The sequence below is a fragment of the Anticarsia gemmatalis genome, chromosome 6 (assembly GCF_050436995.1).
Source record: "Anticarsia gemmatalis isolate Benzon Research Colony breed Stoneville strain chromosome 6, ilAntGemm2 primary, whole genome shotgun sequence".
NCBI classification, from domain to species: Eukaryota; Metazoa; Arthropoda; class Insecta; order Lepidoptera; family Erebidae; genus Anticarsia; species Anticarsia gemmatalis.
This window is the reverse complement of record NC_134750.1, coordinates 3,589,458-4,701,776: the sequence shown is the minus strand read 5'-3', so window position 1 is coordinate 4,701,776 and position 1,112,319 is coordinate 3,589,458. Positions and strand designations below refer to the sequence as shown.

General features: G+C 36.4%; 52 protein-coding genes and 1 long non-coding RNA gene across 105 annotated transcripts; 26 read left to right on the top strand and 27 right to left on the bottom strand.

Moving 5' to 3' along the window:
• The first annotated feature begins 12,857 nt into the window (after positions 1–12,857).
• LOC142973553 (uncharacterized) lies at positions 12,858–21,650 on the top strand. The gene is made up of 9 exons (XM_076115377.1): positions 12,858–13,065; positions 13,600–13,787; positions 14,852–15,015; positions 16,614–16,867; positions 17,981–18,077; positions 18,438–18,537; positions 20,094–20,201; positions 20,634–20,798; positions 21,548–21,650. Exons 1-9 carry the CDS (start codon positions 12,951–12,953, stop codon positions 21,602–21,604), a joined length of 1,248 nt encoding a protein of 415 aa, XP_075971492.1. The 5' UTR covers positions 12,858–12,950; the 3' UTR covers positions 21,605–21,650.
• Positions 21,651–27,288: 5,638 nt separating this feature from the next.
• LOC142973864 (uncharacterized) lies at positions 27,289–29,607 on the top strand. The gene is made up of 2 exons (XM_076115885.1): positions 27,289–27,659; positions 28,810–29,607. Exons 1-2 carry the CDS (start codon positions 27,618–27,620, stop codon positions 29,209–29,211), a joined length of 444 nt encoding a protein of 147 aa, XP_075972000.1. The 5' UTR covers positions 27,289–27,617; the 3' UTR covers positions 29,212–29,607.
• Positions 29,608–31,702: 2,095 nt separating this feature from the next.
• Positions 31,703–79,105, top strand: LOC142973552 (A disintegrin and metalloproteinase with thrombospondin motifs 1-like). Its single transcript, XM_076115376.1, has 17 exons — positions 31,703–32,281; positions 32,359–32,465; positions 32,576–32,744; positions 33,652–33,817; positions 46,503–46,643; positions 49,445–49,564; positions 56,163–56,295; positions 58,032–58,231; positions 59,159–59,304; positions 61,113–61,231; positions 62,373–62,481; positions 64,360–64,718; positions 66,767–66,867; positions 70,413–70,535; positions 76,507–76,611; positions 77,205–77,337; positions 78,463–79,105. Exons 1-17 carry the CDS (start codon positions 31,750–31,752, stop codon positions 78,766–78,768), a joined length of 3,069 nt encoding a protein of 1,022 aa, XP_075971491.1. The 5' UTR covers positions 31,703–31,749; the 3' UTR covers positions 78,769–79,105.
• Positions 79,106–105,783: 26,678 nt separating this feature from the next.
• Positions 105,784–131,182, top strand: LOC142973551 (uncharacterized). Of its 4 annotated transcripts, none has more exons than XM_076115375.1 (5): positions 105,784–105,885; positions 128,417–128,649; positions 128,985–129,088; positions 129,393–129,502; positions 129,763–131,182. In XM_076115375.1, the coding sequence occupies exons 2-5, from the start codon at positions 128,419–128,421 to the stop codon at positions 130,650–130,652; spliced, it is 1,335 nt and encodes a 444-aa protein (XP_075971490.1). In that variant the 5' UTR covers positions 105,784–105,885; positions 128,417–128,418; the 3' UTR covers positions 130,653–131,182. The 4 variants fall into 4 exon arrangements, with proteins under 4 accessions (XP_075971490.1, XP_075971489.1, XP_075971488.1 ...); XM_076115374.1 differs by having other exon boundaries at positions 129,393–129,511; XM_076115373.1 differs by lacking the exon at positions 105,784–105,885 and adding an exon at positions 122,311–122,431 and having other exon boundaries at positions 129,393–129,511; positions 129,751–131,182.
• A 31,826-nt stretch (positions 131,183–163,008) lies between these two features.
• Positions 163,009–166,228, top strand: LOC142973550 (uncharacterized). The gene is made up of 3 exons (XM_076115371.1): positions 163,009–163,150; positions 163,985–164,163; positions 164,517–166,228. Exons 1-3 carry the CDS (start codon positions 163,108–163,110, stop codon positions 164,757–164,759), a joined length of 465 nt encoding a protein of 154 aa, XP_075971486.1. The 5' UTR covers positions 163,009–163,107; the 3' UTR covers positions 164,760–166,228.
• A 1,951-nt stretch (positions 166,229–168,179) lies between these two features.
• Positions 168,180–169,550, bottom strand: LOC142973549 (peptidyl-prolyl cis-trans isomerase-like). The gene is made up of 2 exons (XM_076115370.1): positions 169,381–169,550; positions 168,180–168,823 (listed from the first exon to the last, which is right to left on the bottom strand). Exons 1-2 carry the CDS (start codon positions 169,447–169,449, stop codon positions 168,395–168,397), a joined length of 498 nt encoding a protein of 165 aa, XP_075971485.1. The 5' UTR covers positions 169,450–169,550; the 3' UTR covers positions 168,180–168,394.
• Positions 169,551–170,013: 463 nt separating this feature from the next.
• LOC142973548 (methylthioribose-1-phosphate isomerase) lies at positions 170,014–174,278 on the top strand. Its single transcript, XM_076115368.1, has 8 exons — positions 170,014–170,172; positions 170,269–170,406; positions 170,682–170,780; positions 171,277–171,413; positions 171,802–172,010; positions 172,888–173,051; positions 173,390–173,591; positions 173,988–174,278. Exons 2-8 carry the CDS (start codon positions 170,275–170,277, stop codon positions 174,101–174,103), a joined length of 1,059 nt encoding a protein of 352 aa, XP_075971483.1. The 5' UTR covers positions 170,014–170,172; positions 170,269–170,274; the 3' UTR covers positions 174,104–174,278.
• Positions 174,279–175,059: 781 nt separating this feature from the next.
• kuz (zinc-dependent metalloprotease kuz) lies at positions 175,060–223,258 on the top strand. Its single transcript, XM_076115367.1, has 16 exons — positions 175,060–175,575; positions 198,844–199,043; positions 199,576–199,642; positions 205,749–205,940; positions 211,352–211,553; positions 215,408–215,570; positions 216,181–216,345; positions 218,204–218,375; positions 218,699–218,910; positions 219,032–219,266; positions 219,373–219,490; positions 219,837–220,006; positions 220,537–220,802; positions 220,927–221,159; positions 221,287–221,465; positions 221,561–223,258. The coding sequence occupies exons 1-16, from the start codon at positions 175,464–175,466 to the stop codon at positions 221,653–221,655; spliced, it is 2,781 nt and encodes a 926-aa protein (XP_075971482.1). The 5' UTR covers positions 175,060–175,463; the 3' UTR covers positions 221,656–223,258.
• A 1,316-nt stretch (positions 223,259–224,574) lies between these two features.
• Positions 224,575–232,981, top strand: LOC142973546 (disintegrin and metalloproteinase domain-containing protein 10-like). 2 transcript variants are annotated; one of them, XM_076115366.1, is made up of 14 exons: positions 224,575–224,816; positions 225,236–225,429; positions 225,858–225,921; positions 226,126–226,317; positions 226,710–226,848; positions 227,175–227,304; positions 228,226–228,390; positions 229,077–229,248; positions 229,871–230,079; positions 230,156–230,390; positions 230,488–230,605; positions 230,877–231,046; positions 232,084–232,343; positions 232,836–232,981. In XM_076115366.1, exons 1-14 carry the CDS (start codon positions 224,762–224,764, stop codon positions 232,944–232,946), a joined length of 2,214 nt encoding a protein of 737 aa, XP_075971481.1. In that variant the 5' UTR covers positions 224,575–224,761; the 3' UTR covers positions 232,947–232,981. The 2 variants fall into 2 exon arrangements, with proteins under 2 accessions (XP_075971481.1, XP_075971480.1); XM_076115365.1 differs by having other exon boundaries at positions 225,230–225,429.
• Positions 232,982–235,240: 2,259 nt separating this feature from the next.
• Hem (Nck associated protein 1 Hem) lies at positions 235,241–241,969 on the bottom strand. Its single transcript, XM_076115364.1, has 2 exons — positions 241,767–241,969; positions 235,241–241,251 (listed from the first exon to the last, which is right to left on the bottom strand). Exon 2 carries the CDS (start codon positions 241,245–241,247, stop codon positions 237,870–237,872), a length of 3,378 nt encoding a protein of 1,125 aa, XP_075971479.1. The 5' UTR covers positions 241,248–241,251; positions 241,767–241,969; the 3' UTR covers positions 235,241–237,869.
• A 449-nt stretch (positions 241,970–242,418) lies between these two features.
• Cdc5 (cell division cycle protein 21) lies at positions 242,419–250,774 on the top strand. Its single transcript, XM_076115363.1, has 16 exons — positions 242,419–242,655; positions 242,734–242,999; positions 243,275–243,405; positions 243,857–244,016; positions 244,469–244,637; positions 244,808–244,942; positions 245,370–245,527; positions 245,999–246,157; positions 246,272–246,347; positions 246,437–246,529; positions 246,976–247,147; positions 247,387–247,572; positions 247,968–248,173; positions 248,861–249,023; positions 250,017–250,156; positions 250,538–250,774. Exons 1-16 carry the CDS (start codon positions 242,611–242,613, stop codon positions 250,682–250,684), a joined length of 2,406 nt encoding a protein of 801 aa, XP_075971478.1. The 5' UTR covers positions 242,419–242,610; the 3' UTR covers positions 250,685–250,774.
• A 638-nt stretch (positions 250,775–251,412) lies between these two features.
• On the bottom strand, positions 251,413–270,501 carry Fancm (FA complementation group M). The gene is made up of 18 exons (XM_076115362.1): positions 270,121–270,501; positions 269,687–269,819; positions 267,969–268,152; positions 267,349–267,614; positions 266,937–267,083; positions 266,283–266,407; positions 265,606–265,849; positions 265,151–265,259; positions 264,360–264,461; positions 263,312–263,495; positions 259,848–259,917; positions 258,955–259,158; positions 257,786–257,969; positions 256,978–257,163; positions 254,176–256,223; positions 253,431–253,606; positions 252,881–252,983; positions 251,413–252,534 (listed from the first exon to the last, which is right to left on the bottom strand). Exons 1-18 carry the CDS (start codon positions 270,291–270,293, stop codon positions 252,325–252,327), a joined length of 4,848 nt encoding a protein of 1,615 aa, XP_075971477.1. The 5' UTR covers positions 270,294–270,501; the 3' UTR covers positions 251,413–252,324.
• Positions 270,502–271,366: 865 nt separating this feature from the next.
• Positions 271,367–273,823, top strand: Ercc1 (DNA excision repair protein Ercc1). The gene is made up of 5 exons (XM_076115360.1): positions 271,367–271,700; positions 271,782–271,852; positions 271,973–272,167; positions 272,506–272,691; positions 273,130–273,823. Exons 1-5 carry the CDS (start codon positions 271,577–271,579, stop codon positions 273,490–273,492), a joined length of 939 nt encoding a protein of 312 aa, XP_075971475.1. The 5' UTR covers positions 271,367–271,576; the 3' UTR covers positions 273,493–273,823.
• A 141-nt stretch (positions 273,824–273,964) lies between these two features.
• Positions 273,965–360,703, top strand: ec (ubiquitin specific peptidase echinus). 7 transcript variants are annotated; one of them, XM_076115353.1, is made up of 6 exons: positions 273,965–274,282; positions 287,555–287,799; positions 327,400–327,492; positions 355,421–355,723; positions 355,944–356,063; positions 356,183–360,703. In XM_076115353.1, the coding sequence occupies exons 2-6, from the start codon at positions 287,632–287,634 to the stop codon at positions 360,377–360,379; spliced, it is 4,881 nt and encodes a 1,626-aa protein (XP_075971468.1). In that variant the 5' UTR covers positions 273,965–274,282; positions 287,555–287,631; the 3' UTR covers positions 360,380–360,703. The 7 variants fall into 7 exon arrangements, with proteins under 7 accessions (XP_075971468.1, XP_075971474.1, XP_075971473.1 ...); XM_076115359.1 differs by lacking the exons at positions 273,965–274,282; positions 287,555–287,799 and adding an exon at positions 316,470–316,691; XM_076115358.1 differs by lacking the exons at positions 273,965–274,282; positions 287,555–287,799; positions 327,400–327,492 and adding exons at positions 342,805–343,007; positions 351,100–351,430.
• Positions 298,943–303,183, bottom strand: LOC142973539 (major facilitator superfamily domain-containing protein 9-like). The gene is made up of 5 exons (XM_076115352.1): positions 302,841–303,183; positions 302,092–302,223; positions 300,677–300,806; positions 300,070–300,288; positions 298,943–299,674 (listed from the first exon to the last, which is right to left on the bottom strand). The coding sequence occupies exons 1-5, from the start codon at positions 302,880–302,882 to the stop codon at positions 298,959–298,961; spliced, it is 1,239 nt and encodes a 412-aa protein (XP_075971467.1). The 5' UTR covers positions 302,883–303,183; the 3' UTR covers positions 298,943–298,958.
• A 1,080-nt stretch (positions 360,704–361,783) lies between the features above and the next one.
• LOC142973538 (mannosyl-oligosaccharide alpha-1,2-mannosidase IA) lies at positions 361,784–422,977 on the top strand. Of its 2 annotated transcripts, none has more exons than XM_076115350.1 (10): positions 361,784–362,484; positions 401,473–401,691; positions 404,414–404,593; positions 408,544–408,646; positions 410,058–410,165; positions 413,965–414,192; positions 416,380–416,518; positions 416,851–416,995; positions 417,584–417,700; positions 417,998–422,977. In XM_076115350.1, the coding sequence occupies exons 1-10, from the start codon at positions 361,879–361,881 to the stop codon at positions 418,154–418,156; spliced, it is 2,004 nt and encodes a 667-aa protein (XP_075971465.1). In that variant the 5' UTR covers positions 361,784–361,878; the 3' UTR covers positions 418,157–422,977. The 2 variants fall into 2 exon arrangements, with proteins under 2 accessions (XP_075971465.1, XP_075971466.1); XM_076115351.1 differs by lacking the exon at positions 361,784–362,484 and adding an exon at positions 400,347–400,830.
• A 1,737-nt stretch (positions 422,978–424,714) lies between these two features.
• Positions 424,715–450,144, top strand: LOC142973536 (xaa-Pro aminopeptidase 1). 2 transcript variants are annotated; one of them, XM_076115347.1, is made up of 11 exons: positions 424,715–425,277; positions 443,287–443,552; positions 444,455–444,661; positions 444,988–445,204; positions 445,585–445,846; positions 446,148–446,403; positions 446,673–446,880; positions 447,357–447,590; positions 447,866–447,937; positions 448,023–448,177; positions 448,368–450,144. In XM_076115347.1, exons 1-11 carry the CDS (start codon positions 425,223–425,225, stop codon positions 448,581–448,583), a joined length of 2,148 nt encoding a protein of 715 aa, XP_075971462.1. In that variant the 5' UTR covers positions 424,715–425,222; the 3' UTR covers positions 448,584–450,144. The 2 variants fall into 2 exon arrangements, with proteins under 2 accessions (XP_075971462.1, XP_075971461.1); XM_076115346.1 differs by having other exon boundaries at positions 444,985–445,204.
• Positions 450,145–451,115: 971 nt separating this feature from the next.
• LOC142973537 (STAM-binding protein-like A) lies at positions 451,116–462,043 on the bottom strand. Its single transcript, XM_076115349.1, has 9 exons — positions 461,746–462,043; positions 460,909–461,176; positions 460,329–460,460; positions 459,682–459,821; positions 459,212–459,362; positions 458,594–458,731; positions 456,785–456,897; positions 456,233–456,335; positions 451,116–455,807 (listed from the first exon to the last, which is right to left on the bottom strand). The coding sequence occupies exons 1-9, from the start codon at positions 461,874–461,876 to the stop codon at positions 455,742–455,744; spliced, it is 1,242 nt and encodes a 413-aa protein (XP_075971464.1). The 5' UTR covers positions 461,877–462,043; the 3' UTR covers positions 451,116–455,741.
• Positions 462,044–462,966: 923 nt separating this feature from the next.
• Positions 462,967–471,659, bottom strand: LOC142973818 (uncharacterized). Its single transcript, XM_076115842.1, has 3 exons — positions 471,297–471,659; positions 469,416–471,028; positions 462,967–464,061 (listed from the first exon to the last, which is right to left on the bottom strand). The coding sequence occupies exons 1-3, from the start codon at positions 471,547–471,549 to the stop codon at positions 462,967–462,969; spliced, it is 2,961 nt and encodes a 986-aa protein (XP_075971957.1). The 5' UTR covers positions 471,550–471,659.
• Positions 471,660–476,665: 5,006 nt separating this feature from the next.
• LOC142973535 (uncharacterized) lies at positions 476,666–484,982 on the top strand. Its single transcript, XM_076115345.1, has 7 exons — positions 476,666–476,806; positions 477,241–477,297; positions 482,229–482,391; positions 482,736–482,872; positions 483,037–483,202; positions 483,741–483,807; positions 484,125–484,982. Exons 2-7 carry the CDS (start codon positions 477,252–477,254, stop codon positions 484,128–484,130), a joined length of 585 nt encoding a protein of 194 aa, XP_075971460.1. The 5' UTR covers positions 476,666–476,806; positions 477,241–477,251; the 3' UTR covers positions 484,131–484,982.
• A 230-nt stretch (positions 484,983–485,212) lies between these two features.
• On the bottom strand, positions 485,213–486,947 carry Cisd2 (CDGSH iron sulfur domain 2). The gene is made up of 3 exons (XM_076115344.1): positions 486,723–486,947; positions 485,960–486,168; positions 485,213–485,582 (listed from the first exon to the last, which is right to left on the bottom strand). Exons 1-3 carry the CDS (start codon positions 486,817–486,819, stop codon positions 485,490–485,492), a joined length of 399 nt encoding a protein of 132 aa, XP_075971459.1. The 5' UTR covers positions 486,820–486,947; the 3' UTR covers positions 485,213–485,489.
• Positions 486,948–487,859: 912 nt separating this feature from the next.
• Efa6 (Exchange factor for Arf 6) lies at positions 487,860–513,340 on the top strand. Of its 16 annotated transcripts, none has more exons than XM_076115331.1 (20): positions 487,860–488,185; positions 496,111–496,177; positions 496,764–496,817; positions 497,204–497,288; positions 499,906–500,157; positions 501,632–501,748; positions 503,385–503,490; positions 506,204–506,293; positions 506,751–506,890; positions 507,678–507,868; positions 508,194–508,567; positions 508,822–509,012; positions 509,346–509,539; positions 509,883–510,084; positions 510,426–510,577; positions 510,928–511,054; positions 511,147–511,248; positions 511,359–511,503; positions 511,591–511,713; positions 511,778–513,340. In XM_076115331.1, the coding sequence occupies exons 1-20, from the start codon at positions 488,051–488,053 to the stop codon at positions 511,886–511,888; spliced, it is 2,958 nt and encodes a 985-aa protein (XP_075971446.1). In that variant the 5' UTR covers positions 487,860–488,050; the 3' UTR covers positions 511,889–513,340. The 16 variants fall into 16 exon arrangements, with proteins under 16 accessions (XP_075971446.1, XP_075971445.1, XP_075971441.1 ...); XM_076115330.1 differs by having other exon boundaries at positions 497,192–497,288; XM_076115326.1 differs by having other exon boundaries at positions 497,192–497,288; positions 503,370–503,490; positions 506,760–506,890.
• A 35-nt stretch (positions 513,341–513,375) lies between these two features.
• Positions 513,376–514,727, bottom strand: LOC142973533 (BRISC and BRCA1-A complex member 1-like). The gene is made up of 2 exons (XM_076115343.1): positions 514,544–514,727; positions 513,376–514,195 (listed from the first exon to the last, which is right to left on the bottom strand). Exons 1-2 carry the CDS (start codon positions 514,597–514,599, stop codon positions 513,415–513,417), a joined length of 837 nt encoding a protein of 278 aa, XP_075971458.1. The 5' UTR covers positions 514,600–514,727; the 3' UTR covers positions 513,376–513,414.
• A 273-nt stretch (positions 514,728–515,000) lies between these two features.
• On the top strand, positions 515,001–517,322 carry LOC142973531 (RWD domain-containing protein 1). Its single transcript, XM_076115323.1, has 5 exons — positions 515,001–515,159; positions 515,347–515,549; positions 515,867–516,010; positions 516,452–516,638; positions 517,081–517,322. The coding sequence occupies exons 1-5, from the start codon at positions 515,090–515,092 to the stop codon at positions 517,191–517,193; spliced, it is 717 nt and encodes a 238-aa protein (XP_075971438.1). The 5' UTR covers positions 515,001–515,089; the 3' UTR covers positions 517,194–517,322.
• Positions 517,323–517,324: 2 nt separating this feature from the next.
• Positions 517,325–546,629, bottom strand: Tusp (WD40 superfamily protein Tusp). Of its 2 annotated transcripts, none has more exons than XM_076115321.1 (15): positions 546,281–546,629; positions 540,927–541,091; positions 529,356–529,538; positions 526,516–526,689; positions 525,903–526,164; positions 524,856–524,956; positions 524,191–524,415; positions 523,656–523,872; positions 523,112–523,306; positions 522,631–522,752; positions 520,772–522,479; positions 520,140–520,365; positions 519,864–520,020; positions 519,512–519,715; positions 517,325–519,270 (listed from the first exon to the last, which is right to left on the bottom strand). In XM_076115321.1, the coding sequence occupies exons 1-15, from the start codon at positions 546,374–546,376 to the stop codon at positions 519,154–519,156; spliced, it is 4,152 nt and encodes a 1,383-aa protein (XP_075971436.1). In that variant the 5' UTR covers positions 546,377–546,629; the 3' UTR covers positions 517,325–519,153. The 2 variants fall into 2 exon arrangements, with proteins under 2 accessions (XP_075971436.1, XP_075971437.1); XM_076115322.1 differs by having other exon boundaries at positions 520,152–520,365.
• Positions 535,479–537,176, bottom strand: LOC142973529 (lymphocyte antigen 75-like). Its single transcript, XM_076115320.1, has one exon. It carries the CDS (start codon positions 537,100–537,102, stop codon positions 536,149–536,151), a length of 954 nt encoding a protein of 317 aa, XP_075971435.1. The 5' UTR covers positions 537,103–537,176; the 3' UTR covers positions 535,479–536,148.
• A 1,805-nt stretch (positions 546,630–548,434) lies between the features above and the next one.
• PolQ (DNA polymerase theta) lies at positions 548,435–559,730 on the bottom strand. Of its 3 annotated transcripts, none has more exons than XM_076115317.1 (9): positions 557,522–559,730; positions 557,314–557,438; positions 555,305–557,229; positions 555,045–555,228; positions 554,300–554,481; positions 553,450–553,619; positions 552,030–552,357; positions 550,088–550,352; positions 548,435–548,814 (listed from the first exon to the last, which is right to left on the bottom strand). In XM_076115317.1, the coding sequence occupies exons 1-9, from the start codon at positions 559,633–559,635 to the stop codon at positions 548,525–548,527; spliced, it is 5,583 nt and encodes a 1,860-aa protein (XP_075971432.1). In that variant the 5' UTR covers positions 559,636–559,730; the 3' UTR covers positions 548,435–548,524. The 3 variants fall into 3 exon arrangements, 2 of the variants coding, with proteins under 2 accessions (XP_075971432.1, XP_075971433.1); XR_012959511.1 differs by lacking the exon at positions 548,435–548,814 and adding an exon at positions 551,359–551,486 and having other exon boundaries at positions 550,218–550,352; XM_076115318.1 differs by lacking the exons at positions 548,435–548,814; positions 550,088–550,352 and adding an exon at positions 551,257–551,486.
• Positions 559,731–560,122: 392 nt separating this feature from the next.
• On the bottom strand, positions 560,123–563,415 carry LOC142973524 (UPF0415 protein C7orf25 homolog). Its single transcript, XM_076115314.1, has 8 exons — positions 563,160–563,415; positions 562,907–563,090; positions 562,697–562,833; positions 562,149–562,318; positions 561,627–561,838; positions 561,229–561,363; positions 561,009–561,151; positions 560,123–560,934 (listed from the first exon to the last, which is right to left on the bottom strand). The coding sequence occupies exons 1-8, from the start codon at positions 563,304–563,306 to the stop codon at positions 560,851–560,853; spliced, it is 1,212 nt and encodes a 403-aa protein (XP_075971429.1). The 5' UTR covers positions 563,307–563,415; the 3' UTR covers positions 560,123–560,850.
• Positions 563,416–563,584: 169 nt separating this feature from the next.
• Positions 563,585–568,860, top strand: LOC142973526 (proliferation-associated protein 2G4). Its single transcript, XM_076115315.1, has 8 exons — positions 563,585–563,915; positions 564,107–564,341; positions 564,728–564,881; positions 565,523–565,744; positions 565,974–566,066; positions 567,023–567,136; positions 567,374–567,520; positions 567,766–568,860. Exons 1-8 carry the CDS (start codon positions 563,831–563,833, stop codon positions 567,853–567,855), a joined length of 1,140 nt encoding a protein of 379 aa, XP_075971430.1. The 5' UTR covers positions 563,585–563,830; the 3' UTR covers positions 567,856–568,860.
• An 871-nt stretch (positions 568,861–569,731) lies between these two features.
• Positions 569,732–570,582, bottom strand: LOC142973527 (MICOS complex subunit MIC13 homolog QIL1-like). The gene is made up of 3 exons (XM_076115316.1): positions 570,436–570,582; positions 570,190–570,346; positions 569,732–570,006 (listed from the first exon to the last, which is right to left on the bottom strand). The coding sequence occupies exons 1-3, from the start codon at positions 570,441–570,443 to the stop codon at positions 569,803–569,805; spliced, it is 369 nt and encodes a 122-aa protein (XP_075971431.1). The 5' UTR covers positions 570,444–570,582; the 3' UTR covers positions 569,732–569,802.
• A 214-nt stretch (positions 570,583–570,796) lies between these two features.
• Positions 570,797–573,695, top strand: LOC142973523 (uncharacterized). Its single transcript, XM_076115313.1, has 5 exons — positions 570,797–571,454; positions 571,751–571,873; positions 572,376–572,522; positions 572,851–573,072; positions 573,416–573,695. Exons 1-5 carry the CDS (start codon positions 570,981–570,983, stop codon positions 573,686–573,688), a joined length of 1,239 nt encoding a protein of 412 aa, XP_075971428.1. The 5' UTR covers positions 570,797–570,980; the 3' UTR covers positions 573,689–573,695.
• Positions 573,689–577,106, bottom strand: LOC142973521 (interleukin-1 receptor-associated kinase 4-like). The gene is made up of 4 exons (XM_076115311.1): positions 576,722–577,106; positions 576,082–576,248; positions 574,757–575,562; positions 573,689–574,284 (listed from the first exon to the last, which is right to left on the bottom strand). Exons 1-4 carry the CDS (start codon positions 576,883–576,885, stop codon positions 573,832–573,834), a joined length of 1,590 nt encoding a protein of 529 aa, XP_075971426.1. The 5' UTR covers positions 576,886–577,106; the 3' UTR covers positions 573,689–573,831.
• A 1,133-nt stretch (positions 577,107–578,239) lies between these two features.
• On the bottom strand, positions 578,240–582,421 carry LOC142973519 (uncharacterized). The gene is made up of 4 exons (XM_076115309.1): positions 582,155–582,421; positions 581,907–582,073; positions 580,080–581,206; positions 578,240–579,942 (listed from the first exon to the last, which is right to left on the bottom strand). Exons 1-4 carry the CDS (start codon positions 582,313–582,315, stop codon positions 579,529–579,531), a joined length of 1,869 nt encoding a protein of 622 aa, XP_075971424.1. The 5' UTR covers positions 582,316–582,421; the 3' UTR covers positions 578,240–579,528.
• Positions 582,422–588,537: 6,116 nt separating this feature from the next.
• PolZ1 (DNA polymerase zeta catalytic subunit) lies at positions 588,538–599,805 on the bottom strand. Its single transcript, XM_076115308.1, has 17 exons — positions 599,662–599,805; positions 599,469–599,587; positions 599,083–599,211; positions 598,510–598,604; positions 597,558–598,342; positions 597,099–597,288; positions 595,441–595,532; positions 594,025–595,352; positions 593,005–593,689; positions 592,344–592,656; positions 591,732–591,976; positions 591,123–591,283; positions 590,525–590,662; positions 589,995–590,132; positions 589,476–589,666; positions 589,145–589,372; positions 588,538–589,008 (listed from the first exon to the last, which is right to left on the bottom strand). The coding sequence occupies exons 1-17, from the start codon at positions 599,675–599,677 to the stop codon at positions 588,621–588,623; spliced, it is 5,241 nt and encodes a 1,746-aa protein (XP_075971423.1). The 5' UTR covers positions 599,678–599,805; the 3' UTR covers positions 588,538–588,620.
• A 644-nt stretch (positions 599,806–600,449) lies between these two features.
• lili (LMBR1-like protein lilipod) lies at positions 600,450–623,879 on the top strand. Its single transcript, XM_076115305.1, has 10 exons — positions 600,450–600,812; positions 602,419–602,683; positions 605,612–605,839; positions 606,834–606,899; positions 611,816–611,968; positions 617,813–618,012; positions 619,187–619,348; positions 619,653–619,884; positions 620,604–620,760; positions 622,693–623,879. Exons 1-10 carry the CDS (start codon positions 600,750–600,752, stop codon positions 622,850–622,852), a joined length of 1,686 nt encoding a protein of 561 aa, XP_075971420.1. The 5' UTR covers positions 600,450–600,749; the 3' UTR covers positions 622,853–623,879.
• LOC142973863 (tetratricopeptide repeat protein 12) lies at positions 607,185–610,813 on the bottom strand. Of its 2 annotated transcripts, none has more exons than XM_076115883.1 (3): positions 610,418–610,813; positions 608,716–608,961; positions 607,185–607,793 (listed from the first exon to the last, which is right to left on the bottom strand). In XM_076115883.1, exons 1-3 carry the CDS (start codon positions 610,703–610,705, stop codon positions 607,584–607,586), a joined length of 744 nt encoding a protein of 247 aa, XP_075971998.1. In that variant the 5' UTR covers positions 610,706–610,813; the 3' UTR covers positions 607,185–607,583. The 2 variants fall into 2 exon arrangements, with proteins under 2 accessions (XP_075971998.1, XP_075971999.1); XM_076115884.1 differs by having other exon boundaries at positions 610,517–610,813.
• Positions 623,706–624,848, bottom strand: Rpp30 (ribonuclease P protein subunit Rpp30). The gene is made up of 2 exons (XM_076115306.1): positions 624,817–624,848; positions 623,706–624,674 (listed from the first exon to the last, which is right to left on the bottom strand). The coding sequence occupies exon 2, from the start codon at positions 624,660–624,662 to the stop codon at positions 623,871–623,873; it is 792 nt and encodes a 263-aa protein (XP_075971421.1). The 5' UTR covers positions 624,663–624,674; positions 624,817–624,848; the 3' UTR covers positions 623,706–623,870.
• Positions 624,849–625,389: 541 nt separating this feature from the next.
• Positions 625,390–627,555, top strand: LOC142973522 (putative malate dehydrogenase 1B). The gene is made up of 5 exons (XM_076115312.1): positions 625,390–625,565; positions 625,678–626,231; positions 626,545–627,013; positions 627,100–627,220; positions 627,308–627,555. The coding sequence occupies exons 1-5, from the start codon at positions 625,428–625,430 to the stop codon at positions 627,547–627,549; spliced, it is 1,524 nt and encodes a 507-aa protein (XP_075971427.1). The 5' UTR covers positions 625,390–625,427; the 3' UTR covers positions 627,550–627,555.
• Positions 627,556–627,718: 163 nt separating this feature from the next.
• Positions 627,719–775,299, top strand: LOC142973520 (uncharacterized). The gene is made up of 15 exons (XM_076115310.1): positions 627,719–628,126; positions 745,052–745,193; positions 760,151–760,272; positions 765,305–766,117; positions 766,200–766,340; positions 766,508–766,632; positions 766,708–766,836; positions 766,966–767,134; positions 767,664–767,827; positions 768,184–768,351; positions 768,694–768,896; positions 769,263–769,428; positions 770,485–770,618; positions 770,853–770,970; positions 771,075–775,299. The coding sequence occupies exons 1-15, from the start codon at positions 628,021–628,023 to the stop codon at positions 772,686–772,688; spliced, it is 4,314 nt and encodes a 1,437-aa protein (XP_075971425.1). The 5' UTR covers positions 627,719–628,020; the 3' UTR covers positions 772,689–775,299.
• A 200-nt stretch (positions 775,300–775,499) lies between these two features.
• Positions 775,500–779,539, top strand: LOC142973862 (uncharacterized). Its single transcript, XM_076115882.1, has 7 exons — positions 775,500–775,737; positions 775,981–776,185; positions 776,418–776,491; positions 776,675–776,764; positions 777,066–777,179; positions 777,345–777,470; positions 777,777–779,539. The coding sequence occupies exons 1-7, from the start codon at positions 775,567–775,569 to the stop codon at positions 779,511–779,513; spliced, it is 2,517 nt and encodes an 838-aa protein (XP_075971997.1). The 5' UTR covers positions 775,500–775,566; the 3' UTR covers positions 779,514–779,539.
• Positions 779,540–780,616: 1,077 nt separating this feature from the next.
• On the bottom strand, positions 780,617–786,734 carry Cont (Contactin). Its single transcript, XM_076115304.1, has 3 exons — positions 783,083–786,734; positions 782,348–782,533; positions 780,617–782,004 (listed from the first exon to the last, which is right to left on the bottom strand). Exons 1-3 carry the CDS (start codon positions 786,527–786,529, stop codon positions 781,702–781,704), a joined length of 3,936 nt encoding a protein of 1,311 aa, XP_075971419.1. The 5' UTR covers positions 786,530–786,734; the 3' UTR covers positions 780,617–781,701.
• Positions 786,735–787,505: 771 nt separating this feature from the next.
• On the bottom strand, positions 787,506–847,323 carry LOC142973514 (uncharacterized). Of its 3 annotated transcripts, XM_076115301.1 has the most exons (9): positions 847,059–847,323; positions 837,173–837,206; positions 813,878–814,151; positions 801,206–801,283; positions 790,761–796,336; positions 790,507–790,673; positions 790,209–790,420; positions 789,891–790,081; positions 787,506–789,471 (listed from the first exon to the last, which is right to left on the bottom strand). In XM_076115301.1, the coding sequence occupies exons 5-9, from the start codon at positions 796,311–796,313 to the stop codon at positions 789,247–789,249; spliced, it is 6,348 nt and encodes a 2,115-aa protein (XP_075971416.1). In that variant the 5' UTR covers positions 796,314–796,336; positions 801,206–801,283; positions 813,878–814,151; positions 837,173–837,206; positions 847,059–847,323; the 3' UTR covers positions 787,506–789,246. The 3 variants fall into 3 exon arrangements, with proteins under 3 accessions (XP_075971416.1, XP_075971418.1, XP_075971417.1); XM_076115303.1 differs by lacking the exon at positions 801,206–801,283; XM_076115302.1 differs by lacking the exons at positions 837,173–837,206; positions 847,059–847,323 and adding an exon at positions 814,262–814,373.
• A 25,370-nt stretch (positions 847,324–872,693) lies between these two features.
• On the top strand, positions 872,694–875,990 carry LOC142973513 (uncharacterized). The gene is made up of 3 exons (XR_012959510.1): positions 872,694–872,832; positions 872,973–873,203; positions 875,685–875,990. It is a non-coding gene; the product is annotated as an uncharacterized LOC142973513 (long non-coding RNA).
• On the bottom strand, positions 872,755–892,760 carry LOC142973508 (uncharacterized). Of its 2 annotated transcripts, none has more exons than XM_076115291.1 (18): positions 892,669–892,760; positions 892,308–892,474; positions 891,755–891,924; positions 891,292–891,446; positions 890,570–890,777; positions 890,046–890,272; positions 889,487–889,667; positions 889,005–889,154; positions 887,647–887,755; positions 887,036–887,181; positions 886,550–886,689; positions 885,936–886,124; positions 882,200–882,346; positions 881,466–881,590; positions 880,971–881,090; positions 880,286–880,365; positions 874,660–874,878; positions 872,755–873,186 (listed from the first exon to the last, which is right to left on the bottom strand). In XM_076115291.1, exons 2-18 carry the CDS (start codon positions 892,378–892,380, stop codon positions 872,929–872,931), a joined length of 2,697 nt encoding a protein of 898 aa, XP_075971406.1. In that variant the 5' UTR covers positions 892,381–892,474; positions 892,669–892,760; the 3' UTR covers positions 872,755–872,928. The 2 variants fall into 2 exon arrangements, with proteins under 2 accessions (XP_075971406.1, XP_075971407.1); XM_076115292.1 differs by having other exon boundaries at positions 882,200–882,334.
• A 393-nt stretch (positions 892,761–893,153) lies between these two features.
• LOC142973511 (rhodanese domain-containing protein CG4456-like) lies at positions 893,154–894,569 on the top strand. The gene is made up of 4 exons (XM_076115294.1): positions 893,154–893,439; positions 893,515–893,715; positions 893,877–894,039; positions 894,401–894,569. Exons 1-4 carry the CDS (start codon positions 893,334–893,336, stop codon positions 894,450–894,452), a joined length of 522 nt encoding a protein of 173 aa, XP_075971409.1. The 5' UTR covers positions 893,154–893,333; the 3' UTR covers positions 894,453–894,569.
• A 206-nt stretch (positions 894,570–894,775) lies between these two features.
• LOC142973512 (rhodanese domain-containing protein CG4456-like) lies at positions 894,776–896,837 on the bottom strand. 5 transcript variants are annotated; one of them, XM_076115298.1, is made up of 4 exons: positions 896,650–896,837; positions 895,931–896,134; positions 895,278–895,437; positions 894,776–894,889 (listed from the first exon to the last, which is right to left on the bottom strand). In XM_076115298.1, exons 2-4 carry the CDS (start codon positions 896,067–896,069, stop codon positions 894,838–894,840), a joined length of 351 nt encoding a protein of 116 aa, XP_075971413.1. In that variant the 5' UTR covers positions 896,070–896,134; positions 896,650–896,837; the 3' UTR covers positions 894,776–894,837. The 5 variants fall into 5 exon arrangements, with proteins under 5 accessions (XP_075971413.1, XP_075971411.1, XP_075971414.1 ...); XM_076115296.1 differs by having other exon boundaries at positions 896,664–896,836; XM_076115299.1 differs by having other exon boundaries at positions 896,693–896,828.
• A 2,668-nt stretch (positions 896,838–899,505) lies between these two features.
• Prx4 (Peroxiredoxin 4) lies at positions 899,506–901,579 on the bottom strand. Its single transcript, XM_076115293.1, has 4 exons — positions 901,280–901,579; positions 901,045–901,162; positions 900,555–900,960; positions 899,506–900,434 (listed from the first exon to the last, which is right to left on the bottom strand). Exons 1-4 carry the CDS (start codon positions 901,440–901,442, stop codon positions 900,369–900,371), a joined length of 753 nt encoding a protein of 250 aa, XP_075971408.1. The 5' UTR covers positions 901,443–901,579; the 3' UTR covers positions 899,506–900,368.
• A 270-nt stretch (positions 901,580–901,849) lies between these two features.
• LOC142973507 (uncharacterized) lies at positions 901,850–940,922 on the top strand. 6 transcript variants are annotated; one of them, XM_076115284.1, is made up of 54 exons: positions 901,850–901,987; positions 902,144–902,231; positions 902,989–903,199; positions 904,218–904,358; positions 904,521–904,802; positions 905,097–905,373; positions 905,688–905,802; positions 906,135–906,254; positions 906,566–906,756; positions 907,057–907,247; positions 907,479–907,621; positions 907,735–907,832; positions 907,907–908,162; positions 908,382–908,542; positions 908,842–909,085; positions 909,412–909,571; positions 909,853–910,127; positions 910,638–910,712; positions 911,039–911,278; positions 911,538–911,669; positions 912,006–912,181; positions 912,638–912,890; positions 913,298–913,455; positions 913,722–913,846; positions 914,452–914,600; positions 914,868–915,070; positions 916,117–916,275; positions 918,761–918,844; positions 919,003–919,138; positions 919,601–919,879; positions 920,030–920,146; positions 920,542–920,652; positions 921,353–921,459; positions 921,624–921,826; positions 922,227–922,443; positions 922,719–922,835; positions 923,588–923,695; positions 924,040–924,271; positions 924,715–924,815; positions 926,061–926,117; positions 927,713–928,033; positions 928,220–928,378; positions 928,463–929,554; positions 929,816–929,875; positions 929,957–930,047; positions 930,138–930,238; positions 930,327–936,347; positions 936,683–936,901; positions 937,218–937,373; positions 937,604–937,742; positions 937,856–938,129; positions 938,291–938,420; positions 938,579–938,761; positions 939,118–940,922. In XM_076115284.1, exons 2-54 carry the CDS (start codon positions 902,144–902,146, stop codon positions 939,208–939,210), a joined length of 15,531 nt encoding a protein of 5,176 aa, XP_075971399.1. In that variant the 5' UTR covers positions 901,850–901,987; the 3' UTR covers positions 939,211–940,922. The 6 variants fall into 6 exon arrangements, with proteins under 6 accessions (XP_075971399.1, XP_075971404.1, XP_075971401.1 ...); XM_076115289.1 differs by lacking the exon at positions 926,061–926,117 and having other exon boundaries at positions 919,604–919,879; positions 920,033–920,146; XM_076115286.1 differs by lacking the exon at positions 916,117–916,275 and having other exon boundaries at positions 910,614–910,712.
• Positions 940,923–941,258: 336 nt separating this feature from the next.
• Positions 941,259–950,747, bottom strand: Sar1 (Secretion-associated Ras-related 1). The gene is made up of 5 exons (XM_076115283.1): positions 950,588–950,747; positions 950,248–950,297; positions 948,415–948,534; positions 946,540–946,841; positions 941,259–943,047 (listed from the first exon to the last, which is right to left on the bottom strand). Exons 2-5 carry the CDS (start codon positions 950,288–950,290, stop codon positions 942,931–942,933), a joined length of 582 nt encoding a protein of 193 aa, XP_075971398.1. The 5' UTR covers positions 950,291–950,297; positions 950,588–950,747; the 3' UTR covers positions 941,259–942,930.
• A 537-nt stretch (positions 950,748–951,284) lies between these two features.
• On the top strand, positions 951,285–952,610 carry LOC142973505 (small ribosomal subunit protein uS11). The gene is made up of 3 exons (XM_076115282.1): positions 951,285–951,391; positions 951,572–951,816; positions 952,343–952,610. The coding sequence occupies exons 2-3, from the start codon at positions 951,580–951,582 to the stop codon at positions 952,559–952,561; spliced, it is 456 nt and encodes a 151-aa protein (XP_075971397.1). The 5' UTR covers positions 951,285–951,391; positions 951,572–951,579; the 3' UTR covers positions 952,562–952,610.
• A 517-nt stretch (positions 952,611–953,127) lies between these two features.
• Positions 953,128–977,821, bottom strand: LOC142973503 (cytosolic carboxypeptidase-like protein 5). Of its 8 annotated transcripts, none has more exons than XM_076115273.1 (20): positions 977,297–977,821; positions 976,570–976,721; positions 976,037–976,162; positions 974,941–975,151; positions 974,034–974,155; positions 972,529–972,800; positions 972,074–972,167; positions 970,899–971,102; positions 968,606–968,856; positions 968,071–968,212; positions 967,479–967,619; positions 966,814–966,897; positions 966,152–966,259; positions 961,087–961,212; positions 960,433–960,634; positions 959,960–960,098; positions 959,396–959,618; positions 958,595–958,657; positions 957,021–957,158; positions 953,128–955,464 (listed from the first exon to the last, which is right to left on the bottom strand). In XM_076115273.1, the coding sequence occupies exons 1-20, from the start codon at positions 977,397–977,399 to the stop codon at positions 954,805–954,807; spliced, it is 3,561 nt and encodes a 1,186-aa protein (XP_075971388.1). In that variant the 5' UTR covers positions 977,400–977,821; the 3' UTR covers positions 953,128–954,804. The 8 variants fall into 8 exon arrangements, with proteins under 8 accessions (XP_075971388.1, XP_075971389.1, XP_075971390.1 ...); XM_076115274.1 differs by having other exon boundaries at positions 961,087–961,224; positions 966,167–966,259; XM_076115275.1 differs by having other exon boundaries at positions 966,167–966,259.
• Positions 977,822–980,166: 2,345 nt separating this feature from the next.
• LOC142973502 (uncharacterized) lies at positions 980,167–1,106,429 on the bottom strand. Of its 3 annotated transcripts, none has more exons than XM_076115270.1 (7): positions 1,106,109–1,106,429; positions 991,412–991,608; positions 986,842–986,970; positions 985,693–985,812; positions 984,750–984,912; positions 983,446–983,574; positions 980,167–982,602 (listed from the first exon to the last, which is right to left on the bottom strand). In XM_076115270.1, the coding sequence occupies exons 1-7, from the start codon at positions 1,106,177–1,106,179 to the stop codon at positions 982,359–982,361; spliced, it is 1,053 nt and encodes a 350-aa protein (XP_075971385.1). In that variant the 5' UTR covers positions 1,106,180–1,106,429; the 3' UTR covers positions 980,167–982,358. The 3 variants fall into 3 exon arrangements, with proteins under 3 accessions (XP_075971385.1, XP_075971387.1, XP_075971386.1); XM_076115272.1 differs by lacking the exon at positions 1,106,109–1,106,429 and adding an exon at positions 1,030,383–1,030,540; XM_076115271.1 differs by lacking the exon at positions 1,106,109–1,106,429 and adding an exon at positions 1,030,281–1,030,531.
• Positions 1,106,430–1,109,104: 2,675 nt separating this feature from the next.
• LOC142973861 (uncharacterized) lies at positions 1,109,105–1,111,500 on the bottom strand. Its single transcript, XM_076115881.1, has 2 exons — positions 1,110,844–1,111,500; positions 1,109,105–1,109,395 (listed from the first exon to the last, which is right to left on the bottom strand). The coding sequence occupies exons 1-2, from the start codon at positions 1,111,018–1,111,020 to the stop codon at positions 1,109,216–1,109,218; spliced, it is 357 nt and encodes a 118-aa protein (XP_075971996.1). The 5' UTR covers positions 1,111,021–1,111,500; the 3' UTR covers positions 1,109,105–1,109,215.
• Between the last annotated feature and the right edge of the window lie 819 nt (positions 1,111,501–1,112,319).

The window sequence follows — 1,112,319 nt, the reverse complement described above, 5'->3', positions numbered from 1 at the left end:
GAAACATGTTTCGTAAAATGTTTTGGTATTTGTTACATTTAAACGTAAAGCTTAACATTTATTCTTTATCTAATACAGATTTTCATCTTTATGTAGGTCAGCCTAACCAATCAAAATTAATTTTACAGTGCTCGAAAACTTTATTTGGGCGGGAGAGTGTTATTAATTAATGAATCTTAGCAATATTAATAAAAGCGGGGAACAGACTTTTGCAATAAGAAAGGAATAACGCAAATGTCGTTATTACAAAGAAGAAAAAGAGACATTGACTTCATAAAATTTTACGACATCTCTCACATTAGGGACCTTTTAGCGCACATTAAATTCAATATTTCTTTCAGTGCAGTGATCATAAACTTAACTCGCCCTTGAGAATATTCAGCTGCAAAATCCATACAAGAATGCGCGTCATAAGAATGAGATTTATTTTACTTTTTATTATAACTAAGTTAATAAAATATATTGATGGGTCTGAAGCATAAAAGAGGGCATAAAAAGTCTCATTTTTGTGAATTAATAAAAATAACATAAACTATTTTTTTTTATAAATAAATAAATAAAGAACACGCATTATACCTTAGGATGCCTGACGTTTCGGCGCATGTACACTGGTCGTTATCGCATTTTTATATTTAACACGCAACGCGAAAGTTTTAAACTTGACATAATCTTTTTTGAAGATAAAGCATAATTTTTTCGAAGGGTCTGCAAAAAATCCATTAAAAGTCGAAATACAGAAACAAACTACTTTATTACCCCATGATTCTCTTGCTCCTACGTTATTTAAACTTGACGCAATATGTGTATCGCATTTGTCTCCATTAACCATAATCCTAATATGCAACCCCTTTTCAGCCATATCATTATTCACGCTCTATCGCTCTCATTCTTTCTTCTTGTTATTTCCTTTAAATTTTCTGGTCACTGCAAGACATCTACGATAAAAAACAAAAGCATTTCAAATTTTGGAAACATTTAAAAAAATTACTGCCTCTGTGGCGCGGTCGGTAGACTCGGTAGTGAATCCGATGGCTGATCGGGCAAAATGTTATCGGTCTTTTCTTATTTGTACCAGTTTGATAATGTTTACTGTATGTGGCAATAGGCTCGACCCCCTATTATATTAGGCCGAGGAAAAAGTCTTTTCGCATTATAGTATGTATTAACTTGTAATAAAATCTTTTCTCTACACAAAATAGCTCGATATTTGGATACCTCTCGAGCTCACTGAAAGAAACCTAATGAACCGTGTACTCATTTATGATTCTTGAAGCCAAATAGATTTTATTACAAGTTCATACATATTATAATGCGAAAAGAATTTTTCCCTGACCTGATATGGGACTAACATTATCTATAGCGAAACATTGGTATATTTCATACTCCTCTGTCTAAAAGTGGGATATTATGTTTGTACATACGGAAAATGTGTACCTTTGTTTGAAACTTAACGGTTACAGCTGGTTATCAGAATACTGCGTATTTATATGTTTACTAGCGGACCCGACAGACGTTGTCCTGTCTACACGTCTTTAATTTGAAAATTTTAAACTTTTTTTAACAAGCGAAACCATTCTCAGATTCCCTTGAACACACACAAAAAAATTCATCAAAATCGGTCCAGTCGTTTAAGAGAAGTTCAGTGACATACACACTTACAGAAGAATTATACAGGGTGTAACAGACAGCCTACCAAAAACGAAAAAAAATGACTTTAGACACGATTCTGATGCTTATGGCGTTGAAAATTTTCATCGGTTATTTCTTGATTTTTCCGATTTTTTATGCGTTTTTTTTAATTTTTTTTGGTATTATTTCGTTAATACTACACAATGCAACATGAATATGAAAAAAAAATCCGTCATATTACTGTTTTTCACAAAAAACAGCAATGGATTAAAACAACGTATAAATTCGCTATCAGCTGTTCGGCCAACGACACCGCGCCGGCGGCGGCCGGCCGCGACGGTCGACGTCACGCCGTGTACCTTTTTTTTTTTTTTTTTTTTTTTCGTCAGGGAAACCAATCGGGGTCGCTAAAAATGGTCGACCCACCGGCTAGGTCCCCGCCGCACTGGGACTGCGCAAACGGGGTATGTGGTCCGCCGTAGAGCCCACTAAAAACCTGACGAGTGTCCAACCACTTCCGCAAAGACGTGCGCCGGGATAACCGCTATAAGCTAGTACCGCAAGACGCACGCCATGCGCGGCTCGCCCCCCTACCTGGGGGGCCCTACCTTGGGTGATGCCGCCTGGGTGGATAGTGACGGCATCAAACACCATAGACGATGGACGTGACACCACCCGCCCATCACCTATCTTGGGAACCTCACCTCTCCTGTGGGCGACGGAAGTCCCATCTCCGTCACCCGGAGGTTCCAGTTAAGGAGGAAGGCGGCGCAAGTGCGCCGCCCGCCTGCGCCCGACGCGGCGTCGGCGGTTTGGGTCAGCGAGGGGATCGAGCTCCCTGGCCCGCTCCGCTTCCTCCTTGCGCTTGATCACCTCCTCACAGAAGGTGACCATGGCGCTCCATGCCTCGTCACTGTCGACCATGGCCTGGCACACGGTCGAGAGTGACAGATCGGCTCCGATGGCGTCAACAAGCGCCGCGCGCGGCACCGACCACGCCGAGCACACGGCGAGTGTGTGTCCCGCCGTGTCCTCGGCACAGCCGCAGTGATGGCAAGCCATCGTCGACTCCCTGCCGATCCGGCACAGGTATCTCCCGAAGCAATCGTGCCCGGAAAGGACCTGCGTCAGCCGGAAGGTCATCGACCCGTGTCGCCTGTTGACCCACCGATCCAGGATCGGTCGGATCGCGCCGATGGTCAAAACACCGGCGCTTGGCTCTACCAACCGCTCGGACCACTGCCGGAGGATTTCATCGCGGCACTCACGCCGTGCGAGAGCCCCCGTTGGCAGTGACCCGGTCCCCGTGTCCCTCTCTGCTCTCGCCTGGCGGTAACGTTCCGCCAAGGCACGAGCCTCGAGGTCCCATGGGGGAGTCCCGGCGAGGACACATGCCGCTCCAAAGCTGACGGTCACATATCCCCGTATGGCCCTGTTCGCCATCACTCGTTGCGGTCTCTGAAGGACCGCAGTGTTCCGGCGATTCAGGGCATCCACCCAGATGGGCGCCCCGTAAAGAGCCATCGAGCGCACAACGCCGGTGTAAAGCCGGCGGCATGCACCCGAGGGCCCCCTCAGGTTCGGAAGCAATCTTCCCAGTGCCCCAGCAGCTCCAACAAGTTTGGGTGCAAGGCGACGGAAGTGCTCCCGAAAGTTCCACCTGCTGTCGAGGACGATGCCTAGGTACCGCATCGACCTACCAACGCTAATGGGAACTCCGCCCACCACTAGCTGCGCTCCGACCGGCGGCGCCTTCCGAGGCCCATGAAAACAAATGGCCTCGGATTTTTCTAGGGCAACCACGAGTCCCAGGCGCCGAATACGGCTGACGACTTCGGCGACGCCGGTCGTGGCCAAGAGGGCCGCCTCCGGGTATGTATCGCCGCGGGCCGTGACGAGGGTATCGTCGGCGTAACAAGTCACGTCGACCCCCGCCACGAGTGGTTCCCGCAGCACCCAATCGTAGCCGATGTTCCACAGCGTCGGACCAAGTACCGACCCCTGTGGAACACCGCACTTGACGACCCTCTGGCGCCACCCGTCCCGCGTGGGATACGCCACGGACCTGTCGGAGAGGTAAGATGTTAACACTCTCCGCAGGTACTCCGGCACGCGGTGGTGGCTGAGCGCAGCGAGGATGCAGCTCCAGGGGAGTGAGTTAAAGGCGTTGGCGATGTCAAGAGACACCGCCACAACCACCCCTCGACCTTTTACTGCATCCCCAATCAGGGATCTCACCCGCGAGATCGCGTCAATGGTAGACCGGCCCCTGCGAAACCCGAACTGCGAGTCGCAGAGGTCTGGTCCCGGTCCCATTAAGTGCTCGGTGAGACGGGCTGCCAAAAGGCGCTCAAAGAGCTTGCCGGCCTCATCGAGCAAGACGATGGGACGAAAAGCCGACGCAGAATCTGGCGGGCGTCCCTCTTTCTTGATCAGGGTCAATCTCCCCGTCTTCCACCTACGGGGGAAATGACCCTGCGCCAGGCACGAGGAAAACAGCCACGTCACCCTGGATTCAAGTGCGTTGGGCAGAGCCAATGCCCATGCCCGACCGGGAATTCCATCGGGCCCCGGAGCGGTGTTACGGCCCTTCAGCCTATCCACCGCCCGGTGCAACTCGTCCAAGGTGACTTCGGGCGCGACTGCTTCCTCAATCTCCTCACTGCTGCTGCCACCGCTCTCCGAATCCGCCGCCGCCGCGGCTGCAAATGGGGGAGGATGTTCCCCCCGGTCCGGAAACAGGCCTGCTACTACCTGTTCCAGGAACACAGGGTGGAGACTCTCCGTCACTGGGGGCTCCCAAGGGCGCAGTTTGGCGCGTACCATCCTATAGGGCCGCCCCCAGGGGTCACGGTCCAACGTCTCCAGGAACTCCTCCCAAGCCTTCTGTTTGGCCTCCGCAATAGCCACCGATAGGGCTCTACGACAATCCCTATAGGCGGCATATAATTCGGCCTCGCGGGCTTCGTTGCGGCGACGACGCCGGCTTCGGGCGTATCGGCGTCTAGCGATCACGCAGTTCTGTCGAAACTGCGCGATCTCCGGAGACCACCAATACACCTGACGTCTAGGAGGGCAGTGGCGGGCCCGCGGCATGGACGCGTCGCATACGCGTGTCATCGCGTCCACGAGCCACTCAGCCTCTGCCTCCACGTCCACCGGACCCCCAGGCGCTGGACTCCACGACTGCACTAGGGCCGCCTCGACCAGCAGCTCTCGGTCGAGACGCCCCAGCACCCACCTCGGGCCGGCCCCGCGCGGGGCCCGACCCGGTCTGTTCGGAGCTGCTGGAGAAGGGAGAATCCGATACCGGATATACCGGTGATCAGATGCTGTCTCGACCTCCACCAGCACACTCCAGTCCCGGACACGGCGTGCCAGAGCGGCATTAGTGAACGTGAGGTCCACTATCGAGCCACCCTGTTGGCGCACGCACGTGTTTACCGAACCCCGGTTGGTCAGCACCAACCCGAGCGATACAGCCCATTCTTCCAGCGCCCGACCCCTGGGATTAGTTGCCGGAGATCCCCACGCCACAGACTTGGCGTTGAAATCCCCGGCCACGAGAACGGGGGAGGGGTGTGCCCATCTGACGAGCCTCGACACCTCTTGAAGGAATTGCTCAAAGTCAGACAGGACACAGTTCGGAGAGCAGTAGCATGCGACCACCGTCACGGATCCCATTGACGCCGCCACGCACCCGCGACCCCTCGCCACCCTTTCAAAAGGTGGCGAGCCGTGCGACGCTAACCTCACCAGGGCCGCCCTGCCGTCGTAAATGTAAACACAGTAACTTAAGTTACTGTGTTTATAGTTTGTTTAGTTCTTTGGAATCAGGAGACCGCGGGCTATTTGAGAAAGTTTTCGGTTTGTTTGTACGATAGATAGTTACCGAAATACATTAAATAAAAACACAGTATTTTTACAAAAAAATCATTTTTTTTAATAAAAAATACAGTATCTGTGTTATTTTAAATTAAATAACAGTATCTCACTACTAACTGTGTTTTTTTAACGTGAATAGATTTTAATTTTTCTTTTTTTGCTTGATTATAGCACGGCTTCTTCAGTTACTGTGATTGCGTATAAAATATTGTTCAAAGATAAACAACAAATACTTGAATAAATCACAGTATCTCATTTACTGTATTACTGATTTTATACGTATTTTTAAGAAACATAGTTATAACACAGTATGTACATACTTACTGTGTCGTAATTCCCCTAATGTTAATATCTTTACAAAGTTACAACACAGTAATAGGTAAAACTTGGTTACAACACAGTAACCGTTGAGTTACCGTGTTGTAACTTAAAAAAGAAAAAAATATTATATTATTACCCTAGCTTAAAACACATTATCTAATTTTATTATTTATACAATAATAATATACTAGATATATATATACAGAATCAAAGATTTAACTATATACTAACATTAAAAGTTGCATGAAATAATATACAATAATTAGTATCTTCATGAGAGCAAAAATTAACCATTAAACTTCAACCGCGTTTTTCTCAAAACGCATATTTTGAAGTTACTGTGTTTAGATTTACGACGGCAGCGCCGTGCCCGTCAGGTCCCCGACCCAATTATTACGGGCCGGAACCATATAGGGCTCGGAGACCACTGCTACGTGTATCAACCACTGCGCCATACTCTGGAGGAGAAGATCCTGCGCAGCGGCGCAGTGGTTGAGGTTCGCCTGGAGGAGGCTGATCTCGGCCATTATTTAGTTACCGAGTTCCATCGCCTCCCCGGACTGTGACGGCTGGCCGCTCTTAATATTCTGGGGGGCCTCACCCCCCGTCTTGAGCGACGCATTTCCTCCTTTCTTCTTGGGCTTGGGGGCTCTGCAAGAGGGACCCCCAAGACGGTGCTCTGCCGGCAACTTTGCCTCTGCGCATAGGACACAGCGCGGCGCGGCAGAGCACTGACCCACCTTATGCCCAGCCTGACCGCAGCGGTAGCAGATGTCGCTGCGGTCACATACAGAGTCACACACGGCCCGCGTGTGTCCTACAACCAGACACCGGAAGCAGCGCATTTGGCGGGGTTCGACGACGCTAATCCGGGCCGAGACCCACCCCACCAGCAGCCTTCCGGCATCTACCACCTTTTTTGCGGCTGGGATTGGGCATTTAGCCCAAGCCGTTCCCTCTCCACGCGGGCCACTGCGGACCACACCAACCTTAACCGCGTCTACTGGGCAGCCCCCTACATGTGATATCGCCCGGGCCACCTCCTCTGGGGTGACAGAGTCGTCCAGACCCCGGACCCGTATGTCCACGCACTTGCAGGGTCTGGACACTATGGCGTCACCCCCCAGGACCTCCCTTAGTTTCTCTGCAAGAGAGTCCGCCTTCTTTTCCGCGTCTGGCCCGGGGATCTCCATTTTTCGGGCACCTGTGGCAGCGACGCAGATTTTGGCAATCCCGCTGATGCCGTGATCTGCCAGGACGATGTTCTGTTTCGCCCTGGCGATTACCTCAGCGTAGGTAGCGCCCTTCTTGACGGCATCCTGCGACACCGTCAAGATTATCGCAGCCGTCGACGGGGGGCGCAGCGGGATCGCCGCTTTCTCCTGCTTCTTAGTAGGGGGCTTACCGACCGCGGCTACTGTTGCCTCCGCCGGTGCAGCGACCTTCGCCCCCTTCTCCTTGCGCTTGCGCGCTACTATGTTCCACCCCTCTGTAAGGGGTGACGGATCCGATGGGGCCACCGATAGGTCCCCTACAGTTTGGCTTGGGGCGGGACCTGCGGCATGGAGCGGCACGACGCTACCGCCCGTCTTCTTCCCCTTTCCCTTGCCTTTGCCCTTGCCTTTGGCGGCCTTGCCATCTCCCGGAGTGGAAGATGTGGGAACCAAAGAAGGGGCCGAGGCCGGAGGGTCATGCGCCACTGCGGCATTGGTCTCCAAGGTGGGTACTGCTTGCGCCTTCCCTTTAGCTTTGTCCGCTGCCAGAGGAGGGCGGAGGCGAGGCTCCGGCGGCAGCCTAGCCTCGATGGCCCCTAAGCGGGCGTCTAAAAACAGCCGAAAATCGGCAATTCTACGGTCGAATTCAGACCTCGCTTCGGAGTCTGTTTCGGATGGTCTTGAGTGAGCCAGCGGTGGCTTCACTATCTCCTTCAGGGCCGCCACTTCCTTAGTGAGGAGATCGACCCTGACACTGAGGTGGTGGTTTTCCGCCTTCAGCCTGATGTTCTCTTCTGTGGCGGACCGGCAACTTAATTCCGACGCCGCCCGCCGGACTCCTTTCTCCGCCTCCTTAAGAGACCGCACAAAGTTTCCCTTAAGACATGCGGAGCGATCAGCAACGTGGCGGACGGCGTCCATATGCCGCAAAACCAGCTGGGCGATGTCAGATGCGGGCAGCTCCTTTAGCTCCCGGTCAGACGGCGCCTCCACTTGTGGAGCACTGTCTTCACCAGCACTGGCCACGTCCGTATCCGCCGCACTACCGGGAGGGGAACGCGTCTTTCCACGCTTCTTCTTGTTTCCCTTTCGTGGCGTCTCCGCGACTAGAGGCTCGGTTTCTTGGTGCGTGGCCGACACGGATCGTTTCCGACCTTTACTTCTCTCAGAGACCGAGCCCCCGCCAAGTTCTTGAGCCTCCGGGCGCACCTTTCTAAACTGACGGGTTCTGCCAGTAGAAGAAGCCCCGTCCCTTCCCGACTCGCTATCGCTAATCGAGGGACGCCTGAGAAACATAGGTCGTCCCTCGGATAACTCCGCGAGCGTGTTACCGTCTCCGGGCGTCAGGGGCCTGGAACCCCCTTCGCCTCCTTCTACCCCCTGGGTACCTTCAGGCGTTGTAGGACGCCTAAATACCCCCTCGTCCCCATCAGGGACCTCGTCATCTCTTCCCTTATTAGTATTTTTATTTAATTTTGAATTCTTCATATCTAGTCCCACGAGTATGGGGGAAATATACCGTCCACCCAGGCAGAGCCCCCTGTACCTGGGTAACCCTATCTACTCCGTGAGGTCGGGCAGGTTTCACGGGCATTTTAACCTAATGTTTTTTATTGAGGTTTTCTCCTCTTGGCCCAGCCAATTAAGGCAAGGCCCTCGGTCCCAGCAGTGGCCGCGAGACGTGACCACGACACCTCCGCCGGGATAACGAGTTTGAGGACGGTGACTGAAGTCTGCCCACCTGGAAACGATACCGAATCCGGGTGAGCCCGTCCTCCCCCCCACTGGCCTAGAAGCCCCGGCCAGCAATCTCCGCGAGGAGATTACCTGCCGTTGCTTCCCGCCGCACCAGCCAGAACCGCTCCCCATACCACCGACCCGAAGGTTTGTGGGATGAGGAACGGAGCCGCCAGAGGGTAATTTTTTATAGAGGTTTTCTTCCTCGCGACCACCACCTCGAAAGAGGCGGTAGCCCCCGAACCCGACTAACGTCAGGCCTTACGGGTTGAGTCCCTCCTAGCTTCACCGTGGCTGGATTGCCACGGCTACTGAGCCCCCTCACCACGACAAGGTGGAAACTCCCCGAGGGGGTCACGCCGTGTACCTACGCGCGCCACACAGACACGATTACGCACACAGCTGTCAGCCTCACACTCACTAGTATGCAGCGTTACTTAGTATTTGTTCTATGTTAAAAATGAAAATAACATAATTATCACGCTCTCCGATAAAAGGTAAATTCATAAGATTTTAAATGTGTGATATCTTATTATTACACGTACAAATACATACAGAACGACAAAAAATCCTATTGATATTCTTTAATGCTATAAAAATCTTTAATAAACAATTTAACATGTATTGTCGCTTTGTTCCATTTGTTCTTGCAAAATTCTATTCGATATTTACACGCTCATTCATACTTCATACAAGCGCGGTGCGACTCGAGAAGTAGATGGCCGTAGTGACGCGTGACGCCGCGACCGCGCGTGGATGTTACATAGATGGGATGCGACAAAATGGATGCTAAGTAATTCTCCGGGGATTATGAATTATGATAAGTTAGTTTCTCTGATAAGAATATTAATGGATATTGATTGTTATCATTGTTATGTACCTACATTTTTTATGGTTTAATTAAATAAAAGTTTCGTGTTTACTTTATTTACTTTAAGCTGATTTTATGTTATAAATATCAAAGTATTTTAAACTTACATCAATAATGTTTGTAATGTTATTCGGTATTTGAATAAAACTACAAAGCAACCAGTAACAACTGTGACAAGTAAAAATACTAATGCCACATCAATATTTTATTGAATCTAATCTCTCGCTGGGATCCTAACTCGTCGCTCGTCACTAAATCGGCGGCGCGCGCACGGACGGCGCGGAGGGAGCGGGTGGCGCGGGCGAGGGGCGGCGCGAGTGTGCGGAGAGGCGCCCGCGCCGGCGGCTCTCTTTGATAGTTCGAGCAATTCGCTCGCGGAAGACGGAAGCTCTTCACCGGTGTCGTTCGTTATGTCCTATTCGTCGTGTCGTGTGTGAACTGTTGTTTATTATTACTTGTTATTGTTCCGGTTTTGAGTTTTTAGTGTTTTTATTGTTATTATTTTTGTTGTTATTGTTTTCGAAGTGCAGTTGTGTTCGTAAATAGGAAGAAATGTTGATGTGTTATGTATGGTGAAGCACGTGGAAGTGCACGGCGTGCTCTGCACCTGTACGTCCGGATCCAAAGGTACTCAAACTCTCGCCATACACCAGGTATTTGCGTGTTGATAGACATTGATAACAATTTGTTTTAGCACTTTCTTATTATTGGTTACATTTTGCTATTATTGTTTGATTTCACGTAAGCCAAGTAGGTACCTACCTACTTACAATTTTACTATGAGCTATTGTAACATACGGGCCTATTTACGATACCATAAACGATACATAAGATTGTTATCTAATGATAGCGTTGCATACTAGTGAGCGCATAGACGTGGTGGTACGCGTACGTACCTACGACGCGTCGCGACATGTCGTCGCTCAGCGCGCCGCCGCCGCCGCCAGAAATCTCGTAGGCATGCGCGGAGATACATCGCGTTGTTCACTATACATTGAACGCTCAAAAATGACTAACTCGGGAACCAATAATTTCCGAGAAATATCGTTGGAGTAAATTTCGCGCATACAGTGTCACAAACTTACCAGTAAAGTTTTCGGTTAGCTGTCATTTACACCCTGTATATATAAAGATTTGTTTGTGTGTTTCAGTTGGTGAAGGCATCCTACAGCGCGTTGACAGTGCTGCTACGATTCCGTCACGATTAGATTGATCTCGGACACAATCTTCACATGCAAATGATAATCTTCATTGCTCTTAATTTTTATTACCACTTTAGCCATAGTTTAATAAAATCGTGCAATTTATATTAATTACGCACTGGATTAGATACAACTCTATTGCTGGTGGTTAGGTGACCCAAATATTTTGTAGCATACTTTATTATGTGTGACAAGATGTATGGATGTGAATGAGGCAAGGGAAGTTTGTAAGAATCTTACCAAGTGGCGTGCTTTGGTTTCTGCACCCCTATTGGCAAAAGGCATAATATTATGTACTAGCTTTTTCCCGCGACTTCGTCCGCCACCTGAATTTTCCCATGGAAATGCGTCATTTTCCCGGGGTAAAAAGTAGCCTATGTCCTTTTTCGGGTACCAAAATATCTCCATACCAAATTTCATCCAACTTGGTTCAGTAGTTTAGGTGTGATTGAGTAGCAGACAGACAGACAGACAGAGTTACTTTCGCATTTATTATATTAGTATGGATATATTATTATGTATAGACTGTTGTTAGTACCTATGTCATGTTACATATTTTTATGTCTGCAATGTACATTTCGTTATTAAACATTGTAAGTTAATTGTGCACGCGCAGCACAGAAATATACAATCGCTTGTAAATTGTTTTATTTATTTATTAACGCAAATACTCGGAACTTTCCATTAGTCATTACAGTTCAGTTTATGACGCACTTTCTATTATTAAATATCAGTCCGGTAGTTTAAATGAGAATGCTTTAAAAACCCCAATGGTAAAATAGTGATTTTTGTCAAAATAAATGATGTAGTGGCGATAGTGATTTGAAATAATATTACATCTAAAACATTTGCGTGCGATTATGCATTTTCAGTTTGCTTGACGTTTTGGCGCAACGTAAACCGTAGCTCAATTCTCTAGCACTGTCGACTACCGACAACCGGATAACTATCGAGTAATGTTGCACGAAAACCTTATCAGCGCCACTAGCGGGCTCCATAGGAACTATTTTGGCAGTACATTTTGAATGTCAAAGTGACAGGACCAACTGTAGAGAATTGCGCTACTGGCCTTAAATGCCAAAACGCATGACAGAGGGATGGCATTAAAACAAATACAATTGCGATTTAAATTTTACTATATTGTAACCACAAAAGATCCGCAACGGGTTTTAATGAAGCAAATTAAATTAATAAGCCGTACTGTCATCGGATGACGTTTAAATTAAAACATATGACGTTTGAGTTTGAAAAGGTACTTTGTAATTAAAGCGAACAGAACAAACGAATAATAAAGTGTTTTACTGCAAACTAACAGCCCGCCCACTACACTAAATACACAAATACAGAAGGCTTGTTTGTTTATGTATTCAGTATTATTTACACACTGCTATTATGCGATTTGAATGATTTATATTATCGTCCACTTCTAACATTTGTGTTTTAAATACAAACAACAGTTAAAACGTTTTCTTGTAAAGTTATTTTATCTTTTTGGCAGTAATTTTATATTTAGCTTGCTTACTGTCTTACTAGCCTACCATTTGATATGCCGATTACTAATCACGATTTATTTATAGTGTGACTTTTCACACGCGTTGAAATCCAGAAAGCTTATCCAATTTGTAAGTGTCTTCTGTAGTTATTCTGTTTAGCGACAATTACCTACAAAGCTGCCAGTGTCCATTGCATCACTCAATCCCTTGAAATACGTATAAATTATGTGGAAAATTTAGAAAATAATTTTCTTGCATATAAATTAATTATTGTTTTTTCAGTGTGTTCTGACTTAAAGGCAGACACTGTATATACTTGATTTTTTAAGATTTCAACCTAACTTGATTGGTCATGTCATTACTTCAACATCACATACTGAACTAATTTGTTTATAATACGAAAATAGTAATATAGTATCTTTAGAGGAAAGAGGTATTCAATACAAAAATAACAATCACGAAGTAAAATGGAAACGTATCTCTCTTGATATGCACATAATTATAGATGACAATGACGTGTTAATAATTAAATTAAGCAAAGATATATCAGTGAGGGAAGAGGGCCGGTCCTCTTCATTGATCAATTATCTGAGATACAATGGAGGTGATCGGGTCTTTATGGAGGAAATTAACCCCGAGCAAAGCTTTGGACAAATCCACCCCGCTGGAGAGAAGGTTCTTTGAGACTGTCTATCGACTTTCTTTTTTGATAGGTAAGTAAACCTTTAGTACAAATTATTTATTAACTTTTACACTGATTATGTTAAGACTAATCGATTTAACTCATTAATATCCCACTGGTGGGCAAGGGTCTCATATCGTAATGAGGGAGGGGATAGGCCTTGAGTGATGGTTAGACTGCTTACAAAAAATCTATGGATTAAAATAGTAACCAAGAACAGTTGCGCGATTCTCTACAGTCGGTACTAAGGAATATCGAGAATTTTACATTTGGAATGTGCTGAATAGTTAGTTCCTACATCGCCTACCAGGGGCGCTGATCAGGTTTTCATACAAATTTCTCGATAGTTGGTCGGTAGTCAATACTCGATAGTAGTAGAAAATCGCGCGACTGTACTCCGGAAAAAAAATCATCAGCATTTGTTAGTACCCATATAAACGGGATCATTCGGAAACGGGATTCAAATTTAAAATGGTCAGAAATGGCCAGGCATTCTAGAAAGTATTTTTGTCACGTATTTTCTACTTTACCTTTTTACCACTATTCTTCTACCCTATTCTACCAGGTCTATCCAACTGGGATGATAATATACCATACACGCTGTACACCATAGTGCTCAGAATCCTCGCAGTGCTGGTGGTGTTGATGGAGATCTGGCACGCAGCCAGCGACAAATTGTCTCTCGACGAAATGATATCTGCTGTGAACGTCATTATCATACACACCCTCACTTGCTGGAAGATTATTACTATGGTAAACATGTTTATAATATTTAAAGCCAGTTTCAAAATTTATGAATAAGCCCCGGTTCCTGAGGTACATTTAGCGGCAGTTTATCTATTCAATAGCATTTAAGCTCATAAATAAATACTGTTTCAATAGATAAACTACCGCTAAATGTTCATCCGGGCATAAGTGAGAGGTATCTTATCTGGTAGTTAAATGACAGCTAATGTGTAAAGACAACTCTCAAAATTAGATTTTTTGATACTTCTTTTGGATCCGGGCCTTACGGACAAAAAAACAGCTTAGTTGGTAGTAAAATATTCTGCAGTATACTACGGAAATAGTGATAAGTACAAAAGGTAAGTGTAAATACTAAATATACAAAATAATTCAAGTAGACCGGCGACTGATAAAGGTATCATACAATGAGCCCTTTGGGCAGTGTTCCATTACCTAATACTAACTTTAATAAATCTTTGTTTATTAGGTTCTAAAAATTTACGACACTTTTCTTGCTATCTTCAGATTGCAGCATCAAAATCATAATATAGATTTCTGTGGGTGGCAACTGAAGGCATTATTGAGGTCTTAAAAATGTTGGTGGTTAATGCATTTTCTTCATAACTTTTAACATAAAAAGTATCACAAAAATGACTAGCTGTTGTTTTAAAATAACTAGCTTTAAAGTAAATCTTAAAACAAGCTAAAACAAACTCTTCGATATTTTTTCCAGCTTCCTGAATATATTACGGTACGAGGTTCGCGGAAGCAGAGTTTTTTATAAATATAAAGTTATTTTCTCCCTAGGTGTTTGAAAGGAAATGCGCTTAGATTATATTAAAAGATTTATTTGCACTACTTACTTTGTTATTTGATAAACACGAGTTTTTATTAAATAGCTTTTAGTATGGAATAGAACATGGACGTATGTACAAGAGGATATATGTATATATAATACATAAAGACAGTCTTCCTTCTTTTCGTCTCTCTCTGTTATAGAAAAAGGTTGCCTTTATCCTCATAATGCTTTATTTGTTAGCATAGTAAATGTTTCCGCATCATACAATTCACTTTGTTATCCATTGTTTTAGGTACGCAACAGGGAAATGTACAAAAAGTTATCAAAGGCCTTGGAGTCTCCATATTTCGACATATCCACAAAAGGAAGGCGGGAGCTAGCGGAACATTGGGCTAACACTCACAAGAAATTTATGACGTTATTGCTGGTCATTGCTAACGCCACTTTAGCATTCTGGTAACTGTATGTTTTTAATACATATTCTAGTGTAGAAACTAGGGGTATCGTGTTTTAACCCAGGTAGCTGGGTTGTGGAGGTCTGACAGGCAGTCGTCCCATGTAAAATCCTGGTATTCAGTTGCATCCGGTGAGAGTGGAAGCTGACTCCAACATAGTTAGAAGTAAGGCTAGAATCTGGCATAAATACTGAAAAGGGTGTTAAAATTCGAATTATAAAGTTACAGAACTGTAAACCTAGACCGAACCGCAATCAGTATACTGCGAACAACTGAAGTTACTTCAACTTCATGAATTGGATATTTTTAATTTAAACTTGGAAAACGCCTGTGGAGAAAAACGAACAAATAATAATCTTTGTTTTTCGAGAAAGCGAGGTTAAACCATTAATTTTGTTTTGTTTGTATCGCGCAAAAGACTATTAAGGCAGTAACAGTATCCATGTTAAGTCTTGGCACCATTTCGTCGTATATGAAAGGTCGTTAGTCACACGACACCGCACCATGTCGCTGGCGGCGGCGCCCCACACTTTCTTAATATACATTTATCAAATTCTTTATGAAAATGAGAACATATCGTCAGTATGCTGTAATCTTCGGATTAATTAATATTCACAACGTTGGATCAAAATAGACATCGACGGGTCTTGGAAAAAGTCGAGCGAAAATGTCACCTATAAATAATCATACTGCGAAGTTGGTATTAAATAGGCGAAGTAAAGTTCCGTTTTGTCCATTATACAGGGTTTTTTATATCTTACTGTCACTTGGGCACCATTTTTCTGCATTAAAATAAAATGTACAATATTTTATTTGAAATGCGGAAAAATCGTCGTTTAGGACAAAGGCCAAGTTTAATACGGGCATTTCAGACAGGTCACTGTGCACTCACGAAACATGTAGGTATAAGTTAAATGAAACTTCAGGTACCTACATTAAATTAATCATTGTATAACAGCGCTCGTTCCCCTCGCCGTTGGGACCGACTTGATATTTACTCATGTGGCTAAACTGCGCCGTTCAAATTACACTGCAATCAAAACAATATTGAACTAATTCCGTAGTGTAAACTGAGACTGTGTTCATTGTATTTTTGAACTAATTTGGTACGCTTCCGTATCTTTTGTTGGGTGTTGCACAGTTATTTTAAATGTAAATATCCTGTGTTATGACATAGATACGATGAAAGTTTCACTGTCTGCTATCACATGTCTTAATAAACAATGCTGTCTGCAAATCTAACTTTCAAGCCGTATAATTTTCTGGTATTAGATTTTTTTTTTTTATTGGCCTTGCAACAACTAAACTCCATATTTTTCGCGTTATTATGGTTGTCGCCAGTCGGTAGCCATTTTTACCCTTATCTTAAGGGTGTTTGGTGGAGAGTAGTTATTTATTAATTACACTGTTACAGAATTGCGCCTAATCGTAATTACATTTGGTAAGGAAACTCTTTTTTAACAATCCTTACGAGTACACTACTACCATTCAACTTTCACATTGGATTTTTTGCCATGAAATACGTGTTCGTAGTTCAGGGAAAAATACACTCACTCCAATTTTAACAGAAAAGTACTAAAATCATCTCCTTAACCCCAGGTACACTTTCCCGCTAATAGACGACGTAGAGTACAACCTAATGACGGAAGTCCACGTGCCCGTCAAATACGACTCGCCGTTCCGTTACGTCATCGCGTACATCGTCGTGGGGCTGATGTTCCTGTCTGCGTCACACATGGTGGTCGTCACCGAAGTGATCATGCAAGCGTATTTACTACCCCTCATCTGTCAGTACGCGGTACTCGCTAACTGCTTTGAAAACGTGTTTGATGATTGTGCTGAGGATTTTGGAGGTATGTAAAACATTGTGATAGCTGAGTGGCTAAATTGGTACTTCCCACAGTAATTGCAGGTTCGAACCTAAGGCAATATATCGATTACTTTTCAAAGTTATGTCTGTATTAGAAATAAATATCACTTGTTCCAACGATGAAATACATCGTCGTGATGCAACCTCGCATGCCTGATAGTTCTTAAGAACAGTTTTCGCAGGTATGCCAAGTCCACAGCCCGCACTTGGCCAGCGTGGTGGACTTAAGGCTTAGCCTCTCCCTTACTACGGAAGGAGACTGCATTTATTTTTAATTTATGTAGAATGAATAAGGTTATTTTTTTAGTAAGCTTTAGTTGACTATATGACTCGTGGCTTAGATAACATCATGGATGGGTGACCATATTATACATTCCATGTTCCTCCGCATTTGGTGTCGGTAGGTATGTTAGATTGTGGGTTCCGGCTGTCATTTTCAAAGATCTTTGACAATCGCTAACAATAGTCAGAAGCTTGAAAGTCTAACAACGAATAGTATCGTGTTATCTATAGTTTGTTTGTTTGTTTGAACGCGCTAATCTCAGGAACTACTGGTCCGATATGAAAAATTCTTTCAGTGTTAGATATCCCATTTATCGAGGAAGGCTATAGGCCATATAACATCACGCTACGGTCATTAGGAGCGGAGTAGCAACGAAAAATGTTAAAAAACGGGGAAAATTTTGACCCATTCTCTTAGGTGACGCAAGCGAAGTTGCACGGGTCAGCTAGTAGACTATAAGCCGACTCCAACAAAGTCGTAAGGAAGGCTAGGCTGATTAATTGAATTGACTGTATGTCAAAATTTATGCATGTGAATGAGGCAAGGGAAGTTTTTAAGGATCTAGACAAGGTGGCGCTCTTTAGTCGCTGCACGCTTCTAAGAGAAAAAGGCGTGATTTTATGTATTTATTTGTCTGCCTTGCACTCCCTGCAATTTGTAGTTTTTACTATAAATATGCATCAAATATGATTTAGTTTATAAATACATTATGTTTGAAAATAAATGCCGACGTGTTATTAACACCCTGTACATTGTAAACGGAAGTGTTAAAGGATGCGCGTCCGTGTTGTTTGTACTGCATTACCGTTGCAGGTGTTAAGAGAGATGAGTTGATTAACAACAGACGTTTTATTGACAAATGTACGGAGCGGCTCGGCAACCTTGTGGATCAACATCTCATGATTTTGAAGTAAGTTTAAACCAGGTTTAATTGTTTTTTGTAGGGATAAAAAGTCAGTAGTACCTAGTATTATCTACAGTCAGTACTATCAAGTATCAAGTATCGATAGTTTAGTAGTAGTTTTTACTGTAGCAAAAGTAGTTTCGATGGCGCCCGCTAGAGGTGCTGATTAGATTTTCGTACAAAATATTCGATAGTTGACAATGTTAGGGAGGCATAAAATACTTATGGTGTTCCCAAAACTATTTTTCCAAATGCATCAAGCCTTTTTGTATCTCGACTTTTAAACAATTGATAATGCATTAATTCAAATGTTTTCATTATTACGCGAAATATTAATACAACGAAAAATATGTTTTTTATCTATAGACAAACTATGGATTTAAGAAGCATATTGAGCGCTCCAATGCTGGGACAGCTGTGTGGAAGTGGCATGCTTATTTGTTTTGTTGGATATCAAGCTACAGCGGTAAGATTATAAGAAAATTATACGTGAAATTCTCATAGGAAGAACAATCTATACTAATACTAATATATGTTTGTTTGAACCCGCTAATCTCAGGAACTACTGATCCGATTTGAAAAAATCTTTCGGTGTTAGATAGCCTATTTATCGAGGAAGGCTATAGGCTATATATCATCACCCTACAACCAATAGGAGCAGAGAAGCAATAAAAAATGTTACAAAAACGGGGAAAATTTTGACCCATTCTATCTTATGTGACGCAAGCGAAGTTGCGCGGGTCAGCTAGTTTGAAAGAAAAATAAAATCTTCTAGCCACTCAAATGTATTAGTAAAATGAAGCAAGTGAGCAAAATAATTGAGCAAGTTTCTAACATACTACTGTGATGAATATTTGCGCAAGTTTTACAAGTGAAGGTACATTCAGTTTTCCTGGCTTGCTGTAATTAGATAGTTTACTGTCTAATAACTTCCTTGCGAAGAACGACTGTTGCGTGTTGCGTATTTGCACAATAGGATGTCATACATTCTTATTGGGAAACAACACTACTTTGAGTGACAACATATTATTATGTTACAGTAGATTACAAAAAAGTTGGTTAAAATTTCTACGACGTCTGCTAGAGGCGCTGATCAGATTTTCATACAAGTAATATTTTTAGATAGCTAGCCGGTTGTCGGTACTCGATAGTATAGAGAATCGGGCTACTTTAGCCCGATTCTTTACAATTGGAACCATCAAGTATCGAGTACTGCCAGAGAAGTTTCCAAGACGCCCGCTAGAGGCGCTGAACCGATCGTCATACATTTTTTTCGATAGCTAGCTGGTTGTCGGTAGTCGATAGTGGTAGAGAATCGCGGTACCGAACATTAAATCGGCTTAAAAATTACTATTTCCAAGTAAAAAGATTCCCCTTTTAAGGATTACAAGCTCGCTCAATACTAGTGTAGGCGATACTTTTCTCGTGAAAAGACTAGCCGATACTAGCAAGTTTTTATACGACTTCCTACCAACCTTTTACTTTGAAAGTTATTGAACATTTTTATAATACTGAGAAGTAAAATCTTTAGACCTGAGTGGTTTTGCAGGAATAGGGAAAGAACAAAAGAGAATTATGTGTTTACATAATACAAAGATTTTAAGGCACGTGTAAGTTTGTATTTAGAGTTGTGTGTTGGCGATATATATGTATCTACGTATACATTTTCGCAAAATAGTATTTAGCTGTACCTCGATTCTCTACCACTATCGACTACCGACAACCGGCTAGCTATCGACATTTGACATTTAGAATGTACTGCCAAAATGTTTCCTACGACACCCGTCAGAGGCGCTGATCAGATTTTCATACAAAATTTCTCGATGACAGTTCGGTTGTCGGTAGTCGATAGTAATAGAGAATTGAGCTACGGTACCCGTAGATACTATTTTGCGAAACTCTAATCAAACTAGACGCTCGCGTAAATTAGTAGAAGTTTTTGCTTAATATAATTTATGATTATATTGCGCTAACATTCAATATAGTAATGATTTGTTTTTAATAATAATTAGTTTTTTTTAGACAGTTTCAGAGAACCCGGGGAAGTTTATGATGTCAGTTGGATATTTAGGGTACAACATGTTTACCCTCTACCTCATCTGTCGGTGGTGTGAAGAAATTACATCGCAGGTTTGTCACTGTACTTGTCAAATTAATGTCAAAAATGTTTTAGTCTTGCATTTTGTTTTTATGGCTTGCTTAGTCTTCTAATTTTCTAAAGACAAGGCAAACTTAGCAAGATAAACATAACCACAGCAACAAACCCTTTCTAAAAACTAAATTCAGTCTGCGAAAATGAACAGCGTAACCTGCGCCGAAAATACTGTCACATTTAGAAAAAGGTTTTAGGAATAGTGGCTCGATTCTGTACAAATGATCAAATGATGATGATATTGAGCATCGAGAATTTGATATTTAAAATGTACTGCAAAAATAGTTTTTACAACGCCTGACAGAGGCGCTGAACCGATTGTCATATTTTTTTTTCGATAGGTAGCCGGTTGTCGATTTTCGATTGTAGTGGAAGATCGGGCTATAGTAAAATTTAGTTACATGTTGTAGAGTCAAAAGATCGGTCAGGCTGCTTACTGCTCAGGGTGGGAAGGTGGTTTGTCCATGGTGCCCGGCGTCAAGGCCACCATCATGATAGTCATCGTCAGATCTAATAAACCGCTGGTGTTCCGCGCCGGAGGGATGTACGACCTCTCGTTGTCCTCCTATACTAATGTAAGTTAATTTTAAACGAAGTATCCATCCTAAATAATACTGAAGTTTGTGAAATGAATATGTGTATTTGTGTTTATTACTCTAACACAAAAACTGCTGAACTGATTTTAATGCAATTTGCTACACACTGTTTAAAACCTGAATTACGACACGGAATATATTGTAACCCGGAATAAACTAGTCTATCTTTATTCTCTAATTTACCACCTTCCAACGCCACTACTGATCCTGTACAGGTAAATAGATTCATTATACTTACAAATAATATAAAAAGTGTTCATGACGTATTTTTAAATTTATTTAATCTGGGTTGAAGTAAGTACTCAATAATATTACTAAAGTCATAGGTATACAAAAGATAGTCCAGTCGTAGGTTTTTGCGGTTTTCCTACTAGTATAAAGTCATCACACTAAAATAGTGTATAATGTATGTATACGGAATATATTAAGGTATTCGTCATGATTTCTACTTTATATGTATTTCAATGTACGCTAGATTTAACATTTCATATGAAATAATGGATGTAAATGACTAAAATTGTTTAACCATAACTTGTAAAACTCTCGCGTTGCATGTTTAATATATTCGCTGTGGTCGCAGGGTGACTGCAGGCCTACGACCACGGCGAGTGCAACCTGCGCCGAAACGTTAGGCATTTTGCGGCAAAATGCGTGTTCGCGTTAATTCCCGTATCCTATCCTATTATATATATTATTGAAATTGTGTTAATGTTTGTTTTATTTTCTAGCTGGTGAAGGCATCATACAGCGCTTTAAATATCCTGCTTCGAATGAGTAATGACTAATATTAAGCACCAGACAGAAACCAGACTGTAGTGAACTAGATTTAATTACTGAGACCTTAGAAAAAGAATATTGCTGAATTATTGCACGTTTAGTAAAATAAAGACTTAAGCGACTTGATACTTGTTTAATTTTATGTCGTTCTTTCTCTGAAAGTGCGATGTATTCCACGCAACTTGCTTGTATATTAAAGTTGTATTGAAAACTTTTTTATTGCTTGGAATTACTAACGATTGAATACTGTAGAAAGCATCGAACTATCTAGTTTATATAAAAATATCAGAACAAGTAATGAAAAGAAAGCAGCCAGCGATACAAATATTTCAGCTAAGTTTAATACGCATAATGTTTTGAGCTTCAAACGCAATTTATATTAGAATAGTTATCCTAAAATGTTATAACAATATTTTTGTGGAAAATTGTTGGCATTGTTGGGGTAAAAAAACATTTCAAGAAGTACGTACACACATAATATCATGCCTTTTTCCCATAGGGTTAGGCAGAGACCAAAGAACGCCAATTGGTACAATCCTTAGAAATTTCCCTTGCCTCATTCACATCCCTACATCTTGTTAAGTAGTCAGTATTTTCAACATGGTAATCTGATTATAAGTAGATAGATCAGAAGCACGATTCTGTACAATCAGTACTTTCGAGTCCCGACAGTTTGACATTTGAAATGTACTTCAAAAATTGGCATATGGGGCGCTGATCAGATTTTCATTCAAAATAATTCAATAGCTAGCCAGTTGACGGCAGTCGATAGTGGTAGAGAATCGCGGTACTTTAGCAAACAACAAAAATATATAAAAGTAGGAAATAACAAACAATCTGGTTAGAACTACGTCTAATGTTCTAATTCTTAGCAATTGGTTACAGTAACCCATTCGATTTCCACGCACATGTGATTTTGAGTACTTCGCCGAATTGGTTATAGCTAAAGACATGTAAATATATTTTTTTGGTTCACTAAATTGTGGTGAAATAACAAGATAAAACAATGCTATTTATATAGTACTAGTCTTTGTTGTACAAGTAATACATTGTTACAATGACAATAGTTCAACACGCGTAGTTACTGCGGTAAATTTTTCTTGAGATTTAATGTAAACGGATACGTAATTTTCCAAATAATTTAGTACTTTTTGAAGAAAACTATTTATTTATGTACTTAATAAGTATGTAGTTGTGACCTCTATTACTCTTATAATCAACAATTGTCATAATAGTTAAGTTGTACTTGTTATTCCATGCTCATCATAATCCTTTACCGTGATTATGGAAAGTATATAGCGTCTTCTCATAGATGGTGATATTATGGGAGGCGGCTCTGTCGATGTATCTGATCATGATTACTTGAAAAAAAGTTCATCTCCCTGACCAGATCGGACCCACAGCCCGAGTAACCTCTCAAAACATTACCAACTATTTATCAGAAGACTTCACATACAGAATCCGTAAGTATACACAATACATATATGTATATAAGGCGGTGTATCTGTAAAACCCCTGTTGCTCTAGCATACAGTAAGTATATAAAGAAAAATTTGCTTTGAAATTGCCGGGGAGCATAAGTTTACTGACATATTCAAGCAAGATTTACCAGAACAAGTGAGTGCCCTTGAATCAATGATGAAACATCATACAGAAGCCGACTTGTTAATAATAAATGCCTTTGGAACTTTCAACTCCCCGGACACATTTTGTCTCTTCGTAAAGAAATACTTTTGATCTGTATAAAATTGAAATTACCTTGAATAATACCTGGGGAGCAACTGACATTGAATCAAGCTACGATAATACTAGATTCCTGCATCGATGAATTTAGCGCATTTAAGGATATTATTTGGATTTCTAATTTCTTAATTATTGGAATTTTGGATTGTTTTTTGTAACGTACATTTGCAGCGTTCTCTGTGAAAGAGAGCAATTAACTTACAATAAAATACGAAACTGACTCTATATCATATTGCTCTACTCACAACCTATTAAATAGCCACGCATATGGACTACGGATTGGTATAAAATATCACTTTTTTCTATAAACACATTTTCTTTAGAGTACTAAACATAATTTACATTCAAATAGTGCTAAGAAAGCAATATATTTCTTCATAGTAAGTGTTATAACGGTCAGTTATTTGCGGTTCGTTGGTACAATGTGAAATGGCAATTGACTGTTACGAAAGCCCATGCGATAAAATATTCAACGTGGCCACTTACCCTCGTGATCGGGCCCGTCGTCGCTTGCATTATATATGCGCCTTGAAAGAGACGACTTACACAAACTCACCCAGTAATTATAACCCAGAACTTCGTATACAAACAAGCATTTAATATATTATGTAAAATACGTACCTACTAATTTTAAACAACAATAATTTCAAATGTTTGCCACCGACTTTTCGTTACTGGATTTAATTTGGCTTTGTTGTTTAAAAGTTGAGGGCAACTTACGGAGAGCGGGCAAACTTTTAACCCGAAATTTTCTAGTAAAATAGAAATTAATTCCATGCAAGCGATGTTGCAGCAACTTTTGAACTAGGGGATAATATAAATTAGGTACCTTAGTAAAAACAAAGTCTCGTTAAAGGCTTACGTACTTGATAGTATATTTTATTCACGGCAATTATTGCGTGCTGCGATTTGTAGTGCATCTTACATTGCAGGCGGCATTAAAACATATTCGTAAAAAAATATCGCGACGAATTGAGAACCTCCTCCTTTTTTTGAAGTCGGTTAAAAAATAATCACGCTATGTTTTGTAGCTATTGATTCAAACTCTTGATATATATTTAACAGTATGATAAGAAAAAATCAGCCAATTTAGAATTCTAAGAATATTGTTCGAAATTAGGACAATATGAAGAACTTAATTAAGTACGTTTTTGACATTTTACCACGTCAATGGCTACAAATGTATATGTATAAGAAAGCAATGCAAATATAACACACGAGTGAGTATATTTTATGTAACCAAATAGAAAATGCCAAATAAATTTAGGCGCCACAATAAGCCTTATTATTCACATTACATCAAGTGAGTGAAATTTTACATATTTCGCACAATTATTATAACCTAACGTTCGTCACGAGAATAAATTGTAAACGAATTCCATTGTCTGATTTACGATTGCTATGCAAAACCAGTATGAATAAAATATCAGTTGTCAGTACGTCGCCTTTCAAATACATTTTTAATACAGTTGCACAATAAATAAACAATTTTTGTTACATTTCTATCTGAAGTGAAATTGTATGACAGAATTTATTTATTCAACGAACTCATTCGTTTTTATTCACAGAAATATTTTATTTCTTGTGCTATCCGATTATGGTTGTTTTACAATTTTATTATAGGAACTTAGATATGCTCTACCTTAAATACTACTATAGTCCAACAAGGCAGTAGAGCGAGACATGCAAAGTTCGCATCTGTGAAAGGTGCACAAATTTTTTTTAAAACATCTTTGGCCCCAAGGCTTTTAAGATGCAGACAGTGGCTTGTTTGATACGGTTAGTTTATTTTAGAAACAACCATATACAGTATGACTGGTGAGATACCTTCAATATTTGAGGACGTGATAGTATGCGAACATATATCATAAAATAAAATAACATAAAAACGAAATATTAAATAACTTCTTAGTAAACTTCCTACATAGTACACCGAGAGTCCAGTATTTAACTGCGGAATAATTGGACACCGCGCGGACGCACGCGGCGCCATTGCGCTATCAACACAGAATACATGAGTCCATTTTTGACAGCTTGTCGTTTAGCAACAAAACTAGTAAGGCGTGTGATGAGTATAATATCCAAATTTCACTTATTTTTAGAGAAATTTCGATAAAAAATTAAGCTTCTATTTTTTTTATATCAAGTTAACGAGAATCGAGTACCGAGTACTCTCCGTAAGTATTGAAGGTATCTCACCAGTCACACTGTATATTATACTTTGACTTATTACATAATAATCTTGGCAAACCGTGCATGCCAAGGCTCTCTACTAAGTTGTCGGACTATACATGGGCTCGGAATTGAAACAAAAGACCGTTGTTTTTATACAATCCTAAATTAGACAATACAAACATAACAAATACAAACATACAAATAAAATCAAGTAAAATCACGAAAATACTCGTTCTCCATTTAATTTCATACTTTTTATCTTTGAGCACGGGACAATGTATACGAACTATTGGAACTTAAGATCAACTGCGCAAAAAACGATTTTGCTTCGTGAAATTTCCAGCGATGCGTCGTTACAAAACATTTGTACGTAACTTCAAGGAAATAATTATAAGCAATTAGAAACAGCCTGTGTTGAATGAAAATGTTGGTTTAAAGTCATAATAATTTATTATATGGGTCACTTCTGTTCGCAATAAGCCGGGGTAAGGCGGGGCTGGGCAAAACTTGCCGAGCTTCGTTCAAACTTTCGTCTAGGTTAAGACCTTCACTTAGTTTTATTGACTTATTATGCTTAAGTATAGAAAGTTTTTACGACTCTATTTAGCTTTCTGGTTTGCTAAATACTGTAAAGTGAAGAATATTTGAAAATTATGATAATTTTATTTTGACGTAATTCAAAAATGAATTAAAAAATCTTCAGTACCTCTGTAGTGCGGAAGGTAGTGCATCCAAAAAATCTGACATCATGAGGTGAGGTTTAATTCCCAGGTCGGAAAAGTTCTATTGGTCTTTTCTAATTTATATTCGAATACTTCATAGTCAATAGTAGCCCGGAGTTTGGTAAATGGCAATAAAATAACACACTTGGTAAGCATGGTAAGTGGATTGTGGAAAAGGAAAACGAAAATGTTACGTATATTTGTATAAATACGTTATAAAGAATACCGCTAAATGCAACAAATATGTTGCAAAGTTATCCTTCCTGTCCTAAAATAGCTTTAGAACTTTTGAATATTTTCCTATAAACAGTCCCAATTCTAATAGTATAATTGTGAAGCAGTATGCGCGCCATCACTTGTCAAGCCGTGCCTCTATGAGTGTCAATAGTTTCAACCATCTCGGTTTCAAAGAACCAACACTCGTAATCTGACAACAACATGTGAATGACAGACACTTTGATGACGTCATGTTTATAAAGCTGTTTCATGTACGTCGTATCTTACATAAGAACCATGAAGAAGGTTACCATCAAGGTTTGCGAAATAGAAAACATCCTTTTCACTAACAAAAGTTATGACTAGCTGTCTTCGCAGCAAAAAAAAGTTTCGCGTTGCATGTTTAATATATAAAAATGTACGGGAATTAAGTCAGCCTGCGCCCACAACGAGTGCAACCTGTGCCGAAACGTCCAGGCATTCCAAGCTAAAATGCGTGTTCGCATTAATTCCCTTATTGCATAGAATAGTTATGTCAGTTTTACACTAAATCAATAATATGAGTACCTATTTGATAACGTTGTTGAGTCATAATTAAGGTTTTTACTCAAATAAATGCTTTTACCGTCACCTTCAATCATTGCTCAATGACGTAGCTAATTGGTACACTCCATTTTGCGCAGTTGTTATATGAAATTAACGCAAATTGGTTTCAAGTACTCTCTACATCTGTATCAATAGGTTCGGAGGTTCGAGGTTTTTCTTCATGCGTGGCAAGAATAACGCAGTGATTCATACGAGTAACACGTACTTATCCATCATACACCGACGCGGCGACGTACACTGACACCTCGTGATGCGTATACCTGAATACTTCACAAAGAACTAGATAGACGTACTTCTAGTAAACAATAACAAACGAAATATTTATAACTATTGTTATGTAAAATTTGGCGATTGTTCTAACATATTAACATTAGTACAAAACATTTCATAGATTTTTGTTGGCGGCTTGAAAAATTCTTCGAAACTGTCTGAATACAAATTATAAATAGTGTGAAGAAGTTTTGAGCCGCAAACATATTGAAGTGAACGTTGTGAACAGACCTCACAGTGCGTACTCTTGAAACAATCTACTACTTGTTGCGTCGCTACTGCTGCGAAGATGAATGCTCTATCTTATTTATTGACGTTAGTCAATATGAAGGTGAGTGAGCTTATGTTATGTTTATTCTGATTACTGCAATAGTTCCTACTACTATTCGTAATTGATATTTCCAATCATTTCTTGTTCGTGAAACCAAATTAACCTGAAAATAGTTTTTTGCAAAAAATGCTAGTTAATAAAGACCACATTAACAAATTGGTCTTTATTAATTAATAATACACCCTATAAAGTCTTTGTCCAGATGTATCGAAGAATCTTTCCATAGAAAATTCTTAATATAAAAAATATTCAACAACATTAATATTTTTTATGAGAAAATTATGAAAATAGGAAACTACTATCAACAGAAATAGCGGCTAATCATAATTATGTCACTTCATAGTAAAAATACACTCGCGGAACTGAGTCGACGGGCATTAAATGAGCCACGTACATAATATACGTATGATTTATGATTGTATGCCAGTGTTTGACCGGATACCTCTCGTAGTCGAATTCATGCGACATTTGCCACAAACGTCATCGTTTGCACTTGACAAACAGTTGTTATTGCTTTTATATAAATGCAAGCTCGTAAATTAAAACTCATTTTTAAAACATTAAACCTAAACCACCTTAAACCTTCCATTTGTAGAAGCAGGTATACCATTTAGAAAAGATTTTTTAAGTAAAGGTAAATGCGAGAAGTGATTAAAATTGTTTGCAAAGAATTATTATGTAAAAATATTAATAAGTAATAATAATAATGTTTAATCAGCTGCTGTTTACGTTAAAACACTGTAACACGTATTTTACAATAGAATTTTTGTTAATACATTTGCAATATCTGAAATGGTCCAATTTTTTTAGCGATAAAGCTAAGAATTTTTGGTCAATAAAAACGTGGTAGCAGTTTACAGAGTGCATCAGAGTTCACCTACATCATAGGACAATACCAGAATTGAATTTGCGTCAATTGCAAGAAACACATTTTTTTTTTTTCTGGGCTGTAAATTTTAATTACTTTACCATTAATTTTCTATATCAATTGATAAGTTTCATACATACATTACGCCTCCTGACCATAGGGGTAGGCAGAAACCAAAGAACCTCACTTGGCACGATGCTTACAAACTTCCCTTGCCTCATTCGCAAATAAAAAATATTGATAAAACTTATCCAACCTAAATTATTTTGGTTTACGTTCCAGGCCGCAGGCGGGCCTTACCATCAACTCAAAGACGTGGCCGTAAATGTAGGAACTGTGGACCACCTGAAAGATGTTATTCTACACACACCGGGCTTTTCGGCCGAGAACTTCAAGTACAATAGCTACCATCGTGTCGGTCTACTTGGATTGTATGCCTCTAACACTGTACGACAATACATGCTTGAAGGGAAAGGCAATCCGGACGATGAAGGACTAGTGCTGAATATTTACTACGAGCCGATTAAAGAGAACCAGTCAAGCAAAAGCAGCGAGTTTGATGAGTTTCCAGGCATCTTCATCCGTGGTAAAGATGTTTCCGAACAAGAAGGTATGAAGATACTGAGATCTATTAAGTTGAACGGTCCTGGAGAGCATAAAGTAAGTGTAGCGCATGCCTACTGACAAAAATATAGCAACACCGATGACATCAACTTTGAATCCACGAACAAAATGTTTTGTTACATTCAGCGCTTAGAAGCTAACTCAATTTTACTAAAATTGTTTTTAATACTTTTCAATGAAGAGTTAATTTATTTCCATTTATAAATAATTTAAGTTTTACAGTCGCGTAATCAACAAATCTATTAGGCAAACTAAAATTAACACTACGTTTAAGGTTAAGTTTGAATCTGAACTTATGCTGAAGTTAAGTTGTATTTGACTGAAGGACTTGTAATCGCCTTGACAAATTAACTTTCCCCAATAAATTTTGAGTGTGATGCTTTTAGTTTTATTTATTTAATATAGAAATAAGTTAAATAATGCATATTACTGATGAGATTAAACAGTTTTAAAATATATTTTTCTTTTTTCTTTAACCTAAAATAGATATGTTTAATCCCGACTGACCTCACAAAGGTAATCTAATGAAACAATATATAATTTGTTTTTATTGCAGATAAAACAAAAAATGCATATTTTACGAATAGGCGATAATGCTATAATATTTAAGTATTGCATCTGTACACCAAAAAAGATTTGATTTCTATATCCACCGTAAACAACTCCGTAATACAAATGTCATGCAATAAAATTTCGCTTCGCTTGTACTAATATGTACATCAAAAACAATTTTAGTAGGAAAAGCAAAATACGAATATCTTATACAAATTACAGCAGTCTCTAAGTTAAATTATATTTTACAAAACTACTCATTGAATAGAAATTAAGCACAATAGAGATTGAATAAAAATTTCATGGTGCACTAGACACAAACAATGTTTTATTAGTGGCAGTTGGTCGAGAAATTTGGCCATTCATACGTATCGATGTGTTCATCGCTTAACTAAAGCATTTATTGTTCCCCTAACTTCATTTTGTTATTGCTAGCATGCTGATTTTTGAGCAAATATTGTATTATTATTGACAGTGCATTGAAAGACTGAATTGAGTTATACATAAACAAAATGTTTAACTAACTTATGAATAATCCTTCTCTTTAATAATTGAGAAAACCAAACAAAATATTTTTTTGCCGAATCGTCCCGAGAGCAACCAGCTTTTCCAAAACGGTCACAAATTATGTAGCTAAGTATTACGAAATAAGGGATGTTTTTGTAACATTTTTTATTGGTACTCTGCTCCTATTGGTCGTAGCGTGATGATATATAGCCTATAGCCTTCCTCGATAAATGGGCTATCTAACACTGAAAGAATTTTTCAAATCGGACCAGTAGTTCCGGAGATTAGCGCGTTCAAACAAACAAACAAACAATGAAACAAACAAACAAACTCTTCAGCTTTATAATATTAGTATAGATTAAAATTGCTGTATATGTCAAAGATTTCTAGACTATTCCCTTCTCCACGTACTAACTGCCGTCATAAGCTTCGTGTCATAACTTTCGAGGCTTACCAATATCTATTGAGTAAGTTTAAGTTTTTTATACACTCAAAAGAAATCATAGCCTACACAAAATAGTTATTTAAACGGATGACCGCGAAACCAGTAGTTGACACTTGATATTTGAAACACATGCATAAAAACAATTGCATCGTGTAATTTGCCTGCGAAACAAGATATAGAACTATTTTGTGTCAATAACATCGACTCGTATTGCCTCACTTGCTTCTGATTGTCACTGCTCTAACGTCAGGCATGCAACATGCACCGCCCATGAAATATGCATCGTTCCAACCACGTGAGCGAAATATAAAATTATTGTAAATCATATTGTTGCATACAATGATATTATTTTGTGTAATGACGTAATAAGTAAGATTGTCTGAGAGACGGGACAGGGGTTTGCGACAACACTCTACGATTGCGTCCTATAAAAATTTAATTGACACTTTGCGCGTATCTATTGGGAATCTAAGCCATTAGCATATTTAAAAAAATATTTTATTTCTTGGAATCCACTGATTTGGTGGATGGATGGATTGATGATAATAAATTGTACAACCAAATACTTATTACTACATTCCAACCGTAGTGATAAATGAGTTCAAGTGACGTAATCAATTATCAGAATTAATAAATAAAACATTTTGTAAAATATCCACTGTTGTTTTGTTCAGTGCACTATCAGCTCAATTAGCAGTGTAAAAGTTCATGCACTTGACATTTATCGCAATACTCTTATCGTCATTATTTACAACAATTTTGCAGTAAATGTCACTGGCACAGACAGAGAATAATTGATTAAGCATACTTATCATCTAATAAGCTACGAAGCCATAAGTCACTTTTATGTGCAGCTATGAAGCATTACATACTTCCAGCTTGCATTATAAACGTGTAACACGCAAGGCGATAATAAAACAAAAACAGGCGTTCGCCCTTTGTTTACAAATGACGCATGGGGCACATGCAATCTATAAGTCGCGGAGTCGTTTACCTTCCGCGCGACGAGACGCCCGCCATGTGCGTATATGCGTGAGCGCACCGCGACGTGCGGCGTCGGCCAGAGAGGCGGAGCTCGCGGCGGCGCGCGGACGATGCCGCGCTGGCTGTGGGCGGCGATGCTGGTCGCGGTGGCCGGCGTCCGCGCCTGGGCCCCGCCGGACCATCTCGTGCTAGCACCGCGGCTGCGACGACATGCCGCGCACACCACTTCTCGTCACCTCCAGCTGCTCGGCTGGCATCTTGAACTACACGAGAACAGAGCCATTCGATCACCCTACTACAATGAGTGTCAGTTTTATAAAGGACGAGTGCTCAACGAGGAGGAGTCCACTGCGACTGTGACAGACTGCGATGGACAACTGTATGGGCTGCTGCAGGTCGGCAGCGAGGAGTTTATTCTGGAGCCGACGAGGGCCGAAGGCTCTCACGTACTCCGACGGCGTGATGTGACATTCTCGGAATCGACGCCGGTTTGCAACCTGACCGGTGACACAGTGTCGGACTTTGAACTTGACTTTGAGGATGAGCCTGACCCGGTGCCGGTGCCCCACGTCCGTCCTCGACACAGTGTTTTCCCTACTACAGATTATTTCAGAATGCAACCTATCAGTGTCCCAGTTTCGGGTGCGTTAAAGTGCAAGCAATGACAAGTAAAGCATAAAAATTAGCCGGATATGCAATAACGTGATTAAATGTTCCAGGTGTCAAAGGTTTGTGGCTTGAAATGGCAATCGTTGCCGATCATACCATGATGAAGTTCCACGGCAAGGAGAGAGTGGAACACTACATTCTAGCATTAATGAACATCGTGAGTATGAGCGCCCCGCTGCAGAATCGATGCGCACTTGTGTTTATTTTGGTCTGACGCTTTCTGAGTGCATGGTTTAACTCATTCAATCTTTATGTAACACATTATAGGTCAGTGCCATCTTCAACGATCCCTCTCTCAATTCAAACATGACGCTTGTCATCAACAAACTGTTTTTGTACGAAGAGAAAGATAATATAATTAAATACGGGAATGTGAAGAAGTCCTTGGAAGCTGTCAATAAATGGAATTACAGACATTTGATGAAATTGCCAGCAGGTGCGGTATCATTTATAATATTTAAAATTTAAGTAATAGTTTAACTCTGTTAGTTGGCGAGTGGAGATCATAATCTCTATGTAATCCATAATTCTGTCAGAGGATTAGTAGCGCTCTGTGATGTGGTTTATTCTAAGATTTATTTTTCAAGTAGTAGCATATAACAACTTCCGCCAGTCGTTCCAAATCGTAACTATGATATCACTGTGTAATAATCGTCTGCTCCATTTTTCTCAAAGATAATTTATGTTGCCCTTTGAATAAAACAAAATGACTGTTTATCTTAAAAGATAACTTATTATAGTTGTGGCGTACGCATGAGTTAATAAAGCGCAATAAATTCGCTACGTAAGTAAGATATTTATTGATACACTTTTTTGTAGATAATTAAACAAATATTTGGTCAGGGGATGTTCAATTTCTCTTTAGTTTATATTTAACTTTTTATTGGTGGAGATAAGCCATCAAAGCTGTATTGGCGCTGTCTGGTGCTAGTTTCCTTAGAGACTTGTAGTAACAGGCAGGCTAAATAATGGTTAACTTTGTGCTAAAGTCCCACTGTTGGTAGTTGCTGATAACGTAAGCCACATCAAGTTAAGCTGGAAGTCGACTTCGACACACTTGGGGAATGCTTAGGACTGTAACTCAACCAGGCTGGACAGTGGCATGAATGTTCATTCAAATAGTTTTTTACAAACAATTGAAATTGACAGTTCGGTATTTTATTAAACCTAGATGAAAACATTTTGTTGTAAATATTCGACACGTAAAGAGATGAAAAAAGACAGTGATATTTAGTTAATTTTACTTATTGTTAGATTTCAATGCAATCAACACAAGTTTTCTAGGTAGCCTAAATATACGACAATGTGTTTTTTCCTGTTTATAATAGTGGATGTATTCACAGCTAGTACCGGATGGGACGCGACAGTGTGGCTCACGCGGTCTCCATTGGGCGGGCCTTCGGGTTTTGCCCCCGTTGGTGGCGTGTGCTCAAGGACTCGATCGGCTGCGATAGACCGTGACGAGGGACTTACTAGTGCCTTCGTCATAGCTCACGAGTTGGGGCATCTGTAAGTACCATAACCTTATTTATTTATTAATTGACTTACTACTTAGGAGAGCATATAGGTCGTTAATTTTAAGTTCGTAAAACCCAGCTTAAGTTTGATTTTAAACTACCAAAACGTAAAAGCTGGAAAATATAGCTAGCGATAGTGCATCAATTAAGAAGTTCGTAAGAAAACCGTACAAGTTCTTTATTCTCTACTTGATGCTATCATTCTTGACATGGCTAACGATTATTGGAAGATATTACTATCTTTTGGACTCATCAACTAATTTGTCACAATCTCATATCATTCCCATCCCACACAATGTTTTAACAAACTTCCCAGCTGATAGTAGCGTAGTACCCAATTCGGGTCATCAGTGCAGATGCAGAGACACGTGCGACACTTGCCTTTAATTAAACGATGCAATATATTTACTAGGACATTATTTTTCATAAACTTGAATTTTATATAACCAAACTGCTTTAGTCAGATAATTGGAGCAAGCAGTCAGCGTCAGGATTTGTCCAGAATAGGTAGACTGTCATATTTTTAATCGTACTTCTTTGTATGAAAATATCAATTTAATAATTACGACAAAGGAATTAAACTACATTTTCCTAATAATAATTGTTTATAAAACAAAACATATACCTATAGTGTGAAATGGCATAATTTCAAGGAAAACAATAGTATCGAATTATGCTTGATAAACGTTAATTGGAAGAAGGTTCGCTCAATTTTGTGTTCAGCAAAACTAATTCAATTGTCTCGTCTTTTGGTCATTGAATGATAGCATTGTTTTTGGCATGAAATAATAATTTATGAAATCACAAATACCTAGTTTAAATAAGCCCTTCAAAGCAAGACTCAGCTAAGCGATAGTTATCTTTTACTAAAGAAGATATGCCCACTTAAATAATGCAATTAGACGCATGATAATTCCAAGCTATACTTAAAAGGCGATGAAATCTTGTACGTATGTTTACGTTTGCCTTTACAATTGAAGAACAAACAATTTGTACGAGTTTTTAGAAACAGAAACCGTGGAACGGCTTTTTCAATTATAAGCGTGGCTCGCTTCGCGCTATTGTTGATATATAATTACATAAAATTTAAACGTGAACCATTCGGTATTTGTAAAGGTTGCTTTTGTTACTTATTGTGCTTAATAAAGATCTTTTAAAGAGTCGCTCAGTCTTACAATTCAGTGAAAAGCGAAATTAGATTTTTTTGAAAAGAATTTGTACCCATTCATTTAGAATAAATACTGGAAGTATGAAAATTTATTTGCAATGAAAAAGACGAATATAATGAAACAAATACTTTGGTAATTATTTATTAAATGATCGGCACGGTCCGAGATCATATATTTCCTGTCCGTTTATAATTATTTTATCAACATAGACAGTTGCAATCTCCGAAATGCAACTGCAACAAGAAAATTCAAACTAGAGAGTCTTACTTAACTTTTCCCAACATTTTGGTATACGATACCTTTGATACGCGCTTTTTCACTTCCACCGTATCGTCGTAAACACATTAATCCAAAAGTCTAAAAACGTGTAAACCCTTGTATATATTTTAATAATTATACTGTCTTAATAAACGTTTTGCGGTCGCATAAAGCGACAAATCAATTAGCTAAAGTGCAACACATAAAACACTCATATCACGTCGTAAACATTTATTAGTGTACACATGTCGCTTTTGTCACGAATAACGGCCCTGGAGGCGTCACCACGCTCACCACAACCGATTCTCAGATAGAAGTTTCAAACAAGTGGGTGCTGCTAACTATTGTCTTGTATACCTAACTGTCGCATTATAACCTTAATTTTTACTACCTATTGTTCATCAAAGGATTGTATAGATCGATTTGAAATTGAATTAAATGAGTATCTTTTACGCATCTATTTAAAATCACGGCCGTATATTTACAGTAGGTATACTTTTTTATCGTTTAGTTTACAAGACTTTCTATCGTTGCAACCAGATGCTATTATAATAATATTAGGTCGGGGAAAAAGTCTTTTCGCATTACAGTATGTATGAACTTGTAATAAAATCTTTTCTCTACTCATAAAAGCTCGATATTTGGATACCTTACGAGCTCACTGAAAGAAACCCTAATGTACCGTGTACTCGTTTGTGATTCTTGAAGCCCAAGAGATTTTATCACAAGTTCATACATAGGTACTATAATGCGAAAAGACTTTTTCCCAGTCCTAACATATAATCTAAATAGTTGTGTCACAAATATGATTAAATATATATTCATATCTTTCTTTTAAACAGTAAAATAAGGTCGCAGTTCAATATTTTTATAAAGACAGATAATTAATAGAAACCTAAATAGGTTAAAAACATATTCTTGATTCATAACACGGAAGCGACATTGAAACAAAACCCTTTGTCTCATGCTAACTATTTACACAAGGATGACGCATTTTGCGTTTGCTAGAAAAACAATGGCTATAAATTAAAATGTAACTGTTTTTAAATTAAAGGTTAAAGGCATGTTTCAGACAGCTTTTGTATTTGCTCACATGTCTTCGAAACTCAGTGAATCGGTTTAATTTTATATCAGAGCTTTTGTACCGTATACGGTTTTAGTATAATTGAGCGACTCTAGATCGTAGGTGGATAATCGACGTAATTAAATTCATACAATGTTGTAGTCGTGAGAACTTTATAAATAGTACAACTTATAGATGGACGAAATAATTTAGGCTTTTAAGCAAAACTTTTTATTGCCATAGTAACTGTAAATGAAAACATTATGGAATTAGCTATTAAATCAAAATAAAGGTAAAACGAGAATTTAAATTGGAAAGGACCAAATAATAGTGCCTAAAAGTATAGTGGAAACCCTCAATTCCTTCGTAAAATGTTGTTGTATTTATATTATAAGCAAAGCTTTTACCAATGAATACCAGTACTTAATTCAGGGTATGTGAAATCTTATAAAAATTTCGAAGAAACGTTTTATTACACAGCCATATTCAGTTCGTGTTATAAAATATTGATCGTAATGTACTAACGCGTGCTGTAGTAGTGAATCAGTTGGGATCAAAGTACTCCACCCCACAAAGAATCCTTTGGCCCGCCTTTTAATTAACACTCGATTTGTTCGCCGGTAGCCCATTGCCTAACAACACAAATTAATGAATGGTATTTTTACAGCTCTAACACCATGTTATAGAACTTTATAGCACTGACCTTTTTCTTCAAAGTAAATAATTGTTTTGCTCATAACAAACGAATTTTTGTAAACACGTTTGAAGTGATAATTAACGAGTCATAATCGCCCTAATTAGGAAATTATGTCTCATTGTTATACAAAAGAATTGAAGATCGAATTGATAATTTCTTTTCGAGGCTGTTGAGAAACTTTGTTGTTTCTTTTTTGGTATTCTTATTTTAAAGACAAAAGGTTTCTAATAAAGTCGTGATAGCTATCAAAGATTTATTCAGGTTTATGATATTTAACCTGCCTAAAGTTTCTTTTGATACTTTAACATAGGAATTAACTAGATAACCTTACAGTAATAGTTGCCCCACGTCAAACTCTTATCTTTAACTTTCACAAATATTATTATGCTCTGAATTATATTGTACAGTTTTATTATATAATAAATAGCTCAAGTCATTAACTCTATGAAATAAATCAAAGATCAGCACGAGCAATGTGTACATAAACTGTCATTGGCAGCGGCGGGTCTATATTTACTGTAACGTATAAAATATATTAAAATAAATGGCAATGATCAACTGGGTGATCACACGCGAATCTGGAGCTTTCATCTATTTCGGTTACTGATTGATTCCGTCTGATGGAAGCGGGTTCAATTCGTTGCCAACCAAGGTGTGGCGCAGTTTGAGTTACAATATTACGAGTTGGAAAAAAATTAGGAGGTTCTCAATTTATCCGTATTTATTTTGAAATTCTTTATGCTTGTAACGTCGTATCTTTCTATTTGCTGAACCTATTTCGATAATTTTCAATAGTAGGTTTTGTTATATCTTTCAACTTGCGTAATTTTGACTAAAAAGATGATGTTATAGTCATTATTGCTTCTTTGTCTTAATCTGGTAAAGTCGGTTTTTTTTGTGAAGAATTATCTTATTTAACCCCGATCACAGAAATGCGAAAAATCGTTTAACAAGTTTAAATATTTTTTTGAATCTCTAGCAATCGATAAAAGTTACCAGATATCGTGAGTAAATCACTTGATCGTGTATTTGTTAGAATGTGGCTGGCCAGTATTATACTCGCATGTTTGTATTATCTATTAGCGTAATGGTTATGTACCATCCATAATCGGCTATCAAAGTATCTCTATCATTGTTTGAATTGGTATAGACTGAGAATATTTGCCCTTATTAATCGAAGCTGTAGAACTGATACAATTGCTGAGCAGGCGTTGTATGTATGTATAACATTTGTTTAAACCGTTGTTGTCCCGCTGCTGGGCAAGTATCTCCTCCTGAACGAGGAAAGGTTAGGGCCCTTGAATCCACCACGCTAGCCAAGGGCGGGTTGGAGACTTTTCATGCCGAAAATAAATGTATTTAAAAAAAAATTAAGGCATGCAAGGTTTCATCTCAATGTATGCGTATATTCATATTTATAGTCGTGGGAAAACTATTGCACTTATATTTTTGCCCCGACTCCTCAAACTGCTATACTACGTCAATATGATGATTGTGTCATAAAACTTTTCATTACAATTTACTGCTGGTTTTTCTGAAGTAGCAAAGGATGTACAAGTCAAATGAAATTGGCCAAGTAATCATTCAGTTTGCGCATTAATAGGCAATAAAACTGACATAGTTAGTAGTATGTAAGGTAATCTTAAGTTTAATTAACGACCGGACGGCGCCCGGCTACTCAATCCTACTTCTAGTTTTATTACGAATAGATGTGATGATTTACAGCTGTTAGAGAGGATTAAGGCATGTCTAGATTCAATGGATAACTAGCAAGTTAGTCAGTATAAGTCAGTCAGCAGCAGATTATAGTTGAAGCTTTTGTTGGTATTTATATTTTTCATAATAAACCTGATAAGGTTTAGCCCACGAAAACAGCGTAAGTGATATATCCCTATGAATTTATAATTAATAATATTTACCCACAAATAACAATATTGAATTGTATATCTTAATTCACCAACAGAGATAATAATATATTGTTTGTCATTACACCCGTCCCATTCATAAGAGACATGTGATATTTACTAAACATTTACATAAATATACAATTTCCTAGAACCAAAGTGCACCGAGCGACCGCTGCGATCATTTTACGATAACGCTTCCGTAGGTACAATATTATCGCGAAAATTATACAAAAATGTTGTTCAAAACGATCTCATATCGTGTTATAATTAAAAGATTATTTTATTAAATATCATTATCCTCCGGCCCTTATCCCGAGGCTCTTATGAATTTATGAGCAGACTCATACGTGTTTTTCCTTCATACATCTACTAAAAACTGTATATTAATTAAAGTACTGTGTTGTGTTTAAAAATAATGAATTGTGTAATCTGAATTTTAAATATGTCGGCAACGTGATTGTAATAATATATGTAACATTAGTTGAAATGCTGATGTCATTGCTAAGTGAACAGAAGTGCTTGTATGCATATGTATCAGTTACACATATCATTGAGTTCAAAAGGGGCTTCAACCGCAAAGATTGCCGCTTAGAAACCGCTTGGGCTAACTTAAATCTGAGATACACATGCTGAATGCGTCAACACATGCATTTTTTTCGTGCATTGCAATCTTACACGTGTATTAGAAGACATAGATATCCGAAAATCGCAGAAAGAACACGTTACTAACTTTTCTACTAGCGTGTAAATAGAGGATCAAAAAAGATTATGTAGGTGTAACAAAGAACTTATAAAAGTTCGGAGTCAGACAGCATCAAAAAGTTCGTTGTGTCGTTGAATGAAATCAGTCAATTGTGGCATTAACCCCTGTCAATCAGAGGCCTCTGACCACAACCCACAGGTGACTCAGACGTGGACTGATTTATTGCCTCCAGAGCATAGTTCCTAACATATCACTAAGCCATTATTATCTCTAATGATCCGCTTCCTTCACAGAAGCCGTAGATAACGGCATATGTTATTTTTATACTAGATACTTACCGAAACAAATGCCTATTATCTTAATGAGTTCCTTCGCTATAAAATAAATGATGGATTGTAAGAGTAATAATAAAGTAAGTGTTATGTTTGCTTTCAATAGTCTATAAATAATAAGTTTGATAGAAGTGAACCTTGTTTTATTATGCAAATACTTGTATGGTTTTTACAATCGGGGTGAGTAAACTAACTAGTACCTATTTCACGTCACAATATCTGGTATGCGTTTAGATAAACAATTTGTGTATCGAGCGGTAGCTAATATAATCTACATAAGTATGTCTTTAATGTTGTCATGTTGATCGTTAATTATCTTTTCAGTTTATATTTCTCTCATTTTCTACACACGAGGGTCATTTATTTTCCGAAACGTCACGAGTCACGTGTACAAACAAATGTGACTTCGGAAGCGACGTATGTTCCGGCACTTAATTAACCCGTGAATAGCTCAGGAAGACGACACTGTCTTGTGCCCAATCCGTTATAAATAGAAACTAGGTAAAACTAATTTAGTCCTGGCCGCGCTGTATTTTAATTAAACTTGACGGAACAGAAACAAGAACGTATAATTACTCTTAGGAAACTAACAGTGGGCGATTCTGCGTGATGTTTTAATCCTTGAGAAGTAGGCAAACGGCTTCCAAACTTTGCTATCTTTACTACTCACCATACTCGACTAATTACTACAACTATAACAGGATTTATTACTATAGTCATACCTTTTATAGACTTACGAGTGTTGTAAAAAGTGTTGCCAAAATTATGGGCTTCAATAGAAGTTGTTAAGTATTCTAAACATAGGTTGTCTTTAAAGTAAATAGGCCCATGTTCTATGAATAGTTTTTTTGTGCATACGTTTGAATGTTTCTAGAAAGAAATGATGTCAGTCGCGAATAATTTAACCAGCGGCTTGCCTTATGAGACAGAAATGTTCGATTCCTTATAGTCATGTCAGATTCTTTAGAAAGACAGCAAATATTAGTTCATTGGCAACATGATGTCTAGCATTGATTTGTGCTTACATCCTCTCTAAATTTTAAAAGATAACATTATTCAGCCGGTTTGTAATTCGCACATTTCTGCGATGTGCTAATTCTATCAATAATAAAACCTCTTAAAAGTCAATTTGTGTCAAAAATAGACGTCACTCGTCTGATTCACTGGTATCACGCCATGCGAAGATAAAGCTATGTTTTGGTAATTTAAAGGTTCAATGTCAAATGTAAATTAAATAAATCATAAGTAAATAATAATTGTTATTAAACAAATATCTTGTTTTATAGGTTTCTCAGTTAACTACAGCAAATCTTATCTTTTATAAGTCGTTAAAATAAAGGAAAATTGTTATAAATACATAGACACTTATTCGAAATTTGTTTTAATAATTATTTATGACCGATTTTTTGTTCTATGATCATATTAAATTATTTTCCATATTACACATTTTCGTATCGCTAAACAGCAAAAAAGCTTCCACGAACATTTCATTCTATCAAGCACACTACTTTTCCGCGCGCGTTTTACCGTTTCGTATCAAAATATAGCTGTATATTTTAGGCCTAAATAGTGTGTCATTAACATATAGTCTAAAGATAACAAGCAGATCGCTATCAATGAGTCACAAAGGATTTGTAGTTCGAACTCGGGACATGACGTAATGATAGACCAAAATAACGTGACGACATCAATGAATTGTATGTACCACATCATTTGAAGTACTCGCCTTAGGGTGAATACACATAATTTTTGATTTAGCCCCGTTCAGTACTTGTTAGATTTGTCTACGAAATTTTATTGCCGCGGTACGATAAAACAAATTCAGTTTTAATGGCGACAGAGCGGTGGTTGACAAACCAATCAAACTAGGATTGATTTTAATTGTACACGATGATTTATGGTTTTCGGTACAAATTGATTTAGTTCGCTTATTATTTTATAGAATAAGACTTTATGGAGTATTTTTCGTGAGTATCCGTGAATAGAAATGAATTTCCGGGTTGGAACAAGACGTGTTAATGAGCGTTTATTCAAATCTGCGTATCGCGAGACATACGTATCATGCATAATGCAGCGGGTACGCTTATTTCGAGCTCATTTAACGCTCAGTTCTAAATATACCAAGTGTTTCCACATATGCCCTGACCTTTTGATGTGCGCCGTATGTTCAACAAATGTATTTCCGCGGCGGTCAACTGTCAACGATTTAAACAAGGGTTCCCGCGGGCACGTTCACTAAGTACTTACGTTTAACGACTATTTCTACAAGCTGCTTATTTTTAGCCCTCGCCAAGGTCTCGGAGAGAGTAAATGTCGTTTTATTTTGATATTGCTTCGACGAACTATTTACTTGTGTTGTAAAGCAATCATTTTGTACAAATTAGTTGATTCACTGTTTCTGGAACATTTTTTTAAAATATTTATGTGTGTTTAATTTATCTTAGCAGTTTCTTTCAGTCAGTCAAAGACCTGATATTTACAAAAGCAGCGTGGTCGGGAAATGGTAATAGCTTAATTACAATGTCCTACAAAAATATGTATGTTAGAGGCCCTTGTCCTACAAGTTAACCGCAGTAACATTTAGTATGGGTTGTAATTACAGTCGTTCTAAATGCAAGCTAGACATTGTAGGCATTCTGTGAGATAATTCGCTTCACATATACGGCGTTGTTTGCTGTACCCACTGTACCTAACACAGATAGCGAGGATAGAGGGCACGAACAGCATGATTTATGATTTATATGGAAACCTTATCTGCACAACCTAATTGTTTGGGCCGTTGGAAAATATAGATAAAATACGGTTAAGGCACACATGTGTCAACTGTAACACGTGCACTTAAAAATAGTTTTTAAACACCATCCTCAATATGATAGTTGGCAAATTATTTTCAAATACAGGTCATTTATAGGTACTTTCAACCCGGAACCTAGAAGTAATATCGAAGAATAACTTTCCCACCCAAAATCACGCGTTTGCCAATTTATTAAGTACCGCGTATACCTATGTATGTGTAGTTTATTTTTTTACCTATTATTTCACATTATAGATATTAAAATAGACATCTATACTAAAGCTGAAGAGTTTGTTTGTTTGTTTGTTTGTTTGTTTGAACGCGCTAATCTCAGGAACTACTGGTCCGATTTGAAAAATTCTTTCAGTGTTAGATAGCCCATTTATCGAGGAAGGTTATAGGCTATATATCATCCCGCTACGACCAGTAGAAGCAGAGTACCAGTAAAAAATGGTACAAAAACGGGGAAAAATTTGACCCATTCTCTCTTATGTGACGCAAGCGAAGTTGCGCGGGTCAGCTAGTATAAAATATTATAGATTCGGGAAGTTAAGTTTACTTTAGTATCAGCTGGTTTCGGAGTACAAAAAAAAAAAATAGGCGGATCCCTCACGACATGTTTTACGCTTGACCGATTTGGATTGTTCAACATCTGTGTGAAACAAAAACAAACCAAGTCTGATTGATATCTTCCTTTGTTTTTTATAGTATTTTATTTTGTGAACTTGTTGTAAAAATACCAATGCGAGTTCGGAAGTTCAAAATATTTATATTACAAAGATGTAATGTTTTTATTTAGAAGCATTATTATGTAAAATATTCTATTAATATTATCTTTTATTCCTGTATGACGAGATGTATGAATGTGAATGAAGCAAAGGAAGTTGGTAAGACTCGAACCAAGTGGCGTTCTTTGGTCTCTGCCTACCCCTATGGGAGGAAAGCGTCATTTTATGTATGTACATATTCTATAAATATCATCTATTTTTACACTTTAAACGTAACATTTAATCAGCAACTATTTACAAAACAGAAAACTGTTGTTCAAGACGATCTCTAAACATAGATATACAGAGCGGTACTCAATTAAAACCATCAATTTACACACGACAGCACTTCAATACTAATTTTACATCCAAATTCAGGTAAATGGTGTACAATTTCCCGAATCGTGTTCGTGATTAATCCGTCACGTCGTCGTCCCGGTACAGTGATCCGAACACTCCGCGGCGCCCTCGCACGCAATTACCTACGTTTACTAGGATTAATTAATTTGCCCGAAGGGAGGTCTTGGGTAAACATGCAAGGAAATTAATCATTATTTACTTGCAATTTCGTTAATATATAATATTATTATTAACCCCCATGATAATAATAAAACATTACGTTTTATTAGTTATTGATGAAGAATGTTTACTTTTTTTAGTGTTTGCTAAAACAAAGTAAATAGGTAGATGGTAATATATTTTTTAAAATATCATATTCACAACTACAACAAAAAAAACAAACACCCATTTTCATAGGTTTAAATTTTGAGATCCATTGGAAGCAATTAACCTCTTAAAACAATATATTCTCAAAACATTGCATTCCAAACCAAAAAGGCCGGCTGAAAATGTTAATATTCTTTATCCAAACAAAAAAGAAAATAAACAAAAGAATAGCGCGATGCAAAAAATATAAAGAGCGCGAAATTGTTTTACAACAAATGTGTTCTTTTTTAATTTGTTAATACTTTTTTGTTGTTAATACGGAGTTTTTGTGAGTATTTATTTAATTTATTTAACATAATGTTAATAAATAGTTGCGAAAATAATGAATAGCAGAAATTCTGTTAGAAACTTTACAACAATTCGAACAATGTTGTCCGACTCGCATTTCTATACAGTTAGCGTGTTTAAGCTTTTAGTGATTCTTGAGTCATGACTGTAGGAAACTAATTGCTACCATGTCAACGCTTTATAAAAGGGTATTTCAAAGAAGCCGCTACATTAGAACTTTGGAAGTAATAGCGCGGACAAGCCTTTTTAATTAGAGCTACATGCGTATGTAATTGACACCTAAATAGCTATTAGAAGTGATGAGATGATGAATTAATGCCCCTCAATCATAGTCAGCTGAAATTAGTTTTTGTATCTGTTACGAGCAGACAAAGATATATTAGTGGCTGTAACATAACATATGTTAGTAAGATAGTCAGCTAATTGTTTACAAGCTTTTTTCAATGTGACTATAGATTTTTTCTTTCTTGATTTAGTTTACGACATATTCTAAATCTCACTACTTTCGTAGTTGTAAAAATGTATCCCCTTTCAGCTAACTAACAATAAGATTTTGTGACATTTCAATTGACATAGGATGGTAAAATTTTGCTGTAATTCCAATCGTTACATTATCCAATCTTGCCCTTTTGATTTGAGATTTTATCCACACAGACGTAACTGCGGGCAAAAGTAACATATACATCAAGTTCTTAATAAATACAAAGATTTTTCGTATAATTAAAAAGCGTTATCACAGGCTTTTAACAGTATTACCTCTTTTACTACACTTTTTTGCGGAAAACGCTAAATCTTGCTAACATGCGCTGGTATAAAAATCTGGGCGTCGCAGTAACGAAATTCATGGTTCGCTTGAACCTAATAACCCGTGATGTTGCTGCTAATCCTGTTTGCTATATGTCACAGTGTCGTGGGCGTGTTTTTATTATGAACTTTTGCGTGTTTATCTTAGCAAGCCAAATCTGTAATTTGAAAAGTGAGAAAAATTGCGTGACACATATTTATTTTGTGGTACTATAAATGGAGGATTATAAATAATCCTAATCCTTGTTAATATGGAATATACTGTTCTCAACCACAGAAGGCATATTTATGTTTCACTTTCTTCCTGGCAGCTTTGTGATATTTTAATTACATAGTTCAATCTCTATTAATTTTTTACACAAGGCAACTTTCTCTTTTTCTATATACTCGTAATCTATAGTAATATTATAAAGCTGAAGAGTTTGTTTGTTGGAACGCGCTAATTTTAGGAACTAACTACTGGTCCGATTTCAAAGATTCTTTCAATGTTAGATAGTCCATTTATCGAGGAAGGTTATAGGCTATATAGCATCACGCTTCGACCAATGGGAGCAGTTTACCAGTAAAAAATGTAACAAAAACGGGGAAAATGTTGACCCATTTCCTCTTAGGTATGTGACGCAAGCGAAATTGCGCGAGTCAGCTAGTATAAGTATATTTTTTATACCTACAGCAGAACGTCTATAGCAATGCTAAGCTCTAGGTCGTTTGTTGAACAATAACGTCTCTATTTCCTTAAAAGTAAACATGACCATATAAAAAAATCCTATAGTTTACCTTTACGAGTGCCATATTAAGCCATTTCGGGCTAACGACTACTGGCCTTAATTTCTATGCCTATTTTATTAGTTTTTCTACAAACAAGTTCCCGTGTATAGGCAGTGTGCTTAATTAATATCGATAGTCTTGCCTCTTTGAGTCAGCTAGGTGTTAGTCTCGCTGCTTCAATTAGGAACCGTTTAAAAATGTGAAACGTTTTCTACATAAATATTCCAAATCAACTAACTTTAATCTGTTTTATCCATTTTCGATTGCTCCATATCTCATTTTCAGTTCATATAGACACAGATTCAATTTGATATTTTAAACGTCAATTTTATAAAAATAAATGCTGAAAAAGTAATGCGAAAAGCACTTACCTTAGATTTTATTATGTTTTTCTTCTACAGGCTTGGTCTGACACACGATGGAGATTCGCAGTGCTCAAACGAAGCTACCAAAGGCTCGGTGATGGCACCAACGGTACTAGCTACTCTACATAACTATTCGTGGTCTGCTTGCTCTAAGGAACAATTTCATCTTAAATCCAAGTAAGTAATCAGTAATAACAATTATGTATATTATATATACACACTGATCCAAGCTCCTAAAATAATTAGCTCCTGGGCTATCACGTATCTCAGTTGACAACTAGTGTACGTCAATTTGATGGTCACGATCCAGTACATTGCTGCTTTGACGTAACATGTTTATCAGTAGAATCGAATTGAGAAAACAATGTACAGCATAGTGGCTTTCAAATAGATATCAACGGAGATATGTACATGAAAGCACCTTGATGTTTAACTTGTTAATTCTGTTGAACATTTTGCTGAAATATGTTAGAAATATTGCTTTCAGCGATATATCTTTATTTGTAAAATACTGCACAACGGCCAAACCTATTAGTATTCCGACCCGAAGCTTTAAAACGGAACAGTAATGGTTTCTGCGTCTAACGGACAACTGCCTGACGCATCTCGATACAGTAGAATCTTTTTGTTGTTTTATGTTTGTAAAACTAAGTTTTTGTAAGTTCACAATCACAATCCCGCTTTTTCCGTACATTTGAGAATTTATATATTTATGAGGGAAGTGATATCCGGGATAACAAAAACCTTTTAGGTTTGGCTTAAATTTCATTTTTTTCTCAACCCAAGGTTAGTTTATGACAACCTTACCTCACCCTAAAAGAAATAGAGACGTAAAGTTATGGCACATCTTTCCCATTTCGCGTGAGTCCCGTCGTTCTTTCTGCCGAGATAATTAATAATGTAAGTTCCAACTGCGACCAATAGCCTTATTTTCTGTTTCTTATTTCTTTCACATACTACTTACACCCCCTCGTTATTCCGTTTCATAAGTCCCCAATTTTATTTGTCCTTATTGTAAAAAGCGTCCAAGCTTTACTTGATAAAAATATAGCGTTTTGTTATCTGCAAACGAATATATTTCAGAGCCTTTGACTTGTTGTTAAGAATCAACAGATGAATAAGAAATAAATCTTGTATTCTATGTAAGTAAAAGAGAATTGTAAGAAATAGTACGATCATAATGCGAGAATCTCTCGCGAATAAATCTACAATATAAAACAAACAATATACTTACTTGAAAAGTTATTTACAAATTCTTGAAGAGATGCTTGATCTTTTGATCTAGACAAATTGGTTTATCGAGCACGAGTAGTTGAATAATTATGACGGGAGCGTACGATGTTTTACAATATATCTCGTATGAAGATAATTTCAATAAAATTGAGTGTATTACAGCATAAATTATAACTACTTACGCATCCACCTAATAAATATTGTTTATAAATAGAGAATTGAAAATGATTTTAGCGTAATATTTTATTTAGCCGATGATCGGTAGATTACTTCATACCTTTAAATGCTTTGTGATGATTAATCAAAGCTTATAATTTCATATGTTGCGAAACTCGTATCCTTAGATAGAAGAACGACAATAGCAAGCAGGTGCTTTACACTGACAACTATTCAAACAAGTTACCCAATCTTTGTTAATTAATATAGCAGTGTAAACCGAACCAATATCGGTATTTGTATGATGTCACAAATCACGTCACACATCATTAGTTTCTGACACCATGTGGTTAATAATACATCATTGTGTCATATTTGGACACTCATTAGCAACGCACATTATTCTTGATATATCGACATGTGTATGTGTATCTTATAGTACCTTTAAATAAACATTACAATGCTTGACATTGAATTAAACAAATTAGTCATCAAGTCATTTTGTTCAACAAAATTAGAATGTTACGTAATTTCTACATGATGCTACTAAAAGACAGAGATACATTTCTTTTTTCCCTAATACATATTAAATAAAGATAATAGAATAAAGAGAAAATAGATTTCCAAGCGATGCTGTTATTCAATAGAGTTTATTGAAATAAGGTAAAAATAAATAGAAAAATTGTAAGCTCCCGCAAGCTAACTAGATTGAAATTGAAATTGTAAGTAGCTTCTGAAGATCCATGAAATAGCGTGGCTATTTTTATCTTTACAAGACAACTTTTATATTGAAACTTTGAACTGATTTTGGCAATAAGTGGTGAAATGGGCCAATTAGTTTAAGAAACATGTATCCTCAAAAATTATTCTATGGGCTTCCAGTCTGAAGAGTATGGAAGAAATAGCATCGGCAAATACTTACTTTATCTACTGATAATACTCGTACATATGTTTACGAGGAACGCGATGTAAAACCGTTCGTCCATTGATGAGCGTGTGTCTCACGTTTAACATAAAGGCTTAATGAACGTAGAGCCACATTTGTAAGTGTAATTAGTAGAAGCATGTAATACTTATGCGCCGTATGCACCTAATGCAAATTCTTTTCAAATGCAAACTCAAGTTTAGAATAGACCACCCGACAGTTATACAGTTTGCAATAGATGGCCCGTAATTCTTCATGCATTCCATAGAATTCATTTGTAACTGTTCTTTAGGTAACAATAGTAAGCCCTTTTAAGAACCCTTTTATTATTATTGTTGTTTAGTTTTTTTTATTTTAGTCATTTGCATTTATTAATATTTAGATACTGTCATTCAAACCATATTTGACTAGCGGCCGCCCGCGACTTTGTCCGCATGGACTTTAGCTTTCCCGTTTTCTTATAACATTTATTAAAGTTTCTTCCCTCTTTACCTTCTTCGGGGGTAAATTTCTGGAAGTCCTCTCATAGTGCCCCTCCATACTTCCGAAGGAATCTTCATACCGAATTTAAATTTTCTACGCTCAGTAGTTTCGGCTTTGCGTTGTCCATCACGCAGTGACAAAAGAGTTTTATATACTTATATTATATCGATTTATTTCACAGGAGATGGTGGTGCTTACACGAAAGAAGTCGGGACAAAGGCGTCGAGCTGGGTGGTGCAAAAGAAATATCCAACACTGTATTCACTATGGACGAGCAGTGCCGTACAGAGTTTGGCGATGGGTAAGTACCGAGAACACAGTTACACTAACATTAAACTTTATTACTCTATCACAGTTAACTGGTTTTAATGTTGATGGTGAATGATATATGCCGTACCGTATACACATATATGGCTAGATAACTTTTCTTATTTGAGTATTCAAAACTAGCTGACCCGCACAACTTTGCTTGCGTCATTGTAACATGTTTTGTAACATGATTTACTGGTAGCTACTCTGCTCCTATTGGTCGTAGCGTGATGTTATAGACTATAGCCTTCCTTAATAAATCATCCAACACTAAAATATTTGTTCAATTCGCACCGGTAGTTGCAGATTAGCGCATTCAACTAAACAAACAAACTCTACAATTTATAATATTAGTATAGATATGTCCCTTTTTCCTCTGTTTGTTAGATTTGGTTTCTTGCATAAGTTCCATTTGGCCGATCTCTGCTAAGCCGTTTAAGATTTAGATCAAAATTCCAACACTGGCCTAAGCCAGTTGTCAGATTCCTCATATGATATAGAACGTAATAGGACGCTCCTTCACTGATACTATGTGAAGATTACTGGAGGAATAATTTTACTGCACACGCATTTAACAAAATAAAAATAGATACATTTTTCTTTTAAAACGTTTGGACTGTTTCTGTGGCCTTGACAGTTTAATGTACTTGGTGTTATTGCTTTACTACAAAACAGTTATTTAAATCGTGCTTCAGCTTAGTCATCAAACCACAAACATATTCTTTCAAAACCACATACTAAAAGTATGGTGTAAGTAAATTTCAATAAAGGCTCGAGACAACAATTTGATCATGGCACGTTAAAAATACAGCTTTGTTTTCTTAAATTCACTCTAGTACTTCCTTCAAGAGTCTAAGATAACAATTTGGTAGGAGTCTCCGCTATGTTTATTGATAAAATACTTCGGTTCTCATTCGGCTTCGTCGGAAATCTGCGCTCTAACAAACAAAGAATAAGCTCACATATTCTAGTTAAAAACGGCTTAACTATATAAATCCTGCATGGAATATTTTGATGCTAGACTGTCTACCCAACGTTCCCTCGTTCCGGATTTCCTCGGTTAGATCATAAATTTACAATGGACGCCGGATTTGGTCCAAAGGAATATAGTTTCTGAATGCTCTTTTGCATTTCTCTCTATTTTGCGATAAACGGTGGGTACATATGTATCAGATATGTAGATATTAATAATAGTTTTTTAAACCTAGTTTCTTTAAACTATTCAAAAACTTTCATAATTAAACTTATAGCTCGTGTATTTCCTTATGACACCACAATGGGCACTATATTAAAGACATCTGGAACGTGATCAAACTGAAAAAGATAAATTATCTGCCAACCATAATAATGTTCGCATGTTGGCTTTTTCTTGCTCATAAAATAATAAGGAAAGATCCAATACATTCAATAAACCACATGATATAGATTGATCGATTTTATCAAGCTAATGAAGGAATCAGAGATGTTGCACGGTCGCAATAAATATGAGTAATGAAACGAAATACAGCAGACAGTTTATTGACAAGATGTCAGTTTGTCAATTGAGTTATATGACATTTAGTAATTGTGGTCGGCTCGCGATGCGGGCTTATAAAAAAATCAAAGTTCCACGCATGTTACTCGATGCCTTTCTTGTAATTAGATATGATTGTACATTGATTCATGCCCTGAACGAAACCCTTCTCAATTGCAATTAAGCGTTTGCAAGAATACTCGAGAAGGCGAGACGCTCATAGGCAGTTAACATACCTAAACTCAAACATGACCGATTAATTGGTTAAGCAATCTTGGTTCAACACACATACTACGGATGACATTCTACGGATGAGTGACTCTCTAGTGGTATTTAATTTGAGTATGTATTTGAAGTCGACGAAATAATTGAACGCAAGCATTTTGTGCGCTATGTATGTAGACATTTAATTAACAAATCTGCTACGGTAAATAGCAAGTTTTGTAATTATTGATAATTATTTTCAGTCGAATAAAAAGTCGCTGGCTTCTAGAAAATGGTTAAATATTCCAAAAGAAAATATGCGTTCTAAGATCCTATCGAATAAAGTCATATTGTCCGAAAGCTTAGAATATTAAAACAAATTTAATAAAGAAATACTTTAGCAATTATTGTTTGTTACATAAATCCAAGTAAAAAGTCTTAAACTAGATAAAGTACAGCCAGTTTGCCGTCCAAGAAATTCTAATTACATTTTATCCATCTCAACGAAAATGGCTTTGCAACGAATAGCGGTATTACTTGATGCCATTTTACTAAAAGCCGACGTTGTCATGCAGAAGGAACCTTAATTACAGATTAATTAGACGCAGATCTCATTTTACCGGATAACTCTTTAAAATCAATATTAATTGGGCATAAACATTTAGCTAAAAGACGTGTATATATTACGTTTAGCCTTATTAGGCCATTTGTAAATATGTTATATTTAATTCACTGTAAATTTTTAGGTATATGTTTTATTCAATTCCTTTTTAAATAGTAAAGCTCGCAATACTCTCTCCATCAGCCTTTATTTCAGATTTTTTCCGATAATCTGTTTACGCGTTATCGAATTTGTGCATGGAATATATGTATTTGCGGTGCCAGACGTGTTCCATATTTGGGCACGTTTGAACCAAACATTACAGTATTGGTAAAGTTAATTTTCACCTACTAATTAGAATATCTGTCTAAAACACATTATTACTCTCAGCGAGCAGCGTTCTAACATGAACCCTTTGACAAACTCACATTGACCATTTAGTTTGGTACTTACTTTGCATAGAAAGTTTTCAAAGAGAGAGTTGAATGTTGTATGTATTTTGAGCTCCGTGCAATGGGGCGCCAGCAGTGCGACATGCACTTTTATTCGCGCTAAACAGAGAAGCCGTTTTATTCTCGCAGGCACCAACTTTGCTCGTAACATTGCACGTTAAGGGCTAGGTGACGCCTCCGTGCACGTTAAACGCACATTTAAGTATGTGTTTATTACACGTCATAACGTGCTTACCACACGCTGTATCAAAGTTTTATGCACACAAACATATTATTCACGTAAACTCTGTTAATACAAAGAAATAACTCAGTTCCTTGACTTTTCAATAAAAAAGACATTAATTTGTGCAAATAAAACAGTTACATTGAACTAAACAACAAAGAATTCATACTGATGTCAATTACTCTCATTTTAATGACTAAAATACTATATTTAGTTCTGGGAATACCGACGACGGTATTGTTTACATGCCGTTCACGTTGGCACGTGGTACCGAATATATCTGTTAGCACGAGACTTAACATTGAAACAAACACTGTATTATTAGGCCATGTATTATTATTTAATTTCATAATGAATCCTCAGAATAAACAACACGCACGTTTTTGGCAATGAAACGGGATTGTTTATCAATAATACGGATACAGGAAGATGCAACTCTTATACAGGTAAATCCGCAATTTCAAAACAACGACTAGGTAAAACTTGTGAGCAACAAATACACCAAGCTCGAATTGAAACTAAGTACGTTTTCCACATCTACATTTTGACTGCCCTGTTACGGCCCCGCTGTAATTCTTGGTAGTAATAACGATAACAATTATTCAATTTGGAGAACCGGACACCAAAATAGATCGTGCACACGTACCCTTCCAACAATTCAATTTCCAACGTACTAGTCGTTACAGAATGATTTTTAAAGGGATTATGCGAAGTCTGACTGAACACACTTATAATAAAGATACTGCATATGGGAAAATGTTGTATCACATGAATATAACTGAAATATATACGGCTAGAATGGTTTGTAGCAACATCTCATTTGTTCCAATAGTAGCAATGTTTAAGGTCTCCATTGAGCAAACCATGTTCACTTATAACTATTGCTCAAATATAATTTCAGAAAAAAAACATTCGCTTGAAGGTTATTCTTTTTTATTATATTGTTATATCATGGGAGCTTAATCATATGAAAATAGACCTTGGGAACGGCGGGGTAGCCTTTGAACGGGAGCGCTCGCTCGCGCCCGTTGCCCGAGGCAAGGACCGACATTAGTAGCTCACAGAACGTAGCGACATGATTCTTTAAATGAAACAAACTCAAACAATGAACTTTCAGTTTGTTTTATTTTGTTTTAAGCACATGTTATATTGACTACGCGGTCGAGCTTGCCGCAATATTCTGACATTTCACATTTTCATCAACAATTTAGGTAGACAATAAGGACAATAGTTAAGTAAACAAGATTTTATGTATCAATATAGTAATTCCTCTACCTAAGAATTTTCAAAAGAAGTCTATGTTCAACAAAATTATCTTGCCTTCTAAATATAATCCCAAAGTTCAAAGCACATACAACACAACCTTCCGGCTACCTTTTAACAAGATTATCTGACACGAAAAATATTTTCCTTTGTTATTTGATATATTCTCAGTCCGGAGACCTCGGATGAGTAATATATCTTTTAATACACATATTGAATTTTACTTTACGTTCGGTATTCGGTTTGATTGGTTCGTAACGATGTTTCGCCGGAATTTGGGTCGGGTTTCATTTGAGCTTGACGTGCTCTAATTATTGAGAACAAAGGATGATAGTTTATTGTCTCATGCCACTCTGTTTAGCAAATTAACTCAATTTTATTGCCAATTACTGGACATAATTACTGGAAGCATTATAATTGATTTATTTAATTAGTTACTTTGGGCCACCCAAATATCGTGAACATGTACATTGTAGAATATTCTACTGCAGGCTGCTTTGAAAAATGAACCAGGGGGTATAGATTATTTCTTGCATTCATTTCTAGTCGTATAGAAAACATAAGTTTCTTAAATTGTATTGTATCAAAACTATATGAGACGCATAGTTTTGATAGGTCCTAAAACCCTTGCAACACAACGCCATACATTCTTAAAAACTTTTTTTTTTACATCCAATACCTTTGCGAAGATGCCACTTTTTACGTGAAAATGTTTAAATCAGATTAAACACCAACATTTCATTCCGCACATATAGTCAAAATAACTTTAACACCTTCATAAATTCCTTTGAAAATAACGCCAAGTATGTGAGAGAATAATTAACGCGCCAATGCTAACAGCAAGGTTATAAAGATGAACGAAATTCTGTTCTGATTTAAATTTCTCAATTATTTAATACATTTCCATGATGTTCAAGAAGTTGTAAGACAAAATTACAAATGAAATAGTAACAAAAGAAAGGTAAAGAAAGACTCTATCGATGACGATCGATAATATCATTTTCGTGCATTTCTGATCGAATTAATGATCGAATCGAAATTGAATATGTATCACTTATTAATAAAAAGCCAAATTCAGATGACAGATGTAGTTTATAAAATGAATATTAAACGAAAGTACGTTATAATTTCTATACAAATTACATAAATACAATCCGTGTAGTAACTACGATCTCGGTACATTAGGTACGAAGATTATGTTGCGAGCTCTATCAATCGCCCGGAGCACAATCCGGCTGTCTTGCCGCCGTCACTATCGTCCGTCGCTGCCTTTGAAATACTAACCATAAGCGACTATACTATATCCATAACATTTTATAGTTTTAGCAATGGGATAATCTAGATATTTGTGTCTTATTTAGTATTACACATATTGTACAACAGTAACCTAAGTAATCTCTAATAGCGGAATGTGTGCCAAAATTATATAGTTTCATATAATCACCATAATACCTAGTCTAAACATCGTGCAACCAAAAGATTTTAAAGTAATTCGACATTTTTATTTATTACTCCTGAGAGTAAAAATAGAAGATAGTACTTATTTAATGGCTAGGTTACTCGGCTAGATATTATTAGATATGATATATGAATTGCCATAGTCAATTTTTAAACTAATCCATCACTTCGGTTTTATTTGTTTCTATTTTCCTGACAAATACATTAATTATACTTACTTATTTGTTACTTAATGCCATCTGTTAACATGAAATATGTATCACAACTAAAATCTTAAAGCTGTCTATCGCAAATTGTAATTTAATAGCGAACAAACTGAAATCTATTTAGGTTTATCAAATTAATTCCTGTAATATCTGAGATTTAATCAAAACATGTTTGATTCCTCTATAATTTAACGTTAGTAAATACATAAATAACATGATTATCAGCAGACATTACGATTATGGAAAGACTTTATAGCAACAAATAAGTCATTTGTTAATTAGGACAATCCTGTTTACTCGTTCACAATGTATGTCTTTTGCTGAATACGCTTATATTATTAAATCAAAATTAATTTTCAGTTTACAGAATCAACTGTAATATGGCCTTCCTCCACGTATGCTTAATTTAAGATAAGAAGAGGGGCGATTCCTAACCACTTCCGAAAATTAAAATATGGAAAATGTTTCAGAGTACATACAGCTTTTTTCTCTGCTCAAAAAAGCTCGATATTTGGGTACCTCACGAGCTCACTGAAAGAAACCTAATGAGCCGTGTACTCATTTGTGATTCTTGAAGTCGAAGAGATTTTATTGCAAGTTCATACATACTATAATGCGAAAAGACTTTTTCCCCGCCCTAATATTAACAGCTATGCATCTTTGTCGCCAGGTTCTCAGTGTGCAAGTCTGTGAAGGTACGATCGGCATGCACCCGACTGTGGTGCGCTCATCGCGCCGTGCCTCACGTCTGCCGATCCAAGCGAGCGCCCCCGCTTGAAGGAACACCGTGCGGACATAACAAGGTAATAACCACGAAGGACTCATACCAACCGTGTAAGATTTCCCTCTAGCTATTATCGATTGCCATTCGCAGATAGATTGACAAATTATTTGTCGGTAACATAGTAAGGTCATATAGAAATGTGTCCTACACTTGATTTTCGACCCTTAAACTTACGCTATGTAACGAGAAAGCAAAAATATTCAAAAAAATATACTGATGTTATCAGAATAGATCAACTGCAATGAAAACCAAAGCTGATTTCCTTTCACAAATGTAATATCGACATGTAATGGAAAATAGAGCAATGCATTCGTGTTCGCTTGAGGTTATCGCATACCTTACTAGGGATTCCATCAACGTTCACACACGTAGGGAACGTGTGCGCGCATAAATTCGATAAAATCCTTTGTGAATATGTTTTTCAAGCTATGCAAATGACAAGTGCTGGAGCCGGCAGATAAATACCGGCGGCGGGTCGCACACCGCAGTACAAAAGCGCGAAATAACACAGCAATCCTAGAACGCTTTCATGCCAATTCGAAATTCAATGACAATTTAAAATCAATTTCAAACCGAGGACGTTTCAATAAGGACGTACCCATTTAATTCAAAATCGGCCTGTTTTATTCTCAATACGACGAAAGATATCTCATTGAACTTCTGAGAAAGTAATTAGCTTTATAAAATGAACGCGTCTCTGTGTTTTTCCAAGGGATTCCTTTTATAAATATACGCTTTTGAGTTAATGATCACAATCACAATATGTAGAAGGTGGGTCAAGTAACGAACAAAATACATGTTTGATCTATAAAATGTAACGTCAATACAATTTGACATCCTTTTTTTATACTCCAGGCATCCAAATGTAGGAGTATTTGAAACTGAAAATAAGTTCAAATTGCCCTGTTAGAGGCTACGGACTTTCTAATCTCCTTATAATAAAGCCGCTTTGAGGCTTTATAAATATCAGAATAGTAATTTTATTGTTCTTTATTGTTTGCTCCTTTGCTGTTTTCTTGAGAGGAAACAAACGAAATAAATGTAACAGAAAGCGAGGAAAATGTAAATATTATTAGGTGTATCGATTTCCTTTGAACTGAAATCTTTATATCCAATAACAGACACATTCTCGGTTTTTATGGGTTCTGTCTCCATTTGAAGCGTTAAAAGATTTACACCGGATTGCACATATGAATCGAATTTAAAATACGAGACACCCGTGCGTGATAGCAAGCGATTTATATTACATAGACATTGTAAGCAATAAGCATTCATCTCATTCACCTTACGATGATGTTGGAGTGAGTTCTCCGACAAAGCCGAACCACTCCGCTTCGACTAATCTTATAAATATTTGATTGTGAGGTTTTTGGCTTTCATCTCCCGGCACATGCCACTAGATTAAAGCTTTAGCATTAATAAATAATCATTTATAATGTAATTTAGTACATTTTGAAATGGAGTCCGGATTTAAGTGCACGGATACATTACTAACTACTCGAAAATGTACATTACAAGCGATTCTTGGTATCTACATTTCCTGACACCTGCTGAAAGTAATAAAACTGCGATTTGTGGTCGACCACATTGCTTCAAATTTAATAGTCTACGTTTATTGTTAATTACTTTCAATGTTCTTTTATTATTATCAGCATATATTTTACCTATACAGAATAAAGCTTTACGATTCAAATTATAGCAGCCCGCATCTGTTCAATCTTTGTATTAACTTTGTTATAATTTTGATTATTCCAGTGGTGCGTAGACCGCGTCTGTGAGCCGATGCCGGGCCACGCAGTCAAGACTGAGACAAGGAACACTGAGATTACAGAGAATAGAGTAGATGATGTAGAACAGGACAAGCCGGAATGGAGTGAGTGGTCTTCGTGGAGTGATTGTAGCGCTGACTGTGGGTATGGACTGCGGACGAGGCTGAGACGGTGTCGGTACAGAGGGTGAGTATTATTGGCACTATTAAGAATTAACACTTGAGTGTTATTGCGTAAGTGTTCGTTTGTGACAGAAATTCAATAGTGTGACAACAGTTAAACAGTCGGTATTGAGGTACATTCGACTCAAGGCCTAACCCCTCCCTCATTACGGGAGGAGACCCTTGCCCAGCAGTGGGACATTAATGGGTTAAATTTATTTATTTTATTGAGGTACATGGCGGTTTAGGTGGGCCGTATCAGCTGAATCCGTTTTTCTGTTAACAGTAGGAACAAGGCGTAATCATAAAGGCTTAACTTGTGTTTCGAGTAGTAAATAGAAATAAGACTAAATAACAAGGTCTCTCTATTTCTCTGTATTTTTACTGATTTTGCGTGTCCCAAAATAATAAAATATCAACACAACGTCTCTAAAACAACTGTCAACTGTCGCACATTAGGATGAAAAGAAACGAGAGACACCAAAATGCGTGGATTAAATAAGAATAAAGAGTGCGAACCCAAACGAATTTTATAAAAACACTTTTATGGTGCCATTGGGAATTTTGGGACAGTCAACATTTTATGGGTATATCTAGAGCGTCGCGTTGGGTTAAAGTGCTCTCAGAGGCAAAATATGTAAACAATGGTCACCCACAAAGGGTTCAACCACAACGATATTGATTAATGAAGATTCCCACTCGCCTGTTCACAGGACTGATATCACGTTTCAATTTTATATAAAAAAGGGTAAAAGGCTTTTTTTTTGTTTTAAACATCATTGAAATATCGGATAATTAGAAAATACTGTAATTATGATTAGGTACCTACTTTGTACAGGACGAAAAATGAGATATTTCCTTCTTATTTACTACCTGAAAGCACAGAGTATAAAATATCTGTACCTACAATTAAAGCGGCATGTTTAAAGTAAATAAATGGTCGTTGTTCCAGGACCATATCGGAGACAGCATGTGACGGTGCCGGCTCGCAAGTGCGTACGTGCTGGGCTGGCAGTGCGTGCGCCGGCACACGCGACCTGCGCGCAGACTTGTGTCTACGACAACATCACCGGTTCATACCTTACATACATCCCAATGGTAAGACTATAACAGAATCTATACCCAAAAACTACTTTATAAGGCGACACTTAGCCTTCAAATATACCCGGTATAAAAGCCTCTCAACCAAAAACCTCTCTCTCTCTCTCTCTGTGTGGCCATTTTGTCCAAGAGGAACACGAAGTATCCATCGCTCTCACAGCTTGGTAAGTGGGTAGACGTACACAACTAGCAAGAGATTATACTTTGAACCCAAATCTACGCTTCTACTGATTTTGAATTTCCTTAATGATGTGCTTGTTAAAAAATACGTTATAAAGTATTTCAAAGACAATCATTTCAATCCTAGGGCAACGACTCCAGAGGTCAAAATATCTTGTTACATCATTATGCCGTTTCCGTAACTCTACTTTTAAATGAGCTTCTGAAAATTAAATTAAATGGATTCATTAACAAATAGTTTCAATCTGAATAAACTATCGGAGAACACAATACTTGAAATTTTCTACTATTGCGGTCACTTGTTATATGGAGCGTATTTAATAGGTAGTAAAACCGCAATTATCTGTCTGGTGGTTGCAGTTCGTAGAATCTTAGAGGAAAGGACGGATGCGCACGCAGAGGGCTAATAACGTTCATCTAAGATCCGTTTACAAAGGCAAATACAGTTCCAGCCAGCAAATGTTTGCTAAGTAACTTACTATCCCCACTGTGAAGCATCGAGTTACTCAATATAGACATACATTTATTTGATTACGGGTGTTAAAGGAACCTGTATAATAATTTAATTTCTACCTAATTTTCTTTTTTCTTATGTTCGATATGGGCTTCAAGAATTTTTTTTATATTCTTATTCAAACCTTTAAAATATTTTATGTCCTTAAAATTTGTGTTCGATTTATAGCAGTAAACGCCAAAATAACATTTCATAATTACAAGTGGCGTAAATAAATAGTTAAATGCTCAAAATGTTAAAAAAATAAACGCAAAATCAGCAGAGTCGTGTCCAATTTAAATAATATTATTGCAATAAAATTGTAATGTACATTTTATTTAAACGATACCATTACAGAACACCTTTTTTATTTCACGTCCGGAAATGAAGGTACTAAAAGACATTTCAAAGGATATTTGAGTCGCAACATCTGCTGAATAAGATATTATGACGAATATATACCTGACGTTTATAACAGCCATAACATTCCGTAAATATTCACGGGAGAGTATTGATCTTTTACTTGGAACACCGAGAACGATTGTTCGCTTTTAGAGTTCCGTACTCAAAGGGTAAAAATGGAACCCTATTACTGAACCTCGTCTGTCTGTCCGTCCGTCTGTCACCAGGCTGTATCTCATTAACCGTAAAAGCTGAGAAGCTGAAATTTCCACAAATTATGTATTTACGTTGCCGCTATAACAACAAGTGCTGAAAATAAAAATATATTTAGGGGGGTCCCCATAGAATAAACGTTTTTAAAGGTGGTATGGAACCCTTCGTGCGCGTTTCCTACTCGCACTTGGCCGGTTTTTATGTTAATTTTACAACTCCTTTTTACTGTCATATTGCATTTTGCTGTACAGATTTCCATTTCAAACAAAATGTTAATGGAACCGACTAATATGAAATTTAAATTAAGCGCCCATAATGATACTTGGCTTATTGCAAACAGATAATACTTTTGCTTTAGTCTTAAATGACAGAAACAAAAGCCAAGTCTATACAACAAATTAATTTTCGAAATTCATAATAAACAAAAAAGTGGAAGAAATATAATTATTTCTAGGTTATTAAACTCACTAGTAATAAATAATCCCTTTAAAATGCTGTAAAACGATATCTTCCTCAGACACTCAACGCTGTGAAAACTGGTGCGTGGACTACGGCGGTGGTGGACCTTCAAACTTTGGAGCCTTACCTGATGGAATTCCTTGCAGCTACAACCAGCCTTACGATATCTGCTTTCAGGTATTTATCAATAAACTTGACTGTGTACTTTCTTCTAAAAATTAACAGTGATTTAATATAATCGATAAATATTGCTGGCACTTATTTAGCACAAAGAATTAGCATTGCCATACAACGTGGCAATGCTGCCAACATTCTGGGAATGTTCGCGGTAGACGGCGATGCGGAGGAGTACTTCGACGCATAGGGCACTCTCGCTTTCTTTCACCTTTTTTTTTTCTTTTATTTAGATTTTGTATTATATATACAAATTACGATAAAACAATTGTATGTCTTAATAGTGTGTACAAAATGTGCTCTTCTTCAATTTTCTACGCTCAGTTTCAGCGGTGTTCTGTTGTCCATCGGTCAGGCAGTCACCCTGTAACGGAAGAGTTATACATTTTTACAACCTCGAATACATAAAGTTCAATGTGTGAAGTTTTAAACACACGATAATAGTTAACCTCAGTCAGAAAGCAGGAAAACAGAGAGTGTTTCATATGAGCAGGAATTTGAATGATATGTCTTGCAGTACAATAGCTTTTAATAGTTTCAAAGAAATGTCAAGAAATATAAGTAATTCTATCGGAAAGCGGTGCACTTTCATTCTACGGTCGTCACAAGGAATTATCCGTCAGGTCTAGAGCCGTAACGCAATTATTTCGTTCACATAATCCTGTACAACGGCCACGCTCAATATTTTAATATTATTATATTCTATACATTTCATGATTCTCGAAAATCCTACTTTTCTTTTTGCTCAAGTACTTAATGCTGAACAAGAACCTTCATGTTTAGTTGACGTAAGATTTCTTTGGACATATTAATTGACATGGAGTAGATCATGTCGTAATATAGAATTAATACTTTGAGAATCATTATTATGCAGAAGATGTATAATTGGATAGGATTCACAAGACAGGATATTATTTTAATTAAATTGAGACCTTTTAATAACATAAACTTTCGTATGTATAACAGAACACCAAAGTAATTATTCTATCTAACCTAATTTTATTGAAGTGTAGTAATTACAATATCAAACTTAATTAAGGACCGACAAAGAAACGTCGGGAAATTCTAAAAATTTGAGCAGCTTTTTCTAACATTTTGTAGAAGATTTTTAAAACTTTTATAATTTGATTAAAAATGTCCGCAGGGCACCTGCGTGAAAGGTCAGTGCAACTCATCGGATCCTGTTTGCAATTGGTGCGCAGACGGGTACTGCAATAATAACACACACGTATACACTAGACGACTGAACAAAGGTAAGTAAATATTACTAAATATACTCCCCACTTTATTTAAGGAGGGTCAACAAAAGATTTTTCTTTACCTAATTTATTTCATTTCCTCTGCCACAAACAGTCTTTTTTTTCTGTCGATCCCATCAGTGGGATGGCAAGGATAACCTCCCGAATTGAGGGATTGGTTGGACCTTGAGTCCACCACGCTGGCCAGTGTCGGTTGGGGACTTTGTATGGACTAAATAAATGCGTTTAACACCTTTTGGGCAAGGCTTCATCATCATATTTTTCTCCACCGTTGGAACTGTTTGTTACACATGTCTTTTCAAAGTTATGTGTTTATTAGAAAACAAATATTATTTGATAAAGAATTGCTCAAAAAGATTAAATAAAACATTGCCAAATCCCTGTAACTTGACCGATCCTCTGGCATTGTTCAATCACCGCTTTTAAAAAAGGTGTAGGTGCCAACGATATAAATTACGGGCATGGTTCAAACGGCATCACTGATAACGTCCGTGTATGTCCTTTGCGGAGCATTCACAATCCAATTTACGACCAAGCGTGTGACCGCGTAAATCCCCTTTTAAGGGTCCGCGGTCCAAGAACGAATCACTATAAAACCTCTCACTCTGTAGCTACTTATTCATAGCATATAATAAATAATAAATATTACCAGGTGCATGTTTAATTACTATACAGTTACTTTCGTGATGTGTTTTCTATAGCAACACTCATCGTTTTATTGAGAAAAGATTTACTTATTAAAATCAGTGTTTGATCGATTATATTAATATACATACACATATTTATATTAATCTTGGTTAAAACGGAATCCTTCTTCGTGCATAGATATGGATTACCAGTCAACAGAACCTCACGCTAAGGATATAACAGACACTCGGTCCCTTTTTCATTCCACCTCTCCACGTGACCAAATCAACCAAAATATTCTGGTAAAAGCTCGTAAAGTTTTATAGGGAATTCAATCAGACATTGAGCCCGCGGCGAAATGACTACTGCACTGATTGAACGTTGTTATTTCGACCACGGATACTCGATTCACGGTATTGAGTGCCTCTGTATCGGTAAATCTATTAAATTCTCTGCCAGTTCATTCCAGTTTCTAGTAGTTAGGAATATTGTTGACAAATCTGAGCGTCTCTGACATTACGATATTATGTATTTATTAAATTAGTTAGTGCCTTTGTATGTCTCTTCCTAAGTGCAAAACAGTTGATTGCACTTCATAGAATGTTACAAAGTTGCTTGTTGTAATTTGGCATATAATATACGTTTTATTTTATTCTGCCCCATTTATATACCTTATAATTAACTTTTAAAAAGAGGACGGATTCTTAATTCGTCTAAATTCGTATTTTTCAGCACACTCGTTTCTATCTAATTAAATATCCAACTCGTTATAAATAGCTTTGAAGACAAAAGCCCTAAATATTTTAATCCCAAACTCAGATTATACAATGAGCAAGCTTAAGCTATCCATTTGATCCAAAATGAGAATGATTTTTGAGAAATAAAGCGAATGTTTTGGAGCGAAAGAGTAATTTGGTAAGATTTCATTAGAATAGATGCTCAGTGGAGAGACGAGATAAACTACGACGTCTGACTGAATTTAAGTTGCTCAATAATGTTTTATGAGCCGACTGAGGGTCACTGACTTTAACGATTTGGATATTGCGAACTTCTATTATGTAGAAGTTCATTCAGTCCTTTGGTTTTTAACCACAGAAGACAAAACAGTGTATTTATATATCATTAACCGTATCCCACAACCCAGGCTTTTAACATCGAAAAAAATACATCTTATGTTCCCAAAAAAGCTTCTTAAGATAACTCCCAACTTAAATGAAGATAATTTTAATCTTTCACATCTTGCAGGGTGGACTCGCATGACGATGATACCACACGACGCTCATCTCGTCTCCGTGCACATCGCGACACCAATCTCCTTAAACATCGCCATCAGGGAACGAAAGAAGGACAAGCAAGTCTTGGAACTGATCAAACACTCCAAACGCTACGAAATCGATGACAACAAGTACTTGAAGTACGATCCTAACGTGCCTCAGAACCTACAGATTATAGAAGTGGACAGTCACGTGATAGATATCAAGGAGGGGGGAGTGAGGTGGGAGGGGGCCGCGGTGGCTGCAGGCTCGCTGCTGCGGTGGACCAACACAGAGACCGACGTGTTCATAACGTCGGATTCACGACTGCAGACAGATTTAATGATAATGGTACGTAGTCTAACGACTTACCCCCGGTTTCTGAGTCCATTTAGCGGTAGTTTATTTATTCAATAGCGTTTTTAACATGAATTTTACCGCTATTGAATAAATAAACTACCGCTAAATGTACCTCAGAAACCGGGGGTTAGTAGAAAACCTTTTATGGATGGGTCGCGGCAGGCAGAGGTTAGTAAAATTTAAAATTTAGAACATTACTGACTTGGAGACTTGCAGCGGATGGTGGCCCGCTTAATACGACTTCTTTATTTTGGAAATACACAGAAACATCAATTTTGAACTTAATAAACCGTGGCTCCCAAGGCTGCTAAGTTAGGTGCACCATATTCTTGTCTCAAGCTTAGAACAATACTTTAGAGTCCTTTAAAAAACATATATACTGTTCATCTATCTCTTTAAATCTACCTTATCATGTCATTGGCTTATAAAAGTACGGGTATAGATAAATAAAATCTTATATTATAGGTATTTCTGTGAACCTTACCTCAAGCCAACTTTATGATAAAATAATGACTTTGTACTTATTCAGTGTCTGTAACTTTGCGAGGTCCAGACAAAGCAAATTATACGCTCGACTTAGTTTCCTGTTATACTGAATACTTCAACAAGTGTAGCAACAGTTTTGAGTAATATTAATTATGCCAAGCGATACAAACACAAAATTATACACGTAAACCTGTATTCTGATAGAATTTACCAATATTTACGACCTTGCATGGAAGTTATACTTAGAAATTATGCTTCAATATCTGGGCCAACGCATTTAAAAATACATCGTCGTTTATTCAGGCGCTTTCAACGTGAGAGCCTTTAATAGCACCTGAAAATCACGCACAGAGTGAAACACAAAACCTGTCAATGTCAGGCGCGTCACCGCTCAGCACAGCTGGGCTCAGTTCGTTTCTCGCTCAACTTTGTATTAAACAGGCACTTTGGATGGTCGCTTCTGGTTCACTACGAATAAACTTGGCTTGCATTGTTAATGGATTATAGCAGGATTTATATCGGAACACCTGAACCAACTGCCCGCCTGTACTATCAGAAATACACAATATTTTCTAAAAGAAATGATTTAGGTGTATTCTGGTGAATGCAAAAAAGTGGTTCAGAATTTATGTTACAATATAAAGTAATTTTTCATGTCTTGTAACATTTATAACTTTTCTGCCCTTTTTCCCTCTAGAGAAAAGGGAAACTTTGAGAAATGCCAATATATGTGAAAGATTTACAAACTATAAGATTGTATGTAGTTGTTTCTTCTCTGTCGAGCCGAAATTACTTTATTCAGCTACTTTGCCCTCATCGCCAGAAACATATTATTATCGTATTTTCCTTTTCTTCTAACATTAACATAGAGCTCGGGATCCACGTGGAAATCATAAATGTCAGAGTTTACGGCCACAATTTTTTATAAGTCCCACTTCACGGACGGCCGGGCATTCGCTTTCGGTCCGATTATTTCGAGATTTTTAATTGAAAGACACAAATTTGAGTAATCTACGTATTGTGTGCGAAAAAAAACACATAATACAAAAGGGAATAAACTATGAAAAGTGTAACGAAGCGAAACATTGGATGATAAGGGTCGAGGCATCCGCGGCCGCTTTAATTATTCAACAGCGCTTTCAACTGTGCCGTGAAGTTAATTGGGAACTCACTGTACTCACTTTATATCTCATTTTCCTTTATCGTGTTTTATTCAAAGAGGTTTTTTCGAGGAACGTAACAATTCAGCTAAACGAGTGCGGTTAGTTTAAAAAGCTTTCTTCACAAAGGGGGAACAGGTTAAAACAGAATTATGAGCGCGGCGACACCCAGCTGTAAAAGGAACGCGCCGCGCCCGTTAGCTTCTGGCCAACCTTCTGTTTTACTCAGCGCACTGAATTGTTTTACGTTCATAAAATGCTCCCTGCATTTTATATAATAGTTCCTTGACGCTTTTCAAGTGACATACAAAATTACTGTATTTTTATTTGCAGGTCGTATTTATACTATTCAATTCCTACTCCGACAAAATTTACAAAGTGTAATGTTTGCAGGCAATTCCGGAACACCCAGTACTATCGGGGGAGACAGTGTCGGTGGAAGTAGCAGTGAACTACAGCACACCTGCGGGCCGCACTAGACCCTTGGAATACAGGTAAAATTAAATAACCCTTTTATCTATAGGTATACTACGAGTATCTACAAAACACCTTCCATGTTTTTATTTTTTTGACTCTAAATTTTTCGACCGACTATTTATTTTGCAATAGGTAAGTCAGCATTTTATTTTACGTAACCAATTCGCAAATCCAAAAGTTTGAAATTTTGATACTTTCGTCAATCTCCCTTAACGCAAATTGACAACTTTTTTAATTACTACGCTGCATGAAAATTCATTACCTCATTATGGTTATGGGTTGATTGAAAACTGAAAGAGATATTTTGATCCTGCCATAAGATATAACGGTCATGAAACTCGTCAAGATCAAGTAGCCAAGGTTTATACTCTTGCCAACTTGTGGATTCATCCTCACCGTTAAAGTTGGTTGGCTTTACAAATTTATTATTCATAATAATTATTTGTGTCAGTGCAACAGATCACTCTCTAAGTCTCTATGATTCTATGTATGTAACTCGTAACCCTTGTTTCTAGATTGCAAAGTCACGAAAGACATATTTATCTTACTCATCTTGTATAGGTACAAAATGTTTCTATAAAAATATTAACAAGAATAAACTGTACTAGAACAAATAACTCGACAAAGATACATCTAAGAAGAACACTCACAAAAAGTCGGCACATGCAAAGGCGTATAAGTTGAACAAATCTCTCCCGTATCGTTCGGAAACAAGCGACGTTAATGTACCTCGCAAACTTTCCAAGCATATTCGTCTCCTCGATACTTTCAATAGTACCTAAGTGAAACAAAAGTTGCCTTTGTCCTACAGCGAGCTCTCGTCCCAGACTATTCTCTTCCAATACGTCTATTCAGATCAGATTTTTATGAAGCCTTATGACTGTCACGCTAGCACTTTATTCCTAAAGTTGTGCATTATGTTACATCCATACTAATATTATAAATGCGAAAGTAACTCTGCCTGTCTGTCTGTCTGTCTGCTACTCAATCACGCCTAAACTACTGAACCAATTTGCACGAAATGGTATGGTATGGAGATACTTTGATACCCGAGAAAGGACGTAGGCTATATTATATCATCACGCTACGACCAAAAGCAGCAGAGTACCAGTAAAAAATGTTACAAAAACGGGGAAAAATTTCACCCATTCTCTCTTACTGGACGCAAGCGAAGTTGCGCGGGTCAGCTAGTTTCACATAAGCCTTTTGTAATTTTTTACACGTTGCAATTCCGAAAAGATTAAGTTTAGTTGCTAAATGAAACGTGTTTTTTTATCAACTAACAAATTGTCTGTTATGTCAGTAATGCCATATACTGAAAGTAAAACTTTAAAGTAGATTACATTTTGTCTAGCGATAAACGCATGCCTTACAGGCAGGGGAGAAGTTGGGATTCAACTTTCCCTATCTAAAAGAAAATAACAGCATAATCGTACAGTCGTATTTTCGTTTCGTTTTAAAATATACTAATACCGTTGAGGCAAAAAAACAGAACAAAGGAAGAAATAAGAATTATTTTTACCCTAATATACATTATTTATTATGTATAATAAATAACTTGAGTTTACGTTGAGTGTTCTTGAAACAATTACCTGAAACTCGGGTATAAAAACTTGCTCTAACGACGGAAGTTCTCATAATTTGTACTTCAAAGACATTAGCCGAGCATTTCTTTTTAGATAAAACGGTTAAGTAGAACAGTAGATGTTTTTTGTAACTACTCTTCATCAACTCTTTAACATAAGAACGTCTATTTTAATCTTTTAAGTTGAGACAAAGCTCAAAGACATTATTTTTAACACGGTAGTGTTTATTATATTAGAACAAATAAAAATAACTTTATTAAGCGTCAGATATAAGGCTTATTTTCGACTCGAGTTACTTTTAGATAAAAACTAGCTGACCAGCTTCACTCACGAATTTTCTTTGCATTTTTTTTGCTTATTATCTCCATAATCTTTCCCGTATTTTAAAGACAATTTTACAAAAACAATAAGTCGAATCGTTTCAATTTTGTGCGTAGCAACACATTTAGCATTTACTTCATTATCATATAGCTATATGATAATAATATTTTCTCATCCTAGAACCTTTTCAAGATTAATATTTTGATTGACGGAAAACAACATTATTTATATTGGACGCTACTGTACATACATACACATCGCTTTGTCTCCTCTTAAAAATAATGAAGTGAGCTATTTGTCGTCGAGTACGAAGACCGTCCCATAATTTCCCATCCACTCCATCAACAAACTCCACTTACAAAGTACTTAATTAAATGCTCTTTTATTCTCTGTAGTTAATTACAATTTTATACGAACTTATTTGCCATTTATAATGTTGTCTAATATTATTAAGGTGATGTGAAATTACACGGTCTATGCAATTCGATCGAAATATCGAGTAAATAAAATAGGAGTCTTTCTTAGATTAGTCTTTAATTTTCAATCGCGTTTAAGACCCGTTTTAGACCCGTTTTCATTATAATATTATGTAAGTTAAAGTCGCAAGAGTTTAAAATCATTAATTGTTGTGTAATATTTGCAGACTTGTATGTAGTGTGGAACAAATGTGGTTTCGTATCACCTAGAATACAATAGACACTGTCTGCCAACTTCGAATTGAACCCATATACAAATATTTGAATCGTAACAAGTTTCTGTAGAATCAAAAGTTTTTCAGGAGTTTCCTTTATCGTAGACAGCAAGTTAGACTTTACTTTTGTCACCGTGCCGTGCTTTGAATTTGCGATTGCTGTATACGAGCTCCTTCGAGAATATTCTAATATAGATAAGAAAAACTCAATAGCACTTTGCTCGACCGACTTTTGCAGGAATCAAAACCGAAACCTCGTGATCAACGTCTTAAATACCTTTACCCTAGGCAGTTATTCAAATTCGTGTACATTTCAATCTTCTATTCACGTTTGGAATATTAATATCTTAAATCTTGGCCACGATTGAATAGTTCGCCCAAACATAGCCTCGGTATATGAGGTTCGATTATTCGAGAGGATGGGCAGAAGCATCCGACCGTGCACTAACAAATATTGACTGAGGTCACCAATCCGTGTGCCGAGCGATATCTCTCAAGCTGTTTGTTGAAGTCCAGTTCGGAGTGGACATTTACCCGCTGATTCCAAGATGTTGACTTTACTTTCACGGAACATTAGCGTTTAGCAAACTCCTTCACTGTGACTTCGTGAGAATTTAATAATTATTTTATCCGACGAATGTCATTAAGAACAAGACATGACCGGGGTTACTTCTTGCGTGCTACATGTTAACAAATAATAGTAATATCTCTGTATAGCCCAGTTTTCTATTCTTTCCTCTGCAAACACAAATAATTTTATTACGAACCAAAGAATCCTCGTCTAAGTAGAATAACGACTACGTATTAAATCCTAAACTTAAAGAAGTAGATATGCATGCATTGAATAGAACTAGATCATTATTCTATTATTGCAGCTGAAGCACTGCCATCTTTTACATCGAATTCATGCTATTGAATGCTGCATTGGTATATTTAATTGAGTTATTAGTGGTTTGTCTCGCAGATGGTCGACGGAGCGAGGCCCTTGCTCTGCGTCGTGTGGTGGTGGTATCCGCGTGGTGCGGCCACGCTGCTTGCGCGACCACAAGTGCGCACCCATCACATATGAAGCCTGCAACATGCATAGGTAAGATACAACAAACAAATAATAAATTAAAAGTGTAATCAGTATAGCTCGATTCTCTACTACTACCGACAACCGGCTAGCTGTCGACAAATTTAACACGAAAATCTGTTAAGAGCCTCTACCGGGCTCTGTGAGAACTACTTTGGCAGTACATTTTAATTGTTTTTTTACATTTCAATTCCTCGATACTCGACAATACAGAGTGTATACAGAATATGGCACTACAGAGCTCCTGATTCGTTACTTAATTATTGATTTATGTTTAAAATTAATAATTCCATCTTGCTGTACTCCCTCTTTATAATATACGAAATTTAATTAAACCAAATTTTACACATCTCCATGTGAGTAATGCGCTCAGCTAAAGATGGGTACAAAATTTTCCTTTTTACGGGGACTTGCTCTAAAAATCCCCATGTAATCTTTGGAGCCAGGTGTAATAACCATACGTCATGTAATACGCATTCATTTTCCTTGTTAAATTGTGATTTGCTTTAGCTTACGGTAGTTTTTTTCAATGTCACTGCAAAATGCATAACGTGTTAACGATCTAATAGTTAATAAGTAGTTAAATAAAACCATGTTGAAAATGCAACAGGCAACATTTAATAACATACATTGAAGTTGCTTCGTAATTGGCAAGTCGTAACTGCTTATTACTAAGACCAACCCTTTCCCGAGTACACATCGGTTAGTTACAAAATTAATTGCACTTCCATTATCGATGTCATGTTCACAAGCTGGTAACTGGAACGAGACATAATATATGGGCCGGGACCACACTAAAGTGCTCTTCGTACCAAGGTAGAAACGTAGAACGTAACAAACATACTACACAAAGACGAAAGGTGCTATCCTACTAATATTATACATGCGAAAGTTGGTAAGAATGTATGGACGTTTGTTGCTCTTTCACGCAAATACTACTGAATCGATAACGATGAAATTTGGTATATAGGTAGCTGAAGACCCAGAATAACACATAGGTTACTTTTTAACTCGGAGTTCCAGAGGGATCGGGATTTACACGGGAAGGGTTTCCACGCGGACGAAGTCGAGGGCGGCCTCTAGTGCGACATATCACAAAAAACTCAGGACGTTTAAAAATTAAGAGTATTAGGGCTCCAAGTTGTGGCAATGTTTAAGGCAATAATTTGGGGACTATTCATTTAATAGTGTATTAAGTTAATTGGCGTCATGAGTCCTCCTACTGGAATGTTCTTCTTCACTTAAAACTACAACAAAGTGTTAATGTATGTAGTTATTTTTTTCCTTGTTTAAATGTAATTATATTTTTTTATCTTATATGCTTGCTTTGTATGTTATAATTTCTTTTAGATTAAGTAAAATTAGCAAACCAAAAAAGAATAAATAAGTAATCAATAAATAAACTCTTTCTATGAGGTTATAGTAGTCGCATTAGGTTTATAAGCAGACAGTAAATTTTAAGTTAGTTTACAATGACTAGCACCGCAAAAAGGTCAACTCCCTAAGGACATCCCAACTAGCACACAAGCGCTATAACAAGCTGCACAATGGCCGGTTAAAGGATTTTTATAACGCCTTAGGCTCCTTAGTAAGAAGTATAGTGGTTCTATAAGCGGCTACAGATCTCTTGTAGCGTCAAATAGGCCCATACTGTCCAGCTTATAGCTCGACATTGGATCTACAGTGGTCGTAAATAGTAATTATAATAGTACGTAGTATAGTAGTAATACAGGGGCGCTAAAATAAGGTGAAGGTGGTATAATCGCGCTACAAGAGGTTTTTCGCAGCGTCGTGGCGCTTACCAGCTGTTGTACAGAGGTGGTTAGCGCCACGAGCGTTCGAAAAAGCTCTTGCAGCGCGATTATACCACCTTTATCTTATTTTAGCGCTACTGTGTAACGGTTATAAATGCTAACGCTCTAAATTAGTAATATGGTAGGTTTATTATGGTGTAAACTAAATATATTTTTTTAAAATGAATCATTAGTGACAAATGAGGAGACATTTTATTTTTACGGATTGGATTATTAAAATAACAAGTAGTCTATCGCTTTTATTTCTTTGTGTACGTGATATGAAAGTGCGAGTTCCAGTTTGCTGTCAATATATATGTATATTATCGTCAATATTTTCATGCGCCCTCAAAATATTCAGTTTTAAATGCAAAAATTATATAGATATGTGGATTTGGAAATTGTATTTTGAACATAAATAAGACTTTGAGGGTTACAGATAATTTAATTAGGGTTATAGGTAATAAAAAATGATTTTAATTATGTTAACGTTACCAGGCTATAGATTTATATGATCTTCAAAAGATCGTAATAACCTCAAAAAATATGTTTACCAAATGCTATAATGGCGTCTCGATCAAGCAGCTCTCAGAGTTGGTTACATCTGCTCTAGCGCCTTAAGCTGTACAAAGGCTCTAGTGTTTGCTGTTGTAGACCTCAAGGTTCTGCAGTTGTGGCATAGGAGTGCTTCAATATAACTTGGTCGCACACCAGCATTTTACTCGTACTTTTAGGGGTCAGTCGTTGAATATTAAAATAGTTCGAAAATCATTTTTTTTTTATTTATTTTAGTTATTTTATTTATTTTATTTATTTTATTTATTTTATTTATTTTAGTTATTTTATTTATTTTATTTATTTTATTTATTTTATTTATTTTATTTATTTTATTTATTTTATTTATTTTATTTATTTTATTTATTTTATTTATTTTATTTATTTTATTTATTTTATTTATTTTATTTATTTTATTTATTTTATTTATTTTATTTATTTTATTTATTTTATTTATTTTATTTATTTTATTTATTTTATTTATTTTATTTATTTTATTTATTTTATTTATTTTATTTATTTTATTTATTTTATTTATTTTATTTATTTTATTTATTTTATTTATTTTATTTATTTTATTTATTTTATTTATTTTATTTATTTTATTTATTTTATTTATTTTATTTATTTTATTTATTTTATTTATTTTATTTATTTTATTTATTTTATTTATTTTATTTATCTTATTTATTTTATTTATTTTATTTATTTTATTTATTTTATTTATTTTATTTATTTTATTTATTTTATTTATTTTATTTATTCTTTAAAAACAGTTGACAGACTGAACCAGCACTGCACCTATGTAAATATATTATGATAATAATTTTAAGCTTTAGTATAAAGGTATATTACTCGGTTATAGCGCTTTAGGTGCTTAACATAATTCTGTAATCCCCATGGCTGTAAAAATGTTTCGAATGATACCTTATACATCTATTTGCTGTACAGAAGCCATATAAATATCTGATATAACGCTCAAGGCGCTATTAAAGACCTACGCAACTCTTTTATAGATGAGTAATACACTAGCCCTAAAAAAATCTGTTATAGAACCTAAGGCATTACAAAAAGCTTATTTACGCTCTTGAGCGCTATAAGCGCAACGCATAACTCCGTTTAAACTCCTTTATCTCCTAAAGTCCCCTTATACAGTTAACGGTGTTATAGAAGATTCCATTAACTCAGTTATACTTCCCTAGGCTGTCTAGCGATGCAATTACATGCTCATATATCACTATAAGTCATTAGTTTCCTACTAAACGGCTACTGTCCCGCCTAGCTGTTAAAGGGTTTTTTAAATAGCTAGTATACAACTTATAGAGAATTGTACAGCATTTGAACGACTCTTATGCAACTATCAGGCTGTATAACGACTGTATAAGCAGCTTGTGTGCTAGTTGGGATATTTAGCTCAGCCTCACTTAGCAAAGTTTTATAAAATTTCAGTTTCTAAAGCGTACTGAGGTGTGGGTCACTCATGAAAGTAATGCAATAGGTGAATGATTAATTTGCCTAAGCCACACGTGTCGGGTGTATCAAAAATTCACGATGTGTTGTGCCGCGGCGGGTACTTAACGATTCTGTCGCTACCGACAGCTACATCGATCCTATGAAGTTATGAACCTTGGAATATAGTGGTTTAGAGAACTATAGTCAAGTTTCTATCTTAACTATTTAGAATACACTAGCTGACTCGTGCAACTTCGCTTGCGTCACATAGGACAGAATGGGTCAAAATGTTACCCTTTTTTTAACATTTTTGACTGGTACTCTGCTCCTATTGGTCGTAGCGTGATGACATATAGCCTATAGCCTTCCTCGATAAATGGGCTATCTAACACTGAAATAATTTTTCAAATCGGACCCGTAGTTCCTGAGACTAGCGCGTTCGAACAAACAAACTCTTCAGCTTTATAATATTATTAGTATATTAGTATATTAGTATAGATTATTGCAGATTAAGCAAGTGAAGTATGTATTGATGTTTTTTCCAAGTGGCGCATTTGGTCTCTGCCTACTCCTATGGGAAACTCTTTACACGGTTTAGGGCAAAAAGAATTAAGAGAATAGTACATGTATCTTCTGCGACTAAAGCCTATGTAAACCGTAACATCGGGTAGCAAAAAATATGTCATAAGATATCGTTTAAGATTTACAATTTGATACTCAATGTACAATGAAGTACGGTATTAAGCGAAGCATTAACTACACAATAGAGTCTAGGAGATTCCCTTTACAAATGTGTATACCTACAATTTAATATTTAATTCTCGTTGCTAACCTAACCCAAAACTAATAACTACTTATACATATTCTACGGAACGGTCTCAACGTTAAATATTCATAAATTGCTAAGTTATTTGCTCTTTATACATCTCACTTTCGTCATCTTCAATTTGCGATTTAAATTAGACACAAGGCTGAACCAATATCTGTATTTTGACTTGACAAAGATTTCGAAGTATTATCTGTCTTTAGTATCGAATGAATACATGTATGATTATTTCGAAAAGTTAATATAATAAGCGAGTGTATTGTCGTACTTTTTGTCTCGTTTATTCCTTGCAAAGACATGTTTCATTGCACACATTTAAAAGAGCTTTATATACTACCAGTAAATAAATCAAAGTTTGTTAAAAACGTATATCTGCTGTAAATTATATACATACATAAATGTATATTGATTTTTCCGTCTGATAACCAAAGGGTTAACTCGTTAAAAATAATAAAACTGACAATCATTTCTCCTTAAAGTAAAAACTTTTTCATCAAGACTTATTTTCAGAAAACCATTCGGAAAATAGTTGTACTTAACCGAACATAGCACTTTCGACAACCACAACATCATATATTACCGAAAATATTGTTGAAATACTTCCATATACACGTGTATTCGGTTCGTAGTATAATCTGATGTCGGTTATTAGCATACACGCCGCAATTAGCTCTGGGCAATTACCATCTGATCCACGCAACCCAAATAACGCGTGTACCGTACATCTGCTAGAATATTGCCTGAATTTCACTATACTACATACTCGTAATTGCTTTAATAGCTACTGTTATACGACTATGAATATTAACTAATAAAGTGTTTGCTGTTTAAACATCTTACCTAATAATTGTTTTGTTCTCAATTGAATATTAAGTTCTTTGGTCTTTGCCAACCTCTATATGTAAAAGACGTGATTAGGTGTATTATGGTTATAATGGTACGTTATAAGAAATAAGTTTCAGTAAGAGAGACATGCATCAGGACATTATGGTTTAGTGAGGGGTTGATAGTTGCATCAAACATTTTAGTGATTTAAAGAAAATATGCTTTTGGTCTGTCAAATAACTATGTAACACTGGAGGCAGCCAGCGGCTTCGTCCGCGTGGAATCTCTTACCGTGTTAATCCTGATCCCTCGGAAACTCCAGGGAAAAAGGAGCCTATGTGTTATTCTAGGTCTTCAGCTACCTACATACCAAATTTCAGCGTATTTGCGTGAAAGAGTAACAAACATTCATACGTACTCACAAACATTCGCATTTATAATATTAGTACGATATAATACTCAAATAATTTCAACATTTCAGGAATATATACGGTATTCATTAGTGAGTAATATTTGATATTGTATTGTTTAGCTGTGAGTTCACGTGGGCGGGCGGCGAGTGGGAGGAGTGCAGCGCCACGTGTGGCACCGACGGGCAGCAGGAGAGGCAGCTCTACTGTGTGCCGCTTAATGCCAGGTACATCACTACTTTACATACCTACTAACTTTTTTTTATTAAACTGTACTGACCCATTATTTGGCAACGGTCTTCCCCAAAATCTTTTGCCTGTTCTGTCATTGGCTGTCTCACGCCAATCATCCAGATAGGTGTCATATACTAACTCAACATTTGAAAAATGAACAACGAGAGTTTAAATTGAGTTTTTTATTGAAGTCAGTTCATTTTCATTAGTCATTTAAATTACGTAATACAAACATTTAAATGATTACTAGTATACCATTACCACGTAAACAATTAAATATTACAATGATTACGCTTTTCCACATGTTGTTACTTATCGTAGACGAAACTGTGCCTCGATTCTCTACTACTATCGACTACCGACAACCGAACTGTCATCGAGAAATTTTGTATGAAAATCTGATCAGCGCCTCTGACGGGTGTCGTAGGAAACATTTTGGCAGTACATTCTAAATGTCAGAATTTCGATAGCTAGCCGGCTGTCGGTAGTCGATAGTGGTACAGAATCGGGGTACTGAACTTAAGTCTTGCAACAGGTCTTTATTAATGTAATAAATTATTAACTGTCTCATTATCTCCTTTTCAAGTGCATCATCGAAAAGAGAGTTAATAAGAAGCAGCGTATCTCCGGCACTCTGCACGTCGCCCAAACCGAACAAGACACAGCCTTGCAACAGGATACAGTGTCCTGTGTACTGGCGAGAAATGCCCTGGACTCAGGTGAGAACACACACAACATTGTACATAACTAAGGTCCTAACTAACGAGGGCCAATGACCTGAACGTATTATATACAGTAATAAATCGAACATAAAGTAAACAACTAGTTCTAACAAAACAATACATTTTGATATTTATAGTACACCAATATTGAGGTTTCAAGTGAAAGCAATATCGCCGCATGATAAATGGTGATTTTTGACGTTCCACGAACAACGGAGAAGTGAAACAAATTCAGGATTTTACGTAAATATGTAAGTTGGTTCGTATGTGCGCGAATCCCTGGCGTAACCAAGCGTAAACATGTAGAGGTGCCGTATATAAATGTAAATGGAACCTTCATGAAAAAGTCATGAAGCCATGAGTGGCCTAGTTTGTATACCTGTCGTGTATCGCCTCACAAAGGAAACAAATTCACTTTCAGGTAAAAAAGTCGTCAAATAGTTTTACTTAAAAACAATCGAAATTAACATAGGTTCTTCTTCCCACGAAAATGGTTTTTTTTTTTGTAAATCTCCTAATTCTTCACGCTTAGTTTTAAGGGATCTGAGATTGCGCAAAGATAATTGTTTATTAGTTTGGGCACTAGATATTTTCTATGGTTTTACAAAATATTATGTCAATTTATTGTAAACCGCGCCATTAACTTTACCTCTCAGTTTGTCTATGCATATTGTGGTCGCTAAAAGGCGGCAACCGTCTGACCGACCTACTTAAGTGGGAACGTTCCAATGCATTAAGGTCGACGTGAAGAATGCCCACTGCTGTTATTTGCGTTTATATGCACCAATACCCATAAGTTTGACTATTTTGTTCTGGCTGTATTGAAACCAAATTTCTATGCGCATAGGATTGGACCGAAGATATACGAATTTTCGGTTAAAGCAAACGGTTGCACAGATATCGGTTAATAAAATTGTTTGTTATGAAAAAAGTTTCGATTGCTGGTCAAAAGGTAGAAAAACAAGATTTTAATCATCGATTCAATACCCAAATATTGGTTCGTTGTAATAAACTTCAAGAAAGTTCTTCAGAAAAATAATGTGTATGTCAGAAACCTATGAAAATAATGAGACATTAGGGACACAATAGGAGCGTGCAATGTAGTGTATTATGATATTTCAGTGTTCTGCAAGTTGCGGGCGCGGCGTGTCTCGGCGGCCACTCGTTTGTCCAGCGGCGGACGAGCGCGCGTGCGGCCCGCGGCCCCGCGAGCGCCGGCGTCGCTGCCGCGTGCGCGCATGTCCGCGCCGACACACCGCACGCGTGCTCCCACCGTCCACCGCGTGCGCGCCCGCCGATACCATGCAGTACTGCGAGCTGTTCGCGCGCGACCAACTGCGCCGCTTCTGTCTCGTGCCGCACTTCAGGAACTCGTGCTGTAACGCGTGCCGCGACGTCGAGCGCGAACACTACCGCGGCAACGGCTAGCGCGCCCTCCCCGCGCTGCGTGTCGACCGGACACCGAGCCCCGCCGCGGGGAGGCGTCGCCCCCGGGAGCGTCCAGCGGGAGACCAGAGGACACTCCTCCGCGTAACGTCCGAATAGATCGCGTAATCGATCGCCTCTCGAGCCGAGCGAGGAGTACCCGTCGTATGGTTGGAGGAGGATCATTGTAACCAGTATTTTTGTATGTTGTTTTACCATATTAGTAAGCGGTAGATTAAAGTTAACGATGTAATAAACTGAAAGTATAATAATGCGCAACGAAGTGCCATAATGTATTGTACACTATTTCCAAGTAATAAATGTGTTATTCTTATAATAATGATTGTTTAAATATATTTATGACCCTTCTTCGTCAAACTAAACCGAAGCTACTCCTAAATTATTTATGTCTTCACCTCAAACATTATTCTTCTCTTAAGTACCAGAAACTAACTAATTATTATTTTTCGACAATCGTAACTGTACTAGTAACTAACAAAATAAATTCCTCTACACGTCAGATAGCACCGGCAGGTTGCAGGTAAGAATCTCTGAAGTCTCACAGATGTGATCTTACTTCAGATTATCGATATTTCCACTCGCTGAGTCGCGGAAGTTGCCGACAGTCGCTTTGTGTAAGTGCTGATAAATCTGCTGCAACAGGTTAGATTCTTGCTAGCTGATCCAGAAAATTCTAATACTTTTTGTATGACAGGGAAAAAGCCATTGATATAGATTTTTAGGTTATAATATTTGGTTACCGTACTTATCCTAGCCTCAACTGTATACTGTCTTACTAATAAACATCACGTTTTGTCACTTTTCAACATTATCAAACTGTACATGAGTGAAAAAGACAAAGCACTGTTTATCTAATCAAAGCTTGCACGACTTTCTAAATTTAATAAGACAGTAAATATTAAACTTAATAAAATTATGAACTGAAATCGGTGTAGTATGATTGAATACTATTTCAATTCGTACAATCCCTTACAACATATAAAACCATATTAAAAAAAAATTAAACAAATCAAAACAAAATATTCACGGGGCTCACTAGACCAATAAATTAAAAGCTAAGCTGTAAACTTGGCAACATTGAAACTTCTTAGATGATTATCATAAAATACTTTTTAAGCCTCAGAAAATCAATAAAGATGGGTTAAGACCCTTTGTAGCGTTCGCCGTAACTTCTCAACGTTCATACAAGAAGAAGGTCAAAGGTATGTTTACTTTGGATGTATATTAAGTAGGCTTTTAATCAATTAATAATATCAATAGTCCAAGAACTTAATATACAGCCTTGTATGCACGGTTCGAAGCTAGTTTTGATATATCAAAATTAAGAATTTCGAACATCAGTGATCCAAAATGGTGGCGTGTTTGATTCAGCTACTTTATTTTACAAATACAGAATTATATTATATTTATGTTACCTGTTTACGATTTTTACTAATCTTGTGCAATTTTCTAGAAATGTTATACGATAAAAAGTATCCCATTTGTAGCCCCAATACCTATTCTATGATTAATACCAGATTTTTGTGCAATCTATCGGTAGTTTCTACGTGATGCAGGACCATAAAGACAGAAAGACAGACAGACAGGCAAAAATTGTATAAATTGCAAATTCGGTATCAGTCGCTGTTAATTAACATCCACCATCGTTTTTTTTTTTAATATATTCAATGTACACAATTTACCTCTCTACAATTTTATTATAAGTATAAAAGATAAACTTGATTTATGGTGCAAATCACGGCTTCCTACTAAGTTGTCGGACTATAATACTACATATGTAGCGTTACGATGTTGGTGGTTTATTATGAGTGAAGTCTTAACTCTTAACCAATGCCGCCGATGTATTGCACCGTGTTAAAACGATTCTATTTTAATATCGGTTTAACCTATATTGAAACTGAATAAATTTACTATTGTAGTGTTAATTACAACAATTCATTCATGTTTTTAGCATTATCACGTCATTACGGCATACTGCTATGGGATCCACAATAAAAAAAATCACTATAGAACTATGACTAGAATTTTTGAAATTAATGATTAGTAATTTTGTATACAACCAAGATTTACCCGTGACATAAAAACTCCAAAATAGTAAGTATTTTTTAATTCTTATTATATTCACTTTGCATTTGCAAACAAAAATCGTATATCATCTTAAATCTGCGAGTATTGGTACTATAACATAAAGAAATGAAAGAGATACCAAAATTTTACTAAAATCCTACTCCTTATCAAATAATTGGTTTAAACACGTATAAAATGGTTCACGATAATATTCTTAAACGAGGCGGATACGAGCCGCACATGTAACTGAAATGAACAACTTAATGTAGCTTGTAATCGGTGCTGAACCCACCGCCCGACTAATTGTACGTACAATACACAGATTTTATCTTTATCATGTGATTGTGGTACTAATGATCCGTGGCTTTATATTTAATCTAATGTACGTTTTGTGTAATTCATTCAATGTTACCATTATCATATTTATCAATCATCAATGTTTATAAAACTCTTCCGCTACTGGTGACTGACTGTAATGGACAACGCACAGCCGAAACTACTGAGCCTAAAAAGTTGAAATTTGGTAAGATATTCCACGCGGTCGAAGCTGCGGGTGGAAGACTAGTTTCATATATTTTTACATGAGTGCACAATGGTGATTCGTTACAATCAACTTTATGATTATTCATAGGAACACATTTAATTTACGGATATCTACCGCACATTACGTATCCCATAGTAGGTATTGATTGTAACATTATCCGAAATTTATTACAGCTATTCTCATTAGATTTACACAGACGATTTAGTACTACTGTCTCAACTATCATTAAATTACTCCGAACACTTTATTTTCAATTCAAGCACCACGTCGTACTTAATAACAAGAGAATACTGAAATAAGGACCGAATAGTGTCGCAAACTTCAGCAAAGTGCTGTCTCATAAAATGTACGACGCATTCCCTCGCTTTACGACGCCCGCCCTGTCCAAATATTCAAAGTTAAAACGATTCTGTTATACGGAAAACACGAAACAGCTTCAATTCAGAGCCATTCTAAAATTTTATGTTATACTATTGAAAACTTGAAAACAGAATCGGTAATAAATCCCAAATTTAGCGAATCTCATAAAATCTCTGATTCCATTAGCAGACAACAAAGGCAGGAGCTATAAAACAAGTACTAAATAAATATTAAACAAATAAAATTCGCGACTCGGGTGGATTTGGCAGTTGAGTATTTTAGTTTGTTAATAATCATTTTGTTTGCTAACATCTGATATACATTCCATATAGCATGTCTGTGATTTTGTTCTAATAAAAGTTGGAGCACAAAATACTAGTTTTGTCGTCGTGAGTTAGATACACACTTGCCTTTGTGTGTCCTTTTACTGAGTTGTTAATTGAGTCGATCTTATATAAATTTTCTGCTTTTTTAAACAAATAAAGTACATTTTAAACGTAATTTCTATGGGATAAAGAACGTTTATTTATAATGGAATTAGATAAAAGTCTGAATCGTTATTGACTTTTATTATGCGTGATGAGAATTCCTACACGTCCACTAATATTGACGCTACGTGAAAGACGTGACGATATACGCAATGAATAACGACAATCCTGAATAATATCATAATACCAGTGATATGTTTGCACAAATATAAACAACAGTAGCGTGTGCTCTATAAACCTTGTCTACCTAAATCAAACACATTTCATTTTCTACACAACATTGTGTGCCGCGACGGGTAGATTTTAAACACCGATATTTTTCATCAAAGCACAAACCTCCATATTTCGATAAAGTTCTGTATGCTACTATGAAACATATTCAGATTTCCTTCAAACATTTAAACCCTTTTCATGAAACATTAGTTAGTATAGTAATTAAACTGAATATTATTCATAAGCCAGCATTAGTGAAACTTGCTCTCTGTGCATTATCAACTTGGCAGTCTCCTCTAACTATTCATATAGATACCAGAAACATGTGAATCGCAGACCGACAAGTTTGGGGAGTGATTAAATTTTCACTCAAACATCCAACTGGTCCAGACTGAGTCGAGCGCTAATCCCTAATTCACTTCAATCCCTCTAAATGTTTTACTGGATTCAATTTATTTAACATGAAATAATGTGTAACTAGCGGAAAGGTTCCATTTATTACCACTTCTCAGAAACGAATAAATACCTTACAGTGTTAAACCGCGCTAGATTGACGTCATTACAAAGAAATCATAGCCATTAAGTCACATTAGAACAGTTACAGCCCCTCAGCTGACCCCTTTCGCTTCCATTTTCTCGAAGCTAAATATAGCATTTTCTAATACAAAGTTGATCTAGGGACGACCTCAGACGGCGGCCGAGGCTCGCGGGGTAAGTTAATCTCGTTACTAAGGCTGTGTCAATCAATGAGGAAAGATAAAATAACGGATACTTACTTAAGATTTAGCCTGTGTGCCCACTCGTAAGAAGATTAACCTTTACTTGGCGGCATTCGATATGTACTTATGTATGAGTATATCCGCTATATCCCCCTATCAAGTTTATTATTAGTTCACTGTTTGCTGAAGGCACATAAGTTCAAATATGAAGGTACACTGCTCCGAACTTGTCAAAGGATTTATTGAGATTCACTTCAGTAGAGACGTTGCTTAATTAAAAGTAAACACGATTTTATCTTAATTAAAAGAGCGAACTCGTTTAAGTAAACAGCACTAAATTAGGTTTTCTAGATTAGGAAAAATATTAAAATCTTTTCTAACCGAAAAGTAATTAGCAGTTATTAGAGCTAAGCGTCTTTTGATAAATAGGCTTACTTGTCATCAATGATGGTGATGATAATTTTATGCTTAAAATAATTTATTCCTTTAGGGAAGACAACAAGTTACACACTTTTTTAACAACAAGAAATAACAGGAATTTTCACACAGATGTTTTATTGACAGAAATCTTAAGTTTTGTAAAATAACTGTCAGATGCCATACCTATGGAGCTTTACGATTTTTCACCTTTTAATCAGAAAAAATATTCTTAAACTTATATGAAGTTTAGAAAGAAATGACTATATAGAAAAAGTAACTAGAATAAAAAGAGATGAAATCCAAAATATGTGTGTAGTACGTATATATGACGGTCATTGTTAGAGCCGTGTCCGCTCGCAATCAAATAGAAATAATATGGAGCGAGTGGACGTTCAGCGAGATCGATTCTGAATAACCTTTTGTGTGCTCTCTCTATTTTGTGAGGAAACTACAAACGTACTATGAAATCACTTTGACGGCGACCCGTGAGCATTTACGTTGAAATGCTTTGAGTATTAATATACCTTATGACCTAGACATATTCTATATTTATATACCTATGTATATTTAATATTTCCCTTATTTATGTATTATACATACATTTATAAAAATCAGTCTTGTCTTTCTTTCAATTATGTTATAGTGTGTCTGAGTCAGGTGCGGCAGGAAGCCGTCCCAGTCTTACCAGACGCAGCTGATTACCAGTATTGTAAATGAAGCGAATGTCTGGGTTAACCTAGGTTATAACACGATACACGATAGATTGATTGTCAACCTTTCCATTCAGTTGCTCCATGTACAATACTGGTATTCAGCAGCATCCAGAGAGACTGGTAACTGACTCCAACATAGTTGGAAGAAACACTAAGTATAATGATTGATCACTTTAAATAAACCTTTTACGTGGGCAAGTTTAAAATCTATTCTTAAACCCTGTCAACTACTCTATTAAGTAAGAGAAGCTTATTTGAACAAAAATCCCAGTAAATAAAAAATAAAATAAAATAAATTAAACCCATTACTGTCCCACTGCTGGGCAAAGGTCTCCTCCCGTAATGAGGGGAGGGATTAGGCCTTGAGTCCACCACGCTGGCCAAGTGCGGGTTGGGGACTTTGCATGCCCTCAATAAATGTATTAAACAAATTTTTAGGCATGCAAGGTTTCCTCACGATGTTTTCCTTCACCGTTGGAGCATGTGATAATTATAAAATAAAAATTTTAAAATCCCAGTAACTCTTCAAAAATAAAAATACTAAGAAAATCCCGTTTGAAACACACTCGTTTCATAAAAGGAATGATGGTAGCATTTTCTCTTTAAAGCACGTGCAGGTGAAAATGTTTCAGATCATACCGTTGGTAGTTTTTTATTGTTTCCAATCAAACGAACGTTTCTGCAAGTTGTAATTAAATGTTGTTTTCATTTTATTGATGTAATTAATGAGTTTTTCGACAGCAAGGATTAAATGATGTAGTAACATTTTTGCTGACGTCACTGGTAATTATGAAAAATATATTTATTGGTAAGTACACAACGCTGTTATAACGCTTTAAAAAATGGTTTTAACAATAGTAATAGATTGTTCTCGAAGTAGTCCGCAGTTTGGTAACGTGCCCGGTATATAGCAATAGGCTCGCCCCCTAGTACATGGGACTAACATTGTTGTTGGCGAAAAGCTGGTATACTTCATACTCCTCTGCTTACTAGACCTTATGATATTATGTTTGTAAGTACAAGTAATAAATCAAACACATACATTATAAAAATCCATAAACTGTCGTCACAAAGTAGCGCTGCAAATAGGTAAAATATTTTCCAATATAAAGATAGTCAGTTTATGAAAACTAATATTGCATACGGAAATCGAGTGTCTAACGTCAAATCGAAAGACACGTCTTTTAGATCGTGAATATGCAATTTTATTACTTACTCGTTCACAGTAACTGCGTTATTAAAATGCTTCATTTCCACAGCTCCGTCTTTATATTAACATCATACAGTAGGTATAATATCATTTTCATCTCTGCTATAATTTATACCAACATACATTATGATGATATCTATGAACATAATAGCCTGCAGATAGCTGATCTAACTGTTTGAGTATGTTATAACAATATAATCTTAACAATATCACACCTCTACGTCCTGAATTATAAGGCAGAAATGAAATAGTTACTAAAATAACCAGTGCATTTATGATGTGACTATATGAGAAGTCAGACCGAAATCAATTGCTTCTTTTTCTCAATAATAATAATGTCCTCCTAGCCGATATGCGGCTACGGCGATCAGTTTCATTGAAACTGGCCATCTGAGCAGGACTTTGTTTATAGTGTCCAAGTGTGTGCACAATACACAGGTACACTCTCTATTCCATCACTCTCATAGTTTGGTGGGACGGATAACCGACACGACCAGTGAGAGGTCAGGCGCAGGACCGACGGCTTTACGTGCTCTCCGAGGCACGGAGGTCTTCGACCTCAACTTCCTAACTCCGGGCAATCTCTAAGAAATTCTTAACAGAAAATCTCAGAAAAGACTTTTTTTGCCCGACCCAGGATTCGAACCCGAGCTAGCTATGGCTAAAAGTAAAGTTAGATTAAAGTCAAAATTACAAAACACTACAGTCAACTTGGGTAACTTTGAATCATTTGGGTAACTTTGAATCATTTGGGTAACAATGAACGTGGGAATTTGAATTTGTTTCGATTATTTTTTCATATGGAACCAACAAAATTGATAAAAGTTTGCAAAACTGAAATAAACCTTTATCTATTGTGTTGGTTTCTTATGAAAAAATAATCAAAAACTAGTTCAAATTCCCACGTTCATTGTTACCCAAATGATTCAAAGTTATACAGGTTGACCGTAATTTAAAGCAACATTATTACACATCAACTAATAGTAAATAAGCTATAACTGTGATTGATCAATAAACACCATTTCCAACTGTATGTAATTCTAGCGTTGTTTATTCATGCGATAAGCGCATTCAATGTATGCACGCGACTAGATTCCTGATTTATTACCGCATGACCTTCGCACGCGGCCGTATATTAAACCGCACTATATTATATGCAAATTGAGGACGTCTGCCTACTAGATTTATGTACGATTTAGAATAAAGGCCTATACTCACTGTGGAAACAGATCGTAGAGAATGAAATTACCAACCACAGCAAACGTCTTCGTTTGACCACGCGTCTATGAGAGATTTTTAAATTCAATTTAAACAAAATAAATCAAACATAATAATATGAAACCTAACTTTAACTGTAATTCAATTAATGCAAATGCAATTTTAGCCGGCTTTAGAGCAATACAACATAAGCCTGCATGATGAACATATACCAATTAATTTAGTTTAAAAATTTTATAGCTTGTGGCAGGTTTACTTACTTTGTAAAAAGCGTTAACTACTAAAACTCACACTATGTTTATAATAGTAAGCCTTTGATAAAATCTAAACGCGCTCAAAAGAGTGACGGCAACTTTAACCTTTCATGTCCAACACGAATATCACATTTCATATCAAACTGTGTGACTAAAACGCGGCACAAACAAAGTACATGTGTGCAACAAAGTTTACCTGAAACATAACAAAACAAAGGAAAAAATTGCAGCTCCATTTCGGAGAGAGTGCTTAGTCAGTGTACAGAGGCGAGCCGTATGGACCGAGCGCGATCGATACACCACACCATCGGTTTTCAACACCTACTCTATAATTCAAACGAAATAGTTGGCGGCGAAACCTTTGTCATGGACACTGATATTTTTCTTTTTACAAACAAATTGTTGTTCAACAAGATTTTTGTTTGAAAAAGACAAATATTTGAACACGACGCGCCGCGGTGGCTGAATATTTTCGCTGAAACCACAATCGATCGATATTGGTTTTATTTAACTTGAAAAACTAAATAAACTAATTTTATATAGTATAATCTACGTATTAGTAAGTCTATATTATTAAAATTTATTAGCAAATTCTGCTTCACATAGAACATTTTATAAAATCAGTTTACAAATTGGGATAATCCGTGTTATGAGCGAGCTCGTTCTTACGATAAAAATATCTAAAGAAAGTCTTAAAATATATTTTCAGCTATAATCTGATTACCAAGTTGTCTGCAACGTTGTATTGCTAAAAAACACTTTCAAAGGCAAGAAAAAACTGAATTATCTTCGTGTTTTGAATTGAAAATATCTCGGATTTGCATTCAGCGATACATTTCTTTACAAATACTGTGGCCGATTGGTTACAAAGTTGTTATCGAGAGACTATTTTCTAAGAAAAGAATCCCAATTACACTTGGAGATGCAAAAGCGGTAAGTCTGAGGCTCGTTACGAGTGTATTAGCCGCCTCGTTGGCCTTACTATAGGAAAATAAGATAAGTTGAATACGACCGAAGGATTTTCTCTTTAGGTACAGATGCTCGCTATTTACTAGGATTTAAATGGGATCATCTGACCTAATCCGATCTGGAGACGATTCTGATCTAGAATGTTCACGCTTCTTTGAGTACGAGTGTTGGATGTGCGGCCGTGCGCGTCTGTGTAGGGACTTAGTTATCTCACTCCAGTACTTAAAAGAAGAATGTGAAGAGTAAGACAATACAGACGTATTTTTTTCATTACCATCTAGTGATTCTAAATATCACGAAAAAATCCCCTATTTTTTTCAATCATGCCAATGCAATTACATATTTGGTACAAGTGCATAAAGAAAATAATTTGTAATGAAGTATTTACATTCATTTCTTTATATTAATAACGATTTGGAGATGTGATCGGGTTACCCATTCATAACCAAGGCGAAATGCGATCATATCTTATGTTATATTGAACCTCAAACGTTATGGAATTTCATAGAAGTTACAGTGAAATACGACTCTTCGATATTAGTTTTCGGATTATGAATTCTCTATAGAATATATTATATTATTAATCGTATTACTCTACCATTCATGCCAGCTTTCAAATATTCAATTACACTTATACATAAGCACCGAAACCATAATAATCAAATCATATTCTAGTCTAGAATTTAACTCTCAGAAATATTTAATATGTATTTAATGTTTGCCTTTTTATGATTGCTGGCTAAATGTACATATTAAACTAAAATTAGGTACTTAAAGGACCTATTTTGCCAAGTTTTCAACTACGCAGTTTCAGTAATCGACCTGCAAGATTGGCCGACAGAAGACTTTCCATTAATTTTTAAACTTATTGAATAAAGAAAATCTCGTATCAAAATAACAGTCCGACTTTAAAGCTTCCTAATCTCCCTCAACATCTGTACTACAAAAGGAAAGCTACCGAACAAATGTGCAAAGACAGTTTTCAAGTAATCTCAGTGTTCCGGACAGAAATAAGAAAACGTCTTTCTCCCGTACCCAATCTCACTAACTACCCATCGATTTAGAAAGAAACAAGAGTTGGAACAACGGAACAAAGACTAAACTCCGTCGACTTTATAAATTTACTTTGATAACTGTTATCTAAAAGTCTTCGAAACAATTAAACTTCCACTTGTCTCTATTATGAAGAATAAACATTATTACGTTCGACAATTTTCTCAGAAAATCAAGTTAAAAAAGCCCTGTAAGTAATTGCTACTTAATTATGTTCTTTTTTAATATTTGCTTTACAAAGATACTCATAAAATATACTAAAAATATAATATATTTCTTTAACCTCTTTTCTTTTTAAACTATGATCAAGTACAGGCACAACCTTCTGCACTAATATAGGTCTTTGAAAATATTATTTTAACGTAACTACGTCCCTATTTATATGAGGCTAAGAGTGAGATACTTAAGACAGTCGCGTAATGAGGGAGAGCTCACAAAAGGAATTAATCGCTACTGAGTGTGAAACTCGTCCAGGCCATAGAAACCAGACGTTATTAGGCGATATTCAGACAGCCTAATATCTGCCAGACATCTAGAACACAGAGGAAATAAAGTACCTTTAATGTTTGAATTTCATCATGAACTAGGAATGCAAATAAGTGTTTTTTTTTTTAGATTTTTATAGCTGAGCATATGGTTGATACCTTAGATACGAGTATGTAATATTATGTTATGACTTATGAGTATTAATTCATTCGGCTTTTACGAGTTGATTGTCTTTTAGTTGTGTTTCAGGTTACTGACGAAACTGCATAAAACCCTAATCTTTTGCTTCACTTAATAACGTGTAAACTAAAAAATCTTGAACTTATAACCCGAATTAATATAAGAGAAACGTTTTATTGAATTGAAGTCGAGCTAAATATAACCACAAAAATACATACACATATATCGTTAAGATTAGGCATCCCATGTCCATCCTAATCCAGAGTAGATATGTATGACAAAACGTATGTTCCTATTTTGGGTTTAATTTCCGCTGCGACGTTTTTTGCCGGTCGTCTGTCGCTTTGAATTCGCAATGCCCTAGTTCGTTACTTAGAGGTTAAAGCCAATGGGTCCGGCCAATCCGTTTGTTTTTTATTCGGAAACATTTTAACTGGATGATGTTTTGGGATTTATGTACTTAGGATTGACGTGTTTTTCCTATTTGTGTACACGGGAGGAAAATGTTGATTGATGTTTGTACAACACATTAATGTCTGTCACATTATAAATTGCTACTTCCCCTTTTCATTCGTGTAGAAATATGATTTTATATTTTCATTTGATATTTATATTTTAACAAGACATTGTAGTCAAATAATTAAATTAACGAAGGTCTAGTTGACGACCTTTATCCCAGTAACCCATCTATATATTAAAAAGGAACCAATATATCTACTGAATTGTCTCATAATTAAATGGATGAGCACTAAACGCATATGAAAAGTGCAGAAGCCATCTACAAACTCTACAATCCAGTTGAAACAATGAAATAAACCAAAACTCCTCTATAATAGACAGAGTCAAATCTTCATAACTCAATTCAAAAGGTGAATAAATTTGGTCTGCTCTTCAGCTCGGCGAAATCTAAAAGCATTTCGGTATTTTGTTTGCAAACGACGCTATTTCGTTGAATGGTTTGGGAATAAGGTTTTATTATTTTAGCAGTGGACAAAAACTTTATTTGACATTCTCCTACTATCGACTACTGACTAGCTATAAAAAAATATATCAATGATTGATCAGCGCCTCTAGCATGAGCGGTAGGAAATATTTTTGCAGTACATTTTAAAATGTCAAACTCTTTACACCCGATAGATAATCGCGCTACTGTACCACGATTCATTACAATTGGAGCTATCGAGTTTGACATTTAAAATGAACTGCAAAAATAATTTCTACGACGTCCGTTAGAGGCGCTGATCCGATTTTTATACAAATTTTTCGACAGCTAGACGGTTGACAATACTCGATATTAGTAGAGAATTGAGCTACTGTTGTGATGAAGCGAATAATAGCATGGAGGATACAAAGCGAACGGTTAACACAACACTAGTGTCATGCAACATTGGACGTGCAAATTGCATCTCGTGATCTCTCGCTGGTACAACTGGGCCTGTACGCAACAGGGCAGCCAGATCGATAATGATTTGATCATGAATTACATTTACAATCGAAACTCACCGTATACTGTTAACTATAATAAACTGCTTCGAGTGTATATGCAATTGGTTTAGCTTGTGGGTGAAAATGTTTTGAAAATATGCAACATACATGCTAGAGGTTTTGCAGTTAGATAGTATTTATTGCCTAGTGCATGCAGTCCCAAAGCAAAGTATATGGCCAACTATAGCAAAAGTTTAGAAGAAAGAAGTAGAGTTTTAAAAAAGCTTACTACACATCTTACTTTTTTATATTCTAAAGAACGTATGTCGCTTCGCCCATTCCAACATACCTTCTTTCATATTTTTCTCACAAAAAGTCCCCCATTACGATATCACTTCACCACATCGGCATATTACCCAATTCTTTCATTTCCGCGCATCGGAGCTTTTCCATAACACTTATAAGTTGATCGGTTGCTTCGGAGCGGCTCGGGCTGGGCTCGACCGAGTCGTGACGAGGGTACCTAACAACATTACCCGATCTATGGCCGCGCTACTTTGCTCAATAGAATAACGTTTGACATGATTTTCGGGGCTCTCAACCCTAATGTTTTATCGTAAACGAGTGGTTTCATTCACATGGTTTAACACTACTTTTTAGAGAGGCTCATTTTGTATTATTTTTGTTTAAAGTAAAGTAAGTAAATATAACTAATATAAATAATATTAAGGGGTTAATATTACCCCTTTCTTAATCGCAAAAGCCACTCTTTAAAGTCCTTACATGTGTAGTAAGTTATAAGAGTATATATAGTAGTCATACAATAATCAGGTGGAATGACACCTCCAGTTACGAGTATATCGTGTCGACAGCCGCTCTCCATTAAATTCAATAGAAACTTTGTGAATCAATCTTCACACGGCGATGTTTCCATTGATTTATCGCGATACTGCGCCTATGAAGGTGACTTACTCACTGAAAAATTGAATTGAATTTATGATATGCTATAACTTCGCTTTACTTATTGTACGTTTGTCAAAGGTTTTATACCAAGCACTAAAGTTTTCCCGTCAATAATTTTCAATATTAATATAATATTTTACCAAAGGTTGGTCATTATGAATTTCCAGTTCATTGAATAATTAGTTTTGCATTTAGCCGGCAGCCATTGTTTCCAGATACGGTGATACTTGCGGAATAATTGGTTGCACTGCGAACTTTCCACTATTGACTTGCCAGCCAGACATTACGAACGAATTGGCCAGTAATGCCCGTACTTTCTCATTGTTGCTCACCATACTAAAATGGACATTGAAAATAATAAAAAAATAATACATTAAACCCATATAATTTTTTGCTTTTATGAAAGGGAACGAATGCGAAGCTTGGAACATATGGAAGCGTTATTATGTATTATGTTTTGATCGCCAATGTTGAGCAATTTTTTTCATAGAATCCACTTGCGATTTCAATTCTTATTTCTAATGTTTTCGCAATTAAGCTATTTTTAAATCACTTTTCGCTTTTAGGTTAGACATAGGTTAATTTTATAATATGTGAGGGCTTTCGTCCTAATAGATAAACAATCTACCGTATAATCTGTTTGTCTACAGAGTTTTAACCTCCATTGTATGAACCTTCCGACCGCTAGGACATAATGAAACGTAGAAAATACGAGTATATCTTTAACCCTTCATATTAAATACATTTTTATAGTTTCAGTTCGGATGACTTTTACGGGTGTAACATAAAATCTATATTATGAAGTGTTAATTGAAACAGTATTCTTTTGTCTTGCTAGAGTTTGAGGTGGGGTTTGTTAATAACTATTAAAGTAATTATTATTTTTTATAGTTATTACGGAAAATTCAAATAAATCTTAGTAAGTTTTGTACGGTAACTCGTATATCTTTCATGATTGAAGCAAAATTTTGCTAAATTCATTCCTATTAATTCACGTACAATTACAAAATAAGTACAATTCAATAATTATTTTGAAGAAGAAGTATGACAAGCATCCCTACAAATACAGCAAAAGCATATTTTAAATATTTTGCTGAATATTTTTAGATTTTGCTGACATTTTACATGAGAACAGAATTTCATAATGATATATCCGCATCGAACGTAGTGTGGCTCTAGCCGGGAAATAGTTTATAAAGCCAAGCCGAGGCTGAACGGAATTTCGCTTCGAAAACATTTACGAGAATCAAACCACGCAAAATAGCATATTGGAAAATGAAATATTCTATCTATTTATAGCACATGTATGCATTAATATTAACCTTTATCTCTATAAATAGCAAATGTAGAATCTTTTGTTATGAATACCTTATTTAATAAATAAATACAATTTGAATTAAAAACAAAGGCTTAATAGATAGATACATCAACACAAACATTAATAAATAAAATACTACCCTCCCGATAAACAACAATAGAACCAAAAAATAAAAAACAGCAAGCAAATCAAAGCATTACTTCTCGCCCCGTAAATAATAACAGTATATAAAACAACTCTGACATGAAAGCAGTCACGAAGCTTACAGGTAAATTATAAAGTGTGTAAATAATCAGAGATAAATCCTCGGGTGGTGGTTCTGTGGCACCTTTGTGAAATGTTCGGTAAATGAAAAACGCTCCCCTCTCGACGCGAGAAGGCACACAATCACGATGTTGCCACGGAAATGCCAGATTCGTTTTATGGATATTATTACTCGCTTTTACGAGGAAAAATGGAGCACCGTGTGGACACTTACTTTGTCGTAATATTCTATATTCTTAGCTGCAAAAATATATTATAATTTGTAAATAAAATAGACAATAAAATACACACGTTAAAAAATCTGTTCCTCAAAGTAAAATTATTCCAAAAATACTAATCAGTTTAGTATCTCAACCTGTGGAACCTGCCAAAACGTCGAGCATGTTTAAACGCTTGTTCGCATTAATTCCCGTATAACATTAGAACATAAACAACATACAATGTGAAAGTTTAAAAGTTATAAAGCTCGAAATAAGGCAAAATAGAATAAAATTAATTTCACACAATAGAACAAAGATATTTTATAAAAGTAGTAGAATGCTTAGTGTGATGAAAGTTTGTGAGCGCGTCGTTAGAACACTTGAAATGGCGGACAGATTCAACATTTCAACTATCCTCGCTCCTGAGAGCGCTTGTTTCCAGAACATAAAGTTTCACGTGCGATGACACGATACTGTTTTATTTGTAGAAAATATAAAAATACAATTTTAACGTCAAAGTAAAATGCTATTTCAAGGATAAAAATCATCAATAAATAAATGACAGAATTATTTTCCACGAAATACCTAGCCTACAAAAATATAGCTTTACAATATTGTACAAAAATCTTTAACCAAAGAAAATCTACAAATGATTGTCAAAATTTGTATTTAATATAATTACTTGCAGCTATTTTATTATAGCAATAAACTAAATGAAATTCTCGCAAGACACAAACCTACAAAAATCATTCGTTATCACGGAAGACACACAAACATCATTATTATGTAACTAGTAGACATCCCTAATAAAAGAGCATGGCCTAATAATGACTGTAATCGTAATACGAATGTTATTCCGTCTGAAATGTGATGACCCGAGCATTGGGAAAGACGAACAGGCAATCTTCTAATTGGAGGCCGTCGTCTGCCAGCGTCTGTTCACAGGAGAGGCTTGTGCGAGGCTAATGACACGAAATAAAGCCACCTACACTTATGCAAGCTTCTTTCTTTATGAATCTTTTACGAAGATATGCTAAGCTCTTTATAAAAACCATGATGAATTTTAGGGAATTGAAAGTCAAACTTGGCATAACTGACTGCGTACCTAGGTATTAAAATTATAAATGTGAAAATTTGGATGTTTGGATTGGTATTTGTTATACAATCACGCAAAAAAATACTGAATGGATTTTTGATGAAAACTATTACACCGTTTTTTAACCTGGATCACCACAGATACTTTTTACTCTGTAAAAACCTTTCTGAGTAAAAAAAAGAAGTAGTTTTAACCACAACAGAGACCAATGGTGTCACAAAACTCAAAATTAAGTCAAACTACCTAATTAAATTGCAACTCAACTTAAAACATCTTATCCAAATGTATCTTATCACTCATTTCGCGTTCAAAAGTCACTTATATACCACGACTAATATGCAGTGAATCCAGCAATCTGACGTAACAAACATATTAGCATATACTTGCAGTACTTATACAGACAGTAAACGTTCACCCTAGTCCCGCCACTATGCACTTAGCTTAACACGCCACTCAATAACAAGATATGAAGAGCTGCGCCGCGTCGCTGCCTTTTACATGTTCCCTAATTACTGTGCAATATATTGTTTGTATATAAATACAGCTTATATCTTAGCGCTATTAAAATTGATCGAGTTCATTGTTTACTTGATAATGAAAGTTTTTAGCACACTACTTTCTTTTATCTTTTAAATTGTCTTCATAAATTGCAATCGTAGTTAGTTTGCAGTGATAAATTTGTCAGATAATGACATTTGAAGATATTTTTTTTTTTTATTTGACATCCAATAGATTCTATCAAATTTCCAAAAAAATATTCTCCCTAATAAAATCGGACAAACGAATCGGAAACGGACAAAATCTGCACAAATAAACAAAAATTACAATCAACGCGAAAAATATTACGATGAATCATCACAATTCCGATCCGAAGAAGTCAAATTAATATCTTGGAAGCTTCGAACTGTTCTAAATTGTTGCAAAGAATGCGAATTAGAAATCCTTGCTCACTTATTAAAGGGGAGTCAAACGTCGAAGAGGAGGGCGGACTGAACGTGATTTGGAACCGACAGGGCTTCTAAGTGGAGGAACACGTTGACTCAGACAAGTGCGAGTGTTCCTGACACTTCTCATACCTCTCACTGAACGACAGCCACGGATACGGGACCCAGTGCCACGGATCGTTTAATATTTTGATAAATTATGTACCTTACACCATTTATAAGGAAATCTCCACTTAGGAAAGACGTTTGAGGAAACGACGGATATAACCATGTACAGAGGAGAGATAAGAAATTATAACTGAATAAGGTTGAACTGTTTTCTAATATAACATTGTATTGATTCTCTTTACCACTATAGATTGTTGAAAAATGATAATAAAACTACCTATGATAAAAAAATGCCTATATTTTATGTGATTCACACATAAAATATAGGTAATTTTGCAAAACGTTCTTCAAAGGTACAGAAAAACCTATTTGCGTAGTTAACTTATGAATGGATCTTATTTTGGTAACAACGTGATACAAAGTGCGAAACAAATCCGATCTTTTCTCATCCGGCTTCTGTGTAGTGGCCTCGTCATTGTACTTTATTCCAAAACCGAACCGACATGTGATCGATAAAAAATAATAAGGGTTGTCAATAACAGGAAATAGAAAAAAGCCAATGTTCCAATATAATATAACATAGTTTTGCAGGAATTTGATTCATCATGGTCGCTTGGGAAACGAATAGTTCGCAGAAATGAGTTTTCCTCTTACATGATAACGTTAGCAAATGGAGCGCATATTTACAAAATCCACGACTAATTAAATGTCCAACGTCCGTTCCTAAATCCATCCATCAACATGTCCAAGTTTTCAAAAGTGACCTAAAATACGCGTACGTACTCCATAATCCAAAATTCCAATATTCTGTCATCTGACAACCTTGTGATAGCCAGTGAAGCATTATAAAGGAGTAATCTGGGCACGTAATATAGATAGAAGTTTTAATGGTAAGGTCCCGTGACCCATTGTGTAGCCAGGACAAGAGGATTAATTCAGATCCACCGACCAACGTGTACTACACACAGAATACGACCGCATGGAGAATATTTCACTAGCGTTGCTTTAAGTTACCGTCAATGGTTAGACAGATACAATTAAGTTTTAACAAACAATTGAGTTACGGCAAGTAGATACATTTCTTCCTTCATAAAAATGTAAATTGGAAGACATAAAGCGTTGAAATTGTAGCAAAAACAATATTTTACAGCTGTGCGAGAAAGAAAACTTTGAAAATATAAAAACTTGTGCAAATCAAAGTAAAGTCAGAAAACTAAAAGCAAATTTTGAGTTACTCTTAACTTTAAGCTGAACGGAGAGAATTTTGAATCGCTTCAATAGTTACTCAACAATCCGGTGAACAAACTTCACCGTCTTATAGTGGCCTGAGTTGAAGCTGGTATTAAAATTCACGAAATCGACGTCAACGCACTACACTCAAAGTCTGAGAAAATATTATTGAAGAGATTCAAACGGAAAGGTACAAATACGTTTGATGAATAGAATATGCAATGAGAGATTCTGAGAAGCGGACGTCCCCGCGACGACGTCGACACGACGGGTCTACGTGAAATATGTTCGCCTGACATTCTTGCTGCTTGTACTTCGACAATTTACAGTTGCTATGAAGTCGAACTACGAAGAAAAATGTGAAAATATTTATTCGTTTCAATTTTAAAATTGTGTATCTTAAATCAAAGATGACTTTTTATTAAACTCGTACTTTAACATTATACTGAAACACACTACTATTGTACTGATACTAAGCACATGGCTAAAGATATTCCAATCACGTATTTAAGCAAAATAAAATCAACAGTGTAACGCCTTATATAATACTAATATTATAAATGCGAAAGTAACTCTGTCTGTCTGTCTGTCTGTAACTCAATCACGCCTAAAGTACTGAACCAATTGGCATGAAATTTGGTATGGAGATATTTCGATACCCGAGAAAGGACATACGCTACTTTTTACCCCGGGAAAATGACGCATTCCCATGGGAAAATTCAGGTGGCGGACGAAGTCGCGGGTGAAAGCTAGTTTATTATAGACTAGAGTCAAAATAATTAAGATCAGAAAATCAATAGATATTTATCAGATCAGGCTCATAAGATTACATTACAGCATATTTACTTGCAGCATCAAAGACTGGAATTATTTAATACGATTATGTGTAATTGAATCCAAAATCAACTTAGTTAACGACAGTTCATTGATACTGGATTATAATATAGTTACAGATACGATTCAATCAGATCAGTTCTTTGTTTAGACGTAAAACAGATCACTATTAAATTGATTCGTATCGACCTTGGACACGTTTAAAACACCGTACGCAATACTCTAGACCAGAATTAAAAAAACTAGATTACTACTACACAGTACCTTTTCTAAAAAATAAATAACAAACCGTAGTCAATTTAATCTATACTAATATTATAAAGCTGAAGAGTTTGTTTGTTTGTTTGTTTGTTTGAACGCGCTAATCTCAGGAACTACTTTTAGATAGCCCATTTATCGAGGAAGGCTATAGGCTATATAACATCACGCTACGGTCATTAGGAGCGGAGTAGCAACGAAAAATGATACAAAAACGGGGAAAATTTTGACCCATTCTCTTAGGTGACGCAAGCGAAGTTGCGCGGATCAGCTAGTGTTAAAATAACGGTTTATAAAGTTAGCCAGGTTCGCAAGTTAAGTGCTAAATGGATATATGTATTATCGGACCACAAAGAATTCGTTACTTTAAACATCAGTACAAAAAAACATTTAATGTCTTACTAAGGAACGTCGCGTAACCAAGTTAAGTTATAAGTTATACAATGTTTTGACACTTTTAATCAATTTTAAAACTGAATGTTTGTTTGTTTGTCTTTTTCACTCGAAAAAAACAAACAAACTGTTTAACTAATCAGGGAGATATGTAGTGAACAGCTGTATTTTGAAACATTTACGCAAATAATATTACTCAGTCTTATTTAAAATGTGTACATGACGTACACATTTTAAAGCAATAAGCTCTATAAATAAAAGAGTAAAATATCACTGCAGTACACGTTAAATAATGGTACGCTTTCAACAGTCAATCAACTGCACGCTTCAGTAAAAAGTTGCCTTTTTATGTTACAAAGCAAAACCTCCGCAAAACTCCATGTTTCAGTATCGCTGATCGATTGAAATGGAACCACTGTGGAGTTCTCCGAATCTGTACACAGAAGAGAAATCAATATCGGACGTTTTCATATTTTCCTCTTTTCGTCTAGCAATGAAGACCTTTTAAATTCATAAACTTTTATGTCACTGCTCAGCAAGCATCTATTACCAGCGTAAAATGATTATGGGTCGTATGTGGTAAAGTGACAATAAGGGTAAGTTTATTTTACCTTAGTTTCATGGTCTTACACCATTAGCAAAGTTCGGGCAGCCTTCACACTCAAAAACATTTTGAAGAACACTCACACAGGATTTCCTGACTACTTCGTCCCGAAAGTTTGCCGGAACTACACACAAAAGGATATCAATAGGTCGGTCTTACCTCGCGGAGGGAAGCAAAGGTTCCCCGAATTACATGTTAAGGAGTTCGGAAGTCACATCACGTTTTACTCTTACTACCTAAGCTAAGCTTAAGTCAGTTAATATTTCCTGACTGTATTACTAAAGTCTGCTTACGAACAACTACGATAAGTAAGCAACGGCTGCCTTTTTTAACTTGTTTGCTACCTCTAAGAGTGTAGAAGCACGGAACGACCGGTGAATACCAATTTGGGTTAAATATCTTGTATTTGTAAATAATTTTGTATCGAATCTTAAAAAATAGTCACAGCTGCTTTGCTTGTCATGTGCGCCACAAAAATATTAGGTTTTGAAGTAGATACAGTTTTTTTTTACATACCGTGGTTGGTAAAAAATACGTGTACCTACGACGAAATAAATATGTGTATATTTTTGGTGAAAATAAAGCAAAAATGTTTGTGGAAGCGTATCTACCTTTAAAAATGATTTTAGTTTTGAAATATCTGTGTAAAACAGTTTTTAGCCGGTAGCTTTTCCGATGCGGGCTAAAATGATTAAAAAGTAGTTAACATGGAACCTAATCAATTTAAGAGCTACGAGCGTCAATATTGTCTATATATATCTAGCTAAAAAATTCGTAGAAGCAAGTTTTTAGATAAACAAGATTCGGGGAAAAAGGGTTTCGATTTTATTACTCTTTTCTGTTACCTTTGGTCGGCGGTAGAAGAGGGCCAATAGCGGTACTAATAAGGAAGGGACTTCGTATATCTTGCTTCACGGCCAATCGATCTCGTAGCGGATTTGTTCACGGCTCAACGGAGCTCGATGTCAAGGTATCTCACATCGCTCATAGTGTTCTAGTGTGCTTGGTGTATCGCGTTCCATAAACTAATAGATTAGTTAGTTATGCATAAAAAGTATACATCTTTATTTGTTTTTGTTGCTTTTTGTGCAATTGTACACGATAATCACATGTTTACATGCGTCATGCGGCAAGGTGAGAGGAGTAGGGAGCTCAAAAGCATTAATTTTAGTCCCACAATACCGAAACATTTCAAACTTTCAGGTAACCAAAAGCCGACTAGTTCTAGGAATAATAACCTTTTTACACTAGTCAAAAGTTGACTCTCTATTATCGTGAAGATCAGAAAATATATCCAAAATATACCTTTTAAAAAACATAGAATTAAGTCTCAAAAATTAAACATAAACTATTGTCAAGAGACATATTGCGAAAAACAGACCTACTTCTCATTTCACTGATCTTGAAATACAAATCTGCTCATAAACATGTGCGTCTAACTTATTTCATATCGTCTTAAAGCTTTCGATACAAAGAGGATATATTCTCGTAAATGAATAGTGAGTTGCTCGCATTCGAGATGATTGCCTAGGCGGCGGCGGCGGCGGCGGCGCAACAAGTCTACAAACTTCCTTCACTAATGCCTTGCCTCCTGTACAATAAGCCCAGGCTTTTACTTAATCAATAACGGCGTATTTCAGCAGTCATATTCAACAAATATAAATTTAAGTGCAAAATATTTTACACTCATTGTAACATTTTTAAGGCAATATTAGAGCTTTTATCGCTTCTACCTATGGCGACCTATGTGCAATGTAGAAGGTCTTTAGTCAATGTCGTTGAAGGGAGACAAATTGATAGTTAGTGCAATGTTCGGTACGGAAAGTTTAGTTCTACACACAACCGTGTTAAGTCACTGATGCAATATTATTTGACTGCCTCCGTGGCGCAGTGGTTTAGGTCACCACGCCGATACCACTGCATCGGGAGGTCGTGGGTTCGATTCCCACACGGAGCAATTATTTGTGCGATCCACAAATAATTGTTTCGGGTCTGGTTGTGCTTTGTGTCCGTTGTTTGTATGTTTGTAAAAGTCCCCGCGACACAAGAGCAATTCTTAGTGCGGGAGTTGTCTTTTTAAAAAATAAAATAAAAAAATAAAATAAATAAAAAGATGCGCGTTCATTATAGCACCACACGGTCAGAAACCGAAAGTTCGACAGGTATAACACTACACTACTACGTAGGTTAATCAGCATTTAAATGTCTATTATAAATTGTTTTTAACTCTAATAGCAATAAAAATGTCATCCAATGCCTGTTTTGCCATAGTACTTTTATATACGTAATATTTTTAAGTATAACCACCAGTGAAATGACGAAACAAATAAACCATTATCTGTTACACAACATCTAATCAAACTACCATATAAAACAAAACAAGATCTTACGTCGCTGAGTTCAACTGAAATGCAGGGAGGTGATGAACAAAGTATAATTACGACAGCGTATCATATAGCAATAATAGCTTTATGTGCCTAAAGTGAAAAGACCACCAGTGGAATATGAAGAAACGAACAAAATATTAGCGGGTACACTATCTAATTAAACTGCAAATAAAACAAAACAAAGTCTTTCCTCACGCAGTCTAACTAAAATGCAGAAAGGTGATGAACAAAGCATCATTACGACAGCGTACTTCGATGAGAGCCCATCAGCCAATCGAGAGCACATAAAGCTCACTTGCATCTAGGGTTGCCAGTACTTGCTAAATGGCCGGGATATCCGGGATTGTCCCGACATTTTTCCCGTATCCCGTAATTTAACTCTGCTGCCCCGAAATGAAAACATACGTAAAATACTTATTTTTACCAAGTTGCGATGCTACGACCAAAATTTCCGTTCGTGGCCCTAGAAAGGTCCCGGATCAGCCTGGATCTGGCAACCCTACTTGCATCTGTTTACGTTGCAACAGAGAGAAGCCCGTAGTTGAGTCACTCGCGAGTGATCGATCCAAGCCGACTCAAATAACGTCCAATATCGACACTATCCTAGTCCGATTGGACGCGCGTCTGTACGGCTTCATGTGCAACAGACAAAGTAACTTCTCTATTGTTGAAAATGTTGATAATTCAGGTGGAAATATGCGGAAATGCGGAAATAGTGTCATTTACACAAAAAAACTTCACTGACATACGACGCTCTCTCATTTATATGCAGCATATTTTTTTGTCAATAAATACGTAACTGTTAATATAAAATACACATAAAAAATCTTCACAATCGAAGCGAATTTTCCCCAAAACTCGGAAACCCGACTTGTATGTCAGTCTGGCAACACACTGATTACCTCACAAGAGCTTATGCGCGTTCATAAGCTTGTATCCGCTTGAATCACTAGGCTTGGGGAACACGGGCTCACACATTAGTGACAAACACAGTGTAATATAGGTACATAATACTCGGGGGCAAATTACGAGCTTATTACGAGGTTGATTGCAGTCGGCAAGTTAACGGTTTAACTCATTAAATTCCCTCGCGTGATATGTATTATTAGTATTGTTACCCTTTGCAGGAACTGTATCTCTGTAACCTGAACCAATATCCTACATCAGATGAGACTTAACAACAAAGAAGATACAATAAAAGGAAATTTTATGGATCAGGATAAGCCCTAGCCTAGTGGTAAAAGTTGTAGAATAATATTTTAGTACGTGTTGTTGTTTTTCATTCACAAAATGGTAAAACACATTACGTAGTAGACGGATGTCAGCGGCGGGTGGGTTGACGGCGCCGCGGCGGCCGGAGCAACAGGTCTCGATGTGTTTACCGACGCCTCACCGCCACTCAGCCTTTTTTACTCCCCCTTATAATACCGTGAGTGGAATACTTATTAGAAACCCACACAAACCCAAAAACACAGCCTTATTCTGTAGTTAGACGGCGCGCAAGTAAACTTTGTTACTTTTTTATCACGAAGATAAACGGACCGCTGACCTAAGTGGCCTCGACGTCTACTGTTTGATCGGCGCTCCAAGATTATATTTGTGTCAATTTATTCTTATCAACATTTCCATAAAAATTTGATGCTGACAAAACACTTTCAATGTGCCCTATTTAAATGAGAATACAATACTTTGTTGCCCACATCGAAACACGAAAAAGAAAAAACTGTGGAACGCTTTTATTAAATAATCCGCAAGTCAAGCGAACAAGTAATGGAATTTCTATAGAATAAACGGAACGTCCGCACAATGGAATAAAACAGCTCTGGAGTGTTGACAATAGGAAATATATGAGAGTATTGCGATAAAAGTCAGAGCCTCGCCATTCCCTCACGGCGCGTGTCCATAAATTTGAGTGAACAGTGGCTGAGAATAATGACGATACATTTTCAGATCACGTTCTGAAAGCTGAAGCTATAAAAGCTATAAGTCGAGCCTTAAGTCGACGATATGAATTCAGCGCCCCTCATACTTGGTGACCTAAAAACTTAATGAACGGCATCAATGCTATCTGCACTCGCCGTCAGTCTTCGTGCCGATATGTTCTTGTTCCCTGCAAGAGTTGAAGCTCGGCGCGGAAAATAGTTTCTTCATGAACAACGACGAAGTGTCACTCCAAGTTATACAGCGAGAGATTTTTGCTCAGGTGAGTCGATATCTTTTAATGAGGTCACATGTAGATCATGTAGTCATGTTGATGTTGTAGATCGCAAGTATACAGTTGAATTGCTTTATAAAATTTGATAAAGGTTTCAATAATAGAATTTGAATGATTTTATACAGCGCGTGTGTGTGCCTATCCCGTAAATGTGCTCTTATAGGAATAAATGTATTCATTCCTCAATATTCGCTAACTCTTGCTTTCAAGAAGTGTTTCAGCTCTAATTGAAACTTCGCTTAACTCGTTAGAGTTAATGGTCTTGATTTTAAGTGCGTAACTTACAAATTAATTCACGACTTTATTTTTTATTGCTAAGCAATACTCTTAACCCTTTTCTTTGTTCTTGTTTCTTTAGAAAGAAAAACCATTTACAGCGTAAAATAAAAAAAACAGTATTTTTTTGTAGAATTGTTTTTCAAGTCTGTCTTGTCTAAGTTATTTCTTGCTTACCTTGGATGAGATATAGCTCAAAAATTTATAAATTTGGTATTTACTTCGATACAATTATTCACCAGTGTATGATGTACATAAATAAGATATTTAAATAAGCAAATTCTCTAAAATCAAATTGATCTGCTCAAATAATTTATTTCACTTCACATAGCAAGAAAATTAGATTTTGTATAGTCTCTTATATTTTATAGTTGAAATTCGTTGAGCCGAGCGCGGCTACGTCTACGTATCGTAAAAAATATCTTAACACTGCTCATACCTCCGTATAATTGGGTAGCTCCACGTTACCCACCCAATTATAATAATGGCGAAGCGAACCACCCCACTACTACATATCGGATTATTACCTAAAACCTGAAAACGTATTTCTTCGAAGTGAAAACAGTTCACCTCAAACATATTAAGGTTTAACCCATATATTTAATTTATATTTAAAAACGAAACTGGAATCGGTACAATTTCAGCCATAACGCTCTTTTTAAACTGTTAGGAATGTCATATAAAATTAAACAATAATTTCCAAATTGATGGCGCACCGCAACAAATTTAATTTTAACTTCAACTTATAAATAAGTAATGAGACTAGGCTGTAGTGTCTGACCTTTGACAAATGAGCCGCATCCAAAATTCAACAAATTATATTCCTAATTTTTTGTCCTTCATCCGAGTTTTATTATCCCAATTTAAAATTTCCGAGTAAGAGCAAGACGAGTCGTTGTAATAAGCACATTAAGAGCACTTATTTAAATACTGCCAAGTGAATAAACAGTCAAGTGAATGAACCAACAAGAACAAAGCTTCAAAGACCTAAATTAGAAGGAGTGAACTGTATTTGATTTATGTACGTATTGTACGTGTAGTGTACTGTGTACTCGTATAGTGGGAGCTCGGTGCCACCCGAGCATAAGATCGGACAAAGGCTTTAGTTACAAAGCTTGGCTCCACAGAGCAAGGATAAAACGGACTTTCGTCGGAAATCGAAACAGAGAATTCATGTTACGTGTTTTACTACTTAACAACCGATTATAATAATTATTTATTCAACCTTTTAAACACATCATCTGTCATTCATCTTCAAATAGATATATATGAGAGCGAATGAAAATAAATAAGACATCTGTAAACCGTAAATCCATTCGCCTTTAAAATATTCAACACACCCTAATTCCATTTCGTTGAATATGTTTTCATTTCAATGATTCAGTGCGTTAATTAGATGATACTTATCTATTTTTAACTGAACTCTTTTCTAATATATGCGTTAACTGTAGGTTTAACTTGGACGTAAACATTGTTTCAATCGTGTGCTTGTTTTTAAAACGCTCGCACTAAAGTGGACGCGGGCGTGAAAATCGTTTAAGAGATGCATTAAAAAGTTTGAGCGGTAGAGATTCATATTGGGCGGGCGTCGAGTCCGGGAGAGGCTGCGGCGCGTCGGCCCGCCCAGTGGCAGCTCGACCGCCGCACGGAGCGCACGCCGCGTCGCGCACGCACACCATACAACCCGCCGGTACGCGACACAAACACACGCATGCATTACCCTACCGCCCTACACAGCCTTACAACACCCCCTCCGCCGCACCCCTGCGACACCATCGTCGCCCCCCCTCCCCCTGCCCCCCGCGCGCCACCACCGTGTCCCAGCCTCCGCGACCCTGCGCCCTGCCAGCCGCGGCCAGGTGGATACGTATTACACGCACATGCTCATCACCAATTACCATCACACTTCCATACTGTTATCATTAACGATGAATTCTCGCAATACGTATTCACCGTGGGTGCAATTTATTCCACTATTGTTTGCATGGATGTGTTTATACAATATTCCAACGTAGTACTTGTAGTATTTTCAAAGTATTTTACTGTCTCTTCTATTATTACAGACTGTTCTTGTTTACCTTTGATTTAATCGATTTATTGGAACACTTTTACGGTCTCGCTTTGCTCTTACTGGTCGGATATGTAAATCATGAAAAACGTTTCTCGTAAATGTAAATTAACGACGCACTAAAACGTTGATTTTACATCGGAACCCATTGAAACTTTGGCGGAACAGTATGTAGTCACATATCACGCGCGGTAATAGATCGAGTATCAAAGTAGCACCTCCCATAGCGAAACATACTAAAAAGTGTAATGATATATTATTTTACATTGAGAGCCGCGCCAACAGATCTGAAGATCCGAAACCCTACCTAATGCTAAAATCCCTCCCGACGATTGAATTGCTTCCTAAAATATTTATGAACACTTTGTTCTCTCATAATCCAAAATTAAACAGAATACGTCTTTAGACTTACGGATAATAAGTATTTTATCTCTGGGGAAACAGTCTCAGATATCGGGGTTAATCTGAAATCAACTCTTTGAAATTTCCGTCGATTTGTTTAATTTTCGTTTGAATTTCGTGAGCTACCAAAAATCTGTTAATGTTTCGGACGTTGAATTAATCAGGTAGGAATCTTTTTCATTTATTTTCTTCAGTGCCTTTGTGCCTAAAGTCGAAATCAAAGGAACGGTAGCAATTTTATGCTTACGGAGTTTTACCTCTTTGTAAAATAATTAGAACCTGAAAAAGTGCCCGTAAAAATTAACCTTTAAAAATACAATTTGACCTTTGAGAGGCTGTTACGATTTTATAAAGAAAGAAAAGTTTGTTTCATGATATAGATTTACTGAAACAGTGTAGCTAATTAACATGAAATCCTGAACTTTGCGAGCCCATTCAACGGAAAATTCTTTGATGTAACAACATCAGTAACGTAACTTATTGTGTTTATGAAAATAAGATTATAGCGGCGTTTAAAATCAGACTGATATTTAGCGTAAAGTTTTGCCTTCGAGCCATCAATGACATTTTAAGAGTAATATTAACATCAAAAATGTATGTAGACATAAAATTGCAAATCTTTGTTTGGTACTAAAAGCTTTCAAAATTTATTGATTAAGTGTAAATGCATCGAAGTTAGTAAATATATAATCGGTCCTATTAATAAAAGCGTTTATATGCTTGTAAGAGCTACCAATAAATAATCTGAATTTATCGTATAACTGACATTTTCGAAATTGAAATATGCTCCCATTAAATTCTAATTTTTTACAATACTTTTCACCGAACTTAAATACCTTCTTCTACAAAAGTTAAAAAGACGGTTATATTAATCATAAAGAGATACGAAAATCATATCTTGCAAAAAAATGATTTTTATAAGCAGTACAAATGTAATTCACTTTAAGCTTTCTAAGCCCAAAAAATAGAGTGAAATTGAAACACATTAACATAAGCGTAGTCCTAGCGGTATTTATCCACTATCAACAATTTACTCTCTTAAGCCAAAAGATAGTAAAACATAACTCTAATGAACATTACGTACTAGCCGTTTTCTAATTCAATCGACAACACCTCATAGGAATATTAATACCTCAAAACAAATAAATCAAATGACTTCTATTCCTCAGAGCTTTAGTAATTTAACTGGCAGACTTTCACTCGTAGCTACAATCTTAAATTGATAGTACTCTTTGATTTAGCGACAAATTTCAATTCCGATCCAGAATGATTAACATTATTCAACCCTCCCTCCTAAAAGACTCTTGTAAGATATACATTAGTGATATTTATTTCCATCAATATAACTCCTACTTGCCACGAATTTAAGTAAATTGAACAAGTCAAACATCAAACAATAAACGTAAACTCACTGTGAATAAAACTTAAATCGGTGTAAAGTGAAACAAACAGTAATCGGAGAATCATTGAACTTTAATCTTTTCAATCATCAATAACGGAATCATGAAGGAACAATTTAAATATTAAAATCTATCGAACCAGTGACAAAGAGAACAAATAACAATGAATCTTTTGTCTCCCCCTTGACGAATAAACTGCATTTCATCAGTGCGATATCGTTTCAGTACTTTATTGTGCCCGCGGAGGCTTTCCGGCTTCATTTTTGATCCTTTAAACGGATGCCTGAACTCTAATTAACCTTCCTTTAACCACTTTCCCTTCTTTTATTGCCGACAGGTTTATAATATTAATTAATTTTAAACTCACCATGTTGTTGTTAGCGTCTGAAAACAGATGAAACGGATTAATGATGAATATCTTACGGGGACTTCGCTTGAAACTTGGTACTAGGTATAAAACTTTAGCTATTCCCATTTCGTGTTATTGTTTTATAGATGTAATGATTTTTACTTTAATCAAAAAACTTTAATTACTCAGGTATTAGCTGGATAGTTATTAAAAAATTATCAATTGCAGAGCGCAGAGGGAGTGCAATACCACTATCTTACCATCGAAATAACTTCAGGCGCGACACCCTCTCACTAATCGTTACACCGTTTTTATCCCACACCAATTAACTTAATTGTTTTTCTACCAAAACCATTAATTACCTTCTTACGTTAATTACAATTAGGCGTAACGATTCCGACCAGCAACCCTTATAAATAGTAGTTGGTGTAAATTTAGTTCGCCTTGAAACACCAGCGCTAATTCCGTGATATAATTGTAATAAACATAAATAAATGCGTGCTATCTGGAATACGGGATAGACGTTAAACTTAGTACTGATTCAGAATATAGAAATATTTTTTACGTGACTGTGGTAAAGTTAATCAAACCGATAAACTCTCAAATGAGCATAATCATTAAAATTGGGCGAGGGACAAAGGTCTCGCATCTAATGAAAGAAGAGACTCTGAGCCATTAATGGGTTTATGTGGTTAAATGATGTCGCGGCCGCATAGGTCAAATGTGTGTTGTTCATTAATTAATATGCTACGTTCATTTATTCTATCGTAGATCTTTGTTACCCGTAACATAAAGCAAAAGAAATAAAACATAATATCACGAACACAAACTTTTTCAATCAGCAAATATATTATAGAAAATCGTTTGAATATATCATCCCCAAAATCAAATCACAAGAATGAAATAAAGCTGTCTGGTCGCATTTTCAAGCTTGTTACTAACTGAAGTCGTAAGACGCTCGTCCAAAAATCAAGTTGCGAACTGATTAAAGAATTGTGAGGTTCCGTCGACTGTTGAATCTTTATGAGATTGCGGAAGTGATTGCTGACTCTGTTATTTTCCTATTACGGTTCTTTCGTTTTTCTTGCGTTTTCAATTAGACATTCGGGAAAGGAATCGGAGAAAAGGGAATCGGGAAGGAAATACGAGTAATGACGTTGCGGAACAATTGCCCGTTTACTTTTTCTTTCCATTGCTGTTATTTTCACACAAACAGGCGTTTTATAGACCTTTCAATTGAGGGGCCGTCATTTTGATTAGAGTTCAGTGAATTATTTATTTGCCCTCATTTTTTAAAATATAATATTTCATCATATAGATGGAAACAAAAATATTTTATTGCCATCATAATCATGAATCACGGGATCAAACGAGAGCTGACGGGTCCCGGCGGTGGGCTGCATAATAAACACATCGACTGACAGATTATACACATAAAACTTCTCATTGCCAGGATTAGCAGAGCTCTTATGTAATTTATACTGCGTAATTTGGTATATAATTAAAACGTTTCGAGCTCGGTTATCTTTAGGGAAAACAAACGTTGGACGGGTTAACATACGACTTGTGAAGTAGTGAGCCGAAAATCAGGTTAAGCCTGGATTTACTCGTTGTCTTTACAAACAAGCTAGCTATTGTGCACGGCTAATTGGTTTTATAAACTTCGTTATTTCCTTTAGTTTACTATACCCAGACAGATAGTCTCTCATTTTGTTCGTCTTAATTCAAATAATCGCAATGTTAAAATGTTCAGTGAGTAAGGCCCTTTTAATATTTTAAAGCTAAATACTTAGTACATTTAACATGTTTTTGATTAAATGGCTGATTTTAGCATGAAGAATATCTATAATATTGTAAACCGTATAATGTAATAATCTAGTTAGATTTCTTGTTTAGAAATAATTCAATAACAAATTCGTGGCACTCTGGCGAACTAAGCAACGTATCCGATAATACAATTTGATATCAATTTACTTAACCAAATCCACTCCCCCAGTTCAATCGCTAAAGTTTCAACAACTTTGTCAATATTTATTTGTAATCGATTAACACAAACAGCGTTTAAATTACCTATAAGCGCGCTCGTCTAAAGCTCGTGCGGGTTCGGATTAAACGAGACCAAAAACTAAACGTTATTTTTACCTATACGTTCTGTTTGAAGCGCTCAAAGGTTTGACGCAAAAGTAACTTTGCTAAAATAAACTTTAGACGCGTTGCTTCGTGAAAGCGATTTTCAGCTTTATTTACACACGTTTCATTCGGACACGGTGCCTCGTAGATTTTAGGGGCGCGGCGTATTGACGCGCCAAGACGTGATTGTATTTTATATTTGCGTGAAGAATTTGTTTGCGATCAGAATTGAACGGTTGAATAATTCGATGTGGTCTCGCTGTAAATTGATTTGTCAAACAAACAATGCTTTTAATTGTTCGACTGTTAGTAAATGAAATTCTGGGAATGGCGAAAAACCAATTAGGCAGTTATTGTGTGGGAGGAAAATATGCGTCATATTGCAAATATTTTCTATAAAAACGCAATAACTTGATAAGAATAGAGATAAGTAATTACGATAAAGCGGGCATATGCTCGATGATTAAATCTTAATAATGCCGTCGACTTACTTCGAGGGTTAACAGCAAAATATAATCCATCGCTTATCTCTCGAACAGTTTCGTGTTATTCAAGCTCTGTGGCTGTGGCTTCGTTCTACTGTGATATAATTTCCTTTCCCACGAGATTCTCCCGAAATCCGTTTTTGATTGTTTCCGTCAACAAAACCGGCTGTATTTCAAATTTGAGCTGATACGTCCAGCCGTTTGGGCTCTGCGTTCATAGATTTAATCAATGGTCAGGAAAACCTTTGTTAATAGAATTCAGTAGGTAACAAAACATTAAAGGAATCTTTTAGAAATATCTGCCTTTATTTTGATACTCGAAGGATGGTTCTCTATTTTAAAACAGAGGAAAGGAAAATTTGTTGATGCCTTCAATACACCTGAGCCCTTAGTAGTGGAGTATGTAGCAGTCTTTCATCGCGAACGTATCGTAATTCGTGAGATAACAGCGTACAACAACGTTCGCTAATGCACCTGCTACCTCACAACTCTATTTATATCTCTCTACTAAACTTGAAGTATTATAAACAAATACGCATGATTTACGTCTTTTGTTTTTACTGAGCCACTACGAGTGGAATCTGTCGATCATATTGGTATACATCAATCGATGCGTGGTCGGTGGTTGAAAACTGTTAAAGTGTGTATGATTTGTATGAAGGGCATCCTGATGGAGCTTTGATTTATAACAATGTGTTAACTGTCATCGAGATGTTTTTGTGTTATTTGCGATTTTTGGCAACGTTGTAGGTACTAAGATTAACGAAATATTGATATAAGATCGGAATCCTTGTTCAAATGGGAAAATCTTCTCAAAAGTTTTTGTTTATAACCATTAATTGCTAGTTGTATTCTGAAAACTGTAAACTCTTAGATATAGAGCTTATTTTAACTCTGGGTGATATTTTTTTCTGAACTAATCACATAGACCAAAACAAAAAAGCGTGATATAAAAGATATATTATTAATCGTGCGGTAAACCGAACCCTAAAAAGTATTGATCATCTCTCAATAAATCTTCGCGTATCATAAAACTATGAAATGAACATAAACTAAGTGTTAAACTATTGCATGAGTATGCATCCCTCCCACGGATTTCTTCAAATAACTCCGGCGTGCTCAAAATATTTGATCGATCGAGTTCCCTCAAATGTTGCGGTCAGTGGTTGTCTAATAAAAACTCCTTTATAATTAGTACCTTGAAGCCAAACGGCTAAATATATCTCAGTGTACCTATCTGTGTTGATCTTGGAACGTATACAAATATTTTTCGAAAATTTTCGCGTGTGTAGTAAATAGTGAATGTGTAGCAGTGATTAAACAAATACACATGCAGAATCCGGTTCAAAGATTCAGTCATGCGTGTTTAAATCGACATAACAAATAGTTGAATACTACATTCGCTTCGAAAGCCTTTCGTCTCAAGAAGCAACCTAAAGTTATAACTTGCAGGTATAGTAAGTACTTACCTTTAGTTATTTCCTCTGAGTCTAAAGCTTTTTGTGCGGCTTCGGAATAGCGCAGAAAAATTGTGTCTCAAATGACGACTGCGTTTCTTTCTTTTTCGTTGAAGTATTTCGTTTATTCGCGTATATATTGAGTTGTTCAAGTACTGTTTTGGGAAAGTTTCTATCGGTTTAAAACGTACCGATATTCACCAGTGCATTTTAAAACAATGTGAAATTGTGACGTAAAATAACGTCAAACACGCCCTCTCCCTTTTGCTTTTTTGTATTCCATCAGATGCATGCAAAAATCCAATCCGTTATCTATGACGGAACATGATGGACAACCGAATATTTCGATAGATTTGAAATATAACACGGCAGGAAGTTTTAGAAATGCCCGGAACAAATTGATTGATATGAATTTGAAGCATGTGTAAAACTCAGACAATCTCTCACTGGATATAAATCAAACATATTATAAATCAACACGGACATCTCATTTGAAATCGATACGAAATATAAGTGCCAGATTGAAATTATGAATGCCATAAAACCGCGGAAGGAATATAAAAATAAATAAGCGATGAAACAGCTCGTAAATTAACCGACAGCTTATTCCGTTGTGGGTTTACTCTCGTAGTGGTTTTAATTTGTATTTCTCCAGTTATTCTTAGTCTACCTTAGAGTATACTTTTTGTAAAATGAAGCATTTTATGTTTTCTCATTGTTTCTTTACTGGTCGCATACTCCTGTAATTAAAAGGTGTCATATATAAACGTTTTAAATATTAAAATGAATAGCCAAATATGTTGCTAAGTCCAAGAATCGCGCGACCAATTATTTTATCGTTTTTATAAGGCACATGAAAGGTGTTTATGGAGAGTAAAAAATAAAAAAAACTCGTTTCACCCGACCCGGGAATCGAACCCGAGACCTCGAATTAACAGTCGTTCACGTCACGCTTAGCAGTGAAACGGACTGCTAAACGTGACAGTGCGAAAGACGGACAAAAACTATGTATATTAGGGAAAATAAATGAACTGAAACACGTCCAATTTAATAATAATTGCAGAATCCCTGTAATAAAATGTAAATAGCATTCAGTAACGAGTTTAATAAACTCAGTAGAGCAATCCTTAATAGCATAATCTAGGAACAGTTTAAGAGCTTCTCATCCCAGTGACTTGACGAAGGACACTTGCTAAATGACTTTGAACAACTTTAAATAGTTTAGGTACGAGTAGTTAGCTTAAACGACACTTTGACACGATGACTCGTAATCACTTCGACGTCTTTACTCAACGCTTTCTGAGATAACGATGCACATGAATTATTACTGTGATCTTTATGTATAAAATTACAAAATAATACCATTGTTCACCATTGATTATCAAGCGGCATTTCCAAAAACTATTTTCTTTTGTAAATTTAAATGTTAAACGGTTGATGGAACGGGTTGAAAAATAATCGCGCTACAGATGTTAACACTCATTATAATCAACTCAAATTAAAATCTACCATTAACTTGAAAAGAGATACAAATACCTAGAAGCTTAAAATTAGAATTTGCTAGATACTAACAACCACTTTTTTTAACAGTCAAATAATATAATGAAGTTAATACAATAGTTGAGGTCGTAGCACGTGTGGAGCAGCCAGTAACTTAATTCTCTATTAATATCGACTACCGACAACCGACCTGTCATCGAGAAATTTTGTATGAAAATCTGATCAGCGCCTCTGACGGGTGTCGTAGGAAACATTTTGGCAGTACATTCTAAATGTCAAATGTCGATAGCTAGCCGGTTGTCGGTAGTCGAAAGTGGTAGAGAATCGAGGTACAGTAGCTCAATTCTCATTGCTATCGACTACCGACAACCGAACTATCATCGAGAAATTTTGTATGAAAATCTGATCAGCGCCTCTGACGGGTGTCGTAGGAAATATTTTGGCAGTACATTCTAAATGTCAAAATGTCGATAGCTAGCTGGTTGTCGGTAGTCGATAGTGGTAGAGATTCGAGGTACAGTATTATTTAATCAGCGATTAGATCTTAAATTCCTGCTGAATTTCATAGCTAAAAATGTGCCTGTGTAATTTAAAAGCACGACACAGATAATAAATGTACGTCCAGCAACATTGTGTCGTCAACTAGTTTTTAAAATGATATATCATTGTGCGCGACGGTTAGTTAGTTTTAGACAGTACAGCGGCTGGGTTTAACAATGTTTCAACTACGGTCAACACGAAATACACGGGATAGAATTTTATACGACCGATGTCTGATACGGTATTAGTGTAGCTGTAAAACATCCATAGCCTCTATTTTAACCAGTTTTGTTTTTGTTGAATCGCATTCCTTTAGGTGCTTAATAGGTGGCATTGAAATCTATCTATACTAATATTATAAAGCTGAAGAGTTTGTTTGTTTGTTTGTTTGTTTGAACGCGCTAATCTCGGGAACTACTGATCCGATTTGAAAAATTCTTTCAGTGTTAGATAGCCCATTTATTGAGGAAGGCTATGGGCTATATATCATCACGCTACGACCATTAGGAGCGGAGTAGTAATGAAAAATGTTACATAAACGGTATATGACGCAAGCGAAGTTGCGCGGGTCAGCTAGTGTTACTATAAAATTGGAAATAGTTGATACTGCAGAATGATCAACAACTGCCTATCAACAAATTTTGGTACAAAAAATAATTATCGCCTCTGACAGGTGCCGTAGGAACTATTTTTTTTATTATTTTAAATGTCAAACTCTCGATACTCGAAAGTGTCGACTGTAGAAAATAACGCTAAATTAGGCGTTGTTAAACAGTATTTTTCAATCTATCCATTCAACAAACATCATCGAAATCGTGCTATAGTTCCATAGGTGTATTCATCTTCATTTTGTAACTATAAATAGCCAAATGCAGCTTGGAATATCACAAACGATTTACCAAAAACATAATTAAAACAGTATTTACGTGCTGTAAACAATTCGCAATGGTAGTAAACCTAGTATGAACAAACATCTGACAGTAAGTTTTACAACTGTGTATTTAGTTGCAGAGGTGCCCTTGTGCTTCTGATTTACTCGCTCATATTTTAGGCGATATTGCTCAATTTTCTCTGTATAGATGACCTAGTTAACAGGCTTTTGTGTGAATGTCATGTTAAATAATTTGTGAATTAACGAACGTTATATTAGGAAAGATTTTATAATTGAACTAGCTGACCCGCGCAACTTCGCTTGCGTCACATAAGAGAGATTTAATCAAAATTTTCCCCGTTTTTGTAACATTTTTTTACTGTTGCTCTGCTCATATTGGTCATAGCGTGATGATATATAGCCTATAGCCTTCCTAGATAAATGAGCTATCTAACACTGAAAGAATTTTTCAAATCGGACCAGTAGTTCCTGAGATTAGCGCGTTCAAACAAACAAACAATCAAACAAACAAACTCTTCAGGTTTATAATATTAGTACCTATAGATATATTATGTCAATTTATCAGCTAGATTTTAATGTCCAACATGTTTTTAAACATAAAATGACCATTTACAATTATCTTCTTTTTACTTGTGTTTCTACTTTCTCGCTATTTCGTACTTATGTATAATATAATAGAGACTGAACTTATTATAGCTGATTGCTAATTATCGACTAAATGTCATATTAATTAAGTGCAAAAAAAAACTTATATTTTGTCAGTTTTACTCAAATTACGTAATTAAATTAATTTGTTTGTCAAAAGAATTTTGAGAATAAACACAGCGTGTTACATTTACCGACCTCAGAGTAAATTCCTGAAAATATTTTAATGAGGTATCGCTTTCTTTACTGATTTCCCTTCGGTCCTTTAAAAATTAACAACCTTTAATTTACCATTTATAGAAGCAAATCAATATGAAGAAAACAAATTAAGCCATTTATTTTTAGTAAAATTAAGAATAAATAATAACACATAATAATATCACCTACTTCTAATTCAAATTATCCTTTATTTCATTAACTTTTTACTAGTTATCAAAAACGTTATAATAGATTTATTCTACCACCTTTTCGGCAAAGCTGGTGCTAATGAGAAGAAACAATATTGCTATGCTTGCTATTTTCTTAAAGTTATTTACATTTTGGCATAAAAGGTTAATTTCCCCAACAATTAATAACCATCAAACGCAGATAATCCGCAATTAATACGTCCAAACAATTCGTTCACTTATAAAAAGACTCGGAACAAATCATAACAATGTTTCCGGTCAAAATAAACACGCTACATTAAGTGAATCAATTAACTCCGTCCAGCGTCGACGGTGTACCTTTTACCTCTTTTTATATCGTCTCATTGTGAATATTTTTCTCGTTGAACACATCTGGGGCTTTATCTAAAGTTATGCAAGCTGAGACAATCTCTTTCTATATCATGTAATGTTCAATTTCATTGAAACCGGTAAACTGTACCTCGATTCTCTACCACTATCGACTACCGACAACCGACATGTCATCGAAAAATGTTGTATGTAAATCTGATCAGCGCCTCTGACGGGTGTCGTAGGAAATATTTTTATATTGGCAGAACCTTCTAAATGTCAAAATTTCGATACTCGATAGTACCGATTGTACAGAATCGCGCTACAGGACTTTGTTTATAGTGTCCAAGTGTGTGCACATTACACAGGTACACTCTTTATTCTTTCAATGTCATAGCCCCGTGGGAAGGCTTTACTTGCTCTTCGAGTCACGGAGGTCTACATCTCAACTTCATATCTCCAGGCAATCTGTGATAAATTCCTAACAGAAAAACTCGAAAACGACTTTGTGGCTTGACTGAGGATCCGAATTCGATCTCTGCGCGGCAGTCACATACACCACCAAATATGACACGGAGAACTATACATATCATATAGCGTTGTCTCTTTCTCGCGGTAGAACTTGCATCGCTTTAGAACGTCATATTACGTTCCCTGTGCGCAATTCTCGCCGTCATGATATTACCCTGACAAAGGATTAGATTCAAATTATCGGAAACTCCATCCAGTTTTCCACGAAATGCTCGAAATTCATTATTCGTTGGTTTTAATCAACCAAAACTTTTGTTTTCGTTGGTTGGCTATTTCGGTGTATTTCAATGAATGTTGATTTCCAGGTATTATAAGCCCTTTGCATTAACGATGATTTCACTCTAAAATATTTACGTACCACAAAAATATAATTTTAAAACGCTACAAAACAAAAGTAATATGTATGAAAAGACATTAAGAATTATAAATAAAAACATTTTTATCTAATAAAATAGAAACATTACTATATAAAACACTAAATTCGGCTAACACAATCATCATTACAAAAACGCTGACAGCACGAACAGTTAGTTTATTTTATTCGTAATTCATCGGTTTACTTTATTCAAAAAAGTTCGTAACTTGGTAAAACTTTGATAAACGACATCAAATGGCATCATCTGTCAAATCTGTCAACATCAATCGGCAAAGGAAATCCAGCGTTCAGCCGTCGCGCTGACATTCTCTAAGTAAACTCTCGCGAAGATTTCCACGATATTTTCCTGGCATTTCTTTATACTATTCCCAGTGTGCCCTTCTGTATCGACGTTAGCTAATAATAAACGCAACTGGGGCAAAGTGAACAAGGTGTCGGCCTTAACTCGCAAGAACTAATGGAGCAACTGAGCCACCCTGAGGAAAGCTGGGTTAATGTTACGCCGCTATTATCGCGAAAGCATGCACAATGTCCCTATATAAAATGTCGCTAACCTGTTTATGTTATGGCTTTGCGAAGTAAACTACAGTTGTTTGACAGTTTTGTGGGCTAGTTTTATGCCTAGCTTATTGGCTCTTTCGGTGGCCGCACATGTTCCATAGAGTGTCGACGTTGCAGTAAAAATACAGATGAGTAAAAGATGCTTTGTGTAACCAATATTATGTGAACGCGTTGCTTCAAAATATTTCCTCCTTATTCATTCGATATTCAAAATGATTTTACGCAAATAATGACCATAAAATCCATGATCAAATTTTAATGAATGCAGGATAAACCCAAAGAGCTTGGACAATATGTGACGATCGAATTACATTTTCGAAGCTTTAATTATAGTGACATTAACTACTCGCCTGTTAATAATTATAAGTATTGAATTTTACCGCAAAACCGCAGTCGTGTCAGTCAAATTATGATTTCAATATGATAAATAATAATTTATTTGTAAAGTTTTGTAAGGTAATATTTTTGCGCCAAATTATACAAAAGTCAAGTATAAATACACACCCTAAAAACTAAACGCAAAAGGTACACTATGTTACTATTTTATAGAAAAACGCCTGTCGTAAAAGGACGACATTAAATTGGCCCCGAGAAAAAACTACCGTAGTGCTAGTTACATAATAGTCGCTAATGATTCTCAGTAAACGCAGGTGTCTTGAATTCTTTTGAATAAGCGCAGAGACTGAACGTATCAGCTTGTTATCTCGTGCATTCGTAACATGCAAAGGAAGGAAACCAATTACCAGTCGCATTGCTGTCACAGCATTATCGTCATATTCCTCGACATTCTGCCTTGTTAGTAGGAAACTTACAAGCGGAATTTTTAATACAACTCCCGTTGGCTTTGCCGTTCCGTTGTGCTCCAATTTTCGCTGTACCCCTTTACGGAATTACGTACTAAATACACGTCTACATTTTGACAACTTGCTAGTAAATAAAAGCGCCGAATATTTAGAACTTCAAAGGGAACTAGAAATGTGAACTTCAGATTTATGGCAGTGTTTTTAATGTTGGCAATCTCGCTTGTGATGAAGTATTCGAAATAGTCGAATACAAACGTATAGCAAACCACGATGAAGAACTTAAGAAGTCATGCTCTTTTGTAAAATAAAATTCAACAATAGGTATATCAATTTGATCTCTTGTGGTTTCATCGCTATTAAACGTGACACTGTTTTGTCGAACTCATAAAACACATAAAAGAAAGAAATTGTAGTAGGTGTGAGGGCTGAGCCGGCTTTTACCTTTGCCATAAAATTGCCACGCTCGAATCCTCTGTGTGGGACCACGTTTTATTACTTAAAGCACTTAATTTTATGTCACTTTCCCTTCAGCTTTGGTGTAAAAATTACTTTTCTCCGGCCGAGATAAATGATGTTACACATTCATTATTTATTGTCGAACCATTAAGAGCTTCTATGAAGAGTAATTAGTCGTGTACAAAGTTTGGACAAATAGAATTTCTGATGATGACAACATCATGGCGCTTATTAGAGGCTCTGTTTTTATGAGCACGTTGAACTGGGTCTATTTCTTTAAGTGAGAATGATGACCTAGGCCTTAGGTCACGGTGTGAACTTTTGACTTTCATTTACCACATATACATACATTGACGTAAAATAACTACGTACCTATGTGTTACTTACATTTATGAACGCAATATTTTCGCTGTTGATCTAGTCTGTAGGACTCTTTTTCATAAGTATACCTTGCTTTATAGGTTCTACTTATCATTCACCAAGAATGTCTCCATTAAACCGAGTAGCGTGTTATAAAACAGTTGTTATTATCATTATTCAGTGCCCACAACATCAGAACTTATTGACAATAAACCATGTAGACGAGCTCCATAACTATTAACTATTTTATTAGTTTAGTTACCAACATAATATAAAATAACACATCACTATTTACACGTATAAGTAAAGTTTCGTTATTCACTCGTTTTGCTGTTTAATGAGTAATACTTACAGTCCAAATTACAATACATTCGTATATTTGAGGTTGAAGTGTTTTCTGATATACGTTCAATGTATAAACAATGCCTCAAGCATAAAGTAGTTCATATTAAACAGCTATAGTGAAGTTTTAAAGACGTACTTATATGAGGCAATGATGGCAACTTTCAAAGTCGTAAAGCTAAGGAGATAAGTGAAAGCCGGTGCACTGCTTACTCGGGCGGGACATTTAATGGTGTAATTAAACTACGTCTTACAAGACAGTGGCACTCTCTAGAGTGATATTTAACCTCTCCGCCATCACCTTTCTATTCATTAAAATCCTCTTACTTATTCACCCTTTGTTGTCTTTATATCAACCCAAATTTCTATACGTCAGTAGCTCGATTCTTTACTACTATCAGCTACCTACCACCGACTAACTATCGAGTTTGCACAAAATTCTGATCAGCTCCTCTATCGGGCTCCGTAAGAACTATTTTGGCAGTACGTTTTAAATGTCAAACTTTCGATACTCGACAGTACCGACTGTCGAGAATTGCGCTACAGGTTATTGGACGAGAACCATTCCTACTAATCGTATATTTAGGTCATTTGCACAGTGTATACTTTCTAGTTTACAAAAGATACTAACACGCACAAATGTATTTTTGCTTCACTATTTCTATGTCGGAATAAAATATTTAATGTTCAATGTTCCACTTCAACCTCATTTCTCAGCAATGAGGTTATAAACCCCATGTAATAAATTTATACGGAAATGGGTTAAATTTCTCTCGTTGCCATTCATCTAGGGAGAAAATATTCTCACATTTTCAATTAAATATATTACTCCGGCTTGTCACCCAATAACAATGTTAGCGGGAAAGTCACTTTTAGGACCAAAATATAACAAAACATCAAAACAACTGCATATAAACAAACAAAACAATAAATCTCCACATGAATGTTCATGTTGCTCATTCCAGTTTTTATTATATTTATTTTCCAAGCCAAACATCAAAATACGTCGCGTTTGCCCTGTTTAGTCTCAAGAAGAAATAACACCAACGCCAATGTATTTATTTAAATTACTTTCTCTCCGAAAACAAATTTAGTTCGGGCGCTATACTACTTTCCTACTCATTGAATCACAAATAAAACATTTAATATTAAAGGCTTAGCCGTTCCACGAACTAATAAACAGTTCTAAAAGAACATAACCTTGATTCTTTCAAGACAGATATGGTTCGTTAGAACTTTACGACTTCAATCGGGTTACCAGAGTAAAGTTTCATGTTGGAGGCAATACCTAATCTATTTCCAATAGGCTTTCATGATCCATAACAGAACAGACGGAAGGAACTGATATTAACGCCCGAAGAAACTGACGAAAACTTTCGAGAGGGCCCTATTCCGAGAAAACGATGGAACTTTCGTAGCAATTTCTCTGAATTTTATTATCGAAGGCTCACAATTCACACACGGAACCACATACAGACACCCTCGTAAGTATTTGTCAAACGGTTACTTTGCACACAAAACGTTGGCTCTCGCGAGAGAGTCAGTGACGTTTTTGTTGACGGAATACGAATGAATAAATGGAGCCAGAATTAGGTCACAGTCGTTCTGTTAATCAGTGTAAAAGCGCATTAGGATTAGTGCACCTATTTGTTAGTTCTCACGGCTATTCAGAGTGCAGAGTTGCCGCTTACTGAACATAAACTTATATTTTACATTCGACACGAAATAGCTTCTAAAAGTACCCTTGTAAAATTAAAATTGAATAAGCTATATTCGTACTTTTATTACTATTTGAGGGGATTCATTTCGTTACAATTTAAATCCGTTTGTTTTTCTTATTTCAACTGAAAAAAATACTTTTAATAAAAAAATACGAGCTCACAAATTTCAAATAGCAACAACTTTATTATTTCGTAAGACAGGAGTGTCACGCGAGTGACTTGATCCGGACAGTTATTTCCTTGCTGCAGTTGCAATGAGATTGTACCCCGGGCGGGTGGTCGGAGCCGGGCTCGCGCGGAGCTCGGGGTCGTGGGGGGGGGCTCGGAGGGGGGGTGACGGAAGCGGGTCAGTGCCAAAGCAGCCTTGGCCTGCCGGGGCCGCTACCAGACCTGTTGATACTGAATCAAATGATCACAACCACCGATTAGATAATGTTATTGGCCCGTTTTGTTTCTGTGCGTGATCTGTGATTTCAGCCTTTGTTGAACTGATAACGATTATGTGGGTGTAATTGATAAGTGTATTTAAACAGCTTTTATTGTGTTGTATCGAAACGGTTTGGTAATTTGGGTATGGTTTATCTTTATCGTTTAATTTATGAACTTATGAGTTTATAATCACATCGTAAAATTGGAATATATGTGTGCCTTACCAACTTGGGGTTTTATAACTGGATGTTAACATTTTGCGAATATGAATATTGCAATTTTGATAGCGTGTGTTGTAAATTAATTTATCGTACTTAACAGGCGCGTTAATTGAATCGGAACTTTGAATTCAGCTATAGGTAATTATTTATCGGAAATGTGTATTTATATTATATACCGTTTGGCTTATAAAATATGCCGCGTTATTATTATTATTAATAAATTATTCTGGTTAAATGATTTCGCGAATTCGATGAATTCGTGTTTTAAATATGACTATTAATTGTTCGTGGAAATTATTTCCGTTTACTGTTGAAACAGCTAACAAAACGCCAAACCGTAACATTTACATTTAGCAAAAGAATTTAAAAGGTAAATAGCAAACGAGAATGTTCCACTTCACAACTTCCCCGGGTATCCAAGTATTGTTGATGTAGAGAGAGCTGTAAGCCTTCACGTGAACAAAGCCTTTTCTTTAAACAACATTGTGAACATTTTCTTAAATTACATTTTTCATTTAATTCGCCCTGCGGCCTTGGTGAGCAGTAAAGCCTCCATCACTTTAGCTAAGGGGGTGACTAAAGGGTTCTAGGGGGATGAAACAGCAGCCCGCTAATTGTGTTATATTGTGTTTTGTAAGAACGTTATAAAGTAATCACCTTTAATGGTATTATTTTGTCGTGTAAAGGTGGCTTCAAACGGTTTGACACACAATTATAATCAACAGGGAATACGTAAATGACTTAGCAACTGGTTCTATGAAGCGTTTATTTTTTTAATTGACTGTTTATCTGAGGGACGATCAAAACCACTTGCTACTTTTTTGAGTTGATATCTACAGTTTTTATATGGAAAAACGATCAGCATTTGTAGATACGATTAAACTTTTTTGAAGTTGATTTAAATGGCTAGACTTAAAGGCAACACGATCGAAAGTTCGCCATCGCGCTGTTGTTATCTAGATAATGATTCAAAAAAACACATTTATTGACATGAAAGGTTACAGATCATTTCAAATATACATAAATATTTGAATGCTTTATTCTCAATCACGCCAAAACGACTTCACGATTTTTTATGAAATTTTGTGCACAATTTCTTCAGTTTTAGTCATGTGCGTCTACTTTAGTTCTTTTTCCACTAGAAATCTTTTTACTACGCGGAATAAGTAGCGAGCAAAATCTAGTTCGTAAGAATTTAGAAACCTCCCTATCCAAATCGTGATGATTTTGTACACAGAGTTAACAAAAGTTCTTTAGGACAGTTTCGTAATAAAATAAATACTTATATTTAAGTTTCACATAAAACCAGTATAAAACTGAAATACAGAAAATCTTCAAAGCGACAGTTAGCAACAGCTATGTGCTGTAAAAGTTTATTTGACGTGAAAGCGCCTAAACGTTGTGTAGGAAGTTTACCGATGCTCTCGAATGGAATAACGTGTGTATAACTAAATGTTTTTGTACAAAGGGCTCAGTACATATGTGAAGTTAACGTAGGGTTTTTTTGCTTTTTTCTTTAGGTAAGTACAAACTGAGGTAAATGCGAAATTTTATAAAATTATATTATAATATAATATCTTAGTATCCCCGACTGGTCTGTAAAACAAGTTAAAATTTTTAACGTTGATATAAATATGTCGCACGGATGGAGTTATGTTTAGCACCAATAAAAATACTTTTTGAATACTGAAATCACCCGATTTAGACATTTTGGAGTTTAATAAAGTAAATTTTATTTTAGACATGGTTCAACTAGTTTCTGCAAGACGTATTATGGTATGAGTGAATTAGACCTTAGTCCATTGCAATATATTATTATGTAATACATCGTGTTGTATTTAAACGTGTAGATCTAAAAACACGAGAAGCGCTCGTGAAGTGCACTCAATCATGAGTGTCGGTAATGGATTTCAAGGGTGCTTATTATTTTCAATACACCTATTTTTAAAAGATAGAACATAAATATTATTTTTTTATTAAATTGGACAATTGAACCGTGATAATTGACTTAACGAAATGAAAAAGTTTAACTTAACGAAATTTTAGTTTATACTAGCTAACCCGCGCAGCTCTGCACACGGTTTCTTGTTTTTTATTTAATACCGCGAATTTTCAAATTTATTCACCTTTGACACCTTTTCTGGACTTTCACAAATAATTCAAGACCAAAATTAGCCAAATCGGTCCAGCCGTTCACGAGTTTTAGCGAGACTAACAAGCAATAATTCATGTTTATATATTACTAGCTGACCCGCGCAGCTTTGCTCACGCTTTCTTGTTTTGATTTAATTCCGTGCGATTTCGCTTTTATTCACCTTTTACACCTTTTCTGGACTTTCACAAATAATTCAAGACCAAAATTTGCCAAATCGGTCCAGCCGTTCACGAGTTTTAGCGAGACTAACAAACAGCAATTCATGTTTACATATTACTAGCTGACCCGCGCAACTTCGCTTGCGTCACGTAAGAGAGAATGGGTCATAATTTTCCCCGTCACATTTTTCGTTACTACTCCGCTCCTTAGAGTCGTAGCGTGATGATATATAGCCTATAGCCTTCCTCGATAAATGGGCTATCTAAAAGTGAAAGAATTTTTCAAATCGGATCAGTAGTTCCTGAGATTAGCGCGTTCAAACAAACAAACAAACAAACTCTTCAGCTTTATAATATTATAGTATAGATTATAAACATTAATCAACACAATAGAAAACAAACTCGGTAATTTTAATTTACTAGCAGAATGGCCCGACTTCGTCCGGGTATAGTAAAATTTTACCCCGTCGATTCCATACCCGTGGGAATTTCGATCCCATTGATCCCACATAAACCTTGTCCCGACAGTTACAAACATATTATATTTAAAGAAGAATTGACCAATTTGGTTTAATTGTTCAAAAGTTATGCGAGGACATACATTTTAGTGATTCATTTTTATTTATATAGATTGTTTGCAACAGTATATCTCAAAATCTTTCCAAAAAAAATAAACTCAATATTTGTTTTAAAAGATATAAATTTATAAAGCCAGTGTTATCTATATAGGTATGGTAAAATATACTTTATAAACAAACGTATATAATATATTAAGTCCACTTTCATTTAGTTTGATTGACGCGTCACAGTCCAAATTCATAAAAACAGTGGCACTACATTTACAAATTACTTCCACGACTTATCAAATATCGTTATGAAGCGTTGCCCTAAATTTATGTTGACTTTGTTTTCAATCCGTTAAAGTAATCAACTCTATGATTAATGACCAATGTTTGTTCTATAAATTATGCTTCAATTGCATTACCTATAGACGATTACTAGGATTATTATAATGATAGAATCGATTTTGAACGTAACATAAACGCATTATATCAGTAGTCAGTAGCGCGATTCTCTACACGGTACTGTCGAGTATCGAAAGTTTGACATTTAAAATGTACTGCCCAAATAGTTCCTACGACGCCTGCTAGTGGCACTGATCAGATTTTTATATAAAACTAGCTGACCCGCGCAACTTCGCTTGCGTCCAATAAGAGAGAATAGGTGAAATTTTTCCCCGTTTTTGTAACATTAATTACTGGTACTCTGCTACTTTTGGTCGTAGCGTGATGATATATAGCCTATGTCCTTTCACGGGTATCAAAATATCTCCATACCAAATTTCATGCAAATTGGTTCAGTAGTTTAGGCGTGATTGAGTAGCATACAGACAGACAGACAGAGTTACTTTCGCATTTATAATATTAGTATGGATTTAGCGATAGCGGGCCGATTGTCTATACTCGATAGTGTTAGAGAATTCAGCTTCACATCGATATATCGATAAAACACTCGTTTTAGAAGAAAATTTGAGTTTTGTACATTTCCTTGTACAGAACCGTGTTTTAGTACTTTGATAATCTTCAAGTGTTATTAGTTTCTCCGTACTCCCATGTGTATTGTGCATATTCAGAAGTAGTAAGAGACTGCGTAATCGACCAATTCATGTAATGTTCAAAACTTATCCGTCACATAACAAGGGTTAGTTTCCAATCTCGTATTACTATAATTACCTCATAAGAAAGGAAATTATATTTTCTTCCAAATATGTAAGTAAGTACCCTCATTTTATTTGATGAGGGATTAGCAGATTCCAGACCTCCCTTGTCGGTATTTAAGCAATATTTGTAGTCAGTGAGCCGTATGTAGCCGCCCTTAGTTCTAGGGCATGTGAAGAAAAGCCTCTATCAATCTCTGTTATATATTACTCTCCGGAGTATGTCGCCTTTTGTCGTCATTTCACGAAGCTTGCCGAGATCGTTTGTAAGTTATCGGATATATTTGCATGACCTATGGAAATATACTTGATGTTGAAATATATCTGTCGCGCTACCGGTAGTGCTAAAGAAATTGGTGTTCTTTAGATGTTTGGTGTAGCTTGTAGTTCAAAATTGTTGGAGCTGTAAGGAATCCCAGGAAACGTGTGATAGTGTTAAAGAAGGAGTGAGCCCTCTAGGAAGGAGGTACTTAATAGATCGGAGAAGCTTTTAAGTTTCGACTATATGTCTTGCTGCTCTAAACACAATACTTTTATAAACTTAGGTTTAATGTATACAATTTCGGTGATTATTCTGTGTTACCCAGCGATAACATCTACTTAACAAAACCCCCAATTCATTGAGAACCCCATTTATCTAATGATCCGACCAAATTGAACATTGAAACAAAACCAATAGAAATGTTCTCGTCAGATATAAAATTGAATGAAAATACAAATCAGTGAAATAATTTAACTTTCTGACATCAATTACCGCTCTAATAGAAACGAAGCTCGGTCGCTTAACTAAATTATGTTAAATCTTAAACGTTTAATCTATATAAAATAAGACAAATAATGCCTTCTAGCTTTAATTAATATTTAATTAAATATGGCTGTAATCTTTTACAGACATGAACAAAAGTAATTTGGAGTTAATAAAGTCTGTGCTTTTAGTAAATGCTTCGAATGTTTAATTATGAGATTCCACGTTTGTGTCTCTATTGAGCGTGAGCTAGATTTTTGGATGAAATGTGTGACTTTGTTTGTAAGTGGTACTATACATACACAACATCTAAAGCAACAATCTCGCTGTGGATATTCCTTTTCATTATTAGGTTTGCGTTGTATGGAAATCAATATGAAAGTTCTTGAACATCAGTAACATACAAGAGTTAATTAACAATCATTGTTATGTTATTTAATACGCTTTTAAATCATATGAAAACTATACCTTCATTTAATCACCTCTGAACTATCTTTAATGCTATTATTTACCATCAAACAAAAACATGCAACGTTTAATTAATATAAGCTTCACCAAGGTAGCGAGGCGCCTTGTTTACTGACCCATCCAATCAGACGTCATCAACAACAGGATATTACCCAATACTTCCATCTCACTAACAAACACTACTAAAACAAAATAGAAATAAACCTTTTAATTTAATTAACATCTACACCTTTTCCCAGAAGGACTGCGTTTGTTCGGTTGAAACGTGTGCGCAAGCTGACCTAGATTTTCTCTCAAAAACAACTCAACATTTCGAGTAAAATAATTAATGTTTTTGATACCCGACTTTTGCATGGGTGTTAAACTTACAGCGCACATCTAAAGTACTTAACGTGAATGAAAATAGAAGTTTATTGGATAATTAATATTGGAGAATAGCGGGATCCAACACAGAATAGAAAATAGTGATCTTTCTAGCTAATTTATTAACATAAAAGTGATCAATAGCGATTCAATATCAAACTTCACTGAGCTGAGCAATCTCTCGTGTATCGCATGTTCGAGATTGTAAGTGATTTTGCATTTGTAATGCAGCAATGATGCGGCGCGGTTCAATGGCGATTCCCGGCGGGGGCGAGCCGCTGATCGTAGTGGAGGAGAGTGGGGCTGAGGACACGGACTCGTCCCCTCGGTCCTCGGCGCCGGCCCGCGGCCTCTCCTTCGACACCGAGTCGCCGCCAGACCCCTACCATCTGTCGCCATGGCGCGATACTCGCAAACACTCGCTGCCTACCCCGTCTTGCACCACTGGACCCACAGCCAGTCAGGTCTGTATACCTTCAAAATACCTTTTGAAGCATTCGTTTAATTTTATTGTCAACAACTTGTAATACTTCAACTGGTTCTATTTGTTAAAGTGTTATTTGCAGAGTATTTCCACAAATTGATTCCACCTTTCTTCACAACAGTCAGTAGATTAACAACATTCTTTAAATAACTGATAAATTAAGTAAGGAGTCGACATTGAAATAATCCGAAGAACTCTCAATTAATTCTGTTCATGGTAATTTCTTGGTAAAACAATTAAGCGATTTCCCTTAAGTTGGGCAAATTAAACTGAACTTTGTGAAACTTTAGGATTAATATTTATGTATGGTAATAGGTTCGACGCCTGTCCGAGAGGGGCGAGAGTGCGGCGCGGGAGGCTCGCGAGGCTGCATTCTTGGCTACTCTGAGCCAGGCCCCGCCACAACCTGGCGGCCGTAGGTAAGGAAACGGATAAAATTCTAATATAGGACGTGCTCTTTTCAAATTAGTATGCATCATACCTATATATATATATGGACATCACATTAATCGGCAATATTTCTTCGATGTGGAGTTAGAAGCGATTTACCTCTATAATAAGTTTAAGCGTTTAAAATTCGGTATAATATATATTGATCAATACGGAGTCCTAACAAAATAAGATATGTGCGATGAAATTGCCAAGAATTTTTTGATTATGTAGGACGGGTCTCTTATAAAAACGTTATTTGTCGTAATATTTACAAAAGATATTTGGTTGCAGACATTCCGTAGTAACAATATCCCGAGTGCCTCAGGCACTGTTCGGTCGTGGACGTCGCGAGTCCATCGCTGCGTTCCCCGCGCTCGCTCGTCGTAGAGATTCTGGCTCCGGTAAGAAATGTGAGTTTATTACTAATTATTTATATGTTTATATATTTTTATTATTATATTATTTCGGTTAGGACGGTTCATTAATATTTTTCCTATTTTTCTATGATTTGACCAATTATTTTTATTTATAATATATGTACATTCTTCATTCCAACTGACTTGTAAATATGTATTACGTGGCAATTATTTAGGTTAAAATCATCATCATGTTACAGCAAGTCACTAAAGGAGCGTTTGTCATCTTCCAGTTTCGTTCGCAGGTCCACCAGCCACAGACACGCTAGGCAGCACTCACAACCTACAGCTGGACATAATGGACGACATTGTACAGGCGCGCAAGGTGCGCATGCGTCTGTGGAACACTTCCAACGAACGAGTGTGCGAAGTTCAACCGCTTGACGAACGCTCGCCGATGAGTGGTTCGGTCCGGTACACGAACCGTGGACGTCGACACTCCGACTTCGTAGGCTCACCATTACCACCCATACCGGCTCGTCGACGAGCCTCGGAAATGCCACCGCCGCCACCGATACCACCTCGTGCGGGCGCCGGAGTCGTTTGCACCGACACAGATCTCCATCTCATGCTCAACGCACTCACATCTTCCGCTACCGAAATAGACCGCTGTGGCAAGCCCGAGCGGACCCGCCGTCTCGCTGACATGAGGTCGAGCAGTTTCGATGCTTCCACGCTTCGAGATAAACCCACAGACTCCGGCACCACCTGGTTCGCCCGTAGACACCAAACTCTAGCCACAAAGAAAAAAGAAGAGCAACCAAAGAAGAGCAAAGTGACATTTGCCCCGGATTCCAAACCGGCTCCCGGTGACGTGGCCGCCGTAGTGTGGGACAAACCATCAGGCTCTGTCGTCGATGCTAGCGCACTCGGTAGTGCCATAGAAGTATTTCTTAGGAAGAGTTCAGCTGTGGACCCAGGTGCCTCTACGTCGGGCACGGCCACTCTGAAAGAATTGCCACCCAAAAGCAATGAGGTGCGAATGAAGCCACGAGACATTCCAGGAGGTGCCCGGCCTTCGCCGTCGCCGCGAGCCGACGGGGAGCGCTGGTACACCAATCGACCAGAGGAGGAGGAAGCGACGGAGGGCTGCGATGCCAGCCTCTGCACGTCGTTAAAAGACCTTTTCGTGTAGACACCACCGGTGTATTTAAAACTCTTGTAAATTATTACCTTTAGTTGTCGAGTAAAGATTCGTTTCTAAAATGGAGAGTGAGAGGAGCGTGGTGGTTCGCGAGCGACGCGTGCCTCCGCGCTTCTAATTGTACTTTATGAATCTTCTATGTGATAGACTACGCGCCGGCGCCGGTCGTCCCGAGTCGACTCACGACCGACGCCTGATTCGCGTAAATTATTTTTAGAGTAAATTCTATTTTCATTGTAAATTTTTTGATATTAGCGATCAGAATATTGACTTATTGTTAGATAGAGAATTATATTCGTAATCACCGGGCGCGCGTTTTCCACGCCGAGTGCGGCGCTCTCCCACCGCGCGCCCGTCCCTACCCGTCTCGTTCAACAATCTGTGTCTTGTAATCCAGTGTTACCATTAAAACAATTAAAACTTTATCATATAGCAGACATTAACATGGAGACGTCGGGAGAAACGTACGCTTAATAGACGAAGGCGACTTTCTGTCGTCTTTAATCAATAAAAGTTTTTATCGATGTTATATTGCATTTTCATTGTACACAATACCCATGAACAATTTTGATAATATGCTTCAATTTCAGAAACTTTTGTTTGCTTGTTTGGGAAGAATAATTTGAGAAATAATTTAAAATTCCCTGGGTCTTCCCTATTACGCGAAGTGAAAAAGTTTAACATCATCAAGAAGCAATAACTATAAAATCAAGCGGCAAACGCTGGCGCATACTTGTAAACAAAGAAGCCGGATAAAGTTATAAGTGACATCGGGACCAATTTGGCCAAGTTTACGTGACAACTTTTTCAATTACTCGGATAGGTGAGCGGCCGCCGGCCACGTCGGGCGTTTAACTTAAATCAACGTAAGACATAGTAAATGTCCTCATAACTTTGCCAACTGCGAAACAATAATTCTCGTTCGTATTTGTCCTTGCAAGTTTATGATGAATAGACAGACGATATATTAGGTAAGTCGCGTGGGTACTGTACGTGAAACTATCTGAGTCGTTCTAGCTTTGTTTAGAACGCCTGAAAGCATTATACCGCAAACTTTTGCCGTTTATTATTGAAGATATTTCGCGGTAAAACAACAAGAACTTTGAACTTAGCTTGAATAGATAAACCTTGGCCTTATTCAACATATTATATAATTTAGGTATTAAAAGCTAGCCCGAATTTTCTGAGTATGAACAGGTTCACGCGCGCACTTGTTTTAAGAGAGCACAGTCAATTCCAATTGCGTAACAGTTATATAGTGTATGTCACAAAGGCTTTTTTATGTTACAGTTGCAACAAAGAATAGGCACAATCTTCACACAATTACTCAGAAAAATCTCTCGTCAGTTATCAAATAAAACACAGTAACCAGAATACCGCACTCATAATATTAAACCTTTTACGAAAAAGAATAACATAAAAAGCCAAAGAGAGCAATAAAAAGGGTTTCGCAAATGTTTCTGCCTTGGATTTATTGAAGCCAAAGTAATACTCTCCTAATAAAATAATACGATATCAGAGGGTTTCGTGATCATTAGGTAATGTTGCCGCGTTCGTTTTATAGATGGCTGCTTCAAAATACTTTGTAAGTAAATGTTACTATTATAGTCGTACTTGAAAGCCAATGAGGATGTGTTTAAAGACTATCATTATCAAGACTCGAATCATAATGAGGAGATTTATAAAATTATTAGCCTTTACATTGTTAAAAACTATCCAGCCACCTAAATGTTATTGATAACTGTCTTTTTACTTCATGCATGCTCATTGTAATGTACTGTAAATAATATCTGAAACGAAGAACAAAACATAAAATGACATCCCGTCTATTTTCACAAACAAAAGTCATCCGTACAAAGGCACTCAGCCTCAAGCATCTATAACACACTCCGCTACTTATGTGAGCGCACGTATAATATTCTATTTGCCATACTACAAAGCTACATTTAACTACTTGCTGAACATTACAACACGTAATATATGCTAATTCATAGATTTGATTAAACATTCAGTTTGAATTAATATAGTTAGTCGCATTAGCGGGCACTATACAAAGCTACCAGCTGTAGCTTTGTGTACGGCACGAAGCAACACAATTAATTCTGGAAACTGCGTTGACATTCAAATTAGCTTCCAAATGGCCTCTTTATGCAATTAACAATGTACCTATTCTGTTAGAACGTCTCTCTTTATCTTCAAACTCATTTAACAAAGTGGGTATTCTATTTTGTAGCGAATTACGATCTACACTTAATTGAGAACTTTACGTTTCAGTATTGAAGTTGTAATTATTCAGGTATTGGTTTATCGGTAGTTCTATAGCGGTTGCTACAGGGTAGGTAATTCAGCTTTTTAACGTATTCGGTGTATAATAATGAGATTTTAATATCAAACTTAAATTTCAAAACTATTTTAACTTTAAGTTTAATATTAAAAATTGATCATTATACATATCTCGCATATACATTTTCGATAGGTCAATATTTATCAAATAATGAAAAAGTAAAGCTGCACCTCTGTCTGCGGTAATTGTTAAACTAAAATAGAAAGTACTAGAAATAGCCTGAAGAAAATAGTGCACGTGTTTGAACGCTAAAAATAGCATTTACAATCGATAGGTCATACAAATTCATTATCCGATCATAAAAATATACTAATAGTATGCATAAAAAATGCCTTCCGGGAATTTCAATAAGTAGTGAACATATTACTGGAAAGGTCAAATATTTTATTTATAATATTATTAAAAATACTCGAGGTATTTGTTAGCCCTTTGCCCTCCGACGGTAGGACTATAATAGAGGGCATTTTCCTCATTTCGCCCGGCACGGGTAGACAACTTAATGCCTAAATTAGATAGAGGCTGGCTAGCTTGTTGACGATATTATCTGGGGAAAACTTTTTATGTCGCACCCTTTTACCAAAAGATCTTTTTAACGCTTTTATTAGCTATCTGCTTTTTATCTTTTAGTTCTTATCTTTTCGGGTCACTCTTTATCTTTTGGGATTCCTGACCTGATTCTTATCTTTAATTTGGCATCAATTCTAAACTAGATTAAAGTTAAGTTAACAACAGCTGCGCGGATCGATCCTTGAGGTTACGCTACGCTTGCCGAGGTTGTTCTGTGGATGGGTGACCATCTGATAATACTGATATTCAGCTGCATCCGGTGAGACTGGAAGCTGACTCCAACATTTTTTGGAAGTAAGGCTAGGCTGATAATTAAAGTTTATACAATTGGGCTGAGACAGTGTTTAAAAAAAGATTTATATTTGGCCACTACTACAGTTATAGAAAGGAATGCCTTTGTAGAAAGGAATTTTCATTGTATCACCTATTTAATCCTTTTTTTATGACTTTTTTACGCCATATATGAAAAGCTTTCAGACCGCTTAAAAGCTTTAATCGCTAAGTTATTCGCTTACCGTATGAGAAATTTATATAATTACCTAATTCCTTTACTACTATGTAAATTTAAAACAAAGACATACCTATTAGGAATCTATGAAACATTTTGCTATACGTAAAATTTTGGGGAAAAATCTATTGAATAATCTATGTTACCACCTACACATAATTGGTTTAGCTATACTAATATTATAAAGCTGAAGCGTTTGTTTGTTTGAACGCGTTAATCTCAGGAACCACTCGTCCGATTTGAAAAATTATTTCAGAGTCAGATAGACCATTTATCGAGGAAGGCTATATATCATCGCACTACGACCAATAGAAGCAGAGTACGAGTGAAAAAAGTTACAAAAACGGGGAAAGTTTTGACCCATTCTCTCTTATGTGACGCAAGCGAAGTTGCGCCGGTCAGCTAGTAAATAGACAAAGCTAGTGATACCTACATAGTATATAGTACTATGAACATTATAACGTACAAGCATGACAAACAAAATAATAGATATTATTACCCGTTTATCATTTCACGTTCACATGCACGGTGGCGTGTGAATACACCAATGTGTTTCGATTTAAATAAGTCTGAATAATATTAATATTTTTATACCCATCGATTGTATCAATATTTAATAAGTACATTTGAATTATTATTTAAATACGAAAAGTACTCTATATTTGATCCCGAATTTAGAAATATCTCCACGTTTCACTTAATCGCAATCGATTTACACCACGCTATGCAGCTAGAGAGACTCTTAAATTAACAATTATTTAAAAAAAACAATTACGTACATGGTTGAATTTTCGCCTTCTTACCATAGAGGTAGGCAAAGACCAGAAAACACTACTAGCTACGATCATTCGAAACTTTCAAAGCTTAATTCTCATCCATACATATTGTCATACAAAACCGCCGAGTACTATTGCATGCACCAACAAACTATTTTGCTAGACAATAAATTAATAAAAAAAAACAATAACTCTTTTGAAAAGTGAAAGTTTCACATATCAAAGAAATATTATAATACTCTTTAGGAACATATAGGAACACAAAGGCAATAACCTTTGTGTTCCATCGAGCTTGGTTGTAAAGGCAAAAATGGCAACGCAATCCAAATTCTAAACACTTATGTCAATTTCCAAACACTTATTTTGTAACTAAGAATCAAGAGAACATTCAACAGATTAGTCAGTTGAGAGTTTAACACGTATCCTTGTAACACTTCATCTCCCTCTATGATGCTCGCAGGAATAATTCTATTGTTCGTGCAAATTGACTCAGGGATTAACGAGATCCAACGAGACAGAGATCAAAGCTTTGTTTATACTCAACTAGCTGACGGGGTTGGCTTCCACTGAGAATAGTTTCAAACGATGTATGCAAGACTTATCGCTGCTTTAGAACAAAAGGGCCAGATATCAATAATAAATGAATTATTACAAAAATTGAAATTTTAATATTTTAAAAAGATTTTCATAAATTTCGGACTATTACACTACAAAAAATACTAAGGTCTTTTTTAAACCCGAAAAAATGCATTTTTATAATAAAAAGGATTTCTTAAATTTTTGTTTTGTGGGCCTTTTATTTTAAAGCACCGTAATGAGAAGTAGAATTGATGTAGCTCCGGTCTATTAAAGTGTATAAAGAGTAGTTCAGCTTAACATTTAAAAAGATGCGGCACTCATAGCTAATTGTGCTTGCTGACAAGTGACCTAAGTAACTTTTAGTGCGGATACTTCATAGATGGATGACCGAATATCGATTCGTGATATTCGAATTGAGCGTTTCCACGTCTTGCAGAGTATGAAAAATTTAAGTTCCGATTATTAGGTATCAATGAAGATAACAGTCGTTAAGCTATTTTAAGAGTCGAAAGCTTGAACTTATTTGACATAGGTCAGGTTTACAACTAGCCATACGATAATTTAGTATTATTTAGCATTTTGCAGCATATCATACCAACATTAAAAGGTCGCAATAATTACATCGAAACATTAAAAATGTCTGTATTTAACCTCGTAATACATTTGCCTGACCAATCAGATTGATTGAAGCTCTGCAATTAAAAGCACGTGCAGTGTTATATCAATCGCTGTAAAACGTACTATGATGGGGAATCGTTGATAACAGTATACTATAGACACAACTGCTATCGATAAAATGAAATTGCTGGCTAGACTTCAATCAAACCAATGATATTTATTTTTAAAATGTTTTATTTATACTTTATATTTCATGTTAGCTATCGATTGCGAGAAAAGCTTAACGTGTCCTTTGAAAAACTACGCAAAATTGATTCCTCCCAAGTATACTGAGTCATCTAACAAATTTAGGTATTATAATAAACTATGAACTTAATGTTAGTGTTATTTTTCTTTAATTACTATGATGTCAGTTGGCTCATTATACTTAGGAGGTATCGAGAGGATATAATCCTCAATTGGAAATGGCACCACACATTATTGGACTGAATGCTTACCGACGACAATAATTTGTAATAGTTTACACAAGGCCGGCGATTTGTACACTAGGGTTTGTTCTTATTTTGTTGCAAAGTCAAGAAATTTTAAGCTACCCTATTTTCTCTGACTATTTGCAATTTATGACACAAATGTATCCTCACTAAAAATAATCGTGACTGTTAGTAAATCTTGCCGGCCAATATGCAAACTTTTAAATCTAAATCAATTACTTAACAATGCCCTGCGTTCGTGTATATATAGTTAAACGTATAAAAATGTGTGAGTAAGTGAGATTAAACGCTATTCAATAGATACACTACCCCTAAATGTACCTCAGAAACCGGCGGTTAGTCAGCTTAAACTACGAAAAGGAAATTGTACAGACGACCTTATAAATAAATCTACACATGTCAAATGGAAAACGTCACAAACTATGTTATTTCCGGCGTAAATCTGTCGGAGCTACCGTGGCCGTATGATTTCAAATATTTCAATTTGGAGTTTAATAAATCAGTGGCGGGTTTGTACGTGTTGCAAATTGAGGTGTATTTCAGGGCAATAGCCGTCGACGTGTGAACGTCGAGTGGGATGAGGAACATCGATACGATCACAACATCGCTTGATACGACGACAAACAGTGGAATACACTTGGCGAAATTCCGGGCTACAGTTGAGAACTTGTGTTATGAATGATTACTGATGTTAGGTATCGAGTGAATTCATGAAACAGTTAAATTAGTAGTTAGTAGTAATATTCTAGGAATGGATTGATTAATAAAACTATTTTCCTAAATTTTAATTTCAAATTGCAATTAAATAATTCCCGAATAGAGGAACATTTGAAAGAATGACATAATTATGTAAAAGTACCTACAGCGAAAAAGCAGGGTAGTCGAATAATGGTTTGTAATTTATCGGCAGCAACTTTTATAAACCCTAGAAAATTAAATAACAGCATTTATCCTTACCTAAACACCGAATCCGAGACTAGTAATGAGCAGTTGAGTGTTATAATTACTTCATTCTTCTCTATCACTAAAGTAGACATTCACCGTCTATATTTAGATTCGCAGTAGCCTTACTCCTTACGCTTATACAAACAAATCTAATAATAGCGTAAACTAAAAGTTCTTAGAAACTTTTCTTTGAAGGAAATAATCCTTTAAATTCTCTCCTCTACACCGTTCCCAGTAATATAAGAGTTTTATTCAGAAAATGCACTTTCCTTACTTCACAATAAATGAAGGAAATTACCGAGAAAATTGAGCTGCCTCTTCCGACATATAAGAGGGAACGATCATTTACGGAAGCCTTATAGATTAATAAATTTGAAATATGTAAAATGTTTATTATTTTATTTTTATAGTCAGGGATATTTGAGATAATAATCGTTATAATCGAGTTGCAGCGTTTGTAGAATTGTCGGTAAAAGTAGGTACTTGAAGTAGGGAGGTAGGTAGTAAGTCAACTGTTTTCACGTCATTTCTACAAAAGCAGCAACTCAATTTAACGATTATTCAAAATAGACGGTTTTATCCTATGGAGTTAGACAGAATATGCCACCCTGACTTATTTATTAATTTTAAGCCACTATACAGACGCGACGGTTAGTGGCTTCGGTGAACATTTATGTTTAGTATATACTAATATATCGCTATCTAAAATAAGCATATTAAACTTTAGTTAAACCATATTATCTTTCCTTGTTTTTTGGTGTTCATGCAACTATTTTCCGTCATCAAGTGGCTTAAACCAATGTTAAAATGACAAATGTGTTGCACATTAGGAAAACTATTTTTGGAACCATTTCTTAGTAACCTATTTTCAGAATTTTCGCTTTCCATAATATAACGTAAAGTAATTTCAACGCTATTATCATCAAAGGCATATAAATCTATAATAAGAGCAAACAGACACACAGACAGACAAACAGACAAACAGTCGCCACATAAAAGCGGCGCTCCCTCGTGTTGGCGTACTGAGTCAACGTCAAACAACTAATTACTGTGTACTTTCATTCATACTCGATGTGCTATTGCGGTAAAAGGATTCTAATATAACGCGCTATTAATGCCGCTATTTAATTACATTTTAAGTTTCTTGATACAAACCAAAATTACTCAGATTTTAAAAGGTTTCACAATTCTCAGTTTTTGGTTAAATATCGGTTAGCTTATTAAGTGAAATATGGACTTTTTTCATACATTTGCCGTTAGTTTATGTATTTAATGGATTATATTACCGAACACTTTACCCATTAGTCGTGAAACTGGAACTCATAATAGTAAATAAATATGTAGAATAGGTACCTACTAGAAACGCGCAAATTATATTTGTATCACGAAATTGAGCTCGATAGTCCCCATAAATCCCGTTTTCCGTCCGATCAGTTGTACAGTTGTAAATATTCGCTATTTAGCAATATTTCATCCGATTATGACAGAAGATTAGTTTCCAGTCCCCATTTCGGGTTAGTTTGTAAAGTGATTTAAAGGTTCAAAACGCAGGAAAAGGCCCAAAGGGTCAGGATATTCAAAGTTAAATAACTCTGAAAATGGGTTAAAACAATTGGTTTTCGAGTGCTCGAGGCACAAGAGAATCAAAGTTAGAATATTGGGAGCAGTGACAAATTCCCTGCAATCCGGAACACGGGAAGGTTGTGGTGCGGTGTAAAGTGTCGCGCGGTATAAATTGTACCTTCACCTGCACGCTCCTACTTCAACCCGACTGACACTTAGTTTAAAATCTGCTGCCAACATACGAACAAATTTTACACTGAAAAGATTTTTAAATTATGCTTGAATATTTTTCTATACGACGGCTTAATTTTCAAATTACATTTTTTCTTTTGCTAATGACTTCCGACGTCTGAGTATGATGTAATTTAGCAGGTTTTAATCTTTATAATAATCATGTTAATTAGCGTGTTAATATCCTTAAAGAAGTGATATGTTTTCTACAATTCGATTCTCATTAGCAACTTATATTTAGTAAAGTGATCTGAGAGAAGATATTGAAAAAATTATCTTTTATTAAACGGAACAAAAAGAAGTGACATTTTTTGTATTCACTACCACATTTAAAAATAACAGGTAAGTCACAAACTATGTGGTTACATCAGGATAATCAATATGTAAAGAAAACAAAAAAAACTGATTTATTTATGGATAAAAAATATAACCTTTACCAGGCGCTGGACGCTTTAAAGGCTGTATGCAAAATTCCTTTGCCCGGAGCTTCCACGACTATTTTTAAACCAATATCCATAACAAGGTCGAATATCTCCGTTGGAAATATGCTTTTCATATTTATTCGATTCGCTTCGCAAACTACGAGTATGTAACTTAGTATCAATCAGAGCAATATTGTGAGCGTTTTACTTCGGATTCATGTTGACACACATTTAAAATGTCTGAGATATACAGTTACATATATTAAAAAGAATAAAAGTACTTTCGAAATTGCGTTTTGAATGAATTATGAAGATACAGAAGTGCTTGCCGAATTTGTGGTTGATGCTTTAAACACTTAAACGTATGTTATGTACGTAATAACCCAACATATTCGCGGCCCGCCTTTTTCATTTTCACTTATTTCATTTGACTCAAACGTAGCGTAATCCTAGACGAAGTCTACATCATATATTACATGAAACGGGGTCACGTAGTACTTGTACATCTGAATAATTTACGACACTGTCTCATTTTTATGACCGCACCTGAAAAAATCGTTTTAAAGGTAAAAAAAACATAAAACTGTTTGACTGTTTAGTGAGCTACGTAATAACTTAATGGACGAAGCTGTCGCAATAGAAATAAAACTTTTACGATACATTTTACACCTATAACTCAAAGGTGTGCCTGAAATTCGCTGTTTTTATTTTAACCGACATTTAAATTGGTTTTCACCCTTGTTGAGGCGGAATGTTATGAGAAAATAATGAGGGTATAAAATATACATCGTGGCGTAAAGGAGCTCTTTCGTAAATTCATCGCCTCAGAGAATTTAATGTAAATTCTGTGAAAGACTTGTTTTTCGTGACTTGAAACACAACTATTCTGTGAGAAAGCTTGGAACTTTTGCTTTGTTCGAGTCGACAACTATCATTGTTACAGCGTATTTATGTTTCCTCTAATTAAAATGTTTGTTCTTTAAGAATCAATAATACCTTTAGCTACCTATTCATTTAAAAATAAGAAAACATTATTGGAATAAATTTTCAGCAAAACTGTTATAACAATCTATTTTTAAAAAGCGTAGATTTATATGAACCTCCGCTAACTGGGAGTAAAAATTGGGCTACAAAGTAATAATTTAGGCAAAACACGGTCTCGTTTCGGGAGAGAGTTAGTTCGCAAAATGTATTGTTACGGCCGTTTAATCTTTTAAGCAAAGATAGATTATAATAATTTTGCTTGAAACAATTTTATTTAATTCGGAACGACCACATTGTCAGCGGTCGGAACCCAAAACTTTCCTCGTTAATAGACATGGATTTAAACGGGAGTTTTGGTATAAATTAGGCGATTCGCACAATTTGGAACGTAGTCTTAAACTAATTAGCTCGCGTATTCACATTTTACTCTTAAAAATTGTACACAGATCTACACTGAAAAGTTTCAAGCTTTATAGATTTGTTTTTTATCAACCCATTTCTCTACCACCATATCCGCTATGCCGACCAAATGCGGGTTAATAATATTTTAAATAATTGCAAATTCTGGGATTTAATTCTTAAACGTAAGAGGTGTTTTGATCTGGCTGAATATCTGAGGCACTCGACTTATCCACACGAGCGTTCTCGGCAGGAGCAACGCTTTGGCTTCGACACATATTGCGTTAACACTAAATATAAAATGCATACTATTTTCTTTTCGACATGAATAATGAACGTTAACTTATGACCGTATTTCAATAAGCAAAAATTTTAAAAATATGTTTTAAAATACTAAATTCCATTTGTACTGTTAGAGGGTGTTCGTTATATTTATTAATTATTATTTCCTCATTGAAGCACCACTCGCGAAACGTAAAAAATACCAATTATCGACGGTTCGAAACGTAAAGCCTCTCAGTAAATACCCTACATTTTTGTTTGGAATTGTGAAATATATTTACACCATCAACGACACTCGACAAATTACAGAAATATTTAACAAAATGGGCCTGTGTTACGCATTAAATTATAGTATTCTATTTATTTGTGAAAAACAGTTCAATATTTTCTTTTATTCACACATGAACAGTGTTTTTCTCACCTTATAGACCGCATATCAAAGTTACAAAATCTCTTCACTATTATAATAAATGCATACATTATATATTATTTTAGTCTATTCTAAATACTTCCAAAGGCTGTGTGACATAGTATTTTATCTAATAGTGTCTGTAGCACTGTAGCCCAAGGCTACGAATATCGTAGCCACGTAGCCGTAGCGTCTCGTAGCGCCCGTAGCTAAAGGGCCATGTAACTTGATTTTCGATGCGGTCAGCTGAATAGATCTGACTCAATTTATGTTACGGCGTCATCGTTTATCATTTCTATGACATTATAATACAATATTATAATATAGTTAGTGCTATATAAGAATATATTGCATATGCGTACTATTTTGCCTATGTTACGTCTGAATATAAAACACAGATGAGAACCTTGTATGCATGGTTTACGGCAATTGGAGGTATACAAATTTAGTACTTAATAACATCAGTGTCCTGCAGGCTTATACAGCTGACGGTGGTTTGATACCAATACCAGCTACCTGGGTTATAACCTAGATCTTATAAACAAGCCAAGACTTTTTTCTATTTGGTCGGACGAAAGCTATAACTAACTTATCCACGAAGTCACAAACACACCGACCACAAAAATCAGTAACAATTTCACCAGAGTGTATGTGAAAATGTTTATCGAATACACATTAGCGGTGCTGGTCGACCGCTCATCGCAATGCACTAATTAAATTTGCTACATGGACTGGAATCCATCGATATAACGATAAACAAACATTTACTTTGTGGAATTGGCAACTGATATTGTGTTGATTTTGCTGTGACATGTATATACATGTTTTACAGCGAGTATTCATACTTACATATGTATTTTATCCTGTTTAAGCGCTACTGCTGGCGGTGTCTTCCGCGCCATTCATACTATATATTCTATATATCCATACTAATATTATAAATCCGAATGTAACTCTGTCTGTCTGTCTGTTACTCAATCACGTCTAAACTACTGAACCAATATGCATGAAATTTGGTATGGATATATTTTGGTACCCGAGAAAGGACATAGGCTACTTTTTACCCCGGAAAAATGACGTATTCCCATGGGAAAATTCAGGTGGCGGACGAAGTCGCGGGTATAGTCTAGTAAAACATATAATTAAAGGAAGCAATAATAGTTTTTTAATGTCTGCAGGCAGAGGTTGGATGTTTTACCTAGACTTTGAGAGTACCATTGTGGTAAAAGGATTAGTCAGCCTAGGTTCTGTGCTAGCCTAGCTGCTTGCAGGGTGCGCCGCATACATGACGTCATGCCTCTTGTACCTGAAGGTGTAGGCAGAGAAATAACGGACCTTATTCATTAATTATTATTATCATATATGTATATCTCACCAATTTAACTCATATTTTAGAACGGAATTTTAGAAACTAAAAATCTAGAAGTTCTAGGAATCTTATAAGTAGAGCTAGGTATCATAAATCTACACTACATACTAAATTAAATGCAAGTCCGAAGTATCAACTAAATAAACATCTATACTAATATTATAAAGCTGAAGAGTTTGTTTGTTTGTTTGATTGTTTGATTGTTTGATTGTTTGATCGTTTGATCGTTTGATCGTTTGATTGTTTGATTGTTTGTTTGTTTGTTTGTTTGTTTGAACGCGCTAATCTCAGGAACTACTGGTCCGATTTGAAATATTCTTTCAGTGTTAGATAGACCATTTATCGAGGAAGGTTATAGGCTACATCATCACGGTACGACCAATAGGAGCAGAGTAGCAACAAAAAATGTCACAAAAACGGGAATAATTTTGACCCATTCTCTTATGTGACGCACGGGTCAGCTAGTATATACATAAACGCAGAGACCAAAGAACGCTACTTGGTACGATCCCCTTTATACGAATGGAAAATTGGAAATATATTGCAATAAAATATATGAATTCTATGAATGAAAGTTGCTACGTTAATGGACGAATGTTTTGTTCCACGAACGCGAGATTATTGTCATATACCAAATACATTATCAAACGCTGGACTTCCGAGAATTCGGAACATTGAATTTAACGAAAACTTCCCAAGAATGCCGAGTTATTTTAATAACCATTGTATCTAAATTGATCTCACGATTCAACAATTACGGAACTCAACTAAATAATCTATAAACGCTTAAATCAGATAACCATTGTTGGAATCTACACTTCGTGATTTTCGTTTAACTCTTTCGCGACCACTAGCAAAATGCCATTTGCCTTGATCATTTTTTTAAAAGTAAATGCAGAACAAATCCAGCCTAGATTTCGTAACTAAGAAAAGGTCTTGTGTATTAAAAATAACATATTTATAGCTATTTAATCGCTAGTTTTCATGTCATAGTTCTGCCCAACGATCTATCTATCGCAAAATTTCCTAATCATCTCTTTAAAAGAGCACTTTTGACTACGTGAAACACCGATAACTGACGAAAAAAGGATTACAATTCTCAAAAACTTAATCGTTAAAAGAACGATATCCTCGTGACTGCAGAAACGTGCTATCAATTGCTTAAAACAAGAACAAATTCAGCCAAATCTGGATCCTAGTATACCTAGAAACGAACTGAGAATAACAGATTCAAAAACTAATCTGTGAAATTCACCGTATATTTGTAATATTCTATGATTTAGAAGGTTTCCGAAAATCGTCGACTGATTCCGTAACCTATTTGAATAAATTGGATCATCCGATCCTTGTTATGTAATAGGCATATTACGATGATAGCCTTTGTGGCGCAGTGGTTTAGGTTGCCACACTGCTACCGTTATCTCGGGAGGTCGTAGATTCCATTCCCACACGGAACAATTAATTATATTTGTACGAGCTACAAATATTTTTTTCAGGTCTGGTTGTACTTTGTGTCCGTTGTTAGTATGTTTGTAAAAGTCCTCGTGACACAAGAGCAATTCTTAGTGCGGGAGTTGTCTTTCTTAAAGATTATTGCGATGTATTTCAGTTGGTCGCGAATCATCTCTGTAGATAGCGGCCAATCTATATCGATGGGTAGTTAGCCGGCGTTGCGGTAACGATCGTTAAATGTCAAAGGATTTGTGGTAGGTTCGTTAAAAGGTAATGTATTAATAGCTTCTATTTATATATTTTGATGGGTAATAGTTTGAAGGACAATAGTTCAACCATTATTGAAAAGTTATCCCTACATTCGCTACCAGGCTACGGTTTTTGTGTAAGATACATATATTTGTATCATACAACTGTGTACAAATAATACAGGTATTGATATCTAAAGCAGTTTTCTATCACGACTATCATAAAGGGAACATGTTATGTGCCTTCTATTCATAAACACGTAAGAAACATAGCCCTTACAAAAAGAATCTCTAAACATGCACGCAATATTTGATTGACGTTAACCAATTTGTAAGTTATTGGTATATGATTAGTATTGAGGATTAATGGTATTTAAAAAGTAGAATATTTAAATTTCTAGCTTCTACCAACTTAACCTCAATCATAGACTAATATGTATACTTTGGAAAACTTCAATACTCACCAGGTGGCACTAGGAGCTAGTATGATTTTGTAACTCTTGTATTATTGTCGTTTCTTCTCTTAATAAAAATATAACTTGATTTTATCAGAAAGAATTTATTTTGAACCCATAATTTAATAATTAGCGGTCGACATTGTCCTATTTTAAATGAAGTAGCCGAAGGAACTTATATAATTTCAACGCCAAAAGCTCCTTACCTAACTAATCTTTAGCAACCGGTGTGACTGACTATAATACCTTCAACCAACCAAATAATATCTACAAAAAAGACATTTCAATACCGTCTAACATTAACATAATGTCGTTAAACACACTTGGTACATGACTGAAGATAATATTATCTTCAGTCACGAGGCTTTTCAGTAGGGTTACCACGTGCCATAGTGTCATTAGCTGTCATGTTCTCATTTGCCCCTTGAATTAGAAGTTAAGACACCCCTGGGGAAAGTAGGGCGGTCTTGGTAACCGTAAACCACTCAGTTGCCCAAAACCACACATATCTGGTGTCTACGCAAGTTAACAGACTGTTTTAAACACAGGCCTCAAGTTTGTTTTGTTAGTTTAACTTACGCTTATGGATAAGTTGCGGGGTTACTTGACAATATTACTCGCGAATGGGCTTCAAACACTTTCCGCTTTCATCTTCTTTTGTCACTAAAGCAATTTTATTTACATAAGAATACTAGCGGATCCGACAGACGTTGTCCTGTCTACACGTTACTAATAAATCAAAAATTAATTAAAAAACATTGTCCAGCGGACAAAATTGTGAATCTAAACCAATCTCAGATCCCCTTGAACACACACAAAAATTTCATCAACATTGGTCCAGTCGTTTAAGAGAAGTTCAGTGACATACACACTTACAAAAGAATTAAATATATAAAGATTTACAGGTTAAGATCATCTTTAGGTATAAAAGACGTGTTGGAAGAATGCTGCTGCTAGTCTTGTTGCCTTATTAAACTACATCATATCTTATTATTGATAGTTCTAAATTGTTATTGAAAACTTAATATATTAATGAATCATCTGCTGAATATACACGTATATAATCATTCAATAATACATTTGATTATAAAACTCTTCATTAACTACAAACAGGTAGCAAAATCAATCAGCTTAATAAAAGCTTTCTTCCAGAAAAATGTAAGTATTACATAATTTATTGTGATGAGTACGAGTATTTCTTCTGAGCCTGGATGTTAATTTATCTATATAAGTATGTATTTAAAAGTATTTGAGTATGTTTATCAGTTGTCGGATCACTATAGTAGGTACAAACTCTGCTTAGTTTGGAATCAGATGACTGTGTGTGAGTTGTACAATAATATTCATTTATTTACTCTCTACCTTTTATTTTTAACAGGGTGTAAGCCTAGCGATGCTCTAAAATAAATACAAAATACTTTAGCTTATAAAAAAATAATGTAACAAAAAAAAAACAATCACAATAAATCTCTCTACGTGTAAAAGAATATCGTTTTCGTATAAACAACATCGGTGCGTGTAGTGTGGTGTAGTGGGCTCGTCGGGTTTCAATCGGTACGGGTGTACGCTTGTATTCATATCACTTCTAGTGCTCTCCACCTCGGTGGACGATGCCACAGAGCTACGATTTATTGATAAAATGCTTGTTGATTTTCACGTAGTCATTTTATTTTATATTAATGTGAAATAGACCATGTGATAATTATTTCTAATACACACACAACTTCGAAAAGTCATTGGTGTGTTGCCTCGGATTCGAACCTGCGACCACTTGCGTGGGAGGTGTCAACTTATACCACTCATAAAAATTACAACAAACATTTCAACTGCTTACCTACAGAGTAAAATAGCTTGAAACTTTAAGTACGGCTATCGGTTAACTGTGTGCCCGCTTATTGCTTTAGAGAGCACTTAAAAAGTCGACTCCCGACATTTTCAAGTAAGCCGTTAAATCCTTTTGGCTGCTGCGACCACTTTAGCACTAGCTTGACCACTCGAAATATAGAAATAAACGTAGAACTATAACATATGAAACAGTAATCTTTGTATTTTCTTATCACAGATACCGATTACCTAGTTGGGTGGATGATACCACTATCCCGAATGGAAGAACAATTGAAAATAATTTTTAGGATAATTTATTTTACCATAGGCCCGAGCGTATTCTACAAAAAACGAAATACTTTTAATGTCAAATTATCATTAAGATTACTTGATACTCTTTTTTTCATCACTTCGATGGCAAACGAGCACACGATCCTGTACAAAACCTATTTATTTAAGTCTTAAATCTAAGTATAGAATGTCATAAATTTTCCACAAATCCGTTTCACCTGAATATGCAGTATACCTTAAAATATTTCTGAGTGAATCAAAACCCCGCATAGCAAATCAAAGGGGAATTAGATCCCCTTTTCGACGAGAGCACATCACAAACAACCACAAAAGTAAACCGTATAGTTTTTGATAAATGCAAATAGTTGATCCGTACGTATCTGAATGGTCTGAATAAAACGTGAAAGAAAAAACAAATACCAATATCTAACGGAAAACAATGCCTTTTGGTTGCGAGCTCTCAGTATTTGACTTTACTTTGATATACGTTGATATGGATTTTTTCGTGGATTGATGTTCTATAGTTCCTATACGTATGTTTTGCAAAAGCGAAATTACATATCAATAGATCAGACCAATATATGTCTCTTGTGCAGAATTATTAAGATTAAATACAATTATTATAAAACTTTTCTACAAGCTTATTTGTTTAATGAACAAGCTATTAACGTTTTTTTTAAATTACTATAGACAGTACATAAAATTGCTACAACTCTCTAAATAGGTAATTAACTTAATACCAAAATGCATTACGAAAATATTGAAAATATATTTTGAGTATCTGCCGCCAAAATTAATCTCAAGAGACACGTAATATGAAGCCCAGCAATATTAATAAACTAATGGATTTGAAATTAATATTGTTGGATCAATATCACAGTTGTATACACAGGTCTAACCGATCAAAAAGCTATAGTAATTAGTAATTACACATTTCAATCACATGGAATCGTAATGATTTATTGTTTTAACGATAAATCTAATTTTCATGTCTTTGTTACACGTATTAATACATATCATGGTTGTTATGCCTGAAGGTGTAGGTATGGGTGTATGAAATAAACCCACGTTTCGCAGTAGACATTGTATAATTAAGTGATTTGAATAAATTATTATTATTATATTATTATTGTTAGTCCATATAATAGGGGGCACGTCTATTGCCATATACCGGGCACGTTACCAAACCCCGGGCTGCTCCTGTTAATGAATATTCTAAATGAATGAGAAATTATCTAAAACAAATTAGAGAAGAATAGTAACTCTCTAATCCGCGAATCAAACCCATGAGCTGATCCACAGCCGAATAGAATACTCTGCCGATCGCACCACAGAGGCAGTCATATTTCCCTGTTTTCAGTATAAAATAAAGGTTTTAACATTATAAATGCATTTCTTTGAAAGTACATTATAAACTTGATGTACTCGCAAACAAAAAAAAAACATGCGGAGGATTTAAAAGCACTCATTTGCTTTCACGGCTATTATTAATACGTGTACGCATTATTTTTATTTTTGTAGTGTTAGCTAGTGTTATTTCTTTTTATACTTGTTTAAACTTTTCAAAACATCACGGAAGTTACAGCGGAAGCCATAGGCATTTATAATGTAAACCTCATGATATTGCAAACCTGTTGCCATATCCGGGCATGTCATAGAACTTCCGCTTACTGGAAAACAATTACTGAAAAATACCCAATAGCATCAATATGTTATTCACTAGTAAATTGGTATAGATCCGGACTCCCTGAATCCATTCCAATTTGAAGCTAACAAATTAAATAATACATTTTATAACCACTTGCGCTCACCATTTGGTAGACCGATAAGAGAGCAATGCGTCTCTATACTAAATACTCTCTATGCTCCGGAGGACACGTAAAATGTCAGGCCCGATCGTTGTCAATTATGATGAGAGCGATAAGCAATAGCAAGGGTCTTCGGAAGTCTTGACAAGTTTAAACACCAGATTGACCACACACCATACGATAATCTATACTATCTATACTAATATTATAAAGCTGAAGAGTTTGTTTGTTTGTTTGAACGCGCTAATCTCAGGAACTACTGGTCCGATTTGAAAAATTATTTCAGTGTTAGATAGCCCATATATCGCGGAAGGCTATAGGCTATATATCATCACGAATAGGAGCAGAGTAACAATAAAAAATGTTACAAAAACAGGGAAAATTTTGACCCATTCTCACTTATGTGACGCAAGCGAAGTTGCGCGGGTCAGCTAGTTAAACAATAAAATAAACCAATCACATGATAGGCCACGCCATGCAAATGAAAACTTCATACAGATTCAGTTCGAAGTCACGTCGTTTCATTAGTTAATTGGATCGCTTCATTTAATAAATTACCACCATTTGTTAGTGACGTTTATACATGTAGTATATTTAATGTTGTAGTATTAACTAGTTCGATATTAATTGGCTGTATCGTTGGGTGAAATCGATACGAGTTGGTGTGGAGTTTTACTAATGGGTCGTAGTTTGTGCCTGGTAATTAGCACCTAGCGTGCGATATCGTATCATTATACGTAGTTTTTAAATATTCGTATGTGATACGACTCTCGTAGTCTTTTATATGACTGTTCGTGGAGTTTGGGACTGAATATTATATTGAAAGCGTTTTAGTTTTAATACCAGTACAGAAAGAGGAGTGTGATATTATAGGGCTACAAAACTACAAATGTTCATGTTCTAATTTTTAAAAGCGTTTTACCGGAATCCCCGAAACCGAATGGTTTATGCATTGTCAGCAAAAGTTTACGGTTTATTTTTACATAGGCAAAGGTATCGGATAGAGCCGCCAGCACGTCTGACTACTGCGTTTATTAAAACATAATACACAAATCCCGTCTTCCTTATTGCAGAAACGAATATTTTTCGGATACTTTGCTTAAATATTTGTCTGCGCTGAAAACTGACTTTAAAGAAACATATTTGCTATCACTTTCACGACATTGATTGTTACGAGTCAAGAGTGTCTTCGGCTATACGGTCGTTTATCAAACACCTATTTCATTCAATTAGAGAATATATAAACATCCATGATTCACGGATCGACCAATTATATACAGTAAATGTCAATAACCTTTACACCACCTTCAAGTGTGAGTACATAGGTAACCCTAACCATCTATATAGATTATGTACGATGGTAAATATACCACATAGGAGATGAGCTCGGATTGAGGAAGTACAAACAATCTTTAGTTAAGACGATGTTACGTTAATTGAATACGTGCGGGTTATTCCGCCAATATTTGCTTACAGTTAATACGTTATTCTTTAATTAGGTTAATGTCAAGTTGTACGAACTTTTGATTTCGAAAACGGCAAACGTTTTATGTGTTTAAAAAGTGACATGCGACGTTCTTAAAATTGCATTATCAAATATACACTTTGCAGTTTATAACAATATTGCTGCAATGCGATTCTCTACCACTATCGACTATTAGTAATTGGCGAGCTTTCGAGAAATTTTGTATGAAAATGAACGCCTCTCGCGGGCACAGTTAGAACTATTTTAGTAGTAGGTACATTTTAAATGTCTTAGAATTGAATTAGAATCATGCTTCTGCATTCGGACATACCAATAACTATCGATGATGAAAAACAATCACAACGACTAAGCTTTTGATTTTAGAAAGTTAGCGTAAAATGAGATTGGGTGGTTTTTGTTCTAGAAAGAGTCGAATTTCGAGTCGCCAAATGTATTAAATGAAGACTTTTAAACGTGAATGTGTATGATAAATATTAATATCTGTTTAACCTGTCGTATAAAAATATTATGTGATGTTATTCAAATGAATCCAGTAGCATAACACGAGCGGTATTAAATATAATCAAGTCGACGTTAATCTCAGGCAGGTGAGAATGAAAAATGTGTAGAATGTCTGCACAAACTTTGATAAGCGTGACTACGGTCGGGGAATTCAGTCCGTGAGTCGATGGCATTTGTTCCCTAAGGTGCTGGCAAGCCAATTTGTGCGGTCATAGCTTTCCTAACAATAAAACCCTAATGAAATTTACTCGTAACACATTCGTTTATTCCCTATTAAGTTCCCATCAAGATATATCTCAGTGAGAGTCATTTTCCCGCTTCACGTGCTGCTCACCGAACTATAAACGGCTGAGATTATTGATGTAATGTAATTGGAACGGGATCGATGTCTCGTTCGCACTAATCTATTAGTTATATATATTATATGTGGCTATTCAGTCGACGCGTTGTGGCCCGCCGTGTGTAATGATTACTTATTTATTCAATAATAGGTTTTTCATCCAACGCCTGATGGAAAAAGTCTGTATAGATTAAATTGCTAGCTGACTGTGAAAGTGATAGAGAGACGATTTTTTTATCGTTATTTTAGTGTATTTGAATAATGGTCATAATGATTTCAAAGATAATGTACGTTGAATATGTCGAAATATCATAGTTACACTACACACCTTCTATAATCCTATGGTCATGTTCATATTGAATCTTTTTTGCTCCTAAAATCTCCACCTATAACAGGGTTTAAAAAAACTGTTATGTAATTATGTATTTATACTACCTACCCACAAATATGAAAAGTTTAACTACAATCAACTTCAGCATTGATTAATAACTGTAAATAGTGTTTTGATTGTTTCAATTCCCAGTCGTACATCAACACATTAAACAACATTAGAACATAAAAACTATATCAATAATACGCCTCGGTCTCGGCGGCCATGATGTTTTATTAATTCAGCGCGTAAAACTTTGTTGAATGTGTCATTATCGGTTGTTTACTAACGACGGAGGTTTTTTCTACTTTATAGGTAATGTGAAGATGAATGGGGTATGGTGATGTGAATAATTAAATATGTTCTATAGAAACTGAAGACTTTTGTTACTCGTTTGTGATTTAAGAAGTAAAAATGTTTTTTGTATAATACGGGAAATATCGCAATAACGCACTTACTCTTCGGATGCTCGAAGAAGCTTGGCTGCCAGCTGATACAATGTGAGAATTAAAAGTTTAAAACGATTTTTATGGACCCTCTCAGTTCTCAATATGTTCAGTTTGACTAAGTCTGTAACAATACTAACAACCTTAAATCGACCCGTTTCAAGTAAAAAAACATTTTCTTTGTCATCATAGTAATTTTGTTATATTTTGTGGCAGACAATACAGAAGATTCGATTGTTCGCAGTGATAATGACATGATTGCGAGGGACTAAACCTTGTTACTGGATAGTTGGTCGTGGCTCTTACCACCGCGGCGCCGAGCGACTCTAGCCGTTAAGAATCTAATTACCTTTCGGAGATGAAAAGGTTAAAGTCCAAAGCATTGGGTATCTATTGTAGTGTCAAGCGAGTCTAAGCTTACGAATGAAATTAAGGTTTAAATTGTTTTATTTTGACGTGTTTTTTCTTTTTTATAATGCGTGTGATAACCACAGCTCAGTAAGGAGATCAGTACGAAACACTGATATAAATATTTGATTCCCTATACCTATTTTTTTATTTATATATTTATTACTACCTTACATTATCAGTATTTACTACACATAACATATATTATAACATTTATATATAGCTGTACACACATAACACTATATTATTTCAGTTATACAATGCGTGGTTCTGTTATATACCTTCCTAAGACTAAACTTGACTACTAGTACCTAGTGACTCGATATAATTAAGTCCCAAGTGACAATTTTTCCCGTAGAGAAAAAACTATACCATTATTTAAAAACTATCGTGAATCAAAACAAAAAGTTGAACGTTATATTCCATTGTACAGAGTTCATCGTAAATTGCTTTACAAACAGGAAAACTGACAATATGATAAACAATTCGTGGAAACAATTATTTCCTCTTCGTTTTAAAATATTTTGTTCGCTTGTTCCAAATGAAATACTGGCCTCGTGTAAAAATGTCGTTGAACTGAAAGTAGGGGTTCAAGAAAAGAAAAGAGAAAGGAAAGGTCTGAACAAATATTTTTAAAACCTATTTTCATAAATTATTTGTCACTTTATTTCAACAGTTAAGTTCACCAGTGCTTATCCCAAAACCTCTTACCAGGCCTTTATTTGTTTCTGATAAATAGATAGTACATATTAGATAGCTATTCGTTATTTTCATTTTTTTCTATTAATATTAATTTATCTATTAGTTCTTATGTTATATCTATAACATAAGAACTCACAATTCTTATGCAAGATTCATATAATAAAAACAGCGTAAATAACTTGCAAGCTTTATCAACATTGACTTCAGCTGCAAAGGAAAAGCAACTAAGAAACCAGGTTCTAATTCAAATAGTAATATTAAACATCAATAAACATATGCACACAAGAATCACTACAGATTCCCGGCGGCTTGTATACTCAACGAAATGACCTCCTTCGCTCAGGGCCTGAGTAAACACGGCCCTTACCCCTCCCCGTGTGTTACCTATTTGTAAATACATTAAAGAATACACAATGAACGCTTCCGAAAAAGTCGGAATGCCGAAGCAAACGTTATTCGAATTTATACTGATATTAGTAGGTACAAATATGTAGGTAAATGGATCATGAAAAGGAGCGTGTAATGTGGTGTCTACAATTATTTTGAAAAAATAAGCATGTTGCATACGCTTACTCCAGGGGTTTCAAATAAGCCATATAAAGAAGCAACCCCTGAAACCCCTGGAGTAAGACAAAATAATTTATTTTCTTGATCATTTTTAATCGAAATGCAACATGCAGCCATATAAAAAAGCAAATGATTAATATCCACTTCTCAATGAGTGCTAAGGTAATAAAGTCAAAGCTGCTCTATGATATCATGGGACTAGAGAGAGAAAAATATATTGTTGCCTCTACGTTCCATAGACAGTAGCACGTTTCACTACAGCTATCAACCATCAACAACCGACTAGCTATCGAGTTTTTTTTTATGAAAATCTTATCAGCGCCTCTGGCTTAGGCCGTAAGAACTATTTCAGCAGTACATTTTAATATCAAAATCTCGATACTTAATAGAAAAGACATAAGAGAATCGCGCTACAGAAATAAAGCGTCACACCTTTGTAATACATCATTAATTAAATGCAAGTCATGATACAAACATCAGCTCAAGGTTCGCAGGTTACTTAATGAGAAAACTATTTCCGTGTGCATCGTGATACGCTCTAAAGAATCTGTCCCGAATTTCGTTTTTCAGCGAGAATGTCCCGCAGGCACGTCGTGTTCATTAATGTAATATTTAAAATACTGACTCAGGCGAACGAAATTTCATGAAATTTATATTACAAAATACTATATGGTATTCGTATATTAAAAACTAGCTTTTATAACTTTTTTATTTTTATGGTTGTTATCTGTTGCCTGTCTCATGACTACATTTTTTTAAACTTTAACGTTTTTCTGGTTAGAATAAAATTGTCACAGGTTCGCCGTCCGCCGTCAGGTTTCCGTTCGTATGAAAATTCGCCGTTTAAAGTTCTACTTATTTCTACTGTGTGTATATTGATAGTACGAACATGTCGCGGGTGTTTGATCAAACTAGCTTAAAATAAAAGTGGTTTTATTATTCATCTGAGTGTTCGTTGAAATTTTTCCGTAAGTAAATCCAAGCTGAGTGTATTCAGTGCAGCAGAAAAAAATATTTAATAAAACATTGATTGGACGCTATTGTAATTCTGTACGTTTTTTACCGGATACGGTCGATGCATATTTAAAAGATTTTAATGATTGGATTGTGTGAATAAATATGACGCATACGAACCTCTATGTACTTACTGAATACAATAGCATAGATATAGATTGGCCTGAATATAAATACAAACACAATTGAATCGTTGATTCATAAGAATCACGTGAAATATGAATCAGCGCCCCTAGCGGATTTCAAAGGAACTATTTTTTTTTTCAATAAACGTCAACTGTCAAACTATCGATTCGAAATCTATACAAAAGTAAGAAAACGTGCTTATTGGTATGTGAAAGACCGTCTCTGGTGACTATTTCCATCATCACATCACGTGTGAATGCAGTGCTGTCATCAATCAGCTCGTAACTGTCCGTTGCACATGATTCACGTGACGTGTAACAATGGACTAATTCCGGAGTGCCGCGTATAATCAGCTATTTTAGGAAGCGCATTGTTATCGATACTCCTAAAGCCGGTGGTTTAGCGGCTTTTGTTGTTCTGCTTGTAATATTTTGTAGAATTTGGCTTGCATTTTAGTAACGAATTCTGTATCGATTTTACATTATTTAGGTAATGATAAAGCGAAATATACAATTAGACAATATGTTACGTTATATATTCTAATTTTATACGTAGCTCTGCGTTGCACAATAAAATTTTAGTGGTTTAAAATTTAAATTATACACAACAAACTACACATTAGGACACTCTTATATCAATTATGTACCGATTAATCTAATAGACTAGCGTTAAGCCTCGTCTAGGCTAACAACGATAAAAAAGCTGTGGAATTAATTCAATTTTATTTTTTTATTATTAAGTTTACTTCAAACGTAGTTAAGGATAAAATAATCGCTTGAAGACGCAATACAACTGAATATTTAGATAACTGTTCTGTCGTTGTTCTTTACATTTTTAGAATTTCATATCAAAATAATTATCACATTAAATGAATTTGTAAAAACGCAAACAAACTTTCTCAATAATAGTGCTAGAACAATAGTCACAAACATCTCAAGAGACATAAATCTACGATAGAGAGCTCTTGCCCACAAATAAAACAATAAAAGACACTTCACAATCAATTCTCGACTGCACATAAGTAAGACTGACAGTAAAATCGGCGAACAATCGCGTCGACAATTTAAACCAATTTCATGTTGCGCGTCAATTTGCACGCTCTATTGCATTTGCACTTGCTACTCGATGAGGTGATTTATTGAGCTTCATCTATACTAATCTATACTAATATTATAAAGCTGAAGAGTTTGTTTGTTTGATTGTTTGTTTGATTGTTTGTTAGTTTGTTTGTTTGAACGCGCTAATCTCGGGAACTACTGGTCCGATTTGAAAAATTCTTTCAGTCTTAGATAGCCCATTTATTGAGGAAGGCTATAGGCTATATATCATCACGCTACGACCAATAGGAGCAGAGTACCAGTGAAAAATGTTACAAAAACAGGGAAAATTACGATTCTCTTATTAATATGTTGACGCAAGCGAAGTTGCGCGGGTCAGCTAGTGTAACTTTATATTTAACGTTTATATCGACGGTCCCTACGTACAATAACCTAATTGCAAAACACAAATTTTACAGGAGAGCGGTTTGAAGTTTCAAACACTTGTATCTCAAGTTCTATCAATCGCAGAGCTATGAAATTTTGCACGAAGCCTTTATTTGTTGTCTTTTATGAGAAAATAAAATAAAAACGTTAAAATATATTCATTTTATGTTCCATTGGTCACAACCGTCGTTTTAGATCGGAAACATTCCGACTAGCATTTACCTAAGTGGTACTTACTGATCTTTACTTGGGGGATTGAACAACGATCTAAATTGTAACTGCCTTTTACTAAATTTTACGTTGAGTAACGTTTATAGTAGTATATTCAATTACGGTGTTATCATACTGGAAGCCATGAGGTAAGGGCTGATAATAAAATAAAAAGAAATATTTTATAATCTTTTTTTATTAAATTTACAATAGGCAACCTTTTTCTTCATCATAAAGATATAAAATATTACATAGTAATAATATTGAGCAATCATAATTAGGTACTTGTTGAATATGGTTGCTCGAGAAAAATGTTTCAAGTATACATCAACACTTCCAAAGAAGGATGATGAAGCCGAGATCAAGAAGGATCAAGAAGCATACACGTTATGCCTTTACTTAGAATCTCATCTGTATCCGTATGTTTAAAATCTTACTTACGCAAAAGAAGTGTGGGATGCATTGACAATAATTTTTGAAGACAAGGGAATAAATAGGCGCATAACTCTGATGAATTGTCTCTTGGATGAGAAGCTGGAAACCACCGATCTGCTGTCATGAGTCAGGCTCAAAAGCGTAAAGAAATCAATCAAAGTTTCGATGACGATTTGGTTGCCGTGGTACTTTTGCGAGGTATACCTGATGTTTACCGACCATTACAGATGGCACTAGAGCATTCAGGAATGAAGATTACTTCTGAAAATGTTCGGCAAAAGCTTCTACAAGAAGATAGCGCTCAGAACTCTTCAAATGAATCCTCGTCGAACTCGGCTTTAGTAGTGAAGAAACAAAACAAAACAAACAACTGCTTTTAATGTGGAAAGAAGTCCGATTGCCCGATGCTGGACAAGGATGTGGTGCACCAACGGTTTCCTCGAAGTCGAAGAAAGTTGCGTTATGGTGTTCAAGTGTTCACTGTCGGTGCACACATCCTTCAGCCCCTCAACGTTTTATCTCGATAGTGGAGCCTCGACACACATGAGTTTTCAGAAGCAGTGGTTTAGAGACTTTAAGGTTACTGATAAGAATGTTGTGACGTGTGCAAATGATGATAGAATGTCAAGTGAAGGCAAAGGTGATATTATAGTTAATGTGAAAGGAGTTATGTTAACTGTAAAAGATTGTTCCTTTGTACCTGGCTTGAAAGTTAATCTTTTGTCGGTATCTAAGTTGGTACAGAATGGATGGAGAGTTATTTTTGATTCTAATGGCTGTAGGATGTTTCACCAATCGATAAGCGAGATAACGAGTAAACTTGTGGTTACTGCTAGTGAAGTCTCAGGTTGTTGTTTTGCTATTGTAGATGGTGCTTTGGCTACGGTTCTAGTTGAAGACTCGTTGGCACTTTGGCATCGTAGATTAGGACATGTTAACTTGAATGATTTACGGAAGTTGCCTAACATCGAGGTTGGAGGTAAAAGTGTAATGGAACCTTGTGCTGCTTGTATAAGAGGTAAGGCACATAGATTACCTTTTCCAAAGGGTGAAGCAAGGCGAGCGAAAGACAAACTCAGTTTATTACATGCTGATTTGTGTGGTCCCATGTCGGAACGTTCTTATGGTGGAGCTCGTAACATGTTCGTAATAGTAGACGATTTCACTAGTAAATTTCTTCCTCAGGGAGAAGTCTCAAGCTTGAACTTTTTCAAAGACTTCGTGAGGCATGTGGAGAACGAAACACGTCTGACAGACCCAGACAGTTTTGAAGATGCGGAGGAGAGCTCAGACTCAGCAGATGTGGATACAGATCCTTGTGTTGAATCTGTGGAGCCTGTGAATTCAAATGAATCTGATGCTGAACATTGTGATACAAGAGTCAGAACAGTAAGTGTGAATATCGAGGAAGAGCCTAGGTATCCTTTGAGGAATAGGCTTCGTAGCGTACAAAATGGACTATATTGCTACAACAGTACATGCAAGTTAGAGGAAGAACCACGTTCGTACAAAGAAGTCCTTCGAAGACCTGATAGCCGTGAGTGGATAGCGGCGATGAAGCGGGAGTTGGAGTCCATGAAGGAACACGATGTTCGGAAGGTGATTGAGAAACCCCCTGGAGCCAAAGAGAAGACGTCGGTTGTGGCGATTCCAATATTTCTGCTATACTTGAATCTGACAGTATTTTATCACCGAGCAAATTTGAAGCTAATGGAGCCGAGGGTGGCGTGGGACTCATTTTTGCATGGATTTGAGCCAGATCTTAGTGTTCATCTTTTGATGCTAGCGAAAATGGACCCGAAAAAAATAACAAAAAACAACGTAAAATAACAGAAATGGTAATTACTTACATTTTAAATTAAATATTCCCGATGTAAAATAACTTAAGTGGCAGTTACTTAAAACAGTAGTATATGTTCTCCCACGTAAAAACACTTATGTAACACTTAAGACTTTTTGATTCAAAACATTCCCAAGTAAAATAACGTCACTACCAAAAGCGGAATTGAATAAAGCTTGTTTAGATTACCAAAAAAGTAATTTAAGTTGATAATTTAATTAAAAATTTTTACTTTAAACTTTAAACTTTTTACTGACTAATAATTAAAGTTAAAGAAGGTACAATAAAATAAAACGTCAAATTCAACTTACCTGATGATATTTTGATAGTTTTACCTTTATCTTTTACATTTTTCATTTTCTTTTTTGCGCGAGCGCAACAAGCCCGCATGTGGGAGTTACGGGGGAGGCGCGCGGGGGTGTTGTTGACTTGCCAATGTAAAATGTCTTAACTCTCACTAGTGACATTTTACATTGGAAGTGTTGTAGTTCTGGGGTTTGTCGAGTGTTGATTTAGGGTAGAATTAAAGCATTTTTACTAATTTTTCTTTAATCAATCGAAAGTATAGGACAACCGGAAGGTCACGGAAACAAAAAAGGCAAATCCCGTAAGTACCACTTGAGGGAATGTACGTAGGGACCGTCGATATTATGAGTGACACGATATAGGTTTAAAATAATAACAGAGTTAAGTCTTTTTTAGTTTGGAGCATGTCCTTCCAAAGTTTTGGCCTAGCGTCTTAAATGTAACTTTAGCTACAATAAATATTTTTAACTAATGGTAAAATTTTAACTCATTACTGTCCCATTGCTAGCCTAGGTCCGTGTTAGAAGGCTTAGCGTGGTGGCTAAACTACTTCCCAATGCAAAGCTACATGTCGAAATTACAAAAACATAAAATTATTTAAAATTAAATACATACGAACCTTATCGAAGCGGAAATTTCAGTACAAAATTATCTATTAAACGGTTAAGAGATACAACACATCAACTCACTGGTATATGGATCGATAGGAGAAACGTTATATATTATGTATGTTAGTTCCAATGTTTGCGGTTTGGATACCCTTCCTGAAACCACACGCAACCGGTAATACATGTTCTACATATTAATATACCATATTATAATTAATGAACTAAATTGTTACATAATTTCTTTTTAGCTATTTTAAACTGTCGCGATTTGTAGCGTAATTCTTTACAGTTGGTACAGACGAGTATCGAGAGTTTGACATTTAAAATGTACTGCCAAAATAGTTCCTACGAACGCCGCTAGAGGCGCTAATCAGATTTTCGTGTAAACATTCTTGATAGAAATTGTACCTACCGTTAAGAATGTACCTACCAGCTTTAGATATAGAAATACTCGTAATGTGACGTGTTTATTTTAGAAACTTTTGTATTTATCTATTGCTGCAATAAATATTTTTCATTTTCAGCTAACCGGCTGTCGCTAGTCGGTACTGATAGAGAATCAAGCTATTGTGCACATGATATTATAATGTCATAGGTATACAACATCGAAACGTCGTATAAAAAATAATGTAGGTATACCTAACCTTAAATTTTCAATCGCTTTTAAGAGCTGTTACATTATAATATTACAATTTCTTCTACACAATGTTAGTTCAAAGTTCGTTTGTTGCCTAACCGGTATTTTTTCCCACGAATCGCTAGCAGCCATTAGCAACGTAAGGGATAACAGTATTCTAAGTTCAAACCGGCTGTCAGAATATTATAAAAGGGTTTCACTCACCCTATATTTTTGATGTACAAGCCGTACAAGGTCAACGACTTATCTGATAATATCCTTTGGAAATAACCATTTTATGTATACAACAAGTGACAGCGCACGATCTTCAAAGTTTCTTTAGTATCTCTTCTAAATGTAAGTATACATATATAATTCAAAGGTGACTGGCTGACTGACATAGTGATCTGTCAGCGCACAGCCCAAACTACTAGACGGATCTGGCTAAAATCCGGCATGCAGAGGTGTTATGACGTAGGCATACGCTAATAAAGGATTTTGATTAATTCTGCCCCCAAAGAGAAAAAATAGGGGACGAAAGTTTGCATGAAAATTCTGTACTAAGTCACAAACCTCGCGGCCAAAGTCGCGGGCAAAAGCTAGTCTTATAGAGATACGCTTTACGGCCTCTATTTTCACAATCATTGAGATTCCAAAAATAAATGGATTCAAGGAACACGCAGCAAGGCTGAGATTTTCCAAGAAAATACATTGAAAGGTTCTGAAGAAGTCCTCACTTTTCACAGTGAGAATCAGGACAAGTCCGGAACAGCTTTTAATCCACCCACTTTTAAACTCAGAAATAAGACACATAAAAAGTAGAAGTGAGATTAACTACATTTATGTACATATCTACTAATTCATTAAAACAATTATAACAGAATTATGAGTAGTTAACTAGTTTAATTAATTGCATCCTTTAGAACACGTCATAAAAAACAGCACGGGAACTCTTCACAGTTTTTATTTGTAATCCATACTATCCATACTAATATTATAAATGCGAAAGTAACTCTGTCTGTCTGCTACTCAATCACGCCTTAACTACTGAACCAATTTGAGAAAGGACATAGGCATATATCATCACGCTACGACCAAAAGGAGCAGAGTACCAGTAATTAATGTTACAAAAACGGGGAAAAATTTCACCCATTCTCTCATAATGGACGCAAGCGAAGTTGCGCGGGTCAGCTGGTTTGTAATATATAAATATTTACATCTTTCATAACTGGTTTCATATCCAAATAGAATCTCCAGAGGTCTACAATAGGTCTTTACTATCTTTGTGTAGAAAATGTATTCCTGTAGATATCGAATCAAAAAAAGTCTTACGAAGTTACGAAAACAAAGTACTTACACGTGTGGATATTATATCAATTTCAGTATTTATATAAATAGGGATTATTCATTAACCATGTTTCAGATGCTTCTTGTATTATGAGCTAGTTTTTGCATTTTTACCCACGACCAAAGATGCTCTCTTAATACAACTAGATCGATGCAAGGCAATATATTAATGAAAGAAATATAGTAACATGTTTCTATAAAGTTTCCAGTTCATTATGCCGTTAACAAGTTAAAATAGATCAATATGAATGAGTTGGATAAATAATCAGGTCAGTATTATATGAACATTATCGGGTCAGGAGAATGTATTGTGGTGAGCCGCACACGTTACTGCACAAGTGATAATGTTGCGAGTGGCCGGGCACATTGCATTCACTATAATCCAAGTTTGTTTTACAGATTTATATAGTCATCTACGATATTTAATTAATGAATTGTCCATTTTTAAACTATTGTTTAGGCACACAAAGAACAAAAGGATAATCATGTAATAACGAAAAGCGCGTAGGGAAAGTTACATGTAATTTCGATTTTCCTAAAAACAATAAAATGTGAGAGAGCAGCTCATACCTTTCAAAAAATGTTATTGAAATGTTTTAATAGATTAAATTTAAGCATTAAAAGTAACTTTAAAGCAAAAGGCAAATACAACAATAAACTTGTTTAATATTGAAATCAAGATAATTAACATTTAGCTTGATACAACATCGTTCACGTTAATTAAACATTAAATATTAATGAAGAAATTCTCCGTCTGTACCTCAGCAAATATTATTTCTCAACTATTTCAATTAAAATCGGCGTCCGCCATTGTATGCAAAGACGCTTGTAACAATAATTAATTTCTACTTTATCTACTAAGTAGTGCTCCTCGGTCCTGTAACGACCATCGGAAAGTTTTAATTTTCCAAAGAATTCAGAAAGTTGAGATTGTTTTGCTCGATCAAAGTGTTTCAGGAGCCCTGGTAGAGGGAAAGGGGGGTGGGCGGGGCAAGCCGGGAACAGCAACAGGTCCGTGGTCCAGACAGATCAATAGTCGGATGCTGGATCATGCGCACTATGCATTGCAAACACCATGCGCTCTCTGATACTGCTCTGTCTGTCATTTCTCACGCCAGGTATGTCAAATTACATTTTTGTTGTTTATTTGTGTTTGTGATGTGATATTATTCAAGAACAAATGATAGTGCACAGTGATTATTGAGGTAGCGCGATTCCCAGCTGATTTATAGCCATAACCTCTGAACAATGTAGAGTCGCAAATGTCAAAGTTGATTTGTCTTTGGTTCGGTGTGAATTTGTTATTGTTTTAGAAATCACTTTAGTACAATTTTACTTTCTAATAAGAATAGTAGGCAGCTATTACTGTTGTGTTGTTACAAATAGATGATATTTTGCAATACTATAAATATATATGTGTGATAGCTTTATTTACGTATGAAGGTTTTGTTGACATTTCTTGTCTCTATATTTTTTCGTATGATGAATTTATCACTGTTACAGGAATAATGTAACATTGAACTTGCTGTTTAATTACCTCATTAGAGTTTCAGGCTTAAAATAACTTACTATCTATAGGCAGATACGCACAACAGAATTCACCTTTATTTGCATTAATAAGTAAAATGCTCTCATAATTAGACATCTGTTTTCTTCAAATATATTTATTTTAACTTTTTTGGAAATTAGACAATTTGAAGCCTTAACGATGTGATTTGACAATAGTGCAATAATAGTTAATAATATTTATATCTTTAGTATTTTCTAAAGCATACCCAAAACAGAACATAATAATATATTTTAATAGATAAGTCATCAACACCTAACTCTTATTACTTAATTCTCTAATGGACAAAACACAGACAATTTTCAAATTATTAAGTAACACATGACCGTTTTAAACATATTTTGTAACTGCATCTCAACTGAAACCCTGTATTTCTTGGTTCCAGAAGGCGGTTGCGACCTGCTGCGGGACAGTGTCCACGTGACGTCAGCAGCAGCTAGGCCCAACAATGAGCTTTGGTGCTACCAGTGCTTGGCCGAAGTGCCCGACGACCGCTGCGCCGACCTGCGCCATAACAACTCCGCGCTCATTCATAAATGTCATAATGATAGAAGGATGTGCATGGTCAGTAGTGTTTATTAATTCTTTAGTAAAGTAATTCTGTATCAGTGAGAGTACATTGAGTTTCGAAGAAATGTTTGATGAAGCTACCAATTCTATTAGTTACCAGTTGGTGGAGCAAAAATTTAGATCACTAGATCATAGATTTGATAATAGAGACGAATTATAGAGGACTTCCTACATTGCCCAAAATACAGAAATCGGCTACGCCAATTAGACGCAACTGAAAAATGTATTTGGTTTACACCCAACACCTTTTGAAGACGAATAAATAGGTATCGACTACTATAGATGCAAAGTCTACGAGAAATGTATTAAGCTGCATTCAGTTTCATTCCTACATTCCCTCTTTACAGGTCAAACGATTCTCGTTCACAACATCAACGGAGAATTCCACCACGGCACCTAAGATGTGGGCGTTAGAACGTAACTGCACGAAGCACTGCGAGCCCGGCTGCATCGTCATCGGCGAGAGGACCAAGCTCTATGCGTGCACTTCATGCTGCACCACCTCTCTTTGTAACTATGGCTCCGGAGCGCAACAAATACTCTACAACACCTTCGTCATTGCGACAGTACTGTTATTTTTAATTTTATGATTCCATTAATATGTTAGGATTACGGCATCTGTACCAAAGAATTCCAAACGGGAGTTGTTTACACATTGATTAACAAACTACAGATAGCTACATGAATTCAAACTCCCGTTCCCGACCCGGCTATACGCTCAAGTACACATCGTTTTGATAAGACACAAAACTAGTTGATTGTCTTTATTTATTCTTTGGATCGGATGAAAACAAACATCTAGATGGCAAAGATTATAACGAATTTGAAATATGGACCCAAGTTAAGGATTGTGATTGTAAGAATTACGTAGCGCAAAATTTTCTTTTTTAAAGTACTATTCTAATAAACTATCTGTCTTAACTGCTTACTCGTTACTATAGTCTATTCTATTCATATTGCAGGCATTATAAAATAATATTTACAATAGATAGAGCTATTCAGTATATTTAAATACGTTCCTCACACTATTGTTTAAGTTTAAGATAGAAATAAAAATAACTTTATCTCGTAGATAGACAATTTTGCCTTGACATTAGACTCTTTCTATCATTAGAATGATGTTCTAAAACGCTTTAGAATGTAGAGTTTCAGCGATATTTGTAGAAAAAAAGAGAATAAGTAATTTTATTCATAATGATTTTATTCAAAAATCTTTCATTAATGTCACGAAAATTATTAAAGACTTCAAGATGTTATTTGTAACGTCTTTTTAGAATAAAAATGCTATTAATAGGATTAGTTAAGAAACTAATATCAAAGTTCATGCGAATAATTTATTATTAGGATATTTTAGAAAACAATTGTTATTGTCTATGCTTTTTTGCCATTGTTTTTCAACACAGTATTTTTATTTATAGCTCTGGGCTAAGTATTTAAAATATGGAACGAACATTATCTGTCTGTCGTCAATAGTCGTCATAACCAAATACTAAAAAAAAATGTGGTTAAAATAACTAAATTAATAACTTGTTATTAATGTGTCTAGTACTACTATCACGCCATGTATAAAATCAATTTGTGGGTGTAATTGACGACTAGGTCAATTACACAAAAAAAAGTCAACAAACTAAAGTCGCTAACTAAAAATTACAATTATCTAGGTACATTGAATTTGTTAGTTGATATGAGATTAAACATTAAATGAAATACTTACTTAAAACTTTTCTGAGAAATGGATCCTACTTCTATTCATTTGGAAAAATGTCCATTTTAGAAAAAATATTTACACTTTTAAGGTGAAAATAAGGTCAAAATGATTTATAAAATTATAGGTGTCAAACCATAGGGCACAATTTGTACTTGTTTTTCTGAAGCTAGTTATTTACAATAAAGTTAGCGACTTTCTTTTTATGGCCCTTGTCTATGACGACTAAGATGTTTGTTCCACAATATCATTTTGAATAGTAATAATATTGTTAGTTTAATAATTTGACGATAATTAAGAATCCTTTGAGGTTGTATTTAAATTATGATGAAGAAATAAAGATATTGAAGACAGCATTCTCTATAATTACAAATCTCTTTGTCTTGTTCACATTATCCCTAACGCACGGGTTTACGGTAGGTAGATAATTTAATGCTATTGAATGAATAGTTTCGAATATCCATTTAAGTAAATCTGACATAGAATCGCTTCTGCTGCATAAAATCTTTTGGTTTAGTAGGTACTATGAGTAAATCGTAATATAATTCCAGTCTTATACATATCAATCGAAGATGCGTTGCTAATAAATTGATAAGTAACAAAGTTCTTAAAGTGCATCTTCTTAATATTCTTCTAAAGTTTCACACAGCTAATATGTCAATACAGACACTTCTTATGTATTTATCGTATTTATGACCTTTAAATAAAATAAGTAACTAATTAACTACCTACTTGTTCCTTGATTGTATTTGTAATTAGGTATGTAGGTACCTAATTATATTATACTTAACACATTTTTAGCGCAGCAGTTAGTGTTCGCCGCTACAACTGAGACAGGGGTCGTAAGTTCAAATTCGACAGCTTGGTACCTATATATGTATAAGAACCACAAGTGTGTAATGATTCGGGTCTTGTTAACAATATGTACTTGATTGATATAATACTTTTACTTGCTTAAAGAATCTCTAGGTACCATCTCAAGATCAGAAGTATTTGCATCATGAACTAAGTACTTCATTCATAACAGTAGTGCCGCCGTGTGGCCAAATAAATGCTGCTGTCATAAAAATAAAATGCCTTCCTACCTACGTACAAATATGTAAAATCATGTAAATTAGTGAATGTTAGTCAGAGTTATGACTCAGTTAATGCAAATTTATTAATTCTTACCTTGAAAATGGATGATTTCTGTCTTTAATCGTGTTTTTACGCCTGATAGTTTTTAAATATCATTTCGAAAACCGACAGATTATAACTTTTTGATGATGATAATGTATTAATAATAATATTATTAGTGTTTAGGTGCAAGCTGTAGGTCTTTCATTCATATTTATAAAGTTTTAAATTTCCATTTATTTTTGTAGATATTCCTTACGACATAACTCTTAGAAGCGCTCGCCTACTATCATAAAGAAGTGGGAAACGTCATACTGCCAGTCGCTGGAAGTGTAATAAGTACCTATATATAGAATACGGTATGTACAAGAATTACTCGGATATTACCTCATATACTGATAAGTCGTATGCACTCAACTGAATATGCGTTATGTAAGTACTCTGTCGATAAATAGTACGTAAACATTGTAATGAATGGTTGTATAATCTGCCTAGCCAAAGGTTGCCCAGAGTCAAATGTACAATACGACAAATAAGAAGGATATAAAAATGTTTCAATACCGTTTTTCATTAGTATGAAGTCCATTATAGGAACATACGACTGTTTTAGCTATAAGTCTACAGGCACGCATTGTACATACGCACCTATGTTAGTACTAATCAAAGAAAATCTATCCGTCTAGACTCAATTTGACCTAGCACCCACTTAGAATGTCCTACACTACCGAGAAGGTCAACGCTTGTTGGCATAGCATACTTATTAGGTGCTTACATATATGTATAGGAAAACTACCAGTAGGGATTTATCGACTTTTAGGCGGCACCTAGACCTGCTAATGTTCGAGCAAAGTTCATTGTACCTTGTAGCCAACCGTCGAATAGTAAACTAGGTATTGTATCACCCTGAAGTTATGACCGCATGGTAGTTATTACATACTCGTTTTTTATTATGTTCGATGGATCTATTTGGAGTGACAAGTAATTTTTTTTGCGGATGTACTGATATGTAACATGAAGTTTTTTTTTTTAAGTTAGATAGATTCGAATTTTGAACCAAACAAAAACCTACCACTTAAGCTCGTTAGAACTAAGTAAAAAAATGCAGTTCTGTTAACATTAAATGAAACCTGATAAGATTTTTAATTAAGATGCATTGGATTTAATTGGGTTATTAAAGAATACAAGGATGTTATTATATAAGTTAATTTATTATGAATAAACAATGCACAGAAATAAATGCAATCCCTAGTTTGCAACCTAAAACATAGCAATAAGTTTTATCATAATTGGAATGACCCATATTAAAATTGTATCTCTTGAAGACTGGGAAGGTTTTACTTGGGAGGACATAGTATTAAACTTAAAAAATATTGTGTTATACTTTTATAATATTACAGAATTAAGTTAGGAGAGTTGTCCACAGTCGGAGATGACAATTTTCTTTGAGGGCTTGCCGGACTGGGAACCGAAGGCTTCAACTTGCTTGACAACATCCATGCCTTCTACGACATTACCGAACACGACGTGTCTACCGTCCAACCAGGAGGTCTTTACGGTGGTGATGAAGAACTGGGATCCGTTGGTGTTGGGACCAGCGTTGGCCATGGAGAGGACACCAGGGCCGGTGTGCTTCAGGACGAAGTTCTCGTCAGCGAACTTCTCGCCGTAAATGGACTTGCCACCAGTGCCATTGTGGTTCGTGAAATCACCACCTTGCAACATGAAGTTGGGGATCACACGGTGGAAGGTGGAGCCTTTGTAACCGAAGCCCTTCTCGCCGGTGCACAGGGCGCGGAAGTTTTCACAGGTCTTAGGGGTGACATCTGTTTTTAGCTGTAACAAAATACAATCCAAATTACCAGTCTGCTGCATCCTCTATTTTTATCCGGTCTTAAATGAGATAGTTTTAGTTCTCGAGTTGGGTGTGTCATGATAGCGCGAGTGCTGTTTATAGTGAATGAGTAATGTATTTTCACTGAACAGTGCAACAACCGCCGGTAAGCATAGCGAATTCAACTGAATATACGTTCAGCGAGAAACAAAACATCTTAGTTTACAGAGCCTACATATAAGGCAAACAAACAACTTCCTGATAGCGGCAAATTCCGCTCAGTTAATAATTATCAACAGCTTGACGATTTGACCTTCACTTAGCGTTAGTAATCTTACTCTAGAGTTACTAACTACATATACCTATCTATATATAGATACTTAATATGCACCACATGGATGAACAGATGAAATGACATTCTATTAGTCTAGAATTACAATAACCTAAAATGAAGTGCCCTAACTAGAAAGGATAACACAAGGTCCAAAAGCGTGGTCTTAGCAAAATCATGCCGGCCGGGCCGACAGTGCGACAAGTAATCGAAATTACGGATCGTTACCTCCACAACGATTCTTCCTAACGCTGAACCGTCAGCAGCGACGTCGAAAAAAACTCGTGGTAAAGCCATGATGCTTTAATATGAAGAGTCACAGGCCAGTCAGCGTTAATCCACCACAATGACGATGCGTCTCCCTTCGATGCCGGGCGGAAACAGAATGTAGCATAGACAAATTCTTACGTCATATCCTCAAACGTTCAAAAGATACGAAACATCTAGAAACTTAGACGAGACATTTCATAAGAAAATATTATTTAAGATATAAACTTTTACTACAGTAAATACATAAAATACGACACCTAGATAAATATTAAAATAAATTGATGAATTATAAATTGTTTGCAGCATTAAAATGCCATTGGACCAAAGACAACCGGATGTGCTAAAAATAGTGGTCAGTGTCAAAAAGTTTACTGATAAAGAATAATCTATCGCTTTACATTAGCTATCTACGAATTAAATATTATTGTAAACATTTAAAATTGATATCTAATTTCTTGCTAAAATAATAAATATAAATTATATTTTTTTCAGCCACATTGTCATTATTTCAAAAATTGGCTAAGAATGGCAGAATATAGAGGGGTTATAGTAACCACACTGTTTTGAGTGTTTGACGTTGTCACTTGTAATTGACAGCATAACGTCATTGCAAGCAAGTGTAAAGTGTCAAATGACTTCAGTGACATTTTAAATTTTCAGTACGATTTCATGCAGTTAAATGTTCTACATGTAGGTAATAATCTCGTGTAATAAATTACGAACAGTTTTATATCTGGTAAATCCCTAAACGTAAGTTATCCTAGCTTTATAGAATGTAGTCTTTATCAGAGAATTTATAATTCTGTATTTTTGTGTTACAATATTGTATTTCTTAAACATTTTCAGTGCAAAATGAGTTTAGAATCTATAAAGTATAGTAGAGGCAATCTAGAGATACTAGATCAGTTACTCCTGCCTCTTCAGACTAGATATGTGAAAGTGCAAGGTGTTGAAGATGGCTGGAAAGTTATTAATAAAATGCAGGTATGTGATTTAATTTTAACTATTACTTAAGTAAATATTTTACTGCCCACGAAATATTAAAAATACTTTGGCGGATTTGAGCACGTAATATTACGTTCGTGACTATGTTATGTTAATGAACAATAAATATTTAAGTATTTAAATGCCTGAAGCAACTTTCACTAGTTTTGAAAGTTGGTACTATACACTGTCTTGTAATTGATTATAACTGTGTAATAATTATTTCTCTTACTTATTATACATTATTATGTATATGTGAAATTCTGTTTTTTCAGGTGCGAGGAGCTCCTGCCATTGCCATAGTAGGGTGCTTATCTCTGGCTGTGGAACTGGACAGAGATAACAATTCGGATAAAAAAATTATGAGGCAAGAGGTTAGTCAACTTAACCTCTCCATAGATAATATTTAAATTAATGGTATAAATAATCAGTTATCTAAGCTGATAGTTTCATGAACTAACATTTTACAGATAAGAACCTAATCTTTGTTACAACATTTTAGTGACATTGTTATTGGGAAAGTTACTTGTAAAATATCAATGAGATACCATAGTAACTTCACAAACCAATAACTGACTTAAAAAAAAAAACCCACAAACCAGACAAAGAATCTTCAACATGTAATCATACTAATCATTATTTGTTTAAATAATCCTAAGACTACAAGACACACATTGAACACTCACACTTCCTCTATTTGAAAATCTAAACCGAAAAACTTAACGTAAACATTATAATGCCAATTCAAACAATTTATTTTTAACTCACTAACTTCATTGAATAATTTTAATTACAGCTACACTTATAATTGGAACGAACATTTTAATTGGAGCGTTCATATGAAATTGGCAATGTTTCCTATAATTACAGATTGAAGGTAAACTTAATTACCTCGTGTCTGCAAGGCCAACAGCTGTAAACATTAAACTGGCAGCTGATGAACTGATAAATTTAGCAAATTCTTTGTGCGCTGATGACACTGTAACACCTGAGGAATTCAAAGAAAAGTTAGTATTAGTGTATTTATTTATTGATATAATATTAATTGCTGATGCAAGCACCAGAGTGATCTAATGCACAAAATTAAATGTTTCTGGGAATATTATGGAAATGCATTCCCTACACTTTAAAGTCAGAGATTGTGATCCCCAAGAGAAACAAAAATACCTTCTAAACACTTAGATCTCTATACCCATACCATATACCATATCCCGAGCCTGAAAGAATTATAATAATCTTATGACATTGCACAAAATTTAATTGATGAAAAAGTTACTAAGATTACTCAGTTTTAAATATTGTTAATTATGCATATCAAGTTTTGTTTGATGATACAGTGTTAATCAAACATGTTTAATAATAACTATCTTATATATCTTATCTCTCACTTATCAGGTTTATCAGCAATATAGAGGAGATGTTATCTAAAGATATTGAAGACAATAAAGCAATAGGAAGGTATGGTTGCGAGGCCATCTTGAAAAATACTAATGGAGATGGTTCCGTCAGAATCCTTACACATTGCAACACTGGCTCGTTGGCTACGGCTGGCTATGGAACAGCGTTAGGAGTAATTAGGTCATTATATGATACTAAGAAATTAGGTAAGTGTGTGTATTTAAAATTTAACATTCCACTAAAATATTTTCTTCTAACTTCCAGTTTGGTCTCCCACTTTTTTATGCTCTACTTTACATATACTTAGTAAAAAATGGAAATAAAATATTTCTGTTACCTTTCATTCGTCAGATAACCTATCCATTAAATAAAGTGACAGTCAAAGACAGACAGATGTATGGAAACAATTGTCGAAGTTCCATGTGACAAACTTCCTGATAGATATTTAGAAGTGGAAAAACTAAGCCTAAATGTTACAATTTTCTAAAATAAACATGTTCCTATAACTTCAGTAAGTTTGTTATCCTATATTTAGATCTGCACATAACCTATTAAAAGTGAAATAATAGGAGGAACTGTTGGCAATGTTTCAAGTTAGTTGTTTTCTTTGTTACGCTTCGGTATACAATACCACATTGACATCTCACATTATTAATGGGCCAATTAAAATGTCATCTTGTTTATGTAAATTTTATCAGTGCCATGCATGCTTTGACATAGTATAGAGGAGATATCACACTATGTCAACTGTATGTGTTTTAATATGAACCTTTTTCTACTACTTAAGTACTCAGCGGGTTTTTAACGCGATGGGTATTTTAAAGAATCTTAATTTGTTACCCGACATTTCAACCGTCTCATAACAGCCTTGGTTACGGGAGTTACTTGGTTATTATTTTTAAATTCTCTTTAGCATTTTAGTATTGCATTCAAGGTGCAATAGTTTAAAAACTTTAATTGCAAACCGATACGTGGCAAAGATCGCCCTCATGTGAAGTGAAGTTGAAAGAAATTGTATAGCAAATGTAATTGTATTATTGTTTATGCCCAGTACCTACATCTATAAAAACTTTTTGTTTCCAGAACATGTCTACTGTACAGAGACAAGGCCATACAACCAGGGAGCCAGACTGACAGCGTACGAGTTGGTCCACGAGAAGATTCCTTCCACTCTGATAGTTGATAGTGTAGTATCAGCACTTATGAACTCGAGGAGAATAAGTGCTGTTGTTGTAGGCGCTGACAGAGTAAGTTTTGAATAGAATTATTAACTAGTTTTTTAGTACAAGCTTCTACAAATCTTAACTATTAAACTCTCGTGCTGTATGTTTATTATATATTAGAATACGGAATTAACGCCATGCACCCTACAACAACGGCCAGTGTAACTTGCCACGAAGCGTCAGGCTATTCCCGTATTATAATATAAAGTTCTACTAATCTGTAGGATTATTATACAAAACAGCGTAATTTTTAAAAAAATCATAAATCTATAATAAGCTAGGCTATTTTTATACAGTCTAGAAATAAATAACAATAAAACACTATATCTTATTTGTGTAAAACTGACATTGTATAATTTCAGGTTGCTGCAAATGGCGATACTGCAAATAAAATAGGAACATATCAGATAGCGATAGCTGCGAAACACCATGGTGTGCCTTTTTATGTAGCTGCTCCGTTAACTTCCATTGACATGTCATTGACCTCTGGGGAACGAATCAAGATTGAGGAGAGGCCTGATAGAGAGATGACACATGTTGGTGAACATAGGATTGCTGCCCCAGGTATGGAATAAAAAATACGGTACAAAGTGTATTACTTAATTAATTTTATATGTATAGATAGACATAGGTCATACAGACCAGACAGACAGACAGTGTAGATAGTTAATTATATTATATGTATCGAACATAATATGTATTATATTATAATATAATTATCTATCTACACAGTTTTCATAAAATCAGGTGATTTTGAAACTTCACAAAATTATTTAAGAATTGAATCAAATTAGTCATATTTCATTTATTCTGTAGTTTTACTTATACTCTTTAACATTATCATATTTTTTTTATTTATGAACATACAACAACAACAAAAATATTTACAAGCATAATTTCTTTACTTAATTCAAAATTAAATTACAATAATATTTCAATATACCCTTTTTTCTTTTTCAGGCATAAACTGTTGGAATCCGTCCTTTGATGTCACCCCAGCTGCTTTAATAACTGGAATAATCACAGAAAGAGGAGTTTTTGCTCCAGATAGACTACGCGAAATCGATCCTAAATAATAAATCAATAAATTATTATAATTCTACAATATACTTGCTACATCCATTTATTATTAATATAATATTATTCAAATATTATAAGTAGGCCAAAAATAAAGCATATGTTTTATAAGATTGTTATACTGTTTACTGTTATAATCGCATGTAAGAATAAAATTACTGTTAAAATTCTTTATTTTTTGTTTAAAAAGTGATTAATCCCGAAATAAGAATAGAAATATCTTTGTACCTATGCAGTTTGATGAAACTATTTAAAAAATGGTTTGTAGAACAGCACGTGGGCGTAGTCTGTTGTTTTTTCTAACTATTACTGATAGCAATCATTCTATTTGACCATTTTCGTTATCAGTTATCTTAAGCATTTATCAATCTCCATTAACAAGGTGAACAACATAACCGACTCATAGTAAAGTCTAAATAACATAACAATAAGTATTGGCAAAAATCAACATTATTTACGGCACAACACACAAAATTTAGGTATTTTTTTAGATGTATTAATTATTTGCTAAGCTAGTCGATTCTACTAGTATCACATCACATAAGATGTCGTTATATTTTATTTTCAGAATTTGGTTGGTCTCGTCTATAATGTCCTATAGAAATGAAAACAATCAATTATCTTGCGCTGAAAATGGTTATTTATTTCATATCAGCGTTGCAAAACGAAGCAATTTTATGCTCTTGGAAAGTACAAAAGTCGTTTTGTCCAAATTGTCTAGTAAATTTATTTAGGTTTAGCCAAAAACATTTACAAAATATCGCAACAAATAATAATTCTTCTAACGGCTATTTTCTGGAAAATTACAATATTTAGACAATTCTATTGCTGGCTGGCTGTAGGTTAATTTTACAAACCGTTTCTGCGATTCTACCAAATTAGTATAATAATATTCTACCATACCAACTAAATCTCAAAAATGTTAGTTCCAAACATGGAAGGAATTATAAAAAAGCATAATTCCAATATGTCAGGTAGTTGGGCAAGTCGAGGATTTAGTTTTAGTTGTAATAAATTAGGATAAGAACGGGACGTTGTGAATATAAAAGAAATATGGAACAATAACACAACATAACGGATTGTTAGTGATTCATTTTTGTTGCAATAACTTGTTTTTGGTTTTCGTTTCTCTTTATTATAGACACGGAAACGTTTCATGTTGTTATTTATTGTTTCGGTTCTACCTAAGTTCGGCAGTCTTGTAAGTAAATGGTCGCGGTGACAATAGTGTATTATATTAGTTTATATGTGGAAGAAGAATTCGTTGTAATGTAAATAAAAAAATATTGTTTGCTCGCGCATGCGTTTGTGTCAAAAACAGACAAAGGTTTTGTGTGGTTTGGAAATCAGCTGTATTTTATGTGCGATGACTTAGTGATACAAAAAAAAAGTGTGTGTTTGCAAGCGACAATGTTTAGTGAAATCGGATATATAGTTTTTCTACTTCTTGCTGTACCATACATCGAAAGTGGTAAGTACCCAACTTGTTATTTTTCCGCAACCCACATAGAATAATAGAGCAATTATTTCGTCCACCAAAAGTGTCGTAAATCGAATACGCGTTAAAGCCTACGTTAATAGTCGCGTTGGTACCGTGAATAATATGCCCTTCACCTATTTTGTTTAATGACTGCCTTGAAATACGCAAATCTGCAATTGATTTTCGAGATTCATCACATAATATTTTGGCTGCCAAACTTCGTTGTTTTACAATACAATTATTCATACAATTTTGTGTATATAATATAAATAATTCATGAGTATGCATAGTCAGCATCAGTTTGTATATTTATGTATACATGTAAGGTGAATAATCTTAAAAATGGTAGAGGTGTCAATGACCAGCCACTGTATTGTGCTTGTTGAGATGATAGTTTAATTCACTTAGTGCTTGGTTGTGCTTCAATACAAGCACTATTAATGTTAGTATTGTTTATATTTACATATTCATTTGTGTGTTGTTTTGTCTGTAGTATTGAATGGCTAGTAACACAAGTCTATGAGTAGACAAAGAAAACAGCTCATAGTATTTTGGTAGACCCATTCTTGTCAATAAAGCTTAACTTGTATAATCTCTAATTACACAATACTGTGTAAACAATAATTTAAAGTATGTCATACAACAGTTAACATCAATATTTTATGCTGAGATCTCATTTTAATAGTGTCTTTGTTTCATAAAAAAAATGTTAAAGTTGTGACACTATTGTAATGTTATTTGCAACCAAAATAATGCTGACATTGTCACCTTGACCTGCATAATGTAATAATAACTATCATTTTGTTATTCATTATTAGGTTCTCAAAAAACATGTCTGTTTGTTTTTGTTTTTAATACATAGGTACATACAAATTTTATTTGGATCCTATACATCATTCTATGAAATAAAATAGGTAGGCATGAGAAATATTAGCTCAGTTCAATAGAAAAGTTGATTGGTATGATGTTATTGTGTTAGATTATATAGTGACTATGTACCTACCAAACTAAAATGAATTAAGTACCTATTTCTTTAAAGTGATTTCAGTGAAGTGATGTTTGCCTTTGCCATAATGTTTTATTGTTGATCTGAAAGTTATGTCTGCCTCTGTATGTTATCATTGATAAATATTACCTAGGTACCTATCAATATGTTATAGTTTAGGAATAAGAATAACTCTGAATACCATTTTTTGCAATTTTCAAAGTTACTCATGTAATGTAATTGGGTAATTCAAATTATAGTCATCAAAAAAGATAAAGATTGAACAAATTTCAAGCCTTGATTATCAGTGCTTAATTTTTGACACATAAGTACATATATTATTAGAATAACTACCATTCTGTCCACATTAAAAAGTAAGTGTAATTTATTATGCCAGTAGTCATAATAAACAAACAACTTATCTTACTGCAACTGTTGCCAACTCCAAGTGTTGTCTTTCATCAAAATGGGGTAAAATATTCAACCAAAACAAACATAGCAATATACATAATATTAAAAAAAAAATGCCTTTTAAATTATTGATAAAGTTATTTCTGTATAGTACTCTATGATAAGTACCTAGATATTTATAAATTCAGATGTTGTGAGTAATAAATGAAGGATAGAATAACCCTCCTTTCTGCTGGGACTCTCCACATGATTGTGGGTTTTACCAAATAACAATAAACGAAAAGAAACCAGTCATACTTTCACGAACCACTGAAGCGTGAGTAATTTATTTAGGAACAGGTTTAAATGATGCACTCACTACTTTATTTTTAAATATAAACCAGGGCAATCATTCTGTGCTGTAGGTGCCTACTTTAAATTGTATGGTATTAATAATTTGGTTTCATGGTACCTACCTATCATGTTTCAAATAAAAATCTGTAGCAAATTTTGTGTGTGACTAGATATAAATGGACAGTAGTTTTTATGAAATTTTGCTGTCAGAACTATTTTCTTCAATTACAACAATCTTATAGCTTTATCATCAGGCTAGTAATTAATGAATCGGGTTTTTTAAGAAGTTAAGGCTTTTCCCATGATATAATCTACACATCTAGGTAGGTAGGTATATAGATTCTCATTAGAAAATCCAGGGGATAGGTATTATTATATACCTATTTACCACAGCAGTACTAATATCTAGGTTGAACAAAAGGAAAATTATTTCCAGCAACAATTAAGTCATAGCCTCATATAAAATTATTCATCATTCATTCTGTGAGTAGGTAAATACATGATCAATCGTACCTATTTAATTATACATGCGTCATTTTAGTATGCTTTCTGTGTACTTCTAGCGGCCCGCCCCGGCTTCGCCCGGCTTAAGCAGTTATTTTACAAAATACTTTTGCTTACAATTTTTACAGAAAAGCCTTCCCTTTGAATCACTATATCTATTAAAAAATACCGCATCAAAATCCGCTGCGTAGTTTTAAAGATCTAAGCACACATACATACAGACATAGGGACAGACGCGGGAAGCGACTTTGCTTTATACTATGTAGTGATGATCACTTTCAATAACAAACAGTTACCTGGTAGAGAATAGTAAACTAGACAGCTAGGTACTTACAATAGATAGTTTTTGTTCCACTTTTAGTGTTCGCTATATGCTGTCAATGTTCGACATCGGTTCAAAACCAGTTCTGAAGTTCTGACTCATCATAAATCAGTCGACACATTCGTCCGCCTACAACGTGGACTAAATATTACGCCTTGGAGGTTTGCGCGCCGTTATTTGCCATATTAAAATTACTAGCCGACTGGCATTAAGAAATAAAATCATTATCAACTAAAGTTTCAATCGTATTTATTAAAAAGTATGGTTGATTCTCTTAGGTACATTTTTATATAACAATATTTAAGTGTACTTATTTACGTGAGTCAATACAACTCACGATTTTTACTTGATGTAACAATCGCTTTATTGTCTTCCAAATGTAATCAATATGATACCTAGTTACCTTAAATACGCCCACAGAATACCTATGTAGCATACATTAGCATTATAAAAGGAAATATCCACTTTGAATACCTTACATCCTTTCGGTTGCAGTTCTATTAAGTTTGACAGAGGAGGCGGGTTATAAAAAAATTGTGGCTGGTTGAACTCGTTATCATACTGAATTAACCTCCGGAAATTCCTAGTAGGTACATAATTATTGCCAATATTATACAAGGCTCTGATTATGTGAGTCACTAAGCGTCTTATGTGTCGGTATAACGGAATCGTGAGAAATATACCGCCATGAACCGACTGCATATATTTTATATAATCCTTGTATTAACTGCACGAAATTCTGTCGTAAATATTATGGTTAAAATGATGATCCCAAGAGTTTTGGGTTTATCTATTAACATTGAAATTTGATCCGGATTAAACTTTTTCCAGACCTAAATGTAAATGCTGTCTATGTATTATCGTGTCCTATATTTTGCCAATCCCGAAAACATACATTCGAATATTACTGGACGTTAGAAGCAGGTGAGGCTGATTTATTTCTGTCCTAGTTACCTAGAGGTGAGGGGTGCTGTGATCGTGTGAAAAAGCAAATGGCCCCTGTTACGGCGCGACGGGAGGAAATAACATCCATTCACGTGCTATCTATCCTATCCGTACCTCGAAGAACAATGATCGCTGTCTAAAGATAGGACGACAGATATTTTACAACAAGGATCGCCCATCCGGCCCTTTAATATATATATCTCATTGACAATGTTCATTTATCGTCACCAAAGCTGAATAATTAAAATGTTTTATTGTTAGTTTCGTTTAAACAGGTGTTACGCAGACATCATGATTTTAGTTATTTGTCTTCCGCTTTTAGCGCAAACAAGTCACTGTTGACTAAGTCTTTTGTTACGTCTAGCTAAATAACAAGTAAAACTTCCTATGTTTATGTTTAACCATTAAAGTGCTCGTTACATTAAAGAGAACGTGTTCAATTACGGCTACTTCATAAGCAATCGCGTACTTAGTAGTTGCTTATAATTATCTAATTAGCTATTTATTTAATGAGCTTTCTGATTTCATCATGACGGTCCTTGGTACAAAACGAGTATGTAATTACTTTGAAGATGTCCATTGTTTTTGGTTAGTTGCGTAAATCCGTAGTTTGTTCGCGTCGCCGACAAATCCGCAGCGCTCATCCGTCCGTTCTACTTAACCGTTAGACTCGAGTTAGTTTGAGTTTAGGAGATAATAACCTGGCTTATTATAATGTTTTTATTTAAGTAGACTTTATTAACTAAACTAGTAGCTAAATATCAATGTTATCCGTGTAGGTAATATGAATAACTGTTTATTAAGAAAAATGCCAAAAATTAAAATTTTACTAAGTAATTAATGGTGAAATAGTGAGTAATATCCAGAAGCCTTGTTTTCCGACTTGTAAAACCCGTGTCGCCACAAAACGCGCGAAAGACGGAAGCTTGAAATATTGCGATCAACATAAATGCTAAAACATGAAACTGGTGTTACTTTCCAGTGAATTTATATTTGTATTTCATACCAAAGCATGTTTTGCGCCCGGTTCATTCTTAATTTGAGCTGCATAACGGTATCTTATGAGCCTTGCTTGCCACAAATTACCTTGTTATTTTATTTGACTTTTCGTTGCTCTGTACGTGCTGTTTCAATACAAATAAGTGTCGGACTTATGAATTCACAATGTAAACTGTCAGCTAAATGAAACTGGCGAACAAACTTACTAGTGAAGACAATTGCATCTTTACGACCATGACGCAAAAAAAGCAAGTGTGTCTAATAACTTATAATTATTATAATTATTGCCATTGCCATACAGGCCTTCAGTGAGACGTTGCTTGTCTCACAACGTTAACACAGATAATTATAATTAGGTTCTCAGTTGAATCATACGTTCGCTTGTGACGGCTGTGACTTTCATATTATCTCACTCCTCATAATATTATCATGAATTTCTACTTATCAAACCAAAAATGTGTCAATAGATAAAGTCATAAAGGAAAACAAGCGCAGCAAGCAACCACAAGTTTGCAATGGTTTGCAACACGACGTTCATGACTCATCGCCCTCAAGTCAGAATCAAGCACACTGCCAGACAAATTAATAAGAATTGAGCAATTTATTTGTCTTCAAGGCAAAAGCAACGTCTTAAATTGTATGTTGTTAAAAATTTTAGATAGATATTTACGCTATACGTCCATCTTTATCCACAAAAACGTCGATGTTCAAGTTGTTTTGGATTGGTAAATGCTTAATTCGCAATTGCTGTGGGAAATGTTATTTGGTACTGGCATTATTGTATAAAAAATACGGCTGTATTATACAATCGTCGGTCACACCTGGTCTGTTAACACCCAGTTAATAATAATTGTATCATTTTGTGGTGTAGCTCATGAGACAGTCGGGTTGACGCATCGCGCTGTGCGCTCGCTGTGACGGCGAAGCGACGGGTGCGTTCGTTGAACTGGCGAGGTCACGTCCACCCATGACGTGTGCGGCTTACAAACACTCTTTCCGCACTCGATGCCAAGTCCGAGTGAGTGACAGCCGACCGATACTCCACACAATCGCATTCATCACTCTTCAACTTATCATTCATAACTACGATGTCGCCTTGTGACTCGCCCGCCGGATATTATATGCCCTTTACACTATCAAAGTTGTATTTTTAGCTTTCTCTTAAGCTGTTACCAAGCGTCTTAGTCTCGGTGTAGTCAATTTAATTGCACTTGCGTCCAGACTACATGATTGTGGTGACATTTAGGTATGTTTTTATACTATTTCGTGACCAGTTTACAGCGTGCACTCAAAGATTAATTAATGAGTTTATTGAACATTAATTAAATTATATAAAATTCTAATAAGTACTAATAACAATGATGATTCAAATACAGAAATAATCGAACAAAGCAAATACTTCACTTTCCTCAACATATTCTGCTTAAAACATGACATCGTCTTTGCTATTACATGCTAAAGTTAACGCGAATTGATTCGAAAACGTAAACATGTCGAATTTGTTAATTAAATCTATTAAAAAGTGATCAGAAATGACTTTGTTTACATTAATCAACTCATCAATGAACAATTATAGATAATAACAGCATCAACAATATAATTAAGGTCGAGTCGATATTAACTCATGAATGATATTCGGTCATTGACGAAGGTCAGTCATTAAATTCTACTCTATCATGATTGAACAGTGTAAAAATAAACCTTAAACAAAGTTTCCAAAGTTCCACTCAACATTTTCTATCGGCGCTGCGAATCTAGCCTACTAAAGCGAAAACGAGCAATTTACACTGTTAATAAGTTTTCTATTTACTTTGAAACATGTATTTTGATAGAAAAAGTTTCCAAAAAATGTTGAGCGAGACGTTTTAGCCGGTTGTTAAAGCGAGTCTAAAAGTTTTTACTGCATTTGACACACTTAAGTAGACAAAGGCCAGTCGATCGGTGCAAGTCGAACGGCAATTTGGTACAAAGTAGTCTCGTAAACGTTTATAGCTCGAGTTTACATACGATATAACTCATCACTTCTATGCTTTATTGCTCAAGATATTTGAGATGTCTGAAAGCATTCTTATCTCTAGAATTGTAAGAATTGTGACTGAACACGATCGATTTGATAAATTTATGTTATCACAGTAGGTAGATGCTAGATGGTTTACTGTTCAAAAACAGTTCTTTAGCCTATTTATATTACCTTGTTCGATAAATAATTTTAAGTAAATACGTTGTGGGTATTATTCGGAGCATTATTTACCTTAATAAATAAATATAGTTACCTAATATGTATTTTAATCAAAATCTATACACATATAATCTTACAATAACAGGATAAGAAGGTACCTAGTATTATTTGTATAATTTTTTCCCGTATAATAACAATAACAGGGTAAATTATGTTGAAATACTTCTCATTATTGTTAACGACCCTCAATGATTTTTTTAAAATGACAGCCGGGACCCACAATTTAACCTGTCTTTCGAAACACGGAAGAATCGATGTTTATAAGATGGTCACCCATCTACATAACAACCTCGGCAAGCGTAGCTTAACCTCAGAGATCGATCCGCGCGGCTGTTGTTAACTGAGCCACGAGCGGTGGTAACGTGTGTTGAAGCTACGTGAGGTTTTCTCGTTACCCGCTCACCGGAGAAGCCACCGGTACAGTGTCATTGTCTCTCTTATATCACGCTAATGTAAACGTAATGAGACATTCCCACAACATTAACACTTTAATGCACACTATTATTTCTTTTAACAACATTATTTTGTACAAATTAATATGATGTTTTTAGAATTCCGTACCAAAAGAAGAAAAACGATACCCCATTTCTAAGCCTCCGCTGTCTGCCTGTCCGTCTGTCTGTTACCAGGCTGTATCTCATAGACCGTAAAGGCTAGAAACTTGATTTTTTTGTCAAATTATGCATTTCCATTGCCGCTATAATTACAAATACAAAAAATTCTAAAATATATGAAGGGGGTCCCCATGCAATAAATATGTTTGTTTAGTTTTTTTTGTTCGTTTGCGTGTCCGCCTCGCACTTGGCGGTTTTTTTTTTATTTAGTAGCTACCAATTATTATTTCTGAATAGAACACGTAAGACCAATGACTCAGAAAGTCACACATCATTTAGAAACTCATTTTACGGACTTTTTGTCGAGTGCGATAAGACTGAATAACGGCAAGTAATAAGAAAATTGATTTTTTCGAAATTATTTACGGGTTTCTATTAGATTGATTGATTTTATTTATATCAGCTGTTGCTAGCAAGTAGCAACCACTTGCTGCCAGCATTTAATTCATATAAGAGAGAACGCGTGGAACGAAGAAATATTTAATTTTATGTAATCTATACTAATATTATAAAGCTGAAGAGTTTGTTTGTTTGTTTGTTTGTTTGTTTGTTTGAACGCGCTAATCTCAGGAACTACTGGTCCGATTTGAAAAATTCTTTCAGTTTTAGATAGCCCATTTATCGAGGAAGGTTATAGGCTAACACATAACATCACGCTACGGTCATTAGGAGCGGAGTAGCAACGAAAAATGTCATAAAAACAGGGAACATTTTTACCAATTCTCTTAGGTGACGCAAGCGAAGTTGCGCGGGTCAGCTAGTTATTTATATTTCTAAAACACACATCTAACATTCAATTGAAAGGTCTACTTAAATATATCTATAAATATTGATATGTAAATAGGTAATACATGTCCAGCAGTGGACACATATATGTTGAGAAGAGGAAGATCAAGTTATTAACTATAGTTCACCCGCAATTATTGTATGTACCTAATAATTTAAAGTTAAAGCGCTATAGGTAGGTACTTCTAAATGTACATTAATAAAAACTTTATTTATTTAGTTAATTACTACTAAATGACCGGATCGACCTTTATATTTATGTTTTTAAAACAATATATATTGCTATACATACATATATGCTCTTAGGTACCTAGATTAAAACTTCAATAACTGAATTGTGTTAGCGATAACACTTTATAATTGGCAGGATGCTGTGGTTTTGGCTGTACTGTTTGTGGGGAATTAACATAAGTCAACAAACTTTAGCAGCATAATATAGGTACCTAGCTATGTGTAGCATAATATAGGTACGTAGATATCTCTATTTGTATAATTGTAATGTAGATTTTTAAGGGCTTAATTCAGTCTCAATTTACCCGGAACTATTATTAACGTATAAGAATTCGTTCAATAGCTGGATATCTTCCTAGTATATTTATTCCTAGTATATCCTAGTATAGTTCTTAAGTTCACAGACAAAGGTTTCACGAACTTTGTTTTTTATGTGATCACCATTTTTCTACTCCCTATGCACTTTTGCAAGATGTATTTGTTTGACTTTGGTTTTTAGGAAATCAATAAACAATTGCCATATTGCTAATGAAAGAAATTTCTTACCTGCCTCATCGTTGATGTGTCAAATCGTCAACAACAGTTTTCATTAGATCCCAAAACTATTATTTTAGTGATATATCATTAAGGATACTTAGGTTTAATGAGTATGAGTTGGCATGATACCGTACCGCCTGTGCGCTGTAACACAATTTCAATAATATTATACGAGTGTGCAGCACACAACGGAGCCAAATCTCCGAAATGGCCACCGGTTAGGCACCGCCTGCCGTTGTCCGTAATCCCTGAATGGGTAATGCGACGCTGTAAGAGGTGCATTGATATCCTATTCTACGACTAGAGTTTGTAATGTACCAACGCTGAATAGAGCTTGGTTATCCACGTTTAATATTACTTGCGAGGCTACGTTTAAGCAGTTTCAGCTTAAACCCAGATTTGGAGTTTACGTAAGAAGTAATTAAAAGTTTTTTTCTGAGTAGTTTTAGTTTCATCAGCAAACTTGCAATCAACGCTTCGAAAAGTAATTTTAATGTTCAATAATATTAACGAGGAAATTTATTTAATTTAAAGCTTGGGCAGGTAGTTTTCTGAAATTAAGTTTTCAAACATAATCTTGCGTACAATCCTAGAAGTCATAACTGTTAGCTGTTGTAAGTTTTCATAGACTGAACACTTTCTAGAAGGTCGACAGTGCGTAATAGCCTTAAGTCCTTAAATGGCAACAGGGATTTAAGTTTTTCACTACCGTTATACGCAATGTAACATTAAACTCTCAAGCTCCTCGACACCTATTCGTGTGTGGTGTGTGCTAGTTAGAAGTAATTTAAAGTCAAGATCACGCGTGCTGCGTACGTAGAAGGTCGACGTCCTGAACCTAATGAGCCATTAATATAAGATCCTTCCTAAACTACATTAGCCCTCACCCAGTACTTGAAATATAAAACTAGCTTTTAGTAGCCATTTCGACCATCTCAAGTTAGCCATAAAATATGAACGTAATACTAACGCCACGCCTTAAACACATTATACAAAGTACAAACTCTTAAAGGTAATGTAAAACGGAGCGCTGTTAAAAAAACCAGTGCGTAGGCGTTTTATATGTTTAGATCCACAATATCCTAGGAATCCTGCGAGAAGTGCAACATGAAAATATAACGTAAAGTTTACATGCAACAAAGACTTAAATCTGTTACATTAATAAAGGTAGGTTGCACTAAATGCCTCGGCTGTACAAAAAACTTACTCATACTTGTTACACAGACTTGTTTACACGAATACGCAATATTTTCCCGTTTATGATTCAGCTCTTGTCTTGTGTATAGTTAATAAAAAAAATCTGTTACGCGAAGCTGTTTAGCCTGAGGCGTGATTCTAAATCGTATTACTACAGCCTTGGAGGCCGGCCACGCTTCGCCGAGCATGACGCGGCAGACTCGTAGCCCACCGCCAATATCTTTATTCCATTGTACTATGCTCCAACTATAAGAGGAGCGTTGAATCCCAATGCACCTTGTCACTTTGTGTCCCTGTCTAACGCGTCAATATTTTCAAATGCCTCTTTCCTACAAAGAAAAGATTGATCAGCCTTTCTTTGTTCTAACGGCAAGGATATCAATACAAACTGGGCCACAACATCCGTGCCTTCCTTTTATTCTTGCAAGAGTTGGCACGCAGGTGATTCATTAAACGCTAATTGAAATCGAAACTTCGATACGTGTAACACTGCTAACTTTTCAATACTAATGTCTATTCCTGAAAGTGTACCTAGGCAGTGTTTTAATGGAAGTTGTTAGTAGTTTGGCATTTTTGTTTGGTTAGATAACAAGTAACAAATCTGTTTTTCTAGTACTTTTGCTGTAAAAACTTTGAGAATAAAACACGCAACAGCTAGGTAGGTAAATAAAAATCCAATTGTTTTGACCATTTGTCTTATCGTAGTTAAATAACTAGTACATGAACTTTCACTAGTAAACAACCTTCGTTTTATAATGTCGTAGTTATCGTGGACCGGCCATAGCTTCGCTCGGATGGACGACTCAACCGCCCGGACAGTTTTTGTGCGATATTTTTATGCCTCATACTTTATGGGGGCCATAAGATATTTGAGATAAGGACAAAAAATAAATTGCCCGATCCGAAACAGATTTATCATAATGTATTGGCTGTGGAGCTATTGGGTTAACAATAGAAAAACACTCCACGGCTTCTTGTAGTACAGCCTATGCTAGCAAAGAAAAAGACATTGTCTTATTGTAAATTAGCTAGGTAGCTCAATTGGGTAATTGGTACACGTGGAAGTTACCTAGGTCTAAGCTATGTTAATTTCTTCATTGAAATTCTTTTCTTATTTTCGGGCTGGTGACTTAGTTCAAATTGCCAACAGTTCTATAGAAGGCATTGGTGACAATATGTTACTCAAATGTGTGATTCGTCGATCTATCTATTTGCAGCAAAAATTTCCATATGTCAATAAATCGGCCAATAAAACGGTCTGTGAATTTCCACTCCTGAAGTTAGTTGAATACAAAACCTTGGGCCTCAGCTACAATCCACAATGAACGCTCACAAGAGGATATTGCTATAATCGCAGCGCTTGACAGTTGCCAGTCGCATTGGTAAGCGAAGAATGAAGATATTCTATACACGCTTCCATTCAGAGAATATCATTTGTTAAAGCATAAAACAACAAATATTCATATTTTTTTATTTTTCAATAATGATTTTAAATACCGATTTTAGATTTTTCTATTTGCCAAATTCCAACACGTAGTATTAATCTGTTTAAGACAATTTCAAAGTATCAGACCATCTCATAACATAAATGGGACTTCAAAAGAATAAAGTACCTACTGTAACTGTGTACCAAATAATGCGAACAACCTCGCATGAGATAAGCCAGACGTATAATGTTCTGTTCATTCTCCACTGAGTATTGATGTATGTGCAATGAAGTTTGCGCAAATATGGGTTTAACCAGTCCCTGCTCATATTATAAATAATATCTCTTTGGATGTCTGTTGCTTTTCCGTTTCGGTTGACCGTGTATGTTTGTTTTATATAAGCCACTGCAGTTATTATCATCCTTGCGTGGAAGGATAACATCTTTTTTTTTTTTCACGCGTATGTGAGTATCCAGTTAGTTCGTGCTTGCTTATTTAAGAGATTCAGCGTTAAAACTTATTAATATCAATAGTCTTTTGTTAACAGATAAATGGGTACATATTTTGATCTCTTAGTAGTTGCCACTCATGATCTAGTTACGTCGTATTAAAAAATGGTTCATATTATTATTGATCGTTAATGTATTAAAGCTCACGATCACAAACAGTGCAAGCAAGGTGCAAGCCCGAAGATGTTCTCGAAACATTTGTCTTTCTTCTTTCTGAGTTGTTACTAAATGGCTTCAATAGCAACAAGAGACCGCGTATTATTTTGAAGAGTATTTTGCTTTTACCCGGTAAGTAGACACGTGCAGACCTTCGTGAATAGTCTTGTATTATACAATGACATAATGTAAGATAATGAGTTCATTAAAACAATACTGCTGTCCGTATTCACTATACTTTACATTCTCTAGTGTATTTTTGTTAAAAACTACGCCATAATTTAAATTTATAAAACCATACTTAGAAACAAAAGCATAATTTCAAAAGCATTATTTTTTAAATCCGTCTTTAAGAGAAGAATGTTTATCATTATGAAAATGCTTTTGAGGTTTTTTTTTTCATCTGAACGTTAAAACCTTTTCAGTCGGATTAAAAAAGTATTTTTGCTATCTGATTTATACCAGACGCTAGACAGAGAGTCAGACATTGTAATAGAGACAAACGTATCTTGATCATGTTTTTCCTTTTTGTAATGTGATTCAGAATCTTTTAGTATAGCTTATATCTATTTTAATGCTTTAAAAATGTACCTCTGTAATTAATGGTATTTTTATTCATATTGTTTGCAAATAAGTAGCATTAGTATGCTACACGGTGTCAGATATGTCATTAAGACGTTACTATAATAATATGATGTTTGATAAAACTGTAGGCCAATGCACAGTTCGGTTAATATATTTATATTGAATTTCTATAATAATGCTGCGATTTTTTCAAAGTTATTGATATAAATGAAAGTAATCTCGTCTTGAATTACTTCTAGATTGGTAAAAGGATTGAAGATCGCCAATCGTTTATCGAATATCTTTCCAAGTTTTAAATCAAACAATAAGGGGTAATTTTGACCCATTAGTTAAGTTAAAACGACGACTAATTACAAAGACAGCGCTTGTGGGGCAGTTTAGTTAGTCATAATAGCCTGTTATCTAGAAACATGTTATGCTGAGTTACTTCACATGCGAATAAATACATTGTAAGCAAGAATATCGTGAGAAGAACTGACTAGAAACACTCCTGCATTAGGTCTAGTTCTATAATTTTCTTGGTATTAGTATTTTTATAATGATACTGTATTTTGCTTGAGGCTATACACGCGTGGGAGATATGTATAAAGAAACCATATCTTTGTTTTTATTGTTATTATATTATTTAAAATTAAATATCCGTGTATAATATTAACTCATTGACTCTCAGTTTCTGAGGTACATTTAGCGGTAGTTTATCTATTCAATAGCGTTTTTTATATGACTTTTAACGCTATGAAATCAGTTAGTCTGTGGTACCTAGTCGAACTTTGTCCATGTGTCTCTGCTACAAAAAACGTTAATATAAACGTATTCCATTTTATAGAAAACGCCAATAAAGAGAACCCGTAAAGTTATCTATGTCACAGAATTGTTAAAAATATCCCATCAAATGGAAGTTATTTTTGTATCGGGATGTGTTGACAATTTGACATGGGATGATACAAGGATAATATTAACATCATTCTTCAATAATGAATCGCAGTAACAAAGAAATTTTGTTAAACTAATTTCTTTCCATAATTTCACTCGCGTTGCGCTTTCTTTTAAGCGTCTGCAAATAAAAATACTGTAATTACCAAAATGCAGTTCTATTTACGTATATAATTAATTATGTCCAACTAAATCTCCACTTGTTTACGTTCGTATAAGATAAAATTTCTAATTTAGACACGTAGCGAATCTACGGGACAGGGTTTAAGTTTATTATGTTGTAAAATCGGAGAGCAGTCGGAGCGCGCGGTCGTTGACCCTCGGTAGTCATCCATGCTACTGGGCGGGCGGGCGGCGGCGCGCCGACCGTAGTTAGGCGCCCTGCAAACATAAACAAACGTCTGCAACACCAAACAGCCAACAACATGCCTGAAAGCTACCGCCAATGAATGGACAATCATTTTTATTTGTGGTTTATAGACCGCTGCCCCAGCCACTACAAATAGTCGTACACATGTCTACGACTCTTCTCACATGTACAATAATTAACGTAATACGTCGAGTGTTACGAAATAAACAATACTATAATCACGCAACTCCTATTTATTTGTTACAAACGAATTCGTCGAAGTCAAACAAGCAATTTTTGCGATTACATAAAATTAATTGGCCATCCACTTAGCTTTAATTCGATACGCTTACAAAAGAGCCATCCATTCAACTGGACAATTAAATGGTATTAGTAACCTTAATTCCTTTATAATATAACAAATTACTAAATTAGTAACGTTCTCTTAACTTATATCCTTATTTCCATTCACTTCAATAAATGTTTCACATAGTTACCTATCAGAAATAGAACAAAATCGCGAAAGTTATTTTTATCTAAAAGAATGTATGAGGCCATAAGAATAATTGGGTCACTGGAACACAGGGAGGGTGGGAGTTCACACACTAGATAATACTGCTTTGATTTCCTGCTGCATTGGACGTATTTCCTTTTTTATTCTGACATTATTGTACAATATGTGTTTTTTATATTTGCATTTATACAGCATCGATTCTGAATAATGTATTTTTATTCTAGCCTGTGAGCTTCTGTGGTTTATTATCAAAACTAAAAGCTACTCCAATTTAGTATTATATTGGCTTATTAAGGAACATTCAACGCATTCTCGATCCACAAACGCTCCACAATACAATACAGTGGGTAGAGTTTAGTGAGCAAAAGCAATTTGGTACAGATATAATGTGCCGGTACGAGTGGTGCCGAGCCGCACTCGCTGCCCAACGAAGGCAATTAGCGACACATGCTGTCGACACCCGTCTTCTTATGAAAGAGCACTCCAACTATTGCGCCTCTCTTACACTAACACTTCTCATATATTTTTCAACACGGTCCATTTTTCCTGCACGCGAAGTCCTTAATGACGTGCGCAAATTACTCTCTGAAACTGTAACGTTTTCCCCTCAAATATATTCAGGTCGAATAATAAATTAAATCTTTTCGAGTGAAACTGCGTTCGCCTGCCCGTGCTCACCTATTATCTTTGGTTGTTTAACCAAACTTTCAACAAAGAAATAGGACGCGACGGTGGGGTTGGATTGTGTCAGTTTAATTGGATGAGGGAGCTGCACAAATTCTCTCCATCAAGCGCCCAGTTTATCAATTAGGTCGTATTGCACGCCAGTTTATTCCCATCACTATTTATATTGTTCAATGATTGAGCAATTCTCGTATCCAGTTCATGAGGCTATTGTGTGACAAATCGAATCCACTCCTCTTTTTGAAATTTAGAAAGAAACGTTATTGCATTGAATTTGAACAACTGTCAGAATAATATAAAGCTGTATTATTACAGGAGTACTTGGTGTTGAACACGAATTATTTGATCTGATTTAAACGTCGTGATAAAACATTTCAAGACAGATTAAGTTTATGCGACCTATCCTATTCATCCATATAAGTAGTGTACTCATCTTGGTGTGTTGTAGGGTTTAACTAGTCAATAGTGTATTAAACAACCTTAGTGTATCGAAGTCGGACCGTGTAGGGAAAGCTGTTATCGATGTAACTGGACGCTAAGTAATTGGTCCCTTCCCTTGGGTACTTCTTTGCCGTAGCTTGTTTTGTGCTGTTAATGAAAGCACTTTCTGTTCGCTAACTAAGTAATTAGATTTCTCTGTTTACCTAGTTAAAATATTAATATTGTTCTGATTTAATCACTCACACAGAATCAAATAACGTTTATTGAATTGCCATTCATTTTAGACCTTTAGTTTGCTTCATACTCAGTTCGTTTTAACATCCGACATTAATTACACTCGATATTGTACTCGTAAAGCTGTGTCAATTATTATTTACGTAGACAAAGTATTATAGAGTCGTAATTTTCATTTACATAGTAATCATTTGAGTTGAAAAAGCTTTTAGAGCTACGCAATCCACGCTATCAATTTAGGAAAGATAAATCTGCTTAAAATTTTGAATGAGCATGACTATTAGCGGTGCTGGCAAAGGAATATTACTGTTTAAAGTCACGTACAGTAATAACATTACATATTCAAAGATTGCTATGGTACACGAGGAGTGACAAGGCGCCTGTTCGTTTACGAGTACCATAATGTTTAGCAAGTTAACTCCTATCGTTCTGTACAGACGATGAGCATAATGAGTACTTGTTTAAATTGTTTGTACAATAAGTTACGTTTTACTCCTTTTAAGACAATCCCGGGTGCGTTGTTTACTCCATGTTAATGCCTTCAAACGTGCGATGTAACTGTATGTGATCGGTTCTAGCAACAACAAAGTTAAGGCCTCGCGTCGTGCCAACTTGCGAAATCCCGAGGGACAGTCGAGTAATCCATAAATCCCTTGGAGAATCCTCCTTAGGTACTTTCACTTCTGATAATATTGGGTCGTCACGTCGTGGGCCAGGTACTTGTGTCACAATGTATTTGTTTTCTCGATTGTATTTTCATAATTAAAAAAAATCAAGTGACTGAAACTATTTCTTTACATAAAACTGCGCTACCTTTGATAGTATTTTAAATAGCCCAGATCCCCAAAAATGTACATATCTTTTGGCACGAACAGAAATCATTATCAATTTTCTCCAAAAATAAAGAGTCAACAAGAAATTGATGATAATGTGAAAAGGCCCGTTAATTTATTTTAATATGTCGGCATAACCTACGTCATAACCAAAAAGGCATAAAAATATCGTGTGAAAAGTAGAAGCTTAAAAGAAAACAGTAAAAAGAGACAATTTTTAATCTTGTAATGTCGTTTAGCCCTACGTTATTTAGTATGTAGATTGCTTTATCAGTATACAGTAAAGCTCATACGAACAATACATTTTATGGCAAGTTTCTCTCGCTCATAACGCTTCAAATAGGTAAGTTAAATGTTAATATCGTACGATACGAGGTGAATGCGGTGATATTTATTTTTATTGGACAGTAGGTTAGGTTAGGTTAGGTTTCCTGGGCATTTTTCCGCACTTAGCCTCTTAAATGGGCCTTTGTGCGTGTATCTACCCTCACTCATTGTTGCGTTGATTCACCCTCACTCCAGCCATCCTAGTTCCTCCCAGAACTTCAGTAGCTTTTTCAAGTTGCTGCAGGCTTCCTGGAGTGTTGTTGTCAATATTTTTGTTCGCGCTCGTTGGTCCGCCACGCTGTTGCATTCCACAAGTACATGTTGTGGTGTTTCCTCTGCCTCCATGCATCCTCTGCACAGAGGGCTGTCCGTCACACCTATTGTACATAGATGTTTGTTTAGGGGACAATGGCCGGTTAGGATTCCTATTACCTTGCGTATTTTGTCCCTTTTTAGACTGATAAGGTTGCGGGCAAGATTCTTAGGTGCCACCGGAACTGCAGCCTTAGTTTGCCTGCAACCTTTGCTGTTGTGCCATTCTTTTAGGTGTTTCGCTTCGGTGTTTCTGTTCAGCCAAGATTTAATTTGTGCTTGGGGGATAGGCAGTAGTGGTTCCGGTCCAAGTACTGTTCCATTTGATCCCCTTTTAGCTAGTTCATCAGCTGCATCGTTTCCCATTGAATTGCTGTGCCCTTTGATCCATTGCAGGGTAACTGTGTTCGTACGTGCAATAGCCTGGAGCGCATTATGGCATTCCAGAACAAGGGCAGATGTTATAACGTTATTTTGTAAGGCTTGTAGCATGGATGCACTGTCCGAGACAATTTTTATTTTAAAGTCTCTGACATCTCTGGCTGCGACTGCTTGCGCTGCCTTAGTGATTCCTATACATTCTGCTTGGAAGATTGTATTTAGTTTGTCTAGGGTGGCTGATATTTTGATATTTAGATCGTTCGAGAAGACGCCGGCTCCTGTACCAAATGCGGTTTTGGATCCGTCAGTGTATATCCTAACTTCGTTGATGCCAGAGTCATCTTTAGATTCCTCTTTGAGTTGGATATTGTATCTTCTGTCAAAAACGTGGTGACATGGCGTTTTATCTGTAGGTGCATCGAGAAGTGGTATTTCCTTCAAGATACATTGCAGAATTTTGGTGTGTGTTGTTTCTGGGTTCTGCTGCCATAGCCCGTTTGCTTTTAGTCTTAAGGCAGCCGCTTGTGCCTCCTCCTGTATAACCAAATCTAAGGGCCTAAGGTTTAGAAGGTACTCAAGTGCATTTGATGGAGTGGTTTTCATGCATCCAGTGGTGGCTACACATGCTAGGCGTTGTGTGCTCTGGAGTTTTGTTTTTACCGTTGTCAGTTGTGTTCTGGGCCACCATACAACTGCTCCGTAGGTGATAGAAGGTCTGATAACTGATGTGTATAGCCAGAGTGTTATGTTTGGGTTGAGACCCCATTTGTTACCAACCATTCTTCTACACTGGCCGAACGCTATGCAGGCCTTCCTAGTTTTTGCTTCAATATGACTCGCCCAATTCAACTTGTTGTCAAGAACCATGCCCAGATATTTCACTTGAGTTGACAGGGTGAGTTTGGTGTTAAATAGTTTTGGTAGTTCGAGGTCCGGTAACTTCCTTTTGTTGGTGAAAAGGATAAGTTCTGTTTTTTTGGGGTTTACTGATAGTTGGTGTTCTTCACACCAGTTTTCTATAATCTGAAAAGCTGAGCGCATTATTTTGCATAGTACGTTTTCAGCTGTCCCATTTATCAGTATTGCTAGGTCATCTGCATATCCAATAGTAGTGTACCCTTTTTTGTTTAGACTAGTTAGTTTATTGGACAGTAAATTGAGGTCTGGGAAGCGATAAAGCGTTGGATGCGTTCGACGACGTTTTGGATACACGTAGTTTACACAGATAAACTAACGCACAATGCAATTTTATAGTTTGGGAGGAGACCCTAGCCCACCAGTAGGGCAGTAATGGCCTAAAAAAAAATATTTGAATTTTCAAATTCAATCACCATATTGTACGGTAGGTATAGGTAGTAAGTGTTTAAATTACTTTATTTTGTTTTGTTGGTAAATATTAAGACTAACCACCGATGCGTCCACTTCTTTTAAAAAAAAATTAATAATGCATATTTATGTCAATTTTATACCAGACTACTCTTACCTACAAACTAACAAATAAATAACATGTTATTGGGAATGTTTTCCTCCTCCTATGTTGTTGGTACAAGGTAAATAGAATAAAAATAATAAGCGTATTTTATCCTGTAGTTTCATTTAATGCATGAATTGCATCAGAAGCGAATAATTGAAGTTCACGCAGTTCGCAGGCGAGCTGAACGTCGACGTCAACTAGTAACTTTAATGTTATCGTATGACTTGCATGGACTAAGTTCGTCAATCAAGAAGTTTGCACATGTGGGGACGTTCGTTAAACTTGGACCCTTAGTGTGAACTCGTTTTATGTCGCCATCGGAAAGACGATAGACACATGTTCTAATTATTATCTGTAAGACTTTATTCTCTAAGGCCATTAAGATCTTTCACCTGAACTTCACGCAGAAATATTCATTCTTGTAGACTGTCAACGTATAGTAATAAGATTTTTTATGATACTTTTGTATAGAATGCCAACGAAAAAGTGGTGTTCTTTTTTTCGGAAAAGACGTGTCTCCTTCAGGACGCGTATTTTGACGCTACGCTCTATGGGTATTAAGAGTGATCAGTTGTTTTAGCCTCAGGACTATCTATGTAATGCATACTCTCTTTAATGCGTCGTCTTCGTCGTACTAATACGTGAAAGTAACCGAAAGACATGCAGCAACAATTACAACGATTGCGATCTAACATCGAGGTACCAGGACCATTAATCATTGTGATCATTAAATCCGAAATGTTAATCATAGGTTTTTCAATATAATCCGTTAATAATTACTAACAATGTTTTATAAATTATAATGTTCATTGTTGTGCGTATAATCTTTGTTATGCTGTTGAATTATTTCCTTCTATAAATAGTAATTTAAAACGAGGTTAAGGTTGGAGTTGTTAAACACGACAGCTAAAGAGTGAAACAGCAATCGAAGAACCTAATTCCTGAGTACAGGTCGCCATTTTCGTCGGAGTGTCGTATGTTATCGTAGTCTATTTGTCTTAGTATCAAGCATTATTTCTGCACCATAAAGTTTATTGAGGTCTAAATTACATTCGTGTTTTGTCCACAGAATAAAGGATACCATTTTTCTTTCACTAAAGAAAGCTGTTAGAGTTTCATTAGTGTTTACGTTCATTCGTTTAATTTGAAACATTATACCTATGTAGTAACAGTAGCAATTGCCCCTTATCATATAGAAACCTAACACTACCATAAATTTGTGAATTGTGGGTGCACAAGGTAGTTTTGGCCACCCTTTTAGGCTCACAGACGTGACGGTGGTAATAAATAACGGGGTCGGAAAACGTTTGGAATCCAACAGTAAATCATTCCGATACTGTTTAACTATTTCAATAGTCTACAACTAGTCCACCCTTGAATACAATTAGTTCTATTTCCTCCAGACGAGTCTTCACGCAAGCCGTGTGGGATGTACGCACGCAACTGATACGGGTACCTATTATAATTGCTTGATTATTACAATAAGGTAACGACGCCGCCGTCGTTGGGAACTTATAAATCGTTTGTTTAGTAGAGCAGAAATTGTATTTTGTTCACGTAAATAATTATTTTCAATATTACCTCACTTAAATCTGGAGCTCGTCGTGGCAGTAGTGGGTAAAGACGCAGTGTTTTCCATGTATTTGTAAACTTTAGACGAGAGCAACAATTTCACTTAGGTAGTTTCGAGATTGCGTGTACCTTTCCTTTATTAACTGCTCAAGTTACCTTCATATTATTAACACATTTTTGGAACGTTCGTGCTAAACTTTAAACGAGTTTTAATACGTTCAAGCGTTCGGAAAAAATGGGCGACAAAGGAATTAAATTAGGTAGCCTGGCTTTGCGATTGCGTCCAGAGCACGGCAGGGCGCTTTGCGCTCCTGTCCCAGTGACCCAGTGACACGGCACCTATTGCCCAAAGCAAAAAGCCTCACTTTGTGCGCCCGAACAAATAAACCTGTATGTAAATGTTCCGCACGAATGGCCCACCACAAACGTCGCGTTGTCCAAACATTGATAAATGATTAATGTGTTTTATAACGTGATACATGTCGAATTTTAAATGACCCGAAAAAGGTGTTGATTTTCCGCTTTATTTTCACGTCACAGCGGAACAGAGGTCAGAGCTTTAGAAAAAATACGCACCAATATTGTTTTTACTTTTATATGAACAACAAGGATAAGACTACTAAATATGAATAAATGTATGTCACCTAATTTTCTGGTCATAATTTATGAGTTTGGTGGTTCTGGTTGTTCTTAACAAAACTACTAGCTAAATGATATCACCTGTAAATTCTTGTTTAGAAACCCAACACGCCGGGGAAATAACTCAAACAACGAAAATCGAGATATCTAATATGTGTAAAGTTTTTCTATGTCGGTATGATAATAATATGTCAGCAATATATCAAGGAGAGCGATCGCATGTTGCACATTTTATTTGCGTGCAGAGGGGAATCAATTTCAGTCGGGACGTTAAATAAATCCGCCACGTCTCACGCTGTCTCGCACTCAGATTGCATTCAGCTGCAGTTCCGTCGTAAACTCGTAACTTATGTCCCGCTGCACATCGCAAACAAAATACTAGACCCGTTCAATTTCTCTACGTCGAAAACTAGTTTCCACTTTTCTCACAATGTTCTAATCCCTATATCAAGTTGTTCTTGTCGCTTCACGCTGCATTTTCTCGAAATGGAGGCCTAACGAGAACGTATAGGCTATTTATTTGCGCCGAGCTTGCTACGTGCTCAGTGCGCTCACCACGTAACAACTTCCATATCTAGTGCTGGACACCGTGTACATAATAAATGTACTGTACAATATACCACACAATAGTTGAATATAAATAACTGGCCGTAGACAGAGACCGCCGGCATATTGTTCTACGGGTCCTGACTTGTCTTCATACGATTATTGTATGTAGATTTGACTGATGTAAATTACAAGAAAAAAATAGATGCAACTTATTTCACACTTGCATTGTTTCAATGTGCCTTCATATACATAATGTATTGTGTCACGTTCTGTATTAAATGCAGCATAAAAACTTGTGAGAAATTTTGCAATCAAAAGGAAACCACTGTGAAAAACAACATTTTCGAGCTGCTCCAAGTAACTTATAAGTCCATCGTGTCCTAAACTTGAATCTCACTGAGTGAGCGCTCCCGAAAAGTTTATAATTAATGTTACGGAAAAATTTGGACGAAGAAAATCGAAGGTTTCCGTAGTGGCGTTTAATCAAAGTGTTACGAGTGGGGTTTGTAGATAGAAGTTGGCATTCTGCGCGTCTAGTCTAGCGAGTGTCAACGAGAGACCGGACGGCTTCGAGCCACTTGGAAACTAGCTTCCACAGAATAAGCAGTTAAGTAAATAGACTTGCATAAAACTAGTATCTGGCAGCGACGTCGATCTTGTAATTGTTACATAATACTGACTATTTTCTGGTGGTGTTGTGGCATTGAGCAGGATCAAATAATTAGGATTGTTCTTGGCAAAATTAAATTGATAAAAAAAAACTACATTTACATCACATAATTATTAAATTATGAGTATTAAATAAAGAGTGTCTTAATTTGAAAAGCGTTTTTATTAGACTTCAGCAATAAGCAATATTAAGCACCCACAACCTACTTAAAAAAAGCTTTTTGGAGAAGGCATTATTAGGCAAAAGACTCTAAATCCAGCGCATTAAGGTAGGAGGAGTCGAATTAAGATTTAGTGGATCTCGAAAGTCGTATTCGAATAAAAAACCGCGGTCGCTGTTCATTTTCAGGCCTATTTATTATCCTTCGAAATTGAATTGCATTTACCAACAGTGGGGATTAAACTTTTTTTTAAATTTACGTCGCCTCCGCGGGCATCCCTTTTGTCCTATTTCTCAGTCAGTAGTCCGTATCTACTTTATCTTTGTCTGCTCTTTATTCTTGCTTACGGATAAGAGTTTTTATGTTTTCTTGGGTTGGTTTTTAGTATGTTTATGTATTTGTTGCAGCATCTCGTCGACGTCTGAGTGAGTACATCGAGCACTATGAGCCGCTGGAGTACGACGCGGACTCGCTGCACGAGCAGCACCTGCGTGCGCGACGTTCCACGGACGCGCCCAAAGACTTGCGTCTCCACTTTCGCGCGCACGGAAAGAGCTTCCACATGCGTTTGCGACGAGACCTGTCCGCTTTTAGTGAAGACTTTAAAGTAAGCTGATATTTATTCTTACTTGAGAATTTAGTATACTTAATAGTATAAAAGATTTTCACTAACGTGAGTAATTTAGTAAGAATAGAAATGTATTATACTCAAGATGGATATATGTATTCCGAAACATCTGGCCTATCTGTGAAAAGTCTAAGCAGTAATTGCCCCGGTTAGCATCGAGATTGGTGTTTGCAGTTGGACGTTAGTTACTAAAATGGGCCAATCTATCTACTGGATGTTACCCTGGAGAAGTGGACAAATATACTTGTTTATTCTTGTACCTACTACACTACCGACACAAATATTTGAAACAAATTAAAGGCAATACATGAGTAATTGAATGGTTACTACCAGGTATTAAATATATTATGTTTATAACGATAACCGCTTAAAAATGTCATTGGCAGCGATATCCGGTGTCCGCCAGCTACATGTAATAATTATGTAATTTATTGGCCCAAGGGAAACAATACTCGATATAATATAATGACTGTTAACGATAAAACCATTTACATAACTTTGTTATTGACAGGTGGAAGGTGCAAAGGGACAGTTACATGAAGTCGACACATCACACATTTATCACGGGGAACTGGCCGGTATGTAGCCCTTTGATAATAAACACTTTATAAGCTTCACACTTTTTCACGTTAAGCGACTCACTGAACAATATCAGCCATTGATTTTGCCCATTGGGTCGTGATAAATTCGAAAATAATATCGGGATTTTACATAAATATGTATAGATAAGTTAAAGGGAGACTTCAAATAACCAAGTTTGATATCATTTTTATAAGCGTGTTATCACGTGCACATACGAAATATCGGACACGTTCATCACTTAAAAGTGAAGTCAAGTGAAGTGGAGAGCTTTAGCAGTTTAGTGTGAGGCGAGCACTTACGTACTGACAAGACAGACGCAAAGTTTGTAGGTGGCGTGCGGCGAACTGACAGCCGCAACTCGGGACCGACTCCCATTGTACACCGGGAGCCGAGAACACCGACGTTATCTACACCCAAGATAGAAGCTTTTGTTTGCCCTCACCCCGAGGGAAAATTTAATAAGTCCCCACTCGGAGTATGTCGACCGCGATTGTGTTTCTCTTTAATCAAACAAAAGCCGAACGCTAACTCACCGTTTGCATTTGGTCACCGCGATGCTTCGCTAGCCCGATTCTTCTCCCGATCTCGACATTAATAATTCTAGAAGAGCACTAAAACATATTTCTTTTTGCAATTACTGGCGGGACGGCGTCAAAGTCCTGGCTAATTGGGAGCTTTCGGCGACCACTCGACTTTTAATGTTGGCGCGTGGACGTTGCGCCGATGGGCGGACGATCCGCAACCTTAACTACGCTATGTTAATAATTACACTGTTGAAATTTCTGCCTCGCATTCTTGTTTCGTGAAATATGCTAAAGAAATTTTCCAAAAGAAATTCATACAATTTTCCTTGTATAAAAATGACTGTTCTTATAATTTTCCATCTTGATACATGAAACCTTTGTTTCTAATTACAGCTGAAGTTAAGTCGGTGTTGTATTCTATTTTATTAAAGACAAACAGGAAAAAATATTGTTTGGCCTTTTAATTACGTTATTTACATTGATATTATCGGGCTGCTTTTTATATTTTGTTGCCAAGGAAAATATAGTGCTCATTATTGCGAATTTAAAAAAGGGCAACAATCGTTATGCGTATCGATGGGTGTGCGAGTGCGAGCCTGAGATCGGGCGCGGGTGTTATGATGGTGAAAGTTTGGAACAGTGTAAATGGATAAAGTTGTGCGGAGGGCGGCGCGGCATCGATCGCAGTTCGTCGCCCTACTTACAGCGGTCTCCGATGCACTTAGTCGTCTAGTTGCAACCTACGTTTTGCATGCACTACCCGCCGACCCCACGTACTTGTCACCAACTGTAAACACCATTTGCATATATTTTTGTACTATTTGCTAAATGAGTTATGAGTCACTGTCCCGCTCTTTTATTGAATTATTTGGCTGCATTGTTATGATTAAGTTGCTTTGTTAGTTACTTTATGAACATTGTGATTTCGATTACATTTGCTCCCGGTAGTAGTGCATTAGACGTCGGTCGTTAAATAATATGAGAGCTTTAAGCCATCCGTCATGAATAATGCACTTTTGAGTCTATATTTATAATGAAAGTCTGTGATGCTATAAATATGACACTAATTCAGGCCATCCATTAAAAAGTCTACTAAGAATGAGGAAACATTATGTAAACAAGGAATTTTATACGAGAACTATTTCTGGAAAACGCTCACTTTCGTTCAGTACAAGACAACAATAGATACCGTATTTGTGTTGTGTGATGTGAATAGTCACTTGGTTAATATAAAATTTACTCAATGATAAAATAAAACCAGTACGACCGCAACTCTTGACTTCAGAAAATGTACGCCAGTTTTTTTCCTCGTTGCTCTTAAATTTAACTGAAAAACATTTTCGGAGCCCTGCGGTTTGTGCGAAAAACATTTCCCGTTTCTTTCGTACTTTTCAAACACATACTTATGTTATATGCATGTGTTTTAACATGCACATAATTATCCCAAAACATAATGCTAGCCTCAACGATCTCGTAACTTTGTGACGTGACTCACTCTGTCATCTTTTCGATAAATTCCAGGAACGAGCGTTGGCTTATCAATTCGTGTTGGTCGGTTCATTTCCTAAGTTTACCGTTCTCGGAACAACAGTAGCCGTCGTCAATTCAATACCTCATTGTCTGGCCCGAATTGGTGTGAACCGAGGATATATTGTTATTATGCACGTAAACCATTCAATCCTATTTTGAATGAAATTATAAAACGGATTGGTATAATTTTATTACAGCAATAAATTGAAATGAATTTCGAATGAAAGGTAAAGATTTAAAGTAACGTAATTATATACCGGATAAATAATTAGGTCGTTAGACATTGATCCTATAATTTCGTTAGGTAAGACTTGAAACACAGAAATTGGATAGACCGTAACGGCCATGTCTCGGTCACAAATGTAGTCTGTAGGACTGATGCTGGTAATTGCTTGACAGAACATTGACTGTCGAAGAAATAACGACTTTAAATTAAATTACTAGGGAAATATAGTTCCTTAAGCACAAACGACAACTAACGAGCAGCAACTAAGCGCGCAATCAATTCGATCGCATTGTGTCGCACCTGCATATCTCACGGTGTAGGGACACAAAACAAATGAACGCCTTCGTGAGTGTAATTGCAACGTTCAATTACGTACAATACACCACGACCGTCCCCCTATTAGTCGCACACGGTATGACTCACCATCAACTATTAATAATTATAGCTTTAAACTTAGCATGTGTGCAGACTGGCTGTATAGTGCATAGCGACAACAAATTGATGGTAGGGGAAAGTAGTTTTGATATAATCGGTGCTACTGACTCAGCTGGATTCGAAGTAAACTTACTATAGGTTTTATCCTTACCAACCTTTTGGCTACATAACTGTGTATAGAGCAATCGAATGTGGTTAATTATTAATATTTGACATGCATTGAGGCTTCCATTTCGGCTTCATAGAATATATTTTGAGAGACGGGCAGGACTTGAATCAGGGCATAATAATTATGGAAAATAACACAATGTATGTAGTGTTTCAGTACTTGAGTGTCTAGAATCGACTAGAAGCAAGATTTTATATTATAGCACTTGGCAACAGCAAAGTCACCTTTGACGAGAACGGGCGAAATAACGTCCCGTCTGTAACCACCCTATCTATTAATATAGCTTTGAAACTTAGGTGGTTGTGACACGATACCGTAATTGTTTTGTGGAAGTTACATCGTTATCGTAAGAACAGTAATTGTGGGCGTCGAGTGACTGAGCCCCGATATCATTAAACTGAACGTGTCCTTTAGACCAACTATTTCAAATATGTAATCTTTGAAAGTGGGTAGATATTATATTACAACCAGTTTAGTTTGGTGGCGTTTTGTATAAGCGCAAATTGGTCTCTTAAACAATAACTTATACTTATTAAGTTTTTCATATTCCATTCGGACGAATTCATTTTCTGCTACGATATACATATGAAATCTAATCTTATATTGTTGCAATAGCATCTTAGTCATGGGAAATCTGTATTTCAACATCCGATTTCTTCTGATTAATCAAATAACAGGTCATTTTAGGCCGGGTATATTGAATCAGCAAGACAGCGAAATATTCCACACAAAGTTTTATCCTGTCTATAAGCATTCATTCATCGTAGGTAACACAAGTTAGCAAACATAAATTTGTCTGGCTTTCCTGCACCAGTTTGCGCTGACGCTTAGTCAGCTTCCTCATTAGTCGGCGCGGTATCGTTTTTCTCGGAACTGATTTGATACTGCAATCTGCAGTCCTACTGGCCATTTAATGTCTTAATGACGTAACATTTGGGCATTTTTAAAAATGTTCTATGCGAGTGTACATATTTTCTTTTTTTTTCTCCTGCATCGCGGAGACTTTACAAACATACAAACAACGTACACAAAGTACAACCAGACCCTCAACAACTATTTGTGGATCGCACAAATCATTGTTTCTTGTGGGAATCGAACCTACCGACTTACCTACCCGACTTCCCGACGCAATGGTGGTAGCGTGTGGTGATCTGAACCACTATGCCACGGAGGCAGTCTTTTAGTAAACATATACCTTTTTTTAACTTGTAGTAGAGTGAAACAATCGGAAAGTTACATTGAGTTACCTTGGTTAAACCTAAATGAGTAAATACCGCGCACGTGCATGACCAACGAGATTTTCTCGTGATTTTCTTTTAACACAGTCGTTATTACGTAATCTTTGTTCAAAGTGACCACATTTAAAAACACTATCTTCTCAGCCAGCATTTGTTAACATTTGTATCAACTGAAATGTTATTTTTGCGGAAACATGTTAAACGCAAAACAAGCAAAAACAAAAAAAAAGTGTTATAATAGAACAACATGTGCATTGTATGTTAGCCTTCCAAGTGCATTACCCTTGACCGTGAATGTGAATTCATAATGATATTATTATAAGTGTTCACACCTTTTATATAACCATATATTTAAGTATATTAGGTCCGGGAAAAAGTTTTTTCGCATTATAGTATGCATGAACTTGTAATAAAATCGTTTCTCTACACATAAAATCTTGATATTTGGGTACCTCACGAGCTCACTGAAAAAAACCTAATGAATCGTGTACTCATTTGTGATTCTTGAAGCCAAGAGATTTTATTACAAGTTCATACATACTATAATGCGAAAAGACTTTTTCCCCATCTAATATGTATATTTTTATGTCAGTAGAATCTGAGCTGACTCCGACAGCAAACCGATAAGGTTTCTTTATCGCGACGTTACTGCAAATATTTATCAAAGAAAAATTAAATAGTATCTAGAATTGAGGACTGATTTCATGTTCTTAGTATATTTAAAGTTCTACGCTTATTGCGTACTGAGATTGAAACCACTAGATGAAATGTATTAAAAATATCGCGATAAGTGTGAAACTTTAATTGAAAACAAACGCGATAGTACAAGCGAAATGTAATTTGTTTACTCTTTTTCTACTAAACCTAGTTCAAAAGATTGGTTTGATTATTCTTGTATTGAACAACTCCATCAATATTAAATAATAATTTATTGATGTCTGCTCTAGCATATTAGCAATAAGTACTTCCTAACGAGATACTTTCAGATCGTTCTCTCTCGGCAGAGACATGGTGTTCCTGTCCACAAAATGTTATTGTTTTCATTTTAAACCACTAGAGGCCGCTTGCGACTTCGTCCGCGTGGAAACCCTTCACGTGTAAAATCCTGATCCCTCGGGAACTTCGAGATAAAAAGCTTATGTGTTATTCTCAGTCTTCAGCTACCTACATATCAAATTTCAACGTAATGGGTTCAGTAGTATTTGCGTGAATGAGTAACAAACATCCATACATAGGTACATGTCACAAACTGTCGCATTTATAATATTAATAGGACTAAATTTAAACCCTCGAGACAAAATATTATTATATCTCAGTTTAATATTAGAAAGATATCAAATCCATTTTACATCGTCAAGGTTAGAGAGCCCGTAATGTAAAAAGTAACATAATTAATTTTGCGAGCAGTAGGCTTGTTTTGTTTGTGTTTTCTGTGAAATTTCATAAAGTAATATGTTTGGCATCATGTTCTCCTTTTTAATAATTTCGCTGTCTAGACGACGAAGCAAGCACCGTTTTTTTTTCTTAGGTTACCGTTACAGTCTTCCAAATACATACTCGTGCTTCTTAAAAGGAAACCAACCAGTTTGTTATCTTTCTTTCTTATCAATATGCCATTATCAATATAATCAATAACTTAAACTTGATTTATACATAGTGTGAACGAGCAGCACAGTACGCGCTAGATTCGATTATCAAATTAACATGTTTGAGTTATTCTCCATACCCATACATTGTATTTAATAAATATTATTCACTATTCAGATTTCAATGTTAGGATAGTAAACTAAGTTTCACAACAAACAAGAGACTCTTTACTTCAGCGCCATCTGTTTTGAACTTTTCAGATTATTCCTGAACTTACCACGGAACAAAACCGCGTTCTATAGACCGTAACGAATAGTTGGGGGTGTTTTTATGTCCTAAGCGCTATAGCAAGAAGTTAAAGATACATAACTAATTTAATTTTGTCTTTCCTAGGTGATCCACGGTCGACGGTGTTCGGTTCGGTGACAGACGGCGTGTTCGAGGGTAAGATCGTGGCCAGCGACGGCTCGTTCTACGTGGAGCACGCGCGGCGATACTTCCCGCCCAACGGGACGCGCACGCGCGTGCACTCGGTGATCTATCGCGAGGGTGACGTCAGCGACCCTTACGCCCATCGGAGACATGGTGAGTGACTTGATCTTTCAGACATTGACTAGACAATAGGTTGAAAATGAGTCTTTGAGCTGAGTACATATTGTACTGGACCCGTCCAGTAATTGATACAACTTTGTTAATGGCGAAACGTGGGTGTCTTTCGTGCACCTCTGTCTGTATCTTCGTGTCTAACAAGCGTGATACTATGTGTGTATTAATTCAACTTATAAGTATAGAAAATACATAACATTTCTCAAGTAAGTATAACCACAGAAGACAACTATTTGTAGGCTTAAGCCAATTTCGCAAACCGCCGGGTCGATGCGGTTACGGTATCTGTTATGAAGGATTAGTTGTGAAGAAACTTATTTGGTGATGCAAGAACCACAGTATGCCATAATAATAGAATTAATGATCCATCCGACTTGAATAATCATATTATTATACTTCTATATAGCTTTTCTTTTTCGTTTTCTTCACGAGATTGCAAAGCAGAAACTAAGAGGTCTTAACACAAAGAGTTTTCTTAATGTAGAACAATCCATATTATTATGGTATTTTAAAAATATCTTTATCAAACGCAAGGACGATACTATCTATTATAATTTTTAGGAGTATGTTATTCTTTTAGGAGAAACCCTTAAAGCACTCTTGTTGAAAATACAATGATCGGCAAATATAATTAAAGACGAAGTGCTCTAGGTAGGTACTACAAAATGCAAATTCGTATTATTGTTGCGAGGGAATCCGATTATCGTACATACCCCAGCACCATACGCTATTTTATGACTCGTATCAAATGAAGTAATCACGTTTTACGGTTTTAATCCCATTAAGCTATGTACAATTAAGTTCCTTCGCAAAGGTGCAATAACAAAATTAACTGTGTAGAAATTTGTAACTACACGTGCAGTTTGTAGAGTCGGGACACGGGAGTTGTCGAGGGAGAGCTGGGAGGGCGAGTCGCGTGGAAGTTTCGCCACAGTATGTCGCGCGGCAAATGGATTGCAACGCAAGGTCGTTTAACAAAGTTTAATCCCATTTGCTCGCTGCGCTGTCACCGACTGATTGCAACACCGCTTGCATCGGAAAATTCGCATAATTTATAACAGAGCATTCGACTCATTTATTGGCCGGCACCACTGTCATAAATTTGATCGCATTTGTGCCGATTTTAATTCGCCGTAACGAGCTTAACATTTCTCAAACAATGTTTTATCGTTGTATAGATGAAATTTGGCTCGGTTCACAATGTCATCAAACCAGACTAAATTCCACGTTACATATTCATTCGTCCGTAGGCTGCGCTGGAATGGTAATTTCGCGTCAACAACACCGCCCCGCCTGCCGAGTTTGCATTTTTGCCGTTTCAACTGTGTTGTAGATGCAATTTCGTCGTGCACAGTTGTAGCGCACCGACCCACCTGAATATGCGACTCTACTGAATTGCATAAACACGAGCCTCCTTTCAAATCTACTCTTTGAATACTAGTGACAAGTAACCCTGATGAACTAGAACGAATTCCTTTAACATCTTCATATTTTTGTCTTGATCCAGAAGCTTAGAATATGATATCAAAACTTCTGGAATTATAATTGTGCTGTTTTTTGCAAATAATATAGGATAGTCTACCTGTTCATGATGTTTTCTTTGTATAGACAAGCCTTTTTTATTTGTTACCTTCTGAAAATTACGTTTGATCGGAAAATAAATTTTGTAGGTATGGAGTGAGCCGGAAGGGTCGCGTTTGTAGCTACATTTGTTTTCATTACGAGTTATTGAACAGCGTCAGGGGTACCCCTCTCTACTCGTTCTCTATGGAGCTTTTATTTGAATATGAAAGACTTTTCACGAACAACCAAATAAAGGATCTTTTTAGAATAAACACAAGAAAGGTAATTTCGTTCGACGACACTTTCTTACTTATAAAATATCACAGCATAAAGGCAGTTCTAATTTAGTATTCTCAAAGAAGACGTTGATGGTTTTGATTACCATTTTTCGCGAAATATGCCGCAATTTCATAAGGAAAAGTATGGAGATATACGGAATGTTAATAACGTAACATACATGAAGCTTCTTTGATATAGGTGCTTCCTAATTTAAATCATTCGTTATGAACGGAAAATTAACGTGTTTTTAACGTATGTATCTTATCATATGTTTACGCATACCTGTATGTACAAAATGAAAACATACCAAAATATCCTACTTGGTAAATTTAATCCATTTGGTGTGCACGTCCTTATCTGAGGGTTACTTCATATTTTGCAACTTTTAATGTCCGTAAGCCCCCTTACGCACTAGCGGTTAACCGCGGGAGCGGCTAGCCGCGCGGTTATAGTTTAATATACAACCGCCTGTGAACCGCAACATAACCGCCAACAATTTTGTCAGGCAACTGTAACCGCGCGGCTAGCCGCTCCCGCGGTTAACCGCTAGTGCGTAAGGGGGCTTAGAGGGCAGATGCGGTCTACGTGATTAATAAATAATTTTATTCCACGGAACTTTCCATCTAAGTGGAGAAAATTTTACTATGACGAAAATATTGTGTGATAAGAAGAATTAGTTCGTTATAGACCGCTAGAATCGTCAACTGAATACATTGTAGTTTTGAATGAAATAACTTTATATTATTATACTAAGATACTGGTAAACTTGTTAACATATCTACGTACAAACCAAGTAGAAAATACCTCTCACAACCGTATCGTCGACGGAGCATCACAAATTTAATATGTCCAAACTCGAGATTCTCGTTTCGTTACACAAACTGCTCCTGTAATGTAGGTACACAATCTTATTTAAGCGCTTCATTTAATAACTGTATCCGTACATCTCCCTCATACGTGAAGGGTGGTTTGCGTGGTTTAGGTACCTACAATTTATATTATGCTTACGTTTCATTTTCAAGATTTGAAAAAAGTAAGGACTATAAGCTTATCAGGTACTCGTATAATTTCCATCAAACGCTCTCTTCTCTTTCGAACTCTTGAATAAAATTACTAGAACTAATCATTCTTCAAGAGAGGCTGACAGCGCAATAATAAATAGAGAATTGGATTAGAACACATCTGCTTTACCTTTGCAAAAAATACGTGGAAGTGCTTCGATGGACGGGGACTACAAATTCCGTATAACCGAGTGGAAAAGTTGATAAAAATACATTGTATATTTTGTTTGCCTGGAGTCGATCAGTCAATACTAGCGCAAACAATCAGCATCTAAGTACGCATTTCTATATAGAGTTCCTACCTCGATGTCTGAGCTCTACGGGCGGGTTTCGTCGAGAATATTTGCATGATAAATGTAATATTTTGAATCGAATTTATTAACATTACTTGTATTGCGATATGCTTGAATATGCTGTAATTGAATTATAGAGCACTATTCTTACTCTTTAAACTTCCGGATATAAATGTTTGTGGTGTTATCTTATCTGTTATTTACAACAGTAAAAAACCTCTAATTTTGTAATCTTAATTAATATTTGACAAAGATAAACATTTGTTACTAGAATTTGTTTTCAAATTCAACCTATAAAGTAATGATATCAAGCATTTTCAAAGCAAATACTGACATACTCTGCTCCTATAGGAGTAAACAAAGAAGGGACTTTTTAAACTGTTCTAAGTGACTGCATTAGCCGTACTCCATTGTTTGTTTTCATAATAAATATATGATTCATAAAGTAACATCCCCACGTTGACTCAAGTATGATTTTAAGGCAACGGTTGGTAACGACTTCGTAATTAAAACGATACTTCATGGCACTTATTAAAACTCGTTGTAGACTTGCAGCCCTCTCCATATTATGCGCTCTCAACAGCCGTAATACACTTGTGTTACATCTGTCTATGTATTTATAGATATCTTCTTTTGCAATTATATTATATGCAATTTATGGTTTTCTTTATTTCAACACGAATTATGATGACTTTTTCGTATTTAAATACATGTTGCATTGCACAAATAGATTTGAGTAACGTGTGCCCAGTAATTGCTATATTTCTATGAGCCTTAACATCACAAAAACAAAAAAATATTATTCCTTTTTTCAGTCCAAGTGTAACGGCACGGACAATATTGTAAAAGCTTTTTTTTTGTGCACGCTGAATTCACAAAAGTGCGAGTAAATATCAGATTTGAATAGTCGGTAAGCATTAACGGCGGGAGATGTACGCCAGCAGCCGGTAATTTCCGTTATCTCGGTGCCGAGCCGCACTCGCGCAGGAGGTTCGTTAAAATGCAGCCCGCCCGGATGCGAAACGCCAATGTGCTCTAACACGACACACACGGACTGAAAAAAAAACTCGACTATTCAGCAGTTTTTAATTTTAAAACCCTCGCTTTTTCGCTCGCATTGTACTTTTCATGCGTCATTATGGTCTCCCTATTCAATGTTTGGATTTAGCTCGCGACCACAACAGATATTAGTAGTTCTTCCTCCATTGTCAAATAAATATAGTATCTAAAAATATATCGCTATTGTAACTCGACCTTTGTTATGTAAAAAACGATATTATTGTAAGCTTACTGCTTGTGTTCTAATAACATGTTATGTGACATGTTGTATCTAATTAATCACAAAAGCCACTCTGCGGTATAATAATATGTCATCCAACAGGTTCGTGTCATGTGCAGACGGCAAAACATCACCGAAACATCAGCCGAAACGCTGTAATTACTTACATCTCTGAACGGAGAGGAAAAAACAAAGAGATTAATATATATTAGGGTTATAAATCTAACAGGAACTCGGTTGATAAATAAATCTCAGAATAGCGCTATAGAAAAGAGTTCCGTGTCAGCGTTCGGTATTTATTTCGCCACGAGTGGCTCGGGACGATGTCCGCTACGTATTTTTCTTCCCAACTTCAACGGCGAAACTTGGGATTTATCATGAATAATTTAAAATATCATGTACATCTCGTGGAATATTCCAGCATAATGCCATCAGAAACCACCGGTCGTATATTGATTATATTCTTTGTGGTAGAAGAGTAGAGCGACACATGGAATTAATATTTTTACTCAAACTCTACAACTGATCTGGATTATAAATCTCGATAAATCGACCTACCGTATTCGAGACACGTACGCTGCTGCGACTATTTGCTTGCTGTAATACCTATGGTGTTGTGTCATACTGTTCACTTGCTATAAGACACAAAATAGCATGTCCAGCCCCTCCTTTGCAGCTTTTATAATTTTATTAAAGGTATCTTTTGATTTGTTTGAACATTTTGATGTGGTTAACTTTGAAGAAACATTTCGAAACAAATTTTATGGATGAGTTATTCACAATAGGGACTGTTTTGATCGCTGTTAGTAATTTACAAATTGATTTTAAATATCAAATCTTTGTAGTCCATTTGAGATATGGGGTGAAACCTGTTTTGTTTTTTAATATATGATTATCATGCTCTCCTTTTACCAGGTCACGTGGGCGGTTGTGGGATCACGGACGAGGTAGTTCAGTGGATGGAGCGCATCCAGAACTCGGGCGTGGATGAGGAAGCGTCTCCGTCGCCGCCTCCGTCGCCACCTCCTCAGCAGTCCAATACCACTCACGCACACCATCAACCGGCGTCTGCATCGGCGCCACCGCACCCCAACAGCTTGAGAGATGATTCACCGAGGTAAGTACGAGAATGAAATGTAGAAAGAACAAAAACATCTTACTCTTACTTAGTCAAAATTTATATATCTACCATTTCGTTTTGTGCACATTTAGGTCTTGTCTGAGCTTATACATATTCAGAACTAGTTGACGAAGCGCAAACCTGTGTTGTATGTTTTATTAACATTAAAAATTCTTACGCTTTCTTAGTGCTGCAGTTTTTAATTAATAAAATGTAGACTCCAACATGTACAACATTTTCGGCATAGATATTTTTGCCAGTACTTTTTATTAACTGTTCTTTATTCTGAGGTTTAACGAACTCGCGACTGCTAACCAATCTGTCGTCGCTCTCCATTAACCTGATGTATCTAAAACGCTATTATTAGAACTGCCATAAACATATTATGATCCCCCAACACTGACAAGTAATTATTTGTGTACACAGTACACTAGCTAACAAAAACTTTTAAACTTTTTTTTTGAGGTGCCCATATGCGCGCGCACATGTTGCACGTGGTCCACAGCTAAACAAAAAATGATCTTATATTCGACTAATAGTGCAATACGTCGCTCAAACTCGATTCGCATTTCGAACGGTTCATTCTAATAGACTCATTTATCTTAATACTAGTTTATCTAGTTGTAAAAAATAGGTCGATTGACGGTATATTTTATTCTTTGGCGCTATATTATTACTTGTACAAGACTTTTAAATACCAAAGCTTTGTAGTTTATACTATAAATACTGTTATTACAGCAGTTAAGTGAGCGACCGTAGCAGGAAAACAATTATATTTTCGTGTTAAGGAGATTGAATATTTCAAGTATATTTGCCCGTTGAAGTCGTTCCGCAAATATAAACGTAAAGTCGTGAAATATCATTGATTTTTTAATGTTTAACAATAATTGCTGCACCGGTTGCTTTGTCATTACTAGGAAAAGTTAATCTCAGTCTCATTGTTCCTGTTTCGTATTTTACAGACAAGCAAGCTTTAATTAAACATTCTTTGAATTCATAATGAAGTTAAACGTTATAATTATAGAGTAAGATCCCAGAGCTGCCAGACCTACGTGATTTTAGCAAAGCTGAAATTTTGAGGATTGTTAGTATAAAGGGTCTGTTAAGAGGTATGCACATCCACTACCTTGAAAGCGGGGCCGTTTCTGAGGTAGCGCGGAGTGAAGGTGCTTAAAAAACGACCCAAACTACGTCATAGTAGCAAAGTTGGTTTTCAGATATGTTATTAATGATATTATGTAGAATTAAAATTGACTATTGCCAGACCGTTTCCCGGGGCCATTACTTCTGCCAGACGCCTTAAATGTTGTTAAAAAATGAGGTCAACTACGTCATAGTAGCAAGCCTAAATTTTATATATGTTATTAAAGGTACAATTTTAAGACCCCCTGTATGCGGACAGACCATTCCGCAGGGCCCTTTGTCCCCTAGACGCCATTAAACTTTCCCTATGAGTGCGAGAGTAAGAGCATTATTCATACGCATTAATGAAAAACAATTGAATTAAAAAAATAAAAATTGAAAAATTATTGAATACTAGCTGACCCGCGCATCTTTGCTTGCGTCACTTAAGAGAGATAGGTCAAAATGTTACATAAACGGGTTATGTAACATTTTTCACTGGTACTCTGCTCCTATTGGTCGTAGCGTGATGATATATAGCTTACAGCTTTTCTCAATAAATAGGCTATCCAACAGTAAAATATTTTTTTATTCGCACCAGTAGTTCCTGAGATTAGCGCGTTCACACAAACAAACAAACTTCTCAGCTTTATAAAATTAGTATAGATTAAAAGTACTTGGAGTGTTTAGGAAGATAAGTAACATTATTTTGGGAATTATTTTAAAAATAGATATGGTTTACACTATTCACAAAAATTATGAAATAAAAATTGTAGTCATTCATCATCATCATCATTATCTGAGCTCTTACTTCCCTCATCAAATTGAATATTTAAATCATCTCCACCATCGTCTTCATTGTTACTTGAATTCTCTGTAAAAAAAAATGTAGGTAATGATGTTGAAAACAGTTACAAGTAGGTATATTGAAATAATTTAAAGTTAAAATAAAATACCTAATTCGTTTTCAAGTGATTCGCTTACGAAACTTGGCAATTTGTCACCATCAAACCACTTAAAATGATAATGGTTATCCTTTAGAACCCACCCTTTATTTGCTGGGCTTAAAATGCTAGGACGCTTTATATGAGCATTACTCCAGACACCCGCAATATAATTTGCTCGTCGAAATTGTTGAAGCAATTCAGATTTACAAGGAGGTAAATTACTTGCGTCGAATTTTTTAACATTTTGCCGGTGGAATTTCTCATTCACATCGCCGACTGTATACGTGTTAATGAAAAGTTGTAGCCGTGCAGCATCTACATCAATTCAGCTCAGACCATTTAAAATTTTGAAGAAATCGCCAGAATATCAAGAAGCTTTTGTTCAATTCGGAGAAGTTGAATTATCTATTGATAAAGCGAAGGAACAAAATATATTTGATGTAATTCAAAAATTTATCTGCGAGTTATATATGTTCCCGGATTAAAAGTACTTGGAATGTTTAGGAAGATACCTAAACATTCCAAGTACTTTTAATCTATACTAATTTTATAAAGCTGAGAAGTTTGTTTGTTTGTGTGAACGCGCTAATCTCAGGAACTCCTGGTGCGAATAAAAAAATATTTTACTGTTGGATAGCCTATTTATTGAGAAAAGCTATAAGCTATATATCATCACGCTACGACCAATAGGAGCAGAGTACCAGTGAAAAATGTTACATAACCCGTTTATGTAACATTTTGACCTATCTCTCTTAAGTGACGCAAGCAAAGATGCGCGGGTCAGCTAGTATTCAATAATTTTTCAATTTTTATTTTTTTAATTCAATTGTTTTTCATTAATGCGTATGAATAATGCTCTTACTCTCGCACTCATAGGGAAAGTTTAATGGCGTCTAGGGGACAAAGGGCCCTGCGGAATGGTCTGTCCGCATACAGGGGGTCTTAAAATTGTACCTTTAATAACATATATAAAATTTAGGCTTGCTACTATGACGTAGTTGACCTCATTTTTTAACAACATTTAAGGCGTCTGGCAGAAGTAATGGCCCCGGGAAACGGTCTGGCAATAGTCAATTTTAATTCTACATAATATCATTAATAACATATCTGAAAACCAACTTTGCTACTATAACGTAGGTTGGGTCGTTTTTTACGCACCTTCACTCCGCGCTACCTCAGAAACGGCCCCGCTTTCAAGGTAGTGGATGTGCATACCTCTTAACAGACCCTTTATACTAACAATCCTCAAAATTTCAGCTTTGCTAAAATGACGTAGGTCTGGCAGCTCTGGGATCTTGGTCCATTAGTGTCAAATATACTCGTAGTATTCAAACCGGTTGGCGACCACAAGCAAGGAAGGATATTGGTTTTACCGCTACTGTGCGGTGCGTTGTGAAGGTGAACTTGGTAGCTACATTGTGCATGTTCATAGGTACTGCAATCCTCTACGTTACTTACACGGTATAAGCGGGATTTAAATTGTTAATCCCGCGGGATTTACGTGTCAGCGGGAATATTAACCTAAGAGAACCCCATTTTATAACCCCCCCGCAGCGGAGGATTTGCATGCAAGCTTAATTGCGCTTTGATTCAAGAATCACGAGTTACATTAAACACAAATAAATAATAACTTTGATTATGTTCAATACAATATGAACAAGTACATGATATATTTATACAATGTAGGCACATGAAACAAACAAAATTTCAAAAATAAAATGTCCAGAAACCTACTCAAGCATAATAGAAAATTCTTAAAATTCTATACGACCGTTATTTCAGATACTGGGACTTCCACCATCACAACAAGTACTCCCGAGCGGCGAACACGGGCGAACATTCGCGAACGAGACGCGCGGCGAACTTGGACAAGCGCAACACATGCTCTCTGTACATACAGACAGACCCCCTCATATGGCGTCACGTCAGGGAGGGATTCCCGGATGTAAGTAATTTTTTCATACAAACATGTCACTCCGTGTGCGGTGACTATTTGTATGCTAATCATTTGCAGTCATTATAATGTGGCGTGTTATTTGAAAGGAGTATGCTTCAGAATTATATTGTTTTGTTAGTTGTCATTAATATATGTATTATGTATTATATGAGCATTTGTTCTGATATTGTTTCCAATACGCTACACATTAACTTGTAAAGAGTTACAAAGGTTTAAGATTAATGTTAATAGGTAGAGTAATTTAAGAAGAACTGCAGCTACATTACAATTTGACTACTTTAAGTCCAATTATGAATCTTTTCTTAGAAAAAATAGGTATTTTACTTTTGCAAAATAAACAATGTTGTATGTGATTACTCCAAAACATTTTCATATCTACAGAAGTACAAACATCAAACATGTTTTGAGCTTAATTGAAGAAGGTCTTATAAACACTAAAGTTATTGATAGTAAAAGGTTTTTTTTATCACTCTTACATGCAAAATAAGCTTAATGAACTCAACGGGTGCAAATGAAATCAAATTACAATATTGTTTTTATTTGATTCCGGATTAGGAAATTAATTGTTGCTAGTAGTTTCATAAAATCCTTTTCCCAGCATGGAGACCCCAGCAAGAAGACGGAGGTGGACATGAAAACTCGTGAGGAGATCTTATCACTGATATCACACCACGTCACGGCTGTCAACTACATCTACAGCCATTCCAAGTTCGACGGCCGCCTTGAACATAGGAACATCAAGTTTGAAGTACAGAGAATCAAGGTAGACTATTACTTTTTAGTTTCTCTTAAAACCTAAAATTGTATTGTAAGGTATCAAAAATTAGTAATAGGGCACTTACTAGATCTATTAGAGCTTTGAAGAAATTGCGTCAAGGGATTTAAGAATACTGCTCTGCGTAGCGCGTTGACTGCACAATAGCGCAATTTTCTACTACTTTCGAGTATTGACAACCGGCTGGCTATCGAGAAATTTTGTATAACAAACTGATCAGCGCCACTAGCGGGAACCGTAGGAACATTTTTTCCGTTTGTTTTAAATATCAAAATTGACACTCGATATTACAGACTGTATAGAATCGCTCTGCGGGTCTAATATCGTGAAAGTCGGTACGGAGCTGATAAAACTTTTACACACACAAGGTAGTATGAAAGAGATTTGGTTAAGTAACCTAAAAACGTATCGAAAGTGTATACAATGGACAGATTTATGTACGCGTTCGTCACTCCGCCACGCGCCTGTCTGTCTCGTTTCATAATTTGTATTGTTCACCATCGATATGTAAATGGCACATTCATTTTCTAACCAATTGTCTTCTCACCTACATACATACAAACAATGGTCTCCGAACTATCTTACTTTTTTTTTAACCCGTTTCTCTCTCACTGCAGGGCATGGGTCTCTTCCCGAACGAGAGAGAGGTTAGGCCTTGAGTCCATCACGCTGGCCAAGTGCGGATTGGGGATCTTACCTACATTATTATTTATGCGACCGAATGCAGTAAATTTGATATATTCAAAGCATAAAAACGGATTAAATAATGTAAAAATATTAGATTTTCAATGCAATGTCGCCAAATCGATTATTAACACAGCCATAAATATTGAGATAAATTTCTAAAGAGAATAATATATTTTTGTATTTTCTTTTATGACTGCACTATCTCAATGTATAAAAGTCAATACATTCGCGAAATGTATTTTGAATTATGGTCGCAGTAGTGAGACTGAATGACTTTTATATCGCTGTTTTGGAGCCCTAGGTTATACTAAAGTTATAACTGGATTACTTACTCTAGGTATATTAATATCTCAACATCTTTAATACCGTTCAAGGAATTCTTGATGAATTGAATGTCTTACTGGTAGATGTATAAAGGTCTTTAAATGGTGCGTTGTAAGTTTGTAACCGTGTTGATGGTTCACTTCTTTGGACATTATAATTTGACAACTTGGAAACGACAAGTGCGAGTTAGAATGACCGGTAATGTCATCTTGGGCTTTATGCAGTAATAAACGAATTGGTCTTAGGCCCAACGTAAAACCTAGCGGAGACGCGGTAAAGACACTGGAAATAAATAAATAAAAAAAAACCTTAACTCATATGAGATGTGGTTTGCATTGCGCCTTACTGTCCTGTCACACTACATTAACGATATTCTTAAAATCAACATTAATTTGGTAACTCTTGATACATCAAATACCACATGTTGGTACTTGCAGTGTTTTCGCTAACCTTAATTTCCTGTCAACAGTGATAAATGTAGCTCTTATCAATGCTCGCTTGGCTAAAGCCATGGGGTTCTCACAGTGACATTGTTGTCGGTCATTTATTATATGATTTTACATATAATTAATCATTGAATCATAATTCGATAGGAATGTTGACGTAGTGGCAAGGAAAACGCATTACATAATATGCGTAGTCGTCTAACTATTTATATTCCAATGTAATGAAAATTCTACTTCGAGGAAAAAGAACCTTATAAAAAAAGTAGATTACCAATCATGAATTGAGTTTATAGCGAATAGACAGCAGATGCGGTGGGGGACTTTGTTTTATAATAATATGTACATATATGTAGTGATGTTAAACATTGACAAGTATATGTTTGTGCCAGATCGACGACGACTCGATGTGCCGATCGCACGACTTCACAGTGGAAACGAACCAGTTCTGCCTGGAGAACATCGACGTTTCTAACTTCCTGAACCTGCACTCGCTCGGCAACCACGAGGACTTCTGTCTCGCCTACGTGTTCACGTACAGAGACTTCACTGGAGGAACATTAGGTAACATACCTGTCCCTAAATATATACCATTATATTTATTAGTTTGATCATGAACATTGCGAACGAAGTCAGAACCATCTTGAAAGCCTTAATATTGAAATTTTTGGTAATTTCAGCTCTTCATTATCAGCTTTTAAATCGGATTGCGGAGTCTGAACCATCTTGTAAACCTTACTTCTAAAATTTTTGGTTCCCTCCTTGGAACAAATATCATCTGTATATAACTCTCCCTACTCTTGTTCAAGACCACTGAAAAATAATTAATTTGAATTAAGACACTTCTATTTTTGCTAGTGTTAAATTACATATTTCGTATATTACAGGTCTGGCGTGGGTGGCGAGTGCAAGCGGCGCATCAGGAGGTATTTGCGAGAAATACAAGACATACACGGAGACCATAGGAGGAATGTACCAGAGCACTAAGCGTTCGCTCAACACTGGCATCATTACATTCGTCAACTACAACAGCCGAGTCCCGCCCAAAGTCAGTCAGCTCACTCTAGCCCATGAGATCGGACATAACTTTGGATCTCCGGTAAGTTAAACATAAAAGTATAAAGACTATGTTAATTGGTCTTACTGAAATCTGTCAATGAAAAGTATGACCGATTGAACAAAAATTGTGAATACTAATGAAGTAATGCTATTTTTTCCAGCACGATTATCCCTCGGAGTGCCGGCCGGGCGGGCAGCAGGGCAACTTCATCATGTTCGCGTCGGCCACGTCGGGCGACCGGCCCAACAACAGTCGCTTCTCGTCGTGCAGCATCGGCAACATCAGTCAGGTGCTGGACGCCGTGCGCGACGGACGCAAGCGCAACTGTCTCACCACCAGCGAGGGGGCCTTCTGCGGGAACAAGATCGTCGAGGTCGGCGAGGAGTGCGACTGCGGTTAATATTATTAAATCTCTTTCAATTTTATTCTAAATATGCTGTCATTATAACCCCTAATCTCGGTACTGTATCTATTTGACACTAAGAATGTTTCCGCTTACAGGTTACGATGAACTTGAATGCAAAGACAAGTGTTGCTATCCTCGGCTACTTAGTACAGCAGACCGACAAAATAATGAGACTGCCAAAGGTTGTACGAGGAAGGCGCGCACACAATGCAGGTACAATAACATATTCCATTATTTGAATTGTACTATTATAAGAGTTTCAATAAAACTATAAAATCACGTACACACTTATTTCACGTATTTATTTATGTGAAACACACGTACACGTTCGTATACCTACGTAAATTACCAAAATGATACAGTAAATATAGGTTTGAAGGCTTTAAAAGTACGTGATTACTTTTAATTTTAGACTTAGTATTCTACTCCTAACATCGATTATACACCTGAGAGAAAATTAAAAAATTCTGATCGAGAACTTATGTACATAATTAAAAGTTACATTGAAGACAATATATCTTTAAATGGTAGTAATGCTAAGTTTTATGTTTCATTTCAGTCCTTCACAAGGGCCATGTTGTCAAGCCGACACGTGTCAGTTCATGCCGGCGTCGCGCAACCAAACGTGTCGGGAGGCGACCGAGTGCAGTCACGCGTCGTTCTGCTCAGGACAGTCCGCCGACTGCCCCGAACCCAGCGCTATGGCCAATCATACTAAGTGTAATAATGGTAAGTGATGCTAATCTATACTAATATTATAAAACTGAAGAGTTTGTTTGTTTGTTTGTTTGTCTGTTTGTTTGAACGCGCTAATCTCAGGAACTACTGATCCGATTTGAAAAAAAATTCAGTGTTAGATAGTCCATTTATCGAGAAAGGTAATAGGCTATATATCATCACGCTACTACCAATAAGTGCAGAGTACCAGTGAAAAATGTTACAAAAACGGGAAAAAATGTAGACCCATTCTCTCTTGTGTGACGCAAGCGAAGTTGTGCTAATATTAGGTACCTTTATAGATAGCTCCGTTCGATAGTTGTAATGATGGTTTAATGAAATACATGTTTATGGTTCGAACGTCGTATATTCTCTGATCGTCATTCGTTACATTATTTTATATTAAGTAGTGGGTACAGGTGCGCTCACACTACATTTGTGATTTATTTTTCTCCTTTATCGGCGATAGAGGATATTATTTCTATAGCAATCATCTTTTAAGCATAAAGACTATACGTTATAACCGTGGAGTATGCGTGCAGGCACGCAGCTGTGCATCAGCGGCGAGTGCAGCGGCTCGATCTGCCTGGCGTGGAACATGACGGAGTGCTTCCTGTCGTCGGCGCCGCGCTCGCTGGGCGACGGCGTGTCGTCGGCCGTGGTGGACCGGCGCGCGCTGTGCCAGCTGGCGTGCCAGACCGGCCCGCGGCCCGACTCCTGCCAGAGCACGGCCGACTTCGCCAAGCGCGTGGGCCTGCCCGAGGGCGGCATCAGTCTGCGCCCCGGATCGCCCTGTGATAATTTCCAAGTGAGTTCCAAATTTTCTCGCCACTTTTATTTTACACTTAGCGGGTGTCGTCACATTAGTGACGCAGAATATTTTTGATCGTTATTATTTTATTATTATAATATGAGTCGTTCGTTCGCGGCAGGGTTACTGTGATGTATTCCTGAAGTGCCGCGCGGTGGACGCGGAGGGTCCGCTGGCGCGGCTGAAGAACCTGCTGCTGAACCGCGCCACGCTGCAGTCCGTGCAGGCGTGGGTCACGGAGCAGTGGTGGGCCGTGCTGCTCGCCGGCGTCGCGCTCGTCGTCTGCATGGGCGCCTTCGTCAAGTGCTGCGCCGTGCACACGCCCTCCTCGAACCCCAAGCGACCGCCCGCCAGGTGACACAAGAACGAGCTTTGACTTTTAAAAGCCGCATTAAAACGTGCTCTATTATCGAAGTTCTTTTCGACGTTTCCTTTGTTCATATCGGTACAGTACATATAACCATGTTTTGTGACGTTGCAGGCGGTTATCTGAGACGCTCCGGCGTCCCATGAACACGCTGCGGCGCATGCGGCACGCGCACGGCGGCGCGGGCGGCGCGGCGCGCTCGCCGGCGCGCGGGGCGCCGCGCCCCGGACACCGCCGCCCGCGCGGACACAAGGGCTACGCGCCGCCGCTCACCTACCCGCACCGCGACCTGGGTCAGTATAAGCGCCTCCGTATCGACTACACGGGTAGACACGCCCCGTTGGTATTCTACTATAGGTGCTCTAACTATTATTTCCGTCGTCCGCAGCGTCGGCGCCGGCGGGCCCGAGCGGGCGGCGCGGCGAGCCGTACGCGAACGCGTACCCGCAGTCGTACGAGATGCGGCCGCCGCAGAAGGTCTGACAGTACGAGTACTGCGGCGACGCGGCGCTGGAGCTGGTGGCGCTGGCGCCGGGCGTGCCGCTGCTGCTGGGCTACGTGTACCGCGAGCCCGCGCCGGACCACAAGACGGCCACGGTGGCGTCGCAGACCACCATCACGCTGCACTCGCCCGAGGCGCTGGCCGTCACGGACCCGGCGCGCCCGAGCGCCGACATCTAGCCGGCCGCCCGCCGCCTCTTTCGGAACCGGTAGGTACGTTATTTGCTCAACGCGGACGAGCGCGATCGATCCGCTCTCTGCGAGCTCGAGAGTAGACGTCGGCGAGCGACGCGGTGATCTATCAAATTATTATTTTTATACAGAAAGGAACCGTAGGGACGGCGCGATGTTCGTGTGAACCAGTGATACTTTTTAACTGTTCAGTAGTAGAGTGTCGCTCCTGTAACCGGACATTTATGTATATTTTTGTATATAAATGGAGAGGTATACAAAGGCTACGATGTAAAAATATCATACGACTTTAAACCGGAACGTTCATACCGACTCTAGAGGTGATTGTAAAGTACCTAACTGCATTGTTTTACTCGAATCTCCGTAATTGTAATTTTTATATAAAGTTATTTTTAACGTATTTAATATAAAGTAAGTGGAATGTCGAGGTGCCATCATACCGATTTGTATTCCTGTTCCTTTAATCATTAGTTCTTCGTATTCGCTCCATCGTGATATTATTACATTCATGATAAGTATATTTTATAATTTAATTCGTAATAGGCTCAAATACCAACATATTTTCAAAATTTGCATTTAGTCTTCCTATGGCGATTAATGTACTTTTGTATTCGTTTTTTTATTTATCCTATTTTAAGTAGAATGTAATGTGAAAATTAACAATATTGCCAAATGATCAAATGTTATTAGACTGAAACTTTCAATGTTGCTATTGATGAACATTATGTCAATCCATTCCTGTATTATTTGTGACTGTATGAGTTGTATTCTGTAGCGTCTAGTGCTCAAAGCCGATATTACACTAGCATTGACCAGACTGCCGAGTGTAGCCGAGCGGTGCCGAGTGCTGCCGAGTGGCGACCATGTTGCATATCACACAGCGCTCCCTGTCCTCTAATATACCTGTAGCTGAATATGCGTCGTACAGTTGAATTGATCTCTTGATAGATTATTGAGATTACGTTAACAATCATATTGCGTAGTATTATTAATTTCCGTCGTGCAAGCCAAAGAGCATGATGTATTTTTATTATTTCTATACATTTTAATATTAAGAATCGGTCTTATAAGTATACCATATTAATGCCATTTTATTAGTGAATGTCGAAACAATATGCAAGTTCTTGTAATTGTACTATAATACTGTATATTTGTATGTATGTAAACTGAGGGTAATGTTTCTGTTGTAGGATGACTTGACCAATCGTGTAACTGGCGGATGGCAATATGTCCGCCAATAGTAGTACTCAATGGCATTATTTCTCCTTAAGTGTAAGCTAGATTACCGTAATAGATTATTTAAATGACAATGTGAATATTTTTAATTAACAAGATGAATGTTACAACATGTGATTTCAAAATAATAAAAAAAAAACAATAAATTTTACATGAATCTGGTATTTTTATTTCGAAGGCGTATCATAGCAATCGCTAAGTAAACCCATAATAACATAGCATGCTGTAGGTGCAGTATATTTAAGATCTTAAATATGTATTTACTAGACCCGAAAGTGCTGTCCATTTCAAATATAATAAAGAATATCAAACATACAGTAGTCCTAACAATATAAACGTTTAAGTTATTGTTAAAACAAACAATTTGTGACTCAATCACGCCAAACTTACTGAACGGATTTTGATTAAATTCGGAACAGTGATAGTTTATTTCCTGGATGTATACACACGTGTAGTTTATGACCTTTTGTCCTGGGAATTCTTTTAATAAAATAGAAATTAATTATTAAAGTAGTTACATTTATACTAATTTCGCATTAACATGGGAATGTTGGGTATTTCCCAATCTTATCATGTTCTTTATGACTAAACTGTTCTGTGTGAGTTATGATTTTATAAACAACATTTATAGTACTGATAAATAAAAACTTTATTGAAGAACTAGCTGACCCGCGCAACTTCGCTTGCATCATATAAGAGAGAATGGATCATAATTTTACCCGTTTTTGTAACATTTTTTACTGTTACTCTGCTCGTATTGGTCGTAGCGTGATGATATACAGCCTATAGCCATCCTCGATAAATGGGCTATCTAACATTGAAAGAATTTTTCAAATCGGACCAGTAGTTCCTGAGATTAGCGCGTTCAAACAAACAAACAATCAAACAAACAAACTCTTCAGCTTTATAATATTAGTATAGAAGTATAGATAACATTAATATATGTTATCTACATCTCTATAAAAAGAAAGAATAACCGAAATTTATGTATGCGAATAACTATTCAACAACTGAACTAAATTTGATATTTTTTTTTTAATATGTTCGTAACTGTATGTCGGGACGAGGTTTGTATTGAAACGATGGGTTTGACATTTGAATGGGAACAGGAATGGGAATCAACGGGATCAAATTCTACCATACCCGGACGAACCGGACCTATCCGCTAATAAAATTTAAACATAAATTGATGCAGGTGAACTTATTTGGATCGTTTATGTTTTAAACAATGATAAATAAAAGTCCTTGGGCTTTCATATATAGCAAGGGTTATTAAATATAATTTGAGGAGGTGAAGGGTAAGTTTGAAAAATTAAAAGCTAAGTGTTTCAAATAATCGTACTTATTAAAAAAAATATTTTACACGCGATCAGAGACGCGCGATCCAGCTAGTTTGAAATATGGACATCTTATCTCTATCCACATAACCCTTGAACTGCAAACTACAACTGTAGTTATTCTTTTTAACGATACATAGCTTGTTATGAATTAATAGGTCTCTTCAATAAATAAATACTGGCACATTTCAAGTCAATATAGAGCTTAGCGCACGTGTTTAGCCAGTGAAAAATCAACAAATATTTAGTATGTTTATTATAAAACGTGTGGGAATCAAAATTTCTCAATTCTGATAGATTACTTCGCCGTCATCACCTGTGCAATGTTACGTTATATGGGATTAGCTTTAGTCCTAATCTTACCATACATCGAAAGCGGTAAGTACATACCTACGTACTAAACTAGTGTTTTTTCATGTGTCATATTTTATTGTTGAGTATGTATAGTACTTTATTAGCATTATTATTGAATAATATTAACCTTCTGCTCTTGTCTTACACATAAATAATAAGTAGATATGTCATTTCATCTTCCTCTCACCGCGCAATTTTCGTAAAAAGAGGTACAAAGTTTTTGCTTCACGATGCGCTATGATTTATTGTGCCTAAAAAGTACCTATCCCTGTTTTTTTTTCTTTTGTTCTACGCACATGCTCATCGACTATGATACTTTTTTACGCTACTACTACGGTAATACAACCAAAAATTGGTCACACGAAAGTTCTTTTTGCCCTAGGTGAATTTCTACTAAGTAGATATTATGTTTATAATGACAATCATTAATGTGTTAGTTGCAGTACCACGTCTGAGTGAGTACATCGAGCACTATGAGCCGCTGGAGTACGACGCAGACTCACTGCACGAGCAGCACCTGCGTGCGCGACGTTCCACGGACCCATCCGTAGATTTGATTTTAAACTTTCGCGCTTTAGAAAAGGACTTTAATCTGCGTTTGCGTCGAGACATATCCACGTTTAGTGACGGCTTACAAGTAAGTTTTTTTTTAAGCTATGTGATATACTTACTCCGAAACGCGTGTAACCGAAAACCCACTCATCGAATGCACCCGATGGCTAAAGGCTTCCTACACACAGAGCCGGCGGGTTACGCGGCTTGCCGGCGTCATTGGTTTCCACCATTCGAGCGGTAATGCTGAGTGTTGACGGCTCTGAGAGGTTTGCATGTGTGTAGCCGCAATAGCATTGCTATGAAATGGGTGCCTCAAGATAGTCGTCGGCAGCGGGGCAGGCCCAAACAGAGAAGGCGTTATGACTTGGATACGCTTTTCTATCCAGATGGCCAGATGCAACAGATGATCGTGAGAACCCTTTGTTCAGAAAAGGGACACAGAAAAAGGCTTATTAAAAAAAGTATAATATCTGGAAGGCACCGATAAAAACTTTATTTTATTCTTCACAGGTCGAAAGTGCAGGTCAGATGCACGAAGTTGATACTTCACACATATATAACGGAGAATTAATTGGTAAGCAAGCTTTAATACCGCGTTCACAAACATCACATTGGTAAAGTTTTCAATACAATTCTGACTAAACTGTTCAAGTGACCATCAAAATCTTGGTAGGTTTGTACTAATTGCTGCAAATTCTGGGAAGTTAGTATTACTTATTTTATCCATTTGTCTGAAATTCTTCTGGATAGGGAATAAAGATCTACAATTTTTATCCAGATGATCCACAATCGACGGTATTCGGTTCGGTGACAGACGGCGTGTTCGAGGGTAAGATCGTGGCCAGCGACGGCTCGTTCTACGTGGAGCACGCGCGGCGATACTTCCCGCCCAACGGGACGCGCACGCGCGTGCACTCGGTGATCTATCGCGAGGGTGACGTCAGCGACCATTACGCCCATCGGAGACATGGTGAGCAGACGTGCTACAAAGTGCTATTTCAGACGTACCACAATCACGCGACAACCACAACCACACCACAACAACAACACGGTCGGTTGCATATTTTCATATTAAAATGGAATACGATCATATGTACCACATCTTGCCGCCGTTATGGACTAGGTTTTTCATACTACCAAATCGCGACCACATCGCAACGGCAGCGCAACTACAGGCGGCACCGCTTAATTAACAACCGGTCACATCGCAGTTTCGTCAGTACTACAACGCAACTGCAAATAGCTACAGCGGTACTATTCATATGGAACCACATTTTGTCGCTGTGTCGTGGTGTGGTTGTGATAGCCGGTAGGTGTGAAACTTACTGTCTTGGATTTTTTTTAAATAAGTATTCTTACCAGGTCATAAAAATGGCTGCGGCATGACAGACGACGTGCTTCAATGGATGGATCGCTATCAGACCTCTGGTATAGACGAGGGTTCTCTCCACCAGCTTGCTACTCCATTACATCCAAGTAGCTTGAGAGATGACTTACCGAGGTACGTAGAACGGTCTATTCTTTGATTGACTAGGATGTCCTTTAATCAATGAAATTATTGGAGCCCTCTTTCCGATGATGCCCCTGACCTAAGAAACAGTCTTCCCCGAAAATTTTGGGCTGAAAATATTTTTACGCTTTAATATAGAATCGCCTATGACCCCATATGGGATTTATAGCATGGGAATCGCCTGTGATTGTACGCACTTGACCGCCATTTCAAGCGGTTGTATACTAAACTGTAGCCGCGCGGTTAGCCGCTTCCGTGATTAACTGGCTAGCGCGTAAGGGGGCTTAACCAGTGATCATTTGTCAACATTGTTTCAGTCAACAAAAAGAAAACTCCAGACACTTGCGCCACAAACGTTATTTATCACATGACAAACGCCACACTTGTTCTCTGTTCATACACACAGACCCTTATGTGTGGCAACACATCAGACAAGGATTCCATGATGTAAGTCATCTATATTCTATACTAATATTATAAAGCTGAAGAGTTTGTTTGTTTGTTTGAACGCGCTAATCTCAAGAACTACAGGTCCGATTTGAAAAATTCTTTCAGTGTTAGATAGTCTATTTATTGAGGAAGGCTATAGGCTATATATCATCACACTACGACCAATAGAAGCAGAGTACCAGTAGAAAATATTACAAATCGGGGAAAATCTTGATTCTCTCTTATGTGACGCAAGCGAAGTTGCGCGGGTCAGCTAGTACATACATAATATCACCCCTATTATACCCGAAGGTGTATTAAATACACTCACGTTTCGCCAATAACAGTGCTATAACTCGGGCCATTTCAAACATGCGAACCAAGTCATGTAATTTTTTCGGAGTCTCGCACTTACATATTGTCACATTCATTTCATTCTTTTGATTGTGACGTAGTTCGCACGTTTGTAACGGCCTGATTATAGTCCTTGTAATAGAGAGCCATTGCTATTATACCGGTTACAAAACTCCGGGTTACCATTGAGAAATATAATAAATTTAGATTAGAAAAGACCAGTAATTAGTACTTAACCGGACCTGGGATTCGAACGTAAGACCTCATGATTTGCTGACGGATACACTACCGACCAACAAGTTAAACTTGGCCGTTAAACAAAACTATTTTAATAAAGAAACTGTAGCCCGATTCTCTACCACAATCAACTACCGACAATCGGCTAGCTATCGACAAAGTTTGGACCAAAATCTGATCAGCGCCTCTATCAGGCTCCATAGGAACTATTTTGGCCGTACATTTTAAATGTCAAACTCTCGATACTCGATAGTGCTAACTGAAGAAAATTGCGGTACTATTTTGGCAATTTGCCGCGTATATTTTTTTTTTTATAGTTTTTTTTTCTTATAGTTTTTTTTCTTATAGCACAATGACGCAAGTCAGACAAGCGAGGTGAACACGAAGACTCGAGAGGAGATCTTATCACTAATATCACACCACGTCATGGCTGTCAACTACATCTACAGCCATTCCAAGTTCGACGGCCGCTTTGAACATAGGAACATCAAGTTTGAAGTACAGAGAATCAAGGTATTATATATTACATACATACTTTTTAACCTATTTTATAAATACGAAAGTCTGTCTATCTGTCTGCCTGTTATACTTTCAAAGCATAACACACATTATTTTACACACACCATATAAACTGCTGAGCCGATTTTAATATTATGTAGCATGGGCAAGTGGGCTTAATGACGTCCATACGTTTCACCAAATATAGCGATTGACTGATACTCTTCGACTGGCCATGGCGACCACTTCGTCTCATGATCTCATAGTTGATGTTAATGCACCCGGAGATGGCTTATTTAGTCAATATTTGTAGACAACTCCCGGGCGCGGGCACAGGAGTTTGCCACTCACAAAAATAATAGTATGAATAGTATTTACATAAAGGTTTTTCGAATGTAATGGTTTAGAACGATAAAAACCGATTATCATAATACATTTTAGTGGCAATGCGTTTATCGACATGCCTAGTCTTTGGAAATGCCGCTCGACGAATAAACCGGTTAATTAAGGTAAAAATAAAGTTCCTAAAATGGTCACGTTCTTAAGAAAAGTTCGGAAGAAAACCTTAATAAACCGCTATTAACAGGCAAGGCTCGGAACCGGTTTTAAATTAATAATTTTAAACCGGTTCCGAGCCTTGCCTGTAATAACTAACTCTCGTAGTCCGGCTTCATCATGTAAACTGTTTATTGTTGGTACAGATAGATACTGACACGGTGTGTTACTCGTCACGTTACGGAGAGGAACCGTATCCGTTCTGTAAAGACAACCTGGACGCGAGAGACTTGCTGAAACAGCACTCTCTCGAGAATCACGAGGACTTCTGCCTCGCGTATATGATCACTTACAGACAGTTTTCAGCTGGAGAACTAGGTATGTCAGCTTACACTTTATCCCTCTTATTCATAAAAATATATGAAGTTATGAAAGGCTTATAAAGTGTTTTGTTTCTTTCACTCCTTAGCGAAATGAAAAAGAGAAAACATATTATAGTAGCTTTTAACTAAAGTAGGTTTATAGTGTGTTTATACTTTTGCCCAATAACTTAGTTGAGAGCTTTGTACGCAATGTTCGCGGCTGGAAGGGAACAAAATTTTGAATTATGAATATCAGCGACCCAGTTATGCAGCTGACGGTGATCTGTTTGATACAGCATTTTTTTATTCAAAATACACAAAACTGGTAATTATTATCTGAATCAGTGGTTCCCAACCGGTGGTCCGAAGTCAAAATCTGGTCTGGATGATTATTACACTTTATCTTTAATATACTAACATAGCGGTCCCTGCTAACAGGAATAATATAAAAGTGGTACTAAGAAAAGGTTGGGAACCACTGATCTAAATAAATCGTGCAGGCTAAGACTCAGTAACTAAGTTGTCGCATTATAATTCGTATTTTTTTTTATCACTGCTTCACTCAATCCACTGAAATATTACCATGTTGGAACAGGAGGCTTTTTTCCACGTGATATAATATAAATTTGGAAATACAGGTCTCGCATGGCTGGCTAAACCTGAGGCTCCGGGAGGCATATGCTCGAAATACGAGACATATTCAGAGAAAATAGGAGATGAATCCTCAACCAACAAACTTTCTCTGAACACTGGTGTCATCACACTACTCAACTACAACAGCCGAGTACCGCCTAAAATCAGTCAGTTGACGCTTGCTCATCAAATTGGACATAATTTTGGATCTCCGGTGAGCTGTTATTTGCCTACAATATTATTTCGAAACCAAACATTTCTTCAATATATTTTTACTTTTGTTCTTCCAGCACGATTATCCCTCGGAGTGCCGGCCGGGCGGGCAGCAGGGCAACTTCATCATGTTCGCGTCGGCCACGTCGGGCGACCGGCCCAACAACAGTCGCTTCTCGTCGTGCAGCATCGGCAACATCAGTCAGGTGCTGGACGCCGTGCGCGACGGACGCAAGCGCAACTGTCTCACCACCAGCGAGGGGGCCTTCTGCGGGAACAAGATCGTCGAGGTCGGCGAGGAGTGCGACTGCGGTTAATATATTGCTTTTTACTAATAAATATATTTTTGCTTGTTGTAATAATATTATTTTCTTTCATATTTCGATTAAAATTGGCTTTCTGCCATCAGGTTATGATGAAGCTGAATGCTATGACAGATGTTGCTATCCACGAGTGATTAGTATGTATGAGAGAGAGAAAAATATCACTGCAAAAGGTTGTACAAGAAAGGCTCACACACAATGCAGGTTTGAATATACAAACTTACTTTACTAGTTTTCAAATAAAATTTGAAGCCCTTTCAATAAACTGTCAAAATTACTTATATTATTATAAGATTTTGCGACTGCCAAACTACTCACTAATCAGGCTTATGAGCCCATGATTACTTATCTACCCATGGCACCTAAACCTTAATTGCCTTTATAGGAGGTATCATTGGTACTCCAGAATCGGTACAAGGTGGACCTGAAGGCATCTCATTTATTACGAAGTATAATAAATATGTTATGTTGGCAGTCCATCCGAAGGCCCTTGTTGTCACCCGGGCACGTGTCAATTCATCCCTGCGCACCGCAACTACACGTGCAAGGAAGAGACCGAATGTAGCCACACTGCACTCTGTTCTGGTCACTCTGCTGAATGCCCTGCACAAAAAAATAAACAAGGCCTAACAAGCTGCAATAATGGTAGGTAGTTAGGTACATTGATATATGTATTTATAAAAGCAGTGTTAGCCGAATGGTTTAAATTGGCACCTCCCACGCAAGTGGTTGCAGGTTCGAACCCGGCGCAACAATGACTTTTCGAAGTTATGTGTGTATTAGAAATAATTATCACTTGTTCTTACGCTGAAGGAAAACATCGTGAGAAAAACCTTGCATGCCTAAAATTTGTTAAATAAATTTTTTGAAGGCATGCAATGTCCCCAACCCGCACTTGACCAGCGTGGTGGACTCAAGGCCTAACCCCTCCCTCTCGTTTGGGAGGAGACCCTTGCCCTGCAGTGGGACAGTAATGGGTAAAAAAAAAATTTCTTGCTCTAACTCCAACCTTTATGCTAGGAACGACTTGTTCGCACTTATTGCTAATGTTGATGAATTCTGACCAATACCAATGCAGAACAATTACAAGTTATCTTTTAATTTAATAGCACTTCTTAAAGTGCTACAAATAAAAATATCGCAATTTCAATCTTTGTACGGAAAATCATTGTAGTGATGCCGGTTATTATTCTTTCACGGATTGCTTCCTTAATTATATTGTTCTGCATTACAGTAGTGGTACTACAAGATTGTTATTTTGTTGCCTTTGTATAAATAGTACTGAAACTTAAAATTTAACACATTAATGTCCCACTGCTGGGCAAGGGTCTCCTCCCGTATTGAGGGAGGGCTTAGGCCTTGAGTCTACCACGCTGGCAAATTGCGGGTTGGGGACTTTCCTTACCTTCAAGAACTGTTCTAAAGAACTCTCACGATGCATTACGATGTTTTCCTTCACCGTCGGAACAAGTGATAATTATTTCTAATACACACATAACTTCGAAAAGTCATTGGTGTGTTGCCTCGGGTTCGAACCTGCGACCACTAGCGTGGGAGGTATCAACTTATACCACTCGGCTATTACTGCTTAAACTTCAATACTTTTTGCAAATAGTTTCCATGTTGTGCATTGTACCTATATTTACCTGCCTTAGATTCGATTAACACTACTTATCTTTAAGGTACCAAGATATGCATTCAAGGCGAATGTAGTGGATCGATGTGTCTCGCTTGGAACATGACGGAATGTTCCTTGTCGTCCGCACAGCCTCACATTATCGGAGAATCGAAGGTGTTAGACCGGCGGGCGCTTTGTCACCTTGCCTGCCAGACTGGCGCCACTGCGGACACATGTCAGAGTACCATGGAGTTTGCGTCGAGTGTGGGAATATCTGCCGATGGCATAAGTCTGCCGCCAGGCTCGCCTTGTGATAATTTCGAGGTAAACTTTTAACATTAAAATATATGTTAGTAAATTTAAATTGACTGCCTCCGTAGCGCATTGATTTAGGTCGCCACGCCGCTACCATTGCGTCGGGAGGTCCTGGGTCCGATTCTCACGTGAATCAATTATTTCTGCGATCCACAAATAATTGTTTCGGTTCTGATTGTACTTTAAGTCCGTTGTTTGTATGATTTTAAAATCACCGCGCCACAAAAGCAATTACTACCGAGAGTTGTATTTTTAAAAACTATCGAAACTATAATATACCTACATATGTAGGTAACTGCCTGCTACGCTTTCACATCTTAATTACTGAACCGATCATGTTATTCTCAAACCTTATCATCACCAATGAACCAAAACAGTCCTTATTATTTACAAGAAGAGCACAAATTGATTCACAGTTGTTTGATAGATGATTCAACATAATTTTAGTGTATATCATCATCTTATCAGCCTCATATGCCAGTAATCTTTTTTCTTTTTCAGGGTTACTGTGACCTGTCTCTCAATTGCCAGCCAATAGAAGACGGAAGTAGTTCCATACGCCGTGAAAACTCCAACCTCAGCAATAATTACACATTTGATGGAAAATTGTAGTTCCGAATTTAAACAAGTTTAATAAACAAAATAATGTTATACTTATTATTTTTATTTCAATGTCATCCAATTCCAAAGATCATTACATCAAATAAACTAACTGCCTCGAACTGATATATGAAGCTAGAATGCTGCCACCGATCACAATCTCTTGAATTTCCCGAGCTCAATGACTGCCTCCGTGGCGCAGTGGTTTAGATCGCCACGCCGCAACTACTGCGTCGGAAGGTCGTGGGTTCGATTACCACACATAACAATTATTTGTGCGATCCACAAATAATTGTTTCGAGTCTGGTTGTATTCTGTGTCCGTTGTTTGTATGTTTGTAAAGTCCCCGCGAAACAAAAGCAAATTGCCATGTATTTTCAGTATTCATTTTCATTAAAATATTATTTGTGGCAACACTGACAATCCGATATTTTCCTATAGTAGAATGGATATAGATGATATTAAGAGCCTAGAAACACGAAAACGTAAAAATGGTAATACACTAGTCCCAAAAATTAAGGGATATAAAAAAAGAATCCAAATTTTTGGGTGATTTTCAACAAGCTGTAACTCCGAGGAAAATGGTCGTACAGAAAAAATAAAAAAAACTAATTGTAGCTCCAAGTGTCTAGTTTTTAGATATGACCATGAAAATTTTTTGTCATGGCCAGGTCTGGAGAAATCCTACTAAAACTACCAAAAAAAAATTTTTCCAAATTTTTTCCCTCCTAAAAAAAGGTCCACGGGCTTCAAAATTTTTTTTTTGATTCTTTCGTTTTAAAGTTCTTTTAGAAAATTTAATCTTCTTTAATTTGCCGTATTCAAAAAGCCTGTACAACAATTTGCCACGGAGTTATCTGCAATCAAAGCAAAAAAGTTATTTTTGACTTTGATATTCAATAACTCCGGAAATAATGATTGTACAGAAAATCAAAGGAGGGTTTTGAAAACTACACAATATTCTCTATAAGAAAATGTAAACATCTTCTAAGAAAAAAATGTTTTTTGAATTGAAACCTCGGACTGAAAAAAAGACAAAAATTCGCGAAATTAAGGATATTTGGATAACTTGGTATAACTTTGGATAAAATGGATGAACGAAGGATATCGTCGGTAATTTTTCAACCTCAAAGTGTCCCCTAAAATCCCTCAAAAATTCAAAGCGCTGCGATTTTTTTTTCATTGTGCCCCGAAGCTTCAAATTCTTTGTTGTTGCAAAAATCACCATTGTGAGCAATTTTGTGATCTTTATTCATTTTTTTAATAAATTTTTTATTTTCTCTCTAAAATCTTTATTTCATCGATTAAAAAGCAAATCGCAAAACGAGAGATCGTCTATCGCTGCCATGAAGTCAAAATCGAGATTCGTCAGTCCATAAGACACTGGTCCACTGTCTACGACCCGAATCGTGATGGTCATGCGCATAATCCAATCAGGCTCGACGATGTCGTGGAGTGAGCATAGGCACGCAATTTGCTTTTTAATCGAAAAAATTAAGATTTTAGAGAGAAAATAAAAATTTTATTAAAAAAATGAATAATGATCACAAAATTGCTCACAATGGTGATTTTTGCAACAACAAAGAATTTGAAGCTTCGGGGCACAATGAAAAAAAAATCGCAGCGCGTTGAATTTTTGAGGGATTTTAGGGGACACTTTGAGGTTGAAAAATTACCGACGATATCCTTCGTTCATCCATTTTATCCAAAGTTATACCAAGTTATCCAAATATCCTTAATTTCGCGAATTTTTGTCTTTTTTTCAGTCCGAGGTTTCAATTCAAAAAAATGTTTTTTCTTAGAAGATGTTTACATTTTCTTATAGAGAATATTGTGTAGTTTTCAAACCCCTCCTTTGATTTCCTGTACGATCATTATTTCCGGAGTTATTGAATATCAAAGTCAAAAATAACTTTTTTGCTTTGATTGACGATAACTCCGTGGCAAATCGTCGTACAGGCTTTTTGAATACGGCAAATTAAAGAAGATTAAATTTTCTAAAAGAACTTTAAAACGAAAGAATCAAAAAAAAATTTTTGAAGCCCATGGAGCTTTTTTAAGGAGGGAAAAAATTTGGAAAAATTTTTTTTTGGTAGTTTTAGTAGGATTTCTCCAGACCTGCCCATGACAAAAAATTTTCATGGTCATATCTAAAAACTAAACACTTGGAGCTACAATTAGTTTTTTTTATTTTTTTTGTGCGACCATTTTCCTCGGAGTTACAGCTTGTTGAAAATCCCCAAAAATTTGGATTCTTTTTTTATATCCCTTAACTTTTGGGACTAGTTTAAATAATAAATTCGAAATATATTTGTAATAGTTTATTAAACGGATATATCTGTATATACAAGGTACAAAAGTATCATTAATAGCTAGACATTTAGACAATAAACAGGACTATAATATAAGCAGAATCAAATGTCAATACATACAAGACGCGATTTCTATGTTGCAATGTTTCAATGTTCAAGCAGAGATCTGTCACATCTATTTATAAATGTATGAAATAGGTATATAGGCACGCGCTTTCAATATAACCCAAATAAAACAACTTGAAATAAAGCCTCTCGTTATATACTTATCGTCCACAGTAGGTATTGAAACAATTAACTACAAATAGGAATTATTTACGCTCATTTTATACCAACACAGATAGGTGACGTAATACAAAGCTAGTGATGAACTCATATCAAGCTTAGGGCTCTTTTATTGTCACGCGTGTTTGCGCACGGATGCGGGCCAGGCGCGCATCCGTGCCGCCCGCAACCTATCGTGCCATACATGGTTTTATTATCATGCGCGCCACCAGCAAGCGGTACGCGGGTGACACGCTGCAGGTGCGCGCGGATGCGTGCTGCCCGCACGCGTGTGGCGACTCTCCACCGCCAGTGTTGTTTTTACAGTCAAGCGGGGCGCACGCACGTTGTACAATCAAAATGAAAATAGATACCGAAAGATTAATATTTGAGGTTCATTTACGATGCTTATGGGATAAGAAAAATGAGTTATATAAAAACAGAGATTTTAGGGACGCAGCGTGGCTCGAAATTTGCAAAGAATTAGTATGCAGCATCGACACGAGTTCTCTTCCTGGCGACACGCACAATACTGCACAGTTGTGTAGAAATTCTTTTCTGCGTGCGGCACGCAGCACGGATGCGCGCCTGGCCCGCATCCGTGCGCAAACACGCGTGACAATAAAAGAGCCCTTACTGTAGGTATGGTGTATCTACATGAATATTTTTAGGTACTTACTAGTTGCAAAACAAAACATTCTTGGTACCTAATACATATTTCATTTCAGCTTACAATCCAAAAGACTTTTTCAAAACAGTGTTGGTAGCGAGAGTCCTCAAGATTTAAATAATTCTATAATTTACGTAGGCATTACAAGCTATCTTAGAAATATAAATACGTGTCTTTTTAGATGAATAGCCAAATAATTAAATTATAAAGCTAGATAGTAATAACTGTAACATTAGAATAGGGAATAACATAAGTATATAAGATAATTAGTTATTATAATATTGTTAGTTCGACGTTAGTAACATTGTATTAGACTGTTTAGGCGGTGTCTAAGTTCTTATAGCATGATTTCACTTAAAACTTTAATTTTGGATTATGTAACTATTAACTATTTAATATATAAAAGCACAAAAGGCAATTATATAACTAATTACCTAAAAGTATCTACGGACTATTTGTGTTAAGGTTGGTGGGCTCTTTGCCACGTATTCGTTATGAATTTACGCAACGTACACGCTTATTACTCGAATACGCTGAAATACAAAAGACATATAGTGTAACTAGCTGACCCGCGCAACTTCGCTTGCGTCACATAAGAGAGAATGGGTCAGAATTTTTCATGTTTTTGTAACACTTTTTACTGTTACCAACTCTGCTCCTATTGGTCGTAGCGTGATGATATAAAATATGCTTTTTTTTCACGAAAAATATTCTCAAAATTATTTATATCTCTTAGTATAACGAAGTCGCGCTAAGACATATCCGCCATTAAAACAGTTGCCATGGCAACGGAATTTTGTTAATTCAATGTCATTATAATATTGATTTTTCGCGACTTTGTTGAGTTTACTGAATTTTCCCGGGAAATGCGTCATTTTCCCGGAGTAAAAAGTAGCCTATGTCCTTTCTCGGGTATCAAAATATCTCCATACCAAATTTCATGCAAATTGGTTCAGTAGTTTAGACGTGATTGAGTAGCAGACAGACAGACAGACAGACAGACAGACAGACAGACAGACAGAGTTACTTTCGCATTTATAATATTAGTATGGATTGCCCGTACTGAACAACCATATCTTAATTGTTTACCCTACATTTTACTTCAATATATTATTCATTTATAAATTGTGTCATCATAACAAACATTATTTGATAAATCTTTGACCATAGTTGAACTTATTCTTTCATAACTTATGTTAGTATTGTTAACTATTAAAATGCTATATCTATTACGGGCTTAAAATAAAAACATGGGTCAAGTGCTAGTCAAACTTACGCAATTAGTGTTCCGTGCCATGACGAGGGCTCTTACTACTAGACTCAAGACAGACAGAACGTATGCGATAAACCTACTTTAAGACATTATATTTCAAACTTGTTTTCAGTCCGGAACACTAAAATCATAATACCGATAGATTAGTACAGAAAGGAATAGTTCGCCAGTCTCATTAAAAGTCTAAATATGTTTGGATAATAACTTATACTGTTTAACATATTAGCGTAAATAAAATAAAATTTAAACAGATTTTCTGAACATACATCAAAATGCTTTAAAAGTGAATATTAACATTTTTTATACTCGTAATATTGAAATTTGTCTATACAGCGACATACTGTAATAATTATAATAAAAATATGAAGCTAACACAAACTAAAGCATTCCGTCTTTCGTCAAGTTTTTAAAATGCATTATAAATGTATTGCCACTTGCTCTTGTTTGTACACTTCGTGGTAAGCGTTACGAATTAGAACATACGGGAAACAGGATTCTAACAGGTCCATTGTCAAGAATGGAGACTCCTGGACAATAAGATCGAGCAGAAGGTATACAGACTCTCGGTTCCTTATGGCTTCTCTGTCAGTCTCTTGTCCGAGACGAAGTAAGGATGAAGAAGCTAAAGCCAAAAACTCCTTCATGCGGTCTTCGATATCCCCCTGTCCACAAATTGTGAACAACGCACCAAATATGTGATTTATTGCAGGCGCCATGCAGTGAATATTATTGGCGTGTCCTTCCAAGGAAGGCCTATAGAAAGAGCCTTCGCTTCGAGCAAGCCTTGGCAAGGATACCGCAACGAATACCATCAAGAGACAAACAATTAGATGCTCTTCTTCTTCCACATCTGTTTTATGTTGACGCAGAGCCGACGCTAATGTTGGGTCCACCTTGCAAGGCAATCCCGCCGCCGAACACATCTCTGATATGACACGCATGGGATCTCCACTTGGCAGTTGTTGTTGGAAATCCTTAATTGAACTGATTAGGAATGGAATGCGACGTTCTAATACATCCAAAAGAGATTCTTGTGCTATTTGTCTGAAGCTTAATATAACGCCAATTATTGTCATTCTTTGTAAAACATTATCCACATTTTGTAATCTTTTGAATTGCTCTCTCATTATTTCAGGTTTGTCAAAGTTAGTTCTAAGCATTTGCAGAACTTCTTTGTTTTGTGCAACCAATTTCTTAAGTTCCTGAACTTGGCTTGCAATGTGCCACATTAAAGTTTCACTCAATAGTTTCATACCATAAGGTCCAATTAGTTCTGCCAAAGCTCTTAATTCATTAATATCCGAGTATTCCTCAGCATTGAATGGAATAGCACCTTCTGCAGTTAAACTCACGAAAGCTTTTTGATTCATAGAAAAGCAAATACTTCCTGCACTAACTCTCCTCAATAAGATCTCTGAGTACCACTGTGTGTAGAGAGATGCTATGGTTTTCTCCCCATGGCTGTCCATGTTTTGTGTTTGTTGTAAAAGGCAGTTATTGAACACCCTTGTGATATCAATATGCACATAATTCTCAACTGTTTGTAGAACATTCATATATGCTCTTACACTGACCAACAATTCTGAAGGTTTAGCAATTTCACTAGTATCCTGATTGAACATAACCATGCCAACCAATGCTTTAGAAAATCTTGTCTCTAGATGCTGATGCAAATATTCACGAGGAGCAAATGTGTACTCCCATACATTGACTGTTGCACAATAATTGATAGCATAACACAGTTCTGTCAGAGCCATGTGTAGTTTGTCCATAGTAGTAAGATCTTCTCTAGTCTTTCTGTAACTTTCAGCTCCTGGCTGCACTATGGCTATTGTGTTCTTTTTGTTCTTATCCTTCTTCTTTCTGTTGGCAAGGTGAGCAATAGTCTGAGCACAATGTTTGGGCAGTAGTTTGTCACTCATGGTGCATTGCTCGTCACATATTGTGGTAATTATATTTTTAGCTTCTTTTGCCATTTCATCCAAGAATATATTGACGACAGAAAGACTCCTCTCTCTAATGTGGTGTCTTTCTTCTGGGCATAGCTCATGAGTGCAGTTTTGGAAGTGACTACATATGAGTGGGAAGGCAATGATATAACGATTTTGAGCGGGAAACTCAAGGCACATATGAAATTGACTCTCAAAGATTTTGCTATAAAAACAGAACAAAGACAAATCAGATGTTTCTACCATTATTTCATCAAGATTGTCAACCATTTTTGTGTGAAAGACCATTTTATCAATAAACTGTGCCAATTCTCTCTGTTCTACTAGATTGAATGCTGATTTGGCAACAGAAGTATATGATTGCAATCTGAACCAATCAAGGCGGAATGCACGAAAATCAAACATTTCATTGTCTTCAACCTGCCTCACATTAAGGTTTGCAGCAGTACTGCACAGTGAAGACAGTATGGTATTCTCATCATCAGGATTGACTGTTAAATTCTGTATCATCAGATTTAAAGCCACTGCATCAAAACCTGACAGATATTGAACATAATATCTTTGCATAACCTGACTGTACTTTCTCACTAAAGCTCTCAGCTCTTCCATGTGGAACAAAAGTTCAGGCAATTGACGGTCTACCAAATCTTCAGCAGCTTTGCCCTTAACTTTCTGTGGAGGGTTGTCATTGTGCCTCAATAGCCAAAATACTTCATCTCTAGCATAACAGAGACCGATAAATATTAGCAATGCCTTTGGGCCCAGTAAACCCGGTTGGTCAGTCAAAATTAGGCCTAATTCTTTCAAAGCTGTCCTCAAAAACTTTCTTCTCTCTCTATGCTTATAGCCAGCCTTTTGAACTGCATGATGGTAACAATCTTTAACCTCTGATATTCTTTTTCCATATCCTTTTATGCCATCAAAGAAGCTTTGTATATAGCTATGAATGTAGATCACTTCATCTCGGAACAATGCCACAACCCATCCAGATTCTAAGGCATAGACCCACATTTTGTTTGCATGATCTTGTTGTAACATTTGATGACAAAGTGCAAAACCAAATATGACCCATCTCTCGAGACATTCCAAGGACACATATTCACATGACATGGTGTTAGTTTCAGAAGGTTTCAGGAGCTGTGCTGGGTTACTCACTAAACTCAGCTTTTGCTCAGATCTCCAATGCTCTGCTGTCAGGTTTCTTGCAGGGTACACCTGCCAAAGTGAGATTAGGGCACTGGACAACACCTTTTGATGTGGCAAAAATTCTTCAGACAGCTTTTTTAAGGGAGCATCATAATCTAAAATCATTTGACCCAATCTGGGGAAGCTCTGATCAATTTGATTGTGGACCATTTCATGAGCAGCATTAAATAAACCAAGAACTGCTTTTCTGTCTTCTACTCTGGACAATAAAATCATAAGTGATACATATGTGGTGATCAGATCCAGGTAATTTTTTGTCAGTTCAAAATTTAATGTCAAGTCTAAAGTAACTTGACATGAGTCCATAATGTTGAGAAGTTCACACACATTATCTTTGAAGTCCAGCAGATCTACAAATGTGTAGTAGTACAGGGACAGAGATTTAATGATTTCATTTCTAATGTTTGTGATGGCTTGCAGGCCTTTTACATCAATGTTAGGAAACCTTCTCACTATATTTTTTATGGAAGATTCTAAAGCCTTATCAGATAGAAACCCTGGTTTAGATTTAGCATCTCCACAAGCTTTTTTGATGTTGTAGATTCGAGTCAACATCCCAATTCCTCTGTCATTGAGAATAATAAGTTTTTCAGCCAGCTTTTGCTGACTGATGTGGACTGATCTTGACATTGTAGACATGATTCTGAAACAAATATTATTTGAAGTCACAAAATATTCTGATTTCATTTTCAGATTGTGAGACTTGTCTTGGAACAATGAACATTTACATGGACTAATTTGTTTGATAAACAGTAAGAGCATGGTAAATACAGCGAAGTATCTGTTACGATTGAGGCCAGGTGAGTGTCAAAGTAAAAGGGATGTAATGGATATCACAGAATGTTTCTAAAATAATTCAGTAATTCAATTCTTGTACTCCCAATCATGGGCTGGGAGAATATACCGCGAACTAAAATAGGTTGGTTACTGATGAGCTAATTGGTGTGTGAAAAACTATTAGCTATCGTGAATCGAATATCCTGTATATGTTATCATATCCTTCCAATTGCACAAGGTTGATTATAAGCCGAACAGAAATTCCGTATACTAAGATTAATAAATCAGTTTTAAACGATAATTATTCCTAAGACACAAATGCACGCATCAAGTCGGCAAAGAGTACCATCGCGGAGATAAATAAGCTTGAATCATAGTTACCTGATTACACTGTGCTAGTTCACAATGCACCAATATAATACACAGGAAATCAACAGTTCATGATTTATTGAGCGTACTCTATGCACACACACATTTTACGGTATTTCACGCCCAAATTGAGTGGTTTTTAATCATTTAATCAAGGAAAAGGGAGTGCCAGAACGAGAAACGCTATCACCCATGTAGAATTACAACATTTGACATTTAACTGTTTAATTGTGTTGGTACCCCTGTTAATCATCATTGCCATTGTTTAGATACAACCCATGAAAAATAGGTACCTATATAATTCTCCATATATTTACCATTCCTATAAAATTAAATATCCTCTATTGTTTGTATGGATTTTTTACAAGGTGTGTAATGATTACTTAAATTATTTTAAATGTTGTGCAGATCTTTAACTGTAATTGGCAATTTGTTACTTAATTAATCATATTGTCAAATAAGAGCAAGCAGTTCAACTTTTAAGTAAATAAATAAATACATTTTCATGCTTGACTTCATCAGTTCATCACATGTGAGTCAGGTAGAAATTCAAAAACTTGAGTAAAGATTTTTTTCTTTTTAAATATCTCAATATAATCGACTTTTCGCATGAAATCATAGAAGTTTTCAGGACTACCAACCATCCGTTTCGTTCGGTCAAATCACTTTTGACAGCTGAATGTGAATTTTGATGCCACTTTCTTGGGACGTCATTGTTAGAATTATTATTGGTTATTGGGCTTTCAATCAACAATGTGATTGAAATTGATAAGAATTAATTTAGTCATAACTTGTGTATTAAACAGTAAGTTTAGTTTCGTGTAATATCACCAGGGTCGCAAATAAACCGTAAACCATGCCGCGTATTATGATCAAAGGAGGCGTTTGGCGCAACACCGAGGTTTGTAAATCAATTTGTGAGTAATTCAGTAGTTTCTTTTACGAAAACATCGTTGCTTTATATGATTTATCTGTACAGGATGAAATCCTCAAAGCGGCTGTGATGAAATATGGGAAAAATCAGTGGTCCCGTATAGCGTCATTGCTGCATAGAAAATCGGCAAAACAATGCAAGGCTCGTTGGTACGAGTGGCTGGATCCGAGCATCAAGAAGACGGAATGGTCTCGCGAGGAGGACGAGAAGCTGCTTCACTTGGCGAAGCTGATGCCGACACAATGGAGAACTATCGCGCCTATCATCGGACGCACGGCTGCGCAATGTCTAGAGCGATACGAATATTTACTGTAAGTTTTAAATAGATATGGGTATGGTCCGAATACTGTAAATAATTGCTCCGTGACTCTTTAACACACACTATCAGTATATTGTAAAGTAATGGTAGGTATACACTAAAATGATACCACACACAACATTGTTAACATTGAAATGGATAAAGCATCATAATTACAAACAGATAATCAGTTATACAACCAATCAAAAGTCACATAAAATATGATAGAAATCCTAAAATATAAGTTACAGATAAGATATAAAACTTAATAAATGTTGTATGATGCAGCGACCAAGCTCAGAAGAAGGAGGAAGGGGAGGATATGGGTGATGATCCTCGCAAGCTAAAGCCTGGGGAGATAGATCCAAATCCTGAGACAAAGCCCGCCAGACCTGATCCTAAAGACATGGATGAAGATGGTATGTTTTATCACAACTTAGTAGTATTATTAATGCTCTATGCCACTAGACTTGACATTAGTACAGCACCAACTACTGTATATTTAAACTATCCAGGCACATCGTTACCATCATTATCATTGAACAACTTACAATTTTGATTCATTTTAAAATATTGTATAATGTATTTATGTGAAGCCACTAATGCATATGAATCAGTTTTATGGCTACTGCAAGAATTGGCATTAGAAACTGAGTGACATGTTGACCTGTTATTTTTATGTCACTTATGCATCCGAAACACTTTTTTGAAAAGTTCATGTACCCTATCAATCACAAAGCCTTTATCATCAGTCTATAACAGAATATTTAAAATAATGTTAATGGCAAAAAATAGGTGAATTTCTACACCTTTGCCTACAGCTATGGGTAGTTAAGGAGTGTTAAATGTATGTTCATTTTTCTTTCGTAGAACTGGAGATGCTGTCTGAAGCGCGCGCACGTTTAGCCAACACACAGGGCAAGAAAGCTAAAAGGAAGGCTCGCGAGAAGCAGTTGGAAGAGGCTCGCAGACTTGCCGCTCTGCAGAAAAGGAGAGAACTCAGTGCTGCAGGCATTGCTGTGCCTATTAGGTATGAACATTGCTACTTATTAACTGTTTGTATCTCTTAAAAGATGCACTTAAAGTTAGTCAGTTACATTGTAGATAACCAAATATTCCGATAGAAAGACAATATTATAGTGTAGTGCAAAACAAGGTCAATATACTTAAGTTCTTTCAAAATATTTTTGGTACAAAACTAACTGCCTCTACGATGCTCTAGGTAGTGTGTCCCACTGTTAATTAAGGCGACTTGTGTTCAATTAACGAGACAGGTCAAAATACTATTGATCTTTTCAAATTTATATTAATCAGTATCTGAAGGAGTTTAGTTATGTGTCTGGTAAATGGCAATAGGCTTGCCCCATATTACATGAGGCTAACATTGTTAATGGGGGAACGTGGGTTTATATTGTACACCTGTGCCTAGGATATAACAGGCGTGATGTATGTATTTATTTATTAACTTTATGATCATCTTAGGCGTAAGAAGAAACGCGGCGTAGATTACAATTCGGAGATTCCGTTTGAGAAGAGACCTGCGGCTGGTTTCTATGACACGTCCACTGAAGTAGTGGACCCGATGGCGCCTGACTTCTCCCGCCTGAGGCAACAGCATCTTGATGGTGAACTGCATTCAGAAAAGGAAGAGGTAAGCTGTGAAAATAATATTACATCGTACATTTTTTTATTTTTATTTATTGACATTACAACTGGCAATTAAAGAAAATATGATTAAAAGAAATGCTTTGGTTACAAAAGCTATGTTATCGAATATCAGAGTATTTGTCCAATTTTAATTGATGTATTGGTTTGTTACAGAGGGATAGACGCAAAGATAAAAATAAGTTGAAGCAGCGTAAGGAGAATGATGTGCCACAAGCTATGTTAATGGGCGACCAACCGGCCAGGAAGCGTAGCAAGCTCGTGTTGCCCGAACCACAAGTCACCGATCAGGTAATTAAAATAATTCATATCTAGTTTATCGATTCTAATGATGTCGAAAATAATACTACATTGTAAATTTCGCCCATGAACGCCATCCAGTCGACTGATAGAAACTGGGCAAGCATACACACATAAAACCACGCCTTTTTTCATACGCTACTACTCTTTCGGCTCTTAAGATTTCAAAATTAATAGGGCATCGTAAATTTCGCTCACGTTCACTATAGTCGTGTAGTGGATCGATAGAAGCTACGTAAATAAAACCTCGCCCTTTTCCTCGTAAGGGTAGGGAGAGACCAAAGACGCCATTAGTTACTATTCTTACAAACTTCCCTCGCCTCATTCACATTAATTCATCATGACATATGGGATAGGGAAGAAATTTAAGCGATTAATTCATCGGTCAGAGGAATAATGAGTTTTTGTTCGTGTACAGGAGCTGCAGCAGGTGGTGAAGCTGGGCCGAGCGTCAGAGGCGGCGCGGGAGAGTGCGGGCGGCGGCGGCGCGGCGCCCACGGACGCGCTGCTGGGCGAGTACGCGCTCACGCCCGCCGCGCCCGCCGCGCTGCGCACCCCGCAGCAGCACCAGGACCGGTACACGCTCCCACTACACACTCCACTTAGCTTATACGACACTTTTTTTGGTATATCTCTATAGAATCTTGCAGTCGTTCGACTATAGGCAGATGCGTTGTAGTGCTGAGATCGGCTTAGGCGCTATTCCCATTCGAGTCAGTCTTTTCTTATATTATTATGCGGTCGGTTCAGTCGAATATACTATCTGTATACTACACGTTAACGTTTTAAAACTATTGCGGCTTGTAAATCTAATACTTAAATGAACGAAGGGTCGTATAAGCGATGGATATTTTAAAGGTCACAATATTTTATTTACTGCCCGACGTATCGATCGAATTACATCGACCGTGGTCACGAGCCGACTGATAAAACCCGATGTGCATCTTAGTAACGACAGCTTACTATAAAATACAATCCTGCTATCGAGCGTAGTCGGAATCCCAGATGATAATACTGCTTGTTGTAACTTAAATTATTTTTCTACAGTATCCTGATGGAAGCACAGAACGTAATGGCGCTAACACACGTAGATACGCCGCTCAAAGGAGGGCTGAACACGCCGCTGCACCAGACAGACTTCTCCGGCGCTCTGCCCCAGGCGCAAGCTGTGGCCACGCCCAACACGCTACTGGTTACGCCGTTCAGGTGAGTCCAATGTGAAACCATAACTATTATTTCTTTCGATTTTGGTCTTGCCAGACGAAAAAGAATATTCTGTATAATGTTAAACCTGTGATAATTATTTATTGTTATATGCAGATCGTCTCGTACCGAAGTGTCTACACCCGGTAGTTTCAACACACCAAGTCAGACTGGAAACCAGACAGCACTTGCTGTAAGTATAATACTTAAAAAAGATGCGTTGTTAAATTATTAAATTATGTATATAACAGTTATGTTGAATTTAAATTATTTGTGTTGTAGACGCCCGGACTACGTGACAAGCTGAGTATCAACCCAGAAGACAGGTTAAGTGGGGGAGATACACCACAACTACAAAATCAGCTGCAAAAACAGGTACTTATTTATTAAGTTATTTCATGTTGAATGTAAAATTAGTGTTCGTTCAGAAGTGCTCGCACAAACGGTACGTATACATGCGTGTACGTTAGTGTACTTTATAATTCAAAACTAGTATTCTTTTAACCCAATAATGTCCCACTGCAGGGCAAGAATCTCCTCCCAAACGGGGGAGGGGTTAGAACTTGAGTCCACCACGCTGGCCAAGTATGGGCCAAATTTTAGACATGCAAGGTTTTCTCACGATGTTTTTCTTCGTCGTTAGAGCAAGTGATAATTATTTCTAATACACACCTAACTTCGTAAAGACATTGGTGTGTTGCTTCGGGTTCGAACCTGCAACCACTTGTGTGGGAGAGGTGTTAACTTAAACCACTTGGCTATCACTGCTTAGCTTAAAACGAATCTAAGGAAAACTTAAATATTATACTGGTTTGTTGCAGCAAAAAGCGTCAGTACGTAATGCCCTATCATCACTGCCGACTCCTCGCAATGATTACGAGATCGTCGTGCCTGATCAAGAGGACGAACCTATGGACGGATCCGCTAACGACGTGAGGGTCGAAGATCAGGCCGACGCTGATGCCCGGATGCTTCAAGAACAGGAGGAACTACGTGAGATAACGCATATAATATAATATATTAATAAATGGTTAAGTTTAGTTTAAGATTTTGACTTCGCATTGAAAAAAATTCTTCGATCTGTCATCTTTCCTTAAGATAGATAGATGTCATGATTTTGATAATTCTATGTGTGAGATCATTCATTTTCAGAATACACGTAATAATTATTATCCTCTTACGTGCATTTCGTACGACCGAATTTATAAGTAAACGTTAACCCCGTGGTGCAGGCGCGGCGGCGCTGAAGCTGCGCTCGCTGGCGGTGCAGCGCGGCTGCGCGCGGCCCGCCGACGTCAACGTGAGCGTGCTGCGCGGCGCCGCGCCCGCGCTGTCGGCGCTGCAGCACGCCGAGGAGCTGCTCAAGGCCGAGATGGTCACCATGCTGCACTACGACGCGGCGCGCGACCCGCCGCCCGGTAACCTCCCGCTCTTATTCTACTCGATACTGAACTGCTATATTTGCTAGACGTACGTTTCGGCCGACTCACTTTCGCCTTTGATCGGGGGCGGACATAATTATGCCGGCCGTACATATTTAAGTTTAACGAAGAGGTCACCGCTGTAGTTTTACCTGCGTAGGTCGGCTGCACGTCCTACATTTCGTACGTAATGACCGCCGCTTTATCGAAGAAATGTGATAAATACACTGGGGTAGCTACATATAGGTACATTTACTATGATAGTTATGACGACAGCATTGTACTTGCGAACTAGTAAAAGTGTTAGAGAACATCCATCATGGCATGGTTTGTCTTAAAAACAACAAATATTCATAATCAACATTTTTAACTTACATACGTTTCTTTGACAGGTGTTGATAAAAAGCGAGCAGTACAACTACAAGCTTCACATCTTGCGTACCTAGAACAGCATCCGTATGAGGAGTTCTCGGCAGAAGAATTAGATGCTGCCAAACTGGAGCTGAAGAAAGAAATGGAGGTGGTGAAGGCGGGCATGGGCCACGGCGACCTTAGCATGGATGCGTACACGCAAGTGTGGGAGGAGTGTCTTGCACAGGTACGTAATTTTCTTTAACTATTTCTTGAATACGCTATGCGATGTCCACTGGGTCGGAATCAGAGAGTACCGACGTTATCGATAGTTTGTGTTGTTGGTTTTTTGCGGTACTACGTGCACTAGACGGCCTCCGTGGCACAGTGGTTAAGGCGGTCTTCACACTACTACCAGTGCTCTAAGAGTTCGTGGGTTTGAATGCCTCAGGGAACAATTATTTTAGCGATCCACAAATAATTGTTTTGGGTTTGGTTGTTCTTTGTGTCCGTTGTGAGTATGTTTGTAGAAGTCCCCGCGACACAAGAGCAATTCTTAATGCGGGATAATGGCTAAAAAAAATATGCTGAGTGATAAATGCTTATGGTCCGTACGTTCCGATTCCGACGTACAGAATGCTTAAAAGGTTTTTTCTTTATACGGTGACGACGGTGGCGTACGTCATTCAAGCGTAGGAATATGTATACATGATGTTCTATGTGACACTGAACAGCGACTGACTCGTGCAGATTTTTCTACTTCGCAACTGACTGGGAATTATTTCTCAGTGACTTAAGTGCTTTAGTCAGATGGCGTATTGAATTATTTGAAGTCGATTTTTTTTACTTATGTTCTTTAGTCCGCCGATCCTACAACTTTTCCTTAAACTTTCTAATGCCATTTATAGTTTTTAATCTTTGTATTGTATTCCAGGTGCTCTTCTTACCAGGACAAAACAGATACACTCGTGCCAATTTAGCGAGTAAGAAAGACAGGTTAGAATCAGCTGAGAAAAGACTGGAACAGAACAGAAGCCATATGGCCAAAGAGGCCAAGAAATGCTCTAAAATGGAGAAGAAACTGAGAGTATTGACAGGTTCGTAGCGATTTCTTAATACTAGAATATGAGGGTACTTGTTAATTTTAATATATTTTATTATAGTAGGGCCGCTGAATTATTACCGATTTGACACATGACAATACTAGTGAAGTGACTGTAACCAGTAACATTAATATCATTTTGGTACAGTTTGTTTTTAAATATTCTAGTATAGAGTGTAATTAAATAAAATCAAAACCAATAATAGTTAAAGACACAAGTTCTTCATTAGGTGGAGTATCCTTGATGAAATAAAATAAATATCCATATTTCTTATTCCTATATTCCATCAATATTCCTTGAAATAAAAATCATATCTATTCCAATGAATTCGGACCGAATACAATTAAGCACATCACTATGAAAACTAGACGCACGAATCCGCACCATGTAACTTTGTACAAGCGCGCCAAAGAACAAAAAATGTATGTTTTCACATTATTTACAAACTATTTTAAGTTTTGAAACAGTGTTTATTGGAAAATTACTTAATTCTGATATTTTGACATAAAGTTTTATATTAAAGAGGTATTCTAAATCATTCGGCAAATGTGTCGCTCGTGCAAGGTTATATCGATTAATTTAAAGAATAATCTGTCAAATCGGTAATAACTCAGGGGCCGTACTAGAACTTGCACTAATAAATTATATTACCAAGTTGTACATATTTGCCTCTGTGGTGCGGTAATGTGTCTGTCTAATGCTCTAAGGCTCTCTCTCGGGTTCGATTCCCGTGTTGCTATGTACGTATGTACTATTGGTGTTTTCTAATTTATATTAGTAATATTTTGTTCTGTTGCTGTTGTAATGTTCTGTGCTATAAATGGTAATAGGCGTCATTGTGAAAAGCGAAACCTGGTTGTATTTCGTACACCGCTGCCTAAACCTTTAAAAGGCGTCATAAAATCTATTAATCTACTACACATATAAACAGTATTGTTAATGTCTATTTTAATAACCAAATAATATGTATTTTGCTTTCATTATCAGGTGGATACCAAAGTCGAGCAGCGTCACTAATAAAGCAGTTCCAAGAGTTACAAGATCAGATAGAGCACGCTAACTTGGAGTTATCCACGTTTAAGTTCTTAGCTGAGCAAGAGAAGGCAGCCATTCCACGTAGAATAGAGGTACGTCTACATTGTCCACTCTTCAGATCATTTAATTTTTCATCAATACTTTCGTATTAATAGTACAAGCGTAGATATGATTTTTTAATGGTCCCTGTATCTGCCAAATTAGTAGTTGACGTAATCGCTAGTTTCCTGTCTGACGTAACTTGCACTTATCTGAATATCCTATTAATATTATAAATGCGAAAGACCATAAGATGAATTGAAGTTTGTATGTCTGTTACTCTTTCAAAACTACTGAACTGGTTTTCATGAAATTTGGTACACCTATTTAAAACTAGATTAACACATAAGATACATTTTACCCCGGGAAATCTATTCACGCGGACTAAGTCGCGGTTATAAGCTAGTTTACTATATCTTGTAATGTTGTTCTAGTCATTGACGGAGGATGTCAACCGCCAAACCGACAGAGAGAAGCAATTACAAAAGAGGTATGCTGAATTACAAGCAGAGTTGGAAGATCTTCATAAAGCCAAACAACCTAAAGAAGCTGAACCCAAGTCTACGGCAGTTGAAGAATAATCACGCAGGCGGAATATTTGTGAACTTTCACGAGCCTAGTCAGATAATAAGACATACATACAGACATACAAACAAACAAACAAACATACATATATACATACATACAAAATGTCGCGCCAGTTTTACCTTAGGGTCTAGGCAGAAGCATATGAAACACACCCGTGTTTCGCCGTTTACAATGTTAGTTTCATGTAAAACAGTCTTTTGCCGTGTACCGGGACGAATGATGAAATTACAATTACATTACAATTTGACATTAGATAATAAAATAACTACAACTTTAAATAAGTACTTCATATTGTATTTGTTGTATGCCGGTAGCCATAGATTTTATGATTATAAGCGAGAGAACTTTAACTACCTACATTAAGTCATTATTATAGTACGTTGATTGGACACTTACATAAATAGATAGTTGTTCAATTAAACTATCAAACTAGACCATCCACGAGGTACTCTTCATTCAAATATCACAGAAATAACTATATAAATAGTATAAATCTTATTATAAATATCGCATTGTTTAAGTCATTTGAATTCAATTTTCATAAATGTGTTTCATGCAGGAAATGGCATCTGATTATGTTCACAAATATTCTTATTCTTCAGACTAGTAGTTGTTCATATTAAAAATATTTGATCGAATAGTCAATTGCTTTCCAAATACAATTGTTGAATAACTTAGCAATATCTTATTGACGAAAATCATAAATAAAACTATTTATAAGTAATATAATATCTTTTATTTTACAAATTATATACAACATGATTTACATTAAAATAAATTCGTTAATTACATTTTTCATAATGAAACAAAATTACACATACGAATTTGGAACTTGTAAGATATGCTTATAACAAATTATATTTGTCTTACTAATAAACATCGCGTAAGCTTTGATTAGTGATTAGTTAAACAGTGCTTTATCACTAGTGATCAGTAGCTCGATTCTCTACTACTACTATCGACTACCGACAACCGGCCAGCTATCGAAATCAGGATCAGAAAAAAAAAATTCAAAGTTACCCAGGTTGGCTGTAAATGAGTGAAAACGGCTGCCACCACGTTTATTAGTAAGACACTAAATAAATAATAAGTGCATTACTATAATTTATATCACAGTAACAAATAAAACCCAGACCGGCTGGATGTTTATCAAAAAACTTCATATAAGAAGACTACTCAACTAATAGCACACGAATTCCACCAACAAAGTCTTTCCTTCGGTACAATGCGAATTGGCCTACATGTTAATTATAACAAGTCTCATGTATTCACCATCTATATAAAAAAAATATATTTACAGAGCCATAATTATTCCACTCCCAAATTTTTCCATTGAGATTCTAAAAACTTGAATTGGGTAGTTGACTGGGTAACCAAAAAATATTTAGTTGTAGTCATAAAAGATTCAAGAATCATCTAAAATCAGGCTATGATATTATTTCGTAAATAATGTTGACGTCAATAAATCTTTGTATTTTGTTCCTAAAATGTATTTTTGAATTAGAGTAGCTGATTTGACTGGTTGACAACTACCCTATTGATGCTACTTCAAAAAAAACTTGTTCATACAATACTTATAGAAATAACTATGGCACGTAAAACTGCTTACGAAAATTATTGGACCATTATGACGTCATTCGCTTTCATCTTCTGAGTCGCTGTGTATTTGCCTTCTTTTAGGCTTACTTTTCGGTTTGGCCTCGGGACTCTCGTCTTCAGAACATATTCTCCTAGATTTCTTCTTAGTTTTCCTTTTCTCTTCTAAAATAATTTCAGCTAATTCAAGCTCTGATACTTCATTCACTTGTGTTAGACCGATATGGGAGTCCACGCAAAAACTATCCTGTTGACAAATAGACATTAATATTAACAACAACATATATTTTCATGCTTCCTCCACGCAAGTGGTCGCAGGTTCGAACCCGAGGCAATACACCAATAACTTTTCAAAGTTATGTGTGTATTAGAAATAATTATCACTTGTTCCAACGGTGAAGGAAAACATCGTGATGCAACCTTGCATGCCTGAGAGTTCTTTTGAACAGCCAAACCCGCAATAGGCCAGCGTGGTGGACTCAAGGCCTAACCCTCCCCTCATTACGGGAGACCCTTGCCCAGCAGTAGGACATAAATGGGTTAAATTTATTATTTTTATTTATTAAATATGTTTATACAATTAAATATCGTACCATTTCATACGCATCTTCTTCAACATATTGCGATAATATGTCCTCTCTATTGTACTTCTTTGGTAATTCAGGTATCTTGAACGCACCAGCTTTTATTGGACTCCTATGAAACAAAAACCATGACTTAAAATTACAACATATAACTATTATTTTACAGATTTTATTCATAAATAAGAGTACTAAAGCAAATTAATTATCAATGATTACAAAATCTTACTCAAACATTAGGAGTGTTTATTATTAGCCAGCATATTTTATGCAAAAATAAACTTTCCTCGGTGACTCAATTAGATTGTAATAAGCTACTGTATACACAGCCTCGGTTGCGTAGTGGTTAAGGTCACCACGCCGCTACCGTGGCGTCGGGAGGTCGTAGCTTCGATTCCCACACTGAACAATTGTTTGTGTGATCTACTTACAAATAATTGTTTTAGGTCTGGTTGTACTTTGTGTCCGTTGCTTGTATGTTCGTGAACGTTCCCGCGACACAAGAACAATTCTTAGTGCGGGAGATGTCCTTAAAAAAGCACGTAGGTTTGGTAAGACTTACTTGATAGACTTCAAGTAGACAGCCTGTATGTCTTCCTCCTGAGGTATGACACTGTCATCACATATAAAGTCTATAATGCTACCTATGCTATCGTCCGACAGCTCGTCACCACTGTTCTCCTCGTCATCCGATAGTTCCGCTTCATTGTCTATAAACGAATTGTGCTTCTTTTTCTTCTAAAATAAAAATGATAGATATTTAAAAAAGGTTTTTATAATAGTTATCTGTGAGCAACACATCACTGAATTGAGAATTCAAAGATGGAAACCGATTTAACTCTGGATTTTGGACGTTAAAATAGTGACTGTATGCTTTTATTCTAATTATAATTACAAGTAACTGGTTTGTGGAGGTCTAGTAGGCAGTCGCTCCATGTAAAGTATTAGTATTCATTCAGCAAGAAATGGTAGACTAATGATGTGTATATTGTAACCATTGCTTGAGATTGTAACGTTCATCATTCATTCATATCGTATGGTTAGTGGTCAACCTAGTGTCAAAGTTGTTCAAGCCGCCCGTAAGGCCTTTGACATGGCTTAACGACTGTTATCTTAGTTGACAACAACCGGGACCGACTTTTTACGTGCCCTCCGAAGCACGGAGACGCCCAGCTCAAATACCACTATGCGGTCACCCATCTATAGAATGACCGCGCCAACGGTTGCTTCACCCACAGATCTATGTCAGACCGGTGAGCGCAACTGGCTACGGGCGCCTCGTTTGTAACGTAAGAAAAATTACTCACTTTTCGAACTTTATGATTAGTTGTAGTTTTACATTTATCGCCGTTCATAGGCCGCTCACTTTTTTTATTACTTTTGTCATCAGTGACAAACTCATCTTCACTGTCATCAAAAGCCAGCTTTCGTTTTTGTGACGACGACGATTTTTTCGGACTTGCGTTAAATATTTCTGTTATTTTGTTCTTGTCGACTTTGCTATCTCTTCTAAACATTTGTAACATACTCAAATTATTCTTCTTTGGGCTAGTGTCGGGTTTATCATCATCGTTATCTAAAAACTGTGGATTTTTATTTTCCTTTTGCGAAAAGAAGTTACTAGGTGATACAGTACAGTTAAGAGTTGTATTATCGTTCCTGAAATGTTTGTTCATTTTATTGGAAGTAATAGCGGCTAGGACTTTTTCTTGTAGACTCAGTTGTTTACCACTCTGGCTGTCTAACTTTGGTTTCTTATTGAAGTACGGGGATGCCGTTATCGAGTCACTGCTGTTATCAAGCTTCCTTTTAGAACTGACCGGGCTGGAGTTTAGTTTGTTCACAATTTTAGAACTTTCAGTCTTATTTATCGCTTCTGCAGCATCATATAGAAACGTGTCATCGGGATCGCTATCACTGTCTAATATAATAAGACTTTCGTTTCGCTTGGGTTGAGATGTAGATTGTGTTTGTATAGAACTATTCAAATTAATAGACGATCTTCTTCTTTCAGTTTGTGTTAGAAGGATTGGAGAAGTATTCCTTCTAGTTTGAGAAGCTAGTATTGGTGATGGGCATTTTAAATTCCTAGTTTGAGTTAGCAGAATCGGCGATACGCTCCTTTCTTTTTCCTTATGTTGTGCCTTGCCTACATTCAACTTTCTTACCCCAGACTCATTTCTATCGCTCGTATTAATCATATCTACGAGTTGTGTGATCGTGAACATACTTTTATTCGTCGTGTCTATCGACTTATCTTTGACCAAACTCTCAGGTTTATCATCATTGATAACTATAACCTCGTTAACTGCTGGGTCTATTAATTGTTTCCGGCAATTAGGAATAGGTGTAGAACTTCCAGGCTTAGTTTTTTTAGTACTTAGTTGGAATCTACGCCCTTGGCTCTGAGTGCCGAGTATCGGCGAAGACGGCTCTCTCTGAGTAGGCCGACCAGAAAGTATAGAAGGACTTATTGGATATTCAGTTTGAGACGGTTTTTTCGGCGATTGGTTTATTTTAACATTTGTGAAGTTGTTTTTAGCTTTCTGCGTCGGCTCTGGAGGTGTGTTATCAATTTCGTCATCAGCAAATATGTCCTCAACACTATCTAAACCAAAGAAGTTTAACACTTCCTTCGCTTCTGGCTTCGGTTGTTCTTCAACTTGAACTTCTTGCACTATCGCCTCTTCCGGGCTACTGTCAGCAAATATATCGTCAATATTGCCTAAATCAAAATGATCTGATTTGCCCGAAGTGTTATTCTCAGGCTCGTCTTCTATTACAGATTTTGAATCATTTGGCGCAAGGAAATCTAATTCTAGATCGAAATTATTGCTCATATTCAGTTCCCCTTTCTTTGGACTTGTGTTTTTGTTATTTGAAACTTCTACATCAGGTTTTTTAGCACATTTTAGTATAGAGTCAGCGTCAAAGTCATCTATGAGGTCAATATCAGGTAAACGAGGCTCGCTGAGACGCGAGAGGAGTGAGAGTGACGGTTTCTTAACTTTATGTAGTTTTTTTATATCGGTGCAATTACAAACATTTTCGCAGAAGTAACATTTTTTGATTGAACTAGTACTTTCTAAGCTCAAATCGACGAATAGACTGAAAAGTCTGGTGGGAATGCTGCCATTGTTCTGTATACCTAAATCGTTAATAAGTTTGGTATAATTCTTGGTAGATTTCGTAGCAGTACTGAATAGGGCACGTATATCCCCGTCTCTTTTCCCGGGAGATTTGGCTACAGGCGCCTTCTGCTTCTTTTTACTTTGTTTAGTTTTGGCGGGAGATAAGAATGCTACTTTCTGTGAGGGCGGCATTGTTTTAACTGGTGATTGTTGAGTGTTAAAGCCTAGAAGAAAAAAATGTCTGTTAGTTACTTAATGTCTGTGATGCTCTGAAGTATAATTATTACCGTAATGTATAATAGAACACGGCAATTAACGCGAACACGCATTTTACCTTAGGCATTTTAAGGTTAAATGCGTGTTCGCGTTAATTCCCGTATTCTATTATACATTAAACATGCAACGCGAGAGTTTAAAAGTAATAACCGTAATGGTAAGCAGTGGACTCAAGGCTAAACTCCTCCCTCGAACGGGAGAAGACCCAAAGGGAGAGCAACGGGTTAACGGGTAAAAACTAGTTACAGTCAAGCTACTAAGAAGAAAGCCTTGTATGCAAAGTTCGCGGCTGGCGTAGGTTCACAAAATTCAAAATTTTAAATTATTATAACATCATAGATATAGGACATCAGAGACCCGCGGAATTGACGGAGGTCAGCTTGATACAGCTACTTTATTTTGGAAAAGGCAAAATAATGAATTATGATCCAGATAAATCGTGCATGCCAAGGCTCTATACTATGTTGTCGGACTATGAGTATATAAGTAGACTCTATTTATAACTTTTAAACTCTCGCCTTGCATGTTTAATTAACGCGAACACGCATTTTACCTTAAAACGCCAAACGTTGCCACGACGACTGCGAGTGCAACCTGCGCCGAAACGTTAGGCATTTTAAGGTAAAATGCATGTTCGCGTTAATTCCCGTATTCTATTACTACTAGTACTACTACATTAGACTCTATTTATTTTGTGCTTACATGGATTTTGGGTGGAAGGCGGCATTTCAAATCGCTTAGCATCAGCGAACTGCAGTAGTTCAGACAATATCTCTGAATCTCTTGAATGGCTAACATTAACCACTTTCTGTAAAGTTCTCTGCCACTCTAACCATCTTGTTAACTTTAACTCACTCTCTTTTAACTCCGAGATAGTTTTGAAAGAATCTGAAAATGTTCAACACGAAAGCTTCAAAATATTGCACGACAAATATGAAAAAGATATGGGATGACTTCTTGTGTTTTCTATTTAACAATATTTATTTTGTTCATCAATGAAGTGGTTAGCAACAAAGGTTTTAATCAATACAAGGGAAGCATATATTTTTTGTGAAAGTCCTTTTATATATTATGTTTGCGTCAAAGAAAAATCAGTAGTTAAATGAGGTGCACATAATATTTTCTTTAATTTTGATAGGTAATAATTTGTACAAGCTGTATGTGTGTATTTGTACCTGGCAAACATTGTTTTGCTATATAAATAAAATAAAAAAAATGTGTCACTTAGGGATATGATGATATATATATATATGAATAGATGTTGGCCGATTATCAGACCTACTCAATATGCTCACAAAATTTAAGGAGAATCGATCAAGCCGTTTCGGAGGAGTACGGTAACTAACATTGTGATATATTATGGTAATTTTATATATTAGATTATGTGCATGACAACATGCATGGAAGTGAATGAGGCAAAGGAAATTTGTAAGGTTCCAAATAGCGTTATTTGTTCTCGGTCTATAGTAAAAATGCGTGATATTATGTATGTAAATAAATCTTTTGTTACCTTTACTCCACGCCCAACATTCTTTTAACTCAGGCATCAGGTCAGGATCATTGTAGCCGTCAGGGAATAACTCTTTGAATTCATCTTCCGTTATCAAATTACCAGTATCTGCGACGTTTCTGTTTGTACTTGCTCCACTGCTTGAAGGTCGACCTAGAAGCATGCTGCGCAGATCTTTTTGACCCTAAAATGGGAAATTACACTTAAGTGCCTGGTATTGTTAAAGTTGCTTTTGATTTAATTGTATGAAACAATTTTTTTTTTATTGACGGCATGCAAAGTCCCCAACCCGCACTTGGCCAGCGTGGTGGACTAAAGGCCTAACCCCTCCCTCATTACGGGAGGAGACCCTTGCCCAGCAGTGGGACAGTAATGGGTTAAATTTACTTTACTTGATTTAATTGGAAGAAACTCGTGGCTTAGTTAACAACAGCCGATATTGATCTCTGTGTTTAAGCTACGCTTGCCGAGTTTGTTAGGTGCATAAACGGCACGTTAACTTGTGGTCCTAGCTGTCGTTCAGCCTTTCTTCCACTCTATGTTGGAGTCGGCTTCCAGTCTTACTGAATGCAGCTGAATTTCAGTGTTTTACATACAGCGACTACCTCTCTCACCTCCACATCCCAGATACCTGGGTTATAACACGATATACCCTTCGGTAAGACTGGTTTTCAGACTTTCAAGCTTCTGACTACTGTTAACGACCGTCAAAGATCTTTGAAAATGACAGCCGGGACCGACAATTTAATGTGCTTCCCGAAACACGGAGGAACTCGTTATGTATGAGATGGTCACCCGTCCAAAGAATAACATCGGCAAGCTCAGCTTAACCTCAGAAGATCGATCCGCGCGGCTGTTAACTTAGCCAAGACCTTATTAAATTAATGTCATAAATACATAAATTGGGTAGTGCCTGGGTTAACGAAAAATTATTAAACTCGTACTCGTAAAAGGTTCATCTAAAATGCTCAGACTATGTAGCTTTTTTCGTAAATAATGTTGAAATTGTAATTATTACAGACTGAAACATATTATTAGACACTCATTTGATACCTGAAAATATAACATAGTGACGTCACTACATCGTATTTATATACTAAAATGTGTTTTTGACATTTAATAAAGAGTAGCTGATTTGACTGGTAGGCAACTACCGTATTCTCGTTTACCTTCTTCGCCTTTTCGATGGCATCTTTTCCCTTGTCCTTAGGGTCTGGTTTCTTCTCCACCGTGATGAACATCTTCTGACATTTAGGCGTGAAGTCCCGCGGCATCATCCGAGGGTTCATATTGTACAGGTTCTTCTCTACTTCTTTAGATTGTAGGATCTTTTTGTTGAGACCGTCCCTTTGACGCATACTGTCCTGTAGAGTCTGCAATAAATTGACAATATTCAATAATATTACTAAATTGAAACAATTTTTTAGACCTTAGCGCGCATTTTCCACTAGACGATTTTTTTTTGTTATATGACCAACCTTGTCCCCCGGCCGACATCTTGGAAAAAGTCATTTTTGTATTTCCCATATCAAATAACGATGATCTTTACTTTTATTTATGCGAAAGTGTAATCGTTACTAAGCGGGGCGCATAAATAAGTGTGTGGAAGAAAATGCATTTAACATTCATATTGAATACTCAATTTTATTTTCTTTAACTTTACTTGGAAATTAATTCAAAATATAGAAGGCTAGATAGTATAGAAGAGTTAGGTAAGAATACCTACTCGAAGAAAATATTGAAATCTAGTTACCTCCTAGCCTCCGTTTGACAATTATTTATGCTATCCACAAATAATTGTTTTGTTTGTTTGTTCGGGTATGGCCGTGCTTTGTGTCCGTTGTTTGTGTGTTTGTAAAATTCCCCGCAACACAAGAGCAATGCTTATCCCCGGATTCTGAGGTACATTTAGCGGTAGTTTATCTATACAATAGCGTTAAAACTCATATAAAAAAATGCTATTGAATAGATAATCTACCGCTAAATGTACTCAGAAACTGGCGGTTAGTGTGGGAGTTGTCTTTTTATAAAAGAAAGGGGAAAAAAGAAATGTGTTAATTACCTGATGTTCTCTTCCTTCAGTGACAAGTACGAACACTTGTCCGCCGCGTTCCCGCCCCGTGCGACCGCATCTGTACCAATAACATGAGTACTAACTATCGATTGTTTCAAGATAAGATATTGATACGTTATCGATATTTTATTATCTATATTATATTATAAAGCTGGAGAGTTTGTTTGTTTGTTTGAACGCGCTAAACTCAGGAACTACTGGGCCGATTTGAAAAATTCTTCCAGTGTTAGATAGCCCATTTATCGAGGAAGGCTATAGGCTATATATCATCATGCTACGACCAATAGGAGCAGAATACGAGTAAAAAATATTACAAAAACAAGGAAAATGTTGACGCATTTTCTCTTATGTTGCAAGCGAAGTTGTGCGGGTCAGCTAGTCATGAGATTAGCCTGGTCATAAAATATCTGCTATGGAAGGATCTTGCCGCCGACTGGGTGATTCGGAATAAAAGCCTTTGGTCAGTAGTAGGACACTCAACCAGGCTAAGTAAAAAAATGTGATAATTATATACCTTCCCTCTTATTCATAAAAACACTATAAACCTATTTTAGATAAACAACTACTAAAATATGTTTGGTCTCTTTCATTTCGCTAAGGAGTGAAAGAAACAAAACACTTTATAAGCCTTTCATAACTTCATATATTTTTATGAATAAGAAGGCTTGAGTTTATTTTCTATATTTAGAACAATGTTGTGAGTTGTTTTTTTTAATTTTGTACTTAGCATTGGGATTAGGGTATTTGAATAATGCAAAGCTGTAATTGTTTACTAAATGAAATATTTTTAACACTTGACACGTCTGTCATTCAGTTGTTAAAAAATTCACATGGGAATGGAGTCACCGGGATAAAATTGTAGTATACCCGGGCGAAGTCGGGCCAGTCCGCTAGTTTATACCCTACTAATATTGAAGTGAGTATGTATGGATGTTTGTTACTCTTTCACGCAAATACTACATAACTGGTAACGATGAAATTTGGTATATAGGTAGCTGAAGACCCAGAATTACACATAGGCTTTTTATCCCGGAGTTCCCGAGGGATCGGGATTTACACGGGAACGTGGTGGTGTACCTCTGCACGAGGCGGATGGGCGAGCGCGAGGTGATGTCGAAGCACACGATGAGGTCGACGGAGCCCACGTCCAGCCCCTCCTCGCCAGCACGTTGTATACAAGTATAGATAACGTGGTGGTGTACCTCTGCACGAGGCGGATGGGCGAGCGCGAGGTGATGTCGAAGCACACGATGAGGTCGACGGAGCCCACGTCCAGCCCCTCCTCGCCAGCACGTTGTATACAAGTATAGATAACGTGGTGGTGTACCTCTGCACGAGGCGGATGGGCGAGCGCGAGGTGATGTCGAAGCACACGATGAGGTCGACGGAGCCCACGTCCAGCCCCTCCTCGCCAGCACGTTGTATACAAGTATAGATAACGTGGTGGTGTACCTCTGCACGAGGCGGATGGGCGAGCGCGAGGTGATGTCGAAGCACACGATGAGGTCGACGGAGCCCACGTCCAGCCCCTCCTCGCCAGCACGTTGTATACAAGTATAGATAACGTGGTGGTGTACCTCTGCACGAGGCGGATGGGCGAGCGCGAGGTGATGTCGAAGCACACGATGAGGTCGACGGAGCCCACGTCCAGCCCCTCCTCGCCAGCACGTTGTATACAAGTATAGATAACGTGGTGGTGTACCTCTGCACGAGGCGGATGGGCGAGCGCGAGGTGATGTCGAAGCACACGATGAGGTCGACGGAGCCCACGTCCAGCCCCTCCTCGCCAGCACGTTGTATACAAGTATAGATAACGTGGTGGTGTACCTCTGCACGAGGCGGATGGGCGAGCGCGAGGTGATGTCGAAGCACACGATGAGGTCGACGGAGCCCACGTCCAGCCCCTCCTCGCCAGCACGTTGTATACAAGTATAGATAACGTGGTGGTGTACCTCTGCACGAGGCGGATGGGCGAGCGCGAGGTGATGTCGAAGCACACGATGAGGTCGACGGAGCCCACGTCCAGCCCCTCCTCGCCAGCACGTTGTATACAAGTATAGATAACGTGGTGGTGTACCTCTGCACGAGGCGGATGGGCGAGCGCGAGGTGATGTCGAAGCACACGATGAGGTCGACGGAGCCCACGTCCAGCCCCTCCTCGCCAGCACGTTGTATACAAGTATAGATAACGTGGTGGTGTACCTCTGCACGAGGCGGATGGGCGAGCGCGAGGTGATGTCGAAGCACACGATGAGGTCGACGGAGCCCACGTCCAGCCCCTCCTCGCCAGCACGTTGTATACAAGTATAGATAACGTGGTGGTGTACCTCTGCACGAGGCGGATGGGCGAGCGCGAGGTGATGTCGAAGCACACGATGAGGTCGACGGAGCCCACGTCCAGCCCCTCCTCGCCAGCACGTTGTATACAAGTATAGATAACGTGGTGGTGTACCTCTGCACGAGGCGGATGGGCGAGCGCGAGGTGATGTCGAAGCACACGATGAGGTCGACGGAGCCCACGTCCAGCCCCTCCTCGCCAGCACGTTGTATACAAGTATAGATAACGTGGTGGTGTACCTCTGCACGAGGCGGATGGGCGAGCGCGAGGTGATGTCGAAGCACACGATGAGGTCGACGGAGCCCACGTCCAGCCCCTCCTCGCCAGCACGTTGTATACAAGTATAGATAACGTGGTGGTGTACCTCTGCACGAGGCGGATGGGCGAGCGCGAGGTGATGTCGAAGCACACGATGAGGTCGACGGAGCCCACGTCCAGCCCCTCCTCGCCAGCACGTTGTATACAAGTATAGATAACGTGGTGGTGTACCTCTGCACGAGGCGGATGGGCGAGCGCGAGGTGATGTCGAAGCACACGATGAGGTCGACGGAGCCCACGTCCAGCCCCTCCTCGCCAGCACGTTGTATACAAGTATAGATAACGTGGTGGTGTACCTCTGCACGAGGCGGATGGGCGAGCGCGAGGTGATGTCGAAGCACACGATGAGGTCGACGGAGCCCACGTCCAGCCCCTCCTCGCCAGCACGTTGTATACAAGTATAGATAACGTGGTGGTGTACCTCTGCACGAGGCGGATGGGCGAGCGCGAGGTGATGTCGAAGCACACGATGAGGTCGACGGAGCCCACGTCCAGCCCCTCCTCGCCAGCACGTTGTATACAAGTATAGATAACGTGGTGGTGTACCTCTGCACGAGGCGGATGGGCGAGCGCGAGGTGATGTCGAAGCACACGATGAGGTCGACGGAGCCCACGTCCAGCCCCTCCTCGCCAGCACGTTGTATACAAGTATAGATAACGTGGTGGTGTACCTCTGCACGAGGCGGATGGGCGAGCGCGAGGTGATGTCGAAGCACACGATGAGGTCGACGGAGCCCACGTCCAGCCCCTCCTCGCCAGCACGTTGTATACAAGTATAGATAACGTGGTGGTGTACCTCTGCACGAGGCGGATGGGCGAGCGCGAGGTGATGTCGAAGCACACGATGAGGTCGACGGAGCCCACGTCCAGCCCCTCCTCGGCCACGCTGGTGGCCGCCAGCACGTTGCAGGCTCCCTCCCGGAACTTGCGCATCACCCGCAGCTGCTGCTTCTGAGATACCACCGCCTTGCCGTCTTTACCTACAACACATCCATACTAATATTATAAATGCGAAAGTAACTCTGTCTGTCTGTCTGTCTGTTACTTAATCGCGCCTAAACTACTGAACCGATTTGCATGAAATAATATGGAGATATTTTGATACCCGAGAAAGGACATAGGCTACTTTTTACACCGGGAAAATTACGCATTCCCAAGGAAAATGGCGGACGAAGTCGCGGGTAAAAGCTAGTACATACATAAAATCACGTCTTCTTGCCATAGCGGTAGACAGAGACCAGAGAACACCACTCGATACGGACCTTACAAACTCCCTTTCCTTCATTCACATCTATACGTCTTGTCATACCGTATCTACAATAGGGATGATGAGTAATTTAGTTTTTTAGTCCATCTAGTCGATTGTGAAAAATAATTACACACAATTACGATACATTGAGTTGAAAAGTCGCATGACGTCACGTTAGAGTACAAAATGTACAACACCGTGACGTCTTCAGCCCCCACTCCATTACTTTAATGCTTTTTAAGTAAGTAACTATTGGTTTTTAATGAAAAAATACGTGTGTAATATTTTTAAATGATCTGACTGGCAGACTAAATATAATTTCTGTTCTGTTACCTTGGAACACACCTATTTAAACAAATATTTTACCTTTAAAAACGATTCTCGCACTAAAAAAAGAATGAGTCGCCGGGCCTCGACGTGTATTTAACTTGTTTTATGGCAAATAAATGTTTTAACTTGTGTTTCTAGGAAATCTATGTAAGGCATTTCAGTAAATGAATATAAAGCATGAACAAATTTTGGTGACCTACCGAAAAATACAAACCATTCACTCAAATAACATAAAAAATATAAAGGAGTATAAAAAGTATGTTACCTGAAGCGCATTGTCCGACGAACATTTCAGGCATGATGAGAGGGCGACACTGTAGCAACAGGCAGTAAACTAACTGCACACTTTCACGGTACTCGCAGAACACTATAAAAAATAAACCAATTTTAGAAAACATAGAAAAATTGCCTCCTTGCCGCAGTGGCTTAGGTCACCACGCCGTTTCCATTCGTCGTCGGGAGGTCGTGGGTTCGAATCGCACACGGGACAATTATTGGTGCGATCCACAAATAATTGTTTCGGATCTGGTTGTACTTTGTGACCGTCGTTTGTATGTTTGTAAAAGTCCCCGCGACACAACAGCAACGCTTAGTGCGGGAGTTGTCTTTTAAAAAAATAAATAAAAATATATATCAGCTTAGCCTTTCTTCCAAGATATGTTGGAGTCGGCTTCCAGTCTCACCGGATGCAGCTGAATACCAGTGTTTTACATGGAGCGACTGCCTATCTGACCTCTGCAACCCAGTTACCTGGGATAACACGATACCCTTCGGTAAGACTGGTTGTCAGACTTTCAAGCTTCTGACTACTGTTAACGACTGTCAAAGATCTTCGAAAATGACAACCGGGCCCCACAGTTTAACGTGCCTTGCGAAACACGGAGGAACTCGATATGTATAAGATGGTCACCCATCCACAAATCAACCTCGGCAAGCATGGCTTAACCTCAGAGATCGATCCGCGCGGCTGTTGTTAACTAAGCCACGAGAAAAATAAAAGAAAGAAATATTAAATTAATCAGCTTCTAAAATATATAGTAGATTAGTATTTCTGACCTATTGCTCTAGTGTCTTGTTTATTTTGCTGAGCCTTTTCAAAATGAAACATCACAATCTCCTTCAATTTATCATATTTTGGATGACCAAAAATCAAGTTTTTGGGTATCTGAAAATTAAATGGACATACTATAAGGAAAATAAAACCATTTGCGTAGAAACAAAGTAATTAAAATTTAAGGTCACACGACAAAGCTATGAAAAACGAACAGTATTGTTTTTTATGAGCCGACTTATAAGAATGTCAATAAAAATACTGTTGTTTAGAAGTCGCAAAATCTGGTAATGTCTGACAACAAGCGTAAAACTGGGTAATAAAAGTAACTCAAATAACAAATTTAACCCATTCGTGTCCCATTGCTGGGCAAGGGTCTCCTCCCGTAATAAGAGAGGGGCTAGGCTTTGAGTCCACCACGCTGGCCAGTTGCGGGTTGGGGATTTTGATGGTTTCTCACCTCGGGCACAGTCCCATCAGGCAGCATACTTCTATCTAACGACAAAGGGTCAACTCCCAAATCTTCTCGTAACCTCTCCAACAACGCCGTCAGTCTATCATTAGATTGTATCCAGGATTTCTCTTCGCGTCCTTCGAAATACCTTAGAAAAACTCTCGATCCGTGCGTGGAGAGGAGCTCCAATGCATGGTATAATGTCACTAGAGGCGTCAAGTCCTTCATTATATAGTTGTGTTGAGGGTGCCTGCGAGCAAAATTGTTATCATACATACAAAAGTTTCGACAAAACTATACAACAGATTTTAATGAAATTTGGAATACAAATCTATACTAATATTATAAAAGAGCTGAAGAGTTTATTTGCTTGTATGTTTGAACGCGCTAATCTCAGGAACTACTGGTCCGATTTGAAAAATTATTTCAGTGTTGGATAGCCTGTTTATTGAGGAAGGCTATATATCACGCTACGGCCAATAGGAGCAGAGGACCATTATAACATTTTACAAAAACGAGGCAAATTATGACCTATTCTCTCTTATGTGACGCAAGCGAAGTTGCGCGGGTCAGCTAGTAGTTTATAATCTAAGATAACACGAAGGATAATTTACCACAGGAATATTTTTAGGTAGGAAAGAGGAAAAGCTAGTAAGTTGTGGTTGAGTTGTTTTGCTACTAACCTGGCACTAGGATTCTTATTAAGGAATTCCTTGTACAGCATCACTACTCTACCTTTCGATATATTACCGAGGTTTTGGGGAAGAATATTGCATTCCTTTAATTTCCTTGCATATCCATCCATAATCTGCAACAAAAATCACAGAACTTATAATGACAAGTATATATGCAATGTTTAGCGTCTTTCATTTTATTTTTGACCATTAACGGCTTTGATTGTTTCGGCGGTAGATAACGACGGATCGTTATCTACCGCCGAAACAATATTGTTTTCTATTGTTAAAAAGACAACTCCCGCACTAATAATTGCTTATGTGTCGCGGCTTTTACAAATATACAAACAACGGAAATTAAGTACTATCACATATCTCAGTTGTCAAACATTTGGAAGCCACTATGCAGAACATTGTTTTCTCCCTTAGATTACTGTGATGAACACGTTATATCAAAGCAGCAATGTACTGAATAGTGACCATCAATTTGACGTACACTAGCTGTCAACTGAGATACGTGATAAGCCCGCTGACCCGAAACAATTATTTGTGGATCGCACAAATAATTGTTCCGTGTGGGTATCGAACCCACGACCTCTCATTCGACATTAAAACTACTAGCACTGAATAATGATGATTGCTTGGATCACCATAAATACATACCTCCACAAACTGTTGCCTCAGGTTGTCGAGTTCTGGCGTGAGTTTAATAACGACAGTTTTGATCTTACGCGAGTGACTGTACGGCGCCACGTCGATACAGTCCTCTGTTCGTAGCTCTAAATGTGCTATGTGTAAGTTTCTTACTACCTGCAAGTTAAAATAACATGGGTAAAAAAAACCTTAAAATGCCTAACGTTTCTGCACTCGCTGAGGTCGCAGGCTGACTGAAACAGCCATGAGTAAAAAAATGTACCATAATAATCGTAGACGTATTGAATGAATCACATAACTGTTTTACAGTGCACTGAATATCGGAACATAACACAAGACAAGCGTAAACATATTAAAAATAACTTCAACACATTATTTTTTTGCATGCAAACAACAAATAGCAATATCAAAGTGTACATACAGTAACAACATCCTCTACTTTACTCCCAGGTGTAGCAGACAAGGCCAGCAGTCTATAAACCTTATGTCCCACACTGTCTAGAGTTGAAACAATCTGGCAGTAAGCGTAATTTCCTCTTGCTTTATGTGCTTCATCTAAGACTAGGCACCTGACCTTGTCACAAGGACAAATGCCAGACTTCATGTCATTGTAGATCACTTGCGGAGTGGCAAAGAACACCCTCTTTTCTTGCCAGTGAGTTTTTCTTACGCTGACAGGCATGACTCCTGAAAAAATGATGCAACATTATTAGTACTCATACAAAGGATGAATGTTAATATTATTTATAAACTTTCATCCTATTTCAGGCTCATAAGGGATTATTATCCAAAAACACTGAAATACATGTTTATTTATTTCAAACAATAACCTACAAACTTTTGTATTGAAGAGGTTCTCCCCTATTTTATCTCCCTTAGAGCAGGAATATCAAAAAATCCTTTTTGGCTGGGTGCCTACATCACAAAAAGCACACCTTTTCCAAATATTATATTTTAAGCAGACAACAAAACAGAACGACTTGATTATTGTTATGTTCATAATAAGTAACTAAAGCAAAAAATCTGAAAAGTATATATTACCTGTCATTTCTATAGTGTCATTAGGTGGTATAGCTATAATATTATAGCATGCCTCAATCTGCTGTGCGACCAGTGGTCTTGTGGGAGCTGTGAAAATTATCTTGCCGAGAGGGTACCAGCGGTAGAAGTTGTACATCATCACTGCTGCTATGAATGTCTTGCCCAAACCAGTTGGTAGACTCACCTGTTAAAGAAAAATGTTGAGGATATCTATAAGTGACTAGCTGACATGCGCAACTTCGCTTGCGTCACATATGTAAAGAGCTAAGTAGCTCTATAAGTTATCATTTTGGATTGTATTTGCAAGGTTATATGGTTGCTTTTTGCGTACTTGAATTATATAGAAACACTAGCTGACCCGCGCAACTTCGCTTGCGTCCTATAAGGGAGAATGGGTGAAATTTTTCCCCGTTTTTGTAACATTAATTACTGGTACTCTGCTCCTTTTGGTCGTAGCGTGATGATATATAGCCTATGTCCTTTCTTGGGTATCAAAATATCTCCATACCAAATTTCATGCAAATTGGTTCGGTAGTTAAGGCGTGATTGAGTAGCAGACAGACAGACAGAGTTACTTTTGCATTTATAATATTAGTATGGAGTATGGAGGATTTATGTACTTCCAGTCAACACGGTTTTATAATAATTTTATATAAACAAAGCCATTCAACGTTTTGATTTTGTAATAACAAACCCTTGCTGATTAATAAGGGTTGTGAAATCCCATGGAAAGGTTGAAATACGGGGTTTTTTAGAAATGTTTTTTAATCAATTTATTTAGCGGGTTTTTTGTTGTTTTGCTTTTTTTTGAAAGTGATAAAACACAATGTTTGTACCTAGTAATATTATCAAAATTCAAATTCAAATTCAAATTCAAATTCAAAATTATTTATTGCAACAAACATGGTTCAGAGTTCTTATTTATAATACAGTTTCACATAATTTGGCCGTTATAGGGACGCTGCCCCCGCCGCCGCGGCCGGCCCGTACCGTGCCGCAATACTAATATCGTGATATCTCCTAAACTATATGTCTAAATAACACACTGTAAACTGCAAAAATAATCTAAATTAAATGCTCGTGATGATGAACTTACTTATTTTGATAAGGATATATGTATTATTGGTTATATCACCAGTTAAACATCACCCAACGAATTAAATGTTTTTTTAATACAGAAAAGTAGTTTTTGTGACTTAAATAAAAAAGCTGGATATATGTCATCGCTGACTTTTTTGTAGAACTAATAAAGACCAATGTTTTTGCTATACATTGTTCTTACTTGTATCCAACGGTATAAGCGGCGCACGCACAAATGCAATCTTCAATTAGATTTTTTTTCTGACTTCTTGGACATAAATCGCTATAACTCAGCTAATATAGTTTCAATGTATTTCAATTATATATAAAAACCTGTCGGAGAAAATACTCTTTCTATTAGTGAAAACCGCATCAAAATCCGTTGCGTAGTTATAAAGTTTTATGCATACGAAGGGACTACAGACAAAATGGGCGACTTTGTTTTATACTATGTAGTGATTGAACTGTATTTGCTAAGAGAACAAATCAACTGTACAAGGACTATGTAGTCCTAGCCATGTGGCTAGAAGTATATTCAGAAGTTACTGTTTAAAGCAAAATAATGTGTGAAAGCCTATGGGTCTAATAATTTGCAAATAAACTGAAAGGCATTTTATAAAACACAAAAATAGACTTACCAATGTATTCTTAAGTATAGCAGCTTGAATGATATTGAACTGGTAATCCCTGACTGGATAGTTAGTGGGATATATCCAGGTCTTCCCTGTAAGTTTGTCATACCCACTGATTTCTTCATCGCAGCAAAGTGCACTGTAAAGAAGAAGTAAGTAAACCAAATATTTGCTTTACACATTTCCTTAAAGCATGCAAAGTGCCCAAAACTGCACCTGGCCTGTGCGGACTTAAGGCCTAACCTCTCTCTCAAATTCAGGAGGAGTTTATCTAGCAGTAGGGCAATATTAGTTTGAGAAAAAAAAAACATTATTTTGTGTCTATGCATCATTCTTATCTTTTAAATAGGATAAAAGATGTGAATTAATAATGATAATTATTAACTAACAATATTTTAAATACGACTTTTAGTAAGCGTGTTTATGATAACGATTATTACCTCACATTCAAAGCGGTTCTATTGAAAGAGTCTTCTATATGACTCTCAGAGAATCTGGATGTTTGTTTAAAGGTATTATCAAAGTTGGCCAAAAGCGACGAGTCGTCGAATACTTCATCGTCTTCGAATTCATCGTTCTGTTTTGTTTTACTAGAGGAGGGCGTATTGGTCATAATAAACTAATAAATCTTCATGTTAGTTATTGCACACTGTAATAAATCATTATTTAAGTGTAGCTGTTTTATTTCACTTGCTGCGCTGTCTACTATCGAGTTGCGGTAATTTTGGAGCACAAATTGAGTAAAGGAAGGTCAGTGGCACAGTTTTTACGAGATTTGCTGAATTTGGCGGACTTTACAGCGGTTTTCGATTTGTATGTACTCTTGCTTGTCTGACATTTGACATATCGAAATGTCACTTGATAGCAGTGGGATAATAGTTGCGTGTCATCGTGAAAAATCGCCTAAAAATATAATTGGATTCATAACGCCGTTCGACATTGAAGTATTTTTGATACGGGACAAGTAAAATTAATAAGATATATATCATTAGTTTATAAGAACCAACCGTTTCGTAAATGATTAAAGATTTGAGAAAACTGAGGGTCACAAGTCATATTTGAATAAACACCAGGAGGGCGTCGTGGAGTGTTATACTAAGGAAGAGGCATCTACTCACTACAGTGGGGTAAACTGCGGTAAACAAATAAACACAAGACTTTTTCTTTGAAGATCGCTGTCGCCAAATTCAGCTGATGATATTTAATTCACAATAAAATATTAAAGAGAATAGACGAATTACAAATTAAATAAAGTCGTATTGTGCACTAATACTTTGTGATTTATATTGGAACTAGCGGACCCGACAGACGTTGTCCTGTCTAATAAATTGAAAATTAATTAATAAAACATTGCAAAGCGGACAAAAATTTGAATCTAAACCATTCTCAGATCCCCTTGAACACACACATTAAAATTTCATCAAAATCGGTCCAGTCGTTTAAGAGAAGTTCAGTGACACTTATAGAAGAACACACTTAAAGAAGAATTATATATATATATAAAGATTCTATCTACATGCTTTACATAGGGCACGCGCGCCACGCCCACGTGTCCCTTCCTATTGTATTAGTTATTCTGTGGGTTCAGCTACCTTCAATCTGCCGATAACTATTTTTGGCAAGTTAAGGAGTCATGGGGCATCACTATAGATAAATAAAAAAAACCCACTTAAGTTCTTTTGACAGCCATCAGCTGTGTATCTGTCAAAACCTGCTTATCATTTGTCATTAAAATGTGCGAAAATATTGTTGAAAATATTACGCGGGATTTATTTCATTTGACATGTTAAAACACAAATGAGCAAATATTAAGTTAAATATTTACAATAATAATCACATCACACACGTTTAGTCTAATATTGGGTTTAATTTTTATTAAAGAATAATTTGTAAATCATGGATACTATGGAGCTGGAAGATGGTTTTGATGACTTACTGGCTGAAATTAAAGAAGATGTAGACGAAGTAGCGTCTCCAAAAAAACCAAAACTTGAAGAGAAGCCAGGATTAGTCCAGCCTGGTGCGATATTAGTCTTACTTTTTATATAGAAAGCATATGAAATGAAAGTTTTGTGATGACGACTTTACATTATATTTACAGGCGCTTCTAAGGAAATTGTTACTAAGCCGGCTTCTTCCAAGACCCATTGCGTGTTAGTAAACCAGAAACAGGTATGAAACAACTGTAATGACATTATTATCAAATCATTACAGTTTATTTCTATTCTGTATCATCAAACTGATGCATGCAACCTCTTTTCATGTTGATTTTGTTTTTTATTTTTTTTTCAGAGAGGTAACCCAGTATTGAAGTTCATAACAAGTGTGCCTTGGGAGTATGATGATATAATACCAGACTATGAAGTGGGGAAGACTATTTGTTTGCTGTTCCTCTCTCTGCGCTATCATAACATGAACCCTGACTACATCAATATTAGATTAAAGGAACTTGGAAAGAAGTATGAACTGAGAGTACTGCTAGTGCAGGTATATTGGTAAATTCCACCTTAGCTGTGTTGTTACCTCAGCCTGTATATCTGCTATATTCTTACATGGGTTGTAGGTGTTTAAGAATTTATTTATTTATTTTAAACTTCTTATACAAAAGTGTTTAAAGGCGGACTTAATGCCAAAGGCAAAATTTATTTGATAGAATTTAATTTAAGGGAACCTTTACTTCTCTCCAGTAAATGATAATAATTATAGAACCACATTCTTACTGGACTATATTAATTTACAGTGCTATATAAAAAAGAAAGACAGATTGAGAACCTCATCCTTTTTTTCCAATTCATTAAAACATAACAATAAGTTTTCTATTACAGGTGGACCTGAAAGATCCTCACAGTACACTAAAGAATCTTACCAGGATATGTCTGCTAACAGACTTAACACTAATGCTGGCCTGGAATGCAGAGGAAGCAGCCAAAATCATAGAGAATTACAAAATATTTGAGAACAAACCACCAGACAAAATTATGGAGAAGATTGAAAATGATCCACATCAGAAGGTACCTAATTAAAAATCTTTAAATAATGGATTATTCTATAATTTAATTTATACTTCTTCATATTATACAACTTTATTGAAAAAAATATTGAAATGTTTTGGTAGATGTATGAGAATATAGCAAAAGTAGTAAATGAAAGACTTAACTGATAAAAGAAAAATATACTTTCAACTGATCACACAGTGTACTCTAATGCATAAAAAAAATATAATAGCATGTTATAAAATTTTATCATCAATTGTGTTCCAGAAGTCTTTTTAAAATGTTGAGTTTTTCTGAGTACATATTATATTTTTACTTTTAAACCATTTATTTTTGTTACACTTATGAGAAACATCACAAATACAGAACTTAATAACTAGTCAGTACCTTTATCATTAGTTTCTATAGTTAATTAGGACATTACTATGATATCTCTATTTATTGAAAATGTTTTAGGTAATAAATGCATTGACCACAATAAAACCAGTGAATAAAACTGATGCTATGACATTAATATCGAGATTTGGTACATTAGAGAACATAATCAAAGCTCCAGAAAGCAGGCTGGCCGATTGTCCAGGTTTTGGCGCCACTAAAGCTAAAAAGTTATACAAGGCACTGCATGAACCTTTCTTAAAACGTAATAATATTAATGTAAATAAAGATAAAAATGAATTCGAAGATGATTTGAGTATCGAGGACATTGAAAAACTAGTAAATGAAGCCGAAAAGTCCGAAGAGAATGAAGCACAAAAGTCACCTGAAAAAGAGAAGGAACAGCCAGTGGAAAACGCAGAAATTCAAACTGCGGCTAGCTGATATTTACTATGCTAGTTCATAGATGGCGCTAGTCTTAGGTTGCATGAAAAAGTTTTGAATTCATCTAAATAAAGTTTGGAACCAAGTTCCTTCAAAAGTGTATTAATATAGATCATGAATGAATTTACCTAACAAAATATTTTCGCGCCGTGTCCGAGTGTCATATTTGGTTTTATTAAAATGAAATACATAGAAAGCACCTAACACGCTATTAAATGTGTTAAACTTGAAATATAGTATTTAAAATCTAAGTTTTGTAACACATTCCGAAGCCTAAGTGATGAATAAACAGGTTTATACTTAACTCCCGTCATTTCTTTTTACGCCTTTTAAAAATGCCCATTACGGCAGACAGGGATTGTTTTTAAGAGTACTTTTTGGTATCGTATATCGAGGGACGCTTGGCCGTTGCGAGTTTGAACCGCGGCAGCGCGGCCGCGACCGTCGAGTTCAAAATAAAACAATCGACAGCGAACCGGCTCCGCTCGTGGTTGGACGTGACTCGCTGCTTGTGCCCGGTTACCGGCGAAATAAATAAACATTTGGCGGGAACGTGTTCTATATTCGAAATTTGAATTGTTCTGTTTATTTTTTAATTAAAAAACACTTTAAAAACGAACAATAATTTCGTTTATTAATTTAAATTTATTCTGTGTATTTATATGTAAAATATTTGACTGTTAAAGTTCGTGTTTTTAACTCTGTGTGATGGATTAAGTGGACCCAAGGATAACATAACAAATAGTGGAATAAAGGAACTGTTTTGGTGTTTATTTCAGCGGTTTTACTGGTGAGTTTCATTTCTCTGTATCATAAAACATTATAATATTACTTATTATGCGACGAGGATATACAATAGTTTTCTTATATTCAAGAAAAACCCAGAATTAGTGTCTAAAAACCTTGATGTGAATATTATGTGTATTTCTTGAATAAAAATATTATGTAATAAAAAGTAATTACTTAATTAATCTAAAAGTATTAATGAATATTCCAATTAGAATTTAATAAGTTCAACTTTAACAATATACAGATTATGTTTGGCACAATATAGTGTTGTCGTGGCGTCATAAAGTTTTTATTTTAGTTTTTGATTATAGTTATTCTAAAAAAATACTCTAAGTCTATGGTTATTTAAGCATTGTTACGGGTTTCAGTCCTTAATATTTAGTTTATTTTTACTGCTATTTAGGCAATTTTTTTTAAAATTATAATTAAACATAGTTTCGAGTAGGTAGGTAGGTGTAATGCATGTTACCATTCTAATAACGAAACATGACATATACGAATCTCAGAGAAAGGACAATAAAGAATAGCTCGAAACTGCTTAGGTACCTACCTATTCTTATTTCATTTTGAAAGTAAATTCAGTAATAGAGGTTTTATGAATAGCATCCGAGATAACAATAAGAATTGTTAAGGCTATGTGTAGAGTCTAGACTGTCGGCTTGACGTCATTTGGTATCTATACTTCTATACTAAAACTATAATCTATCTATCTATATCTATAATATTATAATATCTATATCTATATATCTATATCTATATATCTATATAATATTATAAAGCTGAAGAGTTTGTTTGTTTGTTTGTTTGTTTGAACGCGCTAATCTCGGGAACTACTGGTCCGATTTGAAAAATTATTTCAGTGTTAGATAGCCCATTTATCGAGGAAGGCTATAGGCTATATATCATCACGCTACGACCAATAGGAGCAGAGTAACAGTGAAAAATGTTACAAAAACGGGGAAAATTATGATTATCTTAAGAGACGCAAACGAAGTTGTGTGGGTCAGCTATATGAAATACATAGGTAGTTCGATACTTATGCGTTTATGATCTACCAATTTGGGTTTTATACAACACATATCTTTTTGTTTACAGGAAAAATAAACAGAAATATACTTATTTTAAGTAGGTACCTACCTATCTTTCCTTTAAAGTTTTATTTTTCATTTTTTGGCTAGCTTGTTGGGGAAAATGATAATGAAATTGGCTAACAAAGTGCAAATATTTACAGCAACAAATAGGTATATGTAAGTGCAAATATAGTTAAATAAATATATTATTAATATTATTATCTCTCTTTAGAGTTTAGTTAATTTATTGGGAGCACTAGTCTCTACTTATTTGTTTATTGTTTCGCAAAAGAGAAAGGATTTAGAACGCTACTTCAATGTGTTTCATATCAAAACGTAGCACAATATCACAGCTCTTACCAAAGTCTATCACAAAGTTTTTATTTTTACATTAACTCAATTTCAAACTTAAAAAAAATGCAATAAAGGAATAAAATATAGGCTAAAGTATCCATAATTATATTACAATACCCTCCACGGACGTTTGAGTGGATAACATCAGCAATTTAAATAGGCCTCGTATACGAAATGCTGACATTCAAATTTTATGTAAGTAAGCCTATTCAAACATTATTTGTTACAAAATATGCCTATATTTTTTGCTGATGTATCTGCAAACGTGCGACAAATACCCACGAATACGATTTGTTAACATATATTTAGATTAACGCATTGGCTTAAAGATACTTTTACAGAGTGCGTCAATCGTTCTGAAATATCTAAAATACTTACCCTCTTATTCATAAAAATATATGAAGTTATGAAAGGCTCATAAAGTGTTTTGTTTCTTTCACTCAGCGAAACATATGGAGAGGAAACATAATATATTATAGTAGCTTTTTAACTAAAATAGGTTTAGGATAGTGTGTTACGAATAAGAGGGTAAATCATTGACTGATGCCTAAAAAAAACAGCCAAACTCTACATTTTAAAAAGTGACCTCACTTTATAGTAAGCCAAATCAGTTCTAGTCTTGGGCCATATATCTTGTTCTATAATAGGGAAAAGCCACTATTCAATGGCACACATTTCGTCACATTCGTGCACTAGTTTTAACACTCAACATAGCAATAAACAAAAACGATTGTTTCCTAATAACCCTCGAATGATTTACGACCGCATACACGCCTAAATCATCATTTAAAAATAATACTTACTACTTCTCTAGCTAGCTTATAATTACGTTTACGGTGCAGCAATTTTGTAACTTATACAAAAAATAATGGCACTTCGAGTGCCGGTTTGAGACCCTACTTATTTAAAACTGCGACTTAAGAACAGGTGAACGAGGCACGTGCCTCCAGCCAGGTGGGGAAGCATTTTTTTGAACGTCTCTATATAATTAACTACGTCTATGCAGATAAATTAAACTGCTCGGTACCAGAGAGCCAACAACTACGAGTAATAAAGTTAAGACTTTGTCTCTTGGGAACGAAAACTTTCATTAAAGCTGCTCATAAAAATTGGTGTTAAATGCTTATTCTACTTCTAAGAACTGGTTTTCTCGATTAATATTTAAATTTTACTACCGTCTTGTGAGTCTATAAGAATCGAGTAGCGGTGTGTACACAATCCTACGAGCCAATGGACTAGGCCCCGTTAGCTAAATCAATATGTTGATATATCGTCTTCTAGTGGTTGACTCTGTCATCAAATCCTACTACTTGTTTATCAACAGTTATATTTCTCGACCTGCAATTATTCAGTGCTTCTAAGCATGGAATATCGCATGGTCGATTTAACCTAGTTGTGACCGGGCCATCTATGTCACGATATTTTATGTCGCAGTTTCACAGGTTTCCATTCGTAGCAGATAACTAAGTTATCGTTATTTCAAAGAATATTTTGACATTGTGAAATACTCAGGTATTTACGTGCAGGCCTGACTTGTACGAGACAGTGAACTGATTCTTGTGTCATATTTATGTAATTTTAAATGAAATACAAGCCTTGAGGCTGTATCGTGATCATCTAAAGAAACGTTCGTGTGACAAGTATGTCCCTGGCGGTGATCGTGATTGCTTTCATCGAGATATGGGCTACATCACGACCAGCTAATCTCAGTCAATCTACCATTCAATGTTGATCCAAACAATGCAGCGCGGGAACTATGGTTTCAATGGTTTATGAAACTGTGACAAGCATATGCGAATATGTACGTATAAGTACATATTCCCCTCTATATATTTCGGTTTAAAGGTCACACATTGTTTTGATAATAAGACGTAATGTACCCATTATAGTGTGAACAAGAATCTACGCAATATCTACCATATGACATCATTCTCTGTAGGTTTAGTTTTTAGAATGTAGTTGCCTCATAATATATATGTGTTCGAGTAACAAGCCCACGTTAATTAAACACTAATCGATTTTTGGCAATTTTTGGGCAACTTCCATTTCAAATTGAGATACAACCACTTTATAGTTGCCAAGTTTGGAGTACTTAAAGAAAAGTTGTTTATATGACTGACGTTCCCACGAAATTGAGCTTTTAGGCTTCCCGTATATTATGAAGACGCTGTTTCTTTGCATGTATCTGGATTATAGAAAATGCAATTCCAATATCGTAGCTAAACAGTCGTAATATAAAATAATAACTTGAGGACAGCTGTGCCGACCTGCCAACTTGTAATGCTGGACCGAACGTGGGCAGCTTTTGTTGGCGAGTGGCGCGTATTCAGGAATGACAGTCATTAATGGCTAATGCGACACGTTGTCACCTCACTATTAAAATGTTATAGGTATTTCACTTGTACAACGACTTCATCTTCACGCCACTTAGACACGCTACTTCGACATTATATTTTTCAATTCAATTTTAGATTACGATACATTTGTCTGAGCGTGGTCGTTGGTGGTCTCAACTTCAAGTATGTGGAGTGAACTTAGTGGTAATGAATAGTAACTTGAAGATACATGCATGTGCATAGATATAAGACATCAAGCGTTAATTATAGTTTTTATTGCAGTTCAGACCCAAGATATCGATATGAAATTGTTTTAATTAAATTTGGTAATAGGACTTCTTGAAAAATTACTGGGGCGAAAGATTGCTGTAGACTAGGCAGGTGTAATTGAGTATTATTGTCTTCAAGATTTTTTCTACATAATATTTATGCAAAATACGGTACTGACATAAGTAGAGTAGTCGTGGATTAGCAATTTTATGTGGATTTCTAGGAAAAGCAGTTTGGGTAGTTATTTTGGAGCTGATCGTGTCTTTCCTGTGTTGCGGGCCTGCTGTTTTTTATTAGTTATACGGAGCCGAATGTGTTTATCATATAGGAGGAATAGTGTCATAAAAATAATAATATTATGCGAGACGCGGTGTTGGCGGGCGCGGCGTTGTGACTCGTGCCATCTCGCGGGTCGGCGACTCGGCGCACGCGCAGCCTCCGCTTTTGCTCTTTTTGTGTAACGTATAATCAAGTTCGTGACGCTGGCATGTGTGCGCTCCTTTTATTAGTGTGCTGTACAACACGTGTGCTTTTCGATGTAAGAAATCTTTTGACTGACTGTTCCAACACCGACGTGTAAACTTCGAACAGATTTCGTTTGTTCTTATTGACCTATACAAGTTTATAGCTCCTGAGCGATGCGATATACAATGCACCTATAGTAGGTACAAGCAATAGAGCTTTTCCATTTCGTCAAAATGTAGTTTTTCAAGTAGTTTTGTTCAAATTCTCATGTATTTCTTTATTGGAGAACGAGAAGTCGCTTTAAAATGACCTAGAGTGCATAAACAATAGGTGAAGTTTTGAATAATAACGACTCTTGTAGAGTGAGATGGAAATAGAGCCCTTACGAGCATACTAATAAGCTTTTCTAACCGTATAGGTACGTATTATACGTTGATATGCCCCATCGCCATGTTGTTTTTCAAAATTTAGTTCCGTATTAGTTTTTCGCTGACCACAGGACTAGCGTCATTATTACTAGGTACATCGATTGTTTTTCTACCTTGTCTATTTCTGGTCCAGTTTGGTTTCTTCTACTTTCCTCACGACATATCCTTAGTTAACCCTCCAGATCTTTGGCTAAAATTGTAAAGAGCTAACTCTCGAGGTATTGAACATTTTAAAGCGTCTTTTGAGTGTATAATATAACACCGAAACACCTCTACTAGCTCTTTTATTTGGTCGCATATTAGAAACAGTTATACAGTAATAGTAGTCTTAGTTAATAAGTTAAAGTATAGCTAAAAAGTGGCCCAAGTTATTTTTTTATATCTTTTAGCCTGAGGCTTCATTCCAACCGCAAAAGCCAGATAATTATCTCAGAGAATGTAGGCAACTCTCGTTGCGTCTAGTTGAAAAGTTCACCTGGTACATACATGGGTTAAATTTGTCATAGATAGATGTGATAGTAACTGATTCGAATATGAAATAGAAAGCAAGATGTAAAGAATAAGGGTGAAATTAGAGGCTTTCTATGTTAGATAACCATAGGTGATTTTTTAAAGTGTTAACAATAAATATTGAAGACAGTTCAAAGCTCTTTGGACATTACACCGGTACTTTTATAGAAAGTTACTGTACGTATTGGTAGTTGGTAGTCCACATACGTAATAACATTTTTATGAGGATACAATGTTACGTGCCCCTTGTATCGAGTTTATAGGTGCTCGAGTCAAAGGCAAAGCTTTTAAGATTATCACTCAAAATTATTTATTACTAATGGAATACTTGAAACAAGCCCTTGCTTTCTTTAGTTTTTGTGTTATTTTTTATTTCCCAGGGTTAATATGCAACCACTTGAGCGTGTTGTATTTTTTCAGCAATGTGAGCGGCGTCGGCTTCGAATCACACGCTTAACTTAACCGCTTGAGATCTCTTATCTTGATTGAAGTTGAGAATATTTTCTCAGAATTAGCAATTCTTCTTGCCACTTTCAACTTTTGTACCAATAATGACATCATTATATAAATAATCTTGATTTTCATATTAGTATTAACATATCGTCGTTTAAGATGTATCACCAAGTTAGTAATTTTTTGGTAGTGAAGACATTTTGATGTTATTAGCTAGAGAATCGGAAAACGAAATTGAAATTTGTTACTCCTGAAAAGTTGCTAAAAATTATTTACGTGGTGATAAAACTTAAACGACGATATTTAGGTATGTACCAAGTGACGTTCTTTGGTCTCCGCCTTGGGAAAAATGTGTATTATTTACCGACTGCACGCATAGAAACAATAAATTACATAGTTCATTTAGAAAAGCGGTTTTATATCGTTATCTACTACCGGTATACCCGATGCGATGAGATGTTCTAGAACTAGGAATGGCGTGATTAAAATGTTTCTTGTCTGCTCTATCTTTTCATAACCGGTCATATAAATAACTAGCTGACCCGCGCAACTTCGCTTGCGTCACATAAGAGAGAATAGGTCAAAATTTTACCCGATTTTGTAACATTTTTCAATGACGCTCTGCTCCTATGGGTCATAGCGTGATGATATATAGCCTTAACCTTCCTCGATAAATGGGCTATCTAACACTGAAAGAATTTTTCAAATCGGACCAGTGGTTCCTGAGATTAGCGCGTTCAAATAAACAAACAAACAAACTCTTCAGCTTCATAATATTAAGTATAGATGTCTTTGTAAGTGTCGATATTTGATCTTAATTAACAAATAACGTGTAAACATATCCTATAGAAGTCCTAGGTCGATAAGACTACTTTGTGTCAGTTGTGACTTCGTTGTGACAATCATACTGACTAAAATACAATAATGATAGTAAACAAACGTTTAAAGTAACTGCCTATTATTTATCAATTTCACGTAATACCCAGTCTGGTAAAAGGTCCGTGACGTAGCAATAACCAACAATTGCTTGATTGCCGTCCAAACTAACATGCTATTAAGCTTTTAAAGAACGTTTAGTGACAAAGCGCATCATATGCGATTGAAGAGTTTCGTAATTGAGATCAGCACGATTCCAATTGGAAGGTATAATGATTGCCCTCAGGTTTAGGAAATTACAACCTTATTGACTACTTATCTGATCTTATCTTGGTCGTGGTTTCCGCAGGAATTACGGGCTTTAGCAATTTGAACTTGCTTCGTAACTACCTAAGAATAAACGAGTCTGTTTTGAATTAATTTTATGTATCCGATAGAGTTTAAAACATTTCCATATGTAAAATAACGTCCAGTATTTTTAACTAAATAGTTAACTTTTACACAATTTCGAAAAAGTCCTGACAAATAATAATTAATTTGTTAATAAAAGCTCGAAACTGTACTAACATTTTTTGCCGCTCCGTAGCATACTGCGCCAGAAAGTAATGGTGTAGTGGTTGTATGAAAAGAAGTGAAATGTCCTACAAAACAATATAAAAAGTGAATCTTACCGTGTCCAACGCAGGAATGCGGAGTGCGGTCGACAGACTGATCATTTTGGTGATTACTCTTATTACTCACGTATTACGATACACCTCTGATTTATCTCCTGTAGAAACTTATAAATATATTCTTTCGTATTTAGATCAACACAAAGCTAATGCTTTATGGAATTGCTGTAAAAATTGCCTTATGAACAGTTTTAGTGCCAGTAAAGTAGTGTTTGTTGGAGGTTCTCTTGCGTGCAAGTGTTAAGGAAAAACAAGTATGCTGTTGTTAAATATTGCACGAAAAGGAAGGTAAAAACTTTTCTAAAATGGTCCATTATCCATTTGCCGACAATTTTTTTATCATAAAAAAGGGTGATGAAGTAAAATATGAGAGCACTAAAATCGTTTTTAAACAAGTTACACAAACGATTGAAATGACTTTTCATTTTACCTACTCACTCTACGAGTAAATACCGTCGTTTAAGTTTTCGAGAAAAAATCGCTCGATTGACTGACGTTATAATTAGCAAGCACATTGTAGTCCAAAGCGAATGACTTTGACTTCTTTTTATAAACATCGTACAACGAAACGAGTTTGGTCATAACACTTGAGATTAATTATTTTTGGTGCACGGATTATACGTGCGCGGATGGTGCGTGTTATGAGATCTTTAACCCTCTAACTTTCATCATTTCACTGGTTACATTCAATTAAGTGATTACCAATCGTTGCTACATATTCCTTTGACTATCTGAAATTGAATCTTATCAAAACAGGTAGCCAGTAGAGATGGAAACCGCGAGTTATGGCTTCCTGGGTGAATGCTGTTACTAAGTTTATATTTTTGTTATATTTACTAACTTACAAGATTATAGAAGTGATACATTATCATGTTAAAATACAACTCTCTCTGTGCGTCTTCCATGCTATGAATCCTTTATGGTAGTAGGGTCAGCCAACCTAATGTTTCTCTTTCACTTCGCTTTAGAAGCTCTCTTTATGACAACTAAATTACCAAAAGTTTAACCCATGCATTGATTGTACTTGCTTCTTTCATAGTGCATCAGTAATTTATAGAGCTCACCTTATTAAACTCGATGCATCAAAGGTAAAGCTATTACTAATACGTACTGTTTATTACTATCAAACGTACGCCGGATTGTTTCACCCAACTACAAATATTTACATGTCTGGAATTCGTAATATCGATACCAGTAACTTGTAACCGAATCTGTAAATAAAAGCCGAGCGGGGAACGTTACGCAACAAGCGAATGATATCCAGGAATTAACCCCAATTTTTGTTAAATTATCGACGGATCGTAATAGATCGGAAGTGTGGCTGCAAGTAACTGACTGAAATAGCTCAGCTTGCTTGCTTAGTATTTAGAAACAACATGTAAACTCAACACGTTCGCTGGCATTTGCATTACAAAATATATGGACGCCTTTAACGGAACCAATACCATTAGGTTTATTGGAAACTAAATACTGATCGGTGATGTATTGCGGAAGTACGCCGGTGCTGAATATTCCGATGAGTTAATGCATGTGCCATTTTAAATTGTAAAAATATCGTGCTTGTATGAAGGCTTTTTTCATTTCACATAAGGTCAACTGTGCTTCATGTTAATAAATTTAGTATGCAAAAACGTTTATCCATGCATCTATTATTTTAATCGGCGCATTTGTTACGTTTATATGCAAGTAATTACGCACCTATCTAAATTTTTCATACATGGAAGTGAGTCAAATCACGAGATTGAGGAAGCTTGCTAGAGTTAGCTTTAAGATTTGATTTTAATAATTTTTCTTTTTATAAAGACAACTCCCGCACTAAGAATTGCTCTTGTGTCGCGGGGACTTTTACAAACATACAAACAACGGACACAAAGCACAACCAGACCCGAAGCAATTATTTGTGGATCGCACAAATAATTGCTCCGTGTGGGAATCGAACCCACGACCTCCCGTTGCAGTGGTATCGGCGTGGCGACCTAAACCACTACGCCACGGAGGCAGTCAAAATATATAATTTCTACAGATTGTTAATATTGATTTAATCCTTTCGTAAATGAACGAAACGATGCATAAATCATGTTGTTTGAAATAAACCGTTTTACTGCGTGGTGTTTCGCGGAAGGCCGCACATGTGCCGTGCGCTCCTGCGCATACGACGCTCGGCGGGGCGCCGGCGCACGACTTGCACCACTAATTTGAACAAGTTGGCGACAAAAACAAAATTCTTTATTTCCATTGTTTAAAAGGCGGCGCACAAAAACAAAAAAAAACGACCATAAAGTATGCGCTTGTGCGGCTTATAAATTCACAAAGTTAACGAATCTGGCCATTCAATTGTTTTGTGGTTGAATGTGTGAAATTGTAATGAATATTTATTGTTTCTAATAATACATTGCTTATATTTATTTACCAAAGACTACAAAATACGCCTCGGAGTGCATTAGCAAACATTTCAATCATGTTCAAAATCAACATTTAGACGTACTCTTGCCTAGATTTACCTATAGAAATAAATAGATCTTAGATGTTTGTACCGTTTATGGTTCTCTGTCATTATCAACTGCAGCTCAGCAGTCGGCTAATTGCCTTTTTACCTCCCTCGGCTTTATACCAAAGAGATTCAGCACGTATGTTTTTTTATTGTGAATAATTGCCAAGAGACCTTGTTGGGAAGTCAGAGCCAAAGAATCTAATGGTAGAGAACTTATATCTTTACTAGTAAAGAAATCACGACCTATTGAATTCTATCTTGCATAGTTAGTTTTTCGTGCTCATTGCATCCAAAATAAAGTAGATTTAACTATAGAGTCTACTCTACCTATGCATTTACTGAGGTCTATTATTTGGTATCTGTTGTGTATAATATCAATTTGAAACCGAATTAGCATTATGAATTGGCAGGAACAATCGAACGATAATTAGCATGGTTTGCAATTCGTTGCCTGCGCCCAACAAAGGTTGACGTTAAGACTGAACGAAATACCTCTTTGAACGTAGTCTCATTGTTGTTTGTGGTCACAGTTCCAACAATGCTCGTGACTAGTGAAAGGAATTAATGAATCATTGTGTAATTAAATATGAAAACTCGACTTATTAACCCCAATGTAACAATTATAAGAATGAGAAATCAGAACAAGATAGTTAACCCCACCAGCGATTGTCTAAGTCTGGGCTGTGTGAATATGTCGACAGTCAAGTCATTGTAACGTCGGTACCTCTCTTTCTACTGAATGTTTTTTACTTTTAACGTATTTATTGAATTTGAGTTATTTACTTTTGTCTCCTATATAATATTGCCAGGTATTTCGGACGTTTCCTTCCTCATTTCGCTCCTTCAATGCAAAAGGGCCACAACTCAAAAAAAAATGAAAATCGTTTTATTGCAAAAATGACACCTGAACCGACTATATTTTATAGTAAAAAAAAAACCCCCATCATTTTTGCTTATATTATGGCTGCACTGACTTACTGCCCTTTTTGCATTAGCTCACTTTGACAGGTAATGTCAGTGCAAAACAGCCACTTTGTGAGTTACGCCCGGAGATTCATCGCAAATGCTCGTCAGTTGCGTGAAAAAGTGCCACAATCCAAAATACGTCTGTGTTGGGTGCAAAAATTTCAAGTAAATGTGATTATATTTTACAATACAAAACTGCCATATTTTGGGAAACGTCCTTTTTGCATTCTAACTATAGTATTTGTTACCATATTTTGGAATACAAAAGTGCCATATTTCTGAAAATGACCGTTTTGCATTCAAACACTAGTATTTGTTATTATATTTTGTAATATAACAGTAGCATATTTTGAAACACGTCCCTTTTGCATTAAACTATTGTGGAATAAATAATTATTTTTAGCATGCTCGAATGGGAAAGCCATAAATATGGCCGTTTGGCATGATAATAATTTTAGTTTTCGTTAAAATTTTCGAAGTAAAATTTAACATTTTGATGCAGGGAAAGGCAAGGGGGGACCCTTCCCTTTCAAATCGCCCTTTTAGCGGCAAGAACCGACTAGTCCTTTTCAAATGCGTCTAAGTCATCCCGCCATCTCCATTTAAGTCTCCCGCGTCTGCTATGACCATCCTCTGGCATCCAGTTGGTAGATATGCGGGCCCACCTTTCCGGATGCATGCGGATAATGTGGCCGGCCCAGTTCCATTTCAACCTGGCGGTCTTCTACCCTAAATCGGCTATGCGAGTTTGGGAGCACGGTATAGAATTTTGGACGTGATCTGTTCTTCTTACATCTGATATACTACGCTCCATCGCTCTCTGGCAAACCTTCGGTTTCTACTTTTGGTTTTCCGTAAGGAACCATGTTTGGGCACCGTAGGTTAGGACGGGCAGTATAAACATTTCGACGAGCTTCCGGTTTAGTGACAGTGGAAGGTTACCTTTCATTAGCTCTTTCATGGACCAGGAGCTCTTCCAGGTACTTGTGACACGTTTGTCCAACTCTTTGTCCCGTCGGTTGTTAAAAGAGGTTATCTGGCTCAAGTAAGTGTACTCGTCGACACAGTGTATGACGTGCCCGCCTACCTCGACCCTACGTTTTGTGTTTATTTATTTATTTATTTATGGTTCGCCTACAATTGTTACACTTTTCTTACATAGGTAAACATACACAGGAAAAATAGGATATATGTGTACAATATTAATCGGCAAACACAACATGCATAGAAGACAGATTACAAACTATCAATGATCCAGTACTTTCAATAAAAAATTTATATTAGATATGTTGTTGGGTTTTTGTACGGTTCTTACTTAGTCCAATCTGAAGGCTTGCCGTACTCAGATCTTTGAGCATTGATTCGAGTTCCAATGCATAGGAAGAGAAGAGGACAATGTCGTCTGCAAAACAAAGGTTTGTTAACTGTTTGTCACTAACAACAATGCCTTTTGATTGCCGCCAGGCTCCTGAAATTTTTTTCGAGGGTGCTGGTAAGTAATTTGGGAGATAGCGCGTCTTCCTGTTTCACGCTTCTTTGGATTTAGAGAGATTGTTGTATATTGCTTTGACGAGTTTGATGTATGGAGCTTCGATTCTACATAGTATCTTTAAGAAGGTCTTGGTTATGGAGTGATGATTCTATGGCGGAATGACTGATGCTGCCAAAAGCTTTTGAATAATCCACGAATGATAAATATAAAGGTTTATTAAACTCATAAAACTTTTCTATTATCTTATTTCTTCAATACTCCTGCTGCACTCAGTCTACCCGTCACGTTACCCATTGATTGATGTTTAATTTTACTGAATAATGAAAGTTACGCACAAAGTTGATCTCTATTATATTACTTACTAAATAATAAGTAAAGATTTTTTTAATTTAGATTGTTTAATACAATGTTTTCCTGGTGTCTATTCCCTTATGGTTTTATATACTTATAAGATTTAACTTTTTGGTACGGTTTTTTACCAAAAAATGTACAATAAACCATTTTTATTTGCAAAACTGTGTTTAATTTTTGACATATTTTTCATGATATTGGTTCAAATTTTGAATGCAAAACGGACTTATATGCTTTTTTTTCTTAATAGGTAACAGCTATTTCAAAGTTTATATTGTAGATAGATAGAGCTAAAAAATACGCATCTAATGATATATTAACATCTTATATTTAATTAATAAATATATAAAATATTATAAAAAAACAGTTTTAAAAATTTGTTTTGGCTCTCCTGTAAAATTTATAGTTTTCGATTTGTGTCCCTTTTGTATTCAAGGAGCGATTTATCAACTCCAATTTCCAGATAAACAGACGGTACCATAAGTCAGACGAGTTCACCAAATTGCATACTACAATTCCCACTTTCTTTTATCGTTTCAGATATCCTCGAAATGTGGACAAGCGATAAATTACTGTAGCCTGTACATGTTGTCAAAATGGCGGTTTGATGACATGTAATGGCGGCAAGTATGGTGACTCCGGCGCATGATCGTTACATGCGGGAGACTGAGCTGCGACCTCAACACTCGAGAGATGGCTCCAGGGATTCTGGAATCTTCCACACGACGAAAGGATTATGGAATGCTCCAGGGCTGAATAACTGTTTCCTGAACAGTGCTGTACAGGTAAGACATTTATATTGCCTTGTTAAATGCCCTACAATATAAAAATTTCATATTCATATGGTATAAGAATGTCTTCAAAATGAAGTTGTTTAATTTGTATGCGCGAAATTCCACGAAGGTTAAAGGCAAACAAGTACTTAAATGGTTGTATGCGAAGTTCGACGAGTTCTTAAGAACTCTTTAGTATCGTGGGCGGGATGATGGTATCGTTAATACCTTACTTGCGTAGGTAAATATCAACCTACTAGTAAAAATAATACGACAACATCATAAATGTAAAAACTTACTAAGAGCTAAGTGCCTGAAGTTTAAGTAGGTGTTAAGTTATATACATACACAAGTGATTCTGATATACATGTCTCTACTAGCTTTATTCTTTTCTACTATCGACTATCGACAACTGGCGAACTATCAATAAATTCAGTTTGAAAATCTGATCAGCGCCTCTAACGGGCGTCGTAGAAACTATTTTGGCAGTACATCTTAAATGCCAAACTGTTGATGCTCTACAGTACGGACTGTAGAGAATCGCGCTATAGCTTTGCAAATATAAAATCTTACTGTTCTTTTTATAGGACATTATTGTCATTAGTTTCAAAGAACCTTAAAGTATTTCATATTTTAGTTGACATTTATACTACTAATATTATAAAGTTGAAGAGGTTGTTTGTTTGTTTATTTGTTTGTTTGTTTGAACGCGGTAATCTCAGAAACTACTGGTCCGATTTGAAAAATTCTTTCAGTGTTTAGATAGTCCATTTATCGAGGAAGGCTGTAGGCTATATATCATCACGCTACGACCAGAAGGAGCAGAGTAGCAACAAAAAATGTTACAAAAACGGGGAAAATGTTCACCCATTCTCTCTTAAGTGAAGCAAGCGAAGTTGCGCGAGTCAGCCAGTAAATAATATAAAGAGATAAATTCGATGATAAACGGAAAGCGTTATTCGAGTCTGTCACTGCCACGCCTCCGAGCATTATTCAAATTTCAACAAGTAAGCCTTTAATCCTCGGTGTTGAATATTTAATAACGCATTATTCGTTATCACGTCCAGATATTAGGCGTAGTTAGGAAATCTTACCATAATTTATATTATCGAGTGCTTAAAACTTAAAAGCTTTGTCTCATTTTGTGATATTGTTTGTTTTCGTCAAGATTTCATTTAAAATAACACTGGCAGTCTAACCTGAGGGAATACTACTTTTTATTTTTGCGATCCATTAATAGTTGTTTCGGTTCTGGTTGTACTTTGTGTCCGTTGACCGTTGTTTGTATGTTTGTAAAAGTTCCCGCGACGCAAGAATAAATCTTAGTGCGGAAGTTATCTTAAGTGATTTTTTCATTATTGTCAGGCCTGAGCGTTATTTTAAAATCTAACCCGTTAATGTCCCACTGCTGGGCAAGGGTCTCCTCCCGTAATGAGGGAGGGGTTAGGCCTTGAGTCGTTATTTAGATTTTATCAATTTTAACCACAAGTACCTATCTTGTAACAAGCATACCTATCCAAAATATATTTCGAGAGGTGAAAACTTAAGTTCTTCTAATTTACTGCTACTTCAATATGTTTATGGTCAAAGGTAAACATACTTAAATTATAGGCAGACAATATGTTTCGGTGACACACGTATTTAAGTAACGGCTTGTACTCATTTACACCGGTTTTCATTATCAATCGAAACTTAAAAAGGAAACTTAATGTTGTTGTTTTAGAGTTCATTTTTGTGTGATGATATGTGATGATGATGACACTATTGCCATTAGGGGTCGTGTGTTGACGTGACTACTATACCAATGTTAGAACCTGTTTTAAGGTTTCTTGTGGAGTATAGTTCATAATAAAATATTATCTAGTAGCTGCAGCGAACTTGTGGTGAGCATCAATCACAGGAAGTCTATGACGACATAAAAGTCTAGATACTTATTTATAGTATGTTTACGAATATTAGTCCGTATGTATATGGTGTGCATGGTTTCGTTGATATTTAGTTCCTCACTAAAAATATCTCTTGTGTCGTGGGAATTTTTGTAAACCTACAAACAACGGATACAAAGTACAACCAGAATTGAAATAACTATTTATGGATCGCACAAATAATAGCCCAGTGTGGGCATCAAACTCTTGAAGACCTCTTGGCGTGGCGTCCACCTTAACAACTGCGCCGCGGAGGCTGTTTATATTGATTGCAAAAGAGATACAATAATTAATCTTGATTCTGATGGGATGTTTGAATGTTACTTTGACTTACAAACTGCTTAAATGTAACATAATTATATGCTTCTTATTGTATTTCACCAAAGAACGTTTAGCCCTATTGTTTTATCAACCTTACAATATGATAATAGTGGCTTTCAACGATACGTGTGTCATACACGCTCCTGAGAAAAAACACTTACAAGGTATAATTTTTCATACAATAAGTATGTAGTGTTACATTTCCCACATCGACGTAGTCTCAACCACAGTTCGTTTGAAATTACTTACGAAAATGTTACGTTAGCTCTAAGTACCTATTAGCTTTTCACGCTAACGTGGGATATTATGAATTAAGCTACTTGCTTGACTTCACCATCATTATTTCTTTTTGACAGACTTTAATTTAATCACGAATAGCTAAATCAGTAATATTGACATCTGTTCAAAGAGCCTGTTATCTAAAATCAGGCTTCAAATCATATAAAAGACTTTTCCAGTTCGTATTAACTTATTAAGTGAAAGAACTCTTCACTGTTTTTACGGGATATTTTGTTAGATTTATACTTACGAACTCAACTTATTATTATAATTTATTAATGTCGTTTTCCTTATCTCATCAAATAACAGGTTCTATTAACTGTTATTAATCTATACTAATATTATAAAGCTGAAGAGTTTGTTTGTTTGTTTGAACGCGCTAATCTCAGGAACTACTGATCCGATTTGAAAAATTCTTTCAGTGTTAGATAGCCCATTTATCGAGGAAGGTTATTGGCTATATATCATCACGCTACGACCAATAGGAGCAGAGTACGAGTAAAAAATGTTACAAAAACGGGGAAAAATTTCACCATTCTCTCTTATGTGACGCAAGCAAAGTTGCGCGGGTCAGCTAGTGCTCAAATAAAATAGCAGCTCCACCATAAAAGTAAATACAAGTTGTGTTTCCAAACTAATTACAAGTAGGAACAATTTCTACGCACGCATTATTTACATTCCATTGCGCTCGTTATATGAGGTTGATAAATCTGATCCAATTTACATAGAGGTAATTACGACACGGAAAAGATGCGTGGACAAAAAACCTATTCGTTGGACGTAATGACGTAGGTAGGTAGAGGTTGTATGGGTGCCGCATCAAACTCCCATTAAAATGCCTGCACTACGGCTCACTACAGCCGCGTGAAGTTTCCACGAAATGAGACAAATGATGTCATAGCTCCTAGCGATATGCGATATCTCATCGCGTGTCGGCTCAGGACCATGATTTGGAATTTTAAATACCGATGACGACACTTCGTCTTAGCTCGCACCAAAGATTTCTCCAAACAATTTGTGATGAACGTCAGACTACATTTAACTGGCTACTGTTTTTGTGACAGGAAAGATTAGATGTAATCTTTATAATGGGAGAAACTGACTGGCTACCAAAAGCCTGCGGGCTAAGAATTGAAAGCTCGAAAGCAATACCATTTATAGAATGATTGCTCTTTATACGTGTAGTTTACAGTTCGATACAGAAGCTGGATTCTCTACTACTATCGACTACCGACAACCGGCTTATCATCGAGAAGCTTTGTATGAAAATCTGATCAGCGCCTCTGACGGGTGTCGTTGAAATAATTTTGGCAGTCCATTCTAAATTTCAAACTTTCGATACCCGACAGTAGGTACCGACTGTACAGGATCGCGCTGTTCTCCGTTGTAAAAATAATGTCTTCATATATAGGGATGTCGTTATATAAACAGATAGAAAAGAACTTTGCATTAACTAACACGAGGTAGTAATAAACAGCAATAAAAGCTATAAGCATTCAGGTTCATACAAAGCAATCAGTAACGTGGCTAGCATTACTAGCTTTTGAAGATTTGCAAATCACGATGTACACTCGATCAATGATTTAGAAGCGTATAAAGAAGGATTCTTAATGGCAGGTTGTTAAAAGGAATACATTGTGTAACATTCCAAGGCTTCAAGGCGTTACTAAAGAATTTTACCATGAATTGGCACGAGCCAGGAATGTCAGAAAAACAACGACGTAAGATTTGCAGGTGTCAAACTAATGTGATGCTGCAAAGATTGCGTGTGCCGTGTTATAATGGATTATTACATCGCAAATTGTAGGACTGTACTACGATGTATCGTGAATTAAGGCTGTTTAACCGTTTATTTTCGAATTAATGTTTTTCTCTTTTACTTGTACCGATTTTGTTAATAACTAAACAGTAGTTATCGCGTACAGTTTCCAGAATATATTATTTTGTAGACTCTTCTTACTTTTTGCGTCGTTTCATAAACTTTTAAAGTTGTTAACGTATTTGATTGAAATGACATCGTAGATACCTATGGTTAGTTCTAACACTCAAATAAATAAATTAAAGTAAAATAAAGAGCTAACTATAACAATACTTTTTATTTACTCGTAAAAAGCTGTCATTTCACATCAAGTAAAACAATAAATCATTAAATATAGGGTAATTAAAAACCGTTGTAGTACCTTAAAAAGCTTGTGTGAGTGACGCTAAAATGGATTGATATTAACGTGTACACTATTAAAAACACGAAACAAAGATCGTGTGAACTTCGCCTGAAGAGCTCATGTTCTTCTCACTGGTTCTAATAGCACTCGTTCCCATATACAGTTTAATTGGAGCACGCGATAGCCCTATCAATCTCGCTAATAGAAACAAAAATTACTTCATTGTTCAATAATGTTGGAGAAATTTTGGGAGTTCAATATGACTGTTTAAAAATACAACTTTTGAAACTTTTTTATTGCACAATCCTCTACTCCGTTTTAAGCAAATAGTCGGCTACGCCAATTGCCCGTCGAAACATTGTTATAACTTGAATATTTGTGCTAAATGTTTAACACTGTAAAAATTAAATAAGTGTGCGTTTATTTGTATTTGAAGGAAAATAAAAGTTTTATCTTACTTGTTGCTGTAGACCAAGATAAGTGCTTGAATAACTTATTTTTACTACGAAACCAACAGAAGTATATGGAAACAGTAGTTTCTTGTCAAACTGTTACGATTAGCCCTACACAAAGTTATTTGGTCGACGAACTTCCTTCTATATTAGTTAAGAAACATAATAAACGTATCAAAACGGAAATCGTTTCTGATCATAGAGATATCAACCAGTATGTGTTCCCTAAAGTTTAATGAAACTGTAAATGTCATTAACTATAACTGTAGTGCATTAATACTTATATCCTAAAGCGATAAATTATTTGTTTGCAATGCCGTCCGAAGCACAGAGACCCTCATCTCAACTACCGAGCAACCCATCTATGAAATGTCCGCGCTAAGGTTGCTAAACTCACTGATCGTATTCCGACTAGTGAATGCAATCCCGATCTCGCGGGATCCCGATCTCGCGAGATCCCGTGTATTTTTTCGGGATCAATCCCGAAGCATAATATGACGAGATCCCGTTCGGGATTGTCGGGATTGCAATAGACTTAAGATGCCGATTAGAAGCTCGTACTATTGATACACTTTGTATTTTAAGAGGCTACTTTCAAAATGCCATGTGATTACTTTTTATTTTGATCTCCTGGAGCAACACCTACTTTTTTGATTATGTTCATGTTATTACACCTGTTAATTATGTTACGTTGTTAGTAATATTGAAAAATAAAGGCTTTTATTTTCTTTCAAATAATAATTTATTGCATTCACCACACTATCACACGCATATTACATTGAACAAGCCGTTCGAATTGTATTATTTTTACTAACTAGACGGGATCCCGAAAATCTCGGGATCCCGCGGGATTGATATTTCTGATCGCGAGGGATCTCGAGTTGACGATCTCGAGTCGGGATTGCATTCCCTAATTCCGACCTGTGGGCGCTATAAGCGTCTCAGCCAGTATAAAAACCAAAACTAAGTTCAAGAAGTTAACACTAACAACGTTGTACTGGTTCAAGAGTAACTACAGTGTGGTGATAACGTCGTGTGTAACGTAAAACGAGTTCATTCGCACCTGTTCCTAGAACTGACTGATAAGCTTGTGTTAGCCGTTTCTTTATTGTTTACTTGTGTTATCTCTTCCTTAATGGGACCTCCTAATATGTATGGTGCAACAGCGACTTAACTTAAGACGAAAAAGACGTTGATTATAAGCTTAAAGTACTCAAAAAACTTCAGTTCGAACTTGCAAGAACGAAATGCGATATTGTCGCAAAGTCTATCTTCTGCGTGGATAATTTCCGTAAGCGTATAATCGTTTAGCTACGCTTGATAAGTGTTAAGACGTTTTTCAATTAATATTCTGTATTAATAGATCACGTAGTTTACAGCAATAAGACTTAACCTTGAATCACTCATTATCAAAACGACACCAAAGAAATCAAAGTTTTGTAAAAATGTTTTTCTTAGATACATACATATACATCAAATCACGCCTTCTTCCCAGAGGGGTAGGCAGAGACCAGAGTATAGTAGTTCTATTTATATAATAGTCTTTCTTGTAATCTGAAAATATAATAGGCTATTATTGAAAATACAACATCTAATCTTGATAAACAAGTCAATTTACTTACTACGTAGTAAAGCTGATACGATTGCACTACGAAGGAAATATAAGATCGTTTATGCAAGTCGTTATCGACGTTCCATTTCCTACGCTTTTTAACAATGGCCACACTATTGGCGGAAAAGCACAAGTCTGAAATCGGAAATTTGTTACGCAATGAAATCACTGTTTTTGTTGTTACTGACAGAATGCTAGATATTTTGTAACACGTATTGTTAGCGTTAGTTGGCAGTCGTTAAAAATGCCATTTCAATACATCATTAGAAAAGACTAAGCATAATGCAGAAAACAGGAAACATCACATTGATTTTCTTCACATTTCCTTCATTAAGTGTTTACTATTTTGTTCATACATGTTTTGTTTCATAAGAACATTTTATTACTTCTAAACTATGCTGATCTGAATCTATGGTATGAATGGCATTTAGATTTCTCATCAGTATGGAATTCTGGACGGTCATCGTCTCTATTAATTAAGCCATTAACTGAATTTGGTTTGGTTTATGGCGCATAAAAGATTTCTTTTTTATGTCTTTGTAAGACATTTAAGTCTAAAAATTTAAGTTTTGAAATCGCAATTCAGTTAAACACGAATATCATCATGAGTTAATATTTATTTGAGAAACTGTGGCAGGTTTGTTAGAATTGTATGAATATAACAAGCTTACTGTCTTTTATCAAGTAAAAAGGGTAGACATTTATGGTTCTGTAGTCACTCTAATTTCTTAATTAAAACTGTGTAGTTGTAACAACATCACACGCCCTCGTTAATTGCAAGTGTTGTAACATGATTGAAATAGTCACCTGTTTAAAACTACCTACATTAAAGAAAACGTTAATCACACTTCTATGTATTGCTTTCTTCTTCATTCAAATTAGTTGCGTGTAAGTGCGAGCGAGAGAGTAGAGTTTGCCGCCAGTTTAGCTCCTGTTATGGAATAAAGCGGGAACGATCGTGCCGCTGCCAGTTTTCTAAACAATTCTCTTTGAACAGGTGCACGTGTGCTTACACAAGTTATTTTACTAACTATCGACCATTCCACTCACGTTTCGAGTCTCTTGTTTACACACGGCGCCTTCAGTACGTCTGTGCCACCTATAATGCTTTTTGTCATAAACTTATGTAATAGCTCTTTAATTGCTTTCACTAAGATAGTGTTTGTAATTGATGAAACAATTAATCAACCCTATCATGAGCCGTTTATCTACAAAAAATAAATGGTGTTTGATATCCACGATTCAAAAATGTTTTAAGTAATTACAGTAACAATACGAAGGTGATAAAATGCAAGCTCGTTAGTTTGATTGGTTGACCGTGTCGGACATTCCATCTTGCGAGATATTAATGTTTAAATTGACCTCCGCGCGAGGCTTTTGTCTTAGCCTTTTGTTATTGATGGGAATTGTGGACTTACGAACCGGCCATGTTTTGACTTCACTATATGAAACAAATGTAGTGTTGTTTCATTCATACAATTCAGATCACGAGTAAATTTATATGTAAATGAATACATATTTCCAAAGCCTTGAAAGGTTATTGTACAGAAATAGTATATTAGTTTAATTTTAATTTTGGCCACGTCAAGCATATTGTGTTGCCTATAAACTCCGTGACAAGAAGTCGCCAACAATGAATATGTAATGAGCATGTGTGAACACACTGAACATAATAAATATAAACGTGATTTATTTATACTTATGTTGGATTCCGTTGTGGGAAGATACTCAGCTACTTACATTTTATTGCACACGTGTCAAATCTATTTAACAAGAAGATAATTGAATTTTAGCGAAAAATATTATAGAAACTCAGATCAGTCTTCTAGACACCACAATTTCTTAATATTAAAAACGCGAAAGTTTGTGTAGATGGATGCAAGCTAAGTTTGTACTTTTGTTTGCTCTTAAACGGAAAAAATATGACTTTTTGCTCCGTGAGGTCTTTTTACACGGACGACATCGCAGGCAGAAACTAGTTATACTATATTTGGAAACAAATTAAGATACTTACAATGCTCCATTCATATACTAAACAGGCCTTTGAATGTAATCCTATCAATCATTTTGCATTGATCGAACTTGAATGCATTATGTTGCAATGCAACACTTAAGTTGTCAACGAACAAATTAGTAGTTAGCATAATGTATGCATCTTTCAACAAGTTACGAGCTCGAAAATAAGATCGTAAACAGTCCTCTTACCGATTAACAAAGTAAGTTAAACATCTATACTAATATTATAAAGCTGAAGAGTTTGTTTGTGTGTTTGACATCCCAGGAACTACTGGTCCGATGTGAAAAATTCTTTAAGTGTTAGATAGCCAATTTATCAAGGAAGGCTATAGACTATATATCATCTCGCTACGACCAATAGGAGCAGAGTACCTACCAGTAAAAATTTTACAAAAACGGGGAAAGTTTTGACCCATTTTCTCTTATGTGACGCAAGCGTAGTTGCACGAGTCAGCTAGTTATAATATATTCTTAGTTATTATCAGTTTTCAAACTCATCGCACACTTAAACTAGAAGTGGCACTTACACCTGTAGTGCATCTTCTTACACGTCCACCTGTCGATCTCCATACAATAATTCACAAAGGCTGTTTACAATAACCATTGCTATGGCGTACGTGTATCATATTGTAATTAAATGTCAGTAGCATAATTAACATTTATAATGGAGGCCCTAGGAAAGGTGTTTCGCTTTAAACATGGATGTTGCATAGAAACTATAATTTCCTTGCAATTTGTACAAAATTTAAGAATTGTAAAGTGCTCTGGCAAAGAAGAAATTTGTCTTTATTATTGCTTGAACAGATATTGATCTTTTTCATTGGTTAATACAGCTTCGGATGCAAAGATAGCTGCTAAAGTAAGCGAGGCAATTTGTCCGAATGGACTGAATTATCGATATTATCTAGAACATCTTTCCCATAGGTGCATACATGAGTTTGGTGTTTACGGTCCGAATAAAAAAAAGTCTCTAGTGTAGTGTAACAAACCAGTATTAAAATAATTATTTTTGAGTTTTACTCTCACAAGAAAAGGTCGTATTAAATTGAATTGTTGAATAAATATTTGAATCTTGTTTAAATTATAAAGTATAGTAAATTTTTTTCAATATTTATTATGAGTGAGATAAAAACTTGAGATCATATTTATATAACAGTAGGCTGACAAAAGGTTGCTTACGAAAATAATGTTATATTATTTAAATGCTGCTCGTCAAAACAATGATTGGTCGTTGGTACATTTTATTAACTCTCAAATATTAAACAAACTTTTATACGCGACTTCCTTGACTTGAAAAATCCCAGATAATGTAGCCTATTTCTTCTTCAAGTTATAAACTATTTATGTACCATTTCATCTATATTCGTTGAATAGTTTTGCGTGATTGAGCAACAAACATATTCAAACATCTAACCTTTCACATCTACAATATAAATAAGATATAGCACTATTTAACTAACAATATTAACGCCAAAGTTAAGTATAGCAAAGATATATCTTCAATACAATGGTTGTATCGACAAGGCTCGTTTTTTTTCCTTGTACACCTGCGTCGCGGTGACATTCCGTCGTGTGCCACTGTGGATGACGCTCCAGACATTTCCGTCACTTTTTCACTCTTCCAGTTATAATTAATATTGATGATGCATTGACGATTTCATGGACAGTTATTACTCTTGACTCTGCAGCCTTTAATTATCTACTTATTGAGTTAAATCTGATATTGTGTTGGTGTACCACTTATACCTAAAGCATATGTCAATAAAATAAACTTTAGGTACGAAGTATTTCGAAATATAATAGACAACAGGTGTAAATACTATGTTATCAGTTTTTAGGGGCGTTAACCGAGTGTATTTAAAGAAATTGCCAAAAAAAGCCAAAGCCTATTGAAGTAAATTGTAAATAACTAACTGTATTGTTCCTCTGAGAAAACGCTGATGGACTATATAATTTGAACTATTAGAACTCAAAGATATTATCTCGTGCAATCGTTGGTCGTACACATGAACTTGGAAGGTACATATAAAATTGACCCTTGTTTTAAGAAGGTAGGTTAGCCGTGAAACAATGAGAGGCGCGAGGTGGGCGCCGAAGACGGTAGCGTCACGGGTCGCCGCCTCCGGAAGGAACAGTATCGTGGGAACTCTTCGCTCCCTTCTCATTCACCTGCATAATGTTTTGATAATTAGTGCACACCTATTACAGCTATTATTCTGACGTGTTAACCAATTTGATCTTATGACGTGCTGTTATTCTTGAAAGATGAGACGAGACTTTCGTTCAAATCTTTCGAGTCATAATACGTACAAAGCAATTTTTATTAGATTTAGACGAAATCTATAAAACCACTACAGATTAGTTTGAAGGAAAAATAAAAATCTTGAAAACAATTTTCATTATTTCATTTGATTTTCTTTTGTAGAGCTATCGATCTCTGTCTGTAAGCTACTACGACCCCAACCATATTAATAAGAGCAGCTGCGTAATACGCGTACTTAATACCTAGATATTGAGCTATTAGGCCACTAATAATAGGTGTTATGACACCAGTCATGGACTTTACACTATTAGCCACTCCCATGATCGCCCCCCTCTGACCAGGGTTGCTTCGACTCGTGATCATTTCTAAAGTAATCACCCTACCTACTGAACCACAAATTGCTTTAGGAACTAACAAAGCTATATACAAATATAGTTTAGGTACTAACGCTAACCCTGTTAATGTAAATACCATCGTAACAAACAAATGTAGGCACCTTTTTGTATAATCTGTATCGTCCTCATACAACTTATTTATATAACTAATTAAGAAATTACATAAGGAACCTGTAATTCCTTGGAATGCGACTATATATCCTACGCTTTTTGGTGTGATACCGTGTTCATTCATTAAGAATAATGCGAAATTACTAAAATATAGTCCCATGGTAAGAGACATGAGTATTTTGAATAAGAACAGGTCCCAGAATATTGTCCAGTCCACTTTGTAGAACTCGTTGACTGATTCTTTGAGAGTGTTTCTCATTGATTGTAGTATTGTTGGTGTTATTGCGTTTTCTTTAGGCTTTTCTTTCTCTTTCTTGTCCTGTGATTTGAATGAAACGATGCTGATTATAGCTGAAACATAAGAAAAAATATTATTTTTTTACAGTAACATAGTCCCTATGTTGTTTAGGGTATTTTTGTCATATACGGTAAAGTACCAAATTATTGGCCGTGTAGATATTTTTCCCTACCAAAGGGAAATATATTCATGTGGACTAATCTCGCCGACCATCGAAAACCCTTGCGATAAGTATAAAAAACTTCAATTTATTTTTGTTTCTTCCTAGCCGTCTTCTACGTCCTTATTTCTATCTTCCATCACGACTTTGTCGTTCATTCCCTTTTTCCCAATCATTCTCCTCCTTCGTCACTCTGCCTTTTCATTTAATGACGGTGTATGAGTTGTCCAATAATATTTATTTATTTATCCCTCATTCATTTCAAATGTTTGTTATACATGTCATTACCTGTGTTTAACGCAAACATAGTGGCCACAACAGACGTAAGTATAGGGAAACCATTCTTCGGATATGCCTCAATAACATGTCCACTTATAATAGGTCCCACAGACATGCCAAATCCGGCTATAGCGATAAGTTTCCCATATAGCACGCCTTGCTCTTTGGTAGTACTGCCGTATTCGGTTATTGCTGCTTTTATTAGTAACTGTATTTGTTTGAATGTACCTGGAATATAAAAAAAAACTTGTATAACATTTGGTATAGGATATGTCGTAGAGGGATAATTTTCTGTAAGTGGTTTTGTTGCTTAATTGCTCCTAAACGGCTGGATCGATTTGGTACAAAAATGGATACAATTTAGTGGGTATGTTCGAACTTATTAATTCCAAGGTGGATAGAATATTTGTAGGACTTGTTATATTGCTTACAGCTTACGGTTTAATTTACCTCCAGATAACGGGTCAATCAGTTAACGGGTTGAATTTTAGCATAAATGTGTCCGTTTCATTACATATAAAAATATCCATAAGCCTTCCGTCAATTTATGTAGTATCACTGCATCTGCATAATTCCCCATAGTTTCAATAAGATAAATAAAATAAAAAGAGCTTACCTAATATTCCTCTAATCATGACAAATACTACAAGAGACGACGTAGTCCCCAAGAAGTAGTACGAGAGTGAGCAAATACTCAAACAAAACAAAAATATTGGTTTTGTTCCCTTTAAGTCTGTTAAGCTTCCCTGAAAAACAAAAACAGTTGGTCATTGAAATAACAATCATGAATTTTTTATAAACATTCTTGCAGCCCGTGACTGTCCCAAGGCTGGTCTTCTCTCTAACGAGGGAGGGGTTAGACCTTGAGTTTACCACGTTGGCCAATTGCGCGACTTTGCATCCCCTCAAGAAATTTTGTAAACATCCGTATATGTATTTATTTAATTCATTATTAGCTGTTCGACTTCGTTCGGATATTGTCGAAAAAATTAAATATCCTGTGTTTGACTCAAATTTTCAATAATCTCTATGCCAAATTGAATCAGAATTCAGTGTATAACCAGGATAGCGTAAGAGACAGACAGTCTTTCGCATTTACAACATTAGTAGATATAGATATATCTACTGAATTCGATTTCTATTTCTGTTGTTATGTGATCTTTACGTTTCTTCTACTCACTAACTCTATCAGTGAAAACTTGTAATTGGCCTTATTCTTCTTGTCTGTATTTTCTACTCTGTATGTACTAGCTGTAAGTTTTCTTAAAAAAAATAAAAAAAAATAAAAAAAAATAGATAAAATTGATTTAAACTTTGACATATGCACACATAAGGAGGTTTTAAATGCACACGAGTTTAGTATTAGGCTTAGGACTATCATGTTCAAATACATAGTAATAACTTATCATATCAGATAACAGTACCATGTAGCTCTATTGTATAGATTATTGATAATTAAGTATTTTAATATTTATCTCTAATAATTTATCAGTAGCAGTCTGGAGTTTAATAACGTGTCCAACTAATGTGACGTATTGTATAATTGATCTTCTAAGGCTTGCTACACACTTGGCTTACCATTAAACGGTCTAGCCAGGCGGCAAAAATGAATATGTGTAGATAAATGTTCGGGAAAAATGCCGCTCTACATTGCCGCGCGAATATGTGTGAAGCAAGCCTAAGATTAGAAGATGCAAATGTAAGTTAGCTCTCAGAATGTTTGAGATCTGACTATTTCCTAAGTGATGCCATTTTTTTGAACAAAATTCGGTACTGGTTGTAAACTTGGTTGGGACCGGGTTTGTTGACCCTCTGTTTATGATAAGGCTCTAACTCCGCTCTCTCCCCTTTCCGAGCTAGTAGTAGATTCAGCAATTTTAACAACTATCATCAGTGTCAAACTGTCAACATTTGACCTAAATTAATAACTAATTTGGTTTCTACATCATTAGTAAGAATCATCTGAAGCACTCTCAGTCTCCTCATAATATTTTCCTTTACATCCAGTATGAAGTTTTTCAAATAACTTACTATTAAAGGTGCTGATATCGTCTGACACGCAGAATATAACGCTCCCATCATCCCAATGTGCACGAAATTAAAGCCCAATTGTCTGGAATGATTGGCCAGTTGTGGCATTATTAAGCCAATGGACATCAAATCCTGGAAACAAAAAGACATATTTTATTTTTAAGGGAGCGGAGATAAACGTAAATTTATATAATTTTCTATCTTAATTTTATTCTTATCTTGTTTTATCGACTGATGCAAAAATCTGAAATGTTTAGTAGTCTTCTAAGCATGTCGTATTATAAACGTTTGTTTAAAAATACCACGCGACAGCCATCAATGGATAGGCCGCGGAAAAGTTTGCTTAACTCGGTAATTGTTTAACGAGCTGCGAAAACTACCGGCTCAAATACAATAACATTAGTTCATATTATAATACATATAACCATAAATATAAATACGGTCACGAAATCATGAACACAACTATGTTTAGTTGATTTGTTGTGGTGACCTTGTCACTGTATTTTATGGGTAGACACATATTTATGGTATTTACATAGTCGTAAATATACATCTGTTAATTTATGTTTTATATAGCAACAGAAATATTGCGATATTATAAGAATGTGAGTGTTATCATACAAATATTCAATTCACATTTACTTTATGTTGACTCTCGATAACCGCATGTAGATAACAATAACTCCCAAAATTATCACCATTTGAATTTCATTTTACTCTTACATATTTATAAATAAAAAGACACTTACCAGAAAGCTGACAATTTGCAGCATTAACAACGCCGAAGCCATATTTAATAAATATATTTAACACTTAAAATAATTCAACTTTACTAAAACACCACATCTATTTGTCCGTGTGTATCGGTAATTAGTAACATCAAATAACAATTTAGCATGACTGTGTAAGTCCGCACTTGGCATTGACTGCACGTACTACCGGTATCTGTAGTACCGATATCTTGATAAAAACTATTCATAATCTCGTTTTAAACAGTCAAATCACTCATGTTTGATGTAATAAATTTAGGATATACAGCATTGCCAAGCAATCGCGTATGATTCGGTCCAACAGTTTGAACAAACTGAATTGGTTTTCTACGTACAGTGTACGCGTCATCTAATTTCGTTATCGTTCATTTAATCCTTGGGCCTTACTTCCTCGTTATTGTAGTTTGTGTGCAGTGATAACGTGTTATATTCGTCTACTGAGAATTACGTGTTTATATTTGACAGTTATTATCTCATCCTACTAATATTATATAAATGCGAATGTTTGTGAGAATGTCTGTATGTATGGATGTTTGTTACTCTTTCACGTAAATACTACTGAACCGATTATGACGAAATTTGGTATATAGGTAGCTGAAGACCCAGAATAACGCTACTTTTTATCCCGGAGTTCCCGAAGGATCGGGATTTACACGGTAAGGATTTCTACGCGGACGAAGTCGCGGGCGGCCTTTAGTAATCTAATAGATCTTTGTACACTTGTCCTTTTGGACAGTAACGCGTCTACTAGGTACTATTGCCAACCCAGAAATTTTGTATGAAAATCTGATCAGCGCCTCTAGCGGTACCCTTAGAAACTAGTTTCGCAGTACATTATAAATGTCAAACTCTCGCTACTCGATGGTACCGACCATAAATAATCGTATTGTTAATCTTGGGGAACCGCTTGAAATAACTAAATGATATCATTTATATTAATAATCAATTGTTATGGGTTTTTATAATAGATAGTATCCATTGTTACTCAATCTAAATATAATTCAGATTATTATCAGTGTTTGAACAGAGATAAGAGGTTATCTTAACTCTTCCATATTATGTGGGTAATACCTATAACCTATCTATATTTTTATTGTCAATAAACTTAAATATTAAAATATATATTTCTAAATCCATATAGTTTATAACTGAATAATAAAAACAATTATAAAATCTTACGTAAGTACGTTATAATAGACAAGTATACAAAGTCCATATATCAAGAACAAATGATTATCGAAAATTTTTCTCAAGGTAACTGAAAAACTCAATAAAAAAACTATTTAATAAGTATCAAGTTACCACTGCCATCTAGCGAACCATGGGTGAACTTTCCATGAACAAAAAAGAGAGTGTGGAATAGATAAATTTAAATTCTTCCTCCTTTCATTTATTTCTGTAGGACACGAGATTCGATAGTGTTTATCGATTTCTAAGCTGTGTAGTTACAATTAGATCTTTTGATTGCTGTCTTATTGCATTTGATAGTCCAACGATCATTGCAATGGCGCGATGGCGTTCGATACAATTGTTCACTCAATTTGTTTTTAAATTGTCATTGCAAGTTATGTAAGAAAAGAGTAGCATACACTATATTATTAAATAATCTATGCCTTCAATCGTAGATGAAATAAAGAGGTGGAACAATAAAGTCTGTAGCCTTGTGATGTTAATTTAAGTGACAGAAGTTTTAACGTAGATATCTGCCTGCGAAGAAAGTTCTACATACAATTTTAATTGCTTTTAATATTTCCTCACAGTCTTATTATTTCAATTTTAAGGCTCGGTTTCAGGCCCGCTTTTGGGTTAGTAGCAGATGGAATTTTGGCACTCGTTCTCATAGATGTAGATCAAAAGAAAATTCACTATGTAGGTCGACCAAAAAGACTAATATTCGTCTAAACACGAGTGGTTCATAAGGGCTTGTGTTTACATAAAATGTAAGGAACATTAAAATTGTCATTATTAAATATAATTTTGTATCAATTTTGGTCACAGAATAACTTCGTGTGTGTCCGGAAACGGTATCAGAGTCGTCTGTAATGTTCGACTTCCTATCATTTTAGACGTTTCGTCTTTAAAGAAATAAACGGAAATAAGCCTAATCTGAAAATAATTAGAAAATAATGTAACAGTAGTTCGTGTATTGTTGTCATTACTTTTGTAATGAATTGTGAGAAAGTTTCGAGTGTCACAACACAGCGACTTACTAAAATTGTTATCGTTATCTGGTTCAGTTCGTCAACTGTACGTCTGCAATGACATTCAGCGATGATGTGACTACTTAGATAGCTGTTCTATTTTTTTTCTCTTTTTGTCTCGCTTTTGAGTAAACATGTTTTACGCTCTTTGATAACAATTGCTCTAAAAAAAAACGTAAGCTCGTTTTCCATGTATTTAAGTAACGGATGATTTGTCAAAATAACCCTGTCGACCCCACGTTTGGCCTCCGTTTAGAGTATATTAGCCGCTCCGTTGACCACTTAGACACAGTTGCATCGATTGAGTTTGTCGCGCGACACTATGCTTCATTGCACTTATACTTTTTACCATTGTCTCTTAGTCACACTTGCTTTATACACTCAGGTACACTTTAGTATTAGTAATCGGAAGTTTAAAAAACGGGCTAGACTTTTTTACGGAATAGTCATTCAAAGTCTACGCTCTTTATGTATCGCAAAGGCAGTAAAGGATTCATTTTACTAGCACTGTTTAAGTATATGCTCTTAAAATATACAAAGAATCTTTGCTTTAGAATTCTAGGGCTATTTTTAGCTCACTGGTAAATTTAATGACTAGTTTGTGGTAAGAATAAAGTGGTGTGCTACAGACAATGACGTTAGTACATAACATTGGCACATTTCGTTGTCCGCACTGAACCGTGAACCCACGACCCGTAATATTTGATGACTCACCCTTCCTGACCGTCTTCAAGGATTTGGGCCTCCTGTGACTAATGCACGATAAAAAACCGCTATTGTTCGAATATAGACCATTGTTGCAACGTCGTAACTTACCCGTGAAGTCACTGACATTTACCACTTACTATCTGATCAACCACGAAATTTAAAGCCGAATATTAATTTTTTTAGAAAGGAATTTACAGCCATCTTCTTTTCGATTTTATGGCAAAAACAAGCAATTAGCTAATTGGCTTCTGAATTCATTAACACGTCTATGATTTAAATAATTAATAGGTTAATCACATGTGCCGTAAGCTTCTCGACTAATAAATCTCACAGCAAACTTAACAACTTCTAAAAACACCTGACACATGTAAAAACGAATTATTACAGTCGTTGCTCCATAATTTCTCCGTTATCTAGCGTAGAAAATTACATTATTAAGGTAAAACAGTCACAAAACAGTTGCATATCGGTATATCTAAGAAGCGCTGGTTAATCTTATCATCAGAATAGCGAGGGTCCGCCTGAGCCGAGCCAAGACGTGGGAAAGCCAGCCAAGCTTGACCGGCGGGCCATGCCTCAGGCAACGATCTAATTACAACACTTGACAGGTGGCAGGTCAAAGGTTCACCACACATGCAACCAGGACCTTGGATTACACCCAACCGTGCCCTGCAATGAGGAAGTGACAATATAAAGCCTATAAAAGGATGCTACTGGACTTTTAAAGCATGCAATTTTATTGTTTCACAGCTTCAATAAAAGGGAACTCGAACGACTCTATTATGCAAAGGGAATATAAGGTACTGGTGCTTAGAAAAGGAAACATTTTCCCACAGATACTAATATGTGCTAATTTATTCCACCCTTTAAATATGTACTGTTCTATTTCTTCGAGATTTCAGCATAAAATTGAGCTTTGTTTAATGCGTTGTACCTGATTTTGTAGATATGAGATTACCATGTGAATATAGCTTTGGAAAAAGCAATTTATGCAATCTTAAGTCAATAAGTTGTTCCGTCCTTTGTTCCATGAACTTAAATGGTAGCTAGAGAAACAATTTATTTCCAATATACCTAGTTTGAAATTGAAAGTCTCGTAGAACAATTGTATCAATTTATGGTAGCGGGATAACTGTGGGACCGCGGTTGATTCACGCTTCCCGCTTGTACTCAAAACCATTATAATATTGTGGTTTACAATGTTTACAAATATTGTGCATTTTTACATAGTTTAAAGTGTAATAGTTCTGCTATTTCATTTCGTATTTCAATGCCTAAGTAGGCCTTGAATTAATAAACAATATGACTGCTCAAAACTAGACATTGTTATTTAGAATTGTATAATTTATTCAATCACTGACTAGAATCCTGATTATTAAAATGTTAAATCTGTAGTCTTCCATTTCCTCTAGTCTTATTATATGTATAAAGGTATAGCGAGATACAGTTACCAGTTAGCAACAGTTATGACAATATCGTTATTTTTTTGGTGAAGCGAGGTGATTGAATGCGGACGATAGGCTCTATTTCTAGTAGTTTCCTCGGACTGAACTGCGTTACCATATAGGTAACAGTTTCCTAATAAGTAATATCGGTGGATCGTACCGTGTCCCACGGGTCGGCGCCTGCTCACCCAGCCACGCGCTGAATACGACGCGTGATCGCCGTGAGAAATTATATTCCAGTCGCGGTTCGAAGATTTCTTATATAATTTACAACATAAATATATGTAACGATATTTCATTAATTAAGTACATCGTGAATATTTTTTTTTAGAAATTAATCATATTGGGATGTTCAATTTAACACTTCTTAACACACTGATTTAATTAAATGATATTTGTAAGGTGTATTGAACTGTTATAAAAGAATACATAATTGATGAAGCAGTGCACCAAAGTTTACACTGTTTTCATATGAGTTGTAATTCCTTATAATATTTGCCAAAATATTTATATTAGTGTTCACGCTTACGTGAACACGGAGTTAAGATCTTTTTTATTTCTTTTATTTATTTCCAACATAAATGCCCAATTAGCACTGATAAAACGGCGATAAAATGTGTTGAATATTTTAACTTAATATAACCCACAACAAATTTTGGTAACAATACTACCTACAGAGTAGAATCAAAACAAAATGATTATTTAAGCATAGACTGATAATAAAATGCTAATAAGCTATTTCGTCGGCCATCATTTGGGCGTTAACCTTGTTCTCGTCTTGGCTATAAACTCAACATTGGAGACTATAAAAGTCGCTAAAGTTCGGAAAGCCATCTGTAAATCTCACTTGACCAACTTGAGTGGTCGTATAGAAGTGGCGGGGTTGCTAGAGTGGGCCATGGCTTTGGGTCGGTTACATTTGAAATTAGGGAAATATCCATAAGACACCGGCGGAGGAAACCGGTTGAAGAAATGCTCAGATACAGAGAAACTTCGTGCGATATTGTTGACGATCCAGTTTCGTGCTCATCTCTCATGTAAATTGATACTATGTAGATAGTCGGCTTATTTATGGGTCTGCAAGTCTACCAAATGGCCTTACGAGGCTTTGTTATTCTCGGTCTGTAATGCTGTTTGTATGGTTATTCTGGGTAATAAAACCGTCGTGTTTTGTTCATGTATGCGTGTATGAGATTGAGTAACAACGTTTAGAGAACAATGTATGACTTTACGTATGTTCCTTAACACGCTTTACGAGTTGCCTCTTAGTACTGAAGTTTTAATTTTAGTTTTAACTACCTTTCATAAGTGGTAACGATTCATTGCAATTGTTTTCTATTTATAGCAGCTACATAATTCTAAGGCACGTAGTTTGTCAGTGTCAGTGCTAATTTCTGAACAGTGTAAATGTACATGAATCAATCACAGCCTGTTACGGTTAGACATAAATCTATTGCAAGCCCTAACGCCTAGGTTGTCCCGTTTCTTTGTAGCTCAATACAACCTTAATCTAGAATACATCAGCAAACTTAAATAATTAATTTTGGTACGTCGATTTCGATTCAATTCTGGAAGCGTATACGACTCTTGCTCCCAAGGTCTTAGGTTCGATTCATGTATCAGACAAATTGCTATTTGGTTATATTAATTTATGATTATTTTAATATATTACCGTTAAAATCACAAACACGAACACCATCTTCAAATTCTGAGAGATGGCTTAAGGCCTAACACGCTAGTCAATTATGGGTCGAAAATGCTAATTTTACCGTTCACTTTCGAGAACTTTTCGAATTGATTTCCACACGATATAACTCCAAGGTTCCGATTTTACTTATGTAAATCATTGTATGTCACTAGGCCTATAACAATCATAGAATTCCTTTGATATCATAGCCTATCAAAAGCATTTATATGAATGTCACATCCATATGTATGAATGAAAGCAAATAATTCGACACTGTGAAAGTTTTAGTTCACTATGAGCGAAATCGTAACGTGATCCGTTCATCTAATTATTTCGTCACAATATTTTCTAGTCTATTAGTTCACTACATTCTGCGCGCTACTTTGTTCTCGTCAAAAGATTTCCTAGGGTAAAGAGTACCCTTGTTTTGTAAGTAGGTAGTGTGTTAATGCAAGTTACAAACTAACTGCACACAAAATTTTATCAAAATCTGTTCAATTTTTTTGCGTGATGACCCCCAGTTTCTGACGTATGTTTAACGGTAGTTTATCTATTCAATAGTGTCAAAACTCATAAAAAATGCTATTGAATAGATAAACTACCACTAAATGTACTCAGAAATAGGGGTTGAGTAACACAAATCTACACAATCGTCTATCCTTTCGCAAGTACATAACCGTCCATACAGTAAAATGTTATCAAAATCTATTCAGTAGTTATAGCGGGATCAAACGTTCAAATAGTCGCATTTATAATATTAGTATAAATTACCCCCATCTAAGTTTGTACTTAGCTAATGTTGATAGTTTCATGAATGGATGAGCCGTGGGAATCGCGTGAGAACTAACGTAGTAACACCCTCATGTATCGCGAACTGTTGCGTCTAAGACAACACTTCTGGAAAGTGTACTAATCTGGGAAATAATCGCCAGAACAATGGGGAGTGTCGCGTCAACTTATTGGAAATAATCGGCGACAGTTTAATTATAGCTCGTACACACAAATATCGTTGGGAAACGTGCGCGTTAATTAGTTGCTTGTTATCCCGTTTTTTGTATTCTGTTTCAGAAGTTTCTTGTGTTTTCTACTTAATTAATCATTTGATGTTGAGATTGTAATACAAATCGGAATATTTTTAGGTTGGTGAGGCACTTAAACTTTGTCGAAAATTATAGAAACTTTGCGAATTGCGATGTTCATAAAAGAATTTTTTAAAACATTTTTAATCTAATTTTAATCATTTTATAGCTACTCTTTTATGTGAAATCATCAAAAAGTATGAAAAGCGCCTGTGCAAAAGATGATGCTAAAGACAAGTCTGCACATCTTTGCTATCGTGTTGGCGTAGGCGCTGCGTTTACGTCTGAATATCGTAAAAGCGCAGTCGCCATAGAGCTAGTTTAATGAATATAGACAGAACAGAATCACGTTCATATACTGTTTGCATGCTTTATATACTGTTGGTTTTTTATTTTTAATTTACTGCAATTCATAATTGACTTGCCAAAGAACTAGACTCTACTTTCTAATTAAAGTTATTACAAAAATATAAATAGCCATTTAATAACGTGAAACAAAGGAATAATCAGCATTTAATTTAAAAGAATGCTTTAGCAATATAATAATATAATAGAGGACATCAATATCTAGCATGTCCTGCTATATTTGGACGTTTCTTTAACGGTAAATATATTTTTGAGCGAAGTGGTCATTTCCTCTTAGCACAAAACTCGTTTCATCTTACTACGACCTACTACAAAATCAACAGTTGATGGACTACAAAATAGAACCAAAGAATAATGTATCTTATCCATTACAACATAATGCTGACTTTCAATTGTGTGAGAATCTCTATATGTGTGAAAGAGACGGCAACAGTTTATTGTAGTACGAGATAAAAACCGGTTAGGGTGTTGTAATATTACTATACAGATATTATTGTACATACGTATAGTATGTTTCGTTTTAATCGAACAGTTAGATGAAAAAAATATTGATGGAGAATTGAATAGACGTCGTGGCATAGACGATCATGATATTTAAAACATAGAGGTTTTATAGACGTGTTTAAAATTGAACTAACTAAAGCACTCGTGCGTGTATTGTTATAAGAATGAGTCGAAAGTTTTATATGATAATGGTATTTGCTTGTTAAAGTTAGGAAAGGATAGGCTAGTAAATTCTTGCTTGTAAAGATACTGAAAGTTTATTATAAACTTTACTAATCACGCCTGTTATATACGAATGTGTAGGGGTATGTAATACACCTACGTTGTGAAATTAACGACGTTAGTTCCATGCATTATAGTAACTAACTAACAGTAGGTAGATAACTAACAGGCTCAATTAAATTAAATTTGAGTTAATTTTATTGCTAGTTCAGTAATTTTTGCCAATCAACTTAATTGAATAGCGAATATTGTAGAGCAATAAAATATAGTCGTACTTTTCTTCTCATACTAATACTATAAATGCGAAAGTTTGTATGTATATCTGTCTGTCCGCACCATACAGCCAGTTCCTGCGATAATCCAATATGAAGTTGGATTCGCAACTTTAAAAAAAGTATCAGTTATCTTAATAGGTCAAATTTTACAGTTGTTTTCATACTTTAACTATTATTTTAACTATCGTATAGGTTTGGATTTTTAATTTGGTTATCTGACTCTCATCCGTCTTGCTTAATTATAATACCTACTAGCTGACCCGGCAAACGTTGTTTTGCCATAAAAATTAAATAAAAAAACATTGTCCAGCGGACAAAATTGTGAATCTAAATCATTCTCAGATCCCCTTGAACACACACAAAAAATTGCATCAAAATCGTTCCAGACTTACAGAAGAATTATATATATAATGATTAGGTAATTTTTTTGTGTCCATTCATAGAAAACAATTGTTTTCATAAATTTGCTGTAACTTTATCTGTAAGTAGCCTGGCCCTAAATCTTATAAGTACCCACCCCGCTACTGCGATTAAGAAAGCTGCTTGACTAATTATAGAGAAGCTTACAAAGGATTAGATCTTTATCTCCATTTTTTAGATTACGTTCCGTGCTTCCAATTTCCATTAAGTTGATCGGCTTGTTCTTAAATAAGATTTAAATTGCTTTGTGTCCGAAGGGGTGAATGGGAAGCGTGAAATTCTATTATGTTTTAAATTCTTTAGTTGGCTTAAAAAGGTTGGTCCCAAACTGGGCGCTTACTATAATTCAACGGAAACGAATAATCGCACAAAATGTCTGTTGATTCCTACCACGTTTTTATTTATTTACAAGTTTCGTTTGAATCTTCAAAACCTTCTGTAATATGCGAAAGTACAAACCTTAAAAAAATATTTAGACATTGATAAGTTAGTGAACATCTAAATTGTAACGAAAGTTCGGATTTACGAAACATACTAGAGCTACAGTTTCAAAATATCTTCTTAGTTATTTTTTCTAAAGAAATAATATATATTTTTTTATAAGGGTTATAGTTCTCCCTTTTGTTTTATGATGAAGGTGGTAAACTGCATAACAATGCTATCTGATTGCACCTAACTGTAAACTTGGATTTCTAACTATTAACCTGGGAGACGCTTGTTTGTTATTTTGTGAACACCGTAAAATACTTTTTTATGCAAGAAAATTAGTTGAAATATAGATAAGAATCGCTATAGTTAAAGGAGTGAACTTTTAACCGTTCTTATATATAAAACTAGCTGACCCGCGCTACTTCGCTTGCGTCCAATAAGAGAGAATGGGTGAAATTTTTCCCCGTTTTTGTAATATTTTTTACTGGTACTCTGCTCCTTTTGGTCGTAGCGTGATGATATATGGACATATATCATCTCATATAGATATCACTCGAGATAGGACTATCTCGAGTATCAAAGTATCTTCATACCAAATTTCATGCAAATTGGTTCAGTAGTTTAGGCGTGATTGAGTAGCAGACAGACAGACAGACAGACAGAGTTACTTTCGCATTTATAATATTAGTATGGATGGATGTAACTAAACCTTTTCTGAAATTCGTTCTAGCTTGGCTTAAAAGAACATTCCTTTACCTCTTAGCAATCATTAATTAAAATACTCGAAAATCAATTACTGAGTTTTGAACTGTTGGTGTTTTCCTTACACCTAAAGCTTCGGATAAAACAATCGTGATGTTATGAATGTATATAAATATCAATAAAGTAACTACAAAGTCAAAAATCCCTGAAATCAAATCATCTTAATTAAGTTCAGCATACAATTATTGAGTTCGTAGGACCATCTTTCATCATCGTAAAAGATTGTATATATATATATAAGTGTATGTAATTATACTAGTCTAATTGAACTCCATGTCATCATGTGGTACAAGATTTTTTATAGCGCAATTCCTTCTGCATTCTTTACTGCATGGAATGTACACACCATGGGCATTATTATGGTTTAATATACGTAAGGCTTCTGAGTAAAGCTATTCTTTGCAAGGACAACGTGTCATGAAATTTTATGCGAAATATTTTGCTCTGTTTTGCATCGTTAGACTTAAACGTTTCTAAAATTGGCAAAATTTGTGTTTTGTATACATTTTTGTACTAGTTTTGATGTATATTTATTGTAGAGAAGTCCATGTATGAAATAATGACGCGCATTTTTAAATGTCTTAACGATTTCTTTGGTGATAATTTTAATGGAAGAGCTACTAGATCTAATAGAGGCTTTTGCGGAGTCTTCCGGCATCAAATCATGAATAAAAAACCTAAAATATAGTAAAATATTAGTCAATTAAAGTTAACAAAATGTCAATTTAAACAATTTCCTTTAAAGGATATCTTCCATTACTAACTAATGATAGCTCTAACTCTTAACTCGTAAGCAATAAACACTTTTCGGATCAGTTTCGTAATTCAACATGCTATTACACCCACAATTTTGTGAGTAAAATAATAGTTTCATCCGTCGTCGGAACGATATTCTACTTCTCACCTAACTAGGCGGGTGTATAATTGGGCCAGGCCTAGTACGCAATTACTATGGAATGGAATAAGTAATACCCGCGGTTGAACCAGTCGGCCCGCTTACCGTTTGGGTACTACAGCAATCTCTTTAAATGTTACAACCTTTTTACATTTTTAAAATGTACAGAGAAAACCTTTCAAAGGCCCATCCAAGTAATACATTAAATTGCAAATGTAATTTAGTAGAAAATATTCAAATTATTTTTTTATCGGACCAGGGTTAAACTAATGTTAGATTCGGTATGCAAAGGTCGAGTATGCGAAGCGATAAAGCTATTTTAATTGGATACAATGAATGCATACACTAGCATTACCTATTTAATTCATATTATGCTAAAAATTGTAAAGAATCGAGTATTAGAGTAGTTTATAAAAATACTGGTCTTGCCGCGGCATTGCCCACGTGGATTTTCATACCATACGGAAGAAAATTTCCAAATACCCTCTCATAGTGCTCCTCTACACTTCCTAAAGATTCTTTATAGTTATTTCAACTTTCTACGCTCAATAGTTTTGGCTATGCGTTGTCCATCAGCCAGTGAGTCACTCAGTAACGGAAGAGTTATATATTATATTGATTGATTATTAAATATCTTCAGCTTTGTTTAGGATTTTTCGTAAACCATATTTACAGCAATCAATATCAATTCTGTGTGCCATTAAATATTCAATCACGGTACCGATAGGATAAAGTGAGTGCGCACGTGCGCGAAGACAAAGGCAACTTGAAACCTTTGTATTAAGTTGCAAGTACTAACGCACATACACACATACATGATTTAGAAAGGTGTGGTTATAGCAAGACTGTAGAAAATATGGAGCAAGAGCATTGGTGTAAAATGTAATGCATATGTAGGTAACCTATTTAATGGTGTTATATTCCATATTTTTGTTAAAAATTAACAGACCATTTATGAAGAGAACGTCAAAAAAGGAACGGCATTTTATCTTTTAATTTACAAGATATGATCTACTGAAATGATTACGACTTAAAATGAAAGTTTCAATTTGACGAATTATTTGCTAGGTCTGCTTACCCCTATGGGAAATAAGCTATATAGAGTATATCTGAACTTGCTAATTTAAAGCCTTAAGTATAACTACACCTTTACGCGACATGGAACTACAGTTTTCAGTACAAAGATATTACGACACTCATTGAGCTGAGTCTGTGTGCTACAAAATCCACAATATGTACAAATTGTATTGACACTAGTCGTTTGTCAACTACGATTATCGAGCTCACGGCCGAATACAAACATCTACACGTATTTATGTACTAAGTTTATGTGTACATACATTTTGAATTAATGAGGTAGAAAAGTGTATTTTCTTTTCTATATGTGTAAGAACTTGCTTGTAGAGAAAGTTTTCGATACATGAGTTTGTTTTAATTGTTCGATTGGACATGTTAAGTTATTCACTGTTGAGTAACGATAAGGGTTTTTAATTAAAGATTTGGACTTTATTTATTAGGTTCTATCCCCGAAATATGTGTAGGACTAGAGAACATTTTTCTGTTTCTTTTTTCTTAGAAGTTCTTGAATGCTGTGACGAATTGGTTGTAGTGTAATGACCACGAGTAAAACAAAATTTAATGGTAACTTTTGACACTGACCCTGCTTTAGAAAGTTAAAACAACGTATTGAATTAACAAAACGTTGTCTATAAAACGATTTCCCTACATAACATAGTGAATGGCATACCATACTAAATCGAACAGTATTAAAAACAATAGTTCCTTGCGTCATTCCTATATCGCTTCTTTACGATTTCTTACCGATTTTATCCGTGCAATGTAATACTAATCACTCACGCAATCAAAAGACAATACCTAGGAAACCTCACACGAAATTTTCTAAGAAATCTAAGGTAAACAAATGATAAGGTATTACGTGAGGTTACACATTGTATGCGACGAGCTGCTCTTTATTATCGAACGTATTTTTTATATGTTTTTAATCCCTCATCCCGCTGAGCCGTCGAAAAGTGCTCCCTCGCACGTTCAACCGAACTTTTATTCTTATTTCTTAAGCCCACCTGCTCAACACCGATTAAAAAAAAACAACACAACAGAACAGGTAATAACAATTATTATTATTTTGGAACTCAACGCGCTTGGCACGTTTTATTATTTATGTGTCCCATATGTTTGCCTCTTATGTTTGTGATATGAAGAAATCGAGATGTTATCTTCATCTACCTAAAAGTGAGATTATAAACATAGCAAGCCGTGCACGCTGATAATAACATACAGTGGTAGAAGTTTTAATAGGGCAGTAAAAACAATAATTTATACGGAATGTCACATTTTCTACGAGATTGCTTTCTGTTGACGCGTTTATAATAACAACAATTACTACTCGTGTGCTTCAATCCTGTGATCCCTCGGGCGATGCGCGGTTGTTTAAAACAAAATGGCCGCTTGAAATAAAGCCTCAAAATCCTGGCCGTAGGCCCGTGTTTCCCGCCGTAGCCGCGCACCGGCGCGGGCGCTGTCGTGTTTAGTTCGTGTACTACGCCGCTGCGAGTGGCGGCGGCGCTAGTGTCGCCACCTCCGTACCCACAACGCTACGCTGTACACTCCCACGTACGATCTCTCATTGTAAACACAGTCGCGATCGTCGCGTACCACGGATTTCGCTTCCCAATGGACTAAAAAGGATTGTAAACATGAATGTTTCTATGAAAGTGGTGTTATAAACTGTGTTTATGTGACAATTGATCGGATTGCTAACATCGACGATGACGAAAGCCAAGATAACTCGCAGCAGCGCCCTTTACCACAGCGCGAAGGTGAGCCCTTTTACTCGAATTTGTTGTTATATCGTATTTTCATTAATTAAACTGATATAGGTTTACGTGTTACTTCAGTTAAAACCTAGAGCTTTAAATTGGGTTTTATCCGAACTGTGATTATATTGTAATCAGTAAGCGTGTTATTTATGTAAATAAGTTAACAATATTACTTTATTTCTACTCTGTAAATAAACTCGTGCACTCATTTCTGTTAATTCGTTAGTTTTTCGAATGTTTTCCTGTAATATGTAGAGAGTAATTCGATCGAGTCCGGTTCTTCTGCCCATCATGAATCTTGATCCCTCCGTTCCCGCCTTCCCTTCGAAGCCTCCGAGCCTCCGAGCCTCCGATTGAAAATAAGCGATTGCATTATAGTACACCTAAAATTCACAGATATCATGAATACTTTTTTCAAATCGTGCACAGACTCAATAGAAAGTTATTTGCAGTACAATATTTAACGAGATTTGTGTTTTCTAATTTGCTTACCTACTTTATAGTTATGCTTCGTATATTATAATGGACGCCTTTAAACTGTAACAAGCATTCATTTGAGTCTTTGCTTTTAATAACATTTCATCACATGAAACTAATTCGGAAAAATTTATAACGCTACAATTTACTAATTAATTAATAGCAATTAAAATTGATCTTAGAAACGTTGACAACAAAGTATTTTATATAATTCTACATATTATTATACAGTATTTACAGTTCAACGGTATTTTAATAGTATTATTGTCAAATCTTATTCGTAAACATAAAATAAAGTATCTGTCCGGCCATATACTGTTGTCCTACGCTCGGAGTAAAAGACATCAACGCTCGCGAACAAAAGAGACAGCGATGCCTTAAAGGCTGTATTTGTGTTTGTGCGAGCGAGACGGATGTCGCCTGTACTTCTGTTTATAGTTATTTATTTATACATAATTATACGACTGGGATTTCGTATAGGTACAGGTAGTGGCCGTTGCACGGATGGCCGATCTCCCCATTTTAAAAAGGAAAAGGGATGCTCTGTTATAGAGCAGAATTTAACCGTATGTAAAATGTTCTAAGTTTTAAAGTTTGGGGTCTTGTTCGTCTCGGCCAGTGAGTGCTAATGATGCGTGAATGAAACAATCCTTTTACTTATTCTTTGCTAGATTTTGGAATAGCGGTTTTCATTTACATATTTAGTAGTATTAAGTAAACATTAGCTGTTTGATTTTCGACGCCCTTCTCTTTCTTGGGATCCACAATAATAAAATTAACTGTAAAAGTAATGTATTTGCAAGTTCACTTATCGTCTAATTACATTTTGATACAAGAAAAGAAACCAAGCTATTATTATAGTATTATTTGCCTTATATTCATGAAAGGACTAGAATCCAATTAACAGTAATCCAATACTAATCTATGAAAGCCTAATTTATATTTAATGAACACTTAGACCGTGATTTTGGCGTTAAGAAAAAAGTAAATTGGCCGAGGTGCAGAGGTTTCTTGGAAATCGAGCACACGCTCGTCTCAACACAGTGACCGGTTCTCGGGCGGTCGCTCGATCTTATACGAGACTTTACACCACATCATTTTGAGTTTTTTTACCGCCCAATCATCATGCTGTATTAATAGCAGTACCTGCAATAATTCATGGTAAATTATAGAATAACCGAATATTGTGATCGTATGTGGGCGTACAAATAACATGAATTGGGAGACTGGTTGAGAATTCGTTTGTTGAATACAGCTTAAACTCTAATCACATTATACACATCAATCTATATCTATACTAATATTATAAAGCTGAAGAGTTTGTTTGTTTGTTTGAACGCGCTAATCTCAGGAACAACTGGTCCGATTTGAAAATTTCTTTCAGTGTTAGATAGCCCATTTATTGAGGAAGGCTATAGGTTATATAACGATACGGTCATTAGAAGCGAAGTAGCAACGAAAAATGTTACAAAAACGGGGAAAATTTTGACCAATTCTCTTAGTTGACGCAAGCGAAGTTGCGCGGGTCAGCTAGTTACTAATAAACGGCGTGTATACAGTGTTTTGTCTTTTTCAATCATATACAGTTTCAAAATAGATTGAAAGTGATAAAACACTGTTTAACTTATCAGACCTTACGCGACGCTTATTAGTATGTCAGCTTAAATTAAAAACCTTCTGGTTATTGAAATAGCGACTAGATCTATCAAACATGAATAACCTGAACACGTGGTTAGGTTACTTTCTCATAGATGACCTGTATTTTACCGCAATCGATAAAGATACTAACTAATAGTAATAGGATTTAATTATTAAAGTACCTATGTCTAGTTTCCATAAGGCTCTGTTAGAAATTATATTAAGGAACATACATACAATAAAACATAGGGCAGTAATTCTATATAATATTAATACATATATATATATATAGAACCAAATATACGATAGATAACTGCTAGCTATGTGCCTTTTTTCATACTTGGCTAGCAAGACCATTTCCACAACTTATTTACTTTTTATCGTAGTGGTCAACCCGCGAAGGCTTTGTCATGTCTTTGGCATGTCTCATGTTCTTAATCATACTGCAGCCGTGAAATACAACAACATCACGTATGTTTTAACAAACTAGCACCTTATTATGATTACTGTGTTGTGACGTCACACTACACTAGTCGTACACTCACCTCTTAGACATGCACCTAATTGGCTACTAATTAGAGCGTAACACGACAATTTGTTTTCATATAAACTGTGAATGTGATTTGTAAGTCGTTATGTTAATAACTTTAGTTTTTGGTAACTAAGTCATGTAACAGTACGTAATGGACAATAATGGCATCCCAGAAGTTTATCAAAGAAGTCAGTAACTAAGATATCAACCAATACGTAAAATACTATACGCGTTTATTAAGGTGATTTTAATCTATACTAATATTATAAAACTGATTCGATTTGAAAAAATCTTTCAGTGTTAGATAGCCCATTTATCGAGGAAGGTTATAAGCTATATATCATCACGCTACGACCCATAAGAGCAGAGTACCATTGAAAAATGTTACAAAAACGGGTAAAATTTTGACCTATTCTCTCTTATGTGACGCAAGCGAAATTGCGCGGGTCAGCTAGTATGAACTAAAAGCAACTTTAATTTTATTTTACCTGTTCACACTAGCACACAATGCGTATGTATGTGTCAAGAATGCTACTTCCCAATGGTGTTTTCAGTGAGATCCATCACCAACTTTTGAGTCACCTTCTAATCCCAAGATCCCCCATCATACCACTTCAAGATCTTTACTACTTTTATTCATAAACAGTACTTCAATCTCTTGTAGAGTTCCAAGACCTAATCTTATCCTAAATATTGCCTATGCAAGTCCTGCGGTAATATTCCACCAACGTGATTATTTTATCATTAACTATGTCCTTAGCACTATAACATTCAAGTTATCAATAACTCAATGTACCTATATTGCAGTTGCGAAACAATCGTACGGCGTTATTAAAATGCCTATGTAATTGGACACGTCGTTACCGTGGGTATATGAAATATGTAGTGTATAATGATTTTGGTATTAATATTGACTAGCTGACCCGCGCAACTTCGCTTGCGTCACATAAGAGAGAATGGATCAAGATTTTCCCCGTTTTTATAACATTTTTTATTGCTACTCTGCTCCTATTGGTCATAGCGTGATGATATATAGCCTATAACCTTCCTCGATAAATGGACTATCTAATACTGAAAGAATTTTTCAAATCGGACCAGTAGTTCCTGAGATTACCGCGTTCAAACAAACAAACATACAAACAAACTCTTCAGCTTTGTAATATTAGTATAGATTAGGTAGTTATATAAAACCTGCGATAATTTGTGGTATACTCATTTTTTTTTAAGAAATTTGTTTTTTTTTTATCACAATGGCTTTAAGCTAATCCTAGTTAGTGAGACTAATAAACTGAACAAAGTATACGATTCCGATAGAGTACTATGTCTTAATTAATCATGACATGGGCTTTTGCTTACTCGTAGTTACTTGAACTGTAAACTAAGTATTTCATGCTGTTGGAGTAATATTTTACTTTATTCTGTTTTTTTTAAGGAATTTCGTCTCTAAAGGACTACTAGGATGTTTAAATTATTAGACCACTGCGAGCAAAGTTTAGGTAGTAATTATGTATGACTAATAAGTATATGGCGAAACTGCTGCGTGCCGTATAACATCACAGCACTTCATAATTATTAGTCATTCTGACCTTATCATGTAATTGCCTATCGATTTTTCACACATGTTCATTTTCGGTCGCTTCAATATAATAAGCTATCAAGCCCAATCGTCTAAAATATTGTATAGTAGGCGAGGCGCTTCCGTAGGGGAAGTGCACCGGCTATATTTTGATTCAAATTCATTTCCGTTCGATCCAGTGATAAGTCCACTCGATTTGTGCATTTGAACGATAAAAAATTATGGACGACATTAAACGGAGTTGAAATTAAACGTAATTTATTTCTTTAATAATGCAAGGTGCAACTAATGCACAGCGTGTGCTGGCTCAATAAAAAGGTTTTCCATTCAAAATATTTAAATTTGTACTCATGACTTTTATTGCATGCAAACTTTCCACATAAGTTCTAAAGCGACATTACCCTGAGAAACTGAGTATTCCAGCCGCTAAGCACAAAAGTTTATGAGTAAAACTTAACTGTAGAACCTGATAAAGAAGTCTAGATAAATGCACAGTTAACATAAACAGATTATAAAGCGATTAAGAGGTAAATCGTGCGAGCTGTCGGCTTCCCACGCGGCCCACGAGGCGTCAAATCGTAGTTTTTATTCCTATATTATTCAATACATGTCGAACGCATCACTGCCTCCCCCTCTGTGGAGTGCGAGTAAAAACGTGTACAAATTGACCCTCTCTATTTCACATTTCTTGAAAAAATTGCTTAACATAACATAAAAAGTGGTGAATCACAGTATGACGTGACTTAGTTTCTACTAGATTAATCGTTTCACTTAGTGCGAAATTGAAGATTATGGGAATTAATCCAATTAGTTGTTAACATATTTTTTCCTATAAATATTATAAATGTAAAGATTTCTGACGGTGAATGTGTACACGTATGATCATCTTTTACGAAAAAACTACTTCGATGTTCCGATCTACTTTCAATCCAATTTGGATTATTTTTTGGCACATAAAATGATTGAATCCTGGATTAACATATACATAGCATACCTACATTATACTCTGGAAAACTACTTTTCACGCAGAAGAATTCGTGGGCAGAAACGGCTATATTTGAGAAAATGCGTTAGTATTTTTAGAAGAAAACGGCTCATGTATTTCGAGTATATGAGTTTTTTAGTACGTGTATGTGTATGCAATAAAAGTGAACACAAATGAGTTCAACTCAACACGACATTAAAACATGGTCGCTGATGGTGTTTTACGCATCAAACTGTAAATATATAAATGTAATAAAATATGTATATAAATATATTTTATTGTGATCGTAACGCTTTTCATCGCCTAGTTTTATATAAACGTGTTTGAAATCAACATTGACTATTTGTGATCATGTTTACAAGCAAAGCAAATATAAGCTTATACTGTCCCATTTTCAATAGGATTTTTACCAAATAACATACTCAAATTGCTGATGTTTATTAACGTGATTTCGCATTATAAGTGATTTCGCAACCGCTGTGTATTTATTGATAAAAACGGTAAGCGATCAGTGGGTTAGGCAGTCTTTGAGAAAGCATTTTATTTATGGGTGATTTTACGGAACTGACGGTCTCCCTGCTTCGGAGGGCACATATACTACAGTCGGTTCTGGTTGTTACCATTTAAGTTAACAGTCATTAAGCCACCTCTTAAGCCTAAGAGCGGCTTGAACAACTTTGACATCTAGGTTGGCTACTAATGGCTGCTTACCAATTAATGAATTTTGATTACTCATAGCTCAAACTTAATTGATATTTTCATACAAAATATTCGATTGAAAACGTGCCAGTGTTTGCGTGATATTTGAGTTCTGTTTTGGAACAAACATTGTGAATGTAACAGTATCGTATTACGTACAATGAAAGCAAAGTGTCAAAGTACTATCGGTTGATACGATTAATAACGATTTGTCATAGGTGTCGGTTTGCAGGTCACTGTCCGTATGTAAACAATAACTTGAAATAACAAATATGAAGATTTAAAAAAGAGCTTATCTTACAAATACAGACAGACATGTGTCTTGTCTAAAATTGCATACTTAAATATACTTTCGTAGATGCTTTTTTGTCAAACTTTTCTAGTCTCGGAGGAATTTTCGATTAAGCCTCTAAATTTTGAAGTAGGCCTTAGAAATAGCAGAGAAATTAGAACAATTTTCGCCATTTTGTAATTTGAATCAATTAGAATATTAAGCTGCCCTACTCGGCGACTCTTCATGTGAATATTTGCATAGGCATTTAAATTTCTTAAAATATTTTCCTACTAATAATAAATGCGAAAGTTTCTAAGGATGAATAACGTTTGTTAATCTTTCACGCAGAAACTACTGAACGAATATTAATGGGTACACAGACAACTCAAAACCTGCATTATTAACACATAAGATACTTTAATATTATCCCGCGAATGAAATCAGGAGCAGAATTTAGTATCTATATAAAAGAAATCTAGCACGAATAATCCTCATATATTTGGCAGTCCTCAGTTTATACGTCCTTTGAACTCGTAGTAGCAAACGTCGACGATACATCCCGTTATTCACCGTCGTAACTCGGTAAGGTCTCTTAAACTTAGCAAATAATACCACTACTCTATATCTGTACTCACTTGCTTATCTATTTTGAATCTTATTTCTAAACTCAAAAGGTATAAAACTGCATAGCAAGTTTACGATGATGCTACGTGCATGTGTTCCGAGCTGCAAATAGAGTATTCTTTTAATCACAACCACCGTTTAGATTGATTAACGTGCAACTCTTTCAATTTGCATACATTTCTTAACTGGGTTGCATTCATTAAACACTGTGTTAGAATCCAAGCAGTAACTGTTTAACTGTACCTTTAAAGCTGGGTATTTTGGTTACAAGACAATTTTTGATTCTTTAAAATTTTTCTGATTTTTTAAAGCAGAGGATCGATGCATCTTTCTACACTATTCTTAACTGTTCTATTTTATCGCAAGCACCGTATAGCCCTCGTTATCAGTATAAATATTGACAAAAAGCGCTGTTCCTCAAACTGTCTTGTTTCGAAATCGTTATCTAGCGACAATATGTCCCCGCTTCCATTAGCAGGAAATTTTATCTGTTTGTCACGAGCTCCACTAAAAGTAGGCTGCACATATAAGACCCTCAGTCGATCACTTAGCGTACACTTCGGAAAAATATCTATTATTAGTATACGGATAGTGTGAGCCCGGCCTTACAACCATGTTTGTATAAGGACAAAGCTTTTATTGCGTATGTTTGAGATGCTTTCATAGAATACAACGAAATCTTCACCTTTATCATAATTTGTTGAGCACACATTTTTTTCGTGACGCATTGTAAATTGAGAAGAAGAAATCATATCTATAATATGCCTTTATATAAACTTTTTTCTTAGTAACGGTTACGTTAAGTCCTAGTATGGTCGAAAATGAATGAAGACAGATAATTTTATTTATTTATTCTATTACCGCGTCCCCTGGAAACTAGTTCGCCAGTGGCAGTACTACTTACGTAGTGTATAAACGCGGAATATGTCGCCACTAACAGTATCTTAGTTACGTGACTGAGAATCAGCATTCATCTGTCCGCTAGCTAACTGCCTACTAAGCTTGTTTCGCAGAATATCACGCTACCGGTGCGCATGCGCCACTTGTCCATCGCACATCTGTCATCCTTCCTCCTTTTGAGTACTTTTTTATCTTCCTGTACCCCGTCCTGTTACAAAAAACGAGAGAATTAAATCTCTAAATAATTTAGCAAGCTGGATATAATTAAATAATGGAGTATATCTCCAAATTTAAGCAGATGTATGCTTGTATATGTTTATGTTTACGTGAAGATCTGACATTAAGATAAAAATACTAAAAGTGCTGCTATAAAGTGTAACGTTAACAACTATGTAGTGCGCTCTGAATATAAATAACACATGAAATCGACCCACAAACGAGTCCTATATAGAAAAATAAAACACGAGTTTATTGAGAGCATTCAGAGTGAGGAGCATCTGCTCCGGCAAGTCTGCGCACCTGCCTGCAGTCCCGAAAACAATCGCGAAAAACTACCCGGCGACGTATCGCTCTCATTATAATAACAGGTGAGGGATGGTATTATGGCGAAACTGCTAACAGCATCGTATATTATGGGTGAACGAGATAATTGATCAGATACTCCACTATGAATTTGTTATTCTGTAGTAATAGTGTAGTTTTTTCATGTTGAAGGCGTGGTTTGTGTTGGTTAGCAAATTACAGTATAAAATATAGACAAGATCTATTTAAAATCATGTACCATAATTTATTGTCTTTTCAAGTTTAGCTGTTTTAATGAAATATACTAAATTCACCACAAAAATATGAAGTCAATTTAAGGTTTTTCGATCAAATGTTACTTAAGTACTTACATGTTTTTGTAGCAAATATGAACAGTTAAGTTAATAGTCGTATAAGTTATTTAAATAATAACTATCATTCAAATGTCCTTGTCTGGTATTCGATATTTATTGTTCGGAAATAAGAGCAAAATGTTAATGGTACCTGTTGGACTTGTTTTAAAGAATTATTATAAAAAAACCTAGTAGCAAAACGTTGACAATTATGTATTATGTTTTAACGTGGGCGGCGCAGGAAGTGTGTTGGCGTTGTCCACATTATAATGTAACTGATATGCATTTAGTCTAAGATGTCGATGTTAATAGCCGATTAACTTCTGCTTTGCGACTCCATCGTCTCTAAAGCTTTATCCACCCACTATAAGGTCACTACTTGTCGTTTACGTAAATCCGCTCATGTTGTAAGATTTCCCTTATTTTCTGACTGTTTTCAGTCCCGTGTTACTTATAAACGTAATGTAAGATCTTAGTCATACAGTGTTTTGTCTCTATCGCTCATATGCTGTTTTAAAATTGAATGAAAGAGCTAAAGTATAATCGGCTACTTAGTTGAGAGCCTTGTGAGCAAGGTACGCGACTCACGGAGGTAGGTATACTAAATTCTGAATTCTATCGCTGTTTCTGAAGCACATTAAGCGGTAGTTTATCTATTCAATAGCGTTTAAACTCATATAAACATGACGGTTGGAATAGATAAACTACCGCTAAATGTGCTTCAGAAATCGGGCGTAAATCGGGCATGCCAAGGTTTCCTACTAAATTGTTTGAATAAACTCAGATGGCCAGTGTGTATTTCGAATCGATAAATGGGCAATGGCTCAATATTCACAATACCTGACTGTTCCAAGACTCACTCTAGGATAATAAGTTAGTATTAAAAGTGTATAATCGTGTAGTTTTTATATCATCGCCACATGTTGTGTGCCACCTGACGCTTGCCACGTGCTACGAATGTCAGGTCTTTAAACATGTGCTATCCCAATGGCGATGTCTTTACTTATTCAACAGGTAGCAACTTAAATATAGGGAATATGAGTTATAACTTGGCGATTCGATAGTGAATCCTGCTTCGATTTCGTCCACAAAAGGTTTCTCAGGTTAAAAGGCTATGTTACCGTCAGCCTATGGCCTATAAACTATCTTCGTTCTAAATTATTATTTTAATGATACGCAGTTCACAAGTACTTGCGTAAGAGATTGTCAGATATCTGTCACATACGTAGATCCGTCGATCTAAACATAGTTTTGCATTTATTGTAATTTCATTAGGAAATTGGATAAGTATAATTTTCTACAATTGCCCTATAACTGTAGTATTTCTCATAAGGTTTATTTAATAGTTATAAAACATAATAACCAAAAGTTATTATCTCATTATCTCCATTTGTATACTAAAGAATTTATAAAGAGCTTTAAGCAGTAACCAAACTGGTTAAATGAAGTAAAAAGTAACGTTTTACCTATAAAACATAATAGTATCGAAGCATTAGTGCGTTTACATTAAAATTTCAATACGATTATGGTGTTAATTAGACATCGCATAGGTTTGAGTGCACCTGCTTGAGCATGTGCCTTAGGAAACTATGAATTTTTATTAAGAATTTTAATGAAATTGACGCAAATATGGTTTATAGGGACGAGCTAGAGCTTGCATGTGTTCATTACTCGTGATAAGTGGGAAAAACTGGATTCATAGTTGCGTATGCTATGTTGAAAATTAATTACTGTTGAAAGGCTTTTTTACGGACAAACCTAATTAGTCACTTATCCCTACACACATTCGAATCGGCACGTTTGGTTCGGCAGTATTTATCGAACAACAGAACCGACTCGAAGCAATTACTGCTCTGTTCGGCTTGTTATCCCGGACATTCATCTACACCGGCTGGGCCGATTGATGCTGAACCTAAAATGTGCTTAGCTAGCCTTAAGGAAACTCGTGGGAGAGTTATTATGTTCTATGCAACCAAAGAGTTATTTTCCTTTTTTCCTGCATTCATCTATATATTTTCGGTTTTGCCGCCCAGACCGATTAATGCTGAACCGAATTGTGCTTAGCAAGCCTTTCAGAGACTTGCAGGAGGATTATTATGTTCTAAAGAGTTATTTTCTTTTGTCCCAGGTGTTGTGGCATCTGGACATATTTCGGCGCAGCTTCCGCGAGCTCACTGGCCACGCTTGCCTCGGACCATCGTGCATTTTTTGCGCACTCAAGGTAAGACAATTATACTATTTTTACATTAACGCATCTGCCTGGACCTATAACAATTAAGATTATTTCGAACGACGCAAATTGTTGCAGCTAAGATAATTTGTTTTCTGTTCAATAAACTAAAAGGTTAACTTTATTACTTCGTGTATTATAATAGTAATATCGTTACAGTTAGTGTTGTAAGCCAGTAAAGCCTTATTTAAAGTAGCCAGTTTAAAGTATATGCAGGTTCTTTACTTATGCAATTTGTTCCACACGCAATACAAATTCAGTAGTTGTAAATGCAAAAGCCTTTCTCTAAAATTTGAAACGGCTTGTTTTAGTTGCGTAATGACGACTAGTACCAAAAACAACTGGAAACATGAGTCTCTGACCATTCTAAACAAAGTACTTTGAACAAAACGAAAGAACAACAGTGTGACCTCGTCCGTTGGCCGGCAGACAAACGTGACCTTTCGTGAACAATAGAATCTGTTCAAAGCGAGATCCCCGAGCTTTCAACGCCCTAATATAAAGAAACAACTTTTTATAATGTCTCGAAAACGCGTGCAGATTTAACATACGCGTGCTAAGTATCTTCATTTATATGACAAGCAGTTTATTATCGCATTTTGTAGTGTAAGGACATGGGCGGGTTTTCATAGACATAGCAATTACTTGAGACGTGATTTAGTCTTAAAATAGCTACTTTAATACGCTAGGTTCACGGGCACTGAGGGTTAATCTACTAGACTGGATTGACTGGTTTCTCAGAATGGACCGAGTGGACTCGCGCCCGCGCTGTGATTTAGCTACCCAGCTTATATTTGCGGACTGCAAATAGGCCCTTACATCTGGATAGGTTTATGGTCCTTTGTCTTTCATCCTGCAATATATTACTCTAGCAGAAATTACACTGGTCGTGAGGAATACTAACGATTCCATTCAATTGAAGCGAACAGAACGACTATAAATATTTTTTTATAAAAAAAAGAACTTTTTTTACTTGAAACAAATAAAGAAAGAGATTGCTGTTATCCATATAATTTCGTGTATACAAAATAACATTATAAGCCGATCACGTGGTTTGTTACTACAATACAACTTTCTATCTCGTACTAGTATATTTGGTACCGACAAAAGCGACGCGTGCGCACGCGCCGTTACTTTTCCATTTTCAAACTCGTTTGAAGTAGGCGCGCTTTTCGACCAATGGCAGTGCTTGTGAGTTCGTAGAACTTTTAGCCTCTGCTGTGATTGGACGGTGTTGTGGCGCCAACACTTACTCCTTTCTTTTTGTCAATACGACAATATTAATCAACAACGTTGTATTTCTTATAGGGACATATTACACAAGTTACTTTGAAACATGATAAAATAGACAAGTAATTTTATATAGCATAGATTACCGTGGTTGTAAGATTTTGTAAACTACATTTACGATGAAATTTTCTATATCTACAAATTTAAAAAACAAATTTAAAAAACAATTAATAAGTCAACTAAAAAATATGTAATCAACATTGTTAACCTTTTGATGTCATGCTTTTCAAAATTGTTACTAGCACTTTTTTCGGCTTTTTAAATAATAACAAAAAAAACTATTAATCGATCAGTAACATAAATCTGTATTCACGATCTGCTTTGATCTTTTGTAATATTTTATTACTTTGCATGCCGTGGCAGCCTTTAATTGAGGCAACACCTAGTTTAAGTTTTTATGAATGTATCGTATTATGCATGCTTCCTGGTGTATGCCTTGTTGGTTGTCCTAAATAAATAAATAAATAAATATCTTAAAGCTTTTGGTTGTTGTTGTTCAAGAGAAAAAATATGACACAAGTAGAGTACATTATATAATAAAATTATTTATTCTTTTTGTCTTCAATTAAATATGTAAAGCATACGGATTAATGTATGCTACTTGTAATCTCTCGCCCACAACTATTCTCATAAAGTACCTATGTCTTGTACGTGGGTGAAAAATAATTACGCTCCAGCTAATTATGATTTTGTCAAATTGAATCTTCGAGAAGAAAGTAACAATATTAACAATTATCTAGTAGAAAATACGTCAAGATATTTACATACATATTTAAAATTACGCCTTTTTCCCATTAGGCAGAGACGAAAGAAATGTATGCAAAAGAAAATCTTTTGTGATAAAAATTTTCTCTCATATTTTACTAGAGGCCGCCCGCGAATTCGTCCGCGCGGAAACCCTCCCGTGTAAATCCCGACCTTGGAATCTCCGGGATAAAGAGTAGCCTATGTGCTATTCTGGGTCATCAGCTACCTACATACCAAATTTCATCGTAATCAATTCAGTAGTATTTGCTTGAAAGAGTAACAAACATCCATATATACATACTCACAAACTTTCGCATTTATGATATTAGTAGGATTGTATTCATATTTTACGATAAGGTGCTTATAACTTATCTAACTGTGGTCATTGGGAGTAATCATTGTGGGCGTTTAAATTTCAATTTGCTTTGCGTAGCCACTAACGCGAATCCAACCTTAACGTCTTCTTCTCACCAACCAGATTAATATGACCCGTCCTATCCCTTTAAACTAACACAATTTCTTTATCAAGTTGTATAGTGAAAGGTAACATGATAGATCTTGTTATTTTGGTTTCTAAGTTCCGGAAGATTGGAACACAAATCGACTGTTACATGAAGGTTCACGATAAACCAATCAAAAACAATTTAGTGTTATCTTTAATTGTTATGTTTACTCCAAGATTTAAGTGAAAGCAAGGTTTTAATTAATAAATGCCTATATTTTAATTTATTCAGAAGAGCGTATAATTTACAAGCAATCATGGTTAAATCAGTCACGCTAAATTAACAAAATAAAATAATTATAATTGCGCGGTATAAGGCAGTACGATTGACTAATATTGTTAATGACCAATTGGGGATGTATGTAGAGTTAGTTATACCCCAAGGAAAGGTGCGTACCTTTCCCTGGGGTATTATTGGCGTAATATTTATTACGTTTGTATGTTTGTCATTATATGTAGATATGCATGTAATAATCAATTATTGTAGTATATGGTTGCCGCAAGAAAAACTGTTGGTCATGGAAATAAATCTCTAGTCATAATACTTATTCTATAGTTCGCAAGATATAATAAAAAATATAATATTGCAAAACGAGAGTATCGTGGGATCTGAAAAGTAGAGCAGTAATGGATATGGTAAGTAAGATCTAGTAGACAATGATCAAGCGGCAACTCTTTGTCTTATCTCTACTATCAACACCAATTAAAACTTTTACTTTAGCTTTCATATAACGGCAGCCAATTCACAACTATAATGAACAATACGTTCAACACATTCTAGACACCTTTTTTTTTTCTTTCTTAACCCATTACTGTCCCACTGCAGGGCAAGGGTCTCCTCCCAAACAAGGGGGAGGGGTAAGGCCTTGAGTCCACCACGCTTGTCAAGTACGGGTTGGGGACTTTGCATGCCCTCACAAATTTTTAAGCATGCAAGGTTTCCTCACGATGTTTTCCTTCACCGTTTCAGCAAGTAATTATTATTTCTAATACACACATAACTTTGAAAGTCGTACAAAAAAGGATGAGAATAATATGTTTAACCTTTAGCTGTATCTAATCAGTAATCTTTAGACATGGCTTCGTATATAATATACGTGTAATGGATACACAGAAGCATTTAAATAAAAAAGAAAAAAAATATCACACGAATTTTCGAGTTAATTTTAGAATCCAGTTACTTTTTTTTTGAGTTTCCCTATGAGGCCGACGCAGCCCTTCGTTGGCTGATGACCTTGCCAATAACTTTTATAAAAAAAAACTGTTTAACCAAAATTTCAATCGACATGAGAGCTTTAATTTGATCGAGGAGGATCAAATATGTCGGTTACACTTCCCTGAATTTGCGCGTGGGAAATGAAGTTCACGTTCATCTGCAAGTTTTCATCTAATCTAATACATTTAGTGAAACATTACATGCAGTACTATGTGCCAAGAGTTAGTCCCTGATCTAGGCACGTTCGCTCCAACTGTGTCGCGGCGCTACGTGCCTCCAGTCCCACACAAAGTGGGCCAAACCAACCAATTACACTGATAATGTTCAACTACTATGTTGCACAGTTTCGATGCAGTGTGAGAATAGAAACTAATAATACTGTCTGAAAAAGTGTTCATTGTGAAAACATATTGATGGCAATACTGTTATTCCAATATCAGATGATTCTTTGTATAGTAACAGTCTTCTTTTTTATCGTATCGTGGTCAACCTAGTGTCAAAGTTGCTCAAGCCGCCCTAAGGCCTTTGACGTGGCCTAACGACTGTTATTTTAATTGACAACAACCGGGACCGGCTTTTTACGTGCCCTCCGAAGCACGGAGACGTCCAGTGCAAATACCACTATTCCGTTATCCATGGAATAAACCGCGCGAAGATTTGCTTAATCCACAGATCGTTTACCGACCGATGAGCGCAACTGGCTACGACACTAATAAAGCTTTATATTACCGTGTCTATGCATCGCCAAAAATAAATTTTATTCAAGTAAGCTTTGTTCAAAGTGTGTCAGTCTACCAAAAATTTAATACCAGCATTTGACCTTATGAGTTAACCCTTCTCAAGTTGCGTGTTTTATATCTTTTTAATAATGTTTTAACAAGACACCCACACTAAATGTCCAGTTATATCTTCTAAATGATGGGATCTGTTGCAATAGTAGCTATTATCATCGGCTTTTCCCGCCCACGCCGGGTTAAAGGGTCTTTTCTCATACGTCTCGCAATGCTGTACCCACTCGATCCATATACGTACTTTATATAAAAAAACAATGCAATCGCTTAGAATTATTAATGCTAATGTCAATAACTCAGTTTCTTGTTCAAATCTACAATTCAATGGCTGTGTTGTTGTTGCAAACGCTTATGTCATTCTATAAAACATGATTTCTTGTTACTTCCTTCATTTCAACTGCATGTTTTTCAAACAGGTTTATTAATGCAAATATTCCATTATACCTAGCTTTATAGAATATTACATTGACATAATAAACCCTTAGAATATTTGCCAGTAACCTTTCCAATTAATCTTAATTCACCACGTGTCAGAAAGATCCTTTTTAATTCGTTCACGTTGTTAAGGTCGTGAAAACCTTAGATTGATATTCTGGTTCATGGGGGTAGATCACGCGAGAACGTGCGGCGGCCGCGACAGCCATGCTTCATGGCAGTATATAATAGATGTACATAAAGCCATGTATCTATACAGCGGGCACGCGCAGCTGCAGAACCGGTTTTGGCTTCTCGTTTACACCAAGTTGTGCCATGTCATACTCTACTATACATGTTTGTGGTTATACAGTTATGGGATGCACGTAAAGCCTACTCGTAAGGTCCGGATGCTGTATATTTAGTCAAAACACTGATGCCACGTGCGTGATGCGTTTAACGTAGGATCACTTCTATTAACTTATGCTAATTATTATTCGATTTTTTTTTTTCACTTTTCATGAGTTTATATTTTGCTTAATGTAGATTGACATTATAAATCTGTTAGCACTCTATTAATTACTGAAAAAGTGTACACACACCCCTATGTAACATTCAGAGTTTCATGATTGTTATTTCAGGAATTACATAATTGTGAAATTAAACGTGATTCGTTTTACAATTTTTATCCTTGAAATTTGCGTGCGTAGGTATAATAGTAGCTTAGAATTATAGATTTTTAATAACTATTGTGAAATACTGTCAGATCTCATGTCACATTCAATTCGGGTCATCGTGCAAAAAGTAAAGGCCAGTGTGGGAGTTAACCAAACTGTAGTGTAACTAACAAGGCATGACATTGCAGGCCGCGCCGCGTGGTTTTTTAAACGCAAACTTAACTGAGACAAACTTTAATACGAGACAAAACAACAAGTATAATTGACGAGGTTTTTTTTTATACAAAAGTAATAAAAAGTCGTACGAGGAACAAAAAAGTGTGATAAACTTAACCAGTCTAACGTTTCTAGCTGTTTTTTTGTTTGTTAGCGCATTTAAATTCGGCTAGAATTAGAATTACGGTAGGTAGAGACAGTTTCAAATGTTGGTAGAGAAATTCAGTACTTTGAATGCCCCATGTACTGTAGATATTATACATTCTACAGTATGTGGGGTTGTTACAATACCCATTACTGACTTAGTAGGCATTTATTTAAAATCTAATTATTACTATTTTTTTCAATACCCAAAAGCATGTTTCCTCTCAGTGAATAAAGATATCTTTAATATTTAAAGTAGCTTCCCTTCATGGCCCATCATTTTACGGCCAGTATTGTATTAGTTCATCAAATTCTGTCTTTGACTGCAGGAAGGTTGAATATATAGTAGTAGTTCATCTTATAACTGACTGTACAATATGTCTTCCTTTTGTCATTATTTAACAAACATTAAAGACGGGTCACTGTTTAACACTCTCCCAAAACATACCACATTGATGCTCTACTGTTATGTCGAAGTATAGTATTGTGTTGATTGCGAAAAGACCGTTTACCTGCTACGAGGTTCGCATCCTGTGCATTGTGCATCATATCAATTACAACAATGGATTTGTACTACACGCCGTGAGCTCTTTAAAATTAGTTCACGTAATTCTAAATTACTTTATATTGTTCGTTTCTAAAGCTTTCGAAAATACAACTCATTATGAGAAGAACGTGTTTATCCAATCTTTTAGCAGAGTACCATTGCTTTGAATGAATTGGCGGTCATCAGTCTGCTTGAAAAATTTTTGATGAATTCAAAAGGTTAGTTGCCTACCAGTCAAATCAGCTACTCTTTATGAAATGTCAAAAACACATTTTAGTATAGAAATACGACGAGTGACGTCACTATGTCATATTTTCAGGTATCAAATGAGTGACTAATAAAATGTTTCAGACTGTAATAATTACAATTTCAACACTATTTACGAAATAAGCTACATAGTCTGAGCATTTTAGATGAACCTTTTGCGGGTACAAGTTTAATAATTTTTCGTTAACCCAGTCAACTACCCAATTGTTATTTGAGTCGGAAACCATCCCAATGAAAAGAGCAACAAGAGCATTTAGAATATAAAAAAAAACGTTTTATCAAGTTTGAAATAGAATAAAGAAACAAAATTGATATAATAATCCGCTCGACGCCCACGCTTATAAACGTTAGTGACCAAGGCTCTCGCCCACTGCTGGTGACGACTTGCTTACAATCTTATCTGAAAAAGCTAACTTGTATAAACCACTGGCTATATTCAAACTCGCTCTATGAGTTTAAGACTTAATCGGTCAATTGAGTCTACTCTTACTACAACTATTCTTTGTAGGTCTAAGTAAACTACATCGATAGATTTTTCAAAGTAATGGGAGAAAATAACTCGTTAAAAATAGTAATCATTTTCTAACAGGTTATCCAGTAGTTTTTCCTAGCTTGTAAGCGATATATCTTCTTCGTAAACTATAAATTGGTTGACCAAACATGTCTTAAACATTGTACGATAAATCACAAAAAAACTGTCTGGAAAACTTGTCTGTAACGATTTATAGTTTGTTGGAAAGTTGTGAAAACGATCCTTGTAGGGAACGGGCGGGGCGGCCACGTGCGCTGACGACCGGTCACGGAAGTTAGCGACTGTGCGGCGCCTGCGCACTTGGGCTACTCCAAATCTCCTGTCAGATTATCAACCGGTAACTATTCCCAACAAATCACCACGTGTTGCGTCGTAAAAGTTAATTTTATTTGATATATGACATAATTAAGCTTACGGTCGAAAAGACAGAGTTCACGGGCGATAGATGTGGGAGGTCGATTTATCTTTTTAATGGGCAGGAGAAGCTTTCACTGCGCTCTAATCAAGAGGTGAAGGTGAATGCTGATTAGTATTGAACAATATATGCAGTTAAAAAAACCCATGGGGTCTTTTTCTTAGTTGGAAATATTAACATGACATGTCGGTACCGTATTATGAAGCTCATTATTTCTTATATAAAGTTCAGACCATTAACAATTTAAAGGGTGTCTTTACCTACGTAACTAATGATGACCTTCAAAACAATTTTATATACAGAATTCTCGAGTCACAATGTTCTTTCCCGTACTCCTCCGAAACGACTTACCTATTCACATAAAATTTTGTGAGCATATTGAGTAGGCCTGAAAATCGGCCAACATCCATTTTAAATACCCCTAAGTGATAAGGGTTGCTCACACCTAACATTTTTATTTATATTTATATGGTAAAACAACGTTTGCTGGGTCAGCTGGTATTATATAAAATATAGCCTTCCTTAATAAACTTAACAATTTTACTGAAAATAAAACAATTCTTCTGTATTTCAAGCATTATTTTTCGTTCCTTGTCGTCCTAATGAAGGTGCTTTGTCCAATATCCCTGAGGCATAAGTGCATTGACCAAGTGCATGTCAATCATCATACGCACATGGCCATGTCAATTGCCGTTGCGTGTGTACTATCCGCCTGTTCCCTTGTCAATACAATGTACTATCTACTTATTGTTTTATACGTGGCCTGCATTTTTATAACGCTTGTACAAACGACAGCTTTACAAGGGTCATCACACCTTTTTAAATCAACCTAACATTAACTACACGTGTTAGTTTTGATGTTTATAATGTAACACTAACGACAGTAGGTACAATGTTATAAAATATAGCTGACCCGCGCAACTTCGCTTGCGTCACATAAGAGAGAATGGGTAAAATTTTTCCCCGTTTTTGTAACATTTTTTACTGTTACTCTGCTCCTATTGGTCGTAGCGTGATGATATAGCCTATAACCTTCCTCGATAAATGGGCTATCTAACAGTGAAAGAATTTTTCAAATCGGACCAGTAGTTCCTGAGATTAGCGCGTTCAAACAAACAAACAAACAAACAAACTAACAAACTAACTCTTCAGCTTTATTATATTAGTATAGATATAAAATCATAAGTTAATTGTTAAAGCCTAGATAACTAGATTTTATAGATCCATTAAGTTATTGTTCATATTGCGATTGATTTATCAAATGATCTTTTGTTTTATATTCTACTACGTTTATGTTTAAGCTCTCACTCATACTTAATATTCTGTCTGTAAAAAGCTGTAGTCAATCAATTATATAGTGTACTGAACCTACGTAATAGATCACGAGAGGCAAAATTACTTTTAACTAGCTCAATATAAATACCCCTTACTTGTATTGAGCTAGTTATAACGTTATAATAGTAACTATCGACAAATTTTGTACGAAAATTCTGACAGTGCCTCTAGCGGGCGCCGAAGAAACTATTTTTTTTGTACATTTTAAATGTCAAACTCTCGATACTCCATAGTACTAACCGTAGAGAATCGTGCTACTGATAATGTATCAAGGAATCCCACAAAATATTGACTGACAATACAAACAAGACAGACAATTAGTTTTACAACCGCGGTTCAACCTTCAACCCGCATAGAATGGCTAAGCAACTTACATAGGAATGTGCAATCGCCGTATAATACTTATATACAAATAGTTAAGAGTTATTTACTGTAATTATAAGCTGAATCATTACTTGTATCGTGATCTACCTTAGTTCTTGACATCATAAATTTAAGCTCGTTAAGTAAATCACTTTGAACGTATGAATAATAGTCTTTTTTGCGATGGATTTTTAAACTACAGATGTTTATGAAGAACCTTATTCTACAATCCGGAGTTTAAATTGCTTGGATTAGATTTAACAAAGTTGATGCACTCTTCTGCTAACGATAGCGCAGACAAAATCAGTGACGTGTGTTGTTTTAGACTAGGTATTTTATTATAATTATATAATCAACTAGAGGCCACCCGCGGCCTCGTCCGCGTGGAAATCCTTCCCGTGTGAATTCCGATCCCTCAGGAACTCCGGAATAAAAGTAGCCTATGTGTTATTCTGGGTTTTCAGCTACCTATATACCAAATTTCATCGTAATCAATTCAGTAGTATTTGCGTGAAAGAGTAACAAACATCCATACGTACTCACAAATTTTCGCATCTGTTTATAATATTAGTAGTAGGATATATTTATTTCCAGTCCCAAGTACTATATATTCATTCTTTTATTCATCATCTCAATAAATCTAATTCACAGTTACTCCTGATTGGAAAAGCTCACGTTTTAAAGAGATTCAATGCGTAATATGTCATAGCGGATCCTCTATTACGTCACATCCCATCATCGAATTATGCTTGCAACTTCAATCAGCTTTGCAATCGCCGGCGGCTACTAGATATTACTCGTTATTACTTATACTGCATTAACCACAATTACCCTAATGCTAAATATTTAATAATGGAGGCAAAATACTTACCCTCTTATTCATAAACACACTATAAACCTATTTTAGTTAAAAAACTACTATAATATGTTTTCTTCTTTTCATTTCGCTAAGGAGTGAAAGGAAAAAAACTCTTTATAAGCCTTTCAAAACTTCATATATTTATATGAATAAGAGGGTTAGCTTCTGCCCCGAACTTCATCCGTATGGAAAGATTTCCCTAGGAAAAAAAAGTGTACTAATCCCGGTTATAAACGAACGAACTTCCGTCCAAATCTAATCAGTAGTTTTGGTGTGATTAAGTAACCAACATTCAAAGTTAATTATTCATATAGTAAGAAGTAAGTACCTTACCAATACAGCTTTATGCATGCATACATAGTTTAGTCATTACCGTACTGTAGATTCGTAGAATATTCTTTTGTCTAACAATTACTTCCTATTACTTGTAACTTAAACATATTAACCTAACAGTAAATAAAGCTGTGTTATGTTTACTTCAAACAAATGCTTGAAGTCTCCGCTCAATAAGATATTTAAGTAAAGTAAGAAAGCTTTTGCACGGGCACGCCATAACTCAACAATCCTACATTTCAGCAACGATATAAATCTCCATTTTTGTATTTGTCCATCAGTAAATTCGACATAAAATCTTTCAAGCTTGAACAACTTTCCTAATAGCTAAACCATTAACTACAGGAAAAAGAATGATTCATCAGTCTATACCTATATAGTGACATCAACTGAAATCTTGAATTCCGAACCGGCAAGTTATCAAAAAAATTTGTATGAAAATCAAATCGGCACATCTAGCGAGCGGCGTAGGAACTATTTTTTTCAGTAAATTTGAAATGTCAAATTTTCGATACTCGTTAGAACCGACTATAGAGAATCGCACTACAGAAGCAGGAATTATGAATCATCATAGTTTTGCAAGATAGCAATTAACTCAAACCTTAAACAGTTCGACTTAATGACGTGAGCGGAAGAGGTCTAATTACCAGTTTAAAAAGACAGGTTGAGTGATTACAGTATTCATGTAAATCAAGCTTGAAGCCTTCAAGTTTTGTGTCTTGGACACGTTTGGGCTTCAAACAGGTTGCAAGTGAAATGAACAAGTGTAGGCAAAGTGGGACGACGGCACACATTGTGGGTACAGCGAGAGTGGGCATCACTAGACCGTATTAAAAATTAAAATTTGTAAAGAAATTGTTCTACTGAATAGTTATTATTGAGCTTAGTTTAATATTAATACTCTCACGTTTACTAAAGAATGTGCAAATTGTAGAACTAGGGTTAAAAAGTTAAAGGAAATCTGATTGACTTTTGACAATTCTCTTGATGCTCTCAGAGGAAAAAAAAGGGTAAAACACCAAGAATTTTCCTTTTTAAAAGAATCTGAACTTTATGTTTAAATGTAGGTATAGGTAAGTAAGTATTTAGTTGATCTTTGTTTAAATGCGTCTGTTTTCCTTTTACTCATAATTGTATTTTCCAAATATTTCCGATGAACTCACTGTAATGGTAGCCAATGATTGTGAAGTGTTAGTTGACATTGAGTGTCGTAACGCCCGCCCGCTGTGATAAGGGTCGAGACATTGATACCCGTACGGAAAAGTATTTACATGACCTACAAATAACACTGCAGTTTCGTATTCACTTTCAGAAGTTAAATTATCTTTGATATGTGTATATTCACGCGAAAATATGCCGGTTTGCAGTTCCTACTGTTAGTTGGCCGGATCTCTAAAAATAAATTCTATGAACATAAGAAACTTTAAGAAATCATTTTAAGGGCCAGTTTCGTGTATGTCATATAGTGCATGTGGTAGATTAAGTCAAAATAACTGTCAAAATTCCTTCTGATACATGTCAGTGAGACCGCTCGTAAATATATTAGAATAGAATCAGAAACCGTGAAAAATAAAGTCATATAAAATGAGTTCAAGGATAAGTTCCCATCGACAGTGGTATCCCACTGACCACCATAGTTCTAACTCATATTTTATTGCCGTGTGAACTTCTTCCGATGCAGGTGCTTCCATTGTTCAGGTTAATGCCCTTTTATTGAAAACACTGTATTTGTTGCGGACAAAAGATTCTGCTCAATGCGCCGAACTAAGCACTGATGTCTATTTTTTACGCACGTATTTGGATTTAGCATTTCATTTTCTTAAATTCATCTTTACAACGCTGTTCAAAAGCGGTGATTTTTCTAGTTCACTTAAAACAGCGTCAAACTTTAATTTCCTGATAATATTTCGGCCAAAAAGTATACCCACTAGGTATATTAAATGATAATGCAAATTTATAGATGAATCATTTTAGTTAGATTCGGTCCGGTATTTACAGAAGTTTACCCGGACACAATAGAACGAAGTTTAACTTTTTATAATACCAGTACATCACAACGCAAAACATTATTTTACGATCACACCCGGAAATATATACCTTATTGTCTAGAAACATTGCCAAGAATAGCCGCTCTTAAAATTCTAGACCCGTCGCGCATCGTTACAACAAAAGTATAATAGAAATCGTTCTAAGACTTGACGAATTAGTTACTCGAAGCCAGCCAATACCGAGCTAGTATATTTTCATAGCAAAAATAATTGCTATTGTCCATTCACACGCTCGAGGGGAGATAAAGATGCGTAAAATGTACATTTTTGAATTCCTAAGAGTATGACGTGATCCAACTACGACCACGGTAGTTAGAAATTGCCATATAAAATTTTATTAAAGCTATTGCTATGCGTTTACTAGAAGAATGCTCTGTGCGAGTACCTTTTATTGTTTTAGCAGAGTTCGATATCTGATTGCAATAACTGTATCTATATAATCTGTATCTAAACAGAAATTCCTTGCTTTATTTTCGGTTAGTTAGGAAAGTTGAGTCATGGAATTAGAATTTATTTGATCAGACTCTGATAGTTGTATGGAGTTTTAAATCGGCAAATAGTGCAATAGAAAGCGCATTTCATAGAATGGCGTACGACAATGACCTTTGTAATCACAATCCTAGATTAAGAAATAAAACTGGCTTCCTTACTAGCTCTGTATTAATTAAAACGATATGAGTTAATTAGCGTCATAAAGCTCATAACTTATGCATTCATATTCACGGTCGCGAGTAGTCACGACGAACACGGCAACCAGCAATTATAAAGTTGCGAGATTTGAATACAAGCTGAAGTTTGCAACTCAACTTTTGACATTTATAGATATTGCGCTAGACCTGAGATAATGAGGCTCTTGTGAAGCGAACACTGCAGAATTAGGTATAACAGAATTGCAAAAACCTAAAATAAAAAATATATAAAGGACAGTTAGAGGTTGTAACTGTATTTACGATTGACTAATCGTAGACAGCAAACGACCTATGATGCACCTTAAGTTGTAACGACTTAATAGACAGACATAAGCACTAACACCTCAAATAATCAGTGACTATTAACATCACATTTCTATTTATAAACAACAGTCATTTCAGTAAGCACAAAGTCATTAGACAATCACTTACATAGAACACTTTCCTTTGTTTATCCTAAGAGTTCGTTGAGCCTCATCAGGTAGATAAGAAAGGCATTAGGTTGCGTCGCCCGGTATCTGTTATCATTGTAAGTATGAGGTGTCGTTAGGCTGTATCGCGTTACTGAAACCGGTATAACCGCAGCCTGACCCCGCGCACTCGCTAGATTTGTTTTGCATAACGATATTCTATACCTTTGAGATCAGATATTGTGCTGAATTTACAATTCTGTATTGCAGAATTGAACTTGTTATAGAATATTGTTTACTAATGTTTACAGAACTATAGGCATATATGTTTGTATATAACAAAAAGGTTTTTATATTGCGACTGGTTCATCAAAGAGTATTGTTGTAAGGTTACAATCAGTAGGTCATGTCATAGGTCAGGTTCAAAACAAGCTTTACTGTCTCGCGTAGTTTCTATTGAATTTAAGTAACGCTTACAACTCATTCTGCCTCACTTTGACATAGTATTGTAGAGACAGAAACGCTAAATACGGCAGTTCTATAACCTTAAAATGATAATTACATTTTGAGTGTAGTTTCCAAAGGATTATGAATCTCGATTTTATCTCGTATACGCAATACTCTCTACGGTGAAGGGTGAGATGTGTAGCAGACCGCGGTCGATGATCTAAGCCAGATAATAATACGGACTAGACCGATGTTGAGCCGCCGCACTGGATTAATTACCGACAACCGTTCTGTCTCTAAGATGACGTCATTTGCATGTATTTAGTTTTTCACGATAACGCTTGAAATAATGAGATTTTCTTTTGCGAAGAAAAAAAGAATTGGTAATCTTAAAAAAGAAGTTAATATGAAAAAATCTAACCAAATCGCAAATAATGATTTTTAGAGATAAAGGAAACGACGAAAATATGTAGAGTCTATGTAAATAAATCTCTAAACTAAAATGCTTTGTTCTACAATTTTCCTCTACGATTAAATAGTTCATTGGTTTCATTGTTCCAAGCAATGTTCAAACTTCTTAGAACTATGGCGTAGTTCTAGCTAAGTATAAAGGTTGCTCAATCCTTAACCTTTAAATAGTGAAAGTTCAAGCGCAGTCTCAATATGACTAAGCTGTTGGCGGCGAAAATAAGTAAAAATGGTACTGTGATCCTCGAATGTAACTGGGGCAAATGAGAATATTACACGAACAAGTTGACCTTTAAATATTTTCATATGCTATATATGTCTCATTGAACTTTATTATGATTTAATTAAAGCAATTGTGACATATCACCGTGTAACAGGAATTTTAATTATAATTGCAATGCAAATTGTAGTTTCCACATACTTTTAATCTCCTTGCTACAACAAGTAAGAAACATAACCGGACTCCCGCGTAAGCCTCTCGTCCGTCTCGCTCGCACTGCGGTGATCACCGATTTGGCGCCAAAGCCTTCATCTTGTTATCTTTGTCGCTCGCCTGCGCCCGCGCAGCCTGTCACTGCGCGGTTACTCCACGAGTCCACGTACAGTCGTACATGACGCCTCTCTACCGCAGCGCGTACGCGTCGCGTGTTTACTTTGTGTTTGTTCCAATACAACGTTATATTCACTCAAAATATACCAACACGTGTCTGGATATCGCACCGAATTGACGCCAGCTCAAAACAATAGTTCTGAGTGAAAGTTTTGTGTTTTCAAGTGATATGTGCCAGTGCTAAAGGTCATTATCATATAAAATCGTGTCCTAATCAAGTGAACGGTATTGTATCTATATTGGATGTGATTTTATACAGTGAATTGGTTACTTGTTGGCCTTGTGAACGACAGCTCTGCGATGACTGCCGACTAAATATACAACTGTTAATTTATTTAAATGTGACGCGACAACCCTGTGGCGATAAGTAAATGCGAGTTTCAGGGTCGATTTTTATTCGGTTATCGAAATAAGAAATTAAAAGCAATCGGTGTACAATTGTACATATTTCGATTGATTGCTCCACGGCTCTACAATGCGTAGACTTGCAACACAATAGTAACAATTGTAATATGCGTGCGTTCGTGTCTAATCTCTTTCTATTTCTACAAATGTTCTTCTGAGAAAAATATTGTAACTATCCTAGTTGCATATCCATATACCTACATTATGTACCTACACAAACGTAACATCAATATTAATTCAATACCATTAGGCGCCAGTCTCAACGCAAATGAGTTTTTAAATGACGTACACCCTAAAGTTTGACAACAACGGTGTCAAATCGAGCATCGTGTGCGTATAGAACAGTTGTTATAATACGTGAATAATTACGAGTGGTTATATTCCACCCTATTGTTCGCCCACACTAACATTACACTTGCACATATAGAGTTATTCGCCAAACGAAACGCCTGCGCGTACAAACATTGTCATGAATGCTCTCGATGTCCTCGCTATTAATTGCATTACTCCCACAGAACGCTTGAGTTAATTCGTTGTCTTACTGGAGTAACTATCAGATATGTTGCATATGCATGCATTGCATTCGATTCGAACAGTTAAAGTAAGTAAGTTCCTTAACGCTTTAGGGATCACTAGCTGACCCGCGCAACTTCGCTTGCGTCACTTAAGAGAGAATGGGTCATAGTTTTTCCCGTTTTTGTAACATTTTTCATTGCTACTCCGCTCCTAATGGCCGTAGCGTGATGTTCTATAGCCTAAAGCCTTCCTCGATAAATGATCTATCTAACACTGAAAGAATTTTTCAAATCGGATAAGTAGTTCCTGAGATTAGCGCGTTCAAACAAACAAACAAACAAACAAACTCTTCAGCTTTATAATATTAGTATAGATAATGGCTTAAAATGCTACGAAAAGGAAGCGGATTATCAACATCGTTTTTCGAAAATGCTTGCAATAATGTCTGTTTCCTAGAATATAGTAAAGTCTTAGTTATACTTAACCCAAGTGTAAAAGATTTGAACAGTCTTAACGTGATTAATATTACCCAAATAGATTTTTTCTCATAACCTGTCAATTAGGATTATTCTAACAAAGAGCTTCGTAGAGTCGCTCAAGTGGAACCAATTCGAAGCTATATAGATAGAGTCCTTTTTATTTATTTATAATTTATTTCAGACTTAATTATTCATAGAGAGTCAGTAGTGTTTTAAACCTTATAAGTCAACTTTATTCTAAACTTTAATACTCTAGTTTACCTTTGTTTTATACCACCTAAAACAAAGCTCTATTCATCATATTTGATGATACAGTTCCAACTTAGAGAGTTTTCTTGACTGTATAAATCACATATCCACAATCGTCTTGCACAATGGTTTATAACCGCGGCAATTGAATTAGATGTAACGAGTAGAACAAATCGATTGTTCGCCGATAACACCGAGTAATCGAATCAAACGTAGCAGAGTTCATCACACTTGCCGATAACGATATCATCTCGCTTCTTACACTTTATTGCATCAAACCTTATTTGTGTAGGCAATTAATCATATTAATTGCATTCTATTATCAATTCAGACCTATATTTTTAAAGGGGACACTTTGTTTATAGCGTCTAATTACAGTTAAATTGTTGGGATAGACAACTGAATGACGAAAAGACAATTTAACTGCTTCTGGGGCACGGTCGGTATAATATATCCGACTGACTACGCGGTCCTGGGTACGATTCCTAGATTGGACAAAGTGCTATTAACCTCTTTTAATTTATATTGTCTTAGTTTTGGTACTTTGCCCGATATTTGGTATCATTACCATATATCGGGCAAATTACGTCTCGGCTCGCATCCTGTTGCCTACATTGAACTAAAATAGTTAAATGTGAAACACGAATATTTCATTCAAAATTAAGTTACAGTTTTTCCTTAAATTAGGCGCCAATGGCCACGGAATGTACTTATTTCAAACGCTAAAAGTATTTCATACTAACACCGCATTGATCTCATATCTTGTTGCATTTCAAAACGAGTTTCTATGCACGAATATGGAGCGATAGCAATCTTTGAAAAGTATTAATAGACATACTGATAAAATTGAATCGAATAAAATTGCTCCGAGTTGAAGCAATCGAATTACAAGCAATTGCAATCGAATTACCCAACAGCCTAATTTTATAGGCGTTGGTAGATACATACGTGCATACATCTATACTAATATTATAAAGCTGAAGAGTTTGTTTGTTTGTTTGTTTGAACGCGCTATTTTCAAGGTCCGATTTGAAAAATTCTTTCAGTGTTAGATAGCCCATTTATCGAGGAAGGCTATAGGCTATATATCATCACGCTAAGACCAATGGGGACAGAGTACCAGCAAAAAATGTTACAAAAACGGGGTTAAAATTTCACCCATTCTCTCTAATGTGACGCAAGCGAAGTTGCGCGGGTCAGCTAGTTTTGAGATATATCTTGGCATAATCTGTTGGTATCGCCTTGGATGGAACGATTTCAAAGAATCGGTTAGGTAGCATTACAATAGGTAATTGATACTGAGGATTCTACAGAATTAAAGGTTCCGCTTAGTGGTGCAATACTCGATTGTTTGTGGCTTCACACCTTGTAACTGCTATTATATTGAATTAGGTCGTTATGTACTATTACTGTGTGAATGTATGTACAAGCAGCTGCTGCAAAAGAAGCGCTATCAAGGAGATTATATCAAAAATAAATTGGTATTGAAAAAACTCTCGATTGGTCAATTTATTAATATGTAGATAACTTCATTCAAAGAATAACTTTTAAGTTTTGACAAATAAAGCCGTTGTGTTATATATTATTATAAATTATAAGACGAATTTTAAGATTTTTTGACAATTGGATTTTTTTTTCATTCTTAATCAAAATCAGTCAAAAAGCAGACTTTTAATGAAAGTCTAAAGCGATATTTTACTTATAAAGTCTATATATAGCCTAGTGTCTAAACCCATATAACTAAAAATAGCATAGAATTTCTATCAATAACTTACCTGAATGGTTGTATGTGAATCGGCAACGGATCGCGTGCACCTGTTCTCATATAAACGACCGGTGCGGATGCACCTAATTCAAACCATTTACATTTCTCTTATCAGTCCTCAGACAGGGAACTTTATTGATCGCTTCCAATACATCTTCATTATAATGCTATTACTTTCTTAGGGATTATAATACTATCTATTAAATTGGCACATCATACTAATATATACTAATAATACTATAACTGAAAAAGTTTGTGAGAATGTCTGTTTAACTTGTATGTTTGTTACTCTTTCATGCAATAAATTTTGAAGGGATTTTTTTGGTATTCGGTACACAGATAGGTTTTTTTTTAATAACCCTTTCTGTGTCAGACTGCTGAGCAAAGGCCTCCCCTCTTTTCTTACAAACTTGTCTGTCATGTGCCATACTCCGCCACGATGAACCCTCAAATGCCGTTACACAGATAGTTTATAATCTGGAAATCTATTCACGCCGTCAAAGCCGCGAGTAGAAGCTCTGAATATGTTATAATGAATTCAAGGAAAAATTCAATGTATGGGTACAAGGTCTCTGTCGCAAGAATGTGAGTAACCGATGGAGTGATACGCTGACAGATCCGCCTCTTTAATAGCCTTATTCAGATAATCTGTGACGAAATATACTGCCAAAATGACGAACCAAATTCACCATTTAGCTTTAAACATAACTCGTTCTATAGGTATCAAATGCAGGTTTCAAAATTCTCGAATTTACGACTCGATAGTAAAACTTTAGAATAGCGGTTCTAAGAATAATTTAGCCGCCATCTGTCTGCATTAAAAGCTTTAATTCTTTATATTATAAATCGTCATTAAACCAATAATAGTGGTAGTTAATTAGTTTATTATTCATAAAACATCGTAGATAAAGAGATTATGGTGTGATCGCGAAATCTAAGCGGGAAGTAGTTAATTATTGAATAAAAAGATGATCGTTTCTCACAGTCGGTACACGAGTAGGCACTGTGGGTAGTTGTAACTGGATCGCAACCTCACATGTGAGAACCTCTCACGGTGGCTGCACACCGACTTATTGAACGTTTAATTTGTAAATAAATATACACTTTTCCTATTCATAAGTTTTTTGTGTCTGCCGTTTCTACATGAAAGTTTGCTTCTACAGTGTCTTTCGAATCTTACTAATTAAATGGGTATATTGGGTATATAAACGTTTTTGCAAGATTACATACTGTCTTTATATTTATTTCGAAAAGTCATTTAGAATGTTTAGGTACGGGTTAAAACAAAGTATATCAATCAAAATGGTAGAGACGATGATCAATCTTCGCATACTGACATTAGGATGCTTTTAAACCTGAATGCTACAAAATATGAATAAATGTCACTGCGTTAATAAAGTTCAGTTCATTCACACGCTACTAAAGTAAATCTAGAGAATACGACCAAATTTTGCCGACTTCACAGCGTGGGTGGTGTTTTTCTGTTTTCCTTGTTCGGCAGCCTTAACTCACTTCTGAGAAACAAAGCTTTACGATCGTATAAGGTGTTTAGGCATACGTAATATGAATGAATCAGAAGGCCCTCGGAAGTGCAAGTAATTTAAAACCAATCAAATTAACATAAAACAGCCTGTTTTAGAAATCGTAATACAGAAACAAGCTTCTATAAATGGAGTTCGGACGCTATAAGTTTTGTGCACAAGACATTCGAGTGTCTATGGAAATTAATATACCCATAGCTAATTGCAATCACTGGTTAAGTAAACTTTGGCGCGGTCATTCTATAGATGGGTGATATTTGATTGGTCGCCTAATGGTATTTGAACAGGGCATCTCCGTGCTTCTGAGGGCACGTAAAAAGACGGTCCCGGTTGTTGTCAATACAGATAACAGACGTTAAGCCACGACAAAGGCCTTCGGGCGGCTTGAACAACCTAGACACTAGGATGACCAGTAATGACCACTAACCATACGATAAAAAGAATGTGCATACAAACTGTAAGTAGTGTAGTGCACCATCACGAGTTCCTTTATATAGAGTTACACTTACAAAGTGTTACATTTTACGAGTTGTTTTAAGAAGCTTACGTATCGTGCATCGGCCCGTCCGTTGAGGAAACTGACCACATATTTAACAACTTCGACATACTTACTGACTGACTCACGTGCAAGAAAGTCCATTGATTTACGTTATGAATAGAATTTTTACAAGCTGATACACAACTTTACGTATATACATAATACTACAGAAAACTGTTCCCTAAGTACACTCACCGGCACGGAAACTTGGCCACATACGAATTTGGCGATATTTTTTATATTATTATATTTTTATTACTAAATCAATGGTAGATTGATTGATTAAGTGTTTGTTAGGATATTTAAAGTGGTAATTAAAATATTAACTCACCAATAATAAAGTTTTTAAGTTTTTTACTTTCACTAAAAAAAGTTTCATCACTTTCCACAAAAACAAAAACACTGTAACTGGAAACTAAGCGAAATGTCTTTAAAGTTTTTACATTTTAGTATAGTGTGTTTCCTCCTCGCGCCCTTACAACCGCTTGCATTCAATCAGGCATGCTTTGAATGATGTTTCTGACGTCAACTTGTGGTATACTGCTCCAAGCGGATACTGCTGCACTTCGAAGTTCGTTTAAAGTTAGGGGAGGGTTGGATACCGACTTAATCTTTCTTTTAAGCATATCCCAGATATGCTCTATTAGATTTAGGTCTGGGCTTCGCGCTGGCCATATCAGTTTTTGAATACCGACCTCTTCCAGGTATTCTTTAACGCAAATTGCGACGTGGGGGCGTGCATTATCGTGCATTAATCTGAATTGCTCGTGTCCAATGAATCCAGAATAAGGCACAACATGTTCCTGAAGAACCTCCTCGATGTATCGCACAGCTGTAAGGCGATTATCGACAATAACCAGCTCCGTGCGTGCATCGGAACTAATGCCTCCCCAAACCATTATTGAGCCTCCATAAAAACTCACTATTTGTGTGGTGGTGATTGGTAGAAATCGCTCTCCTCTTCTTCTCCACACTCGTTCCCGACCGTCAGGAGCACGTAAAGCTATCCTACACTCATCTGTGAACAATACGTTTGCCCATTGCTCATGCGTCCAGTTAGCGTGTTCTCGCGCGAAGCGAAGTCGAGCTACTCGGTGTTGTCTGAGGAGTTGTGGACCTCGCGCTGGCCTACGAGCTTTTAAATTAACTTCCTCCATTCGTCTTCTCACCGTACGCTCACTCACATTCACACCTCTTGAAATTTGAAGTCGCTGGCGTATCTCAACTGCGGTGAGGTAGCGGTTTCTCAGAATTTCTTAGATAATAAAGCGATCGTCTCGAGCCGATGTGCACCTTTACCCTCCACTACCTGATCTGCGGGTGTACCCGCCCGTCTCTCGGTATCGTTTCAGGGCATACTGCATTGATGACCGAGGTACATTAAGTGCAGCAGCAACTTCACGCTGTGACATCCCTTGGTCAATCAGTGCTACAGCTTGTGCAACTTTTGCAGGTGTTAGGGGCATCCTTTATTGGTTCAAAGCACGCCTACTTACGAAATAACAAACAGGAAATCACAAAAGTAAAAAAATGTAACCGAAAACCTTTAACATCACACAAAATCAAACTTGCAACTCAGTCGCTCAAATGACCCGAACCAACTAAAGCTCAGAACTAACGTCATAGTGCACTCAATCGTTATGAATTACCCTCTTGAGCTGAAGTAAACATTTTTTGACCTACCTGCACTACAAACCGTCAACTGAAACACTTGAAATTTTTTCTATCGCGAGATAAGTGTTTGGACAAGATTCCGTGCCGCTGAGTGTATATCAATCGTCACGATCTAAGGGCTCTTATTCATCAGCATTTTTTATCTACTTCAAATTTTTAAATAGTGAGTCAGAGTGTTGGATTTTCTGAACCACTCACAGCTCTTTATGATTCTCAAGTCTCATAAATCAAAATCTTACGCATGTTTGAACTTACAAAGAAGTTAAGTTTTTCTTATTAAACGTTAGTCTTAAAAATGTAATATTAAGCTCTAACTGATAAAATTGTTATTTGTGTACCAATTTTTATCTTTTCGTGGAACAGCTAAAATTACTGCTAAAATCTTAATCCTGTCCGACTGTGTACCTCATTTAGTGCACGTGTACCATACAAATAAAGTTTCTACTAAAGTTTTATAACTTTATGAGCTTTTCTGTCTTATCGCCATTGAAATATAAACAAAGCTTCGTGCAGTTATAAAACGGTGAGACGGGCTTATAGAAAGTGCCAACGGGTGGGACAGAGATAGAGCAGAACCCACGTGAGTTACGTTAACAATAGATTAGGAAAAAAACGTAGGTACCTGGAAGGTAAAGGCGCCCGGGGTCCCGCCCCCGCACGTCGCGGCCTCTTGTCTCAACTCAGTCTGCTCGAAAGCCTTCGTAGAGTCGATCGTTCGGTCCTACCCAACTTGCGATAATTAATAAAATAATTGTAATTTATTTTAATTACACAATTAATAATGATTTGTATCAGTGGGCTTAATAGTGCTTTAATTAGTGGAGTGTTGCAATAAAAAACAGTTGCGTTTAATAGCGGCGAGCAGCCACCTGCTGCGTCTACACAACTGACGTTTTCGCGCCGAAAACTTAAGGTTTCTTCGTGCTAATATAACTTTATTATAGTGAAGTAGAATAGTACTGTGGAATATCTGAGTGTAGTTCGTGTGCGGAGTGGAATTCAAATGAAAAGTTTCTCAATAGTACGTGTGTCGGATACTTATTGCCGTATAGAGTTGTTTGCGGACACAAACAGATATGTATATTTAGTGAGCAGCCATTGTTTGCGATAGGTATGGAGATTGAATCCAAATGAGGAGGTGAAGTTAAACCTTCAGTTAACCTGTGATTTGAGTGAGCGATGCGGACTAAAGTGGAACGATGATAAAGTTTCGGTACAAACGTAAGGAGTCGAGCGATGGCGGCAAGAGTGGGACGGCGATACAGAAGCAGAAGATTGAAGGTCTTCGAGACCGGGAGCTGCTGCCGCCCAAGGATATGTTGTTGACTGGATCCCTCGCCGGTGTGAGGAACAATACGTTGCCCCGGTCTCGGCCGCCTTCTGCCGCGAGGCGAGAGCCGGCTGAATCTCTTCTCAGTCAAACGACGATATCTTTGTTTAGAGTAAGTTTTGTTTTTTGTGATACTCGCGTGTTTTTATTCAAGCTCGAATATTAGCCCAGCGAAATTCCCTGCGATTTGCATAAATTTCGTGCTAAGGAAAATCAAACCGACTACAGAAAATACGCACAAAGCACACCAAACGTGCAATAATTCCGGTAATCATCTTTGTTATTTCAAGTTTCACGAACCACGGCCAACAAAGCATTCTTGCAAATTATAAATCTGAATAATTTGCAGCTCTATTAGTATTCAATCACGCCTCATTTGTAATTGAGGCTTCTATTTATCATTTCAATGGCACATTAACATAAGCTCGCGGCCTGCCTTCAAAAGACATCAACGAAATCGCTGCAAATGTAATCTTGTCGTTACTTAATTGATTACTTATTGAAACTAATTACTTATTGAATCACATGCCCACCGTCAGTTCCCACTGAATATTTAAATCCTGTTTTAATATGCAATCAGATAATTGGAATTACAGATTAAACTGAATGATTTCCTGCGTTGAATGTGTGAGCTAATAATACAATTCATTCGTTGAAAATATATTTTAGAAATTGATCACGTTGAGTCGGCTATTACGTAATTAGTGAAAGTAATCCAACAAAGCCCTTTCAGTCCTTGGACATTCGTCAAATCTGAAACAGGAAAAAATTGTACATTTCCATGAAGCACAAAACAGTTACTTAACTGGCAGAGACTAAGTTGTCGATGCGTTACTTGTCGCTGACCCTCCTAGAGGCTATTGTGTGGACGCCTTCAAAGGCAATTTGTCTCGGGAATACATAAAATGTCCACTTAAGTATGTATGCGCAACCGTCGCTCCTCCGGTGTAACGCGCGCTTTGAATCAACTATTGTCTCTCCTGTCGCCATCGTGACAAACGACAAAATTATTTATCGGAATTATTGTTTAATATTCATATTTTAAACACGTGCACGCACTTCACACATATTTATTAATATTAAAGAAACGAATAAGCATTAAACCTTTATGGCTTTTTGTGCTCAGGTTATTTTTTATGTTCTCTTTATGTTAAATATTGAAATATTTACGAACTCGTTGGTTTTACTTAATGTTTGACATAATTATTTTGATTTCAATGTTTGTCAAGTTTTTACCCAATTAGCACAGATTGCTAAATGATAATTGCAGATTTGATTGTAGTAAAAAAAAATTGAGAAAGAACGATACAGAGATACAGATAAAATTTATTACAACTTGTTAAATACGGTCAAATTTTGACACATATGATACTTAAATTGCGAAAAAAAATATGGCGAGTATAAATGGAAAGAAAGAAAGCTAAAAATAAGTTTAACAACAAAGTTTAATATTATAAACTATTCTTGTAAGAAGCTAACAAAAGCGTACAAATAAATTCATTTAGCGCCAGTAAATAGAACTGGTATAGAAGTTGTAAGTAGTTAGGTCTAAATATGGCACGGTTTTCCTAGTTACCTCGGTAGCTAGGCAAGTACCAGGCAATCAGCAAGCGCAAGAAGCAGGGTCAGAGCGCGTATGGGAGGGTTCACCGCATCATTCTCACGTAACAATGGGACGATGTGGCTCGTTCACACCGCACTCAGGCTTGTGTGCTGTGCCACTAATGTCAAATGTTTGATTCATTAGTTCCGTGTTTGTTCATATCGTATCCGCCGTTAATTAGATTCTGTAATCTCTTTTTTGATAATCTTTGTTGGGGAAGAACGGGGATCTTACTTGACTAATAGTCAAATCGGCTACTTTTTATGAAATGTCAAAAACACATTTTTGTACAGAAATACGATTTAGTTCACAGTTTCGTATTTTTATTGGTATCAATGACTTATAAAATGTTTCAGTCTGTAATCATTACAATTTGAAAACATATTTAGATGAACCATTTACAAGTACAAGTAGTACCCAATTAAATTGTCTTTAAAGCTGCTGAACAAAAGATTATAAATATACAAATATCATACATGTTTATCATTAAATGGCTTTCTTCTTTCACAGCGCCACAGTCATACATAAAATATACCTTTTAATCATTTAAAGTTGACGTAAATGGGTATTTCCACCATACACGTAATCTTTAATCACTACAACAAAAAGAATCAAACTAATTCGACATGAACTTAGTTCAACGAATCGATTATCTTATGGTTATTAAGTTAACACTTTTTTTATCGAATACTGCCTAAAGCGTCTGTGATACATAGACCTTAAAGATATCAATTAGACGTTCGAAAAAGTTATTTTTACTAGTCTTTCTGCTTGGTACTAAAAAGTGACTGACAATTTGTCGATTCACACTCGTTAATGAGTTGAACGGAACTTAAAATAAGCTGAAAAACTATTCCAGTTTTCTGTTGAAGCGAAACGGATTCACGTCTAAGTTTAGTACATTGAAACATCAATTAACCGCTAGTTAACGTGCCGGGGTATAAAAACTTAGGAGCCATGCTGTGAGAGGCCCCATGCTAAGACTGATAATAATTCAAACTGCAAAGTAGAACTAACGAAATGTGTATGCGTTTCTGTTATCGTAATCAGTAGACTATTAGCGTGTCCATTATCATGTGATATGCAAAAGTTATTTGTAGAAATACAAGGTAGATCTTTTTTCGAAGTCTTTGACCTCTTGCAGTGTTCTTGTGTATATTTTTTGTTGCTTAAACAGGTTAGGTTATATCTAATAGGAAATACATATTTCTTTTAGGTACTGGTTCAGTGACATTCACTTGGAAGTCCTATTTCAATGACAGTCTTCAGCTGTAATCAAAACTTTCCTGCTTACGTGTATTGCATGGAAATTATTATATAAAAAATCGAATTTTGCCTCAATTCCTTGAGTTTAAAGGCTTCAGTATTCAACCAGAGTGTAATAAAAAGACATTTTAGAGAATATTGGCGATATTTACTTCAAAATCGTGCTTGATTAAAATATCTATACTGTTATTCAAACATCTCTTCCTACACCAGCTACACAATAGTTCACTAACAAATGAATCATATTGAAGGTGTTTATAACAAGAGCCGGTAACATCATATCCGATAATGCAGTGTTTATAAACTATCTGGCAGCGGAAGACGGCTGCAAGCTGCGTCCGCTCGCACCGGAAAATACGCCATTTACTCGTGAATCTCTATCAGGTTGTACAAACATGTAAGCTTTCACGTGATCATGTTTACTATTACTTGCTGTTTTTGTAAATATACCTTTTTAATAGTTGCTTTATTTTGAAAAACATTTGCGCTTATATCTACGATTAAGGATTTTTTAGGGATATAAAGATGTCTACTTAAGTAGAGCGATTTAAGTCCTGTAGATCTTGTGTCATAATAGGATTTATAGTTGCATAGATATTCATGCAAAGGATATTATTGAGGGCTTGTAATATGAAACGTTTGAAACAGCAATTAAATAGCTTAGATGTGTAGACATTCGTTTGAATAGTTAGTTGTAGTAAATAACGGTTACGAAATCGTAAAAACATCGAGATATATCTACGTGTATACGTCAAATCACCTCGGCTGGGTCACGCCACGCTTGTGACCCATACCTTAACTCGTATTCGTGGCATACTGGTTTTGTTCCAACACAGACTCGCGATATTCAATCTTATTGTGTAAATATTAAAATCCCAATTTACATAAAGCACCGTTGTCCACAACTTTCTTTGTGGAGAGCCTGTCATTGCCGTTTTTAAGATAAATCGTTCACTGATACGAGTTTTTAAAATACTTTGCCCTGAATGTAAGGTACGAAGATAGTTTAGTACAATATGAAGATGTTTTGAGCAAATATTTGATTGAGACTCTTAATAACTGCGACTTTTTATAAAATGTTATTATTTTAAATAATAAATAATAATAATATAAAATGTTTACACTAAGTGTTCTAACTCTTTATTTATTGGTCCACACCTTTTTTGCAAACTATTGTTACTGTTTAACCTTAACCTTTGTTTACGTGTTTAACCTTAATTTCTTTCTTTATAGGAGCTATTCACTCAACTACAATGGTCTGCGGAACGCGCACCAGCAGCGGACGCTCTCCGTCGGGCCCTCGGGGGCGGCGGCGCTCGGTTCCAACTGGGCTGCATGGCCGACGCCAGCGAGTGCTTCGAGCACCTGCTCCTCCGAGTCCACGCCCACGTGGCCGCCGGCTCCGGAGACAGGAGGGATGATGACGCCTGCAGGGCTCCTCACTGCGTACCCCACCGAAAGTTCGCCATGATGCTGGTCGAACAATCCGTATGCGGCGCCTGTCAAGCCACATCGGAACCTTTGCCGTTCACACAGGTATGTCGCGAAACTTAATTCATCTTTAATGATATAATAATTTATTCCTTTTGTCTCTTACGGGGTTTTAAACTAGAAAGGAAACGGTTAAGCCTTAGTCGCTCTTCTCTATAAGAACTGGTTCAAAAACTCACTGGCGTTAAAGATTTCCTTGACATAGTATTAAATTGTAAACTGCAATTAAAACTTACATTAATGAGATTATTTCCTTAATTTGCAGATGGTTCACTATGTATCGGCAACAGCTTTAACGGCTCAAGCTGCCTTGGGTGAACACGGTGACAGCTTTGGACTGCTACTGCGAAAAGCTGGAGGAATGGGTGACATCAGAGATTGCCCTGTAAGTATACTCACTTTAAAACTTAACAAAGTGTTTAAAATCTACAACTTAAGTAACAATAACATTAGGTACGTACGATCAATATAAAATATTTTATATTTCTTTTTGTTTCTTTGCAGAATGCCTGTGGTGCCAAAATACAAATATGTAGGACACTCATGAATCGTCCTGAAGTGGTGTCTATCGGCATGGTTTGGGATTCGGAGCGGCCCGCGGCAGAGCACGTCGCAGCCGTGTACGCAGCTCTCGGCACTGAGCTGAGGCCGACAGACGCCTTCCACGCGTGCGTAGACAGAGCGTGGGCCGCGCGTGCCACGCACAGACTCGTCGGGCTCGTCACCTACTACGGCAAACACTACTCCACCTTCTTCTTCCATAGTAAACTCCGCCTATGGATATACTTCGATGATGCGGACGTCAAAGAAATCGGACCGGAGTGGTCACACGTCGTGGAAAAGTGCCAGAGAGGAAGGTTCCAACCGCTCCTTCTCTTATACGCAGCGGTGGATGGAACGCCGTGTGACACTCGTCATGCTCCTAAAGATGTTGTTCCATTTCCTGCGCCAGAACCACGCCGTGCGGTGACGCCAGCGCCTGAACGTCCTGCTACTGGATTCGCGCGACGAGCCGTCACACCCGGCCCGGACAACGAGAGCGACTACGTCAGTAGGAAAGCTGTAGAAAACATGCTTGAAGTACAAGCTAATCGGCGGGCACAGTTGGCTCGGAGTCTGAGTACTGGTTCTGGGTCTGACACTCAAGAGAGGCCACGAGCGCGACGAGATTCTGGGAACTGGAGCGGAGACAGGAACAGTGCGTCGTCAGCTTCTTCATCAACGGCTGAGAGCCCGTACATGTATCCTCGAGGTCGCGGTGCTGGCAGTGTACCCGGTAGCCCCACTCGTAAAGGAGAACTCTCAAGCGGTGGGTCTTGTGATGCGGGATACGACTCATATTCTCTATCCTCCACGGACAGCCTGCCGCTCCAACAAGGTCTGCGCCACAACTTACAGAACTTACAACTGGCGCAGATACCTGAAATAACAACACGAGGGGAATGTGAAGCTCTTTGCTTAGAAGCTGACAGGCTATTAGAAAAGTCTCGTAACGCCGAGGATTCAGCTGATTATGAAACTGCTCTAGTATTGTGCGACGCAGCTGCCTCTAAAGCACGGGCTGCCATGGACGCGCCCTATAACAACCGCCACATGGTCACATTCGCTCGCATGAAGCACAACACGTGTGTGATGCGAGCGAGAAGTCTACAAAGACGAATGGCTGGAATGACTAGAGTTACAGAAATTCCCCAGGCAGCTCCCATTAGGAACACTAAAGGCGGTCTAGAAAACTCTCCAGTTACCATCGAAATATACGCCACACTCCCTAAAAAGAAGGGTTCTTCCAAAAAGTCTCCTAAATGTATCGAAGATGATATCGATACAGTAACTAGAGAGCGACCACCGAGGCATAAGTCTAGGGATGAGGAAAAAGTAAGAGAGAAGAGATCTAGAAGTGAAGATCGGAGTAGAGCTCGGAAAGAAACCATCGTTGTTAAACCAAACGAGAAAAAGGAAGAATCGGCTGAAGACAAGAAGGCCAACAAGAAACAACACAAAATTCGTAGGAAATTATTAATGGGTGGTCTAATACGAAGGAAAAACAGATCGATGCCAGATTTGACGGAAGGCGCCGACGGAAACACTGAAACAAACAATAAAGAAAAACGTGTGTCTTCGGTTGACGACACTGACGTCGGTCGCACGAATGAAGATAAGACGAACCTCAGTGGATACTTGTCTGAGGGGCACTTAGAGTATTCAGTTGCAAGCGGTACCAACCCAAATCTTGAAAGAAGTAAACTGATGAGGAAGAGCTTCCACGGCAGCGCCGGTAAGATCCTGACTGCCGCCAAAGTGCCTCCTCCACCACCATTACGCACTACCTCTCAACTAACCGGTTCTAAGTACGCTTACACTGAACACGGAAAGGGCACATATCCTCCAGAGATAGAGGAAGATGGTGGTTTTTCAGAACAGTACGGTGATGAGCCCCAATCATTACCGTTCTTACACTCGTACGACGACAAGCCTGGAAGCCACTACGACAGGCTAGATAACTCGCCGTCACAAAATTTCCATACAGTCGTGACTAAAGCGATGATTCATCAAGAACAGAGTCCGGTAAAGAGGGACACTTTACAACCGATACAGCCCTCTCATAACACCATACAAAATTTAACCAATACTTTTGATAACGGGGTTGATGTGGTCGACTGCGCAATGCCAAGACGGTCGCCTACAATGTTTGAACTGCCACCATACCCCAGTCCAATGAACTCTGTGAACCACTCGCGGCAACCTAGTGAGGAGTTCCCCCCGCCTCCTCCTCCTATCGACCTAACACCACTTCACGACGAACTTGAGAAGATACAGAGTGTCGACATGAACTTCGATCACGATGTCCCAGGAATGAAAGGATTCCTATTAGCGAGCTTACAAGAGAAGAGAAATCAGATCCTTAGGAACGAGCACGAACCTCCACAAATACAACAGATGGAAAAATTAAACACCCCTCCATCGTTGTTAAAAGAGCTGCAAGCTAAACAAGCAGCATTTAAATTGAAGAGGTCCGGATCTTTAGAAGGACAGCTCTCGAGTCCGGTAGAGAATCACACCATGTTTGAAAGCAATAGCGTCAGAAATATGGCTTCCAGATTCGAGACTAACGCACAGAATTCTAATCAAGAGGGTGACAGGTCGCACATTGGTTACGTAGGCATGAGCGGCAATAGAGATGTCATTAACTGCTCCGATCAATCAAATGCAGGACTCAACAGACGGGCATCTGCATCTTCCATTGATCCGAAACAAATTGAAGAAGAACAGTGTGATCAAAAGACTGTTAATGCAACATACGGTGACCGATCTAAACCCAAAAAGAAGTCTGTTTCTTTCTGCGACCAGGTCATCCTAGTATCCACTGCTGAAGATCAGGAAGACGATAGTTACATTCCAAACCCTATCTTAGAAAGAGTCTTGAAGTCGGCCATGAACAAGCCAGAGCTAACGACGATGCCTCTGCAATCGGAGAAACCATCTCTACAACGACAAGACTCTTTCGACAGTCAGTCGTCACGATCGACCATATCATCACTATCGCAAAACTCGTATGTACCGCCTGACAACGCACACGAGCGCGCCGAGTACGTTCGGTTACAAAATAACTACCCCACGTACCAACCGGCGCCAAACCGATTACAGCAGCAATACAACGCACAAAAGAACAACAGCGTTTACGGTACTAACTCTCCGGTACAAACAGCCCAGAGTCAGAACGCAAACACCAATCAGATATACCAATCGCTTCCAACCAACCCGCCGCAGAATACCACAAGCCCAATACCGTACACACAGCCACCGTCCGTCTATACGAACCACAGTAACGCGAGCCCACCGAACTTTAGCCAAAATCCTGCGAATAGACTGACGCCGACGCACAACACTGCCTACATGTCGAAGCACCCCGGCAACCTGCCGCGGCCCGTGCCCAACGCGGGTCTGCACCCATCCTCTCAACTACACCAAATGAATCAGAATCAAATGATCAGCAACGCTTACTACCACAGAGTACCGCAGACTTCGTCCGCGTCGACGATGCCCAGCAACAACTACAACACGAACCGCCAATACATGCCAAACTCCAATCATTCGCCTTATCAAAGCGTGCCCACCAATTCGCCGGCTTATCAAAGCTATCACAACCCACCGACAAGCTACGCGAGCTCTGAATATTCTAGTCGATACCCGCAGGCGAACAATAGTACAAATCACTACACCCAGTCACCGTACCAGAGAGTACCTCCGCCCCACGGCGACGTGCCCGTAGATAACTACAACACGTACCCACAGAAGATGTCCGCCAACTACTACGTGGAGAACTCCCAACCGCGCGTCCAGGACACGAGGCATTATGCCAACACGCAGCAACAACGCATGTACAATCAAAATGTAGAGAGTAATATAAACAACGAACAAGGACAATATCAGTACAGCCAGAACGGCTACAACCCGTACCAACATATACCGCAGCCGAAACAGTTGCAGAAGAAATCTGTGTCGTTCGAGCCTGGGACGAAGGGAGGGACAGACTCACCCATACCTCCTCAAATGAACGGGAACCCTCCGTACCCAGGCACTGACGGACAAGCGGCACAGAAGAGCCCCTGTAACTTGTGTCGGAAGAAAACCGTCAACCCTCCAGCGATGTATTGTCCGGATTGTGACTTCTACATGTCTAGGTTTAAACCGCGCTCATAGCATTCATTGGAAGTAAATAATCCCTAAATCATGCTCAATAGTGATAAAACTGGAAATTGTATTTTATCTCAACCCCTCTGAAGTGTAACTTTTGAAGTAATTAGTTATTAATATTGTTTAGTAATAGTTCAAGATAATTTGATTATTGTTATAAGGCTTGACTGATCTCATGTGAGAAAATATTTTATAAACATTGCATAAAGTGTAATTTGTAAGTTTTGTATGATTTGAATGTAACTCATAAAGTGCCTTACGTATATATTTTAATAAAAATAGATTTTAATTGTTTCGATATCGTAAAATCAATAAATTATTTTCAATATACTTTTGACTTTAATTTACATAGCACTATTCCTCATTATATTTACAACAGACTTTTTATGCTAGGAAGCCGCTAAATTGCGGCAGCAGGTGAATGTAGAGATTTTGGGTTCAAACCCTGGTTCGAATTAATAACTATTTGACCTGACTTCTTATACCCCATTTCATAAAGATGGCTTTGCATATGGAAGTTGACCATGATCATATCCCATATAAATTATAGTACTCCATGGTCTGCACGCGAAGAGCTCTAGCGGCGACCGACGCAAGTCAAGCGCTTTGTGTCCTTTTAAACTGTATCGAACACACGAATAGCAAATTCGATAATAAAAGCTTATGTAAAGTATGAAAGTCCTTGTGATCCACGTTGTGACTGGATTTATAAATAACTTTTTCAATTGTGCTTTTAGTGCCATCTATAATATACAACTATAAAACCCGGGCAAAAATATGGAATGGCTCAATAGATGACGTTGTTGCTGCTTAGTGGCCAGTAATCCGAGGTATATAGGTATTTATTTCAACTAGATGGCGCTGATAGCACCAATATTTAGAAAAACGAACCAATTTGAAATGTGTTCTGCCCAAAATTCAACTTTGTTATGCTTATTATTTTACAATACTGAATATTATTTTAGACAAGTGATTATATTAAATAAAAATATATATTATTTATTTTCAAAGAGAAAGCAAGAAGACTGGTATCCCTCAAGTCTCAAATGCTGTTTCAGTGTGGCCAGCTAAAGGAGTTTACCATCGAACGTGGAAAAATAACATTTATAATTTTTACATTGCAGTGCACCTGGGTCTTTCAACGAACTATTTTAAGAGTTTTTAAGAAATGCGAGACGTCATCATACAGCACAGATAAAAACCTGTAATATACATTGGATTATTTTCTAGTTAGTGCTTATTTTAAATACAAAAAATGGGGCCTCAAAAAATGCATTTTGTTTATCTGGTTTTTTTAATGCAATTCGATGTCTTTAGATAATATTATAATATTTTCGTTAAATATATCTTTGTGGGAAATCAAGATTTAAAAGCTTGTAACTACTGCCAACTTCATACGGTTGTCAGTTCTTTAATGGCGACCACGGGTGACGGGTCGTTCGTCTGAAAACTGTCACTATTTATTACTTTAGATTTTTAAGTGTAGGTACTGTGTTTACGTAAACATGACGGGGATTTTGCCAACTTACCAACGTTTTGTAAATGGAGTTCCCGTGCCGTCCATTTCTCGGCGTTCCTTTCGCCTACGGGAGAAATATCTGATTGTTTCTGTACTTTTGACATTCGGGATCGTGTGGTTAGGAGCACTGTTTTACCTGCCAGAGTTTAAAAGTTCTAATAGTGTGAACGATAGTGTTTACAATGTTTACAAACGAATTCAGAAAGCTGGTCCTGAGCTACTCATGCCGCCTCCCCTCGCACAGAACGACGTAGGTGACTTTCCTGTCGTTGGGATCGTTCACCACGGGGAAGAAGGCGATGATCCACACAAAGTTGAGGATAGGAATCGGCTGCGAGCAAAGATTGAGGAAGATATGGGCATGAAGGTGTTAGAAAGGCCTCAGTTTGATGTAGCACCTTCGATTTCATCGTCCAAGGGGCCGAGTAAGCCTCCAGTAGATGCGATTGAGGAGCCAGCAATAAATAATGCAGCAGGCAAAGATGTGTCACCATCGGGAGTGAAGGCGGAGAGTTCGAACAAGTACGTGGCCGTGGCGCTGGCGCCCGGAGCTGATCCAGACATCAAACACAAGCTGGAGACTGTCAAACAGGTGAGTCATAGTCTATACACTCACTTGTAAACATCTTGTACTAACTGGCACGGATTTAAGACCAAAAATTGGAATCTGGAAATGTAAATTGGAATCACAATTTGTCATAATTGAAAAATCATTAACTTTATCATTGATGAATATAAAAAACAATCAAAATTACATACTTACAATGAAAGAGAAAGTGAGCAGATATGTTTGGTGGTTACAACATAGCATTTATGACTTTCTTGAATTGTTTACACACACACATGGCTGCACACAAACATAACAGTTATGAATACTTAAACATTTCATAATGAGTATTTAGTTGTTCCATTCAGTAATTAGCTCTTCACGGAATTCACTTAAGTAAATATAAAGTTATGAAACAGATATTAGTGCATGAAAAATATGTTTTTATTCACTATTGTACACTGTGCATAATTTGATTTTAGTAACAATTGAATGTTTAAACATTTATAGTATACTATTCAACCATGTGGTATTAAAATAAACCATGTATTAAGTATCCTTAAGAAAGCATATTATTTTATTTTAAAATCTCAAATTCTATCAACTTGACTTTACACTTCCTATTTTATTAGCATATAAGTGTAATTGGCTTCTCAGGATCTATTTTATGCTATCTTTTCTATATATGGTAAAATAAGTATTATAAACATGAATGAAACATTTATGTATAGATAAGTAATTTAAAACCAGTATTGCATGTTTGTCTCGCTGGGAAAGTGATTGCTTCTCCATGATGTTATGTAGGTACTATCAACCACATATATATTTTTATGCTATATTCTTGCATAGAATAAAATTAAAAAAACCCCTTTTTGTTTTTAAATTTCTTTATTAATCACACAATATGACAAGAATAAGTTACATATCAATGTAATATGTGATTCTAGTACCACTTAACAATATTATTTTAATTCCTTATTTTACAGGTGTACTTAGTAGATTATACAACTTTTAAAAATCAGTTCTATATCTAGGTATATTGAAATGAATCATTATCATATCAACATGTAGACATTCACTGAAATTGACATGAAAATGTACAAATTGTACATTAAATACCTACAAGTGACAATTTGCACATAATAATGTATGGTGTAAGCCCGCACCCCATTTAATGCCCCAGCATGCAATTATAGTTAGCCTCTGTGATTACTGGTTGAGGTTACACTGAGTGACTCGCTCTGACTGTTTTCAGCTCTAAAGACTTGGATAAACCCATGATAGGAGCATTATTTATAAAACAAGATATTATTTTTATGATTTTCATGCTGTAATAGGCATGTAGCAAACTATGTGACCATTATCTTGTGTTGATTAATTTGTAAACTGAGATTGTTACATTTTACACAAAGTACTTGGAACAGTCCTGTGATTGAAAAAGTCTTAACAAAGTAATTACTAGCCAACTCAATCAATATAGAGTTTTTAAAAAACAACTTTGCTTGCTTGAGTTTTTGGAAATAATGTAACATTTGCAGTATTTTGTGTAAATTGATCCAGTAGGTAAATACTTCTTGGGTGGTAGATGCATTAATAATTTCTTTGACTGTAAAACATGCCAATGATAGACTTAGGTAAATTAATTATATACATAGGATATAAGTCTATTAAGTAAGTACTGGCTGGCTGATTATGCCTCTCTTTTCATCAAACTTTCATTCCTCAGTGCCATAGGGTAAAATTCCTCCCATATTTTAAACTTAAATCTGAATTCATGATACCCTTTACTTTAAAACCCTTGAATTGAAATCTCTTAGTGTCATTCATGTAGCCTTGACATAAGAAGCTCTACAAGTGACTAAGTATGTAAATCAATACTTGTTATGAACCTGTTAGATTATGTGATGTCATATTTATGATAATATTCACTATTTAGTATAAAAAAACTGCCTAATCATTTGAATAATATGCCTGTATGAGAAGAAATACTTTTGTTACTACTGTTTTCTTTACTTATTAATTCGTTTTCGAGTGTTGTTAGTCGCAAAGTGATACCACTAGTAAAATTATAAGTTTGCATACCCTAGCTACAGATTATCTTCAAGATTTGATATTAATTGGAAATGCAATCATGGCGATAAGGATTATTGGAAAAACATGGCGGTGTCCTTTGCCCAGCAGTGGGACAATAAAGGCTATCAAAGAAAAATTATGATTAAACCACTCGGCAATTAATTACTCATGCGGTCTTGCAATATAAGCTGTTTTGTAGCATAGGTCCTGTTACTGCCTCAAGTCCGGCTGATCGTGATGTTCACGAGGTCTTCGGATGGGATTTTCTAATTTATATTACGATTGTCTATATCGTGGCGTATTTGATAACGTACCCGTTATAATGTCAATGGGCTCGCCCCCTATTACTAGGGACTAACATTGTTAATGGCGAAACGTGGGTGTATTTCATACGCCTCTGCCTACTCCTTCCGATCTAACAGGCGTTGTGCCTGTGCCTATACATGCTACGCATTTATTAAATGGTTTGAATATTCTTAGTTCCAGTTTTGATGTATTAACAGTTAACGATGACAGCTCCATTAGACCTTAGCCTAGTTAGAAGTAAGTATAACTGAATAGTTGTGATATAGACAAATTCGCGAGTCCCCCCACTCGTAACTAGTCTATTTATATAGTCGACTAGTGCACATCATGAATGATAGAATGTACACATTGCCGCGTGATGTCATGCTGTTCCATTTGATATAATTACTATCGGCTCAGCTTTCGGCAGACTCCACTGATCCGTGCACCATTTACACATTAGTTAATGAAAACAAATGAAACCAAAAATATACCGGTAACTTTATCAATAACCGGCGAGCCGTTTTCGCCGGTTTAAACAGTTATTTTACAAAAATACCTTTACAACTTTCACACATAAGCATTCCTCGAGAATCACCCTATCTATTAAAAAAAACTGCTTCAAAATCCGTTGCGTAGTTTAGAAGATCTAAGTATACATACAGACATAGAGACAGACGCGGGAAGCGACTTTGCTTTTTACTATGTAGTGATAATTAAAATATTTATATACAAGTTAAAGTTGTATAAGAATAATTTGTCACATTCTAAACAGTTAAATCCTTTAACAGGTAATGACATCATAGTTTTATAGTTTTATCTTTTCCTAATTACGACAAATTACCTAACTACTAATTGTAAAAAAGATATGCCACATTAAAACATGTAATCGGTTAAGTATCTACATTACTTCCCGTCGGTTCGTCTCGTAAAATCAGACAACTAGTCTTTGTTCTTCTACTTTCACATACTTTATTATCTAAATCTGATACATCATTAACATGTCTAACGCGTTTAAACATTAACCACTCGGAATATTCCCACAAAAAAGGAAACAAGATTTATATCTATAAAAATATACAATAATTATGTGCTAGGCCATCATTTTTGTGGCAAAAATATATAATGAACATTCTTATAATGATACTGGATGCTGTAATATTGGCGGGCTCAAGGTCGTATGATAATTGTACGGATATAATCACACGCCGTTGCACCACGGACGTGTTAATCAAACAACACACCGTGACTGAAATAATCCGAATAGTCATAAAGCTGATTTGACCGCAATTCATCTTTTACGCCATGCAGAAGTCGCCTTTCGACAGTTATTCAAGTCTTCAGTTATCCAGTTGAATTGCAATAACCGAAGCCTATTTTTTACGTGCCGTTTATTATTAAGTACGTTTTATTTATTAAATATCTTATGTATCTTAGAATTGTATACGCCAATAAAAGCGTACAAGCAGCGATAGTTGAAAAACAGGCTATTTTAATAGATCGATAGTTAATTATTGCATCAGAATTAAAAGAATGCTGACCCATGTGTACCAATTGTGGTTAGTATAACACAGAACAAATAAAAGCCATTGGGGTCGAGATCTCATCTAATTGAATACAACCGAATAGTATTTAGGTTATGACCGATTGCCATCCAACATTACAATATAAATATTCCTAATATCTCTTTGGAAGCAATTTTCAGCCTAGTGATTTGCGACGAAACGACTTGAAGTAGTCTTTTACTGTGGTACAGTACTTCTGGTGTGAATTATCGCCGTCTGTTTTAAACGACCCGTATCCATTTTAACCTACACTTCGGTTCTGCTCTTTTAAATGTCAAAAGGAGCTCTTGTTTCGAGGTGTTTTCAATACAGTCCCAGAGCCTTTTCTTTCACGAACTAAATTGTTGCTTACCGGAGTGGTGTTTTAGTGGACACACCACATAGCCCAACATTTCTTTCCACGAAAGGCTATGCATCCGAGGAATATTTTCGTAAAAAAAAGGTATTTCTATACAATTCTTTTCTGTACAAGTGTCGCAAAATTTTGCCCCGCGTAACGTAGAATTAGCTCCTGGACCCCATCGATCTGCGCAGTGGCCACAAGACCCTCACTACTAGTGATATATTATGAACAATAAAATCACAGGCGCGGTGATTACGGCTATAAACTCGCCTAAATTGTCACGCGGTCGCTCTTCCATACCGTAATGGAGGACATAATGAAGGATTTTCAGCTGAAATAAATGCTCGTGACTCTAATCGTTGTAAGTGTTCTTAGTTTGTTAAGACACGGAATTGTCTCTAACATCGGACAGTATATTATACCTAAATATATAAACATTTTGATCTACTAGCAAATAATTTGCAAGTATTTCGCCTCTGTTTATTTCTTTGGCGACATTAAGATCATGCTGTTAATAAAATCGTGAGTTAAACCGAGATACCAGCGCTTACCGATCGGTCATATATATAACAAATAGTTCTCAGCATGTGACCTAGACGATTCTCAGAACAAAATACTAATTATAGACTAGGAATATGTGATACGTATACACGAGAGACAGTTTTGTTCTATGCCGTCGGACTATTTGTAGTATTCCGAATTCGAAACTACACGGAAGAGCCGTCTATACAAATGAATTTCTAACAAGAATCTTAATAATTTGCTAAAGTGCGAGAAACACGCCATTATGCACTTAAAATTAGATTTAGAATAAACCGTTTTAAGAATGTTAGAATGGCACTAAAATTATTAATTGTATACATTATGGAAGGACCCTGGACACAGACACGCACTGGAGGATCCCAGTGTAATTAATTACTTTGTTCCTTACAATAAATGAACTTTAAAAATATTGCAAATACACACATTAATGTGTGTATTTGCAATATTTCAATCATGCCTTCATTCCATAGGGATAGGCAGAGACCACAAATACGATGACGGAAAACTATTTTCCTATATTATGATAATGCAAAACGATCAAAGCGATACAGGCTTTGACACCAACGTGTAGATCATTATTTTTACTTAGTTCCTTAGGAAAACAACCGGGACTGTATTTAATTGGGAAAATAATTTCTATCTCATAAGATCTCGTCCCTTCCCGTCCTGCATCTGACGGAAAACGGATGCTAGTACACACTGATAGTTTGCTATTACAATTAATAAGCAATCTGTAGTCTTTTCCTTGCAGTTTTCCCGTACCAATACTCCGGGGATTTCTAATTAATTGATAAGGGAAGTAAAATACCTTCTTATCTGTCTTATAAAAACCTTTTTAATACGAGATGGGTGAGATATATCGTGATCAGGTTTAATTAACGTACAAAATACATACAGCGGATTTTACCAAATGTATATTTGAAAGTCGAGTTGTTTACGGAAATAAATTATACAAAATATACTGGTCAGGAAACATTAAAAACTGTTAAACAAGAATTACACCGACTTAGGATTGGCAGAAACAAATTGCTTTATTAACATTATCCCGGCGAAGTTGTAAAAGCCGCCTCAAAGAACCGCTTTGTTCGATTGCCTGTTAGGCTGTACGCAATTGCGAACTTTCCTCATAACGAACTGTGAATTATAATTATTATGGCTACGCAAATTCCTGTTGCAAGACGCTTTTAGAAATTCGAAACAAAGTGTAGTAACTGCACGTACAAATTAATTAATGTGGTGTGGAACAAGTCTGGCATCATAAAAAAGGCGTTTTGTTTCTTAAGTACTTTTAAGTGGTAGCGTGGAGCAGATTTAATAGAATTGATTTAGAGGCAGGCTTTTCAACGAAGCTCGTTGGATTTAAAACTTAAGACTTGTAAGAAGCCCGCTGTATTGTTATCTAAGGCCAATATCATTAGCTAGCTACAAAACTTCTACAAAATTTTCCTTCAGCTAGAAGAGCATCTTGCTTGACAGATTATTTGGTCATCACTCACTGCCAAGATGAAATCAAAAACAGCACGGACAACAGTCGTGCTAAAGAAGTCTACGAGTAAATTGAGTTTCGCTATAAGTTATTTTACAATATCGGTTTATAACATTACCGTAGTGAGCAAGTACAAATGTGCAAGTAAAAGTCTAGGCTTTCTCGGTAACTTTCCTGATGGGTTTGACACTAATTTCGTATTGGCCGATGACCGGACGTAGGCGCCAGTGGTCGCAACGTGCGCAACGTGCGGGCCGCGGTCTGCGCGCACGCATGCACAAGTGAAATCATTTGTTTATACTCGCTTGACTTGCTGCCCATCTGTCTTGCATTAGAGTCACTACTATGCAATGTCTCTAAGTGTATGCTGTTCATTGAAAGTGCCGTCTTGCTTGACTTGATTTGTAAATGAAAATGACTGCATGATTTAACAATTCGATCGACGTTAATTGATTACAGATGTATAGATTCCACGAGTTTATTGTTGAGTATTTCAACCTATTAGGTATTGAAATGTCACTTATGCTTTAGTACCACTTAATGTGTTTAATTACCATTTCCTTTTACGGATTCAGGATGGCGGGTAGGAAGGTGGTTGCGATTAATACTTTCTCTTAGATCGCTAGCCTTCCTTTCTTAGTGCTGGAAAACAATTATCTCACGCTATATCGGTTCTTAAACTTTTCTCACGTCATACTTCAATATTATAAGTATTTCATACTGGGTCAAATACAAATAATTATTACGAAAATCATCACTTCTCACCATGTATGAGGGGGGCTACGAATTTTTAAATCGGGTGGCACTGAATCCTGTACACAGTGTTTAAAACAGGTACTTGATAATAAAGCAACATTGTATCTTTAAAAGTATTTTCTGGGCGATCGGTTACCAAAAGGTATCATCCGGTTTGTGTCGTCTCATGTTTCTGGTTCCGCAAATATTATCTTTGCCATCAACATTCAGTGAAGGCCCCAAAAATTCCACCTCAGCCGGCTTGCGACGTGATTGCGTCACCTCAAACCAAACAGTTATTTTGATTATTATTCGATGAAAAGAACAATGCCCAATTAGTGTAACTCTACCGATTACGTCTTTTGTCACAATATTTATACAACAAAATCTAACAATCGCAGAATAAAAACTATTCACTTTAGTGCTTTGTTCTTTGATAACGTATTGTACAATAAACCACGTCACCTTCCGCCAGAAACCGCATTTAAAATTAACTACTCTTGCCGATATAACTTTCCTAGTCTTAAAACCTACTTATAGTTTATCGTTATATTTTTCTTCATAACAGTCAAGTTAAACGCGCTGTTATAAACATTACTAAATGAGCACTAAGGAAGTTATTTAGATTTTACAATGAGCGCGTCATACATAACCATAATATTATGTGCACTGTAAAGGGAAAGTGAAGCCTCCTCCTACTAGTTTAAATATACTGTTGCAATTACATTGTGTGTACACTGCGTACAGGGTTCATCCCAATATTACAATTTGGTGGTTACTGCATTGCTGTGGAATGTAGCGGCGCGGGCGGTGGTTTTATCACATTTATTCATAATGTTCAAATTATTGTTGATAATGCCGCAAATAAACTGAGTGTGGTGTAACCTATAAATAAAAATAGATGTAGAACGAGTGCGAGTAGAGCACGGAATGACACACGGATCTAAAAAGCACATTCCGCGGATGGCGTGCAGACCCAGTTTACTTGGTATCGGCGTCGTAGTGCCGCTGTTAAGTACGTAACGTAACGGCACACCGAATCGGTCTCGGCGAGACGTCGCCGGCGACCCCGCGGCACACATTCACTACAAAAACAGTAAGACATCACACCGTTCACTGCACACTAAACTAACGACACTTTCTCGCAAATGCGATGCCGCTAAGCCGCGCTATATGTTTAAAAATATTCATTTCACACGCTCTCAAATATTTGGGTTGGTTCATTGTACTGAAGTAATATCAATAGACTTTTGTGAACCTGTCGGGGGAGATGCAAATTTTACATAAATTACGTGAAACTGCGTCATTATGCCATCATTTTGATCCGCCGTTCTAGCGTGCTTCCGGGTTCAAAATAGAATATTTATTTTACTGAAGTGGCGATGCATAACACCGATTTTCATTCGACACCGGGAAAAATCAGTAAAACGAATCAGTCCGATAATACATTGTTATCGTATCATTATATAAGTACTGTGTATTTTTACAGTAACCTATGTCTCAACATGCACATAAAATGAATAACGTTGAAAAAAAGTACCAAGAATGCAATATCACCAAAATACTTTTTTTTTAACTTTGCATAAACGATACATCTTTAATTTATTTTTACTTAATGGTCTTGGCCATTATTTAGTCCTATCTAATGACCTGTCTTGAGATTGTGTGTTTTTAATTAAAGCTTGTTTGATGAGCGTCGCACACAAATCAATCAAGGTAAACCTTTATCTTAAACAACGAGGTGGGTTGGCGTCAAGTTTTATAAATTAGCTCGCGCAACTTGGCTGTAAATCAGGTGCAAAATATACCACTTGCAAAGAACAGATATTACTATAAAATCTTCTTACTTGTCATCACAAACTGTCCTTTTTCGTAGCGCTAATAATATCTCCTCTCGTCAGCTCCCATGGGAATGTGATTTACTTGTAACCCAGTAATACTTTTGATAGCACCCACTAGGGATTATATGACACAGAGCGGTAGCTGCGGAAGTGGTTTGTATATCTACCTGTAACCGAAACCCCACGTGTTGACGTGTGGCACCGCCTTCCTGTTCACACAATTACAGATCACAACACCGTCCGCTATAAATAATCCAATAATCGGCGGCAAACATTGCTTTAATTGCGAGGATAATCCGTCTCGTCGGCAAAGCTTCGATAAGTTAGCGGCAAAACAAACAAGCGTTGTTGACGACGGAGTTAGGCTTGTCGAGAGCAAACCGGGGCAATTAGCCGGCCCTCAGTATCGTGGGATGTGATAAAAAATACGGTCAAGAGCGAAACGCTGAATGAAATGAAGTCCTTTCGAGGGGACAATGTTGAGGGCGAACTCTTGTTCTTCCGCGTAGTGACGTGTGAATGCATTCAGCCTGAATTTTTTGCTAGTGCAAATATGTGAACATTATGTATTGTCAGGCATACAATACGGTAGCTAAATTAAAGTAGGCCATACACTCGTGGCGTGCTCATAAACTGTGAATGAGACGTGACAATAGCAACATAAAATAAAACTGCTTATGCAGTTACTACACTTTTTACTGCGAGACAAAAACCATTCGAAGTAGAGTTTTATTAAATATATTTAAAGTGGCACAAGTTTTTGCGATATAACAAGATAATACTGTAATATTCTGTCGATCGCTGACGACAAAGGTCATCTACTCCCAAATGCGTTCTCGTTTTACAATAAAAGAGATGTTATGATCCGATCGCGGCTATAAAAGCGAACCGTTATCATTATTTTTTGGCATAGACTAGCTTTAATACAGGCTTATCTGCTGGCTAAATTATTGTAATATCGTAGTTTTATTTTCATTCTCTAGCAATAAATAGGATGATAGATATTCTAGTTTTGTTGTTCATGGCTCTGTTTTTTAGAAAGATTAATTTTCAGGCACATCATTTCACAATTCCCTTGACTTTGCTTCTAATTTATTTGCATATTTTATTGCAAAGCTATTATATTTGGTATGCTTGGTATATTATTAGACAAATATCTAACGAAACTGTATTCGTAGTATGGCAGTAATGAAAATTTCAATATGCGTTCTCTCGTCTCAACGTATCGCTAGATGGGCCAAAATCAATTTAGGTTGAACGTTATAAAGTAAATTCACACATTAATATTCCGAATTGTTCAAGAATTCGCCATGTTAAATAAACATTTTATCACGGAGCGATGTATTTAAATATTTTGAACATTAAAGAAATTTTTAATCCATCAATAAGACGCTACCGTTAGATAACCGTACTAAAGTTGGTTGAAAAAACTATATGTTGACCGCTATTCTGGCACTGACTAACATTTCCGAATACTGCAATAGCAACATACCGAGTTCCGTCGTACGATTTACAACTACTAGCAAAGTAAATATATAAATAGTCACGAACAGGAAACATAAAGCGAACTCTTAAGTTCGGTGTTCGTATTAACATAACACGAAGATTTTGTGTGTAGTACAATCAACCTCGGTCAAAGAGTTTCGCAGACATTAAGGTTATTATCTGCGCTGTACATACAATTACACAGTCATGATGTCATAGTGTTTTCCGGCTTCCAAATCGTGTGACCGCTTAATTTAGTTGCAACTAATCTTATGAAAGGCGCCGGCCGTCCTAAATGCTTGCCGCAATTAGCACACAGGACGCTCCGGAACACTTTTATTGCCTTTAATGTCCATCCAAACTGCTTGTAGACCGGACTCCATCACACTACGGGCCCGATATTGCCTCATAAAAATGTTAATTTGATGTCGAGTGACACTGCTCTCTTTCGACACACGTTATTACTCATGGTATTGTCATTCAAGGGACGTATGCTGCAGTTTTTTTGTCGCATGTCTGTATGATGCACGTGTTTACTCATGATAGAGCGACTCTCATCCATCGCGGGATTGTACTTTTGGGCAGGCATTGTCAATTGTGAATAGCTCGCGTAGGCTGGAATCACTCGGCAATCACAAATGAAAAAGTTTAACACGTGGGCGCTAATGTATAAACGATATTATAACTAATGCGTCATCGTAATATCTTGATGTGAGTTAACAATGTTTATATTTTCTATGATAACTCTTTCTTAAGAATTTGATTGCCTTATTGATTCCGTCTGTTAGTTATGATGAGAAAAAACGTCAATGTGACGAAATCTGTAAAATAAAAAAGTTTTCATGATAGAGATCAAATGTAGAAACAAAATTTTAGGGGTTCTCAATGTTTTCTACAAGTTTATCATGGGCAAAATTTGCTTATTATTGAGGCACAACATATCTGACTCAATTAAAGATAAAAATAACGTCTCAAGTAATCTCAAGCTACGTAACAGCACCGGTCGGTAGGATATATTGTAATGAGTATCTTCCGTTACTAACCATAACAAGTCGGACCCTCCTTTGTCCAATGGCTTGGACGTTCTTGATCCGTGTCAATGAACTCCATTGAGATTGCACAAAAGCGAAAAAAGGCATTTATCCTCCCATAAGCGTCAGCTTCAATTTCGAAATGCTATATTTTTTTGTCCATTTTAGATACGTTGAAGATTATACGTACTTGTTACGACATTCTCCCTAATGTGTACTATATTTGCATAAGTATCTGTTCTAAGTGTCCCTAAGTATGCAAGTAAAGGACTTTAGAAGTTGCAAAACAAGTTTGCATAATGTCGTAGGTCGGTTAGATGCGCATTATCGTGATAAATTTATCCCATTCAACTTACGTTGCTTCGTTAAAGTTCGGTCGCGACGGTCATGTCCCAAATAATTGTTGGAGAGTGTTACAAAAGTAGGAAGTGAGAGATTTGAGGGCTCGTTTTATGTTCCATTACACTTTTTCTGCAACGATTACGACAACATTCATTGACGATCGTGGAGAAAGAGCGTGGACTAATGGACTGTGAAAAGAAGCCGGACACTTCGTTTTTCTTACTTTCCTAGTTGGACCTCTGGGCTCACTGCGCGTTATATAATACCCCAGCGGCTATATATTCAGCCTACGTTACATTATGTACGCTTCAAACAATAGACTTACGGTTTAATGTAGCTCGAATATTGTTTCAATAAACCTAGTTTGATTTTCAGTTGAAATTCCTCAGAGACCGTGTAATATTCAAGGGTTAACATGTGAATATTGGCCAAAGTAGTACGTCGGAAATTTCGGTCGGGTAAACACATGCGATACAGTTACATATTCAAAGCAGGTTTCCGTCATATATTATTCGGAAAAGAAACATTGCGACTTTTGTTGACTTTAAATAGGGGCAAATCTGTTGTGATATAACGTGAGCTAAATATGTTTGTCTTAATACGTTTGTTGTTCCCTTTTGATGTTGGGCTAATGTGCGATAATGCGGCGCGGCGAGGGCGGGGGTGGGCGCCATAATGACACGTCTCGATCAACTCACGCTGACAACTACCCTCGTTACTTACGCAATCATTAAGACTTCATTACCGACTGTATTAACGTCTTAATACCAGCCAGCGCTGTCTTAGATCAGAGGACACTATAAAGCCGATTTAAATGAATGATTGAAAACGCTGTACTTAATATATTATTGAATTACCATGACTATTAACATAGTAGCTTTTAGATAGAGCTTTTTATGAAAACGCCATGAATATCTGATATCATGTTTAAAACATCTTCCGTACACATTAAAGACAGCTGTAGAGTAAAAAATAAGAAAACAGTTCAAATTTTACCTGCTATTATAATAATTACAATACATATGAGTTTTGTGTACGTATCGAAAAAATATTGAGAGAATGATGTATTTTGAGCAAAAGTAAACTACATGAAGTACCTATGTACTGTTGAGGTTCACGACAAGACTTTGGCATCGTCTTTTGTTCACGCGAAGGCTTTCAGTAGACGATAGAGCCTCAATCCTGCAACTACCAGTAAATAAGAAATACACATGCCTACAATAGATACGTCTCATATTCATATTCGTATCTTGTCAAACAAAACGGGCAAATGGAATTCTCTTTGATCTGATGGATCTAATAACAAATAAAATAAAGTGGAATGATGATGATTTATGCAAATAAATAAACTTCTAACGAGAAATAATTCCAGTATCTTTTGAAAAAGAAATAAGTTTACTTTAATTCCTCGTAATAAAATAACGATAAAGAGGATATTAAAAGGAAGATTATTTTATGTATACGATTGATAATTTGTATGTAATGTTGATAATAATAAACTCTCATGTAATCTCTCTTGATATGAAGGTTGCGTCATCATACAAGTGCTGTCGCCAGACAACGATAATATAATTATTGTATTCGAAATGCCACGTGGAGATTTTTACGTGTAGATAACGGAGTGTAAAATAAACTTTTTCTTCCAATTATACATATGTAGGTGAAGAACATTTTCGTGTAGCGATTTCCTGTAAGGCTTTTCTGTAAAATACATGGCCAGTCACAATCACTTACGTGCCTCATTTACATTTTACATCGTACGCGCAAACATAATTATTTAATGACAATATAATCACACATTCCACCCACATACAAATATGTAAACACAACGCCTAAAAACAGCAGATTTCGTTATATTTAGAAAACGACAATCGTTTACGTTTTTAGAGACATTCTTTGGAGTTTCCACTACGTTTAAAATCTGTAATGATTCATGGAGGCTTAAAGCGAATTTATTCGCGAATGTTAAACGCGAGCAACGCTTAGAGTGCGCCACTCCGGTGGTGCCTTATCTGCCTCGTTTGTCCTGAGGGAAGCTCTTTAGCGCGATACGGAGAGTTCTAGCCTCGAAGCTTTGAACGGGTGAGCTGTGGAACCCCTTCTTTATGAGGAAAATCACGCTCCCGATACCAAACACGTACATATCTATACGCTCATATCATATTACGTGATGTATGAATATTTTACCTACTTGATGTAACACTTGCAAGGATCAACGGACTCAGGTCGTTGTACTGTAAACAGTGTTCTGCCGTAATTTACTTCTGTGTACAGAGTACACATTATATTAATATGCCTACATATATTTGCTAATTTTGTAATCGAAGACCATTAAATTTGGGTAGTACAGTTTGTTTAGTATAATTTTGATTTTGTATTTATTTAGCCTCATTATTATGACTGAATGATTCTGTGGCCGACTATCATTTATTACATAGCTATGTCTGTATTTACTCTTAGTTAAAAAACGACGGAAAGTTAATGAAAATTATTAGAAACTTATGACTAGGCTCGTGTGTGTGTGAACAATTTTAACTGCAGAATAATCTGGTTAGATAACATTCACCAAAAAACATCTGCATGATACATAATTATCCTTATAATAAAACTTCATTGTGAGCGATAAAAATATTTGTACGTGTATTATTATGTACTATGTTATTGTTACACGAAGGCACGTCGTTTCATACACACGAAAGAAAACAATTCAGATGGTTATCAACGAATTGCTCCAGTGCTATTTAGGTGCTGAATTTCACACGATAACAGTAGGCAAGAATTCCTGACACCTGATGCTAATGGAAGTCACTCGATATTTGTGTGCCTAATTGGTTCGTTACACAGTTTGTCCATTCGTTTTACCGATAAAACAACGACGTACCGACGATGTACTAACAGCGTCTGAAACTATATATATTTCGTGTTATTCTAACACACTTTAACGGGGTTTTCTTTTGTTTCAGGTAATTACGAAAACACAGAACGTATTGAGCAGTTAATATTTTAAGAAGCCTCTTGAAACGCGCAGTTAACCAGTCGTTTTTATTTTCCTCTTTTAACTGCGTTATTATTGCATTTCCCGATTTCAGTTGTTTCAACAATATTTTCGTATGTTTCTTTTTACGAGCCACATAAAAAACAACTCTGAAAACGTCTGTACTTGCGTACAGTACTGGAAATATGGTGCGTAGCGAGGGAGAGCGGACGGCGGCCTCTCTTTGAAATATGAAACTGCGATGCCTAATTCCTTGGACCATTTTCCGAATGGAAAAATTCACTCAGCCAGCAGCCGCAAGCGATTACTCCTCTTTACGTAGTGACACGCCGAGGGTGGCGGGGCTGCGGGGACGGCTCGCGGGGCTGTCCACATAAATAATCGAGAGCTTACGAATTCACCCGGCCGAGCTTCACTCCACAATATCATGGAAACTTTGAACCAAATTGATCGCGAAACGTAACTCTCTAATGGCGTGTAGAGCCGATTATAATGGACAGTTTTAATGCCGCCCACCAATTTCGAAGGGATCCTTTTGCATTTAAGAAAGTTTTAAATTAAATTGGTCGTAACAGCGTTGTAAAAAGGCATTTTCTGTAGCATTCACGGTCGTAAGTAGCTTAAGGCCGGCGATGTATTTGAATGCGTTCCTTGGGATATGTACGCTACCTGTATACAAACTCGCAATTGATTTGTAGAAGTTCTTGGGCGGCGAGTCGAGATCATAAATTGGGGTGTGTATATCCCTGGAGCATAAATCGACAATTGTCCTGTCAACGTGTGGGCGCCTCCGCCGCCGGCTCGCGGCACCTCCGCCGCTACACAATGTCCATTACATATCACTCGATTCAATCTCCTTACAACCACTGTATGAATTAAGGATTTCAGGGTGATCTTACTTCAAAATTCCTTTGAAATTCGAATTTATATGACTTTTATTAATCGTAGCAACTCTTGCTTGGGGCTCATTTCGTATTTAATATTTCTCCAGAAACATTACTTTTATTTTACAGTAAGTTCTGGAGTACGTTTTAATTTGAGCTGTACGGTTTTCTTTGAGTACAATTTTATGTGTAGCTGTAACGTTAAGCTTAGCTTTCAGTCTAGACTGAGATATGAAATATGTATCATTTTAAACTGTAAAGTGAATATTGTGCAATTTATTCTCGGTAGTAGGAACCCTTCAGTGACCTCTTTAGCTTGATGGTAATGCTTTGGACCCTTAACGGACCTGAAGTGTAATTGGGGTTATTCTATTAACTGGACAATTTTCGACTACCGCTAGGAAGTGAATGAATTCCATAACCGGTTATGACGAAGGCTACCTATTTTTAACGTTTATAATGTAAGTATATAATTCACTTCTTTACATCACAATGTGTTGAACTGTTAGGTACAAAAAATATCGCGAATATTTCTTCTTCAATTGACATCGATCGCGACGTCAATAGAACATATTTCCATTTCTTTGTGCCTCAGTATAAATGCGCATCTTTATAGAGTAGTTTTGTTTAATGACAGTGTTATGCGCAATGAATGTCACAATCCATCAAGGGAATAGGTACATAATTGCTTTTGTTTCAATAGCACATCTATTAGTGCCCATTATGATAGTGATATGTGATTAGGAAGACGTATCAATTCTATTTTTATGATTTGGTAGTAACCATGTCAGTACAACTTACATTATTCTATTGTGTATCGAAATTCAACCTAAAACCCCTTATTTCTCATTCCACGTCGTATTATAATAATTCGCAGTTCGTGCTTATACTAATAACGCAAAATACTTGAACGGTTTTTACATAATTTCTTAAATTCTGCCAAAAGACGCGATTAACACGCTAACTTATTCTATAATTAAATTATTGTGGCGTGTCACGCCATCGCACAATATTTCATTGTGTGAAGCTCGAGTATTTTTCATATAGTATACAATTCGCTACGATATTCGTACGGATGTTATTTGCTTTCAGGAATAGCAAATAAGAATATGCGGACGCAAACATGTGCCGGCCGTCCCGGAAGCAAACAAAACATCCTTTCCGACCTCTAACGTACTTACTCTACAAACTTATAACATTAGACACACATCATAATCTAGTATTTGCTTCGCTTTACGTGGGACGACAAAGGTACTCTCTTTATTTGAGGGACAATACAGTAAATTAATATCCTGAAATGTATGATTCTTTTGTCAGTAGTTCCCTAACTTCGTTTTATTATTTTCGTATATTGCTCGCGTTCGTAGTTCACGTGCCGACATTGTGAATGCCAGGACAAGTTCACATTATGTTTCATATTCATGTCCCGTGCCCGTTTCTTAAGCGCCTCCCAAACTTAGTTTCGTCGTGGATCGATCGTAGGCACATCGTAACTTTTTAATACGTCTATGTGTTTTTAAGAGAGTTTTTATCATTTTGCTGTATCTAAATGTCCGTACCTTCTCAAAGTTTCATTTGGGCTCGAAATGATGTACCAAGAATCGTGATAAGAGTAGAGGCACATACGTCCGCGGTAACGATTCGTCCATTGAACGTAACGTTCTGAGAAATCCCGATCTCGTTACGATAGTTGGTGTTCAGCACCCCGGGGCCGGTCCGAAACTTATCGTGGGAGATACCGGGACGATGCTGCCTCCGTGCGATGAATTAATTTGCCTCCCGCTATTATATAAAGTATAAACTACCTTGATCGCAATAAAGATACCTTCGGGTTTCGGTTTTCAGTATGACGCGATATTATTATCTTGTTTCACAAAATGTACGCTAATTTACTGTACATTTATTATAATTCAATAAAGCCGAATTTACGTGAAAGGCAGTTCACGTTAGCGTTTCAATATGGGCAGTAATGATAGCTATGATTTATGCTCTCTGTCCCTGATCCGCATGAAATGTAGTGCTGTTACCTAAATTTATGATGACATTACAACAAAGGGAAACTCAGGGATTCGACAGCCTGAACGATATTAGTTACGCTCTTACCCTTGTATTGCTGAATTGATTTTGCAATACATATATCTTAAATCAAATATTATTACTTACTCACGAGAAAATATTAATTTCTTGCTCGCAAAATTATTCAAATTTTACCATTTATGTAGAAGTTAATATGGCGTCGAAGAAGGTAAAAATAGAAACGTTTCTAAACAAGGAAAATAGAACCGCAAAGTAACAGTAGGTACAATTGAAAAGACATGCAAATTGGTGAAAATTATTGTTAAAACATCTGAGGAAACTTCTCAAAGTGGAAAATTTATGTAAATAACAAAGTATGCGGAAAACGCGGAGTGAAAGTTGCGGTAATAATCCAACAAAGCCATGATTTAAACATATGGAATGATGTTATTGTAACTAATCTCTGTGTAACAATAGTAAGTATACATAACAGTTACGTAATGACGTTGGTTTGATGTGTAGCCTACTTTTAATTGTATAAGAGTTTATTATGTGTCGGTAAAATATGGTGGTATTACGTGTTGTAGTTTATGTTCGGTGTAACTCGAGTGTTCCGCATTAGTGGTGCATTACACCGGTGCCCCTTCCACCGGTGATGGATGCGACGCTCAGGCTGCGATCCGTCATCGAAGCGGATGCCGCTTCAACGGATGCCTCATTCGCTTTTTGCCGACGGCGACGTCGACTGCCACATCGGACAGAGATAAATCCATGCGTACTCGACGACATATTTTAAAGAATACAAAAACATACTTTGACAACATGACCAAACAACTGTCTGGACAAAATTTGGAATGTTATTCGTATGAAATCAATTAAGATAATAAAATACTGCGTAATTAACTTCGAAGATGTCGTTTTGCAAGATAAATTGCTTTCTTAAAAGTATAAGTCCGTTTATTTTTGAAATTTGACAAAACATCGATCTTCCTTGAGTGCCATTCGTCGGCTGGATAAGAAGTTACGTATCGGTATGCGCTACTTGTTGCGATCCTACATAAAACATTAACCCCCCGTCGTGATCTGTCGTGATTCGTTTATCACATTATCTTTATCGAGTCAGCCGTCAACTCAGCATTTCTAATTTACCTTTATCTTTTGGTATTCGTTGTAAAACCTCAAAGTCGCACCCGTTATGGCTTGTGTGGATTAAAGTGCTACGAGGTTTTGTGAGTGTTTTTAACCAGCATGTAAGTTTTCATCGCATTGTTAAATAAGTTCCATGCAGCATTAATCATGTTGTGTGTTGTCGGTTTGCGTCGTGTTTGATAATTCTGTCGGTGGCCAGCGACGGGAGATGAAGGGCGTGCGTGAGCGCCGATGTTCGAAACGTTTTTGCCCTCCGCCGACCGTTCAACATCCCGTCTCATTGTCTCACCAGGCGGCACATTGGAACTTGCCATTCCGCACACGAACTAATACAATTATTAAAGCTTAATTTGGACTTGAGAAAATTATTATGTGTCTTTAGCAGACAGCCTCATCTTATAATGAGATCTGTTAAAATTCATTTCGGACCTGTCTAAAACGTCTAAAACAGAGCGTCCAAATTGCATTAAGCCCGTTGAATATATATCAATCTCTATTCAACGTTTACATCATAGAATATTATGCTGTATTACTCATATATTATGTACTATCGAGAACTGTACAAAGCATGACACAATGCTACACAAAATGTGTCGTGACTAGTCGTGAGAAGCTCAAACCTCTGATAGATTACTTGAAGTTAAACCGCATTCGCGGGTGATGGTCGTAAAGAAGACGACCGTTACGCCGCCGAACCTCTAGGGAGCCTAGAAAATTGGATTTTACATTGTTTCTGTGACACCGGAGATTTTTGCACGAGAGCTAGTCGCAAAATTTTTATTCCCTCACCCGCAGACATTTACGAACCGTCGTAAAACTGATGTTCTGAAACACTGAAGGTAGAAATGTACCAGCTTTATATAATACCTTTCTTTACAGTTTATACCGACATTATATGTTTCTTTAACTTTAATATGGCAACAAGGCTGTACTAAAACCCACGCCTAAATACGATTGCAAGATTTATATTTGCCGTGTAACATTCGTCAATGTAGATAGTGTCGTATTTAGAAGTTACTTACAATTGAATGCAATTTATCTATTTTGAATGCCATCTAACATACCTATATAATAAAAAATATTTCTTTAAAATCCCCAATACCTAATTCGATGCAGATGCCCAATATGCTCAAGGATATTGGGAACGTTCATATAACAGTGTTTTAATCAGAGAGAGCGCTTCGTTGTCTCCGAGATTACTGCAGTAGATATGTTGATATACCAATTAATGAGCGGGTGGCGCCGACAGCCGGGACGAGTGCATATTGCCTGCCTGCACCGTTCCGCTCCTTGCCGATTGAATTCTTGGCAAACAGAGCCACGCCATTATTCTCCGCTTTCAGAAAATCCCGTGCAGAACAATTTTTAATGTAAACGTGAACATTAATCGCTCCTTTATTCTCGGCGTCTCCTAAGCACCTTTCAACTTTTGAAGATTAATATTATAACTTTTTTGTAAGATTCTCATGAGATAAACTGTTGCGGAAGTTCCGCTTTATTGTTGTGCGAGTCCGCCAGACGCGACGCCGGCTAAGTTTATTGACCATCGCTAAGTTAGCCTCCACCAAAGTACGCCACTTTGAGTAACTTTAACTCGGTAAAAGCTATGGCCCGGAAAGCCCCTTTTTCTCCTTTTATTGCTAAAGTTCTTTCATACGTGTCTTGAGAACTTGAAAATTCTTTTTTTTAATGTTTACTTAGCGCCTCTGTCCGCAGTCACTACTATTTTCCAATTCTATTGCGTCCGAATTAAGTGTAAGTAGGAGGTACTTCAGAGCACTTAAATGTTCGGACGAGTCTGCATTCGTTGGCAAAGTGCCTGTTTTCAGGAGTCGCTGGCGTGAGTGGGAGGTGGCGAGTGCGCCGGCATCTGTACCCACCTCGGTGTTACACAGGCTCGCTGCCAGTCGCTGCGCCTAGCGCCTGTCCTCCGCACCAGCTGGGGATTATTTATCTAAACTGAACAGTTAACGTCACAGACAAGCGCTACTTACTCACATGCCACATCTTTTGTTATACTTTGCCATTGTTTTTTACTCATCCAGTAGCCTAGTTTAAATGCTTGTCTTTTACATTCCGCACTCGCATTTACTTACACAGCCTGTCAGCTATCTTACATTGACTTATATGTAAAGCAAATATTTAAATTATGATTTCAGTTAGAAAAGAATGATTACTGTAAAATTACTGTTAATATTGATTTTATCCTTTAAAAAACGACGACATTTAGTCTGAAGTATTTGCACGTGATCCCAAATTGTCTTTTTAATCGAAGACAGGAATAGAGCAGACTGTTTCCATGCGGACTGCCAATATTGATTTTGTCTGCATGCTTTCTATTGCGTATTAAATTTAAATGAGACGCGACCACGCGACTCGACTCGGTGGCATTATGCAGCTACCCTCTCGATCACAACTGCTTACCATTCACAAACTTAAGGGTGAGAGGCGCGACGAGTTTTCTCAAACGTTTAAAACATTCACCGCGACTTCGCTTAATCTGCTTTGTTCGTCTTAAGAAAGGCTTTCGAATTCCAGACTTGGGAGGCCTACCTTCGTTTTGCATATCTGAAAGCACGTGTATTTGATGGATAGAATACATCATTGGTTCAATCTTAACTAAAAATTGTAAATTATTGTAATAAAATGTTGTTTTGTATAATAACTTCTATAAATTATCATCAACATGGCTCTTAGATTTTGGATTTTATACTACTTGAATGCATATTATGGTTAATCCTGCGCCAGAAATCTGGCTATCCTTCTCTAACTGAATGCACCAAGTGTTTTTCTATTAGTCGACGGAAAACTTCATTTCTTTGTGATGCAGTTTCAATTGCACTGTCCATCACTGTAATTTGTTCCTTGACCTGTTATTTCAATGTTTGACGTAGACTTGGGACTTGTAATTACCGTCCATTAGTCGTTGTTTACTGAAACAAGTCGTATCTTATAAACACTGTCAACTTGTATTATCCATGGCCTTTATCCGTTGGCGGAATGTTTAAAATATTCTGTTTCTGTTACTTTATATCTATTTACAAGCTTTTTCGTTTCTTAAGCATTGTCAAAACAGCAATTAAATAGAAATTAGTTACTTAGTTAACTTTAGTTATTCTTGATAATTAATTGCACGCTGATTTTTTACAGCGGGTCAAATTGAATTATATTGTTCAAAATGCAGTTTTACATCATGATTTGATCTTGAACAAAATTACTACGTTCCGCTCATTACTTTGCATAATTTAAGATTATTTTGGTTTTTCGTTATCACATCATAACTCGTCTGGGAAATATGGGCTATGTATGCTGAATTTATAAAAGGAAGAAAGTTATGTCAGTAGATTTTTTTTTTACAAATACGTACAACTTCTGTCTGCTAGGTTGTAAGTACAAGAATGTAGACAAGAACATAGGGAAGGCATACATTTTAAAGCAATAGGCTTAATACATTTTCTGTACGTGGAAGTTTGAAAGTGGCGCGTCGTGTGTCGCTAACTTTAAAGATATTCAGTGAATGTCGCAGACTGGGTCCTGGGGGAGTAGTTACGTGCCCGTATGCAACGCCCGAGGCCTCCGGTGCTCGCTTCACAAACACCGACGAACGCCCGTTTAAGGTATAAACTCGTGAGCCTCCCGGTCTGCGCTGCATGTGGATCATTATGCTCTGATTAAATTTTCTCTTCATCGCTTTTTCTATAAATGGTGTCTGCGTAGTCTCCAGAGATAATAGTGCCGCTTCACTAATTGGACGAACAAATCATATTTTGCAATCCGATAAAAAGTTCTTACTCACTGGATGGAATACTTACTTTAGATCTTTAATATCGTCGTAGTTTAAAAAGACGTGAAGAAACTGCATTATTGAGTGTATTCAATTTGCATCTTCATCCCAAACTGCTGAAAGGTGAAAATCTATGAAAAGAAGGCATCATTTCCAGTACATCAAGGGAACGCTGACAACGACACGTTCTAATAGAAAATTTTCATATTCATAAGGACGTAGAAAATTTGCATATAAAACGAGCAACTTCGCCTCCCCCGGCCCGCGACGCTGGGTCGAGCACCCTGTTTTCCAATCTCTCTCCTTGTAAGAAGTCAGGAAGATTTTAGTTTACATTTAACAAGTCGCCGAGAGATTCTATTATGTAAGCTGAAATTTACACATGATTTGTTCAAGTGGAAGCGCTTGTTATAGTTTGCGCAAACTACTCGAGGAAAATGTTAATGGTAAAAATTGTATCTGGCCCTGCTTTTCCGCAGACGCAGAGCATTTTTGTTGCACACGATTTACGATAACAATGAAAATAAAACCGCCATTTTGCAAATAGTAACGGAAAATGGAAAATTCAATGGTACCATGAAAGCGTAAAAAATTGTGCGCCGGTCACGCGCAACCTATAAATCCTTTGGCGTGGTTAGTGTTACGTAGAGGTATATGTTGTAGTATTTTCAAGCACTTCGGAAGAGTTGGTGCTTGAATCAGATAAATTGTTTGTGAACCCGAATATATTTTTCGAGTTCAGACAGATAAGCAGAATTTCGCCACCTCAATGCTGAGTAAACTTTGATTACTTAATTCGAACTTTGATTTCGCTCAAAGGAAGCCATCAAAATGTTTTCGGAATTCGGCCGTGGCTGCGGGGCGTTCGTTAGTCCAATTTCCTAATATGAAAAAAAGCCCAAATGTAACAAAAAATTACTTTAGGAATGTACAAAATATTTTGGTCGTTACATTTTATCAGCACAAATAAAACTGTAAAAAGTGTAAATATGAAAACATTTTACTGAGAATTGTACTTCATGAAGTATTCATAAAAATGAAAAAGGTTGAAGGTTGGTACGGAATAATCAGGTTCTATTTGCCGTGTTTACTTTTGTGTACAAGTAAAAACCGCAATATTTTAAATCAAGTTTTTTTTAATGCACAGTCATAAATCATTATTGCATACAAAAAATATGTTTATTGTAGTTGAAAGTACCATGACAAACACGATAACATCTACGATTCGGTAGATAGTTCAATTATTTTATGATCGTAGTAATCAATGCAAATGGTTCTCCAAATGGTCAGGGTCGTTCGGAACATAGTAAGCCTTTGATGTTATCGGTAGTTTTCAATTGTAGTGGTGCTTTGGTATTTTTATGTGCAATATGTTTTTAAATAAATAATTCCTTGTAATTATTTGACCATGCATATGATACAAAGGCCACATAGTCGTTTAGAAATAACATAACTGTGTCATTGTTACTAGTACGTATTGTGAAAATCTAAAATACAAAACACTTTTCGGACAAATTCTTAGCTTTTGTGTATTGAGGTTACCGGTCCTAACAGTTTACACATATGAAATAGTGAATAGTGACCGCGGACAGTAGGTCGGGCACACACTTGGATTGAAATGAATTGTTTGGCGAGTCAACTCCGCAACAGGATTATATGCGGTTTGCTCCCGCTCCAACGTAAATTGGATCTCGAATGAGATGTCTTTTTCCGAATCGGTTGCAATGCTTGTTCATTTTTAACAGACTGTGACGAACCAATGAATCGATTCTTTTGCATATCGATTATTCGTGTTGTACTTCACATAAAGCAATTACAGGGGAACTATTGGAATGTGGTAAGGCATAAAATTATAGTGTTTAATAAAAGCGTAGTAAATTTGTAATACAACCCGTCTTCATATAAACTATTAACGGAATCGAAACTTTAGCTCGCTTGTAAATAGATGCGACTTGGTTAATGAGTCACACCAATGATTTTTGTTATGAGCATATTTAAAAACTAGGTACTTCAAGGATAAAAAATCTGTTTTAATTTTTTTCGTATCTTCAAAAATGACCGAGATATTAAACGTCAAAGTATGGCCTTCGCGCCAAACTCCGGCGAAGCGGCCGCACGGACGTGTGACGTCATCTCACGACACTGCTATTTCGTCAGTACTTGCCGATACCTACATAGGCTCGTTGTGCTCTCGCGGTTTCGCTTTAAATAATTTGTTTTGCTTATAGGGGACAAACAAAATGGTTAGAAAATATTGTATTGTTCCTATGTGTACTAACTCCAGTGAAAAAACACCCCAAAAATTGTTTTTTTCTGTACCATGTAAACTGTTTTATATTTTTGCAAAAGACGCCTAATCTAAAACTTAAAGCCCGGTTCTGATACTGTCAAGCGCAAATGTTAAATAGAAGTTTATTGCCTTTTGAACACTTCCTCAAGATCAAGATGCCATATCATGTTCATACCTACCTAGCAATGAACTTTTACCTAACAGTTGATACTATTTAATAAGCAGTTCAATGACCTCACAGGCGGCGGCGAGCCGAGCGCGGCGGTTGAGTTGGCGTTGGTTTTTTGTTTTGAAAAAAGAACCCATGTTTATTAAATCTAATAATATCAAAATTAAAATGTTAGTTTAAAAGTTCTCATTACACACCCAATCATATAAGACTACCTACCTACAGAGTAGATTCATGCGTTCATATGATAGCCATCAACCTGACTAAAGTCAGAGGCAGGGGTGACAACTTTTTTTTTATAATATTATTTTAAAACTATGTTTTCCAAATTTACACTTGGTAGGTACGTAACACTCATTATTTGTAATGCCAGTTCTAACAAACTTTCAATTTTATTGTTAACTACACACAAAAATATTATTAGTAGTATACGAGTTCAACTTTCTTTACCTGGGTCTAGTTGATGATTGTGTGCGTGGCGATCGAGATCGAGGATATCTTATTTTACAAAAAACACGATGATTAAATTTATAACACATACACATACTCAGACTCTTTAAATATTAAATGCAAATCACTTTTCAAATCAAAACTCCGCATCACCCGCAGTCGAACAAGCGTGTCTGTTGCGTCGTGACGTCAGCGCATAGCGCGCGAAGCAACGCAAATTTAAAAAAGCAGTGAAACTTTATAACGCTGTAACTTCGGTAATTTTGATCCGATTTTGATAAAACAAAAACTATTATTATCAGCATAAGTACACAAATTAAATGCAGTATGTTTAATAGTCATATTTTGATGTGCTGGTGTGACTCATTAGGCATAGGTTGAATCAGGTGTTTTTGTTGTTGTTAAGACGGAAAACTTATCTGTCTACCTGTCATGCTTTAACGGCTAAATAATTAAACCGATTTAGATGCAATTCAGCGTGAATATTAGGTGGGAAATTCAATCGTCACACTCAACACTGCTAAGATAATTTATTTATTTTAAGTATTCTGGTAGCTATGTTATGCCTGTCTTTCTATCTGCATAATGAAAACTTAAAGCTCAGAGAATTTTCATCAATGTATTGATTCAGATTTTATCAGATATCAGTGATCAAGATAAGATTCTAAACTGGTAATAAAGAACCAATAGAAATTCTTAATACAAACAATTTGTAATGTCAGATAAAACGTTACCTATAGGTGCGCATACATTCAATTAAGTTGGGGTCAAAGATATCGGCCAGATTGCCGTCATAACTTAGGGATCATGACTTTCATATCCCTCCATCAAGATGAAATTATTGAAATATACGTACATTATTTGTGATATTGGTAGCGAGGCGAGCACGCGCGAGGTCGTGTGAAAACCTTATTGCCCAACAACAATGCGCCTCGTGACTGCCAATGCGATTTTGTCTTCAGATTAAACGCTGACATAAATTCCCTTGTATTTATTATATCGATACGAAAGTGGAATCTAGCCGCTGAACCGTAATTTATGTAAGTTCAACCGAGAAATACAACGTTTGATTATCTTACACGAGGAAATCAAACGTTTGTTTACGACGCCGAGCGTTTCAACAATTGATCTTTGTTATGCTTACCAGCTCGCTCTTATAGCGACTGTTTGCAAATTAAGCAATTAGCGACTTCTTAGTAAATAAACAAGAGGCTTCGTTTTGTAATTGCAGTCGGAGAGATATTTCAGCGAGCACTCGGCGCTGAATGGTGCGCACTCGAGCCGTACAGCTCGGCGTCCTTCCTCATTGCCGTTGAATGGATAATGTACGTGCCGAACGCTAACTTAGCCAATCGCTGCGCAGTCATTTGTGGCTCATCAGTGGCCCTCTGTCGCAGACATAGCAATCAAATCATTATCGTCCAATAACATTTTGATGTCCATTCTATCACACATAATCATTAAATATCATTAATCTTAAGTAGTCTGAAGAGTTACATTTGATATGTATCGACTTTGTTATACGACCTGTCGACGTCCGAAATTTTTAAATGTAAAAAAATGTTCAACCTTGCAAAAACAAATATTAACAGCCATTATGTCTGTAAACAATGCACATATGACATGCCGGAGCCTTTGACGCGGGCCGTACCTACAATTACGTTTTTATACACGGGTGTCTCGGAGAATTGTGAAATCATGTCTCTCTGGATTCTGAATAACAAACTTATTTCGTCATCTTAGTATGTCCTCGCTCTGGGAATTGTTTGAATTTTTAAGATGTGTCATGTAAATAAATTATACGAAGGTGTACAGAAGCATGATCGTGTCAAAGGAACGAGCCCCACATGACGTAAATCAGCAATTTTGTTGAGTATCGCAGAGCCGGCGTTAACTTAGCTCCGTCGACTTTGAAATTACATTTCGTCTCGAGAAAAGCTTGTAACTTTGTGGTCTTTTTCTTTTCCAAAGGCTTTGTCTCGGAGAAAACATTAATACAAGTTTCAAAAGCTCAGCTCTTAACCAGATTTGATACGCTCCTCTATTTTAGTTTTATTATGTCTTTGTTTTATGGTCTAGACGTCGCATGATGTGACTGTTGATTCATAGGGCAAAGTACTAATGAGTGATATTGAATCTGTTTAGGATCATAGACCTCACTGGGAATTCAGTATTTAGTAAGGTAGATGAAATAAAGTTCTAACTAACTCTTCGGTTACAAAATATCTGTCCTTATATTAGTTGGAGTCGCTATTTAGTTTCGGGTAACATGTTATGGTAAATTCTTAATTTAGTTAAACTGTCTATTGAACAACTAGAGCCGCCAGCTGTAACCAAAATCCAACAAACTGATAGAGTTTTATCTTCGCCCGCATGACACTGTTGTCTGTTTTCTATTTATATTCCCTATTTACCCACACTACGTGTATTGTTCTACTTCATATATACGATTCTACGTGTTTTTCGATGATTTTAGTACCACTTGTTTAAACAAACCGCTTTTTATGTGTTACGATTATGGTACAAATATGTTCTTCAATAAAAGAAGAGAGTAGTAATTTAAGTCAAAGAAAGAAATTTAAAAGTGTGAATGCTTTTGAATTGCTAGTCGCATTTGGAATTCAGAGATCGACTGGACTTTAAAGTGAAGTTGGAAGCGTTTAGAAACTTGGCGGCGTCGCTTAGTATTCGAATAAAGAGATTTCTTTAAAGTTGGTCGAGGCAAGGCCCTGGTTCTGCGGTTCTCCCGCAGGCAGCGTGCACCAGTCACGAGGTCTATCACGGGGAATATTAAGGAGAGACGTGCTCCCAGTAGTGTTCACAGTTTCCTTTCAAGCATCTCGCAGTTATGTCGCGATTCGATACAATCTCAATTGCCACACGTGATGTGAAAACGTTTGCTAGTTGTCAATTTCTAGTGAAGGAATATTCTATGGTAGATATCTACGTCGTTCATTCTAAATTTAAAACAATTCATTCCTTTATGTTATCTTCTTTTATATTTTATACAAAGTAGCGTAAAAATAAACAGAAAACGTCAGGAGCTTTGGATTTGCAATTCGTTAATTTGAGTGCCTGTGTCTTAAGAATCCGTCATTAGTTTGTATTGTTTTTAAATCTTTTCGACCTGAGATTAAATCAGATAAATATTTTTTAATTTTTACTTACTGCAATTTACTTTTTACTTTAATAAATTTAATAGTTATTATTTGAATGATACTTACCTCTGTGAGTGCTATAATTGCTTTTACTAATATAAATCTATTTATTATACTATACTTTACTATAATTTCAAGAGATTTTCGCTGACGAGTGACCTAGAAACTTAATTAAATTGGCCCCACGGGACGTTGCCGGGGTGTTTGTTGTGATTATAGTATCGATTAAAATACACTGACAGGTTTTCATCTAGACTACCCAATCACTGGCATATAGTTATCACGCAACGCTTACAATTTAGGGTTGCAAACTCTATACTGTATTCTGTATTTTAAAATCCATTAAATGTTATCAAACACTGGGTGGCTGGATAAAAACGTAGATTTTCGCAACCACACACGCTCGCAGCCCGCCTTTTCCATGTCGCTGTGCTATTGGCAGTCGTTGCGCCGGGGCCCGCTCGTTAGAGACTGTCCACTAGGATAAATCGAATTTTCTCTATCGTCTACTGTGACTGTCGTTCCGTTTAACTTGCCCGCGTCGAGGGAGAATATCCTTTTTATAGCTTTACAATAGTCTCAAGTTTTCTACTTACTGATTCGGAAAATTTTCGACACAATTGAAATAGTGAAATCTGAGTAATTTAACAAAGTAGGAGTTGTAAGGGGAGGTGAAGCGTGACGCTGCGCCATAAGGTGTAACACGCTCCCTGTAGCGCTATACTTGGATCGGCGTACTCTCTTTACTTACCAATTGCAGTAAAATGGCAATAACAGTAGAGATAAAACTCTTGATATAGTGTGCGATCGTGAAAGCCGAACCGTGCTCGGCCCCTCAGAACTTTGCCAATATCTAGTGTTTCAGTGTATCCGTGATTTTCGCTACGACAGATAGGTATCAGGACATTCGTACTTTATCTTTCCCTTCGATGGGAATGGGTGGGCTTACGGTCGCGTTATGACTCGGATTTTTGAACACGATATGTAATTCTCGCTGTATTTCGGTATTTTATCCGATATAGCTTCCGTTGTTGGGTAAACCTGTTATCTGTAATGTGGCGTTTCGTAATGGCGTGCAAATACTATCTATCGTTAGTTTATTTTTACGATTACATGTTTTAACTATTGTTTTATAAGAATAAGTCGCACAATAATACGATGTTTATTGATTTGCGTGTTAGTAAGGTGGTTGATCTAAAAAAGTTACTTCAGTTTGAAATGCATGGCTTTTCTTTAAACGTACACTGAAAAAATGTATGTAAGTTACAAAGCACATTTTTCATTCAGCCGCGATTAAAGTGTTGTGTATTGTTTGCGCGATGTTCGTGGCGGCTGAGGGTATGCAAATATTTAGTACGAGTGCAAAACGGTACCCGCTGTCAGCACTCGTAAATTCACAGATTACCCGCAGAGTTCGCCCGCTGTATGTTAATGCATCCCGCAATAAAAACCTTCATATAAACAATTTAATTGAATTTCGTAAATTATGATTACTTGTAACGACTTTTGTTATGACTATTTGCTTTTAATCTGACGTTATGTTTGAACGGGTAGAGTACCAGTTGAATTATGTTTAGTGTGTTCAGTCACCATCAATAACGGTACAAAAATTAATTTGATTTTTTAAATATGGCTTAACAAATTGTCGACTGAATAGTTGTTAAATGATGCTTAAAAAATATTTGGTTGGCACTGTCTAGCTAAATATAATTATGTACTTAAATAAGGTGCTCACGTAGCATAATACGGTATGCTGCAGTATAAAGACTAACTACTAACCATACGATAAAACAAAACAAAAATAGTATAAAGACAATATCTTCGTAAATTAACTTAGCTCTGCAAACATTTCGAATAACTCCCGGCTAATAAGTCGAACTTTTAAATCCCTTTAATCCATATTTGAAACCGCAAGGGAGAGAAACTTGCAAACGTTTGGTAAAGGCGCATTCTTACAAAATGCACAGCTACCTTACAGCAGAAGCCTTAAAGGCTTAAACCGGGGGACTTAGTCGTGAATGAAAGTATACACAAAAGATAAACTCGCCTGCGCCTCGACGCCCCCACTGCACAGATTAGCTCTCCTATTTCATCTTCTGTGAGGTATTCCTTGCTTCAAACACTTTATGCTTTTACTGCACTACCGAAATAGGGTAGTTGCCTACCAGTCTAATCAGCTACTCTTTATGAAATGTCAAAAACACATTTTAGTATAGAAATACGACGTAGTAACGTCACTATGTCATATTTTCGTTGGTATCTAATGAGTGTCTAATAAAATGTTTTTCAGTCTGTAATAATTACAATTTCAACATTATTTACAAAAGCTACATAGTCTTAGCATTTAACATGAACCTTTTACGAGTACGTTTTTAATCATTTTACGTTAACCCAGTAATCTACCCAATAACTTATGCGCCAAAAATAGATTATTGTTTATATTACTCTTCCGTCTGTTTACGTTTTGAAAGTGAATCTTAATTGCTGTTACGATTTGTTTGTGTAGGCTTAGACAATTTTAATAAGGTAGCGTTATAATACAAACGTTCTCTAACGTTTACCGAGTAACATTGTTATCTATCGTGGATTAATTTCCTTCATATCACTTCAGTAGCTTGTTGTTACTATTATATAAAAGTAAATACAGTTACAATAGTTTCATTGTCTCTGTTAATTACAAATTAATTTTCCTTGTTGGCTACTACACTGAACAACTAATTTTCTTTCTCACAAAGGTAATCTTGTTACATAATCTTTACTGATGGAGACCTAAAAATGTTTCTTTGCTCTTACAAAACATCGGGTCATTAGATTTTTACAAATTATTATGAATATCAATTTCATTTTTTAAATAAAATCATGCCAAAACATACAAATGACTAAAGCCTTTTTCTCGTGTCGCCTAAATATCTTTATTTATGTATGTACTTTTAACATATCTGATCATCTACTTGCTTGAACTGTTCATTTTTAGATGGCTTGACTGTGATTTCAAGAAAATCTCTTTGTTTCTTTAAGCCCGGTTACCAATTAGCCCCACTTTTCCAAAGCTTTGTTTGTTGTGACCTCCTTATTCCTCAATGATGAGTTTGTTCGTATTCGTCAAGGCCCATTATCAACAAACGAACCAGTTCTGTTTCCATTTCTTTATAATTTATGTACATTTTCAATTCACAAAACTCGTCTAACGTCATGCCCCATTTAGTGGAGAACTCACTCGTGTCGTGTTTTGCGTGTACATTTGTATTGCATTATATTGCACGATTCGATTGTTAAATGTTACCTCATGCAGGCTAGGTTAAGGCTTCGTACCAATGATTTACTGTGAGCGCAGGTGTTGCAGTAAAAGTAACAGCTCGTGTGAAATGTGCGCCTCCGACCTGTACGTAATGGCGCACTTGTAACTTATAACTCACCTTACGCCATTGAAATGTCCACGATCTTTAAATAGGATTTTATTGAATCGATCCTAAACACCCGTACAGATAAACTACTATTTTATTGTAATTGTAATAAAACTTGGCTTGCGTCAAATCGAGCCTGAAGACATTCATTGTTAAGTTTTACGATAGTGCGTAAAATGACCGCACCATTTGAATATTGCATAGAGGTATAACACAGTATTACTTTATTGAACGTTGCACAGTACAGTTAAAGCGGAAACGCGGCGGTGTTTGCGATCCGCGCCTACACGAACTTCCGTCTACGCTGTCCTGAACAAATAGAGCGGTACAGTAACTGCAGCCCTCGATGGGCGTTTCATTGGCCGCGCTTACATGCAACCATTTATAAATTCAAATGAACCCGGCGAACAATATACGCAAGTGTAGCCGGTGCGTATCAGATCTCCTGCCTCTATATTATATTACAACTAGTCTGAAACTACGTACTGTGTATCGACTTTCGGTTTAGTTGTTCCTAATTTAGAACCAGGCTTTTACGCCGTCCTCGCACGCTATTGAAACAATCAAACGTTTAATAACAATATGTACGCACTGAAACTTCAAACGACTATATACTTGTCACTTACATATATAAATTATCTTTAACACAATGAATAAGACCAATGTTTCTAAGAAACCATTTATTTGTCCTTTAATATACTTAACTTATTCTCGTCTAAAGTGAATCCTTCTTTCTATCTGATGTCGATTTAGCTTCGACAGAAGTTGATAAATGATTTCTTGTCTTCGTAACTATTTATCCTGTAAAAAGGTTTCAGTGAGTTTAGTTGTTTTGTCTTTTATTTTGTGTAGCCTTTTTCTTGCGAGGTGGTGTCGAATAGCGAACTAAGAGCAGTGTAAAAATATTTCCCGCCGCACCTGTCGGCTCGCACGTTAACTACTCACGTATATAAATGCCCTCCAGTCACATTTTCTTTTTCTTCACGACTGAAACATTTTCTTTATATTATTGTGCTTTTATTTCGCTTCCACTCATGTACGTATTCTGACAAAACATATTACTATATTTTTCGTATCGTACTTAATCAAATGTTGCGTGCACCAATAACCAACACAATCAACATAAAAGGATTATGTAAGTAAGTAATTGTTAAGTAGTAGTTAAATCACCGTGATTGGCCAAACATTGACTTAGGACTGACATGTAGAGTGTCGGAGTTGCGTGGAGGAACTCGCCGCATAATTTATCACTGCTTGATGGATGTTCTGTTCTATCAGACCTCGTGGAAACTATAGTACTATGCGTAAGTATAGTTTGATAAAATATGATTCCGACTTGCAAGTTTTATGATTTAGTGGGCAGCGCAAAGGTGCGGTGACCTGCCACGTTGTCGACGTGATAATGATAAATGTGGGCTCAGCCAACCTCTATCAAAAATATTTTCCGATTCCGACCCTTCGCTCCGTGCACCTAAATAAAAAACGGATTTTATTGTTTCAGCCATAACATCAATCCAATATATGTATGATCCCGACATTTTTCAGGAATTCTTTGTAACAGCGGTAGCGCTCGGTTTGCGATAATTAATTGGTTGTGCCTCGTCATATTTTTTAATATTTCTGTCTGGTGGTGATTTATTTTCGCGCTGTCACGTCACGGGTCAGGCACACTGAAGCTTACAAATGTTTTAGTTAGGCGTGCCTCGTAATGGATATAAAACACGAGCGAGTTCGAGACTCGGTATTATTGGATATCGCTTACAAGGGTTCCCATGTTTGTCGGCGAGACAGACGTCGATCGCTCGTTTTATCCTCGTGAAAGGCAGTTAAGTTACAAAGGCAGCCCACTTGCGAGTTCACTTTGCAAAAGGAGATGTACAAAAACTGTCGTCTTCCGTCGCCGAGTAAATAGCAGTGGTCCATTAGAGGGCGCGGCGGTGACGGCGCGCGCGCCTTCAGGATAACGTGTTCCGTACAAATCGAATCACGGGGGAGCGACCCATTATGCAGATTTTCCATTAGAGAAAAACTCTAACAGTAGCTCCGTCTTTAGTGTCGTCGTTCAAAGTGTGATCGTAACGAAGAGCCGTGATTCAACGCTCAAGTCTGGTGACTCATAAAGTTTATACTCATTATGATTTCCTTAAGATAAGCTCCAAAATATATATTATTGTAACATCAAATAAATATTTATGTACCTATTACTTAATTCTGTACCAAATTTAAATTCCATTGCTATAATCGTGCACGTAAGCCAAATACTAAATTAAAATGCGAGAGAATTTAGATCAAATTCATTCGCGCATCGCATGCATTTCGTTGTCGAGAAACGGATAGCATAATCCATCTTAACATGTAAATTTTTGTGTAGGCCACGGTATGCGTGTGTGCGTTTTAATTTTACGGGTTGCTGGATCGCATTTCGGGCCGACATCACGTTAATCAGAATGAACGTATGTGTTTGTTGGTGACTGAAAGCGAAATAGACTAACGTGGTTCGGGACAGGGTACAATCGATCAATGACAGGGCGTCAATTTGACACCTCGAGCGGTGAGGGGCAGGGCGGCCTCTCGTTAAACACTCGTTGTCCGCTCAGTTCAGCTGAATTTAACATGAAAGAGCCGCCTAGATAAAGATTTAACATCCGAGCTTCTTACAAGAAAAAAACAAACTTGCTTTCGCCCGCGGGAAGTTCATAATAAAGAGTCAATTCTTACTGTCTTTCTACTTTAGTGGGATTTACTAGCGATGATTAGTAACACGACTAATGGCTGTATAATTGTACAAAAAATATGAAATCACATTGTTGCTCCCTTGTTAGTTTTACTCATAGTCGTTATACGCTTTTGTTTTAAAAGTGGAAAGTAAGCGATGTTCTTTCATCAACAAACTGTTGTGGGTTTTCTGTTGTTCCGCAGGAAATCTCTATGATGACTTTACTTTTTCCACTGTTTTATTTTTTGTTGTTTACTTCACACTTTGTGTTGGTGGCCTTTGTTTTTGTGCATGAATTACGTCACTGGATCTAATTTGTGTTATACAACGTAACTTGTCCGATATTTAGTTTTTTTTAACCCTGTGAATTGTTTTTAATGGCAACAATTTCTGATTTGCTTTCTATTTTTAACGTCAGTCATTAGTAATTTCGACACCTGTACCAAACAAACCAAACAAGTTATTTTTTAACTAATCTGACCGCAAACCAATAGATCTATATAAAAAGAACTCAGAAATAATGTATTTATGTAACGAAAACCCGTCGTAATAAATGTGAATCATCTAAATACGAGTCCAACATTTTCGTTAAGCTGAGAGCATGAATCCGAAATTAAGGTCAAAGCGTCAAATCAGCAATTCAGTTTAAAGCGCGACTACTACGATCTCTTTGATAAGTTGTGTAAGAGCTCTCGGCTCGGCCCACGACACCATGTAAATAACTTCACAACAAACATTTGTACGAGGCCTTTATTTATGATATTTTAGACGGCAGAGATTTGTGTCGTGAAATTTTGATCTAGGTAACTCGTCTAAAAGAAAAGAAAATATATTTTCAGGAGTGACACGCACCTTTATTTTACAAAGTAAGAATTGTGCGATGTCGTTTTGAGTTACGGCAGCCGCATCGCAAAAAATGAAAATATAACAGAATCGCGCTACATGAATAAATTCGCATAGCTTATTATTGTAAATATTAAAACATTACATTGAAATTTAAACGGTTTTTTCAGTGAATAATAACGTTCTTTATACATTGTGTTTCTCCCGCAACGGCTTTGTGTTAACTTTTCACTTTAACGAGCAGTATTTACTGCCACAAACGCATGTTATCTATTTTCTGTGCCGGATTGTTTTGTTCAACGTTAATAACAATAAGTAGTAAACTGCTGTGACACAAAGTATTGACAAATAAACTTAACTGCCGAGTGGATTTCCGAGGAATAAAGGTTTAGTGGCGTCGCGAGCAGTTAAAGTGATAGTTGGGCGGCCGCACGGGCAATAAGTCAGTGTGAAGACGTGTGCGGAGGAAGAGGTCTTATGGTGTCTGCTCGGGCTATAACAGTAAATCTGAAGGAGCTCGGATTTACGCCGGGCCGCCGGGCCGCAGTGCACTGGAGGCCGCGCCCGCACTTAATTACCGCCCGCCGAGAATGGCGAGATTAGTTCCCGTTCCCGCTGCGGCCGTGTCGGCACATATTGCCCCCGCCTCTCACGCGGGTAACGCCACTACTTTCCACTATCATCCACTATGTATCGCTGAGCAACCTTCCCTACTTTAGTTTTTCCGAGCATGTACTTTAGTTTTTTCTATAACATCCAAAAATCAAGGACGTAAGCATACTTCATTACATATTGTGCATTATATATGTATTAATATGCCGATTATTGCAGATACAATAAAGTCAGTGCGATCGGTATTATTATGTACAACTATTTTCCCTGAAGCTCCTGAAACAAAATAATAGCTATATTATTACTCTACAATCATTGCTATGTTCAAAACGTCCGGAATATAAATAAAGTATGTATAATAATTATAATAAACAACAACAGCAAGACAAGTGTTGTAAGCAAACAGCTAATGAGTACAGTGTGCGCATCACTCTAATATACTCTCTAAGGGACTTGTCACCCTCATTTCTTATTTCGCTGACACAAAATATATTCGACATCATTAATATCTCTCTTTATCTCGTCTGCTCCTAAAAGCCTACGGTCTTCTTATCTCTATATCTTTGTAATTACACAAACATTAATTAATCATAGTTTAATTTTTGTTTTCCTTTTATATGTATTATCTTTTCATTTTAAACGGTCGTGTTTAGGTTCGCTTGTAGGGTTATCTTTTAGGCCGCGACTGTGTAAATTCCTGGAATATGTTTACATTGCTGGCTTAGAGAAATGTAGCAAACACATTTCACATTGTATTACAGTAATATAAGGCATACAGCCATTTAACACTATTACTTTTATATACCTAAAGCACATTTTTTAACGAACGTTGTGTAGTCTGAATAAATATAGGGAAATTTTCATGAATTTTGTAAGCTACTTAAACTTTTATGACCTGAAATGACCTAGATATTGAACCTATTACATGCCGAGGGCGGTGGCAACTCGTCCTTGGCACCATTCCACGAATTAAGCGACTATTAATCTTTCATTATTTCGTACTTGATCAGATATCGTACTGACATTCAATTCGAAACAACGTATTTCCCACTTATAATTTTTATTTGTGTAAATTACCGCGATGCTGCGACTGATTTATGTATAATAATTTATCTTAAAAACTTTTTTTGGAGTCATAAATAATAGACCACAATGCCTACTGAAAAATATTGTCAGTCTATCAATTTGACTTAACATCAGAGAGTACTATCTTTACTTATACGTATTTTTATTAATTTATTTCAGAGCCGAAAGCATGTCAATATGCTCATATTTCGAGTACAAAATGTAACAGTGATTACCAACAATTTTACGCGACTTTTATCTTATAGATCTGTTTAGTCTTAGTGGATAAGGTCGTTATATTCATAATTATGTTCCGCATCAAGTGCAACTCAAATAGTCCTACTTAAAGAAGATCTTGATGACCATGATCGGAATCAAGTTTTTAGAGCTCAGAACACGAAAAAGTTTAGCTCAAATATTACGCGCCAATCCATCTGAGGACTGATCGCTGTGAAAATTGCTTAATACGTTGATCTTGAACCACTTAGTGAGTGCGATGAACCTCAAAGTAGAGCATGAGTAACGTGGCATTCGTATTGATAACAAAATATTGAATATACCTCGCCAATAGTGTAATGTTTCGTCAGTATCGCCGCTATCACCAAACATCAACATCGATATTGCTCGCCGACCGCTCATCAATATAACGCGCGCCGTCGACTCGCGCGCAAGTGTGTCAAACGATTCCGATATTTTGCCACTTTTTGTTACTCTTTACCAAAACTAAATAATGAATAAGTCCACCCGTGCGTCACAATATTGCCAGTCGCGTTAAATTTAAGGAAAATACTCGTTTAAACTCGTAAATACTACATCCAACAGTCACCATTTGTGAGCCTTATCGTGTAGTTGTATTTAATCAGTGGCGGCGACCGTGTAAAATCATACGTTAACTATTACCGGTAACAATGCGTACCGCTCGAGTTTTTCGCGTAGTGCTGGTCGGGGTGGGGTTCACTTTCACCGTGTTTATGTTGGCCCATCTGTCGCAAATGAACTCGCACCCAGAGGGCATGCACGCGTCGCGCATCCTTCGTCACGTGCGCAGAGGAATACCGGACGCACAAATACAAATGCCGAACAACGGAGCAACAAACACAACACAACAACGTCTGCATGTCATTCAGGTGCCAATCGATTTTTGCCATTGTGACGGATTTTGGTCTAATCTATGAAACGGATAACGACAAGTGGTACCTACACAATGTGACAATTTGCCACGGAAACGATTTAAATTATCGAACATATTTTAGCCCGAAAAAATCATTGCCTCCAATTCTATTCGAAATGCGACATTCAATAATATAAATTTCCATCTCACTAACCTCTGTTTAAAGTGTAATTGGTTAAGTCGCGCAGTTTTTCCAAGTCACTGGGGACTCTCGAAGTTTCCCAGTACCTAATAATAATTAATGGCCCCGACGAAAGTCCGATATCCTTTCATTAGTGTCCCGTCTCCGCACGGAGCGGTCGAGATTAAAACTTGTTCAGAATGAGAGCTTTGCGAGCACTCTTTTTGAAAAGGCCTCGTTCACGGCACGCCTTTGAAATGTGAAATGTGGTCGCCGCTTTATGAAAAAATATTTGTTCACATGATCCGGAAAACATTTTGAATTCTCCGTGAAGGCGAGCGACCGTTTCAAGCAAACATTTTTAAGTTTTCAGCCGTGATTCGAGTGACGATTAAGGGGCGTCGTCTACTCTCTGTAGAAAAGTCGTAACTGAAAACTGAAAGTTGAGATTGAAAATGTTTTTTTCTTTTTTCACAGATGATGTTACACGCGTGGAACAACTACAAGCTGTACGCTTGGGGAAAGAACGAATTGAAGCCGATGTCGAAGCGAGCTCATCTGTCAAGCGTGTTCGGTGCTGGTGACCTGGGTGCCACGATCGTAGACGGTCTCGATACCCTGTACCTGATGGGTCTCAACGATGAGTTCCTCGAGGGCCGCGATTGGGTCGCTGAACATTTGCATATTGATGAAATCGTAAGTAACACATTTTATTCTTGTTTCCTTCACTTATGCATCGCAGGATTCTAATTATAATAAACTTACAACTAGATTTTTATCGAACATTAGCAACAAGAGTTGTAAGGAATACAATGGCATTTAAAAAATGCCACTTTTTGTGCCGTGGTCATTGATTTCACACTTTCAGAACCATGAACTATTTTATCACTTAGCTCTATCATAGAGTCTTCCCATAAAATTCCTTTCTGGCAATTCTAATGTTATTAAATTAAACTGAAAGTGTTACCATCATCACTTGTGTAGTCGGCACTAGTCGGCTACGGCGAGCTCGGTGCAACGAAATGATAAATTAGCCGTAACCAAATGGATAAGAAGTCTATTAATGTGACTTTGACATGCTCTGCTAGCCAGGGTTGCTAAACTTAGGCACACGGTTGCATTCAATTTGATTTGTTAAACATTTATTGTTAAAGTTCCGTGTCATTAGACTTACAGCAGCATCTCTAACGTAATACGATCATGCAATATCAACGTTTCAGTTTCAACACTATAACAAATAGATTTAAAACATTCTTATCTGTGTTTAAAATTTTACTGACCGAACAACAAAATAGGTAAGTAAATAGTAATCTCCGGAGAGCGTGTGTTGAGATAAGAAAGGCCAAGGAAATAGATTGCTAAACTTCATTTATATGTAGGACAAATGAAATAGTTTAGCGTTTGTATAAATGAGAACATTATAATCTAAAATTGATAGTTGACTTCGATGTCGTACCGTAATTTAAATTTCAAGTTTACAATCCAAACCGGTTTGAGATAATATATATTATGTCGCGTGCAGTCTACAGTCGTGAGCAAAAAATGTATGCTGTTGCGTTTTCAAATCCATGTTTATGAATGAAAACATAGAAGTTAATGCCGTATGTTCGAATACGTTATGGGTGCAGTGATCGCTAGATTAAATTAAAGTATATTTATCGCTTTATATGATATGATATCTTTTCATTCATAAAAAAATATTTTGGCAACATGACAGTATAAACATATTTGTGTTCTTGAATGTATTTTGAATGATACATAGAATTGTTGTTTTATTATATTTGCATAACATATAAATATGTTTTGCATTCCTGTATACTAAGTCATATTATACGCTTATCTCATAGTGCGAGTCAGAATTGGGTATTTGATTAATAGAACGTCAAATAAATGTTTTTGTAGGGAATTGCTATTTCAAGACTTTAGTCATCCAATATATTGAAAAGAATTACTTTTTGATGCAAATACTCCCTTAACTTCGAGCTATTTAATTGCAATTTTTTCGTCTGATGCCTTCAGTAAAGCACAGATTATCCACAACGAAATTATAGGGGGTCAATAATAGCCTGAATTGCTTCGAGAAAAGGATGGTACGGCCGTACCGTATTTCTTTGCTCGACTTCTGGATGTCAAATAAAATTAATAAAGACTGAAGAATCTAAAACATCTTAACACATCTTTTACACTATTAAGCAATAAGTTGTATAAAACAATAGGCAAGTAATTTTCCGTATAGTAAATATTGATTTGGCCGGCAAGTGTACACAAAAAACATATTTTTTCCGCTATAGGTACCACGCGACGTTCAAACAATATGATAATTGTGAATTTGAATGCGCTCAAACATATACTGTTTTATAAAGAGCAAAGCCGTGGTCGGATTCAGGAAAATCATTATTCTTACCGATTATATTTAGGCATGGAAAATTACCAATACAATAATTTCGAGAGAGCTGATTGCCTTTAGTTAATTTATTAACTTTTTCTTACATATAATTTATCGCTGCTTAGTCCTGATTTCTAGTAGTATCACATTGAAGCAGCAATATGTGTATAATAAAATTAGTTTCACAATTTCCTGTCGATGGTAAAAACGACTCTTAAACAGGAACCCAGTCGTGTACAAAATTGTTACCATAAAAATTACACGTTAGGCCAACAAGCTATAGGCCTGGGAATAGAAAACTACAGTGCCTTGTTTTTAAATAGATCATTGAGAACACAGCATCCTCAAAACGTTATAAAATTACCAGTTTCAATCAACTTTCACAGACTCAGAATCGAACGGCAACTATTTTATTTCTAATCTCACTGTGAAATTAATATACATTCATATCTACAAACTGATACATGAACCAATCGATTCAAAATCGCGTAACGATTTTATTTCACAAGCGAATGCCATGTCGGATCCCATAGGAATAGCCAAAGGAAAGTCGCCACGAAACGCTAAGTGACCGGAGAGTCCCATAGTAATTTCTGACGACACCCATGGGATTTCAAGGGTGGATCCACACGGTCGGGAAAAGTTAAGGGCATATATTTTTTATGTCAGAAACCTTCCGTCGATCTCGTAAGTTAGATGCTACACGGCTTTAAAACGATGCCACTTTAGCAAATGACTGTCTGATGCTACCATTTATTTGGTTTTAGACTAGACGAGCTATTCCCAATAGACACAAAGACCAGAATCAGTCAATTCATTGTGTGGATGTAAACTATCGAAACCTTCTAGATTCTCGGACCTAACACCGCTTGAGATCCAAATTGTCAATTTTTACAGATAATTATAGGAAATCTTTCAGAAAGTCAAAGTAGTTTTTTGAATTAAGTCTGCTGTCGATCCTATGACGAAGTGACGATCAACAGCATGCATAACTATTTTACATTCAGACTCATCAACTATTTTTTTCCTCAGGATTCCGACCTCTCCGTGTTCGAGACGACGATTCGTTTCGTGGGCGGCCTGCTGTCCTGCTTCGCGCTGACCGGCGACACTATGTTCCGTGACAAAGCCGTCGAAGTGGCCGACGCTCTCCTGCCAGCCTTCGACACTCCTACTGGCCTTCCGTACGCGCTCATCAACCCATCAACGAAGGTAACATATAAACCAACGACCTATTTTTAACTCTAGGGCCTTGTGACAATATGAAGATCTACTCTGGTATACTTTTTAGAAGACAAAATATTTTTGGCAGCAATACTGGTACGTGGAAACAGTACCGGAGGTGTTTTTTTTTCATTTCTGAAACTTCGGAACTATAAAAATGCTTTAGCATTGAATCTCTCTTATTATATTCGTGTACTATACTTATTATATTTACTTTCGACAGCTTACATCCGTAAAAGGATACGTTTTTGCTCTACTTTAACTGGGTATACGAAATACTAAAGGAAAACTTGTACAGCAGTAATTCCAAACACATATTTGCTTCACCGCATTTAGTCCGTGTATGGGGGCTTATAATTTGACTTGCCCTATATTAAGAATTCACAACGACATTGAGTAACTTAGAATATGCAAAGTGGCTACGGGTTTGCTGGAAGCGTTGAAAAACATTTGAACCGATAAGTCGGCATAGATAATGTTGATACGTGCATAGTCGACACACAGCCTTGAGCGTAGAGAGGTGGCATATGAACGTATGAACGACCGACTTCAATCGTACGGTTCAATGTTTGCTGCATACCTGACCACGTAATACTTCGTAGATATGAATATAGTTATAGGTACACGGTGATACTAACCCTCTTATTCATAAACACACTATAAACCTATTTTAGTTAAAAAACTACAATATGTTTTCTCTTTTTCATTTCGCTAAGGAGCGAAAGAAACAAAACTCTTAATAAGCCTTTCATGACTTCATATATTTTTATGAATAAGAGGGTAAATCTCTATCTAAAATGCTTTTTTTAGTTTATGTATGTGCAATCGCTACATTTGTAGACTACGGTTTAAACTTATTATTTAGCAATATCATCTGATAAAAGGTCGCATCTGGTTATCATCGTGTTTAATAAGAAATATATGGGGAAATCCATTAATTTTATAATTGTAAATAATAATGTTAAGCAACACCCGATAGATACAGACTAAAGAGTATCAAATCGTTTTGTACCCGCTTATCTACGACAGTGCTCGAGATAGGCTTTACGTTCGTTTTATTGCATGGTTTACGTCAATGACTTTATTACTAGGCCTTTTTATGTCCAAAAAACAGACACTCTTAACTACACAGACGGTTAGATAAGCTATAACTAAGCAGCAATTATCTTAATCACGACCAATTATTGTCAATCGTGTTGAATCTTTTAAACATGAAATTTTCGCGTCTCATTCGATGCGTGAAACAAACGACTGATGTAATTATCGTCACCAAACGTTGAGTATTGACAACGCTACCTTTGGGAGGCTTAATTTATGGCTTATATTAATATTTTGTCTACCTACCCTCCTTTTAAATGCAGATCAACAACAATACATTTCAATATCAATACTTAATAGGTCTTTGACGCTTCTCGTTGTTATGTATCTGGTAAATTGACGCAATTTTGTTTTTGAATGTTTTTCTGTTTCAAGTCGATAGATTAAGTTGTATCAGTCGGGCTTTTACTGTTTATATTATCAACCTTTAGATCGAACAGTACTATAAAATGATTTTGTTTTAATAATGATATTCATGCAGTGTATAAATAAATACAGGTTATCCTCATCCTTTGCGCTAATTAGCTCGTAATTAAATGTGTTCAGACACCTACAAATAGCGAAATACCTTTGCAAAGCGCCAACCAATGATACAGCAGGTTTATGGAAACAAAGACAATGAATAACGTGTTTATTCGTAATTGGATGTTGCCAGCAACTGATGCTGTGTAGGCAAACATTATTATAACTCGTAATTACGTAATTAACAATAATAACTCAGAAATATCCTTATTTACTGTGAGAAAATATATAAATTATACAAGGAAACATCGTTCTGTATAATCGATAACGATTCTAATAGCCTCATTTTACCGATAATTAAAAAACACCACCCTGTATCAAATTATATCGAAAAGTCCCGTATTACTTAGGAGAATTTTCAACATCGTTAAAACAGGACGGCCGTAATAAATGTAATATCCTGAAAACATTACAGGAAGTTTCCGCTTATAGACGCTCGATCTATAAATTATTTATTGATACTTTGAAGAAATATGTGCTTTAGATATTTACCTCACGTTTTTGCAATTGTAATTTTATCTTTATACGTTTTGTGCAAGATATTTTTTATAAATATTTATGTGTAGGCATATTCCTTCCTATGTTTACTTTATCGTATTTTGTTCTGTAGAATCGCTGTTTACTACGAACCGATGATGCAGTTGGTAAAACCAAGGAGATTAAACTCAAAGAAATATGCTTCAAATAACTAGTATATTATCATTTATATCGTAAAAAAATATTGCAAACAATCTTAGAACTTATAATATTTTTTTCAAACATCTTTATATAAAAACGAAACAGGAACACTACAACAATAAAACTTGATTTCACCCCTTATTAATATCAGATGGAATATTAGTTTTTACACTGTATTTAATAAATAAATAGATCACCTGACTCTTAAATATAAACTGCTTAACTGGTCCTAAATCTTGTATAAAGAACTTTTACGACAAACTACAAGATTGAATACACCTTTAAGATATTAGTTGTATTACGTGATTCACGTTGACAGGAGGTAAAGACATTTATTAAGCGATGAATCAATCAGTGCTGGGGATAGCTAATAGTCGTTTGGCAACACGCCATAAATAACGCGCCTCCTATACACCATCAAACGAGGATAATGCAGATAATGCTTTAAGCTCCGACGATTGGCAGGTTTATTAGAGACAGCAGTTGCGGGGACCATACGGACTAAACTGTCTTTGCTGCCGTGATTTCTTACGAAAAAAACTTTTTCCCTGACCAAATCTAAAGAACTAGTTACACGACTTAGGGATAAGTGTCAATTAGTTTATCTGATATATGAAACGTCAGTTAAAAGTATGATACAAACAAAATTGGTGTAGGTATGTAAAACTCTTCATCGTCACGTACCATCAGCAGCGCGTTTCTTTACGGTTGGAACTATCGAGTATCGAAATTTTGACATTTAAAATGAACTGTAACAACAGTTTCTACGCCGCCCGCTAGAGGCGCTGATCAGACTCATACAATTTTTTTCGATTGCCAGATTAACCAGCCGGTTGTTTATACAATTGATCGTGATAGAGAATCGCGCTACAGGGGGAAATGGGAGACAAATGCCTAACCCGATATTAAATTCGTTCAAAGAAGACTGTCAAAATTCCAATTGTTAAAGAACTAACAGTTAACTACCGCCGACCGCGACTGTGTCAACAATCTTCTGCATTCCATTGGATAAGAATTCTTTGCAGAACAATAAGGTGTTTGTGCCCCACTGCAGTACTAAGATTTCGTGTTTACAGATTGTCGAAGAACCAAATTGTGGTGGTCTTGGAGGTATATCTGCTTTCAATTACAGTGTAGGAATTCCCGCTGGAAGTAGTTACTGATATCTCTTACACGATGAGTGCAGTATCTATCGAGTACCTTTATAATAAATCGTTTGCTATTGGCTAAATACCTTCATATTCAGTAATTCGTTAGATCTATGAAAAATAAAAACGTGAAAAAAAATCTTAATTGGTCGAGACGATAGTAGCAAGGGTAGGAAATCACGCTCCGATTATTCGTTTCCGTTGTTTTCCTAATCCCGTATACCGTTAAAGATAACAGCCCCCTTTACATACACACTCTATCGCGCATGAAACAACAATCGCACGTGAAAGAGCGCGCGTGTAAGGGGAAAGGAAAGACGACGCGCCGTGCTCATCTGTCAAGCCCGCGAAGAAAATCGCGAGCGAAGACCGCGCTGCTCTCCCGCGCTTAATCCTGTACGTTCCTAAGAACGTGCGATAAAGTGTGTGTGTAAAGGCGGCTAATGTTATTGTAAGCTTTATTTGTTTCAAGCCGTTGTGGTTATTTTACAGGCAAGCCGTCAGTACCACTGGGCGGGTCCGAACAGTATCCTCTCCGAGCTGGGCACCTTGCACCTCGAGTTCACCTACCTCAGCGAAGTCACGGGTCGTGATGGTAAGTACTTGCTCTATTTCTGAACATTTTAAACAAGACTCAACATTGTACAATACTAATTTAATTTATTTCATTTTCATAAGACCAATCAAGTTTTGGCCATCAAAACTTCCTGTAAATCTTAGAAGTATTCCTCTTTCGGCGCAATTGTTTTCAGCACCTAAGGTTATTATTTTTTAGCACCGATTAGTAATTTACTTCCTAGGTATGAAACGCGTAGGTACTTCGGAATACGCGGATCTCCGGAAAATAAGAATTTTAGCTGTAATTACTAACGGACAAAAGCATAACTTTTCAAGGTATAAGACCTATTAGCACACTTGTCTCCGTCAAAGCGTACCGCTAATTTATTTAGGCATGTATCACCATAATCCTTGTTCCTCATTCAGGTGTCAATAAGACATCTATTATAACAAGTTCTAATTAGCACTATCCCACTATCCTGTCCTTACTCTCATGCGAACACGTTCACAACTCTCATTCATCATTCGGTCGGTTAATTCGCTTCGTTCGCGACTCGCGGGCTGCGACGCTCGGCGCTCTTTCATCTTTTATTGTTTATGTCGCCCTTTGAAATATATCCTTGATGGTTGTTATTTATTAAGAAATTGATTACTTCGTTATTGTATGATTTATGAGTTATTTTGTAATAACGAGAGTAATTTACATCCATGCGTTTCACATTCATGTCAACCAAACATACACCATAACAGTTCTAACTGGTAATTTGTTAACCAAATGTACTTACTCTTTTCTGTAGAGAACTGTAGGATTTCAAAAGTATAAAAAGGAAGACACAGATCATATCGGTGATGTCTGTGATGGTGTGCAAAAAGGACAGGTGTATAATACTAACCGGTGGTCATGTATAACTAGATGTATGGATGTGAATGTGGGATCGTACAGTTTGTCTTTGGCCGTTGGAAAAGTCGTGATATTATGTATATATGTATGTATGCATGGAAAAAGTTAAACCCAATCGTCTCCCTGGTCACCACTATAATTCTCATAATGACTAATTATGAGTCATGTAGTACTGACTATAATGCCTACAAGCATTGGATTTCCCTAGAAGCTGATCTATCGTAGAGCTAAGTACATGGTGTAAAGGTATTGAATTTTCCTGTTTAGAGCGACAGGATATTAGATCATAGAATGTAGAACTACCTACTACCCATTACATACTACTACGTTTTACCGTCTTTACTTGAAAATTTTGATGTTAATCTATGAGAAATCCAACGTCTACTTTCAAAATCATCTGAAAAAGGTTTCAAAATCATACTCACTTGGACAATTGACCATAAGTTACTAACTAAGAAAGTTCTTTTATCTGAAACAACCTTTTTCGTACACTTTTTAATGATATTGGCTATGTTACTATTTCATTAATAAATAATATGTTTTGCAGTCTACAAGCAGAAGGTGAGCCGTATCCGCGAAGTACTGAACAACATCGAGAAACCTGGCGATCTGTACCCGAACTTTATCAACCCGCGCACCGGACAATGGGGACAGAGTGAGTACACACTAACCTCCGGTTTCTGAGGTACATATAGCGGCAGTTTAACTATTCAATAGCGTTTAAGCTCATATAAAAAATGTAGTTTGAATAGATAAACTATCGCTAAATGTACTTCAAAAACTGGGCATAAGTCTGACTTTTCGAAGTTATGTGTGTATCAGAAACAATTATCACTTATTCCAACGGTGAAGGAAATCATCGTGATGCAATCTTGCATGCCCGAGGATTCTTTAGTACAGATTTTGAAGGTACACATAGTCCTTAGCCCGCAGTTGGCCAGCGTGGTGGAATTAAGGCCTAGCCTCCCTCAATTCTGACAGGAGACCCTTGCCCATCAGTGGGCAGTAATGGGTTAAATTTATTTTATTTTACAATCGGGAAAAATGCTGCTACATGTATCGGCGACGTAGTGCGACTTATGTCTGTACGAGTACGAGTGAATACTTTATTTCACGTCGCTAGCTGCACGTGCCTCAACGCAATCTATCATTAAATATCAGATAATATTAGTATTATATTCGGTGGCTTACATATTGGAATTATCGGAAACTCACTTCCTTCTTATTTAATTAGTCATACAAAAGATAAGAGTATTTTTAATCATTTTATATTTGCTTAGCATTCGCAACACAGTAAATAAAAGGTCTGTTAGGCGCAGTGGTTAAAGTGGACACCTCGCCGCAACAATTGTAGCGCCGCGTGTGGTGGGTTCGAATCCCACCCGGAATAAATATGTGTGTGATGATGATTTGTTCTGAGCCTGGTTGTGAATTATCTATATAAGTATGTATTTAGAAGTATATACGTATGTTTATCAGTTATTTGGTTTCCATAGTACAAGCTCTGTTTAGTTTGGAATCAAATGATCGTGTGTGAGTTGTCCAATGATATTTTTGTTATTTATCTTAGCTATGCCTGCCTATAATAAAATTTACCTACCAATGAAATTGAGACTGTGACCAATGTAAAAACAATACTGTTTAGCACCGTTTATAATCGAATTATGCATAGTAAAGAGAACAAAATCAAACGTGTTTAATTAAGATAATGGGTATCGATTTAAAACTCTCGCGACTTGTACACACATTATAAAGTTTTAGCCGCGATCGAAAGGTACCTTATTTGTTTAACCGGCGTTTCGATCGAATAAACTTTTAAAATTCTCATCTATACTAATCTATACTAATATTATAAAGCTGAAGAGTTTGTTTGTTTGTTTGTTTGAACGCGCTAATCTCAGTAACTACTGGTCCGATTTGAAAAATTCTTTCAGTGTCAGATAGTCCATTTATCGAGGAAGGTTATAGGCTATATATCATCACGCTACTACCAATAGGAGCAGAGTACCAGTGAAAAATGTTACAAAAACGGGGAAATTTTTTAACGCTTACGTAACGCAAGCGAATTTGCGCGGGTCAGCTAGTCTAGTATAAAGTTTTAGTAATTTAATATCATATCTATTTATTTTTTATTCTAAAATAAGTTACTACTTATTTAGCCCATAGCCAGTTGCGCTCACTGGTCGGTAAACGATCTGTGGGTTAAGTAAACCTTTGGCGCGTTCATTTCATAGATGGGTGACCGCATAGTGGTATTTGAACTTCGGAAAGCACGTAAAAAGTCGGTTCCGGCTGTTGTTTACTAAAATAGCAGTCGTTAAGCCGCGTCAAAAGCCCTTGACGCTGCTTGAATAACTTTGACACTAGGTTAACCACTAACCTTACGATAAGCAGAAGACTTTTTTGTACGTATACATTTACCTCCTACAATAATATGATATAACGGAAATATCGTTTAATAATATTAAACGTCATGGTATAAATATCGATGCGAACTGAGCACTCATGTGTTTCTTATCAACTATTTATATGTATTATCTTACCAACAATATTATTACATTATTTTGATATGCTGATATTATTGAAGTTATCGTTATCGTGAAGATACTAACACTGCAAAAAAATATAATCACGTGAAAATTATGAATGACTGTATGGTGAATTTTGATAAAAAAATACGAAGAAGATACACGTTTATTGTATAGGGATTCCCGTTTAAATATTTTATTTTTAGTATTTGTTTTTATAGCGGCAACGGAAATACATCATTTGTGAAAATTTCAGCATCCTGGCTGTTACGGTTTATGAGATACAGTCTGGTGACAGACGGATAGACAGCGGAGGCTTAGTAATAGGGTTTCGTTTTTAAGAATGGTGAAAATAAACGTCAACACAATTATATTAACGTCGGAGAAATGCTAATTTGTGTTCAAATGATGAACTTGCAAATATTAATGATGAAACGAAAGATCATTACTACCTATTCTAACTAATACTATAAATACATTCTCTCCTTTTTAAACAGAGAAAAAAGTAACGCTGTTTTGTATGTATTCATGTTTGTCATATCATATTATTCATTGATAAATAGCCCTTGATAACAAACATTGTTCGTAAGTTACAATTATATTATTAGTTCAACAAAACGATGAACAATTAGCGCGCGAATTAAAGCGGAACTCTGCAACATAGCGCGCGTTCCAATGCAGTATTACTTGGTATAGTTTGTGCTACGGTGCTCTGACGTCACAGCCAATGCCGCAATCAACGCTAAACATTGCGTATTTCTCGACGCGACGCGATCTTTCAGGTGTCTTCCCTAAAAATAAAGGAACCAATTCACTTATATTTTAATAGTTTGTTTTATTTCGTACGAACTCTTGTTTTTTATTAATTTTTCACTGGATTTGTTCTTAAGTAACTGAATAAATCAAAGTTTTTTTTTGTATAGGAATCTGTACCATCATATTTTTGATTACTTATTCCATTTTGGTATAAGTTTCTGCCAGCAACCAAAGATGGATTTTCAATAAATTTCTGTTAAAAAAGTAATTTTATAAATATTTTCAATAAAAAATATCAATAATCATTTATTCAAATCACTAAATTTCATACAATTTAAATTACATTTCGCCTAAAATTACTTGATGACAATGGTTGTGGGTGCCTGAACTAGGTAAACCTGTATCTCAGGCGGGAAGGACTATTTCGATTATTTAACAGCTTGTCGCAGTAAAACTACCTTAGATTAATATAGAGTTCAACAATTTGATTTCAAAAGTACAGAAAAAAAAAACCTTTATGTATTATACCACCCGGGATAAATCTTTGTGTGATGAGCACGAGTATTTGTTCTGAGCCTGGATGACAATTTATCTATATAAGTATGTATTTAGAAGTATATAAGTATGTTTATCAGTTATTTGGTTACCATAGTACAAGCTCTGCTTAGTTTGGAATTAAATGACCGTGTGTGAGTTGTCCAATGATATTTATTTATTTATTTATTTGTACAGTAGCATTACTTTTGTCAATGGATCGTCTCCTTTATAAAGCCGACCTCGATATATTTCCACCGGCAATAATCTAGTTGGTCGTGTTGGCGAAACCGATTGATTAGATTATATCAATTGATGCAATAGATCAAGTGTACACTGCTTGTTTCAAGGTCGAGCTGTTCTCCCATTGATACGGAAACCGACACAATGATAACTTATGTTTATAGACCACGTTATGTAAATAATAATGAATGGCCAATGTGTTGCTCGGAAACGGCTTCACAATTCGGATGTTTTTTATTGTTCCGTATACAAAGGGGAAAAACGAGACCCTATTACTGAGATTAATTAAGCAAGGAGCTATTTAAACATGCTGGGCCTAAGAGGGGCTACTGATCCCAATGAAGAAAAACACCTTCTTGCACATTTTAATCATTTTCATCTATTCTGTTACAGGGCACATGTCCCTGGGCGCCCTGGGCGACTCGTTCTACGAGTACCTGCTGAAGGCGTGGCTGATGTCGGGCGGCGCGGACGAGCAGGCGCGCGTCATGTTCGACACGGCCATGCAGGCCGCGCTCGACAAGATGCTGCGGGTGTCGCCCTCCGGACTCGCCTACCTCGCTGAGCTCAAGTACGGCAGGATCATTGAGGAGAAGATGGACCATTTGTCTTGTTTCGCAGGTAATTAAGATTTTAGCAAGCTATATAATAAGCAGTTGGTTAAGTTTTATGTAACATAATATTGACTTGTATTGCCGGGATGGGTATGGGTCTTAAAACATTCTGTAGAAAACGCTGTATTATGTATTAATAAAATACGAGCATTACGTGTTTGATATATTTATTGACAGAGAATGCCAAATCGTTATATGATTAATATATGGCATCTACCATAGAGTAGAAGGAGTTTAGGTGGAGTTTAGGTTCACCACATTTCTCCCCTCCTAACCTCTTAGCTGTTCTGCTGAATATAAGATGCAGCCAACACCTGGTTGAGGTGTCGGCGCCAGACATCGCCGTTGTCGGTGCGGATCTCATAATGAAGTCGGCCTAGACGTCTTGTGATAGTACCAAACTGCCAACGGTGCGAAGCACTCGTGTAGTCACGGGCCTGTACACGTTCGCCGACTTCCAACTGTCTGACCTTGATCTCTTGATGTTTTGATGTAGTTTCCTTATGGGTGTTTAGAAACATGCAGTGTAATGCTGTTCGAACTTCTCTTCCAAACATTAACTGATAAGGTGTCTGACCATTCAAGTTTGGTGTCCGTCTGAGGCGAGTTTTTACCATAACAAGTTTCTCTTGAAGATTACCCCTTTCTCCCTCTAAGCTTCGTAAGATTCTCTTGACTGTTTGTACGTATCGTTCAGCTTGTCCATTGGTTGCAGGGTGGTATGGAGCAGAGGTTTTGTGCGAAATCATACAGTCTTTTAGAAATTTTTCGAACTCTCCCGATACGAATTGTCGGCCATTGTCTGAGACAAGGAGTAGAGGTGTTCCATAGGTGCAAAATAGTTCTTTCAATTTTTGGATGCACCAAGAGCTTGTCGTTGATTTAGTAGGTATAATCTCTGTCCATTTCGAAAATGCGTCTACAACTATTAAAAGATAGTATCCGTAAACAGGTCCGGCAAAATCAATATGAAGCCTTTGCCAGGGGCCCTTTGGGTGTTCCCAGTGGTGTAGTGGTGCTTTCTCTGGTTCATTTTGTTGTAATCTACATGTTCTACAGGACTTAACTTTTGTTTCGATATCATTGTCAATTCCTTTCCAGTATACAAAACTGCGGGCCAGTAGCTTCATTTTCACAATGCCCGGGTGACCGAGGTGTAGTTGGTGTTAAATGTCTTATTCAATGGTTCGTCTGGTGCTATTAAATCACATAATTTTTCATGGAGTTCTGGTGATAATGTAGACAGAAGAATATTTGTCTTCATGTGGGGCTCAGTAATTTCATTAAGTCTAAAGTACACTTCCAGACGTTTTTTAAAGTTATTGAACGTTTCTGATTCATGTAAAGGATTAAATTGTATTTTTGGTATAATCTTATGGTATTGGTATATTCTATGTTGGTCTTCCTGTCGCTGACCTTGAATAATGGTTTTTTTTGTTAAAAGTTTTGATACTAAAATAGTGTGAAGTTCTTCGAATTCGTAGCCGTAATTTTGTTCGTGTAAATACGCTGTTTCATCGTTATCATCTATGGTTTTGTTTTCTATCTTCTCTTGTAACTCTCGCAGTGCTGTTATGGTGTCCTTCAAGGCTGCGGAGCGAGCGGTGATGTCCTCGTCAGACATCGTCGCCCTCTGCTCGATGTAGGTATCGAGTCTGGTGAGCATCCCACGTAGGGTGCTCCGTTTTTTACGTAGCTTTTCCATTTAGGTTCAGTTTTTCCTCGTCGCCAATATTATGTATTAATAAAATACGAGCATTACGTGTTTGATATATTTATTGACAGAGAATGCCAAATCGTTATATGATTAATATATGGCATCTACCATAGAGTAGAAGGAGTTTAGGTGGAGTTTAGGTTCACCACACGCTGTTACGGCATTATCTGTGGCTGTATAAGTGTAGATCACTTAAATAAATATTCATACGCACTTTGTGTCCGTCAATACCCGGGTTTGCTACAGCAGCAGGTTTTGTTCACATAAGTAAATTGTCTGGTTTGCTTCACTCACAAGGTGCAATAATCAATTTTGAGTGAGTACTATCGCTACTTCTTATAGCAGCATGTAATCATTTTTATCTTGCGTACTTTAACGTTTTTATTAGGTCCGTTCGTAGGTTTATTCCATTAGAACAATATTCTTTTAAAATATACAACTACAACGGTTATTTAATTCTTTAATTGTACTTTCCAGGTGGTATGTTCGCAATAGCGTCGACGACACTGGACAATTCACTGTCGGAGCGGTACATGGACGTGGCTCACAAGCTCACCAACACTTGCCACGAGAGCTACGCGCGCTCTGAGACCAAACTGGGACCTGAAGCTTTCAGGTACATACACAATATTTAATGATGATGAAATGCTCAGCTCTTCTCACGTGACGACAGATCTATATAAAATCTAATAAAAACAAAATCTATATAAAAACTTGCTGACCCGGCCAACGTTGTTTTGCCATATACCTAAATAAAAAAAAATGTATCGCTTAGGGGGTATCAAAAATAGATGTTGGCCGATTCTCATAGATACCGGATAAGCACAAAAAAATTCATCAAAATCGGTCAAGCCGTTTCGGAGGAGTATGACAACGAAAACTGTGACGCGAGAATTTTATATATTAGATATTCAACCTCAACTTAAATATAACATATTTAATCCATAGATTCTCCGGCGCGGTGGAGGCACGTGCGCAGAAGAGCAACGAAAAGGTGTACCTGCTGCGGCCCGAGACGTTCGAGAGCTACTTCATCATGTGGAGGCTCACCAAGCAACAACGATACCGCGACTGGGGATGGGAGGCCGTTGAGGTAACATTCTATACAACTTTTCACTGCAATAATAATATCTTTCATTTAAATCTTTTTTTTTAAAGGCAACTCCCGCATTAGAAATTACTCTTGTGTCGCGGGGATTTTGACAAACAACGGACACAAAGTACAACTAGACCCGAAACAATGATTGTGGATCGCACAAATAATTGTTCCGTGTGGGATTCGAAGCCACGACCTCCCGAGGCAATGGTAGCGGCGTGGCGACCTAAACCACTGAGCCATTTATTTTTTAATGTCTAGTTTCTTTAGCTTAAGTGTCCGTTAGCTTATCGAGCGAAAATCAGATAGATTTATTGCCACTTATCTATCAGATATGTTATCTGACAATTATGTAAAAGTTAAACTGGTCCATAATATGTTACAAACAATTTTGATTTAACGCCCTCTATTTAAATAAATCTACATGTAAATATATTTTACCGTCAATAGATGGCGCTTTTCTAAAAATAGCTTTAACCCCAAATACTTAACAGGTTTTACTTCTTTTACTTTTCATTCAAATATTTTACAATGATATTGACTAGTTCCAGTATTATAATTTGCAAAAAATTATACATTTCCCAGGCTCTAGAGAAGCATTGTCGCGTGGAGGGAGGCTACACCGGGCTCGTGAACGTGTACCACCAGAACCCGCAGGGCGATGACGTGCAGCAGAGCTTCTTCCTCGCCGAGACACTCAAGGTAAATCATCTACTTTACCTTTAATGTAGAATCCAATAATATTGCCAAATTGGTGCTGTCCAACGATATAATGAAAGAATAAAATGATATATTCCCCCAAGTGAATATGAAGTAAGGTGACGCAAAAAGCAAACTTAACTTTATTTAAGTAAAATATATTTTATTATCCATAGATTATTGAAAGTCACTCTATAAAGATTATCAGTCAAAAGCGCTATATAACTATTCAGCGAATAAAGTTATAGAGCTATAAAAAAAAATCATGTCAATATGTAACATACTTCCTTGTCTTTCCAGTACTTATACCTGTTATTCTCTGACGACACCCTGCTACCCCTGGACGAGTGGGTGTTCAACACGGAGGCCCACCCTCTGCCCATCAAAGGCAAGAACCCCCTGTACCGCGCCGCCGAGAAACCCGTACCAGTTGAAAATAACGACGACAACAGAATATAAAGCAACAACACAATTTATATTTAATTTAACACATTTCTATAACCTACCAGCCGTAAGAGATTGGTCTACTAAAGTTATGTTACTTACTTTTTCTATGACGCAGTTAGACTTACCATACTGCATTTAAGAGAATTCAAGGATCACAAAATTTTTTGAATTTCGTTTATTAGAATCCCACGTAAAACAAAAAATTGTGTGATTCATAATTAGTTGTTTCGGTTTAAAAATACGTCTTCTCACAACACAAGACTAAATATTCTCCAATTGACCTATGTTGACTAATAACCAAAAGATAGGCTATCTGTTACCGCTAGTAGGTTATTGAGAACAGTAAGACATGTCTTACTCCCGTGGTTACATCGTTTGCTTGTTGATATAACACTACGTTTCAACGCGATGCGTTTTAAACAGGGTTTTGTTACGCTCTCACCATTCTCACTGAATTGTTTATACGCGGGCTTATTGTGAAACAGAAATTAGAATAAGTTTAAAAAACCTTCCTATAATTTTAACACAGGGTTCTTTTAAAAACCCTTAGGGTTGGCTTATTTGGACCATTGTTCTACGTTTTCAAAAGTTTTTTTTGGTAGTAACCCTGTATAAATTAAACTATATTACTTGCACTCGAAATTAAACATATACATATTGAATTTCCAAATTAATTCACGTATATAATATGATATCCTCATTAACCAAAACTCTTATGAGATATAATCCTACGTATAGTTCGTCTCAATTTTTGGTACGTAGTATAATATAATCGTAAGTTGTAGATTCATGATCATTAAATAGAATGCGACCGGAGTACTGATGCAGAAAGAGATAGAGAATATTTGCATCTCGCTCTTACACGTGTTGTTATGATGAAGAATATTTCTATTGTGCAATATGTAGAAGAGCGTATGTGAATTTATTCCTGTTTCTATGACAAGCGCGGGTATTGAAATTTTACATTATTATAAAGTAGATAGTTATTTATATATCTGTATTTTATTATGTCGATATATATTGGCATAAGTCAGGGCATACTCTTGGTCATATCACGCACTAATTTTCTTCCAACTTTTACCTAATATGAATATTTAATATGGTCAGTTTTACTTCTTTTAAATAAATATCAGTTAATTTATCTAGTAGGGGTTAAATATTGACAGATATACATTAGCTGTTACTTTATCTACCAGGTAGATTATCAAATACTTTTATAAGAAGTAAAACTGGCCTTAAAGTTTCAAATACCCGCGCTTTCTCTGCGCTTGAGAGTGAAGCGAACCATTCAAAGTGATGTTGCTCAAGTCAATTAGTGAGGTGAGATGTCGACACATTGGTCTGTTCCTATAGTTGAAAAGACGGATCTAACAAGAAATTTATATTTTAACCTTCAAAAAAGTGCAAAAGTGCTTTATTTCGCTAAGGTGATACTGCAACGGAGCGATATAAAAAAATATAAAAAATATGGACAGGTGCGCATTTTTTTGCTGATTCTGGCAATAAAAATAACTCAGTTTCGAAAATAAAATTAGGTGCGTCTTTTTAACTATCTGGGACAGTGTTAGGTGTAAATATATCGATATATCGGTATTTAAGCGATCCGCAGTTCAAACGGCCGTGATCTCAATCAATTAAAATCGATTCAAAATAATCGATATGATGTTTTCGTATCGAAATATTGTGTTTCTAATTGACTTCCATTCTAAACTACTAATATGATGTGTTTCACAATATCGAGTAAAGTTAATGCTATCTTTATCTTTTTATATGGATTAGAAAGAGACAGGACCCATGTCCTAAACCACAAACTTTTATATCTTACTCTAAAGGGCGTGTTTGAGCTCTGATTAGTTATAAAGTGTTTTGCCACTTTCAACAAATTTTGAAATTATATGAGTGAAAAAGACAAAACTCTATACTAATCAGAGCTTTCACGACGTCTATTACTAAGATAGTTAACCTAGCGTTTCTGTTAAGTTCTTAATCTAAACTAAAAAAAAACTTGCTTGAATGTTGTGAAACATGTCTACACTAAATAATATAATTAGCTAGTTGCTATAGATAATACATAATAAATTCATATTTATGTTCTATATTTATTCGAATACTCAATTATTTATCTGGCTATTATATTCTTTTAAATAAATAAATGTCGTTACATGTAATTCGATTGAGATTAGATAGTATGAAATGTTTTATGAATAATGGCCCTTATGTAGTTGTGGGCTCAGTAATAACGACCAATGTTAACTTATTGCGGGCATTATAAGTAATAAATATGCACAAATATTACTTTTTAAATTTTCTTACGGAGGCTTTGGGTTTGAGAACAAACCATGGAGTATATCTATACTCAAAATAAGTAGAGAGGTCATCATTATATAAAACTCTTCCATTACTGAGTGACTGACTGATAGATAACGCACACCTGAAACTACTGAACGCAAGAAGCTGAAATTTGTCATGTAAGTTCCTTGTAGGAGTGTAATGTAAAACTAAGAGAGGTTTTTTGGAAATTCCACCGCAAAAAGGAGAAAATGGGAGAGGAGATATAATAACTGAAGAATAAAAACATTGTCAGTATGAATTTTATATCCAATCGTGCGTGGCTATAACAAATTGTATTTACATTCAGGTCACTGAGTGTCCTAACACGACTGTTGTTCCATATACTTGATTGGTCACAATTAATGTTTAACCTAGTTGTAGAGTTGTTCTCAAAGCCAAGGCCGCCCCTCTCTACACACTATGCTTAACTATCTTATCGTTGTCGAGGTATAACATTCGACTCTCGTGCCGTGTGCACCTACCCTGTATCCTTACTCTACTGTCACTATTATATTAGATCTAGAACTCTATATAAAGTATGTACACACTACACGAGAGTATTTTAATTAGATAAAAACCATCGGTATGTAATTTAACTGATAAACTTAAATAGGAAAATTTTATTTTTTTATTTATTAAAACTTTATTGTTTACTCTTTACTGATCTTCAATAGTTTCGATTCGTATAAGATCTCGTATTTATAAACTTGAAATATATTTTATATATTCATTATTTTATCATAATAATTTGATTTATAACAAACTTACATATCTGTGAATGAAATTGTAGTGTGTGTGAAACATAGCGTGTAGATATAAAGGTACGACACACAATTATAACATTTGATAACCAGCCGGCCTACAGATCATTTGTTCAGTTCAAATTATTACAATATTTAGTTATTAATTATTTGTTTTTGATGCATTTTAGATGACTCGAACCGATAAGCGATTGAAACTCTCATCCATCAATTAAAATTATATGCCATTCGTTTATCAGTTCAGTTAACTAAGAAAGTAAAAACTGAATAGCTTAACAATTTGTGATTTAATATACAAAGTTACATAATATATTTTATTATATGTTTCTGCACCTGTTAATAAAGCATTCAACATAAATAAATGTTCTTTGTAATGATTAGTTGGTTGATATATATTTACGTTTCTTACACAAGACCTCCGCGAGATATTGTATCACTGATATTAGACGATGTAGTTTGAATAATGTAAATTGTGTATATAATAGTCATAGACGATAAAATATTTTAGTTTTAGGTTTCTGTGTGTAGAATTACATTGTTATTTTTTAAATTAAGAGATGTGCGTGTGCGTCTGTCGATGTACATATTTATGTTTATAATATTTATGTAATTTATATTTTTACTGCCAATGCGCGGCTCTGACTATACGAGTGTCACACAAAATGTTGATAATGTGCGATTCGCTAGAATTATTAAAAATCATTCATCATTTTTTGGTAATTACATGTTTTATTTATTTCGTCCTACGGTGTTTTTGTTGTATTTATAGTAAAGCTTACTTTTCTCTTACGGTGATTTCGGTCACGTACATCGGTCGAGTGCACCGTCGGTCGCATATTTAAAAGTATTGCACTGTCCCATATGTTTTCTTGTACGTTCAGCCGACGTATGCGACCGCGGTCATCATAACAGGAATATAAGCCTTAGTGTTGTCTATATAAGTAACGCCATAACATGACAAAGCGCGTAGGTATTGGCATTTTTATACCAGATATTTGTGATTTTGTTGTGTGCTCAATGTGCTTTAATTACCTTCAGCTAATTGAAAACACCCCTCCTTTTTGTCGCCGTACGAGCAAGTATTGACGGCCTATAACAAAGTTGTATAACACTTATAAAAACATGCATTTTTGATTACATTAATATTTTGAGTATACTTTTCTGCTTAACCCCTAGACAAAACATAGGCGTACTTACTTTACTACATTAGACTTGCTACACACTTATTTGATTCGGTACGTTCGCATCTGTACCTAATTTTTATCGAACAACAAAACCGACTCTAACCAACTACACTTTTTTGGCTTGTGTCGATCGGGTAGTTCTTTTGGGTCTGATTGTCACAATTCGGTTTAAACATTCAGACGCAACGATGCCGAGCGGCATTTTTTCCCGAACATTCATCTACACGGCTTTGCCGCCCGGCTAAGCCGAACCGAATATGTGTAGCAAACCTTACCAAATGGTAAAAGAAAAATCATTGGTTTGAAATTCTTCTAAAAAGTACTTTTCCCCCACTCTTAACGTCTACTTATCACTATTATTGTTATAATAATGTGTTTAAACATGTACTAACTAGTAACTGCCTGTTCATTATATCCTGATGGTTGTTCGTGGACATGTTCTCTCATGTTCGACATGTGGTGTACCTACTGCCTGTTGCGGTTATGTATGTATGATGTTGTAGTATTTAAATAATAATGTACATTTTCGGTTATTAATAAAACATGTTTATAAACAATTTTTAGTCTTTTGTTTGTTCTACAATCCTACCTAAGTTTACGTCGGGTTTCAAAATCCTATCTTCAGATGAGGCTATCTGGATTGATATAATAGATGATGCCATATTCAAATGATATATTCTAAACCTTGCATGTGTGATAATAGAAATCACACAATACCTACAAAGAAAAACCATCCTCGTTTCACTGATGACAGCCTTCACAAAGTCATTACAACAAACGTTCAATAAATAGAAGACAAAGTTGCTGAAGCGACACGCACGGCCAGCATTGTTTTGATATTGCAAAATGGTGCAATCTATTACTTGCATAATACAGTTTTTGATAAAACAATATTTACTAAATAAATAACTTTGTATTAAGCTGATGTATTTTGATGAGTCATGATGATAAATACCTCAAATAATGATATTACGTTAAAGTATAAATTATGAGGAGTACATCGCAAACTTCCCAACCCGCCGACGACTTGACGTCGGCGACTAAATTGGCAAACTTCAAGTTGCCCTCATGATTCTTTTGAAATAATAAGCAGTCGAGACGTGTCGAAGGGACTTAAATAGTGAGCACCTAATAAACTTTAACATTCAATTACCATCTGTGGTAGAAAAATAGACTAAAGGTCATTAGAATTAAGGGCAATTGTTTGACCTTAAACTGCATTAGCTAACACCAACGAGCGAATACGCCATCATTTACTAAGTATTTAATCAATATAGTACTTACCTATGCAGCGCCATAAGCCTCTTCTTTTAAAGTCTGGTCTAAAATATTGTGTAGAAAAACACTTGGGAAATAACTTCACCTGTGTCTACTGGTCTTTTGGGTGGCACTTTGTCCAAGAAGACTTTACTCATGAGGACGATGAAGTTGCGTCAGTTGTCGTTCATAATAATTGACCTGAGAAATTTAGACAACAATCTTCAAAAACGTACCTCTAACGTACCGTAGTTTTCTTACTATAATATCTTGAAACATTTAACTACAGATTGCTTTAAGTGTCTCTTCTATCAGAAATTTATTACCATACCAAGACATAAAACGAAAACATCTAGAAATAATTCGCAAACAGTATTATTTGCTTTATCCTCGGCCTATAAAGTATAACAGAGTGGGGTGAGGAAAGGTAACGAAGCCATCAGTGGGTAAATGCCGCGACATGATTGTACTACGCTAACATTTGCTGCAGACGTCCAATTAGGGGACTTGTTTGTATGATGTTCGTTGTACAACCTCGCGAGGTGTTTGCGACTACACGTTCAAAGGTCACTCGTTTTGTTTTATTGTTTCTGAAGATTGTTTTCTTTAATTTGTTTGTGGTACAGTGGTTAAGAGGTAGCCCAAATGGCCTTAGCGTTACATGCCTCTGGTTCATGTCCCACCGGAACAAATATTAAAGTGATGAGCACGATTACTGTTTTATGTTTTTAAAAATGTGAGTGAATAACCCAACGAAAAGTATTTTCCTTTTTCATTTCATTGTAATTTCTTCTACGGTTAATAATTTTTTTGCGAACTAAAATCAGGCTTCTTGTACTGTTAAAATAATGAAAGATGAAGTCCTTGTTTGATAAAGGCATTTGGTCGAAATGGAAACATTAACTTGTTAAATTATTAATATCGCTGTAAAAGCCTCGGTGGCTATCTAGTATCTTGCCAACATTATCCCACAAGTTTCCTAAAAACCAATTTAATACCTTAACTAAAGTAAAGTAGGTCTCAGGGATTGATATCTATGTATGTATGTAGAGGTAACATAGCTAAGTTTAACGAGCTAACTAACTATGAAGCTAGCGACACCTTAGGTAACAAATATTGTTTCAATCAGCGCAGTGAAGACAGTTTTCTTTACTGCCGTGGGACGCTCCCTGTCCCCATTCTGTAGCGCACCACTGCCAAAGGGTGGTGGGGTTGTGGGCGCGAATACCAAGCCTTCAGGACCGCTGAAATAGTTGAACGACTGACAAAGTGACGAGCGCGCCCCGCGGACACCGCATCACTACATTTTTCCCAACATTTTCTACAAATTTTTGCGTTAATTTATTTTTACATATATTATTACCCTTCAGTAAAACTTATTAAAACAAGTAATAACTTTGATTAAAATTAGTTTTTATTGATTTATCTGAAGGTTTACTGAGATCAAAATGTTTAGTGGATTGTTTCGATTGTTTTACTTTTGTTGTTAATTTCTTGCGATGTATTTCGGTTAATTCGTCATTGTACGTGGTGATCTGAAGCACAATGATGTGGAGACTCGGCGCTGTTCAATTTGTGGTGCTCACCACTTTAATGTCAGGTAAGATTTAAAATTAACTGTCAAGTTTTCAGTGATCCCAATAGCCTCTTCCAGAACCTTTTTTTATTCGTTTTACAAGATTGTGTCATGTGAACTCATGTGTTAAAGTAGAGGAATAATTTTTGTGAAAGTATATTTGTTTAATTGCTTAAATATTTATTTAATTACCGTTTCATCTCCACTCACAGTCAGAGTGGGGAAACTTTGGCTCACCACAAACTGAAAAAGTTTCTAAGAACCACAGAAAAACCGGTTGTTAGTCTTTTAGATTTGTAAAATTTCTTTGTACTGAATAATTTGAAAAAAATCGGAATTGTAAAACCTTTTGTCCTTATATTGTCTTTAAAAAATCGCATCTTTCGTCCGTTAAAAATCTATACTGAACCACCTATTCGTGAGATTTTTAAGTCAATCCGTGCGTTTAATTTATTTTATCAACCAATAGCTTTTATTACACTTTAACAAATGACCTATCTATTTAATAGCAAATCTGGTTGTGTTGTAAATCTCACCGTCTGTCCGTTACATGACAGTGCGTGTTCTCGTGCTATAAATCGTGTCTCGAAGCGGGACGTTAATTAAACCGATCCCAAAATAAGCATTATGTAACAGGACCTTCCCGGCTAATGAATGATCATGTAACAATTGCTTGTGTGTGCAATCTTTAATTGCGTTTAAACGTTTGAAACAATGGGTAAATGTAAAATACGTATTTTTAATTGATCTAGGCTTTTCTGCTACTTTGTTAGAAAGTATATTAGTGACCACTTTTTTTTATCACCAATTTTATTAGTACTTAACTGTTTTATTTTTTTTCTTTCGTTACCATTTTTTTTTCTTAAAAAGTCAGCTACAAAATAGTAAAATATTTATAAAAAATTTTGTTCCTCGTGAGAATCGAACCCACGATGACTGCTGCAGTGGTAAAGCCATGGCGATCTTAACCACAGCGCTAATATCTTGAAATCCGATGTTTCATTTCATAAAAAAAAATTACTGTATGTAATTTCTCATAAACTGTGTACTTAATGTCGGAAGTGACGCGTGTCAAGCTCACGCCTGCTTTTGGGTCACTTCCGGTGACAAGTTCCGGTTCACGTCGCGCTCCAGGCATAGACTAAAATTGACGGCCCGAGACAATTAAGTTCTAAGCTACATCACATGAATATTATAGTAGGATACGGGAATTAACGCGAACACGCATTTTACCTTAAAATGCCTAACGTTTAACGTTAACCTGCGCCGAAACGTTAGGCATTTTAAGGTAAAATGCGTGTTTGCGTTAATTCGCGTATCCTACTATATATTAAACATGCAACGCGAGAGTTTAAAAGTTATGATTACATGAACATTGTTGTAGGTAAAGTAAACTTTTGGCGCCTCCTACAGTTATATTAGTAGCTCGATTCTCTACCAATATAAACTACCGTCTACCGACAACCGGCTAACTATCGAGAAATTTTGCCCGAAAATCTGATCAGCGCCTCTAGCGGGCTTTGTAGGAACTATTTTGGCTGTGCATGTTAAATGTCAAACTCTCGATATTCGAGAGTATCGACTGTAGAGAATTGCGCTACAGAATAAAATCGTTATTAGACTAAGGGCGAGATTCGTGGTTATAAGATAAGTGTCAGCTGATAGCCTACCCGATGAATAAAGCGTCAGTAATCGTTAGAAAATAATTATGTTCCACCTGATAATCTAACCGAAAGGTATTTAGTTTGAACAAAGACTAATTCCATTAAAGTTGTTTTTCATTTTATATTAAAGTTGCCTAAATGCATTTTTATAAAGGATCAAGATTGGAATTAACTAATATTACTACATACACACATAATATCACGTCTTTTTCACATAGGGATAGGCAAAGACTAAAGAACGCCACTTGGTACGATCCTTACAAACCTTACCTTGCCTCATTCGCATCCATACATCTTGTCATACAGGACCATAAAACTAAAACTCATAAAAATACTGTTTTATTTAATACTATCTGACCCGCGCAACTTCGCTTGCGGTACGAAGAGAGAATGGGTCATAATTTTCCCCGTTTTTCTAGCATTTTTCGTTGCTTCTCCGTTCCTGCTGGCCGTAGCGTGATGTTATATAGCCTGTAGCCTTCCTCGATAAATGGACTATCTAACACTGAAATAATTTTTCATATCGGACCAGTAGTTCCTGAGATTAGCGCGTTCAAACAAACAAACAAACAAACTCTTCAGCTTTATAATATTAGTATAGGTATAGATTAGTATAGATAATACATACATACATGAAAAGTACTATTAGTAGGTCACTAGTTATTTCTTATGTGCGGGAAGCGACTCGAAGACGCCTATTCCTTAGCTTGTTAATGACTGAGCAATTAACTTTATTTACCCAGCGCTAGGAGATTAATTGTATCGTAAAAAGCAACACGAATGTCTTATTCAAATAGCAGACGAATAACAAGCCGCCCGACTTGTCATTTACTCGTTATGAAATACGCATGAGACCTATAAATCGGATACCTTTTGTGCTATAAATCGTTAAAAGAATCCTTCAAAATGTCCTTTACAATTTTCCGGGATTTCGATCAATAATTATAGGCGTTAGGCAGTTACAGCACTTTTAACCAAATAAAAAAAATCTAAGTAACCTGCTCTGATAACCGTATCGTAGTTAAGCAAAAAAACAATGCTTTCTATTGTAAAATAAGGCAGGTAATTTGTCTATTTAATAAGAGACAAAAAGTATTAGATAATGAGCTTTCTTTCAATTTATCTTACTATGCTTAACTATGCTAAAATATTCTGCATACCAAGAACTAACAAAACTGTCGCTGTTTTTTTCACAATCCTGCAACACGTAGCCCTTACGATGCCGCATACAGTTGCTCAAAGAAAAAACAGCCTTTCGTATACCCTTCGAATGCAAAAGGAACAAAATGTCGCTGTCAGCTGTTATTCCCACGGCTGTGTGAGTGAAGAGTGCGTCCCAGGGAATAGAGAGAGACAGAGAAGGGAGCCCGGAGGCTGCGCGGGTGCGAGCGTGAGAAATATGGGATGCTGACGTGTCCTTTTCATTAGGAGAACAGGAGTATGTAAGATGTTAAAGGAATCCTTGTGGAATCCGCGGTAATGTTGAACAAGACTTGTGTATGTCGCACTTGTTCATAACTCGAAGTTGAAGTGATGACTTAGCTTTTATTTCGAACCAAGTTTGATTTTAACAAAGTCAATAAATATCTAATTTCGCTAAGTTATTAGACTATAATTCACTAGTAAAATCTATAAGTGACACATCAAACAACCAATTATTTTAAAGGTCAAACAGTAAATGTTTCATAAAATCCACGGTCACAGTCATGCTTTAACGATTGGGAACTTTATACACTTACCTACCTAGATTTTTATGTGAGCGCGTAAAGTCCCAGTCATAACGCACGGGGTGAGGGCGCACCCCGGCGGCACTCCCCTGACATTTATCCGTAGACCATAAAAAGAAATATCTACCAGGGTAGCATGGGACGTTGAGGCTCGTCGCAAAGGCCTCGCCGCGCCCTATAAAATCGTTCCGCTCTGAGAACGCCCTACTAACCTGTTCTACCTATATCTGACGGCTGAGATTATACGGCGCTTTAAATAAATGTTAACAGGTTTTGTGTAAATTGTATTATTCATTAATTAGAATATATTAAAAATCATATTCAATAAGATATTCTTTATTAAAATAAGTAAATTCTGCTAGGACATATGACTTTATATAGGTACTGCAGTTTGCTAGTTCGCGTGTGTTTTTCCCTGACATCATAGGATGTAAACGAAACCGCGGTTACAACAGAAGGTTAATTAAAACATATAAACGAGACACGCGTTATTGTTTTGTTTACGAATATTCAAGTTCAAATAAATTAAGAAACGAGTAATGTTCCATGTGTGTTAGTGTCTTCATTTGTTATTTTATGAATAATAGTGTGTTCATCCATTTATTAAATGGTGATAAAGTAATGGATGCAATTCATGCAATAAGCAATTGAATCTTATGATATAAACCTGCAAATGCTAGAGACATAAAAGTTAACTAAGTGTCTATATCAACTAGAATTATTGTGCAAGAAATTACTGAGCAATAAGTCACCTTCGTCTTCAACTCCGTGACTCAATCTACACAAATCAGAAACTTTCAATATGTCAGAAAACCATTAACCTAAAAATCTTCATTACTTGTCGTAAATCCGCGCGAAGGAGAAAAACAAACGACCGTCTAAAGGTAATTAAGCCTTGTATTGGGGTTATTCGCTACATAGTTGTCAGGAATTGGGGTCGCGGTCGAACCCCAGGCCCCATAGGTCCGAGGGTTGGCGGGGAGAAGTGCGGGGTGCGGGGGGAGCGGTGACAAATGATGGCCATTGTCTTTCTTTATTACTGAAGGGTTACGTCGCCTCAATTCTGATGACCCATAAAATGTATGGCCAGATTACTTGTAATTAAATATCGCTAAACTGCTTTTTAATTTAGTAATGGTATTGTCGTTGTCGTACTTACTATAGGTCAGGATAAATTTAATCTTTGTGTTTGAGTCTGGAAATCAAAAAATCTAAACATTTATTAATTAAGGTCAAATATTGACAGTTATGATAGTCGATGATGGTAGTTTTGATTTAACTTGATTAAAGCCTTTTAGGTGAGTTGCCAAAAGTTTTCAACTTTGCGGTTTGACCAATAACTGAAGTTTAAGAAAAACATATTATTATGTAGTGACATATAAGATTACTTGAAAACAAATAGATCTTGCTGAAATCTCAAGAATCGCTGATTAGTTTCACATATAATATTTGTTGATAACTGTTTGATTAGCTTTAGTCATTAGTAGTAGAAAATTGGCTTTAGCGCCTCAACTTAGATTTAGTGCTATTAAAACTTAGATACAACATAAAAAAGCAAAAACTAATCCAGAAGTTTTTTTCAAATCGGACCAGTAGTTCCTGAGATTAGCGCGTTCAAACAAACAAACAAACTCTTCAGCTTTATAATATTAGTATAGATAAAAGACAGGTGTTAATTCACTAACCTTTTTTGTACTATTATAAGATTTTATGAAGAACAGCTATAACAATATTGTGTGAGGGATGGTGTGCGACACAGTAGCGAGGAGTGAGCAGTGAGGAGTAGTGTGTGGCCTCATCAAAGATAATGCCGGCCTCGCCGCGCCCGCTGCGGCAAATTGACCGACCACTGTTATGTGCAACCATGGCTTGTTATAATATAAGATTATGTGCTCATGTTGTTCTTATATTATGTGTAAGGCACATATTTATAAATAGACTAGCCGACCCGCGCAACTTCGCTTGCGTCGCATAAGAGAGAATTGGTCAAAATTTTCCCCGTTTTTAACATTTTTTACTGGTACTCTGCTCCTATTGGACGTAGCGCGATGATATATAGCCTATAACCTTCCTCAATAAAAGGGCTATCTAACACTGAAAGAATTTTTCAAATCAGACCCGTAGTTCCTGAGATTAGCGCGTTCAAACAAACAAACAAACAAACAAACAAACAATCAAACAAACTCTTAAGCTTTATAATATTAGTATAGATGGTGTTAAAGATCGCTGCAGTTTTGATATATGTACCTAGTCCTTTGGTTTACAGAGGTAACAGGGTACATTTTCTTAGATGGGTATATCCAATAGGATACTTGACTACCAATCAAATCAGCTACTCTTTATGAAATGTTGAGGACACATTTTAGTATAGAAATACGGTGCGTGAACACGTGGTAAAGTGACGTCACGGTTTCATATTTTCGTTGGTATCAAATGAGTGCCTAATGAAATGTTTTAGTCTGTAATAATTACAATTAGAACATAATTTACGAAAAAAATAACAACAATACAAGTCCTGTCCTATAAAGGGCCTGCGTTTTTCTAACGTTTTGGTAACTTTATTCTAGGAGTAATGCTGGCAATAAAAATCTGTCAGACAAAAACATAATTATACTTATTATGGCTAATTTGTTTGATGGCAAAATTATATTTTGAATTAGAATATTACTTTAAATATTCAAAATTATACTGACAAAGTTTGAAAGATTTTGATGATAGAATCGTTCTCTTTTAGGGCATTACTTAATACAGGTAAATAACAATGTAGTTGCTGCTGTAACTGACTTGTTATTTACCTGTAAAAACTGACTCTACATTTCTTTACTATAATGATAGAGTCGCAGAAATGGAATCCTACCTAACATACTGTTTTCAACTGTATTCTGACTTTCTGTTGGTAGAATAGCGTTAGAAACGACTCACAAGTAAAAGCTAGTAAGTAGTTAAGTATGGATATATGAATCGTATTTATAGGCACTAGTAAACTTTAATTTGCAAACAATTCTCTACCTGAATATTTAAACACAAATTCACTCATGACCAAAATCACTGTAATTCCATGAATCCGACAAATGAAAGTAACCTTAGAACACAGTGAAATTGAACAATATTACAATGTCAACATGAATCATACATGCTGCACCTGTCGACGTGCGAGCGGTGCGTGCGTGCCCGCCGAGATATGTCATGTGAATGAACTTCACGAAGTGCAGCGCGGCCCGTCGGGGTGAATGCACTCGATGCACTTGCACCGCCACCGCCGCGTCGCGCTGTGCTCCTGGTCGCGTGGCCGCGCGCTCCAGCCCACCACGCCGGCCACTTGGCAACCAGACAGACAAACAGACACGACCATGGCACACATACACCGCTGACCACTCCGGGCCACCGCACTCCGCCCCCCCTCTCGCAATTACGCGCTTAATGAGATAACGATTTACTTGTAAATTATCTTTCATTGATGCACGTTATTGATCATCTTGCAACGATGTAATTAACTTATTTGTTGCCATGAACTACTTTAACAATAACGATGTCCTCTCGCCCTCTGTGTCCGACTGATAAGGAAAACACACGCAAGATAAGTTAGTTATTGCATACGCAAATATAAAAATAATAACTTTCATTCCATACAACTTTACAGCTAGACGTACAAAATATAATGTCGACGATTACACTTGGGTATCAGTGATTCTAATTAAAACTATCTGAAAATTCCAACTAAAATTTTGTTTACAAAGTATCCGACCTCTATTTATTATGTTGGGCGTCCATTCCTAAGTTCTAAAGGTTCTCTTTCACTTGGAAAGTCCACCTTCTACAAGCTTATACTTCACGGGTACGTGGGCAACACCGTTTCCATAACAACACCCACGCGCGCGCATTTCTCCGCCTACTTTGGGGGATGAAACCTTCTACGCCTCTAAACATCCTCTTAACGTTATGCTCTCCTAGTAGGAGCAGATTGCGAGCTTTCAGGAAGGGAAATAGCGCGCAGTTCGCAGCGCATACTTGCCATAGCAACGTAGTACTGAGGCCCTTCGCCCTCACGCTCGGCGCGTGACGTAGAGAAGTCCTTTACAAGCCCTTGTCCTTATAGCGTAGTAGTGCTACTCGCAGTATATGTTTCCCTGTTACTTCTTCGATCTAATTACGCATATCATTATGCCACTCCCATTTTTAACGCGTTGTTTTATTATGTTCGTTCTTTTGTTTTTGTATTCTCGTGTTTTGTTCGTAAAGCTTGGTTATATCTTTTGGTTTTTATCCATTGAATAACTTTTAGACTGTTATGGTTCCATTTATTTTGTTATTGAAAATTTTGATATTTTTTTTATGTATCTATCAAAAATGTACTTAAAAAATATTTTTTTAAATAATTTGTTTAGCGGTTTCATTTGGTCAAGATTTTAAACTTCTGCTCACAAAATGATTAAAAGTTTCGTGGCTCCGCGTTTTGAACGTTGAATTTATGTCTGCAACTTTATTCGGTTGTTTTCAGTTTGGCGCATGCGCGCTGCGTTGCAGTGTGATAAGTCCCGCCTCACCCCAAACGCATCTCCTCGTTCCATTCACCTGTTCCCGAACCGATATCCGTGCCCTATAGCTTCGAACACGTATCAATGGAATATTGATTTCTGGTCAAGTGAACTTCTCGATACCCATGATGCCTTGGTGTTTTCCGAACGGTTCGACATTATCGGCAATCGCCGATACATTTCCAATAGGCGAGGAATAATATCGATAATAATGTAGGCAAAGGGACACCGTTTTCACTTCACTAATCCGATCGATAAAATTTTATTTTCATAAAAGTATTGATCGAGCATAATTTAAATGTCTGGGTAGTTGTTGCAATAGATCATTATGAAAACTTCAGTAAAGTAGGCATATTGATTTGATAATAATTTGGATAATTTATCATCACAATTTTTTACAACTTTTCAATACGTTACTATAGTTATAGGTTTGCCTGTATCTTGACGGGGGTGGAGCTTACCGGATATTGATTTTCAGCGTTAGGTAACACAACCGCCTTTACTTCCTGTTACCCTAGCATTCACTGAAGGAATTTCCGGTTTTGAATCCGTCCTGTATCCGGATTTTACCCGGAAGTTATTGAAAAAACATTTTCATGAACCATTGACTATGTAACGCTCGAGTATTTGTAAATTTTCATTTCTATAATTTGAACATTAACGAACATTATTTTTATAAGTAGCGAATTTATGAGAAAGTATTTATTCGGCTGTCGTGAAAACTCCCAGTTATTTTTAATGTGCCGCGCGGCGTCCATCTTGGTTGCCGACAGTCGGATCCGCAGCAACACCGCGCACAAGTGTACTAGGCGAGCAGACAAATGGAGGAGATCGGCCGGATTTCGTAGGTACGGGGCGTTCTGTTCCGAAAATACCTACGGTTGCGTAAAGGGCTTCTAATAGATTTATTGAAACGACTCTATTTTAGTTATTCAGCTCTCATTGTGTGGTAACTACCGCGAATATGTAGAAGCCAGTTTTTTGCTCAGTTACATAATTTACTTTTATACACGCGGAATTTTTTTGATTAACCAGTACCTACCTTGCGTTAACTAAAATAAAAGAGATCATTTAAATAAAGACATCATTTAAAAAAATTGAAATTGCAAGTTTATCCCCAAATTATTATTAGATATGAAGGCTAGGTAACAATTAAAACAATTATTATTACTAACAATAAGTTGCTCAAAATGTAGTTACCTAACTTGCTGGTATTACATGACTTGACATTTTAGTTTTTGAATATTAATAAAACCTTTTTATTTATTTAAACTTCGAAAATCAAATCGAATCGTAGGTCGTACTGGCATAGTACATAGCACTTATGAGCTATTATTTCTTTGTTAAAAAACTAGTAAAACTAATGAGATTTAAAATAAGAACCCCGCTGCCGATAAGCTGTGATACTGGCATAGTACAAAAAAATTACAAAATAATAAAATAAAAGAACATTATTACAAAAGAAAAGTATAGGTACGTGCGCTTGTCTTTTGATAATGCAAATTATCAATATTTACCTATTTAGAAAATTTTCGTTTAATGTTTAGAAATAAGAACCACCTAAGAAAACACGAAAAGCATTCGCCTTTACTTCTAATTATTTCTTAATAACTAAGTATCAAAAATATGTTATTGCCATGTTTAAGAAACTATGAAGTTTTAAGATTCAATGATTACCTATACCAAAATGTTTAACACGCATTTTCATGTAATGGCTTCGATAGTTTGTGCTATGGATTCAACGATATCTAAGTAGCTATACGCACTGACTTGGTTTTAGCCTTTTTGTATATTTATTATTAAGCAAATTGTTAATACATCCACATTGGTTTAGTTAGTGTTGTGTGACGGAAGACAAAACTTAGAGGTCCTTACCTAAGTACTCTCTAATATCGCAAATTCTTGTCTTTAAAATAAGATACCAGGGTCAAAAATGTATTTATAGGTAATAATGAAAACGAGTTAGAGGGTAGAGTCGATTTACTTGCACTTCCTTTATAAAAGTTGGCCGTATTTTTTCATTCATCGTAAAGAAAAAGCTATTACGCTTTACCTCGGCTAATACCTAGTATTTGAATGAACACGATACCTACGTAAAGCTCATGAATAAACTTAATTCTGTCCTGTTAGAAAAATAAAAACGAACCAATTGTAAGTATTTATTATAATTTCAAATTTTACTAAAGTGTACCTACTCAGATTCCTAAATCCTCCCATGAGCGGTGATAATTAATAAAAGTTAATGATTCATTATGTTAGGTATCTATTAGGATATTTATTAGATTTTTTTGCAATAAAATTTTACATTTATTTCTATCTAATTTTATCTTAGCTAATACCTGAGTTTTCGCAGTAGGTATGATGCTGAATGAAGTCACTACAGTACAAGCATTAACAAAGAACACTTGAACAAATGAATACATGCCTCTCTCTCTTTCTCTGAACAAAAAATAAAAAGAGACACATTAACGTGTAGGTATGTTCAGAAGGGTCTTGGACGACGTGCGTAACTTCTTGCGTAACTCACTCCACTGTGATTGGTCGAAAAAGCCACGCCCAGTGCGTAAGCCGAACCATGAAATTCGACAGGCCCTTAGACGGCCCTTTCAACCTTCTTATACTCTTTGCGCTCCTAGTAATCTGTGTTATATTATAAATAATTTAAAGGGCTCCCCAATATTTATATTTGACAACAAACAACAGAATATTATTTGTAATCAAAAGGATGCTTATTCTAACGTTGCAAATTTGCTCCAGACTGCATTTAACATTGTGAATAGTCCTTACAGAGATCCTTTATGCATTCATCTACTCGACGACTCTACACCAACACATAGACAGACGCTTAAAACAAAGAGGTAATTAACAGTAATTAAATATGTAAATTATTCCAAGGGGCGTCCCAGAGCCCTTTAGAAGGTGTAAATGACAGAAGGGATTTCTTTGTAGTAAGAAATAATGGGCATGTCACTCCCAATGACTTTGTGTACCAGGAACACATAAATGTATAAGAGTTCTACCGAGAAGGGCTCTACCTTCGCCTTTGCGGCCTTTGAATGTGAAAAATGTTGATAAGAATGTGAGTCATCGGAGGTTAGGGCCTTCTCTGATACGACGATAATAGATAGACGATGAATGCCAGTCTAATATTGTAAGTAGGTACTTTAATTAATTGGCTAAATACATTTTTAATAAAGACGGAGGAGATAGATGATGATTTAAATAATAATAATTTAGCAGATGTTGTTGGCATTTGGTAAATGTTATGGACAAAGATTCTTACGTGAATTGACAAATTCCTGAGATTTTTGTGATTTGCTATGGTAAATATTTCAAGAAAATTTACTATTAATATTAATTTTAAAACAGTCTTACAAAGTCAGTAACACTAATGACTTTTTCCATCATTTTACGTCTATAAAATTAAATTATATTGAGATACCTCTTACATTACATTTATTACCATTACGACGACATATTAATTTGCACCCAACTCCCTTTTTCCATTCATTGTTCCCTTCGCAAGTGCGGAATTCCGACAAAGATGGCCTCACTTGAATCTCATTTACTAGGGTAACATAACGCCCAAGTAGCTAAAGAATGCGCGTATCAAATTGTTTCCACTTGGAAAAATAGGCGCCGACTGCCCGCCAAAGCTGCGAGCCACGCGGTTTTCTTTCCTACCAGTCATTATCATATATTTATAGTCACTGATTGTGACATTGTAATAATTTTAGTTACTTTTATGAAATAACAAAATTATCATGAATTATTTATATTTAATACAGTCTTTATGTTTTCGTTGTTATTCGACAATAACCTCTTTTTGTGCTCTCCTAAATTGTGCATACAAATTAATATGTCAATTGTTCTAGTGCATATTATCATGTCCTCTATGTTTAGAAGTAGGTAGGATTTTATTAGATTTCTATAACACGGTAGTTATTAACTTGACGGTACTTTCTAACTAGCTAGATTTACAAGAGCTTTTTATATAAGTAGTCTAGACAATAGTGAATAAACTATGCTACACTTACGTCACTAGACAAAAACGTGTTCTCGTAGCAATGTCTACGACTAGCACGTCCTTAAACTATGACGTCATCCTAGACATTTCCTCGCTACGGCGCGGCAGCGTGTGGCGCACCTCTACACAAGCGCATTAGATCATGTCGCATACGGCACACTCGCATATTCGCCCCTTTTCCACGCACATTTCCGCACCCCTACGTGAATTTACGCAAACGTCTGATCACACACGCGCATCGCATGTGTGATGTTAACCTCCACCCTTGTTCTGCCGCCCTGGTACTTATAGCCCACATGTGCAACCCTTTCGACACGTGGTCGTGCGTGACCCACACACTAACTAAAATATTGTTTACGTACACATTTCGTGTTGGCTTGCGATTTGTGAAATTAGGTTAATACGTGCCTAACAACAGTTATTACTGTGATTATGTGTGATTTCAATTAGTATAATAAAATAATTGGTACATATTTCTATGTTTTTTACTAAAATTAAATTAAACTTATCAACGTATAGCGTGCACGTAAAGCACACCATCATACATTTTCTACTACGAGCTTAATGTTTGCTGTACAGCGACGAGCACTAACATAATATTTACACCTACGTGTCTTTATGAGCGCAACACAAGCATCGGCAGCAGCTGTGGTGGTGGCGAGCGTTGTCCGCGCCGCCGCACACGCCCCATGACGCAGTGACATGCGTCAACACTGACTGTTGCACCAGAGCGCCAGCCAGCCGAAGAGGTGCATTGCCCTTCATTACCCCACCGGCCACAGTACCTAGAGCTGCGGTTAACTGCACACTCTGTCGTCACCGTTTTCCCTCCGATATGCGTTTCTCGCTCTGATAGGAAAACGGAGGGAAAGAGCCGGTTCAATTTATAATGGGAGGTTAATAATGTGCTTCTCGACATCGCTCTCTGTCTTTCACATTGCCGCTGTATGCATTTGTGTGTTGTCGCTGTGTGCAGCACACAGAGACGATAATTTTATATTTTTACACGCAACTCTTACTTCACACAAGGTGCATGTATATAAATAAAGTAGATGTTCACATGTTGTCGTGGCCTGCAACTAAGACACTCACAATATTGTTGTAGTTAGTGTTATCAATAGTTAGATATTAATAGAGTTCAATTTCAATGAAATCTAGGCTATCAAAATTAAGGTAACTAAATGACATGTTATTTCATTCATAAGTTGCAAATGCTCTACATTAAAAAAGCAAAGGTAATTTTAAAAATAACGTATTTTTTTATTACAAAACGTATAACATGCAGTGTAAAATATTGCTTTAAACTGCGATTTATAAATGGCTTAATATAATGTAATGTAATCATGATGCTGAAAATAGTACTGCCAACTAAACAATTGCGCAAAAAAATTAAAAGTCGCACCAAAACTGCGCGTTTATCAATTAAACCGCTTGCACTGCAGCATTATTAGGGTTTAACTTTCTTGTAATAAACATTTTATAAATGAGTACCTAGATACCGTAAAAAGTAAGTACTTAAAGAGTATGATATAACAAGATGAAACAACATTTTACATTTAGGAAAATAAACCAAATTTCTCCATACTCTCTCGGTTACATCTTATAAATACCCTTCGGGTATTAACTACACCGTTTTTTTATATAATAAGTATATGTAAACACACCTTTACAAAAGATTTTATCTTTCTACATAAGACAACATAGCTTTATGTGTGATCTTAGCATCTCAGGATAAAGTGAGGCGTTAATATCTCGCAGTGTTCAAGTAAACGTACACACCTCCTTTAAAACAAATAAAATAAAACAAAATAAAAACATGTTGGAAACACCTTCAGTATGTTATGAGAACCTGTTACCCTGTTGCGACTGCTTACGCATTTTTATCTCATTATTTGATTGCCCTTCAAAACGCCCGTGCATTTTTAAATTTCGGTGCAATGACCTCTTAATACGACGTTTAAACATAAAATATATTGATTGCGTTATATGTGGATAATTTTTACTTTGCAATATGAAACCATGAAGTACTTTTTTTTGTTTAGGTTATTGACAATAATGTTTATTAAAATAATTGGTAGTTTAAGGTATGAGGTAGAGTCGGTATATTTCAGTAGAACGTGCAACTTCTTTCACAATGTTCTGTGTAATTTTCTTGTATCAAAACGAAGTAATTTTTGGATTATATTTTGCCTTATGTAACAAATTCTTCAGTCAAAGAAGAACAATTAACTAATTATAATCCGATACTAATGCAGTAGAAAACATAGAGCTATTGCTTAAGCGTCAGTTTTTTTTTCTAATAACTTTTTTTAAATTAAGGACTTTTTTAAAAGAATTACTTACCTAGTTATTTTTGTGAATGTGTTTAACTCAATGTTGATCTTTTACTACTAAGTATAACTAAATTTTAATATTCAATGTTCTATTGAATATTGACAGGGCACAATAATACGTAGAAGTTGATGTATAGGGCTAATTTCTTACAGACAATTCTAATACAACTCATATTTTATGAGCTTGCAAGTATTATACAAATGTATACATTATTTTTCTACATAGTATATAGCATAGCATAATATCAAACAAGAACGTATGTAGAGAGCACCTATATTAATTATAATTCATCAAGCATTTTCAACCTTTTCAATCAAAACTTCGTTAGATTAAAGGTACTACTAAAAATACGTACTATTAACTGTCTATGATTATATGCAAAGGGTTTTCATTATATACCTTCTCGTGTGCAATAAGCACCTATTACCCGTGCCCGGTGCGGACCACCTCTGTGCAACTACGCGCTCCTAGTAAATCATTCCGTTAAAAACCGAACGGGTTACGTGCTCCGGTAAACAATAGAACGCTTTACAGTTAACTTTTAACTATCGTTGATTAAAATATTGTATAGAAAAAACAGGTAAATAATTAAACTACCGACAATATTGTGACCCTATGTAAACAAATACATGGTATACGAACCTTATACCAAAAAAACAAGTTATGAATTTCTAGATTCATTGAAAAATGATCATTTTAATGAATAATGATAATGTTAGTTCTTCACTGCTTTCGTTCATTCATCAGTAGTTCTATCGTTCCCCAAACATCGTTTGATAGCCGTAGGGTGTTATTGATATCTCTTGCCTGGTTATGCTAACCTGGTGGAAACTGACGTCATAAGACGTATTATTAAAAATAGTTTAGTGAACCCAATGTCTTTGAGTCTTTTATCCAAATTCTTGAAACGTCTTCGATACAGTTTTGTACTCTTTTATACTGTACTATTTTGTTTAAAACGATGGAAAGATTGTATGGCTTGTTTATTTAACACATTAGGAAAAGAGTACAATTATTATTGACAAATAATAATATAAATAGATCAATATTACGTAAATTGTACTCAATGGTGTTTTATCAAAAAGCTTATTTTAAGATAAGCCGATGACGATAACCGTTCTACCTGCTTTGTTATCGAACGCCATCGTGTTTTTACAACTCGTTAGAGTGAGAGAACCGAGGGTCGATATTCGACGTCCATTCATTCCCTGCCTACACACACCCCACACAATGTTAGCGGTCCTTTCGGAAGCTGTTATCTCCACGCGACCTATATTACCCTGGTATAAAAAGGGGGCAAACCATTGTTCTTACGCACACGCATTTTTTTAGGATTACTCTGATCTGATTCAATTGTTTAGATTAGGACAAGAGGGAACTGCTAGCAAAGAATGCTTTCTATGGTTTGAGTTCATAATAAAGAAATTAAGCAATGCAGTCTAATGACCACAACATAAATACGAACTTTCTAATAGACCTAACTTTTTGCGAATTTTGTCATAGAACATTGTCCAAGGAATTTCAGGAATGTGTGTCATGCAACCAAAAATGTTGTACCAACATGTGCCCATGTTCTCCCAGTTACAAAGATATGGAAGTTATTCCGTATCGACTTATTTTGTTTATTTTTTGGTTTAGAAGGCCGCCTGGCATCTAGGAGCAAGGCGAAGCCCACAGAGCTTTTGATAATCATATTCTTGATCGCATATTCGAAATAACATTTGTATTCTGAAGGATCATATCAGACAATGAATTATGTTTGTTTTATTGTTTTTAACCCCGTGGTTGCTGATATCTGATACAGGTTATTATTAAAGAGCAAATCTAATTAATATCATTGTCAACCATGTATGATAATATCAAACCAAACCTAACATTTTTAACGCTGGTTAAATACGTTGTTTGACTAACTTTAATAACTTATCATTATTTAGGTTCTTACCCATCTGAAGTAATTAAATTTTTTTTTCTAATTTTGCGTTGATTTTCAAAATTTCGGGTCATCGTTTTGTTTTCGTATAAAAAAAATGATCGCTGAAAATCATTTTTCCTTATAACCACACCAAAGTAATGATGGAAAAGATTAATTCTCACAATACATTATATTTGTTTACTTTAAACATCGTGTTAATTTATCAGTACCTATACGTATGTGTATTGTTGATTGCGTGTGCAATGTGTGCATTATCATTCTCAATGTGATTACTACGTAGCTGAGTGAATGGCCGCTGCAGTCGTTGCGGTCGGCGGCGGTCGTTGCCTTTTATCCTTGAGTATCCTTGCACAGGACGACGCGTCACACTCGCACCTCTCGAGTCTTATGCTGCCTTAGTAACTCGCAGGATATTTCGTCCCTTTGGGAATATAACAGGCCATCCTTAAGGGATATACAAGTTAGAATATTGTTTCTTTGGCAAAATAAGCCTTATTACTTAGTAAAACGAGTCAAAATTGCTTTATGTACCCTGCTAGGATTGGTACGCTGTTCCCTTTTCAAGGACTCCTTGTCGGTCGTCCTTTCGTTAAGAATCGGTTAATAATAATGATGTATTAGTTAAACAGCAAACGAGATATTTAATTAAAGGAAAAATTGTGACGTTGCATTATGTTCTTCGTGTGCATAAAGTTTATTCACCTGCAATATTATTATATCGTGGAGGTAAATAATAGCTTCTTGTAAGTCGTCGTTTCCTCCATATTACACAGGCAACCATTTCGTCCTCTTCAAGATTATGGTGCCCTGGCTGTTTCCGACGTCATTCCAGCCATTACGTTGTAACAAATTACACCCTGCCTTTATTGCCCGTCGACTAATAGCGGCGGAGGCTGGAGAAATCTCCACCCCCAACGTGTTGAACGAAAGGGAAAGGACAATGTAACTTCCTCGCCGTGTCTGATGTCCTGCTACTTGTTGACGTCATTCCAATAGAATCCACATCCCTTGGGTACCTCTCGAACGTTGACCTTAGATGGAGCTTGCGCGGTAGGCTCTTCACATCCCGTTTAAGGATCCTACTTCGTTCTAAGCAAACAGTTAATTAGTTTCAAGCATCCTTTATACATATCTATTAGATCGTAATTCGTATTCGTAAATATACATTCTCGGCGAAATTTTTTTTCGACAATGCTGTGACGTCTAAATTTTGGTGGTATCATCGCAGACAAAAATGCTAACCGAAATAATTTAGAATTGACGCTGAAGTTTCTTAATATTTTGGAAAAAAAAAACAAATGAAGAGCGTCGTCGCGTCCCGCCATACCTACGTTTATGACGAACGGCGGGAGGTAACGGGTAGATAGACACGCCCCCCAATAAAAGGACCCCGCTAACGGGAGCAGAGTTAGAACGAGAGGGTAGAATGCGCCCTCTGCTGTCCTGTTCCCACTCGTGAGCTTTCGAAAGCTTTCTGTTTGTTAAAGCTCCTCGCCTGGTATGATGCCTTGGTAACTTCCCGCGCCACAAACGCCACTGTCGCTAGCCGCTTTCTCCTTCTGATGAACTTTTTTAGTTATCGTGCGCCGAGAAAGGGACACAATTATTGTGGTGCGCTTATCTCGTTCTGACGCTTTCATAATAATGGTTGAATTGGGAATGCTGCGAATAATATAGCGTTGGAGCAATAAAGCATAGCAGATTGCACATTAATATTAAACATACAATACCGTTGATGGGGGAATAGATTTTCTAGAGGTAAAAACTTTCATCGAAATTTCTTTGACAGTAAAATGTATTTAATTGATTGCAGTATGTCAGGGTGGGCGTCAGCAACAGTTGGTGAAGACTACATCGACGCAGCCACCGGCGGCGCCAACACTGTTAGGTCCGCAGTCGCCGGTGCCGCTCACCATCATCCAGGAGGAGCCGACGCCGCCTCAAGCACCGTTCTGCTCGGACGCCACCGATACCAACATCCCGCTCGGTAGACTCCGTAGTGCGATGAGAAACTCCGCTTACACGCAAATGAACGCTGGCTTTGATGCCTTCGTTATATTTTATACTGATGAACATTTGGTAAGTTTAAAAATATGGCTCTACAAATCGCTCACTTGCGACAATGTGACATTTCGAAAACCTCAATTTTACAGTATATAATTTTTTAACTCTTGATCGTCGCTAGTGCTACACTGCGATAGTTGCGTCACTTTCTCTCGTTAAGCCGCCATTTTTGGAGTAAAAAATATTGTGTTTTTGTAGAATAAAGAGCGCATTAAGGCGGTTTCGAATAAATAAAAAAATTTTTTTTTCGAATTATCACATTGTCGTCGCAAGTGAGCAATATAGCAAAAAAGGAAAATAAATATAACATCATGTTTTTAGCTACATTTATGTACGGAGTCTAATGATAAATCAAATTGAACGGAAACATATAGAGCTGTTTCGATTTTAAGTGCTCTATTATGTCGGAGCGGCCCGTCTTTGCCCATAAAATTACCGTAAAGAATCTCTTTGTTCCTCTCCCCTCGTGCCAGTAATTGTGTGTTTTGTATGGGTTTATGACGACCCTTTTCTTATAACTCTTTATATTCTAATCATAAACTTCCTCCTATGTTCCAAAAAGCTCCATAGGATTCAATGAGTGCCAAAAATTATATTATGTTAACTACAATTTGAGTCGTTTTCTCTGATTGAGCTTGACGTCCTGCACGTACATATGTATAGCTCAATCAAAGAAAACGCAGCATTTTAGTAGCGCGATTCTCTACAGTCGGTACTATTAACAAACGGCCAGCTTTCGAGAAATGTTGCCTCTAACGGGCGTCCTATGAACATTTGCAGTACGTTTTAAATGTTAAACCCTCTACACTCAATAGTTCCGACTGTAGAAAATCGCGCTACCGGTGTATGAGTATAGCGACAAGTAGTTATTTTAATAAGTAAACACAATGCATTTATAATAATGATTTGATCCTCAGAGCGAGGAGCCGCTAGAACCGGAGCGTCGTCTGCAGTACATAAGCGGGTGGGACGGCATCGGCACGGGTGCGGTGCTGGCGGACGGCGGCGCGGCCATCTGGGTGCCCTCCGGAGACGTGCAGCGAGCCCGCGCCACGCTGTCCTGCGCCTGGCTCGTGCTGGACGCCGATGATCCCAGCCAACCCACTGTTCCTGAATGGATATCGGTTTGTTAACACTTTCAGTACTCGACTGATTCAAAGAAATGGCTTATCCTCATATCTCGTTAAATTCGGCGGTAAGGCGGAGCATAAAAACTCTAAACTTCTAATGATTTAAATCGAGAAGCTATTATTAATTAGTACTCGTGGAACATTATCTACCCGTGCTAAAGTTACGATATACTTATATATCTCGATTGTTTAAAAAATACCTACGATTATAAAGATTTTGTTGCCTTTAAGACATTTTATTATTAACCTCAAAAAAATATTTTGTTCTTAATAAAATATTTTCTTTGGTTGCTTAATTAATGAAAGCTATCTTCAAGCAGGGGCGTCTAGGCCGTACAGGTCGTGTGGGCGGCGACGCGCGCCTGACCGCGTCCAGCGACTGGCTAGCTCTAACCACGGCACTTCAACGAGACAACCTGCAATTAGTCCACATCCCCACACTGCTAGACCAGTTGTGGAACGAAGAACCCGAACCTGAGAGACGGAGACCAGACTTTCCTAAGACTGTCGCTACCAATTATATCATGGATTTTGCCGGTGAGAACGATAGCCCCCTTTACACACACACACTATCGCGCATGACACAACAATCGCGCGTGAAAGAGCGCGCGTGTAAGAGGAACGGAACGACCAGGCACCGCGCTCATCTGTCAAGCCCGCGAAGAAAATCGCAAGCGAAGACCGCGCTGCTTTCCCGCGCGTAATCCTGTACGCTCCTAAGAACGTGCGATAGATTGTGTGTGTAAAAAGACAAAAACACAAACAAATGACCCTTTGAAATTAGAAAAGAATACTTAACTACATATAGAGGTATAGATAATCGCATGTATCTAACATTGCACAATTAAAAATTATCTTCTCTTTTATTTGCTACACCTGTCTTACGAGGACCTTTTTATACCAACTTCTTTTCTCAGGAGAAAGTTGGCGCGACAAAGTGACGTCACTTCGCAGTGAACTGCGCGCTGTTGGTGCTGAAGCGATGATAGTGACGGCGTTAGACGAAGTAGCGTGGCTCTTGAACGTGAGAGGACGGGACCTGCCTTACGCTCCATTGTTGAAAGCCTTCGCCATCGTTAGCATGAGGGACGTGCGGGTGTTCGTGCCGCCTGGAAAGCTATCGGTGCATGTCAGAGATGCCCTAGCAGTTTATAATTGCTATTCTAATAATTGTACCAGGTAATCTCATTCCCACAAAACCAAAAATACAGGAACAGTTTCTTTGATAGATGTAATTAGACTGCTATTACCTAAACCCACTGGCAAGTCTACTCGAAATCAGAACTCTAACATCAGCCTTTGCTTTGTAATTCAATGGCCTTATCAACCAACGCTAACTAATACCAAACTCGCCGAATAATCTTCACCCAATTTTAATGCAAAAGATACAGAAATCAGACTTTCAGTTAGCCAATGACATATCTACTTAAAGGTACCTACTAAATATAAGTTTCTAATAACGACTTTCGTTTGGATATAGGGTAAACGACTACATAAATATTTACTCCGAGATCCGGCGGTTAGCTGAGACAAAGATCTTGATACCAGCGCCGGGCACGTTTCAACGAGGTGCTTCGGCAGCCATCGTCCAGAGCATAGCACCAGCTAAGAGAATGTACCAGCTCTCTCCCATCATCTACCTCAAGGCACAGAAGAACGATGCAGAGATCAAGGGCATGAAGAAAGCACATTTGAAAGATGCTGTCGCTATGTGCACACTGCTTAGTTATCTAGAGGTAGTGTAAAAATAAGTGTGATTAAATTAGACTGTTTCTTTAATTGCTTATCCTGTTCATAGAGATAAGTGTCTTGAAAGTTTATCGTTTTTCCAAGGGAATTGTCGTAAAGAAGACAATCTAGATTCCTGGAACCTGGAAAGCCTTCAACTTATATAATAGAACTTACTGAACTTATATTTAACTAGACCTATAGGTCACGTAATCTTTTAGTATAATAATATCACAGCTTAGCCAAAAACATTTATTTATTAAAGACTTCATTTCAGAGCAAAACGGGTCTAAGCGAGATGTCAGTGGAGCTGACAGTTGATATAACTCGCGAGACGCAGGCGGGGTACGTGGGCCCATCCATGAAGACCCGCGTGGCGTACGGGCCCAACGCTGCCGACCCGGACTACCGCGCCACAACGGCTACTAACATGCGCATCTATAAGAACGCCACGCTTGTTATTCAGTCCGGCGGACAGTTTGATGGTAAGTTTAGAACTATGGTACCAATATTGCCAATAGCTCTGAAACATTAATAAGTACTTTTGGTTCTTTTTAAAAGCCAACTCCTGCACTAAGAGTGCTCTTGTGTCGCGAGGACTTTTACAAACATACAAACAACAGACACAAACTACAATCAGACCCGAAACAATTATTCAAACCCTCGACATCCCGACGCCATGGTAGCGGCGTGGCGATCTAAACCTAACCATGTGTCCTCATAAAGTACAAAGATTCTTTAAGCATTGTAGTTTTCGGGTCGCAAAGAATACATAGAAGAACTAGATTGATTCAAAAACACTTTCTGTAGATCGTACAAATACTTATTTATTCCATGTAGAACATAGGACACCTTCCTCCTTTCCATAGCAAACGTTAAAATCCCAAACCCTATGCAATTACTATTGATTGAGATGTTAATCGTGCTATTGAACTTTTAACAACCTTCAAACATATTCCAGAGGGTACCACGATGGTAACTCGTACAGTGCACTACGGGTCTCCCTCACGCAACGAGAAGCGCGCCTACACTACAGTGATGCGGTCTATCTCCGCGCTAGCAGCACTGAGGGCCCCGGCTACATTGCCCGCTGCCCACGCCGACCCTGTGATGAGGGCCCCGCTCTGGGCAGCCAAGCAAGACTACCCGCACCCGACTGGACATGGCGTGGGCGCTGCACTTGCAAGGAAGGAGGGTAAGTAATAAACTTTCGATTATTGATCAAAATTATACCAGCTACATATTTTTCATGTGAAATTAAATAAAAAGCATTCTTTATCGTTAAATTATTGCAAACTGTACCTACAATAAAATGGCTGCACAATCTTAATCGTGCAATCATAAGTAATGCTGAATTCATAAGTACTAAGGCTACTCAAGGTGCAACCCTATTTCGTAGTGAGTAGTGGCTTACTTTTACTTAGGACAGAATTACTCCCGTTTTTTAAATGACTTCATTTCTGTTTCTAGACCCCGTTGTAATCGACTACAGGCAGGATACAAACCTGCATCCGTTTAGGGAAGGATACTTTATTACAGTCGGTAAGTTTAGTACAATATCACAATAACATTAATTTGCTTGTTACGAAATATAAAGTGTATTACAAACTGTTACATTTGTTCACAGAGCCAGGCTGGTACGAGTCAGGGAAGTTTGGTGTGCGTTTAGGAAATATTTTCGAAGTCATATCCAAGCCTAACGGATATTTAGGCTTCCGAGAGACGACTCTACTGCCTTATGAACCTAAACTAATTGACAAGAGCATTCTTACTGAGTACGAGGTAAGGTATTTCTGATACTATTTAAGTATTATGTAGATATTTAAAGGGAATAATAACAAAAACCAAAATTCCATGCAAAATTTAACATAAGCAACTTGATAACAGAATCAAAACAGCACTGTTTTGTAATGAACTAAAAACTAACAGTCACAAAACAATAGCTTTCTTTTCAATATTTATGCTTTTTCAGATAACGTGGTTGAACGGCTACAACGAAAGAATAAGGAAGGAAGTGGGTCCAGAGCTGAAAGCGCGAGGGCTCACCGACGTCTACTATTGGATGATGAACAAGACCATTCCTATAGAACTACCTTCCAAAGCCAAGAAGTATACTAGCCGAGCTGCCGAAACTATACAAATGACATCTGCTATTTTTATCATAGCAGCTATTCACGCACTGCTATAAAATAACACGACTTTTATAAAAGCAGACTGATATTACAGTCTATAATTTGATTGTATCTAATTTATTCTAATTGTAAATGTAGAATGCATGAATAGATATTTTATTAAAGTTGAATGATCGGTGTACTTAAGTGTATTAGTACATTTTATATGATTTTAATGGTATATTCTAGAGATGAAACGGATATCCGGTAACTATCCGGTATCCGGCCTATCCGGCTTTAATACTATCCGGCCGAATACCGGATAACTACTATTCGGCCGGATAGACATCCGGCCGAAATAAAAAAAGGTCTGGATAAAAAAAATTGTTTAGTAATTATTTACTTTATTTAGTAAGACTTAAGAACTTGAAATTTCAAATAACAATAGCACAATGAAATAATAACCTAAAGTCACGCACGTGTCTGCACTGCAATCGACACAACAAGTCAATGAAAATGAAAGAATTGCTAACTTCGCTCATCAACGAAAAGACCCGAATCAAACCGAGGCCACCCGGTCGTCCGCACGTCGCCTACGCCAAGTGTGTGTGCGCTGCACCAAACGGCTAAGGTCCGCCGAATATTCGGCGGCCGGATATCCGGCTATCCGGCCAGGTGGTAGGCCGAATATCCGGTATCCGGTATCCGGCCAAACTGCTATCCGTTTCATCTCTAGTATATTCCCAGTCCCCTCTACGCTGTCACCTCGGGGTGACAACTGGGAATTTTCTTCCTACTTTTATTCCCAGTTGTCACCCCGATTGTTGGACAGTGTTAGAGGGGACAACAGGGAATACTTATACCATTTTAATTCACATTGATGTTAAAGTTTAAGAAATATTTTATAAAAATGTTATCTCTAACTTAGTATGTAGAAAGTAGGTAGCAATTTTAGATAAAAATAGATATTTTTTAGAACAATGTGTCTTCGTAATTGTATGTTTATAGAGTGCCTTCATTGAGTACGAATGTCATTATCCGAGATGGTGCCTTAGCAATTTTATAAGCAATACTCTTGAATGTGTAACACAGCCATTAGAAGAAAAATACACAAATTAAAGTTAGTTGAAGTGGTGTTTTCTATTATCAAAAAATAAGTGAATATTTATTTGCTACAGTTAATTTCGTAGCTAATAAGAACAAAAAAATACTTACATATCTAGTATTTCTGGATCCTCATGGCTTCCAAGATCCCAGCCAACAGGACTTCCTTGAGGAAAAAATAATTTCGAAAAATAGACCCCCTATTTTAAGAAAAGGTGTTACATAAGTTTGCAACCTTTTCTTTGTATAACAATCTAAGAAAAATGTGTTTGTTGAAACTGAAAGCTTATCTTATAATTTCTGAGTCATCGTGTTAATTAATTAAGTGATGAGTAATTAAAATGTGTTTTGTGTACGTGTATTTGTTGTTGGTATTTAGAAATATATAGATTTATATTAGATTAAATGATAACGAATCATATCGAGCACCGAGTGCCTTATTAAAACCGTAGTGTGTAAAAATGCTTAAAGTAGAATCTAATTACTTTAGTTTGACTGTGTAAATATGTTGTCAAAATATTATTTATTTATTAGGACCAGTTTTACGCCTTCTGGATAACCGTATCTACTAGATAAAGTGACAGTTAACCTATGAAAACAACTGATAACTCGTAACCAAACCGGTACATATTTCAAAGTATTAATTAGTAATATACACCGCTGTTAGAAGATTCTGTCAAATATATAAGTATGCCAGATATATACATACTTTGTGCTAAATTTTAATTTATCTGAAACACAAGACATTTCCAAAGGCGGGGAAACTGAGCCTTTATAAATATGTTGTCTCAACGACGTAAAATGCATACAAAGTATAAAACGTAGCGAAATTTACAACTAATTACTTCTCGTATTAAATATCTAATTAATTATAATTATGTGTAATTGTTATTGATGTTCATTTGCACTGTATACTTGTTAGAATTCACCCTCTTTGTAACAGTAGTTCCTGTCATAGAACTTTATTTAATTAATATCTTCGATGGAGAATGTATGTCTGCTAATTATATTATAATTGTGTCTTGACTGATTTGGTGAGAGTTGATATTATTTTATTAAAACACGATTACTGCATAATGTTACAAAAGAAAACTTGAAGGTGTATTTGTCAACGATTACGAAGTAGAACTTTTAATACAAAGGCATTTAGAATTCCTGGAAATTGAGAATGATGTTTTAGGCGTAGTGTACCTACAACACATTGCCAGATTCTAGACTACGTTGTGTCGCAAAATCTTGTGCTATACATATACCCTTTGCTTGCTGGGAAAACGTAAAAAAAATGTGAGTCCTAACCTCGACTCCCGTTCTGTTTGAAACAAAACGACAACTTGAACTTAATATTTCTAAAAATAAGTTAAGGTATTAAACTTAAAATTTATCCTACAAAATCTACTTTATTTCAACCTATTTACCTTATCAACTCTCGCCAAAACCAGTAACGCTTAACTGCCAAGGGTCGCATATCATATGATAATCGTATAATATCGTGCAATAAATAAAAGATGTAATCAGTTGAATAGTTTTATTCACATTGGTCCGTGTTAGTTCATCACACATAAAGACTTATCACTACATGACATTAATTGCACATTTACTGACATCGCGACTGTATTAAACAAAGTTTAACAGGTTAATCTAAATATATAAACTCAAAGGGGACTGACTGATTGACTGACTGACATAGTGATCTATCAACGACCACGCCGCTGAACAGTTCGGGCTTTGCGTTGATTTTTATTGATTAACTTTGGCAAGCAGGTAGTTGTTATGACATAGGCATCCGCTAAGAAAGGATTTTGATAAATTCTACCCCTAAGGGGATAAAATAGAGATGAAAGTTTGTATAAATGTTATTAGATTTTCGACTGATTAACCGAGATTGACATATAGGATACTTTTTCCTATAGGAAACCTTTTCACGCGAACAAAGTCGCGGGTGGAAGCTAGTTACATATAAAGCCACAAATATGTTATTTTTAGACACTTATCTTTTTTTATTTGGATAATAACATGGATTTCCTTGCTTAGGCTTTATCTTATAGATAGTAAATGTTTAGGTAATCTGACAATACAGCTTACAAATGAGGAACAAAATTCAGATAGTAAGCGTTAACAAAAACTCTAATTTTAAAATATTAAAGGACAATTTCACTTCTTTTGAATAAGTATCGTCAAATGTCAAATGGAATATTATTTATGTTTATACATTTTCTGTTACTACCTACAGAGTACTTTATTTTACTACCTATTAGAAAAGTAATTCAACACTCATTCATAAGTAGTGGAACTGACCATAAAAGTTTTTAAACCAACAGTACTAGTGACTAACAAAAAAAGTGAGTTTACAAAAGTTCTAATTAAACGACGACACTGCTCGTATAAATATTTAAACAACAATAAAGTCTATTCTTATTTACCCAACTGCGCGATATAAAGTAAAGATTATATGTATACTAGAGGCCGTCCGCGACTTCGCCCGCGTGGAAACCCTTCCCGCGTAAATCCCGATCCTTCGAGAACTCCGGAATAAAAAGCCTAAGTATGTGTTATTCCGGATCTACGTACATATCAAATTTCATCGTAATAGCTTCAGTAGTATTTGCGTGAAAGAGTAACAAACATACATACATACTCACAAACTTTCGCATTTATAATATTAGTAGGATTACATGACAGTTTTACAAGTCGCGATGTCTCCCTAACACATATTGCAGTATACATCCCGATAGAATGGCACAAACAACATCACTGGACATAACACGACGTGCTCGAACAAAACGAACGGTGCACACAAACATCTGCGTGAATAACATTTAAAATAGTTTCATATATTTATTTACAGTTATTTTACACGAGTCAAGCAAGTGGGCTAGAGGTTACTTAGTGTTCCTTACCATTATAGATTCAAATATTTATTTATTAATAACACGATTATGGAGATTTAAGCAAGGATTCTTTCACTGCTCGGCTGACCATTCGTTCACAATGCGAACGAATCATGTAGATTCTCAACATGTGCCATGTAGCTTTGCAGTTTAAGGCCAATCTTAGGCGAAACTAAATCTAGATTTTGTCGTTTTCACTCAAATACTGAAGCTCAGAAGATGACAAAACGTAAACAACTCAAGCTTATAATGGGTTCATAATTTTCAAAATTTTATTTATTTATGTTTAGGCAACAATCGTTAGTTACTTGTAATAACTTTACTTTTTCAATAATGGTAAGAAACACTGACAATTAGCCAGCAGGTAATCCGAAACATGTAACTTTCCATAATTTAGAAACTTAAAACATAGCCTTTGGCGATGCTGAATAGATACAGCAAATATACAACAAAGTTATTGTAACATAAAATTTGCAAAAAAAATACAAAAAAACAGCAATTTTGTTCTTTGCCTTGCGGTTCGTACACATCGCTTGCACATGCGGTTCGTATTACTTTGTATAACATGTAACATAACACTTCTATTTTTGATAACGTCTTCGAAAAGTTGTTATAAAACATTTTATGTTATAAATGTGTACGTACCGTTAAGACGTTTGAAAAGAATTAAATAACTTCAAGAGTAATATAATTTTATATCTATTATATAAAGTTTAAGCTTCAGTCTTGAGGCTGCGTCTCTTAATTTATCACGCGATTGTAATATTACCGTAGAAAAATGCCTTAACACAGTTAACACATTAAGGGCCAATTTTCACCGGCTTATGAATAAGTGCCGGATTACCGGTAAGCGGTAGTTATTCAGAAGGGGTGATACAGGCCCTTACACTCCTTTGTAGAACACATAAGACTGAACAAATTTCGTTACCAACTCCAGTCATTAGTTTTATAAGTGGATAGGTACCTATTGTCCCGTCTCGGACTAAAAAACTTTATTCTCATGGTCTACAAAACTCTGCTCTTAACTAAAACAACTAAATGTTACATTAAAGCAAATCACATCCATTTCAAAATAACTATGAGCCAAAAAATATACTTCTAGTTTTACCCGAATATATTATTATGACGTAAGCCAAATGATATTTACACTACCGGTGAATAATACAGCGCCTAAAAGTTTACACAATATCATTGCATAACCGTTGCATAATGGTTGTACTTTGTGTCCGTTGCTTTTTTTGTAAAAGACCCTAGCGACACAAGAGGAGTAATCAGTACGGCAGTTGTCTTTTTAAAAAAAATATTGCACAATATAAGCTCTCGTCTAGAGGTGATCTAACACTTCAAGTACCCACTTATAAAACTTGTAACTGTAAGCCACAGATATACTTACTTATTTTACTCAACCATACTTAATTCGATTCAAAAGCTTTTGTAGTTGAACACTAAGGTTTATCATCTACTAAATAGGATCAATCACATCAATAAAAATATATTAAAAGTGATTTAAGTGATAGAAATAGTAATAAATAGCAACTCTTTTTAATAAATAAAATATATTTAAGCTGTGTATTATTCATATTAATATAAAAAAAAATAACAAGACATTTACCTCATAACATAGCCACTTTACAACGGTTACGTGCGCGTACGTGCACGTATACGATACATTATAGTGTTTGTTTACGCTACTAAAGACATTTATAAACTTGAAAATGAAAAATCTTGATATTTTTACTAAGAATTGATAGTCTAACTGTCGTATGATAAAGGCCACTGCATAGAGTAGGCAACATTTAAGTATTTAAAAATTTTAAACACAAAATTTCAACATATAACGAAAATTTCGAGATTACCAATAAAATTTTAAACGAAAACGACAATTTCTTTAGAAATATACACAAGCTCTTCTATGAAGCGCCTTAACTAATAACATGAAAACTTTTCATCAATTTTACAAAAGGCGAATATAAGCTCATGTTTATGTTACGCTTGAGAACTAAGTCCGAATATTTAAAATACAATAAGAGCTAGCGCGCACTAGCAGCTTATGTCACCGTGACTGTTTAGTAACCCTTCTCAGGTCTATGGAGTGAGGAACCGGAGGCCAAGACAGTAACAACCGCCGCGCGGTTCGATATCTCAGGTTAAGTTATACTTGCCGAAGGTTGATTTGTGGATGGGTGACCATACTATACATACTCAGTTCCTCCGTATTTGCCGGAAGGCTCGTTTAATAGTGGTGCCGGCTGACATTTTCAAAGATATTTGATAGTTACCAGTAGTCATAAGTTTGAAACATTGGCAACCAGATTTACCGAGAGGTATCGTGTAACCATTTAACTGTTGTGGTGTAGGAGGCAGTCGCTCCATGTAAAACATTGGTATTCAGTTGCATCCGGTGAGACTGTAACCCAGCTCCAACATAGTTGGAAGAAAGGCTAGGTCGATTGACCTTATATAGCGCATTTCGAATTTCACCCTATTGTCACGAAGTAACTTGGGCGCATCTCCATACTCTATACATATCCATGACTTGGTAAGAGTCACAAAACAGTCGCGGCGCCAAAAGTCAAATGCGCGCTAGCTTTAACAATATCCACGTGTAACACATATCACATACACATTCTAAGTGCGCGTATTAATTTAGCAATAATAAAACAACATACCGATCAAATATAACTAATTAATATAAGGCATTACCGCTCTATCTAAAACATTTCTCTTAACTCGATTTGAATCGAACATCGCTTCGTACACTTTTATTCCAAGTCTGAGACGGACAGCAAACTGCAAACTTGAAATGCTAACTGCAAGTAACTGAATGTTTGAAATAACAATAAAGCGGTGTCTAGACCAAATCTCATAAAAAAATAAATAAATCGATACTTTTAAATTGTGCAGTTACAGTTTGAAGTTACAGTTTGCAGTTGCAGTTTGCAGTTGCAGTTGCAGTTTGCAGTCAGCCATCTCTAACTTGTACGAGTACATTTATGATAGCTGTAAAACCCCTTTATTTATAAACTATATCAATAATGTTTTATTTCTTTGTTACTTTTAAAAAGCAAAGAAATATCACATTACTCAGCTAAAATACTGCTTTTAAAAGGGGCTATATGACTAATAATTTACAATAATATACATTTGTATGTAAAAATATAATATAGCCAACTAATAAATGCTAAGAGTGATCATGTGAAGCTGTATGGTGGAAGATAAGCGTTAAAATTCGTTGATAGACGTTCATCTGTTCCTAAGATCTACTATTTCTACAGGAGCCGAGTCGTCCACCCGTATGTGTTGTACCGTCTGCAAAACAACATTAACTTTCAAATATTATATCTATAACACGAGAACACTTCTTGAAAAATTCTTATCTTTATTTTATGGTTAGTGTTCAACCTAGTGACAAACAGTCCTAAAGAGGGCTGACGTTAAGTAGGCGGCCAGTTGTAAAAAGACAGGCAAATCTCCTTACAGCATGGTTTAAAAATAAAACATGATGTACCAATCCTACATTACGTAGTATAAGACGAAGAGACAATTGTGGTAAATATAGTTCCAAAGTTGTTCAAGCCCGGAAGACCTTTGACTTAGCTTAACGGCTGCCTACATGTGCAAATACACGCTTAATTTATATATTGATTGAGTATAGGAAGTCAGTAATATATAAACGTTTCAATAACATCCAATTTCATAGGTCTTAACAGTTGAATGAGAAAATTTAAACTTACGTGGAACAGGGGCGGGTCGGTTGGATGTGGATGGAAGCCCGACTGTCGGCAGTTTGTGATAAACTGCATGCCGTACTCTGGTGTTAAAGCGAAGTAGCCGGTCCTGGAAAAACATCGCATTTTAAAACAACCATTAAAGGTAGGCGAAGCATATAATACAACACAACATAATAAATTTTACCTATTACAGAGGAAAACATGTAAGTTAGTTTTTTTTCCTAAAGTTTCTGGCCAAAATTTTGTTATTGCTGATTAAAAACAGGATATGCTTTTGCTAAGTTTGTGAGGATGGATGTATGTCTGAATGTTTATTACTTTTTCAAGCAAAATGTACTGAACGGATTTTGATGGAATTCAGTACAAAGATAACTTATAATCTGGATCAACACATAGAATGCGACAATATATTTACCCCAGAAAATCTCTTCACTAAACTTTTCACACATATGTCTTATTTTTTAGGTTCGACATTTCAATTAATTTATCAATGATTGTAAAGCTGATTGAACTGTAAGAATACTCAGCGAAATACTGGTGTAAAACTATACTCACTCGTTATACTTGGGCGCGCATACAATGGCGATGGCTTCAGGCATCATCAACTGATACGAACACTGCGTGTGGAGGTCCACCGACGATAAGAACGCGGTCTGTGTTGGGTGAGTCTGGAAAATACAACATTGATGAAAATGTTATAACATTTGTTTGATTATGGAAACAACTTTATTTAACTTGAGTATTATAAACGTGCGCAATACGTAATATAAAAAGTTATAATAGAAATATGAAAATGTTCGTAAGACTTGTAAGTGCCAGCGAGACGAGCTAATAATCCATACTAATATTATAAATGCGAAAGTAACTCTGTCTGTCTGTCTGTCTGTCTGTCTGCTACTCAATCACGTCTAAACTACTGAACCAATTTGCAGGAAATTTGGTATGGAGATATTTTGATACCCGAGAAAGGACATAGGCAACTTTTTACCCCGGGAAAATGACGCATTTCCCGGGAAAATTCAGAAAATTTAACGAAGTAGCGAGAAATCAATATTATAATTACATTGAATTAACAAAATTCCGTTGCCATGGCAACTGTTTTAATGGCGGATATGCCTTAGCGCGACTTCGTTATACTAAGAGATATAAATAATTTTGAGAATATTTTTCGTGAAAAAAAAGCATATTTTATATCATCACGCTATGACCAATAGGAGCAGAAGAGGTAACAGTAAAAAGTGTTACAAAAACATGGAACATTCTGACCCATTCTCTCTTATGTGTCGCAAGCGAAGTTGCGCGGGTCAGCTAGTTACGTATAACGTAGCTCGCTATAATATCAATTCATCGATGGAGCAGTGGTTTATGAGCAGGGTTCATATTCCGGTTGATCTGTTTTGGTTTTATTAGCATGTTGTGTTTCAAAAGTCAACTCACCATATCAAAGCACCTTACGATCAATTAAAATTGTCGAAAGCAGCACTGAATGTTTTTACTTAAATTCTCCCGTGTCACAGAAGATTTTTTGTGGTAAAGACTTATTGCATACAAGAACTTGTCGATACTTTAAAAGGCTTTTTAGGGTTTAAAAATCCATCATGATTTTACAATAAAAGTTTTGCTTTTACCACGATTAAAATAAAAAGTAAAGCTAGGGTTTTTCTGTCACTTTACCTAGCTGATATCGGACACTTTTTTTTAGTGTCAATGCTTATGAATTCTAATCCATCGGAAAATTCCATCTCATAAATTACCTGATGCTTAACTATAAGCCTTGAAACTGGCCCTTACACATTTCAATCAACACTTAACTCACTGTGTGTCATACGACATTGGGAAAGTGTCAATTAAACCACAAAGAGCGCTAAGGTTTAAGTGAATCATATTTTATTATATTGCGGGTTTTTCGAATGAAAACAAGTAATTTATAGTAATTGATTATATCGTAAAAATACATTGCTGTCTTTTTATACTATCTATTCTGTTGCTTATTTCTTTGTTTTTAGTCATATTACATTTTTCTTTATTTACTGTCTGGGTTATTATTTTTTTAATTTAAATGTACTTTATCGATTTGGTACTGATTAGTTTTATTTTTAAGAAAGGTTAAGGTTTAAACATATTCTTATTTTTAACTTTTAAACTCTCGCGTTCCATGTTTAATATATAAAAGAAAACGGAAATGCGTGTTCGCGTTAATTTCCGTATTCTATTATACATATTCCGAATTTGTTTTTATGTTTTCACTTTCACCTTTATCTTTCTACTACATCTGAAAGTCAATCCAATTGAATACATATATTTAAATAGAAAATCAAATATAAAAGGAGTGTGTGAACTACTTGATACTCCACAAGTACTCACATGTATCCAGCCGAGTGTGATAAGATTGTGTTGATCTTGGTAGTGGAATATCTCCTCCTCATTGTTGGTGCTGCATGAATCTGATGTGCCTGTCTGTTTTGGAACCACTACATGTGTAATCTTTAACTGGTCACGTTCCTATGGAAAAAAGAAAGAAAATAGGTGGTTTTATTTCTGTTACTATGCCTTATATTAACAGGGATATAATTTACACAATACATAATAACACATTTATTGCTAACTAGCTGACTCGCCCAACTTCGCTTGCGTCTCAAAACATCGAATTTTCCCCGTTTTGTAACATTTTTCGTTGCTACTCCGCTCCTAATGGCCTCGATAAATTGTCTATTTAACACAAAAATAATTTTTCAATTCGAAGCAATAGTTCCTGTGATTAGCGCGTTCAAACAAACAAACAAACCTTCAACTTTAACTTTTGGTAACACAGGTTTTCTTAGGCTGTCTGTCCATTGACGGGGGCTGCAGTGCAAAGAAATAGAGACTTTTCTCTCACTTCAATAATATAGGATCAACATTGTAAACAAAATGGGGGTGTATCACAAACATTTCTGTCGACACCTTATTATGTCTGATTATAATATGTATGTATGTATTCACCAGTATCCCGGCGAGTATGCCGCAGGTTTCTACGTTCCGCGCGGTGTTGTTGGCGGCGAGGCGCAGGAACCGAGCCAGGAGCGCTGCTGGCACCAGCACCGTACGCAGCCGCGCCTGACCGCCGAACAGCGAGCCCACGCTCGCACTCGCACTGGAAACAATTACCAGAGTTATACATGAAATTTTCAAAGGCGAAATAGTAGATGAAATACTTTTGTATCCTTAAATAATCGTGGAAAAACATACAGGTCAAATTCAGTACCTTATTTTTTGTGTTTGGTAACAATAACATACCCTTCTCCTTACACACTTATTGAAAAGTCGGTCACCTTTTCAAAATCAGTCAAGTCAAAGACGTGGTAATCGCGGAGAAACAAGCAAACTATATACATTTAATGCAAACAGAGATCCGCCTTTTTTAAGTCGGCGTATAATGCTTGTATATAATATACTCGTTTGTGTAAACTCACGGTGTTGGTCGGGAAGGCGGTATGAGCGGTGGCACGGGCTGGTAGTGGTGTGGGGGAGCGCGCGGTGGTTCCGCCGCGAAGTCGTCCGGGTACAGCACACCGTCCACTGGCGGCGCCGAAGGTGTGACCGCCCATTGATCCTGGTGGAAAGCAAAACATAAATATCAGGGCAACTCACGCACAGTTAAAAAAAATAGTATTCTAGACAACTCACACAGTCATCTGATCCCAAACTAGACAGTGAATGATACCTATATACTTATAAATATTTGCCATATGTGGGATTTAAGCCCACCACACGCGTTACGGCGCCAAACGTGCATGTGATAAAATAGAGATTGCATCTGATTTGGGCTTTGTGCAAACATAAGGTCTACTGCTGACTAGTATCTGGCTTGCCATTGAAGCCACCAATTGATTAGGAGGAATTCGATTATGAGTGTATCTTTATGATAATACAGCTCAGCAACATGAGTTTCTTGCCAGCTCATCTCATTGGCCCTACGTTCCGGACTGGCAGTAAATTCACTTTCTGTATCAGTGACTATCATAAGTGTCAGCATTTCACCTAAATGAATAAATGAAAAGAAAGAAGAAAAAGAATAAGAGAGAGAGAGAGAGAGAGAAATATATAAATTATAATTTACCGCATGTAGAAGATGTGGGCCCGCTGTGTTACCATCATGCCCCTTATTCTCGTCAGCTTGAAGACGCTCAGCCAGCTTTGCATCTTCTCTCTCCTGCTTTTTCCTCTCTTCTTCAGCCTTGAGACGCAATTTCTATAAAAAATGATATTTTTTTTTGTATAAAATGAGCTAAACCACAGGAAAAAATAAGTCTTTAGAACAAATTTGAAAACAGTGCATGGCAGGATAATATTTTATATTTTATATTATAGCACTATAATATTTTAATTGCATGATTGGTAGATCACTGGTAGTAGGCGCAATGCACTATGTCAATGTTCTGTTTGAGTCCAACTTCAGCAATATGTGCCTAACCTAGTATGATTTATTATCGGTATTTTTTTTTTTAGTATTGATCTGTATTACAGTGCAAATTTCTCCTGTTCTATTAGTTATCATACAGGAATATAATAATCAATTCATATGGGAAGTATTATACAAATATCAAAAATACATACTGATAACTTTAAGAAAAGCTAGGTATTATTTTTCAAATATATTACCCAAAAATATACAGTTTACAATAATTTAAGCCAATTACCTCATTCTCTTGATATATAACATGTTCTTTGGCATACTGTTCCAGTAGTTTCTGCTTAAGTTTCTCAGCTTTTGGCATCACCTCCTTAAGCTTAGTCTGATTGACAGCCTTCACTTGAGCGGGCACACCAGCATACTCAGGGTGTTTGCGAATCTTCTCCAAGAATAATGTCATAAACTTCATGTACAGTATGTAGGCGTTCTCTAGACTGCCCTCGGCCAGATACACGTTTGCCATTCTAACCATTTCCAGGCCTGATCGATAATATCTGCAAATGGATTGTCACATTGAAATATTTCACTTATTAGAATAAAGTATTATATCTAGGTTTTATTATTTAAGGACTAGTTGTTTAAGTTCTCAATAACATTTAGATTTCCAGAAACATTAAACATCTAAAATAAAAGATTTGTACATATACCATTAAGCTAATATTTAAATTTTTTTACAATATTTAAAATGTTATGTTCAAATTACTTGGAACTATTTACAATAACAGGTTTTAAATATAATGTGACATTTTATATTCTGGTTGACCTTTTAAAAACATTATTTATTTTACATAATATAAATGGACTGGACTGAAACTTAATATTTATATTAGAATTACAACTGTGTGGGCTTAAAAGTACAGATATTTTAAGCCAAATGATTTGGCTTGCATTATTTTGATTTAGTGTATTGTTACACTTCTGTCTAGGGAGAAAAATATGAGTTATTTAATAGAAAGACAAACTAAGAGACCTAATAAATATTAAATGTGACTCATCACCTAGTGCAAGAGCACCTCTGCATTAGTTCATTAGTTTCAATTAAGTAATAATTACTGTTAGTTACCTCCTCGGTGGGACATTCGGGTCTACGTCCACCATGGCCCCGTAATTTGCCAATTGTTTCACTCTAGCGGCAGGCTCTAATGAAGCAAAATCCACCGTTGGTTTCATTCGTTTCTCATCATCAGTCTGCATTGTTTTATAAAATTTTACACAGCGTTACTCAACACAATAGAAACACCAATTCATATATTCGAACCGAGAGAAACCAAGAAGTTTATTAAATTATATTAAGTAAATAATACAACTTTTACACAATTCATTGGGTTTACAAAACATGCAGTCATTACTCAAGTCAAACCCTTATTGTCATTTACTGTCATTAATGTCATTATAGTTCTGTCAAATCTGAAAGATGTCAATGATTTTTTTGTGTACTAAGAAAGCTAAGGCAATATTTGTATCATAATTAATAAAAATATTCCAACTCATTGGTACTCACAAGTGATTAATTTTATGCCGAATCACTATTATCGCGTAACTTTATTACATGGTTACATAATAATATACACACCTATTTAGATTTCCGAACGATTTGTCCATTAAACGTCGCCGCGCCGCGTCGGTTAGGTGGACAGAGTAACTTTAGTATCTCAGTCTAAGCCTACGTCATTATGATAATGGTTTACATACGTACAATGAGATAGCAAAGCAAACACATTGCTGTACGTATTCTGAATAAAGCAGGACCCCGGGTAGGTATCCTGACTCTATCAGGCTAGCCTTTCTACCTTCGATGTTGGAGTCGGCTTCCAGTCTTACCGGATGCAGCTGAATACCAGTACCTATCTTATATACTGACTGCCTATCGGACCTCCACAACCCAGTTACCTAGGTTATATAACACGATACCCCACGGTAAGACTGGTGTTAGACTCTCAAGCTTCTGACTTCTGGTATCGAAGGGTCTTTGAAAATGACGGCCGCCCACAATTTACCTTGCGTTACGAAACACGGTGGAAGCTGTTATATCTTTAATGGTCACTCATCCACAGCAACTTCGGTAAACGCGCGTAGATTAAGCTCAGAGATCGATTGAAAGCGCTACTTATTTCTAAGATTGGTTTTGTTTTATGTTGAAAACTATTTTATTTCCCATACTAGATGACCGTAGACTACACATATAAACTATACGTTGCTTATTTAATTTACCCAAAAAACCTTTTAATGTATGTGCTATAAATAAAAAAAATCTTCTAGGAATAAATATATTTATTCGAACATGTTAACATCCAATCGTCCAAAAAATACACTCCACGATAATAGAAAGCAAGTATAGAGCGGGACCACAAAATATTGAGCAACAACAAAAGGTTATTGCTCTGAAGCAGTTTGACTGAAATCTAAGGCAATTTATAAATACCGGGTACATACAAGGACACAAGTTATAAATCCATAGACAAGGTCTATTTCTTAACGTGTGGATAAATGCACATCTACAGCCGTTAAATGGTACTGGATTCATTTCCTTATCTACATCATTACATTTGGCCATGCATTTAGAATAAAAAATACGTGCAAAGAAAGAAGGCCCGGAAGTTTTTTTCTTTTTAGGTTTTCGTTTCTTCTTCTTTTTCTTTCTACGTGGTGCTTTCCGTGTTGATGGTTTCTTGCGGTCTTGCGAATGAGAACATCGACATGGACTCGGTTGAAGTCTCAATACGGGTTCTGGTTTAGGTTTAGGCACACACATTATTGGTGGTTTTATCATTGGTTCTGGTTTAACTGGAACACATTCAGGCTTAGAAGGAAGGCACGGACAACTTTGAAACAATTTCGTTTTCCTATTCTTAAATTTCTTGTACAACGGTTTAGCTGCTGGAACACAAGCAAGTAGGTGTCTTTGCATTCTCTTCTTTCTACATTCTTTGGTCTTAATAGGTAAGCATATCGAAGAATTGGGTTTCGCGTTATTATTATTTAGTATTATTGTTTCTTTAGCTGCACAAACCTTTGCAGGTATTGCAAGTTTACTAAATATGCTCTTTTGCTCTAGTTTGGTAGGCGAGCACGGACAGTTAATACACTTATTTTCCTTTACAATCTTCTTTTTCTTTTTCTTTGGTGGTAAACATGCAGGTGCGCATTTCTTTTTAGGGTCTATATATAACACACTTGCCATGGGACTGCAAGCCACTTCCTGTCTTGGATGTTTTTGATTTTTACATATTGTGATTGGCTTAGGTTTCGAGCATGATGTACTCATGGGAGAAAGCTGTTTAGAAAGAAGGAAGTCGAATATCTCTGGTTTACGCCCACAAGCATTTGGATTACCGGACAGTTTTTGATCTTGAAACTTTTTTATCGACAACGGCTGATGCTGCAACAATCCAGGGGATGGTTTGTCCAATAGAGCAGACGATATACAGGGGGTCGGTATTTCGATAAAATTCGTTATGACCTTCGTTTCCGTATAAAATACCAATTGTAATGAGTGGTCTATCTCTTATAGTACATGAAAGTACAATAGTCAAAAAATGCTATGTAGCTGAGTAAGAGTCCTTTTGTTTTAGATATTTTGTGAAAGTTCAGCGAAGGTTTAGATCAGTAGGTAACTAAAATCTTGCACTAGGTCTATTGCTACAGACTTTGTTAAGCAGAGTCGTAAATTGAGACGGGCCTTGTGTCCATTTTCACCAAATACACACATATTTAGGGCCTACAACATTACATACTAACAGAAAATTTTATGCATGTCACCTTGATGAATAATTTATTATTGCATCCGGATATATTTATTGGTAAGTTGTTAGACGTTTAACTTTAGGAATAAATTAAGGATTATAGATAATACTAATATATACTATACTATAATAATTAGATAATTAGGCTACGTTCACAAGCTTATTATAGACAAAACAGCAGTCTGCAGCAATAATACGAGCAAAACACAAATGGACACCAAAGACATGCTGTACAACCGTATGTTAGAATACGACAAATGTTCGCATGTACTTTATACAGGTTAACGAAACTCGGATATAAAGCTGGACATAATTTGTAAATCCAAATGTGAGGTTTTTCTTTCATCGTATGCATTTCCATATTTTGGCAAGTTATTTCCATAGGCCAAGCAGATTTTTCCATTCGACGTACCATGTCTATTATTCCGCAACAAAATGAATTTCGACCCTTTGATGTTGCTTGGGGGGTTTTCTTTTTTATTTGCAATTTAATTGCTGCTTCTTCATCTTTCAACTTTTGTTTTTTCTCCTTTTTTAATTTAATTTTAGGTTCTTTTTTGTCTTTCACTTCTGATTTCTTTTTCTTTTGTTGTTTCTCTTTAGATAAATCAGGTTTCGAAGCAGGTTTATCTGGAGGTTTAACAGCATCATCACGTGGAATATCCATTATTTTTTCTGTTAATTTGCCTGCAGACTGTTTTTGTGTTAAATTAGATTTAGATATTTTTATTACGGGGTCTTGTCTCGTTATAGAAGTATATTTGTCCTCAGTTTTTTTCAATAATAGTTCTGTTTGTTTATATGCTGCACATTGGCATTCAACTGATCGCGAGGGCTTCTTCTCAGTCGAGCACTGGCATTCGATCGATCGTGAGGACGGTTTCTCCGGTAAGCACGGACATTGTATTACAGGCGCCGCTTTTGTTTTTCTTTTTTTATTGTTTCGATCGCCTTGTTTTACATTTAAGCACAGACATCTATGCTTCCTTTCGATTGCGGGTGGTTCTTGTTTGGGCTCAGGAAAACAACTAACAGGATTCCTATGTAAATGACAAGATTTTTTATACTGAGGTAGACGATACACACTTGATCGAGGATAAACCTTTGGAGCTGAAACAAATTCGCCACCATGTCTTGATGTCATTTGGTAAGTTTTAAAGTTGTGTGAAGACTTGTGTCGTGACGGACGTTTTATGGTTCCGGACGTATTAAAAAAAGAATCATCTTTTTTTTCAAGTTTGAGTAATTTACGTCGAAACTTCGAAGTTCGCTGTGTTTTATCTTTTAATCTTGTGTTCTGAGAATGTTGTGCTTGAACTGGTGGTTGTTTAGTACTCAAAGAGCTTGTGGAAGGCTTTACATCGGAATTGACAGATGAACGACTGATATAATCAGATATATACCACGTATTACATGGTTGCTTCACCATATGTTTTGCATCAGGTGAAATCAAAAAATTGATTAAAGACTGAGGTACATTTCTAAAACGCATTTTATGATCCAGAGGTAATTTAAACTTAGACTGAACATCTCGACTCGACGTGGTTGATAAATGTTTGCAAATCCTTCTATGCCGTTTGCGTAATTTAGAGGTACGTTGGTAGTTTAATTTATCACTTGAATGCCTTAACTCTTCGCCGTAACTACCGTACATCAATTTGGATCTATATTTTCTCGGTAAATTATATTTTTGATGCTTCCTTATCCATCGAGGATGACAACGACAGACATAATTATATCGCAAACGACTCGATGGCCTGAAGGGCTGGCGTCTATACGCTGGTGAGTTATTTGTCGACGACGAAGAAGTAGGTTTCGATGTTAACGTCTTATTTGTGAGACTGTTTGATATAACATGACGTTTTGAACGAATACGTTTAGACCATTTCCGTGTTCGTTTAGCCTTTGCACTCTTTCCTGAACGGTCTGATGCATTTAGTGACTGCTTTTCATTATCTGCGGAGGCTTTTGACATTTTCTTACGTAGATGTTTCCATTTAGACAATTTCTTTGTTCGTTTCTCAGGGGTTACTAATTCTTTAGGTGTAAAATATGCAGATGATTTTAGTGTGTTGTCTTTGTTTCGTAATGTTGAAATGTGTGATTGGCAAACTGAACAACTACAATCCTGGGTGGACGCGTGCTTTATGTTTGGCAGGTTACTCATATTCTTACCAGATAAGATTAAATCTTTTGAAGGTAGATGTTTAGGTAGGTCAGGCGACTTGAATAAATCTTGAACGGACACACTACTGTGCAACCGCTTTGACGTAACAACCGATTGATCATCTTCTTCTGAACAAGTGCACTCAATTACTGGGAGCAATCCTTTTTTAGGTGTACTCGCCAACGGTTTCTTTCGACTGATTTCGTTCCGACTATGTAATTTAGATGATTGATTTAATTTTTTATTACGTCTAGGTGTTGTTGTAGATTTTTTAGGCAAGAAATAATTGGATGACTCTTGAGAACTCAGTTTCGGCAAAGAATTGATAGGCTTCCTACCATGTTTGGAACGTCTTTTTGGAGGAAGTAAATTTACAGATGAATCCGATGCTCGATTTAACCCCTTACGAAAACGTTCATATATGGTAGTTAATTTGGAGGATTGACTATCGTGGTCACAAGCACATGGCGAGGAGAGGTTTGATGTGTCGCTATACTGCTCTGGATCTCCGCACGTACACTCTAACAATGATTCTGAGTTAGAGCTCGACCCGGTATTCAAACAACTGCACTTCAAAACTTTTTCCTGATCCTTCATGCAACAACAAGATCCATCAGTTGACGTTGTTGTATCGGTTCGCTTGTCACAAACACTTTTTTGTTTTTCCTTGCAAATATGCCTATCAGTACTCTGAGATGAGCTATTTGACTCTTTATAACAAGGGCATTCAGCGACTTTCGAAGATATTTCTTGTATTTTTTTATTTAATCTTTTGATGGCTTTGTCAAGTGGTTCAGGTATATTGTCACCTTTTTGAGATACTTTTGTCATTTCACTGAGTTTCCTGGTAGGAGCAAATGTGTCTGTGCATTTTGTAATTTTTCCTGGTGGTTTGTCACTGAATCTCTTAAGAGCCTGGTCGATTAGCCGAGAGGAACTACTTCTTTTCAATGGTTGGAAACCTCTTAAAGCTTCGTCTGCTGGTTTTGGAGTGGTTGTTCTTTTTAAAGATAGTTCTTGAATTTTATCACTAAGTCTTTTAATAGCTTGATCAATAGACTCCGGTGTGTCGTTTTTTTTGGAATGTCTTTCTAGAAATTTCTCTCCGTGTTTCTTAATACCCCGTTTACACGACCCAGATAGTCTTGTTATTTTCGAAGTTATTTGTTCGATTTCCTTACTAAGCCTCTTAATAGCTTTATGATCTGATCCAGACAGATTCAATATTTTACGAGATATTCTTTGAATACTTTTACTAAGTCTCCTAATTGCTTCATTCTCTTTTCCAGGTAGTTTTAACATTTTCGAAGACATTTCTTGTACTTCTTTACTAAGTTTCTTCATAGCTAAGTCTGCTGATCCTGGCAGTTTTTTTAATCTCGTACAGAGTTCCTCCATTTTTTCACTAAGCTTCTTAACAGCTTGGTCAACTGACCCAGGTGGCATTTTTATTTTTGTGGACAGTTCTTGTACTTTCCTACATATATTTCTAATAGCTTTATCATCCGCTGCAGATGGTGCGGCTATCTTTGCAGATATTTCTTGTATTTGTTTACTAAGTTTCTTGATAGCGCAGCTGTCTAATTCCGATAGTTTTGTTATTTTAGTAGATATTTCCTGTATTTTGTCACTTAGTATTTTAATACTTTGATCATCCGACACTGGTGAATTTCCCTCTTCACAGCACCATCGACATGGACAGTCACATGATGTAGTATTAGACAAACGAGAACGTGCTAGTTTAGCTTTAGTAGCACTTCTACGTGCCGAAATCTTTTTTGCTTCTATTTGCTTGTAGGCGCTTTTAATGGCTTCTATAAGAGACAACAATTTGTGAAATTCTTTTTTTACTCCTTCACATTTTAATGTGCTACAAACTTTGTCAAATGATGATGATAATATGTTTTGTTTCTTTGATTTTCTTTTGCTGACACGCTTTATCGATTTAACCTTATCTCGAACATTTATATGATAAGGACATCTCCATTTATTTTGATGTTTTTGATGAAGACAAAACGAAGCTAGTGAGTGTGCAGTTTGACAAACTTTACATATATTTTCACAATATTGATCTGATTGTTGTGTTTGTACACCAACAAAACTACTATACATCTGTTGGGAAACTGGTTCAGTAGCAACATTATGATCATGAAACATTTTTACGGGCGACGCTAAAGCCTGTTCTTTTTTACTAAATGATTGTACTGTTCGGTTTGAAGAAAAAATATTATGTTTTTTATCTTGGGTTTGTGTGGAATTATGCTCTAGAGAATTGTTTTTTACTGTAAGAGAGACAGATCTTTGCTTAGGATTAAACTGAATGTCTTTGTCAATCTTGTTTAGATTTTCATTGACTTGACACTGGACGCTTTGAACCACATTTGTTTGCCCATCATTATTACTGTTATGTTTTTTATGCTTTTTAGATGCTTTCCTATGTTTTTCTTTGCTGATGGTTTTTTTACTTATAAGATTGTATTCCTTTGGAGGCTTTTCAGATTTAGGAGAGAATAATTTATTGCGCAATTTAGACATCGAGGTAGATTTGTGATTTTTTTGAGAGCCCGTCTTTCCGTTTTTAAGACCATAGTGCAGAGGTTTTAGTTGTGTATTCATATGAGATTTTGGTCCACCACTCCAATTCGTCGTTACTGGGGCAATTACGTAGTTTACTAAGTTAGCTGGTGGTACAAATAACATTTTGTTATCAGAATAAAATGCATTATTGCCAATCAAATGTTGTGGATGTTTGTGTATGCAATTACAGAAAACTTGTGTATTGTTTGGTATTGCAGAATAATGTTTGTTTGCTGTCATATTTACCTGTGATTTTGGAACATAAGAGCAGTCTTTGTTAAGAATGTTGCTGCCAAGAGGCAATTGGTAACTATACACAAATTCACTCCTGTTATCTTTACAAGGATGTATAGGCTCACGTTCGTATTTCGTAGATTTCGGTTTTAGTTCATTGTGATCATTTGGACACAACTGTGTCGTATATTCACATCGCATTGTGTTGCATGTTGTCGGTTTGAGCATAGAATTACGCGTATTGTTCACTGTGTTATTTGCGTTACTGCGATTTTTCGTATTTGATTTTAATGATATAAAAGTGGAGGCAGCGCATGTGCTCTTAAGCTTAAGCAGAGAACGCACTGCGTCAAAAGACGTAGCAGCAGTATTAGCTATGCGTGCATACCAACTCGTGACGGAAGGAAAAAATCGTTTCTGTTGCGGGCGTGATTGTGTCGCAGATGTTTGCTGGTATTCATATACGGAACATTTCTTTCTTATTTTATTTATAAAAGAAGTCATACCAGAAGCTTTTTTCGATGGATCTGTATCTAAAGATTTTGTCGCTCTCCCAGGAGACATTAATACCCATGCCAAAATGACGGCTAGCAAACATGGAGACCACACAATTATAAGTAGTCCAAGAAAAGCATTTCTTAAGCAGTTCTTTGGAGTTTTATTTTTAGATTCCACATTATACGCCGTTACGCCTTGCGGAAGACCCGCCATCATATTACTGTGCTTGCTTCCTAGTTCACTTGATTTTTGCTTAATAATTTGTGGTTTACGTAATACAAAACAACTGGGAGCACTCGACTTTGGAGTGCTTGTCTTTTGAATTACTGGACAAGGGCTAACAGTTCGCTCGGAAACTTTTTCCAGGCTTGGTCCACAAGCGGCGTCATTACGACATTTTGATATGGGTGATAGAGATGAAGGCGAAACTGCCACACTTTGATCTACATTGACTGGTTTTGAACCCAAACTATGTTTTTTATCGGCTTCATATGTAACTTTGCTTGATTTTCTACCTCCTTGTGAACGTAAACCATCGATTAGGTTGTAATAAATCATTGAGCTGTTGTTTTTCTGCCACGATCTTAGGGAGCTCATACTTAAGATTTTTATTTGTTGATGTTCAGGGGGAGGTTCATTCTGTCTTTGGAATTCATGTTTCTGCTGTTGGAGATCTACCTTAGTAATGTGGGACTGTGGCTTCTTTTTATGAGTGAGCTGGATTTGCTGCTTCTGTTGCTTATTGCGAAATTTCTTTGTAAGTTTTTTAAATGCAGAATGATCTACGTCCAAATAGGCACATGACATTGGATATAAGCAAGGATTAATTGAACGATTACTTCTGTTAAATCCATAAATGTCTTCGGGTATTTTTTTATTATCATATTCGGACCTTTCAACTTTTCTTGATGCTCTTGATACAGAATTGTGTTTTTCGCGAGAATTATGGTCTTTGCTTTTACCTCGTCTCGTTTTTCTTTTATTATCAGTGCCTCTAAAATTGAATATCGAGTCTTTAGTAAAGAAGTTCAAACGGCTCCTTCTATCTGAACTGTCGTCATTTTTAGAATATTTTTTCCCGTCATCCAATCGTAAAACATTTGGCGGGTCCCTTTTTCTTGATTTAGCTGAAAATTTAAATACTGATTGATTAATCTTCATTTTGATGTATTATTATTGTAGCCGGGAGCATAAAGCACCCCAGTGATAATGGAAGACAGTTTAAATCAAGCAGGAAACAAATCCCATATGCAACAATACGCTACCTGGTGAAAAATGTACCTACTACCTACCTACCTAAAGGGGCAGGAGCCCTTCGGGCTATAAAGTGTATGTTAGTAAAAGGGGACACACAATAAAAAAGATATAAAAGTAGATAATTACAGATATCCTTACATTGTGTTTTTATGCGGCTGCTGGTTGCACGCTTGTTAAAAATAGATCGTTTCGGTGTGTCAACGCCGAGCGCGCTACCACTGGTAGTAGCGCTTTGATCACCTCCACCTCTTTCAACGAACCTGACTTCGTGTACAGGCACTTGATTACGAACATTCTTACTATCCTCTCGCTTCTTGTATAATGTGCTCTCGCCTTCCGTCTGACTAATAGGTGAAGTAAAATCTACTACTCGCAACTTATGTATCTCCATTATTAACGCAACAATAAAATAATCATACAAAATAAAATCTTAAATAACATTATATAAAATTGTAAATAATTATTAAAAAATTATTGTAATAATCACACGGACTATCAAAATTGACAGTCATTTTACGATTAAAACATTTTTTTTAATGACAAATGGTTGTAAGATGCTTTTTGGCCACTTATGATGAAGATAATGAAATGAGATGATAATAAATGCCTTCACAACTCTATTGTAGCTCGACGACACGAATTTTTGGTGATTGTTTCGACAAGGAGCTTCGAATCCTAATCTAGAATAGTGTATTTAAGTCAGTTTATGTACGGAACTGATGATGCTGCAGACAGACACTGATAAACCGACGATACTAATACTGATATTGAGACGTTTGGTAAGTCCTATGACGTTAAAATGTTTAGATATTTTCAATATTTTCTTAACTTTATGGTAGAGTGTTACGCCCGCTGAATTTAGTACTTACGCTGACATGTGCTTCCAGTTGTTGGGCACAATAGTAGCGCGACTACTACAAAGTATATGGAATTACACGAGGTTTGGATCAAGAAGTTCTTAGTAATGCCCAGAAGTTATAATCGAAGCCGTAGGTTTCGCACCAATCTTCATTGGTTTTTCCGACTTCCATGTTCAAGTTCATCTATGAAATAGCGAATGTACCTACCTGTGGATATAATAATTTTCTTCGCTGTTTGCTTGTTTACCGTCAAGTATTTACGGGTATTACTTTATATAAATCCGTCATACAATAAAAAGCATCAACTATAAGCATTTGATTTATTGCCAGTCTCATACAAGATGTTAATTAAATAAATGTATTTTAACAAGATTCTTAAATGTCGATTAATGTCTAACAAGTGGATCGGGAACAGCAAAGACACTTCAGACATATTAAACAGATTATAACAGGTGACCAGAGAACGAAAGTGCATGCGTATAATAAACATTTTGCAGCAGATATACACTGTACTCGTGGTTTAATGATAGGATAAAACGCTGGTCTTTTCGGAGGGGGCAGTTGAAAGCAACAATCATTTATTTTGGGAATGTCACAATGATCAAAATCAAAAATTTTCTGTATACTACTTTCACACTTTTCGGGCTCAGGTTTTTTGATACAAGATTTGTCTTGTTTGCAACATGGTTTTTCTGGTTTACCGCATATCTTATCTACTTTGCAACGTGGCTTCTCTGGTTTACAACAAGGCTTCTCTGGTATAATACATATTTTCTCTGGTTTACAACATGGTTTCTCTGGTTTGCATGGTTTCTCAAGCTTGCTGCATTTTTTATCTGGTTTGCAACAGGGTTTCTGTGGTTTGATACATTTTTTATCTGATTTACAACATGGTTCTGGTTCCACCTGACATTTAGACTGGAGATTTTTATGTAGCTTTTTACATGTCTTCTTCTTCTCTTTACATTTTTTGACAAATTTCTTGTCTTCGACTATTGATTCCTTTTGAACACCTTTGTTACGACATTCGGCAAGCATCTGTTTCCGTTTATCTATTTCACATTTTATTATTTTGTCCTGAATTTTTAATTCTTCTTTACATCTACTTTTCTTGTCCGTATGAAGTCTTGATAACATATCTTTCTCTCTATTTATTAATTCTTTTTCCATCAATTCTAGCTCATTTTGTTTTTTATTTAAGCAAGCTTCCCAATCACGTAGATCACATTTACAGCGGCCCATTTTTAAAGATAGGTGTTTAGCCAGAAAGGTACTTATGTATTATTTGTATTTCATCTAGATTCAGAGAAGAAAGTTAGTACTCATCGGTTATTCGTAATGCAGGTAGGTAATCCGTTGTACATTTGAAATACATATAACTATGTAAGTACATAGATCAAGATTTTTTTATTTTATTTCCTTATTTTTCGTTTTTTTTAGTAATAGCCCATTTTTACTTGTTTTTTGTTGTTAGTATTACACACTTTTACATTTTGTATAAGATGAAATTAATTACAAACTATGTAAGACAGACACAAATTGATAATCACAGAGTACTTTATGTTTCATAATGCAAAGCAAATGCTGTCAGGTTGATCCGTAGATTAGAGATAGGTATAGAGCAAAGAGTATAAGGCATTATGTTCGGTTATAAATAAATAATTATAAATATAAGAATGGACAACTCACATATGGTAACTTGATTCGAAACTAAGCAGTGCTTGTACTATGGTAACCAAATAACTGATAAACATAGTTCATTACTTCTTATTACATACTTATGTAGATACATTGACAACCAGGCTCAGAACAATCTCATCACACAAAGATTTGTCCCGGGTGGGATTCGAACCCACCACACGCAGCGCTACGGCTATTGCGGCGAGATGACCACTTTACCACTGCGCCAAACGTGCAGTTACTATGCAAATGTACATATCATATTTTAGTTACACTACTTACTGTGTTCTTGTCTACAGAGCAGTACCCATAAAAACTGGAATTATTAAACTATTGTAAGGTTCAAGTCCTTTATGTGTCCCACTGCTGGGCAAAGGCCTCCTCTCTTTCCTTACAAATTTGTCTGTCCTGTGCCATACTTCGCCACAACGGACCCGCAAATACCGTTAAATCATAACGTCGACTTCGACAACCATTCTCGCCACACAAAACTAATAAAAAAGTAAGATGTAAAGTTAGGTCTATCATCACCATTCATAGTATTTCTCTATCTACATGAGCACGACCTTCCTCTAACTTACTGCTATCTACTTATTCTCCTCATCTTACTAGATAGAACCAAGTTGAATAAACCTAGATAAATTAAAAATGTTACTTATGCTTAATCATTAGCTAGTGACAGTTTAATAACTAGTCAAGATAACATGAGCGTAGTGGCTTCCAACCAGTGGACTTAAAAAATCCATAAAAGGTTGCGAAATTATTTAATAGTTGTATAATGAAAAACATAATGATGACTAAGAATATCTGTTCTTGAAGATGGACAGAGTAACTTACGACGTACTCAAGACCTACCTTTTTTATAACTGTAGGAAAGCCAAACCCAGCAGTGGAACAATAATAGTTAAAATTAATTTATTAATACATAGTATTAGGTACCTAGTTTAGCAATTTCATTATCGTTCTTCTGACATTATTATAATATTGAACTGAAAAAACCGTACTCAGTGCAATAGTCTGAAACTATAAGTTATTAAATTCGACAACATTTTCTTTAATCAACTTCTAACTAACCCTATCCCAGCTTTGGTAAGCGACACCTAGGTAACCACTTTTTTCTTTTAGAATCGCAAACGAACTGAATGCTGTATCTAAACTTATAAAATTGTATAAATCCAGTCCATATGAAACAGTATGGCAGAACTTGCTATCAAAAAAGTATAAATACTCGACAATTAATATGCAAGCTATAAACTGGTTTGCATACAAATTGCGAACTTAATGCAAGATGTCTGATTTGAAGGGACGTGCACGTGAGACGATCAAGTGACTCGATTTGAGACTGGGAAGCCAATGACCCTTTGCAGAAACGCCAGTTTTATTATGATAATACCCATATTATTTAACATGAAGATGGCGGGATGACCTGGACACGTTCCTGGATGGATGGCTGGACATAACAATTGACCGAGGGGATTGGAAATTTAAGGGAGAGGTCTTTGGTCAGTGGGGCACAGTAACAGGGTAAGTAAAAAATCTATTTAACAAAACATCAGGAAAAGTATTTACATCAATAAAATTACCTAATGTTATAAGCGACTCTACTTTCCAAACACTGAAAATATTTGAAGAATATGTAACTTGAACACTTAAATGTTTTTTCCTGTAGAAAGATTGTGACTGTAGCACTTAGTATTATGACCACAAATTCCATTTAAATATCAGTATTTATCAAGACATTAAGGATGAGATATCAACAGTTGAACAATCGATAGTAAGCCTTTCGCTGATACAGAAAGTTTTGATAAGATGCGAAGTAGGTTTGTACTACCGTACTTAAAATTCATTAGATGACTGGTGGGATTCATTAGATGACTTCGCTCGCGTATAGACTTTCAACCGTTACGGTCAATTTAAAAAAAATGAAGCTGTTAATCCTAGTCTTCATGCAACTATCTCCATGTTACATCAAAGTCGGTATGGCCGTGAAAGTGTAACATACAGACAGCTTATGCATTTATTATCAGTAGTATTCAGTGATTGATGTAGCTATTCATTTAAGCTTTTGGGGATAATAAGGGAAATCGGGAAAAAAGGTGTTTTTATTTTAGTAGACTGCACAAATAACACTAGCAACTGAAAAACTATTAAGGAACAGAATATGAGAAAAGCTTTGTTTTATTTTAGCTTAATTTAATAGGAGGAAAGTACAATTTAATGTTATTAGATGTAGATACGGGGTCAGCGGCCACGGAGCCAGTCCCGACAGGAGCGCGGGCGCAGAATTCCGTGCGAATATCTCACGCACCCGACTGTTGACGAACAAAGAAAGATTTTTTATCTAAACCAATGTAAGTAAGCGAGTATAAAACGGGTTATACGATGCAATATTGAACCACTTTGTATGATGAAGTGCCCAAGATATGAGGTAATAACAATATAATATGAAAGTGTTCTCCAATTGCTGTTTTGTGTACCTACTTTAGACTATCCAAAAGAAAGTATCCATTTAATCATAGCTGTTTTTTTAAACCCTGACTTTCGGCTAATCATTAATTTGATTAAATTGTTTATTTTACAATCGTCGTATTGTTTAGATTAGATTACTTTATAATGTCAGGCACATACTGGGAAACGAGTACGTAGGTTGCTAATAACGATGCATTTATTATCGCGCATAGTCATTGGTTTTCAGCCTTGTGATACTAAAGTCTACAAAATATGGGAGAATGCGATCTTTATGTTTCCCATAAGAGGAGTAGCAATAATCCTGTTACAGAAAGCGTGTAATCCTGGCAGCATCACCTTTGCCATATCCACACGATTTTCGATTTAGCGTATTTCCTGCATCAGTGAGGTCAGCGTCGCAGGCTCCTGTCGAGCGGCACTCACGCTCGCTCGGCGACTCCGCAGCCCGGGGCACTCCGGCGAGCGGCACTCCCGCGCAGAACACCGCACGACTCGGCCACACGCGAACGCACCTCCGCCGCCGGCGCCCGCGCACGCATGTCATCGATAACGTGACTAAATTCAGTGAATAAATAATTGAGTTGATCGTGAAAAGTGCTACTTCCCATAGAAGCTCGGATCCCTCGAGACTTCTCCCAGGTATTTATAGAGCAGACGTGCCTGCGTTCAGAACTGGTTTTCTAGTTAAACATCGCGAAAGTGACTCGAATATCTTGTTTATACAAGTATTAAGCGAGCGAAATTAACTTGCAGTTTAATCACTGCTAAATAAATTCTTGATTATTTGGTTAATTTTATAAAATGGCAGTCTCTACCGGTTGAACAACAATCTATTTGTAGAGTCGTCTTTATGGATAAACACATAAAAAGTTAAATAAGCACCTGCCACCTGCGGATCAGCAGCCCAGCTCGTGAACAATAAACGGGAACTTCTGACATGATAATGTATACTTACATGTATTGTCCGCTTATCAATGTCTCTACCTACATAATTAGTAATGTGTGACCACAACAGATAAGCACATAAAGTAGCGCTATTAACATAAATATTACAATCAGTTATCTGTTTGCAGTGTGTGATGATATGGCGCGCTACCAGCTCTTGTGTTTGATCATCGTGGCAGCGATAGGTTCGTATTTATTGGCAATTAACTAGTATATTTAATAATTCAAGTAACACGACAGGTGTGAAGGTTTTCAAAGTTGTTATCGATCAGGAACTTGGCACAGAAATCATCACGTTCAGCCTCGGTCTGAATGTACTTGTAACACTTGACGATGAATACTTAATACAGGACCTTCCGATGCTTAACTTATTATATTAATTGTTTATCTAATAAAACTATAAAATGGAGATTATACCAACTTCTATTGCAGCTTCATCGTTTGAAGCAGATTCTGTTATTTATAGCTAATCATTTTCTCAAGTACATACCTAACAATGATAAAGTGTCATAAACATCTTCCCACATCAGTTAAGATGGTCTCAAGACAAATTGGATAGCCGGGAAGAAATTACACAACTGGGCATCACAATAGGCACTTTAGTATAGAACATGCACACTAACGCAGCACTCCGGACGCCGACAGTTAAGAAAGCTGGTTTTTATGTGCTAGCACGGATCTACCGGTCTGAGGTTTTATCACAGTTTAAGTCGAAATGTACTAAAAACTAATTATTAGAAACGTCTGTACGTATTCTTTGAACTTAGAGATATAGCTACGTAAAAATATAAATAATATTTCCGACCAAAAACATACACAAATCAAATAAATGCTGACTTATCTGATTATCTATTTGGTCTTTTTGAAAATTAATAAGACTGAGGTACGAGCGACATACTTATATACATAAATTCACGCCTTTTCCCATAGGTATAGGCAGAGACCAGAGAAGGTACGGTAGATATGCGGTTTGCAGCAAATGGCATTCTTAATTCTCTGCTCAGGGTAGGCTCTGTACCACCTGATTTTACATGATGTATTATATAAATACAACACTTATTCTAAAAGCAGTCCTAAAGCTCGTCCAGACAGTGACACTATACCGGTTTAGAGTGATCTTTGAAGAGTCGAAAGATACTATTACCGTACAATAAGCTAATGACATTTTAACTGCATATAATTACAACGCTCTTGCTCTAAATTCTTCGAACAAGACATCAAAGTCACTTACGTAGGCGTGATTCATGTTTTCCATGATCAGTTTAGTTAAATTAAGTAGCGACTCATAAGGAAACCAATTCGTATTATGTAAATACACCTTATACGTAAAGATGTACAAAATATATTATGACAACAATAGTCTGTAGTAAGAAACGTAAAATAATTTACATAGTGACTCATAGTTGAATTCTCAAGTCGCTGAATGAATGAAACGGAGGTATTAGTCATTTACTCTTGACTGCTATTGCAAATAAGTACATACTTTGATGGAAAACAATATTTACTTTTACACGTTTTTTATGAAGGCTGTATAGTATTTTCCTGGTAGCGGCTTTGCTGACATTTGAAAAGAGCAAGCCGTGAGTTTCTTGCCGTTTCTTCTCACGAGCAACAGCTTTTCCGAAACGGTGGTAGATAAAAAAATTACTTGTTTCAAGTACTTGTTTAATTAGTTTATGAAATTATAAAGAATACCTATTTGACTTTGACTTTGCAACTTTCTTTACATTGAGCCAACTTTCAGACAATAGTGATTTTCACGGGGTCATCATCATCTTCGTTCCATACCTTGGCCTTATTCCATAATAAGTAGGATCGGCACAAGATATCTTGTTTCTTAGTTTATTTCTAACAGCCGTCAACCCTTTAATGACAATATTCTTTTTCATACAATCCATACATACTTTTTCAAAATCTTCCTCTACTTTAGTGGATCCCAACCAGCGGTCCGCGGACCACCAGTGGTAAATATGGTCCGCAAATGATTTTAAAATTTAAATTTTTTCGGGCGTTTATTACACTTTATTTTTAACATACTTACAAAGTTGTCCCAGACTAAGAAAAGGTTGGGAACCCCTGCTCTACTCACATGCCCGTCAATATTCAGTCTCTTTTCTCGTTTTGTTACGTGGCTTTTTTTCCTCCTCATAAAATGCTCAACTTGCATCTTTTTTGTTACGGGTCATGTCCAAAAAAATATTATAGCTAAATGTATAGTACCTCCACCTACCTATTTAAATGGAAACTGTCTTCTTAAGTATTTTAATTTTGCTAAAGCTTCCCACATCTACATATACTGCAATCGAAAATCAGTTAAAGACATTGCAGGTAGTACATGAGGCAAAACGTGACCAGGCGACGTTGGAGAAGGGACCGAGAGCCGATTATTTCCTTTCCCGGCGTAGGTCATTGGTTCAACTTATACGAGCAATATAATATAGTCGAATGGAAGGTTCTCTTGTCATATAAACACAGCCGTTTTAATACTGCACGTACTATAGCTAGGTAGACACTACTTACTTTATAACCTAGGCATGTTATGGCCAACTGTTACTGCTAGTTTGTAAATGTGGAATTAGCGAGACATAAATGGATTGAATTTAATACGAATATTTATAAAGCTTGTTGATTTGTTACGTTATAAAGTAATGTTTGCATTTAATATTGTATTGTAGATAGATTACTATTGAACCAATTAGTAGAAGTAACTAGAGGCCTATCTGTTTTTGTCAAAGGTAAAACTATACACATCACCGATATCGAACACAAAATTGCTTTCCCCTACAATCCCATATTTGGACCACACAAATATTTGTTCCGCAAAGATATCGATCGGAGCATTACCTATATCAGTGATCTGCAACTCAGCAGCAGTCTGCATTTTTTATGTATTTAACTAAAATTCAATCTCATCATATATTTGTGCTATATGCTTTGAATTATTGACTGAATGTGTACTGTAAGACTGTAACGTAAAATTCCATTAATGTACGTCGTACTTACACATATCTACTTCCTAGAACCATTCATTTTAAGCCATAAACTAACTAATTAATTTCGAAAACATTTTTACTAATAACTTTCAAAATATTTGCTTGATGATATCTAAAAAAAGATTTACGACAAATTGATAACCAAGTATAGGCACAAAAATATTTAAATTTGCGCCAAAAATAATCATGTTTGTTCAAAATAGTACTACTTACTAGTATTTACATAACGACTGCGGCTGTGGAGATAACAAAGCACTTTACTAATTTACTCACAGACTGAAGGAAGATTAGAATTTTATCTCCTAGAGGCCATTTAGGTCCACTTAAGAATGTTGTAATACGCATCTAAACGCTTCTCTGTCAAGGATTTAAGAGTTTTTAGACGATAATAGCAAACATTTACAGCATTTACCAATGACCATGCGAAGTTACTTGACCTCAATAGTCAAGGGATTCACATCGACTCTTTTTACCTTCTACGATCTTCAACATTTTGTCTCCAGTTATGAGAATTTTGAGTCATTTGATGATTATCATTATTTTACACTTTATAATTAAGATAAATTGCTCATATCCGGTTTTTATACAACAATGAATACAATAAGAGTCGTAAAAAACGGATGACTAACCAAAATCAGTTTTTGTTCTTAGAAACGGCTTGGAAGAACTTTAACTAAAGAAAAAAGAACGAAAGATTCGGAGTGGAAAGACATAGTCATGTATAAATTTGGTAAAACCGAACAGGATCAAAGCATTGCAATATCAGGTTTTGGAATTCATTTCAGAACCCGTTCAATCGTATACTTGTTATTTTATGGAAATTCGCAGTAATAATAAATCTCAATTTATAATCCTTTGTAATTCTCTAATTCTATAATGATCGTTAATGATCTACACCTGTGATTTTCGTAACAGTCATTCTGCTGGTTATGACACGTTGTCATCAGCCTATAACAAAGCGAATTAATCACGCTTTATAGCTTTTAAATTGTACATCTATGCATCTGTTTATAACCAACGTAGTGTGTTAGAGAACCGTGTGGTAGCTGTGCGTATGATGTTAAGCGTATAATCAAATTAACCAGTAGTTTTCTAGTTAGCTCATCAAATGCGGAAACGTTTACCGTTCTTCCGGCAAGGATCGTGAGAAGGCGAACTGCAATAATACTACTTAAGCATTGTAGAAACACCATAGAAACTAAGTTAACATCAATTACAAAGAGGTATTCTGTAACTAAAGGAAACTTCCACAATGGCAGAGACCTTTACTGATCAAGATAACTTAATGGCTTCGAAGTCGAACCCTAATTATCTACTTGGCTGTAATGACATGACAAATGATCACACTTCTAAGTAAAGCCAGAATCCCTATATTGTAGCCTCTGATTATTATAAATTATGATTGATCGCTTCATTTGTGTGAAATAATTATTTCTTTAGCAAGAAAGACTGACAGAGAAAACCCCGCTCACAATACGTATATAAGGAACATGTTATTTTTTGCGATATGTACCCGCAACCAGCTTTGGGTGCTGGAGAAATGAATTGATGAATGGTTACGCTAACTAGTTTTTTAATACCAGACATGACTACATCTTACTTTCAATTACAATCACAAGTATGCCTCAGGCAAATATTCGAAGATCTAGCCGATGTGCCCCGATAAATACTTTCACTCACAGATACGAAGTTTCTTTGAACAAAGAGACAGCGGTGTATGAGTCACATCATCAATTACAGTATGATTCAAAAGTAATACTTGCTATGTAAAAAAAATGGACTGAGCCGAGGAGTTAGCTCAGAAAACCGGATTTTAACACCGTTAAGCACACATTAAGGTAAAGCTGCGCCTGACCCACTAATTGAAGTGTTCGGTCGACTGGCGACAAGAATGTTTGCATTTAGATAACATTGGAGCCGAGTGCAGTTCAAAGTGTGTTAGCTTACAACTTAACATTGACTGGAAATGCAAACTTAGAACATGGTGATAACGGTTTTTAAACATGTTCAAATAACTTTCACGTAGGCAGTGTTAATTGATTTGTGTTACTTAGTAATTTGCTTCATCTACAAGTGTAAATCCGTGCGCTGTGTGCAGTATTCATTATGGTAACTCGTTCCAGATATCCGTTCGTGCCGCGGCGAGAACTCGGACACGATTAAGGAACAAGAAAGTACGCTGCCAGATCTCGCCAAAGAAGTTGAAGACAACAGTCGTTATAAGACATTAGAAGCAAATGCTACCGTTTTGAAACTATTGGTCGATGACAAGAATGGGGTGAGCAGGTATGCTACTTTCAACAATTACTTAATCTTAAGCACGAATTACCATTTAAATTAATTACTGGCTTTTACTCATTTGTGCTACCGAATTGTGTGGGAAACTTCTTACAAACATTTTTACAGGATATTAAGCTACACTACTTACGTCGAAAGTTACAAACAACTTGCAATTAATCACATGTTAAATTATTGTGTGAAAGTTACAACGGAAAGTTCCCACACGATAAAAAATGTGTTGTACATTGACGCTTAGCGATTGCGATTTAATATTACGATCACTTTAGAAAAAGTTAAAATGATTAATGCGCCTTAACGAATAATATAAATCTACCTTATTGACATTTCAGATCGGAGGTGTTCGATATGCTGCACTCTCGCGATGACAATGAGAGCCATATGGACTTGCCCACATTTCCTGAAGACTCCGAAGATGCTCGCGTAGAGGTGCCGCTTTTGCCAGACTCACAAGCTGAATTTTTGCAAAGTAAATTATATTCTTCAGGTCTATTTACCTATGTCCGTGCCCAAGTATTCTCAGGATTTCAATAAACAGAATTTGAAACTTCTTTGTACTGAATAAGTTCTTCTGCAGAGACACTTCATGAGGCAATGCTTAAAATCTTTCTTCAACCTATTAAAAATTTTCAGTTACCGGTGAAACAGTACGCAGGGATTCCCGATTCCCGAGCGAGCCATGCATTGACCTTCGACACCAGCGCAATGTGGGAGCGGCTGCTGGCATCATGGTCGTGGTGACCTGCAGCATCGTGTGTGTCGCGTACACAGCACTCATCGTCTGGAGGAGAATTTACTTGTAAGTTTCCTTACAATCACTAGTGGGTCATGTACCACTCAAATCCAAAAGTGTTATTTTCGTACGATACTTGGGATAGGCCCCAGGCTTAAAGCGTCGATGTAATAAGAACCTATACCTACTAAAATACCGGCTCCAACAATGCTCCCGACCGACATTTACTAAGGTTTACAGAATAAGCTTCCGTAATTTTCAAATAAGCGGCTCAGACTCCACTAAAATAATATTTATTTCTACAAGGCATGTTTACATAAAGGCACCATTGTGTGGTGTAATACGATACTAGCCGAGAGCCCGGTGCGTAGGAAGCGGTCAACTGGGACGGAAACCGCGTTCTGCCAGCTGAATATAGCCCTCTGAGGACATAAACACCGAACAAAGGATTATAAGAGCGGTTTATATTCGTTTTATTGCTTTTCGATACAATGCAATCCAAGTAACTTTAAATGCATTATAACTTAGAAAGCATATTATACTTACTTATTTAATTTATAGCTTCGCGCCTACGTTTTCATAAACACATTTTATTATTTTACAGAAAACGGAATGGCCTCAAACATGAGCTGCTGAGGAACGAAGAAAGTATTGCAGAAACTAGAATAGACGTAAGTGATTTTTTTAGTTTCTTGATCATCCAAGCGGTTGTGAAATGATCGCTGAACGCTGAACCCAGGTTCGATTCCCGAGTCGGACAACATGTCAAAGGGTTTATCTCGTAGAAAAATATTGCAAGTCCTGGCCCAATGTTGGCGTATGTTCTCAGTAAATAGATTACCTACTAAACATTATTGTAGTATCTCCATGTATTAACAAAATGTGGGCTCGTTCGGCATTAATGGACGAGAAGTTTCCAATAAAAAGTAGAAATAATATGTTCAAAAGAAAAAAAAATCCTATGTTAACAATTGCTTTTTTATTTCAGCTGTAAACAACAACGGGAAGTGTCTTCGTTATCAAGATAATCATATTTTGGCTACACAGGTTTCGTTGGCACTTCACCAGGGAAGATTCAAGACTGAACTACACTAAAATTCCGTAGTATTATAAATCTATGTACTAAGTAGACGTTTTTATATGAAAATTTAAAAAAATACCTATTTCAGCACCTGGATAACTTAATTGATGGATATGTACCGGATAACTAAACAGGTGGAATAATTATGGATTGTTTAAGACAGCTATAGAATAGTTTTCCCGTTAGTGATTAAAGAAATTGTCTTTTAATACTCTACATTATTTTGTAATTACCGGGAGTAATGCTCTATGTGCCCAATGCTCTTTATGCATTTGGGAAAGCAGGAATTAATATCGTTTTATCGTTGTGACGGTTTAAAAACGGAACACCTTTGAATAAAATAAGTCATTATTTTTATGATTAGCAATACATTACTAGCATAAAACATCGATTCATGCTTTTAAAATATAGTTTTTAAATCGCACATAAGCAACAAAAAGAAATTGAATAAGCAGAAGTGAAACAATTCAAATTGCTATTTTATCTAAAAGTACATTAAATCGTAAGGATTAAGAAAAAATCGTATTTGCAGAAGCGAAACAATATAAATTGCTAATTTATCTACTTTAAGAATATTATTATAAAGTGTGCCATAAGATCTTGCTTTGTAACAGTAAATGTGGTAAATTTTTAGTCATTTTTGTAATAAACATGACTTAAGTATATAAACTATTGGCATGTTTTAAGTATTTATTGTTAATTTAAAGTCGGAACATGTCTGTGATGTTTGAAATAAGACAATTTGGTAATAAAAATTTTGTAAGATATTTTTGTTTCATTCTCTACAATATTTAACGGATATTTTGATAATTTATAGGCTGGCAGATAATTTATCTATAGCAGTGTAGCACATGGTGGTCAAATAATTGCCACGATGGCACTTACCCGTGACCTTAACAGACGAACTCGAAAAATTCAGGAGTTATACCATTCAGAATAATAGTCACTGAATTAGAAAGATAGTGCAGAAAGTTTAAGAAATAAAAATCATAAAATCTATTCATAACAATCCAAACCTTTATTGATCACATTCTGTCCATAATATCTAACAATAAAAGCAAACGTGATTATATACCAACAGCTCCAAAAGAAGCCAAGTGAAAAAACTGTTAAAACAATAAAAAAAGTTCAAAAAATTAAACTTAGAATAATAACATTGTTCTTACATTGTATTGCTTAATTATTGCTGTGTGTTCAGGTAACAATTTAGACGAAATAATAAATATAATCACAATTTGTTTATCACCATATATAGTTTGCGTTTGTAGTGCTTCACTTGTTTTCCTTGTGTCGGACCACTACTGGGCCTGTGTTGTCACCGGTCTCCTTATTATGAGCCCCATGGGAACCATCACAGTATGGCCACTGAAAACAAAAATATTTCTTTTTTATCTCTCAAGATGAAAAGTAAATTGAAAGTTATCGCGATATATATTTGCTATCTGATTATATGTCAATGTCAAACAAAAAACTGATAACAAATTATGTAGGCCACACATGGCTTTATATCAATTTGTATCACACCATTTTATTTATCTTATTATTCTCATTCAAGCATACTACTAATGAAATAATTAATGCGTAAACAGCATGACGTAACAAGGTCATTAGAGTCTGACAATATTTTTACATATTTAACTTTGTAATTGTCCTACTACGGTAATTGAAAGTAGGAATATTATCAAAAAAATAATCTAATCATATTGTTTACGTAACAATTTATTTTTAGAAGTTACTCTTACGTTTTTGCTCCTCCAGCAGCGGCACAAGGAAGCCTTCTCAGTGATGTCTTCGATGTCAATAAAGTCTACAACCTTGTTAATGTCCTTCCTAATGCAAGGATTAATTTGTCCGTTGCCTGCTTCACGAGCTTTCTTGATTGTTTGGTACGAGTAGTATGATATTCCACCTACTACTGCTGTAGGGGGGATCAAAGCCAGCCAGTCTTTCACTGAAAAATAAAATACATTATGGTACAAAACATATTAAATACTGCATGGTAGTTATTACACATGAGTCATTTTTACTGCAAAATTAATTGTATTAGTTATTTCCTTAAGCAAGGTAAAATAATATTCCCATTTACCTCGTCACCAATTAGTAATTACTGTCCCAAAGACATAAACAATTAATGTAATGCAATGGCCCATTAATTAGAGATTGCATGTCGCTATAAACTTTTATACATTGTCATGATTATACTAAGGTAAAGTTAACTCTTGAAAGTATGTCATTGAGATTTGTATCAGTGGGAATTCCATAAAAACAATTATATTTCACCACACAATAGTGTACACTAATGTAACTACATAGAGCATAGAATCGCTTGAGACATGACTAACTGTGTATTTAGTGAATGTAAGATACAGTTAAGGTTTTTACTGAAAATTAAGGGCACTGAGATTAAAGATGAATTTCAACTAGCTAAAACACACAGTGTAAAGCTAATATCGGCATTTCTGTCTCCATTGACATTATGAGCTAAACACATGTTCTTTTTCTTACCTCCAAGATGAAACCATCCTCCAATCGAGTCAGGAATAGGCAGGCTTGCTAAATAATTAGGGATGGTAACTCTAATCAGATTGGAAAAGATGTACATTTTGATAGATTTTTATTATTTCGAATGACTTGAGGACACTGCCACACAGCCGCTCTTAATTTCCAATTTCAACTAACTGTCTTGCTATTAACTTTGCAAAACTGATGGTGCTGTATTTGTAGAACGGTTACACAATCTCAAAACCTAATGTACACTTGTTTAGCATGAAGTTTGACAATCTTAAGCATTATTTTGGGCGGTAAATTTGAAAAGCGTTGCGTAAATTCAGAATTTAACCTTAATTTAGCCTCTTACATTTTTCTGTCCCGTACTATAAAGCCCATAAATATTTACGAAACAATTTTTTTAGCCTCTCTTACATTCTGATACACAAAATATAATCGAAATACCGTATTATTGTCAAAAATAAAGTTATCACTGATGGAAAAATCGGTGCGCTGCCTTTGTTTACAGTTCTTGACATTACTGACACTAATGACAATTGGCAAGCTTATTTTTATCGCGATCGATGACAGCTACGAAGCAAAAGTATTTCTTTCCAAGCAGTCAATTACTTTACTGTCATTGCGTAAAATTAGCCTGTCCATTTTTGATTTAATTATAAAGCTTTCCGCTTATCAGCTAAATAAACAAAAAAATTACTACTAAACTAAACAGTACCAACATAATTTCTGTTTGTGGGTCATGTATGTAGGTATATGTTTTATACTTACCAGGAGTTTCTTTACATGTACCTAGGTATATTAAACATAAAATTGTTCTCCGTTCCGTACCCAAACCTTAATTTTTCATGATAGATCCATAAGAAAATATTCAAGTAGGTAGGTACTTTTTCAAAAAGTCTTCGATCTTAACATAATATATTATATTCTTAATTTTTTTGGTAGTCATTATTCGATAAAAATGGTACGAATGTCTTTAATTATAATCATTTATGCCTAGACTGGCTAAAGAATAATATTGATTTTTATAACTTACTAAAGTTAACATACCTACCTAAATAATGATCGTTATAGGTAATATATTATCTGCGTGGAAATGAGAGTCCATCTCTAACAAATCAAACATTCAAACTTCAAAATGATTATTTATCTGTACCTGTCTTCGCTTTGGTTGGGTGCGCTTGCTTTTTATCGTGTGTTGTAATTATGAATATTTTTCATTTTAAAATAGATTAAATCCGTTTAAAATATTCCCTGATGTAGTATTCTGAAAGTGTAACTGGTGATATCCTTTGAAGGATGCTAATCAATGCAGCTGTACACTGAATATGGCTGACGAAAGACTAGTGGTTCTGAATCGTAGTGACAATTTGGGATTCGGATTCTCTTTACTTGGCGAAGCCGGTTTGCCACATATTATATACGAGATCGAAGAAAATTCCCCTGCCGCTCGAAGTGGTGAGGTAAGATCGAATTTTTAAACTTGTATTGGCTTGTGTTCGGCGTGTAATGTCTACCTACTTTTATCGTTTTCGTTCTCAGCCCTTCGCGTAAAAAAAGACGTAAATGCTATAGAAACAAACAGCATAATAAAAGTAGGATGTTGTCTTTGCCCCACATGTTATTTGTTTTAATCTTATTCTGAACTGATGCATGGAGGCCTTGGTGTGCCTTGAATATTCTCTTATGAATGTAAAACATATTTTACTGAGATGGAAACAAACGAATAAGTAAAACACTGTAACATTCATATATTGTATGTGAACAAGTAATAATTAGTAGTGTAATACAACCTGTTATATTAGAACAATACATGAAATCACTACATAGTAAATCTGTTTGTCCTCTATGACTCATTACAAAGTCAGAATTTTCAATGAGCAATTATAGTAAACACCATACACCAGAAGGTGACCACCTGAATTTTAATCAACACTGTGACTATAGAATCACTCTTAAAATCCTCTGTAGCTGATAAAATAATACTATATTATATTTTTGATATTTAATCTGTCAGTACTTAGTTGTTATTGATGTACATTATATTGTTTGATTCTATAGAATTGTGACTGTAAAGTATTTTGATGATAATCATTTACTTAATAAAAATAAACTACCTAACTACATCAAAGTTTGAAATATTTTTAGTTAAAAATCTTAAGAGGTCAATTATATTGAAAGACCTAAATAAAAGTTAGTGTTCCATTACAATTGTATAAATTATAACAAGTTAACAGCACTGTGTTGATATGGTGGGTGATTTTATGTTATCATATGAGCACCCAAATTCCTATACATTCCTTTCTCTTTTCTCTCTCATTACTTATTCATTTTCAACTTTTATCTTGCATAACAACATATTGTATGTACTGATATGTGTAGGAGTGGAAGTTTGATAAGATATTCAATTAAAAAAACATTGCAGTTTTCATGTGTTTCACATTGATAATCTGTAACACATGTATGTATTGTCAAAGTAAATAAACAAATAGATGTTTCATGACAAACATAACAGAATAGTCTTCTTGTTAACTCCAGGAAGATATAAACTTGTTCCAACATGTGCACCTGCATCAATGTGGTATAATTCATTCAATCTATATAGTCTCATGTCAAGGTAAACAATACCATAACTAAACTCATCATGCTGGTCATTTGCCTACTATTTCATTCTGTACCTGCATAGCCCTAAATTAACTAGTGTTGTATATTCCACTTATTCTCATTAAAATTGTTCAAATTCTCCTTGATATGAACCTTTTTTGGTCACTCGTTTTAATGAAGGAAAACCTTTAAGTGTTCTGTGGCTTATGTGATTAAAGTTTTTGATACTACTTACCTGTTAAACAAGTTATTCTGTCATTGAAGCCTTGCTGTCTGAGTCGACATTAAAACATCAATGACCAAGACAGTACATAATGTACTTGTAATAAATGTAGGGGCTTTCCCCCACACATGTTAATAATTATCTTGTTTTGCAAACTGAGGCGACCCCTTTATAGTACTTTTGTTAATACCTGTATTCATATAGTACCGCTTGTTACTATATAGTTTAGATGTAGTAAGTCTGTTCCCTGTACTCTACTCATTATCCATAGTATATTATCTATCTTTGTTGGTGTATAGATATACAGTAATATATTTTTTATGTTCTTTCCTTGCAGCTCTAATCACTTGATACTGTTTATCAGTAGTTTACACCTGCCTTCTTGGTAATGTGCCTTTAGTAAGATGTAAAAATCAATTATCAGAAACTTGCATTATGTGCAGTAAATAAATCAATCAAGTCTATCAACTTTACTCTAGAGAGTTGCATTAGTATTAAAACATTGTTTACTCAATATGCAACTCAAATTACAAATACATATTTTTTTATTTTGTTACTGGAGCTACTTATACTATTAGCTTGTACTATTATCTATTCTGTGGTATTAGGTAGATGATTAACTCTAACTATCTACTATTCTGTCAATCAAAATTTATGATAAAGTATGATGAAGTCTAAATGCATGTTATGAACAGAACAACAGATACTAAGCACTTCATTTCACTTTTAATTGATTTACGTCATTACAACCGCGATCACCGGGTCATCTTTTACGACAGTCGGTAAACAACAGGTTTATGAGTATGTAAATTTTATGTTTTGTAAAATGACATCATCTAATAATGGAGAATGTTAACAAATTTGGATTATTAGCTCTCCATATTCTCTGTTAAAAATAAAAAATACTAGTGAAAGAATTACTTTGATACGTCAATTAGTTTCCGATTTATAAGTAAAACAAGTTGTAACCGCGCGAGTCGGTGTGACGTCATTGTACATTACGCTAAATCTGGCTCACATAGTCTTTTTTAATAATATTTACTATTATTACACTTTAAATGTAATAAGCAGACGAAAACACAACAAAATACTGCATAAGCTATTACATCTACGGCTGGAGACTTGATATTAACCGGGACGCGGCCCGCGCGGCATGGTGTAGTATGACGTCACGCTGTTAGCGGGACTCGATATTTTTTGAAACTTTGAATGCTTGTAAAATCAAAACTACTTGGTATTTTTGACTGAAACAAAAACTAGTTTGCTTGTACATGTACAGGCTTTACTGAGTCAAAAATTCAAGCGATTTGGCATACCTAGTAACATTCTCCATTGTATGTCAGTTTGGTGTATCTCAATAATGTATGCTGCACTCGCAATTCCTCTTCGCCATGACGTACTAGGCCAGTCGGTCGTCTACCGACGATAGAATTTAATTTACTCACAAATTATATCAAGGCCATTTCGACCGATCTCAGTCAACTAAGTCTGAGCAACGGCCTGCATCAATTTGCCATTAATTAAGATGACGCACTCGTTGAAAATGTACTAAAATAGGAATTGGGACAGTTATTTGCTTGCTACATGTTCGTTATATTTTTCTATGGTGTATTGCCAGGCATGAATTTACGTATAATTTGATTTATCGCGTCCGAAAAACAAGTGTGTATTTTTAGAAAGAAAATGAGTCATGCATTAAGCTACAAAAGTTATCTTGTAGAGTTCATATACCTACATGTTTAAATTAAATAAATGAAAAATAAAATGTTGCGGAATTTTCTAAACATAGACATTACAGAGAAACATAGGTCTTTTGTTTGTCATTGTTGTTAAAAACTGGCATTCACCTTGTCGTACACGATCGCGATTAGAAAACATTGATAAGATCGCCGAGATAATTAATAGTAGTGTTCAAGCTTAACGTGGCAAAATGCAGATAGTGTAGATATTATAGTCATTTTGTACTTGTAACTGGTGTTAATGTTGACCGCAACTCACAGGTTTATTACACGTGGTTAGATGTTTTTTCCTTTAAATACCGTATTCGATTTCCCGTTTACCAATTTTTTCTCGTAGTACCTATTTGATAAGGTTTTTGATTCAACGCAGTATTAAAAAAAAGGATAACGATATTATAAATAAAATAAAATAACTACGTATAAATCGTAAAGCTGAATATGAATAGTATTCGAGTTCAGTAGTTTGGCGCTAAACAACGTGCAGATATAATTCATGCATACGTCCGTGATCCCACGTGGGCGTGGCAGAGGCTATCCATACTCTGTAGTAGTTTGATAGTAAATATAAATAGATGCTTTGTGGTTTCCTATTTTTATTCCTACTGCCTTATTGAACAAGAATGCGCCATATCCGGCATAAGAACGTGTTGAGGTCACACAGTATTGCGATTTGATGATTTCCTCTTCTCTCGATAGAAGGTTTGAACATTTTAATTATTTTAAAAGTTGTACAATAGTTATAAGATAAAATTGGCTGCTATTCTATGAAAACGGAAATATGTTTTACCCACCAAGTTACTGACCCGCTACAGTCCTGAAAACAATTTCATTACGATTTTGGCTCCTGTATAGCCCCCTTGGAAGGAGCACAGCACAAATAGAGCACGCTGGCAGGCTTTTAAGTCCACTAACAACTAGAACCTTGAATCTGCACCTAGCTATAATTAGTTACTTAACTAAAGCCCTTATCTTATGAGAATGAGTTATCTTAAGGTGTTTTCTTTCTTTCCTTGTACATTAGAAATCATTCTATCATCACTACTCAATATTCGACCTGTGTCACATATTCTCGACTGACACATATTCCACCCAGACCATGCTTTAGTTAGTACTCCAACATAACCTTAATTAATGGTGACCTTTGAGCAATATTGATATTTTCAATACAATTACCATTGTGCCCACCATTTAGCCAGAATGTTTCATATACTAGCTATGGTAAATGGTAATAAGTGAAATTCTTAAATTATTGAAGTCTTCGCGCTTTGAATTCTCCGACTATCGAATGAATTATTTGCGTCTTTCATGCGTTTCATAGTTAAGCGCAAAGAAGCCGACACATAATCATCTCGTAACACATCAAGTGATAAATACATAAATACATGCAATACTTAGTAACACAAGTATTAGATTATTTTCTTTACATCGTTTTTATGGTATAAGAATTGGAGATTAAAATTCTAGTCTTCTTCTGTCATGTTTCACGCGAGAGTATGTGAGAGAGATGTCCTACAGTTTATTGCAAACGATTAACACACTAAACTAGCATATCCTAGACTTAACTAAAATGTAATTATGCAAAGATTAATTTTAATTGCAATATTAGTTTACGAGGTATGATTACGCCCTACAGAAGTCATTAGAAATCTTCTTCCGTTTTAACAAACTGAGGAAACTTAAATTTGCTGTCTTCCTACGTATTAGACAATTGATTTTCTATTACAACACAACTAGGTAATAAATGAAATGATGTAGGTTTTCGAAAGAACATTGTACTTTTTGGAAATTTTAGAGTATCTATCCGAAATAATAATTTAAATGTATCTTAAAACATGGTTCCTAAATGTGCGGCTATCGCGTTTCAAACGCAATGACCGAGAGCTTGTTAATGCAATATTAATAAAGAACACCTTATCATTCGTTACGTACCTATTTACTTAATGAATTGGTTACCAGTTGACATCATCCTATCCATTTAATGCTTACGTACTTGGTACGGGTACAGAATATTGTCCAATTTGTACAAAAGGCTCGGTACACTTTATGACTATCAGCGGCTTTACAATGACCATAGAATTACTGGAACTATGATTAAAATGTTTCTTACTTATAAATAATTTAATTAGAGCGAGTTCTAATGAAATTCTTAGGATCGTCGGTTGCGTGTGATTTTGTTTATTCCGAGATGTGTTATTTTTTAATTGTGTTATTATTGTGCCTAGCCATGACGCGTCTGAGAAGTTTTATGACAATGAGTCCTTAGTGTTGTTGAAACACTCGTAGAGTCACCCATCAACACATTGTGTAACTAGTTACTAGTTGCAAGGGAATTACGAAAACACTGATATGATAGCTTTATGCTATTTTATGCTACTGTTATTTATTGATCTCATTCTATTATCGCAGTATAAAATTAATTGGTCCATTTATTAGCGTAAGATTCAATGTTTATACTCAATTAGTTGAAGAATGGGTTCTTAATTTAATGTAGAATATTTTCTCACGAAAACTGCCCTAAAATTGTATCTGTTTAACACGCTGTAAAATCGTAAAATTGCACGAGGCATCCCGGTAAATAAATGACTGTGAAGTTGTATTCAAGGAAGCAATCTGCACTGAAATCTAGAGAAATGGAAATAACAAGGAAGAAATGCAATTTTAGTATTTTATAAAAAGTATACGAGCGCCTGACCCTTGTTTGTGAGTTTCGATAGTAAATTGATATTAGCAGTCGGTAGGAGGAACCCTCTTTATAAGTTTATACGCACAACTGAGGGGTGCTCACTGCTACAAACTCTATCGTCACCGGCCTGCAAGCATCAGTTTGAGGCACAGCGTACTAAGCGTATTGTACGACGATTCTCTACAATTGGTACCATCGAGTAGCGAGAATTTGACATTTAAAATGTACTGCCAAAATAGTTACTACAACGCCCATTAGAGGCGCTGAACCGATTGTCATACATTACTCGATAGTTAGCCGGTTGTCGGTAGTCGATAGTGGTAGAGAATCGCTTTATTGGACCGCGGCACGTTTGACACATTACTCTCACTCGTACACTTCTACCAACAATACAAATAAATAAATGAGTAGTGCGTATCTTCGCTTTAAACTTTATGAGTAAAAAAACTGGAGAAGAAAGTAGATATTAAAGCGTGTTAGTGGTACTTATAAGAAGTCTACATGTGTGGGCGTAGTGCCTGCGGTCGGACTCAGACGAACGCACGACGCACGACTAAACTGCAATAAAATGTCTGCAAACATTGTGTGAATGTAACATTGCGCAAATTAACAACACTGATATTTTTGTAATATAATAAACATGAAAATTTTGATAAGATTTTTTTTTGTCATATCAACTGACAAGTTGACTTTTTACGATTCAGTCAACGTCGTACTATATCACCTTCTTTTTGAAAGGGAAAACTTTTAACTACTTCAGTTTTCCACAAATGTATAGACTTAAAATGTGCTTAAAGGTTTCAACCGCGTTGACCCCTATCTAGGTTGAAACAAGTCCAGAAGTCTAAAGCTGTTCCAATTTTATGAGCTCAGATTACTTACGAACTAAAATTGTTTAACTATTTATTAATAGAACCTTTAAGAAATGTTTTAATAAATAAGTACCTATACTAAATTACACAACAAGCGGTTAATTCCTACAAGCGCTTGAATTCTAAAGTTAGATCACGGAACTTAATATGAACTGTAACATATATTTTATCAATAGAGCTCAGCTGCCATATAATTCATATTTCCGCTACGCACTTCTATAGTAGTTTGATCTAATTTATCTGTAAGCTCAATCCATTAGCAGCCCTCGTGTGATAACGACAAGTTGTCAGTGGAACGGCGGGCGGGGCGGACGCTCGCACCGCACCGACCCATTAGATAAAGTTATCCACTCCGACGTAATGTGCCAGTAGTGCTCGGGATATCCTAACTCCTTTACAACGTACACAGTAAACATCTCATCGAAAATAAACTCACCGTAATCGTACGATGAAATACCCGTGCAGTGTGATTGTTTGAGTATCGAGTTCCCAAAGTGTTTTTAACAAACCGGTCATGATTAATGGACTGCGCCTCAGTGAATCATTGACATCGCCGCAAGGATGTAGTGATACCGACAGTTAATCGACAATAAAGTATTATTTAACGATTACTTCTGTGCAAAATATTGTGCTTCTTAACACTATCTTAATAAAACTCTAGTCACGTTCTGCAACTGTCTTCAGAATTAAAAATGTGAGAGCTTTGTGTTTAACGGCTACCGATTTCGTATGATAATATGGTATCATGAACAATTTGTGTGTCGTACTTACATGTAGCAATGATCGGTGTCTGTGTTCTGATAATGTTCAATGGGCACTTATTGATCATAATAGAGACCAACACTGGTACAACGAAACACCATTAACTAAATGGCAACTCGCCGACTGTTTGTCAGAACGTTCTTAAAACAAAACTTTATGTGGTTTGATGGAGACCTCGCTTGCAGCAACGTTCAGCTCTTTCTATAACTACGAAATCACGTGCTGAGTGAAGTTGAAGGCTGTTATGCTCATGCATATGCTAAATAAACAATATTAATTACACACACGTTAGTTTTAATACGAGAACTGATGATAGTGATCACAGGTTGAAGCGTGGATGTAGCTTAAGTACATTTGAATGGCGATTAACATCTCAACATTGAATGTATCAAAGAGTTATATACACACAGCGGCCTCCGTGCATTGTATTTAGCAGTTGAACTTGCAGTTGTCTCAGTGTTTTAAGATTTGAAATAAGTAACTGAATACGCGTGTTGGATTACAGGTCGAGGCGGGAGACGTTTTGCTCAAGGTTAATGGGACTGATGTAAACCGGTTCACTACCCGAGAAGGTAAGGAATTTGCCATTTATCACGCACATGCCACTTATCTACGAAACATTCTTAACATACAGATAACTGGTAGAGTGTAATTGAAAATGTAATTTCATCTCATATGTAAATAATCTGCAACAGCCACTGTGATTCAAAGTTTAAATATTCTGTTTATAACCTGGCACAACTTAATAGGCGAGTTTACGCACGTACAATAAAATGATAGTTGTGTTGTTACGACGTCAAGTTTGACCGCTATCTTTGAACTTATTAACACTAATTCAATGATCGCGTTATGGCCGGCTCGTGCCCGACACGCAACCTCGCAATCCACATTTCACACGTTCTGTACAAGTCTGCATACAACATAAATATAAGAAAACAACTATTTTATCACTAATGAAAAATTGGAAAAATATAATCCTTCAACGACAAACAATCATGACAAGTTATCACTGCGATATACTACAATTTATTCTCTATCGTACGACCTACTCATATTTAATAGTTGAACAGTGTACTATGTTTTGATATGAACGTATCTACAATGAAAAGTACTTAAATATGAGATGATTGCCTTAGAGATTTGAATTGATTGTTCCAGTTTTAAAATGCTTGCGACTATCGTCGGACCCCGTCACTCTAAGACTGAGAAAGGGTGAGTTAACAGGATTTATCTCAGTGTATTGGTAGTTTGTGCTATGTAAACTATGACATTCGAGACGGGATTGTATCGTGCCAGCTGCAAGTAATAAAATTCGTTTATTCCCGAGTGGTTTGGTCGAATTTGCGAAGTAAGCTGCTACAAATAAGAGTTGCGATACGCGGAGTAATTTTATAGGTGGCTCTCGGGATCTGGGCCGGGATAACTCTCGTTCACAGTGGCTTTGTTCCCTTTAATAATGTAACCCGCAACCACACGTCGATGTAGATATTGTACCTTCGCTGTTTCCCCTGTCAATGTTCATTAGCTAGTAGTTAGATGGTGTTTGTCGTGTGTGCGTTAGAAATCAGCTGATTAACTGATAGTAGGTTGTATGGCAGACCCACAGATCAAAGCGAGTGTGCGGCGATACCTGGCCGCGGCGGCGGAACGTCGCTCTAGCGGTGCACGCACCAACCACGACAAGTGAGTTTGTTTTCTGTACAGATTTTTATACCGATAAGCCTATTGACGCTCGTGAAAGCTTGTTGCTGCTTCAACAACTATGTACTAAACGCACGCTTTTTCTTTAAGTAATCACCATCATCATTTACTTTATTCTTCATGAAACTCTGCCATTATATTTACTACACACCTACACATTTATAGAGATCCAATGAGTTACAAACAACAAAATATTTATTTTCGTACTCCCTTCAAAAGTAAACCTTGGTAAGTAATCGGAAGCCAACCCCTCTAATAGTACGACAGCTGATTTCCGACGGCGATAACTGATTATTGGTACCATATGTGTCGAGACGGAGGGGTAGTCGCCAGTCGCCACCCTCTCGTGACACCTCACTATCTTGTATTCACGTGTATTTTAGGAAAGTACAATGTGGATGGAGTCAATGTCAGCGTCAATTCTATGTATTGTATGTAGTTCTACATAAGTATGTTAGTAAAGCATAAGGATGGCATCGATAGAGGACTCGTAAATTGGATATATCAACAGCCTAAGTCCCCGAATCCCTGAAAGTGCACCGTACTGTGTATGCTTGGCCTATTATTGCTTCAGTCAGATGTTTTATAGCGCGGTCGAGATATTCCAAAAACATCAACAGCTGTTGCCAATTGATGAGACCGATTTAACGACTTTCTAAAACCAACATTGCAATATATTCAGATATACTTTCTCAGCTTATTCTTTTATTCATTCACGAAACAATGCAGATTTTAGTGCCGTTAACCCGAACTCATATATTTCGATATTTGGCATCGAATGTGGCACACATTAAAGGAAATGAATTGGTAAAGCAAAATCGTGGTGAATTATTGACTGGTTCTTTAAAATATTGGAGTATAAATATTTCACGTCCGTGACATAGAGCCACAAATATGATTTTAAAAAACATTTTAAAAAAATGTATAGAGTTATGCAATAAAGTGGGTGAACCTAAATCTTTCAAAATGTAGGCTACGACAAGGGTTGTCTTGCGAGAAGCCATACTATTTTGATGAAACAAAATTTCTACTATCATGTTACTATGTTGACTGGAAGCGAAACCTAAGCGTGACCGACATATATAAAGTACTAGCTGACCCGCGCAACTTCGCTTGCGTCACATAAGAGAGAATGGGTCAGAATTTTCCATGTTTTTGTAACACTTTTTACTGTTAGGTACTCTGCTCCTATTGGTCGTAGCGTGATGATATAAAATTTGCTTTTTTTTCACGAAAAATATTCTCAAAATTATTTACATCTCTTAGTACTTATAACGAAGTCGCGCTAAGGCATATCCGCCATTAAAACAGTTGCCATGGCAACGGAATTTTGTTAATTCAATGTCATTATAATATTGATATTTCGCGACTTTGTTGAATTTTCTGAATTTTCTCGGGAAATGCGTCATTTTCCCGGGGTAAAAAGTAGCCTATGTCCTTTCTCGGGTATCAAAATATCTCCATACCAAATTTCATGCAAATTGGTTCAGTAGTTTAGACGTGATTGAGTAGCAGACAGACAGACAGACAGACAGACAGACAGACAGACAGAGTTACTTTCGCATTTATAATATTAGTATGGATGTGCGGATAGTATGAGATCGAGGGAAGCACATCCGTTCCTCGTTAGCCTCGACGTTTTACGTCTAGTAACATTATAAAAATCATCAGTCACAGGAAATTTCTTCTTGTTGATGTTCAGCATCAGTATAGTCTTAAATGCTTTTGTTTTTTTTTCAATATTTGCGCCTAAAATTAACCACCAGGTTGACCCATATTATAAGGTCTTTCTATGATTTTCTATGTATGAATGGTATCTAGTCAAACGCCACACGTACTGGCGAGGTTAGTACAAATAATACCAGGATGACTGTTTAACTAGATCCGAACAGAGAATTCCTTAACGAAAATAAACAAGGAAATGTTTTATAACTATTATCTAATGTCATCGTTTCACGTCTAATGAGTATAACAATTAAAACAATGTGTTCCTGTTTATACTATCGCTAAGATAAATAATTGAGCCTATCTAAGCGTATGCTCTTCATAACATTTTAGCACATGGTACAACTAAAAAGGTTTCAATGTATTTTGGTCAAAGTTATCAGGATGCGTCACAGCCTCACAGGTCACCGTTCCGACTATTTTTGTTCGACTATCTTGTGCATCGCAAATAAGAATACAAAACGAACAAAGGCAATTATTGTTTGTTTACTTTTATTGACACGTAATGAGGCCGTGAAGATTAGATTACAAGGGCTTAAATTGGGAATAACTTTGAGCAATGCCAATGTAAGAGTGCCAAACAAATTGTACTTACATGTATATTCATATAGAAACTGAATTGTAATGTAGTCGTTATAGCGAAACGTGCGATCAATTGGAAGTGGTTTCTATTGTGTTTGGCAACACTGACTAACAAGGATATAAAGCGCTTTATGTAGTATGTATTTGTGATAAACTATTTACACCTCACTTACCTTTAATTAGTAAGAATTATTTATCAAGGGTGCGGGCTTCCGATATTTATTTAACAGCTGTAGAACTGTATACAGGGGATGCACCAAAACTCATAAAGTGAATGAATAATTGACATCAGATCGGGATCTTCACCTCCGTCGAGCAACTCGAACAGCAATAGTAACTCGTCTAGCAACTCGTCGAGCAACGGGTCGGGAGTGCAGTCGGGCGACAGTTGTGAAGCGTTAGTCGAAGACGAGAAAAGGAGAGGGCGAGTCACGCCCAAGTTTGAGGCCTACATGATGACCGGCGACCTGATGCTCAACCTGTCGCGGGTCGAACACCCTCACCACAACCACCACGCGCCTACGCATCGTACACATTACCATAGGTAAGAAATACTTCTTATGCTACTAAATTATGAAAGCGAAAGTTTGTGAGTATGTATGGATGATTGTTAGTCTTTCACGAATTTAAAATTCAAATACTACTCAACCGATTACGATGAAATTTGTTATGTAGGTAACTGAAGACCCAGAATAACACATGGGTTTTTATCCCGGAGTTCCCGAGGGATCAAGATTTACAAGGGAAGGGTTTCCACGCGGTCGAAGTCGCGGGCTGCCTCTACTACGAACATATATTAGTTTTATTTGATATACTCGCCGACGGACTATTATTTATGACGTAGCAAGAGAAATAAAGCAAATAAGATCCCAATAATAAATAGCTAACGCGTCAATTGCGAGCGTCAGTTAGTATTGAATGTTACAATTCAATCAAAACATCCCACTCCTCTCGTGTAGGTCTTTTCATCTGTCATTAACGTACACTATCAATAGTCAGTGGAGCATGTTCCTACATAATATTATGTATAGGAGCGAAGCGTTCGTCACAATACAGGCCGTACTGTGTTGTTCAACCGTCATCCAATTTCCGGGTTGATTAATTTTATCTACTAAAATTGTTTATTATTGAAACTTGTCCCAACAGACTAATGAAAAATACTAAGAATATGTGTTATTGTGGACAATTCTACTTTACCAGTTATTGATTTTCTGGTATTTACAATCTTTATTCGATTCATATCATTCGATTTTTATCAGTAGATTTCATTGTCTCGTAGTTACCACATAAGCTTATCGGTCAAATATGTACTAGATAAATGTAATTAACAATCATCGGCACTCGAGGCGTTGATTGAGGAAATCATTTGGTTTGAGTATAACCTGTTTTGTGACTAAGTGTGTTATGACATACTAAAAGGAAATACATCATTTTATGATACACTAATAAACGTCTACGTGACCTCTACCAGCTGTAATTTACATTTAAGAAGTTATAACACATGAATAATTATTTTATATGCGCAAGTAACTACGGAGGACATAAAAAACGAATGATAATGAAGATTACCTGTTGATTACGAGATCTTGGGTTCGGTTCCCAGGTCGGGCAAAGTATTGGTGATATTATTTTACACTCCGGAGGTTTGCCCGTTATAAGGCAATAGGCTCGCCCCCTATTACATGGGTCCAACGTTGTAAATGGTAACGCGTGGGACGTGGGTGTATTTGATACGCCTATGCTATACTACACATTCGAGCATAATAGTCATGATATGATAAATCTGAGCTTAATAATATTCTAAATGTAAAAATCAGAATTTTATAAAATCTGATTATTAGATGTTTGGTACTCTATCATGCCAAAACTACTGAACTGATTTTGATGATAATTTCACAGTACAGGACATTTTACTCTAATTCTCTCTTGTTTTTTCACGCGAACGAATTCGCAAGCAAGAACTAGTGAAAAATAAACATAGTATGGTCAATAATGGTCTGATATATGGTATGTTTCAGGTACAATTCAACACCGGCGTCGCCTAGTGAGAACCGCTTGTGTGGGCGCGTGGAGCTGGCTCAGCGACACAACTCGTCTCCCGACACGGGCCTGAGTGCCGAGCATGCTAGTAAAATGTATGTACACCCAACTTATATGCACCTTTGGCTTGCTTCACGCATATTCGGTTCGAAATTAATCGGCGGCAAAACCGAATACGTCGCAATAATAATACAATAGCGTAGTAATTAGGGAATGCAATCCCGACTCGAGATCGTCAACTCGAGATCCCTCGCGATCAGAAATATCAATCCCGCGGGATCCCGAGATTTTCGGGATCCCGTCTAGTTAGTAAAAATAATACAATTCGAACGGCTTGTTTAATGTAATATGTGTGTGATAGTGTGGTGAATGCAATAAATTATTATTTGAAAGAAAATAAAAGCCTTTATTTTTCAATATTACTAACAACGTAACATAATTAACAGGTGTAATAACATGAACATAATCAAAAAAGTAGGTGTAGCTCCAGGAGATCAAAATAAAAAGTAATCACATGGCATTTTGAAAGTAGCCTCTTAAAATACAAAGTGTATCAATAGTACGAGCTTCTAATCGGCATCTTAAGTCTATTGCAATGTAGCCAGCTGCTGAAAATGCCCTCTCCGACAACGATCCCGATCCCGAACGGGATCTCGTCATATTATGCTTCGGGATTGATCCCGAAAAAATACACGGGATCTCGCGAGATCGGGATCCCGCGAGATCGGGATTGCATTCACTAGTAGTAATACATCGACAAAATTTCAACTAGACTTAGCACTAGAACCATACCGTATTTTTCTCTCTCTTCTATTTCATTTATAAAACACAAAAAAAAAATAGTTTTATTGTATTTATAATGAGGAGTTATAAACAAGTTATTCGTCGATTCTGATAATTAAAGTTGTATTTTGAGTTACAAGCACTATTGTATTATTAATGCGATGCGTAGATGAACTCCATGGGCACAAACTGAACAAGTGAGTCGAGTAATGTTGTTCGATAAATATTGCCGAACCGAATATGTGTACAGTAAGCCTTATCTTTTCTTAGAAAACTGATCACTTTTAAGTTAGACTTTGAAAATAGTTTCAGTTGTCCTAATGTATATGAACGTTGAGTAAACAATTCTCGGTTCGATTTCCGGGCATTTGATTCGATGTGACGAAATGTTACTATGTTTTTATGTGTTTAATGCAGCTTAGCGCCACTGTAATTAATTTCTCTCAATATTTTACGAGACTAAATAACTTTACGTCCAGGAAAAAATTAAGATTGAATTGATTGCTTTAATTAGAATCAAACAATTTACGAAGATAACATGTATACAAGTCAATATCAAATTTTAATTGTCACACATACAAATATAAATTAGGTACCTATGTCCTGTGTGACAAACTTAGCCGTTTTCCTCAGTCGGGTGTTTTTCCTTATGTCTGTAACAGTCTGGCGAAGCTGTCCAACATACTCGGACCTTTAAATATTTCAATACTCGTAGTAATTTTATTTTCTAGTCGTATCTATTTGTGATAGTGAAGTTAAGAACATTAAACAAGCATTTTGTACAATACATTTAGTACAGATCTACATTAGACTAAATGAAAAACAACATACTTTTGAACGTTTCTACGTTTGTATACGTGAGTGATCAGTCAGTATAGTGATAGTGGTACAGAGTGTATGAGATAGTGAGCAGTGGTAGTGAGTGAGCGCTAGTATGGAACTCGGCAGGTTCATCTCGCAGCCCGCGTCGCCGGCGGGCGCGGGCGCGGGCGCCGAGCACGCGGCGCGCGCGCACCACGCCGTGCGCACCTCGCGCTCCGAGGACCACCTGCAGGTAACCACCGACCACACCTTACAGCATTTACAACACTACACCACGCTATTCGCGTTGCCATTACAAGTCTACACATCAAAGTCACCCACCCGCTGATACATTTTTTTTAAGACTCTTGCACTAATTGCTCTTGTGTCGCGGAGACAAAATCATACAGACAACAAAGCACAATTATACCCGAAACAATTATTTGTGGATCGCACTAATAAATTGTTGTGTGGGAATCGAAACTACGATCTCCCGACGCATTGAAAGCGGCGTGGTAACCTTAACCACTGCGCCACGAAAGCAATCAAAATGTTATGACGGCGAATTCTTGTTAAAAACAGTGCACAAGCGGCTGACATAGTTATCAAGTGACATTGTCAGCTGTTCGGTGACTTATGATGTGCTGCTATACGCGTTGTCTTTACTGGACGACGGCAAAGCAATGGTATAAATAGCTTTATATGACTGTCATCCAATATGGTCTAATAGAAAGCGATTACAAATCGTATAGAAAATATGTATGGTAACACACATTCCGTTCTACGGAGGTGATCTTTGCATGTGAACCTACAGAGGCTTTTTTAAATTTATTTGTACAAACAGACATTACTATTAGTGTTAATTGCTAGGATTCTCGCCAAACTGGTGATTGCCTAATGCATTCAAAATAATACTCAAATCTACCTGCCTCAGGCCACAAGCAAAGGTAGAATCTGTTCTAGGTCGGATCGTATAGATGCCATTATTAAAATCAAGATTATATAGAGAGTTTACAAAGTAATCGCATTCTATTAGACGTTTCATTCAACATACGCGTCCACACAACAGTGACGTCACTACACTGTCTATGACGTAGTAACATATGGGGTTAGACCAATGACGTTAATAGTTAACTAAGATAACGCAATACGTCAGTTGAATCACTTGTTTTGTTGACGCGAGTAAACCATAGTAAGATTGCTTGTGCTAGTATCTTGTACGATTAAACAGGGTAAATGTATTATCTTTATACTAAAATAAATTATAGATTAGAAAGTTTGTATGAATGTTTGTTACTCGATGACGGCAAAATTACTGAACGGATTTTGATAAAACTTGGCAGTGTTGTAGCTTATACCAACAAATAGGCTATAGTAATACTAGTTTTTCCCGTGGTTATGTCCGTGACATAACATAAGCCATATAATTACAGTTTACGCAGATGGAAATGCGGCCAAAAGCTAGTTTATTATTCCAACGTTTTCAAGTAATTTGAAGATGATTATTTAGTCACGTCGCACCTTATATAAATAATATCATTCATAAGTACGGACGTCATTAGGTACAATAGGTAAGTATTTAAACAATATACTTTCCTGTTTGTTTATAATTTCCCACACACGTAAATCCTATCCATCTCTTTGGTATGTAATACACAATTAACATAAAAACCTCATCAGTACAAATTATAAGCCGAAGACGATGGTGAGGAAAGAGCGTAGTGGAATAGAAACATTAACATATCATATGGTATTCATAGCATGGAGGAGAGAGATATCTCTCTCCCCCCTCCCCTCTCTCTGGGAGAATATGGTTTACTACTCCCAGCTGTGGTGCCGTTTGTATCTACATATTATAAATGAAAGTCCTAAATTCTGAATTTATATACTAAGTTATTGGGTATATTCCCGTTGTCCACCCCCTGCTTGTCCACCCCGGGTGGACAGTGACACAAATCTTTTAAAAAGTTCTCGGTGTCCACCCCTGGGGGACAGTGAGAATTAATTTTAAATTATTCCCACTGGCCACCCCGGGTGGACAAAGACACGAGTTTCATATTACTACTCTCGATGTTCACCGCAGGTGGACAAAGCCACTGCTTAAATAAACATTCTCAATGTCCACGCTTGCTAGAAATGGGTGTAAATAATTATAACAAAATTAATTAAGTAGGTACATAGTTTAATCATATTATCAACATCTTTAGGGTAAATAGAAGTAGTTACACTATCTATTGTGTGTTTTCCCATATAATGTTGATTGACGCTAAGTTGCGGCACTTATTAAACCAAGGTATAAGTTATAACAATAAACGTAAAAAAATATATTTAAAGTGATCATTTTATTCACAACATGCGAATGGGACTTGTCAATGGGGACTTCAATATCGATTTATTTCTAGAAAGGATGAGGATGTAAAGATTTTTCTGTGACTTTGATTAATACCTATTGTGATAATTATTTGTGTAGATTGCAAAAGTAAAAGATGTTGATAATATGATTAAACTTTAGACCTACATATTTTTTTACACCCAATTCCATCAAGCGTGGACATTGAGAATGTTTATTTAAGCAGTGGCTTTGTCCACCGGTGGTGAACATCGAGAGTAGTAATATGAAACTCGTGTCTTTGTCCACCCGGGGTGGCCAGCGGGAATAATTTAAAATTAATTCTCACTGTCCCCCAGGGGTGGACACCGAGAACTTTTTAAAAGATTTGTGTCACTGTCCACCCGGGGTGGACAACGGGAATATACCAGTTATTGGACCTAAGCTTTGGGATATGATCATAATTACAAGTGCCATTTTATATTGTTATACCAGTTAGAAACTACAGACAAACATAGTTTATCTTTTTTGATATTAGAAATAAAAATATCCTTAATTTATTACATTTACCCTGTTTAATCGTAATTACAACTCATCGAAAGTAGTAGAGTGTATTGACGTGGCTGTTTCTCTCTAGTTCGTACACACGAGGGGTGTGAAGTATACCAGCTTGAAACACGTGCACTCTGACACGCATTGCAACGTCCACAGAAATTTACCAACACTTGTATGTATTTACTCACGATGTTTCATTTAGACGGCTTAGTTTCTAAAAGTAAATATTAACAAAACTTATATAATAACTTTTAAAAGTAATATCTCCTAGATAGAACAAAATTTGTTCGACCGAACGACTACGTGCTTATTAGTGCACGTATACGCACACCCACCCGTTCATTAATTGGTCGACTGACCATTACCGAAATAGTTAATTCTGACTTGTGCTAATTTCTATTTAGTTTATTAATAACATAGTTATATTTACGACTGTAAGAATTGATTTGACCTAACAATGAATGAGAATATTAATGAAGAATAACATAGCTTCTTATTGGTGTAAGATTTAGACTAAGTTAACCTGCAAATAAAGTAATTAACATAAATAAGTAATGTGTATTCCCGTGGGTTGTTCGCTTGAGTCGCTTGTAGCACATGTTGGACGGTGTCGAGTATCGCGGCGTAAGTTCCAGAAGGAGTCGTCGCTGAGCGCGGTGGCGGTGGACATGGAGGAGGACGTGACGTCATCGCTCAACACGCTGCTGGACGCGCGGCCCGACTCCGCCACCCCCGGGCCCCGCTCCGACTCCGACCCCGAGCGTGACAGGTGACATGACACGACACAATACTAATAATAATGCCTTTCGTCTCACATTATATCTCAATCCAGTCAAATACAAATATTTGAGGACACTAAATCGTACGCCCGGTTTGTATCAAATTGCACGGTATATAATTTGGTTTGGCGGTCCTGTTTGTTATACTAATAGGTTACTAAAACTATGACTAAATTGGATTATGATTAGTTTGTTAGGTTATGAAAGGAATTTCGACAGTTTTATACATTACTGGTAGTTTTATTGGTTATTAGAAATTAAGGTAAACTTAAGTATTTTAATGTGACAGTCGAATGGCATTATTAACTACTATACACATTTTGCATACACATCTCATTGTTAATACAATCAATGTTATTATGATTTGAGCGACACGCTGCTTCGCGTTAGACGACACTGTTCGATTTTATTTGTATCATCACTAAAGTAATGTTGTCTAAATTCTAAATTATTAGTCTCGATGTTCGATGTGTAGAGTTTGTCTATTGACGAGTAATCATTAAGAAATTCGCTAAAAGCATCTCTAATTCAGAGGTGGCTTTTAGTTCCAATCGTGACTGTGGTGTATGTCAAAAAAGTAATCAAAAAAATTTTGAAGAATCTATTCTATATGATGATTACTTTAGTAAAATTGCCTCAATGGCAACGGCATCGCGCTACAGACGCGATAGAATCAAAATAGTGTACTGAGAAGCCACCATTAAGGGCGGATTACTCGTCAGTAGAAGTAGTAGGGTAGCGCGGTGTGGGCGCGAGTCTGAGCGAGTCGGTGCGCAGGATCGTGTGGACGTACAACGCGCCGGTGGCGAGCGCGTGCACGTCGTCGTCGGGCTCGCCGTCGGACGGCACGTCGGCGCGCTCGTCGTCGCCCGCGTCGCCCACGTCGGCGTCGTCGTCCGTCATGTCGTCGCGCGCCACGCCGCCGCTGCGCCACGCGCCCGCCAACATACACCACCGCCCGCTCAACGGTAACGACACACTTGCTTTACTCATCATTTGTTCCTTAAAACGCGCCATGTGCGTTACTATAATAGTCGATCAATAAGATGTGAATGAAGTGATGTCTTGATCTTTTATTTTTGAAAATGTTATCTTTAATATATGTAACTAGTAAGTTGAATCAAGTTATATATTACCCACTCTGAAAAGATAATTTTTTTTTTTATTATAAATCTTTACTTGATTTAGTACGGTATAGTTAGTCTGTTTTTTATTAAACCTTGCTAATATTCGACCGTAACTGTTAAATTGTTTATTCCTGTCTATTTCATATTAAACTTTGTCATATTCCAGGAGACATGAGTCTCTCGGAAGCCGTGTCGAACATTTCGAGTCCGGACTATCAAGACCAGGACGACATGTTCGAGACGGGGCGGGAATGTCCGCGGATGGAGCTCTCCGACCCCTCCGACTCGGACTCCACTATCCTAGTCTCGGAGCCGTGCCACAAACGAGCCAAATCAAACTCCACCTATTCGAACGAACACGGCAGTGACGTCACACTCAACGGAGACCACAACAACGATTATAGAATAGTAATACAAGTCAAAGGACCCGACAAACAGAATGCTAACGCTACGGAAAATGTAAATAATAATAACAATAGTAATTATACACAGAATGGTAAGGAGAATGGACATAACTCACCGGAAAACCAAGGATACCAGGTAAACACCGATAAATTCTTATTCAAATGAAGAATGAATCATGTCTGAAGTCATAGACCAATATTGTAGTAGAAGTATTATAATTAAAAAGTATTTGTGCAAAAAGCAAGCACAGAACTTTATTTCTATACTAAAGGGTACATATTATAAGGGTCTTACATATACTTTTACTGTCTTTCACACAATCTTCTTTTACTGTCAAATAAGGGTCTTGCATACGATCTACTTTTACTGTCAAAGTCCTAAGTATTTAGTGTGTGGTGTTACAGGAGCTCGGCAGCGGGTCCGACGGCGGTTCGGACGAGGGTTCAGACGGCGACTCCTTGCACTCATTCCATTATAGCCCCAAAGCCGTGGACATTCCTTCAGCAGAGCGCCTCGCGAAACGACTGTACCACCTCGACGGATTCAAGAAGTCTGATGTGTCGCGGCATTTAAGTAAAAAGTAAGATAATTTGAAGGTTAATTGCGAAAATATAATATAAGAATATTTGTAGCTTTTGTCCGATGTAATCATATCTGCTTTCTTCGGAACACCATTAATGTTTTCGCCTTCGTAGGTCATTGTCATGTCATGACAAAAAAAAAGTCTAAACGTATTTTTATAAAATTTGCTATAGATAGATAGCCTGAATTATCATTTTTTATTTTGTTACCGTCTGGATTAACACCAGATCAGACCTTGGGAAATATTTTAACGTAGACCAAATCGCGGGTAGAAGCTAGAATAAAACAAGTAAATATGAATTGTATTGACAACATGTGTTATGGTCGCCAGCAACGAGTTCAGTCGCGCGGTGGCGGAGGAGTACGTGAAGCACTTCGACTTCAAGCTGGACACGCTGGACGTGGCGCTGCGCACGTTCCTGTCGCGGTTCGCGCTCAGCGGCGAGACGCAGGAGCGCGAGCGCGTGCTCGTGCACTTCTCGCGCAGGTACCTCGAGTGCAACCCCGGCTCTTTTAACTCACAAGGTACTCAACATTCCATAAAACTTTATATTTTACTTACTATAGTGGGGCCATTACAAACGTGCGAAATATCATAATTCAAAGAATGACAGGAATAGGACAACGTGTAAGTGCGAGCGAGAGACTTCGATAAAATGACTTGGTTCGCATGTTTGAAATGGCCCAAATAACAGGAAACTCTTCCTTCATCAAACAAACCTCATTAACAAACTGTTTTTTATGATACTGTATTTAGATTTCTAATATTGTTGTTCATTGCCTTATAACGTCAAGTTCCTATTGCAAAATAATCTTTGAATAACTAGTAATTACGTGTTTGTAATGTTGTAAAATGGCGTGTTTTCAGACGCGGTGCACACGTTAACCTGCGCGATAATGCTGCTGAACACGGACCTGCACGGCATGGGCGGCGGCGCCACGTTCCGGCGCATGTCTTGCGCGGAGTTCATCGAGAACCTCGCCGAGCTCAACGACGGAGACAACTTCCCGCGCGACACGCTCAAGAACCTCTACCACGCTATCCGCACTCAGCCGCTACAGTGGGCGCTGTACGTATACACACTATTATAGATCCTTGGCGTGCTGCAACGATCGCAGATCTCTATATGGGCTCTGTTTCATGTCAAGGAGTCTTTAAACATGGCAAGGCATAGTTTCCGACACAGTGCGCTTGCATATTAGAGTCCCGGGATCCATTTTCTTGTCGATACCGACACAGGACGCAGGACCTAATAAAATTGGCTCATAAATTCCTACCTTTCTTACCTTTGTAGAATTTAGAACAAGATATTATATTATCATTGTATGCCGATCCCAATTACCAGTCTTTTGATCATTTTGTGTACAAAAATAGTCCGCTTTAATCTATACCGGTGTTATATCGTGGCAGCGACACGGAGGCCATGGCGGCGGGCGGCGGCGAGGCGCGCGCGGCGGTGGGCAGCAACCCGTTCCTGGACGTGCCCGACCAGAGCCGCGCCGTCGAGTACAAGAAGGGCTACGTCATGCGCAAGTGCTGCGTCGACGCCAACGGCAAGAAGAGTGCGTACCGCTCCCTCCACCCCCTGATCTAAAGTAATCTAAAGCTGCGTCTACGCTATAAGAGCCGACCGCAAGCGAAGCACAAGTTTCTCCTAAAATCGCGCTGGTTAGAGGCTCTTAAGTCAGTCCACACTACACTGTGCTCGGCGCTTCTAGCGTAGACGCAGCTTTAGATTAACATTAACACCGACGAATGTATGTAGTCGTGAGCTATTATTACAATAAACTCACACGCTAGGTGAACGATATCAATCTAGCTTATGTTACCGATTGAATCAGTGAATCTGTTGCTCGTAATTGTTTTGTTTCCAAAATTATACTTAGTTAATTTAACTGTATTATTTTTTTAGCTCCATTTGGGCGACGAGGTTGGAAGATGTTCTACTGCACATTGAGAGATTTAGTACTGTATCTACACAAAGATGAGCATGGTTTCAGACGGAGTCAAATGTCTGATAACTTACACAATGCTATCAGGTGAGATAATCAACGAGAATACCAGATATTTTTAAATTAAATACCTGGCCATTTTATGCCATTTTTGTAATACGGTATGTTTAAAAAAACAGAATACATCACGCGTTAGCGACGAAAGCGACCGATTATACGAAAAAGCAGCACGTATTCAGATTGCAGACTGCGGACCAGGCCGAATACTTATTCCAAACAAGGTGACATAAATGACAAATAATATTAGATTCGTTAAAATTATTAAGCGCATACATTATGATAAATTTGTAACGTCGTAAGTCAAGTTAATTTCTCCCATATTCGTCGCCAGCGACTCAAAGGAGTTATGTTCGTGGGTGGAGACGATAAACTTCGTGTGCGCGGCGTACTCGGCCGCGCCGCTGGCCGGCGCCGTGGGCTCGCAGCGCAAGTTCCAGCGACCTCTGCTGCCCTGCACGCACACCAAGCTCTCTATGGTACGACGTTCTCTTCGGAGAAGCCTATAATTTTCGAAACGAGTAAAATTACAAAATAATTAACCGAGCGTTCGTATCGTTTCACAGCGGGACCAGCTGGCGGACCACGAGGAGCGCTCGGAGCGGCTCGAGGAGGAGCTGATGGCGCTGCGGCAGGCGCGCGACAACGGGCCGCACGCGCGGGACAAGGAGCACTACCTCGCCTACGAGGTGAGGCCCGGCCGGGGTGCGGGGCGGGGGTGTGGCAGCCGGTACTAACGCGCGCTTGTTGCAGATGAAGCGCTACCGCACGTACGTGTCGGCCATGCGCGCGCGCGCGGTGGGCGCGGCCGAGGCGCCGGCGCTGCCGGAGCGCGCGCCGCCGCAGCAGGCGCCGCCGCCCTGACGGGCGCTCGCGGTGTTCGCCGCCTGCGTGCTGTGACCCGCCGCCGCCGCTCCCGGACCCGCCGCCGCCAGGCCCGCCGCCCGCTCGACGACGCCCGAATTTATTACGATATTGTAAATAGTTTTAAAACGTTGAGACTGATGCGTGATGTTATTTATTTCGTTCGTAAAATGAACCGGTGTCGAATCTTAGGCGTCGATAGTGTACCGTTCCCCCCTAGGATCTCAGGCTCGATCGCGCGATCCGCGGAGCGGGACGCGGGCGACCGACGCGCGCGCTCCCGCGTCGATCGGTCGCCCGCGTCGAGGAGCGCCGCGCGTTATCGTAACACAAGCTTTATTTAATTTTTTAACAGTCTAATGACATTAGGCGGATAGTGATAGTAGGATATTGAAATCTGAATTATGTAATCTGTCGACGATAAGTGTTGCAGCTTGTATGGTATTAGACATTATTATTGATTTAGAGCTTAGCGTCCGACGGCTCCTACGATAGCTACGTTCTCGGGGCGCCGCTGTCGGATTTACGACGTCTTAAATTATTATTATTATTTATTATACTGAAGACACTCCAGTGACAAAGTACTGAAACTTATTAGAATTTGTCTATAATGTATCTGATTAATGATAACGTATCTGCGACAATTTTGTTCTCAATATTGAATTCTCACGAAAGCAAAGCTCACTCGATGAAGTGATTTATGAAATTCGCTTTAGATGTAATACCGATCGTTGTAAATAAATCAATATTTTTTATGAATTGTTTACATGTTACTTTTATTTTTATATGTTTTACTTGAATGTATAGCTTGGCGAGTTTTGTTTTATTTGTAAACGATCGAATGTTTGCTATGTGTTTGTGACGATTAACAACTTGTACGTGATATTTTTATTCCTCTCGCAATATTATCTTGCTATAATATCTTTAAGCAACAATTAAACCTACATTATAAGATTGGGACGTCTTTGTAACATAAATGACTCACTAGTGTTGCTCAAACAGATCAATTCTGGTTAACAGGCCACTTCAATCATAATATCTCTAATACTTCACATTTTTATAATATTGTGTATTTGTCAACTTGAAGTATTATAAATTAATCACTATTGGTAAGTGTGGAATTAAAACGTTGGCTGTGCCGGGATGTAGATTAAACAATCTATTATTGACTTAGTAGTAACTTAAAACATTACAGCTGGTGTGATCTCAACCTATAATTTCAAACAGAAAGGGATTATCAGTCTACAGAACATTTAATGCATAGGCAAAATGTAAATAATTATATAATTAAATAACAACACTTGGGGATCCAGAACTATTGATCAACTACAAAAGTACATAATAAATGTCTAAGTATTTGAAACTATTGTGTAATAAAATAGCCTTAGTTATTTTTTCTTTTATACCATTCATAACCCCTTTTAAGAGCTGAAATAAATATCACAAAAGGAGCATGATTGTTTTTTTTTACAGATCATTTATGAAATGAAAACAATTTTATAGCATTACAAAATATTTTATTTTACTTAATATCTAGAACCAAAAGCATAATCAGTATTTTTCTGTAATGCCCTCTGCAAGGGATGAGCAAGTAGTTTTGCAATACAGTCATGAATCTTTGTTGCATTTCGTAGAACTTCGAACACATAAGAGTAACCATTATCCAGGTCCTGCAGGGCATCATAGATCTCTACACATTTATACAATGCACAATTTTCCTCGTGAGCCAGCAAAATGTCAATATAGAAGTAGAGTTGTCGCTTTAGGAAGTTGAAGTATGGATCGTCTTGAGCCACAACTGGAATACAGTTAGATCTCCCATAGAGAACTATCATACGAACAACATGAGGAGGAGGCAATATGCACTCACCTTCTTTGTATTCTGGAATATCAGCTTTTTGTTTAATCATTTGGAATAATTTTGTCAAATCAAATGTTTCAGATTTACATTCTTCAGCGTTAATATAGTCAATAGTATTTATCAATTCTTTGAGATTACTGGTAAAATTTTGTACCCAGCATGGCTCCGATTCCTTAAGTGTTATCAAAGCAAATTCTGTCCTTCGGTTGATAGCATTTTTAGAATGCAGAAAGAAGTCTAGAACTCTTTTGATCATGTTCATAGGGGTGAAAGTGGTTCCATCGCTTAAATGATACAGTGAGTTGTGGTTATTATAGCAAACATCCAAGCAAATAATTATCTTCTCTGGTACATTGACATTGGGTACATTTGGTTTTTGAAAGTTTGCTATCACCTGTTCCTGTAGCTCTGCTAGGTCTTCATTTCTGGTGTCACTGGCCTGCTTCCTACAAACAAAACAATAATATAGACACAATTGGTACTCCACTCATGTCCGGTATCTGTCCCACTGGGCTATGAGAAATGGATATAAGGCTTGCTTCGAGGCGGTTTTGTGGAGTATGTGTGCAAGCCTTAAGAAATAGAGATAAGACAGTGTACCAGTGTATTGTGAACACACTTGGACACTACAAACACGTGCAAAGTTGGCTGGTATTAATTAAACTGTCTTACTGGTCGCTGTAACCGTAGTCGGATAGGAGCACGCTATGCAAAGGACTTTATGCTTTGATAAGGAGTTGCAGTGAAGCCTATGTAAATATAATGTTTGTAAACATTATTGCATAGGTACTTACCCAGTATTTGGTTCTGAATCAGAGCTATAGTTTGGCAGTAAATCTGGTGCGTCCATTTGAGATAAAGGTAGGTAAGGTACCTAAAGTAAGTCCTTAATAAACAAAAATAATTGTAAATTAGAGAAACGGGCACGGACGACAATAAAATCACAGGATAGCATTTACTTGACATTAGCTGACAGTAGCTGTTGTTTGACACAGACTGACATTACTGACAGATCAGAAAATATTGTCGTGGGTTTTTGGCAATTTAGCATGCGATTTTATTTTGAACGGAATTTGATCGGTACAGTAAGTATCTAGGCATTATCGTAAAATCTCAGATATAATAAACTCATATTTTTTTAACGTAACAAATTTTTATTCAGAAAAGACGTTCCGTTCTTTTAGTGTATTTTTTATACCTTAACTATTTTATAGTCTGTACTTAATTTGACACTTGCCTTCAAATGTCATATTGCTTTCATTATTTCTACAGATAACGAAAAATGTGTATGTGGGATCTCTAAAAACGTGTGATTGTAAAATAAAACCTGAGGAGGAATCATGGATTACCATTACGAGCAGACTAGCGAGGTGGAAGCCTTGGACTCCATTTATTATGGAGACATGCAAAGTAAGTGGCTATAAATACACAATACGTCGTGAATGTCAACTATATCTTGAGTTACACAGAACTTTAAAATTATTCATTTATACCTAAATTGTACGAAACAAAGTACCGGTTAACCTGTTGAAGGCGATTTATACTTCTTAATATTGTGTTTATGGTGTTAAACAAGTGTAATTATATTCTGTTTCAGTAATTGAAAAAGAACCTTTCCACAAGTTTAGTATACCCATAAAATCTGAAGGATTTGATGATGGAGATGGTCTTGCCTGTCAGTTAGTCTTCACATATACAGCAAAATATCCTGATGAGGTTCCAGTCATAGAAATAGAGAATGAAGATAATTTTGATGATGTAGTTGATAAGGATGAATTACTTGCACATTTATCAGAACAGGTACAGGCTTCAGTTAATGTTCTCTATGAATTACATAGTATATAACACCCAAACCAAAGGAGACATAAAGTTGTCTTAAGAATTTCTGTATTCTGTTTAGAAATCCAATAAACAGGAAACAATGAATAATTTCATGTTTTTCAATGTTTGCAATGATAGTAACTATTATCTGAAATAGGTTTTAAAACCTAACCTATTTACGCTAAGCATAGTATGTCCTTACCCTTATTCTAAAAGGAGTCTCTTGCGAACGGCTGATATTGTTGGGTTACATTTATATTTATTCATTTTCTCTTACAAAATAATTATCTTTTCAGGGTAAAGAAAACCTTGGTATGGTTATGGTGTTCACATTAGTATCAGCTGGACAAGAGTGGTTAAATGAAAAATGGGACAGTATCAAGAAAGAGAGAGAAGAACAAATAATTGCCAAGAAGAGGGCTGAAGAAGAAGCTGAACAGGTTAAATAGTAACACCTATTATTATTATTACTATAGAAATATCACCTATGGCACTTTTCCTACATCTTAAACCAGAGACTGACCATCATTCATGTTTTTAAAGTTTTTAAATTTTATAAAAAGTGTTAGCCTGAGATTTCATCCTCATGAAAAAACTTCCTGATATAGCAAGTATTTAATGTGTTTTAGTCCAGGTTATAACATTTCTGTGAACAAAAATTGTTGTGAGTAGTTATGGTGTGATTGAGTAACAAAAATCTAAACTTTTGTATTTATTATAACAAAAAAATGTCACTTGCTCTTGTGGTTGCATGTCTAATTTTAAAAACAGTCCTAAGTGGTTTGTAGTCCCAGCAAGGCAATGTCCAAGTGCAACAATTAATTAATAAAAAAGTAATACTAAATACAACATTGTTATAATATCCTGTACTTACATTACAGAAAAGGTTTGAAGGTACCAGAGTGACAGTGGAATCATTCCTTGCATGGAGGAAACAGTTTGAAATAGACATGGGTATACCAGCAAAGAGGGAAAGAGAGGCCAAAGACAAGAACAAGCTAACAGGCAGAGAACTATTCTTGAGGGACACCACACTCAATGAATCAGATCTTAAATTCCTTGATGATGGTGAGTGCAGTATTTTGTATATCAAAAGTAGTGTATTAGAAATAAAAAGTTAGACTAATTAATTTAAATATGAATTTCCTTATTATGACACAGTTCTGTAGTCACACACATTTTTAAAATGTGTAGTTCTTTCCCTGAAAATTAATTCAAATTGTATTTTGTAGTATGTAACTTTGCATAGTATTTTCTATTAGCTCGCTCTGTGCTGCTAGCCCATCCTCTAATGGAAACTTTGTTTCGCAACACTGCCATGAGTCTAGATACCCAACTTGCGACTTGTTATATTCATGTGGTGTGAATTGTTAAGTTGGCTTCCATATTAATTATTCTTCAATACTCACATATTTTTATGCAGTTTACAAATTGCCGTAGTTCTTCAGATTCATAATATTGTTTATGTGTCATCATGTGACAGCTTGTTATTGGTATTTACCTCTTTCAGGAGATGCAGTCAAAGTGGATGAATCTCTATTCCAAGACCTGGATGACCTTGAGATATCGGATGAAGACGACGAGGATTACGTCCCAGGTCAGAGTGGCAGTGAAAGTGATTAGCAAACAGTGTTTCAGTCTCGCAAGGGACAGTGAACATGACTGAACATAAGCCTTCTCGGCCCGCGGACTACGAACATATTATGTGATTTACACGTTACTGAGTTATTGTTCAATAAAATTACATATTTATTTGGAGAATATTTTATTTACACTTTGTCACTAAAGTAGGTATGTACAACGGACAAGTGAAATATAAAAAAGCAATGAGACAACAATCATTAATGATAGCGCAATAAAAACACAGAGCTGGACAATGGTAACGTGTCGTGCCGGCTTCTTAACATAATGGACTTCACTAATGCACGTATAAACAATTGTATAACAAAAACGCCGTATATTAACCGTTTTAATTAATCATTCAAATTGTTGGCAACACATAAAAATGACAATAATTCATGTCAGTTCACATCTATGTATATTATGCAACATCACAACATCCAAATATCTAAAGGAATTATTGAGCAACAAAAACAAATCTAACTTGGCTTCATTAACATACTTAACATTAAGATATTATTAAATAAGACGTCACAGTAATCAATAAAATAGGTATCAAAATATATTTACGATGTGCAGTCTTTAAATGAATCAGTGAAAATAACACTTCTAACAATCTATTAATTAACCATAGATATGTAAACTTTGATCAAATTAAAATAATAAGTGCATTGATGTATCTAAAGTCACTTCAACATTGCTAGGTATGCACTTATGTATTGTTTAATGTATCTATATGAGTTTGTCGACTCGCAGAGAACCAGACGTATTTATAGAGTATGTCTTAAATATTCACATAAATCATATGATAAAACATCCAGAACAATAAGTCATAAATGCAATAAGTAATTATATAATGACAACAATTTTATTTAAAGAGAAACACACAAATACAACAATGTTCATGGATCTAATCTGATTGTGCTTGATGCACGTTAAATTTACTAAATAACTTACAATTTCAATTCAATAGGATCATACGGTAATTATTTTTCTTCCAAAAGACGTGACATACCTAGGCCGTACTATCAGATTTTTTAAATATAGGTAATTCATAAATTAATTAAAAAATATTCAATAACATTGAAATATGTAGATTAATTTAACAATTAAACAAAAGTATATAATAAGAATGTATCGTATTGACGTATAAAATATAATATTCTAGTGACCACCTAAGAAGTGAATAGCCACTTTATTAAAAAGGACCAACAACATCAAGAGGTGTGGCAACTATATACTATAGGCCCAATACATTAAGTCACTTGACTCAAAACGATTTCATACAAGTATATTACGGTCTATTGTGAAAATATTTAATATTGATCCTAAAATATTGTTTCATATTCGTCTCTGGAGAAGTAGTAGTATTTCATTCTAAGACACGATTATTTTATCCTTGATGGTGGTCCCAATGACTCCGATTTATTGTTCGTTCTCGGCATTGAGACAGTGAATTTGAAACTTTACAAAGCTAATCCTATCTACGCTTGTGTAAAAAATATTTATGGATGGGCGAGTTCGCTGATCATTACGCATTAACTAAGATAGTGTGTACAAGCATAATCCAGCGATGTTGGACATTAACGAGGACGCCGATGGAAAACACTTCCGGTTCAATATTGTTCAAGTCATGTAGATATTTCGTATATTCCTATTCTTGTAAGCTAAGTCTATTTCAAGTAAAACAAAACCATGTAACAATCATGGTATAACAATATTTATTGGGCTTTGCTATTCTCAGGTAAATTTATAATGATACCCAATGAGGTATAAGCTGTGTGTTCATGTATATGAAAGACGAGCAGAATACCAGGCTATTAGGTACCTAGGTGTATAACTTTACGTGATAATAGCGGAAAGGACTTAATACTTCAGTGTGTAGGCATGATGTAGTGGTATCCTATCGGCAGCAGGCGGCGGTGGCGCACGCGCTATTGTAAATACGTCTAGGATGGAATGTTCACTTGAGACGCTGAGTGACGTTGGCGAGTGCCACGGCGAAGGCCTGCAGCGCTGAAAACGGGTACTGGAAGTCCAATGTGTATGCGTTGCCGTCGATCCGTCCGAATTGCATCACCTGCAAATAATTTATTTTCTGGTTATTATTCTAACTACTTAAATAGGTTTTATGAGGCCACTTGAAATGCAGAGAGTCAAAATAATGCAAAAAAAAGCTATAATTTTAATCTTCAATGTTAACAGTCTGTCTTAGTTGGGTAAGTAGGCAAGTTTTGCACTATTTTATTAATGCTTATAGTCCGATTTGTAAGTGAGCCTTATCTACAAGTTTATAACATTAAATAAAAATATTGCCATACCTGCTTTCCATGATATTCAATTTGGAAATTTTTAGCAGACTCTTGCGTGACGCGGCCGCCGAAGTCGAGCTGGTAGACTTGGCTGTTCTCGTTCCACATGGGCGCCTTGTTGTGCATCACGAGCTGGCGGCGCGAGCTGCTGCCGCGGCTGTCGCTGCTGTTGGACGACGTCGCCGTGCCTAGCGTGCCTCCCGCGCGCTTTAACTGAACATATTAAATAACAATCATTATTTTCTTTGTAGCTAGCACGATATCATTAGACAATTTCAAACATAAGATCAATCAAGTGTTTCTAAGAACATAAGATCAATCGTGATAAAACCCATCGCATACGAACCAATAATCACTTTACCTTATTTCTAAGTTGCGCTTTCTGGAAACTCTCTAGGTCCCTATAATTCCTGCCGTTGACTTCGCTGTACCCTCCGCCCGTAGAATACTCGTCGTCGGAACTCTCGGACGGTTTCTTGTTTCTTCTCCGATTCAATAACGGGGAGTTCAAGAGTTGTCTGCAGGAATGCAAAGTTATCGTAAAAATGGGACAAATAATAAACAAATACAATTAATAAAGCTCCTTATTTAGTTAATTACATTTAGCGGTAAATACATAGAATTTCACGACACTAACATCAAGACTAACCTTATAGGCGAGGCGGAGGAGTACCGCTGGCGGCGCGGCGCGGAGCGGGGCGCGGGCGAGGCGGGCGCGGGGCTGGCGGGGTGGCTGCGCGCCGGGCGCGGCCGCGGCGACGCCGGCGCCGAGCTCGTCTCCCGCGCCGCCGCCGCCTCCCGGCTCGCCGCCTTGCGCGACGAACGCGAAGCCAGAAGCCGCAACGCCAACTGTTCCAGCGAACCTGCTCACGGAAAAATCGTATTCGTATTTTCGTAACGCCTCAGCCGACGCGTCTCATACTCTACCTGTGGCCGTGCCGCGTAGACTCCTACCAAAGCCTCATGCGATCTTACAAAGCGCGCTGCTAAAGGGTTCAAAGCGTGTAAGCTTTCGGCGTCAGTCGTGAGTGAGTCGCTTTAGCTCTAGATGGCCAGGCTAGCCGTGCTCTGCCGACCCCTGACGGGGCGAGGAGTCGAGGCCGCGTCCCGGCCTGCGAACTCCGCGGTGACGAAAGGGTCTAGCTCGTTCTAAGGGTGCAGCCCGGGAAAGAAAGCCGTCGTTCGTTACCCGATCACCTGTGGACGTCAGTAGAATCCGCGAGCGTGCCGGTCGGCGGGTGAGAGTAAGCGTCTACTTATCGTACTAACTATAATACTTGCTGTAGTCGGAGTCGCTGTCGGTGGCGGCGCGCGGCAGCGGCGCGGGCGCGGCGGGCGGCGCGGCGCGGGACGAGCACGCCACGCACACGTAGGTGCGCGCGTCCACGTGGCGCCGGTCGTAGGGCGACACCAGGCGGCACGCCGTGCACACGGGGTAGTCGCGCCGCGAGCGCCGCGGGTTGTCCTCCGCGCTCGTGGCGCCCGTGTCCTCGCCGCCCGTGCTGTTGCAGCGGCTGCTGGAGTTGGCCGACGTCGCGTCCGCCTTCGGCGTGACCGTGTCCACTCGCGATTGCCTCTTGCTCTTGTCGACGGTCAGCGACATCTCGCTGGAGTCGAGGCTCCTCGACTTCCCGCACCTCCTCAGGCTAGGCGTCTTCGCGTTCTCGGCGTGTTTTATGTTGGTGTCGCGGACGTGTCTCCTCTGCCGGCGGTGCCGCTTGTTGTTGACGAGCACGAGCCTGCGCGGCGGCTCGGCCCGCAGCGCCGTGAGGCTGACCTGCGCGAGCAGCACCTGCGGGTCCACGAGGTCGAGGTAGCCGACGCTGCAGCTGCGGGTCATGGTGTCGTACACGGGCACGGTGGCGCACACCGGACTGATCGGCACCACGGTCGTCGTTCTCTGCACTTTCACTTCTCGACCTTTATCCGTGAGATTGTTGATAGTCGTGTCTACTGGGGTTTCTTCGTCGATGAATTTTAAATCCTCGCCTTTCTGCAGGTGTTTCAGTGCGTCACCGCGTTTGCTCAGAGCGTCTGGGTGTACTTCGTGCTCATAATTTTTATTACACAACGACTTAAGTATCCTCGTATTCATATCGTACGATGCGGATTCGCCTCTGCTACAAATATTTTTGCGTAGTTTGGAGAGACAATTATCAGTGACGTGGTTGTCGCATTTCTTTATAGTGACCTGTCTACTCGGTTCGAGACTCAGGTTCAAACTAAACGACTGCTGTTCTATGTTGGAGAGATTCCCTTTGAGTGACACGTTATCTCCTCGGACGCTGTAGTCAGTTCTTCCGCCACAGAAGTCGCCTCGACCTCCACAAGTCACAGTTTGTGGGGAAGGCCTTTCAAATATGATATCTGTTGGTGCTACTGCATTTTTAGGCGACTGCAAAGTAGGCACTGAACTTTCACACCTGAGTGGCGATATAGCGTGTCGGTTGGGCACTCCGGCGGGGTTGTTGACCCTCCTCTCGGCAGGCTGGGTCTGGTGCCGCACCGGCGTCGAGTACACGCTCTCCGGCACATTGTTGACGGTGTCACTAGTGTCTATGTAAGGGAACTCGTCGTACGATTCGGCTCTTGCGAGGGACGGCCCGTTTGTATTATTATTATTGGACGCGAAACTATCGTTTTGATTTACATTATTAGAATTGTTCATTCTTTCGTTGAGGGTCAACTTTCTGCGGATATTATTATTAGTGTGCGACGGAGAATCATTGGAATCGTTGGACTGGAATACTTCTTCTTCGTCTTCCGAGAATATATTAGGGTTAAAATTAGGGTCTGGACCGACGGGGTAGTCGTCCCTTAGTTCTGTGATCATGAGAGTCATCTGCCTCGGTTGCAAGTGGAGCAATGACGTTTTATACGTGACTTGACCTAGATTGGCGGGAACATTTTTAGCTAAACCGTGCATTTTAAACTTAGTTCCCCAAATATTAGATGTTACTTCTACTAAGCGTACGTCCTGCAACAAAAACATTCGTTAAAAAGTGATTCATTGACAGCTTATATATTTTTCACCTTTTAGTTATGTTTGCTAGCCAATTAATCAGCTAGTGTCCTAAAAGAGCGCTGTAATTTTACAGACCTTAATTATGAATTTTGTCGAGTCTTACCTCTGGTAAAGAGTCTATATAAGCGAGTTCGTCCGGCGGTTCGTCTTTTTCACTAGTGCTGCGTACCTTTCGTCTCTCACGGGCACGTCTGCGTCTCTGTAGTCTCGGAGACCCGGAACATCCTATGCATTTGTAATATTAGAGTATAAGATTGGAAATGTTAAAAACATATTTTTGACATTTCGTCGTCGAATATGTAAACAATCTATTCAAAATATACGTGTTTACTATGAGCGAGCACAATATTGTACATAGAGCGCGTAATCTGTGTTTAGTTCCTTATTGGCCCACGGCTCTTCCGATCGACTGGGTCGTAGGCGTCGTAGCATCATTGCGCAAATGGTTCTTTCTATGGTACTCTTCTTTCGCAGCGAAAATTGTAAACACGGGGCGGGATTCTCCCCGTTTCCCTGCGGATTTGGTTCAGTCTGCAGGTTTTGAAATGAATAATTTTCAAGGGACGGAATGGAACGCTCGTCACCTTCTTCCCGCTCGGTGTCGGAGGAGGAGGTGTGCGCGCGGGGCTCGCGCGGCGCGTGGTGCGGCGGCGGGTGGCGCGCGGCGCGCGGCGTGCGGGGCGCGCGGGGCGATGCTGCGCCGCCGCTCGACGAGCTGCCCGCGCCGCTGCTGCTGCTGCTGCTGGCGCGGACCACCACCGCGCTCGTCACCTGCTCCACTGCACGCAACCACATCGACACGGTTAATCGTTCTTGCATTTTTTATAGTTCATCCTATAGTCGACGACCACGACATTGGCGTTTGAAGTCAAAAAATACTTGACGAAAATAGTTGTCGCGAAATAGGCTAAAGGCGCTAATCTGATTTTCATACGAATATTTGTCAATAGATAGCCGGTTTTTCACAGCCGATAATAATAGTAGGTAAGTCACGAAAGTTAGTCATTAACTATTAAGAAAAGTTGTAAAGTTTGACTGAGTGATTTATGCCATTTCTTACTTAATTTTCTACCCTTTCATTCAGAGAGATATAAATTACAAGCACATATTTATGTACACGTTCAATACCTTCAGCTTGCGGATCGAATATAACGAACTCGGGTCTAATCTTGCTGGTCCGACGTCCCTTGAGCAGCGGCACGAGTCCGCCGAGGTGCTCGAGGTACAGCGTGTAGGCGCCGGCCTCCTCGTCGTCGTGCCGCAGCATGGTGCAGTGTAGCCGACCGCCGGCCGCCGGCGGGCGGGACACGAAACGACGAAGCTCGTTCGTTTCAGGCACGTTGCACTGGAAATTTAATTAAATATTATATTAAATACACATTATAGTAAATTTTATGACTTAAGTTTATTGTTTCATCAAGTTAATTTTTGTGGGATTTGTTGATCCTAAATCGTATTTATATGTGTATGTAAATGTAACGAAGTCCATCTGTGACTTCGACTCGTTTATTCGATCATTATACGAGTCGATTTAGTTAAAAAGTTAGATAATACACGTCCCTGACTGATAAGAGTCGCCTACATCGCATAGACTTCACAAGAGGCACGGTGGACATCTACGCGATTATTATTATTCCAGCTTATTATATTAATTTATCGTTACCCGTATGGTGTGAGCGAAGAGGTTGGCGAGCGCGGGCTGCAGGCGCGGCGGCAGCGGCAGGCGCGGCGCCAGGCGCGGGTCGCGCAGCGCCTGCGCCGCCCGCACGCGCGCCAGCAGCTGCAGCGGCGCCACGACGCGCCACACGCGCGCCGTGCACACCGCGCCGCCCACGCCCACGAACAGCCGCCGCGCCGCGTGCCCCCACGTCAGCGCCGTCACGCGCGCCTGCGAACATGCAACCATCAAGCATGATATACGTGCACTGCTTCTACGCCTCCACAGAGAGCGCACTAGAGATTAATGAGAGAAGCGCAGGACCGTAAGACGCCGTCGTTGCCTTCTCATTATCTGCACTCCTCTCCTTTATATTGTTGTCACATGATATACGCACACTCGTAGTGATTACGAAGCCTGCGTACTACATTCGAAAAAAAACGACCCCTTTAGTTTCATTGTCTAATTTGTCTATCTATATGTTTCTAATTTGACGTTATATTCTAAGAGCGTATACTTTTGCGGGTTCGTACGTGCACGCTCGTATCACCAGCGGGTATAGAGCTCATACGCACCAAAAAACTGGTTGTCTACGAGTGGTACAACAATCTCAAGGTGAATTCAGCAAACATAGTAAAGTAAATTAGAGTTAAGTAAAAATATGTAAATACCTGTGTATAAGGTATAAGGACGGTATAGATGAGAGCGCCGGTGTCCGAGTAGAACTTGACCACGTTCTTGTACGGCGGCGCATCGGCCGGCTCGTCCGCCTCTGTGAATACACACCGTTATTAATGAAACCAAACTATACCGTATATTTACCAGTATCCATTTAGAAGTAAAAACGTAAGGGACTTCTAATGAAAGCCTTAAACTATACCTGATTATGAATACCTTTTTTTTAGTGGTTAATTGATAAAAAAGTCACAAAAAAGTGTTTTTAGCGTTTGGCAATTATTATACCTTATGTTCCACTTGGCAAAGCAATCTGTGTAAACTTAAGACGTAAGTATCAAAATATTTTTTATTATATTGACCCCTAGTTAATCGATTACAGTAAGATATGACGATGCACTAATGGCCTGCTTCAAATAGCTAGATATTTTCGCTATGTGTAACGGTGTACGGTTGTATTGAAAAGGTTCAGCAGAGCTAGAGCGTCGTTTATCAAACCGACAGAATAGTTCGCTTTAACACATCAATTTATCAATATCAAGGCTCCATAGAAACTGTTTAGACAGATTGCTAGATAACATGTTTTATAGATACTTGGTGTAGCTGATAGTGGCGTTAAATATGTAGTTAATAAAGTTGAAAGTCTTATATTGATTGGTTTGACTTCCTACCAATTTATGAACCTAGTAAACGTGTTTAGGCTTGCGAGAAACTACGCATGAATTGTACTTATGACTTTTAAGGTACTATCTAAAGTAAAATAAGAAGACAGCACATCAAATTATTAGACAAGCGACCTGCTCCGGCTTCGTCCGGTTTAAGCAGATACTTTACAAAAATATCTCCTCCTTCCTATTGCATTACTCTATGTAATAAAAAAGCCGCATCAAAATTCGTTGCGTAGTTTTAAAGTTCTAAGCAAACATACATAAAGACATAGGGACAGATGCGGGAAGCGACTTTGCTTCATACTATGCAGTGATTATTGAAATAATAACAAAATCCCAGTCACAAAAAGTATTATTTCAGAGAAAGTCACTCACCAGCCAATAAAGTGCCAGCTACAGCCAACAGCTCTCTAGAATTGGCCCACTCCATGGCCAGGGTGTTCCCTCTCAGGCCGGTCTTGACCCTCACAGGGCTGACGTCGTCATGGCCTCGTAGCAGCACTATCTCCCCGTTCCCCAGTGCTACGGCTAGGACGTGGCCGCCATTGTTCTCGCCCCCCTCTTCACCTTCCTCCATTTTGAATTTCTCACACGACCACGCCATTGCTGTGATTCCACCTTCTGCTACTAACTGAACCTGTAGATCGTAATGAGACTCGTTATAAGGATCTAAAGAAAAGAGGTAGCTATTTTTGAACAATTCGTTGTACGGTTTATTACTACGTACGTACTCACAGTACGGTATTCTTGGCTTTATCAGCAGGCTTAATCCCGACAGTACCAAGACGTTCAATTTGATTGGTTCGAACAAATGTCAAATCGTAGGTAGTGTTTAATCACGCGCTTTGAAATTTAAAACTACGATTCGATATTTGATTGACCGAATCGAATTAGATTTTGGACTCGATACTATCAGAAGTAAGCCTAAAGATTTGTAGAAAATTTTAAAAATAAACTTAAAGGTATACAGTAATTACGCCAAGGTTACCTGTGACACCATAGCACCATGCACGTCCATAACGACGAGTTGCGCGGAGGCAGTGCCGAGGTACACCTGGTTGTCGTCGGGAGTCCAGCAGCCGCACGTGATGCGCGCGTCCAAAGACAACATGGATGACCAGTAGCGCTGACCAGCCACCGAGCCCACGAGAACGAACCCGTCCTGTTTAACAATAATACAATTAAACACCACCTTCAATTTGAAGCTGTATTTATTTAAAGAGACGCTCGATGATCGAATGTGCTGTCGATAAAATTGATGAAGCCAAATTAATGCCCGGCTTCTGAGGTCCATTTAGCGGTAGTTTATATATTCAATAGTGTGTAGGCTGTTATAAACATGACAGTTTGAATAGATAACTCAAAAACCAAGCATATGTCATTTAGTTAAATCTAATGACTGATTGTAAATAGATAAAAAAATCTTATACTATTAACACGTATTGACTATCGCATTAAAATAAATGTCCGAAGTGACCGGCAAACGTTTAAATTTAAACTCAGGTAGTGCAGTATCGATGCTGCCCGGTGACAACTTTATACCCAGCGGAGTTAACCCGCCGCCCGCAATAAATAGACACGGACGATGTTTTATTCCAAGTGCTGATTTGAAAGATAAAGCGAATTTCAACATGTCAATTAGTGTCGTTTGGTATCAGAATACCTTTATTCAATCTAAACCTTTATTCTATCCATACGTAAATAAATGTAGAGTAATCAAATAAATCCCGTGTTTTTTGTAGTGTTTCGTAAAAACATCTGGAGAGAATGAATTCAAGTCGGTAGTGAAAATAAGGAAGAAATAACAATAACAACGTTGCCCGTAAACCGTAGAAAAAAGGCTATCAATCAACCCGAAAGATTTCATCTCTTATAACGTCTACGATCACACTGAACTTATAATAAATTGGATTGGACCTCTAACCGCTACTAAGTTTATCGACCCGAACCGATTTCACAATTTTATTGTCATCTAACAAAACTTTTCCATCAGTACAGGGTGTTCCCTAGTGGATTGCTTGCCAACATTAGCATAAAAGAACCCGACGCTTTAAGGGAATTGTGCCAAAAATCATATTGTCAAGGCCCTCATGTCCTAGTTATTGAGAAACCTTGTAACCGGAGGCACAGAAAATACTCCTTTTGTATTGTAAACAGAATTATGTGCTGTCACACTAATATTTTTAGTTCGCATCAGATAAAATCATCGAGCTCAGTCTACGTTCACATGGATTTTTCATAAATGTAAAAGAACACGTAATTTTTGTGGCAAGTTCACAGTCAAACGAATACTTTACGTAACATGGTGCAGTAAGTTTGTTGTTACGGGAGTTTCGAGTCATTAAAAATATCCCAATAGTTGGTTGCTGTCCTTATTCTATATCAAATGTAAGTGGCTCGGGTCGGTCGGAAGTCTCAGATTGCCCGCAGCTGTTTTTCGAAAATACAATCCAAACAGTGGTTGCCCAAACGATTTTTAAGAAAATTTATTTTTAAAGCTTTTATTCTACAAATTGCGTCTAAAACGTAAATCTGAAAGATCAGCACACCCCCGCAATATTGGGCACACCTTTCTTACCACGTTTTAAGTTTGTTTGTTGAAAAGGTGTCGCGTAACGTTCGACGGCTGGCTTCACGAGGAAGCCTTTTAGCAAATTGATGCGACATTTTAACTGAGCCGGCGGACGCTCTGGCCCATTCACGTGGATGCACATCACGTTGCCAAATTGAACTGACACGTTGTCGATATGTCGAAGGTGAATCAAAGGCAAAGGCCTGGATAAAAAGATATTGCCTTACTCCATCACGCTTTTAATTGAAAAACGTAGTACCTATGTATATGAATAGATACCATCACTTTAATTAAAATCTTCAGTACCGTTCCGTGTGTATGGAAAATATAAATTATCGGTTTATATGCACGATTATTGGTACAAATCCAATTTACTTTAGTAACAATACGAAGGTACAGAGCAGTCGTAGCTCCACATTGTGAAGGTTTTCAACAATGCTTCAGGTAATTCCTATACAACTTCGTGTGCCTACGTGGACCAATTAAACGAAGTAATTAACTTTAATTACGCGGTATTAAAATAACGTTTACTCTCGCTATACCTATTGTAGACTTGTAGTTACGGCACAGGTAGGCTAAGGAATCTTTAATAACGTACTATGTAAACAATTTGGTGTAGGTACTCTCCAATATGACTTTGAACAAACTTCATAGTCATATAGGTAGGTACTGCAAAATTAATAACTTAAAAAATATAAAACCGAATTGACCAGGGTTTAAAAGAAAAACCCCTAAAGATATCTTGACACAATACGACTTGCATATCATTTAGTTTGATAATGCACTAGCTTTCCGCCCGCGGTTTTGGCTGCGTGGAATTTACCCCCTTCGGAGGGAATTTCCAAGAAATCTCTCTTAGCGCTCCTCTACATTTCATAAATATTCTTCATACCACAATTTTCTACGCTCTGGTAGCTGTGAGTTGTCCATCAGTTAGACACTCAATAACGAAAGAGTTTTATGCATATACTAGCTGACCCGGCAAACGTTGTTTTGCCATGTAAATTAAAAAAAAACATATTGTCACTTAGGGGTATGAAAAATAGATGTTGGCCGATTCTCAGACCTACTCAATATGCTCCCAAAATTTCATGAGAATTGGTGAAGCCGTTTCGGATGAGTATGGCAACGAAAACTGTGACGCGAGTTTTTTTTTTTTTGTGAATCTAAACCATTCTCAGATCCCCTTGACAACGCAACACACACATATATAAAGACTATAATTTGTAACAAAACGAGCAAGTTCCAATAAATACCTGGTAACAAATAAGGGCCATTCGTCCATCGTGTGACCAGGAGAAGTGTGTGACGGGCGTGCTTCTGTCGTTGATGAGCTCGATGCTCCAGCGGCCCTCGTACTTGATCCATACGAAAATCACCCCGCTGCTGTCACACGACGCTAACTTCTGGTAAGGCTCGTTCCATTTTACCAGGATTACCTGAGAAATAAACACAATTAGCTACAGACTAAATGAGATCACTGTTACAACAACCACAGAACTCTCAACATGTAAGTATTCCGTTTTTAAAACTGTAGCACGATTCTCTACAGTCGGTATTGTCGATTATCGTAAATTTGACATTTAAAATGTACTGCTAAATTAGTTCCTACGACACCCGTTGGAGCGCTGATCAGATTTTCACACAAAATTTATCGATAAGTAGCTGGTTGTCGGTAGTCGATATTGGTAAGGAATCGAGTTGCAGACCGAGTATTATTCAAAAAGATACTTATTTGATTTAGCAAAGCCAAATATCTTAAGATAGAAAAAGGCGTATGGTTTTAAACATAACGGATATTACAGTCCAACAAGCAGGATTTTCTTTTCAGGATTGAAGATAATATTCAAATCGTGTGGTCCCATAAAAATGTCATTGTCATCTGATCCCTTACTACAAAAAGAGGATTTCCTCGATTATTTGTCTGAGGAAGTAATTAAATTTTATTGAATGGTCGAGGTATATCAATTGAGATTAAAGAAGATCCTAGGAAACTACGTACGCCGAGGATTAATATTAACCGACATATAAAGTTTTATAAATTTGACCGCGTATATATTTTTTCTAATGAACAAAAAGTATTGTGTTAAGTAGGCAAGCACTTACCTACTTTTATTATCACATGCATAATCGTTAGTTTCATGCGTGGGTCGAATAATGGATAGTTAGTGATACGCGTATACTGATACTACACACTGATCTTAAACTCTGAGATAGGTACATACTTACGAAGTATTGTTGAGTTAATTTAAAATTATTGTATGGATAGGTATCTCCTTTAGCGTATTCTTATTCAACCTATAATATACCTAGTTATTTCTACATAGTGTGGATTTAAATGGATTGCTTTTTCATCATATTTTGCGATATATGTGTGTTCGTGGTACTACATATACTTACATAGGTACTCAAAAGGCCCACATTGTGTCGACACATTGTTCTGGACATGCACAGCAGTAACCCTCGCCCTGAGCCGAGGTTTACGAGTTGCGCAGGACAGTAGGCGGCTACACTATCTATTCTCTATGTTTTATTCTCAGATCAAGTTTATTGCCGGCTATCGATCGAGCCAGGCCGCTCGTACTATGACTTCTTCGAAACCTACTTTTATATTCCTAAAATATCAGATACCTGATGCATTATAATATAATCAATTTTGTTCATACTAAACCTTTATGATCATTGTTAGAACCCGTTTTAGTATTCATCGAATCTTTTCCAGAATTGGAAGGACCTAAGTCATAAATAATAAATTATTTAATTAGCAGTAAGTACAGCAGTGGCGAAGGCTCCCTATAACCCGATTCCTACCGGCTTTACCTTCGGAACACTCCTTAAAATGCGTCATATAAATGTGTATTATTCTCAAGAAAAGATCGTTTATTTAAATTAAATTCTATATTTATTACGACATTCATCAATATTTTCAATACGACTAATTAAAAATAAATAAATGAATAAACGCCTGTTCTATTTGTCATTGCAAAAGTTGCATACCGAAAATTGCCGTCAAACAACTCGACGGCGCACGGTGGATCGAAAATCGGCTGTAGAAGACATAGGATCTCGATGTCGTGAATGTTATTTTTTTCGCTGGAAATGACTTCTGCTGATCATTACTATTATAAAAAATGACATATGAAGTAATTGTATGCACAAATGGAAGAGTTATAATTTTTTTAAGAAAAATTTGTATGGAGCTGACATGAAAAATGAGAATATCTCTGGAATCGCAAGGTTGGCCGTTATATCCTCGCACACTGATATAGTACTATTTATTTGTGAATTTTTGACATACTTTATATCGCGGCATCACTTGCGATTTTTTTTCTAAAAATCGGCAAAATTTTCAAAAAAAAAATGTTGTTTATGATACATTTTAATGCTTAAATGCGACTGTAATAAGTGTAATTTACAATATTTTTTATGCTTAGACCAAAACATTCTAAGAAATCACACAATCGTATTACTTCTCCTCGATTGGTGCTCTCTGAACCTCGTATAATCTTTGTTTCGGGCCTCTGAAGCTTCTTCCGAAAGACTTCCAATTGTTACAATAGCATTAACTGCAATTATGTTAATCAACAATTTGTGGACGGTTGAAGACATGCAGTAGGTACCCATCGTACAATTCCAAGTATTTTTCAGCGGTTGTTCTAGCGTATTCTTTAAATTTCTGCACGTATTTAAACTTTCCAGTTGTGATAGCTCTCAGAATCACAGCAAATCTGCGAATTACGTTTATGACCGGTTTGGTTCCATTAAAGTTGATAGCAGACGGTGATATCGTATGGGTGAATCCAAAACTCTGCTCACCACCTATGTATTGCCGTCCAGTCCAGTTTAGTTTTGCGAAATAATCCAAAGAAGTGGTCATAAAAGAAAAAACTGCAGTGGATGACAAAATTGAAGCTCTCGTTCCCTCACAATGTCGAAGACATGAAATTAATCGACTAAAAACTCATCCAAGATCGATCAAAGGTTGAGATCATCTTTGAATCAATCTTGGATGAGCTTTTTTCTTGGATGCAATAACTCTTGATGGCCTTCTTCTCTTGCAGACCACTTTTTAAAGTCGAGACGAAGCGCTATGTGTAGAAGACATTTCATCACATTAATGCGGGCACGAAGTGATGTTTATCCGAACACGCCAGAAGAAACGGTTTTTGACGCAATGGCATCTAAGTCATCTAACTTATTCATTTATGTGGGCTTAGCCAAACACAGGTAGCAGGCCGCATTTGACTTCGCTTCAGACAGATATGTACAAATTTTGACATCAATCATCGTCATCACCAATTGGTCGACTAATTTCATGTCATCGACATATTGAGGGAACGAGAGCTTCAATTTTGTTATCCACTGCAGTTTTTTCATTTATGACAACTTCTTTGGATTATTTCGAAAAACTAAACTAGACTGGAAGGCAATACAGAGGCGGTGAGCAGGGTTTTGGATTCACCCATACGGTATCACCGTCAGCTATCAACTTTAATGGAACCAAACAGGTCATAAATATGCTGGAATCATCTTGACCACTCTTTATGTTTTGCTTATATCTACTTTAATTAATTGTTTATCTTGTCGTTACAAGTTCAGTATTTGGATTATATGAAGACCTAATAACAACCGCTGAAAAATAGTTGGAACTGTACGATGGGTACTGCATGTCATCAACAGTCCACAAATTGTTGATAAACGGAGTAAATGCTATTGTACCATTTGGAAGTCTTTCGGAAGAAGCTTCAGAGGCCCGAAACAAAGATTATACGAGGTTCAGAGAGCACCATTCGAGGAGGAGTAATACGATTGTGTGATTCCTTAGAATGTTTTGGTCTAAGCATAAAAAATATTGTAAATTACACTTATTATAGTCGCATTTAAGCATTAAAATGTATCATAAACAAATTTTTTTTTTTTAAATTTTGCCGATTTTTAGAAAAATAATCGCAAGTGATGCCGCGATATAAAGTATGTCAAAAATTCACAAATAAATAGTACTATATCAGTGTGCGAGGATATAACGGCCAACCTTGCGATTCCAGAGATATTCTCATTTTTCATGTCAGCTCCATACAAATTTTTCTTAAAAAAATTATAACTCTTCCATTTGGGCATACAATTACTTCATATGTCATTTTTTATAATAGTAATGATCAGCAGAAGTCATTTTCAGCGAAAAAAATAACATTCACGACATCGAGATCCTATGTCTTCTGCAGCCGATTTTCGATCCACCGTGCGGCGCGCGCAGGAATCGCGTAAAGCGAAAAAGATGTCGATGACGTCACGCGGACGTACTTTTCTATGGCGCGTTTTACCGGCGAGGTAACCCGGAATTCATCGGCTTATTGGGCGACTAGCAGGTACAACAGGCGCAGCGGCGCGGGCGGCGCGGCAACTAGCTAATGTGTGAGTGAGATGCAATGATATTTAATGAGAGAGAGACAACGAATGCAATAATTGCAATCGTTGTCTCTCTCTCAAAACTAAATCAAACAAAACTAAATCTAAAATCATAAATGTCATCACAACAATTATTGTTGTGATGACTTTTATGATTTTAGATTTAGTTTTGTTTTCATTTTGCGCGCCTATTTTAGGTTATTTTGGATTATTATGTTTATTATATTTGGATGAGTTAAATAGTGTTAAATTATCTATGAATGTTATTATTTTGTGTAAAATCGTGGTGATTGTGTGAATGTATTGGTCGTATCTTACGTGTATTTGTAAGTATTACTTTCATTGTTATTGTTTGTGTATTGCGATCATGGACAACAAGTAGGTAGAAGTAGAAGCAATAAATATTGTTAAATTAGTTATTAATCAGTAAATTAATGTTGTAGAGTGTAGACATTGTCACTTTAGTATTGTATTTAGTATTGTATTAGTATATAATATATATGACATTGTTACTTTAGTACTTATTATTCTGTGACATTGTTTTCAAAATGCTCCTAGTGGCAACATGTACCTATCTACCAAAATAAATAATACAGAATGCAAAGGATATAGGTTATTAGTATTTTAAACATTCCCTTAAGTTATTCGCTACGATATAACTTTATATATTTATCAATGGCTTATTGGTACCTAGCTGTAAAGTGTTTTTATTATTTCTCCGATTGTTTCTAGTAGATAGCATTTAGAGTCAATCAAAGTTGTGTTTAAAAATTAAAACACTTATTTTAACATGAAATTTGAACTAATAGGTAGGATTTCGTTCATAGGTAGGTACCTACTTAGTTCTTACCTACTATGAAAGTAGTTTGGTAAATCGGATCGCAATACAACGATTCTGTTCTGTTAACGTATGGTTAGTGGTCAACCTAGTGTCAAATTTGTTCAAGCCGCCGCCCGCCATCGCGTCGGTCACCCACCTATGGAATGACCGCACCAAGAGTTGCTTAACTTTAGCTTTAGCAGTTTTAGCTCCGGCTTGCCTTTTAACAAAACTCACCCTTCGCCACTGAAGTACAGGTTTTTATTTGACTAAAGTTACTTATGTATCAGTCAGGCGCCAAAACATATCTTACTAAGATTAATAAACAAAATATGCAATATGCAATAACAAATATAAAGACGACGTCTGTATACATATGACAAAATCAGTCAATAAAATAGCATTAATTAAGCAAGTACTCTACTATACCACAAAGACATTCGGAACAATAATATTCGCAACTAACATACTATTATAGACAGCCAGTTCAATGAGAAATCATCCACTGATTCCACTTTCTGGCTATATAACGACTCTAGCCTCTACTTGAATGAGAACAGAAGAAGACAAGACAAGAGAAATGAGAATAGAAGGAAACAATATTAACACAAAGAGAATTTAAATAAACGTACTCAGGCGTTCTCCTACGATAATATACAGAAAAAAGACTATATTAGAAAATTATAGTCGTCGCGCTCCAGACGCAATATTATTAGACATTCCACGTACCCTCCGTTTCATATAAGCTACACCACTTACAGAAAACAGACGGGATGTGAAGGCATTTGAGACGTTACAGATATACGAAGGAGCAATCACGTGTTTGACACACTCGCTCGAATTCTCGCCGGGAACGTGACAAGGTACCATCGTTTGTATAAGTAAACTTCACGGTTATAAATCTGACTTTATTATTTGCCTTTTCATATAATATTTATAGCAAATATGCATTATGTTGTTACAAGATACCGTAGTTATAACTTGCGTATATCATACAAATTTGTTTTAACAAAATATCTTATCTGTAGTTGTATTATTGTAGACAATTCAAGGTATTAACAAAAATAATACACCGTCCAATATAAACAATTAGTGTCGAAACCAATTATTTTATATATTAACAAATATTTTAAGTCATCATATCATTTTAAATTGCATGAACTTAAATTTATTGAACTTGCATTTTTTTTTTCAAAACAAAGTAAGAAACCTCACATCATGTTTTTTTTAATCGCCAATATCTTCATGTCTCAATGTTAAATTAATGATTCAATGTGTGCAGGGTCGAAAAAAGAAGCCTTATAAAATATAAATAATGAAATTATATGTTTGTTTGTTTGTCGTATGGTTAGTGGTCAACCTAGTGTCAAAGTTGTTCAAGCCGCCCGAGAGGCCTTTGACGTGGATATCCCACAGATCGTTTACCGACCGGTGAGCGCAACTGGCTATGGGCGCCTCTATGAAATAACATGAAAGATTTATAAAGACTGACACAATAAATCGTCTTACATCAAATTATAAATACATTATTTTGACAGAATCAGACTTGATAGAAGAAGCACAGTTCCAAGCTTTATTTACATCCAAATAATCTTTAACAGTGTAATTATAGTGCTCTTCAAGCTTAAGTAATCCATTTAATTAATCCCGTAAGTCTTGATTTTCTTCAGAAATTTTACTGTACACATTGACCAATAAAAGATGTTCTTACTTCTGGAGCCCAGTGACTGGAGTAACAAGTTTGTCTTTATTGCGTGTATCAATGTATCAGTGTATTAATATAAAGACTAACTTTTATAACGATATTTTGGAAACAAAGAATTTTAATAAACTGGATCATTGTTACTATAAATATATTGATCGTACTGTCCGATTGCTTCATCTGAGAATCGGATACTACGCGGATTCTTCTCGCAAATAAAGTATGATTCCTTATCACACCAAACGTTGTCTAATTTTCCAGTTCGGATTAATCCGCCACAGAGCTGTCCATATGGATCAGGTTGATTTTCATCCCACGAGTTATAAAGCTGACTTATAGGTTCGCCGTGAATACTAAGATAGGTGTCCTTATCGTCCCAGGCTCGAAGACCAATGAACAGATGGTCCCATTTGCGGTCCCATGTGAAATTATGTCTGTCTTCCGGGATCATATCCTTAACCTCGAGTGCCTCCTGCTCGTCATTGATGATGGCCAAGTGTCCGCCTTCAGAGATACATATCGAATTCGCATTATACCATGTGTTAAGACCCGTGTGAACTTTATAACAGCTGCCTGTTGAATTCACGTATCGGTAAGCTTTGTCAAATGTACCACATTCAGTCATTAGCATCCCATCGATTTTCTTGTAGCAGATGTAGGGAAGACGGGCTTCGCATGATACAACGGTCATATTGTACCCGTCCATGCTGAGGCACTCTCCATTTTGTGTATTCAATACTTGAAACATATCCGATGCGTTCATGTTTTCTAAGGGAATACCTTCTACGGACACAAACTGTCCAGGGGAGAATCTCGCGTGAATGCCAGTGAAATATTGAAGGGAGTCGTTGTTAGCACTGATTATTGATAACATTTCACTAAGTACTGCTTCATTGATGGGTGACGCCAAGACTGCACCTTCGCGATTACATTGAAAGAAAGCATTCTTCCATATTGTGGGGATTTTATGTAGTTTGAACCAGCCATCAGCCTTTGGACGATAAACATAATCGGATTTACACTGAATGACACTTGCGACGGTTAAGAGTACACATGCAATAATTAATTTAAGCATGGTGAGGTTTACGTGTAGCGTGACCACTGTTAGCGCGTCGGATAGCTTCGATAGTAATGACACTGCTCCACGAGAGCTCCTCACTTAATATATGAATTTCTTATCTTACAAAAACAATTTATTGTTGGGACATGAGTGTAGTTATATTTTATGTTTTTTTTTTCGGCAAAATGTTTTTTTTTATCATTACATTACTATTCTTAATTAAATTGGTTTTTAACTTTTTAGTTGGGGTTTCTCTTAACCATTTATTATTTTTTAGTTTAGGCGACAATTAAAGCGTTACGCAAATCTCACAAATTGCTAATTTATAAATCCTGATAAGGAAAAATGACTAAACGTTTAAATTATTGAATTGTCTTCGATCCTTCATTATAAAGTTTCAAATTAATCCATTAAAATTGAAGCGAGTGAAAATGGCGTTTAAGTTTCTGTCACATACAAACAGCCATTTACTAAACATGCATAATGGGTTTTACCCATTGGTAGAGTCCCAGTAAACATGAAAATAACTCTTAATATTGTTATTGTTTTCTGGGAAATACGCTTAAGTACACAACCAACATACCAAAGATTACTTGATTGAGAAGAGGTCACTATATGTCAATTAGATAGTATTTATTATTATAGTCAAATACGCGTTGTGATTATATTGCACGTGTTATTCCCCACAATTCCTATAATTCGGTTGAACAAACAAAATAACTTGTAACTTATTTAAAAGTTGGGCTGATTTTCGTTCGGTATATTTGTTTACATCATCGATCGGCGGCACAACGAAACGTTCAAAGTTTTCTCCTTAATTACGTTTTTGCCTGTTGACTGCACGTGCTACTAGCCTTATGATATATTAACAACTGTTAGCAGCCACTTATTAATGTGCCAATCTCGTAAACCAATATTGTAATATATACAAACTCTCTCACACTAATCGCACTCAACTTGAAAGAGCGTTAAACAGAGTCATATGCGACTAACCTTTTACCTCATGTTTTTTTTTTTTAAATATAGAGATAAAAGGACTTTTACCACCAAAATATTACCAAAAGTGATGGCTATTGAAATAAATGTCTACAAGAGCCCAGAGGTCTAATAAAGGTAAGAGTATTTTACTTCCAATTTCCGGTGTCAATTTATCATCTCCCATTTTAATGAAAATGTCCGGAAAGTATAATTTTCATTCAAAATAATTTAAGTTACCTAGGTACATGAACATTTTTAACGGCATATCGCATTACTGATATTAATATGTGTTAAGGTAATGGCAACTCTGAAAAAACAAAAAAAAAGACGTATAACAAATAATGTCAAATGTTAAAATGTTTAGATATTCTTAAATTAATTATTTCTTGTTTGATACATTTTCCTTGGTTCGACACGCTGCCGCGTCTAGATTGAAGTCGTTATATTTTGATTTCAACGTATCTCAGTACATTCATCTCACCTACTCGGAAAGTCCAAACCTACCTACTTCGAAATACCACTAAAATTAATTACATTATTACAGTAAAATAGAGTTGTTGTTTTTTAATTACTTACTTAGATCTTTGATATGAACATAACTAAAATATCATTGCCTAAATATTTTATGTATTGCGTTGTATTATAAAAACGAGTTCGTCGACGCGCCATGGAACCAACCTACGTGAAAATACTCGCTTATCTTTATTGTAAACATTTCAAAGAACCTCGACATTCTAACATGTACAAAGAGTACACAGTACGTTTTCAGTTAAGTAATACAGCTTTCAACTGTAATTAAAAAGTATTTTGACGTATTTTTCCAGTGAAATTCGAGAATAGTTGTCGAAGTAATATTCACTCAAAATAATTAATACGCGAATTTTCGTGAGGAACTTGTAGTATTCATAAAATGTCATTAGTGAGACGGCCGAGACTCGCACTCTTGGGCACAAAACAAGCTTTCCATCAACTGAGAGAAACGGAGAGAACCTTTCCAATATCTACCTACAGATACGACTACAAGTATATACCTTAGATACGCCTTACGTAACCAGTTATACAACCCGAATCAATCTACATTTATATTTGGGTCCGTTATCATTTTATATCGGCACGCGATTTGTCAATTTGTAAAAACTGCACAGCTATTGACATCCTGCTAGGCTGAGGGATTTGTATAGATTTACTGAAAGATTAGATATGTATTTAATAGACGTTTAGAAGAGTAGTACCGCTTTAGCTTTTCATAATAGGCTAATTTTCTAGATGTATGTAGTGGAGTGCGCTTTCAGGTCGTTATCATTTAATTAGGCTACATCTGCTAGAGTGGCTGCTAGTTGTCCAATAATTGATCCGAAGAGGACTTCAATAATGCCATTGGGAAACCAATCAGGGTGACTATTCACTGTGCTGGAGTCATTTAGGGTAGCGACCTGTGCTATAGCACTATTAACAAGATCATTCAAAGCGCGCATTCTTATCGCATCTTCTCATATTCTTAGTATTTTTGGTACTTTTAATTATTTAGCGATAATGGACATTCAATAACAGGAAAAAAATAAGTATATTTTACTCGTCTGACAAAAAGTATCGACTATCAGATCCACCCCTTAAATCCTGATTTAAATCGAAACTCGTTTTTATAGTGTCCAATGTCGATTAAAACATAAAAGTGGAGTTTGTTTGGCGTGGAGTCCGTCGGGTGGTCGAATTTTAGGTCAAACTTGAAGTAGCGAGATCTAAAACCAGACACAAATTGAAATACCGACGAAACCTTTCACGAACTCTCCAAAGATACCCGTATAAGAAACGAGAGGGTTGTCTTGTATTTTCGGGAACTTTATTTTGGGTACGATGCCGATGAAAAAAGGGTTCTTCATCAGTAGAGGGTAACAAACATAATATCTTTTTTTCAGGGCTATCGTTACCAAGAAACAAATAACACATTTTTTTACAAGAGTTTTATAATTATTTTTTTAAGAACCGTGTTTGTGTTAATTCCTGTATTATTTCAATAACAATCTCAAAAAGATATAAACAATGACTTTTTGACCTGACATCATTTTACGTAGGTAATAATCTTAAAACTTCGTAATAGGATCTGATAAAATTCAACATAATTCAGTAGTAACACTTAACTCTGTTAGGCATAAATTCGTATTTCTGCGTAGTGCAAATCCACATAAAGTTTATTGGAAATAGCACACACACATGATATTGCACACCAGGCGGTCGAAATTTATGACTCGCAAAATTAAAATTTTCTTACATGTGACAAAGAAATTTTAATTTGGTTCAACATAAATTTAATTAAATTGCTACATTTGTAAATGACACGTTTATTAAGGAGTTTTAACGATCGCAATGTCTATAACCTGATAAATATTTGGAATATTACAAAAAAACATCTCGGCATTGTAGGTGCAACATATCTGCCAGAATACTACCTAGTTACAAATAAGTAGATCATTTGATATAAAATAAAAAGATAGTAACTAGTATGCATAACGAATGTCAGAAAACCGATAAACAAAAGCCTCTTGATTTCCCGGTTAATCAATGTAGAGCCAATCTAGAGTCATATTTTCTTTTGACCTGTTTTGCCTACAACTATCTAAATAAAAATTAATTACCGAAATATATGTACGCGTATAACTTCTGAACAACTAAACTAAATTATATTTTTTTTAATAATTATGTTTGTTACTGTCGGTACGAGGTTTGTGTGGGATCGATAGGATCAACATTTTCAGAGGAAATTTAGTATTTTACCCGGAAGAAGTCGGCCCAGTCCGCTAGTATTGACGTAATAACAAATAAAATATACACTTACGTGTATATAAAGGTATATATAAACTTACGTCTGATCTGTGTCCACGTAAGTTGTAGTTAGTTCGAAGCGGCAGTTCGTGAGGGCGGCGCGCGTGCGACGATGTAAATGTGACGCCGACGACGCCCCGCACGTTGCCCGTAGCCAGCCAGCCCTCTTGGTAATAGTTGTTGCGGTTCAACTTCCAACCCTCCTCCTGTCACAATAAAGCACATTTTAATTGATCCAACAAATAAAACAACCTCCAAACCCGGCCTTGGCCTTGCAGTAACGACCGGTGCGGAATCGCTCCACTTTAAAATTGCAGTCTAGCATTAGACATGTGAATTGATTACATGAATAAAAAATATGCAATTTTCTTTTCCACGCAACAGTACCTCGCTTTTATTTTTATAACAGTGGATAAATCAATTTAAGTTATTCTTGCCTAGATTGCGTGGACTAGCATTTTTTATTAAAGTTGATCAAGACTTAGCATTACAGTATCGTAGTTTAGTATTTATACTAGACAGTAACTGCTAGTAATAAACGTATACTAGTTTAATAAGTTAATTAAGTATTGTATCGTTACGTGCAGTTTGCCAACGGTTTCCGAGCGGCGTGGTCTCTATTACCACTTTAATATGCAAATATCAAACAGTAGCAATACTATGAACGTCCTCATTTTGCTCAAAACCGTAGTTTGATATTCTCTTTTGCTTAATTTTAGGATGCAACCGAGTAGATTGCGAGGCAAGGAATTATAATATCTAAAAAGTATTAAATAGATAGTAATTACACCTATCTGCAACCTACGACTTTTGAATATAATATTGATGAGAAAACTTTCTTTTCAGACAAGAACACAAACACAGTACTCTCTCAAAATGTTCACCACCACTCACGAGGTTCCGATAAACGTTTTTCATGAAATGTCAAAGGTGAGGCGCCGATTCATTCGAAAAGCGATCTCTCTTTTCTTATACTTTTTTTAGACTTATCGCAAACCTTAGAGAAATTGACAAATTACTAACAAAGCTAAGTTTTGCTTAATTTTGGTATAATGATGCATCGGGATATGTATTTGCCAAAATAAGTCCGGTATACGTAGTTAGTAGGCGCACCGGTCCCGCGCAGACCTTCGGCTTGCTATAAAAACCTTGAATTATGAACTTAGAGAATACAGAGACACATTTCGCAAGCCGATATTTAGTTTTCGGAAACAACAAAGCAAACTATATTGTGTAAAGACATTCTACCTAAAATGTAAGCTAGCTAAAACTTAATTATAACCGCAAATCTGGCAGCTAAGCGCGTTAAAGTACCTAATATCCGCACTAAACATTTATAGTGATATTTAGTAGTAACAGTTTACCACAAGCTTTGGGAAACTGTATCGTTATCCGTTTCGTCCGGTGCCGTGTATTCTTGAGCTGTTAGAGAGCCATTCTAATCTCCAACAAGCAGGCGCCTAGGATATCTTGGGAAATGTCTAGTGAACTTAACACTCGGGTCACTGACCAAACCTTTTATATAAATAAATTAAAATAAATTTAACCCATTACTGTCCCGCTGCTGGGCAAGGGTCTCCTCCCGTAATGAGGGAGGGGTTAGGCCTTGAGTCCACCACGCTGGCCAAGTGCGGGTTGGGGACTTTGCACGCCCTCAATAAATGTTTTAAACAAATTTTTAGGCATGCAAGGTTTCCTCACGATGTTTTCCTTCACCGTTGGAGCATGTGATAATTATTTCTAATACACACATAACTTCGAAAAGTCATTGGTGTGTTGCCTCGGGTTCGAACCTGCGACCACTTGCGTGGGAGGTGTCAACTTATACCACTCGGCTATCACTGCTCTTCAACCTTTTATATCTTGGCTCTAAATGATTTGACTTCTCAATTTTCCGCTTAATAGGTATCTTAGTCAATGGGTTAACGATCAAATTTAAAGTAGTTTTTTTGCTTGCACTTTGTAAGCTTGCTTATACGCATAAATATTGCAAGTAACGTCATATAATTTCTCAAGATCTCCCTATTTTTTTCTGTATAATATACAAAATTATTATAAATTTTAGCTCGTAATCTTACATGTGCAATACATTTCTTTTCAGACATACATAATATAATTAAGAGATTATTCTTTGTGATTTGCAATATCAGAATTTAAGGCTAAATAAAGTAGTAGTAGGTACATAAAACGTTTCCACTATTCGATTAAAGTGCGAAGCTATACTAATAATTTACGAATTTTAAAGTTTACGTTTAAAATAAGTACTAACACATGTAATTAATTAACGCAATCTACTAAACTAAGCAACTTCACTAGACTCATTCAATATTCTCCAACTCTGGCACAAGGAACCTCTTAAGCAAATATATGATAATGTAATCTGCATAAAATGTGTGCTGTAGTAGGTGTTCTACCGTTCTCTCTTCTACGGTGAACCGACAGCTTTACACACATCGATTAATTAATCTTTACTTAATTTTATAAAGCTGAAGAATTTGTTTGTTTGTTTGTTTAAACGCGCTAATCTCAGGAACTACTGGCTAATCTCAGGAAAAAAAACTTTCAGTGTTAGATAGCCCATTTATTGAGGAAGTCTATAGGCTATATATCATCACACTACGACCAATAGGAGCAGAATACCAGTAAAAAATGTTACAAAAACGGGGAAAATTCTGACCCATTCTCTCTTATGTGACGCAAGCGAAGTTGCGCTAGTCAGCTAATTTTTAATACCGTATATGTTCTCTTGTGCGGGTCGCATTAATAGGAAGCCAAGGCAATTAACAACACGTAACGGTGCAGGGATGTTCTCCCGAACGGCGGCAGACCGGAGATCGAAGGCGAAATTGCCAATTAGCTAGATATTACGCGATCTGACACCCTCACTCCATTAATCCATGCGTCGCCGCCCAATTAGGACACATTTCTTACCAATATAAATACAATCCGATTGGAAAAGCAATCAACAAGTCTGGAGAGGTGAGATCGCTTTTTTAATCTGATGTTATGGAATATGTCTATCAATAGTTAGAATTTTCAAACGTCGATACAGTTGTTCTAATGTAGAGGTATAGGTACTCATAATAAATCCAATAGTTCGTAATAATATTAGTATGATGCTACAATCCGTAATTTTATTTTGCAAAGCTCTCGTAGAGTACGGTACTGGTACAAAGTTACCAGACAGCTTTACGTAATGCGTACCTACGCTTGTCCTAACATTGTTAAAATTAATCCAAAGCCAAGGTTCACTAAAATCCTTAAGAAGGTTTTTTGCTTCGAGATTAATATCGTTAAGACCTTCTTTAGTTAATCTAGCTCTCGCAGTTAAAAGCGGTTATTGAAAATTACAAAATCTGAAAAAGCTATTAACGTTGTGATAGTCGGGAGGTTTTTTCTTTTAGAAATTTTTGCTCCAGATCTCAATTTCTTGCTTTAACGCTCCCGGTGTTTAATGCATAAAGTTATTATAGAGTGAAATCGGATGGAAATTTTTAAATACTGATGGCGTCACTTCATTAAAGAAAGTTAGAAAAGCCGGAACGTGCTCATAGTTCACTCTCACCAACTTACTGTCACTAATGAGAATTCAAAGCCCATTGAAAACAAATTTACCATTCAAAGACATATCCATTAGTGTTACAGATATAGTTACAAATAATCCGTATTCTCTATTGAAGCATTTTATTATATTTTTTGTTCGTGAACGTGACGTACAGTAATTGCTTTCGGGACATAAAATAATCTCCAGGGGTAAGTTAGCTTGTTTTGCGTAAATAAAACTACACATAGCATGTCATATTCAAACAGCATTTTATGTTTCTGTCCTTGTATGTTTTTGCGTTTGTTTATTATGAGTTGAGGTAAGAAGTTAATTACAAGTAGATATATTTGTTTTTTACCACAAATTATACGCATGACGATATAAACTACAAATATTTATTAGACTGATGTGAAAATCATTCTCATTACTTATTGAGAAAAGTGAAAAAGGATTTTCCCCTTCGATATACTCGTAATTGGCAATTACCGGTCGTAAATATACATAGCGTCAACTACATCCGCAGGCAAAGACGGCAAAACTTAACGAAATAGACAAATGACTATTAAATAGACATTTTTTATATTTTGCGGAAAATTTACGAAATGTTGTACAAAAGGCACTGATTGTAGTGAAAAAAAAACACTGGATTACTAAAGTACCACAGGATGTACAACAATCTCGTTCAGTTGGAAATAGTTGCACGAGTTGACAACGTATATCCATGCGTTCCCCCTTACGTTAACATCATTAAAATATGAAGCGCGACCAGGCAAGCAAGCAAAAGCTTATTCATACATCCTTACGTCTTGAACATTATAATATGGTTACGAGTTGAATAGGTTAATCCTTTGGGTTAGGGGTGAACTAATTGTGTATTCTCGCAACCTTCTAATCTTGTGTACATTTTATTATGTGATACAAACCATCTTTGACATTTCTTATGACTTTATTTACAAGTCTACCGCAAGTTTCTCGTTTCGTATTACTCACAACCTTATGTATATTAATTTATGTTTTACATTATACTTCATTTTGCAAATTCCACAAATTGTAAATAAGTAAATGAATCAAGTAATTTACAACGAAACAAATGGATGTTTTACTTTTCTACAAAAGCGTCTCAACATTACTGTAGGGGAAAAGTCCATTACCGTGGCTCCATTACTAGAAGTAAATGTTGCATTCGTAAAGGAAATTTCGTGGTAAGGGCACATCAAGATTGTCCCCAGGTGTTGAGCGTTGAATAGAAATGGAATTAAATAGGTCAATAGCTTGTGGAGCCGAAGAAAGGTTAATTGAACGAACCCTTAACGCCCCGCCACTTGCTTCGTCGCGTAATACAGATTACAGTTGCGATCACTTCGATATATCCTACTATTTCACAATACAAACAATGTAGCTACAATAAACAATGGAAGCGCAAATAATAAGGTAGGTAATTCTATATGTGTAGCTTGAGAGTTGCAAATGAAGTGATCCAGATCTTGACGCGTTGTTGTGGAAATTAAGTTGTTTGTACGAAGTAAAATAATAGTTGTTTTTTACAATGGTTTTGCACATATTAAGGTGAATAAATAGAATTGAGAAACTAAACTCAGTACAAATCTTGATTATGACACGCAATCAGTTCCTAGTATTTTCCATTTTAGTACGTAATAGCGAGGATATTTTATTGTTCACGTAAACGCACCATTCTCTAAAATAGGATTGAGCCTAGTTTCTGCACAGAACCGCTAAAATCTAGCTCACACGGCGATTCTAAAATTAGTGTTATACGTAGCGTAATAGTGACGATGGTATAACACTCTTTTAGTGATCGCTAGTTGAACAATGAACAATATATAAACTCACCTCGGGCAGCTCGTCGGGCACCTTCCCCATCCACGACAGCGACAGTATCGTGCAGTCGCATTTTGCGTTTACGTTCCTCTCGAAGTGAAGATGCATTTTCGCTGTATTGGTCGAGATGTAAACTCAAACGGAGAACATCGTCGGCGGACTACGAGGACACGCGCGTGATGTGCGAGGTTCGCGTATGGCAGGCTCGCCAAGTCAGCGCGCACATTTTACGGGAGCTAGCGACGATACATCTGGGAGTGAATTATTAGTTCATTTATGTGGGAGCGCGGAGCGATCGGGCGAGCGCGTCGCTGGGCGCTCGGCTGACGTGACGGAGGGTGACAAGCGAGGCTTCGGCGGCGGCGGCGCTCGGCGCAGGTATTGATTTCGCGCAGGGGGCGCGCGCACTCCCCGCGACCTCTACCGCTGCCGCCAAAAACCGGGAAAACCCGTGGAAAGCGCCCGCAGATGGCGCTGCGATGAAAACTTGGCCCTCTCCATGCCTTAGATACAAAATAACTCAGGTAGTGAACGGTGTAGTTATATTAATTAACAAACAAACTAACATAAATTGAATAGGGTGAATTGAATTTTCATTAATTTACTTGCACTGTCATATACATTGTTACTGACACACGAGATAGATATTAAGTATTAAGAATTACGTAGTACTTAGGTGTTCAATTAAACTAATGCCTGTATAAATTCAGAATATTTGTATTATCACATATTCAAGCTGAATACAGCTCGGCAACAGAACCCATAGAGGCGTAGGGATTGACTGCAGGCAAACGGTAGAGATAGTAGAGCCGTACATTGCTTACCCTTTGAAATATTGTGGGCACCTGTCGGCGTCGCGGCGGGACCGACGCGTCCGACAAAGTACCTACTACTACCTACGTCATATTGCCAATAAGTTGCTACGTTTCATTCAAAAGTCCTTATGAGTTAGATATTTCTTCCCCTAAATACGTTAAGGTTACGTGTGCATAGATTATAATTGTATCTACTGTAGTAATAAAAAAAAATATTGCATCTTTTGCATTGTATTACGATATTAATAATTAAGATTCAAAATGGCCCGACAATCTTCTTTATACATTGGAACCTGTATCCTTTATTTCACCTACCACAACATTACAGAAGTCTAGAAATAGTGGAAACTTTGCTACGTATATTCTTCTAATCTTCAAAGCATAGCGCGAACAATGCATTACGGCTACGAAAGTAACTATCAGCTACGCCTGTATCTTAAGACTTAAGGTGCTACGGTCGTAGACCACGAGTGCTACGACACTTGTTTAATAGCTGTTTAATGTTTGTGTTCACTCCTTGCAACAATTTTTGATTAGAAGGTACAGTGGGAATCGTATCTCCACTACCCAGTTACCTGGGTTATAACACGTTACCCCTCGGTAAGACTGGTTGTAAGACATTCAGGCTTTTGACTACTTTTGACGAATATCAAAGATCTTCGTAAAACACAGACGGGATTCACAATTTAACGTGTCTTCCGAAACACGGATTATCAACTAGATTAAGTGCCAAGTATTTGGATATTTTGTTTTCTATTTCTACGTAGTTAAAACAGAGATTTACGGAACATTATTTTAAAAATATAACAATTTATTATTGTAGAGTTACAAGAAAAGTAATGTAATGGTCGTAGTGTGGTTATCTGGGCACAGTTTTGGCAAGTAGCACACTGCGTCGCGCTTAAACTTGCACTTACAGTTTATACCTCTTAATTATACATAGTGGGAACACTGAATATGGACAAAAACAACTCTCATGTATCCTCGTTTGTAAACGCGCTACATTGTTTATGAAAAGCTTTTTACGTGATGTGAAGGGGTGGATGCTGTTAGTTAAATGTTACGTTTGCAGGACTTCTAACTTTATTTAATTTGGTTGAAAAGGTTGCACTGTCGTTAAATGCGCGAGACAGTTATTGTATTGTAGGTACGTACACCTATAATAGGTAGAATAGATGCGCATAAATCAGCCTAAATGCATTAAATCGAATCTTCTTGAAACGTCTCAAGTGCGATGCTACTTTTGTCTACATTCGCTTCTACCTTTAACTTCACCGAATAGGGTGGCCAGTGTGACTTTTTGTTCAAAAGAATCATAATTCCGTGAGTCATTTAAATAAAAAATTCATAATGAGATTCTAAGTTTATTGTATACTTATAAAAATTACATAATTTCAATGGAAAAATATCACAGGATGGAATATGCAAATACATTTCATGATTAAAATTTGATCTCTTTCAGATCGCCCCACGAATGGCCACACTTTACTTTGACGGGTAGTGGTACAGTTAACTTGATCGTTTCTTCCATGACTTTCTTCAATATCGTAGTAAATGATTGTTTGTAATGTTGGGGCACTTCGTAGATGAGTTCGTCGTGCATTTGCAGTATAAGACGAGGTTTGGGTACGAGAGATTCTGTCTTCGTGTCTATAGAACACATGGCCGCTTTCGCGATGTCCGCTGCCGAGCCTTGAATAGTTGTGTTCACTGCTTGACGCTCTGCCGCACCTGAACCAAATAATTATCTTTAAAATATCTATCTCACTGTCCTAGAGAAAGAAGGCGTGTTCGTTATTTTTACCATGATCATTTCAAATATGTAGCTATAATAGTACATCTTTAATGCCCGGTTTCTGAGTACATTTAGCGGTATTTTATCTATTCAATTGTGTTTTTTTTATATGAATTTAATACGCTATTGAATAGATAAACTACCGCTTAATGTACCTCAGAAACCGGGGGTAAGACAATTCAAAGGAATTATGAATAAAATTTTCAAACATAATAATTTAAATAGTCAAATATATTCTTGCTTGACAGAAAATCAACATCTTTTGAAACTCTCACACCAAACAATATGAAGTATAAAATTTCACAAGTTATACAGTATAAGTACTTAATAACAAACATCGTCAAATTGTCTTATTTGTACATCAAACAAGTCGCTTTACAAAATACACATCAATCACTCGTAGGTACTCGTGAGGCTGCTCTTAAAATAGATACAAAGACAATTTATCTCAATACGCTACTAATTGCCCATAAACGTATTTTCTGCACAATTAAATCGTTTTAATTGTACGTTTCACTACATAGTATAAAGCAAAGACGCTCTTCGTGTCTGTCTTTATGTCTGTATGTATGTATGCTTAGATCTTTAAAACTACGCAACGTATTATGATGCGATTTTTTGAAATAGATAGGGTGATTGAAGAAGGTTTATGTGTAAAAGATTGTCTTTTAACCGAAGGTGGGGCGGGCCGCTAAGTTACGTATAAAATAATACACGCGTTCGTAACGTTCTATATTACACGAAGCCAAGTATTTTTGATTAACAAACTTGGTAGACCACTGACCGGGCAAAGTAGAAATAAATATTGAAGAGCAACACGACCAAAGAAAGTAGACTAACGTCCAGTTTTGAGTATTATCGGTAAGTGTCGGATAAACTATCTAATGGATAAAATGACAGCAAATATATAAAAATATCTGTGAATATGTGTAAATAATAATGTATAGCAACTCCCGTAGACCTAATGTAGACTGTAGTTTTCACACTGTCTTTAGTCAATGTTATAATTTTTATTAAAACACGGCATTGTATAACAAGGTAGACCCTTCCTTACCAAAAGCAAGTATTTTATTTAAAAAAGGGACTATTATGATATTGTTAAAGTTGACTTTATCGTATTGAAAAAAAGTGTTTTTTCCACGATAATTCATCAAAACCGCATTCAAGACTCGTAAAATATACTAAATCTAATATTACCACAATACTTACTCTTTTTATGAGGCAAACTGCTTCTTATATCGGGCAAGTATCTTCTCCGTTTAGTAAGCGTTTCTATATACCCGTTCCTCTTGCACTCCTTGACTATCGACTGCGTGAACAATTTGACGGCAGGGTATGTCTTGTAGAAGGAGTCCATGAACATACCCGCTTCTATCTCGGATACGTCTAGGAGTTGTGCTAACGTCTTGTTCCCCATGCCGTATATGATGCCGTAGCAAAGTTGCTTGGCTTTCTGTCTGAGGTCATCGTCCACCTGGGAATGAAACTTTACTTGAATAAATGAATATTTGCTTATCGTATGGTTAGTGGTCAACCCTGACACTAGGTTGACCACTAATCATATAAGTTGTTTCAAGTGGCCCGTAGGTCTGACGAGGCTCAACGACTGTTATCTTAATTGACAACAACCTGGACTGACTTTTTACGTGCTTCGGAGCACGGAGACGCCCAGTTCAAATACCACTATGCGGTCACCCATCTATGGAATGACCGCGGTAAGGTTTGCTTAACCCAAAGATCGTTTGCTTGTTTTTTTTGATTGAATAAATATTATATTTTCATCGAGATGTGACGCAATTCTGCCGGCACGATACCGATATTTATAAAAGCATATGATACCGAGAGGGCCGATTGACTTGATAAACTATTGTCGATCCAATTTTTGATGTTTGTATCGATATCTTTACCGGATGCATTCCGAATATTTGTTTCGTAGCCTATTAGAAAAATTGATTTATAGAAGACTGTGATATGTAATGGTTAAAATATAAATCACCTAAGTATCAGGAAAGAGGAGATATCTCGAGACTATTACGCACTGCAATAAACACAAAATCACGCATACTTTAAATCATCATCTTTTAAATCAGAACGCCAGAAGCGAATACATACATTATTCTTCTAACACATCACTCATACAACATGTACTAAGTATAATATATAATTTTATTAACAATGATTGCTACACATTCGATTCGGCAATATCTATCGAACAAGAAAACCGACAATCCGTATCCTCACTTGTCTGGCTTGTGCCAATCGGGTTCATCTACTTACACTTATTCGGTTTTGCCGCCCGGCTAGGCCGATTAATGCGGAACCAAATATGTGTATAGCAAGTCTATTCAGTAATTTCATGGTTAATAAAACTATTTACTTGGCTTAAAACTTCCGTAAACACAGATAAAATACGACAATCATTAATTTATTCAACAATCGCGGTTGCAAGCATACTAATTCGCAGAGGCGGTATCTTTTACGCTCATATCGCGAACACACGAACACGCTCCCTTGCCGCTTCTCCTTTAGTCTGATCTTTGTATCAATATATTGTATTGTATGCGAGTTATTTTTACGCAGATAGCATTCCACAAGTCCCCGGAGTTCTCTGTAAAGGCATCATACTTATTATTTACAATTAAAAGTTTGTAGGTAAAGCGGTGACTAAATATTGAACAACCGCAATAAATGTGTCGTTTGGGTATATTTGTGTTACTATGTTAAGCGTTGAACGTTACGTGGGCGCTATAAAATGATATGATATTATATGAAGTACCTACTCCCCGACATAACAATATGTAAAGTACTTTATATGCGAACGACCGTCTATCTCGCGTCTGCGTTTACAAAATAAGTTCGTACGGTGACAGTCGGATTCAAGTTTTGAATGAGAAAGTTTTTCATGATTTATCACGACGAAACTCCGCAGACAAAATTGTACGAAATACAAATTAAGCTGTAAAAACTAGAACTCTTGGCTCACATTCTACCACTTTCACGTTACCACGTTTTATGATTAGTTTGGTAAATTAAATAATAGGCTAGGTTAATTATCAAAATTTAGTGGGCAGGAAACTCCTTTCTCAACTCGAAAGGAAAGCCCTAATATGAAATAAAACATATACAATGTTATAGCAAGGAGGGAACTTACCTCATGTTCAGGTACATTGCTCCACGAGGCCGCGATAGACTTGAATACGTCCATATCAGAGTTCATGATCCTCATCAACACTTGATCTTTACTGAAGTGAGTCAGAATCCTCATTTCCAGCTGACAATAGTCGGCCGACACGATAATATAGCCGGGGGCCGCTTTAAATATATTCCTACAGTTGAACTCCACAACATCGTTGCACTTAGCCGTATTCAAAGTGAGGTATTCTGAAGGTATTGAAAAAGTGCGCGGCACATTTTGCAAGTTTGGTTCATGCATACTGATGCGGCCCGTGCATGTGAACATTGTATACGAAGGATTTATTCTGCGGATAAAAAAACTGTTTGCAGCAAGCTCTCACTATAACCCTTTGACCGCCAAGGACGGCTATCCTCGACAAATCAGAAAGTGTTCACGACGTTTTCGTCGGCAATCGACAATAATATAGCGTCGTGAGCACGTTCTGATTTGTCGAGTATAGCCGACCGTGGCGGTCAAAGGGTTATATATTAATTAATCCCCCTCACGGAAGGTTCATATCTGACGGAAGATGCGTCGGGCGTAACTTAATGTGTATGGACTTCGCACCGGCATCATCGGTTGAGTGTGAGCGGTCGAGTGTTCTTCTATACATTTGTGGGTTTTGGCGTTGCGCGACCGATAATACGCGACGTAAGTTCCGTCAGATATGAATCTTCCCTTACTCCCCCTACGGTCTAGAGCGTGTTATAACACTTTTTTTATAAGCAGCCCGTTATATTAATAGTGGCTATTAAACGTAATAATCGCTTGAGGTCTAATTACAACAATTCATATCTCGGGTTAACTGCTCACCAGACAACTATTTCAGTTAGCCCACAAATGTTTTGCTAATGTTGTTATAATTGCTCAGTTTTCGTACTCGAATAGACTAATAACTTGCTTACAAAGCTATTTTCCATATACAAACAAGTAAGTTTGCAATTTTACTTGGAGATTAATTGATGTTTATAATAGCATTAACTTTATAAATAGATAACATTGATTAAAGGGTACCTAGTGTTATTTCCCAAAGTTTATCAGTGCATTTGTTTATAAGATTGTAAAATTGATATGTTGTTAAAAAAACAAATTAGGATTTGGGGAAAGTGTTATAAGTGTTATAGTGTTTAAAGCTTAAAACGACACCTATTAATAAATCATTTTTACATTTATGCCTATACATAAATATATGTATTTGCCACGTCATTATAAAATATATTTTCCAAATATTTTTGTACTGCAGTAAATTGAATTTACACCAAAACAATCACAGCAACCAACTTCATAAACATATTTAAAATAAAACTAATTCACATATTTTCCCTCAATCGACGTAAGCAATATAAAAGGAATGATATTACAAGCTCAGAGATCGGTTAACAAACACAAACATTACCTATTTCCCGCGCTGTATACGCAGGCTTGCTCCGTGAGTGGGTACAGTGTTTTCGTCAATATAGAATTGAGCTTCCTCCAATAAATAACGATACTTGACAAGGGACTGTTGTGGGATGTTAACACGCTTTTCTTCGTGCTTACTTTACGTCCGTTGTATATACCTAACACCTGAGGAACATATTTGACATTGATTTAAGATATCGCAGTTCTGAGACTAAAATGTAAAATTTCCCAATATAAAGAAAAAATGTAAGAAATAAAAAAGACATCTGAAAAGAAAAAGACTTCTCCCGCACTATGAATTGCTATTGTGCCGCGGGGACTTTTACAAACATACAAACAACAGACAAAAGGTACAACCAGACCCAAAACAATTATTTGTAGATCGCACAAATAATTGTTCCGTGTGGGAATCGAACCCACGACCAATAGCGAAGCGGCGTGGCGAACTAAACCACTGCGCCACGGAGGCAGTTTATAGCTAAACTCCAGAGATTTGTTCAAAGAACTTGTTTATTATAGATGTTTTGCAATCTTACGGTTTGCAAGTTTTGAAGTTTCCTTCAAAGGGCTCTCGATAAGTTTAGTAGAACTTAAGGCGATTTAAAGTTCAGTTATATTAGCAAGTATATTCTTCAAAGCGAGAACTAAAAGCTGTGAAAACACAAGCACTTTACACATATATATTTAAACACAATGTATTACAACCGGGCATGAAATAATCATATTTGAAGCCTTAATGTTTAATAATATTTGTAGTTAGGACGAGAAAACAGTCCAATATAAAACTTGAACGGCTAAAAGGAAAATTGTGACACATTGTGTGTATTGCAAAACTTATTATGTACCTTAGCAACATCTTTCGAAGAGTTAAAGTTGAAATGATATCCACAAAGTTTGTACGCTTTCTTCTGAAGAGTTTCTTGGGAATTTCTTACATCAATCAAAAGTCGTGATGCGAGATCCTTGTCTACAGTAATTCCGTAATATTCGCAGTTGGCCAATATCTTCGAAACTTGACTCTCGATATCTGTTAAAAATATCTAAGTGTCAATAAAGATAGAATAATGGGAACATCAATCTAAATATAATTATATGTTAATGTAAAAGCCCGACCTGTGGTAAATCCTAAGATTTTCCGGTAAAACCTAAGATTTACCAACTCTCACCTTAGCCTTCGTGGTTATTTTTTTTTAACCACCCAGAAGGAGGAGCCCCGCGAAGCGACACTCGACATCATCAAGTGAATAGAGGTAAAAGTTCGAAATAAAATAATTATTCGGACTTTTACCATTGAGAGTTGGTAAATCTTAGGTTTTGCCGGAAAATCTTAGGATTCACCACAGTTCGGGCTTTTACAGTAACATATATAATTCAAAGGTGACTGACGGACTACAATAGTGATCTATCAACGCACAGCACAAACCATTGGGCGGATCAGGCTGAAATTTGGCATGCAGGTAGATGTTATGACGTAAGCATCCGCTAAAAAAGGATTTTGATCAATTCTACCCCTAAGGGGATAAAATAGGGGATGAAAGTTTGTATGGAAATTCTGTCCTAAGTTACAAATGTTATAAAATGTTTTCATACCGATTATATAACGCGTGATTTGAAGATTCTCTAACACAGCCTTTTCTTGCCTTTCTGCGATCATCCATATGCACCTTGCTCTAACACAAGCCGTTTCTGTTGAATCCAAATTTTTAAACCGTGTCTGCTGGTTGCCAATTTTTATTGGCACGTTTGTAAAATCTAAACCACAATACTTTTTTGTCTGCGAAACAAAATTTCGAACGGTCAACACGTTGATTGCACACTATAATCAATGTTACAAAAGACAAAATACTCACCAAGTAGTCCACATTCGGTATCTTTTCGCTGCTGTCTATGAGCCATTCGATCAAAGAAATATCCATACAAGTATTTGTCAGATTAACACCGAGCCATCGCTTAAGGCAGACATTAGCAGTTTTAGAGTCAAGTAATTTTAATAACACATTTTTAAACCAACATCCCAATCTATTTTTAATCACTCGCATATCATTAACAGATGTTAAATCTAAATAAATACAAGTATCGCTATCTAAATACATCGATATTCCTGTTAACGGCAAATCTTCTGTTTCATTCGGTTTACTTTTAGATTTCGTATTTCCAATAATGTCGCTTCCGATAATATCATTGTGGGTCCCAATAACTTTTTTAATATTAAAATAAACAGATGCAGCTCGAACACATTCAATCAAGTTTAAATTATCAATAATATCATCCCCTTTTAAAATAAAGCAATTTATTCTAAATTCATTAAATTGTATTGTAAATGTCTTTGATAGAATGTTTTTTGTTCTAATATTAACGTTTGATATAACGGCACCAGTGAACAAGGCCGAGTTACCTTCAGTTTTTTTCTTTTTTTCAAGAGGTTGCGGTTCTTTGCTTGCGTTCTTCTTGCGCTTGGACGGAACATTGTTCTTAGTTTGTACATCCATCACTTCAATTTTAGCTTCTTCTAATTCTGGTTCTGCAACTTTGTCGTCTTCATAAACTAGTCTTATGTCTTCGTCTTCTTCTGGGTCCTCAGCTTCAATCAATGTGGTTTTAAAAGCGTTTAGAATTGTGTTAGAGTTTAGACTAGAAAATTCTGTAGCCGTTTCTTGATGGCCCATTATCGTTGATCCTCCATCAAGCAATTTACTAGGAATCAAATCAACAGGCAAGCTCTCCTCAAACAAACTTGAATTGTCCCCATCGGAGGAAAACAAACTAATGTCTTTTGTCGACATGTTATGTTTCGACGAATTCATATTTTCAGAAATATTTTCTGTCACTAAGGACTTTTCAAATTCTCCGAAACTGATGTTAGGCGAAAACATTTTGTCAGATGTGCGAAGTTTCGTAATGTTTTCTATAGCTGCTTCAGTGAAGTTCAAAGAATCCCATATTATGTCATCTTTAGCACTTAAACTAGGACTATTATTTTCGTTTCTATCATTATCTTTTGCTGTACTATTACTATTTACATTTAGTACTTCAGAGGTTGTATTAGACTTAGTAACATTGTTTATTCTAGAACTATCACTATTTGGTGTTTGATTGTTAATAAGTCTGTCACACGAATTTTCAGTCAAAGAATTTACAGGGTCTGTTGCTAAATGTAAATTTTCATTACTAGTACTATAATCTGTTTCCATCTTTATACAAACATTGCTTATTTCATTACTATCTTCTACTTTAATTTCAGTTTTTATATCATAATTTATATTTTGACAGGTAGATAAGTGTTCAGGTACTTCGGTAACATTATTACTATTAGTATTGGTAACATTTAAAGTTGCAGGCACTTCATTTCGTTTACTATCCCATTTAATTTCCGCCACACCAATTTCTAAAGAGAGATGCTTTCTAGCTTCCTCTATGAGCTTCTCAGCAGCTTCTTTTGTAGTCATGCCACAATAGCCCGTGATCCATACACATTTCATTTTATTACGTTTTCTTATATCATCTGTATCATCGCCCTCCCTCGCTTTCTCACTTTCAAAGGGTATAGATTTATGAAGAATATTTTCTATAGTATTTACATCAGCAGAGGCAATATTCGAAATACATTCGAAACCCGAATCAAAGAGAGTTCTAGCCCTAGCACCGTTTAAAGATGGCAATTTCATTAGTTCTAGCAGTTCAGAGTGAATGCCGAAATGTAGCCGATCTTGAAACTGTGATATCAACATTTCCATATTTTTCCAGCCTAACTGTCGACAAAATGCTGTAACCATTCCTAAAACAGGAAATTTCAAATACACGTATTAAAGATAATCTATAAAATATAAATGACTTGAAAAGTAACTAAACTAAAACTTACCAGCAAAAGTAGCTGCTCCTTGTTGGAGACTTTGTAGAAAACCTCGCGCGCACTGAAACTTTGCGGCCACTTCTGCTAATGGCACTTCATTCACCAAATCCTGCAGAGCGAGAGCTGTGTAAAACCTTTGTAAAAAGAAAACACAATATTTTATTTTTGCTCTTCAAATTGCATACTTCATTTAATAAAAATAACACAATAGCTGTACCTTTTATGGATATTTACTTTGTTCTGGATATTACTTAACTTGCTATTCCCTCTTAAACATCTTATAATAAAACTCTCTTGTACTCCTACTAATTCTCCCACTCTCTTCATTGCTTTAGTCAAAGACTCCCAAAGAGTAAGCAAGTGCAGCCAGTCTATGTTCGCCCACTGACTACTGACACTATATGGAGTTACTAAATATATCAAATGCAGATCTGTTTCAAGCACTAGACATTGACGGGCCTTCTGAAGCTCACAGAATAAAGACAACCCGTCATTAGGTGCCATTGACGATGACAAACAAGCTTTCCCCAAAGGTGTTGCTACATAATGCTCCTCTGTGCCTTCAGTTTGTATTCTCACAAGCTCATAGTTCTTCAATTCATCTAAAGTAGTGTCTAAAAGGAAGTTTTGTGATGCTGGCACATCTTGCTGGTTGTACAACAATGTACACTTTGAATACAAATCTAACTGTTCCTTGGTGGATACAACTTGACTAGCAATCATCTCCAACACAGCTCTCATGTACTTGTCCTCACTCTCAATACAACTCTTCACTGGATCAAGTGTACCCATCATCAATGCAAAGCCAATCTTCTTCTCTGCTTCTGTGCAAATTAATACGCTTTCACCTTTTGAATCTTTCCCCATTCTTCCAGCTCGACCAATCATTTGCTTGTAAGTTAAAATATTAATTGGCTGCCTTTGAAATACAGGTGATCTAATAATAACTTTCCTTGCAGGCAAGTTTACACCAGAGCTCAAGGTAGAAGTGGCCACTAATACTCTTATCGCCCCAGACTTAAAGCCACCCTCAACTATATCCCTCTCATCAAATGTAAGACCTGCATGGTGGTAAGCCACTCCAAATGATATAGTTTTCCTTAAAACTTGATCCAGCCCCACGGGACAATTCTTCATCTGCTCTAACACTTCTGATATAGCTTCAGATTTTAGTTGTGTTCTCAAAACAACACCAGCCTGACTTCCCTCACATCCTAATTTGTAAAATGATGTAGCAACAGACTGTGCCAAGCTTTCACACCAATTCTTAGTCATACAAAATATTAATATAGAACACCCATCCTTTATTGTATTCAAGCAAATATTTAAAACACTATCACCTTCCACAGTCAAACTTGAATCCAAATTAGCTATACATTTCCCTACTTTATCAAAATATTTATTCCCAACTAGACAATATTCATCTAATGGAATAGGTCTGAATTGTGTGATGAATAACTCAGCACTCAGCCAATTGGCAAGAATTTCCAGATTAGGCAAAGTGGCTGACATACCAACTATTTGTATTTGTACATCATCTGATTTAGAAGACACATATTTAATTTTGGTCAATAATAGTTCTAAAATATATCCTCTACTAGAATCACCAAGCAGATGCAACTCATCAACAATGACAGCACCAAGTTCTGCAATAGAGCCTTCATCCAGGAGTTTATTCACAAGGCTGTTTGCTTTCTCAATGGTGCATATAGCAACATGCATTGACTGCAACCCTCCAGGGGGAGACTGGGATCCCATAAACCCTTCTACTCTTATCCCTGAGCTTGACAATATATCTTGAAAATAAAACATCTTCTCTCTTACTATAGATACAAATGGCAATATAACGATCACTTTCTTTTGACGCTCTAAAATTGTTTTTATCATTAAAATTTCAGCTACCAATGTTTTTCCTGCTGATGTGGGAGCAGAATAGACTAAGTTACTGCATTCGAATAATACCTTTGGATTGCTGAGACAACGCACTTGCCATTCAAACATTTCTGTAATACCTCGCTCCTCATACTTTTTAGCTATTTCGGGCGGCAAACCCCAGTCTCTCAGGTTTCTATTATTTATTACTGGTTGGGATATCACTGATACATTTTGTGTAGAGTCCAGCTGCACAGTTGTGTTTTGTGAATATTTGGTCACATTTTTACATACTTTTTGGCTTCCTTTTGAAGTAGAAGCATTTAATTCACCAGCATGTTCTTTTACTACTTGCAAAGAACTTTGTAGCGTAAAGGAATTATCAAAACAATTATCTAAAAAGCCAATATTTTCCGCTACAAACTGCGAGTCGATATCCTCTGATTCAGCAATGGCCATAATTCAAATAACATTTATATTTCAAGGGGCTAATATGTTTAAAATTCATTAAAAACACAAAATAAATCAAACTCAACAGACGACACAAAATTTGCTTATCCATAGACTATATAGACTAGACATTAGAAACGTAAACAAAGCCTTGACAACAATTTAAATGTTGCCAAAAGCAAAATACTAGTAGACCCCAAATTGACCCTAATATAATTAAATGACCCCAGCTATAGGTAAATAACCTAAGGCATCTCTATTATGTATCTCGTTACAGCGATGCATAATATTTTTTTCATACTTTAACTTAAACGGAGATTAAAATAAATAGAATATTTCGATATAATATTTATCATATTTATAATATATGTTTATCTCTATAAAATTCAAACTGAGATTGATCCAGCAACCATTATTAATTTAATTTTAAATAACCCTATGTATCGATAATCTGGGGACATATTTATTTGTGCTGATGAAAATAAAATGCATAGAATAATGTGTTAAAATATATATTTGATCACAGAACATATTATAACAAAATATTTTGTTATTATCGGACCACCATGTTACATTAGGTACAAGTTATAATGAAAGAGGCTAGCTAAAGGAGATTATGTGAAATGAAAAAATATATAGATATAGATTTACATCAAATTCGAACTAGGTGGAACTATTGAGTTTGTAGGTATGAGCTAGTATGAAAAACTAATGGCCAGCTTGTTACTTTCTTTTAAGTATTGCATTGCCTAACAACTGGAATATTAACAAATTGTTTCATATACTTGTTGTTCAGATACGCTATCAAACACATATCCGTAAGTCGTGTAACTGGCAGTTTACTGCTATTAATTTGGTACAAGCAATAAATAGACAATGCCTATCAAAAACAGGCCCAGAGAAGAGAGTCCATGGCGGCGAACCTTCTAACATTATGGTGTATCCATTCAAGCATGAATCATTCGTCGATAACTTTATATGTATAGTAACATTAGTATTAAGGCGGTTTTAACACTTCAACAATATAGCACTATTGACTAATTTAATCTTTAACTGTTTTAATAACACATAGTTTTGTATAATAATAAATATTTTGTCAAAGATATTTTCAGAAGCTGAATAATAAAATGCAAATGGACAGACAAGTTAACTGGTTTAGAATTAAATTATTATCACTAGATTTCCATTCCCGTAACAGGTGACTATGCCAAGTTATTAAATATATCATAATGTGAACTTGGTAGCTGTTGGTTCTTTGCCTTCAGTTAGAGCTCTGGATTCATGGATAAATGCTGCATATGTTATACCCTGGAACAACAACACCCCTAGTTTAGCCAACTTCAAAATAAAAATATTCCAACCCACAATATAATAATTACTACCTGTTGCATAGCAGCTCTCAGAAAGCCCTCATTAGCAGACACAGTTAAAGCTTTGATCCTGTGTCCAAAATTAAATATTATTTTTGATCTTAATCTCACATGGCCTCTAACTTTTAAATTCTTCCTAGGATAATCATCTTCTCCTGTAATTAAAAAAGTCATATTACAATTATTCAGTACATTTATTAGTTTCTAAACTTAAATTATTTATTTAACTTACCTCCAAAATCGTCTGGGTAAACTCTGATCAATTGTTTTAAATCACTAGTTCTTTTAACCTCCATTAGTCCTCCCAGAGTATTTACAATCTTTTCGAAATCATTCCATGCAGTTTCGCAGCAAACCAATGACTTTCCTGAAAGAAATTTAGATAGGTTTTAGTTGATTATACTAATGAAGCATAAAGCTTCCGCAAAAAGCTTCCACAAACTTTACTATTTAGAAAATCGATGAAGGCTATATCACTAGGAGCAGAGTATCAGTAAAAAATCCTACAAAAACGGGGAAAATTATGACCCATTCTCTCTTATGTGAAGCAAGCGAAGTTGCGCGGGTCAGCTAGTATTGAAATAAAACTAACACATTAGCTATAGTAGTATTAGTAATAAACTTGATTACCTTCAAACAACCTTTCTAGGATAGGTTTGACGGGTCTCTCAGCTTCCCAGGCACACTGTTGTGTAAGTACTTCTTGTTTGAACACAAAGTTACAGTGGCCATTTGTCATGTTGCTCACATACGCCATCATGGCAGTCACATCTAAATTCAAAGTATTAATCTCTGGATGTTCGTCTAAACATTGGGACATCTCCTTCAATGAAGTTTCTTGACTGTAGAATAATAAATAACACTAAATTAATATAAATTATACAGGAGATTTTATCATATTTTTCAGTCAAGTGGTCTAGCAGTGACATTTGCATACCATGCATGTGGCGAAAGTATGAATCCAAATAAACACCCCAAATTACTTCAAAGTGATGTTTATTAGAAATCGTTGTAAAAGTTGTGATGAAACTTTACAAACCAAAAAATCTGTAAAACAGTTCTTAAGGTACAATCGAATAGTACAATTCCTGTTATAATATCTAAATATTTTATTATAGAAGAATATAATTAAAAAAGTATATATTTTGTTACCCATTTTCATCAGGAAGGCACTCATCTTCACTGGCGTCACTGCCCCAGGAGACATCATCTTCATCACAAATATTTGAATCCGGCAATATTTCTCCTTTTACTATCACACCTACAGCTTTTAGCTTGTTAGCTAAATTTTCTTCTATGCCACTCATAAACTCGAATATAACCTGGAAATAAAAAAAATGTATTGTTCATTTCTAAACCCTTTTTCATTATACCTTAGAACAAAGGTTCCCAATGGGGCTATATAGCTCCCATTGGGTGCAGAAGCAATTAGATGAGGACAGGAGTGCCAAGGACATAATAATATGATAAATAACAAACATGTGTAAATTTGTTCTTTAATCTCTGCCCATCCCAATGGGCTACCCCATTTTGATTAGGTGTGATTTTCTGTATGTATACACATATATTAATATGGCTACTAAATTAGGGAGGGCGCTGGATTTTTATGACTGTATAAGGTTGTCCATAAAGCTATGACTTAGCACAATACAAATGCAATGATTAGTAAAAATAATGATGCAATAATTTGAAATGCTCACCTTTGGTGGTTGATACATGCATGGATACAGCTTTGCACATTCCAGATAATCTTCTGCCTGGTCCAAAATTGACCGTGCACCATAGGAAGCCTTGCCTGCACTTAATGCAGACAATGACTTTGGATTTCTAGCAATTACTGAAAGAATATTATTACAATTTATTGATTGAGTAACAGGAAAATATTTTGTTAAACATGGAACTTTAAATACCTTTCGTCCAGACTCTGCCTTGCTCACTTATAATGTCAATAACCAGCTTAGAGCTGTCGTTTATGTGAAATATTTTACAAACCGACGTAACGCCAGGTCTTAAAGCACAATCAACCATCGCGCCCAAGTGGCGGAGATTCGAACATGATAACTGTTCAACCTTTACTTTCTTCGATTTTTGCAACTGAAACAAAACCTAATATAATTTCTGTTTTACCTTTAAGTTAAAACACTATACGCACCCTTTGTTTACCTTTTTTAAAAACTCAATTTCTTGCCTAATTTTTCTTTGTAATTTCATTACGCCATCTATTTCATCAACCGATTCCAGTTTAACGACAAGCTCTTCTCCTAAGTTTACTTTATCATTTAACATGGACATTAATTCTTCCGAAGCCATTATAAATAAATTATAGATTATTTTTATTTACAAAATTTGTATGTTTTCACATTTCTGATTTCACGAACTATGGCAGAAAATCACCTATTCCACGATCCTGTCAGCTGATAAATTCTAAAATAATGACAGATTTTATTATATTAAACGGATATTCTCGATGTCTTAAAGATTAGTACATTCAGTAAAAACATACTAAAACGGCCGTCTCTAAATCATATGCTAAAAATAGCAAACTTTTCAAAAGGTGATTGACCTGGAACTGTAATAATTACATTCAAATCAAAATTTAAAAACCTATTCGCCCGGAGACTTCTAAATTAGTGGTAATTTGCTGTTAAAATGCGATGAACAGTTTATTAATACTAAGTTAATAATTCTACTGAAGTAAATCTGCATCATAATTTTTATGATATCGTGGAATCTGATTTACCCGCCATCGTTCGTTGCCGCCCGTTGTCACGTGACCATAACCATAAGCAGCCAATCAAAACTCAATGCTAAGCCGACAACCACAATTTTGAGAAATGGCTGACGATAAAGAAGTTGAGAAAACTATTGCTGAAGACTTGGTTGTAACCAAGTATAAGCTAGCCGGACAAATTGTAAACCGTAAGTTTATGTGAAACTATGACATGGTGTTATAATTTGTGAAATAACTCTAACAGTTTGGAATCCAACCTACTGCGACTGGAACTATGGACGCGTGTCATCGCCATGCGGACAATGTGCTGTCGCTATCTGTGCCAAGTTATTCTTATATCCTGGTGCTTATTTAACTCATATCTCACGTTGAATTTCAGGTGTCTTGGAACAAGTGATCGCCAAATGCGTTCCTGAAGCGTCCGCTAGAGAGATATGTGAATTTGGCGACAAGCTCATTTTAGATGAGACTTCTAAAGTATTCAAAAAAGAGAAGGACTCTAAGAAGGGCATAGCATTTTCAACATGCGTCTCTGTGAACAACTGTATATGTCACTTCTCGCCAATCCCTAGCGAAAGCGACTATATCCTGAAGGAAGGCGATTTGGCCAAGATGTAAGTAATCGCTTGTAGATAACACATGAACATTGTTCTGAACACTCGAATGACACCTGTAGTCACTTCTTTTGTCTTACACTAAGTTGTGAAACATTATGACTCAATATTAGTGTTCATGTTTAGAAAATCTGTACTACAAACCTAAAGTAATTTGCATTTATGCAATTCTACTTGTAGAGTAATATAGAGAGAGGTTAGTTTAAAATAACCTCTCAGTGAGGTCTTATATTTAGGTCACATACAGATACATTAGCCATATGTTAGTTATTATGACTGTTTAACCAGTTTGTTACTCACTGAACACATTTATAACCTAAAATGATCCTATTTTAATAATGCCAACTCGACTTTTAAAATTAATGAGTATGTGTTTTTATTTTTAGAGATCTAGGTGCACACATAGATGGGTTCATTGCGGTTGTGGCGCACACAGTCATTGTTGGTGGTGTGGAGGTGTCTGGCCGTGCCGCAGATGTCCTACTTGCTGCGCACCATGCCAGTGAAGCCGCCTTGAGATTACTGCGGCCTGGTAATGAGGTACACCTTACTTTCTACATCTCTTTGTTACTAACCCAACGTGATAGTCTGTTTCTTTGTTCATAACTCATTTTGTTAATTTTTAGCTGATCATTTCATTACAATAATAATTTATTATTAGTACTTTACTTATTATGTGTTATCTGAATTACATTCTTAAGACATTGTTATAAATAATTCAATGATAAATAGGTTGCTTAAAGAGAAGATATTCTGATATTTGGAAAACATTTCAACCCTGTATTCTTTCCAGTTAGTGTTTGTACATTTCCTGGCAGTACACAGGGAAAAGTAAAAAGTAATATTCTAACTAAAATACTATAATAGAATTTTAGTTTTAAACTTACTGACAATTTATCACATCATATAATTAATAGTGTCAAATCCTCATGTCAATGACCAAGTAGGTCACATAAACACAGCAGTTTGTTTTTATAATAACATTTTATTGGCAGTTATTTTATTCTTAGAAGTATTTCTTATCAGTTATCTCTTATCATCAGGTCAACATACACAAAATAAAGTCAACTCTGTTTACATTTAGAAACTTATTAATTGTAAAAATCATTATTATTGTTTTTTTGGATGTAATATTTTTGCTCTAAGAATTGTTTAATAACAGTATTTTACTTTTGTTCTAGAACTATGCGATAACAGATGCAGTACAGAAGATAACTGCAGAGTATGGGTGCAAGCCTGTGGAAGGCATGCTCTCACACCAACTAAAGCAGTTCCGCATTGATGGTGAAAAGAGCATCATTCAGAATCCATCGGAGGCACAAAGGAAAGAGCATGAAAAGGCCACTCTAGAAACATATGAAGTATATGCCATGGACGTTCTGGTTTCTACCGGAGAAGGCATTGTGAGTATATCCTGCTATATTGTTTCTTTTTTAAAGGTCCCTGTATTCTTTCCAGCTAGTGTTTGTACATTTTCTGGCAGTACACAGGGAAAATAAAATAGTAAAATTCTAACTGAAATGACTTAATAGCATTTTGGTTTATACTTACTGACAAATTTTAAATATTTATTTATGTATTAATTTATCATTGAAATTGTTTTTGTTCAATTATTTGTTGTTTGTCACACAGGGCCGTGAAATGGACACAAGGTGTACAATATACAAGAAAACTGATGAGGTCTATCAATTGAAACTAAAAGCATCTAGAATGTTCTACAGTGAGGTTAGTATGTTTTTTTATATAAAAATGGCGTGAACCTCGTATTTTTTAAAGATTTCTTTCATTCCACAAAGAATCAAACCCTATACCTAATGGTTAACATAGAAACTAAACTGATTCATAGATAAGCATAACCATTAACTTTCATCATCATACTAATATTTTCCCATGAAGCATTGTCCGGAGTGTATATTAGTGTTGTATAATGCAACACTGCTTTTTCTCTCTGGATAGAGTATTGTGATGTGTTTGAACCAGCACTCTTCCTGGTGTGTTGGCATAGAACATTACAACACCATTAACTAAATACTAGTGTCCGACCGAAACATGTTTTTAAACCGAAACCGAAACCGAAAACGAACTTTCGGTTCTGATCTCAGTTTCGGCCGAAACCGAAACCGAAAACGAACATATAAAATTTTTCAGTTTTATACTGAAATGTAATGTATTTCTTACAATTTTATTTGCTTCTTTGGCGTAAAATGAAACAATCAATAATTAAGTTACGTGAAAAATATATTTTTATGTCATTATGCAATTAAATACATAATAAACATGTTAAATTAAGGATTACTTCAGGTAAAAATTAAAAAATCAACACTTTAAGTAGGTACTTAATATGAATAAAAATTCAAATAGAAAAATTATTGAATGCCACGTACTAAATACGAAAAATCTACGCACGACAATTCATGAGCGTCGAGTTTCGGTTCCGCCGAAAGGTTCGGCAGTTTTTTCACCGAAACCGAAACTGCCACCGAAACTAGATTTTTCTGCCGAAACTTGCCGAAACCGAAACCGAAACCGAAACCGAACATTCGGTCGGACACTACTAAATACATTTCTGGTGCTAACAATTACATTACTCGGAGAGCAAATTCTTAATGGGAAATTTTTAGACGTTTGCAATTTTATTTTTATTTTTGCAAAACTAAAGTGTGCTTTCTATTGTTTACCAGGTCCGCAACAAGCATGGTTCAATGCCCTTCAACTTGCGTAGCTTTGATAAGGAGACGAGCGCGAGATTAGGAGTCGTCGAGTGTGTCAACCACAAACTTATTGAGCCCTTCCAGGTAAAAAACAATATATTATGATAAGAACTACGCAACATAACCTAGACCAAATGCGACTTGCAACGGTTTCCAAAAAAAAACTATCGAAATGTGAACCTCCTCCTTTCTTGAACTTGGTCAAAAATACTACGTACTTTCTATCACAAACGCCTTGTCATACTTATAACAGGCACATAAATATTTTTATAGCCGATTGATCGCGTTTCAGTTGTTTTATGTATTGGATTATTTACACAGGTGCTGTACGAGCGTCCGGGCGAGCTAGTGGCGCAGTTCAAATTCACAGTGCTGCTGCTACCGAGCGGCACGCATCGTATCACCGGCCTGCCTTTCGAGAAGAGTCAGTGCAAGAGTGAACGTAGCATCAAGGACCCTGAACTTAACGTAAGGAGATTCATGCTGTGTTCTTCAATGTATGCTACTTACATTTCCCTGTTATCTTTCAAAGCACACTTTTACATGGTCTGATTTGAACAAGCACAGGGTACATCAAAGTAATGTTTTTGAGCCGATTTGCGTTTATAGCACTTCTGTTTGAACCATTACGACATTTAAACATTATTTTTGCATTCAGTTTAATGTTCATCTTGTAACTCGATCAACAGTTTTAATGATAAATGTTATTGCAGGCACTCCTCAACTCGTCCGCGAAATCTAACAAGAAGAAGAAAAAGAAAACTGGTGCTGAGGAACCCATGGAAGTGGAAACTGTTGCCTAGCAACCTGACCAATCAATCGCCCAGGATATACAAAAAAAATGAAATCTACAGCTTCCCTCGACATAACCTTCCAAGGAAAATTACCTCACAAGCCTTTGAGCTACTATCTTCTGGCTAAAGTAATTGTTAAATGATATTTATAGAACAATTGGGCTTGTTATAATTCTGAATAACAGTATAGGTACAATATACCTTTATGTGGGACTTGCAATAGTGATGCATGCATATATGTATGTGTGTTATTTTTAACTTTAGCTAAATACATTTCCCCATCTATTTTGCTTACCAAACATAACTGCTCACAGACTTCATTTCAAACACTTGTACATAATTATTATGACTTTTTCCACGTGACTGGGGTGTTAATTCCAATAAAAATGCATAATTTTAACAGAATACAATTTTTATAGACCATTCCTTTAAAAAATATGTGTATTAGCCATTGTGAAGTGCACAAAATTCTTTTTTCACTAGAAATTTTACAATGATACGTGTTATGTATCTAATTATTTACCTAGCGTCACTATATTATACAGTTTTGTAATATTTGAAATGTTGTTTCTCAATTTTATTGACATTTATTACAAGACTGTTACTCATATTTGAAGTTTACGTTCCTTGTTATATTCATGTTTACGTCAGCTACATAAGTGTATTGACAAAACCAAGCTTGGTAGTTTTGTTTTTATTATAGACTAATTGATATACATGTATAGTATTGCTCTATCAACTGTTGCTTTATCTAAATAGCTGGTGTTAAATGTACGGAAATAATATTAAATTGATTTCTTTGTAAAGAACTGTTGTCTAAACATTAATAAGAGATTGTATAATTGATATTGAAATCACTTCTGTGTTGTGTCAATGGCGATACTTGTGAAGCTTGGGGATGTTTGCATGTTTATGGAGCAGACCCTATTATTAGGTAAAGTTGTAAAGTATGTGACACTGTGAGAAAGGAATAAATCAAACTGTGCCACAATTGTGGGCTGTTTTTTTGTAAAACTGGTTTTTTTTTCACTCTAAACCCTAATAACTTCTACACAATAAGTTGGCGATTTAGATGGACAAGTTAGACTATGAGTGCTCATATTAGGGGGGTAAATAAGTTAATATACAAAAAACACATAATACTAAGTAATAAAGTGCAACATAAATATTATTGGACAACTCACACACAGTCATTTGATTCCAAACTAAGCAGAGCTTGTACTATGGTAACCCAATAACTGATAAACATACTTATATACTTCTAAATACATACTTATATAGATACATTAACATACAGGCTCAGAACAAAATAAATACTCGTGCTCATCACACAAAGATTTGTCCCGGGTGGGATTCGAACCCACCACACGCGGCGCTACGGTTGTTGCGGCGAGGTGACCGCTTAAACCACTGCGCCAAACATGCTGGGATTTTCATACGAATCGGATATTATGCCTATACGCTACTTTGGGTGACATACTTAATCATAAAAAATCAATTGCTTATTTTCATTGATCAATATCATAGCTAGCACTGACTTATCGTAAGGCGTCGATTCGAAAGTCGGCTTAGTCGCCTAGTTACAAGGACATCAACAACAAAAAATAGATTTCTAGTCGGCATAAGATCCATTGCACTGTCAAAAATCATTGAATGCCCATTTCTGTCCCACTGCAGGGCAAGGGTCTCCTCCCAAACGAGGGGGAGGGGTTAGGCCTTGAGTCCACTACCCTGGCCAAGTGCGAGTTGGCCAGAGTGGTGGGAAATGGGTTAAAAAAGTGGTAATGAAATTAAATAATTCATTGAATTAAATAGATAAACTATGTTGCAAAAATTCCCTCTGTGACTTATAAGAGAAGATTGAGGTGAAAATATACAAGTCAAATTAACCTGGTATGGTTTAATTCACATAGACAATATCACTTTAAATAAATAAAACAAATTTTCTAGACTACTTCATTTGCTTTCTTGGCTGGGACTCTTAGCTGGACTCTCTTCACCAGCGTCTAGGGTTGAGACAATCATGTCGTATGTCTTGGCTGCAGCATCACTGGTGTGTGTTGGGAGGTCAACCAAGAAACGGAATGTTGACTTTACACCACAGTTCCAATAGTGTTTGAACAGGTATGAAATTCTGTCGTCCAAAGGCAGTGGAGGTAGCTGTAAGTTCGTTGCAAATATGAGTTAATTGTGACATTTTTATTCTAAATCAGCATTGTTTACCTAATCAAAGTATTATAAACATTCTGTATGACGGCTTTAGAGCCGAAAATAACATGTTTTATACGGGTGATTGTTGATATTCTATGAACGATTACACTACAGAACATAGCAACAGTTTACCTCATATGGAATTTGTTTCTTCAATTCTCCAACATAAGGAGATACACCTTGTTCCAGTTCTTGGTACAGGGCAGCAGTTGTAGCACTATCTTTCCATACACCCTTATCTATCGAATAGTACACCGCAGAGCCGAGAACAGCTGATTTTACTCCGAACCTACGGAAAAGAATTGATTTTATTATATCACGTGATTTAAATTGGCAGTAAATGGTATTAAAAAGTAGCGCATTTAAATTTAAACATACTTCAACATTGTATCGGTTAATTAATCATCAATATATATCTAAAATTCTGTTTATTTACTGTGAAATTATGTAATTCACATAACCTCAATTTTCTACTTTGACACTATTTGACAGATTTGAGAATACACAGATTCACCAAAAACCATACCGTGGAGAAAGGATATGAGCGCTATGAGATTATAATTAAATCAATTATTATTAAATTGGTATCGATTAGTACTACTAGTAATAGATTAGTAGTACTTACTCAAAATTTTTGTATCTGTATAAAGTAATATCTATAGAATAATTTTCCTCGCGTTTTATTTCGTTATTCGAAGCTCGAGGTACGATACGTTTTGTTTAATTACTTGGACTTTGACATTTAAATGACAGACACTTGTGTCTTTGCAGTTTGCTACGATCTGTGCTGTTTATAATAATATTTTCGTTGTTTATAAAGTGAATATATTCATGAAAAGTAGTGCACAGTAATTAATATTGTGAACAGATTATTAAAATTAAATATTATTTCTACTTCACCCAACAAAACTATACTTAGCGAAATGGAAGAAACGTGCGACAAAATAATTAAATACATTAGTCGTTTCTTACTGTGTAAGCTGTCTAAGGAATATTACGAAAATGATTTTCGCTCTGAATATTTAGTACGAAATAATCAATTGAAAGAACACTTTCAAGAGTTACTGCGTTTATTAGAAGATCAAGATTTAATAAATCATTCTGACAAAGCTTCAAGCACACTGTCTTATATTTTAATTTTATATTTAGAGCTTCTAAGTAAAGGCCCCTGGAACACAGAAGATATCATAAGTTCAGATTACACTGGAAAATTAAACCGAACATTTAAAAATAAATATGATATTACTCTGGATGGAATACTACAATGTGACAAAATAAATGCACAAGAAGTTTTTGATAAATGCATTAAAGATTTGCATAAAAATATGACAACAGATGATTTTAAAAAACATCCAAGTCTTATTGAAGTATACTGTTTACTTGTCAAGGATGTAAAGGTGCCTATTTAATCATTTCTCTAGCATTTATTTGTATAATCCTACTAATGGATTGATCTTTGTTCCTCTTTCATCTGAAACATACATACATAAATTTTGTTACACATAGAATGTGCACCACAATGTACATAACTTAGATTTTCAAATAGGATACCTTCTACCTTGGGAATTTTATTCACATGGGCAAAGTTACATGCTGATGCTAGTACTTATATATAACAATACCACTTATTTTTCCTATGGTAGCACTAGACCAAATCATACTATCATTATGACTTTATGTTTCTTGTTTCTAGGCATACAACATAAAGCTAAATCCGGTGACAGTTCTACCTGTGGCACTTCTACTGATTGATGATTATGTACCTGCAAACAAAATCAAGGGCCTGAAGTCATGTACAGCTATTTTACAATGTTTAGTAAGTATTTGAAATACCATACACAATTAATTCACTGATGATGCTTAGAATATGTTAAGATGGATGTTTTATCGATATAAGTAGAAGTAAAAGAATAAGACCTACAACTCAACAGTCGGTAAAAGTGGCCTGAATAGATAGATAGAAGAGCATGTTTATTAGCCGTCTGGATAAACGAAGTAACCTATAAATAGTTGTTTTATTGAGCTATATTACGTCGCTCGATTACCAAAATGTGACTATCTTCAGGCTGTATACACAGACAAATTTGCGAACTACGTTATAATCAAGAGAATCACAGGAATGTGTCCATGTAAGTGCGAGCGAGATACTCCAATAAAATGAAGTGACTTCGTGCGCACATTTGAAATGGCCCACATATAGACAAGGAATTACCAGTTGTGTGCATTCTCCTAAACTTAAAAACCATTTAACTATTCTATGTTATTTTGCAATAACAGCTGTACATATTTCATATAATTTTTATTTTTGTGATTTCCAGAACATTGAAGATTTTACTATAGGCAACTATTATGATGTTGTATACAGCAGTCTCAAGAAAAATATAGTTGAAAAGGATAAAGTAGTAACTCAAGAATTGTTTAATTGTTTTAAAGAGTTTTTAAATCTTGTGCCTCCAGACATTAAGGTAAATTATATTATAAATAATCATTTTGCCTTAGTATATAGCTTACAATGCTGATTAAGTTTAGCATTCATTCTGATCTCACTCTATTTGTATCTGTGTTTCAAATTTTACAGTTTTTTCTTATTTTTATAATTCTTTCTGTACTGTCTTGAGGTAGGTATTAGTGGTCTTAAGTCTGATTCCCAGGTGGGGCAAAGTGCTATTGGTCTTTTCCAATTTAATGGGCATTAGGTAAAAATAAATGGGGAAACATGTGTATTTCAAATGCCTTCAGGTATAACTGGTGTGATTTTAGTATCATGTTTGTATGTCTGTATTTTTTTTGCAGACAAACAAATTGGATGACATATTTTCGGAGATTGTAGATCAATTATACACTGAGTCTAACTTGTATAGAAAAGCAGACTGTTTCGACTTCCTAACATATGTGATAGAGATGCATGGTATACATTGTGTGAAGAAGAAAGTGTTCAAACAGATTATATGTGATAACTTAGATATATGCAGCGATGACGGTGTTTACGAAATATTACTTCAACATGTTCTAGAGGTAAATCTTTTTTTATTAATAATTATTTGACAGCCTCTATGGCGTAGTAGTTAAGGTGGTCGCTACGCCACTACCAATGCGTTAAAAGGCCGTACGTTCGATTCCCACAAGGAATTAATATTGGTATGATCCACAAATAGTTGTTTTGTTGGCTTTCGTTTGTATGTTTGTAAAAGGCCCCGCGACACGAGAGCCATGCATAGTGCCGGAGTTGTCTTAAAAATAATACATTATTACATGTAAACTACAAATCTGTCACAAATTATACTTAATAAGTTATTATTTAAATGTAAAAGATTTAATTTGTGACTATATTATTTTAAAAAATCGTAATTTCTTCCAGTGTTTGCAAACATGGGTTAAATACTGTTGGTGTGTTTGGAAACTTTCTGCCGACCATAAGATGCTGTCTTCACTGTTTAAAATTCTTTATCTAACCAAAAAAGAGTCAACACGCAAAAGTATCAAGGAGCTAATTTTAACGTTAATAAACTTATGTACAGAAGACGAGCAAGCAGAGATATACGAGAATTTACAGGAACTTTCTAAAATGAAGTGTTCAAATCAAGATTTTGTTAGTTTTACAGAGGGGATAGTTAATAAAACAACAGAGTAATAACGAACCGGAGTTTTAATTAGGTTTAAGTAAGTTATACTTTAATGACTTATTTTATCTTTGGCCAATTACAAAAATTAAAAAGTGTGCCTCGCAGAGTTTACTTGCTCTCTTCCCAGCGATGCAGCCTCGATGTAGCAGCTCTACACTGGCTTAGTCAAACTATCTTCTTTCGCGCTATCGGCAAGATTCATTGAACGAATACTTTGAACGTTTTCTAAATCCTTTAAGACATTCCAGACATAATCTATTGCCGGTCTACTATTTCTCTCCTCATTGATACAACACTTAGCTAATTCATATACTTCCAGAGCGATTGTCCACTGTTGTACAGATGGATCCAGGAGTTTGGTGATATCGCCGTCGGGGCAAGTGCTCTTAACATAATCTCTAATGTTAATTCTTTCACCCTCGGTGTGAACTCGCACTGGCAAACCAGTTAGCAGTTCCAGCAGCACCGTTCCGAAACTAAAGATGTCAAGTTTTCTTGTTAAAGTTCCACTATTAGCCTCCGGTGCCAAGTATGGAACTGTCCCTCCCATATGTATCGTATTCTTTGTTGTGTCTAGTTGCTTGGCCAGACCAAAATCACATAACTGAAATATGAAACATCAATGTAATGGGCACACACTAAAGTTTGGAAGATTCTGTTAAGCATACAAGAAATAATCTTTTGTTGAAGTCTCTATTATACAACGTGATTGGCACGCAACAAATAACTTTGTGTGTCTGAGTATACAAGGAAGTTGCTGCGAGCAAGGCCAAAGATAATCGCCAACTACCTAAGTCTACGTAAGAGAGGAGTACAGCTGACGGAACGGATAGATATAAAAGATAGAGATAAAAGTAATGTTGCAATTTTTAACTTTCAGGTTGTACGTTAACAGGAACTTGCGTATTACTTTGACCTTTTAACCTTTCGACGCAGATTATTTTGGCCGACGTCGAAGTTGAGTGTTTGCAATTTGTTTGGGTATACTGAGCATGTCTTGTTGTATGCACCTACCTAGTTACCTTATTAAGTTTGTAGGAAGAATTAGAACAAAAATTTAAATGATTATATCTTACCATTGGCACACACTCCCGAGTAACCAATATGTTGGCACTTTTAACATCTCCATGGAGATAATAACTTTTACTTGCAGCAGATGACTGAGACAGTGGTTTTTCTTTATAATGAATGTACTTGAGTCCCTCAGCAGTTCCTGCCATAATCTTGATTCTTTGTTGCTCTGTCAGCACTTTAGCTGCTATTTTCGCTTGCAATGATCCACCATCAATGTACTTGCACACTATACATGGAGCTGGACCGTCAATAGAATATCCAATAATAGGAACTATGTTTATATGCCTGAGATATGAGAGTGATTTTACTTCAGAAGCGAATTGTTTGACTCTATTAACATCTCGTAATCTTTTAACAGCAATGGGTCCATGGAGATCGCTGATGCCACCATAAACATCGCCATAGCCACCAGCACCTATGTTTCCAATTGTTCCCTTGTCCGTTATCACTTTCTCTTCGATAAAGTTCAATGTTAGTTTCTTCAGATCCTTATAAGTAAATTTGATTAAATTTTTGTCTTTTAAAATGTCTCTAATCGAAGTGGCATTCGAATGGTGGCCATTTGAAGCTTCAGGCCCACTGGATATGCTTGGTTGTGTAACAACGTTAATATTATTTCTTGCACTGGTATCAACTTCTTCAATCTCCGTTAAGTCAGGCACATTATATTCCTCATGTTGTTCACTCGAGCCGATTCCTGTTGTTTCCCTTTGGGATCCAAAACTTAAAATACTGCTAGAATTAGAACTGGATTGATTGTCGAACCAAGATATTTCTTCACTAGGACTTTGCCTCGGTGGTGGTGGTTCTGAAACATAAGAAGGTAGGCATACTTAACTTTACTTACTAAATTTAGTTTTTTAAAGTTTAATAAAAGTCTTAAGTTAAGTTTGAACGCTACTAAGTAGTAGTCGGTAGAATTAGAAATATACAAAGGTCAACTTTTATTTCCTGTTATTGTAGTATCTACGACAACTTAGTAGAGAGTGTGTATGTACAAAGTACTTAAATGAATTGTTTCTAACATGAAGCAGGCCATCGTCAGTTGCATGTATCTGCGGGTCAGCGATGTACTTATTAAATTCTGAATGGTGTTTTAGTATCTCAGCCAACCGCAAACCTTGCATACAAAGCTTTCGACTAAGTTTTTGGACTATACCTATTGCCTAGTTTCTTTCATAATCCCAATTTAATTATACTTACCTAAGTTATATCCTAAGCTAAGCTTGCATTTTGCTGTATCAATGAAAACGTTACCTTTGGAGATTTGAATCAATAGTACCTACTTGCAATATGGTACCTACCTATAAAAAAAAATTGTACCTACCTCCTAGTATACGTGCAACACTACTAGCTGCATCAAATAATTTAGCCTTTTGCAAGATATCTATGAGGTCCCCTAAAGTTGGCCTCACTTTGCCAGATGACCCCCATTCTTGGAACAGAACTTCTGCGAAGTACTGCGCCGTGCGTTCTGCATGTTCCCTCATATCCCTGAGAAAAAATACGCTGGATTATCATGGGAAAATACCTATTGATAAGAGTCACTGAAGCGACGGCAAAATAACAACAAAAATAAGTGATAATCAAGCCGCCAAATGTTAAAACAAGTGATAGCTGAACGTTAGGTATAAACATACGCTGTTCAAGACTGACGCAAGAGGTCGGGAGTTCAATCCTTGGGCACCGTACATTTTTGGTGAAGTTGTGTTGAAGAAATAATTATTTTTGTCACATTGCTTTATAAGTAGGTGAAGGAAAACATCGTGAGCGAAGCAAAATTATTTTGTTGTAGTCTCCAACCCACACTTGGTCGGCGTGGTGGACTCAAGGTCTTGCCTGCCTTCTCTCAATGTGTGGATTTTCCCCCTTTCTCTACTTCTCATTTGGAAGAGACCATTACTGGCAGTGGGACAGTTACAATGGCAAAAATAAATTAATGAAGTAAGATCGGAAGGGGTACTTACTCTTTTTCTTTATAGGTATATTTGGGTTCGAACTCTTCGCTATCAAGGTGTTTTGGAATGTGAGGTAAAAGCTTGTTATAGTCATTGTTAATTTCTAATATTCCTGCTATATCTCTTAGATAAGATCCGGGTACTTTCCTCAGTTCCGAACGACGTGAGACCATTTTAAATAGTTATAAGCGATATCCAAAAGCTAAAAGGCACTGCAGATATCACGATTTAATATAGGGTTAGAACTTTATTTCACACTAAACTCGACACTATAAGTCTAACGCCATTGGAATACTTAAATTATTTAACACAGCAGTTAATAGGTATGTTATAAAAATTGAACTGATAAAAAGCTGGAGCGCGGACATGTGTGTCGTATCGTGTACACGGTCACAATGTGGCTAACGCGACGCATAACTGGTCGGCTTTGTCTCTCACGTGATGATCCAGTGATTAAGGGTTTTTCCCATTTTAATTCATACAACAACTAGCTAAGTGACCGGTCCTTTGGCTCATAGCATTTGCAAGCTCATTGGCATTGAAGACTGGCTTCTGTTCGCGACTTCGCCCGTTCGCAGTGTTAAAGTATCCTTTGATTGACTCCAGGTTATACTATGGCGCTACTTTTCTTCCATTTAATCGATATATTATATTTTTCATCTAGTTGCGTGTTCTATTGAGAAAATACAGTATGGACCAAGAAAATCCTAATATCTCTTGACTGACCCGAGAATGGCATCCTAGGCCTCGTTATCAGCGGTCCTCGGAAGCTGGGGGGCGGAAATCCGTCATGGGGCCTCATTAGACTCACATTGACTGCATACACACAAATCAGCTATTAGGTAGTAACGTAATAACACGGCAATTTTAACCGGAGTTAAAAAAATAAATCTAAATTAGGTATTTGGTTTTGAAACAAAAGGTGTGAAAAATAAAATCATTTAGGTGGGTATGTATGTCAATTTATTGCAACATTTTCAAGTTCTTAAAATGTCCGCGCAACTACAAAAACCAAAGATAACGCATAATAATAATAATATATTAAATACTCATATTAATTACCTTTATACCACGGTTTTAAGAAGCCATTTGACATACAAAATTAGGTTCTTAAAACAGTTTGATATGATATATTATTATATGAACAGGAAATGGTGAAGACATAGTTGACGGCCGATTACCGATCCGATCTCACGTAGCGTGGTATAAAGGTGGACATTTAATATACGAATATTATAGAAGTAATAATATAATACATGCATTTAAGGTAAGATTACCTACATTATAACTGCACGTTTGGCGCAGTGGTTTAGGCGGTCACCTCGCCGCAACAACCGTAGCGCCGCGTGTGGTGGGTTCGAATCCCACCCGGGACAAATCTTTGTGTGATGAGCACGAGTATTTGTTCTGAGCCTGAATGTTAATTTATCTATATAAGTATGTATTTAGAAGTATATAAGTATGTTTATCAGTTATTTGGTTACCATAGTACACGCTCTGCTTAGATTGGAATCAAATGACCGTGTGTGAGTTGTCCAACAATATTTATTTATTATAAATTTGCACAATTTATCTCAAAAATATATTTCACACAAAAGTGCTAGTTTAACTGGAAGTAAATGCTTAAAAAAGTGTGTTATTTACAATTTTAAACTTGTTCTTGTTTATTATTATACACAGACATATCATTAGCCAACATATATTTTAACAAATATTTAATTCTTAACTTTCCTTTTATATCACAACATTTATCCCTGGGATATACGATACGATAGACGTTTTAAACTTGCTTAACAACATTAACAATTTATATAATAAATGTATTTTTATTTCCATCTAATAGAAACCTAACTACTTGTGTTCGCGGGTACAAGTTGTAAGCATTTTTGTAAATAGGTACCTACTTAATAAAATGTATGTCCCCCAATTTAAATTTTACCAAACTTATCTCGCTTTGCGATAAGAAGTCCAGACTTACATGTCTATCGTACTATAAAGAACGGATTACGTAAATGTTAGTATATAAAGCACCTTTTTTGTATCACTAATAATCACTTAATTATACATAGGTTATTATGTAAAATATTATTTCATGTTAGTCACTAAAAATTCTCATAAACTACACTCTACGGGTTGTTTACATTATTAGTCCTTAATAATATTATAGTGTAGTCAAACAACTTGAACGATTTCGCTACACCATAATGAACGATTTTTGGGTCCGCTTGAAAATAAATGCAGAGTACAGGCAAGGGTTGTTGTGCCTCGATGGCCCGATTGGCAGGACGATCAACCGAGAATCTGCTTTAATTTTGCTGTTGAAAACACTTATGTTCAAGTTGTTTACCGACACTTATAATATGTAAGCTATCAATAAATGACAAGTGAAATAAGTAGGATCCTGACCAGTGACCTGACCTTTCTTTCTTCGGGCAAAGAGAGACTAGTCCCACCTCTATATTGCATGATATTTAATTATTATCTTAGTCCTAGTTTCAACCTGTGAAAATTATTATATTTCGCCAATAAAGCGTATATGTTATGTTATATGCACTTGATTAACATTAATTTTGGTTTTGATTTACCAGACCGCAACTTTTTCGATATCACAGTGTAATAACTTACTAAACTTAACTTTCACTGGAACAAGTTGTTATTAAAATATTTGTGTGAATCCAACATAGATATTCTAGTTTCAGTTAAATCAGGTCAGATTTACGTTCGTCATATTATTTGTTACGCTAAAAACGTATTTAAGAATCTTAAATGCGTTTAAATATTACATAGAATATAAAACAGGGTTGTACACTTCAAAGTTAAAGTTGCGCAACTAAATCTTCGTTAGGTTGCTTGAGTTCTTTTAAAGCATTGCACACATAATCTATAGAGGGTCTCTTGTTTTTCTCCCATCTAAGACAAGACTGGGCTAGTTCATACACTTTCTGAGCGACTGTCCATTTGGGTACCACTCGGTCCAGGAGTTGTGTGATATCTCCATCAGTGCTATTCTCCTCAACATAATTTTTGATATTAATATTTTCGCCACTGGTTGTCACAATAGGTTTTAAACCAGTTATAAGTTCTAGAAGCACAATTCCAAAACTGAAGATATCATTCTTCTGTGTAATTGTTCCTGAAAATCCTTCAGGTGCCATGTAAGCAGATGTGCCCATCATTGATTTTGTAATTAGTGTGGTATCCAGTTGTTTCGCCAAACCAAAGTCACATAACTGTAAGTAATAATAAAAATTGCAGGTTAAAGAATGTTTATATTGTTAATTTGAAAGATGTAGTTACATGTACAGACAAAAAAATTCTTGTCCACAACAATAAAATAAGATTTTGTTTTAATTTAGCTTATTCTTACCTTTGGTACACAATCTTTAGTTAACAAAATATTGGCACTCTTAACATCCCCATGAAGGTAATAGCTTTTCTTTGATGTCAATGATTCTGTTTCACTCTGAATTTCATCTGTTAATTGTGGTTTTTCACTGTGATGGATGTATTTGAGGCCCTCAGCAGTTCCTGTCATTATATTTACCCTTTCCCGCTCTGTCAACACTTTAGCTGCTATTTTTGCCTGCAATGATCCACCATCAATGTACTTGCACACTACACATGGAGCTGGACCGTCAATAGAATATCCAAATATAGGTACAATATTTTCATGTCTCAGATGAGAGAGGGACTTCACTTCAGTATTGAATATTTTCATAACAGTATCTAGATCACAACTGATCTGATAGAAGCCTCGAACTCTCTTTATAGCAAGGGCCCCATGCTTTTTGTGTGTACCAACATACACATCTCCAAAACCACCACTGCCTATCTTTCCAACAGGACCTTTTGCTGTTTCAACAAATGTTTCACAAAATTTGTTTGTCAGCATTTCCAGTTCTTTATAATCAAAAGCAACTAACTTTTTATCTTCTAATATAGCCATGTCTATAATGCCATATATATCCATGTTGGACATGATGCCATGTGAGTTGTGTCCTGGCATAAATGGGTCATTCTGTGTCGATGTGTCAGTATTATTTGACTGATCTGTTTCAGATAGTATAGAACTGATAGGAGTATAGGCAGAATCAGTTTGTACAGAACTAACTGGATTTCTGTCTATTGAATCAGATAGTAATGCCGTTAGAGCTGGCACATTTTCTGAAGCCAGTGTTGATTGCGAACCTGAGAACTTAATCATATTAGAAACTTCTTTTTTATATTCTTGGGCTACAGATTGTAATTCATGGATGTTTGGTATGTTTGCACTTTGTATGTCTTCAGAAAATGCAATCAAGTTGGGTGGGGGCCTCAATTGTCTAGTAGTGCCATTGCATAAGACTTGATCATGGCTGGAGTTATTCAGGTTGTCACTGTCTACTGTTCTCATAGAGTTCAACCTTTGCTCCACACTTTCTTCATTTATAAGGTTAGTTAAATTGATAGTGATGGCAGCAGCAGGACCATCCACAGGTCTAGGTGGTGCTGGCTCTGCAACATTAAATAAAATCTATAAGTATTATATCCACAGGCAATAGACTAGACAGCCAGTTGGTTCTGATGCTTGTCAAGATGTTTAAACATCTATACTAATATTATAAAGCTGAAGAGTTTGTTTGTTTGATTGTTTGTTTGTTTGTTTGAACGCGCTAATCTCAGGAACTACTGGTCCGATTTGAAAAATCTTTCAGTGTTAGATAGCCCATTTATCGAGGAAGGCTATAGGCTATATATCATCACGCTACGACCAATAGGAGCAGAGTACCAGTGAAAAATGTTACAAAAACGGGGAAAATTATGTTTCTCTTATGTGACGCAAGCGAAGTTGCGCGGGTCAGCTAGTTTGAAATAAAATTTTCTGTAACATTTTATCCTTGTGCTTATTGGTAAGTTTGAGAAAATTATACAACCTTGACTATGTTAGGCATATTATAACAATAAAATTACTATAAGTAAAATTTAACTATGAAACTTTACTCAGATTGATACTTTGATTTGCAGCATCTATGCAGGGGGCTGACTGTATATTATTTGTAGGGTTCAAACCAAAGCTTTAAATTATTTCCTTTTGTAGACTACAACACTAAAATTGACATTTTGTTTTCTATAATATTTACCTTCAACCCCCTTTCAAGTACAGAGTGAGTTAGTTTTCCTTACATATTAGTAAAATGGAATATACAAACATTACCTCCAATCATTCTTGCAACTTCATCAGCGGCGCGGAATATTTGTGCTTGTTGCAATATCTTCATTAGCGTGTCTAGAGTTGGTCTCACTCTTCCTGATGTACCCCATTCATCGAACAATACTTCAGCATACTTTCGTTTCGTTTCTTTAGCATGATTCTCCATTAACCTACACAAAGTGGACTGAATTAGTTTGATCTTTAACCTTTCTGTCAATTAAATGATAGTACAAAGTGACTGTTTAACTTACTTAATTTCCTCATAATTGTATTTACGCTCGAATTGCTTACTTTGAAGATTCTTCGGAATAAGTGGTACAATTTTTTGCCAGTCCTCGTTTATTTCCAAAATATTTGCAATATTTGAAAGGGACGCTGCAGGCAGTTTTCTTAACTCTGTGTTTCGATCCATTTGTAACGCTTAAAATTAATTAATACACACAAAACTTCAATAATCGAAAAAGATAAACGAAACAATGTAGGACTTGGTTGATAAACTTGTCATATGTGTCAACTTGTCATGATGTCATTTTGAGTCTGACACTTGTTTTTGACAGCTAGCAAAAGCACAGATTATTATAATATTTTAATCGTTTAACGCAGCTATAAGGTGCCGCGAAACAACTTCAACAATATCACTTTGTTAAAATTTTATGATCTTTTTTATTTATTTAAAATCTTTATTTAATTTATAGAGGACTTGGTACACAAGAGAAGCGACCATGTCGTCCTCGTAATGCTACAATTCAATAAGTACTTATAAATAAAAACAAATTTTGAACTAAAACTAAATAAACACCTAAATCAAAATTATATAAAACTTGAACTTAAACATTAAAATCTAGAACTTATTCCTAACTTAACTAATTTGTACAATGTTTTCGCATTCTTGGTATCAGGCTCAGACAACACAGTATTGCAACACCCAACATTAAAAGGAACTTGTATGATATCGTTGAAAATATTAATTCTAAAAGACTCGTTTCTTACACATTCCATTAAAATATGATATGCATCTTCGATAATGTCACAGTCTGAACAATTAGGTGACGATACTTTTTTCATAAGGAATGCAAATTTGTTTAGTGGTAAGTGACCAGAACGGATACGGAAGGCTGTAACTAAAGCTTGTCTACTCAAATTGCTCGAAACAAACCAGGGGTAATGAAATGGCGACGAACGGATAGTATGATACCAGATGCCTTTATTTAAAGAACATCTGGTATTATACTCTTTCCAGAGATTGTAAATGTTGGCTTTCAGAACGGGTAAAATATCTGTGTAAAACGGAATAATTTGTTTAATTATGCCATCCAACAAAGCTTCTTTGGCTAACTGATCGACCACTTCATTACCACTTACCCCGATGTGTGATGGAATCCATTGTAGGATAATAATTTTATCAGCTGCTAATATATTACGGATTGTGTCAATAATTGAATATGCTATGGGAAGACCTCTAAAATTGGTAGTGCATCGAGCAATATGTTGTAGAGCGCTTTTACAATCTATTAATATCACAAACTTATCATAATCAATATTTGAAATGTAGGTAAGGGCTTCAGATAAAGCAAACAATTCGGCATACATAATAGACACATCAGAACCGATTTTAAACTTAAAGTTAATATCTAACTGGGGATCATGAACAGCTGATCCACTACAAGCATTACCTTTTGAACCATCAGTATACAATTTATAAAATCCATTATATTTGTTATCAATCATATCACAACATTTTTGAAATAAATAAACGGAACCCAAATTTCTTTTGGATTTAGTAACGCCATCTATGTGACAACAAATGATATTATCTAAATTAATATTTTGTACCCAGGTGTCTAGGCTATACAATTCTAAATTAACAGAAGAATAAATAGGAAAACATTTAAAAAAATCAAAATTCTCAACTAATAGAGGAGTTTTCCCTCTAGTCCAAGCTCCTGATCTGTGGCAAAGATTAGACAATTGAGAAATTAAACATACATTGTCACTATTTTCAAAAGATCTACTTCTCAACCAAAATTTTCCTGCGAGGTATTGCCTACGGAGATGAAGAGGTGGTAAACAAAGCTCATTCTGCATTACATGAATTGGAGTACTCTTTACGAATCCACCAATGATACGCATACATTGATTTTGAATTTTGTCTAGTTTATACAAATAACTTTTAGTGCTTGTGTCGTAAAGAAAGCTTCCATAATCTAAGCGGCTACGTATTAAAGAAATATACAAACTTCTTAAATATTTAGGATGTATGCCCCAATCTGATCCAGCCAATATTTTAAGCACGTTAATAAATTTTAAAGTTTTTTGAGAAATTTCGTTTATGTGTTTACCCCATTTTAAACTCCTGTCTAACCAAATTCCTAAATATTTAACACAGTCCAATAATTGCACCCTTGATCCCTTAAGATAAATATTAACATCCTGCCTATTGACACCCTTCCTGAAAACACAAACAGATGTCTTATTTTCAGATATCTCCAAGCCTATATCTTCAACTAATTGACTCATTATATCTAAAGCGGACTGTAAACTCGGACATGCTTGCCCTATGGTTTTATATGTGCCATACAAAACGAAATCGTCAGCATACTGAGAGCTAAAAATATTGACCATATCATTACAAATGTGCATTGTGACAACATTAAATAATAGAGGTGATAAGGGGTCACCCTGAGCCACTCCAGTGCCTGTAGTTCTAGTAATGTTATATTTATCCATACACTTTATACTTAATTCTCTAGACCTGAGAAAATCCCATAAATAATTACAAATATTTGTACCAACCCCTATATTATCCAAAGTGTTCAACAAAATTTTAACATTGACATTATTGTAGGCATTATTTATATCTATGAAACATGCAAGAGTCACTGAATCGTTACAAAAACCTAACTGGATTTGAGATACTAATTTAACAAGGCTATCCAAACAGGAACGAGCCTTTCTAAAGCCAATTGTGTTATTGGAGAAACAGCCCTTTACCTCTAAAAACCATTCTAAACGATGTTTTAAAATAGTATGAAATATTTTACACGGACATGACATTAAAGCTATTGGGCGCACAGCACTTTGCAGGTTATTATTACTACTAGACTTTGGTATAGGAACGATTTTACTCCTTCTCCATTGATCAGGAGTATACCCTAAAGACAAAAACTGATTATAAATATTAACAAGCAATTGCTTACCAACAGGAGGTAAATTCCTGATCATGGAGAATGAAATACCATCGTCACCAGGGGCTGTGTCTTTGTTTTTCGTAGCACGAAGCAACTCGTGAACTGAAATAGACTTACTAAGTAATTTATTGTCAGAAGAAAATAATGGCGTCTCTGGTGACACGTAGTCCGGGCATAAACTATGTAGAAGCTCTTCAGCAACATCTTGAGAGACTTGAGCCTTCGGAGACCGATATCCTTTCAACCACTTCATCCTCCGCCACATGTCGCTCGCGGATGTAGATTCGTCGATGCTGCTGCAGAACTTCCGCCACGAGTTTCTCTTAGCGTTTCGAATAAGTCTCTGCGCGGCAGACACTTTACTTTGAAGAACTGTTAGGTGTAGTGGAGTCGGATTTTTTCTAAATGTAGCGAGTGCTAGTCTTCGTTCCGCCACGGCACGAGAAATATCCACGTTCCAATAAGGTTTAGGGGTAAATTTTTCAATACGTAACGGATCGTTACAGATGTTAACGACAGGTATATAATTGTCAGCGGCAGTGTTAATAGTATCAATGAATTGGCTGTATGCTTCCTGCGGATCATCAGGTAATATTAATTCTGCAAAGGTGTCATTTAGAGCAGTAGAATAATTTGTCCAATTAGCTTTCTTGAAATCCCTTCTCTTGTCAAAGATTGCGTGTGAAACGAGGGAGGTAGATAGTTGAATGATAAGGTGGTCACTACCCAGATTTTCATTTGTTACTTTCCACACAAATTTTAATGCAATGTCATTAGAAGACATAGTCACATCAGGAGAGGATTTTTGTAGCCTACCATTCACTAGACGTATTCTTGTAGGAGAACTATCATTTAGGGTCACAAAGTTTTTATCCAAAATGGTATCAAAGATCTGGGTACCTCTAGCATCAGTCTTATATGACCAGCTGGCATGATGAGCATTGAAATCACCAGCTATTAAAGTGCGTTTATGACAAATACTAAAAATCGAGTCCCAATCACTTGGTGAAGTTTGAACAGTTGACGGACAGTACACCGATAAAATATTTTCTATGTGAGAGCAGTTTAAAATCTTGACATGTACTAGCTGAATTCCTGGATTAACATTAACATTAATTTTGCTAAGCTGAAACTTGACAGAAGAGTGCATAATCAGGGCCACTCCTCCATATCCGTCGTCCCGGTCCTGACGAACGATATTGTAACCAGATAATCTTAGAATAGAGTCGGGCTCCAACCAAGTCTCACTCAAAATGGCAATATGTATTTTCTCTTGTGATAATAGCTGTTCCAATTCTAACAATTTAGGTCGAATGCTCTGGCAGTTCCACTGTATTACATTAAAAGTGTTATGAGCTCGAAAATCCATTATTTATAAAGGTTTTGAAGACGGACCACTCAGAGAAACAACTAACAATAGAGTTAATAATCCAATCGTAAATTATTCGCCCGCAAGATCGTAGTTTCTCGTTAAAACTTAACTTCTGCATAAAAATAACATCTCTTATCTTCTGAATTAACTGTTGAAGCCCCGTGGTGTTACGTCCTTCCTTCTCATAATTAGTTTCCTCATTTTGAGATTCATCACTAGAATCTGTAACAGACTCAACCTCTGCCAACTGAAAACTCTGTCTTTTGCGATGTTTGTCTGTCTTTTTCTTAGCTGTTTTCTTTAGTAAGTTATCGGAAGCAGATGAAGTGCTTTGTCCAGCAGAAACGTGTGAAGTACGTTTAGATATTTCTGCATATGTTGGACTTACCTCAGTTCTACTTGTAGATGGATTTCTTGCTGATTGCTCGCATTTATCCTCCACGATGACCGACCGTTCAGGAGCCAAAGAATTACTAGAATAAACAGGTGGTGATGGTGGAACGTACAATGTAAGTGCTCGCTTGTACGTGCAATTGAACTCAGCCATTAACTCGCGGATTCTTTTCTCTTTGATAAATATTGGACAGGTCTTTGACAGAGCCATATGTCTTCCCGCGCAATTGATACATTTATAAGTAGTAATTTCACAGTTAGCATGTGACTTTCCGCACTTAGGACAAGTATTTATACTTTGTGAACAAACCTTGTAATTGTGGCCATACTTCCAGCATTTTGAACACTGTGTGACCGGAAAAATATATGAATCGACTTTAATTCTCAAGCCATAAGAGTGCACATATGGTGGTAAAGAAGAGCCCTTAAAACAAATCCTAATACTTTCGCTATCTTCAAAAGTGCCGTTATCAAAATTGCGACGCAGCAACCGTTTGACGCTTACAATAGGAATGTTACTTTCTAACGTCTGAAGTACCTCCTCTTCACTCAAATCTCGTTCAATATCCTTAATGACACCATAGGATACACCTAGTTCATACGTTTTCTGACACTTGTATCCTTTCTCTATAAAATATTTGCATTGTAACAATTTCTCAGCGCACTCCTCATCACTGAATTGTATCAATACTTTATAAGCATTAACATATTTAACTCTTATAACGCCCAATATATTTTCTGACTTTAAAATTCGCGCCAAGCCGATCTGTTTAGGTAATGTATCAATTTTAGAAGTCATACTCACTTCAATGTGCTCCTCCGCTCTCCTCATATTAATGTTAGTAACATTGTGCGCCATAATTTTAACTTTCCTGCCTACCTCCGTCCATAACTCCTCTTCATCACCGCCGCTTCTCTTACGTTTCATCTGTTCCGGTCTACTGTTACCCGTTTCTTCATAAATTTGTACTACGCGCTCTTCTATACATTCTACTTCCTCCATATTATAACACTCCGAATCCGACTCCAATTCTTTTTGCAACAAGTTATTAATTTCACTATCGCTATCCATAACCCGTAGTGATAAGATTCATTGCAATTTGCACGTTAATTACGGTAAAATAATATTTTATTGAAATTAAGTTGAAAAATTTTACCGCGCCAAAATAGCGTACCATAGACAAAATGATTTTATGATCTTATTGAACAATTTTTAGTTAAGTCTACTTGGAAAAAATTGCAGGCATAGCTTCGCCACTGGATCTACTTTTAGTTTGCTTTTTAAAAGACCTTCTTTTTGGTATAAAACTAGCTCTTATGGAAAATAAAAACCTTGGTTGTTTGCTGTTGCACCAACTTTGACCATAATTTCTATGATTGACAGTATTAGCGTAGAGTCGGCTTACGTTTTAGATATCTAGTCAAACTACAATGTCATGACTTTTTCATGTTGATTACGATTAACGACAGTAGTATGTTTTACTATGATACGGCATTTTAATTTATAAAGGTAAATATTCTCACCACACAAAATATCGCTTAAATGTCTGTATGATTTCTATGGGGTACGCCACAGTTTGGCTACACAGAAAAGCTAACTTGTCGTTGCATAAACGAGTCGAATGGACAAAAATAACGAAGTAACACGCATTATTATTAGAGATTCAATCCCTATCCTATAGAATAAAAGAATGCGAGGCCGATTTATATTAAAATATTTATTCGACAGGTACTTCGATTCCTCCTTTAATATCACAGGAACAACTAAAAGTCCAAGCTCTCTCTCGTGAACCGCGGCGGGAGATGAGCGACGACGTCGCGTATCTGCGCCAACTCGCCTCGGGCGCTAATACGACGCCACAAGACGGGGCACTCGGTGTTTTCACAGTCCGCAGAGTAGGCGTGCGCGCAGCACGCGGCACACAGCGTGTCGCAGGCGCGCACGCGGCCCGCGGCGCCGGCCCCCCGGCGGCACAGCGCGGCGGCGGCCCGCTGCGCCGCGCCCCCGCCGCCGCACTGCTCGCACACGGCGTAGCGCGCGCTGCGGGCGCCGCACAGGGCGCAGCGCTCGCGCCACATGTAGCGCGCGATGCCGCCCTCGTCGCGGCAGCCGCGAGCGCGGATCTCGCGAGTCGTCCCGATCTCGGCCCACCTGGCGATAGACAATCGTCGTATTATTGTTACGAATCGAGGTCGGAGGACCGATACGACGGCGCCGATTCGACTCGACCCGACACTCTCGGCGAGCGACCTCCGCTCGATTCCGGACGACCGGCCGGTTCTCTCACCATTTAAAGACGTCGACGCCGAGCAGCGACAGACAGCGGTGCAGCGGCGGCAGCAGCACGCGCGCGGCGTAGTAGGCCACGTGCGGGCGCAGCGCCGGGTCGCGCGCCAGCTCGCGGGGCGCGCGCGCCAGGCGCAGCAGCGCGGCGCCGGGCGGGCCCGCCGTCACCTGCCACGCCACGCGCCAGCCCGTCCGCGGCAGCGCGCGCCGGTCCTGCGCCACCGTACGTCTACGGTCGAAGGATTACGGCCATTATAGATTGGAAACTATAAAATAAATCTCTACTGGATGCTCTCGCATTTATAATGTTGTCGACGATCTCGTTTCCGTACTTAGCTATCTCGTTAGGTGGAGCGCTGGCGCCGGGCCGGTATCCTGCGGGGCCGTGGTACTCGCGCGTGAAGAATAGCTCCTGCGGCGGCAGCGTGCCGTCAGCCAGCTTGGACAGCGTGGACATGACGGAGCGCTTGACGCGGGACATGTCGCCAGTCTCGAACAACTCGCACAGAGCGCGCTGGAGAAGCTGGACAGAGTATCAAATAAGCGATGGTGGCCGTATATTAAAACTTATTAGGTCGGGGAAACAGTTTTTTCGCATTATAGTATGTATGAACTTGTAATAAAATCTTTTCTCTACACAAAAAGCTCAATATTTGGGTACCTCACGAGCTCACTGAAAGAAACCTAATGAACCGTGTACTCATTTGTGATTCTTGAAGCCATAGAGATTTTATTACAAGTTCATACATACTATAATGCGAAAAAGCTTTTTTCCCGGACCTAATATGTTTTAAGATACTGCGGCCATAATTAGTAGGTACATCAGTAAATGTGCGTGTTTCAATACTTACTTTGACTCCAGCGGGGCATCCGTCTCTGCGTACAGTCTCGATGCCTTTGGCTTCATACACAGGAGTCTGTTGGTCGGCACTCTCGTACATGTAGCCGACGTACCGTTTCTTTGTTTGTAGAATACATGGTTGATAAACCTATCAAAGAATATTTACATCTTATTATTATTAGAAAAGAATTTGCCCTTATGACAGCTTCATAACTAGCATACTATATGCTCAAAAATAGAGAACTCGTAAAAACAACTTTCTAATCAACAAACGTAGTTTATATTTTGTACAAAATATCCAATTAAATAAAAAATGGAAATCTATTTATCGTCCTTATCGCATTATCTGACGAATCTTAGTAGCCGATCGGAAGAAGCTTTGTCTACAAGTTCTACAACATAAATATTTATTTGACTAGCGAAAAAGATTTCCTTTTTTCAGGAAATTTTCTTGCATTACAAAGGTTAACATTCCAGCCAGATTGAAAAAATATATATTATAGGATAAGATAGTATACGGATAGTGTGGATATGCAATACCTTTTCAAGTTTCAGTGCGACAGGCGAGGGGTTGTCTGCGGTGACGGCGTCGGCGATCTGTTGTCCAATTTGAAACGCCTCCGCCCGGGTACCGCCCGGCACTAGCACGAACATTGAGTCCGTGTCGCCGTATATCACCTGAGAGACACGTTTAAACGTAAAACATATTCTGTAGCAAATTTTGGGTACTTATATAAAAACAAAATTGTATTTTGTATTAGTCTTCAGAAAACAGTGTACTTTTCTGTTTAAAAATCGTACTAAATACCATTGTCTTTTAAACATTACATATCAATAAAAACTAGCCAAGTAAGAGTCAGAACGGACACTCGCGTAAAAAGGGTTTATTTTATCAGGACCCCTTAGCGGCAACGGAAATACATAGGTAAGTTGTGACAATTTCAGCTTCGTTGCTATTACGGTTTATGAGGTACAGTCTGGTGACAGCGGATAGTCTGGTGACAACAGAGGCTTAATAGGGTCCCGTTTTTACCTTTTAGGTACGGAACCCTAAAAATGACATAGAAAAAGGCTCATCCGTAAGGCGCTACAAATGGAGTTAATTTCGCTTATTATCATGGTTGTAGAGCATATTTACCTTGGCGTTCCACTGCGTACTCTCGCGTACCATCTTGATGGCTCGCTCCAGCGTCTCCCTGCCTTTAGCGACGACACTGTCGCCCACTTCGACACACGGCATGCGACCGCTGAAGTTAGCTGCTGTATACCCGTATGTTACGTTCGCTATTAACTTTAAACCTGAAACGAACGCACATATTATTTATAAGTCATGATAATTAATGTTTTTACATACATAAATGTCATGACTTTTTCGCCTAGGGCTAGACAGAGATTAAAGAACGCCAATTGGTCCGACATTTACCAATTTCCCTTGCCTCATTGCCATGGCTCTTTATATGACGCATCTCTAACGTCTCACAGCAATATAAGATTCGTAGTGCGCCGTCCAAGCGGAGTGTTCTGGCCTAACCCTAACTTTTTTTTGTTACAACCAACGGACACAAAGTACAACCAGATCCGAAACAATTATTTGCGGATCGCACAAATAATTGTTCCGTGTGGAAATCAAACACGACCTCCCGACGCAATGGTAGCGGCGTGGCGACCTAAAACACTGCGCCACGGAGGCAGTCAAAACTTTATAAAATAACGGTCACGATTCACAAAATACTTTATAATTTCTTACCTAATTGTCTAGAATGCATAGCTTTCTTCACAGTTTCATCTGTTTGAGCTTTCATATTCTTTTTCACAGCTTGCCTTGCCGCTAATATCCTTCTTAGCAAGGCAGGCAGTACTCCGCGACGCACGGAGGATTTCACGAAGCCGACTCCGACCGGTGACCAGTGGACTAAGCCCTTCTTAACCAAAGCTTCCAGTTTGGACTTGGGTATTCGAAGGCGCCATGCTCCGAATTCGTAGGCAACATCACTAAGAAATAAAAGTTGTAGAAGTAGAAATAAGAATTAACTCTCTATTTCAGTAATTGGAAAAATATGAACATTAATTTTAAAAGATTTTTTTTGGATTGAACAAGAACGTTCACGATTATTTGCCATGTTAACAAAATATAGAGAGGTGATTAAGCTATACGACAGATAAAACGACAAAAAAAATATGAAAACTAGGTACTGTAAAAATTCCATTTGATAAGCTAACCGGTACTTATTCCACATTATAAGTTAACCAACACTTATTCAGAAATGGTCAAGCTAGGGCTTAGTTAAATTTACTACGATCTTTTTGATAACATTAAGAAAGAGCAAGATAGAAATTCATGCCATTGAGTGCTACTTACCCATTAATATTCTGAACTCGTCCAATACAAGTAGAAAAACAATAGTTATAAGCTATCATCATAGAAGGATAGAGGCTTTGGAAGTCTAACACAATCACAGGGTCCGTATAAAACCGAGATTCCGGTTCAAATATGAGTGGAAGACATTCCGGAGCACACATAGCCGCCCTTTGTTTGACTGTAGGCGACAATGCGACGAGGTTCAAAGGCCTTGCCGCTCGTAACATTAGAGATTCGACCCGAAACTGTGATCCACGAGATAACACCTCCCACCATTGTAAACCGAACAGCCTTGCCAGTTCTGATGTTCTGTCTGTAATATAAATATTAGAAGTTTCTATTAAATTTGTTATATTTCTCCTTCCCATAAGAGAGGGCTATGAGTCTACTATGTTGGCCGAAAGCATGTTGTAGATTTTGCATATCATGCAACCTTAGTCATACAAAGTTTCTTGATGTTTATCTATAAGAGTTGCTACAAATAAAATTGATTCGGCAATATTTATCGAACAACAAAACCGCCTTGATTCACTTGTTTTCGTTTGCCGTTTGGGTTGATCTACACATCTTTGCCGCCCAACTAGGCCGATTAATGCCGAACAGAATGTGTGTAGCAAACCTAAGTAATGCAAATCGATAAAATAATCAAAAGTGTACTCACTAATAATGTCTAGTTTGTCCAACATCCTTACAGTTCCAGACAGTTTAGTCAAATAATATTCAACCGGTATCCATCTCAATATCCTCGACTCATCTGCCCACCATTTAGCCAACTGAGCGTAACTGTACTTCGGAACTCTCTCTTTCAATATTTCATACATACAGTTTTCAAAACTATAACTAGATAATGCCATTTCGTGACGAAACAATCTCCACACATTCAACATGATTCTACCAATGATTCTGCCTTCGAAATCCGTGTCTTCCCCCCTCCATCGCTTCTGTCGATACTTCTCTGTTATTCTAGAAACTTCTTTGACAATTTCCAAGCCTAAGACTTGAGCTCTCTCAAACACGTACCCCCAAGAGTTCATTTCTATTTCGTACCCGCACATTATATCAGGATCGTGCTTTATTACCAATCCAATGACTGTCTCGAATAACTCACTCTCATTACTAACGTAAGTGATGTCTGCATTAAAACCGCATCTATCAAGATATTTCGGTGTCTTTGTTTCTTCGACCACTAGTATTTTAGTAATGTTTTTTTGCAATCGGTGGTCTGGTGGACAGTCATTGGTTATGGTTAAGAATAAAGCTTGGACGGGATCTAAAGCCGGATCTGGGTTTAAGTCTCCTCTGACCGATGTGAGAACTTCTACTGTGATGATCGTCAGAAAGTTTACCTGTACAAAAACGAATATTTCAGAGAAGAATTACAAATATTAAATATATTTCAAATAGTGTATTGAAAAGTTACATGCAAGGTTGCGCTTTTCAGAGGACGCAATTATATTTTTTTCATGTAAATATGGTCAATAGAAACTTAAGTTCAAGTATGTGGGGTCACCACCCTTACCCCTGATCCCGAAACTCCTTATTCTAAGATGGCGACACCAACTTGAACTTCAGATTCCAAAGACCCCCACCTACATATAAAAAAATAGCGTCCCCGAAAACGCAAGCTAAGGATAAAAATGTAATTGCATTTCAATGGAATAAAATAAGTAAAACCACTTACATCAACTATAGGCGTATCAATAGAGCTGCTCTCCTGCCGAGTGTCGTTACTACCGAAGCATAGGAACGATCCATCAGGCTGCATAGTGACTTGTAAACTAGTATTCAAATTACTTCTATCCCTTTCATCAGCTTCTAAACCAATACTATTGTTGATTTCAGCTAAACCTAAAGCTTGAGAATTATCTAGATCATCAATATTTTTACTTATATCTACTTTTGTAACTTCACTTATTTGTTCTGTTGATTCACTATTTTTATTTTCCAACCATTTTCGTACTTCGTGACAACTTGGTGGTCGTTTTACTGGCTCTAGAACACATTTTCTATTTCCTGCTAGTAAAAGCTTCAGTGCATCTGGCTTAGACTCTTGAGACATTTCGTTGTTCTGCATGAATATCAATTGCCTCCATTCTTCCAAACTTGTCACATTTAAAACTTTCTCGAATGATTTCTGATCTCTTGATACTTTACTGTTTAATTTCAGCAGTATTTGACCTATTTCTACTTTGTCACCTACATCTTTATGGTCGGAATAATATGGTTCTAAGTTTTTAGTTTTCGGAATGTTGTATTGTTGTAAAGTGGACTTAACATAGCCTTTCGTTGGCGGTTTTGTTCGAGGAGTAAATGTTTTGTAATCTTTCTCACTTATTATAGTAGTGTTCTGTTCAGTTTTAATATTTACATCTTCAACCATTTTCTCTAATTCAATTTTAATTTCTGGTTCAACATTTGTGTCAGTATCTTTTTGTGTACAGTCTTTTGTAGTGTCTAAACATGGAGGTGTATCAACATCATCATCTAATGTTACATCAAATATTTTAGATGTATCGTAAAAGCTCATTATGCCTAACTTAGTTTTTTCGGGAGAAGAGTCTAAATCGTTCGAACTGTCATCTAGGTTTTGTTTAAATGACTGATTCAATTTAACATTAGACGGTCCAGCAATTGGTTCAAACTTGTTTTCTAGATCATAATTTTCCGCGACTACTGGCTGTAAAGGTTTGTTATATCCTTTCGTTACTTTATCAACTAAATCAACTATGGATTCATTTTCCACTTTTAGATTTATATGTACATCGCCTGCTACAGAATGCATAGATTTTTCTAGAATACTTTCAGGTTCTGCTTTAACAACTCTTCTCAAGTGACAATCTGATATATCTTCTATAGTTTCTCTTGAAACATTGATTTCGTCTGCTTCACTTATATTCATGTTAGATTCTGATTTACTATCTAGTTCTTTAGACTCCTGTTTTTTAGATTTAGGTCGTGATAGACCGAGTTTAAAGGCTCTCATTTTCCTTTTCCTAACTTTTTTTACATCTGCAAGAAAATGAATATAAATTAACTTTACCTTCATATAAATTTGATAATTAATGATTATTATTACTTAGTATGTTTGCAAACTTACGATCGTCGTCGCACGTCCCATCTAACTGTGGAATGTTAGCGCCTTCCCAAAATGAATCGTTCCACGAAGGTGAACTCTCACTTTCATCTTTACTGGAATCAAATTATTAGTTGTAAATCCTATCAAAATAATTAATTAAATGAAGATAATAAATGCTAAAGTTTGAATGTCTCGATGGACGTTTGGAACTCAAAACTCGACACTACCGGACGGAAGTTGACGCAATTCAGTACATAGGCAGTTTATTACTTAGAATAACATATGAGATGAGAAAGGAGATCATCCAGGCTCCATACATTTTTGGGCCTTTTTCAAAGTGCCGGCCAACAAAAAAAAGTGGCATATATCGATAGAACTAGCCATTTGAAGCAATAGTTAGTATGGCACGAAACCGGTAGGATCGCTTTGAACCGAGCTATACAGGTTTGAAGATTCATAATATTCAAACATTTATTCATTTCTAAAAGTGCTGTGAAACATAAAATAATGATTGATTTTGCTAGAATTAACTATCTAAAGCAATTTTCATTGTGAAGCGACCACTCTGAAGTTGATTTAAGGTCGTAAGCATACGTATCAACTCGGAAACGGGTCGTCACCGTATCAACTCGAGCTCATCAGTATTATTTGTATGTAATTCCCTACTGTAACACACTTATCGGAATCGTTATGTGATCGCCCCGGCTCACGACGATGGGAGTGGTGCGTATGCGCATTATGCATACACAAACACCCAGGGTGGAGTGCGGGGCTATGTGCAAATTCCGATAGAATGGCGGGTATACCCTCTAAACCGCAACATGTGTCCTCATAACAAGGGCCCTCATCACAAATCGTGCCCGAAGCACAAAATATTGTTCCACATGCCTATGAGTCGGACATAACAACCCAACGGCAACACTCTAGGTGAACTCTTACCTAGACGATGGTTTGTTAGTTGCACACAATCGAGGGTGCGGCCCCTTGGGTTCGCTAAGGGAGGATGCGCTGACCTTGCGCTAGTCGCCAGAGACCAGTCCAGTGGCGACGCATCGGGGCGCCGGGACCTTGTTATGAGGACACATGTTGCGGTTTAGAAGGTATGCCCGCCCTTCTATCGGAATTTGCGCATAGCCCCGCAATCCACCCTGGGTGCTGGTGTATGCATAATGCACATACGCACCACTCCCATCGTCGTGAGCCGGGGCGATCACATAACGATTCCGATAAGTGTGTTACAGTAGGAATTACATACAAATAATACTGATGAGCTCGAGTTGATACGGTGACGACCCATTTCTGAGTTGATACGTGTGCTTACGACCTTAAATCAACTTCATAGTGGTTGCTTCACAATCAAAATTGCTTTAGATAGTTAATTCTAGCAAAATCAATCATTATTTATGTTTCACAGTTCTTTCAGAAATGAATAAATGTTTGAATATTATGAATCTTCAAACCTGTATAACTCGGTTCAAAGCGATCCTACCGGTTTCGTGCCATACTAACTATTGCTTCAAATGGCTAGCTCTATCGATACATGCCACTTTTTTTTGTTGGCCGGCACTTTGAAAAAAGGCCCAAAATGGACGATCTCCTTTATCCTGGAAAATCTGTACACGCCGATGACGTTGCAGTAGCTACTGTTTGATTTAACACTACTATTAAAACCGACTAACCTTTCATCAGGATTAAGAATGAGAGTATCTTCATTAAATATCTGTGAATATTCAGCATCATCTAGTTCAGCATCTGCATCATCTTCAACATTGGCTGGAGTTCCCATCACACTGTCCTCCTCAACCTTCTGATCCTCCTTTTCATCCATGTCTTGTAACATGTCTAGTAGTTCCAAGTCTTCACTATTTACTATAAATAACGTTAAATCATTACTATTGCATACTAGCTGACCCGTGCAACTTCGCTTGCGTCACATAAGAGAGAATGGGTCATATTATTCCCCGTTTTTGTAACATCTTTTACTGGTACTCTCTGGTCTCTCTACTGGTGCTCTGATTGTAGCATTGGGTTATCTAACACTGAAATATTTTTCAAATCGGACCAAGATTTCCTGAGATTAGCTCAAACAAACAAACTCTTTAGCTTTATAATATTAGTATAGATAGTTGTTTACTTACGTAACACCTGACTGTAATGTAAAGAGAGACTGCTGTTTAAAGCCAAATCTTCATCTACCAAAGTATTATCAATATCTTCAGCAGTAGATTCATCGCCTCTCAAAGTCTGATTGAAACCAGCTCCCAAGGTGCTATCAGGCAAATGCACACTCACATCTACAGCCTTGAATAGCTGTGAGCCTTCCATACTTTCAGCTGGATACTGTACCACTTCTAGAAGCTTCCCACCATTCTCAATAATCACAGGTTTATCAATCAACCCAGACATTTTGATCAAAAACATCTGTTCATATTTATAGTGAGAATCGGTTTCTTCAGCTTTGATCCTGCCTTGGGATAGCGATTTTGATGCCAGAGATATATTCAGTTGCTTTCTCCTTTCACTCTCCTGGTTCCATACTTCTTCCAAACCTGGATTTTCGATGCCATCTCCTTTGCCTATTCTCTGGCGATTGATTATATGTGAAGCTACACAGTCAGCTTCATAATGACAAGAACTTTCAGGTTTCAGACCAAAGTCATTTGAGTTTTGTACTTCATTACTGTTTTGTGATATACCAGATTTCCGAAACTTTACACACTGTAGGTCTATGTTGCTCATTCCAAATAAATTGAAATCTATGAAAAATTGTAGTGTGAAGTTTAAATGTGACTCATGAGGCTGGAAGGTTTGGCCCAGGATAGCTCCATTGCTACATAGTTCTACTGCTTGTTTGATCAAACCAGGACTATATAGAAACACCTTCAAATAGAGATGCTCTTTGTCATGATAACCATAGAAAGGTCTGGAAGAAGAGACATTACTTAAGTTATTTAAATAAAATGAAATCAAAACTAACTTGAAATAAAAAAAATAATAATTTTTGAGTGTTGAAGTTATCCCACACAGGGTGGAAGTTGCATTGAAATTAACTGAGAATATAAATTTTGAATGAAACCGATTTTTACTTACAATCCTTTAACAAGAGATATTTTATATACATGTTGATTAGCTGAAGTTGCTTGCTTCAGTGCTATATTTAAGGCTTTGTCTAAGCTAGCCGCTATCTGGAATTGACAGAAACCATAATTACCATATTAGTTGTAAATAATTCTAGAAACAAGGTTGTCTACCAGATATGTGTAAGGTCAGCCTCACAATTAGTGCTGTAAAAATCCCTCACAATCTATTTATCTAATCAGCATGTTTCCTCCCACTGCTGTTGAGTATAGGCCACCCCTTCAGTAAACCACTTTATACAGTCCTACCCTAGTCTCATCCATTGCAGCCCTACACATTTAACAATGTTGTCTGACCATCTAGTTGGTTTTAGATCATCTACTCACAATATTTAGTGGCAAATGAAACACTTAGTTCTATTGATAGATTGTTTTCATTACATGTTATTGCTAAAAGCTTTGGTAAACAAGCAGTCTAAAAATAAATGAACTCGCAAACAAGCACAGATGTTACATACATAAAATGACACCTTTCCATAGAGGTAAAGAAAGGCCATAGATGATTTGATGATGAATTCATACATACCTGGTATAAAAATTGTGGTTCTGGGTTTGGTGTTGGACATGGAATGTAGAAGTATGGAAACACACCATGAATGTGGATACATGCTTTATAACCATCTGGTGTCGGACCAAATATCCTTAATACTGGCACCTAAAATTTATTGAAAAGAACTATAGAAAAATATAGAATCGACTGTATGTAAGTAGCATGTATTATGTTCAAATTAAATGGCTAAGCTAACTTTATAGGTACTATAAGTTAGGGTAAAAAAGACATTGTTATTGTGAAGGTAAGTTTGAGCTAAAGCCAGAAAGAGCTACTGCGACTAAGTGTGATGGAGTGTTCAGATCATCTTAGCTTTACTTGCATTTTTTTTGTATTTCTACTTCTAAAACACTTTAGGTTACCTGTTTGATGTCTGCTCCTCTAAACTCGGAATAAATAACATCGATCCCCGGCGTCGGTTTCGTTAAATAATGATCACAAATAACTATTCTCACTGAAAACTCAGGACTTGTACTGCTATCTGTAAATAAACACTTCGTAAATATTTTGATAACAGTCCCAGCTGAAGTTTGCAACAATGAAGACCTAACTTACATTCGCAGGAACCCATGCTAATAATTTAAAACGTTCTTTAGAAATATTATTTAAGCATTTTTGATGTAATTTTATAATGTTTTGATTTTTGTTCATGTCTTAACCTGTTGTTGGTTGATTATACCGCCACAAATCGCCGTTTTGTCGAATGCACATTGACAGCTTGACATAAATCGGCTGACTTTGACAATGACATTATCATCAAAACAAACCTATCGTCTCGTAAATTGTATAATCATAATGTTGATTAATATTTTACTAAACAAATACAATTGTATCTATGATTCATGAAAATATCCTATTCCAAGAAATAAGTATTTTTCCAAAACTTACAGCATTTTTTTACCCAGATCCCCTGTGTAGACTTACCTTTATATTTTGTGCTATCTGTGTGCATGAAGTAATTTTCGTGTTGTCAGTTCGAGGCGCACAAATCTCCTCCTTTCTTTAAACATATTAATAGATAATTAGATACACATACACAAACATCATATATCTCTACGAATTTTGTGTATTCAAATATGGTTTTTCATTTTGAGAACTATAAGTCAAAAATATTTGATTGTATTTTGTTATAAGATCTAATCTAGCTGTTAAATTAATGTCATATCGTCTGTTACACATTTTTAACAAGACATATTTGCAACAGAAATTGTTTTTTGTTCAGTAACAAAATATTTTCTTCAACCATTACTTTTGTCCACTTTTTATAGTAAAATTTGAAAAGTGGCAACTCTAAATTCCTGTCTAAATTGTTCTTTCTTGCACATCATTCACTATTCAGTCAGAATCACACCGTTTCGTTCACTCACTGTAAATTGGTCGTGTTTTTACATTCACAATTTCATTGCGTTGCGTGCTACTTTTAAAACCAATATTTTAAAATAATAATCATTGATATTGACTTATTCTTATACCTTTAGTGCAGTGGTCATAAAATCAAAAGTGGTCGTGTTGTGTAAAGTGTAATTTTTTATTTGCTCAAGAAAATGTAATTTCATTTGAAAATGAAGTGTTATTTCAACGAGAGACTAAGCAAAGAAACGACAATATTTGTCAAAAGATAAGAAGGAAACTAAGACGGGACCATGGATGATGAGGAGGCTGACCTTCGCGAGCAGATATTTCATAATAATGTCAGGGAGCAAATTGTAAGTAATGTAACAAAGAGTTTATTATGCCTGTGTCCAAACAACAAAACACACGTCGTCCTAGGTCGTCCCAATTGCAATAATCAAACATACTATAGTACTGCAACCTAGTTTCTGATTTGAATTATATTGGTGTTGTTGTTTGAACCAGTTCAAGCCTGCATTTATATTTAGGAAATACAAATGCTTGTTTTGTTTTAATAGGGCAGAGATCAAGGAAAACTAGTTGGTTAAGGTCTTTGGAATTAAATATTATGAGAAGTACTTTAGTTATAATATTTTATAAGAATAAATTATTAGCTGTAGAAGGGTAATAGGTCTCTACAGGCTCAGATCTGTTCCAAAACACATGAAAGATAGCTTTACCAAGTATTCAAGGTAAAAATCTCTATGTCAATGCCATGGTTGCTCTATGGAGGTAAAAATATTAGCTGTAATGTGATTTGTAACTAGCCTCTTCTTTGCAAGTCTCTAAATACAATCCTCTACTACTTGGTGAGTCTTCATAACCTGATACCATTAGTCATTAAAAAATTTTTTAAATTATATGTTGTTAAAATTATAGCTGAATCATTATTTCATAATGTTAATTAATGTTTATAATACTTATATAATTTAAAAATGTTTTATTACATTTTATATTTATAATATAAATTAATTCCACATTGTTTGAACAGATTATCTAACAATTACATGTGATGAAAACTTAACATTTTAAGCAATTAAAGTAATAATAAATTAATTGACAAGGTATCTGGGTATATACCTCTCCTTATAAAATTAAATGGCAAATGATTATCGGACTGTAGATTAGTGTAGATAGATAAAAAAACACCAGTTGCATAAAACCTGTATGAACAACAAGTTTTAATGGGATTTCTTTTTTTGTTTTATTCATAGATATGTCAATATTGGTATTTGTTTCTTTTCATTACAAGTAATATAATTTTATGTGTATGGATTTCGACAACTATTATATGAATGATAGGTAGTTTTGATAGAATGAGTTTTTTCCGAATTCCCAAACTGGATTAATAATTCAAATGTTGGTTACCTAGTGCTGGTTTAAGAAAATCCTATTTATAAAGTACTACTGTCAATTAATATTTTGTTTTATATTCTGTAGAGGAGCTTTATTATGTATAGTTTTAAATTCAAAACATTAATTTGCTAACTATAGGTATTACAAATAATAATGGTAATTTCAACATTGGCATATTCAGGGTTAATAGATTATCTGATAAGATAATTTTAATGTCATATCCTAGTATCTAATAATTATTATCAATTAGTAAACTGGCAGACTGGGGTTTTCCATTGAGTCAGGATTATTTACACACATAGAATTACCAAACATATGCTTGTCCCAGACCAATTGCCCTAAATTATTCCTTTACTAGGGCATGCTATAAATAAGTTTGTAAGGATCTTATCAACTGGTGTTCTTTGGTGTCTACCTACCCCTATGGGAACAAGGTGTGATTTTATGTGAATTTTTTACGTCAATCTCATTTGGTCTATTCAAATTTTTACTGTTACCATGTATCTAATACACACAACCACATTTTCATACCAGACAAAGTTAATTTTATATTTTTTGTTTCAGATTTTCCTACTACTATTCATCATACTGTATCTCGTATCGTTTATGTTAATTGAGAAATTTCGTCGTCGGGACAGTGAGGACTATTTCACGGGAGATGAGGATGAAGTCAAAGTGTACCGGATTAGTCTATGGCTATGCACTTTCGCGCTGGCCGTGTCTCTCGGCTCAGCACTACTGCTCCCAGTGTCAATAGTCAGCAACGAAGTGCTCATACTGTATCCAAACAGTTACTACGTAAAATGGCTGAATAGCTCTCTTATACAGGGTGAGTGATAGTCGTAATTTTTCTAATATTGATTGCCTCGTGAGTTTTAGTTATTGTGAATTAATTGCAGCATGTAATGAAGAATATATCGTCATTTGCATTATTTTATATGCCATAGACTGCCTTGTGATTATGATTTAATACCTAGGTATAAAAGTGCATATCTTGCTAGTCTGATGTAGGTTACTAGAGGACCCAGAAAATATTGTTCTGATGACCAAATTCGAAGCCCGATCACGACGTATTATTCTTTTCAATTCCACATTATATTATTTTTAATTGCGCTTTATTAAATATACACCAAAACCTACAATTTAGATCTCTGTATATTTATGTTAACTGCATCAAAATTTGCCCAGTAGTTCCCTTAATCGCGAACAGACGGCCGCATTATAAAAACATTGTCCTGAGCGATAAAGATTACCCTTATCCTAAAAATAAATGTTGTGCATAATATCAACTATTATTATTTATTGCAGGTTGTAAATAAGTTACCTTCATTGTAAAAATCTTTGTGACAACATAGTAAAAAGTAAACAATAAAATAGTAAATGTTATTGTAGTTTAAGTTCCATTATCGTTCAAGGTAACATTAAAATAGTTGTAAAAGAATTTGTCACCCATTTACAGTAAAGCTACTCTTCATTTTGAACTACTGTTTATCAATACTTCAATACTAATATTATAAAGCTGAAGAGTTTGTTTGTTTAAACGCGCTAATACGCGCTCAAGAACTACTGGTCCAATTTGAAAGAATCTTTCAGTGTTAGATAGTCCATTTATCGAGGAAGGCTTTAAGCTGTATATCATCACGCTACGACCAATGGGAGCAGAGTACCGATACAAAATGTTACAAAAACGGGGAAAATGTTGACCCATTCTCTCTTATGTGACGCAAGCGAAGTTGCGCGGGTCAGCTAGTCTCACATACACAGTCTGCCCCACATCCTCCAGGGGTAGGTATGTATGCATATTTGTTTACACTGCAACATAGGGGTGAATCATTTGGCACTACAAAAACCACAATCTATTATGCCTATTAAGTATGGTATTACGACATAAGAGGTGCATATAACAATATTTTAAGTGCTTTCCTTTTCATTATTCAATCATCGTGATATTATTAAGACTTGGAACTACGCATAAATAATGAATTTATGTGCAAAAATATCATTATAGGACTATAGAAATGTTTTCAATATTGACTGGTAGACTTTACTCAGGGTCTCTATATTAAATTTCATCCGAATCGGTTCAGCGGTTTCGTCGCGAAAGCGTAACGAACAAGACAATGCAATGTCAGACAGGCTTATTTTTGCATAACTTATACCTATCACATTTGTACTTTTTTTTCCAGTGGCAAAATATTATGTCACCCCTTCATATTATCGTCGCTTTGCACAGGAAATTCAGGATAAAAATATTTATTTTTGACTTACACATATCAATAAATATCCATCTAAGTATTTGGGAGATTCTAAATCAGAATCATTCTATTGCTATCGGATATATGAACCTTGACTAGTGGCAATACACCTGCATTAGGTTATTAAGTAAACGCCCTTGAAATAGATTTCATACCATATCTAACAGACTCAGATGAATGAATGATTTCTCATAAATATTCATGAACATATGTGGTAAAATTGGGTTTATCCTGTTGCACCAGCGTACCGTAGGTCGCGGCCGGGATACGATAACCTCTAATAGTAATTAGTATTAGAGCTGTGCGTCTCTGTCGGCCGAGGGTTAGATGTAATTGAGTCCTGTTAGCTAGGCAATTCTAAGTGTAACAAGTCAGGCTTATGACAACGTGGATTAAAAACTAAACTCACGAGCCAACGAATAAATTTAAATGAACTCATTGTTTTGTTATACGTTTTCCTCAAGATTATACATACTCGCCGCACTCTCCACATGCCATGTTTATATTATTTTACATCAAGATCATGTTATACTTTCGATATATTGTGATGTCAGATTTACCTGGCGGTTGACAACATACGCAGCAGGCATTGTCAAAGAACTGAATAAATGAAAGCAAATATTTAATGATTATGTGCTTTGTTTGAACAGCACAATAGAAAAACATGCCGCCTGATGTAAATGGTTTAGATATTGCATAGATTACGCCACGGCGTTTAACTATTACATATTGTATTAAGTTATCCGATTGTGACTATTATCTTTACTTGTAGGTCTTCTAAGTATTTAATTGAGTATAGAACTGAAAGACGGCCACGCTTCTAATTATTTCTTACGTAATTTGTAAATTTCAAAAGTTATTTAAGTTTATTAATTACTTTAAATAAAAATGTATTTTATATCTCCTAGCGGAGGAGCTCGTGGCTTAGTTTACAACAGCCGCACGGATCGATCTCTGAGGTTAAGCTACGCTTGCCGAGGTTGTTCCGTGGATGGGTGACCATCTTATACATATCGAGTTCCTCCGTGTTTCGGAAGGCACGTTAAATTGTGGGTCCCGGCTGTCATTTTCGAAGATCTTTGACAGTCGTTAACAGTAGTCAGAAGCTTGAAAGTCTGACAACCAGTCTTACCGAAGGATATCGTGTTAATACCCAAGTAATTGGGTTGTGGAGGTCAGATAGGCAGTCGCTCCATGTAAAACACTGGTATCCAGCTGCATCCGGTGAGACTGGAAGCCGACTCTAACATAGTTTGGAACAAAGGCTAAGCGAATATATATATCTCCTAGCGACGTAATTTATTTTGCTTACATCATAGAGATTTGAATATGAACGAATAACGCATTTTGGTGACAAGTCTAGCATGTCACCAAAATGCATTTAACGCTCTTTCTTTTCTCTCATGTTTATGTGAAGCGTGAAAGGAGAGGTGACTCGTCGCCGTGCCTATTTAGACTTTAATTACTGTCGATTTGTCTCTAAAACGATTTTATTGTTACAGGGTTATGGAATCATGTATTCCTGTTCTCAAACCTCTCGATGTTCGTGTTCTTACCGTTCGCCTATCTGTTCTCGGAGTCCTCTGGCTTCCCCGGGTGTAGGGGACTCCGGGGCAGAGTGTACGAGACGTTCATTGTTCTCGCACTGCTGGGTGTTGCTATGCTAGGTCTTGCCTACGTCATCTCTGCATGGTTGGAAGGCGACCGATCCAGTATTGATGCTCTGCTTAGTAAGTATTTTTTATCATTCGAATTTGATTGCTGACGTCAATTACAATAAAAAAGAAAATTATAGCTTCAGTAATAACAGCTATAGGGTAATGAAAAAACATCGTACGCCAAACAAGTTCACGGACATTAATGATCAAATTGAAGGTCAATTCAGCGTACAAAACAAAGCTTTTAAGATGTTTCAAGAATACCGTGAAACAATGAGATAGTTTCGTTTTCATGATGACATTGTTTTGCAAACAAATGGAATATTCAGCGTAAATAATATTCATGTATGCTTGTGTTCAATTGAGTGTAAAGAAAGCGGGCACGCCGTAATTGTTCGACCACAGCCAATGCTAATGGGCGCGACGATTGCCCCGGAAACAGAAGTGTAGCATTTACAAATTTGTTTTTTCTTCAGTTGTCTACGTACCTAACTTTAATGTTAATACATTTCGAAATCTCAATAAGATACTATTCGACATTATGATAAGGAAATCGAGAGGAAGTTAGTAAAAAAAATAGTTGATACTTGAAATAAGTAGAGTTCAGCCAACAAATAAAAATGATTTTACTGAAGGCAACCGTTGGATCTTTTTACTTTTTAAAGTATCGAGATCCTTCTAGAGTGAAAACATAGAGAGAATATTAAAATAAATATATTTAAAAGACTAGTTCTGAGCTCTAAAGTGCACTTTTTTAATGATATGCAGTGTCTCAGGAAGTCCATTTGTTCAGTCAAGTGCCAATGCTGGTTGCTCCGGTTTCATATCCTCGTTAACGGCTTTTCGAAATTCCAAATGCTAATCTATGTTAAACCAACACAATCGGTGCATCTGCACGCGTTGAACAAAGCCAAGCAAAATGTATAGAAATCCTGTTTGTGCGTTTACTATGCACGTCGTAACACATGAGTGGTCCCGAGCCCTGACCATCAAACCTACGACGCGGCGACGCGTATCAAACGTATTGTATTGTTCATTATTTACATTTGTCATTGTCTGCTCACAGATCTATGGACGTACCTACCTTTCCTGTATTCCTGTGTGTCGTTTGTCGGAGTTCTAATGTTACTTGGTGAGTAATTTTTCTGATTATATCAGTAAATGCTAAGTAGGTACTAATGCATCCTTGGAAGTCTCGTCAGACGCTTATCAACAGTTCGGTCGTTAGCCCGTTTACTTTCTTTATTGTAAAAACTAGCTGCGCGTAGACTGGTTCTGGACAAGTTTTCTATCAAATTGTTACTGATCAAGGAATTCTATTGCGTCGAACATTCCTCGCCCTACACTTACTGCAAGTTATACAGATAATGCTAAATACGGTTGTTTGTACGAAGGTCCGAGTCTTTGAGTTGCGTGACGTAAGCGGCAGACATTGACCTCTAATTATGTCTCTCTGTTTTCATAGCGACTCTACAGTCGACACGGTGAAGGTACAGTGCATCGAACTCTGCTAAAATGACAGCCTTACTGAGTAACGCTAGTGCTGTTTTGTATTATGCCACTTCATAAACGATAGTATTAACTAGAGCAGTGGGATCGTTATCGCTGCGTCCGTCACGATAAGGTCCATTTAAATCGATCGTAATCTTTTAATGTAATAAACTTTTATTTAACATTACACGTGAGTATATAAACAAATGGAGGGCGACACGTTATCGTCCGTTTCGTCGGTAATGACGTTCTACAAGTCAAATAAATTAAGCTAAGTATAAGTAAATTCATTCATGAAAGTGTTTACTTTTCCATTATCAATTATTCAGTCTTCATCGTCGTCATCATGTCCTATTTTCTTATCAAGAAAGTATTTGATGAGGTCCTTGTGTTGCGGAAACATTTCGTCTAGTTCTTTTCTGCATTCTTCGAATTTTTCCATCTCCTCAAGCTCTTTGTGAGCCCGCGCTTTGTAAAGACGTGCTTTGAAACTTTTCTCGTTGAGACGAATTGCCCAGTAACAGTCATCGTAAACCTGAAAAAATATATCACGATTATTCATAGGAATGCTTACTCTTTCTATTGTAATTTGACAAAGCTGATTGTTATTTTATGAAATTCAAATAAATATTCATTGGAACAGAAAAAGGCAAAAAAGGCAGCGATAAATTCGCACATGTTTTTTAATTGTACAGTTGGACGCGATGGTTGATGAGTTTTGTTCAATGTATAGAAAGTTCGTATTAATGTTTTTTTAATCAAAGGGCTTTAGTTCATACGTACATTTTAGAACAACAAATAGAGCAAAGTTAATGAAATTCGTCTAAAATTTTACACTCGTAAACAGTGTATTTTTCGAGAACATTGTTTTAATCGACATACATGTATTTAATTACTGGTGTTCGCTCAAGACAAATATTTAAAAATAAGTAATTTAACGAGCGAAATGTAGCATACCTAGTGCTTTCTAGAAAACCCATTAACATTTCTTTTGTATTTCGAAATTAATTACAAAATAAACGATTACTAAGATAATCGTGTTATTATCGTTGATATCGGAGAATTACGATATCTATTACTAAACCTGTCTGTTAATACTACTGCGATAAGCAACGTGTAGATTAGACTCTCGTTTATTTTGACCTATCAATCTTTATCTTCGGGCCTACAGCACGTTTGTTTTAAAACAGCTGTTGCTTTGCGGATCTGCCAACGATCCGTATCTAAAGTCAGATACACCATTTATATGAAGTTTTTTGAACTACCATATTGTAGTTAATCGATTCTCGCTATAAATATTTTATGTAAATGGATATTACGTCTGTTGATATATTTATAGAGATAGTAAAAAGAAAACTGATGTTTTATATTTAAGAACTCAAGCCAAATCGTAAGCGTATAATGTGAGAGAAGTTTCGAGAACGCCCTCTAATTCGCTTGTAATTTCGTGACCTTACCTTCTCAAATTTTCCCAGTTTGATGTTAGTCAAAGCTCGGTCGCAGTATAGCAGTGGGTCATCTCTTACATGTTCTATGGCTTGGTTGTAACAAGACAATGCTTTGTCATACTCTTGACGGCGAAAAGCCTTCGTAGCGCGAGTCTTCAAGGTGTCAGCTTTCTCGCGACGAATTTTGCGATCCTCGTAACGTCTTTCTGCGTCTCGGCTCACTTCAGCCATCCATGCTTCTTTGTCGACCTCGCCCTGTCATCGTTGGACAACAACAATGAGTAACATGAAAAATCAATTTGTGTAAAACCTTGAGAATGTAACTAAACATATTCAAGTATATGAACGTTTGGTTTTACGTAAATTTAATCAACCACTAGGTACAATCGTGCCAGACAAGTGACAATGAATAACTAAATGTCCGTAAGGATTGAGGAGCCACATCAGATTTTTAATGGTATTATTTGTAAAATGCAGTGTTATTGTAAATTTAATGGATCGGTATTTCTAATACGAATTGTGTCTAACTTATGCTTTTATTTAAAAAGGTATTGATCCTTGCACAAATTTTTCGTGCTTGTTGTAATTATATTGAATGTCATCAAATTGTTCTTACATACTTATAAATGACTATTGATTATAATAATCGAGCAAGGTAAATAAATGATATTAACCATAATAAGCCAGGTTTTTTATCGCTAGTTACGTATCTCAGTATTCTTCGATTGCCAAGCGTCTCAGTCACCTCATCGCAAATGTAAACATTGAACATGAATATTTCTATCCGCACCGCAAATAGAAAGAACAACAGTATCTACACGAGGTAGATGTTTATTTATAGAGAAACGCGAGCCAAATTGCTTTCACTGATAATATAATACAATACGTGCATTTACTCTTATCTCAGAGGTCTACTATAAAACTACAATGCATGACAATTCGGAATTTGCACGCCATTGTGTGCCGATGTCGACGGTATGACTAGTGAAATTGATCGAATAGGTGAGAATTCGCATAATCTTTTTTCAATCGCAAGTCCATCGTAGGCCTCCCCGAATTAGATGATTACTAAACGTATTAGCACTGCGACCCACATTTATCACCAGTCACCGCGTGTTAATTGTTGTACCACGCACTTTAATAAAGGTTTGGCATCCTACTATGCTTTTGTCATTCACTAACACTCGTATATAAATATTTATACAAGCCTCCTACGTGACATTTATTTCGATGGTTTAACTGCATACCGGGTGTCGAATTTGTTATAAAACAATGCGACACGGTTCTCTATGGAGTGTACTGCGGTGCCGATAACCTAGTTTCGTAATATACTAAGTAATTATAATACGAGGACTATTGATAGAATGCAGGTTGCTGTTCACTTAACCGAATTATATTTGAGTAAAGAATTAGATTAGGACAAAGCGATTGGTGTCACGGTAATGTGCTCGTATATACCATAATATACTCCCACATTTATGAAGACGATTGTTCCTTGTTTGCTTAGAATACATACACAAACATTATGTTGATATAAAGCTGAAGTAATCTGGACCGAAATAGCACTCGAACCAAACGCGAAGGGTGTACACGGGATGTAGATTATGTCTTCTTATTTTTGGAGCGTGTGTATTTCTATTTTTAACACGATGTTTATAGAAATAGAAGCAGTGAAAATAGAAAAAGTAAAATAAATAATATCTCCGCTAACCGTGTCTTTATTTTCGATAGATTTGAAAGCTTTCGTATTGATCACTGAGCGGTTTTGCTTTACTTTCAATGCCACGTTGTTATCATCGTCCAAAATTACTTTTCCATCCAGATACTGGTCTGCTAAAGCTTGTGCTTTATCTGCCTTCTCCTTGTCACCACTCGCCAAGTCTTTGACAAGCTTGGAGACCTCTCCCACTTTCTTCATAAAGTTGTTAAATTCTTCGTTCCGTTCGATTGTTTTGGGATCGTTTAAAGCTAATTTAGCGAGTGACTTTTTAAGGCTCATTGTTTCTTTAGGAATCAATAAAATATATGAAAAAATACACCACAGTACACAAGCCTGTTTACAACCGTTCACGTATTGACATAACAGCGTACATAGCAACCGTTGTCAAGTGTAACAAAAAACAAACGTCAAGACGTGGGCCGGTGACACTCGTTTAAAAACGTTTTTGATGTTTATTTTCGTTGCGGCCAGTATTTATGATGCTATTTAAATCGCGTCACTGGAAGTATGAACGGTTAATCTTAGTAAGTTAGTGTTGCGCTCGAAAGTTTTTATGTTACTAGCCTAGTCGATTCTATATTTACTTCAAGGTAAAATAGAAATGTTTCCTTGTTGTTAATTTTATTTCAGACGTGCGGATTTTATTTTGACGTTTATGAGAGATTAGCCGCTTCGTTTATGAATCTGACTCAAGCAGAACCCGCGCGCACTTTATGAAATATTTTTTTTACCGCGATATCATGTTCGTTTACCGTTTTTGTTGCCATTAATTAAAGGCATGTAAAAACTAAAGACGTATGTTAGACCTTTGGTTCTTGGCTCAATCGGTACAAAAACACATCGATTATTCGTAACTAACAGGTGCATGAGATTTAAACCTGCCAATACCAGTTTTAATCTGATAGCGCTTGTAAAATCAAATCTGTTTCCTCATTGTTAAGTGACTATCATTATTCGTTTTTATCTCGTAGCTAGAAGACAAAATACGCTAAAGCTAACAATTTGTCCAATTAATAATTATTAGTTGTACTTGCATTGAATTCATAGTCTCATGGAATTTGCTAAAGGGTAGGGAGACTAGAATGTAGAGCTCTTAGTTATGAATAGTAAATAGAGCAAAACACATCTTTGTCATTTCGCATCTCCCTTATCAGTGTACAACAAACCCCGGCCGCGACGACTACATACAATATTCTTGTTTATTACATTGAGTTCTCTTACAGCTATTTCTTTACAAAAAAATATGTGAAAGGTTTATTAGAGCTATTAGATTTCTTTCAGCATCTTTCCTGTTCAACACCTGACACCTTTTGTTCTTCGATGCGACACACATAGTTCAATAGTCACAGTCTTTATACCAGCCACTATAATGTTTGTTTGTTTGTCCAGTGTTCACGCCGCTCGGTTTCATCCGTCTGTTCGGCGTGGTGGGCGGCGTGCTGGTCAAGCCGCAGTTCCTGAGGGATCTCAACGAGGAGTACTTCGTGTACTCCTTTGAAGAAGACACTATCAGGCGACGGATCAACAATGCTGTCTCAACAGGTATGTTCGTGTTTCACTACGATTTGTTGCAGGTGATTATATGTACTTTGCAATCTTAACATTTAAATTGTCTTCGAAGAAATTTGTAAATATATATTATTAGATACACTTAACTGAACAAAAACAATACACTTCACACACACGTTCAGAATATATCAAATTTCACGTACAGCTTAACACCTATTTGTGTAAACATATTTCCGTATATTTTGTCGCCCTAGTTCGAAATAAAAATTCAGACTATATTATCAAGCAAAGAGTAGCTCGATTTTATTCACTTACATCTTTACTTGTAAACACAGAGCTATAGGTACACCTGCGTTTTATGTGTCATGATAAAATTGGCAACCAGAGTGTTTACTGTTTGCTCGTAACTAAACAGATGATTCGTAGCGAGTACATTAGCTCGCAAAAATATTTTGACGAATCTGACAAGCAGTACCAGCAACGTTATAAAGAATAATAACACTGAGAAAATGATGTAATTCCAATATCTTAATTGCAAATTAAGTATGTTTATTATGTTAATTTAAAACTGTTTAATTCACTCAGCTGTTCCGTATTCCAAAACAAATCTCAAACGTTACTAGCTATCAGCCATCACGTTATCTAAACAAAGAGGTAGCATGCGAGCTAATATACACAAGGATATTATGTACTGATTGTAATGAAGCTGGGTGCTTCCTATGTTGTGACGTGAGTGGCGTAACCTCACGAATTGCTATGTGACCTTCCTAACACATTTAACATCAGCGCGCGTGTACGCAGATCTTTACTCGTAAAAAAAGTTACACGGATAATTGTATACTTATCCTATTATATTTAAATTTGTCGTTTACATCTCAGATAGAACTAGCCTTGGTTAAAGGAGTAATAGTTCAAAATGTCAAAGCTACAAAATGAACGTGCTTGTCGAGAACTTCGATTTTAATGATTATCTCTCCAAACGCACACATTTACCGTTGCGGCATAATGATGAATGGCAAATATCTATAAATATCCGAACTTTCGCGATTCATACATACCGAGGAGAAATTCTGCAATCGTAAAGAGCGTCTTCAAGAGCTGTCTCCACTCATTATGGCATAGTTATGGTGACAGCAATAGCTTGCGGCGTGTTTGCACAACCAGTTATACTCATACAATTCTAATATATTTTTCATGACTTACCTAAATATTTGCCTAAAGATAACAAAATAGTGACTTGTAATAAAATTTTGCTTTGTTTTCGCACGATTAATGCGCATACATTATGCCAACAGCACAATTAGGATTCTATTATCGCATATAACTCAGTTAATCGAGATTCTATTAGCGCGGTACATTGTGTACAATGGGTGGTTCATATTATTCGACTCTAAGGTATTTTAGCTGTCGTAATTAGACATAGTTAGTTGATTGCGAGATCTTAGTGTTAGACCAGTTTTGTTGTTGTGGAGCAGTTCGATTTACCATTATACAATTATGGGTATAGATTCAAATCAGTTAATAGTCGTTGTTACTGCAATGCTTATGATTTCAAAATTGAATAGTTTACCCTGCTACATAATCAAATAGTCGTATCAAAATAATATAATATTATTCAAAGGTGTCTTTGTGGTTCTTGCCACAATCATCACTCTTGAAACTTGAAACGATACCCGGGCATATCGACCAGCATTTCAGACTTCAAGCCCTTCAACATATAAATCCTATCCGCTAATGACGACGAGGTTTTCAATCAAAAACTTTTCCTAGAAGTCTAAAGCATAGGCGTAATTCGGAACTGAAATATGTTCATCAAACAAGCGCTACGTACAATTCTGCAATTAGTATCAGTTGTAGAACAGTGTAATCGGATCGAAATTGATGTCCGTTAAACAACGTCAAGGTTGCTTCTCAATTTAGTCCCCAATAGCCAAATCGACGATTTGTCTCTGGCCGTGACAGAAACAATTTACTAGTATTTGTGTGTACGTGTTTTGTACATCAGAGATATTATAAAAATACATTTATTCACCTTCCCACGGTTAGGCACGAGGCCTAGAGTAAAAAAGGTAGTAGATAGATAGTCCATAAAATAATTGTAAGGATTTTAACGTTTTTTACGATGTAACAACAAGATGACTGATAATAATTAGACATGGGGACATGCAGGGATTGACAGGGGCACATGCAGAGAATTTTATAAAATGGGGTTAACAACAATAAAATACAGATTCGCAAAGTCTTGCAAAAGCATTGCAATAAAGCGTTTATCAGTAGTTATTTGTACATCTTTATTTCAGGACAATCAATATCAAAATATAAGGTCACTTCGTGTGGCGTTCGTGTCCGATACCGCTATAAATGACTCGCTATTTTAGTCTGAACCAAAATAGAAAACATCCAAACCATCTCAGCCTGAAGAATAAAAATAAATCATGTTGAGGTGATTTTTCTTTTTTGTGTAAACAAATGAAAACAATGGACAGTATTGATTGTTTATCATTAGTAAGGAGTATTTGAAAGAGTATTGAATGCTGTATAATAAGATTACGTATAGATGTGTATGATACAAGTATTATAAGAGGGGGAATGTTCTAGGGTTCTACACCTAATGATTCGTGAACAATGGCCGTGTCTGTTATGTTTACAAATATTAGCTCTCGCTGTTTATATCAGTACTTCTGCAATGATATCACTACCGTATACTATTTTGTAACGTTTCTTTTAACTATTATGTAAAGTGACTTTTCGGAGTTATGTGTGTATTAGAAATAATTATCACTTGTTCCAGTGAAGGAAAACATCGTGTTGCAACTGTTCAAATCCCCAACCCGTACTTGGTCAGAATGGTAGACATAAGGCCTAGACCTTCCCTTATTACGGCAGGAGAACCTTGCCCAGCAGTGGGTAAAATTTTTATTATGAAAAGTCAGAGATTTCTGAGGATTAGCGATTAGTAGCGGTGCTTCTTTAAGTCTAATGGTTTTCGTAAAATGTGTGAAGTATAGAACAGTAAGGTGCGTGTTCACATGTTTTACAATGTGTATTCTCACGGTTTGTTTTGTAACTGGATGTAATCTCACAAATGTGGTACTCTTCCTTGTTTTATAAAGTTTTTGCTTGTAATAATTAGTTAGAGCGTGGTTATTCCGCCAGAAGACTTATGAAATAGCTTAATGACGGACTTTATTAACAAAATCTGCAGCTACTACTCTTCTTCTGCCTCCAGAAGCACTCGAATAAAACTAAGCAAACCATCCACCTACAGAATTAGAACTAACGGTGAAGGGTTTAATCCTACTACTACTAAATATAAATCAGATATACGTACTATAATCTAATATAAAATATGGTTTTCATCGGCTTTCAAAAGATTCTGTAGGATCAGAAAGTTAAATAAATTCTAGTTTCTTTTCCTGTTATACAAAGACATTTTAAAGAATGAACGTCTAGATCTAATATCACTGAGACATAACAACGGTTCTGTGACCAAAAACGCAATTTGATTTTCATCTAATACAGAGACGAAATATCGGTCATCATAGAGTTTTATAACAGTTCTATATAGCAGTAAATAAATCTAGTCGTTCGTACGCATGCAATATAACAAAAACTATTTGATTTCTACTTAAGAATTATATTATCATTCGAAGACTAGAGACCATTGTATAAATGTGAGTTTAGATATTGTAATGATTAACAAGAATATGTTTACCATTTTTGTTGCTTTTGTTTTTGATATTGATATGTTTTTGTAAGAACATAGACGAAGGTCGTTTAATAATAGGTTTGTTCGCTGAAATCAATTTACAATAATAATACAGGTCCTGTTTTTAACGGAGATGAACGTAAAAAGACTACGTAACTACGTAATTATAACTTTTTTAACTTGCATAGATACTAGCTAGAGCCTGTAGGTCGATCAACTCCGAACACATAATGCATGAAATTGATTTTATCTAAAACATAATGAATATAAAATAAGTGGTTATTTTTATCCGTCTAGATTACAGGTTCTTTGAAAGGTTTCTGTTATCAGATTTCGCCGTCTTTATTATTGCAATATGCCACATTCCGAGCCAAGTGTAAAGTTGAATAAATTGCTATTTTAACCTTGTAAGGTCACCTTTTTTAAAGCTATTATGTCAATTAGTACCGGGCGGTGTAATTTGGGCTGGCAATTGATTAAAAACGGGCTATCTGTTTCTACAGGCTATTTAAATTAAACCAATAGTTGTTTAAACTAAGATCTTATCATAAAATAATGTAAAACGTAGATACAAGATGGTTAGGTTAACGAACGTTATCAAAACATGTCTAAGGACAAAAATATGCAGTCTTGTTTTTGTTCCCTGTCATTGTTGACATGACTCGTGGGTTTATTTATCTTCAAAACATTGATATACAAAAGCCAAAAAAAACATTTATTTACTTGTATATGAGGAATTGTTCAGATAATATGTTTCCTGATTTGGTATAACTTGACAATGTCTACTTGGTCAGATTTCCCGTGGTTTACCGATTGTTGACAAGTAACCAAAAGTGGTATTTACCGTTAATTCCACTTAGAAATAAAGTTAGTTTATTGGTAAAGGAGATTGCTAACATAGTTTACCTGAAAGTTATTGAGGTTGGTCGATAAGCGGTATCGGAAATTCCGATGTATTCACACTGCCTAAGTGGTACTGTATTTGGATCTATATCTAGATTAGTGGCGGAACTCCAAGTAGTAACATTGTAACCTATATTCTGAATACCTTATTCCATCTTACCTCAATCCGTGACCATGATCGGTGTAACTCGGTCGAAACGTCGGGCAACCAATAAGATATCGTAACCTTAAAATTCTCATCGCGTTTCACACGCGTTTAGCCATTTGGTATAATATGTATGTTGTCTATTATATGACACTAGAGGCTGCACGCGACTTCGTCCGCGTGCAAACCCCTCCCGTGTAAATCCCGATCCCTCGGGAACTCCGGGATGAAAAGTAGCCTATGAGTTATTCTGGGTCTTCATCTACGTACATACTAAATTTCATCGTAATCGCTTCAGTAGTATTTGCGTGAAAGAGTAACAAACATCCATACATCTCACAAACTTTCGAATTTATAATAGTACTAAGAAGTAAGATAGTAAAATTATAATATTAGTAAGATTAGTGAGATTACTCGGGTAGTGACCCGATTATGTATATTTCCTTTTATTGCTCAATGTTTCGGTGGTCGCAATACACCTGTCTCACCGAGAGGAAGAGATGTATCATTGTATATTATTCCTGTCCTCGACCCAGAAACTGCAGTGCGGAGTTTATAGGTCAGTAGTGCGCTTAATGATCCATACCCCAAGGCACATAGAGGGGTTACTTCTGTTTATCGAAGCGAAATGAGTTCGAGTTGTACACTTGGGAGTACAATAGTGCCTATTTTGATTTATTAGAGTTAGGTTCTTGATCATTTGATGATCTTTTTGCCACTGAAATGTTCTAATAAGTACAATATTTATCGACTTCCGACCTCGTATTTGAGCCTTGTTTAATTATCCTTATTCCTGTGTATAGTAATGATATTATTTATTGCGCTCAGTTATAATATGGTTTTCTTCTTTCCTTTTTTGTTGTTTTTACTCTGTATCGGGATAAAATCATTAATGTTTTTAGCGTTTTATTTCCCTCCGTACACTTAGCTGTGATATCCTATTGTTAAAAACTGCTAATGTGTATTTGATTACAATGGAAATGTATTGTTACTCATGATGAATTATTTGTCTCTACACTAAAAACGAAGTTTCGACTGTAGGTCTCATCAAAATCTACAATTATTCCTTAAGAAAAACAAAACTAGGTCAGTTTTAACTTTGTTCATAATTTGATTGTAGGAGTGGGCTACATATCTCCGGAGCCCATGTACCCTGACCGCGGCGACATATCGGCGCCGGTGGACGCCAACGTGTCCATCTCCAAGGAGAGCCAGCAGGCGGTGCGCCACGGCAAGGAGACGCCCTTGCTACGACTGAGGAACGGCGCATTACAAGCCGGCCTCAATGAGAGGCTGCAGAGAGTTGCAGCTATGAGGAAAGTGAGTATCTATCTGCTTTCGCACAGTTTCTGTTAAACATTTACCCTCTTATTCACAAAAATATATGAAGTTATGAAAAGCTTATAAAGTGTTTTGTTTCTTTCACATCTTAGTGAAATGAAAAAGAGAAAACATTATAGCAGCTTTTTAACTAAAATAGGTTTATAGTGTGTTTATGAATAAGAGGGTTAGAATGTGATAGGTATCTAAAGCCATTGTTTGAAAGTAATAGCCGTAACCATTTTTAATAAAATCTTCTTTAAGTTTTTAAATTTTATAACCTGTTGTTGTAATTACCTATTTCTTTTTCTTTCCTCTATAAACACTTTCCTGATTTGTAAGCCGATTTTCCGTCAAAATTCACTTAACCACAAATCTAATGACGCAATACCTTAATGGAACGTCCCACCCACTGTGCTTAAGAACGTATGAAAAAACATTATTTACTTTGACTTTAAAAAAAATTCACGTGTTCGTAATAAAAAAGGCGCCATATATTAGTCCCACATAAAACACGCAAGTAACTTCATACATAAGTCATAAAAGCGTAATAGTCGCAAAATTAGAAATGGTCCGTCACGATAACGTGTTTCGTCGCCACATAAACACGTCAACATTGTTTCAAATTGTATTGTAATGTAATGATAATGTATGACGAGAAAATAGCACCCACGTCATAATATGTAGAGTAGATGTCTGGGCTTAGGAACAGTTATAAAACTAACGTAGATATTTAGGTTTTCTATGAGTTGACATTTACGTATACGCTCGTACACGTGCACGCTGGTACGCAGTGTGAAAAATCCGGTGTCATCACGTTCAAATTCGTGAACAAAATGTCTTTGCGAAACAAGAGTGACGATTCTTACTGTATTGCGCTATCTAATTTTGAATGGTTAAGGCATTTGATTTATCAATTAATATTAAACCACAGAAAGAACTTTGGCCTCTGTGGCATAGTGGTTAAGGTGGTTGCCCTGCCACTACCATTGCGTCGAGAGGTCGGTAGTTCGATTCTCACACAAGAAATATTTGTGCGATCCACAAATATCGTCGTTTCGGGTGAACTTTGTGTCCATTGTTTGTATGTTTGCAAAAGTCCCTGCGACACAGCAATTCTGAGTGCGGGAGTTGTAATGTAACTTGAACAATTGTTTTTTACATTGTTGTGTAGGAAGTGGAGAGTCAACGCAAGACGTCGTCTCTACAGCGCAACGTGGTGTACCCGCTGGCGATGCTGCTGCTACTCGCGCTCACCACCATCACCGTGCTTATGGTGCTGCAGAACACGCTCGAACTGCTCATCGGCATCAAGGCACTACCGCTCAGTACACGGGTTAGTACAATTATAGTTTAATAGTATAGTGCTTATTTCTGCTGTGTAGGTATGTATTTTGCATTTACATCGTATTTGTCTTTTAGTCCATTTAAACTTTGAAGTCGTAACGAAAAGCGAAAGTGCAAATGTTTGCTGACTGAAATCGAGTCTCTTGACTTTTAAAACGCTTCCCTTTATTTATTTTCTGAGATTTCTAGACTTTTATCAACTATAACCATATTATATGATCATTTTAAAAACTAGACATAGAGATAGGTTTCGATAATTCTCTTAAATTGACTTAAGTAATTTGTGTTTCCAGCAATTCACGCTGGGCATAGCGTCTCTGTCGAAGCTGGGGTGCTTCGGCGCGGTGCTGGAGGCGTTCCTGATCGTGTACCTGTACGCGGCGTCGCTGACGGGGCTGAGCACGCCCATGCGCGCGCTGCGCGTGCTGCCGCGCGCGCGCCGCACGCCGCTCGCGCGCATCATCGCGCACATCGCGCTGCTGCTCGCCTACTCCACCGCGCACCCGCTGCTCGTCAAGATGCTGGGTACGTACTGCCTACCCTACACGACAAACTACCCTAAATTGCTATCACACAATAGGGTTCTTGCCTACCAGTCAAATCAGCCACTCTTTATGAAATGTCAAAATCACATTTTAGTTTGGAAATACGGTGTAGTGACGTCACAATTTCATTGGCATTAAATGAGAGCCTAATAAAATGTTCCAGTCTGTAATAACTACAATTCAACAAAAAAAAATGACATAGCCTGAGCATTTCAGATGAATCTTTTACGAATACAAGTTTAAAATGTTTTCGTTAACCCAGACAACTACCAAATTTGCATGCGGTAGAGGTCCAAATACTGTCATATTGAACCAAATCTAAAAGTAATATGTGCATCTTTTTATTCAGAATATTTAATCAGCACTGCTCATAAAAGCGAGTGACACGATTAATTAGAACTCTCTCGTTTAAAATAACTCGCATTAGTTAACTGTTAGACAATTATTTTATGAACCGTGCCAATGAGCGATAACATCGTCGGCTTGGCAGCCAAAGATTCTTATATACGTACTATAATTACAGAATTTTATAAAATACTTTTGGATGCAATACAGTAGCTTCTTCTACGTGGGGTCGGCACATTATGTTTTCTCTCAAAAACGTGTAACATAACATACCTGACGTTAACCCTCTTTGGGAAACCAGTATAAACCGATAAAAATGCATTAAATTTCTAACAGTAATTTGTATTTCGGCAGGTATAACGAACTTCGACTTATTGGGAGAGTTCGGTCGGATAGAATGGCTGGGCAACTTCAAACTCGTCCTGCTATACAATGCCATATTCGCGGGCGCGGTGACTCTGTGCCTCGTGAGCAAGTTCACGGCGAGCGTGCGCCGGGAACTCTACAACAGGTTGGTGGAAAACGTCAACACCGTCGCGCACTGCGTATCTTTTCTCAACAACTGAACGGACGACGTTTGACAAAATTATGTGCCCATATAAATAACTCTAAACTATCAATTGTATTCACGTAGTTTATTCCCAGAGTTATCTGTATTTAAAGCTCTATTATAGATCTGGTATATCAATTAGAGCGATTAAATTTTACAGTAGACAAATCTGTTAAAACATAGGCTGCTAATTATATCGCTAGTAGTTCATAGAGATTGTAGTTAGTTATCCAATACCTGTCTAAATTATTGAAACTTTCGAACAATAGTATAATATAAATGTCTATTATATTAATGACAATTTTTCACGTATTATTAATAAACAATAGGAATGTTTTTAATTAAATGATTACATGGATGTACTAATAAGTGTTCGTAAAATATATTTGACTACAAAAAAATAGTAAAATACACAAAATGACTTACAAAGTAAACTTAGATAATTGCATTTATTTTTTACCAATCAATTTATTTGTTTTGTATTTCGGTTCCTATTTATACTTTTTATGATGTGTACGAGTTTGTGTCATAATTACTATCTATAAATCTTTGAATGTTGTAAAGTTGTTGAGGAAAGACTCGCTAGAATAAATTTGAATTTTTTTATTACCAATGAGACTGAATTTGTTAAAGTTATGATTAGGAACAGGAGATTATTTATTATTTTGTTACGTCTATGTAATAACTAAATGTGACTTGTGAATGAATTACAACAAATAGATTTAATATTATTTTAATGAAACAATTGTGTAAGATTATTGCCATGAATTTAATCAATGTATCGATGTGGTGTTCTTTATTATGTATGAAACCACACGTTTTTATCTTGTCGTCTCAATATCTTTTAGTTTGCGCAGAGCAAAATTATTTCAAAGTGATGTATTTAAATGATAAAAGACATTGAAGACTGTTTTTATCTTAGAATAACTAGATTTATGTAAGCTTTTGTTGCTCAATGTTACATCACACGGTAACCCCTGCAATGGCGATGACAATGAGTGGTCGTGTTTGTGTTTTATATGTGGAGGCTAATTAATATAACATTCTAGTCTTATTAGATCTCTGTTGCAGGGAACTTACGAGCTTCAGCACACGTTTATTAATATTCTCGAACAATTAACACATTTCAGAGGATTCATTTTCCATTATTTACTCGTACTAACGCGCAAACTTGCATTATATAGGAGAGTTGTATCACACGTAATGATGTTGCAACATATAGCTAGTGTGTTTAGAATATGTTAATGTATATAGTGGACGAAATTACGCCAGTGGTGCTACATACATTTATCACTAAACTAGAATACACCACAAGAATAAATATAATGTTACGATGTACTTAGAACAACCATACTAGGGCGCTTATGTAAGTCTTGTGTGTGAATCTCGATTGTTTGTGACTATAGTTATTATATTTAGTGTGCGGATTTTATACATTTTGTATTATCTTGTACCAAACGTTGAGATTGCATTTGAAAACAATACATAATAAAAATTGATGTTGTTCTTTTTATTTCAACCCATGTGTAAATACCTCCCCTGTAGTTTAGTAGGGTTTCATTATCATAAACGCTTTGTAGTGAAACTTACTCGCGTTCAGAACATAGTAACTACTTCACTATCAAAATCAAATTGCTTGATCAATACATTTATTTGTGTTTATAAATACTGTACAGTAAGTACATGAGAGTCGTTATAAAAGTTTATTGGAAAGTCTATTCTCTCAACGCGAATGGGTTCAATTAACATTGGTTACTGGTTGCTTGATCACTCATTTCAATATAAAGCTTTAGTTAGCTTCCACAATATTTGCTTCTGCTCTTTATTATTTATCTATTCAGTCTCATTAGGTTCGCTAGTGAATGTTATACTTAAATATATTTTTTCGTTTAGATACAAGTGGGTAGCAGATGTGTTCACGTTGCCAGAGGATAAGACGCCGAACGCCATGGCGAACGTAACTTTAAACCCTACTCGAGCTTCGACAGAGAGAACTACAGAAAAGCTAGAGCAAGAAAGCATGCCGCATGTAACGCATGTCAAATCAGAATAGAATATACCAAAAAATATTATGTAAAGAGCTGTGAAATACCTTTTCAAATACTATAAATCCAGCTATATTAATGTTATGTCCAGCAGTGGATTTCTATAGATTTCGTGACAAATGAAGTAACTAGAAAGATTAACCAAGTTGGAGAAACTTTTGTGTTCCACCAAACTAAAGAACTGATAGTGAACGAAACAATTGAACAATATAGAAAGAAAAATAAACATTAATTTAACATCAAAATGCAAGTGCACGTTTGGCACAATTTTTAACGGACTAATAGTTTACCTCGCCACTATCACCAACAGGCGGTATGTTGTGGGTTCAAATCCCAAATATTTGTGTGATTAGGTCAACTATTTGTTTAGTCCCAGTGTTGTGAGTTTCTCAAAGATATTTTTTATAAGTTCTAAATACTCATCAAAAGTAAGGCAGAAAGAGATATTTTTCATTTATAAAATAGCAACTTAGTGTTTCTAGTCTGCATGTTTAAGTAAATATTTATGGAATGAACACATTTTTGTCAGAATGATTACCTTTAGCTTTCTCAGTTCTTATATTTGCAGCACAAGTATTACTGTATTAGTGCTAGTGACTGTTAGCTTATTTATGTTTGCAGTGCCTCAAAATTTTACACCACTTATGCACCTACCTTTTTTGTGATAGAGGTTGAGATTAAAGAAATGTTATTATCCAATTAAATATGTTTATATAGGGAGTGTGTAGCAGATAGTGGAAACATGAGAAACCTATGTAAATAAGAGAGATACAATAATAAGAAAGCATTATGTAAAACTGCCTACACTCACTGAAACTAAGTTCAACATACTTTTAGTTTTGTTGCTGTATTTATAGTATTTGGAAATGTTGTAAAAATCTTAATATATTATAAGGAATATGAATCTGTGATGCTTATTTATAATTGTAATAAACTATCATGTATCCTTGTATTATAAATAATATGTTATCTAATAAAGTAGTATCAATAAAAGTGATCTAATAATAAAGTTGAATAAAATACAATTTAACTGTCTGATATTTTATTACTATCTTCATTACATGTGTCCACTGTCATGTAGTGCTTTCCACACCTTCTCCCTTTAGCCTTTAGGATAAGTCTCCTTGCATTGTCCCTTACAACTTCTACACTTTGATTGCTGTTAAGTCCCAATATGAATCCAAGATTGATAACATCATGTACATCTCTGACTTGCATGTGATTCTCAGCTCCACTCGCCACAATGATATTTCTAGACTTGCCAACAGCATGGTATGCATGTGCTGTACTAATTATATTCTTTCTAGATGTTGAATCACGTATAGCTGGTGAGTACATAAGCTCAAAGAATATGCCTCTCTCAACAGCCTGTAAATACAGTTTGCGACCCACCTTGAATGGTATTCTACTCTCTGGCTCAAATGTAATTACATCTATATCCATGGATCCACAAGCATACTGAAAAGCTTGCAGAGTTTTGGGAATAACAGCAACAATGTCATATTTTTTTAGATTATCAGACTGGTTTAATTTATGCGCTACACTGGAATCACTGAATTCTATAGTTACTCTTTGTAATATGTTAAGTTTAGTTGATTTAGCCACATCTTCAGGAATATCTAAAGGTAACGGAATAAAATCTTTCTTCTCCCTGGTCTCTCCTTTCTTTTTCTTCTTTTTCGGTTCATCCGATGGTTCTTCGACGAGAGTGTTAAGAGCTACTGTATTAAATCCAAGTTTTTCTATGAGGTGAATTTTGTCCAGTTCATAATTATTACGAATAGACAGGTCACAGAATCCCCAACTTTGTAATGCCATATTTTACATTCACTATAAAAAAAAATACAAATTGACTATTTAGCAACGTTTTACTTAAAAAAACTAATAACGTGTATTAAAAATTATCAGAAAAAAACTTCGTCGAGCGAGGTATGTATTTGGTTTAAAAGTTTAGGTTATGTTTGGTGTTTACCTGTGTCAATGTCAAGCCGAGCTAACGAAAACCATAATGATTACTTTAGATTCGTTCTGAAATGAAATTCTAAGAAATACTGTAATCGATTATAATTTATATCGATTTAATCAGAGAGATAGGTAATGTGTAAAATTTTGATTAATTTGGAGTCACTCATCTTAGGATCATGAACTTATCATTAGGTCCATGTTTAGGACAGCAAAGCACGTCTTGTGGTTTATAAATACACTAGCTGACCCGCGCAACTTCGCTTGCGTCACTGAAGAGAATGGGTCAAAATTTTCCCCGTTTTCGTAACATTTTTCGTTGCTACTCCGCTCCTAATGACCGTAGCGTGATGTTATATAGCCTATAGCCTTCCTCGATAAATAGGCTATCTAACACTGAAAGAATTTTTCAAATCGGACCAGTATTTCCTGAGATTAGCGCGTTCAAACAAACAAACAAACAAACTCTTCAGCTTTATAATATTAGTATAGATAATTCATTCAATTTCACTGATTAGGAAATAAACCTTTTTCGTTGCATAAAAAACCATTCATCTTTATTATGTCATCACATGGTGGTTGATTTCCGTTTGATCCTGTCTTTGACTATATTTCGTGACAATGGTGTTTCGTATCGTGATTGCTGGAGAATCACAATGCTTATCATTTGCCGAAAGTTGTTTAGTTGCAGATTTCCTTTCACAAAACCTTCCTGATTTTTGTTATGATCGCGTGGAAGTACCGGTTTTAGAATGGCAGGTGCTCCACATTCTTTTTAACGTGTTTGCCGAGCATACCAATCATTAGGTGTATCTCCTTTCTCAGATCTACGGTTAGAATTTCAAATAATCAATGTTTCACTTTATTTCAGGCCTGGTTATGTGCAACAAACCTAAAATATAAATGGCATCATGTAGGCTCCCCCATCGTTTGGAAAGATATGTTAATGGCTGGTAGCAAGCCTTTGTATATTGGCGGAGGACCACAGTTTTTAGATTACTGCTATTCTTATTATAATTTCGATTCATTTTTTGCTTCTGATCAATCTGAAGACTTGGTCAAAAATATTGTACAATACAAGAAACATGTTGCAAAAGAAAAAAGAATACAACTTGAAGAAGAAATAAAATGTCCAGCACCGAAACCCGCTAAGAAACATTTCACAGTAACTATTTCTGGTGCCGGAAATCCTTTGACAATGCACCTATTATCAGGATTACTAGAAATGGACATAGACGACCAAACCATATCAAAAATATTTATTTACGATGAGAACTGTACTGAAGACTTTTTGTTGTCTGTAGAAAGAGAGTGTGCGTTCATCGAGACCTACCATCCTGGCAAAGTGGTTAAATATGTTGATAGACTTGGCATGGCGCTCACAAGCACGGATTTGATGATTATTCAAGATCATGTTCCATTTAAGTATGTTTTCGTTGTACCTTTTTTTCTTTTTTTTTGTTTTTTCTTTTTAAAAAAGACAACTCCCGCACTAAGAATTGCTCTTGTGTCGCGGGGACTTTTACAAACATACAAACAACGGACACAAAGCACAACCAGACCCGAAACAATTATTTGTGGATCGCACAAATAATCGCTCCGTGTGGGAATCGAACCCACGACCTCCCGACGCAGTGGTATCGGCGTGGCGACCTAAACCACTGCGCCACGGAGGCAGTCAACCTAGTATTTATTTAATCGATCGATAGATATTTTAATTTATCAATTAAATTTTTAGGGAAGATATGGCAATAGGTGAGTGGCTGCTTGCTAACAGAAAAATAATGAATAAATTAGCCCTCGTGATCAATGCATCAGGTGCTCGGAAAATGTATGTTGTTTTTGCCAATCTTGGACCTGCCTGTTTTAACGCTACAGTGCTCAGAGAAAATGTGAATATATCAAAAAATCACATAGTAGTAGCTACTTCTGATCTGGGCTTGGAGATTTTGCCAATAGCAGCTGAAATTGCAGAAGTACCCAGCCGAAACATATTTTGCCCACCGGTATGGGGATTCGTGGGCATCAATCATATTGTCGACATTAGAACTACAGTCCATAGATACGACACTTTTGAACCGTATAACAGATACACCAGGGTAAAAAATTCTTCCCTTAAAATCGGAAAAATAACTCCAGAATTAAGAACTTTAGAGTATCTCATGTATTTTGACGAAACGTTATGGGTAAAGGTAGCTGAAGCAAAAGTGAGTCATGCAATAAACTTAGTTACGTTATTATTCCTTTACTAATTAACTACTCTATGTATAAACCGTGGTTTTTAACTTTTCAGAATAAATACCCCATGAAACGACCATACCTAAATAAATCTATTGTGGTACTTAATTTAATTAAACTGTGGCTCTTCATAGCCAATCCCAAAGATATAGTAAATTTAGGATTATATTGCAATGGTAAGTTCGGATGTGGTTCTTTTTTTGTAGCTCTTCTAAAGACGAGCAATGATTCAACATGGTTAGCATAATTTGGTCTCTTTGCAGGTTCTTTTGGATTACATTTTGATGGCATATTTTCACAACCAGCTCGATTGGTTAACGGTGAATGGGTTTCGGCTACTGATTATTTGTTGCCAAAAGATCCACAAATGAGCTTGTACTACTTAGAAAAAATGGCAGTAATGATAATGCAGCTGCAGCGAGATGCCCTACCGCCACTAGTTCCTTACTATCCATGTACATGTAAGCCAAAACCTTACAAAAAAAAGAAATTAAGGATTTGGTAACATAATTCATTCTAATTCATTTTTGTTTTAACAATCGATAACTGAAACATAACCGACTCGATTCTTTAAATCGATTCTAAAACGATATCATTCGTTGACTCACTCGTTCGTTCCTAAACGATAAAGGACGAATGAACGAAGCGCAGTCAACACAACACACGGTAGTCGAGCGAGTGACGTGAACGACTAGTGGCGAGCGAGACGTTGTTGTGTTGTTTCGTATTTCGCACTCGAAGGAATGTTATGACGTGCAATAACTGTCTTTGTTTAAATTACACACGTTTTATACTTTATAACAGAACCTTAGAATAATGTGATAGAAAGCAACCGGTATGCTAATACACGGCTACATTGCGACATGATTTTTTCCAAAGTATGATCGTGCCAATAGGAGATAATAGTATAGTTAGGCTTTCGTATCGGTTAGGTTGTGTGAATATTGTGCCAATAATGAGATAGTGGAGTGTTGTGATGTGGTTGTGGGACATGTGGGGCGTGCTGTGGGTCGTGGAGGCGGTGGCGCAGCTGGCTGCCGTGCTGGCGACGCCGCTGGACCCCGCGCCGCCGGTGTCGCAAGGTGAGAGGAGAGGAACCTTGCCGCCTACGTTGTCTCGATGCTTTTCCTACTAACATAGCATGCAAACTTACCTGCTTGTTTGTTGTTTTTCTGCAAATAACATATTGTAAATAATAAACTAACTTTTCAAAACTTGCATGATTTTTGTTCCTTTGTATGTTTACCAAAATATTTACTTTGGACTTGATATTAATGATGTCATCAAAGTTTTAATTTAAGTTGCTTTTTCTTTAATTTTGATTACAACTTGAATTTTGGCATCAATAAATGAAGTTTTTATTATTACCCTTATATCAAAATATGTGGGTATCTTCCTATTGTTAATAATATCTAACTTGTAAAGTTTGTACCAAACAATAAAATACTGTTAAAGTACAATTTGCTAGTTGATACTTGATTCACAATATTTGTATCACTGAATCTGTTTTAAAAAGTAAATATTCATTAAAATTGTGTGGAACACTATGTTGGATAGTTTTATTTCTTAATTAAGTAACTAAGTATCTACCTACAAACTAGCTTAAAAACTTTTTTAAACAACAAGTTACTAAGTAATTTACAAACTTTTTATAAACAACGAATTTGATGATAATGTGTTGTAATATTGTAACTTTAATGTACCTATGAATAACTCTCTTAGAAAGTTTTAATACCTTTATAAAATTAACTTAATATAAATCCACACCTTCTTTTGTGTAGAATACCCTGATCCTTGTGCATGTAATTCCTCACTCGCTTGCAACTTTATAAGACTTATTTATTTTATCTGTACCAAGAATGTAACTTGCTAGCTATGATATTCTATATTGTCTTTGCCGCTAATAAACTTCAAAGTAGTTGGTAGGTATATGTTTTGTTTTCATTATTTATTTTTGTGCACATTTGAGTATTTTTCTTACATATGGCCAAGCTTACTTATTTAATACAAATTTATCATGTTCACTATTTAACTTGAATGGTTGAAGAGCAGAATTTTTTTTTCTCTATTGGTGGTAAAATATTGTGCATGTTAATTTGATTTAATGTTTTCTGGTTTTATTTAGCTGCATTATCTTAATGTTATTATTAGTTAGTTTGAGTGAATATTGTACAAAGTAATTTTATTTCAATAAAATGTTTAGTTGACTATTTGGTATATATTTTTCTAACTTGGCAGTACCTTCAGGGCTGAAAGTACACCATAGCATTGTGTAAAAAAATTGCCTAATTTTCAAATATGAAATTACATACATTACTTAATAAGGCTATGTGACTGGCCCATTACTTTTTTTGTGTGCGTTCGCGCAGCGGAATGTTGTTGAATTTAAAGATATTAATTATGCAGATATTTAGTGTATGACGTCGTATAATTGTGTATGGTAAAAAAAAAATTGTGTACGCAGCCATTGTGGAGAAATTCACCAAAAACTGATTCCGCTGGGCGAACGTTGTCCTGGCGGAACTTATTTTAATCCATAGACTTTAGAAGAAAAGAGGTGTGTCCAAAAATTAGTGTGTATTTGTGTGTAATTGTGTATGTATGAATAAAATGAGTGCATGCATAAACTTCGGAGAAATTCAAGTTTCCGCTACGCGAACGTTTGGCCATTAGCTAGTTTTCATATAAAGCGCTTACATAGAGAGCTGTAGATTTTTACATACGTTGTTTTGAATTTGTTTATATTTGTTTAAAAAACAGATTTAGAAAAAATCGTAGGGCTTAAAAGATAAAAATATAAACGTAAAATACACTTAATAGGTCTTAGTTCTTAAAGTATGCACTTTGGGGTCTAGATTTTCACGTTTATACAAACCTTGTAAGTATCTGAAACATGTTGCCAAGTATCAATGATGTTCCGTTAGTAATTAAAGAGTTAAAGGACAATTTTACCATGAATAGATCACTGTTTACAAAACAGTCAAATATCACGACGTTCTAAAGGAATTGCATGGTAAAATGTATGCCAAAAATTAGTTTATTCATTCAACTATTCACATGCAAAATTTCATGTCATTAAATTTAGTAATTAAAGAAATCAATTAAAATACTGACGAAGCATCGAAAACCTACATAACCCGACCAAGTTCGGATAGCTACAAAAAAGCGTCCATGCAATATATTTAGGTAACATCCCAAAATTTACCGTATAATACCGGTATTGAATTGGTATAGGTGATAACACAGTTGTTGTTTCGATATATAATTTAAAGGTCATTTATTTTTGTACACCAAATTGTTGTTCAATTGTTCTGATTTTTCAGCTCCAGAATTGACTGGAATAATTCCGGAGTTCCGATAGGTATTCACATTTTTTAAAAGTTAATATTTTGATTTAATTATATTCTTGTGAACGCACGTAATTTAACGTCTGTGGAATATTCCACAAACTGCTAGTCGAACAGGACGCGCGCGGCTTCCCGCTTGAAACGGTACTTCCATCCTTGAAGAAAAGAGAGGGCAATAATATGTAATATACTTAATAAAAAAAATTTTTGTACACGGATATTTAAATAGAAAAGTACTTGTTAATTGAAGATTTGTTTTTATCGTAGATAGTTGGGTTATTATTAAAATAATATTTTTAATTCAAGAAATGCAATTGTTTTATTTTTTCCTAACGCTTGTGTACGGAACTGTACCATATTAGTAAATACTATATTGTAAGGTTAAGAACGTCTCTTAGATATATGGCTGGGCCGCTTTTTTGTAGCTATCCGAACTTGGTCGGGTTATGTAGGTTTTCGATGCTTCGTCAGTATTTTAATTGATTTCTTTAATTACTAAATTTAATGACATGAAATTTTGCATGTGAATAGTTGAATGAATAAACTAATTATTGGCATACATTTTACCATGCAATTCCTTTAGAACGTCGTGATATTTGACTGTTTTGTAAACAGTGATCTATTCATGGTAAAATTGTCCTTTAACTCTTTAATTACTAACGGAACATCATTGATACTTGGCAACATGTTTCAGATACTTACAAGGTTTGTATAAACGTGAAAATCTAGACCCCAAAGTGCATACTTTAAGAACTAAGACCTATTAAGTGTATTTTACGTTTATATTTTTATCTTTTAAGCCCTACGATTTTTTCTAAATCTGTTTTTTAAACAAATATAAACAAATTCAAAACAACGTATGTAAAAATCTACAGCTCTCTATGTAAGCGCTTTATATGAAAACTAGCTAATGGCCAAACGTTCGCGTAGCGGAAACTTGAATTTCTCCGAAGTTTATGCATGCACTCATTTTATTCATACATACACAATTACACACAAATACACACTAATTTTTGGACACACCTCTTTTCTTCTAAAGTCTATGGATTAAAATAAGTTCCGCCAGGACAACGTTCGCCCAGCGGAATCAGTTTTTGGTGAATTTCTCCACAATGGCTGCGTACACAATTTTTTTTTTACCATACACAATTATACGACGTCATACACTAAATATCTGCATAATTAATATCTTTAAATTCAACAACATTCCGCTGCGCGAACGCACACCTTTTTTTCCTTCTGTTGTATAGCCGTTGAAGAAAATCAAAGGTACAAAAAAAAATGGGTGCCCACATTTTCACCAGGCCACTTTTTTGACATAAATCTAATGTATAGTTGAAATGCGGTGGTCTAGTGACGGACGATGTTTTTATTCGTGAGAGATCGACCGCAAATCCCTACAAATTGCTCCGAGAGACGATAATCTGGCAGCAATCGGGGGCGAATCCCGGAGAGGACGCCGCCCTCCACTCTACGACACGCGCATTAGACCCAATACGTGAAGGAATGCTCCTATTTTCTTTTAATTGGAATACATTGGACATATTTCTGCTATTCACTTTATTCGTTTACAATAATGGTATGGTTTTGTGGTCTGCGATACACAAAAGGACAAAAGTTACATTTAAGGCCTTTGTACAACACCGCTGACACGGCTGTCATCGGGAAACTACATTTTTGATCCAGTGATCGTCATTTGTTTCAATAATTTGTTTTTTTTTGACAAAGGCCCTTTCGGTTTTGGTGGACGAACATCCTTACTTATCTATCACCAATTTGCAGTGCAGGTGCGAAGCGTTGATATGAAGACAATTGAATATTCGCTTGTTAATCCATTGTCATAACATCACAGATTGAAAAGACATTTTCTCAGTGCGAGTCAACTAATGAATGTTACAATTTTACATAACGGCTCGGGCGTCCATCCTCGAGTAAGTACGCATTTGGTAGTTTGAAAATTAATCTGTGCTTTTACTAGCTGGATTAAAACAAAGTTAATATAATCTCTGGGGCATTGTTTAATAAACTACGTATTAATATTCAACTCTTGCCTGCACTTAAGTGCTTCTACAAAATGGTTCAGAGTTCAGTATCTACGTAGCTATTATTTATCCTATAAGTCTGTGAAACCCGTTACTTACTTATGGGTAGTTATTCTTTCCATTTGAGACAGATGCCACATTTAAGGTAACACCGGATGTTCACCTCCATTTATTCCAAGTTAGTCATGCTTAGTTCTTTTTATACGTATTTGATTCCTTCTATTCAATAACCCGATATGCGATCATAGTCAGTTGCGCTCACCGGTCGGTAATTATGTGTTAAGCAATCAACGGCGCAGACACTCCTTAGATGGGTTGGCGATTATTGGTATCGGAGAACATGTGAAGTATTCGTACCGACTGTAGAATATAACCATAGTAAATCAGTCGATAAGACATGTCAAAAGCCTTGAGACGGCGGCTGAAATAACTTTGTTTGATAGACTAGACTATAGACTAATCACGCGAAAAAGTATTAACTAATGAACTCTTATTTCGTAATAATTCGACTGTGAATACTAGCTTGGCCAATATGCTATGAATGATTGTTTAAGTACCTAATTGGATTAAAGTTTGTGTTGTTATATGCGCGAGCGCATGTGCCGACGCCGCCGACGCACGATCCGCGTCGGTGCGGCAAACGAGGGACACATCAGTTGCATAACAAGCGGGCGCTGCGGCATCCGGTTAACGGTACTGTGGAGCGAGGGGGGCTCCAGTGCGAACCACCTCGACGTCTAGACGTGCCATCCGTATCGACTCAGATACACCACTACTGCTATAACGTCTACCTTAAATTGTTTTGGCAATTCTTTACAGCATCACCACATCGAGATGATACGATAGTAACGCGCGATAGAATCTCACGAAACTTCCTCATTTCGTCATTTCTCATCACGAAATATGACTGTGAAGCATGGTTGCGGCTTACGAGCGTCCGTCGGGCCTAGCTTGTTCGTGCGGTCATGAACGAGACCGTGACAGATCGGACACAATGCCCCTGGCGGATGCAATGATGCCGAGCAGCTTTTTAAATTAAAAATAAGGTCATTTAAATGCTGCCAGTCACTATTAAGCACACATTACAACGGTATCATTGTTTATTTACCTACTTATCTAAGATTTGAAGTGTTTATGTAATTAATTTGTAATCGCTTTGTACGGAAGGCGCTGACTGCGAATCCTGTTTGTGTTCGCGCGATCGTCGAACTGGTTTGCAAGGGGCAATGAGTCTCATTACATGGCAAATGACTTCGCTAGCTACTAGTGGCTCGTTACCTTTACGTATTAGCTCGTTTACATTTTACGGAGACGAGTAGAGAGCCAGACTTGGTCAAAAACCATTTAATTCTTCTTATTTCTTGTGTCACTTGCTCGTGAGCGGCCTTTTAACGTAAGAAGTAAGCATTAATTGCTTCCTATGCATAAACAGACTTTCATGTTTTATTAATTAAAGAATAGATTAACGACTATAACCTTATTTGGGAAGGTAGGTTTTGCAAAAGCGGTCCATATTTAGTTTTGAATGATTCTCCAATTAACTTTATCCTACGCAAATGTTTTAACTATAATAATTTCTTCGACAGCAATTAAGAAGACAATAATTGCGTTCAGATTGCTATCTTTAGTTACCTACGGGTCAAACTGGCTATTACCCTGGGGCGGACCTTTCAAGTATGCGGACGAGAAGAGCTCTAACAATTACATGTCGTGTTTCTGATAGATTACCTATGTAGGATTTAATCTAGATTTAGTTGTTTGATTTAGACGTTGGAAAGTTTGGTGTAATCCATATTTCTCTGTTATTTATTTGACGTATTGTGATATTGTAGTTTGGGTATATTGTGCCATTGCATTGTTGTCATCCTTGTTGTTTATTCGGTTTGCCTATTGCATCCCGATTTTTATTGGTATAATTCATATCAGGAAAACAATTTAATCGAGCCCCCTTTATTAAACATTCAAGTTTATTTGTAACGGTTCAACCTTCAATCGAGTAACTGCTATCCAGAATTTGGTATCGCACGTTCGACAGGTACCCAGTTATTGCAATTTACACAAAGCGTACGCAATTGAAACAATTTACGTCGACCAGATGAACGACCATTGTTAAATTGACGCTAACAATAAAATGGGAAACCAATTGGGGAACCGTTATTAAAATGTCACAGCGTAAAGAAATGCCTCGTTTGATGTTGCGTTGCCTTTGTTCCTTATAACGAGCTATCAAAGAAGCTGCGCTCCTACTCCGCTCGAATAAAACAAGTGTTAAAGGCCGCCACTTGGAATGTTTTGCTAAAAGGTACAAGAAAAATTCTCTTCCCAACTATAAAGGATTTTAGCGAATTAGAAACAAAGCCAGTTCGCCCTCAAACGGTTTCTTTTCTTGCTCGAAGTAATCAAAAGAACGTTGGTTCCCACATATTGGAGTTAATACCTAGTTTCTATGATAAACTTATTGCAGTTTAAATAGAAGTTGAGGGAGCGAACAATGGGTTCTACAATATTCCTTCATAACCTTTAAAATTAACAATACCTCTATAAGTTATTCTCAAGAAATACCGTGGATTCTTCGATCTTGATAGCTTTTAAGTTGTGGGTAAGTAACATAATAAGATTACAACACAATTATCAATGATGCGAACATTGCGACAGGGTTTGTTGTTGCCGTTCTGCAGCGATTGTGTTTGGCCTCGGGGCCACTATGTTAAAATTACCATGAGTGCTAATGTGTATAAATAATTGTATACTCACACTATTGAAACCGAGTATCCTTATCCTCCACCCTTCTTTATATTTGTACGAAGCCCGCATCTTCTTGAGTAATATTTTTACACGATTTTCTATTCATTGATTCGCTGCGGAGTAGTTGGCTTGTTTGGTATTCCAAATAGTAACACGGAGGAAGAATTCTTAAACCAACTTGGGTCCGGTATTATTGTGGTAAACGCGATATATCGCTTTTGCACATTTGTGTTAACTTCTTACATTCTAGTCTATAATGACAAATAATTAGTAACTTCTTTCACGACAATCTTTTTATTGTACACAACGTTCGTACTTTGTATTTATATCCAGTTAACATATTTAGTGCGTGTGTAATGTGTGTATGTATCTAGGAAAACACGTTTATTGTTTGTTCAGTTGAATACTCTCTCCTCGTGAATACGGTAGGACTTGGCTGCTGTTCCTAATGGGCATATTTATACGCTCCGGGAGTACCGCGATGAGTTCGTTCTCAACAGCTGTACGAGTGCTGTTTGTTATTTCGCGGACACAATAGCGAACACACGCGACATTTAGATGGCAACGAAATGTTGCCTGCGCACGTGTTTGTGCAATAACTCGTGATTCAGTGACATCTTATTACTTACGGGTCTAGTAAAATGCATCCCATTGCTGCTGAATATTGGGTATTCGGTCAATAAGTAAATGTAAATTGTTAACATCTTATTAAGATATTGAAGCTACCAACAATCTATTTGAATCCACAGCAACCAGGCCAAAATTTATTAAGAACTCCAGCTGTGAATTCAGTAAGCATTTCAACTGTCTAAGCCAGCCTTATTGTAAAATGTAGTTTCAGTAGAAGTGTACAAGTTTGTTTATACTGCAGAGCTTTATTACTCGCGCACTTAATGGACACAACCTTAATAAAGTTTTGTTCGTAGTTTGGGTTAGAAGTCAAGTCTTTTGGGTCTTATTTCACAAGTGAATATGTCGGTGCCCCCTGGAGGCGAACTTTCACAATGCATATTGTGTTGTGGCTCTAATGGGAATCTGGTCAAACTTGCTATGAAAACTCTTCTTTTGATGTCAGTTTACGACGACGTCGTGAAGAAACTTCAGTCTTCTTCGTATTTACTTGCAGTTGAGCTTCTCCCTTGGTGCAGTGACCTCTCCAATCGATGATTTAAAATTCTCCTCTAATATTTAGCCCGATGTATAAAAAATACTCTAGCTCCTTAGCGTCGATTGTTTATTAATATGTGATATAAAGTAGACGGAGATGTTGAATCTTCTCGGTAATAAAAAATGCAAAAAATAGCGAGTCATCTTGTTTGTACGACCTTTAAAACTTATATTTTGCACAGTAATGAGACCGAAACATTTATAGAAGGTGCTACATGCTGTTTTACTAAATAATAAAATCCCTGCACCATTCTCGGTAATCTTAGATTGCGTAAATAACAACCTGCAAGCCTATCAAATAGCGGTGCATAGAGGCTGATGCACCCATGAAGGGTATTAATTTCTTAATATATCTCTTAGCTCACCGCGACTAGATAAACTGGGACCTAGCATGGCCGACCGGTTGTTGAGCAATCATTTTATGTGTACACGCTCAGGAGCTAAAATGATCTAACCTGTTTCGTCTATGCGCTGACCTTTATTAAATATCGTCTTCGTCATACATTCAAGTTGTTGAATTCGCAGCCTTGGTCGCCGTAACTTGTTTTTTGTATCATCTTCAAAATAAATTGTAATGGTTCTTTCAACCGTTATCCTTCAAAGCGTTAGGTTACAAAAACAGTTAATATAATAAATAGAAAACAGCATTAGAGATTTTCAGTAGATTATCATTCAAGTTATCTATTCAATTTGATAAATTTATGTAACATCTTCGCTGACGGAGGTGCTTCATTCATAACGTTTTCATACTTTTTACAGTTCTAAAAATGGTGTGTTATGCAATTGGTTTTTAAAAATATGAATTAAGAACAAGACTGCGAGTGATTGCGACATCGCGTGCATAGCTAGATATTATGCGTGTATGCCGTTTCTATCCATTCACATATTATACCTAATGTAATTTATAACGCTACAAGTAAAATTAATTAGAAAAAACGAACCGTTGGTACTATTGTAACGGCGCTGTTCGTGCTAAAACCGACGTGGTAGCTATTAAAGAAACAATTTACTTTTTTATAAACGTCATGTTTGTCTCTTCGAGGCGCCTTTTTGTGGTCATCAAAATTACACCTCAAATTGAAATTCGGTGGTTGGGTACTCTTTGTAATAGCGAGTAAATTACCGTATATTTTTATAATTTTGGTATGTACACTGTATAAAATAATTTCATATTTATATGGGTTAGAAACCGGACATTCTTATGAGAAACAATTACGTTAATATTCAGAAACCCTGCGGATACTGTTTGATACTGTTGATGAAGGTTTTTCTGTCAAGAATTCACGAATCATACAGCTTGGTAATGAACTTGCTCCGCACGAACAACCTTTGAAAAGTTTCCTAGCGATGAGTATAATAAAGGCAGAGCGAAACAAACCTTATTAAGTGTTTGATTCAATTAGAGGTTAAGGTGGTGAGCCAATTTCAACAAGAGCACTACGCGTTGCCGTTATGTCAACGGAAACGGAAGATAGTCGCAAGGTCGCTTAGTACTGTTGCTTGATGCTTGCTTCTGTTCCCCCACCACCCCTTCCGTAATTATTTCGACACAAGCCAATTAATGGCCGCGTGCCTTGTGGATATAAGCCATAATTAAATTTTGATTATTATCTACTCGTACGATGTCGGCGTATATCTAATGGCGTGGCGTATTCGCTTATGAAAATTACGCTCTCACATTACTTGTTTATTAGAGGTAATAGGGTTAGTTATATCATAATGCATTTGTTACGACACCAAGTGCCTCGTGGGTGTATAATCTGTACGATTAAATCAGAGTAGATACGTATGCATGTGCACTCTGGTAAAGAAGATGCTTAAGAATTCGTCAACTTGTCTAGTTTTGAGTACCATGATATTTATAGCCCCGATCGTAATATTTGGGAGAATATGCCTTCGCTTAGTCCAGAAAAAGGATATGTTCATGGTAAATGACACTTTACGAACTTCAACAGAAAAAACAACAAAGAGGTTCAATTCATCATTACTTAGTCTATGCTTTAGTTAATTAACCATACCACAAAAAAATACCGTTTGCATCAAGTAGGTACTATTCTTATTCAGCTGTACCATAAGGCACCATAGTCAATGTTATTACAATAGTACATTCAGTATGACATTATGGGCATCGTGATGTGTGGGCGTAGACGAGGTCCTTGCGTTCTTGTCTTCAAAACTTTCTTCATTGTATTTAAATTATATCATAAGTTCAAGTCAATGAAGTAGAAAGTTACTCTCCAGAGTATAGAGAGAAGACAGCTGTTCCTTTATTAGAGCATAATTTAGACAATTTCCTATATTAATAAGTGGATAAAGTCATTTGTTAAAATATTGTAACATAATATCTACTACCCCCCGGTTTCTGAGGTACTTTTAGCTGTAGTTTATCTATTCAATAGGGTTTAAACTCATATAAAAATGCGATTGAATAGATAAACTACCGATTAATGTACCTCAGAAACCGGGGGTAAGCAATGTAAATCCAATAGGCAACTAGCCTGTTTTTTTAGCTCTATTTCAATCTTCATTTTGAATAATTTTCTTTAATTTTTTTGATAAAGCTACAAGCAAAACATTTAGGTATTGTAGTTACTTATACATTTGATTAAGGTGTATGATAGGGACCACACATAAAAGACCAATTAGGCACTAAGTACATACAAGCGTAGTATCCGACAGTTGCCTTAGACAATTTAGAACCTATCTCAGGATACTTTATAATAATAATCTGACATAAATACCAATAAAGTTTGGAGCCGTTATCAAGGTCGGAGGCCACAAGGACATCACGAAAATAAACTGGAATAAGCTCCCAAATTATGAAGCTTTTAAGCTGAGCTTATGTATTAAGTATTGAACTTTGAAATAAGTTTCTAATCATTATGCGTAAAGATATGTCTTTAACTTTAGTTTACTTTACGGCCAGTTTCTTCATACATATCTAAAGTAACTGCTAAAATAATTGACTTATTTGACAATTGTGTAGTAAAGACAAATCTGTTTCTTCATAAAACTATCAGTAAATTCGTGAAGAAACAAAGACTGACATTTTTACTTTACCCGTACACTTTGGCTGTTACATTTAATAAATAACAATATGCTTAAAGTAGGAATCAAAATGAAATGTTACTAAGGTGTAGGTATAACTAGCGAGGAAAGTTTTCAGTAAGTGTAACGTTTAGAGTCAATTACTGTCTTGGTAATAGAGTGTACGTCCATCAAAAGTTTCCTAAGTCGGTAATGTCGTCTCCTCCCAGCACTTTTCTGGCAAGCATTTTCTTTTTGTTTACTGTTTAAGGGTCTCTCTTTTATCCTGATTACAATTCAGGGCATAAATACATTAAATACTTATTTACTAGGTACCTACTCGGTATCTTTGGTCTTAAAATATAGTAAAACTATTTTAGCTGATATAGTATCCAACCCAACCTGTGTTTTACTATCAGAATATTTAATTCTTAACTTTACTTATCATTTGAATGTATTCGCTTATTTATCTACATATAATACCTATTGAATCACCAAACAACTTTTTTGCTGACCAAATTAAGCGTAATTTCTGTCTAGATTGTATCAATCATGAATCATAAAGTTTTACCTAAAAACTAGGCACCAAAATAGGCTTCAGAGACAGTGCACTAACCTTAAACTCACCTTAACTAATTTGTGAAGGTTGTTTAAAATGCTAAAGTTGAACAATGAAGTTCTGAATGTGTTTACTTCGAGCAGGTGAAGTCATCATCGGTGGCGTCATGGCGGATGTAAAAATTGACAGCCTTTTAGAAATAAAATAATTATCGAATCTCTGGAAAATACCTTCTGATGCAAGAATTTGTAGACAAAATGGTAGTTATATACAGGTTATAAGTAACTAGTGTTAAGTCTTACGCAGTAATTGTAAAGCTTGTACAATTTCCATCGCACACCTACAGCCATTACTTGTTCTACGTCTTATGTTTTCCTTATAAACTTACGTTCAACAATACAACAAAATATACCATTAAAATTTAACTTGTTTACTCTGCAACCGCGAAAAAAAACAACAATAGTAATAGTTAATAGACGCTAATTAATAAAAGCTGTTTCTTCCTCAGTTTGAACAACGGAAAACAATAGCAATAATACCGTTAAAGAACGATTGACACTATAAGATTCGTTTAAAAATAAATATGTGCTCATTTTTCCTAGTTTTAATATACTACATTCAAATATTTTATAACCGGCTTCGTAAATCGCCAATAACTATCTTCTTTCGAACTTTATTATTTAATTGTTGTTTGTTAAGCAATTAAGCGGCTGTTAACTTTTATTGGAGTATGCGAATACATAATATATTTTTATTTATTACGAAATCTTCTGAAATCTAAATAAAGACTTTACGTAACTCTTATATACAGCGTCGTGAAAAGGTTAATACAATCGCTTGCACATCTTGAATAATCTCCATTTTGAGTTACATTGTGTGAATTTTCTCTACAAATTTACTAAACATAAATATCATTATGAAACGTGACACTGAGGTCATTTGATGAAAGAACTGATCGCAGGAAGTGCAAACTAACCGTTTTGAAACAATTTAGAATAAATCATGCGAGATGGCAAAAACAACTTGTGATCAAAAAAACATTTATTGTTAACTACTGTTTTACGTTTTTAATGTAGATATGTAGCTACTAGTCACAGGCTTCCTATCACAAGTAACATAAAGAAAATACCAATAAGCCTTTCTTCGAGGACGAAATTAGCACATACCAATGATTAATGATTAATTTAGAAAGCTTGACTTTACAATAGTGAAAAGGATCTTATTATAGCAATGACGTATGTATCGCCCGTTGTATTCATAAAACAGAACCGTTACAGCCTTTGTTAATTAGCCTGAAGCACATTTGGCTACATACATCTTACGCCTACAAGTAACAAGTAAAAAAGCCGTACATCCGCGTACTCTGAGGCTGGCATTAATAGTTGAGATTAATGTTATCTTAGCGAGCTGTGTGTAACTGTACTCGTTCCTTATTCGGCGAGACGAGTTTGGCGTAGCACACTTTTTATACTAGATGTTAGAAAGGTCAGTTGAGCTTGTAACTCGTTTTGTGGGATAAAATTGTTTTTGTTTAGATACTCTGTTGAAGTGGGGACTTCTTTTTGTAAACAAATAACTCGGAATAACTGCCGCATAGTTCACTCAGGAGCTTCAGTAAAAGATATATCCAAATAGAATTAAAGTCTCACCTGTGTTATAATTATAAAAAATCTGTTACCTTAATGAAAAGAATACCAAAATCATAATTGATTACCGTTGCGGTTAAAAATTAATTCGTAACAAAGTAATTGGATTAACCACTTTGCAAAATGGATCTATCCCTAGGGGAATGTATTTCTCAAAAGTCGTTTTTCATTCTTACATCTTTACGATATTGTGTGGAGAGTATTTTCTCTTCTATTTTGTAGAATTGCGGACAGGTCCCTCGTACGAGGCTTACCGTAGAAAAGTGTAGGTGGTGAAGTCCAAGAACGCGGCTTAGTTATTGGATCTAGCAGTACTAAGGATTCTGTGAGACGGGACCTGTAATAACTACTGGTAACAGATTGCATTATGACTGTAATCTTCGCCGGTAGGAGTATATTTGACCTGTGGCTTAACCTTGCGAGCCTGTCTGGTGTAAAGTGCGCACTACACACTACTGAGTGGTCATCTCTAATCTTAGTCGGAATGTGTAATGTGCATCGGGAATGTAATTCTAAGTGTAGTGGTTTCTATATTTCAATTAACTTACATTTTCTTAACAAAGATAAAAAGATTAGATTTTGAGGCGAGATTCTTCGTATTTAGTAGGTTCATTTTTGTCTGTTTTTTATTGGGTTTTCTTTCTTTAAAATAAGCTGTTTATTGACAACGAGATTTGTTTGTAAGTTTGATATAGTCATATAGTCTATAATTTGGAGTCTAGCCTTCGATTTTGGGTAATGAAAAAGTCAAAAGACTACTAGGTACTTACCCGTCAAACGTAGATGTATTTTGCCTCTAGCTCTACAGGAAAATAAAAGCGTAACGCGTATAAGAAATAATTGAGGGAAATAATTTGATAGAGCCATTTCCCAATAATATGAATGTATTGTGTATTGTACCCAATGTTCGCCGTCTGGCAAAATAACAGACGTACATATTTATATGTAGTCAGTCACGAAGCACTCCGAATATAATAATATTTTTGTCCGTGAAACAAGGTTTAATGAAAGTGTATTCTGTTACAGGTACGTGACAGTATCAATTTATCATTTTGAAGAGCTTCGTGGAAACGCGAGCGGTTAATGGCGTCCAAACTTAACTGTTTATTGTAAGTAAATATTTGTAAGTACGATGAATAAGGTTTTGTTACAAATTTCTAAGATTTGGTAGTAAGTAAAAGTTAAAGGTTGAACGAGGTTACCTGAATTTATTACTTGAAGCCCAGCACTCGTTTATATTTAAAACTCGTTTTCAATCTCTTTTCATATGGATAGCATCACTTTAGGAATGAATATTTATGCATAAAATCATGTAACAAATGTGAGTGCATGTTGCAAAAACAATAAGTCAACGCTCACTGGTGTGTTCGTGTGCTTGATTGATGTTTTACGCCTGAAATGTCTCTGTTTCTTGCGTTCGACTGGCACGGGTGTAGTGAGCTCGACGCAAAAACTTGAAAACATGACGCGGACTCGTTGATTACAGTGTTTGCAAAATATACCGTAATGTTGCTTCGGTTCGAATAATGTTTCAATTTGAGACGTCTCGACGTGCCTTCAGTGCAGACGTAGTTGAACACCGGCCTCATTTCCGAACTGTCTAATTTTCGACCAACTACCGTCGTGGTGTACATAGGCTGGTGAAATTTCGAAGGCGAGCGTAATTACTCAATTAATTTCATCGGAGTCGCGCACTGCGGCTTAGTTCATGTTCGTTTCATTGCATAACCGGTTATTAGCTCGCTCTTGTTTGCCGCCACACCACCGTTCTCACAGATTTACAACACATTTATACGGGCCAAAGAAAAACAACTGTGGGAAATTTTGTACTGTGTGTTTAAACATATGGCTCTAGTGGCGACGTAATTGGCGAACGGTTGCACTGAATAATTTAGTGGAATAAGTATTACGCCGATGTAATATTCAACGCGATTACACTTTTAACCGTAAAACTACTCGCAAAAACCCCGCGCCACTCGATACTTATCTTTATTCGTGTCAAGCCTGTGTTTTGCTTCGTTTACATTCTGGTATGCTTTTAACTAGCGGTCGGAGCGATCGAGTAATTCATGTAAACGAATAAATACGAATACGATGATTAAGATAATGACGAGGGAATGTTCGTTGAAACTTATAGCTATACTTGTGTGGGGCCGCGACATTGCGTTCACGACGTAATCGGTCACGAAGGCCTCGTTGTGCATACGTTTCTTCACCATCAAGAAATTACAGGGAACCAGTAAGGGATGTTATTTAGATTACACCGAAACACAGGTATACTTTGAGTGACGTGTGCGTTGGGAATTCCCAAGTTTAAGTGAAAATTTTCAACAAAAGTAATTATTTGTTCGAAAATTGCGGCAGCGCGCGCCCCTGCGTCCTGGCGCTCCTCCGTTGACAACCTAATTGTTTAAGGAAACAGCTTTCAATTAAACCTTGAATTGCCGTCGAGTTTAAATCGAGTACTCGAAAAACCTACATCGTACCTAAATTACGGGAATTGGAGGGCAGAGACACCCGAAGGGGATAGAATAACGCTTGCTTGCGGTTTGGTCCCTTCTCACCGCCGGAATTTTGGCATTTTAATTGTCTCATTAAAGTCCTATTAATTTGAGTCGTGTAATTGTATTGCCCTAGCGTGTCTTCATTTATACATAAAGGAAGTTTCGTTGTCGGCTCGCGTCTCACAGACTCACGTGTTTACGAAGTTATGGAGTTTTAATTATTTATTAGCACGACACACTCGACGCACGGGTATGTGGTTACTGCTAGACGGTGTCAAAATGTGGTTCTTGTTTAGTAATGTTAAGAGGAAATATACCTCAATATAAGTTTATTTTTCCACCTAAAGCTTCCACAAGTTGTATTTTTTCTTGTTTTCTCTCAATATAGGAGGAAAAGGAAGAACAAAACTGCTAAAATCCAGTTCCGAATCACATAAAATATCTATTATATACCGGTACTATTACGTCATAAGACATTAAAAAGAAATAAAACAAATCTTTACCTTATATTGCGCGGGATGTGATTATAAATTCAAAATGCGTGTGTCAGTTAGAGCGATGACACACACATTGCATTACATGTCACGTTGCACATAAACTACCGGAACGGACACATCCACTGACAAGCCTCTGCCGTAGATATAGATATTATTTCCGCTGCTAAATATCAACTTGTACATCCTATTTTATATCAGTCACTAATGTTTAGAAAAATGCTCATCTTGTCGTTGGTTTTTCAAATGTAAAAAATACTAAGTACGCGTTGTTGTTATTTTATTTATTAATTAAGTAGATAGTAGAATGGATTTTGTAACTTTACGAGTATCTATTATTTTTATTTCAGTATTTATTTTGTTTATAATTTGTATCAGAATTTAAGGTAATTTAAACCGACCTGATGACAAACTTTGAATTTTTTATTTTTGAGCGTGAGACGTCGTCATTAAATGTGTTTAACACCAAATGATTTATACACAAGTGACTACAAAGTAATAGATGATAATGTTATTTTTCCGTGCAATTACTTCTGATATTAACAGATTATAAACCAAAACGTATGTTTCAAACTGTCACGGATCAGTGAGTTTAAATTATCTGTTAAACAACTAAGTCTTAAGATATATTATATAACAGCATAATCTTGAGAAACAACTGCCAAGTTTGCAGCCCCAATAACAAATGGGTGAAAGTTGGAAATTTCATTACAATCAACCCTTAAATAGGTCGTGATTAATAAGACACCACCTTGGCATCCAGTTTAAAACTTTAATTTGCTTTGTGTTTTTATAAACTTATATTAAGAACTACATTAATTAGAAATCAGATAGATTCAGATAATATTTATTGTTAAAATATACGTTGTAGACTGTTGCAAAGAAACGTGCGTGGGTCGGCTTGAAGAACGACGTAATAACAACCAACCTACTAGAATTCGTTTCGAATTATAAAGAGTTATGTGTAAGAAAGGCGCTAGTGTTCGTTTATAATTCAAGTTTGGCACAGAGCGGCACAACAAGCACACGACATTGGCATTCAATGTTATTTCGGCGTATCTATGTTGTAACCACGTGTGTTTGTTCGCTAATTCACAGACCTGACACACTGCTTTCACAACACCAGTTGACGTAGACTAACATACTACATTTTATTCCGTGAACTGTAATATGTTATGTGGTTTTTGTACCACAGCTTTAACGCGAAACGGTAGGCCTCGTATTAATTTAAGTCAGCAGTCAGAACCCGCGTAATAAGGTCAGACAATCGTAAAATATTTATTTTTCTTTCTTATTCCTTCAGACACTTTCGAAAAGTATATTTCGTATTTATGTTTCACGTCATATTATGTTGACGTAATAGGCTGTTCGTGACACTTGTCATGGCCGCTTTACGAATTGATTCTCTTTACGATTTTTAATGGATTTCTACGAAATGTTTACAAAACAAAAAGTATCAAGAATAAGTCTATGGTACAGTATGAAATAATTACTTGAGTGTTAATGTTGTTCTATTTCTTGGGAAACATTTTCGTACGTTGAGCATACGCCCCGTGGCTCGTGTTGTACTTATCTCTTAATTATGCAAGGTCGATACGCGCCCATATGTACTGACATTGTAGAATATAGAACGGAAAAGGCGTGGAAAGTTTAAATGCACATACGTACAAGACACGGGCACGAGTCACGTTAACAACTTACTTACAATAAAGGTGTCTTTAATGACTACTCGACTATTACTTACTCTTTATTACAAGGTGTTTTATGCCAATGATAAGTCACAGATATTTGTCAGACTTCATAAACTTATTAATGTCAAAATTCTTATTGTATCATGTCGAGTTTTTGTCAAGAGAAATAAGCTGAAAGTGCGTTATTTATTGTGTGTAATAACGAGACTAAAGAAGGTACTCAAGGTACTTACGACTCGAAATGACTTTTATTTAAAGGGATATTTGTGGTGCTACTGTACATTAAAGTTATGCTAATGTACAATTTGTTTAGAATATATTTTTATAATATCATTTGAAATGAGTTAGTATTATTTTATGAAAATGAAAGCTCTAGGTTGTCTTCTTTTCTCAGCCACAAAAAATAAAATGTAATATTTTGTTAAAACTCGAAGTGACTTTGAACATTGTAGTTAGATTTTCTGCGCAAAACGACTAGTAAGGGAACATCACTACAGCGAACACAGAACTTAAGTAAATTGCATACGGTAGTACGTGATTCGAGTGCTCGAAGCGGTTATAAAATTGGCAAACAAAAATCACACATAGTACGGTGCGCTAGTATTTCATACGGACAACTTTCAGATAAAACCACGTCCCATTAAAAATTTAGTACAGCAGAAACTTTTTTGGAAAGCGTAAAAAGATCTCTCTAAAGACCACTAACATTTTGTAAGCCTTGAATGAATGAATGATATATCTCAAACGACTTACAATTTAGTTCCGACTGTTACGTGTGCTGTGAAGTTTTTTGTGTTTATTTTCGATTGTCAACTTGTTTTAGATTTTCTAGAAAATACGACATCGCAAAATTTATTTTCTGAAAGCTTTTCCGCAGAGTATACTCTTGCACAATGTAGTTGTTAGCTCTCAATGCTCTGCACAATCTCTAAATGATGCTGTCAATGTGTTTTTATTACTCGCTTTTGCTTTTGACGTCACTTGTGTTGTAAGATATAAAGATCTTTAGATGAATAAAATCTGCGTATCTTCATCTTAGGGATACTGTGGTTTGCTTTAGTAACAAACAAAGATTTTGTACAAATCCCAATAACCCAACCAGGCTACCAAATTATAAGATCTGATATTTTTAAATGCCAGTATATAAAATCGGCTAAGTTCCATGATACGTTAGTCATAACCCATCAGAATTCATAGTACCTGGTTGTCATGCTATTACGCCATAAATACGTACATGGCAATGATTAATGTGAGGATCATTGGGTGCATCGTCCTTCCTGAATACACTGTATCACAGATCGTTAACCCACTTCCGCCCACGTGTGTACAACTAAAAATGTATGCTTGCTTAATCTGAGCGTGTAATGATTTCAATGTTTGTTGACTCGTTAATTTATTCGTCGTATGGTTAGTAGTCAACCTAGTGTCAAAGTTGTTCAAGCCGCCCGAAGGCCTTTGACGTGGCTTAACGATTGTTATCTTTAAAGATATTGACCGGCTCCTACTTTTACGTGCCCTCCGAAGCACGGAGACGCCCCGTTCAAATACTAATATGCGGTCACCCATCTATAGAATGACCGCGGCAAGGGTTGCTTAACCCGCAGATCGTTTACCGGCCGATGAAAACTACTCGTTTAAATAACAAAACTATGGGCGTGTCACCGACCTTTGTGTATAGCGTATGACGCGTGTATATTATGTATATCTCGTCAATGTTTCTGCTCGCAAACGGTTTGATGCTCGCCTTTTTATGTTCCGAAAATAATGTTAAATCTTTTTTGTTGCTCGAATGTTCATTTGTCAACGCGTGATTTAAATTTGATTGCTACTTTTTATGGTAAACTAGCTGACCCGCGCAACTTCGCTTGCGTCCTATAAGGGAGAATGGGTGAAATTTTTCCCCGTTTTTGTAACATTAATTACTGGTACTCTGCTCCTTTTGGTCGTAGCGTGATGATATATAGCCTATATCCTTTCTCGGGTATCAAAATATCTCCATACCAAATTTCATGCAAATTGGTTCGGTAGTTAAGGCGTGATTGAGTAGCAGACAGACAGACAGAGTTACTTTTGCATTTTTAATATTAGTATGGAGTATGGAGGATTTATGTACTTCCAGTCAACACGGTTTTATAATAATTTTATATAAACAAAGCCATTCAACGTTTTGATTTTGTTTTTTAGAAATGTTTTTTAATCAATTTATTTAGCGGGTTTTTTGTTGTTTTGCTTTTTTTTGAAAGTGATAAAACACAATGTTTGTACCTAGTAATATTATCAAAATTCAAATTCAAATTCAAAATTATTTATTGCAACAAACATGGTTCAGAGTTCTTATTTATAATACAGTTTCACATATTTGGCCGTTATAGGGACGCTGCCCCCGCCGCCGCGGCCGACCCGTACCGTGCCGCAATACTAATATCGTGATATCTCCTAAACTATATGTCTAAATAACACACTGTAAACTGCAAAAATAATCTAAATTAAATGCTCGTGATGATGAACTTACTTATTTTGATAAGGATATATGTATTATTGGTTATATCACCAGTTAAACATCACCCAACGAATTAAATGTTTTTTTAATACAGAAAAGTAGTTTTTGTGACTTAAATAAAAAAGCTGGATATATGTCATCGCGAACTTTTTTGTAGAACTAATAAAGACCAATGTTTTTGCTATACATTGTTCTTACTTGTATCCAACGGTATGAGCGGCGCACGCACAAATGCAATCTTCAATTAGATTTTTTTTCTGACTTCTTGGACATAAATCGCTATAACTCAGCTAATATAGTTTCAATGTATTTCAATTATAGATAAAAACCTGTCGGAGAAAATACTCTTTCTATTAGTGAAAACCGCATCAAAATCCGTTGCGTAGTTTTAAAGTTTTATGCATACGAAGGGACTACAGACAAAATGGGCGACTTTGTTTTATACTATGTAGTGACAATGCATATTAAATGTCACAAGTTGACGTGTGTAGTCATTTTACAGGCTGAAAATGATATTACAAAATTAAACTATTTTGTAACACTATCAAAAATAACTTCGATTATGTGGCAAAACTATGCTATTCTCAATGTATTATGTATCTTTCTAGTGTGTCTCTGTGCTGGTTTTACTAAATAAACTTTATTCTTTCTTTCTTTCTCAATCAAAAATTCATTTGTAATTCCTGACGTGAGAGATAACGAAAAATTGAAAAGCTATCGCAGTTAAAGGATTGCCGGTGCCGATGGTTCGTGGAATATCCTTCAATTTGTAGGACCACGGCGATTGGACGTCGACTTATAAAGGCACTACCTATAAATAGGTGTTTTCTTGGGACAAGATTGTTTATTTAGCGAACAATTGAACTTACCCGTCCCTTGATCAATCATGGATAAGGCATTTTGTCCGGTTACCTTTGCCTACTGTAAAATAGTTGAAGATTACAAATACAAATTTGATTAAAAATTATTCTTAGAGCCGATAGTTTATTCAACTGCTGATTGTGAGGTTCGATTTACGTCTTTTCTATTTAATATTATAATATTTCCCAATGGGAGCCCGAAGTTTGGAAACATGTCCGGTTAATAGCAACTATACAACCCTCAGATTAAAATTGTGAACGTGGGTGTGTACATCTTTGCCTACACTTTCGGGTTTATCAGGCGTGATATTATGCATGTACGTATGTATTATTCATAATATTTACCGACATCGAATTACCAAAAAGGTCGACATATATTAGTGATACTATACTATTTCTGTATATTCCGGGTAAGTACCTACATGTTATACGTGTTCCAACATCAGTGAGACAATTATAGATGGAATATAGAATGTTTGATGTCTGATGTAAAATGACCGCAAGCCGCAGTTCCGATTGCGGTTGTGAATACATAACAGAACCATACAACTGGCTGTCTCTTGAATATAGATAGTTTCACCTGAACTGTCCTAGTTTGTGGATGAATATTTTTACCTAACCGAAACTACACTAGTTTAATAAATCTACAAATAATTTGATACAGTAGCGCGTTTCTCTACCAATATCGCCTACTGATTGGCAAGGGCTGAAATTTGTACAAAAGATTGAAAAGCACCTCTAACGGGGCCGTATAAACTGCTTTTGCAGTACATTTTGAAATGTCAAAATCTCGACAGCCGATAGTACCGACTAAAGGAGTAAAGCAAAAAAATAATCGCGCTACAGATATGTCTCGGCTAGACACAGGGTAAAAATAAGAGTGTTATAATATATAATTTCTCGAGGTTAACCTCAATTGTTTCAGAATACGGTATAATCTGCCCAAAGTATATAAACTAAAAGCAGGTTAGCTTTGAAACTAGATCTGACATGTGAGTAAGGTTAGGTTTAATGTCGAGGCAATGTTACCCCACTTATACTAACGTGCTGTTTCGAGCTTTCAGATTAATGGACCTATATTAATTGAATATACCGAAACTTACCAAAAATATCTCGAAATGTGCTCAAATGGCTCACTTTTTCAAGCCTTCGCAATCTAATAACGGGATTTCGTGGAAAACGATCAGAAAATAAGAAAATGCTTTTTGAAAACTGAACTCATTTGGCTAGTGATCCATGACTAATCACTGTGTGGGTTTGAAACGTTCAACATTAAAAATTGCGAGGCCTAACGGTCCATATAATGATTTAATGTTCATTACTTTATGTTTCACTTAAAACTCAATGTAAGTTCGAAATGTACACAACTTTGAGTTGATTTAGGTATAACGTTGAATCAAGGTGACTTGTATTGTGATGTCTATAAACTTTGTCTAGACCGTAATACCTTGAGAGCTGTATTATGTTACTAAGACTAAATTACAACTCAATTTAATTGTTTATTATGAAAAATTGCCGACGGCCACAGACGGTTAATAAAGTAGAAACTTATTGTTAAATTATTTTTTAATCGCCATTTAAAAATTAAATAGTAATGTTAGTTTATGGTCTTTTGCTAAACACGGTTTACAGGTCTTGATATCCGAAGTTATGAAAGGACATGGAGCACAGTCTTTTTAAACTAGGCTTGCAGCTTCCGAAGTAAAATGTACTTATTCATTTTTGTCTTTTTATAGTTGGACAAATTTTTGCACGTTGTTTCCAATAAAATTCCGTAGATTTAAAAATAAACTTGTTTTTCGTTGCGTGTCATACCAAATTGATTTACGAATCGCTTGTATTGATATCGGCTCAAATAGATACCAGTAAAAAGCAATAAAAATGTTTCAACATCCAATGTTTGTGTTCCGGAAACATTTTCGTTTTCATTTACTTAAATTTTCGTAGTACAGTTCCGTTAGTATTTTATTATACAAAGTTTCGTTCAGTTTGTTGTCCTTACTCATAAATAATTCAGTTTGGGGCACTCCATATAATTCGCGCGGCAATGGCCCCCTGAAAATGGTTTCATGTATTTTATCAATTCCCTTTGAGCTATCAATTTGTATACCTTAGTAACTGCAAATAGAATGACGAGTAATGGAAAGATATTGCCGTTGAAATAGTTGCACACTGCAAAGTGTGAGTAATTTTATATACGATTCTATTCTATTCTATAAGTAGGTTCTATTCTTAGGTTATTTACCCCGTATAATATACGTGCTTAAAGCGATATTGTATTTTAAATTCAACCATTTCGGCTTCATAGATTCCAGGAATCCGTTAAATCGATAAACAAAACAGCCTCTATTAAATTGATAGGTAAATATTTTTGGTTGCTATTCGCAAGGCGATGAGTCAACAAATTCCTCGGATGAACCTGTTGACAGAAGCCAGTCATAGTTCGGTATTTCGACAAATTCCTACGTCATGTATGTCTGTGTATATACCATATAGTGTGTGGAGTATGGAACGTTGCCTAAAGCTGCGCCAATATAATCCGCTCCTCTCAATTTATTCCCTTCTATCGGATTTCCTCTACGGAGTCGGCCTGAATATTTATGAACTTAACTTTTGTTACTTTAGAGCTTTTTAAGCAATATCCGTCTGTTAAATTTATAGATCGGAAATTATAATATAAATTATAAGAGATAACGAAATATTCAATGGACAATTGCGTGTTTATTATGTGTTTAAGACGAGACGACCAGCAGTTACAATTTTATTCTAGTGCTTGATTAAAGTTTATTAGTCGAATAACAATGCGCATCTCGTATGTTCGTATTAATGACAATGAATGGTGTCATGACCGACTAGAATTTTAGGCTCTTTAAATAAACAGTTCTTTCTTCTTTAAAAATATTACCTCCTTACATTTTTTAAATCTTTGTACTTATGGACTGCAATGAGTAGTTAGGTACAGCTAGATTTTAAATTCTAGTGAAAATGTGCAATATATTTCTATAAACACATCAGCAATGCTTTAAAGATTACAGCAATAATGCCAGACACACGACCTTTTAAAAAGCTAAATAACGTGATATCAATAGCAGAATAAATAAAGTTTAATTTGTATAGATTACACTCGTCTGCGATGCTCACGTCATTTATAAATTCTTATTTTAAATGTCAAGTATTCAGAGACATTAGCTAATCTTTTAAATCCTTTAAAATTGAATAAAGCTTCGCAACGAGTTTCAATTCAATTGTGCCTTTTTGGGATCCGTACCCGAAGGGTCAAAACGGAACCCTGTTTCTAAACTTCTGCTGTCTGTTTGTCTGTCCGTCTGTCATCAGGCTGTATCTAATAAATCGTAATAGCTAGGAAGCTGAAATTTTCACAAATTATGTATTTTCGTTGCCGCTGTAACAACAAATAAAAAGAAAAAAATATTAAGGTGGTTCTCCGTGCCATTAACGTGTGGTTTTCGTATTTTTTGGTACGAAACCCATCGCGCGCAAGTCCGACTCGCACTTGGCCGGTTTTTAAAAGTACTTTAGAGTGAAAATTCTAAAAGAATTTTGTAAGGATTTGATAGAATGTTATAAGATTGGATACATTCTTAAACCCGAATCATGCGTGGGTCTTGTTCGTTTGTAGGGCATCACGGTCGTGTCTCACTGGTACTAGGTAATATGTCGTCAATGTCACCTTAACTTGTTCTATTCTATTTGTCACTAAGTTGTTCAACAGCCATGACATTATATTAGAGTCTTGGCGAATAAGGCAATATCTGATTCACACTAATGCGTCTGTTTTGTTACTTGTTGATATGCAGAATTATTAAAAAGTAAGTCTTTAAAATTTACAATTCTTTTTTTTTTATTTGTCTGTTGTTATAAATCTTTTACATTGAAAGAGGATTTTCAAAATTTTCTATCAACTCTTGAAGAAAAAACTGTTGTCATGACGATTGCTGGTTAAAATGTAGTTCTTTCAAGTATTTTTTTTATCATTAAGTTTTACTTTTAAACTCAGAGCTGAGGTTTGTCAAAAATATGGCTGAAATATCACCAAGTGTATTTTTCAACCCCATGAAATAGAGGGGGAGCCAATTGCCATTTCCGGCCATACCTATGAGTTACTATTTGCCCGATCCGGAAATTGTACCCGGGAATTCATGATCAACACGCATATTATTTAGCAATTGCTGACTCCATGGCGCAGTGGTTTAGGTCACCACGCCGCTACCATTGAGTCGGAAGGTCGTGGGTTTTATTCCCACACGGGACTATTATTTGTACGATTCACAAATTTAATAATTGTTTCGTGTCTGGTTGTACTTTGTGTTCGTTGCTTGTATGTTTGTAAAAGTCCCCGCGACACAAGAGCAAATCTTAGTGTTAGAGTTAAAAAAAAAAATTAAAGAAAATTGTCGTAATTTAAAACAATATAGCGGTGTAAAGCATAGTTATTATGTAATAATTAAAGCATAGTTCTTCATAAACTTGACCTTTCAGTTGAGCCGTGTAATAAGCAATTAATCGTAGTTATTACACAGTATTATTGTCAACGGTGGAACCTACGAGCCTACAAATGGCGGTCGTGACGGTGCGTGTATTTAATACAATTTATGTTGATTAAAAACGTTACAAGTTTTGCGCACGCCCGTTTTCACGGCCGTGTTTAAGTATTGTTAATTTTTCTTTCTTTTATTAAAACTACTGGTTGAACCACGCGACTCCGCCCACAATGGGTATTTGGCTAAATAAAAAAATGTATTGATTTGAAAATAAATGTGGTCTGTTTAATATTCTGACGTCTGAGCTATTTTACTGTAAAGTTTCATCTTAATCTGTTCAGTATTTTTGCATGAGTGTCACAAATATGCTCCTCACAAACTTTAATATTAGTGCGCTTTCATGTTTTCATTTTATTAACAGTATTTATCTATTCTCTGGTGTCTGCCCCTGTGAAGGCGTGATGTTATGTACCTATGTATTTATCTATATAACAGCCATTTACAGGTCCTCGCTAATGATAGCAAAGAGTTCAACATATTTTTTTTCTCTTTGCTAAGTTTACTTATCCAATCTTTTGTACCTAAGTCTGTTATAGAAAAACAGGGTTCAACAAGTCTTAAATGGTTTTCTGATTTGTTTGTGTTACCTTTTCTTTAAAACGTCTAGACTTAATGCTATTTTTTGTTTGCTTTTAGTAAATTAATTTAAGACTGACTTAGGGTGAGAGTAAGAGTCAGACATACTTATCTATGATACGATTCGATATTTCGTGAGCTTTCGTATTAGGCAATTAAAATAACTTATGAACCTTCGTTTGTTAATATTATATAGGCCCAACGTTTCATAAAATCAATAGTTCTCTTCATCTATACTAATATTATAAAGCTGAAGAGTTTGTTTGTTTGATTGTTTGTTTGTTTGTTTGAACGCGCTAATCTCAGGAACTACAGGTCCAATTTGAAAAATTCTTTCAGTGTTAGATAGTCCATTTATCGAGGAAGGTTATAGGCTATATATCATCACGCTACTACCAATAGGAGCAGAGTACCAGTGAAAAATGTTACAAAAACGGGGAAATTTATTCTCTCTTATGTTACGCAAGCGAAGTTGCGCGGGTCAGCTAGTATTGAATAATTCCTTCTCTCAACAAAATGCCTATAAAGTCCAGTTTTGACAGTTATAAAAAAAAAAATTGCCCGTTATACATCTTTAGTAAACCGATAATGTGATGACAATCGATAACGGATATGTATCGAATTATCGATACATTCACTATTTACGGTAACGCCATGGTAACACGCACTGAATATCCGCAGTGAACGAATGAACGAATGAACTACTGAATGATATCGCACGCTCCATATATTTGTGCGTAAACGTGTACAAGAACGGTACCTATGGTGTTTGTAGGCTTGTTAAATTTTAATGTGGCTTGGAATTGATGCGATCGTGGCATAGCTTAAGTTTTCACTAGCTTGTACTCGCGACTTCGGTCACGTGAAAAGGTTTTCTTGTGGTAAAAAGTAACCTATCTAGTAGAAGTAGTAGTAGTCTTAATGCAAGTTATAAAATATTTGCGTATTTCATCAGTAGTGGCGAGATAGAGCAACAAGTATTCACCCAAAAGTATATTTTTTCACAGTTATCTTAATAGTAGTATGATTTACAATTAGAAAGTTGACTAAATAAATATGTAGGTACAGGTAACACCTTAAGTTGGATTGCATTGTCAATTTAAGTTTATGACGAGACAGTTTTTGACATTTTTACAATCACATGATTGCATTTTTGTAAGTATATTATTCAAATGGTGATACATGATACTGTAAAAGCTGATTTCACCATTTATGGGGCTTTACACGTATTTCCTTTGACATTGTTGACAACTATTTTTTGTTTTTCCCTCAGATTAGAGTGATTAACACGCTAAGTCAAAGCAGTAATGTACTGAATAGTGATCATTAATTCGACGTACACTAGTTGTCAAATGAGATACCCACATGATAGATAAGCCCGCTGGAGAAGTATCGGCTTACCTAAGAATTTGACATTTGACAATTTTTTTATGACATTTTCTGTAACTTATTCTATGCATATTCGACTAATATTACTTACCATAAGATGTCCATTTTATATGATTGTGTTTTGCTTTTAAAGTGCAAATCTTTGCATGCTCAAGGTTTACAAATACGACGAGTATTTTCATTATTCGTCGCTCAAATTGCACATGCATAGTAATTTGCAAATACACTTCTAAGAATTGTAAAATAATACAGATGAATATTGCTTTAACTGTTCATGTATAATTAATACTTGTAATAACATTGCATTGTTTGTTTTCTTGTGTTTAAAGTGCGTTTGTATAAGGTATTCTTATTTATATATAGTCGGTGTAATTATGTGTTTTATACATCACGTTGTGATTTAAACTTTATTCCAATGTCCTTATAAAACATACACACTTATAAAATCACGCCAAATTAACTCAATAAACTTAAGGCCTTTTTTCAACAACAAATATTACAAGAATTTTGTCAGATTTACTTACAGAACATATTTCTATGTATGTTGTTATATGCTACTTCTACTAACAGCTATTATAAATGCGAAAGTTTGTGAGGATAGATGTATCTACGTTTGTTACTCTCTCACGAAGCAACTACTGGACGGATTTTTACGAAATTTTGTACACTGATAGCTTATAACTTGGATTAACACATATAATACTTTTACTAAGGGAAGTCTTGTTATGCAGACGAAGTCGCGGACAGAAGTTAGTGCATCATAATGTTTATTATAATCGCTTACATATCCCCGTGTACAGTTTTATATGAGCACTTTTTGCTTAAAACGAGAATTTAACACCGCTGTTTTGCAATGTAATTTTGCAACATCATTCAGTTATTGAAAACTGACACGTGAATCACTATTTTTGTTGAATGACTTAAATTTTTAACAGATATATTTTGTAATAAATGATAGTTGGAAAAGTTTTAATAATATTACTTTTTGGATACCAGTGAAAGGATTTCGCACTCACGTTAAATATCAAATTAAATGTACAATATTGCTTAAAACATGTTTTCAATCATAGCGCAGGATGTTGTGTTCGATTACCGGATCAAGTGAAATGGTCTTTTCTTTAAATTAAATTTTAATTTGAAGAAAAACAGAATTATTATTATTATTTTTTTAACAGAGCTTGGTAACGTGCCCGATGAAACAATAGGCTCGCTCGGCTCCTATTATAAGGGGCTAGCATTATGAATAGCAAAAGGTGTATTTTAGAAACCTTTGAGTAATGGAAATGAAATAAAACAGGAGGTCTGTCAACTCGATTACTGAATTAACTGATTACCAGTAGCTCGATTGTCTACTACTATCGACTACCGACAACCGGCTTGTCATCGAGAAATTTTGTATGAAAATCTGATCAGCGCCTCTGACGGGTGTCGGTAGGTACTATTTTGGCAGTACATTCTAAATGTCAATATTTCGATACTCGACAGTACCGACTGTACAGAATCGCGCTACTGATTACTAGCGTTGTTATGACAACAAAAAAGCGGTTAAGAAACATCACAAACGGTCGATGATCACACTGAACGAAAGCATGATGTAAATACATAAGTAATTATTAGCGATATGTAGTGCAACATTATAATTGTATGACATATTCTCACGCAGCGACGCGTGCATCAAACGACCGTATAATTACTGTTTAGCGGTGCTTGCTTTTAGACGTCTTCTGTTACTTAGTGTGTTGTGAACAATACTATGACAGAGGTTGCCAACCTGTGCTTGCAACATACACAGGTTTGCAGTAGCTTAAGTGGTTCGGGAAATTAAGAACTGCAGTCTTTAAGACTTTCCTTATTTGGTTTAAAAGTAAAGTTTCTAAATTTCCATGCTTTTTCACTCACTGAGTCGAAGCCTGTAGCCGAGAAGTACGGAGAAACTTTTGACTATTACCTAAAATTTAGTAGTCTTACCCTCTTATTCATAAAAATATACGAAGTTATGAAAGGCTTATAAAGTGTTTTGTTTCGTTTACTCCTTAGCGAAATGAAAAAGAGAAAACATTATTATAGCAGCTTTTTAACAAAAATAGGTATATAGTGTGTTTATCGCTTGGTTAGTTAGCTAGTATGTTGACGGAGTACAAGTCGTATCTTGCGGTTTAAATTCTCGTGGCTTTTCATTCTCTAATAAAAAAGGAAAGGTTAAGAACCTCTGTTTTATGCATGTGTTCTATTACTTAGTATATTGCAAACAATACTGGAGGGAATTGAGCCAAGTTATTCGTGTCTTGATGTTTATTGCGCGCGGTGCAAGTGAATGCATTACTTGTTCTTGTATGCACGAGCCACTGTATTCATTCCATATTAGGTAGCCGCATACGATATTACTTTTTTATATAATTTTAGTAGCTACAGACTGACTTGATTGATTTTCTCCTTCAACACGACTGTTTCGAATAATACAAAAATTAAGTTAGAACAAGACGATAAAATATTTTGTATACTTTGAAATATTCCTGACACGTGTTAAGCTAGAAATAAATATTATAATCTACCATTTTGATTCACATGTTGACAAGCTGAACGCACAAAGTGAAATTCAAATTTCTGAGAAATAATTAAAGCAGGTAGCTTTATAATAATGCCCTGAAAGTATTTCGTTACTCTTCAGAAGTCCCGAAATTAAGATTACACATGTAACCGAATATTCTTTATACGCATCGTTCACATTTTAATTCATTACGTTCCGGTTTACCTACGCCGCTTTTTAAACCCCCACAAAGCTTTGTCGCGTTTAAGCGAGGACTTAATGAAAGTCTGGCAAGGAGGCGTCACGGACCAAATCCCCCTCAGCTCAGCCGCGAGGGCACAGATTTATAAGGATTTTCTTCCCACGACTTTGTAACACTTTCATACATCTCCCTGTATTGAAAAATTATATCCCTTTACAGAGCTGCTCAAACAAATTGCGCAGCTTTTACTTGTATTTAATTTATTTCAAATAAAACAGATGTTTGGGAATTGTGTTGTTTGTTTTCGTGTGAAGTAATGGAAAAAGTTTCAACATTACGTTTAAGAGTGTACACGTTCGTTGTTTATCTTTTAATTAAATACAAAGAGAAATATAGTAGTACACGAGTGAGTGGCAGTGAACAAACGTAACAGTCACTCAAAGGGTTTATGAACGTGATTTGCAGGTTACCGTTAGCGATGTATCCGAATGCGCGCCAATTCTGGCGGCATTGAGCTGAGCGCCGAGTGTGCCCCGCGTGTGCCGAGCGTGTGTGGAGCAAGCTTCGCTACTGACTCTGATTAACGAGTTGTGAGTGCTGTAACGTGACGTCACCCGCGTGAAATTGGATGCTAACGCATATCACTGTTTGCACAAACTTTGAACGTTTCAAACATACTCTTGACAAACATGTTTCAAAACTAGAGGCTTTAGCTGAATATTTACTGCAAATAAGCCAACTACAACCTTCTCATGGATTTATTTGCTCTTTGCATTTAACTTCTCTTCTGCACAAGCGTACGGGCTGAAATATCTCGGTAGATAATTTTATGCCTTGATTAAATATATTTTGTTACGCTCGAAAAGTCGGAAGTGAACCTTTTTTCACCATAGCACTCCGATGGGAAAAAAGTTGTGTTTACAATTACCATAGCTTTATGACGCTATTTTTCTTTTGTCGTCCGTTTGGCTCAAAGCTCTCCTGAATTAGAAATGGAATACCTTTTTTCAACTAATCTTCTTCAAAGTTACTCGACCTTTTATGTCTTTGACACTGAAATTAATGTTTGTCTATATTGTTGTTTTATTTGGTATTCGGCACGAGTTCTCTGTTTCTAAAATTGTTAGTGGAATTCTCTTTGGGTGTGCTCTAACAATGGTTGAAAGAAATAGGTCAAATACAGTACTGTTGCGGAACCAAAAAGCTCGTTATTGGCCAATTCCATCAACGAGACTCGTGAAACGAGGAAATGCAATCTTTCTTAATGTTAAAAACCTTAGAATTGCTCCTTTTAACACAAATAGCGGCGGCTGAAGCGCATTAAGGAACGCCGGATGACGTTTTAAGAAGAAAACGGCACTTAATTAAGCTCGGGATTTGTCTGCATTAAAAAAATGTGTCTGACTCGCAAATATTTCTTTCTTTTTTTATCTCGAAATGTTTAATCTTTTAGAAGGTGGGCAACAAAGAGAAATGTCCGGGGTTTATGCAATTTTATTAATATAAATCTTTACACGAGACGGTTATATTTTCTGGGTTGGATATATCTATCAAACAGTACGTATTTACCTCGTGTATTAAAGTATAATGTAGTAGTATGTTCCTTGATATGCTCGTATAAACATCCGCATATTAACAGCAATATTTATCCCACAGTCCCGTGCAAAGGAATGAAAATGACGAAATATTTACACGAGCAACACTATCAGGAGCATATACAAACAAAATAGGGTAAATTGTGAAGTAATTTATCTGTTTAAATGGTTATAAATACAGAAAAGCATCAGTATTCGTGGGGAGAGCGGTCCGAACGTTAATCAGTCCTCAATGCAAGACAGTTTAACGAGATTTCTTTTGGGAATCAACTGCTCCCCCCACTTCCAAAGAGGCTTTATTGGTACAAACTTTTTATAGGAGAGAGAATTTGAAAACGACCGTGACTGTTGTTATAATTAATTCTTTTTTGATTCGTAATTCAGTTATTTTGTTGATTAGTCCTTTGTGTATTGGAATTGGTTTCTAACTTCTGTAAAAGTTCTTTCGCTTTTGTTACTTTCTATCTTATTTTGAGATGACATAGAGGGGCGATTTTTAACTAAAATCGACAAATGTATAAAAAAACTGATAGCTCATCTAGCGGGCTTAGTAGAAACTAATTTTTAAACGTCAAACAAGTACATTTTAAATCTCAAACTGTACTCTACAAAAGAAAATTGTATTACAGAACACATAAAAAAGCTGAATAATAAAATCCTTTAAGCCGAAAGGTCTAATAAATGTCTAATATTATAAAATGTACGTTGAAACCGATCGGTAAATATTCATTCATGAAATAATATTCGATAAATCACAAATCCTTTATCAAGCGGGATTACTTTTTGCGTGATTGTATACATTTACAAATTAATTTACACGAATCAAAAACAATAGTACTAATATATTATTATTCATTCTATTATTTTTTGTTACGTGTTTTAATCCATACCCATGTCAGAAACAAACCACATCTGGTTGTTGCTGATCAGCAGTAACAATTTGGCTCAAAGATCTTTTTTGCAATTATTACTATATACTAGGACTTTTTTTTCTCAATTGTTATACATATGGAGCGTAAATTTTCTTATATTAATTGATTTTAAAGATATTTTCTAACGAAGACAGGTCATTACAAAAGCTTTTGGTCTATCATGAAAATGTGAACCGTGAATTTAGTAGGAAAACATGGCATCGTAGCATCAGTGCTACGGTCTACGTAGTTACGAACTCTCGTAGCACACAACGTGCAGTGCTGAAGATTTCAACGTGCTACGTAATTAACAGTCGTTTAGATTTTCTTCTCATAGTTTAATTTAGAAATAGCTTTATTTTTATAACATAACAAATTCGCGATTTAAAAAGTTTACAATAACTACATTTAGGTTTCAAACGTTATAAATAAAATAAAAATTGTTAATCCCAATAAAACATATTATAATAGCTAAAAAACTTCTACCAGTTCGTTGTGATTCTTGGAAAAGTAAATTGAAACTCAGCGTTGTTAGTACTTGCTATAAACTAAATAACATTTAACTGGGAAAGTAGGATGTGTAGGCGGCCGCCTAAGTAAACTAGACTGCCCATTTCACGGCCCAAAAAATATAATGACGCCCAGTAACAAACTCGATAACGGCTTGGAGCCTTGCTTACCAAAATGCCAGGATTTTTCCGTTCTAAAATTATGAAACAATTTCACCCGTGGAAATAAGGTACCAAATCTAATTTAGAAAAATGATTTTGGAAATTGTTTTTATTTTTATTTTGCATCCGAAGGTCGTTTAATCTGTAAAAATTATGTGAGTGGCCAGTTCTTCCAGAGAAACTTCGTCGTAATATTTTTTTATGATTATATTTAGAGCGACTGGTTAAACTGACTAACTGATAGATCAACGTGAAGTCTAAATTGCTGGATGTATCGGGTGTTTACAAACGTGTCCCAGGTGACGTGGCAACCGTTAAAAAAGGATTATTGGAAAAACCGTAGAGACCGGGAAACACGGCACATCGTATGTAACGTACAAAACCTTTTTTTGTGGAATCTACTATTTATAGCAAAAATTGGATTGAGCAAAGTGGACAATATTTTTCAATTGTTAAATTATTTTCAGTCCCATTTCTTAACTTTTACGTTAGTTAAATTACCTGTTTGTCATTTATAATCTCTGAAACTACTGAGCCAATATTGAAACGTATTTCACCAATTAAAGAAAGGTTTTATGAGCAACTATTATATAAATCTCTCTACACAGTAAAGTCGCAGGCAAAAGCTACTATCAAATAAAACAATAGATATTATAATATTATTATATTCAAAGCATTTCTATGAATGTTTAACTCCTACATTACACTGAGTGGGCGACTAAAACTTCATTATCAATATTTCCATTCAGTTGTAGTTTATATCAACTGTGCTCGCGGCCATTCTCAGAAACTTGCCTCAAGTTTCCAATGTTAGTAATATTCGATTGCACTGAGTTTTTCAATATTCATCGCGATCGATTGTGCTCTAGACGAACGTTAATAGTTAAAGAGATTAAGTAATGGTTACTTACTTGTTTAATGTAGTAGACGCTTGTACTTTTTCTTAATAATCTGGCAGATGGGTTCGGTCATTAGTATAAAATATTTTACTTTCGTTTTACCAACTTGCAAGTAACATTTACAGCTAAGCTAGGAGTAATTATTTTTCAAGTATATGAAGAGATATCTTTATTTGGACTCGCACTGACTGAACATCAAAATACTACCAAAAAATTAAATATTAAATTAACTTTTCGCATATGTAGTTTAGCATTCTTTACTAACTGCTTGAGTTTTCAAAGACCAAACAGTCCTAATAATTATACGTAAAGATCTACTTTTAAGTAAAAAAATATATTTTATAAAGGCAAATTTTAGAAGGGATAATAGATAATAAGTAGTAGTGAAACCAGGCCTCATTAAACTAAATTACAATATTTTATGTAAAACTGTCAGTCAAGTCACATAACCCTTCAAATACACTTGAAACATATGAAAATGTAGTTGGAGGCAATTGTAGTTGGAGTTGAGTTGTAAACACAAAGGTCGCGGGCAGTCATGTGGAAGCAGTTCGTAACGAGTTGGCTCGAAAGACTCGTGCTATACACCTATCCACCAACTATTGTACACTAAGGCTGCTTTTCCACCATATACGAGAGAAATAGCGAGAAAAAGTAAAAAAATAGGATTCATTTTGCACGTTTTGGTATATTTTTCCTGTGTTCTTCGCCTCTCATGTCTTTAGTTGAATTACATGGGTTCTTATTTGTACTTTCCAATCTATGCTAATTGTTGTACATTTTTTTTAATATTTACCGGAACCAACATTCAATACTTTATTCGTAAATAGATGGCTAATAGCTTTAGGTGGCATAGAATACTCTTTGTTGTACTAAAAATAACCCTGTTAAAAGAATTATTTATATTATTTGTTATTTTCAGTCTATGTCATATGTCTTTAACAAAATAAACGGACACATAATGTACTTTTATTGTTATTTTGATAGAAAACCTTTGAGTCTAAAACTTCCTGCTAGAATGCGTTTTAAGATGAAGCGAAGTTCCTGCGACACAGAGGGATTTCTTCGCGGATATTGTCTGTAGTGTCATTCATACAATATTAAGTAGTTACGAGAGGTTTCACGTGCACTACATACCTACAGAGTACAATAGTACATTATCTTATGACAGTAGTTATAGTAAGATAAACGTAAAAAAAAAACAATATATCCTTTCTTATTTGATAAGACAGTTAATAATAAGTATCTTATACATTGATGATACAAAATCTGTTGCTTGTATGTGTGCGTCTCTCTTTGATAAGCTCGCTAACGCCGGAATGAACTTGTGCGGGAATTCAAAGCCTCCTTAAAGCAGTAATGGCTTCTTAGAGCGATTACCAATGCAATTCGCGGGTCAGGGGGCCGTAATGATTACGGTACCTACACGGAAATGTGTTAGCAATATTGCCAGCCATATTCTACAGATTTTACAAGCAGATATCATTGTTGCACGTTGTTATTACACAGCTATTATTAATAATTACATTATTCGTGGTAAAATTATTTGGACAGAGAGACATTATTTATTTTATAACTAATACCAAATGTTACAAACATGCCTCTGCATTATTTATGTGACGTGCGCTATAAATGTTTACATTTGGACTAGAAATGGTTACTGTATTTAATTGTTTGCTAAATGTAAATATTTTAGGTTTGCATTTGCACTAATGTTTATTGAGCTATCTGCATTTATTACAGTCTGAATTACTAAATAATCTAGCTATCATTGGACAACGCTGACAAACATTATTTTGTATTAACTCAAACAATGACGTCGTATTTCATTAGTAGAATTATTTGCAAAATAAACCTCTAGTCACCCGTCTAATTTGAATAAAGTATTTTCTCTTTACAAGTAAAGAAGGAGCAAATAAATTGTCCGTAGGTTCAAAAATAGATGAGCAAACATGGACGTCTAAAAGGGTAACATCTAAATTAAGGTGACCTCTGTTAAAGGCGTTATTCGACCCTTGCCGTCCCGCCGAAGTGCTGCAGTAATGAGACAAGATAAATATATAAACTGGCAACATATGTTTTACTTGACTATGACTTATATTTAGGGTTAAACATTTTTGCGGCATCGTGGGTCCCAATTTGCATGTATGCGTTTGTTTGTTTACACTTTGGTCAGTAACTCATCGACCTGTAGTAAATCATTTCACATTGCCCATTGATCAAGATATTATGAGAACTGTATGTTATATTTTTTGCGAGTTATTCTGGTGCACAACATATCTTGAAGACTAATCGTCATTTAAAAATATCGCTGTGCAAGATACAAAGCTAAGCCTCTTCTCAAACACCGGGATGAACCAAGATCCACGGATCATTATTTTCCTTTCGCCAGGATAATAAAACAATTCCATCAAATCCTTATTCGTAATTGCCTATTCTTTTAATAAATTCGTCTTGTTTAGAATCATAACTGAAATGGAAACCCTTCAATTGATTCTTAAAGTTCTATTTTATTAATTGCTTGAATTTTATTTCGCCCCAAAGTTTTATTGAGAATTGTAATTTCCCGAGAATTGAGGACTTTCTTACGATCAAAATTTTATCTTCATAGTATTGTTTACCAATCATTCGCTTCGATTGCGAATCGATTTCGTATGAAATGAAACTCCAATTCTTTATAATTTCCGAACAAGTAGTAGTAAGTATTGCTTTCTTTTCAAACTCTAAATAATTCCCTTTGAAGGCTTTGAATAGGCGGTTTTATTGTGTAGTTGTGTACGGCATTCGCTCACAAACACAAGTAAAAAATAATCCCGCGCTATTTTCACTTTCAGGTGTTTTACCGTTATTATGCTCGAATAAAATAAAGTGGTCGCAAAAGTAGTGAAGTTTTTCAGTTGCGTAGTAAAGATTGCGACTTTCATTATGCTCGGGGGTAGTTCGTACAGCTTTATTTGGGACACCCATTTTTTACTATGCAATGGAAAAAGATCTTTACATAAATGAACTTTTAGTTTAATCTAGAGTAAGCGGAAGTTTGCCGTGATCGTATACCTGTCAATTTGTTTTACGTGTATCGGCTTGATCCGGCGGTCGATTGAGAAACGAAATCAAAGCACTATCAAGAAGGCTCTTTACTGCAAATTGGGTTAGAGAACAAGAGGAAGCCACTACACGCCACTTTGAACTCCTCGGAGCTCTCAACTATAACTGCCGCCGCGATATGTAGCCTTTGATACAACATTAATTTATGTGAGGGCTCTTTGCGACGAAAATCGTTTGTAGATTTACTGGCATTGTATGAAATATAGTCGAACAACGAGTGCGTATTACGCAAGTGCTTTTGATATAATACGTATTTTAATAATATTGTTTTGTGTTCAGAATTATTTATGTAAATTGTTTCAGAATTTGAACACAAAGCAAACTTTCAATGTCTTGCAAGCTGTGTGTTATTTAAATTTACTTGTAGTTTGTTGCTCACAATTTGCTAAACAACTCCGGTAATTGCAAATTGATGGCAAGTTTTTTACGTTTACATTTTAAATGAATAAGACAACGTCTATCGGCGTGAAGTTAGAAAAGTATTATTCAATGTCTAAATCTTAGCTAGACAGTGTTTTTTGTGAATCCGCCCGTAGGCACCTCTGGGAGGGATCCACTCGTTGTGTTGCCACTTAAACACTTTGCGTTGAATGGGATTGCCCCGCGAACGACCCAGCTGAGCTCTTATACACTTTAATCTTAATGGCTATTTACACCGATCGTATGGGGCTTGTATGAATACAAATTATGCTCAGACTACGCACTTACGTGCTCTGTATCCGTTATATGTCGCGGGGTCTTCGCACTCACCGTATAGCCGGCACACTCGAGCTCCTCACGCGACTCGTTCCTTTACATTCAGACTACACAAAGATCGTAGGGATAGAGTACCGCTCGTACCTTGAGGACCATATTCGATTTTCCCCTCGGGACAACAATTTTATTGGTCTACTATTTTATTGGTTTACTGGCGTCTGGATTTCGTGTGTGATACTCGAATACGGCAAGGAATGTGAAGCGAATAGTTTTCCTTATTCCCGGGGAATTCAATTCACTTTTAGAATCAATAATCACATTCTATTAACCGAAGGATTATAGTCCAGTCTCAAAATTATCTTTATCTAATTAGAACCTTCGCTCACAGTGACATTTTAAATTCCAATTATTATGCCAAGTCTATAGTCTGAATGTAGTTAAACTTTAATAGGGGATGCCTTTGTTTCGACTTTACAATTAGCAAGTTTTAGTTTAGTTTTATACAAGTTAGTAGTTGACATTGAGAATTACGATTAGAATAAAACGAATATTGTTACACCGTTGTTATAATAATGTAAGTGTGTAGTGTGGGAGGTAAATCATGAAGGTGTGAAAGGATGGGCGTCGGTGTGATAGCCGGCGACCGCAGGCACCTCGTAAAAGCGAACTAAAACAGTGGGTTCATTACTTTCATTGGCGAAGTTCTGTACTCCCTCATGCATTACTGGGGCTTTAAATTGAACTGTTTATGTATTCCGCAGCTACCTTCCACGGGGACCGAGCCTCACTGAATTATGTGCCGTGTTATTACTGGCGCTTGAGATTGTTTTAAACAGTACAAGCTGTGAAATATTATCGAGGGGCATATGGCCGCCGTATCGCTACCGACTCTTAATAATACCTCTATTTGTGCCTATATGTGGCCGGTTTTAAAGTTCTTCTTTGTTGTAGACTATTTATTTTGGCAAGAAACTCTATTTGCCCTAAGCCCTACGAAAGCGTTTTAATAATGTTGTACTGTGAAATGAAGTACACGTGAACATAAAACTGTTTTTTTAAGTCGAAATTAATACATGTTCATTTCATATTTGTAGGTTTACAAAGAGTATGTGCTACAGAATTTTCTGTAGTATATCAGGTCCAAATTGCCACATTTGTAGCGTAGGTGTACCGAATGTCAAGTTCTAGAGATTTGTTTAATATAAGCGGCACTACATTTACATAGAAACTCAGCGCCCGAGGCGACACTATACCTTTCAACATTACCAGACTATAAGCTGTATATTGTGGGGTGTTCGCACACAATATTTTTCAACCACAATTTGCCGAGTACATTGCGAGCTGTATTTATGTCGTATAAAGTTTGTACACAACACCCCCCGCCCTATCGCGAGTTTATAAAACCTTCATGACAGTCTAGACACAAGACATTAAAAGCTAATCTATAGCGAAGGCTTTACTTAAGCTTGGGGATAAACTTTGGGCTATATCGTTAACAATTTTTGTTCTGACATAAGACTAGTTTTGTTGGCAGAATTGTACGAGACTAATTTAATGTTTTAATCAGTTGGATGCAGTTAGGGATTTATTGCTAATACAGCGTATTTATGTTATTGTTTATTTTTATTCGTTGTAGGTACTGTTATACGTTATTATACCAAACTGTTATAGAAAAAGTAATATGCTATAAGAAGAATGTTAGCAAACAACTTCCCGTTATGTATACAATTACACAGTGTAATGTCTTTACTCGTATCATGAAGTAACTAGATTAGTACATCCATCCAACTGTATCTAAATTAACCCAGAAACAGTTATTAACAATAATAATGTGGTTTAATGCAACCGTAATAAACGTGTGTCGCTGTGGTTTAGCAATATATCGGAACAGTAGTGCGAGTAGTACACGGTCCTGTTTCAAACGACTTTGCGAACACCATCCGTTAATTGTCCAACACGACAAAAAAACGCTCGTAAGCAAATTACTCGCAGTATGCGCCGTTCATAATTGCAGTTCAGTTTTACTCCTTTTTTACTTTCCCATACAAACCCGATTATTCATGGCTGTGTAGAAATTGAAACCCAATTTGCGTACATTCCCGATACCATGAGTACGCGGCTACTTTCTCTCTCCACGGCACAGTGGGCGCGCGACGTCCACCGCACCGAGTCAATGACTCGGACATTTGTTTTTGTAATTACGATCGCGCAACTAACTCGTAAATTACCGCATTCAGTACGCGGCTTTGACACTGTGAATTATTCGCACCGAGATTATTTGAGCGCAAGAATATATTATCCCAAAGCAAATTTGCAACTGCATAACAGATGGTCCAAAGAACCGTCTTGATTCTCCGAGCCCGCTGGCGCTCACTAATTCATACTATTCTGTTTGTAGTGTTGGCTTGAATTTGCTTTCGTGGAATCGTGGAAACAACACATACGTTTTCTACGTAAAAAGAGAATTCACTGTCCACATTTCACTCACATTTTTGCAGAGAAATGTCACAGCGATGGACAATTTAAAAGCAATTAAGTTTGAGCCGGTGGGTAGTTTCTCCGTATGTAAAGTGTTTACTAAACATCCAGCCACAAAACAACTTTGCACTAACGTCCAACCCATTAACCTGGGCTTAACTATTTATCACACAGGTGACCTCTTTTCCAAGTTGTCCCAAAGATAATTTAGGCGGCGTTCCTCGGCACCTTTAGGGTCAAAGTGTTACGAAATTGACTCGGCTAGAGCCCTCCGGGAAAAAGCCCCGTTTCGAGGTCACGGAACATTTTTGCCACGTGTCCTCGTGAATATTATAGAGGGCTACCGCATTTCACACGTTCTGGTGACACTAAAAACGTTCAATTCCATCCAGGGTAAGCTTTATTGCAGCCGTAGTTTGAGGCGTTATGTTTTTGTTCCGGGAATTGTGACGAACCTTTGAATAGAGCCTGCGCTGTGTTCGTTCGGTCTTGTTGAATTTTAACGAGAAATGTACAGTGCGCATTTTAGTGAAAAATTATACTTAGTGCCGGTATAAAAATAGCAATTGCTGAACAACAAAGTCCCCGTGTTTTAAGAAAGCATTCCTGACCGTTCACTATAAAAGAAAATATTCTAAAAGCTTTTTATTAAAAAAAGTACAGATAAAATGTTTCTAAAGAATGTTTGTCTTAGTTTTTTACAACACTCTTTAGACATCGCAATGATGAAAGAAAGAGTAAAATACCTAATGCCAACTGTCTAGAGATTCAAAATATTTCGAGACAAAGTAGAATAAAAATTTCATAGTTTATTAATGAAAAATTGTTCGCCTTGAGAAATTTTTATAAACATAGGTATAGATTTTAAGTTTTTCGTTAAGGAATGCAAGTTGAAGGCGAAATTGAAAATGATAATATTTTAAGTGAGCTAGTAACAGAATATGGTAGTGTTCGTCGCTGCCCGTAAAGTACTGGGAGCACCACCTGTTCCCAGCCACTCAATTTATTCCCATCAAAGACTCTGCAGTAATCAAGTTATTGGGAAATATTTATTGACTTCCTCGGGGCTCCCTTTACGGAGCCCCATATATCTTGTATAGGAAACATGTTTTTGGTCCGATAGTAATTTGTTGGCGCTCTCCGCTATTTTTGTTGGCGATTTTATTGTTGTTTAGGATCCAAACGTGGCAATACTTCATCCCTGTCTCCCCTATCCTCGTATATGGTCTCAAATGGGAAAGGGTCACCGTTATGGTGTTGTGTTGGCTGGGCGCTGTATTTTCCCAGACGCGGAGGGGTAGCCGTTTTATTAGCTCAGTGATCTGGCTTTATGAGTCATGTTTACTGTAATAAACTCGTTCCTTCCCTTCGAAATGAGCTTCAATATTGAAACTTATGCGCTGCCAATATCCAGCTTGCCGATAATGACGTGATGCGCTTTATACGTCCTCTTTAATTTTATATTTAATTTATACGACAATCTATATAAGTTGGATGAAGATTTTACTGCTGGTGGGGTTGTAACTTATGAGTACTTTACATGACAGCTAGACCGCTTATATGGGTGTATCATTGAACACCAGCTTTTAATTAAGTATTTAAGAGTTGTAAAAATTTAAAAATATCAGAATTTACTCAATCTGTATTTCTTGTTATGAAGATTGATGAGTGTCTGTAGATACATTTTGTATGATGGTTATTAGGTGTATCTCCGCAAGAATTCCTGTAGGTCCCGGGAGTAATAACGCCGGTTCACTTCAAAGACATTACTTCGATATAAAGCAATTTAGTGAATGTTCCCCCGTCAGTCACACGTCTTAGAAAGTGTCCCCGCATGCCTAGTTACGAACAAGGTTTCCCGCAGTTATCTGCGTAGGGTCGACGTCCTTGCGGACAACGGCAAACTTGCCTCAATTAATCAACGACGCCTCGCGCCCAGCCACAAGCGACCGGCGATTAACCCGCCAATTCTCCTCCCGATATAATTCCTTATCATATTTTATGTTTCTTTTTTTATTTTATTACTTCAAAAGTTAAGTTATCAGCCACCTTTTTATGAGCGATATAAAAAAACTTCGGTTAGCGCGTTTCGGCCACTCTATAAAAACTTTTTCAAACGTTTAATTTAGTACCATGCGGTAAGTGGAGGAGTTCATCAGCACTTAAGAACCTCTGTAGTTTAATGAATTTTCAAGCTCTTTCTCTTTAATATTAAACGCAAAGTACATAAATATTCGCCACTAGAAATCTGCGCTACATTTCCCCTGGCGCTGTAAATACTTATACTTTTTGTAATAACATGGTTACTGTTTATCAAACTTTTATTTAAAAATGAACTCATACGTTTGTAGACAATTATACTTTGAGTTTTTTTTTAAGTAATATTCGTCATTTTGTACAACTATGATTTAAATTTTACAATATGACGTTACTTTGACTATGACACATAATAATTTATTGCTTTTATTTTCAGGTAAATATTAAAGCAGTAAGAATCCAACGTCAGCACACAGCAGGTAGGCACACAACAGACTTACAACAGACACTAGAAAAGCACAAACAAATTCCTTTATTAGAGCGCTAGCTGATCCGCGCAACTTCGCTTGCGTCACATAAGAGAGGATGGGTCAAAATTTTCCCCGTTTTTGTAACATTTTTCACTAGTACTCTGCTCCTATTGGTCGTAGCGTGATGATATATAGCCTATAACCCTCCTCGATAAATGAACTATCTAACACTGAAATAATTTTTCAAATCGGACCAGTAGTTTCTGAGATTAGCGCGTTCAAACAAACAAACAGACAAACTCTTCAGCTTTATAATATTAGTATAGATAGTATAGATAGGCAACCAAAACAGAATAAACAATCTCACAGTAACACATGACATGAGTCTAGTGGCCGCTGTCGTCCGCTCTGCTCCGCTCGAGGTGCCACGGTCGCAAGCTCGCATCCCTCGTCAGTCAGGTACGGCATGACTGATGGGGCCGCATCGACGTGATCACGGGCTCTGACCAATCCGACCGCAGAGCCGCCCCGCCCGCGCTGCCCGCGCCGCGCCGCTAATGCGCCAAAGGATTAATCAACAATTAATTTGGTTCATTTGCCCACAACGTTATGTTTCGTGTTTAGATAGGAATTCACTAATTACTATGCAATTTACTAATACTCCGTAATTATATGAAGATAGATGGAGCATAAATTATACAAACACATCTACGTTGTACGCGACCGTCTGGGAGTTGATAGCAATTTTGCATGTTGCCAGTATTTTTTATGTTGACGCTACAGCGCAGTGTGAATGGAAATCGCATTTCTCGGTGCAGACTCTTAATTGCTGTACAGGGTCGCTGTATTTGTCTACTGAAAGCAAGGATACAATTAAATGAGTTACAATGTCTTTTGTGCGTCGCTCGGAATTAACCTTACAGGTTCTTTTATACTTTTACTTTTGTTTATACCTCGCTTTGTTGATGTGCGCAAATTAAATCTAGCTCTAAAACTTTTGTAGAAAAGCCTCAGTGTAGTCTGAAAATTATTCAAATGAGGCGTGCCAAAGGTCGTAGAACGCTAAGTCGACAGGAACAACACCCTCGAGGGCTTATTGTCTCCAGCACATAATGAGTCCTCTTGTCGACCTCTTTTGTACGAGTGACCTGAACACTTGCTTATAAGTGTTTGTGTATAGAAAACATGACCTTTTGACACCCAAATTGTATACAAGAAACCATACACAAATGTAGAACGGTGACGAATATAACGCGAGTTATTGGAAGACTTACGACTGTTGAAATATGTCTTTGTTATTCCTAATAATTTAATTTGATAATCTTGTTCCGGCATGACAAGTCACAGCTTATATTGAAGGTTGAGTTCAAAAAATAGTTGGTACAAAGCTGATTAGTATCGATCTACTTGCATGTAGTATGCGGGTGACATTGTATTGTGTCACTTTGTGCGGCAGTTGTCCGCAGGTCGGTCGTGGAGCGGCGTGCTCGGGGCGCCACTTGCCTGACCTCAGCGCACTGGGGCCCGAGATGAGAAAATTATGCGGTTACCGGACGAGGCCATAAACGCCTGCCTCTACGATCATGCAGTATTTTACATGTTAAAGCTTAGTTTGCTATCTTTAGGTTTAAAGTAAATATCAAGCGTTGAACATAAGCGACTCCATCTAAACTATACGTATATCAAGTAGTAGATACGTAAATTCGTATTTTATACGGTTGCAAAACAAGAACAGACTGATCCAAATTACAATTTTAATGGGAATGGTAACTGATGGTTTTGTTAATTGGTCATTATAGTAAATAAAACCTCTTTTCCTCATTAACGGCACGGTAAAATGCTGTTACCCTTCATAAATCTTGCAGACAATCGCAGCGATAAGGCTAACAACACAACAACATTGATTGGACTAATAAACTCAGAGATACTTCATTTACGTTTATTTACATTATTGTATCTACGCACGATTAGACTTTTAATTTATATACTTCTCAATCTTTTATATCGCGATCTGTGACATTTTCAGATGATTTAACTTATATATTCGGTTCACATTCCAAAGGGACACATTCCTAAATTGTGTTGTTTGTTTCCATCAAGTCCGGCCTTTTAACCGAATAGAATTACGGACAGTTGATCTCTTCTAAATGGCTACTTACGAGTTGGCAGGTCCGAAATGGTCTTTAAATATATCGCGTCGTATAGTCCTTTACCTCGAGGGATCTCACCAAGTTTTTCGGAGATTTTTTACGTAAAGTTGAGAATTTCTTTTAAACATGTGAGATAGATAGGTTAATGTGCTTCAGACAGGAAGGTCTCGGCAGAACTTCGCCTTCCAACTCGGATAACGCTCCCGGTTGGTGTATTACGAACTTCATTTGAAGGATTTGGCTGATGCGCTAATGGAAAATACGAGTTTTCAACTTTACACGAACAATTTAGTTTTTTCTTCAAATTAACTTTGCATTTTATGATAATTTGCTTTCTGTTTTCAATTAATATAGGTGTAAAGTTGTGAACTCTGAGTGCGTGGTATTTCACACGAAGTTTAATCATCGTATAGACATTGTAAAACGGTCCAATCATAAATGTTTTACGTGAAGCGGCGGAAAATAACAATCAAATATCAGGTTCATCGATATAAGCTGAAAAGCCTCGTATTCAAAATTCACCAGTGAATATATTAATGAACGGAGATGAAACAATACATGCATGAGGATCAAATAAAATTGGTTTCTACCTTTTGTAAATGTGCTGTACGCATGGTCGTATCCGGATTTTATTTATTTTCATAGTTCGTGTTTTAATTAATATTAATCATTTTCAGATTAATTATTGTCATATTTAAAACTTCAAACATAAAATTTGATTATTGAATGAAATTCAAATTACTCTTGGATGTAGCAAGTAATATGACTTTTTCATCTTCAGATCTGTCTTTAAAAGTTACCTAACTTCGAAACTCTAAATACCAAATTAGGTACATATTATGAGTAAATCATCAAAAGCTCAGAAACAGTTTTGCAAATGTATCATCATCAAATAAAATCTGATAGCACACTCACAATTAAATCCAGAACATACACAACCTTTATCATTTAATTGTACTTATTGCTTTCACTTCTACCCTACAGTCTACCAAAATGACAGAAAAACATCTTTAAAAATAATCTAGATTATTTTGATATCTTCCATTAGTCTGCCATATGTTCCTTGCATTTATGATCTAAACTTGCTTACTAAACTATATCAAAACTCTCGCGCCATATGCCGTGGAACGTTCTGGAAGCCATGTTCTTGTTAGTTACTTAATAAAAGTTACGTAGAGTGTAACATCTCATTACACTCACAGTTTTAACATGGATACGAGGGTTTTATGTGCTAACTTTGTTTTTGTTTTAGTACTTTTTTTGCTCAGGTACGGGGAAGCCGTAAGACAATACTGTTTGCTGTTAAGGCGCCGCTCTCACTAAAAATCGTTGATATATTTTTTAATCCACCATCTTGAAGAAATATTTACGGGCACCTAATTGCAGTTACCTAGTCGATATTACCAAGTATCGAGAGTTTGACATTTAAAATGTACTGCATAAATAGTTCCTAAGGCACCTACTAGAGGCGCTGTTCGGAATTTCATACAACATTTAATTTTGTTGATAGCTGACCGATTGTCGGTAGTCGATAGTGGTAGAGAATCGCACTACTATATTAGTGATGTAGGCATGGGTTGTTTTGTTGTCATTTAAATATAAATTTCGCTCTTAATGTACAAGTTAATTAATGGTGGCATTTTAAAATTTAAAAGTTGATTAACGTTTTCACACTGTCATCACGAAATCATTTTCCATTTGGATATTATTGAAAGCTGCTTATTGATATTTAATTAAGTATAAGTACGTTTAATTAAACTGACTGCAAGTTCATCAAAAATTCAGTAGCAGTTTTTGGTTGATAAATAAGTTCATATTTTTCCCGCACATCCGCATTGGCGCTAGTAGGTTGCGCCTTAAGGACGTCGTTTGAGCTATATGACGCTAATGCAAACGCTCGTCTTACATTTTGTATTGCCATGACGTAACTGCCTCTTTACCAAATTGGATTGGATGTAAAAGATGCTAAATGACAGCAATGCAGGCTCGAAACTCGAGTGCTTTTACCTCGCTCACGTCAATACTTCACCATGAAACTTTGCTTAAAGATAACTGTCTAAACCCCGGTTTCTGATTACATTTAACGGTAGTTTATCTATTCAATAGCGTTAAAACTCATATAAAAAAACGCTATCGAATAGATAAACTACCGCTAAATGTACTCAGAAACCGGAGGTTAAACAATTAAGTATTAAAAATATGTTAAAACCATGCACGTATTACGAGAGATTATGAAATGAAGTCGTGCCGCGATGACTCCTTGCTAGAGTAATTTTAAACGTTATTACGATGTTACGTTAATTAGTGACACACATAACGAAATTGCGTTAAATCTGATAATTTTCACTTTGAATACGACTTAAATTATGGTATATCTTTCTGTAGAATATGTAGTTACGTAGTATGGGAATATTATGCCACCTTTATTAAAATAGTATTTACATACCTAAATGCACAATTGCAATAATAATTCTCTACTGAATTGTATAATCAAATTCCGTATAAATCAGTAACGTGCTTCAATGTAAAATAACAGCCAACAATAACGGTTTTATTAACATTAAAGTGTACATTACATAAATCGAAACGTACCGTATAAAGCTTTGAGAGGCGTTTCAGCATTCAGTTTAACGCACACACACTGAATGTCGTCATAAACCGAATTGAGAGTACATTACATCTGACATATTAACTGAGCTAAGGACTGGATACACAGCCACACGCATTCTTTACACGTTGCCCTCTCACTCAGGTATATCGACATGTAATGAGTAAGAGTGAGATGCAAGACCGTCACGCTAAATTGCGCCGCGCCCTGGATTCTTTTGACCATGTCCAAAAAATTATGCGTTGTACGCCTACTTCTGTCACCACTCATTTTCATTGTCACATTTGTGTCGAATGCAACGCACCAATAAATTTCAATTAGTGTCAGATTACTTCGTACTTTATTAAGTAGTTCCGAATACTACTGTTACCATTTTTTCGATACAGTGACGTTTTCGTATTAAATGTTTGTGACTATCGCATTCGTATTGACTGTTTGTCATGTAAAACTATTTGGTAGAAAATAGAGTTATCTGGTTTCTGTGTACCCCTATGGGAAGAACGCTTGATTTAATGTATGAATGTATATGTGAAAGTGGACTTATTTTCCATGTACGTGCAATACAAAAGAATTTCTAATCATGTGCTCAGATATACTTAAAAAATTACGAAAGATATTTAGATAATCACCCCCATGAATATCGAATAACAAACAAAACCCGGTGTTTCGATCACGCTTTGTCATAATGATGACAAAGCGTGATCGAAACTTATGTTCAAAATTGAGGTACGTCTACAGTTGTTTGTATGTTCGTGTGTGCGTAAGTCTTTATGTTTATTATACGCAAGTTTCTAACGGCAAACAATAAAATTAATTATAGACTGAACATCTGTCATATAAAACGAACGGTGATTGGCTACTAACATTCTGTATTGCTCTCGTATTTCTACAGAGCCCTTTTGCTTCCGTGGATACTTTCATTTTATTTACTCCTCACTCTATTGCTCGCTTTATAGGATTGGCGTAATTATATATATGCGTTTAAAGCAATAGTTTATTGATGTTATTATTGCTAATTTGAGAAAGTAACTTAGGATTTAAGAGTGACAAGTTTCTGATAAAAAAATCCACGTCTGATTTCTTTAAGTTGCATTATGTTATATTGAAAACAAAAGTACTATATTATTGTTCCTTTGTGAATACATCATTCAGCGTCATTCAATAAAGAGCAACGAGTGGAAATAACTCATTTCAGTCGACAGTAATTAAGTGTCAACTGAATGCAATAAACACTGAGAATGCCAGCTAATTACAAATTTAAATTACTTAAAATCCCATTAGTGTCATGGACACTGTACAAAGTGATGATTGGCATGTTCCCATACACACTCAATTAATGGGTTCCCATAGCTTTATAATACAAGCTGAACAATAACATTCCTGGGTGAACTTTATACGAGGTACATACTGTAGCTCGACTCTGTACAGTCGGTACTGTCGAGTATAGAACGTTTGACATTTAGAATGTACTACCAAAATAGTTCCTACGACGCCCGTCAGAGGCGCTGATCAGATTTTCATACAAAATTTCTTAATGACAAGCCGGTTGTCGGTAGTCGATAGTAGTAGAAAATCGAGCTACGGTTATACTCGTACACGTTTCTTCAGAAATTCCAATTAAACGAATAATACGACCCTTTGATATTAGATATTCGTTTTTTTAAGCGAAGGTGGATACGTAATCCATTTTTAATATGATCGAATTTAAAAGGGATGCTGCAAAGCCCTTCTCAGAATGTGCAATATCAAATGACTCGAGCGAAAGGAATTTAATCACACGACGCGACGTTTCGAAGACACTGCTGTGTTTGATGTGGCACTGCAACTTAACTCGATAAGATGCTGCGTTTGATAGTTTCGGGAGCTTTAACGAAATACCGTTTACATTTTATTAAGTTTACTTCATTAGTTGGAAAACGAGGAGTTTACGTCTCAATCTTTTTCTCCGTATTGCAGTACTTTTATGCTCTACAGCGGACGGGCCTGACTTCGTCCGGGTATAGTACAATTTTATTCCGCTGAACCCGTGGCAGTTTTGATTCCATCGATCACACATAAGCCTAGTCCGGACAAATACAAAATAAATAAAAAAAGATCCAATAGTTGTTCAAAAGTTATGCACGTACGTACTTACATTTCAGCGATTCATTTTTATTAATATAGATTTATCAGTGAAAAAGTATGTTACTAGTTATGAAATGGTAACATGTTGGGTTTATCTCGTTCATGGATGAATTCCAAAGTAAATAAGTTTTTAATAAATGCAAAAATATATTCGTTAATCTAGCTTTATTCCACGTTGTATTAATCGAGTTTGCCTTCAATTTTAATACGTGAATTCGTTTTGATAGTTTTTATAGGCAGTTATAATCTCTTATATTTATGAATTGTAATAAAGCTTTGTTTTTCGGAATATTTCTATATGTAAAATGTTAATTCCCAAATTAAATATTCCATGAATATTTGTTTAATATTTTATGACTTGGGAGTATTTATTTGTCTGAAAATGATTGAAACGTACTTAATTTTTTAATACACAGAATTTCACGTAAGTCCTAGGTACTTACGTGAAATTCTTAAACTCGACAATTAAGTTAAACCCTGTGAGTAAAACACGGAGTGATCAAAAGAGGTGTCAAAAGTGAGTTCTTATGACCTATGTACTTTGTGTTAAATTACAATTTTCTACTCGAATTAATTTTTTTTGAAGTCCGAATCGAATGAAATTTACTCACAAATATTAAAAATATCACTACATAATACAGAACTAGCTTTCCGCTGTCTATCCCTATGTACATATGCTTAAACCTTGCGGTTTTAATAGAGATAATAAATAGAGTGGTTCAAATTAAATGTTTATCTGTAAAAATTGTAAAGCTTTTTTGTAAAAGAACGTTTAACGTTATGCGAAAACCGGGAAAATTTAAATGCAATAAAATACTCGAAATATTGATCACAATCTTGCATCGCTTAACTTAAACTTTTAAAGTTATTCGTGTATGCTAAACAAAATCATGGTTAGCGCAACATTAGCATATTTTATTTTTCAATATACCTTTCTTGTTAAGTCGGCGATTCGGCTTCACTCGCAGTTTTCTTTAAATGTTTTCCCACAGGTTTATTACAAGCATTCTCAATTTGGCTCTTACTTTTTGTTGATATAGTAAATTGATATTTGGATAGGATTCAAGAGATACCAGCTGTTTTACTTAAATTTTATGTACGAAGCACGGGATTGTTTTGTTGATATTTATTGAAATAATATTGAAACTATTATGCCTTATTTCGTAAAATAATCTGAATATATTGTTTAAAGCATTTCGTGGATTCTGTTTTGGGTTTATAAGGCTTATTATGAGTTTGATATCCAGTATTCGTTAGCGCAATTCTCCACAATCAATATATATCAATACAATTGAAATTTACTGCAAAAATAGTTTCCACTGCGCCCGCTAGAGGCGCTGCTCTGGTTTTCATAGTAATAGTACTATCGATTTTTTTTATGAAAGTGTGATCAGCGCCTCCAGCGGGCGCCTTAGGAACTATTTTGACAGTACATTTTAAATGTCAAAATCTCGATACTCGACGGTAAAGAAAAGACAGCTCTATTAATTCTATTAAAAACTTATTAATTGCAACTAGCCTCAATCATATCGTACCAAACATCCTCTAACCTCTCAAACAACACATTACTTCTAATACTAATCCGGTAATTATATTTGGCATGTGTAAGACATAAATCCACATAGTCGGTAAGCTGGTAAGCCAATAACATTATCGAGTTTACACACAAGCTTCGCGTGTGTTAGGTTTTACGATCACCGTCAATGGCGTTATTCATACACCCTCGTACAGATTACACAACCTACAGAGTCCATTGAAATGGTACATTTGCGTCTTTTAGAGGATGCAATTCTGTTTTGTTGATGTATAGGGGGGTCAATGGAAGTTTAAATTCGAGTTTGTGGGGTCACCTTGTTCCCCGGTCGCTATTTTAGAAAAAGGACATCGGGGTCAGGAGACCAGGGTGGGGATCCCATAAATATGTATGGGGGTCAATGGACCGCTCATACATATATATCCCCCCTCCCCTTATACCATAAAAACGCAACCCTAAATGTAATTTTTCAATAGACTAATAGAATATACACTGAATATTTTGCTACCAAATTTTCACAGCGCAACCGACGGTATTAGGTTTCCACTATTCAAGTTATTTCCTTTGTCCTGGTTTTCTCGCGTTTATATGGTTTGTTTAAACAACCGAGTCGCCGCGACATTTTCCTCCCGTGTCTCGTGTCATAGATTCTTAAGTTTCCACTTTGTACAAAATATTGAAATACGTAGTTCAAAGCTGAACTTTCAGTTTTATTTGACTATTGAATACAAATTGCTTTTGTTGCTTGGGTTTATATACATTTTGATAGGTTTGCAGATAGAGAATAAATACAGAATTGATCTAGTGTGAGTGGGGTTTGATTTAGAGGTCTATTGTTCTACATTATGAGAGTTCAATAAATACGAATTTATGTCTATAACGTTTTATTTAGCAATCATAGGTAAATATTTGGCAATAGCTTCATGTGGATCTATGGTTATTGTCATGTCTTTATAAAGATAACTTTCATCTTTATATATATAATTCTTCTGTAAGTGTGTCACTGAACTTCTCTCAAACCACTGGACCGATTTTGATGAAATTTTTTGTGTGTGTTCAAGGGGATCTGAGAATGGTTTAGATTATTAAAAATGTTTAAAGTTTTCAAATTAAAGACGTGTAGACAGGACAACGTCTGTAGGGTCCGCTAGTGTCTTTATAAAGATAACTTTCAACGGGAAAAAAAGGATTCTTGATGTAATAGAGTTTATGAACTATGACGTACATTAATAATAGTCGAACTTATTGTAGACTGTGTTATCAGCCTAAGTCACTATACTTACTGAATTCACTGACATGAGAGCCGTCACCTCATTACCTATGATGTAACTTGTAAACTTTACAAGCCAAAAAGAAACTCAAGCGTACGTGGAAAAGGCGAAAATTAACGTATTTCTCCAACGAAATGTGCTATAAAGTGTTTTATAGTCTCAAACGCAGCTGGGCCAACTTAAAAATAATTATATAGCCGGCTTTCAGCGTTATTTTCAATGAGAGCCTAGTGACGAGTAGTGTTGCTAGATATCCGGCATTTTGTGGGATTTTCTGGTTTTAACCGCTAATTTAGTTTTAACAAATATTTTCTTTGTAGTGAACTAACCAGTAACTAAGTACTTCATGTAAAATATTGCATCTACAATACCGCGAGTCTGGTACTAACGAGTTCCGAGAATGTGACGTTTCAAATTTACTTGACAATTAGTTCCTACGGCATCTGCTAGAGGCGCTGATCACATTTTCATATAAAATTTCTTGATAGGTAGCCCGTTGTCGAAGGTAGGCAGTAGGGAATCGCCCCTCGTTGAATATCCATCAGAAAAAAGAAGTTCAAGTTTCATATGTTAAAAAACTACCAACTCTTAAATAAAAAATAAACTAAATATTAGAAATATTTAAGAAGTCGTGTCCCGATTTTCTGCCTGAACCCGGGAGTTTTATTTCAGAAGTAGGGACGTTCCGTAATGGACGCAGGAGGGCTCTCGGCGCGACAGTATTGTGCAGTTGGCCGCTGACAAGCCATTGTGGGGACATTGTGGAAGATCACGTGACGGCAGCTGTGCCCGCCTCATTCTACCAATAGTCTGGTGCATGTCACTTTGTATCAACGCTTGGGTTAGCGGTCAAACAGAGCGAAGCGGTGTTTTCTCTTGACACGTTATTTGTAGGTAACAATATAGACACATTTCAAGAAATTTAAAAGAAAATGTAACAGCCAGTGCATAGATTTTTTACATTTTTAGATTGTGTTCGAGGACAAAATGCAATCTAATTTAATTAAAGCTTCAATAGGCGCATTTTAAGTTGTAATAGATTATTAAAATCGGTCGAAAAAAAACGATTAAAAAATCCTTTCTGAGACTATATTTTCTTCAAACAATGTAAGACAAGCAGTTTCTATCTTACTTAGTTTACCTCTTACTTAGTTTACATAAAGGTAGGTAGCCTCTTGTCTAAATTAAATTTTGATCTTTGTTTGCCTCCTTCAACCTGAAATATCAGCACTCAATCAACCTGGCAATGGAAATCAAATGTTTAGAAGCAATATACGAATCTGGGGCAGGTCTTGAATAATATTATTGCAATAATAGAACGAAAACCAGTGAACCAACCTCAATTTCTTATTCACAGTAAACATTTATAGGAGTCGCTTATTGTCAAGCTGTTTTTCTAACATTTTTCCATTATTTTTATGGCTGCAGTAACATAAAGGTTTCGCATTATTCCCTATACAAGTTATTCTCAACAATAGATCGACAACAATTCAATTCTCACCGAGTAATCATTAAACAATCAGTGAGGGACTCATATTATTAATTACCTATTAATTAAACCAATTAAACTGCTAGTCCTGTTTGATATTCATTGAAAATGAAGCCTGCTGAATGTAAATATCGTATCGTGAAAATCAATTACGATTGTTGAAAGGAAATACAAATAACAAAGTTATACTATTTTACAAACAGAATACACCAATTTACTATACAAATCAAAAGAGGGCTGAGATTCGCAATAGTAAATGACAGTTATGTGTTAAACAAGTTTTACTACTACTACTAGTTTTCTTCTTCTTATCGTATGGCTAGTGGTCAACTTAGTGTCAAAGTTGTTCAAAACGCCCGAAGGCCTTCTACGTGGTTTAACGACTGTTATCATAATTGACAACAATCGGGACCGACTTTTCACGTGCCCTCCGAAGCACGAAGACGCCCATTTCAAATACCACTATGCAGTCACTCATCCAACGAATGACTGCGTCAAGGTTTGCTTAACCCACCGATCGTTTACCGACCGGTGAGCGCAACTGGCTATGGGGCAATAAGTAAGATAAGGCAGACAGAAGGCCTGCCTTGATCCCTAACAGCGGCAACAGACGCTCCGGTCTACCGGAGAGGTCTACTTATGCAGGAAGTCTAGAGTTCGTCGTGAGGTAATAGTCCAGTGCAGTTTTCTGATCTGCGTTACATGCGGTTGAACTGCACAGGCCGTACAAGTAGCCTCTCCGGCAGACCGAAGTGTGTATGGCGGGCATGCGTGTCGATTAAAAAGCTATATAGTGTTCATAGCTTATAGACAGTCGGCCATTAACTTGATTGGTTCTAAAGATAGCTTTTGTAGAAACGCTCAAGGTTACTGGTACGTTTCCGCGCAAGTGCGTCACAGAATCACTTGCATCTGCATACCTAGAATTACCCCACTTTAAAGTCTAATGAAGCGCAAAGAAAGTTTTATTTATAGCGAATTGAATGCGATTGATAAAAATAAATATTCTTTTATATCATTCCAGTGATCATGATTAAGAATATTCAAAGCTTTTTTATAAGGTTGCTGCGGTTGTATAGGGAATTAGTTCGATAGTAATTCGTGTAAAAGCACTTCACCTCAACAGTCTTCCTTCATTCATCAACCGTATCGTATTGGTTCGTCCCCATCGAATGTAATCAAACTTCGAATTTGTTTTTCCTGTGCATAAAAAAAAACTGCAAAGAGATGTTCGATTCCCACAACCGAATGTACGGTGGATAGTTTACGAGTGCTAGCGGAGCCCCTACGGCAGAATATTTACTGTTTATTAGTCCCCGCGGATGCAGTGCGTTTATGTCCCTCGTGCGTTGTTTACGCGTCACGCCGCCCCACCGTCGCCGGCCACGATCGATATACAACCTCTCTCATATTGAATTTTAATGAACCGCACAACTTAAATAACCGAACCCCGAGTTTCCGAATTCCCAAACGCGTCAAACTCGATGTCGACTTGTTCAAACGGTTATACGTCTTATAACTGTCAGAGTTCACGCTTATCTAACTTTATTTTGAGTTTTAGTCAATCAAGTTTCAAGTTCGGGGGACGGGTTTCAGCGATATTATTTTGTCGTTCACTTTACTTTTATACTTGTACTAAAGAGTCTGCTTTTACTTGAGATTTTGCGGATTAATCTTTTTGAATTGTGTGTAGAGTGCAAGTCTTGTAATCTCTGAAACAAACTAAATGTAATGGAACCTGCTGTTCTAATCTTTAATTATAAAGGCTAGATTTCATTCTGAGAAATCTTTCAACGCAGACCTCTCACGCATCTAACCATCTATGCTCTATAACAAAAAAGCAGATTTTTCTGAAGCCGAAAATATATTTTCCGTGAAAAACGATCATTTACATATTCAATTGTTAATGTTCCAAAACAGCCAGTAATAAGTTTGGAAGAGAAAAATCCGGGATGACGAATTGCGTGCGTTGAGTCACGAGACGTGAGAACGTAACAAAAGTTAGCTTAATGTTCATGTTATACAAAATATGTTTCCACGCGGATGATCGCACTCACTTATTTGAAAAATGATTTGTAACAAAACTGTCGTGTAGAACATATCACACGTTTATGAAAAACAAGCAGACGCTCGCTGCTTCACTCGTTTGGATATGTCAATAACTTCCAATAAGCAATGATTTTGATCAGTCCAATCGAGGTATTAAAGTCTAAAACAAGTCCCAAGGGTATTAATTTCATATTTTTCACTTTATGTCATAAGTAATGTGTATTTACTTTTACTACGATGATACACGGCGCTCTATAGCACGATTCTCTACAATTGCTTGCACTATCGAGTAAAAATAGTTTCTACGATGTCCGCTAGAGGCGCTGATCAGAATTCCATATAACATTTTTCGAAAGCTAGCCGGCTGTCGATTTTTGATAGCAGTAGACAATTAGGCTACCGGTGTGTAGACGAGATATTGCGGTGTCGATAAATCTTCAATTATTTTAAAAAGTACAAAATTATTTTCTATTAAGAAGAGTTGAAAATAGATCTAACATCCCACAGTATCTCCAGTTTTATTCTAATACTTTCCCACGCATCGACAAATCCAATTTCATTGATAGATATTCGTTTGAAGAACAATAACGCGATAGGCGGAATCAGATTTAATATCAGCGGGTGTGGAAACTCGTTACTTGAATGTTAGGTATCGATATGACTCTCGTATATGGATGTAAGAGTCGTAGTGTTATTCTTATTATCACCAACTGCCATAAGGAAACAGACCTTCAAACGATGTTTGTTTTTATTATTTTTATTATTAGTTACAAGATTATCTTGGAAAACTTTTGCTATTTTTTTGAACTCTAGTGACTAACATACTCAAGCCGTGAAAGGCTTTGACTTAGCTATTTAACTTGGTTTAAGAGGCGGATAAAAAGTATTATAAAACCTTAGAATGCTAAAGCAGATAGGAAACGTGATTACTCTTCGAACTAAGCCTTTGTATGGAGAGTTTGGCGATGAAAATGTTTCAAAAATGGTTTTAGCTGCTCTTGGGACGTTGATCAATTTTCCATGTGAAAATTATCTATAGTAAACTGATTGCCGGGCGCGAGTGTTTGATGATAGCTTGTTGATTTTATACTACATATTTATTACGAGCTTTTCACCGAAAATATAGTATCCTCATGGGTATTATCATTTATTTCAAGCTTCACATATCGTCCTAACAAATTGTTCGATACAGTACATTAAAACGCCTCATTGGAAACAATAATTATTACTCAAAGACCCGTTACTTGTAAAGGTTAAACATTGTGACGCACAAGCCCTGTTCGACGGTCATGTCTATAACACAAAGACGACAAAAATAGAAAGTCTAAATCAGATATTTACTTCATGTTTTTGAAATTATGTTCATAAAATCAAACAAACAGCGTTTCTGTTACAAGGCCCTCAGTTTAAAATAAAACACGTCTATATTTACTCCGAGGGTCGCTCCAAGATATTTATCACCGTATAGGGTTTTATGATTGTAAAAGTGATAGCTAAAGGATTGTCCAAGTGCACTCAAACGAAAGAGATACAAAGGGCAAGAGTCCCATAAAGAGGGATCACTGGACATTACTGCTATTGAACTTTTCACTACACGTTACATTCACTGGACATTTCGCTAGACATCTATTTCTTTGTCGTCGCCGCCATAAGCTTCACATTGAACTCAAACGTACGGCTGATCTCCCTTTCTGTATGGGGTGACGCCACAAAGTATTCCAAGTCTCCTAAAACTTTTCTCTGTGAAAATATTACGTGCAAACATCCGCTCGTATGTGTTTTGTTAGGACTCGTCTTATATCAACGAAAAATACGCTGTGTTGTGCCACAACCAGCTCTTTTACGAAAACCTATTTATAATTTACGAGACTGAATCCAATTTATGCGGTGTTCTGCTCTCGAATCAGAAAAAGCTAAAAGTTATTGAGTCAGAATTGATTAGGGAGAACATCATCGACACTCGAACCTAAATCTCGTTGCGGCGTCTGTTCATAGCAGTTTAATCTACAACAACCGGCGGAATTTACAAACTTCGAGAGTTTGTACTTGTGCTTATTGCTTTCTTTTTTATTAATTTTCATTCACGGTGCTTTATTACTGTACGCGTATCTAATGAAGTGAATATACATCGCAAATAATGAAGAGATAAAAAACAAATTAGAAAAATAATATAAATGCAAATTGAGCGCAAGCTGGTCGTTGTCATTGCCCGTCTCGACGAATATCCATTAAACTATGGTGAATCTAAATATCTTCGCGTTTTTATCTAATAAAATATAGCACCTACGTCTAAGTACCAGCTTTATCGCTTCGCTTCGATAAACGTGCCTATAGTTAGAATCAAAAAGCTCTACAAATCACTTCGCATTTATTACTTTTTCTATCTCTATCTGTTCGAATGTATGCCCTTTACATTGTTGGTTACGGTTATACACCCCGGCGCAGCCGTCCGTGACCGAACGCATTACAAAGGACCCATTCCAATGAATAGTGCTCGCATAAATATCAGAAAGCATTTCACTTTTTAATGGTGTAATTACGACAGCATTCGCATGGAGGTTGCGATAGTTACGGCGGCCACGCTATGCTCGCATCTTCCACGCTTTCCATCTAAAGTGGCTCTACACCCGACCGCGCAAACCTCCGCTTTTTTATTTTCCACATTCCCCCTCTGTAGAGTTCGCAGTGGAGATTCGTTTAATTGCATTAAAAAACTTATTATTCCAGCCAGTATTTTTGCTTTTTGACGCCGCGTATGTATGTAAATTGGGAAAAACCTTGTGAAAAACAACGCTCTTAGCTACTTAAATTATTATTATCGTTTTCCTATTTCCACAATTTATTTTCGTTCTTTGTATTTAATATCTTAGTTCATAGTAGATACCTTCCTATTCATTCAAGTATTGATTTAGATTTAAAACGTCGCGATGTTTTATTATTACGAGTGCTAAAGCCTCCATTGCCCTCGGCGATAGGAAAGAGAAATTATTTTTATAACAAACGATAGATTTTTCAATGGCCACTGAGCTCGAAGTGAAATGGAAGCATTGTTGACTTATTTTTACATTTTGTACTGGGTCAGAAGTTACAAGTGCGACAAATGTTTTTGGTGTTCTATCTCGCTTCACGATTTCATAGTATTCCATAGCACTGTACTTTTATTGTACATTCGGTTGCGTACGTTCCAGATTGCTATGTTCTACATTACAAAACTTTACAGAAATGTACGGTGAGACATGAAATTAACAATGTTATTCAGCAATGGAGGAAAACCGTGCGCGCATGAGAACCCATTTGTACAAGAGTTGACTGAATATGACCATTTAACCTGCGCGTTCCCCTTCTACTTGTTAAAAGGAAAGCATTTTTCAGCGTGGAGCTCGACTCGGTGCAATTTGTGTGAGTCGACGTCGCGCGTCGCCGTCGCCTATAGCGCCCATCGCGCCCATCGCAGGCTGCTTCAATACAATCGCGGAATGTTACCGTTAAATTACGCGAAAACGTTATTTATTCACGGGACGACGGATCGATCCAAGTTTGTGATCCGAACGTCTCCCGAATGCTTTGAATTTCCTCTCAGCTTTCCTTTAAATTGTTTTCTTTGTGAAATATTCCCCGAACTTTTGTTCCGTTTTAATCGAACTTATAGTTGGGCCATTGTTGTTTTTATATTTAGTTCTTTTGTGAAACGATCGCGGCGTTTAAATACCAATACATATTTAATTTACGGCTCCATTTAAGTTGACCTTTTACATTAAGATTTACGTGTAACTTTACTGTTTTAGTTTTCATTTTGTTATTGAAACTTTCTTTTATGATTAACTCACGTAAAAAATATTTAATAACTTTTACTTTCTGTTCCTCTCGAGTGTAAAATCATAACAAATAAATAATGTCCGCTGCTCGCTTCAGGTGTACGCTTTTTCTACTTGAAGGTACACATCTAGGGAAGTGTAAGTAGGTATGGTAGGAAAAGCTCACCGTTTATAATCCTTTAGTTGGCTCAAACACGGGAGCAGGAATGAGGGCAAGTGAAACTAGCTTGACTATGAATAGTTAGGTAATTTTCACAGTACGGATTCAAACCCATTTTATCGTTTTATTTTTGAAAGTGTGTAACTATTAGATACAAGATCTTAATATGTTTTTTTCACTTAATAAATTTTATCCACGACAAAGGTATGCTGATATCTAAAATTATGCATTTATGAGCATTAGGAATTCTGAATAAAGTCTTGTTGAAGCATAGAGTCTACAAAAAAATATGTTTTCTAGTAATGTGGAACTAAGTAATCGCAGATTACTACCAAGCCTCAAATATTGGGTAAAATATACTGTATACCTACTTATCCCTAAACTTAATAAGTACTAGAATCCCTTATCAATATTCCAAATTAAACCCACTAACATACAACAACAGTTTTAAATTAAAAGGTTTTTAAATACTTATGAAAACGGCTGAACGAGCAAGTTTGGTTGTTTATATTGACAGTTCATCGAGTAGTCGTCGGCAACCCTTCACTAGTCGGCTTTACTACGGAATGATAAACAAGAGGGACCTTTCACCCCTGATCAGATTAGCTCACTAATGAGTAAATAGTTATTAAGTAGCTTATTAGTAAAGATAAACATGCATTTAATGGTTATAGTAAGAGATTGAGCACATAATACGGGTATCTGATTGTGCATTTATTACACGAACTTAGTTGAAGTAAATCTTTTCTTTTCTTTCTTTCTTTTATAAAAGACAACTCCCGCACTAAGAATTGCTCTTGTGTCGCGGGGACTTTTACAAATATACAAACAACGGACACAAAGCACAACCAGACCCGAAACAATTATTTGTGGATCGCACAAATAATTGTCCCGTGTGGGAATCGAACCCACGACCTTCTGACGCAACGGTTGCGGCGTGGTGACCTAAACCACTGCGCCACGGAGGCAGTCAATGTTGAACTAATGTATTAAGTTTTTTCTCAATCAATAAGTATAATTTAGTGAAGATTTTTATATAGATATACTTTTGTGTGGTGTTCATTAGTGTTATTATTCTACTTATTACTTACTTACTTAAAAGTCTATCTGAAAATTTGTGGGGATGGATATTTGTTACTCTTTCAGAGACAAAAAAGACAAACCACTGAACGGATTTTGATGAGATATGGCACAGAGATAATTTATAACCTAGTATAACACATAGTATACTTTTGACTCCAGAAAATCTTTTGATGCGGCAGAAATCGCATCTCGAAGCTAGTAAGTGATAATTATGCTCGTAAAGTACATTCCTTCAAACACATGACTGTAGTAACACGAACGTTGAACATCATTATTTTAATCTCGATCCCTCCCCTTGTTTATATCGGCACGGAGCGTACGGGCACGAGTAGCGTCCTAAATGTATTTCTTTATAGAAAACAGTTGTGAACTTGTGTCGTCAGCCTTGTGAGCCTTGTTTGCCGTCGAGAGCAAAGTTCCCAAAGCAAACTAAAACTGCTGACGCGTTATGATTTTTTCCACTTCTTTCTCCCAGTTTTGTGTACGTTGTTTGTTTACTTCCCAATTTATCGAAAAAGCTATATAACTTGCTTCTGCTGCGACCTTTTGTTGCTAAGGAAGTTTTTGTAGAGTAACAACAATTACTTTTACAATATGCATGTGAGATTGTAGATATATCCGTATTTCAACGTAAAATTTGTTTGATTACAAGCGTTATGATGATAAAATTACATGATCGTCGTAAAATACAATCAGTACCAGTTAGAAATTAAGTTTAAATTGATCGATAGATCACTTAGATCTAACAAAGGATGGTGTATAACGTTTAGAACATATTTATCCAGACATTATCTCATTATCATGTGAAAAGTCCACAGCGGACATTTGTCAACACAACAATAATTCCGCGGTGGAGGTGGATTTTCTTCGCGTGCTCTTTCACAAGCGTAATATTCAAGCGACCAACCCTTTTTTGTGTGAAGCTCGTATTTTTCAGTGGCGAGCGAATGGAACGCAATTTGTATAACTCGCTGCATTCGTGCCTCCGTTATGCTTCTACTCGTGAGCGCAAGAAACGGATATACGTCGACGTAACGAGATTTTTGTCATTGTACTTTTTCTTTGTTCAATTTAAACGGAATCTGTCAGTTAGTTCTGACTTTAATATTGCCCTTTTCGGAAAAATATACATTTATATATTTTTATAAAAACAGCTTTCGATCTGCACCAGTATTTCTTGAAATCCTTAAGTTTTCATTACAGTTGCAATTGAAAAGTAAGCTCTAAAAGTCAACTGAAAGCGGCAATAACGAGCGACATTGGACAAATTGTGCGAAATGCAATTTATAGCGACGGATAAAGCCGGATCTGGCTCCTTCACTGGAGACATTTGTGACGTTGATCTACTTCACAATCTTCCATCACACTTTACTACCATTCCCGTAATTGATTAATTTAGATTTATCGTTTCTCTTAATTCTTACCTCCGATACTGGCTGCATTATCAACACTTCACAAGTGGTGTTTACGTTCCGCGCCCCGCACCCCAAGCGGTGTTTTGATTGGCACGGAGTGACTTGTCGTCGCCCCGTCATTAGGGGAAGTTAATATTGCTGTTATTAGCTATTGCGCCTGAAGCGCGGGTGCTTCTAAGTACTGCGTTTAATACGCTTATCTCGCGTGGGAGAAGATTAATTTAGTATATCATAGTGGTGCGCGTATATTGAACCCGCTATGGCGCTGTGAGGTCGCGAGGTTCGTTGCCCGCTCCGCAACATCACGCTGATTTGCATGTTTCTTACTGATTTTATGCTCTCCCTGTTTCTTTGTTCGTTCGTTACCATCTTAGAAACGTGACAAACAGAATTTGTCGCGTGATCTTGACGATGATTCCATTATATTGTTATTATTTTTATTAAAGTGCACCTTTTGTCCGAGCCCCGTGAGTGCACGTTCCCATACGACACGTCGTGATAATGAATGCAGTAACATGGAACATTAAATAGAAAACGAGCGTTCGTGTCGGCAAGGTTTCGTTCGTAGAACTGCTAAAAAACTAACTCGGCGCATAATGGTCGAGTGATACGAGTGAAGTGGCCGGTGGAGTGGAACGCCCTGAGATCGTGTTCGCGGTTGTTGGCGCCTGATTAAATCTGTCGGGTGCAAGTGCGGCAACATGCGGTCACCGACGGACGACCTCCGCGCCGCCGCCACACACCCGCCACACACCGGGGCTCCTGCGCTGAAATCAGACGCCGTGCACGCCTTACTCGCCTTGCCTCGCCTTACTCGCTTGATTTAATAACGACGTCGGGTTTCAACCGACGAAAACCAACCTGTTTGTATTAACGTGCATCCAGCCAGCGCACTGATTTAGCTCGCCCGGGAACTCACAAATAGGAAAAACGTGCTCATACCTGCTGGCTGCATAGTTTACTAGACAAATAAATAAACGTGCGAATCTGGTGCAGCTGGATAATATTTTTCGCAAAAGTGAGCAGTGCAATAAAACGAGCAGGAGCCCTCGGCGACCGTCACAAACTATCTGTGCGAGCTCGCCTGCATAAAACTTGCTAATTAACATACTCACCAGTGTACCACATTCAAATGTTTAATGGCTTTCCTGAGGGTATGCGGGTGAATTGATGCCGACGATTTTCCCCGCTGAAACGATTTATCCTATATTTTGGCATTGGAAAATGCCTATCATTCTTATTTTCAAAAGGAGGGTGACGCGCAACGGTGAGCGAAACGAAAATTTAGCTGAATCTCGTTATTATTATTTGGCACCGGTGAAGATTCGCGATAACGCGAGCTTGCGAAAAATCTAATAAAACAGGAGTGCGGGAGTGAGATTGGAAATATCGCTTAATGTCGTTGGTGTGAGGCAGACGCGAGAAATAATTTCGGACACAAAGGCGCTCGACACCTCGTGGGCGAGGTGGGCGAGAACTTATCGTGATTCACTCGCGAACAATGTTGTTATTTTGTGATTTTTGAGGCTCTTTGTTTGTCTGATTGCGACTTTCCGTCCTCATTGGGTTTCTGCGTTAAATTTAAATAAGCAGGCCTGCCATAATAGTGAGAGGGCGATTATCAATTCAGGGAGCAACACTTTGCGATATTAATAATGTATCGTGCAAAATGTTTGTTCCTTACATACGCACGGTAGTGTTAGTGTCTTGCGTGTGGTTAAGTGTGTGTTAAGTAAGCGATTCCTTATTTATTGCTAATTGCAAAAGTGCGGAAATAATAAACACTTGTACAATTATTTTAACGATGCGTCTGCACTAGGCATTTGATTTGTTAGCGCATGTTAGCCCATTGGTAGTTGATGGATGTCGATTGCGTGTACACTGTTAAAAACTGACAACTACATGCTATATGCGGAGCCAAGTTTAAAGCTTTCAAAGGGGACGAAATCTATACTAATATAATAAAGCTGAAGAGTTTGTTTGTTTGTTTGTTTGAACGCGCTAATCTCAGGAACTACTGGTCCGATTTGAAAAATTCTTTCAGTGTTAGATAGTCCATTTATCGAGGAAGGTTATAGGCTATATATCATCACGCTACGACCAATAGGAGCAGAGTAGCAATAAAAAATGTTACAAAAACGGGGAAAATTTTGACCCATTCTATCTTTTGTGACGCAAACGAAGTTGCGCGGGTCAGCTAGTGCATTATATGGGCACATTTTGTACATGTAGCGTGTGTACTAGTGTACTGAATAAACAGTTAGCTGCTAAATATTATCCTGATGGGTACTCTAATTGCGTCTAGTACGAGGAAGGGGAAGCAAATAAATGTTGTTGGAGCTACCCTGTTGTGGTAACGCACCATTGGAGTGCAGACTTATTGCGAGCTATGTGTCTTCTGTGACCCGATTCCTAACCGGGTTTAGTTTATCCTGTAACAGATGCACGGATTAGCGGCACAAATATGTTTGCAGTGTAATAAAAGGCAGTAAGGAAGTTTAATATGTAGTAACAGGGTTCGTGGTTATGTGCATTGTAGTTCTCTGTTTATTTGAACGCGAGATAGCATACTTTCTGCTACACGTTTACACTGAAAGAGTGTTTGAATACGAGAAGCTTTTTGTTTGTGATATTTTGGTGGCAATCCAAAATACTGATAATGTGTGATTTCGACCTTTTTGAACAAATACAAGTCAATCTTTAAGCTTCTTTTTTCATTGCTTTTTTGCAACAGACATTGTGGATACTGTTTTTTCTATTATAGCTTTAGCAACAAGTAATCACGCAGTCGATAAATAAGAACCTTCCTAAATACAACAAAATAGCTGAAATTACACTCTACACACTCATATTTAGTTATACAATAAACTCGTGCATTTCTTATTTTCCTCACTCAACGTGAATGTATGCAAGTTTTTAATTTTCGTGATAAATTACATTTAATATGGAGTGGAGGCTTTATATGTGAGGAGCGTAAATGTTTCACCGCGCCACTTCGTCGCACACGCTTTATCATGTAGAAGAGCTATAGTGACGTCATATTACTAAGGAATGCGACTTGCTGACGTCATAATGTTTAAAAAAATGTAGGGATGTGAATGAATCATGGGAAGTTTGTCAGGATTGCACGAAGTGGCGTTCTATGATCTTTTATTCTTTACCTAAAGGAAGAAGGCGTGATTTTATGTACCTATCTAATTTATTTATAGCATCAATTAGGAAATTCTCATTCGTCTAAAATAACTCTTAAATTACAAAGTTTTAGTACGAAATCTCATTCCGCAAATCCAACTTACACTTGACCCCTATTCCACTTTTCTGCACAAAATTCCGTATTTCGTACAAATAACAGTGTATTTTGGTTTTGTGTTGTTACTTAGAAATAAAAGCCGCCCGTCGTTTCCCACGAGTGTAGTAAAAGGACCAGAGAGTGGGCAACACCATCCATGTACGGACTTATTGCTATCATCAATTCACCTACAAAGTGTATCACGCCATACTCAGTTTTGGACGAGGGTTATCTCATATGAAATAGTTTTATTCTCATACAGGTTTATTTATACGTACGTAGTAGTAGTATAAATCTGTGGTTATTCTAACCCAAATGTATAAATCTAAATTATAAAAACCAACATCTGATCTCATTTCTAGCCAACTAATTAAAAGATAACACGACTATGTTCAGTAGTATATTTAAGGCTTGTTTTTCCAATGTAATTTAAATTAACTCATAGAGAGCATAGAGGCATAATTTCGCGTTTTAAACAGCCCAACCCGTGCAGACATTCCTTTTGCGACTGTTGACACAGATTAAAAAACAGAGGTAATTAAAAACGTCAGTCTAAAGGAAAACTCCAATGTAAATATTGGCCGTGTAGTCGTGGAATAACTATGTGCCTATATTTACACTATAAATAAAGGCTGAGTGCAAAGTAAAGAAAGATTCCACGGCGGGGCATGAAAGCCTCTTACCGTTCGTCATAGTCTGAATATATTAGAGCTATATATTATGTGCTGAGGTTTATCCAGTCAACCAAACGCCGTAAATGTTTCTAGTATCAATATCTCTCCGGTTTCCTTGTGTACCTTACAATATTTTGTGTGTTTTATGTTTATGTGTGCGCCACTGCGCGCCCGTCTCCCATGTTTTGAGTGCCAAAGTATTCTCCGTCGAGTTTTTATCCAACCAACATTTTATCGAAATTCAGTGTTAGAAGAATAAGCCGAGATTGAATTTGTTATTTTATGTACACCTGTGCTTATATTCTACGCACTTACTTACAACTAAAATAATGAAAATCAAGTTTAAACTAAGTCTACAATTCTGTATAAATACATAAGCCGGGTAAATTGCTTCTACAAGTTTATTATTAAAAGAAAAGCGTCTCTTGTTAAATTTTAAAAGGTTAGTAGTTAACAAGTTTTCTTTGGTAATATTTCTAGCGGATTATATTATTATTTCATAAAAGTTTCCTTTGTCTAACTATTTAAATAAAAGCTTAACGTCTGTGTAATTAAAAACATATTTTTTATGCTCTGATGAAAATATTTAAAGTGTACAAAGCTCCTCAAAGAGTTTAAAAATAAATTAATTTAGAAGTTTTGAAGGCAGTCAGCTGTGTCTTTATTTATGTTTATTAAAAATAATACGTATCGAGTATTTGTTCAGAAAGGGTTCTTTAATCTAAGTTTATCTTGAAACATCTTATTCTTTTGAAATATAAAGGGTATTGATCTTAAAACGAATTTCAGAGGACAAGCCTCGGCAGACGAACCTTAAAGCGTCGTACAATTGAATTCTAAACTTAAATTGTTATGCATGACTTTCCAATTTGTGTGAATCGTTTCTCAACAAAAGTTAACTACATATTTATGAGGATATGTAAGTTCTTGGCTGGGCAGAATGTAGGGAATATCAAGAATATCAGAGATATCTGAAGTGAATGTATTCGGCATTCCCTCATATGCATAGTTTTGTAAAAATATGTAAAAATGGTTGTGAGGTGCGAGCACGCGGAGGGCACGGCGCCGGGTCGGTCCCGTGTGCCCTGAGGCACTTCCCAGCTTCACCCGACTGTTCCTAACTAAACTTGTGCTGTACTCCCTGCCCACGGTTACTTGTAGTTTCTAGGTTTTTAGATTGAGTTTAATTAAGCTTAGTGTTCTGTGAAAACAGAACAATTAGGTAGTTGCTTTGATGTTTGATTGTCTGTTGTAATTAAATGTTTTGTTTGTGCGAGATTGTTTGACATTGGCGGTAAAGTCTTTAATACAATGAACAACACGTTTTTTCCATTAGTTCTTCTGTGACTTGTTATCTTATTGATAAAGTTAATAGAAAATGTCAAAGATTTTTTATTTTTTCAGCCTATTGTCTTAAAAGTAATCGAGACTGAATAATATAACAAAAAATCTAGGTGTCGCTAGATTTCTGAAAGTACGAAGAAATCCGTCAAACAGGACTTTAGCAGTTTATAAAAAACCACAAATGACGCGACGAATCCTAATCAATCATAACTGTTTAGTCAAACAGAGACGTGAGAGGGCGTGCAGAGGAAGGAGGGCAGAGGCTCACGTGTGTGGTGGGTGGCGAGCGATTATGCGCACACGTCCGTGAGTTCGTTCACTCACTCACTCCCACGCAGCGCGCTACAAGGCTTCGACCAGCCTGTCCTTTACTTTGTATCTTCTAATCAGTCAGTAAAAAGTCGAAGTTATTTACAAATTTGTATTAAGCTTGATAGTAGAATATGTTCTGTAGCTCAAATCAGCGCCTCTACCGGGCACCGTATGAACTATTTTGGCAGTACATTTTAAATACCAAACTCTCATTACGCTACTGTTGCCTGCGTCTATCCTGAAAAGAGCTGGGCTTAATATTAGGTTCACTAGAAAACAAACTTATTTATTTATATATTTTTATTTACTGGCTGTGAACGCTATATTCAGAATAAATATTGCATTCAGAATAAATTAAAAAGCATATAGGTATTACTGAACTGTATTAAAGAATGGCGATTTTAGAAAATCTCCCATATTTTTAATGCTTTTTGTTTTGTTTGTTATCTGCCCTTAAATCATAAACGAGGATCGAAGCTTTTGGAAACCTTGGTGGTTCTGATTGGCAGTTTCCCGGGAAGTGCACAATGAACCAGCATTGTGATGGACACGGTCCGCTGTGTGATAATTACTGGTATCGTGCACACCTAGCCGTGAACATAAATAACACATTGACATTGACTGCCATTCAGTTTCGTGGTTTTTTAAATCAAGCTCACTATTATCCAAATTGTATAATTATAGCAATTACTGCAAAATGATTTTAACGGCTATTAGCAATTACTAAAGCATTCTTAATTTTGTTTTTGCGGTTACATGCGAAATTTCAATCAATTAATACATACATACATACAAACGAACAAACAAACGTAAAATCTTATCCTTTTCTCATTGGGGTAAGCAGAGACCTGAGAACGCCACTTGGTACGATCCTTTCAAACTTCTCTACGCTTCATTCACATCCATACATCTTGTCGTACGAAATAGTCATTGACAAAATAAAATCATCATGAATTAAATCATAAAAATAATATTGCCTGTACTTTAGGCGAGCTTTTTATAGAACTAACCTGCGACTTCATCCGCGTGAAAACATTTCACGGAGTGAAAGTATCCTATGTGTGTTAATCTAGGCTGTAATCTATTGTATACATATTTTTACGTGAAAGAATAACGAACATACTCACATACCTACAAATCTTTTCTGTTTATAACATTAGTTTAGAAAAGGAAAATCCCACATTGGTATATATTATACGTATAAATGCTTGTCATATATGTATGTATGTTTGTCATAAAGGCACCGTCACACATTTCATATTTCCGTCTCCTAACGGTAAAAGTTAAAATGATGAAATATATATCGTTACCTTGTTGAACATGGTTGCGCCGTGGAATGATGCATCATGCTCGTGAGCGCCCATCAATCACTCTTGACAACGAGAAACAATGCTGTATTATCGTGCATGCCGTTATGTCATGGCTGCATGACAATTGACATTACTCGTATTACGTACTTATTGAAACCAGGAAATTGAGCCCTCATAAAAACTGATGTAGGTTTATTCATGTGTAGTAAATCTTTAATTTTTCTGTTTGTTTTACGAAGATCACGGAATCAGTAGAATTGCCCGTTTAAAACGATTGACTAAATTGCCGGTTGCTTTTTGCTTACTGGCCTAAATTTAAATTACTTTGTTCTGAGGACTGACATTTTATGATGGTCGGAATGTGCTGTTAATTGTGACAGAAATTGCCAAAAACCTAATCATACTAAGACAAGATGACTGTTGGAGTTATAAACAATGACAGGAACTTTAGCGCTATCGTGTTTACACCATTATTTTTATAATAGCAGGCCGCCTTGGTTCAAGCTATAAATTGATATGATACTTTAGTAAAATACATGGTTTTAGAGCCTAGAGACTAATGCCTGGATCGAATCAGCGTCAAAATGTCCAACCTAGAGGGGATTTTCAAATATGACGTGAAAAATTGGGTTGTTTGTCCCATATTCATAGCGGCGACCGCGATAAAGCCACCAGAATTGATGGCCGTCGAAATTGGCCTATTGACAAGTGACGTCATCGATTCCGGGCTTGTGACGTGGGCACGTCTACACTCGATGCCGGTGCTATGATGAATGTCGTTGGGCTTGAAGGCCGAACTTTCCAGTGGCCGAGCAAGCCTGTTTAAGAGCTGCTACGCACTGACGACTGGTCAACCAAAAATATTTGATGATGACTAGAAATTACTTTAGTTTTAAGAAGTGCTCACTTATGCTTTAGATCACTGATTTGACGTATTAAAAGAGTTTCAAGAAAACTGACGAAAATGTGTCATACCCAGATATAAGTGCTGCTAATGTTTCACAATTTATAAGACGTGTAGACACAGTCTGAGCAGCACGATATCATCGATCGTTTCGGCAATCTACTATCTCAATTAGGAGCAGATTGATATTGACCACATTTGCGGGAAACCACGTCGAGTATTCCTCTCCTCAGACATGTAATTATCGGCTGTATTGTTAATTTTATTTATGGTTTAATACTAAAGGTACATTTAGTACTCCTATCTGTTTAGCAGCTTGATTTGACTATTAATATAAAGATTAAATCTACATTATTTAAAGGTAAATCATAAAATCAATATCCTATATCAATTTGTTTATTTGGTGTATCAGAATCGCCAACAAATCAAACCAAAACATGTGACTTTCTTCACATGAATGCGTCTACAGCGTGTGATCCACATGTGACCTACTTCTCTAAATTCACGTGCTGTCACAAATCACTTTACGTAACCAATCGTAAACATATAAGTGATATACAAGTTCAGGGTGTTCTCTGAAATTAAACCGCACCCCCATTAAGACGATCGAAATGTTATCTTAACGGCGCCATACGGGGAATGAGCTCGCCAATGTTGTCTAAGTTACGTGTTTGCTAGCCACTAAATACAATGGCCTATACGATGTTATCTGCTTCCAGTTTTCTTAACGTTTCTTCACACAATATTGTCGCAATATCTAAAATTAAATTAAGTTATAAAAAGTAAAATTAATTTGTCTTTAGTTATTCGACTTCAAACGTGTATTAAGACTTTCACAAATTGGTTTATTACTCGAGATCGCTATCAAATAATGGTGATCAATTGAAATTGCCAATATCTAAAAGATTGACGGATAGATTGTTCTAAAAGCGCAATTCTGTTGAAGCGATTGGCTATCAATTTGTCGATAAAATAAGATTAAAGATGGCTGCTACATGCATGCAGCATTTTTTATATTCGGCAGCCAATACGAGGCTCGTTAAAGGCAAACGGGGTTTTTCCCAACATGCTGTGATTGTTAGTTGGATGTTTTTCATACGATAGATCAACATGGACTAGTGGATGGCTAGTTTCCGGTTTTAATCACCACTCTCGGTTCTTTTGTCTTGTTGCATAACAGATGGCATTGTTTAGGATACTTTTTTTGAGAATGTTATTCAACTTTTCGACCTGTACATTCAATTATTTTACAAGTCTCATTTTTTATTTCGCGGCACTATAATCTCATTTAAATGCTATACAATTTTCAGATAGATAATTACAGTATTCTACGGCTATTTCGTTAGTGAATAGGCATTTCGTACAAAGTTGTATCAAGTTATGTGTAAAAACGGACACACGGCCTTAAAACATCTTTGTATCGAGAGTGTTATTTGAAATGTACTATTCAATACAATTTACAACTTGTGGCGCAGAACATTCGTCTTTGACGTTCGCCACTAACACATTAAGAGTTCATTTGAAACCGTTTATGTCTGCTAAACAAGGCAATAAATAGTTTATAGGATTCCTGTGAGGCACAAAGGCAGGGTTGCACTTGTTGTTTATTGCTCTGCGCTACAGAATACAGGCCATTCGTACTTTTGTACCTACAGACTCACAAAGTAACGACTTCAAACAGAAGCGAGTCTTTGTTGTATTTAGAGGTCGTGATCGTAATTTGTTCTATGATGTGGTGCCAGTATGTTCAACACATAGAGCTCGGCTAGAGGTGCTTTTTTTTTCTTTTAAAAAAGCGCTGCTCTTAGTGTGAATTTTCTTTCGTATTCCCACAAGCGAAAACCTTGTACACTTTGTAAAGAGTGTGGTTTTAAGATCTAGGTAGCGTAAATTCACCTGAATGTAAGATCAAGGCTAGTATACTTCGCCTAACATCTCTTTATTCTGTAATAAGTAATGCGCGATTCTGTGTAATCGGTACCGTCAAGTATCGAGAGTTTGACATTTAAAATTTACTGCTAAAATAGTTCTTACGGAGCCCGGCAGAGGCGCTAAACAGATTTTCGTGAAAAAAAATTCGATTGCTAGTCAGTTGCCGATAGACGATAGTGGTATAAAATCGCGTTACTTGCAATTATAATGTACTGTATAACACAGGCAGGTTAACATTTTGTACGTACAATCTCAAGCGGAGATGACAGCAATGCGAAACGTCAGTTAACCTTTGTCGTGCATAAACGTCGTGACTAGTGCTTACGTAATGTAACGAGGTTTTAATACAGTGTTAGTGTAATACTATCGAATTTCCAGTTGAGCAACAGCTTGATCGTTTCCGAGGTGATCTTGTCAAAAAAACATGTTTGAATTGTAAAATGGCGCAACTTGATAACATCTTTGAAATAAAATGGTGTGTTTTTACATGATTGAGTGGTGTTGCTGATTAATTAATGTAATTGCTCTTGCTCGTAGCGGCGTGGGTGGACGCAGATAATGTTACGTTACATTATTTCTATATTTTGAACTTTTTGGTGTAATAAATAGATCCCCGTAAACGACATCTTGTACAACCGAATAACATAATTTTACATTTAACTTATTAGGTAGGTACTGTTATATATTTAGCGATGAATACAATTAAAAGTACAAAACTGTGATACAATTTACAAATGTTTTAAAAATATATCTAACAAGATTTTTTTTATTGTTTCAGGTAATTGTTCGAACAATCACTCATCAAGTCGACAACATGACAGTTTGGAGCAGCAAACAAACTGTACCTGTCTGGAAACGCATAGCAAAGGAATACCGGTACTGATTATCATCGTTTCTTGTCAAACAAAGCGTATCTCACATCTGGAATGCCCGAAATTCTCAATACAGTACAGATAGAGAAAGGGCTAGAAAAATGGTTGTACAGAATCAGTTCGGAGATATCTCGTGATTGATGTGCAGGGCGGGTCGGCTTAATTGCGCGGCTTCATCATTTATACTCCAGTCGTTTAATCACAGGGTGGACGACGTCGCTTGCGATACTGCCACCACTTACCATTATATTTATTGGTGTCGCAAATTGCAAGGCTACTATCGCTATTTTTGAGGCGTTGCCGAAGTTAGTAATTTCAAGAAAAAGATATTAGGTCGGGGGAAAAGTCTTTTCGCATTATAGTATGTATGAACTTGTAATACAATCTTTTATCTACACAAAAAAGCTCGATATTTTATCACAAGCTCACTGAAAGAAACCTAATGAACCGTGTACTCATTTGTGATTATTGAAGCCAATGAAATTTTCTTACAAGTTCATACATACTATTATGCGAAAAGACTTTTTCCCCGATCTAATATTATAAATTTGACATAACTTAAGTGTAAGGAATAAAGTCTAGTTTGTGGGGATTATAGCATATTTTGGTCTCTGACTATCGCAATAGGAAAACGCGTCAATTTGTTTCCGAATATGTATGTAAATGTAAGCCCTGGATAATTTTTTCTTTGTTTCTTATGGGCGGTAGATGTATGCACTAGATAAATATACCTTCATTCATATGAAGCCAATTCGTTTGATGACGTTTCTTCGATTTATTTGCAACATACATTTCACGTCTAATAAAAAAAAGATACCTTAGTTTGTACAACAATGGTAACGTAAGGTTCAAGTTAGCCAAATTGTGGTTTTTGAAGTAAATTCTAGATATTTCAATTACAATGTACAGAATCACAAACACAGGGCAAGTAAAACAGCATAGTTTGACACGAAGCAACGTGCTTACCTCAGTAATAATTAATATTGTGCTCAACATACCTTATTAGTCTACTATTTCAATTTCGTTGAATTTACATTTTCTAAACAAGTGTACAAAGGCCTTGGCTGGCTTCCCACACGTTTATTATTATAATTTAGAAATTAATTACATATTTCTACGTTTCATTGTTTTTATTATACCATACTAGCGTTATAGTAAAGCGTGTGAGAAGCCAATACAAAAAAATAATATGAAAACGTGATCAGCGCCTCTAGCGGGCTACGCAAGAACTATTTTGGCAGTACATTTTAAATGTTAAACTCTCGATACTCGACATAGAGAGAATTACTCTACTGTTCAGCGCCTCTAGCGGTTGCAGTAGGAACTAATTGCACAATACATTTTAAATTTCAAATTCTCGATACTCGTTAGTACCCACAGTAGTGAATCGAGGTACAGGTCTAGTAGACGTCCCACACTAACCGTATTTTAGCCTTAGGATCCGTCCTGTCCAACTCTAGACAAAACTAAATAAACTAAGCATTCTCGTATATTCTGTAAAAGCTGTTACCAAATCCCAACCGTGTGATATGCACAATTTCCTATTCTATAACAGCGCGCGAGGGTCCTATAAACTTTTGTAAGAATATGATGGTAGACTGTGGTCGGAACCCGCCCGTTAATTGCTCCCTTTTAATCTGTACGTATAAAACCGTCCTAAACAAATAACGAACAATACTTCGTTACATATATTATTAATGTGAAATAGCTTCATTCTACCACTGAAAAGGTTAGAATATGACAGTTATAAATGTTTTACAATTATGCTTTATACGACAGTCTAAATCTAATTTCTTTTGATAGGCCCTAAAATCTTTGTTTTGTTGTTATAACAACTGTCGCAGAAACTGTCGGTAAATTGCTTTTGACAAATAATCGCTTTTTAATGTTAGTTGACTGTCTCCGTGGCGCTGTGGTTAAGGTCACCACGCGGCTACTATTGCGCCGGGAGGTTGTGGGTTCGATTCCCACACGGAACAATTATTTCTGAAATCCATAAATTCTTGTTTCGGGTCTGTTTGTACTTTGTGTCCGTTGTTTGTATGTTTGTAATAGTCCCCGCGACATAAGACCAATTCTTAGTGCGGAAGTGGTCTCTTTTAATAACAAGTTACGTATTGTCTTATTCAGCAATTCATCAAAGCAAATTACTAAAATTATTTCGGCTTACATCAAATGAATAGTTGGTATTTAATCGTGGCAGTTGGACTATGTCTCGGTTGTGTTATGAATTACCAATGACTTCCCTCAACCACAAAACAAATGAAATGACAATCACAGACCGATTTGTCTGTATTGTAGCTCTATAGTCCAACCACTTACCCCCGGTTTCTGAGTACATTTAGCAGTAGTTTATCTATTCTATAGCGTTTTTTTATATGAGTTTAGACACTATTGAATAGATAAACTATCGCTAAATGTGTCTCAGAAACCGGGGGTTAGTAGAAAGTCTTGTATGCAGGGTTCGCGGCTGTTGGAGGTATACAAGATTCAACATATAGAACTTTAGTGACCTGCAGGCTTATGCAGCTGACAGTAAACCACTCTACATCTGCCTTATAATGGAAATACACAGAGTTATCGGGCATGCCAAGGCTCTCTACCAAGTTATCGAACTATAACTGTTATTATTAATGTGAAAGCTTCCATACACATATTGACTTTGTTAAACCAAACAATGATTGTTTATCTAACATTGGAGCAAGTTTATAAATAATGACACATAGGTAAACCTAAATTATAGTGTCCACGAATTGGGAATCGTTTTTATAGATATGAAGTTGCTCTGCATGTTTTGTGCGAGTTTTGTACGCGACCGCCAACCAGTTGCGGCTTTGTTATTAGATTTCTATCGACAATATTTTTTATTTTATTTGAACACATTCGAGGTATATCCTAATAGTCTTCGACTCAAATTTGATACGATAGCGTCAAGCCTAAACATGCTGCAGTTGAAGCAGTACGATCCTGTATGGTACTATCAAATATCGAGAGTTTGATATCTAAAATATACTGCGAAAATAGTTCAAACGGCGCCCGTTAAGCGCTGATCAGATTTTCCTACGAAATTTCGAGTACTTAGTTAGTTTCGAGTAGTCGATAGTGGTAGAAATTCGTGCTGCAGATTAGTTACCATAAAAATAAGACTAGAGTAAGTCTTAGCTGTAAATAAGGAAGTATTCCTTGTGATGACAAACACCTTTACTTGGTCGGTGTAAAACTCGAAGGAGTAACGAGTCCCTCGCCACACATAAACGACGCGCCACGCCGCCTGAGAATATAGAGAGATGATGAATAACTAGTGAGAAATGGAATAAATTTAGCAGTTATAGAAGTATATTGATTTTATTAAAGCGGTTTGAAAATATCACCTGCATAATAATATGTGGTTATTCGACAATCACTATAATATAAAAATGAATTGCCAAATGTGGCGCTAAGAACAAAACTCAAGAACGGCTTAACCAATTTCACTTATTGTTTGTTGTAAAATTGTCTTTAAAATACGGGGAAGATTTTTATGCAGAGAAAAAAAAAAACTAAAAAATATGCAAAAAAAAATCATGAGTCTGGCGGGTCGGTTAGTTTTTTTAATAGATATTTTCCTTTTTTATGTAGTAGATTAAAATCTCCAGCAAAAACAGACTTAATCGTAGTTTTCTAGAATATAAAGGTCGCATATAACACATTTTAGTTCATTTAAATTACACTACTTTTCTTCCCATTGATGAAGGCATAATTTTCAAAAGATAAACAGTAACCTCCTTACGACATTCCAACAGTTTCGTGGAAAAGGTTTTGCCGTTACGGAGATTAACCCGAATAGATATTTACACAGCAGCCGTCAAGCGCGAGCTAATGTGACAAAGAACGTGGTTATGTCAGTTATGTCACGGACTTCATTTTTGTTTCAGGGATCATTATAGACTTTAACTTAACCTACTTTGATGTAAATAGTATTGATTTGCTTTTTTGTTTATAAATGCTACTTTTATGGTTTTTATGGTTTGTTTATATTAATTGACCATTTTCTAACCGCGCACTCCTGTTGAGCGGTAAGATTTTCCAAATATTTTCCTTGATGAAAGGTATACTGTATACTAGATAGTCTAGATACTGATCCAAGATAATTTGCTTTTGGAGAAAGAATATTTCAAACCGAAAATTAATGCATTCAAAGTCTACCCTTTATATTGTTAGTGATCGAGTTGATATTTAACATAAATCGATTCTTGATTTCCGTAAATTTTATTTGTTCCTTGCGATGTTTTGTTATACAAAAGTACACAGAAACACAATACACCTCACCAGTTTGCCACCAACAATAAATTTTTGCCGGTGTAACATAATTGAAAGACAACATTTATGTAATTTTAATACTGAAGTTACGTCGCTAAGGCTCGGAATAACTTGCCAACAATGGAGCCTCGACAAAAGCTTTGAAGTGAATTAATTTGAGTTTATATTTCTTAGAGCTAAATTACAAGGTGTCGTGGCAAGTTGACGTGTCGTTGTCACTAGTTGTTGTTATTTACAATCATATCATACACGTAACGAGTGATACTTGTCGAGTACTTTGCTAGAATATGACTTAAATTAAGCATTTTCCAGAAAACGTTACAGTTTTCTACCTCTAATAAATATCAAAAAAGATTTTCGTGTTCCAATGAAACATGAATACACATTTGTTTATTCTACAAAATATTTTCATCGCCCAATCTATTAAAAATACGCAGAAACGTTACAAATATGTAAAGCTATTTCGGAAGGCACGCGACTCGCTCGAAAACGTCAAGTAGCCTCGTGTGACACTCGCACGACAGACTGACCGAGCGAGCATAACACCCGCATCGAGTAGCGTGCGCCCAAACTAGCAAAGTCAGTTATTTAAATTAAATTTGCATAATTTAGAACAACAAAAGCTTTCACATTAGCCCGGATTCCGCGGGACAACCGCGCGCCATCCTGTTTTATTTACATGTATTGCGCACGAGAGCTTAGGTTAGCTACTTTATTGAAGTACAGAATTACGCTTTGTAAATATTGGAGCACTCATCCAATCCAGAACGACTTTAATGTTTACAAGGGTTTTGCGAGACGCCGAGTTCAGAAATTGTCGTTATACTTATGTGTGTTACGAGGACGTTTCATACAAGAAGATTAAGCAAACGACTAATTTCAGCTTCAGAGGGTAGTCGGCTCATAACAAACTAAACTGGTAAACAACTCTTAATATTACAACTTCAAAACCCTCATAAAATTAGTATTTAGATTTGTTACACAATCCTAGGCCCGTTTTGATTATAATTTAACTCAACGAGTCCCCGGGCCAAAGCTCGAAAATACATACGATATTTGAAATCGACATAAAAATACGACTTAATGGAATCCTAAATCACATTCGACCCAACACATAGGGGCAGAATACAAATAACGCGCTTTTTCTTTTACATTTCTCTTTTAAAAACGCACGAGTAATTTTCTTGGCCGCTCCTGTCTTCCAAAATAAAACTGAAACAAATGATCGGTAATCCCCCTAAGCCTGAAGGGAATTCTTGAGAATCAATGAATTCCCGCCCCTTGTAGGTGACCTTGTCGGGGCGTTCCCTTCCCAATCTCTTGTCAATTTTCTTATTATCGGAATATGGAATCGGCGAAACTCGTTGCTTGGATAACCTCGCCGAGATATTAGGTATTTGCTCACTCAATGCGCGCCATCATGTGTATTTTTTATTCAGCCAGCTAAAAGATTTTGACGATGTACAATTTACCTACTTACCTGTATGTTTATTCGGTTTCAGTCACGAATACTGTGAGATATTTCTGTTTGATCGTATTGTTAAGTATCTCAATTTGGAATTGCGACATAAAAATATAAATCCAGGTATAAATATGAGAGCTTTACGTGAATAATTTGTAAATCAATGTACGTTCATGTATATGTTATCAAATTTAGTTGTGAGTGTACAACGTACGTGAATTTCTTTGACATCCCTTAGGACGTCCGGGCTCTCTCGGGATAATGGAATCCTGGGCCTTTAATATTGCGCTAATCGTAAACCTGCCAAATGTACAGCTTCTACCTTTGGATTTTTAGCTATTTCATCTTTACGTTTATTAGAACGGCTGTTTGTTTTAAAATGGAGTCATTTATTATTCAAGGAGTTTTAGAACATACTTTGTTTTTGAGAGATCCTTACTTGGGGTACTTTTAGCGAGATCGTTTTAACGATCCGGACGAATGGGCTTCAGGTAACCTTCCTGGATATTTTAACGTAATTTCAAACATTTTGCCTCTCTCTATCTATAACATAAATGAGAATCAGTGTACAGTCTATTATTTTAGAACAGATATCTAAACATCTATACGCCATTTTGCTTTCAAGGACAAGTAGAAAGTGGTTCGCAACCGCAATCTCACCCTAATTGAGCGTGTCATTGCGGTGTTCACAGTAGTTTTGTTGCGATTTACATAGATTCTTTATATTGGAATACAAATTCTTGCCCTATTAAATAGATTTTGCTAAGCCATTAAAATAGATAAGATAATATCCATGAATTTCACGTCCCCTATCAGAATTTGGTGCGTGACTAAACATATATTAAAACTCCTTATATAATTACCTTCATTTTATTTCTGTACAGAAGTTAGTTTAATCGACATTTTAGGGGTCCGCCCCAGTTTATTTAGGACTGGACGTAACCTCTCCGAATATTGGAAGCGTGATTGGGCGCGCGAGTGAGCCTATATTTATTGTGTACATAAATCTTTAAGAAAAAGGTAAATACGGGAGATGAAGACGTTATATTTCTTCGAGACATGTTCAGTACAAACTAAACTCGTATTTGTTCAAGCTGTCTTTCTTTGTTTTTACCGATAAGAGCGGGATTTATGTGGCTGTGGTTTGTTTTGAGACGTAATCTCGGCATTAGCACGCTTGGGCACCAGGTAGCTCTCGTAAATTACATATAAATACTAAAACGTGTTTGGAACTTACGTAAGGAGGCTCACGTCGGCAATCCCTAGATGGTCTGCATTCATAAGTAGCACTGCTCTCCGACAGCCTGCCGTAATCTGATTAATAAAATCTTCATATTTTGCTGCCTCATCCAAGTCGAACTTTCATAAGCTGTGAACGTTTTGCTCCCGTCGTAGGTTTTAACTGTACCGTTTACCAAACATATTCAACTAGTTTCTTTTGTAAATCGTGCGTTTTGTAAGCGTGTACATAATAATAACGATATTATTTCACTACACCTACACACGTACAAATTATAAAGCAGAAACAATGACCCACTCCCACTTAATAAAAGGTTGTATTTTATTGAAATTCTCATCATGTTCCCGCCGATGCCTGTTATGAAGTTACTAAATTACGTCGAAATAACTAAAATTGTTGTTGGAAGTTCCACAGCTCGGGCTATGCGCGTTATAAATTAATTAGGAATCACCTCTGACTGGCAACTCGTTTTAATGGGCAGGTGGAGTGGTCCGCTTTGTCGTAACTACACTTGTTATTGAATAGTTTCACTCAACAATGTGGCGCCAAACAAAGCGAGTGTTTCGGCTCTGGACAGATACTTTCTTATTTAGCTATATCTCAACTCGAGCGGCGGAGTTTCCAGTCTCTTTTGTTCAACGTTTATAGTGGTTTAACATTTATGTCATTGTTCAAACTCTGCTCAAAATTTCGTGGAATCTTTTATTTATTGCCGCGGAAAAGCTAATGAACTCTTTCATTGTACTCTGAACATCCTGAGTTTTTAAAAGAAAGTTCATGTTATACTGCACATAAATTTATTTAAATGGTTCATATTTCACATTGCGGTTTCCCAATCTCATCCTTTTGTTGCGTCCCTTTGTCTGCTGTTTCGAGACTTACCCAAGTTGGGGACATCCAGAGTCTTAAACGGCACTTTTAAAACTTGTGCAATCCGTATTTTGAGATGCAAAAATATACGCAAGAAAATTGAAAACATTTGTCGGTGCTGAAGCATTTTATATTCACATATGCGGTGATTTTTCGCACACAAGACCCTTCCGTTAAGAGCACTTTTCTCTCACTAAGATTACCTAAATGTACATACGTGTTCTGAAAACATTTGGACAAGCCACCGGCATAATTTCACGGCTCATTAACTTCGTAATACACAAGGATGAATCCTCGATGCGACGTGGTCATGTAAAGACCCGGCGAACTTTGTACACTGATATACAAAAACAATACAAACAAAGCGAGTTGAGTTGATCTCTTATTCTCTTGAAGCGAGGACAGCTGAAGGGTTTCTCATGAAACTTTATGATTCAAGATTTCAACGCTGTCAGGCGTATAAATGACCTGGTTTTGTTTTGGTATCTGTCTTACCGGATTTTGTTTAGAGCTCTCAAATGATAAGGTATTTTATTTGCCGTCAACCCACTCAGTGTACCTACGCGCGTACTCACCTTGACAACTATGTTTTCAGAAACGTATCACGTACTTTTACGTCAGTATAGCCAAAGATTATTCTTTCATTTTTTAATGGATTGTACTAAAAATTTACGCCTTTATACATATCTGACACATAATTTCTTGACGTTATTACAATTATAGAATTATTACAATTTCAAAGATTGCGTCAAGCTCGCATGCAGACTGATTTCACGCATCAATTCCGGAAATCGTTGCTTTTGTTTACTGAAAATACGATATAATATAAGCGAGGGATATAGTAGGGAGCTTTGTATGTAGTCATAACAGGGTAGGGTATGAATTGTTTGTACACAAAACACACAAAGTATGTGTGAGTGGTATTCGTCGTCGTAGCGCACAATCCGCGCCCGCGGGCGTCGCGCCTGGGATCCGATCAGCCCATGACGCCTATTAAACCCGCCGAGTGGGAACCCGTGTTAACCTGAGTTTGCTTTTGTCTTAGCAACGCTTGTGTAGTAGATGTCCATTCGATACTCGTATAGCATTACAGACCAGTAGGATTTTTGTTTCATAGGGAGCTAGAGAAATACGTGTTGTGTTCGTCAAATGCATCTCAGAAATTCTGCATTAATTAGGTCATAACACGTCCTCATTGACATAAAGCGATGGTTATAAAACACGATGAGATCCCGATTCAATGTTTTTTCTGCTCTCGAACACAAAGGGCGTCTGCGTTTTGTTAGAGGCGTGTCGTTTACGAGGGTCGGTATTCAAGCGCCGGACCACAGCATGTGTTTACTGCGGCGACCGTAAACGCTAGCTTTATAACCTCTACAACTGTCTCCACAAATGTCCGTGAAGAGCGCAACTCAAAAGAGGCTCGTAAAGACTAAATTCAAGTGCCTCGTTCCACGACTAATTAATCCTCGAATGGCCTCCTCCTCCGCACATTTAGTCTCATGTCCATCTTAAGTGACGACGTAAAGTTTTTCGATACGACCTACACGATGTCGACAAATAAACTCGCTACAATCCTCGTCAAAAGTCCCATCTACGAAAAAACTATCTCTGTCCTTTATATTGGATGAGAAGTTTCATATTTGTCCGTGACTGGAAAACTTTTTGTCGCACCAGAAATCGCCTGTTTCCTATTGAATATTTTTTGGGGTAAAAGTAAGTCAATCGAGAAACTCATTTTCTTTGTGCAGTTTCTATAAGTTCTCATATATAGCGAGTCCTGCGAAATAATAAGGAAACGAAGTAACTACACGTGTTCCGTTTGTTGCAAACCGGATTTTGTTTTCCTTTTTAGTAAACTCGTTACGATACACACAAACGTATAAAACTGAATACATCAGATTGCTAATTTAAACGCGTCATAAATTGTATAGTCCTCGATCCGTCGCAGTGTGTAGGCGTCTGGAATCTAGGGTACCCAAATTAAATGGAATACTGTAAACTTGACCCGAAATAGTTGGCTCCTAAACATAATGGCTGCTTAACTCGGTCAAAGTCACACCATGGACTGGCTTGCATCCAGCATGCATGAAGGCCACAGAGAAGTTTCTCTCGCAGTCAGAATGTTCCGTTTGCCATGTTGGCGGTTTACCAAATTACAAAAAGAAATATTTGACAGTTAAGCCGGTTAAGTCAAGGTCTCGAGAAAGACCCGGGTCACTAGGACAATTGTTCAAATCGCCGACGTTGTTAATAAACTGTAAAGTGGGGCGAAAACAGCATTTCATGAATTGATAATGCGCTGCTTATTGATTTCTTTGATATTTTTATACCGTCGTTTACATAAATGTTAGTCTAAGAAGGTGTCTATTGATTTTATGTATTCTTAGTAGACGCCATAAACGTATGTTTTTATGCTAACCTTTTCTTGCATTTGTTACTGGAAAGAGATAGAGTGATATGACTGTTATTAGTAAGCAACGGTAGAATCAGTGATTGTCAAGGTTTCACCTTGGGTTTTAAGTGTCTTGAGTTCCTCTAATTTACTATAAACAACTTTAGCTCGTTTGAAACGTGTTAGAAGACACTGAAGCTAAGGTCATTTCCTATAGATGACTAGTCTTTCCTACAATTGGTGATATTCATGTAATTTAAAGCTGTTCACAATTATATTTGTATACATGACATGTGTGATTGTAAAACAAGCAAACGTATTTGGCTCGTAACCAAAAATAAATTACAAAGCTTTATCTAGTAAAAGTCGAAGTTTATTCAAAACAACGAAATAAAACGACGTAAAATAAACTTATATTTTGGTGAGATTGTTGAGAAGAAAAATTCTATCAGTTGTGTTCACTGTGGAGATGTCGTCATGTCGAACGAATTAAACTTCCCCTCTTTCCTGCTCAAATATATAACGGATGACAATTGAAGCGCTTCCCATCAATCCATTTGCGGCAATTCCATCTAATCACAAATGTGTTTGTAATAGAAAATTACAATTTAGTCAGTATACATGTGGGCAATTTTCCGTTCGGCTAAGTGTAATTGGCACAGGTGCCGTAGCCCGTCGCCCTGTGAGGTGTCACCGTTCCAATTTCCTGAACACCCCATTCCCCCCAACGACTGTTATTGGATTTTTTTGCAATATCCCTCATTGCGTACCGACGCGAATGCGAGCACACTCGAATTACTTGCCAACACGCAGTTGTGAACGCGACGACAGTCTTGATTCTCACCTCCTCCGTCACATGATAGCCTAGTACTGTAAACCTACGATTCCTGCCTGTGAAATATATCCACGAACAGACAAATATTTGTTGTTTTATCGTTCGACAGTCGTTTAGACCGTTTAACGACCTACGACAAATCTTTCAATTCCAATTGAAGTAAAGACGTGATTTAATTTGGTTTGTATTAAATTTATAACCAATAAAACACCATTTTATTATTGAATCGTAATTTGTTATAAAATAGCATTTTCTAATTAAAATTTTATCGTCTGTTTTTATTGTGCACCGTGTTAAATCCAGTAGAGCGACTTTATTATCATTTTTGCAAGCGTGAAAAGGTTACTGGGTTAATATTGAAAGTGTCAACTTAATTAACGATACATTATAGCGCTGAGTTACGCTGCATTAATTAGTTCGAAGAAATGTAACACTTGCACAACCATTTTATTAACATGTAAAATTTTATGTACAGCGCTGCGAAGCTCTGACGTAATTAATGAATTTGTCTAGCAACATGAGAAATGTTACGTATAATATAGAGATATGAGTCAGTCGCAACAACGAATGTAATGTCTGTGATATTTATTCCGGCACAAATATCAACTTTCATAAAGTCTTCCTATTTGATGTAAAAGTCAGTGTTTGAAATTCTGAATAAGAAATCTACTATTTTAAATGAACATCTTATTTCTTTTAAAAATATACAATGCAAGCCGTTTGTTTACAATGCTCGATTCCAACACAACATAAACAACGCCATAATCGACGTACACACGCCGCTAAAGGTCAGCTAATCACTTAATTTCTTCCGTGAGGTAAACAATCGTTATGAAGGTTATATTTTTTATTTGTCTCCAGTAAGTTCCCAAATTACTCGGCCTCGTACCGGGATTAGTCGGCTCAAATTTTTGTACAACGAGAGGCCTAAATATTTAATGTAACAGTGTTTACAGGGCCCGATTGTTGGAGGGATTTCCATAAAAGGTTTATTTCCTCACTTATCTGTATCCTTTCCATCGACGTCATTGATAGCGAGTGGCTCGTAAATCTTAATGAGCGAACATCGCGGCCCTCACTCGTAATAAACAGAAGAAGATAGCGTTGTTGTTTCAATGGTAATTTTTACGATTTTTCGTGAACACACTCATTAAATAAAACATTGTCGACGATGCTTATGTCGTTCTGTAAATGAAAGAGGATATGAGGCTGGAATGCGTCATATTTAAGTAGGTTGTTTGAGAATGTCGGAATTATGCAGGCATGTGAATAATTAAAGGAATTATTGTAATATGCGCTGCATAAACAATAAGCGTACGCTATTATTGTATTACATAGCGGTATTAAGATTAGTGTTGTACTAGGAAACACATCCTACGTACATATATGCTCTGATACAATCTCTATAGCTAAATGCTTGGTAGTAACACGTAATTCGATCTAGGCTAGCCTACCACAGCATCTGAGAAATACCATTAACGGTCTAACATCGTTATTAGTATGCTAAGAGGTTTCATTAACACGGCATCTAGTATGTAATAACACAACACGTAAGTAGCTCTCTGGCGTCATCTTATTGCATACACTGCGAACAAACCACAAGCTACTAGGTCAGGCCCGAAGGGACCCGTAGCCCTTGTTTTCTTAGAAGATTCTATTATGTACGGAGTTTAATGATGGTTAGTATTGCGCTACCACGCGTATCTTGAACGTTGAAATTATAAGAGATCTCGAACAGAAAGTTGTGTTGCTATTTTTTGTAGTAGATACAAGATTTTCTCTGCGAAGTGATTTGTGGTTTGTTCTTGCAGTAAAGTAGCTTTATTGAGAAGATAAGTTTGCAGTCTTAGAAGTTGAAAGTGAGTTTCTTTTGAGAATTGAGGTCTTATTTTAGTAGTCGAATCGAATTAACAATTTTTGTTAAAATTCTTACATATATAGCTTCCTCTGTGTCGTGGTTGTGTTCAAGACAGCTGATCAAGAGGTACCGGGTTTAGTTCTCAGGTCGGAAAAGGGGCTTTTCGTCTATGTCTAATTTATATTAGACTAGTGTTAATAGTAGTCCGGAGCGTTCTCAATGGGAATACATGGGACTAAAACTAAATAGTAAACTATGGTATGTATGTACTTTTTTATCCGTTTGACACAACTACCATAGATTCCGAAATCGCATTTTTTCTATTCCTTACCTTACACTTTCGCTAGGTAATAGGGCCCTTTATTGCATGACAGACAGACTGTCAATGCGGGATTTGGCTGTCAACACATAGATACATTGTCAGTGATTGAGTACATTTACGATGTAATCTCGCGTAAAACACGCAGCCGCGGATTACCTATTCTCATTTTGTATGCACGCAGATTATATTGATAGTTTCATTTAATCGGATATAGCCAACTGGCAAAATGGAATTTAATAGTACCGTTTTTGTGTTATAATTATTTAATTTAAGGTTTTGATGATGCTCTGATGGATTTTTTTTGTGGTTATCAACCGAATTGTTGTAAAATTATTTGTGTTTTTACTTAAATGAAAACGAATAGTTCTGTTCTATTGCATTAAAGTAATAAGTTATGTAAACTCAGCAATTAAATTACTGATAGGTTTCAATGCAATTTATTTCTGGACTAAGGTAATCTGTATAGCGAGGTCAGTCGGCCAATCGTTGGCTGAAGATTTTACATATTTTACAAGCTAACTTCGAAACTGAAAATAAGTCTAAAAATAAAAATCACACATTTCTTACGAGCGCTAAGTTAAGCAACGTTGTTGCTGTTATGTCTTCGAAAGGTGACCTTTCTAAAAAACGATCTAGATTTTGTGAAATAATAAAGTATTACTTCGACGTCAATCAGTACCAAGGAGAGACTTGACATTACAATAATGATAAATTCTAAATATCAAAAACAAGGATCTTTCAGCCTGTTGTCAATGAGACTCTAAGAATTTCGTCAAAAAAGTGTTCTAACAGAAATAGGTGATCTATTTTTATCTGTAACCCCTTGTACAAGGGTAGTTAGCTCTTAATTAATACATTTTACTGACAATCTAAGTGCTGTCAGACGGATTTTAAGATGAAATAACTTGAAGGTCGCGATCCTTCCGAGCTTAAAGGGTGAGGTTCGATTGTCGCGGACCGTAGTAAATTTAATAGTTAGTTATAATAACATATCAATACAATCACATTTGTTAAGATTATAGACAGTAAATTTGGCAATTATTTGCAATAAAAATGAGAACTCCCTAAAGTAGTACCGAAATATTGGCAGTAATATTATGCATTCTGTGAGTGTGTATAGATATAGCTATCACACTAAAACTGTTTTGTATCTTGATGACATCGAGCAGTCAGCGTGTCATATTTAAAATGACTAAAAATCCACTTCGATTCTTAAGGTTTTACCTTGGCGCAGCTTATTTCTTTATACTAAATAGCTGACCCGCGCAACTTCGCTTGCGTCAAATAAGAACTCTGCTCTTATTGGTCGTAGCGTGATGATGTATAGCCTATAGCCTTCCTCGATAAATGGGCTATCTAACAGTGAAAGAATTTTTCAAATCAGATCAGTAGTTCCTGAGATTAGCGCGTTCAAACAAACAAACTCTTCAGCTTTATAATATTAGTAAGTATAGTATAGATTTATAATATTAGTATAGATTTCTCGGTTGCTTCTCCGTAGTAGATAGAGGAAGTAAACATCCATAGTGAAAGAGGATGGTATGTTGTTTCTTTATCCGCCATACTTCTGTTGCAATTCCCGCCAAAGCGTGTTAGAATTACCCGCTTCTCGTTCTGTATAACCGAGGCCTAACACAGTCTGCAGCTCTCTGCCCGATTGGCGCATATATATTATTCAGTGCGGACTCACTGGAACATTATTCATTTGATATTATTAGGTCATGCTTCTTATTGTACTCGCCTTTGACGCCAGATTACTCCACAATACATTTGAAACGTTCCTAAGCCTTGTATTGTGAACTAAATGATTATGTTTATTGTTGAAACCTAGGCTATTTAGATGCTGATTTATCGAGTTGTGAATCAAAGAGGAGCTATTGTTAATCTTTCGAGACCTAAAAGATTGAGCACAAATATGATGGAATATCATAAATTACTTATGATTAAGTGGCAGATAGTCTATCAAATAAAAAACTGAAAAGTACCTGTCTAAACCTAACCCCGCTTGCAAATACCATTGCAAATATTTCTGAATATATTATTGTTAAATGAAATTCAGCTAAATTTATACAGCGACGGTACTGCAGTTGCCAATTTGTATTTCACTAAGGTTATGTGTGAAATGGGATTGAAAAATACTGGCAACCGTTTTCAATACTGGTTTTATTTTTATACTCATGGAAAAAGCTATTTCATTTGAAATGGTTTAAAGAAGAGAGGATAATAATTACACAGTTTATTATAGAATAAATGCAATAGCGATGTTTTAACTTATATAACTGCAAGGAAATACCGGCTTGTTACTTACAGTTAAAATGAAATATGAATAGACAAATTATAGTCCATTTATGTAGTACGGCCGTTGCCTAAGTGCTTTTGTAATGAGAATATTCTCTGACTAGTCATTTCGACGACTAACTGGTTTTTTTATTTGCAAGAACATACATCAAAGTTTAACAACGTCAATAATTCAAACACAATCTCGGGCTTTAGAATCTAACTTATTAAGGCAAGTTTATCTGCAAACTAGCCGACTGGGCAAACTGTTTTTCCATATAAATTAAACTAAAATGGATACTAAAAATCGCCCAAAATTTTAATTTTTAGAAAATGTTACGGGTGGACCCTTATTTAGGTGAAAATTAGATAGCAACCGATTCTCTGACTTATGCATATAAAATTTGGTTAAAATCAGTAAAGCCGTTTCGGAGGCGTAAAGTGACTCTAATTGTTACAGAAGATTTTTTACATTACAAGATAAGGTCCACTAACTAAATAAAAATGCTTAAATATCTAAACGTAATACAAAACAATATGGGAGAGAACAGAAGGGTTGTGCATCTCATTTCTATGTCGAGCACAAAGACAAGATAAAATACAGTCGTTTAAAGCGACTTTGTTTTCAAAGAGTATTCAATTTTCTTACTTCAAGATATTGGCTTAGTGAAAAAATTGCTACCCGAAGACACTGTATAGAATCAATTTACTAGATTTTATAATATTACGTTGAAGGCCTTTATGTAAAACCTTTTTATTGTAATGTTTTCTTTCTATGTTTAGATTGTAAGGCTTTTATACAATTCTTGATACTGAATAATGAGAAACGTTTGTGTTTAAAATACTTTGTCTGTTTATTTATTTCACTTTCGCTTTTGTGGTTTTCGTTTTATTTTAACTTGTTTATTATGTTGAAATAGTAATGTTTTAATTTTATAAATCGTTTTTTTAATGACAACTCCCGCACTAAGATTTGTTCTTGTGTCGCGAGGTGTTTTACAAACATACAAACAACGAAACAATTATTTGTAGGTAGCACAAATAATTGTCCCGTGTGGGAATCGAACCCACGACCTCCCGACGCAATGGTAGCGGCGTGGTGACATAATCCACTGCGCCACGGAATTTACCAACTAGTGTGATTATGAACCTCAAACCATGGTGCATGTACAGCTTTTAACATTCGGATTTACTTGTAAATATGTAAGTATTTATTGGTGAAACGACAATAGCTAAGTACGTAACACGTTTACTAAAATATATAATGAAAAGAGACTTAATTAAGGAATTGTAAAAGGACATTGTTCGCTCAGATCTAATCTTAGAGTTGTTATCTTTGAAGACTATCTTTCTTTGAACAGCTGATACAGTGTAATCCAGACTCAATTTCGGGCCTAATATAATTAGGAATAAGCTAAAATACCTACTCTTGCAAAAAACACTTTCTTGTTATAAGTACCTAACCCATATCTATCTCACACGATACTTGTCAATTCATCGTACCTACTAATATTGTAATTGCGAAAATTTGGATGTTCAGATGTATGTTTGGTACTGCATCAGGTCAAAACTATTAAATGTTTTTTATGAAATTTGGTACACAGATAGTTTAAAACCTGGATTAACACATAGAATACTTTTTACCACGGGATTTCTTTGGACGAAGTTGGAGGCAGAAGGTAGTTATATACATATTTAGTCTTATACATGCTTTTTGGCCAATTTAGTTAGATCTGTCTGAACCAAGCCGCAGACAAGGCTTAGTCTCAATAATAATATATGTTTCAGGCACGTATTCATGTTTAGGATTCAGCGTGTGCCCTCAGGCTGTAGTAGATGTCTAACGAGCCTGACCTTTGCCTAACTTATTTCAAGCTAATATTTTCAGCTTATCTCAGGACGAGGGTAATCTCTAACGTTATCTAAACGTTACCTTTTATAAATTATACTAAGTTTTAGAATAAAAAAGGTGGTACCTTTTTTTCGGACCCAGATTTGTGTGAAAAACTTGCGAATTTTCAAATAGTTATGAACATGTTTGGTTTGGGGAATGTTTTTGATGTTTATGTAAATTGTAAAGAAATGTAAAAAATGTATTTTGTGTAAGTTGTAATTTTGTACCTAACATTTAACATTGAAAATATAGAAAACTAGATTATAGTTGTAAACTTACTTCTACATTTTACCCGCGGCACACAACAATGTTTTTTTCTGCTTATGTTTCATACTTACCGAACGAATAATATTCCTAACTTAAGTAAAAAATATATTAACAAACAATCCATCAATGTCTCGCTGCTGGGCAAAAGTCTCCTCCTAGAATTAAGAAGGGGTTAGGCCTAGAGTCCACCGCGCTGGCCAAGTAGTTGGAGACTATGCATACGTTCTAAAGAACTCTCAGGCATGCAAGGTTGCATCACGATGTTTTCCTTCACCATTGTTAACTTTAGTAAACCATTCGAAACAGTACAATACTAAAACAGTGCCTCGATTCTCTTCTACTATCGACTACCGACAACCGAACTGTCATCGAGAAATTTTGTATGAAAATCTGATCAGCGCCTCTGACGGGTGTCGTAGGAAACATTTTGGCATTACATTCTAAATGTCAAAATTCGATAGCTAGCCGGTTGTCGGTAGTCGATAGTGGTAGAGAATCGAGGTACTGAACCAGTAGCAAAACAAACAATATCCCATAAACATTTGCTATAAAAATCCATCCGTATAAGTTAATCACCGCACCGGGCGCGCATGTATCACGGCGCGGCAGATCGCAGGTGCGCCGCTCTAACCGATAAATAACACCACGTTAGGTTCCTGATCACGGTAATCTAACCAGACTATACAGGATATACAAGCAGGGGTCGCAAACCGACAGTACAGGGACTTTTATGACGCAAAAATTACGTTTGAAAGCGAAATACGCTCGATTTGCTATGGCAAGTGTATTTTGAGTGCAATTGTAAAGTTTTGTAAATTTAGCAAATCAACAAAAACCTGCTTCCGTGGTTAAGGTTGCCACGCCGCTACAATTGCGACGGGTGGTGGTGGGTTCAATTCCCATACGGAACAGTTATTTATGCGATCCACTAATAATCTTTTCAGGTCTGGTTGTTTGTATGTTTGGAAAAGTCTTCGCAACACAATAGCAATTCTTAGCGTGATTGTCTTTTTAAACAAAAAAAAATCAACTCGAAAATGGTCTATAGTTGAAATGTCGAAATATTGAAATCAATAGCTTCATTATTCAACTAAAATACAACCGCTTCAATATTGATACTAAGTGCAGGTTGACGACCCCTACCAGCAGTAGTTGGTTTAAATAAAGGAAAACTTTGTCGTATCATGTCGCAGTTTACTATGCAATCTAGAGAGTAGTTATGATATTAGAGGCTTGAACTAAGTGCATGGTTCAGGTGTTCATAGTAGAGTTCGGTCGATGTGTATGCTGTGGCGGATTCTATAAATATCTTGAACTAAACTTTTATGCATGGGAACAAAAATATGTATTTCGTTAGTTCCTTAACTCGGTAGATATTGTCTTCTTCTTATAAGCTAAGTTTTGTGAGCTAACGAAAATTCTACTTTGCGACCATTTCAAACTCTAGACTAGCAGCATCAGATAAGCATAAGAACACCTTATATTTTAGCCTTAAATCATACCGGTGTTATGAAATTTAAAAATGATTAGATTATATTATTATCGTGGTATATAACGCCATATAGCCCCAGTATATCCAAAAAAAAAGATTCGATATGTATGTTTTTTTCAGATGAACTCGTTTTTCATTGAAATATAGGTACAGACTTTAAACCCCAGATAAGTTTTGATTTGTCCTGGATCTAAAATTAGTTCAATTAGTTTCTTCTGAACTAATTGAAGTGTAATGAAATTCTCTTACATTTGATTTCAGGGAGTCTAGATTATTTGTTTAAAGATTGTAAGATTAAGTAAACAATTTCAGAGTGTTTACCTAAAGCTTTGTGGAACCTAATTTTAGTTCTTCTAATTAAACATATTTAGGTAACAGCTGTTTAATTAACAAAGTATCTTTTAGCGACAAAATATAATATTTCAACTAAGACTAAATTAGATATATATCTTCAGTGTAATGAGTAAACTACAGACTCATTTTGTTCAGAGTTAATTTAGATAGCTTCTAGTTAGTTTATCATTATATTTGGTACCTAATAACATGTAATTTTGTTAGCTAAGTACTTATAAATCGACTAAACGTTTTTGCGAACTGCGTTATTACTGATTTTCATAACATTTTTACCAAGGTTTTTATTTTTTCTATTACTTGCATTGCATTTTCAAACTACATAGTTAATCGTTAAGTTACCAGTTAAATGTACATACGTACCATGAAACGCGCTACTGTTGCCGCCTGACAAATACTCCAGCCCACATACAACAAACAAACCAAGGCGCCACGCCGCCGGCTTCTCGCCAATTTTCTCCTTATTCCATCTATTTTCGTCATAAAAGAATCAAACGGCCGAATACAACTGTTTCCAATTATCAAAGTTGCTTACTCATTCATTATTTATGTTTCTCTTATTAGCCTTCTTCTTATCGTATGGTTAGTGGACAACATAGTGTCAAAGTTGTTCAAGCCGCCCGAAAACCTTTGATGTGGTTATCTTAATTCACAACAACCGGGACCATATTTTTATGTGCTCACCGAAGCACAGAGACGCTCAGTTCAAATACTAGTATGCGGTCACCCATCTATAAAATGACCGCGCCAAAGGTAAGCTTAACCCACAGATCGTTTACCGACCGGTGAGCGCAACTGGCTATGAGTGCCTTATTATTAGTATGATAACGAATGCTCACAGTGCTTCAACTGCGAAACAATATTTCAGATAATCAAAAGATAATAATATATAATCCCGTAATGTATGTTTTATTATTGTATATGAAAATGTGAAACATGGTTCATGTTTTATGTATAAAAGAATCTAGGTACCTAGTTACATGTTATTTTAGGGATCCTACCAGACTATTGTACTTGACGTGCCCTCGAGGTAAAAGGAGAGATTTTTTGCCAATACTTACATGTTAATTTGAATAGCTCGGAGTCGTAGTGAATTACCATATTCTTGAAGCCTTTAGAAAAACCCACTTGTAATTCAGAAAATATATTTTATTTCTTACCTTATAACTCGCATGTGAAATAATCAGTTCGGTAGTTGCAGACATTCTAAGTAGTAAAACAAATAAACAGTTTTGCCGTTGGATCATCTTCGTGGCTATTTTATAGACAATTTTCTAGGACAAAGGCTACAATTATTAGTAAGCCAAGGCCAAGACTCATTGGAAAACAATCAAGATAATTATTTTCTTCGGAAAAATCTACCAACACGTTCCTATTCTCACGATATTATATCATACAAAAGAGTGCGAATATTAATCTCACTGTTCTCGTATTCAAAGAAAACGTTTCGGCACATATTGTATTACGTAACCGATTCCATTCAGTCTCAAGTTTACACGTATTTTCTATCTGTCTTTTTCGCACTTGTGGATGTTTTTGTGAGTTAGAGGGAGATGGATAACGCTATAACATAGTAAGGCAGGATGTTTTCGTACTCTGGACACAATTGTGACCTCGTGCTGACACAAGGCCGCTGTTTGGATGTGATCCAAGCGGGAGGCTTCTTATTATCGTTGATTTGAATAAAATACTGAATATAAGAAACAGGGAAGACGTTGTTGATCAAAAGCTTGGACCAAATGAGGTCAAATACATTTAAGGATTTCGATCAAACTAAGTTGTACCTAACAACAGTGGATCGTACTCCTATTTCAGGAACTAATTCACACTGGCAAGAACTGATGTTCTTGCCTTATTGCTACTACTGATACAACCTTTTATACTTTTTCATAATCTATTCGATAACGTCATGCCGGGTTTGAAATCATCGACATAATCTATTTTAATACTAAATGAAGCAAGTGTATTTACATTATTTTTGATCGAACATGAATCATTACTTAATTATTCAGAAACAACAACCAAATATATTTGTGTTCAATCGACCGCGTCAAAACAAATATATATAGGCACAATACTGTATATGTCCTATGACCTTTATTATACAAATATTCGAAACACTACAATTCTGTGCCTTGAGTGAAAATGGGTATAAATCCAATTTCGTTAAGAATGAGTTAAGTATACAAATATGTTCAGAAAAAAATGCTCTATAGATGGGTGAATACAGATATTATTTATCTTTAAAAATTAAAAAGTTAGCAATGCGCAAAAGGGTTAACTTACACTATCTATCTCTCGTATGGTTAGTGGTCAACCTAGTGTCAAAGTTGTTCAAGCCGCCCGAAAGGCCTTTGACATGGCTTTAACTTACACTAAAAATATTGCAAAAGCGGGATATAAGTGCACTCAAATTTTATAACTAATTTTCGACAAAATCGGACTTATACCCTTCTTCATTAGGCACATAATATAGACAACGCCACACCGATTCTAAGTCATTAAAAGGTCACCGCCCACTTATAACTAATGTACGTTATAATGTGTTAAATAAAACGCAAGTCATGTAAACAGTATTTATATAAGCATTTTTATTTAACTTTGATTTGAATGCTATATTAATATGGTTATATTTTAACATAAAACCATGAACAGGCCTCACATGTGTTTTAATCTTGGAGGTTATGTTACATTGTCGTGGTTTAGCCCTTCAAGATCAACTAGGCCGTTTAATAAACATGTGATACCCTAATTAAAATGTTTTTTTTTTGTAATTTAAGTACACGTAACTGCTACAGAGACTTTCAACTGGCCAAAGTGGCCAATTATATTCATCGCTCCTTTTGGAATTTAGCAATGTTAGTCTGCTTAATGAAATAAAATTTCAATCATCATCATCATCATCATCTCAGCCGGGAATCGTCCACTGCTGGACAAAGGCCTCCCCCATCGAGCGCCAATAGGACCGGTCCTGGGCCGCCCTCATCCATCGGACTCCGGCAACCCTTACCAGGTCGTCGGTCCATCTTGTGGGGGCCTGCCAACACTACGTTTCCCGGTTCGTGGTCGCCACTCCAGAACCTTTCTGCCCCAACGGCCGTCGGTTCTGCGAGCTATGTGCCCTGCCCACTTGGGGTTCGCAACTCTTAGGGCTATATCGGTTACTTTGGTTCTCCTGCGGATCTCAAAATAAAATTTCAATATCTAACGTTAATCCAAACTGCCATAGTATAAACAATTTCTCGGAAGAAACATAAATACAAGCCTATACATAATCTTACTTCTTAAATAAACGACGTAATGTCTTTGTTTACAGACAAAACAATAAAAACTTTTAACATAACAATAATCGCCTGTTAATTACGTATACAACCATTCATCGTAATTTGTTGTAATACTTTTCAAACGCGTAATACCACCTCGTTATACGCCGATGAACACTACCACGAAGGTTGTATACCTTCCGTTTTTAAGACTATCGAGCCTCCTTGCGTCCTCACCGAAGGTTTTGTTTTTAATTCAAATCATAGACTCATAGGCTTCCATTTTGAAAACCTTGAAGAAGCCATATTCAACCTTTTTGTGAGCGGTTATTTTCTACGTCACAAGGATAATTTAAGTTTGGCTTCTGGCCAAGTAATGAAATCTGATAATGGTTAAAGAGTAGGCCTGATTTTTATTAAAGTTTTAGGTGTAAGAGAATCTTTGGAGTTTAACACAAAATATTATTTCTATATGATATTTTTTTTACTTCGTTTCAATTCAGTACATATTTAAGTTGCTAGTTACTGACGCTTGCTCTTACGATGTACAGTACTAAAAATGTCAAGTGTAATAACAACAAGACAAGTGTACCTCTAACTAATCGAACAAGAAACAAAACATTTCTAATAACGAATATTAAAAAACTTGAACCAAATAAATCATAATTACATAAAATTAATACTTGAGACATAAATACTGGAATTTCACGGGCTTCCAAACTAATTAGTTCTAAATTTCGTTTCAAGGTTCCCAACATTCCACGAACAAGTGAATCACTTTCGCACATTTTACAAAATCACCGCGTTTATATAACTCGACCTTATAACCCAGTGAATTGCACACACATAACATCTAGTGCGTGAACGTTGTGAATGACGACTTTGATCTCATCAGCCAACAACACATTTGCACACACTAGCACCCTTATTTACACATACATAAAGCCTAATTTCGATTGTTTCACTCCAGTGTTAATTTGGTAAATAAGGAACGTAGCAGAGTCGCATTTCATTCAGTAGTTGACGCCAGTTGCGTGTTCTGTGCGAGACTGGAATACTAATCCGGTGAAGGAAGGCCCTCACCCCTCAAGTATTGATGGGACACAGATCTATATGAAACAATAAACTTGGATTTCGGGTTAAATCAGTTGAAGACAGCAATTGATTGTATAATAAACAGTTTCGGACAATAAGATCTATATTAATAGACTGGTATTAACTTGGAACAACAATGTAAATCAGCGGAAACTATTTTAGTATTTCAAAGGAAATCACTGGCTCTAACGGTGAAGGAAATATCGTGATGAAACCCTGCATGCCTACAATTTGTTTAATACATTTCTTGGTCATGCAAACTCTCAACCCCGAAATTGATCAGCATGGTTGAGTCAAGGCCTATCCCTTCCCACGTCTAGGAGAAGCCTCCTCACAGCAGTTGGACTGTAATAGGTTAAAAAAAAGAGAAATCCTGCCTATGAGTACATAGATACCTTCTTTTTTTTAATTACAAACATAATGAAACTGCATTCATGCTATTATTAGTTGTACCAAAAATCTGCCATCTATATATCTCATATAACTGTAAAAACTACAGTCTTCGAAAAACATGTTCCCTAGCTACCCTGTATAAATGAAACATGAGGTATATAACGAAGCAACCCTGAAAGTAGTGCCAGTGTTGCCAACTCTACGTCTTTTTACGTAGATCTACGTATTTTGAGCCTTCCACGCAAACCTACGAACTTTAGTCCCAGAATCTACGTATTTTCTATCAAAATTATTCAATTGCAAAATAACATATCCCGTTATTAGACTGAATGGGCATTATTTTTGTTACTTTCGTAAAAAAAAGTTAATAAACGTTCCGTTTTATACTAGCGCATACTCGCCTCGCCTCGCCACTCAACTTATTATTACGCCATTCATTTTAAAAACAGTGTCAGTCATCAGTCAATTCAAAAGAACTGAGACTCATGTGACTGTGTAAAACGAAACGTCTTGGCGTCTTCTGTCGTCTGAAAATGATAATAAAAATTGAATAATTTAAATAAATCGATGACCCTGAAAGTAGCGAACTTTTTTAAATTATCTGTAAGTGGTGGTTTCACATGTAGAATGTAGATATTGTAAAAACTAACCGGCTACTGGAATATTTATTTATTTATTATTATTTTTGTTCACGGAGATATCTCTCTAACCAGTTTTATCTATCTGCTGTCTGTCTGCAACTTTTAGGGTCTTATGAATTGTCGTTTTATTCACTTTTACCTACCCTACTGTCTTAATTTCAATTAAAAAAAAAAGTACGTAGATCTACGTATTTCTCATATGGAAATTTTACTATTTCTACGTAATTTTCTAATCTGGCCTACGCCTTTTTCAAAATCCAAGTTGGCAACACTGAGTAGTGCTTTAACGTTATTAGCCACGTACCTCACTGTCGCCGCTTCTATGAGAAATTGCATGAATACACAAGTGAAATAGGTGTCCAAGGATGCCAGCTGTACTCGTCCAACGTTCTGATTAAAATGCTAAACTAAAGGATAAAATAACGAAATAACAAGTCACATCTTAGAAAAGTGTCTTGTAGTCACGTCTTTGAATAATCTGATGGTTTTTTTGATAGTTAAAAATGTCGGTATAAATAAAATGGTTATAAAACCTTAATTATCATTATAATCATCCACAAGAATCAAAATAAGTTCTTTGTTGTGTGAAATCAAAACTTGGAACATTTATTTGCTGAACGAGTCACTTCTTGTACCGATTGCTTTAATCAGTTTTTGTAAACATGTTGTTACAAACCATTCTTTGTAATAAGCGGAAAGTGACAGAGTTCTACCTGTAACAAATTAAAATTGTCAATAAATACAAAACATCCTACTATTGTAATAACATGTTTTTCCTTGGTAAACGACAATAATGTCTCCTTGATACATCAAACATTAAAATATATGTAATTAATTTACGTATTGAGTAGTAGGAAAGATATATCGGAACTGGAAACCTTGAGGGAGGCCTGGCTAAGTACATAGTCAATTTACCGCTTGTGGCTATGTGGTCCTCTCCTGTCAAACGTAATCTAGAGAATTCTATTAACGTTCGAGTTGAGCGATGACCCAGTTTCCGATTGTCTCCGAAATTCGGACACGCATTCGACTAATGTATACGGTGTTTGATATTCGGAACGCACCTGAGATAGCATAAATGAGCCAGTGATGTGTTTATATTAACAGGCCGATAAATCCTGAGGCCGGGAATCTCTTGTGTTTGGCCATTCGATAGAGCTTTGCTTTCAATACACAAATTATCTGATGGATTGGTTTGTTTATACGTTTAAGTTCACAATTATAGCCTATGTTTAATTGATATTTATATAGACTTTCTTCAACATCCCCGAAGCAAACATGTTACGAAATATTCCCATAGTTCCCCAAATGCGAATCAACAAAAAATCCCCTCGAAAATAATTTATTTTCTTTCCGTAAGTTGAAAAACCCCGCATTTGTATTCAGCTGATTGTCGTACATTTAATTCCAAACAGCGTCACGCACGTAATCCCTTTACCCCTTTGGAGATCAACCCCAAAAAATAAAGATATATGTATAGTCCTACATATCTACACTAACCTACTGCTCGCTGATGCCAATGGCATTCCTCCCTAATGTGATTATGGCCGAGCCCTATCGAACAAATGAAATACCGCCCTATAACGTCAATTCTACAAAAACAATGTTTTCAGTACGTCATCAAATTCTGCCTTTATGAAGCTTTCAACAATATTATGAGAGATAATTATGAAAGTATTTTCAGTTATTTAAGCTATGTGTTTATTTAGCAACATTAAATTTTCTCCTAAATATTTAATTTCAAAATTAAAATACTTGAACATAATAAACACGAGATCGGAATTTCCGTGTTCAAATCGCGACTCGGTGTCTACAGCGAGTGACGGTGTTCTAAATTGTTTCCGAAAATAAATAACGTTCCTTATCTTTTCGCAATTTTATTCATGTTTGTATCTTTTTATTTTGACTTAACATTGTAAGCGTGCGCTGCAATATGTCAACGCGAGGCTTTGTTTTATAGCTTTTTCATCTTGTGTTTTTATTTTCTGAATAATTTTATGATCCATTTTCATTTTAGCACCTTGTTCGCCACGGATGCAGGTCGAATATGATATGTGGGAACAACTATTGTCAGATTTGTATAAGTTATGTTCTCTGTTCGTCAACAAAGTACACCTTTGCGTAGTGTACGTGTGCTGTGTTGTGTGTGCTGTATTGTTGATATTCACGAACCATTCGCGGAATACAATATGTGGAGCGAGTAAATTAATGCACGAAGCTTTGAGAGTTACGCTTATAAGTCTGTGAACACAGAATTGCACTATGTTCCCTCCGAGTCACGCGTTAATATCTTACCTACTCTCCGAGATTTTATGGACGAAAGGGATACATAATTTTGCTGTGAAAATATTCATAAAATACTAAGTTGAGAAAAGCGTAGATAAAAATGTAAGTATATATTTAAAAACTCGCTCTAAAGACTTATAAAGAAAGTATAATCCGTCCTGCAAATGGTACAGTTTCATAATGTTGACGTATTAAACAAACTTTGTTCGTCTTTCTATTTACGGAACGAGTTGACGGGTACGTTTACTCCAGAAACTTTAATCAGGAAGGAACAGTTAATTAATAATAACAAACTGAAACATTTCGCCTCACAACTTACGTAACGTTTATTTTCACTAGAACTAATGTTTTAACTGAAGCTATTATAAATATAACGGAGGTTGTATTTTTCAAGACATTTTCTTCTTCCCACTTGACCTCGTTTCTAAAGTACGCTATGGATTGTACTTGCTAATTTTTTCCGCGAAATGGGAAACGGAAACGAGGAATGATGAATATAAATATTTGACGGCTTTTATATGAAATTTTGCGGTTGAAAGTCGCTCTCGAAAGGTAACTAAATTCACGATATTACTTAGAAATAACCAAGAAAGTAGCCTATTCTTATTGAGGAGGAAAATCAAAAGCTACAAGCATTCAATATAAAATAAACTTTTCTCAGTAACGCTACTGTTAAATATTCGTATTACGTATAATATTTCTGTTTCCTGTTGGAATAAACTCTTCTCGTATTGCACAAATTCGTATAATCTAATAATACCCAGTGACGTTGTTATATGGAAGGTTCACAATCCCACATAATAAAGGCATTGTATGTTTATTCATTTATAACTTTTGCCCCCGACTTTGTCCGCGCACAATTAACTTCCCGTGTTAACCCTGTGCCTCCCATGGGGACACTGAAAAGGTACCCTGTGTTTACGTGGAGCGTTAGCCTTTTAAACATTGATAACCGCATCAGCTTCGGTTCAGTAGTTCCGTAGATGACCTCAGACAATTGAGAATACATTTTTAATTTGTTTAATTAAATTATGCGTATGTCGTAAGCAGTGATAGCCGAGTGGTTTAAGTTGGCACCTCCCACGCAAGTGGTCGCAGGTTCGAATCCGAGGCAACACACCAATGACTTTTCGAAGTTATGTGTGTATTAGAAATAATTATCACTTGCTCTAACGGTGAAGGAAAACATCGTGAGGAAACCTTGCATGCCTAAAATTTGTTTTATACATTTATTGAGGGCATGCTAAGTCCCCAACCCGCACTTGGCCAGCGTGGTGGACTCAAGGCCTAACCCCTCCCTCTCGTTCGGGAGGAGACCCTTGCCCTGCAGTGGGACAGATATGGGTTATTAAAAAAAAAAAAAAAAAAAAAAATTATGCGTCAACGTCATTGCTTTACTTGATCAATATGTTAATTTATTACCACATAATTGATTATACATGTAGAATATAGATGCGAGAATACGACGATAGGTAACCTTACATGACCAAGCGTGTTAATCATGCTACTTATATAGGCATAATATGTATGGATTACATGCATATCGCGTCTTAGGTATTCACTATTGACATAAGATAATACATAAGTATTAGTTTACAATACCTATTATTTTACCAGTACCTATATCCACTAATTTTAGTAAGTTAAGGGGCATTTTTGTCAATTTCCATTAAAGTTACTTACTTAAATGCTTACGTTAAGCAGACAAAACTTGAAGTTGTCATAAACGGTTTAATCGTTCTCAATCACAGTCCTTCTGCTTCGTACATGCAATTTATGTGATATTCCGTTAATATCTGTATGTTGGTAGCGCTGCGACCTGGCCACATCGAGTAGCAAGCATTCGCACGATGAATGACACTCCATTAAGTGGCCCGGCCTCTGGGATATGCCGATGATTGCCGTTCATTCCATCAATTCTACGGCCCGATTGTATACCCTATGTTTTACCTCACAGACTGCCTCAAGCGAAATTTCATTCGAGCTATGTTTTAGCTATCTTAATTATTTCAGATCAATAAATAATTCAGTCTCCTGAGGCACTCCAGAAATTTTGATTGGAAATTGAGGTTTCCTTGAATTTAAACTTCGAGGTAATCGCTTGGGAATTCAATCTGTTCTTTAGTCTTCTTGTATAATCATTTTTGTTAGATTATTTTCTTAAGGGTTCTCTTGAATAAAAGCCTTCACTTTAATTAATCATTTCTTGAGTATCACTGTCCTATAAAACAAAAGAAAATACTTTTCATCTTTTAGAATCTACGTGTTTAAAATTCTAATAACTGACAATGTTTTTATTATAAGTTTAATACTCACGACATTTTTGGCGTGTGTTCCATATTAGTACAATTGAAATAAGAAAGACTTTTTCTCACGTATTATACTTAACTCCTCAGCAATAAACCTTTAGCTTCCTAAGAGATCTACACATCAAACATGACACTTGGAGCTAAGTGATTGCTCTCCTCTTATTACAAAGAAACACGTTTTACAAACAAGCAAGAGCAAGGGCAAATTGTTGCGATATTTGGACGACTCGATGAATAAACAACAGATGTTCACGTCACTTTCCCTAAGGGAAAGGACTGCATGGGCCGAATTTATAAATAATCAATCTTCTGTATGCCTTACTTATGTCTCCCGCCTTGAGTGGGTTTGTGCCAAGATTGGCCATCTTTTCACACGAGATATTGGTGGCTAAACCAGAATCCCTCGAAGATATGAAAATCGTTCTATTATTTCAATATGTTGTACTGAATAAGTCTGACTCGTAGTTTTGAGACAAAGAAAATAATATTGTTAAAAATATTTTCTGATTCGAGCTTAAAGGATTCGTTGAAATTATTATTGAACTTATACTGTATATTTAATACTTACTTATTCTACGCTATTTTTTTATGAAATATCGCTGGATAATTAAATTGATGTCTGACAAGACAATAGTCAAGTACTCATAGTGACACAGACAAAAACAGCTATACCTAAACTACGCGAACATCCATTAAAATAATTGTAACGAAACACTCAGTTCCATCTTGTTCTCTTTTAACTCAATTACGAATAGTTAGCATATTTGCTGTAGTTCAACATGTAACGAGCTCGAGTAGAACACTCATGTCGCACTAAAGCACTGGTACCTAGCACTAGGTATACTTAAGCACTTTCAATACTTCACTTGAAGATCTACTCGAACTACTACTGTGATACCAAAACTCTTTGAAGTCACGTTAAATAAGTCTCCATACTTCATTTGATTAACATTATTATTATGCCTGTTATTTCGAAAACTTTCAATTCTGAGAACAAATAATTTTCATTACTTCGTTATAGAGAAACTCTAATAATGCTCTTTTCAAATAATTAATTTAAGTTTCAAGATGAATATGAACTTACGATTATATTTTGTTGAAAAATAAATGAAGTGTGGGAGTGAAAAACAATATTGGATATACCACAAATAAAAAAGTGTTTTTTTTGTGATATTTTTTAAAAAAGGGCTTCTCGCTTTTTCACGTTTGTTAGTATGTATTTTTATGAACTGTTATTTATTCAAATTTAGAGCGAACTACCTCGAATACAACCTTTTGTATAAAACCTAGACTGTTCTACACTGTACTCGCCAAAACTCGGAACTTTAATTATATTAAGCTCTGCACGAGTGGTTAATAAAAAGCATTGCTACGGCGCCGTAGCTGCTACGAACTGCTACGAACGTCCAGTGGTGTTCAACATTGTTGGGAGCAAACACTGAGTGCTTCTCGTAGCAGGTAAGGGCTGTTAAGCGACAAACTACTACAATTTGTGCTTCGATACTTTGTCGCTAACCTAGATTTGTTACTTTAAAATATTCGAGTGAATTATGTATGTGAAAATCTTGAAATAGTCGACCTGGAATAAAAAAATATTTATTCACTTTATACATTAATTCATATCGTCTCGTCCCCTTTAACAAGATAGTCAGCTATGCATAGTTTTTTGTATTAAAATACAAAAACATGTTTTCGTCTCGACCTAGAAAATATGTAAAAACAAGTTTTAAATCACAAGGTTTGTTATTTTTATACATTTATTAAGATAAAGTAAACAACTTAACTCTTTAATGACGCTGGCAACACGTAAATTACGCGTAACATTACCAAACACTCAAATTCCTCGAACGACAGGAAAAAAAAACACATATTCGAAGCACAGCAATCCACCTGAATGTTGAACAATTAATAGCAATCGGCACGATTCCCGTAGGCTCAAATCTATGTGGACATAAACGTTCACATTAAGTACTATTGGTAACATTCAAATCGCTCTAACTGGCTCTTATCTCTTCTACCACACAGCGATCGTTGTAGGAATGCGAAACCTGACTACCGAATTCGAAAAGCCATCCGGGAAATTTCAAGCTCGCAACCCGATTTCGTTCCATACCTTAACACCGGTTGCCTCTCAATTATACCACCTGCATTCTGTACTAGAATGCTAAATGCCATCAAAAACATCCTGTAAAAAACCTCAAGTCTCGCAGCGTAAAAAGTGGTGAGATCTATGTAATACCAAGTCGATTAATCTGTTTAGTCTCTACTGAAAGGACCTTCTGTCTTAAGTTATTACATAAGTTATTATCATGCCAATATTAAAAATATTTCACGTTTAAAACAAATAAATCGACCTGGCCATCGCATAATTTGATTATTAGTATGTACCACACTGCACAGCACGACGGGCCAGCAACCGAAATCCTCACTAGGGTCCTTCCGAATATAATAATTGAGATGAGTATCTTAAAGAAATTAATGCTCCTGAAATTTTAATGGCGAATTTGTGTTTTCATGCGATGACCAAGTCGATTTATTTGTTTTAAACGTGAAATATTTTTAATATTGGCATGATAATAACTTATGTAATAACTTAAGACAGAAGGTCCTTTCAGTAGAGACTAAACAGATTAATCGACTTGGTATTACATAGATCTCACCACTTTTTACGCTGCGAGACTTGAGGTTTTTTACAGGATGTTTTTGATGGCATCTCACTTCTTTTTGTAAAGCGAACATAAGTCCAATTTGTATGGAAAGACGGTTATTTTTTTCATAATTCAACATATTTTCCTATTGAAATGTTGTTCAGTTTCATGGGCTAAACACCTTTAAGTTATGCCTCATACAGTAGGTACCTATGTACACCTATTATTTTCTATTATACTACAGTAATAATTAATTCATTAACTGCAAATGTAACCTTGTAATCCTATATAAATGTATAAGATTACAAAGTTATTCTTGCAGTTAATGTATTTAGAAAACTGGACTGAAATTAGAAAATATTGAAATTTTCCCATGATTAAGATACTAAATTCTATTTGTATTCTAAATTTGAAGCTTCTAAGTCTGCTAGAAATGCCTTAGACTTTTGATGATCGGTGAGTCAGTGAGTCAGTGAATCAGTGAGTGACAAAATTCAAAACTTTAACAAGTTGTCATTCTTAAAGTACTGGTTCAAATTGACTGAAATTTTCAATATACCGTGTTCATACAATGACTGATAAGTCGCTAAAAATTCAGGCTTCTTGTTTTATCCACAACGAAATTATAGGGGGTCGAAAATGGCCTGAATTGCTTCGAGAAAAGATGGTACGGCCGTGCCGCTTTTTTTTGCTCGACTTGCGGGGGCACTGCCGTGCCCCCAGATACTGTATATTTTTGTTTTGGAATACAGGAGCGCAATTCTCTACAATCGGTACTGTCGAGTATCGAGAGTTTGACATTTAAAGTGTGCTGCCAAAATAGTTCTTACGGATTTTCGTGTAAAATTTCTCGTTATCTAGCTGGTTGTCGGTAGTCGATAGTAATAGAGAATCAAGCTACAGTATAGTTTCCAGTGATGTCTTTTATTTCATGCGATTATAATTTCCTTTTTCAGTAGCTCGCTTCTCTACTACTTCCGAATATCGACAACCGGCTAGCTATCGAATAATTTTGAATGACAATCGGTTCAGCGCCTCTAGCGGGCCTCGTAGAAATTAATTTTGCAGTACATTTTAAGTGTCAAACTCTCGATACTCAAAAGTACCGACTGTGTAGAATCACGCTACAGTTCTCTATTCATAAAGTGTCTGATTTGGTTTTGCATTCTTTTCGATTTTAGCTGTACGAAAACTCGAATATTGTGAAAAAGCCGCATAATTTTCTGGTAATATTTTATTATCTGATCTTGTCATAGGATTGCGTTATAACGGGAATATAATATGCACATTCAATACATAAATCTGAGTAAGATATCGTTTTCCGAGAAAGTACGAGTGATAACGTGTTATATCGTTCTGTTAGATTTCTTAGAAGGGGGTATATTAAACCCCTTTAAGTTGTTCATGTACGGGTCGATTTACTTCATAGGTTTTCTTGAGCGTTCCACGAAATTCATAAGGTTTTCTCGCTTTATTTACTTTCATATAAAGCTAAGTATAACAAAACTAGCTGACTCGCGCAACTATAAGATGGAATGGGTCAAATTTTCCCCGTTTTTGTAACATTTTTTTACTGGTACTCTGCTCCTATTGGTCGTAGCGTGATGATATATAACCTTCCTCGATAAATGGGCTATCTAACACTGAAATAATTTTTCAAATTGGACCAGTAGTTCCTGAGATTAGCGCGTTCAAACAAACTCTTCAGCTTTATAATATTAGTATAGATTAATTTTCTGTAAGTTTTAACCGTAATTGGTTTAGTAAAAGAATCTACTAAACATTTTGGGGGCTCCAATTTGTCTATGCTAATGAATAAGTACGAATAAAGGGCGTCCTTAATAGAAGTCTAACCTAGAATATCGCATCCCCGGTGCAATACTGTCACTTATGCAAAAATTTAGTTTTTCAGGAGAAGCATTTAAAACGTTCACTCCTCAATGACTTTGTAAGATATCTATAGATTTGTTTTTTTTTTACAAAAGTGACAGTGTTGCACCGGGAGTGCGATATAGCTAGGAACGTTTCTTACAGACATACCCAATTAGTTTCTCCCGACAACTTGTTTATATTACCAATAGAGACGAATAAACAGACGAACTTTGTACATTCAAATTAATAGACCAATAGACAATTCTTTACATCTAAAACAGTTATTTAAAAGCTTTTGATGTCTAAGTCTTAGTCATTTGTCGGACATGAGCACAATTACTGCCCATCAAGTATAAAAATACATCTATTTACAAGGTTTTTTTTATTCTTAACAAAAACACTGACATTTTTAGGTCATACTCTAAACAAATATTGATTACTCATGTTTTTTGTACTCATGGGTTCTATAACCTAAGACAATGCTGTTGTTTTAGTCACAAATGAGTCGTGCAGGGTTAACGAACAACCGTGTGGGCAGGAGGTTGGTAACCCATCGCCTACATACGGGTAAATAACCATTGACTAATTAACCTTTGCAAAAAAACCTTGTTTTATAAGACCATAGGTTTATTGAACTTTAAAGCATATTAACTAAGGATCCTATTTTCTTCTTATTATTATAACTTAGGTAGGGCAGGCGACAACTAACATAAGTAACAAAAATATTTTTTGCAACAAATAAAGACAGCCGATATCAATCATCATTATTCAATTAATTACAGTACCCAGAAAGACGGTGCCTATACCTACTTGTAGAAGAGGTTATTGACTTTTCGAAATAAGTAATTTCAACAGTACAGTTTAGCTATTTAACTGAAGCTTATAGTATCACAAAGGTTGAAAACTAATAACATATTCTGTAAGTTGTAACATACCCGAAACAAATAAGAATCAATCATAAAAACTATTTACTTAAACAATAACCCAATACCGAAATAAAATGGCGGCCATAAAAACAATAGAAGCAAAGGAAATAAAATTGTACAGCCTGATGAGATAAAAGCTAGACAAAGGTCCTGTTGGAACCTCACATAAAGACATCACAGTTCTTGATGCAATAAATTGTTTAGCTCGGGAAAATTGTTTTATACATAGGTACTATCACTGATAAATATATACGTATTTGTTACTCTTTACTGTGGCCATTTCATTGAGGAGTCTTTTCAATGCTGCTGGTTTATCTATTGACTGTTCAGTCTTTATAGACATTTAGTAACATGCTTAACAGCAAAGACACTTATCTAATAAATCACGCAATGCTTACCCATCCATATAAAGGTTAACTCTCGCAATTCAATTAGTTGAAAATCTAATCGGACGAGGGCTGAGGTTAACCTGTGAAGGTCGTTCTTCTATCCAAATCAAAAGGCTTCCAATAATATAGAACAATTTTCAGATACGTTTCAGCAAAATAAAATGAATATAAAGTATCGTATTCATAAACGTTACGGTAATTCAATTAGTAATAAAATTGGCCTTGCCCGATACCCAATATTTTATTACTCGCGTTAAGTAATATTTACAGGGGCTTACTCGTTCTATTAATTTGTAAAGATCGTGTATTACGACAGTAAAATCACTTTTAATTCTTATTTATTAAACTGGTATATTTTGAAATATGAGCTTGTTGTATTTTCATGTTGTCTACAATACAAAAAAGCCTTTCATTTATTTTCCCATTCGTTCATAAACTTCATAACTTCTCCCTTTTTTTTCTTCGGATGAATAGTGATTGAAAAGCCTACGGATGCGGGATGCAAACAAGGATGCTACTCAATAAAGTTCCGGAATGTATTCAAAACCAGTGCTCCGCGCTCCGCCCACACTCCGTGTTCTTTCTGTTGGCAAATGCTGCATCTAATGGAAAATCCATTTATGTCGAACCGAAGCTACCCGGATGCACTACCGCTACTCTAATAAGATCTTTTATGCCGTTCACCACACTAACAAAATACCAACTTATTCAACCGACCAATGAACTGACAAAGCTCCCGGCTCGACAGCTATTAACCTCAGCTCAAACCTTCGTATTTCTTTGAACAGATTCAACATGAAATTTATGATTTCAATCGTGTTTAGCTTTGTTCTTTTTAACAGAGAATAAATCAAAACGAGACAGAGTCGCCAGACCGATAAATTCACAAATGAATATGACATTAAAAATATATTTTCTTTTAAACTAGAAACTATAATTGCATGAACGAGTAATGGAATTTTGAGTTCGATAGTCAAGTACGTACTTAACATCTTTATAGCAATTTATATAAGCTGGGGTTCATCAATATCTCTTTTGATTTAATCAATTTTGCGAACGAGATACTCTTCATAGGAAAATGAGATAACATTTTAGATTTTTATATTAAAACCCTCTGCTCAAAGGGGACAACGACACAAACTCGCTAATGAAAAAAGAAAAAAAGTCGAAAATATTTTTCATATTTAAAATTGTACACAATGAACTTGAAAGGGTGGATAGCGATATGTTTGACAACAAATGTCAAACAGTGACGGGGCTCGCGCACCCTTTGATATTTGATGCGGACACTTTTCATCTGTCGGCGACAGAAGCAAAGATACGAGGGCAGCTGTTTGTATTAATACCTGGTGACTGGTGTAATGTACATGTCGGCGGACTGACGACGCAGAATCGGGTTTTCCATTAAACCCATCTAGTCAGCACCGCGGGTAATAAGCATTCATGCGGCCTTCATTAAGCCGCGCCAGAGGGAGAGACTATTGATTTTATTCAGCTCTAATAAAGGTAATTCTGCTCAAAACGACGCTCAGTCAGGTTTCAAAAGAAGCCTCAGCATAGCAGTCTCTTTGTCGCGTCTGAGCGGCGTGCGGCGTGCGGCGGTCGCAATTAATAAAGCTTTGCATCTAAATCTCTTTTGAGCCCACCGGTACACCTGACATACGTTTTCATACTTTCTTTCTGCAAAACCACTAGATAAAAGAATCACTTGGATTTGAAAAAAAAATACTTCAATTTAATCATGAAATGGTTTGTGATCGTTACTTTTTATAAAAACAAATATAGGTTTCTCATAAATATCCGAAGCTCGGATTCAAATAAAAATGTCGGTATTTTATTAACAAACATTAATAAAATAACTCGTTATATATTCAACATTCACGGTTTAAATTGAAACATTTTACAGGCTTGTTGATATGTAAACTGAAACCGTAGTGTGTGCTGATATTTTATACATTTCATGTAACGTAAAGTGCTTGTTTTATCCATAGTGTTCTACAGCGCTCTCGTATTTATTCCCTGATAAAATAGGTGTAAGTGCAAAGCACGGTTGCTATGGTAACGGGAATTCCCTGTGTTGCGCTAAAGTTGATGGCGCTTCTATTTCCAAAGGCTTTCTACCTAAAAGCGAAATGTAAGGTTCATTTCAAGTAAATTAAATTCAGATTTATGCTAGAGTTTGATTGGTATTCGGAAGCTGTTTTTTCAGATAAATGGAGAAAAACGCTTGGGTTTTCTACTTGAATGACTTAAAATAGCTATATCAAATTGAACTTTTTGCTAATAATGGTTATTATATTGATGATGTTCTGATAACAATACAAAATTCGTTGTTGCAATAATCCATAGAAGACATAATTGCTACGTTTGACGTTTACTCTTTTGTTTCATTTGTTCTGCTTCGTATTTAATGATAGCTTTCATTATAAATTGACAACTGCTCAACCGTATGAATAGTTAGAGAAAGTTGTGATTATAATGCTGTTTTCTGTCTTATATAATGTGTACAATTACTGCATGAGATAACATACTGACTTTAGGTAGAAATGGTCAAATTGCATTGCGAAATCGGAATGGTATGCTCTGTTCAGTTATACAATCTGTTCATTCAATAGTATAGAGTCCAATTGAACCGTATGCCAGCCATTTGGTAGTCTTTGGCACCTGAAAGGCTGGACTTAGAGTAATTGTATTTACTAGGAGATACTGTCTGCTTTGTGTAGGTATTTGACAAAGTGTTTTTTTTTGTAGTTGATTTATATTAGCACAAGTATTGTGTATCGATATTCTATAAATTCGGTATTATACTTTGGACCTACAATAAGTCTGGTTTTTATGTCACTGACATTGAAATGTATAAAAAGCAATCTATTAATTTGACACCTAAACAAACTTATTTCACACTTTGACAAACTAAACTGTTCGCCAATCTCCAACAAAACTGATGGATTTATTACGCCTATTTATATCCGGAAATTGAAGAAATCGACTTTGAAATAATAAATTCGTTTTATTTATTTGATTGAACTAACTGTTTCACTGACTTAATTGAAAAACAAACAAAGGAGTTGGGAATTAGGTAAGTTGTAGGTAGTTAGGAGAAGTTGGGCATACGCTGGCGGGTAGTCGGCGAAGTCACGTCTGTCCGCGCTGACGCCGCCGCCAACTTGCGTGCAGGGCCACGTCCCGCGCTCATCGGCAAATGGCGCGAAAAATTATATACTTTGCATTCACCGCCAGCACTAGCGAGCAGCATAGGAGTGCATCACACTTGCCAATATTTTCAAACTGCTTTCAAATTACTTAAATATATGCTTTCTATTCTTTTCTAGTTTACTGACGCTTTCGTGTTGCGAATTGATTTTATGAAACATTTTACAGTGCTCTCTGCATATAGTCACATATTAAAATGTTTAATAAACAAATATTGCGACAGTAACAACTTACAATATATAAGTAGATTTAACTCTAACAGGAAATGTTGTTTCACGAGGGAATGAAAAGGGATTTTCTATATTTACAAATACGTAGGGAAGCATCAACAAACTACTACTTGTGGATATAAGGGTATCACTTGCCAATTCACGGAATTAGGGAAAAGGTATAATTACAGTAGAGGGATTGTAAAGTTTTGTTAAGTTAAGTAAGTACATAATGACATTATATAGTTTTTCGAATTGGTTAACATTTTAGTAGTCGTTTTGAGATATATTATACCAGACTGTAACTAATGATGGTTTCGGATTGAATCCACTTTTTTTTCTTATAGTGGAAAAATACTAAATAACTTACTAGCCCCTGGTTTCTAAGTACATTTGGCGGTAGTTTAACTATTCATTAGCGTTTTTTTATATGAGTTTTGTCACCATTGAATAGATAAACTACCGCTAAATGTACCTCAGAAACAGGGGTAGATGACGGTATTATAATCTAATTATAATCGTACAATAAACAAACAATCCCTCGATTGTAACAAAAGCACAACTAATACAATGTACTTAGCAGAACACGCTCTCGGCGCCGTCATCCACACATACATATTTAGTTTATCTGGCATTGTCCCGATAAATCCCGTCCGGTTCCCTCGCGCTAATCTAGGCTAACTTCTGAATTCTAACGCGTGTAAATCCTAGGAAACTCCCTCGGGAACTCGACCTAGGAAATATATTGCACTTGATTTTCCAATTACGTTCGTGTTGAGACTCATATTTCCGGACGGAGTGATATATCGCAGCTTAGCCATCTGATACCGATCTTGTTAAATGTATGTTTGAATATTAATTTGTATACGTCAGTGCGCGATAAATATAAGGATGTAGTTCGAAGTTTTATTAGGAAGCTCGCTTAGTTCGCGTGCCATAGGGAAACTAATAAAAGGAATCTGGGGGCACGGAAGTGCCCCCGCAAGTCGAGCAAAAAAAAAGCGGCACGGCCGTAACATCCTTTTCTCGAAGCAATTCGGGCTATTTTTGACCCCCCCCTAATTTTGTTATGGATAAAACAAGAAGCCTGGATTTTCAGCAACTAATCAGTCATTGTATAAACACGGTATACTTAAAATTTCAGTCAATTCGAACCAGTAGTTTAAGAATGACAACTCGTAAAAATTTTGAATTTTGTCACTCACTGATTCACTGACTCACTGACTCACCGATCATCAAAAGTCTAAGGTACTTCTAGCAGACTTAGAAGCTTAAAATTTAGAATACAAATAGGGTTTAGTGTCTTAATCATGGGAAAAATTCAATATTTTCTAATTTCGGTCCAGTTTTCTAAATACACCAACAGCAACAATAACTTTGTAATCCCATATAAATGTATAAGATTACAAGGTTACATTTGCAGTTAATGAATTATTATTACTGTAGAAAATAAAATAAAAATAAATAGGTGTAAATAGGTACCTACTATATGAGGCGTAACGGGTGGGGGTATAGGGTGGGTAAGGGTGTTTAGCCCATGAAACTGAACAACATTCCCCTAGGAAATTATGTCGAATTATGAAAAAAAAACGTCTTTCCATACAAATTGGACTTATTTTCGCTCTACAAAAAGAAGTGAGATGCCATCAAAAACATTCTGTAAAAAACCTCAAGTCTCGCCGTAAAAAGTGGTGAGATCTATATAATACCAAGTCGATTAATCTATTTAGTCTCTACTTAAAGGACCTTCTGTCTTAAGTTATTGCGTATGTTATTATCATGCCAATTTAAAAAAAAATATCTTTAAAACAAATAGATCGACTTGGTCATCGCAAGAAAACACAAATTCGCCATTAACATTTCAGGAGCATTAACTTCTCGTCGTGCTGTGTAGTGTGATACATACTAATAATCAAATCATGCGATGGCCAGGTCGGTCTATTTGTTTTAGAGGTATTTTTTTTAAATTGGCATGATAATAACATACGTAATAACTTAAGACAGAAGGTCCTTTAAGTAGAGACTAAATAGATTAATCGACTTGGTATTATATAGATCTCACCACTTTTTACGGCGAGACTTGAGGTTTTTTACAGAATGTTTTTGATGGCATATACTTTACCAATCAGGTTTGTACTGTTAAATCACTCGTAGTATGTGTCTTTATATAATTTAAACTGCCCACATAGCACCTTGGACTTTTGCAACCAATTTTATGAAGAAGCTGACTTAGATAAGCGTGTGATAGGAAATTTTATAAAAGAAATATACTTTAGTTATGGGGTTGTCCTGTTGAATCACTTGCAGTGTTGTCTATATGTAACTTAACCTGCCTACTAATGAGCTCTGATTTCTGCATTTATTAAATTGTACGGTTGCATCCTCAATCAATCATTTTCTAAAATGTTTGCTTGTTTGTTTGTCGTATGGTTAGCGGCCAACCTAGTGTCAAAGTTGTTCAAGTCGCCCGAGAGGCCTTTGACATGGCTTAACAACTGTTATCTTAGAAGGCAACAGCCGGGACCGACATTTTACGTGCAGCTCAAATGCCACTATGCGGTCACCCATCTATAGGATGACCGCGCCAACGGTTGATTAACCCACAGATCGTTTACCGACCGGTGAGCGCAACTGGCTGTGGGCGCCTCATCATTTACTAAAATAGATTATGCCATTTTTATCAATTCCATCTCATGGTAGGTTGTGGTCATTACCATCGCAACTTTTCTTTAATATTCACTTTCCCCATTATAAATGTTAACGATTCGCCAAAAGATATTAAAGTAATAATACCGCTATTAATTTTTATTACTTTCCCGAGGTTTTCTCTTTAGACGAGAAAATGTATTTTTATTCCAATACTTTCAATTAAAATGCCGTCAATCATAATGATTTATCGGAAGTGTAACGTTTAGTAACGGTTTTAATTAAAATCCTTCAGTCGCGTAGACTTTATAATGAAGGCTTTATGCAAATGAACTTTATACAATTTTTCCTTGCTGCCATTTAGTTATCTGATAGATGCATACTTATTTTACCTTCTTACATTATAATTGCCTGCGTCCGTGGCGCAGTGGTTTAGATCACCATGCCGCTACCGTCGGGAGGTCGTGGGTTCGATTCCCACTCGGGAAAATTATTTGTGCGATCCACAAATAATTGTTTCCGTTGTTTGTATGTTTGTAAAGGTCCCCACGACACAAAAGCAATTATTAGAGTGGGAGTTTTCTTTAAAAAAATCTTAGAAAAAGAATTTGGTGCAACAAGCTGCAAGCATAGCTACACCATAGCTGTAAATAATGTACAAATAAATACCGTACCGTAAATCATGTGCTTGATTGAAGACTACAATCAATTAGGATCTCGTACTTTAGTCGCTATCGTTTTTTCCAAGTTATTAGCCGGTTAATTCAAATTAATACAGCATATAAGTTAGCCAATAGTTGATATAATTTAAAGAATTATATCAGTAAGCAAACATACCTTTATTAAACAATAAACTTCAACTTCAAACCCTCTTATTTCGAAACTGAACAGACACTAACGGGTTATTGTCGAAGTGTCTAATAAACATAACTCAGTCATGTTTGCCCAATATTCTCGTACCTATATCTAGGTTATTATCCGTCCCTGTGATATTGTGGTTCATTCATAGCATATTCAGTGCGTAGTCTAGACCGCACGGCAGCTTTGACTTGTGTTATCGCTACAAGTTTCACTTTTGGAGGTCTACCCGCAAATTAATACGAAGAGATTCACAGCTTAACTGAATATTATACACTGAGTTTCAGTCTGTTTTAATCATGATTTAGTTGTATTCACTTATTATGTGTGTAAGTATGTCTGTTATTAATAAAGTTTAGTATGAAAATGTGTTAAAGATTTTAGTGATACATGGTTTATTGAAAGTAATATGCATAAGAGTTTTACTCTGTTCTTCAGATCGTCTATAACATTTTTTAACCTTCCAACTTACAAGGAACAGCTTCAATAAAATTATAGCTAATCCCCAACCCGCAATTGGCCAGCGTGATGGACTCAAGGCCTAACCTCTCCCTCATTACGGGAGGTACCTAAACCATTAATTGCCCAGCAGTGGGACATTAATAGGTTAAATTTATTTATTATTTTATGTAGCTAATAAAATGTTTTTTTTTTATCTCCAGGGTTGTCACTGTCGCCGTTCGTGCGACACTGGCAGGCGGCTGCGTACGCGCCGCTGGGCGGGCACCGTCAGCGCCGCGCCGCCTCACCCCCGCGCGCGCCCCCGCCACCGCCCGTAAGGCTCTCCTTCCACGCTCACAACAGGTAAGAAACAAACCTACAAGAAACCTTTATGCAATAAAAGTACATTCTATATGCTAAATCATTCGATCATTATATGGATAGCGTTCAATCTATTGACAAAGTAGTTGTAGTCTTGAAGACTGCTGTCTTAATTGACAACAACCGGGATAGAGTTTTTGCCGACCCTTCGAAGCATGGAGACGCTCTGCTAAAATCATATATACCTACAGGCCACGCCTTAACCCCCCGAATGACCGGTGAACGCAACTAAAAAAAGCTATAAGAGTTGATGAACTTCATTTCTCAGTTGTCACCTTCTCGAAGGATCTCTCATAAAAAACCAATCGGTAGATAAAAGAACAAAAAACAGTATCATTGCACGACGTTCTCAAACCGGTTTCCTTGCACGGAACTGACACTGAAGCGTGTCCAATCGAATGTCACAAAATTCATTGAATGCGGCAACGTGGGTACATGAGTCATGACGTCACAGGTGACTAATGACTCGTGACGGCTAAGTGATTTTCCCTGCTCAATCGATTCAACGTAAAAATAACGATAAATTGATTATATTTTACACGGAAGACCAGCGGTACTTTCCAACATTTTTATTATCACGTTCGAATTATATCGCTAACTTACCAGTAGTTTTATGTAAGCAATCTGAAAACCAGTATTTTCTACATCTTAAATTTATTTGAAACGATAAATGGTTGAAACTACAGTAATAACTATACTTTAAGTCATTGCTTTGGGCCTGTATATTTAACTTAATAACTCTCTTCATGCAGTAAATTGTAGTCATTTACTTTAAACTGTAAACTTGGAATAAAATGAAAAAGAAATAAGGATACCGAACATAAAAAATGCCGAAGCAAAGATGACTAACGAGACTGGTATTTGGAAAGAACAGTTAGAAGCAATACCACGCTAATATCCTGGGGTTGAGGTCATAACATTGTGATTCGCTTTTTCTATTACAAAAGTCCAGTTATGAGACGAGATGAGGCCCGCACTTAGCGATAAACTGCACCATATCCGATGAGAATCTAATGCCGTCATTGTCGACCTGATACAGATAACATCTATGCCTACGAATTTGAGGATTACGACTAACGCTTTTGGGATTCGATAGAAATTATTCTTTGAAGTACACATGAAAAAGTTTATCTTGATTCTGCTAGAGTTTAAATGTGAGATCCAAACACATTTTTTTAAATAAAGTATTTGTTTGTTTGTTACTTACTTTAAACAATACAAATATACCTCATGTACGTGGTATACTTTCCTAGAAAACAAACACACCGTATTTGTATTAAACATATAAAAAAGATCCAACGAGAAATATCATGGTACGAAATAATATTTTTAGCACAATTTCCTCTAAAGAACTTCCAACATTACGCCTTTGAAACTTTAAATAGCTTCAAAGTTGCTAAAGTCATACTCTTAAAGAATTCCTTAGCTTTGTGCGGAGATAAAAAATATAAGCTTAAGTTTATGACCCAAAAAGAGTTTGGCACTCGGCAAAGTGAGCCTATTTCCTTGCGTTAAAAATTAGCGAGTCGCCAGGTTTTATCGCGAAAGTAAAACTTCTGGCTTAAAATAAGTAGTTACGAATCCGCTTGAGAAAAACGTTATGTCTGTACAATGTACATAGAAAGTTCTACGTTAAGAGAAAAGAAGTTTTGCGCTGAAAGAACACTGTAAAACGGTTTATTATCCAACTTCTCCACTGTTAAATTTTGAATTTTCACATTGCATATTTAAGTATGCAGTATAAAATTTACAATGTTATGTTAAAATTGCATATTTTAGCATTTTTTTGGACACAGGAATTAGTATCGATCCGTCATTCCATTTATTAAGGCTTCATGAATTTTAGTAAAAGCATAGAGACTATATCTCAAAAATGTATAGATATTTTATCCGAAACAGATAATTCTGAAACTATTCCATTAATTTCTAATCAATTAATAACCAAAGCGACGTTCCTAAATACCATTCCATCGTAAATCTTGTTTGTATCATAATTATAGGGCCTCCATAATAGATTGTTCAACAACACTTAGGCCTACACGACTGAAATTAATAATTAATTGATCTCCTTGTATGTGCGGTGCTCAAAGCGGGTGGCTATTGTACATGAGTAATGGCAGCTTCATATCCAATTAAATGAGCATTAATGCGAACCGCCATATCTGTCTGTACGCATGTAATACGGGATATAGATATTTGACGTATAGTTTACACAATTAGGGATAACATTTAATAAACTAATGAAATAATAAATAGTAGAGCGTATTTACAAAACATATATGCAAAATAATCCTTCTAGAACCACGCTATAAGCAATGTAAAAATACCTAAACATGTGTTTTTACGTCTTATAAGCTATGGTAGTTTACGCGTTCATTCAACTATTCATATCTCGGAGAGAATGAGGAAAGATACCAACACCGCACCCGCAGGTATAACCATTCATAGAATCGACTGAGTTCTAGGAAATTCACAACCAAGAAAAACATCAAAGATAAGGTACATTCACGCGCACCACACAAAAAAATAGCGGAAAATATTGTATACATTTAAAGCTCGGCTGTGAAGCTCGCTGTGAACAGTTCATCGCCTCAGATAAGTTAATTGAATGTGTTCCAGTCTAATCCATTTGTAAGTTGTGTACGGCGAGCGTGCACATCAACCGTTGGCCGGTCCTCCATTCCCTTAATTAAAACGTTCCTACGCCAATATAGTGAAACGTGCCCTTTATACCGACCATTCAAGATTATCTCTAGTGACGATCCTGTATGTTGAATTGATATTTTATCTGATAGGCGCGCTTTCAATGTTGATTCGCTGCAGTTTGTTGATACTACTTGGAATAACGTTGGCTTGATGATTCCACTGAAAACTGTGTTGTTGTAAGTGCTATATTCCTGCTGCTTTATAATTATGAACATTAGTCAGTATGTCGAAATGTGTATGCATTCATTTAATTAATGAAACTAGGTTTTCTGCTTACATTTCGTTGCGGAATAAACGCCTTAAATAGTTTAGAATTCCGGAGCATCGTGAGCAATGTACGGTCACACCTTTAATGCTGGAAATGCGAATAATCTTGTTTACAAGTTTACCTCTCACTGTCCATCCTTGTTTAGTACTTAACTGTTGTAACTTATGTTCAAGTTAAAGCATACCTTGTTTGTAACATCAGGATAACTAAACTTTATCATGTTTCTTGAACCGCCATCGGATAATGTGTTTGAAATTCATCACCATATTCTGTTTTCAAAGTCCTATACATTAGCACGATTCTCTTCTACTATCGACAACTATCTGTAAATTTAATACGAATGTCTGATCAGCGCCCCTAGCGGATGCCATTGGAACTATTTTTACAGTTTATATTAATGTCAAACTCTCAATACTCAATCGTACTGATTTGACAGAATCGAGCTATAGAAGTACTAAAGTAATGAATTGTAAATTATGAGGAACTTGATTAAGTGTTGAAAAAAATATTTCCCTTCACTTCTAGTGAATATTGATTTTATCAGTAGTATATGTAGATATAGTAAATAAACAGTGGACAAGTTGCGTGTGTGTCGACACTCGTACTGTCTGAGGGAGCAGTGGTGCTCGAGACACACTCCAATGATATTTGAGTTACGATACGTGGAGCTAATGTTATTGATAAATCACTCACCCGGAGGATAACTGGCAGGTTTCTGTTTGTTATTATAAACTTTGTATTTTAGGGGAAGAGTTTTTGATGTACTGAGGTATATTTTTTATCTTTTGCTGTAGATATTGTACTGTATACTTACAAATTAGTTTCTAAACTCAACTCTTAATTTTCTTTAACACCTTTTTCTAAGTTCAACAACTAAGGTAAGGTAGGAATAAGTTTATATCGCCAGTGCAAATTGATTGGGATCGTAATATTTTCTAGTTTAAACCTCACATTCGCCAGTCCAAAGGTTTATAATAATCACTTATTTTAACCTATAGGTAATAGGTCCTCGATAGGGATGTCCAAAGGATGTGAACCTGGAATTTTCCTGACAATCCTGATGCGTGGCAGTCCATATGAGTAACAAATAAAACCTAACAGATTCACTCATCATTTGAACGCAGTACACAAACGTGTGAAAGGAAATCCTCATTTCACTGCGTGTTTTGTTAACCGCTAGGCTTTTATGTAGCACTCGCGTCGGGTGATGAATTGTTAACAACATGATTGGTTGTCAATCAACTGAATAGGATACGGGACAAGTGGGAAGCAAGCTGCAATTGCTTCTAACAACTTAATACACGTGCTACAATGGAAAGTATTCTACCACTTGTCGACATTCCAGTAGGGAAAACCTGATCGTAGTGACTGAATTTGAGCGGGGAGGATGTGGTTATTGATATTTAGTTCAATGTAAATGTTTTTGAGTGTAGTCTGCTTCAGGGTTTTTTTATACAGGCCAGGAATACCAAAGCTACATAATGATACATGCCCTTATTTACTAGATATCTAATTTAAATAAGACTGCTGTATTCAGGATTTCGAGCAAACGCATAATGATAATGTAACGAATGAATGTCTTGCATCCAAAATATAGTCCCAAATTTTAAACATTTTTATAAACTTGTTTTATATGGTTACGACTGTTCACTTTACTACTTTAAGATAAACGTCTTCGAGAAATCAATAAGAATTCCAATAAAACTGAACAGTTATCGAGAGCCAACTGGATCGGTATAATAGAATCATTTGGAATAACGACACACATCTCAATGCGTCGCCGTTACAACGAAATTCCATTTTAATCGTATTACGGTCCAATTGCATGGTCGTGGTCCACATAGGGAATGATCACATAATGTTACGGTGGTGGTGTGGCTGCGGGCAGTCACCGTGGTGGACCGGTCTCGTCGCACTCCACTAACAAGCTAAGAATAGCCATCATTTAAGTGTAAGATGTGTCGTGGACGTTACGCGTCGTTGGGCTAAGTTTATAGGACGTTAGCTCTCCACGATTTAAATGAAGGTGCTCTAACTGCTTTTGAATGTTTGTGGTAGACTTCCCTGTACACTATGGTTAGAAGCGCGGTTCTCTGCCACTATCGACTATCGACAACCGGCTAGATGTCGATAAATTTTGTATAGAAAATTTGTCAGTGCCGTGGAAACTATTTTTACTGTACATTTAAAATGTCAAACTATCGTTACTCGATAGTACCGATAGTAGAGATTTGTACATCTACAATACAAAATAAAGTTAATTCTATTGTTTGAGTGTGTAGTTGATTATAACTTAATAAACAAAGTTTACGTGGTTTTATTTTTTATTTGAATAGAATCGCTGCAAGCTAATTGAACTGTACAAAACAATGATAGCATAATTATAATATTCTCTTAAAACAAATAGAAGAATTTACGCGTTGTTGTTGAAAATAATACTTTTATGTATTTGAATAGGTTCCTAGTTTTTGTCTTCAAATATTTGTTCTGAAACACAACAAAAATTATTGGTTGTAAGGTCACAAATGAAATTGTTAGTTGAAGTTTAAGTACTTACCTACTTTTCTGATTAAATTCAACTCCGTTGCTTTATTCAACAAGTTGAAAGTAGGTATTATATTATTTTGATTACCATATTTTTTTATTGTCAGTAAGACCAAAACTACGGGTTTTAAAAAAGAAATAGTAAAGTCTGAATACCTCACAAAAAAGTAAATTATAATAAATTCACCGTTTATTATTCACCAATTTAAAAACTATCATATTTCACGTAAAAAGGTATAAATGAAAGCGGCATGAGTATATTTTTCAGCAACACATCAGCCGTGGGAAGCTGTAGATTATGATAACGGCCGTTAAACCTGCACGGGAGATTAAGTCGGCGTTAACGATGAGCGTTTATGTTTGGTCGCAGGTAGAGGTGCAGTATGCGAACTATCTCTGGGGATTTTATCTTTTGTTGCATTCGCTTCGTGTCGTTCCACCGGCTACTGTATGCTCCAGATGTTATGTTCCACTGTTTTGCATAATCTCTCGCACTCGCCAAATTGTTTTATTATTTTAGTAGCTGTTTCTTTCAATGTGACGGAAGAAAATTTATGTGAGTTTTGTATTGTGCGGGAATATAAGATAGCAAGTGAAGCTGTTTAACCCCCGGTTTCTGAGGTACATTTAACGGTAGTTTATCTATTCATAGCGTTTAAACTCATATAAAAAAACTCTATTGAATAGATAAACTAGCGTTAAGTGTACTAAGAAACCGGGGGTAAGTAATGTGACGCCTTCGTTAATAGTTAGTTTTGTAATAATTCGATCCAAGGTCTTGTGTTTTAGTTAGATTTCACTTTCAGCGAAAACCATTCACAAAAATCGCAAAGAATTGTCACAAACTTTATTGATAAAGCATAAAATCGTGATGAATCCATTTCGATACAAAAGTAATATTGTTTCATTCAGTCTCAGATAAAGTAGTAAAAGTAAATCAATCGTGTATGAAGCGAGTCCCGAAACTTCATATATCCGTTGGATAATTTCATTCGAAAAGAGGAAATCCCGCGGTGCCGGTCCATTGAGTCTGAATTAAAGTCGGACGTCACAGTTTGACTGAGATGATCCCGATGAGATGAGGACTTAACCCTCAAGCACTGAGCGTGAAGGAATCAACCTCGGCCTTGTGTATTTAAATAAGCTTTCGGTTTTCTGCACATTTCCCGTAACTGTTCAAGGTTGAGAAATTCGCTGACGTATCGGGTAATATTTCTACGTATATTTTTTGTTATGTTACATAATACGTCGAGTTCAGTAGCGTTTCCATGAAGGGTCAGCCCGAACTACTGCTGACTCTCATATTTTGCCAGTGATTTATTATCCTATGAAATATATTATCGGGAGCGAGCCTATTGCCGTCTAGCGGCTCCAAACAAAGTAACAAAGACTCCAATATTTTAGCATTAGACTGTAATTCTTTTATACGAGCTTGTACGTACATATTATTATGTGCAATCGAAAATATTGAATCCTCCTTATTCATAGAATTCAACTAATAATAGACAACAAAATAAAACATTGTTAATTAACCCAGTACTACAAACATTCTCGTTTAAATTGAAATGGAGATAAACGGAAGAGTATAATAATTTCGGAAAACAGAATCATGAAGCATTCCTTAAACATTCATAAAGCACATTGAATTCTCGAATTAAATTCATTGGAAACCAGAATTTATGCAGTAAATATTATCCAGCCGTGGAAGTATTTTCCAGCTTGACTTTTGCAGAATATTTTTGTTCTGTATGTGTATTGTCGGTGCGAAAATATTGTAAGTTCATTGCACAAAAATGCAAATACTGTTGCGGTTTGCAAATATAGTCATAGAATACTGTGAAACTTGTGTTATCTAACAAACGTTTTTGAACTGACTGCGGATTATTAAAGTCCCGGTGGTCCAATTATACAGTACTGGTGCAAATACGTCATACGAACCCTTTACAATGCGGTGCATTCTTTAGTATATTATCTTGTGTATATTTCAGGTTAACATAGATGATCCCTTACATACCTATAATTAAATTAATATTGTTTTTCATGCGTGCAGACGCTTTGAATTCCTGTTGTACGTTTTAATAAGGTACCAATTGTTCATATGTTATCCGTAGGTATGTAGGTATTATTGTGTGTTTTAAAATCAATATCAGTATAGTCAGACTGAGTATAGGAGTAAAATTTTAGAAAAAATATACTTAGTTGTTTCAGCTATTTCATGTAACGTGATACATATAACCACAAACAACGAAGACCGTCGGATATGTCATTATTGATATTATACGTTAAACAAACCGAACGAGTGAGCACATTAATCTACTCGCGACACTATTAACTTCCTAAATGAGATTTTTTACAGACACCGTACTTGCAGCAGTGCTAATCGTGATTGAGCGTGTCCTATTAAACTAGTAAATTAGGTTTTATTTAGGTAAAAGTTCGGTATTACAAAATGTAGGATCTAGACTTGACCCCTGTTATAGTTACCTACCATAAATAACAAATATATCTGTTATACAACATGTTACATAAAATTACGAATTTACAAACTCTCTCTCTCTCTTCCATGCTATGAATAGTAGTGGGGTCAGCCTTCCTGATCTTTCTCCTCCACACCGTTTTGTCTTGGACGTCGTCTTCGGAAACCTCACACTCACTCACATCTTTTTGCACTACAGTATACGTATTTACAAACACTTGTATTTATTTTGGTGTGTGTCCTCATTCCACAGAGCCGGCCACTTTACTCGCATACTGTGTACTAAGCTGCAGTTCTCATTAAAAACAGAAAACGCTCCTAATTGCGCCACCTTCGTAAATAAACCGCACGACCTCACAAATGTTCCGTTCATACGTTCATACCATCGGCATCGCAACGCATCAAATACTTAACATATTGTTTACTTTGCGATTACCAACTTTTCCGTAATAATACAGTGTATTTTACAGTGGATTAACTGCTCATTTTGTGCTCATCATTAATGCGATTTGGGGCGACCTCAAACCACTTGTCGCTTTATCAAATCGCAATTACAAATGGGAAGTTTATAAACGCTTTTTTAAGCGACACTTTTTCACCGCAACTAACATACAGCGACGCGTTATCGTTGAAGTACTTGAAATCTCTTGCTACAAGAACTAACTCATGTAGAAAATCTCGCTAGAACAAATGCAGACGATGAGCATTCAGTTATACGTATTCTGTTAGCACTGATGAATGAGTTCGCTCGAAACCTTAGCACGAAGTTAACCCACTGGGTACACTGGCATTACGCTATAAAGCTTGCCTTCTGTGCTACAAACCACTGTGGTAATAATTCACCGTACATACATTTACATGTAAATTTGTAACGCAATGTATTGTGCGAGTTTGTGTGCACACCATGAAATGCCACAACACTGGACAGACGAAACTGAGTTTAGTTCAATTTAGTGTTTGGTAGTTAACCGCACTACGTGAGCCGTTTAACAAGTAGGTTTACACACAATGTCGGTACTGTTAATACAACGTTCTACTTCTATTGTTGCTCTCAAATAGATACGTGATAGCCGAATACTGTTTACTTTTCTATAGGATTGAATATTCATTAATGAAGGCATGTTTAGAAGTGCTCCGGGCTAAGTTGTAATTACCCAGTATAGTTTGAACGCTACGTTAGGTTAGGCTACAACATAAACAAGACGGAGTTTGAAATAGAGACGGATTTCTAGGAAATTATAAGTTTTTAGACTGTATTCTTTAAGATAATATCTACTTACCATGATTCTTTTAAAATTATAGTTTTTTTTTGGAGGATATAAGTACATAATGCCGCTTTTTCATTTATTTTTTACTTAACCTTTTTAGAGTGAGAGGGATAAAGTAGGAACCGTAAAGAATATTTTCTTAACTGTTTTTCCCTAAACATAGTGGAAAAGGAAAACTTTTATACTAAAAATAGTAAACCAGAGTATTTTTAGTAGATAAAATAGGCCCTATATTTCGTTTAAACTGAACCTCTAACACGGCTTATCACAAACCTCGAGAAAAGTACAATATTGTAATTAGGTACAATTGTTATTGCACATTTAATAAATAAATATCATTGGACAACTCACACACGGTCATTTGATTCCAAACTAAGCAGAGCTTGTACTATGGTAACCAAATAACTGACAAACATACTCGTACTTATATACTTCTAAATACATACTTATATAGATAAATTGACATACAGGCTTAGAACAAATACTCGCGCTCATCACACAAAGATTAGTCCCGGGTGGGATTCGAACCCACCACACGCGGCGCTACGGTTGTTGGCGAGGTGACTGCTTAAACCACTGCGACAAACGTGCATTTGCAAGAATGACTCCTACTTTAAACACAGAGTACTGAGCTAGTGGTCAGATGTGATGTGAGAGTGGTCAGCTGACAAAGAATATACAATGACGGTGACCGCCAACGACACTTGCTTCTCAGAGCAGTGTATATGGCACAGTTAGCACAGGATAACACCCCGTGTACTGGACAGCTTTCCTGGAAATGTAAAGCTCAGGTACACTTATAATTCTTAGTATGTAGGTCGTAGATATATGTTGGAAGGTTTTATACGTTACAGAAATAAGGATCTTTTTTATTTTAATAATACTTAAAAGAGCCACTTGTTTTAAAAAATAATAAGATTAAAAAAATATGCAAATTACCAATGGAAAATCAGCTATATCTTGATTAATAAAAGCGATGAATAATGACTTACCCCTACTGAATATTTTATAAATAAATTACTTAAACCCGCACAGAATAAAAACACAACAAACCCCCGCCATCAACCCTGAATTTTGTTAAATTTCCATAATTAAAAGCAAATCTCAGAAAATTGGTCGTAATATATTTTTTGTGCGGGTAAGCGCTGTGTCATCGGCGTACCTTCATCACGCCAGGTAAACCGGCGCAACGCACACCGCCACCTAATCTCAAAAGCTCTGGATCCTGAGTCCTATTAAAATTTTAATATAGAAATGAACAGCCCCCACGGACGCTTTATCCCACCTAACTTTTATAACGAGCTCAGTTTATTTGTAGATTATTCAAATTATACTTCGGTAACTTACCTAAATTAATTAAATAAACGTTATCGTAAATAACCTGACGGATATCAAGGTCGAAAACTAAACTCTAGACTAGAAATCCACCAGCAAAGGAACTTGGAAATTTGTTATTTAATTGATGGCAGTCTAGTGAGAATGCGAACTCCAATTTCAATTTGTTGCTAACCATATGTTTGGTACGTTCCTGGGTTATAATTTTGATTCGACACGGAGGTGAATTTAATGACTGGTTGCTTTTTGATCCTTGAACTTTCTTGATTTCAATTATTATATTCTAGGTCTCTGCGTGTAAAACCCTAGCAATTAATGTATCCAAATGTAAAAGTTAAAACCCCGTGATTAGAAAAAAGATACAAACCACTTTTAATTTGTGGTCAAACGTTACGAAACGCTCTCATTAATTTGCAATAAAACACAAAGTATCTATGTATAAGTGCAGAGACGAGTTTGTAATTTGAAATATTCTGCCCACCCTTTGAGTTTGACTGTCAAACTGACCACAAAGTTTAATTGTATTTCTGAACCGAGATGTTGGTCGAACCCCAATCTCTTAACAATCCACCGAACTTTTCATCAACCAAAAAGACAATATAACTTTTCTGTCTGACAAATTGATGAATCCCTTGTAGCTTTTGTGTTGCTACTTATCTAGTTTGGAAAAATATTTCCACTTTTTTATCCGTCTTCAGTAACAAACTTCGCTCGGGAATTCTTTAAGGCGTCTTTAACAATTTGATAACATAACATTTTTATTTAAGATTGTGTAACTATTTGATATTAAAGGTAAGAAAGAGAATGTAATTTTCGGTAGGTAAAGAGAGAACACAGTTACATCTGACGAGAACCAAATTGGTACAAATAAACACGTTCCCTACATACTCGTACGCACCCTTCGTTACGTTTCGTCTAAATTCACGGCCTCTAATAACATGAGCCTAGCTTAGGCAGGAGCTATTTTGAGAAGACAAGATTAGGCTTCAGTTCAATTACAGCGGCGTACGTACGCGAAACCACTTCCCGTGACGTCGTCACTTAATATTCTCGTGCTCGGGTTTCTACAATTACCCTGCGAGGAGCCAGGCTTCAAGCCTGTTTGTTCCCAGAAATGAGTAATGGCTTCTGGAAATTGCCTCCGCTAATAACTTCTTACAGAGTTTTCAGGTCTGATGTGCCCTCAGCAAATGGGGATGGACGAGCGTCTATGTACACCAACTTTGTAATAAAAGTTAAGCTAAATTTTCGCTGTCACTTTGTTTTGACTTAAACGCCCTGTTTATTAATCATTGTCGACTCTGTTTGGCTTCCGAAGACATGAAATCGCACAGAAAATTTACTTCATTTTTGTGTCATCCACCAAATTAAAGTTATGAAAAATATTTCTACGAAATACCGTGGGTCTTCTTTGTTTACAAGACATTTCATTAATGGAGACTCATTCATGAATCGTAAAAAATAAGTCATTGCTCAGATGTTTACTTACCAACTTGAAACCCACATTCGAATAAAAGAATCTCAAATGATTGAATCTAGATATTGAACATCGTGAAGTTATTTTCGTATTCCACGTCCGGTTTTCACTCAATTTATATATATGCAATATAAGGTAGACGGCTTAAAGTAGCACGTTTAATCTATTTAGTGTAATCCTAAGATAGCGTGGAATAATCTTGTTGTCTCAATGGCGTATACACTTAAATAATGTATTACTTCATAGAAACAAGAAGCGAGTACGCCGCTACGCCGCCACGCCGCGACGCCACACCAACTCAATATCCCGCCAAAGTAATCACGTTACAGGACTAAGTCCCTAAACCCCTGCAAATATAACTCGTCGACTTATTAATATTTACTCAAGTCTGAGTTAAATATTACTCTGAGACTATTTCAAGTTAATTTCGCGGGTCCAATGGAGTTACTCAGGTAATTAATTCGTTAATCAAGTTAGAAATCCGGTTGGCAAACAATAGACCTGGCGAAATTCCGACGCGCTGAGCCAATTTCGTAATGAAAAAGTTATTTTTATGCCTCGTTAGCTATTTTCCATACTTTTACATAAATATCTGTCTAATTACTGAATGTAATTATTCCCAGGCACTTAAACTTTCAGGCCGATATTTTTTCGCGTCAGCATAAACTTGAAAGTTTCTCAGTGAAGAGTAACTAAACGCAGCTATAAAATAAGTACCTAGTTAGCTACTTTTATTTCAGCGAGAAAATAAAGAGAGGAAAGCTTTGACTTCAGTTTGATTATAATTTAAGATAGAAGCAAAGAAAAAGATTTTGGAAAAGTTCATGATTATGCTTGTGTGCACAGTGCAGTGCACATAAAGACTTAAGTGAGCGTATTTTAGTCTAACGAAATTTTGTTTTTGATTAACTCACTACGTATTTATTTATATAACAATACAAAAATACCCAGATGATTCAAGAATACAAAAAACAAAGCAAGTAACGAAACTTCCCGCCTTTAATTGAGATTAATGGGCAACTTAATGGCTTGTAATCGATGAGTCGGCACTCTGTCACTATTTCGGCGCTTTTCCAATTTTTATTCTGTATTTTTCTTGTAACTAGAAATGACATCAACATAGACATATTGGGACTCATCACGTAAAATGAGAAAAAATAATGATCGTCTGCCGCACGATGAATGCACCTTCATTCTCGCTCATGAAGAGTACTTCATCGGTTTTGTTGGATCGGAATCAGAGCAAGTTTTCCTATAACGAAGTTAGATCAGACAAACAGGGAGACATCCGACCGTCTATTCGTCTAACGTCATTAGATACCGCTCGTTAGTGCCGCTTCTGACGTCCAATCTGTGGGAATTGTGAAAATTTTATTGAGTTACAGACACCCCCCACATCTGAAATTATATTTCGTGAATAGTGCGACTCGCTAGGTTCGTTATAGGTATACAAATTACATAGAGAAACATTCTTCAATATACGTTATACATATTGGTACATCAGACAATAAGTCGCTTGTCAGTTAGAGTCGTTAGTGACATCAATTATTTAGCAAATAATCAAAGATAACGGGAAATTCCTTTATGTATTTTACCTTTTCATCGTCCGTTGTTCATTAATACGTAACGGTAACATAACACTTCTTTTAACAATAGCTTACAGTATCTAGTTCAAAAACAAATAGAGCTGAAATGACTCGAGTCATCCGAGTAAACTCGTTGCCTCACTAAGAATAAATGTATTTGGGGAAAATCCTTTGTACGATAACAATACTATCATGAGACGTTATTGTATTCAGACTTATGTTACAGAATAAGGGAATTGCTTTAGCGGTAACTTGTCAAAGCGCTCGTTCTCGTGACTCCTCTGGGAATTATTTTACAAATCCTTCATTCTTAATCTTCTCGGTTTTATAAGATTACTCGCGTCTGTTTTGTTATTCTATGAATTTTAAACGTCAAGTGAATGAATCTAAAGTGCAGTGACTCGAACGATGATATAAATATGCTATCCGCTATTTCAGTCGACATCATTATTCCACGTAGCTAAAAAGTCATATCATAACCCCATACTTTCCCATGGGAAACGGCGACATCATAATCAATCCATCTGTCACATCCTCGTCCAACAACTAAGGCTGTTAAAATCCGGAAATTTGTTTCCAGAGCATTTCCCGCGGGAGACAGTTCACACGTTCAAATTATACATTATTACATACATTACACGAGTTAGAAAGTATACACGTATCACCTTCGCTCGAATGCTACCTTAAATAAAAGTTGGCCAACTAAAAACATTAAAAGGGCGCGAGCCCAGTATATCAGTATTATAACCCTGATTTATTAGCCATTACACTGGTGCTCTACATTTTAATACGAACAGTTTGAACTCTGTGTGAATAGCATTAAATCATAATTAGTTGAACGTGCTGTTGAACATAATATGAGGTCGGTGGTATTATGTGAAACAGCGCAACTTTCGTGCTTTACCTCGGCCGGCTTAATATTGCGACGATGAAGGGCACTTATGCATTAACACTGGGAGCGGGTGCAATTTTACTGGAGGACGAATGAATATTACATGTCGGACAACGAATGTACACGTGTACCTGGGAAATTTTCATGGAAGTTTGCGGTTAATTTAGTTTTCTATCTACCTACAACTATATACCCATGTTACTATGGGTAACAAAGTATAATTTAGGGTGACTTTGATAGTTATTTTTGCAGAGATGTAAATTTTGATGATATTCTTTGTTCATTTGTTGACTTTAAGCAGCAGCTGTATACTGTTTTATAAGTTGCGAAACCACAAGCTAATGTAAAGAATGATGTCTTAAATGGGTAACATTTTGATTGTTCCAGAGAGTTCAAGTTAGTGCTGAGGCCGGACCCCAGCTCGGTGTTCGCGGACGGCGTGCAGTTCCACACGACGGCCGGCCAACTCGACTATAACACCGCACACGTCTATTCGGGGAAACTAGAAGGTAAGTACTGAGAAAATTTAAATACTGAAATGTATTCTGCACTATTTTCCATGAATATTGGAAGCCTATTTACAATTTCTTATCATAAATTTCTTTCTTATCATATCTTATATTTCAATCAATGTAATTAAACGGCTATAATATTGAATAATTAAATCATTTATTAAAGATATTAGGTACGGAATTAAAACCTTTTATGACCGGTTTACTTATACACAACTATCAACAGCATATTTTTAATAAAAGCTTACTTACTTTTTCATCAAAATTTATCGTAATTACTTTTTGTTGGTCCCATTGAACCGTGAGTCCAATAGTCTATAATGTAAAGGTATCATACACTGCTATCATTCATCCAGGGACTCACTTTATACAAAGTTGTTGAACCACGTAGATTGAAACGTTGCCCACAAAGTCACGGCCCCACAAAATAATTTATATTAGATCCAAAATATCCAGCGAACACTGAAATAAGTTTTATATCAGTAATACCGTTCAGAAAAAGGAATTTTTACCTTAACCTTTTTCGTAAAAATGAACGTTGAACATTTGATGTTAGATATGTGGCTGAATTTATAGCGCAAAGTTGAGTCTAGCCTAAAAGTTTCACCTGATATGATGTAACCTGTTAAACGAGAGAGTGAGCGGTATTTTATATCGCAGATAACTTCGTACTTGCCATTAAAATTATACAGGTTCGGTTTTCTGATGTAAGATTTTAAGCATAGCGACTGAGGTTTTCAATTTTGCATTGATGTTTTCAGTTTTGGATATTTATTTTTACATAATTACCTCACTTGCTACTACTTGCTGAAGACATTTTTCTTGATATTTTAGTAACAAAATTGCAGTTCTAGAATGTGGGTGGTGTGGGTCTCATATACCTCTAATTTTAAATTGTTAACCCGGGAATACCACATGTTATGTTATACTTATTCAATAAACACCCACACACTAAAAATATCTAACGTGCTCTTAAAATGTTACTGATACTTTGATGAAAAACACGTGAAAAACAGTACATAAACAAACATTTACATTAAATAACCTTTAATACAACCCCAGTTGGATCAATGGCTCCTATTCCGTTACGTCAACAGCATTAATTAAATCTAATGGACTAAATTATAACCGATTGTTATTATATCTTGCCATCAGAGCCAGTAATTCATATTCTGTAATTGAACGAATTTGATAGCACAATAATAATTGAGGGATATTTGAATAATTTCGGCAATAGTCATTAGTATGGTCTCATTATATTGAAAAACATTAGCATCATACAATTCTCTTTACAATACGTTAGCTGTCGCAAAACTAATAAAAGTCTTAAAAAATGTGTGAAGATATTACCTATTCCTCGCCTTGCCAGACCATCGATCTTTTGTAAGGCTTCTACGTTCTACAGCTTACGCATAGATATTGCCATAAACAATATAACATCACACAATGTTGCCACATCAGATAAACATTAGTGATGTAATCCGCGGCTTAGCCAAGAATGATGCTAACCTGATTGCCTAGGGTTGACTGAATCTAGAACAATAGGTACAAAGTTATTATTGGAATTGCACTAGTATGAGTGACAGCCACTTAAGACTTACTTATTGTGAATGGATTGAATAATGCATTGTCCAAGTCGAAACTTTTTAACGTGTTTTATTCTCGTTTAAGCATTTTTACTTTATTGTTTTGAAGTTATTACAGCTTATTTTGGAGTCTCCTTTAAAGTTTACTAAATAGGCCAGTTTAAATTTCATGCGATTTAAGTTAAGCTTACTTTACTTGACTATCTAACACTGAAAGAAATTTTCAAATCGGACCAGTAGTTCCTGAGATTAGCGCGTTCAAACAAACAAACTAACAAACAAACAAACAAACAATCAAACAAACAAACTCTTCAGCTTTATAATATTAGTATAGATTCTTATGTACAGTCCTTAATTTATACCTTTAAACATATGCCAAAAACGCTTAAAAAGAGTGAAGGAATTTGAATCTGCATTGGGCAATAAGCATTCTATACAAATACTCGCATCGATTGACATTATAAAAACGTGAATAAATAATGGGCATTCATCATTGAGGGTGCTCATTATCATAAAACGGCAATTCGTCAGCCCTGTACAATGAGGAACTGTAGCAAAGGCGCGTCACGTGCGACGAGACTCGTTTGTGCCAATTCATGGAGCCTTCTCTACCTAATACATGATGCGGACGCTGGGAGTGTGTAACGTGCTTTATTTATTTTCTGAATTCCGCAACCATGTACCGTACCTGTGTCACCTTTACAAGTATAATCAATCTTGCTCTGCATTCATCTTTTGTGTTCCGTTTTAGTTGACACAGATTTTTAATTTTGGAGAATTTTTTAAATGTGCTTAAGCCAAAGTATACAAAAGACATTAAGGAAATTTAACAATGCGTAGCCCGTTTGGCATCTTACAGCTTGGCTAGACAGCAAAGGAAAAAAAAGAGTAACTAAAACTTAAAAAATCACTTCAATTTCACATTAGCTGGTTTGTTTAAAACAGATATCTACATTTTGTGAGCAGCTATAGTTATTCAAAAGCAGTATTTAAGCACATAATAGACTATAATAGCTGTTGTACGTAGGCATTGTATACTTAACAATGCTGTACTAAGACATGATTCACTAGAATGTAATTATCGCAGCTGTGATCTCCATAATAATATAGTATTCTGCAACAATTAACTCAGCGTTGTTCATGACTACACTCTGTTACTTAACTATTGATCTTCTTTGTACATTATTATACTACTTATCTATGTACTATGACTGTTTCATAGCAAGATAGCCAACCTAACCGTTAACGTAACACAAATTTCTAGAAAACAATTTTATCCCCATGCAAATAAAACTAAATTTACTGCAAATCTCTAGTAGTTAGATTGTTGTAAGAAAACCCAGAAAGTTTATTTTAAGCATAAGTTTATTTAATTAAGTATAAATATGTTTCAAGTTCACAAGCTCTTATACGTTCACGGTTTTGTTCATCACACTCGCAAGGCCGTGTTTTATTTAAAACACGCTATACTAATCGAGCATTTCCACGAAACATCTAAATTAACGCTTATATGATAAATTGTGGAAGACCAGACAATAATAAGCGTTTAATTTTTTACTTTATAAGTAGTTCGTGTCACTACAATACGCAATACACAGTTTTATGTGACCTCTATTATAAATTAACTTATCTTTTCCCTTGAGTATACGTAAACCGTTAAAATGTTACGCATATTTATGATCCTGAATAATAATCGTAACTCGAATGATGTATGAAATAACCTTATGTTTTAAAAAATAAACTCTAAGTGTTACAAATCTTAAAATTTAAACAAAGAGATGTTGATGAATAAAACCGAAACATTTTCTATTTTTCATTGTAAGCCTGTGCCGAATTGAAGAAGCATCTGTACCGTACACAAATTTGCTTTCAATTCATATTCTCGAAAAAACTTTTTATACAAACGAAGCGATTTGTAAATTTCCATCATTGCAGTTCGGAACATTCATTTTTATTCCCGGCTACCATTAATTGTTCGGCGGGCTGTGGAATTAAATTGTTTTCCTTAAACGGATTACTCCTTTAGACTGGGTTTCTTTTAATTACAAAAGTCCTGTTAAAATTACTTTCTCGTTAATAAGTTTACAAATTAACGTTACAATTTTGTGAAGTGGTGCTTAACTGTAGACGCCCGTACATAATAATTGTGCTATGTTAGAAAATGTAAAGGATGGTAAAGGGCTAAATATTTTCAAAATATGTTTAAGTGTGTTCAGAATAATATTTTGTTTTGTATTTATTGTTTTATAGCAAAGGTTTATGCGTATTTTATTAAATTCCGTTTTACTTTAATTAAACCATAATTTAGTTGAGACATACTCCAACCCTTCAGTTATTTCCCAAGTCTTTGAAACAACCAATTAAGCATGAGCCCAACAAACTTCTACATTCTGTGACTAACTTAATAAAAGGAAATTATGTGCTGCGACCCATCTGGAACGCTGGAGACAAAGTGAATTTTGAACAAATTACTTCCAAACTTTAATCAAGTATGTCTTTTGCAAATTCGTCTTTTTGTATATAATTACGATGACAGATCCTACTTCTTTAAGGTCAAATAAAATAGAACAAATAATACAACAATACAATTTGTTAGCTAAAACTTGAGAATCTGTAGTAAAATTATAATAAAATAATCAACAATTTTATGATCCTTGAACAAAGATGGAAATCCTCTAGGAATAAAGTGGCAGGTGGCTCTCGTTAATCTTTCGCATTGGCATCACTCAAAATCTTGATCCAGTGATTTAGCGAAGCGTAATAATGCAGTCTGAGATTTTATCTAAAAATACATCATCGTTAAAGTCATTCATCAGCGAGTGCCTATCGTCTCCATGAATACTTATCGGGTTTGTTTCTCAACCAATATTTTTCTTTTTTCCGTTACTTGAAAATGAAACGGAGTGTAAGGTGGAGCAGTAATTACCGTTATTTATGAGCGGTTTCAATCCCTCCCTACTGCGACTGCAAGTTGTGATTTTAATTCATTCAGAGTCCCGAGGCTCTTTGCACCTCGAATTAGTTTGCATAAAATATCGTCAGCCATTTATTTGAGCGTCCCCAAGTTGTTTGTACTTCAAAGGCTTATTTTGAAATAGTGAAGTCTTTGAATTAATTGTTAGATAAAGTGTCTGTTTATTTAAATAAAGTTGTATTATATAAGAAAAAGCCTTGTTTATGAGGGATATTCGTAGCGTACAGGATACGTCGATCTAGGTCGGTTTCAGGACTAGTGTAGTAATCCTCTGATTTTATCGAATTATCCGGAGCGCGAAATGACTTAAGAATTTCGGGTTCGCACATTTTATATGTCGGTAGCGGCTGTCATGTCAATATTTTCCGTCAATAGTTATCTACCGGTGATAGGAAGGTATATTATTTGAAACAAAATTGCATATATTAAGTTATATAGTTTTTAAACAAAACTTATATTTTTTTTTTAGGTGACGAATCATCTCACGTCTACGGTGTTATAACTGCTGATGGTCTCTTCGACGGTACCATTTGGACACCTACAGAGGAGTACTACGTTGAGCCCATATCTCGATATAACGTAGACCACCCATCTATGCACAGCGTCGTCTATCGAAGATCTGATGTAGAGCACCCGCATGACACTAGCGAAGGAGCACCATGCGCCTCACATCTACTCCATATGAAGAGAACTTCAGGCCAGGAAGTTGAACTATTTAATTTCTCAGATCAACGAAACATAAAAGACTCTCATCTAAATAATTATACCGAAGACCACCGCAGTGAAGTTCACAGCCGCAAAAAAAGATATTACCCCGAAGACGAAATGCAAGATGACGAGCCAAAGAAAAATCCCGAATTACCTTTAGACTTAGACGTTCCTTACACGAGCAACAACGAGCCGGGCGATAAGTTAAGCACAAGAAAACCTAAAACCAAAATTGATAAAAGTAACCTCATAACTAAAGTGCGACTCGATTCTGAAGAGTCGAGACCGAAGCCAAAGACGCACGTTGAAGTTATAAAAACGAAAGCGGGAGTCGTTACTGTTAGTAAGGATATAGTTAAGAAAGAGCCAATGGGATATACTGTGCTGTCAGCCAACGGGACCGACGACGGTCGACATGTGAACAAGAGAGCCACGGTAGATCCGAGGAAAACCACGTGCCTCGTATATTTGCAAGCAGATCACATGTTCTATCAGAGATACGGCTCGGAGGAAGCTTGTATCGAAGTTATGACGCGCCATGTACAGAAAGTTAACGCAATATACAAAGTGACAGGTAATATTTTAGCTTCACTCGAAAGATATCAAGTTAATTACGTATCGCTTACTTTATCCCCAATGGTAATAACTTGTTTCAGACTTCAATCAAGATGGAAAGCCGGACAACATCACGTTTATGATCAAACGAATCAAAGTTCACACGTTAGATGCTCTGAAGGACCCCGCTTACAGGTTTCCCAATAACTACGGGGTTGAAAAGTACTTGGAGCTTTTTTCAGGTTCGTTTTTTTCAATATTCAATTACGCATTCAAAAGAGCCGGCCCGGTCTCTGGAGGGCAATCCTACAAAGTTAAGCTATTAGTTTAATAAATTACAAGTACTTATAAACGGAAGGCTTCATTTATTTTTTCATAAAAAGATTTATGTTTTATTTATGACTTTCAGAGGAAGATTACGATGCTTTCTGTCTTGCGTACATGTTTACGTATCGAGACTTCGAAATGGGTACATTGGGCTTGGCGTGGACCGGTGATCTGAAGAACGCCGGTGGTGTGTGTGAGAAAAATGGGGTAAGTTATAAAATATGAAATTCTGTTTACATCGTACCAACTGTTCAAATTTACTTATTATATCGGCTATTTCAGCACTACCGCGGCAGCATGAAATCCCTGAACACAGGTATCGTGACTCTACTCAACTACGGCAAGCACGTGCCACCCGCAGTCTCTCACGTGACTCTCGCTCATGAAATAGGTCACAACTTTGGATCACCGGTAAGTAACACTAACGAGACATACTAATAAATGTCTACGTAATGTGGTTCATTGACCTTTGTTCAACAAGGGTTTATATGAATGTTTAGCGAAACTTTTTAAATAGTATTAATTGTGTGTATTCTACAGCACGACCCCGAAGTGTGCACTCCATTCGGTGAGGACGGTAACTACATAATGTTCGCGCGAGCCACCAGCGGCGACCGGAAGAATAACAACAAATTCTCGCCGTGCTCCCTCAGGGCCATCGACCCGGTGCTTAATAATAAAGCAAGGTCTCCTAAAGGGTGCTTCACTGGTAAGAGTTTATTAATGAAATAATCATTTTACGCTAAATACCAAACTGTTGTAAGTTCATTGGCTTTATCTGACTTACTTTTGTATTTTTACTAGTGTTTGTTTTTTGGAGATCGGATGATAGAGATCGGTTTATATTTTCGATCTTTGTCCACATTTAAAAAAAAAAATATCTTTGGACATAGTCTTGTATAACTGCCTCTGTGGCGCGGTCGGTAGTATATGCGGCTGCCGTGCGAGAGGTCTCGGGCTCGAATCCTGGGTCGGGCCTAAAAGTCTTTTCTGAGATTTTCCGTTAAGAATTTCTAAGAGATTGCCCGGAGTTGGGAAGTTGAGGTCGAAGACCTCCGTGCCTCGGAGAGCACGTAAAGCCGTCGGTATAGAGTGTACCTGTGTATTGTGCACACACTTGAACACTATAAACAAAGTCCTGCACAGATGGCCAGGTTCAATGAAACTGACCGCCGCAGCCGTATATCGGCAAGGAGGACATTATATAAGTGTCGTAAATCGGAATGATATATTTACAGAACCTCAACCAGCGATTTGCGGTAATGGCGTGGTGGAAGAAGGCGAGGAGTGTGACTGCGGCTGGGCCTCCGAATGTACGGACGTGTGCTGCAGACCGCAAGCTGCCAGACCTCACTATAAACCATGCACGCTCACCGAACACAGCGTGTGCAGTCCTAGTCAGGTAAAATTCATAAAGGACAACTTTTTACATAGTAAAGAAAAAGTTACTTAACTTTTTGGTGGAAATTATTGTTGCGCACTTTTCTACTTGCAAGTTTCTATATGACTTCCCGTAATTTTCTGTCTGAGATGCCGCACAGAAGAAGGCAATGTGGTCAATGTAGCTCCTTAAATCTTTTTATTCTTTCTTCACTACTCACCTAAGATGGTCACCCATCCACAGAACAACCTAGGCAAACGTAGCTTAACCTCAGAGATTGATGCACGCGGCTGTTGTCTTCACTATTAAAGTAAAAAAACTAGATTTACTTTTTATCTTTTTTACAATAGTTTTCAATGAATGGTGATTGTTCCCAGGGTCCGTGTTGTACAGCGTCATGTACCCTCAAGTTCGGCGACAAGTGTCGGTCTGACAACGGTTGCCGTGACGCTGCGTTCTGCGACGGCAAGCGAGCCGCCTGCCCCGCGAGCCGACACAAGGCTAATAGAACCAGATGCGATAAGGAACTTGTGTGCTACATGGGAGTAAGTATATAACTTTAGAATTATTGTCTTTTGTTAATTGAAGCGTTGAATATGTATGTTAGTCGTAGGATACGTAAATGCTTTGTTCTTTTACGTAGATATGTAGAATCTCGATAAGCCGAGATTGCTCTTCTCAGGATTTTATGTCAGGTGGTGTAAATGCACTGGTTTCCTCTTTAAAATTGAAAGAGTGACTCTATATTACACTTATTTCTATCAAAGGCATAAAATTATACTATTTAAAAAGTTTGAAAATACACAGCAATACAACTAATTTTGATGTGGTATTGTAAAATAACTATAAAAAACAAACAGCTCACATTACTACTTACTTTTCTCCAGGAGTGCACCGGTTCCATCTGCCTGGCTTACGGCCTGGAGTCGTGTCAATGTGCCCCTCGGAAGGACGATCCTCGGTCAGCGTGCGAGCTGTGCTGCCGCAAGCCTGGCGGGCCTTGCATGTCCTCCTTCGACTGGAACATCTCGCCCTACGACGTGCCCGATATGTATGCCAAACCGGGGACGCCGTGCAATGATTATAATGGGTAAGCCACCTTACCGTTAGTGAAAATATATCCTGAAATATAACCATACATGATATGAGAATACATTCTAAAATGATTATTTATTGCAATAATTACGCGATTCTGACGGAAAAGTTATATTTAACTTTTTAAACTTAATGTAAGGGTCCTACTAGTATATTTTTTATCGTTTTTTTTACTATATTTACTTGCTTAGCAGTTATTAATTTATCAATAAATCTATCAATTTTAAGTGTCGTTACCCACAATATTGAAAAACATTAGGATCCAGGCTGAAGGATTAGTTTTTTCAGAAATATAAGTAGGTACCAAGCGTGTGAACCAGAAAATACGCATTATTATACAAAACAAATAAATAATTTTCAGATACTGCGACGTGTTCCAACGTTGCCGCGAGGTGGATCCGTCAGGCCCGTTAGCCACGCTGCGCAAGTTGCTGCTGTCTGATGAGAGCATCGCCGGCTTCAAGCGATGGGTGCTCAAGCACTGGTACGCGGTACTACTCATACTGCTCGCTGTTATCGCATTACTGGTAAGTACTCACATCGATGTACATATATTCTGCAATGCGACTTTATTAAAATATTTTCAAGAAGTTTTCTTCAGATAATAACATTATTTCGGCAATAAAAACCCATTCAGAAAATGAAATAGGATAAGAGGTCAATTTGTAAATTTAATTTGAACAAATATGTTGGAATCAAAAGACGAAATCAGGGGTAAAGTGGTGCCAAGAGTGAAAATAATTATACAGCAGGATCAAAGATTGTATTTTTTGTTTTTGTTATCATAATTTACTTTTGTTTTGTTTAGCGTTGCTGCAGCGCTCTCGATGTTGCTATCGAAATAGACACTAAATGTTAGTGTCTAGTTTATTATAACTCCTCTGTGGGAAGGTATATGAGCCGAATGTTTATGTATTACGCTAAATATGTCTTTACACCTATAGCACATGAGCAGATATCTCATGTGCCTATAGTTTAACATTTTGTTGTAAAGTATAAAATGTAGTTAAGCTAGATTCTATTAGCTATTTCTGTGTGTCAGTATAAGCAAACCATCATCAAAGAACAAAATATTAAACAATACGAGGCATTACGTACTCCCGGCTAATATTGATTAAATTGTTACGCTAATTATTCTTCTACACTAATGTGGCGTTGCTAAACAAATACCTGCTTAATAGCAGGTATTTGTTTAGCAACGCCATAAGGATTGACAACATTCCCCTATTATAAAATCTATACTAATATTATAAAGCTGAAGAGTTTGTTTGTTTGAACGCGCTAATCTCAGGAACTACTGGTCCTATTTGAAAAATTCTTTCAGTGTTAGATAGTCCATTTATCGAGGAAGGCTATAGGCTACATATCATCACGCTACGACCAAAAGGAACAGAGTAGCAATAAAAAATGTTACAAAAACGGGGAAAATTTTTGTGACGCCAGCGAAGTTGCGCGGGTTAGCTAGTTATGTATGTATAATTTTGAGTCAGTTGCACATCATTGGTAAAACGAACTCATCCTTAATACGGGATGGTTAAGCAAGCACTTATTGCATTTATTAATTTGTATCAATGTGATTCCAGGTGGCTAGTACGCGTTTCTTCGGTCGTCACGGCAAGAAGCTCAAGTCGGTGACTATCATCCACTCGTCTACTACTGAAACTGTTCGCTTGCCCGACGCGGCTGACCAGGGCCTGATAGTTCATACGGCTGTTAGGTACGTATACAACAAACTTTTATATAACACTTGAGTTTAAATTACCTGTGAATTGCCCGGTTTCTGAGGTACATTTAGCGGAAGTTTATCTATTCAATAGGGTTTTTTTTTATATGAGTTTAAATTGAATAGATAAACTACCGCTAAATGTACTCAGATGCCGGGGGTATGTCAATTTGTTTAGGCCAAGTGAGTACAAAGTGTATAATTAATATAACGATGTTTTTATTACAGGTCCAAACTACCTCTCAAAAAGAAAGTAGCACTTCGAACTCGAGCCTACCGCAATAAGAAGGATCTTAAGAAGTTAGGAGACAAAGCCTCTCCACTTCATAGTGCCAACAAGAAGAGAGTAAGTTAAAATATAGCTACCAATTAATAATTAAAAACTGACCAATTAATAATTACGATTTGTACTGTGAATATTGCTTACTTATGTTCATTTTTTCGTTACAGAAGCCAAGCAACCAAGCTAAGCTGGAAGAAGTTCCTAAAATAACAAAAGAAAGCACAGCCGTTATTACGAACCCTGAAGGCAAATCACCAAAACATGTTATACTTTCCAAACATAAAGGAAAGGTGAAAAAGCGAAAATCTAAAATGAAAAAAGAAACAATAGACTACAGTTCAATGCAAAAGCATCCGTCTTCACCTGTTAAAGACTCCGAAGCTCTGAGTAAGGTGCAAAGATGGTTGCTCAGCTCACCACAACCAACCGCCTTGCCCAAATCCAAATCTATTCCACTCGGTCTCACTGAAAGGACCCATAGACAAGTTCAAAAAGGCACCAGGAAAACAAGGCCGTCCAAGAGCGCAACTAATCTTTTGTCCGGTGAAAAAGCTAGACTGCAAGTAGTGTTTAAACCTCCGTTTAGGTTCAGTGTGAAGATTTGCAAGAGCGACAAAACCAAAGTTGTGCTTGATAAGTCTTCTAAACCCGACGTTGAAAGGAAACGTCATGACGTCGGGCCATTACAGACTTCTGCAGATGTCGCCAAAGCCAATCCATCCAGTAAAACATCTAAGCATTCGAATTCCAGTAGGAATGTAGAGAGTGCAACAACTGCCAGTGCTCCTAAAATGGAAAAACCACAAACGCAAGAAAGTAGTAATCATAGTTACGCTAATTTACTCCCTCGAAGTGCCAGTGATTGTAAAATAACTAAGAAAATTCCGGAAGTTAAAGTTCGCAACGGACATAAAAAGAGCAACTCTGTGGGCCAAAAGAAGGAAACCACGGAGAGTCGTCAGAACCTGATATCACAGGAAGAATTTGATAACGCACACGTTTATGAAAATGTAGTAATGTCACAAGACTCTTTCGTTCCTAAAAGCTGTAGTATGCCGCGCCGCCAGACCAGCGTCGGTATATCTCGACAGAGCAGCTACGGCCACCTGCCTAGAGCTCAAATCCGCCCACATAGACATAGTACAAACAATATAAGCAGATCCAGAAACAGCAGTTCATCCGAACTCGAGCACTTCTATAACGTCATCGAGTCGCTGCGACGAAACAACGGGAACGATGTAAATACGTGTAATACCAACACCAGCAGTTCCTCGGGCAGCAGTCGACACGACAGCGCGCTGCTCAAACACAGTTCGAGTTCCCGCCACGGAGGCGGCAGAACTTCTCGTCAAAACAGTCTAGTCGATAAACCGGTGCGGTCGAGTCCGACGGATTCCTCCAAACTCAAGAGACAGCTCAGCGAGGCCGAACTGGCCAAATCTCAGCCGCACGGCGACGGCGGGCTCAGGGGCTTCCAACTCGTCGTGGGAAAGGATAAGCTGAAGCGCCAGCTGAGCGACAACGAGCTGTGCAAGTCGCGGGTGCAGCTGGCGATGCCGATGTCGGCGGGCGCGGAGCCGCGGCCCGCGTTCTGCTGGAACAAGCGCGCCAGCCTGGACTGCGAGGCGTCGCTGGCGCCGCGCGCGCCCGCCGCCCGCCACAAGCGCGGCACCTACACGTTCGGCGAGCTCAAGAACACCGTCCCCAACGCCACGGACGCCCCGCCCGCCGATGACGTCCACGTTTCCCCCGAGGAGTTTTTAAAGATAATCGATAATTAGTATTACTGTGGACTTGTAAACGTATAAACCTCGAGTGATTATTTTAAAAATATGAACAAATAATATTAACGTGTATATTAGATACCTATTCGCGAGATGTACTATTGTCGGCTGGTGTAAATATTGTAATTTGCTTTTAATATTAGTACTAATGTAACCTGCCACTGAAACAGACCATTGCTCAGTGCGTTACTATGAATACACGAAAAATATAAAAAGTACAGATATAAAGTAATAATACTCCGAATAAGTACAATAATTTAAATTTGATCTTGTGCATAAGAGTAACGCGCTGTTACGCTAAGAAATTCATGTTTCTGTAAATTAATAAAGCATTTGGAAACATTATGAACTAAATTAAATTATTTTTAAACTTATGAAATTATTTTCTTATAAGTAACCATATTTTACATAATACGTAAGAACGAGTAACTTATTATATTTAATTAACATGTCGTATGTTGTTATAAAGCGTAATAGTATCAATACTGGCAATGATCTAGTTTCACTGACCGATCTCTATAAAATGAATCTCTATTTTTTCTACATGCTATGTATTGTACAAATTTACTCAAACCTATGTAAAGTGTTCATGTAAGATTATTTAATTACTTTACGTAATTCATTTTATTTTACTTTTTTTATTTTTTTCTATCTTTAACATTTTTTATTTAGATAGCGGTCAATTAGCATGTCAATCTGTTAATAACATAGTTGTCTAAGAAGTTCGAGTCTACACCGTAATAATATTCAAAATAATTATAATTTTATAACCAAGGTTTAACTGGATTCTTTTATGAACTTTACCTAAGTTATTATTATTAACATTAAGTTCTAAGGAAATTCGATTTGTTTCAAAAATATAAAGAAACATTATTTTGCTATATTTCAAATGAGTCAACCATTCATTACACACTTTTATGATGTTGAATATTTTCGGAAAGTTTTATAACAAGCTTCATAAACAGAATCCTTTAAAACCTTGTTAATATAATACAATAAATAAAAAAAAAACATGAAACTGTTTTATCGATAAAATATTTTTCTATAAATATTGGATTAATCGAACTAACAGACATACCTATTAATAAGATTGTAATTCATAACTAACCGAACTCATGGCTGTAACTTTGTTCTAAACTTTTTGTTCTGCAATATCTGGGATGGAACGTCATTATGTTATTTCACGTATTAGGATGACAATATCGTAGTGCATAATAATAATAAGTAAAAATAAATATCTCTTCTAAATATTGTAATAATTGTTAATAATGCTGTCTAGATGTTAGGTACAAAATAATATTTGTTTTATTAAGTTCCCGCCTAAATTATGACTTGTGATAAATGAACGTTGTCTATGATTTTTATTTATCGATTCAAAGAAAGTTGCTACGTAATTAAAACATTCATTGAATGGGGTAAAACTGCCATAATTAATAACAAATGCGACTGAATAAACCTACTGTAATGACGAAACTGCTTCGTTGTATTTAAACTTATGTTTAGTTAGCAAAACAATTTGGTAGCCAACATTATGTTACGACGGTAAAACATTTTTCAGCGATCGATGTATGATAAACATCTTAATTGAACAAAACAACATCTAGCGAGGAAAATACAGCATAGATGTATGTTCATATTTTATTATTGATTTATTTCTATCTCAGATATTAAACAGAATGTGTTCCAGTATTTTCGTGAGTCGTGCGAAAGCTTTGCGGCTGTGGCACAGCGTTTATGAGCTTCGTCGTAGGGAGGTAAGGGTAAAACGTAAAAGCTATTGTATTGTATAGGAACTGATTTCTAAGAAGATCCTAAAGTATTTGGAAGTGTTACAAATTTGTATTTTATAAAAATACTATTCTGGATAAAGCGAAGATATCTATAAGCAAGTGACCGCATCCACTGGATTATTAACATCAGCTTGCACTAGATTCTTACAATATCCATGTATAAATATATATTTAAAGAAATTTTAGATATCTTCGTCTTCGGTTTGTTTTAACTTGTAAGTCTATTAATAACTCTTCCTTCATAAAATGTTCGATTTAAGTACATGTTAATTGTGAATTTCATATTATATATAATTAATTAAATGTGACTAGATTCTATACAACTATTTAATGGTTTTATAGTTCATAAACATTTGCCATAATGGATATGACAAACGTTATTCTAATCAAAAACTATTTTTAATTTGAATACAGAACTTTGTGATGTTATCTGATATTTACGCATCTGACTATAATCTCACTGTATTTGTTCCAAGTGCCTTATGAACAAATCATTACATTCCTACTTACATTCCAAATTGGTTAGTTTATTAGTTTACCTGCTTAGTTTTCTTTAATATGGTCTGATCGTATAAACTATGAGTTCATAAATATGTTTCAATTTTTGTACTTAATACTTAATTAGTCTGTGATAGAATACCTACGTTTATATATTCTATTGAATCTATTGTATTTTCAAGCTTTACTTTAATATTATAATTTTACTGTCGATATTTTTGAAAATATCCTCCATGAATACAAATTTGTAATAAATTCATTTTCTAACATTTTACTATTTTTTTCTGCATTTTTTAATGGATTAAAAAGACTCCAACAATATTAAAGTTTATTATTTATTGCCCCATAGATACATAACGTATTTACCTAACATTCTGCAAATATTCAAGAAGGTTTCATTTTACAGCATTTACAGTAAAACCGTTTTGGTTCTACCATAAACACGCTATTTAAAATTAATAAATTTTAAACGCCATTCAACTATTACTTCCATTGCGCTTTTGTTTCCTAACCTATCAAAAGTGTCATTTATCATCACACAAAGTTTATTGTGATGATTATTCGGTAAGAATAATTACACTTGAAAAATGGCTCCTATACGCTACAGTCTACATTATGAAGATTATTCGGAGCATTTGATGTCTAGATTCGGTAAACTGTTACAAATGCAGTCATTGGTTGACATGACGCTCATGTGCAGTTCACATACTTTACGAGTGCATAAAGCTGTTCTTGCAGCAAGCAGTGCCTATTTTCAGGTATGTTTATGATAATGTTAAATATAGCTTTAGAAATCTACTACATCGTCAATTTATACATATAAAGATACAAAGGTACAAGAATTATTGTAGCATACTCCACTGATAGAGGATTTTAACTAGCATAGAATGCAAATCATTACATATTTTTACTACTTGATTCCATTTAGGCAAAGAATGTCACACACAGGAATTAATGATTCCTCACATCCATAATTTCTCCATATATTTCTATAATTTTAGGAGGTGCTACAAAAACAAACTGGCGAGCCTTTGATAATCTTAAAGATGCGTTTTAGTGTGTTGAAATGTCTCGTAGAGTTCATGTATTGTGGGAAAACGCAATGTCTTGAAGAAAACTTGGATGAACTGGTATCCGCGGCACAGTTCTTAAAAATTAAAGGACTGTCTAAAGTTACGAAGGAAGGCCTTGGTATTGCGAACAATAGTAAGTCAAAATAAAATGTGATGCTTACAGCTCTACATGTCCCTACTTTTTTTATTTAGATCGGCAATTTAAGCATTTGAGATGATTTTGAGCCTAGGTCCATAAAAGAGGCTACCTTTCCTGGCACTATCAAGTTATAGGTATGTTAGGATCTCTAAACAGAGGATTCTGTTCTACCAAGTAGTCTCGAAACCTAATGTAGGAAGTTAACTTTCAAAATACTTTATTTTAGGTGAAATCCCGGTTTTCACGCCTCCAGTCGTCATAAACAGGCCTCCACAGTCACTTATAGATCTACATTCACAGGTATTTTATTTAACTAATAATATATAATTTTGTGGGCCATGCTAGTGTGTATATATAGTAGTACTAGTAGTCTATGTATAGTAGAGACACCTATATAAGAAACAACCCTGTATACCTACTGAAAAGTCAATAGGCAGCATCTACGAGACTTGAATAAATATTGAATTATGCAATATAATTTAGGATACGGATACAAAGAATCAGCAGACGTCACAGCTGGCGCCAGCGACGAGCACCAGTCAGCCTGTAGACAGCCTCAACCGAGCTAATAAAGTTAGTAAAACAATATATCGATAACATACATACCTCTTGATTTCGTAGAAGATATTTAATTGTTTCTAACTTACCATTAATTGCGAAAGCATTTTCTGACATAATATACGATGCCAGAAACTACAAACTAGGAAAAATTAAAAATGGGCGTCAACCATCTTCCTATATAAACAATCCTAATAATAATATAAGCAATATATTACCCCTTGTTCCTACCTCTTCCTAAGAGGATTTCTAAGGTTAAAAATTACGAAATATTTAAATATCTTTATTCATATTCAAATATATTTGCACTTGTTAGGACATGGTAGTGCGTATTCCGTTTGACATCGAGAACGGCAACGGTACGAATGCAGTTGACTATCCCGACGCACCTAGAGCTATCAAACCACGGCGTGGGCGGCCTAGCGTTAGGGTAAGTGAAAATGAAAACAATATTTTTTTGCCTACAAACACACTATTCTAAATTATATCAAACATTTTTATTTAGTGCCCCATTAGCTTGTACCTACTTCTAGTTATCATACAAAACATTGATAACTAAAATCTTGTCCTAATCATCATTTATAATGATATACAGAGACCTGGACCATGGGAAGGTGCGGGCTCACTGGGACGTGCAGCCGAGCGGGCTTTGCTTCGTCGTGAACAGGACTCAAGAAAAGCTATACACCAACTTAAACATCTGCAAACTAGACATATGCAGGTTTGTTAAAATTATATAACCAGCAAAAATATTAGGTCGGGGAAAAAGTCTTTTCGCATTATAGTATGTATAAACTTTTAATAAAATCTCTTTGGCTTCAAGAATCACAAATTAGGTTCATTAGGTTTCTTTCAGTGAGCTCGTGAGGTACCCAAATATCGATATTTTTTGTGTAGAGAAAAGATTATATTACAAGTTCGTACATACTATAATGCGAAAAGACTATTTCCCCGACCTAATATTCAAATTCACTTACTCCAAATAATGGGACCTTGTTGAGTAACTATCTCACTTGATTGTCTTCAGGACTACATGGACAGAGTAACTCTCTCCCAAGCAGTGAACAGCATCTGTGGCCCAGAATCCTCCAGCAACTATATGAACATCGACAACGACCTCATGTACATGGATCAGACAGTTTCCTCCAACGTCCTGGATCCCACCATCGCTTACACTAAAGAACATTCAATAGGAAACGAGACAATCACTAGTTATGCCAATACAAACCCTACCAGCTCAGCCAATGAGTCCTCGACTAACGGAATCAGTACTGCAATGTCTCAATACGTTAACGCCTTGAAGAATGCTGGACTACCCACCGACCTGCCCATACTCTTTGAATCCGGTGACGGTTCATACATTAACGTCAATGAACAAGTCTTACTTGACATGGTGCAAAGCAGCGAAATACAGTACGAAGTAATAGAACAACCGAATATTATTGAAAAAGTTGCAGATCCTAGCGAAATCAAGAGCATTGATGATCTATCAAAATCTATAGAAAGAGGTGAAATCATGTTAGGCAGTAAAGGTTACGACGGAACCAATGATTATGACAAAGATACATCGCAGTACAATCGCGCGGAAGATACCATCAACAGTCTGAACGCAATATTACCAGATAATCTAGAATCCTTTGCGGAACAACAGAGCTACGTGGTGCTAGACCCTCGCCTCCAAGATAATAACAATTCAATGGACAACGTAAACGCCCACGATTTCTCTTGCATTGACGGCGATATGCAGTTCTTCACGAAGTCAATGAGCGACGACGTCAAAAAGTATTATGAGGACCAGCAACTCAATGATGCCAGAGTAATGGAGCAGCTCTGTCCCGTCAGTAATACTTTAGATACAAACTTCAGCATATCCTTACTTGACTCGAAAAGCTCTCATTTGGGCTCAAATTTAAGCCAACAATACAATCCACTAAATCCTGACGATCTCCGGAGAAACGAAGACTGTTATGACTTTGGGTTGCAGCTCCCACAGAGTGCAGTATTTAAGGAAGATGCTCTGGACTGTTTGATGGCTACTCCGAAACGTACTGACGACGAACAAAATAATTTCGATGATAGCGGCCAGCTGGATCAGCGAGCCCAAGAGAGAGATGAAATCATAAAAGACTTGATGAATATAGAAAACAAAATGAATATGGCACAGAAACATAATTCCACCGTCCACGATGAACTAGACAATACAAATTCTGAATCAAATATGTCTAATGTGGACTCTTTGAATGTCCCTAATGTTTTTGACAACGAAGCCGACAACATGAAAGAATTGAGTACACCGAAAATGAATGGCTCTGATTTGTCAGCAACAATAACATCGAGTGGGTTACAATGGGATAATCTCGACATCAGTAATAAGGAAACTGGTGACAACGATGACGGAAGGAACAATGAAACGAGTAATCAAAATCAAATAGATTCGATTCCTACAGAATCTCAATATAACGATTCCGATTCCGTAATAGATTTGACGAGACCTGTAAGTGTCAAATCAGAGAATAATTGGGGCGATATGATTAACGATAATACTTTGAATAAGGAGAATGAAGCACCAGCTGTGAATGATGAAAATATGAATGCTGGATTAGAAAATGACATTCCATTTGCGGTTGGGTTACTCCCACTTAAGCAGGTGCAACCAACAGAGGAGGCAAGTTTATTAAAAAGAAGGAACTCCACAGATGTCGATATGCTAGACAATGTAGATGCAAAGTGTTTAAAACGTAAAGTGAAATATAAGAAATTGTGAATTAATTAACAATTGAATAGATTATAAATAAATTGCATGTAGGTTACATAACATTTGTTTTATTATCCATGAAACTTGTTGCCTGCGAAGTCGAGGAACAAACTTCAGAGACCATATAGCCCTGAATCACAAATAAAAATGCGATAGCATTATTGAATCCCGTGGCAAGAAATGGATTATCTAGGATATAAAATAACGCCAAATTTTCTCTCTATTGAACAGGCCCTTAGTTACCATGGCTTGTTTCCTTCAAAGTGTGGGTAGGGGTAGAGGCCAGAGTCAAGTGACAAACAGAAAAATAACATACCTAGTTAACTAATGGAAAAAATAAATTGTTACTCATACAAAATAATGTAATCAAAACAGTATCACTCTGTACAAACCTTCATTCACATGGATCACACATGTCTACAAAATTAAATGATTACTTACGCGTACGCAGGAGCAACAGCAGCAAAGTCCCAAAGCAAACTTGCGTGTTAGCTTTGCGATCCTGTGACGACACTGTAATTTTTTGCGTTACCTATCTACTTTCGATTTATTGTCACTTAGTTAGGTACTTCTTAATAATCACTAATCACTTCGACCGTTTATCTTGGAAAAGGAATTCGCAATGTTAAAACTTTGACGTATTTAATGTGATCGCCAACTCTACAGATACCCACATAATTCTATTCTGTGTTGCATAATATTAACGCGCACTCTTATATTAATAACAAATCTCCCGCCGAATCCACTACGTAATGATGAAAAACCATTAATAACTAGCTACTATAGCGTCCGCAACTAACACTTAAACTTTATTATTAAAATATGTTTAATACACAAAACAATAACTATCACTATTTAATTACACTAAAAACTTAAACTAAAACATAAATAAGTGTCCTTTTCGCGAAAGATTAATAAAAACAATAGTTTTGGCGCGCGGAATGTATCGGGAAGTGTGTCAAAGCCACAGGTTCGGGCGGAACTGGCGGGATAAATCAAAGTACCTACTTTTTATATTTCGTACTTAACATTATATCGTAACTTTTGAAAAACATTTAAAACATCACAATGCGTACGTAATTAACGTAAGTTTAATAAAAACCAAAATTAAATCCATATTAAAATCGATTTATTTTACTGGAAACGACATACATACATATTACAATGATAATTTTAACAATCATAAGGCATTTCTTATTATTTTATATTTAGTACACTACAACAATATTGTCGGAAATATCGAGATTCTTTTAGCAGGCATTTGCATAGGCGGGATTAGTGTACTGCAGTTAATTTTACATACATATTTATCAATGTATAACCCTTGTTATTCATAATTATTGTTCTTGAACATACATGCAACAAAAATGCGTTTAAAACGAGCTACCAAATAAAAGTTCTTTCAGTACATTACATTATGAAAAACGTTTTCTATTATCAGACCTTCAAATACATTGTAAAAACAAAAATAAATGTCATATCATATCTAAACTTGTATTGAACACTTTGTATACTATATTTATGTATAAAAAAATAAAAACTTATACCCAAAATAAATCAGATCAATGATAAAATGGCTCGGATTGGTGGTACCTAAACTACAAATAGCTGTCATTACAAAATATTTTCCTTACACTACGTGATATGGACTTAGTATAAAGGATTTCATATAAAACTCCTCTTACACAAGTAATATCAAATGTTAAATTACTTATTGTCAATAAAAATTGACAGATCATTAAAGAATATAAAAATAGAAGAATATACATACATACATAAGTAATAGGTTATATCTACTCATAATTCTTATAAGTAATGCTTTATCAACTATCTACAAGTATTGAAAATAGTGGACCAGTTTAACAGTGATGTAAGTTTTCAAGGAATACAAAAATACTTTTTGTGCTACCTTACATTAGAGCAGAACGAAATTATAGTCGAGACAACAGAAAATTTCTAAAAGATTTATGATTAAATAAAGAGCAGACAGATCCTAAACTAAGTTATAATCCTAAACAAATTGCTTCATTGCTTAAAAATATAAAAATATAATTAATTCTGAGCGAAAATAATGGCCGGATGCGTATCACAACCTAATAATATAACAAAAAAAAATGGAATGTATCTACGTTTAATAAAAAAAATGTGAGAGTAAAGTTGTAAATTAAGCTGCAACAGTTGTAAAAATAAATAGACATCACGAGATTATTGGACGAAAGAAATATAAAACTAGTGTGAATATTAAAAATTGTGTTTGTACATGTTTGTGAGCTGCGCTCCTTGCGGAGTAGCTATACGAGTCTATATGATAATCACCCATTTGGAAGGTGATGGCGGGCGAGGACATTCTGCCGTCGCCACCGTTCGAATAAGCGAGCACTCGCAGATTGTAGGACTTGCCAGGCGTTAGGTTCATCACATATGCCTCTAGTTTGTGCTCCACTTTTACTATTGTGTCGTTCGCTGTACTCATGTCTTGGTCGATTTCCCATACTCTGACCTGAAAATTATAATGTTGTCATTTTAATCATTGGTTTTTACAGACGCCGTACGTCCTCGTATATAGCACTTATAATATAATAGTGTAGTACCTAATAGACATTACTTCAACTAGACTTAACACTGTAACCATATCATATTTTTTTGATTTATTGGTAACAAAATAATATCTTTTATTTCATTTTAAAAATCTTTTTTGTATCCATAATAGGTAGCGATATACAAGTTAATCGTCGATTCTGAGTATGTATCTTTAGTTACAGCACTATTATATTATTATTGCGATATGTTATAACTTAGGTATCAATTAAATTAGTAAATTAGTGGTTAAAAATATAATATACCTTGTATCCAAGCAAAGGTTCTTCCTCATCAGTGGGCTGTACGTAGCGCCACACGACGCGGACCGTGGTGGGATTGTACGCCCATACGTTGACGGAGGCCGGCGGCTTCTGCGGGGCCTTGCGGAACGTCCGCTCTAAGTAGCGCTCGCTCTCCGGACCTTCGCCCGCGGAATTGAATGCCATTACCTGTAAAATTAAAATCAAATCATTTATTGATTTAGGTCAAATGCTGACACTTATGATAGTTTACGTTACAGAGAGTGAATTTACCGCCAGTTCGGAAGGTACGACCAATGAGAAGAGCTGACAAGAAACTCCTGGCCAAATTAATTATCACTTAAAAATTAAGTAAACTATAAGATTTTTTTATGACATTGGCTAAAAAGCTAAGTACTACAAATTTGCAAATTGAAATTTATATGATAGATTTTTTTTCGTCATAGTAAAGCATTCACGGTCGGTGGTCAATGTATTTACATTGCCAAGATCATTACAACTTCTTATCTTAAGTGTTGCTTCCCACGGATGTCTAGGCAATAAATAACAGTCGCATACACTGATCATAATGACCGGACAGTCAATTTACGGCTTTGTTTGCTCGAATAAATTGTCGCACTAGGCCGAACTACGACAATAATTGAAAGAAACATAGATGCTTATGCCCTGTTAATATGAAAGAAATTCTTGTAGAACTTAAAAGTACAGGTTACTTCATCAACAACATAACAGTCTTACCTTAACATAGTAATAAGTATCAGGCTGTAGACCGACAATGAGAGCCCAGTTGCGCGTTGTTCTCGACAAGTAGTAGATACATTCCTCCTCCTTGTTCGCTTGCTTCCAGTACTTCAGACGGTGACCAATCAGCTTGCCGCGTAGTCTCTCGCGCGACTGGTCGATGGGGTTCCAAGTCACATTCAGAGAGGTAGAGTTGAACGACCTCGCGTACACCATCTGTGGAGCCACTTGTGGCATGTCTTCTGCAGAATATATCGTAACGACATCACTCTCCGGTCCCGCTCCAATATCGTTAAAGGCTTGCACCTTCACATCGTATGGCGTATAGAAATACGTCGTTGAAATATGCACCACATACGTCCCAATATTGCCGTACTTTTTGAGAGGCAATGATTGGAATTCCACTTCTGTTCCGTTGCGACGCCAAAATATTTTGTAATAAATGCCAGGTCCGTTTTGCAAAGAAGATGGTAACGGAGTCCACGTGATGGTGAGATCTCCTGTTTTTCCACCACCTCCGCCCACGTTGGCCGGTGCCTGAGACGGCTTGTCTGCAGGCGTTGAGAACTGCGGACTCGGAGCAGACGGCTTTCCGGGGCCCAAAAGATTAACAGCTTGAACTCTGAATTCGTAGATCGCCCACGGCATCAGAGCCGTAGTTATGGTGGCGCGTTTCCTTCCATTGTATCGATCGATCTCCATCACATTGGCTACATTGTCGCTGATGACATACCATGTAGAGTTCCAGTGGGTGCGTCCAGTTACTATGTAACTTGTGATTGGGCGGCCATTCGAGTTGCTGTCCGTCCATTCCAAGGTCACCGACGAACGCTGTATATTCAGTGTCTGTAGACCGCCTGGCGGTCCGGGCGGCCCTTCTATACGTAATTGCGTGTGGGATGAAATGCGACCGATGGCTGATTTCACAACACATTCATAATCTCCGACATCGGATAAGCTTACATTTAAAATAGTCAGTTCGCCTCCGTCTATTTTGATTCTCTTGTCGGCATACAGATCGGCCGCCTCTTTCATACGAATACCGTTGTGGTTCCAGAGGTAGGCTGTGTCTAATACGGGGTCCACTTCAGCATTGCAATGTAAAAACACGACTTGATTCACTTGTGTCGTGATACGCGGCGGTAATCGTTCGAGGAATCGAGGGGCACGCAACACTATTAGCCGACCTCTACTTTCATCAGTGCCGTATTGATTTTTAGCTACACAAGTGTAGACACCCTCATCGTCCCTAGAAAGCTGTCTTATAATAAGATTACCAGTTTCTGTTATAAATCTCTTACCGCCAGCACCAATAACAATGTTGTCCTTCTTCCAAGTGAATGTGGGTTTCGGAGCCGCCTCAGGATTGCACCGTAACGTTACATTGCCGCCTTCCGACCCATAAGTTTCCGACTCCAGTGGTCGTTTTTTGAACGACGGCTTTATAGACAATACTCGTAATTGTCCTGTAGAGTAACTAGCTTTCAACTGATTTTTGGCTTCACACTGGAACATGCCTGGGTCTCTTTTAGGGTCCAAATATTTCACTATAAGGACATTATCTTGTATAACATAACGATCTCTGTCTTCAGGCTCTAAGGTATCCATTGTAAGTTTCTTTCCATTCCTCCACCATGTATAATTAACGTCTGGGATACCAAATGCTTCACAATTCCAGTGTAACTCTCCTTTATTGTCCATATGTTTATCAGCTAAGGGTATAGTAAAGTTAGGTTCAGCTTGTACCTTGAGGAAGACACTGTTTGATATACGGGACCTGTCATTGCGAACATCACAAATATATTCTCCTTCATCTTCTACTCCAACATTAGGAATAGTCAATACACGGTCAAAGTTGCTCAAGTGAGCTCTCTTAGGCATGGCGCCATTTTTCCTAGTCCAATTATATGAAGGCACTGGGTAACCAAATGATACACACTCTAAGCGCACCTCTTGACCAACTACTGGGGCCTCAGGAAATACTTTAGGAAAGTTATTTGGAAATTTAAGATGTTGGTAATCAGAGTGAGGATATACATACAGTGGGAAAGTGGGACCATTACGACCCTGATCTGATACTTTGCTCATAACATTACAGCTGTAGTTTCCTCTATCAATAGTCTCTAAAGCAGAGAAATACAGTCCACCATCATAAGACACAAATACTCTTTTATCTTCTTCAACAAGATTCGGGAAGTAATTACGGGCCCACAAAAAGTTCACTGCAGGATAGAAAGATGGAGGATCACAATACATTACTTTTCCCCAGTACTGGTTGCCACTTTCAACAGGCCTCTTCTGATTAAATTCTCTGATATAACCGAAAGATAAACGCACTGATTCTGAACGAATTGTGCCAAATTTATTAGAAGCAGTGCAGTGATATTTAGCATTGTCTTTCTCAGTATCTGGGTTATAAATCATAAGTGTTCCACCGCTCAACACAAATCTAGTTTCAACCAAAGGATCAATTTCAGTAAAAATTGGGCTGTCTACTTGATATTCTTCCCTGTACCATTTGTACACAGGAGCTGGATAGCCACCAGCAATACATGTTATCTGAACATGGTAATTTCTCATTGGATCATAAATAGTATCCACTGGCTCCTTTATAAAGTACGGTCCTCTAGGAATTCTCTCAGGATCAAATGTTTCTAAACCATATGTGAATGATCTTTCTTCTTCAATTAGATAGTGAAGTCTCTGAGTCTGACCTTCACAAATAAAGTGATAATACTGAGTGCCTTCAACTGGAGCTAAGCCCCATCGACCATCTTCATGTGAGAATCTGTACACTAAGTAATCACGGGGCAATATGTTGAAGCTATTGTATATTGATGTACGGTCATTGAAGAATGCATTTTCTAAACCACTCAATTGTGATCCATCTGCATCATTAGACCAGTAGCCAGGTGACTGCTGATGAGCACCTATGTACCATGAACCTTTTTGTGGATCCAGTTTCATTAAATGGGTTATGATGAAGCCATGTTCCTCAGGGCTATTTACCGACGCTAGATCGGCTTCATAAGCCAAACATATCTTCCGTGCTTCGTTCCTCGGTCGATCCGGCGACTTAGTGAAGCGGTAACATGATTCCCGAAACCTGATCCAGTTTGGGGGACATTTATACCTTTCTTCGTAATCCAAGCCCGCATAGTAAGACGCTGTATTCTGTGGATCTACCTCATTTTCATTTTCACCATATGTATCCGAGTTAAAATTGTCCTGGTAGAAAGAACTTTGACCTGCATTGTAGTCGTTCATGTTTGAATTCACAGGAAAGCTACCGTAAGGTACCTGTGAGTTTGGACGGTATAGTGATCCATTTTGATTGTCTTGATACTGCTGTTGAGGATAGTTGGGATTGTACGCACCATTGGAGTCAGGAATTTGTGTCCTCACACAACTCGTCACAGCCAGTAACAACAAAACACGCTTCATTTTCTGACAAACAATAGGTAATACAATATCATAATTTTCATATCACTAACTATTGCAATGTGTTTCACTGGTTATGTTACAACGACAGTTTTTATTGAGAACCCATTGTTTAAAATCGTTTCTTATTTGAAATTGTATGATGATGACAAACACCTCGGAGGAAGAAGCCTCGCCCAAACGCCAAACTCATTCAACTTTAGTGATGTTCTTCGTAAATCTGTGCCTTTTCAAGCTGTCATGTCAATTTTTACTATAGCAATACTAGATAACCATTCATTCAATAAGCTGTCAAAATAATTTTTAATCTATATAACAATATAAGGTCTAGAACACACAAATAGAAATATATTAAATTATCATATTCACTTTTATTTTATTAAAATTTAATTTAATTTATAGAAAACGATTTCACGTTAGAAAAACTTTCTTGCTCTTACGCTATTTCTATCCAAAAAATATATTTCCTTGAAAGTAATCTCCTCAACTTTTATTACTTTTTTTCCTGATTGATGCTCGGTTTGTGAAGTCAATTTAGCGGTAGTCTATTTATTCAATAGCGTTTAACCTGATAAACATGACAGTTGAATAAATAAACTACCGCTAAATGTGCCTCAGAAACCGGGCATTAGAGGAGAGAAGAAATGACTACGTCTGTAAAACCTGTCTAAAGTTTGTATCCAAAATGGAGACTTTCAGACATAAATCTCTGCACCTAACTAACTAGAGTATAGCTACCGGGGTCAACGACTTGTGCTCCGGTTAGTATGCAGTGCTTCTGCGCAGTTTGCTACTGCAAATCAGTTCTAGAGCTCTGGAAGCTCTCTAGCTCTGGCCAAGAAGACGTTACGTGAATATTATTTTAGTTAATTACCAAACAATACATTTGACTAACAGCACAATGAGATTTGTCACCCATCATTACTTTCGATCCAGGTGTTGTGTAAATACAAAGGATAACAAACACAAAATAAAAAACTTGTTATGATTGTTCACGGTTTTATTTTCCATGTTATCAACAAGAAATAAGAGTCAATAATTATAGTAATACTTATACTGTAGGTATAGCTAAAACAGATAAAACATACACGACTTCGATACCATTCAGAAAAGTACACAATTCTGTATAAATCGTTAGTTACATTTACTCCAAAATTTATCATTAACATTATTTTTCATTCCATTTTCCGCGCGCAAGTATATTCTCCTAATAATATTTCATCACAGATTAATAATGTACTTCTTCGTTTCGTGTTTCCACAAAGAAATAAATAGATAGGGCGGAACATGGCCTTGACTACTGCATATAAAACTGCTATTATTTATACAGAGTCCGAAAATATTATACAGAAGTTAGTGTGCTGCACTAAATAACTGACAATGAATAAAACATTGCGTTACGCGAATAACATTTCATTGGAATTATTTAATACAGATATTTGACGCTCCAGAATAAGTTAGAAAATAATTTGTTTAGTGTCTTCTTATTTACATTTTCAATATTTTTGCGATATGCGTAATACAATATGATTCAATAAATTTTCCTAATTTTTACAGGGCTGTATAAATAAAAACATAACTCATTATATAATTATAGTAATATATTGTACAATATTAATAAAAATATATCAGGGGAGACAATATTAGCAAACATAACAAAGAACAAAAATGCCATATTTTAAATTAAAATTGACAAAGAAGTTACTAGCATAATCTCAAAACTTTATATAATAACAGGTTACGGGTGATGTATCGATAACGGAGGATTCACTAAAGGTCCAGTGAGAGGAGCGAGGAGCGCAAGATAATGTTCAATAGAATCTACTTGCAGACGATACAATTGCACTTGTTCACGATCGATGATTAAGTACAACAGTCGCGTGCTTAAGGCCATCCAACCCTGTCTCTTGATACTTCACTCCAAATACATAAAAATCGTCTACAATGTTCAAGAATAACCACGTATACTATTGCACACACAGTATAAGATTATGCTAACGCCTTACAATTAACAGTGTGGTAACTACATGTCGTTAATTTCCTAATAATATAATTACACTAATCATCTCGCCGCAGCGCTCTTTACTTATTCGCCTATCTACCCAATACACCGTACACCAACGTTAAATAGCACCCATGAGAATATCGAACATTTAAAGCAACATCTATACGCGTATTAACTATAAAAACTATGTACAATATTTACACCATTGTTCATTAGTATACACAACATCTCACAAGCCAGACATCAGTGAGGGAAAAATAAATCGATTATGAAATGGCTGCCTTAAAATACACAGTCTCATAAAACGAATATTTCATGATATTGTTCTTAAATGAGATACATGTTACATTACAATAATCAGTCAAGCTTGGTATTAAGATCTCGTCATTGAGCCGTCTCCAATCAAACGTTCATCATGTTTATTTATAAAAGAAATACTCGGCACAAATTATCCATAATTCATGACGAACTGACTTACAATCCGATTGAGTTTTATATCACTGTGCATAGTGATGTCGTGGCAACGTTCTGCACCGTACAACAGTGTCACTATACCACATTTAATTTAATAATTACGTAAAGTTAAAACGTTACTTTCTAGCGACGTTTAAGTCGAAGAATCATAACGTAACAATTGTTCAGTTTTAGGCCTACAATTAGAAATTTCAATAGTGTTACGGTCACGCCCTGGGTCATCGACCTCTTTATCGTAGTGTCAGCTAACCAGTACGGTCTCGATTTTGAGCAGTTGCCTCAGTTTATCGGTGACCCTGATGAGAGCCACTTTGGACGCGCGGACATTGACCTTTTCTCCGGCACAAAGTAGTTGATGGCACTGGGCGCGCTCCAGGAACTCTTGGGTGCGGATCTCCCTCAGCAGCTCCTTCGGCGATCCTGAGCCACAGTGGATTTGCTTCAGCAGGCTCTCTTTTGATTTGATCTGAAATAGTAGAAGAACTTGATTAGTATCGAATAGCTATTATTATATATACCAACTCGTCTGGTCCAACTTCTTGGCGGTCCAGCTCCATGTGGGGCCATTTCTTTCTAAGCCACTAGTGCCGACTAGCGGCGGCGGTGGACAGCAAAGTTCCACATCAGTTTTCTACTGAACGGTTAAAATACATATTTTACAACAGAACAATATTGTGTTATTTTTAGTTGACTAAATACCATGCCCACGTCGCTAAATATCATGCATTGTACAAATGAATATTTATTAGGCGCACATTGGCGCATATAGACAATAATATGTACCACCATAACGATTGTTATTGAAGGCACATAATTTTCGAAACTTATGGAAAACACTTGAAATACTAGAGGTGGCAAAATAAACCAAAATCCGTAGATATTTACCTGTAGCACATTTGTAATGTCTTGTAGTAAGCACCAGAGCCCTTCCGAGGGTTGTCCGGTGGCAGTCTTGAGGCTGTAAAAGGGTGGGAGCGGGGCCTCGGTACATTGGATTTCAATCATGGAGTCTGGGGGTGGGGGCGGAGACGCCGGCGGTGGGGATGACAGCGCATCGCAGCCCATCTCTTCACGATCTGCAAATTACACACAAGACCAAAGTTAATATCTTATATCATAATCACTCCACGCAAAATTGATATCATAGTATGTATCGATGTAGTTGCATTGCTGTTGACGTATTAGATAAGGAGCTCGTCTTACCTATAATTTCAGTGGGCGATGGGAATCTCCAAGGTTCAATAGCATGGCCCTGCACATCAGCAATGTGTAGTCTCAGCAGTGTGGCCGCGGGTCCCTCGGCCAGCTCTTCAGGCGTCTGCCCCGAGTACGTGCCGAGCAGAGGATCCGCGCCGTACGCCAGAAGAAGACGGATCACCTCCACGCGGCAGTTCTCGCAAGCTTCATGTAGTGGCCTGGAAATAGAAGATTTAACGTTACTATCGTTGAAATTATAAATAGTAAGCAACAAATTAATCTCTTGGTTGGCTTTCTCGTTTACCTAATTCCCCCTTGAGCAGCCGCAGAGACGTTCGCCCCGTACTGTAGGAGTAGTTTTGCAATCCTTACGTGGCCTTTGGCAGCTGCCACGTGCAACGGCGTGAATCCCGCATTGTCTTTCGCTGACGGGTCCGACTCCATCTTCTCCAAACAGTAAGCGACGCAGTCCTACGAGGTAAAGTAAAATTTAGCAACACAAGTCGAGAACATCTATTATACTTATTATAATTTAACGTAGTGGTTCAAAACACTTACAGTGTAGCCCAATCTTGCAGCCCGATGAAGGTGAGTTTCTCCAATGCTCTTGTTTATGAACCAGCCTTTAATTTCTTTGTGAATATCGTGAACAGATTCAGGGCTCGGTTTGGCAGCTGGTCTGCGAATTTTTGGACTTGTATCATCACGACGAATTATTTTCTTCTTCTTACGGATATAATCAAATCCAGAACTAAATTTTCTTCGTCCAAAAAGACGCTTCAAGCGCCTCTTCGTATTTCCCTCCGAAGGTCCCAGAGAACTGCCTTCTATTTTAGTTTTATCTTTTTCTTCTGGCGATGAATTCTCGTTTTTGTGTTTGTTCGCCGACATTTCCTTCATTCTTTTGCTATTGAGAGATTTCATTAAACTGTTTCGCTTTTTTAAGCGTAGCAGACGGCCCTTAGCATCATTTCTTTTCAAGGATTTAGTACTTCGAAGACCGTCCCTAATAGAGCTCGATCGTCTTTTAAGTTTATCCTTCAGTATTTTTTTGGGTTTGAATTTTGGTTTAGTTGGTTCTGTAGGCTCTTTCTTAATTTCCACAACTTTTTCTTCCTTCTCTTCAAGTGCTTCTTCCTCCCTACATGAAGTCGGAGGCGCCGACGCAGGCCGTTCATCACCAAACACCTCTTTAATGGTGGCACGTTGTTTTAACACTCTGCTCTCAGTCCTAGTTCTAGATTTTAGTACTACGGGTGCGAATTCTTCAGTGGCACCAATTAAACCATCTGTGTCTTTGATAAATGAGTTTCGAAACGCAGTTACAGTCTCTTTCCTAAAAGCACCTAAATAATAAATATCTTCCATCAATTTTTCTTTTTTAACGTTGTAACTGCCTTTGTTGCCATTTTTTACTAAACCCAAACTAGGCGTCGGTAACAACTCACTTGACTTTTTTGGTATTACTTTAGGTGATTTATCATCTTTGTCTTTTGATTTCTTCTCCTTTTTTGAGTCTTCCTTTTTGCCATATTTTTGAATGAGTACGTCAGCAATAGAACTGCTTTTCTTTTTAACTTTCGAGGAGAATACTGTAGACGTTGAAGCTTCCGAGTCATAATATAATTTCTTCGGCCCTGAGTAGCTTGAATTGGAATCTAAATCACTATCAAGCGTAAGTTTATCAGGACGTCTCGCGTACAGGTCGTCTGTAGCAGCTGACGGTGCTGATGATGGAGCTGGGGAGAGAGGAGCCGGGTCTAAATCAGGCAAGGAAGTAGAGCCCCTGGTAAAGAGAGCTCCCGATCCTCGCACGAATGGCCCGCCAGAACGTCCCCTTGGTATCGCAATAAGTCTAGTAGGCATGCGGAGGGAACGTTTGTATCTGTATAGTTCTTCTTCCCAGCCCGGGTGAAAGTATGAATTATCGCCAAATGTTGGTTTTCGCACTGGCGTAGAACTATTACTTGCACTACTGTTATCTTGTTTCTTGACAGGGGTTGACTTCACAGGTGTTTTTGGTGTAGATGTGGCTTTATTATCTTCGGACTTCACACTTTTGCGCACTCGAAGTCTACTGGCAACAGTTACATCATCATCGCTGTCGGAACTTGAATTACCATCTTGTTTTTCATTTTTATTGTTATCGACTGAAACTTTTCCTTTTGACCTCGAAGCTTGCCGGGTTAATTTTCCCTTAGGCTGCTTTTCTTCTTTGTCTTTTACAGTGGAGTCTAATGATTTCCGAGTATTTTTGTTTACATCTACATCACAACACTCGAGCTTAACATAAGCGGATTTCTCGGACAAATCTTTTAATAATTGATTCTTGAGGCGTTCGTTCTGCTCTTTTTCTTTAAGAATTTTACTCTTTATAAGAGGTTCATCATCGTCCGTTGACTCTGATTCTTCTTTTATCACAGTTTTAATGACTGGTTTTTCTTTCGCATCTTTTTTAGTTGTTTGTGATGAGGAAGACGACTCCGTTTTCTCAATTTTTACTTTAGCTTTGAACCTTCTGTCAACTTTGGTAGATTTCTCAGATTGCTTCTCTTTATCATTCTTTTTATCCGATTTGCCCTTGTCACTCTTAGAGGCTGGTTTTTCTGGAATTACTTTAGTCTCTGGAACTTTTGGTTCTGGTACAACCTCTTGTTCTAATGGTAACGTTTCATTTTGATTTGTATCAATAATTTCGTCTTCATCCATAGGTTCTTGTTTAATGACTACAGCCGGTATTATTTCTGCAACAGGGTTCTGTACAGTCTCTGGTGCATTGCCTTCTGAACTAGGTTCGGCATTGGTAGCAACGGAGTCTATACTCTGGGACTTTGTTACTGTTTTGCTTTCAATATCATTTTCAGTTGTGTCAATGCGTTTCCTGTGAGTCTTCTTTTTATGACACCCAGTTTTCAATTGTTCCATAAAGCTATCACAGGCATTGGCCCAATCTAAATCTTCAAAAGGAGCATCATTAGCAACATCCATGCCTTCTGGTTCTAAACTTTCCAAAATGGTTTCTGTTTTAATAGATATCTCGGCATCTTTTTCAATTTCTTCTATGTTCATTGGCTCAGTCTTAACTTCTGGAATAATAGGTTCGACTGGCTCTTCGTTCTTTATGACAGACTCTAATCTAAGATTATCTTCCCTTATTTGATTAAATAAGTGAGTTTTACGTGGAAGCATCTTCAATTTTTCATTCTCTGGAGGCGGTGCCTTTGTCTCAGGCTTCGGAATACTATCCTGCGAGGGCGGCATTACTTTTAGTTCAGCCTTTGTTCTTATTCTGGACGCAACGTCGTTTTCAGGAGACCTACGTTTCGGATCAGGACTATTATTGTAATCAGAGTCTCTCGATATCGAATCGACAGCTTTAGGCATTTGAATGTGTTGATTTAAGTTCGGCGTAATATTCAAATGTGGCTTCACAACACTTTTAACAGTCTCTGTCTCGTTGTCTTTTGTAAGATCAGTGATTTCTATAATAGAATCTTCCGCATCATCTATTACAATGAGATCTGGTGATCTGAGTTGTTTGTTTGGTCGAGGTGGCTCTGTGAAAGCAGATTGCTTAGTTTCTAAGCTATTTCTTAGTATACTTAATACCCTTTTATCAGCAGGTATACCACTGGGGGGTTCATAATGATGTGGATGTATATCTCTATGGCTCGGAATTTTCTGTATAACGTGATGACGGCTATTAACAGACGGATTTTTGTCGTGATAGTAGGCGTGGTAGTCGCTCGATTCACGAGCTGCTAGTTCCGGGTGGTACGGACTATTAGGATAACGATGAGGTGTGTGAGTGTGATGTTCGCGATACACATTAGGAATGAGAGGTCTTTTGTGTTCATTTTGGTAGCCCTCAAGATTTTTGTAGCTGGCGTAGCTGTAAACAGGATGCTTCATGAGCTCTCGTTGTTCTCGAGCTGACGGACTCAGATGCTCTATCCGGCTGTCTGCAGTCCAAGTTTCATGACGAAGTATTTTTTCAGGAATGTTACTAACAATGGGACCAGCAGGACGTTTCCTCTCTTCTATAATAAAATGCCGATCGTCCCGCACTCTGCTTTCTGGGTGCCGTTGATCATTGACAGCCCTTGTGAGATCAATTTTATGTACATATTCGGTTCTGGCCGGGGCGGCATACTTAGGACGCTCCTGGTAGTGGTGAGGAGATTCAACAGGATAACCTTCAGGTATTACAGGGCGACGAGTATCATATGCACCATTATATCGAATGCCATGCCCAGATTGTGACGGGGTCGCGTAATTGTGAGCGCTATTTCTGTCACCGTATTGTGTAAAATTAGGCGCAAAATCTACTTTGTGAGAGCCTACATAACTGTTTGTAGGTAAGTGCGCATGACGACTACTGGAGGAAGAAGGTCGATGAGACAATGCCAACATCTTGGTTTCTGCTGTCGCCGAGTCAATTACATCGTCTTGTGTGGTCGACGAGTCGGCAGTGTTTTTGACAGTTTTTACAGATAAATCTAAGGGTGATTCTCGTTTCTGCTTAGTTTGATTAGCTTGCGATATTCCAGCAGGCGGGTCTTGCTTTTGTTTAGTCTGATTCATCTGATTGACCAGCGATGTTACAGAGACCGTCATGCGTGCTTGCTGATTGGGGTAACCTGGTTTGACCGCAGACCTCGCAGGCGATGTCTGCACAGGTGTTCCTGGAGGATACTCGTAGCTGGTTTTAGGCGTAGCAGCTGGACGATAGGCTGATCTGGATTGTGTTGACTGACTGTGGACAACTGGTACGGGTGCAGTTGGCCCGTATCTGGACGTTGATGTCGAAGGCGTCTGATAATGATACCCGCTTCTGGCGTCCACTGATCTACTCATATTAGGATAGTCAGCGCGTGATGGTAAGCGTGATGTGTCGTGCGGGTGTGGCGGAATGGGCACTGGTGTACGCTCCTGGGTTCTCGGTGGATAATGTCCGCTCACTACGTCAATCGCTGGGTGCTTATATTGTGCTTGATGGTGAGTATCAACTCTATGACTTTGAACTGGCTGCGCAGTCGGTGAAGGCCGGTAACTTGGATATGATTGTTGAGGATCATATTTTCGTTGTGGCACAACCGGGTGTCTATCGTAATGACTCGATGTCCGCGAGGTGTGATAAGGTGAAGGTTCTCGACGCGGCTGTAAGGTTGCATACATATGCGCTGTCCGAGCGTCAGTTGGGTGCTGCCTCTGAGTCTGGGGCGCCGCCTGTGGGTGATGTATGGGCGGAACTCGATCATTTGGTGGAGGCGGCGGCTGCGCAGGTGGCATTGAGTACCGCTGTGTAGGCGGACTCTGAGCGGCTACATCACGCAATCTGGAAGCTGAGTGTTGCGGCATCGATCCCGATAACCTTGCGTATGTTTGAGGGCTTTGGCGCGAATGTGTCGAGGGCTGCGGCGAAGCTGCTGGTCCGTGGGAATTCCTGCTTCCTTCGGATATATTTGCGTCGTAATGATAACGTACATATTGTTCAGGAGGCCGCGATGTAGTGTACGGATCTGGTGGGCGGCCTGAAGCATAGTGATCAGGTTGTCTTGCCGTCGGTGTTTGCACACGATGCACCGGTGCGCGGTACTGGGCTGGAGCCTCCAACTGTGGTTCGGGGGCCGCCGGGGGAGGTAATGGCGCGGCTGACGGCGGTCGAGCCGGTGATGGGCACGGAGCGGCCGGCGCGGGAGCCGGTGACGGCAGTGTTCTCGGTGGCTTACGTATTATATGTGATGGCGGTGAGAGTGTGCCTGCTGCGTCTTCGTCGTCCTCAATTTCAGGTTGTTCACGTCGTTTCTCAGCGGCTTCCCGCATCACGGTGGCTTTATGGATGATATGCGGTTCTGGTTCTATTGGTTCAGAGGGCGGCCGCGGCAGTGACGCTATTGGCATAGAAGTCGGGACGGAAGGCGGTGCTGCTGCAGCGGAAGGTGGGCGTGAAGACGGGGCTGGTGCGCCGGATTGCGCTGGAGTCCCCTCCTCAGGTAGTGGAGCACCGGCAGGCCACAGCGGTTGTCCGGAGCCTTCCGCCTGTGCCTGCTTCGGCAGCCCCATGAAGTACTGGCGCGTTCCCTCCAGCAGTACATTTTTGATGTCCATACTCCGTCTCCTCTGAGCACCGCCTGTAACAACAAAGTAGATTGAAAACCTCAAATAAAGTGACCAAATATTACCATAGTTGCGGTATGCAATGCAAATAAATGTGATTCTCATCAATGGCGAGTGTGCGAGTAAATGCCGATATCGGTATTGAACGCACGACTTGTCGAAGGTGCGTGGTTGGGTCGTTACCCGGCGGCTGCCCTTGAGCGTACTTCGCCCCCGCACCCACACATGCACACGATAGTATAACCTCGCGATATTACGCACACTCTTACAACTTCCGCATAAATTTTGCTTAAAAGTTAACTGACCTTCATACGATTGAATGTCAAAGACCTCGCACAATTAATTAACGATTCTCTTTAGAGGCCAGTATTCCTGCTAAACAAGTTGCCATGTTTGTGCTGTCACTTCGTATTATTAACCTACCGATGTTTATTGTTTACCAGTTCTGTATCATTTATACTGAGCACCGACATGTTTAAATTAAATTGAATAAATAAACCATGAAACAAATATTTAATATGTTTTTGTTATGAATATTGACAAAAATTATACATTTAAGGAATTCGGTATTTTAATCGTAGTTTTTCATTAGTTTGAACTACATTTATCGTACAAAATTTAAGTCTATCAACCTTTAACCTTGGCAAATCTGCAAAAAAAATTATTTAACAAAAGCGACGAAATTAAACCGACTTCATTTACTTTAAAACTACTGCTTGAACAACAAACTAATTAAAGTGAAAAACGGTATTATAATTTTACTAAGAGGCAGTTAAATCAACATAAAATATATAATTACACGCAAAAATATATAGAGAAACTAACTTAATGATGAGCCATTATAATGCCTTCAAAATTAAATAATGTTTAGATGATACTATTTTTAAACTGTTTTATATTGACGTGCAATATTATAATTCTGTATTTATAGCGCCGCAAAAATACCAAGGTAATTACTTTTCTGAATTTATAACGACAAAATAACGGTACATGAGAATTACGAGGGAAAACTACAGTTGCTAATTTAAATAATTATGTATAATATTATATGAAGAAGAAGATATAAAAGAACATCTCAAGTTAAATTAAAATACGGTATAATCTGATTAAAAATGGGGTTATCAGAATATTTAAAGCGAGACAGTAAACAGCGTAAATAATCTTTCTTTATCTAACTAAATAAAAAACAACGATTGTCGTTTTATTGCACTGGCATTAGAATTTCACTAGTTATTTCTAGTATGTAATAGAGAACGAGGCTATTGCCATTTACCAGGCAGGCTTCCAAACATCTGCGAAATACAAACAACAATTGAAACAGCTTAAATGATAGTGTATCTTTGAGCACGAGACATTAATACTGTGTTTATTTTGTGTTATTGCTATCACAGTTCGAGTGCGACTATCATCACGAAACGCATACTAAGCACTTGATGCCGCTTTGTTTTCACTCGCCGATAAGCGGGAAAATGTCTATTTTATGCGTTAAAGTTATTTATGTTTTGAGTACAGTAGCTCGATTCTCTACTACTATCGAGTACTATCGACTACCCACAACTGGCAAGCTATCGAGAATTTTTGCACGAATATCTTTTTAACACCTCTACCGGGCTGCGTAAGAACTATTTTGACAGTACATTTTAAATGTCAAATTCTCGACGTTCGACAGTACAGATTATCTACAGTACGAGTACATAGACAGAATATATACAGAATTTCGCAAATGACAATTATTGCTTGAAACGTATATCGTACTGACAAATAGACTTAATATAAGCTCAGTCTTTTTATGTTTTTTTACTGTATGTGCGCAGAATTCTAATATTTGAATAAAAAACACGCTCACCATTTTTATATTATTCGTAATTGTAAGATTTTTATAACATTTATATTCAATACAAGCTTTAATACTACAACTATAAGCCTTGTCGTTTAATGTTAATGGTAAAATTAGATAACTATTACAGAATAGGCAACAATGTTTAACTGCATGAAACCGAACACGCATTATAAATAGCACAGGTATCGAACGCGTTACACATAGTGCGTTCCCGGGCGGAAGCTGGTCTCCACGCGACGGTATCGATTGTGGCTGTCTTGCCAACTGTACTGAGGCTACAGTAGAGGGTCTACAGTACTGAGAGTAATCGTACAGGGTTGAACCTCGGGTAAGTACTTATTGCTTGATTGTACAAGGTAATATTCAAAACTGTTGAACAGAATTGCAAAAAAAAGCAATCGAAAGTATGTAGGTATATTGCAGTAATGCCCGGTTTCTGAAGCACATTTAGCGATAGTTTATCTATTCAAACTGTCATGTTTATAAAACGGCTTAAACGCTATTGAATAGATAAACTACTGCTAAATGTACATAAGAAACCGGGCAGAAGTAGAAGGTAGACTATTTTTTTATCAAGACTAGTTTAAAAATGATAATCTTCTTCTGAAGACGAATTCATAAACAGATTAGAATAGGTATAGTCTTTAAATGAAATAGACAGGTACTCTATGCCCACACGTATAAGGCAACAATCTATGTCGAACACTAACAATAGTATAAAACAATCTGTCAGTACAGTGTCTTTGTCACGAGTAATTGCTCACTATAATGGACATACAATTTGCACGATTATTGTGTTTATAAGGATTGCCATACTAAACAGTCGTGAAGGCCACGGAAACTATGCTCCTAACGACCTTCATCCACGTAGAAGCATAGAGTTCGTAAAGTACTCGCTTAAAAATGTTGTTAAAACCTTTATTATAGTAGCGACTGACATTTGACCCCGACAGAAAGGTAGACTGAAAGTCCATTAAAATTCCAGACGGCTTCCAGACTACAGACAGCCTTTATAATTACTTTTAGGAGTTCCATTTGTGTTAGTAATCCCCTAAGCGTTTGAAGAAACATCGATCGAACCCTCAGCCAGAAGGTATTTATAATTTCGTGAGAGGTCAATGTCACCTAGACGAACGTCTGTAAGGTACAGGTTCAATAACCCCCACATGTGTTTACCTACGACAGTAGATGCACATTAAATAGATAAAGTTTTAGATTAACGATATTGTTTTGAAACTGTCTACGGAATTTCGTGATACTTTCTATATCTGCAATCGGCGAAATGGTAATCAGTATTATCGTGCTGCGCTATCTTATCTATACTTTGCGTATGGTATTTGCCTTTTTTTGGCTGCCCACAACAACAAATATAAGATAAGAGAAATGTGTTATGTACACAATACACATAAAACTTGTATTTATCCTTAAGATTCGGCTGAAATTTACTAGGAAAGATCTACTTTCGTTTACATTTTTCTGTTTCTATTTTGATTTGGGAATAGAGCAAACTATTTTTAGAATTAACAGAATGGGAAGAAAGAATCGAAGTTAAATATTCTCTTAATAGCATTTTAATGTGTTCAATAAAGAGGTAACAAGGTCATAACTCGTAACGTTTTGGATCAAAGTGAAACTACACTGAACTAGTAAAACTTTACTACGTTTGTAGTTGACACAATGTAACAAGTTTGAAACAAGAAGTCTTAGTTAAACTCTGTGTGTCGTTACAGTTGTTTTGAGCGTAGTTTATGTTCATTATTTGTGTTTATAACGTCCCCCGCGACACATAAAATGTCTCTAACTCGGGACTTGTGTTTTCAACTTTATAAAAGAGAGATACTACAATTATCTGATAATGTTTTAGCGTGTATTTTTGCTACAGGCAGAGACTTTACAGCGCCATTTTAATAGTATCAGTATTCAGTAAGAAAGTTTTGACAAATAGAATCATAAAGCAATGCAAGTAAATGTATTGTTTTTAACCGTAGCCGTTGCATGTGCTCACTGATGCGTTGCAAGATGCAATTACGCGTAGAGCACTTATATGGATTCCGTTATGCGAATACCCCCCTGGAAAATCTACTTAGCTGTGTAATAGAAAGATACCGGAATTCGCTTTTACATAACTGGTTTTTGTATCGATAAAACTTTGCACAGGTGGAACATTAGTGAAGTGTTCGATGCATCAATCGGTCGGTTAAACAAGAAAGTTAAAGTTATTAAAGAAGAGTGCACGCAAATCTTACGCTATCTGTAGAGAACGATGCCAGCAAATAACCTTACAAGTTATCAGAACTTTAATATCAGTGCATAAGTAAGAACTTCGCAGAAAACTTTATATCGAAGTAATAGAGCCGTAGATTCACGATATGACTAAGAAAAACAAGAATAAACTTATAATTTGATCCCGATAGTTAAGTTTAGTTGGAAATATGCAGGTAACTCGATATTGCTTCGAGATGATCGGTTAACATCGCGCTGGTATTTATATAAATATCCGGTAAGATTGGTTTACGGATCGGAAATACCTAGTGGGCAGAAAAATTCACCGCAAAGTGAGGCTTTATTTAACTTGTGGGATGCTCAGATTTAATTTTGCGAGATGTAGGCGGTTAATTTAAGACGAGGTTTGCAACTGTTAACTAAAAGGTCTTCATACATTTTTTTTTACAATTTAATGCTCGTTTCCAAGTTCATCTCTAAGAATCCATAATTTAAGAACTGTAAAATCGCAATCTAAAAACAATATTTACTTTTAAGCCTTTTAAATACTGTCATAATTGTAAATCAATCGCTGCATACAACTGCCAATTGTCTCCGTTTCAAATAAACGTCCAGGGTCAACTGCAGCCCATAGCTCATAGCACGTATAAAAGGATATTAATGTTGGCAGGTGTATGACACCGCTCTACCTGATGCAATCCCTTTGTCCTTACGACACCCACTGAATGTGATTGCTTTAGTTATTTATAGACCTCGGGCCGGTATTCTATTCTCAGCGGCGGCTGGACGAACACGTGTGCTTTTATACTAAAAAACTTACGTGTGATAATCTACCCTGCTTGATGCGAATGAGAACCCCTATGCACGTTCATGACTTCGGCTTCGCTTCCACCAATACCTGAAATTAAAGGAGAAACATTTCTTGAACGGCTCGGCTATAAAAAACGAAAAGAACACGAAGAAATAATTCAACTAGTACACGTCTAATTGATATAGTTGTTCGACAAGTTTTGAAGGCGAAAATAAACAGTGCCACTTAAAAACTCGAGTTATAAATTATGATAAAAATAAGCTTAAACCTTGTACTTTGCAATTATAATGAGTTATGTAGGGTAAGTTCGCCCTATCGCGTCCATCACCCAAATCGCGTCCATTTTTCGAACCTGCCTATAAAAATACTTGCAAATAAATGTAATATCACACTGAAGAACGTGAATGTTATAACTGTCAATAGCTCAATTTGTACGAAGCACGCAGATATAGACAAAAGCTCCGAGTGCCTAATTAATCTCTGTAAAAAAAAAAGTTAATTTTGGTTGTTCAACAACGGAGTGCGGACGTGTGGGATTTTAGTAAAAAAAATAGTGTGCAACGGTGCGTTTGGCGGTAAGTCTCTTTATGTTTTATGTGAACTTGAGGACACATAGATGTTTCGAGACATGAATCATAACATAAACTAATTATATTAATTACTAATTTGCTTTTTTTTATCAATTAAATAGTTAAAACAGGGTGGACGCGAAGTGCTACACTGAATTTATTAAACTACCACTTTGCGTCCACGATGGACGCGAACTCATCCATTTACGTTTTAGTTAGTTGTTTATTTTTAAGTGATTAAAATATTAAAACAAATTGGGTTTTCGTTCATTTTGTCATTAAAGTTACACAATTGTAATACCCAATTTGCGTCCACATTATTACGATTGTAGAAAAAGTAACAAAGATAGATCGAAACGTGGACGCACACTATTCCTATAGGCTATAATCTTGTAACAAATCGCGTCCGTCTTTACTAAATAATCGCTTTATTTTTTGTAAAATACTGATAATAGGATGAATATTAATATTTTATTTTATTCAGTATTTTAAATCTAGTAGGTCCATTAAATGTTTTCTATAATTCTTTTTTCTGTTTAAGATGAGTTCTTTAGAGTCAAACAAGAAGAAGGAAAAGGAAACTTATACAGAAGAAGATTTGAAGAAAGCTCTAAGCGACATTCGAGAGAAAAAGAAATCTGTAAGTCAAGTATGTAAAGATTATGGAATTCCCAAGACCACAATATTGGATAAAATCAGTGGGCGCTGACCAGATGGAGTAAAGAAACCGGGACCAGAACCAACGCTAAGTGTAGATGGTGAAAAAAAGGTAGTTGAATGGCTTCTCAACACATCCAAATGTGGATTCCCAGTGAAAAAACAGGAATTATTGGATACTGTTCAGAAAATCATTCGAGACGGGGAGATTAAAAATAAATTCAAAGATGACCGTCCAGGTCAAAGTGGATTGAATTTTTTTTGGCCAGAAATAAAGAATAATCGCTTAAGAATGCGGAGGGCATTAATAAAGCTAGAGCCCTAGTAACAGAAGAATCAATCAGATTGTGGTTTAGAGAACTTGAATAATATTTGGAAAGTATATGAATCAGAAAGATATTTTAAGTGATCCAAAATGAATTTTCAATGGAGACGAAAGCGGTTTTGCTTTCTGTCCAAAAACAGGAAAAGTTTTAGGTCCAAGAGGTTTTTTTAATAATTAGGTATATTCTTAAATAAATAAATAAATTAATAAGATCTAGTGTTTCTTTACATTTCTTTAATAATATCACCCCCTCATACCTTTTCTAAGCTGGTGGACGCGAAATAGTCCCAGGGTGGACGCAATTTGGATTTTGTGGACGCAAAGTAGGTGAAAAGCCTAATTCTGTGGTTTGCCTTTTCTTAAAAAAAACTCATGATGTTACAAACGAAATTGAAAGTTAATATTAAACTAGACTATATAGTCACCACATTACATAATTTTTTTAATTGAAACTAGTGCTGCAACATTTTTGTTTTCTCCCTCAAACTTGCTAACTGCACTAAATGGACGCGAACAGGCGAAATGACCCTATAATGTATTATTATAATGGCTTACGAATAGAACTGAAATGGCGGCGCGTTTTCAGATGCGCGGACTTCATGTCTTAAATACGACAGACTAGTCGTCTACAAGTCGTACTTAAATAACAATATGAAGATTACGCTTTGTAATATTGTTATAGAAATATTACCGACTTAGTCAGCTCAAGGATACTAGTTTAAATGTAAACATTACACAATCAATGACTATTCATGTTATTGTAACAGTTTTATTGTTTTACTATGTCGAATAGTATCACCTGTCGGAAAATAAAATTTGGTGCGCGAGTCGCGAACACATTTTACTTTTAAAACAAGCCTTGACATAGTTTATTATAAAAGTGTGTTGCCAAGTCGTAAATATGAATAAGAAATTGTTAAAATAAATGATAAAAAGAATGCTTATTTGGAGGTAAAATTGTATGGAGAGATGGCAAATAACAAGTCAAAGATTTTCTTTTGTGTAAAGTTCAAAGTTTTGTGTCTATTGTGAAGGTATTGTGGTAAGTTCTTGTGTCGAGTTATTGTGTTCATTGTCAACGTTATTAAGCTTGTTTGAGAGCTTCGTGACTGTATCTTGTGAGAACGTGTGCGAATGAATCAGACATATTAGTCATCGTCATTTCGTATCAAATTATCTTGCCTATTCAATTCTTATTCGAAGATAATATATTATTTATGAGTCTTTGAGCTTGAGGATTGGGTTATTGCAATAGTTTGCAAGATCGCAAGCAGTATTTACAAGTCCACTAGGCTAGAAAATATATTTTATATATTTCTAGTTTCTTTGCAGTATTAAATCGAATTATAAAATACATGCAACAAGCATACACAATTTACGTAGATTTACGGTCGTAACTAGAAACTACGTCTTCCCAGTATTATGCAAACTACTACTAAGAATTTACTCTCATAAGAATATAAAGAGAACATAATATCATTCGTAGCTGGTAGGATGGAACTGGTATTAATTGCATCGAATTAGACTTGCGCTTCACCGTAATAAAACAAAGGCCATGATGGGATCCAATATCGCGAGAATTCCCAGACTAGCGTATAAAAGCCTAACAAGTATATTTGCAGACCCTAGGATAATAATTATGCAGAATATTCAACAAGAAATTGTAATTTTCCTTTAAGTAGGTACCCAATTAAATGTTTTTTGCTTAGACTACGTCCTAGGCACGTTGTACGTGAGGTCTTACTATCGAAAACTAACCATTTTTACGCAAAACGGCAGTCTTAGCTTAAAAACGCGTAAACATTTAAACAACGAGTATTACAAATTACGGAAATATATTTTTAATAAAAGTAATGGCCTAGGAGCAAATCAACAAACATAACTATCTTTATTATCTTGATCTCTCGAAAGAAACAGTACCTCATCAGCAAATAAATAATTCAAACGGCGAACTCAACAAATCAACAGAATTATCACATCAAACTATAGATAAGATGCTCTACAAACAAACATACGTAAGTGGAGTATGTTATCAATAGTTCGCAGTACACATACTACGTCACGAACCGAGTAGGTAAGTGATGCACCAAATGGACATTGACCCAGATCCGACATCCGTTGACAAACGATTCAGCACATCATGCGAATTGACTTTTAAATCGATATTGTTGAATAAAAAAAATACACAATAGGCATGTTCCGATTCGGAATGACGCGTTTTGTTTTGTGCACCGTGTGTACGATTATGTAAACGAAACGTAATGGTAATAGAGCAACTGTATTATTATAAATAGATAAGCAATAGAAACTGTAAATATAGCTGCTGTTCTCTAACTGCGGCGGCTGCGCATTTACTTCTGATGTGATGACTACTTTTGAGAAGTAGTAATACGATTTACAAATTCGACTTCGACGTAAAAGCAGACTAGTGGGTAGTGTTTTATGCAGTGTATTCAGTATTTACAAGTCAAACTGAGTTCGCCGAGCGAGTCATCAAAACAAACCAAAAAATAGGTAACGTAATACCAGACGAATTATTAATTAACTTTGAGGGTAACCTCTGCATTATTTAAATTAAACGTCAACGAAATATGTTCGAATAGAGGTCAGTGAATCGTAGCGACGATGTATTTATAAATTACATACGATTTTCATGTGATAAACAAAAATATTTTGTTGCGAACTATTTGCGAACGAACCACCACGTATACCACGAATATTTTCAACCAGTTATAAATAGTAATAGAAAAATATTAACGGTATAAATCTTAAAATACTTGAATGAAAATTCCAAACAATTTCTCCGTAAAAATCTTGGATAACATACTTTTTACACATTTCAAATACATTTCGTAATTATTTCTTCAATTGTTATGATCAATAGGACTTGTAACTATGGGCCTTTGAATAATGAAATAATTTATTATTACGCAAAAGTTCTACGTAGGTACATAATATTACGATCAGAGTTATTACGTGTTTTCTTATTGATATAAATAACAAACAACAAGTTATGTTATTTATTATCGAACTTCACAACAAAAACAATTATTAAAGATAAAGGTAATACGCTTCGGAAATCGTAATTATGTGCCAAAGAATGTACACTTTCTATAATTCAGACATTATTTTAGATAGAAATCAATCAATAAATGTAATAGAATATTGACCAAGTGGCGTTCCTTGATCTCTACCTACCTAATACCTTTCTGAGAAAAAAGTGGTATTATATGTATGTATATTATAAAACGATTTAGTGGTTGCAAATTTCTCAGTACTACTCAAACAAGTTTTGATTCCGAAGAATATGATCCAAACGCAAAATTCTCATTATTTCAAAACAAAAAGCTTTCACAACTTTGTTTTAACAGGTTTGCGTTAATTATTGCTTTAAATGTTTTTTTTCACAGCAATTAAGTGATGTCATTAGTTAACTAATTGTCACTTAGTTGACGATAACGATTATTGTTGTTTGAAATACTTTAAGGGATCATTGAAGTAACAATAGGAACATTTTCGTATTTTCGGACACATATTTCCGAAAGAAAATAAAAATAGACGAACGAAAAATGTATACTGAATGTAGCTATTACTTAGATATGGTATGTATTATAAATCCAAGACAGCGTAAATGTGAAACTTACAGATATGTATGAAATTTACTTATATCTTAGCAACATTGACGTATGTATGCTCGTCAAAAAACAAAAATGTTCGTTCGACAACAGTGCGCGTGTGTTTAACACTATTTACGTACACAGACGCGGTACAGCTGTGGCGGGTCATTGCCCCCGCGACGCGCACGAAACAAGGTGAATCGTAATGTCTATACTTTTTGTCTTCTTCAATATTGAAAGACGCCAAAATGTTTTTATATCTACGATTTCGCAAGTGCTATTAATAATGACGAATGAGATCACAGGCGTAGGTACTTTACATTATACTTGTATGTAGGTGTCGCGTAACTAGTCGACGGGTATCTTATACATACGTAGGTACATACGGGCACTTAAGACAATTTTATTGACGCATGAAGATTTCAGATGCTGTGAAAGATTAAAAAGATAAAATTGAGTGACAAATACCGTTATTCATGAGTGACTTTGCTCATTATATTGTATAATTTGTGGAATATTTAGCATGGTGTCGTAATAAGACATTAATTTAACGCACCTGTGTAGGTGTACGATGACGTAAGCAATATTTAATGTATGTACGCCTCAAAACTCTATAATTTTTCGCATGAAACGTTTTAGTGGCGTGTTTGATCTCTACAATAGAGAAAGCCAGAGGTATTAAATCTTTTTTAGTCGGATTCGGATTTTTTGTGAATTACTTATTTATTAAGTCTTGACACTTTTCTTTTGGCTCAATTGATTTACATCTTGTTTTGACAGCTTCAGTAGAGTATAGTAGTACGCAAATTTAATTTTATACCCTTAAGAACTTGGTAACTTCCAGTTGATTATGGTATATTTTTTACTAAAATACACTTCGCTTAAACAGTTTACATTTCAAAAGAAAATATATGGTAATAGGAGAGGTCCATGGGGCGCGAAAATGCATTCTACTCTTTAATAACGTCAGCAATAAAATTAGCGTAAAAATAATGGCACAAACTAATTTCAGAGTCAATTAATCTTCTGAACGCCCTAACGCATCACGTTCGTAAAGGAATCATACCTACTGCCCTCACGAGCCACCCTCCACAGCCTGGGTAAGCAAATAATGGCCAAGGGGATGCACAGGGGAAAGGAAATTATACTCATGCTCCCCATCCCCGGCCGTTTTACACCATGAGCCCATATTTAATTGATTCCCACAACGAATACCTACGCGAACACGCCGCTGCATACAATACACATTGCAGGCCATTAAATAATAAAATATAGTAGGCAAACTCTGATAAGAACAAAGGTGTGTATTCTGTAAGTAATTAATTTATTTCCCAATTACTCTGCGTGTTTTACAGTGTCGAAAATAGACCACAAAGGATTTCAGTATAGAGAGACGTATCGAAGCGCGGGAGCGGCTCTGGCCCACATTTCTGTTCTATTTTTCATTAGTGTGCGCTAGCGCCCTCTATTATTAGATCCGCATTGTTTATGGCCGTCGACCGACTAACATCGAGCTGTTTCAATTGCCTCCACTTCCTGTATTTGTTTTCTATTTCTGTTATGAAATATTATAGTTTTATCGGTTATTCACTTCACTTACGAATAATCTGCGCATATTTTTCTATTTGACTGTACATAGTTAAAACTTCATCGTATTTACCGCATTCACTGACGTCGTTTGTTTTTACGGAACCAACTGATACCGCGGTACGTGTGATGCGTCAGTTTTATTGTAATTGTTAGCGATAACATTTTTGGCGGGTGTATGCGAGGTCAATGTCCCATTGTGCACGGCTACGAGGCACCAAATATATCCCCCTCGAAATTTGTGGTCGTAAAATGTCGTAAATATTTCAATACTAACTAATAAAAACAGACACGTACTACAAGGCTGATAAATATGAATGTCGTATAGTAGGTATTTCCTGTTAAAATAATGTATTTTTTGAATACTCATAAATCTTTGTAACATTAAAGGAAATAATTTAAAATAATAAGCGCGTCAGTGCCAGTACGTAGAATATTTACTTTAAGTACAGTGCACTAAGATTACGTCACCGGGGAGTCCAATAATCAATATATCAAAAATAAATACGGAAAATCGTATTGTTTTAACTTACTTAACTAATACACGCATATTAAGTACCTACAATCATTACCTAATTACTTTAAGGCAAAATATTTTCTAGGTTTTACTGCCTTATTTATGTGAATATTTTAAGTAGAGTCATTAGTCAACAAACAGGATTCCCAACGTTCCAAGAATTGGTAATACTATTCTACAAATAAATCGTAAAAGAACATTTTATTGTCTCTGGTTAGTATTAATTAGTTCGTTCCATTTCACGGGAATTATCCACGATACAGATAACCTAAGCTGAGTTTATAGCTGACCCCGATTTGAGAATCGAACGACAGTTCTTTAATGCTGTTTCATTACGATTCAAATTTCGATTTACAAAAGCGAACAGCTGTGCGTAACACAAATAGGTTGAGATAAAATACCTACAGGGATCTATTTCGGGAGTTGTAACAAGTAGAGCTCGACGATTTGGAATGTCTCCAACATTACAACTAACAATATTAAGATCGCGATCGTCCTTTTGTTGTCTGTGTTTTGATAGAAACAAGTAGGAAATGAAACGAAAAACTTCGGGGAAGTTGACGCGAAGTTTCCTTGTTGCTTGTTTTTCGCGCCGGAATTTTTTGTTGAGAATTTTTGTCATTGTGTCTCGCTTATTGTTATTGAGGACAAAATTATAAATAAATAATCGGATTACTTGTTTTACTCCCAAATGTAAGTCGACAGAATTAATTTGTTTTAACGTTTTTTAAACAGAACATAAATAATTTTTCGTACTAAATTCTCCGAGGTCCTAATTCGTATATCAAACGTTCTTCTAACGAATCATAATATCATGGGCTATTGAAATATTGAGTTGTATTTTATCGATATCTTTATCGTATTCCGTGAAAGAGCAAGGCACAAATACTTATGCGTCAGGGACCGCAAATTATAAGTACCTTCGTGGAATCCAAGGGTTAGCGTATAAGTAAATACAAGCGGTTCCAGGTATAGGTACCTTATCCAGAACATGAAATATTGATCGAACACGTCGTAATCAATAATATTTACAGATTACGTTACCACTATGACAATCGTGGAACGTGTGTACATTATTTAATAAGTATAACACATTATGTCATTACTCATCGAAAAGTAAATATGCCTACTCCACGTTGAACAAAGTCAGAACGTCTTACAAGAAAATTCAGCGCTTATTTTGTAGTTATTAGACATCCAATTTCAGCTCCTTCTGAATTTTAATTTGGTTAACTCACAGATCACAGAGACCTTCAGAATAATTAAGTTCAAAAGCAATTAAAATATTATAATCTATTTTGTTAATTACAGTAACAATTATTTATTTTAATTGCATCAATTAAGGTATTTTAACAAAATACAATTCATCGTAAACGAAAGTAATCTCGATAGTAACATCGTGAGTCGATTGTGACACTCGACTAAGTTGTTTTCCTTCAGACGTTTGTGTGTCAGTGGGTCAATAGTTGCGACTTTACAATTCGCAAACAACTCACGAACCTGTTCACTATTATTAAAGCGTCGCTTAATAAAACTCACTGTCCTATTTAACAGACCTACATATTTATGGAAATAAAACCTAACCTTAACCCAAAAAATAGAACGTTTAAATTGAGAAATATTTTCTATAAATTCGCCAAAGTATCACCAATTACATTCGCGTGGCAAAATTATAGTATTGACACAGAAAACGAGACACCGAAGTAATAAAAATATGAATGTTAATCATGTCTATGACCAGAACGGCAATTACATAACAATGTCGACGTTTCCTGCATGCAATTGAATACAATGTTCATAATCCAGTATTGCGGTTGCGTAACCAGTGATAATCTTTCGCACGATCACCATAATAACTGCATTCGATGGCAGATGTAGTGATGTGGCTAACAGGCGGACTGAGTAGAACGAACAGTTGTGCAAACGAATGGCGAGCGGAGCAACTTCACAATCGGTCACCGGGCCAATGTCACGACACTATTCCCAAACAGTATCACGTTTACTTGACTAATTTTATTAAAGACTAAAAAGTTCCAAAACGATAATGATTACTAAAAAGTATTAGAAACTTAGTTAGGTAGATTGCAGTTTAACAACTTTCAAACGCCGATATCTGTTAAAAATCTACGACTCGATCAAAGATTTATTTAAATTGGTCTAAAGATTTATGAAAAAAGTTAAAGAAACTCTCTTCCGAAAACCGCTTAACTACAACTAATTCGGGAAAATACAAGAAGTATGAGTCATGGCATAGCAGGTAAAGTCTCAAGAATTCAGAACGAATCAACTACACATTCTAAGAATTAGTGTGACATATTGTATTTTGATATACATATAATAAATATTAGTGAGGTTTATAGGAAGCGTTATATTGTTATCTAACGTGATAACCTCTACAACATATTGCTCTGGCATCGTGCTAAAGTAAATAAACGGTATCAGCGCCTAGCTACGAGTTTATAGATAAAACACACACTGTAATGTTTGGTTAATTATCAAAATTAATACGAATTCTTAAATAAAAATAAGGTCATAAAAAGGCATTGACTTACCGATTACTTATTAAAGATATGATTTGAAAACATAAATGTAGATATAGATAGAAATATAATTTGTAATAATGAGTTTCAAATAGATATTTATAAACTAAACAATTTTGTATTATTAATAGAGCAAATTCAGTGACGTCATATTACTCCAAATGTTATCTGAACGTGACCTAAATAAATATTATTCCCCTGGGCTTTGACATGTATTTAGTAAAGTTATATTCAAAACCACAATGAGTATCAAGATTTTTTTCAGTAACAATACCATAATCCCGCTTCAATAACTAAACATTTGAAAGTTAAATATTTCCACATTATGTTAAAGTAGGTTATAGCAGAAACACCTGTATCAAAGTCGAACATACCACGGTATAAAACGGCCATCAAAATGTTGCAATATGCAATAATCGGTGTAAATGAGCGCCAATGAGTGGCTCCAAGCAACGCGGAAATAGAGGTGAAAGTGGAGTGAAAGCTGTGCGCAACGTTTACCTAATCGCATTGGCGCGGCGTGGAGCGGCGCGAGGCGGCGCGGGCGCAGCGCCGGCCCCAGTTACATCAGCGCATCACGACACAAATGTGAAAGTCAATGTTACATTCGATAATCGTGCTGCTCGAGACACACATGATGACTGCCAGACGGAATTTGCGAGTTACCGTTACTACAGTACCGTTAAGTGTTTAAACAAAGTGCTCACTTCGTCGCCAACACGAAAATATCTATGCGCAACTTTTCTCGTATTGCATACTTAAAGCACCTTGACTCACATTACGGATTTACGTAAAATATGATAAAAATATCGTATGAATCTTGAATACGAGAGTAACCTTTGATAAAGGCAAGGATACAAGTATTATGATAAATGTGACTGTATAAATGTTATCTTATAAACAGAGTCGTAAAGGAGAAGAATAAAAGTGAGTAAAGATGTTGTGGAAGTAATTTATAGGTGTGCGAGTAAACTGGTGCTTACAATCTGAGTGAACAGGCATGAGGACGAGGTATTTGACGAAATGGAGCGTGTAGAGAAAGTGGTCGGACGTTATCGTAACGGTAAGTGATAGTCGGTATCTAAGTGGGTCGGTGCTCGGCGCACACGTTAACTGGTACAAACTGCTGTTATCTACTAAACAAGTATGTAGCTTTGTTTGTATACAACAGACTCATTTGCAAATCGGACCAATCGCTATTGTATATGGCATTACAAAAGAAAATGGGGTTAAACCAATATTAATAGCGATGTAGGTAATGCTAATTCCATTAGCGCACCATGAAATAAGTTAACACTCAATGAACTACATCGTCAACATAAAGTAGCTACATTCGTGAAAGAAGGACAAAAATCATTAAAGGATGTTCTCTTTGCAATACGGCACATGTGACAGATAACAGTATAAAGACCTTTCGATAGTACGTCCAATACTTACAATTTGACGTAGCTATATTTGAATGTCACCCCGTTACTAGAAATCAACGATTTGGTCGAAGCACCAGCAACAGTCAAGTTATCAGAAGTAGTTACCGGTAATAATTCACTATAAGCAGTTCATATCAATAAACGTTGTAAAGTGCGAATAACGAGTGCCTTCCTCGTGGTGTCGTCAGTGTCTGTGGCGAGTAGGAAACGCGGGCCGCCCGCGAGCGCGCCTTGACCCACTTACTATATTATACCTCTTCATGAGCGCGAACAGCCCAAGCTCTCGCTACACGCTATCGCTTACACATGTTCACGATACCACTAAAACGAGATAAAACGACATCTAGGTCTCTATAAATCTCCAAAAGACTAAGAAAGTGTTGCAAATTGAAAATGTCCAAATCTAAATAAATTGAAATCCGACGGTTTCACTTACGGTAAATTGAATTTGACCGAAGCTGCAGAGCCAAAATCGATTTGTTATAATATTTTAACTTTATTTCCTCATTGGTCTGGTGGCCGTGGCCAATTCGCAAAAAACTACAAATATTTTTGCACGTTCCTTATTCACTTCACCATAATATCAATTTTATATTATAGCAGTCCTCGCCACTGTTAACTTAATATTGCGAGTTTTAAGACGAGAAACAGCCTAGCTTCAAAACAGACTCAAGACTTTAGAGCAGTAGCTAAAAGAGACAAAAGGAAACTCTTTTCGCGTAGATAATAAATCTCCATAGATATGGATTGTAAACAGTGATTAAACATTTAAACAAGCATCGGGAGCACAGAATGTCAACCGTGTTCTAAATTTAGTGAACTTGCTCACGAGGTCGCTATGCGCGTCAGTCAAATTGTAAAGATGGCGCCCGTATATTCGCAATCTCGATGTCTCATTAGCTTTGCAGCCTTGCTCAACAATTCACAATGAGTAATTTATACATGTAGCAAATAGATTCAGAAGGCCAACAAAGCAAGCGAGCGTGAGAATTCGTAGAATGTTCACTGCACCTGCCTGAACTCTCCGAATCACTATTTATTGCAGCCCGATAAAAAACTTCAACCTGTGCGACACCGACGAGCTTGCTTCTTATTTATTTTGTATTTTAATATACGGAGTATAAAAAAAAAATATCCTTCTTGAGTACAGTTTTCACCAGCAATGTATTAAGGATTCGAAAACATTTTTCAGTAATTTGAAAACCAAATCCCAATTTTCGCATCTTTGGGCTAATTGATGTTAAAGCAGCCAGACTTAACGAAAAGTTATAAAATGTCCACTTTATACTTGTCTTCTTTACAAAGCCCAGATAATACGCCTATTTTTGAATAAAATATAGCCGCAAACTTAAATATAGATTACATTGCACATAAGAAACAGACGTTGTAAAAATAATAGTCATAATAATATGAAAGTCGATAAAGAACAGACAAATACTCACAATGGCCATTTAGCTGCTGAGAATCCAAATAGATAACAATCCAATAATGACACAAATCACTTGTTTACTGGGCATAACAATCGGAGAACTGTTGTTCAAGTGTACACTGCACTTTTACTTGAATCAATTAGCTCCAATATAAATCTGCCGATTCACAAACACTAAGCAGATAATTCACAAACTCCACTTTAAGTTTCTTCGTTAACAGTATAAATAAGATTACATAAAACCACACACACCGTATCTGGGTTCACACCCAGTTCCAAGTAGGTACCTGTAACAAGACAAAGCGGTAGTAAGTTTTATGACTTTATTCTGACAATCACCAAAGATCAAACTACGCTCTTAAATACAGAACGCGACGATAAGGCACGTGTCACTTACTGGATTGTGTGAGTTTTAAAATGAGCACAAAATTAACTATGACGTAAAGAAGTCTACGAGTAGCAGAGGCGCGGGACGTGCGGTCCGTACGCCGACCGAACGCTGACTGGCTGGCGCAATGGAGTGGAGGGGCGTCGGGGGAGGGGAGGAGAGGCAGACGGAGGACAAAGCGAGGGAGGGAGAGCGTCTGGTCGACTGGTTGGTCGACCTATTGGCTTGACACACACACAGCAGCAATGTCAGACACAGAAGATTGTAGGCTGTTTTGTGCAGTGCGACAGTTATGGTTAGTCCAAGTCTACGAGTTTCTTCTAGCTGTCGAGTCACGTGGTTATAGATTAACTTATAAATGGTGAAGAGATAATTCTCTTTAATTTTAGCTGGCCGGCCATCCGATAAGTGTAGGCAACCTTCAGAATATCTCATGGTCAAACGCCCGAGCGTAAAGGTCAGCGCTTATTTGCTACAGCAAATAACAATGCTAGTCGAATTGCTTGTACTTAACCAGAACTGAAAATGGATTCTTTCGGAAATCTAGCTACATGTTATCAGCGGCATCGGTACGATTATGAGGGACACACATCAATAAGATAGCTTCACAGATAAGAAGTGATAAATCGTGAACAAAGGTTGTAAAGGCCGTGGAAACATTTCTTTATCGTCAGTTAGTTTAGATGTGCGACTAGAGTGTAGCTTCTTTAAAATTTCTGTTTTGTTTATCTCTAGTTAGTTTTGGTGCATTTAAATGTGCGAGTGTTGCATCTATTATCCTCCTAGAATGTCAGACAATGTCGTTGAATAAATTATCAATTTATTGTGACAAGGTTGATAGCCTGAATTAGTTTTTGTTTCCACGTTGTACCAAGCACAAATGTAGTTCATTCAAATAAAACTAGAGTTTACTCCATAGCCACATACAGGCAATACACAGACACAGATGCAGGTAATGACGGCGACAGAACTAGGTTTACTAGTACTCAAACCAGTTATGCCAATTTTACATACAACTAATTACTAAGTTATTTCAAACACGATAAGCGAAAACCTGTCGGGGTACTAATTACTCCTTTCATTATTGATAAATTAAATAACGTATCTACACAACTTGACGAGGAAGATAAAGATAGAGCTGAAACTGCGTGTAGGAAAAGTAAGACGATAGATCTATAGAGACTGGTGACTAACGCTGTCTTGTCTCTGATATATTATGTTAAAGGAAACAAACCGGTACTGGTCATAAATTCATTTGAAATGGTAATACGACAAACATTTCAGTCGATTTATAAACATGATGTATCCTCATGCAGCGGTGCTCGCTCGGCGCTCGGGCCGATGCCGCTACGCACCACAGATAAATAAAAATAAATACGCGGATAATCTTCGTGGGGGTAACGCACTTGTTTGGTTCTATATCCCTCTCTTTCTCGCGCTTCACCCGTTTTTTTTTTTCATTCCTATGCCAAGTCATTGCCTTACAAGTTTATTTATTTTTAATGGCAGCAATTTAACTCGTGGCAAAATTTGCGAACCTTTCACTAGCACTACTGTTCACGAGTTGATTGCTATTGCGAAATTATTTCGGCGATGCCATTATTAAATTTCGATTTAAGTTATAAACTCGTTAGCAACCATATCCTCACGACGTAAACAGGGTTAATGAGAGGAAGGAAAGTGTTATAGGATATATTTACGCAATAAAAGGAAAACTATATTTCTTCTTTTAAACGTCGATATTCGTCAAAAATACTATGTGGAAGTAATAAGTAAGTTAGGTGGTAATAAAATTTCAAGTTTATGGCCGCTGAAGTTAAACAATTACGAAATTTAGTTAATTGCATTGTGGGGAAATAATTCTAAGAGCCAAAAATGTGCAAATTGCGTAAAAGAATTCTGCAGTGCCTACTGTATTCATCGATTAAGCAATGATAAAATTTTCGATTCGATCCGCTTAAGCATATATTCGGTTTATTACAAAATCGTCATCGTATTGCAAAACTGGCAAGGTCAATAGTACTTACATGGTAGAGCCACGCACGCACGGTTTACCTTAGGCTCAGCACTTGAACATTACAAGCAACCGGTCAGGCGCATATCACGTACTTCACAATGTTTAAGCTTATTTGCACTGTCCGTATAGTCGTGTAGAGACGTCGGTATACGTGCGAGCACGTACCTCCGCGGTTGGACCAACACTGGGACCTGTTCTAGAGAAAGTGACCGTTTCCAAGCGAATACTTTCCAAGTGATCGTTGAGTTTCGGCGTGTCGTGTACGCTTGAGACTCTGGCGGAATACCGTTACCCCCTTTTTGCGTAACGAGGTCGCACTTAAAGTTCATCATATCGCCGTCATACGGACACCAACAAAATTTCACTTGTTTGAACATATTACGCAATAGAGATGTATGAAATATAGATGCAATGTATGAAGAAAAAATATATTCCAATGTCACATTAACACGTGTCAGTATTGTAGATAGACAAGTTCACTGTAAGCGAAAATCTGTTTTGAAATATGAAAAGGTTACGTAACGATACGTGCTATGTGCTGTAAATAAAGGGCATTGTCACTGAATACGGCTTTGTTTTTGCTGAGCAAAACAAGTTCGTGCAAAACTTAATAATTGTAGAGTCGTCATTGTTACAGTTAATGCAACTGACAGTGTTCCTGAAACTTACTACTGTTACTCGTAGACGTTTCAACGAAATTGTTGTAAGTGAATTGACTTGAAAAAAGCGAGAGGCGGCTTTGTAACAGGAAATAACCCAGAAAATGGCGTATGACGCAACGAAACGCTGAGATATGTTACAAAAATTGTGCATGTATAACGGAGTCGGTATCTACAGGTATATTTGAGAAGTAAAATAAAAGTGTTTCGTGTGGTGTGACGGTATTCGTTTCCGTTACTCGAAACGGTTCACTCTCCGGCGGCAGGCTTTACTCGATTGTTACGTGTCGTACAACTACGATACACGCACATCACAAAGACATACAAACCTACGAATTAACTCGACACGTCAATGAAAACGACATTTTAACCAGGAGTAGGTATTTCGTAATCTGGTGATAATTAACAATGATTAAAGACAATCTAGTGGGTCTAAAGGTCATATCTGAATTGCTTACGTATTAATTAACGAGCATAAACAGATGATCATAAACTAAGTTTCCAATAGACGTACGAATGAAAATACGATCGAATCTGTCTACAAAGTTAATGTAAATCATGAATTCAAAGGTTGTCTACCCTCAATGATAACTATTTTATATGTTAGTAGTGGTTAGCCTTGTGTCAGAGTTGTTGAAGCAACCCAAGGGCCTCCGTTTTCGTTTATATATTATTATATATTATATACTGCTTAAAAGTAACCTGTATAACGCCCTCCGTCAAACACTTAATCAGCATTAAAACGAAGATAATAAATTACTATTATCTTTAGTAAATAACGTTCAATGACACTTCCTTATCAAGTTACTGTATTCATTTGCTATTTACATTATCTAAATTGTGACAAATATAAATGGGTTTGAAACGTCGACCTAAAATGTCACTGATTACCTTGATAATTATGAAATGCACTGATTATGGTCAACATCTGTCAACTTGACCTATTATGTTTATGTATTTAACTCCATATTTCGCCCTACGTAATCCTTTTGGGTCTTGGTACGTACGGAATATCAATTTTATTAGATTCAAATTGTTACGTAAATTTTGATCGATTTGCTGTCAAATCGACGTCAGTTAATTTTCCACTGAATTCAGAAATGTAGAGTCAACAAATAAAGATTAGAAAACTACAGGTCCCTTACTGTTCATTGTTATTTCATAATAGCTAAATACTTGATGTTAGTTTCACTACCATTCATTTATTACCAATGAAATATCGTAAAGAAAGAACTATAGAATAAAGTTTATTTGTGTAGTTTCCAACACCATTTCGGCAAATCGTCCGATCGAGGCAAGTAAGCCTAGTGATCCGTAAAACGTAATACTTGGAGCCAAGGTCGGGCGTACTTCGCAACTAGTTTTTATCTCGTCTAGGTCAAACTTTTAGTTTAGAAGACATTAACCAAAAAAATCCACGCACATTTTGTAACCTCCTTTTTGAGGTCGTTTGCGAAAAGCGTAATCTTTTGCGCCGTATAATTTTCTTCAAACCAAAACTTTGAAGTTGTTACATTAATGGTTACGACTTTAGACTTCTAATTTTGATATATTTGTTATTTTATTACAAAGATTACATTTCTAAATATAAATCAAAATTATGAGCATAACAGAGCCCAGAAATGAAAACACTCCGTAAAATATGTGTCCTAAATAAATACAAGTAATTAAGTACTTTAAAATATTGTAGGTAAGTAGGTGTTCGAGTTTAGCAGCCGGTATAAATGTGATTATAATACACGAACAAGCGCCTGACCTTGCCTCACTCATGGACACCACAATTGGGTCAGTGGGTCAGCGATTTTGCGCTTTTTCACTCATTGCATTCCCGAGCGACAGTCGACATTCACGTTTTTTTGCAAAAATCGTTTCGGAACAAATGATTTGATCAAAATATCCATTTGTTTTCCTGTTGTGTGCTTTGATATGAAAATGATACGTGTACGTGCCAATAACGTGTTTCTTTGTAAATTATCTAACGTTCGTATTTCTCTTAAATTCGTTCATTGTCACGTAGGAGACTACTTACAGCATTTTTGCAAGAAAATAAACGGTAGTAGTAATATACAGCGCCATAGTATTATTCAGTCCGTAGATTAAACATTTTATCTGCACATATATTTTCTCAGTGAGTTTTTCTAAGCGTTGCATTGTTGAAAAGGTTACTCAGTTTCAATAGCTTAACATTTGCATTTAAACGATTACACCCTGTTCCGTTTCCGTTGTTGGAACCTATTTCGATTATAATCTATTCAATTGTCTATAAACCTTTGTGGGGTGCAATACTTGTTTAAGTTTAAATGACTAGTTTTATGTATGACAAAATGTATGGTTGTGAATGAGTCAAGAGAAGTTTGTAAGGATCGTTCCAAGTGGCGATCTTTGGTCTGCCTACACCGCTATGGGAAAAAGCGATATATTATGTATGTACTAGTTTTATATAATTTATGTAGCCATCTGTGGTATCCCGCTGCTGAAGAAAGGCCTCCAGTCTATCCTTCCAAACTTCTCGGTTTCATAGTCCTTCATAGTTTTAAAACACATCAAGTTATTATCTTTACATCTGTATTTTTATATGTGGTTGGATAAATATCTTGTCGGATCACAGAGTTCGGAATAAAACGATAAAAGAAGCCGTATCTGTGCTAATAGTGGCCTGTACGTATAGATTAGATATGTAGTAAACACTCCTCCGACTGGTTTGAGACTAGGCTGTATGTTAATCTTAAGAGATGTTAACCTATAACTGGGACGAGAAACATGAAAATTGCGGTTGTTTCTCATATTTCCTAGTATTTTTTATAAATAAATAAATAAATGTAACCCATTACTGTCCCACTGCTGGGCAAAGGTGTCCTCCCGTAATGAGGGAGGGGTTAGGCCTTGAGTCCAGTATTTTTTATTTAATGTTAATGTCCCCAATCTGCACTAACCCAGCGTGGTGCAAGGGCGCCTTCTTCTTCAGGAGGAGACCCTTGCCCGGCAGTGAGACAGTTATGAGTTAAGAAAATGAATTTATAAACTCGAGGTAAGTAAAATATAAATTTAATTCCAGTTATGTTATAAAATGGAAGTGGTTTAAGAAGATGTTTTTTTCCTAGAAACTCCATACAATAATAAACATATTTATTTATTGAATTCAATAAGGAATACAGTATTTTGTTCCAATTAATATTTTTCTCGAGAATGTTTTCTTCGAGTTGTTAAAAATAATTGAGATCGTCTTTGAGATATATTTTTTTCAATTAAAGTCAAGTACCTACTTAGAAGACCGTATACAAATAATTAATTATTGAATATATGCTTATATTTAGGCTGTATTTTTTCCTTCAAAATTATAAGGTAAAGTGCCCTATTACGGAGGTAGTCAAAATCGGCTCCTATTACGGTGGTATTTCTATTTTCGAGTTTTATTCCTGTTTTACTCAGTTTAAGTACATAAAAATGTTATTTACTTATACTAAATCTACTACTTCATGACATAACTGAAATTCGCCCGTATTGCACAAAGACAACACAACAAAATCAATCAGTTTGTGTAACGTCATCGATGTGACAGGTGTTTTCATACAAACGCGCGACAACAAAACTAAGTACACTAATATTTATAAACTAAGTTTTTTGTATTAATAACCCTTTCAAGTTTGTTTATGTGTTGTTTATATAAGTTTCCTACTAATACACTAAGTATTTAAATAACTTTTTTCATATTTGTAACTCATTTTATGCCCAAAAAATCAAAAATAAAATACCGCCGTAAAAGGGTACGAATTTTATAGGTTGATCCTAATACGGTGGTATAACTCCGAAATAGGAAAAACACTGGTTATATTTAATTGCTTATAACTTTCAATTTATTAACTTATTTCATTAGTTCTAAGTTTAATTGAAATAATTATTTATCTCATACATTAGAAACCATATTCTGCGGTATGTGTTCTTAATTAGAAATCTAGTTTTATTCGAAAACAGTTAAGAACAAAATGTTGATTTCTTAGAAGTGGTCAGATTAGGAAGGTGTATTTTAATTGATTACAAATCATTATTTTGTATAAGTGTTGACTTGAGTTTTACAAATCTGAGCCAAAAAACTGTCATAGTTTGATTAAGCATTTACAATCTTTTGTTTATCGATTTTTTATGGGTCAGAATTAGGATTATTAAAACAAGAGTAGTTTTCGTATTACGGTGGTAGTTATTTCTAGGTAACTCTGTAATAGGTTCTATGATCTCCTATTACAGCCTCATTCATAGAATATACAATTTCAAGTTTTAGGGTTCTGTAAATAACTAAAAAGTTTTTCCTGGGAAAGTTATTTGATATGCATGTACTTTTGATAAAAGCAAAAGTGATAAAAACTTATAAATGCATGTAAATTTGTATTTTTATTTCTTTAAAATCAGTGAACGCTATACAGGCGCGTGTAAAAATACACTAATTACTTCTTATTCATGCTTATATTCCTACGGAACCCGTCGGAATTAAATATTATTTGTTTTGGACTTTCGGACTCGTAGTGGCAACTTGTGTTGCATGCGGTGCATGAGGTCCCGGGTTCGATCCCCGGGTCGAGCAAGGTGTTTTTGAGAATGCATAGATATTTCTAGAAATTCTTAGGAGGAGCCCGGAGTCTGGAACTGTACCCGAAAATGGCAATAGGCTCGCCCCCTGTTACATGGGACTTAAATAATATAATTGGCAAAATGTGGGTGCTGAATGTGCTGATACACCTCTGCCTAAATCCTTCGGGGTATAACAGACGTGATTATACGTATATATGAATGTAAGGCACCTCAATGAAAAAAAAAACGCTGACCCTCCGTGTTAGGAGCCGTCTACCGCCGTAATAGGCTCTCACCGAAATCATACCTCCGTATTAGGGGAATTCGACCCTGCTATTTAAATATTTTTTTAAAATAAGAATTATCGTGAAATAAGGCATGCACTCAACAGCAATACAAAATATAGATACCAATTTTGACGATAAAATAGTTTGGCACCTATAAACACACTTACAAATGCTTATTTTGGTTTCTTAGTTTCAAATGTTGCGAAAACCCTCCGTAATAGGGCACTTTACCTTAATCTTAAAACTCAAGGCTACCAAGAGATAAAACATTGAGCTTTGAGGAAGCTGAGTTAATAAATATTTATATATAAAATAGCTTCAAATAAGATGATCTTGCAAAATTTTATGCATATTTCTGTCTTCGCCGTCGACGAAAAGCGTCATAGTGTTGGCAGAACTATCTCTATTCCACGAGTCGCCAAATTGATTATGTCTATTCCTATAATACTAAGAACATTAATCTATTTTCTATTAGAATTGATTAAAAAGAAGTATCCAATTAAATACAGGAATGGAAAAGCAAAATTGCATAGCACAGAAGAGAAGTCTTCAAATAATTCTGTAATATAAAAGTAAAAGAAATTCTATTTCAATTCAATTTCAATTACCAATTCAAAAATAAATAAGCAATCAGATTTCAATAGAGTTCTTTAAGCGTTTCTAAGTAGAGTTTTATATCGTGTGGGTAGTTCTATTTGATGTTGGCGGAACGATTTGACGTTACATTTGAATTTAAAATGTATTGATATTTTTCTGGTACTCAAAAATACTACTATGATTTTTTTTAAAGAGTTTGTCTATGTGGCGTATTGCCTGTATAAAAAATTGAGGTAGTCCATCTAGAGCACGCGTTCGAATAGCACCTAGCCTAGTCCACGAAGAGAACCTGTCAAATATAGGCTCGAAAAATGTAGAGAATATTTTATTTTTCTTGCCTATCCATGCACACACAAAATTGATGTAATAGGACCACGATATCGTAACAGGAAAAGTATGTTAATCTAATAAGCACCAGTTTAAATTGCCTTACGCTTGAAGTTCATTCAACACTGCCGACTTCTGCTTGGCAGCAAATTAAAAACGCATAATTGTTAGGTATTAAAGTATCCTGATTTCTAAGCAACCGGATCTGCCTCAGTAATGTGAACACAAAACAATTAAATTGGCATCAAGATACGTATTAAGTAACGTAATCGTAGCGTCTAATTACATTGTGTTTAATTACGACAAGTGTACGTGTCAATGACCAGGGAGAAAAAACAACATGAAACGGATCGTGTTGCGAATATACAAAGTATATATTTACACGTATCTATTACATTCTTTGGATGAGTAAGTGATAAAACCACATTTTTGTGGTGTACTTGTTAATATTTTTGAACTAAACTGTCGGATACCTGACTAGGAAATGGGGGTCTTTTGTTCGAACTATGCATTTTTCCTTGTTTACTTTAAAGGGGGCCCCCTCTACAAGGAACAGATCTATCACCCCTTTTATATCCATTGCTTTAAGACGTACCATCCAAAAAAGCTACAGTGCCCACTAGGGGGCGATTTTGCGCTTTTTGGCTAGAAGCATTTGTCAGTCGATTTTGTAGTCTCCTACTAAAATAAGGCTCCCAATTTCATCATACAGACGTTTTCCCACGACGCAATTATACCTAGATCTTTAAGTTAAACCCTAGAGAGAAGTAAACACGTGATATTATGTCACTAGTCAACACGCAATAGATACTAAGTACTGAGTATAACTTGAATTTACGTAATAGATAACCTTTTCAAGACTGTACTAGACGTGGTATAAGTATTGTAGTTTATCAGTCTTATAGCTAGAGATGTTTGTATATAGACGAAGAGCTAATAAGCTGTGATTGCGTAGGTTGGTTACCTACGCGTTGCTTTAAAAACGACACATGTTAGTTATCTTATTCACAAAACACGTAAAAGTGGTGATAGTAGATCATCACGAAGAATATTTCAGCAGGTGTATTAAGTCTTGTTTTATAGAGTTCTTTTTGAGTAAGAAATTAAAATGCATCTGACTGCATCACATTTTTTTCCACTTTACCTTTTAAAAGGTTATTTTAAACCATAATGAGGAAGTAATGGCCTTTACACTATCTAATCCGTTATGTCGATACACGTGGCCAGGTGGGAACAACGCAACGTCGTATACGTCATAGCAACATTACAGAGAACTAACATGTTTGATTTTCTCACGACAATTCCTCATAAGTTTTATATAAGTTAGAATAAATTTAGTAACAAAGCTGTGTTAGCCGAGTGGTTTAAGTTGGCAAATCCCACGCAAGTGGTCGCAGTTTCGAATCCGAGGCAACACACCAATGATTTTTCGAAGTTATGTGTGTATTAGAAATAATTATCACATGCTCCAACGGTGAAGGAATACAACCTTGCATGCCTAAAATTTGTTTAATACATTTATTGAGAGCTTGCAAAGTCCCCAACCGGCACTTGGCCAGTGTGGTGGACTTACGGCCTAAGACCTCCTCCTCGTTGGGAGGAGACCCATGCCATGCAGTTGGACAGTAAAAGGTTAAAAAAAGAATAAATTTGCAGTAAAGTAATATCAGAATTCGCACAGTGTAAAGAAGCGTGCGCTCGCGGGCCGATACCGCTTCCGCGCCATTCATCGTGCCCACGGCCTTCGCCACCGACCTTCACAGACTACCACTCGATTATCGTATTCATTGCGAATTCGTACTGCAAGTGCCAACACCCCGTATCGATTGGAAGCCAAACTTTGTTGGTTTAACTACGTTCAAATTGTGTTAGTTTTGAAGTTGGTCTTTTGATAGTTTGGATATAATCTACAGTATTTTTGTTTAATTTACATTCTGTTAAAGCTATCAGAATATATTTATTAAGCAAGAAACATCTAGAACAGAAAGGTTTATCAGCCTCGCAAGCTTTTCATTGCTCCAATATAGGTAATTTCTGATTTAATTTATTGGCAATTTCCATAAATAGACGAAGCCTCGGTGTGAATATCTAATGGACTTTATTACTTACCAGACTGCGAGTATACCCGTATATATAATACCCTATAATATGTATTTAATACCCTATCGAGAGTTATTGAGTTCTTGGTAAGATAAAAATAACTTTCAAACTTTACAAGAAATTCTAAGATTCCGAAGACTCTCGTATTTCTGAATCGACCTGACGTATAAACATTTAAAATAAGAATCACCAACGACAAAGTTTTTTTTTCTGTATTTTTTTAATATCCACCACGCGTTTGGGACCCTTCCCATTTACTATTATTCTTGATCGCAGTCGCGGCAGGTAGTTGACTTTCCGTTTACTCAGGCCAGGGTAGGGATGTTAGTTTTTTTTTATAATCTTTACAATCTTTTGCCCTTTGTATCATAGCTGGTGATTTACTTTTGATCAAATAAAAAATCTCAGGTTACATTCAATTTGTTAAGATTAAATTTTAAAAGTTTCTTTGTTCATTTTTCTACTTGACTTCTGTGTATTGTAATAAATAAACCAATTCCTATTACAGACAATCGAGGCATTGTTTATTTGTAGTGTAAATAAATTGATGTAAACATTATGACTGTACTTTGAAAATCTACGTGTAGCGAGGAAAAAACATTGAATAAGTGTGCGTTAATTCCCTGCAGTCAATACCCTCAAATACCCGTCATAAAATGTCAAAAGGCAAGAAACTATGGTGGAATTCCCGTCACACTGTTTAATATATTGCTGTGCCGTATGCGTCACGGTAGAGTTGCACGACGCTTATCAGTCGCAAGGCATGGCGCGCCACATGGCCGTGCCACGTTACCCACGTTACATTTACACGTCTCCTACACCAACACTTCAACTTCACTCTCATTCTGCACCCATCATCCCCCTTCCAAAATCGTTCACAAACCTATTAATGTTATTTTTTTATCTATCTTGTAACAAATGGGCGCAGATGTTACGCAACCCGAAGGCCGCTCACTGACAACATCGCGGTACGTTTGTGTCGTCAAGCAACTCGTATTGTTCGTCTGAATTATTGGATACAAATTCGTAACATGTGACTCTACGACAGATTACATTTAAGAGCTGATTTACGACTTAAATATGAATGTATTAAATACACGCACTTGTTTTGATCATTCATAGTTTAATAATACGTAATTTGAATGTCTCAAGTGAATAATGTTTTATTTATTTGCAAAAGATGAACATCACAAAGACTTTGTTAAACTGACAGGTTAGGGGACAATGCAAGATTGATACGAGATCATGAGCAGGGGGACTATTTCACGCATCGATTCGTGCTCCGATTCGAAACACTTCGTGGTCCCGGGGTGCGTTAACAAATAATAATAACTCGTAGCGATTACAGGCGCGAGTCATCGACCTTCGAAAAATCTGACCTGCGCTGCGCACCGCAAGGTTGCGAGCACGCCGCGCCGCACGCCGCGCGCCGCTCGCTCCGGACCCGCCGACCTACTCGATTCACTTGAATATTTTAAACACGCTTCCTTACCGTTTCTATTCCACTCTAAATCATTTATCAGTTTTCATCGTCGATTAAATGCCAACTTTATACATTGTACAGTAAACTGAGTTGAAATAATCGTTTATGATGCCATTTATTTGCAAGAATCGTTATCGTACATTCACTCTATCGAACGTGATCTCCGATTGCGATTACGAACATACGTTAAACAAGTAACTACATTTCTGTCATCGAGTGACCTTTACTGGCGGAATTGGTAAACCCAAGGTGCTCGTATCGATTTGCAAAAAGTGCAGAAACTCGTCTTTCTCGAAAATATATTTATTTGTCGGGGTCACGAAATGTCAACAAACTGTGAAGGTGACGTGGGTGGAGGTTTCTTTATGTAAACGGCACAAAGCAGTATAATTAACCATTAAATACGCCAATAAAAACAATATGGTTCACGGTTTTGAATCACTAAGCGTATTCGGTTGAAAATTTCCAACAATGTGAGCGTTAGTTTGCTAGTTCGTTGCCAACGAGCGCCATAGCAACCTATTTCCCTCGGGTGATTAGCGAGCTGACTGCTTTCGCTTTATGATAAGGGTATAGTGTTGTTTTCGCAAAATTGCCATGGAGATTAACTTCACAAAAGCCGGGCTATTCATCATTTAAAAAGGTCAGAAGATTTAGTGTGTGCATTTTACAAAGGAGCACAAACACATTGTACGTTCGGTATTTACAAAACAGGTGTATCAACGACCCCGTCTCTCGTACACACACGTGGACTCAGAAGTTTGTTTAGTTTTACTCGGCGCAGGTCACCGTGACGAAAAAGCCAATTTTCTCGTGTAAATACTTGAACGGGAACTCTCCGTCCGCGACAAGATGTAATCACAGGTTCGAGACTCGTGTCGTAAACTAAATATGTACTGTTATTATAACGACTACTGCGTTGACTCTACGTTTGTACATATCTGATTGAAGACATGTTGTCATTATATGTTCAACTCGGTTGTTTTTGTAAGTGAATTATAATACTTATTGAATAGGTAGATATAAATCTATAGCGTATACAAGCGACCCTGACATTGAAGCAATACCTATTTGGGCTCTAGGTTATTGCCCCGCAAAAGTGGAAATGGAAACTCGAGACCATTAATTTTCTGTAAGAAATAAGAAACGCTTTGAAAACCTGAATTATGATTGTTTTATTTGTATATTTATCGGCACACAATAGCCATTGTGGAGCTAAATATAGTTAGTAAACAATTACGGACAATGTACTAAACTAAAACATTACGTCCGTGCTATTTAGTACGGATTCACTCACAATAATAGGAAAACGTAGTTATCGTGTTATTCAAGTTAATGATAATCATTGTGATAAGTATGGACATCTCCTTTAAAGAGATAAGATAAAAGTCCTTGTAACTAGTGAGCATTTGTTTGATAAAATGTGAATGAAGGATTTTGTAGAAATAGTAGTTTGCTGTCATTCCTCTGTTTCGAAAACAAACGGGCCTGAGCAATTATAGCATAGATTTACTTCTTACCCCCGGTTTCTGAGTACATTTAGGGGTAGTTTAACTATTCAATGGCTTTTTTTTATATGAGTTTTGACACTATTGAAAAGTTTAACTACCGCTAAATGTACCTCAGAAACCGGGGTTAATGATACAAAGAAGGAATGTATAGTACCTACTCTCCGATAACAAGGGGTTGTGATTAGCCTGCAGAATACGTCAATCTATCTAATCGTAGCATAACAACGAGTGAATGAGGTGTTGGGAGGTGAACACCCCTCCAAGGAGAACCATTGACCCCCAGCCACATCCGTGTGTACTGTACGCGGCCGTTCTACCATCTTGTTCTTAAACATACTTTTTGTCAATATTGATTGCTCATTGATATTTATGAAAACATACCTAGACTTTACTACCTACTGTTTTTATTACCTACATAATATTAAATCGTTTGGAGATAATTATTCTTTGCGGTCAGTCCCACACATGTTTTTTTGCAAGTAAGGACGCAGGTAAAGGGCGATGTTTTAAACTGTCAATTTAGTTCAGTACCCTGTCGTTGACCTAAAAGCGAGGTAAAATAATCAAGGCGATTAATTCCGGGGGCAGTGACAGTTCAAAATGTTTTTGGAGACCGTTATTTTAACGAAATAAAGATTACGTTTTGATTCGCACTCGTGTTGAATAAATCGACACTATCATCCATTGCAAGTCTTAATAAAATAATTTAAAAAATGTTGACCTTGGCTGCTCGCCAAGTTTGCCGGCGACGTGCATTTCCTTGCTAAATACCTCTAGTACGTGTGTTGATAAAAAACACATACATCAAAGTTTTAGCTTATTTTACTTCCTGGTTTTTAACTTATAGATAGTTATTGTTTAAAATCTGCTAGCAATTATGTTTTATATTTGAAATAGCTTCTGCGCACATGTAAATATTTTCCGTGTAGTGTTAATCGAGGCTACACACTATATGTGTGCCAAATTGTATTCAAATTCGTTCAGCCATTTCTGCATGATTGAGTAAGAAACATACAAACTTTCCCATATAAGAAATGCTTAGATCGGATAATATCTCTAATATTTTAGTATACCAACAAAACGTAGATTTTGGATGTAAAATGTAGGTGTAGGTCTTAGCTGACAGTATATTTATTAGGATTTAAATTATATCTAATTATAGGCGGAGAACAGAAGCCGTTGAAATTCGCGAAAAACAAAATATGTAAGCAGTGATAGGGAAATGTTCACGATGACGAAATCGTTATGTAATTCGCTTATTTCCCACATCCACAATGAATGCTTGTTTACATTTACACGTTCTATTGGTAGTAATCAATTTGTTCAATAGACGCAACGAGCACATTACAGTTATGATGTGGAACATCACGTGGCGACGGCCGCCACTTCGACCGCTGACATTCGACTTACGATTAATGACCATTTTACGATTTGTTTTCTCTTTCTTTGCGATATTAAGTAATTTCGACATCTTGCTTACTACTGCTGATGATAATAAAATTTACACTCATGTAAATTTTAATTGAAGCCTACGTTTTTCATCCGTAATTTAGTTTCTTGGGGTCCAATTTAATTTAAATCTATTCAATAGTTTTCGATACACGTCAAATTCTGTTCGATATCTAACGTTTATCGAGATTATGGCATAATTTCTTTATGGTTTTTAATTTTGAAAAGCTGATTTTTGTCCGCTAGAATACAAAGCAGACTATCGAAAGGGCAATTCGGATCATAGATACACGTGTGAAATGTTCGTCAGGCTCTCCGAATAACCAACACTGTCCATCTTTTTCTAACAAACGATTACGCAGACATACAACAATTTGTTTTGTCTTTCACAATTCCTTACGAAAGTAAACAATCCGAACGCATACCGAATATCTATTTCTTTACGAATGGCAATTGAAAAACGATTACTAATCTCAAAGTAAACATGATCCTTGTACAATATTGACTCGGTTTTGATCGCTGTAATGGACGCTGATCTATTTTAGGACAATAAAATAACATTTCCGGAAGATAGGAGGGTCTTGTTTGTCAGCGGACGTAAGTGATATCATTGGAAAATCAAATAAGAATCACTGGAATACAAAATCTAGGACATAAAGGAATTTGGCTATTGAACCGCATGTTGTTGTGTTAAAACGTTCCCTGTCGTGTGTGCATACAACACGGCAGTGTTGGGTCAATCAACTAATTTTTTCAATCAATTGATTAGTCATGACTAATTTAGTCATGAATTATTTAGTCATGATTGAATTAATCATGAGTAAAAATAATAATCATAATCATGATTGAATAAATTAGTCATCAATCATTTAATGATTAAATGACTGATGACTAATTTATTGTATTTTTGTATGATGATTAAACTAAAAAAAATAATTCAAGTGACATAATTTTAGTTTAATTGAACACATCTATAAAACTATAACTGATCACCACCGTAAGTTGACTAAAAGAAGATAATTCCATTATTTATAAAATTTGATTTTCAAAACGCGTAGTTTTAAAAAGCAATTTAAATTATTTTAAACTAAATTAGCCCGAACTTATTTTTGCAAATGTGTACCTGTGTAAATTAATAAAAAAATTAACTGATTCTGTTGTAAAACTAGCTTTAATTAAAAACCTGTGATTAACAAATCAACAGTCATGGAACGTAGACTTGAAAAGCTTAGTTTTATTTAACTATTATTTTTAGTCATTAAAATTTTAGTCATGATTGAATAACTAACACTAACACTAATTAATCATCAATCACGACTCATGATTGAATTTTTTTAGTCATTATTCATTAGTCATGAATAAATAATTTAATCTTAATCATCAATCATCAATCAAACTAAATTTTGCCCAACACTGCAACACGGGTTCGTTTTATTTGCACTTTGCCCGTGTATTGATGAAAATCGGTTGAACTAACGGCCGTGAAAATGGGACAAATAAATATCCACGTTCAAAACATTTGTGGATACTGTCGCGTCAGTTTTATGTACCTACCCATAAAAGAGCATTGTTTACAATTGCACAGGGTTAAAAAGTTGTTTTTTTTTTTTCAGATAAATGAAACTTCTACTGCTATTTTTGTATACGAACGAAACTTTTGCATAGTTGGTTGAGTTTATGCAACCGATAGCGCATAGGTCGCATTACGTATATGATGTACAAGAAAATACAGAATGTGCTAGTACATAAATGTGTTATATTAAGTGTTCATTCTACCAGTAAAAATTACATGCTGAAAATATTTTACTATTTTCATTATTCAACAAAGCGACCATCAAACTTATTAATTACAGTTCGTCAGATCCAAAGAATTACTCTTCTGATAAGCCAACCTCATTGTTTCATCTCATTTCGAAATTATCGAGAGAATTTTGCTTTAATTTCAACAACGTTGTTATAAAGTTAAAATTATCTGATGGTACGATGCAGCTGTTACGGCAGTAACTCAACGTATGTCATTATAAGTAGCAACGATTGGAAACGCAGGATACCGTTGTTAACTCCCGCTATAGAAAATTGACGGTATAAATATCACTTTTCTTCTTCCGTGTTGATGCCTTGCTGAAGATCAACAGCTCGAGTCACGACTACTCGCGTACGCGTTTTAAATTAGAAAGCCTTTCTGCACAAACTAGAAATATTAACTTATGAAGAAGAAGTAATAGAGCTACAATAAAAAAATAGGATTCCCAAACTGGACTTTTTGTCAATTGCAATTTTTGTAGTCTGTAAGTTAATTAGCTTTTACTTGCTTAGTTTTAATTACGGTGAGTATCCAAGCAGATGTTTCTTCATCGTCCTAGAAGAACAAGCGAATAGTCCATTGATATCGTAAACGGCCACTGCTAATTAGTTGTTGTTTGTATCACATAAACACAAATACCGCGGCCGGCGTCGGACCTTGAACTTAGCTAGTAATACAACCACACTAATTAACTTGTACACAAGTTCGATAATCCCTATTACAATGGTATCTTGCTTATTTTTGTTTGAAATGCTCTCAAGGCTGACCAAAATATGTTTTAAGAATGTAAATGGATTTTTACTTGACAATAAGTATTAGTAAAGTAGTGGCTACCAGTGACGAGGTGTTCATGAACTTATGAGGCACTCTGTGGGTGAATATTTTGGAGCTGTTACTAACTCAAGTTGATCACTGAGCCACGATAATCTACTCTGTAGCAATCACAGTGATGGATGGCCAAAGTTTTACAAGAGTAAAAGATTTCACCAACATTTATTAAGACTTACGGTTTTGCGGCTTTTATCCCAGTTTTAAGGATAGACGCTGACAATTTAAATATTAAAACTCGAGAATATTTATCGTTTGGCATTTAATTTTGCTTTTAATCATTGAATGGATTTTTAATTTAAGTGGTTAGTAAAACCAGTTCACAAAAACTCTTAATTGCATTTAAAATCGAAAATAAACGGTGGCCATTTAAAAAATGCCATGAAATATTATTTTTACAAAACGACCGGAAAGCGAGACGTGCGTGAGGACAAAAAACATGAAGTAACTTTCAACTATTTTCGGCATTGGGTGTTACGAAACCATTTGCGAAAGCGATTGTTGCGACATCGACGGACCGCGGCGCGCCGCGCGTTTCCACTCGCGCCTCTTGATATCATCGCAACTGTTGATCATTCACTTTTTATAAAGAACCACCAGCGCGTATTTCGAACTCATCATAATTAATCTATTTTTTTTGTGACAGGTATTAACCATGCCACTTGAACACGTGCACAACACGAAATCGTGATGTCACGGTCCAATTTAGGATTCTTTCTAAAAGATCATTGTCATTGTCAGGCATGTCATTAGGCTTGTTTTATTACATTCTAAGAATTAATAGCTTTGAGTAATGTTACTGGAATAAACGTGCAGATTAATTCGTTCAATAGTGTGACATAAAATTCATGAACATTGGCATTTGGAAGTACCTAGTTGATAGCAGTAGTGTAGTGGCAGTGTCGACGGTACCAGTAACGGAGAACGATAACGTATAGTGTTTTTTGTTCTTCCCTTTGAAAAAGCTAGCGTTTTACTGGAATGTCCTCCCTGGCTCGATAGTTTTTATATCGTCGTAGTCTGCGAGCTAAGGAGAATGTTCGGCAGGTAAGCAAGTAGGTACTCGGTGTAAACTAGATAGAGATGACGGTAAGCTACATGTAGAACTGGTTCAGGCGGGCGGGTGCGGTGCGGGTGAGGGTGCGGGGTGGCGCGGTGGCGGGGTGCGGGCCCCAGACGAGGGGCGTCATTGACCTGAGCCCCCCTCGCCCCTGGCGCGACACCCGCGCGACACCGTAACTTCATTGTATCGCTGCACTGCGAATCAAATTCGATGTAGCGGCCAGTTTTTTCGCTAGACTTCTTGCGAGACGAGTGGGTTTCAAGAGTTTGGGTGGAAATAAAATTAGATTTGATCGCGTGGGTATGTAATTAAAAGTAGACGACTGTGCAATGTGCTCAAATAAAAATGTAGTGAATAGGAATGCTAATCTAAAATTCTAAACAAAAAACAAGACATACCTAAACCAATTGAAAATTAGTTTGTGAGCTTCCGGCATCCGATCACGGATAACCGTAATCCAGGAGGAAGAGCGGAACTGTTACACGATGATCACGTGTAGTCTTGTCACGCGACGTTATTCTCAGAATGTGACGTACAGAATTCGGCACAAAACGCAGTTTATTCACCCACACATCGCACAGGCAACACAAAGAACTCGATAATGTTATTTTAGTTAACAACTCATTATACCGATTGTCCTAAAGTAAATAATATGTAAGTGAATTGTATATGCAAAGCACGAGTTCGGACAGGGTCGTGATGACCCAATGCTTACGCTTACCCTTGTTCAGAGTACACGCTCTAAATATTTAGCGATGAATGTCAATGTCTTACAACAACTCACTAAATACCTATGGACCCATAAATCCATAATTGAAGAGAACAAATTATTCAAATTAGAAAGAAATTCATCCAATAAGTAAACCTTCTATGAAATACGACGAAAAAGATTCCAAATGGATATTAATTCAAGCAAAAAAAATCATAAATCAAACTTCGAAATTGAGCATCAACTTTTTCGTAAACGGCCAGTTACTAAGCACCCACAGTACAATAGCAACAAAAAGTTTCCGAAGGTCGTCGGGGCGGGATCGCGGGACAAGTGAGCACATTTCAACCCGGCGACCGACTGGGTCAAGTTCATTATTTAAGGATGAATAGAGAGACAGAGGGAGACTACAATTTCGGGTTTGATCCCCTTCGCAATAACGCCTTTTAGTTGTACGTCAAAGGTCTCATACATCTTGTATCTGTGGGCCACTAATTCGACAGTTTAAGACCGTTACAAATAAAAGACAAAAATACAGGATACCTTTTTCGGCAAAACAGTTGTTAAAAAGCGCTCTTACATTATGATCCGTTGATGATTCAGTTTCTCTATAGAGACAGACTCATAGACAGTGTATCCCACTTTCCTATTCTTTAAATAGCTTTTCCATAAAGGGCAGGTGCAAAAACACTGACGTTTGTACCAACAAGTTTCCATTACGTCTGAACCGACGCCCATACTCCCTACTGCAAATAGTTGGTTTGTAAATAATGAAACATTAGTATTTAGTACAAATTGTCTAAAGCAAACAATAGGTGGGAATGAAATAAAACAAAGGGGGTGACTGACCGGATGCAATAATTAAAGGAATGGCAGGTGTTTTTAGAAACAAGTTGAACTCGTAGCGATTTATCTATTGAGAATATAAGGTGTTTTTACAAAATAAGAAAAGTACAGACGGTCCTTTGGTACAAGTTAGGAGTGACTCCTTTTGTTTTATTCATTTCTTTAAACGAGACTTTATTTAAAAAAAAAAATAGCCAAATGCATGTTATTAGTGTAGTGAGAGGACATTCATAAACATTTGCTCTATTTAGCCTACACGATAACTAGCTATGAAATTTTATACCCAACTGACTAGAACCCTGCGGCCGCACATTTTCAATGGACGAAAATTTTATCACCTCTAAATATATCCTGCATATTAAGTTTATTTTTAGAATATAGGTAAACAGATTCCAATATAAATTTTAGATGCGTGACAGTGCCTTACTTAATATTAATATAAAGCAAAAAATACGTTAGCTATAAGCATTCTCAGTAAGCTGTTATGCGGGTCGGACAGATAACCTTCTGTTTAATTTTTATAATGTGGGTTAAAAATTGGGTCACTGGCCTGTTCGCCGACGTAATATATTCAGATGTTTAGATAGTAGCCATACGTCAGCGTGACAATTATATGTATAATGTTTGATATAACGTTATATTAGAAGAGTAGCTATGTACTCGAATAAAAGCATAAACTAACGATCACTTTGAAGACGAAACGATTGATATTTTTTAAATCCGTCGACCTCATTCTTTTACTTTGATTGATGGCGGTAATAAAACTAAGCAATAAACTTGAATTCACTTTCTTTTCAATTGGAGTAACGTCGTAAAAGTCGTAAGCATATCCGCGGGTAGCGCGATGTTTACAAAATATAAATAAACGAAGGTGATGGCAGATGTCACTGGCTCCTAACCTGTGGGCGTGACATTTCATCCGAGACTTGCGAGAACAAAAAAAAACCGTCTCAATCTCAACGAGTATTATCGTCATCCACGAAAATAAATTCCCTAGTTAACTATAACTACGAAGTTTTTCTGCGTTCCAAATGGCCATGAATTTTAATGTTGCAAACTTTTCTAGGCGGGTTATGTTCGTTTTACGACGACGCCTGACTATTTTATACGATAAAGTCGTAGTCATTTGTAGCTATTCGAATGCTGTATACAGATGAAGTAAATGATATGCCAATGTCACAATATTCATTTGTGCGCCATTGATAGGCCATTATGATAAATTAATTGCTTTGAGGCGCCTTTATTGATAGGATTTTTTTTAAAACATGGATTCTTAGGAATGTCTTTGGTTCATTTATTTACCATTTTTAATGATGGACAGCATTTTAATTTCAATCAGAAATCAAGAAATATGCGATTAAAGCATGTGCTATAGAAATGTGAAGTTTAGACCAAAATATTGCGTAAAAATAACCGATGCGATGTTACCCGTTCCGAAATAGCCGCTGGCTGAGCAGACACCGTAGACAATGTACTTGACATAAAAAAGAAAGAAGAAAAAAAAAAACTTTTTCGTTTCCGCATATCGGAGGCACGGACCGTCGTAATCGTAAAGCTATTGTTTGCACGTACTAAAAGCTTTCTACGGATATTTTGCGTTTATGAATACGCAAAGCCATTGTCAGAGGGTAACTTTGCTTACAGAAAGCTGCCGGCGGGAAAGAATGACAATAAAAAACAGCTGATCGCTCAGTAAAGAATGGAGTAAATGAGACCATAAGAATTACTTCGTAAACAAGACGAAATACGAACTTAAGGCAACCTCTAACTACATTATGTGAGAGAATAAAGTTTGTTCATATGGAAGCAATGAACGCGGAACGATAAACATTGATTTTATGTAAACAGAGGGCAAACTATTAGAAATTATTTATGGCTATCAGGATTTCTAGCATGTATGAATGTTTGATGAATATCGTGGCAAAACTTCGTAGCATCTGAGTCTCGAGGTCGTAACATTCTTGTTACGACACGAGTTAAGCAATTGCCGGGACGGACTATGATTTCAGACAACAATATTGCTTGGTAGCTACAGTGTTGTATAACTCGTGGGCAGGTTTGCTGATAGCTTCATGACCTTACGCTTCGTTTAGCAGTAGTTTGGACGAAAGACTCGAACATATAAGAAACTTTATGACACTTGCTATTTTATCGATAATTCTGCTTCTTCTGTTTGAAAGAAGATATGATGACCGGAGAAGTAAAGCTAAAATACTATGTGGTTTAATATTTTATTCAGTTTCAATAAAAAAAAATGTGTGTGCAAGTCATTTCAAATAATCCCGCCTTGCCTCTCCCGCACCCCTTGCTGGTCGTAGAGCCATCTGTTTATAATAACTTTTCATATTTGGGGTTGGTTTCTAATAAGATAACATTTTTTTACAATACAGCGTCTTTTTTCTGAATGGGATAATGATTGGTATATTTACGATTTTGGATTTTTATTTGAGAATGGTTGGTAACATTGTTACTAGTATTTCTAAGTTTATTATCAACAGATGTGTGTGACCATACAAACAATAGATTTCCCGTATTTTAATACAAATCATCGGACCGCAAATTGAATAATACTATAAGATAAGACTGTTATGCCGAGTATGTTAGCGGAAGTGTGTTATATTCACTTATTATACAATGTACATTATTTCAATGACGGTTAAAAATATATTTAACTTACCTTCATTTAATGTGGATATGTCGGTTAAATTAATCTGAAACAAAATAAGATAACTATAAGAATTTAACATACATTCATTTATCTATTAATATTATTTATTAGTGGTTCACTCCTGGTGAACCTTAGCATATTTAACATTAAAACCTTCCTCGAAAATCTCTATATCTATTGATAAAAACCAGAATAAAATCCGTCTAAGTAGTTGATTTTGAGTTAATCGCGAACAGGCAGACAGACAAGACTAGAAGATTTTATTTTATAATTATATAATGATTTACATTAAGACCGGTAAGGTCTAGTTTTTGCGCATAATCTTTTCGATGTGTTACATTAATATAATGATATATTATTAGGTTTTCAAAGTACATGCAAAGGAAGTGGCAAATGTAACTTAATTAATATGAAATGACGGAATTATTCCATTAATACAAATTACGACTAAGGAAATAAAACTGTTGTAATATTCAGAATTCAATATGAATACCAAGTTACATTAACATACATTCCGATCTACATATAACAATACTATGAATATGTTTAATGTAAATAGGAATATGGCTTGTTTAGTATAAGTTTCAGGCACTTTCAGGGGCTGTTCATAACGCGCAGACTGTAGAAAGATTAACTTAATGGTTATTCATACAATTCATAGATTTTTCAGAACCACGTCTTTTAAGTGGTAGTGTTTTAACAATACGTATGTAGATTTTAAAAACTTCGATTTCTTACATTATTTAGAAACTTATAGAAATTTTGGAACATAATATGATACCATATTATGTTCCAAAATTTCCTAAATCCTAAATCTAAACTACTCATATATCCTGAGTTCTACAGTAAAAATATTTTCCCCAATATACAGTACGAACTGTTGCTTAGATACAAATAAGTGTATCACAAACGAAAATTACTATACCAAATCACATTACAGCCTATAAAATAGACTTGGCTTTCTATTAGCGGCGTCGACGACCGTCCTTTTGCCCTTTTCTTCGCTGAATAACAATTTGTGAAGGCTCCTGAGAATTCCTTGAAGTTATACCTAAGGACACGATATTTGTCCGAGATACTTGGCCGCTAATGGAACCTTCATAAAAAGACCCGTCTGTGGAGACTTACATTGCTCTTTAGTTAGATATTAGAAATATTGGTACAACACTTTATGGTAAAGCAACATAATGATAACAATAAGTGCCATTATTTTGTTTTTGCGATTGCACCTAGTCACCTAAAAACATCTCGTCTTAAGAGACAACTTCAAGTACCAGTTTCACAGTTGAGAGATACGGATATCCGACACTTATTCGATAGATTAAAGTGACAACCAATTGAAAATCCTATCTAACTGGTAATTCAGAAGTGGTGAAAGGAGGGCTGAAGCCAGAAAGTTTAAATCTTAAACGTCTGATCTGTCAAATTATAGTCACCACAAGAGCTACGATTCGATCACCATTCGAATTCCACTAGAAAGATCAAAGCCTCGATAGCATGTAAAAGAAAAATAACATCTCACAGTAACATGACTATTATCGCAGCAATAATAGAATTGAATGGCATTTAAACCCACGTACAATCGTACATGTATCAGTGTGTGGGTTTGCCGGGTACGTCGAGATTGAATGTCGCCACAGTCTATCGTTAAGGTACGTTTACACAAACCAAAAAACAGAGTACATTTTGACAGTTTCGAATATTTATTCGCGCAATTCTTTTCAGTCGGGACTGTCGAGTATCGAGAGTTTGACATTTAAAATGTACTGCCAAATTAGTTCTTACATACGTTCTTCTTAGTGTAAAATTTCTCGTTAGCTAGCAGTTCGTCGATAGAAGTAGAGAATCGAGCTACTTACTGTATTTTAATATTAAATCTGTGTTTGAAAAATAGTTCGTTTGAAATATGCATCCAAAATTTTCGATGACTACACGATTGTTGATAGCGGCAGGACATTGCACCCATCTTTTTCGAACACTTTTATTAGTGGACTGGCTTTCAACTATCTTTTTCGCGCAATCAAATGTTTCTGTTATGTCTTCTACTATCTCAATTACAACACGGTCTTTCCTTACTTTTTTAGTCTCCAAACCTACTTACAGAATGAGTAAGTTTAGCTTCAAAAGCATTTCACCGCAGAGATATATTTAGGTTCGCTGCGAGGCGATCAATGTGAACGAACACTAAACTTGCTCTTCGTATTCAGGTACGATATAAACGTCGTGGAATGATTTATAATCATTGTAATTATTAGTTATATCATAATAATATATCTAAAACTATGTCTGTGTGACTGTTCATGATCTATGTCTGTAAAGCTGAAACAAAGAGCTTTATGGCAATAATAACATCACACTCAAATGTCTAAATCATTTGATGATGAACCTTAAAGCCTTAGTAAAAAAAATTGTTGTGTATCAAAACCGCAGAAAAATATTGAATAGTCAAGTTTCTTATACAATTTATTATAATTGAAGGCTTTCCCATAATAGAGCATGATTCACTGTCACGTCCATTGAGGATCGTAATCGTGATCGTTCGCGGAAGGATATAAAATGGTACGGCACGCCTGACAATTACTACAACGATTGACATGGAATGACAATCGTAATTTATTGGATTAGAAAAAAATATCTCTTTTTCGCTCTGTAAACTTCAGTCCCCTATACTGTATGGATGGTTTGGAATAGAGCATCATCAATGTATATATTGAATCTCGGTTTAATCATTCCAGTCACGTTTCATTTCATCCCCCTATCCACGTCGACACTCTACCACTAAAAATGCATACACATACATACCTATGCCAATTGGGCGCAATTGTTCTGATTCATCAATTAATACTCTCACGTATTTCCAAATGTAGGTACTACATGTATAGGAAGGGCGCGGGCAATGCGTATTTAGGATATCCACCTGTTGCTAGTTGTTTTTTAGGGTGCCCAGACAACCTACTGTTCCAAATTTCCCAACACAAACATTCGGTGACTGAAGATAACTTCTTAGTGATAAAACCAATAACATTATTGACCGGGACCTTGTATTATGACACTCGATACATAATACATTATTATTTACATACCGCATTATATTATGAGAGGACTTCAGGAAATAACTTCCACGTATAACGCGATACGAGGTTTCCGTAGCAACTAGTTGTTACCTTGTCGCTGTTTACTAATTCTATTTAAACTCGTGCGACGACAAAATATTTATATTTACAATAAAGTTTGTATTATGCTAATGACTGTAACGCATGTTCACATTCACAGGAATGTAACAACTATTGATAAACCGCTTACGAGAAACCATAATTTAACGATTTTTGGGATGAATTAAAATTGTGTTCGTACTTATAGGCAGAATTCGGAATGAACATGATCATAAGGTTTCTTTCATGATTTCTCCTTAACAATCGAATATTCTGTTCAAAATTGAATAAAAAAATGAGTAAAATATTCCCACGAAGACCCCTTTTGATATCCTTATTACGCGGACTGAATTCATTTCATACATATTTCGAAGGAATTCCTACCGTAATTCTCTTGATTTCTCAGAACACCAATTTGTTTCTGTTCGACGTAAATAATCTGTTGTGTCTACAGAAGTTTATTGCTTTAAAAGCTGACGAATTTACAAATAAAGATTTGTAGTTATTTACGTATTTACTGTACTAGATTTCGGCTATTATTGTGCAAAGAGATTATAGAGTAGACAAGAAATAGATAAAAGTGATTTTTATAAACTCTTGAAGCTTTATCAATAAACTATTTCGCTGGTAGTAAAACTACATTCAACAGATGTGAATTAGGTATGATCTCTTGCAAACTATCTATCAATATGAAACGAAACAGCTTTCGTACTCCTGAAATAGAATCTGTATTGCACCTATAAATAAGTTAACCACAATACAGCACTTGACAAAAATAACTTAACCGCATAGTGACTGAGTGACTGCCAATAATACGGAATGCAGTCAGTTTCTATATCCGTCACAGGGCAATTTCCTTTATATTCACGAAGGCTTATATCTTGTGAGAAAAGGTTTCTCATTCACAAAGAGATGAACACTCTATTCATAGATTTCAATTACTTCTACAATTCCGTTGCTCTGAAACTTGAACAAAGGAAAATATCTCTTAGAGTTAGGCTTCATCCCTCATAATTATTTTAAAGTTATAAAAGAGAAAAGACTAACAGCCAGTTTTGATGTCTCATGTAGTTTTACCACCCCCTAAATTGATGGATTGTTGGGCTTGAGTTTTAATACATTTTCGCGGTTTTGCTGTTACTATCTGTGAGTGTTGAAAGTCTGAATCTAGTATGAAGATTTCAAATAAAATATTCTGATCAGAATAGTTCAAAACTGGAACTTAAATATTAGTAATATTGTTTTCCGTGAGCCATTACTTACCGAAAAGTAGAAATCAGAGTTATGTCGAATAACTTTGTAAATAATTCATTTACCACTTACGTTTATTTTATGAGTTCACTATATTCTACTAAAAAGCTTTCTTTCACCTATAAGAAAAGGCGAAGTGCTTGTGATTGTTTTTTTCGAGTAATCGCATCATTTTTGTATTTGATGTATTAATGACAGTTGGACAATACATATTTTAAACATTAGTTTTAACAATTTCAATTTCTTGCTCATGAATAATCGAGTATGGCTTCTATTATATTTAGTATGTACTTATATATTTAGGTCGCATTTAGGCACTTATTCCTAATAAATGTCCAATTGTGACCTAAATTTATAAATCATTGGTTATATTGAGGTTGATTATATTATTCGTGATTGACGTCATGATTTAGGGTTTGTAGTTACTACTTGCTCCTATCAAATGCTGTTAACATTCACGACTGGACCAATTTATTGAGTCCAATTTTACTCTTTATCTTTAGATGACATCAAGAACATACACAAGTACCTAGTCACTTACCTACCTATGTATAGTATCTTGAAAAAACATTGCACAATGTTGATTAATGATTTTTTAATAACTACAATTAAGAAGATAACAAGATACCTATACCCAGTAAAAATAGAACAAACTGAAAAGACATGCTTAAAAACTACTTTGTAAACATCCTGCATGCTTCAGAACAAAATCTAGAGCACTTCAAGCGACCTCAGTTACTCGAACGCCGGTAATGGCGTTGATATTTCGTAATAAATCTTAAAACTGTGCCAATTCGAAGAAAATCTTTAATGCTATTCCTCTAACATAATGACGTGTGTGACGTCACTACCAACAATAGGCGTGCCAATTCGTCAATGAGCAGCGCAAACGCACGACATGCCCGCCACAAGATGGCGGCGGTGAAAGTGGCCGGTGGCCGATGGTCGCTGCCGTCGCCTCGGTAAATCTTTGCACAACCTGTTCTAACTGTTATAACTAATACTGGGCTAATTGCTCGCTTTTGAAGATCTAGTTGATATGACTGCTAAGTTGGTCACTCGTTACTAACTACGCAGTTTATTTCAACAATTAGCTTCTAGGCTCCGTTACATGATTAGGACATTCACAGGTACATTCTTTAAGGTACACTTTAGTTTGGTATGCTTACATAGCTTACCAAACTGAAGTATTCTTACAAAATTAGCCATGATATAGTTAAGAATTGCATATCGAACAGGTAATCCAAATTGACTTATAAATAATATAAGCTTAGTCTTTTATTATATGGATAAGTCAAGGATTACCTAAAAATAACAATCAATGTCAACTGATATTGTTTGATGTTGCAATCTTTATTGTTGACCCTGATCGTAGATTGAGGCCGTTGCCGGTTTCGCAACGTGCGCTGTGCTGCGCCCGCGCATCGCATCCGGAACTAGCGCTTCAAACTGTATCACCTACATACATGATCACGCGAACTATTGTTACATGGACAATTATTTCCTGTTAAATCATATTATTACGTTACGTATACTCTTATAACACGTTGCAGTAGGTACGAGCCAATTGTTCCAGATAAATACTTTCGGTCAGTATGGGGCATAACAGCGGTCAAATCTTCGATAAATTACTTTTACCGAGTGTGTATTTTGTCGTCGAAACCCCTTCATGTCTCGAGAAACAAGATAAGCCGTCGCGTCGCGTCGCTCCCGGTCGTGGCCATAAATCTACATCATCTTTGAACTACAGTTGAAATATGACTGAGTGGGAAGATTCGTCAATTGATTTCTTTAAATTATACTTCGTAAATTGTACAGTAAATCACACCCACAATAAGAATGAAACGCAGTCTGGCTCGCATGGTATCAAATTATGTTTTGATGCCTTAATAGAGCGTACAAAGTAAAAGCATGTAATTAAGAGCGAAAACGTCGAGGAAACTACAGAGCAGCCAGCCAATAACAAAGACGTTTATAAAACAATTATAGCGTTAATAAAATTGAAGTCTGGTCTAAACAACGATAACTAAGTTGCCTCTGGCAAAGCGAAATGTTAAGGGATACTTTGTAATAGAATTCCTATACCCCTTTATTGCCCGGCTTGTTAATTTACGGGACAGCTAGTCGTCAAAGACTTCGGAAATTACCTGTATAATCAAACGGCTATGAAAGTATTTTGGTCTTTGTGATGAATATTTTAAGACTGGTCTTTTTAGTAGGAGGTTTTAGGCCCGATATCTTGATGTTACTTCGATAAACGTTACTTTTTTTACTATAAACCGTGAATACCGATTTAAATAAATTTAGCTGAGGCTGGAATTGGCTATTGACAACAAAATAAGGACCAAAAACGTAATGATAATAAAAATGTATTATAACCAGCAGAATAATTTTATGCTGCGCAAAATGTAACAATAGTGAAATTTTGCATTTATGTATAAACAATAGATTGACCGGCGGGCTTAAATTCTGTTATGAATGAGGGATTAAGCGCTTAAAACACTATTGTAAGTCAATCTATATAAAACGTAGTACGTATAGAACTTCCATGGGAAAAGTTAGTTGTTTACCTTGAACAGATACCAAGGGAGGCATTGTTGCCTGTGATTAGATTTAGAACTTGAGATAAACTTGTCAAGGAGTGATTTAAAAGCACCTAATAACTTATACGACATACTTAACTGTTTTATAACTTCTTACGAAGATAATATGTAAATACGATGTCAGCAACGATTACGTATTTAGAGAAAGTTTTAGACACATGCTAAATAAATTGATAGAACCTGAACCGATTCATGATCATCACTCATCGTTATGTTTTTGTGGGAAATTACCTGAAAAAGACATCAAAGTAAAGAAATGAAACCAGATGAACCCGAAAGACTGAAGAAACTAGTGTAATAAGATCATTTTTGCCTCAGAAAAAAACAAAACATCGGAACACAGGTACAGTTAAATTCGGAAAGGGATGTTTACATCACATGTAAATAACATTTTTCACGCGTTTTACGAGACAATAGCCAGAAATCCTCGAGACTCACGAATTAATGGGCATAAATCAGACAAACAGTCAGTTTTGCTGATGAATTATTATGAATCATGGGCGCGTGTAAGGCAATCTTGCTCAATTACTGTCGAAGGTTACTCGAACCTTGCTTTTTCGCGAGGATATGACGTCATGAGCTCATGTAGCCCGCCTTTTCTTGGACACATCTTTTTAGGTGCGTTAATACCAGCTGCTGAATATAAAATTTGCCTAATATATAAAAATGCTCATTTTTTGTGAACCTATTTTTGTCTCCATTTTAAACTAAGATGATTATTATTTTTCGAACGATTTTTATCAGACTCAAAGTTTATCAAGGTTAAGAATAAGACAGTAATCACTTCTAAATAATAGTTCACACCGGAATTGCTACAGTTCGTGAAAATGTATTTCAAGTTATCAAGATCCTTGGTAAAGCTTGACTCTTAAAATACATAAGTTAAGTAGCCCATAAATCGAATCCACCGTATCTATAAAAATAATCCGATAACCCATCGACCTCAGTTGGTGAGGACTAGGACGATAGGAGCGTGAGTACCGAGACAAAGTCGAGGCCATTAACCTCGGGCTATCAGCTGACGACATCGGTCCAACCGCGAGAAATTATCTTTCACGCCATATTTCGGTCGTTCACTGCCTCTGTCCTTCGTCACGGAAACAAGTGACAGTCTGCCAACTACGACAAAAGGGCTGTGCGAAAGTTTATTGTTAGACGTCCAAGTTCCCTTGATGTTTGTCCAAAGATTTACTAATTCACGGTAACACACATTGATCTCTTATTTAACCAACACAACACGTTTCACGTTATGCTTTACACTTAATATAACATGTAACAAGATCAGGAATTAAAATGCAGACAGACATCGGACTGCAAGCGTGAATCACAAAAACTTCCGGTTGCTCACTTTATTTTGGGTGTTTGACCTGTTTAGCAGGGAACATTCTTTGAAATTCATCTCCGATAACTGTAATTAATCAAACATTCCTACGCATTCGGTATGCGTCTCACAATATTTCAACATTTACTAATAATAAATCATGTCAGAATGGCTTTGATTTATCACAAGTTTGTTTTTGCTGTTTTGATATCGGGGTGGCCCATTTAGTCGTAGATTTTTCATGTCCTTCGCGTGGTGTCATTGACTAGGCGTCGCTTGCGCATGTTCAGGTACGGGCGCAAATATCGCGACCTAGTTTGTTGGCGCAGGCCGCCCCAGCTCATCGCGCATGGCATCCTTCTATAAATAGATGCTATGTTGAGAAAGCACAACCAACCATCATATGATCTTCTTTCAACGCCCGCATCTCGTATTTTTATTTTAATCGTAAATCCACTGGGAATACGTTTAGCTTCTGTGTCACTGACGATACTTAGTCAATCATACAAGAAAATTGTGAGCAAATCTTCCAACATACAAGGCTAAGTTTTAACTGAAGAACAGTCTACATTATTCACTTCTCATAAACAGATTTAAATCATCTTAGCCTCAAAGAGTTAGAAAGTTTTGTTTAGTTGACTTTTTTTGAGCAATTGTTCTGTCACATTCGTTGCCAGCCAGTACAAACTCTTTAGACAATTTGGTTTACACTCTAAGTGGGCTTATTTCGTGAAAACGTTTATTTATTTTTGAAACACACATTTGTCAAGTTGTTTTTTCGAAATCGTCGTTGAGTAAATGGTTAACAGATTGAACAGAATCGTGAGAGCTCGAGTGTCTGGTGACCCAACAACGTTCGTCTGCGGTGTCGAAATGTTTCAAGTGGGCACACTCATAGTACCCGATTAAAAAACCCGACCCCGTGAGCCTTGAAGCACTTGGCCACTTGCCACGCCCTTTGGAGGTGCTGGAGACCATATTACTTCGAGCAGTCATGTTTAATTAGCTTCCTAATTAGAAAATCGTTTATTCATTAGTTACTCACTACATCAAGGCACATTCTCTATTGTGTACCATCATAGGCACATTTCATAATTTTCTATTTAACAAAGGCCAGATGTTCAACACTCGCTGATTAAGGAACAATAAAGTTGCTCATCGCCGTTTCCGCATACGTAACCGTCTTTATCAAGATAATGGCATTGAAACATGCTAACACGGTAAACATTTCCTTATTTTAAAGTCAGACCGCCGTAGCGATCACCGTTTTCAGGTCATAGCTGTACGTGCTATGTATATAAGTCATATATTAAAGTAGAAACTTTTTATAAACTTTGTATTTACGAGTTAAATTTCTAAAGAAAGCCTCCGCGAGCAGGCATCGACCGCGACGTCGACTAACGGTACATGTCTTTCGAACCACGTTCAGCTCGGTGCCAATCGAGAAGCGAAACCAATTATTCTGCACAAACTTTTTAAAGAAATAGATTTTATTAAAAGCACGACATCGCAATCCGGTTTCTGTCCACGTATGCGATCGCTCTCCTCGGAAGAGTCTCGGCATTTACCTCGCGAGAATCGGAGGGACGACGCCAACTCAGGCACGACGACGGACGTAGCGCGAGCAGCTCCAATTCACTGTCACCGATCCAACACAAAACCAACTTCAGTCACTTTAACAGCGCCGCCGCGAAGCGTGTAATCCAGTTTTTATAACAACGTCCAAGAGTTTTTAAGGTTATTCGAGGAGAACACACGAATTAAAAGACGGCTAAAATCGCTAAAACAAGCGACAGCGCGACCGCTCACGGGCAAAGCTCGAGGCAGACTGATTCGAGTAGGTACTGTCCCCGGGCGGGTAGAGGGGGGACGAGGTCTTGTTGGCTCTCGCAATCATGTCCAAGCAGGGGACGCGAGGCAGGCCGAAAGGTAACGAAACAAGCCGAAGAGTACCCGCTAATCCCGCTATCACCGCTATGGTATCACGGGAGATCGCACGAGCGTACGCGTGCGTGCAGCACGCGGAGACGACCTCGGACTGCAATTTGGACCTGGAATGTGCAGCGCACTCAATTATATTCATACAAAACGTGATAAAACTTCAATTGTAATAATAAAATACACTTAACATGTTGTGCGTAGGTGTAACAATAATAAAATTAATAATACTATGACATTATTTTTAACATTAGGATTATGTGTACTTAACTTTTATGTTAATTTACTGATATTCAAACTTCAACTAGGTATTTATATCTCAGTTTTGCTTATGCGATTTCGGTTCATCGAACCTTAAAAATATGGATGTGCATTAATTTTCAGAAATTATGGCTTAGACAATTTTTAAGTTTGACTTTTTAAGGACTGCTCTAACTTTTTAAGGATCATTTATTTTCTGAACTTGCGTCTTCAACAATATAGCGTACTTACAGTATAAAAACAAATCCGTTATGTAGCAATCAACACGCAACAAAAAGTTGAGCACGAAGCAAATTTCTCTGCGCGCTGCGTTTTTGCACAGTTCACGGTTGAATCGCGTTCCGCGGTATTGCCAGGAAACTCGTTACTTATCCCCAAGTCAGAGAGTGATGGCACAATAATGCTGTATAGCGTTAACTCTTTTTAGCACTTAATAAAATCTTAGTGCTGGTTGATGTATTCCGTCGACTTTCTTCGCTATCGGGCCGCATTCGCACAACTTTCCGATGTCATTGTTCTCTATGCACACGTGGGAAGGTTTTGTTTTTGTTCCACTTCCATATGATTTTCTGCTCTTTATGACTAACTTGAGGATGCGTGCGGTGTTATTAAATATTATAATAAATATACTAAAGATGATTAATTGTGCTAGGTTGCACGACTAGGTTAATTTATATAGAGGTGGTTTTTGAGCTTACTTTAATCATTACAAGCAAATAAATTATCAGGTAGTGTCCCAGAGAGTGTGTATTGAATTGTGTAATAAGGCTTACAAGCTTCCGAGTTAACTAGTTTAGTATCTATGTACTATAATATATTACAACTTAGGTATGTGCTTCTATTCTAATAAATGATCGCGTCATATTCATAAGTACGTTATATGCAGTTTTCTGATAAGAATGTGTTAATTAGTTACCGTAATGATTATATCAAACTATTTACATATTTTTAGCCTTCTGGTATTACGGCTACTAGTGGAACTAGAGTAAAAATTGTTAGGGAAAAGTACTAACTAGTAGTAACATTTCTTTAGTAATTTCATGTCTACTGGCATCTGCCTAGTTACCTAGAGCTTGTTTCTCACGCAGTCTTGATGTCTTTTATCACTTGACTTGATAAATTGATAATTAATAATAATGCCTATCTGCGGTCCCTGTAATCAAGGCCAGTGGGAATTCTTGTTTCAATGTTTTTTATTTTAATGAGTTTCATTTAAAAAACTATTGCTTATTTATTAAAAAAAATTAAGTGGTAGGTAGGTATTTAGAATAAAATATTTGGACATAATAGTAACTATATAGTGTATTAGATATGATGTATTTTCCTATAGATATTTTATTTTAATTCTTACAAGTAAAATGTGCGAAATGTCATATCATAGTTGATTCGGAATCGACTATGATATGATATTTTCCAATTTCTATGTATACTGAAACCGATGACGCTGCAAAAATATGATTACGAAAAATCTTCATCATGACTAAATCATAGTATATGTAACTATGTAGATAATAAACAGTGATACAGATAGAATTTATCTTTAGCATGTTTGTAATCATAAACCACGCACGGGTGTACAACAATGGAGTATGCATCGTGGCTCCACACGTGACGGGCTTGTACAAAATACAGTTCGATGTTGCATACAGTGCTAATGACATTCTGTATTCCAAACTCAGGGTTTTCCATCAATAGGGCGAGAAACTGGGTTTGATTATTAGGGGTATTGTTAGGGACTTTCTATTCCAAGCTGAGATAACTTAGTAAATATTTTGGTATTGTTTTCCCTGCATTAAAAGTTCATAAGAACTAGGCAGCATTTAGATTTCGCGTCCATCTATATTATATAGTATGTTTTGTATAATGAGTGGGGAAAAAAAGCAAAAATATTGGCTGTATGGCTACATGTAATGTTCTAATAAAGGTGTTTTCTTTAAAAATAAGTAAATTTGTCGTTTTTATAATAAATTAGCTGTAATAATTATAGTATATCGCTAAAGTATTCAGCATTTAATACAAGAGCGGTGTAATTAATATCAATCTTCGAGAAAACGTTATGTTAAATTTAATTAAAAACGATTACTCTTATAATGAATTCACTTTTATACTTACATATTTTACCATACGAAAGTAAGTGTTTAGCTGTGCAGCGACCACGGTGCACCACAGCTTAGTGCAGCGACAACTTAGAGGTCTGCTTTAATAGCCGCGAAACTCCAAATAGCAAGATTCGTTCATAGGTTTGGCCCATAACGTAATAGAGCCTTATATCTGATTCTATGTATAGGTGTTGTATAATATTATGATGAGGTACATAGGACTATGTATCACGAAGAGTAATTTCTGATACTACAGGGTTTATGTATTTGAAATTAATATCACCATTAAATATTACGCAACTAATACCGCAGACTTTAAATTGACACGAGCGAAGTGAAGACGTGCCACTAGTGTACCTAAGCGTAAAACAGGTGGTCATCATGTTTACTACTGTTTAACCTCGCTTCAATCAAATCTTTTAATACAGATGCATGATTTGTGATGAAGTCTCATAACTAACTGACTAGGTACCTACCTAGCTAGCTATCGAGAAATTTTGCACGCAAATCTGATTGGCGCATGTAGCGGGGTCCGTAGTAACTATTTTGATAGTACATTTTGAAGGTCAAACTCTCGATACTCGACAGTACCAATTGCAGAGATTTGTGCTACAGAGGTTAGAGTGTAATAAAGGTAAATGAAGGTGAAGTTCAAAAGAATAGTATTCGAGGAAAAATGTCTCAAGTCGTATAACTTTCTGAATTATAAATTGAAGACGTTTCAATAACTGATTTTGAATAACATAAACTGTTCTACTTTGCGTCGCCAATGAAATGGGTCAGACGTATTTCACAAGGTCATATTTTCATCACCGACCTATATGGAGACGAATAAACGGCCTGTTTCTTATTGATAATTGACTTTGTTTTTCAAAGAAGTTAGAATAGGGTAAACAATAAACAAATGGTAAAATTTACTAGGTATGGGATTAGAACAGTCTACAGCCCTTCATGGGACGGCCATTATCGACACATGGTAGTTACGGGACTGTTCTAAGGTCAGTCAACCGTATCCCCCTTACGTGACGTCATACCGTGACCGGAAAAACCTCACCGGTCATTGCCGCACTAAGAAAACGAAGACCACGCTGGTTTATGGTTCCTATTTATAATGGTTATTATTGTACGTCTGGAAGAAGGCGCTAAACTAAAGGATAAAAAAGAACGGTCCTAGGTACCGTAGATTAATTAATTATGCATACCAATTACAGGAAAATTGCATAACATACAGCTTGTTTCCATTCAAAACACAACACTTGCAATAAACTCACGTAATCCACACTTTTTACCGCAGGTAACAATAAATAACGATTAAAACAATTAAAAACAACAGTGAAGGACTCAAGGTCACGAAGCTATTTGATTTTTAATACAAACAGTAAACACTACGCTTTTTTAACTTTGTTACAGTCTACAACAAACAACAACGCATTCTCACAAGAAAGTAAAAAGTAAAAATAAAAACACTAAAAAGGAAGTACCTAGTCAACTGACTATCTGTCAACAGTCATTCAGTCAAGTTCAAGTTGTAATCAAATCAAGACTGTGCTAATTACGTGTGCCAATACCAAGTTCCTTTTGTTGATTTTGGCACATTTTGGTGACACTATATTTCAAAAACATCAATAATAACTTGTAATAAATTATGATTGATATTATTTTACGATTTTATGGGATTTCAGCATTTGAAAAGTCTTTTAATTTTTTTTGGAAATGCATTGATTAAAAGATTGTCAACAGATGGCGTAACAAGCTAATGGCCGTAAATAGCAAAAGTACGAAATATCTTATCTTCATTTTATATTTTTTAAAGTATTCTAAGTGTTACAAATTAATAACATTGGATACTGCTGATTTCTATTTGCTATAACGCGAACATATTTGGAAAAAAATATGCTTTCATCATTCTATCACAAATTAACCAAGTTACTAGTTAATAAAATAAGATCCCTACCTGTTTAAAATAAATAGTACCAGTTACTTTAACTTTTCTTATAATATCTGTAGATAAGTTGATAATCTCGCTCAACTTGCATCGGCAAGGTCGCTCACTCGCGCGGTCAACTAGAGTGGATATGAGCACGCTATTGGTACCACTAACTTCCGGCTTCATTATACATTACAGTTATGTAAGAGATAAGTACACTCATTTTATTTACTTACATTTAATTATGCTGCATCATTATATACCTGTGTAATAAGACATACATAAATATACAATGAAAGACAACGTTTCAAATGCCGTGTGCAGAACTGACAATGGCTTATTTTTATCCAAATACCTAAGTGGATTTCCGTATTATTTTTGCATTCTGGACGCATAATATCTTTTATGTGGGTACCTACTCCATAGAAAATATTTTTTCTGCGTACGTAGTGAAATCCAATTAGGTAATTACATTTTTATTTTTTTTAATATTAAACTGCACGTTTGCCGCAGTGGTTTAAGCGGTAACAACCGTAGCGCCGCGTGTGGTGGGTTCGAATCCCACTCGGGACAAATCTTTGTATGATGAGCACGGGTATTATTTGTTCTGACTCTGGTTTTCAAATTATCGATATAAGTAAATATAATCTATATCTGTTATTTGGTCACCATAGTACAAGCTCTGCTTAGTATGGAATCAAATGACTGTGTGTCCAATAATATTTATTTATTTATTAAAATAAAGTTTGATCTAATTAAAAAATGGAGAACATTTATTGGTGAAAATTAGAAGGAAAATGCATTTTATACCATACCGCTAGGCGCTAACCACAGATTATATTCATACATTTCATACGGTACATTTTACACCCCGTAACTTCAACAAACGCGTTAAATAAATCACACCGAGCGACTGAACCGCATAAATATTTACAAGTATGTATGTCGCTGAACAAACTGCTGCCAGCGTTGATAACAAACTCTTGACCTCTTTGTCAAATCATTGTTTTATTTTGAACACCGCTTACGATTTCGTTTAGCCTAAATAAGTTAACAATCGCGTATTCTATTGCTCTTGTATTAGCTTTGTCCGCGACCTCGCCCGTGCATTTAAGGACAACATTATTTATGTTTATAGGAACCTAGTTTTTTAATCGGTGAATTAAATTTGACTTAAAACTTCCTCGTTCCGCTAAAATAAACAACCACAATCGCCCTCTTAAGATATAGTAATATTTATAAAAGAAAATTCCTTCCTATTTAAACTATTTACATTAGCATTGTCTTTAAACTTTGAGCCCGTTCTCTACTACTTTATAACACGTATAAAACTACTGCAAAATCTATAACAGGACTTTGGTTACGTACCAAACAATATTTGGGTCAATATTCGCGACCGGATTACAAGTGACAGTTAGAACACTTCGACGGATTCATATTTATTTTGGCTATCTAGTCACATGGCCGGTACTGTTATCTTTGCCATTCACAATAGACGTCCGCCTCCAAAAGATTATTCGCCCACAAGTATGATAGTGACCCATTTCTCGCATTCATTTAAGACTTGCGTGGGAAATGAAATTATAGTCCTTTCATTTTGTCATTTATCTATGTTAGAACTGTGTTTTAATTATTGTTTTTGTACAGATTTCTACTTGGACAGATTTCTTAAATTTATACTAAGCGTAAAAAAGAAGTTTTCTCGTGCTAGTCAAACGAAGGAATTTTACGAAAACTTCGATATTATTGTTCAAATGTGATTGACAAGCGAGGTGTAATGTATTCTCTCGGACACATTTTAGAGACAATTTTCGTGCTTATGATGTAATTTGTTTATCTGGAATTTATGGGAAATAACCAAAAAAAATATTAAGTACTAAACTCCAACAATATAACTCTTATCTATCGATCTTATAAATATCTATACCGTGCTTAGGTTGACCTAACGAATAACCTAGTCTGTAATAGCGTAATCGTAACTTGAGGAAATGTAGGTTATCGTAGTGTGAGTAAACAATACAAACGGTTGTGGATTGGTATGGCTTTTTCGTGTCTGACTTGACCTAGAAAACAGGTTGTGTGTAAATTATTCCGTAAAAGGTATACTTAAGACATATCTTAGAGAATAATTTGGCTTTAGAAATGGCCAAATAACTTACGTTTTAGGAAGTCAAACTAGCAGAATGAATTAGTACGAGAAGTCAAACTGATAAATGATAGATAATCTTTTATTTATTGGTACCTATACGTATTTATGAATTCGCAACTTTATCTACATAATATTATAATTAATTATTATCATCGTGTATCTACTTTTCACCATTAATGCTATGACACCCAAAAGTCTGCTACAATCTAGTTCTTGTTTTGATCTGTGATTGTAGAAACAATTACACAACATAAAATAATGTTATGTAATACAGAGCTATAAATAAAATTATGAATGACTTACACTATTTACGGCATTATTTTTATCAGTTTAGCACATTCATTCTACTAGATACCATCAAACTACCGCCGCTTTTAATAAATTACTTATTGATGGACAAATAAATTTTAATATTGCCGCCCAAATTGAGGAAACAAACAAATTCATTACAATTAATTTTCACGGTCGATTTAATTCGGCGCGGAATCTTTACGTAATTTGAATATTAATGAGAGTTTCGAGATCATAAATAATTATCACCCGAAATTGTAATTAAATCCAGAATTATGAGTTTCTCTCGATTTCTATGCAATAAGTGGCCGTAGTTAGTGAGAATAGAGTAATTATTTTTATATAATACGTTAGTAAGTTCGCACATCTGTGCATTGTGTTGTGTGATGCAACGAGTTGTGAAAGCCGATATGCTGGAATTGGGTTAGCTGCGCGCGAGTCGCTCGACAACAGCGCGTGCGCATGCGTACCGAGACATGTTTTTATTTTCGTTATTTATTTATTCATTTATTTTTACAAAAATAACGTAAATAGTGAAGCTATAAACACGCCCTAAATATTTCTAAATGCACAGGCATTGATATTCTAAGTGAGCTAATAAAAATCAAGTAGACAATGTCCTCGATTGAAATTAAAAACTAAACCGGTTCTTTCTAAATTTAATATTAATAACTAGATATATTTTTATTTAAATTTAGTTCCTAGATCTATAGGTAAATAAGTAGGCAAGTGATCAACATGTTTTTAAACATAATTAGTATGAAAGAGTTGAATTTCGGAAAACAAAAACCTGTTAATATTCAAGATGGCGTCTCTATGTTGCATAATACTTCGATTATGCAACAAAGTGAGATGTTCCGGTTAAATATAAAAGTAGTTGTTGCAAGGTCGACTACATATTGCTAACAGAAATGATACTGATGGCTTTACTATCTCTGCATACGTGTTAGCGAATGAAATGACGTGCACCTGTAATAGGAAGAGCTTGTGAAATATTTTTTTTTGGCTGCTAAGATGAGTTACAATAAGACTAAAAAAAAGGCTTTATCACTGACATAGTGCAGATATTTGCATACTTTCTAATCTATACTAATATAATAAAGCTGAAGAGTTTGTTTGTTTGTTTGTTTGTTTGTTTGAACGCGCTAATCTCAGGAACTACTGGTCCGATTTGAAAAATTCTTTCAGTGTTAGATAGCAAATTTATCGAGGAAGGCTATAGGCTATATAACATCACGCTACGGTCATTAGGAGCGGAGTAGCAACGAAAAATGTTACAAAAATGGGGAAAATTTTTACCCATTCTCTTAGGTGACGCAAGCGAAGTTGCGCGGGTCAGCTAGTAATCTAATAAAATCAATCGCTCAGGTCATATACCTACTTATATCCTGTAAAAATTAACCAATTAATCTTCCACTGCAAGATTAGGCTTCCTTCCCCGAAATGAGGGATGGTTTAGGCCTTGAATCCACAATGCTAGCCAAGTGCGGGTTACGGATTTTACATGCCTTCAAGAACAGTTTTAAAAACTCTCAAGCATGCCAGGTTTCCTTACGATATTTGTTAATTTACCCCAACAAAATATCGCTAATTTCTTCTAAACGGTATCATCTATAAAGTTCATAATCCTAATGTCATTTGTAAAGTGACATTATACAGTGTGTTCACATTTCCCACGGGCAGTCACGTCATAGATGCAGGAGTTGGCAACAACTCTTAGATAATGATCTAAGTACCTGCTCCGCGTCCTTCGGGGCATATTGATTGCGCTAATTACTCACGTACTGCTATACTGCAAGCGCTGCAAGCTGTTTCATGATGTGTAGTTTAATACTGGCTAGTTAGTTAACCTCTTTGATATAAAGGACTTAGTAAAAAGATAAATCTCGCAATAAGAATATATTGTACCTATGTCACGGAGACGTCTAATTTTTTTTAAGGATACTTTTAATAGGATTTTTTAAAAGAAATATAGTCTCCATATACTCCATTGTTTCTACGACGTCCACTAGAGGCGCTGGTCGGATTTTCATTTGGTTATCGATACTCGATAGTAGAAGAGAATCGGGCAACTGGTCTCAAAATATTACTGGAAACACTTTAAATAAAACTATAATATGACAATATATAATAGGATACGGGAATTAACACGCAAAGCGAGAATTAAAAGTTATGATATAATATGACAATTTTTCCTTCTTTCTTAGTCCTAACTTTCCTAACTCAATTAACCGTGTCAGTCAGCTGATGCAAGTCTTAGTGCTTCTATTTAAATAGGTGACGTCATTACGCTTACGGCTAATGGTCTTTACCTAACGATGGTAGTAAACAATGCAGTGCACAGCTAATGGCAGCGCATTATGTCCTACTGACACGATACATAACAGTGCAGTATTGACTTTTGACGTATGGAGAAAATGTCTTATCACGTGTGACAAGACTTCTTAACTTTTATTTTCAAAGCTAGACTAGAGGCCGCCTACTACTTCGTTTGCGGAAATCCTTCCGTGTAAATCTCGATCCCTCGGGAACTCCGTGATAAAAAGTACTTAGTATGTAGGTAGACATACCAAATTTCATCATAATCGGTTTAGTAGTATTTACGTGAAAGAGTGACAAACGTCCATGCATACACTCATAAACTTTTGCATATATAATATCAGTAGGATGTTGATAATTGTCTCCTACGATGTGGTTAGATTATAGAAAAGTAATTTATACCTGTCAGTCATCATCATCATCAGTGGCCTGTGTCCATCTATTGCAGAGGATTCAGTTGGCGTCAGACAGACTAATATTTTTAACGAAGTAACATCTTTTCGTGGCTTAAAAGGCCCAAAATGCAGGAGTGTAACCGGGACCGCATTCTTAGCAGATACATAATAAAATATATAATATCACTCACCCGTATTATATCCGACCAGGGAATCGAACCCTAGACCTCATGATTAAGTATCGAATACACTACCAACTGTACAGAAACAGACGATACCTGTCAGATAAGCATTATTATTAGCTTAACTTATTAAAATGGGCTTAGTTAACTATTACATAGTTGGCTAAGTGTTGCCACAATAAATAACTACTGTATAACAACTTCATGTTGTTGAGATCTCCGCTTTTGCATGTCATGTAAATTAAAATGTATAATGAATTGAGTTACCTACTTAACAACATTCCAATTTTACTTTCGATTGAATAGAACTCGTTTTTTATGAGCTGTTAAAGTTGCTCGAATATTTCTAACTGTAACGTAGACTTGGAAATGAAAGGTTCTTTAAAACTCTTTCCTTGAAAAAGATCTTAATATTACCATTGGAATTTCTGGAATTTCAGAAGATTGTAGTTCCAAGAGCATCGTCTGACAGCAGAGTCCTTGTGGTTAAATGTAAACTTGTACAGAATAAAAAGATGATATGATTAACTACTTTGATCAAAGAGAACAGGAACAAAATAGTTGTAGCTTATTAAAAATCAAACTCCAATCAGACGCCATTATTCCGGGCGTCTAGGGCTGCGACATGGCTTTGACCTGACTCGATGTGGGTCAAGAACTCGAGAGGGATCGATTTATAACAGCTAAGTTTGCATCCACCCGCCCGATCCGATGAATTATGAAGAGGCACAAAAGTGGAGCGAAAGCGCCAGCCGTCGACAAAATTCGTTCCAAGTTTAAACGCCTTTTGAAAGACAATTTTTCGTTCTGAAATGTTACAAGATTTTTATCGTGCGGAAATTTTATTACTCTATTAATACCTACTTAAATAAAAATCAAAATATTTTCAATAAGTTGTTTACGTCCTCGTTAATTTTATCTTCGAATGATGTATTTGCGTTCTAGTATAGGTAATGTCTCGGATCAAGGGTATGTATATTTTGACGAAGACTCCAGATGGAAAAACAAAAACACACATATTTTTATAGGTATAAATATATTATTGATAAAACTGTGAGGATTTTAAATAAAAATACTGTCATACGGTTTCAAACGGCGGCAGCGCGGGCGTCGATAAGGATTGCTATAAACCAAACTGACCCGAGATTAAATCGATTACAGACAGACTCAATCAATGAACAATAGCACTGATATATCTATAAAAAGCAGATGATTTATCAATCAATTATTATTGCAATAACGACATTGAGTGACGTTCTCGCGAGTTTATTTTCACTGGCTCCCTCAGGTCAGTCGACCAACGATTGAGTAATAAAGTGGCGATAATTATCTGTTTACTAAGTAATTATCTGTAAGGCATAATTTATGTGAAGTCATTATGATCTATAAATCAGCATTTTATTTTTAAAAATAATGACGGTGTTTTTTTTATCGAGAAAGATTTTTATTTTTATTTATCTTATATTATTGATCCCATTATCTTAAGATATTATAATGTCTTTGTTCTCTCCCTACCCCTATGGGAATAAAGCGTGATTTTAAGTATGCATGTATTATAAATAAGAAGAATACTATGCTTTGAAAGTTTTAGTTGCTAGTTAACTAATCTATAAAATATTCATATCTCGATGTGCCACATATCTCGGCATTGTCTTTTTATACAAGTCACCGTTAACAACTAGTTTTTAACTTTGTTGCAACTTTTTTACGTATTTGGCTAAGTTCTGAGATCTGTGCAAGTCTCACCTTGGCCCGTTGCGTCATCTCCTTGGCAACTAATACTTCACAAAAAATACAATTGGTAACAATCCAGGACCTTATATCTTATATCTAGCGCAAAACTTACGAATTTTCACAGCCACAAAAAAAAAATACTATGTTTACCAGAAATATCGATTTAAAAAAAAAACAAACAGATATTTAAAAAAATACTGATTCATTCATAACACGTCATATTAAGTTTTTAAAGTATTTTTTTTTCTGTAAAATATTACCCAATGTTGTTTACCGATTAGAATCGATAAGTGTTATTATTTTATATCGATTGTCACGTCGATACAGTGAAATGTGCTTATTAACTAGTATGTATCACGTACGTCGATTGAACGCACGATATTGTCGATCAACAACGCTCAACACTCTCCATTTTAGCCGCTATTCAATAATAATTAAACTGTTTTGAAATCGCAAGCGATGGCTGTAATTAAGGTTATTATAGGAACTAAAGAATGCGAATCGTACGGTGACTGCAATATGACTTAAAGTCATCGGTTCACTACAACTTGATTACAATTACAAAGGTCAAATTGTCTCTTCCTCTGAATGTCTTTTTAGGCCTGTTATGCTTCTCCCATCCAGGCATTCCTGAAGGATTTCTATTATAAATATGGGAGACTATCGCAGCTACTCTGATATAGTTAATCGAAGCACATATAAAGCAGTCTTATGCTTGATAAATCTAACAAACTTCCAAACGTTGCCACAGACCTTGAAACACGTGTCCTATTTTGTATTCTGTGCTTGAGATCGGCCCCTAAAGGGATAATATCATATTTCCGTACTACCATAATAAGCGTTCTCGATTCAGTTATTCTCCTTGTTAGTAACCTAGACTCCAAAATCGATCGAAAGTAACATTCATATCAATGTCAAAAACAAAAGAACGATAACAGATATAGGTACAATATTAAATGTAAATATAATTTAATCAACTACCTATATACATAAACAAGCGTCTAAATATAGGTAAATGTGGTTAAGAAAGGTCAACATCCTCAACCCGTTCGTTCAAACAGGTCGTTATACAAATACCTACTGGTCGTAGCCTTGTTCGAGGAAAACATCCCAACTAGCACACAAGCGCTATAACAAGCTGCACAATGGCCGGTTAAAGGATTTTTATAACGCCTTAGGCTCCTTAGTAAGAAGTATAGTGGTTCTATAAGCGGCTACAGATCTCTTGTAGCGTCAAATAGGCCCATACTGTCCAGCTTATAGCTCGACATTGGATCTACAGTGGTCGTAAATAGTAATTATAATAGTACGTAGTATAGTAGTAATACAGGAGCGCTAAAATAAGATGAAGGTGGTATAATCGCGCTACAACAGCTTTTTCGCAGCTTCGTGGCGCTTACCAGCTGTTGTACAGAGGTGGTTAGCGCCACGAGCGTTCAAAAAAGCTCTTGCAGCGCGATTATACCACCTTTACCTTATTTTAGCGCTACTGTGTAACGGTTATAAATGCTAACGCTCTAAATTAGTAATATGGTCGGTTTATTATGGTGTAAAGTGTAAACTAAATATATTGTATTAAAATGAATCATCAGTGACAAATGAGGAGCCATTTTATTTTTACGGATTGGATTATTAAAATAACAAGTAGTCTATCGCTTTTATTTCTTTGTGTACGTGATATGAAAGTGCGAGTTCCAGTTTGCTGTCAATATATATGTATATTATCGTCAATATTTTCATGCGCCCTCAAAATATTCAGTTTTAAATGCAAAAATTATATAGATATGTGTGTTTGGAAATTGTATTTTGAACATAAATAAGACTTTGAGGGTTACAGATAATTTAATTAGGGTTATAGGTAATAAAAAATGATTTTAATTATGTTAACGTTACCAGGCTATAGATTTATATGATCTTCAAAAGATCGTAATAACCTCAAAAAATATGTTTACCAAATGCTATAATGGCGTCTCGATCAAGCAGCTCTCAGAGTTGGTTACATCTGCTCTAGCGCCTTAAGCTGTACAAAGGCTCTAGTGTTTGCTGTTGTAGACCTCAAGGTTTTGCAGTTGTGGCATAGGAGTGCTTCAATGTAACTGTTTTGGTCGCACACCAGCATTTTACTCGTACTTTTAGGGGTCAGTCGTTGAATATTAAAATAGTTTGAAAATCATTTTTTTCTTTTTTTTTTTATTTATTTTATTTATTTCATTTATTTTATTTATTTTATTTATTTTATTTATTTTATTTATTTTATTTATTTTATTTATTTTATTTATTTTATTTATTTTATTTATTTTATTTATTTTATTTATTTTATTTATTTTATTTATTTTATTTATTTTATTTATTTTATTTATTTTATTTATTTTATTTATTTTATTTATTTTATTTATTTTATTTATTTTATTTATTTTATTTATTTTATTTATTTTATTTATTTTATTTATTTTATTTATTTTATTTATTTTATTTATTTTATTTATTTTATTTATTTTATTTATTTTATTTATTTTATTTATTTTATTTATTTTATTTATTTTATTTATTTTATTTATTTTATTTATTTTATTTATTTTATTTATTTTATTTATTTTATTTATTTTATTTATTTTATTTATTTTATTTATTTTATTTATTTTATTTATTTTATTTATTTTATTTATTTTATTTATTTTATTTATTTTATTTATTTTATTTATTTTATTTATTTTATTTATTTTATTTATTTTATTTATTTTATTTATTTTATTTATTTTATTTATTTTATTTATTTTATTTATTTTATTTATTTTATTTATTCTTTAAAACCAGTTGACAGACTGAACCACCACTGCACCTATGTAAATATATTATGATAATAATTTTAAGCTTAAGTATAAAGGTATATTACTCGGTTATAGCGCTTTAGGTGCTTAACATAATTCTGTAATCCCCATGGCTGTAAAAATGTTTCGAATGATACCTTATACATCTATTTGCCGTACAGAAGCCATATAAATATCTGATATAACGCTCAAGGCGCTATTAAAGACCTACGCAACTCTTTTATAGATGAGTAATACACTAGCCCTAAAAAAATCTGTTATAGAACCTAAGGCATTACAAAAAGCTTATTTACGCTCTTGAGCGCTATAAGCGCAACGCATAACTCCGTTTAAACTCCTTTATCTCCTAAAGTCCCCTTATACAGTTAACGGTGTTATAGAAGATTCCATTAACTCAGTTATACTTCCCTAGGCTGTCTAGCGATGCAATTACATGCTCATATATCACTATAAGTCATTAGTTTCCTACTAAACGGCTACTGTCCCGCCTAGCTGTTAAAGGGTTTTTTAAATAGCTAGTATAGAACTTATAGAGAATTGTACAGCATTTGAACGACTCTTATGCAACTATCAGGCTGTATAACGACTGTATAAGCAGCTTGTGTGCTAGTTGGGATGTTTAACCTTATCTGTTCAAAAAACCTACTACTACAAAGTTTACTATCATGATTCTGTAGTAGTACTTTTCCTTCCTTGTACTGGGTGTTGTGCGAGGCCGTTCGTAAACACGAAGATCGTTTGTCATGACTGATTTCTACTGTCAATAACAGATGCGATCCTGACTTTGATGTTAAAGTACCCTGAATAAAGCCAAAACTAGTCGGCTATAGAAACATGTAGCTGTAAATACCAACGTACGTTACCTTTATAACGAGTCTGTAACCAAGAAGCGAGGAGGAAGATTTTATAATCGGCGAGGTTAAACGACTACAAAAAATCACGACCCTCCGATTCAGAGAGCACGTGAAGCCGTCGGCCTTGGTCTTTAACTTCACATCGACATACAAATTGCAGCCAAAATATATAATAACAGACATTTGGAATCAATATTTTGAGTATTTATGAGTAAAACAATCGGTTGGTTGCCATTAAAGATACAATTCGCATGTCACGGTACTGGTACAGCCGTTTTGCCGTCTTCTCTGCAGGAAGAGTGATTTACAACGGGTCCGCCCACGGCTCAGCTCCGCTCATTATATCGATTTACAAACACTATAATTACACGAACATCAGCATTTATTATCGTGTTGTCCGGAAATTAACGGTTATTTAAGGAGCAAGCCGTTTTAGATCCACCGCAGAAATTGCGATAGGAAAGGCTTGTAAATATTGTCATTACCCTTGATCAAGTACAGATTTAAAGGTTGGAGATAAAGAGGAAATTTACTGTCTATTTTAGTAGTTGCTCTGAGCATTTTCTACTAAATTGTTAGTGACCTTCAAAGTTGTTGGGGTCCCTTAGGACGTTTTGGGGATTCTTTTGTAACAGAATCAGTTATAAAACAGTTATAAATAGGTTACATTAAAAACAAAATAGGCTCATACGTATACAAAATAAATATCAACAAAATGTGAACACAAACACCAATTATTCGTTTAATAGCAGAAACTCTCATAACCTCAGGCAAAACAAGTACCAGTTTAATAGCCTCGCATGTGCAGTTGCCAGTGTAGTGGGGTTTATTTAATTGTTGTCAATCATTGTTAATCCTTGGCTTTCAATATTCGCATCGCGTGTTTATTCCACCTAGCTCATTCACGACTGCAGCTTGAACGGTGGCCATAGCTCATTGGTAAATGTTTGTCTTTTACATAAGCATTAGGGACTTATTATTGACTAATTTCGGCTCTTTTCCCGCGACTTTTCTCGTATAAAGACTTTCTACGTTCTATGCTATGAGTTAACGCAAGTTTGAAACTATATGTGTACCAAATATCATCAAAATCCGATCAGTAGTTTTTGCGTAATTGAGTAATGTAACAATCAAACCTTACTTAGATCCATCCTTACTAATTTTCGCACTTATATTATTAGCAGGATATAATTTAGCCGTGATAGTCGAATGGTGAAACACATAGATAAAATATAAAGTCTATTAAAGTCTATTATTATGTCTACCACTCAGGACATTCGGGTTCAAAACCCACGACCAGTCTGGAGCTATTTTAGTGACACAATTTTCACTTTAATGGTAAATCAAAGCACAGTCTCTCCGAAAAGATCTCTACAAAACAATGGACAGTGTGGTGGATTCATTGAATTTACGATGTTTCACCTCGTCGACACACGTAACCAAACATCCTTTTACATATTTTACGAAGCTCTCACATATTTCCGGCTAATCTGATTCGTTAAAAGCATCGGACGTCTGTCGTTAAAAGGTTTGCGTAAAGCCTGATCCAAGCCTTTCCATTGCAACGCATCTCTCACAGCCAATTCTATTCCTTGCTCTGGAAGTATCCAATAAAGTTTCGACACGACATGTGCAGTGGGGTTTGACAGGTACACGCTCCATAATGGACATCGGATAGATTTAAATTTGTCTATGGCTTGTAACGAATATACTGGGTTTGTCGAAATAAATGAGGAGGAATAGAGACTAATGTAATTTAAACAGAAATTCAGTGCTGTTTTTGATTGTGATGATAAAATTCAGTGTCGTTATTTTGGGTTAAATATCTTTATTAATCAAAGTAAATATCTTTAATTTTTATATTAAGTAGCCATTACGTTTAGTTACGTTATGAAACTAGTTTTTATATACCGTAAAACGGGGTGAATAGAATTCGCGGGGTGAATAGAAAAAAAATCAGGAAAGTTTTCAAGCCCAATATTTGAGTACTCCTCGTTTAAGAATTTTGTTCAAATTTGAAATGATTACACGTCGATATTACTTCTCTGCGGTGTCATAATTGTTTAAATGTTTAAATTGATATTTATACCCAAAAAATTGCTTCAAAGTCAACCGTCCTCGAATGCCTTAATGGTCCATATAATTTTTTCAAAACTTTGGATTTAAAGTGGAATTTCTTTTCTAATGAGTTGTTTGGAGTATTTATCTCTTTAAGTGTATATTTATCTATAAAGATACAATATTGTCAACTGAAAAAACGTTTTAAAACACTATTTTTCCATTCACCCCTTTGGTCGTTTCGATTCACCCCTATCGCTGGGTGAATAGAAATTGACCATTTTTTTAATGAAATATCGTAAAATTATGCATATTTTTGGACAAATATGGTTTTAACTCTTTCTTCATGGCGCCGGACATGATATAAAATAACCCGACAATAAAAATAACAAGTTATTCGCTACAAATTTTTAGGACAAAGTTGAAAATTGTTTCTATTCACCCCGTTTTACGGTACCTAATTATAGTAGGCAATTAAAGTTATAGGTCAATTAAATAAGTAGTTTTATTGTCTTATATAATTTTTATACGCCACCTGCCTATCTGGCAATAGTAGCAATAATGCACATTAAATAACGATGAGTTGGGATGACATAACGTTTTACACCCGTGGCGCGGTAGAGCATGTGGCTGAACACCAATTAACTCAAAAAAATTATGTATCGTAAAAGTAACAAGCATAGTTAAGAAATAAAATATAAAGATTATAACTTATCTATACTAATCTATACTAATATTATAAAGCTGAAGAGTTTGTTTGTTTGATTGATTGTTTGTTTGTTTGTTTGTTTGTTTGAACGTGCTAATCTCTCCTTCTTTCAGTGTTAGATAGTTCATTTATCGAAGAAGGCTATAGGCTATGTTATATATATGTTACTGTAAAAGTCCGGACTGTGGTAAATCCTAAGATTTTCCGGTAAAACCTAAGATTTACCAACTCTCAATGGTAAAAGTCCGAACGTTCTTTTATTTCGAACTTTTACCACCATTTAATTGGCAAATCTTAGGATTTACATAATGACACGGTAAAAGTTGATAAAGTCATTTTGTAATAAGTTTGAGCCCTAATATAATGATATTGCTAGGGATATAATTATATGCCGTAACATAGTTATAATGAGAGTTTGAAGATGTCGCCGGAGCCCCGCTTCGCGGGGCTCCTCCTTCTGGGTGGTTAAAAAAAAAATAACCACGAAGGCTGAGGTGGGAGCTTCGCTTCGCTCGCTCCCACCTCAGCCTTCTAACCTAACCTACCCATGTCGGTTTACCGAAAACTCCTTCTTTATAACTATAAAATTATTTTATATTAGCTACATTTACCTACCCTTGAGGTATATCCTAAGATTTACCAAGTGAATAGGGGTAAAAGTTCGAAATAAAGGAATTGTTCGGACTTTTACTATTGAGAGTTGGTAAATCTTAGGTTTTACCGGAAAATCTTAGGATTTACCACAGTCCGGGCTTTTACAGTAACATATATATAACATCACGCTACGGCCATTAGGAGCGGAGTAGCAACGAGAAATGTTACAAAAACGGGGAAAATTTTGACCCATTCTCTCTTGTGTTACGCAAGCGGAGTTGCGCGGGTCGGCTAGTAATAAAAGTCCCAGAAATTATCGCCTATTGTACATCATTTATAGGCAATAGTCTATTATGAATCGAGTGGCAGTTGATTGATATGAAATCTTTAATCAAATCTATTCGATAAATGAACATAAATTGTTCGCTGTCCTCATTCTGGTGGATAGCTCACGGCTGTGAAGGTTGAAACGATTGAATCGAGTGTTGAAACGAGATATCGATGTGGAGGGTAGCCCGTTTATTTCATTTATCTTTGTATTATTACTACCTGACCCGCGCAACTTCGCTTGCGTTACATAAGAGAGAATGGGTCATAATTTTCCCCGTTTTCGTAATATTTTTTGCTGGTACTCTGCTCCTATTGGTAGTAGCGTGATGATATAAAGCCTATAGTCTTCCTCGATAAATGGGCTATCTAACGCTGAAATAATTTTTCAAATCGGACCAGTAGTTACTGAGATTAGCGCGTTCGAACGAACAAACAAACAAACTCTTCAGCTTTTTAATATTAGTATAGATAGTATAGATTGTCGTTGCGGTGGCAGTCGGTGTCCGCACGGTACGCTGGTACAGTGGGAGTTGCGCAAGCGGCGCGGTCAGGCGCGCGAGGCCACCACTCGGCCTCATTCGCCTTAGTACGCAAATGTCAGGATCAAGGCCGCCGTATGAACATTCGAGAATATACATATTTTTTATATTAATATTATATTTTTGTATTTAATATTCGGCTAGACGTAAAGATGGAAGGTGGACCATGGCGACCATGAAATAGGCGTAGGTCTCAAGGAAGGCCCCCAACTAGATGGTCGGACGACATTATTAAATGTGTAGGGCTGCGATGGATGAGACTAGCGCAGGACGTATAAAGTGGCGTACTGAGGGGGAGGCCTATACTCAACAGTGGGTGGAAACGGGATAATCAGATAGATAGATTCAATATTTGTATTTCATTTGCTTTCTTTCAAAAAAGGATAAGAAACTATATCGAGCTTGCTAAAGCATGCGGTAACTAATTACAAGTCGTAAGCACCTTTTTAAAATACGGTAAATAAAGAAAAGCTGTCAAACTATTTTATATTTCCAATTAAACATATAAAAACGCTTAAAAGAGAAGTGACACCTTTATGGATTCGTATTCAAGGAGTCTGAATAAAAACTTCCAACGTTATTTCTCGATAGAAAGTCCTACATGAATCCTTAGTAAAAATAGAAGTTCATAAGAAATTAAAGTTTAATATCAGACGTAAGAATAAAATACTTTCCGAGAATAACTTCCAGCAATCTATACTAATATTATAAAGCTGAAGAGTTTGTTTGTTTGTTAGTTTGTTTGTTTGATTGTTTGTTTGTTTGTTTGTTTGAGCGCGCTAATCTCAGAAACTACTGGTCTGATTTGAAAAATTCTTTCAGTGTTAGATAGCCTATTTATCGAGGAAGGTTTTAGGCTATATATCATCACGCTACAACCAATAGGAGCAGAGTACCAGTAAAAAATGTTACATAAACGGGGAAAATTTTACCCATTCTCTCTTATGTGACGCAAGCGAAGTTGCGCGGGTCAGCTAGTGCTTTATAAACGCGATTTAAGTACTTTCGCAGAAAAAGTGGAATATTCTTTAGTAGGTAATAGTAGTAATAGTATTCTTTAGTTACTCTTATGCCAAATAATTCAGTCTAATGTTGAATACTCGAATGCAACTTACGCGCTCCGATCGGTAAACGATCTGAAAGTTAAGCAACTCTTGCAAAGGTTATTTCATAGATGGGTGACCGGATAGTGGTATTTGAACTGAGCATCTCCGTGCTTCGGAGGATACCATCACTGGTCCAGATTGTTGTTAATGAAGTCGTTAAGCCATGTTAAAGGCCGTTCAGGCAGCTTGAACTTCTTTGACGCTAGATTAAACACGATAAAATAAAAACAAATCCTAATCTTGTTATGTAATACAAAGGAGTACAGGTTGAACTAAAATCATTCAAATGCTGCGAATAAACATATCGATTATTGAACCCAATATTTGCCTATGAGGCAAAACTGCTGCCAAACATCTGGTTATTACAAAGTTATTTCAGTACTGGAAGCTGATACGTTTTTCCCCATTGGTACATACAATAAGCAATCATTACACGGGTCCATAGCTTTAATACCTTGTTAGGATATTATATATCCGGTGTTGCCGTCTACAGGCCACTTGACACGTGGCCTTTTGCTATATTTGATGTTTCCTTGATTAATTCGCTATGGAAACAATAATATCAGTGATTTCCTTCACTAATTAGCAGAGCGTTATATTTAGTATTGTTTACCGTTGTTACTAAGGAGCATACAGTGTTACACAGACGTTATTTTTACCAGTAAAAGTGCTTCTTACCAGATATTTGGTTCAGTTATCAAAAATGTAAATAAGACTATACTTACTAGCTATATGGTTTCATGTTCGAAAATCTGACAGGAACTGTTGCGTAGTTGCAAACTGAAAAGAGAGAGTGCCGTTAACCATTCGTATTGTGCTAAGTACCTACAACCTAGGCATTACATGACATAATAGCCACGGGCTATATTCGTTAACGGCTTAGCCAGAAGACAATGAGTGAGAGTGAACTTTTTATTAAATAGGTTGCTTAGGACGCTGTTGTACATACATCTATACTAATATAATAAAGCTGAAGAGTTTGTTTGTTTGTTTGTTTGAACGCGCTAATCTCGGGAACTACTGGTCCGATTTAAAAATTCTTTCAGTGTAAGATAGTCCATTTATCGAGGAAGGCTATAGGCTATATATCATCACGCTACGACCAGTAGGAGCAGAGTACCAGTGAAAAATGTTACAAAAACGGGGAAAATTATGATTCTCTTATGTGACGCAAGCGAAGTTGCGCGGGTCAGCTAGTAAAAATATAATCAATTAGAATCCCACGACGTTTTTAAAATATAAAGAAACACAGAAGACGTGTTAGTGACGTGTTCTGTCTGGTATAAAAAAAAATAACATTCAAACGTTAGATAATAGTCCGTCAACCTTCAAAATAAAGGCGTCCGTCTCGAGGAAACAAGGAAAAAATTGTGAATTGTAAAATAAAAATATTAGCTACCTACCGATTCTGCTTCGATATATTTTTTGTCATATAAATAAATGGCTTTATATTTGTATGCTGACAACTCGTGCAGAATGAACAGGATACGACAACTAATGAAGTAGACGAACTATTGTGGACCAATCAATAACACATTATCGTCTGCAACTACAGTTTACAATGTAAGGCACAAGTACATTCTATACTACCCTATCTATACTTATGATATTTACTAACGGTAATACACGAAATAGGTGAAAGGACTTATAATACACGAACTCTCCAATTAATTGGTCTTACTTTTCAAAAGGCAGCACAAAAAGTCGCCAACATTTTTCCTTTTAAATTCAATCTTTAGAATCTCAGCGAATACTAAGATTTTTCAATGTGCCCGAGTTTCACAAATTGCATTTAAAGCATTCCACTTCTGCCGGTAGTAGAACAGGCGCAAAACTAAGTTTATTTTGCAAAATGTAAGAAATGTCTGCGTTAATTTCCGTCAACAGTTCTCTCAGGCGCAGGAAGCTGATGGATTTTCCTTGCTGAACTCCTAAGCAGAATTGAATTAAATTTCTTGATAAACTTGCTCGGAAGGCCGGAGAAAAGCCGACAAGGTTTCATATTTAATTACTTGTTTTATATTAAAAACTTGAAGCACTTACCTGCAGTTTACACTGTTAAAATATTAAGGTCGATGTTTGCAAAATTCAGCTCCACATAATCCAGTTATAACAAAATATTCTATCAGGTACCTTCGTTACGTACTTACTTTACATTAATAAGCATATAAATAAAATCAATCAACATAAAAAAATGTGTCGTATTTATTCATTCGATCTAAACAAACAAAAGTATACAATTAATTTGGTACAACATTTTACATAGTGAAACCTGAAAAGTGAAACGTAACCTAAATACATACAACTCATTTTCCAGCCGAAACTAATTACTGAGTCATAATAGCCCATTTCACACGAGTAAAGTTTTAGTAAAAGTGAAAATAAGAATTCTTAAGACAATTATAAATTATAAAAGAAAGTTAGCAATGCTTGGGAGCATTCACTAAGTTTCTGTTCACTCATCCTTCTACGAACTAAGGATAATAAAAACCAGAATTTAAATTTTACTTAATAAAATTCATATTCTGGATTTTTACTCGACTGAAAAAGGCATTATGACTGAAACTGTCAACAGAGCCGACACTGCCGTAATACAAACAATTTCTTTCCGAAATAGATGCAACGATCATCGAGCTTCAAAAACAAGAACATAATAAATTAAGTACAATGCTTTGTAAACAATTGATTTCTTTGTTTTCTACATTATTCAAGTTTTGAGCATGCAGTGGTACAGTGAAACGTTGCTGAACATGTTGCGCTACATCGAATTCCAACATTTAAAAATCATCCTTAAAATATTTCGGGTCCAGATTATGAAAAATAGGTTTCTAAAACTAACAATGAAAGGATACACACTGTCCAGATCTAAAGTAACATCTATTTGAGCTATAAAACATTATATATTCAGACTTTAAATGCACATTAAACATGAAACTACAAATAAATCGGGGCAATAAAGTAAAAAATAAACTAATTTATAATTAGTTGCATTACCTCAGGCATCTCGACCTGCCTTGTTCGGTTTAATAACGGCTATTGTATTTTAAATATTAACTTGAAAGTTTTACAGTTATTCCGGTCTGGTGGATGTTTTACAAAGGAGAACTAGTTTTTGTTGCCAACTTCCAACGACTTGTCCGAATTAAGCGACTCTCAAGTTGTCTATACAATCTGAAAGTTGTTCGGTATAAAGATAATTTTGTAAGGCGAGTGAGTTGTTCGTTTATTCGTTACCTGTTTATATTTTACAGGGTAAAGGAGCAAAGGGTCAGTTGCTTTAATTAACTTCGAAAATGATAATGTCAACTCTTATTTAACTGCAATTCATGAAGTTCAGTAAACTGGTTTAGTTTCTCATTTTATGAAGTGGCTTGTGAATGTCTTTTGAACTGAACAAAGTAACGAACAAGCAAGTAGCGACTGAATAAATTAATTGGTTGTTTCTTTTACACTTGCGAACTAATCTAACTAACTAAATCTGGGGTTTCGAATACGAATACGGTAAAAATGAATGAAAACGGAATTTAGTTCATTTGGAAATGACAAAATGAATTCTCAAAAAAAGTTTTTGTTACCAGCTTATCAGGGAGGTACTAACTAACGTGACCTAGGTCAACACGAAATGACGTAAAAGAGAGGATGTTTTTCGACGTTATACCTCAATATAGTAACAGAATTGAACACACGCTAATAAACCTGTATTGTTTAATTAATTAGTAGGTATTATACCTTAATTATAAAATGTCTGACAGGGATAATCAACCAGCGATTATTATTTAATTTATAATAATTTATTGTTTGTAATGTCCGTTGCGTACTCCTAACAATAATTAGACACGCAAACACGCGTTTTAGTGTGAGTAGCAAACCGTAAAACTATTCTAAGTACTCACAATATTCAACAAAAAGCATGTCAACGACATCTAGTGAATAATTTTCGTATTATTCTTCATCGTTATACCAAAAAATTTCGACCTTCTTAAAGCCAAACAGACCTTCGTTGCCCACTCATTTACAAATAGTTTACTTCGAGAATAACCATAGAAAACCTAAAAAAACAAATAGGTACTTTCTATGATAAAAAATCGTAATCTTTTTCGTTATCTAATGGATATTTTTTTAAGGTAATGTGCTATCTATCAGTGACAGATTTGTACCTTTGCTTACTTATTTCTCAGCTACTTAAGTGCCGTGGGCTACTTAGTAAGTTGTGTGGGCTAACATCGCCACCTACGCGGGACCATTAATAAAACGTAAAACTTTGGAGCATTTGCGTATATCGGGTCATTTTTTAATGGATAAACACGATTTGTACATTAAGAAATATTAAAAATCATTTAACATGTAGAGAAATTGTAATTTTTCCCGTAACTTGCCAAAAATATTGTTGAACAAAAACACAGTCTGACCAAACCTTTATTTTAATGTATGTGTGAAATGTTTCGTGACCGATTCCATTCAATTCATTGACACGAAAAATAAACCACTGGGTTAGTAGTTAGCCGAATTAATAGAACTTTGTACTCTGTTACATAATACCTTATAAGAATTTGTACAAATATAGAACACGAATGAAGTTTATGTTTAGATTTTCCAGTGAAAAGCTAAAGAAAGTATTTTCATCTTAAACGTAGATCATGTTATCGGTAAACAAGATATAAATAAATACGTCAATATCACGTTCCATGAAGGTAATTGAGTGTTCGTCGGTGAGCAGCTTGTAACGAGAGCATCGGAGTTAATCGATATTGTTTTTTTTTGAATGATGTTAGTAAATCGATCTTTTTTTTTATTCGTTGGTATTCTTTCTTTCTTTTTAAAGATGTAGCCATTGCCTACTAAATAGTCGCTTTGACATTTTGTAGGTTGTGTTATTGGTTGTCAATTATGCTGAATCTTTATTTTGAGTAGAGTTAAGACAAGCACGCATCGTTTTCTCAGAGCAGACAAATACTTTGTCCCTTCTTCGGTGTTCACTATAGCCTATATGGAGGACCATACAATATTGTCGGGATGTAATCATATGCAGGTAAAAAACTATCAAAACCATTCATTTTCCAAAGCAACGAAAACCATCACACTTACACACTAAACGCCTGTAAACCTGTAATTTTATTTGCCCAAATTAAAACTGAATTCGGTAATGATGCGTGCGTTTATTGTCTTTAGCTGACTCCGCTGACCTCCGCCTTGCAGCCGCGTACACTGCTAGTTTTGAGGGTGAAGGTAGGCTGGAGTCTCTCGGCCTGACGAGGGATTCTCTGGACTCTGCAGCAGGTAAAGATGCGGAGGTCGGCACTGACGGCAGCTTGCGAACCGTGTCGTATGGTAATGGAGAACTGCGAGATGCGCTTGAAGCTATTGAACCTGAACCATCTGAATCCTGAAATGAAAAATGTCGTAAGTATAAAAAGTAATTAAATCAATTTTGCTTAAGATTTCTATTTTTTTTAAATACAATTCCTTCACTAATAATTGATCTTATGTCGCGAGGACTTTTACGAATACACAAACAACGATCAATGTTCAACCAAACCCGAAACAATTATTTGTGGATCGCAAAAGAAATTAATTCGTGTGGGATTCGAACACACGACGCAATGGTGCCCTGCCCTAAATAGAAACATTTAATATTTACTTATTGTTGTTTTGTTGTCACTTATTTACCTAATCTATTGAGTCAACAACAAGTACGTACGACACGTGTCTCGTTTATGAATAAGTACGATAACGTTATTACGGATTAAGTTACAATGCATTATCATTTTATCATAACCGAGAATTTCCGAGAGCGTCATTAAGTCGTTATAATATAATCAATGCATTGCAATCGAGCGTATCGGCCATTCAATCCATTGATTACTTAGTTAAACTTAAGAATTATATTTTAAGTGAAATATTAAACTATCAATATAATAACGGATACCGTTTACCAAGTATCGTTTTCAAACGTAATTAAAACACTCAATTTGAAAATGTTAACTGAACGGAAATTACATACATGGACAAATTGAGCCAGCGTCGGCTATCGCGGCAGTCGGGAGCTAAGTAAATGAACGTTTCTAATCACCAGTCTATGTGCTGTTTCGATATTAGCACGAGGTAGTGAATGACCTAGGCTGTCTAGCGCAAACTGGTCATACCTTATATGGGCCAGTTCATCGACAACTCGCCAGTTCTAGTTTAATAAGTGGTTCGACGAATGAAAATGTGGGTGAACAACCCTAGAGAAGACTGCAAGGGAGCGAATATTCTTAACATCATCCTACTAATATTATAAATGTCAAAGTTTGTGAGAATGTATGTATGTATGGATGTTTGTTACTCTATCATGCAAATAATACTGAACCGATTACGATAAAATTAGTATAAAAGTAGCTGAAGACCCAGAATAAGACATAGGCTACTTTTTATTCCGGAGTTCCCGAGGGTTCGGGATTTACACGGGAAGGATTTCCACGCGGTTGAAGTCGGGACCGGCCTCTAGTATTTTATATAATCAAAGGCCAAATGTCAAAAACGCGAAAAGTAATGTCAACTCAAAATGTAGAGCAAAGAAAGTAGAAACGGCAAAATTAATGGTCAGTTTCACCACTTAAGTTTAAATTATTGCCGGATAACCAATTAATCAGATAATTAAAAATTCAGTGGGTAATACCATATACTAATCACACTAATTATTTTTGGATGGTCGTAAATTCTACTTCCATAACAGTGTGGGCAGTAGACTGAAATAACGCCCTGTATTATAAAACAACCGGAGGTCCCTGTATTCTAGCCCCAAAACATATTAGAAACGTGAAGTATGATGGCTTAACTAATAAGACCGGTATAATTATATAATGGATCAGTTTACCTTTCTCGCATCTCGATGTTCCAATCGATCGTATCTGGTATTCCTCGCGGAAGGTTTCCTCGGAGGGCGCGGTAGTGCGGACGGCGGCGGCGGCAAGCTTGATGACCTGGTCTGCTGAGAAGCGCGACCCTGGCGCTCTAGCAGCAGGGCTTCTTCACCCCGGCCACCACCACCGCGAGCTCCAACCGTACCGAGGCCGGGGAAACAGCAAAGTCCACGCTGTCAAAGAAATATGTAACATTACAGAATAGTACCTACACCTACACTTATTTTCGAAGATATTTTGCTTATCTAAGCTTTAATTTATTTAATTAAAACGTGTTTGCTATTTCATATTTCAAGTTTACAGTTTTAATTGCATGTAATAGTGACTGGTTGATACAGCTGCTGTTTTATGATACTGATGAACTAACATCAGTTAATTGAGCATGACATTTGGTTTAACACCTATATTTTTTAGCAATAATTGGACGTATTCGGTTTGCTTTAATAACTTTTATTAATCAAGTCGACAGGTTAACCTTTCATATCAATGTCAGCCTCTAGAAATAGCAGATTCAATTATAATATGAGACGAATATTCGGTCTCCTATTTTGGTAGCACTTAGTCAGATCAGGTCAGGCATTTGAATATTCACTGCGATTCTCAAAATATCAGAATACCCGTGTCTTAGTGGCCTTCACCTCTTTGATTGTGACCCACTAACGACTGAAATAGATGATCGGTTTCAAAGGTTACGGTACTAACTTATTTAAGAGTAAACTGGAACAATTAGTTTGGTTTAAGTAAAACTAAAAGTCTATTGAAGAATCATAAAATATGATTAGGAGCTGTGGGATCTTTTATTCATCAGACAAGAAAATTAAAAAAATCGGTGATGACTGGTGCGACGGTTTGGGCATTTCTCCACATCGACAAAAGATCGTTGGGAATAAAGACCGATATAACAGTTTAGGGGAGATCAAAATGGGTAGAAGAACAAACTAAAGAAAATTAAAAAGATGTCTATTTGCTTAACTATTAGAAGCAGAGAGCCGAGAAATTAGAGCGCCATCTACAACTGATTCTACGTACTGTCTGCTGCTTCCACAACCATACAACTTCCGCACTGCCAGAATGCAACTGATGCTGATACAGGATACTCGCATTTGTAAGATGTATTATTTATCAAGTAGGTACTCTGTGGGTAGAACTAAGACTTGCCAGTATAATGCAGCGATTTCTTTTTCAACCTAAGCCAAATAAAAAAGCAAGAACATCCGGCTGTTGACAAAATTACGTAACACATTGATTTGTTAATTTCATAGTAAAATATCTTGATTAAATGGTAATATAACCACTTCGACAAGATCGTTAAAATGCTCCGCGCATTCCGAGAAAATAGATACTCCATTATACATACGCATTAAATAACGCACTTTACCTCATTGGGGTAGGCAGAGACCAAAGAACGCCTTGCAAACGATCCTTGCAAATTCCCCTGCTTCATTGACATCCATACATCTTGTCTTCATTATAATTATACATTTTTGTATAATGTTTTGTTAACAAACATATGTTGTTACACTAATTATAAAGTTAATGAACTGAAGAACAATACAAACACTTGTAATAATTCCATTAGTGATTCTTACCTTCATCAAGCCGCCCGAAGAGTTGTAACGTGACCATAATCTTGTAAATAATCTATACTTTTCTATACTAATATTATAAAGCTGAAGAGTTTGTTTGTTTGTTTGAACGCGCTAATCTCAGGAACTACTGGTCCGATTTGAAAAATTATTTCAGTGTTAGATAGCCCATTTATCGAGGAAGGCTATAGGCTATATAACATCACGCTACGGTCATTGGGAGCGGAGTAGCAACGAAAAATGTTACAAAAACGGGGAAAAATTTGACTCATTCTCTTAGGTGACGCAAACGAAGTTGCGCGGGTCAGCTAGTGTACTGATAATTAACTGTACAATTTATTGTATTGTGTGAATTATTTCTTTTTTGTAGGGTGTATTTTCTAGATGTTATCATTATAATTTACATTGGTTGTGTACACATAAAAAAGGGGAAGTTATCAATATGGAAATAAAAGATCTTGCTGACTTTACTGTTCTAGTAAAATCGATTATCCTGTCTTTCTTTCATACCCCACAAACTAACAATGTTCTGATCACGTTTACAACCCGTGTTCTTTTTGTAAGTCTTTTGTGTAAAAGTGACTAATTAGTCATCCTAGATATATTCAGAGCTACGACTAGGTACAAGCCGGTGTAAATAGAGTAGTCTTGTAACAGTGTCAGTAGGACTGCAACACTCCAAACAAAGCGAATACATTAATGTTAATATTTCAGACGCAAATAGCTCATTTAAATGTTCATTGTTTCACTTTCGTATTTTCTAATTATAGGCGTATAGGGCGTGACCCCACTAGGCTCACAAATTGTGATTTTAATACCTACCGTAATTTATTAAACAACGTATTTATTATCTTTTTTCAAACTAATGTTATAAAGCTAGCAAACAGAAATTGAGACTAAAATTGGTAAAATCAATCGTAAATTTAAAAACTTTTCTCTCTATACTTACCTGCTTCTATCGCTCGCATAAGCACCAACAGTCATTATTTTACAACTACATATATGTATTTGACAAATTAAATTGTTCCCGACGAAATCTTCTCTAAAAAGCCCTCTGGAAATGTAAGTAACATTTCCAGAGGGCTTTGCGGAAGATAGTAGAAGATGCGGAAAAAAAGAGTGTTCCCCGAAATACCCCTGCCCAGTGCAGTCTCGCCCTAACACATTGCTAAGCGCGTAAACAATTTAAGGTAGATTCCACTCAAAGCTTCAAGTGTTAGGTATTAAACAGCCAGTAAAACCACAACAAACAAAACATGATATTTATTCTAAAACATGCTTCTATAAAAATATTAAAATTACATTGAATACACCTTATCAAAATATATCTGTATACAATTCCTTAAATAGTGCTTAAATGTATAGGAATTTCAGCGTTTATTAGCCAAAAATACGCCTCAAAATATCAAGACATTTCATCACTCTCTTTTCAAAGGAAAAAGAAAGGGACAACGCATCATTTCTTATCTGTTTTTCATCACCTTTCATTCTTCAAACACTGAATTCCTGGCATACAATTTACAAATACCATAGATAATAAAAGTTTTACAATAGTAAACCTATTATAAATAGCTGCGTCGAGTGTGGACGTCATTTACAACTTACCGAAATATCGTAGCGTCTGGTATAAGGCATAATACTATACATTGCAGTCTATTTAACGAGATATTATTTTAACGATGTTACTCAACTTACGGCAAATTTCTGACTTTCTAAGCAACCATTTATATATATAATAGGTACAGCTTATAATTTTTAGCTCCGGTTTCACCATCTGAATAAATGTCAATTAGCTGGGATTTTGTTACCTTTTTGTGAAATTTGCTATCCTTTTATCTAGCCGATAGGTTATCAGACACTTATTCATAAGCCATGAAAATGGTCCTTAATAATTTTTATCATTGCTTTTACAATCTTTATGAATACGTATTCTTATTGTATTTTAATTTGTAAATAAATCCTCCTTCTTCTATGTCTTCTATAGTAGCATATATTTCTCGTTGAACAGACTACCAATGTATGAGAAAGCAAATCACTAAAAACATGATTTACTTTAAATATATTACGTTAATCTCATAATAATTATCTTGTCGGTATACTCTTCCACTTTATCAATAATCTTATTTAAAAGACGATTGAATTATAAGCATGTAATTTCAAAAAGGACACATGTAATAACAAATTCGTAATACATATGCCCTTTTGGAAAAAGCACATATTTTGTTATTTTATCATAACATTAAAGGAACAATATTTCAGTAGCAGACCTAAAATAGCAGTTCCTTTTTTAAATATCAATACAAAAACAAGTCATAATTTAAGGAATACATTTTTTAAAAATGGGCCGAAAAATATTTTTTTCTTTTTTTTTTTAATTCTAACTTTGGCATAATTTGTGACCAATGCCTCGATAACGATTTATATTTGAATATAGAATCAGAATCATAATATCAATAGTATGAATTTCACCTTTCACCTTGTACAATATTTTGTAACTTTATTTTATAATTTATTTTGGAACTGTTTTTATTGAACTTGGTTTATTAATAGAATATTTCTTTAAAGTTATTACAGCATATAACTACTTTGACTTTTTTCTATTAATTACATCAAACACAATTTGAGGAAATAAAAATACGGTCGCATTAGAACCTCAGACTTTTTTAAAGTCGGTTTAAAAGAGGAAAAAATCATTGACACGCGTTTAGTAACACGTTGATGTCACATCACGAAATTACATCACAAAATGCATTTCTATTAAAAAACCAAGTACAACACCAGCTCCTATTTAAACAATAACTTATTAAATACAGTTATCAATTCACAAACAACATTACATTATTCTTAAAGACTAGTTTTTACTAGTGGAGTTGTAGAGAACATATCATTTCAGAGATTCTTATTAGCTATGTGGCACCGCACGCATTGTTAAGACACTGTTAAAGGCACAGCACATTTTTGCATTTTATCCCTTTCTTTCAACTAGCGAATGCGCTAAGAGGGAAAGAGACAAAACACTACACTCCAAACGTTAAATAGTGACGCTGAAACGAGTGATCTAGAGCACAAAAGTATTTTCTTAGAGAAAATTAATAAAAGTTTTTGTTAGAAAATAACTTTCTATTATTATTTACTAGTTTCATTACGAGTTTTCAATGAATCAGAAAATAATAATTGATATATTTTTATTTAATATAGCCAATATTCTGACTATTATGAATGAATATTTCTCTAAGATCAGTCTGGTTTCATCGTCATCAAATATCTTTGTTAAAATTGACTATGTGATTAGTTAGGGATATAATTTCAGTATAAAATCACACAGAACACAAAAACAAAGCCGTTGTCATTTGTACATCGCTAGGAATGTTTGTGTGAATAAGCGGAATCTTTTGGGAATGTTGTTTGAAAATAAGTCTGATTAATATGGAATATTCGTATCGGGAGATCGTTTCAATACTTTCAATACATATCGAATGCTCGTAACTTCGAAAAATGTTAAATCAGAGAAAGGAGCGAAAAGATTTATCGAATACTTTTCCAAATCTAGTCGAATATAACGCCCTCTAGCGGTATCTCGAGGCATTAAAATTTTACATAACGACAGTTTATCCTTCGTTTATCGACCGATACCCCCTTAATACTCGCTAACTCGCTTTACTTAATTTTTTGACCAATAGGTGATAATAAGCCCAACGCAAACAAATATCTTCACCGCACCTTCGCGGGTTTGCGTTAAACCATAATGTACTGGTTTTAATTCTCAATCTATCTACCAGGGGCAATATACATTACTTTTCTTTTCTGAAGGAATAAAATATAGAATTGCAAGGGACAAATCGATTTCTTTGTTGAAGGAAACACTCGTTAATAGATTCTCTAATGGTGAACCGTATGTTCGTCTATGTATGGTAGTTTTAATAGTGTTGAATGGTATAGGTCAGTAGTAGTTGGCATGCGGGCGCTGGTCGGCGGGCACGGCGAGGTAACTCACGGCGGGCACGGGCGGCCGCTCCAGCCGCGACTCCAGCGCCGCCAGCTGCTCGTCCAGCCGCAGGGATGTGCTGTCGAAACCTGCACAATGCACATACACTTATAGAACTACTAGCTGACCCGCGCAACTTCGTTTGCGTCCAATAAGAGAGAATGGATGACAATTTTCCCCGTTTTTGTAACATTAATTACTGGTACTCTGCTCCTTTTGGTCGTAGCGTGATGATCTATAGCCTATGTCCTTTCCCGGGTATCAAAATATCTCCATAACAAATTTCATGCAAATTGGTTCAGTAGTTTAGGCGTGATTGAGTAGCAGACAGACAGACAGACAGACAGAGTTACTTTCGCATTTATAATATTAGTTTGGATAGTGTTAAATCAGTATATTAACCAATTTGTTTTTGTTTTAAGACAATTCTCGACTAAAAATTGCTCTTGTATAGCGTGGACTTTTAGAAATAAACAACAGACACACAACCAGACTCGAAGCAACTATTTGTGTGGTGTGTGTGGGAATCGAACCCACGACCTCCCGACGCACTGGTAGCGACGGAGCCGCCCTAACCATTGCGCTAAAATAACTGTTTCTGTAGCGCGATACTCTACAATTCTCATTTATAAGAGACCACAGCATGCAAAAAAGTAACAAGAATCAAGAAGTAAAGTAAATATATTCGTATTACCGCTAGAGTTATCGTTATGCGGCGAGTAGTTCCTCCGCGCGAGGTGTCTGTACCGCCCCGTCACGCTCCCGCCGCCCACACCCTCCGCGCTCGAAAACGATGCACCCGACGAGAGACCCACTGAAATATCAACATAGTTGTTTTATCAACTAGATACACATATCTTTATAAATGCACTAACATACGTAAGATTTAAGGCATCATCTAAACAAAATACATAAAATAAATCGGTAGGGGGGGGGGGGGGTTAATTCTGTATATAGAATATAAAAAAAAGAATAAGTAACGGGTACTGATACCGAAAATGCAATTGATAGATTTTTTGTCTGTCTGTTTTTATGTTCCAGCTTGTTCCAAACCTGTCATCTCAAATAAACTACTATTGAAATGTCATGTCCTCAATATTACTTTATTAAACTACAATAATTGTGAATTTTTAAATCGATTTCATAAGATAGCCATAGAGAAAAATGTTAAAATGATGATAGTTATTACCAAGCTCTTCTCGGCTAGAATTATTCCTAAGAGAGGCGCCGCTATCGTACGCCGCACTCGTGTGCTTTTGCAGTACTTTGATCATCGCGTCGCGTTCCGCTACCTTCGACTCCAGTTCTTTCACCCTGTGGAGAGAAAAGTATACATTTATTTACTGTAGAATGTGAATAAATTATCGCTCTAAGAGGTATCGAATGGCTTTGCATAACAGAATTTGCTTAATAAAATAGAGTTTCAAAACAGATCTTCTCTAATAAATTTATTATTACAAATATTTTAACTTGCATTTGGCCGATATTGTAGATACAAAAGGTAAAACCAGTATCTTTCCAGGAGGAACAATGAACAGGCACATCTGAGTCCAAAAAGTGAAATATTTTAACACATTAAGCACGGTTTCCACCGCGAGCGGAACGCCATAAAAGGCTTGGTTGAACTCGTAAATGCAAACTGCCTACTTGTAGTTCCACCAAAATGGAATTCCAAAGTATGCATTTTGCGCTTGTAAACGCGTGTGGAAACCGGGCTTTACAGTATGGTACATTATGTGTAGTTTAAAAAAAATATATAATGTACCTAGCTGACCCGGCAGACGTTGTTCTGCCATATAAAAAAAGTGTCACTTAGGGGTATGAAAAATCGGTAAGTATCGGTCAAGCCGTTTCGGAGGAGTATGGCAACGAAAACTGTGACGCGAGAATATTATATATTAGATGATTTAGTTTGTTTCGTACCTGCCCTCCAAGTCAGCAACCTTCTTCTGCGCGGAGTGCAGTTCGTCCATGTGCCGTATCTTCTCGTTGCGCGCCTCCGCCATGAGCCGCTCAGACTCCGCCGACGTCTTCTCCAACGCCGCGATCTTCGCGTCCCTGAAAACGTGACTGTAAATGTTAACATAATATAGTAACTTATTTGCATTCCTGTTATTATACACACAAATTTTAATGTTTAATTAAAATTCATTTGGTAAGTAGATATGATTCGGTATACATTAAAGAAATTAGAAAGAAAAACATTTGATTGACCTGACCTATTACCTAGTATCATAAGACTGCAGCCCAAAATTGAAAAGTTAAATGTAAAGTTTTATACTTTTGTGTCAATATGAAAGTAGTGACTCACAATTCGGGATTCGCATAGAGGTAAAAGCAATATTATCGAGGGTTGTTTTATCAGTCAGGACAAGACTTTAAGGGAATCACGCACATTGGCCGTTAGTTAACATGTAACACTAACTTGGGTATGGAGGCGGCGGACACGGCGGCCTGGCGCAGCGCGGCCTCCTCCAGGTAGCGCTGCTCCCACTTGGCTGTTAGTTAACATGTAACACTAACTTGGGTATGGAGGCGGCGGACACGGCGGCCTGGCGCAGCGCGGCCTCCTCCAGGTAGCGCTGCTCCCACTTGGCTGTTAGTTAACATGTAACACTAACTTGGGTATGGAGGCGGCGGACACGGCGGCCTGGCGCAGCGCGGCCTCCTCCAGGTAGCGCTGCTCCCACTTGGCTGTTAGTTAACATGTAACACTAACTTGGGTATGGAGGCGGCGGACACGGCGGCCTGGCGCAGCGCGGCCTCCTCCAGGTAGCGCTGCTCCCACTTGGCTGTTAGTTAACATGTAACACTAACTTGGGTATGGAGGCGGCGGACACGGCGGCCTGGCGCAGCGCGGCCTCCTCCAGGTAGCGCTGCTCCCACTTGGCTGTTAGTTAACATGTAACACTAACTTGGGTATGGAGGCGGCGGACACGGCGGCCTGGCGCAGCGCGGCCTCCTCCAGGTAGCGCTGCTCCCACTTGGCTGTTAGTTAACATGTAACACTAACTTGGGTATGGAGGCGGCGGACACGGCGGCCTGGCGCAGCGCGGCCTCCTCCAGGTAGCGCTGCTCCCACTTGGCTGTTAGTTAACATGTAACACTAACTTGGGTATGGAGGCGGCGGACACGGCGGCCTGGCGCAGCGCGGCCTCCTCCAGGTAGCGCTGCTCCCACTTGGCTGTTAGTTAACATGTAACACTAACTTGGGTATGGAGGCGGCGGACACGGCGGCCTGGCGCAGCGCGGCCTCCTCCAGGTAGCGCTGCTCCCACTTGGCTGTTAGTTAACATGTAACACTAACTTGGGTATGGAGGCGGCGGACACGGCGGCCTGGCGCAGCGCGGCCTCCTCCAGGTAGCGCTGCTCCCACTTGGCTGTTAGTTAACATGTAACACTAACTTGGGTATGGAGGCGGCGGACACGGCGGCCTGGCGCAGCGCGGCCTCCTCCAGGTAGCGCTGCTCCCACTTGGCTGTTAGTTAACATGTAACACTAACTTGGGTATGGAGGCGGCGGACACGGCGGCCTGGCGCAGCGCGGCCTCCTCCAGGTAGCGCTGCTCCCACTTGGCTGTTAGTTAACATGTAACACTAACTTGGGTATGGAGGCGGCGGACACGGCGGCCTGGCGCAGCGCGGCCTCCTCCAGGTAGCGCTGCTCCCACTTGGCTGTTAGTTAACATGTAACACTAACTTGGGTATGGAGGCGGCGGACACGGCGGCCTGGCGCAGCGCGGCCTCCTCCAGGTAGCGCTGCTCCCACTTGGCTGTTAGTTAACATGTAACACTAACTTGGGTATGGAGGCGGCGGACACGGCGGCCTGGCGCAGCGCGGCCTCCTCCAGGTAGCGCTGCTCCCACTTGGCTGTTAGTTAACATGTAACACTAACTTGGGTATGGAGGCGGCGGACACGGCGGCCTGGCGCAGCGCGGCCTCCTCCAGGTAGCGCTGCTCCCACTTGGCTGTTAGTTAACATGTAACACTAACTTGGGTATGGAGGCGGCGGACACGGCGGCCTGGCGCAGCGCGGCCTCCTCCAGGTAGCGCTGCTCCCACTTGGCTGTTAGTTAACATGTAACACTAACTTGGGTATGGAGGCGGCGGACACGGCGGCCTGGCGCAGCGCGGCCTCCTCCAGGTAGCGCTGCTCCCACTTGGCTGTTAGTTAACATGTAACACTAACTTGGGTATGGAGGCGGCGGACACGGCGGCCTGGCGCAGCGCGGCCTCCTCCAGGTAGCGCTGCTCCCACTTGGCTGTTAGTTAACATGTAACACTAACTTGGGTATGGAGGCGGCGGACACGGCGGCCTGGCGCAGCGCGGCCTCCTCCAGGTAGCGCTGCTCCCACTTGGCTGTTAGTTAACATGTAACACTAACTTGGGTATGGAGGCGGCGGACACGGCGGCCTGGCGCAGCGCGGCCTCCTCCAGGTAGCGCTGCTCCCACTTGGCTGTTAGTTAACATGTAACACTAACTTGGGTATGGAGGCGGCGGACACGGCGGCCTGGCGCAGCGCGGCCTCCTCCAGGTAGCGCTGCTCCCACTTGGCTGTTAGTTAACATGTAACACTAACTTGGGTATGGAGGCGGCGGACACGGCGGCCTGGCGCAGCGCGGCCTCCTCCAGGTAGCGCTGCTCCCACTTGGCTGTTAGTTAACATGTAACACTAACTTGGGTATGGAGGCGGCGGACACGGCGGCCTGGCGCAGCGCGGCCTCCTCCAGGTAGCGCTGCTCCCACTTGGCTGTTAGTTAACATGTAACACTAACTTGGGTATGGAGGCGGCGGACACGGCGGCCTGGCGCAGCGCGGCCTCCTCCAGGTAGCGCTGCTCCCACTTGGCTGTTAGTTAACATGTAACACTAACTTGGGTATGGAGGCGGCGGACACGGCGGCCTGGCGCAGCGCGGCCTCCTCCAGGTAGCGCTGCTCCCACTTGGCTGTTAGTTAACATGTAACACTAACTTGGGTATGGAGGCGGCGGACACGGCGGCCTGGCGCAGCGCGGCCTCCTCCAGGTAGCGCTGCTCCCACTTGGCTGTTAGTTAACATGTAACACTAACTTGGGTATGGAGGCGGCGGACACGGCGGCCTGGCGCAGCGCGGCCTCCTCCAGGTAGCGCTGCTCCCACTTGGCTGTTAGTTAACATGTAACACTAACTTGGGTATGGAGGCGGCGGACACGGCGGCCTGGCGCAGCGCGGCCTCCTCCAGGTAGCGCTGCTCCCACTTGGCTGTTAGTTAACATGTAACACTAACTTGGGTATGGAGGCGGCGGACACGGCGGCCTGGCGCAGCGCGGCCTCCTCCAGGTAGCGCTGCTCCCACTTGGCTGTTAGTTAACATGTAACACTAACTTGGGTATGGAGGCGGCGGACACGGCGGCCTGGCGCAGCGCGGCCTCCTCCAGGTAGCGCTGCTCCCACTTGGCTGTTAGTTAACATGTAACACTAACTTGGGTATGGAGGCGGCGGACACGGCGGCCTGGCGCAGCGCGGCCTCCTCCAGGTAGCGCTGCTCCCACTTGGCTGTTAGTTAACATGTAACACTAACTTGGGTATGGAGGCGGCGGACACGGCGGCCTGGCGCAGCGCGGCCTCCTCCAGGTAGCGCTGCTCCCACTTGGCTGTTAGTTAACATGTAACACTAACTTGGGTATGGAGGCGGCGGACACGGCGGCCTGGCGCAGCGCGGCCTCCTCCAGGTAGCGCTGCTCCCACTTGGCGCACTCTCCCTCCAGCGCCAGCAGCCGCTCGTCGCGCTCCCGCAGTTGACGTCGCAGCTCCGCCTCGCCGCCACCACCCGCACCGCTTGCCCCGCCACAGTTACACTCGCGTTTCCTATGACATACGAAAAACATTGTAAAATGTCCTGCGTAAGCAAATAATTCATACAGTCTAACATAGGACAGTACTCTCGTAATCGTCAATAGTGATGTCGAAAAGAGTTTATCGAAATCTAACTTTATATTAGAGATATCGCATCTTGACGAGCTTTCGACAAAGTAATCTTTCCCTGTTTGACCAAATATAATAATTTATCAACAACAATACGATAACATTAGACTTAAGTTGTACAAACTATTTGAGTTCGGCAAATAAATACATATGAAGAAGCAACAACAAAAATAAATGAATCTTAACATAAGTGATTTACCAAGGGTCAATTTTGGGCCCACATTTCTCCCTACATAATATACTTTACAACAAAAAACGCTACACTTATCATTATTTCTATTTAAGACATTTACATAATTGTGTGTTACCTTAAAGTCTGCAACTCTTTCTCAAGCTGGGCGCGCAGTTTTCTCTCGGTATGCTCTCGCCTGTCGGACGCTTGTTGTAACGACGCCAGTGCACGTTGAAGTCCCATCACGCGTTCGACGTAGCCGCCAGCGTGACGACACTGTACACAGTTGATAATGTGTTTAATAACGACAAAACTTCTATGTATTACTTTTGTGGCGTACCAAAATTTGCGTATTTACGACTACTAGTCTCGAGTACGAACTCACAGCATTCGTTCCAGAACAGACATTTGATCAGAACACACAGAATTCAGAGTGATCAGAGCGATTTCCTAAAGCATGGAAGTCTTGACGAAGAAGTTGACTTTGGAAAATACATAAAAATGCAAAGCCTTTGGAAAGCACCTGGCCTTTTTTTAGAAGGCTACGACAATAATTACAGGTTATCCAGGACCTCAAAGCATTTGGGATTTCCAGCAATGGTCTGTAACATGGCTGTCTTACCTCCTCCTCGAGGCGCACGACATTGGCCTGTGCGTTAGTGAGCGCGGTGTCCAGTATATCGATGTGTGTCCTCTGTTCCTGCAGCGTGGCTCGCTGAGCTGCCATCTCGATCTCCTGCCGTTCCTTCGCACATGCTAACTCTTTGTCTAAATGAAGGAAGATAAGATTTTATGTCACAAAACTTAACTGGTAAATAACGATTAACAATAGTATATCTTCCCAAGCCACACTTAGCCAGCATGGTGTAACCTAACTACTTTTTTTTTTCAGGGAAAGGACCCTTTCCTAGCAGTCCATTATTCAGATCGGACTTTATTCTTCTGCGGATAGTCGAAAGAACTCTCAGTCATGTAATGGTTTCATTATCAAAATGGAACTGAAATTTGATTGCCTAAGTGCTTTTGCGTAAGAGGCCAATGTTTATATTTCCAGTTTTATAACAATTTTATTGTTAACTGATAATTCGATATACATACATTGTAGTACATATATACAAAATATTAATAGCAATAATATTACAATTTTCTACAGCAAACTTCGCCTGTTTACCAACTTTTCATAAATCCAGTATGATATATTTGACATTTTAAGTCATAAGTTATAAATCTTACTCTGTGTAATGAGTTGTGCTATTAGCATCTCTCTGTTCTGTAGCTCCTTGCGCAGAGCGTCGGCGCTGCCATCGCTCTCCGTCCGCACGCCTTGCGACAACAACTCCACCTGTCACACATAATACACACGTCACATATTAATATCTAAGAAATAATATTCAACCCGGGATCTTATACTCGTAATATAAATCGTAGGCTTCCCCATAAGTCATGGAAACTTATAAAAACGCACCTAACTATATTGAATATTGTAGTCACTCGGACTTTCCCATCGTATGGACTCATCCCAAAAGTCACAATTTAAAAAAAAAGCGTCTATTTCATTATTCCTGGAAGTAAAATCCGTGACGGGATCTAGATTCTAGACTCTAAATCGATTTAAAAGTTTAACGAAAACGCGTAATAGACAGTTAATTACTAATATTAAAAATGCGAAAATTTTGTGAGGATGGATGTTATTCTTTCACGATAAAATCACTGCACGGATTAAATGAAACTCAGATAGTATAAAACCTAGATTAATCTTTTCACGCGGACGTAGTCGTGGGCAGAAGATAGTTTATTATATATTTGCTACGATAAAACAAAATAAAATCATCCATAATACATTTTAAAATAAGTTTGAAAGCTTCAGATTAATCTATACAAACAAAGATTTGATATTATTTGTACTTATTTCACGGCAACTGTATGAAACATCACACGAGTTAGTTAGTCATACTGCGAGAGTGGGCGTCGCCTACGCTTCGTAAAAATACTCTTTCCGATTATAATAATATTGAATGAAATGTTTCACCAGCTGGTGTTATCTTGTATTTAATATTATTCGTTGATTCATCATTAGTAGGGTCAATGAATGTATAAGCTGCTGTAAGATTAGATTACAATAACATAGCGAAGCGATTTATTTTGAACGGGATTGTATTGCAATGATTTTGTATTGCAATAAAAATGTTAATTATGTTGCAATAGCTGTTTCAATAACATTTTAAGTGAAATATAATTATAGAAAATGTAAATGACGAAAGAGATTTCTTAATAGAACTATGAGAACTAGGGCTACTTTCACGGCTTCTTAAAACAATTTGATGACCCTATATCATTGATACAGTGACAGCAAACATATGAAAATACCTGTAAGTTGTACACTGGATAAGGTAACCGATACTTATAAAGTGGCGAAATAGGCCATTAACCGTGTATTATCAGCAATGTTTCTTATTTGCAGTCCATATTTATCCACTACAGGACGTATATCTTTTCCAGTTTACGACAGTCATCCCTATTACTTACTTTCCGCGCCATTTGAATTGGTCATTATTACATTTGTATAAAAAGTAATCAGTATGATATCATACCTGTTGTTTCAGTGCCCTATTAAGTTCTTGCATGCGGCGACAGTCAGCCTGCAGCCGTACTCTGGCGGCCCGCTCTAACCGCTCGCGTCGTTCACACGATCCTACCAGCTCTTCATGCGCTGTGCGGACCTTTTCTACTTCTTCTTCCAGCTATTACAACAAATTATAATGTTGAAATTAGATTCTATAAAAAGTACTTCACTCTACCCTGAATTATTTTATTTCTTGTGAACTCATTTGTTGCTATCGTTTTATGTTGCTCTCATGCAATTGTTCACAATTCTCTCTTTCTCTTAAGGTCTTAATATACCCTCCTTTTGCAGTTAGTTCAGGTCTTGCTTCTACCTCTAGGGCCAACTTTAAGCATTTTTACCGATTGTTACCTATTTACACATAATGGCAATTTTGGCCACGTATTTAAGGTGTTTGTAAGAAAGTCTAATGGATGTTTAAACGGTCACTTAAGTGTAGGTTATTCTAACCTTAGATGTCTTAGCGACTCGTTCACAAGCTTCGGCCAGTTGTCTCTTGAGCTGATGGTTCTCTGCTGCGAGGGCATCTAGTACCGCCGTGAATGCATCATCTGGCTCTTCTAGTTCACCTTCACCGCCGCTGCACCATCCACTTGATTCCGAGCCGCCGGGAACAGCGCGAACTCCGACACTACAGAAGCGTTGGAAAATTAAAAAATGTTCTCTAATTTACACTTCTTACGAAACTTCACACTGAGTGCATATAAAAATGAGTAAATTATTTGTAGGTGAAGAGATCCGAACGTCGTTTGACGGCTGATCTAACGAACACGTCCGTCGATACGTACACGTCCGTATACGTAAATACATAATATATGATAAAAGCGTGAATCGTGAGCTCAAATAATCGTACATTATCACCTACAACTCTAAAATATTTAAAGATGTCCTGCAAAAACATTGATAAGTCATAACAGCTGTCTGCTTTTATACGATAATTAGAAAGTTAAAGTTCTTGTGGGCGTAGAAAACAGAATAATTAATCATCAAGTCATAATATAAAACTTACCTAGTCAAATCAGGCTGTGACCTCGATAAATTTAGTTTCTCCTTGCTAAGTTTAGCTTTAGAGCACTTGCCCTTAGCCTTCCTGCTGTCGTCGCGGGGCGGTGCCGGCGCGCGGGGTGAGGCGGGAGGGGTCGGCCCTCGAGGAGTTGGTGACTGAGCCACCTCCTTCGCCAAGTGCTTTAGCACTGATGATTGGTTTAGAAAGTCGTCGGGGATTTCGGTTATTTCCTGTACAATGACAAGAAATACAAACTTGTAAGTGAATGGGAACACTTTTTCAAAGGATGACAAAAGAGTATTCATGTAATTCTACTTCTTGGATGTAAGAAATCAAACTCGAAGCTTATTATACTTTTTATTAAGTTCCTAGACATTACTGACTGTCATAGACTTTAATTAATGGGTCTTTAATTCTACCTAAAAGATCTAACTGAGAAAAATTGCTTGATTTAGTTTTTCATAGAGCGGGAAAAGAAAAGCTGTATAACCTTCCCTTTGTTATTACTGAAAATTGGCAGAACATACCTGAACTCCATGGTCAGGGGGGCTAGTATAAATCCTCTGGCCTCCAATATCAATGTAATTGGTCCCTGTGGTAACAGTCTGTTCCTTGTGCAGCTTGGGTACTGGTATACCACTGGGTTTCTTCACACCTTCCGTCTTCTTCAGTGTGTGGTATGGAGAAGACTGTGTGGTTGGGTGCTTCACTTCACTGCTTGTTCGTTCGTGTTCTCTGTTGAGTGGATTATGATGTTAATATTGAAATGAGGTGCAATATTTTGAACAGGTCTTTGCGTAATGTAAAACACTCGTACTCAGCTGCATCCGGTGAGACTGGAAGCCAACTCGAACATAGTTTGGAAGAAAGGCTAAGTCATGACGATTATGAAAAGGGTTTTTGGATGCAAGTGATGTCCTAGATAGAATAAAGTGGGGAAAGAATTTTGGAATAAACAGCAAGTAAGACAAAGAAGGACATTATTGTGTTATTACTGTTTAATTTTAAAATGTGTACAATGCATAAATGGTAGAAGCTGATAGTACAAAGAAGATTTTGATGTTACACATATTATTACATATTACATGTTTTTTAAGAAATAGCTAGTTAATATAACGAAAGAATGGACCAAGCCACAAGCCTGCTTAGCGAAGAGGCATTGCGAAAATGACGTCAAACAGCAATACAAGAGAGCATTGTAACACCTGTTCCAATGTCATAAGCAAAGACGTAATAAAAGTCACATTACCGAATAGGCGTAGGCCTCGGTGGCCAGGAATCATCCTGGTTGTGAATGATGAGAGTGTTGTATGATGATGAAGACACGTCCAGGGAGCTGCGATTACTATTGCCCCCTCCCACAGAATCCTTAAGTGAGTTACGGTTACTACCTGTCACACTTTCCTGGGTTACGAAAAAAAAAAAGGTTTTTTTATTCTAATGCTTGTATTATTAGACTATATGTGTGGTTTGAACATACAAAAATAGGTTCTGAAAACCATGGATCTATAGAGACTTTAGTATACAACTAATAAAAAAAATTGATTAGTAACAGAAGAAGAATATAAAAGATGTTTATAATTTCAATTTAACAGTCCTTTAAATTATTACTTCATCAAAACACTTGTTTATTACATAGAGAGAAAACATTTTAAAGCAATAGTAGAAGACTAATAAATAGAACTAATTTTAAAGATTAAATTATAAAATACCTTCAGGGAATTCCTGTTGTTGTTATTTGACTGGCTCTGGTTTTCCTGCCCTTGAGGCTCCACACGGGCAGTGTGTCGCACAACATAGCGCTCCTCTCTTGACAGGTTCTCATTTGATGTGGATACATCAGTCTCACTACCTGACAGGCTTTGAGGGAAACCACTTGGCACTACAAGTAAAAAGGTTTGTTTTAAATAATAAGATTTTTCTAGAGGATAGATAAAGTGTATGAAATTATAAACTCAACAAACAATTTAGCTAATTAAGTAGAAACACACCTTAATTATTAAAGTTAAAGGATTTCAACAAATATTAAGATATTCTAAAACACCACTTAAATAAAATTGATATCAATTAAATAATTTAAACTCATAAAACCACAATCAAGCTCAATTAAAAATTGCAACTTATATGTTGACATCACTAGCACATAGTATCATTTCAACACAAACTGTAACAGCATTAACAAAAACAAACAAGGACATGTCTATGATTCATAACTTTGGAATGTCACTCAATTTATTTACAATGCACAGTTTATGATAGACTTACCAGGTTGTTTCTGTGTTCTCTGTATGTTATTCGTGAACGATAGGAACCGTCCCGTCGGTCGCATAGACCCCATGTTTGCTAACGTAATGACGAGGTTTCAACACAAAATCATTTCACACAACATTAAAACTACACTCTCACTCTCCTGTATATTATGCGGACAGCATCTGGAAGTGAAATAAGTTACTCGTGTTTATTGACACTCCTGTCCCGCATAGAAATAGATTACAATAAAAATCACAAGGTAACAAGGATGCTATGAGTTTCAACACACGCTACATTCTCAATGATTAGATATCTAATGTAAACAATTATACTGTCTACTGGAACATGACAAAAGATGATCACTGATAACACTTACAACTCAATAGGAGTCAATATTTGGTACAAAAAGCGAAAATATTTTTGCACTCGCTTGTAAGCTTTTGATGGATGGGGTCAGCTGTCAAAATTGAGGATACCATGGTAAATAATTTCTAGTGACGTTACCCAATGAGAGAAAAATGTAATAATTTCGTATTTTTAAGAATAAGTATATTATCCAAGAATAATAAAGTACAAAATGAAACCTCGACATCGATTAAAAGCCTTATTAATATAGATAGAATAAGTAGGTTTTTGAACCAACTAAACGGTCACAAACTTATTCCATCTATGTTAAAACTATTCTAGTCTTTGATGGCGCCATTCGTTTTCTCTGGTAATTAGGTGTGCATTTTTTTTTTAAATAGTTTAATGATAAAGCCACGGATAAAGCAACGATTTTTCTCTCTTCTTCTGCATATAATGAAACTAAACATTAAAAATCAAGGTCATTCAACTTAGTGACAAAGTGACAGCTGTTTGAAAATTCGCAGACCGCTGTCATTAGTGTCAACATCATCTGAAAATAAATCAGAAAAAAAATTGTAAAACTATTTCGGACTCATACAAAATACGTCGTATTTCCAAGACTCCGAACCTCTATAAAATTAAAAATATTCTCTTTATATTATCCTTAGTGGAAGTTAATCAAGTAACATAATCATGTCTTTGAGAGTTATCGTTCGAGTAATCGTACCACCTTCGTTCAGGGTGGTGAAGTCAGTAGCAACCTCAACACAAAAGTTTTTCCGTAGTTATGTCACAAACAGTTAGTATCTAAGTACTAGTTATATCGAGATAACATCTTGATACGGTATTTATCGATTACCATTTATCTTTTCAGATGTTGCTACATCTTCGCACATTACCAGCATGCAGGGAAGCCGGCTGTTCTCTCAGCAAGCGCCAGCTGAAGAGATAACTGTAGATTATGATTACGTGAAGAGAAAGGCGGCGGCAAACGATGGAGCTATCATTATAGATGTAAGGGAACCTGAAGAAGTAAAGGAACATGGCAAGATCCCAAATAGTATCAACATACCTTGTAAGTCACATTATTACAAACTTATATCCTCATTCTCATTTCAGGCATAATTTACTTAGGTAAAATTAATAAAGTAATCCTATAAAACTATAGCATAATTGTGCAGTAAGAAGGTCTTAACTTAAAAAATAAATTTACTTATAATATTTTTCTTTTTTTAGTGGCTAATGTGTCGCCAGTATTAAGTAATGTATCAGAGAAAGAATTCAAGCAAATGTATCAAATAAGTAAGCCTAAAGAAGACACAGAATTAATATTCTATTGTATGATTGGTAAGAGATCTGGCAAGGCACAACAGACTGCTATAAGTCTAGGATACAAAAAGTAAGTGGTAATTATGTATCATAAAATTAATACTTAAAAATAGCCTTTCAGCAACATTTAGCAGTTATCTGGCTGTCTGAAAGAATACTTTTATTTATAGTTTATAAATTGATACACAATACTGAATACAGTACTGGTTAATATAAGTTATAAAGAAGAAAATTTGAAAACATATATTATTTTATTTAAGTGAGGAACTCGAACAATGTTTAATTTAGCCTTTAGCCATGATAACTTTATTTGACATACTTATCTGATAGAAAAAAAACATTTACAAAGAATTAACTATCTACTTGACTCTTATCATTCTCTTTGTTATTGTTATAAACTGATAGTAATGAAAAATATTATTATTTTTCAGTGCAAAGAACTATCTTGGCAGCTGGACTGATTGGGCGAGCAGGTCTCAGTGAAGTTTTTATTTGTTATTGAAATATTATGCATTTATTGTTTGTGTTCATATTGACTGTTATAATAATAGTGATGTTAAATAGTTTTGATATGCAATTAATAAATTTTTTTGTTACCTATTCATGTTTGTTTTTGTGGTTCTATTGAATGATAGTGAAACCACCATTTCCTATTTAAGTCTAATCTGTGGTTCATATAGATATTCAATTTCCCACACTAAAAGATATTCTAGATATGGGTTACAGCAAAGGCCTTATCAGCTCCATACAATATTTGATAATATTTTGTACAAAAATATATGACATTTCAAAACAAATATAATACGAAAGCTACAACAGTAACATTTATTAAACATAATAATATTATATTTACAACATCACAGAGCAATCATTTTTGTTTTTCAGACCATTCATTCCAGCTTCCCAGGTATGTTTTGGAGCTGAAATAGAAAGAAACACATTACATTAAGAATAAATTCACATTAAGCACACATCTAATCATCACATGCAAACTAATTTCAGCAAGTGGTAACTAGTTTTACTTCTTAAAATTATGTTTCAACTTGGTTCTAGGCAATAAATATTTTTTTTATTGATCAGCCTGTACTGTCCCACTCCAGGGCAAAGGCTACACTATATACCTCCTCTATCTAATGCTATTAGGATCCGATCCTATGAGAGTCTGACTCATTATGCCATCCCTTTTAGCAAATATAAATCTCCATACAATATCATACACTAGAGTTCAAAAAACCAATATCAGATAACTGGACATTTATTTATAAATAAAGTTACTATGCAATTATAAAAAGGTTTCCAGTTACATACTTGTTGTATCCCAACTTGAGAGCCTGATCCAGTGCCTCAGTGGCTCTCCTTCCAGATCTACAGTAGAATATTAGCTCATCATCTGCAGATGGCTTGTTTTGTTTGTAATGCTTCCGAAATTCATCATCCGACATACTCAGGCCAGTGTTAACATTACCCACTGAAAATATTTAAATCAAATTAGTAATAACTAGTATTCTTTTTATGTTGAACATGTAATTTTTGATAAGTTATAAAACAACAGTTTATATTTAGGTTTGGAAAGTCATATAGATAACATTTTAAATATTTTAATTAATTATTAAATTATATCTTATTATAATTATTAAAACAATTTTTTTAAATTAGTCTTTAATATAAAGAAAATTAAAAAAATATCTCACAAGCGAATTTATAAGTTAGGCTTCATTTTCCTGAATAACACTTGAAGGTAAGAAACCAAACATAAAATAATGTGTAAGAAATATCCTCATAACATGAATGTGCAAGTCATAAAACCTTGAACATGTTTACTTACTGCGTCATTTTCAAGTACCTACCTAGAGAAATGTACAAATACATATTACATTTACAGTAAAATTTTAGACAAATATTTTTTTAAAATGTTTTTAGTGTGTAATAAGCAGAATTAAATTAATAAACAATAATCTTACATGGTATATTAATGCTGGATGGAATTTTTCCAGTAGTGTTGATTTCATCAGGATCACGAACATCTATTATAACTTTACGTGGCTCATTCAAGCCGTTCAGCACATCCTCGTAACTCACCACCCTTTTAGGATCCACCATATTTCTAAAATCCTTACTTGAAAATGACTTTATAGAAACTTTGTAAGGTTTAATTTTATGTACAGCTGCAAAAATAACAAATTTATTTATTACAAAAATAATAATATTATAAGGGCACAAAGATAGTTAGTTTGAAAAAAAGATTTATTTAATGTGAATAAAGTGCCTACATTTCACACACAGATGTGGAGGCAGAGACTGGCCAGATAATACTGAGTGAAGTAATGAAGATAAAGTCTTCAAGAAGCAACAGGTTTACTAACATAACAATCAGCTAATAATTAATAACAATATATAATAATTATCTTCCAAGATTGCTATAAATAAATAACCTTTTGTTCTGAGGAAGTAACAAAAGGCATTCAAGCATAGATCACTGAAGTAATATTGTTTTAAGCTCAAGTTTTTAAAGATCTTGAAGTTATAAATACGTACGTAATTCAGCCTTAGTAACTGCATTTTGGCACAAAATATAAGCACGGCGTATTACGAACATAATGAACAAATCTGCACAATAGTCAATTAAATTTGATTTATTTTATAATATTGTTTGAAAACACTACCACATCCGCATCTTTACCTTACTGTACTTACAAATAAAAGCAGTTTAATATCGGTAATACCAGAATGAGGAAATCACCGCACTGAAATGTCTCGCTCTTCTGCAATTATTTATAATTTAGAATATAATAATAAATTATTATATTTACGCCATACAAAACTTGTTTGTATTCGTCGTTGCGACAAATTATGCCAATTTATGACATCTGTCATTAGGTCGAGAAATAACAAACAGCTGAATACGGTTACATCGAAAAAATACCCGAAACCGAATTATATTGAAACTGAAAATAACAAAGTGTTAAATAAATGTTTTTTAAAACTAGATATACATTTTATCGACATGCATAGATGAATACCGGACTAATTAAACTTAACGCGTAACCCGTTGTTAATTTCAGAAAATGAGCTCTCTTAACAGATGATATTGTTATGATGTTCAGAAAATATATATTTAATAATTAAAATTTAATATTTTACTTCACGATACTTCTCAATCTTTAAAATATTGCGAAGATGAAGTAGTGAGCACACCTATCTAGCATAGATCTACACAATTATTTAAACCCTTATCTTATCGTGACTTACAGTTTTTATTTCTTTTTGATATAATTTTATATAGTTGGATTAGAATAATATCTTTATCAGTAGTCAATATAGGTAGTTATTAATATTGTGTTAGTTCTAAACGATCTTCAGTTACGGTGCGGCGGCGGTGAAATTTATTTTGAACTAACCGACTGTATAGAAGTTCATTTATAGTGTCTCAGTGTATTTGGGTACATGTACCTACCTATTCCATCTTTAAACCTACTCTGGATAATCTTCTTAGAATATCTTGGTAGAAAAATATAAGAGTAAATATTAAATTTAACCTGGGATTCAAACCCTCTGCACGGTAGTCGTACTCTATACCGGCTGAAACATCGGTATACATAGGCATCTGGGCTTTCTGAATAGTGTGAGGCGGTAAGGAAAATGGCATCCATAGAGGTAGCAATGAAGTGGATTCGCAGTCGTTCCCTGTTTGGGGCTAGACCTGGACTAGATCGGGTGGTAGCATTTTTGGAAAGAATCGGAAATCCGGAACAAATAGTTCCTACCATCCATATTGCCGGTACCAATGGAAAAGGATCAACTCTAACGTATTTAAGATGTATGTTAGAAGAACTAGGATTAAAAGTTGGAACATTCATATCTCCGCATGTGGTGCACTTTAATGAGCAAATTGCTATTAATGGAAAATACATTTCAGATGAAGCTATTTGTAAGTTTGTTCAAAAGTATCAAAAAGTTGTTGAAACCATGGATCAGGATTCTGCAACGTCTGGTATTACAGAATTTGAAACAATTACGGTCATGGCATTGGATTATTTCTACGATGAAAAAGTCGATATTGCAATCGTGGAAGTTGGGATGGGTGGCTTGCTGGACAGTACCAATGTAGTTTGTCCAATATTAACTGCTATAACTACGATTGGTAAAGATCACACCGAATTTTTGGGAGAGAGTATTGAAGAAATTGCTTCTCATAAAGCTGGAATAATCAAAGAAACCATTCCTGTTGTAACCGGAAAAATTGAAGCACCAGCTTTAGCTGTTATCAAAGATGTTGCTGAAAAAAGACGAAGTAAAATTTACTGCTACGCAGATGCTTATCAGTGTGAATATTTACATCCAGATACAGAATGGGGAGAAGTATTTAATTATCACGGAGCTATAGGGAAAATACCCCAAATCCAAGTTCCATTAATTGGGCGTCATCAAACCGAGAATGCTTCTGTAGCTATTCAACTATTTAGCTTGTATTGTCTTCATCGACAAATTAATTTGGCTTCTGAAAATATTTATCAAGGATTGGTCAAAGCTCATTGGCCAGCTCGAATGGAAAAAATTAGCAACAAACCCTTAGTTATTTTGGATGGGGCCCATAATGCTCACGCAGTTTATCGTTTGGCTGAAAATTTAAAGCTTAACTTTGCTACTCGCAAAATTCACATCCTGTTTTCAGCGTTATCTACTAAAAACGTTAAAGAAATGTTGGAAACATTAAAGAAAGTACCGAATGTTACTCTTTATCTGACAACTTTTGATTATCCTAAAGCTATTGAGATAAGTAATATCAAAGAATTTGAAGACACGAATACTAAATTAGTGCAGAACTGGCAGCATTGTTTAGAAGAGATTAGAGAAAAAATGTTTGCAGACGATGTGCTGTTAGTCACAGGTTCTCTTTACTTTGTTTCACAAGTTCGTCAAATCTTACGCACAGAATGCGAGAAAAGTTAAAGTTCTTGAAAAGTTATGTTGCCTATTGAATAACTTAAAAATAGGCATTTCAGGTACCTAATTTAAACAGTATTTTCGATGTGAATGCGGTTTTTCTAGTTCAACTTTATTTATCAGTAGGTATAGGTAGGTATGCATTTTCACTTTAATAATGTATGGTAGAATAGATTTATTCTGCGAGAAAATTTAGATAGTGTGCTAACAAGAAGAATCAATGCACAGAACAACAGTTTTTTTGTGATATCTGCGTAGCGTTTTGGAAAGATATTGCTTCATAATAAAATTGATTGCGGATTGGTCAACGTTTTCATGTTGCAGAGTACAATACCTATTATTTATTTTTTTATCGTGTTCATGTTTTTCATTGCATTTTTGACGTTTGCAAGTTTGTTGATACTAGGCATGTGCAAATATAATTTAATAGTCAGGATCGAATTGTAATCGATTTTTAATTATGTATCGTGTTTTTTTTATTTATTAAAATGCATCTGAGAAAACATTTGTTTTATTCAACCAATTAAATGCTGTAAAGAAAGGCTAAAGATATAAAGTAACGTAAAAGGTTGTTTGTGAAAATTAATGAAAATATTTTTTTTATGTCTTTATTACGAAATTTTGTTATGATTATTTATCAGGTATAAAAATAAGCTATCACTTTAAATCATCCTGATACTGCACTTAAAATAACAACTTGTGATTTCTGTAGTTAAATTACATTTCAAGTTCAAAACTTAAGTTTTTTTTCCTGATCAGTCTTTCTAATGGTGATGTACAATTTTATTCCTTACTACTTAACTTAATGAAAAGAAAAAATGTTAACAACTTCTCATATCATAGTAGGTAATGTTGGTAGGTACATATTTTATTACTTACTCTTAATTGTAAATTGTAAATTCGTCAAAAAATGAGTACATACGTACCTAAAATTAATTTTTTGTTTGAACAGTTGTTATACTTAATGAGTATTTGATGTCTGAATTTTTTAAAGTGAATGTACCTAGTTACATTTGGTGTTATCTTATGGTGTACTTTTGGAAGAAAATATGAATTGAACAACAACAGATTGTTTGCCAGATTCGTAATTCTAGAATTGTTGAAAATCACTTGTCGATATGACACCTGAATCTGGCACCAAAAAATTAAACTCACTATATTATTTTTTCTCATATAAAACCACCTTCTTAAATTAATAGACCCAAGTCTGTCGCATGCAGTACGACGACAATAATATAAAAAAAATAAGTTCAACTGTCTATAAAAATATTAATAGTTATTACTGGCGCTGAGTTTTTGCATTAGCTGATCTTATTAAGTAAGTATGGCGTGATTTGCCTTAATTAAGTACTACAAATTAAGAGCAATTGCGGGTTAGAATACTAATCCTACTGTTTTATTAGAAATGCAGCTCTTTCGATTCTGATGAAGTGAAGTATGCTTAAAAACAGAATTCTAATTAATCTTGTTTTTTGCAACTTTTTCGAAGTACTTCTTCTTTTCGTCTGGGTTGGGTATTATCTGAAATATTGATAAAAAAATGTTGATTAATAAAAACGATACCAAAATCAGGTAAATGAAGAGATTAAAAATAATTACGATGTTATCGAATGTTATCAGAATTATTCGTTTTATACTTACAGTATCTTGACCCGGTTTCCAACCCGCTGGGCATACTTCTCCATGCTTGTCTGTATATTGGAATGCTTGCACTAATCTTAAAGTCTCGTCAACTGATCGGCCGACGGGTAAATCATTCATCGTAATTTGTCTAAGGATACCTTTGTCATCAATAATGAATAAACCTCTCAGAGTATGACCCAAATCTTCTAAATAAACACCATAATCTTTAGCAATAGAATGAGTGAGATCACTTAATAGCGGAATGTTAATTTTTCCAAGGCCTCCTTCCCTACGTGGGGTTTGAATTGAAGCCAGGTGCGTAAAGTGAGAATCAACTGAACATGCTACTACTTCAGCATTAATCTTTCTGAATTCTTCTATTCTTTCAGAGAATGCCAATATTTCTGTAGGGCAAACGAAGGTGCTGCAACAGAAAAAAATATTATAATTTTTATTTTTACCAATAACAGTTAAAGGCTTATAGTATCAAGATGATAAATATACTTACAAATCAAGGGGGTAAAAGAAAAATACTAAATATTTTCCTTTGTAGTCTGATAATGAAAGTTGTTTGAATTCTCCATCAATAACAGCGGTAGCTTCCCATTCCGGCGCCGGTTTTGATACTAAAATAAATGGATACGCACTATTTATTTACTCTATACAAATTAAAGTTCAGTAAGTTCATTTTCTTATGATATTTAATTGCAATTAATATTAACTATCTAAATAAATATACTTACTCATTGCCTTTGTAAACTGTAACTTATGATCAACCTTTCTAGCACCGCCCGGGAAAACATTGCCGCTACCGAATGAATAGCACGAATCACTCTCAAACAGTGAAGAGTTACACGAAATACCTAATGATAGGACTAGTATCACAGAAACCAATGAATATTTCATGGTGTTAAAGGTTTCAGCGTAAAAAACCGTAACAATAATAACTTAAGTCAATGACTTCTTTGACACGTTTCGATCCTCCTACTTCCTACCTACACACACTATTACTATTTTATCGCTACAGCGATAGAAATGAAAACAACTTAAATGCCAACACGTAAGCATGATCAGCTACGTTCCATTTAACTTAAATTTTACATTGCGTTGATGCGTTAGTACTAAAGGTGTTAAAATTATAAGTGACTGCTAGGTGTGACGATATTCGCAAAGAAATATAAGTGAGTAGTCGTAAATATAAATGAACATAAAAATTATTAATAAAATAGACGATGACTAAATCGATTTAAATCGATTCGAAAACACATTTGACTGACATTGTCTGTGACATCACTATTATGCGCTTCGTTTCGTTCGCGTTACAGCGAGTCGTATAATTTTTCTGTTTTTGTGTTTTCGATGTAATATAAAATAATAAAATGATTTTGTTATCGAATTTAAGTTTTGTTTTGTGAATTTGACAAGTTTTAAGTCCATCGCGACGTGTTGCGGTAAGTTTAGAAGTTTACTTTGGGTTACACTTGTCGTTCATTATGGCGGTCTCATTACTTTGATTCGATGCTACTTGTAAATAATTTCGTCATAACCACAAAACTTTGAAGCAGTGAAGTGTTTGTTGTGTAAAATAAGTTATCTGCGTGTTTTAGATGGACGTACAGGACGAGAATGTTTTGGACGTTGATTTGTTGGCTGACGATGGATCTGAAGAAGAAGGTGAAGCCCAGCCATCGTCAGGTACGTATTCATTGTAATACAATCATGCACATGAAATAACACAACTTTACATCTACTAAACATACCTTCAAACATTCCTGTAGATAAATACAAACATTGTACAAACTTCTCTTGTTGTTGTCAGTTTGACTGAAAAATCTTATTTTACATCATGCAATATTCCATTCTAGGCCATATTTCGTTATCACATTCGTTAAAATTGCGTGAGTCATAGTCTTTCTCTTTACTGAAAAGTTTTCAAAGGATTCTCTGTTTATGCTTGTGTGCTTTTGAACCTCAAGTATTTGTAGAATATCATGTCAATATAATCAATTGCTTAATTCTGCTTTGTCTATATACTGAGTTACTGATCTTCAAATTTGGTCTATAAAACTATCTTTTTGTTTTTTCTTATTGCTGTGAATACCTATGCCCACTATATTATTATGTCCCTAAAGTTCAAGGACTTAATTATCTATCAACACACTAATGTTAATGTGAAAGCAGATTTGAGCTCCTCCTGCCTACTTATAACCTCTTTACATGGTTACCTGCTGCACCAGTATTGTACCAGTATATGTGAACATAATGTAATATTTTTTTACACAGGAATTAACACTGCTAACTAATAAAAACATAGGTGTGTTAGTTCTTATTTGTTTTATTTTATTTATTTGTTTAGGGAGCAACACACAGTTCAACTTCAACAACAACAAGTTACACACTTTTCTTAACAAAAAATATTTACAATCCATTTTATACAAATGTATAATTTTAGATTTCTACACCGGGCCAGGGTCTACACCAACATCATGTGCCTCATCCCCTCGAGGAGAAGAGCCAGCTTCTCCCCATGGCACTCTCTCACAGCCCTCTTTCTTCCACCATCAGTCCTACACCAGGCCATTCTTCACCTCTGGCCGTAGAGGGCCTGGCAGACCTAGGAAGGAAGGCCCCAAGTTGGTACGAGAAGGAAAGATTGTTAGGAGGTAAGATAATAAATTAAAATTTATTTATTTTATCTTTTTTTATTCTGGTCCATATTTAATTATTTCACAGTGCTTTATAAAGATGTAATTATGATGTATGATTGGTTATATAGTTTGATGTTCTGTCTGCAAAACTGATTTAAATTATAGAATCCCTTTTCAGTGAATTTCACATTTTTAAGATTAAATAGAAGAAAAAAATCTTTTTTTTTTTATAGCTGTATATAGTGTGTAGTGTGTAGAAATTTATATTTACCAATTAGGTAGTAATTATAAAAAATATACACTGGGCTACAAGTTAATCAGCTACTTTTTATGAATAATGTTTCTGTCTGTAACATAATTAAAATACATAGCATGATCATTTTGGAAGCCTTTTAAAAGTAAAATTTACTGTTTAACCAGTCAATTAAGGATTTCCTGTGTGGCTTGATAGATTAGTTAACAGATCAATAATTATTTTGCTCACAAACATTTGCACTTTAATTATGCTGAATCTAATTACAAAGAATGTCAAATAATATTGGTGGCTGCATAGAAAATTGTTGTTCAGTTGTGAATGTATAGTTATTTTGTACCCATAAGTATATAACAGTTTAATCTCAAAAGTTTTAACTATCCCAATCATATACTTTATTTACTGATTTCAAAGAAATATGGATTTGAAAGTTATTACATTATATTTGAGAAAAGAAAGAAAGAATGACATTTCATCACTGCACATTGCAAAAGCTGCTATGTGCTAAAATTGATTTTTTTCGACTGAGATGCAGTTTCAATTGTTTTTTTGATATGCACCATGCAGTAAAACAGTTATGTAATGCATTAAATAGTTAGAGTCCTTCAATTTCATAAAAAATTGGCTTTAATCTGAACAAAGCAGCTTTAGTGTTTCCCTTATGCTAAGAACTGTTCGAAAACTATATCAAAGACACATTTTTTGTATATTCATCAACATCACGTTTATTCATCAAGCTTAATCATTATCTCAATATTAATAAATATTGTTTGGCCAAAGATACAGGGCCGGTGCAGGCTCTGTTAGAGGGGCTAAGAGGCACCGCGGCAGTCGTGATGATGCTCTCGAAGATATGATGGATGAAGATGACTTCTCAATACCACAATTGCCTGAAGAACCACCTTATATGCCTGAGAAATGGTAAGTTCACAATTCATATCACTTTTAAACAATGGTCAATTAATGATATCATAAGTCGTTCCTATCGTCGCATTTGCCGAGAGGCTTCAGCTGAACATTGGAAAGATGTTAAAACTTTATTAAAGGCGAAAATTTATTGTGAAAAAATGTTCTTGTTACCAGGCCCGGTAAAGTATGCGCGCTATGTAACCTAAGCGAGCGCAGTCAGCTAGGTCAGGGGGAAATGCGTCAGATCGCATGCAAGTTGAACGAGAGTGATGGCAGCACTACCCCCGCACTTAACTCTGGGAACGCTACGCCGACCAACGCGGCGACACCGTCAAGCACGCCGAGTACCCCGGTGACGCCGGGGCTTGTGTCTCCGCCGCCCGAGCTTGTCGATCCTAACCAACATCCTTTGGCGCTGCCGCTCAGTAGACGGCAGAAAGCGTTTAATAAGTGCAAGTAAGTAAATACAATACACCCAATATAAGGCATTCCTTTATGACGAATACTAATCATACATAAGATGTCTTGGTCTGAAAATCTATAGTACTTCCTACAACAAATTGCCACCATCTGTTAGGTATCATTTCTGCACATCCTTGTAGCACAGGTCTTGCTAACTTTGTCAAGTTTTTCTTTAGCATGTTCTGATTAGAATACAGTTTGGGCCAGTCTTTTGTTGTCCATTCATATGACTATAGAACCTGACCTGCATCTAAGGATATATTCAGTAAACATATTTTTCTTTGCCAGGACCCCACTATACAACATGGAGCATACAGACGAGCTCTCCATCATCGGCTACACGGACTCCATGGAGCTAGCAGGGGTGGCATCATCAGGCGCGTTGTACATCCACCGGTGTTGCTTGGAGTTCAGTCCGCCGTACCAGGACCAAGTGGCGGCGGCATCCAGCTCTGATGAAGAGAAGGAGCAGTTGGAAGAGGCGAGGGTGAAAGGAATTGTGTCCGCGGCGCTGACGAGGAAATGTGCCTTCTGCACCAGACATGGTGCTAGCATACCTTGTAAAGTAAGTATAAGATGACTAGAAGAGACTTATAATTTATGGCCAGATTTATCACTTCTGGGTAGTTAACAAGTGGATTATTAATATATTAGTTTATATGTTTTTACTTTGTATATCAGACATGTCAACCGTCATTTACCCATAAACTGTCAAAGTAGCCACCACATTAACTCCCATCAGATACAACATCAGACACTTATGTGTCATGACACTCTCATGAAAGTTATGAAACTGGCCCAACATATTTTTTACTAATTTTAAAATGAGTTCTGTTAAGGCACTGAAAATTACGTCTAAATACCGTTTATTTGTTACAGATGAGTTGCAGTAAATACTTCCATCTACCATGTGTTCTAGCATCGGGAGGGTTCATGGATTTTCAGACCAAATCCTCCTTTTGCAAAGATCATCTATACCAAGTGCCTCTTATTTGTAAGTACCGAACTTAGTAACTTCTAAATCGACTTAGTAGGGCTTCCTCGGATTAGCGTTTTGTCGACGTAGACTTGTGTTACGAAAACGTGACGGAATAACTTAACTGAAAAACCTGTATGACGAGATGTATGGATATGAAAGCAGCAACATAAGTTTGTACGTTTCATAGCAAGTGGCGTTATTATATTATTTGTTCAATAGCTTTTTTTTCTATGATTTTAAACGCTATTGCATAGATAAACTACCACTATAATTAAATGTATCCAGAAACCGGGGGATTATGCTTAATTTTCCTACAGGTTACTTAATAGTTTGTTGTTTTTGTACAGGTACCGCAGACATAGATTGTAGAACTTGTAGAACTATCGGAGATCTCGCGAATCTTATGACTTGCGTGACGTGTGGCGCGCATTATCACGGAACCTGTGTTGGACTCGCGCAGCTTCCAGGTATGTGTACAGTACAGTACATTCTTTTGGGAGTATATAATATTATCTTACCATTAAAGTTATCTCTGTAGCGTAGTTACTATACTCTGGCCATTACAAACGTGCGAACGATGTCATAATTAAAAGAATTACAGAAATCTGACAGTGTGTAAGTGCGAGCGATAGAGCCCGATAATATGGCATGACGTATTCGCACGATTGAAATGGCCCAACTATAGTTAGTAAATGAAATGTATGTACAGAAATATTGGTATTGAAAGTCATAAAATATCTTTGAAAGTATTTCTAACTTCTTGTTTGTTTTGATGTAGGTGTGCGTTCAGGCTGGTCGTGTCGCTCGTGTCGCGTGTGCCAGGTGTGTCGCGGCGAGGCGGGCGCGGGCGCGACGCCCGGCGCAGCGGAGTCGCGCGCGGTCACGTGCGAACACTGCGACAAGCTGTACCACGCTACTTGCTTGCGCCCCGTCATGGCTACCGTGCCGAAGTATGGCTGGAAATGCAAGGTAAAACTATAAACAATATACTATTCTATTATTATATTGGAAAATATTATCTTTACAAATTTAGTACCTATAACAGTTAGTTATTTTATTTCATTGTATTGTACTCTTATTTGTCTGTAATTCCTACATATAAAAGTTTCTAAATAATATTGTCCATTAGCATTCTGAAGTTGCCCGTTAAAATCACTTCTCACGTGTATTTTGAGTTGAAGTAACATGCAACGGTCTATCTCACTACGTTAGCTCAAAGACAACACACTATTAACGTATTAGAAGTGTAATAATGTGTATGTGTGTCAGTGTTGCCGCGTGTGCTCGGACTGCGGGTCGCGCTCGCCGGGCGCGGGCCCGTCGTCGCGCTGGCACGCGCACTACACGGTGTGCGACTCGTGCTACCAGCAGCGCAACAAGGGCTCGTGCTGCCCGCTGTGCCGCCGCGCCTACCGCGCCGCCGCCTACCGCGACATGATACGCTGCACCATCTGCAAGAGGTACGACCGACAGGCGTAAATTTGCAATTGTTTAAACAAAGCCCAGCGTAAGACAGACAAATCATAAAAAAAATCTATAACGGTAAAAAATACCCTAAAAGTCCTTGTAACATTTATTTTTTGAGTATTTTTTTATAGTAAAGCTAAAGAGAAAAATGCTTGATTCTGTGTTAAACCACTTGCCCAATTAAATCACTTATTTTACGGTGTTTAAAACATGTTAATATTTAGGTATGTACACGGGATGTGTGATCCGGACGCGGAACCAGCACAATACAGACAGAGGAAGGAACTGAATCCTTCATATGAGTACAACTGTCCAATATGCAAGAATAACAACATGCAAATGCAACTGAGTGGCTCCAAGTCTGGATGTAAGTAGAACCTTGTCAATACTTTCTTTAACAAAAGTAGATCAACAACCAAGGAATTAAGATTTTATAAGTATGTTTAACTCGCATTATTGTATGAATATTATTTCCATTAGCTTTCGACGAGGACACAGTGGCGTCAACGTCACAGGATTCATCATTCGGTGATGAGAATTCACAGACGGAAACAGACCCTCTCGCTATCGAATCAAAAGTAAGTGTTACTTAACCTTGTCACATTTGTTTTAAAACATTCGTAAAATTTCTAACATATATTATTATTCGCAGCCGGATGTGGGACTAGGCAAAGGCAAACCTTTCACGGTCTCCTCAAAGGTAGCTAAGAAGAAAATAGGTGGTTACAAGCTGAAGGGCGGGTTCCCTCCGGCGGGCAAAGTGGGGTTCTCAAAGCGACAACGTAACATGCTGGACTTTGGACGCAAGAGGGGCACTAAGCCGAAGATGAGGGGAGTGTTCGGTGTTCCCGGCTTAGGCTTGCAGAGACCACAGGCCCCGGATAATAAGGCTCCTGAAGATGACCCAGGTAAAATATTATACCACGAATATCTTTTTGCATTATTAGTTTTACCAGTTTAAGATAGTATGTTTTATTATTGGTTTCCAAAATTATAACCTGAACGCAAGGCGTCTGTATACCTGATCTTTGACAACTCATTTTTTTTTCTTAAAGTGAACATAATATATTATCTTCATATCAAGTGTAGCAGTCTCCATATCAAGTGTATTTTTGTGTGTCGTGTAGGGGTGGAAAACAAACTGGTGCTATGTTCGAGTAAAGACAAGTTCGTGTTAACGCAAGATCTGTGCGTGATGTGCGGCGCGATCGGGACCGACTCTGAGGGCTGTCTCATTGCGTGTGCGCAGTGCGGACAGACATACCATCCTTATTGTGTTAATATTAAGGTAAGAACACTTCGTGGTTGAAAATTCTTGTGTTTCGATTTGGCGATTCGTCGGTTTGTGTTCTGAATTTACAGTTTCGCCTGGAATCCCAATTATTTGTGATTCCGGATAAAAGCACGCCAATCGCTCGTACCATCGTATCGAGCTTCGGTTGCAGTGTTCGAGGAGGATCGTTTTATATACGAGTAGACTCCAGGTCATTATAAAAGAAAAAAAAAACGCAGTCGCCGCTGTCGTTTAGAGTGAAACGTTTCCCAAGTCGATCGGTTCGGTGTGGTGACGCTCTCTCTTTGTGGCAGGTGTCGCAAGTGATCGTGACGCTGGGCTGGCGCTGCCTGGACTGCACGGTGTGCGAGGGCTGCGGCGCGCGCGGCGACGAGACGCTGCTGCTGCTGTGCGACGACTGCGACACCACGTGGCACACCTACTGCGCGCGCCCGCCGCTCGCCGACGTGCCGCGCGGAGCCTGGCGCTGCGAGCGCTGCCGCCGCTGCCTCACGTGCGGCACGCGCGACACGCGCGCCTGGTGCGACAACTACACCGGTACCTAGCTCTTACAATACCTACTGCTGCGATTCTAATGTTGACACTGCGTGACTATTAGGTGCCTTTACCCACGCCCTTTCGCGCGTGAAAGAACGTGCGTCTGGCGGGTATACAAGGGTAAAGGAAAGAGCGCGCGCCGTGCTCTTCTGTCAAGCGAAGAGCACACCGTCTTTCCCGTGCGTTATCCTGCACACTCCTAATCACGCGCGAAAGAGCATGTGTTTAAAGACACCTATTGTCTCGCTACCATGCTGACTCGTCGCGCATAATTATCTTGCCAGAATTTGAATGTGAAGAATCTTAAGAGTTTCCTTTCCGTGTAGAATGTGCTCCGTGCGCTTCTCTGGTGATGTGCTGCGTGTGCTCGGAGCCGTATTCGGACGGAGAGCTGATAATACAGTGTGAGGGATGCCGGCGTTGGCTGCACGCGTCCTGTGATAATATTAGAAGTGAAAACGACGCCGAAGTATGCTGTCGCGCCGGGTAAGTGAGATTTTGTAACGTTGCGTTAAAATTTTAAGCATATTTTCGAATATATATCACCGCATTTTCTCACTCCAAATTATTATCAATTTAAGTTATGAGTCTTTCTTACCACCTTTAACAGCGTCTGTCTTCGTATGAGTCAAAATTATAATATCTACTTTTATAAAATAATATATCGCAACACGGACAAACGAAGAAGTAAAAACTACGCTATGATATGAGAATCGGTCATCGATATCGTCCACACGACGTTCTGAACCCAGAACCGTATGTAACAGATACAAGTGCGTGCTGTGCCGCGGGCGCGAGCTACCTCCGCCGCACCTGGCGCGCGCGATAGAGGCGGGCCCGGGCGCGGCGGCCCCGGCCCCGGCGCGGCCGGCCCCGCGGCCCACGCCGCAGTCGCTGGGGCTGGCGGGCGAGTACTACGTGGACGACGTGTGCCTGTCGCAGCGCGGCGCGCACCACATGAAGCAGCTGGAGGCCGAGCTGGGCATCACGCACACGCGCCGCAAGAGGCGCTTCAAGAACGACAACACCGAGAAGGATGCAGGTCAGTGTCTCCCGCCTCTACACGCCTCTATACGCCGCCGACACGCATGCGTGCGCCTCACTCAGTGTTAATGCTTTGAACGAATCATATTTTTTTTAATGAAACCCATGCTTTAAAAAATATGATATCTCGTTCTGTATTTTTACAAATATGTAATTTTAGATATTGAATGTGCAATCCACTTGCGTTAATACGTACATGCTGAAAACAACGTACATGCTGAAAACAACAAAAATAAATGTATTCTATTTTTTGTATTACAATTTCATAAGATTTAATTACAAAATATCAACTATCTATTTTATTCTCAAATTTGAAATCTAAAATAAATTTAATTAGTATTTTTTATTATTCGAATATATTTAACTTATAACGTAACTATACATTACCTATATAAAGTAATATTAGATTTATATAAGTATTTATGTATGTAAGATGTGTATCTAACATGAGTTTTTGTTGTCCGACGCTGGCATTGTGGATTAGAAATAATGGCATCTATTGAAACAGTGGTTCAGAACGCTGACGTCGAGATGGCCGACGACTCCAAGCCTGACAGCACTGCTGAAGTTAAAGAGGAACCGGGTGAGTTTGTTATACTTTCTCCCTAGTTTGGCTTATAAATTGTACATTGCATAGACGTAGTGTCAGTGCATTGAGATATGTTTAATGCTAGCGTCTAACACCGACTGTTTTGTTAGAACGTGGCCTTTCTAACTTAATGCATTCTTTAGAGCATATTACGTTTATTTTATGTCGCTTGAAATAGATATCTACAGTCAAAAATACTTGTTTTTATTTATCGTACTTAGATATTGACTTGAATAAGTTGTATAATTTGATAAAATGTTACTACAACTACAGTAATATTTTTATCAAAACCGTGCAACATAATCGATTCTCTCCTTTAGGAGTGTCAGGCAGTACAAATTTCAAAGAAGGTATACTATGGAACGTCGCGAACGACGGGCCGCCTCCTGAAGGATTCACTATCTACACTACAGAGACCGGTCTGACAGTGTTGCGTAGAAAGAGACAGAGAAACTTGAACAAACTTGGTATTGGCGGGTTCATTGTGCGACAGAGACAGACGACGGTTAAAGCACAGGCCGAGGATGATAAGGATGGAGATGGTACGCAAGCTTCTGGAGGTAAGTCGATGACTACTTATTTAAGTTTTTTATTTAAAATTAAACTAGTTTTTTTTGCTTTTACCATTGTTTTACTAAACAATATAATACGTGCGCGCAGGTGCACGTTGATACAAGCATCCACCTTCGTCTATTAACGTATACGCACTGAAAATACATAATTATAATAATATAATGTCCATGTTTTTGGTTATAAATGCACATATAATTTTAATCCTAACATTATATCAATACTTTATACATACTTTGTTCCATATAGAATCGCCAAGCAATAAGCGCAAGCCTCGCCGCAAGCCACGATCTAAGCTGATGGAACAGTTTCCTTCCTACATGCAAGAAGCCTTCTTTGGCAAAGATCTACTGGAGCCTAGCAAAGCAGTCAGTTCTACTGGTAAGAGTTATAATTACGTTTGACTGTAAAACCCTTGACTTCTTGGTTGAGCTTTTGATTGACTTAAATGATCCCACACTAATGTTTACCTTCCAGTCACACGATTATTGAAATATATGTAACGCTTAAAATTACAGCTATTTCCTACATTATTTTCATTGTCAAATAACTTTAATGTTTTTTTTTCTTTTTGACGAATTACTTACATTACTACATACACCTTTTCTATCAAAATTCTCATAATAATTGAACTGACGATTGAATAATCTACCTTCAGATAATACTCTCGTATTATAAACTCAAAAGATAGTTGTTCAATTGCACTTGTTCCCCCAGCTAACCCAGCCGAGAGTCCAGGCGGTACACTTCGGCCCGCGACACCGGAGGGTTACCGCGAGCTGCGCGACTTCAAGTGGGACATAGAGAACTCGGACAGCGACGGCGAGGATGTACTGGCCGCGTTGACCACGTTTAACGATCATGATACTACTGTCGTTATATCACTTAACTCGGTATGTTATTTTGCGTATATTTTCGGCATGTTTAGTTCCCATCCTTGACAACTGCTATAAAATCAAATCAGAAATCATTTATTCATTTAGGTCAAATATTGATTGTTGAATCTGTACGTGAGTGAAAACGAATCAGAGTTTACAGGACGATTGTTAGTAAGACAGTCTGGTTATAGATTATCTTTAGTAGAACATAATATACTCGTTCTATTTTTGATTTTTTTAGAAACTTTTATGTTGTACTTAAAGGTAAAAAAATAACACTAATATTCTGTAAAGCTTGCAAAAACATAAAGTTAATGATTTATTTAGAGTTTAATCATACACTAAAACTCACCTCTACAACTCTACTTTATCCCAGATTTTCATTTTCTAAATGGAAATTATACTTATACTAGCTTTAAAAACCTTTTAAATATTACCGCACCAAATAATTAACACAACTACTCTAAACAGGAGGAACTGGAAGTCCTAACATCACTAAAACCAAAGGACGAGAGAGACGATATAACATCAACAACGAACGCGGACGGTACAGTGAAAATAAAGACGGAGATTGACGATGGACACTTGAAACATACGGAAGATTCCACTGCGTTGAAGAACGCGATACTCGGCCCGCAGCCCGCGGAGGCCGAGCAACCGCCAACTGTGGCCACTGAGAGTATACCGACTGTACATAGTACTAAGACTGAAACTATTAGTAGTGGTAAGTAATAATACTTTTATATCGTGCGGCATAGTGTAATAATATCCTTCTGGCCGATATTCATTTGATATTACAGCATTATATCAAAGATATTTACATAGTTTTTGTTTATTAACTACAGCACTATTCAATTACAACATTATATCTCAATCATATTTTACAAATCACTTCTAGTGTTTTTCAAATACTGACTCTTACATGCTTTCTACTTCCCATTGTCATATAATATTTGAAAGAATGACAAGAAAATCAAAGAACATTTTATGTTTAAAATTTTGTTAGATATTTTTGGGACGTATATTAAGTATTCAATACACTCTATGCCTTAACTCTAAACACAAAAACTTCTCCTATTATAAAAAGAAGGAAGAAATTGTAGTGCAGATTAAATGTTTTCTTTCTTTTAGAAACAGGTGGTTCATCTCAAGCGTCGACAATATCGCCGAAGGATGATTTGTCGCTGCTAGGGGTGAATCTCGACGCTATGGTGCGAGACGGACTCCCCGATATGGACAGCAATGACGTTGATGAAATATTCAAGGGAGTACTCACTGATGACTCGCAGGTTTGTACCATTATCATATAAATATGTTTGTTTTTTATAGAATATATCCAAGTTATCTAGCAGAATAATACCAATGCGATTACTGTATCACACATTGTATAACTACTTGAGGTTACAATGTGAGGAATTTTAAAAGTTGTGCCCGAAACAAATACGTGTACGTGCACGTGCATCATGCACATGTATGAAGAGTGAAGTTTGTTTTTAAAATAGTAAATAAATCCCGATCGTTTTGCTAGTTATAATACAATTATGTTTGTTTGTAGGAGTCTCAAGAATCCTCAGTATCGTACGTGAATTCAATGGCGAGTACGCCATACTCGCAACAACGTCAACAGTTGCAGAGTCCTATGGATTACCAGTCACCTTACACGGAATTCGGTGGAAGCAGGTTAGTTGTGCTTTTTCAAACAATTCTGAATAATAGGGCAGCTGCTTTTTGATCGTCGGCGAGCAATGGCTAGTTTTCGACGTGTATTCGCTGTACTTGACTATGAGCTCCCGTGATCATTAACACATGGTAAAAGGAAATAATAATTAAATATGAAAATATTAGTTGTTTAACTTAATGTTTCTCGGCATCTATCTCATAATCGCAGATGACAACATTAAAATCTTATATACCGTTATAATCGATTTAATAGCTCATTTCATCACAAACTCTTAATTTTCGGGTTGCATGTAACATGTTACAACGCGAACATGCATTTTATTGTATATTTTTCTCCAGTCAGCTTGCGACCTCGGCCAGTGAAACATGCGCCGATGCATCAAGCACTCCTAGGTAAAATGCATGCTCGTGTTAATTCTCGTGTTGTAGTAGATCAGGGGGTCCCAACCTTTAGCCACTATGTAAGTATATTAAAAATAAGGTGTAATAATCGCGGACCATATTTTGACTTCCACAGACCACTGGTTGGGAACCACTGTAGTTGATAGAAAGCTTACTTTATCCTTGAAATTGCTGGTTATATTTGATGTTGTTTTGTTGTACAGTAGTAACAGTGCCATGAGCCCGCTGTTCTCGGAGTGTAGTGGAGGGGGCGGCGGAGGCAGTAGCGGCACCGGTCCTTGGCCCGACAACTCACAGGCACCTCCGCCCTCGTACAACCAGAGAAGCGCGGATAAAATGCGAGCTGATGAGAGTACGTACCAAAACAGCATACCTTTCATTTTAGTAAAGACTGATGTAGACTCTTGAAAATGTTTTTTTTTTTTGTAAAGTTATCTCTTACTGTGTAATCGAGGTGGTAAGCGCAGAAAAGGTCGTTTGACTCGCCAAAAATAGTCATGTAGCTTTGTCTTAGGTAAATTACATTGTTTTTATTTGCTAACTAACACTTCCTTAGCAAGCTAAAGAGTAGGGCCTCTATTACAAACCCTTACGTACTAACATAAAATCTTCAAACTAGGCTTAGGTTCAGCGGCAACAATATCAGCCGTGCTCTACGCAAACACCAATCATCCGGAATGGAAGACTGAATTCCCGAACTGGGTGGACCGTTGTAAGCAAATTCTCAAGAAATGGCGCGCCTTACCGTCTGATCAGAAAGCACCGTACTTGCAGCGGGCGCGGGATAATCGTACCGCGATACGTATGAAGAAAGCTCAGCAGGTATGTTCGCTTGTGTGTCACTACATGTGGTGTGTGCTAACCCAACTCACTTACCACCGTGTTTATAATGTGTGTCTCCCACACTACGGGTAAAGGCGATACTGAACGAGCTTAACAATTTTAAACATGTAATTCTTTCTGCTTGCACTAAGGTTGTGCAATGATTTTACAACACAGTCTTGTCGCAAGCACGAAATAATTACTACTTTAGAAAAGGAGGTTTCGATTCAATTTTCCACCAAAAGTTGAAGAAAAATAAATACGTGATAAGCTATCATAACACTCGTTTAGCACCGCCTGCTTGGACCTTTGAGTACCTCACTGAAACACGCGTTTTTATGTGTTTCGAAGTAAACTGTTCATCCACGTTGTGTTTCACGACCGCCAGGACGTTACATTGTTGTTTGTTCCACGATTGCTGTAGATTCTGTCGCCTGACTCAACGCTAGCACAAGTGTAAATACCGCGGCTGTAGGATACACGTAGCACACCATTTTTGTTTAGTTTTTGTATAAACAATAAGCATTTGTCGTTACTTTGATAGCTGTTGAACACTGAAGTGAGAGGATCTACAGAATCTGTCAAAACATTTGGGGTAGTTTGTATACTGTATTATAGCAAGGGCTATTTACATCTGCCGTGTGAGTATATGCGTTAAATGGGTTCATCATAGTATATTCGATATTTCATGGGTTTCATAGGGTTAGCAGTTTGCTACGGGTTTATATATTTATGTATATTTGCGTACCCGTAAAGTTCAATCTTACGAGCAATATACACTGGATACCGCCCCAGCGCAACAGTCTTAATTTTCGTTTACGACGACAATCGTCAGAGAGATCGAACATATTCCGAGTTACCGCTCGCTGCTGTCTCGCACGCGAGCGTAGGGACGGGGATCTCATCGCTTTCACGTCGGCGACGTCACGAGCCATGTCAGACCACCGACACATTGAGCAAACCGAGGAGACGACGATCACGCGAGTGACTCGACCGATATCACTGGCCAAAACGAACTATAACTAAGGAGTGGTTGGACGCGACAGAGCTCCAGCACGACGAGCGAGGCGGACAGCGGGCCGGCCACGGGCGGCGCCAGCCCGGCGCCCAGCGGCGTCAGCACCCCGGTGGCCAGCAGCGCTCCGGTAGCCGCGGCCAGCAGCGCGGCGGGGGCGGGCCCGGCGGGCGGCGCGGCGGGGGGCGGGGTGCGCGCGCCCAACGTGACGGTGACGGCGGGCGGGCTCCTGGAGGCCGACGCGCACATCCGCGTGCTCACCCCCTCCGAGATCATGCGCACGCTGCCGCGCCTCGCGCACGCGCACTCGCGACACACGGTATCACTCGCGGACACTCGCATACACACACCGCTCGCCACATGCCTCACCACACACTATATACATTTTGCGACCACACTTTTATCCACTTGTAATATTTTTATTAAGTCAAATTCGAATAAGTATTTTTCTACAAAATTTTACCTACATAATGAATACTTTAAAAACATTTTGGACAATATAAACTAAATGACTAGTATAACGTATTAGTGCGCACTGCGCACTAAATGTATAAGTGGTGGTTACGTGCTCGAGCACCACAAATTCACAACTCGTCATATTTTAAATCGATTTGACTAAATTGGTATGCTACTACTACAGACACACAAGGTACACAGTGCGTGTGAGTGTGTATATGCGAGATACGTTTCGATTATTTGTTGGGTGATCGCGCGACTTCACACGACGCGGTCCTGAGCACATCCTTTCGATTTTTAATTAAATTCTTGTTATCACCCAACAATATGTTATATTTTGGCTGTTCAATGGCGTTGTACGCTGTGTGGTTATTATTTTTTTATAATTTTCTTTTAGCTTTTTATTTTAATGCGAGACCGTTACCCTCCCATCGTATCCCGAAAAGCCTCCCGGACTCGTGTCCTCTGTTTCCGTAATGTTGATTTTATTATTTTCGCTTTGCCTTGGTAGCTGTTGGCTTTAACATTGGACGCTGTTGGTGGCTGGTTGTGGTGTGCTAACAATTCTAACACAGTTCGATGTAGTTCACGGTTTATTTGCGACGTTATGCTCTTGTATAAAGCTTTGTGACGTAGTTTGTAAGTTCACAGGTATTCATATTATGTTGTAACTCAACTCTGTACTGTGCAACTGTTCTCTATTATGTTCAGGATTTCTTACTTTTGATGTAGTAAGGAAATTTTGTATCAATTTTAAATTATTAGGTAGCATTCTTTTGGTATTATGTAAAGTAAAAACATTAACATGAAGTAACATAACATTATGAGATCATATTTTATTATTCATTAAGTGTATGCCGCTCCTAATCTCGTCTTCTGCGATCTGTATTAAAACTTAATGCATATTAACTATGTATCTCATATTCAGGTCTTATTTTGATTAACATAAGCATGATATAATTTGAAGATTCACACACTAATAGATCAGTAGGTAGCTGATATTGACAAACAGAAACTTAGAATTTGAATTGAATATTGTAAAGAAATAGCAATAGATTCAATAAAAATATGAATTGTATAGATAGATACTACTTTAAATAATGTACATAGAATACTAAGGTGTAAAACTGTACAGTTGTGTACAAAGGTAGCATCATAATAAACTTGCCTGCGTAGTGTCAGCATGTTGCAGAGAATAACGTTGAATACACGGATCTGGTTCGATCATTGTATGGCGACAGTAATAATGGATACAAGACTGCGGCTATACTTACCACGATACGAATTGCGGTTTCCAAACGACAGTTTTATGATATAGCTTTTGCCCGCGACTTCATCCGCGTGGTTTGTGACTTAAGACAGAATTTTCATACAAACTTTCATCCCCTATTTTATTCACTTTGGGGCAGAATTGATCAAAATCCTTGTTTACGGGTTCCTTCGTCATATCATCTACCTGCATGCCAAAATTCAGCCCGATCCGTCCAGTGGTTTGGGCTGTATGTTGATAGATCACTATGTCAGTCAGTCACCTTTGAGTTATATATATTTAGATAGTCAAGTTGACACGAGTTACTTCTAAACGAAGTATAGAACACACCGGCTCATGTCTAAACCAGGATGAAAAGGTTTTGTGGTCTGCAATGATACATTCTGAGGTATTATCATTGTTATTGGAGACCAATCATTGTGCAGGCTATTAGGTTATCTCTATATTGACTGCCTCCGTGGCGTAGTGGTTTAGGTCACCACGCCGCTGCCATTGCGCCGGGAGGTCGTGGGTTCGATTCCCACACGGGACGTTGTACTTTGTGTCCGTTGTTTGTATGTTTGTAAAAGTCCCCGCGACACAAGAGCAATTCTTAGTGCGGGAGTTGTCTTTTTAAAAGAGAAAGAGAATATTCGTTGTAAATAAGAATATCAGAATATAAAAAACGCTTCTTTCGCCTTAAGAATAGATTTTTAACATTTCCTATTTATAAATAGGCACCTAATATATGTTAGTAAAAAGCTTATGTACTCTTTTCGTTGTAACTTTTTGTTGTCGCGCGAGTGTCTATAATTGTCTGCTTACTTGTTAAAAAAGGACATTTGAGACTCATAAAATAAAAGGTTCCATATATTTTCATATCACTTATATACTAGAGATAGGTTATTGGGAACCGTTATAAGTATCGGTGTAAAGTATACCCCCAGTCTAATACGAAGTTCTCTCTTAGGAGCTGCACAAACCGAGCGCGGATTGGCGCGACGGTGCTATGCAGAAACAGTTGGATGATGCGATACATATGGCTTTGGACTCAGTGCGTTATCACCTTCAATACTTTTTATAAACATAACGATCACATGTACATATTAAAAATTAATATTTTACAATTACTTTAACTGTCGCTACACAATGAGTACAGTGAAGTGTATGGTATAATTTTACTTTGAAGTAATGTGAATGTGTGATGTGTAGGAGCAAGAGCGAGCGTGCAATCAACAGAGGAGCGCGCGCGAGGCTGAGCAGGAACGACAGTGGAAACACTTGCAACAACAGCGCCAACAACAGACGCAGCAACAACAACAAATTATACATGATCAGAGGATGCAAGGTAACTTGGTCATCATGAAACCCTGTCACATTATGTTATAAAAAATACTTAGATTATTACCCTCTTATTCATAAACACACTATAAACCTATTTTAGTTAAAAAGCTACTGTAATATGTTTTCTCTATTTTCATTTTGATAAGGAGTGAAAGAAACAAAACACTTTATAACTTCATATATTTTGATGAATAAGAGGGTTATACTCTGCACTAATACAAATTCAATCTTAGTAGTTAATGTACTTGTTAGATGACTATGCTCAGGCCATTTCAAACGTGCAAACGAAGTCATGTAATTTTATCGGAGTCTCTAGCTCACACTTACACATTGTCACATTAATTTCATTCTTTTGATTGTCACTTAGTTCGCACGTTTGTAATGACTTGATTATAGTAGTTGATTTCTACTAGCTATAACGAGAATCATGACACACACTAACCGACACGTTCATCTGACCCGAAAGCAGCGATGCAGCGTTTACGTGCACCTGACGGTAGCTCTCCACCTGCAGGGCCTGGAGCGGTCCCTCTAGGTCCCGGATCCGTGCCGTTAGGTCCCGGGCCGGTACAAATGGGCCCAGGACCCGTACAAACCGGCCCGCCACCTTCTCCAGCACCGACTGAAGCACCACGAAGTGCCTTCCCAGCGCAGAGATTCCCGTTACACTATGGGAATAATGAAGATATCAATCGTCAGTTGAGAGATCTACTGCAAAGGAATACTGATAAAATATGGCCGCCGCGTAAGTTCTACATTCATTGTACATTTTACTGTTTAACAGATGTTGCGAACTCAAATTTTATGAATTCTAACCTACATATTTAACAGACTCTAAAGCAAAAATTAAATATACCGATAAAATACTTATAACTTATCAATCGATTGTTCCTAGAAGAAAGCGCATCAGTTCAAGGCGGCGTGGGTGAAGGCCAACAGTTCCGTCAGCCGTTGCCCGTCGCGCTACGTGCACGTGCACCGTTGATGCACGCACAGAGACCCGAACAACATCGTAAGTTTATTAGTAACTATCACTTTGCTTCTTCATATCTATGTTTATATTAGTTTAGGATTTATTTAAAGGTATTATTTTATCAAATAAAGCCACAAAATCGATATAGTTCAATTCTATTTGGAGAACTTTTTGTAAAAATTAGTGTTCAGCAGACAGAAAAGATTTTTTTTTTATATGTTACTATCTGACTATTATGAACTTTTAAGACACTCGTTAATGCTGGTCATTCCTGGTACATTGAATCCGATTTTGTTTTTTTACACATTACTGATTGCAATCATTCCATTAAACAATGATTCAACGAGTGTCATTTGGACTCCTAAAACATAATTTTCGGTAATCCTATCTTTTTTCCCTAATTATGATGACTTAAATATGTATAATTTTAACAGTGATAATGCAACAACGCGTGGTAGCAGCAGACAACAGTCAACTACAGCAAGCTGTTAACAATGCGCAACAACAAGTCGTCGATCAAAAACCTAACGTTATTCAATCTAATGGTAACTATAAAACGATATTGGCTTATTTTATTTATAAGGCTTCCTTTTCTTCTACGCTGAATCAGTCGAGCGCACCATTTTGCATATCTTTATATATATAATTCTTCTGTAAGTGTGTATGCCACTGAACTGTCTCTTAAACGACTGGACCGATTTTGATGAATTTTTTTGTGTGTTCAAGGGGATTTGAGAATGGTTTAGATTCACAATTTTGTCCGCTGGACAATGTTTTTTTGACGTGTAGACAGAACAACGTCTGTCGGGTCCCCTAGTTACATATAAACTTTGTGTATATTATAAGTACGTGAGACTAAAAGTCAGTGTAAGAAGAAATGGAGCCTTACTTATCTCCATTTTCGTTCTGCAAGTTGACTCTGAGACATAAATCAACTTGTTTTTATGATGGAGTATATTATCTTGGTAAATTGTGTTATTTTAAATCTTTGTCAAGTTTTTTCAAACTTTCCGTGACATTGATTAATACACGAATTACCTACACTCACTGCTTTTCCTAACTGTGTAAAAGTAATATTGTTTTGTTTTTTCTCTGTCCGGTAATTTCAAAATGGATTATATTACAAAAGACTGCCGAATTCGAGTTCACGTTGCTTTTTGTAATACTGCTATTAAACTGTAGAACAAAGAGATGTAATGGTTACCCGTATGTTAAATTCTATGTTAAAAGATAATGTCATTACAGCTCAAGGTGGTGAAACCAAACAAGAATCAGGTCAAGAGCAAGGCTCAGATGAAATGGATATGGGAGACATGGACAAACTTGAACAAGATTCTGCTAATATTGGAGAGGTAACAACTGAAATATTCAAAATACCTTTTATAAACTCAGAAAGCATGAAAAGAACTTACATAGAATTAGAAATAATAAAATTTTAAAATATTGTTTCGAAATTTTTAGATCAAATATTTTTATCGTATCAAAAATAATCCTAATTATCTTTATCTTAATAAAGGTTGGAGACATCCTAACCGGCCTAGGCGGTGAAGATGACGAGGAACTATTCGAGACGCTCACAGCTGAAATAGGGGAGCAGTTCAATATTCTAGAGTATGCTGACCCGGAGCTCGCCGCGTTGAACGACGCGGAACATATCCTCGATGGACTTGAGCTGGCTGACGACGGCATGTCGGAGAGACATGCGAAGAGGGAACCAGAGTGAGTATTTGCCGTTTCAGTTTTGTCATGCAAAATATAGTTATATCTACAGACAGACGTTTCGCACCCGGCTTTTCTCTACTTATAACTGTGATTTTTGTTTTTGAAATGTCAAGAGATGCATTATTTCAGTCTTTCTTCAATATCAATTCTATATCTGTCGTCGTAAATACACAAAATAATTTGGAAATGTTGTTATTGTCGAGTCCAGCGTTCAGATATAAGACATTATGTGTAAAAAAAATACCAAGTCCAAGAAACGTTTAATACATGTTCCCAGTAAAATAATCTCTTGTTGATAGCCACTAGCAGCATAACAAACGATCCGGACTGCGTGCCTAAAATTATAATAACAATATTTTTTGGACAACTGTCGTCTAATATTCTATTAACATTTTAGGGATGAAGCGGAACACGCTCAAGACAACAAGATGTACAATGACTTACAAAAGGCGGTCAAGAACATAGAATCGAAGGCTGAAGTGAAGTCAGAGATCGAGGACGTGAAGGAGAGCCATGAGATCAAGAGCGAGCCGCCCGCGACGCCGGCGCCGCAACACATGTTCAGTGACGGTGTGCAGAGAGTTATTACACAGAATCAACAGATGGCATTACAGGTAAACAGTTTGACACTGCGAAATATTTCATTCAATGTAAGATTGCTTCGATAGTCAATGCTGTAGTATAATGCGACTGCTGACCGCAATTTTAGGAAAAAGATCCGTTTAATCTATCATCAGATCGTTCTGTAACTTTGAATAATCACTTGATTTGAATGATCATTTTCGACACAATATTATTATAGTAAAGCTTCAGAATAATTAGATGAATTTGTAATCATGATTAATAAATAGTTGGAAAGGTGTGTTTATTTGATTGTTTTGTGTAACAGAATGCAATGCAAGCCATCAAGTCTGAGGTGAAACTGGAAGGCGATGAAAAACCGCAACAACGACCCGTGTTCACACAAATGTTTGTCAATGGACCAAGAATACAGTTACACCATCAGGTAAAGCAACCAAATCATCGTTATCTTCCTCAACATAAGGAGTTATTAAGTAACAATCTTATATCTTTGAGGCGCCCATAGCCAGTTGCGCTCGCTTGACCGCATAGTGGTATTTGAGCTGGGTGTCTCCGTGCTTTGGAGGGCACGTAAAAAGTCGGTCCCGGCTTTTGTCTGCTTAGATAACAGTCGTTAAGCCATATCAAAGGCCTCTTAGGCGGCTTGAACAACTTTGACACTAGGTTGACTACTAACCATATGACAGACAAACAAACTACATCCATACTAATATTATAAATGCGAAAGTAACTCTGTCTGTCTGTCTGTCTGTCTGTCTGTCTGCTACTCAATCACGCCTAAACTACTGAACTAATTTGCATGAAATTTGGTATGGAGATAGTTTGATACCCGAGAAAGGACATAGGCTACTTTTTACCCCGGGAAAATGACGCATTTCCCGGGAAAATTCAGGTTTCGCCACCGAAGTCGCGAATAGTCAATATTATAATGACATTGAATTAACAAAATTCCGTTATCATGGCAACAGTGTCAACAGTTTTAATGGCGGATATGCTTTAGCGCGAGTTTTATGAGATATAAATAATTTTGAGAATATTTTTCGAAAAAAAAAAAGCATATTTTGTTGTTAAGGAATAATTAAGCTTTGTATTAGTAAAAAAAATCATTCACGCGAACGGAGCCGCACGGGTCAGCTAGTAAGTATATAAAATATTAAATTTGAGAATACCTTCCAGCATCAGCGCCCCACTCAATTCACACAAGGAGGTCAACCAGTAATGGGCCAGCAAGTCGTGCAGCGACCACAAGTGCAGTTTTCTGGACAGCATATGCACTTCTCTCAGGTAAACTAGTCAAAATATAATAAGAACAGAAATTTTCACACTCACTTGAAAATTTATTTAGTCAAAGCTTGCGATTCATTTACAACCTTTTATATAATTTTATATTCATTCATCACATTCGAATTAGAGCTATTGTTTTATTTGCGCCACCAAATCATCTTGCAAAGGGTAAAAAATATCTTTCCACTAGTAAAATGTCATATTATCTTAAACGAAATTTTAGCTCCGAGCATAATAAATCGTAGAACTCGATTTACTAAACGTGATTTGTCTTTCAATACATCGTTTTCTTACCTCCATTTTAATCGCTTGAACAACAATATAATCGTATACTTCACGCCCAGGGTGGTGGCGGCACTCCCACGGGGTCAGCGCCGTCGACGCCAACGGGCGTGGTGGCCAACAGCGCGGCCAGCAACGCGGCGTCCATCGTGCACGCCATGACGCAGCAGGTCAACGCGGCGCTGGCGGCCGGACGCAACGTGCTGGCCGGGACCAGATACGTGGCCGCCGACGGGACCGTGGGCGTCGTGCGGCCCGACCGCACCGTCGCGCTCGCGCATCTACCTTATAACTGTACGTATTATGTATTTATTGTTGTTGATCATGGCCTCTGTAGCGAAATGGTTAAGGTGATCGTCACGCCACTACTAGGGAGTCGAGAGTTCGTGGGCTCGATTCACATACGGAATAATTATTTGTGCGATCCACAGATAATTGTTTCGGGCTGTACTTTATGTCCATTGTTTGTACTTTTGTTAAAATCCCCGCCATAAAAAGCATTTTTTAGTGCGAGAGTGGACTTAAAAAATAACAGAAGTTATTGTGGACATAAAAAGTGTTGTTACTTGTCTTAGAATTCTAAAACTTCCAAATTTCTCGATCATTTTCACAATTCAATAGCAAACTTATCGATACTATTTAACAAACTTGAATAGTTATGTCAACCTCTTAACATAAATAGTATACGTAAGTAAGTACGTAAGATATACGTAGTCAACATACCGGTGGTTCCGCAGCGAGTACGGGAGGCGTGTCGGGCGTGGCGCGGCCGCCCCCGCCGCCGCCGTACCCCGGCACCCTGCGCCAGCCGCAGCCGCCGCCGCCGCCATACCCGCAGGTACGTCCACACGCTACACACACACACCCACACAATACAGCAGTTCTTGATGATATACATGCTTTAATGAGAAATTATTCAGTACAGACATCAAATGCGATACTTAACAGTAATTTTTCGCCATAGCAGTCCGTGCGTTCGATTCGCTAACTGTCAGAAAACTGGCTGCCATGAATACCTAGATTTGCAAAGATGATTTGACTGTCCAAGAGATCTTTGCAGGAGCTGTCTGGAGAATATACTGATTTTTAACAAAAAGTTATTTTTAGCCTTACTTCTCGATAAAGTCATCAAGAACTGCTGCAACTATAATTGACCAAATAAAAAAAAATAATGACAACTCACAAAACTGAATGAAATTTAATTAAGTAATCTTACTAATAATTAAGTAATTTGATAGTCTTGGAGGATTTTTGGATACATTGTCGTGCATGCAGTAATATTTTTTTATTTACGTGTTTTTGTATGAATTTGTTTCGACATGGAAATGTCGGGGTGGATTCGTGAGCTTTAAATGTATGCAGTAAGCTTGGGTTCACATTTTCGAGCCACTGTTGACTTTTACACAGATGTGTCACGAATACTATGTTAAATGTGAACCAGTTAAATTTGTTCATCAGCTTCGATATTTGATCGCATCGCAGACAATGTGAAGTTGGACGTGTCATATCCATAGCAATATTAATTTGTCTACGCGTTGGTGGCGGTCTATCGACTGTATATACACATTAATTGATCGAAAACGCTTGTTTCATTCATGACAAGCTTAGAAGACTAATATTGCATGGGTATCAATAATCGCTTACAATTCATACGACTGTGCATTATGGCGTAACTTTTTGATATTTTTATTTATTGAATAACCTTAATTCATGATTCATTCGGTCCTGTTTCCTTTAGTTCCTACTCCTATAGGTACGTGTCGTTTGTAAAATCGTACTTATGCAGACCACGGTAAGTTTATCTGCGTACTATTACTTTTCCTTACTCCTTTCGTTCTCATAGCCGTATTCCGAACCTTAATATTACAATGGAATAGCAGTTTTATCAAAGAAAAGGAAGATGGATTTCAGCTCAATTCAAGCCTTAGGAACTGATTGTGTTTTAACTTAGGTACATAGTAAGTATTAGTTAAAAAGTCGTATGGAATGTAAAGCGATGTCGAGAGCGTAGGTTGTATGTGTACGACGGCAGTACATGCGTGTTGTTTGCATGTCGGTGATTGATGGTTGTTGGCGCGGGCAGGGCTATGAGCCGCCGGAGTGGGGCGACTGGCTGCACCGCCGCCCGCTGCTGCTGCAGGTCAGACCCCACCCTCACGTAGTACCTGCACCCTACCCCTACACCCACACTCGAACCTTGTACCTACTACCTTACTCCACTACCATGTACTGTTCTCAACTATTGTCTTCCTAATAACATCGTTGGAACAAAAAGTAAACTTATTACTAAGTCATCTTTAGGGAGATAATTATATATTGCATATAATTTGCTAAAGTTGGCAATCACTGAAATTTCTACCTTGACAAATGTGATTATATGAAGGATTTAATACATATTGTAATCAATGTTTCTTCAGTATTTGGATTATAAAGTATATAACAATCTCTAAGCAAAAAAAAATAGACCATGAAGAACATTACCGTTTCAATTTACTACATTTCTTGAAAACAAATCTAATATTCTTGTCTGTAAACAAACAAAATCTTCCTTCCCTATCCTATACTATAGTCTTCCTTTCCCCAATCTAGTGGTCCCGTCGGTCGATAGAGGGCCTTGTCACCGCTAACCACCTGTTCGTGTATTAACGCTTTTTACTTGGCTTGCTCGTCGCACGCATGCGTACTGACTACTAACCTTTGTACCTTTTCAGCATCCTTCCTAACACAACACTAACGTTATAACATAAACTAGCACTTAATATATACAAATGTATGAGAAATGTAAGAGATACAGCTAGGTTACATTACCTGTCTCATCTTGTTTAGGCGGTGGTGGAAGTTTGTATGCAGGTTGTGGGGCATGTGTACATGGGAGGTTTTTATCGTATAGGTGACAGGTTTTTTTATTCTATAAACGAACAATATCTGTATGTATCTTAGAAGAAAATTTAATGAAAAATTATAGTAAAGCTAAGCTTTTTTTACACCTAATACACTGTCATAGCAGTAGGAAATAAATGTAGAAATATAAAAACAATGTAGTGTTATTCAAACTTACATGTAAACACACACAACATAAAACATACTTCTTAGTTTTCAATAGCGATACTTCTGTTAATTAGATAGTAATTATGTTGCTGGTATAAAGTACAGTTTATACATGTACTTAGACATTTTGGCACTGCGTTGTAATGTCACATTTTATTTATCAAATCTCGATAGTATGCACAATAAACTATTAGTTGAACTATTTCTTAAGTCACGTCTATTAGAGAAACTGTTATGAGACTATTTCACGAGTACATATTGTTCTACTTTCTTATATCGTAGCTTAAGGTATGACTCGTTGAGCCGACTGAAAGTTGTGTAGTATTTGCTCTTATGCTGTATTTCTGTAGTCGAAAAATCTCCAAGTGTTCTTATGTATATTTATTACATTTATTGGTATCGAGTGCTTTGATATAATTAATTTGAATTACTGTTTCAATCGGCTCAGAAGAAACAACTCAAGATGAGACGGGTAACTATGAGCTAAAGACTTCAATTTAGAAACATTCATGTCTACTACGGTTGCCAATAATAAAGAATTTCATTGTCATGTTATCAAACTAAACGTAAGTCGCTAGTGTAGAATAACTAGGCTATAAAGTATCGCATCGTGACCGGTGACGGTGGCGGGCGACGGCGCAGGCCGGTCGTCAACAGGCTAACTTTAACCGTCAGAACGTAAACCAGGAGCAACCGTTGCTTCTCGAGGAGCTTCTGGAGCAGGAGAAGCGCGAGCAGGAGCGCGACGGCGGGGAGTGGGCGGGCGCCGGGTGCGCGGCGGCGCCGGCCCCGCCGCCCGCGCCCGCGCCGCTGGCGCCGCCCGCCGTGCCGCTGTACGCCGGCGTGGCGCCGCCCGCCCCGCCCGCGCCGCCCGAGCGCCCCGCCAGCGAGCCCGAGCACCACGCGCGCCTGCTGTACGAGCAGTGGCTGAAGCAGTTCAACGCCTTCGCCGCCGATCAGCAGCGCTACTACGAGATGGAAGTCCAAAAGCTTCGCAAGATCCGCAAGGTGAGCAGTAGTGCGCTTTCGTGTTCGTGAGCTTAGTAGCGCGCGCCGTCCTCCCGGCCGCCTGTAGATTCATTTTTCAGGTGTACTCGTCGGCGGTGTCGTAACCGAACGATCCTGTGACTAACTCGGGGGCTTACCGTAGCGAGCTGTCGGCTCGATGTTACACTTTGGCTTTTGAATTTGCAGTCGCTGAACAGTAAACAGCGTCAGCTGCGCAAGTCCGGCAACGAACTGTTGCCGAACGACGCAGCCGAGCTGCAGCGAGTGTCCACCGAACAACAGGCGCTGCAGAAGCACCTCGAGGCCGCCAGGAAACAGGCACGACAACACAGTATGCTTGTGCAGGTACGATTTTACAGTGTTTTAAAACGAGTGCTCTAAATGCCTGACATAAGTCTATAAAACTAACCCAACATATGCGTTGTACAGGAATACGAGACGAAACAGCGGCAACAAAATCCGCAACTGGCTCAACAAACTGTTATAAATCAACAACAGATTACCACCAATCAGACGGTATTCGCTCAGAATCAGAACATAAACCAAGGCCAGCAAGTGCAACAACAGGGTACTATTAACCGACCGATGCAACTCGGTCTACAAGGTGCGACCATTCAACAACAACAAACACTGATCAGGACGCAACAAACAGTCATTGGTGCCGATGGACAATCGATATCGCAGCAGCGCATCGGCTTGGTGACATCGCCACTCAATGCCCAGGGAAGACTGCTCCAGGGCGGTCGTACTTTGGTGATAGAACAAGCCGGAGCTCCTCAACAACAGCTGGTGAGGCAGCTGTCGGGTGTGCAAGAAAGACCTCAGTCAGTAGGCGGCATGGTGCAATTCGGACAGCAACAGTTAGCTGGAGTAAGAGGCTCTATGCAGTCAGGATCTCAGACACCGCGTCCGCCTGGCGCGAGGCCTGCAATGTCGCCACTACACGTGCAGTCGCCGCACTCTCAATCTCCTCTACATTCACTCGCGCCACAGTCGCCGCTACATCACCTGACGTCACCGATGCAGTCGCCGCTGCACTCTCAGCAGTCGCCACTGCATCACACGTCACAGTCACCATTACATCCGTCGACTCAATCGCCGTTGCATACGCAGCAATCTCCGCTGCACTCTCAACAATCACCGATGCATGTTCAGCAGTCGAATCTGTCGCAACAGTCGCCGATGCACCCGCAACAATCCCCCATGCACCCGCAACAGTCGCCGATGCACCCGCAGCAGAGTCCGATGCATCCACAACAGTCGCCAATGCACCCGCAGCAATCCCCGATGCATCAACAGTCGCCGCTACACGCGCAACAATCTCAGATGTCGTCGCAACATTCCCCGATGCCGCAGCAGTCGCCAATGCATTCGCAACAGTCGCCTATGCATTTACAACAGTCGCCGATGCATACGCAACAGTCTCCCATGCAAACTTCGATGTCGCCGCAACATTTCCTGCAACAGTTGCAGGCTCAGAGGACCAGTCCTCAGTTGCCTACGCCCAGTAGAAGTCCACAGGTAAATATGACTGTGGCGTGGCTCCGCTTTGACTTGTTTTTCAAGATTATGCTAAGTATAGTTGATGTTATTGTATTCTAAAGATAAACATTATGAATAATTTATTATTTGTGCAAAGAGGCGATAGCGTTAAAGTTTTGTTCGTGGTGGATCTGTCGTTTGTGCCAGTTCAGTAATGATTTTATCGATGTTACTACTACTTAGCATACATGCAAATTTGAAGGTGACTGTTATATCTTAATATTTCATTGTTGCTTTCAGATATACCAACAATCTCAAATACAAAGTCCAGTAGCTTCGCATTCGCCGCAGCTGCAAAATGTAAGCAAAGTTATTGAATAAAATAAATATCTAGAATTCCGAGATTTCTTTTCATTCACTTTAACTTATTTTTGTTTGTAGTCTGACTACACGACGGGTAGATTCCCGCGCCCAGCGCCCGGTTGTTCTCCTTTACCGACGCGGTTTGCAAGACCACCACATCACCAACAAGGTCAGTTTTACACTATAAATATAAATTAATAATTAGCATTAAGTAGTAAGTTCACGTATTCATGTATATTCTACTTATTTTTGTTATTAGGAATGAGGGTAGGAGTGCCATTCGGAGGACGTCAACAGACTTCTCCGCTCGGAAGTCCCCAGCCACTACCGTCACCTGGTAATCCGGGTAATGAAATGGCGGTAAGTAACAACAATTTTGTTACATTTGTTCTTTATTTGCATTATAAAATATATGAAATGGTAATATTGTATATCTTTTTATTTGTAGCGTCAGCAAATGCTCCAACGACAGCAGTACAGTCCAATGGGCGGCGCGCCGTCGTCGCCCTCCATATCCCGGTCGCCGCACGTGGCCCGCACGCCGACGCCGTCGGCCTCCCCCGCCGCGTCGCCGGCGCCCAGCCACGAGCACGGCGGCGGGCTGCACGGGCCGCACGCGCCTGCGCCCCTCCCGCCCGGCTACCGCTACTTCAAGCCCGGCCTGTTCGGCGGCGCGCCGCCCTGGCCCACGCGCGAGGACGAGCGGCGCCGCCCCGCGCACCTCACCAAGGTGTCCATCCTCAAGCGCCGCACGCCGCCGCGCGCCCGCCCCGCGCCCGCGCCCGAGGCGGACGGCGCGGGGCCCAGCGACGCGCGCTTCGTGCTGTACGCCGCGGACGCGCTGGCCTACGCGCGCGACGAGCGCGCCGACGGGCCCGACGCGGACGACGCCGACGAGCTCGTGGAGCACCTGGACGACGACGACATCGTGCTCGTGGAGCCCGACGCGATCTCGCCCGAGGAGCGCATCGCCACCGAGGAGGACTTCGAGGAGCTCATCGACAGCGGCAAGCCCGAGGACGAGCAGGACGAGGAGGCCGTCCCGCCGCAGACGCGCACCGAGACCACCACCAAGACCGTGGCCGTCATCAGTCTGTCCACCGGCAAGCAGCCCTCGGCTAACGTGCAGCAGTACAAGTTGGTCAATCCGGCGGCCGGCTCGCCTTTGGCACGGTTACCGGTGCTCAATGCGACTATGCTCTCGCCCCACACGAACACGAAAATACTCGACGAAGTCTCTCAAGCGACGGTAGCTTCGGTCTCTATTGCGAACCAGACGATCTCAGTCCCGGTACTCAAAAACCTTTCGATGCCTATCTCGAGTGTCGCCGGGCATCCCGGTGCCGCGAAAACGCAGCTTAAAAAAGTACCGCTGAATATATCGAATCCACCTCTCACGATAAATATGTCGACGCCTGCGCTGTCGAAGCCGATCAGTTCGGTCATAAGCGTCATATCGTCTAATGTGCCGAAAGCTACGATAAGTCAACCGCGAACACCGGTTTCGATACTAACGCAGCACCAGATAAAACAAAAGATCGTCAAGACTATTGAAAAGCCGATGGTGCTCGCATTGTCCAATACGAAACTGTCGAGTTTGTCGGTATCACATGACGCCACACTGCCGGCTAAGATCTTCCAAGACGATGCTGCTTCTCCCGACAGTACTGTTACATCTGAGAACAGTTCGGAGAAGGAACAAATTCAGCCGATGACATCCACGTCTCATCAACTATCAAGTATTGCGTCACAAGGCACGTCACAAATGGAGCAAAGATCAAGTTCTCTATTCAAGGAACCCACGAAGGATATTGACATTGAAAATGAAATAAGTCAGCAGACAGAATTACCGCATACGTTATGTCTGTCTGATCGTACACCATTGCTTTTAGGCAAAGCAGATATAAAGAGTCCTGATCCGATCCCGGAGAAAATACCTGACAATATAATGGAAGGGGACGATGAAGATAAACCAGAAGATAATATACAAACTAACATATTGTTGTCATATAATAAGAGTATATCTGAACCACCGCCGCCTCCTAAACCGGAGCCTAAACCTGATGAAAATGTAGTTAAAACGATCAAAGCAATTGTAAACCAAAGGAAAGAAATGGTCATAGATTCAAACATGCAGATAACATCAGACATGGCACAAGAATCTGTGCAAATATCTATCCCATCACCTACTCCATCTCAAGAGCGGTATTTGAACGACATCACGATGCAAGATCATCCTGAGACCTCTGAAGGAAATACTAAACACGTAGAGAGCTTTGAAGATATGTTATGTATTCTTGAAAACATAACTGATGAAGGTAAGACTTATGGAGTAAAACAACCACCGAAGCCACAGAATCCCAATCAAAATCCAAGTGTGAGTGCTCCGAAGCCAGAGCCGAAGGAAACCCACCACGAACAACAACAACATCAACAACAGCTGCAACAACAACAATTGCAGCAACAACAACAACAGTTGCAGCAGCAGCAACACCAACAACAGTTGCAGCAGCAGCAGCAGCAACAACAACAACAACAGTTGCAACAACAGCAGCAACAACAACAACAGTTGCAGCAGCAGCAGCAACAACAACAGTTGCAGCAACAACAACAACAGTTGCAACAACAACAACAACAGCAGCAGCAGCAACAACACCAGCAACAACAACACCAACATCAACAACAGCAGCAGCATCAACAACAGCCAACTTTTGCTAAAAGGGAACCAGAGAGACTAACTCTACAGCCTGCAACAGTTCCCCAGTTATCACCGCTGTCTCAACCCGCTGAGCTAACGTCGAACATGGCCAATGTTTCTCAACAATTACGTACGATCATGTCTTCGCTTAACACTAACGCATCTAAAGCTGAGACACAGACTATTCTGCGGAAAAATAGTGACGCCACGACTCCAACACAAGTCAACTTTGAGAATCTCTTGCCGTCGTCTAAAGTAGAAGTCGCTACCTCGAGGCCATCGCCTATACAGAGAATTGAAAAGCCTTCAACTCCGCTGCCGATTTCGGAGACTAACTTGCCGATGAGTGCCGCTCAAGCAATAGGCTCGAGAGTTAACACATTGTCTGCTATGGGTCAGATGAGAAAGTCGCCCACAGTATCTCCCATCAATTCTCCTGTAAGCTTGCAGAACTCTTTGATGAAATCTCCAGCACAATCACCTTTGATCTCAAACCAATCATTCACATCCATGGAGGAATCCGGCCCAACGTCGGTCGCATCACAAATAATACAAATGCCAGCTCTCTCTAAATTACATAGCTCTACTTCCCCTGCTAATTTGATGCACTCGAATACCATTACTACAAGCATAAGTAGTTTCCAACAGAAGAATCCAGCGTTGCCAACGAGTATCTTGGGTCATACGTTATTGCAGCCTACTAGGCAAATAAACACGAGTAACTTAGCTTTCAACCAACAAAGTATAAGTTCCAGTCAGCCTCCTGCGCTAGTCATGACGTCTAGGCCTATGATCGGCAATAAAGAACCCGCGCCGAACGTAACTGTTCGTACACACAGCATTGTCAGCTCCGGCATCAATCAAATGCAAGCGAAACCAACGCAATCTATTAATTTTATTACGACATCTAAACTTCTTCATACACAATTGACTTCTCCGCTAAAGAGGTCCAAATCCACTGACGAACCAAAAAGTGAAGTGATTGTGGGTCATATTCAACCAACTAAAAGGCACAGTGTTGAAGCTGTGGTTGTGAAATCAGAGCCTATGGAAACAGATGACCCCAATACATCGACTTCCTCAGCCGATACAACTAAGCATATTCAAACTTCAACGGCTAATACAAAGAATGATGAGTCTCAAAATGTGTTGTTGAAACAACTGTTACAAACTACGACTACTACAGCGACGGTTGTTCCACAACGACCTATGGCTATACAAAGAACAGCCCCGGCTCTAGGTACCATACCATCGTTAGAAGCCCAGCTCGCCAGGCCCTCGATACCACCGCCAACATTATCTTTGACACAAGAAGTAGAAATACCAAAGAATTCGCCGCGACATATGACTACTGTAAATTCTCCATTTGCTACTCGCCCTATACAAACATCTATTCCTACTTCAACAATATCACCGATGACTCAAACGTCCACACAATCGTTAATGGATGTTCGCAAACCGCCGGTGAAAATATTAAACAAGGAAGAGACAACGCCTATTCCAGAAAGTTCTCCTACAATGAAATCGATGCAAATGTATCCAATGAGTATTGAAAATCAACAGCTACATCAAGCTATAAAGAAAGAAATCGCTCCACCGCAACAGAGTCCTGTAAATAGATTTTCACCGTTAGAAGTGAAGAGAGAGTTGCTCGACGAGAGCTCTCAACAGTCAGCTACTTCAGGCGTGTCCACCGCTTCTGACCAGGGCAAACTAGATCAACCCTTGAAGGAAGAGTTCCCTGAAAGCGTGAACATGGACGTGCCATCGGAAGTAACAGCCGAAACACAAGCAGAAATCAAAAAACGAAAGAGACGCGAATATCAACAAAAGAAACGCAAGTTGCAAATGAATATGAAACAGGCCGCTGAGAATAACTTAAACGCGGCTAATGCTAAAAAGAGACCCCGCAAGGGTTCCAGATATGAGGAGGATTATGACACGTTTATTGACAATCTGATGGTTCAACTACGATCAATGCCAGCGATGCAAATACAAGAACCAGCTTTAACAACTAACTTTGCAGTTTGTCCGCTTTTCGGCTCCGGAGATCTCACTAAGTTAAAAAATAAAGATTACGATATTCTGAAAGGCGACTTGACTGGTGAGTTTGGTAATGCCAAAATACCTAGTGTTGCGGACTATTACAATACAAAGCCATTCGGGGAGGAAGAACCTTTGCCTGAGAAACCGACTACAACAACACAAAGAGGATTTTATGATTCAGAATTCCCACCTATCGTATTTGATGAAGATCCGGATGATAAAAAGTTGGACTTCATTTGTAAAGAACGAGACACTGATACGCCGGACAGTATTGTCAGTTGTTCTAGTCCTGAATGTCTGGACGTGGAACCTATGAACAGGTTCCCAGGTCTCAAGCTTATCGACGACGAGGAAGAGGACGAGGATAGTGACTCCGCGTCAGGTCGGATATCACCCGCGATCCCTATCATTGCACCTGTACCGATCAGGATAAAACCTGTCTCACTCTGTCAAATCAAGGACGAAGAAAACCAAAAGGCACTCAAGATTCTCGACACAGATCCCGCCAAATCCAGGAATATGGACTCTCCTGGCAGTACGGAAACAAATGAAAATGTCACTGTGACACTTACATTGACTTCAGGCGCCGCGGAAGATATCCTTGGTGTACTGAAAGAACTCGCTGGCATACTACACATTCCGCCACCGACTTCATATCAGATCATAGAGAGGACGGCTACACCACCATCGCATAAACTTGGACTGTATAGATCTAAAGGTAAAGACGGCAAAGAAGGAACACCTATTGACATCCAAAGTATACTCAACGGAGCGGCCAAGTTTTGCCGACATTGCGATGTCGTCATTCTAGATTCTGTTGTCAGAGCAAAAGCATCAGAATTCCCGTTATTGTCAACCAACAAAGGCAATGCTGAAGAAATTTTATGCGACAGCGATTCCGAGTTATACTTCTGTAGCACACAATGCTACGAGAGTTTCGCGTGGCGTCCTACTAATATCATTCTCGATGGTAAATCAAAGACTGCAGTCAAGGAAGATAGCAAATCTGAGGCGGATACTAATCTGTCTAAAGACCGAGATGAATTCGATACAGCGTCAACAGAGAGTATGGAGACTGACGACTTGGACATCAAACCCGATATCAAAGATGAGAAAATGGACTTGTCGTTCATGGACTCTCTTGATAACGACGAGCTGATGAAAGAGGTTGGCGATGACGTCAGTGCTTTAGACGAAGACTTGAAGAGCGAACAAGATGAGAAGAGTAACCAAAGCACGGCAGAAAGGGAGAAGTTCAGAGGAATTCGTTACAAGGCGTGGTCACCAGGATGTATAGGACCACCTGTTAAATACAAACGACCAACGGATCGAGAGTTAACCGAGTTAGTCTTCCGTACAGGCGTCGCTATAATGCCAGTAACGAACGAGGATACTAGGAAATGTGAATTATGTGGTATACAAGGTGACGGAGTTGCTGATGGAGTCTCAAGGCTTTTGAACTGTGACGTCAACCGTTGGGTGCACTTAAATTGTGCTTTATGGTCCGAGGGGGTTTACGAAACCGTGAGTGGAGCGCTGATGAACGTGGAGACGGCTTTAGCAGCTGGTTCGAATGCCACGTGTGCCGTCTGCCGAAGGTTGGGCGCCACTGTGAGATGCTTCAAGGTGCGCTGTGGCAGTGTGTACCATCTTGGATGTGCAGTGAAGGATAACTGCGTGTTCTATAAGAATAAGTCTGCGTTCTGCGCGTCACATGCACCGAAGGTAAGATTTATTCCTTTCTATGCTACAATAGGGTAGTCGATTATTATCTGTCAAATCAGCTTAATCTCTTTATGAGATGTCCAAAAGACATTTTAGTATAGAAATATTGACGACACAATTTAGATTTTGCATGGGATCATCATAAATCACTAATACTCTTTCGGTCTGTGATAATTTAATTCAAGTATTACGGACAAAATGTACATAGTCTGAGCATCTTGGACGAACCTTTTACGAGTACAAGTTGAATAGTATTTCGTTTAGCCAGTCTACTACCCTATTTTATGTATTAAAGTAAGATGGTCTATAATTTTATTAATTGTAATTTGTTATAGAACGAGAAAGACAACGAGCTAACGACGCTTAGCGTGCAACGTCGCGTGTACATAGCACGTGACGAGCAACGCCAGGTGGCGTCAGTGATGTTGCACTCGGACACCAATCATCTCATCCGCGTCGGAGGACTCATATTCCTCAGTCCCGGACACTTGCTGCCGCATCAACTAGCCGCCTTCCACACGCCTAATTATATCTATCCTATTGGTTATAAGATTGTAAGTATAACTGTAATTATTGTGTACTTTTTAAGCCGTGAATTACCTATATTTTAACCATGGACCATATGCGCTTTTGTTATAAAACTATTTAGTTGATATAAGAAATGAAAACTAGCTACATCAATGCTAATTTGTTACTCATTTGTAGTTCAGCCCAATTGCTTAATGGTTAAATTATTAAGAATAACAATGATTTGGACAAAAAATAAACAATTTTTACATGATTTCAAGCATTTACGAAACGTAAAGGAAAATAAAATACTTACCAAAGAAAACAAGTTACTAACACGTAGTTGTACTCCGCTCGATGTAGGTTCGCTTCTACTGGTCGATGTCGCGCGCCAACACGCGCTGCCGCTACCTGTGCTGGATCACGGAGGACGAGGGCCGGCCGCGCTTCCACGTGCGCGCGCAGGACGAGCCGCGCCACGAGCTGGCCGCGCCCACGCCTAGAGCTGCCTGGGCCAATGTTCGTATACACATCTATAAACACAATACTATTCTACCAACCTTTTAAATTATTGTACCATTTTAATGTTTAGATGCTTATTTGTTTTATAAAAGTACAACTTCACACATGTTATGTTATCGTTGAGCAACACACATGACATCAAATTATTATTACTATTTGTAGAAATTCAAATTACATTGCACTTTTTAACAGTAATTTAGTAAATAAGTTCTAATATTTTTGATTAGGTATTAGATGCGGTGGCAGCATTGCGTGAAGGTCGCAGTGAAGACGGAGTGCTGAAATTATGGCCCAACTATGTGACCGGCGAGGATCTGTTCGGTCTTACCGAGCCTGCCGTCGTCAGGGTACTTGAAAGTTTGCCTGGTGAGTTTATCCTTTCAACGTTTCTTCTTAGCTTTCCTTTAGTTTTGATAAATGAGTACAAAACTATCATGAATGTCTTTTTCTTAGTATAAATATTGTGTCGTGTGTCGCAGGCATAGAGACGCTGACGGACTACCGCTTCAAGTTCGGTCGCTCGGCGCTGCTGGAGGGCGGGCTGGCCGTGAACCCGTCGGGCTGCGCGCGGTCCGAGGCGCGCGCCCGCGCCACGTGGCGCCGCGCCGCCCGCTCGCTGCTGCCGGCCGCGCCCGCGCCGCCGCCCGCGCTGGACCACCCCGCCTGCCCCTACTCCAAGCAGTTCGTGCACACCAAGAGCTCGCAGTACAAGAAGATGAAGTCCGAGTGGCGCAACAACGTCTACCTCGCGCGGTACGACACGCATACGACACGCGCCGTAACGCCATTATATGACATGAAAATTAACCTTGATTTGCTTCAAAATAATTGCTTTATAATCTCAGTTTAAGCTCTCGCCACCTAGTCGTTATCCTATCAACTTCTATAAATTTTTATCATAACCATTGTTTCAGATCTAAAATCCAAGGTTTGGGATTGTACGCCGCTCGCGATCTAGAGAAACACACCATGGTCATTGAATATATCGGCGAGATCATTCGATCTGAACTATCGGAAATACGCGAGAAGAAATACGAAGCGAAGGTGAGATTACACTAGATTATGATTTAGAAATAAGCGTAATTAAAAAAACATCATTTCATTACGTTTACACAACATTTTGTTAACTTTTTGGCATTATATCGTATTTAAAATGAATTATAAAACTGTACACCGCTGTTATAACGATATGTATTGCTCAGAACCGCGGCATCTACATGTTCCGGCTGGACGAGCGGCGCGTGGTGGACGCGACGCTGTCCGGCGGCCTGGCGCGGTACATCAACCACTCGTGCCAGCCCAACTGTGTCGCCGAGACCGTCGAGGTCGACAGACATCTACGCATCATTATATTCGCTAAGAGAAGAATCGCGAGAGGAGAAGAGGTAATTCACTCATTTGCTATGTATGGGCTAGTTATTCAGGTTTAGCGAGAGAAGTATCCACTAAATCCTATCTCAACGGATTGATTACAGACAGACAGAGTGAGTCATAACTAAAGATTGAAAGGAAATGTGTAATAATTAAATCTATTTTATTTGGCACAAAAGATGTTGCATACTTCTACGCATTTCCTTTCCTTAACATTTATGAATTTACATTCAGATACTCGTCTCAACTATTGCTGAAATCGTCCAAGACGTTCAGACGCAGCCAGGAAGAATAAATCACGAATAATCACAAGGTTAATAGCATTCCTTTAGGACAAACTACAACACTAATTGTCTCTCATTGTCCACAGTTGGCTTACGACTACAAATTCGACATAGAGGACGACGCCCACAAGATCATGTGCATGTGTGGCGCACCCAACTGCCGCAAGTGGATGAACTAATGAACAAGACTTATAATTTAATGGACAAGAACAATACTCCACCGTCGACGAGACGACGAGTTATCGCCGAGTTGAGGACAACTGTAACTGTTGTACGAGTGTGCTCATGTCTACACACAAACATATGAACATGTCACTGTCTGTACGACATCAACACACTACTCTATTCCCGATATCGATTTAGCGTAGGAAAGGCTATGATAACTAGTTTTATGTACCAAAGTGATTGTACTATCTGTAAGTAAATGAATCATAATTTAGACTTATTTAATGATTTCACTCTCATAAAGCTGACGTGTGATGATCTACGAATAAGACAATATCAACAGAGTTTTACTGACTAACTTCAATTTTATAACTATATTTAGCTATCGCGGCAATCAATCGGATACATTTTTTTGTAAATAGTATAAAATCGATATAGAAAGTTGTTATTCAATTTAAATGTTTTAGATGTGAACGTTTTACGATAGTAGTGCGTAGAGTAAGGTTATAATTTTATTATTTTTATTGTATTTTATGAATGTTTTGTGTCTGTTACATGACTTTATTAATAATCAAAATTTAAATCGCACCTAAGTCTCCACAGTATGCGTACACCCGTCGTATACTTTAAAATCTCAAAAACACAGTGACTAAATGTTAGGTTAAGTTACCAAATAGACGAGTCTGCATTTAGTATGCATAGAGCACAATTTATTTAGCGATGTATATTTCCTCTTTATTAGAAATTATGTAGGCTCGTGTGATAGATAGACTTGTGGACAAGTGTATCGCGGTACAGGGTAGTACTATAATTTCTAATGGAGTGGCACGAGACGCCACGATGTGCCTGAGCCGCGGTCGTCGAGCCGGTCGTAGTCGCACGCGCTCGCATCTCCTCGCCGACCACTTGACTGTATGTATACCTGCGTGTATGTGACGTGTGAGTGTTGTGTGCCCGCCACCGTACTTTTATTCACATGGTTACAATACTGACTCACATTGACGAATATTGGATATCTTACATGACATTTAGTGAAGAAATTTTACGAATATTTACTCGAAAGTAATGCGTTATATTAGATAGTTCACCATCTCAAGCGAAGGATGTGAATAAAATAACGTGCATATAGTAGTTAGTGTAATTATTTATGTAATTATAATGAATAGTCCCAAATGTGATATTACCTCACATAATTTCGCGTGAAGTTCACTACGTAGTGGCCATCGTAACCTGGTCGGTTAGCTTGTTGAGTTATTAGCTACGCAGCCCGCGTTGTATGGCATCGAATGCGTTCCGTGAAGCTTGTAAGATCTGGTTATAGAGAAATATATATTAAACGTATGTAGCACAAGGAATTATTGTAACGCAGGTTGCCGTCTACCAATGTTATGAATTCATGCAATGTAATTTTAAGTGTTGAATGTGCAATATCATAATCTTGAGTACAGAATGTAAATACGCCGTGTCGTGCTGCAGTGATAAACATTTGTAATATGTAATCATGGTCTAGTGTTTTATGCATTATTTGTAGTCACTTATACACTCTCATTGAAGTTCCATCGATTTTATTTAAAGCATTCCCATTTTGCACTAAAGTTGACTCAAATTATTATTTTCATGAGAGAACATTTTGAAAGTTGTAAAATTATGTACTTTAGTAATATTCTATACATTAGTATTTTTATTGCATTATTTTCCTATAATTAAAATTTTAATTAGTATAAAACTGGATTTTATTTACATCTATGTTGAACCTTTTTTAAGATTTATTTCGCCTTATTATCGGCTCGGCATTTGAAACAGACATTGGTTGGTATACTTAGAAGCTGAATGGTGCCAACCACGTAAACCAATACATTACAATAGCTTCAGCATGAATCAAGGATTTGAGAATCCCATCTTTTTTAATAAGGTGCACTTATGATCGAATGGAAACTGGATTGTACTAATTCCTCGTCTCTTAAAAAAATAGACAGACAGAACGAAACCAGGGGGAGTGAGGTACTGAAGTATGAAGATTTTGTATGGTTAAAGGAGGTAAAAGGCAAATAAAACATCGGACTATTTCATATAAATTTTATTACAAACTTTTTTTTACTTAAACTGCAAATAATATACCAAAGAACATTGTCTAAGTAAAGCTGGAGATCCAGCGCACGTTGATCGCAACAGTTATGAATGGAAACGGCTCGTCTAGCGACGCGACCGCCGGCGCCGGCCGCTTTGTACCACAAGCGAGTTCCGTGCAACACGCGAATTCACTAAACACATCAGAAAACTAACAAACCACGTCGTTTAGATCATAACACCTCCTAAGATTGTTACCATCTGAACAAACACATGCTTGATTATCAATTTTAGCAGTTGATTGTGCTCGAAAACTAAACAAAATGAATCAAAATACTGTTTTGGATACGTCTTGCTGCACCGTCAATAACTATTAATGGAAGATAATTGTATACTATTACCTTAAATGAATAAGTATTAAAATTCATTTTAAGACTCATCTACCACTAACGTAGACTAGCCGTTTCTTTACAATGTCTATTTAAACAATCCGAGAAAAATCAAATGATTGAAATAATTTACAAAAATATAACATTCGTCACTTTAACACATACAACACAATGAGCTTTATTTGATAAATACATAGTCGAGTCAATACTATCACTCAAGTTGGAATGAGAATAAGAAAATAAATATTAATAAAATTTGAATTAAAATTATTGTATCTTACACTCTGAATCGAAGGCGATACTGAGACTGCGTATGTAAGACTATATATTTAATAATAATTATAATGTAGAACAAGAGACGACAAAGCTGCTCATACAGATTCCTGCGACTTTGTCCGACAATTGAGAAAATATTTGGCGAAACGATACATAATACCAAAAATTACCATGCTTTGCACCATTACCTTATTTATATAGACACAAATTTAAATGGTTTCACAAACCTAAAGAGCGACGAGGGAACCCTCGACGTAATCATTTAGATTCACGTAAAATTAGAATTGTATTTCAGTATTTTACAGCCAAACAAAAATCACTGAACGATACAGCTAGCAGCTATTTGTAGCCGAGATATTTTAGAACCGCGTCATATAAATCGCTAACTAGTAATGCTCGGCGCGGCGCGGGTCCTCCCGCCACATACAATTTGTACTTTAAAACTAGTATTGCTAGTAACTAAGTACTCGAATAGTTGCGTCCTATAATGGAAGCGGCAGTAAAACCTCACAGTAACATATTCATATACAGAGGTCACGTACACCCCGGCAGGGGATCGCCATATTAGTTACTTAACCTATAAAAAAGAGACAGTATAATAAATTATATTATTTTATTGCAATATCGTGATCCTTACAATATTAAAGGATTCATTAGGTCTAGTCTCGATACCGAGATGTTACAAACATAAAGCATTACTAGTGAGCGATAGTTGGGCTGCTTACAAACGGGCGCCGTTCGAGCATATACACATCGTGGAAACGTAGCCGCAAACTTAAAGATACATTAGTCTGAAAATACTTATTGTTGAGATAAAGTTGCTAACACTTCATAGTAAAATGTCAGTATGAAGTACAGGCCACTGAATAATAAGAGTCTGATGTAAGGCTTAGTTCACATAAGTTAAAATAAGTAGTGTGTGTGGCGGCTACGTTAGGACATTTATATGAGAAGCATACGCGAGTATAAGCGAGCCGGGGGGGTGCGCGAGGGGCGCGGCGCTCAGTCGATGTACTGGGCGAGCCAGCGGAAGCCCTCGCCGTAGCCCTGGCGCTTCAGCACTGAGCACATGAACAACTCCAGGGGTCTGCCGGGCAACTCTGACCTCGATACTTTACCCTGGAACATACAAACAATAAAGTCAGCATTTGATTGTTTAACAAAATCAAGTTTATTATGTTAATGACTGGTTGAAGATTATGATACTATCTTGTTGGAAAGTAATTAATACTGGAGATCCTATCTAATTAAATTAAGCAGACTTCACATTGTAGCATAAAAATAATTATATATTTTAAGTTAGATGATGTTAAAACGACGTTTATTGCCAGTATTACTACACATTATAAACCATTATCTTACAAAATTATCACATTATAAGCCCCTGTATTTATGACATGCGATTTAGACTCGACAAACCTAACTTCTAAAAAGATATAAGACAGTAACTCAATTAGTAATCGTATATTATGTGACGCGTTGCGTGTATGAGAGGGAAAGCCTATAACTACTCACATAAGGGAAGTTCCTAAAAAGGTTATTAAGAATATCTTAAAAGGAAAAACTTAAGAATAATTTATATTTTGCTATAAACAACACTGTGAAGTGCGAATACTTTCGTGTTTTATTTCAACGACTAGAGGACATTATCTATTACGTAGTGTTTATAAAGTATATAAGCAGCGGTATCACTTAGTATATAAAACAGTATGTATTATCATAAGTAAATAAACCTTGACGCGAATGCACACTGCATACCAATGGGCTGTTTGTTGCTAAATAATTCAAATATTCATTGCATATAATTATTAGAGCAATTATGAACATACATACATAAAATCACGCGTTTTCCTATAGGGGTAAGCAGAGATCACAGAAAGCCACTTGATACAATCCTAACAAACTTTCATTGCTTCATTCAAATCCATACATCCATAATAATATTAGTATGTTTCACATTCTACAGGCTGATTTTTATTAAATTATTTTTCTATACATATAATAAAACAGTAAAAATATATGATAAATATTTATTTCTTTATACATCGTTTGTCTTACAGGACTGCATGTACTTGTAGAAGCAAGATTTAATAAAAGCAAAGTCATAGAAATTAATAAGTAGGTACGTATTGGGGCATTTTTTGTAGCCGTATTCCGTATTTTTTAATGTAAAATTACAATGAATTATGCTTTGTGAAGTTACGTAGGCAATGTGTGTTTGTTTGGTTATCGCAACGATGACAACGGAATTTCGAACATAATTTATGATAATTAGTTGTGATTCTGCAAAATATTGTCATTCTACGTACGCAAGTTTGTTATACTGTAATAGGTTATTAAGAAATATTAATAAGCGTATTAATTCCATGTAAATGACTGATACGGAACACAAAAATAGCATATTTACGCTCTAAAGCAGAACAGAAAACGTGTAGGTAGATTAGAATCAGGTCAGGAGAAAATACAGAACTATGTTGAACATACATACATAAACACGCCTTCCCACAGGGTAGGCAGTGTCAAAAGAACTATTTAACTAACGAAATTTGGTTCCAATAACATGCCTTTTGGGTACAGGATAGGCTATTATAGATAGCATTTGTATTAAATCATTATAAAATAAGACGAGGTACTTTTCCCAAAAACTGAGAAAAACCCGACTTCAAGCAAAATGTCGTCTAATTTATTTGTTATCTTAATAAAGCCCAAGTCTCTCATATATTTAACAAGACTTTTTAATACTGAAAAATCTATTGTTGTTAACTGTTTACGATGTTGATGCCATGCTAATTAACATTCATAATTGTGGCGTTTCTATAGTAATTGCAAGTATAGTTCTTATGCCTAAACAACATTGGAAATATCACTTTTTAAACAAAAAAGATCCACAAACACGTACTAAGGCAGTAAGAAGTTGGGAGATAGAGAACATAACATGATACATAAGAATTGAAAACCTCCTTCTTTTTTTAAGGTTAGGTTATATCTATAATTATTGGAACCGGTCATCAGGAACAGAAAAATACATCCAATGGTAATGTCATATTTCTTAGATATCATAGTTTATAAATACATGGTTTCCGATAACAACATCAATAAATAAGTGAAGTGGTAGATAAAGAGAGGAAACGTTACGCCAGTAGCAACTAACTGAAAGATTTTATCTAATTCACTTTAAAATCTGATATGATCTGTGCATCAGAATAAGATACACGTACGAAACTATTTTATTACTGTTCTGCTTTTGTAAATGTATATATTTATGAGGTATTAAAAACTAAGGTATGGTATTTGTGGTATTTTTTAAGAAAGGGGATATGTTTCAGTTACTGCCACTGGATGGGACAAATGTATGTTTGTTTATCACGCAAAAATTACTGGCTAACGACCAGGATTAACACAGAGGATTCTATATACCCTGGGAAGTCATGGAATATTTGAAGTCGTGAGAAGAAGCGATTCCTTACTTATTTTATACTTATAGAGCTGTGATGAGACAAAGTAAAATAGAACATCAACACAGTTAAAATCCACGTAACATTATTACGTGTTAAAAACTACTAAATCATACGCAACTGTGTTCCAATACAAAAAATTATGTAACATATGACTGCGCGCTATAATCCTACAAAATATATGTACCGTAAAATTACAGTCATTATAGTTTTATTGACAAACATTGAATACGGAACTTTATTGGTATTCCGTGCACGGAAATCGCACAAAATTGTGCAGATAAGAATTGTACGAAATGGGTCAGTCGGTTATATATCATTTACTTAGTATATACAAAATAATTAACTACTGTCATGTATTTTTATTATTCTGTTCATTTGGGCAGAACATACTATGCGTGTTCTCGTATTAGATTAGATACAAAAATATATAGAAACAAACAAAAAAGCTCGTAATTTCTTTAAAAAATATCACTATTGTGACCACAACACTAACATGTTATGGAAATAATAATGCAGTACTGAGTTTCTATCACAAAGTCATGATACTAACAGTATTGATTCGAGGTCGCAACATTAAACAGAAGTATTGAATATGACCTGGATAGTGAGGTGAGATAAAGATGTTTTATTTATAGAAACACTCTGTACCGCGCCCTTATTTACTTATAAATATAGTAAGATCGCAGTTCCTTATGATATAAGTGTATTAAATTATGTAGGTTCGGAAGCAAGTCTGATAAATTGATCCAACCACTCATTGTATAGTTTTTGTTACGCATTACGTAAACAATTGAGATAAACTAGACACGCTGCCAAGTTTTAGTACAATGTGTAACAAGACTAGAATACAATTATTTAAAATTCTACAATGTTTGTTAGTAGTTTTGACAAAGACATAACATCTAAAAGACGTAGTTGTGGATTTTTCCTAATCAGCTGATAACTGACAGCAAGGGTTCAATTTCACTTACTTCAAATCAACTAGAACTATATAAATTGTAAACTTTGGAGGTATTTTGGAGATATTGTAGGCGTTGACCTATTCTCTTTTTTAGGCACGTGCACCCAACATTAAGTGGCACAATGACTTCACGTTACTGTAAATTTAATTTTCTACTGTTAAGAAGCATAAAGGATAGTGAAAAGTCCTCACCTTTCCAGTAGTCTGTTGGTACAAGTTGAAGAACTGGCGGAGCTCGTCCTCGCTGGCGGCGCCGGGCTTGTCGATCTTGTTGCCGAGGATGAGCACGGGGCAGTTGCTGAGCGTCTCGTCGGTGAGCAGCGAGTCCAGCTCGGCCTTGGACTCGGGCAGGCGCGCGCGGTCGCACGCGTCCACGAGGAACACGATGGCGTCCACCGCCGGGAAGTAGTCGCGCCACACTCGCCGCGCCTGCTGGTGACCGCCCAGGTCGAACGTCGTGAACCGCATACTGCCTATTGACAGCTCCTCCGATGCTGCACCACAAATATTACAATATCAATTATATTGAACAATATTATACCCATTTTTTCTATATGAAAAACGTCAACTCCCGCACTAAGAATTGCTCTTGTGTGTTGTCGATGGGAGTTGACGATATTAGAAAAACAATCGTACCATTAACATGTTTCTGAACACTAATTCACAGTTGATTTCAGAAACATCATAAAATGCATTTGATAATATTGATACATATTGTAAAGATATTAATAGAGTGGCACTCTAAAACATTTCCAGTTGGACATAAATTATGTTTTATTAGTTTTACCCTATAAGAGATATATTAATATTTCCCCATACAACAGTAATTATAGCTGTAATTACACCATATAATAATAACGAACATAAACTAGATACGAATATATCATTCAAAAATCTTATTATATGTATGTTAGCTAATAAAAAGACATTCATAACTTAACTTCAAAATAAATTTGAAACAGGAAATAAGACTACTTCTTGACCTTGTTAAATTATACTAAATACACATCTTTTTGTTGTCAAATCCAAACTAGTTTAATGAATTGATAATACAAAGAAGCAATAACTGTTTATGTCACTGATATTTTCATCAAGATAAAAATAATAATGCAAGTAATATACCAAGAATAGAAACAATTGTAATAATTCAACTTTTTATTTAATAGGTGTAAAAGAGCAGTGATAGCCGAGTGGTATAAGTTGACACCTCCCACTCAAGTGGTCGCAGGTTCGAACCCGAGGCAACACACCAATGACTTTTCGAAGTTATGTGTGTATTAGAAATAATTATCACATGCTCCAACGGTGAAGGAAAACATCGTGAGGAAACCTTGCATGCCTAAAATTTGTTTAATACATTTATTGAGGGCATACAAAGTCCCCAACCCGCACTTGGCCAGCGTGGTGGACTCAAGGCCTAACCCCTCCCTCATTACGGGAGGAGACCATTGCCCAGCAGTGGGACATTAATGGGTTAAATTTATTATTTAATTTATAGGTGTATTTTATATATTAAGCTGCGTGTCCTCTGCGTACATGGATATCGATCTCGGAATCGAAACATATACGGACCATAAAGATCTGTCGCTTTAAATTAATTTCTGTGGCGCCAAAATGCCGATCTAGTGGACGCAGTACCATAAAAAAATATTTTATTTTGATTATGATGCAGTGTTTTTATATGTATAGTACATACTCACAACATAAAGAAGCACATAATAAGTGATGTAGAATGTGGTTTAGCCATAAGGAGCATAAGATTCTAGTGACTGGTATATCCTTTTGGAGAACAAAGGTCTACATAAATGTATGTAAAATAATTATTTAGGAAATACAAAGACCTCAACCCATACCTACACCCTAGTTAGTGTGGTGGATGTAAGGTACACTCTCTCTTTTCTCAGAGGCAATAAATACTCATGCCCAGTAATGGGACAGATATTGTCTGACAAAGACCCATGCCCTCTAATGGGACAGGTTTTGTTTAGCAAAGAACCATGCCCAACAGTGGGGCAGTAATAGTTTAGTGTATGATATATACAAGTATGTATGTATGTATATACTTACTGGGATGCAATGTGGGTACATGTTGCGCGAGTTTGTCATCCTTCAACATGTGTAGCAGTGTTGTCTTGCCAGCATTGTCCAGACCCAGGAACAATAGCTTTCCTGACTTCTTCCACAAACCTGTACAAATAAGTTATATCATGAAATCAATAATAAACTGTACAAGGTACACTGTATCATAAGGAAGGCAACTCAAATTCGATCTATATGAAAAGAAGAGAGCTTTCCTGACTTCGTGCACAAACCTATATCAATAACATATTTCCTATATTATTATGACTTCAACATATAACATTAAATGAGTCATCTAATGGCAAAAGGAACTAATTCAATATCATCATAAGGTAAAAATTAAAGAGAGGGAAAGAGAGAGCTATAGGATCTGTATAGCACTTTTCCTTTCTAACATCAAAGTTCAAAACCTGAGCTAACTTCTGGAGTTTGTGAAGTGCTAATATGTTTTTAGCACATTCTTACTTAACACAGTGGTCATTATGTTTAACCTTGATTATGGTACTTATATTTGGTTGAATTGAGCTTTGAACCCATAACATAATGATGTTCTCTTTTGTCTTGTAAGTTAAGGAAAATGTGATCTTCAATTAAGCTGCATAGCATTTTTTTTCTACTTCAAGTCTTTAAGCCATGGCATTGAATATAAATTGCAACAACTGCTCTTTCATTGAGATATTTCTAAACCCTTGCAACACTTTGTTGCAATAGACAATTTCATAACCAATGTTTTTGATAAAACATTATAGGAACTATTTTATTTTCTTCCGTATTTCCACATTTTATTTAAGATTTTGTATACAAATATTATTAATATATGGGCAAATGACTACAGTCAATAACTAGAAACATCTAATTCCCTTTCACTCAGTTTAAATTATGAAATAGTAAAAGGAAGTCTTACAAGTGAAACTAGTCATGAAAGTAAGTGAAAACTCTTTTTATTTGAACAAGGAACACAACATGGCAGTCTAAAAGGCTAAGGTCAGTAGGTCAGTGTGCCAAGCTCACTGTGTTACAACCTTCATGGTCCATCTTCAAATTACCATTACAATAGTTCTGTCAATACCATTGTTTATATGAAAATCAATATTGTTTTCTATTTGTATGCTATTTACTTGGTAAATTATATTCAAAGCTTTGTTGATGCTACAACAGATGGTGACTAGGAACAGAAAAGTTACTTTTTTATTTTTTTTTTTTATTTTTATAAAAAGACAACTCCCGCACTAAGAATTGCTCTTGTGTCGCGGGGACTTTTACAAACATACAAACAACGGACACAAAGCACAACCAGACCCGAAACAATTATTTGTGGATCGCACAAATAATTGCTTCGTGTGGGAATCGAACCCACGACCTCCCGTTGCAGTGGTATCGGCGTGGCGACCTAAACCACTGCGCCACGGAGGCAGTCAAAAGCTATAAACTTTTTTTTACTAAAGCCATAAACTTTTTTTTTTGCATACAAAAATGTATACCTCATTATTTACTTGGTGATTGATCTATTAAACAAGATTTATATAGTTATGTTAGATTAAACCACTTTGTTTTGCACTTGATAAACTAATTAACTAAGCATATTAATTACTTATTAGATTAGAAACATTTGCAGACTACAGTAATTTGAACCCAACTTGTAATTATCAGTTGCTGGTTAAAATATATTTATAAAGTATTATTCTACCTATGACACTGTATAATTAAGTCATAATGCATGCGTATAGCAATGATAATGAAATAATTACTATGTTAACAACAGTTTGCTAAGTTCCATCAGTGAAGTAACAAAACAATGAATCTAATTAGAAACCAACTCACCAAGGAACCCAAGGACGCCAGTGAACCAATCCAAGATAAACATTTTGAATCTGGAACGTACGAAATGGAATTATTTCAGGATATCTCCACCTTCATCACAAAGAACGTATGGGATGAGTAATGACTTGCAAATCTTTTTGTTATCAATTACGTCTCAATAGCTGGCAGCGGAATATCACCGAGCAACGCCACGGGACAACGCACATGCCTAAAACTTGTTGAGACATCGAAAACGTAATCGGAATACAATAATGAATTGAGTAACATAGATGACAGAACGTCATTCGCGTACTTGAAACTTCGAACTAGAATTACACTAATACGCAAATGCAATACTCACTTATTAAAATTGAACTAGTTTAACTAATGCTAAAAGGAAGTTTATCACAATATTTCACACTTATTTGCTATATGTTACGTCGCTAAAACCGACGATTTTTCTCAGCAACGAATATGCGATGGAAATATGAATCTGTTGGCAATGACGTACGCTACTTCCGGATGTTGTCACATTGCTTTGTGGGTGTGTTCACATTTGAAATTTTAGTTCAAGTGAATAATATAGTTTGATATTGACTTAATATAAGAAATTAAGGAGCAATTTGATTTATTCTCTTGACGCGTAATGGTGGGATGCATTTCAGTCTTAGGTTCTTAACTTTGATAACGTAGCATTAGTACCATATATGCCAATTTTAACTGCTTTGTTTCTATCAAACCAAATACTTGTGACTCTATGTATTTTTGGAATATAACAACTTCTTTAGGGCTTGTCTGATTAGTACTTCGCATACTACTCCAGTGATTTTTGTTCTTAATAATTTAGTATTTAACGCCTGGACCATTTAATTCATATTCCATTAATTATTTATTTTGAACGCCACCTTATCAGTGTTGCTGCGTGAAGAAATCCTACTTAGTTTTTTTATAAAGAAGATTGTGCGTCAGTTTTATCTGCTAATTAAACGAAAAGTAAATTTTGATGAATTATTGGCCGTTTCAAAAAGTTAAATAATCGTTAGAGGTATTTCTATGAAATTTGAAAAATTGTTAGTTTTTTTTCTTCCGACTTTTTTTGCTCTAAATACTGGCAACATTAGCATCCGGATTTCTTTCTAGTTTTTGACAGCTTTCAAAGCTAAAGGTATTCACAAGTTTTTAACTAAAAAATGTTAAAAATATTACGAGAAATGAACAAATAATACAAAGCGCAACTAGTTAAAACCCACATTTGTTATCTTGTTACGTTTCCGTGAAAAATTGTGTGTGGATTACTCAGATTTTTAAGGTTACAAAAGTGGTTCTGAAGTGTTGTTATTTTCAGGCTAAGCCATGGCACCGAGGAAAAACAAAGTAGCAAAAGAGGAGGTCCAGGTGACTCTCGGCCCCCAGCATTTGGTGGGTGAGACAGTGTTCGGTGTCGCACACATTTTCGCCTCCTTCAATGACACATTCGTACACGTTACGGACTTGTCTGGTCGGGAAACCATTGCCCGTGTTACCGGTGGCATGAAGGTGAAGGCTGATCGTGATGAGGCCTCTCCCTACGCCGCTATGTTGGCTGCTCAGGTATGTTTACCGTTCTTGTTCTTACTACTCAGTGTTCCTAGAGTGGTCCTTACATGATCTTTTTGAGGTTATGTGTTGTTGTGTTTGGACTATAAAATATGTTAGTTTCTCGCTTCTCTTGTATACTGAATAAAGTAAAATCCCGTATCGGTGCTTATCTAAACACTTAACATTTACTTCATCATATTGTTTTGATTTTGATCAGTTAGCAAATTATATACTTAAATTTTTTAAACCATTGAAGAACCTGTGCTGGCATTGAAAGGCAAACTGCAGGTGTACTAATGTCTGATTTTATTGATGCTTATAAGAGTGGGTTAGCCATAATATATTTTTTTATCATCTAAACATGGTATTTTTACTATACATCAAACCGCTAAAATCTGTAGAGACTGTTTCTCATCTAAGTTTCTGCATATAAATGCATCATAGTTCTTCAATGAAGCAATGCAGTACTAATTCAATAGCCAATGTTCGTTATTTTTTCACCCCAACTGAAACTAATCAAATACTTTCATGATTTCAGGATGTTGCTGAGAAGTGCAAAACTCTCGGCATCACCGCCCTGCATATCAAGCTGCGTGCCACCGGTGGCAACAAGACCAAGACCCCAGGACCTGGCGCCCAGTCTGCCCTCCGTGCCCTCGCTCGTTCCAGCATGAAGATCGGCCGCATTGAGGACGTTACCCCAGTGCCCTCAGACTCGACCCGCAGGAAGGGTGGTCGACGAGGACGCAGGCTGTAATCTGTTAGTTTAAGCTCACTGTGGACTTTGAATAAAGGAGTTTGCGGTATTTTGTTATTTTATTTTGAAACCTCAAATTTTGGTTATGTGCTTGGTGCCATTAACCTTAGCATGTTAATAACTAAAATGTAATAGATAAGATTGATGCTAGGCAAACATAATCATTAATTTTTAATACACTTGTTGTTTCTATTAACAGGTGTTACAAATTTATTATTGCAGTCTAGTGCTACTTTTTTGAAGTAATGTGAACTAAGCTCAAATCCTACAGAACAACAGTGCTCGGACCCTATGGAGGCACTGAAGTCTGTCCCCCCACTTTCAATATTTTAACTTCATGATAGAATATCTCAGGAGCATTTGTGGCCTAATTAGAGATTCTAACCTAGACCCTCTGCTGTGGTAGCTGTTTTTGAGGCACATTTAGCGGTTAAACTCTATGGAATAGATAAACTACCGCTAAATGTACTTCAGAAAACAGACTTTGGTCAAGTACTAAATTGAGTCGAGTATACCGACATTTACTTTCCAATACAAGGTAAAGGGAAATAATATAAAAACAAAACTTGTTGTGAGAACATTGTATGTTATTTAATCATATATTAATATTTCAGATAAAATAAATAGTTACTGTTTTAAAATATACACACTATGCATTTCTACCATAAACAGTTATGATACACAGAACTTAAAATTTCGAAATATTTATTATTTATTAAAACAGTGTTACATTTGTATATAAAAATCATGGTTCATAATTATTTTTATATAAAATTATTGCACTAGATTGGTGTAGAGGTCTCGGCCTGCGGGGGCTTGCTCCATTACTTAAACTATTTTGTGAAGACAAGAATAACTGTGTTAATAATACATACATTATTCTAAAAACCCTCTATAAATCAAGTAGCTGTTTATATCACACAAACACTTTGTTTCTGTTACTATTTCTGTTTCCATTTTTTAAAGATTTTTAAAGCTAAAATATGGTGTAACTACGACGAAGCCATGGATACAGAAATATTTGTGATTGAAATGATATGAGCACACTTGAAATCAGCTCCCTGCTAAATTTCATAAATGAGATCAATAGTACATTATACAATATTAGCACAATTTGAAAACATTGCTCCATGAGCACACAACTCGTCTAAGGGTGTCGGATGATTTTTACAAGTCACCACAAAACAATTTTTTTTGTCTTTATAAAACTTATAATAAAAATCTATATAATTTTTGATAAATAAATTTTCAATCCGAACGTGGATCGTAAACTTTACATAAAACAGACTTTGAATTTAAACAATAATAAATTTACATATAAAAACATTATGCTAGAGAACACAAAAATTTAGTTCTTTCAGTCAATTGAATCAAGGATTATGAAGAGATAAATCGGCAACGAATATTGAAAGTTACAACACTAGCTCACATTGCTATACCTCATGCCATTAAAAATATTTCTAAGAATAAATTAAAAATAAAATATTAGTTGTTAACAACTTTAAACTCCTAAGGGAACGATCGTTGGACCGATATGGACCCTCGACGCAAGATAATATTACCCTACCAAATATAAAATAACGCTAGCTGAGAAAAATAAGATCACACATAATTTTTAATGGCATAAGTTACCGACAGGTATTAGATGTTTAGCCTCACTCACATTATTGCCACATTGTTTTGCTATGTAAGAAATACCCTTCTAATACATGGCAACCAATAACTTAATCGGTCATTTGAACTTCGCACATTTAGTTGGCACCGGCGAAGTGTAGATTAGTCAGTCGCGATCTGTTTGTATACCGGCCTCAGTTGCAACATACGAGATAGGGCTGGCAATTGGCGGTTGGCAGTGGATGAGTCGCCGAACAAGTTGGCCAGCTACCACGAAACAACAGACGTTTAATACATTCGAATAGTTAGAGTGCACAATATATCAAACAGGTGCCGCTTATGGCGACTGGCTTTACTGATACACGATTATATCGATCCCGCCGCTACATACCGATCTCTGCAAAATTATACAGAGTATGGAACAAAATATGTAATCTAATTTACTGCATAAAAAAATCCTTTCGATACGGTAGCTATAGCCGCTAATGACACAGTTATCAATATGATTTTAAAGAAAAAAAACTAAAATTGTAAAACTAAAGAGTAACCGCAGAGGTCGGTACAGGCGGCGGGTGGCGGGCGCGTGATCAGTGTCGCAGTTGGGGCGCGGCGCGGGCCCGCAGCTTGCGCTACATGCCGGTCTTGAGGCGGATCTTCTTGAGGTGCGAGGGCGAGGGGTTGGGGAAGGGGCGGCGCTTGGCGCCCAGCGGCTCGTGGTGCGCGGCGTGCAGCACGGACGCGCCCAGCACGGTGCCGCCCGCCACGTCCTCCCAGTTGCCGCCCAGCATGTCGTCGGACGACGACGACGCCATGGCGCGGCAGCGGTTGCCGGAGCGCGTGGCCGAGCCGCGGATGGAGCGCGAGAAGCTGCGCTTGCTGAGCTTCGTGCTCATGACGGACGTGCGCGGGCTCTCCGTGTCGTCCACGGAGCGCCGGCTCACCTTCGCCTTCACCACGCCGCCTATCGTGGTCTTGCTGGAGTTGGGCTTGCGTATGGCGAGGATGTTCCTTCGCTTGGTGGATAACGTCTTGGGTTTGGGTTCGTTCTCGCTGAGGTATTTGGTGCGTGAGGGTGTTTTGACGGGTTCGTTCTTCTTGGCGTACTTCATGTTGATGATGTCGTGTCCGGAGCGCGGCGCCAGCACGGGCGGGCTACGCTTGCGCTCGTCGTTCTTGGCGCCAACGTACGTGTTCTCCTTGCGCTCCTCCGTCACCTTGCCCTTGGAGCGAGCGTACAATGGCACGCGGGTCGGAGACGACGTCTTAGGACGCAGACGGGACATTGTCAACTGAAATGAATGCGTTCTCATCAAAATTTAAGAAATATGCCTTAGATTAAAATTCTGAACAGTAATTGCACACAAATATAGTTGTTTCAACACTCCACAACGAATAATGTTTAAGCAAAAGTATCTAAATAGCAAAATTTAAAACATTTCAACTAAGAAATACAATAAAATCAAACTATATTTGTATGGAAACATCAGTGGACGTAAAACTATCAACATAAAATCTGATGACAAAACCACTCCTATATTTAGTACGATACACTCTAGTGTAGTTTGTATGTTAAATGATATTGTGACGAAACAACACACGCCCACTCCCACAATCAAATCCTTACCGCGACTATACAAGCCGTTTTGTTGTGTTATTTAGTAGTTTAACACTGAAAATTAAACATGATTTGTGTTACCAAGAGAATATTTTTTGTCCTTTTCTAACACAAAAGTATATAAATACAGGGTTGTTTGTAAAATACTAACAAGTTGCAGGACTAGCCCCCGGTTTCTGCGGTTTTTTCCGCATTTAGCGGTAGTTTATCTATTCAATCGTGTTTAAGCTCATATAAACATGACAGTTTGAATAGATAAACTACCGCTAAATGCGCCTCAGAAACCGGACATAGCTAGCTTACATCATAAGCAACCACTTTTGTTCTGCTTTTCATAATTTCTTCGTTTTCTTATGATCTTAACTATCTAATCCTGCAAGGTTTTTAGTATTTTACAAATAACCCTGTAAAGTGTTAAAACAGGACAGTGTTACAAGATCGAAAGCTCAGTGTTGTGTGCTTTTGTGACGTGTTTGAAAGCAGAAAAAGTGTTTTTTACAGCACCACACTAAAAAATGTTACCATTTGAAATAAACTCGTGCAAAGACTGACTTTGTTATGATTTAGTTTAATGTGTTTAACGATTGCTTCCTCCGTCTTCTTCTACGTTTCTAAAAAATATTGATATAATAAGAGTCTACAAAGAAATATAAAAAAAATAATTTTAGCAACTAAAGTTGTTTGACAACGTCACTGCCCCAACTTTTACAATTCAAAAGCAAAGTAATATATGTGTACTGTGTAATAAAAAATAACATGTTTGTTTGTGATCTCTAGGTAACCTCCGAAACTACTAAATCGATTCCAAAATCATATTTATTGATAGTCCTTAAGCTGCGTCTACGCTAGGAGAGCCGAGTACGAGTGGAGCACGAGCCGAGCACAAATTTCTTCTAAAAACGTTGTTTGAGGCTCTTAAGTCAGTCCACTCTATACAAATGTGTGCTCGGCTCCTCTAGCGTAGACGCAGCTTTACAAGTGAAATTAAAGAAGCTAGTCAGAAATATCCAGCTCCATTCATATCTAGGAACAATAGTCAAAAACTGTAATAGTCTATATGTATATGACCTGTCTATACATCGAAACAGACTTTGTTCAGTTCAGTCTTACACAGTCAGTTTTTTCGTAGCAAGATACAAATGGAGCCTTAGTGTAATGTAAAAGAAAGTGTAATGTGTAAGCTACATTAGCACATATCAAGTGCACACAATGACATAGTTCGTGTATTACCTGCGGGCGCATGGTGCGCGTGTGAGCCCGCAGCCAGTCGCGCACGGCGTTCAAGTTGCGGTGCTCCGAGCATGGGATGCGGGAGTTGGGGTGCTGCCCCGTCAGGTCCAAGATCGAAGCACCCAGGGAACGACCCACCTATAAAGTTAGTTAGTTAACATTTTGAGGAGTATGGAGTTTTTTGTGGCGTCAATTTTCTCATTGCACATTTTTTCTTTCGATATGTAGTGACTACAAAACACACATTTTTAGAATTCATTAAAGTTGTAACAAAACGGTAATTAAGGTTTATAAACTCTCGCGATTAGTGCACATAGTATTATAATACAACGCGTCTTAAACGGTAACTGCAATGAGACAATTGACATCAAATGAATGTGACTCCATAAAATTGGTAAGGCACAAGAATTTTCATGGTAAAGATTTTTGTCCACCGGAATCCTCATATTGCGAGCAGATCTCCAATACTTACTAATAAACATCATATAAGCCCTGATTAGTTAAACACTGTTTTGTCAATTTCAACCAATTGTAAAACTGTAAGTGAGTGGAAAATACAAAATACTGTGCTAAAAACCATTTGGCGATTAAAAAGAGTGACCAGGCGTGTGTTGGCAGCTCTTTTTAATGGCCCTACCCTCTGAACTGGCGGTAAATTCACTCTCTGTATCATTGACTATCATAAGTGCCAGCATTTAACCTAAATGAATAAATTATATTTTGATTTTATTTAACTAATCAGAGCTTACACGTGTATTAGTAAGACAGCTATTAAAATCCGTCCACAATATGCGAAGCCCGATAGACGCAAATTTTTAAACTATATACTAAGATTATTTGTAGAACCTAATTTTTTCTATGATAAATTCTTAGGGAATTATTCTCAATGAGTGCTATATAAGCAGCATGTGACTGCTACATAATAATCTGGAGATTTTTGAAGAGATTTATAATACAAAGCATGTCACTAAAAGCAATGTTCGAACTACGTCACTACAAATACATACTGGCATTATATTGTACAGCTCTGCAATGGTAATGTTATTTTACTAAATATAGTCAAATCTGGCGTCTATTCTGTGTATAGAAAGTACATTTTGCTGTCGAATTTGTATTTATAATAGATCTTAAATTGATTTGTAACTAATTGTGGGTACAACTTCCTAATTTAATATTTTCCAATTCCGAATAAAGGTCCATGTAATGAAAACACGTTAAAAGGCTGAACTCAGCTTGGAAGCACACAACCTTATCAAAGAATCTGTGCATCTTTTTTTTTTGCTTACTGGCAATTAGAGACCACAGTATAATGAGCTGACAAGCAGTATGGAAAAAATGTTCAAAACGTCAAACTCACACAGATACGTACATAGATGCATTAATATGAGTCTGCGTTTGTTTGTAGTTTCCATACTGATTGAAGGTTTTGTTTTTATATACTGCGAAACGAAGCGAGAACATAAGCCCGAATAACTAAGTGATATTGTAAGAGACTGCGTGCAACCACATAAGGTCCATTTAGACGCCAAATAAGATGTCCTAAATGTAAACTAGCGTATAGGTCACAGACAAACCTCGTAGGGATTTATCTCTTCATAAACCTCCAGAATATGGACCTTTGGGCGACACAGTCTTGCCTGAAACGTGTTTACCACTAGCTAAAGTTGAGTGCGCAGGTTGATTATTGTACAGTAAGACCTCGACTTACGTTCAAGTACTTAGTTATAATTATAGGGAATGATTTTATAAAGAAACAATACCGTCCTTGGTATCGCCCAGTCGGGTTAATTGGGGGACAAATCGATTGGTTGGAAGATGTTTGCAGTTTTCAAGGTATTTCGAGTAAGTTCGGGGTTTACTGTACATTCTAAATGAAGGCAGATAATGAGGTATTGGGTTGTCGACGTGTGACACTGTCAGTTCTATCGAATTTGTTAAGGAAATTATGGGGATTGGATAAAAATAGTTGCGGATCGGGTTGAAATTAGGCTCAATGATCTGGCGATGAAGTTTCGAATTTGATAACCTGTTTAATAATAATTGAAATGTGAAAGTTGGGTTCTGCCATCATGCAAAAATATCAAGGGCCTTCTCCACATTAGGCGTGCGGGTTTCTCGGGCGTGTACGAAGTGCGGACGCCACGTACATTCCGCGTGCGCGCTTCGAGACCGTCTCTAATGTGGGGGAGACTTAAATAGATTTTGATGTAATTTAGTTCACATAACTAATTTACGTCTTGATTCTGACATAATGGTAGTACGAATTACCCTTCCGTGTGAACGTAGATACATATACGAAAATTTTGAAACGTTTTTTTTGATATCAGTGTCATACGCCAGCAGCCTCCACTAGCTGAAAGTCGCGGCGCACAAACCTGGAAGGGGTTTACCTCTTCGAATATGTGCGGCGTGTACTTGGGCGGCAGCGGCGCCTGCGCGGCGGGCGGCGCGGGCCCGTCGCGGACGGCGGGCGGCAGCACGTTGACGAGGCGGCCCGTGTTGTAGTTGCACTCCAGCGTGTACGAGCGCACCAGCCCCGTGGCCTTGAACACGGCCACGCGCCCCGAGCCCTCGCGGGACATGCCGTCGCGCCGGTCCCTGCGGAGATAACGTAGTGTTTTAATTATATAAATCAGATCGCTTATACTGAATATACTATGATTTATTTTTTTGGTTAAGTGTTGTTCAGCTATTAACCTCTAATATTGGCAAAAATTATAAGATACTGGAACGGTATACCTGTTTCTTAGTAAATTAAAAACAATGCTGATTGCAATGATGGTAACCGATTTTAACACCACTGAGTATGCCACCTATTATTTTGGTTGCGAAAATGTATTTAGAAGGTTAAAGGTCCAAAGAAGCCTTTTATAGACAAGTTTAAATTATGGATATTTTGGGAAGTAACGACTATTAAATGAAAAATAGTAATATCTTACTTGAGGTACATGTTTCTCTCGGTGAAGTTGCACGACGAGAAATGGAAGTGCAGGTTATTGAGCGACATGATGCGGGGCAGCAGCATGCACTCCACGCAGCTCTCCAAGTCGTCGAAGTGGTTGCCGTACATGAAGATACCTGGTGACGAACAAAATGAAGTTAAAATATCATCAGAACCAGTTGTTGTAGAACTGTGATTTCCTAGCCCGGAATTCTACCTATGATGTAAAAATAGACCATATTTATTATTTATACAAAAAAGCTCTCAGAAAATAACAATGAGTTTTTTGGAAAATTTTTATAAGCCGTCTTTTGAAAAATTGCTTCCGGTTACCGGTAATAGAAGCTGTCTACCTAAGTGTCTTATATTGACAACAAAAAATATTTTTATAACTTGATCATTTAGCTAAATTAAATATAAATACTTATTTGTTATTGAACATTGTAGAACCATCGTATTTTAGCAACAAACCTTTCTTAGAAGCGTGTCCGTGTAGATCAATGTACAGGTACAGCCCGGACTCGGCCTCCTTGGGGGCACACGCGCACTTGGCGAGTGTCGTGCTGTTAGTGTTGGTGGTGCTGGGCGGAGGATTATTCTTCTTCTTGCCGGGACGCTCCGGACGAGTTGTTGGAGATTTGGGCTTCTCTTCCTTTGGCGGAGGTGGCTGGTGCTATAAATAGGATAAAACTGTTATGTAAGGGCAGCTACACACAGTGCCGGCGACATGGCCGCCGTGGGCCACGCGGCTTGCCGGCGTCATTTGTTTCTAACATTTGAGTGATTAATTCGAAAATTTGATAGCTCTGCGCGGTATGTACCGGCGCCAGCATTTGTGTAACAGCCTTCAGGTAGACTTTACTTAATTATAATGATATCAACTTTTTGAGATTAACAAGTACAGTACACAATACAAACAATATCAAGCAGAATACTGATGTAATAATAAATTTGACTTCAATCATAAACAAAAACATTGTGTCTTAATGTAAACTATACCATTTCTCGTAGGAACTTTAGTATTTTCCTATTTCGTTGTTATCTAGCGGCAAATACTAGTGATAGAAGTATGTTAACAATATCTCAACATTGCTTAAACATTCATAGCAGTAAGTTAGGACTCACAGTAACAAGTAGCACATCGCCGGTACTGCCGCCGTACCGCGACTGCGTGCTATGTTCGGCGTGCACGTCGCCGCTGTCGCCCGCCGACACGGCCACCGACGTGGTCGACACCGTCTCGCCCACCTTCTGTATCACGAGCTAACCAGGTTATGGCGTGTATTGTCGTATTTATTTCACTTACTATTACCTACATCATTATAATGCATATAAAGTCCCCAACCCGCAAATAGCCAGCGTGGTGGAGTCAAAGCCTAATCCCTCCCTAATTAGGGGAGAAGACCCTTGCCCAGTAGTGGGGCATTAATGGGTTAAATATATTATAGTGCGTTGTCAGGCTTGCCACACACATATTTGGCAATATCTATCGAAAACAAAACCGACTTGACTCACTTGTTCGGCTTGTGCTGATCGGGTTCATCTACACATATTGAGTTTTGCCGCTCGTCGCCGATTAATGCCGAATTGAATATGTGTGTATCAAGCCTTACTGAAGTGAAACTGGGTAGAACGGAGTGAGAAACCCATAAATGTCAGTGGCCATTAGTGAATTTAATTATTTTAATAACTTTCCAAACACATTTATGTAGCTTGGTGGATTGAAGGTCATACCACACTCTTAGTACAGGCAGGCCACCGTCACTCGGCCGTACCTACAGCGATAAGTGCCTACAAATTCACGTGGCGTCGGCGCAACTCCGAGAGTCGAGTGTCGACGCTCACGCGTAGAGCTCGTGCGTGCGTTTATTAGAAGTTTTATGAGTACCTAATATTATTATAAAAACGTTTAAAATAGAATGGCAGGTTTAAAGCATTGCTTATTTGATGGATGTTTGTCGAAAAAGAAGGACGAGGGATTGTCATTTTTTTCATTACCTACAGAAGTTCAAATTCATTTAAAAACTATAAAACTTTACAGTACCTACCTACCACAAAATAAAAGTACTAACTATAATTAGTTACTTTGTTGATACTAACAATAATATGGACTCATGTCTGAATTATTAGGGAATTTGATACTTTATAATTACGAGAGTAACTTGCAAATGTGACTTTTTGTTTATGGAGATATTTCAACGAATTTGGTATCAAATGAAAGGTCTAAGACTAAAACTATTTTATCCGTTTGAATGATATAAATCGGTTCACAGGTTTAGGACATATTATTATGAAGAATATAAAATAGTAAAAATGTAAACAAACCAAAACAGGTAGCAACGATGCGGCGAGCCGACAACCCTAGCGTCATAGGTAACGCGTTACTCTACGCCAGACAGTGACAGAGTTACGCGTTAAAAGAGAACGGGAATACTTAGGTGAATATGTCGTTAGGTACGGAGCGCTTATACGAGCTGAATTAGACTTTATTAGAGTAAGATCCCAGAGCTGCCAGACCTACGTCATTTTAGCAAAGCTGAAACTTTAAGGATTGTTAGTATAAAGGGTCTGTTAAGAGGTATGCACATCCACTACCTTGAAAGCGGGGCCGTTTCTGAGGTAGCGCGGAGTGAAGGTGCGTAAAAAACGACCCAACCTACGTTATAGTAGCAAAGTTGGTTTTCAGATGTGTTATTAATGATATTATGTAGAATTAAAATTGACTATTGCCAGACCGTTTCCCGGGGCCATTACTTCTGCCAGACGCCTTAAATGTTATTAAAAAACGAGGTCAACTACGTCATAGTAGCAAGCCTAAATTTTATATATGTTATTAAAGGTACAATTTTAAGACCCCCTGTATGCGGACAGACCATTCCGCAGGGCCCTTCGTCCCCTAGACGCCGTTAAACTTTCCCTATGAGTGCGAGAGTAAGAGCATTATTCATACGCATAAATGAAAAACAATTGAATTAAAAAAATAAAAATTGAAAAATTATTGAATACTTACTGACCCGCGCATCTTTGCTTGCGTCACTTAAGAGAGATAGGTCAAAATGTTACATAAACGGGTTATGTAACATTTTTCACTGGTACTCTGCTCCTATTGGTCGTAGCGTGATGATATATAGCTTCTAGCTTTTCTCAATAAATAGGCTATCCAACAGTAAAATATTTTTTTATGCGCACCAGTAGTTCCTGAGATTAGCGCGTTCACACAAACAAACAAACTTCTCAGCTTTATAAAATTAGTATAGATTAAAAGTACTTGGAATGTTTAGGAAGATAAGTAACATTATTTTGGGAATTATTTTAAAAATAGATATGGTTTACACTATTCACAAAAATTATGAAAAAAACATTGTAGTCATTCATCATCATCATCATTATCTGAGCTCTTACTTCCCTCATCAAATTGAATATTTAAATCATCTCCACCATCGTCTTCATTGTTACTTGAATTCTCTGTAAAAAAAAAGATGCTGCACGGCTACAACTTTTCATTAACACGTATACAATCGGCGATGTGAATGAGAAATTCCACCGGCAGAATGTTAAAAAATTCGACGCAAGTAATTTACCTCCTTGTAAATCTGAATTGCTTCAACAATTTCGACGAGCAAATTATATTGCGGGTGTCTGGAGTAATGCTCATATAAAGCGTCCTAGCATTTTAAGCCCAGCAAATAAAGGGTGGGTTCTAAAGGATAACCATTATCATTTTAAGTGGTTTGATGGTGACCAATTGCCAAGTTTCGTAAGCGAATCACTTGAAAACGAATTAGGTATTTTATTTTAACTATAAATTATTTCAATATACCTACTTGTAACTGTTTTCAACATCATTGTAGCGGCTCGCTACATACAGCGACATCTACTGGGACCAGCGCGCAACCAACCACCACTCGCAGTGTGACTGACGTCACAAGTCCTAGATCGCGCTATCGAAGTTTGCACTGCAACTGACTATATATACAAGTTCCCGACTACAACAGTTGGGCAGCCTAGGCCCACCAGGCACGATCACCTCGCCTGGTCGGAGGATCCTCCCTTTGTGTTGGAGGAACACGATCGCCTCGTTCCTCCACAGTGGTGACCCCGACGTGATTGGAAGCAGCCTTCACGAAGAGCAGACCAGCAGCAGCAAACCTTCGCACCCTCATCACTCCTCACTCCTACAGCAGCAGTCGTACAACTCCAGCCAGCATCTTCGGCCACACCAGGGCACTCCACGAACATGTCGCTCACGCACATGACTGGCATACCCTACGGCCTCAGCGGCATCCAACCTGGGCATCATCGTCACGCTACTCTGACGCACCCAGGGCACCGCAACGCTTCGTCTCGACTCACCGCAGACAACAAGCACCTCGCCCCGACTCACTGGGGACACTTCACCGCACACCGCACCTCTCCGACTCACTGGAGTTAGCGGCATACAGTTCCGACTCACTGGAACTAGCGGCATACAGTTCCGACTCACTGGGACTAGCGGCATACAGTCCCGACTCACTGGGACTAGCGGAATTCGAGTTCCGACTCACTGGAACTCATCAATGCATGGCACTGGAGAGACTGATGACATGAAGAGAAGATCGACCTACGGTCTGAGGGGGAGTGATGTAGCGGCTCGCTACATACAGCGACATCTACTGGGACCAGCGCGCAACCAACCACCACTCGCAGTGTGACTGACGTCACAAGTCCTAGATCGCGCTATCGAAGTTTGCACTGCAACTGACTATATATACAAGTTCCCGACTACAACAGTTGGGCAGCCTAGGCCCACCAGGCACGATCACCTCGCCTGGTCGGAGGATCCTCCCTTTGTGTTGGAGGAACACGATCGCCTCGTTCCTCCACATCATTACCTACATTTTTTTTTTACTGAGAATTCAAGTAACAATGAAGACGATAGTGGAGATGATTTAAATATTCAATTTGATGAGGGAAGTAAGAGCTCAGATAATGATGATGATGATGAATGACTACAATGTTTTTTTCATAATTTTTGTAAATAGTGTAAACCATATCTATTTTTAAAATAATTCCCAAAATAATGTTACTTATCTTCCTAAACATTCCAAGTACTTTTAATCTATACTAATTTTATAAAGCTGAGAAGTTTGTTTGTTTGTGTGAACGCGCTAATCTCAGGAACTACTGGTGCGAATAAAAAAATATTTTACTGTTGGATAGCCTATTTATTGAGAAAAGCTATAAGCTATAAATCATCACGCTACGACCAATAGGAGCAGAGTACCAGTGAAAAATGTTACATAACCCGTTTATGTAACATTTTGACCTATCTCTCTTAAGTGACGCAAGCAAAGATGCGCGGGTCAGCTAGTATTCAATAATTTTTCAGTTTTTATTTTTTTAATTCAATTGTTTTTCATTCATGCGTATGAATAATGCTCTTACTCTCGCACTCATAGGGAAAGTTTAACGACGTCTAGGGGACGAAGGGCCCTGCGGAATGGTCTGTCCGCATACAGGGGGTCTTAAAATTGTACCTTTAATAACATATATAAAATTTAGGCTTGCTACTATGACGTAGTTGACCTCGTTTTTTAATAACATTTAAGGCGTCTGGCAGAAGTAATGGCCCCGGGAAACGGTCTGGCAATAGTCAATTTTAATTCTACATAATATCATTAATAACACATCTGAAAACCAACTTTGCTACTATAACGTAGGTTGGGTCGTTTTTTACGCACCTTCACTCCGCGCTACCTCAGAAACGGCCCCGCTTTCAAGGTAGTGGATGTGCATACCTCTTAACAGACCCTTTATACTAACAATCCTCAAAGTTTCAGCTTTGCTAAAATGACGTAGGTCTGGCAGCTCTGGGATCTTGGTCCATATTGCTTAGCAGCAAGAGTCGTTATTTCTATAAATTGTTACGGGGAGTGCGTGTTCTGTACTATAGTACTTATTATTCTGTGGTACAGGTCACTGTATTTGTAATCAAACTGTTTTAAAGGCGGAACGATAGGGTCTTTAGGTAACAATTTCGAGTATCTCACAAATAAACTAATCTTGAAGCGTTTCGTGAAGAATTTTTCAGTATTTTCTCCAATTAGGGAAACTGGTATTATGTACCCTAGATCATAGGTCTTTTGGAGACTTTACGATAATGACAGAGAAAGACTATCAAGGTTGTAGCCTATGTAGGTTGCGATATTACCGTATGTTGACTTACTATCTCCTCTTTCGACTCTGTTAGCAGGTATCTCTTAAAGCAGTTGGTGCAGAAGTACATGTTCTCGTCCTTCAAGTAGTCTTGCTCTGCCGACTGTGAACAATGAACATTAACTTTTGATCAATTTATAGAATTAAAAAACTGACAAACTTGTACTAAAGTTAGTTTTCAATGAGTTATTGCCATTAGACCTCTGAAACATGATAAAGATATTCTAAGGTTTATAACAGATGTAGTTTCTAAATACTTTAGACACAAGCGTGGGTCCAACGATTTTCGATGTTAAAATTTGACTGCATCAACGTTGCTACGCTATTCGTTTTTTCTTGTTTTTTATCCCTACTAATATTAAGAAATGTAACTTTATCTGTCAGTCGATACTTCTTTGTGTCTAAACCATGAAAGTTTGGGGTCCGGGAAACGACATAATTTCTTTTTATATCCTGCAATTATAGGGCCCCGTTAATAAGCCGAGATAAAAGAGCTAATAGTTGCATATTGCTACTTGTAATAAGTGTCCGAAGAAGCATTTTTTTTCTAACTTTACTATGTGTCTCCCTTCCTTTATTAATATGTAAGTACGTAAGTGTGAGGGAGACAGACATAGTACCTACTCTACAACTTCAAGTAATTCTCTAACTACCTACCTTACGTTCTTGTTCGTCGAACTGTTGCCTCTGATGCTCCCTGTACTCATCAATGGTGTGGTACGTCAGGGTTTCAGTTCGACTCTGGATAGGGAAGGAATATATGTCAGGATAGGTTTGGAAAAAAAGAAAAGGAAATAGGAGCTACATAATATTGACCTAACTTCCTTACTTTGCTATTTCTGTCTACTACAATCATAATCATGTACTGTTTAAGTAGCGTAGTTTACGTATAGCCTATTCCTGAATCTTTTTTTTTGTTAATAAGGGGGAAATATTTTTCTATTCTGATAAGGGGGAAATTTTTTTCTATGCTAATAAAGGGGAAATATTTTTCTATTCTGATAAGGGGGAAATATTTTTCTATGCTAATAAAGGGGAAACATTTTTCTATCCTGTTAAGGGGGAAATATTTTTCTATGCTAATAAAGGGGAAATATTTTTCTATACTGATAAGGGGGAAATCTTTTTTAAGGGATAACGTCATAAAATATCCATTTAAGTACTATCTCTGATCAATGTAGGATTTTTTTAATTTTAGCAAGAACACAAATAAAAACTTAGCTGGATCGAAGGTGCTTTGAAGAAAATAGTGTGTAAATCAAGATCAAATTTTTGATTTCGAATAAATATAACAAAATTGAGAACGATATATATTCTCTTACTATCGATCTGGTCCTGGACTTTCTTAGAGTAAGTCTCCGTGGAGCCACAGGCTCACACACAGAAGCAGCCGACAAATCTTCCGTATTACATTGTTTTTCTCGCGATGAATCCGTTCGGACACCAATCGGACTGCGGATTCTCTGTAGACCAACTTAACCATTGACGAGTATGTACTTTAGGTTAAGCAACGTTGCTACGGTCAAGTCATTGATGGGAAGATTCTTTAAATAAAGATATCTTCAATAATACTAGATGTCAACCTTAGAGTATCCTTTTCCCTACAGAGGTCAAATGGCCATAGTTGCTTGAAATAAGGATGTATTACTGATCTATATTTGTAAGAACTTAAGTAGTTTTGGAGATACTGCAAAATTAGTAGCACTTGTTCACAAAGTTTACTATATTGTACTTTTACACTTATAAGTACTCAATTTTATATGAGCCTTAAAGACCTGCTCGTGCAACTAACGTGTTCGCTATAATAATCGCTAATACGCGGTTGCAGGACACTATAGTATTACAAAAAATACGTTTACAATGTCTTATGATATAAAACAGCAACAATAACTCCTTCTGCTATGTGTCACTTACCATAGTAACGCTGTACCCTGGGACCATGCTAGTAATGCCAGGCATGGTGTCTTCGAGCTTAGACACGGCTGTCCTGCATTCAGAACACCAACCCATCTTTACATTCGTCTGCCGCGATTCTTTGGGCGCTACTGGAGTTTCGCTGGAGAAAAGTAATGTTTAGTATTGACTGTCACGGCTTAACAGACAAAATTAAGTTACTGAGTGTATAAACGAGGTGTCACTTTAAATAATGACTTAAAATGAAAAGTCTGTACAAATTTATACGTCAATAAATTAAGTAGGAATCTCAGAAAGTGTCATCAGAAATCTTATGACAAATACCCATCTTGAAAGCATTCTTTAATCGCATTTAGTTTTGTATTATTAAAACGATAAGTTCATTTTTGTATAAAACGAGTGCTTGAGCTTAAATTCCCATTCCTTTATTTCCCAATTTAGTTTAATTTAGAAGCATCTTAGGAAGACCTGATTGTTACTTGAGTTAAAGAGAAAAGAAAATTGTAACCATTTGATGCAATTCTTAGACACTTACCCAGTAACCGACGTGGTGGACTCCATAAGCAGACTAATACTGTTCTTCAAAGTATCTCTGAGCGGCCGCAGCGGGTTGGCGCCCGTAAAGTTGAGCTCTTCACTCGTACTAAGGTGCACGTTCGACCCCAAGCACGTACGCAGCATGTTGTCGTTGAGCAACGAAGGCGTCTCTGAACCGATGTTTGTGTTCGACTTGGATGATGCCTCGCTAGTTTGTGACGGCATTTCTTGCAGTTTCATGTCGTATACCTGTGGGAATTTTATTTATCGATTACATACATACAAACATACGCCTCTTCCCAAAGGGGTATTGTAAGACCTAAGGACACCTTAGTACCCTGCTACGATACCTGCAAACTTCCCTTGCTTCATTTATCATAGAGGATCTATTATTTCTTTAAAAATATGAAATACGTTTAATATTTTATATATTAAGACTATTAACACATTAACAAACTTAGTGTTCTATTAGTACTAGTATATACATAAAAAATGTCTTTCGTTTTATCTCTTATATCTATACAATATTTGAACGTATATTTTAGTGGTACTAGAAAAAAAAGTAGCTGTAATTAAAGTGTTGAACAAAAAATATTTTTTTTTTATCTTTTAATTAGAATGAAATCAAAATCTTCCACATTCTATTTATAGTTTTAATTTTGTAATCTAAATAACAAATTAATTATACGGCTCACGTTACGGGCGTTACACGTACATACGTGGTTGAGCCAACAAGTCGGATTTAGCCACGCGTCGCTGGCTTCGTTTCATATCATCTCGATAAGCCACCACGGCTTAAATGTGTTTCACGGATCGGTGCAAAATTAATTAAGAGAGGCATGAATTAGAATTTTATTTTTATCTCTAATAGACAAAACGTACTGTTATAACATTAAATTTTGTGTTACTTTGTATTGGTATTTGGTTTTACCGAAACGTTTAAGGGTGTAATTTAAGTAACCCCAATCTTATATCTCGTTCAAACTATTATATTCAGCGAAAACAAAACGTCAGCCCATGACCACGGTCAATGTAATTCGATCGAAACCTCGGGTGAACAAATAAGGTATTCTAACCTTTAATTTTTAATCGCGTTTCAGGCCCGTTACAATATAATATTCTGTGCACTAGTCGCGAAATATAATATCTCTCGAAAAAAAAAAAGTTACGCTTTTGGAATTTGCTTAGTTCGTATGAATGACAACTAAACAACTTCTATGAAGTCATTATGTAATATTGAATTTGTGTTTATCTTTGATTTATTAAAACGAATGGTACCACTTCAAGTCAGGCACAAAACAACGTTTATAATGTCAAAATAATTATGAATAGCTAAATGCTCACGCGATGAACACATTAATACCACTCCGATCACCTGATAAGGAACTTATACCCAAAAATTAACATAGGAAATGGTCGAAATTATACGCAAAATACAAACTTTTGGGAACTTTTGAATTGTTGCCGAAACAGTTCACGCAGGATCAAGGAAATAGGTTAATTATTTGACCTAAATACCGCGTGAATTATTACCAAATTTCAAATGGCTGGCACACTTTTGTTTGTTATGCCATTAGATAAAAAATAATGGGTGCATTTCGCAAAGTTTTTTTGTGGCATATTAACACGCAAAGTTGAATAAATAACAGCTATCTAAGGAAACAATGAAGGGATAAATAGTTTAGGAAGATATACGAATATGTTAAACTATGTAAAACAATTAATAGTTATGAATATATGAACATACAAATAGATATGTATGAATGTTTTGCTTCAAACATTTTAGGTAAAAATAGCACGAAACATTTTTTTCCTTCGGAATCAAATCAACTACTTATTTGAAATGGATTCTGCTATATAATCACTATGAGCACGTTCTTTTATTAATTAAAATGACTCATGGCCAAATCATAGCCTTTAAGAACTTTTTCTACGTAAAATGAGAGATCTAAAATACATATTATTTCAAATTGTACAATACATCGTAAATATCATTGACTTTACCATTATTGTCATTACCTTCAACATTCGAAAAATATGTGTGAATATATTAGGTCGGGGAAAAAGTCTTTTCGCATTATAATATGTATGAACTTGTAATAAAATCTTATCTCTACACAAAAAAGCTCGATAATTGGGTCCCTTAAGAGCTCACTGAAAGAAACCTAATGAACCGTGTACTCATTTAATTTTGTGATTCTTGAAGCCAAAGAGATTTTATTACAAGTTCATACATACTATAATGCGAAAAGACTTTTTCCCCGACCTAATATATTTTTTTTCTAGTTTACCTGTTCAGCCAGTACAGCAGCTTCTCCACTCAGCGGCCTGGCATCCTTCTTGATGGTGTCTGACGTGGACGAGGGTTGCTTGATGGTGGTGGACGACTTGGTGTGGCTCACCGACCTGGCGGGCTTCTCACTGCTACGTCTGAAGTACTCCGGGCTCTTGAACGACGGAGTCGCTGGAACCTTCTTCTTCTTTGGGTCTAGGATCTAGGAAATGAATGATGATGGTGAACGAGGTTGTATTTTTTTAAAGAATCCTAGTGCTTTTGTGTCGCGAGGACTTTTACAAACAACTACTACAACAACAACAATTAATTGTGGATCGCACAAATAAATTGTTCCGTGAGGGAATCGAACCCACAGCCTCCCGACGCAATGGTAACGGCGTGTCGACCTAAACCACTGCGCCGTGGAGGCAGTGGTTTAGGTTTGATATCGGAAAATGCCTAATAGTACTATTTAACTAGCTAGCCCGCAAGGCTTTGCTAAAGTGAAAACTAATGTTACAATTTTCTTTGCATTTTGTCTGTGCATGAGATTTATATAAACAAATTATACTATAGCTAAATTAGTCCAGCAATTCTTGAGTTTTGGGCTTAGCTACACATTTGGCGATGCATTTTCATTAATATATTTTCTTTAGACTGTTCGACATAGCACACGTAGACGTAGAAAGTTTAACTAGTTGAATGTGTAAGGAGAAACAAAATAGCTACAAAAAGCGCAAGTATAAAAAAGCAGTTTATTTTGATCGCGTTCGAGACATTCAGGATCACTAACCGCATAAAAGAAACTATTGAACTTCAACCAACAATTTAAAAGTTCAAGTTTTCAACTAGCGTGTCTATGGCACAAGCTAGACACATTATTCATCCTTAACGTATTATTCCTAGAGCTTCCTTTATTGATAGTTGTTCAGTAGTTTTATAGTTTACTAGAGGCCGAGACTTCGTCCGCGTGGAAACCCTTCCCGTGTAAATCCCGATCCCTCGGGAACTCCGGGATAAAATAGCCTATGTTGTTCTTCTGGGTCTTCAGCTACTTAGATACCAAATTTCATCGTAATCGGTTCAATAGTATTTGCGTGAAAAAGTAACAAACATCCATACATACATACTCACAAACTTTTGCATTTATGATATTAGTAGGATGTTTGATAATACAGGTTGAAGACTTACCTCGGAACTTTCACTGATGTTCTGAATACTCCGCGAAGTGAAACTTTTACTGTCATCACACAAGTCTTCTTTTTCACAGCCATAGTGGTAATATCTAAAAGAAAATGGCATAAGAATAATAACAGTATTCTTTGATTTACTTATATATATACAAAAGTATGTATACAAAAGGTTATTGTTATATAAAGTATACTGACTTTAGTTATTTATTGCTATTACAACTAAGGTTCCATACAAATTTTTTGGTCAAGGGTGGAGAATACGTACGAGGACCCAAGTACGATTCCCAGAGTTTTGAAATACTTATTCAAAAGTTTGCCGAAATTATTATGATAATGACAATTGGCTCGTTACTTATGTGAAAACTACGTTTTAAATATACATTTCTGTGTTATTTAGTGTAAAAACAGCGAAATTACAATACCAAAATACTTATTAGAGACAGTTGTCCTTACCTTATCAATGCCCTCGACGCATAAACAGTCGGATGCAAGTTCAGTGACGGGTTCAAATAAACCCTGTTCAGATTGACCCCTCTCGTGTCAGTTCTGTAGTGACCCCGCGCGACCCCATCGGGGTTGAGGAAGGGCACCATCTTGAACACATAGTGCTTGCGCAGCTGGATCGCTATTGGATCGTTACGAGTCAGGAGCAGGTTGAGAAAGCCGTTGAAGACGAAGCTTGAAGGTGTCTCGCCTGGATGTACTCGGGCTGATACGAAGATCACCTGTAGGGGAAAAGTCATGTTAAAAAGATAAAGTGCGTAGTACTCGTAACTGGCGGTCCTGTATGACAAGATGTATGGATGTGAGTGGCAAGGGAAGTTTGTACTGTTAACAAAGTGGTGTTTTTTGGTCTATTATGCCTACCCCTAAGGTGTGATTTTATGAATGTAAATGATGTTGAATAGGACGCGCAACAATGTGTGTCTGAATAAAGCAATAAGCCGCTAAGAGTTAGACTTATATTCAGACAAACTTGTGTATTTGACGCATAACATATTATATGCATTTCAAAAGATGTTTTTAAAGTAAAAGTAAGTAGAATGTTAAAGGTTTTCCGCCAAAAGCTTTAGTTGGGTAGTCTCCCCGATAAACCTGGACAAGAGTTAAAGTAAACAGGGCAATAATTATATTTTTATAAAACGTTAATTACCTATATGATAAGTAAAAGTTAAGTTTTCTTTTCAGTATTCAAAACGAAATATCACAACATAGCGACAATTTTATAACTTTTCAAAGGAAGTAACTGTCAATATGCTACATTTATATTCCTTCCAAAAGGAACTACGGATATTTTACGTAACGATCATGTTCAAAGTTCATTTCGATTCAGGCAAAGTTTTATGAGATCCTGTGATTCCCGCAAACCTTGGGCTTTGCCCATCAATCAATGTGCCATGCTATTTATGTGCTCCCAAATTATTGTTATGGCAGATTGTCATGACGTTATATTTATTTATTTCTGCATAAATGGCTATTTTAATGTTGCAGTGGTAATAAATATATCGCAAATTTTAAGATACGACCATCACGTCTGTAATTTATTTGATTTTTTGCTCGTCCATTATGTTGATGGCAATATTTATTTGTATTGGTTACCTCATGTAAAATATACATAAAAATTTGCAATGCAAACACGGCGAGGGATTTTTTATATAATTTCTCCGATATTTTATTAATAGGCGTCATGGAGTCGCAGCTATGAAAAATGTGTTTTAAATACAAAATGCAATACAACAAAGGATACCTAAGCATTGGGATTTTTCTGTATTTTATGTAGCGGATTCATGCGCGGTTTCTGAGTACATTAAGCGGTAGTTTATCTATTCAATAACGTTTTTCTATGAGTTTAAACGCTATTGAATAGATAAACTACCGCTAAATGTACTTCAGAAACCGGGGGTCAATGACCCATGGAAACAGGTGTGCTTGGTGTATGCCTGTAATAGCGCACTTACCTTTTTATTCTGAAACTTGAAAGGTCTTTCCACGTTGTCTGGGAACAGGTTCTTGAGCCTCTCTTCTCGCTCCGACGTAATGCCGTGATGTGACGTAATTGTTAGCAAGTCCACTCGTCTACCTGTTAAATTACCATTTTTTACTTGGCCTAATCAATGGTGGTTATGTGGTTTTAGGTATTAGTTAACCAGCCATACTAATGATGGGGTGAATCTATACTAATATTATAATCTATACTAATATTATAATCTATACTAATATTATAATCTATACTAATATTATAAAGCTGAAGAGTTTGTTTGTTTGAACGCGCTAATCTCAGGAACTACTGGTCCGATTTGAAAAATTCTTTCAGTGTCAGATAGTCCATTTATCGAGGAAGGTTATAGGCTATATATCATCACGCTACTACCAATAGGAGCAGAGTACCAGTGAAAAATGTTACAAAAACGGGGAAAATTTTTAACGCTTACGTAACGCAAGCGAAGTTGCGCGGGTCAGCTAGTCAAATATAAAGCAACACATTAATAAGACTGCAGTTAACCCAAGGTGTGCTCCAATTACGTGAAACGTAAAAATGCCCATATCAATGATACTTTAGGGGGAAAATTTTAACAGTTTGTTGTTCTCGCCTGCAGGGTTGGATTCAACGAGGCAACAGTGATCATGTACTAAGTACGTTACAAAATAATCAAGCTTCCGTTAGCAGAGTTGTTTTTTAATGCATCGTTGCAATGAACGCACTTGCGTTAGTTGCGAGTTGAAATGATCTTAGGATTGCCTATGATGAGTTTCTTAAAATGACCTTTTGACAAGGATCTCTTGAGAATCAGAATAGAGTCTCACTGACTGAATTGGCCAAATGTATGCTAGTAAAAAAATATCCTATTAGTGCTAGTAACTTACCTTCAAGAGAGTATATCAAACACTCTCTACAATAGTAGATGTCGTCAGGCGACTGCGCGGGCGACAGAGGCAGCATCTTCAAGTCGATGGAGTTGAGAGCTATCTGCAGCTCGGCGAACGAGAACGGGTATGTGAACGCGAAAAATGTGGTCGCCTTTAAGTTCTCTGATGTCCGGTACTTGAAGCTCAGTGTGAAGGTGTTGTCGTCCGTCTAGGAGAATATTGTTCGTGTATTATACTACGATATAGAGCCCTGCCTCATTACGACGCCATGGCGGCCTCGCTGGCTAAGTATCAAAGCAGCCAGCGACGCCGCCATGGCGTCCTAATGACGTAGGGGTCATAGTTACGGCGTATTCGTTGTACTTTTACATGTCTATACTAAATGTAGTGGCCAAGTTTGAAGAAAAATAAAAAATCAATGGTTTATTAATAAACTGTCCGGGTTTATCCGTCCAATACAGGTAGTTTTAATTCGTTATGTCAGTAGGTACACCCAGAATAGTCCCCGATTTTGGGATCGTAAAATGTTATTCGTGTTTCCCATGAATGGCGAATTAACAGAAAATTTGATATTTAAATTATTATAGATTTTGAAAATTTAATTTTATATATTTTGTTTACCGTCAAGTTACATATATTCAAGTTTTTTCCAGAACCTACGCGCCAGATTTGCAATATTTATGTTTATAAGTGAAACGTCAACTTTCTCATTACGCAATCTATAGGAAATAGCATCATTAAACCAAAATCACGACCTACGGCTCCAATAGAGCAGTAATTACATTAGTTGTAAAATTTTGCTTATCGCGGGTTCGATTCCTACAAGTAAAGTAAATTGCGTTCAACCAGAAGAGCTGTTGTATCAGGGCCTTTTGTAGACACTATATTAAGCGCCAAAGTTCATTAAAGGCCTGTTCATTTCCAACAACAGCCATTTATATAATTTAGGGCCATACTTCCTTCTCAGATGACTAACAATTTATATTTTACTGTGTACCTATGTGAATGTAAAAAAAATTTAAGTGGTAAAATTTTAGGTGAATAAATAAGCCTGGCTATGGAATTCAATCCCTATGTAAAGAAAGTAACTCACAGAATGTACAGGACGGTCTCTGATCCTCTCCCACTGAGGCTTGCCTGGCAAGGTCCTTGTGACGGGAGCCATGCCCTGGTTGTACATCTTCCCTTGTTTGTTCAGGTTTATTAGGTTCAGCCGCACCTAGTTGTAACAATTACACATTCTATATATAGCTATACAACAAATATACAAGAATTTAAGATTCTGTATAAACAAATAATTAAGGAAATATCAATCTGGAATCAAAAAGTTTCAAATATTACAGCTAATTTTATTATTGAACAATTAAGATGTGCAGTTTGCATAAATAGTAAAAAGAATGCATATCTACAACAATGCAAAAACTATAAAAAAGGGAGAAATCACTTCTATAGCAAAGTCAAAGTTGGAAGCTAAATTGAAAATATTGATTGTGGTACAATTGAGTGTGCATAAATTGCTAAAGGAACATATAGGTAATAGGAATTTGTAATTCATATTTTATTTACTATTTCATTACATCACACAGCTAGAGAATGGCTAAATAATAATAATTTCAATATACTTACCAGAGTGTTAGGCTCGCTGGCTTGCACCCCGAAATAAAACCAGGTGCGATTGCCATTCTCAAACTCAGTGCCGGCGCAGTCGGGCCGGGTCCACAGGTTGAACTCATAGTCTGGGGTCTCAGTCGCATTTGTCTTCGCATTCACACTTGAAGCTAGGATGACAAAATTTTTGGAAATGTCTGTTTTAACTTAGTAAGTACTGAAATCAATACATTTCACGTGACTATTTACTTTCAATGGAAATATACTGAGAACATAAATATCAGTTTATAACAATGTCATGCATTGTTTTTATGTGCTTTGTTATACAAAGAAATGCATATTTATTGTTCATATAAGAATAAGAATCAGCTGTAAATGCATTGCTAATTGCATTGAATGGTTGCTTACTGGATTTTTGTTAACTAAATAATAGAGGTCCCCTTCAAAGCTCCTGTTGTTAGAGAGACTCAAAAACCAGTTTTACTTATATACTAGAATATTCCATTAGCTTATATTGAGATTCCTTGTTGTTCAGTCAGGGAGTCTTATCTATGTCAAGTAAATATTGACCAAGTAACTGTTGCAGGACGTGTAAAAATAAGATAAAATGTAATCAATTCTATTTCGAGACCACAACAACAACAAGAAGTCCGTGAAAAGGGCATGAAATTGGCAACTAAACACGAATTTGTAACACGGCTTTGGACTTTGCGATTTCACGGCAATTACAGAAATATTTGCTCACCTATTAGCTCCGTGGGTACTCGTTCGACATGTCCAAGATTTCCAGAGTCAAAATTATGTATAAAATAAAATCCACCGCACTCAAATATATTGTTTTGATCCATAACTAAAATAATTATATTGGACTACATTATACAAAAAATCACGAAGTCGCGAATGTTGTGAGCCGCTAGGTACACATTTACTTATTCAATTTGTGAATTGAAACTTTTGATCGAATCTTCATGTTTGATAATTTCAAAATGACACTCAAAAACGGAGGCTGCACTGTTTTTCTAAACAAAATTATGTAATTTTGTTGACATCGATTGACGGATAACAGCTGATTTGTTTTATTGGTGATCTTTTTAATTTTTCAAAGTATGAAAAACAGTTTGAAATTAAACAAAAAACAATTTATAAATTTGCAAAATTTTTATAGAGAGTTTTAATTATTTACTCAGGTGCTGTATTTGCTATCACTTGATATTTGGAAAGACACATGCCATTATGAAATTTGGTTCAAGATGGCCGACATTTGCTTTTGCTGCATTTGCTAGGTACAAAGGAAACGGAAAATGCCAGCGTGAAAAAATAATTTAAAAATATATTTTTTATCAGCCATTTACATGCACATTGATTGTTGAGATTTTTTATGTGTGAAATGGATGCTTATTTAAGTGCAATCGGTTTTATACTACCTGAAAAACGTTATCTTATCTCTAAGCGACTGAAGCACTAATGATCAGAGTGTTTTCTGTCTGTAGTTGTTAGATCTATATAAGCGAAGGATTCCGGATATTAAATAGTACCTACGGTAAGTTCAGTATAAATTGGACTATAATGAAGGTCTAATAAACGATTAATCTCCCGCCCGATATTATTTGGCACCTCAAATTAGGTATTGGCCTTCTCGTCCGATATCCAAGAATAAATTGAAAGGTCTGGCAACACTAATACACCTTTTACTTTTTAAATGTCTCATAAATGAGGGTAGACCATGAAGGTATAAATGTTTACGTGAAACTTAATATTGCTATCTTTTTTAAAATAGTACTTTATTTATGTTGTAATGATACCTTTACGATATCATTTATCTATCTTAGAAAGTGTATTAACTGCTTAAACCATTTTCCACCTTGCTACTATAAACAACCACGTTACTATATTTTTATTTTGGCAATAACACCTACCAATAACTTACACCTAAAATACTCCGGTCAATTTAGACATTTGACCCACGACAAATTCAGGGGAAGCTTAAAATTCTTAAAATTGTTTAAATTATAATTATAAACATTGTCTTAAAAGTCCCAACCGATCCCATGTAAGGAAAAAATTTTAGCGGGGTAATAAGGTCCAAAAAATGAGTTTTTCGCGATTTTCTTGAAAACGGTAAGTTTGATCGCAAAATTACCCCCGACATAATTTGTAGATCAGGGAATTTCCTATAAAAAAGGTATCAATAATTTTTTCCCTAAAAGCCACCGCTTCTGAGATATAACGATGCAAAACCTCTGGAAAAGGATTATGTATTGAGAACCATTCCAAAAGTTTTCGTAAGTCTTTAGCATCTTTTTTTACTCGTGAATCACTTGCATCAACATGCTGCTCGGTCGTATCCATCCTAACATTAGCCAGATCTTCTAATTTTTCACAAACTGTATTCATTGCATGCATACTATAAACCCATTTACTTATGACACTCTGTTTTGTGCTTCTTCCTCGAGCAATACCTCCATCTGTCTTCATAGCTTTCATCATAGACTGCTCAATTACCATGTCCGTTGAAGTGCCACAGCTTAATTTGTCTGAACGTCTCACAGTGAAGAATCCTTCTGAATTTTTTTTATAAACTTCAGGATCTATGAAATTCTCTAATTGTAGCATATCCTGCAAGTATAGGTGTGCAGACTTAGCATACGGAAAATGTCCAGACGCGTGAAAGTAAGGAAGCATTTCTTTGACGCAGTTTAAATGAGCTTTCCAATCCCCCATACGTTCAGCTCTTAAAAACTCTTTAAGAATTGAAACCATATAAAAATATTGAATCCAAAGTTTCGCTGTTGGTCCTCGTTCCTCATAATCCTTAAGTTTTTGATTCAGTTTATTAAGTAAAGCTCCAGATATTTCATCATTTTCAATATCATTGTATGAAAAAGTTTTATCTACTATATTTTCGATATTAATTATTAAATCAGCATCCATGATGTCATCGATTTCAACTTCTTTTAATATTATAATTGCTAAAGCAAGTTGAAATAGTGTATGAGTGTATTATGACGCTCGCAATTTTTTGCATCGTTATATCTCAGAAGCGGTGGCTTTTAGGGAAAAAATTATTGATACCTTTTTTATAGGAAATTCCCTGATCTACAAATTATGTCGGGGGTAATTTTGCGATAAAACTTACCGTTTTCAAGAAAATCGCGAAAAACTCATTTTTTGGACCTTATTACCCCGCTAAAATTTTTTCCTTACATGGGATCGGTTGGGACTTTTAAGACAATGTTTATAATTATAATTAAAACAATTTTAAGAATTTTCAGCTTCCCCTGAATTTGTCGTGGGTTTACTGATTTTTTGGTCTAATTTGACCGGACTAAAAGGGAACAGGTACTACCTGTTCTGAATTTAGATCGGGAATCGAACCCGTAAGGCCCGAAGACTTTGCGAACTGCTTTGCACGTTTTGTATTGTATTCAAACTAATAGCTGCTTGTTAGTCTCATATGCATTAGTAGCATATGCTTAGCATCCTATATTACTAGCAAAGTGCATCCCCAAGGATGATGCCCGTCATAGTGATTGCGACGTGATTCTTGGGTCAAAGTGTATAACACCTATTTGATAAGTCAGGTAAACTCGGGTTTTTAAATTAAAAAACTTGTTTTTAACTCAAATTTGTATTTTCATTTCATCCTTACACTTATAACAATATTAAATAAGCTTAATTTAAGTATACAATATTCATAGATTATTTAGGCGTGGCACTTAACTACGGATTATAAAAAATTACATTCCATAATTATAATTTCGAATAACTTGGCCAATAATGCCTCCATCACAAAACTTACATCTGTCATACCTACGTACCAATATTTACTAAATTATACATACGTGGACTACAAATTTTATCTACATCCTTGTTCCTACGAAATTGTCTTTTCTGAGCACATTATTATTATTTGAATGTGAAATCAAACGATCGTACAGACACATGGACGCGATGAACTTGTGAATTTTGGCATCTTCCTTTTGGCTCATACACCAAAAAATGAACATGATTTTATATAATAATATACAAGTAAGTATAGATAACATTTACGAAATGATTTGAAAATACATAATTTATTAACAGGATACTCAAGTAAACTCAACTTTCAATTTAGTTTATCCGTGACTGAAACGCACGGATCAAACTGTACATGTATACAGGTAGATAAAAGAATGTTAAAAATTAAAAAAATATCACAATCGGGACTATAATCTAGGGCACGTATTTTGTATGTACTCTTACATAATATACTTACCTATACTAATATTACGTGTAAACGAATGTAATGGACAATTTCCTACAAATATTATTTAATATAAGGAACGGTAATCCTACTGAGCCAATACATTTCTTCTACCGCGTATATGAGTAAGGTATATTTGTTACACCAACAAAATATAGATAGAACGATACGACTAGAATGCCGACACAATGAGCATTGAAGATACACACTACTTGCCTTACTTACGTGAAAAGGAATAAATCAACACTAAAGGCGCGTGCTTTCCAAATTCGAATACTATTGAACCAAGTCCGTGTTTGCAGAAGCAATCAACCAATCGTAGGCCTGTGTTTGCATCACACGGACTTTGTTCTGATATTCAGTTCTCCGGTCAAAACCTTATTTGCATAATGCATTTAAACATTGTGTCACGTCACATTGTTGCATTCGTGCCCTAATAGTGTGATCGTACTTTGATCCGTTTGGCTTTGTCTCAAATCGGTATATTTAAAACTTCTTTAGTTCTTCCTGGTGTCTTTTATAAAGCTTATAGAGACATAGGTTCTGAGACCACAAACATTCCAACCTAATTAAGTTATCCGCGCTTATAGTGATAATTATTATAATAAAGATACTTAAATACATAGATTCACCACCAATGGAATATATTTTATTCCGTATGCTAGTTACTCTTAAAATAGAGTATTTTAACAAGTTGAAGTCTTCACAAAGACAAGATTTCATAGCCGTTAAGTGCATACAAACTAGTTTTGGTATGAAAATGCATCATTTATCTAGCATGGATGATTTAACCTACCACATAATACAAAGCAAAAGTATTAAAGTTCCATTTTTCAGAACGGTGTTCGTGTCACGTAAATAAGGCTTATTTTATCTTAAGTTTAAATGTATGAAAATGAACGAAATGCTCTGCTCAGTTCTAAATAATTGGAAGCGAAATAAAATAATGATAGTCATTCACAAGAACATTTCCCATAGACATTCCAATCTCTCATTACATTTATTTTATGATATTTGGCGCAGTATATTGCTAAAATATTGTGTTATAATGAAAACGTAGTACAAACCAGCCAACTTACAAAACATTTACAGCTTTAAGATTGACAATGTCTGAAATCATGGTGTGTTGTGTTCATCTAGAATTGATTTTTACCCTATTTGTGTTATTACAGATAATAAATTGCATTATTGAAAAAAAAAACTGCATGAAAGTAAATGCAGCTGAGGTTTGTGTCGATCAAATTGTATTGTGAATAATTTCGAGTGTCCGATCAAGTGAGCAGTAGCGGAAGACAAATTGTGATCGTTTGAGCAGATGTCGAAATTTAAACAATATGTGGATCCTTAAAATAAAATTTATATACATAGTAGGGTGCGACCAAACTAGGCGTATTGTGGCTGTCTGCCATATATCCACAACAGACTAAAACAATGAGTTTAAAACTAGGCATACACTACACGCCCAATGTGGTCGTAGCAAACCTTACGCCAAATATTTCGAATAGGCATTCCAGCTCACTTTGAACAATATTAATTAAAAAATTATCTAATTTATAAATGGATGTTAACCCTTTCCTTCGTCGGGTATCGTTATGGAAACTGTATTGGGTCTGGTTTGTTTTTTATCTGTGGTAGTAACACTAGTGTTGTGTGGAACACTGCGGTTTATTTCGTCCGTAGTGGTGAGTTTACATTCGACTACTCGATAGTTGCACGTCGGTGATCCACAGTCGAAGTCTGGACGCATGATCACTGCGTTCGGAATGTCCTCGAGACCCTTCGGCTCCTCTTTGTTGAAAGGTGGACAACTGATAACAAGAAACATAAACTTTATTACCGTGAAATATGTTTAAGGTATAAATAAGGTACCGTCAACTGTGGCATTTTTACTTAGTCATGTTAGAGCTTTATCAACTCAAAAATATAAGCATTTTCACTGATATTTGTATTTGGTAAATGTATAAATTAACATAAGTCATATTTTGTAAGGAAGTCTTGGTTTAGTACTACTTTATCATTAGACTTTAACATATTTGTAATTTAATAATGTATAGGTAAAGTTACCATGACAAAGTTAGAATGCCACAGTTGACTATAAGTTAAGTAGATACCGGATTTAATTCATACTTATTTCATTAAATAAATGATTGCGATTTGTAGTTATTATCATTATAGTAGGAAGGTAATGATGATTATAGAAGGAAGTGCAATTATGTTACAGTTAATATAAAGTAGTTGTTTCCGCAATTTTATTACGATCTAATAACTTGTAGTCAGTAAGTACAAGGCATAAGGTAGTAGGCATCATTAAGTAGTAGTTAGTAGTATGCTTATTTGGCATATTTTATATGGCCGGTTTAATCGCTTCTGAATAAATACCGGTTAGCTTATCAGGTAGACCGTAGACAGCTTTTTTCATAAATGTCACGTGGTTTCTAGTATAGATATTTTTTTTTAACCCACAACTGTCCCACTGCTGGGCAAGGGTCTCCTCCTGGGGTGTACATTACCAGTTGTCCCCTCTAACACTGTCCCCCGGGGTGACAATTGGGAATACAAGTATGAAGAACATTCCCAGTTGTCTCCCCGGAATACCAACTTAACCAGAAGCAGTGAAACTGGAGATTATTCTTTTTAAAGTGGATATTTACCTTAATGGTGGCGGTGTCGGCGAGCGTGACAGAGGAAAGCTGGCGACCTCCCTCGATATCGCGAGGGACTTGATCGATCCGAACGTCTGTTCAGGGCTCAGAGGCGCTCCTAGCACCGACGCCATGCCTCTGTAAAAAACAAAAACACAAATTAATAACTTATTATACATAATATTATTATTTTCATTTATTTCGTATGGTTAGTGGTCAACCTAGTGCCAAGGTTGTTCAAGCCGCTCGAAGGCCTTTAGTTTATCTTAATGTTATCTTATTGACAGCACCCGGGACCGACTTTTTACGTACCCTCCGAAGCACTTGGACGCTCAGTTCAGATACCACTATGCGGCCACCCATCTATGGAATGTCCGCGTCAAGAATACTTAACTCACAGATCGTTTACCGAGCGATAAGCGCAACTAGCCACCAGTAAGTACCCTACTGATTACGGAACTTGACTTAATATAAAGTTAGTGCCAAAGGGTGGGGCCGATTTTTGTACCTTAGAAGCTGTAAGATGTTCAGCTCAAAGAGATTTAAAATATGTAAGCATATACAAAATACGGTATATCATCATTCATCATTGATATAAATATTAATGTAGGCACACAGTATTGTCAACCTTTATCAACTTAATATTCTGTTAGGACCGCTACTAAAATAATAAATTCGCCTTTGGCAGTGCTGTCAGAATAATGATGAACTTATATACAGTGTTCATTGGTTCCGTATTCTGGTACTTGGATTAGTAAAATAAGGAAATTCCCTTTAGCAAAGTTCGGTATCGATGCGAATGTTAATATAAACTAAATACGGTCTTTACAAAGTTGTACATTGATCTATTTTATCAATCAGCATTAGAAAAAAGTTCATAACCAGTTGAACACGGACAAAAAACAACCGATGAGGTCAGTAACCTTTGGAGCAACTAGTTCTTCGATCGGAGCAATTACTGGTGTTTGAGATGAGCGTCTAAAAGTTTTCGGAAGCACGTAAGAAGTCAGTCAATTATGTAACGATATCAACCGAGCAATGTGGAAGGCATTATAGCATTTAGTTAAACCTATTTGTTTCAATACATTTTGTAGTAATAATATAAATAACCATTTAAGTTATTTTTACAAGACGTGCCGCGTGTATTCAAACTTACCGCGTTTATTATTACCAACGAAAAATATAATTGCGACACTATAGACGAAGACATTAGAACATCTGATAAAACCATTATCTTTTAAAATATGACTTTGACACTAGACTGACAAAAAAAAGCCAAAAAATATTTAAAAGATAAGTTTAAAGGTACTTACACAACGGAATCGGAAGGTACTAAGAAAGGTAAAGGTGGCGGGCACGGCGCATCGGCGCGTGCCGGCGACGCGGGCTCAGCTGAGCGTGGACAGCGCGCAGCCTCGCCTTCCTCCACTAGCCCCAACCAGCTGCGCATCCAGCGCCACATGCCTGATGGGCTACCTGTAAGATAACACAAAGAAAATAGCTGTAATTTCTGAGAACAAAAATCTCCTTGCCTGTTGTAATTAGCGTTGTTCCAGATTAGAACAGTGTTTTAGTTAACCCGTATTATTTCGGCGCCTTTCTTATATGGTTAGATCATTAGTAAAGAATTAAGAAGTTACAATCCCTGCAGTAGCGACAATCATAAAAATTTGTTGCGTTAGTCTATCGCCACGAAAAAGATTTCACTCTATCCCGCAGAGATATTAAAAAGACTCTATAAGTGAACAACGTAGTCGGAAGTGAGTCGATTATTTTTTTTACAGACTTTTTTTTACAGACTTTTACCGTTGAGGTATCGTGTCTATCCTTATTCAATCAGATCATCGTTGGAGCGCTACTTGTGACCTTAATTTCGTCGCGGCCGACGCCATTGACCGGAAGGGATCAACTTTAGCTTCTTTTTTATAGAAACGGATCGTTATTGGACATAGTCTTTGGAGGATTAAGAGTATCCGATATCAGTTTGCCTTTTACTAAGACACGTATTATGTTCGTGCCCCGTATTTTGATTTTGTCTTAGCAAACATTTGAATATTTCATACCGTGTACGTACAAATATATTCAAGTAGGTACAAAGGTTGTTTTATTAAATAAACCTGCGCATTGTGTAGAATTCAAGTTACCAGCATGACTTATAGGGATTGATTTAAAGCGCCATTAGAACCTTTCCAAAATAATATGAAAATCCCGTATTCTAATGAAGTATTGTTTTGTGAAGGTCTATGAAGTACTTACGGGAGTATTTCCTGCTGTTCTGCGGGCTCAATGGGTAGAAGTCCCCGTGAATGGGACAGTGGAATGCGAGCCGACGTTGCCGACGTTGTGCCGCGCGCATCAATATACATAAGACGATACCTGAAAATAAGGAGCGATCCATTTAGTACTGACATTATTATAGGTACCTAATACCTATCTAACATTCATAAGATATTGATTACTAATTCCAATAGTTATAATAATAACTTCAGTATCTATAGTGCAACACAGATAATCGGAATTGCAATCAATCTTTGATAGAGAGATTAAGTTGCCAATCTGATTGGCAGCGTCCCAGCGAACAATGTAATCAATGCTATTGACACTTATATAACGAGTTATGAAACGTTAATTCCTCATAGAATATGATCGAGACATCCGTCATTGTATGAAGCAGGCGATCGATGTAACATGACCCTTCACTCTCGACCTCATGTTAAGAGCACTTCGCAACGCTCTACATAAAGTCGTTCATACTCTTTGAAGGTCTCTTATGTAACAAACTTTCTTCGAGAAAGTTCCTTCCGAGTGATATATAGCATATTATGTTGTGTATTGTTCGTGTGTGATAAGTTAGGAAACATTCTGAAACTGTTAATTGTGATATACGGTTTGTACGTGACAATGAATTGTCAGAGATGGATGGCTACATCTACTGTTGTCGGATATCTATCACTGTTAACTAAGATTGTGTTTTTTCTGACATCTGGGAAAATGTTTTGTTTTCTTTCTTCGAATTCATTGAGCCTTGTTAGTTAGGCTATAACTATCAGTCATTGTGTCTTAATTTGTTATCTTTCAGACTGTATTGTTGCAGAGACTAGTAGATGAACTTATATCTTTATATCTACATTTCACTGTTTGGGATCTACTTACTTATTTTTCTGTTATCATCAGTAATTAAGCTCTATTGAGGCACCTACTCCAAAAAGATTTCCTAATAAAAAGCCTACTAACATTTTGTCTTGGGAATTGCAACTGTAATCGTGTGACTCTGTACTATAGAGTATAGAGGCACACGATTACAGTTGCAAAGTTTAAAAATCAATATATGTATAGACATATGTATATTGATTTTTAAACTAAAAAAGGCTAATAAAAAACCTCCTAAAATGTAAATTTACTCACCAGCAATGGTCATAAGTGCTCCAGCGACGATGCATACTGGGCCGAGTACTCGTGAGTTCCCTGTGAAGGCGATGCGCGCCGCATAGTGGTCCGGCTCCTCGTTCTCACCACAGCCGCGGTACGAAGCCGCTGCAATTATAACAATAACGATCATTATATTGTATTTTCACCGTAATTTTGTTAAGAGTGTGTTTGTATGAAGCTTATAGTTTGCTGCAAACGTTTGTAGGAAGTATTGGTATGTAGAGTAAAGTAGCGTAACTATAAACTCTTGGGTACGTGGCAAAGTATCTTGGATCAATAGAAAATTATACGCCAGGATCCGATTAGATCGAGAACCCGTTAGCGGGAAGATTGTGGCATCAGGTTATCTTGTAAATATGTATCTAAACTACTAATATAGAATTCAGTAGAGTAACTACAGCTCTAGTTACTGTTATTTAAAATCAATTGCTGCAGATGTTCAGTCAAAAGGTAGATGAAACTGTCTTAAGACTCAAGACATTTCATATTATAATCATTAAAATATGTTTTTAAGGAACCAACTTTATGGTTTCGGGAATTTATATGAACAAAATACTATTTGTTATGACAATCCATCATAACTCGAGATGCTTTTAGGACGAAAACATTGAACGGTTTTGTAATCCATATTGTTAAACATTTATTATTATTTGGGTTCTCAACATGCGGTATTAAAGCTGGAGTAACGTACAGTGTTATGCAATGAGCTTTAGAAAATAAACTCATTGCCCTAATTTTGTCGACAGCAGCTGCAATGCATATGGTTATTTTACTTCAATGCGTATTCTCATGGCTTTACTGCTATAGTCCGACTACTTAGAAGAGAATACAAGTTTTATCTTAAGTAGGTATAAAAATTTGTTGTTAAGTAGTATGTATATGTATATGATGTACTTAGAATCAAAAATAGGAGCCATAGCAAACAGAAAACCGTCCGTTCCATAAGCGTGAGTGTAAGGGTGAGTGATGTACTAAATTATAAATATTGTGTTCCTCCGCCACCCGTGCACCTTTCATTCAAGGCTCTCTTCTAAGTGGTCGGACTACACATACTGCAATCCGCTGATACTTTGCTGCAAAGTAGCTAACCGTACGCTCTGTTTAGATAATGCTTTAACTTTCTTAGACTAATATTATTATAATAACAATATATTACGAAACAAGAGCTACATCCGCATGTATGTTGAGCACGATATGTTTTTGTTTGGCCGTTTCTTACACCGCGCTGACACCGTATTGATGCTTAACACGATTTCTCGAACGATCTTCTATAGGGTTGTCAGGATTCTCTAGAACTATAGACTCTCAAAAACCGGCTAGCTATTGAGATATTTTGAAAATCTGATCAGCGCCTCTAGCGGGCTTCGTAAGAACTAATTTTGGAGTACATTTTAAATGTCAAACTCTCCATACTTGTTACTGTACAGAATCGCGCTTCTGTTATACAAATTCAAAACAAAAATAAACACACTGGGATTGTATATTATTCCCATATTTTGTTTCAAAACTTCTGACTAGTTTTTTTTACTTTTTTTGCTTTGAACTCTGTTCCAATATCGCTCTAAATCCACTTCAATATTCGATTGTTTCAATTTCATACGAAAAATGCATAATAGTCGCTGGAAACTCTATCGAACAGACTGTTTCACTGGTTTTATTTCAAGCAATATTGTTAAAAGTCAAACCTCGTGTATGGTTTGTATTCATACTAGGAATTTTGAAAATGATATTTGGTAAACAGTGGTGTACTTATCTCTGGGGCCTTGTTTGCAAAAAATAAACTTGAAAGAGACAATAAAGACACAATTCAGATATGGTTTGTTGATCTGTAGCGCAATTCTGTATAGTCTGTATCGAGTATCGAGAGTTTGACTTTTAAAATGTACTGCCAAATAGTTCTTACGGAGTCCGGTAGAGGCGCTAAACAGATTTGTAATTATTCGTGTAAAATTTCTCAATAGCTAGCCGGTTGTCGGTAGTCGATAGTTGTAGAGAATCGAGCTACACGTCTTAAAGCTCACGGGTGCCTATCCATACTGTTGGTAACCCTAGTCAGTGTGTGTGGAGAATCAGTGTAAATCCACGTTGATGCTATTATTAGGTAAAAACGTACTTATATGTTGAATGATGGTACTAGAAACTTCACATACGATTTTCATGACCAACTATTAGAAATAGCTTTATTGTGAAGTAAATATTCTTGTACGCGTATTCAATAGGAACTGAAAAGCAATTTTGATCGCAATTTAAACTACTTAATAAAATTATAATAACTTTAACGTTTCTTTTCTCTATTGCAGACTTGACTTTGAAGCGAATGATGGGTTTGAAAACAAAAACCGGTAGCGCAATTTTACCACTATCAACGGTCGAGAACCGGCTAGTTATCGAAAAATTTTGTATGAAAATATGATTAGCAACTCTAGGTGTATTTTAAGTGTCATACTCTCGGCATTCGATAGTACCGACTGATATAAAAGACTATAGACCAAAGCATAATAGTTATTATATTGAACAAATACACGAGTTGACGTTTCATAACAAAGTAGCAGGATAGCGGTGCAACCGAGTGACAAAACAGGGAACGGGCAATAAATAGAAATCTATTTTCAGCCTACACTATAGACCGGCCTTTTCTACTGTCCATGAAAATCAAATAAGCGTAGGCGAGACTGCAGCCCGATGAATATTGATATGTATAAAGTTTATTGCAATGAGCCTAATAACCAGTGTTTAGCGTGGGAGAAGTACTCGTCTGAGAGAAAGTAGTGGGACGATATTATTTAACTATTAGAATGTTTATAATTTTCCCATTATTATATCGGTTTAGGTCAGTGTAACAGTGAGATGCTTATTCAGCTTCTGACTAGTTTAAATGCTTACGATTTCGTCCGCAGAAATTGTTTTTCCGAGTTAATAATCGCATGTGTTTATCTTCTTACTTATAAATGATCTGTCTGTTAATCATTAAAAGTCATTCAGTGTCTAGTTTTAGCCTAAATACGTAATGAACATATACATACGTCCATTCTCACAAACTTTGGTATTTATTATGTTAGTAGGATTCGACTGTAACTATTGCACGGAAAGAATCGTATTTAATGAGCGATAGTTTGGTATTTACAATCAGTTATTTCCGGTGTTCTTTGTACTAGTGAATTGTATGTTTGAGACCGTAATTTAAGAGTCATTTTAAGAAAGGCAGATATCATACATACATTGTTTATTTATCTATCTTACACATCACAAGTTATCTTTCTCCAACACATGGTTTCAACATTTAATCTATTCTTTTTTCCCTACAGCTTAAAGTGCTGAAACATTGTTATAATAAGAATACTTCATTCAGCAATCTATCATGTGTAAAACAACTAAGCTTGGACTCTACCCTCCACATATTGCAACCAGGTAGCCGTAACCGTATCCGATATTGCAACAACGTGGGTGATCTTTTCAAAATATTATTGTTTGTGTTAGTAAGCTCTGCCTTTAGCTCATTGTTACCGAAGTATCAGTTCCACATTCATAGCGTCATATATTCCATCATTTCTTTACTCCTTCATGTACTACAGAAAAACAATATTATGTTTACACTGTCACAATTTCAACAACATTTTGATGAATGGTAATAGTAAAATTACTACTGTATAGAAAGTTTGGCATTTGAAATGTACTGCAAAAATAATTCCTACGACGCCCGTTAGAGGCGCTGATCAGATTTTTATACAAAATTTCTTGATGGTTAGCCGGTTCTCGAAAGTCGATAGTAGCAGAGGATTCAGCTACTGTATATCAATTTTAACGTAATTTTACAATCACTGTGTATTTTTTGTTGACTAACGATTGCAGTTAAAATGATCTTTTAATTAAAAAAGGACGATTGAAAATAATTATGTCAGGGTATACAATTTTTTTCTCTTGACACAGCCATGAAACGTAAACATTATGTTCCGTATAATAGATATGGCCTTTTTAATATATCCTCCTTATTATCATAAACATATGTTTTCATCCGGAATTTTACACTATTCATAACAAAGTACGTAATTTCCAGTAAATGTTATTATTCAGACAATTAACGACCGACTACGTGAGTATTATTATTAAATGCACATCGCTTTATGTTTATTACTTATATTAATAGCTAGATAGATGCTAATATTGTACGCGGTGCTAAAAGAAAGTTGAACATAAGCTCTTTAATCATCGCAACTTGCAATACAATATTGGATTTCACTTCACTTCTTACTTTCATCAGGAAATACATTTTCATACTTAAAACGTACCCAAGAGCGTCGCGGACCCACCGACACATGTCAGCTAATTTATGTCGGCGACATTTTAAAAGAAACATGCCAGCGGTTTGTTATAACACCGACATCAAATCACGACATGTGGGGAATGATTTTTGAGTAAACTTCATTATTTTAATACACGAACTAACGCTCTAATGTTTACTGCAAAATATACATCACTAAACAACACCTGATATCAGTATAACCCGGAAACCACATCCAAAGGAATTCGAACCACAATATCAACTTACCCGTCAATACACATCCTACGAGCATAAACAGGAATCCAAATATAGGTAGGACTATCTGGCAGTTAGCTGCTACGACCACGCCAGCGACGGCCAGGCCTCCTTCCACCTTCTCCACACGAAGCCTCGATATGGCTGGTGGACATCTTGGCTTGCCCACAGGCGCCCGCACTAACGGCTCGCCGGGAGGCGACGTAGTCCTGTCAAAGAGAAAAATAAAACTTAAGTTTGTTGATCATTTGTAAAAAAAAAATAAGTGATAGTTTATTGTGCTGCGTGTGCTCTAGCTTAGGAACGCAAACAAAAAATTGCATAAAAATAACAATGACTAAAATGTATTTACTAAAATATTTGCATTATCGTAAAAAACGGATACACGGGTCATGAAAGCGCCTGTATGTAACACTAATAGGTAACTATATTATGTATATTGCTACTTTAAATTGCTTTCACCGATCGTATGTCCTTTTGTTGTCTGGTAATCTCGACGATATATATTTTTAAATTAACCGTTTCAATATATTTTGGGCTGATTAAGTCTTGGTGATATTTTCGCATCAGTGAAAAGGACAATGGACAATAATATAGCATCAAAAGACGAAGTTTATTCTTACTCTAAAATAGCCAGAGCTGGTATAAGACTTTAGAAGTAAAATGGATATTCTTTATCCAATTTTATTTTTAGCCCTGTCGTATTGTTTAATAAAGGCAAGCTTCGTGTTTACACAACAATATTGGGTCTCGTATTTGCCAGTTTCATTAATAGAATAGTAGACAATAGTCCCAAGATATTTTGTCGCTAATTGTTATTTAGCGAAGTAAATGTTTGTTGGCGCAGAGGGAAGTGTCTAATATAATCTTGGCTCAACCTTGAAGGTTCACTGTAGTCCAGGGTCTGGTGTTATTTCTGTCTCAGTCACTGGTGATTGTCTCTTTCATTGCCCATGACTAGCTTGCTCTCTTTCGTTTTGTCACCTGATATTTTTATATAACCAATACTACTCTGCTCTAGTACGCGTGCTACGATTTAAGGGTAAAGTTCTTTTAGTCATAGCTCAATAGATACATTGTTAAGCTTTACACCAATTAAAATCCAACAATAGGATTCGAATCATCAAGAAACCACGAACGTATCGACATTTTGTTTAACGGTTTTGCGTGGAGCTCGTAAACCTTGGCCAGAAGCAATGAAGACGTAAAAAAAAATTGTAAAGACTCATTAAAGTCGAAACAACAGAAAACAGCAAACGATTTGTTCAACCAAACGAGCATTGCTGAGTAATAGCACGGATATAACTGCCTAACTGAAACTTACTGGAATACATTAAAACTAGCATTTCATAAAATAATATTCTGTATAGAAGAGAATAAAGGTTTTACCAATGCTGTCTATGTATTATTGGTATCTTAGATCTTTTCCGTACGAAGAAAATGATAGGAATACAAAACGTCGATAGATCAAAACAAACAATATAGTTTGTGACGCAAAAACGAAAAAGTATCGTGACGCATGAATCTGCCGCGTGTTCCGGAAAATATGGAAATTTCTAGCGAAAGTTTTCGCTTTCAGTGAGCAGATTTATTTTGTTTTGCAAGTTCACAAATCATACATATTCTGTTATCGTAAAAACTAACAGGTTTTATAATAAACACTATTATTTACAGCCTCTTATAATTATTCTCTACATTAAGGATATTATGTTCTGTCTGAGAAATCCTTTCAAGGTTCCAGGTGATTAAAGATTGTTCACGTTGAGAAATGAGCCCAGTTTTAATTCAGGAGTAGCCTTGTTACCAGTACAACTCATTAGGAGACCAAGTACCAACATTCAAACATTAATCATTCTACTTTATAGCAAGTACGACACAAAGATGCTGAAAGACAAATTTTATAGCGTCATAATTTGTGTAACGAGAAACAAATTAGACTTATCTGCTACTAAACGTAATTCTCTACACGTATATTTGTGTTTCAAAAGCAAATATTATGACTTTTCTACCATTATAATACGCAATAGTATTGTAAGAGATATTTGGACACGTCACGTAACTCGGAACGTTATTACCGCCTCACGTAATTCGGTAATAAAACATAAGCAATGATAACTACTAAACAGCCTCTCCCACGCGTTTGGAGGTTTAAAATTAGTGAAGACGTTTTCCAAGAATACTCCAACACTTGGTTCCATTGTGGAAGACAATTACGATAATAAACAGTGTTATCATCGAGGCAACGTAATGGTGCTTTAAGTGCTCGCCTTGTCTTTGAATTATATCAAAATAAACGTTTTAGAAATGCTCTTACAGCGGTAATGTAAGTCTCTACAAGTTTTTTATAAACATGGCAGGTTAAAGCACTTTTTGCACGTGCAAGTATTTTTATTTCCAAGTATTTTGAGATGTTTTTGTAAGCTCTGTTATAGTTTCCTTTCATTTTGGTTCTAAATCGTAAATAAGATTGACATTTTCTACAGTTAATCAACCAAAGTTATTAGGGTACCTCTGTTCTATCTTGATTTCAAATAAGCAAAACTCGCGGCAATTAATTTCGAACTTTAAACTCGTATTTTGTAAATCATATTGCTATAGTTTCATCAAGTGCTCTTTTCCCACGTGGATTAAAACGTGAGTCCGTGATTTTATGACGTGTATTTGGCACAGAACCCGTGTCGCATAATGGTGAACTACCGGCTAATTTATCCGATATACACGGACCTGTTTAGTGTTTATTATGACTCTCTATTAAATTGATTTGTGTAAATACTCTGCACACGGTAAATGCACGGAGATATGTATGTATGTATTACTATGTATCTATACTCTATAGTCACTAGGCTTGCTATTCAGGCTATTCGGGTATATGGCATGTTCGGGCCGGCAAGTTCGGTTCGGCGAGTATTTGTCGAACTTTGTTGTTCCGAATCGGCGATGTCGACCGGCATTTTTTCTGACCATTCATCTACACATATTCGGTTTTGCCGCCCGGCAAGGCCGATTAACGCTGAACGAATATAGCAAGCCGTATACTTAAGTTACTAGTAAACTATAACCAAATGAATAAACTTAACTATTACTTTTATTGGTTAAGTTTTACAACCAGTATGTATAAACTTTCGCTATAATTTCTCTCAAGAATATCTGATATAACTATAGGGTTTACAAACAGGGTGAATATTATGAAATAGGTGATAGTATCAGGCTACGATGGAACTATTCAGTTGTTGAACAAACATCGTAGTCAAACGCTTTGAGAAATATTCTAGAATGTTTGAAGAATGATATTGTGAAAGAACTGTTGATAGTTCGGTACGTTGCAGACATAGTTCCGATGTAAGTCGTATTTATACTGCAAAAATTGTCCGTAATGAGAAATAATTGTAATATCAAAGATTCAACTCATATTTCTCAGTTATTTCACTACTCTGCTTTTGTTTCAAAACAACGCTCAATTAACTTCAGTAACAACATTTTTTTGTGCGTAGTGACGTTACTATAATTATGTATAATTGATGTTATAATACTGATATATCTCGGTATTCAATCTGTCGTTAGAATCGCTCATATAATTGGTAGAATTATTAAGTGATTCGATGTCAAGGTTTGACATAGGTTCAATATTTTAGACGACAACGAGTCCTTACACAGGCAGAATTAATATTTCTTTAGTACTTTCGAAATGGAAGTACTACCTTATATGTATACAACTATTAATTCGATATTATTGCATCGTTTTGCATACAATGGAACTGTAGGTACGACGAAGAGTGGGCAACCTCTCTCGAAAGACACCTATGTATAAGTAACTATTCATTAATTGCATAAGGAATACGTTAGTGAGTTTACAGCGAGAGTTCTGTAGCTCGATTCTCTACTACTATCGACTACCGACAATCGACCTATCATCGAGAAATTTTGTATGAAAATCTGATCAGCGCCTCTGACGGGCGTCGTAGGAAACATTTTGGCATTACATTCTAAATGTCAAATGTCGATAGCTAGCCGGTTGTCGGCAGTCGATAGTGGTAGAGAATCGAGGTACAGCTACCGCGATTCCCTACTACTATCGACTACCGACAACTTATTTTTCGAAAAAATATGCATCGCAATCTGTTCAGCGCCTAAAGCCGGCGCCGTAGTAACTATTTTGCCGTAGTAACTACAGTACATTTTAAATGTCTAACTCTGAAAGGTTCCAATTGTAGAGAATCGTTCTTCTATTTTCTGTTTGTAAACGTACCGAATGGAACACAGCACGTCATTTCCTAATAAACCAATTAGTAACAGGTGCCCGTCATACGAACTTTGAGGTGCGGCCGTAAAATAGGTCGGTGTTGCCACCAAGAATATTTACAACCCGTTAATTGGAAGCAGGATGTATGCTTTAGCGTAATGAGTTTTGTAGGCATAATTAATTGGTTGCATTCTTTGTCTGGTAGCCGTAGGTGCCTTTTCCATTTGAGGAACAATACTCGCGTAGGACGGTGAATAATGTTATATGCAACATACGTCACTTCCGTCGTCGAACGGTTCAAAATGCGAATCACATTTTAAAATAAATTATGTATGTCGTGAACATCTGCGTTTTTTCAGTGTGACTGAAAAAGTATTTTCAGTACTTGAGTTTTCACGGTTTCTTTTTTACAACAGTGTTTGCTCACCTCTTAACCTTCGACCCTAAAGAAATAGAGTTCTAGAATTTCGTCCCTAACCTATATACATACATACAATTGTGATTTACTGTTGACACAATAATAAGGATTTCGCAACGAGATTGGGTTGCTATTTCTCCCTTTTGTCGGTGTTGAGTTACTAAGGCTTCGTTATTTGGTTGAAGCCTGCAACAATTTGTTTCAGAATATATTGTAATAGCAAAAGTCATGTGAAAATATTTACTACAAAACAGACAGTTGACAAAACACATGAAACCTTATAATCGCGGCAGATTTATGTTGGTTTATATTGCAAAAAAGGTAATTTTCTGTTGTCGTGTTTTTGATAATGCAAATGTAATAAGATGATATTAAAACAACATTTTGAAATTAACTTTACATCGCATATTGCTAATGCACTTTGCACACAACGTTAGTATTTACCTATGACAGAAATTATTGAACACAGACTAATTGAAATTAGTTATGTGTGTTCTTAGCAATTATATTTGTGTCGTTGTCAGAACAATGCATTCGTAAAATATTAATTAGTTTCCGTTATGTTAAATTGTTATCTCGACTGCTATTTGAATAAATAACAACACGAGCAATGTTCATTTTCATTACTTTCAAAATAATTTAACGGGATAACCTGGCTAGTTTAAAAACTTTCATTTCCTGAATCAGAATCTCTGCGGTCAAATTCTGTTCTTTATTTGAAATCAATTGGCAGCCATGTTGGCGTCATGACAACAGAAGAATGGGCGGGAATGTTAACGGTGGTTCCGGATCGGCGACGGCAATTAGCCGTGGTTTCCGATCCACTGACCACGGACAAAACTCACTATTATGATGGATTTTGTACATGTTCATTGACAGCACACCCTGATGTGAGTACATTTTATAGAGACCCGTATTTTTTGTGTGAGTAAACACCAGTAGAGCTTGGCAATTGGCACCCTAAATGACATTTCGTGAAACCATTTTTGCATTTTTATATCGAATTACGAAAAGTGTAGGACTGCAATTGATGAGATAAGCGCAAGATCGTAAATTGGCGTACTGAGAGGGAGGTCTATACTCAACAGTGGGTAGAAATGAGCTGAATAAATAGATAGATATTAAATTAGTATTTAATTATCGACGTAACATTATTAACTTTGAAATATAACGCACGCATGCGCACTAAAAACCGAACGCAAATAATTGTCGTTTTGACAGTGTTTTCACGAAACTTTCGACTGTAATAGATTTCTAATTAGTTTCAATTTAGATCGTCAGATAATTTTAATGTTACAAATGTCTATATTTCATGGTTACACGCGACGTTTATTTCTGTTGGTTTATTCTGGTAGACGCGGGGGGCAATTTGGTGTCATTAGCTGGTGTGTACAAAAATAGTAACACGTCCCCCACACAATGAGTGACGGGAGGACGCCGGACGGCCGTATCCTGTAGGTACTGCGGTCAATTGTGAGGAACATCGTAGAAGTTTTGTTTCGTAAAGATCGCGATTAAAGCGTTTAACTCTGGAAATAGTAGCTCTATAATGGTCGTAAGTCGTAATCATCGCTTTAGCTATTTTGGTCACTTATGTCTGATCAGTCAGCAAATGTTCTTATTTTCCTCTGTTTTATAGACAGTGATTCACATTACAGTGATTACAGTGTTTAAGACGTATTTTGCGTCATTAGCTCTAACGGTTGTCTTTCTGGTAGACCGTGACTTTCCATTTCGAGATAGGATAAGTATTCTTGTGATTTTCCGCCAATAAACGTGAGCCTGGAAGTTTGGAACTGTGCCGGGTAAATAATATAGGTTTGTCGAGTGTTACACAGAACTCATAGAACTCGTATAACTAACGAAACTTTCAGAATAATAAAACAAAGTTAGCTGACTCTTTTGGGAAATACAAGTTATGAAATTACTGTATTCTAGTTTAGAAAAAGTAAACTACTTTATCACGTAAGAATGTTTTACGAAGACATTAAAAATGTATAGCAACTTTTTTCATCATTTTATTCTCTTTCTTCGTGCTGTTGATAGCTACCAATCCACATTAATTACTAAACTGAGACAATGACCATACGAAGCGGAAGTGATTACGCTTTGCAGTTACATTGATAGCTCTATAAATTGTTCAAAGATAATAACGTTTTCCGCAAACCGGTCTATAGCTCGAGTTTCTGCTAATATTGCGCTACTAGCATACTGTTTTATTTGCATTATGGCAATTTCCGCGCCTATACATAACTGAAAAATCCACGAATTCTGTGACGCACTTGGCTCACATTCTCAGTTCTAACGAACACATTACTATAGTTACTTTATTTTTACAAACAGCTTACGTATTTTCGTCTAAAAGTGTCTTCTTTAAAACAATTCTCTTCGAATAAACCTTTATTCATTACATCCGCCTCTTTTATTCGAAACAGATCCTATAATAAATCGGCTACAATGTTTGTGGTTGCATAAACCGCGTAATAAATAAAATAACAGTTTTCCAAACGGATTTCGAAGTCGTTGTTCATCTTTAAGCCGCAGTAAAAAGTATTTCACGCGAATTTCAAAGCTATAAACTACGTAATTTGCATCAGTTAAATAAGATTTACAGCTTTTTAAAAGGCCACTGTTTTAGTTCCTTTGTACCAAATGTTATGAAAGGTTTATTATTTCACAAACCCATTATTACGTGTGAACTAATATACTATACTTTAAACAAAAAGCTACAATTTTACGATCATAATAAAAGATTTTCCGCGCGCTATTATTTTTTCATTTGGTAAATTTTCAAGTGCAAATATTTACTATCGTAAACTGTTATCGTGTTTCGGTACTGTGATTTTACGTTATCGGTCAAAATGCTTGTAAACCAAACATGACGCGGAAGATTGCAATCACGTGTTGCCGTAGTGTTTTAATTATAATGATTTTTCGAGTTTGGACTGCGAATATTCGACCACTTCGACTAGGACCCGTAATAACAAATAAATTAACGCTGAATAGAGCACTCTATACGACGACCATAAATACCAGCCTTTTCTTTGTCAGCGAATCTTAACTCCCAACGTAATTCTACAAAATAAATCATTCTATAAAGCTTGTTTCTGGGGACAGTGTGCCATCTTAAAGGCTCGATTCGGCCAGTAATAAAGATGGAGACCGCGTCTTTTAGGCCGGAAGATTGCGGTTTTAACCCTAAGCTCGGACTTATTTGCTGAGCCTTGTGGAATGGCCACGCCATCCGGGCTTTAGAAAAAAACAATTTGCACGTACTCTTGTTCGCCTGGCTGGTAACAAATGAAATTAAAAAAGGCGGTATCTGCGTCAATTAGTGCGGACGTGTACGACGCCTTTTCGCTTTGTGGAAAATTGTTTTTCGAATTGGAATTCAAAAGTGTGCTCATGTTACGTTGGTAACAAGATTTCAATTTCATTTCACTGTATTTTCATGTATGACTTTTGTGAGTTTCCGAATGCCTAGAGACCAGTGTCGCTTTAGCAGCAATCATTACATTCTATAGCTATAAGTATCACTCAGTCAAATACCAAAGCAAAAACAGCATAGTAAATCAACTTAAAATATTCGAATATTTCCGTCCAACAAAGCACAAACTACGCTCTATCAGAAGCCGTTCTAACAAACGATAATACCGGACATTTCCTTTACTGACTTTCTCACAATCGCTACTTCGAACAATGGATCCCGAGGGAACGATGCCATAAAGTAGTAGGTACGTTTAGTTCGCAGTTATTATTCATTCACGGTTAGTTGGCTATCCTAGAATCCTTTAGTTATTACAACGTTCACGGTATATGATAGGGGTGCTTAGTTTATTCTTAGACGACCACATGCACGCATCCATGTTATTACATACACGTTCATGATGCATTCCTTATTCAAATGACAAAAGAATATTTTATAAAACAAAATAGCCAGTTAGAATTCATAAGAAGAGGTTACCCATTATGATACTTTGTACATTCTGATTCGAAGTTTGAATTTGGATAACTGTGGCCCAGTTATGGCTCTGTTAATTAAAACTTTTTGATTTATATGCGGTAATTTTATGGACATTGTTTAAGAAAGGGTTTTTGGTATTCATTGTTCTGTTTTTTACTAATTCTTAAAACTTCTTATTCTTACTTCTTCTTACAACAAAGAAATTACAAAGATATTGAATAATGAGAATCTGTTTAATTGTTATCGTTGCTTTTTCTCTTTCAAAAGCTGTACAAGTAAAATATATTTTACAAACATGCATTTAAATTGCCTTTTGACTTAGCGTACACAGTCAAATGCAATACAAACACGATGCAGCCAGCGAAGTCATTTCAAAAGATTTATATAAAGCAATACTCTTCTTTATTGCTTCCTTATAGAAAGAAACTTGTATCGTCTGCAATTTGAAAGAAATTCTTGCTTTTGACATTTGTTTAGAAAACAGAGAGAATAGAATAGGTTATTGACATTTAGTTATTGTCAAACATATTATAGGCACTTGGAAACCAATTGTTTTGTACCTAGGTTGTACAATTAAATTGATATATTTATCTTTGATTAAAATCTTGTACAATTAACTACTAGTTGCATGTTTTAATATGCAGTTTTTATTTGCTGATTGTAATAATAAATGTAGTAATCTTACAAAATTATTATTATACTAAAAATATGGGATTGCTTTTCAGTGATTCAGTCTTAGAAAACAAAAAGGGTCTTCGGTTTTCGATGGATTGGGGAGTATGACGGAGGATATCTGAACCAAAATTAAAACATTTAATTTAGATCAAATGTTGAGTCTAAACTTCGATCTCTTGTTTAGAATGTAGAGTCCGTAAGAACTGGCAAGAACTGAAAACTTATGCCACATTTTGGTAAAAGTAACGCCGAATCTTCAAAGGGGCGGTTGTCAGGCACAAAATGTAACATAACAATTTCGTAACAATAAACTTATTTCAAGCCGAATCAAAGTAAAAGATCTTTAACAAAACGTTCAAAATGCCTCAGAGAGCAACTACCCACATTAGATAGAGGAAGCAAGTGGTAATTAAACATAGTTCCTTCCTAGGGTATACACAATAGCGTAGTAATACAGATTTCCTTTCGTGAGCGGAACTGTACGCGTTATCTGAATCGGAATGAGGGAACGCGATCGATGTATCAACTACGCGACGGCAAGATGCGATTGAAACGTGACGAGATTTTATAAATATATTATTTTTATATTGTCTTCTAGTTAGGAACTATCTGTGTACATCTTCTGTGATAATTATAAAAGAATATATTAGATATTAAAGTATGGATTTATATAAGTTTTAGAAATATGTAGATACGCTTAATGCGTGCTTAATATTTGCATGTCATCTTCATGACAAAATATGTGATACCAACTATATATTGTAAACCACCTCTTGTACCATATTTTCTGCAAATAAATATAATTTGAATTTTGAATTTGAGACTAACAGAAATAATGATAGAACTGTTGGAATACGAGTTGTTTTAAACTTTTTATCACTATAAGAACTTTTTTAAGAGTACCAATGGTCAATTGGTTGTTAAGTACAGTTTTAAGTATGTTCTTTGATAGTTTATCTACTTTAAAACGAGGAGAGGTTAATAAATCGTCTTATTTTTTTTTTATGTTCGTAAGGCACTTCATAACTTTTTACTATGAGGACTGATTTTGATGATTCTTTGTGATTGAAAGGTGCCTCTCATGGAACACATATTTGAATTGAGCTATGACAAGTTGTTCATGAAAAATCCATAATGTGTGACTCTGTTCACTTTGATAATATGAGTATGGCTGTACAATTATCATTTTGCTTCAAAGTCAGATTGTTTCATATAATATGCAGGATTTTAGGAAATTTTATACTTTGTACATAGTCTGTAATATAAAAAATTTTGGACAATAGATTAAAATGTTTGAGAAGCTGCTCTAAAGTCATTGTCTATTTTATGGTAACACGTAATACTTTTTAATCTGTACCACACAAAGATTTAATATCTTATCTGTATTATCAAACAATAATAAAAGGCGCGCAGTATTTGAGAAGATTATGTAACACTAATCTTATCTTATGTTAGGCGTTAGTTGGTAAAACCAGATTCTGGTTCATAAAGACAGCGTCTGGTTGATCTGCTAGCTCCCGAAAAGAATCGAACGCTAAATTAAAAACCAGTTATTTATTATTTTTGTTCCACATAATGTTCACTTTAAATCAGCGTTTGATTATGCGCTAGTTTGTAATTTAAGAGTACGAATTGCCATTAGCTGGAAACTTATTAAACAATTGAATTTGGTCCTGTCGAGAGCAAGCCGCTTGGCTTTAAGCCGGTGTCTGGTTTCATATAACGTATTGATAGACTACTGGTACAGGTTGGTACTATTGTATCGAATAAATTGTAATAAAAATATTTTTTAGCATAGGTATCTATTTAAATTTTGTTATTTGTATGTAAATTAACTTATTGGCACGGCAACAGTTGTATTTCGTTTGTAACTAAGCCGTCACCTGTCAAAGTTAATAATCAATCATGTACGTTTACACCTTCTTGCATTCTTGACGTTGAATGCTCTCTGTCGGCAGTAAAGCTGAACAGCATGATAAATAGGAGTATCAGAATATTATTATAATAATTAATGTATATTTTAAACTTTTTATTCATTTGTAGCATAACCACTGTTATAACCGTAGGTGGAGACAGAATTGTATGTGTCTCTAGTATAGTACGTTTCGCTATTTACAATTTAAGTCTCATGTAATTAGGAGTGAGCCTATTGCAATGTACCGCTCAGTTCACGTTACCAAAGTCTGGGTTACAATCGAAAAATCAATCAAAGGACCCGGATTTCGGGCTCGACATCTCGTTCTTAGCCGTGTACGCTTTTGCTCAGAATATAGAGGCAGTCCTTTACATAGTAAAGCGAAGTTTACACGATCTAATAACTTTTATGACACGATGTACATGGAACCAAGCGTTATATTTAATTCCTATATTTTATGTTATCGAGGTGTGAATTACACTACATCAAGTTGATAGTCAGGTATAACAGGTGAACAACGCAGTCGGACGTGCGGAAGCACTGAGTTGGAAACCAGACAGGGTTCAACGACCCCGTCCCGTTCCCAGCCGCATGGAGCATGCCATGTCGACGACGTACGCGTGCAACCTACTTATAAATGTAATGCATTTCATTATTTAGGATGTGGTTCCAAGCTGCAGCTAATTTGAAAGCAGGGATAATTAGTCTGCGCAAATACTGCTCAAATTAAAGCTCTATTTTTTGAGGAAGAGAGCTCTAATTCAATAATGTTGGAGATGTAATTAAATTTAAATGTCAGTCTCTGGTTTGCAGATTCTCTTTGCTACTTTTACTAGAGAACTGTGTGCTTGAGTGTGTAACTACACAATTCTGACTGTCAACTTATTCGCTTTAAATAGCTTTTTCATATCAGTAATTTTAGATCTGGGTGTCAGAGTTTATACATTAAGATTATCCCAGCCGACTCCACATTGTCTTTGTATTTTCCGCTAAAACTTGGCACAACAATACATTATAAATAAAAAATAGAATTTGCTACTGATGTTTTAATTTGATATCTACATGTGCTACTTTTTACTGACGGAACACTTTCCGCGTTATTAAAATAATGTAGACAAAATAAAACGAACATTGGCAACAATCAACACTTTGAAGTTAATTTATTGGCAACACTGGCAGGTATTTCTTTCTTTCTTGTTACGAATACTTTTTTAATGTAAACGGTTTAGTTTATGAGTTCGCGCGTGTTTATAATGTCAAGGTTAAACAGGTAAACACGATTATATTTTCATAAAAGAAAGCTTGTAAAAGCTCACGTAACTTCAAGTAAGTTTATGGGTTAGTAATGAGGTTTTATAAACGTTATGTAAAAGAAACTTATCATTTCAGTGTTTATATCAAATTAAATGTTTTCTTTTTATTTCTCAGTATTGTATTGTTCGCAGTTTGCGGTCGCCACCCACAGATAATGTTAATTCACACGCTTTCGTCTTCTATTGATAACCGGGTTTTTGATTGACGCTAATGTTTTGGGAGAATTACGATTAAACTGATTTTTCTCGCTTTTATTGGTTAGTGATTGGCTTTTGGCCAATGATTGCGTATCTTAATCAATTCTAAATGGATTTTGGGGTAAAGTTTAATTAATTCAGGGATCAAAAGACGTGAAGTTAAATAAGTATTTACTTAGTAGTGCGGTTAATAAGGTTTATAATTAGGGCTTAAGTCTAGAGCTTTCTATTAGCTAGGATTCACGCTTGAGAGCGTTGAACTTGTACGTACTGAGACTATTGGAGTTCTGTAAGGCCTGGCTTTTGTAGCTAATTAATTTTATCCTAAGTGGTTATTGGAGATTGTAAGCAATTACAAATGTAATTTAATAGTCAATGTACATAACTGGTGACATTATGTTTTCAATGTGATAAATATGTTATATTTCTATTTTATAAACACAGTTGCCATAAAATTACTATTTCATGATTAATTTCAGAGCCGTTTCAAAACCCACTTTTCGTTTTAAACGAATCGAAATTAAACCCACCCACACTCACATATACGTCTATTCAAATAGTATCTATCTCTTTGTGCAAAAATAGCTTCACAAAAGAAGTTATCATGAAAACTTATAACGTAAATAAACATATTTTTCCTATAATAGGCGGCATTTCTAGGCCTTGGTTTCGATAGAGGTACTTTTCGAACAAAGGAACGTAAATAACGTGGAATAAAAGGTAAGGAAAACTGTTATAACCGTCGAATATCGAGAATAACATGCTTACCAATAAGCATGTTATCGAAAGATTGTTATTTGCTAACGAGCTCCATGTTTTACATAGACTTTCATTTATAGAACACAAACAAAACGAAATACTTTATTACTGTAATTAAAAGACTACCTCTGTGGTGCGGTACGTAGTGTATGTGACTTCTGAACGCGAGGTTTCCGGTTCAATTCCCGGGTGGAACGAAGTACTATTGATTTTTTTTTATTTATATTATTAATTTCTCTATAGTTGCCCGGAGTTTTGTAAATTGCCCTCGAAATAATATAATATTGCATGGATCTAATATAGATAGCGAAACGTTTGTTTACTACACCTCTGTCTACACCGTCTGCCTACAGGCGTGATATTATATATATGTGAATTAAAAGACTACGCATGAAAATTGGTTGTCCGTTTCATTCTATTCGAACTAAGCTCGCAATCAAATTGTAAACGTGTTGTATTTGAATTCGAGCACTCGATAATCCAGATCCAGAACAGGTATAGTAAACACACGTTAGGTAACTGTAAAGCTTTCCTCACGTTGCAAATACATTGAGTAAGCAACGAACTCGTTACTTTAAGCACAAACTAGTCGATACACGCTTTCCACCTTTATTTTTCCAACAAGAAAACTACGATGTTATTTCTCACTACATTCGCAAAATGGAACGGTATTTTCGTAGCTCCCTTTTAGCCCTTCGTCTAAAAATCTCTTCTACGTGACTACCTACGTCATCTTTCCTTAATATAAAGCTTACAAGACCAAATTTCAAGGGTTTTAGCTGATTATAAATGCATGACTCAGAGCCATATTGAATGCTATCGAATGAATAGTTGTAGGCAAATATCATTCTTCATTCCTGCTGAAACTCTATGGTCTTTAAATCTATGGTTTTTAAATTAATCTAGTGGTTTCTATATTTGTTTTCATGAAGAGTTATTTGCTTTTTAATTGACAAATTCAATTAAGATAATTGGTTTATCTGTACGTCTAAATGAAATTGTTAAAGGTCAAATTCTTGAACGGTAATTAAAGGTATACGGAACAAAACTTTCAAATTAAATAAAGTTATATGAAAATTACCTTGACATTATAAGTAAGGGTATAAAATTTACTCAAATAATAGACTACCAGTCAAATCAGCTATTCTTTACGAAAATTCAAAACACATTTTAGAATAGAGATACGGTGTAGTGACGTCACAGGTTCGTATTTTCTTTAGTATCAAATGAGTGCCTAATGAAATCAGTCTGTAAAAAATACAATTTCAACATTATTTACGAAAAAATTACATAGCATGAGTATTTTGGATGAACCATACCAGTACAAGTTTAATATTTTTCGTTAACCCAGTCAACTATCCAATTTAAATTTTTCTATCCACAACCACAGATAGTGAGTGTCGAAACTTTTTAATTTTCAAAGACCATAAGTGAGTGGCCATTATTATAAGGAAAAGTGAACAGGCAAAGACATCATCAAACGTCCAAACGGGCTTCGATGATTACAAAATAAAACTTAGTGCGTAATTCATGACGTATTGAAGTGTGGCCATTTAAATATAAAATTCAGTTTGACGTCAGCATGAACTCAAGGTGTAAAATAAAAAGTAATATACGTAGAGATAGTGATATACGATTTAGAGTAGTACTAACTTGTGTGTAAATACATACATATGTCACGTGTAAAGTCTTACATCTCGTTTTCGTATATTATGACTATTAGTTTGTGTTACGTTTATTTATTTTGTCTCTTAACACGTCTAATTCTTAGTTCTACGTGTGACTTAGTTTGAGTAATTCTTTGAGCTCAAAATATTTGTATTATGACGAGAATCGTTTTCAGAAAATCGTCTGGAGCATTTCTTTTTTTTTCTTAGGTTCTATTTTAGGTTCTATTAAATCGAATGAAGCCTTAAGCCATAGGAATAAAAGCAACGATCTCTAGACAACAGGCGGAAAAATCTAACGTTTGACTAAACTACAGTAACAAAATAAATACCGAAAGTAACATTATTCACACACGCAATCCAATTATCTGCAGTGGAAAATGAAATAAATCCCGATCACAGAACAACGACAGAATATAATCGGATTGAGTTCAATCAAACGATTTGTTCGCATGGAATCGAATGAAATAATATTCAGTTACGAGATATTTTATTGGAAAAATCTGATATGACTGTGAGAGTGTGTCGTAACTTTCTTACAGCTCTCGGTTTGTTTATTCCGTTTAAGTTTCGTACTAAAACTGAGTATTTACGACCTTATTCTATTATTCGCAGATTCTTCTGTCTACAAAATTATTAGATATTTAACAGCAAGGCATCTTCCGCGCGTTTTTGCGCTAGACTGATAAGAAGTCACCATGGCAATCAGTCGCATAGATCTTCATTGTCAACGTCAGATTTTTCTAATGAGTTTTTTAATAAGAGAAGCCTTATAGACGAAATAAAATAGCAGACTCCTAAATGATACAAAGTGAAAAAAACATCTCAAATAACGTCAAAACATTTGCTTTCTTTTAGTGATATAGTTAGAGTTATAGCTGCTATACGTATATTAAAAGAATCCATTATATGACTGAACGTAAACGGTGAACCAATCTGAGGACCAATATTTGCTAAGGTTTATAGACTAAGTGATGGGCGGAGTAAACGTCAAACGATTTCATGGCGCCAAACGTTCGTATTATTAATCGACGTTGATAAAAATATCTTTTACTTTTCATAGACAATTATTGATTTCGTCTGCGGTGTGACTAATGTGTGTGGAATAAGATAATAGAATGAAGACACGAAGAGCCTATAGCCAGAGAAATAATTTAATTTGTCTATATGTCCTTATACGTTCGGTATTGATAAATGATAGCCGATATATTATTATTATGATTATTAGAGCAACTCGTAATGAACATGTACTGTACTAATTTTGAAAGTGTAGGGTACTACTTGTCTTTTTGTCTTTAAAAGTAATCAAAGTTATGTAATTAAGTACAAAAATAACTTGTTGATTTTAATCAATTAATTGGATCGTACACGGTACATAATTTAATTATTTGTACAGGTATGACGTATTCCAACGGTTGTGTAGGTAGTTGAAATCTTTTAATAACTATGAATTATGATTATACGCGTGCTATATTTACCAGTTATTTTAGTCACGTATTTACGTCAAATCACGTCAAATATTGACCTAAAACTGTCAATTAATATGTAGTACAATCTTTAAAAAGTTTCGTATATATTTTGACGAGGGTTGTGGCAACACTGGGAACAATGTCACCCGTTCTATTTATAAGACGGCCATGTTGGATTCTTGACATGAATGTGAGACGATATGAACCGCCTAGTTTCCATTGTGACAGGCATTTGAAACTTTCAGAGACCCTCTTTGTGACAAAACGTTGGTGAAATACATTTTCTTTTTAAGTTTCTCTAGGTACTTGATTCTGAACGAGTTTCCTTAACAAATAGTCAACAGATGTAGGGCCAATTCTATAAGAGTAACAGGAAAAGATCAAGAAAACGACGACAATTTCTGTTCAGTCTTTGATCTTTAAATACAAATAGATACTCGTGTATCTTTTCCCGGCTATTAATTACTATTGACATTCATTTTGACGTGAAATTAGACAGTTGTTTAATAGGATATTTTAGTTGTAGGTAGGGTAGAGTCAACGGTTAAAAATATTTAACTCGATCAAATATTCGAGCGCCTGTTGGTATAAGTAATGAGATTAAAACTAAAGCAGACGAAAATATATTTTTACTCGCAATACGAAAATGCAGCTGTTTGAATATTCAAATTGTTTAATGAACTGCCGTAGTGCATAAAGGTTAACAAGAGTTCCGCGAATTCGGTCCGTTTTTTGCGTTGAAAAGTAAATTTCCACGAAATTGTTGGAATGACCGCATACATTATGTATGTAGTGTTCTTACAACATTTATTTCTATTGCATAAGGGAGATATTTTAAGTAGGATCAAGTAGCAGCAGCATTCATTTTGTTCGTAAGCAGTTTACTGGTTAATCGTGACCCATTAAGATTTATTGTTGCCTCGTAGCGCTAGTTTGAACTGGGAACTTTCATTTGTAACATGATAGGAGGATTAAGGCGTTTATTTAAGACTGGTCGGTCGAAAGGCAGCCAAAACGATGATACAGATTTTATAAACCTAATAAAATTTGCCCTAGTATCTTTATAGCTGCCAACTGAAAAAGAAAGCAGGCAACCTTGCATCTACTTTATCAATAGTCCAAAGTCATAAATCCATGCATAGTAGCTTAGTAAGCTTATGCAGGTAGAAGTTTATGTAAGTACCTTAAAAAATTATTGGTAGTATCATTATAAATGTGATCTAAAGTTAATATAATATAGGCATTTATCTTATCAATAGTCCAAATTCAAATCCTGGAGGTTTAATGGTCATTATCATGAAGTATACAAAATACACACTAACATACATGTTCATGTCAGTGGCTACAGCTCATCCGCCGCAGTAAATAGTCAGTCATCCCGCGCTAATAACCGCTTCCGGTCACCATCATGATTGGCTGAAGTATATGACGACTGGACATCATTAATGACATACATCACTGCAATGCGCATGACAGATGTAATGCTGGCTTTTTCTAGAATATATTATAGGAGGATACTTTATTCATAATGTATTATGAGTAGTAGATATTGGATTTTTTCGACTATATCTACGCTAACAGACATATGAATAAATATAATATTCCAACGAAAAAACTTGAAAGAATGCACATTTTAAATTATCCAAATACCTAATATAAAACTTAAAAGTATGCAAGTTCTAAATTATCCGAGTAATATAAATAGGTAAGTATATGTATAGTTATATTCTTATCTGGGGGCACGGAAGTGCCCCCGCAAGTCGAGCAAAAAAAAAGCGGCACGGCCGTAACATCCTTTTCTCGAAGCAATTCGGGCTATTTTTGACACCCCTATAATTTCGTTGTGGATAAAACAAGAAGCCTGGATTTTCAGCAACTAATTAGTCATTGTATAAACACGGTATATTTAAAATTTCAGTCAATTTGAACCAGTAGTTTAGGAATGACAACTTGTTAAAATTTTGAATTTTGTCACTCACTGATTCACTGACTCACTGACTCACCGATCATCAAAAGTCTAAGGTACTTCTAGCAGACTTAGAAGCTTAAAATTTAGAATACAAATAGGGTTTAGTGTCTTAATCATGGGAAAAATTTTATATTTTCTAATTTCGGTCCAGTTTTCTAAATACACCAACTGCAACAATAACTTTGTAATCCCATATAAATGTATAAGATTACAAGGTTACATTTACAGTTAATGAATTATTATTACAGTAGAAAATAAAATAAATAGGTGTAAATAGGTACCTACTATATGAGACATAACGGGGGAGGGGGTATAGGGTGGATAAGGGTGTTTAGCCCATGAAACTGAACAACATTCCCATAGGAAAATATGTTGAATTATGAAAAAAAAACGTGTTCCATACAAATTGGACTTATGTTCGCTCTACAAAAAGAAGTGAGATGCCATCAAAAACATTCTGTAAAAACCTCAAGTCTCGCCGTAAAAAGTTGTGAGATCGATATAATACCAAGTCGATTAATCTATTTAGTCTCTACTTAAAGGACCTTCTGTCTTAAGTTATTACGTATGTTATTATCATGCCAATTTTAAAAAAAATACCTTTAAAACAATTAGATCGACTTGGTCATCGCAAGAAAACACAAATTCGCCATTAACATTTCAGGAGCATTAACTTCTCGTCGTGCTGTGTAGTGTGATACATACTAATAATTAAATTATGCGATGGCCAGGTCGGTCTATTTGTTTTAAAGGTATTTTTTTTAAATTGGCATGATAATAACATACGTAATAACTTAAGACAGAAGGTCCTTTAAGTAGAGACTAAATAGATTAATCGACTTGGTATTATATCGATCTCACAACTTTTTACGGCGAGACTTGAGGTTTTTACAGAATGTTTTTGATGGCATTCTTATTTTCATAACGTATAGCTCAATAAAAAAACAAACGAAAAGGAATCCATAGCTCTGTTTTTTATGCCTGTTACAAATTTTAATTTCGAACACAATATCAAGATCTTGTTCTAAAAAAGTTAGAAAAAAAACAAACATCTTCCCGCGCAACTAACCATAAAGGGTTGTTTTTTTATTATTATAGGATAATGAGATTAAATAGGGGTGTCTTTTATAACTCTTAATATGAAAGGGATATCAAATATCACTGTCAACCGTATTATAACTCTAAAAGTACCATTAAATTTTAATGAAAGGAGTTTGAAAAAGATTTTAATGAGTACAAATGTAAACCAAGACTTATGCACGCAGACAGTTTTAATCAGTCCGTGGAAAAGTAATTTAGTTAATTTGTATGTCATAAGGATCAAAGAGACTCGGGTCCTTAATATTCAAACACAACGTTGACGAACTCTCATTGAAATTATTGCGTAATGAGTTCCATTCAATTTGGGAGAGATAATAATATTAGATTCTCGAAGTTGTTCACGTTCTATGTACGATTACATACATATTCATTTGTATGTATTATGACTTATTACTAATGATATAGGTATGTACGAAAGTATAATTCGCTATGTGTTAAATCAACAAGCGTACGGTTTGTTTGACAGCGTTCGACAGCCAGAGGCCCCGACTTCCTATTCATCCGTTTGCCGTCAATCTGGATTGAAATGAGACTGAAGTGGGACTCGAATCCCCACTTGTACGACCTCATCAAACCTACGTATTAGATTAATTTGTCATGGATATTTCTGTTCGGGAAAAACGTAGTTCCCAAAGAGACAAGCGTTATTAAATTATATCACAAGAGGAGTCGTGTGCAAAAAAATATAAACATAAATAGTTGTAAATGTTGACTGCGAATGTTACCACAGATGATACGTCAATAGAAAATCCTCTTTAGTTCGTTAAGCATGTTAAATAGTATGTACTAACTGTTCATTATGGGGCTTAGTGAAGCCCTAGCAGGGTCTCGGTCGAGACGAGGTCGCGCGTGCGTGTGTGTGCGTGACTGTCGACGAGAATTATGTGACGGAGGTAAACTTGAAATACTACGTAAATATTTATAAGCGATACAAAAAATACAGTTAAATTACAGCTTATTTCGTAACCCATGTGTGAGCTGTGCTCTTGACTTTGAGCTAAGTGGCTCACGTCACGTTAATCATGTAATCAAGCCATGCGGAAAAGCATGCACGGCGGCGTATTAAAGTAAAATATGTAAATAAACTCGTTATGTGCACAGTATTGAAGTAATCAGCAATTTAATTTCCTTTGGTCTCGCAAAAATATGATGCATGAAAGCGAGCAATCAACGCGTCAATACCAATTTTAAATTCAGAATACGCTGAAAAAAATACTGGCCTTTTACGAAACAATGGAGCCTATTTTCCTGTCGCACATTTTTAAAAGGCTAAATGGCATGTTCAGGCAAAATATGTTTTTAGTTTATCACAGAATAACATGATATTTTATAAACCTGAGTTGTTCAAGTGCCTACTTCAGCTGCACTTGGAATTGCAAATAGGTTTTTTAAAACGAAATGTCATCGTAATATGCAGTAATCATGCTTTATGAATATCACCAGACTTAATGGAATTATATATATTTCTGGCATACTCCTCAGGGTTCCAAATGTAGGGCAAGCCGTCTATTTTAAATTAAAATGTAGAGCAGAGCCCCAAAGTGCAATCTCGGTCGGCCAGTTTAACTGTTCACTTTATTTAGATGCACGTGACGTCACAATGCTAAAAGGTTAGTCTATTTAAAGATATTCTAATAAAGAAGATATAAATATAATTTTTGCTTACGTATTTTCGGGTTAGGCTGAATGGCTGGTATGTTTGCGTATGTAACGGGGAAGGAAAATATACAATGATGCTTTTACCAAGCCAATTATATTATTTGCCATACTTATGTGTACCTACGCATGATACATATATAACTGGTTTGAATTTTAGCAGTTGAAGTAATCTACAAAACAAAATGCAAACAAATGAACAATAACCATAATTAACGAAATCCTAATAGGTCAAAAAAAAATGTGCAACTAATACTCTCTTACTGCTACAAACTAATACTAATAAACTCGTAATTTCTTCAAGTGGTTTCTTATGAGGTCATTATGTTAAATTAGTAAACAGTAGCCTAGCGAAAAAGATTTCTCTTTTTACCAAAATAAACCTGTTATTTGCAAAGAAACCTTGCGATTTAAGCTGTTAATGAGCCAATTAATTAATCTTAGGTAGTAGGTGTCAATCCTAGTAAATCACGTTAAACGAATGATTAATAAAAGAAAGCCGAGGCTTACGCATTCGCCAATATCGTACAGGGTCACGGCTATCGTGATTAGATCTTATTAAAAGTTAGGCCGTAAAAATTACCAAGGGCCTTACTACTTGTTCACGATTGCATCGAGTTTAAAAATGACTTTTGCACGCACGATGCTCCACTTTATGCATCTATTATAGTTTTTTATTGCGGTACTGACCTGGAAATTGTATCTTGTTTTATATCAGTTGAACGGTTCAGTTTAAAAATAAAGTTTATAGAAACTGGTCTTTGTCAAACTACTTTTAAATTCAAAATTATTGGCTTTGCCATTCAATTCACGTTTGTTTCGTAAATATTTGCTTCTCACATACTTAGTTTATCACACGTAATCTACAGGTAAACAATTACTTCCAAGCATTGTTATTACATATGTCTATCAGTTTAAGACGTAAATAAGACATCATCAGTTATGTTTAAAAATGTAAACCAATATAACAAAACACGGTTTTCGCACTTTATAAATAAATGACGCTTAACACAACGCCAATTCGTCAATGGTGTATTTTATTCAGGTGTCGAAAAGCCACATCTGGTAAATGTAAATAAAAAATTTATTATATCATCAAAGACATTCGAGTTTTTGTAGTAGTGGTCTTAGATGTTTTTCGTGTTATGCAGACATAACCCTGCGAGTAGCGGAGTCGTGTTGTTTTGAAGGAATAGTTAGAATGGTGGGTCTTCTCAAATGAGCCGTTTTGCGTGAAAGCCATGACCCTAGAGTTGCGAAGGTCGGAACCGTGGCAGCCGGCGACGTAGCCTTTGCCCGTACGCTATATGCGGTATACATAGACAATATGATTATAACTATAATGCGTTTTAAATGTTTATGAAGATTACTGGGAGAAATGAGACAGTGTAAAGAATTGGGGTTCAAGTCTCAGGTCGGGCAAAGTGCTATTGATCTTTTCTAATTAATATTAGAATGTTTATCGATAGTCTAGAAATATTTTCTAATTAATCAATAGTAATAGTAGCTTTTACATAGGGCGAACATTGTCAATGACGAAACGTGAGCGTGTTTCGTACTCCTTTGCCTAAATCTTCAGCTAAAACAAGCGTGATATTACGAAAGTACGTGTTTATTAATACCTAAGTTCTGTTTAGTTAGTTTTCATATTACCTTAGTATCTAAAGCTAGATATGTATCTAGCCTGCGTAATAGCGAATGGTGTTAACGTTAATACGAAAGTAGTAAAATAAATAGGACGCACATAACAGCTGAAGCTTTTTGCAATCTGAGCTTTTATTACACACTAGCTGACCCGCGCAACTTCGCTTGCGTCACATAAGAGAATCATAATTTTCCCCGTTTTTGTAACATTTTTCACTGGTACTCTGCTCCTATTAGTCGTAGCGTGATGATATATAGCCTATAGCCTTCCTCGATAAATGGGCTATCTAACACTGAAAGAATTTTTGAAATCGGACCAGTAGTTCTTGAGATTAGCGCGTACAAACAAACAAACAAACAAACTCTTCAGCTTTATAATATTAGTATAGATAGTATAGATGTATTACTTTGCACAAGTGCCTTTATGTGGGTTTACTTACCTATCAACATACTATCAAGAACTAATACAGTTTATAAAAACATGAATACGGTTTCAACTTTTTATTATGTAGTTTTAACCTCTTTAAAAGAAATGGAACTATATTTTATTGAAGTCCTCATTTTGTTAAATGTTTGAGAAATTTTCTTTTTGAAGATGTTCAGTTCTATTACTTCTTTATGACATAAAATACAGTCTAGATCGAAGTGAGGAAACGGATGTTTATTTGTAATTCAACCTTTATTCCTTTGATGATTGGCACACTGCAGCTCAAACATTTGTAACGGAAACCAAATGAGGCGTACAAATATTTGGAATCTAAACTACAAATTATTACTTTAAAATAATTTTGCCGAAAGAAATATGGATTTTGAGGTCTCCCGTAATTTTTACTCAAATCGTAAAATTTCGCAGTTCAGATAAGAAAAACAACTCGAGTTTTTCTCTTCAACATTAATTCTTATATCTTTTCCCACAAAGGAAATGTTACTTCTAATGGAAATCAACTCTTGGTGTCTCTGAAGCTATTGTAATTCCTACGAGAAAACAGTATAGACGGTAATGATAATTTGTTCGACGCTCGTTTAAGAATATTGTGATACGGGTCAAAGTTCCTGTAATAACAACGAATATAATAAAATAAATTAATTTAACCTATTAATGTCCCACTGCTGGGCAAGGATCTCCTCCCATAATGAGGGAGGGGTTAGCCCTTGAGTCCACTACGCTGGCCAATTGCGGGTTTGGGACTGATGGTGGACTAAATGCCTAATCCCTCCGCGTTTGTGAGAAGACCTTAGCCCGGCAATGGGACAGTTATGAGTAAAAAAATTAATAAACACATTCGAATAGAGAACTAACCGTACCAGAAACAAATCTCCAAGAAAATGGTTCAATAAAAAAAGAATTAGCATTTTATTTGCATTTTTAATCTTTATGCAAATCGCGTTTTCCGTAGTGTGAACTGGCCGCAATGCGATGTACCTATACACTGCACTGCAAAGGGCAGATTTCACCGCGTTTTATACATGCAATTATTTTAAACGTTTCCCGACGTTTTCTCACACGCATGCTCTTAATCATCGCATTACGTGATATTAACATAAATACGGTCATTTTCAAGATTGTAGGAGAGAATAAAATTATAGGTGGTGAACTAAAATGTACTCAGCAGATAAAGGTCTTAACACACATCTAGGAGGTTTGACATTTTCTATATTTTGTGTGAATAGAGAACTAGATAATCGGGTGGCAAATCTTTTCTTCGTGGAAAAGCACAATGAAGAGTGCTTTTCAGAAAAACAAGTGACATTTATATTATAGTGAGTGAGATCACGTTACACAAGATATCTGCGATTTTCAAAGGATACTTTTTACCACAACTTGAATGAGTATAAAATTAAAGTCTTTATTCTCCAATAACATTTTGCTTCTTTCAATGTTTCCAACTTTTGCTTTACAAATGGTAATGATGTTTTATTCCTTACGATGCCATATTTTAAAGCATCTGGAAGTTGTGCACGTTTGCGTGAATCACTGAATTTCGCGGTCGAATTTGTTTAAAAATGTATAATGTATATATTTTGTGGTTCGCAAGTCACACGGGTGTATTCAGTGTCTGTGGTAGCTTGTAGCCTTGGACACGTTTCCTGCTGATATTGTATAGCCGTGGTGACAGATGGTGTCTGAGTCTTTGAGAACCTGACATAAGTTTACGAAAGGGTTTCGTTGTGAAGACTTTGTGTTACGAAATAAACTATCGATTATAATGAAAATGATCTTGCTTGAAAGAAACAGAGAATACATTATCATTTTAACTACACTGAAGATAGCAAATCTATACATCCATATCTATACTTAATATTACAAAGAGGAAAGATTCTACGTAAGTAAGTTTGTTACTCTTTGAGGCAAAAACTACTGAATAGATTTTCATAAAATTTAGTACACGTTTAGTTTATAACCTAGACTAACACATAGGATACTTTTCACCCTATTTTTTTTATTCGGACGAAGTCGCGAGTAGAGGCTAGTAGTTAATACAAATGAAAGCGTCAACAATTTAAACGTTGTCTATTAAACTCTGTCTAAATATAGTTTATCGGCCATGGGGGAGTTCAGCCGGCGATAAATCACCTTCAATTTATACAAACATTCATTAGCTCTGTCACAAACACCCTAACTTTGAATTTACAATTAAGATTTAGTTTGAACTATTATGCAAAACATAGCCTAGTATTTCTACTAAAGATTAACTGGATTCTGTTGGCAGATTGAAAGCTGTCAAATGTGGTTCTAGACATTATATAGATTCGTAGAAATACATACAGGTTCCCATAGAGATTGGCAGAGACTAACGCCTTACAAATGCCTTGCCACCATGCCTTGGTACGATCCTTACAAACCTCCCTTGCGTAGTTCACATCCATACATATTGTCATTAGTAGGTACTCATAGCCAATTATATAATTAACTAGCTTTTACCCGCGACTTCGTCCGCCCCCTGAATTTTCCCATGGAAATGCGTCATTTTCCCGAGGTAAAAAGTAGCCTATGACCTTTCTCGGGTATCAAAATACCTCCATACTAAATTTCATGCAAATTGGTTCAGTAGTTTAGGCGTGATTGAGTATACAGACAGACAGACAGAGTTACTTTCGCATTTATAATATTAGTACGGATTTATCACGCAGTCTTTTGACCAAAAGACAACTTAATATCAGTTGACGTGGTAGTATCTACAGAATAGTGTCTACACGCAAAGCTTTGTGCAAAATACAAACAGATTGTTTGAACAGCTACAGTCTATTAAACAAACGCGATACCTTTTATTAGCGTGTTTAAAATTGCAATCATTATTATAATGACAAAGATCCACTGAATTTTAAAATTTTAATTTATAAGTAGAACATAACAACCTCCGTGGCGCAGTGGTTTAGGTCGCCACGCCGCTACCATTGCGTCGGGAGGTCGTGGATTCGAATCCCATACGGGACAATTATAATTATTTGTGCGATCCACAAATAATTGTTTCGTCTGGTTGTACTTTGTGTCCGTTGTTTGTATGTTTGTAAAAGACCGCGCGACACACGAGCAATTCTTAGTGCGTGAGTTGTCTTTAAAAAAAAAGACCTTGTAATTTGGTCAGATTACAAGAGTTTTGAATGCCATATAAGTCTTCTTAGATGTTTTCTTAGAATACTAGACTTATTAAATTTAGCAGTTCAGGTCTGGAAAGCGTAACATACAGAATTACAGACAGTACTTTCGATTTTGTAACATTAATGTATGTACATAAATTAATCCTCGGTTGTCAACCCGTATTTGCGTTTTACATGAATATTTGAAAGGTACAGATGATTAAACTGGAATACTATCGCGTATTCCATCAAATTACTTTTATAAATAGTTCGTTATCTTCAACTATTGGATACTATGTTATTGTTCTAGTGTAGATTATATTGCGATTAATAATGATTGATTGCTTATTAAAATAAGTCAATCGTTTCTACGTTGACGTAAATACGTATGTTAATATGAAAATACATTTACATGGACAATAAGGTAGGCATTACATATGACATTACATTATACAATGAAAGTACCTAACTGCATGTATTAGTATGTTAATCTTTAGCCATATTATAAACAGGCAATTGTTGCTTATTTGTAATCTCTGAATTCACAATAACGATAATTTTTTTTTTTATAAAAATCTCCTTTTTCTCAATATAGGGGTACTTTTTATACATACATATATAAAATCACGGCTTCTTTTCATAAGTAAAGACCAAAGAACGCGACTTGATACGAAACAAACAAACTTCTTTTACTTCATTCACATCCATACACCTTGTCATATAAGACTTTTAATCTTATGAAAATAGCACAAGATCATGGGTAGTCAATTGACGTAGGCGATTTGAAGACAGAAACTATTATTGCATTCATATTGTGATCAATCACGACAATATCCATAAACGTGTTAATTAAAGTATCAGAATAAATGTAGGAATATTCTGATTTGATTATTTGTGATAATTTGATGGCAAAGTCTTGTTTATTGGGACTAATGGCGTCTGTCGCGTGACTGACAACGGTTCCTTGTTTCTTGAGCAAATTAACTTTGCTTCATGCTTTAAGACTATTCTAATTTTGTTTATATTTGACACTAAATGAATATTATTATACACTAATATAAAAGTCAATGAACTTTTGCTATTAAAATTAATTACTTCTAACTAAGTATTGAAGTTGTATACTACTCTACATTTAGTCTTTGACTTCTTTCGCGTTAATGTTTTCCTGGAGTAAAAAAGTTAATCCAGGTTATAAAAAGAGGATGAAAATATTTCATAAATTTCCGTACAGTAGTTTTTGCGTGATTGAGGAACAAACCTCCAAACCATTAGTATTTACCCGAATTAGTATTTTTTATGTGAATAATTCAATAACAATCATTCAATATCGCATTGTACTAATATTATGAATACAAAATTACTAGTATAGTACAGATATTAATCAATTACCCAATTTCAATAGTAAATTAGTTTATTAAACAATAAAGATGTTAATTTTAGCGGTCACGTTTGTCACGTGGCCGAGTTGGCTCTTATCCTAGATTACATAAAGATAACGACCACTCAGCTGTACTTTTGTCCGCTTTGCAAACGATATAATGTACCTATGTATAGTAAAAAGGTGAATTTATTTTAAACTAAGTACAAGTAGAAATATCCAAAACTCTAGCGCGTTTATACAACTACTGTTATTTTTATAGAAAGAGATAGGCAAGTTGGGAAACATTAAAATACATAATTTTTTCTATTTTGATTACATGATGAGATGTTTGATTACACATAAACCATCACAATATTATTTTATCAATATTTGTATGTATCTTAAACTATAGAATACAACAAGCTCGACCGTTCTAGATAAGGTTCTAACAAAAACAAGAATCGCGTGGTAAAGTCCATTGACCTTTTAAAAATAAATCTAATAAATATTTAAAACCTAATTCGCAGTCTAAATCTGCCAGTCTAACATGTGATGTCTCTTAGATTTTAGCGAACTTCTTGCCAACTGCCACTAAAAGAAATATAAAACGAGATTCTAGTCGGGACAAAAAAATATGGTTCACTGACCTCAACTCCGTTGGTAGTCTATGCAATTTATTTATTCACTAGTATTTTTTACAATCAAATTAATACCTACTCTGTATTGGAAATAGATTTGGTCATTTTAATCATAAAAGTTTTAATGTCGTTATTTTTTTTATTCTTGCCAGTGTGTTTGCATTCTCGTAACCCATGATGAAGAAAATAAGTTTTATAGAATCGTTAAGTGGAGTTCTTTCATCTCTGCCTTACGTTTCTAGAAATGAAGCTGGGGCTGGAGGTGATCTTATGTTTGTATGATAGTACTATTGTAATTTGATTATGTCTAGAGCCCGGATATTTATAAATAAATAATTTATCAATTTGTACGCGATAACATGGCATCTATGAGTCTAGTGGCAATCGTAACAATTTTATTACATTATTTGCATAAATTGTTTCAATTAAAGAATTGATATGACTCTTGGTCCTATTTGAATTATTATTTTATTATATTCAACAAATATGAATGTGAATGAGTCAAGGGAAGTATAGTTTAGCTGTACCAAGTGGCATTTTTTGGTTCCCCCTTATTTCTGTGGGAAAAAGACTTTATTATTATATATGTTTTAATATTCGGCCCTTTTTTCAATAAGTTCTTTTTTAATAACAGTTCCAATAAGAATGGGTAATAGTAACAGATACCGAGGAACAGTTATTTCAGCCGAGTGTGACGCAATGCTGCGACACACTCGGGTCGGGAGCAGGTGTCCAAATAAATTGAATTTCAATTGAGTCTGTAAGTAACATGGGACGGCAGGTGTTGTTACAACCATTATTTATTTACGACTACCCTCACTGTGTACCCATCGAGACCTATGTACCTAGAGTACAGACACGATTCAATCATTGTTTTATGAAATATTAAATTCAAGTCTTTGTTATAGCCTGGATGGAGCACTAACAAAGGCACAACTTATACAATAGACATTCGTGAACCTAAAATCTTGTTAATACTTGTTTAATTGGCTAAGAAATGTATTTTATAGTTCAACTAAGACGTAAAACGACCTAGAAATCTCAATCAACATTTCAACGCGGTTTCGGTCGCGATTTTTACACCTCGAACGGTATCTCGGTCGGGGCAGCAGTGACGCGCGTAAACAACTAGTACTACTTCACTAGTAACGTGAAATATTTTACTGATATAAAGATACATTGCGGTTTTCCTTCTACGAATTTTGTTGTTTGTAAAATAAACTCTTCAATGAACTTTGAACTAATTATTTTCTGCGATTGTCTCGTGCCCATGGTACTGTGAGTTATGATTCGTCACATGACTCATGAATACCGTTGTCTCGACTCGTAATTAGCTCGCCGACCTGCACTAATTTCTTTGTTAACATGCTGTTCAAATTAACATGAGGAACTCTCATTTTTTAATAATCACTTTTTGAGTTGTAACGGGAAATCTCTCTGTTAGCCTAATTAGGAACAAACTAACATCTTTACTGACTGAATAGAAACAACGCAACGAAATATTTTAGGTCAATTGATAACATGACTCAATAGCCCGATTCTTTACCACCAGCGACATTTGACAACCGGCTAGCAAACTAGAGTATTCGTATGAAAATCTGATCAGCGCCTCACGCGGGCTCCGTAAAAACCATTTTTGCTGTTCATTTTAAATATCAAACTCGTTATACTCGATAGTACCGACTGTAGAAAATCGAGCTACAGACTTGTTACATTAGTAAGCTCAAAAACTGTCAAAAAAATAAGCGACACCTAGTTGTCAAATAGTTAAAGAACACGTCAACAAGCTTGTAAAATACCGTGCATGTTAGAATACCACGTGGTGCAAGTTATTTTACTCTTTTTACAAAGCCACAAGTGTTGGCCGTGACCACCACCCACATACGCCATGGCAACATCGAGTAACACTTTCGATTACTGTAAAGATTCAAAAGGAAATTGACACTCTTAAATCCTTCCCACGGCTGTGAGAATGGTACCAGTACTACCAGTGACAATGTTACTAATACATCATTTAAGTATATCACTATAAAACGATTTTTAATTCATTGATCTAATTTTGAGGCACGAAGTCTTTAAACTTTCGAGTCTTCTCGATTTCTCTGATACTGACGACTACCGGCAACCGGCTAGCTATCGAGAAATTTTGCTTGAAAATCGGATCAGTGCATCTTGATGACTAAACTCTCAATTCAGTGATGTGCGAAAAGAAGGTCCCCAAATACTAATTAAACCTAATTGTGTAGGGAATGGATGAGACAAGCGCAGGACCATATTAATTAGTGCATAGAGTAGGAGGCCTATCTTCTACGGTGAGTAGAAATACCTGACTGGATAACTAGATTGTATTTATAATTATATTTTTGTAATTTCGACAACTTTTGTACTATTAAAGACTTTTAATACTAACGCCAAGCTTCCGTATACAGTTTGACATAAAAAAATACTTCGACAATTCACTAATTAGTGTCTTTGATCTATTTCCACATAATTACAGTCGATAACTAACCGACATTATTTCCATGTTCGTAATTGGTTTGTTCTAATAAACTGATTTGTGGCAAAGGTGTGTAGTTCAACAGCCTAGTTGGCGAATGTTAGCCGTTATAAGTGATACCCTAGTTAAGTGTTTTACAATGGATGATAATTATACTAATTTTATAAGGTCACGCGTAAAGTACGCGTTTACGAACAACGGTGAAATTTGATGGGACTAACGGTGGTTTTGCTAACATTGTGAGACATGTGATTATAGAATAGTCATTTTGTGTACGTACTTTAAATAAATAATGCTATGGGTGTTGTGTTGTGTATGACGTATTAAAAGTACATTGCAATTTCAGTACGCGTATCACGTTATCAGTTGACAACTAGTTTACGTCAAATGTATGGTCACTATTCAGTACATTGCTGCTTTGACATAATGTGTTAATCACTATAAGCGAGAAGAGAAGACAATGTACAGCAGGCTTTCAAATATTTGTCAACTGAGATACGTGATAATTTCCCAGATCTAGAATTTGAATAATCGAAATGTGACCCATATTAAGGTTCGGTGCCTAAATATTTCCGAGTACTTATTTTCCTTGTATTATATGACGTATTCCTTTTCGAAATGTATGGTAAAATGTTAAGTAAAAGAACACGTCTCTTATTTCTTTGAGTACTCAAATGTCTATTCACATAAGGAGGTCGCTGATCTTTCACTGAACACGAAAGGCATCAATATCTTGAAACTAAAGAAAAACATTCTATTGTTGTTGCAAAATATCTGAAATAATATTCTTGGTTTTGTTTAAAAGAATTTAAACTAAAAGAAAAATATAAACTTAATCTCAGCGTGAGATTTCTTTACATTCTTTTATTTACAGACTTAAAAATTATTAAAACAACACTTTTTAGTTTTTTCATTTTGAATACCAAAGCTGAATGTTGGAATACAATTTGCGATCACGATAATACAAAGCTTTAAAGAATGCTGTGCATGATTGAAACTGAATATTTCAAGTAATATTCCGAGGAGAATCTCCAATACTTTGATTTCTAAGAAACTGTAACAGATACGATAAAGTGTACGTCTGTCTGACAGTTAATTTACGATACCAATCAGATAGGGGTAAGGCCATTGAATTTCATACATATCTTCAGCAAAGTTAGTTCATACAAATGTTTTCATTATCTTGTGTTACTCGGTCCTTGCTCACTCGACCGATTAATTGAACGAATGAGTGAATGGATGAGTATTTTGTCTGCGTGCTTCGTACTTTATTGTTGTTTGAAATTAGTTCGTAATATAGAAATAACGTTTATTTGTACATCGTGTAGGCATTATTAATTTGTTTTAATTATTTATGCGAAATTTGCGTGTACGTGTACAGCTGTTGAATTTAGTTATTTATAGAATAACAAAGTACCTAATTAACTAAACGAACTGATTATAAATTATTTCACGATATCATAATTACTATATTTTTACCTATAAATAATAATATGTAAACCGTTGTAAAAATCGTTATTTTTCATCAAACGAAATGCCGTTTTTTCTTATAAAGTTATTTAAAAAGATTGGCTACACTTCGCAAAGTAAGGGGCGCGAGAATTTTGGCGAACTGTAAAAAAACATTATTCAGCATTAAAACTGCATTGGAATAATATTTTACTCATTAATCACTACTATTTGTGTAAGTTTGACAGCAAATTATAGGATTTTTAATAGTTAAATACTTTTGGGAACGGTGATTACTGTTATTTTGTTCTAGTCTCTAAGCTTTTATCGAAAGCAATTTAAAAAAGGCTTAACGTGTGTCTATTGCATTATAAAATGCCCATTGAAAAGAAAAACTTAAAACACTTAAAAAACAAATAAAGATAGTCCGTTCCCCTCTGCAATTAAATATGAATAATGTCCCACAAAGGAATGTAATAGCTAAGTGACATTTGAAATTCTTCAAACAGGCGACTACATGGTGCATGATATATGAAGAAAAGCCACGTCAATTGACCTACTATAGTTACAACGACCCGGAATTTCAAATTATGAGCTTAAATAGTTCACCTGAATGAACGAGTGAACTATTTCGGTCGTTAATCAATAGCCAATAGCAAATTACTACCAAAATTAGTACATTTTGGTAATAATTTTGAGACTACATTTCTGATGACATGCTTTAGTAAAATAGGTTTAAATTAGTGAAATCATGTGTAATCAGAGAGTGGGTTGAGTACGCCTTTGCTTGTCATCATTTCTGATTAGGCTGATTGAAATATTAGTAGTTCTAATGAACCTGCTCTGCAGTTGTATAGCGAGAATTACACTCTAACAACTTGTAGGAGTTTCGGCATTTTACATATGTAATGAAAATTAAATTTACACGAGTACATAAACATTAAAATTTCTGACATAACACGCTTTAGTATTTGGTAAAAAGTAGTTTAAAAACACTTTTGTGTAACATATAAAAACAATCGTGCTTCACGACACTACAGTCGATTTATCGGCGAAATAAAAGTCTTTTAGCCAAATAATTTGGTCAATGCACTCTCCTTTGTTACGAGCAAAAAGGGAGCGAAAATACAAAAAAGAAAACTGTTTTAATCGAGACTAATTTTAGGTTTTATTGGTCATTGGGGGAGCTGAGCGTTATCTAAGGGAGATCGGGGCAAGCCGCAGATTAAACGAGCTCAACTCAGCAATATGATAAAAGCCGAATCCCTAAGTCGGACATTTTGTTTTTGCGGTTGTCAGACGACGCGGGATCTGTCAAAGCAGAGGTCACGACAACAAAATATACATACAAGAATACTATGGATATTACAAAGCACCCTTATTACGATATAATATTTTCATATATGTTGTGATATGTTTGCGGCTTTTTCCTGCTATAAGAAACTAGGTTTATGTTCTCGCACTAGGTTATATTCGGCCGCAGTTTGTGGCCAATATTCCGTAGTATTATGACAGCCAACTTGTTGTTCTATGACCAATAAATCTTACTTTCTATGTTAACTTGAAGACGCTCTCGTTTTTTGGTTCAAATATCGGTCAGCGGCAAGTTTAGTTTAACTAGAGTAGGCCTAGTTGAAGTAGAATTTCTTTTATTATACTGTACAACATATATTTTTTCTTTTTCATAAAACTTTCACATGAATTTCATCGTGAAATAAAAGTCAAGTAGAGACATTCATAATGACATTCGATGAACATAGATTGGAATCCGATTACAAACATGGGGAGAGTAAACTCATTTATTTGAACATTTATCTAAATATAGCATCAAATTTTGCGTAAAGCACTTAAAATATAATCACGTCTTCATTGATAAGCGCTTCGATATTTATAGCACTCTATAACTGAAAATCGATTAGTTTCTCGTCAGCATCTCGAGTTTTCCCATCAATTCGATTATGTCATGGCGCCGAGACACCGCCGGTATGACCCAGCATTCATATTTATGATGATAGTTATTTGCATTTAAATTTCGATAACAAAGCAACATCAAGCAGCCCTTTGTTATGCAAGGTAGTACTGATTTGTTTGTTTGTATGTTTTGACAAACAAGAGAAGTAGTGTTACTAACAATCGTGTAGTAAGTTTCATGTCAAATTCTTCCTAATGATAGCACGGTTCCGATTGGTTTTTATTTCCTACAGTTAGAACTGTTAGTCATATAGCTAGGTATAAGATCTAAAATGTTTTCGTTAACGATCTCAAGGCTAGTCTTTTATGTAGGGCTATCTTCCTTGTACGTATTTCTAGGGAATTACCTTGACGAACAAAGGAAAAAATAATTTATACCTTTGTGGTGAGCACAAAAGATATGAATCAATATCGTTACGTAGAATAGACTACGAAATGGCAACACCCTAATATAAATCGTCTCACCAGATTTTTTTATAAAAGAGATCTCTTTATAAATAATTCGAGATACCTAACCTCGTTTTAATTTAATTTTAAATGATGAATAAACCACCGCTTTCAAATGAGGTTGATGTAAAACATTATTTGTTTTCACAAACATTCATATTTATAAATTCGGTTTTAAGATGATCCACTAACTTTGATGCATTTATTTAGATTGTTTTCTTTAGAGATGAAGCTTCTTTGTAGTTTGATGTTAACTGGAATACTCTCTAAATGAGATGTGGGATTGTGTGTTAAACTACAGGCTCAAAATAGCAAGTAATTTCGGCATGATAAAATTGTTTACTCCTATTATCTATTTCCGAATTTCATTTACATTTTGCGTCTTTTGAACACGTATTTCAAAGACTTCATGTATTAATTAGTTTCCTTATTCAGCTACAGTCAATATTGTTTTATTATTTGTACTATATACGCTTCAAAAGAAACAGTTCCTGATATCCGTAACATCACAGAGTGGGTAGAGCAATTTACTTTGTACTAAACGCATTTCTAAACGATTCGTTTCCTTCCATAAAAGCAACCGTAAGCGTCGTGTAGTACAGTTTATATTGTGCGTTGCGCAACTGTATAGAATTTCACAAGAGCATTGTAGCGAACAATGGACACCGTTCGTCGACAATTTTAATGAGAGTAGGTAGAGTTTGTCGAGTCCGTAGAGTGTAGAGCCGAGTAAGAAAGGCTCCCCCATTACCCCCCCCCCCTCTCCCCCTTCCTCCAACTACTTGATGATGATAATTGCGTCCATCTCCAGGGCTTTTTATAATTGAGTTTTTTGTGGAAAATGTATTTTGCGAAAGGGTTGGCTTTTATGTAATAAAGGTAAAAAGGTACTCGTAATATTTTGGTTAAAAAGAAGAGCGGAAAATTTTATAAGAGAAATTATGCTTCGGATAAAAAAATATAAATAGACAAAACTAGATGCAGTAAAGAACCGGTTTTATAAATTTTGGTGATCATAATAAAAATAAATGTTCATCTAAACTGTTTGTCTTTATTTAACATTCCATCTGTAACAAGCTTCTCTCCTTTTATAGAGTCCTTTATGAGTCAGAGGTCGTTTTGGGGTTCATGGCCAGATCTGGTCAGATTATGGTTTGAATTCGAAACATTGACTCTATCAGATGTAACAGAAATATCATACAATGGGAGACGAAACCATATTAATACTTTGATGTTGAGGAAAACACTCCCAATTTGTTGAATTCAAATACAACAGTGACTGAAAGTAAAATGTCTTTGAACAAAGATTTAACAAACTCTGTTTAAAAGAAAACATTGAGTCTAGATAATAGTCGATTGTGCTTCATTTGATATTGAATTCTTACTCCATTGTGGACGTAAAAAAGAATTTTCATTGTAAACGAAAGTTGAAGAACTTTGGCAATCGTACAAGTTACGAACGGAATAATCGGAATGACCGACGGATGTATTCGATTCATCGTAACAACAGCTGATCGCTAAACGTATTATTTTTGCTGATAACGCATTTGGTTTGTTTGGATAAGACGATATTACGTTTAAACTATAGTTGCCTTAACAAGTAATATACATAACATTCTTTATTTGTTAGCAATTTTCCTTAAAATCTGCAATATACTCATAATGAGTCCGCGCTATATAATGTATCTCGGAATACTAATTAGTTAATTGTACAATTATTTAATTCGAATAATCTTTTGACGAGCTCAAACTATCTCTATTCTTTTTACGTCACGCCAGGTTTTTTTTCCTTCTGTCTATATACTAATTAATTCCTTATCAAACAGACTGAATATTAATTTTATACACGTACTTTAAAGTTGTATTAAATAAAAATATTTCAAACATATGCCTTTAATCCCCGTAAAAAATAGTGCGTATAAACATTATGCAGTTAGTTAGCTCGTGCGTCGTTTTATTTATAATCCGCGTGACTTCAACACACGTGGTCGGTGAGCCAAGATATCCCTCTGACACCACGATAGGGTGCAAACAGTCACGTTGTACATTAACGTGGATAAACATCTGATTACCGACGGTTAATGGTAGCTATCTGCAACCTGATCTGGTTAGACGTGATCCCTATAAGAAATAATTCACCTTATCGCTTGTTGCATCCAACTAATCGGCGAAAGGTTTTCACAAAAATTCCATTATAGGTACCTGTACATAAAGAATAAAATACCAGTTTTATCACCACTTTGTTGACAAAATATTATGTCACGGTCGTAAAATTCCGCAAATTTTTAGCCGATGAGTGCAAATTCCGAGCTTAAACCTATAAAATGTTTATTTTACAAGAATATTATAACATTTGTAATAAAAATACTTTTTGGAATATGACGCTGTAATAAACGGTTTATGTTGTAATAATAAAAGTGCATAAAATGCGAAAACATTAGCCTTGTGTAAAAGCTAGTGGAGGAACAACTAAGTGTGAAATAGCTAAAGGACTTTATTGGTAGCGCAAACTAATATAACGCGGGGCGAGTGAACGTGTCCCTAAGAAAGTTTGTTCAGGCTATCTCAAAGGCAACGTTTACATTCTACAGACTGTCTTAACAAAATTCTCTTTAGAATTACCCCTCGTAAATTACTTACAAATGTCTAATTCATTTTGTCTCAAATTAATAGAATTAACTCAGGAAAGTCTTCAAAATGTTCTTTTGAGGATCTTTCCTCTTGAACGGCTATCAAATCAAAATCAAATTAAGTCGAAAGCTGATCAATTTGATCTTAAGTTGATCAAGCTTTCTGAAAGGAAATAGAGTGTGTCTATTGTTTGTCTTTCAATGGTACAGTTTCGGAGACTCTTAGAAACCAATAAGATGACAGTTGATTGACTTCATTTAGCGAGCAGAAGATAGTTATTTGAAAGATTTCTTGTTAAGAAACCATTAGTAAACTATGACTGCTTTTTTCATGTAATGGTTATTCCGATTACACTATAAGGTAGAATTTAGGAAGAAGAGAATAAGAGGTAAAACTGATTTCCCATGAAAGAAGATAGTAAAATATTTCAAAGAAATGTAGACATTGTAACACAACAATGAGTCACCGAGGACAAGAATATAATACATCATAATAAAATGTTATACATTAATTCCATCAAAATAATCTTCAAAACAAACAATTTCCAAGTAATATTCTCATTAACAGGCAGAACAAACAATATGTAGATAAAAAAATTTGTATACGATGTTTATCAAACAACGTATACATAATAATATAGTTAGAGTTTCACAAATGAGGTCTAAACGATCCCTCCCTGCATTTGCATTCACAAATCATTAGCTGAACGAAGGGAGTGCTCCACTAATTAATTATATTTTATGAGCACGCTAGTAAAACTATTCACTAACTACTTAGCACTTCAAAGACAAATAATTGAAAACTAACCACTCAGAGTGACCATCAATATTTCTATTATATTCAAACACCTACGCCTAAAAAGTAATGTTGTCACTCAAGTAGGACATCAAAATACAATTCGAATATTAATCAACTACACAAATTAATTTTATAAAAGTGTCTTCCATTAACATCGGCCGTCGGTTTTGTGATCGTAATCACACATTCAATGCGCGTTCCAATTCAAAAGCGTATTGTAAGTCACAAATGAAAACTCCCAACGTTCGGTGTCTGAATGATATCTGCACACAATTATGTAATGTTGCAAAGCTCTACAAAAAATCCCGCGACCGTCGACCAAAATGTGCTGATTATCTAAGACACAACATGTTTGACTATGCGATTGACATTACACGTACGTGTCACTACAAACAATGCCCCCAGTATTCACTAAAGCAAAAACAATTGCCAAGCAAAACAAAAACTGGACGTTGACAAGTAAATAATGGTCGAAGCTAAGGGCTTTCTATTCTACATGATGTGGATCGGTAAGAGATCTCACCAAACCGGTTGGCCCTTCATGCCGGCGGTTGTCCGTTCGAGTGAGAGTAGAGCACGCAAGTGCATCTCTCTTGTTCAGCTACGCGCACAAATCAACGCATACCATTTTTGGCTGCAGCAAATTTCACCGGTCATCTTCTATCAAACACAGCACATGTTCCAAAAAAACGGGTGTCACACAAATAATCGTCAGTTTATTGACGAGCACTCGCGAGCGCGCCTCACCCGCGCCGAGGCTTACGAGCGACTAACCGAGCTGCGAGACTCTACCCATCTCGCTACGGAAAAATAAACGGGATCGTGCGCGCGGTGTATAGGGCCTAAATAGAAGCCGGACAGCTGAATATAGACTCTATGACATTCACGATAGAGTTCATCGAGAAGAATTGAGTAAAAAAACATGTGTTGTTTTGTGCGAGTATAGAGCTGGTGATTGTAGCCAAAGCCCGCTAGATGCAGTGGAAAGAAAGTAGGTGCATTTCCCCGTGTTGGATGCTGCAGGCTGAACCGAAATGCGGTCAGTGTCGCTGCTGCTTCATGATTTAATAATGTGACACGGAGTAAGCCGCCGCCTTCATCGATTTTGTTGGCGAAGCAAATGTGAATCAACATCTTGCATATAAATAAACTAGATAAGTAGCTACCCTCATTTCGTCACGCGAAACCTAATTTGCACTGGCATGAAATGATTACTTCTTACCAGATTTTAACCGTTGATTTGAAGTATTGATGAAGATTTTACCTGTAACAGAAAGATGCGTGTTGTTAGTCATAAACACGAGATCAAAATAAAAAACGAAAGTTGTCCTATTGGCTATTAGAGGACCGGTTGTAGAGATTGTAGAGGCTTGTCTCTATGTTGTACAAACGTTGACAGTTGCTGCACTGCAGATGTATAACATTAGAATATTTATCTGCGTTTAATTATTCTCTACATTTCCTCATTGGACAGTAAACAGGGACTCTAGCGCTATCGTCGGTTCATCGAGCTCGATAAGTAAATGTCACGATATAATAATAAATATTTATTTTGAGACGCAATCAATGAAGGTACTAGGACATAAAACAAACATTAATATTATTACATCCATCGCATCATTACTATTCCTAGAATTACTCATTACTAACACAAAAGTGTTGATTATAAAAGACTGTAATAGTACACATACGAAATGTTTTCAAAAACTTAAAAACAATGTATTTTAACATGTCTAGTCAGCATTTTGACGACAATGTTGATTACGATGACGCAAGCAAAAAAGGTTGATGAAGGTAAAAACGTAGAGTTCTCAAATATCTGTCGAGTGCAATTATCGATGTAGAGTTTTTACGATTAAAATTACAAATATGTCGGTTAACGCTATTAGAAGTTCAAGTACAAAACTATTATGTAGAGTCACGTGTGCCTATTTGATGTAGAGTTTGACGATAAGCTTAGTTTGTTTTATAGAAGTAGCATCTTTAAATGACAGTCGTTTAGTGAGTATTTTTAAACAACAATCATTAAGAGTAAAGATTCAAGAAATATGTAAAGTTAAATAAATTATTTGTTTATTTATCGGCTAGATTTGTATGTAAAGCTATCAATAGTGAAATTCTTTGTTCTAAAAACTTTACAAGATTATAAATAAATAAATAAATTTAACCCATTAATGTCCTACTGCTGGGCATGGGTCTCCTCCAAGAATATACAGTATGTTTAATATGGTATAGTTTATTTGTCTAATGCCCGGTTTCTGAGTACATTTAGCGGTAGTTTATCTATTCAATAGCGTTAATTTATATGAGTTTTAACGCTATCGAATAGATAAACTACCGCTAAATGTACCTCAGAAACCCTTGATCTTCAGAAAGTCTTGTTAAAGTACAAAACCTTCATATTCCATGGTATGCAATTAGAATTACATATTGAAATAGCAAAATGGCATATTTTACATTAATGGCCAGTACGCGTACTTTTATTTGACAATATTTACATAATATCATCATTAAGACATGACAAATCAATTTACATGATCAATAAACAGAGCATTTGTTTTGTAAAAGCAATTAATGAAGCCATTATTCGTTAATGACTTTCAGATAAAAGTTGGCAAATAAAAATTATAATAGGTACCGAAGTACTTCGCCTTATGATATTTCGTATTTACGCGATTTTCAACCTCAATATATAAATTATTTAATAAAAGTTTCTTGTAAATATTAATTTGTACGTAGCAGCGTGGTACTTGCAGCCGGCGGTCCCGTATGACAAGACATATGAATGAGGCAAGAGAAGTTTGTAAGGATCCAAGTGCCATTCTTAGGTTTCTGCTTACACTTAAGGAAAAAAGGCGTAATTTTATGTATTACTATGTATTTGTAACTAGCTAACTAGCTTACTAGCTTTTAATTTAAGTACATACATACATAAGGGCTTTATTTATAAAAAAAATAAGTCTTAGTTTGATACCGGATTTTCAAGTATCTACACGAAAAATGTACACTGTGGAAAAGTAAAGGACAGTCAAGCTAATACGGTTCTATGAAGTACTTTACAAACATGATAATAAGAGAGTGTTTTTCATATTCCATTTATATCCAAATACGTACCCTGTCTTACGTAGCTTCGATTTACACGATAATAATGTCCCTATCGTGTAAGTCCAGGGCATTACTGTTCATAATTAACTTCCCAAGTTAAGTAAATTATCTTTCACATCGCCCTCAACGAAGGTTGTTTAAAAAAACATATTTTTGAAGCCAATGTTAGCAGAATGACATCTAATTATCTGATGCAAGCGTCTGTAAACAATAACTTTGGAAGACTCGAACAATATTTCAACGTCAGTGTCTCGCTTGATGTGTTTTAAGACAGAATAACGCAGAATGTTAATACAAGCTGTATTTCTCGTGATAAATAACTGACGTCATTTATTGTGAGAGATGTGTCGTCACGACTTTGCGACACGGCACGATTTTTCCTGATTCTTGATCTATGAGGCATCGATAGTGTAATGTGTTACGAATTACTAGTTTCTGATGTGTCATAAATACAGAAAGAATACTGAGTGAGCAATAAATAATTTGAATTTGAATTTGAATACGTAATAAAGTTATACACTTTAATTAAGTTCTACATAGAAACTGCATAGTCAAATGGTGTCTAAATAAACGATGATACACAGGGAATTCCAATAAAAAAAAAAATTATATTTATTTTAAGAATGACGTGTGACATTTCCAAATTCCGTTTGTAGTACTAATGCTAAAGACAGTAGATTATTATTTGTAGAAATCCACAATAATATTCATAAGTGTAAACGCTTGTCTATTCCCTATTGCACAGCTACTTTACTTACCCTTGCTTGAAATGTAGCTTAAGGATAGATACAGGCTCGGAATCAAACGCAGGCAATGTGTTTTTCAAAAATAATTTAATAACTGCACGTTTGGCGCAGTGGTTTAAGCGGTCACCTCGCCGCAACAACCGTAGCGCCGCGTGTGGTGGGTTCGAATCCCACCCGGGACAAATCTTTGTGTGATGAGCACGAGTATTTGTTCTGAGCCTGGTTGTCAATTTATCTATATAAGTATATATTTAGAAGTATATAAGTATGTTTATCAGTTATTTGGTTACCATAGTACAAGCTCTGCTTAGTTTGGAATCAAATGACCGTGTGTGAGTTGTCCAATAATATTTATTTATTTATTATTAATTAATTAATTAAAATATAATAAAACAAAATATGACTCAAGGCCTAACTCCTCCCCCTCGCTCGGGAGGAGACCCTTGCCCTACAGTGGGACAGTAATGGGTTAAAAAAAAATATATTCACTTTGAATTAATCCAAATTATACACTAGTGGATCGTACGGGATAACTACTGTTGTATTGATATCTAATGTGTATTTATACATACATAATATCACGCCTTTTTCCTATACAGTATAATGTGTATTCTCAAAAATAAAACAGCATTTATAAGTCACATCTGGCAACATTACACGCACCTACTTTTTTATCTGACACCACACGCGTTGATTTACAAACAATGTAATGTAACGATGTTACCATGTGTTTGATTACCCACAAAGGTGTTTTGTTCCTTACATCCAATGAATGCAACATGATTTGTTTCACAATGTGATTCAGTACTCGTTTATACGAAACATTTTTATTCTGTTTATGCTTTTTTTAAAGATTCATGAGTTGATAATTTTGTATGACAAGATGTTTGGATGAGAATGAAGCAAGGTATGTTTGCAGGGATCATAGTAAGTGTCGTGCTTTGGTCTCTCCCAATCCTTATTGAAAAAGGCATGATTTTGTGCATATTTTTATTGTAATTTAATTTTTTTACATACAGAAAAACACGCCTTTTTCCCATAGGAGTAGGCGGAACCCAAGGAACGCCACTTGGTACAATCCTTACTAACTTAGTAATTCGTTTTTTTTTTCTTTTCTATAAAGTTTTTTGTCTGCTTTTTTTTAATAAGATTGATGTTATCAGTAATAGGATAATCATTTCTGTAATGTTTTTAGGGGAAGATTCCATGGAAATATTTTGTTGTAAAATAACAACTTTGAGGAAGAATTTTTATTTTTAGCCGAGATTACTTTCTGATTTTTTATTGCCATTTCCTCCCAGAGCTGATCTGTTGCTAACGGGTACATACTAAGTCTTTAGTTATTGGCTTTAAATCATCGTCTTAGTAAAGAGCGTGAAAGTAAAGACAAGTTATAATTTGGTATCCGCAAAATAATTGAAACGAACCTACTATTTTTTAAGTCGGTTAATGTGACTAACAAATAGCTCATCAGCTGTGGTTATGTCTATGAATATCGAATGAGCTGGGTTGCAAAATCATAACTAGATTTATTTTAAAAATATTGGTTAATTTACATTATTTATATAGGCGAATATTTTTATACGCCAGAGTTTAAAAGTTATATTTTCATTGAAGTCAACGTTCAGACGTTTATTTCACATACATATCTACATTTAACCGCACAATTAAGTAGCAGTTAGCACTGACCTCTATAATATAATCCTCGATTACATTAATGCTTTGTTATTGTATAATTTGTGTTAATAATTACAACGCAACTAAGGAAAACCAACATTATTGATCACCGAGAGTATGAAAAACGAATCATCGCCTCTAGCGTATTTCAAAGAAAGATAGACAGTCGGTTGTGTATAGTGGTAGAGTATTTTGAATCTCATGTATGTGACACATCTATACTATCTATACTAATATTATAAAGCTGAAGAGTTAGTTTGTTTGTTTGAACGCGGTAATCTCGAGAACTAATGGTCCGATTTGAAAAATCCTTTCAGTGTTAGATAGCCCATCACGCTTCGACCAATAGGAGCAGAGTACCAGTGAAAAATGTTACAAAAACGGGGAAAACTATGATTCTCATATGTGACGCAAGCGAAGTTGCGCGGGTCAGCTAGTATAATAATATATCTAGTACGTTTTTTTTATTTTTTTGTTCTTCACGAATATGCACTACTGCTTGTCCCGCTCCAAGGAGAAAGCGGGGGTCTGTCGGGCTCTCCCGCCGGCTAATATACCTAGTAATTTGAACGAGTATTTCAATTTTTTTCTCAAATGAAATCCAATCCACTAGAAAATCAACTCGATTATTCTACAACAAACGATACGTCAATAGCGAAAGAATTTACTAAATTCAGTACGCTTTCAATTCAAAACAATGTAACAATAGGATGTGTGTCGAGCACGTTCCGATTCGATGCTCAGTTTACAAATTATTGATGATTTACTAAATCAACATGATCCGGCTTGCTCATTCTGATTCCGAGTTGAATCGATATTTAACCTTGTTCTCGTACAAATACATGAATGTAAGTAAATTGTTTTAGTATTAATTATTTGTGTTAATATGAGATTCTAGGCTTAATCACTCCAGGAGGTGACCCCAGGGTAATTTTTAATACTAACTTCTGTCCGCATGAAAAAGCGTGTCCCGGATTTAAATATAGCGTAGTGTATCAACACATAGAATAGGAAATAATCTGTGCATCAAAATGAGTTCCTCAATTCTCTAGCAATATCGACTACCGACAATCTATTAGCTGTCGAGAAATTTGGCACGAAAATCTGATCAGCGCCTCTAGCGGGCTTCGTAGGAACTATTTTGGCAGTGCAATTTAAATGACAAAATCTCGATACTCGACCCTTGTACCCACTGTAGAGCATTACGGTCAGAAGCTTTTGTTTGTCAGAGTAATAAATATACATAGGAAGTAAATAAGTACGATTAATATGAAAACAGTATTTGCGATAACCGCAACTTGTTCTTGAACCTCACTATTTGTTTTGTCTTGTTATCAATTAATCCAACAATCTTGAACCAGGAGTCCTTCAACTTAGACAACATTTAATAACGAATCATTCGAGGGTAGTTCAAAATGTAAATTAAAACTCCATTCTAACAAGGTTCATTTGCTTCAGTCGTAAAGTGTTCAGCGTCCATCGCTAATTAAAGTCGTCCTGAAACTGTAAAAACAGTTTTTTTTACTATTCAATTAAGATTTGGTTAATAAAACAATTTTATTAAGCTTTGTGTATCTTATCTTGTATTGCTATATACAAATGTGAGTGCCCTTTCTGAAATAGAACCGGGTATTTTGTGATAGACACAGCTATGTCGTAAAAATCCGGATTGTAAACAATCAAAATATTTCAACCGAATGCAGAAATAGTAATCAAGTATTTAAGTGACGTTTAAAAGTATTTCTATCGCTACTATACACATCAAAGAGATTTCTGTTAAATAATATAATTTTAACAAAATAAAAACCGTTAGGTAACTTTGATGAAGTTGCATAGTTTACCAATAAATATTTTTGTTCTAAAAAATAACCCGTCGTACGGAAATAGCGTTGTCAGTAACATGCCTCTACCAAAGAGATAGGATGGTGTTAACGAATTTGTCCTTTTTTCCGAACGAAATAAAAAATGTCGGGGTGTTTTAGAACGTCGAACAATTTTCCGGACCGGTGACGCTGACAGCGCGGAGGTTGGGACACATCCACAATATATTGGATTTTTTAGTTAATTAATTTGATTAATTAAAAGATTAACTTTGTGTAGGATTTTATTTGGTTTAGGTTTCAGTCGCACTGATTTATTTACTGAATTAAACGATTAAAGATAAAGTACATCAGAATTATTTAACTGTATAAATTGTCGTATAGAAAAAGATTCGCTGGCCACACCCTTGACGTCATAAACTACTCTTTATGGAATGTCAAAACCACATTTTAGTAAAGAAATATGACATAGTGACGTCACAGTGTCTTATTTTTATTGGTATTAAATGAGAATTACAATTTTAATATTATTTACGAAAAATACAGCGTGAGAATTTTGTATGAACTTTTCTAAGAGTAAGTACTAGTTTAATATTTTTTTCGTTAACGCAGTCTCCTATACAATTAAGCGTAAGGGTCAGCGCAGACCGAGAGGAGCGCAGCGGAGAGGATTTTTTTAACGCACTTGAAAATCAACTTTAAAATCATCTGTATAAAGTGCATAATTGCTTGGACCTGACAAAAAATGCTCGCGCGTCGTCGAGGACGCGCGGGTATCCCCACGCGGCGTCGCGCCCCCGTCGGCATCGTACGAAAAATTTCAATGTTGCTACTGAGTTTAAATAGGGAGAAAGTCATTTTTATTCTTCTTCAGCCAAAAGAGCAATTATAATCATGGCCCAGTCCACCATCGTTGACGAATTTTGCGACAAACTGGCATGTTTAATGTAAAGTCTTTAACCCAGAACTCTTTCCTCGCGCAGGCTCGCGCAGTCGCGAGCATGCTCGAGCATACGCGAGCCGTAAAGAAAATGCTCGAGACCGCGCGAGGATTATTCCGGTCTGTCTGCGCTGGGCCTAAGTCCGACTTTTTAAAACAGTGACATAAACTACAAGCAACCAGCTGTGTATTGTGTAAGTCAGTATATAATATAGCTCACGTTGAATAAAAAAAATGCCTTACAAAATCACCTCGTCAAAATTCACAAAGGGAAATGCGAAAATCCAAAGCATCAAATATTTGTCGAACGCCGCCGCCGCGGGCTACGGACATATTGAGACGATATCGACGTTTGAGAGTGGGTTTTCATGTGATTGCGTTGAGCTACGCATCTGTGTTTCATTCCAGTACTAGTTTACGATTGTTTCATAGCATTTAGTTGTTGTGTTCCGCATTGTGGTAAATCTGTTGTAAATTTCCAATATGTGATGTGTATTTAACTTGATTGAAGGCTATTTCGAAATAAAACAGAAGCGCGATTTTCTACAGTCGCAACTATCGAGAATTTTTTTTCCTACGGCACCCATTAAGGGTTTAGGGGGCTATATCGTATTTCAGTTGTCAATTTTTGAAAGCCATTAGGCTGTGCATTGATTTCTCCTTTAGTTTACGTTGATAACATGTTACGCAAAAGCAGCAATATACTCAATAATTTCCATGAATTTTCATACAAAATTTGTCGATAGCTGTTCGGTTGTCAAAAGTCAATATTGGCAGAGAATCGCGGTAAAGTTCTAGATACAATATTCTGAAACGTTCGCGAATGAATTGGGATACTGTCAACAGCTGTCGTTGACTTTAGTGTCATACGTCAAAGAAACTAATTTAGTGCCATTTAAATGTCAAACATTATCGAGTGACTGACATTTGAACGACGCGCGCTCGATATGTATCGTACGTTTATTATTTTCGTGGTATGGATCTATTTTTAAGCCATATAAGTAAAAAAACATTATAAAGTTTTTAATACATCTTGATGACAAATACCTGATAGGCATTTACCCCCGGTTTCTGAGGTATATTTAGCGGTAGTTTATCTATTCAATAGTGTCAAAACTCATACAAAAAAAAACGCTATTGAATAGATAAACTACTGTTAAATTTACTCAGAAACCGGGGGTTAGACAGTCAGACAGCCCGGCTGGTGCATTTATTACCCCTTATTGCCTGTCATTGGCCTGTCACCAGTAAATATTTTACTAGACTTCGAAGAAAGTAGCTACGACCACCCTAAGTGCAATTTCGAGTAATGAACTCGTATAAGAAGTTGTCTATACATTTGTACAACTGTAAAATATACGCTAAAATTATTGATATTGCAAAATTAGATATTCACATGAGACGCTTATGGATAAATACATAAATAAATACGAGCTTTTATTGATTGGATATTAGTTTATTTCTAAGTTCAAATGTGATTGGCCCCATAAAAAAATAATATCTATACTAATCTATACTAATATTATAAAGCTGAAGAGTTTGTTTGTTTGAACGCGCTAATCTGGATCTGCTGGTCCGATTTGAATTTTTTTTTTGTGTTAGATTGCCGCTACGACTAATAGAAGCAGAGTTTCAGTAAAAAAATGTTACAAAAACGGGGATAATTTTGACCCATTCTCTCTTATGTGACGCAAGCGAAGTTGCACGAGTCAGCTAGTCTAGTATAAAATAGTACTAAGATAAAACTACTAGCTGTGAATTTTCAATTTTCTTTTAACGTCACTGTCTCCTAACTGCCAAAGTTTTACGTCAGTCCATGACTCGAAAGTTATTCAATGAAAGGGATAATAAAGTATGTTAATAAAATGTTTTAGAGCATTCATCATTGGAACAAAGTTGTAGGCGGGAGAAGATGGCTGTATAGAAAATATTTTCTTAAGAATTAAGAACCTATTTGTGTTTAATGCTTTAGGCCTGACTGAATTGATCTACGGTGTCGTTGACTCGCGTTTTTCACGGCGCGACTAACAGCGGAATATACTTTAAAATAGTTACAAAAACTGACTCAAGCGCTCAGTAGCCAGTTGTGCTCACCGGTCGGTAAACTATCTCTGGGGTTAAGGAACTATTGGCGCGCTCATTCTATGGATGGGTGACCGCATAGTGGTATTTGAACTGAGCTTCTCCGTGCTTCGGAGGGCACGTAAAAAGGTCGGTCCCGGTGTTGTCAGTTAAGATAACAGTCGTTAAGCCGTGTGGGCTTGAATAACTCTGACACTAGGTTGACCACTAACCATACGATAGATCACATAGATATATAGACTATATTTAGAGTTTGATTCAAAGAGAAACACTTCGCGTTAAATAAACTATGACATTCAAGGTTCATGCCAAGATTTTTGGCGTAAATTGTTACAGATTATGTTTTAGTCACAACAAAGATATGTTAATGTTTTGAGACGTAGATACGCAATAGATTTATTTTGCAAAAATGTGTATTAAAAATTACATAGCGTTTATGTAATTTATCTTTGTTTCACGTGTACTTTTTTTTGCTTGCCAACTCGATTGTCCTAGATTAAGACTGTTATAGATTAGCTAATAGCAACACACATTCTCACTATACAAGAAATTTAGGGTATATAGACTCTTTTAAATTAAACTAGCACTTGCTTTATTTTGGAAAAGGTTTACCATCTTCATGACCGCTGACCTATCAAAGAGAGAATAGGGAGGGGACTTCAGATCCAGTCAAATCAGTAGCGCGATTCTGTACAGTCAGTACTGTCGAGAATAGAAATTTTGACATTTAGAATGTACTGCTAAAATATTTCCTATGACACCCGTCAGAGCCGCTGATCAGTCGGTCGTTTGTCGGTCGATAGTAGTAGAGATTCAAGCTACTGATACTCTATAAGAAACGGCTACTACGTAAACAAAAACAAGTGAACACGTCCGAGATATAAAACAAAGTTGTACACATAATTGTCTACAAAACAAAACTAAGCGCATAACTGAGAACTCCAAACTACCATCATCTGCAAACAAACATGCACTCCACACCCCTCATAGCGTCTCCACATTTGCCCAAATTAAATGAATTATTAATAAAATGCACCGCTTACAGTCGGGCGTCGACTTTACATAGGCAGAGTATACGAGGACGAATTGGGTAAACAACCTTAAGGTACTCTCTATATAACTGCCTCTGTGGCGCGGTCGGTAGTATATGCGACTGCGGTGCGAGAGGTCTCGGGTTCGAATCCTGGGTCGGGCCAAAAGTCTTTTCTGAGATTTTCTGTTACGAATTTCTTAGAGATTGCCCGGAGTTAGGAAGTTGAGGTCGAAGACCTCCGTGCCTCGGAGAGCACGTAAAGCCGTCGGTCCTACGCCTGACCTCTCACTGGTTGTGTCGGTTATCCGTCCCACCAGACTATGATAGTGATGGAATAGAGAGTGTACCTGTGTATTGTGCACACACTTGGATACTATAAACAAAGTCCTGCACAGATGGCCAGTTTCAATGAAACTGACCGCCGTAGCCGTATATCGGCTAGGAGGACATTATTACTCTCTTTATAGATTTCTTGTTTTTTATTATATTCAAAAATGAACATTTTAGGATAGTGTAATTAGTAATTGGACGTGTCTACCGAAAGATTCTTCTTAAGGTAGGTACAATACTCCTTATTCCCTTAGGATAAAATTTTATGTATTTTTATGAAGTAAGGTTATTTATGTATATATTTATTATACTCTATCAACACAATGCTAAAGAGCTTTAAAGGCTCTTCTGCCTTTTAGGAAATAGTACATTAGTTTCAGAAATGAGAACTCAACCCTTTTATCTCGAATCACATTATAGAAACTAGACAGAAACGACTAGAAAGCAAACTTCTTTATTCCCTGAATGCCTAATCCTCAATCGATATATACAAAAGCCTGTACTGTTCATTTCAATTCGGATATCAACAGATTCCACAAAAAAGTGGTGTATAAAATCCTCTCATTGTGTATCAGAATTGCTGTCAATGCCTTTCTTGAAGGCTTTATACATTGTCACAATGTTAAGTGTATGTTCTCATGTCGAAGGACGGCTAAGATACATGAGTGTGTATCAATAACTTCGAGAGATATACAGTGTGTTAGAGAAACGGCACTGGAAACAAGTCAGGCTGTAGGCTGCTGCTGCCGGCTGCTGTATATGTATTGGTAGGGATTTTAAAAGTGATGCTATTATAAATAAATCTAGAATTCCTTTTCCTGAAGTTTAGGTCGGCATTGTAAACTTAATTACAACTGTTTTTTTTTAAATAAATGTTTATATATCTTTTTTCTAAGAAAAGCACTTTTAAATCATCAGGGCATTGCTTGCAAAATTTCCCTATCATCGATCGATTTTGATTTTCGAAGCGTTTCTTTTACACCCTGTAATATTCAGTATACATATGATGTAGGACAGAGTTTGGGCGCGATGAGAAGAGAGACAACAATGATCACTTGAAGTAACAAAGACTGAAGGACGTTACAAATGTTTTTGACAATGAAGATTACAGCTTTTATTACTGAAACTGGGTTATATTTGTCACTGTACTTAAACTGTATTGTAAGTCTGTCAAATAGGTAAGTTTATTTGGACTTAACTACTAACTTTATAACTAACTAACTTTACCGTAGATAAAAATTGAATGACATAAATATTTTAAATGAGAAACTATTTACAAGATTGTAACCAAAGAAATAATCATTTTAATCACCTTTTTCTTTGTCTCTGCCTACCTCTATAAGAAGAAGACATGCATTTTGTGTATATGCGTACATATTGAGTATTTTAAATCTCGTGTCAAAAATTTAGAATTTTTTTTCAGCAGATCATCAAAACTTTAGCAGGTCAGGCCCTTGATCACATGTATATTATTGTACATCTACATATTCATGCAAAATCCGAACTTAGTTTATGTTTATCTCCCTCCAACCAACAATGGTTTCACGTCCTTCGATGCCTAAGAGGCTCGGCCTTGCGAAAGAAATCAACATGTTATTTATAAGGCTTCACTAACTCACTTCCTTAACCTTGCTTAATCTGTATACCGTATTTTTATATTCAAGGATACATTAATCGCCAGTTGCTAAAAACGTGACAGCTAATTCTAAGTACTGAAGGATTTAGCTAAAATTAGTCTAGTTGGCTAAGGGGGTTCCAGTGTCAATATTTTAAATCTGAGGCTGCTACGGGTGTTGTGCTTATAGGTTAGTCCATAAAATTGCTGTAAGGATGATTTATTTATTAAATAGCATTATTAAGGTACGTTTCCTCGCCACATTTTAGACTTCGCCAATGATAATTAAATCATTTAGTCTCGAGAGAAAGAGCCCCTTGAAGCCTTAAGTCCTTCAAGGCTAAGTGCGGGTTGGGGACTTTGCATGATAATAATTATAGGGACATAGTATTCTTCTATCTAGAGAAATTCTTACAACAGACGCTAACATCAACGAAAGCTGAGTTGTTACATAATCCGACGCAATAACAAACTCATAATATTCTAACACTTTTGTGACTCATAATGCCTACATATATTTGCAGTATTAAACGTATTTAACAAATCACATACATTGCGACGCTACATAAATTTGAAACAAGTCATACCTTAGCTTAATAAAGGTATTTTGGTATAAAACTTTCAATGCGTAAACGTGATTAACAGAAATTCATAATGCTGTAATATAATTAACACTTAGTCGCGTATTTGCACGCAAAGTTCTTAATTATATTTGTTATATTCGCTAGTTAAGCCTGTGATATTGTTTGAACATTTCTCTTTTCGTTTGTTCCTAACAGGTCTATTTCAGTTTTGATTAAAGTTGGAACATAAATCTACTGCTACGCTTATTATTATGAGAAATATTAAAAATGATTTTAATTACTGTATTTTTCGTTACGTCATATAAACTTACTTATAAAAACAATTGATAATGTCAGCACCGCATTTTACAATAGAATATTATAATAAAGTAACATAACTTTTTCAGCGCGGAAAATCGACAGTAGAGCTTTGAAATACCACTCTGATAAACCGTTTAATTAGTTAATAAACGAATAGAAATCATAATTAGATAAAGCTGTCTTCCATTCCAAATTCGGTATAAACTGAGCCATTTCTGCGAACATCCAATTTAATATAATTCGATATCTGGGCCATCGTTTGTCCTGAAGCAATATCTACGATTGTATTGAATTTATTGTGAACATTTCGACTAAGAGATTGCTGATGCTATCCACTCAGACATCTGGCGAATGTTCCATCTTAAACATTGTTCGGAGATCTGAGATACAATGCCTTTTAGAACAAATTAGGTTTAAAAGTCTTTATTTAATTGGCAAGGTTAGTCTTATCTTATAGCGATCTGCAATATGCAAAGTATTAGCATGTCAGTATATTAGTAATACTAAATCTCATATATTTTAAGCGGTGTTTGATTGAGATTTACGATTACGTAAACGCCTTTTCATCGATGTACTGAGCGCAATATTTGGCAAAGAACTAAAAACGTGCAAATTTACTATTGAAATACATACCAAGATTTCACAAAACACATACAAAGACAGGGTAAGATCTTATACTAAGTCATAAAATAACAAACTTGGTACGCTAACTTACTAAAAATTAGCAATAATAAAACGTATCTTGAAGCTACTACAAAATAGGTTCTTTTGCCAAAAAATGCGTGCACACGTCCACATAGTTTCTCTTTTCTCGTAAAATATGAGCACTAAAAGAAAAAAATAAAATGGCAAAGGAAACATGTGGTTCTGAGCCTTTTTTGTACCGCAAACCAGTAGTGTAGGCCTATATAAGAATATGGAGGCACTACATATGATAATAAGGTCTTGTACCGGTTCGAACACTATAGTTCCGTTAGGAAATACACGTGATCCTATTTCCTGATTAATAATAAGCGTCTCTTATACAGAAGCTTCACTATTAAACATAAAAGAGCGTAGAAATGGAAATGCTTGTTTAGTAATGTAGTGAATACTTAAAGAAAGTGGTGTACTATTTGATGTTTTTTTAAGTAGCAAGTACCTAAATGTGTTGGGTAAGATTGGAGGCAGCTCCCTACATAATCAATGAATTTTATAAAAAGTATTTGGCGATTAAAAACTGGCTAGGAGTTTCTTGCCAGCATTCCCATTGGCCCCATCATCTGAGCTGGCAATAAATTTACCTACTGTATTTGACATCATAAGTGTTTATAATTAACAACTATTATATAATTAGTTCAGCGTTTAATGGTCTGAAATAATCAAGCAAAATTTTGCTGGTATTTACAAATCATTTTTGTTCTATAGCTCATTTAATACAGTGTTATTGTGACGGCCTTAAGTAGGATCCAAACTTATATGTAACATTTCACTATTCAATACAGACCGTTTTGTGAGTTCTTCCATCCGTTTACATAACGCAATCCCGGAACACATCTCGATATGTTACATCATGTTTATAGTACGTAGTAAATGTACAGAAAGAGATGATTCGAAAGGTTTTGCCGTTAGCATACAAATGTGGAGTTTTGGCGTAGGGCATTTAGTATTCCGTGTAACGCTTTGATTTCAATTTACGGATTTTTGGTAGTATACAGTCAAAGAAAGAGTTGTTAACAGCTTAGCTTAAGAAGAACACTGATGTTATTGTTCATTTATATCATCATTTTCACTTAGAATTTATAATCGATAGTCAACAGTTTAGTACTATATTAGTAGCACGTAGCACATTTAATTTTCAGCTGCAACCGTTAATTATTAATCATATACATTGCGAAACTATAACGGCTTTTCCGCAGAGCAACTGTCATAAAACCCGCAATGTACCACGCGTAATACCAAATGTACGGATTGTAAAGATTCATTTTCGAATAAGAGGGTCATTTGATTTAATTCAGATAAAGGACGAATTTAATCAAGGGAAGTGGTTAACCTGATATTTAATCAGGGCTTCCCTTTGTATGGAAAGTATCGATAACATTGAAATACGTACATTTTGTTAAAAGTCCTAAGGCTTCACATACCTTTGCAGAACAAATTAACGCCTGGACAATATTTTCTCTTCTATTTTTCATTCCTTTGACTCTCTTTGATTTATTTGTTACTGTTTGTTATTTTTAGTTTCTCTATTACAGATAAATTGAGGCATGGTCATCACGACTAAAGCCCGGTTTCTGAGGTACATTTAGCAGTTGTTTATCTACTCAACAACGTTCAAATTTATACAAAAAAATATATTGAATCGATAAACTACCGCTAAATGTACTTCACAAACCGAGGGTAAATCGTTTAATAAATTAATGTTTATTTAACTCAACATATTTGGACCAAATTCCAATTACAACATAGGAATATTTTTACGGCGAAAAAAAAGTTATTCGCCAGCCACGAATGGGCATCGGTACTGGCTGGGTTGCGAAAGCCCTTAATTTATATATGTAAATACATACAGCCATATAACTACGTGTATGTGTTTGTAATGGGTATATATCTTGTTACGGCGAGCTGATTAGACTCTAGTTACAGCGCGAAATAATTGGGTAGTGATTGTGCTCATATTTGTTTAGTTTACTATGTCGTTATAATGCTCGCGTGTAAATTTAATTACAGTATCAGCGTGCTTGTAGTAGACGTATTAATTAGGCTCTATAATATTGTCTCATTTATTCCCTTAATCTAAAATAAACGAACGATCTAAAATAGGAACGGTTCTTTATCGTTTTTCGGTTCTAGTAGACATTACCCTTGGGTTTGATTCGCTCTATTCCATTCCAATACGATATCGTTTTTTACAAGACACATTTTGTGCCACGGCGGATTTTTAACAAATACGCTAACTAACTTACACAAATCTATACTATCTATACTAATATTATAAAGCTGAAAAGTTTGTTTATTTGTTTGTTTCTTTGAACGCGCTAATCTCAGGAACTACTGGACCGATTTGAAAAATTATTTCAGTGTTAGATAGTGCATTTATCGAGGAAGGCTATAGGCTATTTATTATCACGCTATGACCAATAGGAGCAGAGTACCAGTAAAAAATGTTACAAAAACGGGGAAAATTTTGACCCATTCTCTCTTATGTGACGCAAGCGAAGTTGCGCGGGTCAGCTAGTAATAAATAAGATAAATTCTAGAAAAAACATTTGATGTATCGTAGAGAAAAACAATACTGATGTGCCGTAAATATACAAGAATCCATCTAAGTACTTGTCTTATAACGCAATAGATATATTTATTAGGAGTAAAACAGACTAAAAAATATCTAGCGCACTAGTTTTCAACTGAAAAACCTTCAAAGGCAAAACTTGTGTACAAAGTGACTTTCAAAAAACTCTATCCTTTTCTAGCGAACGTTTTCTATTACACAATTTTCCGACACTTCAAACAAGAAGTTATAAGAAAAGTAGGACTTTGTAGGAAAAAGTTTCCTTTTAAAACTAATGTACACGTTTTGAACATCAATATTCTATTTTACTCTTATAAAAGGTCAATGACCACATGTGACGCTTGTACAGATTATAAATAGAGCCCCCCACAGTCATATTTCACGAATCTTGAAATATATAAAAAGTAATATTATAAATTTCGGCAAAATTAATTTGTCGGAAATCCGAAAATACATCTGAAATCGTATGAAAGAAAAGAGTTTGTAGAACTTTGGTTTCCGGGATTATAATTTTCCTGGTAGCAACTGTTTGTTGAATGAAGCCGTTTAAATAAAAAAATATTTTCCTGGAACATGAAATCCGAATTCAAATACATATGAATAAGTAAAAGGTGATATAGTTTGGAAATCATGTCCGTATATATCCGTTTCGTACCAGAAATTAGCCCAAAAATGATTCGTGATACATAAAAACAATATTAATCTTTAAATCTTTAGAATGATTGATAATAAGGTTTATAAATTTAGAAATGAATAATTAATTTTTAATATTGATAAATTCCGTGGTCGCTTTGTTACCAAATAAGCTGTAGGAATAACTGGCACATAGATAACAGAACAAATCTCGCAAAAGATTTTGATCGCAGATTTCTTATTCTTATTGAAGGCAGTCACACCGAAACCAGTTTCTCTGCTGACAGCTGATCAAATACAATTCTCTACACTCCCAAATCAGATTCTAAAATAGCTTCCACTATTTCGTAACCGACGAAATGCACCACTTGTATCAATGGCAATACAAAAATAAACTTTTAAGAGTGTTTAGGTGTTACTACAAACTAAAATTAGCGAGTTAAACACGTGTTAGTGTTAGCTTCAGAATACGGAAGTAGTAAAGCAAAAAAAAGGTTTAATGGCTTGTAAATAGCGGTGTTATAAAGAAAACATTAGGGCCACGTTTCATTGTTATGATCTAGAGAGAATATTTGGCTTTGTTTGGGCACAGTTCCAAGTTTCTTATACAGGAACTTTGTACTTATTCTGGGTTAAGATGCCAATAAGTTAACCTGAGGTTACCCAAGTTTAAGGAGTTTATGATAAGTCGGCACGATGTACACAGAGGCATATGATGGTTATCATACAAAGTTTGTATGATAACCATCAACTATCGTATTGTAAAGGTTTGTATTACAAACCTTTACAATACGATAGTTATCAAAATATCGACTCCGTGGCGCTTTGGTTTAGGTCACCACGTCAATACCACTGCGTCGGGAAGCCGTGGGTTCGATTCCCACACGGAGCAAATATTTGTGCGATCCACAAATATCACTTTATGCCCATAGGAGTAGGTAGAGACCAGAGAACGCCCAATAGCTACGATCAAAGTTCCCTTGTTTCATTCACTATTATACTTTCCTTTTGCTATGGCAGTATTACGCGAGAGTCGCAGCTACACGGAATAAATGTTCGTCTCATGCACAAATATTTGTTCAAAATTTTGTTGCACTTTGTATAAGTTCTGTTTGTTAAAGTCTTAGCGAGAAAAGGTTTATTCTTAGAGCGACAGTTGTATTTATTTATGAAGAAAGAAAAACTCTACAAAGTAGTCAAACAATATAAATAGCTTGCAAATAAGATTTATTGAACTTCGACACAATACAAACTGCAAAGTTATCGCCTTCGAATGCAAATCCCTACGTAGGTGGTCCCGTATATGCGTTCATTATGAAAAATAGCTTTGTTTGTTTGTCTTAAAAGAAAGAGGGAAAGGAAAAAGCAATTTTCAGATATTTATTTTCATGTCGTTCGATTTAAATGAGTTATTTTCGTTCGTATTTACTAGAGATGCCTTTCAACGTGGTAATGCTGCCAGTCTTCTGGGCACGTTACCCGAGGACTACTGCTACTTTTTAATCTGAAAACTTATCAAAATGCTTGGGAAAGCCTTTGCCAAGCAATATAACGATACAGCCTTGCAATAATAATAATATTATATTTTAGTATTAAACATTTTTCTTTTGTATACCAAGAAACAAGATTTTGAATGTAAATAAAAAAAAATTAAGGAAATATGCAAAAAAATGAATTATAAGTAAATTATAGATGTTTTTCACTGGAGATATTCAGTTGTTTAGTAGAAATTGGGTTTTTTGTTGGAGTCTGACGGCGTGTGACAAAAATAGGCCGTGACAAGGAACGTAACACTCCACGTGAGTGGTCCATGCTTCGAAGATAGTCCCTGATTCCAAGGTAACGGCCTGAGAGATGTTGTCCACACTTCATAACCACTAATCTATATTTTTATATCGAATTTAGGTCGGTTTGTCGCGTCTTTAGCGTAAACTATTGAAACATTTTTATTTCTGTTCTTGTTACATATGCCTTTATAAAATCAAACTACGGTCTCAATGAAAACAATGACTGTAAATACCATCTTAATATTTTACAAATTTTAAATACTAAATGAACTTCTCGGAATCAACTATGGTGAAGCGACCGCTTACACAAATGAACTGTCAATTTTATTCGTTTATTTTGATAAAAATAAAACAAGATTTCTAATTTTAGATCATTTATAAACGATGTTGTATTTCTTTAAGGGCATACAACACCCACATTATCCAACCTTTGTTGCTTTCATGCCGAAACAAGATCGCTGTTTGATTTGCGGGTCTCTTCTACGTAAAACGAGATCCTATTATCATTGGGTATACCGAGAACCGAGAATTTCCCCTGCACTTGGATGTTAAACAACAATTTCCTTGTTCTAGGAACTACCAGCGTTGTACCAGAATGATTGTTTGGCGAAGAGCTTAGATGTAATTACTATGAAATACCTATCAAAGGCACGGAAGTAACCGAAAGGAAGGAAGAGCAGAAGAAATCCGTATATGGATTCGTGCAAAATGTACTGTCATTAAGTATTTGTGTGAATTTGAGGCCAGAAATTTCACTGAACAGGAGGACCTTCTGCGGCCAGTAATAGTATATTATATTTTTATAGGTAGCAAGATAATGTCCAAAGTTCGTCCCAACAAAATATGAAAACGCATTTTACATAAAATCACGCCTTTTTCCCATAGTGGTAGGCAGACCAAATAAAACGTATTTTGCGGTTTTGAACACAAAGAAACGATTATTATTTCGATAACTATTATTAAATGACACATTTTACAATGTTGTTGCTACCCAAAAAGAGAAATAAACATATTCAAAAACAAAAAACTCTCTAATCCTTCAGAAACATGGTACCAAATGTACCTAATACTACCACGCACGACTACCTCTCGTAGAAGAGAAAAGGGTGTTAGAAACAAGCAAAATATATGCTAATACATCACTTCATATTCTATTCTACATCGTGTACTGAATAAAGAGTGTTATTTGTTTACAGCTGAAGCACACTGAAACTTACTGAGTTTGATATGTTAAGTACTTGTTTTGACTAGAATCAGTGCATACAGAAAGAATGTTAGTGCTAGTGCCTAAATTACGTAGGAGTGTTAAGGATTGGTTAGGTTAGGTTACAGCATTCAGTAACGCGATTCTGTGCCTCGATTCTAAACGTCAAATGTCGATAGCTAGGCGGTTGTCGGTAGTCGATAGTGGTAGAGAATCGAGGTAGCAGTACCTCGATTCTCTACCACTATCGACTACCGACAACCGGCTAGCTACCGAATTTTGACGTTTTGAATGTACTGCCAAAATGTTTCCTACAACACCCGTCAGAGGCGCTGATCAGATTTTCATACAAAATTTCTCGATGACAGTTCGGTTGTCGGTAGTCGATAGTGGTAGAGAATCGAGGCACTGGTCGGTTGTCGGTAGTCGATAGTAGTAGAGAATCGGGGTCTATCCCACTAGTCCCGTTGAGTTGTCCCGCGACGGGACAACTGGCACTATTTTGTCCCAGTTGTCCCGTGGCGGGACAAGTGACACTGTTTTGGTGGCAGTTGTCCCGTTGCAGAAAAAACACGGGACTAATGGGACAGACGGAAGGGTCAAAACAACTGGTACCATTGAGTTGTTGTGTGACAACAGGTACTTGGTACTCTGGTAAGATAGCAGACGTTATACGTTGGGTTGTAGTACATTTTTACTTAATTTCTAGTAGATAAGTTGAAATTACATTAGGTACATGTTGAATTGACTTGAGTGTTTGAGCTGCTCCAAACATTTTCAACTGTTAACAGTATATTTTTAGTTTCATTATATTATGTTTTTTCAAGTAGGGAATTTCGGATAAGCATTTTACATTTATGGTATGGAAGGTCGTAGATAGACACTCTTGTCAATTTAATTATAAAGTGAAAAGCCCAAATGGAAAAAAAAACTTCTTGTGAATTTAAAGTTTACATAGAGTAGCGTACAATTCATCATCTGCTATCTTACCAAAGTACCAAGTACCAGTTGTCACACAACAACTCAATGGAACCAGTTGTTTTGACCCTTCCGTCTGTCCCATTAGTCCCGTGATTTTTCTGCAACGGGACAACTGCCACCAAAACAGTGTCACTTGTCCCGCCACGGGACAACTGGGACAAAATAGTGCCAGTTGTCCCGTCACGGGACAACTCAACGGGACTAGTGGGATAGACCCGAGAATCGAGGCACTGGTCGGTTGTCGGTAGTCGATAGTAGTAGAGAATCGAGGCACTGGTCGGTTGTCGGTAGTCGATAGTAGTAGAGAATCGAGATGCTGTTTTTTGTTTATTTGGAAAGCTTACAAACACGATACGGTGACAGAATGTAAATGAAAAGAAATATTCTTAAGCGTTAATAGTCTACTTGATACTAAGCTCAATAAAGCTAGAAAATGATACAAAACGCTAAAAGTATTTTTTTTAACCAGTATTGTCCCACTGCTGGGCAAAGGTCTCCTCTTGAACAAGGTAGGGGTTAGGCCTTGAGTCACCACGCTCGCCAAATGCGGGTTGAATACTTTGCATGCCCTCAATAAATGTATCAAAGAAATTTAAGTCAAAAGTAATCTACTATTATAAATATTAAGTAAAAATTAATATCTATCATGAAAAGTTCGTAATATAATCATAATTTATTCACAGGCGCTATACAATCGTGCGATCTCAGCTCAATCAACCGTAGACCGCAACTTAAACATAAAATATTAATTGACAGATTCCTTATCACTTGAGAACACTGTGATAAAGGTCACTGACCTTTCTTGGTAACACAACTAAGTTGAAAAGTATCGTTAGCAGCCTATTCTTGGCGAAAGCTTTGTGGGAACATTAGGAGGAAATGACTTGGGTTTCTCTTCGCGGTAGTCAAAGGACGAATGGAAATCTTTTCTGAGAAGTGAGAATGATATTTTGCTTGTTTTTTATTTTATTAGATCACTATTCTTGCTATTTACAGACATATAGAGTAACAATAAGTGAAATGCATGTATGTGTTTGGCCGTTTACCTGAACTAACTTGTAAAAAAATTGTTATTAAGTTAAATAAAATACTAAAGAAAGAAATAAATAAATATTACTGGATAAATTGAAGAAATAAGCCTTAGACTTAGCTCAACATCATCATTTCATTACTTTGTAGAAATAAATAAACAGCTCCATCGAGACGTGGCTATTTTTACGTGAATGTTTTTGGTGGGATTAAACTATACTTCGCAAATAGAAACAGACAAACAATGGACTCAAATAATAATATAACCGTTCCCAAATCAGCTATTTTCTATTCCCACAATATTAACGAAAAAATTTTGTTATTGCGATACAAAAAGTTTAAATTAAACCATAATTTACAACGAAATTTCGTTATACGAAGCACGTATTGCAAGCTGAGCGTATCAACAACATTTTGTTTTAACACAACACTGCACAGTAATTCAATAAACAGGGAGCAGATTATCCGTAACATTAGATTGTATAAACCTTTCAGCTTTTACGCTCAGAGTTCAACGTGCTATAAGCGAATAAGCGTAGGTGTAAAGCTTCGCTCGCGTCGCTTGTCTTAAAGGTGGGTCTACGATATAGGAGCCGAGCACTATCCGTGCATATACTTTTAAGTTCAGTTGATATATAATTATCATATATAGAACTTATGTACGGCTCGTGCTGGGCCCGTCTAGTGCATACCAGCATTTTGTATCCGTCTAGTGATCGTTGGCAGTCGAAGCACTTTAGAATATGAAATGAATGCTCGAAGCGAGCTCGGTCGAAGATTATTAGTCAGTCCAAATTACAAGGATTAGTATTCGGTTCGTACTTTACTCGTGCTCGGTTTGTCTCCGTCAACTGATTGACAGTAGGCGGAGACAAATACGAAACTAACGCTAGTTGGAGGCTTGTAAGTCAGTCCCTATACTCGAATTTGTGCTCGGTTCATGCATGGCTTCTTAAGCGTAGACCCACTTTTAGAAACACGTTTGTTCGAAGCATAAAAGTAAATCCATATTACAAGAATTTGTGCTCGGCTTATGCTCGTCTCCTCCAGCGTAAACCTACCTTAACGTTCACTTCAAAAGAAAAATCTATTTTTCATTTTCATACTCCTTTATCCGCGTTGATTTCTTAGGAAAATGTGTGAGTGTTTTTGTGCTGAAAGTCGATGAATTGTAAGTTAGTTTAGTGTAAGATTGAATAAGAGTATGACAAGATATTCTATATTACGTAGTTTTGGTAAATGACGTGTAAATAATATGAATTGATGAGACAGTATTATTACTAGTGATTTGACACGATTTAGTTTGACTTTGGTATGCCTTTGTTTTGTTTAGCGATTAGTATAAATGGATCGATTCCTCTTTGTTTCATTGTGTCATATGACTATTAGAATGCTTTTCCTATACTTACCTACTGGTGTTATTTATATTTTGTGTAGCTGTATCGAATTAAACGTAAAGCCTTTTTTTGTATGAACATCACATAACGATTAAATGCATTAGTTAATATGACCGTCTGTAGGAGGTTGGTCTGGATCGATTGTGGACTTGTGATCAGTTCACAATCCAAAATACACAACACTTTTGCTAAATGTTATAGTGTATTAGCAATCTTTTCATACACCTTTAAAACTGTTTAACACGTTAAAAGGTTTTTTAAAATAGTTTACAGCTCTTCCATTTCCAGGTTACCGTTGATAATCAGCTAAATTGCAAAATCTAAACCGATGACGGGTAAATCCCCGAGCTTCTCATAAGCAAGTTGTGGAACAAGTTGTTGGAACGTGTGGAGATAGTTGTGAACTTGGAGTAGACCTCACAGTGCTTAGTAGCGCACGCTGGACAATCGCAAGTTTAATAACTATTGAAACTTCCGATAGAACTTACGAGAACGTGCCACAGACTAGATGGTGATCGTGGATACAGTATTGAATATCCAATTATGAAAAAGGCATATCTGCCATTACCAAAAGATAAGGCATATGCCCTTTTAGAATGAGCTTTCTGTACACTCTGTATAGACACGATATTATGTAGAAATATTGGGTTTGTAAGATTTTTCTCAAAACGTGTAAAATAAAATTAAATGGAATTCAGGTGACTCCGTTCTTTACGAAAGTTGTTTGTTTGTTGGGAAATGAAGTAGATACTAAATTGGGGAATAATTAATACAGATATTGTAATATTTCAGTGGTGATAGTAAGAGCAACTTTGACAATCGCATATTGAAGTTATGCCTCACACTGTACGGTTGTTGGCACCTCTGAACTGAAATCTACACGGTGAAGGGTATCAAAAGTGCCGTCGCATCATCTACGGAATTCTTCGAACTAGCCAGCTTTATAGAAATGCCACCGTATCGTTATCTTTACTATTACTACTATGTAAGCTTTTACAACATGAGACATCTCATGCGTCGTTTAAAAGGAATTTGGGTTATGTTTTCCGGGAACATCGCGTTTTTCCAGAATGACTCTTAAATGTAAAGATTCGGACATTGGAATCATCTCGGAAAGTTGTGACGATATGTTTCAGCGAATGATTCACACTTATAATTTTCAGTGTTATATTTTATCGATGCCAAAAGATCATTGACTTTTCTTACGAGTATCATATGATTTGGAGTACGGATGTAATAAATATTGGGGTAAAGTTCGGACAATGGACAAGTCAAGTTACGAATAACTTTAACACATGGTAATAAATAATCCTGTTTTGGGAACATATATGATTTTCACACACTTGAAGACAATAACTAAAATGATATTCCCAGGCTAAAATAATTCTCGTATCCACTATTTATACAGACTTATCACTTTGATAACTACACTAAAGAACTAAATTAAAACAAAGATAACCATGGCTTGATCCCATGGGGTAAGAAGAGATAAAAAATCGACTCGTTTCGATCTCTTTAATATTATTTTCTTTATCGACGATGAAGAAAATAATACCTCCTAACTGACATTTTGTCGATTTTTTTATTTTTAATGCGTTGCACATAAAATTGCATTTTGCGTGTACCTACTCGTCAAGACACCTAACTAAATATGTTGATAGTTTTGAGAGAAAATGCTAATAGAAATAGCTGCTAAGTCAATGTATGCATTCATTTAGCAAGACCTGCTGACATTACATCCTAAATTCAAGTGTAAAAAGCTTCTAAATTACTTAACGAAATTTTTGATGCCAAAATCTCCTAACTACGCGACGCGTTTTTTTCTCCTCCTGTAAAATGGCGATTTTGTAGTTATTAGAGGTATTGGTACTTCATCGTCGTTATAATATAATAGATTATAGCTACTTTGTATCCCGTATAGAGAAACGAGTCGTTTAAAAATATTGATTGCGCTACAGTACGAAGTACAATGCTTATTTTTAATCATCTAAATTAGTTGCACTTTGTAGTACGCACGCGTTGGCAGCGCCCATCTGCATGTGTGTTTGATAACAAAAATAGATAGTAATTATTATCACACTACTATGTCATGTCACCCGCTTAGCTGCATACAAAACAAAGACCCCCGCTGCGTTAGTACGTTTGTTTACGATATACTAATAATTTGCTAATTTAATTTAATTTTACTAATTTCGCACTTGGCCAGCGTGGTGGACTCAAGGCCTAACCCTCATTACGGGAGGAGACCCTTGCCCAGCAGTGGGACATTAATGGGTTAAATTTAATTTAATTTTAATAATTTGCTAAATGGATTGTTTTACAGTTTTCAATAGACAGAGTATTTCATGAGGATGGTTTGAGTGTTCATTATTAAAATTCATTATGATTGTGGAAGGCATCAGACGAAAATCAATCTGAACATTGTCAGCCAGGTCCATAGCCCTATTCTCTACTACTATCGGGTATCGACTGATGCACAATAGCCCGCCTGTGTGCGGATTATGTATCTCAATTAACTACTAGTGTACTTCAAAGTAGTCACTATTCAGTACATTGTTGCTTTAACGTAACGTGTTAATCACTATCATCTTAGGCACGAAACAATAGACAGGAATAGTGCCTATCAAACGGCTGTCAACTGAGATACACAATAGCCTTGGGCCGCGGGTCAAAAATAAAATGCACTATACTGCATCTCTTTTTAACAAAGGTAGAAAGAAAAGAACGCAAGGTTTTACGTCATTTACAGTTGAAAAAGTAATAGGTCTTGGTGGAAGGCTGAAAGTTTTATTCTAGTTTTCTTTCAAAGTCGTTTGCATTCATCTGTGCAAGACAACTGAGGTTGCGTTTTCTGAATGACTATAAAATATTCGTGGAAGTTTTTAAGCTTTGAATAGGTTATAATTTGAGTTAAAGTTATATAAAAATATATTATTGCTACATGAAAAGGTGTTAATATACAGTAACTAACGACATGATCCAGTATTTAATCGATAATTCTTATGAAATAACAATTGTTTTTCGGTTTTTCGAACATTGCTCTGTACATTCAACTAAGTGCTGTTTGCTTCTATCCTGAAAAAGGTTTTGTCTCCTTCACATTTCCGAGAAAATGAGAGTGATAGATACGTATACAATGGTATTTAAACACACTTTACACCTTTACGTACCTATATGGTATGTATAAAACATATACAGGGTGTGGCGTAAATAATGGATAATCCTTTACCAGCGGATGGGCGACCACACGACTGATCTAAAAATTAAAATTTATCTCTGGTATAAGTATCATAGTTTTCATATTTCGGCCATTTTGTGGGTTTTTCAAGAAAGCGATTTTCTGGTTAAGGATTATCCATTATTTACGCCACACCTGTATACATTACGTATAGTTATTTACATATCGGCATAATCAAGCACGCTTGGCAGCTGACTGGTATTGTAGTTATAGTACAATTTTATAACTAGGTGCTATTTATCTATGAGTCACTTGGATAGTCGTAATATCATCAAAACATACTCGTTACTCACGAGGAAGTATTTTTATTATACAATACTTCAGTGGAATAAACTGCGATGTAAAAGTATTTAATCATGGATAGTTTAATTTTAGTCAAAGTCATGGTCACTAGTAGGAATAAACAGACTTATTCATAGTTAAATTTAAATATACTTATATTTTAAAGCGTGTTCTTTAGGAGGTATTTTATGATTTATCTGAGTTTTTACTATTGTATCACCTAGGTAGTTAGGTATTGACATTAACGAGAATAGAGCTAAATTTTTACTATATTACCGATGCCTTTAATACCAATCTGTTGAGCTTAAATGAGCTTTAAGCACAAAATATTTTTTAATGTTAACTTTACGTGTAACTTTTATTTCATTAAATACAACAAGCCACAAAATAGTTTTTGATATATTATTATAAAATTTAAAACTATTTTACTTCAAAGCGTTTTTAAACGAAGTACAAATGTAATCATACAAAGGCTGTATCAAATATTCAAAGCTTATCTCATTTCATAAACTTGCACAAGATTCCAAAAAAAACAAATGATTAACCAATACGTTATAATATTCGTAATCATAGAAAGTGATTCAGAGTAACAGTTTTCTCACGAAAACTTGGTGTGCTGCCAAAAATGATAACAACAGCGATGTTTAACTCAATTGAGTGCGTTCTCAGAAACTTTGTCATTCATTATAGTGGGTGTGAAAACGTGAGTTTTGTAAGTACTTGGTTTTCACGCGTTGCTAAAGAATTAAACTTTTCCTTAAACGCAATTAGCGGTTTTGCAGACTTGAAGGAAAAAATATCATAACTTTAATTAGAAATGTTACTACGAGAAAGCTTTATCCCTTGTTTTAAATATATATGTTTTCGAAGTTGTTTGTTTATTAGAAAGAGTAATCATTGGTTGCAAAGGTAAAATAAAACATCGTGATGCAACCCTGAGTGTCTAAGGGTTCTTTAGAACAGTTCTTGAATGAATGCACACAGTCCCCAACCCCACAGCGTTGTAGACCCAAGGTACAACCCTTCCTTCATACCAGGAGGAGACCCTGGCCTAGCAGTGGGACGTTAATGGGTTAAATTTAATTAATATAAGTGCACTTTTCTTTATTATCATAATTATACATGTAGTTGTAGATGCAGTTGCAATTAATAGAAGTCGCGATCTACAGATGAAACGCATAAGCGCCTCCGCCACTCCGAGTGCCAAGACCAACTATATTTATTTGTCTACGAATATAAATAAAACTGCAGCATTGACATCGTTACCAATATAACGTAAGAGCAAATACTTGTATAATAGTTTATACATACATTTATATTTATCTATACTAATATTATAAAGCTGAAGAGTTTGTTTGTTTGTTTGTTTGTTTGAACGCGCTAATCTCAGGAACTACTGGTCCGATTTGAAAAAAATTTTCAGTGTTAGATAGTCTATTTATCGAGAAAGGTTATAGGCTATATATCATCACGCTACTACCAATAGGAGCAGAGTAACAGTAAAAAATGTAACAAAAACGGGGAAAATTATGACGCATTCTCTCTTATCTGATGCAAGCGAAGTTGCGCGGGTCAGCTAGTCGTACTGATATAAATGTGAAAGTTGAAATGGTTGGATGGATAAAATATGGATGGATACATTTGGTACATAAAGTTATTTATTACCTGGGTAAATATACCCTGGGCAATCTTTTGACGTGGACAAAGTCGCAGGCAGATGCTACAATTATATAAGTACCTAATAGAAGGGTTTTCCACTGGCTGAAAACTTAAATTTGAAAACTGATGTACTTTGAATAAATAAATAAGATAAATATGTAGTTTCCGCTTATATTTTTAATTACTATTGGTACGGAATACCTAGACCACGCATGCAATATATTCTTTGTAGAAAATGCAACAAAGCAAAAGTTAAAAGAAGTTCATTGTTAGTTTTAACTATTTTATTCAGAACTAGCTGACCCGCGCAACTTCGCTTGCGTCACCTAAGAGAATGGGTCAAAATTTTCTCCGTTTTTGTAACATTTTTCGTTGCTACTCCGCTCCTAATGACCGTAGCGTGATGTTATATAGCCTATAGCCTTCCTCGATAAATGGACTATCTAACACTGAAAGAATTTTTCAAATCGGACCAGTAGTTCCTGAGATTAGTGCGTTCAAACAAACGAACAAACAAACAAACTCTTCAGCTTTATAATATTAGTATAGATAGTATAGATTAAGGAATCATAGCCAGAATCCAGGTGCCATAACTTCATCGAATTGAGATTTCATGCTAAAGGTTTACGGGAAGGAAGTTCTTCGTAACTCGATGTTTATATTTATAACTACTCTTTAGTTTCACAGTATTAGATATTCTCACTAAATAAGAATTTCTTTGTAAAATTTTATTTTTTGTATGTTTTATATCACTTCAAGCTTCGTGATAACTTCAATTTGTTTACACTCGCAACTTCTCTGAAATCAATATTGTGTTGTTGCCATTTAGTAGAAATGAAAACTAGTTTTTTGTAGGTTAATATAATGAAAGAGTAGGTGCGGTTTAGCGAATTACCATTAAGGAATACTGTTTTATAAAGCAGCAACGTACGTTTCCTAAAGAGCTTATCTTATGGTCAATCGAGTATCAAATGTATGACTTACGTAATTTGCGATTGAATTGTTTAAAATATTGAAGATTTAGATTTAATATTGAGATTATTTATTTTATTTAAAATTTCGATAGCTAACCGGTTGTCGGTACTCGATAGTTGTACAGAATCGAGGTACAGTACCTCGATTCTCTACCACTACCGACACCAAAATGTTTCCTACGACACCCGTCAGAGGCGCTGATCAGATTTTCATACAAAATTTCTCGATGACAGTTCTGTTGTCGGTAGTCGATAGTAGTAGAGAATCGAGGCACAGAGTCAATTACTGTGTATTATGTACCCATGTTATGAAGATATTATGTTCCAAAAATAATGTTGTAATTAAAATTCCAAAAGTAATAATGTTACATTAATAACAGTTTTGCAGTTTAAAAAAAATGCAAAATGCTTTTTTGTTAGTTTTAATAAACAACGAGGTCATGCACTTAACTCTTTAAAATCTTTTAAAAATCGTCTGCGAAGTTAATAAAGATTATTATATCTTAACCGTAAAATATTTAATAAAATTTAAAGAGGTAATTTCAGGTTAACCTTGTGTAAGGTTCAAACAAAATATGAACGTTATTTGTCAGCGTTTTTTAGATATTTTTTACAGTATGTCGTTAAATTCAGCCGCGATAGTAAACAAAATGGTTGGGATAAGTCGTAAACTGCCGCACTATGGGTACTATACTAGAGTTTTATGTGTGGCTACTATTTTAACCCTTAGCTTCAGGCATGTTGTAATCTCTTGGGAATTTGTGGTCAAAACATACCTATCTAGTAGTATCTATACTAATACATATTATAAACCTGTTTGATTGTTTGTTTGAACGCGCTAATCTCAGGAAGTACGGTTCGAATTGATCAATTCTTTTTGTGTTGAATGAACCATTTATCGAGGAAGGCTTGAGGCTTTATAACATCACGCTACAACTATTAGGAGCGGAGTAGCAACGAAAAATGCTCCTAAAACGGGGAAAATTGATTCTCTCTAATGTGATGCGAGCAGAGTTGCGCAGGTCAGCTAGTATGAAATATTAATCGCGCATAACTTTATAACAATTGATCTAAATTGGATGTTATGTACATAACATAGTATTGTTAAATATCTTTCAAGAGATTGTTTTAGTCGCAACTACGTAAACGTTCGTGTAATAAGGTATCTGGTAGCGTTTTGTATTTAGGTTCCAGATACCTGGGTCGGACAAAGAGTGTTTTCCGTAAATAAATTATTTTAGTTGGAAGTTATGCAAAACGCTGTGTAATTAATAAAAGTTTCTTAACAGTATTTATTTTTTTGCAGTAACTAAATAAAGCGCAAAACATAATTATGTTAAAAATGGTGAAAATTACTCTAGTTGGCTTCAATTGTTGTTAAAAGAACATTTTCTTAAACAACATGAAGTTGTAAATATAACATTCCGAGAGTAATTTCTTTGGCAAGTACAACGGTTCAAAAGGTCACGGGTTCAAATTCCCTTGAACCGCTGCGGTTAACCCAATCCTGGCAAACGATTTGTTTGGGGTGAAGGTTAATACTCCGCATTAAAGGGTTAACTATTTATGATTTTCTTAGAATGCGGCATGGTTTGAAGATTTTAATTAAAATTGTTTGTGTGTAGATAAATACTATATTTACGTGATCAAAATAAGGTTAGATGGTCAAAATTAAATTATTTAGTGTTCTTTTTATTATCTGTATAGTATTACCTAAAATAAAAATAAAAAACAAATGAAACTAGTCTTTAAGTTAATTATTGTTATTAAATAAAAAAATATTTTATCAAAAAGAAATATTAAACATTATTAATTATTACAAAGTCTCCAACACGCACTTGGGTAGCATGGTGGACTCAAAGCCTTGACCCTCCGTCGATGGAAAGATACCCTGGTCCAGCGGTGGGACAGAAATGGGGTAAAAAAAATTATAACCTACATAATAGCAATAGTTAATTTCATTTATGCACTCGGTACAAAACAACCGCAACATTTTAACTCCTAATCTCAAAACTAGATGGCGCTACTGTGATGTAGGTATCACCGTGTACTATCGATGTGGTTATCGTAAGTACGGTGGCGCGTGGTGGTATGGCTGTATGGCTGTATATCACGTTGTCTTCAGCAAGCTGCTTGGCACACGACCAAGCACGGTGCTATAAGACTAGTTTATATTGCACTGAGTTATATGGCTAAGTTCACTTTCTATAGCCGATAGAGAAAGCTTTCAGTATAAGGTGGAAAATATTTTAAGTATTGAAGAATAATTGGTGCCTGTGTATTTTGAAATTTAAGTATTTAATAAGTTTTTTAGTAGGTTTGACAATGAAGGTATTTTTGAGTTGTATTTTGGAGTCAGTCTATAGCATTAGTTAAGAGGTAGTGCATTTTGCGGATTAAGGATAAAATGAATAAATGATTCGATATTGATTTGAATAAGGGTACCAACTTACATTTTACCAAATTGTAAAAACCTTTGAAAACTACCTAAATATTCAAGCGTAACAAAGCAAGAAAGACTTACATTGAGGATTGTAGGTCAAATTATTTTTACTGTACTGATTATTGAATGAATAAACAGCGGTTTTCTTTACAATGTAACCTCACCTTTAACTTGACTTAAGTCAGGATAATGTCGCTCGCGCCACGTGACTACCAAGCAATTAATTACTAATTACATAACGTGCACGTTTAGTACGTTTACTGAACACTTTCGAATGTCACGTGTCTCTGCCTGAAGGTTCACCGCACGAGGTACGGTTTATTGTTATTTATTTATTGATGTTTAATATTTATTGGAAACTACTATACCTTTATATATACTATTATACCTATGTATAGCCATATTCACATTATTGTTCCCTATCTTACTAAGGTTATTCTCTGTGTCGGTCTTTTTAGCTTTGGAAGCTAAAAAGCTGTATTGATTTATAAAAAAAGGGTAGGAAAATCTATTCTGCTATATTACTTTTATAAAGAGAGTGTATAAAGGGCTTGTGCTAATTTTTAGAATGATTGTATTTGAAAATAAGCTTTGCTAATTGCAATTTACACTATTTCTGACGGACTTGAATAATTTTTGGCTTTGTGCAAAAAGTAGATTTATTTTCGAAAGCGGAGTCAAGGAGACAAGCTAGGTAATATAACAGCTTTGTAATTACAAAGCGCATTGGCTAAATCAAGTGTAATCCGATTATTCCCACAGTGAGTACGTCAATAGCAGTTCAAACCGCGTCGCACACCATTGCACTCATAGCACACGGTTGCACCCGTTACATTTACAAGCCTATAGACCGACAAGTTAGTTAGTTTATCTTAATTAACTCTAATATATCAAAATGAGTAGCTAACTGTTGCTAAGCGCGAAACTCAAAAACGGCTCAACCAATTCGACTTATTGTTCTTTAACACACGGGAAAAAAATTATGGAGAAAATAAAAAAATCTAAATAAATGTAAAGAAAATTCGTCAGCATAGCTGTGTGGGTCAGCTTAATTAATAATTCTGTATATTTCCAAAATAAAATACCTGTACTAGACAGACCATCGTAACTAAATATGACATGCGGCTCACTGATGTTCTGAATTGTATATACCTCCGCAAGCCACGACACTTGTATACAAGGCTCTCGACTAAATTGTAGGACTATACTAGTCTGCTTGTGACAACACACAAACCGACTGTCAAACTATTACTATCGAGCTTAGTCGATCTAGTTTAAGCTTTATTTACGACTTAATTTGAGAAATTCGTAACAAGTTTGTTTAGTCATAGATTGGAATGTGTCTTTAGTTAAATGAAGTAAGCAGACAAGAGCGAGCTCGTTTCCTTGAAATTATTTCGACATCTTTACTTCGCAGTTTATTTTGCAATTATAGATCAAATTGGTATTCTTCCCGGAAACTGTTATTAACTTCTACCCCCTTATGTTTGATTACAAAACAAAAAGATTTACAATATATGTATGTTTGATACAGGTCCTAAGCATGTTTCATGAAAATCGTTTGTGCCGTGAGGGCGTCATAGACAACCACTGAACTTTCACATCTATACTAATATCTATACTAATATAATATATATAAAGCTATATAATGAAGCTGAAGAGTTTGTTTGTTTGTTTGTTTGTTTGATTGTTTGATTGTTTGATTGTTTGATTGTTTGATTGTTTGATTGATTGATTGTTTGTTTGTTTGTTTGTTTGTTTGAACGCGCTAATCTCAGGAACTACTGGTCCGATTTGAAAAATTCTTTCAGTGTTATATAGCCCATTTATTGAGGAAGGCTATAGGCTATATAACATCACGCTACGGTCATTAGGAGCGGAGTAAATACGAAAAATGTTACAAAAACGGGGAAAATTTTGACCCGTTCTCTTAGGTGACGCAAGCGATGTTGCGCGGGTCAGCTAGTTTATAATAATACAAATATGAACAAACTACAAATGACCTCAAATCCGTGACTAATAATTGGAACATTAGCAGTTGCATCTACTGTCATAATGAAAAACCCTAATATTAATTTTTTCTTCATTCTTTACAAAAGAAACCAAATCAAAATCGTAGTCTTTTATAAATAACTTCGTAAATATCTCGATGCTTTTAACCTAAATTCATAATAAACTATGATTTATTCGCAGTAAACACTAGGGAGCTCTGTCTCAATTAAGACACGGCCTTCATCCCGCCTCGTCGCAAATATGATTACTATAGGTTCCTAATATACGACTAAATATAGTTATATTAGTTATTGATAAATTGTTCTTATTAACCTAGTTTTGTGCTCTTCTGCGATAACCATTATTCAAGAATGACGTATTACTACAATGATATTATTAGAAGTCTTTGCAGAAATTATCAGCCAGATATTAGGCATTATTTGTATAAGTAAATATTTGTATCAAAAATGCGTGAAAAAGAAAAACTTTATACGCATAAATGTACTTAAGTAAATATTTGCTATAGTTCAGACAATAATGTCTCGGATTAGAACGTCAACTCTACATAATATTTTACAGATATTTTTGCCTGGCCGGGGCTAAAGTCTGATACGGCCCGCTTTACAATATATTTCACCTTCAACTACAAATAACAATGATACATAAATGAATTCTGCTATTGCATAACGAAATTTGTTTTTCCAGTCCTTCAATGTTACTCATACTTAACCATTAGCTCATACTTATCTCAAATCTCTGCTTAATTTTTATCTTGTACTTTATTACTGCTGACTAAAGGAAAGCAAACTCGAAAATTATGCAGTACTACTAAAAAGGTTTATAAATAAATCCGAAAACAAATAAGGGAGGTGGATAAAACCATTATCAGGGCACATCTCGTGATATTTATTGAGGAAACGAACCGCCTTGCCGCGAAGCTGGTGATAAACAAAAGTGAACCAAGAAATCAAAATAGCCTAATACATATTGCTTTTGTTATATAAGATTTTAATATTATTTGAAGGTGTATGAAAACCTATATGAGTGTTTCGTCGTTTACACTGTTAGTCCTATGTATTAGTAGGTAAGCATATTGCTAAATACCGGGTATGTTACCTAACTCCGGGATACTATAATCCAATATAAATTAGAAAATATTAGTAGTTTTTATATTTAAAATGTGTGAAACGACTTTATAAGTATTCTTTTATCGGTCTATGATTTCGTGAAATTGATGTAAAAATGTGTATGTAATATTTTTCGTTTTACATTGATTTTTATCATAATATTGACTTTATTCGATCATTCGTTTATATTTACCTAAGCGCGCTGAATATTTATCGATATTATATTCTGTTAAAACATCAAATTCGGCGAACATATTTTGTTAATAGGAAAATTGAGCATACCTACATATTTTTTGAATAAATATTGAAATTCTTTTTCAGCGGATATTCAGACGAATTTTTATCCATATTTTATTCCCCTATTGTAAAATTAGGTTTGAGATACCTTATAATAATATAAGGCTTCAAGTAGCGTGATTTTCTACCATAAGCGTCTAGCTATCGAGAAGTTTCGTGTGAAAGTCTGATCAGCGCCTCTAGCGGGCACCATAGGCACTATTTTTGCAGTAAACTTTAAATGTCAAACTCTCGATTCTCGATAGTACCGACTGTAAAGAATCGCGCAAAAGCTTGATACACAAATGAAATAGCGATTTAATATTCTAGAGTGAAGCAAGAATTCTAAGACAGTGGTATCGGATTGCGGTAATAATTTGCATTGCAGTCAAATGTATGCTAATATAGCGTGGTTCCTGCTCGTATCATTAGCATTTCAGTGTGACGTCACGAATGGCTTTATCGATGCACTGGGTCGATTTTGATTAATCGTGTTAGTCGTATGTAATGTATTTGAATACGGTTTGAAATAGAGTAGAAGGCTGGCATGTTACGTAAGTTTATGCATTTTGTTATGTCTTTAAAAAGCTGTTACTTTATCTATATAAAAAGTCCTACTTTTTCAAACAAAGATTAGTTATTGGATATCAAAGCTTTGGCTCACAAATGATTTGTAACTTGAATCAATAAGTATGATATTTTATAAACTGAGAATATCTTTTCCAAACAAAGTTTCGGAAATAAAAAAAAGGAAGCATTTGGTACGAATTTAATCTAATTAAAAATAAATTCCAGTAAACATTATATTATTAACTAGCTGACCCGCGCAACTTCGCTTGCGTCACATAAGAGAGAATAGGTCATAATTTTCCCCATTTTTGTAACATTTTTTACTGGTACTCTGCTCCTATTGGTTGTAGTGTGATGATATATAGCCTATAGCCTTCCTCGATAAATGGGCTATCTAACATTGAAATAATTTTTCAAATCGCACCAGTAGTTCCTGAGATTAGCGCGTTCAAACAAACAAACAAACAATCAAACAAACAAACTCTTCAGTTTTATAATATTAGTATAGATAATGTCGTAATTACATTATTAATAAGTAATGAACTTTTTGGTTATCAATTAATTTTAATCATTTTGACTTTGATGTGTTCTGATAAGGAATGCAGTTATGTACAATATGTACTAAGCCCTAATGAGTAGATAAGGTGTTTTGATTTATATAACGACATGAAATGATACTGATAAAAACGGTCATTTTAAGAACAAATTACTAGTTTTATTAAACATGCTTATCCGCTACCAATCCTCAGTAAACTAAAGTAAATAACTGAAAAAAAAGATAATCAAAACGTCTTACCTATGTACGTACCAAGATTTACATATTTTACAAAATTATGCATTTCATAGTAATGACTAAAGTACTGCATATTACTATCCTGTTACCACGCATTTTTTTATACACCGTTATCAGTCACTAAGGACACAGCCCAAAAATCGCACAAACATTAAGTACATCATCGATGCACTTTATTTTATCAGAAACGCCGTTATCAATGTATCAGATAAATTATATCGATAACACGAACACGTTTTAGAACACACCTTTATGTGATAAATTATGGGAAACTGCCAAGTACCGTACGCAGATGGTACATTTTTCACAGGTTATAATGACTGTCGTTAGTTGCTTGTTTATTAGTAATGAGCAAGAAATATAAGTACTGTTTGTTTAGATCTCGCGACTGTTAGTTGAAGAAGTACGAGGGTATTTGGTTCAACTCTCGCGTTTGACAAAATGTTATTGCTTTTTTCTAATTTCTGATGTGATGTACTCAATACGTGATTTCGATATACTTTTTATATTTGGTACAGTATACCTTATGATAAATGTACCAACCATTCGATTCAAAAGCTGGTGCGATGACGACACTTACCTGAAACAGAAAAAAAATGTTAAGAAAAACATAAAATGTCAACAAATTATCCACTTATACAAAACAAAACAAACTAACTTTTTTGTTATAAAATATGTGACCGGCCTAGTTTATCCAATATCATTAAAAGCTGTAAAGCCAAAGTATAAAAATGATGCATCAGATGACAATCCCAAGCCTAAAAGTAAGAAAAACGTTAATACCAACACCTTTTCAAATAACAATTTCAACTCCCAATTAAATAGTCAGAACAATGTATTTTTAATAGACAGAACAATGTAATTTTAATTTTGTACACACTAAACGTTTCCGTAGCGCGGCGACCTCATAAAACAGGCATCCATTAATTATTCGTAACAGGCACATTAAGAAACCAGTTTAATTAATCGGGGGTTATTTGCCGTCTTGTCATCCCCTGCCTAACCAGTGGATTGTATAGTTGAAAGTAGGCCAGTAGTTCTGTTCAATGGTTTAACTGAACACGTTCAGTGACAGGGGACTGTCAGGTTTGCGGTAATTACTTTGATGTGTGGACGTTTTCTAATGGGTTTTCACTTTGAACTTTTTACTCTAAGCTGTTTAAAAGAGTCGGAATGGTGCTAGCATTGAAGGTAGATATACTTAGAATTGCTGACTGAAAACGGATTACCTAAATTATCTATTTGTAAGGACTATTTCTCTTAAGCGAAAAGAGACTTAACTAACCGACATACTTGCAAAAAATATAGCGAATTTTTAATAAAGCGTAGGTATAAAGCGGCGTTAGAAAAGCACTTTATAATGTTCAAGAAATAGTAGGGCTAATACATGACACGCGTTACACGCCTTTTAAATTACATACTGCAGAGTTATTGAATTTTCACATCGAAACGCATTTAATCAACAGCCTCATATCTCGGGATTTACACTGCATATTGATCACTACACACAGCACTACCACTGATTTTATTTCTTAATTAAAAACCTTACAAAACGGAAAACATACCCACATCATTTAATCACATACGCTTCGACACGAAACGAAAACAGGCCAAACCAATCTCATTAAAGCAAGTATTAAAATAGTCTAAAAATAGCATTTTGTATTTAAATTTTAAAAGCTTGGCTTGTATACATGTAGACCTCTCATTAGCAAGTTAAACCTGGAACCGACCTAGTTCCATTCAGGTTGCTGTTGACACAACCCCGTTTTTCTTACAACTTCACTTCTCATTTCGAAGCTCAAAGGCCGTTGAAAACGTGCCGTTACGTGAGCAATTAGATATACATAAAATCGGCCCGTGTTTGTGCCTGTAGATTATGTTGAGAGTGTACTTTAACACCTTGAGAATTTAGTTTAATTTTGGCTATGTTTACACGAATCATCATGGAACCATGTTACATATATGATAGGGAGTCTTAAATCGGTTTTTATTATGTAAAACGTGGTCTGTTTCTGTATAATTATATGTGTGTGATGTTGTCTTAAAAGATAGCCATTGGAAACTGTAAAGCCTAGCTAAAAATAGGTTCTCAAAGAGTCTTACTAAGGCTTTGAGTTGGCACTACTACCTTTTGGAAGATCAAAACAATTTCTGAAAATAAAGTATAGGTACAGGTACCAGGGTAAAAGGTACAGTCGTTATAAAAACACACCTGATAAATAAAACGGTCCTACATTAAAGGCTCAGGACCAAATATAAACATCCAATATTTGTACCAGAAATCGAACATCAAAGAAAACCAAATATACTTAAGTATACACAAAAAGCGGCCTACTTATAAAAGTAAAGTAGTAAAGTAAGTGTACATTTTAACATGACCCATAAACCACACGTGTCGTCCTATCGGCCATAATGCGGTCACCGTGACAAGGGTCCCTATTTCCTCAATTTAAGACGCCTACAATAAATTTCGCCGTATACAATAGTGTTACAAGACTATTTTTGTTCGCAATTTAGACATCAACACTGACGCATCAATTGAGGGTCTTATCTCTTGAGAGTAGGGTCACCAGTTCTTAGAATTTATGCCTTTATTTCAAACAAGTTTTGTGCCCATCTTATACGGTAACAAGCTTAGCATTGTTCTTTGACATGCATTTACATGACATTTGACCATGTATTCCGTAAAAATAAAAAAGCTGCTGCCTCTATGGCGTGGCTGGTAGTGTATCTGAATGCTGACCTCGGTCCTGGGTTCGATTCCTAAGTTGAACAAAGTGTTCGTCTAACAATTTATTATATTATGTTAATGGCAACATGTGGGTTTGTATCTTTAGGTATAGCGGGCGCGACAGTCTTACAAAAAAGCTCAACTTTAACGTACATAACGAAAAAATGGAGGACTTAAAAGTACTTATAGTGTAGTTACGTTTAATATCACTAGAACTCGTCTAGACTCTTCAAATTATTTTATAATTTAAAATCAATATTGTTATCTAAAAGTACAATTCTATAATGTTTTTCATTCGTCGTTATTGCTACTCTAATCATTACTGTCCATTTGAAAATAATTTATTAAAATTAATTTCCTAAAAAGTTGGTGATGCTATCAAACCACTCGAAAACATCAAGAATAGGTTAGCGAATTATTACCAATTGGTAGTGTCAAAAGGACGATGTATACTTGTGTCGATTGCCATATCCTGTGCGAAGATGGCAAGTGACCTTGAAGCTTCCTTCACTCCTCGTGATTGAGGGCACTCAGCAATAGCCCGGATTGAGGCCCCCCTGCCGCGACACAGGATGTAGCCAATTAACTGATCGTTTTGTCGCTTTGTTTTACTACTATTTCTATATATGTATGGTCTTATGTAACTTCATAGCGACTGCCTCCGTGGCCCAGTGCTTAACGTCGTCACGTAATTACCATTGCGTCGGGTTCGATTCTTACACGCAACAATTATTATTTGTGCGATCCACAATTAGTTGTTCCGGGTCTGGTTGTATTTTGTGTTTGCGACAAAAGAGAAATCTTTAGTGCGGGAGATGTCTTTTGAATAAAATATCTTCTTGAAGGACTAAGAAATGGTGCATTTGTATAAAGTATGATTGAAAATGTGACACTGTGTGATACATTATATTTTTGCTATATAACACCTATTAGTATTATTCGGCTAAGCATTATACAGTCGCACTTATAACTCTTGCTATTTTTAAGGTAAAGTTATACGTTGCAACTGAAACTCAGAAAACAGGAACTTCTATGAAACTTGGTCCAACTTTTAAAATAGATTCTTATGACAGTCGAATGTTTAAGTCGAACGATTTTTGTAAAATATATATTTTCCTTTCGTGTAAGGACAATAAATAATTTTCTTATCTTAAAAAATATACTTTGACCCATCCCCAGTAGTCATGAATAATAAATACACTATAAAATATGTTGAACCAAAAAATACAGCATCTATCCATACTAATATTATAAATGCGAAAGTAACTCTGTCTGTCTGTCTGTCTGTCTGTCTGTCTGCTGCTCAATCACGCCTAAACTACTGAACCAATTTGCATGAAATTTGGTATGGAGATATTTTGAAACCCGAGAAAGGACATAGGCTACTTTTTACACCGGGAAAATGACGCATTTCCCGGGAAAATTCAGTTGGCGAACGAAGTCCCGAATAATCAATATTATAATGACATTGAAATAAGAAAATTCCGTTGCCATGGCAACTGTTTTAATGGCGGATATGCCTTAGCGCGACTTCGTTGTATTATGAGATATAATTGATATAAATAATTTTGCGATATTTTTCGTTTAAATTTTTTAATAACAGCCTCATGTCTGTACATTATAGATATTAAAGAAAAACTAAGATGAGGGACGTTGATACAACCAATAGAAGCCAAAAAAATTTTTTTTTTCTCTGTCTGTCTGTCTGTTCGTTGTTTGCTTTTCACGCAAAAGCAACTGAACGGATTTTGATGAAACTTATTTTATTATATATATATTAGTATTAAGCTATAGCTAAGACTATAGCTATTAGTCCTCGCTAACATATAGGCTATTTTCTTTGAAAATTCGCTCTTTATGAGGGGTAGAAAGAGAGGAGTTTGTACGAAACTTCGTCAGTTTTGGAGCTAATTCGTTTAAAATTAATATTTGGCTATATGATTAGAAATTAAGAATGACGCAATAAGGATTTTTGGAAATTCTGCCTTAACGGGGGTGAAAAAGGGGGGGTAAGTTTTAATGAAACTCCGTCGGTTTTGGAGCTAAATCTATAAAACATTGAGTTGTTTAGCAAGCAAGTAGTCATGATCTCCTGGTAACTGTGAAAAGGTTTATAGAGAGTTAAAAAAGTGTGAGCGAAGCTACGCGGGTCAGCTAGTATGTTTATATTTCCTTTGAGAGAAAACATAACTCTCTCCAAGGCCGACCTTGACGTGAAATGAGTTGTAAAGCGACATACTCTCTTACATTTTAATTAAATAATACCAAAACACCTCTAGAGCCTAATTTTACTTTAAAATAACGACTCAAAACATCAGGGAACTTTCTTACACCCGGTTTCTGAGATACATTTAGCGGTAGTTAATCTATTCAGTAGCGTATTTTTATATGAGTTTAAACGTTATTGAATAGATAAACTACCGCTAAATGTACCTAAAAAACCGGGGGTTTGACGATCAAATTAGATTTTTCACTCTTCAATTCATATCATCAAATACCAAAACCTATTTAAATAAAAAAAAAATTACTGAGATGTATGTACGTGCATAACTTTAGAAGAACTAAAAATGACGGAAATTCGTTTTAGATCTCATTCACATTCAAAGAAAATAATTTAAGTTAAAATTTACAGTCTCAAACTTTGCTCCTTAAAAGATGATACTTATTCTGAGGATTCCGTACCCAAAAGGTGAAGACGGGACTCTATTACTAAGACTGTCTGTCTGTCACTAGGCTGCATCCGTCTTACTGTGATATTAAGACTCTAAAATTTTAATGTTGTACATGTTTCTGTTGCGGCTATTACAACAAATAAAATACTAAAAAATATAATTAAATAAACATTTAAGGGGGCTCGTATACAACAAATGTATTTTTTAAAAGATTTTTACAAGAAATAGTACACTTAAATATTTATTCCCCATAGTGTGTGGGTCTTACGCAAAGCAAAGAAAGCCGGCCAAGGGCTTTTAAGGTTCTATGAGCAAAGTAATTCTCCAGTAAACTTATTTTACCTCTGATCATTTTCTTTTAAATAAGGAAATAGCGGCGTAACAGCTATAATCTGAGGTAGTTAGTTATCACAAAGTTGTCACGTTGTGAGGTTGTCAACGCGATGGTCACTCATTTCCTGTCTTGCCTTGTAAGGCACAATGTTAAACAAAATTAGTTCTTAAAACGGTCACGTTATGTTATAAATTGAGTAATTACGGAAGATTTATACAATTACATGAATTTGCTCTTGAAGTATATTATTTTCAACAAAAGGAAGGCATTATGTAGGCTGTAACTTATTTTTAATAGCGGCCTGTCCCTGCTTCGCACGGGTGAACAAATATTAATGTTGGTTTAGTAAGCATCTTGTAATTCAAAAAAACCTTTAATTTTTAAATCGCTTCCGTAGTTTTTGAGCCCATTCCTTACAAACATACTAACAAACAAATCTTTCCTTTTTATAGTAGGTATTATACGAGATATGAGACGAATATAATATTAGTAAAGACAAATACTGTAACTGAATAGGAATAATCCAATACTAAGTCCACGTAGCAAAAGTTTAAATACCATCAAACGTAATTGAGTTGTCACTTCGACGGCGAGACCAGTCGAAAAAAGCTTTACTCCTGAGACAAATTGACTTTTAACGTCCTTCGCATCCCAAGGTTACATCGTTACATTTTAAATATTCAAAAAAACATTTCCAACCATTTTCCTATAGCAACTTTTTACAATACAACTGACAATACACATAACGAGCTATTGGCAAAAAGCCAGCCGCTGAAATTAATGTCCCGGCCGCATTTACACAGTACCGACTCGGCGAGTGCGAGAATCATGAGAGCGCTATAACGCAACATTGTCGCAATTTCATTAAATGTTAATGACAGTGTGAAGTGTGCCCTTGTGCGTAATTACCGACAGAAGCGCTTTGCTAGATATTTTTGGAAGGATTTATTTGGACTCGTATTTATTCTAATTTCGTTGAATGTTATGGAGATATGTCAGCGACTGTATTTTCTGTGGAAATGTTGTATGCCATTATTCTGACGGGTGGCAATCAAATGTGAATTCGCAATGTAAATTTTCATTTGTTATATTTTTGTCAGTTAACTATTCGTGTATAAAGAAAATCGTTATTAGCGTCAGCGCTTTCATTTTACGTCGTAAATAATTTTAATAATAGATTAATAAAAGAACACTACTTTTACATACGGTTACAAATACACCATTGTCAGTAGCGCGATTCTGTACAGTTGGTACTTTCAAGAAGCGAGAGTGACACAGTTTCTACGGCTCCCGCGTGCGCGCTACGTGGAGGCGCTGAATCCTATTGTTATATAAAATTTTTCGATAGCTAGCTGGTTGTCGATAGTCGATAGTGGTAGAGATTTACGGTACTGTATAAATTCACGTATTACACGGCATTCTAAGATGGTCTAAGATGATGACTATCAGTGCAGTGACGCAAGACATGAGCTATAGGCTCCGTAGCCGTTATATCCTCTCTATAGCTACTCTGTTGCAAATAGCCGGTAATAGTAGGAAATCACCTCTTTGAAAACAATAAAAGTTGGCACGGATACCCCGATTGATTGTCTATTTATTTAAGTTCTTTGTTAAACGATATAAAAGTAATGGTTGTAGACGTTTAGACATATTAACATAATTTCAAAATGATATTTACAGAATGTTTGCAAACAGCATTCACTTGATATACGTTTTTAATAAAACAAATAGCTTAATATACCTTGAATGTTTGGAACACGGCCAAGAGCTGAAGCCTACTGTGAAACACCACTTTAATAACAAACACTAGTTTTTAACATCGCTATAATCTATATTATAAAATTGTAGTTTGTTTGTATGTTCGGTTAATCACGCTAATCTCAGGAACTACTGGTGCGAATTGACAAATTATTTTGCTGCTGGATAGCCTATTTATTGAGGAAGGCTATAGACTATATAACATCACGCTACGAATTGGCACATGGAAGGTCGGTCCGGTTGTTGTCAATTAAGATAACAGTCGTTAAGCCACGTCCAAGGCCTTCGGGCGGCTTGAACAACTTTGACACTAGATTGACCACTAACCAAACGATAAGAAGAAGAAGATGCTACGACCATTAGAAGCGGAGTAGCAACGAAAATTGTTACAAAAACGCAGAAAATTGTGACCCATTCTCTCTCATGTGAGCAAAGCAAGCAAGCGAAGTTGCGCGGGTCAGCTAGTGAAATATATTGCTGGTTTTCAAAGCCAAATAGTTTGTTTTGATAACTTATGTTCATTGCAGTTTGATTGTAAATAACTATGTTATATTTTATGCAAGGAAAATTTAATTATCTTGTTTTGTTGTTTTGATAGAGAATTAGGTTAAATTGGCTATGTTTCACTTGGTATTTAGATCTGTATAAAACTGCTTAAAAACCTATATGTTATCAAATGAAATTTACAAATATGCAAACTTTATTTAATAACTCTGGTAATCCTTTCAAAGTTTGTTAGTATGTATGGATGTTTGTAGCTCTTTCAAGCAAATACTTCCGAATCGATTACGATGAAATTTGGTATGTAAGTAGCTGAGGACCCAGAATAACAATAAAACATAGATTTATTGAGGGCATGCAAAGTCTCCAACCCGCATTTGACCAGCGACGTGGACTCAATAAGGCCTTACCCCTCCCTCGTTTGGCAGGGGACCCTTGCCTAGCAGTGGGATAATAATGGTTTAAAACCTATCTAATATGTATATGCCAGGATATTTAAAAGTGCAAACATATGTACCTATAAAACTACTAAAGTAACATGGAAACTCAATATCAAGAGTGTTATCAAGGATAACACATAAATGCAGCATTACGTAAGCTTATCATAACTTTCATAACCTATAAATAATAATAATAATAATAAAAATCTTTAATTACCAATCACAGAGTTTTTACAAGTTTGTTTATCTTAAGCCTAGTTAACATAAATTCAGATCCTTGAATACTAGTGAGGCCCAAACTAAGCGTATGCTTGTATCTTGGGCCTCGTGAGTACAGTTTATTTCTATGTATACGTATACTACACTTAACAAAATTTGAAGTTAAAGTTATTTATGAGTGAAATAAAATTTAAAGTTATTTTAATAGAGAATGATGCAGTACTTATGTGTGTTTGTGTGTGTGTGTGTGTGTGTGTTAGTATGTGTGTGTGTGTGTGTGTGTTTGTATGTGTGTGTGTGTGTGTGTGTGTGTATGTGCGTTTGTGTGCGTGTATTTGTGTGTGTGTAGTGACTAGATCAGGTTTTCAGTGTCATCATAGGAAAGCTCAAGTAACCATGATTTTGTTGCTTTTATACATTGTAAGTGAGAATAGTTCTTTAGTGATTTTAACTTATTAACCTTGTTATAAGTGTTTAATAAAGAGTAAGCGGGGCTTCGTCTGGCCAGTTGTGAATAGGTGGAAGGAAGGGGGATAATATACGTCCGTTTGGATAATAGATTAGAATAATCAGGGCGCAATTTTACTATTCTATGAGATTTAATCACTGCGTTAAGAACAAAAAGTTGTCGAACGCGGAGAACCTTAAACTCTTTATAAAGTTCATCAGTAGGGAACCGGCGTGGTTTCTTAAGTGCAACTTTTATTAAGGCTCGCTGTGCTCTTTCTATTTGAAGGAAGCATGTCTTACCCGCACTGCCCCATACCGATATACAATATTGTATTACAGATTGACAGAGAGAGATATAAATTGTTCTAAGAGTATCCTTAGGTGCGCAATCGCGTAGTCTTTTCATTACGTAAATCAATTTCCGTATTCTTGCAGATATAGTTAAAATCTGCTCTTTGTAATTAAGATTGTGGTCTAAAATAACACCTAAGTATTTAATTGTATCTGATTTTTTGATATCACTACAAGTACAATTTACAGCTCTGTGGAAATTATGAGAGGGTGAACAAGAATGGAGAGTGAGGCTAAAGGATGAGTCTGGGCCATTGGACTTTGTTTTTGTAAATGCTAAGAATTTAGTTTTACTAATATTAAGTGTAAGTAGATTTTTATTAAGCGCTTCACCTACTATTGATAGCCCTTCTTCTGCATGGGCTCTTGCCTGCACCCAGTCTTTTCCGTAAAACAATATTGCTGTATCATCCGCGTATGCTATTACGTTTGAGTTCCGGAGTTTAAGTTTCAAAACGTCATTAACGTAAAGTAAAAACAAGGTAGGTCCTAAAACACTACCCTGCGGGACACCAAATTCTATAGGAAGCTCTGTACTCAAGTGGGTATTGCCGATTTTAGTTCGTTGTCTCCGGTTAGTGAGATAGCTCCTGAACCATTCGAGTGTTATCCCTCTTACTCCGTTTGACTCCAATTTCTTCAAAAGCAATCCGGTCGAGACAGTATCAAACGCCTTAGCTAGGTCTAAAAACACTCCTAAACAACATTCACCGTTCTCTACATGAGCAGACACTAAATTGGTTAGAAGCGACACGGCGTCCTCTGTCGACTTGCCCCGTTGAAACCCAAATTGCGACTCGGATATGAGGTTATTCTGGTCTATAAATGATACTAAGCGCCTGTTCACAATTTTTTCTAGAGCTTTACTTAAAATATTTAAAAGGGAAATGGGTCTATAATTATCAGGAGTGGATTTTTGGCCACCTTTATAAATTGGGGATACTATTGCTACTTTCCAACAGCTCGGGAATACTCCCGTTTCTAAACTTCTATTAAATATATATGTTAGAGGTACAATTAAACTTGGTAGGGCTTCTTTTAATAAGGGGACTGTGAGAGAATCAACTCCAGGTGAGCTATCGTTTTTAAAACTATGTATAATGCTATGTATTTCTTGCGAGTCTGTAGGTGTTAGAAAAAATGAGTGCGGTAAGTAGTTAGAAGGTCTGTAGGATTGAATTAAGGCCTCATGGGTACAACCCAGATGATCGAAAATCTTGCTCGCTAAAGTTTTTCCTATTGTGGCAAAGTGTGAGTTACAATGATTAAGAGAGCTTTCTATATCATTTTTAGATTTCAATAAATCCACAGGGGTACTATTTTGTTTGGATGTTTGGGTTATATTTTTAATAGTTTTCCATAGATTCTTACAGTTATTTTTATTGTCATTAATTAAAGCAGTATTATATTCATTTTTACGTTTACGGAGAAGTGCGGCAAGAAAGTTTCTGTATCGAGTGAAAATTTTACGACGGGTTTCATCACTGGGGTATGACCTACAATCTAAATGAAGTTTATCACGGTGTCTCATGCATCTGATCAACCCAGGGGTGATCCAAGGTTTCAGATTTTGTATTTTGCGACCGATCTTCACTGAAACAGTGTGTTTTTGCAGTGTGTTAGTCAGAATATCGTTAAATTTTTGTGCTGCTTTGTTAACGTCAGTGTCATTAACTATGTGTGCCCAGTCACGCGAAGTAAGATCGGTTACAACAGCCTCAATATCTATTTTACAACGAGTACGAGATTGGTTATGGTTGGGTTTATTTACTGAAGGTATTCCAGCTAATACAATATTGTGGTCGGTGATAGAGGATTGGCAGACGGCTCCATAAGGTTTTATTATTGATTTAATAAAAATATGGTCTAAACATGCATTTTCTCGCGTAGGCTTGGTAATCGCCGGAAGGAACCCGTGTGAGGCCATAACACAAAGGTAATCAGACGATTGATTATATAACGGTTTGCAGAGGTCAATATTTAAGTCACCAGCAGTTATTACTATTGGTTTGTTCTTTAACGTGCTTAATAACGAGTCCAGGGTACCGAGAAATGAGTCGATGCAATGACCTGACTTAGTGATAAAATCTACATTATAATGGCAAAATATTACTGGCACAGCAATATTAACACAGTGTACATTATTATGAAGATTCAGAGTATCCTTACTTTAAATATTTTTGGATTGCTTCACATTTGATGTCATGTTTTCGACGTCAATAATTTCTTGATGATTGACATTTGGACATTTCGCTTCCAAAAAAACATCTATAACGCCGTTCGCCGATGTTAAAAGTAGCAAGTTAGCGTCTCTCATTTAGTACTAATAGCTTTTTTGATTTGGTATTAGGTTCTACATAAATCAAGGAGGCTTTGTCTAGGACTATGTAAATATTATCCACAAAAGTGATAATTAATTTTAAGCAGTAGCATTTTAATAAAGTAGTACTATTGTATTGCTTTCATATAGTTAGATTGATATTTTCAAATTATTAAAAAGGATAGTTTTCCTCAACTTTAGTCAGATTTCTATCTATACTTATATTATAAAGCTGAAGAGTTTGATTTTTGAAAAAATCTTTCAGTGTTAGATAGCTCATTTATCGAGGAAGGCTATAGGCTATATACCATCACGCTACGACCAATAGGAGCAGAGTACCATTAAAAAATGTTACAAAAACGGGGAAAATTTTAATCCATTCTCTCATGTGACGCAAGCGAAGTTGCGCGGTTCAGCAAGTTAACTATAAAATGATCGGTTGCAAGGCTATTTTAATAAATAATATGCTAATAGCTTCATGTTACTGTTCTAAGCTAGTTCACTGGTACCACAATGTTCTAACTGCGTCAGTGCTGTTAGTGATAAGAGATACGTAATAAACAAGTCGTTCACACCGACACGAGGGCAGATAAACAACACTTGCGCTATTTTAAGATATCGCTATCAGACCCCGCTCCTGCTCGATAAGGGTTATTTTATACTGAGATGGAAGATCTCGTGTAGCAAGCAAGTATATTTTTAATGTATAGTTTGCAATTTAACTTTGTAGCAGCAGTTTTTAAAGATAGGAAAGAAAAATGAAGCGGAAATCTATATACTTACATCAAAATTTATTTATATTAGTAAAAATTGATCTTCGCAATGTATCGAGTTAGATATTTTTTATGTGCAGCTAACTGTCGGTATAAGGTTTGTATGTTATTGACGAAATCAAAATTCCCGCGGGAATAGAATCAACGGGATAAATTAATGCGATTGACCTCCTGATAATTTGCATTAAATTAATATGAACTAACTAACACTATAAAAAACGCTCGAATGAAAACAAAAGCTTCTTAATGTACTTAGGACTTGATACAAACGAGTAAAAAGTGTTAACTTTAACCTGGGAACTCATTTTACGTATTTAAAAATAAGCGTCAACTGTGAACCGTTTAACCATGGTCACAAGACTCTAAGCACTTTATTATCTCAAAGTATATCACATCATATATCACACAGACTAGTTGTGAATTCAGAGCATACGGAAAGGATTATGTAAGGACAGAGACTGGAATAAATCCGTATAACTTCAAGCCTGCCAGTTGTACGATAAGAGTACTTTGACCCAAATATTACATTGTAATAGGATAGACATAATAAGACGGACATATGGGTTGATAAGCTACGACAATATTTTGTTGGCTCAAATAGTACTTTGGTTCCCATATGGATGTATTTACATAACCTCATTTTTTTATACTGAGATTTTCTGATTGGAGTTTAAAGACCAACCATTTTTTGTAGCGTTGTGATCCTTCTTCTAGATAGATTTTATCGTAATTACGCCTGTTATACGAGAAGATTTAGTCAGAATAGTTGAAATATTAGGTCGGGGAAAAAGTCTTTGCGCATTATAGTATGTATGAACTTGTAATAAAATCCTTTCTCTACACAAAAAAGCTCGATATTTGGGCACCTCACGAGCTCACTGAAAGATACCTAATGAACAGTGTACTCCTTTGTGATTATAGCCCTTAACCGTAATTTTATTAGATTTAAGCTATATTGTACGCCTGTGACTCAAAAATTACGATCACATGGGACAAAAGTTTGAACATGCTCTAGTTTATACAGTGACAGATAAGTCCTCAGTGAGATATATTTTTCACAATACAAAATCAGGCCGAATAAACTTACCTAATTTGAATATAAATTCCCTTTCTCGTTAAAATATTCTGACTTTTGTAAAAGCATCATTTATGTTGTCAAGGACGAAAAGATTCAGGAACATTTACATTTAAACAATGGCTAACAAAATGTTTGTGGGTATTTTAGTCGGGTGAATAATTTTGTCCGTGAAATCTTTCCTGTAGGAAGTCGTACTTCACTTTGCCTTACGTTTCCGTACCTTCGCTGGTATCTTTACAGTCTCCCGTGATACATAGATTAATATTTTAGCCGTAGCCTCATTTTACTGATTAAGGTACGAGTATCTCGTTTGCTTCTTCGGGTTGTGGGTTAAATTTTGTATATAATCTTTGTCATTAAGACATGAAGAAAGTACTTTAAACCAGATGAATAATATTACTGTATTACATGTGTTAGTATGTATTATTTTTAAGCTCAGTATCCTAACTATACTAAGGTTGAAGATTTGATATATCTCTGGTGTTTTGACATAATGGAACAGAACAAAATGTATGACGGTGCAAAATACCTAGATTTCAAGTATCGTGTCTTTGGATATTGTATTAGCTTCTATAAGCAATACCTGTAAGGATAAAGTTTGACATAGCAACAACACACGTACCGCGTTATTCTAGAAGATACGATGTTCCCACAAGGTGGTCCGATCGTTACTTTCTGAAAGGCGATTACGTCACTGACGTATCCAAATCTACGTTTATAGGAAACATAGATCTTAGTACAGTTTACTTGGACATTAATTTATTTGTTAGTTGAACCAACATCGGCGAATGTTGGCGTAAATTAAATAACCATAAAACGAACGTTTCGACAGTTCGAGATACAAACAACGTGAGTCGTGAGTACGTTAATGTCTCTGAAATTCGTTTTACATTTCTGGTTGGTTACGTAAAGTGAAATTTTGGTTTTGTTTCTTTGAGGAGTTTGATATTAATATTATTATAATCGATATGTTAGACGACTTTTGTTATTCTAAGCTATTTTTCCATTAAAATGATTATTCTCATGCCTTCTGAATTTACTGAAACGATCCCTAAACAACGCTTATAAAAAATTGAAGAATATTATCCCTTCTATTTTTAACGTGTTTTGCATTTAATTTCAAATTTTAACGCAATTAACAGTCGATTTTTATCCACAAATATTTTCCATATAATTACAGTTGTATGTTTAGTTTTCTTATGAATGGATAGCAGAGAATTACATATGTCTGTAATATTTGCTGTTCCTTGTGTGATCTTTAGTTTATTATAACAAACGCGTTGATAATAAACGCTATATTAAAATCACAAACGTAAACACATTAAACCTGAAAATATATAAAAAGTATAATCTGTAAAATGTTAAGAAAAACCCGAAATAAGTATTATTCCTGGATCCACGAACTATTATTATGTATGTGATTGTAATAAATATAATTGTAGCTTTGTACAAATCACAAAAGATAAAGATATAAGTTTATTTCTGGCTTTTAAAAAATTCCCATCTTCTAGAACTGTCAATATCTACACTTAACATAACAAAACGTTTTTATTACAGACTATCTCAGCTTTATTCTTCACTCTTATAACCCAAGTTAATCTGCGAAGTTTTTGCGAGAGGTTTATTCGTTATTCTCTATTGATGGTGAATATGAAGAAGCGTTAAAAGCCGACGGTTTACGAGTCAGCTGAGCTTGGCTTTAAGGCTCTTCAAGTCAGGAACGTTTTATTCCCGGTTTTTATAGAACAAGTTGGATTTAATTAAAGTTTCACAAATAAGGCTCATTGCTTTTGGTATTTATTTTACTGCGGATTTAGATTAAAGTCACGTAATGGATTTCTGAGTTAGGTAAAGCTAAATTAGGTAACATACTTCAATGATTTCGAGCTTTTGAAATAAATATTTTTTTCGATTGTAGAATCAACAGCTCGATGCGTGATAGATGACAAACACTTAAACTAGGCTTACTAGCAATTAATAAGAAAGTCAAGAAGTTTACTTATTAAGAGGTAAGTCAAGCTCTTTGTCAAGAAGTAAATAAGAAGAATCTAGAGCAATCTAGAACATTCAGTACACAATCAGAGATGGCCGTAATAGACGTAATGAACACAATCACCGAGAATTCAGCGACGCATCTAGTAATCACATCTTAACTTTACCTATTCCGCGCACGGGAAATTACCTATTATTCACTTAGAAATATGGGGCATATTCATGTGGTTTCACGCTTTATACAGTGCCGCCATCTAGTAATTGGTGAGGGAACTGCTGTGACATAATGACAGTGCCTAAATCGCGTATGCACGCAAGTGTTTCACTTCCTTTCTTCCTCGAGAGTAATAAATATGTTTGTGAGGTAAGTAAATAGTTCATCACCTTGATTTTATACTATCTAAAAATACCTTATCATGACCTCTCTGTTCGATGATATTATTATATTTTGAGTAAACTGTATCCGTATTTTTCAAGTGTCACCAGCAACGTCCAGAATAATAGTTTTCGTGCCCAGAAAAGAGACAGTGTTCTTTTTTTTTAACTATTTATTACCACCCTAAATTACCTGTATAACTACATAATTATATAAGACAATATGATAAAAATACAAACTTATAACCTCGCTCAATCCCATCACAACAACTATATAAGAAATAACGTTAGAATTACCAAGTGTACACATAAAAAATACAACTTGAACAACTTCTTTATTCAGCAGGTTGGAAAGCCCTCGTCTTAAAGTACTTAGTTTCTTCCTACATAATTCAAGAACATCAACAATTTGCTTTACTTACACTTCGTGCTACTTGTACAAGTTTAAAGTACCTTCGTACCTCAAACTTAGGCTCGTAAAACCATTGACCTGGTCTGAAACGAAGGTTCACTTCCAATGACATTAGGGTCATCTATTGTTTGACGATTAGACTGAAAGTTTCAATCGTTTCAGTAAAATAGTTAGGTAGATCCAATAGTGGCCTAAAAAGGCGTCTGGCTTGGAACTTTTTTGTAGACTTCGAAAAGTCTTGTTTGAAATTGAAACCTTTTTTGGACGTAGACTTCTTAGCTACTTATTGAATTATAAATGAGAATTGTATGAGTTACGATGCTAAGGTTTATTCTTTAGGCTTGCTCCACACATATTTAGTTCGGCAATATTTATCGAACAACAAAACCGACTCAATTCACTGGTTCGGCTTGTGCCGATCGGGTTCATCTACACATAACCAGTTTTGCCGCCCGGCTAGGCCGATTAATGCCGTACTGAATATGTGTATAGCAAGCCTAATGATTGACGAATTTTATTCCATTAAACAGTTTTTAATGCGATACCTGATTGATTCTTTGCTGTAACAAGAAGTACACAAATCCTTACAAACATTAATTTGTCTAATCATGTTTTAAGCATTCATAGCGATCTATGTTAATTATACCCGTTAATGACACAGCCGTATATAATTTTTGAAGTTCATCGTGAGCGGAGCCGCTGACAAAAGTTAGTAAGTAACAAAATAACATTGACAAAGAACTTCCTTTCTAGAAAGTCATTACAAAAGTGAACAGTTCATTATTTTATCAGTATTATAATAAACAATAGTTTGAATAAATATTGTCTGAAGTCGCTTCCGTCGTATCTCTGTACAAACAACAGACTTCAGTGAACAAATGTATGTATTATCTCTCGTTGCATGAAATATATGGCTTTTATAAAATGCCGACAGTCATGCAGATGTTGTTAATGTTTTATAAGTTTCAAGTACCTGACGTGTCACTAGAGAAAGGTGACATAAGTATTCAAAATTCATTTGATTATAAATCTTTATTCTACTGAAAGTGCTATGTATTGTGCGTTCACCATAACTGAAATTTGTATGAACCATAAATTCAGTTTCCACGCAGGACGAATTGAATAATGCCTCGAAGTATAACCACTTAAAAAAATCCTATTTAAGGGTTAATCTTGTTTTTCGGGACTTCACAAACATGAAACGAACTAAGCAGAAAACATCTACGTTATACCTACACCGTGCTACAGTTGCATTCGGTATCAAAATGATTTTAGATTTTGATTTACTTCCTATACGTAATACTGATATTTAGATAAGACAAACGGAAAAACATCTCCTAATTATTATGCAACTCTCTAGAGGTTATTTTAGCGGCTCCAGTAACTACACTGTTTGTTATTTTAATCCGGTGTTTCCTACAACGGCATTATATCTATATATGCACTTCTGTGGTGCATTCAAAGTAGTGTGACGTGTTCAGAGGTTAAACTGATTGGCAAGAAGCCTATCGTCAACCATCGGGCACGCTTCCAGCCTCCACACCCACGCCGCTGGGAATTATTCAAATTGGAAGTCAGCACACATCGTGCCAGGTAAACGGAAATAGACGAAAACTTCAACATTCATTCAATGACCTTTAGAGATAGTGTGTTAAGTTTTTTGGCAAGACAAAATTGACTGTTAAATCAATTTTATAGTTAGACATCTTAGAAGAGAGTCAGATTGAGATTTCAGTGTATATCCAAGATAATAAGCGTAGAAAACGGACAACCGTCCGCTGCTGCAGACGTCAAATTCTTTGTTGTGTATGCCTCCATTACATGTAAATATTACACACAAGACCCTTCACTACATTGTCGGACTATAGCAAAAGTAGGATTTTTCCTTAAAAAGAATCTTGTTTTATGGTGACGTAACACAATAAGTGAATTACCTAACCTGAATTATAGTTAACTATAAAGCGAAGCTAATTGTCGTTGCTCTGAACACTTTTATAAGCTTTGATAGTTGCCAAAAAATTGCGCTGCCGGAATGGCCACTTACGTTTCGAATAAAATCCACTCCACACTTTCACATCATCATTGCCAACTCTGTCCTACTACTAAGTTCAATCTAAACACCACAAAAACCAAACACATTAAGAAAAGTGCCATTTTCTAAAGTAACGCAAGTTAATATTAGTATTCGATTCACAAAAACGTTTCAACCACAATGTTCAGCCATTTATTTATCAGACACCGTATGGAAATATAGGTCGGATATCGAATTTAGCTTATCCGCGCTTGTCGGTACATGTTTTTAGGTAATGTGGCGGCAAATGGAAAACTCAGTGGAGCCGAGATGTAGAGGCACTGATAGGGAGAGGCAGTCGTGAGCAGTCGGGATTTGTTTGCATTTCAGAAAAGACGTATGACTTACGATTAATCTACCTAGTCATGTGCTCAACACGCCACTTGAAACTTTTTGTTTTGCAAGATTATTAGGTTATATCACTCATCATCATCAGCCGTTCCTTTTCTTCTAACAATAAGTTATATACCACATTACAATTTTTTATTTTTAGCGCATTTACACTTGGCCAGTCACAAATGGATCTGTGTCAGTCAGCAAATACAGCAGGTGTTTAATAAACTCATCCATTGGATTTTTTTCAAGCTTAGTTAAGTTATAGACACACCTCTTTACCTATTTCTGTAATATTTAAAAGCTGTTTTTACTCTTTTCCCAAAGACTAAATAAATGTATTAGAAAAAGCACCAGCGATCCAACTTCAACGTCCAACTAAACTGGCTACGTACGTCTTCACAACACAAATGCCCGTAGCACGTAGAAATTGAATTTGATTTCAGTTTCAGTCGTTCTATTTATTATCTTTCAGAAATTGCAACGTTGAACGTCATGCTATTGCTTGTTTGTAAAACCACATTTCACTGCATAAATTCAAGCTTTGAACTGTAGAGAAATAATTGCTTCCGTAGCTACATTTAAACAGTATATATAGAACAAGAATACCACAATGAACAAAATACAGGCGCCATTTAAATCAACATTAGCACAAAGGAAGGCTCTTCCTCCATCAAGTTTCAACGTGAAAGCGAACACCGCAATGCAATTTATTCTGATTAAATTCATCCAATTAAACCTGCTCCTTTCCTGTGTTTCTACAACACGTAGCGTTTTTATGTAGCTGAAAACTTCAGGGATTTTCCAAAAACAATTAGTTCGAAGTAGAAAACAAGGTTTACTAGACATTTCCCGGAACTAAAGAGAGCACTTACGTCGACCTTTTTAAAAGCTCCAGCCAAAATAAATGCGCTAGTCGTTCGTTTTTTACGAAAAATCTCAACGAGCTTTGGCCTAATTTGAGATAATTAAATTTTAAAGTGCTTGATTAATTGGCGGTTTACTTTAATCCTAACTATTTTTAAGTAGAAAAGTAAGATATTCGTGGGTTTTATTTTATGTGTAGGTATTGTGCATAATCTTTCAGTATTGTACTGTGCTGACTTTCATTAGTCGCATAATGTAACAACGTTACATTATATTTACTACTACAGCTCGGTTATAAATAAGTGGGCAAATTCTAGCTCGATTCTTCAAGAAAAAACTATCGCAATAGTAAAAATAAAACGGATTAAGAGCCTCCACAAAAAGTAATGAAAGCGTCTAAACAAAAAGGTTCTTACTCAAGTTTTAGAGGAATCTGAACGGAAAATAAAACGCTCCAAACATCAATATTTCTCAAGAAGTGTTCATTAAAGATGTAGGCAGCCTCCCGACTCTTAGCACTCGACTCAATTTCCAAATGGTTCTTTAAACTTTAAAAAGTTTACGTGCCCGTCTCGTTTCTTTGTTTGATTTGAATAAAGTTCTGAAAATATCGTTTGGGTTCTTTTACTGATTAATTTTCTAGGAATCGCTTTAAAAGATTTGGTTAAGTAGAATTTATTATTGATAATTTTGCATCGCAAATATCATTGCTTTCTAAAAAGATAGAGATAGGTCTAAAAGCTATACTTGCTAATCTACTTCTTTCCCAATTCAATCTTCATTATGAGCCAGTAATATGTTCGTATTAATGATGCGTTTGCGTAAAGAGCTATTTAGTGCGTTTCTATTTTCTGAACAAAAACATAGTCTTTTACACATACAAACATTTTTTAATCCACAAAGCAGGTATCGATGTCATAGGGCATGCCCTGCAAGGAAGGAGTAGAACCTCGTCACTGGCGCCAGTTTTAATAAAGGCATGAATAAATACTACAAAACATAGTCTATTATATGCTCATTCTTCCTACGTTTTAAGATACGTGTAGTTATTCAACGTACACAGTTTGACACGTGTGTTTGACACGCGCTGTTTCAAAGTGCGCTGTGCAACTGACAGGTGACGTCATCGTACATGACCGACGCTTATCGGATGCTCTATGCCATAGCGTTATCCACACCTAAATGAATATCTAATTGAAATATGTGCGATTAATGTTATTGTTTAATTAGTTAGTTAAAAAGATTCATAATTGGATAAAAGGTTATTGTAATGGCCCGCGTTGTAGTAGAGAAATGAAGCTCTTTCTAAGTTAAAATCCTATTTGGGGCTATTTCATTGGGTATGATGCGATATATACATAAGAAATAAGTAATACATAGTATGACTAACCCACGGTTTCTGAAGTATATTCAGCGGTAGTTTATCTATTTAATAGCATTTAAACACATATATAAAAAACAGTTTCAAGAGATAAACTACCGCTAAATGCGTCTCAGAAATCGGACATAAGACGTAAGAATGCAAATTCATATTGATGTAGTAACTATGTCCTTGAGGTAAATAAATAATAGATTGGATCCATCAACACGACCTCACCCTGACACTACACTGCGCGGTAGAAAATATATTACGGGAAAACAGAAATATTTTTTCTTCTTTCAAAAGCGCCGATCTCTCGAGCTTTGTCAGTCATATTTAAAATAGAGATTATTTTGTGAAGTTATATCTACATTTATACCTACTCGACCTATGACCTACTCGAGCAAAGCAATCGGTATTGTAAAAACCCGAACGAAGTCGCACGGGTTAGCTAGTAATAACATATATAAAACCTATGTATTACCATCAAATACGTAACTAATACGGAAAATATGTTTTCAAGTTTCTCAAGGAACTTGTCTTCAAGATTTATGGTACTTTCACCGAGTATATCACTATGGATATAATAATCTTGTTAACTAAGTTATGATCTATGAGAAAATATGTACAGGAACTATATAAAAAACTGAATGAAGATTTGATGTGATTTCTGTGTTAATAATTATTAGAAATAGATATAATACGTGTTTTATTGCTTCTGTCACTTTGTTCTTGTAATCAAAACATCTTTGAAGTCTCCTTTCTCAGCAACATACCCTACTAAATAGTCTTGATATTAGCTTAGTAGCTTAGAGGTTCAAGCCTAGTATACGGTCAGCATTTTTAGTGGTCATACATATATAAAATTACGGTATAGCAGTTCAGGCATATTATACAGTTAAACTTTTTAGTATTTTATGGTTTTTGTACTTACATACTTCCAAAACATCAAACATAATTTCGAAAATCATGCCTTATTTCCATAGGAGAAGGCAGAGAAAAAAGAACGCAACTTTGTATGATTGTATGAATGATATTTGATTAGCTTGCTACCTTAATCTATACTAATAAAGCTGAAGAAGTTAAAGTTTGTTTGTTTGATTGTTTGTTTGTTTGTGTTTGTTTGTTTGTTTGTTTGTTTGTTTGTTTGTTTGTTTGAACGCTCTAATCTCAGGAACTACGGGTCCAATTTGAAAAATTCTTGCAGTGTTAGATAGTCCATTTATCGAGGAAGGTTATAGGCCATATATCATCACGCTACTACCAATAGGAGCAGAGTACCAGTGAAAAATGTTACAGATATTTTGACTCATTCTCTCTTATGTGACGCAAGCGAAGTTGCGCAGGTCGGCTAATATACTTATATACCAAACATTTGACCATTTAAAACAACAGCAAATACCACTATTATATTATTTGCACCCTTGAAGTTCTCTACAGTATACATATAAGCAGGTTGTTACGTCACTACTTACCACGTCGGAGTCACGTGCAGCAGTAATGCTCGCCAATATTGGTTTTTGCTTCCCCACTGATTGTATTAAAGAAAAACATTCTTTATTAATTGAGATTCATTAATTAATTGAGATTGTTTGGCAAAGTCACGGTGAAGGTATAGAAAAAAATGAAATAAAACGTTATGATTTTTATATAAACTCACACTATTTCTCTAAGACAAAGATAGGTAGTGTAATTTTTTACACACTTATTTATTGGTCGTTATTTTTCATGGTTTTGTTTATGTTTTACGTTATTGTAGGTGACCAAATGACATATACATATTCTGGACATTTCTAATACCGGACTATCGTCTTAAAGTGGGATGTTTGTTACTCAATCACGCTAAAACTGCTGAACTAATGTCGATGAAATTTGGTAAACACATAGCTTATAGCCGAGGAAATACAACATATCCCTTTTACTCTGAGAAATCTTTTCACGCGCAAGAGGTCTTAGAGAGAATCTAGTACATCATACTATCTTTTAGTGTTCTACTAATTATTCCTTGAGCCAGACCTTCACAATATATTCTCCAGCAATTATCTCCAGTCTAATTATTATGTTATTCCTGAACGGCTTGTAATTAAGACGCGCTTGTCACAGTGTCAACTGCTAATCACGCTTTATGTTAACACTTTACACTTGAGCATTAATTCAACTAATATGGGGTAATGAAAGACAAGGATGCAGAATGGCTGACATGCTATTTTATTGTTATGAAAAATATTATTATGATGTACTATGTTATTCATAGCGAATACTGTAAATTAAAGCATCAATTTTAAAGGAGTATTACTTGAAAAAAGTTGAGGCGATTTTTTCGTCATGCAAGGAATATAAAATTGATGTCAGAATTCAAATGATGGTAAAAAAGGGGCCCAAATTTTTAATAGCATTTTTTTTACTATAGTAGGTAAAAGTGGGACTTTAATATAAGAAGATTGGTTTTGTTTAGATTCGATCTTTCTAAATTTATCTCGAGAGCTTTGCCAAATCGAAATAGGATTTTACCAAAACTCATTACTGTATCAGCGTATATGAAAATCATGTTTTAGATATTGCAACACAGGTTATTATTTGATTACGTTGCGCTCACGGCGTTATTCGATCTCCTTTAAGATAACATTTTCTCGGTCTCATTTTCATTATACAGTTAGAAATTATACTAAAAATTACGTTAAATTATTATATATATTTACTTTATCCATGAAATCTTTAGGCTGTGGCGCGTTTCTTTACAGTCGGTACTGTCGAGTATCGAAAGTTTGACAGTAAAAATTTTTTGCTGCCTAAAAAGTTCCTGCGACGCCCGCTAGAGGCGCTGATTAGAGTTTCATACAAAATTCTCGGTAGCCTGATAGTCCGATAAATATAGTTTCAAAACACAAACATTTCCATAAATAAATAACTTCCTATAAGCGCGAGTTTCATCAATATAAAACTATAATCCGACAAAAATAAAATTGCATTTGTTCCCAGCCATCAATCAGTTGGAGGATGTCAGGAGGTGGCTCCATCGTCGATAAATTGATGTAACCGTGTCAAGGCTCCGGGTTTACGAGGGGAAACGTTCATTTAACAAGGCTCTGGTATTTCCTTCCCCTTGTTCAAAGTAATGAAAGTTTAGTTTCCAAGTTATTGAAGGTGTGGTTGAGGTATTGGGGTAGTAAATAGTGTTTTGTTGAAAGCTATATTATTGAATGATAGGTAAGATATTTACCTCCTGACTCCTGACTGGGTAAGCAGAGTCCAAAGAATGTTAATAAATGGCACGACCCTTATAAACGGCAAGATATAATTTGTTTAGATGTATATTTTGGTTAGGAAAGGTCAGTGTTCATCAGGCCTCTTTTGGTTAGGATTCTTAGACAATCGTGGAAACAATACCAAGGGGCTTTTATCTTACTTTACTATTTTTTCTCCCTAAAAAATAATTAATACGTTACGTCAAAATAGCAATGGAATGCATATTATCTATCAAATTGATGTACGCTGTCAACTGTTTAACACAATACGTATGCAATAGTATTCTCAATACATCAAAATAAAACATTTTCCAGTTATTCAAAGAAACAGCCACAGCACCTTACCTTTAAACCTATAACCTATACTACTTTTCCAAACTTTCAAAGCACCAGCAACTTGCGTGGGTGTTGCGAGTTCAATATAATTGTTACTTGTATACAGAATAGTGGTCTTACACAGCGTGGGTGTTAGTTAATAAACACGTACGGTGAGTAAACAAGCTGATGGTCTACCTGATACAGGCCGCTGCTACAATGCCCCCGGGACGAGATGGGATCGGCTAATTTTAGCCCGGGACTAAAACAGCCTCGCAAAAATAAATTAGATCCTAGATAAGAAAAATCTGTGGTTATATGCCTTTAAGGTTATTTTGTATGCTAGGCCAATAGTTTGATGGAAACTTTTTGTTATGTATTGTGCTATAATATTTGGAGTATTAGGATTCAACGCTTTTGACAATGACGGTTTAAAATTTCGTATTTTAATTTTATTGCTAGCAAATAAGACAAAGTTATAAAGTTTTAATAACAATATAAGAGATTGTATTCTCATAATTCATTGATGTCTGATTGTCTACCGTACTCGTAATGATTTCACGATTGGTGTAATCAGGTTTGTCTTCCAATAACATAGTGTGCTTTTTTAAACGTTTTTAGAGTAAACTTTGCAATTGCTAAGAGTTTGCCACAAACGCTTCGCTTTCTCCAACCAAACCTGAGCAGATTATGACAAAAACATGATAATATCATGCCCCGGGGAAGCACCCACTTGACTTAAATTCATAGACTTAATGTAAACGCCACGAGATTTGCAAGCTTGGGTTTTTGGGTATAATGCTCAATATTCTAGCTAGATCAATCATTATTGATGTGAACCACCCTTGCTGGAAAGGAACAGTTTAGGATAAGGTATGTTGTAAGCTTCGGTTTTGTTTACGTATGTTGGTAATTATGCGTCCTTTGGAGGTCTCCATAAATCTTCTGCATACCGTTCTTGACCGTTCGTGACTTTCGACAATATTAGTAAGAAAAGCGTGTGGTGGGTTCGAATCCTACCCGGGACAAATCATTGTGCGATGAGCACGAGTATTTGTTCTGAGCCTGGTTGTCAAATTATCTATATAAGTATATATATAGAAGTATATAGGTATGTTTATCAGTTATTTAGTTTAAAAACAAGCTCTGCTTAGTTTGGAATTAAATGACCAATAATATTTATATTTATTTATTTAAAGTTGATCAACGTTCTTAGTTTATACATACAAGTACCGTAAATGGAAAAGTATGTTTGTTTGTTTGTTCGTCTAAGAGAGTTGATTCGCTTTTAAAGAGATGTCATGAGACAAAGAAGGTACGATAGTACCAAAAAGTACTAAAAGAAATACAGCATAGAACACTTTTGTGCAATTAATCGTAATGAGTGACCATAAAAGAATTATATAACATCTGATTAAACTTTTAGATGTTAATCCAGTTTCCATTTTCCTGTCACTAACCAGTTGCATGATAGATAAGCTATCTACCGTTATTTACAAAGCTATCTAACTTTTGTTATTGCAGCCGACTTTAAAACAAGGAAAAGAGACACATCTTTAGCCGTAAAATAATAAAAAATCTTGTAAATTTATGACAGCAGGTGTAATTTGAGATAATCTACAGAGAAATTTGCCTAATATCCTGTGGGGTATTTGGGTCAATGACACTGGCAATAAAAAGGTAAATGTCCTTTACTTTAGCGACGAATGGGACGGTGTCCGCCTACCGCTAGGATCACAAAGGGATGATGGAGCAAATTAACGAGAATCGAATACCCTGCGGTTACTGGAGGTCAATGACCTTGATCGTGTAGGCATTACTGAACAACTGATGAAAAAGTGACATCGCGAAAATTGGTGTCAACGACCTTTGGAAACATCTGCTTATTATTTATTGGAAATTATTTTTCTCTTTCCTTCGTTAGATTACGTTAGAGACACTGAAATGTAGTAAAAGGAGAGACGATGAAGACTGGAGTTTGTTAAGTAAGTTAAGGTTAAGCTTGCTTTCTTTTGACGCTAACGTCGGTAACGTATGTAGGCCTCACGTTCTTATATACATACTAGTTGACCCGGCAGACGTTGTTCTGCCATATAAAAAAAAAGTGTCACTTAGGGGTATGAAAAATGGATGTTGGCCGATTCTCAGACCTACTCAATATGCTCACAAAATTTCATGAGAATCGGTCAAGCCGTTTCGGAGGAGTATGGCAACGAAAAATGTGACGCCGTGAGACGTGAGAATTTTATATATTAGATGTATTGTATACATTATATTATATGTGTCACTGTGAAGCAATGCTGAAAACTCGGCAGATTTTTCTATGTAATACGCAAATATTACCGTTAAATAATACTAACGTTATGTGCTAATATTTTGTATGGCAACGACACATTTTAATCAGATTTTACATAATTATTTATAAAGCCGACTGGTGGTAGATTAATTACACTGATTGTGTTCGTTATCAAAACGTGAATAAACACTTGTGTGATAATATAAATCAATTAAACATGTTAAAACATATCGAAAACAAAGTCAATGAATAAGGTATGGAGCTAAAAAAAATCTTAGTTCCACTCAATAAAATTGTCATAGAGCTTGTTGATCAAACACGAAGAATTCGCATGAAAATGTCGTGTCAAAATTTTAAAATTTTTGACACATTGTTTTTTGAAGCGAATCTTATCTCGAGCCTGTAAAGAATTTTATAGGCATGTGTCGTAATAAGTGGTGTTTTTTTATCTTTGCCTACCCCTATGGGAAGAAGACGATGTATGTAACGTATTACACATAGCAATTAATAAATTAAATGATTATTATTATTATAGCAATCATATTATTTTTAAGCCAAAATCAATGTTTACGGCATATAAATATAGTTATTACATTCAAGATTTTAACCGCTGATTTAAGTATCGCAATTTCGGTATATCTACTAATGACCGGCTTTAATTTATTAGCCTTTGTTAGACAAGATATTGTAATAACCACAAACGATGCTCTGCTGAATATAATTGGGCAATTAACAGTTAAGAGGGTATTGACCCAATTGTTAAGGGTCTCAATCAAATCAGAGATATAGGTAGGTGAGTTTTTTTATTGTGGTTTCAGATACTGAAAACCGACGCGGCTTTTCGTTTAAATCCCAACTAGCACACAAGCTGCTTATACAGTCGTTATACAGCCTGATAGTTGCATAAGAGTCGTTCAAATGCTGTACAATTCTCTATAAGTTGTATACTAGCTATTTAAAAAACCCTTTAACAGCTAGGCGGGACAGTAGCCGTTTAGTAGGAAACTAATGACTTATAGTGATATATGAGCATGTAATTGCATCGCTAGACAGCCTAGGGAAGTATAACTGAGTTAATGGAATCTTCTATAACACCGTAAACTGTATAAGGGGACTTTAGGAGATAAAGGAGTTTAAACGGAGTTATGCGTTGCGCTTATAGCGCTTAAGAGCGTAAATAAGCTTTTTGTAATGCCTTAGGTTCTATAACAGATTTTTTTAGGGCTAGTGTATTACTCATCTATAAAAGAGTTGCGTAGGTCTTGAATAGCGCCTTGAGCGTTATATCACATATTTATATGGCTTCTGTACGGCAAATAGATGTATAAGGTATCATTCGAAACATTTTTACAGCCATGGGGATTACAGAATTATGTTAAGCACCTAAAGCGCTATAACCGAGTAACATACCTTTATACTAAAGCTTAAAATTATTATCATAGGTGCAGTGGTGGTTCAGTCTGTGAACTGTTTTTAAAGAAAAAATAAAATAAAATAAAATAAAATAAAATAAAATAAAATAAAATAAAATAAAATAAAATAAAATAAAATAAAATAAAATAAAATAAAATAAAATAAAATAAAATAAAATAAAATAAAATAAAATAAAATAAAATAAAATAAAATAAAATAAAATAAAATAAAATAAAATAAAATAAAATAAAATAAAATAAAATAAAATAAAATAAAATAAAATAAAATAAAATAAAATAAAATAAAATAAAATAAAATAAAATAAAATAAAATAAAATAAAATAAAATAAAATAAAATAAAATAAAATAAAATAAAATAAAATAAAATAAAATAAAATAAAACAAAATAAAACAAAATAAAATAAAATAAAATAAAATAAAATAAAATAAAATAAAATAAAATAAAATAAAATAAAATAAAATAAAATAAAATAAAATAAAATAAAATAAAATAAAATAAAATAAAATAAAATAAAATAAAATAAAATAAAATAAAATAATGCTGGTGTGCGACCAAAACAGTTATATTGAAGCACTCCTATGCCACAACTGCAAAACCTTGAGGTCTACAACAGCAAACACTAGAGCCTTTGTACAGCTTAAGGCGCTAGAGCAGATGTAACCAACTCTGAGAGCTGCTTGATCGAGACGCCATTATAGCATTTGGTAAACATATTTTTTGAGGTTATTACGATCTTTTGAAGATCATATAAATCTATAGCCTGGTAACGTTAACATAATTAAAATCATTTTTTATTACCTATAACCCTAATTAAATTATCTGTAACCCTCAAAGTCTTATTTATGTTCAAAATACAATTTCCAAATCCACATATCTATATAATTTTTGCACTTAAAACTGAATATTTTGAGGGCGCATGAAAATATTGACGATAATATACATATATATTGACAGCAAACTTGAACTCGCACTTTCATATCACGTACACAAAGAAATAAAAGCGATAGACTACTTGTTATTTTAATAATCCAATCCGTAAAAATAAAATGTCTCCTCATTTGTCACTGATGATTCATTTTAAAAAAATATATTTAGTTTACACCATAATAAACCGACTATATTACTAATTTAGAGCGTTAGCATTTATAACCGTTACACAGTAGCGCTAAAATAAGGTAAAGGTGGTATAATCGCGCTGCAAGAGCTTTTTCGAACGCTCGTGGCGCTAACCACCTCTGTACAACAGCTGGTAAGCGCCACGAAGCTGCGAAAAAGCTCTTGTAGCGCGATTATACCACCTTCATCTTATTTTAGCGCTCCTGTATTACTACTATACTACGTACTATTATAATTACTATTTACGACCACTGTAGATCCAATGTCGAGCTATAAGCTGGACAGTATGGGCCTATTTGACGCTACAAGAGCTCTGTAGCCGCTTATAGAACCACTATACTTCTTACTAAGGAGCCTAAGGCGTTATAAAAATCCTTTAACCGGCCATTGTACAGCTTGTTATAGCGCTTGTGTGCTAGTTGGGATGTTTAAATACAGATTTTTTTGTAATTTATTTTCGTAAAGGTTTTCAGTAGTAAATGCATGACGCTCTATCTAACATACAGGAAAACTGAATCGCGAATATGAATAAATTATGTAAGTAGATAAAGGATTCCCTTAAAAATTTTCTATCACATCCACATATCGATTTATTTGTGTAATACATATATAGTATCTAAGTACCTAATACTACCTAACACGGTAATACGAATCTATAGAATATAGAATTAAATCGAACTGACACTTTAAAAAAAAAACATTATTATCAGTAAACAAAAAAATGCTAGTGAATTGTGACATTAAAAACCAAGTGAATAATGTATGTGTGTTGTCTTATTGTATGGAGCAATAATTCGTTTGTCATAGAGTTATCTCTGTTGCATTACTCATTTCAAAACAAAGGTGTTAACGTAAACCTTTTATCACTGTTTTTAAACTAAACTTCACTTGCATTACAAAGCAAATAGGTAAAAAACAGATCACTTTTTGGGTATTTATTTTTTAATTAGTAAAAAAAGAGGAGAGCAGTAATAGCCGAGTGGTATAAGTTGACACCTCCCACGCAAGTGGTCGCAGGTTCGAACCCGAGGCAACACACCAATGACTTTTCGAAGTTATGTGTGTATTAGAAATAATTATCAAATGCTCCAACGGTAAAGGAAAACATCGTGAGGAAACCTTGCATGCCTAAAAATTTGTTTAAAACATTTATATAGGGCATGCAAAGTCCCCAACCCGCACTTGGCCAGCGTGGTGGACTCAAGGCGTAACCTCTCCCTCATTACGGGAGGAGACCCTTGCCCAGCAGTGGGACATTAATGAGTTAAATTTATAAGTAAAAAAAACTAGTTGGACCCTCATGATCTTTAAGTACTTAAAAGACGTATGTAGCTTCTAAATGACACAGATAGCTTATATAATTAGTTATTAGAACAGGATAAAATGTTTGATTTCCCGATCATGAGATGCATGAATGGAAAAAATCCTGGGACCAAAAAAAAACTTCAATTACCTAGCTACATTCCTGTATACTTAAAATGTTAGCATTATTAATTATTACTACGGAAAATTTAATAATGAAAGATTATTACTTCGTACGTGTTCACGAGACTGCGTCACTGCTGCGTACATAAAGTTCTTTTGTTTAAACCTTTTGTTCGTTATAATTCCGTTTCAATAATTATTTACTGTTTACTCCATATTCGGTAGTAAATCATTCGATGTAGTTTTAATTGCCGCTGTGTAGTCGCACGGTATAAAATTGTTGGAATTTACAAAGGAGGTAGGTTTGAATGAAATTATTGAGATTTTTGGTGTAGTTTAAATCTATCAATAGTTACAGAGTTTATGCATGTTCACTTCTATGCACCTATATATATCGGTAATTTCATAATTAGCTAGTGATCTTTTGGAAGGAAACTGAGCACATGAATGAACATAAGGTTTTTTACATATAAAATGTTCAAAAATAAGTTATTTATTAAATATAAGTACTAACACAAGTACAAATGTATAATAAAATATTATAAAAACGGTTGTTTTGATTGCATGTGATTTTCAGTTAGTTTAGTAGTGGTATTTTATAGTTTTTCAGCAGTGTCTGTTATAAGGTGCGTGTTATTTTAAAGGTTATTCGACTTTGATTGGCGTGATTTTTATTTAGCCTTCAACACTTTACGCGTTTAGAGATCGAGTAAGAAGTAATAATGCCCTTGATACATGCCCTTGTTGCAAGGAATTAAGTATAAGTTTAAGGGCAACATTGCAATAAAGTGAAAATTCTATTTGCTATAGCATTTTTTGTACCCACATTTATTTCCAAAACGCGACGCAATATATGTATGAAAACTTGATAAAAATTTTGCATACTAATAGTTACATGCTTGACTGCTTATCTTAAAAAGACACTACAAATATATGCTTCTGAACAAAAGTATTACCAATTTCCTAATTTTCATGTTTTGTACATATCCTATCTAATGGAGTAGAATACTCTATACCTATGTGCGTTCTTATAAGTTGTAATAGCTACTGTTAAATGTCGACCAAGCATTGAATATAAATTTTCTATTGCTCTTTAATCAACATAAATTGTTGAGGTATCTATATACTTGAGATTGATATTCCTAAACTTATTATCACGTCAAATTCCACCTCAGTTCATCAATAAACCAATAAACCAAACTCTATCGCTTATCCATATTAATTATACTTTCAGCACGTGTTTGCGAAGCTCCAAAACTTCGTCAAGGGCACAAATATTTTGTATGAAATCGTGTAACAAACAAACATATTTTATTACAAAGAGAAACCAATAAAAGTGACGTAAAACTGAAGAAGCGTCTAACATCTTACTCAGCGATATTGTATTTGTCTTGGAGGCTTTTCACATCGGCATTTTAGGGCATTTTAATACTCCTAGTATTTACTTGGCATACTTTGAGTTGTTGGGGCTATAAGCTGATATTTTGACTATTATTTAGCTTCAAATCTATCACTCTAGTGCAATGCAGCGCAGTTATGGAGATAGGGAACTTGAAGAAATTTTAAGGTTCTTGGAAGAGTAGAATGTATGGGTTTCGTGATACTATCGTTTGGTTTAAAATTCGATCTTTATGGATGTTATTAGTCGACTCCAACATAACAACATTGGGTTAAATGCTAGACTGACGATGATGAAACAGACTGGTAACAATTTACATAAAAACCTATGCACAAGGCGTAGAAATAAAACTTTGTTATAGAATTGTAGCATTTCTTCCGTCCAAGAAATCATTCTGAATAGTTCAAGCGAAAAATAGACGATTTATTACAACTTTGCCTTACATGGAAGCCTATGATATATCTACTATAAGAGCACCTTTACACTTCTCAGCGTTTTACTTGCGTGGACGTTAAATTATACGCAAACGATTCGGACTAGCGTCGCCTGTAAATGTGCCCATAGTCAGCTCACCGGTCGTTAAACGATCTGTGGGTTAAGCAAACCCTTGGTGCGGCCATTCATAGATGGGCGACCGCTATAATATTTGAAGTGGGCGTCTCCATGCTGCTGAGGGCACGTTAAAAGTCGGTCCTGGATGTTGTCAGTTAGGATAACATTCGTTAAGTCACGTCAAAGGGCTTGGGCGGCTTGAACAACTTTAACACTAGATTGACAACTAACCATACGATAAGAAGAAGAAGCGACGAATTATCGCAGCATCCACGCTACACATACGTATAGTGACCGTTAACGTAGAGAAAAGACAGTGTTTAGTGGTTCTTATATCGAATCTTCGATATTCATTCAAGTGGATTATGTCACACAACTTTTTCATAAGTCCATATTATTGGATGCCAAAGTAAAGGATCTCTTTGAGCATCATATTGGAAAACTAGTCGGTCAATGACCTTTGATAGTTGACAAGTGATAATATTTCATTGTCATCGTTTTAATTGTGAAATGAGGTATTATCGTGCAATAATCGAGTGTTGACAAACGTGCTTGCTTTGTTACAAATAAGTACATAGATAAAGTAACTATTTGTAATAGTAGGTATATTATAATATTAATATGTGCCTTTGTTTGTAAGCCATTGACTATATGAGATGCAACTTTGCCTAGTCTCAATAAAAAAATAATTTGGTAACTTTTGCTTAGAGGCAACTTAGTTTGACTTTTGAAGTAGCTTAAAGACATTGATCAAGCTGGTGTCTTTACACCACTTGGGAAGCATTAGGACGCTTCATTTAGAATTCATTGCGGGGCCACCCACCTAAGATCTAGAAATCATTAACAGGCCACCGACCTGGGGACTAGCCGCGCTAAGGATCGCTTACTCTACTATTTTACTATCGGAGGATATAAAGCGTTAAGGAATTTATCCCCAGTTCCAAACAGATTTAAAACATGAATAATTTTACTGTACCCTAACTGTACCACTGCTGGGCAACGTCTCCTCCATTGAGGTAGTGGTTAGGATCTAAGTCTACCTCGCTGGAGAAGTCTAGCTCGCTTAGGTTTATTAGGAAGTAATAAAATAAGTGATATAAAATTACTATAAATAAATATTCATCAGTTCCACTATAGACTTCCTCTCGGAAGTAGCCTACTAAGTGCTAATGTGTAAACAAAGCACTTTTCCCTTTACATCGTTAAGTCAGCGTGAATGTATTGATTTATGTTTTCCTTATCGCTGTAATCATATCAACGTGCGATAAAATGCCAGGACGGAGGAAACTCGCTGATAGGTACTTAGTAAGAGTGCTTAGTTAAATTGCGTTGTTGGGTTAGGTTTACCCGTGACTAGTATAAGTTTAGTCATAAGATTGTCTAGTACTTTTTTGCGTTTATTATTGTAATTGGACTGCCTCCGTGGCGCAGTGGTTTAAGTCACCACGCCGCTACCATTGCGCCGGGAGGTCGTGGGTTCGATTCCCACAGGGGACAATTGCTTGTGCGATCCACAAATAATTGTTTTGGGTCTGGTTGTACTTTGTGTTCGTTTTTTGTATGTTCGTAAAAGTCCCCGCGAAACAAAAGATATTCTTAGTGCGGGAGTTGTCTTTAAAAAAAAAGGATCGATTACTATATTGTGGAGTAGGCTCATACTTAATACTGGGTAGAAATGGGCTATGGATTAAGATAATAATGTTTCTACTATAGTGCAATTCATTACTACTATCGACTATCGACAACCGGCTAGCTAAGGAGAAATTTAGTATGAAAATCAGATGGCCTCCTCTAGCGGGCTCCACAGGAAATAAATTTGGAGTAAAATTGAAATGAAGCACTGCCACAGCCACTGAAGCATTATTACAAGCTTGCTGATAGGCTCTAACTCATTTTGACTGTTGGAGATGGGATCTACACTAATCCATCCAAACTTCCATACTTAATATTATAAATGCGAAAGTAAACCGCCTAAACTGACTGAACCAATTTGTATGAAATTTGGTATAGAGATATTTTGATACCCAAGTAAGGACATAGGCAACTTTTTACCCCGGGAAAGTGACGCATTCCCATGGGAAAATTCAGGTGGTGGACGAAGTCGCGGGTAATAGCTAGTAAGCTATATAACATCGTGCTATGACTAAAAGGAGTAGGCTGAAATTGTAAACTTACTATGAATAAGATCCTAATCAATACGTAGTGTTGACTAAAGGCAGGTTATATTTTCTCGTTACGTGTATTAGTCTATTACCTAGATAAATCAAAATATTAGTCATGGTATACAAGGAGTCGTCATCATATGAATTATGATGAGGTTAAGTACCATGAACAGCTGATTGCCATGACTAATAATGACGCACAGGTCCAACCCAATTAGAGCCAAAATGCTAATCAAATAAAACTTGATTTTATTTGAATGATAACCAATTGGTTTTTCAAGTTAGACTGTCTAGTGATGGTAAGTGTGACAAGTATCTGGTATTTAGGTTCGATTTCCTGTTCGTAACAAACTGCAGCTACTGTTATTTGGAGATTGGCATTTGCATTTTTTTTTCAAAATTCTAAACGTAACAGTATAGAGTCATATGTTTCTGCCAATCGTCTCTATAGGTATGGTCGTGATGTTGTGATTGCATCATTATGACTAATATCAAATGAACTGCATAAAAACATCCTTAACTAGTATGCATCATTTTTAATTCTCATGATCACAGTCACTGTAAGATTCGCTAACAAAAGAGCTTAAGTAAATATTTCGTTCAATACATTTTGATCTCTAAGACATACAAAAAACAGATCATTATGCTTTTATTCTAATTGGAGTATAGTTGCGCATTGAATACCTGCTTACATGTGCATTTAATTTTGTATTTCTAGTTGACATGAGCTAGCCGATAGCAGACAAACTTTCGTTTCCCATTTAAGACCGATAAGGGTTGATTTTTGAAATCTGTCTTATGTATATTGACTCTTAATAATCTTCAGCTATGTCTATATTACATTTCATTAAAATCTGATCAGCAGTTTAGTAGTAACTGCGTCACAGACTGACAGACAGAATTTTGTATTTAAAGTTTTGTATGGAAGTGTGATTGTATGTATACATTATACATATATACATCTTTGATTCCATCGTGTATCATGTTTAACAGACAAACATTAACAATACCGGTTTTAATGCAAAACAGTTACACAGTGTACTTAAGTATAGTTCATTATCTTACGTTGAAAATTAACTTAATTATATAGTTGAAGAATAAAAGAGCTCTAGTTCGATAAGAAAACTGGTTGTTATTATTCCAAGAAGATTTTTAAAGAAAATATTCTTATAGCACTCAAAATGAACATATAATAAATATTATTAAATACATGTAAGTTCGTTATTCCAGGTAAGTATATAGGCATGGTTCGGAGTGCTTGGATTCTAAAATTATCATAACTTTTAAATTTGACTTGTATTATTTGTAACGTTATATCCATCTTACCAAATTTTAAGTTCCAAATAAGTGAGAACAACTTTTTCGAAATAGAAAACTGAAATAACATTTAACTTTAATTTACCCGAGAATCAAAGCGAAACACTTAACTCAACTGCCATTTGCAGTACCACTTAAATCCAGTTACAAAATTTGTGGATAGGTCTGAGACATCGTATAACCTATCTCATAGGTAATGTCCCAGCAATTGTATAAAACTATCTGTTATGTCACTTAATAAGCAAGCCGATACTTATCCAGGAGCATTGAAACCGGTCATTAGACTGAAGCAGTTAATTAAAATTATTACACGAACTACAACACCGGTCCGTTCCAGACTTGCTCTGTGACCATCCGTCAAAGGCCGTAGGACAAAGTGCAACTGACAATGAACGATGTAAACACACATCAATGTACTAAACACGAAACAAAACTTTATAAAGACGAACACTAGTGAATACATCGTATTGTTTAAATAAATCAGCTATTTAATCTAAGAACAATACAGGAATATCTATTTGTAAACAAACAATCCTACTTTGAATCTTGTTTCACACTAATTGATATGAGATTTTAATAACGTTTTTGTTGGATTTGGATTTTGATCTAGTGATTTATTTTAGTCTGGTGACAAAAATAATTTATGCGTATCTGCAGATTTAAAATTATACATTCAACTCATTTATTGTCCCATTACTGGGCATGCGTTACCCCAAATGAGATATATCTTCCGAAATGAGAGAGGAGTTAGACAGGAGCTTTAAATTTAAAATAGTATTGTTATGAAAATGTAAGTGATTATAGTTGCTATCTTCAATCGGAAATGTAATAATTCATCAAATCTTAAGCTTGTAATCTTCACTTAAATCATTATCCTTATTTATTTCGATAATATTCAAAATCAATGGGTTTGGATGACATTTAGCAATCGGAGAATTTGTTGCCCTAATACCCTGATTATTCACGAATGTCAAGTGTAGTAGTCTAAAATCATACTGAAAATTAATAAACGTAAATTTTAATTCATGGTGAGAATGAAAAAAAATATAGATTGTTTAAATATCTTTAAAAGGGAACAGAAAGTATCTGAGACGAGCAAATAAGTTGAGACGAAATTTTGATCAATAACAGTTTCAAACACCACCTCTTACCCTTCAAAATATTACAATGAGCTAGTTAGAATAGAGGCAATGATTGCTACAAACAATGTACGAATGATCCTTAAATCCAGAATCTGTACTCTGCAACTCGACAAGCTATTTCAGTCAAATGTCAAAAGAGCAACACGTGTTTGTGAAACAAAGGGATCCTGACAATGTGCTACTATTTCATAACTTAATACATGCTTTATCATCTTACAGTAGGAGAATAATGTACCTTTGATATTACGAAAACACATATTCATATGTAGCAACCTAGTATAGCATTTATTTAACGGACAAAAAAATAAGGTTTCCAATCACGTTTTTGTTTTTTCGATTGTTACCTATATCTAAACGAATCTTATTTTTCCCAAAAAATATTAATTCGTACCCAAAAATGTTGAAGGTATGACTCTTTCATTCGTAAAACGTTTTAAACTTATCAGCTGTTTCCATTTGGGTATCGTGTGGGTGTAAAATAATGGTAGGTCTTAAAATTGTGTAAAAATACTCTGTATAAACCTGGTATATCTTCTCAGAACTTGTTATGAAACTTGTTAACAGTGGCTTCAATATTTAAACATATCCTGTGTTACGAAAATAACTTGGTCGTTCTTAGTATGACATTTAAAATGAGCATTTTATCGTAGGCCTCAGACACGCCCCCTTTTAGTTATATTTAGACCTTTGTATACGAGAATAGATATAAATTTTTAGGTACGTTTATTTACCTGCTATATATTATATTACTGGTAATTTATTCTTTGTTCAATTACTGTAATGTATGCACTATGCATTTCACCTCTGTTCTATTCTGTACCAATTAATAAATACGATAAAAAAAAACAAAAAAAATATTCTATAACAACAATGAACGCGAAATGTTATCGATAATTTGATATTAAATATGTTGATACTCTCGACTCGTTTATCGTAACCATTTGTTCAATAAATGCGTCAAATAAAACCTTTGTACAAGTAAATACTGTTTTAATCAACCAATATAAATGAATACTCACCCGATATCGCGATTATCCAAGGAGGTGTTCGAGGACCTCGGCACCAGGGGACGGTAGCTGGACCTCGTCATCTTCACTAACCACTAGAGTCACTAGACCAGTCACAACATAACAAATCACATGTGAAACACTTATATTGAGCAAATGACACGCCTTACGCCGAACGCACTCAACCACTGACTGATTATCATTCTAAGTTTATGTTTACTTCTTAACAACCATTGATAAACTTATCTACACATACGACGTACACTCTATAACGCTATCGAGGCGTAGATAACCAAAAAAACACGCCAAATACTGACTATTTACAATTGCATTGATACTTCGCGATCAATAAAATTTAAGTTGGGGTGAAAGCACTTCTCGCCTCGCGGGCCGGTTTTACGAGCTTTTGTTTCTTTGAGCACAACGCCATCTAACGGTGGGTACTCGAACTTTATTTTCGAGGGGTGTATTGCCTTTTGTTCGGTCTACGAATGAGAGCGAATCAAATATTTAGTAGGGAGTAGTTTAATTATTTATAGTTCAATGCTATTTATGGATTGTGTTGCATAATGTGAATATGCACACCGTCTGTTTTTGTTTGTCAATAGTTTAGAACAATTGAGGGTATGTTTGTCAAATAGCTACCTACTCTTAGTCCTAGTATTTTACAATGATTAATGGGTACCCACTTCCTTAAAAAAAGAGGCTAGTAAACATTTTATATACGCAGTTAGATCCAGAGTAAGATTTATGGATCTATACCAGACTGCCAAATCAATTAATACTAATATTTTATTACCTAATCAATGTCTCTTCGTACCTAGACGTATTACTTCAAGTAGGTCTAATGATAAATCGCTTACCGGTATTTCCCAATTACCTTCAATGATAACTCGTAATACGATTTGTATGAAATATGAACAATTCGACGTAAGAATGACGCAAAGTAAACAGTTCGTTACCTGTTTGGATATTTCTATTAACACCTGTTTCAATATAGAAGAAGCAGTGTAGTACCTAACTTGGAGGAGACTTCAACAACCGGCAAACAATAGTAGCTCGATTCTCTACTACTATTGACTCCCGACCTGTCATCAAGAAATGTATTGTATGAAAATCTGATCAGCGCCTCTGACGGGCGTCGTAGGAAATATTTTGACAGTACATTCTAAATGTCAAAATTTCGATACTCGACAGTACCGTCTGCACAGAAAAAAATGCACTATAGGTTGTATGGCATTAGACAGAAGACACTTATGATTTGACAGTAACAAAAGATGCATTATCGGGATGAACAAGTATTTTTTTTATGAAGAATTGCAAGCCAGTCTTTTGGTCGAGAGCTGGATATCTGAATGCCCACTGTAAAGTTCGATCATCAAATAGTAATAATAATGTGAAAATAATTTTAGTAATAGTATATATCAGATTCGTTACTCAAAGCTGTAGTGGTTCCAAATCAGTGCAATGAGTAATTAAAGGCTAAAAGCGAAATCTTACTATCATACGAAAATAAGGCGAAGCTATTCCTAGAAATAGCTCTTCGTAACCTTTTAAAAAATGATATATCTAAGATGATGATCAGATGATAAACATCTAAGTAAAATGTAGTAGTACTAATAAAAATATCAATGAACAACATGGTTATTGATATCCACGTGACTGATTGATGAGTAAGTTTGAAATATTCAAGTTCATGCATTCTCTGCAGAAATCGATTTTTTAACGTGAAATTTACCATTTGCTGTGCATATTGTAACTAACCTATACCTATATACCTACATCCTTTTAGTACATACCTTATTACTTTGTAATTGGTACTTTGCCAGTACCAACACCAATAACAATATTCCTTTAAAGTAATCTTTAGTTTCAAATGAAATTTTCACTCTTTTGCCGGTTGTCCCGTGATACTTATAGATTGATAGTAAGAAAAAGCCTGTTGTTGACATATAAATACTAGATAACGCAAAAAAAATAAACCTATAATACTATACCTTTAGCCAAGGGGTTTCTTCCAAAATTAGGAGAAATCTGAACACTAAATACAAGAGACGTATTTATTCCTCTATGCTTTTTCAATCGGTTTAATAGTACCAAGCCTATTTTCATCTCATATTTACATTGAAACATGAAATATATTCAAAAATATCCATTTTACAGTATTTATCAAATCTATACTAATATTATATCTATACTAATATTATAAAGCTGAAGAGTTTGTTTGTTTGAACGCGCTAATCTCAGGAACTGCTGGTCCGATTTGAAAAATTCTTTCAGTATTAGATAGTCCATTTATCGAGGAAGGTTATAGACTATTTCATCACGCTACGACCAATAGGAGCGGAGTAGCAACGAAAAATATTACAAAAACGGGGAAAATTTTGACCCATTCTCTCTTATGTGACGCAAGCGAAGTTGCGCGGGTCAGCTAGTCAATAATAATCCTAAACCATATAATACGTACGTAAATTGCTCATACCTAAACGAAGTGGCGTATAAGCGTGCATCATTATCGCGTTCGGTAGACCGAGTGCAAATCGCACCGGACTTATCCGACCGTACCTTGCACTCAACTGCAAGCTAATTGAAAACTGCGTCACTGATTTTGAAAATATTTTGCATATGAATAGGCAATTGTCTGTTTCTTTTCTTTTTGATGCACTGAAGCTATATTCATGCATATAGAGTAACTCGACTTTTTATTGCCTGGAGTAGAAGAGAAGTTATAAAATATCTTACTAAGATATTAAAGCAAGAGCAAGAGAAACTAGCCCTTATTTCCTAGGTATTAGAGTGTAGTACTTATGTGATATTTAATACTGGAGACATGACTCTTTCAAAGTGGAAAAGTCGTAACTGTAATATTATGGTTCGTTTTCTACTGTCAAATTTTATTTTTGACCTTTAGATAAATATATCTTATCTTCCTATGATAGTTTATCAAACCTCTACCTAATATTCGCAAGCGTTATTATCAAAAAGTCTTCATAAAACACTAGTTCGTATACTATAATTTATTCAATAAAGAACGTAGTGTTAGTGTAATCGATAGAAAATACATAATAAATAAATACGGTGAGTATTGATTACTGACAGCCTCGGGTGAAGGGGGTCTTCTAATTAGATTTCTTTTCTTCCACCGGTACATCTTCAGCCGGCGGTGTCTCAGTGATTTCAGGCAGGTCTTTGAGACCAGACTCGTTCATTTTGTTGTCTACTTCTTTTTTCCATTCTTCTAATTCTTTTTCGGCGTTTCGTAAGTCTTCTTCGGTCACTTGCAGGTCTGGGTATCGTCTCTGAAATGGTTTGGATAGTTGATTGAGAGAGAGATTAAAAGTTTGTTAATAACCTTAAGTTTATTAGATTTACAGTGAATAAAATGCATAATGTATCTACCTATTTATTAACTAGTATTTTATAAACAAAGGGACTTCAACCACCATTCTGAGTACCTATTGTATGCAGTATGCATGACGTTTGTTTGCATGAAATTGAAAACATACAAATTACGGACGCAAGGAACACTGAAATGAATCTCACAAAAATTGCATTGTGTAGGAATCAAATCTGTGATAATAAAGATTAGGCAAAGCAAACTATTGTTATTACTAACGTTGGTACATGTTTATGATACTTAAGCATTTTTGACGATTTATAATACACTTTTGATAACGCACATATTAGGTATAGCATAGAAAACAGGAGGTATAAACAGTAAGACAATATTTATTACTATTCTATTTATCTTTCAAGATATTTATTACTATTCTATTTATCTTTCTATCAGTATGTTATACCTAAATAGAATTTACGTACTGATTTCATATCTATACTTATATTATAAAATTGTAGAGTTTGTTTGTTTCTTTGTTTGTTTGAACGCGCTAATCTCAAGAACTACTTGTGCAAATTGAAGAATTATTTTACTGTTGGATAGCCTATTTATTGAGGAAGGCTATAGGCTATATATCATCACGCTACGAACAGTAGGAGCAGAGCACCAGTGAAAAATGTTACGAAAATGGGAAAAAATTATGAATAAGCGAAGTTGCGCGGGTCAGCTAGTACCTACCTACTAAAATAAATTCAGGCAAGATACTGTCAGATAACATTTGAAGCTGTTTGAAGTGAAGGAAATGTATAAAAATAAACAATTCAGTGACGCAATGCTTGGAATTACAAATACATAAAGAACTGCGTGGTTATTTCCCAAAGGATGAATAGGTTTAAAAGGTTTAAGGGCGGTTACACGCATTTCAGTACTAAAACTTAAAAGCATTCTGAAAATCTGTTTTCCCATTAATATTAGGTTGTTCGGAAAGTATTTTTGTACTCTATGGCTTCAAGAATCACAAATGAGTACACGGTTCATTAGGTTTCTTTCAGTGAGCTCGTGAGGTACCAAAATATCGAGCTTATATGTGTAGAGAAAAGTTTTTATTACAAATTCATACATACAATAATGTGAAAATACTTTTCCCCGACCTTTTGATAACTTTATATCCTAATAATCTGGTCAACAGTAGCAAAGATTTTATTTTACACTTTTTATATTACGTATTGGTCATTTCATCGATTTAGGATTTTAAGAGGTTCCTATAGAAGAATGCTTTATAACCCACAATGTTGAAAAGAAGGATTATTATATTTTTACGGAATAATGAGTGTTTATCGTAAAAAAATAAAGGTTGAAGGTATTGGCATTTGATGTGCTTAGAAAACAATATTAGATCAATTTTGTTACCTGAAATTCCTGCAAAGTGGCCTGTATATGTTCCTGCTGGGTTCTCAAACGCCTGGGCAGAGTGAATACAGCGTTGAACAACCTGAGCATCAACCAGCCAAGCACCGTCAGGCCTCCATACATCAGCATAGCCTTGGCCACCGCCCAATAGTCCACACTTACTTGCTGGTGTTTCATTTTGAGCTTAGTATTCAAGCTTAGTTTAAAATCAAGCTCGACCAATCACAGTTTCGAAGCTTAGTATTTTTAATATCGATTTTTTGGTACTACTGTTATTTTTTTTGGTATATTTTTTGTTTTTTTGTTTTTATTTCAGAAATATGAGGTGTCGTTTTAATGATCACGTTTGTAATGGTCCGTAAGAAACGGCTCTGCTTATGACAATGACCCATTTCGTTATCGATTCTATGTCTACGTGGCCATAGGAATAATTGATGCAGTCAGGCGTCGACAACTTTTATAGATATGGTTAGGTTCTAAAAGTGCTTTGTTTATGAAGGGATTTTTCAAAATTTATATTTAGACTAGCTGACCCGCGCAACTTCGCTTGCGTCACAAGATTTTCCCCGTTTTTGTAACATTTTGCACTGGTACTCTGCTCCTATTGGTCGTAGCGTGATGATATATAGCCTAAAGCCTTCCTCGATAAATGTACTATCCAACACTGAAAGAATTTTTCAAATCGGACCAGTAGTTCGTGAGATTAGCGCGTTCAAACAAACAAACAAACTCTTCAGCTTTATAATATTTATATATTTTGATTATAATCTGTACTAACATATTCAATTGAGTCCCTTTTCATTAAAATGCTTAGGAATGATTTACTTAAATAGATAACTTTATTTGACTTAACCTAATTATTTTTTGAAAGATTTGCCGTACATAAATTCATTTAAGGAAAATCCATGAAAAATTTTACAGTTCAAGTTTTCTAATTAGAAATAAGTAAAGGTTGCGGTTGCCAACGCACGTGAAATCATGGGCAAAAGCTAGCGAGAGCACAACGTATAAAAAAATACTCCTTAATTTTCATACCTAATAAAAAGTCGTTTTCTCATTAAAGTTTTATAGAGAGGAAGATATTTCACGAGGGCGTTGACTGACAAGGGCTGTTGCTGACGGAGGATTGTAAAACAAAACTGTGTTCAGTTGTCATTTGTTTGTCGTCTGTGTTTGAACGGTCTGCAAGAGTCAGTTGAGATGACGAATGTCGGAACAAGGTGTATATTATTGTTAAATATGTATTCAATTTAACCTTTTGTATATGAGATGAGAGTTTTTCGTGAAATTATCCTGGGAACTTATATTTTTTTCGCCATATTTTAATCGCTAATTGACTATTCGGGAAATGAATTGGAAATGTAAGACCTATTTTACAATAAACATAGAACTTAGACTCCATTCTAAATTGACAGTGTTGTATTTGTTAAGTTTTAGATTAAAAAAGGTTTAGTGTTGTTTTTTAAATCTAGCTAA

Excerpts from the sequence above, each read along its gene's own strand:
- Prx4 (XM_076115293.1), bottom strand. The coding sequence starts at position 901,442 with ATGAAATATTCATTGGTTTCTGTGATACTAGTCCTATCATTAGGTATT. Across the intron at positions 901,163-901,279 it reads ACAGTTTACAAAGGCAATGA|TATCAAAACCGGCGCCGGAA; the intron begins GTAAGTATATTT and ends CATTTATTTTAG. Across the intron at positions 900,961-901,044 it reads TTCTTTTACCCCCTTGATTT|CACCTTCGTTTGCCCTACAG; the intron begins GTAAGTATATTT and ends TTTCTGTTGCAG.
- LOC142973523 (XM_076115313.1), top strand. The coding sequence starts at position 570,981 with ATGGAAGAAACGTGCGACAAAATAATTAAATACATTAGTCGTTTCTTA. Across the intron at positions 571,874-572,375 it reads CAGCTATTTTACAATGTTTA|AACATTGAAGATTTTACTAT; the intron begins GTAAGTATTTGA and ends TGTGATTTCCAG. Across the intron at positions 572,523-572,850 it reads TTGTGCCTCCAGACATTAAG|ACAAACAAATTGGATGACAT; the intron begins GTAAATTATATT and ends TTTTTTTTGCAG.
- lili (XM_076115305.1), top strand. The coding sequence starts at position 600,750 with ATGGATGATGAGGAGGCTGACCTTCGCGAGCAGATATTTCATAATAAT. Across the intron at positions 619,349-619,652 it reads CACTACCGCTCAGTACACGG|CAATTCACGCTGGGCATAGC; the intron begins GTTAGTACAATT and ends TTGTGTTTCCAG. Across the intron at positions 619,885-620,603 it reads GCTGCTCGTCAAGATGCTGG|GTATAACGAACTTCGACTTA; the intron begins GTACGTACTGCC and ends GTATTTCGGCAG.
- LOC142973512 (XM_076115295.1), bottom strand. The coding sequence starts at position 896,565 with ATGTTCGTAATACGCCGTGCTTATATTTTGTGCCAAAATGCAGTTACT. Across the intron at positions 895,438-895,930 it reads ATCCAGCATTAATATACCAT|TGGGTAATGTTAACACTGGC; the intron begins GTAAGATTATTG and ends AAATATTTTCAG. Across the intron at positions 894,890-895,277 it reads CTCAAGTTGGGATACAACAA|CTCCAAAACATACCTGGGAA; the intron begins GTATGTAACTGG and ends TTTCTATTTCAG.
- LOC142973861 (XM_076115881.1), bottom strand. The coding sequence starts at position 1,111,020 with ATGAAACACCAGCAAGTAAGTGTGGACTATTGGGCGGTGGCCAAGGCT. Across the intron at positions 1,109,396-1,110,843 it reads CCACTTTGCAGGAATTTCAG|AGACGATACCCAGACCTGCA; the intron begins GTAACAAAATTG and ends AAACCATTTCAG.
- LOC142973511 (XM_076115294.1), top strand. The coding sequence starts at position 893,334 with ATGTCTTTGAGAGTTATCGTTCGAGTAATCGTACCACCTTCGTTCAGG. Across the intron at positions 893,440-893,514 it reads CCGTAGTTATGTCACAAACA|ATGTTGCTACATCTTCGCAC; the intron begins GTTAGTATCTAA and ends TTATCTTTTCAG. Across the intron at positions 893,716-893,876 it reads AAATAGTATCAACATACCTT|TGGCTAATGTGTCGCCAGTA; the intron begins GTAAGTCACATT and ends TTCTTTTTTTAG.
- LOC142973538 (XM_076115350.1), top strand. The coding sequence starts at position 361,879 with ATGACGGGGATTTTGCCAACTTACCAACGTTTTGTAAATGGAGTTCCC. Across the intron at positions 362,485-401,472 it reads AGCTGGAGACTGTCAAACAG|ATGATGTTACACGCGTGGAA; the intron begins GTGAGTCATAGT and ends CTTTTTTCACAG. Across the intron at positions 410,166-413,964 it reads CACCGGACAATGGGGACAGA|GGCACATGTCCCTGGGCGCC; the intron begins GTGAGTACACAC and ends ATTCTGTTACAG.
- LOC142973505 (XM_076115282.1), top strand. The coding sequence starts at position 951,580 with ATGGCACCGAGGAAAAACAAAGTAGCAAAAGAGGAGGTCCAGGTGACT. Across the intron at positions 951,817-952,342 it reads CCGCTATGTTGGCTGCTCAG|GATGTTGCTGAGAAGTGCAA; the intron begins GTATGTTTACCG and ends TCATGATTTCAG.
- LOC142973531 (XM_076115323.1), top strand. The coding sequence starts at position 515,090 with ATGGATTACCATTACGAGCAGACTAGCGAGGTGGAAGCCTTGGACTCC. Across the intron at positions 515,550-515,866 it reads TTGCACATTTATCAGAACAG|GGTAAAGAAAACCTTGGTAT; the intron begins GTACAGGCTTCA and ends TTATCTTTTCAG. Across the intron at positions 516,011-516,451 it reads CTGAAGAAGAAGCTGAACAG|AAAAGGTTTGAAGGTACCAG; the intron begins GTTAAATAGTAA and ends CTTACATTACAG.
- LOC142973526 (XM_076115315.1), top strand. The coding sequence starts at position 563,831 with ATGGCTGACGATAAAGAAGTTGAGAAAACTATTGCTGAAGACTTGGTT. Across the intron at positions 564,342-564,727 it reads GAAGGCGATTTGGCCAAGAT|AGATCTAGGTGCACACATAG; the intron begins GTAAGTAATCGC and ends TTTTATTTTTAG. Across the intron at positions 567,521-567,765 it reads TCAAGGACCCTGAACTTAAC|GCACTCCTCAACTCGTCCGC; the intron begins GTAAGGAGATTC and ends ATGTTATTGCAG.
- LOC142973519 (XM_076115309.1), bottom strand. The coding sequence starts at position 582,315 with ATGGATCGAAACACAGAGTTAAGAAAACTGCCTGCAGCGTCCCTTTCA. Across the intron at positions 582,074-582,154 it reads TACAATTATGAGGAAATTAA|GTTAATGGAGAATCATGCTA; the intron begins GTAAGTTAAACA and ends CACTTTGTGTAG. Across the intron at positions 579,943-580,079 it reads CTAAAGATTGTGTACCAAAG|TTATGTGACTTTGGTTTGGC; the intron begins GTAAGAATAAGC and ends TATTACTTACAG.
- LOC142973533 (XM_076115343.1), bottom strand. The coding sequence starts at position 514,599 with ATGGACGCACCAGATTTACTGCCAAACTATAGCTCTGATTCAGAACCA. Across the intron at positions 514,196-514,543 it reads GATTCAGAACCAAATACTGG|GAAGCAGGCCAGTGACACCA; the intron begins GTAAGTACCTAT and ends TTTTGTTTGTAG.
- LOC142973551 (XM_076115373.1), top strand. The coding sequence starts at position 128,419 with ATGATGCGGCGCGGTTCAATGGCGATTCCCGGCGGGGGCGAGCCGCTG. Across the intron at positions 129,089-129,392 it reads CCACAACCTGGCGGCCGTAG|ACATTCCGTAGTAACAATAT; the intron begins GTAAGGAAACGG and ends ATTTGGTTGCAG. Across the intron at positions 129,512-129,750 it reads TTCTGGCTCCGGTAAGAAAT|TTTCGTTCGCAGGTCCACCA; the intron begins GTGAGTTTATTA and ends GTCATCTTCCAG.
- LOC142973552 (XM_076115376.1), top strand. The coding sequence starts at position 31,750 with ATGCCGCGCTGGCTGTGGGCGGCGATGCTGGTCGCGGTGGCCGGCGTC. Across the intron at positions 56,296-58,031 it reads CACCGTGCGGACATAACAAG|TGGTGCGTAGACCGCGTCTG; the intron begins GTAATAACCACG and ends TGATTATTCCAG. Across the intron at positions 70,536-76,506 it reads GAAGCCTGCAACATGCATAG|CTGTGAGTTCACGTGGGCGG; the intron begins GTAAGATACAAC and ends TGTATTGTTTAG.
- LOC142973537 (XM_076115349.1), bottom strand. The coding sequence starts at position 461,876 with ATGCAGACTGATGATGAGAAACGAATGAAACCAACGGTGGATTTTGCT. Across the intron at positions 461,177-461,745 it reads CCGAATGTCCCACCGAGGAG|ATATTATCGATCAGGCCTGG; the intron begins GTAACTAACAGT and ends ATCCATTTGCAG. Across the intron at positions 460,461-460,908 it reads TTATATATCAAGAGAATGAG|AAATTGCGTCTCAAGGCTGA; the intron begins GTAATTGGCTTA and ends CATTTTTTATAG.
- LOC142973818 (XM_076115842.1), bottom strand. The coding sequence starts at position 471,549 with ATGGAGATACATAAGTTGCGAGTAGTAGATTTTACTTCACCTATTAGT. Across the intron at positions 471,029-471,296 it reads CAGCCGCATAAAAACACAAT|CTAAATCAAGAAAAAGGGAC; the intron begins GTAAGGATATCT and ends TTAAATTTTCAG. Across the intron at positions 464,062-469,415 it reads CTTATGTTCCAAAATCACAG|CATCAGCCGTTGTCGATAAA; the intron begins GTAAATATGACA and ends GGATTGTTGCAG.
- LOC142973502 (XM_076115270.1), bottom strand. The coding sequence starts at position 1,106,179 with ATGACGAGGTCCAGCTACCGTCCCCTGGTGCCGAGGTCCTCGAACACC. Across the intron at positions 983,575-984,749 it reads GTACCTTCCGATTCCGTTGT|AGGCATGGCGTCGGTGCTAG; the intron begins GTAAGTACCTTT and ends TGTTTTTTACAG. Across the intron at positions 982,603-983,445 it reads CCGACACCGCCACCATTAAG|TTGTCCACCTTTCAACAAAG; the intron begins GTAAATATCCAC and ends TCTTGTTATCAG.
- LOC142973549 (XM_076115370.1), bottom strand. The coding sequence starts at position 169,449 with ATGGCTTTACCACGAGTTTTTTTCGACGTCGCTGCTGACGGTTCAGCG. Across the intron at positions 168,824-169,380 it reads TAGGAAGAATCGTTGTGGAG|CTAAAAACAGATGTCACCCC; the intron begins GTAACGATCCGT and ends ATTTTGTTACAG.
- PolZ1 (XM_076115308.1), bottom strand. Across the intron at positions 589,373-589,475 it reads CCACCTAACGAGATAGCTAA|ACGTACGGTGGCGCAGGACC; the intron begins GTACGGAAACGA and ends CTTCGACCGTAG. Across the intron at positions 589,009-589,144 it reads GGCGTCGACGTCTTTAAATG|GTGGGCCGAGATCGGGACGA; the intron begins GTGAGAGAACCG and ends GTCTATCGCCAG.
- LOC142973529 (XM_076115320.1), bottom strand. The coding sequence starts at position 537,102 with ATGCTTAAATTAATTATTGCATGTGTACTCTTAACCGTCGCAAGTGTC.
- ec (XM_076115353.1), top strand. The coding sequence starts at position 287,632 with ATGGCGGCAAGTATGGTGACTCCGGCGCATGATCGTTACATGCGGGAG. Across the intron at positions 355,724-355,943 it reads AACCTTTGCCGTTCACACAG|ATGGTTCACTATGTATCGGC; the intron begins GTATGTCGCGAA and ends CTTAATTTGCAG. Across the intron at positions 356,064-356,182 it reads GTGACATCAGAGATTGCCCT|AATGCCTGTGGTGCCAAAAT; the intron begins GTAAGTATACTC and ends GTTTCTTTGCAG.
- LOC142973524 (XM_076115314.1), bottom strand. The coding sequence starts at position 563,306 with ATGGCTTCGGAAGAATTAATGTCCATGTTAAATGATAAAGTAAACTTA. Across the intron at positions 563,091-563,159 it reads AAATTGAGTTTTTAAAAAAG|TTGCAAAAATCGAAGAAAGT; the intron begins GTAAACAAAGGG and ends GTTTTGTTTCAG. Across the intron at positions 560,935-561,008 it reads TGAGAGCTGCTATGCAACAG|GGTATAACATATGCAGCATT; the intron begins GTAGTAATTATT and ends TTGTTGTTCCAG.
- LOC142973864 (XM_076115885.1), top strand. The coding sequence starts at position 27,618 with ATGAATGCTCTATCTTATTTATTGACGTTAGTCAATATGAAG. Across the intron at positions 27,660-28,809 it reads TGACGTTAGTCAATATGAAG|GCCGCAGGCGGGCCTTACCA; the intron begins GTGAGTGAGCTT and ends TTTACGTTCCAG.
- LOC142973527 (XM_076115316.1), bottom strand. Across the intron at positions 570,007-570,189 it reads AGAAACAAATTCCATATGAG|CTACCTCCACTGCCTTTGGA; the intron begins GTAAACTGTTGC and ends ACGAACTTACAG.
- Sar1 (XM_076115283.1), bottom strand. The coding sequence starts at position 950,290 with ATGTTTATCTTGGATTGGTTCACTGGCGTCCTTGGGTTCCTTG. Across the intron at positions 948,535-950,247 it reads TGGCGTCCTTGGGTTCCTTG|GTTTGTGGAAGAAGTCAGGA; the intron begins GTGAGTTGGTTT and ends TTATTTGTACAG. Across the intron at positions 943,048-946,539 it reads ACCAACAGACTACTGGAAAG|GGTAAAGTATCGAGGTCAGA; the intron begins GTGAGGACTTTT and ends TGTATGTTCCAG.
- LOC142973862 (XM_076115882.1), top strand. The coding sequence starts at position 775,567 with ATGGCTCCTATACGCTACAGTCTACATTATGAAGATTATTCGGAGCAT. Across the intron at positions 775,738-775,980 it reads CAAGCAGTGCCTATTTTCAG|GAGGTGCTACAAAAACAAAC; the intron begins GTATGTTTATGA and ends CTATAATTTTAG. Across the intron at positions 777,180-777,344 it reads GTGGGCGGCCTAGCGTTAGG|AGACCTGGACCATGGGAAGG; the intron begins GTAAGTGAAAAT and ends AATGATATACAG.
- LOC142973536 (XM_076115346.1), top strand. The coding sequence starts at position 425,223 with ATGATGTGGAGACTCGGCGCTGTTCAATTTGTGGTGCTCACCACTTTA. Across the intron at positions 443,553-444,454 it reads TTTATACTGATGAACATTTG|AGCGAGGAGCCGCTAGAACC; the intron begins GTAAGTTTAAAA and ends TTTGATCCTCAG. Across the intron at positions 447,938-448,022 it reads AGGATACTTTATTACAGTCG|AGCCAGGCTGGTACGAGTCA; the intron begins GTAAGTTTAGTA and ends ATTTGTTCACAG.
- LOC142973546 (XM_076115365.1), top strand. The coding sequence starts at position 224,762 with ATGTTACGTTATATGGGATTAGCTTTAGTCCTAATCTTACCATACATC. Across the intron at positions 228,391-229,076 it reads TTGAAGTACAGAGAATCAAG|ATAGATACTGACACGGTGTG; the intron begins GTATTATATATT and ends TTGTTGGTACAG. Across the intron at positions 231,047-232,083 it reads CCTAACAAGCTGCAATAATG|GTACCAAGATATGCATTCAA; the intron begins GTAGGTAGTTAG and ends CTTATCTTTAAG.
- LOC142973539 (XM_076115352.1), bottom strand. The coding sequence starts at position 302,882 with ATGGCTTCGGCGTTGTTAATGCTGCAAATTGTCAGCTTTCTG. Across the intron at positions 300,807-302,091 it reads CGATATCAGCACCTTTAATA|GGAAGCTTAACAGACTTAAA; the intron begins GTAAGTTATTTG and ends TTTGTTTTTCAG. Across the intron at positions 299,675-300,069 it reads TATGTTTGCGTTAAACACAG|CTATAATCAGCATCGTTTCA; the intron begins GTAATGACATGT and ends CTTATGTTTCAG.
- Cisd2 (XM_076115344.1), bottom strand. The coding sequence starts at position 486,819 with ATGTACATCTTTTCCAATCTGATTAGAGTTACCATCCCTAATTATTTA. Across the intron at positions 486,169-486,722 it reads AGGATGGTTTCATCTTGGAG|TGAAAGACTGGCTGGCTTTG; the intron begins GTAAGAAAAAGA and ends TTTATTTTTCAG. Across the intron at positions 485,583-485,959 it reads GCTGCTGGAGGAGCAAAAAC|TGGCCATACTGTGATGGTTC; the intron begins GTAAGAGTAACT and ends TTTTGTTTTCAG.
- Tusp (XM_076115321.1), bottom strand. The coding sequence starts at position 546,376 with ATGCATCTTCACTTCGAGAGGAACGTAAACGCAAAATGCGACTGCACG. Across the intron at positions 523,307-523,655 it reads ATTCGATCCGCAAGCTGAAG|TGGAGCAGGTGACGAGCGCG; the intron begins GTATTGAACGTG and ends GGTTGCGTGCAG. Across the intron at positions 522,753-523,111 it reads CGACACCGAGCGGGAAGAAG|GATGTTCCGGGTCTCCGAGA; the intron begins GTGACGAGCGTT and ends ACAAATGCATAG.
- LOC142973520 (XM_076115310.1), top strand. The coding sequence starts at position 628,021 with ATGTGGTTGTGGGACATGTGGGGCGTGCTGTGGGTCGTGGAGGCGGTG. Across the intron at positions 766,837-766,965 it reads GTCACAACTTTGGATCACCG|CACGACCCCGAAGTGTGCAC; the intron begins GTAAGTAACACT and ends TGTATTCTACAG. Across the intron at positions 770,619-770,852 it reads ATAGTTCATACGGCTGTTAG|GTCCAAACTACCTCTCAAAA; the intron begins GTACGTATACAA and ends TTTTTATTACAG.
- LOC142973522 (XM_076115312.1), top strand. The coding sequence starts at position 625,428 with ATGGTGTTTCGTATCGTGATTGCTGGAGAATCACAATGCTTATCATTT. Across the intron at positions 625,566-625,677 it reads TACCGGTTTTAGAATGGCAG|GCCTGGTTATGTGCAACAAA; the intron begins GTGCTCCACATT and ends ACTTTATTTCAG. Across the intron at positions 627,014-627,099 it reads TAAAGGTAGCTGAAGCAAAA|AATAAATACCCCATGAAACG; the intron begins GTGAGTCATGCA and ends TTAACTTTTCAG.
- Fancm (XM_076115362.1), bottom strand. The coding sequence starts at position 270,293 with ATGACCAATACGCCCTCCTCTAGTAAAACAAAACAGAACGATGAATTC. Across the intron at positions 268,153-269,686 it reads CTATACTTAAGAATACATTG|GTGAGTCTACCAACTGGTTT; the intron begins GTAAGTCTATTT and ends TTTCTTTAACAG. Across the intron at positions 267,084-267,348 it reads AAGTAGAGGATGTTGTTACT|GTAGTAAGAAACTTACACAT; the intron begins GTATGTACACTT and ends TTTAACTTGCAG.
- Hem (XM_076115364.1), bottom strand. The coding sequence starts at position 241,247 with ATGTCTACAATGTCAAGATCAGTCCACATCAGTCAGCAAAAGCTGGCT.
- Rpp30 (XM_076115306.1), bottom strand. The coding sequence starts at position 624,662 with ATGGCATTACAAAGTTGGGGATTCTGTGACCTGTCTATTCGTAATAAT.
- PolQ (XM_076115317.1), bottom strand. The coding sequence starts at position 559,635 with ATGGCCATTGCTGAATCAGAGGATATCGACTCGCAGTTTGTAGCGGAA. Across the intron at positions 553,620-554,299 it reads CTTCGAAAGATGTTGCTAAG|GTGTTAGGTATATACAACGG; the intron begins GTACATAATAAG and ends TATGTTCCTCAG. Across the intron at positions 548,815-550,087 it reads CAGTTTGCCTCATAAAAAGA|GTGCGGCAGAGCGTCAAGCA; the intron begins GTAAGTATTGTG and ends TATTTGGTTCAG.
- LOC142973553 (XM_076115377.1), top strand. The coding sequence starts at position 12,951 with ATGGAGGTGATCGGGTCTTTATGGAGGAAATTAACCCCGAGCAAAGCT. Across the intron at positions 13,788-14,851 it reads GCTGGAAGATTATTACTATG|GTACGCAACAGGGAAATGTA; the intron begins GTAAACATGTTT and ends CCATTGTTTTAG. Across the intron at positions 15,016-16,613 it reads AACGCCACTTTAGCATTCTG|GTACACTTTCCCGCTAATAG; the intron begins GTAACTGTATGT and ends CCTTAACCCCAG.
- LOC142973863 (XM_076115883.1), bottom strand. The coding sequence starts at position 610,705 with ATGAGCCTTAAAAAGTCACTCGCTAAATTAGCTTTAAACGATCCCAAA. Across the intron at positions 608,962-610,417 it reads CTATCGAAAATAAAGACACG|GGCGAGGTCGACAAAGAAGC; the intron begins GTTAGCGGAGAT and ends CAACGATGACAG. Across the intron at positions 607,794-608,715 it reads AACTGGGAAAATTTGAGAAG|GTTTACGATGACTGTTACTG; the intron begins GTAAGGTCACGA and ends ATATTTTTTCAG.
- LOC142973508 (XM_076115291.1), bottom strand. The coding sequence starts at position 892,380 with ATGGGGTCTATGCGACCGACGGGACGGTTCCTATCGTTCACGAATAAC. Across the intron at positions 889,668-890,045 it reads TCACAGCCTGATTTGACTAG|TGTCGGAGTTCGCGCTGTTC; the intron begins GTAAGTTTTATA and ends ACGCTTCTGTAG. Across the intron at positions 886,125-886,549 it reads AAAGAGTTGCAGACTTTAAG|GAAACGCGAGTGTAACTGTG; the intron begins GTAACACACAAT and ends CGTATGTCATAG.
- Cdc5 (XM_076115363.1), top strand. The coding sequence starts at position 242,611 with ATGCCGCGTATTATGATCAAAGGAGGCGTTTGGCGCAACACCGAG. Across the intron at positions 243,406-243,856 it reads TAAAGACATGGATGAAGATG|AACTGGAGATGCTGTCTGAA; the intron begins GTATGTTTTATC and ends TTTCTTTCGTAG. Across the intron at positions 245,528-245,998 it reads CCGCAGCAGCACCAGGACCG|TATCCTGATGGAAGCACAGA; the intron begins GTACACGCTCCC and ends ATTTTTCTACAG.
- Efa6 (XM_076115324.1), top strand. The coding sequence starts at position 488,051 with ATGGCTGACGAAAGACTAGTGGTTCTGAATCGTAGTGACAATTTGGGA. Across the intron at positions 510,085-510,425 it reads CAGCCGCTACAGTGGGCGCT|CGACACGGAGGCCATGGCGG; the intron begins GTACGTATACAC and ends ATATCGTGGCAG. Across the intron at positions 511,055-511,146 it reads AACTTACACAATGCTATCAG|AATACATCACGCGTTAGCGA; the intron begins GTGAGATAATCA and ends TTAAAAAAACAG.
- LOC142973507 (XM_076115284.1), top strand. The coding sequence starts at position 902,144 with ATGGACGTACAGGACGAGAATGTTTTGGACGTTGATTTGTTGGCTGAC. Across the intron at positions 904,803-905,096 it reads AAAGCGTTTAATAAGTGCAA|GACCCCACTATACAACATGG; the intron begins GTAAGTAAATAC and ends TTTCTTTGCCAG. Across the intron at positions 926,118-927,712 it reads GCCGCCCGCTGCTGCTGCAG|GAGCAACCGTTGCTTCTCGA; the intron begins GTCAGACCCCAC and ends AACGTAAACCAG.
- LOC142973548 (XM_076115368.1), top strand. The coding sequence starts at position 170,275 with ATGAGTTTAGAATCTATAAAGTATAGTAGAGGCAATCTAGAGATACTA. Across the intron at positions 171,414-171,801 it reads CCTGAGGAATTCAAAGAAAA|GTTTATCAGCAATATAGAGG; the intron begins GTTAGTATTAGT and ends CTCACTTATCAG. Across the intron at positions 172,011-172,887 it reads ATATGATACTAAGAAATTAG|AACATGTCTACTGTACAGAG; the intron begins GTAAGTGTGTGT and ends TTTTGTTTCCAG.
- kuz (XM_076115367.1), top strand. The coding sequence starts at position 175,464 with ATGTGCGATGACTTAGTGATACAAAAAAAAAGTGTGTGTTTGCAAGCG. Across the intron at positions 205,941-211,351 it reads TTACGCCCATCGGAGACATG|GTCACGTGGGCGGTTGTGGG; the intron begins GTGAGTGACTTG and ends TCCTTTTACCAG. Across the intron at positions 221,466-221,560 it reads CTACCCGCACCGCGACCTGG|CGTCGGCGCCGGCGGGCCCG; the intron begins GTCAGTATAAGC and ends CGTCGTCCGCAG.
- LOC142973514 (XM_076115301.1), bottom strand. The coding sequence starts at position 796,313 with ATGGACATCAAAAATGTACTGCTGGAGGGAACGCGCCAGTACTTCATG. Across the intron at positions 790,082-790,208 it reads ATCGCCCACTGAAATTATAG|ATCGTGAAGAGATGGGCTGC; the intron begins GTAAGACGAGCT and ends TGTAATTTGCAG. Across the intron at positions 789,472-789,890 it reads ACATTACAAATGTGCTACAG|ATCAAATCAAAAGAGAGCCT; the intron begins GTAAATATCTAC and ends CTACTATTTCAG.
- Cont (XM_076115304.1), bottom strand. The coding sequence starts at position 786,529 with ATGAAGCGTGTTTTGTTGTTACTGGCTGTGACGAGTTGTGTGAGGACA. Across the intron at positions 782,534-783,082 it reads ATACTTATTACTATGTTAAG|GTAATGGCATTCAATTCCGC; the intron begins GTAAGACTGTTA and ends TTAATTTTACAG. Across the intron at positions 782,005-782,347 it reads AACCTTTGCTTGGATACAAG|GTCAGAGTATGGGAAATCGA; the intron begins GTATATTATATT and ends TATAATTTTCAG.
- LOC142973550 (XM_076115371.1), top strand. The coding sequence starts at position 163,108 with ATGCGCTCTCTGATACTGCTCTGTCTGTCATTTCTCACGCCAG. Across the intron at positions 163,151-163,984 it reads TCTGTCATTTCTCACGCCAG|AAGGCGGTTGCGACCTGCTG; the intron begins GTATGTCAAATT and ends TCTTGGTTCCAG. Across the intron at positions 164,164-164,516 it reads ATGATAGAAGGATGTGCATG|GTCAAACGATTCTCGTTCAC; the intron begins GTCAGTAGTGTT and ends CCCTCTTTACAG.
- LOC142973503 (XM_076115273.1), bottom strand. The coding sequence starts at position 977,399 with ATGGATCAAAACAATATATTTGAGTGCGGTGGATTTTATTTTATACAT. Across the intron at positions 972,801-974,033 it reads TCAAGTTTCAGAATAAAAAG|GTGATCTTCGTATCAGCCCG; the intron begins GTAAGTGCGCTA and ends TTTCCCCTACAG. Across the intron at positions 968,857-970,898 it reads CTGCTGTACTGGCTGAACAG|GTATACGACATGAAACTGCA; the intron begins GTAAACTAGAAA and ends AAATTCCCACAG.
- LOC142973521 (XM_076115311.1), bottom strand. The coding sequence starts at position 576,885 with ATGGTCTCACGTCGTTCGGAACTGAGGAAAGTACCCGGATCTTATCTA. Across the intron at positions 576,249-576,721 it reads TATACCTATAAAGAAAAAGA|GGATATGAGGGAACATGCAG; the intron begins GTAAGTACCCCT and ends ATTTTTTCTCAG. Across the intron at positions 575,563-576,081 it reads TGTTGCACGTATACTAGGAG|AACCACCACCACCGAGGCAA; the intron begins GTAGGTACAATT and ends CTTATGTTTCAG.
- Ercc1 (XM_076115360.1), top strand. The coding sequence starts at position 271,577 with ATGGATACTATGGAGCTGGAAGATGGTTTTGATGACTTACTGGCTGAA. Across the intron at positions 271,701-271,781 it reads GCCAGGATTAGTCCAGCCTG|GCGCTTCTAAGGAAATTGTT; the intron begins GTGCGATATTAG and ends TTATATTTACAG. Across the intron at positions 271,853-271,972 it reads TGTTAGTAAACCAGAAACAG|AGAGGTAACCCAGTATTGAA; the intron begins GTATGAAACAAC and ends TTTTTTTTTCAG.
- LOC142973535 (XM_076115345.1), top strand. The coding sequence starts at position 477,252 with ATGGCGCGCTACCAGCTCTTGTGTTTGATCATCGTGGCAGCGATAG. Across the intron at positions 482,873-483,036 it reads ACAAGCTGAATTTTTGCAAA|TTACCGGTGAAACAGTACGC; the intron begins GTAAATTATATT and ends AAAAATTTTCAG. Across the intron at positions 483,203-483,740 it reads GTCTGGAGGAGAATTTACTT|AAAACGGAATGGCCTCAAAC; the intron begins GTAAGTTTCCTT and ends ATTATTTTACAG.